General features: G+C 43.8%; 3 protein-coding genes, 1 long non-coding RNA gene and 2 other non-coding genes across 13 annotated transcripts; 2 read left to right on the top strand and 4 right to left on the bottom strand.

The window, feature by feature from the left end:
• Positions 1 to 186,179: 186,179 nt before the first annotated feature.
• Positions 186,180 to 223,997, bottom strand: LOC142455192 (uncharacterized). The gene is made up of 3 exons (XR_012785748.1): positions 223,451 to 223,997; positions 197,818 to 197,899; positions 186,180 to 186,490 (listed from the first exon to the last, which is right to left on the bottom strand). It is a non-coding gene; the product is annotated as an uncharacterized LOC142455192 (long non-coding RNA).
• On the top strand, positions 223,395 to 934,033 carry TENM3 (teneurin transmembrane protein 3). Of its 7 annotated transcripts, none has more exons than XM_075556851.1 (28): positions 223,395 to 223,565; positions 406,892 to 407,198; positions 433,037 to 433,315; positions 698,073 to 698,310; positions 725,237 to 725,475; positions 757,465 to 757,587; positions 777,402 to 777,616; positions 783,518 to 783,728; positions 784,139 to 784,240; positions 784,428 to 784,622; positions 785,724 to 785,924; positions 792,008 to 792,193; positions 819,904 to 820,050; positions 842,958 to 843,174; positions 844,236 to 844,355; positions 844,923 to 845,184; positions 853,226 to 853,493; positions 854,869 to 855,012; positions 860,184 to 860,433; positions 870,472 to 870,704; positions 871,763 to 871,917; positions 872,915 to 873,789; positions 905,381 to 905,556; positions 907,155 to 907,390; positions 917,908 to 918,204; positions 923,107 to 924,718; positions 928,042 to 928,172; positions 930,450 to 934,033. In XM_075556851.1, exons 2-28 carry the CDS (start codon positions 406,967 to 406,969, stop codon positions 931,203 to 931,205), a joined length of 8,100 nt encoding a protein of 2,699 aa, XP_075412966.1. In that variant the 5' UTR covers positions 223,395 to 223,565; positions 406,892 to 406,966; the 3' UTR covers positions 931,206 to 934,033. The 7 variants fall into 7 exon arrangements, with proteins under 7 accessions (XP_075412966.1, XP_075412968.1, XP_075412970.1 ...); XM_075556853.1 differs by lacking the exon at positions 223,395 to 223,565 and adding an exon at positions 223,853 to 224,267 and having other exon boundaries at positions 870,475 to 870,704; XM_075556852.1 differs by lacking the exon at positions 223,395 to 223,565 and adding an exon at positions 223,854 to 224,267 and having other exon boundaries at positions 784,431 to 784,622.
• Positions 934,034 to 955,883: 21,850 nt separating this feature from the next.
• LOC142455872 (small nucleolar RNA SNORA61) lies at positions 955,884 to 956,004 on the top strand. Its single transcript, XR_012785984.1, has one exon. It is a non-coding gene; the product is annotated as a small nucleolar RNA SNORA61 (small nucleolar RNA).
• Positions 956,005 to 964,850: 8,846 nt separating this feature from the next.
• LOC142455873 (small nucleolar RNA SNORA61) lies at positions 964,851 to 964,971 on the bottom strand. The gene has a single exon (XR_012785985.1). It is a non-coding gene; the product is annotated as a small nucleolar RNA SNORA61 (small nucleolar RNA).
• Positions 964,972 to 1,035,176: 70,205 nt separating this feature from the next.
• Positions 1,035,177 to 1,065,785, bottom strand: DCTD (dCMP deaminase). Of its 2 annotated transcripts, none has more exons than XM_075556846.1 (6): positions 1,065,676 to 1,065,785; positions 1,063,670 to 1,063,784; positions 1,063,163 to 1,063,298; positions 1,038,432 to 1,038,548; positions 1,036,965 to 1,037,061; positions 1,035,177 to 1,035,496 (listed from the first exon to the last, which is right to left on the bottom strand). In XM_075556846.1, the coding sequence occupies exons 1-6, from the start codon at positions 1,065,696 to 1,065,698 to the stop codon at positions 1,035,418 to 1,035,420; spliced, it is 567 nt and encodes a 188-aa protein (XP_075412961.1). In that variant the 5' UTR covers positions 1,065,699 to 1,065,785; the 3' UTR covers positions 1,035,177 to 1,035,417. The 2 variants fall into 2 exon arrangements, with proteins under 2 accessions (XP_075412961.1, XP_075412964.1); XM_075556849.1 differs by lacking the exon at positions 1,065,676 to 1,065,785 and adding an exon at positions 1,064,589 to 1,064,676.
• A 61,994-nt stretch (positions 1,065,786 to 1,127,779) lies between these two features.
• Positions 1,127,780 to 1,128,307, bottom strand: LOC142455533 (translationally-controlled tumor protein-like). Its single transcript, XM_075557241.1, has one exon. It carries the CDS (start codon positions 1,128,305 to 1,128,307, stop codon positions 1,127,780 to 1,127,782), a length of 528 nt encoding a protein of 175 aa, XP_075413356.1.
• Between the last annotated feature and the right edge of the window lie 25,126 nt (positions 1,128,308 to 1,153,433).

Below are 1,153,433 nucleotides of genomic sequence, written 5' to 3'. Positions count from 1 at the left end.
GCCTCCAGCTCCTATCTGCACCAGTGTACAACCTCTGCTCTATCCAGACTTGCAAGGTAGAACTCAGATCATGGTAGTGGGGGGGGGGGGGCGGGAGGAAGCATTTAGGAACTGAAGGAAAGCTGCATTCTTCATCGGTGCTATGTCACACCGTAGCACCAAGACTGTAATTCTTTTTTTTTTTTTTAACAATTTATTGGGGCTGATACAATTCTTTTCACAGTTCATACATATACATACATCAATTGTATAAAGCACATCTGTACAGTCTTTGCCCTAATCATTTTTTTCTCTTTTCTTCTTTTACATTTTATTAGGGACTCAAAAAACTCTTACCACAATCCATACATATACATACATCAATTGTATAAAGCACATCCATACATTCCCTGCCCCAATCATTCTCAAAGCATTTGCTCTCCACTTAAGCCCCTTGCATCAGGTCCTCTTTCCCCCCCCCCTCCCCATTCCCCCCTCCCTCATATACCCTTGGTAATTTATACATCGTTATTTTGTCATATCTTGCCCTATCCGGAGTCTCCCTTCCCCCCTTCTCTGCTGTCCCTCTCCCAGGGAAGAGGTCACATGTGGATCCTTGTAATCAGTTCCCCCTTTCCAACCCACTCACCCTCCACTCTCCCAGCATCGTCCCTCACACCCTTGGTCCTGAAGGTATCATCCACCCTGGATTCCCTGTACCTCCAACCCTCATATGTACCAGTGTACAGCCTCTGTCCTATCCAGGCCTGCAAAGTAGAATTCGGATCATGGTAGTTGCGGGAGGAAGCATCCAGGATCTGGGGGAAAGCTGTGTTCTTCATCGATACTACCTCACACCCTAATTAACCCATCTCCTCTCCTAAACCCCTCTATGAGGGGATCTCCATTGGCCGACACTTGGGCCTTGGGTCTCCACTCTGCCCTTCCCCCTTCATTTAATATGATATATATACATATATACACATACATATATACATATACACATACATACACACACTTATATCTTTTTTTTTTGCATGATGCCTTATACCTGGTCCCTTGGGCACCTCGTGATCTCACTGGCCGGTGTGCTTCTTCCATGTGGGCTTATTTGCTTCTGAGCTAGACTGTAATTCTTTATGGGAATATAAAGCCTCACCTTTTCCCCCAAGGAACAGTTGGTGGTTTTGAACTGCTGACCTTGCAGTTAGCACTCTAACAAATAACCCATAAAGCTACCAGAGCATTGCTTCTCTTGGTTTAGACACTAGAAATCCAAATTCAGAGAGCCAGTTCTAAGGGAGAGCTTTCTCTTGATGCCAGATCTAGAGAAAGGTCTTTATCTCCTTTTGATATCTTTGGGCCCAACATTTGTTGAAAATGTCTAGGTGTCGGCATCAATTTCCCTTGGGTTCTCAGTGCACTGGCTGTGAGGTCAAAGGACAGTGCCTGTTCTTCTATTTTTGTCATAATGAGGTCCCTCCTCTGCCCACATCTCTCTCGTTTTATCTCTCGCAAGATAACAAGGCCCAACCTCAGGGAATGTCCCCTTCTAAGAGGTCAGGGCAGTGACCTGCGTCAGGCTGTTGCATCTCACCCTAATCTCCTTATAAATGATGATGGGCACATCACTTCAGAACCACAAATCACTTCATTATAGAACTCCCAAGCCACTGAGAACCATCTCCTAGTCACCATGGCACGTCTTTGGGGTTGGGAGACGTAGCAATTCAGTCTCTGACACCTGACATAAAACATATGACTCTATTGTCCTGCTTATGTGCCACCTTCTGTAATCTGAAAATTCACCTTTCAAACCTAGGAGAATCGCAGCCATCACTCAAATGTACACTCTTCTCCATTCTCGTCTCTTTTTCCAGTTTTATATCTATAAAGCTCTTTTCATAATTTACCACTCTTTTATTTTTCGATGCCACATTCTGAATAATCCTTAAATATATCTTTTCAATTATAACTATCTCCCTAAAGGTATATGACTGATAGGAAACTCATTTGCTTTTTATCTTAATGGTGATAAGCTTCCATCCTTCAAGGTTCATTTACTCTTTTTGATTCGCTCATTCTTTTTGCAGATTGCTGTGTTGGTTCTTTCCATCATTTATTCCATCACTTGGTTATTGAGACCAACATTAGTTTCTAGTTTTCATTGTTAGCATTCAAAGTTATCTCAGTTCTGACATGCTAATTTTTCTTTTCCTTTCATCTAAAACTCAAAACCAAAACTCATGGACATCCAGTTGATTTCAACTCATAGCAACCATAGAGGACAGTGTCGAGCCACCCGTGTGGGTATTTCTGAGACAGGAAATCTGCACAGGAGTAGACAGCCTCCTCTCTCTCCCAAGGAGCAATTGGCAGGTTCACACTGCTGACCTTGCAATTAGTAGCCCAACAAATAGCCCTCTGTAGCACTAGGACTCCTGTTTCCTTATGTCTCTTCATTGTAAACAATTGCCTTGGCTGCAAACAATTCCTTTCCATCATTTGCAGTTATTTGTTGCGAGGTTACAAGGAGTGAGACTGTCCAGTCACCCTGAGATGGGGCTCATTTTACCTTTTCTCACTAAGTCTCCGGTAGTTTCACAGACCTAAGAATGAGTTCTTAGATTTTTATCTCAGCTTAAAATCTCTATGATCAAGGTAAATATTTGGAACTTAGCCTCTTCACCTGATCCTTGAGTAGGGTTGATGTTAAATTTTTGCTTTTCCACACAGAACACAAGAAACACAACGTCTTCCTGGTTAATGGGAAAGTTTTTCCCAGATTGTTTTCCAACAAGAGGTGGGCAGGCCTTCCCATGGGCTTCTTCTTGAAAAAAAAAATCTTAGTTTCTTTTCCCTTCTCGTGAGGACACAGGGCATGTCTCCATCCTTGTAAGGATACTTGCATCTCAGTCTCTTTGTGCCAATCTGTGTGGGAGACTCTCCAGAGGAGGATACTGTCAAATTGAGGTCTCTTTCCATATCAGTCCTTTAGAGATTTCCCGTTCTTCCTTTAGATGCTGCTATGTTGGAATTTTGGTTTGGTTGTTAATTTTGGTTTAGCTCTTTTCCACATAGCCTGATTGGGGAAAGAAGCGGCTAAATATCATTCATGCCATCAGCCTTCGTGTTCAATAAGATACATACCACATGAGGTCCTTCAGGAGTCTTTGTTGCAGAAGCATTATCAATCCCTTCATTTCTGACTTGGAGAGAAGATGGGGAATCCTGGAGAGATGAAACAGCACAGGTTCTTTATACCAACCAACACTTAAACCCTCCCACATTCTAACTACCGGCACTTCCATGTGCATGTGTGCCTTCTACTCTCTGGCTACATTATTGTTCTCTGCAGGTCATTTGTTATGTATAACAATTAGATAAGAAAATCTACAGAGAAAAACTATCCCAGAAGTTAAAATTTTGGAAAAATATCTGGTCACAATCATATCCAAAGAATCCGGGAACTAGATAATATTAAAGCCTATTTAAATTGTTCTGCTTCTTAAAATTAGATACAATGGCAATAATGATTTTCTAAGTCTGGAAGGCAATTTTGTATCCATATTCTGGTGAACATAGTATAAGTGATTTAGAAGTTTTTGGAATTACAATTGGTTACAATTTAAAAATTGTATGGGAAAAATGTACACAGCCAAAGCTTCATTATTTCAACAATTTCTACATCTGACTCCAAGAAACAGCCTGGGAACCACTTCTGACCTCTCGCTTCTCTGTTGCCAGGTGATAACTGTTAGACACACCTCCACGTTCCATCCTTCTCTGCCTGTTCTGACACCCACCATTTCTCTCATGGAATTTTCATTACATGCTGTGTTCAACGATTCATTGCAATCGCCACACGATACTCACAATTATGAGGAGTTAAAAGGCTGCCACAAGTCAAGTTCAGAAAAGAGTAGGAACATAGTCATTGGTCCACAACAATACCTCTCCTCAGCCAGCAGCCAAATCTCTCCCCAGTGCTCAGCCTCCCGAGCCACGTGATCCCTTGACTTCTATTTCAGTAGATCAAGAAGGCAGCCCAGCCACTTTCTGCTGTGTCTTATAGCCCCAGAGACCCGGGCCAGATGAGAAGACGCTACACCATAATCTCAGGGTTGCTCCACTTAAGTCTCTGTGCTTCAGACTCTGGTCCTTATGTCTTGGCCTCTGCCACTTCAGACAAAGATGTGGAACATGCTCTCCCAGTCGTCCTGGGCTTTCCCTCTCGGTCCAAGGTGACACTTGTGTGCAGAGGTACAGTGTTGATGGATGTTTCTCCATTTAGCAGACCACACCCCCAGGGAAACAAAGGATGCTGAGAGTCACATCCGCTGGTAGACTCCAAAGATACATCCCACCCTAATCCTGTAATAGGGAGCGCTTTCCAAAGGGGATTATAGTCACAAGCCTAGACTCCAGAGTTATAATGCATCACAAAAAAATTATTACTAGAAGTGGCATTAATTGACTACATCTCAGACATTGATTATAATCTTCTACTTGAACAACCATTCAAAATTGTTTCACCACCATCAGCATGAACTCACTGCCTCCCAAGCATCTCATGTAACGCTGTCGAATTGCTGCTGCCAAGTTAATCCCAAATAGATATGCATCGGAGACACACACACACACAGAGAGAGAGAGAGAGAGAGAGAGAGAGAGAGAGCGCAATGGTCATGGCAGACATACATTTTGCATAAGTTAAATTATCGGGGCTGTGAGTTAGGCTCTGGGCTACTTACAGCAAGGTCAGATATTCGGAGGTAGAAAGATGAGGAGCGTGACTGGCCCAGTAAGGATTTACACTCTGGGAAATCCTGTGCAGGGCTTCTATGAGTCAGAGTAGACATGAGGGTCATAGGTTTAGTTTGGTTAATCTTGGTAAAGAAGATATCAAAAGTCGAGGTTTAAGGTTAAAGGATGATGTCAGGACAATCGTTTCAGTACAGCTCCTTTCCTCAATACCATCAATTCATGATTATGCTGTCTCTTAAAATGGTTGGGCATTGTCCAGTTCCTTGGGGTACAATGGCTTTGTGTACACCCTCCTGTGTTATTTGATATTTTTGCCCAGAGTATCCGTCAATATGGAACCTGGAGCCTTGACCTTTTTGTACTGTTCTTATCGCCTGACATAGCCTGAGGATGTTCTTCCTTTTTGTTTTTCTAACTTCAAATCTTGACCCATTTCCTTATAATATATTGTTTTGTCTGCTCGAGGGGTCCTTTGAGAGCATGCGTGTATGTCTTTTATGTGATCACTTCTTCCCATTGCCTTAGATCCTCTCCATTCAAAGCCAAGTGTCAGAGTCTCTCGTGACATCTATTTTTATTTGTTCTTTCGTTTCCCCCTCATCCATTTCTTCCCTTCTCAATATCCTACCCCTCCTCCTGCCCAAACCTAGCCACCTTGCGGTCACCACAGTCTTTTGTGTTGGTGTAAAGCTAGATTTCTTTTTCTTGGATTTTCCTCATAATAATGGTGTAATCAAATATTTATCTTTGATAAATATTAAGTTTGTCAATGATAATTTTCTCTAGTTTTGTCCATGTCTTGTGGTGTTTCAGAGTTACCATTGTTTTTTATTGACACATAATACTCCATTGTAGGAATGTCCCAGAATTCATTTACCCATTTCTCTATCATCAGAGTTTTGGGTTATTCCTATGCTTTTGGTATTATAGAAATGGATGCCTAGGTTTGCATATGTGTGTTCCTGATGTACCTTTATTTCTTTAGGGTATAAGCCCAGTAGAGAGATAGCTGAATCATAAAGTATTTATATTTGTTTAAGGAAATAGCCATACTGATGTCCATAGTGGTTGTACAAATCTGCACTCCCACCAGCCCTGTAAACGTATCCCCAAACTCCACATCCTCTGCAGCATTTATCATTTTCTCTCTCACTGAATTTTGCTCGGTCAGGGTGAAGTCCTATCTCATTGTTACTTTAATGTGTATTTCCCCGATTACATTTCTTCATATGATTGTTGGCCACTTAGATGCTGCCTTTGGTAAATTGTCTGTTCATACCTTGTGCCCAACTTTCAAATGGGTTATTTATATTTTTCTGGTTAAAATATTCTTCTTTCTATAAACTTTGAATATTATCCCTTTATCTGATGTGTTCTCACTATTTTTCCCCATCTGTGGGTTCTCTTTTAACTTTTTTGGTTGAAGTCTTTTGACGCGCATTAATGTATTTTTAGGAGCTCTGTACTCTTCTGTAGTGTGGGTACTTTTCATTATGTATGGTAGGTAGTGTGTTTATGGCTTGTATTAGGGTTTTTTGTTGACAGTCTTTACGTGTGTGTTTACATTTAGGTTTTGAGGTTGATCGTTTTGTACGTAGAATGAGGTACGGGTCCTGTTGCGCTCTTTTGTAGAGGAAGATCTGATTATTGCAAGACCATTTGTTGAAAAGGCTCTCTCTTCCCACTTAGCGTGCCTTAGCTCTTTATCAGGTGTCTGTAGATACTCAGCTGTGTTTCTGGGTCCTCAATTCTAATAAGCTGATCACCATACCTATCATTACACTAGTACCGGCTGTTTAGATTACCATAGTTTCTATATAGTAGGCTTTAAAGTCTGGAAGTGAAAGTTCTTCTACTTTGGGTTTTTTTTAATGGTATTTTATTTATCCTGGATTTCTTTCCTTTCCATATAAAGCTGGTGATTAGTTTTTCAATTCCTTTGAAGAGTTATGGTGGGATTTGGATCAGAATTACATTAAAATTAAAAACTATTTTGCTTATATTTACATTTTCACAATTTTTATTCTGTCTATTCAGCAACATGGTAGCTTGTTCCATTTGTGTTTCTTTTGGCTGCTTGTAGGAGTGCTTTGGAGTTTTCTTTGTGCAGGGCTTTTGTTTCTCTGGTAAAATTTATTCCTAGATATTTTATTTTTTGTGTAGTTATTGTAAATTATATTGTTCTTTTAATATGTTTTTAATATATGAGAATCTAACATTTTTATCTAATATATATATATATATATATATATATATATATAGCTTGCTATGATGCCACATTTTTCAAATTAGTTCAAGAAAATTTTTTAATGAATTTTTGGAGTTTTCTGTATATAGGGCTATGCTGCCTATGCGTGTTATTCTGGGTAGACTAAAGAAGCAAATCCAGGTAGACTAATATGTATATAAGAAAGAGTTTTATATACAAGAGCGATTGAATATTGAGAAAACATCGAAGCCCAGTCCAGATCAAGCCCATAGTCTGATGTTAGCCCATATGTCCGATACCAATTTATAAATTCCTCTTCAGACTCATGAAACACATACAATGATGCCAAATGCAGGAAGCTCATAGACCAGAGGGTGGAAAGTCTTGTGGATCCATTGGTGGTATAGACATCTCAGTGTTGGCAGGGGTCTCCATGTGGTTTCTTCAGCTCCAGGGCTCTAACATTGCTCCATGTATCTTGTTAGCAAGCCAGTCTCACAGGGAGTCAGCATGTGTCCCGCCGCCAGTGAGCTATTTTATCTCCTTAGTGCCTCCAAATTAAGTCATTGAGCTGTGACCTGATTGACAGACTAAACTCCACCCCTTCACTCTTAAGTCTCAAATTGACAGCATATTATGTGGCTACCATACTGTGACTAAAGAGTTTTATTTCATCTGTGCCTATGTGGATACCTTTAATATCTTTCTGATGTCTTTTTTTTGTCTTTTAGATGTCTTATGGCTCTAGCTAAAACATCTGGAACTATATTATTTAACAGTAGTGATAAAAGACAGTCCTGTCATTTTCTAGTCAAAAAGGGGATGCTTTCCATTTTTCTCCATCAAGTGAGAAGCAGGCTGTGGATTTCATATATGTGGTTTTATTATGTTGAGAAATTTTCCTTATTACTATTTTATTGAGTCTTTTAATGAGGAATGAATGTTAAATTTTATCAAATGCCTTTTCTGCATTTCTTAACATAATTATATTGTTCTTCCCCTTTATTTTCTTTATGTGGTGAATGACATTATATTTAAAATATTAAACCATCCTTGCATATTTGGTATGAATCCTATCCATGATCACTACTTGATCATGATGCATGTTTTCCTTTGATGCTTTGTTGAATTCTCTAAGATTTTATTGAAGATCTTAACATCTATATTCTCTAGAGGTATTGGTCTGTAATTTTCAACTCTGAAGATCTCTTTGCCTGTCTTAGATATCAGAATCATAGTTACTTCATAAAATGACTTTGATAGTATATTGTCCATTTGTATACTATGGAATACTTTGTGTAAAATTGGTATTAACCCTTTTGTATATGTTTGATAGAATTTCCCAATGAAACCATCTAGTACTGGACCTTTTGATGTTGGGAAGTTTTAATTACTAGAGCTCTATCTTCTTGTGTTATAGGCTTGTTGATGTTTTCCACCTCATTCCATGGTGATTGAGGTAAATAATCTGTTTCTATAAATTTATCCTTGTCTTCTAGATTTTCAAATTTGTTTGAATACACTTTTTCACAATACTGTGTGTGTTTTTTACTTCATTTGGTTCTCTTGTTATATCATTCATGTCATATTTTATTCAGGGAGTTTGCTTTTTCACATAATCTTTCTTTTATAGGTTTTCCAGTGGTTTATCAATTTTGTTGATACTTTAAAAGAACCCACTCCTTCCCTTATTGATTGTTTTTCTCTAGTTGTTTTTATTTCCCATATCATTTGATCTTTCCCTAATCTTTATTATTTCTTTTCTTCTAACTTCTGTGGTTAGTTTTGCTGGACTTTACCGGTTATTGTAGTTGATGTTCTAAACTGTTTATTTTCACTCTGCCTTATTTGATGTGTGTGGTTATTGCTATAAACTTCTCTTTGAATACTGCTTTTGCCATATCCCAAAGATTTTGATATTTTTTATTTTCATTCTCATATATTTCAAAGAATCTTTTGATTGTGTTCTTTATTTCTTTCATTACTCAGTGTTTCTTAGTTAAAATTTTGTTCAATTTCCATGTATTAGATTCCTTTTTGCCATTGATTGTAGTATAGTTGATTTGAATTGGATGGCATTGTGATCTGAAAAGATGGTTTTTAAAGTGACATTGTATGTTCTTTCTTCGTGTATAATGTCTTTGACATTGTCTCACAGCTCATCTGGTCTTTAGTAATTAGTATTCAATAAATCAAATATATTCTGGATGTGGTAGCTCAATTCAGGTGGCATATCTTAAGTTCATGCTTTAGCTTTTGGGGGCTGTTTTAATTTTGTTCCTACCAAGAGGTGGAGTATAATTATGCACTGAGTTGCTAACCACAAGGTCAGCATTTCAAAGCCACCAGCTGCTCTGCAGGAGAAAGACAGGTTTTCTATTTCCATTGACGTCGCGGTATTGGAAGCCCACTTAGTCAGTTCTCCCTTGTCATGGGGGGTGGCTGTGGCACAGAAATGACTGGTCTGCAATGGGTTTGAGTTTGAGCGTGGTAGGCATTGTGTTTGTTGGGTCTCAGAATCCACTTGCCAAACATTGATATGTGCGTTCCATTATTAAGTAGACCCATTTATTTAATTTTGTTCTGATGTGGAAACAGATTCTATGTATTTCTTGAACTAACGTTTAGCTTGCCAGGATTTGGAATTAAATTAAAACTAATTATTCATAAATGTAAAAACAATTGAAAACATATTTTAAGTGATGTATAATTAATATTCAATTCTGACTGCCCTGATGAGCTAACATTCTTCCAGGGCCACCACTTTAATGAGTCAATTAGGGTAACAAGTTTCACCAGGGACCTTACCCTGTTTCTAGGTATGAAATAACAACAATTCTAATAATTTGAATGATTGTTCTTTGTCCTACCTGATTACATAAAACTGCATCTTCCTCTAAATTGCTAATCACATCTCAGAGAACCAAGCTGTGTCTCTTGTGTGTCTATTAATCCATCCACATCCACCTAACTTGGTCCAATTGTCATGAACCTTTTTTCTAAAGATTGTTGCTGCTATTGGTTGTCAAATCAGCTCCCTACTCATCCGCAATCCGCATGCGCAGTGCAACTAAAGGCTGCCAGTTCTTCCGCCATTATCAGTTGCAGACTGAGCCATTCTAACCCGTAACCTTCTCATTGGCTGACTTTTCAGAAGTAGCTCACCAGGTCTCTCTTCTTAGTCTGAAAGCTCCACTGAATTCTGTCCTTCATCGTTGCGATACAGGGATCCTCCACTGACAGAAGGGAGGCGTCGGCATGGGAGCTGCATTGGCCAGGAATAGAACCTGGGTATCTGCCATAAAAGGCAAGAATTCTATTACTGATCTATCAACTCCCTCTTGTTTCTTGGTGTCCAGGGGTGTGAAATTATACTACAACCATAAAGTATAAGCCATATAGTACTGAATACAGTCCTATGACTGACAACAGTAATGACTATGCTACGGAATAGTTGTCCTATCCTCTGAAGAGGGGAGTGTCCCTGTCTCCCCGCTCTTTGTCAGTCTATGCCATAGGATGTCCCTGCTTCCTGTTATGGCCGTCACGTTAACAGTCCTTTGACTGCCAACAACAGACCCTCCTTAGGATTCAGCACAGAACTCGGGTCAAGCACAGAGTAGAGACCATCCTTGTAGTGCTGCCACCCCTTTCCAGTGCCTAGTCCACCTCCCCAAACAAAAAACCTTATTGCACAATCGCCCTTAGCACCCTCGATTTAAACACCCGTTGTTTCGCAGATGGTTACTATGCGTTTGCTGTTCATAGAAGACACTGTCTTCGATTTGACATAATCTATTGTTGTTAAGAGAGTCTTCATGTCTATTGCCCACTGAATGTCCAGAGAACAACCATAATGTGAGGAAATTAAGGGGAAATTACCATTTCATTTTGAGTTTGGGGGGAAATAATTTTGAGAAAAGAAAATTGAATGACTTGTTTGAATGGTGGAAAAGAAGCAATTTAATGTTCTCAAAGGGTGCTTCTGGGAGAGACGGCAACTAAATTTAAAATTAGGGGTGAAGAATGGGCTGATTAGCTGACCTCAATAGGCAGTAAATATCCCTCGAGAAATGGCCCCAGTTGCTGAGAATCATGGGAGAAGAGAAGTAAAGTAATCCAGAGCAGCTTGCAGACAACTAAGTGTAGGGAGACTGCTTTCATCTGAGGAGCAAGGTGGCCACTTTGAGCATTTGGGGTCCCGGACTGGCATCCTGGATGAAGAGATTCTTCTTTCCTCATTAGAGGATTTGGGATCCAGGATTGGCTTCGTGGATGAAAATAGTCTGCTTTCCTCATTCATACTCTGAATTGGCATATGAATGAAGGATAAAAAACATAAACTGCATTGTAACTAAGTCATCGTTCCATAGCCTGGTCCTGTAAGTCTCAATTTTACTTCAAATTACCCGACTGATCATTTTTCTGCACCACATTCTCGATCAGCTCGGTCAGTGAACATTCTTTATTATGGGGCACGAGGAGGGCAACTGGGAGGCAGAGGTAAGCACCGCGAGTTAATGAACGCAGACAGTCGAACCTTTCATTCTCATATTGGCAAAACACTGATTTAAAATATATATATTTAAAGCATATTTTAAGTACCTACAAATACCTAAATCCAAATTCCACAGTATGGGCAAAAATTCTGCTTAACGTTTCCCCAAAGGTAGTCAATGTAATCCATTTGGATTCTATATTCCCAGACATTTTCTCTATGCCTCCCTGCCCACCTTCCTTCCCACCCGCCACACACACACACACACACACACACACACACACACACACACACACACGTTACTGATGGCGTGATTGGTAAGACTGCTGGTTTGAATGTACCCAGTAACTCCATGGGAGAAAGACCTGGTGACTAGTTTACATATGTATAGAGAAGAGGCTAGAAAACCCTCTGAGACAGAGTTACTCTGTCATAAAGAGTTGCTATGAGTAGACATGGATTCAATAACATGTGGGAATAACAAGACACACATATATACTATGTTATCATGAGCCTCTGTGTGTGATAGCTCTTGCTTTTACGTGTACATATTGGGCCCTATTGTTCTATATCTTGATCTTTTTGCTTCTTATCTTGTAGATCACTCCATGTTCTTTTTCATAAGTCAGTTCATTCACCTATTGTTGAAAATTGACCTATTTTATTTTTCGCCATTACAAATAATAAAGCAGAAAGCACCCTTAAATTCTACCTCTACACTATATTCCTGGAAATGCATAGTTTACCTCAAACGCAGATGGTTTTAATTTTCAACAGCTCTCCGACTTTCCTCCAAAAGTCTATATCAATTTACCCTTAAAACTATATAAAAAATGACCATTTTCCCATACCATCACCAACAGTGAATGCTATCTTTCTTTATAATTCTGAGTACTATAATAGAAATAGTCCCCACATCTGTATGTAACAAAACCTAGCCATCTTTAAAGAACTGGTGGATTTACCTCCTCTATCACACTTCACCTGCCCCCTAAAAGATATTTCCCTCACTATTGAATGACCACAGCACTTTGCCCAACCCTCTCAAGTCACATTGATCACATTTTGTTTTCCATGATCATTATTGTTGATGTGTTTCTGAACTCTAGCTCTAGGCTGAGAGCATGGCAAGAGTCCAGCTTATCTGTACGGTCTTTGGGGCCCCCTTTTTTAATATCGTGTACATCTAAAGACTCCAACCCCACTGCTGTGGGGTTTGTGCCGCCTCACAGAGACCCTAGCAGACAGGGAAGGATGGCCCTGGTGATTTTTGGAGACTGTAAATCTCTGTGGAAGCAGAAAGCCTCATTGTTTCTCCCACAGAGCAACTGGTGGTTTCAAACTGCTGACCTAGTGCTTAGTCACCCAATGATTCTCCGTTCCATCACCAGAGCTCAGGAAAATAATCTGTAAAATACGAGGACCAAGGGAGATAAAATGAATGAAAGGACCTTTACCCTAAGCAAATTTGAATCAGACAAACATGACCTACGCTGCCTGAAATAACCATTTGAAGAGAAATGATATTGTTTGCATTCATCATCAAAAAGAACATTTACAATCCACCCTGACATACTATGATGCCAGTGAGGACCAGTTAATACAACGGTTATTCAAATTGACGATCTAATCACTAACCTCAAAGATGAAGAAATTAAAGAATTTTACAAACTCTGCTTTATGGAATTGATCAACCATGAAATCAAGAGTCATAAATAACTACTGCTAATTGGAATATGAAAGTTGGAAACACAGAAGAAAAGTCAAGAGTTAGAAAATATGACCTTGGTGATAGAAACATCGTAGTGAACATGAAACAGTTTTGTAAGTCCAATGACTTACTCATTGCAAATAACATTTTCCAACAACATAAGTACTCAGTGTACAAAGGATGAAGATCAGGGATTTCAGCCTTCAATATGCATTACAATTTGATGTAAAGAAAACAAATATCCTCACAACTGGACTAATAAGTAGCATCATGCCTATAGGAGAAGAGACGGAGCTAATGAAGTCTTCTATCTTGCTTGGATGCACAATCAGTGCCCATGGAAGCAGTATCAAGGGATAAAACAGGGCATTGCTTGACCTGCTCAAAAAGGCCTCTGAAAAGTGTTGAAAAGCAAGGATGGTACTTTGAGGACCGAGGTGTGCCTGACACAAATCATGGTATTTTTTCCAATCACTTCCTATGCATATGGACGTTGGTATTGAATAAGGAATACTGGTGATTGAATTGTAGTGCTAGTGAAAAATATTGGAAGTACCATAGATTGTCAAAAGAACAGACAAATCTTTCTTGGAAACCAGACTACCTAGACTTTGTCTCACATTCGTTAGATGTGCTATCACGAGAGATCAGTCGATGGAAAAGGACATCGTGCTTGGTAAAGCAGAGGGGCAGAAGAAAAGAGGAAGACTTGTAATAGGATGGATTGACACCTTGGCTGCAACAATGGACTCAAATAAAACAACAGCAGTGAAGCTGGCACAGGAATGGACCGTGTGTCTTTCGATTGTACATAGGGCCGCTATGAGTCAGACCCCGTTCAACGGCACCCTACAACAAAACCAAAATACACATGAACCACATCAGATGGAATACACAGAAATAAAATGTATTATATCTGTACAAACAGATGATGGAACAGCTCAATATAGCAATCAGGAAAAAAGACCAAGGGCCAATAGTGGAACAGACCATCAATTGTTCATTTGCAGGTCAAAGCTGGGGGGCGGGGGGTGGGTGAGGAGAGGGAAGAGGCCAAGACAGACAAGCATGGCGTTTAGATGGTCCTGCCTGAACTTGGAGATCATCGCAAGGATAAGTTTGACATATTGAACGCTAATGATCAAAGACCAGGTGAAATGAGGGGTGACACCAAGCATATAATATATGATAAATGAAAAATACAAAACCGGATTTCAAAGTAAACTGTGAAGCATGCTCCTGACATGGAGTAGCTAAAGGAATGCATGGAATGATTAGATAAAAGAGCTGAACATATTTCAATAGCTGGCTCAAGGAGACAAAATATCATAAAATGTCCACATATCTGGAGTTAGAAAACCAAAAAGAAAGAACACATTCAGCATTATCAAGCCAAAATAAATGGGGAAAAATGCAAACTTTAGTTTCAATACTGAAGGATTCTATGGGCAAAATACTGAAGAACACATAAAGCATGAAAAGAAGGATAAATATTATACAGAATAGCAATGCAAAGAGAACTGCTCAAAGTTCCATTTCACGATGCAGCATATAATTAAGAACTGATTGTATTGGAAAAAAATCTAACATGTTTTCCAGACTCTATTGTTGAAAACCAAAGGCTAGTTGACATGGGTCCACAAATGGATGCAAGGCTGGAGCCACCAGCTCATCACTGCCAAGGTTATGTTTGGAAGACAGCTACCTGGGCAACCAACTTGGAAATTCCTTATTTGTCCCCACTTCAAAGAGAAGTGTTGTAACAAAATGCAGAAATTATTTAAAATCTCACTAATACCACATATGAGTACATTTTGCTGAAGATAATTCAAAAATACTTACGGCAGTGCGCTGACAAGGAGCGTCTAGAAATTCAACCTGGATTCAGAAGAGGATGTGGGATGGCACATCCCTGCTAATGTCAGGGGCTCGTCACCGGAGCAGGAGACTAGGAAGAAGTTTGCTTGTTGTAGTAGATATATATAATTGTTGTCAATTTGAGGATTAAGAGTGTAGGGGTGGAGTCTAGCTTGTCAATCAGATCATAGCTAATGATGCCTCGGTGTGGGTATGGCCTTCTGAGAATTCTGGGAAATCTGGTATTTCCTCCATGGAAACACTCTCTCTGCCACTCCCTGGGAGACTTTGCAGCTACACTAGTGCCCTAAATTGGAGAAGCCACATGGATCTACTCTGATGCAACCAAATCTCTGAAGCCAGAGAAGTCACGTAGAGACCCTGCCAGCACTGAGACACTTATAAGCCCACTGAATCCAAAGACTTTCTAGCCACTGGCCTGTGGCCAAAGACTTTCTACCCACTACCCATTGTCCTGAATCCAGCATCATTGCAAGAGGATTTTATATATTGGTATCAAACATGTGCACTAGTATTGGACCTATGGACTTGGACTGGATTGGGATGCTTTTTCAATGTTCAATTCCTCTTGTATAGAAATCTCTTTGTTATACACATATGTGTGCCCATGGATTTGTTTCTCTAGTCTACCCAGACTAACACACCTGTGTTCTATTGGCTCGGCAAAGGTATTTGACCGTATGGGGACTATCAAACAAGGGATAACACTGCATTGTGCTCACGTGGGACCTGTACATAAACCAAGAGGCAGTCATTCAAAAAGAACGAGGGATGCTAGATGGTTTAAAATCAGCAAAGGTGCTTGTCACCATTGTAACCTTTTACCCATAGTTCTTCAATCTATATGATGGGGAAATGATCAAAGCGGCTACATGGTATAAAGAAGAACATAGCATCAAAATTGGGGGATAACTCATTAACAACCCTCAATACGAAGATGTCACAACCTTGCTTGTTGAAAGGTAAGACGATCTCAAGCACTTCTTGGTGAATGTCCATGACTTCAGTTTGGATTATACTGCAAAATTAAATTAAAACCCTCACAACCATGAACAGCATCATGCTAAGAGAAGGTGAGTTTGAAGTTGTCCAAGATTTCGTTTTACTTGGATCACAATCATCTCCAATGGAAGCAGCAATCAAATCAAACTCCAGATTGCATCGGGCATGTCTGCTGCAAAAGAGCCCATTAAAGTGTTGAGATGCAAAGATCCTGCTTAGAGGAGTAAAGTGTGCCTGGCTCATTGTATTGTCCAGCACCTTACCTGTACGTGAAAGTTGGACAACACATAGAGAAGACTGAAGAATGAATGCCTTTGGCACAGAATATTAGATACTCGTATACCATGGTGATATAGCGGATTACTTGCTGGGCTGCTTACCACAGGGTCAGCTGTTCAAAACTCCCAGCTGCTCAGAGGGAGAAAGGTGAGGCTTTCTACACCCATAAAGAGCTACAAGCTTGGAAAGCCACAGGGATGGTTCCACCCTGTCTTAGGAGTTTGCGTTTTGCAGGCCTCTGGAAGAAAGAGCAGCTCTGTGGTGGTCTGGGTCAAGCCAGAATGCTCATTTTCATGCAAGGGTGCGGACACTTCCTTTTACAAATTATGGACACGTTGACAGGAGGTGCCATGCCTCATCGAAGGACATCGGGCTTGGTAACACAGTGAGTCAGTGAACCAGAGAAAGACTTTCTGAAAGATGGGTTGCAATTGCGGCTGCAACGCTGGGCTCACAACGCACAAACATGGTGAGGATGACAACGGACCAAGCAGTGGTCTGTCTCTTGTCCAGTTGCTATGAGTCGAAACCAAGTCAAGGGCATCTACCAGCACCAGCAGCAACATCTGTTACTCCCGCTATAATTTTATTAACTTATACACATTTGTAAAGATGGCCGGTAAAGCAAAGAGGTGAAAATGCTAAGTCATGTTCCATTTCTCTCTATATTAGTCTTCTCCTTGTTTGCGTATATTTAAAAAGGTGAAGGATGAAATTAAAGCACTATGAGAAAAATAAGTAACAGAAAATATTGATGTAAAAGAGGCATTTGCACTTAGGTTGGCAAGGGAGTCTTTTCTTCTAACATTTTTTGTTTGTTTGTTTCTTTTCCAAATAGCTCTTTTCACTGTAACATGTTGGCCTTTGAGTCTGAATTAGTGCCGTATCAGTGGCAAAACCTGAACTGTAAAATGAATCTTAGGATTAAGGGTTTAGCTGTTGCATGGCTAAATTGGCCAAGCTCTCTTAACTGATAGATTTAACTGATGCCGCTCAAAAAGGGCGGGGAGATTTAGATTCGGTCAAACCTGACAGCTTTCCACATAGCTCATATATCACTCTTTTCCCACAAGACTCACAAGCTCTTAAGTTTTGAAAATAAATAAATAAAAAGGTAGATAAATGGAATTCTAGCTTTCTCCTTCTTTCCTGAGACAGCCTTATTAAGGGACAGTACGCGCTCATATGAAATCTAACCGCTCAGTGCAAGATACCTTTATTTGTTAACGAGATGTTGTCAGGTGCCATGGAGTCAGTTTTGACCCACCGCAACCGTTTGCACAACGGAATGAACACCGCCCGGCTCTGCACCACCCTGGCAATGGATCCTGTGCCTGAGCCCATTGCTGCAGCCACGGTGTCAATCCAACTCACTGAGGGCCTTCCTGCTTTTCTCTCCCCTTCGACTTTACCAAGCATGAGGTCATCCAGGGACTGGTCTCTCTGGCAATGTGTCTAAGTCTATAAGATGAAATCTTGCCATCCTTGCCTCTAAGGAGGACTCTGGTCATGCTTCCTCCAAGACAGATGGGTTTGTCCTTTAAGCGGTCCATATTATTTCTGGGTTCGTCTCCAGCACCACAATTCAAGTGCATCAGATCAGTCCTGCTGTGATCTTCCATATCTGATGTCTAACTTTCACATGCGGATAAGGCGTTGAAAATGCCATGGCTTGGGGGAGGTGCATTTTACTCCTCAAAGTAACACCCTTTCATTTCAATACCCCCAAATGGTCCTTGTGCGGCACATTTACCTAATGCAGCGTGTCTTTTATCTCTTGGCTGCTGCTACCGTGAGCATTGATTATGAAGCAAACAAGGCAAAATCATTGACAACTTCACCCTTTTCTCCACTTATCATAATGTGAGGCTTTAGGACTTCTTTACATTGAGTTGTGACCAGACTCTTTGATCTTCATCAGAAGGTGTTTTAAGTCTTCCTCAATTTCAGCAAGGTTGTGTCACCTGCACATAGCAGGTGGTTAATAAGCCTTCCTCCAATCCTGATCCCACACTCTCCTTCATATAATCCAGCTTCGCTGAGGATCTGCTCAGCCTACAGATTGAGTAAATCTGGCGAGGGGATACCGTCCTGATACACATCTTTCCTGATTTTAAACCATGCGGCATCCCCTTGTCTTATTCAGGCAACTGCCTCTTCCTGCATGTACAAGGTTTGCATAAGCAAAATGAATTCACATTCTCCTGGAATTCCTCTTCTTTGTTAACTAGAGTTTTAAATAAATCAACCAGCACCATTATTGTGGAAAAATTTATTTCAAGTTCTATGACTGCCTCAACATATGTGTAGCTCTTAAGCAAAACACAGCATTCTTTATTTGCTCGATTTCATTCACAATGCTTCTCGTAATCATAGGTGGGGCATTTTATATAGGGCTGCCACAACTCAGAATTGACTCAATGGCGGAGAGTTTTTGAGTAAAACATTGGTCTACAATGAATCCAGGCTCTTAACCTGAAGAGTAAAGCCTGGTGTTGTGGTGGTTATGTTTTGGACTGCTAACCACAAGGTAAAAAGTTTAAGACCACCAATGATATCAAAAGAGAAAGATGAGGCATTGTACTCCTGTAAAGAATGGCAGTCTTGGAAGCACACAGGGACAATTCTAGCTCCCCTGTGAGTAACTGTGAGTCAGCATCAACTCTATGGCAGTAAGTTTGGGTTTAGATCAATTTATTAATTTATATTGGGGCCCAATAGATGTTTTTCATACCAAAGCAAGTCTCATTCTCAAATTTTCTATGTAATGCCTGCCACAAATGCTTACCTTTTGCCAGCAGTTGTTTCATAGATTTCCAATGCCTCTCACCCCTTTGTTAATTATAAGGATAAAGCCGAAGAATTCACCCAGGTCTATCACCCCCAGGGTTATCTTTGATTCTCTATCCATTTGCTTACAATGAAAATTAAAATTAGATATAATGGATACCATCAATATTTCTAAATAGTCATAAGTAAACGTGTAATTCTTAAAAGACTGGGAAAATGATCTTTACAAAAGCTTTCCTCTCAGGAGAATGAGATTCTCTAGTGGCTGGGATGTGCCCCCTACTCTGCTTACTCTAATGCAAATGAAAGTGTGGATGAATGCAGATTTTTCCATGTAATTTCCACAGAGTGTGTTCTCCTGCAAGGGCCTATATTGATGCCTAATGAAATAATCAGCCAGTATGCAGTGGGGGAGTCATGGTGCAAGAGGGGAGGAACCACCCTAAAAGGTCTATTATCCTGTCAATATGTGTACAGAACTCTCATTAATGTTAATTAGATTTACCCGCCAGTACAAAGGGGAGGCTAGACCTTAAACAGCAAGTTTGAAAAAACCTATCTAGCAATGCAAAACACAGGGAAAAAATTAGAAATCATTCCTGCCTCCAAGCAACCTTAACTCGTGTAAAAGACATTTATGTGGCCATTAACCCAAGCAGAAATTGAACTTGTCAGCATTACATGCAGAATGTACATAAGGGGAACTGTTCGTGAACAATTTCTCAAATGAATTAAATACAAACTGGATTTATTTCTAGGCAGTAGATGTATTCTGTCCATCATCTTCCTAATAGAACGACTGAAGAGGTTTAGGTTTTATAGCCTTTTAGTTCATGTTTGCCTTTAAGGTAGAAGATGGAGGATCAAAAGAAAGCACTCCTGTCGAATCATTGGCAGATGAAGAAGACCAAAAATCTGAGGTCACCTTTGTCTTCCTTCTTTGTCACAGAGCCCATTTTCTATTATTTTCCAGAAAATAAATTTAAAAGCAAGGTACTGTTCTACCACTCTGATACAAACCGACGTGGCTCTCCCTGGTGCCAGGGCGTCTCTTTTTAATGTGAAAGTAAATGCTGCACATTTTAGACTTACCTCTCTCCGTGGCTGGCTCTCTAGCTCAGAGGAGAAGCCTTACACCATGCTTCAGGAGTAGCTGCATGCTCACCAACACCATGTCTGAACTTGGATTCGTCTACACCCTGCCTAATCACTCACCTCGAGCCAGACGTCCTCCTTGGGCTTCTTTGCACTCCAAGAGATCTCCAGTCCTGAGATCTCTCTATATTCTGTTCTGTCCCTCATCTCCCACTTCCTTCAGGTGTCTTCACAGAGGCACCCCTTCAAAGAGTCTTTCTCTGGCCCTCCTATGAAAGAGAACCGATATTTAAACACTCCCACACCTTTGTCCACAGCTGTCTCCTTCCCAAGGGCAATTCCTCTGGGTCCCTGCTGTTGACTCAGCAGCCTGGACAGCTGTTCCCTGCACACAGCAGGCAGTCAATAGATATTTGGAGAAATTAAAATTTTAAAACATTAGGTTGAAGGCATATATTATTTCTGGCAGTTAGGGTTACAACGTATTAATTCCCAGTTAGTAACACGGTGAGTCCACTTCCTCAATTGTGGGAAAATTTCTTTGATACTACAATAAAAGATTATACAAGAAAATATAGCAATAGCTGTGGAAATCCCAACATAAATACCAATATTGTTGTTGTGACTGGTAGATACTGGTCAGTCAAACCCTGCCCGTGCATGGGCCCCCTTCTCATCCCGGGCATGCTTGAGTCCCTGGTTCACATCAGTTCAGGAGACTCTGACTCACAGCCCATTTATACAGTGGAGTGTCCCATCGAGTTTTCCAAGGCGGTAATCTTGAGGGAAGTAGGTTACCATTTTTCTCTAATGGTGGGTTCAAATCATAGACCCTTCAGTCAGCAGCCAAAAGTTTAATCACCACACGGCTAGGGCTTTCTGTCTGCTAACATAAAACTATCATTCTGTTGTCTTCATAAGATTTAGATTGGTTATTATTCAGATATAGATCACCATCTCTTTCTTAAGGTCCACCTAAAATACTTTTCCAACTTTCTTTTTATGTTAGATTCACTCAGAGTGTATTTTTTTTTACATTTTATTAGGGGCTCATACAAATCTTATTACAATCCATACATATACATAAAGCATATCTGTACATTCTTTGCCCTAATCATTTTCTTTTCTTTTCTTTTTTACATTTTGTTAGGGGCTCATACAACTCTTATCACAATCCACACATATACATACATCAATTGTATAAAGCACATCCATATCAGAGTGTTTTTGAAAATATATTTTGCACTCAATACCTTTTATTCTTAGATAAATGTCTGGTAGTTCATGCACATTTTTAAACAAAATTTATTAAATGGTAAACTTGCTTATAGGTAATGCATTTTTGTTTGTTTGTTTGTTTAACCTTGGCCCTGTCTCAAAGTCAGAGTTGCAAAGAGACATGAATCAGTATCTCATTTGGCATAATCAGAAGTGCTAGAAACAGGAGCTTCAGCACGAGTGTACAGACGTGAATTATGCAACCTACTAGTTTTTGTGTGTGACATGTTGACAGAGGTTGACATTTAGAGGGTGAATATCGTGTACTTGTCAGCTGGCATTAAGACTTGCAGTTCATTCTGCAGTCAAAATAAAGGAGGGATGACAAAGTCCATATTTGAAATTGACACGCCAGGACTGTGGCAGCCCAAAGCATTTCTGTTAGTTCTGGAGTAGCCCATGTCCCTCTGCTCTGAGCTCGGAGATAGACACATGCAAACTTAAAGAGGGTGCCTATTAACTACTCACACATCACTGCATTATGTGCATTGTGGTCATCTCTATCCTTGTATGTTGATGTGCCTTTAAGTTATTTACAATTGTATTTACCAGCTCCCATGCCAAAGGGGAAGTCAGAAAGAGAGAGTGTGTAACAGGAAAGACGACATACAGGATGGTGTTGGTGTGTGTGTGTGTGTGTGTATGTGTGTGTGTATGTGTGTATGTGTGTGTGTTCGTGTGTGTGTGTATGTGCGTGTGTGTGTGTTCGTGGGTGTGTGTGGGTGTGTTGTGTGTTCGTGTGTGTGTGTTCGTGTGTGTGTCTGTGTGTGTGTGTTCGTGTGTGTGTTCGTGTGTTCATGTGTGTGTTCGTGTGTGTGTTCGTGTGTTCATGTGTGTGTGTGTTCATGTGTGTGTGTGTTCGTGTGTGTGTGTGTGTTCGTGTGTGTGTGTTCGTGTGTGTGTGTTCATGTGTGTGTGTTCGTGTGTGTGTGTGGGTGGGTGTGTGTGTTCGTGTGGGTGTGTGTGTGTGTGTGTGTGTGTGTGTTTCTGGTGTTTCTTAGATATGTGCAATAGAGAGAAGTAGCCAAGGTAAAAGAATACCCAGGATGAGAAATTGTCTCTCTGGTTTATATGTTTTGCAATGCTTTTCTGCTCATCTAGCGGGATCTATTTTGTGTTTGTGAAAATACCTACTTGAAAGTCTACAGTATTGTCATACTACAGTATGTGTTGTTGTAACCATAGAATTAGACTTTCTAAAGAACTGTGTTTTAGTTTCTCCTGGTCATAATGCCTACCATGAGTAAAGCACGCTTTTAAACTCATAAAAGTAATTAGGGCCGTGATCTGTAGAAATACTTTTATATTGTTATAAGGCTATTTGTGTTGCTTTTCTCTTGGAAATGAATTACAGTGGGTTTCTAAATTGGGGCCTTTTTCTTCTTTTTCTAAGTCATCGAGGTGGACTTTCTTTGTTGGCATAATGAATAGAAGTCTTATCTGGAAACTCTTACACAGCCACACTCCGTTTTAGGGAGACTTGAAAATTCAGTTTCTTCTTTCTCTTCCAATGAATGAATAGACTGCAGATGTCTTCTACCTGTCCGATGCTGGTAATTGAATTACTGTACAACACATTAAGCAAAGAAAATTCAGAGAAGCAGCAATTAAATTATGTTCTCAGGTTCCAAAGAGTAGGCTCTTTGCAGACTGAGAATGAGATGACAAAATGGTGTAAAATGATGGACACGGATATTAGGAAGGGGAGAGAAAAAGGATATGCCATAAGGTCTTGCACTCGGCCATCCCACAAACAGAAATCATGGATCAAATTTGGCTTAAATTGTTTTCACGTTGGATTATATCCACATCAGTCAACACACGGTGCAAAGGATATTTGAGAACCAAGGGCATGTGTGTGCATAGGACTCCCCATTTACACCCAGAAGAAAATCAAAACAACACGCAAGCTTTGGAGCCAGTGGGAGAATCATCGGCTGAGGAAGTCCAGATCAAGGCTTCCTCTCTAGATGGCGTCTTCTCACCTAGGGGAGGAGACTCATCCGCACTCAGGAGATTTCCTGCTCCTTTGTGTCCTTTGCTTGTTTCCTACAGGCATGCTGGCCTTGACCCAATGGGACCTGGTAGTCGAGTCCTTCCACATATTTTATCTGCTTTGAACTCACTTGATTCAAAAATTAAAGGCAGACTTTAATTTTATTTTGCAAATAAAAATACCCATGCCATTAAGTTCATTTCAATTTCCAGGACAGAGGGGGGATTCACCCCAGGGAGCTCCCAAGTCTGTCATCTCCATGGGTGCTGACGGCCACACCTGTCTGTCTCTGTGCAGGATGGGGAGTTCAAACCTCTGGTCATTCCCTTAGTTAGTCGTTGTTGCTGTTGTTAGTTGCCATCAAATAAGTTTCGACACACAGCAACTCAGAGCCAAGCCTTCACCACGGAACCACCATACACATCTTACACAGGAAGACCCTACACTCCATTGAGTGGCGTTAGATTAATAACACTAGTTATCACTTACTGTATATTTATCAGAATTGGAGAATGTTTTCTTGTGTATATTGTTGCCACAATTAAAAAAATAAATACACAAATAACAACGAGGACAAAGAAGGAAACAGTGTTCTACAATTGATTGTGGTGATGATTGTACAACTATTCTTGATATGATTGAATGATGGAATTGTATGACGTGTAGATGAAGTGCCGATAAAACTGTTTCAAACTCAAAAGACATTGTGCAAGGAGCCACGTGGGCAGAGTGGGCTAAGTTGCAAGTTGCAAACGGCGAAGTCAGTGATTTCAACCCACCAGCTACTCCGGGGAAGAAAGATGAAGCAGTCTGCTCTCCTTAAGGTTCATTTTCTTAGAAACCTAAAGGAGGGGTTTCTAGATTGTCCCGAGGGGTTATATGAGCAACATTGGTTCAGCGGTGGTGGACTTAAACATTGTCCTAAGTAAGCACTTTTTAGAAGCTATCAACTTTATTCATAAAAATTAGCCATGAGGTGGGTGCGTTTATTATTCTGTGTGGATAATGATGGTGGTGATTATCTCTGTGAGTATCAGAAACCATCCTTAGGCACTTGAAAGCAGGGGTGAAGATATTCTCTACCCATAGTCCTCATGTATGTGCATGTGCATGCATCAACACACAACAACCTTCCCACCGCCATCACATCCTACTTGTCTTCCAAGTTCCCTTCCAAGTCGATGGGTATGGCAAATTGACAATATACACATCTGTTCATACATATCTCACGGGGTGAGGAATTTCATTTAAATGGTCTGATACATTTATGTTTATTACTGTGCAGGGAGGCCTAATAGTGTAATAATATTTCTTTAATTATCTACCAAATGCATAAATATTATCTGTAAAAATCCCCAATATAAAGAAAGCAGAAGTTCTGCTGAATTCTTCCCAATACCAATGTCATCCATTTGGATGGTGTATATCAAGGCGTTGTTTCCTATGCTCATTAGCATACAGTACATTCATCCAGGACTTGGATGCTGCCATAAAGCCAGCGGTTCAAACTCACAAGCCATTCTTTGGGAGCAAAATCTGTGGTCTGCTTCCATAAAGATTTACAGCTTTGAATACTCAATGGGTCATTTCTACTCTGTCCTATAAGGTTGCTATGGATTAGAATGGACTCAACAGCAACAGATTTGTGAGTATTTCACTGGATACATGTGCTAGTCTGGGTGGACTAGAGAAACAAATTCATAGACACTCATGTGTATAGGAAAGAACTTTATATACAAGAACAATCGAATATTGAGAAAAAAATCCCCACCCAGTCCAGATCAAGTCCCTAAGTCCGATATTACCCCATATGTCCCATACCAATCTATTAAGTCCTCCTTAGACTCATGAATCACATGCAATGATGCTGAATGCAGAAAGATCATAGGCTAGTGGGTGGGGAGTCTTGTGGATCCAGTAGTAATGTAAGCATCTCAGCTATGGCAAGAGTCTCCACATGACTTCTCTAGCTCCCAGAGCTCTAGGGTAGTCCCATGTGTCTTGTCAGCTGCAGTGTTTTCCAGGGAGTGAGCAGAGAGAGGGTTTCTCCTGCCTCCAAGGAGGAATACCAGAGTTCCCAGAATCCTCAGGATAAGGCTATGCCTACACACAGGCCTCATTGGCTATCACCTGATTGAAGGCTGGATTTCACTCCTAATGCTCTCAAATTGACAAACTCTTCTATAACTACACCAATACATAACCCACAATATATTCCTGCTTTTGCTTCTTGATCAATACTATAGTTATTTTGAATCGGAACTGGCACTAATAGAGTTGCTATGACCATCTATGTACACTTTTGTATAACAGTATGTTTTCATTTTCATTTTTCTTGAGAATCATTAAGTACTCAAGAGTTATTAAATGATATGGTGAACAGGTGTTCATTCCGGACAGGGGATGTTCAGTGGTGTGCCACATTACATCCCTATGAGTTTGTCTGAGGACTCTAGCTGCTCCCCGTCCTCACCAACACTTAGCACGATTAGTATTTTTCATTTTAGTCACTTTAATTAAAATGGGAAATCCACAACACCTCATTGTGCTCATGGGGAACCTGTACACAGACCAAGAGACAGCTGTTCAAACAGATCAAGGGGATACTGTGTGGTTGAAAATTAGGAAAGGTGACTGACTGTAAGGTTGCATCCTGCTATCAAAATTATCCAATTTGTATGCCGAGAAAATAACCCGAGAATGTTTACTACTTGTTAAGTGAAATACAGGAGCATTCTTACATCACAGTTTCCCATACTGTCTTCAATTCCAGTGGGTTATCGATGGCAAAAGGCGGTTGCCGATCTCTCAGTACAAATATTAGTGTCCGGATGAAATGTCCTGAGGGCAAGTTTCTTGTTGAGATTGTTGCTCACTCTATATATTAAGTATTGCTTTCAATGTCCTTCGGACGGCACGTTCTTTGACATTGGTGAGTGAGTGGACATTGTTGAAACCCGCTGTATGTGGCTACAGCACAGGTGGGATTATCATCCGCGTGCCAAACCACAGGATGCTTCTTGGGCTCATTGTGGATTGCAAAGAAGAGATCATGTAACATTTTTCAGATTTCCAAAGTTCAGCATTTGTCAAGGGTAGGGCTGAGTGTGTGGACACCCCTCACCCCAAATAATAATCATACACAGTAGATTTGCGAGTCACAGGCCCTTTGTGTTAGGACTCCTCCTGCAGCTGTGTTACACCCCACTTCCCTCTTGCGATGCTTTAGGTCAACAGACAGCAAATAATTATTGGTTCAAATACTTCTCTTGCTTAGAAACCACTCGAGTCATCGTGGGGAAAGCTGCTGCTCTAAGAAGGCAAAACAGCAAAAGGAAACGATTAGATTCACTTAAATGCTAAGTGCTAGCTGACGCTTGGGAATCATTGTTATGAACGCAATAATAGAAGATGACTTAAAGCTTTCTTCCCCAACTCTGCCTTCAATTGGAACAGCTGAGTATGATTCTTAATTTAATATCAATAATCAAATGTTTGTATTAGTATATAGTATGTAGTGTACCCTTTCTATGCATAAAATATTAAGGAAGCATTTTCAAATGCTCTAAAACATCTTTCACATATACTACAGTCATGATAATAATAATATTTTCATGCATGTTAGAAAGTAGGGCCTGTCTATTATTGCAAATCATTGTGTATTCCTTGAATGGGCTTTCTATGGGCTCATTCATAACTACAGGTTGTACACGAGTGGGGGCGGCCTGTATTTGGAAAATGATCATTCCTTGCTTATTTATTTCCATTAACATTGTTGGAATGACCTGCCTCCTGTATAAACTGACATGGCAGGGCTAGGTGCCAACCCACACGCCGCATTATGAATATTTCAGAACATTCGCTACAGTGTAAATCCATGTAGACTGTGTAAAGATGCTGTTCTGCATAGTTTATATTGTCTCTTGGCCATCTAGCAGTAAACCCTGGACATTACTGCTTACAATAGTTGCCCGTGGACCACAGCCAGCATCTCACATAGAAGTTAATGACCAATTGTTATCTTCACCCATAGCTTGCATTCCTTTTGATAAGACTATTTCAACAAGGGGGTGGATCACAAAGTACAGGATTAATTAAGGTCAAATCCCAATGAAACATGCAATCTATTTTCTCAAGGAAAGGACTTGGAAGAATCACAGAATGAATTTTATATACTAAATCCCAATTTTAAAAATAATGTTTAATTAAACTTGAGGCTTAATTTCCTTCTTGTTTCAAGAGACAGAATAGTAATGCCACATAATTTAAATGTGTCCGTATATCAGCAGACTGGAAACATTTATCATGGCTGTGAACTTTGGTAATTTACACTGGTCCTGAACCACCCTGCACATCCAACCAATCCAAGCACATCTAAATCATCCAGCGAGGCAGACACTAGTTTATTAACATCTGACAGTAAAAACTGGTCTCTGGGAAACCACGGAATTTGCAGCCAGCCATGTATTGTTATTTAAATACGTGCATTTCGATGGAGAATGATCCAGGACGCTAGCCTAGCAGCTCACATTCGACACCGGTCCAGTGCCAACTGGGCTTCTAAGTCAAGAGAAGACTTTGCTGAACTTCTGGGGCTTCTTTCAGATATGTTTTTCTTCCAGGATCCAAATTGTCCTTTGATCATTTTCCCTATGATTTTATGACATCCTTTGGAAGACAGGGAAATTAACCTTTCTTTTTCAGACTCAGTCAGTAAGCTCATGTGATCTAAAAATCTTGGCATGTGTTAGGCTTTCTCTTATATTGCTGGAGAAGGTGCGTTGCACATCAGACCACAACTTACAAAGAGACTCTCAAAGGGGAAACGGTGTCCCCCGCGCTCTCCGAGGTGCTAGCATGGCCTTTCCTGTTGTGATTTTACCTTTCCCAACACAGGTACCTGCAGGGATGAGAAAATGCACTTGCAGGGACATTTTGAGGGCAGGTAAATTCAAAAGTAAATGAAGGTATACTTCATACATTTGTTGAGTTGTTTTCAGTGGCATTAAGACTTGACCTTTAGGGAGTCAGTTAGCCTTTCCAGATGTGTGGTAGTTTGTCAAATTATTCAAACTATTTGGAATGTAAATACTGCTCTAAATGAAGATCAACTAACGAACTGAGTAATGCCTCTTTTCTTCAGCCTCAGATGTGGGTTTTAAATATGTTTCTTAAACTCTAAAGATGTTTGAGGTGGGGCAAGTCCCCGGAGTTTGGGGGCTTTGGTGTCTATGTGTGTAGAGTTAATGTGGTGGTCACTGTCCCGCAGCAGGTCTCTCTCCCCTGTAGGCAGGAATGCGGGGCTCTCCTTTGTCTTCCAATCCACCCTGTTTGTCCTCAAGAGAACATTTAGCACCCATGATATTCATGCCATTTACATGCCTACAGCATGGCACGTCATGGGAGCCAGAGACAGAATCTCTCTCCATGCCATATTCTCACAGCTCATCAGAGTACTTGTGAGGGCGCAGTATCGACAACCAGCCAATATTGATTAAAGAAAAGAATGACCTCTTCGTGCACGGGCGGGGTGGGGGGTGCATATATGAAAGCATTTCCAAAGGCTGCAAAATGAAAAGATTCATTAATGAAATTATAATACAAGTATATCCAGGAAGATCCTTGAAGAAAAAATTCTACCTGTTTGTTTTGTTTTGTTTTGAGGGGATCTGATCATAAACCTTCATCTCAGAAGTTAGCACCGGGGGTACAAAGGTTATAGCTTCACATTGTTTTGCTATTTTTCTTTTTCTCTTCATTTATCATAATAGACTAAGCTCAAATGGTACTCTGTGAGGCTAACTTCTCTGTGAGGCTAACTTCAGCTCTTCAGTTAGGATGGGCATGATAGTGTTCTCACTCCTGCTATGTTGTCCTGGATATTAGTCTATTTGCTAATTGTATAGCAATCTATGCATATTTGTAAGGAGCCCAGGTGGTGCTGTGGTTTGGGTGTTCGGCTGCCGACTTGCAAGGCAGTTGGTTACAACCTACCAGCTGCCCCTTGGGGGCAAGTTGAGGCTGTTTGCTCCCCAAAGATGTCCAGTCTCAGAAACACTAAGTAGCTCTACTCTGTCCTCTCATGTTGCTCTGAGTCCGAGTCGAGCTGATAGCAATGGGATGATTTTTGTGGACTGCCTTATCTCTTGTTGAATGACAAGTTCTCTGCGGGCAAGGTCAGACTGTTTGGATAACTGTAGCTCCAGTGTTGGGGAGAGTGTCTGTACTACAGAAATGATTCATAATGTTGGGAGAAGAAAGAGGAGAGCAAGAGAAAAAAAGAGAGGACAAACCCAAGGTTTTATTAAACCTACAAAGGATATCCAAATCTGTGGCTAGACCACCTTGAGATCTGCTCTGCACCCTGCACTCTACTCTTCTCTCTCTCTCTCTCTCTCTCTCTCTCTCTCTCTCCCTCTTTCCCTTCCTCCTTCCCTCCTCCTCCTCCTTTCTCCCTCCCTCCCTCCACTAGTACAGGGGGATATACTCTCACATTAAAATTTTGAAATAGAATGTTCAAAAAATCCTCTGAAGTAGAAATACATGGAAGTTGAGGAGTTCATAGGTCTGAGTACTCAATATTTAAAGAGTCTATACAAAAAGGACATTAGGAAAACTAAATGCCTATCCTATAAAAATAAAAAGACTAATGCTTACATCCTTTAAACTGGAATCTAAGGTTTTATATTGCAAAAGCAAATGAGAAATATCAAATAAAGTTCAAGGGCAAGTTATGCAAATGGAAAATTAATGGCTTTATTGTGCTCTGCGTTGGGCATCATTTCCTAAACATTTGAAGCAAAGTGTATATTTAAACCACATTTAGATTTATCTTTGACACCTTTTTAAAGAAAAATAGGAATTAAAATGCAATTTGTATATATTATTGTACTTCATACTCTTTCTATTTAGCATTAATGTTGTAGAAAATGTCAAAAAGAACAAATTACTCAAAATGGCACTGTTGATGGTAAGTAGGCTGCTTTGCCTTATCCTAATGCAATGAATTCTCTCAGTAATAAGACCTATTTTCCCCCCAGTTTTTCAGGACAACTTTAGTGACTCATGATCACAAGCTAAAGGATAAGGAGAAACCCATCTCAATGTAAAATATTTCCGTACACTTAGATACCAGCCAGCTATTTCTGGAGGGCAACTTTAAATCTAAGTCGTCAAGTCACAAATGGATTGAGACTGGTGATCTCCCTTTGTCCTTTGGAAAACTACGCCTATCACAAAATCAGTATACATTTTGACACAGTTGGTGGCCTTTGCTTGAAATAGGCTCCGAATCAACTGAGAATGGAAACTGAATTTGCCTGCAGATATATACCAGCCTTGAAATAAAGAGGGTTGCTATTCTGTGGTAGAACAATGGTGGAATCCCCCAACATCTATAATATTGTGTGTGCTACAACTTTAACAGATGGTCTTGGTTGCAAGCCATCAGCTGCTCATAAAATGATTATATATACTTTTTAGGACAGGACAATAATAAGTGTGTTTCCAAGCTCACTTGAATACAGTTTCTTGAAAAAGGGTATTGATTCTGTTGCATATTTACTTTTCTTTCTATATTATTTTTGTGTTATCTCTCCAGCAACCTTGGTCACGTAGCATACTAGCTGCTGATCACACAGCTCTGAGGCAGCTCTTGCAGATTGCTAACGATGCCCTCTCTCCAGGGAAGAGATGAGTCTGGGTGTGTGAGCTAGCTCTGGGTGCAAAGGGCCTGCTCAGAAAAGGCATGATGGAGCTACTTAGGAACACTGAGAACCACATTAGGTATTCGTAAATGTGTTAGCAATTATCCATGTACACATACTCCCTAAAAATAATTGGGACCACCGTGCACCTTACTTAAAGCTCCCTGGGGCTGGCAATAAACGGTTTCCGAATAAAGGAGCCAAGATAAAGCCCCAACTGTGTAAGCTAGAGTTTAGTGGGAGTACAACACTATTTGTCGAGGTGATATGCGGGTGCATTTAATCTTTCAGTTGTTTTTTGTTTTTGTTTTGTTTTTTAATGACTCGAGGTCATTTCATTCAGTAATTTGTGGGTGAACAAGCAACTTTACTTTTCAAGTTAGCAACATGATAAGATAAATTTATAAATTTTGGAACAATATCTGAGCAATAAAAATACACTGAACAAAAAAGTACAAAGTATAAGCCTCATTAGTGTGAAAAATATAGTGTTAGTGACAGAAATGATGCTGTATATTGCATGATAGAATTTTTCAAGACCAATGAATTATTTATTGTAAATACCCTTTTCAACAATGTAAACAGAGACTGCATGTGTGGATCTTGCTGTATGGACTATACAGAAACAAATCAAATACATCTGTGTAAAGAGATGATGGAAGCTACATATGATCAGTCAGAACAGTGCCAGAGGCTGACAGTGAAACAGACCATCAATTGCTCCTATGCGAGGTCCAGGTGATGCTGGAGAAAAGTCAAACAGGACCACAAGAACCAGAATGTGGTTTAAGTATACCCCACCTGAATGTGAAGGTCATCTCAAGAGCAGCTTTGATACATAGAACGTTAATAACCAGAGGAGATAACGGGTGACAGCAAAGTCATCATACATGAAGAAGCTAAAAGGTCAGACACTTTTTAGAAGAAAGAAGAAATAGAAACAAGAAACTGGGAGGAAATCGAGTGTGTTCACATTGTGGGGACTGATATAATTAAAATGAAACAAAATGTTTATGAATTAATGGATGGAAAACTCATCAGCTCTGTAAACAGCTTTCACCTTATTCTCAGTTAATGAGACAGTATCATTAATGCCATGCATAAGTTATATTTTTCTGAAGATAATTTTTAAATGGTTGTAGCAATACAATGAACGCCCCCCCCAAAAAAAAGCTTTGAAAAAAACTTTGAAAAACTCAATTGTCTTCAGAAAAGTATGAGGAATGAAGACTATCATTGTTGATGTCAAATGGATATTGGCTAAAAAGTAGAACTCACAGAGGTGTGTTTACTTGTGTTGTATTGACTCTTCAAAGGCATTCCATTGTGTGGATTGTAACAGATCATGGATAACATTGGAAAGGATGGAAATCCAGAACATTTCACTGTGCTCACGAGGAATGAGCCCAATAGAGCAAAAGCAATCATTCAAACCGAACACATGTGCTCTTCCTTGTCTGGTTTAAAATCAGGAAAAGTGTGTGTTAGAGAGGAAGCCCTTCAGTATACTTTCTCTGGCTGTAGGCTGGGCAGATGATCTAAGAAGTTGCACCATATCAAGCAGGATGTCCCATTAGGATGCGAGAAGGACTCCTTAGCAATCTGTTTTATTCCGATGAAACAGCCTTGCTAGCTGAATGCCAAGAGCTTTGAAAGCACGAATCCATGAAGATAAAAGTTGTTGTGGTCAATATGGATTACATTTCAACATGAAGAAAACTAAAGTAATCAAGCCTGAGCCAATTAAGCAACATCAAGATGAACACCGGGGAAGACTGTTGTTAACAAGGATTTAGTTTTGCTTGCATCCACCAGCAACACCCACGGGAACAGAAGTCCAGAAATCCAAGCAGGTAACACTGAGCTAATCAACTGCCAAAGACCTCTTCAAAGTGTAAGAGAGCAAAACAGTCGCTGTGAGGACTAAGGCTTACCTGGGACCCGCCACTCTCTTCTAAATCATCGCATGCAGGCCCGGGAAGAACCGGTGCCTTTGAAGTGTAGTGCTGGTGAAGAGTCTGTCTGAGAAGTCCAGCCAGAAGGCTCCTTAGCAGCAAAGATGGCTAGACATTGGAGGATACCATGCTAAGCTATGTTATGATTTTCACAATAACTGTATTATCATTTAGAAAAAGACCAAAAAAAAAGAGGACCTGATGCAAAGGGCTTCAGTGGAGAGCAAATGCTTTGAGAATGATTGGGGCAGGGAATGTGCAGATGTGCTTTATACAATTGATGTATGTATATGTATGGATTGTGATAAGAGTTGTATGAGCCCCTAATAAAATGTTTTAAAAAAAGACGACCGCAAAGCAGATTAAACTTCACAGAGAGAGAGTACTCCATTCTGTATGTAGGGCCCTAACTTAATAAGTTAGACATAAGCAAGGCACCTAAAATAAAATGCTCATACTGCATTTTAAGTTATTCTAATCACTCCGCCCGCTCTAATTTTAATGCATCCAAATCATTTTTATCATAAAAAATGAAGTTTGAAAATGTCAGCCAAAATCCAAATTCCAGGATTTTATTAACAACAAATAGTTGAGCAAAGTACTTGTGAGCTGGGTAAGCAGATCTGATGTCTCTCTTTTTTTCGACTGTGCCTTAGCATCTGTTTCAACTCTTTCAAGCAATCAAGTACAACTGATGTGAACCTGTTGGTGTGAGGGTCTCTGGCATTGTATCAGTTGCGTGTAGTGTGTATCATTCCAAGACAGTCTGAACTGATCAAGGAAAGGAATTTGGTTTGGATCAAGCATGCTGTGTTGATGCCAAACAGTGTCCAGCTGTACATAGTAAGAGCTCATTGTTTTATCCTACATGCGACGAAGCAAACCAGCAGAAGTCATGTGGCAGGAGGAGCACTTCAAGCACACACATGCTCACATACAAATGAGTCACTTGCTCTCGGCCTCCGAAGTAAAGCTTATAGTCACAGCTAACTGTATACAAGACACTCAAATGAGGCTTAAAATAAGAAGAACTTTTTTTCTTGCCAGGTTTTTAGCTTCTCAAAATTCAAATGCCAATATTCAAATACCAATTTTCTTATCAACACATAGCCTAAAGGAAATGATATGAAATGGTAAATAAAAAATTCAAAAGTAAATGTAAGGTTGTCTATAGAGAGGTTAGAGAGAGGTTTTCTTGGATATTGAATTGTTACAGCCTCCCCGCATCAGAAAGGTTCTCCCCTTTCACTCCAGCCACTGGTTTTTAACCTATCTCCAGACTCTCCAGACAGGGAAGTTTATTTTATTGAATGGTTTGACATGGATTGTGAGCTAGCTTCTTTGAATACATTTTAGAATTGATTTCTTCTGAAGATACAGCATATTACCACTGTAGCAAGAGAAATAATTAGATTTGGCCATCCTGCTTGTATGAGAGCTATCTCAAACAGATGGGGAGCCTGATCCTTCAGTGGCTATAAACAAATAAAATTTGAAACAATGCTATACTTCAGTAAGACAAGTAAGACATTAAAATAAATCAATGACTAGTTGAATATAAATAAGATTCTAATTGTAGATTTTGGTTTTCTAAATCTCTCTCTTTTAGTCTTATATAATTATTTTAGAACAAATGCCCGCATAAAGCTTCTTCTTCTTCTTCTTCTTCTTCTTCTTCTTCTTCTTCTTCTTCTTCTTCTTCTTCTTCTTCTTCTTCTTCTTCTTCTTCTTCTTCTTCTATTTTGTGTCAAATTGTAAAGCTGAATTTTCCCAGAAGAACAAAGAAAACTCTTTCTAAACTTTGATCTCATGGCCAGGTTCCAATCTTGAAGTGATATCGATATTGTAGTTCAAATTTGGCCTTGATTTCTTGTCAGGGGAAGCCAGCCCCTAACACGTCATTACGGGTCCGGTAGGCGCAATTGTATAGCGATAATAAGTAAAGATTATAGCAAAGTTATAGAGAGCTTGAGAGATAGAAGAGAAATATTGAAATAAATGGAGTCAGACACAATTCATGGTAGCATGTTCACCTCAGCCCCGCTTGGTGGTCCACATGGAAGGAGAGAGAGATCTTTAATCCTAGCCCAGGCTTTAATATTCTCTGGGGACATTCAAAACCCCCTAATTATAGATGAGGACATACGTCACAGGAAGGGGTTGTGCTATAGGTAATACAGTAATGGGAGGGGGTGATCTAGGGGTATTCACGCACTAGGAAGAGGAGGGTTTGGGGGTACACATGTGGCAAGATGGGTGGATCCTAGATACAGGATGGCAGCCAAAAGTTGGATGTCACAGAGCTGGTTTGGCCTGTTCCCTGGCTCAACTGCTAGAGACCATTATCAGTAGGGTATGAACTCCACCTACAGGAACCAAGCTAATGGCTGCAGGCCCCCACCCCTGTGGTGTGGGGAGACAGCAGTCTGCCAGGGACTGCTTTCAGGGAAGATGCCTGTAAGCATCTAATCTCTCCCCCCTACAATTCCCCCTTTTTTTTATGTATAAAATTCAAAAGCCACATAGGCGATATGGTTATTTTCTATACATTAAAAGCTGACAAGGCAAAACTTCATGATCCAATTAATATAGTCAAAAATTCAGGCTTATAGAAACATTTAGAATCCAGGTGCTGGGGGAAAAATCCCCTTATACCCATCTGCTATTGGAGGAAGGTATGAGAGAGATTGGATACTGCCGTGGGAAGAAATAGAGCCAAATCGGAATGTCTGCTTCTATAGGGAGAATGAATCAACCATGTGCTCACTTTAAGACAGTACAGCGTAAGAGGGAGAAACTGTGGAAAAAATACATGACTGCAGGAAAATATACTCGGACTATATCTCCAACTACCAGAGTGGCGGCTTTCCTGCCATGGAACACTGGCTTTCCAGATTCCCGCCGTACACGTCAGGGATTGAGTCCCAGTTCTGTTTCCCTCAGTGCTAGTATCCCACATTTCCCCTTTTTGCATTACATTTAAGATTTAATAGTGTCACGGAGGCAACATGGTCTCTGTTCATGCCTCTTAGCTTCCTATAGATGCGACATGAGACTGCAAGCATCAGAAATATGATGATAAGCAATACAGTCGGTCTGGAATGTAAGCTCTGTGAGATACTTTGAGCCCAAGCTCGAGGATCCAACCCTTCCATGCCACTCACCAACTGCTTAATCACATCAGAGCCAGAAGATGGCTCAAGTCTTCATTTAAATTTGGAAAGAATTGTGTGTGTGTGTGCGTGCGCGCGCGAGCGCGCACACATATATGAGGAATGTGTTTCCCTCACAGCTTCAGACAACAAACAATGAAGCTATATGGCCCAAAGTACACCCTTCAATCGCTGAGTATTTTAAAGCCATGTCTTCATCTTCAAGGCCCCTAGCCGTGCATAGAGCTCACAGATGAAAGGCTTGGTGAGAAGAGATAATTACACCATAATGGGTGCTTGTAGCATAGAAACGTGCCAAGAAAAATGATCACTTTAGGTATTCTCAAAACATTTATAAAGAGTTCTATGTGTTAGGATTAATTAATTTTCTGGTAGTTAACACTATGACGATGACCCCTAAAAGACATGGGTCAAGGTTAAGTGCCCCGACTCTCTCTTAGGTTATGTTTTATGGGATATTCTGTGCTCAATGTAAGACAAAAGGCACCCGATCCAAGAAAGTAGGAGACAAACTGAGCTCTCTTGGCAGTTTCTATTCAGATGAAAGCAGTAACTTTTGGTTTGGGGGCGGGGGCCGTTGCTAGCCTAAAAAGCCACCACAGATTAAAGGGCATGGCACTCACTTTGGGAAAGAGTCAACTTTTCACCAGATGGCTTCAGAAAGTGGCCGTCTCGCCTGCCTGAGTAGGTGACGGCTATTGAGACGTGCTCCAGGCACACTTTCTGGGTTCTCCCAGGAAATGGCCAATCCACCACAAAGGAAGCTTCGGTTTTAGAGTGGCAGAAAGATACGGGGATAATTTTACAAAGCTTTCAAAACTCAGTAAGCTACGCTATAGGTCTGGTGGCAGCGACTCCTGTTTGTGTGTGTCAGAGGTGTCCGGCTTGAAGGAGCCTTTTTAGCCACATTCTGTTTGAAGAAAGGTCTTGCTGGTTCTTTCCTTTGTTCATCCGTGTGTCTGTCTAGCAGTGGAGCATAGCTGTCTGTGAAACCAGCCAGCCCTCTCCAACTCGGTTCTCCATCTCTCCATCTTCCTAACTCTCCAAGCTAGGAAGCTTTCAAAAGGAAAACATTCGGATGTAAATTGTGAATACATTGATGAAGTCCTCTTCTTCTTCCATTGATATGATTTCATTTACAGACAGCATACATTACTGAAGAGATCAACATGTGTCTGCATTTGTACCACAGGTGAGAGAGAAAGCACACATGCAGTGACAAATATTAGCAGAGCAAACATGAACATTAAAATGTAAAAAGAAAGAGACTATGGAGTATGACTTACATTGATTTGTTGAGGCTAATGATTCTCTATTTAGAAAGCAAGACCTCTGTCATGAAAACGTGTCATATCACACAACTCTACGTGCTGCCCAGGCTTCTCCTTTCTTCACTCCTGCTTCTCTTCCTTCCTTTGACAATCTAAAGTACCTAAGCCCATGAAACATGAAATAAAATACTCCCATTCAACATCCTTTGTTTTCTGATGTGTTTTAAAATATCTCCTGAATATGGTTCCTGTTATAAAAAATGGAATTTTTTAAAAGCACACACAAATAAGGCCAGTTACAGGTCACATACACAGGTGAGAATCAATGCAAGACATGCGGAGAGTGAGTAAACATTTCCTTCCTTCCTATTAATTTTTTAAAGCAATAGCAAGTCTTCTTAGCATTTGATGCTCTTTATCCCCCCCCCTTCTGCTTCCTCCTGTCTGAAGCCCAGGACCTCGAAGAAGAGTGGGTCCTCTGAAACTGCGGAAGCCTGATCTGGTAACTCTTATTATGCAGCTGTTCAAACACATTCAAAGGCACGGAGCATTGTTTGTTGTCAGAGATGAATTTTATTTATTCTCTCCATGTTATATATGTCTTTATTAGTTAGTTCTTAAGACAGTAGTTATGTCTGAGACACTTTTAAATAAATGGAGTTTGAGTTTTGACTTTTGCTTAGCTTGTTTATCTTTGATGAGGCAGGATCAACTCAGTGGCGATGGGTTGGGTTTGGGTTTGAGGTTTCAAATATAAATATTCCTTTCACAGGTAAAGACACTTAAAGTTTTACAATAGCAGTAAGCTCTTATCATACCTCACACAGAGATAAGCTACCATATATTAGTTAACTTTTAATATATATCAAAGTTCCTTTGATTTTCTCAAAAATGCCTTTCTTATCATTGTTTTAAGTCAAGGTCCAAGCACAATCAATGTATCGCATTTTTTCTTTTATAGTTCCTATATTCTGTAGTAATCTTCAGAAGAGATTTGGGGCAAATTAAAAATGGCAAGACAATTTCATGGATGTATTACCATTCATTCTTTATTGGCATCTCATCCATTGCCGCCTGGAGTGCTGCTCATAGTGACCAGGTGTGACTGCTGTCTGATCTAACCCTTATAAGTCCATGTGTCCTCTGTCCTTCCATCAAAAGGCCTTACTCTCCTTCAAAGAACATTGCTGAAATTCACTCCTCCCTTAGGAACTCAAACCTGCCACTCTCCAACCTTCTTTATCAAATTATTAAAAGGTCTACATCTCAATCTGACTCTACCCTTCTCTCCAAACTTAATAACACAGACTAGGGAAATTTTTGATGCCCAGGCAAGGAGGAAACTTTCTAGGATCTTATAACATATGCCTCAGCAGGGTTGATCCTGAAAATTGGGGTAAAAATAAGTTACACATATACCAAGGAATTTACAACATATATGAGTCCACCAGATATCAAAATACTCCCAATGTTCTTCAATTTTGAATGGTTGGGGTAAAAAAAATGTCATACTCCAGTTATAAGTCTGCCTTCCACAAATTGGTACAGAACCATATGGTGAAGTATTTTTTCTTCACTTTATTTAATAATACGAGGTCATTCTCTGAGGTCTCCACATATTTTCTCTATTAGATTATCCCAGAGGGCCACAACTAATGTTGAGCCCATTTCTCACTTTATATAAAAGTCAAAAAGGCAGAAGGCAGAAAATTCCATTCAGGATTTTTCTTGGTGTCTCCTGACAAATAAAGCCAACCCCGGGGAGTAAGATGCAAGCCCATAGAAGTTAATGTCCCAGAGGCCCTAGGGTAAAGGTAAGGTTCAGGCAAAGAATTAGTAAAGGCTCAGAGAAGGAAATAAATTCTTGTTTCAAACATAATTTGAAAGCACCAACCTAATCTCCGAGAGAATCGAAGCAAGTCCTTTTAAATGTGGAAGGCCTTTTCCATGATAGCTAGTCAATGGCTGCCCACCTGTACTGCCCTGAGGCACAAAGGCAGCAAAATATTGTCTTTCCTTAACTGAGAAAGACTCTTCGGTGACCCGCCAGTGTCACTTATGAAGAATCTTGGAGGGGCAAGAGCGTCTTTTCTCTAGCCTCTCCAGAGCTCCCCTGGATGCTTGAGGCAGCCCCTACCCTCTTGCTTAAACTGATACTCTTTCCCTCCCTCCACTCCCCTGCCCCCACAATCTCTCTCTCCCTCCCTTCATCTCACCCACCCTCTCCTGTTCCTCCCTCTTCCTCAACCACTCCAATTCAACGATTTAAACATCAGGATCTCTGCATGAAAAACTTCATTCCACTCCCCACTTCTCTGCTCCACTTGGTCCAGAACCGGTGCATTATGAAGGTGACTTGGATCTTTGGGAATGCTATGGTTTTTCTCAAATTTGCAGTCCCTCTTGAGATGCTAACAGCAGTGGAGCAAAGGGTTCAGGCTTTGTAAACAGCTCTGGCCCGCTACTGCCTACCACGCACTCTTCAGTCAGCTATGTCTCCACAGCTCCCTCTTCGGTAAAATAGCACTTGTGTTTGCATTTCAGGATGACTGCAGGGACTTTAAGTTGTGTCTTTACACCACGTAGCACATGCCTAGGATGTGGAGGATACTCATTACTTTTAGAGAATATTCATTTCTTTCCTAGAGACCACTATTATTTCTTATTACTAAGAAGCAAGCCTCGCTGTCACATGCAGTCCACCATGTCTACGCTCACTTTCCAAGCGACAGAGGTGTTTGACCACCTGTCACCCTTTGAGTTCTCCCTCTGGGAAGTAAGAGAAACTATTTAAAGTGTCTAGAACACTCTCCTGTGACACAGCTGAAACTCAAACCATGGGGTGTTTATTTGGTGCAACAAAGAGGTACAATGAGGGTCAAGCAGGGTATAGTTATCTCTATAGTGGCCTGGGTGCTACAAATGGTTTGTACTTGACTAGTCAACGAAAGGTTGGCAGTTCGAACTCACCCAGAGGTATCACAGAAGAAAGGCCTGGTGTTTGTTTCTGTTGAAGATTACAACAAAGAATACCCCATAGAGTAGGTTTACTCTTATAACCGAAGCACTTGCTGATGCAGATCAAGAATTGCAGCCTTGTGTGTGCATTACGACTCAATGTAAAGAAGACCAAACTCCTTGCATTTGAACCAATAGGATACATGGAGAAAAAGTTGAAGTTTCAAGGATTTTGTCTTGCTTGGATCCACAATCAATTCTCATGGAAGCAGCAGCAAGAAATAAATAAGAAGGATTGCATTCGGTACATCTGCTGCACAAGTCCTCTTTAGAGTATTCAAGAACAAGGATGCGTGTGAGGGCTTAGGTGAGCCTGACCCAACCCTTGATATTTCAATTGCCTCATATGCATGCGAATGTTGAACACTGAGTAAGAATCGATGCATTTGGATTGTAGTGCTGGAGAACATGAAAAGAACAAACCAGATCTGTCTTGGAAGAGGTGTGCTCAGAGTGCTCCTTAGAGACAAGGATGGTGAGACTTCACTTTATGTACTTGGACAATTTGTCAGGAAAGGCCATTCCTTGCAGGGAGACAGCATACTTGGTAAAGTGGAGGAGTCGTAAGAAAGAGGAAGGCCTCTAATGAGATGGCTTGACAGGGTGGCTGTAACAGTGGACTCAGGCATAGGGACAATGTGAGCATGGCCCGGGACCACTGGTGAGCTTTGTTGTGCACAGGTCACTAATGAGTTGGAACCAGCTCAATGGTGCCTGACAATGCTCATAACAAGTGATGTCTCTGTGCTTCGGAATTTACTCAGTGACAACAGATTTGGTTTTTAGAATATTTAGCCAGTCTCACCTGGTCACTTGCCTTGTCCATGTGCCTCACTGAAGATAGCTGGACTTTCACTTGTTGAAAACTCCCAACTCATCCTCTCCACAGACCGGTGCTGTCTCTGTTTGCTATCACTGCTGACTTAGAGAAGCCACCTGTGAGTGGCATTATGAATGCAACCTTTCTTTTCTTACAGTTCTGTGAGCTGCAAACCTCGGTCATGGTCTTGTGCATACCAATAGTTTCTGTGCGTCTATGAGTGTTCTGTCTGCCAGTGATCCTGAACTGACCTTGGCACTTCTCGGAGTTCCTTCGCATCTGTGTTCCTTCTGGTGCGTCTCGGTTTCTTTGGATCTTTTTGTAACCCCAAAGTTTAAGATTCACCCTCAATGCTATGATCTATTAACTTAGCAGAAGCAAAACTCCATTTCCATCAGAAACACATCTATAAGGACCTAAAATTCAACACATATTTCTGAAGAGATACAAATCAATTCATCACAAGGTCTATGCCTTATCCCTGTAGTAAGCATCACAAGGATGTTATTCTGCCCCTGAATTCTAGCCCACTGGTTTCAGGCAACCTTGCAACTGCTGACAGACATCCTCAAGGTCAACTTGGTGCCCACTTAAAGACACATGATGGATCCTGTCTATCTATCAGAAAAGAGCAAAGGCACCGAGTCACCTCGCTCATCTAAGATCTCCGTTTACTTGCACCAGCTCTCTGGTCGCCATACTCAGTACACGGCATCCTTTCTCTCCGGAATTAAAGCTTCCTTCAGCATCTTTACGCGAAACAGCAGGAACGTGTACATTGTGGCTCGTGAGTTCTAACTTCTGACTTTTTCAGTAGGCCTATTCAACCATCACTGGCTGAATCTCAGGAAGGACATCTAAATTGACAGCATATATTTAGATCCTGTTTGTCAGTGTCTATTGCCATTTGCAGGTTGTCGGTCATTGAAATGTAATAACAATGTCGGGGTGGGGGAACATTTATTCCTTTGGGGTTCGTTGGCCAATGACAAGAATCAGAGCGAGCCAGCTTCTCTGCTTTCTTCTTTGGTTTGCTTCAAGCAGTTCTTTGTCTTGCTTCCAAAATCTAATCATTGATTAAAAATAAAAAAATATTAGTTTTGCAGTTAAGAAAAAGAAAACATGTCAAAATACATAAAAATTATTTTCAAAAGTAACCAGTGATGCACAGGTAATCATTATTACTCCAGAGTAATTTTTCCAAGTTTTCATTAATCTAATCCAAGTTGAAATCATATATATGTTTTCTATATATAACCAAACCAAACTCACTGCCATCGAGTCAATGCTGACCCATAGTGATCCCTGGTTTCTGAGACTATAACTATTTACGGGAGTAGAAAGCCCAGTCTTTCTCCTACGAGCTTCTGCTGGTTTTGACTGCCAACCATGTGGATCACAGACCAATATGTAACCATTCAACCACCAGGACTCATACACACACACACACACACACACACACACACACACACACACACTCACCAAAGCAAAACGTACTGCCATCAAATCCATTCTGATTCATAGCAAACCTATAGAAAAGAGTAGAACTACTCCATAGGGCTTTTGAAATAGTAAATATTGAGTGGAGCAGAGCCTCATCTTTCTCCTGTGCAGACATTGAACCACCAACCTTGCAATTAAGAGTCTAACAGAAGCCATGATGTGACCAGAAAAGTGTGTGTGTTTGTGTGCACATGCAATTGTGTGTATATATATGTATATGTGTATGTGTATAGATGGATATATATATCTTTGCTTAGGTTTTTAAATTAATATTTATGAATCTATACTGATTACAAAAGAAATACACAGATATATATATATATATATGAATCTGGGTATACTTTTTTAAGTTAGCATTGACTTGTAAATTTTTAACTTCAAAAAATTAAAAGTAACAAAGTATAAAAAATACAATTGGAAACAATCTCCCATTCATGAACCTGTTGCATGTTGACATACATTGGTGTTTCTTGATGCTCACCTAAAAGCATGTTCTTGATTACTAAAATTCATTAAAGCTATTCATGTTCTAAAACAAGCATTGATAATAGGCTGAGCTTTTCAAACTTACAGTAACCTAATTGGGAAATCCTGGTTTAATCTTTATTCCTACCACGTGACATCAGCCAAGGTATCTCTGCGTTCTGATCACTTCTGCACTTGCGGTTCACAGCCACGCTCACAATCCCCTCCACCACCAGGACTCCATGAGAGGCTCAGGGACCTTGAAGATAAAAACCTAATAGCATGTTCCAAGCTAAATGATCCAGTGGTTCACAACAATGTGAAAATGCCTAAGAAATTGGTAAGCACAAAACCAAATAAGGTTTTATTATTTCAGTAATTATATTAGAGTAGAAGGTCTATTTCTCATTTGGCAAAAATCTAACCCAGGTGAGTAAGCATTTTGCAAGTTTAGATACCACCTGACAAGAAACAATTAAGAAACTCAGTATTTAATTTGCTAATTTGTTTCCTGATTAAAATCAAAGATAAATTAAGCTGTGTTCTTTATTTATTAGCAAGACTCAAGTAAACAAGGTATAGAGGAATAAATAGAACAGGGTTTCTTTGTGACTTATTTAATTAAGAAATAATTTTCAAAGACACTTCCCATTTGTTCTACTTAGAATATTTTCAGAAAGCAAATCTCTGAACCAAAATTGATAGCTTTCAGTTAACATCTTCATCTTGAATATTTGCCTACTTCAATAACTAAATCATATGCTGTTAGGCATAAATTGAGTTTTACTGATTCATAAAGATAGCTTCTTATTTAGGATGGTGATTTCTATGAAGTAGATTCAGACTCATAGCAACCCCATATGTGCAAAATTGTAGTGTCCAACAGGGTTTTCAGCTCTGTGGCTTTTGGGGAGCAAATTGTCAAGCCTTTCTTCTGAGAACTCTGGGTGGGTTTTAACAGCCAACCTCTCTGCTAGTACTTGATCACCACTGAGTCACCTAAAGCTAAATTACTAGTGATCACTTAAAGAAGAATGAACATTAGAATATATATTAAAAACTACTTGTTATACATGCAATCGGGGAGCCCTGCTGGCACAGTGCTTACTCACTGGGCTGCGACCCACATGGTCAGCAGCTCAAAACCACCAGCCACTCCACAGGAGAAAGATGAGGTTTTCTACTCCCATAAGGAGTTACAGTCTTGGAAACCCATAGGGCAGTTGTACCCAGTCCTATAGGGTCACTATGAGTCAGCATTGACTCAATGACAAAGGGTTCCGTTTGTGTTTCTTTATGCATGAATTCTGTTTGCTTCGCCAATAATCGAATAAGCTGGAAGAAGAAAATAGCATCGGGACTGGAGGAAGGCTCCTTGCCAACCTGGTTTACACAGATGCCAAACCTCAAGTACTAAATGGGAAGAAGACTTAGAGCATAATAATAAGAAAGATCTAAGACTTTGGTATGCATTATACCTCAGTGTGAAGAAAACAAAATTCTTACAGCTAACAATAAACTCACAATTAACATTAACATAACTAGAGAAAAAGAGTAGAGCGGTCAAGGATTTGGTTCCACTTCGGACCATGATCGACACTCATAAAAGGAGCAATCACGATATCAAACATACTACATTGGACAACTCTGCTCCATGAGACCCGTTTAAAGTGGTAAAGAGCTGAGGGATTCCTTTCAAGTGTCACAGTGCAAACGTTGATCGTTTACGGGCCCTGACACAAGCCATGCTATTTCAATCAACCCACGTGCATGTGAAGGCTGGACGGTGAAGAAGGAGAACCGGAGAAGAATGTCCCCCAGTGAGCTGTGGTGTTAGGGAAGAATGCACCACGGGCTTCCCGAAGAGCTAGCAAATCTGTCTTAGAAAACACACGGCCAGAATGCTCCTTGCAAACAGGATGGAGAAACTTCATCTCTGTTACTTTGGACATATGATCAGGAGTCCTTGGAGAAGGGTATCATGAGTGGTAAGAATCAGCCCAAAAGAGAAACACCTTCAATGAGACGGATTGACACAATGGTCCCAGAATGGGATCAAACACAGGAACGATTGTCAGCATGTCAAAGGACTGAGCAGTGTTTCATTCCTTAGAATAAGGAATTGCTATGATTTGTAACTGGTATCACCACGTAACAACAGCATATACATGAAATTCCCAAGATATGTAAAACTAATATAATTAACGGAAATTCACTGACAATAAACAAAAAAATGACCATTACTAAAATCCACTGCCATCTTGTCTATTAGGGCTCATGGCTCCCCCTATAGGTCAGAGTGGAAGTGTCCCCAAAGGGTCTAAGGCTCCCCATCGGTAGAGCGGGAGACTGGCTTAGTTTTCTCCCCAGGAGCAGCTGGGGGGTGTGAAGGACACCCCCCCCCTTTGATTGGCTGCCTAACAGTTAACCCACTACAGAGCAGTATCACCAAGCTCTTGAAACTGCTGGAAAGTATTTTCACCACTGCTGACCTGAGAATTTTCAGGTAGAAACTTTATCCCAGCGATCAAGATAAAAGGAAAAACCTACTCTTTTGTCTATCATCTTAAAACTTCCACATCCTGTGTCCAATCCGAAAAGTAATGCATCTGCTTTAACATCAAGCAGACTTGAGAACTCTCCTTGGGCGTTTGTCCACCCTCAGTGATTCCTAGCCACCTCCTTCATGTGGTCTTTTAAAGTCCGCATTTTAAAGTTATTCCAGGGGCCCCTTAATCAGGGGTACAGAGGCCTTTTAGGTTCGCCTTCATCTCCTCCCCACTTAGATTTTTATCTCAGCATTCCCAGACCGGTCTGCCCCTGGCAGTTGGAACAATGGTTTTCTAGCATGCCTCTGATCAAACGGTTGCTCCATATCTTACGTCTGAAGAATTAAAAGGTAAATAAAATTAAAATGAGCAAAATGTAAACTGCAAATAGATGCTCTTCACCAAATGTCAAGGAATTGTAGGGGGTTTTAAAAGATGGATCTAGTGATGTAATTCCATGATTTATGGTTTCAAATGGTATTCAGCGATCCATTGACACATAATAAAATAAGCACAAAAGCTGATATGTTTAGATCACGAATGGAATTAATTTTGAAAAAGAAGAGCAACCCCTTTAAAGACAATGAATGGCTTTTAGAAAGTTCATCAGAGCTGTGTTAAAAGATCAGTGCTAATGGTGTGGCATAAAAAAATTAACATAACATGACTGAAATAAAAGCGAAATATTGTGAGATCTCTCTGCCTAGTATGTAATCAGTAGAGTCAGAAGCACGCACAAACGACTGGACCATACCTGTTAAAAATGTTTTTGACTGACACTGGCTTAGGTTCTTGGGATATGTCAGTGAATAAAAGATTCTACATTTCATTGGGAGTAATAGAGGTCAAATAACAAACATACTAAGTAAAGTCAGAGAATGTATGAATTATTGGGTGAAAAATATATTGACAGTCGATCTGAACAAAATGATCAGAGGTGAAGAAGAATGTTGTTTTTAATAGTGAATAAAGTCAAATTCAGCAAAAAGAAACCACTTAAGTAAAGACTTGGAGGAGAAGATAGAATTTGCTTTGCATCTACCTGGAGGGAAGGCATTCTTGGAAGAGGGAACAGCAAGGACAAAAGGGGAAGGTGCCTGTGGAGGGAGGTACAGCCATCCTTCCCCTCACTGTGCTGATCTGACGGTGCAGATTATCCAGAGCTTCACCCTGCAGGGCAGCTAGGAGATGGTCCCAGGCACCCCACAAAGGAGCTCTTGGTGGACAGCCCACTAGAGCAGTGGTTCTCGACCTTCCTAATGCCGCGACCCTTTCATACAGTTCCTCATGTGCTACTTCATCACTGTCATTTTGCTACTGTGATGAATCAGTCCACCCCTGTGAAAGGCTCATTCGACCCCCAAAGGGGTTGAGAACCGCTGCACTAGAGGAATCCCACATCCAATGCTCAGTCATTGGGTGGCCAGTGGCACAACCCTGGCTTGAATCCCATCAGCTGGGTTATAATAGTCAGCTCCTCTTTAAGGCCATCAGGCCAGAACATGCCTAACAGAGTCAAGAGACCAAAGGGTGGCACTGTGGCTGAAGCCAGGTGAGCAAGAGGGAAGCAGGGAGGAGATCAGAGAGAGATGGGAGGGGGTGGGAGACAGGGCAGACCCTCAGGGTCTAGTGAGTTATTACGAGAACTTTGGTGTTGTCCTCTCGGTGAAATGAATTTACTACCAGGAAAATGCAACTGGGTGAGTCGAAGAAGAAGGAAGTGGCATGGAAGTAGCTCTGGAGGTGTCATGGGCTGCACATTGGGCTGCTAACCACAAAGTTAGTAGTTCGAATGCACCCACTGTCCCACAGGGGAAAGATAAAGCTGTCTGCTCCCCCAAAGATTCCCAGCCTGGACAACCGGAGAGAACTGTCGTGCTCTGTCCTACCCGGGAGTCAGGCTCGCCTTGTGGGCGGTGTTCAGTGAGATGCTCTTACATCTTTTTAAAGACATTTCCTTGTGATTTGGGTGAAAGTGGAAATAGCAAGTTATTTTTCCATCAGCAATGAATCCGCCATTTGTTTTTTCAGGTGACTTTAATTAATGTGCTTTCATTGCCATTCCTTTGGCGTAGCAGCATTCTGTCCACTTCCTCCCAAAGTTTTCTGTTTCCATTGTCCTTTCCTGCCCCTGTGACCTTCTGGGTTTTGTGGGTGGCCAAATACTGCCTGTTTGCTGTTGTTCTGAGGCATATTTTCCTCAAGGCCTGTTATTTTCACTTGATAGGTCTGTTTCTCGCGTGGCTGAGAAGTGGGCTCGGTCCCACGTTAGAAGGGCATCAAAGGGTATCTCAGAGAGCCCTCCAGGCTCTGATAGGGCAGGTCTGGTCTTTCTTATGATTTGGAATTGTGTTCCACATTTTCCTCCTACTTTGGGGCAATCTATGGTGATCCAAATCAGAGGGATGGGTGGCGGTCACAGGGTCCCCACATGGATTAAGCCTGTGCTGAATCCCCTCTGATCACACCCCAGGGATGCGATAGCCTTGCTCTCAGACAGGAGAGCACTGTAAAGCCAATGACGGCAGACGTAGGGGAGTAGGTTAAAATGTCACACCTCATCATTTGATCTCCCTTTCCAAAGACCCATTTTTCAAGTTGTTTCAGTTTTTAATTTTGTCTGCTTCCTTTTTGATTGAGGTCTTTCCGCTGTGTTTTATTACTGTTGAGTTTTGCTTTGTTTGATTTTTACTTCCTGGTTGTGTTTTGTATGCCCTTCTTATATATGAAATCCAGGTTAGGCCGCTCTATAGAAACCATGATTGGATTAATAATTACCTGGGGGCATGGCAGGGAAGCTCGGGGGAAATGGGAACCTAACAACGATGAATACAAGAAGAAAATATTCCAAAATTGATTGTGGTGGTGATCACACAAGGCTTCTTAATGTGACTGGGTGTTTACATTGTATGATATGTGACATATAGGCCAACAAAACTGAAAAAGAAGAGAAATGTCACTCTACCACATAAGCCACGGATATATAAGCAGATTTAACATTGACATATACTCATCTATATGATACAAATTCAGGAGAAAGATGTGGAGTAAAGACAAGAAGTTGATCGGTATATAGACAGATACTATTTAAAATCATGATCCTGAATGAGGTAAAATGAATCTTGGTGGGGCCATGGTTCAAACATTAGGCTGCTAAGCAAAAGGTCAGAAGTATGAACCCACCAAGCACCATGTGGGAGAAAGATGTTATGGTCTGCTTTCTAAATGTTACAGTCTTACACACTCTCTGGGAAGCTCTGGTCTGTCCTGCACGGTTACTGTGAGTCCTATTTGGCTCCACGGCTTTGGGTTGGTTTGGGGGGTAGGGGTGGCTCAAATGTGATAAAGAACAAGGTGGTGAACGTTTTCAAAAATTAAAATAACCAAACAAAAAAAAACCCACTGATAACAAATTGGTTCCAACTCACAGTGTTATAGAGACTAATTTTGTTTATCATTTTATTAGGGGCTCATACAACTCTTATCACAATCCATGTATACATCAATCGTGTAAACGACATTTGTACATCCATTGCCCTCATCATTCTCAAAACATTTGCTCTCCACTTAAGCCCCTGGCATCAGGTCCTCACTACATTTTTAAGAGAGCAGAGAGCCGCATCTCTTTCCCGCAGGGAAGCTGGTGGATTGAAATCACAAGCCTTGTGGTGAGCAACGCAACACCTAAGCCCAGGCCTCCGTCACACAACTCTCATTTGCTCTTTAATGTTAAGTCAATTTTCTCATTTTTAGAGATTGAATCAACCCTCACAATAAACTGTTTATCACACTCACCTTTGTTTATGGCTCATGCTTTTAAACCATAGGAAAGACTTCATCTCTTCTTGCCGTTCAAAGAAGAAAAAGCCTCAATGCTGTCAAGTCCATTCTGACTCCCAGAGTCTCTAGGATACAGTAGCACGACCCATACAGTTTCTACAGAAGCACTGCCACCTCTGTCATCGGTACTTGCACTGAACTACTTCCACCCACTGCCATTGAGTCCATACCAACTCACTGAGACCCCATACAGGATTTCCAAGACATTGTCAATCTTTCAGGTACCATCTTTCGCTTGTGGAGGCTCTGTTGTGTTTGAACTGCCTACACAGTAATAGCAGTCCAATGTTTACCCAACGGAAATCATATGCACCTGTCCAACTCACCTGCACATTCTATTGTGTTAGCCCAGGTTGCCTGGAGAAAGAAATTCAAGGACACTCATAGGTGTAGAAGAGAGAGCTTTATATCAAAGAGTGATTGTATATTAAGAAAACATCCCAGCCCAATCCAGATCAAGTCCACAGTTCTGATATTAGCCCATATGTCCAATACCAGTCTATGAATTCCTCTTCAGAATAACAAAAGCCATGCAATGATGTCAAACACAGGAAGATCACTGGCTAATGGGTGGAAAGTCTTGTGGATCCAGTGGTGGTGGAAGCATTTCAGTGTTGGCGTGGGTCCCCACGTGGCTCTTCTAACTCCAGGGCTATCTGCATAGCCCAGTTGCTATCTGCATAGCTCCATGTGGCTTGTCAACAGGAATGTCAAGCAGACAGAGAGTATGTGTCCCAGTGGGAAAAAGAGGAAGTTCCCAGAATCCTCCTGGTGGCTGTTACCTTGTGACCCAATTGACAGGTTAAACTACACCTCTTTGCACTAGTTGACAGATTATGTAACTGCCACGCCACTTAAAGACTTCAAAAGAAGAATGAATTTCTTTTGCAATCAATACTCTCTCTGTATACACATATCTCTAATTCTCAGAACAACATGACAAAAAATTTTATCTTCCTTTGTTCAGATATGCATGTTCAAATTTGGAGAGATGGACGTGGCATAGTGGTTCCATGTCAGGCTGCTACCTGCCAAATCAGCAGTACAAAATCACTGGCCACTCTGCAAAAGAAAGACAAGGCTTTCTACTCCAGTCAAGAGTTACAGCCTTTCGACTCCAATAAGAGTACAGCCTACAGGGACACTTCTACCCTGCCCTCTAGGGTGGCTGTGAGTCAGCTTTGACTCGATGGCAGTGAGTTTGCCTTGGTTTGGGTTTAGGGCAACACAGTGGTCAGCAATTGGAACCCACAGAGGCTGCCCTCAACCGGATCAATGTGCTCCGTCTCCATCCACTAATTTTAAGGAGAGCTTGGGAAGCTTACAGAGGCAATCCTACTCTGTCCTACAGGGCTAGTATTAGCCAACACACACTTGAGGACTCTGGGGGCTTTGTATGGTTTTGATTTGTTTTTTACAGAATCCTGCATAAGAACATGGACCTGTACTGCCTGGGCTCAAGGCCCAGCATTGGCCCCTCTCTACCTCTGCAATCTTCTAAAAATTACCTGGCCTCTTGGCTCCTGTTTCCTCAGCTGTTTAATGCAACAATGTGTACCTCAGGAAATTTTATATAAATGCATAAACTCTTCTTAAACTTCTTGTAAGTGCCCTGGCCCATACCAGATGTCTCTGTTGCTTGTTAATTAAATAAACTTTCCCAATGTCACACAGCTACGAAAGAACCGAGCAAGAACATAAACCAGGATTTTCTGCATTCCAAGCCCATCTTGCTCCTTTCATAGCCCAGTGCATGTGACTCCTAAGCATTAGCATAGATTAATTAATCTAATTAGGAGAATTGATCGTTTGGACAAGTGGAGAGACAGTTCTGAACGGTAGTATCAAAGTTATTTTTCTCAATAGAAAATGAAGTTCTGAAAGGACAAGTTGTGTGAATTTGAAAGTAAGTAAATGAGAGAAGTAGAAGATAGGTCAAAGTACCCACAGTAAGAAGAGGACATCTGGGTCGGTGGTTTGTAGGGATCTTTGGGGGAGCTCTAGTAAAGTAGTTGTTGTGCATTGGGTGGCTGTTTGAAACCACCAGCCACTGCATGGGAGAAAGATGAGGCTTTCTGCTCCAATAAAGAGAGAGAATCCGGCAAACCCAGGGGGCAGTTCTATCTTGCCCTGTAGGGACACAATGAGTCAGAATCAACTCAGTGGCAGTGGGTTTGTTTGGTTGGTTGGTTGTTTATTGAGTTGTCTCTGTTAAAAAGAAGAAAACCAGCAGAACTCCCAATGCCATTTTCTCGGGAGGAATTAGAAACACCAGGGAATTTACTTCTTACTTGGTTGACCTAAGGTTGACCCTTTACTTCTGGATTCTGGAATTCCAGACTGCATCAGGGATGCAAGAATCTTTGAAAATTCATGACCATCAAGTAAATTCTCAACTCCCTGCCATCCAGTCAGGGCTGACTCAGAGCAACCCATAGCGCAGAATTGAACTATCTGTGTGGGTTTACAGGGCTGCAGCTCTTTAGGGAGTGGAAGCACATTAGTGGAGCTAAAAAGGTCATCAGAGAACCAAGAATTGGAGAATCCATGTAAGACAATACTCGCACTCTATTGATTAAAGAGGAATGAAGGGATGAATAATCAGTATCCGAAAAAGGCAAAAAGAGAAGTCAGTTAGAGATACGAAGAAGGCCTTTTACTTTGCTTATGTAGACACGAAGTCATTCCCAATAAAGTGGCAGGGGAGAAGAGAGAATAAACTAGTTTAACTTAGGTTGTCCCTCAGTAGCTGTGCCGACATTGGGAAGGAGTCACAGAGGAGAGAAAATGAAGTCAGGGAGAATAATCATGGAGAGCAGATGTAAACAGAACAAATCATTTTAAAGTAGCTGGAAAAACTTAAGCCAGTGAAAATAGAGTCATACCACTTGAGGCTCAAAGAAGCTATGGGCCTCACCTTCTTGAACCGTTTTGTCCAGGATTTACATTGAGGCATAGAGAAACTGTGACTTGCCCAGGTTCTCCCACATGTGAATTGGAAGATTTAGGGCAAATCATCGGTGAAGGCTCAATTTTGACAGATTTTCTGAAAAGGGAAAATAAACTTTTCAAAAGGAAAGAAAGAGTGTAAATCCTATAAGAAAGTTTCAGGCAAGAAATAAGCAACAAAAGGACCCCTCAGTATCTGAAACATAGGCTAGTATGAAATAAGGGACCACAGATGGAAGGAGAAAGAGAGCGAGATGTCTCTTTCTGCTTGAACAGGGCTTTTGAGAGGTGACAAAGGAATGAGGGAGTAATAAAACGTAATGTTTGGGAGCAGGGATACCTTCAAAGTCATAAATTACTTTATAAAGTAAAAAGAGAGTCTTTGATAGTTATCTTATTTGTAAAGAGAGAAGTAGTCCAGATATTTGGCTTTAAAAAATTAGTTATTCTGAATTTTGTGGTGAAGAAGCAAAATATACACTAAATGAAGCATGCTTTTTATTTCTTAAAAAGTCCTTTGATGAGTCCCATGGAATGGACTAGGGAATTCAGCTTGAAATTTACAGCACTTATATAGACTTTTCCTCTATATTTCTTATGTTTGTATGCAGTAATGAAGAAATATGGAAGCCGTCTGGTGGCCAGATCATATCTGTAAATTCCCATGGATAAAGCCTACCCTTTATATTTCAAAGTTATTAAGTTCAAATACAGTTATGGTCCTAGTTTTATTAGTTTTTCTCCCCATCGATGATATTATTGATTGATTAATTCCTATTGGCTTTCTAAAGTAGAAAAAAATATATGGTTGAAGTAAAACACTTCATAGAAAGGAGTGTTGCACAAGTGAAAATTGGAAAGAAGTGGTAAAAACCTTTTCTATTAACCATGCAAGTCTCTCCCGTGTAGAAGACCAAGGCAGGAGAATACTCAGCATCACTTGTGGGTTTGGTAGGGACCAGAGTTGATGACTTGGGGACCGTGGTTAGAGTTCAGGCTTTTGACCAAATAATGATGCCTTGTTGTGGTAGTGGGTTATGTGATGGGTTAGGTATTGACTGGACTGCTAACCACAAGATGACCAATTCAAAGCCACCAGTCACTCACTGCTTAGGAAAAAGAAGACACTCTGAACTACCATGAAGACTTACAGTCTCAGAACCCCCCCAGGGGCAGTCAGACCCCATCCTATAGGATTCATAGGAGTCAGAATTGAATCAATGTCAGCCAGTGTGGTTTTTTGAGCTATGGCACAACCCATTATGTAATATATAGTGTCCAGCACGTTATCACACCTTAACTTCCTTCAGGCATACATTCTATGAGAGAGTCAGGGAAAATGATACCCTTTATAAGAAAACTGAGGGTCAGAGGTCAAAGGGCTTTCTCAATATTACAAAGCTAGCTAGATGTAAACAACCATAAATTCAAACTAAGTTTACTGGGTTTGGTTCTGTTTGTTCTTCCCTCCTCATAAAGTCCAAAAGTAGGTTTGTTAGTAATTATGTCTAGGGTCTCTGGGCACAATGGTTCAATTAGTAGTAATGTGTAACCCAGAGAGAACCTAAGCCAGTCACGATAACTCAAGGCAAAATCAAAGTATGTTAGACCAGGTTGACTAGAGAAACAAACCCACAGCCAACCATTCAATTCCACCTCACATGAACCCTAAAGGACAGAGTTTCATTCTTCTTTTGGGTTTCTAAGACTTGAAATCTTTACAAGAGCAGACAGTCTCATATTTCGCCCATAGAGTGACTACTGGGTTCAAACTGCTGACCTTGTGTTGCTAAACTCAATTTGTAGTCCACTACACCAGTGTTCTTACCAGGCATGATAAAAGTATCCTTTTGAAGGAACTTGCAATGATGACAAACCAAGGAGGGAGGGAGACTCACTGCCATTGAGTCGATTCCAACTCAGTGACTGGACAAGGTGGAACTGCCCCTTTGGGGTTCAGAGACTGTAACTCTTCACCGGAATGGAAAACTCTGTCTTTCTCCTGCAGAGCTACATTGCTCATCTTGAAGTTAGCAGCCCAATGCGTAACCACTACAGAAACAAGAAATCTCTTTTTTTCCCCCCAAAGACCTGATTTGTGTCTAACTCATTAAACCGTAGATGATGACTTCTTTGGGCCAGGTCTTAGATAATAAAAACAAAGGAATTGTTCAGCTGTGTTGTCTAGAGAAACAAAAGAAGTGACCCTCATCTATGTATAAGAAAGAACTTTATATCAATAAATCAACTTATATTAGTCAACTTATACCAAGAAGGCATCCCAGCCTACTTCAACTCAAGTCCATAAGTCCGATGGTAGATGGGGCCCTCTTGAAAATCACACAGCTGCAGGCTGATGATGCAAACAGATGAAGTGTGATGCAAGCAGAGATCACAGGCTGGTGGGTGTAGAGTCACGTGGATCCAAGGTTGGTGGAAACATGGCAAGTGGCCGACAGTACTCAAGGTCCCTGCAAGCTGGAAGTTTCTTCCTTATAAAGATGCCACACCCTCCCGGAGGCATCATCAGGCTGTGACCTGATTGACAGGCTGGATTCCACAACCACATTTTCATACAAATTGAAGTTGACATAAAACCCAACTGTCAGACCGAGGCCAGATGTTTCCCAAACCCACAGGCCCACCACAAGATAATACCATGTCTTTGTTGATGAATGAGGTTTCTTCTGAAAAGTCACATTCCTCATATGCAAAGACTGACTTTCCCATTGCCTGTTTTCCTATCGATGGAGATTTCTCCTTCAGCGTTCTATATCTGAGAGACTGGGATCTGAAAGGCAAGTTCAGGGCCGGGCTGAACTCAAAATTAAATATACAAATAATATTTATACCAAAAGATAATTAATTAAAATGGCTAAGCTTAGTCATATGAAATGTCTATTGGGAAGAATCTGTACATAGACCAAGAGGTAGTCAATAACACAGCAGGTACACTTGATGTTTTAAAATCAGAAAATGTATGCTCAGAGCTGCGTCTTTTCACTTTTCTTACTCAATCTGTATGCTGAGCAAATGCTGCGAGAAATTAGACTCTAAGTAGCACATGACATCCAGATGGCAAAAAGGCTGATTAACCATCGGCCAGATGCAGACGACACAAGCTTCTTGCTGAAAGTGACGAGGACTTGAAGCGCTTGCTGATGAAGAGCAAGAGCTACCGACTTCAACAGAAATTACACTTCAGTGTCGAGAACGGAAAGCCGCACAACTGAATCAGTAAACGGCATCATGCTCATGGAAGAAAACATTGACGTTCTCTGGGGTTTCATTTTACTTGGATAATAATAGACACCGTGAGCGCAGCAGTCCAGAGAATACGCGGCATATCACTGTTTTGACACATGCATGTCTGCCGCAAAAGACCTCTGTAAGGTGTTAAAGAGCAAAGCGGTTCCTGATGACTAGGATGTGGGTGGCTCATTCCAGGATATTTTCAGTTCCTTACGTCCATGGGAAATCTGTTTGATGTGCCAAGAAGAGTAGAGCAGAATGGTGCCTTGGGGTAAGCACGTTGAACATACTACAGGCTGCCAAAAGCATGAACAAATCTGTCTTGGAAGAAATGCAGCCGAAATACTCCTTAGAAGCAAGGATGGAGATTCTTTGTCTTACGTCATCAGGAGAGACCAAGCCCTGGAGAAGGAGATCATGCTCGGTAAAGCAGACTCAAAAAGAAGACTCTCAACGAGATGAATCGACACATTGGTTGCCACAAGGAATTCAAAAACAGGAAAAATTGTGAGGCTGGCAAGGGACCCAGTAGTACTTTGTTTGGTTGTCCATCAAGTCTCCATGACCCAGAAGCAACTTGACAGCACCTAACAGCAACCTCCTGTTATTCATAAGTTTCCCATTTGTGTGAGGACATTCACCACTCTAAAGTCCCAGGATATACAATACTAATACTCACCTCACTGTTTCTCCTCACACAATTCCCAACACCTTCTCTTCTACTGTATGTGCCCAAATATCGCTCATGAAATCTCCAGCCTTGGAATGATTTTTCAATGTTGCTATAGTAGTGAATATGCCATCCTATCTTCCTCACAGTTCATGATTTAGCATTGTTTCCTTCGTTAGACTAGGAAACTATGCCTGCATTGTGTTCGTTCTGGTATTTTATGTACATTTTGACATTATCACCTCCCCATCACCACCACTTCATTGTGCTTGTTTGTGGTTGTTGTTGTTTTACATTTTGATTGGCACCTAATCCACACATCATGCAATTCAATAGCTCAATTTTTCAATCATACTAAGAAGAAGTATACAGTCATTATCACAATTGGTTTTAGAGTATCCCTCTCTTCCCCGATGGTTAAATTGCCTTTTATTTGTTTGAGGACAACTCAAATAGTGTTAGGCTCAGAGGAGAAAATTGAGAACTTATGATTATTCAATGACTAAAATGTTATAAATTTAAATCCTATTTTTAAAATGTGCATAATTTGTAACCATGAATATTCAAATTTAAGAACATCAAAACCAAGGAATATTAAAGACAAGATAGCATAAATGTATTAATATTGTATCCATCTTTGTATAATTCCATATAGAGAAACGAGATTTTTTCCTTTGCTTTTGTTTATAAGTTTTTATTGTAAATTGGGTAAACATTTACAGAACAATTCTGTGTACCATTCAACAATTCATGCACATTGTGTTTCATGTCATAGATTGCAATCCCCACAATGTCATGATATCAGTCATCCCATTGAGTCCCTAAATCTCTAATGCATTATGGTTTTGTTGGTGTGTTTATCTTCTCAAATTTTATTTTTTAAAAGCAGATTCAGGATATAGTAAGAAATCACTAAATTATGTATTCTTTTTAAATTGGCAAGTGCTGTAGTAATGGTAAAAATAAATAAGATTTTTATTTTCAATTTTATAGACATATAGTTTAATGACTGAAGTAGAATGCATTAAATCACATTTCAATACACCCCCAAATGAATGGAAGGGACTTGGGAAAGGTACATTGTTTCCACAAGAACTAAAGACCAGCATTAGAAGTTAGTAATGAGTCAAAGCTTTAGATTTTGTTTGTTTTCCTCGGTTTGACTGCAGGAACTTGTGCTTTGGGCTGCAGTAAACACTTCCAACCCACCAGCTACGCAAGGGAGAAAGATGAGGCTTTGGGCTCCCATGAAGATTTATAGCCTCAGAAACCCACAGGGCATTTCTACCCTGTCTTATAGGACACTGTGAGTCAGAATTCACTCAAGGCCAGTGGGTATCTGGTTTGTCTTCCCTAACCCTTGTTGCCTTCTGAATTTTGTCCTTGGGAAAATACTACCCTCTTGATCTCAGATGGTGGTTTGTTCTAAGAATGGCATCCCTCCCCCGTGTTATTGTTCCCCTGGTAGACCAGTGTATTGTTTGGCTGAAAATTGAGGCACGGTGGGTGAGTTCAGCTCCACAGCTCAAGCGTGACTAAGGCTCATCCTTTCGGGGATTCCACCCGTCTCTATCCAATCAGTAAGGCTGCTCTGCTTTATGTTCTTGAGTTTTGCCCCATACTGTTCTCCCACTCTATCCAGGACCTCCTAATAGGATCCTTTTCAGAGCAATTGGCAGTGGGATTTGGACACCATCCAGTTCTTCTTGTTTCAGTGTGGAGGAGGCTAAAGTTCAGTGGTCCCTTAGCCCTTTGGACTAATTGGAGAAACAAGGGTCTTGTTGTTGTTGTTTTGTTAAAATTAATAAGCAAAGGAAATTATGAAATCATTTTCATTTGGATTTCACTGGGCTTTTGGGCAGATGAGAAATGAGCACTGAGAAAATAAAAGAGGACATAAAATAGTCCAAAAAAGGAACTGACTCAAGAAGAGAACGCAAACTTGACTGTGACCGTCACAGTACAGCAAAGGGAACAACTAGGGAGAGAAGAGAGCAAGGCTGTTGCCAACTGGCTTTAGGAGTTAAGTCAAGGTTTAGTACGACTCTCAAGTAACTAGGCTTTCCTCCTGGGCCAGGGAAGAGGAGTTGATACCTGGGCGGCCTCTAAACGTTTTCCTCCGGTACTGAGCTGGACAATTTAATATCACCTGTAGACTCGAGTGAAATTGGAAGTGCTTTAAAGGGAGATATCAACTTACACCCACCAAAGACCCTGAGCCTAGGAGAGATGGAGAAAGCCCTGTGGGCGCAGGGACCAGAAAGGAGCCAAGCTGGCATCCGTAGTAAATAACAGCAGTGGGAGCAGAAGAGAAAACAATGTGAAAGAAAGAGGATGGCAATCAAAGCCGCCCTCGGACAAGCAGTCAGGGATGATTTCGGAGGCAGGCATTTCAGAGAAGCAATTAAGCAAGATGAAATCAACTGCGGGGGCCCAAATGCGATAAAGATCACCTTGTGCAAGATCGAATCGCTAACTTGGTCTTTCACAGGGGAAGCGGTCAGCGAAAACCTTTCCAAAACATAAACCTTGTCTGTAACCTGGGCTGGGAAATATCTGAACCTTAGTATAGATGCTTTCGATCGGAGGGTGTGCAATATTGGCAAGGAAGGTAACTTCATTTTAAAGAATTTTAAAGAATACCTCCTTTTACAAAGAATGATTAGACACAAGCTACTTCCATTCAGTCGGATGCGCTCTCTGAGAGTAACTCAGGCGCTTCTGGAGCTACATTAATCTTTTTCGGTCCCTGGAGCACCATTAAGTACAGGCAGCAGTAATTTACTAAATTGCATACTCGAAGCCTGAAAGAGTTAATGCGGCTCCAAAAGTGCCTAACATTTACCCAGGGAGTAATTTACACACTGGAAGCATCTGGCTGAATATGGATTCAATTGTTTACTGTACTGTGGGTCTCCCAGAAAAGAGGTCACATGCTTTCTCTTATTGAAAAGTTCTAGGGAGCAATTTCTTTCATTTAAAAAATATGCACCTACTGCCACATTCTCCCGTAATCTATTTTTCACAGTACTAAAAAGAACAGATCCTGCAAGAAATAAACTTAGATTCTTTTGATTTGCCGAGCGACCGATTTTATTGTCTTTTTACCTTGGCTACCTGAAGGGTCCGAGTTTATCAGGTTGAAGTAACCCGGGAATTTGGGCACCGTCTTTATGTCCGTTCTAGAAGAGGTCATTTAGCAGATTTGTGGGAATGTTTGTCTTGTAGCGCGCTGCGTGCCCAAACACCTGCCCGTGGTGCTGTTCCGCACAGAACAGTACAGCAAGCTCAATGCCAAGTTACTGAGCCGGAGGGCTTCGCGCACACACAGTCACGGCGGCTCCCGTGCCCTCGATGTGTTTTCGGTTGCTTGTTTGGGTTTGGATTTTGGGATTTCTGCAGCACATGTGCTGTGCCCGTGGCACCACGCACAGAACGTGGTAGAAAGAACAGGCGCTCTCGCCGGACAGAGCTTGTAAGGAAGGAAGGGAAAGGATGCCCACTGAGGGACGAGTTAGAGGTAGAATTCAGGGCGTTATAGGATACGTTTCCAAGATAGCTTTCAATTGCCAGGACAATCATCTCCTTTTTTCGGGATGATGGAAATCCAAAGCTCGGTATATAGTGCTTGCACATCTCAAGTGGTTATGTTTGTAATCAACAACGTCTGTCTCTGAAACAATGAGCGAGGACCATTTTATTAAGCACCTCCCCTCCCCACTTGCTCAGAAACTTGGGCTGCTCAGCTCGATGGTCCCTAATAAGCTGGGCTCCCTATTTAGGTCAGCATTCATTTCACCCTTCCGAACAACTTATTAAATACAGTTTCTGGTATCCGCAGCAGGTGCAGGCTGAGAGAGTTTCAATTTTTAAACAATTGTCAGCTCCTATAAACTGTGTTTCCTACGTAATATTGTAGTTCCATCCACTAATCTACGACCGCCAGAGTTTATTTTTGCAGATAAAATTATGTCAGTTCTTTAAATCTGCTTGAAGCAGAACTACAGAAGACAGTGTCGCAAGTAGAACTCAGCTGAATCCAGGTGTGATAATTCAGATTCTCCTCAAAAGCCCAAATCTGTACACTCAAAGGATGTGCAGTCAAAGAAAACCAACTCGGTGTTTTTAAAACATGTGACAAGAGGCCACCTCGACCTGTACTCCTTGGAAGGAGAAATAATGTCATCACTCTGCTTATCTCTCTCTTTATAAGTATAAAATTCTAACATACATCTTAAGAGCACTTCTGCCTCTTTTTAGGTAATGGAATCCTGCTCCCTGTTGCTACACTCATCCTTCGGCCCCCTCTCCTCTCTCAGGGCCTTTCTTCGCGTGGTCCCTTCAATCCTCTGCGGTTCTCTGCATTCATCCCCCTCTAGCCTTGGACCAGTGGCACAGCACTTCTTCCTTTCTGCGAGCCCCCGGGCCACCCTGCCCTCTCTCCGAGGCAATCTGTTTCTCCCAGGTTGTATTTAACACAAATGCAAGTAAATGGATATATGCGCCAAACTGATTGGGGCATACATCATACCGGCATGTTCCTTTAAACATGAAAGCCAAAGCGGTTGATAGAAAAGACATGCCCAGGACGGGCCTCTAAAATAAGCCAGGAGGAAGATGGAATGCCTTTCTCTCTTTGGAGCCTTTCCCTTTTTTCTCCCAGAAGGAAAGAGAATGCGGTCTCCTTCGTTTTTTTGCTCTTGAGAAATCGTCAGCGTTGCTTCAGCATGCTTGAGTCACGCGTGCAGTTACTTACTCACATGGCGTACACCTGGGCTTACTTCAGTCTGTCCGAGGGGCAGAAAACTCCTCTGCACAGACAAGGATGCATATATCACGTGCCCATTAGCTGAAAGGCAAGGGGGGAGCAGTAGTGTGTTCTGAAGCAGAGTGACCTCTAGTAAATTGGGAAATAAGAACAGTTCAGATGACAGTGGGATGAGCGCACGAAGACGTCCATTTCTAAAGAAAGACCACACGCTCACGGGCTTTTTGTTGTCTAGCTTTCAGCCTAAAAAAGAGTCATATTTGTGTGCCTTAAAAGAATTGGATTTGACCGTGAGTGTGCACATTGCTACGTGAACGTAGAAATTACTCAGTAGAGAGAAGATTAGGAGAGAATGCTTCATATAGAGAACAATAGAGAAATAAAATTGTGCTGGGGAAAAATCCTATACACGTGTTTCTCTGTCCAGTAGCGAGGTTGAGCTGGAAAAATAGCTGATATCATCTTGACGACAGGGCGTCCAGGTTTTTCACCCAAATTGTAATTCATTTCCTTCAGAATGTAACATCTTAACACAGAAATTATGTGGCCCAGCTACTTTGACATTTTTCATCAAACTAAGTTATATAATCACATGGTTTTACCTGGTGATGTTCATAAAAGAAAAAAATACATGCAATTAAAAATCCCATGTCCCCAGAACACTGCATGCCCCTGGAAACATCTCCAGCCTTTATCTTAGCAAATCGGCTAAGATTCCCACAGAGAAAAAACAATGGACTAATACCGGAATCTCAGGACACATGCTTTTTATCTGCAAGAAGCTGAGACTGCTTTGCTGATATCAGGTCATTAATCATCACTAAGTAAAATAATCCCATTTCTGAAATCAGCAGAGAGTTTTCTCTTGATTTTATGAATGAGGGAAATGGAACATAGTTTAAACAGCTCACCAAAAGCCAGATCCACAGAGCTGGCAAAGAAACTGATGATCTACCATGTCCCGTCTGCACACCTAGAACCAGTCTTGCTGGAAACTGTGCAAGCAGAAAAACGGAAGAAATCCCCACTTTGGATAATAGGCGTGCCCCATAAAAATGCTCAAAATTTGAATTGATTGTTCTTAGGTGAATTCAATTTTAAATAAACTTGGAACAAGGCAAAGAAAAAAACTAGCACTAGCTCTATTTTTCCCCTAATTTGCTAATGTGAGTGATACTCCGTCATTTCTCTATTTATTTTTGAATTTGGTATAATGCTTAGATTTCAAGTGTAGCCTGTAACGCAATACTTTTCTCATAACCCTTCCAGTTGACATCTCCTTTTCTCTTTCCTCACCTATGTCTAATTATTTGCGGCCTTTTATTTTTTCTTTTATGAATATTTCTAATTCTTGGCTACTATCAAAAGATAAATGATTTGCATTCACCAGCCACTCAGAGGGAGAAATATATGGCAGTCTGCTCCATAAGGTCACTCTGAGTTGGCATCGACTCAGTGGGCTTCTGGTGACAGGAAGAAACTAGCATATTTTCCCAACTTTTCCTTTCTCCATTACAAAAATCCCCATGCCAGCTCACATCTTCCTTTTTCTCTTGTAGAACAAACAGCTTCCACCTCTTTCAAAGTTAAGTTGTATTTCTTTGTGGCGTTGATCTCACTCATCCTGGACTGACCACTACTTCACCTTATCTGCGTCCTGTTCCTCCAACAGGTTTAGTGTCTTCTATGTTTTTGGCTCGTTTTTGTTCCTGTGACCATTTTCAGGATCTTGATGACTACCTCCATCTTCTAACTGCCCACTTGTCTCCTAACCCACCCCAGTTGTCTTCTCAAGACCATTCATAAAGGCTGCATCTCCAGATCAAGTGAGGCTTTTCCCTGGTGCCAGCCTGCAAGCCTTTTTTTTAATAAATATTCTCGGACTTTCCCCGCACTGTGGAGTGTTTGTTCTCTATCCTGCTCCAATTGCGGCTTATTCCCACTCTCCCTCAGAGGACAATTCCATTTCTCCTCTCATTCACATACAAGCAACCTCTTGGTTTGATTCCGTTCTCCTCCTGTATACTTCCTTGGGAGTCAACAACATCTTCCAAATCACTGTAGGATTGATGGCGATTAAAATAAATCACACGCTCCCATTGAATGGGGCCTTCAAAGATCTTGTTTATTCCGTTGTGTTTCTGACTTCCATCTACTCAGTTCTAACTCACAGTGACCCTGGATCAGGTTTCCAAGACTGTAAATCCTCTCCTGGGAGCAGACAGCCTCCACTGTCTCTAGTGGAATGGAAAATAGGTTTGAACTGCCAACCTTAACAGCAGTTAGCAGCACAACCTCTCACTAAAAATGCCACGCTATAAGACTCTAAAACATTCTCCTAGAGATCCACAGTGATTATGCCTCGATGTTGGAAAAAAATGAGTACATATTATTTTCTTTCAATGTTTCTCAAATGTCCAAGACCCTTAAATTCATCTCTCAAATTACTATAAATCTTCAAGTCCCAAGGGATTTCAAAAAGAACAGTCACAAAATCAAACTCATCCAGTTGAAAGGAGGCAGATTTCAGGCAACAGTTGATGATTGGTGTGTTTTGGAGTGGTGGGGAGAAATGTTGTTTTTTGAAATCCTGTTTGAACTTCAAGGGAAATATATGATCCCTGGAGATATAAATTCAGTTGTCACAGACTTATAGAAACTTTGGGACAAAATAAAATACACTCACTGAATCATAATCACCATGAACATTCTAGTGAATTCTTCCATAACATTTGTTCATTATTTTCCCACTAAATACTATGCAATGACCACCTTTCTGTATATATATATACATCATTTAGTGGTGGCATATAATTTCACTGTTTACCATTAGTTTTATGGTGTTTGTGTTTGCATCTGGCCTCCGTCTACTCTTCCTATATGAGGTTGCGGAGTTAATAAGTGGCAAAGACAGGATTTGAATCTCGGCTGCCTGACTTCCAAAGTCCTGCTCTTTACACAGCAGTAAGCCCTGGGCAATCAGGAACCGCAAACAAAGCTTCCCTAGCCATTCTGAAAGGGAATCTGCTAAGAAGAAACCCAGTGGAGCCGCTGAGAGAGGAATAAAAGGCTGCTCCCTCATTCATCCTACACTACACTGACTGTTGTACTAAACAAGCAGTTTGATACAGATTCAAAGGGATTGTGCTTCCCAGTCCCACCGGTTGACAATCCTTTTATACAGCCTTGACCATTATTCGCTCAATCTATCTGGCCACAAGTTACAACCTGCATAACTAGAAACCTGCTCTCTAAATTTGCATTCCACATTGTCCTTCAGCTTGCCATTTAAAATGCAGAACTGGAGTAGAATCACCTTTTCGTTTAGTTATTTTTCTAAATTTCTGTCAGACAACAGCATAAGGAAAATGTCATAGCTGAAGTACACATTTTTAGTTCCCTTTGGCTTAACGGTGCCAAGTCGAAAAATAATCTTTTCTCTCTGGCAGAATGGCAACAACATTCAAGCACATGTGATAAGGGCAGGGAGAGAATGCGGAACTCACAGGATAGGGCATTTACCAACAAACATGGAGGGAAGATAGAATGCTGGCCCTGAGGAAGAGCCAAGAGGAATGCTGGGCTGAAGGAGAGACAAAGGGGCAGGCGAGAAATGGAAGGGTCTGTGGTTGAGTAATGAAGTGGAGTAAGGAGTTAAACAAGGAAATGGATATTTTTCTTAATGACCGTCCAAAGAAATTCAAACTCCCAGCCTAATTTCCAAAAGAAATAGGACCTCTCCCCTGTTGCTTGTCCTCATGCCCTGAGTCTCTGCAGCTTCCCTCTCTGGTTTCATCCAACTCCTCTCTCTGCTATCTTCTTACTTCTTGAACTTCCTAATGTTCTCTAATTCCTTTCGCTTTATTTTATTTTGCCTCTATCATATTTCCTGCTGTACCATCATTATCATAGCCTCCTTCTTGCCACATAATATACCATTGTGATTCCTAGCACTTTTAAGCCTCACCCTCTACCAGTAACCCTTTACCTCTCCCTTGTGTTCCTCTTCCACTTGGTAACAGACCAAGCGAGTGCGGTCCTCCCCGCACCCCCCCCCCCCACCATTCTTGTCAGCAGACTTGTTTCTCCACACTCCATAGTCCTGTCGTTGCCCTCCGCCGAGCCAATTCTGACGCATGGAGACCCCAGAGGACAGAGAGAACTGCCCCATAGGGCTGTCATCCTGAGGGAAGCCAATCACTAGGTCTCTCCTTCCAGGTGGATTTGAGAGCTGCTGATGAGTTTGAACTGCCAACCTTTCCTGTTAGCAACTGAGAGCTGAACCGTTGTGCCACCAAGGCTACTTCATCCACAGCCCAAGGAGCCAAACGAGGGAAGGGCACATAGGATCCCTCGTGAGTTCTTTGTCCTCGTTGTGTAAAGTTTGAGATTCTCAGATTTCCAGGTCTCTGCTTGCTTCCCCTGCTGGTACTGTGTGGCTCAAGGGCTCCCCAAAATAGCCACTCAAATCCCCCCCTCCCCCCCCACCCCATGCAACTCTGAGTTACGGTTACGCTTCCATCTGTTGCTTTCGTTCAACAACTCCTTCCACTCTCTGCATCTGACTGACGGAGTTGCTAAAACCAGGCGCTGCCCAGGAAGCCAGAAGGAATGGTGTCTTCACTACCGCCAACCTCATCCTTGTCGAAGACGTTGGCGGTGGTGATAGTAACAAAATACTAAGATTACCCAGCATTAACAGAATACAGGCTAGGTGGCAGGTGTTTCTCTAGAGATCTTCATCAAAGTATTCACGTTGTAATGTCTTTATAAGAATATACCAGAATTATTCCCAGATTATAAATGAAGGAACTAGGGCACATATATGCTAAATAAAATCCCCAATACCACATGACTCTGATTTTATTATGCATGTAATCATTAAACACCCCCCCCCCAAACTACCTCCTTGTATTATTTTAGGGACTTCTATTGAGGAATTTGGGACACATTTTCTATTTCAGATGCGCTATCCCCCAAATCATATCGGGATCCCAGTATGTCCACACCAGTACTACACATATCAAGGTTATCCTAATGGCGGGGTAATTCTTGTTCAGTGTAACCTCCGTTTAGGAAAGATGGACTTTCCACTTACTTTTGGATTGGACAATCTCAGTCCTCTTTTGGACTTGTCACCAGGAGGGCTCAGTGCTTGGAGAAGGGGCTTGGTCAAGTAGAGGGTCAGTGGAAAAAGAGGAAGACCAAAATGAGATGGGTTGGCACAGTGGCAGCCACCATGAGCTCACCCCTGACAAGGCTTGTGGGGATGGTGCGTGCGCGGGCAGAGTTTGGTTCATCGCTGTGAGTTGGAACCAACTCCGTAGCCCCTAGCAACTGCAATCTTACTGCTCTGGCCTTGACGTCATTGCTGTGGCAGTGTGTGCACAGACAGCGTCTATGCAAGGTGCCCGCTTTATGTCAGGGTGCAGCTGCTCCGTAGGATTTTCAAAGCTTTGCTCTTTTGGAAGGAGGCCTTCAGACTTGCCTTTCACGGCCTCTGAGTGGGTTCATTACACCCATTCTTTTGACTTGTAGTTAAGCCCTTAACTGTCTGTGCTTCTGAGGGACCCCAGGCTCTGGCCCCCAAAGCCCATGTATTTATTAATTGAATGAGCACTTCCTAGAGGCTAACTATGTTCCAGTAACTGTGTAGACCTTTCTTTCTGGAGATCCGAGCAGGTTGGAACATGGTGGCAGGATGGACACTGCGCAAATAGAACGATTTCCCAAGAAAGAAACCTAACCGGGAGCCACTGGAAGACTGCAGGGCAGGTGCTCTGGGGCCGAGGCAGGAAGATGAACGGAGTGCAGCAGGGAACGGGGTAGAGGGTTTCCCTGAAAGCTGGATTTGGAAAGCCAGTTGAGCTGCTTGTATGGAGCCATGTATCGGTTTTGGGAGGAAGAAAGCGGTAGCAAGGAAAGAGATTCTGTTAGAAAGTGTGCTTTAGAGAAATACCGATTTACACACTGGCCAACATAGTTGTGGAAATTGTCTTTCATCTCTCTGTAAAGCTCTGTAAGCCAATGATTTTCAATAAGATAACTCCATTATCCCAGTGACATCATGAAATCCTAAAACCTTCGCTTGCAACACCGTCACTTAGTTGGGTTTCTTCTTTCATTTTTAATTTTTGACTTCATCTTGGCTAAACTTTATGGGGTTGTTAATATAAAAAAATTAATGTTGATTCAAACTAGGTTGCCTGTGCACACAAAATGAAATAATCAGAGTACCATCCAGAAGAGTATGCTAACTCGTCTGAACAACAGTGATAACCAGTCAACTAGCATGAGACCCTTGGTATTAACTTGCTAGAATGTTCGAATAAATAGCTACATCCTGCCAACACCTATTTTGTGAGTAGCTGTGATCAAAAGATGAATGGTGAGAAAAAAAATTTGAGAAGTAGATCAGTTTCAATTATATAGAATGTGATACACAGGCAGATATTGTTCAAAGAAATACGGTGTAATTCATTTCAAGTATAGTTTCAAGAATGGGCCTGCTAAAACGGTGCAAAGTCTTATGTAGTACTGCTTTATTTTATGTCTAAAAATAATTTGTTATGGTATTATTCATATTTTAAGAATTGAATTGGGGCTAACCTCTGAATTTACAGATGCAAATATCTTATTTAATATGTAATGTTCAGTACTGAACAGCAACAAAAGCCAACATTTTCATATAAGCTTGTATATATTTCCTCTATGAAAATATGTACTCCATTAAATAGAGGTTTACAGTATGCTGTGTAAGCTTCCCATGCCTTATCACATGTTATAATTAATGAGACATTTACCTCTGTTAGACATACAACCATCTAAGGACCAACACAGAAGACAACTGTCACTGGGACTGTCTTTTCTCCTGAAGCCAAAAGCACGTTCAGAGCCACCATAAACAGGCATCATACATACAACTAGATGCTCGATCATTAGAATATGTCCCTTGTTCTGAAATAATCTAATTGCCTCAATCAGCTCTAATGACTAATACTGCATTTCAGCCAACCGATTAACAGCACCCTGAGTCTTATGACTTGGAACTAGAAGGAAGAAAAAAAAAAACAAGAGTGTTTTAAGTTCAGGTATTTCATTCTACAGGAGTGACATGAAGTCACTCCACAGCCACAGGGGAGAATTGTGTAGAAAGCCCCACTTAACTTCTTTCCCACCTTGGGTTCGTGTTGTCTAGTGTGAGCAGCATGCAAAAGATGTCATCAATAGACGCCTAGGGCTCCCGGAAGCCCACCACAGCCTACTCCCTGAAATTTGCAACTAAAGGCACCTGAAAATTATAAACTACTACTATTAAGTAAACAGTGATACTGGACTACAGTATGACTTGCCTTAGAAAGCCAAACAGACAAATTGAAAGAAAATAAAGCAAAATATCTGTGTTGTTGAATCGTATCGCTGATGTGGAAAAGGTGCACAAAATATTTGCTAATGGGAAAAGTGGAAGTGTGTGTGTGTGTGTGTGTGTGTGTGTGTGAAGGGACACAAGTGGACATTGAAGCAGCACAAAGCAAGTGAGTCCTTGCTCTATAGGCAACTTATATGAATACAATGGGCTAGAAGAAGATTCAGCAGATTGCTAAAAATAATTTGTTGTGTCTGCGATTGTGGATATTGTGTGTTAAGGGGATTTCTCTGTGTTCTCTAAAAACAACACTAAGCCTGACTTTGTTTCACAATTAAGAAACAACTTGATGGCTGCACTACATATACATGCCATAAACTATTCCACAAAGTAATTTTCGCATGGAATAAAACCCCTCCTCCCCAAAATCCAGCTGCTGATTAATAAAACATTGAGTGGTTATTCTCTGTCCTATCATTCAGTGTAGGCTGAATCCTCTTCATTCTCTCTCTCTCCCTCTCTCTCTCTCTCGCTCTCGCTCTCACTCTCGCTCTCTCTTTTGGTACTAGCTGACAGGAGCCAAAATGGATGAAGCCAGTGTTTGCTCCCAGGTTCAATATTGATTTACCTGAGTTGGTCCTTTCCATCTCAGTGATCACGGGGAGCCGAGCAATGGAAATCAGTTGTGTAAAAGGTTTCTGCCTCGTTGTTGTTTTAATTAATCTGGGTCCCTGAATGACACACAGGCTTAATAGGGTGGTATGGAACCTGTCGCCATTAAGTAATTGGTTTGAACCCAAACATGGACTGTGATCAAAAGTTGTCACCATCCAATGACTACTCACTGGCCCATATGAGCGGGTTGGTGGTCTCAGTCTAATTCCTTGTGGACCAGTGTCAATCTCATGAAAAGCATTACCCAAAGTAGCACTAATTGGTTGACATTCTCAGCATGAAACAGGGAATGAAGAGATTGAAGCCTAAAATAGCCTTCAAAGTTAGGGTGAGGATGAAAATCAGGAAGACTGTATGGTAGGAGTTACTTACTTCTCTTGCCAGCCATCATGCTGAAGCAGAAAGAGGGGAGTCCATTTCCACATCTTATCTCAGCCCCTACTTTCATCGGTAGTGGAAGTTGAGCCTAAGGTAATTGATTAAACTTTCAAAGACTTGTAAAATTTCTTAGCATTCCACCCGCCCCCCCCCATACTGTCTTTTGCTCAAATGTCCCTAAGGAAATTTGAGCAAAGATATTTTACCAAAAGGCAACAGGCTGAAACTGACTTTGTTAAACCTTTAAAAAATTCTCAAACAGAGATCTAGCTTCATTATTACCAAACAGTGTGTGTTCATCACTTTAATTATAGGAAAAATCGATAGGGCATATAAAAGTACATGGCATATTTTACCTGACATTTGTGCGTGTTCACTTTATTAAGCATGCCTTTCTGAGCAGAAATAACAGGCTAGAATTTACCAGAAGTCCCAGTGTCTGGGAGTAAAGGCTCCCCATGCATTCAGTGTATCTCATGTTTGATGCCACCATTTCAAATAGCGTGTTTTCAGTAAACGAACATGAAAACAAATTGAAAAGGCCATAATGGATGCATCCTCACATCACTGCAACCAGGCAGATTACTAATTCACAAATATTGAAACTAGCACTGATTGAGATGAATGAATTTCTCATAATTTAATAATGCAAATCACACTAACAGCAGAGACCTCCGGTAGCTAGGGGCACTAGAAGAATTACTACAAAAGCCAACCGAGAGATGCGATGTTGATAACGTTATTTATTTTATTGTGTTATTCAAAATATTTATGTCTTTGATGACATTCACGATATACTCTGTACTGCTTTACCTTTTATTTGTTATAAATGATTGTATTGCTTTCAAGAAGAAAATTGCCCGGAACTGTGGTAGTTAATTGGCTAGTTAGTAATATTATTGTTCTTGATGTTTGGTCAGGTCTTTTTAAATATGTAGCACATTGGGGAAGATGCAGCTGTTTTAAATGGGTAGCAAACATTGCGGGAAGGCCTTTTCAAAAATCACCTTGCCAAAAAAAAATTCCAGCAGCATCATTTTTTCAAAAATTAGGGGGCAAGTGCAAGCCTATGTCTAAAATTCCCTGCAAAAAAAGCTTTTCGATCTAGAATGTCTTGACAGATCGGATGTAAGACATGCATATAAGAATTAAGACATAGTTTCAGTGGCTCTATATTTCCAAACTTCTACCATGAAGCTTCATTAAAGTATATAAATTAGTACTACTGTCAGAGATGGCATTAAGTATTCAATAAGAGTAGACTTAATGCAATTAATAGCAATTAAAATTATACTTTTATGATGTCAGCCACCAGCATTGTAAAGACATAATTGCCTGTAAGGACTTTTGTACCATATTTATCCTCTAAAACTGTCCAATTTATATGAAAAATGCCAAAAACATATCCCATATGGGTACCATTATCTTCTCGGATTTTTAGAAGTAATCTGTCTTATCCAGCATGTGCACATTAGGCTAATTTGCTTTAATTAGTTTTTCTCTCATTGTGTTAATAGGCATGTTGATGTTAAGTTTTTATTTCAGAGGTACAGATGCTAACTTCACTCACTATGTTCCGATTCAGGGGTCAGTAGAGTCGGTGATAATCTGGACTTACCCAGTTAAGCACCATCTTTCTTCGAAATAGTAGATAAAGTAGCTTATTGAATGGAAAAAAATGGCATTGCTATTGTAGTCACCGTGAGCAACTTGAATTCTACCTAATTAATTAGTAGTTAAATATGAAAGAACAGCTTCACTGTTTCTGCTGTGAAGGCATTTCTGTATGGACATAATAAATTAGATAAACGAATGAACTGATTGCAAAAGCACAGTCAGTTGTGACTCCTTAAAGCAGTCAGAAGAATTAGCATGAATCGATGAATCGATGCCGGGGCTTTGCGTTTAAGCCGGGAGGCATACAAAATAAGAAACGGTTTTGTTTCCTGTACCCCATCGTGTCCCACACCTGAAACGTTAACGGCAATTATTTAAAGCTGATGTATTAAAATAATTTTATTAATTATTATTATAAACTTTCCAACACTGAAATAAAGAAAAATAATTACATATACGCAAAGAACAAAGCATATAATTAAAAATGTTGCCTGTTGGTTCTCTGGGGATATTAATTTCTTTTTTTTTTCCATACAAATAATCGAGAATGCTCAGCAGAGTCCCCAGATGGAATTTAGAAGACTTAGGGGAAATATTAAGAGTGGGTTTTTGCTGTTTTCTCCATTAGATTCGAAATATATTTTTAATTGAAGCATGCTTAGGTTAGAACTATATCTGGATTTGAATTTTGCAACATGAAAGATGTTCACGTAAGCACGCTCTGTTCTTCGTTGGGTTTGTTTTAAGGCTCACCTAGCTTGTGCTCTGATCTTGGAACAGAATCAGCATGTAAACGGTGCAATTCAGCAGTTGCAAAATGATTACAATATTATCAGATTCATTGCAGATTTGAAATCCTGTCTACGGGCTTTGCAGTGCATGCTATTGCAATTAGCAATAAAACAAGTAGCAGGTTGGGTTAGGTTTGTCTCTGTCTGGAAATTCGGCACATAAAGAGTCCACATTGGGTGACATGGAGAGAAGAGAAATTAAGGGTGCAAAGATTAAACTATTCAGCGATCTTCTAACGGGGAGGAAGAGCAATAAGAATGTTAAGAAAATCAAAAAATATTTTAAATGTTACTTGGTGTATATATGTTTTATTCACAAAAGGAAAACACGCATTTCTGCGATTATTTATCACTGAAAGCACATACGACTCACTGTTTGATATTAAAGAGCAGTCTCATAGTTTCTTGAAACACCAGCTTTTCTTATTTTGTTTTCCTTTGTTTTCTTTTTTGTTAAACTCTGTCTGTACTTCACAAAACTGGAATTGTTTTAGGGAAGCAGCCAATAATTGTATTGACAAGAGAAATAAATTTGATATTTTCTTATAACAAAAAGAAATAATTTTAAAATCTGCAAAATTGAAAGCAACAAACACTCAATTGTCTGCCCTATCCATTTTAACTGTTAGTCTATAAGATTGAAATGACTTTCACAAGCAAAACTGTTTAGCTAACGAAAAACAAAGTAAATAACAGCAAGTAGAATAAATTAGGATGTAACGGTCTTTCACAGACTACCACATAAGCCTTTCAGATGCAATTTGAATGTAACAAGTTTTTCTGTACTCCTTTTGTCTCTGTTGTATTATAAAACATCGTGATTACTATTCATTGGAATTGAATTACTCTTGTTTATATTTAGTTTCTTGTTGCTAAGAAAAATAGAATGAATTACACATCTGCCTTTGTCCCATTTGTACAGTGAATATACACTAAGTCAATTGTTCAATAACACTGGAGTGCGTGCTGGAAATAGGGCCGTAAGACGGTTTGTGTGTGTGTGTGTGTGTGTGTGTGTGTGTGTGTGTGTGTAAGCAACCTGGTAACAACACTTAAGTACAAATATTTTCATTACTAGAATTCTCAAATTGCTACTGAGTTATAACCCAAAAGGCATTCGTATCGGAGTTGGTTGTTTAGGTTCATGATTTCCATAGAATCTATTTTAAATGGTGGGCCTAAGCTTAATTAACCCCAAATATAATTGAATTTAAATAGCAACCTTGGACGTTTGTCTATGTTGTGTGTATGTGTGTGCACGAGGTAGGAAACAAAGTGTTTTTTTAATTGAGCACTTGCTATAGACAAGGGTCTATTTTCAGTATTTTCCTGGTGATTTTCTCATTATATTCCTATCAATGTACAATGAGACACATAAAGTTGGTCCTCATTAATCACCGCGTCCATAGTTGTGCATTTGCCTCCTTGCTAACATTTATTTGTAATGTCAAAGTCAGTCCTCACGGCACTTTTGCCGCCGGGTGTGGTCATGGGCAGGGTGGCAAAAGAAGAAGAATGGAATTGCCCAAAGCCTACATGCCCGGCTGTTTCAGCTCCTGTGGTTTATGTTTGTGTGATTTGCATGTCCTGTCCAGTCCCACACGTTTAACATTTCTGTCATCTGGGTTGATGGTTTTGTTATTAAAATGGACCCACGCTTGTTGCCGCAGGGCTTTCAAGCGTACCCAAGCTCAAGATGGTTGTGATGTCACGTGTGTTAAATAAGCTGCATCCACTTATGATTTATAGTGCTGTTGGCCAAAAAGTCTGTCTTACAAGGGAATCAATAATGCATATTGAATGAATTGTCTTAGAACAGAAACCCCCGTAAGACAAGGTCACGCAATGCTCAGCTGATGACAGTGTCATGGGAGAAGAAGGCCTACGGAGGGGGCGACACAGAATCCTAACCTGAGATTTAGGAGAATTTGTTTCGTATCCAATCGTTCTGTGTCACGATGGCCTTACCCAATGTAACTACCACGCATCCCGAGGATTGATTGTGGATCATCCTACAAATCCTGAGAGAAGTAGGAGGTTGGAGAGGCGGGACTCAAAATCGAGTCCTGGATTCTTACAACAGATGTGGCCCAGATTCCAAATTAAGTAGGATGTACAGAAGAAAGTTACTATTTCATTTGGGCTGGTCTTCAATGTAGAGACCTACTAGGGCTTCTTCTCTCAGAAAAAAGATAGCTTTCTTTCCTCATAAGACAAAATCCATCAGCGCAGAATAGCTAATCATAGTTGGGTGTTAAGAGGAAAGCGCTGAGATAGTATTTGACCCCTATTTATTGGTTACATATTGGGCTGCAGTCTGCAAGATCCTAAGTTCAAAACCATCAGGTACTTTTCAGGAGAAATACCACTTTTCTTCTCTGGCACACAGCGTTTCAGAAACCCTCAGGGACAGCTCTACTCTGCCCTCTGAATCTGCTCTCTATGAATCCGCATGGACACCATGGTAGTGAATTTGGGTTTTTTGATGTATTTATTGAACACTTACAATATGCCAAGTTCCACTTAGCAAAGTAAATGATGATATATAGTCAAAAACACAAAATTACAGTTTTCAGTTTTACATTCTCCAATATGGTAAGAGAGAGAAGCATGGAGAGTGGGGGTGATGGGGGGGGCGCAAAGTCATTGTCAGAGCCAGGAGAAAAATAGAGTGATGGAACTGGGGTCAGTTGGGTCCATAATTATTTTTTTAAAAAGAAAGAGACCCAGTTTCATTGTTGTGGTATTGGTGGTGGCCGTGGTATGATGTCAGGTCACTTAGGATTCACAGGTGCTGTAGGTACAACCGAACACAGCGCTCCCAGCCCTGCACCATCCTCGTCGCTGCTGTTTGGTTGAAGCCCTTTGCTGTAGCCACTGGGACATCCATCCCCACGGAGGGGCTTCCTTTTGGCCTGTGCTTTATCACGCATGATGCCCTTCTCCAGGGACCCCGCATTGCTAGGAACATCTCCAGAACACATGAGGTATCAGGAGCATTCTGGCTGACCTAGCTCTTCTGACACAGATTCCTTTGTTCTTCCGACAGTCCATGGGAATACAGGCTTCTTCCCCAGCACCACAGTCAAAGTATATCAATGTGACTCACTCTATCTTTTTTATGAAGTGAACCGCCTTCCCATGTACTTGAAGGGAATTGATCTTGGTGTGGATCAAGCACCCTTTAGTCCTCAATGTGATGTCCTTCCCCTTTTAACACTTAAAAAGATATTTTTTGTAGACTTTTCCAATCAAGTCCATTTGATATTTTTTGTTACTGCTTCCATGGATATTGACTATAGATTAAGCAAGCAAAACATGAAATCTTTGACAGCTTCAATATTTTATCCATTTATCAACATATTGCTCAGTATCTGCTGGTGGGGATTTTTGTTTCCTTTGTATTGAGGGGCGATCATATAGAGGGACAAATTCTTTGATCTTCATCAGTAAGTGCTTCAGGTCTTTGTCATTGTCAGCAAGGGGGGGTGTGTCGTGTGTGGAATATAATTTGTTACTGAGCAGTCTTCCAATCCTGATGCCACTTTCTTCTTCATATAGTCTAATTTCTTAGATTATTTGCTCAGAACTCAGATTGAAAAAGTAGTGGAGTGATACAGCTCTGATGCACACCTTTCTTGCTTTAAACCAGAGTATCTTTTTCTGTTCTAATGACTACCTCTTAGCCTGTGCACAGGTTCTGCATGAGCACAATGAAGTGTTCTGGAATTCCCATTTTTGCACACTGTTATCCATAATGTGTTATAATGCACACAGTCCCATGAGTTTGCACTGTCCATAAAACACAGGTAAATGTCCTTCTCCAATGTCAGGCAATATGCACCTGATATCCACAGTGATATCCTTTGTTCCATGTCCTCTTCTCAGTTCTTCTTAACTTTCTGGCAAGTCCCTGTCAGTGTACTACAGTCACATTGTTGAACTATCTTCAGCAAAATTTTATTGCCACGCGATATTAATGAGAGTGTTCAAGATTTACTGAGTTGCCATCCTTCCTATAGAGGCACGAATACGGATCACTTTAATGCTTACTAAAGCTTGTCCCATCGCTGACTTCCGAATTTCTTGGCGTAGACAAGTAAGGACCTTCAGCATTGTATCCATTTGTTCAATATTTCCGTTGGGATCCCATCGATTCCTGGAACCTTGTTTTTCATCAATGCCGTCAGCAAAGCTTGGGTTTCTATACCAGTGATCCTTGATCACATGTTCCCTCCTCAAATAGTTGAACACTGAATAATTCTTTGTGGTACAAGGGCTGTGTATTGCGTTCCTTCCATTTTCATGCCATGCTGCCTACAGTGCTTAACGCTTAGCCCATTGACCCTTCAGCATTGCAACTGGAGGCTCGAAATGTTTCTTCAGTTCCTTTAATGTGATAAATGGCAAGACTATCGTTGCCTTGTGGTTCTCTAAATTCAGTCCTTTGCACAATTCATGATAACATTTGATCTTCCCAAGCCACCCTTTGAAATCTTCTCTTTATTCCTTTTACTCCAGTGTCTGTTCTATTAGCTTTCTATCCTTTATATTCAAGGTCAACTTTTAGAGTCTCTTTTGACATCCATCTTTGGCCCTTTCCTTGTTTCTTATCTTTTCTAGGACCTTATGCTTTCTTCGAGTGTGAGGTCCTCAGTGCTATTCCCCAGTCATTGTCTTAGGTCATCCCTGGACAGTGCCCAAACCTTTTCTTGACATGATTTCTAAATGTAAGTGGAATATCCTCACTGTCAAATTTGGCTCTCATGGACATGGTTATTTTTTTAAAACGTGCATGGGAACAGTTAATTTTCTGTTCCTCAGTCCAGTCCTGGCCTTGCTTGGACTTATGATACTGAACTGTCCGATCATCTCTTTGCAGAAATACACTTGATTTGATTCCCATATATCCCATCGGGTGAGAGCCACATGTAGAGCTGCCCCTTATGCTGCTTAAAAAGAGTGTTTTCTATGAAGAAAGAAGTCATGGATCTGGCAAAGGACCATCAGGTGATCTCCAGCGCTGTGTCTGTCGCCAGACCCATCTTTTCCAGCAATCAATCTTTCTCCTTTGTTTCCAACTTTTGAATTAAAATCACCATAATGCCGATGAATCTTGATTGCATGTTTAATCCATTTTAGTTTCAGACTTTGGTAAAAATCTTCATTTTTTCCTTAGTGGTTGTTACGTAATTTAAGTTAGAATCCTATTCACTGGTATTCCTTGTAAAATTATGTATATTATCCTATTGTTGAAAGTGTTGCCCTTAAAGACATATCACGAATTGTGTTTTGTTTTTACAATGAATGTAATGTAGCTCCTTTCCCATTTGTCATTCCCAATGACCCGGGCCATAGCAGTAGGCTTGAAAGGGTTCATAAGAATTAAATTATAAGTTATTGGAGTTCTTCCATGAATTTTTGACATCTCCTCTTGTTATTGTATGCTTCGAATGGCCAGTACCAGCCTATTCCAGCCCATTAATGCCTAAGATATTGATCTTTATACACTCCATTTCTTTTTGATGACTTCCAATTTTCCTAGATTCTTATTTTGTGCATTCCATAGTCAGATAATTAATGGCCATTTGCAGTTATTTCATCTCATTTTGAGTCTTGCCACCTCAGCAGATCTAAGTCCAGAGAGCCGTGGTCGTTCTACCTCATTAAGGGTGACTCTCCTTTGAGGCGGCAGGTCTCCCCGGTCACGGCTGGAGGGCCTCTTGAAGTGGGTGGCTCATAGTTTGGAACTGTGTCAGAGCGGGTCCACTACGAGTCATTGATTTTAACCAGCTTGTCTTCACAGAAGTGCCTGCCAACTCCTGCTTCCCAGTCTGTCTTCGTCTGTAAGTTCTGCTGAAAGCTGTTCACCACAGGTGACCCTACTGATACTTGGAATACTGGTGGCATCTGGTACGCCCAGAATCAGAGCAACCTGCGAGGCAAAAAAGTATGATGAACAGATAGAGAGTAAGGAAGAATCCCACTAATTCCCTGAAGAAATGACTTTTGAGCTCAGACTGAATTCTGGAGAGAGAAGGCCATTTGAATTCAAGCTGATGCCAGCACAAGAGCTCAGGGAGGGTTAGAGCCTGACAGCTTTTCTAGAAGAACGGGGGTTGGGGGGGGGGGCTGTGTGACTGAAGTAAAATAAGAAAGGAAGGAAATAGAGGGAACCGAAAGGGACAGGGAGGCTGATTGCAGTAAGAGTGTTTTCAGGAAAACAGTTCGGACTCAATTTGATTGCTCACTTACCCTCATTCTGTCCGCGGAGTGGGAAAGTAGGACCTAGGTTCAGAAGGAGGTAGAAATGTCAAGCCAAGATTGATTTGTATCAAGCACCTGTGACTTAGATCAGGTTTGGTCAAAAGGGCCTGAAAATATACTGTTGGGTTTGTGATGCTCGGCGGGGAAGTAGGCAACAAGAATGAACAGAACGTGGATGAGCCACTAGGATATCTGCCGGAGAAAGATCAGGGGTGTGTGTGTGTGTGTGTGTGTGTGTGTGTGTGTGTTGGGGGGGGCGGGGGAAGAATTGGGAAAGGACTGGTTAGAACTGGCTTTTCTGATGGGTGAATTGTGATGGGCTAACTCACACAGTGGATGTGTGTTTAATGATCCTCTGGGTCTGCACTGCAGTCAATAATGAAAACGAAGCAGTTGTTTAAATGTGCAGCGATAGTGAAACAACAAAGGAAGGAGACAATGTCCATGACTTTAGGGGAGAAGTCAAGGGCAACGTCAAAGATAAGGCACGCTGTGCGCAGTAGTGCTGCTCCACCTTTCAAATGTTTTTCACTTATTCCACCGCAAACACCACAGATTGCCTAATATCAGCAGTTGATTTCTAAATAGTTTATCTTTATTGCTATCAGGAGGCATCTCTGAGTGCTGTTTAATATGCTTGGCAGGTAACTCGAAGGTTCTCACTCGCTCACCACCACGGAGTCAAGGCTGACTCATAGCATCCCCCTTGTGGGTTTCAGAGACTATAACTGTCTAAGGGAGTAGAAAGTCCTGTTTTTCTCTTGAAGAGCTGCTGGTGGTTTTGAACTGCTGACCAGGTGGACCGCAGTCCCACCATGACCAATATACTAACAAGGGCTTCATAATGGAAAGGTTAGAAGGATGGGATTCATCCAGAGGTTCCTCTGATGAAGGCACTGTCCACCTGCTTCTGAAAAAGCAGCCCTTGCAAACACTACGGAGCACAGTTTTACTCCCTAAGTAGCAGCTGACGCCCTGGTCGCTGGTGCTTGATTGGGGTCGGGCAGTTCGATGTATCGCTATACAGCTCATTGCTGCAGCCATGTGCAATTTAGTCATTGGCAGCGTTCTTCCCCCCCCCCCCCCGATGTGAACCAGACACAATAAAACATCCTTCTTCCACTTCTTAAAGAATTAGAAACATGCTATGTAAATCGGCTAACACAGCATTTGGCTTGTGGATACGTGTGAGATACCATTCCAGTTCTTGTACACTTGAGTCTGATTTCCTGTTAAGCTCAGATTTTGTGATTGAGATAGGCACCAGCCCTGTTCACTTGCATTCTCCAATGGATATGTTGCATTTCATGTTCTGTTCCATTGGCCCCTTCTACGAAAAAGAACCTTGATTTATGACCAAAAAACCAAAATCATTAAGTCAATGTGGACTCATAGCACCCCTGCAGGACAGGAGAGGACTGGCCTGTGCGTTTCTGAGACTGTGTCTGTGCAGGGACCGAGGACTCCCGCTTTCCCCAGAGGGGCGGCTGCTGGTTTGAACTGCTGACTTTGTGAGTAGCAGCTCAGTGCATAACTGCTTCACTGCTAGGGCTCCTAGTGACATGTGACAAGTTTTAAAATGATAGGTTATCTTTTAAAATGAAAACTAATGACTTTACGAATAAATAGGTACCCCAGGGCCTCACCAGTTGTCCTGGAATGTCCACTAAAAGAACAGTACAGAACGAACCAGGAGAGACCGGCCAAGACCTGGGATTAGCCGAAGACGTGACTACTGGTTTGAGTCATCTATTTCTTGGTCAAGGAAAGCCTGCTCTTCCACACACTCTTTCAATGGCTTTGTAAAGAACGTTACGTATATTTAAAAACCAAACCAAACCAACCCGTGGAGCACAGAGAACAGGAATGTCCCACAGAAGGTTGATGCGCTTCCTAAAACAGTAGGTGTTCCTGTTAGCATCTGAAAGTGGTGGCATGACGGGAGACCCCGAATGGCATGCATCAGAAGGAAACTCTCAAGTACCCTTCAATAAAATAGCGTGCTGCCTTATCAAAACAACCACCTCCTCACATCTGGTTCACCAGGGCTTATAAAGTTGCTTTGCTATTATGGAAATGCGAAGGCAACAATGTTTCTTCAGGAGAGGATGTAATGACAACTTCATTGTCAACCTCAAACCGGATCTTCCGATGCTGATGTAAATTCATTATGAAAAAGGAGCATCAGTTTATTAACTCCTAGAAACTTTGGGCTCATTCAGTATTTAATGAGCTTAACCTTTATGTTAAAACATAAAATCATGAGAAACACCATGCCTCCCAAACCTACAAAATTTTTGTTTCATTGGTATTTTGAAGAAAATGATCATCCAGAGGTTTCAAAGATTTTAATTTGGTGGAAACATAGTCTTTGCTTTAGCTGTAGGTTGTCTGCCTCACACCAGTTGGTTGGATTGTTTCTTTTTCACTGTGGTCAATTACATAGGATTATTTCATTTCCAAAGACTGTTTTTACAGAGACGGTGTAGCTGTTCAGTGAAATATAATCCAACTCAGCCCCTTCTGCATCCAATAAAATTGTCAGTCAGTGTTGGGGGAGCAATCATTGAAATGATGAAATAGCAGTAAGTGCTGAAAATAAGCTATGGAAAATTCTACAAAAGCTAAAATTATACCACTGGGACCCCCTTGATCACCACAGCCCTTCTTGGGCTGAGAATCAGTTCTCCCTAAGAACTGAGAACCTGTCCTTAGAAAGGAAACCATTCTGGAGATGTAAAATCAACTTCCAGGGGAGCAGTCTCCTTTATAGGACTTTGCCTGATCTTTATACGGTGGTCTCCACTTAGCTCTTTCACATTAACAATGTGTTCTCTTGCTTTGAGGTGATATTGCTGTCAAAGTTAGAAAGATTGCTTCATATGAAGAAACTAAGTCCAAGCCCTAGTCCATGCTCGGTCGTGGATGACCTTAACATATTGACACCAGTTCAAATGTAGAGATTAGAATAAATGCATATGAAATAGCTTGTGAGAAAAGTCGAAAACATGTCTAGCCTCATCTAAGAAAACAGGAGTCTACAGCAAACGTGGCGGAGTAGAAGGTTATCATTTGCTGGACTGGGGGAAAACAAAGTTAAGTCTATACGAAGATAGACCTTCCTAGAAAGATGCATTAGGTCCTAAAGACTAGTGCATTAAGTTGCTTAAGAAAACTAAGTTGAAGAATGACTGCTTATAAGATTACCATAGAATAAGAAACCCTATGGTAAGAATTTTGAACATGAAAGTTCAAAACAAGAGTCACAGTGCAGTGGTTTGAAGACTTATTCGCAGCACCCTAAAGGTTGGCCAACGCAAAGCAAAGTTGTTTTCCTTCTTCTTTTCTTTCTTAAAAATTTTTTTTTTGGATAATTATATTTTAAAACAAACCGGAGAATATTTTATGTTCTATATGTCCAAACTACCAGTTCAGCATTAGGTCGTTTTGCTATAAAACACTTTCTCTGGATTAATGTGCCTTGATGTTTTTAAAGAATACAATGCAAATTTGGCTGCACACAGAAGAAACAAATACGATAGTTAATGAGCGTAGGTGGCCTTAATAAATTATCACTGGTCCTGACATAGACAGAAGTGGTTTCTGTTTCTACCTGTCTACATGCTTAGATGTGACACCTGAGTGAGCTGTTCTCAGTCTCAGTTACTCTATAAAAGGAGGCTGCCTCAGCTTGAACAAGGCAGATCACACTGAGTTACCCTTCGGTAACTAACCAAGCAAGATAGAAAACCAAAACTTCCCTGGGAAAGCTGTCTCTTTTAAGTGCTATCATGACTCTTTCGGGGCAAGAGGGTACCACTTAGCAAATTACGGCTTCTGTCAACTACCACTTTTGCTACTCGTGTATTCTGAAGAATATATATATATACATAATCATCGCGGCAAGTACTCACAGAACAATTTATATATTTAGAGAATTCAGTTGAATAGCCCTAAAGTGTTTTGAGTCCTTTAAAAGAATGTTGACATATATGTTTCTACTTGAAAAAAAAATCTCAAGAAGATAAGCAACACAAAAAAAGGAGAGAAACAACTACTTAAAACTCAACTAACCTCTAACCATGAAATCACTTCTGAACCTCAGGAGGGTTTCTGAGACTGTCAATCTCTGCAGGAGCCTCATCTTTCCCTCTCGGAATGGTTGGTGTTCTTGAACTGCCAATCTTCTGGTGAGCAGCCAAATACTTATAGCACCACAGAGGTGGAGTTTATCCTACTGCATGACCTGCAATATGTCTAAAACCTTTAAAAAGACAAAGTTGGTTAGATTGGGCCACTTGTCTTGATGACTGACTTTACTAGTTTTATTGATCATTCCGCCCAGAATCTGGTATTAGATCTCTAATACTCTAAACTTCACCTTGTTTGCTGGAAGCAAAGAAGGTTTGAAGTTTTTTTTTCTGATGAAGATCAAAGACTGCAGCCTTCAATATGGATTGCAATGTAATACACAGAAAACAAAAGCCTACAGCTGTATTAGTAGGCAGCGTGATGATGATAGGAGAAAATCTTGAAGCTGTCAAGGATTTCATTTTACTTGGATCCATAATCAACACTAATGGAAGCAGCAGTCAGAAAATCAGAAATCATATTGCACTAGGCAGATCTGCTCAACAAGACTAATTTAATCTGTAAAAGAGCAAGATGCCCCTCTGAGAACTAAGATACACCTGACCGTAGCTATGGTGGTCTCCGCTGCCTGCTAGCCACGGGAAAGTGGAACAGTCAATAAGGAAGACCACAGAGCAATTGTTGTATTTGAACTATGTCTTAGGGCAGTGGTTCTCAACCTGTGGGTCATGACCCCCTCACGGATGGGGGATGTCCAATGACCCTTTCACAGGGGTCACCTAAGACCATTGGAAAACATATATTTCCGATGGTCTTAGGAGCCGAGACACCACACCTCTATCCGACTCCAGGCAGATACACCCACATACGAGTACCCGCCATGAAGACTGTTACCCATGCTTCAAGACAAAATTTCATTTCTTTGTCATTAGAAATCAATATTTCACAATATAGAATGACATATTGTTTTTGTAATGAATCACTATGTTTAAATTATGGTCAGTTTGTAACGATGAAAATATATCCCGCATCTTAGATATTTATATGATGATTCATGACAGTAGCAAAATGACAGTGATGAAGTAGCAACAGAAATAATTTTATGGTTGGGGGTCACCACCACACGAGGAACTGTATGAAAGGGTCACGGAATTATGAAGGTGGAGAGCCACTGGCTAAAGAGAAGAAAATTGAAATGCTCTGAACTGCCAAAAGTACAAACTAATCCGTGCTGGAAGAAGGACAGCCAGAAGGCTCCTTAAGCAAGGGTGGTAAGACACATCTCACATGCTCTGCGGATGTTTTCAGGGGAGACCAGTGGCTGGGAAAGGACGTCAGGTTCGGTCATGGAGAGAGTCAGCAAGAAAAAGACAGACCTTCAATGACTTTCCCTGACCCCGTGACTGCTTCCACGCACTCAAGCTTATCAGCAGCGATGTGGGTTGTGCTTCACTCTGCTTACATGCGGTCGCCGGTGGCACTAACAACAACCCGAAAACATTCATGTATCAATAGAGGAACTTGTTAGAAAGGCTTTAAATGTCATTCAGGTTTTCTCAAATTCCAATTGAACTTAAAGACTTGCCAGCCTTGGTTTTGACTTCTGGGGGTCTGGGGGGCAGGGAAACATATTCCCTTTTATCTTAGGGGGAAAATATGAAGGTTTCCAAAAACATCCTCAACACCTCACATTATTTCACTGCCAGAATTTTTCTTTCCAATGACACAGTTGCCAACCAAGAGAAGAAGCATGCTTACCTCTGCCCATCTACTAAACTATCAGTAACAAATGGTGAGGCGGTGCTGGGAGTAAATCTGAGGACAAAGAACCGTTTTGGATCCACGCTAGAGAGAGAAGGAGCCCTGGTGGAGTGGCAGGGTGTGGGTTGGGCTGCTAAGCAGAAAGCCTGCAGTTCAAAACCAGCAGCCACTCCTCAGGAGACAGATGAGGCTCTCTGCTCCAGTAAAGATGGACAGCCGCAGAAACCCAAAGCAATGGTTCTTCTCTGTCCTGTAGGGTCCCCACGAGTCAGAATTGAGTGGGCAGCCGTGAGTTTGGTTTTGATAGGCAGAGAGAGAAAGGGTTTCTCCATCTGATGACAGATTCGCCGCTGACTGTCAGTACGCCTTTTCAGCTCCTTGCCTTTGTTCAACTCCCTGACTTCCACACTGAGCTGAAGCCTCACCTTCCCCGAGACTCTGCCGTGATGTCTCCTCCTGTATGACTCCCAGAGACTGCTGAAGAAGACTGCCTTCTCAATTTGGTCTTCTGTGATAGCCTAGAAGCATTCCACCCGCTAAGGTCACTATGGATTGGAATTGACTTGATTGTTGGTGATGAGTTTGGGTCTGATTTTCACAAGTCATGAAAGTCCCACCTGGGTCCAATAGGGCCAGGTGCTTCATTGTCATTCTAATTACATGTTATGGACCTTAGCTTCATTTGCAGCTCTGGAGCTATCCCTGGTAAGCATCACCACCTACACCGTGGACTTGGACAATTACTACTCCTTCCTCTTAATAGTAAGAACAACAAAACATTGATCAGGGCTTTTTGCTCTCTGGCCTATAGGTTACCAGAATTTTTGAAAGAGTTAATATCACAACCCTCCCTCCCCCTGCATACTTTTCCTTCAAATAACCAGCACTTAAATTAGGGGCCAGGGTCCAATGCTCAGGTTTCACACATAACCTCAAATTGGCCTTGACTCTTGACGTTGCCTTTTCTTAAGTTGTAGACCTTTCTCTTACATCTGACACTAATATCAACAGATTTCACTTTTGATATGACTTTGTATCTGGGTCAATTGACATATTAAACTTGTTTAAGTAAGATTCATGGTTTATTTATTTTTTAATTGGATGGCCACTACTGATCTGAATAATGAGTGCTTCCGGAAGTACAAATAGTAGCTGCACAGCATTCAGGTAACTTGAGTAGCGACTCTACCTGGGAATCCGCAGGGATTCTTGATGACTAAGTACTCACATTTACGTTCTGGTAGCGCAGCATCTTTCTAATTACAATTATATTTCATGTCCATCTTGGTAGAGAAGACTATTTATAAATGAGTGTAAGCATGTGGTTACCAATATTTTCTTGGAGTTTGAAATACTGTGATCTAAGTGTGAGTGAGGTCTGTACTTCCTACCAAATCACTTAAAGCTAGATACTCCAGTAGACAGGTTTGGACCTAAAATCATATCAAATATATTATACCCCATGAGTAATCATCACAAACTAGCTAAAAATAAATGTATGTTAATCATTTTGAAAAAATTACCTTATAATACACTGTAAGCATATGGACATATAAATCCACAGAGAGCGAGCTAGAATGTAGACAAGATTGTAGTTTTTGCATCATAGTTTGATTTTTCTCTATGAGTGAACATCTTACTGTTGCATGCGGGCTTGATATGATGTTGACTTTGTTTTATTATGTACTTGAGGTTGATGAGGGCAATCATATCCCATTAGAGTTTATTAGTCCCTGCATATGGCAAGTGCTTCAAATTTTTATAAAGCAATTATTTTATCAAATAAAGGCCCACACCTGTTTGTTGTTTTGTATGATTCCCTTGAAAGTACATTTAAAACTTATACATCTTTGAGTTTGAAAACTAGTTGGCCTCGCAGTTTGCTGCTCAAATAAGGATTTTAAACACATCACATCATTTTACTTAGTTGGTGCAATCCTGGACATTGAAAAATAAATCATCCGATCTTTTAAGATTTAACCTGTTTTTTTATTCTCATTTTTGATGTCAGTGGAAAAGGATTTTCATTTTTGTTAAGTAAAAATAAATAGGAAAAATATTGGATTTGTAACCATATTGTGGTTGACTTATGCTAAAAGTATTTTAAACTTGATAAAAATATAGCTCTTTACAAAAGTATAAGAAAACATTTTGCTCCACTCATCAATTTAAGAGCATTGAATTGCACTTAGATTCTGAAAAATAAGACATTCATATTATGTTTAATATTCATCCTGCATATGTATAGGCATGCTTATATAAACATATAAGCTCAATAAAAATTGACAAATTAGAAATATACTCTTACATTAGGTAATTTATTAGAATATGGTTGAGGAATACAATTTCTATGCTTAAATTCATATATATATTAAATTATACATCTTCTAACAATACAAGGATTTCTTTTTTTTGCTTTTATTTTTAATCATTTTATTGGAGGTTCATACAACTCTTATCACAATCCATCCATCCATCCATCCATTGTGTCCAGCACATTTGTACATTTGTTGCCCTCATCATTCTCAAACAATTGCTTTCTACTTGGGTTTTTGGTATAAGCTCCTCATTTCTTTGCCTCTCTCCCCGATCCATCCTCCCTCATGAACTCTTGATAAATTATAGATTATTGTTATTTTGTCATGTCTTACACTGAGAGATTTCTTATTTTATTTATTTATTTATGATCATTTTATTGGGGGCTTGGATAGCTCTTATCACAATCCATACATTCATCCATTGTGTCAAGCATATTTGTACATTTGTTGCCATCATCATTTGCAAAAGGATTCCTTTAAAATAGCTAATTATCAACTATTGTATTGGAAAATATGCTATCAGTTAAAATAAAGCGAGGAAATCTGACTCTTTAATGAAAAAATATATTATGACATATTTCTGGATAAAGATCTTATATTTAACTCTATAAACATTATCTCTTAAGTCTAAAAACCATTAATATATTATGTTTCATAGGATGCAATAGTATATTATGTTTAATGAAATTCAAACTTTTAAAATAAGTCTTATATTATATAAGTGGAAAACACAAATGAGTTTTAAACATTTAAGTTTATTGCATATTCTATGCTAAGAAATTGAGTCTTTATTCCTAAGAAATTGAGTCTTTATTCCTGAGATAAGCAATTCTTGAGTCCAAAGGAAAGGTTTAGACCTCCTCTGATGTAAACTCTTGAGAGACTTTCTATACAATCCACACGATCAGCAGTCACCTGACTCCTGGTCTCCATCCCATGGCTTCAGGAAGAACGCTAGTATCACTCTCCTTGAGCTTCTCTTCTGCATCTTCCCTGAAGAACTGGGCATCTACAGTCAATATACACGGGGGTGAACCCCCCCTGCTCAATGGAATTTGTTTCCTCAATGCTATATATTTAAAGTTTTGTCCAAAACAACCTCATCACCATCAAAGTAGTCTCCATTACGCTTCATACGTTTGTCAAATCTGCAATTCCGTTCTTGGAAAAAATTGTTCGAGCTCATCTGTTTGGACAGCTGAAAGCATTTCTCTCATTTTGTCCTTCACCTTGTCTATGTCCTCAAATTGCTGTCCTTTCATGTCCCTCTTCGTTCGAGGAAACAAAAAGAAGTTGCACAGAGTGAGGTCAGGTGAGTACGGTGCATGGGGCACCGTATGCTGTTTTTGCCAAAAGCTGGTGCGCTGAGATGGCTGTGTGAGCAGATATATTGTCATGGTGGTAAAACCAGTCCACGGTCTGCCACAAATCGGGCCTTTCATGTCGCACAGTTATGAAATCTTTTCAGAACCTCTAAATATAAAGCTTGATTCACAGTCTGACCTGGTAGAAAAAACTCCAAATGTGTGATCCCCCTCACATCAAATGGACAAATGAGCATTGTCTCGATCATTAATTTCACTTGACAAGCTTTTTTGGGAGAGGTGATGATGGTGTCGTCCACTGGCTTGACTGATGTTTGCTTTCAAGATTGTGAGAATAGCACCCTTTCTGGTCACCAGTGAGGACTTCGGGGGACAAAACTCTGGGTCACTATGGAGCTGTTCTTTCAAAACATGGAATGTTTCCATTAGACATTCCTTTTCCTGATCAATCAGAATCCGAGCATAACTTTCACAGCAGCCCTTCTCCTTCCCAAACCTTCCGTTCAGATTCACTGGCTGAGCTCTGAGACAGCCCAGAGAACGTCCCCATCTCTTCAATGCTCTGACCTCCATCTCAAACACCAGGGCACACATTTTGTCAACATTTTCATCCTTCTTGGAAACTGACAAACGTCCAGAATGAGGTTGGTCATCAATCAACATTTCACCTAGTTTGAGACTTGAAAACCATTTGCACACCTGAGTTTTTCGTATAGCGCTGTGCTTGTAAGCTGTGTTCCACATCATAACATTTTCCGTGGCATCTTTCCAAGCGGGAAACTCAATTTCACAGCCGCACACTGTTCTCTTCAATCGACCATCACAAAAAGGAGGTTCGAGTGAAATTGCTTTTACTAAAAAATTCACTGTGACCAGACAGAACCTTCCCGTGCAATGCCACTGTGTGCACTAATTCAGAGCAAGTTGCTGGATGCTGGCCTAAGAGGAAAAAAGTGTACTACAGAAGCTCTGTCCAACAGAGCATTTTTTTTGGGGGGGTGTACCTCATGTGCTCCATATTAACATTTACATTCTCCCAAGAAAAATCTTCTCATTCCAAGGAGCTACAAATTACTACGTATATTTGAATGATTCTCAAATGTGTACCTCTAGCCCTAACCCTTCTTCAAAAGTCCAACCCCAAAGCATCGCAGTAACACCTCTATTCAAATCTAAGGGGTGGGAGCGCAGGGCAGTACAAGGGGGCTTTAAATCCCTCTCAGCAAGCACTCTGCCTTATAATACAAGACTGTAGCTATCCCGGCAATAACCCCTTTTTTATAGTATACAAGTACTTGCCCAATCATAACTGCAATAATAATGCCGGGTTGGTTTTCTTCCTTAGCCCTTACAAATCAAATGTTTCCTTCTCCAGTTAGTGTTTTCAGGAGGCGCTGGTCTTAGCAGCCCGAGTCACCTCTGTTCAATACAGGCTACCGTTGTCACCAAAGAACAGTTTCAGTTACAAGAGAACAGAGGTTTCTTTTGTAACATTTTGAATTTTTTGAAATTTCCCCCCAATTTTTCTTAGATTCACTGAACACTTGTACTTGTTCCAACGCTGGTTTCTTGCCTGTTCTTGCCCATTAATTTCTCAGGTGCATATGACTCCCGGCTCCCTCTCCTCAGGCTGGAGAAGGGACCATCCTAGAAGTAACGTTCCGCTGTGAGGCTCAGAGTGAATCTACTGGATCAACATCTAGGGGTGGCATGCATACAATGCACGGAACACTTGGAGTCTAACCACTGTAACCGAAATTTTATCTAAAAGTAGATTTCCATTTTATAAAAGGGCCGACCCCTTCTCTGTGAGTAAAGTGTATTCAGGGGACAGGCATGCTTCAGTGGTAGAGCTCTTGCTTTCCACGACAGGGAGACCACAGGTTTGATTCCTCACAATGCACTCCGAGGGCATATAGAAAAGCTTGGGTGTTACTGTCGTGCTGAGAAGGTTTCAGCTGAGCTTCCTGACTAAGACAGATTAGGAAGATGGACCTAGTTGTCTGCTTCCAAAAACCAGTCACAACAATCTAATCCCCTGTGTATGGGGTCACCACATATTGGAGTACTAAGTCAACATCCGTTAACAATAGTAACCATATATCCTATAAAAAATATTGAATATTTGTTACTCTAAAAGTAGTAAAATGAGAAGCTAATATCCAAACACATCGAGCAAAAATTTACCGTTAGCCTCCTTTCTATTAAATAGAACATGTCCAGAGATGTCTGACTTCTTTCACAGTTTGGGCTACATCACTAATAACTCTTTTTTTTTAAAACTAATCCCTCTTAAAGCCTTGTTCCCCCAAATCCTAGCCAAGACTTCCAATTTTCTCCAGTGCTCTCCAAGTGACCACCCCCTTCGATCACAGTTGTCTCAAAACATGAAACTTATTTGTCACTTTAGAAATAGAAGTTAACTATTTCCTCCCAAAAGGAATCATTAAAAATTAAATCTTCTGGCTGAAGAATCCTGGGAGGGAAAGAAAAAAACCCAGCAGCGACGGAAAGAGCCTTCCACCAGCTCCCTCCCTGTAGCACCGCAGGCTCCATTAGATTTATTAAATTAGCTGATGGTCATGTGGGAAGGCACAGGCGAGCTGATCTTGAGATGAGAAACAGAACAAATAGGTTTGCCGCGGTGTGGATGGGGCGCTGGGGAAGCGTTGAGCCTCACTGAACCCGAGGCAGCCGGTCTTAATGAGGTGCGCTCCAGAGGACCAGAGTCCTGGTAGAAGTGTCCAGGCTCCAGAAAGCAGGCCGTGGGACCAAAGGCCCACCTGAAAGGGGTCGATCTATCCAAGTCACATGCTGAGAAATTAACAAAATGTTTAATTAATGATAAACTTCATCAAGGCAAATAAGTCCATCGCAGCTGTATTTGCTGTAAAAACAAAGTCTAGGTTCAGAGGGAACATAGTCATGAATAATCAAAATGAGATTAAGTTTTTTAAGTTAAGAAACACACCACATACACACACACCTTTTAACTTGGAACTCTTGTACATATTGATAGCGTTGAATCATGACACACACACCCCCACCCATCCAAGAAGATTTGTTGAAATCCCATGCGTTAGCATCTTATGGGGAAATAAGATCTTTTGTAGATGTAATTAGCTAAATTCACATGAGGTCATCCTGGAGTAGGTAAATAAGAATCTGCCATGGCCGGGCTCCTTTTACAAAAAGAAGAGACAAGGAGAGATGTGAGGGAAGCTGAGTGGAGCTATGCTGCTGACAGAGCCAGCGATTTACTGGTGCTGCCACATGCTGACATGGATGAGGAAGAATCCTTCCTGCAGTCTCCAGAGGGAGGGTGGCCTTGCCGATACAGGGAATTTAGGTCTCCAGCCTCCAGCACGGCAAAGAATAAATTTGTGTTGTTTGGAGTCCCTCTGTGTGGGACAATGTGTTGCATACAGTAGCCTCAGAAAACTAACACAGTTTCCTTGACAAAATGTGTGTACATTCCACTTATAGAAGGCATTGGAAGAAAGCGTTCCCTCAGATCTTATTCCCCACTCTACTTCTTTCTACTTTGTCACTAGAACGAGGGCCCGTAGCACCTTTCACAGGGTCACCTGATGTCAAGAACCGTGTCTGGTGCTGGCGTGTGAGTCAGGCCTTCCTTCTCTGGGGCCACCACCAGCTGCCCTCTGAAAGGGGCGTTTAGTTGTCAATGAGGACTGAAGATGCACCTTTGTGATGGAAGCCAGGTGGTCTTATGCTGCCTCAAGTCCCCTCTCATCTTGTTGGAATGAGAATATGGGGGTGGGGGATATCGGATAAAAAGCATCCTTAAAAATATCTTGCGGGACATCTTTGTTTCCCTCTACTTGGACTTCCAACTGGATTTCCTAAACTGGCAGCTGTCACCTGCCACAGCCCTGGCTCTGCAGGTGTTCACAGCTCTAGGGATGTCATGGCTTTACATTTGTCTAAATTCATCACGTTAACTTGTATTGGTGGCCATTTTAGTTAAACTCTGACTCTAATTTGTGAGAGAAAACCTTCATTATCTTAGAAATACATGGTTTGTGCTTTAACATCCAGTGGCATAATCGTGTGGAGCAGACTCGCTTCAATGAGCAGTTTTGTAAGTCTGTTAGCTTTCATTGATCATTTCGGGGACCTAACATTTACAGCCACTTAGAATAGCCGAGTGATTCAAGCTTCCTCACTGATAAATAACTGTTATTGTAAGGTGTGTTGGATGGGTTTTTTGCTTGTTTGGTTGTTTTCCTTTTACCCCATGTCCGGGGCATGTGTCCTTTTTACGACGCAGACAACTGAAATAGGCAAAGCGCTAAGTGAGACTATTAGATAAAGCACGATATTATCCTATCCTCTTTCCTGGTTTCCTTTCTGATCATCAGGCTTTTTCAAGATTTTCTTGGTGGTAAATAATTGAGGCACCGAGGTTTTCTGAGCCACAGAAGTTTCAAAAACCTTCAGTGTTGCCCTCCTGTTTAAAAAACATCCTTAATTATAGGCCTTCTCATCCACTTCCCGATTAGCATGGTGCATTGTTGTTGTTCCGCCTAACCTGAGCCCATAATGGTGAAGCCAGCTTTGTCAACCGCTGAGTACTCACCCTGCTGCAGCTGTCTCCCTGGAAGGCCCCTGCGTCTGGTGTGTGTGCACTTTTCCCTTGGCTTCTGTGGGGATTCTAAGAGCAGCGCCATTATCAGATAGAGTTGTAATGAGAGAACGTGATAAGATCCATCAGCCAAGCTAATGTCTCTACAGACAACTCTTACTTGCTTAACAGAAGATTAGAAGTATGTGATGGAGTCCAAAGTAGACCCCTAATGTCATTAAACAATAGCATCAGAGACTAGTAATAGTTTCCCTAAGATGACCATAAGCCATGAGTTCATAAAAATTAAATGGATTCTTCGTTTAAAATTAAAAATAAAAAAAACAGGCCTTGAGGTTTGTTATCAGTATTCATTTTAGACCATTTTTTCTGCACTGACTGATTTTGTTTGAAAACCATTAAAAAGCTAACATTCATTTGGAAGGTCAATCTGAAGCTATTAATTAAGCTACAATTTACAGCATAGCACTTGCAATTTGGGATTGCAGTAATTTTCTGAATAATTTTCTGGATTTATTCGGAAAATGTGTTCCAAATGTCATAGAATCCTCCAAATATCCCCTCATTGTTTGCCTTCCAGTTAATACTATATGCAAATTTAGAACCTTTTTCTTCGTTTAGCTGTAGGCCACAGAAAGAGTTGGTGATTTAGCAGTCTTCTGCCTGTTCCCCACAGGGCCAATCCTGCTCCCCAGTGGCTCTCAGCCAGCATTCTCTGCTCCCACCATCAGCCAGCTCCCAGGTTCCTCGGCCCTGGCTAGATGTGTGCTTCAGCAGCTGCTTCTAAAAGACAACAAAACCAAACAAACCCTCTGCCATTGAGTCAAGTCTGACTCATAGTGACTCCTTAGGACAGGGTAGAACTGCCCCTTTGAGTTTCCTTTGTCACTCGTTTAGCCCTATAATGCCTGAATTTTTAATTTCAGGAAAAAATTGTTTCTATTCTTTACTTTCATAGTTATCAACATATATATAATATTCACATTTTAAGTAAATATTAACGAAAACATTTCACTCAGCATTATAGGGATTCAGGGAGCAGAAAGCCCCACCTTTGTCCCACGGAGCTGGCTAATGGTTTCAAACTGCTGACCTTGAGGAAGTAGCCCAAAGAGCAACCACTACCCAACCAGGGCTCTGCACTAAAAGACAGGCAAAAAGGACATTTTGTGGATTACCTACAAGGGTTGGTTGAAAGGTTTGCTTATTTTTTAATCTTCAATCAAATTAGCTTGCCTATTATACATAATAAAATGAACTTTTTCCTGGATTGAATTTTGCATCGGAAATAAAATTAGTGTGATAGCAAGAGAAGTAACGCTGGATTATGTTTGTGTATAGTATGTAGCCTGTTGCATTTAGAAAGAAGACTGTGATTTTCAAAAATCACTTCTTTTTCAATAACTCCTTTGCTCATTAATTTAATGGCATCGGTGTTATAAAATACAGATTCCCACGATGTAGTTGCACAGGATTAAGTGGAAATACAGTCTACTTTATGAATCTTTCTCCAGGTTATTACACATTCCACAGGAGGATCATGAGACTGCAATCTTATAAATTGTCATGGTATTGATCTGCATAACAAACTCACCTCACAACTCCTACCAGAACTTCCCCTAAGCCCAGGAGCATTTTCAGGGAGATTGACTAAGACAATTTCTGTTGATACCTTATAAACTAAAGCCGCAGTTTATGATTTATTTGCAATGTCTTTAGAGAGAGAGAAACAGGGCAAAAGTCTTAAAGCTACTGAACAACAGAGCTGAAAGCCCCCGAAAGATCAGTAGCTTATGGTATTTATATCAAATCATAATTCAAACCACAGGACATTTGTGGTGAAGCGGGAAAAGGGGCTGTTTCTTTGGACCTGGAAATGAAGTTACAAACATAAAAGAACCTCCACTTCTGGGTGGTTATTTGGTTTGGACATTCAGATAAATGACTGTTTATTTCTATTCCAGTATGGTATGATTATTTCCCATTCTAATGATAATCGATATCTATTCTGTGAGATTGAACTTTCTCCTGGTCATCTCATAATGTTCTGGGAAGGAATTCTTAAACTTCCCACCTTCTTTTCTCATTTACCCAGATGAACCAATAGCACCATCTCACCAGGAGTTCCGGTGTCGTAGAGGGGCTGCTAACTCTCAGGTCCACAGTTCAAAACCAGAGAGGGGCTGTGGGGGGAAAATGATGAGGCTTTTCACTCCAGTATATACTGCCAGTCTCTGAAGCCCACAGGGTCAGTTCTAATCTCTCCTGTAGGATCACTATGAGTCAGAATCCACTTGATGGCAGTGAGGATGATTTTCTATTCTCTCTTTTGTTCCTTTTGTTAAAGTCACACAAATGTGTGGTTCTTTGTGTGTTCTTATCTGCTTCCTTAATATGAAGTTCTGAACTGAGCTGGAAGGGAAAGATAAGCGAAGAAAGGAATTGGCTGAGTGGTGATCCTTTGGAGCGTTTGAAATGATTTGCATGGATGGCGACAATTGGCCTCAGAGCACCTTTCCCTTCCAGTGCTCCTAGGTCAGCACACTAATCTCAAACCCCGACTTTCTTTGACAAGTTATTTAAGCACCATGCTTCACGCTGCTGCTGATATAACAGGGATGATAGTATTTATCTAGCCGAGATGAAGTTCTCCATTGTACGGTTACGAATACCTCACATTGACAAAGTGGTCTTCCACTGTCTGCACGATTTACAAAGACCACTGGCATAATAGTCTGGAGTTACTTCCTATTCTACAGCTTTATGAGTCAAGACCAGGAATCACATTTTACCATGTATTTTGAGATATCATAATAACAACCAATATCTACGGGGCTGTGAACTAGTGCCCCAAATTGTGTTACTATCTCCTTTAATTCTAAGGAAGTTTTATTATTTTTTTAATTTTTACTTTTCTGTGGCAATTTATGTCCATGTCATTATAAAAGACATAGATACTTTAGAAAATGAGGAATGTGGCCCACGGGGGACACATGAGAACATGGCACGTGTCCAGACCAGGGCACACCTAGAAATGCAAGTCCAAGAGTATTTCTACACAGGCACAGATACTTTACGAAGCAAAAATAATAACAGCAAAAATCAAAGGACGCTATTGCTGTTCAACATATCCTCCATTGAGCTCTATGCACTCTTGAAGGCAGTGCCTTTATCTCTCCAACCATTCTGGAAGAACCCTGCACTCTTCTTTCCACACCACATCAGAGCGGCAGGCTGACCATCCTGGAGGGTTTCTGCTCCAGTTGCTCTCCAGGATGCGTGGAGTTTGAGAGCACAGATAAATCTGAAGAGCAAGACCAGGGCTATAGTGGCAATGAGGGGAGGTGTCCCAACAAAATCCTCCTGGGGAAGCCCTTGCTTTTCTCAAAGAAGGAGCAGGCGCCTTACTGGACGGGGAACGATGCCTCTGTGCAAACGTGCCTGGCCTTTTGGTCACCTATGAACTTTTCAGTTTTTGTGTTAGTCTGGGTACATTAGAGAAACAAATCCACAGAAACTCGTGTATAAGAGAGAGTTTTATATAAAGGGTAAGTGCACATCAAGAAAATATTCCAACCCAGTGCTGCCCAAGCCCACAGTCCAACATTAACCCATATGTCCAACAGCAATCCACAAAGTCCTCCTCCATCTCACTCAACAGACACAATGATGCTGACTCTAGGAGGAAAGTCAAGTCAGTGAATGTGTAAGCATCTCAGCGCTGGCAGGGGTCTCCACAAGGCTACTCCAGCACCCAGGGCTGCATCAGAGTAGGTCCATGTGGCTTCTTCCCAGGGATGTCTTGCAGGAAGTGAGCCTTGCCAGATGAAGCAGGAAACTGGCTAAGGCAACTGCACCCTGGTCCGACCAATACAAAGCAAGAGACCTAAGAACTAGAAAGGCGAGGCTCACTGAGCCATTTACCCCTCCACCCTTCAATTAACCCCACATGTGTTTATCAGCCAGGTTGTCACAGTAAACGAGCAACCTCAGTTTTCTTAAAAGTTTGCCAAACAAGCCCCCATAATCATCTGTGTCCTTGAAGAAAAATTTGTCAAGGTTACCCCCTTCAAATCTCCAAAAAGAGTTGCTATAACCTTCTGAGCCAGCCTTGAATTTAGCTGGCCCCAAAGAGCCCCGCTATTCCTTTGTTTGAAATGAGCTGAACCAGATGAGAACAAGTGCATAAGGGAGAAACTTGTGTGCAGCTGCCCACCGGTTGCCAAGATAGGTTTGAACGCCTTTTGTTTGGAATAATCGCATGCATACATTATTATATATGATATAATAAGCATAATATATATGTTACATGTATATATAACTGGAACCCTTGAAGGAATACTTTTTTACTTTCTCTCAGACAGCTGCCGGCCCCCAGGACTATGTTGTCAAAATTGTATGTCAGTGAGGTGACAGGAAACGAGTTCATCACAGACACTGATGGGATTTCTTGGTTCTGTTGCCTCGGCTAATAACCTTTTTAATGATAATAATGATCTTTCCCTTTAGTGAGAAATGCTCAGTGTGACTGATTACCAGGACATGGTACAACATGTCAAGTGTGCCAATAAATGCCCAAAGGGATGAACCCCTCTGCTGCGAGCCTCATTTGAAAGCATTCCACTCGAGCTCCATGGGTCACCAAGCCCAGCTCCCTGAATTAAGCACCCTGAGACACCCAGTCCAGTAAGCCTCAGCCTGGTGACACTCAGTTATACTTCTGTGGGTCTTGAAGGCCAACTTCCTCTATTAAGTGCCTACAGACACACCCCTCCTCAAGCCAGCCTCCCGCACAAAGCACTCAGCTTCACTTGCTCCGGGGCTTGGGAAGCCCATCCCTCAGTTCCGTGCTCTGGCTCCTGGTTCTGATGCTGCTCCTCCAATAGCAGAGCTGTCATCTGGATCCAGGAGATTCACTGCTCAGGGATCTTGGGTCCAGAGGACATGCTCCTCTCCTGACACTTGCTGATAATGATCGCTCCTCCTGCATGTATACACAGCAAAATAACCCTTCAGAGAATCCTTTCTGAAATTACTCATGGAGAACCCTATCTTTGCCACCTTCTTACCAGACCAGGCGGGAAGGTCTTTTGGTGGGAGTCAGTGACTTTGGCTAGAAAAGCCACATGGAATAATCCACTGCCTCTGTAATCTACCTCTGGGAGCAATCCCACTCCCATGCCGCACCTAAAAGTTCTAGCCCCCTCTCTCCATTCCACGTGGAACGCAATGAAAAAAGAGCAAGCCCCACTGAACTAAGCTGTCTATCCTGCCAGTGTTTCCTGGGCTTGCTCTTGAGACCCAATGCCACTGGCAAAGCTTCTTCTCTTCATGGGCTTGCTCACTGTCCACGTGAAGAAAATCACATGAGATATCATCGGCACTGGCTGAACACTTGACTGCTAGCCAAAACAGCGGTGGTCTGAATCCATCCAGCAGTTCCACAGGAGAAAGGATCCGGCGGTCTGCTCTCATCACCTACAGCCTCACGAAAGCCTGCTCTGCACCGGGTGTTGCCAGGCATTGAAATCGAACAGAGAGCATAAAATCACAGCAGCGAGAGTTCCACAACGTGGATGTTTCCGACTGAACTTTCTGTGTAATCGCTTTACTAAATGTTCTCGATTCAGCTACAGCCACTGTTCCCCAGGGTTTTCACTGGCACCGCTTGTCTGGTTGTGTTATGAGACTACACCACCAAAGTAGGACTTCCATCTCAAATAACTAGACTCTCCACCTCCAAAATTGTCTAGAAGACTTGAGCTCATTTCTGTTTCAGAAAATTATAGTAGAATGAACATGTAGTTTGGTTGTCCTCCTTCATTGCGTCAGACTTGGCAGCAAGCGGATTGAACTGCTTCCATCCTTGCAGCCATCTCCTAGCAGGCAGTTGTCATGCGGTGGTGATTTCCCAGTCTCTCTGACACTGGAAGCTCTGCTGCTGGCATTTCCAATATCAGCAGGGTCTGTCCTGGATGATAGATTTCAATGGACCTTCCAGACTATGACGGCTTAGGAAGAAAGGTCCTTGGCTCTCTGTTCACTCATTTCCCCCAGTGAAAACATCATTAATCACACCCAAACCCTGTCCAACTTGCTTGCTTTGGACCTGTCATCAGGAGGGATCAGTGGCTAATGGGTGACATCATTCATGTTTGGTGAAGGAGAGGGTCAGCAAGGGTGAGGGAGACCCTTTGACCCTTTGTGAGCTGGAGATGCACAATAGTCACAACAACTAAGTCAAAGAGGTGGGCAAACACGAGGTGACTCGGAGCCTGGCAACGTTTAGTTCTGATATACATAAGGCTATCATGATTTGGAGTCAATTCCATAGCAGCTATCTATATTGTTATCGATCTCTATGTCTATTTCTATGTAGCTCTCTGTATTGAAGGGGTCCTGGAGGCATAGTCATTATATGTTGGGCTGCTAACCTTGAGGTAAGAAGTTCTGAACCACCAGTGACTCCTCGGGGGTGAACAAAAAAGATGAGGCTTTCTGCTCTCATTAAGCATTAGTCTCATAAACCCACAGGAGAAGTTCTACCATGCCCAGTATGGTCACCATGAGTTAGTGAGGTGTTTTTGTTTTAAATCTATATCTAATCATCGCACAGAGCCAAGAAGCTCTAGCTCCAAAAGGCCAGGTAATATTTTCTGACTACGGTTTCTTCCTCTTTGTTTCCAACGTTTGAATTCCAATCACCAATATTATCAATGCATCTTTATTGCAAGTTTGATCAATTTCTGACTGAAGTCAATGGTAGAAATCTTCAGTTCATCATTAACATTAGTGGTTGATGCATGAATTTGAATAACAGTTGTTTTGATTGGATTTCCTTCAAGGTAATTATCACAGGGAGCGTCACACTTCATGACTGACTTTTCAGTGTTCTTTTTACCCCACTTGAGTTTTGAGAACATCTCAAAAACAGATTTAACACATTGAACACTAATGAGAGAGGATCTGACTAATTGAGGGAGAACATCAAGACCATCACTCATGAACAAAGCAAAAGTTCATTAAAAAGACAGGAAAGGAGATCGAAATGGATGTCAGAAGAGACTGAAATTTGCACTTACTCATAGAGTATCTAAACCAAATGGGAGAAAGGATGAAGTCAAAGAGCCAAATAGAAAATTTCAAAGGACAGTGTGAGAAGACAAAGCCAACTATTATAATGAAATATGCAAAGACCTAGAGTTAGAAAACCAAAAGAGAAGGGCACGTGCTGCATACTGGGAGCTAAAAGAACTCAAGACAAAAATTCAAGCCCCGAGGTGCAATCTTGAAGGATTCTGTGGGCAAAGTACTGAAGGATGCAGGAAACATCAAGAGAAGATGGAAAGAAGACATGGAGTCACTGTACTGAAAATAACTAGTCGACATTCAGGAAGTGGCATATGAACAAGTACCGATGGTGCTGAAAGAAGTTCATGCTGCGCTGAATGCATCAGTCAAAAATAAGACTCCAGGAAGTAATGGAAGTCCATTAGCAGGTCTTCAGAAACCTGAAGAAGCAATCACTCATCTGTGCCAGGAAATTTGGAAGACAATTACTTGGCCATCTGACTGGAGATCCATATTTTGCATATTCCAAAGAAAAATAACCCAACGGAATGCTCAAACTCTAGAATGCTATCATTGATATCGCATGCAAGTAAAATTTTACGTAAGATCATCCAACAACATTTGTAGCAGTACATTGACAGAGAGCTTCCAGAAGTTCAGGTTGGATTCAGAAGAAGACGTGGAACAAGGGGATGGCAGATGGATCTTGGCTCTAAACAGAGAATACCAGAAATACCAGAAAGATGTTTACTCGTGTTTCATTGACTATGCAAAGGCATTTGTATGTGTGGACCACAATAAACTGTGAATAACCTTGTGAAGACTAAGAATTGCAGAACACTCCTTTGTGTTCCTTCAGAACTTGCACATGGATCAAGAGGTAGGTGTGCCTTGAGTGATTTTGAAAAGGATTCTCTGGAGTGCCATTTTGCAGTTGTGTGAGCAGAACAAGGGAATATTGTATGGTTTAAAATCAGGAAAGGTGTGCTTAAGAGTTGAATCATCTCACCATATTTGTTCACTCTACACGCTGAGCAAATCATCCGAGAACCTGGATTATGTGAAGAATGTAGCATCGAGATTGGAGGAAAGCTTATTAATAAACTCTGTTCTACTGATGATACACCCTTGCTTGCTGAAAGCGAGATGGACTTGAAACACTTGCTGATGAAGATCAAGGATTGCCGCCTTCAGTACAGATTCTGACTCAATGTAAGGAAGACAAAGAGCCTCACAATTGGACGAACGGCAGCATCATGATAAATGCAGAAAAGTTTTAAAGTGTTGATTATTTTATCTTCTTTGCTCCACAATCAATGCTCATGGAGGCAGCAGTCAAGAGATCAAAAGACATATTGCATTAGGTAAATGTGCTGCACAAGACCATTTTAGAGTATAGAACGTTACTTTGAGGAGGGCAGTGGTAGCTTTGAGGAGTGAGAGCCATGGTATTGTCCATTGCCTCATATACATGTGGAAGTTGCATAAGGAAGATGAAAGAGTTATTGATGCATTTGGATTACTGATGTGTGGAGGAGAATATTGAAAGTACCATGGACTGCTAAAGGACAAACCTATCTGTCTTGGAAGAACTGCAGGCAGAGTACTCCTTAGAGGCAAGGATGGCAAGACTTTGTCTTATATACTTTGGACATGTCGTCAGGAGAGACCAGTCCTTGGAGCATATCTGGCTTGGCCAAGAGGTGTGCAGTGGAAAGAGGAAGGCCCTGGACAAGGTGATTGACACCAGCTGCAGCAGTGGGCTGAGGTACAGGACAATTATAAGGCTGGTTCCGTCCAGGGCAATGCTTCTTTCTGTTGTGCATATCATCACTGTAGGTCAGAATCAACTCCATGACACCTAACAACAACTGTAAGGACATATAAGGATGGAGTAGAATTGCAACACAGTTCCCAAGACTATAAATCTTAAAGAAACCAACAACCTCACCTCTCTCCTGCTCCTCCAACTAAGTACTTCGATTTATCTGCCTCAGCTCACTAAAAGCTCAACAGAGCCCTTCACAGTCCAACCTTTAAAATGCCCCCAAACCTTTAAAGGGTCCCCAAAGTTTGAACAGAAACCTTTAAAGTGCCCCCAAAATTTGAACAGACGGCTTATTTTTTATCCTCCTGTGATAGTTAAAGTTTATTGTGCCAACCTGGGCGATAAACACATGCGGGGTTAATTGAAGGGCAGAGGGATAAATGGCTCAGTGAGCCTTGCCTTTCTAGTTCTCGGGTCTCTTGCTTTGTGAGGGTCGGACCAGAGTGCAGCTGCCTTAGCCAGTTCCCTGCTTTAGCTTGCAAGGCTCACTTCCTGCAAGATATCCCCAAGGAAAAGCCACATGGACCTACCCTGATGTAGCCCTGGGTGCTGGAGCAGCCGTGCAGAGACCCCTGTCAGCGCTGAGATGCTTACACATTCACTGACTCGGCTTTCCTCCTGCAGTTAGCATCATTGCATCTGTTTTGTGAGATGGAAGAGGACTTTGAGGATTGGTGTCATACACATGGGTTAATGTTGGACTTGTGGGCTTGGGTAGCACTGGGTTGGGATGTTTTCTTGATGTGCACTTAACTTTTATATAAAACTCTCTCTTATACGTGAATTTCTGTGGATTTTTTTCTCTAAATTACCCAGACTAACACACCTCCCATAGAACAACTGTTTTTCCATTTCAGAACTTATCAAAATTTGTAATTACAACTTATCTGCCCATTAATTTGAAATATGTCTAGATTCTGTCTTCAATGACCGCTGGAATAGAGCTTGTCTTACCAACTACTGTGTCCCATCACCGAGGAAGGCTCTCATGAGTTCTAGAGGCAGAATGAATGTTTGGTAAATGAATTTGTGATTGAATACATTAAAGTGGAAAATACAATATTTAAGTTTTCATATTTTAGTCGATCTTTTATTTCCTTCCTTTAGTGTTTGTTTAGTGAAAAAATATGAATCTACATTTTATTTGGCATAAAAGGTTACAATAATAGAAAAGAAAAAAATTTTGATTTTTAGAATAGTCTAAATAAGTGTCTAGGTTAACAAATCCATATTTTACAAATGTGCCAAACATGGTTTTCCCAATTCATTCTCCCCTTGTATTTCCAGAGTCTAACTTGTTCACAAATCATTACAGAGAACGGAAAATAGATCATTTTGTAACTATCTCTTAAATACCAAACATCACCATTAAATGTCAAATTTTGAGCTCCAAGTGTGAATAAGAAAATGATTTTGAAACATACTTTAAACAAATATTCATAATCCTTCATCCAACCCAGTTGATATTTTTTAATAGGATTTCTGGCCCAAAGTGGATAGTGGCTGATGGGGAGGGGACCGAGGGAGGTGGGGATAAACCCTCCCAGCCTTTTTTTAAAATATAAAAGCTTGCCTTAAGCAGATACATTTTTCAAAGTGCTGTCAGCAGCACACCTAATTGCTTTTCATGTAAATTAAGAATATGTACCTTTGTTTTCGCAGTAATCTAGGTCAAAATGTGGGGGTGGCTTATTTGTTTTATCACAATTGGAGCTTTGAAATGGCACTGGAAGCATGGCATGAAAGTTCTTCTTGGCTTCTATTTATTTAAGTTTCAAAGAAACTTGCTCTATTAAACTCCCCTCACACACCCCTGTGTCCCCCGCCCCCCTCAACTTCTGTTGAGAATGCACACCACCCATTAGACGGCATGTACAAATATGTCAGACCTTTGTTACAAAAGCAGAATTGAGGTTGTCACTGCTTATTTTTGAATTGCTTAACTTTTCATTTAAAGCCAGATGAGTCTGCGGATGCATTTAAAAGGTAGCTTGAGACCATTTGCTTTTGAATTTAACTCACTAGAATGATTACAGGATTTTTTTCCCCTCTCCTCCTGGATCCAGACATATGTGCTTTTTGTCAAAAAAAGATATAGCACTGCCCCAATTATCAGACACATTTCAAACATAGATTATGTCACAGGGAGGGATTCCTGACTGACCCCTCTGGTTTACGATGCCAGTGAGCGCAGGAGTGTGCGGTCTATCATTGACCCCCTGCGCATGGGAAATTGGGTCTCAGCAGGTTCTACCTTGAATCCAGGGAAAGGGTTTGCTGAGCTTTTTGTGTGTTTGTTTTAAACATTTCATGACAGGGACATAATAATTGACAATATGTCACAAAGAAAGCTTACGTTTAAAGCCAGAAATACTGTTTTTCTCATTTATGTAGTGTGCAACAGCATAGCCTCTATCTACCCCCACCCCAAAACTCCACTGTCTTAGCAATCCATTGGCTGTCATTCTCTCTGATAAAAAGATACGGAATTCCAAAACCATTTCAAAGCATTCCAAGTCCCATGGATGTCACGTGTTAAATGAGTCTCCAATATAGGCACAGTCTATAGAAAGAACTGACATTTTACTTCTTTCAACAAGACTGTCACAATAATGCATGTGATTATACGTTTCATTTTCTAAATGCATAGTGAACAATAAAGCAAAAATATTGAACATGAACTACAGATTTGAAGGGAGAAAAAAAGACTTTCTATAGCCCAAAAGAAAATGCCAAATTAGAAATTCTAAGAGAACTATCTTTTTCTTCAGAAGGTACAAGACCTTTTAAAAATAAAATTAAATACCCATACATTATTGTGTTTGTTTTGTACATGTTCTGCATAGGAGGAAGTGTGTTGGGTTATTTCGTTTTGCTGTGAAGGTCTATTCAGTGTGCTCATGTCAACATAAAACGAAAATCTTCACGACTGAACCAACAAGTCATTTTGAAAAACGAAGGCAGTATTGATGTTGTCAAGGATATAATTTTAATTGGAGCCGCAAACGATGTGCTTGGAAGCAGCTGTCAAAGAATCAGAATGGACTTTTCTTCGTTTCCATTCTGCTGTCCCTTCCATTGGCTATCTAATAGTTCCCAAGGACTTTCCTGTTTGTCCCAATCAAAGTTCCAAAGTTTACTCAGAGTAATACTCACAAAGCACAAATATGACTGTGGCTTTCCTGATTAAATCCATCCCTAAGATTCCCCTTCTTCTCAGAATAAAAATGTACATGCTTCACATGATCCAGCCACACCGCCACTTTGGCCAGTTCTCTGCTCTTGCAGCCCCTGATCCCAACTTGCTGAGCTGCCCCTCTGAATCCTCACGCATTTCTTCACACTCTGCTTCCATTGGGTCTTTGTATACACGATGCCCTCTCTGTGGAAGACGGTCACTCCGTTGATCACTCCTTCTAACTTTTGCTGCACTCCTTCCAGGCAAAGCCTTTCCACTCCCGGATCCCCAGGGTAAATAGCCCTTCCTCAAAGAGCCTTTCCAGGTGTTTCTGCTCGGTGGTCTTCATCTCTTCTCACAGAGCTCTACTTGTGTGACGAGTGGATGAGTATCTGTCTCTGCCACCTGAGGACAAAGGCTGTATCTGTTTGTCCTTCTTCATCTCCCTAAAGCCTAAAGCATTTCCTACCTGATACGTACAAAGCATGGAATCATATCTGATGGGAGAAGGGGCAAAGAATAAATTAAGACGTACAGTTTTCCAAGGAACCTTGGCCATGTAGTGGGCTATGCTTTGGGCTGCTAACACAAAGGTCAGTAGTTTGAGACCAGATGTTGCCCTGCAGGAGAAAGAAGTGACTTTCTACTCCCATAAAGAATTGCAGTCCTGCAAACCCACAGAAGCAGTTAGATCCTGTCCTACTGGGTCTTTACGAATCAGAATCAGCTCAGTGACCATTATTGGGGGGGAGGGGCAGTAGGGGAAGGCAGGGAAAGTTGACACTTTTCAGAAACATTGGCATTTCAGTCCTCCTAGTATTCTCTTTGCAGGTAGCAATGGTCACTCATGCACAATTTGAAGGTGGTTCTGGTTTTAGTAATAAATCATTTCATTGGGGGCTCTTAGAACTCTTATAGCAATACATACATGAATCAGATCAAATGCATTTGTACATATCTTGCCATCATCATTTTCAAAACATTTTCTTTTTACTTGAGCCCTTGGCATCAGCTCTTCTTTTTCCCTCCCTCCCCCACTCTCCCACCTTCATGGGCCCCTGATAAATGATTGTTGTTTTCATGTCCTGTACCATCTGCTGGCTCCCTTTGCCCACACTTCTGTTCATCAGGGGTGGAGGGAATTATACGTTGATCATTGTAGTCCGTTCCCAGTTTCTCCCCCTTTTCCCCATACCTTCCCCCTACCCTCATAGCATTGCTACTCCCATTACTGTTCCTGGGGGGTTATCTATCCTGGATATTGTGTGTTGAGAGCTCCTACCTGTACCAGTGTACATGCTCCACTCTAGCCAGATTTGTAAGGTAGAAGAACTGGGGTTGTGATAGTGGGGGGGAGGAAGCATGATAGAACTAGAGGAGTGTTGTGTGTTCCATTGGTGCTTTGCTGCACCTTGGCTGACTCATTTCTTCCTTGTGACCCTCCTGTGAGGGGATGTCCAATTGTGTACAATTGGGCTTTGGGTCTCTTCTCTGACCCCATCATTTGCATCAATATTTGTTTGTTTGGGGTCTTCTGATGCCTGATACCTGATCTCTTCACCACCTCATGATCACACAAAATAAATGTGCTTCTTCCATGTAGGCTTGTTACTCCTCTGCTAGATGGTCACTTCTTTAACTTCAAGCCTTTAAGACCCCAGACTCTATATATTTTAATAGGCGGGTACCATCAGCTTTCTTCACCACATTTGCTTATGCACCCATTTTGACTTCAGCGATTGTGTTAGGAAGGTGAGTATCTGTGGCAGTTACATAATCTGGTGCCAAAGTGAGACTATTAAGAGTGAAGAGATGGAGTTTAGCCTGTCAGTCAAATTGCTACTTGATGGCCTCATTTGGAGGTGCTATGGAGATAACTAACGCGCTAGAGGCAGAACACAGACACTCTGTGCTTCGCATTCCTGTTGACAAGCCACATGGAGCTATGCTGATGGTACTCAGAGTATTTGAGCTGGAGGAACCATGTGCAGACCCACACCAGCTCTAAGATGATTCCACTGCCACCGGATCCACCAGGCTTTCCACCCATTGGCCTGTGATCTTCCTGCATTCGGTGTCATTGCATGGCTGCATGAGTCCAAAGTGGAATTTATGGCCTAATATAGACATATGGGGGAATATTGGACTTATGGACTTGATCTGGACTGGGCTAGGATGTTTTCTTAATATTCAACTGCTCTTTGATATAAAGTTCTCTCATACACACATATGAGTGTCTTGGATTTGTTTCTCTAGTCAACCCAGACTAACACATCATCAGAATATGCCAGGTTATTAGAACAAAGTGTTCTTGCATTGAGGAGAGTACTTGAGTAGAGAACCAATGCCTGTCTGCTACCTTAATAATTAACATATAAATATTTGCATTTGTGCATTCCTATACTTGTACCTCTATGAATGTATTTTGCCACCTAGTTCTTTCCTCTTTTTCTTTTAACTTTCCTCCTGTCCCACTATCATATTTCACCTTAATCCGACTTTCAGTACTTTCTCTCGGCTACATTGCTCTTGATCAAACCCCACCAGGCATTCTACGCTTTCGTTACCATTAATTTAAATCTCTCATTGTTCCACTTGTCCGTGGCTTTTACATAAGCCACTATTCTGACTTATTTCCCAGCACAATCTTGCTCACAGGTCACACCACATTTTTATCCCCTTATCTCATTATGAATGTTCAAAACTTTTCTGACCTCTTAATTGTCTCTTCCTCTTGTATGTTATGTACTTCTTATAAAGTAATCAATCTTCCTCGTACTGATCCACAATAGTAAGGTGGAAAGAATAATAGAGTTCTGCATATCAATATCTTCACTCTTTTGGATTGCAAGTGATTCATATTGTCTTCACTAACAAATTCCATTAGCAAATATATTTTAAGTATAGTTTGAGATTTTGCCCTGGACTAGATTACCAAACTTGTGTCTCAATTGAATTTTCATAGCAGGCAATTGTCTGGTATGAGCAGAATAGTGTTGAATAATTTTTCCACAAGACTGAACTGCCATCTCAAAAGCAAGGCAGCAGCTTTCTTTGAGTGACGTTGTTTGTCTATTTTCATTGGCATATTTAAATTGCTTGCATATACTTTTGTCCCATGGTGTTATGCTAATCAATTTACACAGAAAGAATCTGCATCTTATTGTCCTGCTCACTGTGCTTTGTTTCAAAATAAATTTGAAACTTGGTGGGAAGTGTTGGACACATTCACTACATATAGACCCAGAGGGATTAGGAGAAATATATGGTAATCACTCTACAAGTGGAAACTGGTAGAGGTAATCTAGCATTGTATTTCCCTACTTGGTCTGATTTCAATGCATGTTTCTCATCCTGCAGTGTTTGGTTCAGGATGGTCAACACTGGTTAAGAAAGTGTTTGGTTCTAGAAGACCCAGTTTGTCCTAGAATACAAAGTTCTAGGAGAATGAGTTAATTGGCTGTAGATTGACCAAAAAATCCTGTTTCGTTTAAATTATGTCATTGACAAAGAATATTAACTATACCATGGACTGCCAAAGGAACAAAGAAGTCTCTCTTTATAAAGGGATAGCCAGAAAATACTTTAGAAGAGAGAAGGGCGAGGCACAGTCTCGCATGCCTTAATCAATTATCCCTAGAGACGGGTAGATGGTAGGTGGTCAGCACAAAAGCAGAAGACCTTCCGTGGGAAGGATTGCTCCAGTGGCTGAGCAGGAAACTCAATCATGGCAGGGAGTTTTGATGATGCCACAAGCAGTAATTTGTTCTGCAGTACAGGCAGTGCCTGTGAGCAGAAACATCATTCACTTGGAAAATTCCCACTATCCCTCAAGATCTTGTCCCTGTTATTGACACTGTTTAACTTGGCCCAGACAAACTACTTTATTTTAATTTAGAAATATAAACAAAATTAAAATTCAGCATTAGAAATTGTTTTTAAATATCAACTAGCACTCTTCTAAGTGATTTACAAATAAGAACTCGCTTTGTCCTCATAAGAAATCCATTGGAAATCTCATTATAATCCCATGTTTAAAACCAAGATAATTAAGGAAGGCAGAGAGAATTTAAGTGTCTTTCTCTATATTGTCCAGACACGGTTATCAGGTGGCAAGACTACTCAGGCATTTTGGTTCCAGGAAGCACATTTTCTCTCTCACTGTCATTGAGCTGATGCCGACCATTTAGCACAGGGTGGAAATGTCCCAGTGCGTTTCTCTCACAGTGACTCTTGATGGGATCAGAAAGTCCTGTCGTTCTCCCACAGAGTCTGGTGGTTTAGAACTACTGACTTTGCAGCTGGCACTCCAACACTAGGACTCCTAGAAGGCACATGAAGCAACTTACAAATGGGGGGTGGACAAAGAGCGCTAAAAGTCCCCAAAGTCGGCTTTGACTCTGCCGGCGCTGCAGCTGCACTCGATTGACCTTGTTGTGTGGGAGGTACAGCCAGGCTACATGGCAGCAGCTGCACGTGGAAAGAAGTTGCCGGGCTTGAGTTCAAGGCCAAGGCAGAGCTAGAAACGTATGTGTCAGCAGTTATACTACATCTTGTAAAGAAGGAGAGTGCCCTAGATGAACTGAAAACCCCAGGACACCTCATCCAGTCTGGGTTTCTGGTAGCTCTTGGATGTTCCCAAGCATTGACTCCACCGTTCACGTTCCTTTCTGAGCAGAGGAGTGTCAGAGTGGTTTCCATCGCATTTTCTTGGTTAAAAGATGATGTTGACCCCTTTCAAGAGGATTCTGAGCCATGGGTGTAGGTTACTAGAGTTGATTCTACCGTTGAATCACTTTGCCATACTCAAGAAACCATTTCCAATTCTAGGATGCCTCATCAGTTTTTGCTGCATCTCTTGATGTTTTGTGACATCTCTCGTTTTCAGGGTTCATCTCTAGCGGTGATTTGCTGTTAAAGGATAGTAACAATGCAAAACGGAATTCTAGGATTAACTGTACTGTGGAGGACTTCAGATGAAAATTCTGAGCATGCCTACACAATGTCCTATTTCAGGTGTCTCCTCCATGAAATGATTGTATTAACTAATATGAGAAATAAGACAAGCATAGATGATGATATAATATATAATATGGTAAACATCTATTTTAGAGAGATAGATGTAACCTATATTATATCTATGAGATATAGATATAATATAATTATATATTATATATCTTTTAACAAATAGGATATTTATATATATAGAGAGAGAGTGTATATATATATATATATATATATATATATATATATATATATATATATATAGAGAGAGAGAGAGAGAGAGAGAGAGAGAGAGAGAGAGAGCGCTTCAAAAAGTCCATGGAAAAATTCCATGATCTTTTAATTCCATTTTTCTATGAGCTCTCTTTAACCCCCTTGTATATGTAGAAATTAATAAAGAGGGAGTTAAACCACAACCAAACTTCTTGCCATTGCGTTGATGTAACTGCAGATGGGAGTACAAAGCCTACTCTTTCTCTCATGGAGCTGCTGGTGGTTTCTAAGGGCCAACAATGCTGATCGCAGCCCAGCACATAATTACTATTAGTGTCTCAGGGCTCCTAGAGAGAGAGAGTTAGACTGGGATAATTAAGGATTAGTCCGGGAGTGTTCCATAGTGAGGGCATTCCATTGCTAATGAAAAGGGTGGATGTTTTAGTCTACCCAGGATTCCCTCAGAAGAAAGGCTGGGCGGTCTTCCAAAAGACAAGGCTGTGGAAACGACATGGAGCACAGTTTCACACTGACTCACACAACGTGGTAGAGTCAAAGTCAACTGGATGCTCACTGGTTTTACTGGATGTGAGTTGGCTGATCGGTTTGTGTTGGAAAACATTCCAGGAGGTGATGGAATCCACTCCACAAATTCTTGTTCTAAGAATGATTTTCTCTTCCATATCCACTGCCCGGCACAACCTAGGTTGCAAACTTTCTTGGGGAAAAAAAATCTTTAAAATGCCCCATCTCAATTCATAAGGCAGTCCTGTTCACGTTCACTGGCCACTGACTTGATTGTTGGTGGTTGTTTTTCTTAACATAAAATAATGTCCTCCAGATATGCCTCTACAGTCTTTTCTTCATTTGCTAACTTCTCAAGTCACTAGATCCATCTATACCCATTTTACAAAAGTTTTCTTCTGCCTCACAGAAAATGTCGCCTCCCTTCCACACGTCAAATCTCTCCCCTACCCTTCACTGTAACGACCACTGCTTTCCTGCTTCCTCTAATACCTACCACCGTTTCCTGCTAACGGGCCCTGTCCTCTTATTGCTTCATTTCATAACACCTTTTTCAGCAACAGAAAGCAAACTGATCACCAAAGACGTCTCCTTCAATTTTATCATCTCTTGTTCCTCTTCTTCATGGGATCTGGCTTTCCTTCTCCTCTTAATTGGATCTCCTCTTAGAAGTCACAAGTTTTGCCTAGGTCAAAGCCAAATGATCTTCAAACAATTCTCATCCTTTTAAACCTATTTGTATTTGGTGACGCTCTCGACCAATTATTTATTCTCAAAACACCCTCTTCATAGTCGCTACTGAAAACTCTCCATTGTGACTTGAGGTAGTTAGTTTATTGTGCCAACCTGGCTGATAAACACATGTGGGGTTAATTGAAGGGCAGAGGGATAAATGGCTTGGTGAGCCTCGCCTTTCTAGTTCCCGGGTCTCTTGCTTTGTGATGGTCAGACCAGAGTGCAGCTGTCTTAGCCAGTTCCCTGCTTCAGCTGGCAAGGCTCACTTCCTGCAAGACTCCCCCAAGGAGAAACCACATGAAACTGCCCCAATGCAGCCCTGGGTGCTTGCTGGAGCAGCCATGTGGAGACCTCTGCCAGCGCTGAGATGCTTACCCGCTCACTGATTCAGCGTTCCTCCGACAGGTGGTGTCCTTGCATGTGTTTTATAAGATAGAGAAGGACTTTGTGGATTGGTGTTGGACATTTGGGTTAATGGGTTAATGTTAGACTTGTGGGCATGGGCATCACTGGGTTGGGATGTTTTCTTGATGCACACTTAACCTTTATATAAAACTCTCTCTTATACATGAGTGTCCGTGGATTTGTTTCTCTAAAGTGCCCTGACTAACATGCGACTCTTGACCATTCTCTCAACTGTATAAGTCCAGCTGATATGTTCATGAAAATTGATCTAAAACAAAGAAATTACCAGTTTTCTGAAAAGAGTGGTATTCTTTCCTATCTCTTCCTTTTTCCTCACAATGGTATGAATTATCTCATGGTCAATAGGGCCTACACCTCAGATATATGTATGCTTCTTTTTCATATCTGTTTTTGAGAAAAAGGGCAGAGAAGGAGCAGAACATACTGGGCATTCTGTCTAACCTTTAAAAACCGGCTTTTCAGGACTCGAGCACTAAATGGTGAGACTGAAGGGATCAATTCATGGTAGCCACATTTGTGTTTAAATTGACTAAGTAAAAGGCAGAAAAAGGAAATTCAGTTTTTGTTTTCCATCAGCATTACCAGAAATAGGTATTTTTGAGTTCACATTGTAGCACATTGGTTCCTGTATTTTGATGATACAATGTCACACATGATACCTTTGTAACTTCATCTAATTTTCAAAATTGGAACCAGAGTTTCCAACAGGAACAGGGATGGGACAGGCTTCCAATAGGATCAAGAGATGGCAAATAAAGTATTTCACTCTTTGTAAAAATAAAATTGCATTTCACACACATTTTACTCTCTGTAAAACATAAATAATCATTATAAATATCTGCCTTTTAAACTACTGGGTAAAATTCCAAAAGATTATAATTAATAACTTTAGCATAACACATTAATCGGGAGCCCACAAACATGTTGATGTTTACTAAGAATCTTTTTGTTATAAATTGGCAGCAATCCCTTGTTAAAATGTATCTCATAATTATTAAAGATTTCACAACCAAAATTACTTACATAGAACACCTAGTAATGTTTTCTTCTGGTTTAGAAATTGTGTTTGTTTTATTCAAGGTTCCCTGCTCTCCTGAGACAACGTGGATCAGAATTTCTGAACAAGCAAGAGAACAGAAGGCCCCTTTAGAGACAAGCAGAAGGTAAGTCTGCGGGACTGACATGTCTTCAGGGTTGTCAACTGGGACAAAAAGCCTCCTTTAAGCACACTGCTTGTTTGTCTTGACGAAATAAGCCACTCTCACTAAGCTGCTGTGTATCTGTAGCCCATTACTTATGTTATTAACCCAAGTGAATCAGCTATCGGGAAATGATTCCTAAAAGTATAATTAATCTACTTTACATACTCTCCCTGGTAATGCAAAAACCCCACGGGAAAAAAAAATTGGAAGAATGTGAGGATTGTAAAATATAGAATCTCTGCCTTTTCACTGCAGACAAAATGTTGCCAGCAGAGACCGTAACAAGCACAATGGGGTGTTGTGTGTGTGTTTTCCCCACTTCCAAAGTGATTTGTTTGGGAGCCCTCTTGTTCTCCGGAAGTCTTAATCCTTTTGAGCAGGTCTTACATGGCAACCCTTGAGAATTAGACTTGTACCTGGTTATTTTTCTCTCTCTCCTTGATATAGCTCAGCGCGTTTTCTCAATGGAAAGCAGGGCTTAGTAATTTAAAGCTTTTGAACCTTGTGAACAGATTCATTTAAAACCATATTCCAAAGGGTTTCTGCAAAATAAGAGTGTCTTCTACTAGGAAACTACAAAAGCATTTAAAATTGGAAATCTGATAAGTGTCCTGTTCATGATGTTTCTGAAGTAGCCTGCCCAGAAGATCCAGCTGCCAAGAGCAAACCGTTCAAAGGGTAGCTGGTGCTTTGAGTTCAGTGGGCTGTGCGTGTGTCCTTGCCACTTCCCGGTGGATGGTTTGTGCTTATTTTGTTTCATTTTCTTTAGATACAAAATGCAGTCCAAATTGCCCTTAAGGAAAGAGCTTTTAAAAGTTATAAAATAACTACAAAATGCCAACATTTAGAAGTAATTTCTGATGAGTTTTTATATTGGAAAAACATGGAGTTACTCGAGCAGAGTTCTTTTTGGCCCCCTTTACTCAAACACAGTGTGCAAGTATAAGTCAAAAAGGACTGCTACGCAATCATAGAAACTTCTAGTAAACAAAACTATCAAAATGTGAATCTATTGTTTCTCAGTGTACTCCCCATCTAGGCCTGTTTCCACCTCTCTAACCTTTCTCTAAAGAACGCTGGGCTCCTTGATTTATACCAGGAGTTCTGGTAGTGTAATGGTTATTCTGCTGGACTGCTAACCCCAAAGCCAGTGGTTTGAAACCATAGCTGCTCCTCAGGAGAAAGATGAGACTTTGTACACCTGTACAGAGTTCCAGTCTCAGAAACCCACAGAGGCAATTCTGCCCCATGCTACAGGGTCACGATGGGTCACTCCATGACGTGAGGGTTTTTTGTTGTTGTTGTTGTTTTGATTGATTTATACCATGTCAAGTGACAGTTTTGGCAGCATCTTCCAGGGAGTCATTCAGTTATGTTCTTTCAAAATGTTCTTTGAGTTTTGAGAACAAAAACCAGTCTGAAGGGCAAGATCAGGCTATAGGATGAATGAGGTAAAATATCTGGATGGAATTACTGTAGGATGTCCATTGCTACCCCTGAAGAATGAGCAGGTGTCTCGTTGTAATGGGGGATACATTTCACCGTGAAACTTGCTTGGCCTTTTTCTCACTAATCCAGTTTTCTATTTCCTGAGAAGTTCTTCATAATAAGCCCTGTGATTGTCCAGGGCCCTTTGAGGCACTCTGTCAAGATTACCATTTGGAATTCCAAAGCCCGGTCACCATCACCTTTCCAGCTGACCCCACTGCCTTGAATTTCACTGGTCCCCCCAATCCCCTGGAAAGCTTCTGTTTTTATTGGGCCTTTTTTCTTCTGCTGCTGCTGCTGCTGCTGCTTCTTCTTTTTTGAAGTCACCTTATTGAGACTAAGACAGTGTGATTACTTAGAGAAGTTATCCGCAGCTATCCAGTGATCTCCGTTTCATGTTTAACTGTGTTTTGTTTGGCATAGACTTGTGCATACATGAACAGAAATTATAGTAACAATACTTCTTGATTTAGTCTCACATTGTTCTCTCGTAAGACTTAAAAATAAATGTTTGTAGAAGATTGGGGGGGGGCTTCCCTACTTCTTCAGAGGCTACAATTGCTGTGATTTGTCAGTGAGGGTGTTTTACATTCAGATGATTAGATCTGGATTCCCTTTATGTCGAAAACAAGTGATCTTGTCTTCTTTTGCACATGTTGACACTGAAAAAACCAGTACTTGCAAGAGTTTTTTTTTTGCTGGCCAGCTTCACAGAAGGGTGAAGGTAAAATAAAAAGATGTGTTTGTGAGACTAAAATTGTGATTTAATTGTGATATGAAATCGTAGCAACTCCTGTTGTTTTCCTTTAATAGCCCTCTTAGGCATTGTTTTGTTGTATTTTTTTTTTCATTTTTCCCTAAGGGCGTCTCTGAGAAAAATGACATGAGAGTCCTTTAATAAGCATTCTTTCAAGCACACGCACACATTCCTATCTACACAGTGAGTAATTAATCAAAACTAAAATAAAGCTCAGGGATGAGTGGTGTGTGAAGTGGCTTCCCCTGCATACAGGGTATCTCTCTTCCCTTGATCTCAATTTAGGTAATGGGGAGATTTTTTTTCATGAAGATAAAACAGTTAATTCAAAATACACTTTAATAATTTACCACCGTACATCTCCTCAGTAAGGGTTCTTTTGAAAGCGTCACTTAGAATTTTAGCTTTTTTTTTTTTTTTGGCATACTGCAAGGCAACAAAGAGCCCTAGAAACGCATGCTCCATTGTCTCTGTGGCCTAGATAGGAGTAGCTTATCTCAGTGGAATGGTTAGTGTTTTACTTAAATGCTCCTCCTGACTTGTCATCCGAACGTGTATCGTGACAAAGCACACACTGCCAAAAATAAAACCAAAAAAAGCCTATTGGTATTGTTCTTTTATCAGACGCTTCAAATAAATTAAAGTTTTAGGAGAAATTATCACTGAGGGAGTCAGGGTATCAGGCGCAACGCCCCTCGTGCTACCTACAGGAGCCATGGACGTGATTTCAAGCACTCTAGGCTGAAATGTAATCACCTATGCGGTTTCTGCTATTAAAATATATAACTCAATATGCCGTGCAGAAGCAATACTTGGTTCTCTGAAGCCCACTGTGGATGAGACTCCTTCAGGTCTCTAGCATTTCACCTTTGAAAAAGCGTTTTCTATGAAGGCCACTATAATCAACCATGCCAGTCTCCATGGTCTTTTAACACCCTCTCTTCCAACCTTTCTCTTGTCAATTCATGAGAAACACTCTTCACAGACTGACAGGCTCTCTAGAATGGACATGCAGTCTTTCATAGCTAATACAGACACCTGAATGTTTTAGAGCTCCTCTGAAAGATACCTTGAGCGGTGACATTTCGTATGACATCGCTGCTGTGCTGTTGGGACCCCTGCCTTAAAAACACACACATAAGCATACATCTTCGTGGGGGAACTAAAGTGATCATCTGCCCACCCCCAAGTCTTCCTACACCTGGCAGAACAGCGGTACTGCTGTGTGTTTGTTGTTGTTTTGTTTTAATCAACGAAAAGAGAAGACATGGAGGCACAGGGAATCCAGGGTGGATGATACCTTCAGGACCAAGGGTGTGAGGGGCGATGCTGGGAGAGTGGAGGGTGAGTGGGTTGGAAAGGGGGAACTGATTACAGGAATCTACATGTGACCTCCTCCCTGGGAGATGGACGGCAGAGAAGGGGGAGAAGGGAGACTCCGGATAGAGCAAGATATGACAAAATAACGATGTATAAATTACAAAGGGCACATGAGGGAGTGGGGAGCGGGGAGGGAGGGGAAAAAAAAAGAGGACCTGATGCGAAGGGCTTAAGTGGAGAGCAAATGCCTTGAGAATGATTGGGGCGGGGAATGTATGGATGTGCTTTATACAATTGATGTATGTATATGTATGGATTGTGATAAGAGTTGTATGAGCCCCTAACAAAATGTAAAAAAAGAAAAGGGAAAAGAAAGAAAGAAAAGAAAATGATTAGGGGAAAGAATGTACAGATGTGCTTTATACAATTGATGTATGTATATGTATGGACTGTGATGAGAGTTGTATGAGCCCCTAATAAAACGTTTAAAACAAAAAAAAGAAAGAAAGACAAGAGAAGACAAGAGGAAACCGTACCGGGTCTGTCCAAAGTACATGCAGCTGGAAGATGTCTAGATCTCCCCTGGCCCTACTTCAGCCAGATAGAGTGAGTGTGCTTCTCATCGAAGCTAAGGTTTCTCAGTGCTGCTGACAACGGCGTTTCAATTTCCCGACGCTATCCAGATATTTAAACTAATCCTAACAAATCCTAGGAAACATTTCCTAAATTTTAAAAAAATTTAGCAAATGATATATATTTTTTTTAAAACAATGGGACCTAGAACTAAATCCCAGGCACTTTCTCAGGCACAGAACCCAGTGGAAGTTTAAAGGAGTTGATAGGAAGAGGGGAAACTTGTAGAATCATACGTGGCCTGTCTTCAATCTGGACAAAGAGAATATCGTAATTAGTTCAAACCCACCTGGAAGTCAAAGTTGTCATATTTAGTCAGTAAGCTCCCCCTTTCACCCAGTCTTTTACAAAACTGAATACGCAGCCACAATTGGCTTGAGTCCGAATTGTTTCTATTTCCTTCCTGCTGCATCAACACTGATCAAAACAGAAAGGGGGAATCGTCGTCCTTCCCTGCATCAACCAGGTGCTGCAACTGATTGCTTCACGCTGTGACTCATGTCATTAGATGAGATCAAAGAGGCAGCAAACATTAACAGTGTCAAACAACATAGCAAGCCACTCAGATGGTTAGAAGTAGTTCTGTGTTTGTCGTCTTGTGGAACAAATCCGAATAGCTGACTACAAGGTTTACATTTCCTCTAGATTTGGGAGTATGTTGCAGACAGAGCACACGGTGCCAGGGAAAAGCTGGAGTTTAAATTTGCGCGGCACTGTGGTGCAGTTTCACTTTGCTCCTGGGCCCCTTCCTCCTGAATGAGCGGGATACTCTGAACCTACGCCCGAGCCGTAGAGGAACAGCGTGGTCGATTTCTGAAACTATCCGTCTGATTTCAGAGTCGTGGGGAGTGTTCGGGCTGATTGGATGCTCTGGTTGTTAAAGTGTGCATTGGGATTTGTAGGTGGGACCACTAAGTAAGTTGTCCATGTTTGTCTTTTGTTTCTATAGTCAAGGTGGAATTTTGCCTCACTAAAAACAAACAGATGAGTAAATTTTAAGGGCCTTAAGATGTATTTTCTTGGTATGAACTAACAGGAGCAAAAGACAGATGTTTGTTTTAAAAATTCTTCTTCTTCTTTTTTTTTTTTTGGTTGTTGCATTATTGGTTTTTACTGAAAACCTCAAATTGAATAGCATTTATACCGGGATGTCTGGTGAATGACCATCAAGTCAACTCGGACTTAAGGAGACCTTGCGCGGCAGAGTGAAGCATTGTTCGAATCTGCATCATCTCTCTGACGGTTGCTTGAGCCTACTGTTGCAGCCAGTCCATCAATCTGCACTCACTGAAGGCTGGCCTCTCTTTCACTGCCCCTCTCCTTTAATAAACACAATGGCTTTTTCTAGGGATTGGCCTTTCCTGGAAAGTCCAAAGTCTCGGATTCTCACTTCTAAGGAGCATTCTGGCTGGATGTCTTCTAAGATTAATTTGTCTTAAGCTAAAGGAACTTATTGGGGCTGTACCAAATCAGTAATGGCATGGCAGAGATGGTGATGTAATGCTGATAGGTCACTGGCAAACTCACTTTAAAACATGTTGGAAACACTTTCTGAAGTTTATATTTCAGTTTAATCTGTGATTAGGCTATAAAAGTTTGTCTTCACAGAGTTAAAAATCTGTGTTTCAAGGCTTTTAAAAGCCACAATGTAATTATTATTGGGCCCAGATCTGGACCATACTGTGCCGAAACAAACAGGGCACTACACAGGTGTGTGCCTGGCACCTGGTCAAGAGTCCCCTTAGGGCCACATTTGCACAGATGGAAAGCAGAATGCTTGTTGAACACTGCCTGTGTGGGTGACTCTGCCGATGGGAAGCATTCTGCTTCCCCCACGAGGTTGATTCTTGCCCCGGTATCCTCTGCCAGCAAAGTCCTGGCCCCTGGGATCCTGAATGTCCCATCGAGTGTTCTGAGAACCAAGGCTGCTGGGGAAATACCCAAGCAAAACTACTCACTTCATGGCATGGGCTGCAACCCACGAGTAAAGAGGTAAGAAATTGTTCTTTAAAGTACCATCAACAGAAGACAGGAGACAGGCTAAGGAAGACGACCCAAAGAAAAACATTGTCTTCCATTTAGTGTAACCGGTGTTAGAGAAAATGTCTCCTCTGAGATTTTATGGACAGTTTCTTTTTCCTAGTATGTGGGGGCTTTCTTGGTTTCAGTTTTCCAATCGGTGGGAAAACATAAGTGTAACTGAATGTTCTATGGAGTGAGGTTTGGTGGACTGGACATGGCAGAGGCCTGAGAACTGATGGGCCTGGGTTCTAATTCTTACTGCCTCACTTTCCCGCTCTGAAAACTTGGGAACATTAATAAATGTATCTCCTCTGTTTCTTCATCTGAGAAACAAGAATAATAATATCCACATATCAGTATTAAGGAGCCCTGGTCACCAGTGGGCTGAGCACTGGGCTGTGAACCTATTGTCAGTTCACCTCGATGGGAGAGCGAGGAGACCGCCCGCTTCCTTCAACATTGATCACCTTGGAAACCCACAGGGGTCACTTCTCCTGGGCCCCACGGGGACACCATGAGTCTAACACAATGCGGTGACAGAGGGTTTGGGATTCTGTGGGGATTTGAGAAGAGAAAACGTGACCACATTAGGAAAGCCCCGAGGTATGGCCATGATGTGCAACCAGGGACAGATGTTATCACTCAGGGTAATTGCTCCACAGGCGTGTCATGTTCTCAAACTTATTTCCACTTGTACTTCCTTTCCTAAGACCCATTAGTTAATGGGTAAGGTGCGATGTATTCAATACTCATATATAACATCATATTTAGGTTCACAGAGAATATCATCAATTTTACACCTCATGATCCATACACATTCTGATCAACCTCATTCATTGCTATCCCCTCCATAGCCCACCGCCCATCCCACCCACTCCCTGCCTTCCCACTCTCCATTCTGCCTTCTTTCTTCACCTTCTAACTTTGTCCACGGGTCAGTGTCACCCTTTGATCTTAAATGGTTGATTATCATAAGTGTACACCCCTCGGTAGTAGTTGCAATTCCTCTATGGTTTCACTGCAGAGTGAGCCCCTGTGGTGAGGTAGGTTCCAGACCCTCGGGGTGACTAAGGGCCATAGTTTGGGGGCCTTCACCAGGCTCCATCTAACCCCAAATCCCGGTCTCTTTCACGGTCCTGTTCACTCTTTCTCCACTCTATGCTGGCATCTGCTCATATCATCCTTTTCAGAGCACTTGGGAATGGTAACCAGGCACCTCTGGTCCTTCTCGTCTCAGAGTCATGGACACTAGTGTTTGTGTAGTTCATTTGACTCATTAGTCCATAGACTATTTATTTCCAGGTGGTCACCTATTTTCCTCACTCTTCCCATCATTACACCTTAGATGGCTGCTCACAAGCTTCTAGGAAGGACTCCAGTCACTACTGAGCGGAAGTAGGATGTGGACTTTGTGAACCACGTTATGCAGATGGATCGTGGTGTCGTTTAAGATTATGGTCCTGAGTCTCCAAGCCAAGTGCCTGGTCATGTCCCATAAGTTTCAGAACAACCCCCACCAGCCCGCTCATATGCTCCATCTCATTCACGGATATAATTGCAGCAAAGATAAAGGTTGTACCAATATCCTCTGTCTCACATACACAGACTGAAAATGGATGAAATTCAAATTTTGGTGAGGGAAAGAAAGAATAAAAATAGGCAAGGCTCCAAGATGTGTTCTTGTAGCTGTTGCAATTCAAGTAAGCCAACTTCGACCTCTCTGCTCATACCGTGGTGAGGAGACGGAGGGGGTGTTGAAAGTTTGACCTACAGGAAATGCAGCCAGTTGCCAGTGTTCTCTCCAGGTCACCTTTCTTGTTGGGTTTTGACTTGAGACCTCTGCTTTGTGGAAGTGGCCAAAAGTGAATGAGCCTGATCTAGAGGAGGGGGAAATGGAGACGGAAACGGCTCAGCTGGTATGGCTGGTCTCAGGGAAGTCCACAGCTCACAAGACTGTGGGGGTGCTGTTGGCTACTCGAGTCTCTGGTGAAATGTAAAGTAAGCCAGTTACTGATGGGTGGATTCTGACTCACGAATGACCCCATGTGTTTCAGAGTGGTACTGGGCGCCAATGGGTATTCAATGGTGGTGTTCTTTCAGAAGTAAATCGTCAGACCTTTCTTCCGCAGTGCCTCTAGAGCCACAAACCATAAGGCTAGTAGGCAAGTTCTTGTCCATTTATGCCCCACAGCTACTCCCGAACTGCATACAAGAGGCTCCATAAATATATGTTGGATAAATGAATTATTTTCCTTGGAAATAATAAAGTAGATATTCTCTAGTCTTGAAGCTCACAGGTGGTTTCTAAAAACCAAGACTGAATTTGGCTGTAACTACTTATGATTCCAACACATTGTGAGAATGCTTCCTTTCTATCTCCTCCATCCATCTGCTGTGTGCATCTATAGGCACAATCTGACCAAAAGAAGCATGCTTTGAGATCTTCTGATTGAAATTCTTCACAGTGATGGTTATTTGTGAGGTGTAATTTTCCCAGATCTGAATTATCTCTTTCCTTGTGAGTCTGACCACATAAGAAATGTCACACCTAATTAGCCCAGCCGTCTTTGTAGACCAGGGTTCTTTGTCCACCATTGACCTTGAGAGGTATTTTATGGGAGATTGTGGTTGCCATCCAAACATCATCTAAATGAACTTCAGCTTCCTCAGGGATTTCATCATCAATATAATATTTCATATTCATTTAATCACTCTGAATGTTATGAGATAAAAATACATTTTCATAGACAACCCACAGCATCCACACTCATCCCCCAACCCGGTATGGATCCTACCTCATCATAAAGGGAAAATATCCTCATATATGAACCAATGAGCAGCATCGTGCTAAATGGAGAAAATATTAAAGTTATCAAAGATTTCATTTTCATTGTATCCACAGTCAATGTCTCTGGAAGCAGAAGTCAACAAAAACAAATGATGCATTACCTTGGGAAAATCTGCTGTAAGACTTCTTCAACATGTTCAAAAGCAAAGATGTCCTTTGGATGGCTAAGGTGCACCTGACCCAAAACAGGATCTTTTCAATCACCTCACAAATAGGTGAAAGCTCTATAGGGAATAAGGGGGATGGAAGAGGAATTGATGCCTTTGAACTAGGGTGCTGGCAAAGAAGATGGAAAGTACCAGCAGTCTTCCAGAACAACAAACAAATCCATGTTGGAAGAAGTACAGCCAGAATGGGAAAGCAAATATGGGAAGACTTCGTGTCATGTGCTTTGAACATATGATCAAGAAGGGCCAGCGCCTGTAGCAGGACATCATGTTTGAAAAAGTCAGGGAAAAAAAACAAAAAACTCCTCAATGAATGGATTGACATAGCGGCTGCAACAATGGGCTCATACATAGTTGCAATGATGAGAAGGGGCCAGATTGGCCGGTGTGTTATTCTGTTTTACATAAGGTCACTATGAGTCAGACTGACTGAATGGAATGTCACAGCACAACAAGCCCGCCTCCCCCAATTACTCAAAGTTCCTTGTTGCACCAATTTTTATATGCCAGAGTTCAAATGGACACTAAGCCATGATGAAACGTGATTAACCAGATGGTATTTATATCCATTGACACCTGATTTTCAAGTAGTGACTATGATAACTAGTTAATATTAGAGTAAATTTTTGATCTGATAGCTTTCCACCTCTCTCCTTTCCTTTCCTCTCTCTTTTCCAGTGCACAGTGTTTACTTGGTTCACAGATGTTGTGGGCCTTGCTTTATCCATACACACAGATCTCATCAGATAACACCTATCAATTTATAAATTCGTGATGAAAATCAAAGAGACAAATTGTGCCATGACAGCAATATTTTAAAAAAGAGTTGAGTAACAACAACAACAACAAACAGATGCAGTGTACAAAATCAAGCTGAGTTGAATTAGCAACAGTGACTTCAGTTAAATTGCATGTTCTGAGTAAGAGATATTTTTGTACCTCTATGAAGAAAACCTCTTTCTTTATAACACGTATATTATTCAAGAGCCAAAACGAAAAGGCAACGGAAAAGAAAGCAAGGGAAGAACAAGAAAGCCCTCCCAGACACTGTTTATTGGGGTAAAAAATGTCAGGAGAGACGAGCTCAGTTTTCCAGCAGAGCAAAAACCTACCTTTCTAAAGGAGGGCCAGAGGATGCTTTTGAAAACGCTGCCTGCATGCTGCAACATTCATTTTAAATCGCTATCCCTATTATTCGTGACCGTGTCGAGCAGAACGTCATTGTGAATGGCATTATCACCAGGAACGGTTAAGTTGTTTTCATGCAAGATGTTCAAAATCTGCTCTGATGTGGTCAATTAGGGGAACTTTATAAAACTCCTTAGGACTAACAGAGGGTACATTATGGTGTGTGTGTGTGTGTGTGTGTGTGTGTGTGTGTGTGTGTGTAAGTTGGGTTCTCATGTCCCTCTGACCTCCATAGGAGGGGGGAGTCAGCCATCAGCTGGTCTTTCTCAGAGCGGCTCAAGGAGAGTTTCTACATCAGGGACAGGCAATTTGTGTGCTGGCTTCTGTGTGTGTCTATTTATACGTCCAGCGACAGATCTACCTATCGTCCTTTCTCTCTGTTCAATGACTTATCATGGGCACACTGCATGAACAAAAGCTCATGCGTGAGCGTGATCTTAGAGTAGATGTGTACAAAGTGCAAGAGGTCTTTATCTGCAGAATGAGATGTGCAAAGGAGCCTTGCATCGTAACTCCCTCTTCTAGATCCGATTTTGACCTCAAGACCTGCCTCAGTGTGGTGTGCGGTCTGTTTGCAGAGCGCCTTTCCTCTGGCCTGGAAAGGGACAGTGGGAGGTGGGTGGAGAAAGCACTTCAGCAATTCTTCTCTTCAGAATGGACAGCAACTCCGTGTCCCTAGGGACTGTCCCCTATGGCTTCTCCTCCCATTGCAAACCCCGCCCAAAGCAAAGCACCAATGTGCACTATCTCCCACTTCCGTGAACCATACACCTGCCCTTGATAAAGTTTCATGATTACAATCATATTGAATCCCAAACTTAAAAATCAAGGGAAAGTGGCCCTCAAAAAAAAAAAAAGATCTGCTTAAATGCTTAAGAGAAAGAGGAAAACATTAAAAGGATTTGTATGCCTGTTATAGATCACCACGTTTTAGACCGCTTAAATGCTCTCTATTTACCTTTAAGATGGATGAGATCTGTGATCATATATAAGCATATGGGGGAGGGGGAAGTGTCTCACATAGGGATTGATGAACAATGAAGATCTGGGTGTTGGTCTTTTTTAGCCAAATCTAGGTTTGAGAAATTTGCCTTAGAGAAGAAATTGGGTCCTTAAAAATCAAGGGCATGTCCTGTAAAAATCTGTTTGTTTTTACATGACATTGTATTCGGCTCCCGGGTACTGCAATGGAAATGTACAATGGTTGCCACTCCTCCACCTGGCCGCCATCCCAGGCTCCACAGGTTTTGCAGTGGCTGGTTTTTCAGAAGACTATCTCCAGGCCTTTCTTCCAAAGCTCCTCTGGGTAGGCTCGCCCATCCAGCCTTTGGGTTAGCATTCACCACGGGCACCACCTAGAAACGCCTTTAGGGGAAACCGTCATAAGCAGAACACAGCAGATGAAGGAATCTAATGGAGGCCCACAGGAAGTGCATTGGGAAATAAGATGGAGAAATGGAGAGAAGTCAGATTTCTTGAAGAAAATTTTGTTGTTTATCATATTTATCCCAGAGATGTTCAAATGGTCCCATGGACTGCTTTCAGGCTGCAGCGAGGGCAGTGGATTTTCATCCATGAGTCAGTTCAGTTCAGTCACAGCTTCTCTGCGGGACACAGGAGACTCTCACTCTTTACAAGGGCAGGGAGCCCTGTGTTTCTCCTGCACAGAGGCTGGGGCTTCCCTCTGCTGACGTTTAGGGATGCACCCACGAGGGCACCAGGGATTCTTTTAGAAAAGTAGGAAATGACCCCATTACAATGAGTTTTTAATCTGTTCTTTGTGTGTCAATTTGTATGATAGGGAATGGCACTTTGTAAGACTCGCGGTTCAGAATTGAAAGCACACAGAGCATTTTCTGACTTTAAAAAAAGCATAATTTATCCACTTATTCACTTCTGAAATATCAGCTTTTGACAAACAAATGTGACTGTCTGAGCCAACAGTTTATGGTTTCAGTAAAGAGCACCCTGGACAACACAATTAATGCAAGTCATAAAGAATTCAGCTATTACTTTTTCAGTATTTAAAAACATTGGAATAGATTTGTTTCATCATCAGAAAGCCACATCAGAAATAAAACCCCAGGGTAACCTGAAGTGGTGTCCCCATTTCAGTAGGCCAATATTCTCCATCAGAAAAGTCGGGAGACATGTTAATTGCCAAGCTTTGGGGAGGCAGGGGTGCTGCTGGCGTCCCATGGCCAGAGACCAAGCGTGCTGATAAACAATCCTACCAGGCATAGAAACTCCTTCTACAACAAAGAATTCCCTGGCCACAAAATGCCCAAAGTGCCAAGGTGGAGAATCCGGTCTTACGTTTATATTACTTCTCAAGTCCCTCATTAGAGGGTTACAGAAACAAGGAACATTGCGCACGGAGAAACCTTAAAGTCACGCATCCTTTGCATAGGAACAGGTCCTTCGCTGACCAATCAGAGAACCCAGCCACCTGTTGGTCATGTCATTGGGAGTAAGATCCAGGTGTCAAAGAGAAGAAAGAAAGGAGGCAGGGCCAAATGCGGAGTGCAGACTCTACTGGACTGGACACCTGGAGAAGACCAGATCCCAGTGAGGGGCCTGGAAATGGGCCTCCAGACAATACAATGGGAGCTAAGCCCAAGGGCATTCTTCTCAAAGGGCAGCGGTGCTGTGGATTACTCACCACCAATTGCTGTCTTTTCACTGGTAGCAAAGATTCCCCTTTTCTTTGCCCTTCCTTAGCTGCCTTCTTCTTCATTGTTCTGTGCTCACTCTTAACTTCATCTAGGAGCTCATGGTCCTTTCCCTTTCCCCAGGAGCCTCCGGGCCCCTCCTTGCCCACCCTGCTCAGCCTTCCCCCCTGCCAGTTTCCCACACTGGGGCCCTGAGTCACCACACTGGTCATGACAAATGGGAAGCGGAGACTGAGGGACTTGCTCTTGTAGTCCGGGATGTGTACAGATGTGCCTCTGTAAGCCAAGGTTATGAATACAAATTCAATTTCCAAAAGAAATGCCTTCATTGATCAGACGCTGTGATTCTGTTAGTGGGCAGGTTCTGTGTTTCTGTTTACTGGTGGTCACCAAGTCGGAAGGAGAGAGTAGATCTGCCCCCCTCGCATTTCTGAGACTATAAATCTTTTTGCGGGTACACTGCCTTTTCTTTCTCTCACAGGATAGCTCAGTCGGTTCACACTGCAGCCCAGGGCTTCAACCATGACACCGCTGGGGTGTGCAGTTCTATCGGTACACTCTAATACAAAGTGACCTCTCTCGAGTCAGGCCTCCGTCTTGAGTGAACTGACGTTTGGCACTACCAAAGTCAGTGTGATAAGGCTGATCGCTTCGGGCTGCTCTGTGGGCTGCCAGACGAGCCTGAAGCAATGCGCTCTATATTGCCATTGAAGAGCAACTTTGCCACCACGCATCTCGGCCGTGTCTGAAAGGAGCCTAGGAAATGCTGTGCTCTTTCACATAGTGTGTGTGTGTGTGAGTGTGGGTGTGTATTTGGTAAAAGAATGCTTGACTTTGGTGGGTGCACAATACCTGCCTGATTAATTAGCAGATGCCCAATGTTTTGTCCTGGCACCCCTGTCACTGTCATCCATCCCCTCCTTCGGTGCGCTTTCATGCTGCCTCTCAAGCGTGGTCTGCACCAGTGCGGACGCATGGCCACAGGTCTGCAGTGGGACTATAGTGCTTTCTGGACCCCAGAGTGCTGGCTCACTTCACACAGAGAGCTCTTTAGGAAGAGGTCCTTTGTACTTGAGCGTTGCCTGCATGCCCACCTTCAAGTGGGGAGCTCACTGAGAGCAACCCCATTAGAGAGTGCTCTTCAAGGCAGGGGAACCCTCCTTTTGATTCATTTTGTGTTTCGCTGCAGGGCCGAGCACACCCTAGAGACATTTAATCTATTGACTTGAATTGCTCTCTGACTCTGGACTTGGCCTCATGTGGACCTTCATGCTGTAAGACTCAGCAGGTCGTTGGAACTCATTGCAGTTTAAATACATGGCCCCCTGACTGTCCCAGTCAACTCCCCTCTGAGGACCACGGGTCTGCTCAAAAGATCACAGCTTTGACCCGAGGGGCACTTAAATAAAGGCAGGCTCTTCCTCTAAGTCTATACGTTGAAGGCAGAAGACGATCTAGGGGGGAAAGCATGTCACTTCCCTGGGGGAACCGATGGCAATATCAATGTACAACACTCCACCCACCCACCCTGGGCCAAGGGACAAACAACAGAAACATGGGTGAAGGGAGACAGCGGGTGGTGTAACTATGAAAATAAGATTAATTTATAAATTATCCAGGATTTACAAGGGCCACCCAAGCATTGGGGAGGGAAGGCAAAAAAGAGAAACTGATACCCAAGGTTCACGTAGAAAGAAAATGTTTTGAAAATGATCATGGCACCATATGCACAAATGTGCTTGATGCAAATGATGTACGGATTGTTATAAGAGCTGTAAAATCCCCCAATGAAATGATTTATTAAAATTTTTTAAACTACCTCAAAAACAAATGAATGGATGGAGGGAAACTATTAATTACCTAAAAAGAAGAAAGTGCCATGTCTTTATTCCACCAGGCTGGCCCACACTTAACTTCTCATGACTCACGTTCATCTCCCATATGCTCTAGCCAACCAAAACAAGTTTTTTATTCGGCTTCAAAGACTCATCCAATGTGGGGGCCCACAATAGCCTTTCCCTTTCCTCCTCTGCCCTCCACCCTCCTGTCCTACATAAATCCATCTCTATGCACATTTTATTGAAGACATATTCTTCCCTTGTCTCCCAAGTGTCAGGCCATATGCTCATTGCTCTGAATACGGAGGTGAAAAAGAAGGGCAATGTCACCTGTACAGTGTAAAGATGGAGCAAGAGCTTACACCAAATAGTCATGCTGATGATTACAAAGCACAATGGACGGAAAGGAATAAGTACCCAGGCAAGAGAACAACAAGAGAAGCTTCCTTAGAAGGCAAGATCCTGGGAGACTCTTTGGGAGACACCGTTCAGACTGAGAATCATAATCCTATGAGAGTTGAAGAGAGACCATTCCAAGACAGAGGGCAGCAAATGTAAGGCCGCCAATAATTTGCGACTAGAGTAAAGGTCGCCAGGGACAACATCTTTAGATAGTTCAATGTCTCATTGTCTATGGCCCACACGATGTGCCATGATGATTTCTCCCACCACCAACCCACGTCCTCTGGGCCCACGGGAACAGAGCTCTTGACTCCTTGGCTTCTTGTGGGAGGTTCCTGCCCCTCTCCAGTAACATTCTGCTGTGGAGGAAGCCCATGTATCTCCGCTCCTGTGAGATGGGGATGGAGCCTAGCTCACTTCTGAAGACCTCTTAGCAAAACAGCGGTGGTAGCGCTCGCTCTTTCTGTGCCTTGTTTCCACACCCATCAACCTTGTAGGACACAATCTGGGAGAGTCGGCTCTTAGCCAAGCAGAGGAGCGGAGGCAGTGGAGCTTTCCTCATGGGCTGGCAGGTCATGTGCGCCTTACTCCATTCCTACCTAGGCCAGCAGTGCTAATGGTCTGACGACTTATTCACATGTCTCTGCTGAGTAGAGAAATGACACAGCAAAGGCACATCTTGAAGGAGCCCTAGTGCCACTCTCAGATGAGCAATGGACTGCGAACTGAAAGGTTGGTAGTTCAAAGCCACCAGTAACTCCACAGAAGAGTCTATATGTTCCCCTAAAATGTCATAGCCTCCGAAACCCTATCTGGGGTCACTAGGAGTAAGAACTGGCTCTATAGCACTGGGTTTGGCTTTGAGGTTTGGGGAATCTTGTAAAACTGTAAAATGAAATAATGAGAGTTTTATGGTGAATTGATCAGGAAATATGGCTCCATATGATTTTAGTTAGAATACTGAACTATGATGTTTTGTATTACTCATATATGTGTTCTATTTGGACAGATAATATCTATTTATATAGAATTGATGGTAGCAAAAGTGTGGAAGGAAGAAACATAATATAATTGTATAAGAACATCCTAACACAGGGGAAGAATGCAGGCCTTGGGGCGCAAATCCAAGTCACTGGTAAATAAAAGAGTTAAAAAAGCATAGCACGAAAATCGGTTTCATAAAAGAGCAGTGTCCTGCAATTGCCTTGTTATGATATTGAATTCTACTTGAGTAAATTAGGACTGGTGTTCTCTTGTTTAGCTGTCATTAAAGAACTCAGTGGTAGATGTCAGCATCCCCAAGATCCCACTGAGTCTAGTGAAATCCTCCCCAAACCTCTTCAACAGGAAAATTTATAAGCTCTGCATGTTCGACCGTCTCAATGTGTGAAACAGACAGAGAGATCTGAGACGAACTATATGAAACTCAATTCCAATTTGTTTGTTTGTTTAACGATGTCTTTAACGCATTACATTATGTCACGTTCCAGCGCTATGGCAAATGACTTCCTGGGTCCAACAAAGAATGCATCTTAAGAAGCATGCCAGCTACACTGTTGTTTTCCTTGCTGTTTCCAATGGCAGGCACTTTGCCACATCGCTCCTGTCTCCCGAACATCACTTATCGGCAACAGAGCTCATTCCTGGTAAACCAGACCGGCTTAGCCCGGTGGCCTTCTCATCCTGCCCACCTCCGGCAGAAAACTCAAGTGGTTTCGCATTCTTGCATTGTATGTGGTATAAGCAACCCTTACAAAGACTCCAGAAATTTGAGTTCCCAGCAGGCTACTGGAAAGTTTGCAAGTCTTCTTTTTCTGGAAAGGGAAATTATCCTGGTCTGAGCTACATGGAGGTGGCACACGCTCTGAAAATAACAAGTGTCCTTCGTTCTCTTCAGTCTGCGGCGCGCCTCTGTCTGAGTCTCGGTTAATTCTTGGGAGCAGAAGGTGGCAGGGATGAGGAGAGAAACATCTCTTCAACCCAATCAATCTACTCATGTGGGAGGGGGCAGGTACTGCTGACTTCTGAAGACTAGTCAGAAGATGGTGGAGGCTGACTTGGCTGCCCCTGGTGATAGCCATCCTTCTCAACAGGAAGCCATCCAGCTACTGGCCCCGCACCTGAAAGTGCGCTGATGCTCCACACTTCATCTTTGCCTTCGAAATCTGCTGCTGAGCGCTCTCTTCCCACAATGCACCAGATGATAACTGTCTAGAAGGGAAGTGGATCCTGAAAGTGAATAAAGCATGAACCTCAGAAACTGTGAGGGATCGGATGTTTTAAGGTTAAAATGGAGAAACTTCTCTGGAAAGGAACAAACACAGAAGGTATCGCTACCGAGACCCAAATCGCTCACTTGACCTCCAGCTGCCATGTGGTTCTCTCCCTACCTGCACTCCTCTTGAGACTAGCCTCATTAGAGACTCTGCCAGTTTGGCCTGAAGTTCAACGTAAAGAGGAGCACTCTGTACCTCAAAGGAGCTCAAGACAAGAGAGAAATTCCCTTAGAGGATTGCGCCCCAGATAAGGTCCTGGGGGCTTGGGTTTTTAAGAATCAGGCAGATGAATCATTTGGGGTTCCCCGCCCAAATCACAGCTTTTAAATATATGTATGTCACTGGCTGTGTTAAATATTTAAAAGATCCATCTCAACTACAATACAGGATTAAATGGCATGCACACTTAAGTCACCAGAGAGGGGATGGGACCTTCAGGTTTTGATAATTCTTAGTTTAGTGGGAAAGTGATATCTTTCAGAAATAAACCCACTGGTGTTTTAAACAGCAAGGTGAGGGTTTTGTGTTTTTTTAAAGCAAAGACACAGTCCATTGGCAAACACGGGATTTGATCTCAAAAACAGAAGCAGTGCAAAGACTGCAAACGGGTATATGGCTACCAAGACATTGCATACGTAGAGTGAGAGGTTGGGCTTTGTCCAGGAGTTATCTATTATCTTTGGTGGTTCACAAACTACAACTTTTTAAAATAGCAAAACCTAGTTAGGAAAGATTCAAAAGGCCTATAATGTTTTAGGCCCAGCCCCAGTGGCATTGTGGGTTATGTGCCGGGCAGCTAATTGCAAGATCAGCTGCTCAAACACACCAGCTGCTCATGAAGAGAAAGATGAGGCTTTCTGCTCCCTTTAAGATTTGCACTCTTGGAAACCCAGTTCTCGGTTCTCTAGAGAGTCACTGTGAGTCGGAATCAACTCAATGGCAGGGCGAGGCTGACCCTACCATCACTGGTGGTGCACTGGTTAAGTGTTTGGGTGGTAACAGAAAGGATACAGTTCAAACACACCAGGGGCTCCATGGGAGAAAGGATCTAGTGTTCTGCTCTCTTAAAGATTGCAGCGAGCCAGGGGAAGGGAGTGGTGAGCAAACAACGCCATAAACAGGGCAACAACTAGGGAATTAAAATCAACCATGAGGAGGACATGGAGATCCCGGGGGTGCTGGAACCACAGCCATCTAGCTGAAAGAAATTACTAAGAAGCAGAAGAAGGGTGAGTATGATAGTGGGAAAGGAAAAAGGTAAAAGGAAGCAGAGGAAAGATCTAGGAAACAAAGCTATGAAAAGAGGTATAAACATAGATGTGTACTTATATAACTATAGATGTGTAGTTATATAACTATATTACTTTATAAAATAGAGGTGTTAGCATAGGTACATATATTTATATGGCAGTACATTGAGGAAGTGGATGGATTTTGGGCCTCTGCTCAAGCCCACCCTCAACACCAGAACACTTTGCTCTAACAACCTGGCATTCTGTGGTATTCACCCTCCTTGCATCATCACCGAAGACAAAATGGGTGAACAAGCAAATGTGGTGAGGAAAACTGATGGTGCCTGGCTATCAAAAGATATAGTGTCTGGGATATTAAAGGCTTGAAGTTAAACAAGCGACCATCTAGCAGAGAAGCAACAAGCTCACATGGAAGAAGCACACCAGCCTGTGCGATCATGAGGTGTCGATGGGATCAAGTAACAGGCATCAGAAGACCCCAAAACAAACATATTATTGAAAACAAGAAGGGTTAGAGCAGAGACCCAAAATCCATTTGTAGACAATGAGACATCCCCTCACAGAAGTTTCGCAAGGAAGTTTGAGTCAACCATGGTGAAGGACAGCACCCAGGACACACACAATGTTCCTCAGTTCCCTGAGGCTTCCTCACCCCCAACTATCTTGACCCCGTTCCTGCCTTTCACTTTGGGCTAGGCCAGAAAAGAGAATCCAGGGCAGATAAATCCCTCAGGAACAGAAATGGGAGTCGTAATATCAGGAGGGTAGGTAGAAGGTGGAGCGAGGGGGAGGGGAAGAAACCATGGGGGAAGGGAGACAACGGTCAGTGTGAGATATGAAAATAAAAATAATTTATCATTTATCAAGGGCCAGGAGGATGGGAGGGGAAGGGAAGGATAAAAGAGGAGCTGATGCCAAGGGCTCAAATAGAATGTAAATGTTTAGAAAATAATGATGGCAACATATGTACAAATATACTTGATACGATCAATGTATGGATTGTTATAAGAGCTATAAGACACGCCCCCATAAATGATCTTAAAAAAAAGATTACAGCCTAGCAAACTTCATGAGTCATTTATGCTCTGTCATATAGTGTTGCTATAATTTGGAATTGACTCAAAGGCATATGACAACATGCTGACCCTACTTTATTTCACCCAGTCTAGTAATTTACTAAACATATTTAAGATAATTTCAGATTTAGCTTATAGATTCTTATAAGCAATACAGTATAACTGACCCCAGCTATAAAAGAAGGCCTCCTTATCTTGCACGTCAAGTTAAACACTTCAATGTGTCCTTGCACATTGTTTTTCAGAAGGAGGGAACTCCAACAAAGTTTGTCGTGCCGTGGTGCCTTGTCGGTTGTGTGGCGCTGGAAACCATGCCACTGGCATTTCAAATACCAGAGAGTCACTCAAAGTGAGCCGATTTCAGCAGTGTCCAGACTAAGAACAGCTATAAAAAGGCTTTGCACTGAAGAGGCATTAGCCTTGGACAACCTATGGAAAGCATCAGAGCATCGTCACGTACTGGCAACCTAAGGAACAGAAGCCGAACACTGCCAAAACTCGTGCCAACGCAATGTAAAGAAAACAAGAAATCCTCACAACTGGGCTGGTAGGTGGCTTTGTGACAAACAGAGAAAAGGTTGAAGAAGTCCTAGATTTCGTCTTGCTCAGAGCCACAGTCAATACTCACAGGAGCAGCAGTCAAGCGATCAACCGGCGCCTTGCATTGGGTCAGCCTGCTTCACAAGACCTCTTTAAAGAGTTCAAAAACAAGGCTGTTACTTTGAGGATTAAGGTACTAAGGACCGAAAGGGGGATTGAGGATCTAAACTGTGGTTTCCCGGTGCTACTTATACTTGTGAAGGTTGAACACTGCATAAGGGGGACCAAAGAAGCATCTCTGGATTTGAATCTCGGTGTTGGCAAAGAAGATTCAAAGTGCCACTGACTGTCAAAAGAATAGACAGATCTGTTGGGGAAGAAGTACTGCTCTGTAAAGGCAAAGATGGCAGCACTGTGTCTCATGTACATTGGACGTGCTGTCAGGAGAGGCCAGTCCCTGGACAAGGACGTCGTGGTTGGGAGGTTAGAGGGGCAGAGAAAAAGTGGACGGCTCTCTGTGAGATGGCTTGATGCAGCTGCTGCAACAAGATGCTCAAACATGCGAACTCTGAGGGTGACGCTGGACCGGTCAGTGCTGACGTTCTGCTGTCCTGAGGGTCACGGTCAGTCAGCGCCAACGTGATGGCACCTGGCAACAGCAACATTTTAAGAGTGATTAATATGATCATCCACTACTTCACGTTCATGTACACGGCTCTGATTGCATCCACACCTCGAAGAAATAAATCAATCATTTTATCAAACGCATATTTACCATGTTCTTCCTTAGAAACGATCTTAATCACTTACGCTCTCCTTACTCAAATTCTGCCCCATTTCTGAGACCTAATAGTATAATCGTCAAAGAACTAAAAGGGTGACTAATATGTTCTGGATTCGCAGATGATAGAAATTAGGAAAATGAAATAGGTATTTGCTATTTTTGAGGGAGCCAAAAAATCAAGTAGAAATTTTCTGTGTTTTTCTGGGAAGCCAGAGTTACCTAAGTGGAAAGAGGTTGGAAATAGTGTCCTGGATCACACACTAAGTGTCCGTGGCAGGATTAAGGGAAGGCTAGTGTGAAGAGATGGCAGTGCATGCCGGGATATGTATACAGCTTCAGTAATAGTGGAAAAGATGAAAACTTGCTCCATTTCACAAGCCACTAAATGCCGTTTCCATGCACCAGGTGCAATTTTAACCTGTTTGCCTTCAACTTTTGATTCCCGTGATTTCCAAGAACAATAAATCTAACTTAACGATTATTGTATTGGCTTCTTTAAGCTTTGCCTTGCCTTTATTTTTGAAAAAAAATTGAATTGTTACAGTATTTGAAAAGAGCTCTATCATCTACCTTACTGCTAAAATTCCTAAGGCAATATTATGTAAAATATCAACAAATGTTCTGGTGCTCAACTCAAACTGTGAAGTACTGCATACTAATATACCCATTCCTTTAAAGGAAAATATTCTCCAAACCATTACCTAAATATATTTGCTACGACGGATCCTAAATTATAGAAACTCAGTTGCCACACATATACGTATGTAGAAACACACAAGCTGAAGAGAATTTTAGAATATGATAAAGCTAAAACTAATAATTAATTGCCAGTGTAGTTCAAATGGGTTTTTTAATGCTCACTAGCTATGGAATTAAATTATCCAAAAAATGACTTGAAGTACTACAGATCTCATATATGCCAAATTAACAAATACATATTTTTCAATACATATATATATATTTGCCAATATATATGCACAATTTCAAACTCTTGCAATATATGGCACTGATATACATTTTCATTAATTCACCACTTGAAAGGATCAAAAAATGTGTTACATATCTCAATATTTCACCTCTTTCTGAAAGTTCAGCACGTTGTTCAAATTTATATGCCAGGTGAAACTCTATCTGATCAGTTTGCCTGGGAATGACTCAATGAAATTGTCATTTTCTTCTAAATGCAGTTTGAGATGGCATGGAAGCTGATATTTATCCTCGAACTTATGTTCTCTTAGCTGCCGCTAGTTCTTTGTAAACAAGCACCCAGTGCCACGGATTCAAACTACCCCGCGTTACAGAATAGTGTGTGCCTGGCTGTAATCTTTCTACATGCAGATCCACAGACCTTTCTTCAGAGGCAACACAGAAGGTTGCCTTTGGCTTTGAACCACCAACCTTTAGGTTCAGTGTCCAGTGCAAACCATTTGTGCCACTGAAGGACCTCAGTCCTTTGTACAGCTCTTAAGTTGCTAAGACTGGAGAAGTGGGTTCCCAGGGGTGTGGATGAGAAGGAATTATCTCAGCAGAGTGCACGAGAACGCTACTGACACAGACAAGCCTCCTGGCAGACGACACGTACTTCATCTAGCTTGTCACTTTCCTACGTTGTACTTTTGTCTTCAGTCACTCGAAACCAAACAAGCAAAAAAACAAAAAAACTAAAAACAAACAAAACCTAAAGGCTGCAAAGCTATTTAAATGACTTCTAGTTGTTTGTTGTTTTGTTTTCTGGGCTATCATTTTATACATCAGTCTTGATTGCCCTTGGTACTGTACAAATCATTCCTATTGTGATATATGATGAGCAGCTCAGGCAATCATCCTTTCCTCCAAATACTGGCTCTCTGGACTGGTTTTCTTCAGCTTTAACCTGAACTTACATAGAAGGGGTTGATGATGTGTTCCACAGTTGACCCTGGCTGAATTTTGGCTGCCGATGTGGAGTTCCTACATCGTCTGTTCCCACAGACAAGAGGAAGACCCTTGACAAGGTGGCTGGAGAGAGTGGCTGCAACCACAGACTCTAACATAGCAAGGGTGAGGATGGGGCAGGAGCAGACCGTGCTTTCTTCTGGTGTACACAGGGTCGCTATGAGTCAGAACTGACTCAAAGCTGCCTAACTACAGCATACGACAGAAATACTTTGGAGAAAGACTCATAAAATATTTGGTGGTTGTGATAGGTAGGTTTATTGTGCCAACTTGGCCAATAGGAACATGTGGGATTAATAAGGTCACAGTTTGATTGGAGAGCAAAGGGATAAATGGCTCAGCAAACCCCGCCTATCTCTCTCATTCTCTGGTGATCGGACCACTGTGTGGTTGCCTTAGCAAGTTCTCTGCCTCAACTCGCAAGCTACACTACCTGTGGGACACCCAACCTGGGGATCATGTTGCTAGAGCTTGAGGTTCCCCTGAGACCTGCTTCACTACACTGCTGGTGTAGACATCATCTGAGCTTGGGACTGGTGGATTCTGTCATCTGGCTGACTGTTGGTGCCCTGCTCTGCTGTTTGCTTTCTCTGGCCGGACTGCATTGCTCTACAGAAGACTCAGCTGTCTGCTTCCTTGACTGTGGATTCAGCAGCCCTCATGAGTTGCAGGACTTCCAGTATATGTTACATGGAAATGAGGTTGAACTGAGCCCTCTCTACTGCTGTGTGGACTAATTAGCTGTTTATTCCTTCGTGCTGTAAATTATATATATATATATATATATATATATATATATATATATCCCCATCTAGTCCATTCCATCTCATAACAACACGAGGTCCAACAGAACGAATCACTGCCCAGGCATGCTCCATCCTCACACCTGTTATATTGAAGCCCCTGGGTATAGCCACGGTGTTAATTCATCTTGCCAAGGGTCTTTCTCTGTTTGCTGCCCTTTAGCTTTACCAAGCATGATGTCCTTTCCCGTGACTAGTCGCTCCTAATAACATGACTTAGATGCCATCTTCACTTAAAAGAAGTATTCTGGTGAAACTTCTTCAGTGGCAGATTTATTTGTTCTTTTGGCAATCCAAGGTACTCAAAATATTTTTTTGTTATCACCATCTTTCAAATGCATGGATTTTTCTTAGATCTTCTCTATCCAGTGTCCAACTTTCACACATAAATGAGGACAAATACCAGGCACACCTCAGTCCTCAGGAACATCCTTGCTCCCCAACATTGCAAAAAGGTCTGTGTAGCAGGTTGACCCACTGCATTCTGTGGTTTGATTTCTGGACCTCTGCTCCCTTGAGCGTTGATTGTGGATCAAAGTAAGTGACATCCTTGACAACTTCAGTTTTGTCTCCATTTGTCACGATGTCCCCTATTGGTCCAGTTATGAGGAATTTGGTTTTCTTTACATTGGGTTGTAATCCGTACTGAAGACTACAGTCTTTGATTTTCATTAAGTGCTTCAAGTCCTCCTCACTTTCAGGGAGCAATGTTGTGTTAATGAGCCTTCCTCCAAACCTGGTCCTGCATTATTCATATAGTCCAGTGTGATAGTTACATAATCTGGTGTCAATTTGAGGATTAAGATTATAGGGGTGGAGTCTAGCCTGCCAATCAGGCCAGTGAGGCCTCTGGGTGGACATAGTCTTCTCCTGAAAATTTTGGGAACTCCTGTTGGAGTTCTTCCTTGGAGGTGGAGACACTCTCTCTCTGTTCGTGCCCTGCGAGACATCCCTAGGGAGAAGACACATGGAGAGAGGCTGATGGAACCAGACCTCTGGAGCCAGAGAAGCCATGTGGAGACCCCTGCCAGTGCTGAGATGCGTATACTGCAAATGGATCCATAGGACTCTCCCCCCCCTCCACTGACTTATGATTCTCCTGCATTTGACACCATTGCATGTGTGTTGTTAGTCAGAAGAGGTCTTTATAGACTGGTATTGGACATATGGGCTGATATTGGACTTATGGACTTGATTTGGACTGGGTTGGGATGTTTTTTCAATATTCCATTGCTCTTGTATATAAACTTCTTATACACATATGGGTGTTTATGAATTTGTTTCTCTTATCAACTCATACTACCACCTCCAGCCAATCAGATTATTTACTCAATGTATAGACTGATAAGTATGGTGCTCAATTGGTCTAGGAATAGGCAAAGCCAATTAAACTATCTTATCTCTTACGTGTGACTTTTAAAGTTAAAAAAATGTTTGTAGGTTAAAGTTTTGATTTTTTAGCTCATTTAAAAAAATTATACATCTTCCTAGAAGCTCTGGTAGCACAGTGGTGAAAGCACTTAGTTGCAAACCTAAAAATTAGTGCTTCAAACCTACCAGCCTCTCTATGGAAGAAAGATGTGACGGTCTTTGTCAGTAACAGGGGCAGCCTTCCCTGTAGAGCAATTATACCCTGTCCTTTATCAGGTCCCTGTGAGTCCTAACTGATTTGATGGCAATGGGTTTGAGTCAGAGGTCAAACTTCAGGGGTTAACTCTCCAGTACACTTCAGTGGGACTGCCATCATATACTTGATTGTATATTTTAATACATGCTCGACTTTAGGTAAATTTGCATGTGTGAAATACACGTAGCACCAGTCAGGCACTTAAATTCCATCTAAAGCAAATCTATGTGGTGGCCTGTAAGGAAGACAAGCCACCTTTTATAACGGAAATGCCTGCACCATTTGGTGTTTGGGTATGCAGGTTCCAGCTCTGTCCACAGCTTCCATGGCAAATGAGAACATACATTTTCTATTTTAGCTATAAAATCAATCTCGGCAGCTCCACGCCAAGTCTTTGGAACGGCATTGATTTAAAGACTGTCTTATTTATTTTTCACATGATGGCTGAAATATCTATGCAGAGCATTACTTTTATATGTAAAGTTATACTGTACTGACAGATTTTGTAGTCTTTTTATGACAGGGCAGTATAAAAACCTTTCTTTCTATGTCTCCCCAAGAAAGCACTGGGGTTAAATGACAGAGCTCCCCTAGCTATTTGTCTGTCACCGAGAACGGTAAATTGCAGCCTGTCTGGAGGTTAGTGTTTGGTCGCATTCTGAGATTAATGGTTTTGCATAGACACTCTGGACTCCAAGGGAGTTTGAGATGAGCTCTCTCAAGAAGATCCTCTTGCCTAAACGAAGCAGCAGGGCTTTGGGAAGTTTGGCATTATGAGCTCCATGTAAACGAAATTTTATTGGTAAACAGACGACACTGACATTGAAAATTATATGGCTTCCTTTATGTCTTTAAAAAAAAATGAAGGAAGGTCTTCGGCTAAATCCATGGTAACTGGCCTTAGGTCTTGCTTTTCTAAGTCCAGACCAGAGGACTGTTTCATTTGTTTTCTGCTGAATATTTTTCACGAGGCTGCCCTTAAAGAAACAGATGTCCAAAGAAACTTTTGATATGATAAATGAACAATTACAAAGAAAAAGTCAGTTAAGTAGTATGAGTCACATGAGAAAACATTTCAGCTAAAAAGATGCTGACACATGTGTTTTCAATAACATCAGTTTATTTTTAGTGCTGCGTTATAATCTGATAGGTATTCTTACAGATGGTGAATTTGAACACCTTAAAGGTGATGAACTGAATATTGAAATATGCAGAAGTCACACAAAGAAAAAGTGCACTGCAGTGTGTGCTTGCATTTTTCCGCAGTTCTGCTGACTACTTCTGTAAATTAATTTCTCTATATGGACCTATCATGAAGCTCATGAGAATAAGGGGTTTAAAGTAACAGATTGACATGGGGTAATTTTCTCTCCCTGTAGTCTCAATGTTGGTTCATGTAAGCACTTGAAAAAAAATAAATTTTAACACTTACTATTTTACTCGCTATAGTCCTATGCTAAAAATGGGAAAGTTTTAATAGCATTCACCCTATTTGTTCAAATATTCCCAAAATAACAACAAAAAATGCTCACATAAAGACCGAAGACATAAAATCTAATTTTACAAGGATTTTTTTGTTTCCACAACTCAATTATTTTTCCTGCCATATACTTTATACATTTTTTGAATGAATAATTAGCGAACGCCTATTAGAAATAAAGTATTGTGCTAACAAGGTCGATAGAACCAAGGGTGACATGCCATTCCCTCTTCGTTTAGTCTGTCACTAATGAGTAGTGTGTTGATTGGACCTCTAGAAAGATGAATGCCAGCAACAACCAGCCAGCATGTGCTCTCCGTGGGTTCAAAAGAAGAGGGATCAGCGCTTCCAACCCAGAGGGCCAGGGAGATTCTTTGGAGAAAAGCTGAAGGCTGTGTGGGAAGGCATTCCTGGAGTTGGCATTGGGCTAAAATGCCGCAGAAGTGATAGTGAGGCAGGGAAATAAAAGGCAAAGTCAAGACCAGTGCTTAAAGACTTGATTTTGAATATCCAACAGACTTGACTTCAGAACCTGGCTCTGTCTTTCACAAGTTACACAACTTATTAATTCTCCGTAGATTCACTCTCTGTCTTCAGACTATACATGGCTTGTTGGTCATTATAAAAATTTGGAATAATGTATGGAAATTGTTCGACTCTGGGTCTGGTATAAGTCATCAATAAATTCTAGCTATTAACTCTTTTTACTTTTCTTTTCTTTTTTTAAGTAGAAGCAGCCCCAATTAGCTTCAACTAGAAAAGTCATAGAAAACGGTCTGAAAACTTGGATGGACTTTCTCCCATGCTCCTCTAAGAATCCTGACTTCATGAAGCAATTGCTGGAGACCTATTCAAAGTGTTTGAATAGAGAGATGACATCATGAAAGCAGTGCTTAGAAAACCTGGCGACAATGACAGGGTGCAGTGGGCTCACCCAGGGGAGAGGCTGGAAAAGGGAGCCATTGTGGTGGAGGAGACCTGAAGTGCAGTTAGTCTGACGTGGGGCCTGGGAGTAGGGATGAAACAGAAGGGGTGTTTAAAAGGGGAAAAAGTGTTTTTTAAATTTCATTATAGCTAAATCTCGACAAAGAACCCTTTACTCACGACAGGCTTTCTCTAGTCGTGTCTTTTTGAGGTGCTTGTTTGCAAATGAAAGTGGGTGAAGACAGCTAGGCTGTAGCTGTTTGCTCTTAAATTCCCTCCTACTTCCTTTACTCTGTCTCTATCTCCCTTCCTCGCATGCAACCGATTTATTTCTGAAATTAAATACTCCTGGGATGATTCTGTACCTCAAGAGAGGACAAAGCAGGCACATCTTGGCCTTTGTATAGACTCTGCTCTCACTCTTTCTGCTACTAAGAAGTCACCGCAAAGGGCCCCTGGTGGCACATCGTCTAACATGCTCACCTGCTAACTGAAAGGTTAATGCCGTTGTGTGTCTTCAATCTGTTCCAACTCACGGTCACCCAATGTACAACAGAAGGACACACCGTCGAGTCCCATGCGTGCTCACCGTTGTTCCCGCCACTCGGTCAGTCCATCTCATCAAAGGCTGGTGTGTGAAATCCCGTAGGAGAAATGGAAGGACTGCGGTCGTGGAAACCTTATGGGGAAATTTTCCTCTGCCCTATAGTGTCTCATTAAATTGGCAATTCAACTAGGTGGTAGAGAAGCTAAGCTTCAACTCTATTGGGTGAAACTATGATTCTATCCAATGGGAAATGAGAATCTGCAACAATAATTCACTAAACCTGACCAGCAATTTAGGTCATTTTATGCTTTCTAGAAAAGGTAGATTCTTGAATTTTCCTTCATCTGTAAAGTCATTCTCTCGTTCATGTTGTTTAAATAACAACAACAAAATATGCTTCTCTGCAAAAAGAATGATTCAGTCACCTGAAAATGAGAGAAAATAATAACAACATCACAGTCATAATAAGTGTTAAAGGAATTCAAATTTTTAATGAGATTAAATTTATATAACACAAAATTAACCATTTTAAAGTGAGCAATTCAAAGTCACTTGGTACATTCACAAAGTTGTACAATCATCACTTTTATGTAGCTCTTTTTTTAAAACAGTTTATTAGGTACTCATACAACTCTTATCACAATCCATACGTACATCAATTACGTAAAGCACATCTGTACAGTCTTTGCCCTCTATGTGGTTCTAAGACATTTTATTGCCCTATAAAAGAGACTCTCTACCAATTAAGTAGTCACTTCCCCTTCCTCCATGGCCCCAGCCCCTGGCCACCACTAATTCGCTCTTCTGACGATGAATTTTCCCGTTTTGGGTATTTCGTATCAGTGGAATCATATACACCTTGACTCTGACTTCTTTCACACAGCATAACGTTTTCAAGGTCCATCCACATTTAGTATGTGTCATACTTCATTACTTACTTTAGAGGGTCGAATAATATCCCACGGCATGTAGATACCACATTTTGTTAATTCTTTCCTCCACTTGTAGACATTTGGGCTGTTTTTAACTTTTGTGTAATGTGAATGATATTTAAATGAGCATTCATGCTGACATGTATGTTTGAGTACTTCTTTTTGCTTCTTTTGGTTATGTGCCTTAGAATGAATTGTCGGTCATTTGTTAGGAATGGAGTTAACTGTTTCAGTAACCCCCGCATGATTTCCCACAGTGACTGGACCATTTTACACTCGTGCCAGCAACGTAGAAGGTGACAAATTTCTCCACAGAGCATCAGCCCTTGTCATTTCCTGCTTTCCTTTTGATTTATATTATTGTTGTTGTGTTGGTCCTCCCAGTGGGTCTGAAGTTGTTTGCATCTCCTGAGGATTTTGATTTGCATTTTCTAAATGACTAATAATGCTGGCTATCCTTTCATGTATACATCGCCCATTTGTACATCTTTAGAGAAATGTCTATCCAAGTCAACCAACAATTTTGTTGTTGCTGGTTTTATTTTGGTTTTTTAATCACTTTATTAGGTGCTCATACAATTCTTACCATAATCCATACATACATCAATTGTGTAAAGCACATTTGCACATTCACTGCCCTCATTCTCAAAGCATTTGCTCTCTACCTAAACCCCTGGCATAAGTTCCTCATTTTTCCCCTCTCTCCCTACTCACCCCTCCCTCATGAACCCTTCATAATTTATAAATTATTATTTTGTCATATCTTACACGTCTCCCCTCACCCACTCCTCAGTTGTCCGTCCCCCAGGGAGGAGGTCACATGTAGATCCTTGTATTTGGTTCCCCCTTTCCAGCCCACCCTCTCTCTACCCTCCTAGTATTGCCACTCACACCACTGGTCCTGAAGGGATCATCCACCCTGGTTCCCTGTGTTTCCAGTTCCTATCTGTACCAGGGTACATCCTCTGGTCTAACCAGATTTATAAGGTAGAATTGGGATCGTGGTAGTGGGGGAGGAGGAAGCATTTAGGGACTAGAGGAAAGTTGTATGTTTCATCGTTGCTACATCGCACCCTGACTGACTGGCTCGTCTCCTCCCTGAGACTCTTCTGTAAGGGGATGTCCAGTGGCCTACAAATGGTCTTTGGGTCTCCACTCCGCACTACCCCCTTATTCACTATGATATGATTGTTTTGTTCTGATGATGCCTGATACCTGCTCCCTGCGACACCTCGTGATCACACAGGCTGGTGTGCTTCTTCCATGTGGGCTTTGTTGCTTCTGAGCTAGATGGCTGCTTGTTTACCTTCAAGCCTTTAAGACCCCAGACACTATATCTTTTGCTAGCTAGACACCATCAGCTTTCTTGGCCACATTTGCTTATGCACCCATTTGTCTTTAGCAATCGTATCATGGAGGTGAGCACACAATGAGCAACAATATACAACAAAACAACAACAACAAACCAATGGCCAAAAAACACACACACACACACACACAATAAAGTAAAACTTGTAGTTAGTTCAAGGACTGTTTGTTGGCCTTCAGGAGTATTTTCCAGTCCAGTGTGTTGGGAAACCATGTCCTGGCCCCAAAGTCCACCTTCAGCATACCCTGGGGACCTCACAGCTCCGTTCCCTTGCTGTTCTGTTGCACCCCCTCAGTATTTTGCCTGGGCATGACAGGATCAGATCTGGTGCAATTCCCACACTGTGTCTCCAGTGCTGTCCCCTGTAGGCCATGGGTCAGTGAGGGACATCATGTCCCATAGTGGGGCTGACCATGTGGTCCTCTCTGTGGACTGGCTGCTCTAATTGGGAACATCATCCTCAAGGCCTAGTGGACCATGATATATTCCACTCTCTCCTCCTCCCCCTTCATCTGCTCCCGTGTACTCTGATCAGATATGTCCCTTTCCCAGAGCGGCAGACTCAATGTCATCCTTTGAAATAGGGTAGGTGTTCACATAATAGTTGGGATTGGGGCCAGCCCCTCAGACCTCTCCACTGGTTCCCTACCCCACACCAGCATGTTTCATTCACATCTTGAGCACGGTTTGAAGTCTGGTCCCTCTTTCCCTGTGGAGATATAAACAATACCCTCCCCTTGGATGGGTTAGTGCCCTATGCCCCGCTACCCATTTCTTTTTTTTTCTCCTTTCCCCACCTCCTTTTTAGTTATCTACCATATGTATCCTTGTATTTAGTCTGGTCCCTGCCATACTACCTTGTCCAACAATTTTATGTAAGTAAAATACTTAGCATGCATCATACAAAATAATGGTCAATGAAAAATGTTATGTAAGTAAAGTACTTAGCTTGCATCATACAAAATAGTAACTAGTAATGACAATATCAATAAAAACAATGGCAACAATAATAATGGGGGTCTAGTCTGGGTTCTATCACATCCGAATTTTATATCGAAGCCAAGTCTGTGAGGAAACAAACCTGAGGAGAGGGTTGATTCCCAGTCTAGGATTCTCCTGAATTGTTGTCGTTAAACATGTGACTTGAAGGATTTTTGTGAAGTTCTAAGTTAGAATTCAGAGGGCGCCTTAGCAAAACTCAGGCACATTTTCCAGTGAAAGATGGACATTCCATTTCAAAGAAACAATTTTCAGGTGCGTCCAACTGTGGGTATCCCTACTCTGGGATTCTCCCATGCCAGATCGCCCTACTTCTCGGCTCTGTCTTTTGTCCTGTGTCCTTCTTTCTTCACACATGCAGCCTGCAGACCGACTGAAAGCGAAGGACTTCAGTGAGGAGAGTCTGACAGAATCCCTCCCAGGAAGCTGTAGAGAGATTACCTTATCTGTCTGCTGCCGAGTGATGCCGAACACTACAGAAGCTAGAGATGACATCTGTAGCAGGCACACCTCGGATGAATGGAGTGTTCATTACAGGACCTGATAGTGCCGGGCTGCTTCAAACTTCAGCAGCTTATTTGTGAGCACACAGGAGCGTCTCCCCTACGTCTCCACTCAGGGTTCAGTATATCTGGGCGAAAGCTCCCTGACTGCGTATATGCAGGGTGAGTTCAAGGCCAAAAGAAAGAGCCACTGAAAGTGTTCCTGGCCTTCAACTGAAAGTGTTCCTGGCCAGGACTTTGAGGTATATGACCCACAGCATTAATTAAAAAATCATCTTCCCATTGACATTCAATCCCAGGAGTTATGAAGGATAGAGGAAACCCTTTGTGGGCTTTGTGAGCTCTAAATTACCTTGAGAAACTGAACTTTTCCCTCCTGAGATGGAGCTGACTCGCCGTTGCTTGGCGTACTGGTGATTTCTCTAAGGCCCTTCCGATGTAGTGGGAATCCCTCCCTCTGCTTGGGGACTAACCATTCCTAGTCTCTGCCGGATAAGACGATTTTAATCTACTTAAGTTGAAATATGTCTTAATTATGTTTTAAAAGTTTGTGTTAGCATTAACTGACAGCGCCAGATTTCTCTATCTAGAACTTTTTTTCCTTCGGGTCTCTGTCTTCCCCCAGTCATTTGCATTACGACAACTGTAGGTGAAGCTTTCCAGTGGCACTTTGCATCAAAGCCACCTGCTTCCCTACAGAGTAGAGTGATGGGAACTCTATGGGGCAGGTAAGCACAGGAGAGAGCAGTGAGCATTTATATTGCCTCGGTTGACCGAGAAATCTGTGAGAGAAAATGAACCAACAAACAAACTAACTCACTGCCCATTCCTAGAGATGGTATGAGATCAGGAAAGACCTGTCCCTGTGGGTTTCTAAGACGTTAACTCTTGCAGGTCTCATCTTTCTCCTACAGAGCAGCTGCTGGTTTGGAACAGCTGACCTTGACTTTAGCAGCCCAACACATAGCCACTCCACTACCAGGCTTCCCTTTTGCCAGAAAGCTCAAACTCATTGCCATTGAAGTTGATGCTGCTCAGGAGCAACCCCATAAGATAGGGTAGAACTTCCCCTGCGTAGGATTTCCCAGCCTGTAAATCTCTACATGGGAATAAAAGGCATCCGTAGGTAGCAAGTACCTTCTGCATCAAGTACCATACTAAGCAAGGCACTCGTGGGACAATTTCTTGGGATTTGGCTGAGAGGAGCCCTGATTTGCACCGAACTTGAGACTCAGAGAGTTGGGGTGGTCCTGCAGCTGGGGGGTGGCAGTGGTGATTTGAGAAGATCTCTGATTAACCCCAAGGCTCATGAGCTGTAGAGTGACCTGAAGACATGTGTATTTGTGTCACCAAAAGGCTCCATTTACTTTCTGCCTGCAAAGTTTTGGGGTTCGAGAAGGGGACTTTGTATGGAGCATCCCAGCTCTTAGAATAATAACCATATGGAATCCTTCCTCTCAGCATTCACATGCTATGCTTGAGCGGTTTCACTGTGGGTCATATGTTTGGGATTTTTTTTTTAACCTAGATTGCATTTACTAAGCAGTGAGCATCTCTCAGTGTTTAGGAGAAGCCTCTGAGGAAGTTTTCATGATAGCAATTAAACTTTGTAAGTACAACTGAAATATTAAAAAAAGAAATTAATAAATGTATTATTTTCCCTGCTCGATGAAAATTACATTCAATGTTATAGTTTGAAAAGAAAATTTAATAAATGTTTAGAGTACAAACCTTTCTTTCATTTTATTCCAAATTTTCCTCAAACATTTTGGTAACTGATCTTTCTTCTACATAAGTAAACACAAAGATTTTGTAAATGAAAACCCACTTCTGGATTTGCATTTTAATGAATCCTACAAAATGTTTGAGTAGAAATCCATGAACATAAAGAATTTTGGCAACTAGAGATGAATATGTTAATTAATGATTTAGATGAAAACTTTATGATACATCTTAGCGGTAGTACAAGATACTAACAAATGAATATCTTGAAGTATATTAAAATAAATATTGTAAATCACAGAAATTAGTAAATGTTAGATTTATAAAAACATCCACATGGCAGATCGATAAAAATTGTAAGCATATGGTAGAAAATAAAGCAGCATAAAGTGACATAAAATACAGAAGTAGAAAACCTTCTCAACTTTTATTTGGTGTAAGAGGGGAGAAAAGAAATAGGAAGTTTCATAACTTAGGTTAAAGGTGGAAAAGAAAATAAACTAGTTCCATGTCAGGAACAGACCCAGTAATAGGCCAAGGAAAAATGGATTTTAAAAACTTGCTAAGAGGCAACTTTGAAAAAAAGAGAATAATAAATGAAACAACAAAAGTATAGCTTGTTTCATATTGAGATAAGTATTCCAATTTAATTTCTGGCAGTGAAATATCAACATTCCATTGTACTGCATTTTGATGTTATATTACATTGCTTTTTGATGTTAAATTACATTGTTTTATAATATCATAAAATTAATTCGACAAATTTCAAAACCCACTTTCCCAGGCCTTATCTCTTCAGTGTACTTGGAGGGGACCAGTAAGCAGGATAGGTTAGAGTCAAGTTTCTAGCAACTTCTCCCACCCTCCTCTGACATCGATCATCTATGCCTCCTTTGAGGGAGCCCGCAAATGGAACGTGCACACCACATTTGCTTGCTTGCTCTTTTCACAAATCTGTGTAGTGTATACGCCCTTCGTGTTCAAGGTTTCCCAGCTACAGTAACACCAGATAAGGGTTAGTCATTATTTCTTCTTATTGCCCAAACCAGGCGTATCAGGTGCTGACTACCCTTTCTCTGCTTCCAAACTTCCTGCATCCCAGATGCTAGCATGACAGGTGAAGGGAGGAGTTACTGCCCCCTCACCTTTGTGATCAAGACAGTCCGTTACAGGGACGGTGGTAATGCAAGGCATGATGCACACAGCGCAGCTTGGAGGTCAGGGTCATTGCTGTCAGACTGGAGAGTCAGGAGAGACTTCTGAGCGGCCATTGCCTAAGAAGCATTTATTCGGGCAAGAAGAAAGCAAACACTTCTAGGCAGAGCACGCAGACCATGTGGAGGAACAGTAGCACAGCATGCTCTGAGATGTTTAGAAACTTCAGGGAATTCTGTGAGACCGAATTCCAGTGTGGAAGCAGTAGTGAAAGTTAGGAGACAGCCGTGGTCAGGGACAATATTCATTTACTTATCCATCTCTCTGTCCTCCCTCCCTGGATTATAAATGCTTTGTGCACAAGTAAAGTGTCCTATTTATTTTTACATGACTTCATAGTCTCAGACAATGCCTTCTAAGCTATTGTTTGATACAGTCGAGTAGGTTCCAACTCACAGTCCCCTTACGAAGGACGGAACAGCATACTACCTGGTCCTGCATCATCCTCATGAGTGTGGTCAGGCTTGAATCCAATGTTGTGTGGATCCATCTCATTGAGGGTCTTATTTATTTATTTTTGCTGACCTCTCCTTCAGGATGTTCTTTTCCAGGGACTGGTCTCTCTTGATAACACACCCAAGGTGTGTAAGACAACGTGTTGCCATCATCACTTCTAAGGAGCATTCTGACTGTGCGTCTTTCAAGACTATGTTAGTTTTTCTGGTAGTTTCAATATACTTTATCAACACCATAATTGAAATCCCTTATAAGTAGATGCTGATTAAGATAACATATATGAACAGACCCAATATGTAGAATGAGGGAAATTACATGAATGGTGAAAGATGTATCTGAAAAAATATAAGATCTAAAGATAGCAAAACAAAAAAACAGGTGGATAAAATGTAGCTGGTATTCAATAACCTCTCAGGAAGTGCTACTTGCTTTTCTTAATCAGTAATTGAGGAATGCACGATCTCAACCTGAAAATCACCTCTCCTGGCACCGATTCAGGCACATCTGTCTCATAAAATTCTTGCATTTGCAGAAATATCTCCAGTAGTTCCCCGCAGTGCCTCCTGAATCTGTCTGTGCTCTTTGCTGCTTCCAACGGCATGAGCCTCAGATATCTTTTTTGTTCTATTCCAACCAGTTCATGGCAAACTCGGAAACTTCCCGGACTTCATGACAGCATACTCCCATAAATAGTTAAAGTCCCAAAAACCCAGAGGAGCAGTTCTCCTCTGCCCTAAAGGGTGGCTTTGAGTCAGGGAAGGGTTACAGAAGGGAAAATACCACCTTCTGATGTTTGTAGATCTCGATGGAAGATACCCGTATGTTGAGCAGCAACAGTGTCACACTTTGATATTTTTTGCTGAATAAAGGGATGTATGATTGTGTAGCAGATCTTTTTGACATTCCCTCTTACACCCTCATTGAAGGCTGTTTCTTTTTCTCAGGAACAGTTCAAGGTGTTTCCATAGAGGATCACTGTAATTACCCCATTCAGTTCAGTCGCATTCAAAATCTTGCTGAATCATATATTTTTATTGCAGAGTCAAAGTATTCCTAAGTCTTCTCTCTATCCCGTTTCACTATTCTAGACTTAACTAGTGAATGCTTGTGTGAGGAATAGCCAACACCAAACTAGTTTCCAAAATATGAAGGTATCTCCTATCACAACTTTACCATATCCTCATTCTGTCAACAAACACCTACATAGCACCTTTTCTTTCTAACCCTGAACACCCAGGGTTGGGCATCTTCTGAAAAAGTCAAACACCAACCTTACTGTTGTTTCTCATTTCTCCAGGGGCTTCAATAAATTGCTAGAATGACTCATAGAACTCATGAAAACGATTACCTATACTTACGGTTACCCATTGGTTATAACTAGAAGGGATACAAGCTAGAGACCCCCAAGGCAAGATCAGGAAGCTTCCCAGCAAGGGGGTTCTATTGTTCCTAGATATGCCACTCTGTGGCCCATGCATGGATGTATGTTCTCACCGAAGTCCCCAAAGATAGTGCTTCAAGATGTCAATTCTCCTAGTCATTGAGATTTCCATGAATATGTATATAGTCAACCCAATCAATGAATTCATTACTGCATTAGGAGGGCCTCAACTGAGTGGGAAGTGACACTGACTGACCATGAGGTGAGTCAGGGTCATGAGGGATGTATTAGTCTGGGTACTTTAGAAACGCAAATCCACAGAAACTTCTGTGTTAGAGAGAGTTTTACATAAAGGTTAAATGCACATCAAGAAAACATCCCAACCCAGTGCTATCCAAGCCCACCAGTCCAACATTAACCCATTATGTCCAACACCAATCCACAAAGTCCTCCTCCATCTCACAAAACAGACACAATGATGCCAACTTCAGGAGGAAAGCCAAGTCAGTGGATGTGTAAGCATCTGAGCGCTGGCAGGGGTCTCCACACGGCTGCTCCAGCACCCAGGGCTGCATCGGGGTAGGTCCATGTGGCTTCTCCTCAGGCATGTCTTGCAGGAAGTGAGCCTTGCCAACTAAAGCAGGGAACTGGCTAAGGCAGCTGCACCCTGGTCTGACCACCAAAAAGCAAGCGACCCAAGAACTAGAAAGGCAAGTTTCACTGAGGCATCTATCCCTCTGCCTTTCAATTAACCCCGCATGTGTTTATTGGTCAGGTTGGCATGATAAACTACCTCAAGGGACATCAGCTGGCATGACCATGAAATGTCAACAAGCTAAAAGATTCAAGAAGGATAGCCTGCTTGGAACAGCAAAGAGGGTGGTCCTCATTTTTAGTTGTCTGGTTAACAAACATCATCCTGTCTTCTGAGTTAGAGCCTATGACTTTTCTAGTAAAGCTCACAATTGTCAGTATATTCTGTGAATTCTGTGGAGCTACTACAATAATTAAACCTAGCAGAGAAATGGAAAGTTCTTTGAGGCTGGTGTCTGAAATGGTGAAATGATTCCTCGGATGAACCAGCCTAGGAGTGACCCTGATTCTTATCCCTTGGGGATTTAGAAGACATTTGTCACTAGTTTACAACATCCTGTTGTTTCATCTTTATCATTTTTGTTAAGTTTTATGAAAAATTATTTATACTATGGGATTTTAAATTTGATTTTATGGACCTTGTTGTTGTTGGGTTCTATATAGTTGTTTCTGATATCAAAGAACCTCATGTAACACAGTAGCTCAAAGGGTTTGCAAGGCTGTAATCTTTACACATAACACTTTGAGGGCTATTGTACAACAAATCTAAACCATGGTATCTTCATCACCTACTATGCATGGAAAATCTGAACAATGAATAAGAAAGTTCAAAGAAGTGATGCATTTCAACTGTGCTATTGGTGAACAGTATTCAATATACCAGAGAAACAAACAAATCAGTCTTGGAAGATGTACAACCAGATAATCTTCATATACTTTGGACATGTGATAAGGAGGAACCAAGTCCTGGAGTAGGACAGCATGCTTGGTAAAGTATAGGGACAGTGAGGAAGAGGAAGCCCTGCAAGGCCATAGATTGACACAGGGGCTGCAATAATGGGCTCAAGCAGGAGGTGAAACCAACTTGGTGGGACTGAGCAGCAAAGGAGGCCTGGTTGGCACAGTGGGTTAAGCATTGGGCTGTTACCCGAAAGATCAGCAACTTGACCCCACCAACTGCTCCTTGGGAGAAAGATGAGGGTGTTGCCTTCTGTCAGGATTCACAACCACAAGAATGCTGTCGAGCAATTCAATGTTGTCTAACCGAGTGGCTGTGTGTTTGAATGGACTTGATGGCAGTGGGTAATGAAAACAACAACCTTTACAGACACAGGTCATCCATTCTTTCTCCTGGAGAGCAACTGGGTGGGTGCAGACTGCCAAGTCCTCAGCTAGCAGCTGAGTGATTAACCGAGTTATGGCTGTGATCCTTAAAAGTCATATTCTAAAGACTTAAAATACTTAGAAGTAAACACAAGCATCCATGTTTGAACCAATAAAAAAATTGAGAAGTGCCCTTATGTATTAGGGGCTCTGTTTAGTAAAAATAATAGATAATATTATCAGTGTCTGATTATTCCTTCATAGCTTGAAGATATTTGTGGTGCCCAGTGATCTTGCTTTGCTTCTTTCTATGAAAATGCCCCTTACCTTATAACTGTCTTTGGGGTACTTCTCAACCATCGAGCTTATCAGAGATCTCTCCAACTCTCTAACTCTCCTGCTCAAGCTCTCTCTCTTTCTGTGTGACTGTATGTGCCTGTGTGTCTGTCTATCTATCTATCTATCTATCTATCTATCTATCTATCTATCTATCTATCTACCTACCTCTCTATCTAGTTAGCATTAACATTGTTTATACAATCAGAAAGTGGGCCTCTGATGAGCTCATAATCCGTCTGTACTTCCCAACAGGGTGGACCACTGTCACTGGTATCTGCTGACAGAATTGTAGCTGTAAAATCAAGGAATGCCCCCTGCTTGAGAGCAGTAAACAGTGGGCAACACCCCTTTGTTTGACCTAGAAAATTAGATAATTCAAGATACTATAAAAGCTTCTAATTACTGATGATAAAGAAATAAATCCTTTGAAATGATGTTCAAGGAACTATACACCACTGCAGTATGCAAGCCAAGAAATAATTCCTCTTCAGTCCCCTTTCTCGTGCTCTGGCACTGAGGGGCCTCTCCTTCAGCAGGATCTCCAACAATCTTCTCTTCCTTCATTAAGGCTTTCAATATTTGACAATGCTTCCAAACTCTGCATTATGTTTTACCAGCTTCTTCTTCTGAATTGAGCTGCCGAATGCTTCTTCATTGTCTCTTCTTAGTCTGGAAGCTCCATGGAGAGCTTTTCCCTTTGGGTGACTCTGCTGGTATACCAGTAACATCGCATCCAGGATCACAGCCACACACAAACCACCACAGCACAACAGACTGATAGGTAATCCAACAACAGTTTTTGGATTCAGGGAACGGCCAAAAGTTCAGTCCAGATTCAAAAGAGGATGTAGAACAAAGATCGTTGCTGATGTCAGATGGATATTGGCTCAAAGAGACACTATCAGAAAGATATATAATTAAGAAGTTTCATTGCCTATGTAAAAGCATTCAATTGTGTGGACCATAATAAACTGTGGATAAACTGCATGGACAACCCCCTTCCCCACAGAAGAATTCACTTCAGAGGACAGCACTGAAGCTAGTTCAGGGAGAGGGACGTGTCTGATCAGAGCACACGGGAGCAAATGAAGGAGGAGGAAGAGAGTGGAGCACATCCTGACACACCAAGCCCTGAGGATCATATTCCTGCTCAGAGCAGTCAATGCACAGAGAGAATCATAGTGCTGGTCCCACTATGAGACACGATGTTCCTCACTGGCCCATAGCGCTATGGGGAACAACACTGAAGACACAGTGAAGGAATTGCGCCTGATCTGACCCAACCACACCAAGGTGAAACACTAAGGGCTTGCAACAGAACAGCAAGGCGAGCAGAGCAATGAAGTCCCCAGGGAATACCAAAAATAGATGATGAGGTCAGGGTGTGGCACCCTATCAGTCTCGACCAGAAAACACCCCTAAAGGTCAATAAACATTGAATTATTTACAGACTTTTCTTTTTTTAATAATTAAATCGTTTTATTGGGGGCTTGTACAACTCATCACAATCCACACATACATCCATTATGTCAAGCACTTTTGTACATTTGTTTCCCTAATCATTCTCAAAACATTTGCTTTCTACTTGAGCCCTTGGTATAAGGTCCTCATTTCCCCCCTCCCTGCCCTCTCCCCCCTTCCCCCATGAACCCTTGATAATTTATTAATTATTATTATTTTGTCATATCTTACACCATCCTATGTCTCCCTTCACCCACTTCTCAGCTGTCTGTCCACAAGGGAGGAGGTTATATGTAGATCCTTTCTCCCTCACCTTCCCTCCACCCTCCTGTCATCAACACTCTCATCACTGGTCCTGAGGGTTTCATCTGTTCTGGATTCCCTGTGCTTCTGTTTCCTATCTGTACCAGTGTACATCCTCCGGTTCAGCCGGATTTGAAAGGTAGATTTGGGATCATGATAGTAGGGGAAGGAAGCATTCAGGAACTAGAGGAAAATTGTATGTTTTATCATTGCTACACTGCACCCTGACTGGCTCTTCTCCTCCCAGAAACCCTTCTACAAGGGGATGTCCAATTGCCCACAGATGGGCCCTGGGTCCCCACTCTGCACTCGCCCTCATTCACAATGCTATGATTTTTTTGTTTTTTGATGCCTGAAACCTGATCCTTTTGACACCTCATGATCTCACAGGCTGGTGTGTTTCTTCCATGAAGGCTTTGTTGTTTCTCAGTTAGATGGCCACTTGTTTATCTTCAAGCCTATAGGACCCAAGACTCTATATCTTTTGATATCAGTTTTCTTGACCACATTTTCTTGTGCACCCGTTGTCTTCAGTGATCATGGCAGGAAGATAAGCATCTCAGACTGTCGAATTTTTGTCATTGGTTTCGTTGTTGTTCTTGTTTTATTTTCTTTTGCTGCTTTGTTTTTCTCTGTCTTGTTTTTGTGCATGTTCTTATCTCTGCAGGTCTATCTAGATAAGATAGGCAGGATAAACAATCTGGGGGAGAAAACTACAGACAAGTGGTTCCAGTGTGACGTAGGAGAGGGGGAGGTGGGGGAAAGAGAGTGGGTGTTAACAAACCCAGGGACAAGGGAACAAGTGATCCAAAATCTATCATGAGGAGGTTGTAGGAGGCCTGGTAGGTCTTGATCAAGGGCAATGTAACCGAGAGGAATTACAAAAGCCAAATGAAGGCTGAACATGCTAGTGGCACAAGAGTAAAGTAAAAGGAAACAGAGGAAAGAACTAGGAGGCAAAGTTCATTGATAGAGGTCTAAATACAAGCATGTGTATACGTAAATATATCTATATATGATGATGGGAAATAGATCTATGTGGATATATTTATAGGTTTAGTATTAAGGTAGCAGATGGACATCGGGCCTCTACTCAAGTACTCCCTCAATGCAAGAACACTTTGTTCTAATAATCTGGCATTCTATGTTGCTCACCCTTCCCTGGGGGACAGATAACAGAAAAATGGGTGAAGAGGGACATCAGACAATGTAAGACATGAAAAAAAAATAATTTATAAATTATTAAGGGTTTGTGAGGGAGGAAGATTGGGGGAAGGGGGGAATGGGGAGCTGATACCAAGGGCTCAAATAGAAAGAGAATGTTTTGAGAATGATGATAGCTACAAATGTACAAATGTGTGTGACACAATGGATGGATGGATGGACTGTGATAAGAGTTGTATGAGCTGCCAATAAAATGATTTTTAAAAATAAATAAACGGTGGGCAACCTTGAGAAGAATGGGAATTCCAGAACACTTTATTGTGCTCCTTCTGAACTTACACATGGAGCAAGAGGCAGTTGTGCGAGTAGAACATGGGGAGTACTGCATTGTTTAAAGTCAGGACAGGTGTGCATCCTCTCGCCATACTTGTTCCATCTGTATGCTGAGCAAATCATTAGGAAAGCTGTATTATCTGAGGAAGAGTGTGCCTCGGGATTGGAGGAAGGCTTATTAACAACCTATGGTATGCTGATGACACAACCTTGCTTGCTGAAAGTGAGGAGGAATTGAAGCGCTTGCTCATGCAGATCAAGGATACCAACATTCAGTATGGATTCAATGTAAAGATCAAAATCCTCACAACTAGACCAATAGGTAACATCGTGATAAATAGAGAAAAGATTGAAGTTGTCAAGGATTTTATCTTACTTGGATAAAACAAAGCACAAGCAATGCTCTTGGAAGCAGCAGTTAAGAGATAAAAAGACAAGTGGCATTAGGCAAGTCTGGTGCACAGACTTCCTTAGAGAATTGAAAGGCATGGATGTTACTTTGGATGCTAAGGTATGCACAACCCAAGCCATGGTATTGCCATTGCCTTCTATGTGTGTGGAAGTTGGACATTGAAGAAGTAAGGCCATAGAGGAATGCATGCATTTGAATTGTGGTGCTGGAGAAGAATATTGAAAGCATCATGAACTGCTCAAAAGACCATTGATCCATGTTGGAAGAAGTAACGTCTGAGTGCTCCTTAGAGGCAGAGATGCTAGTCACGAGGTCAGCAGTTCAAACCACCAGCTGCTCCACAATAGAAAGATGATGCTTTTCTGCTCCCATAACGATTGACAACCTGGGAAACCCACAGGGCAATTCTGGTCTGTCCTGTGTGGTCACTATGAGGGAATCAACTCAACTCGAGTTTCAGTTTATTATAGGCCCAGTCGGGTGCCTGGCTTGCTAAACTTAAAAGTTTCCAATTACTGCTTCATCTCTCCCTTGATAAGTACATTTTAATGCACTGATGCCTGAGCTTTTACTTCAGGTGAAATATACGCAGGGTTTTATACCTAGCTCTGGATAGAATTCGGCAACGGACTAGGAACTTTGCCAGATATGTAAATGCACCAGCTGATTTTACTGTGTCTCCTTTCACAACTGCCCTCTAAGTAGACACCAGCCTTAGTTAGCAGTGGAGGAAGGGAGGGTGACGGAGCAGCCCAACCACAAAAGTGAAGAACGCGAATAGAGACTTGTCTGTCTGTAGGCAGAGTTCATGCTCTACAGTTCATCACACAACTCTCTGTATAACTACTCAGTCTTGCCCCATCTCGGCCCTTACCCAAGGGAGAAATTGGGGCTTTCAGCAGCTTCTTGGCCCATGTAATTTGGCTTATGCGCCCTGGTAACTTAGATTCCCCACGCACCAACTCAGCTCCGCCATTTATCTCAGAACTCACAGACTAGCCGAAAGGCACCTTAGGATCATCTATAGTAACTCTTCCATTTTCAGACAAGCTAGTGGAAAGTTAAGGTCATGGAATTAGGTTAGTGGCTGGTCTTTTCCAATCAGTCTAAAATGTTTCCCTAAGCATTTGGTATTCTATACCTCAGGAGTGCTATAATATGTAATTTTGATAAATAAGAAAAATCCATTATTACATCTTCTGGCAGGGTCTCAGCTCCTTCAGAGACTGCTTCTGAGAGAGAATTTGCGCCAATTTTTTCCCCTCACAACATAAACCATATGTGACCTGATCATAACCAAGACTTTACAAATAGCCGTGTGCATATAGCATTTGCTTAGTGGGGCCTTGCGTGGGGCTGCTCCCCGATTTGGGGGGCATACATCAGCATTAAGTGCAATGTCCCAGGGAGCAGTGGTGGGAAGTCCCTCAGCTCAGCAGGAGTGGCAGCAGATTAACTGCAATTTCATGGCTTTTCCCTCATCTTGGAACCACATATCATGAAGAGTTATATTGAAACGCATATAGCCTCCTTAGCAGCCAAGCAGACAGAGAGAAGCATGGTATGAAAGAATTTGAAGACATCTCTTGGGAACGTAATGCAAGCTACTCTCAAAAACTTTCATGGGAGAAACAATTTTTGTTTCAGGAAGAATTAAAAAGAAAACTCTATTGGAAAAGCATAAGCTAAAGCTGTGTGGTTACCTCAGGAAGAAGGATAGATGGAAATGTTAAAATTATTACATGGGGAATGACAATATTTGGTTTACAGGTAAGATGAGATCTGAAAATGTAATGAGGTAAACAAAAGAAAGATATGCCACAATGGAATGAAATCAGAAGTTGTGGCCCCAAGGCAGATGTTCTACCACACTCCAATAAAACGTCTAAAAAGACAGCTATCATAAAGAAAAAAAATATCTCCAGTGTTCAAAATTAAGGAAGTGGTTTTAATTTACTACATAGTATTTAGAGTCTTAAAAGCTTTCAAGCAGCTACTCAAGCTCCAATAATTGGTTTCTATTAGGAAAGATAGCCAGAAGTAGGAGGATATGAAGAGTTACTTGATGTTCAGCTACCTTTATTGAACATTTTGTTCAAGGATTCCATTTTTTAAATCCTGATCAAAAGGAGGGATAGATGTAGAACTTTCTCTCTCTCTCTTTCTCTCTCTCTCTCTCTCTCTCTCTCTCTCTCTCTCTCTCTCTCTCTCTCTCTCTCTCAATGCATGGTATTCTTTCTGGAGCAAATAAGAGTACATAACACCCAGAAACTATTGCCCTATGATAATCTTGAAATTTTAAACCAAAAATATGCCCTGAAGTCATTTAAAACCGAATAGTTTAGCTTACCTGCTTTAGAAAGTGGGGAGGAATAGAAAAGCATTATGCCCATTTTAGAACTATCTTCATGGAATCAAATTGACAACAGTAATCCAGAAATCTAGACAGAACACGTAACGTATGGGCCATGAGCTCTGAAGGCAATGAGAAGGATGAAAAGGATGATGAGAATGGCTGTTTTCTGAGAAAGTGATCAATATCATCACACTGTACACATAGAAACTATTGAAAAGAGTGGGGGGAGAAGGTATGTCATCAGAAAGCCTCAAGAATAGCGCATCCTGGTTAGTATAGTGGTGAGTATCCCCACCTGTCAGAAAGCCTCAAGATTATAGCATAGTAGGTCAGCAATTTCAATATAGCATAGTAGGTCAGCAATTTCAATATCTGCAAACATCATCATTACATCATTAAAGAAGTCCAAACCTGGCCTACTCTGACCAACTCCAAGGATCATGATTCTGCTGCAGCTCATTGATACTAACCTATTGTTACCAAGAATACAGGCCCAGTGTTCTCTCTGATTCTGATTTTCATGAAAAAGATCCTTTTTTAATTTGGTCCACTGATTTTCCCCAAATATTAAAACACTGTGTGTGCAGAGTAAAACTTGTCTTTAAGATAAATTATCTCTGAGAGTTTCAGTGTCTTCTCTCCTCCTCGATAGAGCTTCTACCATTCCAGATTTCAGAGTCTAAAAGTAGTTAACTCCCCCGACCCACCTATCCCCCTGCCATGTGATTGACCTGGACATGAGGCACCAAGATTTTCCCCATTCGTGATGTGGCAAATTTCAGCACTATATTGAAGCTTGTCCTGCTTTTTGCTGTTGTCAGGTGCCTGTGAGACAGTTCTGACTCTAGTAGCCCTGTGTAAACTGAAGGAAATATTACTTCTTGGTCCAGCACCATTCTTGGTCCTGCAAGGATTGCTATGTTTGAGCCCATTGCTGAAGCCACTCTGTCACTCCATCTCACTGAGGAGCATCCTCTTATTCACTGACCCTCCACTTGATGCAGAATGATGGTCTCCCGGGACTGGTACCTCCTGACAACATGTCCAAAGCACATGATGCAAAGTCTCCCCATTCTCACTTCAAAGGAACATTCTAAACACCTTCCAAGACAGCGTGTTTTTCTGGCGGTCTATGGTGTAGTCAATATGCCTCACCTGCGCCCTAGTCCAGGCATCAGTTCTTGGATGCTCCGTATTCGTCGTCCAGCTTCTGCATGCAGGGGTCGTTGAAAGCCGCTTGCCTTTGCTGAGTGACATCGCAGTCCTCAGGGGGACACCTATGCTCTTTGCTTTTTCTTTTTGACACTTTAAGGAGGTGTTTAGCACCCGATTTTCCCAATGTAATGCGTTCTTTGATTTCCTGGCTGTTGCTTCCGTAATTGTTGATTGTGAATTCTAATGAAATTGAATTAAATCCTGACACCTCCCACCAGGTTATAGTTTTTATTGGTTCAGTTGTGAGGATTTTTGTTTTCTTAATGTTGAGTTGTAATTCATACTAAAGCTCTAATCTTTGATGCATTCAATATGTGCTTAAAGTTCTCTTAAAGTAAGTAAGGTTGTATCACCTGCATATTGCAGGTTGTTAATAAGTCTTCCTCAATCCAGAGCCCATGTTCTTCTTCATAAAAATCCAACTTCTTGGATCACTTACTCAGCATACAATATGAATAATTGCTTAAAAGATACAACCATGGTGCACATTCTTGCTGATTTTAAGTAATACAGTATCTTCTTTTCTCTGTTTGAATAACTGCCTCTTGATCTGGGTGCAAGCTCCACCTTAGCACAATTAAATTTTCTATAATTTTCTTCTCACAGTGTTAGCCATAATTTGTTATGATCCGCACAGAGCGTTCCTTAACATACTACATAAAACACGGTAAATATTTTCTCACAATCTTTTCTTTCAGCCAAGGTCCATCTAACCTCAACAATAGCAGCCCGCATTCCACATCCTCTTCTGAATCCGCCTTAAATTTCCACCAGTTCTCTGTCCATGTGCTACTGTGAGCATTTTAAAATTCTCTTCAAGACAATTTCACTTGTATGTGCTATTAATGATATGGTTCAGTGATTTCCACATTCTACCAGATTACCTTTGTTGAAATGGGTACAGATATGGATCTCTTCCAGTCAGTTGATCTCCCAAATTTTAGGAAGAGAAGAGGGAATATTTCCAACATCTCATTCATTTGCTGAAAGAGTTCAACTGTTGTTTCCTCAAATCCTGGAGCTTTGGGGCGGGGTGGGGAGTGGGGGGTGGGGGTGGACGTTTGTTTTTGTCGATTCCTTCCATGCAGATTGGGCATCTTCCTTAAGTACTATGAGTTCTTGATCTTAGGCTGGTTCCTGAATTCTTTTGGCAGACGATTCTTTTTAGTAGAATGGTTCTTGGGCATTCTTCCATCGTCTTTTGATGCTTTCTTCCTTGTTAAATATTTTGTTCAGAGAATCCTTCACTATTTCAACTCTAGACTTTAGTTTTCTCTTCAGTTCTGTGACCTTGAGAAGCACCAAAAGTCATTCTTTCCTTTTGATTGTTTTCATTGCAGATTTTCACACAATTCATTACTGTATGTACCTTCTCTTCTCAACTGCCCTTTGAAATCTTTCCTTTAGCGATTTCACTCCATTGTTTCTTCCAGTCACTTTATCTACTACTGTGTGTTTCAGAGAAAGTTTCAGAGTCTCTTCTGATACCCATTTTAGTCTTTTCATGTCTTTTTCATGACTTTTTGGCTTCTTCATGGATAGTATTCTTGATGTCAGCCCAACACTCTTCTGGGTTGGGGTGATTAATATTTGTAGCTTCAGATTGATTCTTTAGATGGTCTCAAAACTCAGGTGAGATGTGCTCAAGGTTTCACTTTGACTTTGATGGACTTGTTTCAATTTTCGTTAGCTCCAATTTGAACTAGCACATTAGAAATTGATGGTTCTGTTCCTCAGTCGGTTCCTGACCTTGTTCTGACTAATGATCCTGAGTGACTCCACAGATGTCTCTTTCCATAAATGTAGCTGGCTTGATCTCTCAAGTGAGGGCCATGTGCATAGTTGCCATTTCTGATGGTGGGGTTGGTGGTGGGGGAAGTATTTGCAATGGGTAAGCCTGGGTCCTACAAAATTCTGCATGGAATCCCTGGCATCATTTCCATAACCTAGGCCATTGTTTCCATCTATGGGGTTTTCTTTGTCTCCAATTTTCACATTCCTAGTAAAACAAAAACTACTACCACCAAGTAGATTACAACTCTTAGTGACCCTATGTACAGTTTTTGAGTTTGTGAAACTTTATAAGGCAGATAGTCTCATCTCTGTCCCATAGGGTGGCAGGCTGGTTTGACTCACTAACCGTCTGTTTAGACATCCAACCTCACAGCACTGCCAGAGCACCAGTCACCAGTAATTTCAATAGATCTACTTGCATGTTTGATTTGTTTCAGAAAGTAGTAAAGATCTCCAATGTCTTCATCTTGGGATTAATGGTTAAGGGCATAGATTTGAATAATCGTTCTCTTCACTGCTCTTTCTTTTATCAACCAGCCCACTACTATCGACTCAATTCTAATGCTTAGTGACCCTACAGGACATATTAGAACGACACCTTTGGATTTCCAGTGGTTGTAAATCCAGAAGCCTCATCTTTCTCCTGTGAAATGCCTGGTGATTTCAAATTGCTGATCTTGCCGTTAGCAGCCAATATATATTCCACTAGTTCCTGGTCTTCCTTATAGGAATATGGATTTTATCCTATCACTGACAGATCTTGAAATGCTCTTCTTGATGATAGTTGTGATGCCAGTCTTCTTTAACTTATTATTTGCAGCATTGTAGACCAAGTTTTTTCTAATTGGAAATGGCTTCCACCAGTTCATTTCACCTCACTAATGCATTGGACATCAACCTTTATGGCAGTGGTTCTCAACCTTCCTCATGCTGTGACCCTTTAATACAGTTCCTCGTGTTGTGGTGACTACCCTCCCCCCCACCATAAAATTATTTTCATTGGTACTTCATAACTGTAATTTTGCTACTGTTATGAACCGGGCAACCCCTATGAAAGGGTCATTTGACCCCCCAAGAGGGTCATGACCCACCGGTAGAGAACTGCTGCTTTCTGGTTTCCATTTCAATTTTGATGCTGTTCAATATACTGTTCACTCTTCATGTCCCAGTGATTCATGGGTGTTTTCAGTTCTTTGGGCTCATTTTGAGTCTTGTTCTATCGGCAAATTAAAGTTCTGAAAGTTTTGCTTCATTGATAACATTAAGGTTGACTTGCCTTTGGGGAAGCAGCTCTTTGTCAGTTGTATCTTGAGCGCCTTCCAACCAAAGGGGTCATCTCCTAGCACTCTTTCAGGCAATGTTTCTGATTGTTGATGAAAGTACATTATTAGGTCTTCCTGCCTAGTCTGCCGTAGTCTGGACACTCTGCTGAAGCCTGTATACCATGGACGACCCTGCTGTATTGGAAACATTGGGGCAGGACTTCCGGCATCACTGCCACATCTAAGACACTGCAGAAAAACAAACTAATAGGAAAATTGTGGTAAAACACAGAGTACTGTCAGTGATCTGAAACAATAGATATATCTTATCTTTTCAGACTCCTACTGTTGTGCAAATAGTTAAATGCTCAATTGTTCAAGTTCATCCAGAGATGCTGAAGAATAAAGACCAGTCAGCCATTAAAACCCCTATAAGGTAGTTCAACTCTGACACCCCTGGGTTCACTGTGAGTCAGAATTAACTCAAAGGAAGCTGGTTTGTTCTTATTGTTTTGTTGTGTTTGTGTACACACCATCAAAATAATGGGGTTAAAATAGAAAACACTAGAGAAAAGGTAGAGGGAGTTTGAAAAACATTCCAAAAGAAGGAACGACATGAACAAAGACCCCAAGTGAGAAGACGCATGGCACCTCAGACAAACGACCCGGGCAACGTGGCTCAAGGGACAGAGGAAAAGGAGGGTCCCAGCACCATTAGGCAGGAGCTAGTGAGGGTATGAACGATGGGGATATTGCCATATAATGTGTTTTCTGAATCAGAACAAAGACGGATGCTCTAAGTAATTCTAACATGCAAAAAAAGAGAATATTTCAATCAAATGAGATATGTGGATAGCCTAATCATTGGCCCCATATCGATTTTGAAGATGGACAAATTTACATTTTATTTTGTTTTTTAATCACTCTAGTTACCGAATGGACAACTAAAGTGAGAGTTACCATGCCAATCTGAGAAGACCAGTCACTGGACTAGTGCAGAAATCCAAATCCTCCTCGACTCTGACCAGAGCTAGAGAATAAGCGAGGAAATGGAAGGAGTGGCATACATTTTATGTATGTGTGTGTGTGTGTGTGTATGATGGCTTGACAGGACATGGTGATATTAATTATTTGTTGTAGAAATGAATGGATGAAGGGGTCGGGTGGAGAAGAATGAGAAGGTTGTGCTTAAGGGAGGGTAACGTTTAAAAAGAGGTTCCGGCGCCGAGCCCTACTCTTGGTACCAGCAGTGAAGTCCCCGGAGAGTATTCTGAACGCTGGTCTTGATGAATCTGAAGATTGCAGTACGCACTACAACTTCCATTAGTGATTATTAGTGAGAGTATAACTGAGGCTTTGATACTGGAGAAAGGTTGATAGAGCAAAGTGTTCCCCAGTGGACAATAAGTACCAATTTGTGCTTTCATCAAAATTGCAGACAGAGTTCATGTGCTTTGAGGAAAAGTGGAGAACTTGGCAGTTTTCATGGCTCAGGACAAAGGACGAGGAGCCAGGCAGTGGATGGGGGTTTAATATTGAAAGTTGGATATCGGGTGCTAAAGTGCCAGAGTCGAGAGTAAAAAGTTATAGGAAGTGACAACCAGACCAGCAAGCAAGAGAGCAAGACCTGCATTTTGTAGATTTTTGATGCTTCAGAGGCATTTAGTTGAAATACTCAACCAAAGTTATATTTGGAAGCTGAGTTTAATACATAATTCAAAACCGCCCTAAACTCACTGCAGTTTTAAATGAGATGTTGCGGGGATTGTCCAACATTAGTGCAGAGTGACTCTTCATCAGTCATTTCTCCGGCCAGTGTGTACTGCCTGGGCAGGAGGATTGTGTTTAGTTATGTGCGAGCTTTCAGTCAACCTGATTGCATTTGACCAGGAAGGTTTGGGTAGAGATGTCACTTCCACCCTTTACCCTCAGGCACAGTGAAGGAGGAAAGTTAAAGAAACTTGAGTGGCCAGGGCGCTCAACTAAAGGTCAAGAATCCTTTGTGTCCTCCTCCTAAGCCTTGACATTATTTCACTGTAAACCAATTATTTTACCCCCATACCTGGGATTACCCATTTACAGAATCGCACTGTGTAAAAGGGTTGCTCCTGTTTGTCACGCAGAGAAACTAATGAAAAGAAGAGAGGAGGGAGGAACCTGAGTAGTGAGCATGCCTGTGTGTGCGTGCGCTGTGCTTGGTTTTGCAATACTCCGATCACCTGCAATCCCTGCGTAATGCCACTGCCATCGAGCGTATTCCAGCAAACAGCATCCCTGTAAGCTAGACTGCAACTGCCCATAGGGTTTCCAAGACACTGACCCGTGTCTTCATCCTTCCGCCTCCGCGTGGCCCCAGGTAAACACGCACTAGAAATACCAATGCCATGCTAGCTTTGCTGGAACCATGCTGCTCTAAGACGATGCACCTGGACTGGGTTCAAAAGCAAACCACTCTCGTGCACACTCAATTAGAAAGGGGTTTGACATGCCACTACCAACTAGTAAGTAAAAAAATAAGATTATAGAAAAGCGTGATGGATATAATTAAATGTTGTATTTCAATAGGGAGAGAAAAAAGCTCGAGTGACGAAAAATAAAACCCTAAAATGGCCCTCTTTGAAGAGTGAGATAAACAATAACTCCTATTCTTTTAGATGATTGTGTCTACGTTTATCACACTCATCTGTTCAAGCAAGATACATAGTGTAGTTATAATATTTAATGTTCATAAATATCCTGGACCTACAAGCCATCATCAAACAAGTGAAATGTTGCCATAGTGAAGGCCACCTAGCATCAGGGTTTAGAACAAAGACTACAAAGTTGGATCCCTTGCTCTGCCACTATGATAATTTAATTAACCTCCCCGTGCCTCAGGATTTCAAGTGTAAAATGGGGATCAAATGGTGGCTAACCCTTAAGAGTTGTGTTAATAAAAATAATTTTTAAAAACCTTACTAATTGCTTAGCCAAATTAACATTTCCAAACAGTTAACACAACTTTACTGTCATGAAAGCAATAATTTGTCCTGAAAACTTTCCAAGAATGTGTACAGCATGGAATGTTCTATTTCATAGACAGAAGACGAATTGCGGAAGTTGTCTTCAGTGAAGGCCAAGGTCAAGCACGTTTTAAAAGCAGAGGTTTAAGGGAAGCTACTAGCATAAAGAGAGACTGATATTTTCTGGTCGTTGCAACCTTCCAAATATGGCTCAGAAACTCTGGCTAGCTGTGGGTCGTTGGCTTAGCTGATGTGTAGATTTCAACACTGGACCTAGAAAAACTGCTTGTTTACATTTCTGCATTTTCAGGCCAGTCTAGAAGCTGGACTGAGGCCTGCACGTTGAACTGTCTAGATAACTTCAAAGGCAGTAGTTGGCGATATTAAAGTCCTACTGACTAGCCATTCTTTTTTTTCTAACAATTTATTAGGGGCTCATACAGCTCTTATCACTGTCCATACATATACATACATCAATTGTATAAAGCACATGTTTACATTTTTGCCCTTATCATTTTCTTTTTTTTCTCCTCTTTTCTTTTTTTACATTTTATTAGGGACTCATACAACTCTTATCACAATCCATACATATACATACATCAATTGTATAAATCACATCCATACATTCCCTGCCCCAATCATTCTCAAAGCATTTGCTCTCCACTTAAGCCCTTTGCATCAGGTCCTCTTCTTTTTCACCCTCCCTCCCCACTCCCCCCTCCCTAATGTGCCCTTGGTAATTTATACATCGTTATTTTGTCATATCTTGCCCTATCCGGAGTCTCCCTCCCCCCCCTCTTCTCTGCCGTCCCTCTCCCAGTGAGGAGGTCACATGTGGATCCTTGTAATCAGTTCCCCCTTTCCAACCCACTCGCCCTCCACTCTCCCAGCATCGCCCCTCACACCCTTGGTTCTGAAAGTATCATCCACCCTGGATCCCCTGTGCCTCCAGTCCTCATATGTACCAGTGTACAACCTCTGCCCTATCCAGCCCTGCAAGGTAGAATTCGGATCATGGTAGTTGAGGGGAGGAAGCATCCAGGATCTGGGGGAAAGCTGTGTTCTTCATCGGTGCTACCTCGCACCCTCATTGACCCATCTCCTCTCCTGAACCCTTCTGTGAGGGGATCTCCATTGGCAGACACTTGGGCCTTGGGTCTCCACTCTGCACTTCCCCCTTCATTCAATATGGTATATATATATATATATATATATATATATATATATATATATATATATATATATATATACATATACACACACATATATATTTTTTGCATGATTCCTTTATACCTGGTCCCTTTGGCACCTCGTGATCTCACTGGCCAGTGTGCTTCTTCCATGTGGGCTTTTTTGCTTCTGAGCTCCACAGGTCTGTCTGAATAGGACAGGCTGGATGAACTATCTGGAGGAAAAACAACGGGACCGACTGTTCCGGGGGGACTTGCGGTGGGGGGTAGGGGGGGTAAGGAAGTGGTGTTAACAAACACAGGGACAAGGGAACAACATGGGACCCCAAATGGTAGAGAGGGGGGAGTGGCAGGTCTGGTGGGGAATGATCAAGGGTAAGGTTGTGTAGAGAAGAGGTATACTCTAGCCCAGGTGGTGACGAAGCATGGTAGTAGGGCAGGAGGAAAGTCAAGGGAGAGGGAGGAAAGAGCTAGGAGTCAAAGGGCATTTATGGAGGTCTAGACAAAGACATGTACATGCAAATATATATAGGAGGATGGGGAAGTAGATCGATGTGTCTATATTTATAGGTTAAGTATTAAGGTGGCGGAATGACCTTGGGCCTCTACTCAAACACTCCCTCAATGCATGAATACTTTCTTTTATTAAATTGGAACTCTATGATGCTCACTCTCCCGACACAACGGCTGGAGCCAAAGTGGGTGAACAAGTAAATGTGGTGAAGAAAGCTGATGGTGCCCGGCTATCAAAAGAGATAGTGACTGGGGTCTTAAAGGCTTGAAGATAAACAAGCGGCCATCTAGCTCAGAAGCAACAAAGTCCACGTGGAAGAACACACCAGCCTGTGTGATCAAGTGGTCCCGAAGGGATCAATTATCAGGCATCAAAGTACAAAAAAAATCATAGCATTGACTGCACACCTCCATGATAGGATCGCTGAAGACAAATGGGTGCATAAGCAAATGTGGTAAAGAAAGCTGATAGTGCCTGGCTATCAAAAGAGATAGTTTCTGGGGTCTTAAAGGCTTGAAGGTGACTAGCCATTCTTTTTGGAACTAAAGTGATTTGGGGATAAATATGCCTTTGAGGGAAAATAATTTCACTTTTGGACAACTGTGCTTGAAAATAAATAAGTGCACTGAGAATATTGAATGCATGATTATATAATGTTGCCCTTATCATTATCTGTGTTGAAAAAGCATGAGAGAGAGATCTAAATTCAGCTCCCATGGCTGTCTTATCTTGAACCTCAATTGAAATATTACACCTGTTACTTTTCTATTTTGAAACAGAGTGTTTTGGTTAGAGTTCTGCATAAAAATAGAACCATAGAAGAGGGAGACATGAACTGAGACCTTAAGAAATTAGCTCACATTTCGGTGGCAAGTCTAAAATCTATAAGGCAGGGCAGTAAGCAAGAAACTCAGGCAAGAATTGATGCTTCAGACTTGAATCCAAAATCCATACGGCCAACAAGCAGGCAGGAAACGTGGCTGTATTTGTACATTACAATCTGGGGGCTGAACTCCTCTCATAGAAACATTGTATCGTTCCTATAGCCTCTAACTAATTATATGCCGGTGATAGCCTTGAAGTCAGCAGATCCTAGATATTAGTGACATTTACAAAGTAGCGTCAAAGTAACATCTACACTAATAGTGGACCAACCAAAGCCTAGCCAAGATGATACATAGAATTAATCATAACAAACTAAATGACTATGTAGATGTTGAGAGTCACTAACTTCACTACTAAATGGAAACAAGATACCATTGGTCTTTTAATGCCAAGAGAAGACAGGTACACCAGTGTGTAGTTAGGTAGGTGAGTAGGTAGATATCAGATGCCATTGAGTTGACTCGTGACATTATGATCAATCTGTTGCTCCGTCCAGAATTATGCTCACAATTGCTGATGTAGTCAAGTCTGTTATGCCAGCTAGACCTCTGAATCCCTCCTTCACCTTCATTGGCCCTCTACTTTACCAAACTCTTCTCCTGTAATAACTGACTCCTCGTAAGCACCAGTCAGCAGGAGCCCGGTGACGCAGTAGTTCAGACAGTGGATTGCTAACTAGAAAGTCAGCAGTTTGAAACCACCAGTTGGTTTTCTACTCCAGTAAAGAATTTCAGTGTCAGAAACACATAGCGGTGTGTTTATGCTGTCCCACAGGATCATGATGAGTCAGAATTAACTCAGTGGCAGTGAATTGTGTTGTGTTCTCTTGGATAATCTGCTTAAACCCAGTAACTTCGGTTGTGATTCATACAGTTTGCAAGATTTCATTACAAGACTTTTTTTTCACAGTCTTAGTTTGAAATCTCTCCTGAAACCTACCCACAGTAGGTATGTGCAATGTTGGTAGCACAACTTGTGACAGCACAGCCACATACAAGCTAACAGAAGGACAAACAGACAGACCATTGTTTTTGTTCGGTGCCATTGAACTTAGTCCTCAGGAGGGACATTCCTATCCACACAGCATTGTGACTGTACTTCTTCTGGTGGGAAAGTGGCACATAGGAACCTGTTTTCTCAAGAAATACTAATGTGTGTACATGTCTATGACGATATAGTGCTCAGCATAGTTTTTGCTAACTATTTTAATGGCCTTTATTAAGGTGAGTTTGTGTGCTGGAAAAAAAATGTCCCACTCCTTGACAATGTAATATACTAGGCCAGATCTCCATTTGAGATGTCAAATATCTACTTTATTATCGTAAGAAAGTGACAGTCAATTTAAATCAAAATTTATGGAGAACATTAGGAGGTAGAAGGACTTTGGCTAATCACTGCAATGTCCCCACCAAATGGTAAATGAAAGCATGAGGAAATTGAGTTAACACGAGTTAAAAGTTCACATACTTACTGAATTATATTAGAAGACCTACAACTTAATTAAATTATCTGAAACTGCTCATTTAGCTTCTGTTGTACTAGTGAACATTTATGCAATTTTACTGTTAGATATATGTTACGTAATAGGTTTGGATTGGGTCAAATTGGAAGAACCCTAATGAGGCAGAACAGGGGGAAGTTCAATCCATCATGAAGCATCACTCTAAATCTTTATATTGAATATTATTAGGCAGAGATTTCCCTGGTTAGTTGGTTACTCTCTTATATCTATCATTCTGACATTTTGAATAATTGAAAAATCAAAGAGAAATTTTGTACAAGGAAAAATAATCAAATGGAGAAGAAATGTACTATTGATCACCTAATCTTTGTTGCTGTGTTTTTCTAAGTCTATATTTGCTTCATCAACTGCAGAAACTCAAGAAATGTTCAGGTGTACCATTTTTTTAAACAAAAAAATCGAGGAATTGTTATCAGATTTTACACAAAGGATAATTTTGTGAGATGTAAAATACAAATTTTTCATGTAAAATCAAGAAGTAAATATATGCTTATCATTTTAGATAAGTAAGTCCTTAAATCCATGGTCTTAACATATAGAATTGTTACTTTCACAATATTTTTAATATGCAGTGCAGAATAAGCATAAAACAATTGGTTATATGTGGTATTTTGTTCTTGTGTGGATGCTAGCTTGCCTTTACTGAGAAGCATGGAAGACTTCATATTTGAGGTTTAATATATATACATATTCTTCCTGGGGGAGAATCAGAGTAAACCCAGAATAAACTCTGCTCTCTGATAGAGGAAAAATCACCAAGATCACAAAGTGCCACTCCATCTGGAAAGATTGTCCCGCTAATGAAGAAACATACCATTTAGTGTAATGCAATCCTTAGGAAACAATCCAGCTGCACAACCATAATTTTTTAAGGGATAAAATGTTTGTGATTCTGCCTTTACCTCTCTTTTTGGTAGATGCGAACACACACACATACCAGGGGGCTTCAGATAGTTAAGTCGTGGAAAAAATTCTGTTACCTTTTGATTTCCTTTCTCCACAAACTTTTGAAATATGTGTGTGTAGAGAGGGAGAACTATATATACATAATACTTATTAAAATGCACATGTGCACATAGAGGAATAGCTAATATATAAAATATAGAGGCTTGTTTCTAGATGCTTGCCAGGGGCGGAGGTGGTAGGTGTGGGCAATCTGCATTCTCTCCACTCGGTGAAGAGAATTCATTCTCATATGAACTGAAAGGTCCCATGCCATCCCATTGCATGGAAGTGTTGAGCACTTGGTTGTACTAAAGCAAAGGGTAGTACTAGATGGCTCATTGTTGACATCAGTTTACACGAGAAGGTAGCAATTGTGTTAATAATCACACTAGCAAATTTGTTTTGCCTTCAGATTAGATTTTCGGAGGTGTCCGTTTGGTATGTGTCACGGAGATGCTTTTTAAAATCAGTAGCACTCAATCCCAGATTTACTTCTCAGATGTTGTGTTCTGTCGTTTCCGCTCCCATTAACTGGCCCAAAGACTGCCCCTGCGTTAGGAGAATGTAAGCTGCAACTGTGCTACAGTTCTACGTAGTAAACATGGCTATTCACCTAAACAATGAGAAAGATTCCATTTAAGACAGCAATGCATAAGCATAATTACATGGCTTGTAGGAATTAATGACATGGAGGATGTATGAAGGATGTCATCATTTGTAAGGGAAACTGGGGGCGAATTTCTAGAGCTGACCCTTATAACTGAGAAGTGCAGGGCACTAATAAGATGTATGGCAGACCAACACTGTTCACATATAAATCACAAGGCAGTTGTGTCTAAATTACCTCACAAGGTGGCAAAAGCTCATCAATTCTTCACTAACACCGAAGATAAAAAAGCCTTCCTGAAGTCCAGCTTTTCACAACAAGCCTATCAGCCTTCTTAACTGGCTGGCAACATTCATAGAAATAGCCAACCTGCCCATTCTCTGTAACTGCCTGTGGACTTGTGTCCTAAAACAAGTTCCCCAAAGCGGTCATCTGAGCCCGGGTCGCCATGCTCAGAGGACCAGGAAGAGGAAGGGGTGGAGAAGAATGCTGCTCTGTGAATCAGCAGCTCTCTCTCCAGATGGTGGCTTTGCCACAGCTTGGGTTACCTACGTGACAAAGGGATAAGAGGCCAGGGGTGAGCACTTGTTTTCTGTGAAACTGAGAACTCCAGACATTTGTCATCCCGAAAAAATGCTGGCTTCTCAGCAGGACAGATTTCATTTTTTTTCCTCAGTGCCTTTCTCTAATTGGACTTCCTAGATGTTTTACATATCCTTTTCCTCCCACAAGTTCACACAAGCCAAAGTTCTCCCACACCTAGTCACCAATGGCAGGCCCATAAATCACAAGTTGCTGTGAAAAAAAAGTAGCATTGTGCAATTAACTTCTACAATATAGCGGGGGGGCGGGAACCATCTTATAATATATAACATATTAAAGCAATAGGAAATAGCATGTCAGACTTCTCATTAGTAAATTCTAATAATGGCTAACATGATATGTAACTATCTATTAATATTTTTTCTTCAATTCACATTTAAAAGAAAAATATTATACTGTCTTTTAGTATCCGTGCACAGATAGTCATGTAGGAATATATTATACCAAAATGATGTGGCGTGCCTAAACGAGCGTGAGCAATATGAAAATTTAAAGATAGCTGAATACCCATTCTTTAATTTTACTAAAATAATGAAAAACATATATTATTTGAGCTTACAAAACATGTAAATACTAATTCAAATGAAACATCTATTTTGTACATCCATATTGTATTTTTCTACTTGGTATTAAAAACCATTTCTCTTTTTCTGCTTTAGTTGCTTTTCCCCCCTAAAAGTCCAAAAGAAACATTAATCTTGAAGATCATCTACCTACCCTATCCAAATCCTGTCATCGCTAGCAAACAATCTCCTTAACAAAGTGACCATAAATTGAACTGCATAATCTGAATAATACCTGGTGAATTTTCAAAACATAAGTAGAATGGAAATCATTTCTCTATCCATGACACAGGTGGCCTTAGAAATGAAGACATTTGGCAGTTTCTGTTTGTTTTTCAGGAAAAAAAATTAGAAGTAAATATCCAATTATGAAAATGGGACTCAGGGCAAGACTTCATAAGCAACTGTAATACCTGACAGCCATGGTCTGATCCTGGCTCGGGCCTCCCAGAGAACTTCAACTTAAAGGGACCTGCAGGCTGTGAGGCCACAGCAGGCACATGGCCTCAACCAGGTACAAGTGAAGAAGCAGGCTCAGGACCCCTCACCACCGCCGGAGTCCAGCTAAGGCACTCCTACCCTAAAGCCAACATATGCAAATTCTAAACACTCTTCATACTAAAAAGAAGGGGCGTCAAATCAAGAGAAAGACACCTTTCTGTCTTTTCTTCTTGGCACACACGTCAGCACACAGGCCCTTGACCATGACCTGAGAAAGGGGACAGTAAGTGTGATGGGAGGAAGCACAGTGGACAGAGACCCAGAATACATTCATTTGCTTCCAAATGCATTTGGTGGGATTTTTAGAAGAAGGTGTGTTAAGGTGGGTTTTGTGGGGGGAGGGGGTGGTGGGGGTTGTGCTTATTTCTGACATCAACTGTTTGCATTTGCTTCTGAGGAAGGAAGATTGAAGGGTAGATTAACGATCTGATGGTAAGAAGCAGCAGAGTAAACTGAGGTGGAATTAGGTTACAGTTGTAAAATTATTCCTCACCTTTTGTTTGGTTTTCCTTTGAGCACTCTAAAAGATAAAGTGGGTCTCTACATCAAAGACTGTGGTTCCTGGGAATTTAAATGACATCTTTTAAATAGAAGGAGTGCTGTCTGGGAGGCACAAGTCCCCCTCCCCCCCAAACTACCAACTTCGCCGATTACTCTCTCAGTAATTGTGAACACTGTCATATGCATAAACTCACTGGTCCTTGATTCTTACCTCTGAGATCATTCCTTTTTTTTAAATCATTTTATTAGGGGCTCATGCAACTTTTATCAAAATCTCTACATACATCAATTGTATAAAGCACATCTGTACATTCATTGCCCTCATTATTCTCAAAACATTTGCTCTCCACTTAAGCCCCTGGCATCAGCTCCTCATTTTTCCCCTCCCTCCTCGCTCCCCCCTCCCTCATGAACTCTTGATAATTTATAAATTATTATTTTGTCATATCTTACACTGTCCAACATCTCTCTTCATCCACTTTTCTGTCGTCCGTAGATCCTTGTAATTGGTTTGCCCTTTCCAGCCCATCTTCCCTCCACCCTCCTGAATCACCCATTCTCACCACTGGTCCTGAGGGGTTCATCTGTCCTGGATTCCCTGTGTTTACAGTTGCTATCTGTACCAGTGTACATCCTCTGGTCTAGCCAGATTTGTAAGGTAGGATTGGGATCATGATAGTGGGGGAGAGGAAGCATTAAAGAACTAGAGGAAAGTTGTATTTTTCATCATTGCTACACTGCCCCCTGACTGGCTGGTTTCCTCCCCGAGATCATTCTAACTTTATAAGTGAATCTTTCCCATTCTGCCTGTCATTTACTGCAAAGAATAAACCATCGAATGGGTGTTTCACAGAGCCAGTTAGGGCAGAATCTAACCTGGAATAGATATTGTCTCAACCCCACTGAGCTGATCACTCATGCATTCTGTATCCAGCCCACCCCCTCCCATGTCCGAATGCACAGGGCCTTCAGGATGATGACTTCTGGGAATGACTTCTCATTCCGTGTCATTGATGCGCGCACCTAATCCAAAAGACTCCAATGGATGAGCCAGACAGGGTGCAGTACAGTACCGATGAAACACAGAACTTACCTTTTAGCTCTTTGGTGCTTCCTTCACCCAGCTATCATGACCTCATTTCTACCTTACAAATCAAACTAGACCAGAGCATGCACACTGCGACAGATAAAAGCCCTCATCACTGGGAATCCAAGATAGATCAACCCCTCAGGGCCAACAAGGAGAGTAGAGATACCAGGAGGATCAGGAGAGGGTGGGGGTGAAGAGGAATCAATCATAAGGATCAACCTAGAACTCCCTCCTAGGGGACGAATAATGGAAACGTGGGTGAGGGGAAATGGAGGACAATGTAAGATATGGAAAAAATAATCTATAACTTATCAAGTGTTTGTGAGGGAGGGCAGGTGGGGGGGGTGAGGAGGAAGAAATGGGGGGCTGATATCAGAGGCTCAAGTGGAGAGAAAATGCTTTGAAAATGATGATGGTGGCATATGTGCAAATGTGCTCGACACATTGGAGGATTGTATTGATTGTGATAAGCGATGTAAGAGCCCCCAATAAATGTATTTTTTAAAAAAGACTCCAATGAAAGTGTACCAAATCCAAAAGATAAAATTTTGTCATAATATACAAAATAAATACTACTCAGGGAGTCTGGTTACACTCAGGGCTAATGTGGAACAATAGAGGATGATTATGGGTTAATCTGTGGAAATTTTATTTAAAATTTAAAAAGGAATACAATTTTGGGGGGTGACACACTGGCAGTAATGTTATTAAGTTCTTGTGGAAGGCAATTTCCCTTCATTGGCTAAAAATGAAGGCACATGATGCAGCATGAGACTACCTGGTGTTTGATGCTAACGAATACATAATAGGTAAGATCAGAACTATTTTTCTTGTATTAAGCTTTTAGGCTGGATTGGACCAACATTCACTCATTGAAGACAGCATCAATATTAATGAAAGATGGAAGGATGAGATTTAGTGACTCTCACATCCCGACCCCCACCGTACTTCCTTTCATGCTAAATCCATTAGTATAGATGCATCGACATTAATAAACAAGAAGGACAGAATAGCTCTCCATTCAGGGACAGTTTTATTTGACCCTTGATACTCAATGCCCCTGCATGGCCACAAGATGTTTGACCTATCTCAGGACATTTATCCATTGATTGATTTACTCTTTGTGTTTCAAACCAATTCTCCCCTAGGTACCTTACACTTCTTATCCTTAAAATGTATTTTAAAAGTTAAAATTTCTGACAGGGAGAGCCTCAAAATAAATTGAGGGCAGATTCTATCATTCATCTTTGTAAGCCTTGGGAACCTAATAATGAATTTTTCACAGTGGCTTCTGCACAGTAGGTACTCCATAAATGCTCATTGAGTGGAACTGAACTGAATTGCATTGTCAAGTTCTGGGTTGTTTAATATGATCTTATTATCACCTTCCACATTACCCTGTTGTTCTAGGTACATACCTGAAGGTATATATATATACAGAATTTTACTCCAGTGAATCTAGACAAAACATATAGTAGATTTTTCTACTTTGAGTTGATATTGAGCTCTTTAAATGTTATGTCGAAAGATAATCTATTGTTGTTGATATCAAAATAACCATAGGATTTTGTGGATCATGAAATAAATTGTGTGCTTAAAACAGTATCTGACAGTATACAGTTCATCTCAAGGACTCCCAAGAGGCACAAGGCCGATCCGAGGACACAGGCAGTGGCCAGGGCCCCAAACCTTCTCTCTAACCCATGAGCAAGAATGTCATTTCAATTGGCTTAATTTAGTAATATATTGGGCTTTTCCATAAAAATGTACTTGAGTGATAATGTTCACTGCTTTCAAAGTAACCAAGGACAATAATTTTAAATATTAAAAAATAAATAAAGACATTTTTAGGCAAGTAAACTTTTTTCAAGTCACACTGCACAGTTGCAGGATACAGTTATGACCAGTGCAGCCACAGCGTACCTAGGGGCCAGAGGGAGGAGCAAACGGGAGACTTTCCATAGACAGGCTTAGGAGTTGAGTTGCAGTGGACTCTAACCTAAGCCTTGGGTAAACCTCTTCAGCTATAACCACAAGAATTCAAAAGAAACTGAATATCAGCTAAAAAAATCAACTCGGGTGCTAATATTGACTTGAGCTCCCTGCTAGCCACAGTAATTTGTTAGAGATTAAAGCCTATAGAAGCTTTATTGATTAAAGACCAAAAAATGACCAGACTCTTTCTCTCATATGATAGAAGATAACACTTTTGCCATGTTTGGGGCCGCCATTACCAATCATGGAGCGCATGTGGTCACTCACTTCCTACAGAGTGCTAGGATCCTGGCTGCAGCTTTGTGCACCATGTGCAAGCTAAACATAATAGCTATTTAGATGACAAATGTGGCCTTCAATATGGTCATTTTTGTCGACCAGGTTTTGTTTTAATTTGTTGGAATTGTGATTTTCTACTTCTCCGATGCCATGCTAACTATTAAGGGTTCTCTTATCCATGCTAGCAAATGTTAATCAGCACGGTAGGTATTTTTAAAGAGAAGACGTCGTAGATTACTTGTCTATTTGATTTCTGGACTAAAAATTTAAATATATATATATATATTCATGATGAGAGAAGTGTAACTTTCCAGACCTAATTTCAGTGTCTGAATAAGGACTCATCTGCTGATCAGACTCAGACGTTTGGACCCTTGAGGGCTGCTGGACATTGAAAAACAAAACCTCTCAAAAACCGGATCCTTGATCTAAAATGCTGACGTTCATACATTCTGATCTAATGACTGATCATAATGGCATTAGTCTAAAAACAATGGTGGAATGATGTGAAATAAAGCACAGCTCTGGGGCAATGTCAGGGTGTGTGCTTTGTAACTGACCAGTGAAAGCAACAGTGCCGAGCGACAGCCCTCGCCCCCTCCACCCCGCCCCCAATAGTGGGAACCGCATTTCAGCCCGGTTTCATCAGACTGTTCTATCAGTCAATGAGTAGAGCGACCGGGGAAGAAATGCATTTTTCAGATCCATTAGCAGCCCCTGCAACTAAATCAAGATCACAGGGTATGCTTTTCACAAACAAAACAAGAACTAGGAGTAAATCAAGCTAAGAAGATCGTAAATTCTTCCAACTACAGTCTGAAAACCTGACCAAGCCATGGAGAGGTGAGTGGGTCAGACCATCCCCATGGTAGGGCTCCTGTAACTCATCTTTGACAGACAAGAAGCCTTCCTACTTTGAAGCAGCTCACTTCCCTAACAAGGTTCTGTACAAGGAATCCATTGTGATCCACATTCCACAGCAGAAATGCAATCTGCATGTGTCACCCCATGATTCATACAGAGAATAGCTGTTTATTATCTATCCCAAATCATTCATCATTCTAATATTAAACATCCTTCCAGTCTTTGGAGAAGTAATAACAGTTTATTTAATCTTTTTTCTTAAGTGTTATCTTCTAATCAGTTGGACCTTCTAAAATTGTGTTATTGTCCTAAAACCAATTTTCATGGCATAATGGTTCATATATCTATTTGATGTTTTAAGAATATTAGACCATAAATTATTATTTTACCTTTTAACAAAAAAATTAGTATTTTGCACATATGAGAAAGTTTCCAAAAGTTCATGAAAAATTCTATTACCTTTTAATTCCATATACATCTATAGATAAATTATATGTATGAATATAGATATGCCATAGATTGTCAGTATTCATGATGATAAATGTTACTGATTCTGATCAAGAGGGGACACCATACACAGACCGCCCCTGGTGCAATGGGGAAAGCCGTACAACAGCATGCAACTGCTTAAAATCTCCAGACCTATTGTGTAGACTAGAGGAACATCTGAGTCTCAGATTACTGCCTGAGACAACCTTTTACCCTTGACCTGAGTTAGTCCCAAGGTTAGCCTTCAGCTAAAAAGGATGAGCACATAAAATAAACCCTTTCACCCAGGGACTATACACCTCTAACAAATAAAAGCATGTTGGTTCTCTGTGTGAGACCCAACAGCCAGAATTCACCACAAAGCAAATGGGAGAAGGTAAGAGAGGGAAGGAAATCGATGAATGGAAATGGAAGAACTGGGATGGAAATCCAGGGAATGTTAACACATGGTCCACTAACTCAAACTAATATCACTAATCAAATTGAATGGAAAATATTTAACAGGAAACTACTCTGCTGTGTCAGCTTTTCACTACCAACAATAGATTTTTCCCTCCAAAAGGACACTCTCACAAGCTTTCAGATCAGCATCTCTGGCAGTTTGCTGAGTTAAATGGGTGACTGGATTTCATTGTGGGTCTTCCTCTTGTTACTGATCTGCCAAGCATGATGTCCTTGACTGGAAACGGACCCTTTGTGATGATGCACGATCGATCAAAGGGTATGTCAGACAAAGTCTTTCCCTTCTCAAAAGCAGTATGTTGCTCTTCCCTGGCCCATTTGTTCACCCTTCTGGCAGTTCTGGATACATCTACTATTCTTCACCAGCACCGTCATTCAGAGGCATCAATTCTTCTGTCTTCATGGTTCAGTCTCCCACTTGAACGGACATAGGAGGCTATTTAAGATCTCATGGCTCCAGTCAAACACACCTTACTCTTCAAGAGGACATCCTTGTTTTTGAACATGTGAAAGAGTTTGTGTTTAGTTTTTGTTTTTCGCAGTAGGTTTCCCCAGTGCAATGTGTCATTTTAAACTGCTGTTTCAATGGGCATTGATTGTGGATCCAAGTAAAATGAAATCTTTGATAATTCAACTACTTCCTCCCTCCCTTTGTGATTCTATGACTTATTGGGACAATGATGAGGATTGGTGTCTCCAGGCTCAGGTGTTACCCATACTGAAGCCTGGGTGGTCATTGATCTTCATCAGTATGTTTGCAAGTCCTCCTCATTCTCTGCAGGCAAGTTTGTGTCGTTTGCATATCACAGGTTACTGATGTCTTCAACATGCGGCCCCTTTCTTCTTCCTGTAACCTGTCTTCTTGCTTATTGGTTCTGAACACAGCTTGAATGACTATGGGGCAACCTGACCTGCACCTTTCTTGTTTTTAAACCTCACAGTATCCCTTTATTTAATGTGCGAAAGGCATCCTCTTGATTTCTATCTCTAGCTTCCACATAAGCACAATTATACAGTCATGCATTCTGGAATTCCCTTTCTTTGCACTTTATTCATAATTTTTTATGATCTACATAGTTGAATGTCATTGTGTAGTCAGTAAAACACAAGTAAATAACTTGGTATTTTCATCTTTCAACCAGGATTCATCTGATATCAGCAACGATATCTTTAGTTCCATTTCCCCTTCTAAATCCAGCTTGAATTTCTGCTAGTTCCTTGTCAATGTGGAATCACTTTTAAATTATCTCGAGTGAAAGTTTACTTGAGAGTGACATTAACGATAATGTTCAATAAGTTCCCTATTCGGTTGGATCCACTTTCTTTGGAATGGGCCTGAAGATGGATTCCTTCCAGATGGTTGGCCAGGTAGCTGTCTTCCAAATGTCTTGGCATAGATGAGTGGGCACCTCCAGCGCTGCATCTGTTGGTTGAAGCATTTCAAATAGTATCCCGTCAATTCCTGGCGCCTTGTTTTTTGCCAAAGCCTTCAGGGAAGATTGGACCTCTTCCTTCACAACCCGCAGTTCTTGATCTTGTGATATCACCTCAAATGGCTGGATACCCACTGATTTTTGGGGGGGGGTAGATTGACTCTGTATCAGTGGTCCCATCTTCCTTGGATTCTTCCTACATCATGCAAGATTTTGCCCAAAGAATCTTTCCATATTACAATGTCAGGATCAAGTTTTTATTCAGTTATTTTAATGTGAAAAATGATGTCTGTTGTTCCTTTGGGGGTTTCTAACTCCAGATAACTTGGCGCATAGCATTATCACACATTACTTTGTTTTCTCAGGCCACCTTTTGAAAATCTGTTCAAATATTTTGCTTCATCATTTCTCCCTTTTAATTTGACTATTTTACATTCAAGAGCAAGTTTCAGCCTCTTCGTGTGGGTGTTTTCTTTCTTCTCTGTCTTTTTAATGACCTTGTGTTTTCTCTATGATATCTTTGGTGTTATCTCACAATCCATAAGGTGTGTAATTGTTAATGTTCAATGTATCAAATCTTTTCTTCAGGTGATCTCCAAGATCATTGTTAACCGAATGTTTTACTTTTCTTCAACATCAACTTGAACTTGCATTTAAGCAACTGATGGTCCCTTCTACAGTAGTCAATGTAGCCTGTCCTGGTTGATGACATTGAGCAGCTCCATCTTCTCTTCCAGTGATGCAGCTGATTTAATGCCTATGTATTCCATGCTATAAGATAAACTGGAGAGTCATGATTTTATGCTGTTGAAAAAAAAGTGCTTACAATGAGTCAAACAGTCCTGCAACATTCTATCATGTGACCTCCAGCTCCATTTTTATCAAGGCCATTATTTTCCAACTATAGATCCCTCTTTGTCACCAACTTTTGTATTCCAATCGCCAGTAGTTATCACTGCATCTTGATTGCATGCTTGATCGATTTCAGATCACAGAACTTTGTCGAGAAATTGCATGGTCACATTCTGAGCATTTGCGGTTGGTGTATAAGTTCGAATGGTAGTTGTATTGCCTGCTCGTCCTAGGAGGCATGCGGCATTAACCTTTCCTGGCTGGTGTCCAGGACGGGCCTAGGGGTTCTTTGTGATGCCAATCCTCTTCGGTTTGTCATTCTTGGTATGATCGATCATTTAAGTGTCTGATTCAAAATGGCCTGGGAAATATCAGCCCATGTCAGCTTTTGAATGCCTAAAATAGGAGGCTTGATAGAATAATGGATAAGCACTTGGTTACTAACCAAAACATTAGTGGTTCAAATCCATCTACCCTTCTATGGGAGAAAAATGAGGCACTCTGCTTCAGTAAACATTTACAGCTTTGGAAAGCCTATGGAGCAGTTCTCCTCTGTGCTCTAGGTTCACTGTGTGATGGAATCATTGGATTTTTGTTTTGTTTTGTTTGGGGATAGGAACATCTCTTATGTTGATCTCTATCCATTCCATTTCATTTTTGATGACTTCTAATCTTCCTATATTCATCCTTGGTGCATTCCATGTTCCAATTATTAATGGATGTTTGCAGCTAATTTTCTCTGTTTGAGTCATGGCACATCAGCAATGAAGTTCCTGAAAACTTTATTCCATCTGCATTATTGAGGTCAACTCTGCTTTAAGGACAGAGTGCTTCCCTAGACTTTGTTTGAGTGTTTTCTAACCTCAGGGGCTCATCTTCTGACACTGTGTCGGACACTTTACGTCATAAGGTTTTCAGTAAACGGTTTCTCATAAGGGAAGTGCCTCTTCCTTCCTCCTTGTCTATGCTGATCTGTAAGCTTCACTGAAACCTGTCCTCTCAGGGTTACCTTGGTGGTACATTAAATAGCACTGCTGTAGCTGACAGCATCACAGCAACACACACAGGATGACAAGCGGACAGAGGAGTGGTGGACAAAGCACCATCGAGGTAGAGAGGTTATGGATTACAGCCTACAAGGCCATTACACCAGGTAACAAGATGGAGGTCAAGTGTGTCATAATGAAAATTAAGGCCTAGCCAAGTTGGCATACATCTTCAGGGATACAACTCAATCTGTAGCATTCCGTTGATACCAGTGAGCTTGTAATGAATGCTTAGATCTCCTCCCTCCCCACCCCCCCAAAAAAGCATTACTAAGGAGGACTGTTATACTCTGACCCACATGGAGTCACCATAGTAAAACGCAATTAGATGGTGTACAGGTATTTTAGGCTGAGTTCTCTAGAGAAGCAAAAACTGATGTATGTGTGTACACACACACACACACACACACACACACACACACATCAGTTTTTGCTTCCCTAGAGAACTCAGCCTAAAATGCCTGTCAACCTGGAAGCTTCTCCTGACCCATGTAGCTTCAGGGTGGGATGAACCCACAATGAGCAGAAAGACTACAGGACCAGCTTGTGACTGAGAGGGTGAATAAATTCCAAAGTTGTCAGGATCCAGTAAGTCAGATGCAGGAGCCGAACTTAGCAAGAAACAAACAAAAGCCTTCACGTGGTTCACTTATATAGGAAATAGGCCAGACCCCAAGGACACTTCCTTTCCGTTGCATCAGGACTGTGACCAGAGAAAGGGGATTGCATTTCACTCTAATCTTGACTGCTCACAGAAGATCCTGTTATGGACTTGATACTTTGTCTTGGATAGAATTGGGTAGAATTCATAGGCCATAACTCCCAAGCCACTGAGAATCCTGAACGAGCCAAGTTAACCGAAAACCATACATATCACAGTATATATGTCTAAGTTAAGCGCATCTCTAGCTCTGGCAACCTCAAAAAACATAACATGCAAGGTGACTTGAATTTGATTTTCTGAATCCCAATTCACCTGAGTCTGCCATCGTTCAAACCACCAGAAATGTTGGATTTAATTCCATCAACATAGAACCTGGTGAAATCGTTATAATAATTATTTTACATGTAGGACTTAGATGCCTTCTCTTCCTTTCTATTCCACTGCCTCCCACCGATGAGATATTCTCACTTCATATGTAAATTATTTCAAACCTTCTTCATCTCATCATGTCTTTTTCCTACTTCAAATATTCAATGGCTATCTTCACGACTTACACAGTTCAGCCTCCAAGCCTTTTCTATAACATCTCAGGTTCTCGTTAGCTGATGTTTCCCTCCCTTCAAGATATTTTCATGGGAAATAGATGTGAAAATGGTTAAGACTATCAATGAGGGACTCAGTCATTCGGGATTCAATTCGTAGACAGACTCATAAATTGTGACTATAAGATGAGACTCAACAAAAGGAAGTTTTTGGCTGGTATTCAGAACTCATTTCTGGACCCAAATATTCTGAAGCGAGAGTTAGTTCTCAGAGAATCAGGAGTTAATTCTAGCAGCCTCTTGGTGGCCAGTGTTCTAGTATAGCACCATGTACCCAGGAGCAATATCTGACCATGAACATGGGAATTTGAAGTAAGATGGCTACAACTCAATGGAACATAGTTGAGATTTGTACAGGGTCCAAATTTACAAAAAATAACTAGGGAGTATGTTTTGTAAGAAAGCATTCAAATAGTAAGAGCATGGACTATATTGAGAAAACACAATAGCCATAGTCTATGGGTGTCCTGGTCATGAAACCGGTCATGAATGTAGCAATTACACAAGGGTACATCAAAAGTGAGCACCACAGCCAACTTGGTTACACGTTGGGTTACTACTAACTGCAAAGTTAATAGTACAAAGCCACCCGCCACTCTATGTTTGAAAGATGAGGTTTTCTACTCCCATAAAGATTACCATATTGGAAGCCCACAGGGCCAGTTCTACCCTGTCCTATAGGGTCACCATGATCAGAATTCACTCTATGACCATGAGCTTTGGAAGTCAGTGTATTTCAACAAATCATATAAACCTATATTAAACAAAAATATGAAAACTTAAAGCTATTGTTTTTGCACATATCCTCCATCTAGATCAATATTCTTCTAAAACTACTGTTCCCATTTCTTTAACCCTTCTCCAAAATAATTCTGTATGCTTTGATTTTATGCCACTTCAAATCTCTGGAAGTCTTTGAATCCTCAAGTTACTCAAATCATGTCCCTTTGAGTTTGGGGAAGAAAAACCAGTCTGAAGGGTCAAGTTCAGGGCTATGGTGTCTATGAGGAAAAGTGTCTAGAGGACAGTCCTTTTGCCCTCAAAGAATAAGCAGGAACATTGTTGTGACAGAAAAAAAACATATGTTGGCCCAACTTTCCTGGCCTTATCCTCATCAATTCAGTTTTTAGGTTGTTTTTTTTTTTTAATTTTTTTTATTTATTTATTTTTAATTTTTTTTTCAGTTTTTAGGTTTTTTTTTTGTTTTTTTTTTAGTGGTCAACAGGACTAATTTCATTGTTTCAGATGGAGATGTGGCATACACAAAGTGATATATATATGTACATACACAATGTTATATACATCTCTTTTTTTTTTGGGGGGGGGGGCTGATACAATTCTTTTCACAGTTCATACATATACATACATCAACTGTATAAAGCACATCTGTACAGTCTTTGCCCTAATCATTTTTTTCTATTTTCTTCTTTTACATTTTATTAGGGACTCCAACAACTCTTACCACAATCCATACATATACATACATCAATTGTATTAAGCACATCCATACATTCCCTGCCCCAATCATTCTCAAGGCATTTGCTCTCCACTTAAGCCCCTTGCATCAGGTCCTCTTTTTTTTCCCCCCCTCCCTCCCCTTTCCCCTTCCCTCATATGCCCTTGGTAATTTATACCTCGTTATTTTGTCATATCTTGCCCTATTCAGGGTCTCCCTTCCCCCCTTCTCTGCTGTCCCTCTCCCAGGGAAGAGGTCACATGTGGCTCCTTGTAATCAGTTCCCCCTTTCCAACCCACTCACCCTCCACTCTCCCAGCATCGTCCCTCACGCCCTTGGTCCTGAAGGTATCATCCACCCTGGATTCCCTGTACCTCCAACCCTCATATGTACCAGTGTACAGCCTCTGTCCTATCCAGCCCTGCAAGGTAGAATTCGGATCATGGTAGTTGGGGGGAGGAAGCATCCAGGATCTGGGGGAAAGCTGTGTTCTTCATCGATACTACCTCACACCCTAATTAACCCATCTCCTCTCCTAGGCCCCTCTATGAGGGGATCTCCATTGGCCGACACTTGGGCCTTGGGTCTCCACTCTGCACTTCCCCCTTCATTTAATATAATATATATATACACATACATATATACATATACACACATATACACATACATACACACACTTATATTTTTTTTTTGCATGATGCCTTATATCTGGTCCCTTGGGCACCTCGTGATCGCACTGGCCGGTGTGCTTCTTCCATGTGGGCTTATTTGTTTCTGAGCGAGATGGCCGCTTGTTCACCTTCAAGCCTTTAAGACCCCAGACACTATCTCTTTTGATAGCCAGGCACCATCAGCTTTCTTCACCACATTTGCTTGTGCACCCATTTGTCTTCAGCGATCCTATCATGGAGGTGTGCAGTCACTGATATGATTTTTTGTTCTTTGATGCCTGGTAACTGATCCCTTTGGGACCACTCGATCACACAGGCTGGTGTGTTCTTCCATGTGGACTTTGTTGCTTCTGAGCTAGATGGCCGCTTGTTTATCTTCAAGCCTTTAAGACCCCAGTCACTATCTCTTTTGATAGCCGGGCACCATCAGCTTTCTTCACCACATTTACTTGTTCACCCACTTTGGCTCCAGCCGTTGTGTCGGGAGAGTGAGCATCATAGAGTTCCAATTTAATAAAAGAAGGTATTCATGCATAGAGGGAGTGTTTGAGTAGAGGCCCAAGGTCCTTCCGCCACCTTAATACTTGACCTATAAATATCGACACAAAGATCTATTTCCCCAACCTCCTATATATATTTGCATGTACATGTCTTTGTCTAGACCTCCATGAATGCCCTTTGACTCCTAGCTCTTTCCTCCATCTCCCTTGACCTTCCTCCTGCCCTACTACCATGCTTCATCGCCACCTGGGCTAGAGTATACCTCTTCTCTAAGCAACCTTACCCTCGATCATTTCCCCCCAGGCCTGCCACTCCCCCTTCATTACCATTTGGGGTCCCATGTTGTTCCCTTGTCCCTGGGTTTGTTAACACCACTTCCTTACCCCCCCCTACCCCCCCATCCCAAGTCCCCCCGGAACTGTCGGTCCCGTTGTTTTTCATCCAGATAGTTCATCCAGCCTGTCCTATTCAGACAGACCTGTGGAGTCACTAACATGCACGAAAACTAGACAGAGGAACACAAAGCAACAGTATACAACCAGACAACAAAACAACCAAAACAAACCACTGAAAAAGAACAGAACAAAACAGTTCACAAGAGAAAAGCTTGTAGTTAGCTCAGGGATCTTTGCTGGCCCTTAGGAGCGTTTTCCAGTCCAGTCTGTTGGGGCAAAAAACTTCTTCATAAAAATCTTCCATGATCTTCCTCTGTCGTTCAACAAAATCTGTCATGATGACTCCCTGGAAAGCAAAACAAACAGTCATCATAATATTCTGAGCTGAGCCCTCTGTCTTGAGTGTAACTGGCCTAACAGAGCTACTTCAAAGAAGCACCTGAACATGCGTGATCCAAGGATTGTAAATTATATAATCCAAATCCAAAGGAAGGAATAATATAGCAGCCTACATTGCAAGATTCTGGTATGCAGAAGGCTATGGATGAGAGCGTGTTTTAATCAGGGTAGACTAGAGAAACAAATTCATAAACACTCTTGTGTATATAAGAAATAATTTTATATAAAATAACAGTTGAATATTAAAAATATGCCAAACCCAGTCCAGATCAAGTTGTCTACAACTCAATAAATAAGTCTGATATTAACCCATATGTTTCATACCAATCTATAAAGTTCTCTTCAGACTCATGAAACACGTGCAATGATACTGAAGGCAGTATGGTCAGAGGTCAGTGGATAGAAATTCTTTGGATCCAGTGGTTTTGTAAGTATCTCAGCACTGGCAAGGGTCTCCTCATGACTTCTCCAGTACCCAGGGCTGCATTAGGTACATCCATGTGACTTCTCCTCAAGAATGTCTTGCAGGAAGTCAGTAGAGAAAGAGAATGTGTCTTCCACCTCCAAGGAGGAAATCCTAGAGTTTTACCTAGAATCCTCAGGGGAAGGCCATGCCTACGCAAAGGCCTCGTTGGCTATATCCTAACTGACAGTCTAGACTCCACCCCTACACTCTCAATCCTCAAACTGACACCAGATTAAATAACTTCCACAAAGTGGAAGCCCAAAATACATTTGCAAGTTCTACACAGGGAATAAGCCTCCAGGGATTTCCCTCTAATCATGATTGACGGGTGGGAATAACCTGGTGATCAGACAGAGAGTATTGGAGAGACAACTATTGTATATTAAAATGATAAATCTGACTTGAACAGTTAAAATCTTGTCACTTGATCTCCCTTCTCCTACACTTGGGGCTTGATTCTTAATATTTCCTGTGGGGTTTTTTTCATATTAGAGTTTATCTCTGCTGTATTTTATCAATCTTGAATCTTTGTTATGTGTTTTTCTATGTTTTTCCACAGATGAATCTAGAGATGAATCTATAGAAATAACCAGAATAAAGGTTTTTATGGATTATGGTATGGGAGATAGGAGGTAAGGGGGAGCTGATATCAAGGAGTTCAAGAGGAAGAAAATATTTTAAAACTGATTTTATTCACATCTTTCTTTTTTAAAAAAAGTCTTTATTTATTTTTTGGTAATTAGCATTTGCTCTGTATCATATTGGTTATCCAAGACTTATTCCTGGTTACAATTCATTCCATTAAATTATCTTAGTAGCTTTGATCTTGCTTAACAGACTGATAGATTATCTCTTTGAGCTAGTTAATCTTCCTTCATGCAGTGCCTTTGGTACCCATTGCTGAAACTTTGCTGAAACTAAAGTGTTCACATAAAATGGAAAATGTTGAACCATGTGAGATTTCCAACTTTAATAGCTATTACATCAAAGTAAGTCTAGCCTTCCCGACTCTTAGCTTCTCTTTGAGGTCTTCTTGACTTTGCTTAGAATGCTTGCTTCATTATTTTATGGGGAGCAGCATTTCTAAAAGCCTTAACAATTTAAGACGATGTCTACATGAGTTTTATTAAACATTTGGTATTAGCTGTGACCTCAAAATAGGTTTCTCTATGGAATGACAGTCTCTGTCTCTCTCTCTCAACAACATCAAGAAAAGTATATTACTCAGAGAACTTGTCTGTAGCCATCCACTTATGGCTTGATTAAACGGTTTTGACCATGAGGGTGGGGTGGGCAATAAACCTGTCTGACACTATCTGGTAAGCAGTGGATTATTAACTTTGAGCTTGGAGGTTCAACCCACCATCCATTGCATGGGAGAAAGAGGAGGCTGTTGGGCTCTTTTGAAGATTTACAAAACACTGAAATCCTACATAGTGTCACTAGGAGTCACAGTCTACTCAATAGCAATGGATATGTATGAACCAAAATATAGTAGCTATTGCTTTTTCACTACCCTTCTACTACCTTATACTAGGAGTTACCTTGATTGGAAATACCTTAAGGATGCTGTGGTTGATTTATGATTTACTCAATTCATTCATCCATCAATGAAATATATGATTTGAAGACAAATTTTGATGTTGAGCATTTGAGATAGTCTCTTTAATATCATGGTCAAGAAGCAAAATGTTCTTTTTAGGAATTCAATCTCATTTTAACAGTGATGGAAAAGAGATCTTTCCTGTGAACACCACACAATATGCTATATTCAGAATCTGATGTGTAAGACAGATCAATTCTAGGATCTTCTCTGGCTCCTTAATGAGTGTAGCCTGAGGCTTAATTGAGAGAAAGTTAAAAATATGAGTTGAAATTGACTCTACTGCAATGGGTTAAGACTAGCCTTGGATATCAGACGCTCTAAATTATGTCTGCCTCCCAAATCTGTTTGACCTTGGTCCGTTTCTTAGGCCCCTTAAGCTTCAGTCTCTTTATCTCTAAACCAGGATCAGGATTGTATTTATCTCCTGGAGCTAGCGGGAGGATTAAATGAGATAAGGTACTTGAAGTACTTAGGAGAGCATCTGGCACTCAGTAAATGCTCAGTAAATGCTCCTTCTTTCAGCTGCTGTGTATCCGCCACACTAGAAAACTGTGTTAAAATTGGAAATTTAAGAAAATAGTATTAAAGGTAATTTTTTTATGTGCAATTATGGTCAATTGTTTTCATTATTTCAGGTGTAGTGAGCATATTTGGTCAGGGTGTCACTGGTCATGTGGTGTCCAGGGCTGACAATCTTGAAGGTTGCATGTTGCCTGATTTTTCTCCTGTGGAGCTACCAGTGCATTGGCACTGCCAACCTTTCCATGAGTAGCTGAGCACATGCCCACTGCACCACCAGGGCATCTTAGAATAAAATGAGCCATTTCCAAAAGAAACCTTTAATTTTCAGACTAAAGTTGATCCGCTTAAAAATGTTCTTGTTCACAAGCAACCAGCAGTTAACACAAAATGATATTAAACTAGTATTTATCAATTTTCTACACATATGAAGCTAAGTCTCGTAGTATTGCTCCTGGGGTTCCAGTTTATACATGTTGTTGTTAGGTGCCACTGAGTCAGCTCCAGTCACTGCTGCCCTGTGCACAACAGAAGGAAACCCTGCAAGGCCCTGCGCCATCCTCACAATTGCCCTCATGCTCGAGCCCATTGATGCAGCCACTGTGTCCACTGATCTTCAGGGGGACCTTCCCCCCTTTCCGCCGCCTCTCCACTTAACCAAACATGATGCCCTTCTTCAGGGACTGGCCTCTCCTGACACCATGCCCAAAGTCCGTCCGGTGAAGCCTTGCCATCCTTGCCCCTAAGAAGCACTCTGGTCTTCTTTCTTCTAACACAGGTCTGTTTGTCCTTTTAGAAATCTATGGCACTCTCAATATTCTTCTCCAGCACCGCAATTCGAATGCATCTCTTCTATGCTCTTCCTTATTCAAGGTCCAACTTCCACGTGCGTATGTGGCTATGGAGAATACCATGGCTTGGGTCAGGTGCACCTTAGTCCTCAAAAATTCACACATGCGCAGGTTTATTCCAAAAAAAGCATAGTTAGTTATACATGCTTCTGTGGATGAGGGTAGGATCAGTTTTCTCAGCAAAACACTTACTGTACCTGCCTTTTGGGATTCCAAGAGGGGAATCGGTATGAATTTACTCAAAGGACACAGGGCTTTCACGGAGGCACATAATAAGGAAGTTTTCAGAACACTGGAAGATGAATCGATGAGAAAAGCGTCAGGAAAGTTGTGCTGAAGTTTTTCTTTTTCTCTCAGGACTATGCATCTGTTAATTCTTCAAGGCTGCATAGGCTGACAGACGAGAACTTTGTTGGGAAACCTTACCCCATCCACTCTACCACCCTGATCCGCCTCTTCAGACTCAGTTTTGTTCTCAGACCTCAAAAGAGTTCTTCCTTGGACACAATTAGAGTCACGTGAAGATGCTAAAACTGCCATTTTGGTAAGCTATAAATCAAAGGGTACAAAATTCATTAGGGAAATGTTAAAAAAATTAAGACACTGCCTTCAAGTATACAGACCTGATGTAATAGATGTTGAGAAATAACTTCTTATCTTGATATTTTGTTTAATATAGATGTCTATTAAAAAAGCAATACTTTTTTTTCCAGTTACCTTCATATTAATCTTCACAGTATGTGAGAAGAGGACTCACCATCTAAAAATTTCCTGGGCATATAAATATGCCTAGTAAGTTTATTCTAGAGAACTAAAATGTAAATGCAAATAAGACATACTTTTAATATTGCCCAAGGCACTAGGTAAATATTTTAAATATTAAAAGTTCATCTGAACAAAGGCAGAAATCAATTGTTTGTTCATTTCCCCTAATAAATCTTAATAATTAAGATCAGGGAGAATAAAAAGAGTCTTACAGTCATCTGACAGCATTAGCTTTGAGTTCAATCAATTGTCCCTTATAATGGACTGTCTTCACTCAAATTTTTAAATTAGAATGAAAGATAAAGTGGGATACGACGACAGTGAATACAGAATTCCTGGCTTGTTTGCTTCTTCTCTAGTCTGCAAAGCCCAACTCTAAAAACCTGAAATGGGGAGCGTTTCCTCACTCCTCACTTCGCCTACAGTAGTCTCTTCTTTCTAAGACAGCAATGACAGAAGGAATTCCTTCATTCGGCTTCAGAAAAACTCCTCCTTTTGAAATCAAAGCCTAAAGATTAAGGCTCTTTTAAACCATTATGGTTGGGGGCCATTATCATAAGCTGTATGAATATTGAGTGACAAATAATACCTGATATCCCAGTGGTCCCTTTCAAGCACCCTGTAATGTCACTCGTAAAATTACGATGAACCCCATCCTTCACTGATTGACACAGGTAGGCGAATGACCTTCATGGTATCCGGTGTCCTGCTAGTTTACAGATAGTGCACTTGGTCTGCTTCTGGAGTCTGATCAGGTTTGGGCATGTAAATCAAAGCTCTCTTATGTGATGCAGATAAAAGATGTCAACGCAGCTCCTTGGTACCCCCCTGGTCTTGGACCAAGGAAGTGCTAGTAAATATTTAACGATTTGTTTAGTTTCCAACTTCTGTGATGTAAACACTCCAACCATGACCATTCCAATCTATCAATGTGATGTTGCTAAAGGACTACAAGTGGACCAGCACAAGCATACCACTGGTTTGAATGCCCTGCACCCAGTTGGGAACATGATTTCAGGCTTTACAAGACTTTACCAGAATGCTAAGTTAAACTAGCTGCTTAACTAGAAAAGAAGAAAATTGAGGTGCTTCTAAAACTAAAGCATTTAGAGAAGGAATCAAATGATCCAGGGTAAGGAGGCTTTCTACTCCCCTAAATAGTTACAGTCTTAGAAACCCAAAGCGGCAGTTCTATTCTGTCACATAGGGTCCCAGTGACAGGTGGGACTACCATGTTTGAAACACATCCATTATGTTAGATAGAAAAGTTTGCAAGGTAGTCCAGGGCCTTCCAGCCAAGGGGCTCAGGGCACAGCTGATTTATGAACAGGCCGCCCATATGCTGTCCCTTTAATGATGCACTCCATCCAGGACACACTGGGGCAAGCCCCCTAGAGAGATGGCCCTTCTCTGGGCTGACTGGAAAGAGGTGGAGGTAAGCCACATTCCAAAGCACTCTGCCTGAGGGCAAGAGGATCTAAATCCTTGGCTAATGATCAGAAAGAATTCGATGGAGATTTAATCCATGTGGGGTTTTTCTCATGGATTTGGGCTTCCACTGGCATCCAGGCCCTTCTGCAAATAAGGTGCTCAGAATTAAAATTCAAATACAAAGGGAAAAAACTTCTTAAATGGAGCCTTCCTAATAGATCATCCAGGGTCAGTACATCCCCTCTTTTTTCACACATGGGGTTCATTTCCAAGCCTTAATCTTACCTGAAAAGCTGAACGGGAGACAACACTGGGGTTCTTAAAGTATTTGGGCACATTTGTATGTCTTACGGTGGGCCAAATTCATCTCTGCTGAGAATAGAAATAGTCTTGAATGGCAGCTGAGGCTGGCAGCCCATGTGTGTGCAAGCAGCCTGGTGGAGTACCATGCTCTCAGGGACACTAGCCGATGTCGAAGAAGTGACTATGACATAAGGTGAGAGCAACTGCTTGGGACCTAGTTGAAGCCTCTGCAGGAATCCAAATCGGTAATAAAACCACCAGTCCAGACAGCTGTTTATTCTCTCTGGTGATCTCACCAGAATCCAACGGGAGCATGTTTCACTGTGCAGTTTCTCAACCTTGCCTTGGCTTTTGATTCAGTAGATTTGGATGACACTTGGAATCATCCCAGGAAGTTCTGATATTATGGTGGGAATCTAGGACCACTCTTGGAGAGTGTCAGGTCCCACAAGGCATCAGATTTCTGCTTTGGTGATGGTGCCTTGCATTTCTAGGGGAGAGCATTTTGTTTGATGCTGGAGAGAGTGGGGCTGTTTTTGTCTTTTTCTTTACTAGACTCTCAATCCAGGAATGAAGAGCGAATTCAGGATTACTTAATAAAACTATCAAATTACAGATATAAACACGAGCAACTTTGAAGCGTGGCACATAGTAAGTTCTGTGCAGGGTTTGTGACTATCAGCCTGAGTGTACTAGTGCAGTTGTAGAAACCTACCGGAGTCGCCCTACTATGTGGAGACTTAAAAATCACACCCCGTCCCACCGGGCATCGATGATGAGATGATATTTTAGGATAAGAAGTGCTGCCCTACAATGCCAAGAATTAAGCTGCGGTGTGCCTAATTCTATACCTCGAGTCCCGGGCCATCTAATTTGCAGCTTCTAGCGCATGTTCTAGAGGGTAGACTTTGGCTCGTACTTAACGGAGGTCCGTGCTATCTCGCCTTTCCTGTGGCAGCGCTAGTTCTCCAGTGAAGCATAAATCCGTCCGCGAAGCCAGCAAAGTCACAGCCTTGGAAAGAAGAGCAGACACTTCAAACGAGTGTCCTTTTTCTGTGCTAATGACAGTTTTTGAGTGAGCTGAAGAAAATCTGGTAGGAAGTTTCTTGATTCATTAAGTAGGCTTAGATTTTCCCCTTCTGATGCTTAACTTCAAGAGAGCCGTTCAGCCAGAACCACTGTGTAACGAAAGGACTCAGCTTCCAAAGAGTTTAGCAGCCCTTACCTTATTTAAATTGTTGCTTTACCCATTTTTGAGATAGGTATGTACAGCACAAAAAAAAAGCTTAGTGTTTTCAAGGAGCATAAATCAAGGTTCTTAAAGTCACTTTAAGTTTGTTTTGACATTTTCTGTACTTTATCACAGAGAAGCAGCTCATCTCCAGGGTTAGTAAAACAAGTAACATAACATTTTATGCCCTGTGTTAACCCATGCGATATCTCGCACCTACATTTAGACCTGCCAGCTTATTACACAATTTATAGCATCAGCAAATGCCCCGCCCCGGTCGCTCATACCTTATGGACAGGATACTCCTTATCGATGTTTACTTGGAAAATAACAGAAACTATTTTATCTGCTCCCCAAATCTGTAGAATTATGGTAACTCTCGTGTTTGTTTTTTAAGTGTCTGCATGATGATGCTTTGAAGGCAAACCTTCCGTATGAAGACTTGGGAACTATAAGGTTCTTCGCTGTGTGTCATGGAAACTCTTAGGCCAAGGAAGCATCTTCGCTATCTAGTGTCGCCATCTCAGAAATACCCTAAGGGGATGACTTCAACAAATAAATATTTTTCTCTCAGAGTTTAGGAAGTTAGAAGTCTGAATGCAGAGCCCTGGCTCTAAAGGAAATTTGTTTTGTTGTTTTTTTCTCTGTTGGCTCACAGTTTAAGGGGAAGATCTTGTCTCTTTCAATATTCATGGGCCCAGTGTCCCTTGGGAGATCTCCAGGTGTGTTGGCATTAATCTTTTCCTGAGTCTAAGACGTTCTCCGTGCAGGTCGCTCACGAATCAGGAGTGAACCACACACCCTTAGGACCCAGAGTCCCGGTGCTAAGGACCTCTTAGACCCAGGGGAAGATTGATGGCAGCGTACATGATGATCTCCAAAGGATACTGGGTCCATGGCTGTTGGAGAAGAGGACATCTACCAGAGCTGACTCCCAGAAAGATCCTTCTCCTAGGGCAGGCACCTGGATTTGACATCCTGACCTTGGAGAGAAGAAAGCCATCCTGTTTGTTAAAGCCATCTACTTGTGGTGTTTCCATTATGACAGCTCTAAGTAAGACAGTAACCAAATCAGGATCTCCGTTCCCTATGGGACGGTGGTGGTTTTTGTTACTGTGTGTCACCAAATCAATTCCAACTCAGAGTTACATTGCAGGACAGAATAGAATTGCCTGTGGGCTGTTTTAGGCTATAATCTGTACAGGAGCAGATGTCTAGAGTTTTCCCCCCACAGAGCCGCCTCCGCATTTAAACTGCTCACATTTGAATTAGGCTCCAAACTTTCAACCATGGTGCCTTCCTACATAAAGGCAGAGCAGGCAAATATAAGATGATCTTTTAATAATGACTCCAGACAAGTTGATTCACAAAGATAATGCAATTCATTCACTTGCCAAAAATGAATTTGCATTCTATACTATCCTAGGCATTTTGTTCAATTTGGGGTAATATGAATAAATTAAGCTATCATCCCACTCCTCCAAGAGTTTGTAGGCTAATATAGGAAACGGTGGGTGGAATCATGGAAGCAAATAATTCAAAGTATATTGGACAATAACTCTATACAGAGAGTTAAAGAGAAAACCAAGAGCATGTAGAGGGTGGATGTTGTAAGTACTGTTAAAGTTACAATTTGTTTTCTGGAATCTTCCTGTTTATGCACCCATTATTAAGCAACACAGATTTTCACTATGAATCATTTAGTTAATTAAGGGTCATTATATTCTATTTTATATTAGCATGATAAAACAGGAGACCCATAATCCATAAAATCTTATAATAGTCACATCTGTTTCTTATATTAGAGGTATGTTATTGTCCATGCGAACATCTAAAGCATTTGCCTGCAAATTGCATTTGCTTTTAAATCAGTGATTAATTTACATAGCCAACATATTAGATCCCAATTCTATAAATTATCTATTTAGAAAATGTAATAATTTGAGTGGTTTTGTTAACATTTTTATAAAGAATTTATATAACTTAATCCAGATATTTGATTACCTAACATGTACTTTAAATTAGTGGAGAATCGCAAAGCATGGACAACAAGTTTTAAAAACTGACTCATTCTCATCATGACAAAAAGAAAATATTGCACTTAACCTCACACATGATGAAATCAGCCACATTAATTAAAATGTTAGAAAATAGAACATGTGAGAGCATCAATGTATTTCAAGATAACAACAAAATATGAAAGGATTATATTGTTGCTTCTCATATGTGTCCACAGTCCAGAAACAGCCCACATCTGAGCCCTACAACCGCCTTGGTAATGTTTCTGAGATTGGTCCCCCCCCACACACACACACATTCTCCATTTCATGCATTGCATTTGTTCCTCCTTAAAGCATGTTTAAGTCTTAACTGCTATACAGCAACGATAGCCCTGTTTGGAAATAGAAGCTTCCTTTTTGTGTTAATGAAATCATAATGAGGTAGAGTAGGTCCTAACCCGAATGCCTTCGGAGTGGTGTCTCATAAAAAGAACAGAACTGGCACAGACCCAATGGGCTACAAGGGTGGAATGGTAAGACATCAAGCAATGAGTGAGGGAGATGTGGATGAACAACTAGAAATGGAAGAGATGAGGAAGGGCCTTACCCTAGAAAGGACACCCTGACTTTATATCTCTGTTCATTAAATGCAGCCACCTTGCAAAATTTTGTTATGGAAATCAAGATACCCCTTATTCTCTAAACTATGCTACAGAGGACGCTAAATTAAATGGGTCGATGGTTTAAAAGGCAAGGGGATTGAACTTAACCACTTCCTCCAACAAAAGAATGTATTCGCATCTTCTACTGTGTTCCAAATCTGGCCGGCCACCTTTTTCCACATTGTCCGGGAGATAAGCCAGGGCTTTTCATTTTTAAATGGTTGAAAGCAAAAGAAGAAGCATATTTTGTGACATCAAAAATGACATGAAATGTAAAGGTCAGTCTCCATAAACTTTGATAAAGTTTGGAAGACAGCTCTCCTGATTTGTTTGTATCTTGTCTATTTCTGCATTCAAACCCCTATAGTAGAGTTGCCACAGAGAACCTATGGTCTGTAAAGCCAAAACGTATTTACTGTCTGGTTCTTTAGAGAAAAGTTTGCTGATCTCATGTAAGAATTGAAATCCTCGAGCCGCTCTTTCAGTATCTTGAAAGCCTAATCCAGAATTAAGAGATGGGGTTTCCAATTTTGGCAGGCAGATTTATGATAATCAGAAGAAAAATCTTCCCATATGTGATGTTAGTATGATGGCTGATGTGCTTTCAAACTAAAATAGTGGAACTCTCTATAAGATGTGAAAAAATTCAATATATACCCAGGAATTTGTCAAAATTCAGGCTTACATTTGTCTTTCAGAGATGAGGCTGAATTTGAGGACCAAATGGATGCTCAAAACTACACCACGTTTAAGTGTATTATATTTAGTGAGTAACATTTAGATCATGACTTTGTAAAATTACACAGTCTTAGGGCATTTAGCCAACAAAGACGTGGAAGTAATATTTTTAGCACACTGAATGCATTTATACAAATTTTTGTTGACACTTTCTATTTTTAAATCTAAAATTAAATCTATCAACCAGTAACAGCACAAATGGTTAGGTACAACTTACTCATGGTACCCTATGACAATTAGGTAGACTTCTACTGACATTTTGAGGGAGAATAGGGACTCAAAATCTGTATTTACATGTTTTTGTTGTTGTTGTTTTTAATTAGCATTCGTTCCAAGCCAATTCAGTATGACAGGTGGTAAATCAGTATTGAGGGACTTTCATTGTTCTAACGCGATGCTAGCTCCTCTTCGCGCGCTCTGTAGTACTTGGATCCCAGAAGCAATCAACCATAATGGTCTCACTCACCAAGGCCTTTTAATTCATGGATCATAGACGTGATAAATCATAAGAACTCCTCTGGTGCCTTTTTGTCTAGAATGGCCAGTTCTTGAAAGCCAAGTGCAGAACACCTTTTTAAAGGGCACCTACTCAATTTAAAAAGGATCTTTGCATTCAAATAAATGTAGAGCGTGTAACAGATGTGTGGGCAATGAGAAAATAATACGCTAGGAGGCAAATGCTTAACTCCCTCCCCTCCTTACCTGAATAACTGTGTTTCCATGGATAGATGACGGCTGAGATTTTCATTATGTCCTTTGTGTTCCTTTTATATTCTCCCACAATCTAAAAAAAAAACAACAACAACAAAACCCAATAGTTTCCCCATTTTAGGAAAGGATGCTTTGGGGATTCAGTTCCTTCTTTGAAGGCAGATTTCTTGGGGTATTTCATTCAGAGCAGGCCAGAAGGTCTGTGTTCTCTGTTCTACAACAGAGGGCCTTGGAAAGATGGGGACATACGGGAGGGATTGGTTAATAATCTATGGGGAATGCAGTGAATGCTTAATCCAATTTCTCTCTCAGAGCATATAAACTTGGCCTGAGCTACAAATAGTATATTCTTCATTCTGAAAGGTATGGCTAAAGGCCATACTTCTTTCTCTTGCATGTACATAATCGTGACTACATTTTGCTCCTTGATTCCACATATTGTGTGATGATAGATAGTCTCTATCAATGCCCCGCATGCCCTAGCTGAGCTACCTGGTCCCTTCCTTTCTCAGAGCCACATTCAGAAGTCGCTCCCTCCTCCCTTCCCTTCCCTCGTCACCTTGTGGGGACACAGATTTTGGTACACAACTTTCATCTAACTGAGTTCCTCAGGTGGATGTTGCTAGTAGCATCACTGAGTGTGCTTAAATAGTCTCACCCTCCGTGTCATCAAAGTGAATGCTAGTTGATAGGATTTCATTGGATTTTCACAGAGAAAGGAATCAATGACTATTGACATCCACAGCACAGAACATGTTAAATTGTGCATTCATATGTGTTTAAAGGGGTTTTACTTTAATCATTATTTAATATGATTTTCTAACAGGACAAAAATGGGGACAAGGGCCTTTCCCTTCTGCTTCCCATTTTCCTCAGTGTTTAATCAATGTCGATGATAAAACGATAGACAAAGGCAAGCACATTTGTTTGCATGGTCTTTTCATTTTTGAATTTATGCTAATTGCTATCCTAGATTCTCCGCCAAGCGACGTTCTTTGGGATTAGCTGTTAAGACCTTGGAGCTTCAGCTAGCTCAATATCGACCCTTCGTTGGATAATGCTCTTCACCCTTACTACAATGGTCAATATCGCTGCTAGTTAGCAGAGGGCTGGGAGTGAGCGCTAATGCTGACGGTCTGGAGGACACACCTGCAAGACTGCTAATTCTATCTTCAGGATGTTATTAGACCAAGTCCTAATTGTCCTGCTCCTCTGCAGATCCTGGGATGTCTGATGATATTCCTCGTGTTTATACTCTACCGTCAAATCGGAAGGTTAAGGCTTATTTATACTTATAAGGAGCTGAGTATTAAAGTGATGGAATGGTTTGCAAAATAGTTGGTGCTATTTAATAAAGGGCAAGCAATTGTTTTATCTAGAAATGACCCACACTTTCAGAGACAGTATTTGAAAAATCACCCTAGTTTGTTTCTTTGGATCAGACATTAAAGATTTCATCTGTTATCTTAATTTTGGGAGAGGGTTTGAGATCATCCGTGTGCTTTGCTTCTTTGTCTCCCTTGCGGTTGTTTTTCTTAAGGTCATTCCACAATTGAAAGGAGCCCACGAAGAAGGGGAAAGAAATATTGCTCTCTTGTAAAGAACTCAGAGAGAGGAGATTGAAAGTTGTGCTTGGGGACTAGGAATAGATTTCACCTGTTCATTCTGTCCTTACTCTCTATTACCAGAGGTAATTGAGAGTTAACTGGACTTAAATGAATAATGAATACACACAAATGCATTTTTTATATGTGAAATGAAAATGTCAGATGATTTCAAGGAAATAAAATCTTATTAGATTTGTATTTTCTGAAATAAAATATAAGCCCACCATGCTAGCAAAGTTACTCTAAAGCAAATGAAACATCAAAGAAGCACTATACATAAAATTAGAGGTTTAATAGCAAGAGACAGAGGGGGGACAGGAAAAATGACAGAATGAGAGTGCGTGTAAATGTTTTTGTATTTGGGAAACATCAAAGATTGATTGACGCTTGCTGGTTTTAATCACTGTGGTGGGACTCTCAGTGAATTCTTTCCTACCTTTTATTGCAGAATATGATGACATATCCACATAGTTTAACCTTTTCCTAAACTGGCAAGGCCAGCATTATAGACATTGCATAAGGATGCTCTTGGAAGACACCAAAGGGCGCCCTTGACACTAGTTATTCAGACGACTCAACTTGTTTTGAATATTTTTATCAGCTTCCCTCTTTTCAATAGAATCTCTAATTTTCTATATCTAAACCACTATCTATTTCAAAGCCATATATCAAGCTTGTTAAAATTATGTACAAGGTAGAAGCAGTTGCTGAGAAGTAACTTAAAAAGCCCCCATGAGGAAAATGCACAGAGTTTTGCCTGAGGACTTTTGGTACTCTATTTAAACCACGTTTTGTTGTTGTTTTTTTCTCTTGAACATAGTCCAGATTGCCACATCAATGAATTTAAGATATGAAGGTGTAAATTTAGGGTAGAATACAGGAAAGGAAAAGTCAAGGGAATTGACACAAAAAGTTGCTTTTATAATATGTATGTAAAAAGTAAAATTTTCTTGAAAAAAAACTAGATACATGCACCCATATATTGAATATAGTGGATGCATAAATAATTCACATGTTCAAATAAGCAAAAATTATATAATCATGTGTTTTCTTTATATAATTACACTTCATGAAATGAGAATTTGAGGCTCAGTTCTCATTTTGCATATAAAAATTAAGTTTGTGCATAATAAATCATATTCTATTTCCAATAAATATTTACACAAATGTATGTAAAATATACAAACAAGATTATCCTTAAATGTGTGTATATTTATATAATTATTTTTGAATAGGCACTATCAGAGTTAAGTTAAAAATATTGCTACACAAACATAGAAACTTTTATTTATTAAACAAATATGCTGAAATATGAAGCTATTAAAAATAAATAGGAAGGTATTGTTTCTCGATGTGTCTTCCACTGAGGTCCATACAATTCTGAAGGCAGTGTTTCTACCTCTCTACCCTACCCCAATGATTCTGCATTTTTTTAAATTTTCACAACACAAAGGAAGTTTGGGCATCCTTGAGAAACTCAAATCTTGTTCCTTTGAAATGTTCTTTGAGTTTGGACAGTAAACAAGACATTTGGATGAGCAAGCTCAAGCCTGCAGGGTAGGATCAGGTTTCTCAATGGAATTCTTGCAGGCTAGCCCTCCTATCCTCAGAGAACAAACAGGTGCATCATAGTGAAGGAAAATACAATTACTCGTGCGATTTCCTGGAGTTTTCTTACCATTGCATTTTTCCATGTTCTTAAAGCCCCTTTGATTGTCCTATGTATATGAGAAAAATCTTTCAGGTTTATCCCTTTGGGATCACCCCAAAAAGGCACCATAGTCTCCTTAACTAACCCCTGCCTTGAGTTTAACTGGACCAGCACATCTCCACGGAAGTCGTGGTTTCGATTGGACCATGTTTGGAAGGCACTTTCAGGAGATTGAGACATTTAATGATGAAGAGAACTTGTCTGCAGTCATTCAGTGATGCAGAGACTGTTAAATCTTGAACTCTGCATTATTTGGAATAAACTCATGCACGCCTGGACTGGAACCCCTGGTGTGTAGATTTTATTCACCTATGAGCATAAGTCAGAAAGCATTGGTATTAGGGGTCCAGCTAGTGAACCTCAAAAAACAAGCAACAACAACACAAACACGTTTTTTGTGTGTTTGATTTGTTCTTACAACTGCCTTAACTGGAACTTTAGTAGCAATACTTTGTAGTCACACTTGTATGTGAACAAAATCCAGAAATTACCCACCCTCATTCCTTGCCTCAAACATAATTAATTATCATCAGTTTTCTCTATATTTATGGTTTTTGTCTTTCACAAGCAATCTTGAATAAATCACTAAGGTCTTTTAAGCGCTGTCCTAGGTGCTGGAAATAGGGAAGAATTAATATATAAGTGAGTTGATGTCCCTGCCCTTGAATAGCTCCTAACTAAGGATAGAAGGCTAAATAAATAAAATAATGGCAGTCTTAGACATTAGCTAAATACTATCACGACATTTCTTCATCTTGGACTCAGTGAGAAGTACAGTTTTACAAGCAAGCTGATCAGAGGGTAAAATAATACAAGGCTAACATTTGAGAGACTTTGATGATACAATAGAATTTCAGAGGCTGTCTTGTTGAGTGTATTCCAAGTAAACAATTCTGGCTAGAAAGACAGCTTTTAATTTCTCTCACTCGTCTCTTGCCCTATGCCACTTGCTATTTGGTTCCTTCTATTTCTCGCTGTTTCTTTGGTCCATACAGTCATTTGGACTTTCACAAATTGATCTGGTCCATTATTTTCACTGTATCAATGAAAAGATTAACACCCAGAAAAGTGAAGATTTTGCCCACAGTCACCAATTAATTTATGGAGACACATCCACAATTTCTGGACCCAGTGCAGGTGCCTTTACATTCTATGACACTTTTATCTTTGCTACACAAATAAACATTCACCCACACTGCTTTCGCTTCTTTAGCCCTGGCCTCTCCCTTGGAGGGGAGGTTTGGCACTTGATGAGATGACAGTGTGCTGAGTAGGATGCTCTATAAGACTTCGCTACAGGAAGAAGCTGAGATTCACCGGGAGGAGGTGAGGCTGTTGATCCTTTCCAAGAAACTGTGCAATATTCACCCAGACATGACAACCTGTGGCAGGATTCTCAATCCAATCAGAATTGAATACAAACAATATCTTTTTGTATAGTACCTCCTTCCCCAATATCCCCTCTTGTCCCCTGTATTAGCAATATTCTGAGTAGATCAAAAAAGTTGGCTTATAAGAAAAAGTTATTTATTTGATACTTGATTACTACCATTCTCCATTCTGGGTGTTTGGAATACATCATCAAAGAGAAAATAGATATTTCTCCTCATAAGCTTTCTATTCCTGCGATATATTCTAAGTCCTTTGTGACTCTTAGCCACCCTAAAGGACAGAGTAGAAACTGCGCCGAAGTTGTAAATCTTTATGGAGCAGAGCGCCACGTAGTTCTCCATGGAACTCTTGGGGGCGTTCCGATCCTCAACCTTTCCATTAGTAGCTGAGCCCTTGAATCACTGACACACAGGGTTCCCATGTATCAACACATTGATAATAATATAATCTGTATGATGTACACTGACATATTGATAGATATATCACAGTATAATATACATCATGATAAAAGGAGAAAGGTTTTCATCTTGCTTGGATCCATAATCAATGCTCACGGAAGAAGCAGTAAGAAGATTAAGCAGCACAATGCATTGCATAAATCTGGTGTACAAGGTCTCTTGTACAGGTTGAAGAGCAAAGATGTATGTAACTTTGAGGACTAAGGGGCACCTAATGCAAGCCGTGGTATTTTCAGTCGCCTCATATGCATGTGACAGTGGAACATTGAATAAGGACGAGCAAAGAAGAATGGTGCAGGAGAGGCATCTGGAAAGCACCATGGGCTACCAAAAGAACAAAGCTGTCTTGGAAGAAGTACAGCCAGAATGCTCCTTAGAAACAAGGATGGGGAGACATTGTCTCATGCACTTTGGACAACTTTTCCGGAGAGAGCAGTCCCTGGAGAAGGAAATCATGCTGATAAAGTGCAGGGGCAGCAAAACAGAGGACGACCCTCCCCAAGATGGACTGGCACTGTGGCTGCAACAGTGGGCTCCAGCTTAACTACAGTTGTTTGTTATGAAGGACGATGAATGAGGATGGTGCAGGATCCGGCCATGTTTCCTTCCGTTGTAAATATGGTTGCGTTGAATCAAACCAATTTGATGGCGTACATAGATGGAGAGAGAGATGAAGGAACCCTTGTGATGCTGTAGGTGAAGGATTAGGCTGCCAACTGCAAGGTTAGGGGTTCAAACCCACCAGCTGCTCTGCAGGAGAAAGATGAAGCTATCTAGGCTGGGAAAGATTTACTGCCTCAGAAATTCAGAGGGAGCCTAATGATATCGGGTTTGGGTTTTGTGTTGTCCTGAAAGTGAAGCAAACAAAGTTGTAATGACTCTGTAGAATGGCGAGGATGAAAGCCTCGTTGAGTTTAAGGGGAAATGGGAGTAGAGGGTTGTTGTTATTCGGGGCCATCAAGTTAGGTGCCAACCTATAGCAACCCTTGGCCCAACAGAACACAGCACTCTCCAGTCCTGCACCGTGTGTACAGTTGTTCCTCTGCCCGAGCCCATTGTGGGAGCCACGGTGTCAAGCCATCACGTTAGAGGCCTTCCTCTTTATTTTTTTAAAGGAGTCATTAAATACAGACAACACTATCAAAGACTTTTCCTAGAAAGGGAGAGCAAATCAATGAGGCATCGACTGACAGGGAAAGGTAGAGAAGTATAGGTTTTGATTTCTTTCTTTCTCTCTTTTTGCCCTATAGAAATCACCTACAGGTTTGTGATGGCTGAAATCCCTCAGGAGGGCCCCAAGCAAATAATCATGTCACCGAGAGACAAGTTTGGTGATCCAAATATATAACACACTTTGGAGAATTCAAAAGGTTGCTTAGAATACGTATTGAAATTAACAAGTCACTGACTAAATGCCTACTAATGTCTAGTCCACAGAATCCACCAATCTCGTTTGCATCCCATTCAAAATTCTGATGCATTTAAAAATGATCTGAGGTGAATGTTGATCTCCAATTTCATTAAACTATGTAACAATAAGACACACATTTTTCCCAACATCCCTTTGGATGTAAGTTATATTTTTTTTGACTTTGCAATAAAAGGCATCTCTAATTAGAAGATACGCTTGAGTGGCCTTTTCTTGAACATTTGAGATGTGATGCTGTCCATATTTAGTTTAGAGACGAAATTAGGGTGAATCGGGGGGAAACAAAAGTATGGCTACCCGAGTCAACTGTCCCCGCTGAACCCGATATAATAGAGGAGCAAAAACGAGTGGAACACGGGTTTCCCACTTCACCACACCCTTAGCCCATCTCTCCTGGGAATTGAACAGAGTCCAAATCCATAAAAGGACATGCATGTGTAACACTAAGGAGTCAGATTAGAAACGAAATGTGGGGGCTTTACGATGAAGAAGGTCTCATGAGTAGATTTAGACAGATTCAGGATGCTTAATAGCTCATCTTTTGTTGGAGTCAAATATCTCTATGTTTGTTTGTCCGCAAATGGTGCTATCACCTTGCTTTGCCCCTCAAAATCTTCTTTTCCCAGTGATCTGAATCTGCAACACACACACACAGCAAACTTGACCTAGCTGGCCATGCCTATGACCTGTGGACCCCCTGGGGCTGAACAAAACTCCTACCTATCTGTGGGCGCCACACTCCCAAGGCCAGTAAATACCCCAACCACTCCCATCACCCCCTCCTAAACACATGCAGAGTTAGCAGAGTGTTTTAAGAGCCATCCTTGCTCAGAGTGCTTTTAAGTATGTCAGCTATCTTTGCTAAGAGTGACTTTCTTAAGCAAGGCGTAGCCTACATGCATTTAAATGCATATGGAGTATTTGACACATGTTAATGAGCTCAATCCCAAGTGAACTTATTCATAGGTTACCAAATACTCCGGATGCATAAAGTTAGATTTAAAAAAGCAGACTTTCCATGTGAATAATTAAATAAAAATATTGCCTTATATGAGCGGTCTTTGTGTTTCTTAAGCATGTGAGCATGAAGGGTTAATATTATATATAAGGTAGACATTTAATGGATAAATTTAAAAGCAGCTAAGAACACAGCATCCTGTGTATAACTTTCATAATTGTGCGTTCCTCCAGAGATAATGGATATCATTATCAGCGGCGCCTGTCCTAGGAAACTTGGCAAGGTTATGATTGTTTGTTACAGCTTTGGTTATATTAACATACACATTAATATTTATAAATATTTGATGTCATGTTAATTTTTCATATAAGATGATTTATGTAATGTTGCCGTGCCCTGTTAGAGGGCATTTGCAATATGCTTCAAACGGGAACGGAATTGATGCATGTTCTTTAAGGGAACTTGCCTGTATATCACGGTTCTTACAGTGCATTATTCTGAACAAAAGTGTTTCAAAATAAATTATGTGAATTGTGGATTTACTCCATTAACATTTTAAATAAAACATAAAGGAAAAGATCATGCAGAAACTATCTGCTGCATTTTTAAAAGGAGCTCTGTTCCCTTGAAGCAGGACAAACTTAACTGAAATGCTCCTTTTCGAAAAAGAAGTTACCAAGTAAGCAATGATTTTGAAATTTTGCTTTAAATAATATTATATAGCTTATATAGTGTGCAAACGAAAGCAGTCAGAAAAGGATATTAACTTGTGGGTGGAAACAGATTGCAATAGCTTTAGCCTTTCTCTGGCTTTTACTTTGTTAGAATATTTCTTACAGTGACCAAATTTGGATATTAAGGAAATTTAAACTAGGCAGAATCTGTATCATAAATTAGATGTACTATATTAAATGGATATTTATTTTAGCTGAGAATAATCAATTTGTGTTTAGAAGTTTTAGATAACTTTCAGCAAAAAGTTAGAATAAAGTTAACATTAGAAGGCTTAACATTTTCCTGAAAAAACAATAGAAAATGGATTTTTTCCAAAGAACTTTTGACACCTCTTCTTAATTAGGTAAAATTGATTGTATATATCGTGAAGGACTGTAGGTCTGTTCAGCATCATATTAATGTTTCATAATATAGTTCATTGGTACATGTTTCCAGAATGCTTTACTTTTAAAAAACATTTTTTACTCTTTTGGTCAAAAGAGAATAAAATCTGGAAGAAAAACTCTCCCAGATTATTTATATATAGAGAGAGAGCCCCCGGCTCCCCTCTGTAGGCATTTTTAAGCACCATCTACAGTTAGTTAGGCTAAGTAGCCCTGGTGCACAGAGCTTCAAGCGCTTAGCTGCTAAAGGTAAGTGGTTTGAAACTGCCGTCCAAACCCCTCCATGGGCGAGAGATGTGGCCGTGGACTTTCGCAAAGATCTATAACTTTGGGAGCCCTGCCTGTCTCTATGATTTATAATCAATAAAACGGGTGCCGGTACGGGTTTCGAAGTTTCGTGTTGTTTCGGCAGGGAGCTATTAGTCTAAGAGTTATGGATAAAATCTGACATTTAGTGTGTCTTTTTTTTAAACGATTTAAACTATCACTGTAATTATTTTTCCATATTGAAACTAAATCTTCTTTAAGAAGAACCACTCATTGTGTGCCTATTTTTCTGTTTGGGTATCAGCTGTAACCTAACAATAAGAACTTATTTAGGAAACTTGAGAATTGTGTAAGCCTTCATTTCATAGATATCATACATATAGATCTTGTTTGAATATTTTCCTCTTTGAGATTTGCCAACTAATAATAATAATTACTTTCCAATGTATTCCTAACAATGGAATAAATGCTTAAAAATTAAGAAATTGGCTTTGATTTGACATCATGAAGTTTGACTTGCTCCGATTATCCAGTTTCACAAAATTGACAATTAATTTGAGTAAAATTTAATTGACTTTTTCTTATATTTTCACGCTCAAATTAATTCTGCCCTCACAATTATTCACATTACATTAAAAAATTACATCAGGTCATGAGGGAAAAAATTTCCTTAATTTGAAACTCAGTAAGAGCTCTGGCAACAAAGCACGTGGGAGTAGTGGGAATCGGTTTGCCTTCCCTGGTGACAAAGAGGCAGCATTCCACAAAGTTGGTGTCTATCAAATTCTATTGAATTCACATGACAGATAGCATATGAAAAATCTCTTCCTGATGCTCTGCAGCAACTACCAAAAATAACCATGCAAAGCATCAATGCAACAGTAATGGGTAAATTGTAGGAAACCTAAATAGTCTGAGTTCACACCTGAGTTTGTTCACTCTAGGATATTTGTGTTACGAGATGAATAACTTTTTGTTCTATAGTGTTTAATACAAAGAAAAGATAAACATAGGAATAAGTGTGTTTAGGGCAACACTAATCTAGACTGTCAAATCTTAATTAGAATTAACCACAAAACAAAAGTATATACAATAGGTAGAAACTGAAATCATCAAATCCATGGACAGAACTGTCTTGTTGGAAACAACATACCAGGCGACCATCCTGGAAAACCCAGGAGAAAATTCCTGGGGATGAGAAGATAGCTGGTTGGAAAGAATGACCATAAGAGGGAATCTCACAACGGGTTACTTTACACTTGTTATTGCTGAACATATCTTTTGACAAATTTAACAAGTCTAAGTTGCACTGATTCTTTTATAGCTGACAATATATAGTAGATGAACAATAGAGAATAAATAGGCCCATTCTAAATTTTATAAAACATCTTCCTCAAAATTTTAGGCAGCCAAGTATCTGGGTTAGATTCATTTATTTTTTAAAGACAAATTATTGTAGGAAATAGTGATCTAAAAGGAATCCTTAAAGAGTTCACGAGAAAAATCATTACCCTTTATTTCCATATTTTTCCGCAAGCCTTTTGAAACCCCATTATAAGTACATATATTTAGATTTACACGCATTAGAAGATATGCATATATATACACAAAGGGAAATTTTCTGACTAGCCAAATGTACAAATCTATATTGCATTACCTGTTAACCTATTTTACAGTTTCTAGTTTAGTCATAAAATTGCACAAAATACAAGACAAAAAATGGACATAGTAAAATATCATTCTAAATTCAAGCTACAAAAATTTAACTGAAATCTAGGTTGTATATCTATGAAAATTTAGTTATTTAACATTAAGGACATTAGGACATTTCCTTATAAGGGTTTGACTGAATGAAAAGCACTACATAGCAGGTTTTCTAGATAAACATGAAAAATGCAAAAAGTGGGCTGCTCACAAAAATTGAACATTAAAAAGCAGTCCACAGCAGATCAATAATGTCATTCGGTGTCATCAGGGCAGCTCTGACTCATAGCGGCCCAGTGTATAATCGGACAAAACCATGCTCGGTGCTGGGCCATCCCCACAATTGTGGTGATAAGTTGAGGCTCCTTGTTGCAGCCGCTCTGGCAATCCCTTCACTGAGCCCTTCCTCGTTTTCACTGAAGCACTTTTCCAAGCAGGCATGATGTCCTTTTCCAGGGTCGGTCTCTCCTGATAGCATGTACACAGCACATGGGACAAAGTCCCTGCGAATGAGAATGGATAAAACTCCCAAATAGACGGATCACATTTCTTTTTCATTCATTCTCAGTCCACAAAGTGTCAATACTCACCATCATTTTGTGGCACAGATAAGTTAGACGAACAGTGATAAACCTAACGCTCCATATCAAGCTTCATGTAGGCCACTCGATGAGACATGCACTTCCTCCGTCCAACACCCTGAGCCAGCGAAATGCACATTGTCATCCTCCTTTCAAAGAAGCACTTGTTGAGAGAGCAGGGTGACTCTGCAGAGTCTGGAGCCATACACAGAACGAGCTTATCGCTCACGGAAGCCATTTCCTTTCCGTTTCCAGCTTTGGATCGGCACTATTGGTATTAAATATTTTTTAAGATAAAGCTGAAAGATTTACCTTTATAACTTCAAATAAGTCATTACCTGAAGCCTAACACTAAAACGGTTTATATGTATTTGTTTGTTTACTTCATGAGTCGAACTGGACTAAGAAAAACTGGTTAAAATAAATATATTTCTCTCTAGATTAATGATAAATTCTATCTACCCCTTGAAAGTGTAAATAATGATATCACATTTGATTCCCACCACATTTTCTGACAGAAACTTTCCATTACTTCCTGTCAGATTCAAGCACAGAATACAATGAAATGGGTCTTTTGATGAACAGTTCAGTTTGACGGTAATGATCTCTGATGTGACAAGTAGGTTTTGGAGGGCCAGGATCCTCTGTGTAGACTAAGATAACCTAATTATTTCTATAGATCTCAGTTCTATGAACTGTGTTGACATAAATATAAAAATTAAGATGATGGGGTGGAGCGTGTGGAGAGTGAAGAACATAAAGGAACTATGCTCCGTTATATAACCCTGAATTTGGCGTTTGGCATGTCTATACATAGAAAATGAATGTGCCCAATCCAATCAATCACTTAGCTGTCCGTTGGTCTTTGCAGAACAAGGCAAAATATGTTTGGTCACACTAATATGCATCAATTTCTAAGGTCATAAATATAAATAAAAGTTATCAGGCCAGAGTTCACTTTTCTTCCTATTTACGGACATGTTCCAAGCCTGTGCTTTCACTAATACAAAATGCAAAGTCATTTTTTTAAATTAAATTTCTCCCTCATTAAGATAGTTTTTAAAAATTCTGAAAAAAAAAGTTATGCTCCACTAGAGGTGGCACCAGCACTTTCTGTCATTAACACATCATTTCCGTAAGGAAACAACGATGCTGAGTTTATTTGCTCCTCCAGTTTCATCTATTTATATTAATTCTGCCCTTGGAAAGAGTTCGGGGCAACCACGTGGGGGCGGGGTGGGGGGTTACTCCATCACGAGGTGATTAAGTGTAAAAGGAAAGCATTCCAAAGTCACAAGAAGGAAATGTAACAGAATGCACATGGGGTCAATACCAAAGTGCAGTTTTCCTTCCACTCTGATCTTCTGCTCTTCAGAACAATTGATTAGACAGGTTCATTATTGTTTTGTAACCACACATAAACCATCATTACCCGCATTCCCCCCTCAGGCCTTCTCACGGGCAGTTTTGCAATGATTGGTAATTTCAAGTGCCAGTTCGCTGACAATTCACCCTGGTTAACTTTCCTAGCCCTATAAAGAGGATTGGCAACTTCTCCCAGTGAAAGACCTTGGGAGCTGTCCCCGCCTTCCTTCCTGGAAAAATTTTATCAGAGTCACAAAAGTTTACCATCTCAAAAGTCTATCCAGCCTTGAAAACAGTGCTTACACTCCATTCAGCGCAGTCCAGTCCAGCATTGAAATGAGAACCAGCATGTGGAGCTGGACGTCTTCTGCAGGTCTGGTCTTAAGCCATGTGCACCCAGGGTTGTAGTCATTTTGTTTAGAGAAACACATCAAGAGCAATAGATGAAGGAATTTAAAAAAACATTCTATCCGGGCAACTTTATTATAATTCCCCACAACAAAACGTAAGAGTGAAAAAAGGTTTTGTTGTTATTTTTTCACATGATGAAAGAACACCTTAAAACAAACCCAAGTAATGACAGCAAAAAGCATTGTCTTTGTGGAATCCTTTCATCAGAGTTTTATTTATTTTTTTAAGAGGCTTTGCTTTTTCATTAAGCTCAAGTTTGGATTTCTGTGTGTGTGATTTTGCTTGCATGTTTCATGTGTGAAGGAACTTAGGAGATCAGGTCCAGTTCTACTTCTCCTTTGCTTTTAACCAGAAAGGTGTGTCCCGGGTAAGGGTGTGGGCTCTGAAATCAAGTCTCTCCCACTTAAACTAGGCAAATTGCTTTCCGTTATCTTTAAGAATCAGCAAAATAATAGTAATTGTGTTTGAAGTTGTTACGCGGGTCCCATGAGATGACCCTTGTTAGGCTGCTCAGCACATTTACCTGCAAGAATGCACAGAGAAGGTGAGCCGAAGGAGAAAGGAGGGGGAGGAGGACAGCAAGAGACCAAGTGTAGTACTCCAAATAAAAACCTTACAACTCAAACTCACGGCCACAGAGGAGATGCTGACTCAGAGAGACCCTATACCGCAGGCACAACTGCCATGTGGGTTTCTGGGATTTAAACTCTTTATGCTCGGAGTATAGCGTCTTGTCTTTCTCTGCCAAGCAGCTGGTGGCTTTGAACTGTTGACCTTGCAGCTAGTAGCCAACACCTAACCACTGATACCAGGGTTCCTGGTGTGGCACGGGTAACTAGCATAGTCAAGGCATATGAAAAGAAAAAAATTATTCAGATGTTTTTCTACTGATCATAACAGAGGCTTTAGATTGGTTTATAAGGGTGGTATCCTTAAGTATAATATTTTGATAAAGTAATATTCTTTGGTGACAAGTAATTGCAAAAGAAATAAATGATGATGGCAAGGTAATGATAATGTCTTATGCTAAAAGGTTAAGGGCATTTAGGAGGATTTCATCTAAAAACCATTTGAGCAATAAGATGGGATGCTAACCTGTAAAATCCCTGGTTCAAGAAAATCTCGTTTTTTTAATATATTTGGGGGTTCTGTTACAAGTTATACATGTTGATTTCATTTCTATTCTGTTGTCCATAAAGAATTCTTTAATTTCAGATAATAAATAAAAGTAATACATATTTAAAGTTTCATTTCAAAGCCTATATAATTTTAAAATCATACATGTAATATTGAACAATATAGTCAGCAAAAATTTATACCCAGCAGCCCAACTATTAAAATATAATCCAAAAATGCTATCGCAATTTATAACTTATTGATCTTACTACTCTTGGAATGAATGATTCAAAATCTAATTTTGAAGTGTCACTGAATTTTCAGCTCGAATTTCTTTAGATGGACATCCTTGTCCTCTTCATCTTGTGAATTTTGGTTGCTTCTTTAAATGGGAATATGTCCATTTTGCAAATAAATCGACTAGTTTCATCTTGAATAGGGAAATGATAAAAGCTGAAGCATCCATCTGTGTTATACAAAATACTTAGCCCCGGGGAACTTCTTACATGTCCCGGTGCATAAGAATGTTCTTGAAGCCATGTTAAAAATGTCAATGTATGAATTCCATCCTTGGATATTGTGATCTGTAGAGCTAAAGGCCTAGAAATGTGTATATTACACAGAACCTCCAGGTGATTCTGATAAGAGATGGTCTAAAGGCCACAATCACAGAAACATGGTCTCAGGTTACCAGGTTTGTTTTAGAGCCTACTGATTGTCAAGATAGTCTTTACATTTAATATTGAATCTGTTGCCACAATAATCTTCTAAATATAAATGCAATAAAAGTTGATTCAAGTAAGTTTGGAAAAAAATATCACATGTAACATGGCCTGAACTAAACCGAGTTTCTGAGTAATACTGCAGACTCTTGAGGCAAGATTCTAGTCTGCACTGATCAGTGTGAATAGACCAAGAAACTGCGCCCTCCATTAAAGGAGGGGCATCCACTCTGAACTACCATCTCACGTGCACTTGCTCCTTCCAGCATCTCCTTCGTTCATCTTCTGTTTAGGTTTGTTCTCCCTTCTCTTTCTCCTAATTCAGTTTCTCTCTGTGCCAATTCCCTCCCTCTTTATAGACTCTTAGCTCATAATCTTCTCATGGCCTACTCCCTCCCCCACTCCCATCACCCCCCTTCCTATATATCTTATCCAAGGATGAAAGGGGGCAGCTCCATCCTGGTCTTTCATGGATTAAAAGTGACGGATTTGGAGGACACGGTGGGAATGGAGTGTTCGGCAAACACAGGGCCTGGTGGACCCCGACTCCATGCAGCCCAACTCTCCCTTCGCCTCTCCAGCTCTAGAAATGCTTGCCTTCTAATTGATCTCCTGAAACCAAACCCAACCCAGAGCGGAATCTTCATGTGTGAGATTAAAATTCAGACTGTGGGGACTGTGGAAGATGGCTTTATTCCAGGAAGCCATTTAACCATTTCCTGGCCTGACTCAACAACTCTCCTCTCTCAGGGATTTATTACACGGCACAGCATACCAGGCTTTGCTGTCTTAATTCGCGGTAAGCACAGGGAATCCAGATTTTGAGAGAATAGCTTCATTTGCTATCAAAAATACATTTCTCTAGCCCAGTTGGGATGCTTTTATTCTTGAGAATAATGATGTTTGTGGTGTTATCCTTACAAAAAACAAAATTCATGACCCGTGAAGATAATTGCTTAGACTTCCAGACACAAACGTATGTGACTGTGACCCATTTACTTCCAGAATGAGGATTTATGAATGATACCGTTTTAGTCTTTTAAAGAAATCATTTTTTGAGTCAGCTGCAGGCTTGGGGTAAAACTATAAAGTATCAGCATCCAAAATTGGATTTTAAACTTCTGAAGTCTTAAACAGGTCATTTGTCTATTTCCATGTTTCAAGTGGGAACAATGGTCCATGATATGCTTTGCTATTTTCAGAGAGTAGTCTATGAGCATGAATTGCAGAATCTATTTTTGTGTTGAGATTAGCAGCAGTATTGATGATATAAACACCTTTTCTATCCTGGCATTTACAGGCAAAAATGTGACTCCTAAAACCACACACACACACACACACATACACACACATACACACACACACATACACACACACACCACATATACACACATACACATACACACATACACACACACACCACATACACACACACACCACATACACACACATACACACGTACACACACATACACACACACATACACACATACACACACATACACACACATACACACACATACACACACCACATATACACACATATACACATACGCACACACATACACACATACACACACATACACACATACACACACATATACACATACACACACATATACACATACACACACACACACACACAGCTTCCACACCTTTAGCTGACATTTTCCAACCAGCAAGGTTTGTGAGGCTGAACCCTAAATGATCTGTTAATGATTTGGGATTTTAAACAGGTCACTCTGAAAGCTGGTTCTTGTAATCCACTTTGACATGAAAATAGTACTGTCATTGAATCCAAGGAAATACCACAGTTTAATGCTTAATCACATTAAATTCAAGATAATTTGGATGTCAGGAAGCCATATTTTGGAAACATGAAATTGAACTTTATTCCTGAGCAAACCATGAGCATAGACTTTGCCAGAGCCCCTTAGCACTGAGTTGGAGTTCTAAAAAGTTGGTATAAGGAAACAACAACACCTATTTATTAATAACACTTAAACACTGTAGAGAATACACACATATAATTAAAATGTCAATGCTGACAAATAATAGTGCAATGATTCATTTCTTGTATAACAAGTGTTTTCCTTTCAAGAGAAACATTCTTGCTCCTTCACCTGTCTCGTGAGTGCCCAGGAGTATCCCTAGCTTCTGATTGAAAGCAGGTCACTGTTGTACACTCTCAGGAGTTCTACTTGCTTGCCTTGTACATTGTTATGTGTGGACGTTGTCTGGGTGATGGAAGGGTGGGGATTAAGCTGGATTTAGGGTCAGTTGACAGAGTGACGTCTGAAAGGACTGAGGAGATAATTTGCATTTTTGAGCTAAATTGTTAAAATTATGGTGAGTAATACATATTATAAGGATCTTAACATATACCTAATAGGTCACCTATGGCCCCACAGGAGTGTTAATACTTCTGAGTCATTCCATTTACTTGACACAAATGGTTTTGTCTGATTGCTCTAATCTATCATGATACCTTGATCTAAACAACTGATGTCATTCCATAAAGAAGATCCATTAAAGAGAAGCCCATTATAACACCTTATAATCTACAATGCAAATGAGAAACCGTTTAAACGGAAAAAAATGGAAAAGAAAACCTGGTGGAGGCTAAAGAATTTTCTAAAAAATAAAAAGCGGGTCTCAATTCTTAAAATACCATCAGTGTTTTTCCCCAAAAAATATCAAGCCAAAGTTGACTATGTCTTTGTGGACTCAAACTTTCCACAAAACACAATCAGGTCTTCCAGCAGGCACACCTCCCCAATGTGTTAAACTCTGTCCAATTGTTCAGCTAATTCTTATGCCTCTCCACTTTTACAGGATGTGATATTTTTATTGGGGTTCAGGGAAGCATGGCTAATGACATCAGCAAGCTTTGTAATTTCTCACTGCCAGTTTTCGACACGACTTGCACCTTTGTCACTCAGATGGCACCAACTTGCTCCAACAATTAATCTGAAAGCTCTGGAGTAGGGAGGCTTTAGAATGGACCCTTCTTGGGATTTTGTTGTTTAAAAAAAGAGAAGTTCCCATGAGCGAAGGGAGTAAGTCAGCTTTTCCAGCCTCTGCCTCTCGCCCCCCAAGTCCTCCTGTTTTCCCCCCACCACCAAAAGGAATGAATTACATTTCTCTTCTTGTCCTTTAAATGAATAGCATAGTTTGGGAGAAATTATTGGGCAATTGCATGCCTTTTATGCAGATAATGCTATTTGATGAAAGCGGTGTTTTGATCTGCTAAGGATAATACAGATCCAGGGTTGGATTCATTGGTGAGAGTAAAGCTGTCTTCTGTGATAACTTCATCTCAGCATGAGGTCAGACGGGGAAAACCGGGATGGGGGATTAAAAAATGACACAGTCGGAGCAGTATTCAGTTCCCTGCTGTGCTCCTGGCTGCAGACTCTAGCTTATGTTTCTGATCTGTTATGGTATTGTCTGCCTTTCTCTCTCAGAGCAGAAAGAGACTGCTTAAAACTTTTCTTTTCGCAGCTAGAGGGATTAGTTCTGTGCAGCTTTTTTAATTAAAGAAACTGTATCTTTTTCAAGGCAATTTAAAGCTGCACGGGAAGGACCATCAACACCCACGACTTAGGACTATTATCTGTAACAAAATGTAAGCTCCACATTTGATATACAAAAATAAGGGGAGAGGAGCTAGAGAAGTCGGCCCTATTTTTTAACCTTCAGTGATTGTTCCGATCCCTAAATGAAGAGCAGTAAATAAATTATTTGGGATAAGGCCTAAATACGTTTCCATAAGTAGTAACTTCTAGCCGCTTGGCTTTCTAGCTTAGCTGAGCTTGCTTAATTAAATCTTCATGATGATAGCGAACTGCACTTGAAAATAGTGTAAGAGGAAATAGATTTGACTGTGTATCCTTTTCTTTGCCCAGAGATCATTTTTAAACATTTCCATTTTACTGAAAGGGAAAACAATAGAAAACGTCTGCTTAATATGGGCAATTTGCATTTAAACAGCGCAAAGCCCCACATTAGGGTGCTTTATCACAAGAAACCTACGTGTGTGTGATAAGTGGCCAGCGTCTTTATTAGCCTGATGGGAGCCTGGATTGAAGGTGTCCAAAGTGATGATGAATTTGTCAGGAGCTATACATTTGAGTTGAATTTATAGCTCAATTTAACCCAGGTTAATGTCGAAAATCCTCAAATGTTTCAAATAAGGCCCAGATGGTTATCACTTTACAAAGCACACAGGCTCTGCGCTTGGGTTGCGACACACACACACATCTCCAGCTCAATTCCATGCCAGATCAATTGGAAACAGTCCTCCTGAGCAGACAGGAACAAGCAGAGATTGTTTCCCCAACACCAGCTGAACCCTTGTCTTGAAGAAATGGAAAGCAGTCATCTTAGGCTCTACTCCCTCTTGCTCTAAGAAATCCAAAGGTCGTTGGAAAACAGTTTAAGAGTTTTATATAGTCTGTCATCTTTATCATCAAAGGCTGGCACTATCAGTATTCAATAGGTTCCTACCTCCAAAATTTCCTCCCCATTTTCAGTAAATGCCACGTCTTTTTGAAAACGAGTAAATCAGATTCTGACCTCTTTGCCTTTGCCCATTACTTTTGTCTTGACTTCAAATTATGCGTCTGAGAAAAAGTCAACTAAGTTCAGAGGTGAACGGATGAGGCGTCTTGCATGACTCGAATTTTTTAATGGCATGCTTAATGAACATATTTTTCTAAGGTACGTTTCATTTATGGCCTATCTTTTAAAAACAAAAAAGAGAGGCCCAATGGTAGAGTACAACAGAATAACTAACTATTTACCTACTTAACTCAACATCTTCTAAGCATCTTATAAATGCCAGGCCTTGGGCTAGGTCTCATGGTTCACAGAGAAATGGGGCCATGCTGTCCCGTTCCAGTAGCTTTCAGCTATTGGGAATGGTCCATGCAAAAACAGGGCCATCATTTACCACAGGAAGAAAATATGGTGCAAGCACTCCTAAGGGAGGAGGGGAACACTAATAGGTGCTTTGGTATGTAGGTTGGTGCCAGGCTGAAGTCAGCACAGGGAGAAGACAGAATGGGGCACCTCTGGGGAAAATGAGGCATTTCAATGCCAAGAGTTGGCAATGTCTTAATGGCAATGATTTTTTTTGTTCTATTTTAGTTTAACCTGTCTCTAGAAGTAAACTCCTGACATATTTAAAAGATATTATTTTATTAACCCCAAATAATCCTTCTGGATCTCTCATTGATGTTGGTCTTGTCACAACTCATTTCTCCTTATATCCACTTGGCATCAAGTCTCTTTTGACCATGGCAATGCTAGATACACTATATATACTAATATGTTTACAGAAAGCAGAATAGGTTTGTAAAGGCTCTCCATTAATAACAATTATAAAGAGCACACCTTTATGTGAGGGACAGTATGGGAGGAGGTTTCAAGCATGTACTTGGAACTCAGCCAAAGAATGCCTCTCTGGTTGGAGTCCTTCATAGGACTTGGGGTCGTTTAGGATGGTCTAGCAAAACCAAATCAGCAGTTGCGTTGAACTCCACCACTGCAGTGTCACCAAACGTCAGAGACACGTGGAGTCTTGGTTTATGCAGCGGAACACAAACTAATGTACTGGCTAAGTCTGGTCCCATTTAAAGGTTGATTTGTATGATCACCAGTCCACAGAGTGGCTCCAAAAGGCATGTCCGCTGAGAGAGGCCTATCATGCTTTAATTAAGGTCACGGAAGCATATTTTCCACCACAAACGGTCATTTAATTTTATGGCTCATCGGTGATCAAATTAGAATATTGGTTTTACAGGTTTATTTCAATCAAACAGCCAAGGGACATGTTATTCATTCTTTAGTACCTTGTTTTGTAGGGATTAAAAATAACAATAATCACTTCAGAGATATCTGAACAACTTCCCAGTCAGATGGAAGTTCGAGTGCTGTAAATTGTTCTTGGCAATTTGTGGCACTCAAAGTGGTTTGGTTAACACTCCAGTTGCCTATAACTCAGGTATTCCTCAGTGATAGCCAAGACCCTTGGCATTGTGGTGGTCACTCGCCAGTCGCTTTACAGGAGAAAAGAGAGGCTTCCCTACCCTCATGAAGAATGACGGTCTCAGAGACCCACAGGTAGCTCTCCCCTGTCCTCATAGGGTCTCTATGAGTCAGCATCGACTCTCGGTGGCAGTGAGTTTGTTTTCTTGTTTATCACCTGTGTTGTTCTCAGTTGGGAAATAACCTTTGGATCCAGTTTAGACGGTTGTCTTCCCTGATTACTTCAGAAGATGAGCTTGAAGGTCTGTCCAAGTGGCTCCCCAAGTCATCCCCGCCTGTAGCACGGAGAGACGGGAGTGGCTGCAGCCCCATCAAGTCCTTGGCTGAGTTCCTCAGTCAAGGTACTCTCGCCTCAGTTTACCAGAGCATACCTATGTCCAAGGAATACCTGTGAGTTTCACCAGCCCCTGAGGAAAGTCTTATCCATACCAGTGCTGCCCTTGCACTGGCCTGAAATCCCCAAATGCCAAAGGAGAAGTGGGTGCTGGGACTGGCTGCTTCCTACAGGTGCCGGGGGAGGGGGATATAGATCAGCTGACCCCCAGCTCTGGCCATTGCTTTGAGAAAGGAGGAGAAATCCGAGAGTCCCCAATACAACAGCTTTAAGAACAGGCAGAGGGGAAGCCAACTAAATTGGATAAGCATCTCCACGTGAGGTGAGACACCGGCCAGAGGTGTAGGCCTGTGAGAAGTTGGTAGTGTAGCAGCAGAGAAGGGGTGCCCTCTGTCCTACCTCAGTTTGTCCTTCTCCCACCCAACCAGTTCCAGAGGACAAAGGCAGTCAGTTACTTCCCAATCCTGAGTTGAACCCAGAGTTTTGGCCCATCATCTGCCATGGGTTCACTTTTCAGAGCATCACACAGAAGAGTGTCACCCAGCGTGGGAACCAATGGTGTCAACCCCCTTCCCTGTACCACACCAGGGCTTCTCCCTGTACCACCCCAGACAGACAGAATCCATAGTACTGTATATCAACTTAAAACACAGAATAATGTGTGATAAACATAAGCTGTAAATGTCAGATTATATAACTACTAATAACAAAACTGCTTTATAAAATTGTCCTACACAGAATTACAACACGAGTTGCAGCATCATATGAATGAATGAGTTGGAGTCTTTTTTGGTTTTATCTCTTTTCCCTTCAAGTACATTATTTCCCCCCCCCAAAAAAGTTAATGATACAGGTTCATAAGTACTAATCCACACAATGTTATAGTGAAACCATCATAAAACGTGACACAAATCAGAAACTTTATCAACAGGGCCAGATAAGAACCCATCAAAATGTGCTTTTTAGCACAGGATGGTGAGGTGAAGCCACCTGATTGGAAGTCTCACTGTAATTGGGTAATCATGACAGCTCTGACTAGAGAGGCATTAGAAACTTCTAAAGCAAATTAGCATAGAGATTTAGTCATACATTTAAACTGATACCTATGAGCAAGACTGATGAACAACGGTTCTGAGGTGCCAACCATAGAGCTTTTTGAAGAAAAATCTGAAACACACAAAAAAATCTGTAGACATTTTGATGTTACCCCCTCTACTATTGTCCCCAGTGAAGTCCTCACCTCCTCCCCCCACCACCCAGGCTGTATTCCCTCCCACCCCATGCCCTCCTGGGCACCACTGTCTCAGGGGTTTGCAGAGGCAGAGGAACCTCTATCTCCAAGGGCAAGGGGGCAGGGGTGGAGCAGGGAAGAGTTCCACAACATGTTCTTTTGGGTGAGTTGTGGAACTGTGTGACCAGAGGGTCCCACGGGAGGGCGATGCCGCCACCTCAGGCCCATTGTCTCACGCAGGATCTGCCGCGCTAAAGTGGCAAAATCACTAGACTTAGCTGTGAGCGGCCAGAGGTTTGCAAACGCAGACACCGAGGATGTCTTGCATGTCTTCTCCCGCTTGTTTTTGTTGCTGCCCAGGGCTAGGCGCGAGCTAGGCGCCCTGCCTGCGCTCCCCTGACAGCCTTTGGTCACATAGCGCTCTGCCTAGCCGCTTTCCAGGGAATCAATCTGAGGACTAAGCGCGTGGTCCACGTTCGCGCTGCACAACATCAGCCTTTTCTGATGGCTTGGGCAGATGGAACTTCTTTGTTCCGGAGCGGGACAAAACCAAACCAAACCAAACCAAAAGCCACCAACCCCAAACTTAACTTCCAAGGTGCCGGGCTTCGCGCTGCGCTCCGCAGACAGACCTGGAGGGCACTGAGGACCCCTGTGCGCTCTGTCCCTTGGCCACGCGGAGCGTGGGGAGAGCACAGGGCCCAGGAGAATGAGTTCTAGAGGGTCTCCAAAACAAAACCACACAAACAAGACACACAGTGGATCCAGTTAGTTTCAGTGGTGAGCATCACGTCGTGAAAAACTTCGACTATCATCGTGTAGAGAGGAGCTGGGCGAGAGGCACGCTCCAAGATGTAGTACCATTTCTGACTGTATGGGCCCTATAGTGTCCCATGTCTATTGCCAGCGTTCGCTAGTTAGCTATAATAAGAGTTTTGGAAGAAGAAAAAAAGAGCTGAAAAGCAGAAACATAGATTCCCCTCTGGTCCCCCCCCGCCCCCCCCACCCCGTGACTCCCACCTGTTTTATCAGCAATTTAGCTCTTCTGTTCTGGCCTCTTCTGGCTGCAGCCCAGGATTAGCTCTCTTTGTTACGTCTTCCTAGAGAGCAAAGTGCAAAAAAGCCAGGACGTCTTACTAGGACGCCTTAGACAACTTTTCAAGATTTGGTTTTCATGGTAACTGCTCAAGCGGGTGATTTTGGAAACACCGTCAAAGTTTCCTCCAGGTCATGCCAGCGTGATTGCCACCTAATAAAGGCTTGAGACCCATCTTCGTAATTTACAACTTTTCTTAAGCTACAGATAACGGCTCAAATGAGGGGACTCTCACTCATTCCCACCCCAGCACAGGCTTATTTTTGAAATGAGACTGGCCTCCCCCTAGGGCCACGCGAGATCCCTCTGGCAAACCGTATGCGTGTGATGGGTGCTTTGCATCACTGGCGCCCTGCCACTGGGGTCTGTTTCGCGCATTGCTGCGCTCAAGGTCACGTGGCTACATCAGGAAATCTAGAGTGAGCCTGGTATGGTACCTTAACTCAAGTTCAAAGATTCTCTTGTTAACCCCAAACTTTGGATATATTGTCATTAAAAGTCTAAGGTTCTGGCTTTCCTAAGAGGCATTGTCCAAGTTCTTCTCCCCCCCACCCCCAAGTGGTTGATCTGTTGCTCATTCTGGCTGAATCAGGTTAGACGCGCAGGTCGGTGGATAATAGAAAGAGAAGGATCCTAGAGCAAGGTCCCCTCTGCCCATGATTCTGAGGACTGTGTGGCTTGGGCCAGACCTGAAGCTGACCCTTCCCAGCACTCTAGCGGGGAGCGGTCCCAAGAGGATGCGGAGAATTCTCAGGTGCCCCCAGAGGAGCCCCAGGGCCTGGTCAATCCCTAAACTGGAGCGCCCCACCTGGCACAGAAGCTGGGTCTGGGGACCCAGGTGTGCCTGAAGGCACAGACACACCAAGAAGCTGCTCCGCGTAGGTCGCTCATTGGGTGTTCAGAAAGCACCCGGCAGCTGGAACTTGGCGGGGACTGGGGGGGGACGGGACCTTAGATAGCTCCGGGGCCCACTTTCTTCACGCCAGGGGGTCTGGGGGGAGCCTAGAGCAAGAGTTTTGGCGGGTGCAAGATTGAGTAGAAAGATGCAGGCGGAGAGAAAGAAACTCCCCCCACCTCTCCTCTCTTCTCACCACAACAACGTGGAGGCAGAAGTCCTGTTAGGCTAGTCATCTGAGCGGGAAATGGAGAATTGAGAATAAGGCGGCAGCTGGGGGTGAGAGGCAGGGGGTGCGGAGGGGGAGGGTAACCCTGGGAGCCTCTAAAGAGCTCCAGAACCTGTCCCCAGGCCCGTGCACGGTAGTTGGAGGTCGCTAGCTCTGGAGCCTGCGGAGGACACTAGCGCTGCGAGCCTGCCAGACTGAGGATTGTAAAGGCGTCTGAGAGTTTAGTGTCCCCACCCCCACCCCGGGGAGAAGGTCATTGGAGATTCTGAACGGCGGACGAAAGCATATGCTGGCAGGGAAGGCGCGGGTCCTTTCCACGGCCCCAGTGAAGGACGGACCGCCTACCGGGGGTGGAAATCCTTAATTATACCCTTCTGCCTCCGAATCCAGCTTCCCGGGAGCGTCTCGCACTCCCACCGCCTCGGTGACTCAGCTGACCTGAAATGCCCACCCTACGCAAGATCAAAAACAGTTGATTTCTAAGAAGGTTCGAGGTGTGTTTGCACACAGAAGTGTTTCCACTTAAGTCCGAAGCAATTGCCCGCCCCTCCCCCCGTTGCTCCTCCCCGCCACCCCAAGAAAAGGACAGACCCGCCACGCTCGTCCCCGCGCACTTTGTTGGTGCGTGTGAATTTCCAATGGCGCTGTAAGTTCATTAGTGTTTGCAATCAGCGGCTGGCAGACCCCTCATCAGAGCCGAAAGCCGGCAAGAGCCATTCATCAGCGTGAAGTGTTATTCATGGGTGACCCCTAAATCACGGCAAGAGTAGTGGATGCACTGATTGGTCACAGCATGGGAGCCTCCGTGCTTTTCCCGGACCCGACGCGGCCGGGAAGAGGGAAGGCGGGAGGGGCGGCGGACGTGGTTCAGTCCGGCAAATCCTATGTGACAGAAAAAGGCAGTAAATGAGGGAATATCTTTTTTTGAATAAAGAAGAAGAAATAAATACCTGTCATCTTGACAAGTGGCGGAGCGGAGGAGTCAAGGATTATAAATGATCAGAGCCGGGTCCAGCTCGCCCCGTGATTGGGCTCTCCCGCGATCTGCACTAGGGGAAGCGCATGGTAGGCTACTCTCCCCTCTCCCCCTCAATCTGTCTCTCTCTCTCTCTCTCTCTCTCTCTCTCTCTCTCTCTCTCTCTCTCTCTCTCTCTCTCTCTCTCTCTCTCTCACACACACACACACACACACACACACACACACACACACACACACACACACACACACACACACGACACGTGGACGCGCCGCCTCTCGGGCACCCTCGGCCCAGCGCATCTCCCGGTCACACAATTAAGGTCCTGGATGGTGCTCCCAGGCACAGGGTCCTGCTCGCCTCGTCACCTTTCCCTCCTCTTCGCCGTCCTCCCCCGCCGCCTCCAGCCTCACGCAGCCCGGCTGAGAACCCCAAACTCCTGCCGGGCCTGGCCGCCCGCGGGGAAGGCTGCCAGGGGGCGGGCAGGCGGGGAGAGGGGGCGCGCGGGGGAGAAAGAGAAAGTGAACTCATTGGCGCGCCCCGCGCGCCTCCCTCCCCTCGCCGGGCGCCGGGCCCGCCGCGGCCGGGCGGCGGGCTGGGAAGGAAGTTGTAACACTTGCTGTTCGCCCCCTCCTCCCCTCCCCGCCCCTCGCCCCACGCCGCTCCCGCCGCGGGGCCCCCTCCTCCGCGCCCGGCTCCTTTGAATTTGGCAGAGCGCTGCGTGTGCGCGCTGCTCGGGTGGACGCGGCGGCGGCCGGTCGCGAGCCGGCGGCGCGGGCGAGCGGAGCGCGGTAAGTGCGGCGCCGCTGCCGGCGCGCCCTCCTTCCTTTCTGGGGTCCTAGTGCCCGGGCCGCGGCAACGGGAGCGGGCGGGCGGGCGGGCGGGAGCGGGCGCTGCTCGCGCGGGGCTCGGAGCAGCTCCGGGAGGCGGCGGCGAGTCGGCCGGCCCCGGAGGTGAGGGAGCATCCCCTCTGCTAGCGAGCGGGCTTGGACCGACTCCGGCGTGCGGTTCCCGGCCTCCGGTCCCCTCCCCTCCCGCGTTGACACCTCGGGTGGAGTGCCCAAGTAGGAACTTGGCGGGTGCTTCTGGCCCGGGGACTGGGCGCCGCTCCCCCATTCTGGGGAACCCGGGTGCCCCGAGGAAACGCGGGCGCTCCGTGGGGGCAGGGAGTCCAGCCTTCCTTGCTCAGGTCCCAGCCATCCCCAATTTTTGCGGCGGGGTTCCTTGTGCTCTGAGAGGGGGACCGAACGGTATCCTGGAGGGCTACCAGCCACCGGGAAGCGCGGAGATGTCACTACTTTCCTGGGAAGTGGGGAAGAGGCTTCTCTAACTGCCTAGGAGCCAAGTTGGGAAAGAGTGGGAGCAGGAGAGCTAGGGGCTGGGGCTGGTGTGGGGAGTGGCTGATCAGGACCAAACTTGATCTGGTAACTCTGGGTGGGGCTGGTAAGGAGCAAGCCAAACAATATCTTGAACTGGGCATGAAACAAAAAAGACCTACAGATTCGTGAGGCTGCAACTGTAGCTAAACTCCGATTTTATGTCTAATTAGGTTGGGGCAAGTTTTGTCTGATCTCTGCTGAACACCCATTGTGCAGTTTGGGTGCCTCACCTCAAAGGGGGTTATAATGGTCACTTGTTAATTGTTGCTGTGGAGGTGGGGTGGCAAGTTCTTCTGCAGAGCAGCACAGCCAATACATCCCTTTACAGGAGTCCTTATACCTTAAAGCTGGAGAAAAGTTTCCAGGTACTTCCGAGGAGGAGCCCTGGCAGTGAATAGGGGAAGACTTGCTTGCCCTAATGCTTTTCACGGGGCCCCAAGCCACTGGGAAAGCCAAGGACTGCATCCGTCTCCCAGCGCTCCATTTCTTATCTTCTGACAGTGTATTTGTCAAAGGGTTGTAGGCTCTGGCAGAATCCACTGGGTGGTCTTTACATTAGAAATAGAAAAACGTCCAAGCACTACTTTTCCCTTCCTTTGGTTATCAAAACTGGGAAGAGAGAGAGAGAGAGAGAGAGAGAGAGAGAGAGAGAGAGAGAGAGAGAGAGAGAGAGAGAGAGAGAGAGAGAGAGAGAGAGAGAGAGAGAACTGGCATATCTTTGGAGAGATTGAAAGAATAGCTCCGACGGTGATTTAGCAACTAAACAGAACTTGGTAATTTGATTCCCTTAGCTAATTTGTTTAAAAATCAATGGATTCCACCCCCATGCCCCACCCCCATGTCTACCTGGAGAAACTTCTGTAGTCTTTCTAGTTATAGTGAACAGAGTTCAGAATATAGAGTAATTATCTCATTATAATTCATTGTGCATTTTACTATTTCAATTGAAACAAGTTTTTGAGTGTTTCATCCATTTGCTGTGTGTATTTCTTAATATATTCTTAATGACCTAAAACTTCTAGCTTGTGTTTCTCAATCTATGAAATTCTTCTTGAAGCCTCAAAAATTTCGATCTGTGAGTCTAAATGCAGAGCAAATATTTAATTCTTGCTCTAAGAGTGAGAGGTGAGTTCAGTAATAAGACTTGCTAATCCCACTTTAAAATGTCATGGCATTCACAAATTATTCCTAAATTCTTCAAAGATGAGAGCTTATAATTAGTTTAGTTAGTCTATTGTGTATTTCTTGATTTCATCTATCTCTCTTCCTGTTGCATTTTCACAATCTTTTTTTCCATGAGTTTTAATATTCCTTCTATTCAAGGTACTGGCTTTTTTCTAACAGTAAATATATTTTATTTTAGATGATTTTAAAATAAGAACAGATATATTATTGGAAGGGTAATTTCTTCAAGTAAGAGAAAAATGTTTTTGTACACACTGTATATTTTTATTAAAATCTATATACATGTAGCTATACCGATGCTTACATATTTGGAACATTTCAGGAGCGCCCTATGCCAATAGCATTAATGTTAGCAATCCCCAGGCACAGAACATCGACGCTAATACAGGTTGTTTGATTATTTGAAATAAAGCAGGTATATGGATAGTAGAATTGTGACTAGTTCTTTTTCCAAATTGATCAGTTTGCATGGTTGTGTTTATTTTCTGGAAAGAAATGTTTTGGGTAAATTGTAGAAGCTTTCTTACTGTGATCATGTAGGCATGTCACAGTCTTTTGGTGAGAAAGGGAAGCTGCTTTCTGCTTTACTGGGAAGAAGACAAAGAAAGATAAGGATGCTTATCTTTGCACAGAAGCACACCCCTGAATAGAGGGAAAAGTTTTAAATTTATTTGGAAAGAAAACCTAGCTAAACAATAATAATCCAGTTAGCAAGTTCAAGCTCTCTTAGCTTAGCTTCTGAGAGCCAAGAGTAATTATTCTCTTTGTAAAGAGTCGAGGAAAGAAGAAACCAGCCAAAAGTGTAAGGCTGTCATTGTGCGTAGAATAATCTTTCAGAAATCCTAGATAAACTTTGAGCTTGATTGTTAAGGGGGAAAAGAGGAGGCTTCCATTGCCGTGAAAGTATGTTTGGAGATGCTGAAGCTTATCCTACCGACAATGATAATGGAAGACAAGTCTGGAAGTCATGAGCAGTGATATAAGTCTATAAAGCCCACTTTATTACTCTGTTAATGTTGATTATTGAAATAAATGCATTGCTATTGTCTCCTTTTCATGAAACCTTTCCACTCTTTTGAAAATGTGATTTGGAGAGCTGGTAGAGGAGTGTCGTCCAGGTGGTATGCTTAAGTGTATCAGTGTACTCGCCGCCATAATGATGCATCTATCTGCCCTTGGCTTGAGGGTGCGCTTTAGAGACCTATCAAACAGGGTCAGCTCTAGGTTGCTTGAAGGCCTAATGTTTCATTTGCTAATCAAATGTCCATTTTGATTTCGAGATGCACTTTCTTTGCCTAAGTTGAGAATGTGAGTAAAGAATAGGATACTTTTCTACCAAAGTTTCACTCTGACCCACATTCCTTTGAATTTTCAGTTAAAAGTCATGGCTCATGTTTCTTCAGATAGCTTATAGATAGAATGATACACTTGAGGGGGGAATGTAACACATGCATTCATATGAAAGAAGGCTACTGAAGTGACCAAAAAGTTTGAACAGCAAAGTTTTGAAAATTACTTCATGTGCACTCATTTTTTGAGCCTGTTTAAATCTTGAGTTTCTGAGAGATCAGTTGCCTTCGGAGCCTTGAACAGTCTGTGCTTCGAAAAGACAAAAGCCAAACACAACTTCTTAGTTTCAAAACTGATTAATTGTTGTGTCTTATAAAACCTGATTTATTTCATACTTTTTTATACCAAGCATTACCATTATAAAGCTCTCCTTCTAATTGAGATTAATGTTTCTGAGCAAAGAAGCAGTTTAGAGGACTGCATTCATTTTGAGTGCTGTTGTAATCAATTTTAGATCCAGCATTCCACAATGGATCAGTTTGCCTCCAAACCTGCCTTATTATGTAGAATTAACTTGTTGGTGATTGATAGTAATACTTCTCCATCTTGAGAAGTCATTTGTTTCCAAACAAGTGTGATGGCTTGGATAGGTCAAAATATTTCTGCTCATAATTAAAGCATCCATTTGGGGACCTAATTTGAACTTTGTTGAAGAATTATATAAAGCATGAGGAACCAACTCTTTAATAAATTTCCAACTGAAATAGCCTTTTCCTTCCCCTTCCAAATACAATATGCCTTGAGGTGTATTTTTTTGCTCATCAAAGGAATTTATCGTCTTTCTAGTCATAAATGGTAATCGTTATCCATCAAAGCTATTTCCTTTTGGTTTATATCAGCTTTTTAGACGAGGTTTTGTTGGGGGAGGGGGATTTCTTAAAATGATAGCTTTCTTGTGCATGTGTTTCACAAGGTGGTAGGTATAATCCGGACAATGAAAGGTAATGCATGGGGAGGTAATTCTTTATCCTCTTTGGAAACCTGAAAAGATGGTGAATGATATCATCCCCACTGTGCCATTTGCATTTGTTTCTTATTTGTATCTGGTCTGCCTTCACTTTATCAGCTTTTTATTCTCTTCTGAAAGACCACATTAAGATTGCCTTGGACTTTGGTCCATATTGCATTGCTTACTGAGATACATGCTTAAAGTGTCCATGAAATACAATATGAAAAGCTAAGAATGTAAGGTTGATATAGATAGGGATTACAACATATCTAAAGTGTATGGTTTTTGGTTTTTAAAGACAGCTACAACAGCTTTATTATGCCTATACCTTTGCCAGAGTGAGGCTGTTCTTTTTTCTTTTTTTTTTTTTGGAGGGGGGTAGTGGGCAACAGGGCTTGATTGGAGCTGTTTCTTGTTAGATTGTCATTTTCACTTTTTTAATGAATGTTTTTTTTGTTTTGGGGGGTTTCTTTTTTTACATTGGTTTGGTTGTTTTCAGGTTAAAAGCAGTCATTTAAAATAGCTTTGAACACTAAGATATCGTAATTAAAGTCTCTTGTTCAACATATTCTTTTGAAAAGCAAGCAAGCAAACAAAAAAACAAAAAACATGATTTTGGCCAACTGCTTGTACCTGAAGGATCAAAATGCATAAACGTGTTCTAGGCAATAAAAATATTTCATGTACTCAAAGTACAATATTATCTGATGCTTCAAAATGATTTTGATAAATTATTCTATAGTTTTGACTCAACAATTCAGGTCATTGGGTAATTAGTACCTAGACTTCAGTAAGACTCAAACTTGCTTCTTTCTACTATAAATAAATTATGGTGCAAATTAATCATAGCTATATTCATGGGTGACTGCAACCAGATCATGTAATAATAATTATAATAGTAATGATAATGAATACCGTATTGCCCTATTGGTACTTTCTTGGAATATTAGAACTAGGGGTGAGCTAGCACTGACTTTTCAAATAAGTTTATGATAGGTGGCAGTCTGAACTGAAATCTGTGACTTCGGTGAGAAAATGGATGGTTCTAGCATGCCTCCAGGATGTGTTGATAAAATAAAACATAACCTATCACCAAGTTATGTTTGCATTCTGTATAAGTTTCAGTGTTGATAATGATTTAGGAATATGCATTGTTTATAAATATTTCTTACACTTAAAGTCTTATAATTTAAGCTGGAGTATAAAAAAGAGATGCATTATTTGAAAATGAAATGTTTTGAGAGAAGCATAATGCGTGTGCACACACACACCCTCACTTGCATTTTGCATCTTGCAAAACATCACTTTAAGATGCTGTTTGCTGGCTATGTAGTTTTCAAGTATTGCGCAATGCTTTCTACCTTTATTGGAGTATTTGGAGAGGAGAAGGGAGGATGTGATTTTGTTTGTATTTGGGGCACATTATTTAATAATAATTAGTTAGTTTTTAACTGGATTTCCTGGGTCTCTGCCTGAAAACCCCAAAGGGAGCCAGAAAGTGGAAGAAAGAGACAGGGAAAAAGATAGAGACGAGAAGGTGAATATCTTTTACAGAGAACCACCTTTTCTCTATGTTACAGTGTCTTTGACAGGAAAACCCAATTTCTAAAGGTTAAATTTTATAACCTAAGATAACTGAAGAAATACCGAGCAAAATTAACTTCAAAATATTTTCACTTTTTAAAGTATATTCATATGCTACATTTATTTTTAATCAGTGCTCAAAATTCCAAATATTGTATAGAGTTATTTATTTTGATAGAGAATATTTTTGAAACAGCTTAATTTTATAGCTATGCTTTCTCTGTATATGGGAATAAACACTAAGCTCTGTACTTTTCTATATGGAAATATATAGGAAAACATATATCCACACACATCACTATTGTGGAGGTAAGTTACAAATATCAGTACGCTCTGAAAATAAGACTCTTAATATAATTGAGTCTTTCCTTACTTCTTCGGTGATTCCTTATATTTGCCAGAATACTTGTAATAATCCCCCTTCAGTAAGAGATAACAGCTTGGTAATGACTGTCTTCCTTCAGCCAGATTCTAAAACACCCCTGAGTGGTAGGATGATATGAATTTTTGGTCCCTCTTCCCCTGAAGGGGGTGGGGAAAGCTACACTTTTATTATTACGGTAGATGATTTTATTTTCAGTTAAGTTAAGCTCCACTAATATTTCATAATTAGAATTGTTGACCCTCTATCAGCATGAGGAGGTGCCATTCTGCTAACTCAGGGGCGTTCCCAAAGAAGAGGTCCTTCCTCCAGAAAGAGCAGCTCCAGCATCCCTATTGTGCTCAGCTTTTGGCTTCTGTGCTGGAAGGGTGTCTTAGGAGAGCCAACCCTGGCAGGTATGTTATGCAGAGAGTAAAAAGGCAGAATTAAAATATTTTAATTTAATTTACAAGGAGATATACTATAGTATTTTTATAGGATTGCATGACTACATGCAGATAGATAAATTGGGGGATTTTAAAGATAGTAATTAAAGTAAATCTATGGAAAAGTGTACCTCTTGTTTATTCTGAGTTTACCAAATGTGGTTTCAAAGTGGAGCGTCTATTGGAATCCTTTCAGGATGGAATTTGGAATTTTCAACATGTAGGTGGGAAAAACTGGCAAGGGTCTGGTTCCTTTAAATAAAACAAAAATCAAAACCAAAAAACCAAAACTTGGCATAGGGCTTGTCATTTTAAGTAATCGTGAAAATCAGGAGGTGACAGATCTAAATTTTATTTCTTTCAGAATCTATAATAGCTTCCAGCTACAGAAAGCTGTCAGACCAATAGTTCCTGAAGAGGAACAAATGTGTGGCGCCCCCCCCCCCCATGGACACTTGCAGAAAACTATATTTGACAGTGTTATTCTATTTCTTAATGTTTCTTAGCAAAAAGGAAAGGAACAGGTATTTAAAGTGTAAATTTTCAACTTATATTTTGTATAAGGAGTAGATGAGAACAATAAATGTACAAAGGAAATATGGTAAATAAGATTTACTCTAGTGATATAAATGAATATGATAGATAAACTGATTTTTGCTAGGTGTTGGAATAAAAGATTTAGTATAAATCATCATATTTTGTCTGTTGACTGTCACAAAAGCAAGACATTCTTCTCAGAGGCATATTGCTGCATGTTTGTGACAGATAGCTCCATTAATAACTAGAGAATAACTTGCCACCATCAAAATAACTGAAATGTTCATCATGATAGCCAATCCCTTCCAGAAACATCCCCAAGAAATCTGAAGAGCTTTGAAAATAATCAAACTTTCTAGGAAAATGACCATGTGTTTGTTGCCCTCGAAAACCATCCATGAATTTGGGTTCAGAAAGGGCTGCAGGTTGTGGAGAAGGGCTGTCAGGTTGTTATCCATCCTATGAAAACAGAGCAGACGTTTTTCTGCCCTTTGTAAGATGCTATTTCTACTTTAAGTTGATTTTGACTTTTTCCTCGCCTCCACCCCCAAAGAAGAAGACACTAGCAGACTGATCATTGAAAATAAATTTTAATTTAAACAAAAATTAAAATCACTTTTCTTAGGTAAGAAATGCCAGTGAAACCAGAAATTAATCCTCACTTGGAGGAGTTTTTATGCTTCCTTCTAGCCTTGCCTTGTCACGTGTGACTAAAACACCATCTTTTCTTTGATTGAAAAATTAAATAAAACAAATTTCTTCCTTGGTTATTTCTGCCCTAGAATGTGCACTCTGAATGAGAAGACTTTGCATGATGAGCCTTTTGTAATTATTTTATAAAAGGTTACGATGATAGTTGCTAATACGTTATATTAGCTACTATTTTTTTTAATTACACGATTAACAGAGACTTTGGGTCAATATTAGACTTAAAGTTCTTCTGTTTTTATCCTGCATTTTGATGATGATGCCATTTTCTGAGCTGCTTTAATTTATTATATAGTACATTACATGTAAACTGTTATAATATAAGAAAAAATATCCAAGCAAAGGGTATAGGTATAAAAATTAAATTTATTTTTAAATACTTTATGTAAACATTAGAAACATCAGACAGTTTAGTTAAAAATGCAGTCCCAAACAGAAAGTCCTTATTTTACTTCACTTTTAAATTCAAATATTGTTATATGAAAGTGTGCATAAATGAATCTCATTAATTTAAATATTTAAGACTGCATGTTTTGTCTTTTATGTGTTTTCACTTTTATATATTTTCTGGGAACGTCAAGAGTTCTCCTTTTATGGCTAACGTGCTCTAGAGTGCATTATTAAGGAATTTTAAATTATTAGCTCTCAAAGCACATGTCACTCAAATCTATGGCTTTAAAAAAAATAATCCTAAAGTGAAGGAGCATGTTTATATTAAGCTGGTTTTCTAAAAATAGTGAAAAATACCTTAATTTAATGAGTATCACATTTTGCATAATTTAGACACTTGAGCAGTGTGATTCATCAATATTTGTTCAACACCACACAGGGACATAAGAAGTTATTTATTATAAAATTAAAAGTAAATCATGGTTTTATATGATTACCTCTAAGTCCCTTAGTGTCACTGGATTTGTAAACACTAAGCTTTAAGGTGTGTCTGCTCATTGTGTTCCGGCTTAAAGTAATGGGAACCAAACTCATGTCCTCTGGCCTTTCATTTCAGTGTGGTGTGGGGTCAGCCCCCTATCAGGGAAGTCAGGACAGAAGTCGAATCTCTTTCTTCAAGTTCGATGTAAAACCTGCGCCTTCCAATAAAAGAGGCTCCTCTCCACTCTGCAGGTGCCAGAAATCTTGTGACAAATGAGCGATCTGAAGGAGCAACCGAGTGCCTGTTTTATGAGCGAGAAACCATCAGTTAATTCTCACATCATCTGATGAAAGTGGCTTTTAAAACCTGTATTGTACTTCAGATAGGAACTTTAGTACATCGAGTTGGGTGAATTTTATACTCAGCTATCAGCAAAGGGTCATGGGAATTGCTTAAAACAAATCATTAATGCATTGCATATTTCATTTAAATGTGATGTAAGGTGTGTGGATTGGCTGTGTAATTATGACTGGAGCTTTGAAAAGGGCTATCGTTCACTTTGAAAATTTTAAATGTAGAAGAAAGCAAAGTATAAATACTGTTCTCACCTTTGGAAAACGCTATTAATGTAAGCCTTCTCGGGATGATTTCACTTTTTATTTTATTTTGATTTTTTTAAAAATTGTACCTTCGAGGGTTATTTTTAACATTAAAGTCTGCCACAGAACCATTTGAATTAGGAATCGATGTAAATTGTTAATGCCCACTAGGTATCTAACACCCCCCATCTCGTACAACTTCCTCCCCCCCCCAAAAAAAAAAACAAGAAAAGAAAAATGTCTCAAGGCTTCCTAAGTGTAGTTTGGTTCTTTTAGGATTTGGAATCATTCGTATAAATGACGAATTTTGGTGGAAGGGTGCTGTGTCGTTTTTAAGTCCTCGTTATTACTTTTAAAGGAATATCCCATCAGGAATAGGAGGCTTTGTGGGTAAGCTGCCTCTCTTTGATGAAGGATTATATATTCTCCCCTAAATCTGTGGTCCTATGACACAATAGTTTTATCAAGTAGCACTAGACTAGTTCGGCCATTATTTCATTCCCTTTAAAAAGTTAATTGGTTCCTTTCCCAAAGTATGTATTTATTAGATTTTCAGTCTAAATATGTATTTTAGGGATTCTTAGATTCAACTTCTGAAGTTGCGAGATTAATATTTTGATGCAAGACAAGGACCGAGGAGTTTTGAAGGATGCTTTCAGATTTTTCCAGCTGACCAGTGAATGCATTGTTGTGAGGGCACTCAGTCCTTTAAGTCGTCTGCCTACTCAGTCAGGTTTGTATGGTCCATGGCCTGCTTGAAGTTCTTTGTAAGCTAGTCCCACGCTCATAAGGTTGAGAGCAACGTAAGAAAATAGTAGCATGTAAAAGCTAGGCCACCACACACACGCTGGCTAGTGAATTTTCTTGGAGTCTGGATGTAGAATAGTAAGCACATGATAGCATTCTGGGGTCACAGAGGAAAATACCAAAGAAGATTCGGTTTGTGATCATGTTCCCATTTTAGAACAAGCAATTTCTTGCAAAGCATAATAAGATCTGTAAAAGTCCAAAGGAGGTCCGTATTCTTTTTATTAACCCAGGAAATATAGTAAAAGCTTAATGGCCAGGTTTTGCACAATTAAGTATGGTAAGATTTATTTCAGTTGACTAAATCATAGAAGAACATTTATCATTAAAAGTAGGAAAATATCAAATTTTGAATAACCAAGAAACATTATTTATATAACACATGTGATGTCCCATAAAACATAATTTACTTATTTCTGAGGCTACTAGCGTCTATAAGTTTAAAAAGAGTAGAAGAGCTTATTGTTCATTTTGTTTATAAAGAAGCTTTCTGCCTAAAAATTTAATAGTTGTAAAGTGAGCAAGTATGAAAAGTGTTGCATAGCTTAAATAATTTTATTACATTCTAATCATGACTGCTCACTCACATTATTCATACTCTGAGTTATCATCTTAAATATTTTATGTAAATATAAAGTATCTGTGTTCATATATATGTATACACACTCATACATAGGAAGAATTAACAGATGTAAATCTTAAAGAATTATATCTATTTTTGAATATTAAATTCACAATATTTAAGAAGGAAACTATTTTAAAAGAGTATTTTTTAATGACAACTTTAATATGCCAAATGGTGAGTCAAACCCTCACAAATAACTTTAGATTGTTATAGCTGGAATAACCAAGATGTAAAAAAAATAAACGAAACTACCTAGCAACAAACTATGTCTTTTCAAATTTTGATCAAATTTTAATAAGAATGCCGCCTATTTTATGGGAATATCGTTGTCCAAACTTCTGATGGCTGCTAGTATAACACGAAGTGCATACACATTTCTTGAGCAGTTGTTGGGCTGAGAAACCTTATTCATTACGTTTGCTATTTCTGATTCTGAAACTACAACCTGTTTTAATTTGTTGTCTAAGAACAGTGCGGACCGAGGATTGCGAAGAGCAGGTTTGCCTTCTCTTTCATCAGCTCTGGCTGAACCCTTCCAGCTCTTTCTTCATTAGTCTCGGCCACTCTCCCGATTCTAATCTCCACTGTCTGCCCAGCTGTTTGAAGTTGGGTTTTTTTCCTCCCCCAAATGTAATTACAAGTACATGTGTTTTGTACAACTTACTTCCTATAAATGTTGATAAAGGAAGGTCAGAGGACAGCAGGCCTGGGCTGTGTATATATCCATGGACAATTCTATTAGTTTTTAAAATAATCATGCCAGTGGCTCCTAGGAAGAATTGCAAAGATTAAGACACAGCAAATTGGGCTACATGATATTGGGCAGTAATATCATTGAAGATTTCATAGCTTCTCCAAAACAAGTACTTTTTTTTAGAGTTCAACAACACTGAATCAAGGTTACCACATGCCTCGGGGTCGTTTTTCTAAGCGAATGGCCATAACATCAACTCCAAACAAAATACTGTAACTGTTTTCTTGACTCAAAAAAAAATCCATGGAAATATGATATCAAAAAAGGGAAATTAATTAACCCCTTAGATTTAATTTGATATCCCACGTTGGGGAATGGCTGATGTCACATGGTCATTCAACAAATTGTGGAGTGTATTGACCCTGCATATTAGAGAGAATAATTTTAGAACCCCCTACAACATGTTTACATGCTTTAAGGTTTAAGGAGCAAATATGGAAGTGCCATTCATAGATAAACCTTAAGAAAATTTAAATTGATCAACTTTTAAGGATAGCAGGTCTTCTTTACTTTTATAGTGTTAGATATTTTTTCTTCTCTGACTATAGTAGAACTACATTGTCTCTAGGAGTAGGTAAATATATTCTTGAGGTTAGCAAGTTGTAAAAAATAATGAATTCCGTTCTTGTCATTTTTAATTGTTAAATAAGATGCATATAAACTCAATTATTTTACTTTTATTGCTGGATGAAGAATACATGTTCTCTCATACAAATTCTTGGGATTAAAAAGAGAGGAGGTAAATGAAATTTCTTTCTAGTACACTTTGTGTGAGAATATTGATCGTGGAAAAGTGCATTCATAATGTAAATCCAAAATAGGAGACATGCTTTCATTTCTTGGAAACTTTTGAGAATATTTCGGGGAAAGAAATATATTAGTTATTATTACAAAATAGAAAATGTCCTTATTTTATACTTAACATATTGGAAACCAAATTACAAACCACTACCATTAAGTTTGTGAAAACTAGGAGGGTATATAAACGTAATAAAGACATAACTGTCATTTGAATGTGTGTACACACACACACACACACACACACACACATACACGGATACACATGCATGTGGAGGCTTCAAAACGTTTGTGGGAAATTCTATTGTCTTTTCATTTTTCCCCACAATGTTCTGAAGCCCCTTTGTGGGCTCATCAGTATATTTTCATCATCCAAGACACTACGTAACCGGAGGATCAGAAGGGAGACGTCATGGTCTCAGGCTCTAGGCAAGTCTTCATTTCTGCTTGAGCGTTCACTACGGGAGACAAAGACAAAGCGAAACGAAGGCTTCTAGCAGGCATTCTTCCTTTAGGATGCGGGGCGTAGCAGTGCCTGACCACCTCCGTAGGACATTGGAAAGAGTTGTCTATGGGAAGCCTAGAGAAAGGAAGGGTGATGGGAAATAGGCAAGGTTACAGAGGCAATAACTACTAACACACCACACAGGTGTCCTAAGGCCCATCGATATCTCTAAGGGTAATAAGAAGGGCCAGACAGACACGCGGCTGATACCTCCCCAAGCCACCCAGTATGGCTGTGGACATCAACCTAGATGCGGCACTGGAAGCCAGTGGCCCGGAAAGAATGAAGGCTGGCCTGTTGCCTCTTCCCTATGGAATAACTTGGCAGAATCGCTCCTTTGTTGTGCACTTGCCCACAAAAGGCCCGTGAAAGCAGAGACCCTTCTCCCCTGTCCTTGGTACTTCCCCCACTCCCCACCCCCAGCTTCTAGCACAGTGCCTGGCCCTGATAAGTCAGTCAGTGAATAATTGATAGGAGAATGAAATCTCCCCTCGCTCTACATCAGCGTCAAGTGGTCTTTACTGGCGAAAAGCTCGTCTCCAGAAAAGGTTTGTGGTCCCTAGACTGAGGTCATCCCTAGACCCACCACTGTTCTAAAAGTCCACAGTTCTGTTATTTTAAGTCAGCCTCGGATTCCCACTCAATATGTAGTGCTGCCCAGGTGTTGTCAGTGTATAGGGGAGAACAAAAGATTGGATCTTTGGGAAACACAGGGGCTGGATTGAGGAGAGGAAGGTGGGGTGGCAGGAAAGGGACGCAGGATGAGCAACTGAGCGACCGAGAATCGCAGGTCCAAACTCAGTGTGTCAGCAGAGATGAATGACATTCGCCAGGCTATTTGCATATTAAATGTTCACTTTTACAAAGATATATGTTCTCTCATACATCTTAACATCTGTAGTTCTCTTTGTCTCTCTCCTGGCTCAGCCCCACTTTGGAAAGCGACCTGGTAGAGTCAAGTATTCCTCCTTTGCCTGTTAGAACAACAACTGAGGAATTTTGATGATAAATGGCTTGGACAGTCTGAGTCAGAGAGATGTTGAGAGAGGAGAGAACTGTGAACAGAGGGACACAGGCTACGTGTCACCTCTAGACTAGTGGGTAACGCTGCCCCATGGTCAGTTTCCAAGAAATGCCTCAATATGAGTTCTATGAAGTCTTCAGGTTTTTTAAAAACATTTTATTAGGGACTCATATACATCAAATGTATAAAGCACATCTGTACATTCTTTGCCCTAATCGTTTTCGAAGCATTTGCTCTCCACTTAAGCCCTTTGCATCAGGTCCCCTCCCTCCCCACTCCCTCCTCCCTCATGAGCCCTTGATAATTTATAAACTATTATTTTGTCATATCTTGCCCTGTCCGACATCTGCCTTCACCCCCCCATAATGCAGCAGTGGCAACAACAACTACACACACAAATCAGCACTTAAAACACACCTGCAGGCTTGGTTTGCAGCCTGTGCAGTGACACTGTGTCTGGAGGCAGGACCGCAGCAGAGGAGGCCCTACCTGGAGAAAACTGTGCTGAATGTAGAGCCAAACGATTGGGCCAAGACTCGTCTGAAATGGTGTCCCCTTCTTCACACTTTGGAGGAGAAAATGTTTTCCGTTTCTTTTCCCTGCTTCCTGACAGAACCCTGATCCTGCAGCAGGCCCCCTGTAAGCACTGCTGGCGCCCTGGTGGCAGAGGGGGTAGTGGCAGTGGCAGGTGGCCCTTAGGGCTTTCACCTTTATGCAGCTGCTGCAGATCTCTGCTCTCCACCTCCTCAGCGTCCCGGATAGCCTCCTGAGATCCCAAGAGGCGACCACAGTGACAAAACCCTCTCCTAGCAGCTCTAATCTGCCTTGAAACGAGTTTATGGCACAGAGAAGAACTTCCCCTTAAGACTCACTTTTTCTCTCAGGGAGTGGCTGTTGCCTTTGAACCTGGAACCTCGTGGCTAGCAGCCAATGTCACCAGGATGCCTCTTGACACCCTAGTACACCGAACATTTCGAGGGAACTCCAATAAGCTGTAACTAAGGAATGTTTAGGCTGGCAGATGAATGTTGTCTGGATTCAAAAACTAAGTTTTCCAGAGTTGCTCTTGCTTTGCCCATCGTGGCCCCATTCACAACAGAAGAAAGCGCTGCAGGCAGAGTCACGTGCCCTCCTCACAGGTCCCCCTGTCGCACTGAGGGTCTTCCTCTTTTTGCTGAGCCTCCACTTTACCAAGCATGATGCCCTTCTCCAAGGCTGCGTCTCTCCCGGTCACCTGTCACATGGAAGAAAGGCTCCCCAGCCTGGGGTCTACAGAGCACTCTGGCTGCACGTCTTCCAAGGCAGGTCTGTTTGTTCCTCTGGAAGGCCACTGTACTTTCCATATGAGTGAGCGACTGAGGAGAGAGACAAATAATGCTCACAAAAATGATGGCATTATGTTTTTCTATCGTCTGTAAAAAAAGAAAATTGGACGTAACATTGGCTTAGGTCATACCCATTCCATTAATTCAATGTGAAGAGCAATCGCATTCACGGTTTTCCAAATTATTGTGTGGAGAGATTTTTGGGTTCTGACGTGGAAGAAGCCTGCCTATTTCCCATGTCTGCCCTTCACTTACTTGCTGTGTGACCTTGGCTAAACTCACTTCATCTCTGGGTCTCTTTCGCCCTATGAGCAATGGGATTGGTAACAACGCGGACTCTGGGGCTTGTTGGGAAGATGAAATGAGCTTGGATGCAGAGGAAACAAGCTTGTTTAGTGCTGAGTGTTGTGTCCGATGTGGTGAGCAGGTAATAACGTGTATGCGGGTGTGTATGAAAAATATAACCTAACATACACTCGTGTACGGTTCACACTACTGGCAACAAAATTAACTCTGTGTCAGAATCAGGAGAAGATCGTCAGAGAACTGCTGTTCTTTACTTGAGCCAGGATGAGTTCCTGGAATCATCGGCGGTTTCGGAGACTGTCAGAGTGCATGCGAAAGGGTACATTCAAGTGAGCAGCAGTTGAGAGAGGTTGTTGCAGTTTGGCCTTTTGTTAGCCAGAGAATTGAAAAGGTGCACGTCTTAAACGCAGAATGCTCATAAACGATGATCCCCAACACACGTAAGAGACGGAAAGCGAGCCGTACCTGTAGTACATTTACAGCTGTTTGCCTTGAGACTTGTGAGAGCTGGCATTCGATGGGCTGCCTTGGTTTTCCAGGTGTTGCATACTGCCGGTCTGCGTTTGGTATAGTGGTGGCCCTTTGCTGCGCCTCTGCTGCCATGCGCAGGCGCAGACTCATAGCGCCCCTGTCGGACACAGTGGAACTGCCCCTGTGGCTTCCCAAGCGTCCACATCTTCATGGGAGCAGAGAGCCTCAGCGTTCTTCCTCAGAGTGATTCGTGAGTTTGAACCACGGAACCTGCAGTTAGTGGCCCGATGTCGAACCCACTATGCCGCCAGGGCTCCTCATTGGTCCCTGTTAGTGGAAAAGATGTGAGTTTTCGGAAGCACGTCGCGTGAGCGAGCCCCTGTCGTCCCTCAGGTGAGAGGCTGGGACCCGGTGAGCACCGTGTGGGCGTGTAAAAAAAAATGTGAGCTTTCCTTCTCTTGACAGGCTTGTGCCATATACAAATTCTGGCATTTACTGTATATCCAAAATATGGGGAAAAAGATTTGGGGGCTTGTGAAAGGGTATAAAATATATTTTAAAAAGTTACTTACAGGGGAAGCCTTGTAAGTATATGTTAGCTGATTTAAAGAATGAAAACAAACTCCTGCCACATTTTTCCCACATTGCTGTTGGAGTGACCCAGGTGTGTCCGATTTACATAAAAATATTCTGAAAGTATTTGGGGGAAATTTCTACCCAAATTTATAATGTACATTTAAAACCCATTGATGTATTAAGTAGGGGTAATTACACAACAAACATGAGTATAAACAATCTTTCTGCGTGAGAATTACTTAGCACTGTGCTTGGTGCTTTAAAGAGTATGATTCACAACATCTGCTAACACAGTCGTTATCTCAGTGGATTCCTTCACATTATGAAATTTTTGTCTGTGAAAGGTTGGCTCTGACGGTGGGCAGGCTCTTGTTATTTTGCAGCTCGAATGCCTTCATTAAGTTATCATTTATTAAGCCTTCTTTTGAGTCCGATGTTGGCTTGGGCTCTGTGAGGAAGGGATCCCCCAAATGAAACATCGCGACTTAATACGTTAGCGCCCCCAAGAAAGCAGCCCTCTGGCACTTGACAAACAGGATGAGAGTTAACTCTGAAAACGCGTGTTGTGCACCGCTTGCTCCTCGCGCACGCAGGCAGAGGGCGGAGCCTACAGGGTGGGGTGAGTTTGACTCTCATCTCCTAGGACTGTGTTGAAGGTCGGCCTTCTGCCAGGCTTGACGAGGCACAGCTGCCCTTTCTGCTGTATTTGCATCATCGTCCTTTTGTTCAAACACGCTAGAAATTCAGACAGCTCCACTCCGCACACATCTCATGTCTAATCACTCATCAAGTCCTGCCGATTCTCCCTTTGCTGCGTCTCGGGAACCCTCCCCCAGCCCCCTTTTCATCTGCACTGCCAGCTTTCTCATTTGGGTCCTCAATATCCCTCATCTTGATTACTACAGCTCTCTCTTACCTGGACTTTTGCCCACAGCCTCTCATCTCCCCGATCCATTTTCCCCAATTGCCCACGAATTTTCCTAATGCCTTGATCTGAACATGTCAGTCTCCTCGTGAGCACACTGTGATTCCTCTTTAACTAAAAATGAAGCCCACACTCCAAAGCATGGTGATAGCCAAAGTACATTCTTCAGAGTCTGGCAAGACCCGTCTGAGTCCACCTCCCAGTATCGTGGGCTGTGTGTGTGTGTGTCATACACGTGAGTCTACTTACTAGATCCCCAAGTAAGGACCAGTCTTCTCACTTCTGTGTCGGGTTACCTCTTCTCAGAAACAAAAAAACAAACTGTTCTAGATTGTCTAAAGAGAATCTCTTCCCCTCTCTTTCTCTTTATGTTTAAGTTCTCCTAGTTAGCATTTATCTCATTCCGAATTGCATTTCAGTTTATTAGAATTGTAATTTTTAGTTCTAAATTAGGCGTGCTGGTGGCACTGTGGGTAGGGTGTTGGGGTGCTTAAACGCATCAGCCACTCCTCTGTGAGAGAACGATGAGGTTGTTCTCTCCCATAAAGATTTACGGCCTGGGAAACCTTATGCGGGGTTGCTTTGAGTTGGCATGGGCTTGGTGGCAGAGGATGTATTTCTTTTAGAAGAGTTAGAAACAGGTGCTCGGTGCGGTGGGTTACCTGCTGGGCTGGTAACTGAAAGGTGGATGGTCGGAACCCACCAACTCCTCCATGGGAGGAAGCTGAGGCCATCTGCTTCTATACAGGTTTCTGTAAAGACACCCTATGGGGCAGTTCTACTCTGTCCTGCAGAGTCATTATGTGTTGGAGTTGACTCGATGGCAGTGGGTTTGGTTTGGGTTTAAGAGTGAAAATCAGGCTACATTGATGATTCACTCTAGTTTCAATTCCACCCGTCTGCCATCGGAGGCTGTCGCTCCAATGCTGAACCAGTTTCATTGGCGTTTTGAGACTCAGAAGAAAGAAGTTTCTAGGCTAGGAAGAAAGGCTGAAGAATTGAATCCTGAAAATCATCCTGTGGAAATGCTGTTGATCACAGCAATAGGATCCAGGACCCTGCAATATGTTGGGCCTGGGGACACTACAGCAGCAAGTCAAAATGAACTTAGAGGTCACACAGGTGCAGCCTCTTATTTTAAAGCAGGGACAGAACAGTCGCTGCAGCTTAAATGCACGGAGTCAGACCCACTGGGGACTTTCCAGTTGACTTTGCATTTGACGCCAGCAGCCCTCCCACGAGGTGATGACTTCCTTTGTTTCCTGGCCCGCTTCTCTTTCACCTGTCCTCCAGCACCTGAGTGATCCGCTCTGCTTCACGAGTGGCCCGTCATATTCTAGTTGGCAAACAGTGGAGTTCCTTAGAAGGCAGCCCTACGCTCTTCTTCTTTCTCATGTATAGCACTACCCCATAAGCATGTAGACACCCATGGCTTCAATGCTCCTCCACAGGCAGACAGTTAATAAATCAAAAGTTCTACTCCCAGCATCCCCACGTAACTATAAACCCATCCCTCGAGGCTGACCTTATAACGGATCACAGGCACCTCTTAAGCGTGGAATGCATGATCATCGAGGCAGTTCCGAATCATACAGACCTGTAGAACAGAGCTGAGGCCGAGGCTTTCGGGGTTACCATGCAATCATTTCTACCTCATGACAGCCCTGTGGTGTGCACCAGAGGAGGCTCACGCTCCACAGATGTGTCAGGGCTGACTCTTCACAACTACACTGAAGGCCTTTCTTGCAAGGAGCCTCTAGCTGACCTCAAACTTTCAACCTTTAGCCTGCAGGGCATGTTAACCATACACAGTGGCATTCATTCGGGACTTTCCTCAGAGTACCTTATAGCCAGAAAATCTTTTAAGAATACAAAGACAATCGGGCCAGTCCCTGTTGAAACCGTACAAAATACCAAACACTTTCTGATGTCCTCCCTCCTCCCCATTGATTTTGCTCCTCCTCCTCCTCCTTCTTCTTCACCAGTAACATGGTGTTAGCACCTGGCCCATAACCATTGAGAAATGCATATTAATTGAATGAGAAAATGAATTAAGAACCCACTATTCTAAAAAAATCTCAGACTATTGTTCTAGATTCTCTATGTACCTTCCCCTCCCCCCTGGTGGTGGTGGAGGGGGGTGGTGGTGATTTTAACCTTCCTCAAGGCGGAGACTGTGTGATTCTGTTTGATCCTTCTTGTGCTTAAATGTGAAATATGCTTGTCTACTCTCGGTACCTTCCAGGAGCGGAGAAAGAAACTGCCCTGGGCCATTTGGAGTTTGGTAACCTCATCCTCAGGCCATCCTGGTCAAACGTGTAATGAACTCATCCTGATGTGATGGCTGGGACGGCTTCTTTTGGTGAGGCTGTGATGGTAGCCGGTAAAGGTGATCTTTGTGGGACTTCCATGGCGCTAGGGTCAGACACCCCCCACTGCTAGTTTAGTTGGTACTTCAAAATTTTTCCTTAGAAGCAATTCTATGGAATTCTCAAAAAATAAACAAATCAACGACAAAAACAAACAACCAGTGCTAAAATTTCTCTCCAGGTGAGTTAAATAAGAACCTTGGAGGCCCTGTCTTAAACCCGATTGTGAACGATCATTGTTAGAACCAGTAAGTTTCATAGTGGGTCTGATGCCAGGTTTCTGGGGCACTATGAAGGTTGGAGAAGCCTGTGGTTTAAATCCTGGGTCAAATGCTGCCTTCACCTGGGAGCTTCTTTCAGCTTCTCCCATGCCCCCTTAGGAGGTCAATACTTATTTCATAATTTTAGGATTTACTTTCTAGTTTTGTCTCGAGCTCCATTAAGACTGGATTATACCTTACAATGAGGAAGGTGCTCAGCATCAAGAAACTGCTTAATATTTTCATTGTGTGTGACAATGCCTCTACATCACCTTGAAAAACCTGGGATTCACAGTGAGATCATTCTTTATGACCCTGCCTTGGATTTGTGGCTGCCTTTATGGTTTGACATACCTACAATTTAAATAACTCTTTTCCATCTTATTCCTGACATGTTGATGAGCTGTCTTGAGTTGTGTTGTCAGCTGAGGCCTAGGCGGCACATGGTCTGCCTTTAGCTCTGGGGAGCAAGATAAGCAGGTGCCCGTACTCTTACGCAACTTAGAAAACTTAAGGCACCACCAGGAGCCCTGGAACTTTTAGGAAATATTTATCCAGTTGCTATGGGTACTTTCAGGTTTGAGTCTATTGTCTTCATGTGCAGCAAACTGACCAGAAGCCTAAAAGGTACATTAATTCTTCTTTGATTCATTATTTGGGGAACAAAAGAGCAAGACCAGTGATAGTAGTAGGTGCAAAAATAATAACTTAAATGTATGGATATAGCCTATTGACTTGATTATTCCTGTGTTTTTGTTTTTGGATACAGACCCAATGTGTGTGTGTGTGTGTGTGTGTGTGTGTGTGTGTGTGTGTGTGTAGAGTAGAATAGGTTTTAAAAGGAGAGATTCTCTGGGATCAGTTGAACCTTTCCACACGAAAGTCAAAGGGTGGCTAGCTTCACAGCATCTTTCCTGCAGTTACTCTGTGGGCTCCAGGGCTGATGCTGCCTGAGAGAAGGAATCTAGTACCTCAGTAGGTGCAGGCCATTCTTGCCTCCAGCGCGTCAGCCGTGGACCCAAGTCCTTGCTGCCAGGCATAGACGAATCTCACAACTTCCATTTGAGTGGTGTTCGCTGAAGATGACTTTTGCTATCAGCTTCAAGCTGCATGGAGATCTTTGTGGTGAACCCCATCCACTTGCTTCCACGCAGATTCTGACTCCTGGCAAGATCAGCACTGCGCCCTATAAGGTTCTGTTGGCTAATTCTTCCTCAGGCATCACCAGGCCTTTCATCCTGGCCCCTGGAGGATGAACTGAAACAGCCAACCTTTGGGGGAGCTGCGGCCCTACCCAGGTCTCCACCTTTGTGACAGAGAACCCCAGCCCACAAAATGTTCTACCCCAAATAACCATGGTCTGGAAGAAAGATTTTTGAGTGATTTTATAATAGATTTGTAAAATTATGTCTTGCCCAGTTATGTACCTTAATAAAAGTTCAGATGCTTGCTTATACAATGACACCTCGGTAGTCAAACTTAGTTTGTTCCAATTGGGTGTTCACACACTGAAAAATTCAAGAACTCAACATATTTGCCCCATAAGAAATAGTGAAAAAGCAATGAGTTAGTGCCAAGGACCCAAAGGTACATTTACCAATTTGTGTTTCTAAGACTTTGACACCAAAGTATCAGCCCTGGGCTGTAGAAATGCCTCTAAAATATCTGCACACAATAAGTGCGGTATATTAAATATAGAAATGATGCAGTACATAAAATCATGATGTTTTATGCAAAAACCCCACCAACGCCCAATGCTGAATGCAGGCATGCGCTAACACAAGCTCCCTGTGCTGCCTGAGGGACGGCGAGACTTCGATGCAGCGTCACCCCTCCGTGTCCAGGAAGCGTGACTCACTCAGCGCACGTGTTGTCACAAGTCAGGTTTCAGCTTGACTCTCCAGGGAAGTTACGAGCAAAAAGCAGATGGGTTTTTCGAATTTTGCTGTCCGCTTCATGCAAAGTTTGAGCTCGGAGCGGTTTGACCATGGAGACATCGCTGGATGTGATTTTATTCAAATGATAAATGTTAAACTCCGTTGCCATTGAGTTGGCTCTGATTCATAGTGACCCTGAAGGCAGGGGTAGCCCTGCCCCATAAGATTTGCCAAGTTGTGATCTTCTGGAAATAGATTGCCATCTCCTTGTCCCTTAGAACGGTGGGTTTAAACTGCTGGCTCCTCAGTGCCACCAGGACTCTTTTGTGTCAAGCCTCATTTATTTGAAAGAGCTTTTGGTTGTGCCACGTGTAAAGCCTGGGCTACTAGCCAATCGGTTTGCAGCTAGCATCCATCCGCTTTCCCGGGGGACAAAAGATCTCCTGCTCTGTTCCTCTAAGGATGACTTGACGCTCCAGGAAAGCCCACGTGGCTTTCCTCTGCTCTGTCCCAGAGGGTCCCTGATGCTGAACTGAACTTGATGGTGTGCAATGACACCAGTTCCTTTAATACTTGAACCTCCGTAAATAAATAAGTAAAGCTCACTGCCGGGGAGGGAGTCGATTCTGACTCATAGCCAACCCCAAAGACAGGGTCGGGCTGCCCCGGGGGCTTCCAAGGCTTCCAGAAAGCCCAGTCTTCTGTCAGCAGAGCAGCCGGAGGTTTTGAACTGCTTCCCTAGTGATTAGCAGCCCGGTGAGTAACCACGACGCCACCTAAAGAGTAAAGCATGCTATGCTTTGAAATGTATCTAAGCATGGTGTGTGAATGACATCCTGGGTGGAATTTAAAGTTGGGCTTGTGGACATCAGCTACCTATTGGGTGGAGCTGGTCAGTTAGGAAGTTTGGTGTGCCGTGTAGATGACCATCGGTCTTGAGAAGCTAGACGTACTTCAAGTTCAGTCTTTATGTAAAGCCACTCGGGTAACATCTCACTAAGTAATCTTTGCTGGGCGTCCAACCAACTGACTACAATGGCTGGCATTTTCACTGTTCTCACACTTATAAAAATAAAATCAGAAAGCATGAGGGGATACAGAAAGACATCTGGTCGCACAAATTGAAGACATTTATCAAAAAGGGTGCCTTTTTTTTTCTTGCCTTTTAAAAGCTACAAAAAGTTTTATTTCATCCCAGGATGTTCAATGGGAAAAAAGACTGGACTTTGTACCCCCCCCCCCCACAGAGTTACAGTCTCTGAACCCCATGGGGGTCACTCTGAGTCAGCATTAACTCCACGGCAGTGGGTTGGATGATGCGCAAAACTATTGACTGGGTGGGAGGTATAAGGAGTAGAAAGGTGAGTCAAAAACAGATGGTTGAAATACATATTTTTATCTAAGACGTTAACTTGCTCTGTTAAATCTCTTGCCTTGATACACAGAATATGCTAATTCACCTTTGAACTGGAGAGATCTGTGAGGTCTGTAATAATGGGAGAATCTGGTAGAGAATGAGGGAGACACTGAGGAAAAGGGAATGTATGTTCCTCCTTCCGTCTTCTAAAAAGAAATGCGTACACCACCCCTGAGAGAGCTACATCCATGTGACGATACGAAGTACCAGTCACAACAGTAAATTTTCACATGATGAGATTTGGCCAAGGAGATCAGCTTGAATTTCTGTTTATGCTGTTGCAATGCACCTTTACATTTAATTATAAACCCAGGAGCCACTCCTGAATAAAACATTCTTGTTGTTGGTATATGAATATTAGGGTAACTCTTCAAGACAAAAGAATATATTAGTGACCTTCATAAAGTCATGATGTTGTCTGTAAAAATTTAAAGTTTGAAGTTAGAAGTAACATGAAAAATGAGTATTAAATGTTGCTCCAGTTTTGATAAGTTATGCTGAAGCTTTCCTGGAAGCTTTTACTTCTGCTAATCAATTGGATGAGTGTATCTTTTAATCTTTGTCAGCCACATTTTATTTATTATATGTTCTGGAGAAAGGAAAATAGTATGCATTGCGTCTACTTTTTCAAAATATTTGCCTATTTGTATATTTACAGGCTTAAAAAATCCTTTATGAAGTCCATAGTGATTAGAGTGTGTAAGAATTAATTATATAGAAAAACAGGGTAAGAATTATATAGAAAACCAGTGTGTGTGAGTTGAAGTATATAACCCCAAATGAAACTCAATTCATGACCAGTGAGGTGGATGAAATATGCATATAGTATATAGCTATATGCATGTAGTAGAGGCAAATGCATATCCCATTATCTTTTAATTCCCTTTGTGAACTTTTTGAAGGCCCCTCCTATAATCCTTAAGCCTGTCACTTTGTCACACTGTGGGGACCTTCATGTTGCCATGATGCGGAAAAAACAATGGCAGCATCGTTTCTGGTGCCAGCAGAGGAAACCATGGTGAACAGGTTCCATTAGACCATCCAGACTAACACAGACACGGAGGAAGAACCCATCGGTCTTTCTTCCGAAAACACTGGTCAGTGAAAACCATATGAATAGCAGCAGAACAGATTCCCACACAGTGCTGAATAGACAGGACAAGAAGATACGTGTGATTTTATATCAGGGAAGGTGTGGGTCAGAGTTGTATCTTTTTTTTTTTACCCTATATTTATTCAATCTGATAAACAGAGGGAACAGTGAAGTCAGCAAGGATGTCATTTTACCCAAATCCACAATCAACGTTCTCAGAAGTAGCAGGCAAGCAAGCAGGCAACACATTGCAGTGGGCCTATGTGCTGCGAATGACTGCTCTAAAGGATTAGAAAACAGAGATGTCACTTCGGGGATGGAGGTGCTCCTGACCTAAGCCAGGGTCGTCTCATTTGCCACACACACATGACAGCTGGATAATGAAGAATCACTGCCTTCCAATGATGGTGTTAGCATCGAATATTGAGTATTCCCTGGCCTACAAGGAGAACAAAGCAATCTTCCAAGGAAGAAGTCCATTCAGAATGTTCTCCGGAGCCAGGAGGGCAAGACTTTCATCTAATTTACTTTGGACACGTTATCAAGAGAGAGCGACTGGGAGAAGTAGGATTATCATGCTTAGTCAAACAGTGGGTCAGACAGATAGAAGAATGTCAATGTAATGAGTTGACACAGCAGCTGCAACCAAAAGCTCACACTAGGACCTGGCATTGCAGTATGACTTCAGGATGCCTAACAATAGAATGTAACATAATGTAAAATACATATGCCTTTGTGTTGATGATATGCCATCTGCCAATAATCTGTATACTCGACTGTCGATCTAAAAACTTAATGGGATTAATTTATAAATCTGGTGATTTTGGTACTTGTGATCTAGGCTGGCATGTTGCTTAATTCTGTTTCCTTACACAAGTTAACTGTGTACAAAATTGAAGACATAGCCTTTCCGAAGACCCGGCTAACTCTGCCATCCAATTTGAACGTTCGTTGTAAAGAGACGTTTGAACTCTAATGGGAAAGACCACAGGATTCTTCAAAAATATCCACGCAAAAATCAACACCAAGAAAAATAAAAAATCTCCCGAGACAGATTGAATTCTTCTGAAGAGTAAGATATATAATTTACTATCATCTAAAATATTAATGAATCTATCTATGAAGGGCTTTTAAGAAGAGAATTTATCTTGTTTTCTTTTTTAATCAGATAGTGCTATGCACTGAAAATCTTTCTTTTGCCCTACTCAAATAGAATGCCTAGCAATAATGCATCACAACCCTTGACCGTTTTGTTTATCAAATATCTAGTGTGGCCATACCTCTACTGCGGTTATAACCTTCTGTTGTAATTTACACTAGCGTTTGTTAACAGCAAAAGACCTCTCCACTGGGGTAGAGAGTATCATATCCTTTAAAGCTGACATACATAACATGTAGCTATGTCAGCTACAGCTGTTTCTGAACATCAGTAACAAAATTATAGACAGGTTTTGAAGCTTCTGTGGTGGGAATGAATACATCTGAGGATTTAACTTGCTGACAGTGTTTATGTAATTTAATTTTGCCATCTGGTAGAAGGTAAACATTTTTTATAAAATTAAAGTTTATATTATAAAGTGAATACATTCCAATTGTTCAGAATGAAAAATTCAAATGTCATTTTATTGGAAAATATATGGAGCTTCCGCATTCACTATTTCAAGATGAATACAGGAGAGGGGTTGATGTCGCCAGTCCTTAAACCATAAATAAATAGGACACTCTCATCTCAGCCAAGGAGTCTGCATTTCATGCTTCCTGCCTTCATCTAAGATAACGTGCATGTGTTTATTATTTCTGGTTCGCACAAAGAAACCCAGACTCAGCAATGTTTGCATGTCCGTAATCTCAGAGTAAGTGATCTCACCTACAAAAGGCACATCTGAGCTGAAAAGAAAGGATTTCTTCCGTGGCTTTCTAGAACGTCGTCATAATTTTTACACAATATGCATTTGACTGTTGTGTGAATTGTGTGGCATTTTCAAATTGTTTTCACTTAGCAAAGAGAGCCTTTCTTTCTCCTTAGAAGTCGACAAATTAGCAGATTTGTGAAACTGACAAATTGGTCTACCAACGCTGCCAAGTTCAAACTTTATAAATGTGATCTAGACGTTTCCCTGAAAATAAATACACAGGCTGATAGACTCCTGTGTTTATAGCTATGCCCTGCTTTGAATTGAAAGTGGATGTTCTATGTTGGTGTAATAAAATTTAATTAGTTATAAGTCAGGTTTTGGTTAAGTGGTAATTAGTTTAGTGTATAATTATTACATCTAATAGCAATCAGAAACCTACAAGCATTTTGATCTTATCCCAAATTTTTTTAAGTCCAGAAGACCTAGAAAAGAAATAGAAATAATAAAATCGCATGAGCTGGTTTCATTAGACAAACCATGGAAGATGTTAAGCGGCAATGCAAAGTCTCCTTGATGATGTACACGTCTGAGCTTCTAAGCAAAACATTTTAAAGTGAGATTTTTCTCCTTATCCAATTAAAAACCATCCTATAGGACTTGGATTTGTTTTTCACTATTAAAAATGCATCATCTATACTTTTGCAGAAAATAAAATGTTAAATGATTGTGAGGGTCAGGAAACTTTACAAATCAAGGAAATTAAAAAAAATTTTTAATTGCTTTGAATTCATTAAGTTTTGGCAAGTTTTAACAGACTGCACATACAGTGTCTGTCTAAGATGGAATGATGGCCCGTGAAAACTGTAGCCCCTTCTAGCCGGAGACCAGTAGCATTAGATAGTGCCCAGCTACCACCACTACTGACCCGGGGAACAGGAGCACATTAGAGAGTCCTGATGTGAACGGGAGAAAAATGTAGAACAAAACTCAAATTTCTTAAAAATAAGATCTGAGACTTACTGGACTGGCAGGGGGTAGGGGAATTCTCAAGATTCTCACCTTCAAAGACTCTTTGAACTTCAAACTTACCGCCTGGTGGTCAGCTTTCCTCCAAATAATAGATTTACAGATGGAAAACGCTCGCCCACGATGTCTGTGCCCCTGAATGAACCAGCTATGTGAGAACAGTCCGTTCCCACCCTAAAACCACACTGGGGAGAGGCAGGTATGTCAGATTAACGGAAACAGGACGCACGAAGGTCAACACATTGTGAAAAAGGCAACTCAGGTCATGGAACAAGTCCTATCAAAATACTCACCTGAGAACCTAACTTTCTATGCACACTTTCACTTCAAATAAATTTGTAAAATTAAAAACCTGTATGATGTAGGTTATTGTCCAACAATATACAATGTAGTTTTCAGTAAATAAAACAATACACTGTGTACATACATCTTTTAAAATCAGAAAAATTTTAACTTAGTAAAACTAATCAGAAGTGCAATCGCTTCTACTTTATTAGGCAGGCACCCTGACATATTGCCTTTAGCTTTATGATGCTTTGCAACTATTTATTTTTCTTACGTCTTGAAGGTCTGGCAACCTTGAGTTGAGCCAATGAGGGGGACTGTGTTTCCAAAAGCATGTGCGCCTTTCGTGTGTCTGTGCCACGTCGTGGTGAAGTCTCACCTGACCGTGTGGTGTGAACGTAGCGTTTAGATGCGCCGCTCTGGTTGTCGGTGCTGCCGAGTCAGCTCCCACCGCTACGTGCACCCCGAGCACAGTGTACCCTGAGCACAGCACAAACCACTGCCGAGTCTCGGCCCGTCCTCACAGCTGTAATGCTCAGCCCACTGTTGCCACCACCACCGTGTCAGCGCATCTCTGTGATGGTCGGTCGGCCTCCTTTTCTCTGGCCCTTTGCTTTACCAAACACGATCTCTTTCCCAAGGAGTGGTCCCTCCTGAGACACAGTGGGAAATCAAAAAGTTCACAGGACTCATTTTATTGTGATCGTTTTCCTTATTCGCCCTGGTCTGGAACCGAACCTACGCTATCTCGAGGCCTGGCTCCAGATACTGTGTATATTAGGCATCCAGCCACGTCGGTGCTGCCATCGGCCTACTCCTGTTTCTCCTTCTCATCTCCTGCTCTCACGGGGCCCCTCTTCCTTTTATCGTCTGTGGGCAAGCGTGACCTCCTTTCTCTCTATAAACATGTGGTGAACTCTCCTTTTTTTTTCATTTGCCTTACATTTATCTTTATTTCAACTTATATTTTTTGATACAGATGTATTGGTTGTCATCCACAACACAGTTTAATGCTCAGGATGTTACCCACATCAAAATTATATTTCTCCTCATTTTTATATTTGACTTTAAATGACATTTAGATGAAAAATATTACTTGTTCAAGAAAGAGTGTGTACTTGCAAATAATGAAGGTTTTGTAAATTTGGGTGAGTTGGTATTTTCAATAATAGAAAGCGAGTGATTTTACTTTACTAACCAATTTTCATAAGCAAAGTGTGCATTTACTCCAAATACATAGACAACATTTAACTTTTCTATTTCTCCGATAGCATTTTGTTTCTTTACCTCCTCTGTGTTACTTCATTGGTGTCGGGTCTGTTTTGACTTCAAAGGGCATTGTGTGTTATGATCATTTCCATTTGGCAAGGAGAAAGAAGTGATTTGAAATAAAATATTCATGAACTGACATAATTAAAAATATTAACCGAGACATCTAAATTGGCTTTTATAGTATACCATTATAAATATTTATTCAGATCTTTTTGAAATGTCTGGTGTGGTGTACACATGTTTTACATAGGATATCAGCTCAGTTTTTATGAATTTGAATTTTTACTTACTTACATCGAATGTCTATTTATTAACACATCTCAATCTGGATTGAAGCTGCGTATTCGAGACATATGTATTTCAGACCTGGTTGTGCACAGCTCCGGGCCTCGAGATGGCCCTGGGAGGATGGAAAGAATGCTAAGAGGAAAGCCCTCCATTCATTGACAGACTTCAAAGTGAGCTAAGTCATGCCCATTAAAAGTTAGTAACACGGCATATTATATAATTAGCTCCAAGTGCAAAATGCTTAATAAAAGGTGAACTTGGGTTGTCACTTTAAGCTATTTCTGAATTGTTTACCCTCCATCCTTATCTTGGACCTACAACCTTATAGAAATGTGGCTTCATTAATTCCCTGTGATAAGATCTTGTTAAGCAGATAACAAGCTACTGCTTAATATATCAGTGGCCTGTTTATTAATTGCCATTGTGTTAAAATGTTTTATTAACCACTTTGGGCATTGGCAATCAAGGCACCTGGAAATCTGGGGTGCTATAATAATAAAGGTACTACATAAGTGTTAAACGATTTATTCATAAATTCACTACAGCTTGTTAAGCCCTACTATGTGCAGAGACCTACATTCAAAGTAATGAGCAATAAAGAATCTTGATGGATAGTGCCATCCAGAAACAGTGTGCTACGATCTCATATAACAGGTAAAAGAAGAGTCAGATTCAAAGTACTAACAACCATAGTATTTTGGGCGAATGTTTTACCCACGCTATGCCAGAACCTAGGAGATATGTATGATGGGAGGGCGGAATAAATTTGATAACTGTCCTATGTGTCCACATGAATCATTGGGCTTGATGGTTCGTGACAAGGGGTTTGTGAAAATATAGTCAGAACTTTTATTGGCATGCATTTGGAGATCATCGTTTAACTCTTGAGGACCAATGCTTCTCTGGAGAGACGTAAAGAACAAGGACCGAAAGACTGAGAGGTGAACGAAGCTTTTTACCGAGGAAAGCAGAGAAAGAATGAAGACCTACCGTAAATAGAAGTCTTGTCTGGTGTTTGCAGAGACTTGCGGTCATGTACGTAGGCGTTGTTGGAAAATAGGCAGCTTCAGAATAAGGAGATTGACAGATGAGACTGAAAGACTCGGAGGAAGGAAGGTTGGATGAGAGCTTTTCTATGTGATTAGGAGGAAATGGGTGTCTGTGGACTTGAGACTATCGTGGGTGGCAGCAATGTGGGTTAGAGGACATGTACTGAAACATAGATGCAAGTTGTTATGTAAATCCAGAAGTGAAAGGAAAGGGATGACTAGGAGGGCTACTGATCCAACCCCAAACAAACAACAAAACAAAACCCCTTTCTAGTCAATTCTGATTCCTGGTGGCTCTGTGCCCATCAGAGCCAAATTGTGCTCCATAGGATTTCCAACAGCTGATTTCTCCGAAGTTGATCTTTAAGCCTTTTCTCCTGAGATGCCCCTGAGTGGACTAGAACTGCCAACCTTTGGGTTAGCAACCAAACCCTTAACCATTTGTGCCACCCAGAAATTCTGCTATGTAGTCAGGAGGCTTTAAAATAACATATGGATAAATGTTCAGACCAATTCTTGTCTGTTAGGTTTTCCTCAGCTGACTCTGGAATACTGATGAAAATTTTTAATGTTATTTCTTATAAATGTGGGCTTTTGGACTGGTTTTCCTTGGTACTCAATGGGAAAACTGCTGCTCTATAAGAAGTTTTGGTTCCTTCTTGGGATAAATCATAAAGCACGGCTCATACTTTACAGAAATTGATGGGACAAAAGGCTTTCTCCCAAATAAAGATTAATTTAATACCTAAAGATAATATTTAGTTTGTCTTGCTGAAATTCTCTTGTCTCAGTAAAATTTTATTGGTGAATTACATTCTTGGAATACTGCAGGTAGCTTCTTATAAGGGTAACCATTATTTCCTAAATTTAGAGATTCAGGAAAGTAAAAGCAAACTATTCACAATTTAATTTAAATTTAGGGTAAAATACAAACCACGTTCTTGGTTTTACTTCAGATGCCTTTGGGTTCCTTAAGCACAGACGTAGAAAGGAGGCACGCTACAAAAGACGCCATTCTTCCCATTACTCTCTTCTCCTTAGAGGCATCTAAGGACAGCATCCCTGTCTCCTAATTCACACATACTTAGGTTTGTGTTTCTTTAACAAGGAGGTTGTGCCCCTCAAGATGAGATACTAGAGTGACCCAGGGTAGTAGAAAGAGTCAGTTAAGTACAGGGGGCAGTCAGAATCAGATTGAGTTCCACTAGGGACAGGGAAGCAATTGAACCCATATTAGGAAGTCGAGAAAATAATTGAAACTGGATCACTCTAGTCCATTAATCTGGAGGTTCCTTGTATAACTAGTGAGCTTTAATATCCAATTTAATGAAAGATGCTTATTTCACTTTCCAGAGCAGAAAAATTAATTGGTAGCTATAATTTAAGTTTGGTCTTCTTTCTAATTGAAAGTATGTCTACAGGGAGAGGGAAAAAGGGAAAACATTTTCATTCCACTCATTTTCATTTTTTAATTTCCTTTTTTTAGAAAAGTTTTATTACAACTATTGACATTTTCATGATTTCAACTGGAATATTTAATTGTTTCTAACTATTTCTAAGAACAAGGAAAAGTTTAAAGATAGCAGGCAGCGTAATGCATTTGCCATCTCAGGCTTTGCAGCTGTGGGGATTAAATTTATCCAGGAAGAACCTGGCACATGACAATGAACTTTAAGGCAGATAACATGACCATAATATACGTTCTGTTTTCACCATGCTAGACTTTATTTTAGTAGTGATTATTCACAATGAGCTTTTAAAAAAGAATTTTATTGGCAGCTGAGCAAGCCCTTATGCTTTCAAAAGTTCTTTAGTGAAGAACTGGTTCCCATGTGTGGCTTTTAGGTTTCTTTTGACCTTTAGGACTTCATTCAGGTCTCCATGTGGGTATGCACGTGCATGTGTATGCATATGTGTGTGCATATGCACACATGAATATTTATACACATACACACACACCAACATAGGAGCTCAGGTGACACTTCTGGGTAAGCATGAAGCTGCGATCCTGGGGGTTGCAGCTCCCCAGCCACTCAGTGGGGGGAAATGAGTCTGTCCGCTCTGGGTCATATTTACAGCCTTGGAAAGCCATATAGCTTTGCTGTGAGTTGGAGTTGATTTGATGGCAGTGGGTGCACACACGTACACACACACACATTGTCATCGGTAGATTTGAACTACAGACCTTGTTATTAACTGCCCAGTGCTTGTCACACAGTGCCACCAGGGTGACACGCATGCAAAAAACACACTTTTCAAGATGCAATGAAAGTTCATTTCCTGCAAGTGAACACGGAAATGCTTTGCAGCCTGTCTTGAGGTGTTTTTTTCAATTGACATATTTTCATGACTCCACAGTATGCATTCTAAAATCAAGACAGAAATCACTCAGCGTGCTTGTCCAGAAGTGCCACTAGAAGAAAGTAGCCCTTGGGAGTCATATCAGATGTCTGAAAATACTTTAGAGAACAGCTTCCTCCTTTTTACCTCTGCCATGAAAATAGAGGCCCTCACTGATCTCAAGTGGATTTAGATTCATAGCGACCTCACAGGACAGGGGAGACCTGCCCCTGTGGATTGCCATGACTCATTCTTCCCCTGCTGCTGACCTTGCAGCCCGTACCCGATTGTGTATCCCACTTCGCGACCAGTGCTCCTTCCAAAAAGAAAAGAGAGCATGTTGAAAAACGATTACTGTGTGGCTTAGCCCAGCTTGAGGACACTACAAGAATAGTCACGTGTCAGGGTCGGTCAGCTGAGTCTCTAAGCTGAGTTGCTTTTGGCATAATAATGTCCAATCAGGTAAAGCCAACATGCCTTTGCTTGTTTTCTGGAACACTGGATGATTCCCCAGAGACTCTTGAGAAGGGTCTCCTCTACTTCAAAATGATCTTCCTTCCAAAGAGTTAACGAGTAGCTCCCAAAATCTTGTGTTGTGTGATCGATGACTCCTTGGATCAGAATTCACTATGCTTTAAACAATGGTAGCGTTTTGCTAATGAGTGGGGCCTCCTATGAAGCATCCTAGATGAATGTCATTGTCTACTGCCCACAAAAACGGTTCCAACAACATCTTCAGATACAAAAGATCACAAGATGGTTAGCAGAAGGCCTTACTTACAGTAGACATGAAAAATGGTTGCTCAGAGAATGAATGACTGTTTAAGCAACACATTGAGAGGCAGCTGAGCATTCCATGAACAGACCCAGCCACCTTCAGGGAGTGAGTCATGGGCCTGGGGATCAGGACCGCATTCTTGCCGAACTCCAAGGCCATTCGGCATAACGTCGGTCACTGTGTTCTGCATCCTACTTTGTTGAGCAGGGCATGGGGTCCTAAAAGCTTGTGAGCAGTCATCGGAGGTGCAACTATTGGTCTCTCCTTGCACGAAGTGAAGAAGAGTGAAGAAAATAAAGGATTCAAGGATACAACACTGAGAACCGAAGAACTAAATGGTGCCTGGCTCCCACAGTCAGATGGTCTGAAAAGGTTCCTAATTAGATGGCCTTGGGTAGAACAGGAGAAAAATCTGGAACAAAATTCAACATCCTAAAAGAGAGCAGGTGTGTAATTCAGATAGAGAGACAGGTGGGAGACCCGAGATCACAGCCCTTAGTCACCCTTCAGGTTTGGAACTGAACTCCTGCCTGAGCTAAAATAATCAGCCATTTAAGATCAAGAGAGCAGCATCTATCCAGTGACAAAGTTCAAAGTGTTAAAGAGAAGGAGGAATGGAAAGAGAAGACCTAAGCGTTCGATAAATGCTGACAGGTTGAGGCGATGCAATGGATGAGTTGAAGCAAAAGGCGTATGAACTGTTGAATGTGAAATTGCTGATCTGCTCAGTAAACCTTCATTTAAATCACTATATAATGTTTTTTGAAAAAATAAACTAATTGTACAGAAAAAAATAAGCAAAAGATTAAAAAAGGGGAAGGATGCAGACGAACATACCTGCCTTTGAATAGGGTCTTGAAACTAGTTTATTCTGGTGTGACACATGGTTTGCTGAGAATTTGCATTTCTAACATTTTAGTAAGTTCCCCAGGTTATTCTCCCCCCACCCCAGGTTATTCTTATAGCTCCCCAGATCACTTGGGGATCTTGTCTGATTCGGTAGATGTGTTGTGAGAAATATAAAATTCAAGCTTGGGGTGGGAGCAGAATGAGCCTGTTCAAAGCCCTGGTTTGAATTACGGTTACACCATTCACTGCTTGTGTGACTTGGGGCAAGCTACGTACTTTTCATGAATCAGTTTTCCATTCTTTAAAATGGAGATAAAATAGTGCTTTTCACATAGGTTTGTAGTGTGTGTAAAAGTTTATGCATTAGGACTGGACATCCCCTTAAGAAGGGTCTCGGGGAGGAGACGAGCCAGTCAGGGTGCAGGGTATCAACGATGAAACATACAACTTTCCTCTAGTTCCTAAATGCTTCCTCCTCCCCCACTATCATGATCCCAATTCTACCTTACAAATCTGGCTAGACCAGAGGATGTACATTGGCACAGATAGGAACTGGAAACACAGGGAATCCAGGGTGGATGATCCCTTCAGGACCAGTGTGAGAGTGGCGATACCGGGAAGGTAGAGGGAGGTGGGTGTCAAGAGGGAGACCCAATTATAAGGATCTACATATAACCTCCTCCCTGGGGGACGGACAACTGAGGAGTGGGTGAGGGGAGACGTGTAAGATATGACAAAATAATCATTCATTAATTATCAAGGGTTCATGAGAGAGGGAAGAGCGGGGAGAGAAGGGGAAAAATGAGGAGCTGATGCCAGGGGCTTATGTGAAGAGCAAATGTTTTAAGGATGATGAGAGTAATGAATGGACAAATGTGCTTTATACAATTGATGTATGTATGGATTGTGATAAGAGTTGTATGACCACCCAATAAAATGATTTTTAAAAAGTTTATGCATTGGGATTGTGTCTAACTCATAAGTATTACTCTTATTATGTAAATGAGCACAGAGTTTGGTTTGAAAAGGAATAGTCTTATCAAACTGTGTACTTACAAGTAAATCGTAAATATTGGTTAAAAGAGTCATTAACATTTGCATGATGGTTTAGACTTTTTCATATATGTATTAGATATGTAAATGAAAATGGATATACTATTTTGTAAAAGTATTAGGAGGAGGACAGAAGAGACAACAGGATTTTAGAGATGATTGAAGCTACTTTTCAAAGAAAATAAAAATCTGACCTAGGAGAATCCTAGAAGAACCGGGTGGAATTTCCCTGGGTCCCAACATAGATTAGATGCTTCCATCCTGAGGGCATTGGCCCTCGATGGTGCTGGTACTCAGGTGGTGTTTCGTTTCATTTTTTAAGACTTGGCATATAATTCATATACAATTTAATAGCTCAATCATATTAAGAGTAGTTGTGCAATCATCACAGCAATCAATTTCAGAACATTTTTTTCTCGTTAACATTTTCCTGCCCCTCCTCCCCTGTCATGCCCCTAGGTTATGCATCTCCGGTTATTTGTTATCTTCTGGATTTCAGGTATAGACAAGCATACAAAGCACCAACAAGAAATAAAGAAAACCAACAATAATGACAAAAAAACAAACAGAGAAAAACCTCAATGATTGAGATTTTTTAAAAAGGAATGCTCTTTTATTTAAAATTATAAATACTTGCAAAAATGCGCCTTTTTTCTTTATTCACAAACCTGCATTTTGATTTTACTTGTGGAATATTTTTGATCTTCAGATTAAACTATTCCACAGAACTCAAGGGCTTTATCCTAGGGAGAAAGACAGAGCTGTCTGTCCGATATTCTATGTGTGGGCATACATTCCTTTTCTTGAATTGAAATTCCCAAGCTCTCACTGTCATTAATTCTTAAAAAACAAAACACGAAACCGTTTTATGGATATTTTATCCACATATCATACAATTCAATAGTCCAATCATATCAAGAAGAGTTGTATCATCATTACACCACGAATTTTAGAACATTTTCTTCTTCCTTGTACTTATTGCTATTAGTGTAATTTTTTTTAATTTGTCAAAAATATTCAAAGCCATTGAGTCAATTCTGACTCATAACAAGTGTATAGGGCAGAGTAGAACTGCCCCTGTGTGTTTGGAGACTATAAATCTTTATACGAGTTGACAGCCTCTTCTTTGTCTAGCTTAGAGGCTGGTGGGCGCAAACTGGGACCTTGCGGTTAGCAGTCTGATGCTTAACCCACTGACAGTGCCATTGTTACTTACTTAGGCATGCACAATCTTTATAATAGATCGATCCTAAGCACCCCCTGAACAGGAATGGCATTTTGACATTTTGTTTCATCCTACCAAACAGAGCAACTTGTTTCCTACATTTCAGGTATTTTAATAAATAGATGATTGATACATACATCCTTAACTCAAACTTCTGTACCTTTAATAACCTCAAATGTCTCCAGGATTTGTGGCAGGCCGAGAGCATACAGATAGCTAAATTGCCCACTTTTATTCTTTTAGATAGATAGCATCAATTTTACTGCCTTACCAAAAAAAAATTATGTAGGCCAGGGATAGCGCTTTCCTTATAAATTTTACAGCCAGCTCCTGAGAGGCCAGTGAAAGATCATTTACCTTCCCAACACTGTGGATCTTCTCAGTGACTTTTGTAGTGATTCAAACAATGTGACAGTAGCCATTCCCCATGGACAAACTTAATGGAATTAAAGAAATATGAACCCACAAATATACATACTAACACTGCATAAAATCTACGCCTTGCATTTTCAGGGATGCTCTTCTCTTCTTTAAGGCCTTGTAATTTCTCTTAAGATGTGTGTTTCCCTTCTAGATTTCACAACAGTGATTTTTGTTTGTTCTGGAAATATTTTCTTTAAATGGTTTGGGGAAAATCTACAAGGGTAGAATTCGTTACCTAATTATTTCTCTTTCACCACAAAACAACTTGATAATCATTTTCCTATAGTATCTGTGAGGCTTCCAACTTTACCAAACATTTATGACAAGGTAGTTTATCCTGGGACCAATTAGGCATTCTAAAAATTGTTCTAGTTAATTTCTGTTGATCAGCTCTTTAAACAGCTGACTGTAGTTGTTATATTACCATCCGCTCCTCTCTGCAAACCCTCAGTTCCAGGTACTGAACAACAAAAGTCAATATTGGAAGTGAAGGAAATGTGCCAACGTGTGTGCTTTCACGCAATTTCAGAAGTCCCTTGTTTTTCACCAAACTCTTGGCATGATTTCATACTTAAGCACGCACTGACTGAAAACCAGCTCAGTGTCTCCAAGGTGAGAACTTTTGTATTAAAGAACAAAAATAAACTTTTAACATCGCTGGACAAAAGAACATACCTAAGTCTTGCATTTACGTTAGCTTTAATTTCAGAATGCTTTTAAGGACCCTTTTCCCGTATTCCCTTGGTGGTCTTTCAAAAGCCAGGTGTCTGGGATTGTCTCCAGGCAGCTCTAAAAGCACCCCAGGCTCTGGATTAACACACGAGAGCTGCCTTTGACGTAGCACCGCCTATTGACATAATGCCGTGCAGTTAAACGCACTTGGAATGTATGACCAAGATGAATCCAAACCAGAGCGGGTCAGCAGTGTGTGCTTTTGCTTTCTCTTTGCATTAACTTAAAAATATTCCTCCTCCTTGCAGTTTAAAAACGAAAGTACGTAGTTTTAGTTCTTAACCCAAAGGCTCGATCCTGTCAAGGGAAAGAAGAAATAAATACAGATAAATACTGTCTACTTCCTCACAGACTAGAGCCTACAATAGCACTCTAATCCATAAAAAGTAAAATTTTAAAAATCAAGAAAATTATTAGATGCTTCAGTGCAAGAGGCCTGACGGACACAATTTCTGTACCAGAACCACAAAGTGCCTTGCAAACCTCAAAGTAATCTCTGCTCTGAAACCGCCCCTCCCGCTCTCGGAATACATTTACTTAATCCTCTGATTCAACTTTCAAGTTCAAAAAGCATCTGCCTTTGTGTGTCTATGTGAAATATGAAGGTTTTTTTTTTTAATGTGATCTTTGCCTTCTAAATACCAGCGAAGAGAAACGAAGACAGATTCTTTATTGTGGAATAAGTTGCGTCTTCCATTTTAGACTTTTACATGCAGTTTGAATATGCTTGTGGCAGGGCCAACAAAACCTAACCTTTGTCCCTTTGAGACCTCACACTGGAAGCCACTTTTGTGTTCTTCCCCCAGAAGGATAGATTGTATGGGCTTTGCATTATGGGCAGGGATCCACTTGAGTAAATTACAGCTTGCTCTACGTATTTACTTAAGTATTTGTGGCACTGAGGTCCTTAATCGGGCCAGTTGCAAGCAGACGAGAAATTTAAATCAAACCTGCTTTGGGGGTTAGAAGAAAAGGAGCGATGTTTCATTTAACAATAATCGGATTTTTAAATTATAAAATGCTGCTTTGGAATGTTTATTTTTTATTTCTGGCCGTTTAATGTTTTTCCTTGCCTTTGACCAAATACCTGAAATTTGAAATTGTTGCCATTTTTTACTTTAATTTGTGAAGGATAGTAATCACCACCCGCCTGTCTCCATTACTTTTCTCTGTGTCTCTCCCAAGAGAAGTGTTCATGTGATGTCTATCTTCTGTTAGGTTTTAGTTATCTTTTGCAGATCTTACATTGACATCTTATTTTAGAATAAATTTATGCAGTAATTGAATCTATTTTCCCTTACAGCATCCCCTGATGCCATTATAGTAAAAAGAGCATTTAAAAAAGAATACTTCATGTTGGATAAGCTTTATCATGTTTTGTGTACAATAGTTAGGATTTAAAAAATATTTTGAAATTATTCATGGAAAATGTACATTTTATATTATTTTCTTAGAAATAATGTTGATCACATTTCTATTGTTTTAATTCAAAATTCCATTTCTTTAAAAGCAATTTTACTTTCTTTCACTTTTAATAAAATTTTACTGTTTTCCCCTCTTTCACAAATCGCATCAATTTGTTAATTTTCTTTTTTTTAATTTTTGGACTATTATCACCTGATTTCAATAGACGTGCTGATGATTTTTGTTTTCTAACTTAGTAAGGGCATGCTGCTTTTCCTTATCTACTTAAACATATGAATGAGCCTGCTTTGATGCAGTGAAGCAAACACAAGAGCAACAACCAAATAAACCAGCCAAACTCAAAGACTTTGAAAGAATGAACCTACTTTTCTAGGAATTGCAATCAAGTATTCTTTATTCATAAACTAATCAGTGTTTCATTTCTTTCTTTACTATTCCCCTTGAACCCTGAACCTAATAATAAGAAATAATAGAAAACCAAAGCCCTGCTATGGCTCATTAAACTAACACTCTTAAAAGGCATTTTCCTGCAACTGCATGTGAATGAGAATGTCCCCCAACTCTTCTGCTGAAAGATGGGGCCCTCCTGTGAGAGTCTTTAATTGTTTGCTTCTTTTTTTCTCTACAGGAGCCATAGAGCCCAGCTTCTTAACAAAACCAGTATTAGAGAGGAGGTCAAAACCTACGCTCTAATATGGTCAGTATTTGGCCACCTTTCAATAGCGTTAATCACACATGCTAAGAAAAATGTAAAGCAACAACATGTAATGTTTCAGGGGGCCATTCCGTAATATAAAATTCCAAACGTGTGACCCTGTGGTAAGCTTTCACTTTTAAAAAAAAGGCCAATTTCTATGAAGGATCGTTAGATATAATTGGTCAGTTCAGCTAGGGTTACACCACTTATATATAGACCAGATTTTCAAATTTAAGATGACTGCTTGAAATATGTACACAGGGAGAATTGTGTGGACTGCTCATGTTTAGCATGGCTTTACTTTCATAGCACATTTGGTAAGTGTAAAAATAAAGCATAATGAAGCTCTCATGAACAAATCTGTTGTAAAGGTTCCACTATAATTTATATATATAAATTTATATATATATAATGAATGGCATGTTCTTTGGCTTTAAGACAAATCAATGAGAGTGGGCTCTTATGTCAAAGCTGTAAACAGTTATCCTATAAAACCTAAGAAACCTATGGAAGCATCAGCTTCTCTGTATGGGGCATCCTGGCTGATGAAAATGTTGGGCTCTCCAGTGGGCTTTGTGCCATCCTGGGTCAGGAGTCAGGGACCCTCCTCATTGAGTAGTGGGTTATGCTTTGGGCTGCTACCTACGAGGTGAGCAGTTTGAAACCACCCTCTCTGGGGAAGAATGAGAGGTTTTCCACTTCTTTACAGATTGGCACGCTTGGAAAAGCACAGGGACAGTCCTCCTCTGTCCTGTATTCAGACTCCATGAGTCAGAATCGACTCCGTGGCAGTGAGTTTTGGAGGTCAGAACTGAGAACGATAGGGACATTTCAACACGGAGCTCAAAAACAGCACAATTTTCTTGCATGTGATAGCAGTCGGAAGGTAGCTTATCTCTTTTATAATTCTTTGTGCCTAAATTATCCCCGTAGAATTTTGTCTTTTTGTGTGTGTGAATTAACTACTTCCTATTTAAATGTTAATATCTCTAGGTCACTTCTTCCTAAACTTGAACTTTTAAATATAAAATTCTTTCTTATAGGAAAGGAGAGAGAGGATAAGTCCAGGGTGACAAGTCCAGAAATAAGGAGGCACACACTTTAAGACGCCAACAAAGAAATGAGTGTTATGGTCAGATTGATAAAGTGACATGTTTAACGTAGACTCAACTAGGAACAATTGGCTCCATGATGCGTCACTTACTACTGTCTCCAAAATATTTTCAATTCAGTAAACCAACCAACCAACCAACAAACAAACAAAATACCTCCAAAACTAGAATCACTATGAAATACCCAAGAAGTAGAATGTGAGTTATATACTACACATGACTAATTGTTACAGTATAGAGAAAATAGGATTAAATGGATAAAACGAATATGTACGCAGAATAGGATCTTAATTCTGATTAGAAGAGCTAGCCATCAATTCTAGGAGAAGATTAGATGAAACGTCAAGAACCATTCATGTATATTAAATGGAAAAGCAGATTGCAAAAGAAACTAATAGTGAAATCAGAATTTTAAAGATTAGAACTGAATTTTGGAACACTGGAGTTTCCTGGGAAATGCAGCATGCTACCTTAATTACTGCCAAGCCCACCTAGGAGATGTTGCACTGTTTATAAATCAGTTATTAAAAGGACTCAGTGCTTTCATGCCTACAAAAGATGGAGATAGAGGTCCTTGTCCTTCTGTCTTGCTTGATGAAAGGACCTTGATTATGATTCATTAATATGCAGCTGCAGAACCAAGGACTACCTTGGTGGAAATGATTTCTACTCCTCCGAACTCCGGGGATCGGGAAGGATAATTTCTTTTGCTTCTTTTCTCGTTATTTCAGCATGAGTTTAACAAACTGAGAGACCAGATAACATATGTGCATTTTTATCAGCATTTTCATTTCTGCCATGTCTTGGACCATGTGCATATTGCAGCGCTGTCCCAAGTAGAAACATACCAAGATTGTAGGAGTTATTTCTGAACAAGCAGCAAAGTTTATCCAGATTACATTCCATTAATAAGACATGCATTTATTTTACATATGTTTTCCTCCCCCCCTCTTTTATTCAAGTGTTTTGTTACTTCATCTTTTCTTTTCTAATATTTAGTGGGGGAACAGATCATTGAGTAAATGGGGAAATAAGTAATATTGGAAAGATATTCCATGCTAAAACTACAAATGGCATTTTTACATTTATATGAAAAGCCAGTAGTTGGGTGTTTTCATCTTGATATGGAAAGTGGTAGTTCTGTCTGTTTTACTATTCCAGAAGAAATATTTGATAAATTTTGCAAAATGCTGACCAGCAGTTTGAAGTTAAGTCATTTCTTAACTTTAAAAAGTTCTACAGAGAAGTGGTTGGAGTAAGAGTAGTAAGAGTGCTTTAGGTTAGACAAGCAGAATCCTTTTGTGCTCTAAAGACTTGAAACAGGTTAGACTCGAAGGTTATTACAAGTTCATTCCCAGTAGAATTTTAGATTTCTAAGACTAAAATTTCTGGAATAGAAGTTAATCAAAATCTTTTTACTGCATGTGCAAATCCCTCAGCTGGGCCTGTGGGAAATTACATGGGCTGCGCTTTCCTTTAAAAGTTTACAGTTAGATGTAGAAGCATGATAAAATCCTGTGAACGCACCAGAATCTCTAAATAGTGCCCTTGAACCATAGAAGGAAGCAAGAAATAAAATATACCGAGGATGCTGAAAATACATTGAGGATAAAGGGATGCCTGATGGAGTATTATTATTTTCATGGAAAGTCGTGGATTTCTTATGGCTAATGTCAATTTTTAGTCTAAAAGAAATCAAAAGTGTATTTAAGCGCTTAACCAAACTTTCTCAAAATAAGCAAAATCTGCTTATTTCTATTATCTATCACACCTTAATTTGGGGGAGGGTCTACTTTAGGAGGTTATAGTTGGGTTACCTGCTTAATTCTGTCCAAGAAGAAATGATATGGTCCTGATGAATGGAAAGTATAATCTCGCTTGTTCCTTGATCTAAGATTATTTTGTTGTAACCATGTGAAAATCATCTATTTTATTCACATTTTTGGAAGGAAGGTCTGAAGCTGTCAAAAGAAAGATCTCAAATATGGCTTGAAGCTTTTTTCCCCATCAGTTTTTAAATCATTTCATTTACTCTCTTTCATCTATCTTGTCATCCAAGCAACATAACCTATTTTCTAGCCCCGTTAACTTGCGTGGCATCTTTGCTTCTGATCCACAATTGAACAAAGTTTCAAGTTGATGGCACAGTAGCCTAAACAGAGCATTCTCTTCAGACACTTAGCACTGTTGGAGCAGGCACTGTTTAACATATTCCTTACAAGGACCTGTTATTTAGACTGTATTGAGCATCTGATCAAAGGCAGTGTGAATCACACTGCATCTTGGCTTTGCTGAATTCAAGGTCAGCATTCGAATGAAGAACTCAAAAGGGGGAAGTGAAAAACGCAACAAAACAACAACAAAAATCTTTCATTCTTCCTTAGACAACAAAGGCCTTTCAGCCACTGCGGTCTTGTTAGCCTTCCTGAGCGGTCTCACACAACAGAGCGCTCACCAGCAATAATTCCATCATGACTCTTTTGACCAGCCTTCAAGCCTTCTGCTCCTCAAAGCAGCGCAGATCACAGATGTACTGGGTCCCACTAGTCAGGGCAAGAAGCTGAAACAAAATGATGTCCACTAACTTTCAGGCGGTTTCCTGCCCTCTGTGCAAATGTCTCCCTCTCATCTTGAATCAATTCCCTGAGTGAAGCTTGACCTCTTATTGTAGCCCATCCACTTGGTAATGTGTTCAAGTAATTTGAAATGAAATACCAGTTATATATAGAAAATAACAAACAACTGACTTTTATATGTCCGGTTTATTTTGAAAATGAAAATGCCTTTAAAATCCGCTTTTCTATTAAGAGAGTTACATTTACCATACATTCGATTTTCTAGTCATTGTAAGATAATTAAAGTAATGGATTCTAGCCTAAACTATAATTGTAAGCACATACTTAGGCTTCCCTTAGATACGGGCACTGAAATGGGAAAACGACATAATTAATTAAAAGAAAGGGGAAACTCTCTTTGTTAAATGGTGCTTTTCACCTAAAGTATGAAGGCAATAAGTTCATGTCTTCAGTTTTCTGTGTGTGTGTGTGCACATACCATTACTTGGGTGCAAGTGTGAGTGTGCATGTATATAGAGAGAGTCCATAGGAGATGAAAGATGATCCCATTAATTTTTTTCTATATTGATCAAAAGGTAGCAGGTTTAAAGAGCACACAAAAGAAAAAAATTGGGTGAGATTAATATATAGTCCCTCTTTAAAACATACGCATTGTTCAAATTCTATGATTGTTTTAAATAATAGCTTCTAATATTTAGTGATCAAGAAATTGGATTTATACAAAAAATGTGCTTATGCTTTTAATAATAACTGATTGCTTTAAAAAAAAAAAGATCACGTACTTCACTGGAACTTGCTACATGTATTACAACCCCTGTACTGAGTAGCCAAACCACATTCACATACACAGAATGAGTAGATCCCAATCTAGCCAACTTACTGGCTACTTGAACAATACTGATCACTAAAGTTACCTTCATTGAATGCCAATTCATATAAGGGAGATTGTTTTTTAAGCGTTGTATGAGCCTCTAATAAAATGTAAAAAAGAAAGAAAATGATTAGGTCAAAGAATGTACAGATACGCTCTGTACAATTGATGTATGTATATGCATGGATTGTGATAAGAGTTGTATGAGCCCCTAATAAAAAAATTTTTTAAGATTAAAAAAAAATCTTGTTCATATGAGCTCAATAGCTTTGGTTGACAATAGACAAATGCACCTCATAGATATTATCTATACGTCTGTAGGACACGCCTCTGCTGAGGAACTGTGTTTGGCACCTCCCCCTCCAGACTTTCTAATATTCTGGCAGTGGGTGTGAGGGTGGTGGTAGGAGTATTGGCAGAGATAGCTCCACGTCTTCAGCTATTTAATAAATGTAATTAGTTGAGTTTTGTGCCTTGCTTTCAGTGGAAAAAGAGCAGTTGTTTGTGTTATTTAATTAAGCAGACTCCTCTTCCTTACTCCTTAAAAGAAAAACAGTTACTCAAAGAATAAAAAGAAAAATGATATTAAAAATAAAGACTGCAAACTTTGCAAAGCACATAAGGAAACCTCATTAATTCTGGGTACTTTAAGTGTAAACAAAATATAAAATAAATAGGTGGAAATATAAGAGCAGAAATCTTTGGAAGAGGGAACAAAACATCTACCTTCTAAATTTAGTCTGTTTCTTCTTTTAACACATTTCACAAACAAGCGTTAAACAAAAGCAGGTTAATCGCATAACCCATGTAGTCAATTGATGAATAGCAGGTGCTTCCCCATAGGATCGAGTTGGTGACACTCTTCATATCTGAACGATGTGATGCTTCTGGGGTAATAAACCTTGTCCCTCTATGAGTATTAGAAGGTGTCAATGGTTGTGTAGATAATGAATATATGTATCCTCCTTAGAAAGAGTTGACTCACCTTCAACCACCTATTTCTTTCAAGGCTTGAGCTCAGAAATGGGCTTGTTCATTGTGTGAAGGCACTGCTATCTTAGCAGAATAGCAGAAGCCAGAAAAGGAAAGAATTCTTTGGTTGAACAGAAATTAATTAGGAAAAAATGAGGAAGGGAAAGAAAGCTCTTAAGTCAGAGGCTTAAAAAAAAGCGTTGTAACAGCTGTAATATGAGAGAACATACTAACACATTTTTTAATATAATTATATGAAAAAGACATTTTTATATTTCCCCATTCCAACATAAAAGGAGGTTTTGTCAAGCACTAACAATTTATTCCTTATGGAAACTGCTGTATTATTGTCTGATGGCCATTTTAGATCCATAAAACGAAATGGATTAAAGAAAATTAAACAGTATTTTTAAGTGTCTGCAGCTTGTGGCATGTTAGCAACAATCTATGTAAAACACCACCAAAAATAAGCTTAGGTTTCCGAGACCTGTGTGTGTGTGTGTGTGTGTGTGTGCGTGCATGCAGTAGCACATTATTTAAATATTTAACTCTGAAAGTTTGTTTGAAAATGCAGGCGTGACAGTCCTACTCATTTTTAGGAGCTAAAATGAAATCTAAACAAATATAAATATTAAATGCAATATATGTTATATACACACATACCTTCATACTTACATTTTTTTTTTTCATTTTGCCTCAGCTCTTGTTCTGGGCATTTTTTAACTTTATGCTTTTTGAGAGTCCGGAAAATCACATTTTAATCTTAAATTTGTCACTTATTGTGTGAGCTTAGATAAGTAATTTAAGTTCACTTGGTGGGTCTCAGGTGAGAGGATTGAGTCTCCTCTACAATCTTAAAACTCTTCAAGACTCTTACTAGTGCCCAAGTCAACTTCTAACATTAAGTAGAACATCCCACTATTCTCAGGATGAAAACCAAACAAAAATAACAAAACCAATTGCTCTTCAGTCAACTCTGACTCGACAATGCCACGTGTTCCAGAGGATAGCTGTCTTCCATAGGGCATTTCATGGTGGGGACCTTTTGAAAATACTGTATGTACTCGTGTAGAAGCCTAGTTTTCCAGCACATTTTAATGCCGTTTTCGTGGTAAAATTAGCTGCCTCGGCTGATATTCGGGATGGCGTAGACTCGAGTATATACGGTAGATTGCCAGGACTGTCTTTGGAGTTGCTTTGGGTAGATTTTAACACATCCCAGCACTTAAGCATTTGTGACATACAGGCACTTCTCTTGGGATTCTGCACGCTCCCAAGGATATCTCATGGACTGTAGGTGGGTCCCTCTTTCATGTTGCAATAATTCCTTCCTAGAAAGCGGGACATAAAGATGGGTGTTCTTGAGTGAGTTAGTTGGGTGTGACTTTGCGAGTTGTTTGTTAACGTGTTTTTAAATGAATGAATAAGGTCAATGGGTTGGCAAGATCAAACGGTTTGGATGCTAAGTAAATGCACAAAGAGAAGCATGGTATGGTACAGCCTGAGTCTTATAATAATTAAAACTCTCTAGGGCAAGCCCAGCAGTCTTGAAAGCACACGCCCTGTGGAGCATTCTAGATGCGCTTGTCACATGGTACTTTGTGATTGATCATATGGCCTGGACTCTATGGAGAAGAAGGTGGCATCGGGATTGGAGGAAGGCTTATTAACAACCTTGCTTGCAGACAATGAAGAGGACTTGAACGGAATACGTGCTGATGGAGATCAGAGATTCGAGCCTTCAATATGGATTGCAATTCAATGCAAAGAAACAAATATCTTCACAACTCGACCAATAGGTAATGGATCAAAGATTAAAGTTGTCAAGGATTTTACCTTGTTTGGATCTGTAATCAATGCTCCTGGAGGCAGCTGTCAAAGATCAAAAGGACACATTACATTGGGGAAATCTCTTTAAAGTGCTGAAAAACAAGGATATTACTTTGAGAACTAAAATTCACCTGACACAAACCAAAATATTTTCAGTTATCCCATATTTTTGTGAAAGTTGAACATTGAGTAAGGAAGATGGAAGAATAAGCAATGCTTTTGAATTACGATGCTGGCAAAGTATGTTGACAGTGCCGTGGCTGCCATAAGATCAAGCGAATCTCTCTTGGAACCAGTGCAGCCAGAATGCACCTTAGAAGAAGGATGGTGAGGTGGGACTTGGCCTCATGCACACTGGATGTGTTTTCACGAGAGACCAGGCCCAGGGGAAGGACATCGTGCCAGGGGAGGTTGAGAGGCAGTGAAAAAGAGGTGGACCCTCCCAAGGTGGATTAATGCCCTGGCTGCGTCTATGGGCTTGAACATAAATACCAGTTGGGAGGATGGTGCAGGACCAGGCAGGGCTTTGTTCTGTTGTACGAAACCTAACAAAATAAAACCTAACATAGATATGTAACTAAACTTAAAAGTAGATTTTTTTAATCCTTCAGTATCTTTTAAAACTGCAAGCGATACTTCACAGGGGCTATGTTCAATGTGTATGCGATCAAACACACCCCACCAAAGGCCATGAAGATCGGATGAAATAAATAAGCAACCAGAAAGTGCTATACTATTGGAAAGCCCAAATATGAAGTTGAGTGATTCAATTTTGTTATGTTTTATGCTCACTAAAATATATTAAGAGGGGCCATCGTTGTTTATCACTTGATTGAATGTAACAGGTGACTCGGATGTATGATTCTTGGAGGGCTTTCTTTCCCTTGTGCTAGGAGACTGTAATTCCAGCTTGGTGAGATTATTCTGGATCAAGTGAGTTTGATTGCTCAAGCATCACCAGGACATCAATGGTTACACTTGTGTCTAATGCGGAAAAAAATACCCTTCAAGCATAGACTCCCTGATGAGTGGGAGATTGTACTTTTTCCATACAACATCCGGAATATAAGCATAAATCTTTTTAAAAGATCCCTGTACATAGGAAATCAAAAGTTAAGGGGAAAGGCTCAGCTGGGAAATTTGATTTAGAGACATGTGAGATGAGAAGGTAGCTGTTGTGTAGCGTGAAGTCCCGGACACATGTCTTCCACTTTGTCTAGGCATCCGTCTGGGGGAGTAGGGTTTCCGTTCACCCCGACAAATCTCATTCTCTAAGCTTGGTGCATTTAGTGGTCTGGAATAGTTTCAAAGGGGTGTAGGCTTCAGCTTTTAAAGTAGCATAATTAGTCACGCCTATAATCCAGCGTGCATGTGTGTGTGTGTCCCTGAGTGTGTTGTAGCTCAGGGAGCCCCACCATCATGGCTTCAGAGAATTGAATGGTGGTAAAGTCCTGTCTTTCTAGTGTTATCTCACCTTCTTAAAGCCAAATTCATGAGCCGACAAGGCAGGCATCTGCAGCGCTGCAAGTATGATTTTTGTGAGTTTTACCCTAAGGGTTTTCTTCTCCTTTTTTGTTTTAGGATTTTGATTATTTTTAGACACAGTTCTGTTTTTTTTGCCTTAAAAATCATTACACATGGTTGATGTGGTGGACAGATTAACATTTTGAGTTCTGCATTACATTTCCTTATGTTCTACAAATAAATCCTTGTATGTAAATATACTTATTAAGAACATTTCTGTTTAGCTGGAAGATTGCTTTTAAAGAAAAAGAAACTTTTTTTTCCATGTTGGTCCCTTATTTTTGTCACCTAAATGCTAAATTATAAACACTTGGAATGAGGTGGTAAATACTTCTTGACTTAATTTGCACTGGTAGTTACAGATATTCTGAGATAGTGCTGGTGTGGCTCTGAGCATATAAATAGCTTGGGTAACTACAAGAAAAAGTGTCAAAAATCAGCACCCAAGCCTTTGAAACCAACTTTACCACTCTCCCTATGCACCTGGATTTAGAAACCGTGCTCTATCAGCGTCCTGCCTTTTTTTATTCAGTGGGGTTGTCATTGGATGGCCTTTAGGCACCCCATTGCATGTGGCTGGTCATAACAAGGTACTATAACAAGGTTCGCAGGGGGCAGAAACCAGTAGTCCGGTTATAACTGTACTTTCATGGCAGGTAGCAAATGATAGTGTAGATTTGAGTGCTGAATTTACCTAGAGGGGTCAAGTCTACCTGTCAGGACTGTTTTCAGGCATGGTCGTTTCTATTGCTGGGTACCATGGGGTTGGGTCCCACTCACAAAATCCCCCGTACAGCAGAATGAAACGGTGTCCATCTTTACACTCATTGTCTAGCTGAGCTCGTTGGTACACTTGCTGTCAGTCCGTCTCATGGTCTTCCTCTTTACTGCTCACGCTCTGCTTGACCAGCTGCACTGAGCTCAAGCATAACTAGGATCGTAGCATGGTCCAGGACCCGCCAGGTGCTGTTCTGTTGTACACAGGGTGGCTTTGAGTCAGAACTTGACCCCTCATGACAACTACTTCACCTACCTGGGTGCCCTTTCCCAGGGCCTGCATCGTCCTAAAATGTGAGAGCTTCAGAAAGTCCATTATCTTTTATTTCCCGTGTCCGGAGAATGTTAAAATGAGGCCTTACCAATGTCCCTTCTGAGGAGCCTGACAGACGGGATTTGTCCAATGTGGGTTCACTTGTTCTTCTCTCAGTCCGTGGGAGAATCCACGGCCTTCCCCCTTGCTCAAGGACATCGGTTCTACTGTTCTCTTTTAAGTACCGTGGCTTGGGTCAGACCTACCTCCTGGCATCTGCTCGTGAACACGTTGGAGAGGACTTTTCCAGCAGTTTGCCCCGATGGAATGCGTCACTTGGTTTCTTGACTGCTGCTTCCATGGGTGTTGACTATAGATCCAAGAATTGACAACTTCTCTATTCTTTTTCTGTTTATATTGATGCTGCTTCCAAGCTTAACTTCATAATTGTCATTTTAAATTCCATTTTCCATGTCTCAGTGACTCCTTATTGAAAAAAAAAATCAAGGCTCATTAATACTCAGTGAAATAACCTGGGTAATATTCCCACGGTGCCTACTCAAAGAAATATATTGAAAAAGAAGAGGAATACTCAGGACTCCCCAAACTTCCATGTTATATAGAAGAAAAGGTTTTCCGCACTCTCTGTTCAAAATTATGCTTTATTTCATTTGCATAGGTTTAAAGCGGGAATATAAAATGATTTAACTACCTTTTTTCATAACTCAAGGCATTTAGGCACAAGTTCTTACTTCACTAACACTACATTATTAGAACATATTTAATTTTTCCCCTCTAATTTTACAAATCTTTGTTTTAGACTATTATTGATAGATTGACCTACTTTTTGAGCACTTACTATGCCCTGTTGATATTATAGTATCAACAGTTATCTTTCTGAACCATTTTAGCAACATGGTAGAAAACTCGAGATTTTTGAGAACCGTGACAGAAAGAATTTAAAACTCAATATATGGTTTTAAATTATTTTATGAAATAGTCATTTGTGATTAGCGTATTGGGTTTCTAAAAGTGATTTCAGTTACTGAAACTGCATGCAGTTGTAGAGAAACAGCTGGAAATTCTTGACACTCATTGGTGTCAAAATTGCACCCAAATTTATCAAGGTAGCTTTGAAAGCCCTCATATTCTGCCTGCAACCAGCTCCTCCCGGAAAGGACTCTGAAGTCCTCTTTTTATGCTCGAAGAGACTAACTGTATTATTTTCCCAGTTTTTATCACCCCTTTTCTAGAAGGATCCGCTAACTGCCAGGTCAGCAATTGGAAACGACCAGCTGCCCCTAGGCAGGCAGATGAGGCTTTCTGCTCTTGTAAAGACAGGCAGCTTCGGAACTGCACGGGGGCGGGGAGGGTGGGTGTTCTACTCTGTCCTGAGGGTTGCATGAGTCTGAATTCACATGACTGCAGTGAATGGGTTTACTTTTATTTTTGTTTTGCCTTTTCTTAAACTACACACTGTTTATAATGTCTCTTTTCTCTGTTTCCTTGTAAGTGCGCACCCCTGGTTACTAAAGCATCTCAGATGCTTTTTCCTGAAATTGTCGTAACCGATCATCCCATTGAGCAGTCTCTTAATCTTCTTTCTCAATTACCAACCGTAGTGGCTTTACTTTTATGTGGTATTGTTGAAATAGGTATTTGGGCGCCTTTTGGGGTTGCGAGAACCTACTTATGAGGAACAGTGCCCACTGACTCATCTGCATCACGGTTACCAGTAACTGTTTCCTAGTGTCTGTTTAATCAGTAGGTGTCTCCGGCCCCCTATGCTGAAGTTCAGGGAGTAGTTCTGAATTGAGCTCAGAGCCATTTGCTTGTCTATGCTGATTTTTACGCTTCCGTTTTCTTCCTGTAAGCTTCAGATGCAGAACCCTTTTTGTGTTGGTGTTCCATTGCATTGCTGCAATTCTAGTGCTCACGGAGTCTTCAACTGAATTGTAAAGAGATACTCTCTACCTGGTCCCAGGTGGATCACCGTTGGAACTTTGTGATTGTGGGAGTCAGTAAATCACTGCAGTATTTATTGCATGATCCCGTTTTTGAGCCGTGCTCAGCGAACGAAGGCCTACTCTGCTCAGTCCATCCTGCCACTTATGTTTGTTATGTAATTTATTTGTTGGGAAAATAAAAGAATAACTTTTCATGACATAAAAATTATCTAAGATCAATAATTCCGGTATCCATAAATGCACTTTCATTGGAAGCCGACCACACCTATACACGCGGCAGCTTGTCTGTTGCCGCTTCCGTGACGCGACGGTGAAGATGACTAGTTGTGACAGAGTTTGCGTGGCTGCAATGCTTCATTACTGTCTGGCTTTTGATGTAAAGAAAAACTTTGACTTTGCTTCTGAGGACCTGAAAAATAATCATACTAGACGACACTCTGGTGACAAAGGCCATTTTTGTGTTTCCGATTGCTCCTTCCAGGGTAGGGCTCACTGGCACTTCCTTACTTGTCTATTGATTGGCTTGTTGATCTGTGTGCTGGAAGCCAGGGTTTCAGCACTCTGGAACATCAGCGTGAGCTGTTTGCTGCAGGACGATTTGCACCATTCCTTACCAGCTGGCATACAGTGAAAGTCTGCAGAGACTCAACTAATTTTGGGCCCACCACGTGCTGATTATTATTTGGATACATTGGCTCGATTTCGGACATGCCATTCTCTCATGTTTTACAGAAAACACTCATTCTCATCTTGCACTGTGGTTTCCATTTATTCCCAAGGGTGCTTATGCATTAGTTTTTGATTAATGGAATGTTTCCCCGTTCTCGAGATAAGTGTGGGGGATGCAACTTATCTAAATTGCATCGTGTGTGCGTATAAGGACTGCACAGTGCTCCGTGAGTTAAACACAGTTAAGTCCACGAATTTAGGCAAAAAGTAAGTACGTAAATAAATAACACAGCACTGGATCTTCCTCCGGCGTGCTGGCCCTGACGCTGCCCTAAACTTCTCAGGGTCGCTAGAAAAATACAGAGTGGTGAGCATTCCGGTGAGACCTTGTTCTACGTCGGCACATGCCGAAGCAGGAATTCTTTTCTAACCTCATCATTATCCCTTTGTATGTGTTTGTTGAACTTTAGCAATAGGGTTTCCTGCATTTGTTTCATTGTGACGTGAAGGTAAGCGTCGTGGTTTCCCCTGAGCGGGTTGTATGGCACGAAGTCTGTCCTCACGATTGTGTAATCTGAGGGCCCTAAGAGCAGCTTGCCTGCGACAGGTGTGCTTCGTTGATAAACAAGATCCGAAAAATGAATGGGGCAAAAATGTCAGGAGGCTTCTCATGCGTGTACCGTTCATTAAGGTGTTTGTTAAATAATGCATTCAGACAGACTATGTTTTCCACCCTCCCCTCAGCCCATTATGTGGTCTAGTAAATTAAAGCCCCGAAATCTTTGTCAGAGTTATAATACTCGAACTGACATCTAATTCCCCCAGACAATAGGTACAAGTCTGTGAGCGTCTCTAATTCTTTCCAGTCTTTACATTTATTGATTCTTTTGTGGACCTGTTTCATTCAATCTGTTACAAACAGCACTGGTTAAGTGTGAAGTTGACCGCCTTTGACTGTCGCAGGCATGTTCATGAACAAGAGCACAGGGTGTGCATTCTGCACATTCCAGGGGTGTCGCTCTTAGTCGGAGAACATTTCTCCTCTATAATTACATCACATTTGCCGAGCTCGCTCCATTAGAAAGATTGCCGTGTCCATTTTTCTGGCTGCCCCGTTTGGCTACACTTGGGTCGCGTGTGCCCATGGTCTACGTGACACTGCTACCCACCTTTTGTGACTTGAGCCAGGATGCAGGTTTTATTCGGTGTCCTCAGATTAGCATAGCTTCGACGGTCCTTTATCGGAGTTATGGAAGCCATTGTGCGAACATGCGTTCTCACTGGCCCGGATATTTGAGATGTCTATGTATTTTATACACTTGAGCATGCTTCTTATGGTTTAGTATGATGCAGATTGTTACTGAAACATTTATAAAGGCTGCCTCAAATGGCCTCTGCGACTTGATGGCCCACGTTAAGCTTTCATGGAATTAACATAATATACTTTTTATTGCATGCCATTCCTCAGGATTATGCCTTTTCGACGCATCTGATGTTGTAAAACATACTGCGTAAATAATTGATAATAAACAAACAAATTCTCCTTTTGCCCCGCTGTACTTCACCAGTTTCAAGACTTTGAAGTTCCGTAAATAATTGATGGCACTTATTAGTGTAGGCAAATCAAACGGTATCCTTGATCTGGGCTGCTTTTTGTCCTCGCTGTTTCTGAGCAGAATTGTTAAGTGATCCCTCTGAGTGGTAACTGGCCGGAACGCTGCTGAAAGTCGCGGCGGCCTTCCAGAGGCTGTGGACAGACAGACGCACGCACACTAATGGAACTGGGAGGGTTACCGGGATATCTTCTGGAACCAGGGCTTCCTGTGTCTTTGGAGACAGAGAAGCGTGCTTTTTCCACCAGGCTTCCATCATTTCCTCCCGATGCTTGTTAAGAGGGGGATTTTGATACAACATGCATTCCTTAGCAAAGATGCCAGCGCACTGAAACACATGAACTAAAATGTAAAAACGGATTATATACTCCTTCTGTTAACTCAGAAGCTTAGCAGAACGCCAACCAGCCATACTAAATGCCCTGCCATGGTCCTTCTTGGGTGTGGAAGATGTCGCACGTGATGGCAAGAAGAGGAAGGTTCAGAAGTTCCGAAAGATGCGTGACTTCAGCCTGTCCTTCCTCCGCCTGGTCCTCGGTGTTATTTATTATTACGGGGACCCCAACCGAAGGTCCCATTGCTGCCATGAGGAATTCAAATGCAGAGTTTAGTTCCTGGGTCACCAATAAAGGTGTGACTTGTTCTGTATGTTTTTTCTAAGTTTTATGGTAGTTGTGAGGAAGTTCAGTTTTTAACCAGGAGGTGACGTACTCAGATGTAGTAGATAGCGTGTCTTCAGATAGCGGCTACAATGGAAAGGTGGAAGAAGGGGGGGGGAATCCATCCCACACATATACACATGCCGCTACATTTAGAAGGACTTCTTCATGATATTTTCATAGAAAAAAAGAGCCCCTTTTGAAGAAGCCAAAAGACAAAGAACAATCTATGGAGGATTCCCTGTTATGATATTTGCCTCCTCTTAGATGGGTTTTGAATAACAAAGAAGGCCCATTCTGTAAATAGAGTCATTTTCCCACAAGATCAGCAGTTCGAATCTACCAGCCTTTTGGAGGGAGAAGTGTCGTTCTCGCTCACGGGCAGCTCTACCTGCCCCACAAGTTGGAATTGACTTGGTGGTGGTGAGTTTTGATGGCAAACTGAGGACTTGAGAGAAAGTACTTGATATTGCTGCTACACTGGCAACCATGGACACGGGGAAACATGCCTTATTTAGAGTAAGACCTCCATTGTTCCTGGATTGAACCATTTCTGTGTCTGGCCACTTCCCTATGCCTGAAGGTTATCTGCAGATAAGAGCAATTGGGTCTACTCTCCACCATAAAATGTAGCAAATTCTGTTTTGACATCTCTTGCTGCAATTGATCAGAGATTACTACCCCTGGGGAGAGCGCAGGGTGTTGGAGGCAAACTAGCACTAGGGTCAAGGTGGTGACTCACTTTACTGATTATTTATAATATTAAATGCTTATGATATTACCTATGACTGTGTAATATGTTGGCTGTGCGATGTGCATGTCTTATGAAAGATCTGTAAGCCCCATTGTATACACCCATTGAAAAATACATTCCCTCTCTCAGTTCTGAAATAGGAGTCCTTGTGCCCTGCTGTCTGTCTTAAATATTTTCCACAATTGCAAAGGCACTCCTGAGGACCTGTTAGAGAGTGGCCCCACTCATCCCAACAAGCTCTTTGTTTGTTTTGTTTCGTTTTACTATGACTGTGATGGCTGCCTTTTAAAAGATAGGGCTTTGGTTGCTGGTTGAGGGTCAGCTGGTCAATCTTTCCCTTTAAAGAGGAGAAGGTTTTAAAACACAAGCCTGTTAATAATATATTTCAAAAAGTCTTGAAACAACAGTATAAATGCATCTTTGTGACATTCTGAATGTTAATTACTAATCATAACCCTAAATTAATTTGTCAATATGCTGGGCAAAGGCATCTAAAAAGAAGGGCAAGTGCCCCAAGCAGAAGAGATTTGCATTTGCTATCAACCTTAACTCACTTAACTTCTGACAACAAATTATTACAATGTATGAAGGAAATCACAGCTCTCTATTGCATTTTACGAAGAATCTCTAACCCTGAAGCCCACCCTAGCCTTGACTAGACCTCAACTCCTTACAAGCAACTTGTCGCTTGGGAGTCAATAACACTTCTGGCAATTTCTTTTTTAGGGCCAAGTTTAACTGCCCCAGAAAGAGAAATGTATCTTAGATTGAGCTCCAGTTAAGAGCTAACCATCATCTTTGGCTTCTGCTTCTCATGTTACTCTCTGCTTGCACTTTCCTGACAATTCTCCCTCTGGAAGACACCACTCAGGTCACACCGGATTATACTCAGGTCATCCCCTATGAGAAGTGAATATAACTGAGCTCAGGTAGGTGTCACAAAGCTCTTGCCCTACCCCCCACCACCTTTGAGGTCAGAGTCAAAATAAAAGGTGTTTCTTTGCTTTTTTTTTTTTTCTTTCGGCACAGGGTGTCTAGAGATCATGTATTTTCTTAGATGTAACATTCAGATGGCTGGTTCAAGAACTGAGGAGTGTCCAGGTCTGGGACAAATTGGAAGTTTAACACAGAGCAAATTAGTGTTGGATTACTGATCAGAAAGCCAGTAATTCACCATTGTTAGAACTCATCCAGGATACAGGAAAACAAGCCAAATATGAAGCAGTAGACAAGTCTCTTCTCAAGGATGAAGGAGGAAGTTCCAGGTGGCAGGATGTAAGGAAGTCCTTGACACTAGGCTCTTCTCCATCCGTTTTTACTGTAATCTTGCTATCTGGTTGAAAAGCTCCTTTTGACCCTGAGTTCCCAGGTGTGATACAGTAACTAACGATATTGGTTGTCGCTGGTTGTGCTGAAGCGTTTTAGGAATTCCTTTTACCTGTATCTCTTATAGGCTTAAAAAAAAGTTTTAACAGTGGTATCGTTTTGTACATACACATTTGAAAGAAACAGACTAAGAAGTTTTGAGGATGAATATTTTATTAATCTCACTGTATCTGCACCTGAACTGAAAAACCCACTGAGCATCCTCTGTTTCTCTTTTCCAAACCAAATACCTATTTCCCCGGAGCCTTCGCGTTTCCTAGTTTCTTCATGAAATGCTACCCATGAGTGGTCTTCATTTTTCCAGATTTAAAGGAACTCTAAAAATGGCTTCTAAGAGAAATCCTTTCACCTCCTCTACCTTCTTTTTTTTTTCATCTTCAGCATTCCTATTAAATGTAGTGTCAACACCCTACAATTGAACAATTTTAACTTTCTCCAGCCATTTCTATGTCTATCTGTTGTTATTTGTGAATCCATTTCTTATATAAATGTTAGCTTCATTTCATTATTTTTGTTCTCTACAAGGTTGTTTGTTTTGTTTTTTTAACAGTTACATGTGAGTTTTCAGTGTTTAAATTTTGTTTATTTCCCTGAGTAAAGTGTTCACATTTAAAGTCAAGGTTCTTTGTACATCAATGTTCACTGGATCCCTCTTCACAATAACCCCAAAGGGGAAGCAACCCAGAGGCTCACCAGCAGATGAATGGATAAACCAAAGGTGGTGCATCCCTACAGTGGAATACTATCATCTGTAGCAGAAGTGAAGTCTTCATATATGCTACAGTATGGATGGAACAGGAAGACATGCTAAGCAAGATAAGTCAATCACATGAGGACAAATGTTTTATATATATATATATATATATATATATATATATATACATATATATATATATGAAAATGCATAGAGAACAAAGTTTGTTATTGGCAGGATGGGAAGGAAAGAGCTGGTTAATAGTGATGGAAACATCTGATTGACTAAAGATGACTTGACCAATTGACTTTTATAATTGCTCTCCTCTGTAAAACGTTGAATTGGAAAAAGTCATGATAAATATGGAAACAGCAGCAACAACAAAGAGTAACTTCACAGGCTCCTTTGGGGGATTTGGTTTCTTGATTTGGAGGCTCAGGGTCATGGTTTCATGGGAGGCCTCAATTAATAGACTTACAACACGTTTACTATTTCTGTTCTAACCCCTAGCTTGATATGTAAATCTTAAGAGCTTCCAACTGGTCATCCAGGGCACACATCTGTGTCGTTTTGTCTGGGACAGAAGAGGCAGCGAAAGAGTTGGGAATAGATAGAATAATATGGAATGTGTGGCTAATTGCCTCCATCCACATCTCCCTCCTTCATCATGAGATCAGAAGATCTGGATGATCCCTGGGTCATATTAACATGTTGATAAAAGATTCCATTGAAGAATCTTAATGAATCGAGGGGAAATGTAGAATGGAATTCAACATGTTCATTGACTCCAGACTTCCTAGAATCATGAAACTGGATGAACTCTCCAAATTACTCATCTGAAGACCTGCTTTAAACCGTAAGCCAGAAATAGCTCCTGGAGTCCTTTTAGGACTAAATCACAGTTTAGCTTAACTAGTGTAGAATATATGTCCTATGCACCATTCTCATTTAAGAGCTACCTATATGGATTGTCATTGACAAAAACAATTGGAAAATGAGATAGGACTTTAGGAAGCAGTGCATTTATGCTAATCATGGAGGCATTGCTCCGAAAAGGAGCATGGGAATGATTGCAAAACACAAAGTACGCATGACTGGTACATCAGAAAGTGTTGACTCGGTGTCCTTTTCTCCGTGTACAGTGTCAATCATAACCAAGCAAAAAGAAGGAGGAAAGAAACCCCCATGGAGTACAACGCTATTTTGAAGCACATGGCATCGCCATGAATCAAAGTCAACTTACTACAACTGTGGGTTTTTAAATCAATGCTGATAACAGAGTGAAGGTCCACAGTTAACACTCTTCCTCCTCCAAAACCCCAAATCTAACTCACAGCCGTGAACTTGATGCCGACTCACAGCGACCCTAGAGGACAGGCTAGAACTGCCCCTGAGTTTGCAAGACTGTAACTCTTTGAGGAAGTAGAAAGCCTCGTCTTTCTCCCGAGCAGAAGCTGGTGGTTTCAAACTGCTAACCTTGCAGTTAGCAGTCTAGCAGTAGATTGAAGCTAGGGCACCATAAACCTCTCTGATAATCAAAGGGTGAAGGACTGGGAAGAGTCCATTGTGTTCTAGAGGTCCCACCTCAGTTCAACAAGAACACATCCACACTATTTTACTCCCAAGAGTTCATTTCACCCAGGAGATCAATGAAAGCTTTCGAAATCATCAGTCTAATTATTTAGTACTCCTAATGAAGAATTATCCCACCCTGGCGCTATAGCTGTTGTTGGTGCTGTGTGCTGTGCGTTTCCAACCTCGAGGAAAGATGCAGGACAGAGTAGAACTGCCCTTCCAAAGGGAAATACTTCATTACAGCTCAATACGCACTGCCGTCCAGTCACTTCCGACCGGTAGCAACCTTCAGGGGCAGAGTTGGACTGCCTCCTTTGGGTTTCCGAGGAAGCACATCTGTACAGGAACAGAAAACCTCATCTTTCTCCCGGGGTACCACTGATGGCTTCTGACTGCTGACCTTGTGGTTAGCAGGTCAGTGCATAACCAGCTATGCCAGCAGGGCTCCTGAGAGCTCGATAATAACCATTTTTATTGTACTTGTAGTTGTAAAAGATCTTAAATGAATAGTGTGGTAAGAGTGAATATCTTCTGTATATCAATGGTTGAAATAATGACAATAATATTAGTAAGGCTTTAGTCTGACAGACTTAGAGCAACCACGAAGTTGTATATAATCTAGAGTGTCCATTGAGCTTCTCAGAACCACAGTGCTGGTGTTTGCATCTTACTCTCCTGCTCAGAAGGGTGGAAAGAGTCCATGAGCAAGCCTAAAAAAGGCTCCTTCCTAGCAGTTCATCCAGTTCGATGTCACCTACCCTACACAATCTAGGGATTGGAGATGGATTTGCATCCATAGACTCCCCTCGTCAAAGGAGTTCTTGCAGAGCTAGTTTCGTTTATCAGCTGTGACCCCTTAGTGTGCATTACTTCCATCACGCTATCAGATTATGAAGAGCAGAGCTGCTTTGGGGTGCAGCAGCATGTGAATTAAGGTAGTGAGAACGTAGATGTTTCTAGAAGTGTCAGAGCAAGAGTACCTGGAGGCTGTGAGTGAGCTTTAAGGTAGTAGTAAGCATCTTACAACCGTTTTCTGGTTCTACCTACTGGTAATGTCATTTATGAATCTACTTTCCATATACATGGTAACCTACATTTTCTCATTTTAATTTTCTGTCAGTTTTTTTAATAGCTACACTTAAAAAGTAGGCTTTTGATGTTTAACATTTGTTAAGTTGGTTTTCCTGAACTTATTGCATGTAATGCCAAGGTCTATCATTAATATGCTTTTAATTCTTAGGATAACAAAACTATTTGCACATAAATATACATACAAATATGTATATTACCCTTCATACATGTAAATGTGTAATGTATATATGTAACAGTATATTTTATAACTGTTAAAGGTTATTGATATGAGTTATGAAGATGAACGATATTACCTATAGGCCAGCACTTCGGTGAGAGGATACTTTATGGAGCAAGTAGACCAATCTGAAACAGCAGGCAGACAAGGAACCCTAGTGGTCTAATGGTTAGGCATTGAATTGGTAACCACAAGATTGTCAGTTCAAAACTAGCAGTGATTCTTGGGTGACAGGCAGGGCTTTCTACTCCCCCAAATAATTTACAGTTTTAGAAACTCACAGGGTCGGTTCTGTCCTATTCTGTAGGGTCACTTTGGGTCAGGGATGACGCCATGGCAGTGCCCGTGGTTTGGGGTCAGTAGGCAGGCGATGGCCACGGCAGCGGGAGTAGATGCTTGCACCACAGATCAGGCAGTTGTCAGGCAGCGGAAGTAGATGCAGACTGTCTTAGCTGATGATCTCTAGTAGAGACTAAAGACCCAATAGCAAAAGAGAGAGAAGAGTGTAAAAAGGAGTAACAATAAGAAGTCATTTGAGAGAGGTTTTAAGCCATGGTCTGAGATGAACTGTAAAGACACAAAACAACCTGAAGGAAAAGATGGAAGGGAAGGATGGGCTCAAGTCCTGTAGGAAGGATGGGCTCAAAGTCCAATCCTAACCATCAAAATTTCTAACATGTAAAGTAAGGCATGGGCCCTTACCTGCTTCTGCTTTTGCTGTGTTCTTGAAGCCAGACTACACTTTAAACAAAACGCTGATGTGTACAAGGAAGCTTCAGGAAGTTCACATAACAACACCATTAGCCTTTAATCCCATTTTTTCCATGAACTTTTTGAAGGCCCCTGATATTGTAGATAATGCTGGGACACAGTGGAATAACCTACCCACTGAAAACATTGCCACCACCCTAGTGCCCTTGAACTGATCAGGGCTCAACTTGAAGACTCACTGCCTATTTCATTCAATGTAAGATTTCAGTGTCATAAATCACACCACTGCCACAAAGGCAACATGCTCCATCAGGTTACTGAGGCTGTCAATCTTCATGAGAACAATAAAACCTCATCTTTCTCTCACTGAGCGGCTGGTGGATTTGAACTGTTGACCTTCTGATTAGCAGCCTAATGCTTAGCCCACTATGCCATCAGGGTTCTACTATTCATTGTAATAGTACCAAATAAATAAATAAGAAACCAATGGCAGTGAGTGAGGAAAATTCATTTGCACAGAAATTTTAATTAGGTTGAAAATTGGTGGAAAAGTTAGCGTGTCTTTATTTTTGTTTGATTGGAAAAATAATATCTCAGCATCCAAATTTATAACTACAGCTGAATCAAATCTGGACACAAATCTTAAATGTCTGTAGTACAGATAATAAAGCACAATTGTGTACATTTATAAACGTGAACATAGATGGTTTTCAAGCCCTTTGCATATTTTAAGATATATTTTGCTTGAGTTTTACCAGGATATAATTAGTCATCGAGTTTATGGGAAAGGCATTTATATTAAATAGATCAAAAGAAAAACTATAAAAGGTCTAGAAATACTGCTTACAAGACAGAATCGTGCAGGGAAATGTCAACATGTCTTAGATAATCATTGGAAAGAGATCAGTTCTGATAGATCTTTTTATAAAAAAAGCCCCAAAACTAGGGATAATAGGCATGAAATAGAAACTTTAATGTTAGAAATAGTGTTATTGAGCCCAATTCATCTTTAAACTTTATTCCACTAACTGAGAATCAAACACTGAGCATAAAGGGTTTGAATTAAAAGAAAATATATCCAATTCATACTTCAGGAAACTGAAAATACTACAGACCAAGAGAACATTCATATTGAGCTCGCCAGGCCCCCCCACACCCGCCTTCCTTTTTTTTTCGTTCAATGCTCTCAATTTAACCAGCTGGGATTATTTTTAAAGTACATCCGATTCAACCTTTTAAAATGACAGATTTGCCTTTTAATGGGAAATATGTATTTCATCATAAAGATGGAGCACAGTGTCCTTGGCTAAGTTATTCTCCACAGAAGGATGCTCTTTTTTATGTGCTGTGCCTAGCCTATAAGGGAGAACACAGATTATAGAAAATTTGCTCCTGGCATGGAAGATTAGAAGCATACAGACAGACTGATAGAGAAAAATTAAAAATGTAAACGACTCTCCAGCAGCCTCAGTGCCCGAGAGCGGCGACAGCTGCTATAATGAGCAGTCCCTGCAAACATACCCAGCCAAAGGAAGAGACTAACCTTAGAAACCGGAGTCACCTTTTACAGTCAAAGAAGTGCCAACTTCAACTTTCAATAACCAGATATTACGTCACCAATGGTGTCTCCCGGCTCCTTTAATTCGGGATATGACGATGTCTCTCCAGCAGTATCTTAGGTCCGTCTATAGTCATTCCATTACAATAGTTTCTTGTGGGTGGGTGTGTGTTTTTTAAGAAATTAAGAATTTGTAAGGAAAAAGAAATGGTTACCTGATAGTAACAGATCTGAATTAAGTTACCTGTGTTTTGTTAGCAAATGGACTGACCCTCTTCAATTAAGACTGACATTCCTGAGACATGTTCATGACTGCCGCTGTCTGACAGAACAAGATGGGTGCAAGGAGCCTAACGATTCCAGGATGTGCCCGAGAGAGGGGGCTGAGGTCACTCAGAGATGCTTACCTGAAAGAGGACTTCGGGGCAGGGCTCTGGGACAAGTGCTTGTAGTTGTTTGTTGACTGCAGAGGACAATGGGAAGAAAAGATTGGGAGATTCTGATGAAGTTTAGAGTCTGGTTACAAAATATAGGGACTAGAGGGTTAGCTGGAGATGGGGTGATAAGACGCTCTGGTTGATACTGATTCTAAATGGCATTTATAAAGCTCACTGAAGGCATCTTGTCTTTATAGTTGTTAAAGGGGTTAAACTGTTTACAGGTCTAAGGGCAATATTTGTTTAGCATATACACCTTTGAAAAGTTTTCCTCCAAACTAATTCATGATAGTCTCTTAAAAATTCTTTAGCAGTCAATAATGAATAAGTTACAAATATACTCGCAAGAAACATGTCATTCGTTGCTGTTAAAAGGTAGCAGGTGACTTCTTACTATTGTTTTACAGTTTTATTGTTCAGTCGAGGGGGGCTTTGCATTTCAGATTACAGGCTTGGTATTCAACAATTTAAATGACTCATCACCCCCCCTCCCCGGGGTTTACCCTTCACGTCTCCCTGCAGTGATGATGCTTTATGGGGCCCCTTGCAGACTTCTTCTGCATGATCCACAGGTGTCTTCCGTTCACCTCCGTCCCAACTCAGGTCTTCTCAGTCAGCGTCCCACACAGTCACACAGTCCGCAATGTCTCCACAAAACCAACACATCAAGGTCTTCCCATTCACACCCTTTCTGTCTTGGTCATTCTTTTAATAAGGACCCATTAAAAGGTTCTTGATGAGTCCCCAAAACCTTTTCCCACAGCGTTCACCCAAGATTTGGGTGCTGAATTCACTCTTGTGAAAAGTAATTAAGCATACACGTAAAGAATGAGAACCATTAACAACAGAAAGAAGGGAAGTCTCTGCTCAAGGCATGACTCCTTGTACTCTCCGCGACCTACAAATATACAGGTTTGCATTAGGCAGTCTGGCACGACACTTCTCTCAGAAAATATGGTCGCATAGATATTCCTGAAAACCTCATTGGCCGTGTTCCCCATCTCCCAGCAAGCTTTGGGACCGTTCAGCTGTCGCAGCTGGGATCGTGTGACTCATCGTCCCAGAAGAGGCACACTCTTATTCATGATCTTTAGCTTTTCTGAATTTAAAATAACCTCGTCAACGATAACATAACGTTTGAGAATCTTTCTCCAATGCTCATTGGATAATTTAATTCCTATTCCAGGTTTCTGACTCTGAAAACACGCATTGGCCATGGCTTACCCCCACTCCCTCCCCCAAAGAAATCCCTACCCAAACTCATATGCAACAGCATCTCCCGCCCCCTTTTTCTGCTTATACTCCTCCAGAGCCTCGCCTGCTTCTGCCTCTGAATAGTGCTCTCCTGACTTAGCCTGTGCACAGAAGCTAAGTGGTTAAGTGGTTTTCTACATGTAATTAACCGCAACTATTTGCATGATCACTTATAGGAATTTGGGCCCTGGGCGAACTGGCAGGCCTCGCTTCCTCTATGGGCCGCGGTGGGCCCAGCCACCTCTCACACCTGCTTCTGACATGTCTCTCTCCGAGCTTGGCTGGTCCCGGGCCTTGGCACCCCGCTCTGGACTCCCCATGAATCCATGTCCTCGGGGCCTGTGGGTGCACGGGAGCGTTTCAATGGCTGATTTACACCCGGCCTTTATTGTCCCGGGTAGTCCCCCGGCGCTCCCCAAATCACCAGGCTGCATCTGGCAACCAAACTCCTGCTGCCGCTTCCCTTCCGCTCCGTGTGTCCTTGGCTTGTCGCTTCCAAGTAGACAACCCCAGCTGATCTGTGTTTTCGTTTATTTGCAGATGCCTAGTCTCACGTGTTGACTGCTGTCTCCCACCCCCGTGTACGTGTACATGCTCGTCTGGGCAGCTCAGGGAGGCACTGAAGTGGACACGCGATGCATGTAGCAAGGGCCCTTTGTGTGGGTGCAGGCCCAGGTCTCATGGAAGGCAGGAGGAGCGGCCCAAATGAAGGGTCTGGCATTTCCTATGGACAGCCTGGCTTTCCATTGGAAATGCGCCCTGCCTCTGAGGCTCTTCGGTCTCGCTGAGGCTGGCCAAAGCACAAAACAGCAACTCATTCCTTTAGATGAGTCACCGAAAGAAGAAATCCATGAAATGTGAGGGGCGGGGGGGGGGGGGAAGGGCGGTTGTTGGGGGGAGCGGCTAAAGTCACTGGGGCCCCCCTGCAAGTAGATTCACGGGTTTTTCACGGTTAAAATGGCTGCATTGGTGTTCAGATGGTGTCTCAGAGAAGGCAGCGGGGTTTTAGCCAGAATCTAAAGGGATGGACTTTTTCCCTTCCTACTGAGAGGTCTCCTGGGTTAGGGGTCCCCGGGGGAGGGTTATTGGAGTCACCCTAGATGCTGATGTAAGTTTTGTTTGCCTGTTTGGTTCTGATTGCCTGCGCCATGGAGCCTGGAGATTATTCACCCCTCCAATGGGAGCAGCCTGATTTAAAAGCGTACCCAGAGCTCCATGCTGGAAGGTCCTACCCGGACGGACGGGGTGGGAGAACCGTGTGAAACAACCTAAAACCATCGAAGAAACCAGGCTTACTGGTCAGATGGGGGATGGTGTGACACCCCACCCCCACCCATCCCCAAGAGGACAGCCCTTAGTCCTCCTTCAGATCTGGAACTGAGCTCGAATCTACCCCCACTCCCAACTTGGAATAATCAACCTTTAAGATCAAAAGGACAGCATTTCTCAAAGGACCAAGTGGAGAGGGTCAGGAAAGATGGAGGAATGGAAACAGGGAACACGGCGGAGGGGCCGGGGAAGGGGGGTAGGTGATGGAACTTTGAGGGCTTGAATTGGCTGAGGTCAACCAAAAGGTGTGCAACTGTCAAAAGGAAAACTGAAGGTCTACTCTGGACACCTTCCACCCAGTTCACAATAAAATGTTAAAAACCAGCAAGACAAGCAAACACAAAATGCCGGAATGGCCCAAACCTGTGAGAAAAGAAGTCAGGGACTCCTCATTTGTTACTCAAGAAACTGTCTCCCCCTTCCTATGTGTAAGACTTGAATTCCTGATACTTAGCACAGCCAAATGCCCATCTTGCTCCTGTGGAAGGACTGGTGAATTCAAACTGACCTTGTGGTTAGCAGCCCAGCCCGTAACCCACTAACCTAGCCAGTGGTGGTTTGTTAGTAGCATGGAGTCAGTTCTAATTGCGAGCAACCTTACGCACAGCAGAGTGACACACCCTCCAGTCCAGTGCCATCGCCACGGTTGAGCCTATGGTTGCCGCCACGAAGGCCAATCCACCTTGGTGAGGGTCTTTTTTTAAAACACTGTCCCTCCACTTTACCAAGCATGATGTCCGTCTTCAGGGACTAGTGTCTCTTAAGACTAACATTCAAATAGTAGTGATTTCTACTCGTTTCTTCCTTCCCTGCAAGTCAATTCCAGAGTCTTTCTCTCTTTTCCTTTCTCAATAAATCAATGTCAGATGATCTGTTTGAGGAGGAGACAGCAGCAGGACTTACTGCGTCTTCATCTGGGGAAATTTTTTTTTCTAGAAAGAGCATTTGACGTATCCGCATAAATCCTCCTGAAGCACTTACGGATGAAAATCAATGGTTCCAGCCTTCAATATGGACCTCACTTCAAAGTGAGAACAGTCTCACAATTGCACCAATCAAAGAGTGTGATAAAATGGTGGAAAGATGGAAGGTTTCAAGGATGCCATTTTACTGGAATGCAGCAGCAGTCGAGACGTTAAATTGTGTTCTTCATTAGGCGAATCTGCTGCGAAGGGCTACTGTAAGGTAAAGGTGCCACCTAGCAGACGGGGTGTGCCTGACCCAAGCCATGGTCTTTGAATGACCTCACAAGCACGTGACAGGTGGACAATATGTACGACGACTGGGGAAGGACCGGTGCCCACCTTTGGATTTGAAGAAGAATATTGAATATCCCACAGCCTACCAGAAGAACCAGCAAATAGGAAGTACACGCAGAATGGTTTCTAGAAGCCAGCATATGCTTTGGGTTACCAGGAGGGAACAGGCCCTGGCAGAGGGGCCGCAGAGAAGACCAAGACCCTCCAGGATGTGGACTCAGACAGCGGCTGAAACAATGGGTGAAGTTCCACCAACAATGGGGAAGACGGTGCAGGTCTGGGCACGGTTTCCTTCTGCTGTAGGTAGGGCTTCTACCGTGCATACTGACAACAATCCACAGCACACAACAGTGACGATGACAGCACTGAAGTTCTTCTCCGGGCTTTACATTTTTCTACTCCCCCCTCTCTCCGGCTCGCTCTCTCTTGCGCAATTCCTAAAACTCCTCTCCACCGTTATTGTCTCTTAAGTCGCTGCGTGCTTTCTTATGTTACGCACTCGACATAAGTGCGCGTCTCTCGGAAATTTGTTTGCTAAATCATCTGGCAAATGGTCTCGTTGATGTCTGCTGAGCTGCTCAGAGCCTACAGTTGTTAAGTACTTATTACAGGAACCCAGCAGGGCAAATTAAGAAAGCTACATGTTTGCTTGTTATTTTAGGTCTATTATGTTATGCTTCTGAGGGGGCTGCCTATTGGACCTTCTGACCTGAAAGGACTTGCTGTTCTTTAGTCAGAGGTTGCTGGGTGAAATCGGAATCTTTGACCTGACAACAATAAAAGTGATTATCTTCCAGGGGGAGAATGTCCTCTTGTTGCTTTTCATGTTCAGCCTGCTAGAAAATGTAATGCACTTATTTAAGCAGCTCTAGGTTCACTTGGTATGTCATATTTTATAACTGAGCTGGGGGCCTTTTACACTTGCAAATTAAGTTATTTACTTCATTTTTTAACTTAAAAAGTGCTTTAAATAAACAATCCTTCTTTAATTGAGGGTGAGCATCTCTCCCAACACGTTCGAAAGGTCTTTGGAGTGATAAAACCAAATCCACAACAGTGCCATTGAGTCGATTCCGATTCACAGCAGCACTGTACATGGTTTCTGTGGCTTTGTATGCTTTACGGAAGCCCACAGCCTCATCCTTCTCCTGCAGAAGACCGAGTGGGTTTGAACTACTGACCATACAGTTAGCTGATTACTCAAACGCTTATTCAATAGCACCACCAGCATGACTTGGAATGGATACAGCTGTTATTAAAATTGTGGCTGATATTTCTTGCCCAATTATTGAACTTTATTGTAATTAGACATCATTTCATTGGTTCCAACTCATGACGACCCTGTGTACAACAGAACAAAATGCTGCTCTGTCCTCAACCATCTTTGTAACTGTTGCTATGTTTGAGCTCATTGTTACGGCCGCTTTGCCCATCAGTCTCCTTGATGGTCTTCCTCTTTCGTCTCTGACCTTCTTCTTTACTAAACATGATGTCCTTCTCCGTGGGTTGTTTCCTGCTGCTAATATGTCCAAGGTATGTGATAGGTTGTCCCACCAGCTATCTTTTTAAGGGGCGTTTTGGCTGTATTGCTTTCAGGATAGATTTGTTTTATTCTCCTGGCAGCTCACAGTGTAGTCAATACTTGTTGGCAACATAATTATTCAAGGGCATCCTTTTTTTTTTTTGTCTTCTTAATTGATTGTCTTGTATTTATATGCATTTGAGGCGATTGAAAACACAGCCGCTTACCAGGCACACCTTGGTCCTCCTATGACCTCTTTGTTTACCTTTTAAAGAGGTTTTGCAGCAGGCTTTTCCAATGCAAAATGTCATTTAGTTTCCAGACAGTTGCTTCCTTGGACATCAATTATGGACCGAAGTAAAATGAAATCCTTAAGAACTTCAGTTTTTTTCTCTATTTCCCATAATGTTGCCTATTGGTCCAGAAGTGAGGGATTTTGTGTTCTTGATGTTGAGATGTTACCTTTCGTGAAGACTGTATGGTCTTTGATCTTCATCAGTAAATGCTTGGCTTTCAACAAGCAAGAGTCTGTCATCTTCATGTCATCCTCAAAGCACGTCCTCTATCCTGACACAGAATTTTTCTTCAGACGGTGTCACTCCCCGGATGATTTGCTCAGCACACAGACTGAGTAAGTATGGTAAAGAGACAACCCTGCCAGACACCTTTCCTGATTTAAACCACACAGGATGGCCTTCTTTTGTTTGAGCATAACAAAGCGTTCTGGAATTCCCATTCTTTGACATGTTATCTGTGCTTGGTGAAGATCCACATTGAATAGATGTTTGCAGAGCCGAATGCCTTTGCATAATCAAGAAAACACAGGCAAACATTCTTTTGGTATTCTTTGCTTTCAGCTAAGATCCATCTGATCAGCCATGACAACCCTCATTCCACATCCGCTTCTGAATCCGGCTTGAATGTCTGACAGTTGTTCAGAACATTCTACATTCTGTTGGCTCATTTTTCTTGGATCAGGTAGCTGTCTTCTAAAATTTTTGGCACAAAAGAATGAGAACTTCCCCAGTTGCATCTGTTCCTTGAAACAATCTCAATTGGTATTCTGTCTGTTCCTGCAGCCATGTTTTCTGCCGATGCCTTCAGTGTGAACTTGATCCTTCACTGCCCTCAGTTGGTGATCACATTCTCCCTCCTGACATGGTGGAACATCCATCACTTAGCTTCGTTACACTCACTCTGTGGATTCTTTCATTTTCTCTAGGTGCTTCTTGTGTCGTTTGACCCATAGGACCCTTCAATATTGTCATTTTTGGCTTGACGCTTTTCTTTAGCTCATTCACCTTGAGAAAGGACAAACGGGCCCTTTCCCTTGGGTTTTCTAACTGGAAGCCTTTGCATAGCTCATTCTATTGTGTTGTTGACTTGCATCTTCAATTTGAAACTTTCTGTTCAGCTCTTTTACTTCACTCCTCCCTCTGCTTTAGCAACTCTGTGTGCAAGACCAAGTTTTAGAGTCTCCGCTGACATTCATTTTTGGAGTTTCTATCTTTTTAAAGGAATGTGTGGTTTCTAAAAGGTGTACACGGTGCTGGATGCCGTCCTGTGGCCTGTTTGGTTTTTGGTTATTAGTGTATCAAGTTGATTCTGGAGACAGCCTCTAAGCTTAGAGACTACAGTTAGGTGGGATATACTCAAGGTTGTATTTTGACTCTACTGGACTTGTTTTAATTTTCTTCGGTTTTAGCTTGAACTTCTAAATGATGGCTTGTACTGCTGTTGTCCACTGGCCTTGTCTGACTGAAGATATTGAGCTTCTCCACCTTTTCCACAGATGTCATCAATTTGATTTTTTCCCCCAATCTGGTGAGGGATATGTGTATAGTCACCATTTATATCATTGAAAAAAATGCTATTTCCAATAAAGAGATTGTGGTTCTTATAAGTTTCTATCATGCAATCTCTGAATTTCTTGAAACTACATACTACAAATTGAGTTTTCCATATAACTAACTGACACATCACTGGGTGACCCAAAGGTTTTGCACTGGGTAATAGCCTAAGCGTTGTGGTTCAAATCCACCCAACAGGGCCACCCAACAGGGCCACAGAACAGGGCCACAGAACAGGGACACAGAACAGGGCCACAGAAGAACAAAATACCTGTTTCCGTTCTATTCGTTACCACCTGGGATCACCATGACCTGCAATAGTTTCTTTAATTTTCCTAAGCACTTAAAAAGCAGAGTCAGGTAGTCTGAAAACTCTCTCAGCATGCTAAAGCTTGGGATAATGTGACTGACCAAATTAACAGTCAACTCAACTGCCATCTAACCTGCTCCAACTCTTAGCGATCCTCCAGATCAGGGTAGAACTGTTTCTATGAGTTTCTGAGTTTGTAACTCTTTACAGGAATACAGAGCCTCGTCTTTCTCCAGTGGTGCGACTGGTGGTTTGGAACTGCTGACTCATTGGTTAGCAGCCCAATGTGTAATCACGATGCCATTGTGGTGACCAAATATGCTGGGTTTGGGGTGGGGGAATGGGAGAACACCACAGTGATTTATTATTTTCATCATTTAAAAAATCCATCTTCTGTATTCTATTCTACCTGTACTATAAGCTTTGCCTTTGGCTCCTCCTTCCTGTGAAAGGGGCATTCCAGCGGTGCTTAAAATACCTGCCCAACAGTGTAAGTGGTTGTTCGTCTAGTTTAACGTGCTGAGGTTGTCATGACTTTGAAGAGCGCATCCTCGCAGATGGATAGTTATGTGTTTCCCCAAAACGTTTCAGCTGATTTCGTACGCTTTAAAGATGCACATGATGCGCAGGGAAGGGGGCTTTCCCTTTCTGCTATTGCTGTTTTTTAAAACACAATGTAAGCTGCTGAAGCACAGAGGCAATGTTCGACACGTCTCTTCCTAGCAACAAGCTTTGTACTCCATAAATGTTTTATGATACTAAATATTTGTGAGAAGTAAAAGGAACTTGCCTTTTAACAATAACAAAAAGTATTGAACAATCTTGAGCAATCACACCATGAAGAAAACAGATGCCCAACCTGAATTGTACTTTCATTGGTCTTTGTCTCTGAATTCGGGTTCTCAGATCTCAGAAACAACAAGGACTTTTCACCAACACTGCAAGGCAAGGGTGGACACTTGGTTTGTCTAACGGTGCAGATGGTAAATATATAAGGTTCTTTGGGCCAAGAGGTTGGATTAAGGATACGTGGGTATTTATAAAAAGGGAGAAAATAAATTTCCAGAAATATTGATTGGCAAGGCTCCAAATATCGAGATAAGACTAGAGTATTAAAAAATGCTGTTTTTGTTATTCAGGTTTTTGACAATGAGAAGACTGGATGCATTCTTTTTGGGGGAAGATAAGAATTTTGCTCAATTGAGGTTCAGAATGCTTGTTCTCAGCCATCTAAAGCAGTTCTAATGTCAGACTGGGGCGTACAGAGCAGGCAGGTGGACTCCAGATTTGAATTTGGACCATGAGCTGCAGCTTGTGCATCCCTTCCTTCTGTAAGGCATCATTTCCCCTGAGCCTGTGGTCTTCCACGTGACTGACTTTGTTTATTAAACATGAAGATCCTTGGGGCTTCCCGTAGGTTCTCGAGCTCATCGGGTTTAGCCTTTTCCTGTTGCTGTTGTAATCTCTTTCAGTTGTGTGAGTATGCTCCTTTCCTCTGGGGAATTCAGCTCTCTCTCCCCCGTGGACTCTAACCCCTTAAAGCAGCGGTTCTCAACTTGTGGCTCTCGACACCTTGGGAGGTCAAATGACCACCTTTTCACAGGGGTTGCCCAATTCATAACAGTAGCAAAATGACAGTGATGAAGTAGCAATGGAAATAATTTTATGGTTGGGGGGGGCGGTTCACCACAACATGAGGAACTGTATTAAAGGGTCATGGCATTAGGAAGGTTGCGATCCACTGCTTTAAAGTCTTATTATGAACCTGCTTTGACTCAGCTAAGGAATTCTGGGTGGTACTGTGGATTAAGATAGCAACCACAAAGTCAGTGGTTCAACCGCACCAGCTGCTGCATGGCAGAATGATGACTGTCCCCATAAAGATTTACAGCCTTGGATCACCCATATTGCATCACTGTGAGCGAGAATCTACCTGATGGGAGTGGGTTTCGTCTTTAGTCTTTATCTCAGCTAAGAAACCCTAGCTGTACAATGGTTAGGTGCTCACCTATTAACCACTGAGTCAGCAGATGGACCCCACCGGCACCCAGCCTATTTCCGGAAAGACGATGGCATTGGCAAGCCTAGAAGGCAGTTCTTCTCCGGATAGTGCCCCCTTGAGCCAGAATGCGCTCAGCAACCACAGGTTTGCTTTCTTGGTCCTTCCGCTGGAATTCCCTCTCTTCCCCACTCCTACTGTCTCCATGGCTCATGTAGTCTTTGCATCTTGCTACGAGGTAGCAATCACCGACATGCCTACCGTTCAATCTAAAGGTGACAAAACCACACCTTTCCACTCACAGGGTCACCCGCTCTGAGTCAGAGCCACTCCGGGGCAGGGCATTAAGTCAAAACCTCCCTTCAGCGCCTCACCCGTTGGCCTTTGTAAACCTCTGTCATTAAAGGATGCTGGCACTTCCGTCCTAGCTGCTTCCTGAAAGATGCGCTACATGCTGTTATGAGTGCTTCCTCCAAACGCTGTCCGTCGTTCTGTAATGAGATCTTTTGCCAGCTGAGTGGGCATTTGCTGGGCCTAACAGTACAGTAGATCAGTAAGCCCTCACGTGGGGACAAGAGCCGAGGGCTTGGAGGGGTAGGAGGTACATGGACTGTGAAGGAGCACACGGACACACAAACTCCTGGGTCTGCTACTGTGTCCTAAGTACTCACAGACGTGTGAAATCCAAGACCTGAGCTTTGTTCCTCAGCAAATGAGACCTGGGCGAGGGAATTCACCCAGGAAGCAGGTGGGGCCGAATTCACGCGTTCCCATCTCAGTCTGAGTCTACCTTGGGCATGTTGGCTGTACGAGGTGCTTCACTAGCTTTTGTCCCAATGCCACTTCCCTGCCTCTCCTCCCGCCTCACTTACAAACCTTTTATTTTATTCAGATTTCCCTTCTCTTCCCTCTAATTCTAAGAACTACCAACACTCTGTGTGCCGCACCCACCCCTCTGTCCCAGCTGCTCACTTGCTCTCAGGGCTTCAGCTCCCAGCCTTTAGACTGACGCATCTACAGCTTCGGCTGTCGCCTCAGGTCTACTGGAGTCTTCAGGACTCAGAAGTGGCCACTAAGGACGGTGACGGCACACTAGTGAATTTCCAGCACATATCTTTAATCGTGTACATCAAACTTGAACTGCAAATCCTTTCCAAATTTGCTTCTGACTTCACACATTTTAGTCACTGTTATTCTCATCTCGCAGCCCCGACATGTTATAACTACTCCTTGTTCTTCTGTCACCTCATGTCCACCAACTGAGTGCTTCCAATAGTTTAATTGCTTTCTCATTAGGCGTACAGAGGCTCTTCTAATTTCCCAGATGTCGTGGCTTCATGTAGAATTTGTATGCAGTCTTGCTGCTCCTGTTTTGTTTTGTGCGTCGTTGTCACGCTAATCTTCCCAGGACTCTTTGTTCAGCAGACTCTAGGACAAACTAGAACACTCGAACTCACGGCCATTGGCTTGATTCCAACTCCTAGTGAGCCTGTAGGACAGGGGTTCTCGACCTGTGGGTTCCGACCCCTTTGGGAGTCGAATGGCAGGGGTCACCAGATTCACAACAGTAGCAAAATGACAGCAATGAAGTAGCAATGAAAATAATGTTATGGTTGGGGGTACCCCGACATGAGGAACTGTATGAAAGGGTGGCGGCATGAGGAAGGGGGAGAAGCACTGCTTCTAGGATGAGTTAGACCTGCGCCTGTGGGATTCCAAGGCTGTAACCCCCCTTTTATTTTTGGCTGTAACTCTTTATGAGAAAGAGAACCTCATCTTTCTCCCTTGGTGGTCTCTTAACCTGTGGGTAGTAGCACAACGCATAACCACTACGCCATAGGGCTCTTCCCATCTAATCTCTTCCCATCTTCCCTAATATTGGGGTGGTAACAAGGCCTATTTTCTCAAAAGGCTGTCCCCATTATTAATCACACGACTCTTCTCACTCTTCTCCCTTCCCTGCTCCCTACTTACAGTTCATACCTTCTGGATTTTGTTCATGCTCTTCCTTCAAGGAAGATACCATCCCTCCATACATTGGAGTGTCTCTCAAAGAAGATGACATTCCAGGCCAAGATCAAGTCTGCTTTTTCCCAGGAGGCCTCTCCTGACTCATTGCAATCACTCCTTTGCTTTGCTGTACATGACCAATGTCTATCTTCAAGCCATCTTCTTTCTCTATGCGTGGCTCCCAGAAGGTGGGGTGACATGGGGTGACTTGGAAAGGACAAACCATCATCAAGTGGCCCTACCCTTGTCACTGTCTCTCCTGGATTTGTACTTCTGTCTCCAGAGATTGCACAAAAAAGATGGCAAGGCTTAGTAGCATTCTCAAAAAACTCACAGCCATCAAGCCTGTTACAACTCTCAGGAACCCTACAAGACAGAGTAGAACTGCCTCTGTAGGTTTCTGAGACCCTAAATCTTTACAGGAATAGGAAGCCTCATCTTTTTCCTGAGGTGCGTTGAGTGGCTTTGAACTGCTGACCATATAGTTAATAGCCGAATGCATCACCTGCTACGCCAGGAGGGCTCCCACAGTATAGCATTCCTCCTTTGAAATTAGTTTTCTCTTTGTGAAATAAGGCCTAGAACCAGGATTCTTTGGACGAGTGAGGATTATGTTCGTAAAGCTCTTGGACCCCCTGAAAGAAATACATGGTTTTTGTTTACAAAGAATGACTACATGGCATGCATTATTATTAATGTTATTATTATTACTCTTTATAGATAGATATATTATGGTTTTTCTGGTAGAAATTAAAGATGGGGGAGGGAACACTAATAAATTGAATTCAGATGAGTTTCTATGATTTTGCCATAATTAAATATTAACCACTACAGTATGTCTCACTTATATTTATGCAGTGGCCCCCTTTTCTATTTGAAAATTGTTTAACCATATACAAAAAATATGCCTACAAAATAGTCTACAGTGTGACTGAAATCTGAAACGAGATGATATGTACAGGAAAATAAACCCCTGATGTTAACTACATAAGACTTGGTAGGTTGTTTAGAAATCAAATCTCCTGCTACCTATTAAAAAGATATCAAATAACTGTAGTGTATTCATATAAATTCCAGAAACCATGCATTAAGAAAGTATACATGCCATAAAACATTTGCTGTGAAACACTGCATTTTATAACAAGATAGAAATAAGGTATAATTTTGATTGAACAACCAAATCTGTATTATTTTACATACATTTGAATTTTTACAAGTTTAAAATATATACTTGAAAATTGATAATCCACTTACTATGTGACATTGTACTAATTCCTTGATTCTAAAACTAATTTTGTATAGGGCCTCTGTTGATCTGCTACAGCATACTTACTGAAAGATTTGTTGCTAGGATTTAATGACCTGATATGTAAGGATATAGACTAGAGCTTATAGAACAGGATTGAATGACCTGATATGTAAGGATATAGAATAGAGCTTATAGAATAGCATTTAACGACCTGATAGGTAAGGATATAGAATAGAGCTTTTACCAGATGGGCAATACAGCAATGGAAGCCATATCTTTTCAACTGTTCTGATGAAATTGTGTTTATTTTATTTTAAACCGCTTCATTGACACGTAATCCATATATCCTACAATTCAATCATTCAGTCCTATCAAGAAGCATCGTACAGTCATCACCACAATCAATTTTAGAGACTTTCTTCTCTCATATCATTGTTGTTAGCGCCCCATTCTGCCCTAACCTGCCCTATCACACCTCGAAGGAAACAGGAATCCAATTACTATCTCCATAGATCTACTTACCCTGGGTTTTATGTACACAAAACATACAAACAAAACACTAACGACAATGAACAAGTAAAACAGAAAAACCTTGATCCCAAAGAAAGTAGAAAATATTAAAAATGAGAACAAATTTAAAATGGGTCTTATAGGGACATCGGATGATAAGGTGTTAAATTTTGGAGTTTATTCTTTATTCTCATAATAATGAGACTCTTTTAGGAGAAGTCAAGGGAGAATCAAAGAGTCCTTTCTTTCTGTCTTATAATTTATAGGAGCTTTGTGTATGTTTCCAGTGAAAGAAAGGCTGAGACAAAGTTGTTGCTCCCTGGGATCAGACCACCCCAGGCTAATGCTGCTTGAAGCAGCAACACACCACAAGAGGGTGGCTTTCACAAACAGAGGTGCCTTTCCTCACGGTTTAGGACACCAGAAGCCCACATTCAGGCCGATGGATCAAAGACAAAGCTTTCTTTCTCTCAGTGTTGACTCTGGAGGAGGGTCCTTGTCTCCTTTTAACATCTATAGGCCAGCATTCCTGGAGATCTCCATGTGTCTCAGCATCGTTTCTTACAAGAGAAAAGGCAATGTGGGCCACACCCCAGGGACCTTCCCTGACTCAAATCAGAACTGTGACCAGAATAAGGGTGTTGCTTCCAGTCCACATTCTCTTACAGGTAATAGGCTCATCATGTGAGATCGATCTTCAGGGATCAATACCCAACTGCCAAAGGAGTCAAGTTGACACATTTGGAGGACACGCAATTCAACCTATGACAGTCCCCTTTGCAGTTGAAGTGCAGTCCTGACCACCACCAGGTGACTTCCCCACTGCTTCCAGAGATACCAATCAGATACCCAGTGCGTCAGGCAGTGAGCAGGACGATCGAGATGTGTAGCCGAGTGCTACTGGGGTACAGTCTGGGTCACGGCAATATGTGTCGAGTGAGCACTTCACATGCTGTTCACCCATTTAGCCATGCCTTCTCTGTACCTGAAATAGATTGCTTACATAAAATGCTCAGAACTGCCTCCACGTCTTCTCCTGCTGCCGCTTCCCTGGAGGCTGCAGTTTCCTAATCTTTGATCCCTAGACCACAGGACCCTTTGGGGGGAGGACCAGAGAGGACAGAGTGGAGATGTTAGTGTGATGCATAGGGACAAAAAAATTAATTTTGATTTCCAAAAGAGTGGTGTACAAGATCATCAATCAGTCATGAATTCTCTATCATTGTTTTGGGGTGCCTAAAAATGCCAAAGAGACAAAATGTCATGAAGACCATGGGAAGACCCCCTTCCCACCCCATTACTGAAAGCATTAAAGAAATTAAGTTGGAGGTTGAGACCGTACCAGGAACATCAACGTTCGGCTCATTCTACCATTTCTTGTATGTTTTGCCTGATGTTACACATTTCAAGCACACTCACATTGCACCAGAGGATTTACGCATTGATTAGCAGTTAAAAGCATTTGTCTGTAAGTTTAGCTGGATGACTGTTTCCTCTTCAGGAAACCCAGATCTCCCCTGTAATTGGCAGTCCTATTATAAGTGGATATTTTGTTAAGCTTCTAAAGAACTTCTAAGAACGTATTAAGTAATTGAATAAAGCAGATCACATTTAAACTTACAGCTGTGCCATATTTGAGGGTATCACGTAACCTATGAGTCAGTTCAAATGTTACATATTAGTAATAAAACATGAATAAAAAGCAGTGCTGGAGAGACATGATGTGGATTCCCATACCACCCGCCTTTGCATTGCATAGGGATTTAGTCATCCGTTTTCGTAATTATACTGCTAAAGATTTGGTGACAATTATTTTTATCTTCAAAATAAAGTTATACCCCCAAAAGGTGCCAGGAAATTAAGATACCCTCTCCATAACTCATAACAAACATGGCTGCTTTGAATGTGCTTAATTATTACCTTGATTCAATTCAATACAAGGGTGATTTATTGCCTCTGAGAGCTGCTTGTAAATGTCTCATCAGGAAGAGCGGCTAAACGAGTACACTGCAAGCCATACGAAGGCACATTTCATGTCAGTTCAGTAATGGAGACACTGCTTCTTTAGCTCGATTCGCATGCCCAAACTCTGAGCAACAAACAAATCCCAATACGATAATAGAATTTAAAAATTAGCCTATATATTTTTGGCTATTGTCTAGAGATAAGAAGTGGAGCTTTTCTTAAATGAGAGGTAGAAATATGTGCAGTTTAGGTAACTAGAGTTTAAATCTACATGAAAATTTGGATGTATTAGGAGACCACAATACATCACTTGTTGGAAATAAGACATATAATTCTAGTTTTCTCCATCCCTAGGGTTTGTAAAATATGTTCTTACTTTATGATCGAGAAAGTGAAATGAATTGAACTGTAACATAACCAGTACATTTTGTGGCCTTGACATCTGATCTGTCGTTTCGTGACAGTCCTGAGAAAGTTGAGACATAGAATGGACAGCATAGCTTAAGATATTCCAGCTGATTACCTTCCCATGTTGGTTTGAAAACAAAAACAAACCTATTTAGTGGTACGTTTCTGAGCATCTATAATAAACCTTCAATTCAGGAGCTTAATTTCTATTTACCATGTTTTTTTGGTTGACTGACATAGTTTTTGCCATTGTGAGAGTTTTCAAGTGTACAATTCAGTGGTATTAATTACATTCACAATGTGTCTATCATGTTTATTTTTTTAATGCCCCTCATGAAATTAGGGTGATTCTCTCTAAATTTCTCCATCAATAAACGTATACTAGATTTAGCAGACATGATGTAAGTAGAAATCCTTCCATTTGGACAATGATTACATCGTTAGCATAATGCTGTCTCGGACTACAGGGCAGTGTTTCTTACCATTTAATCCCATCCTGTAGAAATCAGGCTTCAACAGGACTGTCGGCATTTTCAACATATAACAATGCATGTCGATTTTTTCTTAATTTATACGCCTTCTTAGGATAGAAGCAAATGCATTAATTTTCTCTTGTGTCACCCCTTACCTACATCACAGGACACAGACTAAATTCCAGTTAGAGATAAGGAGGGCATTTGCAAGACCATAACCATTTATCATGATTACAGGCGTGAAACTCTCCAGGCAAAGGACACATCAGAGACTTTTGAAGCCATGGCTCTGAACTAGAGTCCAGATGAAGTGCACGGGGCCAGCCCTGTCCCTGGGACAGCGGGCTTGTAAATGGTATTATCAAGAGCTTTCAGAGTGGACAAGGACAAGCAGTGAGTCTGGTCGTCTCCTTAGAATAAACGTCATTAAAGCAGAAGTGTTGTGCACGTGACTGCCTCGATCTTTATTAATGAAAAAGAAATAAAAGAAAGAAAATACACTGCCACCCAAATGAGGCAGTTATAGTTGAATTGTGGCAAGCCTACCTCTTCACTGGCTACATTACCGCTTCACCAGGCTGTGGTTTTTTTTAAAAACAATGCCCTTGAGGTCACAGAGAAATGTTCTGTTGGGCAGCGTTGGTTCATTTTAAAAGGGGTGCTGATTCCTTCCTATGTGGTTAGGGAAAATCAGAAAAGAAAAGACAATACAATAAAAATATATTGGAAAGATCTTTTGCTATTTTTTTAATACTGGAAGCAGTCATGGAGTCCCAGATTGGAGTCAAGGTTTCTTGAGACTGTGGGGTAGAGAATGCATTGGGAGAACCTGTAGATTCTGTTGGCTTCAGACACAGGAAGACACAGTGGTGTACATTCCTGGCTGCTAATGACAAGGCTGCAGGTCAAACCAGGCAGCTCCCAGGGAGAAAGCTGTGGCAGTTGGCTTCCACAGTTTTATAGGCCTGGAAACCCTACGGAACAGTTCTCCTCATTTTAGAGGATCACTATGAGTCAGAATGGATGCAGTGGAAGTATGTGAGGCACAATCCTACCCGCAGACTCATCCCAGGATTCTGGGGGAGATGGTCGTTCCCACAGGAGCCTCTTGGTTCACGCCTTGTTCCTGCGAACAGAAGCACCTTGCACCCAGAGCACACCATTTCTCTTCTCTCTCTTCTGACTTGTAATCAGTTCTCAAACTCCACTGATCTCTAGACACCATTCTAAGGGCAGAGCCCTCTCTTCTCCAGGGATTCTGTGTGAAAACTCATCTTCAGAAGTGGAGAGTTAGCTAACATCTCATTGTGAGTGAGGGAAGGGATGTCAGGGCTGGAGTCGCGATGCGGATCCATCTCTTCTCTGTTATCCATGGGGAAATCTCAGAGTGTCATGAAGAGTTCCCCTTTTTCTCTGTAGAAGACCTTTTTTATTCCCCCCACCCCTCTTTTATTTATTTTCCTGGTTGATTTCTCCCAAGGCCAGTGAACGGTCCATATGTATTCATGAGGAACCAGTGAAAAGTCTTCTGCATTCAATGACCTGCCCTTGTATTTACCAAACAGAAGTGAGTGCCAAAAACAAAGACTTCAAAATGCATGAGGGTGAGTGGGTTGGAAAGGGGGAACTGATTACAAGGATCCACATGTGACCTCTTCCCTGGGAGACAGACGGCAGAGAAGGGGGGGAAGGTAGACTCCAGATAGGGCAAGATATGACAAAATAACAATCTATAAATTATCAAGGGCTCATGAGGGAGGAGGGAGCGAGGAGGGAGGGGGAAAAAGAGGACCTGATGCAAAGGGCTTAAGTGGAGAGCAAATGCTTTGAAAATGATTAGGGTAAAGAATGTACGGATGTGCTTTATACAATTGATGTATGTATATGTGTGGATTGTGATAAGAGCTGTATGAGCCCCTAATAAAATGTAATAGATAGATAGATAGATAGATAGATAGATAGATAGATAGATAGATAGATAGATAGATACAAATGCATGGTTGCCAGCGAGGCCAGACTAGCTCTTCAAAGAAGACAGAAATACTCCTGATACCAGACCTCCTGGCAGTTCCAGGGTGGGGTCAACTTACTGCCTAGTGGGAAAGATACCTAGGGGGTTACCAGGTGAATGAAGGCATAGTTGCTTTCAAAGGAACCTGACCCTAATTTCAGCTGGTTCAGGTCCCACATGAACTTGCCCACCTGTTCTTGCAGTTCCACTACATTAGGTCAATAAGTTCAGAGTGTGATGTGCTGTCCTTTGGTACAGGTGGCCATGCTCAAAAGCATAAATCACCCTGGCTTCAGTTACAGTCTGTTGCGTTGTCATTTACTTGTCAGTTTGGCTTCTCCGCCTCCCTCACCAGTCCTACCTGAATGAGGGGTAAAAAGGCATGTAATCGTTGCAGACGCAGGCCTCACCTGCTTTTAGATACAGGACTGTGTACTGATAGTCATGTCACTCTCATTTAGACAGCACTTACTTCTTGAGCGCTGGCTGTACCTTTCCTGTTTACCGCCGAGTCTCTGTCTCACGTGTAATGTCGTGCTGCGCATGCACTGGTGTTCGACACGTGTGAAACTGCTTGAAGGAGGGTTTCTGTTGATAGCATTTGGTGACTAGATGAGGCCAGCACTGACACGCTCTAACTACTGAACAGGACCTAGCCTTTCCCAGAACAGTGGCAGTTTGCACCCCAGTGAAGAACTCCGCCGTCCATCTTCATAACCCAAGTGTTTGTAAAATGAAAATGAGCGTGATTCGGTGCTTCTCAGGAAAATATCCTAGTCAGTGTGTCTGAGATTAAAACTAAAAAGCGTTGTCTTAGGTCAAACTCCTTTCTATCCATAAATCCTCTGCAGCGTGATAGCTGGATAGCAACGCCACAGCAAGTACGTCGACTTCTTTGTGATTGGCTGTGCAAAGGTCGAAGTCCCTGGAACTTGTATAAAATAAGAGTAGAGCACAGGTCTGGGTATTTATTATTCAAGGAAAATATTTTGTGAAAATGTGCCTACATTGTGCCTCTAATAAGAGCAACTCTTTGAGGCATAGTGTTACATGTTGGGCTGCTGACTGTAAGGCGAACAGTTCAAAACTAGCAGCTTCCCTGAGGAAAGAAGATGAGGCTTTCTACTCCCATAAAAGGTTTTGTTCTTGGGAGCCCTCAAGGGCAGTTCTACCCACTCCTATGGCATCACCGTGTGCTTGACAGCGTCTCGCTGGCGGTGAGTTTGAGGTTGGCTATGCATTGAATGCTTACTATGTGCCAGGCACTGGTGGTAAACTCTTTACATAGATTAACTCTTTTAATCATTAATAGAGCATTAATGTAAAAATTACATTACACACATAGATATATATTTAAACTTCAACCCCTACAAGATGGATGACATTATACCCATTTTAAAGATGGCGAAAATTGAGGCACGGGGATATTAAAACCTATACCCATGGCTACAGAGCCCCTAAGGTTGAGTGGTGTTTTGTTAGTAGACGTCTGAGCTTCCATATGGGAAATGCAGGTATAATTCCTGGCCAATGTACTTCATGCCCAGCTGCCCCCCACTCTCAGGGAAGACTTCCTATTGCTTTGACGCTTGGGGGGGGGCCGGTGCTTCTGGACTAAACCCAAAAACCAAACTCCGTGGCATCGAGTCGATGCCGACTCTTCGCAACCCTACAGGACAGGGTAGAACTACCCGGTGAGTGTCTGAGACTGGACCTCTTTATGGGAATAGAAAGCCCCATCGGTCTCCAGCAGAGCTGCTGGTGTTTTCGAACTGCTGACCTTGCTGTTAGCAGGCTGACGCACAACCATTCCACCACCAGGGCTCTTCTTTGCACTAAGATGGACTAGAAAGAGAGCACAGCCACAGAGCCAGACCACGGCAGCACTGAGACTTGGATCAAGCTGCCTGATCTCATTTCTGTGCTTTTGCCTGCATACCAGCTGACAACTGCTCTTTTGCAATACAGTCATTTGAAATTTCCCTTTTAAGTTAAATTCCATCATTTGGGACGTGAAAAAGAAAGAAAGAAAGAATAAAATAGAGAATGATGATGTCCGGGGTAGTAGAGTCTTACGAAGAGAGAGGTTGTCTACCTAAAAGTAACAAAAATAATATTTTCGTGCAATGTACATTGTCTCTGGATCTGTAGTCACAGATAAGGACCCAGGTCAAACAATCATCATGATTCCACTAGCAAATGCAGAAGAAATCATTGACCTTGACTTAGCACTATCTATGTGATAGACAATGTTTCACATGTATTTTCCTACATGCATCAGTCCCGTATTAGGAAGGACCAAGGTACTTGCCCAATCACACAGGTTAAAAGCAGCAGAGCAGAGTCATCCCAAAGTGTGTGTTTGAACTCCCTGCTGCCCTTCCTCTTTCAAAGAGTCAGAAGACTGTTTCCTGAGGTCATCTTGTCATGATGGCTCAGGAAGGAGAACACGGTCTGGTGTTCTGTGGTGAGTGGACCACCTTGTAAAGATGTCTTAACTGTCGCTGTGATTGAAGGGGTTACGTGACTACAGCTGTTCATCCAAATGATGCTCCCGAGTCTCATGAGAGTTTGGTGGCTGTTAGTCATTGTATGACTTCCTATATCATCTCATTGAATTGGCCTTGGGACCCCGGTAAGTAAGTCTTGTTACCCTCACTTAAGGAGGAAATTAAGGCGTAGATAGGCTAGGTAAATTGCCAAAAACCAGGCATTAAGCGGCTTCAAAATCCACAAGCTTACTGTCCCTTACAAAATATCCCAACTCCTTAGGTTCAGTCACAGCTTATCACCTTTGTTGTGGCCTCACAATGGTCTGAGATTGGCCGTTTCACATTACTCAACCTAATAGATGAACCATAATCAATCTAACCCTTCTCTGTCATAAATTTTAAACATATCGAGAAGATTGCTTAAGATAGTTGAAAATGTAATGCACAAGATGAGATAAAAATCATAAAAATGTAAGTAGAGTACATGTTAATAAGATGGCCAAAGATGATGTTAATATTAATTTTATTCGTATTTACTATCTGGAAAATGACTTCAATGACTGTATATTTAAAATGGGAACCAAGTAATTGAAAATGAATAGAAGGAATTCATGAGTTTTAATTTTCCAATAAATAAAGGATTTAGGCTTTGCTCAACACTATCTAATCGTAGAATTGAAATGCTTCAATTTCAGTGGTGTCAGTGAAATAAGACTCAATCTTAAAATAAAAATACATTTGGGCTTCTTTAAAATTCAATTTTATAATAGCTAAGTTTGAAATAATTGTTTCAGTTTACATTGCAAACTCATGCAAATTGACATTTATCAAGCAGAGCTGTCATTCCGTCTAATGGTGAAGTCTGCTCATTCTCCTTAGGGGGAGAAAAAAAGCAAAAACTCAGAAACCTCTGTGTTTGTGTGTCACATATGATTTCATTTGCCAAAAAAGGCAGGCATTTTTCGTAGTGGAAAATAAAATATACATATTGATATATCGAATGTTTTAGCCTTTCAACGGAATACTTCAGATATGCCTGGATAGACTGGGGTTTCCTTTCCTGGAACACATCTTGCAGAGATCAACTTTAAAGGTGTCTGTATTAAATGAAGACAAGAACTGAGATGTCCTTTGGCCCTCAGCAGCCGCTTCCATTTTGGAAACTTGTAAGAAGTGCGCTGGATAGGTATGGGCACGGAGTGGGCTCAGCGTTCCAGGTGGGGCTGTTCAGGACTCTGACAGCTCTATTCTTTGCTGACCCTTCTCTGCTTCCCACAATCCCTTCTGGGGTCCCCCAGAGTGCTGCCATTCCGAGCAGTGTTTAAACGTGCCAGGCCCACACTGGAGCCGGCCTACCGGGGATCGATAGACAGTAAGCGTCCCGGGGAAGGTGCGCGCTGTCAGCTAGCCAGAGCCCAAAAGGCCAGTCGAAATACTTCCTTCCAAGTCGAAAGGTTAGGTAAAAATAGTCGTCTTTATGATTACATCACATGACATTTCACACTAGTCTAATACCCACCAGGTGATAAAATGTACAATTTGCATATTGACCAAGAGCCTGTTTCCAACCCCTTCAGTTTTCCTGGGCTCGGTTGTAGTGGATCGTGTAAGAGAGGCAGCAGCCATCTAGGCGTGGCTGAGAGTTCTTCCTATAGGGAAGACTTTTCTTCTTTTTGTTCTCAAGAGACTCCTCCCATGCACTGTGAGCGTTATTTAGAGTAAGTTTTAGCTCCAGCCTTTGAGACTGAGAGGCCCCTCTCCTCTTTCTTTCTCCCCCCTGTGCCAAATTAGGAAAATCTTGTCAGTGGGTTTTCCGCAGCAGAAAGATCCGAACGGGAGTACTTCAAAGGAAGCCTCTTCGGTGGCGTGTCTTTTATCAGTTTGTTTCACTCCTTCACTGAATCAAAAAGAATGAGGATTTATGGATGCCAAGTTACTTCCAACCCCCCACGAAAGGTTGGATTGTTCCGCGTGCACTTTCTGTACCTCAGTGCCAGTCCAGTTACGCTGCGGCAGAAAGATGTTGACATTTTTAAACAGTTCCTGATTTCATTTGCGTTGATTCTGTTCAAATTTTTAAAAAGAAAGAAAGAAAATGGGAAGGAAAAAAAAAAAAACCAGACGGTGTGCATTTGTTCTTTGCAGTAAACAAGCAAGGTTCTCTGTAAGGGGCCCTGCTTAAAGAGTGTGCAGAGAGTCAGGTGAATCCATTAGAATCAATATTTTTAAAGGATTTGCCAGGACATTTATTTTTTTAATACCTGACTCCCTATCCAAAGTGAACCTCTGAACAGCCGTCTTAGCACCGTGTTGCAGTCACAAAATGCAGGGATAATTTAGGAATTGATATAAGGTGGCCGGGACCCAAACTTTGCTGGTGGGCCACATGGGAGAACAGTTTAGACTAAAAATAGCACAGCTAAAATCATGGTGATGCTGGCAGCTTAAAACTCGAGAGCTAGATTAGGAGTGATCTTTTAAATGTAGTTTTGTCACACTAACTAATACACGCTCAGCCACTTTAAAGTAAGTTCTCCGTCCACCTGCTGAGGTTATGATTCCGTATGTATATATTCAAAATGTAGATATTTTCTTTTATTTCGATGCTCATATTTATTAGAGCGAGACATTAAGAACTATCTTCGAATTGAAATGTTTTAATTCTTTTTTTTTTCAATCCTGGCATTTGATGTCATATAGATGGAGTCTGCAAGTGAGACATTTTCGGCATAGCATCAGTCTTCCGCACATATTGTATGCAAATGTCATCCCAGCCCTGAAAATACCTTTTGCATTTTAAGCAAGATTGTATTTTGACAGTTCTTTATGCTTTTGGGAGAGTTCTTGTGTAGAGTTAAAAAAAAGGCATCTTGAGCTTTAGCCTTGGCATATTCATTTTAATTTGATCATTTCTGTTCCATCACAGTTAACCCCTCAATCAAATCACCTGGAAGTCCTTGTTAAAGTTCAAGGCTTCCATCAGCCCCCGTCAGTGATAGCAAGCAGGAGGTTGGCACATGTTAAACCACCAAAATGCAAGTCGTTCTTCAGGATCGCCCCGGGGAGTTTTCTGCTGCAGTTTTGCCGATTGAATTATGATGTGAGATGGCATGAATATTGATCAAATTTCTAAACCGAATTTCCCAATATTTTAGATGGTAGTGTAAACTAACCCATGGGTTGTCATAACCAATTCAGTCTGTTTTTAACAATATCCAGTGAAGCGTGGAAGTCTTTAAAACTCATTGAAATGTAGGAAATTATCTGCATATATGCTATCAACAGACCCCCTTTAACAAACTCCCTTTAACAAACCCCCTTTAACTCCATCCTTCCCGCATTGTTGACCCACAATAAAATCCAAATCCAGATGTGTGTGTGTGCATGTGTGTCCGTGTTTATTTTACTTCCTGTTTCTTTTTCTTTTCTCAGTCATACATATTTGTAAGTTTGGAGTGGAGGGTGATTGAGTGAAATAAGATAAAGGTGTGAGGAGTTTTGTATCTTTAGTGGTTTTGTTCCCTCTGAGGAGAACACAGGGCTCTCACACCGTGATGAAGGACAAGCTTGTTAGATTTATTTCTATGACCCCTTACTCTTTTTCTTTTTGCCTCAACAATTTTATCTTTAAGTTTTATGTAATACGTTTTGAGGAAGGAGCAGTTCTGAACCCCAATAGCACACCCCAAACAGTTGAAGGGTGTTTGCTCTTTATCTGCATGGAAACAACCGGATCTACAGACGCTGCTATATTGCGCTCTGAATCCAGGCTTGACGGCAGTATGTTTTCTAACATCCTCTAAGACTATGGAGTCTCAGTGAGTTTTCTCATCGTTTTCCTGACTGTCATAACACCATAACTGCATAATGGGGTGTCAAGTAAACCCTCCCTTCTTTTGACATTTGGAACTATTTTTCTAACTAACTTTTTCCCCCGTTTATTTTCTATTCGTGCATTTTCAATCACTGTGGGGTAGAAGGAGTTTCTTCTTCAATTGTCTGTCTGCTCTGGAGAAGTGTTCCCAAGTGCAAACATGAGTTCTGTTCCCTGCGGGCAGATTAGGGGCCTGCACCGCCCCTCACCCACAGTGATCCCAAGCCCCCCCTCCATGTCACCCTCCCCACAAGACAGTGGTTCTCAACCTTCCTCAAGCCATGACCCTTTCAGACAGTTCCTCAGGTGGTAGTGACCCTCCAACCATAACATTATTTTCATTGCTACTTCATCACTATCATTTTGCTACTGTTCTGAATTGGGCGACCCCTGTGAAGGGGTCGTTCGACCCTCAAAGGGATGACGACCCACAGGTTGAGAACCACTACAGAGATCCTCTAAGGGCCAGCCTGCCCTTTGGAGAGGCTCTGCCAGACCCCATCCATGACTTGATCCCAAACACCTTGCTCTCCAGCAATCGGATGGGGGGTGACTGTCTGAGCAGTCTTCCCTTGCATTCAGACATTTCCAAGCATGTAGGAAGAAAACGGGAGAGAATGGGAGGTGTGGACAGGAAAGATAAGGACGGAAGATAAAGTAGAGAGGAAACATATGAGAGAATACGGTAGATGGAAAATATATGCTACCTCATTGTTCAGGCAAAAACAATTTAATCACTATTTATTTCCCTTTTCTGCCAGTCTCTCATTCCCCCACTGTGGCTCAAGCCTGGACTCAACAGTGACACAGGAAGGACGGTCCCCTTGTCCATCGGGTCTCTCAGTCGGAATAGACCAGATGGCACCTAACAACAAAACTGTAGTAACAAATCCTCTGCTGCTGCTGCACGTCAATCACATAGTTCGCCTCCAAAACTCATTTGGGGCAAGGAAAAGTCTAAGAAAGGAATTCACCCATAAAATGAGTATTAGGTTTAGAATGCAATAAAAATATGTTAACATACTTTTAAACTTAACTAGGTAGTTCAGACTTTTGATGGCATTAAAAGATGTATCTTGGGTCTTCCATCTCCTAAAGGTGACAGAACCCCTTGAACCTATGCTGGTATCAAAACCAGCAGTGAAATCGACTGAATAATAATGATTAAAAGTGTGTTACAGTTTTCAGCATGCTTGGAGATGATCATTTGCCCCTAAAAATAAAAAAGAGAGGCAACAATATGCAATATAAGTAAATAAATGAGGACACGGAAGCTCAGGAAGGTTAAATACTGTGAATAAATCTTCATAGTTGCTGTTTGCACTAGATGTGTGTGTGTGTGTGTGTGTGTGTGTAAAATCATAGACCATTGCCACAAATGCAGATGGACTGGTTAAGAAAAAAGGTAAAAGAAATTGAATTGACTGGTAAATTATTAGTACTTAGATACACCACTTGGCAGTTAAGGGATGGCCCTCGTGTGTTAATATAAGCAGCAGAATGTCCAAAAGATCGTTTCAATCCAATTAAAGTGATCTGTTGTGACGGTATTTGACTGGAGGCCACGGAAGAAAGATGGTTGAAACGTCCTTCCAAGATTATCCTCTTTTACAATCCCCAAACTGAGGAAATTTCTGAAAAATGATTATAGCCTGACTTATTTTATGTACTCCACAATATATATGATCAACTCATCAATCAGGCTTCTTTCTAAAAGACTTTAAGTATCTCTGGATAAATTCCTTTAATATTTTAATTGAAATATGAACCCACCGACTACTTCTCATGATTTTCATTTCAGGTTGGCATATCAGTTCTTTCTGCCTGCAGCATGGCTCCCGGACTAAGATAAAATAAAAGTGACAAAATTAGACAACTATAGAAAAAGAAAGCACTGGCTTCTAGTTTTATCAGGTAGAGTGTTCAGACCCCGTATTCCCAGCTGGAATTCTGAAACGGGAGACAGTTCTTTTCCAGGCAAGAATTGCGCAACAGTTGTTTGTCTGTCCTTGAGCAGTTACCGTAGATCGCCTTTCTTTCCCTCCCCCCCCCCCCCGCCGTAGTCTTTCTAGTACATTAATGCACTACTTCCAAAGGTGCGCATTGTGTATATCAATTTTATTCAAATATCAAAAATCATTTTTATTCACATTATGTATTCCAATGTTTTTTTTCCATTGTCAAATGAGCATATCAACAAACCACTTTGGGGACCTCCGGTGGGGTAACCTCGCTGTTGTTGAGCAGATCCCACCTCCCAGGACCTCGTTGGACAGAGAACTGCCCCTGTGGGTGCCTAAGGCTGGGATCTTCATGGGAGCAGACAGCCTCGTTTTTCTCTGGCTCATCATACTCCAAGCCCAGAGGTATCAGTTTCTCTCTAGAGAAATTTGGCAAAGCAGGCAGGTTGGGAGACTTGGCTTCTTTGTGAGACACCTTTGTTCTCTTTTCTCTTTTGGCCCCTCATTTCATATCTCTAGCATGAATTTCATCAAGCGAAGATGGGCTGACGATATCGAGCCTGCTCATTTGTTTTGTGCACTGAATGAAATGCATTCTGAGAAGCATCTAGCTCAATGCTGTGTAAAAGGTTTACATATTCAGTACTTAGCAGAAATTGTTATTGTGCTTGGTCTTAACATACAGCAGCATTTACACTGTTAATACTTCTCTAAGAAAGAACCTGAATGGGACTCACTACAGAGCGGAGCTTCCAAACATGAAAAATATCCATGTATTTTGAGAGATAAGATGAACTCTTATTTCAGGATGTCAGCATGCTAAGTGGAGGCAGGGACCCTAAGAATTTTGCTTCAGAAATGGAATGGGTAAGATACTGACAAAGGTCCTTAAGCCCAAACTGACAAACTTCATTGAGAAGCAAACCTGCCCTAGCCACTGGCACCTGAAGTTCGAAGGGAGAGGGGTCTGTGATGTACAGGAAGGATGGGAACTGCAAGGGCTGGAGCTTTTTGGTGCAGGGATTCTGTGTAATCCTTTTATCTTTTTTGTTGCTTCGGTTTTGTTCTATGTTTTGCCCATGGACTCTTTCGTATTATGGCTCCAGCCTTGATTTTTTTTTCTTTAATTCTTTCACCTCGATAAATGCTGAGCATATTCTCGTCCCTTTTGGTTTTCTAACTCTAGGTCTTTGCACATTTCGTTTTAGAACTGTGCTTTATCGCTTGGGCTGCCCTCTGGAAATTTCCTGCCCAGCTCTTTTAATTCATCATTTTTTTTCTCCTTGTGCTTTAGCTGCTCTGTGTTCAAGAGCAGCTTCCAGGAGCTCTTCCAATAACCATTTTGGTGTTTTCTTCCTTTTTAATGGACGTTTGCTTTCTTAATGTAGTTGACATCATCCCACAGCTGTTTGGTCTTCGGTCATTAGTGTTCAGTGTGTCATATCTAGTCTGGGTAGTCTTTAAATTCAGGTGTCATATACTCAAGGTTGTATTTTGGCTCCCATGAATTTACTTTAATTTTCTTCAGCTTCAACTTGAACTTGCTCAAGTACAATTGATGTTCTATTTTACAGCGGTCCTCTAGCCTGATGTGACTGAGGATATTGAGCGTATCCATCATCTCTTTCCATAGATGTATTTTATTTGATTCCTGTATATAATGCGAATTCCAATGCCGCGTCTCTCACCAAAGCCATATTTTCCCAACTACTGATACCTCTTTGTTTCCGATCTTCAAGTTTCAGTCACCAGTAAAGCATTTTGATTGACTGTATGCTCAGTTTCAAACTACAGAAAGTGATGACATCTTGAATGGCTTCATCTTTGGCATTCGTGGCTAATGAGTAATTGTCATAATACTTCCATTAACTGCTCTTCCTTGAAGGCATATGGATATTAGCATATTGTCGACAGTGTTGTACTTCATCATAGATCTGTAAGTATTCTCCTGGACAAACGATGGCATGTCATTTCTCTTCAATTTGTCCTTCCTGGAAGAATAGGCCACCTGACTGTCTGATTCACAGCCAGTAGTGCTTTTCAGCACAGAAATGCGTAGGAGAGTTATCAGGTGAACCTGATTCTTGTGAAGATACAACCTCACTGTGAATTCTGTGTCTCAAAGGCTTCCTGCTGGCACTTGGACAAGCAGTGCTCTGAGAGGAGACATTTCCTTTTCCATCCCACCTCACTGAGTTCTCTCTCAGTACCTTTTCAACTGTATGCCGTGGCCAGGAGTTCAAACGTGTGTGAGGACTAAATTCAGCCTGGCCACTGCTAATTGGTGTCTTACACAGACAAATGATCCCGTTACTAGGCGTCTCTTTAGGATAACACAGAGTCAAAGTGTTGTTAAAAGTACACAGAGAATTATCTTTTATATTCACAGATTTTTGAGATCAACCCCCAGGGGTCGAGTAGGTTACTTCCTGGCTTGCTGACCATAAGGAGAGTAGGTTGGCGTCAATCCTGAACTCGTTCCAAAGGAGAAAGAGGGGACTGTGGCCTTCCATAACGATTTGCAGCCCTGCAAACAGAGGCAGTTCTACTCCGTGGACTCTGTTCTGTTCAGAGAGACACTGTGAGTCAGAATCGACTGGGTGATCATATGCTTGGCTGTATCAAACTTTTGGTACCAGAAGCATAGTTCATGCTTAGAAAATAGTGTTGTCAAAGCACTTTGGCCGCTAACCAAAAGATTGTCGGTTCACACCCACTCGCAGCCCACAGGAGAAAGCTGTGGGGTCTACTTCTGTAAAGATTGACATCCTTGAAAACGATCAAAAACTCAAACTCCAACCACTTCTATTCCGGTAGCGATCTGCAGTCTCAGTGGTCCACAGCAGGGGCGGTGGGGGTGGGGGGGTTCTACTTTGCCCTGAGGGTCACAATTTAAGCTCTACAGGAACAGTTTACCGTAACCTTAAGGTTACTGTGAGTCAGAGCTGACTCAATGGCCAAGTATTTTTGTTTATTTGTGTGTCTTTTATCAAGCTTTTGGGGCACAGGGGCTTGGTTCGGGCATTAGAAAAAGTTCTTTCTCCTTTTGTTTGATTTTATAAGGTGTCTTGATGAATGGACCTTGTTACGCTGCTGGATTGGATGCGATGGCTGACAGTTCTGTGTGATAGACCTTGGTGGATGTCAGGCCGAGGGCACTGAGGAGTGTTTCCTCGGAGTTTCCTTAGAAGCTGCAGGTTCTGGGCGTTGCACCAGAGGGGTGGGCCCAGTGGGAAGTCATGTTGACCTCCAACAAGGTTGGGTTGGGGGTTGGTACTGGTGACCCTGAGTTCCTGCTACCTTGGGGGACCTGTGAATCCAAGCACAGACTAATGTGGATGATGACTTCAACACCATGGCGCACTTGCTTTATATTCTGTCCCCTTGAGTGCTCAATGGAGTTTCGTTTAGACTTTCTTGACTGTACACCAGCAGCATGTTAATTTCTGTCTTAACCTACCTACGGCTTTCTTTTTTCCCTCTCCTTTTCAGTAAGCAAATATAGTGCCTTATGTTGAATGGTATTTGGGAAGAGCTTCAGGAAAATCATTCTTCACATTTTAGAGGTTGTTTGTAATAACTTTGCTTATACTATAAAAATGTTAATAGCTTTTGAAGAATAAAAACCCTGTAATAATTGCCCATCTATAAGCAGAGTCTTACGGTTTTAGCTGCAATCTTTGGTCCCGAGTGGTGAAAGAGTAACATAATACCTTCTATTTATGCATGGTTTATGAACTGATTTGCACAAGGGGCTTTGTATTTATAAAAATGCATTCTTTCTTTGTATGTATTTTAACCATTTAGTAGTTGATTTGCCAAGAGGGCAAAATTTTGTTTTTCAAATGCAGCAATATGACCTTAGACAATATCTATGTATGTCATTAAGTACATTTAAAAGTTTTGAAATATGGCTTTTTAAGAAGATCAGACTCTAACTATGGGTCCTCAGGCATCTTGGTAATTCGCACTGCTTAATTTTCCATTTCCCTTGCTGATACATAACTCATAATAAGAGTAACAAAGAATTTCCTTAATGAATTGGTGGAGGATCGAGTATACAACCGTAAAGCATGCTTCCAGTTCTAAAATTTGGAAGGATGGTGTTTAAAGGCACTGTAGTTAGTTATCTCAACAGGTGGTAGCTGGTAATTGATAATTATATTTAAAGTATGTGCATTCATTGTGGTTGGTGGTAATATAGCATTTTTATCCACAGATCTCAAAGCATGTGTGAATAAATATGCATTATTTCCCTATCTTAAATAGCCAAAGACTCACAGAACGTTAATTAGATATAAGCAGACAGAGAACTTGCATGTCCCCTGCTTGCTTGGAGCTCCTAAAAATGTCTCCCGAGAAACTGGGAGAAAGAACACAATATACCTGATATCTAAATACCCCTGTTCGGGGACAGAGTTGAGGTTCCCAGTGTGCCCTCCGGGGAGTGTGGGACGTCCCTGCACACGTCTTTTGCCAAGCTCCTCCCCCTTGGCATTCTGGTAAGTCTTAGCCAGGAAAATGCCCCAGTAGTATTTCTACTTATACCTCTACTTAGGCTACAGGGGAACCAAGAGTGGGGTTACTTTGCCATTTACTACACCTTTCCTAGGACTAGCTTGATGAACCTTTGCTTCGGACCGTCTGTTGGAATATCCACGGTGTGCTAAGCTGTGCTCTAGCTGCCTGCGAGAGAGCAGGGAACAAAGCCGGCAGGGCTGCGATGGAGCTGCAGCTTGGGAAGGAGAACTGGTCTCTGCTAGGCTGCTCTTTGCTCGCAGCTTGAGCCTTCTGTGTTCGTCTGGGTAGACCCGAGCAAGAAATCCATAGAAACATGTATGTGTTTTAGAGAGTTTTATATAAAGGGTAACTATACATTAAGAAAGCATCCCAACCCAGTCCAGTCCAAGCCCGTAAGTCCGATATTAGCCCATATGTATGATACCAGTCTCTACTAACACACTTTCCCAGCTGGGCCCAGCCTCAAGTGCCTTTCTCAAAGGCTTCCTCAGTCTGTCTTCTTTATAAATCTCAACCTTCCTCAGCCACGACCCTTTCCTACAGTTCCTCATGTTGGGGTGACCCCCCAACCATAAAATTATTTTCATTGCTACTTCATAACCATAATTTTGCTACTGTTATGAATTGGGTGATCCCTAGAAAGGGTTGTTTAACCCCCAAAGGGGTCACGACCCACAGGTTGAGAAACCCCGCTCTAGGGCACAAGTGCTGCTGAGTTTGACCTGCTGACCACCAGTTGTTTCCCTTATCTCTCCCTGTAATCACATCAAAAGTGGAAGTAAACTCTCCCAGCAAAGAAGCAGGTGCAGCTCTGCCCTTCTGTTTCCCTGGCCGCTGAGAGTCCTGCCTTAGACCAAGCAGCTTTGACTAGTCAATGACCACTAGCTCCCAAGCCCAGAGCAATTAATTCTCCCTTAGGGAAAGCAGAAATTTGGCTACCAAAGACTACTGATACTGAAGGATCTTTCTCTCTCTCTCTCTCTCTCTCTCTCTCTCTCTCTCACACACACACACACACACACACACACACACACACGAGCTGCGTCTGTATTTGTTGTTGTTATCATTCTTTCTTCTAGCAAATCCAAGAAATGCTGTAGTGATTTCAGTCCCCCAACGTCTGTCCTCTTCCCTTGTTGCCCTGAGGATTGTGCTTCTACGCCTTCTGCATCTCCAACTCAGAATGGACGAGTCCCTAGAGACTCCAAGTCTGAGCCAGTCCATACTGGACCGAAATGTGCCAATCCTGGAAGCGAGAGTTGCATCAGAAAAGCTTTGATTATTCGTCAAGATCGACTCCTGGGGGGTGGGGAGCGACAGTGGGGGGCAGTTAGCTGTCTTTAGGCTCACAGCCTCTTCTCGTAGGAAAAGAACTGTCTGCTGGTAAATATGCTGCAGCCCTGCTTTCTGAGCATCGCTGAGGCATGTTAAACTTGGTACCTGTGCGTGCAGTTGCTCAGGTTTATATTTCAGGGTCAGCTGCTGACAAACTTAAAAAGTGAAGAGACCCCCAAAGAGGAGGGGAAGGAGGCTCTGTCCAATGCGGGAATGTGCCTGGCTCTGGCTCCAGGAGCCTCCCTCAGCTGTTTCCGGAGTGGCTTCTTCTGGAATAGCAGCCCTGTGCGTGCGTGCAGCTGATGGATGCTCTTTGTACCCGCAGGGGCTGCAGCAGCTGACCTGCTTGTGCATCACAGGCATTTCAAGACAAACTAGCCGCCTCAGAGGCAGTAGGGCTTGGGGCACCTGCAGAGTCCCAAAGAATTGAGAGATACACAACCCTTTCCCAGGATATCCAAAGATCTGGATGGGAGATGAATTTGCAGAGGAAAAGATAATAGCGGGAAAGCACCTTAGAGATTAAATTGGCCAAAGTTCTGCCTGCTTTGCATATTTTTGTATGTACCTGTGATGCCTTTAAAATCATTTGCCTAGACTTCCCACTAACTAGCGTTACAATTAAACACTTCAAATTCTGAATCTCATTTCCCACACTCCAGGTATCTCTAGATGGTGTTTTGTTTTTGTCTTGAAGCCTTTAGGAAAATTAATTGTTGGTAACTTCAATACAATTCTACTTCAGGTTGGTGGTGTTTGTAATCCTTTGCCTTTCTGGCCCAAAGAGCTGGGACTTTGCCTTTGATTCAGGAACCAGCCTCTCAGTTTCCTACTGGCCCAGAAAGAGCACTCTCCTTCATTACAAACCCAACGATGAAACTCATGGCCATTGAGTCAATTCTGACTCCCGGAGACGGTATAGGACAGCGGAGAACTGACCCTGTGAGTGTCTGAGACCTCGCCTCTTTGGGGGAATAGAAAGCCTCTTTCTCCCCAGAGCAGTTGATGGTTTGCATTTGCTGAACTTATGGGTTGCAGCCCAACTCGTAACCTCTAGGCCACGAGGCCTCCTACCTCACAGACTGAGGAAAATCAGGGAGATAAAGGAAGAGGAAGAGGTAGCCCAGCACCTCTCACCATTATGATAAGACCACATTTTTAGAAATTTGCGTATATTATGCACATCTAATAAATGGATAATTGTCCAGTCATTGAAGGGAAACATGAGCATTATAATCCTCAAAGAGTACTGGAGAAGGGGCCGCAGGAGTGGTGCTCCCACACAAGACACCCATGCCGAGCATTGGCTGCCAGTCACACGAAGCTGCAGCCTCCCCGGCTTGCACAGGAAGGCTTCCCGCGGCAGCGCAGGGAATTGGATAGGGCCTCGCTCCCACCCGTTTTTAGGAGGAAAGAGCATGAGTATCGTGAGTGGACTCCGCGCACACAGTCCTGCCCCACTCTGCGTGCATTGTGGGCAAGTTGACACGAGAAACTGACCGTCCTGTGTTATAGTTTCAATGGGAAATGCACATTCCAAATGCCCACAGAACTGCCTCAGAAACCAACTTCTGAAATACAACCTGTTCTTAAGTTGTGGGCCACCTGTATTTAATACTTTCTTGGCAGTACAACCCGCTTTCACAATTGTACCCTTCTTATGGAAAAGGACATTCTGGAAACTCTTTAAAATTCACACAATTTTGGATTCTTCTCTAGCATATATTTCCCTTACTCTTCGGCACTCTATTTGCGGGCGGTCAGGCGGTCACCTTTACTATTCTCTCCCCGTAGCTAGGCCAACGCTGCTACCTTCCCAGCAGCACCAGGTGAGTCTGGGAATCTTTCTAATCCATGGACAATCTCCCAGATGAGAAGATACGCGCAGCTCTTCCACTGGGCAGGCAATTGCTTCAGCAGCGACTGTCATTCTTTTCACGGTAGAAAGAGCTGCGGGCACGAGATGTCTCAGGGAAAGCCCCCAGATTCTTTCGGACGTAAGCACAGACGCTTTGCTCCAATGTCCGGGGTCGTTTTCTCTTGCTAAAATTACTCTTCGCACACATTTATGCTTTTCCAGCTTTCCAAGCCTCCGACGTTGTGATCCCCGTGTTTCATTTTTGTGACATGAGCACTTGATCTCTTGTGACAGTCTGGGTGGTCACAGGGACACATCTAGCTCAGGGTCTCCAAGTTGACTGTCAAAACCGCCTCCTTGTTCACACGACCTGTCTGTCAGCTCTTACTGCATTCAAACCCTTGGCTTTCCCAAGGTGGTCTTTCTCCTCAGGGCCCGTCATAGAGGCGCACGCATAGGTTTACTGCCCACTTAGACCTAGCAGCCTCCACTTTACTTGGGAAGAACCCTACCTTGACCACACACACTGCCTCCTGCCTCACCGTTAGCAATTATTTATGGAGACAGAAACTTCAGGGGAAAAAATGTTCATTCTTTCAGTCAGTGAACCTTCTGGTGTCAAATCGCATGTTAACTGATGGAGTTAGAAAGACAGACACGACACATTATCCTCCAGGACGCAGAGCCCGCACACAGACAACATCGTCCGAGGGCACCATGGGTCAGCTGAGAGAGGTGCACACGGGGTGCTGTGGGAGTGGGGTGGGGATTGATAACTTGCAGGAAAAGGTTATAACTAGGGGAGACCTCCTGGTCATGACCATCGAGCTGACCCCAACCACATGGCGACCCACGGAGACAGACTAGAATGGCTGCCTGGGGGTTTCAAAGTGGTGGCAGATTTCCGGGGCCTGCGGGTGGGGTCTCCATGTCTAGAACAGTAGTTCTCAACTTTCCTCATGCCGTGACCCTTTCATACAGTTCCTCCTGTTGTGGTGACCGCCCGCCCCCACCATAAAATTATTTTCGTTGCTACTTCATCAGTGTCATTTTGCTACTGTTATGAATCAGGCAATCCCTATGAAAGGGGTCATTCAACCTCCAAAGGGGTCCTGACCCACAGGTTGAGAACCGCTGGTCTACAGATCCATCATTTGTATTGCCTAGGGACTCCTGGAAGAGGTAAAATTAGCCAAGGCTGAACCTTCAATGATGCATAGAGGGCAGGTAGGAGGGGCCCTTCCGGGCCCTGAGTTCATAGAAAGTGAAGACAGAAAAGCAGTCAGTAAACAGGTGTGAAGGGCACTGAGAAACTCTTACTAACGCACAAAGATCTCTCCTTGCCCCCCCCCCTATGTCCTCCTCCCCCCTCAGCACAGGACTTCCCGGGAAGCCAGTGGCTTGCATTTTCTAAGTATTCCTTGGAGCAGGAACCATACGTGCTGGCACACCCAACACCTGGGCTTTTTATCGTTTGAAAGGGCCTCTGGGGCACGGGAATGATTCTGGATTGAAAGCATATGGGCATTTACAGAGGGAAAAAGATGGAAATGGCTTTATACTTTCTCTCTGTGATCTTATCTCTAAAAATAGGTGATGGAGCTTCCAAAAGTTCTCTGGAAAAATGAAATGAAAAGGTAACAAGGTTTTCCCACGAACTTTTGAAGCTTCCTCGTACAGTCGTGGTCTTTATACGAACCTGGCAGCAAAAGCCAACCTTTAGGAAGAGTAGAGCTTGTACGTTGTCTGTGCTCACAGAGAGAGAGAGCTGTCTAGTTAAATTCTGCGTGCACACGTGTTTAGTGTGCTTTCTGAGGTGTAAAACTGTCCCTATAACTGAACCGTTAACACTCTCAGCTGCGCACCGCTGAAGGAAGGCCTGAAGGCCTGCTACCCAGAACTCAGCCCCGGGAAGCTCTCTGCAGGGCAGTTCGCCCCTGTTACGCACGGGGTCGCCTGAATCTGAATAGACGCCACAGTCATTGGTCTGGACGGGCACAGGAAGTAGCTTTTAGGATGGGATAAGAATAAAGCAAAGGAAACTCCAACCCCAAGAGAGATTGGGGCTGCCCTGGAGTTGCTGCCTACACAGGTGCAGAAAATGAGCCCGGCTCTCATGTACAAGCTCAGTCTGGTCCTGGTGCTCAGAGTAAGATGAAGGTTTGTCCGTGCTGCCATGGATTCCGAATGTCCTTATTCTAAATACTAAGTTTGGGGATATGGCAAAGGGCAGGATAGACCTGGCCTCTCCCCTGACACAGTTTGGGGAAAGCAAGTGCTGAGCACATAATAACACGTGTCCTGAGTTCTTCAAGGGAGAGGTGCAAAGTGTAGCAGGAAACAGTAACACACACAGGGAGTTGAACTGGTCTAGGTTTCTAGGAGCGCCTTGGCGTCAGGACTTCATGGAGAGGGGCATCGAGTGCTTTGATACAGGCGTGTTCTGGGAAAGGGCGCTGGTCAGGGACCTAGCACGAGGTGGAGGGCAATGACAAGGGCTAGCGAATGCACTGTTCTCTGTTCTGTCCAGGAAAGAGCTGTTTTCCAACAACGTTCATTGGAGTACATTTCGTGGTAGGCAAACGATTTAAATGTCCATCACCAGATGATTGAATTCAATAAAACGTGGTTTAGATGCAGAGTGGGATATTACACAGTCATAAAAAGAAATGAAGTCCTGATAGAGACTACAGTCTTGGTGAACCTTCACAAGGAGGAAGGAGTCATAAAAGGACTCATATGTTGTGATCACGCTTATGAAATATCGGGGCCGGGCAACCGTCTATAGAGACCAAGGTTTATAAGTAGTTTTGGGAGGAAGGAATAAGACAGGATGGGCTGATCTTTGCTTAGGGTGTACTGAGCTACTGTGAAAGGTGGTAAGAATTTGGAAATGGTAGTGTGAGAGTCGCCTACCATGATGGACATAATTCATGTGACTGGATTGTGAATCCACTAAAACGGTAAATGTTTTGTTTGATATGTGGATGCGTATTTTATCACAATGAACTGAGTCAAAAGGAAGCCTTGTTGAGCATGCATGGTTGTGTGCACGCACTCATTCTGCAACGGAGACTATTGCTTCTGAATCAGTCTCTATCCTCCTGGAATTTACCCATTAGTGGAATGTTTCTTAAGGGCAAACAGAATCATTGAAAGCTTTGATGCAAGCAAGTGACATGATCAAATTTACATTTTGCTTGACTCATGGTATTAATCAATATTAGCGAAAGATTGTGTGTGAGTGTGGGGCAGGAAAAAACAAAAGCAGAACCCCTTTTAACTCAATAATTTGACCAACAGATAAGCTCCACCATAGTAAGTGCTGGTTTCTTTACTGGGATTTTGTAGCTGTTATATAAAGATATCAAATAAGTGAAGTACAATTAGCTAATGCTCTGTGCTTTGTCCTGAATCTGGCGTTGTGTTTCTGAAATGGATGGTACACGAAGCAGGTTTAAGGAATGCTTCTGAGAATCTCCTTGCAGTTTCTCTCATTACTCCTGAATCGGTGCCATTGATAAAACATGACAAACTCTAAGATGTTTCCTTAAATAGACCATCTGCCTATTCATAATATGGACATTAATTCTCATAAACAGTTACTTCAGCTCTGTGAAAGACTTGATTTCCCTTCATGATATGTTCATCCACAGACAGCTCTTTCCCTTCCATACGATTTTATAATGGACCACCCACTTTTATCCCAGTGTAGGCTTAATAATATAATGTGAAATACAGATGTAAAATGTTTATATGCTGGATCCTGCAGACACATTTTTACTAAGGTCATTTGTGCATCTAAGTAAGAAATGTTTTTGTTGAAGTAAAATATAAGGTCAAAGAGTTTTAATGTGAAACATTTAAATATAGGCGCTCTGGCGGTGTGGTGGGTACTCGTTGGGCTGCTAACCGCAAAGTCAGCAGTTCAAAACCACCAGCTTCTCCTTGGGAGACAGGCAGGGCTTGCTATTCCTGTAAAGAGGTACAGTCTTGGAAACTCACTTGTCATTCAGGACTTTTTGGAGTCGATAAGTAATATCATAGGTGTATTATCTATTATCGATCCCTGGTGGCATACTGATTAAAGTACTCGGCTACTAACGGAAAGGTTGCCGGTTTGAACCCACCAGCTGCTCCATGGGAGGAAGTTGTGGCAGTGGGCTTCTGTAAAGATTGACATCCCTGGAGACCCTGTGGGGCATCTCTATGCTGCCCTGACAGGGCTAGTGTGCGTCAGCCTGGACTGAAGTAGGCTACTGTCCATTGAAACACGTTTCTCTGTCTAGGCTGCACCTGCCAGTTTAATGCATTAACATTTCTCCTGCAAAAACATGCACAGTCAGGCTGAAGACGATAAATAATAAAGACATCCTTGTGTCACTGTAGGAGCCCCGGTAGGGTAGTGGGTTACATGATGAGGGTCTGAGGCAAAATCAGCCCTAGGTTCTCCCTTACACGTGCTAGGATTCTCTATCGAAATGACCTCCCCAAAGTTTCCCAACAACTGAATGGCAGAAGAGGAATTGTAAGACCTCAGGGAAGTCAGGCTCCTTCTTTAATCAAGGACTTTGTAATTACTCTTCCCTCTGATGAGGACACCACCACCCCCCAGGCCCCCTCAGCAACAACAAAAATGTCCCTGCCCCCCATGTCTGGCTCCTTATCATTTGAATGTCAACTCAAATGTGATCTCAGATTGTCAGAAAGCCCTTCCCATTCCTATCTTACCAGGTAGCAGTTAGTGCTGGTTCATGGGTATGCCAAGGTCATAGGCGACCTGTGCTATGCAGACTTTCGCTCGCTGATTTGGGGCAGTAAATTGCCAGACCTTTCTTCTGGAATTTCTGGGTAAACCTCCAACCCCTTGAGAAGCAGCTGAGTATGTGGTCCCGTGGCCTCGCCAGGGACTACATCCTACCAGCCATTCGCACCGTACTTTGTATCTTGCTTGGCTTCCTTATTATTCTGTGAACTGCACACATGTGTTCATACCATCTAAACCTGGGTTTCCACAGGCAGGCAGACTCTTCATGGAGCAGGGATTCCAATTCCTCTCTGTTGAGTCCCGTGGAGCCTCCTGGGTGCACTCAATACATAGCAGTGAAGCGAATAGATGGATGAATGGTTTTCCACTGCTTGGGGTGCATAGTAGAGACCTGGCCAGTGTGTCAGGACCGAATCATCATTTCACTGTTTAACTACTGTCATTGAAAGCCCTCAGGGTAATAGCATTTTGAGAATTATTATAAGTTATAGAAACTATGAGCACAAGGCATTTTTTCCCACTCTTTATTACTCATTTATCTACTCTAGTGATTCAGACGAACAGCCAGGCCTTTCTCTGCCAGAAACAAACAAGAGAAAAGAGAGGCAGAGAAGAAAGACCAAGAGCATAAGTTTGGAACATCGCTTTCTTCTAGATAAATGCCCTCTCTCTAAAAAAAAAATATATATATATATATATATATATATATATATATATATATATATCTCCTGGAGAATATTTGAAGGTGTGTGTGGATTTTTTTTTACCTTGATTACAGTCCTGTATAATACTATAAATGCAGCTTTTTCTGATAGTCCCTTTCTTGACTTCTTTCCATTATTAATAAATTATACTTTATTAGTTTCTTAAAAATTGTATTGTGATGCCGCAGCCTAAAACCTAGCATGCTGCAAAAACGTGGTTACTTTAAGAGGTAAGTTTATCTTGCTGGGGAAAGAAAAATGACTCCCTTTGTGGAGTTTCATCCTTGAAAGGGATATACTTGAAGCATTAGATTGAAAAGATCTCAAACCAAATAGAGCCAGAGACACAGGAGGAAGAAAACAGCTTTGTTGGCACTTCAAATGAAGCAAGGCAGCAGCAGAATACAATTTACTGTTTGTTGTGTATCGTTACATCCAACAGCTTTGATGGCAAAAAATAATCAAACAGGTCTGATGATGAAGAAAAAAACCCAATTGATTAATAGTTCGCTATTTTAAAAAACAGGATAATTAATTTTAGACTTCTTGACACATCTTGGCTTTCCAAGATTAAACTTCTTAGTAAAATAGACTCAAGAAGAAAGTTCACAAAAACGCATTAATTGAAATGATTGTGGGGTGGGGGACAATACTTCATACCAGCTCTAGAGAATAAAACTTAGAAAAAGTGAAAGTTACATTTCTTGCTCAGTTGCTAACTTCACTGAGGTGTGTGGAAAGAAAAATGGAGATCACCCCTTGCCTCAACTCTTTATTTAGCAAGACTCAGGCCAGGCACGGTGACCAAGAAACTCTTAACAAGAGCCACTTCACTCACTCTCCCGACACAACAGCTGGAGCCTACATGGGTGAACAAGTAAATGTGGTGAAGAAAGCTGATGGTGCCCGGCTATCAAAAGAGATAGTGACTGGGGTCTTAAAGGCTTGAAGATAAACAAGCGGCCATCTAGCTCAGAAGCAACAAAGTCCACATGGAAGAACACACCAGCCTGTGTGATCGAGTGGTCCCAAAGGGATCAGTTACCAGGCATCAAAGAACAAAAAATCATATCATTGACTGCACACCTCCATGATAGGATCGCTGAAGACAAATGGGTGCATAAGCAAATGTGGTGAAGAAAGCTGATGGTGCCCGGCTATCAAAAGAGATAGTGTCTGGGGTCTTAAAGGCTTGAAGGTGAACAAGCGGCCATCTCGCTCAGAAACAAATAAGCCCACATGGAAGAAGCACACCGGCCAGTGCGATCACGAGGTGCCCAAGGGACCAGATATAAGGCATCATGCAAAAAAAAAAAATATAAGTGTGTGTATGTATATGTATTTATGTGTATATGTATATATGTATGTGTATATATATATTATATTAAATGAAGGGGGAAGTGCAGAGTGGAGACCCAAGGCCCAAGTGTCAGCCAATGGAGATCCCCTCATAGAGGGGCTTAGGAGAGGAGATGGGTTAATTAGGGTGTGAGGTAGTATCGATGAAGAACACAGCTTTCCCCCAGATCCTGGATGCTTCCTCCCCCCAACTACCATGATCCGAATTCTACCTTGCAGGGCTGGATAGGACAGAGGCTGTACACTGGTACATAGGAGGGTTGGAGATACAGGGAATCCAGGGTGGATGATACCTCCAGGACCAAGGGAGTGAGGGACGATGCTGGGAGAGTGGAGGGTGAGTGGGTTGGAAAGGGGAAACTGATTACAAGGAGCCACATGTGACCTCTTCCCTGGGAGAGGGACAGCAGAGAAGGGGGGAAGGGAGACCCCGAATAGGGCAAGATATGACAAAATAACGAGGTATAAATTACCAAGGGCATATGTGGGAGGGGGGAAAAGGGAGGGAGGGGGGGAAAAAAAGGAGGACCTGATGCAAGGGGCTTAGGTGAAGAGCAAATGCCTTGAGAGTGATTGGGACAGGGAGTGTATGGGTGTGCTTTGTACAATTGATGTATGTATATGTATGGATTGTGGTAAGAGTTGTTGGAGTCCCTAATAAAATGTAAAAGAAAAAAAAAAAAAAAGAGCCACTTCATGTCTAGTCTGTCACCGATTCTTAAGTCTGGTCACTATAAATAGTCTGCCTACGTCGGGCTGCCCATGTCCCAGACATCAGCTGAGATCAACTGAGATGCCACAGGGGCTTTGGCAGTAGGAGAAAGATATGCTCATATTAGAAATATAGAAGTACGCTCCCCACATTCTTTCAATATTTTCTCCCAACTATCATCATAACCTCTGTCTTATCTGGATTAATACTTTTCTGGTTCACTTTGATCCCAGCCCTGTGCGGGACCCCTCAGATGCTGAATAAATTGTGAAACGGTGGTGTCAAGATTAGAGATGAAAGGGGAGATAGAGACCATGTGTCAACAGCATACTGATCTCAGAGTGAAAATGCATCAGCTTTTCTTCCAGTTATCTCATGTGAACTTTGAACAGGTGTCTGATCGCTGTCACATCGGAGCAGCTTTCCCGGGAAGCCCGGCCAGGCAGCCCGGGGGAGCTCGGAAAGGCAGGATCTGGCAGGGTGTCCCTGTGACTCTCCCTCTTCGCTCCTAGAGCCGTGATGGAGGAAGAAGCACTCATATAGGATGCGACTCAAGGAACCACTTGTTCTGCCTATTTGCTTAGTGGATCCCATTTCCCCTGGCTTTGAACGCAGATCCCTTTAGATCTGGCCTCCTACCCATCCGGGCAATGTGGCATTTTCCCAGCCATACTACAGTGCTATTCCACTTTCTTCATTCGTTTTCTCTTTCTTTGAAGCCCACACCCACTGTCATGTCCTAGCCTCTAGATCATACATACCCTGGCGTTCGTTCTGTGAGGTTTTGGGCATCTGGATGAAAGGTTTTCTGTCCACCATTTCCCTCTAATCTCTCGTCAGTCTTGGTGGCTTGATGCTTATGCCGAATCTCCTCTGCTGGAACTGGAATAGCGCCGGCATCTCTCTGGTCTACCACTGGAGATCGTAGCCAGCCATCCAAGATGCTGTTGTCGGTAGGCGCTGTCCTGTCAGTTCCAACTCACGGTGACCTTGCCCCAACCGCCAGCATCCTCACAAATCTTCTCACGTTTGGGCCCAGCCTCGCCGCCATGGCGCCAACCCATCTTGTCGAAGATCTTCTTTTTCTCTCCCCCTCTCAGGTAGTCCGAAGCAGGAACATAACCATGAGCTTGGCCTTCGAAATGGTGAGTTTGAGACACTTTTGAGATATTCAAGAGGATGGATGAATGGTAGGTAGGCTTCCAGAGAAGTCTAGGGTTTAGAGAAGGCAGGGATACATTCTCAAGTTGTCCATGCACATGTATACATGGGGGAGAGTTCATAGGTTAGATAGTCCAGTGTAAGGGAAAAGGATGAGGGAGGATTGGTTCAATGCCTGAACAATTAGAGGGCGAATGACAAATCTGCAAAGGACACCGAGAAGAAGTAGCCAAGGACATTTTAGTCACGCAAAGCTATGAAAGCCAAGGAAAACAGTAGTTGAAAATGTTTGATATAGGGTACATACCACAAATACTGTAACGGATTCAGCAGGCTCGTTTCTTATGCAGCAAATAAAATGTATATTAACATCAGCAAAAATTAATATGTCTATGCATATTGAATTCAAAATAATAGTGTGTGTGTGTGTGTTTTTTAATGACTGATGTTCTAGAGTATAGGGAAGGATGTGATACAAAAAGGCTCTTCGATTCTCTGAGGCACAGAAGAACTAGAACCCGCCAGATGGAATCCTTTGTCCTTTCTGGTACAACGTATGACCAAGGATATTAGCTCACTGGCGATCAAGTCACCCCCTAGCATGAACTGCTTGGCCTTGGGCTCCCTTCACGTTGAAAACACTTCATTATCTGGAGCACGGGAATTCTTTCACTAGTTGAACACGCAGGGAACATGTACAGTTAGGACTTGGGCAGCAAGCAAAACTGCTCTCTGGCATTCAGCCGCCTTCTGGTTAATTAGTGTTTTATGTCCTTCTCATTTTGTGGTTGTTAAGTACATAGACTTTGGCTAGGACCTGGTTTCTAAGCCAGTGTTGCAAAGGGAAATGTGAAGACCAAGACCTGGCCCCTGTCAGACCCGGAAGCTGCATTTGGAAGCTCTTTCCTCCAGGGGACTGGGGGCCCCACTGGGTCTGCATGGCTATAGTCTCCAATGGTGTATAACAAATGAGGGACCAATTTCTGGGAAGCCTTATACATGTAACTGTTTAGGGAGCTTTTACTCCTCCACTGTTTCTAAGAAGTTTCAAATATCATTTTACTCCTTGCATTCATATAACTTCGTGCAAATCAAATCATTTTGAACTTTCCTAACTGCATTCGATGTGATTGAGTACGTTATTTATGCTCCAAGTAAATTAATGAGCATCTTGCATTTCCTCACAAAATTAAATTTCTAGGATCTCTTTTTATTTTAATGTCTACATTCTTATTATTTAATATCTACATTTTTAAACGGATGTCTTTAATCTTCCTAAATGATGTGATGCTTTCAAGTGTTTGGGGAATGAGGCTGAGGCTTCCGAACCATTAAAGGGAAAAAAAAAAAAAGAAGAAGCCATTGACTTCTATGCTATTGTTGCTCAATGAGCAGAGGCCGGTTGCTCTAGGGATCTTGACGGTCTGTGGCACACTGAAGTCGTCCTCTTTTTTGCCCCAGCACTGGGTCATGGGACGAGTTTACTCCATCTGTGGCCTTTGTCTCTGAAGAGCTGTTTCAGGGAACCAGACCCGTTTGCTGCCAGCAGGAGAGATCTCTGGAGAGAGGAGGCCCAGGCAACTCTGCTCATTCCTGTGTGATGTGGCATCTCCAGGTTCATCCAAGAAAAGTGAAAGAACAGGTGGAATGGACTTTATCTGATCTCCATGTCTGTGTTCTGGTTATTTATTTGTGTCACCTTATTTTGCAGGTGGTCCCGAGAGGAAATCACACATTCCTATTGACGTTGTCAATTTTGTTTTGGTTTTCCTTTGATTTTCTAGCATGTGCTATGCACGGAGCTGTTCTTAAATTCTGTCACATCGCTTAAATGTGAAGGCAATGCAGTGGCCCAATTTATTTCTCTGCTCAGCACCGGTGGTCTTTTTTAACTGTGGCAATCTAGAATGGTGTTTAGACCTCTTAGATTATTCCTGTGACAACCGGGGACTCTGGTAGCGCCTGTTGGAACCAAGTATCCCAGGATGTTGACAGATGACATGCCTGTGAGACTGAAAACTTCCTCCACTCTGAGCCAGAAAAAAAGCAAGGGGTGGCCTTGTGATGTCAACACGCAGCTCGCTGTAGGAATCTGAGCCGGCTTGTTTATTTATTTGTGATGTTTTATTTGGATTAGGGTGAACGTTTTATAGAAGAGGTTGGATTTTCAGTCGACAATGCATCCACCTTTTTGTCTGATGACATTGATGGGAATCACGAGGTGTAGCAGTTCCCATTTCCTCCGTGTATCCTTGCCTTTGGTTCTTCGTCCCCAGCTGTCCTGCTCTCTGAGCCTTTGCCCCCGAACAAACGCTGCTCTCCTCATCTCGAGTGGGCGATTGCATTCGGAGGTGTGTGCCTCACCAGTGTGCTCTTCTGGACCTGGGAGGCCTCACTGTGGTCTGGATGAAGGTTGAGTCATAGGCGTGAATTCAGTGCAACCTTCAAAGGGCTGTGGTTAGGACGGTTCTGCCAGGTTCAGCACCTTCTCTTGTCCTGAACAGGTTGGATCAGAGCGGGTGGTAGTGGGAGCCAGGCGCCATCTAGTTCTTCCGGTGTCAGGATCACGGAAGCTATGGCTCGTGTCCACTCATTAATCCTTTGGGCTAACTGTTTCGGTGTGTCTTTGGTTTTCTGCATTCTCTGCTCTAGACAAGGAGAGACCATTTGTAGTGCCTTTTTGCCAATGGGAGTCGTACCGTTTTAAGGCCCCAATTGCTACTCATCAAAGCAGGATGTAGAATGTATATTTTTTATAGACTGTGTTATGTTAATGGACCTGATGCCTCTAGAGACTATGGTCCTAAGCCCACAGGTCCAGCAACCCATTGCTCGCAGAATTCAGTTATGGTAAACAAAGTGTTTACGACTTTGCCCCTGCGTGCTCTACGGCATCCATGCAGGTACTTGTAGCATAGTAAATACACATGCAGAAAAGCCTCTGTCAAACAGGCGTGTCAACCACATACATGCGCGCGTGTCTGTATATGTAGTTGGAGCTCCACTAGACTGCTGATCAACGTCCGTGTCTGTATTCACTCATAGATTGTTGTTATTAGTTATTCTTTCAGGTTTGTATGTGAGGTCGCTTCAAAAAGTCCTGAGGAAGGTGGAATTTTTTTCCCCATGAGCTTTTGGAAGCCCCTTCCCATGAAACAGTATTGGCTTTCATTGCCTTTAACCCTTCTGTGCCACTTCCGTCTTCCTTTGCCTTGTTAGGTGTGCTGGTCTCCCCTCCGTGCTCTCCCGTCAGGAGCCCCGGCGGTGCGGTTGTTACACACTAGGCTGTGAACTACAAGGGCGGAATCCACTAGCCACTCTGTGAGAGACGGCGAGGCTTTCTGCTCCAGGAAAGACTCACAGCTCCTGAACCCCTGCATAGGTCACTGTGAATCCGAATCAACCAGATGGTAATCGGCTTCCTGGACCCTGCCACCCTGCTAAGCTTCAAAGCACAACATACATCTCTTTCTGAGTGTAAGCCTATTTTTAAAAACTTTTTATAGTTATGCTCTGAGTGGACTGTGATCTGAGTAGATTCTTGGTAAGACTTCGATGTTTTAACTTTGACTGAGGTGTGCTTTGGGGTTCAGCGCATGGTTTACAGTGGAGAAGGCTCCCGGGCAGTGGGAAAGCTCGTGCCACGTGTGGCCGCGAGGTGCGGTGTTCGGCACACATCTGTGAGGGCTAGTTGGTTGGTGGTGCCCTTTTGTATCTTCGTTGGATTTCTTTTCAGGTTGTTCTGCCCGTCACTGAAAGTGGTGTATAAAATCTCCTATGATTATTGTGAAGTTGTCCATTTCTCTTTCCAGTTCTCTTAAAGTTTGATGCATTTGGGGACTCATACTGAGCACACGGGTGCTTAGTGTAGTTATATCTTTTATTAGATTGGCCCTTTATTCCTTATATAACCTCCTTCATCTTTTTGGCCAGGTTTTGCCTTGATTTCTATTGTATTACAATAGTGCCCCCCTACTCCTTGTGGCTGGGTTGGGGCAGTGGGACCCCAGCTTCCCTCCGTCCCGTGGTGGGCAGTCTCTGTGGCACTCCCAGTGGGTGAGGCAGCAGGTGTGCTAGGGATGGAAGCTGTGGGGACATCAAGAGTTTCAGGAGGAAAAAAGACAAAGAAAAGAGAGCAAAGGAAACCAAGAGGGACCCAAAAGGAAGGACTAAGAACAAAAAGCAAGGAAAAGGTGGCATTAATGCCATGCAAGAGCTAGCTGACCAGCATGGCTATGGTGGATTGGGGGGGGGGTGAGGAAAAAGGGTGCGAATTGTCTGTGTCTCTAATTGCCAAGAGGTTTTGCTGGAGAAGGGAGGAGATCACCCTTCTCTGGGTGTGGATCACCGAAATGGGTATCTGGTGAGAAGAGCTGGTTCTCTGGTTCTTGCCGCAGCCAGAACACTGCTTGTGATCATTTACAGTGGCCGCACTGTGCTATGCCATGAGGCAGCTCATCGCTCCGTAAGCCTCTGGGCTTGCTGTTTCTGTTCCCTCGCTTCCTCTGAAGTTTTTGATCGATGTCTTTATCCTTCCTTTTGAAGCTTGCTCTTCAAGGATTGTCATCCATATCCTTTTCCTAGGAGTTCTCAAGTCTTTGTTGAGGGCTCCGGGTAGTTCAGCCCTCTAGTCTGTCATCTCCATCCTAATCAACTCGCACGATGTCTTACTCTTCTATGACTCATCAGTACACTGGGAGAAGAACCACTGATTTTTATAGAATTTGTTGTCGTTAATAAAAAGATATTTTATAAGGAAATTTCTAAAGTATTAGGGACTGATAAAACATTGTATTGCTTTCTAGAGCTCTCTTGACACGTGGGTCACATTGTGTTGATAGTGACTTGGTGACTCATCCGGACCTAACAACAGTGGCATCACTGCTGCACACTAACATTGTCGTTATGAGCTGCTCCTTTCCTTGTCTGTAATCTTCAGTTCCCCAAAGGACAGAAAATATACTAAAACGACCTTGTGTGTGCCTCTCCTCTTGAACAAATAGAGGCAGTAATAGGGACACTGACATAGCAGAGAGTAACACCTTCTGCATACGTGTTTTCCTTAAAGGCCTGGAATTAGGTCCTGGAAGTTGTCTCCTTGACACACTACACACCATGATCTAAGTGTCGCTGAATTCGTAACCGCAGGGTCACCAGCAGCGCTAGCACACGGCGGAAGAAAGAACCACAAGTAAGGATGGGAGGGGGGCGAGGGAAGAGGAAGAAGTAAAGGAAAGCGTGGAAGCAAAGATGAGAGAAAAGCAAATAAGTGTTTATGGATCAGACCTGTACTCCAGCTTCAACTCTGAGAATAACATTTTAGAGTTGGTTAACCTACAGTTAGAGCCAAAATGAGTAGACAAAATAAAAGCCGAGTTGTGAAAGAGTATATGATGTGGAATGTGTTCATTTTCTAGTATATATAGATATATATATGGCATGTTGATGAAAGTCATGCTTGACAGGAAGTGGGAAAGAAGAAGGTTGTTGCATGAGAAAGTCACAGCAGAGGTGGAATTGTGGGCTAAATCCAACAGCTTTGGCTCTCATTCTAAAGTTCAAAAGCACAATCATATCATCGAAGAACATATCTCATCCACATATAAAAAGACACAGGGTTTGTTGACTTTAAATCCGTTGGAATAACAAAATGCGGTGTTACCTGCCGGAAAAGCTTGCTCAATCTCGACCGCATACTAAAAAAAGAGTGACTTGTACTCACATCGGGTCCAGAACAGGGTTAAATCCTCCCTCTCTCCCTCCCCCCTGCCCTCCAGTTCTTCTCCCCTTCTATGTTGCGGTGCTGGCGCTGGTAGCATAGGACTGGATTTATGTTCTAGAGAAGAAACTTGCAATAAATCACCACACAAGCAAGGTAAGTTCCGATCATTGTGTTAAATTAAAAAAACAAAACTGACGGTAAAGATAGCACTTGGATGTTGAGGCCGTGCCGGTCCGTTTCGTGAGCTCATGAGGGACTTCTCTGAGGAGGTGATGTGTGCAGGCACCGTGAAGGGTGAGAGAGGCCGCCGGGGGAGGAGCTGTGGGAGGAACAGAGGAGGACAGAGCGACAACACATAGTTTCATAAAACAAAATACTTTCGTGTTTTAAACGAACTGAAAACGTCCCCTGGCGACTGGAATTCAGTAGTAGTCGTTAGTGACTCCTAAGTGGACCCAGCGCATGGCAATCCCCTATGCACTGTCCTGGCCAGATGCCGTCTCCACGATCAATTGCAGATGGGACGGTAGTGAGCCACAGGTTTTCATGGGCGGATACGTGGAGGAAGCTCACCAGCCTTTGTTTTTAGTCCATGTTAATCTGGAAGAACCATCGAAGCCTCTTCAGCACGACGACAGCACACACAGGCCTCCACTGGCCTATTCTTAAGGGCTGGCAAGCAGGGCAATGGGAATTGAATTCCTCATTCCGCACGACCACCCACCACGCCCCCTAGGAAGCCATTAGCAATAGTTAGCTATGATTTTGGAGAGGCAAGTGCCTCACTTCCCCGTCTGAGCAGGCCTGCAAAGCTCCGACCCGGGAGAGAATGACAGGCTGGGCACAAAGACCAGGAGAAGCTCAAAAGGCGTGCGGCCAGTGCGACCGGAGATCATTAGCTTGGAGAAAGGTCTGCTAGACTTCTCCGAAATGAAGTGTTCTGTGGAAGAAGACACGTAGGCGATGGCTCCCTAGAGTAGCCCACGGGCCAAGGGACAGGGACCGTGCGTAAGGCGGAAGTCACGCTACTTGGAAGGCAGAACGTTAACCACGCGACTTAACTGGAAATGACGTGGGCAGCTTCGCAGGGCGGTTAATGTCTAGTCACAACATATTGTCAGCCCAGAGGGGACAACTATTCAATTTTAAGCATTTTAATGCCAGTCATTGTGTTTTCTATATGTGTGTTTGCACTCTCGCGTAGTACCTGCCAGGTAGGTGATCAGTAAAAGTGGTAACTATTTTTGTCTCGATAGAGCTGAATGAAATTCAGTAACAGATAGACTAGACACTGATTTAAGTGACCTCTAGGACTGCACTTGATTAGGGAATTCTATGAGAAGTAAAATCAAATAAATTATCTTTGCTCCTTTTTAACGTATTTAAGTTGGAGGGGAAATTGCTGCCCTTGGTGGCAATGCTCAAAAGTAGCTTCTTAAAGTATAGCGATTATGTCGCCATCTTTTAGGTCCTTTATAAAGTCTCTGGTTTCCCAAAGCAGCAGGGACACGAGCAGCGCTGTTACTCAGTATCAGCATAGCAAAGATTTGTTAGTTCATGGGGGAGGCTCAGATAACTCAGTCTTCATACATGGGGTTTTGAAAGTTAATCTGAGATGTAGGCTTTTAACCAAGCTATTTTATTATTTTAATCATATTTCTGTTAAAATTTGCATTCAAGGATATCCTTGTTACCTTATCCATATATATAAATGTACGGTATATATATTTAATATCAGTAGTTGTAATATCAGTGTCAAAAGAATAATAAATGTCCTCCTTAGACCAGTTTAATAATTTGCAATGTAAGAATGGTGACATATGCCCTACTGTACATTGATCAAAGACATTATTATAGTACATTCTTTAATTTCAGGTGATTCTTTTAATGTGCAGTGCCAATTATTCTGATCACTGCTGAGAAGTGATGACATGCAGTATTTTTATTTAACACAGGTCTGGTAACTTGGATAATTTAAATCGATAGTTAAAATGGACCAGTACCTGAAACAAGCTTGCACACATGAGGCTTTGCTTTATGACAGTGGCTGAGATTGAGATATGGATGATAGATTTAACTGGGATGACCATTAGTAAGAACATGATTTTTGATTGCATCACCAATGTGTGCCAGGTAACACTTTAGGGCCGGGGATGCAACAATAACGACAACACACACAGAACCCGCTTGTTCGTTGACTACTAACAGGAGCCCTGGTGGTCTACTGGATTAAGGGTTGGGCTGCTGACCTGAAGGTCCGCAGTTTGAAACTACCATGCACTTCAAGGGAGAAAGAGGAGGCCTTTTCTGCTCCCATAGAGTTTCAGTCTCAGAAACCACAGGGTCCGCTCCTACCCTGTCCAGCAGGGTTTCTAGGAGTTGGAAGCAACTTGATGGCAATGAATTTGGTTTGTTTGTTTGTTTGTTTCATTACTAGTGAAGGGTGGCAAATGAGATGATGAAGGAACCTCCCATGATAAGTATAATAATACCTACCTACATACATCGCCCCTGGGGAGCACTGGTGCCTCAGGGGTAGGATTCTCATCTTCCAAATGGGAAGCCCAGGTTCAATTCCGGTCAACGCACCCCATGCTCAGGCAGCGCCCATCTGGTGTGTTGCTGAACATTTTTGAGCAGAGCTTTCCATCTAAGATGCACTAGGAAGAAAGACCTGACAGTTTGCTCTGGAAAAACCACACGGATCACAAGCATCCAGTTTGTTTTCTCCAGTTGTGCTTGGTGTTGCCAAAAATCGGGGTTCTGCATGGCAGCAGCTAACAACAAAGCCCCTCCACAAACATTACTACCTTGGCGCTTCCCAAAACTTCTGTGCAACAGGTTTAATAATAATAATGATAGAAAATCATTTATAATGTAGCAGAGGCTTACCATGTGCCAGATACCCCCTAAAGCCTTTCCATGTAGTAACGTCCTTCATTTTTGAAAAAGCTCTGCACAGGAAATGTTACCATCTCCATTCTTCATGTAAAGAAACTGAGACACCAGGTTAAATATCGTTCCCACAGTCTCACAGCTGGAAGGTGGTTGAATCACCCATAGTCTTCTTGGGACTTAGGGAGCTAGTCACTGTCAATGCCTCACAGCTAGATCGAAGAGAAATTTAAGTTTTCCAATTGAGAGTCAGTGCTTCCTGTCAGTCCCGCACAGCTGTCCGCCACCGAGTAATGATGTCATTGTAGTCCATAGTGAGCTTGTGTCGAGTCATGCTGTGGTGAGAGGCGGCCTCAGTACCGTTGAGGCTCACAGCAGCAAAGGTTATTTTTGGTGTGGTTTGGTTTCAGTCATTCTTCATGAGTTACATGGGTTGCCTTCCATGTGTCAGACATGCAGTTCTCATGGCAGAGAAAAAGATGAATGGCCAACCATGCCATGTCTCTTAAAGCTTTGGCTCAGCTAGTGGAGTACCACTCCTGTTTACATATCCTGGACCAAAGCGAGTCACGGAGCCTTAACTGTACCACCCACGATGAGGGAGACTGAGAGGAGCCGGTAGGAACTGGAGCTATGTTTAACAATTAAGATCTCTATATATCTAAGTATGTGCAGGCAGCTTTTAAAAATGATTTACTGATAAATCGCTGTGTGCTTGCAATGGCTCCAGTAATTTCCCAGTGTCACATCATTTATTTATGTATTTATCTATCATATATGGACCATATCCCCATTTTACAGAAGAGGAAATTCTCTGTAGAAAGAAAATAGAGAAGCTAAGGAACTTCCCTCTGGCGATCCTTAAAGGCTGGAATTGATCCATTGAACACAGGTGTGCTTTTGCTCCCTGCAGGCATTCACTTCAGCCTACGGGTAGGAACATGTTAATGCCTTTGGTTCAGGCTTGGACAGATAACAGTTAATAGTTTTGTCAAGCTGACCAATTCTTTTATGTGAATGACAGTCAGAGAGTAAAGGAAAACCTACTCTTTCCAGCTCTTTTAAGGTAAGAACTTTTAGACAGTAAAACTTGTGAAGGCTGGAACCTGTGTAAGGTGGAAACCTGCCAGAGAAGGAAAACTTCGTTTCCACTAAAAGGAAGGATAGAAAAATGATAAGATCTCACTGTATCAAAAGACTGGGTAAACAAGGAACTTCTGTTAATTCCCTCTCTCAGGGGTTCCCCTTTATTTTTGTTGGCTGAAAACCATTTAGATTTGTAGCATCTACTCAAGATAATAATACTCAGGGAATAATTAATTGGTGAAGTTTTTGTTTTATTTGTTTGTTTATCATCAACTCGCATGGAATTCCAGGAGGAGTTTCAATGGTGCAGCAGTTTTAAATGGGTATCATAATCTGTTCTATAAACAAGGGATTGTTCATCTTTAGCTTTCTTAAATATCCTCCGTCCCTAAACGGGGCAGATTTTGTCTGAACTGGTGAGGACAGTTTCTGTTAGAATCGACAGTTTCTTTCCAACAGCAACAAAGATAATTTCATCAGAGGGGACCCACGGCTTCAATTAAACAATTACATGTAGCAGCCTGAGTTGACAAGTGACTGTTCTTCAGGGTATCATTTGAGAACTGAAGAAAAGCCTTTTGATTCAGAAAGTCATCCTGGAAAGTTGATTTAATGCCTAAAACGGAAGGCTGTGGGGAGAAGGTAAAATCTCTGCTTCGTTTTTCCACATTAGGTAGATCTTCCTGTCCAGTATCATCTGAGTCACCTTCTTACCACTCTGAATTTAAGGCATGAAATGATGTGGCCGATGGGTTAGACATCAATTACTAGGATGCCTTGTGGTTTTTTTTCTAAGGCCGTTATTTTATCCGCTTTCACGGCAGAAATCTGTTTAACGTTCATGAGATAGAGCCTGGCGTAGCTCATGTCTTAGCATGTGAAGATTCTCTTTCAGTGAGTTAAATATGGACAGAGCACCCGTTCTTGTTCACTGTGAACGAGGTCTATCAACTACAGTGATTTATGTCATTAATTTAAATACATTAATTGGAATACCTGAATTTGTATGAAAATGTATGGCTGCAGATAATGTCACAAGCCTAGACTGGCCAATCTCTCTTGATTATTTAAGTATAGACACAACTTCTTTTATATTGCTCCTTATAAGTCAAATACATATGAAGTGCAAAGCTTTTAAGACCTCTGAAATCTCTCAATCAGATGTATACTGCTTTGAAAGTAGAAATTGCTTGCATGGAGATTTGGAAGGGAAAATAATTTAAATAACGATGTGATTTAGTGTGCAGTTGGCAAATCAGGATACTTAAAATACATGAATATTAAAATAAAGAACGCAATAAACATAACTACAGATTTCCTATTATCGAGCAACTGACTTTTAAATAAGATATTTTTTACTCTAGAATTTTCTTCTTAGACCTTCAGAGTTCCTTCTATTGTTATTTTTCAAGATCATTGTTAGATAAAGACTTATTCCACTCAAATAACTCACCTGTATATTTAAATAAGCCATAATTACGATAAAAAAGCTCCTGGATACATTTGGGCTCAGTACTGTAGTTGAGACATTTTATACATTAAAAAGACACATGGCTAATAAGAGGAAGCGAAGTGGCATGGATTCAGTGCCTATGAAGTGCCAGGAGCTTTAGTGTGGGTCTCAATTAATCTCATGACTGGCCCTTTAGGTTTGGAACCATCATTACCCTTGTTTGACAAGAGAGGCACACAGCCTCCTTAGGATTTTAAGGTCTCTTCAAAGTCTCAGAATTTGTAGAGCAAGGATTTGGATCCTGAAGCCTCTGTCCGAAGACTTGGCTATCGAACGCTTCTCATTCCCTGGCGATCTCGTTATCCAACATCTTGCACGTGGGACCATGTAGAACGATCTCCCATCCGACTACGCTGTGCATTAGCGATGTACCCATATCTGACAGCACCCAGTGCCGGTGCGCCAGGCATGATTAATGGTGAGTGTGATGGTCACAGTTGCGTGTCGCCTTGGCCAGTTACATGATGACGTCGTCTGGCAGTTATATGAAGATGTAGTGATCCTCCTTTTTTTTTATTGCATGTAGACAGACTCCATTTTCAGATTAATGCCAGTTTGTACGTAACAGCTTGACCTTTGAACCTAACCATGTCAGCAGTGAGGAACACAGGCTGGGACTTTTCCTCATCAACACTGTCTCCATACTCCAACTATCTTAGGAAATGATGGGCTATGTGTTTCTCTACAGTAAGGTTTCTATCTTTCTTGTGCCATGTTTTTCATTTTAGGGCTAAGTTTAGGTCTACAATCACACAAAGATACCACTTTGTGAGCCCATCATTCTCGGTCAGAGTTGTACAGAACCGTGGATGGAATCCTTCGTGGGTCCCCAGACCTCAGTCTCAGTAAATGACTTCTACACCGAAAGCCCCATTCTCCTATTGTAGACAAAGAAAGATTTTCTTTGATGGAAACTTGAGAATCTCTTCAGCATATTTATTTTCTGAAGTTGTCCCCCAGCCCTACAATCTTTAGGCTTTCTAAAATTAAATGATATTATCTTTATAAATAGAAGCAAGCTGTTAGTTTCTTTTGTTTTCTTTAAAAAGATGAATCATCATTAGCTATCTGGCTAAAACAAGTTAATACTTGTGAGAGGTCTTAAAGATGAAGTGATGTTTACCTTTGTATTGAGATAGTAGATGTCACAAATTCAGTTAATGGCTTTAAAAAAAATACAGCCTACACCAAAAAATAAACGACATGCTGTACAGTTTACCAAAAAAAGAATTTTTTAAAACGCAGTTTATTTTTATTGAGCTAGTGACTCACACGGCCTACTTTAGAAGGACGTGTAAACGTTGCTCACTTTGTGTTTTCCTTTAGTGCTACCACGTCTTCTACTCTCAGTCGCTGTTCACTGCCCTTCTCACTCGAATCGTGAGTGGGTAAAGGACGCCTGACTTACTGGGCTGAGGATGGCAGCAGGGTCTTGAGAGTAAAACATATTCTGTTTGGGAAGCAGGTTTCTCAAGAGATAAAAATCCAGAATGCACATACCTATGTCTGTGTCGTTTATATGCTTATTGTAAAACCAAGGTTTATGTTTCATGTTTGACATCATAGGAGTCTGTAGGTAAAAAGGATAAGATGGGTGGTCTTCAGAGGGCTTTTTACTGCCTTCAGATTACATGAAAACAACACATAACTTCAGTCTGTCTCTCTGTCTGTCTCCCCCCCGCCCCGCCCTTTTTGGAAAGCTGTGTGTGTGGTGGTTATTAACGCTTTTAAACATGACAGGAAAGGAATCTTCATTTAAAAATTCTGGGGCAGATAGATATATTTCACAAGACTATCGGGTGACTTAAAAATGAAGTAGAAAAATATTCTTCTGGTCTTTCCCCTGTTGGAGTACAGATGCCTTGGGGTGTCTGGGATATCTCCTATCCTTTCAGGTCTCGACAAGCCACAGAACGCTTTGGTTAATAGAGAAGAATTTTGCTTATTTGGGTCGATGTTACACTGAAAGTTGTCGTCCTTTTGAAGTACAATTTTTTTAAATTTAAACATATTAAGCTGGAGAAATTCAGACATATATAAAAGCCTTTTTTTTTTTTTGGTGGGGGTGGTGGTGGTCACAACCTCTTAACTTCTGTAACTTTCAGGTCTCATTTCTTATATCATGTTTCTGTCCTTGAGTTCAGATCGCCAGTGATACACATCTAAAATCAGTCCAGCCAGTAGAGAAGATAACATACCCAATGCGTCAGTGCCCATAAGCTCTGGTGAGCTAACAGAGGACGTTAGAGCTCACACAACGACTAAGTAAACATGCTAGATATGGGTGTTGTGCTTACACATTTTATGTGTTTATTTAAATATATGAGGGGGCAGAGTGCATCTCTAAGGCAATTTCACCAATTCTCATTTAAAAAAAGAACACTACTTTCTAAAAATATGAAACCATCTAACATGTGAATGCAGCATAAAGGAGCCAGTTTTTGCTCCAAACCATGGGAGTTGTACATCATTTCAAGCTTACAGCGTCATCTTTGTGTCACTTAGCAAGAATGAGGGCTCTCTGGTATTCTAGTGACGGTCCGTTCTACACATGAGACTGATCGGCGTCTCTATGATTGGGGAACTCTCATTAGTCTATAGGAGATCAAGAAGCCCATCATCAGACTGTGTCCCCAAAGCAGAAACCTCATAAACATTCTCCCATGTTTAGTAGAAGAGATCATTAACTGTGTTTATGATGGAAGATGGCCAACAATGCAAGAAAAGGCCTTGGTCAGTCAGTTGGCCTGCTCAAGGACCTCTACCCCACTGTCTTGTCTGCATAGACAGTGTAGCATTGGAAAATAAATGTCACTACTTGTAGAAAATATTGGTATTTTAATACTTTTTATTAGAGAATCCAAGCCTCCAGAATGGCCTGCATGCCATTTGGCAGGGTGGCTTGTCTTTCCCCAAGGTCTTATTCTGCGTTTGCTTCCCTGATCAGTGTGAAGCTGGGAGACCCTGTACAAGGCAGAAGGGATTGGCCAGGTACCAGAGGTACGATGGTACCTTTGGAGACCCTGAGAGGCTCTTCAGCTGGGCACTGTAGAGCCACTTTGAGTCAGAAATTACTCAAGGACAAACAGGCAGAACTGCAAAGGGGAAGGTATAGAGCTGGCCATAGGTGAGCATGTGTGTAAATATGTGCCAGCCGAAAGATTCTGAGAATCAGACTGATCGTGACACCTAGTTCTAAAAGCTGCGTTTTCCTTGTAACTGGTATATTTTTTGAAAGACTGAAGCTACACTCTAGAAGTTTAGAGTATGTTTACCCTGAACTCCATCGTGTTGACTTTAAGATCTCCTTATCGCTTCTCTGCTTCCCCGCTCCCTGCTCTTTGTACACCATTAGATTGCATCATTCCATCAAAAGAGAGTGCCATTCAGTGTCCTTGGAGTTTCCCTGAGAAGCTGCATCGAGCTCCATTGCAGGACTTGGTGTTGAGAACCTGGAGAGACATGTAGGTTCCTGGCGTCCTCCAAACGATGGAGAAGGCAATGCTTCCTGCCAGGACTTCGTGAGGTTATTCTGATCATTCTAAAGTATTTCAACCGAAACGTTATTAGATTAAATGTAACAGATAATTGGCTTTTCCCCCTCTGGCTATATCTACAAAGAAGAATGGCTCAAATTAGAATATATTGTGGGCTCCTTTTGAGGCTGCCTTCATTGTGGGGCTAGTTCCAGGCGGTGTGGATGGCAGGTGATGTACCGCTCAGGATTCATTTAATAATTTAAAGACTTTGGTCTGAACTAATGAAACGGTCCAATCCTATCTTGAAGTCAATGACCACAGCTCAGTTTGTTCAGTGCCTATCGTGTGTTTGCTGCTGTATTCCGCACATAAAATTTAAAACCAGAATTTGTTCATAGCCTCCTTAAGATAGTTCAACTCTCAACATTTTAACATATTGTCCCAGAAGAATTTCAACACTCTTTTAAATTTATTTTTTGTAGGTCTGCTTTATGTTTTATTCACAATTGTATTATCCTGTAACTTTTTTCCCTTTAAAAAAAAATCATTTTATTGAGGGCTCATACAATTCTTAACACAGTCCATACATATATCCATTGTGTCAAAAAACATATGTACATTTGTTGCCATCATCATTCTCAAAACATTTGCATTCTACTTGAGCCCTTAATATCTGCTGCTCATTTCCCCCCTCCCACCCCACACCCCAACATCATGAACCATTCATCATTCATATATTATTATTATTTTGTCTGACATCTCCCCTCGCCTTCTTCTCTGCTATCCCTACCCCAGGGATAAGGCTATGCCAACACTCTTTTTTCGGAGTTGGTAAAGTAATCTATAATTGTGCTGTTCTCTTTTAAGTTGTAGCCTTTGGCTTTTGATTCACCTGTGGGAAGAAAGACCATGGCATAGCAATGAAAGATTTTATTCCAGGTGTTGATTTAAAATTTCCATGAATTTTGATATTCTTGTTTCCATATAGAATAAGACTTGAACTGTGTTTGGAGTAATGCCATTTTTAATATAGCACACTCTAATGCCAAATTAAATGGAAATAGTTGTAGGCCAAATCCTGTTGAATTATTACTTTTAGCTTACTCTTTTCTTCTTTCAAATATTGCTTTTAAAATAGCTATGTTTATTAAAAAGCTACCTCTGAGTGCCATTTTCTTCTCTCAGTTTCACACAGAGCTCCTCTGGATAGAACTGGTGTCAAACACACTCTGAATACATGCACGGGTTTCTTGCCGTGAGTAGCTGCCCTAGGTTGATGCCTATTCACGTTTGGCAGAATTCTCAAACTTCAGCATGCAGCACAGTCATTTGAAGGACTCTTTAAGGGTGCTGGGTCCCACTCAGATTACAATTTAGTACACCTCAGGTAGAGCTTCAGAAGTTACATTTCTAGCAAATTCCCAGGGGATGTGATCCCCATGATATGGGGGCACACTATGAAAACTACTGTTTACAACCTGTCTGCATCCAAGTGATCAATCTGCATTTGTGTGTGTGTGTGTGTGTGTGTGTGTGTTTATAGCCAGGCAGAGCAGATATATTTTTTTACAAATACACGTCACACGTGGAGTCCTGCGAGGCATGGTTAGGGACTGACTGTGTTGCCACCAAACCTTCGTGGATGCCATAAAGTCACTGGAAGGGGCTAGGCCAGTAACATCTCTAAGTCAGTCTCTTGGGAAAATGCAAAATAATGAGTGTGAAATTCAGGGAGCCCAGTAGTTGAGGTGACAGAATGTGAGTGTCTAGAGGACATAGTTTACTCTGCTTCCGAATTGTCCAAGACACGTTGCTATGACTTTCACGGAACTGCAGACACCGGAGATGAGTTGTAACAAGTGAGTGAAATGGACAGCAAACATGGAGCCCAAACGGAGTCACAGTTGGTTCGCTGCGTACACGTACCATCTTGTTTCGTCGTATCATCTTGTTTCGTCGCAGCCCATTGAGATGAATATTATGTTGCTCTACTCTGCCCGTCATGTTGCTTCCAACTTATAGCCACTCTTATAATGCTTGCGATGTGCTTATGCGTTGTGCTGCGGACTAAAGGGCTGGCGGTTCAAAACCACTAGCAGCTCCAAGGGAGAAACACAGGGCTTTCTACTCCCGTAAACAGTTACTCTCAGAAACTCACAGGAGCAGGTCTCCTCTGTCCTATGGGGTCACTGTAAGTTGTCATCAACTGAGGACAGTGAGTTTGGTGATAGGACAAAGAACTGCCCCAGAGGGCTGCCTGGGCTGGATTCTTTACCAATGCACATTGTGAGGTCTTTTCTCCTCAGAGCAAATGTAGTGGATTTGAACTTTGGGCCTTTTGGCTTGCAGCCAAGCACTTAATCATACTGCTTTCAGGGTTCCTTGAGGTGTATATTACCACCCCCATTTTACAGATGAGAATTTTAGATTTAGAAAGGATGCCTAGCTTGCACAAGGCATATGATAGAAATGAGATGCAAACCTGTGCGTCTGGTCCCCAAATTACTCCCCTTTTTACAACTTTTCCTCTAATGGAAAAGGAACAAGGCTTTGCCATTTATATGATACTTTCACCCAACAGTAAATAGTATTACCAGTCTACGTTATTGTGTTTACTACATGAATAGAACAATAGTATATATCTCAATGGTAAGTTATTCACAAAATTCATACAGCTGTAGATAGATAGATATAGATATAGGTATGGATATAGGTATAGATATAGATATAGATACAGATATATAAAGAAGTCTACATAGTGTATCACAAAATTCTCTACCATCGAGTCAATTCCAACTCATATTGTTTACACATGTAGTACATATACTATATAGCATATGAACGAAATGTTAAAAGGACATGGAATACTACGTCTAGTGGATAGTCCTGACTGTGCATTTATAAGCACATATGATCAAGGTAGCTTCAAAAGGATTTTGGGAAAATTCAGTTTTCTTTTCATTTTCCTGAAACCTTTTGGAAGTCCCCTCATCCACGTGTATGTGTATTTTTGAACCTAAATGAAATCCTAGCCCATGTGCTTTTTTACATTCTGAGCTGGTGATGAAGGTTTAAATAGGTTGTTTGCTAAACCTCACCAAGCAATTTATAATGAAACAGTGTAAACGATTTATAGTGATTTCATGAGGCAATTAGTAATGTATGTCCCACGGAGCGGGGGGTGGTGGGAATAAATTCACTTTTTGTCTCTTCCGCTGTGGAACAAAAACATGTCAGTACAAATGTTCACTGCATTTTTCATTGAGCCATCTGATGACTTTGAATTGCTCAGTGCTTGCAGGGCGTCATTCTTCCCCCTCAGAAATACAGCCATGGGGAAAACTAGCCAAGGGGCTCATTTGCAAGTCAAAGAGAAAGGTATTGCTATGTAAGAATGCAAAAATAAACTATGTCCATTGCTTTCTGGATTTCTGCTTGTTACTTGTACCTGGGCATCTGTTACAGACTTCAATCCCATGGTATAAAACGCAAATCTTTTGAGTTTTACAATCATCTTACAAATTCCTTATTTAGATACATTTTTAAAGACCTTTCAGTGACTACCTACCCATTAAACTAATGTCAGGATTTTAGTAAAGGTTGTTCCCACAAAGAACAGCCCCCCTCTCTACTTTGCCAAGTGCACCCCTTACTTAAAACACCCATCTGAGAGGGACAAAGCTTTGATTGTTTGGAAAAATCTCCGGAACTCCGACATTTAAACACTCATGTTGGCATGGGAAATGCTGTTGGAAGTTCTATCTTTGCGTGCTGGGCTTTTGTTGTTTAGATTTGTTTTGGAGAAAAGCAAATAGCTTTGAAATATCTCGGTAATTAGGTAAAGCAGATACCTTTGTGTGTAAAGCTGGGTTACATTGTTTCCTCACGTTTTGGTGGTATCTGGGGCCTGCATGTGGCAAAAAAATACTTGTGCTGAATAAAGGCAGGCAGGAGTGGAGCTCTGTTTGACTGGGTGGGTGTGTGTTTGACCGGGTGCTGGCTGTAGGCGAAGGTAAACTCCATCTGACTATCATACTTGGCTTTCCCCAAATCATGCACGGAGCCCCTCCAGAGGCACTTTCAAATTAATAGTTATTTTAAGGATGTTTTACGAATCTGGTTTAAAAATTAATTCTTTTCTCTGTTCTGTTTATGTGGTAATATGTAAAGAGCAGGCAAAAGTGGTTAGAAATAAGCAGCTTTCATACACAACTCAATGTGCTAATATAAATTTATTGCCTATTGCACGGTATATAATAAGATATAACAGGAATTCTATAATTGAGGGACAGTCCATGGGAACTTCTATTTATTTAATTTATAATGTATATATGTGCATATATATGTCAAGGTTTTTTCAAATCAAATCTGCTCGCTTTCTCTTTAAGTAACTGCAACTTTCATTAACAAATGAGTGAGTCATTTCTACATATAATCCCCAACATAGAAATGTAAAGTAAGGTGGTGAACTTAAAGTATAATGTTGACAGTTTTAAGAAGTTCAGTTTTTAAGTCATAACACTTGTTCTCACTGCCAGGAATTATTAATGAAAAAGTATTTAGAGTAGTGGGTCTCAACCTTCCTAATGCTGTGGCCCTTTAATACAGTTCCTCATGTGTGGTGACCCCCAACCATAGAATTATTTTTGTTGCTGCTTCATCACTGTCATTTTGCTACTGCTACGAATCATGTAAATTTTTGATCTGCAAGATGTATTTTCATTGTTACAAATTGAACATAATGAAAGCAGAGTGATTTATCACAAAACAGTATGTAATTTTATATTTTGAAATATTTATTTCTAATGACAAAGAAAGGAAGTTTTGTCTTGAAGCGTGGTGTAGCGTGGGTAACAGTCTTCACACCGGGTACTCCTCTGTGGGCTCGTTTGCACGTGTGTAGACCTGTCTGGAGACAGATAGAGGAGTGGTCTCTGGGTTTCTAAGATCCTCAGAAATATGTTTTCCGATGGTCTTAGGCAACTCCTGTGAAGGGGTCCCTCCACACCCAAAGGGGTTGCGACCCACAGGTTTACACTCTAAATATTAGAGCATAACTAATGTGCTTTTAACATAGGCCCTCGTCAGTCAAGAAATAGTTGTTGACCACAAACTACAGTTCTGGACTCTGCACTTGGCCTTCATGATTATAAACTCATAAGGTCTAATGAGTATTTCAAAGCCAGACCTTCCAGCACCTTAGCCCTCCAAAGAACATTGCGCCTTAGAGGTCACCTGGAGACGGCATGGCTAATCCAAATCTGTGAGGGGGGGGCTCCCCTGTAGGTCAAGAAGGCCAGTCAGAATTTGGTCAAATTAACATAATCACCCAACATTTGCACCTTGCCCAGAGGACTTCATTCTAACTTCTATTTGTTTACTTTGAATAACCAATTTAACCTTAAGGAAGGAAAGGGTTTTTTGCTTTTGTTTTGATTTTTGTGTCTTGATTTTTTGTCTTTGATTTTTGTAGGAGATCAGTAAAAGAATATAATGTCTCGAAGACTCCTTTCCCAGAGATGCTCTTTAGAGAGCTATAGCTAGAGCCACATCTTGCAAGTCAGGAGCAGTCCCCACCAGGGGTGCTTGCTGGGAGCCTCCACTCCCACTCCCCGATGGGTTGGCTTGCACCTTGTCTACTCATCTCATGGGCTTAGCTGCTTTACACACCCCTCGACTGCATCACGGTCCCACAGTCTCGCTCATCTGCATGCCTGCATCCAGAGCACAGCAGGTTGGGGTGCAAGACCAGAGAGAGAGACCCACAGCCCATCCTGAGAATCTATCCCTGCATTGCGCTCACCCTCGAATCTTCCCTCTGAAGAAACACTGCCAGGATCACAGGTCACGCACATGTATTATCCTGGAATGGATACATCTTTTGTATGAAAAGAGCAGGAGGGACGTGTACGGCTATGCTATGCCATATACGGCTCATCGGTACACGTGAAGATAAATAATGGGGAACTCCCTGTTTTTACTGCAATTAAGTACTGTACCTGTTCATGGCTATGTGGCATTTGTAATAACTATGTGATACAACTAAATGAAGTTTAAAAGCTTTAATTGGGAAATTTTATTAAAATGTCATAAGCTATTTACTTCCCCTATAGAAAGTATATATGTATTCAAACTTCAGTATTCTTTGTTTGGTTTATGGTAGAGGATTTACAGCAAGGAAGCACAGATCTTCAGGTGGACAGAGTTGGGTGAAGCTACTTTAGTTTTACTGCCTTGAGATGTTATCATGATGTTGTACATGTGAAAATATATGGCAGTCTTTGTATTAATTGGCTGCTGTGAGGAGCCCTGGTGTATAGTGGTTACACATTGGGCCACTAACATCAAGGTCAACAGTTCCAGACTACCAGCTGCTCTTAGGGAAAAAGATGGGGCTTTCTACTCCTGTACAGAGTTACTGGCTTAGAAACTCACAAGAGCTGTCCTTCCCTGTCCTATCGGGTCTCTGAGTCAGCATCGACTTCATAGCAGTGAGTCTGGTTTGGGGCTTGGGGTGTCTGAGAAGGGAATCAGAGCAGAGACTAACAGGTCCCACTTGAACTGGCATGTCACAACTCGGGTTCCAACAGCTTTCCAGGGCAAGAAAAGGAAACCACGTGGAAGTAGAAAGCAACGAAAATCACAACGTTTCACAAAATATACATGTGGAAATACTGGGGCAGTTGAGACCGGGCAAACCTGAAGACTGGTACATGGCAGTGACTGTGAAAATGCGGCTGGGGGATTAAAGGGACGCGAGAGCAGATGGAGGCGAAACAGAGGCCCCCAAGGAAAGTACCGCAGAGGTCCTCCCAGCACTGTGTGTAGGTGAAGTCAGGTCGACCAGACCTCCCACGGACTCGCCCCTGCGTGCCCTTCTCTCCTTTTTGGTCCCTTCAGAGACATTGAAACTCGAAAGTGAATATTGGACACATTCTAGGAGATCATGTAATCCATACCTTCTCTGTGTGGAAATTCACACCAAAGTGATTTTGTTGTTATTGTCAGGTGCCATGGAGCCGGTTCTAACCCATGTGACCCCATGCACAACAGAACAAACCACTGCCCGGTCCTGTCCTGTCCTCAGAATTGTTTCCATGTTGGAGCCCGTTGTTGCAGCCTCTGCATCAATCCATCTCCCTGAGGTCTTTCCTCTTTGCCACTGCCCCTGCACTTGACCAAGTAGGCTGTGCTTCGCCAGGGCTCCGCCTCTCCTGACAGCAGGTCCAAAGTATAGAAGCTGAAGCCTTGCCATCTATATACAAATGCATAGATAGTCGAAAACCCCAAACCAAACTTACTGCCATCGAGTCAATGTTGAGTCATAGCAACCCCCTGTGGGTTTCCAAGACAGTACCTGCTTATGGGAGTAGAAAGTCCAGGCTTCCTCCCTTAGAGATGCTGGTGGTTTTGAACTGCCAACCATATGGATCACAGCCTAACCTGTAACAACTAGGCCACCAGGGCTCCTAGAGAGACGGATGCTGATAGTAGCCCAAGCCAAAGACTCAAAAGTCTGATTTCAGAATGTGCTTACAATCTGGACCTTCAGAAGGTTGGAAATTCTATCATTCTAGTTCTTCTATTCAACCTCTCAGAAATTACATTTTCCCTGCATTCTGCATATGTTTGGGTGACTTCTCTGTAGAAATAGGCTTGGAATAATCACTGTTAATAAATAGTGCTTTGCATCCATCGATGTATTTTAGGTGAGGGATAGAATCAAATCTCTAGCGTCTTTTATTCCTACAGAACTTATTTTCCCTTATCACCAATCATTCAAAACTGTAATTCAGGGCTAGAGATCTTCCTAAGGCCAGACACCCAGTGCCTGTGCACTCCCGGTGTGTCTTCACAGTTGGTCACGTTTCCTGGGAGGAGGGCTCACGCTGTGTACCCAGTTGGTTCTCATCTTGCTGTAGACTCCTTCTTGACCCTTCAAAGGCCAGCCGCCCCCTACTTACATGCTACTGAAAAGTCTCTTCCCTGAAATGTAGTCTTCTGGGCATCCATTGATTCAGAAAGGCCCTGGTTCAGGGTCAAAGGAATTGCATAAGTAACAGAAGCTTTCCCTCTCCCACCCCCCACCCCCCGCCCCCTCTCCTCTGCATGTCTCCTAAATAAGGCCGGTCTGCCCTTCCACAGTGATGGGGGGTGGGGGAAGGCGGAGGCATAGCACATCCTGAACAGGTGGGTCCAGTGGTGCATTTCAGATCCTGTCACAGAAGAAGGGGACATGTCCTTGAGAATTGTCTTGCCTAGTTGCCACCTGAGTTAAGCAGGAGGACATTGGGACAGAAGGCTTTTGAGAAGTTTTGATTTCTTTGCTTTGTGTGATGCCTTTGTCTTTGGACTACAATCCTATAGGCAGGAGCAGTATTTTCCTAGGACTTCCCACCTTCAAGAAATTATATCACAGTAATTAATTCTCACAGCATCCATTTGACTAAAGCATTATGATCCCTGTAATATAGAGGAGAAAACTGATTTGCCAGATTCCACAAAGAAAGGCAGTGTCGGAGTAAGGATTATCTCTCAGGAGGGTCTAAAAGTCTAATCTCGGCTCTGAGATGCTTTTGACAATTTTTTAATTATTTCCTTTCCTGTTGGAGCAGATGCAGTGGGGATTTACCAGGTACACTCGGGAAGGGTGTGTGAACGTGGCAGGTGGCTCAGCTCGCTGAGTCTTTGTGACCATTAGCCAGGCTAAGCTGCTTAGAGGTAGTTTGTTGGCATAGGGTCCTGTCAACAAAGATATGGAAACGTAGGCTGGATGATCGTACACTGAGCATAACCCCAAAGTTTGATTCTCCATTTCCACAGAAATCCAGACCCAGGGTAGGTTTGTCATTCATAGAATAGGCTAATTCTTGCAAAGATCGGGTGTATTTAAGACATCGGTTCAAATGATTTCCCCTACAAACAGCTCACAGGAGCCCTGCTGACTGACAGCGATACATTGGGGTGCTCATCCCAAGGGCAGCGGTTTGAAACAACCAGCTTCTCTCCCGGAGAAAGATGAGGCTTCCACTCCCATAGGGACAGTCTGGAAAACCCACAGGAGCAGTTCTGCCCTGTCCTGTAGTGTCAACTCCATGGCAGTGAGACAGACAGACAGACAGACACAATTCATGTATCGGTAGCTCGTCAATCTCAAGGCTGGCTGTTTTAATTCAGCCCGGAACTGGGAAACGAGGAAAAGAGGTGACTCACGAGTCTGAAAATAAGATCATCCACTCCTGTCAATTAGTAATGCATTGCCAATGTAAATCGCTAGTGGAAAATGGCTCAAAGCTGATTTGCCACAGGTTTCCCCAGGATGACAATGAACCTGCATGGACTCACCAGATAAAGACGCGGATACCATGAGACCTGAGCAAATGTAGTAGCAGCGAGCACACACAAACCCAGTGCTGACCTGCTCCGTGCGCAACGGTGCAAACAAGAACAATGACAATGCAAAGGAACTTTAAACATCTTGCCAGTTGTGGGCTAATCGTCCCAGACGGCGGTTCCCTCCAGGTGGTCGCTGGTCCCTTACACACTTTGTGTAATTGCTGGCGGTGCCACGTTTAAAGCCCTCAGCTCCGAACGGAAAGGTCTGTTGTTCAAACCCACCATCTGTTCAGCAGGAGACACGAGTTGGTGACCGGCTCCCCGCAAACCTAGGAAACTCTGGAGGGCAGTTCTCATGCATCCTGAAGGGCCGCTCTTTGTGGGAATGGGCTTGAAGGCACGCAGCAAAGAGGAACCACCAAGACCCGTTACTATCAATGTAATAATGACAATTCATAATGATGAACTGGAACATTGATCTAGTGACTAGTCATTGAACTCTTGGGACTCTGACAATGAACAAAGCAGGCCAGCGGTGGTAGAGTTTATAATCTGGGAATAAGAAAAAGCAATACACAAGAATTGTAACAATACATAAAAATGTGTACTTGTATTTCTGAAAGGATTTCAGCTAGTGGAGAGGGCTGGGAGTAAGGCAAGCTAAATGACAAAGCATAACTGAATGGCCTGGGCTTCTTCACACAAGGAGCTCAAGAAGTGGAGGTGACTGAAAGATACCGGTGGCACTAAAGTTCAGGATCTGTGGTGGCGGCACCGTTGGGTAAGTTCACCTCAAAGTTGATAGTTCAAACACAACAGCTGCTGTGCAGGAGACCAGTAAAAATGTAGTTTCCCCAACCCCATATAGGGTCACGCTAAGTCAGAAGCCACTTGATGGCTATTTGTTTGAAGTTTTCCTTTTTTCCCCTGAGTGTGTATGTGTGCGTGTTTAGGGGAGGGGGGTTAGTTGTGGAGGGGCAGCGGTTGGTGCCAGGGTTGAGAAGGACTTGGCCTTTCCCTAAAGACTTAGGGAACAGCCTAGGGAGGCTGACTCCCAGTTAGCAAGGGCAGATTGGAAGCAGCAGCCAACACTATGAAGTACTAGAGGAGCCTAGACCAGGAGCAACAAGGTTGGATTTAAAGTGGTAACATACAAGTAGTGGTGCTTGGAGGGTTGGTGAGGGCATCGTTCAGGTGAGACGTGATGGTGACTTGGTCTGGGATGGAGACTGAGAAGAGTGCATGTTCAGTAGGCCTTGATGAAATCAGGCCATTCTCCAGACGTGGGGACAGTGAAATGGGCATGGGACGCATGGGCACTGTGCCATCTCATTTGTTCCTCAGAAGAACTGGGCCATTCTTCTCCTCACTGCGCTGTTGGGAAAACATGGCTACAAGGAGTGACAAAAGTTGCCAGTGGCTTTTCTCCTAACAGGTGGTTGCACCCCCTCGCTGCCATCAAGCGGGTTCGGACTCATGGCGGCCCTGTGGGACGGAGTAGGGCTGCCCCGCGGCTTTCCCGGACAGTCATCCTTTATGGGAATAGAAAGCCTCACCTTTCTCCCAAGAAGCGGTAGGTGGTTTCGAACTACAGCCCAAAGAGAAGCCACTTCGCCCTCAAGGCTGGTGCAGACCCGGGCTCCTCCGCTCCACAGTCCACATGCCACCGTCCCCGTTCCCTCGCGATGCTTGGCATCTTTGTGGCAGCTGATTCAGTCGTGGGGATGGGCCCCGAGGGGGCTGATGATGGTGCACCGTTCCTCAGCCTCGTGAGCGGATCGATCACATGAGGGGATACAAGTCTCGGCTGTGTTTATGTTTAACGAAACATCCGTGTTCTCTTAAAAATCTTCCAGAAAGGTCTCATTGGTTGCACTGCATGTCAATAGTACACGTGGATTGTCAGGTGGGGGGAATTGTGCACATTCTATTAGAAGACAGGTGCAAACCAATTCAAGAAACTTAGAACAAAAGGACTCCCCAGAGCTTGGCTTGCCCTGTTCAGACGTGACGGGGAGACGATGCCGAACAAAGCCTTCCAAACAGTGAACACGGCGTTTTCCGCCGACAAAGGGACTGTGTAAAATGAGAAATGTGAAGGAATGCCAATTTGGACATTTGAGCTTTAGAAAAATATTTTGGTTTAAATTTAATTAAGAAGCTTTGTATTGTAAAGATTAAAGCGTGAAAATAGTTATCTTTCTAGGAAGGAAGGATTTCCTTAAGACCTTAAGTAACAATCGCATCTCCTCCGCCGTCCTGCACCGTGCTCCTCCCTCCACGTGGGCCTGTTGGAGCAGGAGGGACCGAGGGTCTAGACGAGGTGGCCGGAAAGCACAGGCGTCTTGTTAGAGGCAAGGAGTGGAAGGCGCAGTCTGGAGGCCAAGGTGGAGAGGGAAGTAGGTTGCCAGGCGAGCAACGAGTGTTAGTAAGAAAGGAAGAACTTTCGGAGAAGAGCAAGGCATAGGAGACATCTTTCCTGTGTAGATATTCACACAAGCCAGATTTAGTGTCCTTGACTATTTGGCAATGCCAATGAAGGTTGATATGGGGAAGGAAGTCTGTGAAGTGAAAACTCAGTGTTTTGACATGGTGTGCTTAGGTTCTGAAACACTCAAGATCACAGTTTAGAATAGGGCGCGAATGCAGGGTCTCTTGAGATGGAAGGGCCATCTCCAGCATCTCTCCATTAATGGTGACTTATCTTCTTGTTGATTATTCTTATATTACTTGATCACTTATTAGACTGTTGGCGAGTTGGTTGATTTTCATCTTCGTGTAGTGTGATGGCAAATAGATCCCGCCATTACGCCAGCTGCCGGGAACCAGGTTTGAGGACCATCCTTGGATGTCCTTTCTGTGTCCCAGAAAAGACTGATGAGAAACAGGTGCAGGCATTGGACATTGGGCATCTTTCTTCCAGCCTGGAAGCTCTGCAAGGACAAGGCCTGTGTCGTCTTCTTTTGGTGCCCAGCGCCTGTTGTAACTGCGGCCTCCTCCTCAAAGACACGCATCTGTGTAACACATTGTAACTCTGTACTTCTGGCGTGGCCAGCTCCACTCGAAGCTCTGGGAATAACGCGAAAGGGAGGTCCTTGTTCTCAGGAAGACCAGAACACTGACTAAACTTCATCCAAGAACAAGATAATTTCAGACAACAGTGCTTTTTCTTAAAGGGCTCTGTGTTAGCGTAACAAAGAAGTGCCTTCCTTTAGCTGGTCGAGCAAGGCCTCCCTGAGGAGGTGAATTTACAGTGAAAATCAAAGGACAAGACATGTCCAGGCAGCGCTAAGGGGGGATCCTCCTAAACAGAGGTTAACAGATAGTTAGCACATCCTAAGAGGGACACCTTGGTGAGTTTCTAAATCAAAAATACCCCCAACATTTCCCACCTACGCTCAGGCAACTAGAGTTTTGGGACCTTTATGGTGAGAACCGGATGTCCCTCCTTGACTTTTTATCAAGGAGAAAGAGTAGAATTCGGGTAAATTTAAATAGCTACCAGGTCACCTACTGGCCGTCTTGTTTTAGCATTTAAAAAGGGTCAAGCTCTCTGGAGGGCCTTTGCCCCACCTGCCTTCTCCCAGATGAACAAGCCTTTGCACGGATGGCCTCTGCAAGGAAGGTGGGCTCACTGCTTGTTTAAATGCCAAGAATTAGTAAACACTATTGTAAACATTTTCAAGGAAACCATCAAATATGTTTTTCCACTGAAGCGGAATTCATCACTGCCATGTTTCTTATGCGCGGCTGTCCAATGATTCCCAATCACACTCCACACTTAACCACCTAGTGAACCACACAGAGAACGTAATGTGTCAATGAATTTTCTTAGGTTATTGATTTTCCATTGTTTATCTTACGCTTCTATTTTTCAAAGCAACACATTCAACAGGATAGTTACTTTGTATGCATATGCAAGCCTTCCCACTTGACAATTTTTAATGTCTTTCTGCTCTCCAGAAAGGCTCCTAAATCAGAGGAAATTAACTTAGTTGGGTATTGTTTACAGTGCTACCTTTTAAAACGAAAAGATCAGTCTTAATTTCATTTTCACTATAATGGAAAATAATATGGAAAGAGTAACACATTTTATGAAAGACCAACTTGTCAGTAGCCTTTGATCGTATATCTGAATAAAATGTCCTGCCTTTAACATATAAGGGAAATAATAAAACAAAGCTTTACTGTGAAGTCAAATCTATTACTTGGGGATGTTTAAAGAGAACGCATAAACCAAGCAATCATACACTTAGAAATTCCGCAGTGTGGTCCGAATAAGATTGAGTTTGGTGAAGTTAGTGTATGTTGAATATTCAGAGCAAGATTAGCTAGCGATGTTAAATGAGTCCACAGATTTTCCTGGGGTGAAAATATCTCATTTTCAGAAAAACCTTATGTTAGGCAAGTATGTTCTTAGAGGTAGAGGGTTTGGTTGTTTTTGTTTTTAAAATTTTAAATTTTTTTATTGTTTTCTTTTCCATCTGTTGCAGGGAAATTGGTTATTTTCAGGCACTCTTTAACATGACAACTGTAAAAAAAAGCAAAATTATACATTACATTTCAGACTGTGGGTTGCTCGAAGGTACAGAGAAAAATAGGCTTCCTGTTCAGAAAAAGGAGTGTTGTTATTATTGTTGGTTTTTATAGCTACTCTTCACTCATAATAGAACAGACCCTCAGCCGAAGCGTTTGCCTAGACACCTCCTGGGGACAAGTGAGTTATCTGAGCGGTACGATGTTGCCTGATGAAAGGATGACAAAATAGGGTAGAGTCCCAGTTCTACAGCATGCCCGACGACCGGAGGCACAACTGCGCTCGTGGCCGTAAAATAACTATATTTCCCCTTTACTTTGCCAAGTGGGCTGACTCTGCCAACAGATGCCACTCAGCCGGCTGATTTACATTCTAGGCCCCAAGGAAAAGTCTTAGAAGACACTCTGTATTTAAATCAAACCAAGCGCCCAAACCCATTGTCTTCGGGTTGATTCCAGCTCCTGGTGACCCTACAGGACAAACTTGAACTTCCCGCAGAGGATTTTTGTGCAAGCATGCCCCACCCTCCTCCAGGGCAGCAGCTGATGGGTTAGAAGCACTGGGTTTGGGTTAGCAGCTGAACACTTAATCCTGGTGACGTGACAGCAGGGCTCCTTCCATTTCAAACAAACCTAAACCAAACTCACTTGCTATTGCTGCATCAGACTCAATGGGAACCAATCATAAATAATATTTACAGCTTAGAGGGAGGAAAGCAGTTAGCTGTCTGAGTCCCCTCTGTGTCCACCCTGTATTGTGATTCTCTTTCGCTGGCTTCAGGCTCCTCTGCTCGCTTTTGGCTGTTCATACCTTTCCATACAGACCGTAACTGAGGAGCTATTGACTGCCAATAAGACAGTCTTACGAGCTCGGTGACCAGGGCAATATAACCTCGTCAAGTATTCCGCTTCTCATTGGTAACAAGGATATTAAGAGCTGTCTCTCAGGGCTGATGCCCGTTCATGTGTTCGTGATGTGGGTCCATCATGGCAAGAAGTGCTGCTTTTGATGTATTGATGGGGAGGGTGGTTATGGTCAAAGAAAAGAAAACCCACTTTCCCGGGCCTACCTCTGTCACCGACCCCTCTCAAGATCAGAAGTTCCTCATGTGTAAAAGGAAGGAGTTGGATTAAGCTCTGTCCCTCTGTGATATTTCATGGTTCGATTAATTTAACGCAACGGGCACATACCATGTAGCTGGTATGTCATCCATAGAGATGGAAATTGCTTGCGCACCAACTGTATGCAGCCTGGTGCTGGTGTGGGACTGGGATCAAAAGAGATTTAAGACAAGCCCGCCTGACATGCTCAGTGTGCTTTATGTTTGCATCAACTCAAACAGTGCTACCAGTGAGAGCCCGGGGTGGGGGGGCGGGGGGGAGGAGACTGTGAAGGAGCTCTCTGGGCCTCCAAGTGTCCCGAGACTGAGCTGTGGGGGCTTGAGGAGAGGACAGGGAGAGCACCCCAGGTTGGGACAGAGGGGCCAACACACAGGTTTCTGCAGAACCACAGAACAGGGAAGGATCATTCATGGCACTGCACAAAGCAGCAATTTGGAGATTCTTATCTCACCTAAGAAAACCCACATCAGTTACTAAGATTACTGCCTTGCCTTTAATAACCTACAGTTTCCTTATTTGCTTTTTCTCTCTCATCAGTCACGTATTTGTTTCATTTTTTTCTGAGTGTGATTTTAATATATATATATATATATATATATATATATATATATATACATATCTTACACATGCATAGACAGAACCATTTTTTTATAATATGATCACTTGGAATGCTTCTTAGTGTCATGGTCAGGATTAAAGATAAATCAGTACTCTCCTTCCCCGGCATGACGAGCAGTGAGATGCCTGAGGGGTGTCCTAGGTCTGGGTCATACTGCTTGTGTTACTCTGGGCCAGGCAGGACACCATGCTGTGAGGCAGGATGAATGATGACCTCTTATTCAAGCCAAGCTCCAAGAACCTAGTCATCTAAAAAAGCAGATACCCACGTCTTCCGAATTATTACAGACACGAAGGAACATGGGAGCAGATGATAGGGGTGCATGTATTGCCTATGAACTATGTGGCTAGTCATTGAGTTAGCATGTGAGTCTCTCTGGATGTGCATGCTCATATCTACTGATGTTCTCTTTCAGCCTCTGTATTTTTTCGGTAGTTCCTGGAGTGTCTCGGCCCATGTGTATCCTCAGAGCAGGCATTTGCCCCCATATGCTTTGCTGTTTTGTACCTCAGCCTCACTTTCAGAGTCTCAAGCGTCTGGCATGCTCTGCTGTGCCCTTGACTTGGGTTTGCATTTTCCCGGGATGAGCTCCAAGGCGCTCATCCACTCCAGGGCAGTCTTTGCTACGTATCTTAGTCAGGCCTTCGCAGGGTGGTGCATGTGTACCCCGGACTTCCCCCCACCCCAGGACTTCTCTCTCGTCCTCCAGGACTCTTTGGGTGCCACCTTGTGACCCGGGAGAAAATGCCACCATCCTGCCACCTTCCTGGGGATGATAAAGCCCTGTCACGGGGCATGTTCATGCACAGAGCAAATCCCGTGTGCCCACTCCCTGGATCCAGGGCAGGCCTCAGAACCCCGGCGCCTTAAGCTTGTCTTCAGGCGCGCATCGGGTCGGAGGAGTCTGAGGGTCAGTCACCCTTAGTGCCCGCTCCCGACTTGGGCTTTCCCTGTGTCCCAGATACTGGAGTTTCTCCTGTCTTGTTCGCGTGGTTGGTCATGCGTAGTTCCCATCTGCCTTTTGTGAACATGCCTTTGTGAAATTCTTCATTTTTATGTGTTCACAGTTGTTGAGGGGGCGTCTCTGCCTGCGTCCTAGTCACTGGAAGTTACCCTCACTGAGGTTTTATGTTCCTTAATAAAAGCAGAGGGGCACAGGTGATCTTTCTCTGACACACTAGATTTTTCTTTTTCACCAAAAGTTTAGAACAGATCATTTCTATTTATGTCAGACTAGTCTTGCAAGGTATGAACCTGACTCATTCTGTAAAAATAAGCTTTCCCTCACTTTAGGGGTCTGCCTGCGAGCCCCTCCTCAGTCCCCATGGCAGGCTTGGTGTTGGTGGGTCAAGGTCGTAGGGGCCTCTGCTGGGCCAGCTGCCCAACCACGCTGGGGGACGAATGGACTGATAGCTTTCCTAGGCAAGGGGATCGCCAAACACCCATGTAAATGCTGTGGAAACGGTGTACAAAGCAGGATAAGACTGGATGGACTCTGCATGCAGTCAATATGGAAGTCCTGCTTCCTTGCCCAGGAGCCTCTAAGGCCGCGGTTCTCAACCTGTGGGTCATGACCCTTTTGGGGGCCAAACAACCCTTTCACAGGGGTCGCCCTATTCCTAACAATAGCACAATTACAGTGATGAAGCAGTAATGAAAATAATTTTACATCTGGAGGAGCCACCACAACATGAGAAACTATGAAAGGGTCGCGGTGTTAGGAAGGTTGAGAACCACTGCTCTAAGAGACCTCTAAGGAGTCATGTGCACGTGACTGGACTCTGTGCCTCCTCCAGGTCTGAAGTGACATGAATCCAGGAGGATGTGGTGTTAGGAAGCATAATTGGGTGAATGCCAATGACTCTCCTGTCCTGGGAAATTTCTCTGACACACCCCTTCTGCTTCTCTTAAAGTAAAATAATAATAATTAATAATAATAAGAAGGTCAGAGAATGGTGACTCATGTCTCTTAAAACTGTCCATTTTCCTTAAACTGGGGCCACCCAGGCTAACTGGCACACAGGGTCACTCCTGTTGTTAAAACAGGGCAACTTTTACAGGGAATCTTGTCATTGAGAAATAGTACTGTAGCAGTGTGGACCTTGTTTGAACTGTCACTTTAATAACAGATATATCTGAATCCATTTTCCTCGATTGAGTGAGAATAAAAAACTCAGAGCTCCCTTTTCCCTCCAGGATCTTCCTGACAAGTAATAAGCTCTATCGATAATCCGCAATGTTGAGCAGACCCCGCTGTTAGTAGATTCCCCTCACTGCGGAGCAGAAAGCAAGGTCGACTGCTGATGATGCCGATTTGTCAAACGCTCTCAAGGTTATGCTAATGAATTGTCTTTTTACTCTTTGATTCTTATTGGAGGAGTATTAATATTAGTTAGTTTTTATTAATTTCACTTAAAACAACAGCAACAACCACCGGAATAAATGGCTTTAAAGCAACATAGTGTTTTTTCAGTCAAGTGCCTATAGCCTTGGACCAGAAAGTTCACAGGGCCCTCCTTCTGCAGCCCTTCCCTATGGACATACCCGTCTCTGAACCCCTCCGAGGGGACAGAGCTCTTCAAGGTCATTGCCAAGTTATTTCAAGGACAGTAATCATATAGCTATATATTAATATATATGGTTCTCTGGCTTCTCTATTATATTGGCATGTTCTTTGTCTTCACGTGCTGTGTTGAAACAGCAAAGATAAAATTTTCATTATGCTGTGATCCTGACATTTGTATTATTTTCTTCCAGAGTAGTTTCAGTGTGTTAATAGCATGTAAATATGACAATCGAAAGGGCTTATCTGCCATCAGGGAGTGAATGCAGGGGCAGAGTCCCACGGTTGCTTTCTTTGTCTTCAACCTGAAATTTTTGTCCTAAAGCCATCAAAGAAACTGGGTAGAAATTCGTAATCAAATATCTCCGGTATGCTTGTATCACTAATGATTTCATGAGCTGTTATTTTAAACCAAGAATGGAATTGCCTCCACGTTGACAGTCTACTGACACCGTGTGACAATGGAAGTGCCGCCAGCTCTCTGCGCGGCGAGAAAGCTGTGGTTTCCATTGTGACAGTCGGTGCCTTCTAAAGGATCACAGCAGCAAATCTCTTGGTTTTTTTTACTCTTAAAAATTCATTTTCAATGGCACAAGAGCGACACAAACTTATTGGATTAAAGGGCGAGAGAAATAAAAAGTTCCCCAGGTTAATATCAAGTTCCCCCCATATTCAATGGAATGCTTTCAAGATGGTGGTCGGGAAACAAAAACAAACAAACCGCAGAACACGTGCACTTGCTTGGTTGCCGTTAGTCATTATTTGCCGTGGTGATCTTGTGCCAGCAACCCTGTGTCTGCATTTTGCAGGATCTCATGTGAGATGACATTACAATAGTGAAGACAGTGCGAGGTCAATAGACTCTTTTGGCCCGGTTTAGGAGCAGGAAGCCTGTACCTGGTCCCTCCTCAGTCTCTATCCACTCACTGCTCCCAAGGTGGAGCAGTAGGCCTCTGCTGGAGACTTTCCTCATCACCCTGGGCTGATCTGGAATAGGAAACTGCATTGGCTACTCTGGGTTCTTCCCAGTGAACAAGAATGAAGAGAAACAAAGTCGGACTACCGAGCCACCTGAGGGAACCTGATGTGCTACTTGGAATCTAAGAGAAACATATCTTTTAGGATTTCTTAAAAAGAGAGAGGAAGATGAAGCACCTGCTTTTTTGAACACAAGGTGATGAGTAAATGAGGACTCGATGTTTTCTCTTTTTGCGTGTATGAACATTTTCACAACAAAGGATGCTGTGAATTGTTTAATGGAAAACCTCTTCGCTCTGTAACCTCCCCTCTCAATTCACAATAAAAGTTAGAAATAGAACAGCTACACTTTTGTTAATTGGAGATGTTTTACATAAGTTTTGATTTTTTAAAATGTGACTTATAAAGATTATTCAACTTAAAAATAACAGCAAAGTGTATTGAGGAAGATCATAATTATTTTTTACTTAGTGTAAGAACTGTTAACGTAGAAGTTTCTCTGAATGCAGGTCTTTTGACAATGTTTGTGGGACCTGTGCCCCGAAGCAAGGTATGTGCATTACCTCCACATCACTTTGTAGGGTAGCTTTTGTCCCTAAAGAATCATGTTTATTATATGGCGTCTGCCTTTTAAGAACCTTCCCCATTACAGGGTCTGAGTTTATAAGACATGTGAGAGTTTAATTGGAGTGAAAAAAATAGTTGAACGCTAAAGGGTATAAAGTTTTATTTCAGGGTTACAAAAACTCGCCTCTCCTCTGGCTGTCTCGCTTTCAGATGAAAATGAATGAATGAAACTTGAGCATTACCAGCTTTCTGCTCCACCCTTAGAGCTTGTGAGACTAAGTTGGCAGGATTTCCAGATGACCCCTACGGGCGTATTTACGGGTGTTAACCCCTCGTAAACGCATTATTAATGTTTTTATTTTTTTAAAACATGTGTGTCCCGTGTGTAAAATTCCATTCGCGTCCAGACAGTCTGATCTGTTAAATATCTGTATGGATTGATAATGGTCAATGTTAACAATAAAAGGTAGTACTAGCGGGCTGTAAGTGCGTTGAGGTAAAATGCAGGGGAAAACGCTGAACCTTGTGTTTATTACTGCGGAAGCAATCTGACACTCCAGTGCACCCCTATTATGTTTCATACCCTAAGCGAAAGAGACTCGCGCTGAGAAGACGCTGTCAGGGAAACGTGTCAAACACTAGGTGTATCGTGCAATCAGAATGGTGTCGGGTTGGAAGAGTCAGTAGTTGGGAAGGGGAAAAAAAAAGTGACCTTGTCCTCTCCACGTGGTCTTTACGCTGAGTCGAACAGATGAGATGGTGAATTATTCAGAGCACTGAAGGCTTCTAATTGTTAGCAGTGGTGGAGGCGATAGAGGAGAGACGGGCTGTTTGAGTCCAAATGTCTGATTCTATTAAACATCAAAGGAATCTTTTCTTAAAACCATCTTTGGGAATCTGGGTGGCATGGACCCCATGAAGAATCCTTTCCTCTGTTTGATACCTTTTTGGGAATCTGGGTCAAAAAGGCACGAGTTAATATTTAGCACAGATACTTGGAAGTGCGGAGTACAGGAACAAAGGCACTCCGGCAAGAGGTTTGCTGTTTCAGCAGGTAAAATCGGCTGGAGAGTCGGGTCCCAGTGTAACAAAGCAGAACCTGCGAGCTACCAGGGTGTCTTGCCTTTTATGTAAATCATCTTATCCTATTCCTGACAAGCTGGATAGGATTTTAGCCTTGGGAGAATCTGTTCTTCACACAGTCATTGATTGCAATTAAAAGCACACTCACAACAAAGTTTGTGAGGCAATGGTGTGATTTTACAACCTTAGCCATTTCAGAGGAAAAACAGGTTTTTGTCATCTTTTATTCACGTATCTGGAACTTACTGAGGTAGCCTTAATTTAAACCTAGTTGTTCTGTTAGCTTTTGATTAAAGTGTGCCATGGGGTTTTAACTTTATAGGCTTAGGTAGTAATTTTCTTTAGGATTTCTTTTATAGTTCATTTCTGAGTTTTTCGTTCTAAGCCAAGAAATATTGTTATTTCTCTATCTTGAAAAATCGTAATAATATTGATGGCATTTCTGAATTTCCATGGCATCTCTAAAGAACTGTGTGGTGCCTGTGTTCAGAATTAAAATTTAACATCAGAATTACTTTTAAATGTCAAGTCTTGAAGAAAGACATTTTAATAATATTTACTGCATATTATAAAATGTCATTTTTTCTATTTTAATGCATTTCATAAAGATTGACTTATAATGTCAAAAATAATTTTACTTGTGGAATAAATGGCTAAAATATGTATGCATTGCCTCAGTACTCTTTAAAAAACTATCATCTGGTTTGGTCCCAAATTGCATATCCCTACCAATAATAATAAGCTTTTCAATAGAGCACATCCTACCCCTGAATTCCAGATTCTCTTCTAAATTTAGAATTAGCATGCTTGGGGTTCAAGGCCTACTTTAAATGACATATTTTTCTAGCTACAGAGTTCTTTTATTAGCATGAATAGAAGTTCAAAATAATAGCATTTCGTGACGAATAGATCAGCCCTTCCATTACAAAATCATTTTGATCATTGTTTTCCTTTCCTGCAACCATAATTTTCTCTTTAATTTCTGGGTCCACCATATGATTTTCATTATTATAGATTACATTCTAATTATTAAATTTACATTTTTGGTTTTCTTAAAAAGCCTAACCCTTATTCTTCGTAGAATAAAAATTTTAACAACAGCAACAACAACATCAACTGAATTGAATAGGCTTGTTTTAGGTCAAAGAAAGAATATTATCAGGAGCAGAATTGTGCTGCTTAAAGAAGGGTTTGCTTCGTGTCCCTGGAGTCTGATATCCTGGTGTGAGGAGCAGAGGAGCTAACTGGACTGATGCAGGCCGTCTGTACACACAGTGACCTTTGTATATTTTGTTTGTTTTTATATAATTTACTCAATTTCAAGATTGTGTACTTTATTGTTCTGCATACTGGTATTTATTTTGCTATTGTTTAGACTCTGCATGGCCTTTCCGAATTTCCATGGCATCTCTAAAGACCTGCGTGGTGCCTGTGATGCATCAGAATTACTTGCAAAGATCCAGTCTTGAAGAAATGTATCCCAATGCCCTCTGTTCCATGTAGTGTCATTGATGCCATTCTTCAAGCTGGGGGACCACTCACACCCTCCATTTCTGAGCGAGTCCCCCCTAATAGCATTCATTCACTGCCACTCAGAGTTCCTGTCAAAGAAACCCTGCTGAGGTGGGGGTCAAAGTGCTCTGCTGCTCCTCCAGTGGTCCTCAGTCTGCGTCCCTAGAGATCTAGAGCCTTGAACTCATGTGCTCAGTGCTACTCGGCCCGCTGAGGGGAATTGATGGCATGGCATATGTTCAGGCTGTTGTCTAAGCTGTTGAGTCGTCTGCCAATTCGATAGTTCTTACAAGAAGACAAGGCTCCAAACCAAGACACCACATCCAAGAAATTTTTGCTAGAACATAAATAATCTCAACAGCAACTCTTTTTCTGTTGTCATTGTGAATGTAACTATCTCACCACTTTTGCCAAGTCAGTGTTTTACAGGTATTCAACTTAATGACCATGGTAGGAATCAGCCTATCCTTAATCAACATAATATCCTAACAACAGTGAGTATTGCACAGGTCCGGATTGTATATCCTTGTGTCGTACATAGGTTCACATAGACTCTGTGACATCCGAAGGCAAGATTAACCCTCCACTAGCAGCCACTAAAACACTCAGCCTTCTATCGTGTTGTGATTAGGTGGCATCAACTCGGCTCTGACTTATATCGACTCCCCTCTGTACAACAGAACAAAACACTCCCTGGTTTTGTGTCACTCTGACAGACTTCCTATGTCTGAGCCCATCAATGTAACTACTGTGTCATTCCATCTTGATGCAGGTCTTTTTCTTTTATCTTCTGGCTCGCTACTTTATCAAGCATGATATCCTTCTCCAGGGACTGCTCTCTACTGACAACATGTTCAAAAGACTTGCTTCTAAGGAACATTCTGGATGTACTTCTTCTAATTCAGATCTGTGTGTGCTTTTGGCAGTTCATGGTACTTTCAATATTCTTCTCCAGCACCATAATTTAAAGGGGTCTATTCTTCTTTATTCAATGTCCAACTTTTACATGCATAGGAGACAATTTTAAATACCATGGCTTGAGTCAGGCTCACCTTAGTCCTCAGAGTAACATTCTTGGTTTTCAACAGTTTCAAAAGGTCTCGTCCAGCAGATTTACCCAATACAAGTGTTATTTGGTCTCGACTGCTGTTTCCATGAGCATTAATTGCAGATCTAAGAAAGAGGAAATTGTTGGCAACTTCTGTCTTTTCTGCTTATCATGAGATTACCTATTGGTACAGTTGTGAGAGTTTGGGCTTTCTTTACATTGAGTTGTAGTCCACACTGAAGGCTGCATTCCTTGACTTTCATCAGTAAGTGCTTTGAGTCCTCCTCACTTACAGCAAACAAGGTTGTCATCAGTGTATCTCAGGTTATTAATACATCTTCCTCCATACCTGATGCCACCATTGTCAGTTGTCTTCCCAAAATCCAGCTTCTCTGATGATTGCTCAGCATACCAATTAAATCAGTATGGTGAGACTGTACAACCCTGATATCCACCTGTCCAGGTTTTCAACCTTGCAGTACGCCCTGATCAGTTTGCACGGCTGCCTCTTGATCCATGTACGGGTTCCATATGAGCACAATGAAATATTATGGGATTCTCATTCTTCTCAACGCTAACCCTAGTTTGTTACGGTCCACACAGTCAAATGCCTTAGCATAGCGGATAAAACACAAGCAAATATCTTTCTGGTGGTCTCTGCTTTCAGCCAAGGTCCATTTGACATCAGCATTAGCAGGTCCCCTTCCCGATCCAATCTGAACCGCTGGCAGCTCCCTGTCACTGTGCTGCTGCCACCGTTGTTGGATGACCTTGAACAACATTTGACTTGCATGAAACATTAATGATGTGGTTCTGTAATTCGAGCGTGCTTGTGGGAGTTGGAAAATTGGAAGTTGCAAAAAATGAAATGGAACACATAAAAATCAACATTCTTGGCATTTGTGAGTTGACATGGACTGGCGTTGGCCACTTTGAATAAAAAAATCATGTGGTTTCCTGCGCTGGGAATGAAACAGTCAAGCGAATGGCCTTGTCTTCTTAGTCAAAGGGACATTTCAAGATCACCCTGGAAGTACAGTGCTGACAGGGACAGTGCTATATCTGTCCACTCCCAAGAAAACCCACTCAGTACAAGTGTTTTCAATTGTATGCACTAAGCAAAACTAATCATGATGAGCACACTGAAGAATTCTACCAATGTTTTCGGAGTGAAATGGATGAAGCATGCACTCCAGATGCATTGATAGTTATTGGCGATTGGAATGCAGTCTTCTATACATTTGCTTTGTCATGTATTTTTATATGAGTGAGGTAATGCCATATTTGTCCTTTTGTGATTGACTGCCTTCATTCTTCAAACTGATTTTCTCTTCTCGTTTCCTACTCGCTGATACTCTTTTATTTCTAACATATTTTAAGTATTTCGATTTTGTATTACATATTGTTTATAAAATGTTGGAGAATGTCTACCCGAGAGTCTTTCGACGGTCATATTCACAATTTTATTTTCTGAGCAAATTCCCTGTTTGTGATCTCTTTGCAAAATATTCTACTTGTACACCTGACCCTACAGAAGCTATAGCTAACAAAATAATGCTTACTGCCTCAGGCCCCTGCTGGCTCACAGTGACCCCACCATGTTTCTGAGGCCGCAGCTGTTGCAGGGGTAGAAAGCCGGGTCTTCCCTCCCCGGGCTGATCACAGCCCAGCCTGTCACCGGGCCTCTAGGGCTGATTGGACATCAAAGGAGTTGGGAAAGTATGCAGCATTGTTGAAGAAGGTGGCAACAGAGCTGGTTTTGAAGGAGAGAATTTTTGGATAGGTAAATGCAGAGGACACACCACCTGGCGGGAGGTTGGGAGGTGGGGTTGGGAGTCCCCTAGAGGAGGCGCTCAGCCACCGCCCTCAGAGAACCCTGGTGTTTTCAGGACTGGAGCCTCACTGGACTAAGAGCAGTGCAGTCCCTGGGTGTGGGAGACTCCTCTGCCGTGAACTGGTCACCCTCTACACCCTCTATACCCTCTCAACTAGCAGTTGGCCTCACAGTCTCCTGCTTTGGGGAATCCCCTCAGCAGGAAATCAGATTGGTGTTTGGTTTGTACTTCCAGGAGAATGGGCTTCTAGCTTCATAATAACCCGTGGAGGACAATTGACTATGAGCTGTCAGAAACCCTGGGAATGAAGGCGGTTAAAGAGCTTGTTTCTCATGGACTTGCCATCCTCTGAGGTTCAGTTTTCCTTTCCTATGATGGACTCCGACTAGATCAGCGCATCAGCAGGACCCAAAGTCTGTGTCCAACCCAGGCTGGAAAGTCAGTCTGTCCTTCTCACCAGCACCTCAAAGTCTACCAGAGTTTCCCTCTTTCTCGGCTTGCCATCAACAGGAATAAAGTTCTCACCACAAACTGCATGTCCGCAAGGTGGTGAATCCCACTGTCTGCTCGTCCTTCCCTATAAACTGCCAACACTCGTGGGATGGGGACTGTTACACGAAGTCTCGGTCTTGGTAAGTCTGCCCACCAGCATTTGGCCCCAGTTGTTGACAGCTCATCTCCGACTATGGGCACGCAGCTCTTCCTTGCCCTTTCCGCTTTGGTCCTTCATGGCAAATTCCAAGAAACAAGAAAATCCTGACTCATTAAAAATGAAACCACCCAAAAAAATAAAAACAAAAAACCCCGAAAAGACCAATATCTCTCACAAGGTCTTTTACAAAGGACCCTTCAATGGTATCTTTCCTCCCAGTCTTGTCCCTCCATTCTCCATCAGTGTTAGGGTCAGAGGAATCTTTTTGAGATTTTTGTCAGACATCCTATTTTTTATATCAGATCACAATTGCCAGAAAGCTCTCCAATAGGTTGTCATTGCCCTGAACATAAAATGTCATTAGCATCGCATTCACATTTCTTACCTGCAGTGCCTGATGTGATCTGACTCCCACCGAATCTCCAGCACCTTCCCCTCTGCACTCACTCTGTAAGCTTCAGACACACAGATCTCCTGCCTACCTCTTCCTGCTCATCTCTCACGAATGGATCAGTTAGAATAGCACTTACCCCAGAGACGCTTCTAGTGGGCAGCCTAGGTAAAATAATCACCATTCCTCACACTGACCCATCACTTCCCGTGACTCTGTTAAACTCTTCTTTAAAGCGCTTATCACTTATGAAACTTTGGGTTCCCGATTATTTTCCCCCTTTTTCCTAGAACTTACATGAGGGCAGGGGTTTGTCTGTCTTCTTTACCACTGTATCACAAGCACATAGGAGGATGTTTGGCACATAGTGGGTTCTCCATAAATACCTGTTGAATTAGTTCATGGGTGAATGTATTCAGCAGTATAGTTCTCCCTATTATATACCAGTATATACTATATGACCATGTAATATAGGCTATATTACATAGAGCCCATCAAATGACTGTGTCATACTACCTGCTTTTTGCAGATGAAAAAGTTGACTTTAAAGTAAAGTGACTTGTCCAACCTCATCCTGCTGATCAGGGGAAGCACCAGTTATTGAAATGGGAGGCAGTACGATCTGACCCTGAAGACATACATCTTTCTACCTTCAGGCTAGAGCAACCTATACAGCAGCCCAGCGCACACAGACTCTCCCTCTTCCGGCACACCATGTGCCTGGTGAGTCAGCCAATCAGTAAACACAATGTGGTATGGTGGGAGGCAATAGATCACTTAACAAATAACTTTTGTAAAGATTTATATTAAAAGAGACCTTGGCATTCCGTGAGCCCTGAGAGTGCGGTGGTTCTGTGCTCAGCTGTGATTCGCAAGGTCAGTAGCTGGATACCACCAGCCACACCGAGGCTGTGACACACTGCAGCCTCTTCAGCCCACAGGGGCAGTTCGGCCCTGTCCTAAAGGGACAGTAGGAATCAGATTGGACTGAATGGCAGCGAGTTTGAGGAGAGGCATTGTGTGAAGTGGAAGGAACCGTGTTTCCAGTTTAGACAAAGGACTAGGCATTGCTCACCTCAGCCAACAGAGTTGGTGGGTGAAGGTGAGCAAAATGACGGGGGGTCCCTGTTGCACTGTCTGTACAGGGTGTCCCCAGTTCTTTGCAAGCAGACACCACTGCAGCCTCCTTATACAATATGGTCAAATGACTTTATCGTGTATAAGCAGATGTCCATCTCAATATTACTAAGGAAAACAATACACTTGCAAATGTTTAAGTTTTGGTTTAGGAAAAAAATAAGATCATATCTATTCACCACCCCCAACCCCTATCCATTTTGCAAGTCAGGGAGACCAATTCTGAAAGTCACCCCTTCCATGAGTTTAGTTGAATCAACTTGAATTGAGAGTCTAGTCTTGGACATGAGGGTCCAAGGAGGGCAAAGAAGAGCAAGACAAATGGTTCCCTTGAAGGGTGTAATTGAATGGAGCCATTTCCAGAATGAAATGACAGCTCCTCAGCACTGCAGCAAGTGTGTTTCATGTGGTTGCCCACGCCCCCCTCTAGACTCTCCTCACCCTGCAAATTACATCCCAGGCCACCAAAGCAATCCACAGCTCTGCGACCCAGACGTATGGAGCCCCTGGTGGTGAAGTAAACGGTCATGTGCTTGGACGTGGAAGACAAGTGGGTGGCTTGCAGCCACGTAGAGGTTCCCCAAAGCAAGGTGCCTTTCCGAAGCTCCGTGTGGAAATTCCTGTAGAACAATGCGATTCAGACCCGGGGCATCTCCAAGAGTCAGAATTCACTCCAAGTACTGGTTCTAACCCGGTGTGTAGTCTTACCTGTCTCTGGACACATTGTTCTTTATCCTGGGTCATTATTCTATCCACACTAGCTTCTTCTTACTCCGTGAAATATCATGCAAGAACCATCTCCTATCAAAATGGCTCCCTTGCTGGATTTTAATTAGTTTCTTATCTCCCTGAATTGACCTTGAGCTCAATAGTGGTGACCAGGCCCTTGTCATCTTTGTGTCCCCAGATCGGAGAGCAGGGCCTGGCACTTGCAAATGGAGAGTCTGAGTCCGCTGGCTGACTGACTGATTGAATGAGTAAAAGTTTGAACCATCAGCAGATGCCTTACCCACTTCTCCCCTACTGCTGATTTCCTGGGCAGCTCCAGAGAAGGGGCTCCTGTAGCGGAGACCTGATTTCTCAATCCTGAAACTAAAGGCAATTACTCGGATACGCCACATCCTTAGGACAGTTCGGGAGTTTCCACAGTCACTGCTAAAAGCAATACATCTATTGGACTCAACTTCAGATATTTTAGTCTTGCTTTGGATCCTGCCCAAAGCCTTTCAATGAGGAGTTTGGTTTTGCAGATTCATAGAATCATGGAAGAGGAAAAACCAATCACGGCAGTTTCTGCAGAAGGTGTCTGTGTACTGCCAGACTCTCTGACCGACTTTCCACAGGTGGATGCAAACCTGCGCTGCCCGAAAGAGGCTCTCTAAAGGCAACTTGGGGCAAGGAAGCAAAGCACGGAGATGCTTGATTATTTATACTAGCGCACCAGGTTCTTGCAAGAGAAGGCGAAAACATCGTGGAGATGAAATGCTAGGCAACCGTAGGAAATACGGCAAGGAATTGGAAGAAGACATGGATCTGCTCGCTGATAGGGCCTACTGTGTGTAGAGCACTCAGACATGGTTCTGGGAGCTCGTACGTCTGGTACCTCCTGTGATCAGCTCAGTGTGTTGTGTGCCTCGGTGATTCTATCAACGCCGTTTCCGGGGTGAGGAGGCCATCGCAGAAAGGTCGATTGTGTGCCTCAAGGCTTCCGCCTTAGACACAAGTTTCATCAGAGCAGGGTTGGAAGCAAAGCCAAACTGGCTAGTGAGCCAGCATCCTTCTGTGCCAGGTGACCTCTTTAAGGTAGTCTTGGATAGTCCTTAACTCTAACCCTGGGGAGCAGAGGGAGGGAGGCAAAGATGCTGATATAGAGGGAGCCAAGAAAAGTCACGTTCCTACCGAAGAAGAATACCTTCTGTAGGCATTCAGCTGTGTGTGCTGGGCCGGGAGGAGATGAACTCAATGCTATGGAGTCGGACTCCTGGCGGGCCCATGTGTTACAGAGTCAAAGTGCTCTCTCTGGTGTTCTTGGCTGTAATCTTCGTGGAAAGAGATGACCAGGCCTTTCTAGTCTGTCTGCACTGGGTGGATTCAAAGGACTGACCTTGAGTTGTATGGTCGGGTGCAAGGGCTTTTTAACCGCCAGGAACTTCAGAAACATAAAGAGATGCTCTTCTCCTCTGCGAGTCCTGTTTCGGTGACACTTCCTTAGAATGATTGGCTTAGTATCGTATTAAACGTTGAAGCCTCAGATAAGGGCCTGTAAAAAAAAAAGTTTTCCTAAAACACTTTCACTGCTTGTCTCTTTCCTTTTTCAGCCCATGGAGGGAAAAGGGGTGGGGGGTGGGGGAAGAAGCTGTTTTTGCCATATGAGAGCCTCTGTTTGTGTATGGAACAAATGACCAGGCTGAGGGACAGTTGGACACTGGTATATTTCTCTTAATGGGAAAAAGATGAGGATATAAAGATTTAATAGAAGAATGGGGGTATTAGAAGGTGGGCATATTGCTACCTGCAACCAAGGAGAGAGAAAGACACAAACAGAGGAAACCCCTCCTCCACCACCACCATGCCCGGCCCTCCCCATGGGCAGTGCGGTGTGGTAGTGGTAGAGTCTTCTGTGCCTCGAACCCCACCTCTCCACACCTTGTGGGAATCTTTTCTGGGTGAAATTCACCTTGAAAAAGACGAGCAGTGTACATGCTGGTAATAAAATTCCTCATCTCAAAATTCCAGGTTTGGGTTCTTTCGGATCCAGCCAAGTTTGGGAGATGTTTCCCTATAACATCTTTGTGTTGCATCGTCCCCAGGTTACAGAAGGTTAGCCTTCTGTGACTACTAGTATCTGTGTTGTAGCAAAGGACGGTGGCATGTGGGCCACCAATTCAAACAGACAAACACTTCTGTCTCTGTCCCTCTGATCGCGATCGGCATGGCCCTCTGGGTGAATGCTAGGCGGTTTGATCTTTTCTCCTTATGACTTCCTCTCTGAAAACCGACGCGGAGCACTTGCTGTGTGCCAGGGTTTGGGGATGTAATGCCTCGAGGGTCCAATCTCTGCCCTCAAAGAGCTTGCAGTGGGCTTGAAGATACGGACGGATAAACAAGTGTAATGCTCGCTGAGGGAGCCCGCTGGGGACCCAGTGGACCTGCTGCGCTGCTCCACGGTTGTTTTTTTTCCCCCGAAAGGAGTGGCAGCCTGGCTGCGGGTTGGGGAATGGAATGGCGTCAGCTCAGTTCACCAGGGCACCCGAGTGAACCAGAGGCCAAAGGTGGGAGAGAGCACTGAGCAGTCTGTGGGCGTAGTTATGAAGGCAGCTGATGGCCAACAACAAGGTGGAGGTTTGCATCCACCCGGCGGGGCTTTGGCAGAAAGACCTGATGGTTTCTCGAAAGCTCTGCCATGGACAGTCCTCTGTAACTCAGTTGTTCAGTACTCATGGAGTCACCATGCGTCCAAAGCAGCTCGATGGCCACTCCGGGAGGACCCGGAGTTGAGTGTGGACGTCCGGCACTTGGTGAAGTGCTGTCACGCGGTTGTCTCCCTTCAGCCTTCCTGTAGCTCCGTGAGTGCGGCCTTTTTCCCTATTTTTTAGCTGAAGAACCAAAACCAGGGTCTACATTTTTAGTGAATTTCCCCTGCCCCCTAGCCTTTATAGCATATCAAGCTCGTGGTCATGGGGTGAACCTGGCCTGGCCATAGCTTCCTGGTCTGGTCACCCCAGCACTGCCCCGTGGCCACCATTGGAGGTATTCACTGTGGAGGGTTCCGCAGCCACCTGCAGCCACGTCGGCCACGGTGACACAGTAGCAGTCGCAGAAGGGCAGTCCCACCTGTCTGCGCATGCGTTGCTTTAGGAGCCGGGGCAGGTAGTGGGTGGGCCGAACGATCTCCTCCTCCCGGGAATTTGCTAAGCTCACCGTCCAGGATGCCTTCCAGGGAAGACGGTGAACGGCAGCGTCTCTGGCTCTCCATTCCGTCTTCTTGTCTGGATGTACAAACGATGGCCATGCCCACGTTGCCTGGAGAGATGGTTTGGGACTGAGGGTTCAAAGGACTCCTGACATCTTCCCTGTGGGGCACGATGGTGATGATTTGCAATGGGATTCTGGCGGGGTCAGCCTTGCTGGGAGAGGCACCGTAGACAATGCCGGCCTTGGATACCACCACGCTTCGCTTTCTCGACCTTGCCAGCACCTTAAGGTGACTTGCCGTCCTCATAGGCCCCCTCACTTCCCATAGACCCCCTACTTCCAGTCCCTTCAAATTTTCCCTTCCTTTGGCCCACCTCAATCAAAACTCCCTTTCCCTGAGCCCTCAATTAATTAGATCTGATTATCTAATTAAACTAATTCACACTGAGGTATGAATGAGGCTTAACCCTCCCAGGGGTATTTGCATTTTAAAAGAGTAGCTTGTTAACCCAAATGCTTCTACCATTAGTGGACAGTCTGGGAGATATTTGGGGATCCTCGGGCTGGTGTTTGCCTTCTACATCTCTGCGCCTCCACTGGGCACAGCTGGGAAGTGTGTTGAAACAAAAGGCGTCATGCTAAGAGAGGACAGGACAAGGTTGTGAGCCTTCAGTTGCGAAGTGCTTTCTTAGGACGCGCATGGCAGTTACAGAGCCGGCACCCACAGAGCCACTGTGACGGCCCTGGGACCTCGAGCAGGGCATCCCCTCTGCTGTTTTCCAGGTGCACGTTGTGTTGTTTACATAGGGAAGAGAGATGCCTTGATTCGAACTGACATCGAGCAGAAGTTGTCTGAAGTGAGAGGGCCTGAGGAGCGCCTTTGAAAGTCCTAATGGTGTGTACCTGTAGTCCTCTCTGGGAAGGTAGATAAAGGCGTTCTCCCCCCACCCCACCCCCAGCCCCCCCAGCCCCCGCTGCCCATGCGCCAAAGCTGGCAGTGAAGTAGTACTTCCCACAAGAGCCTAATGAAGGAAATGCTCTGGGAATTCGCCCCCAAATCTGCTGACCCGCGTCCACTGCCTTGCGCTTACGAAGGCCCCCAAATGTTACTATCATTTCCCATCGAACCTTGGATTTCCATGGACAGACCCAACCTAAAATGGATCCCACTCAGAATTCCTGAAAATAGAACAGGGTCAAGCTTATGTTACAGGCCCATGATGGACTGCTTTGTTTAAAATATCATCGTAATTCAGCCCTGAATGCTGCTATGCTTCGTCCCGTTTTGTGTATCCTTCAGTTCTTAAAATGTATCGAAAGGCCCCGTATTCTTAACATGTTGATGGAAACAGGGGCTCCAATTTGATAACATTGACAAGGAATGGGCATTTTTTTCCCCATTCTATTTTGGGTACTCATTTGCAAGAGTAATTTTATATGAATTCTAAATGATTCCTGTACTATTGCAATTAATTATGTGTCCTGGAATGCTAAGGAAAAAAGGGCGAGATAGCATTGATGGTATATGCATAGCGGAAACAATAGCATTGATGGTATATGCATAGCGGAAACAATAGCATTGATGGTATATGCATAGCGGAAACAATAGCATTGATGGTATATGCATAGCGGAAACAATAGCATTGATGGTATATGCATAGCGGAAACAATAGCATTGATGGTATATGCATAGCGGAAACAATAGCATTGATGGTATATGCATAGCGGAAACAATAGCATTGATGGTATATGCATAGCGGAAACAATAGCATTGATGGTATATGCATAGCGGAAACAATAGCATTGATGGTATATGCATAGCGGAAACAATAGCATTGATGGTATATGCATAGCGGAAACAATAGCATTGATGGTATATGCATAGCGGAAACAATAGTATTGATGGTATATGCATAGCGGAAACAATAGCATTGATGGTATATGCATAGCGGAAACAATAGCATTGATGGTATATGCATAGCGGAAACAATAGCATTGATGGTATATGCTTAGCGGAAACAACTGTATTTTCTAGTTCCTTCATTGCAAGATTTTACGTCTTGTGGCAAAAATAGCAATATTAATACTGCAAGGCTTCAAAAAGCAGAGCTTGCATGCAGAAGTAAAGCAAATAATACAACGGAAGGCAATAAAAATTGTGATTAAACCTTTCATCCGATTATTTTTCATTTCATATGCTATTTGAGTTTTTATCTTTATGTTTTGCTTCATGGAAGAAATAAGTATGACATCTGGACACAGCATCCGCAAGGGAGAATGTAACTGTTCACCATGGATATTTTAGCTGTCAGGGCCAGAAAATTAAAATAGGAGAACTGACCAGCTGGGACCAAGTAAAATAGAGTTACATTTCTGGAGTTATTTGGGTTCATGCATACATACTATAAATTTTAAATTATTATGAAATTATTGATAGTCTATTTTATTTTGCCATGGAATATTTGTTTCACTGCTAAACACAGGAAACCTTTTTATGAGTATCTGATCAAAGCTTATTTTTCTTGAGGAGGATGTGGAATGAATTAAGAGATTTGTTTTTCCAATTGTACTCGAAGCCTATGGGTTATTTTAGTTTATCTGCAGGTTATAAATCATGCAAGAAATTTCAGAACCAGAGTTATTTATAATCAGAGCAATTTGTGATCTAACAAGAGAGTGAATGGATACTAATTGGCTCTAAAGGGACGCTGGTAGCTTAGTAGATTAAGTGTTGAGCTGCTAACTGCAGGGTCAGAAGTTCAAGCCCACCAGCTGCTGCTTGGGACAAAGATGAGGCTTTCGGCTCTCATAAAAATGTACAGTCTCACAAACCCCAAGGAGCATTTCTGTCTTGCCCTATAGGGTGGCTATGGATTGGAATCACCCTGTTGGCAGTAGGTTTCGTTGTGTGTTTCAGAGTCGGCTCTTTTAGTGCTATGTGTCCAAAAAAAAGGAGACACAAAACCAAGGAGAGGAAGGAAGAGAATATTCCACATTCCTTCTTGACCTGATTGCACTGTTCAATTGCATGATGTGTTCATTATAGGTCAATAAAATCAGTTTATAAAAATAAGATGACACTAGAATTTGATTATCTGGTTGGCTTTATAGCTCAAGACTATACCTCCAACTTGTATAAATTAAATTTACTGAGCACCACTGGGTTCGTGGGAAAACTACTTTATTTAGATTGCTGTCCTTTTCCTGATGTCTCACTCTTTACCAAAAAACACTTTTTAAAACAAAATCATGAAATTAAAACAAAGCATCTCATTTTAAAATGGTCTTAAACTAACTTAAAACATTTTCTGCATACTATTTATTTTTGATTTTGATATAATAATCTCTAGGAAAATAAAAAATAGATTTCCATTTATTTGAACAAGAAGATGGATGGGGAGAAATAAATATAAGTGAGATGATGGGTTAGCTATCATTTTATAGCTAATCTCTTTACAGTTCTTTCATTGTAAATGCCAACAATTGCTGAGGAAATGGGGAAGAGATAGCTAGCAATATACAGAGAGAGGTAATCTAGGCTACTAGATCATCTATACCTAATGGATATATATAATCTATAATACCCATGGATAAATGTGATAGGTCATATATACCTACATTACCTATTCCTCACACATATGTAATATGAGGAGTAGACGCTATCGTGTATGAAGAGTAAATAGCCTATGTCTGGCATGTGGTCAACCCACACATGTTCAAGTCTTCTGTCTCTCTCCTCTCCTGGGGATGAGCATGGATTCAGGTAGTTTCATTGGGGTCAGAGTCAAAACCAAGTCATGTTTAATTAGAGATCAACTATTAGATGATTTGTATAAGTTTCTATTGAACCCTGTATTAGTGTGGTTTTCATTGGTCAAAAAGAGTAGAATATTGTCAGATTCCTAAGGTTTGACTAGCTATTGAAATAAAGACTTAGGTGACTGTGTGCATAATAGAGGGAAGTCATTAATCTATGAAGAAATGATGCTGCTTTTCATTGAAGGAGCGATGTTCTTTCTGTGCTTCTTTTCCACTGGAAAGAACTGCAGCATGCTGTGGTCTCTTCTCCCCCTTCAGGCCTTTTCATATGTCAGGCTACCAGTGTCCATTGATCCTCAGTGGGCCAGCGCCAGCCAGTGGAATGGCTTTGGGAAGCATCTCCGTGTGAATTTCCATGTTAACTGTACACTAATCACCGCTCATTGTAGTGCTGAAGTTTTCTCTTGGTGTTATCAGGGCTCTTTCCCGTGGCGTCTGGATAGAAAGCAAACCCAGAGAAAATTCATTTAAATTTGTGATGTGGCTACCAGGGGAGTGTAGAAAGTAGGCTATGACTTCTGACCCAAAGCAGCTAAGCCTCGGGCAGAGCTCCAAGGTCATTGGTGGCTGTCCAGGATGCAGGCATAGCCACAGTTGCTCTGTGGCCTCAGTGGCACTGTCTGGGATTCCGTTCCTCCTTCTGCTCCTGCCCGTTCCCAATCAGGGGCTCCTCTGGCTTCTTCCCTGCTCATGGCTTGTGGCTCTTTTACTGCCGTCTAACATAAAGGGTCCTTAATCGCTCAATGGTCCTCCCTGCAGTCTGGTTGCTGGCGTGCTGCTCATCTTCCCGGTGTTACCTGGAACATCACCTCCATCTGAGAGAGGCCTCCTTCCCCGCCACATGTACCCACCTCAGTATTCTCCATTTGTGCAACTTGAGTCTTGCATTGAACCTGTCACAGGCGGGCATCTGCGGTGTGCGGAAATGATTACAACGCGTTCACCTGCTTGCCGAAAGGTTGGAAGTTCTCTGCCACGCAGAGGTGCTCTAGAAGAAAAACGTGGGGGTGATCCAGGTGGATTCCATCCCCCCAAATCCATGGAAAACTGTCTGGAATAGATCTACTCTGACATCCAGGAACTCCGCAGTGTGAGTCAGAGGGGGCTTGGACACTGTCTAGTTATTTACTTGTTTGCTGTCTGTTGGTCTCTTTCTCCCATTGGAGTGCATGCTTTATGAGGATGGCCAGTGGATATCCCCACCACCCAGCCTTCCTCCCTGGCACAGTGCAACCCCTGTGGAGGGAATACGTACATGAACAAGCAAGCAGCTCCTCGGAAGGGCCTGGGTTGCCAAGGCAGATGCTTGGAAACTTCCCAGGGAGAACTGTCCATAAAAGGCTCTGCAAACACGACGATTTGCATTGCTGTCAGTCTGTGTACTTCACCTCAAGTGCAGCACAATTTGCCAAATCATGGATCTTTCTGTTGAGACACTTCTTTGCATTAAACGATGATGGGGCTTTTTCTGTTTTGTTTTATTTTTTCTCCCCCATGCTGGCTTTTACCATGGAGTTTTAAGGAAGTGAACCGTATGCACAGAAATGAAGCTTTCAGTAAAACAGTAAATAAAAACGCACTTCAGGCAGAGATTTGAATAGTGTGAGTATATCGCTTCTCGGCCTTTTGGCTAAGATCAAGTGTAAATAATGTGAGGAAAGGTACACTCTTAGAGTTCAATAGCAGGATAGAAACACAGGCATAGCTGGGAATAAGGTAACTAAACAACAACAACAACAAAATAATGAAGTAAAGATTAGGGGGAAAAAGAAGAAGGAAGTCCAAAGAATGAACCCCATTAAAGAATGAGGTGCTGGCTTGCCAGGCTGCTGAGCAGCTCTGTGGAGATTGAGACGTGATCCTGGGCAGAGGGCGGGCTGCTAGGTGCCATGGAGTCGGTCCATTGTCCACAGCATTAGGAAACATTGGTTCAGAGTTATTCGGGGGTGAAAGAATAGGAGGGGCATTAAAAACATTTGTGATGCATAATAATCTGTGAATGATGCACTAGTTTCTCCTCTTTATTAAGATCCACTTTATTGAAACATAAAAAGAGCTTTGAGCAAGGGCATTTGTGCATCTCTGTGTAAGATGATGTGTACGATTCAAAGCATCTTCTTAATCAGCCACTTTTGAAATACAAAAGTAAATCTTTACCTCTCACAGCTTCACTGAATCCATGGGGAAAGGGAAACGAAGCCTTATTACTCTAATTGAAGAAGATAGATCTGGAATTAATTTTCTTTTAGCGTGAGAGATAAGGAAGTGATACAAATGAAGGAAGAGAGAAATCAAAAGATGATGCTCAGTGCTGCTTATCTTTGCCCTTGTTACACAGGAAGGTTGACATTTAACTCTAGATCAAGGTCACACACAGAAACTAGGAAGGCACACTCTGTATCTTCGAGAAGTCTCTGAATTATAGATCTTAGACTTAGCAAGCACCTCAGGAAAATGTAGAGCAACCCTTTCCTTCCAGAAAGGCATGGTCTTATGATCCTCCACTTTAGAGACGAGGCAAGTAAGTTGAAACGCATGCTGTGGTCACATGGTTGAAAAATGACTGATGTCTTCAGGATAGAAGGCAACACTGCAGGACAGGTATAAAAAACTATCAGGCCCAGTCTAAAATTTAGATGTGCCTTCTTTGACTCTGGGGCTCCTGGTGGCATAATGGTTACTTATAGGTCAGCAGTTTGAAACCACCAACCACTCCATGGAAGAAAGACGAGACTTTCTACTTCCATAAAGACTGAGAGTCTCAGAAACCCACAAGGGCAGTTCTCCCTGGTCCAATAGGGTCCCTGAGTCACAGTGGACTAGATGGCAGTGATTTGGTTTGGCTTTTGGCTTTTGGCTCTATAACCCGAATGGATATTTACCAGTTTGATATCGATAGAGTGGCAGACACATTGTATTCAAGTAGGCCATTGCTGTTAGTGTACAGGTTATGAGTTGGGCTCCTTGCAGTCAGCAGTTTGAAACCACCAGCCACTCCAAGGGAGAAAGATGAGGCTTTTGACTCCTGTCAAGAGTTATAGTCTTCCTGGCTATCAAATGATATAGCATCTGGGGTCTTAAAGGCTTGAAGGTAAACAAGCGGCCACCTAGCTAAGAAGTAACAAAGCCCACATGGAAGAAGCACACCAGCCTGTGTGATCATGAGGTGTTGAAGGAATCAGGTATCAGACATCAAAGAACAAAAACCAGATCATTGTGAATAAGGGGGAGTGCAGATTGGGGACCCAAAGCTCATCTGTTGGAAACTGGACATCCCCTTACTAAAGGGTCTCGGGGAGGAGATGAGCCAGTCAGGGTGCTGTGTAGCAAGGATGAAACCTACAACTTTCTTCTAGTTGTTAAATGCTCCCTCCCCCCGCCCCCCACTCTCATGATCCCAATACTACCTTACAAATCCGGCTAGACCAAAGGCTATATGCTGATACAGATAGGAACTGGAAACACAGGGAATCCAAGACAGATGATCCCTTCAGGACCAGTGCTGAGAGTGGCGATATCGGGAGGGTGGAGGGAAAGGTGGGTTGAAAAGGGGGAACCAATTACAAGGATCTACATGTGACCTCCTCCCTGGGGGACAGACAACAGAAAAGTGGGTAAAGGGAGATGTTGGACAGTGTATGGTATGACAAAATACTAATACTTTATAAATTATCAAGGGTTCATGAGGGTGGGGGAAGTGGGGAGGGGAGGAGTGGGGAGAGATGGGAAAAATGAGGAGCTGATACCAGGGGCTCAAGAATGTTTTGAGAAGGATGAGGACAACACATGTACAAATGTGCTTGACACAATGGATGGATGTATGGATCGTGATAAGAGTTGTTTGAGTCCCCAATAAAATGATTATTAAAAAAATAGCATGACAGTCTTAACAACCTCTGGCTGCAATCTTCCCTGCCCTAAGGGCTGCTGTCATTTAGAATGGACTCAATGATACAATCTACCATGTGCCAACTACAGCTTACTAGCACTCACTCACCCCCTCTCCCCATCTCCCCAAAAGTTTCTGAACTGTGCTTACCCAACATTAGAACCAGACTTTGAATTTGGCTGGACCTTCTTAGCAAGTGTATGTTCAAATGAATCACAAGGAACCTGTGCATCTCCCCCTCTCTGTTACTAGCTTATCCTTTCCCACACTCAGCACGAGGGGCGGTTTTGACAGGTAGCATGAAGCGATTTAGAAGAGAGGCTGAAGTTAATTGAGGTTAGCAAGAAAAATATTACTGTCAATTTCAGGATTTTTCTTTAATTATTTTTAACTCATGAATAATCAATTAAATGAAAAAGGCATGCCCACTTAAAAGCATCTTGAAAATTCGCTGTCCTGCGAGCATCGGAGGCAAGGTGCCTCTCGTGACACTGTCTACAGTGGAACACACCACTGGCTTTTTGCCGATGACATCGTTTTTTTCAAAAAAAAAAAAGATGCTTCTTTTGAAGTGACAGAATGAATACACTGGGAAGAGGAAGTTGAGCATATACAGCCATAAAAGGCAATTTGCCTTTTCACTGACAACGTGGCTGCAGTCTAGCTCCAGGAATACGTGTGGCACACAGCGGTAAGGCAGGGACTTGGCGACCCGTCCTGAGAGAGATAAACAGCCGGCCAGGTTCATTGCTGCATCCGGTGGGCCGACAATCACCACGCTTCCTGGGTGCAGTCAGTGTGCTTCCTGCCCATCTGGGCACCTAGCGCAGGAAGGCTGGCCTGAACGGACCCGTGTTGATTTTATTTTAAGGCCACTAAGTTGTTTTATCAATACTGCTATCCAATTTATGTTGAACTATGTAGATGGGTTTGCTTTTTATAGAAAACAGACCATTATTTTTGCAAAAATTTAGTGAAGGGGGAAAATCCATTAGCAAAAAAAGAAGAAGGAAAAGAAAAACAAACAAAAAGGAGTTATCCGTGGTATGAATTATTGGCATGAATTATTCCATAGAATGATTCCACTGCTTTTGTTTTTTTCCAATTTTAACTGTTCTCTCATGCGTGCGTGCGTGCGTGCGTGCGTGCGTGCGTGTGTGATATCTTAATACTCTTTCCTTTATGAAGGGCAGTTGGCACTTTAGCTTTAGGTAGGTACCTAAGGAAGGTGAAAGCCACCTGAAAGATGCGTCTCTTGTCTGGACATGACACTGATTCTCCCAGTAGGTCATTCTTTCTAGGTGTCTTCTTTCAGGCGCAAGTTTCCTCAGCAAGCTTTTGTGACGCATCCACCACTATTCCCAAGGTCACTGCCGATCCCTTGCAACTCTTTGAAGAGTAAGACACGGGATGTTGGGTTGCCTGTGACAACGGCCGGTTTCCCTTATTACACCAGGATTCCCACCCCTTTCCTAAAACAGAATGTGTTTTCTTCAAGAAACCCAAACAAGGATCATTAATTACGGATATTCCAAAACAGTGGTCAAAGAGAATGCAAATCTCAAAGCCAAGGGACTGGTCCTGAAAACTGTTTTTAAAGGGACACAGAGTAACTTTGTGTTTTGTCGAATTCTGACATGGAAGAGTAGCCACGGCTGTCGTCAGACTCACTCGACTTGAGGATGGTTTGCCTGAGGAGTCGTGTTTCCTGTCGGGTGCCGCCGCCGCTGGGGGCTTCTTCTTGTTTCCACGTCAGAAGACAGCCTTCTGTCTTTAAGAACCGAGGTTTCAGGTGTGAGGACCTGAACTATCCATGTATTGAGAGTCATCACTGTGACTAATGGGGCAACCTGACCACATATCATCGTAAGCACCTCTTCACAGGGTGTCATTTTTCCAGCTCAGTTGATTTTTGATATATCTCACTTTATCAGTCATCGGGGTGGAAATTTCATCACTCTTAGATGCTTTTTGACTTTTTCTTAGTGTTGTTTGTAATCGGTTTTATGGGTGATTAGTTATGTGAATTGCAGCATTCTGGGTGATGGGGAGCTGTCTTAATTTCCCTCGTGAAGCCTGCTTCTCTTATAGACGGTGCTATGCACCACGGTCAAATTTAGCTTTTCACTTAAGCATGCTTCTTTTCAACACTGCTTAACATGAAAATTCATCGCTATGATATTTTTATTTTTGCATTAATCTCAGTGTTTGAGTGAGAGCTTTCTGACCTCTGAGATTTGACACCGTGGTTGCTCTCCTCTGGGACATGCCATTGACTGGCTGCTCCTCTGGGCACGATCAGAGGTCAGGATTTTACCAAAGCCCCGTTGAACAAGATTATGCCGTTAGAATAATATTGTGTTTCTCCTGCAAGTGATCATCTCTGTCTTAAAAGCTTTCGGCCTAAAACACAAAAGTTGATATTATCCATCATTTTATTGTACCCAATATGACTGCGTGTGCCTATCCTAATGGTCAACAGAGGGTCTTGGTTAAATGCACGATTCTGAGGTCCCATGGATCAGGTTTTCAGCTCCAGATTTGCTATTTAGCAGACGTGTACTTGGTCAAGGTAGTTAGTCTCTTTGAATCGAGGTTTCCTTATCTGTAAAAAGTTACTAAGAGACTGTACCCCATTGAGTTCTTGTACAAATTAAATAGATTTATATATATATATATAATGAACATTTTGTGCAGTGGTTCTCAACCTTCCTCATGCCGCGACCTTGCATATAGTTCCTCATGTGTGGTGACCCCCAACCAAAAAATTACTTTTGTTGCTGCTTCATAACTGTCATTTTGCTCCTGTTATGAATCGATGACCCACAGGTTGAGAACGACTGATTTCATGGATGCTCAATATATTTTTGTCATCGATCAACATTAAACTTCCTGTAATCTCTTCATGAATAATTTCTGTAGAAGGATCAGGGCAAGGCCGGTCCCTCAGCCATGCGGTTAAAGATGTCCCCAAATGCCCAGCTTTTCCAAAAATGTTTCACGATTCCATCATCTCTTATAGCAATTCTTACACCTCTCAGGATGCTACCTCATGTCTTAGGGTCCCACAGTTCACTGTAACATCGTGCAGAGCTCCAACCTGTCGAGGAGATGACTCGCGGGGTTGTGGAAACCGGTAAATCCGGTCAAGTACTAGGCTGCTCAGGAGCCCTGGTGGCACAGTGGTTATGAGTGGGGCTGCAATTCTCAAAATCAGCAGTCTGAAGCCACCAGCCGCTCTATATGAGACAGATGGTGCTTTCTACTGCTGTAAAACAGTTACAGTCTTGGAAACTCAAAGGGCAGTTGTGCCCTGTCTTATAGACTTTATGAGTCATCATTGACTCGCTGGCAGTTAGTGAATAGACTGCTGGTTCAAGTCCCCCAAACTGGAGATCAGATGGCAAAGGGCAGGACTGGGGTCGGGGAGAGGGGAGAACAGCGTGCAGAAAGAGAGTAACATTTGCCAAAGGCTTAGCACGGTCCTCCCGGTTTAGCTCGAGGTGCCTCGAGATGAGACGTGGCTCAAAAGTAAAGATGTTCTTACTTGGTCAGCCAAGCAGAGGAATGCACCAAGGTTCATTCCCCAAGATGAGTCCCTGGGGCCTGGACCAGGACTCTGATTAGAATCTTCTAGGGTGGTCACTCCTGTGTAATTGGTGTTCATTATGTTTACTTATCACAGGACCCAGCCTTCTGCATACCTGCAGCTGGGAAGTGAGTGGAGACAAGATTTTGCCCGCATCCCTACCCTAGAGAAGCATTTTCAAAGGTCAGGTTGAGGACCTGTTGGTCATTACTGTACGTATTAGGTGGGGCAGATCTTGTCTCAGCCAGTTCTGTGGCCCCAGCCTCCTGCTTTTCATACTTTAGCAGGAAGCTGGCATTTTGCCTAGTAAGGGAACAGCTTAAAACAGGAAATTAGTTCTTGTTTTAAAACAGATCCCCCAAATATTGGCTAATTGGAAGACCATTCATCCAAGGAAACTAAGACATGAGTCAGACCATCAAGTGAGGTGGGGGCTCAAGAAGCATCCTACCTTACTCTTGCCTCCTCACTCCAGAAGGACACCGCTGAGCATAGGATGCATCACAAATGAAGCATGATGGATGGACTATGGCCACAGGGCCATCTGAAGGGATTCATTGCATTGTAGTCTCTGTTTAGCAACTTCTAAGGAGCTCCAAAGCAGTACACTCCTCAAGTTGATAACATATGGTAATTTGTGGTAGCTTGCCTTTAATGAGAAGGTTTCTATTTTGTTTTTGTGTTGCCTGAGTTGCATACTCAGAATGGTCTGCATTTTGGTAGATATTTTATCATAATAAATGTCATAGAGATGCATAAATATGATAGCGTGAATTTGCTGTATCATCGCATCCTCATTTATTAGGTTCTCATAAATATGGGGTGAAACCCCTAGAGTATTGACAAGTGATAAAACAAACACATAAACAAAAGTGAACTGAATTTAGTAAGGCTACATTGGTGATGCTCTTCAGACAATATTATATCGTCCTTTCTGTTTCACAATCCCTTGTTTTACAACTATAATCCTTAGACTCTATTTTCCATCCTGGATGTTTGGGACATGAGCGTTCATGTAACTCATGCACAGTGACTATTGAGGACCTACTTTGTACTAGACACAGAGCTGGGAAATGTCAAAGTAGATCCTCTGATGAGATGCTGTTAATGCTGGGGTAGATAAGTATATGGACTAGTTGAGTAGAAAATGATGATAGAGTAAGACAAGACATTGGCTACAGTCCGTACTCCCCCTCCCCGACTGTGGTAACAAAAATCACATTCAGTCTGGAAGAAGAAACCGTACCGATTAATACTTGGTTTGCTTTCATAGACATAGATGAGAACATGTGTGGGGTTGTGTAGATTGATTGTTGAACCGCAGGAGTTTTCAACCACAAGGTGGCTTATTTATGTGCTACACAGGGTACAGCCAAGCTGGGCTCAGTCTCTCGTGCGGCGGGGGTAGTACACTTAGAGGACAGCATCCGAGAAGCCGAGCTGCTCAGGATGTGCGCGTGGTATACGTGGCCGCCACCTCGCATCACACTGTTGAGTCAGCTCTGGGATGAATGCAAATTTACGGAGCCACGTGAGCAGGCTCCTCTGAGAGGACAGAAAAGCATGCATGTGGTCAGAGCAACAAACTGCTCCACTGAAAAAGCGAGGGATTGTTAACAAGTAACAAGTCCGCAGGGTCAGCCAGGGAAGAGGCTGATTAACCTCAACTGCTTTCCTTGACACTGGAATGCATTGATTTACTCCACAAATAAACTGCATCGTAATTGTCGGTAACTTTTTAATGTTGTTTTGAGTGTTTTATTCCTTTCAATGGGCCGCCAAAATGTGTAAAGTATTTCAAAATTAAGCCATGAACATTTTGTGGAGGATTTGTTGAAATCGAAAATTAGATGGGACCAGACTAATAAAGCTTTCTTTCAATGAAGCAATCTGCGGGGATTGTGGAAGAGTTTGAAGATTCAGAAACTGTGTGTTTATGCTATGCAATTGCCTGACATTTTGCCCATAATTTATCCTCTTTAGTACAATATTTTCACTGGGTACTTCAGATTTCTGTCCCAGCGCTCTTTCTCTGCTACAACTCTTTCCTTCTGCAGAGCTGCCTTGTCTGTCCCTCTGCCTTGCAGAAAGGATTGCTCCCATCAGCATGTTAACTGTGAATACCAGCAGCCCCGCGTATGCGGCTCTGTACGCATGCACAGTGCCAGCGTGATGGACAGTGTTTCCTTCATAGGAACCCATCCCGTGCCTTTTCTTGTAGGGCTTGGAAAGCAGTTGTTGCAAGATGCTAGATGTTCTTACGGTGTCTAGTAAAAATATCCTTACAGTAGTCCCATTCATTTCTCAAGGTAGGCAGACAGGACCACAGGCTATGTGATCCGAGGCAAGAGGGAGATGGCTCGGGTACAGTCCTCCACCGGAACTCTGCCCGTCCCTCCTACCCACTCTCTGCTAGTATACAGTAGGAAAAGGGGGCCGGCAGTGCAGGCTGTGGTCAGATGGTGGGAAATCAGGCTAGTCTTACTCCCTTTCACGTGGAAAATTCTATAGCCGGTAGGTCATATAGCCAGGGAGCAGGAGGGGGCCCAGGGCAGAGCCAAGATGGCAGTTAGCCATGCTTACATCTAAAACACGTTTTCTGCTTTGAATGGCTCTTACTTAAGGAGTCAGCTTTGTATAGCCAACTCGCTATGTGAGTGTATGTGAGAGTAATTCTTTATTGCAGTCTATTTAATGAGATATTAAGAACAGAAGAATCATCTAGGTATTTACTACTTGAAATTCTTTTGAGTTACCGGGGGGGGGGGGGGGGCCTGCCTTCTGAGGAATTTATGCCAACTGATTTCAAGGGGAAATGACATGTAATCATTTTAACATTTATTATTAGTGGATGAATAAATTTCATGTTGATGGGTTCTAGTCTGTGAGGACTTGGGCCGGGAAGATCGTGGTCAATCAGGTCAGTTACGTGGCTCTTCGTCAGCCTGGGGCTTCTTGATCTTCACGGGGCACCTCCTAGAAAGGTTCTGTGGATAAAGGACGAGAGGGGAAAGCCATTATGCACAGTAGTTGACATTGGCATCATGTTGCCAAGCTGTAATAAGCCTTACGGAGCTCAGTGTTGAACCTACTCTACTGAACGCTGCAATTCCCCATAACAATTTAAAAGGCCTGCAGGCATGCTAAAGTCATAGCTGGATGTTTCAGTTAACACTCTGTAACATGACCCCAAAGTCTCATTTACATCACAGCAATTAAAATATATTCCACATTACATGTTTACCACCATACACTGCAGAAATAATCCAGTGAAGTGTGGTTATTTCCCCCAAATCATCACGAAAACCTTTAGATTCACAATTTCTCCTTTTCAAAGTGGTCTCCCTATTTCATACATATTACACTGATGGGACAGCTGTGATTGTGAAGTGGGAAGAGGGTGGGACAGGGGGAAAGGCATCTGGTCTAGATTAATAATAACCAGTAGGCATGGTGACTTGGTGACCCACATAAAATTAGGTTAGTGGTCTCAGTCCAGTTCATAGGTGACAGGTGTCCATTATGCAAAGTAATTATTGTAATCAGTGCTTAATAGACCCCCTACTGTAGTTGGAAGTAGAGGGACCAAAAATTAAATGATTGTTAAAATAATACACTTCCCAGTCGCAGGTTTACGGCCCTTAGACAAGAGCAGAAATGCCAGCGCCCAATTGAGGAGGTAATGGGAAAGTGGCCCTCCCCTGAGCAAGGTGTTCTTATCAATAAGAACCCTTTATTTAGAGCACCTTCCAAATTAAATTAAGCATCTCTCTGGCATATTGGTTATAACTATCAATATGTCCCGCTAAGAGAACTAGTTTGTAATGATCTGAATAGCAAATGCAAGGATCGTAAAACAAAGCCACAATGGCCAAAATTTAGACCATAAATTTTCTCCACAGTGGCCCTTTCATCTTAGCAATGCCTTTCTTGGAAGAAACATAGACTGAATTGACTGACTCCAAATTGTTGTGGTTTAGTATTTATTGAGTAGCCACAATTTACTAGCTTACCTTGAAAGTGCGGTTTTTAACGATTGTCTAGAATACATCATCAAAGTATGAAGGCCAGTGGCAAAAATCCAGCATCGCTACTTGGCAGGCAGTCAACGCGAAACCAAGGAAACTGGATTTCTCCCCGGGCCTGGTGGACCGCTCTGGCTTGCGCTGCGCTTTTGTGGTCAGGAAGAGCGTTGAAAGATCCCTACTTCAGCAGACGTCCGAGAAGGCACCGTTTTTATCGGCTGCCTTGATCCATTTTAATCTTCTGCCTGAGTTTCTGACGAGGTTTAGGAACAACATGGGGTGGGCAGTGGGGGTGGGAGCAATTTTTTTTCCCCCTTTCTCTTCAATTGAGCCACTTACTCCAGAGCTTGGGTGGAAATTAGGAAGGAGCCTTCCGTTGGGCAGGCGCAGTGCTGCCCTCGCCCTCAGGGTTAGGATGGGCTGACCAGTCACCCCGACCTGATGTTTGCTTTTTGTTTGTTTGGTTTTTCTTTAATGGAATGACTTTTTAAACATTATGAATGGCATGCCTGTTGGCGGCCCAGGACCCGGCAGCATTTTTTCCTGTTGCGGCAGGGTTGTCGGGATCAGGACCTGAATCGGTGGTCCCGAACAGCACAACCACGTACCTCTTCTTATTGAGGAGAGAAAACGTTCAGGACATCCAGAACGACCGAGCAGTTGGACACGTTTTTCTGGTTTTGCGCGACAATGTGGCAGCATGGGTGAAAGGCGTAGCATTTGAAGGTGCTATGTACATGTGCACTGTAAGATGTGCAACATGACAAAATATGACCATTTCTGCAAACCTATACGCCGGTCAAGGATATGACTATTTCCTGATAGTACTGCATTAAAATGCGATTTAAAACAAACACTAGACACAGAACAATGGAAATCGTAAAAAGACTTTGAATGGACTGTAATTGCTCAGACTTAACATTTGACATTTCCAAAGGTAGAGCAGAGGTTGGGCGCAGACACACCCAGGCTTGTGGATCCAGGCAGTGTCGACAGTGGGCTTAGAGGTTTCCCACCGTTCTTTAGGCAAATCAGACTATCTAAACCTCATCCAAAGGAATTTTATGAAGCAACTCTGAGATAGACCACTCCCCTACAGAGTTGTAGGGCTTTGGGGACGAAGGGGAACTTGGGGCTCTCGCTGTCTGTGTCTTCTTATCACAACATTCAGAGACGTCTTGTTTAGGCAAGACCCACAGAATTTCCCACTCTTCAGGGGTCCCTGAGGAAGGTTCCATTTGACTTGGGCGATTTTCAGACTAAGATCAAACTATCTGTTGGGCAGTCGACAGAGTATATGTTTATTATAGTGATTTGGCCTGTAGGTTACGGAGGCATGAATTACTGCTCTTATCCTTTATCCTCCAAATACCTGGTTGTTACTAAAATAAACCTAACATCGTTCTTTCAATCTTGATACTCTTAATCACTTTTATTGCTTCTCTTGAAAGTCCTGCCACTGTCTGCTTACCACTGTGTACTCCCAGGGTTGTACGCCTTTGGCTATCAGTGCAGATGAAATCATTTTGACTTGATTGGTGGGGGAACTAATTTTTTTTAACTATCTAAAAAAAAGTATTTAGGGAGTATTGCTGAGTACATCTGTATATAAAAATGAAAAACTCAAATTTTGCTCAAATATTTTAGAAAATGCCTATGTTACTCTTGATGTATAATTCCTTTACTTTAAACTTTACAGGACTCAATCTTTTGCATTGCCCCATCCCTGCTTCTTGAAAGGCCTGAGGGCTAAGCCTAGCAGGCAGTAGTACTGAACCGTGGTCTTGATTCACTTATGAGCACTGGCCTCTATACATACTCATTCTGCTTGGAGCCAGTGATGAGGATAAATGCTTTGGAAAACATTCTCTCATTTTATTGTCAAACTATTTCCCTCAGAAAGTGCCTCTGGAGGCTACATCTGACCTCCTCTACCCACGCTACAGAGGGAACTCCTCCTCAAGAGCCAAAGCCATGGCTGTCAGGCAGAGGTCTGCCTTGTCCCCTCCCCCTCCATCTTTCTTGACTTCTGCTGACACCAACCATTTTTCCCAGGACACTACGCATCTTGAGTTCAATAATCCACTGCACTGGCCACGCAGAACTCACACCCAATACTCAAAATGAAGGGGGTGTACTAGGGAAGTTAACAGGTCAAGATCTTGACTATAAGTCAAGACCAGCAAACAGTAGGGATTATAAACAATAAACAGTAATCCCTCTCCTAAGCCAGTAGCCAAAGTCTCTCTCCAGTCCTCAGCCTCTTTAGTCACATGCTCTCTTGGCCTCTGGCTCCCTTGGCCAGGAAACCAGCCCACCGCTCTGCCTTATAGTCTCACAGTCTGAGCACTGCACCCCTGTCGTGTCTCACAGGCTCCTGGTCTCAGCTTCTAGTCTTGGCCTGGCCCCTTGCTCTGTCCCATGTTCTCAGTACCACCTCTTCTGGTGCCTCTGGTCTGGGTCTTGCCACTTCAGACGGCAGCCTCCAATGTGCTCCACTAGGGGACTTGCTTCCTTGATCTCAGGACTTATCTCTGTTCCTGCTTCTGAGACGTCCCATCCATGTGTCCAGGGAATAGCCACTAAAGCTGAGCCACCCCCCCCCCATTAGTGTTCCACACACCTAGTTTGTAACATACGCATACCCAAACATTTGGTGTTAACAGAGACCTGGACAGAGAGCCAAATAGGAAGCTTCACTTCACCCCACAAAGGTGTTTCTATGGCTCTTTTGGAGAATTAAATATAGGAACTCTAGCCCACAAGGGTTGAAATAACCCTGCCTGAGGTCATGGTGTTGCCAGGTGCCACCGAGTCAGTCGTGTCTGATTCAGTGACCGCATGTGTGACAGAAGGTGGCAGAAGGAAGCATCACTCTGACCTGCGCCATCCTCACGCTTGTTATGTGTGGGTCCATTGTTGCAGCTCCCGTGTCAATCCACCTCTGGGGGGTCTTCTTCTTTTATGATAATCCTCTGCCTTTCCAGGAACGGGGAGCGTCTGGCCGTACTACTTCCAAGACAGATGTGTTTGTTCCTTTGGCAGTCCGTGGATTTTCAGAGCTCTTGTCCAGCACCAGACTCCAAATGCACCGGTGCTTCTTCAGCCTTCCTTGGTCACTGTCCAACGTTCAAAAACATCTGAGGCAATTGGAAATACTATGGTTTAGGCCGAATGGACTTTAATCTTCTTCGATTCTTTAAAAAAAATTGTGCAGCAGATTTTGTCCAAGGTGAAAGGCACATCGACAGATTTCTTGACTGCTGCTTCCATGAGCATTGGCTGTGGAAGCAAGCAAAGCGACTGAAATTCACCTTTGACAAATGCAATCTTTCCTTGATGTATTATGATGTTGTCTGTGTCACATAAATGTAAAGTAGTAGAGCTAGGCTTTGGGCTAAGATCTCTCTGAGCAGAAACCTGAGCTGTATTTTCTCATCAGTTGTATTAGTATCCATATTTTTAATTGAAGAATTCAGAGTGAGAGCTTTATGGTGCACCATCATTTTCTTCTCCTTCTCAAGTTTGCTGTCTGCTAGTAGGCAGCCCCTCTCTACATTGGGGCAAAGTGGAAAACCAGCTTCAAGCCTACATCTGCTTAGAATAGAAGCCTCAGTAGAAAGAATACACACATGCATAATAGTTTTATCAAATGCCATGGGGCTAGCCCCGAATCCCTCGTATTGGCTAAGCATTCAGCAACTTCCCTTGCATGGAGAGTGTAGCCTATGACACAGTGGGCCACTTGCCCTATGGGCTCACTGTAAATTGGGAATAACTCAAAGAAAGCAACTTTGGGGGCTGACCTTAGTGAATGGAATTCGATCACAAGGTCATTCTTGAACCAATTGGTGAAATTCTCGGCAGGAAGCTCCTAGAACCCAGGCTGGGGACCTATCTCACCTAAACGCCAAACCTAATATGGAGGAGCTATTTTTCAGGGAAACGTATGGAACAATGACAACAAAGGTCGCTGTGCTCATGAGGCAGGAGTTTCCTGTTCCATGCTATTGAGGTCATCTAGAGAGGGAAACAGAAAAGAAATGTGGTCACCATCTTTCTTTGAAGCACAGCGCAGTGTCACCAGGAGGCAGCTTGTCTTAATTTCCATTTGGATTTTATGCCTTTCTTCCTCCTCGGTGCAGTTTCACTTGGTTTTCACTTCTGCCCTGCCAGGACTGTGGTATCCCCACATTGAGTTATCAAGGGGTGGTCCACAGGAGAGCCCTCACTGACTGTTAATACGAAATCTGATAGTATCTTGACAGTTGGTTGAGCTCTCCTTTATTTTTCTCCCCCTCCCCCCTTTTTGTGTTTTTATGCCTTTTCCTAAAATATCCCCATTTTCTCAAAAGATTTAAAATATCGTCCAGTGGTTGGGAGCGCAGATTTTTTTTGCATTAAACCGAAATGTCCACTTTGCTACATCCTGGTGCTCTGGTGGTGGACAAGTCAATTCATCTCTCTGGGTTTCAGCTCTCCAATGTGAAACTGGGGTTTATTATTCCTACTTAGCAAAGTTGCTGTGAGGATTAAGTGGGGTCATATATGTAAAGAACCTGGCATATTTTAAGCACTCAATAAATAATCACGATTGAAATTAATAATTCATCAAGGAGCTTTTATGGCCACTCTTAAAGAGAGGAATGTGCCCAGCACTTAGGGAAATAATACTGGATCTTCATTTAAGAAGCGGCCCCCAGTTGCACACAGCATTGCCAACTGTCACCAGGCCGGCGGTTTCCCATCCTTGAGTGTCTTTTATGATAAAGAAAGCTGAGGCTGTCATTCAGCTGTCGAGAAAACTTACTTACGTTTTCTCATTGTGACTGAGTTGAAGTGGAAGCTGCGCAGGTCTTTGAGTTCAGCAACTTTGGGAAGAAATAATGGGAAAGCACCATACAGGAGTGAATGAGATTACAGTAGCTCATCCATTAGTTGTATGCCTAGACACTTTTTCCTTCATTTCTCATATTCCTCATCTGCAAATGGACATATAGCCCAAGCTTGCAGTGTTGTTGTTAGGAATAGAGATGAAATGGTATGTAGTGACCTAGCATGATGATTGTATGTTTGATCGTGGCTGGCATGCCCACTGAGGTGGGCACATTCATGTGAAGGTGGGATGATGCTATTCAGTGACTTAATTCAGTCAGAGTAATACACCTCGAGTGATAGCAAAACGTTCTTGCTACTTTGTTGATTTTTGCCTCGTGTGTGTTCCAGGCAATTTGGTGGCGAGAGAAGATGGTATAAACCTTGTCCCACAGTATCATCTGTGTGATACATAATCACTCCCTTACTTTTTATCTGTGAACTAGATGTTGCTTATGGCTGGCAGAATTTTTCAGTGTCAAGGCGATGCTGACACACAGGTGAATCATGTGGGGGACTCTATATTCAGCGTGTGAGTTTAAACCATTATAAATATACATAAGTAGCTATGATGGCTATTGGTTGATCCAAGAAGGCAGGGAAATTGAGAGATCTTATTTACACTTTACCTAAAGGTCTGCAATCAAGGAAAAGTGCATTTGGCTCAGCTGTATTGGATTCTCTAGTGCCTTTTCCCATCTATTCTTGGTATGGAGATTGTGACCTTCTCCCTGTCATTACTTATGTCTCTGCAGCCGTACGCTATGTAATTGTTTAATCTATTTGAATACTCGCTTTCAAGGATTCTTTTCCATCATTTTCATCAGGAACAGCAGCAGGATCTCTTTTCCATTTCAAGCCACACAAGTGAATTGTGCTGTTGTTGTTGTTGTTGTAATTGTGGAGTGGTTTTCCACTCTAAACTTTGGAGGAAAAAATAGCCTCGTTATCTTCATTTCTTTTCTCCTTTTTCTGATCATACGCAGTTTTGCTTCTTTCCACACATAAATATTTTTTAAAGAATTTTTAATGACTTGATGAAATTTAAGCCACTTTTCGTGTAGCCTAAGGCACTGTTCTATATATTATCCAATTAAAATGTTTCCAATTGTCACATTTACTCAGTAGCTCTTTTTAGCATGTTGTTCTTATTTGTTTCATTATCTAAGTTTATATATTTGCTATCTATGACAAAATGTGCAGTATAGTTTTTGAGTTTTAACTATTTTATACAAAAATAAGTGTTTGCGTATATGGAAATGTTCACAGTATACTCAGTAAACCTCCATGTTGCCCTTATAAATGTAGTGTGTCTACAGATATTGCATCTATACAAATGTTGCACAGGCTTATATCTCTGCATAAACACACACTGGAAGGGAGCTCATTTGGGGAGGCTTATCCCTGTTTTCTAGTCTGCACAATGATTAATGCTCAATATATGTTCTAAATGAGGAAAAGGAATTGAGAAGGTTCCTTGCTTCCTTACACACTGTCCAGTTGCTTATGTTTTTAACCTGTGTAAGTGAATGTCCATGCATGTTAGTCTGAACAGCTATGAAATCGTGTGTGTGTATGTATATATGTATATACATTCTGCTTTTCCCAATAGCACTTTAACATCTATCCATTTGGCTAGATTAATGCTACTATTACTAGGATTAGCATATGTGTCATGGAGGCTACTTAAGGTGATAATACTTTCTCTAAAGTGGGACAGGGAGATATAAATTTTAGATATCCAAGTAGACTTGGAGTGTTCTTTTAGTTGTAATCCTAAGAACAACAACTTCGTGTGGTGTGGCCCTGCCCTCCTGAAAGGGTCTCTCCAGAGATGAGCGCTGCTGAAGACCAGGTGCGGTCTTCAGGAAGAATAGCATCTGCGGTCTGAAAACCAACAGCCATGGAATTGAGGTGTCAGGTGAGTGCACACAGAAGGTACACTCCAGTCTATGTGATCCGAGGATTGTAAATAATCAAATCCACGATCAGATGAAGGAATCATATTGGAGCTTAACTTCTGAACAGCCGGTTTGCAGACTTGGAGGACCGTGACAGCCGCAAATCCACCTGAGGGACCCCATGCAGATCACGCCCCAGTGAGGTCCCTGGGACCACTGGCAAGGGATGTGAATAGTCTCACGCTCAGAACGAGTGCCCGGGGAAGAGAAGCACCATGGATATAGTTAGACTAAAATGTAACATATTTCTGTTTCCCCTTTTAAAATTTTTTTCTAGTTTCTATTCTGTTTTCTATTGGGTTGAGGTTTTTCTTGTGTTTTATTTTGTGGTTGTTATTGTTTGGTTTAAACTATATATTATTTTCTTTATTTGAAATCCGGGATAGGTGATCCATAAAGACAATAATTGGATGAATAATTCCTTCAGGCTATGACAGGGGAGGTTGTGGGAGTACGGGGTGCTAACAAGAATGAAGACACATTTTTAAAATTGATCATAGTGCTGACTGCACAGCATTTTAAATATACTCAAATCATTGATGGCATGGTCTGTGAATTCTATACCAATACGATTATGATTAAAACTTAGAACGCACTGGGAGTGTACGGTGTGTATGTTTAGGGAATAGCACCTGTCGGCCTGTCTGTGATCATTCAGGTGCCCAGCTCCAGAGCCCCAGAGAGCTTGCTCAACTCGTTCTTTCCTTGACTCTCAGCCTCGGGGTGCCACACATCCTGTAGAGGCCACCTCGATGGGTCTCCCCAGTACGCCCCCCTTCTCTAAACCTCTGCTAACATGTCTGGCTTCCTACTCTAAGTTATCACCCTCTCTTACCTGAATTGCTGCAAAAATCTGATCACAGATTTTCCGACTTCCTCTCTAAATTCTCATTTCTCTAGGTTTTACTTTTCAGCCTTTGGGATCTCTCTATACAGTTCATCTGTTAATGTCACCGCCCTGCTTAAAATTCCAGTGGTCACCCAGCCCTAGTAGAATATGGATGAAACGGCTTAACATGTCCTATGAAGCCCTGCATCTGGCTCCCACGGTCCCTCTGGCCCGAGCAAACCCCTTTCTCCTCGCTCCCCACGCCTCCGCCCCATTGGCGTTTGTCCACCAAGCTTTCCCTGCCGCGCGGCATTTGTTTGAACATGTTACTTCATTAGCCTGACCTGCTCCGTGGGCAACCCTATCCCTTGCGACATACAGAATTAGAATAAGTATCGTTTATTGCATGGTTTTAGCTGAGATGTCATTGGGCCCATAGTCTCACTGAAAGCCCATGCTCTATTCTTTCCACAGTTTGTATTTTTGCCACATTTATGACAATTGAATTGTAATTTTAAAAAACGTTTGTCTCTCCTTTCAGCTTGAAAGAGGTGGAGTCTGTGTCTTGTTCACCTGTGCATTCCCAGTACCTCTCACCATGACTGAGAGGCTGTAGGCATTCGATATGTGTACATTTTATTTTATATTTAACCATACCGTTACCTTTTCCAGCGGCTTCTATTTCTTTATCTGGACTCCTGTGTCTGTCTATCAGTCATTTCCTTCTGCCTGCATGGCTTTCTTTATGTTTCTTTTAAAAAGAGTCTAATCGTAATGAATTTTTCAATTTTTATATGTAACACCTAGATATTTAGCCCTTATTATCTGAAGATATTTTCATTGAGCATGCTAATGCCAGTTCTAGTACTCTTAGTACTTTAAAGTGATTTCTCTTCTTTCTTCTCACTAACCATATTTCCATTCAGAAGATGATTAGAAGTGTGTGCCATGTGTGCGTGTAATGTGTCATTTCTCTTTAAGACTGGTTCTGAACAGTTTGATTAATAATAATTTTAATCATACTCAAGTGCTTGATGTCAACCTTCATAGTTCTTGTGCTCTGGGTTTTTGAGCAGCTTGGATTTCTGAGTTTAGCATTGTCGTGAAATTTGGAAGTTTTCCTTTCTGTTTATTTATTCTGCTGTGTTTTTTTATTACTTATGCAGACCTTTTTCAGTGCAATCCCGTCCTTTCCATCAGGAATTCCACATCCATCTGTGCTGGCATCTGGAACGGTTTCCACAGGTCACGGAAGTGTCTCTACCTCTCTCTGTGTGGTTCATTTTGTGTAGTGACTATCGGACATCTTCACGTTTGCATGGGAACGGCCCCTCTTCCTGGCATTGCGTGTGCTCTGAAAACTACTCTCTGGAATTCGGTGATTTTTAAATGAGGTGCTTCTCCCCCGTGGGGAGTATTTGGTAATATGTGGAGAGAGTTCTATTTGTCAACACCGGAGAGGCATGTGGTGAGCAGGAACTAGGGACACTGTTGGCATGCGACCATTCACAGGATGCCGCTTGTTTCAACCAGAATTACTTGATACACAAACTCAGTCACAGGTGCCGAGACGGAGAGAGCCTGCTCTAATCGCTCACATAGGTCCTGCATGCGAAGTGCTGTGAGGTGGCCGGTGCATCATTCTAGAGAAGGACCTGGTGAGGACAGACAACGGTCCTCTCTTGAATTCCTCGTGGCGTTATGCTGGGGCATCAGCTCTGCCTCTGTCACGTAGGGAGTTGGCTGGGCTCTGCCTGGGTTCCCCTGTGATGTAGCCTGACAACTCTCTCAAGACACTAAGCTGGGACAATCAAGGGCTCACCCCACCCTACCCCCTCTCCCCCTCATCTGCCAATCTCATAGGGATCACTGTTCTTTCCTGCTGCTATCAATGTCTACATGAAAAACTCTCTTATATTCTGCCTATCGTGTTTGCTGTTATTTTAGGAGGGAGAGCAAATCCAGCTTCTAATCTTGCATCTTGGCTGCACGCAGACATTTAAATGTTCTCTTTATTTCCTGTCGTTTTTAAAGAAAGTACCCTGGCTTGTTGTAAACTTCTGAGCCACTAAGTACTCTCAGGTTTGTCTCAGACCTGGGTCTTCTCCACCAGCGCCGTCTCCTTCGCTCACAGGAGACGCCCCTTGTAGACCTTTTCACACGTTTATTTGTGTGTTAACTTGGTGCCAGAAACGAACCGGCTAGATCTTCTTGGATTCTATTTGAAACTATTAGTTATGCATGGATTTTAGTGACGCTTGAGTTTCACATTATAAAAATGTCAACATAATATAATTTTGTTTTTGTCCATCGGTATTTTAGTTCTTTGACAGGTAAAGTTTTCTCAGGAAACAAGATGTCTCCCAGATGAATAATAGCAGTTAATTGTCTCTGTGTGTACTTACCCATTGCTGTGAAGTCGATGCCGACGCGTAGAGACCTTCAGGGACAGGCTAGAAGTGTCCCCGTGAGTGTCTGGGACTGTCACTCTTGATGACAGTGGAAAGCCCCATCTTTCCCCGGTTTCTCACTGCTGACATTGGAGTGAGCACCCCACCCCACAATCTGCTCTGCCACCAGGAGCGCCCACTGAATCCTGATTCATGGAAGATAGCCAGCTAGTCCCGAAAGGAAATGGAAACTCCTATGAAACAGAAAGTAGTAATTTCTAGTTTATTAACATCACACTCGAGAAATCCCAAATCTATCACATTTGTTTCAACCCGGGGACACTTTCAAGGACAGAGTAGGAACTGGCCCGTAGGGTTTCCCGTTTCTAGACATCTTCCCAGAAGCCGACCATTCATCTTCTTTCACCCCTGGAGCAGCTGGTGGGTTTGAACTGCTAACCATTTGGTTAGCAACTGAGTGATTTAACCACTGTTCCATAGGCACTTCCTTTTATTAATGTAAGTGGTGATGAATCATGAAGAATGATTTTACAAAACCAGAAAACAAAATTGATCTCCCTCAAATGTATTCTGACTCATAGTGACCCTGGTGGGTTTGAACGGCTGACCCCGTGGTTGCAGCTTAATGCACAGCCCACTGCACACCAGAGCACCTACTGAATGCTTCTGGATGAAGGGAATAGGAATTGTCAGTCACAAAAGGGAGCACTCCTGACTCTTGCATAAAAAGCTTCACTTGGGTCTTTGAGCTAAAATGTGTTTGAGTTAAATTAGCGTTTCTCAGAATTTTGCGCATTATTGTGAGTGAGCTTTTCCAAATTAGAATACAGATAGGACGACATTCTCTGCAGGACATAGTCAAGGCAACCTTTGAGGATGATCGTTCTTACAGAAAACAGGTAAGAATGGAAGCATGAGTGAGTCTGACCGACAGGCTCTCTAGACCTTCAGCTGTGGCAGTCCATTCTCCTGCCAGTGTCTTCGAAGATCTATAAGGCCATGTAACTTTCAGAGCTACGATTGATTTCAGGCATGTTTGCTGTGGATCACATACATTGCAGTCATTAGCATAAAAGGGTTTAAAGGTATACAACTACAAATGAAATCTGATTACATTTTAAAAATACAATGAGAAATGATTTAGAAGTAAGGGCGTACTAGGAAGCAAAGGGACCGTTGGGGGCCCAGAGGATCGAGTGCCCCGTTGCTAAAGAAAAGGTTGGTAGTTTGACCGCATCGGTGGCATCGTGGAAGAAGGTGTGGCGGCACGGGCGTCTGTGAAGAGGTCCAGCCACGGGTATTCCATGGGAGGAGTTCTACTGTTATGGAGGCTCTCCCTGAGTCAGGGTGGTCTCAAGGACAGTGCATTTGGACAGTTCTCTGGCCAATCTGAGTATTTAAAGACAGCATATGATCCGGAGGATAAAGATCACAATGTTGCTGTCGATTGCCATCACGTCCCTTCCAACTCCTGATGAGTCCACGTGTGCAGAGTGGATGCTGCATTCACTTCTTCATTCACTCATTCACGTACTTTGCAAGGTCTTAGGAGAAAAGGAGCCAAGCCATACAATTTGCTTCACAACAAAATGTTTTCTGTGGGAGTGCCCTGTCTGGTATCTGAGCTTGTTGTTGCCATCTTGTTACTGTAGACCGCTTATATTAGTCTGGGTACTTTAGAGAAACAAATCCACAGAAACTCCTGTGTAAGAGAGGGTTTTATATAAAGGGTAAGTGCACATCAAGCAAACATCCCAACTCAGTGCTGCCCAAGCCCACAAGTCCAACATTAACCCATATGTCCCACGCCCATCCACAAAGTCCTCCTCCGTCTCACAAAACAGACTCGATGATGCCAACTGCAGGAGGAAAGCTGACTCAGTGAATGTGTTAGCATCTCAGCACTGGCAGGGGTCTCCACAAGGGTGCTCCAGCACCCAGGGCTGCATCAGGGTAGGTCCTTGTGGCTTCTCATCGGGGATGTCTCGCAGGAAGTGAGCCTTGCCAGCTGAAGCAGGGAACTGCTAAGGCAGCTGCACCCTGGTCTGACCATCACAAAGCAAGAGCCCCTATAACTAAAAAGGCGAGGCTCACTGAGCCATTTATCCCTCCGCCCTTCAATTAATCCCACATGTGTTTATCGGCCAGTTTGGCACAATAAACTAACTAACTCACAGCTTAATCAAACATTTTGGTAACTCTCTTTGTCATACCCAAACCAAACCAAACTCACTGCCACTGAGTCGATTCCAACTCGTGGTGACCATGCTGGACAGAGCAGAACTGCCCTGGTGGGTTTGTGAGACTGTGAATCTTCACAAGAGTAGAAAGCCTCATCTTTTCTTCCAAGGAGAACCTGGTAGTTTCGAAAAGCTGATGCTGTGGGTAGCAGCCCAGTAGTAGCCCACTACCTCACCATGGTGCTTCATGTCATAGCTCTCCTTGTTGTTCAGAGACCCGCCTACTGATGCAGTTAGTGTGCTGTTCGTTAAGTGCTTCATGCTGATTATGTACACGGTGGCCCTCTCACTGGCACATGACCGTGCGGTCACCAGCAAAGTGTCCCACCAACTTAGTGCTCTTTAAGCAGCTTGCCTTTTTCCACCTTCTCAGCTTCAGCCGAGAGTGATGGAGGCCGCACAGAAAAGGTCCTGGTGACGTCATATTGAATTGATCAGTAATTGCACAAACTAGAGTGTAAATGAAATCTTTGAAGATTTTAAACTATCTACAATGATGGGAAGGCAGATGCAAAGGACGTTTGTATTGTTTAGAGTCTCTTGGATCAAATTGCCTTTCCCTTGGATGACACAGGTGACTCTTATTTGTTGATGCGTTGTGGCATGCTAGAATTGTTTTAGAGACACAGAAAATTCAGATATTTAGTGCTGGAGAGAGCCTCTCCAGCTCCAGGATTTCTAAAAGTATCCTTTACCTGCCATTTATTAACATTTAACTGATGTTAATTTCTGGCCTCGGTAAACTGCCTCCTTAATTACCATAAAATGTTTACACTATTATGCTTTAGACCACATGTTGATTTCATTTGCAATATTGAACATTTGCATCATGGAAACTGTACCGTCAAGACAATACGTTTTATATTCAGAAGATCCAACGTGACAGAAAAATAGAATGAAACGCGCACAGTGGAACTCAGAGAAGCCGCGGTGCCCCAGCGAGGTAGAGTCGCGCTGAGAGCCTCAGCTCCAGCTCCCCAGCTGTTCTGTGCGGGAGGAGGATGAAGCGTCTGCTTTCCTAAGGAGTTACAGCTTTGGAATGAAATGCCATAGCGCTGGGTTGGGTTTTTGTTTGGCTTCTGTATTTTAAGAGTAAGACCACGTCCAGTAAGAGCTAGTAGCACATTTGGTAAAGAAAGTAATGTGACAGGAGAGGTCCTTTGAAAAAAATTTTTTTCTTCCCTTTAAATCGATGAGTGGAAAAGAAGTAAAAGGTAGAGAAGTCAAGATACATGATCCCACTGAAGGAACCCCGGTGGCATAGTGGTTATGCATTGGGCTGCCAACTGAAAGGTCGGCAGTTTGAAACCCCCAGCTCCTCCGAGAGAAAAAGACAAGGCTCTCTATTCCCATCAAGTTTTTCAATCTTAGAAATCCAAAGGGGCAGTTTTGCCTGATTCCACGTGGTCACTATAATTTGGTGTCAATGTCAGTGAGTTCTTTAGACAGGAAAAAGATTAACAACTATTTTTCAAGGCTTAGTTAATTCCGTAGCAAAGGACTGTGGAACCCATGAGAGACAGCCCTCTCCTGTCAATGTGGGGACGGGAGGAGCTCGTCTGGTTGAGGAGGTAGCAGGAGGTGCGGTCCAAATGTTTGCAAGCATAGGCTCTGGAATTGGGGTCATTCTTGTGCAGAGTCTAGACATTCTTCTTCGCGCTGAATAGAGGACGGCAGGAGAGAGAACGTGAAAGATACACGCGTTCCATATGTGGTGCACAGAACGAATCAAGACTTGTTGACACCTCAGATGTCAGCTGAGTCGACATGCGAGATTCTGCTCTGGCAACTAGACTTCAAGTTGGAAGCACATGAAAGCGGAGTGTGATGTGTGTCATGATAGAGAATGGTGGAGAAGAGAGGGAGACGCTGCGAGGGGGACTGGAAAGAGATGAAACTATTTGAATAGGGGTCAGTGCCCTAAGGTCCTCCTGCCAAAAAGAAGACCCGATGCTCAAGGGAAGTCACTCCTTTCAAGTTGGCTATGAGCGCTCTCAAATTACCAGGGAATTTGGGAAGGAGGGTCGGGTACATCGCTCAGGGTTCATGACAAGGAGGGACAAAATGAGAGAGATTAAAGAGAGAAGAACATTAACATTCAGATTAGCTCTGGGTAACTTCCCTCTTCTAGGTCTAATCTTCCGCATCAGTCTTCTCTGCCCACCCTTCCCACCATCAGCTCAGCAAACCCAGGGAGGAGGGAGTGGCTAAGTGAAGAAAGGAGTCCGGGGCAAACCTGGCAGGTTGACACATTAAATCGCTAACGCAAGGTTGACAGTTCAAAACCACCTGCCGCTCTATGGATGAACGGTGAGCCTTGGCCTTCCTGTACAGATTTAATATCAGAAACCCACAGGGGCAGTTCTACTCTCTCCTGTAGGGTTACTGTGGGTCAGAAGCCACTCAGTGGCAGGGAGGTTTTTGGTTTTTTTTTCTGAGAGAAGTAAGCAAAATAAAAGCGCCTTCCTCCTTCTAACATGTTCTTGCCACTAGCATTTGCAAGTGAAACTCGCAAAAAACTAACCTATTGGATTAGTCACTCAAAATGCCTTAACGATTAGGGTAATACTGATTCGATCCATACTTCACAGTGGAAAATTCATTTTAGGAACGGTAGGAGAGGAAGGTTGGCTTTTCTACAATTCAAGATATTTGTGTTCTTAAAATATGAAAATCATGCCCTTGTAAGAAAAAAAACCCTCTTTGTAAAAAAATTAAAATAAAATATTCAATGCAATGTTTGAGTTCCAAGAAGTTCCAAGCATCTCCCAATTTTCTCTGATTGATTATTTTAAAAAGCGAAGAAAATAGTATACATTTTTGTAAGCACAGGAAAGGCGATTCGTTTGTGAATGCAGACAATGGTGCAAGAGGACACTTGCACTGTGAAAAATTTAACGAAAGAGCGAAGCCAACCTTCAGCTGGCTTCTGTCCTGAAATTGGAGCCTGAGCTTCATTGTGGTTGTAATCATGTGAAGAATCAGCTATAATTCGTTAGACAAGCCTCTGCCGCGCCGCTCTTTAATAGAAAGTGTGAACTCTCATAAACAGATTATGTACCTTTGGTTCTGGTGATAAGCGTATTTTACACCAATTTTACCAATTTTAATTTCTTTTCCAAAAACCAGTTCCCTAGATAGGCAGTCCTGATTGTTTGCCAGCACGCTGCTGATGGAGAAGGCCATCGTGTGGTGGGTTTGTAAGTGAATGTTTTACTGACATCGTGCTCAACCTTGTGTCGTTCCAGAGAGACCAATGAGAGTTGAACCCTGAGCATACTTGGTAGCGAGCAGGACTGATGTGCACCCAGAAGGAATGAAGTATGGATGTGAAAGAACGTAGGCCTTATTGCTCCCTGACCAAGAGCCGACGAGAGAAAGAGCGGCGGTCCACCAACTCCTCAGCAGACAATGACGAGTGCAGGGTTCCTACCCAGAAGTCCTACAGTTCCAGCGAGACCTTGAAAGCGTTTGACCACGACTCCTCGCGCTTGCTCTACGGGAACCGGGTAAAGGATCTGGTCCACCGAGAGGCGGACGAGTACACCAGACAAGGTAGGTAAGAGTTCTAGTCAAACAGGGCGTGGGCGGATGTTGCGAATTTTAGGTGTCGCTTTCCCTCCTCTGTGGGGACGTGATTGTATTCTGGTGGTGATGTCCTCACTGCTGGCCCGGAGATGTTAGATATTCACACAAGACCGCCGATCCATGGTCGAATTCCCCTCCAGCCCCGAGTGCCATGTTGGATAATTTTATGTCCCATCCAGCCCAGTTTCCAGCCGTGTCTATTTTACTCAAAGACATGCACTGGGAAGGGTATAATTTTCTTCCGCCCAGGCAACCTGGAACATGAAAGTTGTACTTTATACCTCCTTCCCATGATATAGTCCACCGTATTTATTCATTGAACTTAAAAAAATCACCCGTATTTATTCATTGAACTTAAAAAAATCATTTTATTGGGGCTTATTGAACATTTTTGGACTCAGTTTTCTACCTGTCTATTCCACCAATGGAATACGGCCGTCTATAACGTTTGCTTCACTGTCTGAAACCGACCAATTTCCACACTTTTAAGACAGTGGTTTATTTTAAAGGGGGACATGGTTGTATTTTGGGTTTTTTTCTAATACAACCTGAAATATAGGCACAACTATAAGTAATAAAACTGAAATTCTCTCACATTTGTATTGTACTGCACCACTTATGTAGAATTTATCATCGCTTCATTAATTTAATTGGGAAGCAAATTGAGAAAAAATAAGCCCATCCATGATGTTTAATGCTATCTTTGCATGAGGCGTTTGAAGGCCCCTCCTTGTATCGATGATGTTTAGTCTTTTCCAACCACCTTATGACCATGGGAGCAGCAGTCTGGTATTAGGTCGGGACATTATAAAAATTAATAATGTGTCAAGTTACTCCAGAGTTTGAAAAATCTCCTTGTTCTTTTTCTGCATTGTGGGAAGCCATGTGAACTGGTGTGAAATACAACTCACTCATCCAAACCCGTTTAGGTCAAAGAAAATGCATGTGATTTTTCTAAGTGACTTTTCTCTCTAAACACGAGTTACTAATTCAAAATTTTAAAAAAATCCACTACTATCTATTTGATTCTGACTCATGGTGACTCAAAGGACACAGTAGAACTGCCCTGGTGGGAACCAGAAACTGTAACTCCTTGCAAGAGTAGAAAGCCTCATCTTTCTCCCACAGCGTGGCTGGTGGTTTCAAACTGCTGATCCATGTGATTAGCAGACCCAACACATAACATAAGCCACTTGGCCACCAGAGTACCCTGGAATTACTAATTACCGATATCATAGTTTATGAAAGGAGATGAGCCAATTGAACATTGTTCCTCCGGTTCCTAAGCTAGCGCACAACACATGTTCGAGGGATGTACTCAAGGGGACGACATAGCATTATGATTCTCTGCCCCATTTTTTTTTCATCTGGTCTTCACAGCTGACATACATTATAGAGTACATTTTGCACCAATTAAAAAAGAGAGCGTAGGTAATGCATGGAATCTGGACTCAGTGTGAAGTTGTGCTTTTTGTCACAAAAATAGCCGTTTACTGCCCTGTGGGGGGCGGGACTACATGGGGATACTATTAGAAGCCACAAAGCAGCACATGTGGCCTGATACATGGGGAAAGTTCATCCACACCCCAAGCAAGCATTTAGTTTTGGCAGAATGGATGGATACTTAACCAGGCTAAAAATAGCAAACTGAAATTGTCACCCCCTAGGCAGCATTAATCCAGGCAGGCTGTTGTTGACTCCATGCTACCGTCTGTGGAAACCCTGAGCTTGAACTTCCTAGGGACCAATAGTACTACTGCTCAGCTCTGGGAAGCCATGCCCTGAGGAAGGAACTGAGCAGAAGAAAGGGGACGTGATGAAGACCTTTGTCTGCAGCAGCGGCATGGAGGAGTGGGAACTCGTTTTGGAAAAGAGATGGAAGGGAAAGCACAGGGAGGGACAGTGCTATAATTCACTCATGTGATTCCCGAGGCAAATATTTTCATTTATTAAAATCTCCAGAGGGAATGAGCTACTTACCATAGCTAAGGTGGACTGGTTGCTCACGCGCAGCAGGCTACGCATGCAGGTTATGGACACTATCCGACACGCACATCACCTTCTGAAGGACACCTCAATCATGTCTTCCTTTCACAGATGGTGATCTTTGCATCGTAGGGAGGCTTAAGATCCTTTGGCTAGAAGAAGCTGAACTCGGATTTCCATTCAGGCTGGTCACCCCTCGCACCCCCCGCTGTCTAATGTCTGTGCTGGTGTCTAAGGCAAAACTCACAATTCAGTGTCATCATGATTTCGTAGTGAGGCTGGCCCTGAGTTGGAATCAAACAGATGACACCTGCTTTGTTTGTTTTTGCTTTGTTGGGGGGTTTGGTGCTGCTAGAGATATGCGAGCACTGGAGGCATATTTAGGAAATACAGTTGGTGTGAGTTTATGATAGGCTGGATGGGAGTGGAGGAGAGGCGAGCACACTTTCTGCACAGTAGGGTGATCACAGGAGCGGGTTTGGCAGGCCGAGTGGGGCGAGGCGAGCAGTGAGTGGGGAAAGTCTGCTCCCAGATTGGGTTTCTCTTGAGCAGGTGACCTGACAAGCCCTCCCAGGCTCTCCTTCTCTTTGAACCTGACAAATGTCAGCCCCCTACTCCACCCCACCCCCACAGACTGTGATGCTTGGGATTAATTATTTGATTGATAAAATGTGCTTCCTGCCATTGCTCGTGACATCATACACATAATGAAAATGAAAAATATTAATAGTAGCCAAAGATCTTTGAAACCATTCCAAAGAATCATGCTAATTTAGCTTGTCCACGGAGTAGAACAACTTGTGGTCCCCCCAACCCCCTCCACTTCGACCTTGAATAGCACAGGAAAAAGGCAGCTTCAGCCGAAGCGAGGGCTAAGCAGAGACCCCGTTAATGCAATTACACAGCGGATGAAAACCCAGAAATATCATGGTTTTATTTTGATTGGTCAATTCTATGGCCTATTCCTGTAACTTGATTTTATAGTCATTTTATAAAGCACTCCGGATTAGTAGGTGAATTACATGTTCTGTTGAGATACTATGCCAATTACATGTTCTATTTAGATACTGTGGGCAGGGGGATGGTTTTGTTTTCATGGTGATATGTAAGGCTGACTAGGTCTCCCGTGATCTCTTTCTCTCTTTGGAGCTCTTGTCATGTGGTTGATCGGGGCGGGGGGTGGGGTGGGGTAAGGGGAGGGAAGGGTTGCTCTTTTTACAGCTGTGGGGCTCTCTGTAGGTGCGATGGGGAAGGGGAGCATTCGTGGAGGCTCTTTTCTGTGATTCTTCTCTGAAGCAACTGCATCCCTTCAGGTCTTAGGCAGAGTCCTAGCTCCTCGTTCATAGGACCAGCCGCATCCAACCATCCCACCGTGTTAAAGAAGAGATCCAATGAAAGATCCGCTTTCTCTGCTGAAGCTCGCTGTGCAGTGCGCGTTCTCGCGGTGCTCTTGACCTAGTGAGGATGCTTATCAAGTGCTGGCTGTGCAGGTGAACTTTGAAACGAAGTGAGGTCCACACACAGTAATCCAGAAAAGAACCACTTCTAAGAAAGTCCGAACCCCGAGGGTTGAGCATTCAGCCAGTCATCTGTGTTAGGGTAATACTGCCCTTCTGACTTTGAAGATGAATAGACCGCCGTGGAGTCTTCCTTCAGAGAAGGGGCAGCATGGAGGAATGCCATGGGATACTAAACTTCGGAAGCAGCTTTCCTAAGGGCGATGGTGGGAACATGTAACTTCAATCAAGCCAAACCCAAACGCACTGCCATCCTGTCAGTGCTGACCCGCAGGGACTACCTGTGAGGTTCGGAAACTGCAACTGTTTATGGGATGGAGCCCTGGTGGTGCAGTGGTTATACGTTGGCCTGTGATCATCACGGTTGGCAGTTCAAAACCACCAGTAGCTCAGCGGGAGAAAACTGGACTTTCTACTCGGGGAAATAGTTGTAGTCTCAGAAACCCACAGTGGGAGGGGGTCGGTCGCTATGCGTCTGCATTGACTTGATGACAGTGAGGTTGCATTTGAGCTGTTTATGGACTAGGGTCCTAGAAGACAAGAACACCTCCCACTTAAGGCAGACAAGACCTTGGCATAGAGGTAACAAACCTGAGGATGAATATGAGGGAGACCACTGTGGAGTCCCAGATCCGTGGAAAGGCTGGGCTGCCCCACACGCCACTATGGACTTTTATTCAAGTGAATGTTGAGACAGAGAGTTTCCTCGGCCTCTCCTGAGTTTGGGGAACCTAAGCAGGTGCATTTTCTCTGTGCTGATGCTGTGAGAGTGCCGATTAGGGAAATAGACAAAAAAAGGATTGTCTTTTTAATAGAAGAGGACTTGACATTGTTCCCACGGCTTCCAGGGAAAACATGACCACGTTTAATGGCACCCAGCGTTCAGGATATGGGACAGGATGCAGAACAAACAGAATAGGGAGTTGCTAACGAAAATGAGCAACAGTGAGAACAACTGGAACCCAAACAAAAATTATGCAAGACCACTTACAAAAAATTCAGTGCAGATAATACATTTTACAAAGAGCAAGCCCTCAAAACAAAAATCTATCATTTACAAACTAAAGCTCTAACAGATTAATTGAAATACAGTGGATGGCTGTAGTTGAGAACCTAATGAATGGTTCTTAAAGACCTAATCAGGTGGCTGGCACTGTGGATTAAGCATTGAGCTGCTAACTGCAAGGTAGATGGTTCAAACCCACCAGCTGCTCTGTGAGAAAAAAATGAAGCTGTCTACTCCTGTAAAAATTTACAATGTCACAAACACTATATAAGGTTATAAAGAATCATAATGGACTCAATGGCAGTGGTTTTTTGGTTTCATTTTGTTTTAAGACCAAATAGAAGATTTAACTCAAAACAGTGAACAAAATTAAATGCATAATTGAGAAGCAAACATACACAAGTTCATGTGACATGCACCTAAGCATATACATTTTTTTTAATGGGGCATAGAGATATTTGGTAAGATAATAGATTTTAGAGAGGATAAAAAGGTAGCTTTATGGTTATTGTTTGTCATGGTGGTGGTGATATTAGAAAGGAGAAAAAAAAAGACTAGTATTGAATTTCTCATCTGTAACAGTGATCACTAGAAAACAGCAGAAAGAAAGGTTAAGATGCACCACAGGGTAAACTGCAATAAAAGACCACAAACCAAGAGCCAAGACCATATTTCCCAACTTCTGAGCTTTCTTCTTAGTTTTCAACGTTCACATTCTAAGCACCGGTAATTATCACTACATCTTGATTGCATGTACTTGGTGCATAAATGTGAGTGAGAGTTGAGTTGACTGAATGCCCTTGTACGTGTACAGATATCCTAACTCAGATAGCAGTGCGCTTCATGACATAGCTTAACTGTGCTATTTGCTGATGAGCTAATACCAGTCTTTTGGGATTTGTCGTTCCCAATGCAGTAACCATATGATGGATGGCTAATACCAACCAGGGCTTTTTAAAGAAGCACTGAAGACCCACCTAATTGGCAGGGGTATGGGGTGCTGAGTGACAGCAATCTGACCAATTAACAAAAGCATCTATGAGAATAGAGAGAAAACACCAAGAATGCCATAGTCTCTATGAAGTAAGAGCGAGAGCCTTTCTAGATTACTCTATGAAATGTGAAGGTACTGAATTTTGTCAAAAGCACAAATTACTTGATTGTTTTCTTCTAAAGTTCTATGATACTAATGAGAAGCAGACTTCAAAACATAAGGAATGACTGAGAATAAAGAACTTGGCAAAGGGTATCAGGTAAATATAAACAAAAAGAAAGCAGGAGTAATAAGATTACATCAGAAAAGTTGGTTTTTACTGTGGAAAACACTGAAGAAGGTACAGAGAACCATTTTGTCCACAACAGAAGCACACTGTCGAGGGTGAATATGCTCACACTGAAGACCTTGCACAATTAGATCACAGACCAGACCCACGGCCATCAAGTGCTTTTTCTAACTCATAGCGCCCCACCATAGGGCTTTCCGAGGCTGTAAATATGTGGGGGAGCACCCAGCCTCCTCTTTCCCCCGTGCAGTGACTGGTGGGTTTGAACACCCAACATGCAATAAATAGTCTAGTACTTTCCAGGTGCTAACGATATAGCTACTTTTAGATAAATTTATAAAGCCAAAATATACTAGGAAAAGAGATTTTTAAACATTTCTAAATTCATTGCCATCAATTTGATCCTGATTCATTGTGATCCGGTAGGATAGAGTAAATCTACCTCTGTGGATTTCCGAGAGTGTAAAATTCTTGACAGGAGCGGAGCGCCTCACTGTTCTCCTACAGATAAGCTGGTGCTGTCACAGCATGAACCCATTCCTCAACTGGGGCTCCTTCGAAAAAGGGATGGCTGTTAAAATACATCTATAGTAGAACATTTCTGTTCACTTCCATTAGAATCAAACATCTAGAAGCGGGGGAAAAAAGTCAGATACTATATTATTGTAATCTAAAGTTTCTTCTAAGACAGATACCAAAGTTTCTTGCTCTCAGGTGTAAATGACACTGATCTTTATATTTCTATTAAATGTTTGCCAAAAAATCCATTGTGTATTTAATACAGAAAAACAATTTTTTAAAATTAGAGCAGACTATTAATCTCATAAAATTAGAACTAAGTAAGACAGAGGTAAACAAAGAAATACCTCTCTACTTAGATTTTCATGACAAACAATAAATGCCTTTTCAGGCAATATATTTAAGGAGCAAAAAACAACAAACAAGGAACTTTCTATACAACTTAAGAAATGAGTAAAATCATTCGTTGGGAAAACAAACCAAAGGAAAACAGGAAGAGGGAGATAACAAATAGGAAGTTATAATTATAAAACAAACAAAAGAATCCTGATTTTTTAAAGCAGTAATAACATACGAAGCCCCTCGGGACAAAGCTAAAAAAGAATGAGACTGAAAGTGAGCAATTTCTACTGAAGAGACACTACTTCTCCTGACAAATTTGAAAAATCTAAAATTTTAGAATTTATCATTCTTTATGACTATCTCAGAAGATGTAGAAAGCTTATCAAAATCAATTCTCTCACAAGAACTTTAGGATGTTGACTCTCAAAGAGAGAGTGCAGCTTATGTCCAGTGGGCAAACACTACTCAAAATCCTCAAAAAGATGGATAGCACATAATTTATTTTATGAAATTGGCATAGCCTTAGTGACAAAATATGACTCCAGCATGCTAAGCAATATAAACCGAAATTTGCTTCTCAGTAAGTGCAAGCATTTAAATGTGTATATGAGAATCTAACCATGTACAAAAAGGCAAATGTTCTAGGCCAAATTAGTACCTGACTAGTAACTAATCATTGTTAAAGATGTTTCGATGTCAGCAAGTCTGTTAGTATAATTACATTAATAAATCAAAGTTTAAAAAAAAGCATGATTCTATCGATAGAGGAGGAAAGCATTTGAATAGAACACAGTCATCGTTAGTAATTTAAAAACAATACTAAGTAAACAAGAAGAAAGGCAAATCTGATCATATTTAACATGATCAGTCCCCAAATTAAAGCACATTCTAATTGGTGAGGTTCCTAAGGCCATTTTAGTTAAAGTCAGGAACATAGGAAAGATTCATGTCCATCCCTTGGTCACTATTCGAAATTATTTAAGACATTGTAGCAATATCAATAAGAAAATAAAACGAAAGCACTGGTATGTATTATGGGAAAGTTATAATGAATACTTTTATTTAATATATGATTGGGCGCATACAAAATTCGCATGTTTCTCTATTTTTTAAGAAAGCAAGTTGGCAGTGAATTTTTTATTTGGATAGATACGAGCTAATTCTGTAGACATCACAGACAGTGTGCATCGCACAGTATGCGGATTCTGGAAGAGTGCAGATTCTGGATACAGATGACCTGCATTTGAACCGGGCTCTTCTCACCAGCTGAGTGGCAAGTTACCTAATCTTGGCCAGATAAATTACTTGGGAAAATTACTTAAAGTCCCGATGCTTCCATTTTCTGATCTGTAGACTGTGTTTCAGCTTTCCATCTGTAGGGTGGTGATGAGTTAATATATGCAGACTTCTTAGAATGGTGCCTGATGCACGTTAATTACTATTATTAAGCAATTGTAGTAATTATTCAGGAATAACTGGCTGGATTTGGAAGTCAGAAAAAAATGTGCCATCACAACGGCAACAAATACTATAGAAGCTCTTGTGATAGTCTCAGGAGCGATGTGAGATCTGTACACGTTTCATAGCCACCGTGTGTGCAGCGTAGAAACGCGCTCGATGGCCTGAAAAGTCAGAATTCAGATCAGCAGGTCTCTCTTCCAAAATCAACCTTGCTGGCTCAGTAACCAGCCTTCAGCTAGGGGCTGAGCGCTGAGCCTTTGCACCAATGAGGAACTTTGCGAGCCGATGGGGCTTCAAACGCACCTGAAGCTGACTGGAAGAGAAGGTTCAAAGGCACACAGCGAGCAAAAGATGGTCAGCATTTATGGAGAAGACTCGGAAGAATATCAGCTGTCCCAAAATGAAGACACCGAAGTCAAGATCATCCCAAAGACACTCCCAAAGATACGCTTGTTTTTAAATGTGGACAGTGGTCCTAAAGTAGAATAATTGCCTAAAAGGTGTCCCCAAATGTATTTAGAAGCCAATGATAGGGATAAAATAGCCTTTATATATATTTATTTGAAATACTGTGAGGTCATTGAAATCATACCAATATGATATTTGACATAAATAAAGACAAGCATATCAGTGGAATCAGCTAAAGCTTCAGAATAGACCTTGGTATATGAGCAAAGTTAACATAAAACAAAGATGGTTTTTCTGTTCAGTGGGATTGGATAAATGGTGCTGGCACAACTGGCTACCCATCTGGAAGAATATAAAATTGGACCCATCTCTCTCAGCGTATTCAAAAATAAATGAAGATGGATTAAAGTCAAATGTAAAAAAATAAAAATAAAGCTTGAAGAATTCGAGAAGTTAATTTAGGAGACTGAATCAGATAAGAATGACTTGAGCCACGAGTAGAGGCAGCTTTGAAATCAATTACTTAAACATCTAAGAGAGTCTTTTCTTTGCAAAACAGGAAGTCCAGAGGTGGCCAGTCCAGGGATGAAAGATGTCCCAAAGGACCCAGGTCCCTCCGCTGTCTGGTGCTCCTGGCTCTAGCATACGGCTTATGTCCTGCTGATCCCCAGACTGCTGCTCTGTTTTCTTATTCCTGATTGAAATACGAAGGGAAACAGACGTGAAAAGTCCTTTCGTGCATTGGGCTATTTCTTTTCACTCCCCTGAGACGTCTTTCTGTGTCTCATTTTTCAGAACTGTGATATATGGACATCCTTAGCTGCACCGGAAGAAGAAATCCTTACAGTTTTGGGGTTTTTTTTAATGCTTTCTAGCCTTAAAACATAGTTGTGAAGCCGGGCAGCCTTCCCCAGAGACTGTATGTACACTATAAGGAGAAAGATAATCTAATGGAATAAGAAAACCCAGAAGAGAACCTTTTTTTATTTTGAAGAGAACTTTAACAGTAATTTTTTTAAATTAAAAAACTTGTATGTCATGGAATCCTTAGGTGGCACCAACGATGAAGTAATCAGCCGCTGAACTCTGCCGAGAGGTGTCTTGGCCGAGAGGCCTGGCGATTGGCTTCTGAAAGGTCATAGGCTTAGCAAACCCTTTGGAGCACAGTTCTGCTCTCACTTACACAGGTTGTCAGGAGTCAGAATCGACTGCTCAGCAACTATGGTTTGGCTTTTAGTTTATATGTAAATAAAGATGCCATATACAATGTCATTTGGTTGGGAATTAAGTTTTTAATGTGATGGACATAAAAGGTTCACAGTTCCAACCTACCAAGAGATTTCACAAGTTGAAAACAGAGCAACAACCCAATGATAAAAAGCCATGAAGGGACGGTTCACAAAAGAGAAAATGCACAACGCAGTCAGCTGTTCTATTCGTCCAAAACAGATCGGAGCCAATCCTATTTTGTGTATCCTCACCACGTAGCTCCTCTTCTGGGCGCCCACATTGAACATTCATGTGAAAAAAAAATAGTGCTTTTCTTAGGTTAGGAAGTTTCCTATAGTAAGGAGAGGCACTCTCTGTTGGAGTTCTGAACCTATTTTATCAGAGACGGGGAAGACATGCTCTAGAAGGCGGTTGAGCCACATGCCCAATTACAGATAATTCAATGGCCTGCCATCCTGCCATCCCAGGCGCTGTTTTGGGGGAAACAGCTACCGATCCTTACTGACTTCTTAACACAATACATTCTTAAAGTGAAAGGGTTTGGGGTACAATTAAGATGTTTTCACTTTGGAAAAAAATGGGGGAAAGACTAATTTATTGTTTTATTCAAAATAATTTTTATAGGTTTGAGACTAAAGACACAGTCACACCAAAACCTCTTCCAGTTGATTCTGACTCCTTGAATCACTGTAGCGCAGAGTAGAACTGCCCCACTGGGTTTCTGAGACTGACTCTTCTTAGGAGCTGGCTACCTCACCTTCCTTTTATGGAGTAGCTGATGGGTTTGAGCCGCCGACCTTGTGGTTAGCTGCCTAAAGCATAACACACTGCACAGTCAGGCTTTCTGAAACAAACCAAAAACTCTCACAAAGAAAATTAACTGAGATAATATTTGGACAAGGGCATTATGGGGAAAAAACCTGCTAATTTTAAATCACTAAAACTCGAAACGGCAAAATAGCCCCAGCTATGGAACCACAGCCGGCTGCTCCTAACGCTTCAGGCACGAGGGGAAAACAACTTTCCAGACAATCACATGCAGCATGTTGATGTCCAGGCAGTTCGGAAGGCTGGTTTTCAATGTAGGGTGGACTGCAGACATGCTGTTTGCGGGAAGAGTCAGACGGAGCAGGCAAGAGCGCTTCTCATGTAGTTTGGGATGAAGCACAAACCAAAGTTCCTTGTGACTCAAACTGTGACCCAACGTCTTTTGTTTTATCCTTTGATGTCCCCCATTTGTTTGAGGAATTATATTTTTAATGCTTTCTTATAAATTGGGTGAAGGTTCACAGGTCATCAGGTTTGCGTTCGATAATCATACACATTCTGTTTCATCCCATTTGTTGCCACCCCCGCAATGTGACGTCACCCATCCCCTCCTGCATGGGTTTCCCTGACTTAATACTTCCTTCTGTCCTCGCCCTGCTGAACGTTGTCCTAAGGGAAAAGCTGCCACACAGTCAGTTATTCCAAACAGCGCACCCATTAATCGTGTGGTTAGTCCCCTTATAAACCGATCTATTGTTTGGCTGAAAAGTGAGCCACTGGGGTGAGTTCCGTTCCAGACCCAAAAGGTGAGCAAGGACCATAGTCCTTTGCTGATGAATTTGAGTCTTGTTCCATGTCTTTCTCCCACGTTATCCCAGGACCTCCCAGTCTGATCCCTTTCAGAGCAGTTGGGAATGGTAGCTGGGCCCCATCTAGTTCCAATCAGGGTTGTGGAGGCTGGTTTTCTCATGGTCCATAGTGCAGCGCACTGTGTCCATGCATCTCCAGTTTGCTTCTCTCGTCTTTTCCTTGGTCGTGGAAAAAACATTTGCTGCACCTTAGGTCTCTGATCATGAGCTTTTAAGCCTGTAGTCCTGAGCCCCCAGGTTCAGTGGCTCATTCCACCTGGTTAAAGTGCCTGGTGATGTCCAAGAAATGTTCATAATTTTGACATGGTCCTTGGACGCTTGATGTGGTTGCCCTTGGCTTTGTTTCATATTCCATTTCTGTTTGAGCTGCCTCCCTTTGGCCTCTACATACACTTCTGTGTTTGGGAGACATCATTTCGATAGGGTCACAAAGGGTCAAAATTGACTTGAGAGCAGTGTGTTACAATGAAGATGAGGAAAGCTAAGACTCAGCTATTTAAAAGTTTCACCAGTTCATGTGCATCACAGACAAATACAATCCTTTTTCTACTCTAGTCTTTGATTTTTCTAAGTTCCACTACGAACCCAAACAATGCAGAAAAACCAGTGATTAAGTCATGGACTGTGGCAGTTATATAATCTGTTGCCAAATTGAGACTATTAAGAATGAAGGGGTGAAGTTTAGCCTGTCAATTAGGTTGCAGCTTGATGACCTTAGTGTCCTGGAGGCGCCAAAGGAGATAAATAGCACACTGGAGGTGGGACATACACTTGCCCCCTCCAAGACATTCCTGTTGACAAGCCACATAGAACTATCCTGATGGAGCCAGAGCTCTGGAGCTGGAGGAACTACGTGGAGAACCCTGCCACTGCTGAGTTACGTCCTCCACTCCTGGTTCCACTAGACTTTCCACCTACTAGCCTGTGATCTTCCAGTATTTGATATCATTGCATGTGTTGTGTGAGTCTGAAGAGGAATTTATAGATTGGTATTGAACATATGGTCTAATATTGGACTTATGGACTTGATCTTGACTGGAGACTGGGATGTTTTCTCAGTATTCTATTACTCTGGTATATACATCTCTTTCTTCTATACACATGCATGTTTATGAATTTGTTTCTCTAGTACCTGGGCAAGCACAGGCTGGAAAGTATAGAATCTATAGAACAAACCAGAATACTCTTAACTCAGGAGAGAGGAATGGAATTATTGCAGTCTTGAATCTGAAAAGCATAGGACGGGCTTGCAAATTGGGAACTCAGACAGGATTTCTATGTTACTGTTTTGATACAGGAAGCCCTGGTGGCACATGGGGTTATAAGTTGGGCTGTGATCCTCAAGGCTGGCAGTTCCAAACCACCAACGGGTCCCAGGGAGATAGACAGGGACTTCTACTCCCATAAACAGTTACTATCTCCAAAACTCACAGGGGCAGTTCTACCCTGTCCTGTAGGGTTGCTATGAATCAGTATTGATTTGATGGCAGTGATGCGTCTTGAGACAATTCCTTCTTCTCTAGAGACTTCAGTATGTGCCCCGTAGGCCTACCTGATTGGGTGAGACCATCACATGTTCAGTGGTAGACTCCTTCACTTACAGTCAACTCACTGTACACTTTAAGGACATCTACAAAACACCTTCACAGCAACAAGTCTACAGTAAGGATTGGCCAAACTATTGAATACCACAGCGTAGCTAAGTTGATACACCACTTTATTCACCACACAGTAAAAACTACAAAATATTCTTGAATGTCTTTGTACTGGTGGGGAAAGATTTCTTAGAGAGCCACAAATTTTTTTATAAAACATTAAGTAAGAAAGAGAAATTGAAAAAAATGGATAATCTTGACATTCTAAAAATTAGAGATTTCTGTTGATCAGAAGATATTTTTAAGAAAATGAAAAACTAGCCACATATGTACATATACATCAGTGGATTTGCATCTAGAACATGTGAAGAATCCCTATTAATGAGAAAAAGGTGCACAGATGTCAAATAAGCCCATGAAGAAGTGTTCAACGTCATTAGCCATCGAGGAAATGAAAACTAAAACCACAGTGAAGTGCCGGTACTCATTCACTAGAATGGGTAAAATTTTAAAGGTCAAGAGCACCGAATGTTGATAAGGATGAGGATCAACGAGAACTTTCTTGTACATTGATAATGATAGTGTAATATAATGGCTTTAAAAACTGATATTACTTATAAAAACGCAAATACAAGGGGTTACTCCCCCCAAAAAACAAAACAAAACAAAGCTCCGCTGGGTAGACTTTTCATAGAATGTATTTTTCCCACAAGGCAAGCATCAAGTAACTCTCTCTGTTAGGGCATCCAGTGACATCACCTGGGAAGGTTCTTTCTGGTCACAGAGGATTTTTTCATAAGAACTGTTTCACTCGAACCTTGTTTTTTGTGCTTTCTGATTTAAGAGAATAGCTTGCAACTGTGAAATTTTGTTTCCTGTGCTGGCAAAATGCCACAGACACTGTTGTAATGCTGAACACAGCTTTCAAGAACAGCGCTGTCGGGAAAACTCAAGTGTCCGAGTAGTTTTCTCATTTCCAAAAATGGACAATGTTGATGACAAACTTCATTCTGGACATCCATCAACTTCCCAGAGGTCAAAGCTGTCAACTCATGGTGCAGTTGGAGTTCATTCCTCCAGGTCAGACTGTTAATCAAGCTTCTATTTCGAGGTTCTGAAAATCGCATAACTGTGTACAACAGAGAGAGGCCTGATTGGTGCCAGATGGGGACTGGTTTTGCCACCGCCAGTTTTGGGCAAAAATCAGCATGCCTCTTTTGCCCCATGCACCTAACTCATCTGCCCTTGCTCTGAGTGACTTCTTTTTGTTTCCATAAATGAAGAAGGGCATAAAGGGACAGCGAGTTGAAGAACAAAATGAGGGAGGTGCTGTCAGCCATCCAAAGAGAGAAGTTTGAAAAATGTTTCCAAGAATGGAATCACTATTGTCTTCAGCATAATGGAGAGAGTACTTTGAAGTGATAACGTTATTTTGTTAAAAAATTAATTAAATACATAGCTTTGAAAAAATGTGTTTTGGAGGGGGGTTGCCCCCTCCTACCACTTTTCCCCTGAGAGCTAGCAGGTCCCACAGTAAAAGAAGTAACAACTTGGGTTCACAGCAGCGCCCCTCATCACAGGCTGAATTCCAATGGTCTGGTGGGTGGATGCCAGAATCTGTGGTATTTTCACAGGATAGACTTCCTGCTGAGAATAATAGAAGAAAATGAACTGCAGATCAATGCACCAACGGGACGAATCTAAAAGAAAGGCAACATTATTTTAGCTAGAGAAACCGGAAGACAATGCAGACTGCATCGTTCATTTACATAATTTTTTCAGATAGGCAAAAGGAATCTATAGTAAAAGGTATTGCTTGTAAAGCTGGAGCTACCTTGTTTGGGACCATAGACTTGTCCACTTCAGATCTGTGTGTTTCGCTGCATGTAAGATTTACGTAAGCGATCGGAACAGAGAAACGCGAGGCATGCTGAAAGGCTGCGGTGAGGGGTTGGCTTGGTGTTCTTCCTTTCCTCCAGCTTCAGCCAGGGTGAGATTTCAGCCTCGGGCCCAGGGCAGTCACATTATTTCCCCCTGAACCAGAACCACAACCTCCTCTTAAAAACAGCTCAGCTGCTGTTGCACTGTACTGCTTTGCTGGATGACGACTTTTTCCCCATTCGGATAATCGCGTGCAGAATGAATCCAGGATTGTACTGAACAAGAGAGTGAAGAGTTATTGGCACATAGACAAATACCTCCTTTTAAAACATTTTCTTCAATTTCCAGGTAGAATATAAGGCACATTGTAAGCTCTTAAATATCATCTTTTGGGGCAGTTTTGTTACTGGAGTATTACTGATATTACAAATACTTTTTATTCTTAGTTGGGTTTAATATGTATTTCAATCACATCAAGTAAAATTGACAATTGCTACAACAATCAGTTTCAAACCATTCTTTTTCTATATGAACTCTTTGATATCGGCTTCCTTTTACCACCACCCACCACCACCACTGTACCCACCTTACCCCGAACCCCTTATTCTACGTGCTGTTCCTATAGGTGCATCAATCCTAGGTTCGGCTACTGAAACACAGGAAAGCATGTAACACAGCTTTCACACACCTCCACTGACATAACACATCTGAGATACACTCCACTGTCAACAAACAAAAACCAAACAACACAATTTGGACACGTTTGGAAAGTGGACACTGAACGGAGTGCTTGGGAGAGAGGAACATAGAAGATCAAAGGTCTAAATCTGACCGGACCAGTCCAAACTTTGTCTGTAGATCCCCACCCCCCACCCCTGTGATGCAGGCTGGACCTGGTCTGGTTTCCCAAATTTCTATACAGTACTTTTTAAGTATCTCTATCTCCTCTGTGCCCACATAGATCAGAAGCATCGAGTCCACATTTCCATGTGTAAAACACGGAGGCCGTGCACGTCATTTAAGAGTGCCCTGGTAGCTGAAGGCCAAGAAAACCAAACTCATTCCCATCAAGTTGCCTCAGATTCAGAACCACCCTAGAGGACAGGGTAGAACTGCCTTCCGAGTTTTTGAGACTTTAAAACTTGAGCATTGGACAGTTTTAAAAATGTTATGAATAACGTTTCTCATTAAAACACCAGCGATGTGATTAACATGACCAATTTTTCCTCTACACAATATTATCCTTCAGAAATAAAATGAACTAAACTACATTTTCTCAATCTTCTAATTTTTATCTTATTTCTTTGTACTTTTGTACAATGTGAATATGTCCAACATTCAGCCACATGGGGCATTGTGAAAGAGGAGGATTGTAGGGCCAATCGAAAAATGCTTTTAATTTTAAAGGCTGAGACTTAGTTTAGTCTTGGATGCCATTATAGTGAATCATGGGAACTGATCCTAGACTTCAAAAGAAATATGACCATATGGTCTCACTATTCAGCATTTAGTGCTGCTATGAATTTTCAGTGAGACCCCAAGCCCTTCATTTCTACTGTTCCTGTTCACCTTTGTCATCATGCAGAAACGACAGGAATCTGAATCCCTTCCATGCTTTCTCAAATGCGTACTGGTACTGAGGAAATATCTTTTTTGGGGGGCGGGGTGAGAATCAGGTCTTAATACAAAGAGAGAACAAAAAAAAAAGCCCTGAAACATTAATCAGATCTACTTGGCTAATTACTGCAACTCCAAAGTTTATTACTTTTAAATATTAACTACTTAAAATGATTCAGAGATCAAAATGATTAATCCTTCTCAGTCACTATAAATGTCAGCGGTGGGATTAAAGGATTTAGATGGTCATGTTTACTCAACCTTACATTTCTGTAGTTAAAGACACAAGTTAAATAGCTCCAGTTTATCATGGTTTCATGTGAATGCTTTCCTCTAGCTCTCTGCACCAGCTCCCCTGCCTGATTGTTAACTAATTGGGGCTGTTAAGTAGGCTGGGCTTCAGCTTCTTTGGGGCTTAGCAGCCAACCTGCTTTGTAGATTACCTACCAGAGGGTCTGGGGAGATAGATGTGGCTTACAGGCCTCCTCCGGACACAGTGGGAGTAATCCTTCCCCTGCGTCGCCCTTTATTGGTCTGATGTCTTGAGTTCCCAGCTTATTGCTGAACTGGTATCCGGTTCCTTGCCACTTTGCCAGTTTAGGATCCACTGTGGTGCCGCCTCTCACATTGTTAAACACCCGCTGCCTCACGGCAAACCATTGGCATGTTTATACCAATGCCTACTGCGATTTGACTATCAGATACCAGCAGATACATTGTAGGCATATTTTCACCATTGAGTCCTAGCATGATCAGAAGAAATAAGTAGTAAGGGGAACATAAGAGGTGAATTAATTTTCACTTTGCATTGGATGAAATACTTAATTTTTTCCCCACTGCTTTTGATGAAAACCCAAGTTATTTCTCTAATTATGAATGATTACTAAAATTAGTGTTGCTTCCCCGTCCCCTTCACACCCTCCCCCCTCCAATTCTTGGCATAGCACTTGTTCCAGAAACATGCTGGAGAAGGGTTCTTTCTCTGTAAGTTAACCCCCTCACGACTTGGGTGCTGGGCTGCTAACCCCAAGGTCAGCCGTTTGAAACCACCATGCAGCTGCTCCCAGGTAGAAAGGTGAAGCATTTTACTTCCATTATGGATTAGAGTCTCAAAAACCCACTGGAGCAGTTATACCCTGTCCTCCCGGGTCACTGTGAGTCGGAATCCACTGGATGGCAGTAACCTTGACTTTGGAGCTGATTGCCAACAGGCCTTCCCTTTAATAGCCAGCCGTTCTCCCTCTCCTGGGGGCTTCCCAAAGCTGACCTGAAAGAAACTCATGTTCCTCGGTGCTTCTCATTCCAGGCCTCTTTCTGGGCTTAGAAACACACAACCAGGCTTCCTTCTTTCCCCACCTATCTCGTCCACTGCGCTGCAGTCTCAGCATCTCACTTCCCTTGGGCCCCAGATGGTTGCTGGGGAGACAGCCTCAGTGGTCTCCATTGGACTTGACTAGATAGTAAAGGAGGTGACAGTGAAACGTGGAAAGGGCAGAATGCTACTGACTCACCTTGCTTTTCCAGATCTCACAAGTTTCCCACCTTTGGGAGAGGGTCTTACCACCTTTCTGGGACACTTTTTAGTGGACGGTGGTGTCTCCCTTCTTTCTTGGGAGTCTTTTTTTCACTTCAGCACTCGACTCTTCCAGGTTTTCACAGGTTTTATGTTATAAATATGATGCCTTCTAGAAATTTGAGGTGACCCGTGTGTTTCTACAGAGCTCTGGTGGTAGTGTGAGTTAGGTGTCAGGCTGCCAACTGTGTGGCCTTCTACCTGCATGACAGACTCTGCTCCTGCCAAGATTCACCATCCTGGAAACGCTTTGAAACGGTTTTATTCTGTCCTGTAGAGTCACTACAGGGTTGCTGTGGATCAGGATGGCCATGATGGCAGTGGGCTTGCCTTTGGGCAGTTTGGTATGCATGTGGTTTAGAAGGAGTTCTGGTAGGATTGTTGGGTAAGAGCGATGTCTACTAACCACGAGGCTGGAAGTTCAAACCCTTCAGCCACCCTGTGAGTCAGAATCAACCTGATGGACCTGGAGCGGGGTTAATAATGCTAATAGCATCAGTACATAATTTAAGCAATTAGTTGAAGTCATTTGTGATTTGTGAATACAGTAAAAGCGGGGAAGAGCTTAAGGGATTTTGTTACTGAGTTGAGTATAGTCAACTTAATGTCGATTGATTGTTAGTGAGACTCTAAGAGAATTTTTTGAATTGTAGTTTTATAGGGACTTATATGCAAAGGTGTATCTCTTCATTGAAATTCCTATTACATGCTCAGGATAGATATTCTATTCAAACAGTGTAAAATTTAATGTAAAAAGGTTAAAAGATTGGGAATGTCCCAAAAAATTTTTCATTAAGACTCAATGGATAAAAATTATACGAGGGAGATTCAAAACAGTTCATCAGGAAAATGGCATCAAAGGATAATGGACTTTTTTCCAGGAGCTTTTGAAGCCCCCCTCCTGTACATTTCTCTTACATGTGAGATTTAGTAATTTTGCAGACCCAGGATGGAAGACAGGACTAGGTAAGAGGGAGGTCACATGGATAGCACAGCACCCAACAAGAAGTGGATTCATGGTCTCGGCAGTCAGTGTTCATCCGTGACTGCTAACCACTGATATACTGTGTGATTTGCTCAACCCAGTGGCCTAGTGGTTATAATTTGGGCTGCTAACTGCAAGGTCAGCGGTTAAAAACCACCAGCTGCTCTGCAGGAAAAGGCAGGGCTTTCCACCCCCCTAACGAATTGAAGTCTTCGAAGCTCACTGAGGCAGTTCAGCTCTGCCCTGTGAGTCTGCAGTGACTCTGCGCCAGTGAGCTGGGGCTGTCTGGTATGCTCACTCATCCAAGGAGCCCTGGTAGGGTCGTGGTTACAGCCTGGGCTACTGACTACAGGGTCAAGCGGTTTGAAAGCATGCACCACTTCATGGGAGAAAGATGGGGCTTTCTACTCTTGTAAAGAGTGATAGTCTCATACCCGACAGGAGCAGTTGTGCCTTATCCTATAGGCTGACTGAGAGGCACCAGCGATCAATGGCAGTGAGTTTATAAGACACTCAACCAATGGAGGACTGTCACTTGGCCTCCATTCATGCAATAATCAAAGAAATGAATTAAAGACAGTTTCAATTATTTTATTTCTGTGTATTAAACTTATTTATATCAGGTCTCTTCTCCATTACCCACATCAGTTTGGGGGATTGTTTTGTAGAAAAAAAATATGGGATGGCCATTCTCCTTTAAAATAATTCACATAGGGCGGGGCGGGGCCGGGAAAAAAAATTCACATATAATGAAGTAAATGGGAGCAATTGACACAGGAGAAACAGCAATGCTTCCACATTTCCTACACAACCTCATTACTTACAAAAATATGAAGAAACCCTTTTTAAACTCCAAGTTCTCAGAAGGAGAGAATAAATCAGAGTAGAACTTATTGAATAGAAACTATTAAAAAGGCAAACCCAGATAATATATTTGTTTAGAAAGAAAGATGATAGGTTTTAAGATTTCTATTTTTAAATGATTGAGATGTGTTTTCATGAATTAAACTTTTAAGCTTATCAAAAGAAATTACTGGTCTTTGTATACAACTTCTAAATGAACACTATGTAATCTCTTGGGTTACTTCCTTTTTCCTTCCAAAGTCGAGTCATGCTAGAGACACAGTAATCAGCAACAGTATTTTTTCTGTTTAAAATAGTTTTAATTTGCTTTCCTCCAAGTCCGAAATTATAGGTCTTAACTCACTCTTTATACTAGCCACATAATAATCCATAGCATGGCTGTGGAATATATTTAGCAAATTTCTTCATGGTAAACATTCTGTTTAAGTCTTGCAACATGCCAAATGAACACTTTTTGGTACGTTTTGCTTAAAATAAGATTTTGAGATAATTTCAAAAGGACATGGTTCTAAAGATAGATTGACTGAATTATAGTGTATTTTTATTTTTTTATATCTTTATAAACTATAGAAAAATACTTATAAAGATATAAAAATGCATAGAAAAATAGAAAGGGATTAAAATAAACTGAGAAATAAGACAAGGATAGATGATACTATAAAGTAATAAAGTTCTTATAAAAGAACACTGTTTCTTGATTTTCCCCAAAATTTTACCATTAAAGACCTACATTCCAATACCTCATTGCAAACGTCCAGGCCCTACTTTATGGTAGAACCAGAGACAGTATGGTGAGGATGTGGAGCGCCTCCGGGCCTCACTCACGGCTGGGGGAATGTCACAGCGCAGCCACTTGAAAACCAGTGTGGGTCCCTGAAAAAGTTAAGCATAGAATTCTCATGCGGTTTAGCAATTCTTCTCCCAGGGATTGACTCAAGAGAAACAGAAACACGCCTGTGCAAAGCTTCCACACAAATATCCACAGCCCCATTATACCTAAGTCAGACAGTAAAGACAAATGAGGGGAAACAAGTAGAGGTATATTATCCATATAATGGAATATTACTCATCAGGCTAAAGAATGAGATGTTCATACATGCTACAATATATAGAAACCTTGGAAACATAATGTTAAGTAATGGAAGTTGGTCACAAAAGGCCAGGTACAGTCTGACCCCCTTTCTATGAAATGTGTAGCATAGCAAATCTATAGAGAGGGCACCTAGCTGAGTTATTGGCCAGGGCTTACAGGTTGGGCAGAGAAGAGGTGGGGATGCTCACTGGTACAGGTTTCTTTTCAGGGGCCTAAAATTGGCAGTGATGGTGGTTGCGCAACAATGAATATTTTTAAAAACAGCCCACTGAATTGTGCTCTTTAAATATATGATTTGTATGGTATGTGAATTTTATCATTAGAGCTGTTTAAAAAGAGAAAGAGAAGCACTAACAAGTAATCAAAGGGGAAAGCGAATGGGAGAGCTAGAAACCCGCACCTTAGAGAGAGGGCGTGGGGGCTCGGAGAGAGGACCTCTTCTTTCCCAAGGTGCGGCAGCACCATCACGGTGTGTGCCAGTGAGACTGGTCCCTCAGGTAGAGTCGCCTTCTTTGCTACTCACACAACACAGAGTAGATAGAGACCCAGTCTTCGGGTGGGCAGCACTCTGCACCACAGCCTGGTTCTGATGAGGCACAGAGGCGACAGGGAAAGAAGGCTAAGTGGATAGCCCACCTTTCCAGTCGGCGTCTCTGTTGGAGAAGTAGTGCTACGTGTCACGTGATGTGAAGTATTCGTCTTCACTTTAATCATCCTTTCCACTTTGCCAGCTACGCTCAATCATTATTTAAAATATGAACCTTCAAAAGAATGATTCAATCTGACTTATTATGCTTAGCTTCTTTTTTGGAAATGGATTTTTCAAATTCATGAGTGTTATGAAACAAACAAGCAAAAAGCCTAATCTAATCCAAGCTGACTTCACCTAATCACAATGAATCCACCCTGAGGAATACGTATTCTTGCTACAATTCATTGTTTGGTATTGTTTCAACTTGTACTGGGAGCCACTGTTGTTGGCCCTGCTACTGAGGTCCCCAAAGTCCAGCATGCAGGAGGTAGATCCGGCAGTCTCAGCAAAGCAGGATGAGCCTCAAGGATTTCGAGGACAAGGAATGACAGTTACAGTGATAGTGGAGCCATCGCAAAGAACCCGTGGCTTTTCCAATCTGAAGAAACCATGGGAAATGGGAATAAGAGGTAGCTTCACCTTTATTCATTTTTTCTAATTTAATGGCTAGACCTATCAGGAGGGTGCTTACATGTGAGCAAGGGATTCTATCGGCCCGAATCCTTGCTCATACAAAGAGGCCTGAGACAGAGATCCTTTTGAATGAAGGCCATATCTTAGGTAAAAGTTAGCATCCGCCCCCACTGGTGGCTATCTTAAATTTATATGAACTTAATCCTGTTCTCACCTCCATATTATATATTTCTCTGTGACTTTTGATTGCATTTTCTAAGATGCAATTAATAACTAAAAGCCATTTTTCATTTAGCTCATCTCTCATTTAGCCCTTAAGTGTTTGGACAGATAACCACAAGGTGAGTGGTTCAACCCCACCAGTGGCTCCGTAGGAGAATGATGGGATCAGCTACTCTGGAAAGATGGATAGGGAAAGATGGACAGCTGCAGACACCCCATAGAGACATATAGGGTTCTTCTGAGTCCGAATGCAGAAGAAAGATGGGGCTTTCTGCTCCTGTAAAGATTTACAGTCTTGGAAACAGACAGGGGCGGTTCTAGCTAGGGCCTGTAGGGTCTCTATGCGCTTGCATCGACTTGATGGCAGTGGGGGAGGGAGGGACGGGTCCAAATCAGTGCCATTAGGTTTGGTTTGGGCTTTTCGGTCAGCCCTGAGATGATGAGCCATTTTTATAGGCTATCTCTAGAAGAGTCATGACAGTGACAGCTGGAAGGAAGGAAAACTTACAGGGGCAATATGAATTGAATAGAGTTGTAACATGCTCTCTAAGGCCAAGTTTAGTGTCTTTTCCAGAGCCACTTGCCCTTGAGCGGATTCCAACTCATCCCAAACCCTGTGCTTCAGAGTAGAACTGCGCTCTACTTTCCACAAGTTCATCCCCAACACTTTCTGCCAGGTGGACATGAAGCTTCAACTTCAACGTCAGGCATAGTCTCTCCTAGTACACACCAGAGCAATCTGTTTAAACCGCCGAGGGACTCTCATCGGCATTCCGCCTGTTCATGTTTTCTAGCTGCATTTTGGAAACGGTCCTCGTGCATTTTCCATCTCTGTGAGCTGTTGACTTTCGGACATTGTGTAAGGCTCAGGGCACTCATATCGATTCATCAGCCTTACGTGTTGGCTTCTTCATGATAACCCGAACTCTGATGCACACCTGGATAGCAAGTAGCAAAGACCGAGCTCTCTGCTTTCCTTCTCATCCCAGATTTTTGCATCAGAATGGTAGTAAGTGTAAAAATGTTGTCGATAACGTAGAAAATGTTTCAACTTACATTTCAGAGACTAGAAAAGAAATTCCTCTTGTTTTTTAGCTTTCTCTATCTTTTATTATTGCGATTATTCTCACACACAGACACCTGAAGAAATAGAGGAAAGATGCAGAAGACCTTATCATTTATTTTGCATCCCAGGGAACATTTTTTGTCTAGGAAAACTCGCCATGTCTGAGGATACAATTTAACTGCTTGTCTTTGCCCTCCTCCCATCTTAAACATTGCATATCAATAACAATGGGCAAGATCGTCCATAGCTGTGGCAGGAACTGTTCACAGTGACTTTGGCCTTGCTTGGATTTGCTTTGCTGAGTTCTACTCTCTCATTTGTTAAAGATGGAAAGGACTGTTTCGGACCTCATCCAGCCGGCCCCCTTCTCAATGTTGACAATGCCTTTTCCTTTATTTTGGGTTTTTTCCTTATGACATAGGAGTACTTTTTAGTTCAAATACTTATTCACATCTCTCTGATAAAGTACAGTTTGATTTGTAGCTAATTGTAGTCACTGGTTTTCATTATTTATGAATGTCATTGTCAGATTCCATTTGGAAGTCTGACCGAGATAAAGCTGATTCCAGCTTCTGATATGACCACGGCAATCAAGCCATTAACCACGCTCGTTAGAAAGTGTTGAGGCCCAGAGGGTGCTAATATCTTGACAACCAAATATTTGCGATAAGGTGCATAAATGTTTGATTTATTTCCTGGAAGCTTCGACATTCTGTTTTATGGCAAGCAATTTATAAAATCCTCTGTATTAGATAAAAGGTATGCTATTTCTCAGATCAACAACTTGAATTTTTCCATAATTGAAGAGGTAGATCTAGAAGAATGGAATCTGTGAGTGATATAAAAGTGTAGCATTCTTAAAAAGCTTGATGGTTCTGGGGTGGCCTTTAAATCCATCTGTGTTTACACTTGCATTTCATATACTTTGTCTACTTATATTTTGATTCTGGTTGACACCTCACTCTCAGATGACAGTGTTGACATGAGATAAAGCCACACATAACTCACTGCCATCGAGCCCAGGCTGACTTTCTGAGGCACTCCTTTCTATAGGGGCAGAAAGCCCAGTCTTTGTCCTGGTTTTGAACCGCCCACCCTGCAGATCGCGGTCCAGTGTGTAAGCACGCCACCCCCAGGGCTCCACAGCCACGCGTGTGCTTCCCTAAAGCATACTGTTGGCGCTCTCTTCTCCTCACGAGTATTATAAAACACACATGAAATTTCAAGAATAAATACAGATTGGAAAAGTCAATAATGACAGCAGTCATTTTAAAGTGTCACCTAATTTAAACACTTTTGCTTTAAGTTATTGCAGTGTCATGAGTTTTATTAGGCTCGATTTATTAGCAAAGGCCTGCAGGGTTCACAGCCATTTATTTTTCAGGGAACTTGATTTTATCATTAATTTTTAAATACATAATACTTCCACTTTATTTTTAGAGTGCACTTTATTTGCAAAAATTGGTTTACTCTGATCAATACAGATGTTTCCCGGTGTTTCTAAAAGCAAGATGTCTAGAAAGTCAAAGAGTCCAGAACATGCAACAGTTTCTCAAGATGTTTTATACCAAAATATAATCTGTACATACCCACATGAATGCATAGATATTTACATGTACATCCACACATATATACCTACATAAAATGCATTTAAAGGTATGACATATGTTTAGATTGGTGGCCAAGTTAAATGAGGAGACTGACCATACCTGTTCCCATTTAGTGCACACCTTAAGGTACACCTGTGTCCCCATCTGGAGGGGAAGACCCGTTGATGAGGACTGCAGCGGGCTAGGAGCCTGCTGGCACAGGCGTTAATGAGTTGAACTGCTCACAGAATGTCGGCAGTAAGAAACCCCTCCTCATTCACTCTGCGGGAGAAAGATGTGGTGTCAGTCTGCTTCCATGAAGATGGACAGCCTTGGCGACCAAGTAGACAGGACAGTTCTACTCTGCCTTGCAGGGCCAGTAAAAATTGGAATCTACTGGACTGTCATGGGATTTGGGTTTACAGTTGGGACACGGGAAGTAATTCAGACCACAAGTAGGCTAAGTAACATTAAGTCCCTGATGACTGATTCTTCCCTCAGGTGCCATGTAGGATTGCTCTTAGTCAATGCCATTTACTCGCTCATCTGTAGAGGTGCTTATGGGCTTAAGTTGGGGCACATTTAAGTCCCCTCCCCCAATACCTGTGTCTACCTGACCATAAAACATGCACAGCTAATGTCAACACCTGGTGCTGTTAATAAAAAATATGAATGCTCGAGTGTATTTTTAGAGAGATTTTCTTAAAAACCAAAACCTGAAACGAAACATACTCACTAGTTGTTATCTCTTTTTCCCCCTAATTAGGACAGAATTTTACCCTAAGGCAGTTAGGAGTTTGCGAACCAGCAACTCGAAGAGGACTGGCATTTTGTGCGGAAATGGGGCTTCCCCACAGAGGTTACTCTATCAGTGCAGGGTCAGATGCTGATACTGAAAACGAAGCAGTGATGTCCCCAGAGCATGCCATGAGACTTTGGGGCAGGGGGGTCAAATCAGGCCGCAGTTCCTGCCTGTCAAGCCGGTCCAACTCTGCCCTCACCCTGACAGACACAGAGCACGACAACAAGTCGGACAGTGAGACTGGTAAGTGTCATTTCCTTGGCTTTCTCCTGTTGGCGTTGAGTGCTGCTTTGTTGTAGCTGACGATGAGTTGGTGTTTTCCCCTTGTTTCCTTCCTGCCTGCCCCCTCCTCTGCTCCCTCTCTCCTGCCCTTCCTTTCTCTTGTTCTTCTGGTTTAATGCAGTAGAAATCAAGAAATGTCCTTGACTAAGGTGTTTTGTTTCCTTTTGTTTCTGGGAAAACAATCAATACTCAGCATCAGGTGGTTCGAGTGTGCAAGTATCTAGGCTGTGTTTTCTATGACTTTGAAAAAAAAAACTACCACCACCACCAACAACAACAACAACAAAACCAGTTTCATCAGGTAGAGAAGGAAAACAATAGAAATATATTGGACTATGTCACGAGCCCACCTCTCTGGATTCGCACAGCAGGTGGTGGCAAAGTTCTCATCAGGACCAGCTTGCGGCCAAAGATTCTTCTTGGCGATATCTCAAAGATGTTGCAGAATCTTAAAGTGAGCAGGCAAAAGAGTTTATTAACAGGGCTCACATAAGGGAAGAGCAAGTTTGATCATGTTTTAAGTTTACTGGTCGATGAGAGCAATTGAAATCGTGGGAAAGAGAGGGGTGTAGCCCCTGATGTGCACCCAGCCTGGAGCGCTGTGTCATGAACGACACATCCCGAGTGTGGATTGGGGGAGCGCTTAAGGAGGAGGGTTTACGTGTGTTTAAGAGAAGGAGAAAACAAGGGCAACACTGTTATTAATCATTGGCACCTTTTTTATGACTCTCAATGCAGGGTAAGACAAGAAGTAGTCATTTTATATGGATTTTATGTCGATGAATATAGAGAATGTGAAATGCACGCCATGCTTTGAAAGTAAGATAGGAGACTGGTAAAAGACGCTGGTTGTTGGGCTAATGGTACTGCAGGTTTCTTGTTTATTGGGCAACTTTGTCAGCATTGCTTTGTGATAGGAGAGCAGGTCATGGCAGCTGCTGATGTTGGCCAGGCACAGTATGAATGAAGTACCTCATGTTGCGCTCCACTCACTTGCTGTTTCCTGTCTGCTCGTGGAAAAAAAAACAAACGTCTAGTCTAAACCAGGGAGAACAATTTCTTATCTGAGGCATACTTGAGTGCATTTAAACCAGAGTAAAACTCCAATATGCTCTCACTATATTTATTTTGGAAGTGTCCCTTCTTGGTGGAGTCTGGCTTTCGTTCAACCCCAAACTGGAAGCAAAGAGAGTTCTCTCCGACTAAAGGGGTGTTGGATCAGCCCGCCAACTGCTCCCCCGGCTAATCGATTTACCTCAGTAAATCTGTGTTGATATCAGTTTGCATAGTAAATGCAGAACTCACTCACTCATAGATCGAAGATGGTGTGAATATTACTTCCTGCCCTTCCACATCTTCACGTTACATTTATGGCAATTACAGGTACGGGGCTTATATTCAAATGTGGCACTTAGCATTTGATTTTCCTGAGACTCCTTGTACAATGTATAATGGTTATGGAAAGGCAATGTGTTGAATGCAGCAAGCTAATGCATTCAGTATGAATATCTACATCACAGATCATCCACATCTGTATCTATAAAATATGCTTGTCACATTGGATCAGCTTGCTGCGTGAATCCAAAACTTTTATAGCTATCTCTTTCTCACGAATAACAAGTTTATCTGTGCTGGTAAAATATAGAGTGATTTTATTATTTTATGAATTATATAGCTGCCACTTCCCAAAGCATATGCCATTTGATGTTTTTTTTTTTTCCTTTTCAGGAAGCATAAAGTACAAACTGTGTCACTGTTGGCTGAGTGTGCCCTGGTGGCGTAGTTGGGTTGCTAACCACATTGGGTTGCTAACCACAACGGGGGCAGTTTGAATCGACCATCTATTCCTCCGGAGAACGGCAGGACTTTCTTTCTACTCCTCATCAAGAGTTCCTGTCTTGAAAATCAGCTAGGGCATTTCTTCTCCGCCCCATAGGGTTGCTCTGAGTTGGCATCCACTCGAGGGCAATGCGTTTGTGTATTTGTTTTTCAATATTCAGGAACTTTGGTAGCCCACTGGTTAAATACTAGACCGTTAACCGAATGGTCAGTGTTCAAAGATCCTGAGAGAGAAAAGACTTGCTGTTCTGCACCCATAAAAACTACAGCCTAGGAAGCTCCATTAGGCAGTTTTACTCTATACTGTAGATTTTCTGGAACTTGGAATAAGTCGCAATGGATTCAGTTTGGGGAGTGAAGGCCCAGAAACCAGGTGTTTCTCATGCTGCTGGATGTGGGCCCACAATTTAAGAAATAGTACCATAGAATTTTGTATGGAAAGAGCAGGAGCCCTCAGGTTGCGTTTTGGCCAGCACTCAACTGCTAACCAAAAGGTCGGTGGTTCACATCCCCCAATGGCTTTGGAGGAGAAAGGGCTGGCTATCTGCTCTGGTCAAGGTTACGGTCTCAGAAACCCTCCGAGGCGATGCTGCTCTGTCTGAGAGGGTCACTGGTATCAGAGTGGACTGAGCAGCAAGTGCCCGCATCCACATGACGGGAGCTGAGGGAGGAAGAGGTCAGTTTCCCACACCACAGCCCCTCTCCAAGTTTTCTTGTGTGTGTGTGTGTGTGTGTGTGTGTGTGTGTGTGTGTGTGTGTGTTTATCCTTTATTTTAGTTTATTATTTATTTGTTTGTTTTCATTTTATTGGGGGCTCATACAACTCTTATCACAATCCATACCTCCATCCATTGTGTCAAGCACATTTGTACATGTGTTGCCATCATCGTTCTCAAAACATTTTCTTTCTACTTGAGACCTTGGTATCAGCTCCTCATTCTTTTGCCCTCCCTCATTTATAAGTTATTACTATTTTGTCATATCTTATACTGTCTGATGTCTCCCCTCACCCACTGCAACATTGTCTGTCCCCTAGGGAGGAAGTTATATGTAGATCCTTATGATTGGTTCCCCCTTGCCATCCTACCCTCCCTCCATCCTCCCAGTATCGCCACTCTCACCACTGGTCCTGAAGGGATCATCTGTTCTGGATTCCCTGTTTCCAGCTCCTATCTGCACCAGTGTGCAGCCTCTGCTCCAGCCAGATTAGTCGTGTAGAATTGGGATAAGGATAGTGGGGGAGAGGAAGCATTAGAGAACTAGAGGAAACACCGAGTTTCATCAGTGTTATACTGCACCCTGACTGTCTCTTCCTTGTGACCCTTCAGGAAGGGGAAGATTTTTCTCATAGAGGTGTAATGAGAAGAAACGTTGCATTCTTTTATTATCCCAAGTCATATCAGAACAGAATAAGGAAGAACTGTCAAGGGCCTTACCTTGAAATTGAGGGCGTTTCATAACGTTTCTTATGAATAAACAGATCAGCCAACTTAGGAATTCCCAGTGTCAAAAGCAGTGTTTGTGGAGCTGAGCAAGGTGATGACTTAAATTTGTGTTTACTCTTTGCTTACAATTTAATTGCAGTTGATTTCTTTTCTTTTTTAATTAATAAATCACTTTATTGGGGGCTCTTATAGCTCTTACGACAATTCATATATCAATTGTATCAAGCACACGTGCACATATGTTCCCATCATCATTTTTTAAATTATTATTACTTTGTTTTTATATTGCTTTATTTTTTAATAATTAAATCATTTTATTGGGGACTTGTACAACTCTTACCACAATCTGCACATACATCCATTGTGTCAAGCACATTTGTATATGTGTTTCCCTCATCATTCTCAAAACATTTGCTTCCTACTTGAGCCCTTGGTATCAGCTCCTCATTTTTCCCCTCCTTCCCCACTCCCCCTCCCCCATGAATCCTTGATAATTTATAAATTATTATTATTTTCTCATATCTTACACCGTCCGACATCTCCCTTCACCCACTTCTCCTCTGTCCATCCCCCAGGGAGGAGGTTTTATGTAGATCCTTATAATTGGTTCCCCCCTTTTCCCTCACCTTCCCTCTACTCTCTCAGTACCGCCACTCTCACCACTGGTCCTCAAGAGTTCATCTGTCCTGGATTCTCTATGTTTCCAGTTCCTATCTGTACCAGTGTACATCCTCTAGTCCAACCGGATTTGTAAGGTAGAATTGGGATAATAGTGGGCGGTAGGGGGGAGGAAGCATTCAAGACCTAGAAGAAAATTGTATGGTTCATCATTGCTACATTACACCCTGACTGGCTCATCTCCTCCCCCTACCCTTCTGCAAGGGGATGTCCAATTGCCCACAGATGGGCCCTGAGTCCCCACTCTCCCCACGATTCACAATGCTATGATTTTTTTGGTCTTTGATGCCTGATACCTGATCCCTCTGATGCCTCGTGATCTCACAGGCTGGTGTGCTTCTTCCATGTGGGCTTTGTTTTTTCTCAGCTAGATGGCCTCTTGTTTGCCTTCAAGCCTTTAAAATCCCAGATGCTATATCTTTTGATATCCGGGCACCATCGGCTTTCTTCGCCACATTTGCTTATGCACCTGCTTTGTCTTTAGCAATCTTTCGGGACAGGCTGGTGTGCTTCTTCCATTTCCTTTTTATTTGAATCCTTGGTATGAGCTCCTCTTTTTTCCCTCCCTCCCCCACTCTCTCACCCTTGTGGACCCCTGATAAATTATACATTATTATCAGTTTCATAGTTTTCACCATCCACTGTCTCCCTTCACCCATGTTTCTGTTGTTTGTCCCCCTGGGAGGGGTGGTGGTGGTTTTATGTCAGTCGTTATAATCAATTTCTCATTTCTCCCTCTTCTCCCCAAACTTTTCCCATACCCTCATGGTATCACTACTCCCATTACTGTCCCTGAGGGGGTTATCTGTCCTGGATTCAGCGTGTTGAGAGCTCTTACCTGTCCCCGTGTACATGCTCCTGTCTAGCCAGATTTTTAAGGTAGAACTGGGGTCATGATAGTGGGCACGGGGAGAGGGGAGGAAGCATTAAAGAACTGGAGGAATGTGTGTTCTGTCAGTGCTACACTGCACCTTGGCTGGCTCATTCCTTCCTTGTGACCCTTCTGTGAGGGAATGTCCGATTGTTTACAAGTGGAATGTTTTGAAGATCTGAGAATTTCCAATAAGGTAATCTTAATAAGGAAAAAAAAGTCGGTGGGTGGGGGAATGAGGTAAGGCCTTTTAATGATTACTGTGATCTTATATATTTAGTATGTATGTTCATAGGAACATTTCAGATTAATTTGTTCTGAAATTTCAATAATTAGTCAGAAGGAGCAAGATTCCATTTAATGTAATTCATTCTATTAAGATTTAGAGAAGCATAATTTTCTGAGATACTTGGCAGGCCTTGTAATTTTGAATTATGGAATTAAATAAGAGCATTGAGAAAGTTTCGTTGATACAAAATGATTATGTTTTAATTTCATCTGAATTAGGGTAAAAACTAAGATTTTCAACCAGAGATGATCTTCTAACATCTGTATACATAATATTCTCAAAACTACTACATAATTTTGCTGTTCTTGCTATTTTATTGTTATGACGCCTCTTTTCAAACATTCACAGTATTGAACAAACAATATCCGTCAATTCCACCCTCCTTCAGATATTTTGCTTTGCTGTGTTTTTTTAAAAACTACTGATTTTCAAGTGACCTTGCCATTCCATCCAATTATTTGCATAGTCTGATTATATCTTCTCTCCTTTTTTTTGGAACGATCTTGAAATATATCTTTAGAGCTTTAGTAATTAAAGGTCAGAACAAAAGAGACATGGATAAAATAATTCTCCCAAATGAAACAAACATAGAGGTTGACCAGTGTGTTGTTTTCATTTAGTTTAACACAGGTGTCTTCATGGACTGTTGCTCCCATTCGACATAACTGTTTTCCCCAGGAGGAAAAAAAAAGAAATGTTCTTCAACATTTGTAAAATTATGCAAGCATGGCGCCTCCTGTTCTAGTTATAACTTCAAAGAAGAGTTTAGTCACTAAGAGGGATTAGATTTCATTTATTGATTGATAAACAGGCCAGCAGTTCAAGTTAAGAAGGCGCTAGACCTGCTGTGAGGCTGGTGACATTTTGAGGGCCGGAGAATCCCAGGAGAGTAGAACACTCGGACCATGTCACACATCTCCATGTTAGCAGAGATCCCCCCAAATGTGAGAGAAGCTCTTCTTTTGCAAAACTACTCTTCACCAACGGGGGCCGTGGGTGGTGGTGGAGTGGGGAGGCAAGGGGTATTTGAAGTTAAAAAGCTTTCTCAGAAAAAAGAATTTGTCAGAAGAGTATATGAGAATTCACATGGAATTCAAAATGTTAATCTTGTTCCACATGCGGTTTATGAGAGTGAGTCCTCCCCTTACACGTTATTGATGGTGGTGGTGGTTTTAAGCCAACTGCCATGCACTGGGTAAATCCTGGAGGGACGGTGATTTGTGACCACCCCGTAACAGCAGTCCTAGTCCACTGTTGAAAGGTGACAAAATAAATGGGACAGGACTCCCTAATCTCAGGTAAAATTACCTGTCTCCTCTGCATATTTTAGGCATTGTTCCTGTCTCTGGTGTATCATTTAAAAGACCCCTGGCTTTGCAAGTAACCTGATCTCCATTCCAAATGCCTAGTGAAATGTCTGGAATAAAGGACCGCCCCCCACACACACTCAAAACATTAAGGTTTAAACGCTCTAGCATGTTTTCATATGGATCGTTTCGCAGAAGAATTGGAACATTGCTTGTCCTTTGTCATCCGGCACGTGGTATCCTGCAAGGCGCTTGCGTTCACCATCGCACTGGGCCGCGGTTCAAACCATCTCAGTCATCTCTAGGATCCTTTCCTTCGGAACCATGCACCCTGCAAGGGTCCAGACGTCTCCGTCTCAGTCCGCCACTTGGTCGGCTGCGCTGCCTGTTCCAGAGACACGGAGCTTTCCTACCTGAGGGCCGCATGGAGCTCCTTCTCTGCTCCCATGCACCCCCTCAAAGAATGATGGTCTTGGGGCACCAGCCAGACCTGTTGGCCCTCCTCTTACACCTCCATGGGCACCTGGGACGCTTGAGAGCTTTCCACTGAGGGCAGCGGTGGGGAGCTTATTGTCTGGAGGCAGACCACTTGGCCACGAACTGCTTCTCTTCTCCCTGAGGGGAAAATGAAGTGAACAGTTAGTAGTATTCCACCTAGAGAAGGCCACGGTGTGCACTAAGTACATGCAAATGTGTGCGGCGCTGGGGGCAGCGCCTGGCGTATGCTGAGGGCCACAGACATGTTTGTTACGATATCTACGTGTCATCGTCTGTAAACAGGTTAACATTATAGCCCATTCCTAAGGGGTTAGGAAGATGATGTTATCATCATGAATATCACGTGCCTGTATCTTTGGGGCCACTATCACGGCCCCTTCCTTTTCTTCCTCTGGGATCCCAGGGTGGTGTCAAAAGTTAACGACCTTAGAAAAAGTGGAGGCTGAAGAAAGGCCTGGAGATCTACTGGTTAAACATCAATCACTGAGAGTGGGAACTTACACATGGTAACTATTCGTGTTTGATAAAGGTCTTTTCCCTCCCCCCCCCACCCCCACCCTCCTCTTCCTTACCCTCCCTTGGTCTTCATTAGCCCAGTGTTAGTGGGCTTGGCAGGAGAGACAGAACTAATGGGTTCTTGAAGAAAAGGCGCTGATGATTTGCATAGTCTGGAATTTCTGTCACCAGTTATTGACTCTTTTATTTTCGTCCAAAACCCTACATCATTTTTCATTTACTGTAATTAAATGAATGTGCATTGAATGGTGCTGATAATTAGTCTGATGGCAGCCGACTTCAAAGGCTCTCGGGTGCTCCTGCCCCTCACAGCCAGAGGAAATTTCAAAAAGTGGTGTTTCCCTTAAAGGCATGCTACTGAGACAGCCAGTCAATTAAAAGGCAATTTAACTGATGCTCGTCAGTTCACACGATGAAATGGATTATTCTCCAAAGACTGTATTTCATAGCTGAGGTCTTCGCAAGATACCTGTTATAGGACCCCATTCATGCTGCCCTAAATTGTGCATGATACTAAGGTGTTAAGGGCCTTTTTGGCTAACAAAGAGGTTTTAACATGAAAGTAAACTGTTTTTTAAGTGTACTAGAGACTTGCTCTGCATAGATTTAAACACCCTTCAGGGAACTAATTTTCTTGCCCTTCAAAATAGTATTTTAGAAGTCAGCTTTCTCCATGACTAGGTAAAGTCCAAAAGTTGAGCTCTTTGCTTAAACATTTTTAAAAAGGTATAGCCCCTAAACCAATCCCATAAACCATTGTAAAGATACTGGGGACATCAATCTCCATAGAGAACTTCCGCTCCTTCGCCATCCATATCATGACCATGGCAGGCAGAACGTGTTCTCTGGAGGACTGGGCAGTGCAATGTCTTTCCTTTCTGGGCACCTGCATGTAGGTGAGAGACAGCACATGGGCGGAGTTGTGGTATTATTACCAGTGAAATGCTAGAGAGATTGGGTCAAACTGCTAGCAGCACAGGAGTCCCCTCCCCCCCCCCCCCGTGTGTCACAGGCTTCCAATACGTCCTGCGGCAGCACGGATGTCATTTCCCTGTGGGTGCCTTCCTGAGGGGAATCATATGAACATTTTCCGGAGAGGTGTGTATTTTTTTGGTTTGCCTATCTAGCCCCATTACGCTCCTTCAGGGTGATCCCCCAAACGTTTCAATCTCCTTTGGAAACTGACTCCAAGAATTCAGATGGAATTGTCAGTGCCTTTCGGGTGGCTCCAACCGGGGGCTCAAGCACAGCAATGATGGTGCTGTGTGGACCAGGGTTTCTTTCGGTCGTCCACAAGGTCGCCTCCGTGGAGTCTAACAGCACCTGCCAACAATTGCATGTACTTGACCGTCAGTTCCCTTCTGGGTCTTCTAATGGCATGCGCTACAGTGGTCCAGGACATGTTATGTTTCAGATGCGCTATGGTGGCAAAAGCCACATAGGTGTGCTTACTAGATCAAGCTCAGAAATGAAGTGCTACTTGACAAACCACGAGTAGAGTCCAGCAGGCCCTAACACGTAAAAATAAATTGCATGGCATTGTGATGTACGTCTTTGTAGCTTAGGGACATGTAATTCTTTAAGCGAAAGCTTCCATGTTTCATTTAAGGATGAGATAAACTTACACTATTGCTATGTACAAGTCACTAAAATAGTACTATGGAACCAGACATGAGAAAGCAATGAAGTCTCTCACCAGTGTTCCTATTAAAAATACATACATGCATACTTATGTATGCATATATATACATATATTCTATTCCAAGAGAATTTTTTGAAAACTGGGCAATTTTTTACTACACAGGGACATTGACTTTTCCACTAAACTCAAGTTGTGTTCTAAGTATTTTTATTTGAAGTCTATAGACTATATACTATTTCTGTTTAAATTCTAGTTGCTCTTTTAATTGTAACTTTGAAATTAAAGCTTCCTATACACATATCAAAACTGATGATGTGTGCTATTTTGATTTTTGAATGTGTTTTTTATATCCTTCAAAAATCACAGTGGTAGCAGTAAAATTGTTTTAATTAATGAATTGAACAGTAGTGAATGCTGAATCAGGTTTATTGATGTAATTATCACTGAAATAGAAAAAAATACATCTTAGAGCCACAGAACCTTTACTTTATTTGCAATTCCAGAGGTATTCAAGTGTTGGAAGAACAACTAGCTGAAATTTCCAGTGCTGCTTAAAGAATATTCTCCTGAAGTCTTAATAATTTGGATTATTATCATTATACACACATTCATATAGAATACACCACTTTCTGAAAATCTTTCATATTATTTAACAGAGTCTTCTGAGTGATAGTTTTACAATATCGAATTTTTGCTAGCTTTATCAATTGACGTGAGACAGTTATCTGTACTAAAGTGTTCATAAACTCAAAGTAAAAAGTTAGTTGCGAGCATATTAATATGGATCTGAATACATATGAAATGAAGAAGGGGCAATTAAAATGCCTGAAGAATATTACATCTACTTTCTATAGTATTTTAAGTCACACAAAAACTTACTTGTCCATGTTGCTAGTTGGGCAAACTGTCAATTCAACGCGTAATTCTGCTTTAATATAGTAAATGCTATTAGAAAAGAATGTGCAGAGACAGTGTCAGCAAAAAGCAGATGGTTGCAAACGGAGAATGAGGAGAGAAAGGGAATGGGTCATAAAGGAGGCGGCATTTAAAGGGGCTTAAAGGATGGGTAGAAAGTCAAGAAATCGACAGGGTGGCAGCAGGAGTAAGCATAAGAGGCGTGTTCTGGGAGTCCCGTCGTGTGGTTCCTGGAACAAGGACGTGTCTAAGTGTAAAACCTGAGTCTGGAGGACGAGTAGTCTCAAAGCACCACACAAAGGGCCTTCAAGGAGATGCTAATGTAGTTGCTGTCTTTTCCTGTCCGTCGCAAGGAGGCTCATGTGTACATGAATCCTCAAAAGGAATAGAAAACGTCCACTTCCCTGCAAGCGAGTAGCTCCACTGCTAAGTCCACCATCAGATAGATCTGGGTGCTCAATCAACCAGTGCCTGAATCTGAAAATGGCGTTTTTGTTGAATGAATAGACCATGGACTTCGTGATCAACCTCAGAAGCAGATTGACCAACTAGGAAGTACTGTCATTATCAAGTAAGGAGCACTGTTTGGGACTAGTGCTTTCAGTTCAGCTTGGATTTCTTCCCTCAGTATGGAAGAAAGAGATGGTGTTCTCTATTCTTCTTACATGTGCTGGCTGCTTCACAGTTGATCCCATCATGGAGCTGATCAGCTGACCGCACGATGTTAGATCATATCATGAGAGAATCCTGCCTGCTTCCACCCCCACCCCAAGTTGACATAGAACCTCACTATCACAGATGCCAACAGTGTCGATTATTCTTTTTAAAGAGCTAAGCTAGTGTTAGGGAATACCGAGACAGGGATGTGTTCAAATCGGAAGCCATTTGAGCATCTCTATCAAGGGAAATGGCAATCTAATAAGGAAAAGGTGAAGAGAGGGTGTGAAGAGTCAAATAAACAAGTCTAACCTCCGCAGGCTTGTGAGCGGACATCTAGTTGTCTAAACTCAGTCTCGATGTGAATTCTTCAAAACTTTTTCACTTCCAAGGCATTTTACATCTTACAACGTTGTATCCATTATGGGTTTGATGTTTGTTATTGTTGGATGCTTCTGTCTCGGCACCCGTGTGGACAACAGGAAGAAACCACTGCCCAATCCTATATCATCTCCATCTTCCATCCCCATCTCCATCTCCATCTTCTTCTCAGTTACTGTTAGGTTTCAGCCCTCTGTTGCGGCCGCTGTCTCAGTCCATCTCTTCAAGAGACTCCCGCTTTTTTTCTGACCTTCTATTTTAATCAAGCATGAGATTCATCCCCAATGTCTGGTCCCCTCTGACAACTTGCCCCAAATAAGTGAGATGGAGTCTCCCTGTCCTCCATGCCAAGGAGCATTCTGGTTGTCCTTCTTCTGAGACAGTTTTCTTAGTTCCTTCTAGCAGCTCTGGGTACTTTCAATATTTTTTGCTAACTCCACAGTTTAAATGCATCAGGCTGCTTCACTCTTCCTCTTCCCGGGGCAGCGTTCCTGCATGTCTGAGGTGGCCTCTGTCTGGGGCTCGATTGTGAGGACAGTGAAGTCAGAGCCCGCTCTGGGGTGCAGAGCAACAACAATCACATCTGTGCACGTGTGTACACTTTTTGATTCAAGGATTATGTGAATAACAAAAATCAGTGAAATTTTCTATTGTAGTAACTGACACCTGGTTTTGCACTGGCTCTATTTTGCTTGCAAATAAAATGTATGTTTACAGACCTACAATTGTACAGTCAGATTCAACTCCTAAAGCACACTTGACAGACACGAAACACATTAATTTTTAAAACTACATAAGCAGGAACCCAAGTTCCTTGCATGTCCAAGAGAAATAGAAATTGGCTGTAAAAAGCCGGAGATGGCAGTTACTATTTGAAGCTTGTAACTTTGGAAAATTATGGCGTTGTGAATGATTATTCAGGCTAAAGTGGTTAATATCAAAGTAATCTGAAGTAGGGTTGTCTGTCCAACTGGTTTATGTAGTGGTCTTAGAGTTCACAAAGAAAGATCTTAAATGTTTGACATACAGCAGATGGAGATTCCCAGGGGATTTAAACAAGCTTGAATGAAATGTCAAAGGCTACAGAAAACAAGTATGAAATATTTTCTTATCATGGCTGTGTCTCATTTACTGGGTGCAGTGCCTTTGTATCTGTGGCAGGGTATAAAATCTGAACGAAATTGCTTAAAATAACCTATGGGAAAGAATTTCAAGCACTTAATTATTATCTGTATCCCACTATCTCAGTAGTTCAAGTAGAATCAGGGATATAACAGAAATGATAAGATTGGGGCTCTAGATCAAATTTGAGAATGAAACTTCATGAGTAATAAAACTCATGCCCTTGTAATTCATGCTCATGCTCTTGATTTATCTATTTTAATTACACAGCATTATTTTACATACTAATTGTACGGCAAGGAGGAGCAAACCAAAAACATTAAATCATTTCTAATTTTGTATTTACACACTTATTATTGTTGTGTGGGGGTTTAAAGAAAATAAAATTTTCACTTTTCATGTTAACAGTAATATCTTCACCAATGTGCCTTTCACCACCTCTCCATGCTTTCATTTTTCAAAAGTGGTTTAATCTACCCCCTACTTTTGGACATGCAGATCGTGAAAATTTCCACTATTTTGTAAAGTGCGCTGTGGTGGCTATCCCATCGGGCACATCTTTGTTCCAATCTGGATACTACCTCAGGACAAATTCCTGGAAGTGGAATTTCAGGCTCCACCATTATGTTCGCTGTAAGCCTTCTGACACACCCTGTCAAAAATGCCCTTCAGAAAAGCTTGTATCAATTTTCACCCCCAGCAACATGCACAACCATACGCTGTTGACAACAATGAGTGATGCCGTGATTTAAAATTTTGGTGGTTTGATGGGTGAGAAATAGTATCTCATTGTTGTTGTGATTGATATTCACTTGATAGACAGGTTGAGTATGTAGCCATACGTGTGTGTCATTTGTACGTCGTCTGGAGTGTATCGCCAATCCCTATTCTCTGTCCATGATTCTATTGGGGTTTGTGGAGAACTGGGTTCTCAGAAAATACGGAAGCTGAACTCAGGTGTGGAACTCAAAGACAACAGCACTGCTGATCAACTCTGAGTACCTGTGACTGGTAAGGACAGAATGGCTCTCGGGAACGCCTCGTGTGTAGCTGTCTCCTTGAAGCAGGCATTTCGTTCCTCGTGTTTGTGTAAGTTCTTTCTGAATAGCAACCGCAAGCTCCAGTTACAAAAGGGTTGAGACATAGCACAAGTTTAAGCTTCCTGGGCCAAGTCACTTTCACAGCTGCTTCCTCATTAGAGATTTTAGATGCCAGGCCAAACTCTTCTCAATCAAGTTCAGAGTGGCCAGTTCATTCCAGAAAGTTTTAATTGTATTCACATATTAGGAAACTCAAAGCAGGTAATGTTAGGAGCGGGAAGTTGATCTCTTTCTGTAGTACATATCCTGTCGGAGAACTTGTAGAACAAACACACATACACACCCATGGGAAGGAGTTTCAAAAAAATGGATTCATGAAAAATTACATTTAGAAGATAAAGGAATGATTCGACAAATTGTTTAAACGTCTTCATGTGTATGTGTATTCTTATTACATTTTGTAATCTGTTTTATGGAAATAAGATCTAATTCCAATGATTCTTTGTCGGCAAATACTTAGGTTTTAATTTTTGCAAATATTTTCATCAAATCGATTTTGTTTATGGTGTTTTTGCTATAAAGAATTTTGAAAGTTTTAAATCCAGTTAAATCAGTAATGTTACTTAGTTGTGGCTAGATTTTGTGGTTGAAGATGTCGATTTTCACCCTTCTAGCAAATACTCATTTATAGTTTTTCACCTTTTTAAATTGCATTTTTCATGTTCTTTTTTTCCCTCTTCCCTTCACATTTTATGCATCTGAGCTTCACTTACATAGTGTGAGATACAGGAATTTTAATTTACTTTCTTCACACTATTCACTTCTGTAAATGCCATTTAATTTAATTAAGATATGTCTTATAATATCTGGTAAATATTTTATAATCTATTTAAATTTCATCAATAGAAGCTTGTGCTTTTGAATCTTTTCAAATATGTGAGATAAGATTAGTGGCATATCTTGTAGAAATAATAATTTTGAGATAATGCATTCAGGTTTGGTAGATACTGATAGATTAAGAATGCTAACTACATATAAAATATTTCCCAGCTGCATAATTAGCCACTAGCAGTATAATATGTAACCTTTTAGGCACTTCAAAAAAAATGGAGTAGGAAAACAAACTGAAGTAATGCTTTCACAAGTTGTATCTAATGTCAGAAGCCGTTATCTGGATCTATTTTTGATTAAAAAATAAAGCATTAATCCTGCAAAATGTCAGGATGTATTAAGCACATATATTGTGAACATCATTATATTAAATATTCTCAGAGATTTTAAAAACAATAAAATCTCTTTCTTTTTTTCCTGCCAGGCTTATAGACTGGAGGTAGAGGGGCATTTCACAGAGGAAATTATTAGAAGACAAAGCAACTAGATGAACTACATCATTAAGCTGTACATATATTGAGAAGAAAAAGAGCAAGGCAGATTTGGAAGAAAGATTGTGCAGGATGTACAGGCTTTGAGCAGCACGCTGAAGGGTTGTGATCATGTATGTTTAAATGCAGCGGAAGAGTGCTATATGCTTATAAGTGGAACAATTTGAGGACAGGCTTGGAAGCAAAGGAGAAAACAACTCTAGCATTATGGGGGGGGGGCACTCAATCTGCAAGGGTCCTCTTGGGAGGCAATGGAAGCTCAAGCTGACAGTTAAATGGAATCCGCTGATGTAGAAGTGTAAACATCATGCTGCAAGGTTTTGGATGGCTCGGTAGTGTCTGCAGAGTCTGTGGCAGAGCTGAGACATGATGAATGGACGGTATCCAGGTGAAGTTGGAACTGATGTTCGAAGGTCCAGTACGAACGCAGAGGGTCTAGTTGTGAGTGAGAAGAAGGAGGGAATTGGCGTCGTCTCGACAGGGCTGTGCTTTGTGAGAGAAGAGGAAAAGTGTAGAGCCAAATATGACTGAGATTGTGAGTGTAGAACCTGTAAAAATGATACCGGAGAAGGAGGGAGAGGGAGTGAAAACGCTCAGATATAGTCGATCATCTGCACAATGTCCACGTTTCAGTCAGCGAGAATGTGTACGGTATATGGAAGGTGGCATCAAGAACCCAAACAAATGTGGGTTAAAAAGAAAATGTAGGGACTTGATGAGAGAACCAATTGGATAGGGACCAATAGCAATACCAGAATCAAGACCCAGAAAGCTTGTTTCTCCACTTTCCCAGAGCCCTCCCTCAACATACGGTGCTTAGTTATCCTTTAGGATCCCACAGGAGCACTGCACCCTGATATTTCAGTCAACGTCCATACGCACCGCAGTTCTGTGCTGGTGTTAGTCATCCACTTCCTTTCCTCTGGCTCAGCGACAATAGAGAGAAATGGTGCCCAGTCCAGCGCCGGCTTTGTGATTGTTGATCGGTTTGAGCCATTGTCATCAAGCCGTCTCATTGAGGGGTCTTCTCACTTTTTATGTCTCTGCCTACTTACTGTCTAATTCTAGTGACTGGTCTTCCTGATCACATATTCAAATGAGTCAAATCTCACATTTTTACTTCTTCTTTTTAAAATCATTTTATTGGGGCTCATACAGCTCTTATCGCAATCCATGCATGCATCCATTGTGTCCAGCACATTTGTACATTTGTTGCCATCATCATTCTCAAAACATTTTTGTTTGTAAGATAGATTTCGTTGTTCTGTATTTTCTTTTTGCTGCCTATATTCCTTTTTAAAAAAATCATTTTATTGGGGGCTCATACAATTCTTATCACAACCCATACATACATCAGTTGTGTAATGCCCACTTATTCCAAGGACATTTCTGGAACATTCTCTTTGTCAGTTGTCACGGGGCAATCGCTTACATGGCTGTGATGTTGGTAGCTAGGCCACTGGTATTTCAAGTCCACATCACCCATAGTTTTCAGTGGAGACTCACTGAGAATAAAACTTAAAAGGAAGACCTGGTGATGTACTTCCTGACACTAACCAACAAAAGCCCTGTGGATCACGACGCAATTTGTCTCAGACAGAGCTAGCCCAGTGGTTCTCAACCTTGCTAATGCTGTGACCCTCTAATACAGTTCCTCATCTTGTGGTGGCCCCCCAACCATAACATTATTTGCGTGTTATTTCATCACTGTAGTTTTGCTACTGTTATGAATCGGGTGACTCCCGTGAAAGGGTCGTTCGATTCCCGAAGGGGTCTCAACCCACAGGTTGAGAACCTCTGTGCTAGAAGATAAACCCTAGTCCTGGAAATTGCACTAATTTACTACTAGAGTAAGAGTCTTAGCAATTCAAATGCAGATTCTGGCAATAATTTATTCCTATACAGCCTGCTAACTTTCTGCCAGATCTTAAAATAATCGCAACATAAAATAGATTTGCTGCACCCTTGCTTTTGAATTTATCTTCACAGCCAGAAGGAGAGTTTTGCAACTGATATACTTTCTACGGGAACCTTCGCAAACACTAAGCTCTGGAGTTGGATGGTGGTCAGGTGTGAAGGGTGACACCCTATCTACCCACGTCCTCCAGGACTCACTCAGATTCATACTTTTTGTTAAGATGCTCAAGTTGTGTAGATGGTTTAGGATTGAGGCCGGGTAAGTCTTTCAACGATGCAATGACAAAAGACGTACATTCCAGTAACTCTTGCTGTTACGTTGAGGAAGAAGGTACTCCTGAACTAAGCCATGGTGTTTTCAGTCACCTCATATGCATGTGAAAGTTAGATATTGAATAAGGAAGACTGGGGGAAAAAAACAATGTATTTGAACTATGGTTTTGATGAGGAATATTGAAAGTACCATGGATTACCAAAAGAACAAACAGACCTGTGTGGAAAATAGTACAGCCAGAATGCTCCTTAGAGACAAGGATGGCGAGACTTCGTCTCTTGTACTTTGGACATGTTATCAGAGGGGACCAGTCCCCGGAGAAGGACACCTGCTTGGTAAGTGAGGGGGACAGAGAAAAGGAGGAAGACCCTCAAGAAGATGGATCGATACAGTGGCGGCCACAACGGCGCACACATAGGACCAATGGGGAGCTCCAGGTAGTGTTTCCTTCTGTGGGACACAGGGTTGCTATGAGTTGGAACCAAATGAACAGTGGCTAACTGTACTGCTTTCACCAGTAGCGGGTTGGATACCGTTACTATTTTATCTAAAAGTACCAAAGAATTAACACAAAGGGTCCGAAAAGGTGCACAGGCTAAGTCGTGTTTCATTAGAAGATTATATTATTTTCCCCCTTTCTGTCCTGAAATTGGGCTTTCCAAAAACTCACTGCTAGTGAGTTGGTTCTCACTCAGAGTAACCCTGTAAGACAGGGGAGAACCGCTGCCCGGGGCTTCCCAGCTACACAGTGTTACGGCAGGAGACCACCTCATCATCCTTCCTTGCAGTGGTCAGAGGCTCACACTGCTGGCTTTTCAGTTAGCAGCGCTTAACCCCTGGCATCAGCAGGGTTTCTTGAAACTCATCTCTAAAGGGCAGAAACTTGATGGACACGTATTTATTTCTAGGGAACGTTAGAATGTGGGGAGCTATGACTGGTGTATGTGTGCACCCAAGAGTCCTCACCACGCCCCTGAGAGTCAAGGAGTTTGTGCTGAAAGTATAACACTCTCATAGTTGACATCCACCAACCAGAAAAGAACTCTTTTCTTTCTCAACAGCTATCAGAAAAAGATGTGGGCTTAGGGTGACCTTTTTTACAAGCTACTTTTCTGATCCCATTAAAATTAGAGATTTTCATCCACAAAAATCATCTTACTTTGAACTAATTTTGTTCTGCTATTAAGACATTTGCATGGCACATTCCTATGGGGTCATTTGTATTCTCTCCAAAATCTCTGATTTTTTTCCATCGAAAGCATTCATTACTGTACAGGAGAGTTTTGAAAACAGTCATTTTATAATAATTACCTTCCAAAAGGTAATTGCTAAGGATTTGGGATATGAACACTTGTTCTTGTAGAAAATCATGATGTGAGCATCCAAATAGCAGAGTAGATATTGATAGAGACAGAGGTCGAGGCAAAATAGATAGGTGGGTTTTATTGAGCACTAATTATATCTCATCTTTAGATGTTAGTATTGTTGTCCTTATTTGACAAAACCAAGACTTGGAAAATCTGAACACCTGGGTAAGGTGACACAAATAGTAAGAGATGATACCATGAGTTCAAGTAATTGTCCGACTCCAACTCCCTATGATCCGCAGCCTATTTTTGGATGGAATGCTTGGTGTCCAGACAAAGGAAGAGAGGCAGTCCCTTATAGCCCCTTACCGCTGTTCCAATCAGAAGGGCATGTTTTGGAAATGTGAATGTTCTCCATATCACCACGAATTTATCTTTTGATGTTAGGGTTCCGATTATGGTTTATTTCTCCTCTTTAGATGTATCTCATCGTGAGAAATGATTTAATTCCTTATAATGGAAGAAACTAGACAGAAATTGTTATTTTTCAGAGTTGTTCAATGTTTGTACATTCACTAACTGGCTCACTAGTAATAAGAAGTTTAGACTGTTAATTAGTGGATTACATAAACATTTCGTTTTACCCGGATGTTTTCCTAACCTAAGACTGCTGGCAAAGATTAAATTTGTTTCTAGAGTAATTATGGGTCATTGAATTTGTTTCATATTTCTTAGTGTAACATACACTGCTGCGTTATTAATAAGAGAGTTTCATGGATGGTGTGGTATTTGGACCGATTAGAACTTAAACAATTTGGTTTCTCACTCTGCTTCTATCATGAAATCATTGTTTCATGTTGGATGAGCCATCCACTCTTTTTGGGTTTGAGTTTATTGGAACTGTGCCTACTTGCTAAGTTTTATTTATTTTTTTTATGAGTTTTATATGTATTCTGGATATCAGACCTTTGCCAGATACATGGTTACCAAATAGATCCAGGTTGTCTGCTTTCTAGGTTGTCTCTTTAGTTTCCTGATGAAGTCCTCTGATGCACAGAAGTTGTGAATGAATTGTGATGAAGTCTGTCTTAGTTATTTAGTGCTGCTCTAAAAAAGTAGGAACTCTGGTGGCATAGTGGGTTACGTGTGGGCCTATGGTTAGCAGTTCAAAACCACCAGCTACTCTGTAGGAGAAAGATGTGGCTTTCTACTCCTGTAAAGAGTTACTTCTTTTTCGCTAAGTTTCATTTTTAAAGTATGTATTATTTTATCTTTGGTTAAAATGACAGTGCTAGTTTAACAAAGCTTTCTCATGAGGATTTTTTTCAAGGAAGGGTAGGTCCTGCTGGGCCTGGATACTCATGCACTGCCACGGAGTTGATGTCTACTCACTGCTGCCCCGTAACACAGACTAGCAGTGCCCCCTTGAGTTTCTGAGGCTATTAGTTTCCAAGGGAGTAGAAAGCCTCAACTTTCTCCTGCTCAGCAGCTGGTGGTTTTGAACTGCTGATCTTGTGGTTAGTTAATCCCACCTTCTCACCTTTCTTCCCTGAAACTGTTCTTTCCAAAAGCTAGCTGCCACTGAGTTGACTCTGACTCATGATAACTGTAAGGAACAGAGTGGAACTATTACATAGGGTTTCCCAGGCTATATATAAATTTTTACAACAGTACACAGCCTCGCCGTTCCCCCTTGGAGTGGCTCATGGGCTCAAACATCTGACCTTTCAGTTAGCAACCTAACATGTAAATCACTAAGCCCTTGGGGCTCCTCATAAGATCAGGGTAGGCCCAGGGAGGTGAAAATCAAATAGATCATCTAACATGACACAAAAAGTCACATTCATTTCTTGTAACCATCAGACTTATTCCAGAGTTTCTTTTCATTGGCGAGAATATCTCTTTCAAGCATGACATCAGCAAAGCATGGAACCATGACTCTTGAGCTAGTAAAATATTGCCTACAAAGCATTGTCAGGTCTCCTTTTAGCCACCACCCTATCTAACAGCAGTCATGTCAGATTTCTAAAAGAAATTTGTTTCAGCGCTAGGTTTTCTAGCTTACTGGACATTAGAAATTCTATTTCATCCTATTATATGACTTGCCCAGTAATGATATTAAGGGAGACATTTGTTGAATAGTTTAGCTTTGTACACCTAGCAAGTGGGCCCTATGCTGAATAGATGAATACAAGAAAAATTGACATGCTCTAAATATTTCAGTTTTGTTGAAAAAGACAATCAAGTTAATTTTGACAAATAACAAGAGTCAATCTGTTGATTTCACTTTCCTGATGACTTGAAGGATATTGTTTTGTTTTAATCATAGGCATACTTGATTGTTATGCATTAACCGTTCCCTCCCCAAATGTGGCTGTCTATTTTTGCTTGAGGTACTACCTGCTCTCAAAATACAATCTAGTCCAGGTTACTATTTCTCTGGAAGAACGTTCAGGTGAATATCAGTTTGTTTCTAGGGGAAATGCTCCCTTCAAATCAGTTGTGTTTGTTCCTAATGGACCTGCAGATGATTGGATATGGAATCACAAAGATGGGAGCAGACTTGTGAGGCTTCACGCTCCTCTCCATAGGGATGTCTTGAGAGATACAACTGATCTAAATATGAGTTATGACTTTCCTCGCCCCTGAATTTAATTGGCGGGGTTTTGGTGGCGCTGTTGGATGATTGCTGAGGACTGCTATCCCCAAGGTTGGTGGTTGAAACTCATCAACCACTCCTTGAGAGATAGAGGCAGTGTCTGTCTGTTCCCATAAGATTACAGCCTCTGAGACCCTAACATGGAGTTGCATTCAACTTGCCGGCAGCGGGTTGGGTTTGGCGCGTGTTTAACTACCGAGCCCTGTGAGTGCTGTGCGTTAGGCCTTGGTTTCCTAACCATCAAACCAGTGCCTTTATGCTTAGAGACAGCTGAGGCTTCGGCTCCTGGAACGAGTTGGGGTTTGGGCTCCTCACCACAAGGCCAACCTCAGAAACCCTATGTAGCTGGCTGTGATTTAGAATTGACTCAATGAAAACGAGTTTGACTTTATTCACTAATTTTGGTTTTGCCTTTAATTAGAATTTTGTTCTAGATTTGTATCTTATGTTCTAAAGTAGAAGCGTTTAGATCCCCAGTTTAATGTCACAGTCTTTGTTTTACTTCAAAAGCAATGTTGTTATATTATTCTCAAAAATTAACTAGGCCTAATATAAGTTTTTGGATAAACTGATTCTACCTCCTCATCTTAATCATTTTCATGATCCATTGAGTCTTTTTTGACTTTCTCACATTTCCTTCTATTCTGCAGCTCTCAGGCAGTCTTTCCATCCTCTCTTCCAACCTTTCTGTCCTTCTCTGAAACACGCATGCACACACACATACGTGCACACATTTGTTCATTATTACTATAGCTAATGAGTACATCTTTTGACTTTTTAGTGAAAGTGACATCACATTTCTGCTGTATGATTTTTAGGGCCTGAAACAGCAGCATGCTGAAAAGATGGTGTCTGCCCTCAGAATAGGTTTTCAATGGTCCAGTCACCTTTTGTGCCTTGTAGTTCAGCCTTAAGCCTGTCAGTGGTGTTACTGGGAGCATAAAAAGATCCATTTTTATCTTTCCCTTCTTGCATAATTTTTTGTTTGTTTGTAATTTCAACCTTGAATTTCTCTAGACTTTTCTGTCAACCTGTTAGCTCACAGATACTATAAAGCCCTGGACCAGAATTTCCTATGAACCCTTTCCCAGGGTTCACACATCCTCAAATCCTCCCATCTATTCTAGTTTCCTATTCTGCTTAGAATCATCAACGATACAAACCCCTTCACTCTCTCTCCTGTCATCTTTCTAAGCCTCCTTGTGCCTGGGTGTTCACCTACATCTCCTTCCTCAGCAACCTGCAGTTCTTAAGAGGCCGGGATGAGCAGTAAGGAACTAGTTGAAGGATTGATGTAGGAGCTACTCAAATCTTACTCCCCACACCCTAAAAGTCAATGCAGCGTTAATGATACCTAAGTTTAAAAGGGAATACAAGACTTGAGTCTGTGAAAGCATGCTTCCCAAACATGGTGTTCCAGTAATATCCGCTTTCAAAAATATTCGTTACAATACCTTATTTTAGTATGTAGCTTAAGGTGGTATGTGTAAATGATGTAAACGCTCATTAACAAAAATAGCTTGTTATCCTTTGCAAATAGACTTCCAGTTCAAAAACAGCTATTGGGAAATGGGATGGTAGCTGTCTTTCAGTAGCCTTTTTATTTTTTCCTAACGGGTATAAATCATTAGGAATAAATCGTGTTCTGTCATTGTAGCCAGTAATTGGTGACATTTTCTTGTCACTACGGTATTATAAATAACAGCAATATACGTACTGTCAACAGATTCATTATGTTATGAAAAACACAAGCCAGTAGTCTCTTTCTTTTAACTATACTTTGCATATTTTCTATATTAAGTATGACATTGACATCTTTACAAATTTAAAAAATACTTGATAGAGCAGTCTTTGTCATTAATAATGCCAAATTGTTGTTATTATATTTTAAATGCATTTCAATTATTTCTCTTTCTTTTGTAGCTTATCTGAAAAATGTATTTTTCCAAAGATATTTTGTTTGCAAACAAATGTTTGACACTTGATGACAAAAACAGAGGTTTTTTTTTTCTTTTGGTAGCAAGACATGCAAAGACATGCAAGAGATCCTAAGCATTTGTAAGACATTTTAACAGAGCTGTGCTCTAAAAGTAATCACAAACACAAGCTGCTGCGAACCTGTGTTTCCATAGGTAATGGTGGTGGCCTACCCAATGCAGAAGGAAAATAAAACTCTCTTGGGAGAGAACATGAACATGGCCCAAGTCTCGTTGCATTTGCTTCGTTGATTATGGAGCTCAGCACATTACTCTTCAATTTGAGTGGCCGGGCATTGCTCTCTATCCGTCACCCTCTTTGACCCCTGGATAGAAGTGTCACATCTTTCATTTACATCAGATCCCACGGCTCCTTAGAAAGAAGATTTTAGTTTGCCTTCTTCTTGCAAGGGAAGCCAGAAAGCCTTCCACTGGGCTGTAGAGAGAGCCTGACAAACCAGCCACTCTACTCTAGCTCGTGTTTGGCCCCTGTCCTCCTGGACAGAGGCACCAGCCCCGTGGAGGAAGCCTCTGAGCCCAGCTGGGAAGGGCACAGCTTTGGGGCAGCTCACTGGAATCACTTCTTGGAGCTCTTGGGATCCTCACTGTCTGTGGAGAGGTTGTCTTGTGAACTTTTCTAGTTGGTTCTCGCTCCAGCTCTGCATTCTTTTTTAAACTTTACACCTGCTTCCTCTACTTCGTGAAAACATTTTTTACCCAAGTTTTTCACATTTTGTCTTTCATTTATTTATGTAACAGGCCGGGCTCCTCAGGGACGCCAATGCTGAGCAGTAAAACCTCCGAGGTTCATACTTCAGTATTTTACAAATCCTAAATAAAATATGTTCTCGTTGGTTGCAAGATCTGAATAAAATAACTGAAATGAAATCTAGTCAGTTGTACGTTTCAGATCTCTTTAGTCACATGTGTTTTGTCTCTCAATATTTCTGCATGAATTTCTTACTTTTTTTGCCATATGTGCTACATATTTCCCTTTTTTCCCTCAGAAAAAGCTGTTATGCAACGTATTTTGTTACTAATGGAGTCACCAGTCTTTTCTTTTTAAATCATTTTATTAGGAGTCCTGACAGATATCCTAACTATCCATAACTCAATTAGTTCAAGAATAGTTGTGCAATTGCTGCCACCATCATTTTCAAAATATTTTCTTTCTGCTTGAACTCTGGTATCAGCTCCCCTCCATCAATCACCCCATCACCCCCATGAACCCTTAATATATTTATTATTATTATTGCCGTATCTTACACTTTCCAATGTGTCCGTTCACCTGCCATTCTGTTGTTCGCTCCCCTTGAGTGGGGTCCTATAGCCATCAATGCTGTCAGCTCCCCTATCCCTGCCTGCCTGTCTTCCTGAACCCTCCGGGAATCATTACTCCCATTACTGTCTCCGGGGTAGAGTCACCAGTCTTTTGGTTGCTCTGTCTAAATATGAGTTATATTCGGGTTTGAGTTCAGCCCTCTTTGTTTTCCTCCTGATACTTTTAAAACAGATTCGTTTTAATCTACTTAAAGTCATGATACCATCTAAAGCTGAAACGGTGAGTTGTGAAAGCTAAACATATTCTTAATGGAAATTGTTTTCACAATAGAAAATGTCAGAAGTCTTTCAAACATAAATCACCATAAAAATTTGAAACATGAGATGACTTGCATTATATATTATTGAAGACGATCAAAATAATTTGCAAAATGAGGCTGTTTCCTTCTTGTTTGTTTTCACTTGTTTTTCCTTCTCCTTCTCCTTACCATTTATAAATCACTTCCAAAATTTCAAACTTATTATTTTACCTAACTTTTCTACTTGAAATCTTTCCACTGGCTTATATTTGCATCAAATTCTAACTATCTCTTATTTCACAGCTATTTTTAGTTCATAATATACAGAAAACATGCATGTTACTTCATTCAAATCTCTGTCCTCTGTGTGTCCTTTCCTTCCATCTTGGAATCTTTATTCCTTTTCTCTGTTTCTCCAGATTCCTGGCTCCATAATGCTTGTTCATAGGGAAGACAGCCATTGAATCGACCTTCTTTGGAAGACTTAAATCTTCTAATCTTAGCTTTTCTGTTATTTAAGCACCAAATAATCGTATCTTTCTCTTTTTTTCCCTTGAGATGACTTATGAATACATTATAACAGAAACTTTAAAAAAATATTTGCCATCCTGTGACTAAACCATATGCTTTCTTGTTTCTTTGCCTTTGATCATGTCACGCTGACAATCTGGAATATTCTCCTCCCTACTCTTTATCAAAATCTTGCTGCCTAGCCTTAGTCATGAGTCATGCCACATGAATCTTTCCCGGACTGCCTTGGTGGGAAGTCACTGCACCAATCTAGTACACTCTTCTAATGTAATGTACATGTCCTAACTGTGATGTATTGAGCTACCCCCAATTACAATTTCGTGACAGTGTCCTTTAGTTCTGCTGTCCTAGTCAAGTGACTTGTGTGGCTATGAATCCTTGCACACCATTATGTCTTTGTGGTAATGCTCTCGCTCATCTCAACGATGTATCTTTATCTTAGTCTGTGTCTATCCTGATCATGAGTTAATAAGTGTTCTCCTTAAATTAAAAAAGAAACAGAGGACATCTTGCCTATCTTTCCAGACTCAATTAAGACACCTCTTCCCTTTAGTCAACCTCTAAAGTCCCATAGGTCTTCCTTGGCATTGAGCATGTACTACGTGTCTTACATTGGGTTCTCTAGAAAAGCAAAATCAGTGAAGCTTATTTATAATATAGATATGTATATATCTCAAGGAAATGACTCCCACAGTGTGGATGCCAGTTCCATGTCAGTGGATCAGATGCCAGGCTGAAGGCTCCTCCTGACTCATGTAGCCTCAGGGACTGATGAGGCCAAGCTAGGCAGGTTAGATGGCAGGGTCCTGGCTACAGAGGCGAATGACCGCAAGGTAAGCACATTAGAAGGCAGGCTGCTAATCACTCCCAAGATCAGCAGGCAATGGTACAGGCTGCTAGCGCCTGTCCAAAGACCCCGAGGTCAGATGATGAGTTAGGTACAGGATCCAGGCGCAGCATGAAGCAAGCAACCAATGCCCCAGGGTCCATATATATTGGACACACTCCTGATGAAACTCTTTTTCAATTGGTTGGGTATTTATAGCAGACCCTCAGATCTCATTATGGGGTCAACTGCATTTTAATTGCCGAACCATTGAGAATTCTGACCCAGCCAAGTAGATACGTTGCATTATTTGGAAGTGATGCCTCAGTCTTGTTTCTTGTATTAGATTTTGATTGTCTAGTGAAGAGAAGCCAGACATCTCAATCAATTACATTGACTGTGTATCAGAGACACTCACTTCAAAATAGATGCCTGAGTAATATTTTTCAACAACCAAATGGCTGTCTGAAGTGTCCATTGAACTAGCAAAAATGTCTGTAAATAGTGGTAGGAATACACAGAGAAAAGTTAGTCCTGTTCAGAAAGATGTTTGGATCCTTCCCATGAGAAATATAGATGTTTGTGTGATCTGAACTTCTGTAACTATATTTGATAAAGAGATTTTTGTTGTGGACTCGTTTTGAAACCACGCTTGTAAAAGAGAATGACTGCGTTCGCTTCCGTGACATATACTGTTTTAATTAGAATTCAGACCATGTGGGCCTCCCTTCTTATGCCTCCTCCTTATTTGCATTCATGAGATTTTCTTTCCTAAATGATTTATACGCTTGCATAACTTGAAATTTTAAACACGAAATTTATTGTACATGTCATTATAAACTAAAATTATTTTCATAATCTTGAGTGCTTTAATATGTCACATGTTCTTATACGAGTAATTTATGCTAAGAATTTTCTTTAGCATGGTTTCCACTGTCATTTGGAGCAATTTAGAAATCAATATTGTAGAATACTACAAGGAGAAAAAATAGTTCCAAAAGTACTCCCCTGTGTTCCCATTAATTTGTTTATTATCAAGGTCTTTATTAGGAATATAGTTGCTAATGTAAGGCTGTAATAAACAGAGTATAATTGAATTTTCAATATTTTGTCACCTGGGAGTAATTTTCTCACAAGACCTCTGCTCCATCTTCTGACTAATTGTCAGCAGTGACTCAGTAGCACCGCATTAATGTCACCCAACATTGCAAAAGTCTCCACCTGATTGCATTAGGTTTAAAGACATTCATCCCAAACTCACGGTATTTTCTTTTTAAATTATTTACCTCAATTTAAAACATAATTTAAAATGCAATAAGTGTAATCAGCCGACACATTTTAAAAATGCAAATTCAGACATATGCTGAGACTTATTTGGGGAGGAGATAGAGGCAATCATGCCAGGAGTCCCAGAGCGCTGGAACAACAACTCCATGTGCAGGAGTGGACAGCAAAAGCCAGGCACCCGTGCTACATAAAGACCCTGATCACTCGGCTTGGGTTATTGTGAGCCAAGTGTGCTGTTTGGGCCCCCATGCTCTGAACCTCCCCTCAGCTGCAGCAGATATGATATGAAGGCAATATGATTCTTATGAAATGCTGATATTATCAACAATAAATGACTACTGTAACAACTGAAAACGCTGCCCAGACGTTGACGAAAAACAAAACAAAGCAAACTCTTCCTATATTAATATTGGTGCTGTCTGTTCAATGTTGAGCTCTTCAGAAACTCCAGGCACAAATCATCAAACTGGGAACAATCTGGGTTTATGCCTTTTGTCCTGGTGTAATCAGCAGAGCCTCCTTTCCCTCTCAACGATGTCACGGATTGATCATTAAATTAATTGGTCAGTCATCCTAGCACACATTTTTAGTGCAGTACCTCCTTGTTTTTCAGACAGCTTGCTAATGACACGTACCGTAAGAGTAAAACAAGCGTGTTCCTGCTCAGGAGCCCTGCAGTAGACTGCGTTGAAACAGAATTCTCAAGCTCTCCCGGCTCAACATGTAAATTTGTGATTGGTATAGGAGCATACGCAGGCACAGTTATTGTGTAATCAGAATAGTTTCCTGTTTGCTTGTGTATTTGTGGCATCTATCCTCTGTCTCTCTGTCCATCTAACTGCCTGATTACATACACACACCAAACCCACACATATGCATTCAAAATAGATTTATAAAACAAAACTCACTGCCATGGAGTTAATGCTGAACCAAGCTACCCTCTAGGACAAAGTAGAATTACCCCCATGGGTTTCTAAGACTGTTACTGTTTATGGGAATGGAAAGCCCCTTCCTTCTCCCATTTATAAAACAGCACACACACCCAAAGGGGCTTCAAAAAATGAAAGAAAAGATCATGAATTTCTCCTCCATGAACTTTAGGAAGCCCCCATGTACAGCGTTTGTTGCTGTTAGGCGCCAGTGCATTGGCTTGACCCAGTGACCTTATGTACAATCAAGTGACCACGGCCCTGTTATGCGCCATGCTCAAAATGTTGGTATGTTGGATAGTGTATATGAGTTAAACATTGTAGTTGAGAAGAAACTTTCCCAAGGGGGCTTCCTGACAGTGCGTGAAAGTAAGAGAGTCTTATGAGGCTGGCATGTTGTGCTCTCACTTAATTTGAGCACATCAGCTAAGGTAAGTGGGTACTGGACATATCATAGGATCATGGAGAAGACATGTCAGGTAAATTGGTGGGTATGAAAAATGTTGATTTCAGAAGGCATGCTTAATTCAATCCGAACAAATATGGAGTAGTGTCTACCATGCTCTGCATACCGTGCTAGGCCACATGGGGGGTGCAGAGGCAGAACTACTGTTCAGAAGGAGACAGGAGGGTGGCTATCGTCTATTGGATACTTTCTCTATGGAACTACTGAGCTCAAACTCTTATAAGTATGAACTTTTAGCTTATTGCTACTCTTGTTTCATCCAAGGGGAGGCTGAGGTATGGAGAGATTGATCTTTCTATCTGTCTTGCCCCTCTGCTGTTGGTGAGATATTACACAGGGAGAGCGCTGAAGATACCGGCCTGTACCAGTCAGGCACCGTTCCCACCCTCGGGGGGGTGCGTGACAAAGCCATGTAAGAAGGTGAAACCATACCCCCTCTTGGGAAAGGAGCTGGCTTTCCAGAGAGGAGTTCTTCAGATTGGGATCAAAGGAAGACGTCTTTGAATGTGGTGTCCGATGACTTGGTGGGGCCCGGATTCCAGGTAGAAAGGAAAGTCCCGGGAAGGTGGAGGGGTGGGAGGGCTTGTGGACCCCTTGAGAAACTGAAAGCAGGCTGCTAGGGGACGGTTAGTGGTCAAGGAGAAGAGTGGCATGACTTACAAAATAAGATTCAAGAAGAAAGTGGGGTGATGGAGAATTTGCATGTCAAAGGGATTTGAGTTATTAAAAGATTCTATCGATTTAAGATGTTTCCCCTCCTCCACCTCCCCCAGATGGCAGTAGGAAAGCCTTAGAAAGGTTTGGAGCAAGGAAGGAGCTACAATTTAACCTGCCTAACATCCAGAGCATTTGAAGAGCTGGAATCAAATTGCAGACCAGTTGACTCTAGAGGCTAAGTTCACATTCTAACACCCTGCTTCCGGGGACTCACAAATACACGGAACGCGTGGCAGAAGGTATGCTCCATTGATGAGGCGCCCACGTAGCATTTAGTGATTCTAAGCAGGAGGCTAGTGCGTCTGGCTTGGCGTTTCATTAACCACGAGGAGGTGGCGTATGACAGGAGGCTAGAAGGGCATTCCAGGAGAAGAAGAGAGCATACACATTAGAAAGGGGAAGCCGACGGCTTTGAGGAGAAGGTTTAGTCGTCTGTATGCTGTAGATGAGTGACCCATAGCCAGAAAACTGCCAAGACAGGTTGAAGAAGGCTGATGTGGGCATCTATGCCAGCCTGAACCCTGTGCGTCTCGTCCGGTCATTAGGAAGGAGTCTCTGAAGCTATCTGAGGAGGAGCGGGGCGTGATCGGAGTTGTGCTTTAAACAAAGAAAGAAAAACAACAACAACAAACCTGAGAGCTCGGCGTGGAGCAGCTGAGGACGGAGAAAGCGCATGTGAGACATGAGTGTGGCGGAGGGTGGAGCTCAGCAGCCCTTTCACACGCCTGCCCCTCCCCCATTCTGTGACCTTCGGCAGTTCTTCGTCATCTGCTACGGGCTTTGGTGGCCGTTCCTCTCTCACAGGGGGGGCTAGCAGAGTAACTGATGGCATCCACGCCAAATGCTTAGCAGAGTGCTGACTCACAGTCAGTCCTTCAGATATAAGAACTACCTCTTAAAGCAAATGATTTAAAAAAAGAGAATTGCATCTTGAATCGTTTCTCTGCAAGGTAGCGAAGGCTCAACTAGACCACGGAACAGAGGCAGAGAGCAGGGAGAGAGGAGCTCTTTGAACGAATTACGTCAGAACACAAACAGCACAAGAACCAGGCACCCTATCCCCTTTGCTTCCAGAGCGTGCCATGAGGTAAGTGCACCGTGAAACCAAAGCAGCCAAACTCACTGCCATCGAGTCAGCTCTGACTCAGGGCAGGGTAGCACGGCCCCTGTGGGTTTCCGAGACTCTACCTCTCTGTGGCAGTGGAACGTGTCCTCTTTCTCCTGCGGAGTGACTGGTAGTTTGGGACTGCTGGCCTCGCACCTGTCCCAGCGGGTGACCCAGTACGCCACCACGGCTCCAAGTGCACAACGATATTTGTGGAATCGGCTCAAATTGATAAATGGTGTAGAACAGACGTAAGTTTTCTGCTGTGTGTAGATTATGCTTCTGTAGCACGTTCGAACAGCTGATGATTGTTTATTGACCAGTGTTGATAATACCAATCCAAGTATCTCAAACTACCTATAAAAATAGGAGGGAAAGGGTGGGGAGGGCGCCAAAAAAAAAATAGGAGGGAAAGATTTTCAAATGTGTCATTTAAAATGCCTCCCAACAGTAAGAATTTATGCAGCTCAGAAAACTCATCAATTTCCCGAAATCTAACTGAGGCCACATTTCAGCAGGGGGATGATTAGTTTACCAATGACGCAACTGAGGTTAACCCAGACATTGGCTGACGTCCCAGAATAATTTAGGAAAGTCTTCTTGAAAATGTCTACCATTACCCTCTTTGCCTTTCTGACCTTTTGTCGAGCAATCTCTGGTTTGGGCCTCTGAGCACTGAGGAAGTTGACGAGAGGGGCCTGTTGAACTTGTGGGATGGGAGACCACTTTTACCCCCTGTGAGAGCTGCCGAGGGCCCAGGTTGGTCAGAAGCCTCCTTGGGCCTGAACCCTCTGCTAATGTGGCCTCCCAACGGGAGGTGCACGCTCCGACCAGCGACGAGATCAGACAGCTGAAAGAGCGCCTGAAGGGGCTCCGAGCCAAGGAACCAGAGCAGGTGCTTCTGACAGATGGTAAAGAATTGGTCTGGAAGGTCCCCTGACAAGGGGAAATCATAGAAATTAGAGACAGAAAAAACCGATTAGCCAATTCCCTTGCCGAAGATAAATTGATCCCGAGTGTGTCTTCTGAGTTCCCTGTCCGCTCTAGTTATAGCTCTGCCTTCGTGTAAGGAGGTGGACTGTGAGGCAGAGAACGAAGGTGCAGGAAGGTTGAGTTATTGGAAGGGCAAATGATCAATAACCGATAAAAGACAAAATAATGATGTTAGTAAGAAAATGAAAAGTGTGTGTGTGTGTGTTTTACGATTTGAATAAAAGTACAAACGTCCACACCAGTCCCAGTGGTTGTTCTCATAGTCAGGAAACCCGGCCACCCATCCCCGCATTTGTCTTCATCTGAACAAAGGAAAGGCAAGGTCTTGCTCATATTGTGCTCATTTTCTTGCCAAGAGGTAAATTGAATGACTATTTTTGACACGGTAGGGGATTTAGGATGTGCATCTTGCTTTTGGAGGGATGGTGGCGGAGAAGTCGGGTAGAAAATGATCTGATAGAGTTTATTCAAAGAGGGAATTTCTGGACGCTCGTGTCCTCATTCTCTCGTGCCGCTGGAAGGGAAGCCACGAGCAGTGGTTTGAGGAACAGCATCTGTTTTCTCACAGAGGAGGAGGTCAAGAAGTCTGCACTCAGGAGCGCATACTCTAGGGAACGGCTTTCTCTCTGTCAACTCCGGGGAAGGCGCCTGTCTCCTTCTAGCATGTGCTCCCTGTGAGCTTAGGAGCGCCGCAGCTCAGAGTCTCAAAGGACATGATGACCCTTCTTGTTTGGTAGTAGTGGGATTGCTCCATGTCTCTTTCTCCTTTTGTCTCTGGTCAAATCCAACGGCCAATGGAAGCCAGAATGTGACTTGAATTGGGTGTGACTTACGTAAATGGGACTCCGGGCACACCTCACACCAAGTCTGCCTCATCAACCTGTAAAGGTCAGACTGTGCAAGACATCAAATGGAAGGAAATGACATTGGATCAGAAAATGGATGACATTCCTAGAATACTGGGACTGGCGACATAGCCAAATGGGACCTAGACGTCTGTGACAGAGAGTCTGTTAAATATACGGATTTGATGGACTCTTCCTACCCATCCGAGAGACCGACGGTTGGCGCTGCTGAAGATAAGATCATATTGAGATGGAAGTGGATAGCGGATGAAATTCCGAATAAGCTTTTGTTGGCTTAGCCCATTTTCCTCATCGTAGATCAGAAGATAAGAGGAGCTGGCGGTTTCAAAGAAAATGCATTAGTAATTTCTCTTGATTTTAATCAAGCTTGACTAGACGCTGGTTAGTTGAACCGACTTTGATTCTCCCCCTCCACATACACATACTACTTCATGTAGATATTTTTAGATATTTTAAATTTGTACCCAGGCATTTTGTCACATAACTCAGTCGAGCCATGCAATTTACAAGCGCCCTTTGTCACTAGCAGCAGAGGTGAAAGCCAAACCAAACTCGGATATGGGGTGGATTCTGATTTGCAGCAATGCTAAGCACAGCCCCTGTGGCTTTCCACGAATTGAGCAGAGAGCCTCCTCTTTCTCCTGTGGAGTGCCCGGCAGTTCTGAACTGCTGACCTTGCAACAGCAGCCCCGTGTGTAACCCCATCTGCACCAGGGCTCCTATGAGAAGGTGAAGCACTTTTAAAGATCTATTTAGAGAGCCATAGGCGTGGCATGGAGGACTTCCCTTCTCTTGTACCACATGGCATAACAGTGATGCATGAGGCTACTAGCCGCAAGGTCAGCAGTTTGAAACCACCAGCCGCTTTGTGGGAGAAAGACGAGGCTTTCTACTTCCATAGTTACAGTCTCAGAAACCCACAGGGGCAGCTCTAGCTTGCCCTCCTGGCTTACTATGCTTATTTATTTTTACTGTCACCACTTTTATAAACAAGACTCATGATTACACTTCTGGTTCAGAAGCTCATTCCCTCCCATAATTTACAGACTGACAGAGCTAGGCGGCTTCTTACCCCTAATTCTCAGGCCAGCCCTCTACTATGCCTAGTGTCTTACTATGGCTTTTACTGTAGGAGAAAGTCGGGGCTTCCTACACCTTTAAAGAGTTACAGTCTTGAAAACTCACGGGGCAGTTCTACCCTGTTCTTTAGGGTCACGATGAGGTGGCATGGACCCAGTGGCAGCAAATTAGTGATGGTTTTCATAGTTACAATTCCTTTGCCGGATCTCCTGGCCTGGGGTACCTCTCCTGATGAGGGCCCGTTTGCTTAAAGAGCCCACACGTTAAATTCGGCTTCTTAAGCTCCTGCCAGGGGCAGTGCTATATGCATCTGTTAGGGGCAGTGTGTGCTGGCCTCCATGTCACCCAGCCCGGGGCTGGCATGCTCCCCTGCTTGTCCCCTGGGGCCTGGGCCGTCCGGTCTTTAATATGCGCCCATGATGGATCGCGTGTAGGGAAGCGGATTGGAGAAGAGTCCTTGGGGAGTGCCCCAATAATGATGCTCACATCTTTCACACTCACCCTGTAAAGTAGATTATTTTTCAAACAAAGAAACGAATACTAGTCACCTGGGACATTTTATTCGGAGCCAAAATTATAAAGGGAAGAAGTTAATATGTTTATACTCTGAAACATTGGCAGAGAGTTTTCTTTTAGAACGCCTTGTGCCATTCAGTGTTTTGGGGGGGAGTTTTTTTTTTTTGTCTCCCGCTCTCTCCAAAATATAAACGGTTCTTCATTTCGTACCATTAGAGTGAGAGAACACTGCAGTGTAAATGCAGGTGGGTGTCATGGAAGAATTTTATTGTTATGTGTGCTTACAAACAACGCAAAGAAAGACCCAGTTTGGTTCCTAAAATAGCCCGGACCACACGAGAAAACAAGCAGGATAAATGGGCTGCTTTAACTCCTTTCCACTGGCTTTTAAACACACCAAAGGTCTTGAAATATTTGTGTTTTCTTTGCTGTAGAACCAGCCACGTATTAGAGAGCTGTGTTTCTCCAAACACACAGCTCAGCCTCTGCCTGCAACTTGAGCCTTGGCACGGCAGCCTTCTCTGGTCTCCCGGATTTCCTGCTCGCTCCTTCCCCTAATGACTCTTCCTTTTAAGACTCCTTTCATGGCTCTTCTGTTTTCTTGCTCCCTTTTATTCCCTCTTGCCCACATTCCACATTTCTTCTCCATCCCCCACGTTACGAGTGTTAAGTCCGGAAGCCGAACCCGTCCCATCTCCTACAAAAACGGAGCTTTAGCCTTTTGATTGCAAAAGCCAACCCTCTGGTCTCCGTGCAAAAAGAATTGAAAAGCAGGGCTGACAGAGAGAAGAGTTTCCGGGTAAGTCCAGCAAACGGTGGTTCTCCCCGAGACACAGTTTTGCACGTGTTAAATGACTCAGCTGCCCCCTATTGTCATAGACACAGACGCGTACTCATGCACCCCAGAAAAAAAAAACATCCTTCTACTGGTCGAAGTTACCTTCGCATTCTTCCAAATATTAAATCAAAAGGACGTGGGGCCGTACAAAGAAGGACTATGCGGAAAGGCCACTTTGTTCTGCATCTTTCTTCAAAACGACCCTGGTCCTTACTGAGTTCCACAAACACTCATCACAATATTGCGACGGGGGCTTTCGTTAAAAGTCATTTTGAAGAGTCAAAAGGAATGGGAAATGAAACTTCAACATTGCGAAATGTTTATTGATTTTTCAGTTTATCTTTTCCCCCTGTCTTTCAAAAGAATTCTTCCAACAAGAAACTCAGATAAATGGGAAGCTCTTCAGATCTATAGATAGGTAAAGATATCTATTTTAAAATTATGTTATGGAATTCTTTTCCTCTTGGAAGATGAATTATTATCGTTCATATTTTTAACCACCATGTCCAAAGGTACTACTCTTTAAAAGTAACTAAAGTGGTGTCCAACCTACATTTTAAAAGTGGTGTCACTTCTGATCCTTGTTCCAGGAGAAGTGATGCTTATCATAAAAATGAACACGTTATCAAGAGTACAGGGAAATTAACATTGCTTTAGGTTGTCGGAATCCCAGGGCTTATTGATTTAGAATGTAAAGCAGAGGAGGCAAATACTGAACACAGTAAGAGTTACTGTTTGGAGAAAATCAATCGTACAGTCAATTAGAACTTGCAAAAGTGTTTGCGTCCTTTGGTTTAGACATATTAGTAAACATCGCACAGTGGTGATACGGAGCCCTAATCACTGTGGAAGTTAAACAATTTGTCACAAGAACAGGTTTTCACAAAAAGCATATTCTCCCAAGAAAATCTTGAGTCCTGCTAACACGGAAGGGATCCAACTTTCACCTTGGAATGTCGCCGGGAGTGTCTGCATTTAGAAGAAGAAGAATGATACGTACGATAGTTCTGAGTGCTATTTTAAAAACAGTAGAAACAACATTAAGTGTTCTTGATTTGAGATGGTTCTCCTCCTGGTAATTTGGCAAATATATAAGCATCCATCTCTTTGCTTCTGCGCACAGTAGACGTCTACAAATGAACACTTGCTGGGAGTCCCTTGTGACTCTCGCATGTGCATCAGAGGGTTTACTGGAATCAGATTTTGGAAAGTAGATCACCAGGCCCCTCTGTCCAGGCTCCTCTGGGTCGATCAACCTGTAAGCCTTCTGGTGAAGGTGTTGACTGTCTGTGCCACCCAGGGGCTCCGGCCAAATGGTGAAGAGTTTCCTAGTTCCTACTGGGCCTCTTGGGTTACCTTTTTTCTGTCCTCTGTTCTCCCATCTTTCTCTTCCCAGGACTCCACTATGGTCATTTCTCTTAGTTCACCAGCTCCTAGCCATGTATGTCTCTGGGTCCAAGAAGGGCACCTTCTCCTCTCTCCTACTTCATCATTTCCCCTCTCAGTCCTCTGTCTAGTTCCCTGTAGTTCCCACTTGAGGGGGAGTGTGTGTGTGTTGGGGGGGGGGGTGAGTCCTGTAGCATAAGCTTCTTTTGATAGTAATAGTAAGACAATAAAATCATGTGAGCAGCTGCCGTGCGCTGGTCATGTTAAGTCTTCTGTAGGTGTGATGTCGCATATCATGCTCCAAACAATCGTATAGGGAGGTTTGCGTATGATCTATATTTCGTTGGGGAAGATTTGAGACTTACCTTACTTAGGTATTTCACATGCGACCATACAGCTACTTTGAACTGTGCCTGTGTCCCAGCGCCCTAAGTCTGAAACGTTCCCCTTGGCTTGTGAGCATCTCCCAAATCCACACCCATCCTTCTTATGTGCTCTTATTTTCTATTGCTTAGCAACACACTTTGCTTTTTTTTTTTTACTGTGGGGATCTATATATACGCACTTGTGTGTATGTATATTTATGTATGTGTGTTATATATAAATCTATATGTCATACAATTCATTCTTTTATCCCTGTTCAAGCGTACAATTGGAGATGTGAATTACACCCACAGTATCGAGCAATCACCACCACTGGTCCAAACACTTTTTCTTTATCCTTTACAGAAACTCAGTAGTAATTAGGCAAATGTTTATATAAGCGGGATCAGGATTGGAATATTCACCCTTTTGTGGAAGTCTGGGTTCTTCCATTCAGCGTCACGTTTCCAAGGTCCACCCATTCTACAGCCGGCATTGGCACTTCATTTCTCTCTTGGACCGCTGAAGACACTGATTGTTTACAATGTGTTTTGTTTTGTTTTTTTTCCCTCTCCCAACCTCCTCTCCCCTCCCCTGGGACACTCTGTAGAAGACTAGCTTCATAGAACATCTATTACTCTGGTGTATTATCATGCTTTGCAATCTAAAGTTGCGATCATAAATGAAATTGAATGTGAAACTCTCTAGCCACCCCAATTTCCTGGAAACATTTATCTGTAGCACAAACCTGAGAAGCATTTTGAAAGAGTTCGGAATCTGTGACCAAAAGTAGTTGATCCTCCAACAGGAGCAAAGGATACCCGCTCCCAGAGAGATAAGGTGGTTCTTGGTGGAGCTGGCTTGACCTTCCTCCAGCTGCCAGACTCTGGTCACTGTGCTTGAGCCTGGTCCCTTTCCTAGGGGAATGTGGGACATCAGTGATATTGTAACATTCCAATTCCAACAGAATTGTCCGAAGTCACAAACCAAGAAAGAAAGAAAGAAGACGATCTTCTCCATGCATCCCACATCACGAACACCTCCGATCTCTTTTTCCATGTAAATGAAACTGGGACAATTTCCGACTTCTCTTACTGACTCTAAGTCTAGTGGCCTGCACCGGGGCGGGAGAGTGGCGTCAATGAACATCCTAGTTTTGCGTTTCCGCTAATCTGATCCCCTCCACCAGCTGCCCTTCACACCTGCCCTGTAATGGAAACTCTCTTTAGAAGCTACGCGCCCAAACACCCGATCAAAGGCAGACCCCTGCTTGTAGCCATTTCAGCAAAGGGAGCCCATGTGGGTTTGGTAGATGCAATCAGGAGGTTACAGATCTATGCTCGGGCCGTGGAAACAGGATTGGAAAATGTCGTGTTGAAGCCATTTTGTCCTGTTGGGACAATAATTACATATAATGACTCTGAGGATGAATTGTTTTAGCTCAGCGGATGGGGTGAAGAAAGACAACCTGGAATGGAGCCATCCAGAGGGAAGCCCGTCAACAAGATAGACAGACTGACTGACTCAGGGGCTCCAGCCACAGGCTCGTTCGTAGCGGTAGCGATGTCTGTGAGGAGTGTCTTGTGTCAGGGATTCGCAGAGTTCCGATGAGTTGAAGCTGGTTATTGGCACCTCACAAACAACGAGGAAAACAACAAAGTAGAGGTCTGCGTAACCATGCATTCTATTACAAACAAGTCACCAAGTCAGTGACTTCGGGACAGGCACGTAGCTGGAGCTCCAGCGCGGCATTTCTGTAGCAGGCTCTTTAAAGGTCACTGTGTGCTGCCCGTGGCCCACCGCCCTCAGTTTAGCTTTAGGTTCCACTGGCTGCAAGAGCCCTGGACTCTTGAAGAGTGACAGGCGGCTGCGGTGAGGGGATCCCAGGTGGGCGATGCGGTCTGCAGGGCCAGCTGTTCCTTGGCTCGAATCAGTCTTCCTTGGAGATTTATCGATTTGTTTGCATTTGACAGACCGTGGCGAGCCTTTGTGCTGCCCTGTCCTGACGCTCTGAAGGTCAGCAGCTTCATTTCTTAACTGCCCCGCTTCTTCCGGCCTGGATCTGTGTGATGCTGTGGAGTCATCGAAAGTTCTAGCTGTGAGGGACTGAGCAGAAGCACGTGCTTTGGGAGAGCAGCGGCCTTTTGGTTGTTGCCGCCAAGGGCCTTCTGAGAGCTCTTGTGGCTTGAACTGTTTAGAAGCCAACAGAAAACATCCTGCTTGGCAAAGGAGACGGAAACCGTTGTAACGGGGGACTGAAAGATCCGTTCTGAGTTTTCTAACAATATGCATAGTTCTACACCATCAAGTAGCGCTGTGACAGTGGAACCTGGTTGAGGTGCATTGAGGGACATTCCTAAATTGCCTGTTGCTCTCGCCCCGTTCTGCTACTTGGGCTTGGCTCACTGCACCTTCAGCGTGAAGCACGCAACTGTCCCCAGCCCTCTACCCCTTCACAATCTTGTTTACACACGGTCTCAAAAATGACTCCCCCTGCACTCCCCTCAATGAACCTGTTAAAAATGAGATTGCCTCTGCTTTCCTCTACTCCTTTGTGGCACCGACGTCTCCTACTTTGAATGACTGTTCTGTGACTTTTGGCCAGTCCTGGACGGCCTGCTGCTGCATTAACGTGACAAGCCATGTGGAGCCTAGCATCCGGTCCAGCATGGTGGATGCTTATTCATTTGCTAAAATAGGTGTGAATTCTATGCCTTCATTTCTCTTTTCCTCTGTGTGTACGTTTATGAAACTGACATTAGCCAGGAAAGGAAATTAGGTCTGGAGACTTTGGGTCAACAAATAATAAAAATTCCCAATACCTGCTTTTGTAACCTGTTTGCAGAACATTGCCATGCACATCCTTGGATGGTCACATGACATTTATGCCCATGCCCCACTGAGAGCAGGCAGGTAGCTCCTTTTACAAATTAGGATAGGGCAGACCCCCACTGCCCAGATCTCTGAGCAAAACGTTTCTTCACTTTCAGGTTAGGAAGGTGCCGTGAATCCCTTTGTACACACATGCATATGTAGAAAGTTCAGAGGTGAAAAAATTCACTCTAACTGCCCTAAAGACCCAGTAGAACATATTACACTGATAAAACTTTTTATTCACTAGCTATTGAATGCCCCCTGTTAGACTGCTGAATAGACAGGCAAGCAAGACACTGGGTTTTGCGCTTAAAGACCCCATATCATCATCACAGTGCAGCTACATGCCTGCAGAAGGTGTGATGCCGCCCCGTTGTCACACTACTCAGACAACTGCATCATTAAAGGCAACTGTCATTTTCAGGAATGGGGCAGATTTAATTAATTCAATGGCATTTAATGATTGGTCAGCTGGCACCATTGGGTGAGTGTTGAGCTACTAATCACACAATTGGCAGTTCGAACCTACCATCCACTCTACAGAAGACAGAGCAGGCTGTGAGCTCCTGCAGAGGCCTACTCAGCGTCTGAGCCCCTCAGCGATAGTGGGTCGGGACTGGGGTTTTTATTGTAGTATCAACGAACAATTCTAATGCACAGTTTATGAATGACAAGGACCATAAAATGATCCGCATTGAAGAAATAATCAACATCACCCTGCACACCACTGACACTTAACACATTCACATTGACAAATGCAGGAGAAGCTTGCTGTCTTTATGAACTTAGCCTTTTTATAATTGGTTCTTCCTCTAGCAAACAGATGCTAAACTGATTTTTAGGTGTAACTGGGGAAATGTGGCATAATATTTATTTGAAAGTAAAACTCAAAGAAAAGCTGAGTAACTTGCTCAAGTGTTTTGTTCCTCCGTTTTGAAATGGTTGTCCCAGAGAGAGACTCGGAGCTGAGGAGAGTTTCTTCTGCTTCTGGTTAACTTTAACTTTACAAGTACTTGTGACTTGGCTATCAGTATTCTCAAGTCCCTGATACACCAAACTGAATGGCTGTTTTATCCTTTTATCTCAAGGGGGTGGGGTGCCACATTTTTAGGGGAAGGTCTATGAGATTTAAACAGTTCCCAGTAATTCTCCTCAAGGCCGGCTTTAACATGGTTACAGCCACCTGCACTACTCTACAGAGCTGAGGTCATTAGTAAGAGGCACTGACACATCTCCTAGGACTGGGGAGAGGGGAAAAGAGTGAAATCTGTTGAATAGCTTAACTGTGAAACAGTGATTGTTGATTCACTCACCATCTTTCACTTTACCACCGACTTGAGATCTTTTTGAAATAAAAGGTAAGCTGGCACCCCAATTTAACTCTGAATGATGTCGTGAGGTGTGTGGTACACCCCGAGCAGCAGGTTCACAGCCAGTGTTGTTTAAAAGGGAGAACCAGTGCCCGGGGAGAGAGGTGGCGATGCGAAGCCCAGCCTTGAAGTCAAAGAAGAAGCTGTGGTCCCAGCACCACTGGCGATGGGACCAGTAAGGGTGGGAGGAGGGGCAGGAGGGAAATGCGGCAAACACAGAGGAACACTTTCTGTGCAAGTGTGTTTCGTGGTGGATTTTTTTTTGGAGGGGGGGGGTGGTGAAGCTAGAAGAGGAGACAGGAACAATAAGGAGAGTTCATCGGTACACAAGAGGGAGCCCTGTTCTCCAGATGGCAGTGCCTGAGGGAGGAGGCAGTAAGAAACTGGACTAATCGGTAGTGAAGAACAGCGCTATGTAAAATTTAAGGGGTAGGAACTAAGGATAGACATTTGTTTTTCTAAGCGTTAGTGCAATGTTCAGGAGTGTCTGTTTATGCTGAAGTTAGGAATCCGGTATGGAAATAAAGAGCATAGATTAATAAACAGCAATTTGTCTTAGATAAAAAATATCAGATTTTTTTCTCTTACTGAGATCCATTTTCATCACCATATCAATGTAGCACATCATTAAAAATAACTAACATAACGTGTCTTTTTAAAATGGCACATCATTTTACTTACCGTATATCCCCGTGTATACGCCGAGTTTTTCAGCACATGTTTTATGCAGTTTTTTCATGGTAAAATTAGGTGCCTCGGCTGATATTCGGATCGGCTTACACATGAGTATATACGGTACATTTTTACATCTGATCCCTGTTCCTATTATGTCCCGGCACTTGTTGACAAGGTATTAAGTAAGAGTGCTGGGTTCGATGCTGCCTGACATCGGAAGAGGCGCATGTTGCTCAACTATAAACTCCGTGGGTTAATACTGTGTAAACATCGAAAAGCAGCAAACAAAGGATGGTCCTGCCTCCGTGCTCAAGCCCGGATGCATCTTTACACAGAGAGAAATTGAGTCCGATGCAGCCACAGAATAACATACAGAGAACGCCAAAGAAAAAAGACCTAACTCGTTAGCAATCTATGCAGGTAACCAACAGAGTAGAATTGAGGTCTGGAAATGATCATGACAGCATCTAATTTTTTTCACACATATAGGCCGCCCAAAAGATAGAGCTATCTGAGAATGTCACGGTAAATGCAAAAATTAAATTACGCAGATTCGACATGGACAAGCATTGCTAATGGACTTGGCAGTTATCGCTTTTAAGATGCAGAATTCCTTTTACATGATTCTCTGCTCTGATATTATTTTTAAATGCCATCTAATATCATGTTATGGAATTTTTAGTAGACTGATTAACAAAATGCCACCAATCCATGAGAGCTGGCAGGAAGTCAATGGCACTTTATCGCGGAGAATTGCTAGCATGTTCATGATGATAATGATACCTTCAATATGCGCTCAAAGGATTCTTCCGTACGAGTCTCAAAACGATGGAGGAAATATTAGATATCATAGTTTCCACCTGAAATGTGGCCAGCTGGGTATTCGGATACGTCCACCATTTAGAACTCTGAATACGGCACTGAAACCACGCATTAGGGCAGAGAGTCAGTACAGTTTTATAGAGGTGACCTATATGTTATTCCCCTACTGCTTCTTATTGAATTTGCATGTATGATTGCGTAGCACATAGTGATTCCAAACTGAGCTTGGTGCTAGAACAAAGCAAGCATCGCGAGCAGGTGCCTCCGCCTCCTCCAGGATGGGGTTCAGGCCCCCTGACGGCGTAGTGGGTCACTCAGAGGGCTGCGAACCTGAGAAAGATGGATCTTTGTACTCCCATAGAGACTTCCAAGGAGGCCGGTGGGATAGTGGATTCCCACAAGGTGGGATTTAGCTGGTTCGCACCAGTTGGCAGAGGCGATACTTCATTTCATTGTTGGGTTTGGCAAACCACTTGTTAAAGTAGCACTTGTCCACAAGGTTCTCTCTGAGGTACCGTGCGGAAATCACAGAAGCATATTCCTCACTCTTTTTTGATGTTCAGCTGCACAACAGCGGTGTTCTGATATCATGTTGACATAATACATTATCTTTGGGTATATTGTTTTTTCACACTTTAAGCGGTCATTAAGGCAGTGAACCAGAAATTAAATGACTTGAATCCCACCACTGGTGACATGCTGGCCTGCTAACTACAAAGTCGGAAGTTTGGGAACACCAAGTTTCTTTGAAGGTCACGATGAGTTAGAAGGGACTCGTAGACAGTGATCTTTTTATGGTAATTACCATGCCATTGAGTTGATTTTGGCTCATAGAAACCTTATATAGTGTTTCAGAGACTATAAATCTTTACAGAAGATGGCAGTCTCATCTTCCTTCTCTAGAGCGGATGGGGTGGATTTGAACCAGCTCTCCTTCAAATGTTGTAAAACATCCCAAAAAAATCATGATTTGTAACATCTTGTGGAATATTCTACTGACTTCACTTGCTACTTAATTCGCATTCATATATGCGAACATAAAAGAAATATGGGGTTTGGGGAGGGAACTCTCGTAGTGGCTTGTGGGTAGAATCCACATCCAAATTCACCCCACCCTTTTAACTATGAAAGCAAAACTAACCTTGACCTCTTGAAAAATCCTCATAAGCGTGCACAGGGAAGCAGAAAGGATACGGACTCGTGTTGCCCGCATACATGTACATCAGCATGGCCCTGTCATCGAGTAGATTCTGACTCATTGTGACTCGTAGGGCAAAATAGAACTCTCCTCTTGGGGTTCTAAGAATTTAAATCTTTGAGGGAGTAGACAGCCTCCCCTTTCTCCTCGACCCCACTTAGCTTGCGAAAAAAAATAATAGGATCACACTCTGGTGTGATATGGTATTAACCAAATAACCAAGGAGTTGGGATGGGATTTTTCTGGATCTTAATAACAGAAGTGCACTTTTATTACATTTGAGAGCTATCCAGTGTCTAAGAAATCTGTGTGGGCCTTGAAGCATTACGTTACGGTGTTTCGTTGTTTATATATTTTATTTCCTACGCTTATTGGATTATTCTGTGCCATCATTGTGGTTGTGTCAGTTGCTGGAAAGTGTAGTTTGGAGAATCAAATTGATTTTTAATTATGAGTTCTTGATTTTAGACTTCAGATAAACTAAATTGAACCAGAATATTCTTTAAGCATGAACAATGGATTACCTAAATTCCCAACTCTCCGTTCAAGCATTTGCTAATGTGGCATTGATCAATCTACAATTCCCAAACTGAGAACAAGTGATAGGAATACTGGACAGAGAATGCAGCCGAGGCCAGAAAGATAAATTGTTTGGGTTGTCTTTTTGCAAGTTTGAGGTCACGATGCATTCATCTTGTTACTTGGCTATACCCTTTAGTGGCTTCAATTGCAGGATTAAATATTGAATGGTGGCAGATCATTCAATATATGGGCTCTCGTCGTTCAGCGTGAGAAGGCTTTCATGTTTAAAATGGAACGGTGTGCGCACAGAATGCCAAAGATAATCGTGCCGATGATCTAGTCAGTGAGATTAATCCCTCAACAATATTATCAGACAGTTTTTAACACATTGATTCGTCCCTGATATGACACTTCTGAAACAAATGGCTAGACTAAGCGTGTTAGCTATAGCACTGAGTCTTCTCGGCAGCTCGGTCCTAACAGAAAATTAACCCATTAAGGCATTCTTCTAGAAGCTTCCAGTACATTACGACAGCCAATGTCTGTTACCACATATGCACAAGATAAGTAAGTAGATAACAATCATTTTTAAAAGATGCAAAATGCCTTTTGGTAGTATGAATTAATAGAGGACTACAAAATAAAAATCACTTTGGGTAAAATTTTGCCCTCATGGCTAAATCTGCAGATCAGAAATACTAAATTAACATACTGTCTAATGAGCCTAATTAGACCACAAATATTCACACCTCCTTTTAGCCTGAGATTTTTTGCAGAAAATATTTAGTTATGTTTCGGCTCTTCCTATGCATTTTGGGGGTTGCACATACTAAGCCCATTAAAAGGGAAATGAAAACATTAAAGGTTAAAAATGCATTATTTAGAGTGACCCATGAGGCTTGAAAGATAAATGCGTGAACTTTTAAAAAATAAAAATATGTTTTATTTATAAACATAAAAAATTAAAGTTTGAAAAAGAACCAAGAGGTCATTCAGTTTCCATCTCTGCCTGTGCAGCATTATTTTATTTCACATTTGTCTAGATCGTGTGAAATGCCCCAGATGGTAATATTTCACTCCTTCCCGAAGTTGCTAAAATCCAGAAGTTCTTCATGGTAAAATTGTTCTGGGGTATTTAGAGGGCAAGATTTTACCTAAATTTTTCTTTTTCTTAGAACTAGACCATTTATTCTCCCTAGATTATGTTATTTTAAATCATTATAAATAATTCCATTTTTGCACCATTAACAGCTATGTCATATTTCATATTTTTTTCTCAGCCTAAGCACATTTGGATTTTTCTCATTTTCTCATAAGTCATTTATTCTGTTCCTTTCATCACTTGGATTTATCTCTGGCTTCTCTCCAATTCATCTACATCTTTGTAGAGTGTAGTGGTCTGAGTAAAAATTCAACATCGGGATGAAGCCTGGTTTTCCTAGCGGCAGTAGGAGAGAAATCTCTGAAAACAGACTGCCCTGAGTTTGAATTTTGTCTCTGCTACTGAAAGCTATAGGGCTTCATCTAGCAAGTAATATTATCTGTGCTTCAGTTTCTTATCTAGAAGTGGGGTTAACAAGATGTACTTCACAGGATTATTATGATTCTCACATAGAATACTGGGGACTGCTGCAAATTAAACAAGCAAAAATAGCTGATCGTATTAACGTGGTGAAGTTCTTCACAGCCATGCTACAAATTATTTCAGTTTGATGTAGATTTCCTGTAAAATATTTCATTTGGACTATTTTTAATAAAAATAGATTTTCTATTCAAATTCTTTTGAATCCAACCTAGTTTCAGTTGGCGATTATAAACAAACCCATCCAGTCAATATAAACCAAGTCAAACCAAACAGTGCCATCAAGTGGATTCCAACTCACAGTGACCCTGTAGGACAGGCAAAAACTACTCTTGTGTGTTCCGGAGATGGTAACTCTTATGCAAGTGGAAAGTCCCATCTTTCTCCCTTGGAGTAGTTGTTGGATTCAGACTGCTTACCTGGTGCTTAGCGGTCCAATGTGTAACACACTATGCCATTAGGGCACCTTCCTGCCAGTATACACATGAAAAAACAAACCCCCCCAAAACCAACTGCCATCGAATCAAATCAGACTCATAGAAACCTGGAGGTCAGGGTAGAACTGTTCCTTTGGGTGTCTGACGCTGTCAATCTTTCCACACGGACCCCAGCCTCCTCTTCCGCCTGAGGAGTATCTGGTGAGTCCGAACTGTTGTTCATCTTGAGGCGAGCAACCCAGCACTGTCAGAGCTCCTGCAGATTGAAAACCCTAAGACTCAGAATGAAAGAACCGTATGTAACATGTGCAATCAAATGCAATTGTGCACAGCATGACAAATCACAAGCGAGGAATGAAAGAATTAACTGTGGTAGGAAGGGGAACCCTGTTGGTTCTAGGCTAGAAAGGAGATTCCGTTACACTGTGACTCAGTTCTAAGGGGGAAGGTGGTGCAGAAAGCGGGAGAAGACAATGAAGACAGGAGACAAGTACTTGTTGATCTAAAGTTACGAAGCAAGAGGTAATGGGGAGCAAGCAGGACAAGACAATGCATGGGGAATCTAAGAGTAGAGCACAGACCCCAAAGCCCATCCAGAGCATTTGGGATGCCCCTGTGATCTTCACTGGATGGCTGAATTAGCCATGACTGAAAGGTGTGGAGCAGCATTTGCATAGTCTGCTGCCATAGTAAGTAGTGGAGCAGGAATTCAATCGGAGGTGTTCACAAAAGCATGCTCTCCATGGTGAGAACCACATGAGGGGCTGGGGTGGAGGAGGGGATGGTAAAGCAGAGTGCTGGGTCTAAGCCCCCAAGTGTCTCAACCCTTTGAGCTGGAAGGGGACCTGGGAATTTACTGATGCCGCTGCCTCTGGTCTGAGGGCTACCCTTCGAGAATAACTCCTCTCAATCTTGAGCTCGAAGGAGCCCTATTTCTGCTGGTTAATAGTTCCTGAATGGAACGACATGCCAACTCCAGCTGGTAACATGCTACAGGCAGGATCCACTTAGGTTCTTTTATTTGGCAATCATGTAGACAAACTTGAGATTTCTGCTTCAAGGAAGTTTGACGTTCAGTACTTTAGTGCTGGCAGAATTGGTGGTCCAAACAGCCTATAAAAATAGAAATTCAAACAGGGTTACTCACAGGAACGCTTGGTCTCAGGAGCCAGGCAGAAGCCCAGGAACTCACAGTGAAGGAAAACAGAAGGCTGGGCCCCAGATGGAAGGGGACTTGATGCTGTGCCCTACATGTATTAAACCAGAGCACACAGGGTTCATTTTTAATAAGGGTAACATCGGTTTCAGATCCTGCACAGGCATTCTGGTGTGGATCACATGCCTGGTTCTCTGAGGAGAAAATGAATACTTATAGAGACAGAGACAGGGTGGTGTTCTCTCTCTCTCTCTCTCTCTCTCTCTCTCATGGATTTTCTGTGATTACTAGAGAGTTACCACGACGTTTCCTCTGCATATTTATTTTTCACGTTCTTACTGATGCTATTTCCATAGACCGCATCTTAGAGAAACACAGTGTTTGCTGGCTGGCTACCCGTCTTGTCATCGCTGATCAAACTTTGACTGAAAGCGGGAGAGAAATCAAAGGGAAGTGAACATGTGTCGTCATCATCATGTCATTCTTACCTACCCCCCCAGCCCCCACCCCCCAAAACACCAGGCTGCATTCCTAGGAATGAGCTACATGCAAAGAGAGGCTGAATAAACTCCGTCTTTGTGTTCGAGCGGTTTTGAAATGAGTGGGCATTACAGGCACGGACGGTTAGGAGAAAGGAGAACGCTTTCCAAGTTGCTCTTGGTTCATTTTGCTCACAGTCAATTGGACAGATAGAAAAGGCTGTGGCAAAACTCAAAGGCCCGAGCGTCCATCCTTGGCACCTGAAAGCAATGGGTAGTACCTCTTGGAGAGCGAGACCATCTTGGGCCCTCCACAGAGCAAGTCCGAAAACGTGGCCTGCCCTTTGAGAGGTAAAGTGAAAATAGCCAGCCCTTCAGTCCCATTCCATTCAGTTCAGTTCAATTCGCTCAGCATAACCCAGCAAGTATTTATTGATTGCCTACTTAGGTTTATACTATGCACCGTCCTAGACTTGGTCTCGTGATAGATAAATACAGGTCCTGTCAGGATAGTGAGTTACCTCGTGCACTTTAGGAGAAACATTTCAGCTTTCTGATGCATTGACTAATATGCTTATAAATCATCAGGTATAACCTGTAAGAGCTAAGTGGTCCCTTAAAAGAATTGGTAGACCTCCAACGCCAAAGTCACACCTGCGTTAAAATATGAGTTATAGTAGTAAGATGTTTTGGGTAAAATGTTTTAGATAGGAATACATACAAACATTTTTAAAGTACATTAACTGGTTTTATATATCATATATTTTAATAATGACTATACATGCATTATACACATGTATTCATTACTAACATACCCAAGATTTCATTTCCCCATATAGAGGGCATTCTAACTAAGCACATTAAAAACTCCCTTGTGCTGAACGCAACTGGGCAGAGAGTGGGAACTGATTCCCTTTGAGTTAGCATTACACCATTTCGGACCAGCACCAGGTCCTATCAGACAGCTAGATCCAGACCCAAGTCAAAGCACAAACTCACCGCCAGCCCATGGATTCGGCAGCCCTACACAACGGAGAGAAACCGCCCTGTGGGGTTCAAGAGCTGTCCATGTGTATGAGACTTGAGAGCCTTATTTTCCTCCCTCACAGCAACGGATGGATTTGAATGAGCAACCTTGTGGTTAGCTGCCTAACATGTAACCACTGTGCCGCCAGGGCCCAAACTGCTCGTCCGCCCAGTGGATTTCCGACTTCCAGTAGCCAAAACGAATGGCTCAGAAGTGCATGTTGTGGCATGGGAAAGTGCACCAGCCGCTGGTCATGTTGCAACTGCTTGGTCAAAAGAAAAATGTGCAATTTGGCTCACTGCTACCGACTGAAGACAAAATAAGTTTCCCCTCAAGATCGCGGCCTTATGCCGTGGCCCATTGGCTCTGAACAACACACTACTTGTTCGATTTCTGTTATAACCTTGATAGAAGATGGAAAAGGGAGTCCAGAGTGCTATGTAATAAGATCATTGCCCGCCTGCCAGTTTGCACTTTCATCTACAACACGTTATTGTTACAAGAGTGAAGCGTGCAGCAAGGGGGTCCCTGGCAGTGTGTCACGTCACACGACGAGGGCACAGGGTGTCCAGGCGGGCTGTGTTTGCAACCACTGTCAATATTCCTCTGTTTGTAGCATTTTGATAGTGAAAACTATGAAAGAACCAGCATGTCTTCTTGGCTTTTTAAAAAAATGAATTTTAGCTTCAAAGACGATTTACCTGTTTTGCTCGTGTATCTTGGGGCAGAAAGGAAGAAAGCTGTTAAGATCCTGGAAATATTTTCTTTTCTTTTTCTGTCTCAGTCTCTTTTTGTTTTACATTAGAGACCTTATGTAATGTTTAATGTTTCAATTTACTGTACGCATTTTCAGCTTTAGTATTTGTCATCTTGTTCCAATTTAATGAAAGCTTATTTGGCTATGGTTTTCTTTGGGAAGCAAAACACACGCACAACTTTCAGCAATAATATATATTTTTCCTTTTCTTTGGATTTGAACAGCTTTCTAAAATTTTCTCTACTGAGATTCTGGCAGAGTTGTTTCTGCAACATTTGGCTCGGGGTTTTGGAATGTTTTAAGCATTTGAAGTGACTGGGATCAATTACTGTAACCCAAAATGGATAACCTTTAAGACACAAAGCTCATGTTTTTCTTAATCAACTCATTACATGACATTTCTCTGTTTGTGTATTGATAAAACACTGTATGTTGGCTAAATAAGCCCCACTTCATTTATTTCCAAGTACTGTTCATATTGTAAAGCCAGCATATTACATATAACATTAAAGTTATTTTTAAGCTACAGCATCTTTGTGGATGAGAGAAATAAAATTCTGTCGATGGATAAACTTGTAACAATTTAACACTCTATAACAAAGTATAATAAATGGCAAAATCGTGTACTTGAAATGAATCTTTTAAAATTCCACCAAGCAAACATAGTCTTTAAACTCTAGTTCAGGGGACTCTGGGAGCTTTCTGGTTTACTTTCATGGGTGTGATTCTCTGACGGGAGGTTTTTCTCCATGCCTGCTCTACAATCGCTGTTTCCTGAACGAGATGTTCATTCACATAGGATTATGTGGGAATAGCTGGTGATTTTTATTTATCAGGTTAAATTAAGACACTCATTGCATGTTGGGGATAGAAAGAAAGCAAAGCATTCCCGGCTTTGAGATTCGACTTTTGATAAATATGAAGGTGATGCCACCTCTGCTGATGGGACGTGGTGGCTGTGACCCAGGAGGTGCAGCTGGCTGTAGCAATGGAGAGAAATATTACAGGGGAGCGTTCTGCTTCTGCTCCCGTGGGCTCAGAATACATTAGCAGAGTCGTCTATCAGCTTGGAGTTTTTTCCTGATGATGGATTAGTGATAAACTCATATGCAAGTTATTCCAGAGTTCCTCTGAGACCTTAGCTTTTCATGAATGAAAAGGTCGTTTGTAAATGTTCTGCATTTATTTCGTTATTTTTTCCCATGGAACCAGATTGCTTTGTACAGTTTTACAGTGCTAGATTTCTTTTAAAATGATAGCTTGCAGTTGTTGCGTTTTAATGTCCTAAGTATTTATTTGCTGTTTTGGAGAAACCTAATGAGGATATACATGTGTGTGTGCTTGTATGTGTGTGTTTATATATAATACATGTGTGTGGAGATATGTATATATACATATATGTGTGAGAGAACTAAGGTAAAGCTAAAATTCATTCTACAATCTACAAGCTACGACTTTCATGAGTCTGATGTCTCCTTGCGCATTTTGTCCTAAATGACTTTTGATATAGACTGAACGTGGTTACCAGATGTGTGGTTTTGTTTAATAATTACCTGGTACGAGTCTTCAATCTTTCCACTGAGACTAGTCAACATCTGTCTTATCAGAAAGATTTTCTTTCCTTTGGGGGTGGGGGCTACAGTGGCATACGAATGTTAAGTGAGACACCGGGACCCACACTGTATTATTTTATAATGGCAATGTCTCTGGTGTTTATTGGTCGACATCACCCCGAACTTCAATAGTTCCTTTTCTAAATCTATGCAGCAGCGTTGGTGTCCGGCATTTGGGGGCTAAACCGTAAAAGTGTCTGCTTAGCATTCACGATCATTGTTGTCTCCATTCTCTTAGCCATTATAGCTTAAACAACAGATTAAAACAAAAACATATACAACTTAATGCGGGACAGATAAGGAAGTGAATGGGTAGGGGCCCATTTTTACCATTTCTCCTTTCAGACCACTTTGTCTGTTTACCAACCCACTTACTATGACTCTGCTTATCCGGCTGCATGGAGTTTGCAAATATTGATCATAAAATCAATGGTCACAGGTCATAAATGGAAGAAATACCAAAGCCCTGTGACGAAGTGAAAAACTGCTTCTTACCCACCGGTTAGCATTCCCTAGGCAGCCTACAGGGCTATTCGAGAACTGCCCCTGCTCAAGCGAGGGGCAGGACTCGAACTCGGAACTCAGGGCCTACTCTTTCCATTAATTTCATGGGACTACCAAAATGTCCTTGATCCTTCCCTAGGCTTGTTTATTCCAAACTGTAGAGGAAGAGACATATCTGTATCACACTTGTATCCAGTTAGTAGGCAACGCTCTGCACTGGGGGAAATGTGTAGTCTCTCGGTGACTTTACTTCTGTCCTTCCACATACCTCAACAGCCCATGCCTAGCTGCCTGCTGTCCCGGTGAAAACAAGCTCCGGCAGCACTTCAATGCAGCGGGCTTTTGCATGGGAGTCAGTCTTCTGGGCCAACATAGACACAACCACCAATGACGTAAGCAGGTGCACCTCCAAGGCCCAAAATAAATCCTGGTGGACACCATAAACTTTCCCCAGGGAGGGTAGAAGAATATTTAGCAATATAGTTCACCTCTTTTTTTTTAAGGTGTACTTTTCACTTGGGAAATACTTGTTTGCTGTACTGTATAAGGGTTTGCTACCCCACAATTATGAGAGGCACTCTGAGGTAGGAGAAAAGGATACATGATTAAATTTGGGGGGAATCAATTGAGTGTTTGAGGCGACCACTCAAAGTGTTGTAAGCTATATAAGATTTGAATAAAATTTCAAAGGCTACTGGTCCCTAAAATATAAAATTCACTTAAAGGATAGCATTTTTCTTTAATTAAAGGGCCTTTTTTTCTGGTTCCTTTGACAAATTCAATTTGAGACTAGAAGGAAAGGTTTTACATTTAACCATAATTGATGGGTATTTGGGACCCAAAGCCCGTTTGTCTCCTTTGTCTTCTCTCATAGTCCAATTGTGTCAAAATTATGTTGAGATTTTTAGCCTCTTGCTTTGGTCTCCTATGTTTGTTCCCAAAGATGTGACACAGGTGTAATCCCAACCATTTCTGAAGCCAGGCTCCTCAATATGCCTGTCCTCCCGCCACAGTTCAGCAGAGATGGCAGTTCAGGCGCGTGAAATGGATTCTGAGTCCTAAGGTTGACCGGTCAAGAATAAGCCTTCTCCAGTAAGATATGCTCACAAAGGCACAGTGGCTATGCTTCTGGAGTTCAAACAAGCAGAGCATAAGGGATTATTCTGAACTCTAATGATGGTACAACTGTGACAACAAAAAGGTCTGCAATAAATAAAATATTGTGCATCTGTTTTAGGAGACCGTGGACAGCTGTACCTTGTAACTTGCCACAGGCATGGAGCATTGTATCTTAACTCCAGGACCAAATGCAAGATTAGTGTCTATCCCAAATGACGTCTCTTATTGTGCTGAAGAATTTTAGGTAGCAAGGGGTGTATTGTCTGGCAATGAGGAGTGTGAATTGGAGTTGAGTATTGGACTAAACTGTATCTCAGTATTATTTGTTCTTCACAGCAGAGAAGTACCTCTCATCCATTTTTCTGGGGGGTGGGGGGTGGGAGTGATTGGTCTCTGCTAAGATAGACACAGTCATACTCCACCCTTCCATGGGGCAATAGGACACCTTTGAAAAGCAGGCTACAGGGTTTGTTTGAAGACCAGGGTTTGTGTTTGTGTTTTATAAAGATAACTTTTCCTAATCAGTGGTAAACATCTTTGCTTCTTATCATCATGATTTAGAATGGGCTACACCGCTGTTTAAAATCAATGGCATTACCATCTGGTTTAAACATTCCAGAGTTTTTGCTTCTGGGTCCTCCCCAGTAGTAGAAAAATAGTTACCAAACCACTCCCCCCTCAAAAAAAAAAAAACCCACAAAAACTCACTCCCATCAGGTCAATTCCAATTTATAGCGACCTTCCATAGTTTCTGAGGCTGTAACTCTGTACAGGAGCGGATCGCCTCATCTTTCTTCCATGGAGCAGCTGGTGGCTTTGAACCACCAACCTTGAGGTTAGCCGCTCAAAGCTTCCTGGACTGTACCATCAGGGCTCCATAAAAGAGTCACAGACCTTTCCTTATTCGGAGCAGTCGAGTGCCCTGGGATTCATCCGACATACAGCTCCTCACAATAGTTCTGCTGTAACCAAAGTGTGAAAAATCTATGCACGGTGAACAGAGAATATTCCATCTAAATCTTCCCCAAGGTCAGAAATATTATTTTGGAATATGAAAAACTGCTCCGACAAAACGAAGTAATTCATCACTTGAAAAAAAAACAAATTTGGAGTTTTTAATAGAAGCAAAACTAACTCAGACATCTAAGCCATCAATAAAGCTTGCCAGCTTTTGAAGGGAATATCACGATGTAGCTCTTTTTATGGATCAAGTACAAATGAAGTTGACAGTGCGTACGCCTAATCAGAGTGCTGAGAACTGGAAGCGGCGAAGACAGGATTTCCAGTTTCTCATATTGACACATTGTGTGCGCAGTGCAGCCAGGGCTGGTTAAAAATGTCAGGGCTCCGCTCATGTGAACAGCATGTCTCTTAAATCTGAATTCTGAGTTCAAGAGGCCCCAAGCCACAGTGCGTAAATAAAGCACGTGCACTAATTAATGCCCCATCTCTTTATTGTATACAAACAGGACAACACTTAGGAAATCCAGCAATGTAACCTGACTGTTGATGAGAACACGTGGTTCCCCACGCAGGCTCCGGCGAATGGTAACCACCGTGTTACCAGCTAAGGGCCAGCCCAAGGTGGAGGCATCTAATCATAAAACAGGCCTTGAATGTGCCTTCTCCTCCGGTCACAGGGCTGACACCTGCCCGTGGAGGCGAGGTGTGGTCCTAAACTGAGTGGCGATCATCAGCACTCAGCTGGAAGTTGCTGCCCATGAAGCGTCTGGTAATTGTGGCCCGTGGGGAGGAGTCACACCCCTGGCACCCAGCTAAGGGCCAGGAGAACTCAAACTTGGTGATCAGAGTACGAAACAGATAGGAGCGGTTGATGTTGTTGGGGTCGCCAAAGCTAGTCCAGCCCCTTAGAGAGAGTAGAACTGTCGTTGTGGGATTCCAAGTCGTCTGGGATCGACCTCTATGGCAGGAGATGGCCATGACTTTCTCATGCAGAGCTACTTCATGGGTTCGGTCTGCCAGCCATCCAGAAAGCCGCGATGCCCTACACTGTGACACAGGGCTTCCAACAAGAGGCTTCAGCAATCTCTATTTCCCGGTCACGGCCATCTTGTCTCCCATAATCTGGAATCTGCTTGGCACCTTCTTCTTGGGACATTCATAGTTCCTCTTCTGCATTTCTGTGTCGGGCCCTGAGCACTCACCATGATGCCCAGAGTCCATGGTGTAGAGTCCATGATGCCCAGAGTCCATGGTGTAGAGCTTGGGTTTCGTGAGCCTCAGCTCTCACCTCTCCTTCCCCTTTGTTTACTGAGGAAATAGATGGAGAGAGAACGGAGCGTGCATTTCACAGTCATGAATGAAGTTCATCATGTGTGAGTGCAACTGTTAGACACTTGAGGAGCTAGACACCGAAGGGATAATAAACATACGAGTCGACCTCAAGGAACGTGACACACACTGAAGAGATAATTAAGAAGATAATTAACAGTATTTTAGTACTGTTATTCGTTCATTCAACAGAGTTCCGATTAGGGTGTGCCGTGTGTGGTAGAAGGTGATAGGGATTCAATGGGTGCAATGAAGAAAAGACATGGTCCACGCTCTCGCTGTGTAATGCCGAGTCTCCAAGAGAAAGGACAGTGCAGACAGGTGGTACTGTGTGACACTGACTGGGTTGTCCCGGGGCTTAAAGGAAGTGAAATGCTGAAGAACATGTCCGGGTTTGGAAAGGATGAAGGGCAGGCATTGAGCGTGGAATCACATGAAGGGTAGAAGTTGGCAAGGAGACTGGAGGATATGGAGGAAAGGGAGCCCGAGGCAGAAGGGAACGTCTGCGTTCACAAAGATGCCATCACTGGGGATGCTGGCAGGAAGCACAGAGCTGGAGGCCCATCAATCTGGCATCCTTTTACAGAAGCAATTGAACTGCCAGAATACCAGAGGCTTCATCTACTTAGGAGGCACAGGCATGAGGTGATGGAAACAAGATTGTGGCTGTGGGTATTAGAAGGAGCGGACTAAAAGTAGACTGTTTCAGAGGAAGAATTCATTAGTCTGGGTGACTAATTACAAATACGGACAAAGAAAGAGTAGGCATTTGTTTACCCGACCACACTGAGAACAAGAGTAGAGCACCCGAGAGAACTAGAGGCCTTAGGAGAGCGTGTGCACTGACGGAAGAAGAGGACACGTTCGGGTTTGGGCTCGTGAAGCTGCGATTTATAGTGTAGGTCTTTCTCAGATTATGTGGTCCTGGAAAAGACCTCGTCTCCCCCACTTTGAGCATTCGGTTCTAACATTCTTTAACTTCTTCATGGGTCTCTGCCTTCTTTCGCATCTCCTCATGTATAAAATTTATAACATGTTAGACAATGAATAAGCCCCCAAAGGCATTGGCGGCTTTGAGTGATGGTGTTGGGGAGTCATAGGGAGTTCATCGCAGATGGCCCGGAGAGTGAGCACATCTGTCTTGGAAGAAGAAGAGCCAGATGCTCCTTTAGAGTGAGAGTCTCCTGATTTCAGCCCCAGGCTTTGGACAGGTTGCCAGGCGGAACCAGACCTTGAGTGAAGAACCTCGTGTTTGATAAAATAGAGTGTCAGTGGACAATCAGAAGACCCTCAACTACATAGATTGCCATAGTGGCTGCAAAAATGGGCCCCCAAATGGAAACCATCGTGAGGATGACGTTGGACTGGGCAGTGTTTCCTTCCATTGAACTGAGTTGATTTGGAACTGACTGGTTGGCCCCTAAGAGCAGAAACCTAAAATGTATAGTCGCCTACTGTCCTGTGAGCGACACATAGCATGTTCTCGGGGAGGGGAAGTCAGTTTCAGTATTGGTACACTGATGGGTGGCAGACTCAGAGGATAGCTCCTTTGAGACAGGAGCAGCATTGTATGGTCAAGCAACGGCATGCTTCACAATTTGTAACAGAAAACTTCACTAACTCATGTATTTCACCAAATTATGTAAAGTATCTGCAGTCACTCCGACTTGTGTTGATTCTGAGATACCGATGGGATATTCAATGAATACTCGGTTGTAAATATACTTTTCCCCCGCTCAATATGGAAGGTGGCTTGGGATGGGAGACCCGAGGCCCTGCCAACATTCACATATTGGTAATGCGTGAAGCTGTCCCGAGTGGTGATTACCTTCCTCGGGTTCTTTACCAGTAAACATTTTCAGATGATTAATAAGGACCCTTCTTACTCTTAAATATTGCGACTCTTTAAAGGTTACTGGTTATTGTTTTCTGATTATCAGATGCATTGTAACTTTCCCCCAAAGCCTATGGAGACAGAAATGCCAAAGGTAGATTTATCGTTTTGAAAAGTACATTGTCAAAAGAATTGCTTTCATTCATTTCCACTCATAGTAATAGCCAGAAATGACGCTTGATTTATTGCAGTTTTAGGCGCTTGTTTCTTGTCCTGCTCATGGCAAGGAGATTTGCCATCTTCAGATTTTTAGAATAAAGGAGGGCAATGAGACGTGGATAACAAGGAAGGGAACAAAAGGAGGATCCTGGGTACATCCGGAATGCTGTATGCTCCCGTGCCCTTTGTACTGATTAGAATTGTAAGCGGGTGTGTTCCAGGAGATTTTCAAAGTAGACTGTAAAGTAAGAAGATTGGTGTTTGACCTACGGGAATGGTTTTATTCCTTTAGACTCATTCCATGACTTATCTCAGTCCAGTTCTAGTGGACAGGATACTAACATTAAAAAAAAAAACAGCAATAAGCTCCTCACCTACCAGAAATTGGATAATATATGAAAGTGCAATAAACTTTTGGTTATCAAGTCCGAAAAACAGTATTTCAGCTCAGGGTTGGCTAGCACTCTTTGCAGTTGACTTTTAATGCAGCTCAGGAATATTCATTTAAAGAGGCATGGAGATGCTCAGGATCAGCTGCTTCATTCCACAGCAACTGAGCTTATCCGAATATGTCAGAATGACATATTATAGCAAAGTATGGCCCCTGAAACCACTATTTTTAAAAGCTAGTAGTAAGTAGATCAGATCTTTTAAATATTTCCTTTTCTTTTAAAAAATGTATTGTCATTTTGAAGAAATTTCACAACTTTACGTAGCAGATGAAGTTTTCTTTCAGCAATTTGTATGTTTTTCAGTGGCATTGTTTAGACATTTCAGTGTATCTGCTTTCTCATTACTTACCCTCTGGCTGTTCTGTTTCCATTAAGCTAGCTGCCCCTCTCCACCTCTTATGCTCTGTCTTTCTTCTTGGGTACATGTTGACTCAGGCTCATTTGCATGATTGTTTAGAGAAGGGTAGCACTATCACAGGTGATAGTATTCATTGTGTGAGCAGCGCCCCTTTGCTGGTAGGTGATCTTTGGGAGGGGCCGCCTTTTGTGTCCCTGTTCAGGACCCTTGGTAACGATGGTCAGGGACCAACTAGTTTCTTCCTTGAGTCTTTATTTCCTTCTTTTTCTTTTGCTCCAAACACAGAGAGACCAATAGCTGTGTGCTAGATGGGCTGCTAACTGAAAAGTCCGCATTGTGAACACACCAACCACCCTGTGCTCCATGGAAGATGAAGCAGTCTTTGTCTGTAAAGATGTACGGTCTTGGAAACCCTATGAAGCAGTCCAACTCCATTTTAGAGGCTCCCCATGAGTTGGAATCAACTCACTGGGAGTGGGGTTCATACAAAAAGAAGCATCCATAGCTACCCAGGCACATATTTTTGGATGGTTGTTATGCTATTGAAAAGTTGTGTATGTTGTGACTTTTACCCAAACCATCCCTTATTCTTGCATACACAATAGTGCCATTGTTCTTAACCTTCATCAAGCTGTGCTCACTTCCGCCTTACTGGGTACTGCCTTACGGAGCACCAACGCTAACCAGCGTCTCCCTCCGGTCATCTCTCCATCTGTTGCTGGGCAGTTAGACTGTTTCTATCTTTTTGCTACTGTGAATCAGACTGCAACAGGCGTAGGTGTGTATATATCTGTTTATGTTTGTGCTGTTATTAACAATTTCATTCTAACAAGAAAGAAATTGTCACATTGTTTGCCACTTTTTATCGCCTTGTAACCTGGATGACATTGGTGTTTGGACCGAGGACCTTAAGCGTTTGTTGAGTGAACGTAGGTTGGTACACACTGACCTTCAGTAATCAGAACGACTCAGAGCTGAACATCTGAAAGCTTTAAAGAATGACTCTGAATTTTTAAAGTTTCAATAATGAAATTGACATTTGCTCAAAATATATTGCACCATTTAAAAAAGACATCCTGATACATCATTATCAAACGCCCTGACTTTCCACGATACTTTTGCTCCTCCATGCTGTTTTAAGAAATCTATTCTTCATTTCCAATCTCCCTTCTAATTTTGTCAAAATGCAGATCAACTACTAAAACAGAATTGCCAATGCACAGAAAATCTTTTTTTTTCAGAATTGGTAAACACGTTATTGATATACAATAATTCTGAAGTTGTCTCAATGTGTCCAGCAAACCCCTTCCCATGTTTTATAAACCTTAACTACCAAGTTCAAATGTCATTTCTCCCTCCAGAGATGACCTCATCTTTAATCTTGACTTGCCTGATCTTACTAAGTACCATCTAGCAGTCTAATCATAAACTCGCCATGGGAACAGTCAAACGGGAGGTAACCTAACACCGTCGTGTGCAGTGGGGGAGGTAGGCTATTGACCAGGAAGTTCTCCTTTTCAGGCTTGCTATAAGTAAATCATTGCAAGAATAGAGATAAATATTAACTTAGGTAGACTTAAACTTTTTCTTCCAAATTCCACACAGACTGAAAAAGACACCAATTTATCAACCCCTCCTCCCAGAAGCCCCTTTATCCAAATCCCTGAGCAGACACTTCCTTCGGTAACAATAAAACAGAACCAAAAATGCAAGGAGAAATGTGTACCATATTTCTGGAAGTTTGATGTAAGAGTTTGAAAGCTCATTGACTGGAATGATTTTATTCCCCCGAGAAAAACCTTAGGATTAACTGCAGACATTCATCTTCTGTGCACTAAACGTAGAGGGCTACATTGCTTAACATCATGTCACACTTGGCCCTTTTTTTGAGAAAGCAAACTGTAAGTTGCCCATTTGAAAAATATGTAAAAAGAACACCATCACTTACATTTACATTATTTTCTCAGCAAATTTCAGTGGGCAAAGGAGAATTCATTTATTTCTATATAAGAGGAACACTTCTTTCTCAAGTATCCAAATCTCGGGGCCAATATTATTCGTGCTGCTCTTCATATTATTATATGATCTCTGAATCTTTTATAGACACTTTCCTTTTAAGTCAACAGTGATATAAACAGTAGGAACCCTGGTGGTGTAGTGGTTAAATTATTGGGCTGCTAACTGCAAGGTCAGCAGTTTGAAACCACCAGCCGCTCCTTAGAAAAAAGACAGGGATCTCTACTCTGGTAAAGAAGGATACTCTCAGAAACTCACAGGAGCCATTCATTCTGTCCTGTCCTATGGGGTCATTGTGAGCCGGCATCAACTTGAGGCCAGTGAAGCATTAGGGGGTTGTTGGAAACAGTGATAGCACTTACAAACCAAAGGCCTGTGCTTTGAACTCACCTTGAGACACCTTGGAAGGAAAATCATAATGTAGAACCTCTGGAGTGTAGTTCTTCTGGGAGAAAAAGTGTCTCCGGAGTGGAAATTGACCCGATGGTAGCTGGCATGGGCTTTATTTTAAAAAGTGAGACCCTGAACGTGGTTGTACTGAATCAATAAAGCACTGAAGTGGCAGGTTCTAGGCAAGCCAGTCAAGGCTCCAGGTAAGCACAGCAAGTAGCGAGTTCAGGTAACTGAGAATTGCTTTTTCAGCTGGTGGCAGCCTGACAAAGGAAGTAAGCTCATGAAGTGAGCAGAAGGCAAAGTAAGGGGCCAGGGCAAATAAACGTGGTGCTTAGCAACATCTATTGTCAGCATTGCAGGGGCTTTTCTAGAGACCCCTGGAGGCCAAGTCTGAGCCATGCCTCGTTACCCCCTCCTGGACATTTTGACCAAGTCTCCTGGTTACAAAACTGTCTCCTATCCAGTGGGGTAGCAGGCATCCCGCTGGGATGATCTCTTAGGAGACTTGCAGGGACCTGGGACGATGAGAAGTGCAATGCTGCTGTTAATGCACTGCCTATTCCAGGTAGACTGGCAAGAAGCATACATTCTGCCTTCCCGCCGCCCAAACAGAGGCCTCTTGTCTCGTTGTAATGATCTTAGCCCAGGAGCTTTGGCTGCGGTCCTTTTCCCCGTGGAGCCCAGGTCCAGAGTGGAACGAGATATTCCACAGCGCAAATAACGCCACCCCTTTCCTTGTTGGCATTGGTGTGAACTCCAGCAGGTCACTTCTAGTTCTTCAGAAAACATCTGCACGCTTACTGTATTGGTTTTGATAGCTTGAAGTACACAAGGATCATGCCTTTATATTTTACATCTCTCCAGTGTCCAAGGAGCCCTGGTGGCATAGTGCTTATGCATTGGCCTGCTAACCACAAGGTCAGCAGTTTGAAACCACCAGTGGCTCCATGGGAGAGAGAGGAAGCTTTCTACTTGCATGAAGAGTCACCGTCTCAGAAACTCACAGGGGCAATTCTATCCTGTCCCACAGGGTGGCTGTGAGCTGACATCGACTTGGTGGCAGTGAGGGAGTGTCCACTAAAGAGCACTACAAGCCCTGGGTGCTGAGAAAATGTTGATAATGGAGATGGCGATCGTGGTGACATCCACAGTCAAATTTATGGTGACCAATCAGGCCACATCCAAATATTGTTGATCCGTGGATGTTGCTGCACTTTCAGAAAGACTTGTCAGCCAGCAGCGTATCTGGACAGGGCTATGACGAGCCTTTAGAGGCAGGAGTCTGCTTTCCCTCTGGCTTCAGAAGAATGCAGTATTTCTCCTTGCAGGGCCTTGCTCACGATGAGTTCTCAGCTGGCATGCTGCCACGTAGATTAACAACAACAACAAAAAATCCAGCAGCTGGGAGGAGGGGCTATGTGTCCCGTGAATTTCCATTTACGACCGCACATTGCGCTCATGACTGGAACTCGGAGCCAGGTTAGAATTAAGGCGCGGTAAGGAGGGGCTAGCAGCAAAGTGAGGGGAGACGAGAGATTGTCTTAAGACCATACATAAAAAGCAAGTTTAATGCAAATAGGAAGTAGGGGAAATGTTTTCTCCGGTTATAAAAATATTTAGGTATAAACCTTGACTTGACTTTTAATATGCTGGGAGAGGTGATCCTTCCTCCCCCAATTTAGTCTACAGGAGCTAAAATGTCTTGAATTTTTTACTTTTTTCCCCCTTCTCAAGATGCATTCTGCTCATATATTTGCACATGTGACAGTTTTTTTTAAAATCACTTAACTCACATCCCTTCTCATCATTGCTGTAGTACAATAAAGGAGGGAGTTACAGCAGGGCATTAGGCTGCTGCGAGTCCCTATCACCTGAATGGGTTTGATGCACATCATGATCCCTAAGCCTTGCCCCTGTCGTCAAGGGCAGGCATCTAAAGGCTGTCGCTCGGGGCTTCCTTCACTCTCAGGCAGAGCCCCTGTGCTCACACTCAGGGCTACGCAGTCACAGTCTCAGACACCCACAGGGTCCCTACGATGGAGGAGAGGCTTGGTGCCAGTGATGTGTTCACAAAGGAAAGTAAGTTAGTATTCACTCGTGCAGTTAGTACACGCTTGTTACGGGTGTGGCCTGGTTCTTAAGAAACTCTCCAACTACTTGGGGACATAGTTCTGTAAACACTAATTATAGTAAATCTCTTAAACCAAGTTGGCAATGTCAGTGAGAATGCCATTTACCACGTGAGCGGAAAAGTGTGCTAATGTTGGAGTATATTTGCATAGGGGATGATCCTACAAGCCACAAAATATCATTTGAAGCTCTTCTCTATCATGTGACATATGCAGAGATCATAGAATAGGTTCCTTCTGAAATTTATTACCTGTGCAAAAGAAATTAGCCTTGCAAATAAATTTGATGTCTTCCTTCACAAAATTAAACTATGGAACAGCATTTTCATTTTTTCTATAGTTGCTAGGAAACTACTAGTCAAATTGGGGTGATTGGATTTTTTTATACCAAACCAGACCAGACCAGGATTTATTTTACTGACAGTTCACGCTCTCCCGTCCCTGTGGCTCTGTCAAGTGTATCCCCAGTTATGTGTGCCACTTGATTCTGTAAAATATTTCAAATATATTTGCAGGAAGATACTGTGATTAATTTTTTAAAAGGCCCCTTTACAATGAAAGCTGCCATTTTGTAGCCAGTATAGGTAATATATCTCACAGAAAGAAAGATAAGTTTGTAATAATTGAGCTATTTTATATGGTATGTGCACATTAGAAGAGAAAAAAAATTATCATTGTTTTAAAAAGCATGCAATACATTTGAAAAATCTATCGGCAGTTTCCATTTGAAGCACGGGTTTGGAATCATTCATTAAAACAAGAGTTCTGATTCTAAACTTGCATAGAAATGTAGCTCACTTAGAATATATATGATGTTGAATAACTTGAAGGGGTGTGTGAAACACGTCCGTTTTAAGTTTGCCAGAGATCTATTATGGGGTGCTGTAAGAGTTTTCATGTTTACATGATGTACAAACTCAGTGTTGAGAAGTAGTAGAAGAAGAAGAAAGCAGCTAAAGAGAAAAAGCAGAAGCCAAGCTACGCTGAGGAAGTAAAGTGCAAACCAGAGTTCGGGTTTACGTTTCACAGTTAAATCTTCTGTTACTGTGCCGGCAGGGAAAAACAGTTCTCAGCCGGCACCACCCGTGCCCCTTCGCTGGTTTTAGACCTTTGTCATTGTCTAGACTCGTGGGTAAATTTCCTGCCCTGAACACTAATTGGTGACACGCTAGTCATCAGCATACCATTTTAAAATATTTGAATGCCCATTAAGCCTATTTCCCCCCATAAGCCTATGGATTTCTGATGCACCTTTCACAGGAGCGAGGAGAAAGGTCTGCTGTTCGTGGCTGTGCTTCTGAAGGCACATTTGAATGCTTGGTTGTCTCATTCTGGCGCTGTTGTCTGTGAGTCCAGAAGAGAACGTAGTGTTTCAAACGTCTGAAATGTGCTATAGAATTTTTCTTTTCTTTCTTTTTTTTTTTTTTGGCAGGAGAAAGGAAGTCAGTTTGACTTTTCTGTCTTTAAGAAACATATAATGTTATAACCAAAATTAGTATTCTGGGATTATTTTGCTCTGAAATTGGAAAGAACTAATATCTCTACCTATTATGCGATGTGTGAACCCTTTGACTGGTAGCCAGGGTTAAACCTTCTTTTTCACTAGAATCTATGAAAGTCACATTGTCACTTGGCGGGATAAGAGAGACAAGGATGACGGAAACAATATGTGTGTATGCATCTCTATTGCATATGAAAGTTAAAGCCAGTGTACAGTTAGATTCATTCGTATCGATGTGAGAGTAAACAAGAGAAGAAAAATAAATGCCTTGCTGTCAGGACGATTCTGAGTCACTGAGCTCCTAAGGTTGATCTTGTGGAAGCCAGCTGCTGCGTCGTTCTTCTAGGGACTGTGGCAGCTAGGCAGGTTCGAATCACTGCCCAATCGCTTATGCTTGGAATGCCTAACCAGTGCACCAGAGGGCTCTTCCTAGAGCTGTTATCTCCAGTTTGTTCCTAGACCACCACAGGTAAATGATCACGTGCAAATATTCAATGAATGTGAAACTGCCAATCCAGGTATGTTTAAGGACAGGATGACGTCAGCTACATCAAGAGAAATCAGATGATTTCTTATTTAAATTTTTTTTAGTATTAGTAAGAGAAAATGAATCCATAATTCAGATGCAGATGGTTTGGTCAGGACCCAATATGCCTTTCCCCCACACCTTATCTGCTGGAGTTGCACTAAGCTACCTGTAGCCATTTAAGAGGAGCTCTTTGGCATGCAAATCATCCTGGGACACCTTATAATAAATCCAATCCCCCAACCTCTCCAACATACCATATGTTAAATTAATTAAAAATAAAGTGTGTAGCCGTACTTGTAAAAATACCAAGGAATCGTCTCCGCTAAAAAGCACCTGGAGCCGATGCTTTAGAGTCCCCCCTGGTTAAATGCTGTAATAGTTTTGAAAATTTGAATAATATCGGAAGTGGGTAGTCTTAATTCACACCCCACGAGAAGTGGCTTTCCCCTTACTGGTGTCTCAGCTACAAAATCCATCACGCATTTTGATTTTCAACAGCTGCTTAATATGTTACTTGAGTGAAAGTGTAGTGAGGCTCAGTCATATAAAACCTTTTGAGAATCCAGGAATGTGATATTTCTGACCAGCTGCAGAAATGGTAAGCTCTTAGGAGCAAGGGTGCATAATAAAGCAGAAGAGCAGGCAGTGAGTGTATTAATCTCTTTTCCTCCCTGTGTGCGTCCTCTCCTATTGCTGGCTTTCCTGCTTTTTCTTTCTTTTTTAACCTCTAACAGAGCTCTAACCTTTAAAAGTTCTTCAAGTCAAGCAATTTTTCATGATCTGGCTGTCTCATGATTGTTTTTATTTCAGTTTAACATTTCTTTTGATTCACTACATTTTTTCAAGGTATTTATGAGATTTCATCCTTGGGTTCAGTTGAGGTTAAGAACTCGTGATTTAAATCAGGTCATTGATGTTGCATGGGACCAAGCCGGTACCACTCCTAACGTTACGATGGCTTTTTCAAAGTAACGATAGCAAAATGTTTTCGAGGTGGAATCTTTGTAAAATAAGGACTCTGTCTACATAGTTAGGTGAAGCATAATCTAAGACACTGTCTTTCCTCTGACGAATAGGGGAAAGATTTTGTGGATCCAGCAACACCCGGCCTGTAACACGGGTCTTAGATGGAAAGCCAACAACAATCTATTACAGCACAACTTTGTTCACATTACTATCTGCATCAGTATCAGACTTTCATCACAACATTGCCACGCAGCACAAGGCTAATATGATTGATAAAACACTTAATCTTAAGGTAGTGGGTTTCCATGTTAATATTTTTAAAAATATTTTATTAGGGGCTCATATAATTCTTATCACAATCCATAGATATACATACATCAGTTGTATAAAGCACATCTGTACATTCTTTGCCCTAATCATTTTCCAAGCATTTGCTCTCCATTTAAGTCCTTTGCATCAGGTCCTCTTTTTTTCCCCCTCCCTCCCCGCTCCCCCCTTCCTCATGAGCCCTTGATAATTTATAGATTATTATTTTGTCATATCTTGCCCTATCCCGTGTCTACCTTTACCCCCTTCTCTGTTGTCCATCCCCCAGGGAGGAGGTCACATGTAGATCCTTGTAATCCGTTCCCCCTTTCCAACCCACTCACCCTCTACTCTCCCAGTATCGCCCCTCACCTCCTGGTTCTGAAGGTATCATCCACCCTGGATTCCCCATGCCTCCAGCTCCTGTATGCACCAGTGTACAACCTCTGCTCTATCCAGACTTGCACGGTAGAATTCGGATCATGGTAGTTGGGGGGTGGGGGAGGAAGTATCCAGAATCAGGAGGAAAGCTGTGTTCTTCATCGGTGCTATATTGCACCCTGACTGACTCATCTCCTCCCCTAAACCCCTCTGTGAGGGGGATCTCCAGTGGCCGACAAATGGGCTTTGGGTCTCCACTCTGCACTTCCCCCTTCATTCACTATGGTAAGATTTTCCATGTTAATATTATATGCAACATGAAAAGCCATGATAGTAAATAAGTATTGGGTTTTGTTTCTCAAGAATTTCTAATGCACAGTGCTTGAATGTTTATTAGTCTTTTAATAGTCAAATACAAAAATCACTATCCTCAAAATGGAAAACAGTTACCAACCTCGAAGGGTATTTTATATTTATTTGGGGTTTGCTCATATTGATGTTTTTTAGTTTGCTCGCACCCATGTGCAGGATATTGATAGAAAGAAGAAATAAAAAAGTATAGCCTTCTAGATCTAAAAATAATCAAAAGAAAAATGATCCAGGAAAGACCAAAAATGAGTTTGAGGGGGAAACGGGACACATTGACATCCTCAAGGTTTGAGAAGCAAATATGAATCCTAATATTAGGAGGATGTGAGGAACAGGTCCCCCCCCCAAATGATAGTTGTTCTTTCAAATAGAATTTAAGCGGACCCTTAAACACCTCTGCTCAAGTCAGACAAAGCCAAAGAAAACCAGGAAAGTGACTCATGTCAATGTCCCAGTTGTTTGTATTTTCATATTTTGAACATGAAAAATGTCCGTGGTTGAGGAAATTTTTCATGTGCTACCTAAATATACACCTCTCCAGAATGAAGATTAATATCCCAAACGATGTATGTATGCCTGAATATTTGCATGCACATCGTTTATTTAATATCCTTAATATTTTTTCAAATCCATAATTTGATCCTAAATTGTCATAAAAATGAGGCTCTTTCCGTATAAATATTTACAACCTGGATAAACCTATATAGAGTCAATAAGAGGTGTATGTCAGGGTTGTAACTTCTCAGCACACTAATTTAATCTGTATGTTGAGCAAGTACGCTAAGAAACTGGATTGGATAGAGAAGAATGCTTCCTCAGGATTGGAGGAAGGCTTGCTAACAACCTGAAATGACACAACCTTGCTTGCTGAAAGTGAGGTGGACTTGAAGTACTTGCTGAAGAAGATCAAGGATGGTAGCTTTCAGCATGGATGAAAACTCGATGTAAAGCAGTCTAAAATCCTCTCAACTGGACCAGAAGGTAACATCAAGATAAATGGAGAAAACATTGTGTCTTGCTTGGACCCACAATCAATGCTCATGGAAGCAGCAGTCAGAAGATTAAACAATGCATTGCATTGTGTAAATATTCTGCATAAAACCTCTTTAAAGTGTTGAGAAACAAGGAGGTTACTTTGAGGGTTAAGATGTGCCTGACCCAAGCTACGGTCTTTTCCACCACCTCATATGCATGTGGAAGTTGGACATTGAACAAGGAAGACCAAATAAAAATCAATGCTTTTGAACTACTATTGTTGGAAAAGAATATTGAAAGAACCATGGGCAGCCAAAAGAGCAAACAGATGGGTCTTAGAAGTACAGCCAGAATGCTTCTTAGGGCCAGGATGGCAAGACTTCATTTCATGTATTTTGGACTTGTTGTCAGGGGAGACGTGTCCCTGGAAAAGGACATCATGCTCAGTAAAGTAGAGGTCGGTGGAAGTGCCCTCAACAAGACGGATGACACAGGGTCTGCCACCAAGGGCTCAGACATAGGAACCAGTGTGTGAATGGTGCGGACCGGACAGGGTGGGTTCTGATGTACCAAGCAAGGCTCCCGATGAGGTGGAACCAACTTGTCAGCGGGTTTGGTTGGGAATCCACGATTCAGCCAGCGGAGGACCTGCTCCTGGGTAAGAAACCTAGGAAGTTGGCCTTCTGAATCAACGCAGAAGCATTGTGGAAGGAAGCCCCGCGGATCTGCCACTGAAGCGCAGTGGAACTCAGTTCTGCTCTGAAACGCATGGGATGCCATGAGTTGAAGCTGAGTCAAAGGCCACAGATTTTACCTGCTATGCGGTCTCTCTTCTTTATGGATTTGTAAATATGAATATAGTCTTTTGAGGAGCAGGTATTTTGTAATTTTAAAATGGATGAAGGCTTTCTTTAATTTAAGCTGTTTGTGGCTATGGAAATAGTAAATGCCACCCTGCTGGTGACTTGGTTCAGGCACTGTCCCTTAGATGGCCACATATTTGACCCCAATCACTCACTCACTCATTTGGAATAATCCATGACCTTTCTCTGTGTGTCTATGTCAAACACACACCTACAGATATGTTAGTGAATGTGTGTTATTTCCATATATTGACCCTTATTGGAGAGGAATGGCTTCTATATACAGATGCGAATTTGAAAGGAACGACTTCTGGGATTGCCCGCAACCTAATGGACTCTGCCTGGCAATGTCTTTAGCCCGTCAAGAATGAAGAAGTGGAGTGTGTGGTTGTTAAGTACCACAGAGCCCGTTCTGATACACGGTGACCATATGTATTGCAGAGGAAGGAAAACGCTGCCTGATCTACTACCATCGTCACAACTGATAACATGTCTGAGCTCATTGGTCCAGTCCCTGCGTCAATATTGCTTATGGAACGTCTTCCTCTTTCTCTGCCGACCCCTCAACTTTCCTAAGCATGACGTGATGGTCTTCTCCAGGGACTGGTCCTTCCCAGTATCTTGTTCAAAGTATGTAAGATGAAGTCTTGTCATCCTTGCTTCGAAGTATTGTGGCTATATTTCTTTCCAAAGAGATTTGTCCTTCTTCCAGTAGCGTATGGTATTTTCAATCAGCATCAGCACACCGTATTTAAAAGCTTTACTTCCTCTTTGGCCTTCTTTATTCCGTAGTCACTTTCCACATGCATATGAGGTGATTGAACATAGCATGGCTTCAGTCACAGTGTCATTAGTCTTCCAAGTAGCACCGTTGCACGTTGACAATTGAAGAAAGACTTGCGCATGAGATCCACCCTACGAGATTTGCCCCTCCCTGCAGTCTCTTGACTATTGCTTCCCTAGGCATTGATTCACCCATGGACATGGGCTTCAAATTAAATGGGAAAAAGTGGAGTATAATTCTAATCTACTGTAATACTGAGATAAAATGTGTACAAAGAGATAAAACAAAAAAAAACAAAGTAACAAAGACCTATCATCAAGTCGATTCTGCCTATTAAGACAGTTTAAAACTGATCTATAAGGTTTACAAGACTGATGTTCACGAAAGCAAAGGGACACATTTTCACCTGTGGGCTGAGTGGTGGGTTCCTAACAGTTCAGCACTTCACCCCAGGCCCCCTTCCTTTGAAAGGGAGTAAGCAAAGGGCAGTTAGAGGAAAGCTTCACTCAACACTGCTGCTCTTGAGGCAGGACCCGGTGGTTTATTACAGACCATTGGGCTTCATATGAAGATTGATATGGTTGTGTACCAAACTATAGCTCTGTCCAAGATCATGGCTGTTACGTAGACCTGCTGAGCTCCAGCCCTAATCCTAAAGTAACAAATCAACAGTTTGAAATTCTGTTTTACATCTGACCCATTCAGAAGAGAAATTTCAAGCATCTAGATAACAAATCCATAACATTGTTCAACCACCACGGACACGCACTGGAGTCAGTCCCGGTCATTTACATCTGTTAGAGCATTCCGTGAGACAATGGCTTCCTTGCAAGAAGAGTAGAAGAATTTCTAGGACTGTCCTATATAATCCCTGGGAACTTTACCTCTACCCACTGGGCCCAAATGGTAGGACACATGGCGAAAAAGTTCTGCCTCTGTTCTGTAACCCAAGCAGGTAGATATAATGGTGCCTGTTTCACGTTGAAAACTGAGAAAGTAAGGCAGTACCACGTTGGTGAAGAAATGCTTTTTGGGGCAGTAGGTGGGGAGTTTTCTCATGTCTCATATAGTACTTCATTTTAGAAACCGTTTTACGTTTTGGTAAATATATTCTACGATGCCAAGAAATGGATGCAAGTTGAGAAAAAAGAGTTGAGTGCTATTGAAGTAAATCTAGTGATTTCAGAGATTACGGGATAACGTGTTACTGCATTCACGGGATTCCCTAATCACCGGGCAGTTTATAATGTTACCAGACGATGTCTAGGTCTTTTTACATAAAAATTTCTCTGTTAGTCTATTTAAACCCAGATATCTGAGGACCATCCTATTGATTTTCATCCTCACCCGCATCTTCACCTTCACCTTTATTGCCATCATTTTTTGCTTCCATGTTCTGTGGGGGAAACAAAGAAATAAGATCTTAAACCCCCGCTTAGAGGGGAAGAATTGTCCTTGATCACTCACTAGCTACTGGCCAAGGTGGGAATAAACCCAAACATGGGACAATACGCTCTTCCCAATAGATAAAGGTGCCCCCCTCCTTTTATGCTTGATGAATGACTATGAAAGATTAAAATTTTTAAAAAAAGGGACAAGAGGGGCTTCAAAAATGTTCCTGCAAAAATCCTGTTGTTTTTAATTCCATTTTTCCATGAACTTGTTTGAAGCCCCCCTGTATAGTTTTCATTCCATTTGTTGCTGAATGCTGTCTAGTCATTTTCCAAAAGGCTTCCGAAAAGCTCACTCCTGTTAGGAGATGTTTGGCCGCTGGCCATTCCTTTTTCTAGTCATGAATGTTTATGGAATGAGGTGAAGCAAAAAAGTAAGATGTGACAGGGAGAATCAAAGAAACCTCAGATTTCTGCTCTCACATTCATATGGATCAGATCTATTTTTATGCTTATTAAGATTCTTTTAAAACAAAAGGACATACAGTGAAATGAGCTATGAAGATGATAAAAAAAACAATCAAAGCTGTTCTAATCAGCAGGGAATATTCACTCCTTGATTTGCAGCTTAACTCCATGGACACCAGCTAGCTGGTCCTACCACCCATGACCGAGGGGCCTCCGCAGCCCTTCAGAATTCCCTGTTCCTACTGGAGTTCATCATTCTGGATCACCATCGGTTGAAGGTCAAATTTAAATGCCAGCCCTGCAACTCCACTGCTGCATTCAGCAATTGCCCTGGGAAATGTTTCCCTCTGTGGTTAGGAATTGTTTTAAGAGCCTCTTAAATGCTTCTGGTAAAATATCTCCCATCTAACTCAGCCTTGCTTTTCTGTCTGCTTGAGAACTCTTTGTAATGCAAATGTGTTTCTCTGTCGTGAAACACTTCTGAAGCTGGCACATTTTTATAATCCAATAAACGTGCCTATTTATCAATGGGTAGCTATACTTCTTTTTTTCCCCTTCCCTAAGTCCTTTTAGAAGCATGTGAACTGTAATGTTAAAAGCTACTGGTGCCGAGCAAGCGAAGGCTGCAGGTAGACCTTAGGAAATGGCACCGTGATCGAAAGTTGCAGCTTTCCCAAGGAACGTGTGAATTCAGCGGTGACCTGGGAGGCAACCTGCATTGTTTTGGCATGTTGTCACATTGGTGTCGCTGCTTCTGTTGTTGACTCTGAGTCACCTCTTCACCAAGTCCCTGCTGCCTTAAAAAATTAATTATGATAAGAATTTAAGTTGAGACTGTTGGAGAGTGCCTCACGTGCACGCTGCAATTTATGAAGTGTAAATTAGGGCATCGCTGAGCAGGAAAGGTCCCAAGAAACCAATTTAAGAATTCTCTCTGGATTTACTGGGGACCTGGAAATAGTCCCTTCTGGAGAAAGAACTTGAAATTAGAATCGACTTGTCATTCAATTTCACTGCAAATTGGGATTAACTTTCTGGGGAAAGAATGTTCTAAATATATATGGACAAAAATTGTTTTTTAGATTAGTCCTGCTCATGGTGCAATCCACACTGCTTTATACAAAATGCTTGCAACCAATTGCCAGGCATTCTGTGACGGCTGCCCCGGATATTGCAACGGCTGCCCTGGATATCGCGACAGCTGCCCCGAATATCGGGCCTCATCTGACTCTCACAGCACCCCTCTCAAGTGAGTCTTATATTGTCTACCCCCACTTTACAGGTGAGGCCAAGGAGGCCCTGATGGGAATCCCAGAGCTAGTAGGTGGCAGTGGCAATCTACCTTCACTCGTCCGTCCGTGTCCCTGCCTTCTAAACTAACTCCACCCCCGTATTGGGACTCAGTTGCTGAACTTCTCATGATTGCACTTTCCCAAACAGATGGTAGATAGGGAGTTTTAAAATGTAAAGAGTAAAATTGGTTTTTTGTTTTTTTTTAAGTCCATTTCCACACACCCCACTTTGGGAGAACCGGATGACTTTGATGCGCAGACCTTGGCAGTTCGGGCACGGGCGTCGGCTGGCCATAGTTTGGTTTTCCATGTTGCTGGCTCTCGCTTCTTCCCCTTCGTCACTCTGCCTGGCCAGTTATCATTACTTGTTTGTGCCCTTTCCACATTGAAAACTGTGTTGGCCTCCCTGGGCCGTGGGCATCTTTCCCGGCTCCCTTTGTTTGTGTGTGCGTGAGTGGGTGTGTGCATGGAATTGTTTTCCATTGACTGCCATTTTATTTTCAGGCTTTTCCTCTGAATGTTTGTTTTCAGAATGTTTTCTCTCCTGAACTTTCAAGGAAGAGGGAAAGAAAAGAAAATATTGATCCGCCCTATTCAATATCTTCCCGATCACCTTATAGTCTCACAGGTATATCCCAAGTACCCCTGAATAGCTGAAATCCATTTTAGAAAGGTTTTCACAGCTGTGGTCAGTACGGTTGCATGCTTCCTTCAGACAGTTATGTTATGTCCTGTCTGAGGCTCTGGCATGCTGGGAGCGGGTGCTTCCTCTGCAATCTTCAAGGTGGTTTCCCCAAAACCCAGTGAAACCGTGTTCTCAAAGTTAAGCCAGCAGTGCATGAGACACCAGTGCCAGCCTAAAACACTCTCCTTTGCTCAAATACACACGAGGCCCCTTATGTTACTACTCCAAACTCCAAGATGGTCCATTTATTTTTAAAATAAGAAATGAGAAACACCTGTTTATTAGCAATAACAATAATATGTTTAATTTTGAGAGACTCTTTTTGTGACAGTTGCTAATAAGCCATACGTTCATATTTAAAAATAGTTTTAATATATTCTAATAGGCTTCTTATAAGGCTCAGGAAATATATTTAGATGTTTCTTAGCTGTCATTCAAGTTCAGTGAATATTAAACATATGCCTCATATTAACTTTAGTCACTATTTTGCCAAATTGTGATTCATGAAGGAAAGGGGAAAAAGAACAGTTCTAGCAGCCACTTCAGGGAGCCAAGGCGATATGTTTCACTGCTAAACTCAAAGCCCGTCGTTTGCAACTGGGAGCTGCTCTCTGGGTGAACGCTGAGGCTCTCTGCTCCTGTGCAGGTTTATAGCCGGGGAGACCCACGGGGGCTCCACTCTGCCGATGGGATTCTTTCTCTTTTTTAATCATTTTATTGGGGGCCTGTACAATTCTTATCACAATCCATCCATCCATTGTGTCAAGAACATGTACATTTGTTGCCATCATCATTCTCAAAACATGTACATTTGTTGCCATCTACTTGAGCCCTTGAGATCGGCTGCTCATTTCCTCCCTCCCTCTCACTCCCCCCTACCTCATGAGCCCTTCATCATTCATAAATGATTGTTATTTTGTCATATGTTACACTGTCCAACGTCTTCTCCCCCTACCCCACCGCCTTCTTCTCTGCTGTCCATCCACCAGGGAGGAGGCTATATGTACCTTCTTGTAATCAGTTCCCCCTTTTTACCCCACATTCTCTCTACCCTACAGGCATAGACACTCTCACCACTGGTCCTGAAGGAGTCATCTGTCCTGGATTCCCTGTGTTTTCAGTTGCTATCTGTACCTATGTACATCCTCTGGTCTAGCCAGATTTGTAAGGTAGAATTGGGATCATGACAGTCGGGACAGGAGGGAGAGGGAGGAAGCGTTTAAGAACTAAAGGAAAGTTATGTTTCATCGTTGCTACCCTGCACCCTGACTGGCTCATCTCCTCTCCACAACCCTTTAATAAAGGGGTGTCCAGTAGACTACCAATGGGCTCTCAGTTGCCACTCTGCACTCGCCCACATTTTCAATGATATGATTTTTTGTTCTTTGATGCTTGATACCTGATTGCTTCGACAGTTCGTGGTCATTCAGACTAGTGTGTTTCTTGCATGTGGGCTTTGTTGCTTCTGAGCTAGATGGCCACTTGTTTATTTCGAGCCTTTAAGATCCCAGATGCTCTATCTTTTGATAGCTGGGCACCATCTGCTTTCTTCACCGCATTTGCTTATGCACACGTTTGTCTTCATTGATCATATCAGGGAGGTGGGCACCCATTGATATGATTTTTAGTTCTTTGATGTCTGATAACTGGTCCCTTCTGCACCTCGTGGTCAGACAGGCTGGTGTGCTTCTTCCATGTGGGCTTTGATGCGTCTCAGCTAGATGGCCACTTGTTTACCTTCAAGCCTTTAAGATCCCAGACGCTATATCTTTTGATAGCCGAGGCACCATCAGCTTTCTTCACCACATTCGCTTATGCACATTATCCTTCGGCAATCGTGTGGGGAAGGTGTGCATCCTGGAATGCCAATTTAATAGAACAACGTGTTCTTGCATTGAGTAAGTGCTTGAGTGGAGGCCCAATTCTTAACGAGTCAGAGTTGACGTGATAGCTGTGAGTTTGTTGGGTTTTTGCGTCACTTTCTGTTTTTCTACCCCATTACTCAAAGACAAAATTAAAGCAGGATTACTAGTTATCCACAGATGATATTTTTAAGAAAGCAGTTTTTATTGGAAAATGAAGTGTGTTAAAATAAATTAAAGCATGGGGGAAGGAGAGACAATCCAAGAATAGGTGTTTAATTCTACATCTCACAGTTGACTGGGCCAGTATACCCTACTGTTTTCTTTGGTAGCTACATGACAACTGTCTATAATTAATTAGAAAAAGATTTAACTACAATAAGAAAATGCTAAAATTCAACAAGGGGCTCTTTCGGAAAGAGTGAAAAGGCAGACCTGTAACTGGCATGTTTTTTTGATCATCAGAGCATGGAACTAGTTTAAACGAACAAATATTTAATAGCAATTTCTGTATTTATCTTTCTGTACATCTAGGTTTTTATTTAAAATCATTCTTTCCAGCAATTTCTAGTTAGAAAACAAAATCCTGATGTAAAGGTTTGTCCCTGTTGATTTATTTTAATGCGCTCTCTCTGTCTCTCTTTCTTTTTTCCATTTTGACTGTTAATTGCCCTCATCCCCGACATAGATTTAATATTTTCATTAAAAAATTCATTGAATGTCAGAATATTTAAAGCATCATAAGGATAAATATGGGATTCTTGTCACGTTGCTACCATTAGAAGAAATAATCATGCGTTCTTCTGAAAGAAAGTGAGCTGACCTGTTTCAAGTTCCTCTTGTTGGACCGTGATGGTGTGTGACAGAGAGAAGGGGGGTCTGCCCTGCCACCTCCAGGCCTCACTAGAAACACAGTTTGGCAGTTGTTGTTTTGAAACCATTGCGGCTATGAGAAATTAGAATGGGAAATACATAACGTGGAGAAAAACATCATTTCCATGAACTAACTGAATTTTTCCTGGCATATGGTTATCTTAAAACAGTATTGAACCTGACCTAGAGAGCCCCGGGGGAAGCCCTAGTGGTTATGGGTTGGGTCACGAACCCAGAAGGTCTGCAGTTAGAACCGCTAGCCACTCCGAAAGACAAAGACGGGCTTTCGACTCTCCTAAAGCAGTGCACTTTCCCAAACCCACAGCGACTGTTTTTGCTCCATCCTGGAGGGTCGCTATGCGTCAAAACTGACTCCAGGGAAAGGACTTTGAGTTTGAGGAAGTCCTGGTGGTGGTTTCTGGTAAGCGCTAGGATGCAAACTGCCATGTTGATGGTTCAAAACCATCCACTGCCCAGAGGGAGAAAGATGAACCTCTGCTCCCGTAAGCCCCTTGGAAGCCCTACATCGGGTCATTTGAGTTGGTTTCTATGGCAGGGAGTTTTGGGTCAGGTGTGCCCCAGATGAGCGGACAAATATCATCTAAAAAGTGACTATTTCCTTTGATGGGATGGATGATTTGGAAAGATTTCTGAGCTATCTCTTCAGAATTTAGTACTTGTCTAGTGACCCTTATGTTCAGATTTGAGAGGTGATGCAGATCTTCCATTGCGTGATTTTTATTAGTGAGGGAATGTATCTAAGAGAAGAAAGATACGACTAATTAACTCTTTATTTTTCACTCCACACCAGCTGTGGTGCTGTTTAAATAACGATTTCCAGAAAATAAATAACACATTCTGTAATTCAGGAGATTATGTTGAACTCAATTATAGTCTCCAGAGCAGTGAAGAAAAATTGTTTGTTGTTTTTATTTCTCAAAAAACTTCAAACAACCTAAATTGTCCGGCTGCGTAAGACAACTGCTGGAAGCCTTTGGCTTTCTTACATATCCGAAATGTTGATCTTGTCTCGCTCATATTAACCTTCTCTGTAAGGATAGCAAATCTTCAGATAATCTCCTATATTTTAGTAATTTATTTTCTGTCAAACACATAAAACAAATCTTGGTAAAACATTCCATTAAGAAGGGAGAGGGCTGGAGGAATGTTTTGCAGTGTGGTATGTAGTTGTATTTTCTGAAGTTTCTGATGGGAGACAGATGTTTCAGAGTGCCCACAAGGATAGTGAGCCACGATCAGATTGATCCCCGCTTAATCTCGAAACCTTATGCTTCCATTCTTTCTATCAAAACAGAGGGCCTTTTTCTTGCCACATGAACTCAACTGAATTTTCCAGTGAGCGTTGAATTAAAAACACTCGAAGTGGAAATTCGACATATTAGAATTTCTACAAGGGCTTGTTAGACATTGCTTTCCAAAATATTCCAAGCTGCTCAAAGTTCCGGGGGATGAAAATCTCGTTGCCTTTCAGATGTTCCGAAAAGCAAGCCACACGGCTAGTTTGCATTAGTCTAGTGGCAAACAAATGAATTTAGTGGAGAAGATAATTGGTGGGATGGGTAACACTATCCACTTATTGAAGAATTATTAGGCGATTGTGATTCCATTAAATTTTGAATCTCTGGCTTCAAAAACTGACAAAGTAGGAAATCAAACAATCTAAAGAAAACCATGAGCAAATAGCATTTTTTTTAAATCTTGACTCTATTGTCAAGTGACCCTGGACAATGCTACCACACATTTATTAGAACACGAACAACACTGAGATTAATTTAGTTATTAACGTATTTTTGTGGTAAACTGAATGTGTTTCAGAATAGTCAGGTCTGATTTCACTGCCTTACTATCTTTAGGCCTAGATCATTTCCACTAGCTAAGATTGCATAAGCACCTATAATTATCCCGTTATCTGATCTGACAAGATCACATAATCTTTATGTGATCCTGAACCTACAGTTAATACTTTGACAAGTATAATTAAAACTAATATGATTAATTGAATTTATAGGATATTTCTCCATGTTGGAGATAGAAAATATAGCACACCCATTTTCATGATCTGTTTAAAAATATTGACTTTCCAAACATGTTTCCAAAATATTTGCTTTTCAGTTGTGCATATTTGTATTTCTAATTTTCTTCCATGCTGAGGCATCTGTTCATGATTTCTAGCTTCTTTCCAATATCTTTTTGTGTTAATGTCTGGATACTGTTATAATATTCAAACCCTCTATGTGCTGAATGACTTGGGAGACCCACTGTATTAAGATTTTTTGATTCATAACTTTTAAATTAGACATTATTGGCACTTTTTGTATGTGTTTTTCTCCATTTGGAAAAATATTCAACTCTGAGTATACTCATTGAAGAAAATATGTGTGTTACTTTTGTTGTATTTTTTACAATCTCACCTTCAAAATATGTTCATGGCAAAGATCATATTGACAATCTTCCCAGAAATTTTTTTTTTCAGATAGAGCTTTAATTCCACAATGCCGGGGAAATATTTTGTACAAACAAGAGGGAGCTGTGTTTGCTGTCGGGAGAGAAGGTCCTATTTTCGGAGGAACTTTTCCTTTGGGAGAGGGAGGAAGCTGCTTCTCTAGTGAGGAGCTTCTTGTAGCTCTCTTTATTTCAGCGGCACTGTTACTCATCCCCGCGAAAGTCGGGCTGTGGTTGTGGTTTTATGTATCTTCTGTTAATTCACTTAGAGATTCTTTCCTTCCATAATGTATTCCTCGTGAACTACAAGTCCACAGGGTAATCTATGTGCCCGTCTTTATCTATGGCTATAGTAAATGACGTAGATAAACATCACTTTATGCTAAAAACAAGCTTGCAGGGATGCACAGGCCAGCCCCGAGTCAGGTGGCACATAAAACAGATCGCATTTGCAGTCATGACATCTACACAAAATGTAATACTGCTGAATTTTCATATGAAGAGGTTTTGGCTAAAGGAATGCAGACACATACACAGTATGGCCCCCAAAATCTTGCCAATAAAAGTTGAGTTGAAAATGTAGGGGAACAGATCCAAAAAGGGGCCTCAGACATGTTGCCTTCATTACATGCAGCTGTGTGCACGAGAAGTGACTTTTCATCCTACCTACCCACACTCAGCCATGTAGCTCCTCCTCCTCCTCCTCCTCCCTCTCCTCCTCCTGCTCCTCCTGCTCCTCCTCCTCCTCCTCCCTCTCCTCCTCCTGCTCCTCCTCCTCCTTTGTGCCAACTTTCTGTCTTTTCTGTTCCCACAAATGACTGGCATAACTATTAAAGACTTTTTAGCCATTAAAAAAGTGCACACTAAGGTATTTGCTATAAAGACAACATATCTTAAAGAGATATTTCCAATGAGCTCATTTTTATGAGTAAACATACATTTGCTAATGTTCAGAGAAAACCAATGTGGATTCAGGGAGCAAATGAACATGTCTTTAAGGGATTTGGGAATGGAAACTATTTTACAGGTACTCGGGTAGCTTCTGGTGATGCAGGCATATTGTGAAGACACTTGGCAAAGAGAGGAAAACCAGAAATCCATTTCACTGGGCTTCCTGCAAGAAGCGGAAGTCAATTGTGGCACACCAGAAATGGTTTGGTCTGGTCTCAAGGATGTGGGATGAACCTAAAGAGGTAGCACCGGTGCCTAGTCACAGCCACATGACAGGGCTCCCCAGTCCTTCTTCTACCACTTTTCCTACCACTGGGAACTCCTTTCCTGGCTTATCTCCAAATCCAGAGAGGGGCATCTGATCGACTTGGCCGGTCTTCATGCACTGCAGGTTTCCTGCACTGTCAGAGATATCATGTCAAACGTTTTAATAGAATATTGGCCCTGTCAGTTTTTACTTTCTTTGAGTCCGCTACCGATCCCTTCAGTCAGCTGACGCCACACTGATTGGGTGCTGCCATGAAGCCAAGCAGGAAATCTCCAAAGAAGAGGCTGCAGAAAGCCTTAGGTGATCTATGCAGGCCATTTGTTGTTTTTAAAAGACACTAAGTTGGCTTGAATTCACCATGAACTTGTGTATAACAGAATGAAGTGCTGTCTGGCTCTGCCCCATCTTCCCGATGGCTGGTATGTTTGAGCCCCTGGTTGCTCCATTGGGTAAGTCTATTTCATTGAGGAGTCCCCTTGTCTTGGTTAGACCTCTACTTTATCAGACATGATGCCCTTCTCTGGGAGTTTGCCCCTCCAAATATGCCTCCGAAGAAACCAAGTCTAAATCTTAGGCAATATTCTGTGATCCACAGAGCTGTCATTGAATAATGTTTACCACGCCTTTCAGTTTAGTCTAGAAGCTTCGCTGAACCTGTCTATGGGCAACTGAAGTGCCAGTGGCATAGCTTCTCACATCAGAGCAAAACTACGCCACTGCAGATGGGTGGTAAGCATCTCACCTAAGCACAATTGTATACATGAGAAGAGTAAAAGGTGTTTTTACAAGACTATCTGATGCATTTAAAAAATACTTTACATTTCTAAAATGTCATACCACAGTATTTTAATTCCTCCACAAAGAAGAAATAAAATGAACAAAATGAAAGGGAGAGGAGGATACCCTGTATCGTTGGTATTCCCCTGTGTTTATTCTTGTTATAAGGTGCCATCAAGTGGAGTCTGAGTCTTCGTGACCCTTTGACCACAGAACCAAATACTCCCAGGTCCTGCCCATCCTCACACTCGGTCCTGTGTTTGACCCTGCGGTGTCAGCCATCCTGTCAATTCATCTCGTGCAGTCTTTCTCTCGTTTGCTGACCTTCTGCCTTACTAAGCAAGACGACCTTCCAGTGATTGGTCCCTTCTGTGACTTGTCCAAATCATATGAGATGAAGTCTTGCCATCCTAACTTATAAGGAGCCTCCTGGTTGTGCTTCTTCCAGGACAGATGTGTTTGTTTTTCTCAGACTCCACAGCATAGTCTTCACCAACACCATAAGTCAAAGGCACTCATGCTTCCTTGGCCTCCCTTCATCGCCCAGCTTGCACATGCATGTTGAATATACCATGGCTTGAGTCATGTGCACCTTCGTCTTCAAAGAGGTATCTTTCTAAAGAGGTCTTTTGCAGCAAGTTTGTTCAAAGTCACATTGTCTTTTGCTTCCCTCACTGCTGCGCCTGCGAACATGCTTTGTGGAGCCGAGAGCAAGGAAATGATAACTTCCGTCTTTTCTCCTTGTGTCAGCCGACTGGTCCAAAAGGAGGATGTCATCTTCCTTAACGCTGACGTGCAATCCATGCTGAAGGCTGGAGTGCTTGATCCCCGGCAAGCAAGATGCGTGCCCCACAGATCATGAGTGGTTAATGAGTTTTCTCCCGATCCTGACGCCTTGCTCTTTTCCATAGAGTGATGCTTCTTAGCTGATCTGCTGTGCATGCAGATTGAATAAATATGATGAAAGGATGCAACCATAATGTACATTTTCAACAAGCCAAAAAAAAAAAAAAGGAACTCCTCCCTGCCACCCAATCAATGCCGACTTAGTGTGACCCTATGGAAACAGAAGACCAGCTCCGGTGAGTCGCAAAGGCCATCAGCTGTTAGCGGGGCACAAAGTCTCATGCTTCTCTTGAGGAGCACCTGGTGAGCTCAAACTGTTGATCTGATGGCGGGCAGGTCATCGCCAGGGCTCCTTGTAAGCCATGCACTATCCCTTTGTTTTGTTCAAATGATAGCTTCTTGGGCGAAGGACAGGTCCTGCATGAGCCCAACTAAGTTCTGGAATTCTCACGTTTATCAATGGTATCTTTCCTTTTTTTATGATGCCCACAGTCCAGTGCCTCTGCACAGTCAATATGACCCAGTTGCACATATTTATAGAATTCTCTCATTTCCAAGAAGAGCCATCTGATGTCAACGATTATAGATCTCATTCCGTGTCCTCTTCAGAATCATAATGGAATTTTGACAGTTCCCTATCTATGGCTGCTGCAAGTATTTCTAATGCTCTTAAGCAAAAGTTTACTTGTGTGTAATATTAAAAACAATGTTTGGCAATTTTCATATTCTGTTGGATTGCCTTTCTTTGGATGACCAGCCAGTCCGTTAGGCAGGTGTTTATCGGTGACGCAGATGATCAAGCACCTTCTGCGCTGCATTTGTTTGTTGACTCTGTGTGTTCCTTCCATCTTCTTTTGATTCTTCCTTCATTCTTCAATATTTTCCCCATGAAAGCTTCACTGTTCAATCAAGCTAACGACTTGATTTCCCCCCGCCAATTTCTTCAACTCGAGAAATGCCAAGCATGTTCCTCCCTTTTCCCCTAAGACTGTGCACATTTCACTGTACTACTCTGCTTTCTCCAGATGCCCTTCCAAATAGCTGGCAACTCCTTTCGATTCAGGTGCTTTATGTTCAAGGGCAATTCTGGCACTCACTTTGATTTTTCTTTCTTTCCTCTCTTTTTAAGCACCTTTTACTGTTTTCACGTGCGATGTCTTCATATAGGTGTTATCTTAGAACTCATCTGGTCTTTGGTTATTAGTGTTCAATGCATTGAATCTCTTCTTGAGTTGGTCTCTAAATTCCGGGGAGTTGTATTCAAAATTAGGTCTTTTTCTTGTGTACATGAGCAATTGATGGCCTGTCCACAGTATCCTCCTGGCTTTGTTTTGGCTAATGATGTTGAGCTTCTCCATTGTCTTTTCCCAAATGGAAAAGGATGCTTGTGTATTCCATGCAGTGACAACCAGTATGCTATTTATGTTGAAAACAAGTGTTTACAATTCACAAGCAAGTAGTCTTGCAAAACCTCATCATGCCATCTCTGACATGGTTTCTATCACTAAGGTCCTATTTTCCAAATGCTCATCCTTCTTCTTTGTTTTCAGCTTTCACATTCCAATCACTAGTAAATACTCTGGTATCTTGATTGCATTTTTTATCCCTTTCAGACCGTGGAGGTTAATAAGACATCTCCACGTCCTCATTCAATCTCTAATCATTGTTAAAGGACGTATGTGAATGTAAGTGCTTCCCTGGTGCAGTCATCACAATGAGGAAGTGCTGTTGTATCTCTGTGAAAATAGATGTCACTCAGGACAAGGTAGCTCCAACATGCGATGATGCTACAAAGTATGCTATAGCTCATCTATTGGTCCAGCAGATCCTGAGACAGTTTCTTTCCAAAGACTCACTAATTACATTGTTTTCTTTCATAACATAAAAGGTTTTTTATGCTTGCTGCTATTCCAAAATTAAGGTAGGATTTTTGTGCCTTCTAGACTCATGGAATGGTAATTTATCAAATTTGCACATAACCTACTTGTAGCAGAAAAAATATGTATACCTCTGCCCATTAAATCCTTGCCAATGCCATAATACCACAGAACAGAATTTGGCATTGTATGGTTATTAGACATTCGACTTAATTTCTATTTGGATCCTTCAAAATTGTTTAATTTTATAATGCTTTCAGATCAATACCTAATCATCCATTTGACTGTGAAATTTATTTACATGCACATTTATAAACTACTATCATATGGCTATGATAACATGGAAACATTTATGCACTTTTAAAATTTATATCATTCATATATTTAAGGTTCTTCAGTTCCAATATTAGTTTTTCAATCATCTATTGCCTGAAGTGATTAATATAATTTAATGTTCTTGCCAAAAAGTAAAACTATTTGGCTTATTTCAAGTAAAAATATTAGTTTCTAGATTTTCAAACTCTTCATGCAGTAGAAATAGATGTATTAACTATAACTCTAGTCATTTAAAACTTGCCAAGAATTCAGTTCCAGTAACTCAACATTTATCTCAGTACCTACACATAGTCTGTACTGTGGGGGATTAAGTGATGAATTCAGGTGAAACTGGCCTTTGAAGACCTATTGTGTGTCTGCACTCTGATAAATATATTGTTTTATAAATCGTCTCATTTAATTCTCACAAGAACGTAGTTGCTTACATAGTACAATATTCCTATGTTCCATAAATTCTTGAGACTAAAATATTAGAAAATTTTCCCAAGATCACACGTCTAGCAAATGGGAAGGTAAAATGTGAACTAGGTGTACCTCCCAGTAAGCCCATACAAGCTTCAGTGAAGTTAAGGATAATGGCATATGTTTGTTGTTGTTGTTGTTCAGGTAGTTCATATAAATAGTAAGTAGGTGGTAGAGACATTTAATTTGCTTGAGTTCACGGTTAATTGATGTGGAGAAGAATGTTATCAGGCCACCTTCTCTGCAGAGAGGCACAGCACATTTGAGGTGACTCATTTTATAAACCAGATCTAGGATGGATTGAAGAAAGGCAATAAATGAAGATATAACGGATACTCTGGATCCTCATGGTGAAAATTGTTAACATGTCTTGTTATGGAGGTCTGCTGCATGCCAATTACAGTCAAGAAAACCCTGTGGAGAAATTCTGCCCTGTGTAACCCACGAAGTTACTATGATTGGAATCAATTCACATCACTGGGTTGGTTTGGTTTATCACAAAAATCCAGGCACACCATGGCAAGGGCCTCCACAGTGATCCTGTGAATGGCAAAGGAAGAGTGAGATTGCACACCCATTTAGGGAGTTGTCTCAGCAGGATCTGGTGATGGACTTTATGAGCGAGCTAAGGAAGACCTAATGATGACATTTCCACCATAGTTAAGTAGGTCATGAACTATGACACAAAGGCTCTGGGGTGGGGGGGGTGGCATGTGACACGTTTGACCTTGAATGGATTGTCATTACGCTGCCTAGGACACAGCCATGGTGAGCAGGCAGATGACCTTCTAGTACAGTCAGAAATGAAGAGCTAATGGAACAGAGAAAGGAAGAAATTAAGGTCGACTAATTGGTTAGAGAAGGCTTTGAGGAGATAACACTAATTGCCAAAGGCAAATAACATGTCTGCATACAAACACTGAATGAAAGGGTATTTAAGATTGGTTAGGATTTAAGATTGTGTTTTATGTTGACTATTTTGTTGGTCATCTACCTAGCTCTGCACAAAGTTTGGTATCTTGAGTGATAAAATCTTGTCATCATTGTCTTCACCATGTTAAAGTCTTTCTTTGGGGTTGATTCGGGTTAAATGCTTTACAGATTCATGCATTTATTCAATCAATGTTGTCTCTGCATGAATGAATTTAAAGGTGTTACTTGTAATAGGTTATTGTTATGCTTTCTTGCTATATTGAATATGTACAGTGACCAAGTAGCATGCAGCTATAAGAAGAAGGGAGAATTTTCAGAACCCAAAGAGGAACCATCTAAGCCGAGACACAAAGGACAGATAGGAACTAGCCAAGGGAGGATGACATTCCAGACAACAGGAAGGAATCATAGCTGAAGTATAACCTGCAAGGACTGGCTAGATCATGATTTATAAGCACCGCTTAGTAGTTTGGATGCTGTCCTAATGACCATGGGGGGTCATTAAGGTCATTTAAGCAGGGACATGATATGATTCTATTTGTCTTGTCTTTTTGAAAGATAACTGTAAACACAGTGTGAAGCGTGTGTTGGAGGGAGACAGCGAATAAAGCAGACGTGACATTGCGGTGCCCACTGAAAGCGCTGATGTGATGAGCGAGGGAGATGACTGCGACGCTGGAAGGCCTGGAGCATGGCGGCGGGCTTCTGAGCTGATTCAGTGGGGAGGAGTCAGCAGTGACAGGTGAACGAGAGGAGATTCAGGAATGGCACCGAGGTTTAATTCTTGTGCATTTGGGTAGATTGAGGTTTTCTTCTTAGGCACAGGGATCCAGGAAGACAAGCAAATTTGTACAATATTGTTTTTTTGTTTTGACCATGTAGCGTTCAGGGCATCCTATTGATGATGCTAAAGTTTGAGGATATTGGGCCTGAGGCACAATGCATACGCAGGATAGATGTAATGGGATTCGGAAGAGGTTAATGGTGAGGGGGGAAAGTGCTGCAGACATTTCTATGTGAACATGGTGGTGAGGAAGGAGCTGACGATGAGAATAGTGACACCTCTGCAGGAAAATGGAGAAATCAGAAAAAGGACCCAATTCTCTATATTAAATCGATCTACTTAACAACCTTAGGGTTATACTTATAGAATGGAAGTAGCACAGCAGTATGTAACTATGGTTTATCTCGTGTTTGGTTGGTTTTGCTTTTCCTGAGTTTATAAAACCATCAACCAGCAATAATAAGGCTGTATATATATATATATATACTGTATATATATATATATATATATATATATATATATATATACTTTCACTATACATTGAGAGAGACAGGCAGACAGATAGAAATACACCTAGAGAACAAAAGTCACATAAGAGGTTTCAGAAGGCCTTGCCATGAGTTTTAGAAGACCATCTTGCCCGGACTGGACCGCTGCCAAGGAGCTGGAAGGGCAGCAGCAGCAGCTGGGCCTGCAGTCAGGACAGCTCACCTTGACAGCAGTCAGTAGAACGAAGGATCCAGAAAAGGTGTGGAGCATGCTCCCTGTCTTTGTTGGCAACATTCTGGATATATCTCATGCAGACTGTGATCCAAAGTCAAACACATCAAGACGGCTAGGCGCCATTTCCACTTAAGCCGCTGTCTGTTCTGGGTTGGGAGCTGGGAGCAAGTTCTCTTTGCTTTGTTGGGGATGGTCTTTGTTGGTGGCCTGCAGCAGTCCCACGGCCTGATGGAACCTGTAGTTGTGTTCAGGAGATTCAGTCCTCTCAGCCAGAACACTGTAAAAAGCTATTTTCATTCCATTGTATCGCTGCAGACACTCTACAAATACAGCGGTTATTTCACAACTTCTTCCATCTTCAGTGTGTACACGGCAGGTGATTTTATTTTTTTTTTTTTCCTCTTCAGTGACTTGACTGTGAGTTGGTGGTTGTTACGGTTTTCTTTTCCTAGTAAGAGTTTTTATTCCAGAAAGGAAAACTTGCATTCCCATTAGAAAGAAAGACATGGCAACCCCAGCCTATAGAAGCACATACTAAAGATGCCTTTTAAGATGGAGGCAACTGGAAGGTGCTCATCACATGGAGATTACACAGAGTATCCCCAACATGGGCATGTGGCTGGCATCCATGGAGCAAGCCCGCCTGCCTCCCTTCCTCGGGCCAGAAGGAGCAGCTGCCAGCAGGGAGGAGTGTGAGGAAATAGGAAACTGATTTTTAAAAGGACAGGGAAAAGGCACAAGAATGAATTTAGGAAGGTTCAAATATTCCCTTTTTAGGCGTGTGCAGTGGCCATGTCTTCAGAGGAAGGTGATCTTTAGTGATTCTCTCCTGAGAATAAAAAGACAGTACCCTTCCAGGCAGGGCAGAGTCAAGGAAGGCCTGGATTTGGTTTATTTCTTTATAATTGGAAGACAATGGAATATGGATTTGTATTTTACTTTTTTTTGGAAAGTCTTCTGGCTCTTTTATAAATTAAAAAAAGGAGTAAGATAATTTAAGCACTCTAATTCTAGGCTCAGGAAAAATAGTTTACAATGACATTAATTAAATTTCACATTAACCACCAGAAGCTGGGCATATTTGACTGTGAAGGTCGGAAGGATTATAAATTTCCACTGACAGCAATTTTTTTCTCTTTAATAGATGCCTTTAGGCAAATTATAAAATTTCTATTCGTTTGCTTAGGTTGGGGGGATATGGGTCATGTTAACAATATCAAGGTTCACTGACAAATAGGGTAGATGCTTCGCTTCTACAAAGGCACAATTCCAGGTGTATCAAGCTTTGAATATGATATCCTGTGGAACATGACAGTACAGGCAGGACTCACACAGACTCCGTCTGTGTCTGTCGGTACAGTCATGCCATCGACTCTGTGAGAAGACACGCAGTTGATCACTGAGTTCCATCCTGGTGGTGTAGTGTGCTGTGCATTGGGCTGCTAGCCACAAAATCAGAAGTTCAAAACCACTAGCCACTCCACAGGAGAAAGATGAGGCTTTCTACTTCCGCATTGATTCCCAGTCTCTGAAACTGACAGGGACAGTTCTCCTCTGTCCTGTAGGATCACCATGAGCCGGAATCGACTCGACAGTGAATTTGCTCTGGTTTTGAGTTAGGTCCAAACATTTGATGATGTTACTTGATCTCTCACGTCAGGAAACTAGATGTGTGCTCTAGCACCATGTGTTTAGCAAGAGTCTTCTCCCTGCAGAATGAGTGTCAAGACGTTGTGGATAGAGCAGAGTCCTTAAATGCGAGAGACCTTGCACGATAAGTAAAACCTAGGTGGGAAGAGTAAGCACACTCAGGTGATAAGACTGCAATAGATACTCGCCACTTCAATATGAAAACAAAAAATGTGGCAGCGTACATCATTTTAGAAAAATCACCAAACCGAGTCTCATGAAAGAAAGAACATCTGGGGTCTCTTAATTATAGACATGTGGCTAGTTTCTTAATATTTGGAAAAGAATAAAGATGAAAATAGCCTTCTTCTAAATCACGTCAATAGTCAGAGGTCATATTTGAAAATGACCTCTGAATGAGCGCTCTATTCCTTCTTCAAACCCACGACGGGGCCCTGGTAGTGCAGGGAATATGAGTTGGGCTGCTAACTGCAAGGTGAGCAGTTTGAAACCACCAGCTGCTCAGTGGGAGAAAATGAGGCTTCCTCCTCTTATAAACGGTTATGCTCTCAGAAACCCACAGAGTCAATTCTACCCCTACCCGCCCCAAGAAGGTCACTATGAGTTGGCATAGATTAGTTAGCAATGAGTTTGGTTTTGATCAACCCAGCAAAACCTTGACCCATGAATGGATGGACAGACAACACAATGATGGAGATGGTGGGAAACCAGTATAAAAAAAAACCCTCCAAAACTTAAAACAAATTCATTAAAAACATCACTAAGACATTAAAATAGGAACCCAAGTGGAAGGTGAATTATGAGAGTGACGAGTGCAACGAATGTATAAGGGTGCTTTGCTCAATTGATGTATGTACAGATTGTGATAAGAGCCTTATGAGCCCCAATAAAAAGATTTTTTTAAAAAGACATTAAAATAATCATAAGAAACTCCTATGCAGTCTTCTAATGGGTTTGAAATACCTTAGAGATTCTGTTTATGGATGGAAAAATGGAAAACCGAATCGAAGTCTGATCCAGAACCGGGTATCCTGACTGGCAGAGACTTGGGGAGAAATCCCTCTGGGTGGATTGTTGTTTCCTTCGGTGGTTTTATTGTGTGAACTATTGATACCCCATGCTTCCTGTAGGGTCCTGTGTTCTCTCCCTTTTGCAGGGAGTCTATCTTATCCTCACTGATGCCCTTCCAGTATTTTAAGGCACGGTCCAAAAGCTGCCTGCCATTGGAACGGCATGTAGGAATTTTCCTGACGTGGATCATCAAAGTACATGTTGCTATTAAATTTCAACAAGTAATCCTCAAGCAGTACAATGAGAAGTGTGTGTGTGTGTGTGTGTGTGTGTGTCACAACCTAACCTGTTAGATTCTAGTTAAGAAGATTCTTCATGCTGAAACATACTCTGGCCCCACCAGAAATTGTTGAAGGTAAATTTGTTCACGTCCATTTCAGGAGCAAGCCTGACAAAAGGCACGGTTATTACTGAGTACGGAGTTGGACCTCGCTGTGGGAGTCCTGTACTGACTGCTCGTACCATTGGAACGAACTACAGCTATCTTGGCCACTGTAGTTAAAATGACACCGTGATGTATCGATCTAATGAGTAATACTATGAAATTAATTCTAAAATACTCTAGCTTGCCCTGCCTTCATCTCTGAAATTCATTTGAATGATCACATTGTACAAACCTCTGCTTGAAAATCTCTCAGAGGACGTTGGCTGGGAGTAGCCTAGTTCTGCAGATCTCGCGCTGGTTTCTGGTGTGAAGCCAAATGTCTGGATAAGCTCATGTCCATTTGCCGTGGTGACCAGGATGGTTTGTCTGCCGTGGCCACAGAGTTGTACTCGCCTTGCTTAGAAACAATTAAATCAACGGCCTTATTTTGCTCTCCTATTATAATAGAGCTTCTGAACCTCCCAATTCCCCCTCTCCCCACACGGGCTCTCCTGGGAGAGAGAGGCCGTCCCTGACACTCAGAACTGGAAAGCCCCCAGGACTAGACACAGCACACCGGGAGTTTTCCTTCCCCAACAGTCTGTATCCGCAGAGTTTGCTTTCTCTTTGTTGCCTGCCACCACCACCCCTTTATTTTAGAGCTCTCCTTTGCGGTCACACGGTACCTCCTGTGTATCTTTGTATGATTTCCCTTCAGCTCCTGCAGTTGCCCCTAGCAAGACCCCGAGCACACTTGATTTTGACAAACCAGACAGACCCAGGTAAAACCGCCAACACGTTGACTTGCTAGCCCCGGGGTTTGTTTTGTTTTGTTCCCCAGTTCAGACGATTTGAAATGACGGAAATCCAGTGCGAATCACTGGTTTTAAAGCAGGCTTACCTTGCAAGGATTAACCAAGGAGTTTCAAGTGGGATCGGGCCCATAACAGACATTCAATAAGTGTGAGCAGAATTAAAATCCTTAAAAAATAAAACAAAATAAGCAAAAAGTTGATTTGTACCCTAGCAGCGTTCGGCCATCTTTTCCTCACGAGGTGTTCAGCCCTCACCCAAGTTTGACATTGACCCTGTGACGCTGCTAAAAATGGTGCTCCTTTAGGTCGCACATTTCCCCTTTTCTGTTCATTTCAAGAATGTTGGCCTCACTCATTTTAGTATTAATCTAACTGGTAAATGTAGCTTGTTGAATATGACCCTGCCCACCCAACCCCCAAGCCCAGGCACCATCCCTTCCCTGTCCACTCTGGCAGGGTGCAGACTTGCTTACAAGTTCTACACTTCTCTCTTGGCTCCTTCTTTGGCTGCCCTTGCTGTTCCTGACGCCTGCTTCCGGCCGCTCTGCCATTCACTGGCTTCTATGCAGGGCCTCTGGCGCTCTCCAGAATATCACTTTGGAATTAGGTTAGCAAAGCTGTATCACAGGGCAGAATCACTTCTTTCCATCTCCAATCTCCTTGTCAGCACTTTCAGACAATAAAATGAGGTGCCCGGTGGGGCTGGGAGCTAAGGCATTGGGCTGCAGACGCAAGGCACAAGGTGGGTGGTTCAAACCCGCCAGCTTCTCCTGAGGAGAAACATGAGGCCGGCTACTCCCACAATGACTTGCCGCCTCAAAAACCCTCTCGAGGGTTGGCTGTGAGCCGGGGTGGACTGAAAGGCCATGGGTTTGTTTGGGTTGAGGGGTAAAACGAAATGGTCACTTCCCTAGATGCCTTCTGGTCTCTGAATCATTTGGCTTCTCATACATAGCTCTTCCTGGACCAGATCTCTTAGATCTCAAGTCCAAACACCAATGGGTTGTAATCCTGAGCTCCATTCTTCCACCCCAAGGGGAGCTCTGGTGGTGTAGTGGTTATGTGTTGGGCTGCCATCCACTTGGTTGGTAGTTCGAAACCACCAGCAGCTCCAGGGGAGAAAGACTGGGCTTTCTATTCCCATAAATGGTTACTGTTTCCGGAGCCCACAGGGGTGTGCTGAGTCAGCATGAACTTCACCACAGTGAGTTTTGTTTTTGATTGTTTCCCTCCATCTTGCTCTCCATTGAAAGAGCCACTAATATTTTGGGGGAAAATATTTTTTAATTAAACATAACAATTAAAAACACCTATTAGGAAAGGGTAAAATAATTGAGATTCTTTAACTGCGGTTCTCAACCTGTAGGTCATGACCCCATTGGGGGTCAGATGACCCTTTTACAGGGGTCGCCAATTCATAACTAGCAAAATGACAATTATGAAGTAGCGACAAAAATAATTTTATAGTTGGGGGCTCATCACAACATGAGGAACTGTATGAAAGGGTTGCAGCATTAGGAAGGTTGAGAACCACTGCGCTAGGAGAGTGGGGATTTTAAGTCAAGATTTATGAATAATCAGCTTCAACTAGATGACAGATCTGTACTGAGAGATCTCTATTGCTCAGTTTGGGCACAGATTGCGCCGTAATCGCCCACTCCGCCCTGAGTGGAAACCAAGAGCAACTGGTCCTCATTTTCAGTCAGAAACTTTCAAAGGAGAGCTTCCCTCCAGAAACCATGGGAAATTCTGTTACTCAGAATGGACCTGACATGATAACACCTCCCCCCTTTTTGGGAAGGAAACCAAGTATATTCATCTGTAGATGGTGTGGTCTGATTCCCCATGAGGTTGTCACCAATTATATCTGTATTAAATTTACATCCAGTTTGATGATCCCATAATTTTATAATGAAAAATTATATGCTGTGGACTTGGTATTTATAAACACAGTAGTGACCCATGCCCCTTAAACTGTCAATGATGCTAGATGCTAGGAGCTCTTAGTCTCTGCCCTCCAAACGGTCATGGTATGCTAGTTGAGAGACAAGTATGAACATACTTAGACAATAAGGCATGCCACACAAGTGACTAAACTGTTGCAATTCAGTTTCTTCAATCTCAACGATTTTTGTACCCAGGGATTGATCCATGCCACCACCATCCCACTCCGCTCACGCCCTGTGCCCAAAGCAGTATTTATTTAATGTCTCTTTGTGTGGTACGTTCTGTGAAAAACTGAGGAATCAACAAAGAAATGATCCCTGCCCTCAGGTGTTTGTAGCCTGGAAGGAGTTACGGACAAGGGGATAGACAGCAGAATAAGGGATGGTGTGCACGGGACAATGCTAGCTAGAGCAGAGCAGACCCTCAGAAGGGGAGGGGCCCAGCAGCCATGGCGGATGGCTCAGAGAGAGCTATTGGAGGAGCCCAATCTGGAGGGAGGAGCAGGACCTGGCCTTGTAAAAGGCTAGGTGCCAAGCCTACATCCAAAGTGACATATAAAAATGTCTACATAAAAGCAGGACAGATGTTCACAAACGTCTTAAAAATCATTAAAATCTAGTAAATGAAACTCTGTTATAAAAGATCTAGGAATTTAACACATAACTGGTTATTTTAATGGACTTTCTAAAGGGCAAATGTAGCCATTTGTGTGATGTCTGTGTCGTCTGGATGGGATCTAGGATGGGATCGGTGCAGCGTTAGCTACCGCCTCTGTAGACAGCGACTTGCCTTCCCGCCAACATCAAGTCACTACTAGCCATCAAGGAATAACTCACTCCTGATGTCTCAACAAACGAAAAGGAGCCCTGGTAGCACAGTGGTTAAGCACTCTGCTGCTAACCCTATGACCAGTAGTTCAAATCCACTAGCTGCTCCAATGGAGAAAGATGTGGCAATTGGCTTCCACGAAGATTACCGCCGCGGAACGGCTGGGGGGTCTGCTCTACTGTTGATTCCTCGGGGTTGCTGAGCATTGGAACCAACTTGGGAGCATTTGGAAACAAGCCTTTGCGATATTTAATTTCAAAGCAATACTTGTTGATCAAAACTCACTGCCATGGAGTCGATGCTGACTCGCGGGCATGGCCCCCCTGCGGCACAGGGTAGAACTGGCCCTGTGAGCCTCGGAGGCTGTTGCTCTTCATGGGGATAGAAAGCCCCGTCTTCCACTGTAGGAGCCTGGTGGTTTCAAACTGCCAACCCAGCCGGAATGCAGCTCAAGGTCTAACGACCGCGTCTTGAGACCCTAACATTAGAATGTGTTTCAGGATGGTGAGAGCACATAATCCAACCACATGGAAGAAACTGCTCTGTCATGGAGACATTTTCAATCATTTGGATTTAACATGCGTGCATTTCTCATGCAGGAACATCCACCTCCCCCCCCGATATATTCCTATTTCAAAATCTAAAAAATACATTGAACCCCAACAAGTTGCCAAGCATGGACAAACACTGCCATCCCTGGGTGGGCCTGGGAATGCGCCCCTGCTGCTTGCCGACCTTCTGTCCAGTGCGCCCGGGAGACGCAGCACGATCTCCTCAGCTTGGCCTCTCCTGTACTTTCCCCATCATGAAGGCTTAATAATAGAACTGGACTTCTACCACCCTGCTCAAAATTAGACTTCTTTCTAACGGTGCCATGGGACACCTGGCTCTTGCTTAAAAACCTATTTTCCTAGCAACCCGACCTGCGGCTAACTATTGCCGGCCATCTGGATTTCTCTGGAAGCTCTGCCTTCTTGCCCCTGCCCTGTTCTCACCACCAGGTAGAAATGATCTCCCTTCCTCGCCCGCTTCCCTACCCCTTGGATACTTGCCAGGCCAGCAAGGAGGCTCTCTGAGCCTGTCCGACACAGTGCACTGCTTGATTGCCCCCTGCAGGGAGTCCAGACCTGATCACCACCACCCCCCCACTCCCCAAATCCTGCTTCCTCTTCTTCACTGCCTGCTGCCTCGCCTGCAGAGGGCCCAAGGTCGCCTGGACACATAAAGACCAGTTCCATTGCCACATGACACTCGTGGCTGAATAGATTCCTCATGGGATTTCAGGAAGTATTTGTGGGTGGTTTCTTTTCGGGGCTGTGCTTTCACAACTTGAAAAACCAAGAGCACTCGCCTTTTAGAAATGGTTTCAGATGTGGGCCATTTCAGTTAGCTGTGACACAGATGTCCAGGAGGGGCTTCGAAACAATTGGTGGGAAATTTTTATTCTCTTTTCGTGCCGTTTGTCCACGAACATTTGGAAGCCCCTTTTGTGTTGTGGATGAGTTTTCCCCTTGGCTAGCAGGAAGAATCGCCGTGGCAGTATGCTCGTCATTTCGACTTTACTGTACACATATGTGAAACATTAGGAGTTGGCTTGGGTTACAGGGCTTTGTTTTCAAACCTTTGTTTCTGTTCCAGTGTAAATGATCATTGAACTTTTGGGGTAAAAAAGACCCAGAAATATTTTAAATATACCTCGTTGAATGTCAGCTTGAAACAGAGTTCACGTAGCTGCTAGACACTTTTGTGCTACTGACAAAATACACTCTGCCAAACAGAAGATAAAATCTAAAATGTTACTCACAGCATGTAACTAAAGTAATTATACAATTATTGTGTACCAATTGATGTCAGCGCACTGTAATTTCGGTGGCATAAACAGTTTCTTTGGTATATTGGTTATTATTAAAACAAAAAATAAGTTTGCAGGTGAAGGCATGACTTTTGACAGTTCATCTAGATAATCAGATTCTAAAGTAACTGGAACCCCTGTACCTACTCCAGTCCCTCAATCAGGTGTCCAGGGATGCTGAGGAATGATTGCTTCTCGTAGGTGCAGTCCTTGGGTGTGCACTACTTATTACCTGAACTCTGAAGGTGATTTCAAAACACCGAGGAGAAAGCAGGTGGCTCTTCTCCCACCTCCATATCCCCCACAAATGTTAGATAGTGAAAATTAAAGGTCATGCTTTCAAATCTTTGGGGTCCCCCATCATAATGCCTCCTCGCTGGCAAATGAACTGTACTCCAAATACCAGGTCTGATGATCAAGTTGAGTCTGGCACAGCCCACCAGGAGCCAGCAAGACTAGCCTTGGAAATTCTCTGAATGCTGTAGTTCTGGGCCCTTGATTCCCTTTCAACTCTGCATGAAACGGGGGAGGGTGGGATCAATGAGAACTGCCCCAAGGGTTTTCTAGGCTGTACTCCTTCTAGGAACAGATGGACAGACTTCTGCTGCAGAGCCACTGGGAAGAATCCTACCACCAGCCTTATCTGTAACTGGCTGAGCACAGAACCATTGTGCCAACCAAACCTAATTCACTGTCATCAGGTCAACTCCACTTGATTCTGACTCACAGTGGCCTAAGGGCAGGGTAGAACTGCCCCTGTGGGTTTCCAAGACTGTACTACTTCACTGCAGGAGAGAGCCTGATCTTTCTGCCTTGTGTTAGCCGCCCAGCCCATACCCACTATGCCCCAGGGCTCCTATCTGCCAACAGAGGTTCTTAAATGATGGCAGCCTGTTAGTAACCTCGGTAAGCTCCTGTTTTCTCAGCTAGACAATAGGGCTGATACTATTAGTTTCTCATAGAAGTCCCAAGAATTGAATAAAACTGGTATTAATGTTCAATTAGAGTAGCAGCTCTGGTGCCATGGTTTAGGCTCTGGGCTGCTAATGACACGGTTGGCAGTTCAAATCCACCAGCTGCTTGGTGGGAGAAAGGTGAGGCGGGTTGCTGGCACACATTTTGTTTGTTTGTTTTGCAGTCTCAGAAACCCTATGTAGGGTCATTATGAATTGGACTACATCCATGGTAGAGGGTTAGTTTGATTACATAAAAGGACTGACTATTCGCTATTAGCATAGTCTTATTGTATGTATTTGATATGGCTGTGTTTGAGGTAGCCCTGGGGGTGTCATGGGTTAAGTGTTAGATGAAAACCACATGATGGGCTATTCAAACCTACCAGCTGCTTGGGGGTAGACAAGGAAGGCAGTCTGACGTCTTAAAGAGCTGTAAGCTTAGAAATCAGCGATTCTCAACCTGTGGGTCATGACCCCTTTGGGGGTCAAATGACCCTTTCACAGGGGTCGTCTGATTCATAACTGGAAAATTTCAGTGGTGAAATAGCAATGAACACAACTTTATGGCTTGGGTCACCACCATATGAGGAACTGTTTCAACTACATTAAAGGGTCGCGGCATGAAGAAGGTTGAGAACCCCTGCTCTAGATAGTTCTATTTAGGCAGAACCATCCTAGACCCATTCTGCTTTTGTTTTACCGTCTCTGACAGCATGGAGTCGGGGCTTCATAATTTAGCAGGAAAGGTAATTACCCCAGCTTTGGTTAAGCTGTGATCCCTTCAAGATTTTTGGCCCAAGCAGAAAGGTCAAGAGAACTCTTAATATAAAAGCTAAGTTGGTGCCAGTTTGGAATAAAAACTTATTCTTGGACTTAAAAAACACACACAATTTGCTTTGATTTGGTTCATGCATTTTTAAAAACCGTCCATGTGGTGTGCAGTCCTTAGGTTTTTATGCCTAAAGAAGGGAATTCAGTTGTAAGTGAAATTCGTTTAATGGTACCAGTATAATTCCAAGGAGTTAGTTATTCACGACATAAAATAGCCACGTAATTCAACATATTTGATTGTATCTGATCATGGAACTGTGGAGAATTCTGCACATCTTAGACAAGAAACACTTGAGTTATATAAGACATGATCCATAATGTTGATTATTCCTGACATCATCAATATGACAAATTATTAAAAAATAACCAAAAACTTGCAATCACTTCAAATTCTGACTCATAGAGACCCTATAAGATGGAGGAGAATTGCCCCTTGGGTTTTCCAAGGCTGTGAACATTGAGGGAAGCAGACTGCCACATCTGCGTCCAGCTTAGCATGGCCGGTGAGTTCACTTCACCAACCTCTTGCTTCGCAGCCGGCCATGTGATCTCTGTACCAACAGGGCCCCTTCATGGCAAGCGAGCAGAAGAAAATAGACATTGAATGTGCGCCTAACGATATTCTGTCGACCTCTGCAGTGACGGCTTCTTTTTAAGCTGGAAGTGATTTAGTCCGTGCATGAGTGTGGCTCCAGAACCACGTGTCTTTCCTCGCGTTGAGAGAAAAAACTGATCCTTCCCTCTTCAGCTACGGAGATGGTTTAAAAGCTTGCGTGTGCCATTCCATCTTCCCCACGGGCTGCGGCCGCTGCTCAGTTCTCTTCAGAGCCAGCCCCCTTTTATTCTCAAGGGGTATTCATCTCTTTGTACAATTTAGAGTAACTAATTTTGTTTTCTGAAAAGATAGAACTCAATATCTGGCCATGTAGACTATTCCATTATAATCCAATATAAAAGTTGGACTAAGCAGTGTCTGATATTTATGGATGGGTATTGCTTAATTAGCATTTTAAATTGGGATTTTAATAAATGCTATCAATCAGTGACCAATTTACATAGCATTTATCTGGGGAAATGAATCTGCCAAATATTCGTCTTGAACCAAGCAGTGATTTATTTAAGATCCTAAAACCTTTCATTTCTCCAGTGTAGTACTCCTCTTGCTGTGTTTTAGGGTTCTAATCCAATCCCAGACCTGTTTAAGGTGCTCATCAAAAATGCAGGGGTACAATTTTTGAAGCGTAGCCTTAGCAAGCTCCCCAGGTGCAGGACAAATTCTAATTGTACAATGTTCTGCCTATTTAATTCTTCTAAGATTCCAACTAGACAATGACTTCATTCTGGCCCAAATAGCTATACAGGGCTAGTATTTATTTGCAATTACTGCAGACTGCTTCTGTTCATTGAAAAAAACCTCATGTATTAAAAAGATCTGTGAAATGACCCTAACAAAAATATTGAAACATATTAAGAGATTTGCTTAGGAGCCTCTAGGTCTTTAGTTGCCCCACAAAATATCTATTGTTCTATTTTTTGACCCAATTTTTCTTCAAGCAAAGAATATCAAAATCCTAAAATAACTTCCAAACTTAGACTGTGTCAAAGAAATGCTTAACTTATTTCCAAGCTATCTTAATAACATCCTAAGTAAAAGGCAAATATCTTGGTAGTTAAGGGAAGGATAGTAGTCATGATTATGTGACACACTGTGTTTGTAATTCCAGAAGAGCCAGTTACTGAAAGGGAAGAACACCAAGATCCTAAGATGCAGGGAATGTGCTTAAACACAGGGCAGCGTCAGGCGTCTCCATGTATGATGGTGCGTACACTGTAGACACAGCTGGAAAGGGAGAAGGACAGTACACTGGTAGAGGTAGATGAGCCGTGTTCGATGGTTTTCGTGTGTGTGTTCCTTTCTTTTGTAGCACTTAGATATAAGAAGAAAGTGGCAAAATTCAAGGCAAAGGTAATATGATAAAAAGAAACTACTATTATTTTTGAATCATGAGCATTCGGAAAGAATTTGGGATGTAGAGGATGTTTCTGTAGGATGGAATCGGGTGAGGGGAGAGAGTTTTAATTGTAATCATGGCACTAATCTCATTGATAAGTCAGGGAAGAAGAGTGATTTCCGTTAAAGTCTTTTTTAGGGGGGGGTGTGAAGTTTACATTGTGAAGGTGGTTAACCTATAGAAAGAGAGCTGCTGATATAAATATATGCTCCTTGAAATCAGTATTGTAAGGTACATCTTGTTTTCCGTCCTGGTTTTTTTTATTAATAAAAAGTGTTGCGTGATTTGGAGAAATTGGAAGAAAGTACCAGCGGATCTAAAAATGTTTCCGCCTTCAATCAGCCCTCAGTGTATGTGATACATGGAGAGGCTGAAAAGACCAGAGTGCTCTAAGAAGGAAAAACTGAAAGAAGGAGGCGCCTGGAAGTGGAGGCAATGTAAAAATAATGTTAAAAGTGGATCGAGGAGCAATTTTTTTTAATCAAAAAAGTACTGCACGATTTAAGCATCTTTTCTTTGGAAGGATAGCTAATTGGAGCACCTTGTGAGCGATTCCAGACCTGGGTTGGCCAGCCCGGGCACATCATTCAGCACGTACCGCCCGCTGGCACCCATGCCTGCGGCCCCAGGACCCCCTCCAGGGGCTGCGGCCCGACCAGGGTTAGTGTTCCCGGGTCCCCGCGGCAGCAAAGGGGCCGGGCGCCGGGCAGCCCCCTCCGTGGTCCCCGCCAGTGCAGGGGCCGGGGCAGTGGCCGCGCCGCAGCCCGTGCCCGACTCCAGGTCCGCACCCCCGACCCCTCGCGGCCCACCCCCCCTCCGCAGCAGCGCGTCCCGGGGGCCAGGGGACTTGGTTTCCCTAGAGGAGGGGAGCGCGGCCACCGCGCCGGTGGAGAGCAGCGGCGCAGCGGGGCGGCGCACGAATGCTGGCGGAGCAGGGGCCGGCATCCATTCGCGCGCTGGGAGAGAGGCTCTTTTGTGAGCAGAGGAAAGTCGTGCTCGGAAAGCCGTTCTGTTCGGAAGAGCATCCCCAGCCCCCTGAACCCCCACAGTAGGGACGATTGCTGGTGGGTGTGCGTGTGCACGCGCGCGCGCGTGTGTGAGCGTGTCAGCCCCTTTCCCGGGGTCTTGGGTGCTTGCCTGGAGCCCAGTTGCCCCGTGCGTTTGGGGCCGGGGCGCCTAAGCGGTCCGAGCACGGTCGGAGCACGGGCGCCCGGCCGCGGCGGCGGGGAGCGGGCCGGCGGGGCGCCGGGTGGCCCGGGCCCGGCGCGAAGGGGTTAAGCGCCGCCGCCGCCCCCTCGGCGGCCGCCTGTAAACAGACGAGCCTCAGCCTATCGCGTCGGGCGGCCGCGCAGCCCGAGCCCGAGCCCGGCGCTGTAACCCGACACGCTCCAGACCGAGGCCACTTGGCAGCGCCGGGCTCGGCTCCGCACGGCCACTGCGAGGGCGCGCCGCGGCCAAGGTGGGTGAGCGGCGGGCGGGCAGGCGGGCGGGCGCGGCGGCGATCGCGGCCTCGGGCGGGCGGCGGGCGCAGCGCGGCTCCCCGCCGCAGGCTCGCCCGCCCCGGCTCCCGGGCGACCCGGCGGCGGCCGGGCTGGGCTCCGCTCGCTGGCGGCCGGCGGCTCCCGGGTTCGGGGTGGCAGCGGGAGCGGGCACCGCGCGGTGGGCACCGGCGCCGGGGCCACATTAGCATCCGAGAGAAGCTGTTTCCTTTAACCCCCGAGGGACCAAAGGAAGGCTTTAGGAGGGGTCCAGGCTGAACTTTGTTGAGGACTCTTCCGGCCCTGGAGGGGGCAGGTAGCGCGGGCAGAGCGGAGTCTTTTGTCCCCCGTCGTTTCGTTCAGGTGGGGTTTGCCCGCGCTGAAGGAGTCCTAGACGGCCCCCCGCGCGTGTAGTAAAGCTGTGTTTGGGCTGCGAGTTCTGCAACGCGTCCTACGGAATTCGTTGGGAACAAATGTTAGCTGGGATGGTTTTGGATCATTTGCGTCTAAAATGTTTACAAATCTGCCTGGAGCTTAAATGAATGTCGTGTGGTTCGATTAACTAAAAATCCGTCATGCTAATTGCTTAATAGGGGAAAAGGTACAAAATCAGCTTCTTAACTAAGAGCGCAGCGTCTCGCCTGCGAACACGCTCAGTGTGTAATTCTGGTCAGGAGCGGTGGCATAGAGCGGAGTCTCTAAATGCAACTGTGCAGCTATGTTTCCATGCAGCTTACTCCCGCGGCCAAATAGTTGGGGATGATTTGGGCGGGGGAAACGTGTGGAATCGCAATGAAAGTGCTGGTGATTTCAGCAGTTATGTATGTATTTTAACAAACTAGACATCCATAGCAGTCCCCGGCATAAGAAGCCTTCCCCCTCCCCCACACACTGGCTTCTCTATCTCTCTAGAATCTCTCATAAATGGCATATACAGAATTCATGTGCCAGTGTGACAAAGTCATTCTGTCGTCTGAAAGCCTGATATAATCAAATTCAGGGCTTTAAGATGGTGTAGTTGAAGATTTCATCCCCTTCCACTGAAGTGGAAATACTTTCAGTAATTGAAAGCAGATTCACGTCTGGAGTTGGACAATCCAAGATTTTCATTTTTAAAATAAACCTTTTGTTCTCTGGTCTTAAAATGTTTCAGAGAGCCATCCAGAGACCTCTGTGTGCTAATTGTAAAAGTAGTCCTTAGGAAAGGATTGGGAATATACAGCCAAGGCATTTTAGAGGCACAGCTAACTCACTAGTCTCCCTCTCAGTGGGAAAATATTTTAGTGTAGCATCTACTGTCTGCCACACGTCTGGGTTTTGTTTTCTCTCTTTACAGTAGATTCTCAGGCATTCACGTTCTCAGGCATGAAGATGCAACTGAAATGTTCAAAATACCAAACCACCCAGCAGAGCAGCCTCTGTTTTAAGAGGTTGACAAACTTGAGACCATCTGATCTTTTTCACGACTTTACAGGAATTTATTCAAATTGGCGATCCATGTGAAATCAAGCATAAAGTGTGCACAGGTTGATGATCTCTATTCACCGATGATTGAAATGAAAAAATATGAATAACAACAAGATAGCTGGTTGTTAACCTGGGTCCTTTTTGAGTTTTGAGACTCAGTTGTTAAAAGCTTAAAGCTGCCCATTTCAGACTGCATTGAGGATGCATCCCAGACAAAGAGGGAGTCAATTGATGTCTTATTAGATGGGAGGCTGGAGGTGAAGGCTGGTGCAGGAGAGAGACACCTTCCATGTTCAGTGCATGAAATCTAAAATGAATGGTGTAATTATGAAGAAAAACTTAAGAGAGGTGTACTTGTAACAATGAGAATTGAGACCAGAAAGGGGGAAAAAAATAAAAACACTCTGCACATTTTAAATGATTCATCTCTTAAATCTGTACCACGGATAATTAATAGATTGCGAGGTGATATTCCCTGAGTTGAACATGGCAGTGGAGTTTCTTAGAAACAAATCGGTCGGTTACATTTTACCGTGTTACCAGTTTCCCTGAAAGTTGATGATTTAAGCACAGGAAAATAAATGTGAAGCCCGTGACTTGATGGGATTTACAGGACATTCTTGTGAAAGTCCTCATTTACAAAATGGACATTTTAAAGATTCAGCAAATCCTGAACTTCCAAGGAACACTGTGCTGAGGCTTCTCTGTGTGGTACCACGTTGCTGAGCCGGGCCTACTTACTATGTGGCCGATGGAATTCCATGCTCCTGAAAGACTCAGAGAGAGGATAGCAACTTCAGGGAGACTTGCACCGGTGCCTAGACACTGACTCTCAGCGTTGAGATCCTGGCTTAAACATTTAAGCTTAACTCCTGTATGTGGCTTCTCTATGCTGCTCGTTTTCGTGCCCTTACAGTTTTTTTTTAACTGGATAAGGGAGTGCACAGGATCTTCTGTCTGTCATCTGAAATAATGCGTTCAATTTATCACAGGACTTTTTCCCCCTCACAGTGTATGAAAGTGGCAAAGGAGGCCCTGCCTAAATACAGTGATCCTGATAATTAATGCCATAAAATAGATTAAAATGCTGTTTTCCAGGTATTCATTGCCTTAAAAGGGCCACCAGACCAGCGTTGCTAAGCACCCGTCACTACTGCAAGTAACAGAAAATGACCCAAATTAAAGAACCCGTTCTAAGCTGTATTCTTGCATTTTCTAAAGTGCATTTCAAAAGGTTTAACAAAACTCATTCAATTAGTGATGAAAAAAAAAGATCTATTTTCAGCTCTGATCAGCAATTAAGAGATGGGGCTTTGACACATCAGCCCTTTATTTTTGTCATTTATTTTGTTCTTAGACTTTACATTAAACAACCGGGGGGAGGGAAGATTCTTATCAAACCACCTTCCTCACAGCCCTGATAAAAATGCGCATATAGGAAAATACATTTGTTTCAAAATTTTATCCAAAGGTCTCATTTTTACCTCGGTCTTTTCTCATTTAAAAAGAAGTTGAAATTTCATATAGAGTTTGTTAGTGCTTTTCTGTGAATGTCTTTCTCTGCAAATCCATCGGCAGGTGTGTACTACACATACACGTATGTAGGATAAACTGAAGCATCTCTAATCCGTGCATCATTTCCTAGGCCTTAGCGCGTGAGCACTGGATGCACGTGAACACAGCACACTCTGCTTTGAGGCTGTTGGACGTTGTCAAAATGATCCCAGGAAAGGGAGGGCATGCATATTGAAGTCCCAAAAGTCACCCTGTCACTTCTTGCTTATGTGGTTCAGAAAGTAAATACATATAACTGAGCAGCAGTCATTTTTGTTGACCGTTTAGGACTACCTGTCTGGGGTAGGCCAGAGCTTGTCAACGGTTGTGGCTAAAACTTTAAGCCCCCACCATTGGGTTGTTGCAGGAGTTAGATCCTCTCTGGGCTGGTTCTTGGGGGCAGGGACCCACAGTGGGGGAACTTGCCTGCAGAGAGAAAGGAGTGGCAGGAGGAGGGGTGTTGGAAGAGGAAGAGAGGCGTACCAGGGCTCCCAAAGGTTCAGGTGAGTCCTATTAGCAAGCGTTTTTGCTTTATCCCGTTGCTCTCGACAAATTTGAGGCACATTAATATAGGTCAGAAATGACTGGGCTGCCATGCTCCCTTGGCCACCATCATAGAAGAAATGATTCCAATCAGATATCTTAATACCAAAATGGAAGTTCATTCTTCTAAAAGGCATATTTTACCTTAGATATGCATGCTATTCAGGTTTATCGGGTTATTTGGCAGTCGGGTTTTGTTTTTTTAAACGATGGACACTATCAAACCAACGAAAATTGTAGGATTCCTTAATGGTCTTGTCTGGAATGAAAAGTTATTCTAATACCCAGATCTAAGGCCTCTCAGTCTGATTCCGACTTCTGGATTTTTTTTTTTTTAATTTCAGAGTTGTTGGCTTTTGCCCTGGAGAGAAAAATAACTATTTGATCTGAAGAGATGGCTTGATTTAGTGTTTTTTAGTGGATTTGAAATGGTTTGTATTTTAATGTTTAAGAAACTAGCTGTTTAGGATGGATGTGTCTGTGCCGCTGTGGCCCCAAACCTGAGGTTTGGTTACGAGTCCTGGGTGGTTAAGCTTTGAGGGATGTATCCTTTTTAATTTTTCTTACACTGGAGTGAAAACTCCTGCCCCTCTGCTATCCCAGAAACAGTTTATGCCAGACATATTCGTGATGGGAAACTAGCCGCAGAAGGGAAGATAATCATCGAAAAGTGCACACCAATATGTGAGGCAAATTGCATTGAAGTAAATTGTGTTTGAGAAACTGCATACCATAATGCTTTAGAGACAAAGCGTGTCTCTGTTGAGTGTTGTTCCCCTCTTCTCATCCTCAGTGTTCGGCATATTGATGTTTTGTACATTCCGAAGGCAGAGCATGTTCTAGAGCCTGCCACAGAAAAAGCTGTCAATTTCTGTACGTTTGATGTGTTTTAACGCTTTAAAACAGGAAAAATGATGTGTGGAGGTCCAGTGGGGGGGGTAGTTTTTTCATGTTACTTTGTGTTCCACATGTCTGTCCGTCTCCCTGTACCTCGGTTTCACCTTTGCATCCCCCCCCAGCCCCATAGACTCTCTCTCTCTGGGAGAGAAGGGCCCTGCTATGTCTATACGTACGTAGCCTGGAACTTCTTTTTAATGCTCTTTCCTTTAAATAAAACAAAATTACCTTCTGTACCAAACTTGATGCTTTTAACCTTGTAAAATTATTTAACCATTATTTCATTTTACCTCCTGCTTAAAAGTTGGACATTAGTGGGGTAGACACCTGGCTGTGCTCGTGAACGTTTGTCTTTCAATTCAAGAGATAGTAGGGGCAGTACATCTCCTTAATTTTCTTTGTTCAGGGAAATGGTGAAAGGCCAGGCCCTTTGAATTTGTGAGGCTGAAGTCACTTGCAAGGCAAGCGGTTAGAAACATTGCCATCAGCAAAGCGACCTGGATGGCGGTGGGAAAAGCCTTTGGGCTCTCATAGGACAGCCACCCTGCTTGCCAGATCACGGACAGAGTTTTGAATTTTTTTCTTTACCAATAGCTCTCTTACTTTTCCTCCCTCTTCTTTCAAAGTCTCCTTGGCTTTGGTTGTAGACCAGCACAGAGAGGGTGAAAATTAAGTTTCTTTTTAACTAGACTGGACTTCCCTTCCTAGGTTTATTTCATACCTTGACTCGTATGGAAATAGCCTTCCATGAAAAATTAAGGAGATCGGTTGGCTGACCATCCTGCATTTGCTTATAAGGGTCTTTTAATGGTGATGATTAGTCTCTTTGTAAAGAAGCTGCTGTTCTGCTACTTTTCACATTGTTTTTAAGCTATGAAGAGGAGAGACTTGCCAACTTCCATTTTAGCAGTGGGGATACTGTTTGTTTTAACTAGTGCCTAAGTATGTTTACTTGGAGGGTCGTCAGGTTTTACTAGTTCCTTGGCGGCTGGTCTAGAGTCCGTTCCCTTACGGAGGTAAAAACAAAACCATAGGATCTATAATGTATATCTATTTCTAACATAGCCCATATTTTCTTTGCGGTAGATTTTATATTCCAAAGTCCGTTCAACCAAAGGTGTTGCTTATGTACTGGAACAAGTATTTTTCAACCATCCCCGAATTGACACACTGCCCTCCAGACTATCCTCACTCGCAGGGGCCGCCAGAGGAAAGAGTAGAATTGCACCTTTGAGTTTGGGAGCCTGGGAGCCTTTGCAGGGATGGTGGTGGCTCGAACTGCTGACTTTGTGGTCGGCCGTCCAGTGTGTCACCCGCCACGCACCCAGGCTCCTCGGTTCAATATAGGAAGAGTTTTATTAAGCGCTTTGCAAGATCCAACCTTTGGGGAAACTGAGGCAGTCAAGTGCTACACACAAGATATTTGTTTTTGCAGGCAAAGCTGTCAAACAGGACTGATTGGAGTTTAGCTTACACTTTACTTTTTCCTAACTTCTTTTTTATGACAATTAATTAACGGTAAGTACAAATCTTCCCAGAAGGAAGAAAAATAGGCCCATTGTTAAACTACTTAAAATATTATTCCAGACGTTATCAGAGATAGCTCCTTGTCATTATGCTCTGAAATATGTAATACTAAAATCTGAGCATTAAAAAAACCAACAACAGTCAAAACAGTTCCTTCTGGAAGGTCAAGTTTGCTTGATAGCTATGGATGTATTTCTTAAACATCTTTTATTTTAAGACACTAACCAATTGGATTGAATATCTTCAAAACAAATTATAAACCTTTTTGCCCCCTCTCTGTTCCTATCATTAGGGCCTAATAAGTTCTAGCCCCTGTTTATCTGACTTAGCCTATTTCATTAGCCTTCTAACTTGGTTTTGCTGTTTCCTGTTTCTCTCTCTTCTTTAATCCGGCCTCCACACTGCCAGCAGGGTTGTTATTCTGAAAGGCACAGCCCAGCATGTGGCACCCCTTCAGAAAACCCTCAGTCCCTTTGTCTTTCGGATACAGTCCAGCTTCCTCAGTACATTATATCTCAGACCCTTCAGGGTACCACCTTGACCTCGGTTTCTCCTTTGGACTCCTACATTACCACCGTGTACCCATGCTCCAGCAATTCCGCCCCACCCGTGCCGCTGGCCTTCCACACCCTGCCGCAGTCTTTCCAGAGCCTACTGCACAGGCCTCTGTCTTCCTGCTAGCCCCTGGTGCTGCCCTAGCACCTGGACCACATTTCTGTGACAGCACTTCACACAGTTCACGATAATCGTTTGTTTACATTTCTCTCTCCCCCACTAGGGGAACAAGTCCTACCAGGTCACAACTGTGCCCATTCATCTTTCCCTACCAACAGCAAGTCCAGTGCTGAGAAAACGGTACTTCTTCAGTGAATGCTGAATGCTTATGCAGTGACCATGTTGCGTATGATTTACCATCATGGGGACAAAAGGTGGTCATTACGAACATCAGTGTGTGTGTGTGTGTGTGTGTGTGTGTCCATAGTTTATTCAGGAGCTGTTTAGGGCCAAGTAGCCCCAGTGCTTACTACTACTATCTAGCATTTTGAGCGTTGCTCTGCGACTCTTCCATGCATACGATTTTCTTTGAATCTTACAACATCCCTTTGAAAAGGTATTTCTCCATTTTACTCATGAGGAGATTGTTAAGATGAACCCAAGGTCACAAGGTAGGACATGGTTGAACAATGACCTGTGATTCCAAACTGGTGCTAAATGTCACACTTATTTGTGTAGGCATTTAAAGAGACGGATGCAGTGCTAGAAAACCCAGCCAAGCCACTGCCATCCAGTTGGTAGGACAGGATCAAATTGTCCTGTGGGTTTCTTCACCAAAGTGCAGAGCATCATCTTCCTTTTGAGGAATATGCAGTATAGATATAACTATGTATATATATACACACATATGTATATATCTGATAACTATATATATATATAACTATATATGGTAGGTTTGTAATTTTCTTCCCCTGCTATCATGCTATCACTTTTACTTCCTATTACTTTTTGTGAGTCCTCAAATTACTAAGATTTTGTTGTTGTTGTAATTGTTTATATAAAATAGATATAGAGAAGTTCTACAGAAGGAACTGAGCGACTCTCCTCAACTAATTTTATTATCTTTATTGGTTTTTGCTTTTCAGAAGCCTTTTTGTCATACTACTACTTCTTTTCTTTTTTTTTTTTTTTTTTTTGAATTTCTGATCAGGGGAGATTTTGGGGTCCATGCATTTCAAATAGTTCAAGTAGATCAAAATGTTAATTTTCACAATATGGGCTTTCAGAGAATCATGAAAGTACAGTTAAGGAAAAATTATATTGAAAATACATTTACAGATGCATTTGTAGCTTGAACACATTGACAGAGAATCTGTTATCTTCTTCAACCGGTAAGAATCAAGTCTAATGAGACTCTGAGGTGATTAATGTCAGGAAGATGCATTCTTTAACCTGGTAATTTGGTATAGGCATCGTTGTATCTTTAGTGTATTTGCTACGAGAAGATTAATAGATGGGGATAGCAAGAACAACAAAAGCAATCCACGGTCCTCATGCTGATTATGACTGCTGGAGATCCACGATAGCATTTTCAAGACTACACATCCTTCTGGGAGCCAACAGCCTCATCTTTATCCTGTAGCGATGCTGGTGGGCTTGAACGGCCATCTTTGCTGTGAGCAGCCAATGTCTAACCCTTGGCACCACCGGGCCTCCTTCCTCAATGAGGATGGAAGGATAGACACTTGTTCCATCTGCTCCGACCTTGAGAACCACAGACTACAAATTTTTAAGACTCATGTTTGATAAAGTTTATATAAACATATAGCACTAGACGTTGAGACATGAAGGGAAGCTTCAAGGTCACTGTTGATAAATGGAGCAGCCAAGGTCTAGGAGTAGCCTCCGTTTGTTGAGTTTGCCATGTGCTAGTTTCTGTGCTCAGCCTTTCATCTCATCTCGTCACAACTTGACCTGAGAACAACTCTGGGAGCTACGTACTCTTATGAATATCCATTTAAAGGTGTAAAACAGTGGTTAGTTACTGATAAAGTTAGCATTTGGACTCAGGCACGTGTGAGCTCTGATGGCTAAGGGCTCAGCCTCTAACCCCAAGGTTAGAGGGTGGAACTCTCACAACAGCCTGCTGGGGAAGGACCTGCAGACCTGCTCTGTCCACCCCGCAGGGCAGCTCTACTCTTCCATGGGGGTGTTGGGAGTGGGGATTGAGTCCGCAGCAGCCAGCCACAACCACACCGACCTGCCTCAGCCCACGCCCCCACCCCCACCCCACACACACACCACACACCCTGGAACTGTCTCCCTTGGGAGCGAATGACTGTCAGGTGGTGCATCACTTGGGATGTAGCTGATTCAGAACTGGGCCCCACAGCTCCTCACGTATGTGTTCTTTTTTGGTACTCTCAACAGTGATCTTGACACGTCACACACTGGTAACCGACCTGCTATGTCCTCTTTCCAGGCCCAAACCAACCCACAAACTCACTGCTACCGAGTGAGCTGCTGTTCCATTTCAGAGCAAGCCTGCAGGACAGGGTGGAACAGGGGTGCCCAGCCTGCTCCCTGGAGCAGAATGCCTCCTCTTTTTCCTGGAGAGCAGCCCCGGGCTTACAGCCCACCAGGTCACGTGTTGCCACTCCTTGCTGTTTGGGTGATGAGACAATTGAGGCTTATTGGAAGTTAAATGACTTGCATTTGTGATTCAACAAGTAAGTTAGAGACTCAAGTTGTGAGCCTCTCAAGTTCCTGCCACCTTCCTACCGGATTTTACGTCTCACATCGTGGTCAACTTGGGTTCCATTTTGAGGCCAGTTCTGTTTCCTTTTGCAGAATAGAGCTATGGCAGCAGTGTCCAACTTCTTGAAAAGCTAGAACCGGTGATTGTCCCAAAGATCGCTATACATATTTAAAGCACACAAATCATCATGCAGTTCATCGGCACGTATTTCATGAGCAAATATGTGTTTTGCATTAGATTCTATTTTTGTTTGTAGTATTATTTAGATTTAGATAATAAGCGAACCTATCGGTGGCCAATGTCCATGACCTAATTAATAGTCAGCCATGATTCTCATCATTGATTAGGAAATTAGTAGATTATGCCTTTATTGACACTTCTATTCCCTATTTAATGGTTTGTTTATTTAATTGATGGTAATGCCTTTACTATTAAAGGCTATTAACACATCAAAATGGTATTTATTGAACCTGGCAAAATGACAAATTGTGTTTTTGTTTATGTTTTTGTGCCCAAGGCTAGTCTGTTGGTTGTCTAATGGTTTGGGTTTCTTTTTCCCTGTTTTTTTTTTAATATAGTTTGAGTCAGCTAAGCCCCTCTGTTTAGGAACCCAGGTAAATTAGGAAACTATTGTAGAGCAGTGTGCCATTGGACAAGTTGCTGGACTCTAATTGGCTTGCCCTGTAAAAGGAGGAGCCAGATCAATGGCTTCAAACAATACAGGTTTCTGTAGAAAGTCTTTCATGTGACCTCATTTGTGTGATTCCACAACTTTGGGGCACTAGCATGCGGCATGCACAGTGCAATATATAGGAAACATATTTTGCTCTCCCTGTGTAGCTTGTGTTCTGGGCACAGGTGCATACCTGCACTCTCTGGAAAGGGATATTGACTACGTAAGGTAGGATGGCTGTGCCCTGGCGGTTCTGCTCATTCAGCCTACCCACGGAGTGCATGAGGAACCCTGCTAACATAGTGAGTTAAGGGACAGGCTGCTGATCCCAGGGCTGTCAGTTCAAACCCATCAGGCCTTCAACGGGAGAAAGATGAGGCTTCTGCTCCTGTACAGAGCTCCCGTCTCGGAAACCCACAGGGACAGTTCTACTTGATCTCACAGGGTCGCTATGAGTCAGAATCCGCCCGATGGCAGTAGGTGTTTGGTTTTTACGTTGCCTTAAGGCATAAGAAGAGGAAGCGTCTCTTGCAGAGGAAATAGTTGGAAGCTCGCTCCCTAGCTCACCACTCTCCTTGGGGAAAAATGGCTTTCTGTGCTATGGACTAGATCCACTTGCGACATTTGGTCTTTATAAAGTAGATTCTGAAAATGAAGGTTGTTTTCTACATTATGAAAAGATCACTGCAATTCCCACGCTCCATTATGTCAGCCATTTTGAAACTACTCTTGAAATTGAGTTTATTTACGACACAGATAAAAATAATTCTTGTTCCATAGGCGCACCTCAGTTTTATCAAATATCAATTTAACTACTTTGGTTCCTTATCTCTAACCAGCATTGGATAGTTCAGAAAATCAGATCTATTCTCAGAATTTGTCACAGTGTAGCAGAGCTAGAGGAGAAAATAAAACTAAACTCCGGTGTCATTGTTGTACACTGTTGTATATTCCGAAGCACAGCAACCTCTACATGACAGAGTGGAACAGCCAGGTAGGATTTCCTCGGCTGTAATATTCTGCCAGAAGAGTAAACTGCCAAGTATTTTTATTTCCCGTGGAGCTGCTCCAAGCTAAAAACAGCCACCAAAAAACACCTCCTGCCGTTCCGTCCTGTCTGTCTCTTAGTGAGCCTAAGGCCCCGGTGCAACTGGTCCATATGGTCTGAGACTGTGGATCTTCATGGAAGCAGGCATCCTCCTCTTGCTCCGGGGGCTCTGAATCACCAACCTTCTGGTTACCTGACTGACCGCCACCCACTGAACCTTTCAGCGTAGCGGTCCAGCTTAATCATCATTATGCCATCAGGGCAGGGTGACCCCTTTCAAAGAGAACTTTCAAAATCATTTTGGGCAGTGACCGCACCAGCTGAAAAGTGGGGACTCCAGATTGCCAGTTTGAAGGAAGTCCTTGTCATCCGTGTGAAGGAGGGGGTCACTTCATATTCTACGCCACCCCACCTCCCTTCACTTGCCTGGAGCCCAGAATGAACCCGAATGATGTCCTCGAGGGATAAAACAATTACATTTAGAAGTAAGACTTTATAGTTTTGTTTTTAATGTGCAGTTTTTTTTTGTTTTAAATGGGATTCTTAGCTTTCCCACTAGGGTCTGTGAGTATATGGTAATATATTTGGTTTCTTTCAAGTATATTTAAATTTCATACATATTACATTTTATGCAAAAAGCAAAGCTTAGTCTATAGTTTTATGCTTCCAGTTAGGAACAGGATATTTAATGTGCAGGGTCATTTATGAATTGAAAAGATGATTTGCTTTCATGTTAAGATATCAGTATAAATATGATTTATTTAACTGCTTAATAAACATATTAATATTTCAGTAGTAACTCAGTTTTTTCAAGAACTAAGCATAAGAATTGTAAACACATAATACTGTCTTCATATCAGTTGAGGAAAAACAGGTGGAATAAATAGTGAAAATTTTTAAATTGCATTTATAAGGAAAGAAATTTGAGTTTTTCAGTTAAATACTTAAAAAATTATTAAATACTTTTATTGGGGGCTCTTATATCTCTTCTCACAATCCATACATACGTCCATTGTGTCAAGCACATTTGTACATATGTTGCCTGCATCATTTTCAAAACATTTTCTTTCTACTTGAGCCCTTGGTATCAGCTCAGTTTCCCCCTCCATCCTTTCCCCTCCCTTCCTCATGAACCCTTGATAATTTACAGATTATTATTTTCATATCTTATATTCTGTCACCTTTCACCCACGTTTCTGTTGTTTGTCCTCCTGGGAGGGGGTTGTATGTTGATCCTGGTAATTGATTCCCTGTTTCTCCCCCTACCTTCCCTTTATCTTCCTGGTATCTCTATTCTCATTGTGTGTCCTGAGGGGTTTATCCATCCTGGTTTACCATCCTGTTGCAGGCTCTTATGTGTGGCACACTTTGTGTATTTTATAAAGTTATTTTCCAGCCCCTATTTCTAGGAAGTCTCTCAAGAACCAGACATTGACTTCTAACCTTAAACTCTAATGAAGTACCCCATTGAAATAAGGTCACTTGAAAATTCTATTAACCTCTATAGCTAGGGAGTGGAAAAACTGTGAAGCAAAGATGTGTCTTAGATTCCAATAAAATAATTGATCACCACATGACCTAAGATCTCACTTATTGCCTTTGAGTAGATGCGACTCATAGCAACCCTATCGGACAGAGTCAAAGTGCCCTGTGTGTTTCTGAGACTGTCACTTTCAGTGGAAGTAGAAAGCCTCATCTTTCCCCCAACAAGTGGGTGGTGGTTTTGAACTGCTGACCTTGCAGTTAGCCCAACACATAACCCACTCCAGCACCAGGAACCCAGTGATCTAAGCTAGACAACTTTACAATTAACGAAAGGTAAATTTTAGTTAATGTATTGCATTATTTTTGTTTCTTTACGAAGAGTAAACTGTTTGAGAAAATTCACTTGTTAGTGCTTCTTCTTCCTCCTCCTCTTCTTTTTTAAAAAAAATAATGATTTAGTCTATTGTACTCTGATGAAATGTCGATATTCTGAGCCTGATTCACCGGGCCAAAATATGCATAAGGCATAAAAATAAGACCGCTTTGAATATAGGCTAGAATATTTGAGATGGTAAACAAGTACACAATACTTAAGACTTATGCATGAAAAATAGATGCACCAACTACACATTTTTGTAGCGCTGCCCCAGGTGCTGAGCTGCTAACTAAATGCAAGGTCGGTGGCTGAAACCCACCAGTTGCTCTGTTGGGGAAAGCTGAGGCAACCTGCTCCTACAGAGTTGCAGCCTCAGAAACCCTACTGAAGGTCGCTATGGGTCAGAACCCACTCGTAGTGGTGGGTTTGGGTTGGGTATGAAAGCAAGGAAGAAACAAAAGATGGAGACAAATGAGAAAATGGTAGTGGTGTGTAGTTGTATCTGTATTGTTTTATTTCTTCAGAACAAGGGGGCTACATTAAAAAATGCGATCTTCTTCTATGCATGATATTTCTCACCTAGAATCTGTTTCCCTAAAGTATAAGAACAGATCCATTCTGTTTATTTCTTTGAAATTGCTCATAGGAAGTTCAGCCATTCAAAACCACTAGTCACTCTACGGGAGAAAGACAGGCCTTTCTACTGCCCTGAATAGCGTCACTCTCAGACACTCACAGGGACAGTTCTACCCTGCCCTGTAAGGTCGCCGTGAGTTGGCATCTACTCGATGACAGAGAATGAGAAGACTAAATCATTGTTGCAGCCAGGATATATATGGTGGGTCTTGAATAGCAGGTGATGCTTAGATGTTCCTTGGTTGCTCTTTGGAATCCACTGGGAGGATGGCATACGAGCAAACTGACAGAATGTTGTGGAGGCAAAGGTCCCTGGTAGGTGCAAGTGGATGAATTGTAAGGGGGTGGGGGGTGACAGTCTGAGGTGATTTCAGGCAGATAACCTGAAGGCAATGTCCTCAATTGGTTTTGGTGAGGAACTCTTTTGAGTATGATTGAGCTATTAGAATATATGGTATGTGTATGGTGTCAATAAAAGTGTTGTTTTTTTTAAATGGAAACATTCTACTTTTTGAAGTCCCCTTGTAGAATAAGTGAAACCAGCCACTTCCTCTTATGTCAGCTCAGGACTTTCTCTTAAGCGCGTTAAGTTTTACAGTTTATGAAGGAGGAGCCGAGCCTCTGGTTTGTTCTGTGCTAGGATCCAGCCAAATCATTACCCGTTGAACAGAATGAGTGAGAATACCAAAGAGCCTGACAGATCACGTGAGCCCTAACCAGTGACAGTGACCCAGGACTCAAACATTCACCGTCTCTCTTGCTAAGCTTTCACAAGGCTCGTTGACATTAACACGGCTCCTTAGTATCTTCCTTCTTCTTTGTCAGCTCTTATCTTGAATTCCACACAATTCATTTCTTCTAGTCGAGGATTACAAGCTATCTTATATCTTACATCCTCCATTACTTCTCTGAGCTTCTAATAGGTTGCTTTCAGATAGAGAGGTAATGAGTGAGGTGCTCATTTGTGTCTCCATAGTATGTAAGTATTTTTTAAACAATATGCAGCCTACCAACCTTAGAAATAAACATAGAAAAGACAGATCCAAAGTCAGAGACGATATCTTCTGTTTCAGGGTCTTTTTCTTTGTTTTATTTTTCAGTAACCCTTCTCTTCCAGAACAGCTGTTCTCAGAACACCACTGTCTGACAGAGGAGAGCTTGTCAAGCATTCTAAGTTGGTCTTTTAGTTCAAGTTTTTAAGAAATTACAAACATAGAGTTAAAATGGTTTTTGTCAGACTAGGAAAAAAACCTCGTGAAATTTAATTGCTGTAATTGTTGAAACAAATAATGAAATGCTTTCATGATAGTTCTAGCACTTTGCTCTGGGAATTTAAATATTTAGTGTACCATGTTTCAATTCAAAAGAAGAAAAGGTATTTGATTCTATGAAAAAACTCTTGAAATAAGAAACAAGATATGGTGTAAGACTATTTTTTAAACTGTAGAGCTAGTGACCCACTATGATCATTGTCAGGAAGTTGTCACTTTGGAAGTGCTGTCCTGTCAGTGTTCGACTGATAACCACAAGGTCAGCAGTTCAGACCCAGCAGTTGCTTTGCTAGAGAAAGTTGAGGCTGTTTGCCCCCATTAAAGATTTATAGCCTCTGAACTCTCCTACCCCCAAAAAAGGGTCACTGTGAGTTGGAATCAATTCAATAGTTGATGGGTCTGACCCAGAGTCCCTTAGAAGGGTAGAATTAGTGGAATACTTTAGCCCGAACTGTCCGAAAAGAATCTCTTAGTTGTGTAAATGTTTCGTTATTTTCCCCTGAAAAAGTTATTCATGAAATACAACACAGGTCCTTATAATCTTTATAAAATAATATTAAGAAATGTTTTGTGCTGGAAACTCAATTCTAACTCATAGCCACCCTGTATGAAGGGGCTTCAACAAGTTCAGGGGAAGATGGAATGACAAGAAAATGGAATTTCCCCCCAAACTGTTTGAAGTCCCTTTGGAGGGGACAGTAGACTTGCCCCTTTGTGTTTTCTAGGTTGTAATCTGTGTGCGAGCAGGACCCTGTGTCTTCTCTCCCTCAGGACTGCTGGGTGGTGTTGAATGGCTGACCTTCTAGTTAGCAGCTGATTGTGCCACCAGCCTTCCTTATTCGGGAATATCACAGCCAAATGAAACCCACTGCTGCCTGGTCAATTCTGGCTCATAGTGACTCTTTTAAGGAGAGTTTCCAATAGTTCACATCTTTACAGGGGCAGCCAGCTCCCTTCAGAGCACTTGGTGGGTTTGAACTGCCGCCTCTTCGGTAAGCAAGTCCACAACGGAGCCAGAGTACCTTATATTAAGGAATCACTGCCATCGAGTTGATTCCAACTCATACTTTTCAGTAGTCCACAGAGAATTTCTACAATTTTATAAACTTTCATAATTGTCAGTAAATCATTAAGCTTCTTCTGTTTAGTGATGTTTCTCTCCCAGGTGAAAGGGGAAACATTGGAAATCCTGTACTCTCAGACTAATCTACAACTCCATAGTCTGGACTATCTGTCAAGTAGTCTACGAGGTCCTCATAGCACTGTACCTTATGATGTAAAATCTAAAAATGAAAGTTACAGATTACGTCATCATGACACAAAGTACTAAAATGTGAACCAGACATCTGTTGGATATGGCAGTGGTAAGAAGTTCTGGAAGGCATTGATTTCCTAATTTTGAAAGTTATAAAATTATCGAATAAAACATTCAGACTTTTCCTGCTACAGAAAGAGATATTAAAGAATTAGATTTTTATTTTCAGATAGATTCCATGAGAGAGATATCTTTCTCTGTTGCACTACATTTTACCTCTTAATTTTATTACCATTCCATGTTTATTTAAATATTTGCAGTGTTTTATATAAGGGTATATAAGTCACTGAAATAAACTCTTTTTAAATTTAGAAAAAATATTTTTTGCTAAATAAAAATATGTTCCTAGATATTTTTTAATGTTTAATATTAATTTAATGTAAAATCAACATTAATTAAACATTTTTTTAAATTTTTTTTCTTCTTTTACATTTTATTAGGGACTCCAACAACTCTTACCACAATCCATACATATACATACATCAATTGTACAAAGCACACCCATACACTCCCTGTCCCAATCACTCTCAAGGCATTTGCTCTTCACCTAAGCCCCTTGCATCAGGTCCTCCTTTTTTCCCCCCCTCCCTCCCTTTTCCCCCCTCCCTCATATGCCCTTGGTAATTTATACCTCGTTATTTTGTCATATCTTGCCCTATTCGGGGTCTCCCTTCCCCCCTTCTCTGCTGTCCCTCTCCCAGGGAAGAGGTCACATGTGGCTCCTTGTAATCAGTTCCCCCTTTCCAACCCACTCACCCTCCACTCTCCCAGCATCGTCCCTCACGCCCTTGGTCCTGGAGGTATCATCCACCCTGGATTCCCTGTATCTCCAACCCTCATATGTACCAGTGTACAGCCTCTGTCCTATCCAGCCCTGCAAGGTAGAATACGGATCATGGTAGTTGGGGGGAGGAAGCATCCAGGATCTGGGGGAAAGCTGTGTTCTTCATCGATACTACCTCACACCCTAATTAACCCATCTCCTCTCCTAAGCCCCTCTATGAGGGGATCTCCATTGGCTGACACTTGGGCCTTGGGTCTCCACTCTGCACTTCCCCCTTCATTTAATATAATATATATATACACATACATATATACATATACACATAAATACACATACATACACACACTTATATCTTTTTTTTTTTTTTGCATGATGCCTTATATCTGGTCCCTTGGGCACCTCGTGATCGCACTGGCCGGTGTGCTTCTTCCATGTGGGCTTATTTGTTTCTGAGCGAGATGGCCGCTTGTTCATCTTCAAGCCTTTAAGACCCCAGACACTATCTCTTTTGATAGCCGGGCACCATCAGCTTTCTTCACCACATTTGCTTATGCACCCATTTGTCTTCAGCGATCCTATCATGGAGGTGTGCAGTCAATGATATGATTTTTTGTTCTTTGATGCCTGGTAACTGATCCCTTTGGGACCACTCGATCACACAGGCTGGTGTGTTCTTCCATGTGGACTTTGTTGCTTCTGAGCTAGATGGCCACTTGTTTATCTTCAAGCCTTTAAGACCCCAGTCACTATCTCTTTTGATAGCCGGGCACCATCAGCTTTCTTCACCACATTTACTTGTTCACCCATGTTGGCTCCAGCTGTTGTGTCGGGAGAGTGAGCATCATAGAGTTCCAATTTAATAAAAGAAGGTATTCATGCATAGAGGGAGTGTTTGAGTAGAGGCCCAAGGTCCTTCCGCCACCTTAATACTTGACCTATAAATATAGACACAAAGATCTATTTCCCCAACCTCCTATATATATTTGCATGTACATGTCTTTGTCTAGACCTCCATGAATGCCCTTTGACTCCTAGCTCTTTCCTCCATCTCCCTTGACCTTCCTCCTGCCCTACTACCATGCTTCATTGCCACCTGGGCTAGAGTATACCTCTTCTCTAAGCAACCTTACCCTTGATCATTTCCCACCAGGCCTGCCACTCCCCCTTCTCTACCCTTTGGGGTCCCATGTTTTTCCCTTGTCCCTGGGTTTGTTAACACCACTTCCTTACCCCCTCCTACCCCCCACCCCAAGTCCCCCCGGAACTGTCGGTCCCGTTGTTTTTCATCCAGATAGTTCATCCAGCCTGTCCTATTCAGACAGACCTGTGGAGTCACTAACATGCACGAAAACTAGACAGAGGAACACAAAGCAACAGTATATAACCAGACAACAAAACAACCAAATCAAACCACTGAAAAAGAACAGAACAAAACAGTTCACAAGAGAAAAGCTTGTAGTTAGTTCAGGGATCTTTGCTGGCCCTTAGGAGCGTTTTCCAGTCCAGTCTGTTGGGGCACCACGCCCTGGCCCCAAAGTCCACTTTCAGCATTCCCTGGGGACCTTGCCACTCCATTCCCTTGCTGTTCCGCTGCACTCCCCCAGTGCATTGCCTCGGTGTGGTGGGATCAGGTCAGGTGCAATTCCCACACTGTGTCTCCGGTGCTGTCCCCTGTATCGCCCTTAGTCACTGAGGGGCATCATGTCTCATAGTAGGGCCAGCCATGTTGTTCTCTCTGTGGACTGGCTGCTCTACTCAGGAACATCATCATCACGGCCTGGTGGGCCAGGCTGTGCTCCACTCTCTCCTCCTTTTATTTAAAAATATGTTACATTTGCTAGATACAAAATATTTTACATTTACTAAAAGATTTTTGGGTCGACAAGTATTTTGTCAACGTCTTCAGGAATCTAGAAACCATTCTCCATAGCTGATAAGAAAGTAGATAAAATGAAAGTTCTTATTACAGTTTAAGAAATATTGACCAAATTCATATGGAAGTTAATCTTGAGAATGCTTTGTCTTGGTTCTTATATTAACAGCCAAAGGTAGAGCTAGGTCTCATTCATATATTAAACATTACTAAAAAGACAAAGCCCAATCATGGAAGGCTGAAAATAAAATAGAACATTTTGAACAATAGAGTTAAGATTAAGTGATGGCTTAGTTCAGCTTTAGTATAAATCACAAAGATCAAATTGAAAAAAAAAGTGCAAACTCAAGAATGATATAGTTTTTCCTTATGTGGCTTCTTGGCATTTAGGATGCATTAGTTTCCTAAGACTGCTACACCTGGGTGGTAGAAACAAAGAGAAATGTATTGTCTCACAGTTCAGGTTGCTGTCAGTCTGACACCAAGGTATAAATAAGCAGGTCCATCATCCCTCCGAAAACTCTAGAACAGTGATTTTCAATCTTCCTAATGCCGGGGCCCTTTAATACAGTTCCTCGTGTTGTGGTGACCCCCCCGCCCCTACTATAACATTATTTTCATTGCTTCTTCATAACCATGATTTTGCTACTGTGATGAATTGAGCGACCCCTGTGAAAGGGTCGTTTGACCCCCGGCAAAGGGGTCACAACCCACAGGTTGAGAACCACTGCACTAGGTTCTGGTAGCCCGGGTTTCCTTGGCTTGTAGCTGCATCAATACAGTCTCTGTCTTCACACGGTCTTCGTCCCTTTGTGTCTGACTCTGTATGTTCGCCTCTCTTCTTGAAGGGACTCGGGTTCAGGGCCCATTCTAATCCAGGATGACCTCATTTTAACTAAATGCACCTACAAGACCTCCTCTGTACACGCAGTCACATTCTGAACTTCAGGGTGGGGATGGAAGTTGGGGAGAGCGCTGTTTAACCCATTACACAGAGGAGACACTGGAATGTTTTCTTGGTTCTCCCTTTTGTTAAAAAATGTCCTATTACTTAGTGAGTTTAGATAAATGTTAATGAGCATTCGTACCTTCATAGTACTGTTTATAATTTTTTTCCTGCTAAAATTACCTTATGCTTGTTGTCTCCCCCAAGAGCCCTACATTATGGGGAGTTCCAGAAAGAGAGTCATACAACTTTGAATGTTTATTATTCAATCATAGGGGAAATTAAAATTTAGCTTTATGCTTCTGTTTTATTCAAGAATTTTTAAAACTAGAAAGAAAAAATATGTTCTTGAGACTGCTACCTGTAGGCATAGCAGTCAAAATGCAAAAATAAGCATAGTTATAAATAAATCTACGTGTTAGTTATTGGTTATGATAAACTTTTGTGGGTGTAGTCTGTTTCCTCTTAATTTCCAGTAAGCTTTAAACCTATAGACTATTTTTAATGAAAAAGAAACAGGTATAATAAATGAGCTTTATGTTATTTATCAGCAGATTGTATTTGTAATTTATTTTTAAAGTGACCATTGACTTTCCATTGTAAGTGAAAATGGATAATTTGATACAGGCCAAAATACTTTTTAAATCTATATTTTAATAAACACATGTTATGTGTGACTATCTGGGTCAAGAATGCCACGATGTTTGGCATCCTCCTGGAAGACCACACGTGCCACACTCACGTGTAAAGTGCTGTACAATGAGGGAGTAATGGGTGAGGCCCTGTCCCGGGAGTGGCTATTGGTTAATTAAGTATTAGTTTCACAGACCAAGGAAGCTATAGAAAAGGACAGCACCTCATTGGACACACTCGTAATTCTGCTGTGGGTCCAACCTGCTAGTGAGGGAGTTGTCCGGTCCTGTCAGATTGGTTCTGACTCATTAATCACCCCCCAAGTAACATGGTAGACTGCCCGATCGGCCCAGAGCAGAATGCCACGTCTTTGTCCCCCAGATCCGCTGGGTGGCTCGGAACTGTCTTTCCCTTCTTCTTTTAAAGTCGTTGACACTGCATTACGATGACAGTTCATTTTAACAAAGCCAACTGTCCCGGATCTCAAGAGACCAGTGTTCTAACCTGCTCTCAGACACTTACCCAGGACTGGATAGCAGCATCCTAAAAAAGGACTGAACCAAAAACCTTAACCACAAGGTCGGCAGTTCAAAATCACCAGCTGCTCTGCAGGAGAAGGATGAGGTTTTCTGCTCCTATAAAGATTTGTAGTCTCTTGGGAAACCAAAGGCACCATTCCAACCTGCCCTGTCGGGTCCTATGGTGAGAGCCCACGGAATGGCAGTGGGTATAGGTTCTGACGGAGGAGTCCTGGGGCACAATGGTTTCACTCATGGCTGGTCCAAGCCCACAATGACTTGGATGGCAGCCTAGAAAACCTGGCAGGGCGGTTCTGCGCTGTCATTCTGACTCAGAATCAACTCGACGGCACCCAACTACAGGTCCTCAGAGGCTGGTCAAGTTAGGGGGACATCAAGACTCCGAGAATTTATGGAATTCTGCCCCAGTCGTCACAAGTAGGTAGTGGAGGAGAACTGTGAGCACGCGCTCTATTCTTGCCAATGTCCTCTCTGTTCCACCAGTGTTTTATTAAAGGACCCGCACCTGCTGCAGAGAAAATAAAATCTCTCTCTCTCGTCTGTGATATGTATATAGATTACATATATAAATATACATAATTATGTGTTAAATTGGGAGAGAGATCTATCCCCTGCTGTATAACATAAACAAAAGGAGGTGGTTTTAATAATGTTTTTTCATACTCTTTCATGTCTGATATCCCAGGATATTTGGAAGATCCTAATAAATGTGGATTTTTCTTTTTAATTACAAAATATCCATCTGGGACCAGGACATTTTCAGAATTGAGTAATGGATTTGGGGCTGGGGGCTGGCAATGCCTATGAACTTGTCCCATGAGTAAGGTCATTTTAGAAAGTATGGACATGTTTCTATACTGTGAGAGCTGGTTTCATACTAGGCCCCTCTGGTCGTTTATCTCCTGTACTGCCCTACCTCCCTGAGTTATTTGTTAAATAGTGAGAATAATAGGTAAACTAAAGAGGTGATTGTAAACTTGCTGACTCGGCACTATTTAAAGACCTTCAATTTGTGCATATCTGTGGCTTAAAAGTTCATGTGGGAAAAAAAATCAGACCTCCTAGACCAAAGGAGACTGGAGGAACCCACAGGCTTAGTGCCAATAAGATTCCCTTTTAACTCAGCACTAGACGCTATTTCTAGAGGTAACCTCTCAGCTAACTAATAGGATGGTTTAATAAAAGACACAATATATTCCCTTAAACCAGGGGTCCTCACACTTTTTAAACAGGGGGCCAATTCACTGTCCCTCAGACCCGTTGGAGGGCCGGATTATAGTTTAAAAAAAGTATGAACAAATCCCTCTGCACACTGAACATATCTTTTTAAAAAAATCATTTATTGGGGGCTCATACAATTCTTATCACAATCCATACATCCATCCATTGTGTCAAGAACATATGTACACTGCACATATCTTATTTTGAAGTAAAAAAACACCAACAAATGGAGCCACATAAATGTCCTCGGTGGGCTGCATGTGTCCCACGGGCCTAAGTTTGAGGACGCCTGCCTTAAACCATCACCTGGGTGTTAGCAAACAGTCTACAGTTCTCCAAAACAAAATCTGGGAGGTGAAGAGGGGAAGGAAGGAAGCCAAGCCATGGAAGCACAGCAGAGTGGGAATCCTGCGAATGCAGATGCCCGTGTCGCACAGCAATTTGTATAAAAATTAAAGCAAGGACCTATTTTTCTGCATAAACCCCCACCTAAATACAACAAAATAGATATATTTTTAAGTTTCGTTGGAGCTCAAGAATATTTTACTACAATACCACTTAGTGTCCCAGAGTAGTCCACAAAATCTTGTGTCACCGACAGTGTCATTTATGAAATTTATGACAGTACATGGGACAGCCAAAAGAATAAACTGATCTCTCTCGGAAGAAGGCCAGCCAGGCGCTCCTTTGGGGCTGGCCTGGCGAGACTTCACCACACATACTCTGGACGTGTTGTCAGGAGAGACCAGTCCCTAGAGAAGGACCTCATGTGGGGTCAAGGCGAGGGGCAGCAAGAAGAGGAAGTCCCTCAGTGAGGTGGAGTGACAGTAGTGACTGCAACAATGGGCTCAAGCATAGGAGCCGTTGTGCAGGTGGCGCAGGACCTGGTGCTGTTTTGTTCTGTTGTGCAGAGCCAGCTCAGTGGCACTGAACAGCGACATAATTTGTGAGAAGTCCTGGCGATGCAGTGATGAAGTGCCCAGCTACTATAACTGTAAGATGCTGGGTTCAGAACCCACTGCTCCTTCTAAGGGAGCAAGGTCTGGTAGTCTGCTTCTGTGAAGATCCCAGCCTTGAAATCTGTAGGGGGCAGTTGTTCTCTGTCTTATAAGAATACCCTGGTGAGTCATAGTCTAATCTGTGGCAACTGGTGTGCGGTGTTCTGATTATAACTTCAGAAGAACACTACCTTAATCCTCCTCCTCAGTGCTGCCTGTGAATGCCTAATGGTTAATAGCTCCTATGGTTAAACCTCTGGGTTGCATCCCAGCCAGGGCCTGCACTGAGGTATAGAATAGGATGTTTGTAGATAATAATACCAGAATGGATGAAGGTGCAGCAACACCAAGACTTGAGAGCTACTAAGAGGAAGGGAAAGGATCCTAGGAAATTGAAAGGATTCCTGGTTCATCTCTTACCTTATGTAAAAATGAAACATTGGTGTGTCAGTCTGGGTACTTTAGAAAAATAAATCCACAGAAACTCATGCATAGCAGAGAGTTTTATATAAAGGTTAAATGCACATCAAAAAAAATCCCAACCCAGTGCTGCCCAAGCCACAAGTCCAACATTAACCCATATGTCCAACACCAATCCACAAAGTCCTCCTCCATCTCACAAAACAGACACAATGATGCTGACTGCAGGAGGAAAGCTGAGTCTGAATGGGTAAGCATCTCAGCACTGGCAGGGGTCTCCACATGGGTGCTCCAGCACCCAGGGCTGCATTAGGGTAGGTTCGTGTGTCTTCTCCTCAGGAATGTTTTGCAGGAAATGAGCCTTGCAAGCTGAAGCAGGGAACTGGCTAAAGCAGCTGCACCCTGGTCAGACCATCAGAAGCAAGAGACCCGAGAACTACAATGGCGAGGCTCTCTGAGTCAGTTATCCCTCCATCCTTCAATTAACCCCAAGTGTTTATCGGTCAGGTTGGCACAATAAACTACCTCATTGAAACATTGGAAAAGATAGCCTAAGCTTTGGAGCGCCTGTAAAACACTAGGTTCTGGTTTTCCATTAGATTTGTTCGGTATATATCCATTATGCAGGAAGATCTGAAAACTCTTCCCCCGAAATGGGTCAGTTTGGGAACGTTTTGAAGACCTCAAGGCATTCGAAAGCTCCCTCTGGCCTTTGGTAAATGGCAGCACATCAAGTTGCATGACACTAGAACTTTCCGCTTGGACCATCCCAGCGTTTTAATTAAGTTGAATCTGGGGTAATATTTTAGACAATCTAAATAAATACTGGGTTTACATGTTATACAAAAAGTTGTAGTTCCAAACCCTAATAACAAAATTTACCATCTCTGTCAAAATGAGTAAAATTATACTTGGCTTGATTTTTTTTTTACATATATCCATTGGGTCAAACACATCTGTACATATATTGTCATCATCTTTTTCAAAACATTTTCTTTCTACTTGAGCCCCTGGCATCAGCTTCTCATTCTAACTCCTCTCCCTCCCCACTTCCCCATGTCCCCTTGATAATTTTTAAATTCTTCTTTTTTTCTTTCATGTCTTACACCGACCACTGTCTCATTTCACCCACTTTTCTGCTGCCTGTCCCCCTGCGAGGGGGTCCATACGTCGATCATTGTGATAAGTTCCCCTTTACTCCCCCACCCTCCCTACCCTTACCCTCCTAGTAGCTCTGCTCCCCTTACGGTCTTGAGGGGTTAATCTGTTCTGGATTCCCTGTGTTGCGAGTTCTTATCTGTACCGGTATACATGTTCTGGTCTAACCAGATTTGTAAAATGGAATTGGGGTCATGGTAGTGGGCTGGGCATGGGGTGGGGGAGGAAGCTTTAAAGAACTAAAGTGGCAGTTCTCAACCTGTGGGTCGCGACCCCTTTGCGGTTGACCACCCCTTTCACAGGGGTTGCCCAGTTCATGACAGTAGCAATATTACAGTTACGAAGTAGCAACGAAGATCACCACAACATGAAGAACTGTATTAAAGGGTTGCAGCCTTAGGAAGGTTGAGAACCATTGAACTAGAGGAAGGCTGTATGTTTCGTCGCTGCTATACTGCACCCTGCCTGGTTCTTCTCTCCCTTGTGGCCCTTCTGACTGGGGGTGTCCAATTAACTACTGATAGGCTTGATTTTTATTTGCATTTTCCCTGGTCATTTTCCAGTAGAAGTGTGTATCATGAGCAGTGAAAGACCAAAGACTGGACAGGCCGGGCAGGAAAACGAGGATCGTGTGAAACATGCTTGATTATCGACAGTATCATGAAAACCACGACAGAGGAAGCTACTGCAGGAACGTTCAGGTTATCTCAGCACATTTTAAAATGGTCTTCCACTGTTAGGAGATTACATTTCCTTCTTTGTATTGTATCTATATGATGATCATATATATACATATATATATACATATATATAGCCATCTCTGCATCTCTCTGTATATTATGGATTTTATGTTTTTAAGATAATTATCTCCAGATAACAGAACGTGGTTAAGAAATAGGAATAGATGAGCAGATCATTTAAGCATAATTCCTTATGATATCCCTGTGTCATATACTTTAGTTCCCCGCTTTAAAAAATGTATTCAGAATTCCATTTTCTTGTATTTTCAAACCTCACGAAATCATTATTGTAACCTGAGATAATTAAAATAGTCCCATTTCATTATAGTGAAATGCATCTCTCTGGACTCTTGTCTTTATTTTACTTTTTGTGCTATTTGCAATTAAACGTTCTCAAAAAGTTGGAGAAGTCATGCGCTGTAATTACTATAGTTACCCAGGAGGAAGGTCCTTTAATTCGGGGGCTTCACGGGGTTTGCCTTGTGAGTAAATTGTAGCGTGGAGGCTGTAACGTAGTTCTCTATCCCTCTCAGCACATCGAACTTTTTACGTAAGTTTATCTGCATGTAAATGCTCCTGCCCTTTTGCTTATCATAAAATCTATTTGTTCTGCCTCTACAACTTTTCGATTAGACTAACAAGAGATCTCTATCGCTTGTTGTTTTCAGATTTTACCTTATTAATTACGATTTATCCATTTCCTAATTTATAATTTCTTTCCATATTTGTTCATGACCTTTGTTTTTCTTCATTAGTTGTAATTATGGCTATTACTATGATGATGAAAACAGCTTTGTTCAAGTGTAGCTGCTTTTAAAAATCATTTATTTTTCTGGATGTTTATTGACTAAGGCTTTTATTTTATGGCCCATTTAATTTTTAATTTCCTTAGTATATCCAGATTTAATTCATTGAAATAGTATAATTTGGAGATTGATAGCTCTTCGACAGTTACTCATGCTGTCTGTGCATGTTGTAGAGTGATCCTGTAACTTATTGCATACTTGATTGCTGGAACAATTTTGATGAGCAACCCCCCTCACAGATTTTCAGAGTTGAGATTTAATATTTTGTGGCATGAAAATCATTGCAAAGGATTAAACTTCAGTGTATGATCAATTTAACATTTTATGTAAAACTATTGTGTAACACCTAAAATATGCCTATTTGATTCTGTATGTCCTAGCATTTACTTATAAATTACTTATTTACTTATAAATTAAGAGACCCTGGCAGTAGAATTTTATATTCGTGCTCTCTTTGAAACTTGAACTGTTATTTCACCATTCTTTGGATATTTTATTGTGTTTTAAGAATAAGTTTAGAATAATTTACTCATTGTGTACTATTTCTGTATTTCTGAAGCTTCTTTATTGCCTAACCATTTTATTTTGTATAACAAACACAATGATATATGGGCATTAAATTTATATATTCTCTGTGGTCACAAGATGCTAAGAGAAATTAAATTTCTACTGTGAGGTTTTAATGACACCAGGCCCCAAACCAAACTGACTGCCGGTTGATTCTGGCTCATCGTGGCGCTACAGGACAGGGTAAAACTGACCCTCTGGGAACCTGAGGCCATAAATCTTGATGGAAGCAGAAAGCCTCCTCTTTCTCCCTCCAAGTGGCTGGTGGTTTTGAACTGTGACTTTACTGTTAGCAGCCTAAAGTATAGCCTAGTAGACCACCCGGGCTCGCTTGGTCAAAATAAATATGCACATTCTAATGAATAATTATTGGTCATAAAAATAAAATTCTATTGGAAATAGATTTCTTAGAAACATGGGACAATGAACTGCCTTAAACATCTAATGTCTAGCTTAATTTAGGGAAGAGTTTATATATCCATTGCTCTATAATTTGTTGGTTGGTTACCTTAAACTGTTTATGTAGGACACTGGCCTATGGTCAGCTTCTGGATTGAAATTTTCTCTTTATCAAAATGAACGGTGAGAAGGAAAAATCTCTTAAGAAAATCAGTCAAAAACCCGGACCTGTTACAGTCAATTTGAACCAGATTCGTAGTGACCCTGTAGGACAAGCTAGAACTGTGCCTGTGCTTGTCTCCTGTGGACAGCTGTTAGGTTCAGAGTGCTGAGCTTGTGGCTAGCTGCGGTTGTTTCAACCTCTGTACCACCTGATTCTTTACGAATCAGCGTAAGGTCCTGTCATTGAGTGCTGTTGGGCGCCATTGAACACGTTTCCAATGTAATCCTTGATTTTCATGAGCAAGTGCTTCAAGTCATCCGCACTTTCAGCAAGCGAGCTTGTGTCATTTGCATATTGCAGGCTGTTAATAAGTCTTCTTCCAATCCTGATGCCACATTCTTCTTTATATAAACCTGCTTCGCTGATGATTTGCTCACCATACAGATTGAACAAATATGACCTTGCCTGATTTTAAACCATGCAAAATCCCCTGTCTAGTCACACAACTACCTCTTGATCCATGTGTGATTTCTGAATGGGCACAATGAAGTCTTCTGGAATTCCCATTCTTCTCAAGGTTAAGCATAATCTCTTATGGCGCACAGAGCCTAATGGTTTGTATAGGCAATAAAACACAAGCAAGCATCTTTCTGGAATTCTCTGCCTTGAGTCAAGATCCATCTGACATCAGCAATGACGTCCTCTGTCCACATCCTCCTCTGCATCTGGCAGGGACCTCTGGTAGCTCCCTGTCAATGTCCTACTGCTATTGTACACTGAAGGGTTTTCAGCAAAATTTTGCTTCCAGGTGACGCCAAGAATATTGTCCTATCATTTATTTATGCACTTTGGTCACTTTCCTTTGAACGGGGTGCATATACGGATCTCTCCCAGTTAGTTGACCCAGTAGCTGCGTTCCGCATCTTGGCGTGGACGAGGAAGCGCTTCCAGCGCTCTGGACAGCTTGTTGAAACATGGCCACTGGTCTCCCTTCAATTCCTGGCACCTCGCTTGTAGCTATTGCCTTCAGTGCGGCTTCACCTTCTTCCTTTAGTACCATCTGTTCTTGATCACATGCCACCTCTTGAAATGGCCAAACGTCACCTTGTTCTTCTTCGCTTGGTGCTTCTTGCGTTGTTCAGTATCTCGGCCGCAGTATCTCTCAGTATTTAAACTTAAAAGGAAAAAGCTAAATGAAAAATTCAAGCCTCAAATTGCAACGTTGAAAGATGATTGGTAGAAAAGGGAGTTGATGGTCTCCTCTTCCTCCTGTGCCGCAGTGGGTGGGTTTGAGCCGCCAACCTTGCTGTTGGCAGTCCAACACTTCCCGAAGAGTGGGGCTGCTTTCCCTTGTACAAATGTTTGACTAAACAGAATCCTATGTGCCTGTTCCAACTCATCAACAAATTTGACATAGAAATAACTTTGACTGTAAAACCCGCTACAGATTGGATCTGTCTCCTTCCTAATCCTGGTACCGCCTATGCATGCTTCTTTACTTTGTTCAAAAATTTAATTTGTAAAAATGACAAGTGGTAGCAAGCTCGCTCGTGGGATTTCATAGTCGCAATCGAGTGCGTCAGGTGTTGTACCTGTCTGCGCTCACAGATGGTTCTTCTATCTGCCTCTATTGAGCGATCACTCAGATGTGTCCATCTCCTTCCTCACTGGGTAAATAATAATTCAGTGTTCCTCGAGTGACTACGATAATTGGATTCCAGAAGAGAATTCAGGCGCTGTAGGTACTGTCCTATTCAAGACTTACTATCTGTGTTCCGGTCTCTTTAGTACTTGTGAAAATAATGTACTTTAATAGGCGTAACAGGGATGGTACTGTTTTGTGTAAATTACTTAGAATAGACTTAGTGGGGGAGCTGGAGGTATAAATTTCTTTTTTGAAACTGACATTTATCATTCCAAAGTAAATCCCTAGTAGCATTTCTTGACTCATTCCGATGCAATCGACACTTGATTGAGTAAAGGCTCATCTAATGGCTTAAACTCCCCGGGGATTTTCCAGTGAATATTTACAAAGCATATCTTTTTCTCAGACCATTTTAGTCTGTGCCAAGGCTTTGATTTCAACGTTTTCAGATTTTGAAAGCAGGGTGGTTTATTTTGTTTGCAGTCAGTCTCAGTGAAAACAAACCGATTGGCGGTTGTTCCTGTGTATGGTTTTCACTCTGTGGGCCTGTTGAGGAAAAGAACTGGATGCACCAGGGCGGTAGTTAAGGCTGAATTAATAGATGTAGTTGGGGCCCGGCTACCCCTGTCTGTGTACCACTCTGAGGGAGCGTGCCATAGAGCGGCGGGTCTCAACCTGTGGGTCGCGACCCCTTTGGGGGTCGAACGACCCTTTCATAGGGTCGCCCGATTCAGAACAGTAGCAAAATGACAGGAAGTAGCAACGGAAATAATGTTACGGTTGGGGGGGGGTCCCCACAGCATGAGGGACTGTCTGAAAGGGTGGCGGCCAGTGGCATAGAGGGCCCTGGCTGAAGTGGGAGAAAAACGGGAGCAAACCAAAAACACCACTTGAGAAGCCCCGATGGACGTACGGGTCAGCTAGAGACTGGGCGGACCACCCAAACCATCGTTCTGGCCATCCATCCTTCAGGTCTGGAAATGAACTCACCGCACGGCGCAACGTCCAGCCAAACAGGCAAGAGGCTGGGAGGTGGCCAAGGACCCTAGGCGGGTCCCCATGCCTTAGAAAAGAATAATAGAGCACCCCGTATCCCAAGGGCAGTGCTTGGAAGATGGAGCGGGTTGGCAAAGAAGGCGGGGGAGGAGGATGTGAGGATTGTGTCCGTGACGGGCCCAAAATGTTGCTGAACTGTCGCGCGGAATCCCACTCGCTCTGTGAAGCTTCCCTCAGCCCCTGAACAAACCGTTAGGATCGAGCATCTCTTTGGTCCTGATGGAATGTTTCTTTTTAGCATTGCATTTCCTTTTGCAAATTAGACGACGTTGATTTTTTTGAGTGAGGAATGATATTAAGAGTGTAAAATCTCAATAGTTCATTGTTATGTTTCCAGAATTTATAGACGACATGACTACATTCTGGTACGTACGCACACGTGCGCGCGTGTTTTTAACTTCTCAGATGTTGATTGTGATGATTTCATGCTCTGAACTTACACATACTTTACAAACGCCACTGTGTCCGCTGAAAAAGTGAGCTTCCGATGGGGCAGGGAGCTGAACAATACTTCCAGAGCTAGCGCGCTCAAGGTCAGCTCTTCCCGCCGGGACCGGCACGCAGTCCTGCCGGGAGCCCTTGAGGTAAACCAGCTCCCCGCTGTCCACAGCGGTCACTGCTGACAGGGCGTCTGACACTGGCCCGTCGGAAAGCTGACGAACATCCATTTCTTACCGTTTAATCTGTTTCAAGTAGAGAGTCTTTATAAAGTCACATTTCTTCAAATATCACATTTATGAGTTTCTATGTTTAGTGTATGATTTAGGGGAAATACATGATCAAGATTTATGTTGTTTTAATTTTTTGAGGGGGAGGGCTTCTATTGATGAGGCACACCAAAGGTCAATTGAATCATTAATGTAGTTTAGGGACGACTTTTTAATTACTCAGAATATTTTAAATTTAATATATATTCTACCTTAGAAAGCAAACCTGTTTGAAGTAAAATGATTTTTCCAAAATGGATGACACTTTGCTCATTTTTCTTTCTTTTTGCTAATTCTATTTTCCTAATTTATTTTTCTCGTTCTTTGCTATCAAGATTTGGTTGTTAACTAATGCATGGCCTTTGTTCTGAACGAGGAACTGCAAATAACTCAGTTGCTGTACCGCTCTAATTGTCTTCATTCCTTTATTCTGATAAAGGTGGATAATTGGAAGCCAGGAAACAATCTGGCTTTTGTTTTTACAAACAAAATGTTAGTAAAAACATGGCTCGTTTTATTTCTAGTCTTGTATACAAACTCTATTGGCATGACTCTGAGTTCAGCACTATTCAGAAGGTTCTCCATACCAAAGAACAGCTGCTATCTAATAACAAAATGATGATGAGACGGAAATATTTCTGTGAGATATTTTAGAGTTCAAATACTGGTTTGGGAGATTCAATCACAGTAAATAGTCTCTTAAGCAGTGGCCTTGTCTGCTGTGTTTATTGGTAGAATATCTAAAGACAATTATCTTGAAAATAGTCTTTTGTATTTACAAGCGTCTACTGGAGGAAAGCCCTCTTGCATTGTTTCTCCAGCCTGTGAACTGATTGGGTAGTTTTGTAAGATGTCTGTAACCCTGTGTGTCAGAAGAGTCAAGCAAATGTGCCAGCTGGCTGTTTTACACGCTTCAACCCTGAGTTAAGTGTAAAGATGCTTTCTTCCACCTTTGGACATGCTCAGCCCTCAAGGTTGAGTGAGAATCCTTGAAAGAAGAAGCCATTCGCCATGGTTTGTACCCACAATGTGTTCTGTCTTGTCATCTTGTACCTTGGCCTGCTCTAACTCATAGTGCTGCCGTGCACAGGAGATCAAGGCTCTGCGCCATCCGGCCACCTGTGCTAGGTTCACGCCCATTCTTGCAGTCACTGTGTCAACTCATCTCACGGAGAGTCTTCCTCTTGTGTGCTGATGTCCTTCTCGATCACATAGCCAAAGTATGTGAGACCAAGTCCTGCCTGCCTCCTTTCTAAAGGGTACTCTGGTTGCCCTTCTGCCAAGCCAGATTTGCCAGTTCTTCTGGCAGCCCCCGGCATCTTCAGTATTGCTCGTCAGCACAGTGATCCCCAGGCAGCAGTTCTTTAGTCTTCCGTCTTCATTGTCAAGTCGCTCATTGAAAATGCCATGACTTGGGTCAGGGTTCAAAAGAACATCTCTGCTTTTCTTTTAGTAGTTTAGAAACTTTGTTTGCAGTAGATTTCCCCAGTCTAATATGTCACTGGATTTCTGGCCTGCTGCTGGCATGGATGCTGACTGTGGATCCGAGTAAAATGAAGTCCTGAACAACTTCAATCTTTCCTCTTGAGCATGATTTTTTCTGTTGATCCAGTTGCAAGGATTTTGGTTTTCTTGCATTTTAAGTTGTCTTCCATCCTGAAGGCTGTAGTCTTTGATGTTCGTCCGTCTACTTCAGGTCCTCTTTCCTTTCAGCAGCCAAGGTTGTACCACCTGCACAGTTCAGGTTATTACTGTGTCTTCAGTATGATGGGTGGGAGTAAACTCGGTGACAGTGAGGTTGGTTATTTTGGGTTTCCTTCGATGATGATGCTGTCGTCTTCTATCCTTGTTGATATTGAGTAAAAACAAACAAAAATATGGAGTCCAGATGTATTTTTAAAACATTTTATTGGATCTTCATCTATATATGCAATCCAGTAGTTCAGTCATATGAAAAGAGTTGTACAGTCATTACCACAATCAACTTTAGAGCATTACCTTCTTCCTTGTACTCATTGATATTCATGTAGTTGATTGTTAAAATTGTGCCAGAAATATACACAGCAAACAGTCTCCCGTTCCACAACTTCTTTCTGTATGATCAAAGTGTGTTTCTATGGTCACTGAACTTCTAGAGAGTAGAGGCTAACAGAATGAATCTGCATAGACCTTTCTTCACGGGCCACGTTTTTTTTTGTTTTAGTTTATATCACAAGGTTTACAGTTCCTTGCTTTTATGCATCATTTATTGCATTCTAGCATTTTCCTCTAAGTTACATAAATTTCTAAGAACACACTTTTTTAATATGTAGGAAAAATTTTATGTATATATAAGAAACACAGCAGATTCCACTTCATCTTCTTCCACAGTACATATTTTAAATAATCATAAACAACAATATTTATTTTGCTCAAGTAATTTCTGATTTTAGAAAATACGTAGAGGAAAAATAGATTTAAATAATAAAATTATACAAATACTCTGGTGAATTTCTTGGGAGAATCTGACCAATTTGGAAAACTTGAGACTAAGTATACTTTAGTTTCAAATTGCGTGTTTTTTTATCATACCAATTATAAATTTTACACATTGTAACAACTTCCAAAATTTTACATTGTAAAATGTCCTCCATGAGCAGATCTGAATATTAACTTAATTTACCTAACATAATTTAAGCACATTCACATTTTCATTGTCTAGGATTTAAAATTTTTATTCAGAGAACAGTAAAAGTAACTTTCTTAGTCTAAAACTAACCTGTCCAGCAAAATTCAGGATTAAGGCAAACACTACCTATTGTCATATAGATCCATTTTGCTGAGTATTTCACTTTTTACTTGCTATTTTAGTGTCATTTAAACACTGTTTATATTTAATGGTTGAGGTACAGTATTTTTCCCATTATTCATTCTACTCAGATCATATTTTAAAGGCTTTTTAGGAAATACATTTTGACACATATATAGGGTTTCCCTTTGTTTAATAACCAATTCCTGAAGGATGTATGACTTATAGTTTGAAATTTTACTGTTCTAGCTTTTGCTATAAAACACTTAGGAGTTTTTGATAGCCCCGCCCCCTTATTCGCCCCCCTCACCCCCCATCATGTCTGCTTCCTCAGAGGTCTTCATCTTCATAGCGTGATTTGGCTCGTGACCACTAGAGGGCAGTAAAAATTGATATGTTAATAAACAAAATATCTTATCTAGCTTAATTTTTTTCATTTGTACCATTGTTCTCGATTACAACCCTGAACATTATATTTAGATGCCTGCTTTTGAATCTGAAAGCAAAGTACAGGACTTAGAGTCAATTATATATCCATATCTATATATACTATAAATTTAAAATCTTAATTTTCTTCTTATACTGTTAACTGCATGAGAAATCTAGACAATGTCAAGCAGAACTTCTAATGATTAAATATTTCAAATATTCTTTGTTTTCTTAATGCTTTAATTACCTTAGGGATTGAAGATCTTCCTGGTTGATAGCTAGCTGTTGGCTAACTTCATTAGATTCCAATTTAGCACTTTTTATTTATGAGCCTCTTTACTTGAAGGGACATTTGCCTTTTAAAATGCTTTACATTTTTATTGAGAATTAGAATTGGTATATAAAGGAGCCAGTACATAAAATACTTCGCCATAGTTTTGATAAACTATATATATAAAATGCGTTCATTTCCTGAAAGTAAGACATTAAAATGTATTCCTTTAGTTTGAAAGCTAAAAGTCTTTTTAATTTTGACTGAGTGTTATCACTCTTGATGCAGAAGTAGATCAATCTATGGAGGCATAAGATGGTAAAAATTCTTAAATAACACTCCCTGCACTTATGATTGATTTCCTTTGATGGAATATCAAGGACCAATTTTAGGAATTACTCGGCCTATATTATTCTAATTTTTATTCTAAGTTACTTTATTTTTATCATCTTAAGTTCTTTACTTTGGAAATTACAAACATCTTATAAAAATAGATTTATGAGCTATAAATAGATTTTTTCATAGCCTATCAACCCCCAAACTCTAAAGCCTAAACTCGGGCTTATGAATATTTAATTAGTAAATTTGAAAAGTGTTAGTGCCTTTTAAAAAGCAGAGCTTATGATATCAAATGTGCAATTTTGAAGAAATGAGGAATGCCATTTGTTTTTATTAAGCTGGGATTTGAATGTTTGGCGAAGGCATTGAGGGAGGCATTTCTTTAGAAATTGAGGTAATAATCTTTATTTGTAGTGTTGAAAACATTATTTTTACAGCACTTTCATTCTTTATAAATAAACACAGGAGTCCGTGCCTGAAAGAAATATGTTTACTTTATGTGTCTACTGATAAATTGCTTTTTGTCAGCTTCATCCTCTCGAGAATTCTGTGTAACTTCAAAATTAGAAGTAAACATTTTTGATCTCCAAATGAGGCAGCCTTTTCTTGTGCTGGAAGCACGATGATGTATTGATTTACAGTTAATAATACATAAACAGTTTTGTGATGCTGTTGATATTGTTTTAAATAAATAAGTGGATGAAATGATAAAAAAGCGTTTTTCCCTGAAGTTTGTCCATCTGGTTGGAAAATAAAGGCCATAAAAGTGAAGGCTGAGTGATTTGTAAAAATGGAACCCACAGTGTCGTCCTCGGGACATAGTGGGTAGTTCAATATATTTTCAAACAATTTTATCAGCTATTATTGTCTTTTGAGAAATTATCATCTCTATCCTTGCAGCACTTTTGAAGTGGCATTCACCCCATCACGTTTCACTCTCTCTGAGCTGTGGGTAAGATTCACTTTGATTATACTTGCTTTCTCTGGCACGCAGCATCTTTAATGGAATTGGCAAGAAAAATAAACAAAAATCGGTAAACAAATGAAATCTTATGAGGAATCACAATTTTTATAATAATTTGGAACACATTCTGGAGATTACCCATTCGGTTTCTTAAACTAAAGCTTTTCTCAGTGGGGTCTGTGGGATGCCATTTCTTACCTTCTTTCTCTGCCACGGAGTAGATTCTGACTCAAACTGCCCAAGTGGGTTCCCAAGACTGTGGCTCTTTCCTTAAGTAGAAAGCCTCATCTTTCTCCCAAAGAGCAACTAGTGGTTTTGAACTGCCCACCCTGCAGTTAGCAGCTCTACCGTAACCACTCTGTCATGAGGGCTCACAGTTAACTATTTGCCATTGTCTTTTAGAAATTCAGCCGGCCGGGTTCGTAATGACCATTTTGAAAAATCACACTTTTATTCTGCCTTAGTGTGAGAGAAGTATTTTTTGAAATAGAGTTTTTTTTAGTTTATTTGGAGATGTTTAACATATCTTGTAACACAGACACCCTGGTGATATAGTGGTTATACATGGAGCTGTGATCCACACAGTCAACAGTTCAAAACTAGCAGTTGCTTCAAGGTAGAAAGACAGGCCTTTCTGTCCCCGTAAAGTTAGGGGAGTCTCAGAAACTCACAGCGGCAGTTCTACTCTGTCGTATAGGGTCGCTATGAGGCAGCATCAACTGGATGGCAGTGAGTTAGTCTCTTTGGTTGTTGTAACGAGTTTGATTTCAAAACATTTTTTAATTCAAAAGAATATGCCAGTAAAGATTAAAAAGTTATTTTTGGGGGTGCCGATTTGGAAACTGCCTTTGGGTAAAATCAGTGATTTACTTAAGGGATAGTTAACTGTGTCGTTTTTCTTTGTTGCATTGTTTACAAAGCAAGCACCTACATCTTTTGTGAAAATGTTTCCGTTTTCTTGTTTTAACTAGGGGTTTTCTTGGTGTGTTTTCAGTCACAAAATGAGTTTTTGATTAATGGCTACAGTATGGTTTTAATATATCAAATCTCGGCTGATACATTTTTAGGTAATTGTTTCAGGGAGAAGAGAATTCGATATTCAGGAATTGATTTTGAGATGTATACTGAGTCCTAATTTCTTCAATTTTGCAAGGCTCACATTGTTAACAAGATTTTCTTTGGAAGAGTATTTTTGTTTGTTTCTAAGAATTATGCATTTCCAAGGGCTTAAACTTTGAAATTTTAATTTACCCTTGTAAAGTTTTACAGACTATTTTGTGGGGATCGACAAAAGAAAACACTCCCAACACTATCAGTAAAGCAAAACTTGCAGACTAAGTAAACACAGATGCTCTATGTTAATGGTGCAGTCTGAGTTGAACATGAACTTTTGTAGGTATCCATTAACAAAATAAAAGTCACTAATTACAAACTGAACCCTATTAAAATATTTCACTCGAACCAGCAGGAATATATGGATGAAATGCCTCTATAACTTGTCAGAATTATTACAAGTCAGATAGTTTTCATTTGCACCTACTTAACTGGAGCTATCATTGAAAAGTAAGCGTGGAAGAGAATTATAGTGTTATAAATACATACTTCATTAATTACAAGAATGATTTTGAGTATCACTTCTTTTTCTTCAAAATAATGATAAAACAACATAATCATTAACACAATTAAGTCTAAATTATAGATTTGTTAGATACTTCTATTCACAATGCATCAAGTATCAATTTTATTTTTCTCCTGGTGACGTGGACAGACTGTGTGTAGTGACTCCACTGTATTAAGAAAGCATCGCCCTTAGCTCTAGTCTTATAACTATTGTTGCTGAGTGTAGAAATTCCTGTCAATTTTGGCATTGAATAATAGAATCTTCATTGTACTTCAGAGTAAGAGCCACTGAAAGATGTTTGGTAGCTTTTTGAAAATTTAGCATGAATTGCATTGCTAACGTGTACAAATACTACATGTTGGCCCCTCTCCCACATGACAGGATCGCATTATCTCTAAGAGATTCGAATTGAAAGTGTGCATTCTAGTCAGAAACCACAGAAGATATTGCACAGGTACATGATCTACTTTTATGGCCTGTTCTCTTCAGAAACGACAAGTAGACAGGGCTGGTACATGATCGAGTTCAACACTGTCTATATTTTAAAGGGATTGTCGTACTGAAAATGAAAAGGATCTTCGGTTTATGAGTTAATATAGGGTTTTAGATGCATCTCTAATGTCATTTGTTTTACATTCTGTTTTAGTGTTTTGCATGTTTTCATTGAAAATGAGGGGATTATCCAACTTGTCATATCATGTTAGGAACACACAGGAAAAAATAAAAGGTGGTTTCTTCATCAGATATTTTCTCTTTATGAATGAATGAATTTCATACGCAGGCTTTAAAGTAGCAGCCATCGGTGCCTGGTATAACTTGCCACAAATGCAAAACCGTTTGCTTTATCTAGAGCTGATATTTTTAGCTGGAATAAAAACATTGTGGTTGTATGTACGCAGCACCGTGAACATGCAGTCGAAGCCAGAGGTGGGAAGAATACAGAGTCGAGGTGAACTGTAGTTGACATGCGTGGGTGTCACAGTACAACTTTCTGGAACTCTTTTAAGACTAGCACCTTACATTGTATTGAAAGGCAGTAAGTTAGTTACAAACGAGCTACTTGCTGCTAGTTTGTAGTCACATACAAAAAATAATACGCGCTCATGATTAAACAACTCAGTCTGCTCAGACACTAATGCCATTTTGACGGCAGGGATGGTGGTGTCGCAAGTTAGGCATTAGGTTGCTAATAGCAAGGTCAGAAGTTTGAAACCACCAACTATTCCAAGGGAAAACGATGAGGCTTTCTATTCCCGAGAGTTCCAGGCTCAGAAACTCACCGGGCGGCAGTTCCAGTCCGTGAGTTGCTGTGGGTCAGAATGGACTTGCTGGCAGTGAGTTTGAGCTTTGTTTGGTTTTGAGGGTCAATTTGATCCCACTTCTCATGGAGGCGATCTGACATTTGTTTCTAGAATTAGGAATGAAACTACCACTAGCCAAAACGGAGCTGGGTGTCATGCACCTTATTCGGTAATGTCCCATATACCTGCTTGGTGAGGTATGCTGGGAATTCAAAACAATATGAAGCATTTGTTAATGTGCCTATTTGTTTGTCTGTGAAGAACTTCGTAATAGGAGGGACCACGTTTGTCTTGTTTATCAATTTATTTCTAACACCTGCCTCGATGGACAAAGAACACAATTAGTGATAATTACAGGGAGCATTGTATGTATCATCCCATCTTAAGGACTCTGAATTGATTAAAAGATTGTCTTCATGGCTTTAGTACGAATCTTTACATCAAACCTATGAAGTAGGTGCTAAGTTCATCATCCATTCTATAGGAAACTAAGCTATAACAAGATCAGCCATTTGGACCAAACTCCTGTCACTGTGGACCTGGGATTTTAACCTGGGCAGTGGCTTGTATGAAGGCCACAGTGTCGTGCTTGGAGCTCATCAACAACACATGATTTTCAGGTAACACAGCCTTGCTTGCTGAAACGCAAAAGGGCCCGGAGCACTTACTGTATGGATTACACATCACAGTAAAACAAAATCTTCACACCTGACCCCGAGCAACAACATTATAAATAGAGAAGAGTTGGAGTTGGTCACTGGGTGAGTCTGGGTGCACTAGAGAAACAGCTCCATGGACACATAAATGTGCCTAAGAAAGAGATTTATATACAGGAGGAATTGAACATTGAGAAAATATCCCAACCCAGTCCAGTCCAAGGCCATAAGTCTGATATTAGCCCATATGTCTGATACCAATCCATAAAGCCCTCTTCAGACTCATGAAACACATGTAATGAAGCCAAATGCAGGACGGTCACAAGCCAGTAGAAAGTCTTTAGGTCCAGTGACGTTGTAAGCATCTCAGTGCTGGCAGGGGTCTCTCTGTGGCTTCTCCGGCTACCGAGGTCTGGTTGCGTCCATGTGGCTTGTCTTCTGCAATGTCTCCCAGGGAGTAGCAGAGAGAGAGGAAGAAGTGTCTTCCCCCTCCAAGGAGGAAGTACCAGATTTCCCAGAATTCTCAGGAGAAGGCCATGCCCACACTGACGTCTCATTGGCTATCTCCAGATTGACAGCCTAGACGTCACTCCTACACTTTTAATCCTTAAATTGACACCAGATTAGGTGACTACGACCACATCAAGGATTTCATTTTTCTTGGCTCAGTACTCATGGAAGCAAGCGTCAAGAAATCACAATGCATTGTATTGAGGAAATCCGCAGAAGACCGCATAGAAGAGGCAATCCTCAAAGATGTTACTTTGAGAAGTGGAATGCTACTTGCCCAGACCATGGTATTTTTAATCGCCTCGGATACATGTGAAAGCTGGACAGTCAGTAAAGAAGGTCGAGGAAGAATCGATGCCTTTGAATCAGGATGCCGGTGGGGAATATTGAATGTGCTGCCAGAGGACAAATGAACCTGTCTTGCAAGAAGTGCAGCCAGTGTTCCTTAGAAGCAAGAATGACAGGAGGTCGTCTCACATCTTTTGGGTATGTCTTGGAAGAGGACTTCAGCTTGGTAAAGCGGGTCAGTAAGAAAAGAGGAAGCCCTTCCAGGAGCGAGATTGGCATTGGCTGCAACAGGGGCTCAACTTTGGCTATGAGGGCGAGGACGGTGTGGGACGAGGCAGGAGTGCGTTCTCACATTGGGTTACTGGCAGATGGAATGGACTCAGTGACACCCAGCAGTAACAATAACATCACCCTGGGGAAAGGATAGGCATGGACATCGTGAAACAAGACGCAGAGTCCAGAAAGCCACACATCGATGCTTGTTGGGTTTAGTGTGTGTGTTCCAAAAATGCGAAGGCAGTGACTTAGGAAATAATTCCAGAAATGATTCTAAAACCACTGGTCATCTGTGCGGGATAAAAATGAACATTAACCTTACTTCACACCATAGTTTAAAATACACGAGAGGCCTCTATAGGAAAACTATCACAGGAAATTGTCCTGACATTGAGATAGGCAAACCTTTCTTAAATAGGAATAAAAAGCAGATCATCACAGGGGAAAATACATTGTTTATAGTACAAAATAGTTCACTCTTTGATGGATATAATTAAAAACTAAAGTAGATATACCACGGAGTAGGAGAAAATATTGAAAATATACTTAAGAAAGAGTTTGTATTGGAATATATAAAAACTTAAACTCAAAAAGATGCCAGACCTGCCCATTCTGATTCAGCATGACCCTGCAAGACGTAGTAGAGCAGGTTTCCAAGGCTGGAAATTGTAATGGATGTAGGGAATCATGTGACAGTCTGCTTCTAGTAAGATAGGTATAAAGTTGTCTGGATGGTAGTAGGTTTGGTATTTCTTGTCTCGTTCAAGCCACTGTGGGTAAATAACAATTCCATTATTGTCTTTGTGAGAAACTCTGCAATTGCAATTTAGAAAGTGCCCTGTTTTATGCTAAGGGGAGCAAAGGCTTTCTACTTCCATAAACAGTTAAAGTCTCAGAAACTCACAGCGGCCGTTTTGCCCTGTCCTCTAGGGTCACTATTAGTTATTATTGACTTGACGGCAGTGTGTTTGTTTGGTTTTATGCCAAAGAGCCCTGATGACACCGTAGATGAGGCATTAGGCTGTTAACCACAAGGTCGCCTGTTCAAATCCACCAGCCACACCTTGGGAGAAAGATGAGGCTGTCTAACTAGGTAAAGATTTGCAGTCTCAGAAACCATATGTTAGGAGTTTGAAGCACGTTGATGGCAGTGGTCTGTGGTTATCATGCTAAGCATGCTGACTGAATGATAACTAACATGCTTCAGCCTTGAGATACGTTTTTTAAAATGAGACCTAAATGAGATTCAAGAGATTGATTCTACCACTTTCACGATTTCTAGTAGGTGCACATAGTAAGAATTTGTTACATTTATTAAGCGAAATGATTTATGTATTGTATTGTTAACAGCATTTCAGAGGTGGAGCAAAGTACAGAGATTCTAAGATATCAGCAATTTAGCTCACTGCTTTCCAGTTACATTTTTACTCACAATGTCCCTATAGGTCAGGGTAGACCTGTCTTCTAAGACTGTAATTCTTTACGGAACTAAAAAGCCTCGTCTTTCTTCCGAGTAGTGGCTGGTGGTTCCAAACTGAGGACCTTGTGGTGAGCAGCCCAGCTTGTAGCTACTGCACCTGCAGGACTCCATGTTCTAGGATACAGCGGTTGAAATAGGAAATTAGTATTAAGGTAGTTGAAAGGACCGATATACAGATTTGTACAGATGATGGGGGGAAGTGAATATATTTTGGAAATTGTAGTGGATATAAGGACAAAAATGATGATGATTAATCTCATTTTCAATGGCTAATGGCATAAGGAAGGAGCCCTAATAGACGATATGTTTGAGATGTTAAGGGCAAGGTCCCGTTTGAACCATTAGCATCTGTGTGGAAGAAAGATGTAAAGTTAGAGGCTCATAGTGCCGGGTCTACTCTGTCTAATGGGGTCTCCATCCATCTGCATTGATTTGTTGGCAGTGGGTTTTGATACTGGTTTTTAATGACATAAGGATCTCTGATTTAGGAATTAAAAGGTGACTTGTATTTGAAATGGTTTCTTTTCCAAACCATTTCATTAGGAACTAATGTCTACCTCTTACCATTCCCTAATTCAATCACGTCAAGCAGTGTTGTACTGCTGTCACAATCAGTTTCAAACATTCTCTAACCTTCTTATATTCTTTGATATCAGTTGTCCCAGGAACCCCAGCATACCCCCCAGGAACCCTTATTCTGGTTGGTGTCTTCATAGGTTCATCTATCCTGGGTTTCATATACCAAAAAGCATAGAAAAACTCATAACAGAGATTCAAGAAGGTTACCCACAATGAGAAAATACCATAGAGATAAACCCAAATATGAAAAAGGGACCTATTAAAAATCAGATCAAGCCTGAAGTGTATCAACGAGGAAATTTAAGTGACAAGGTTTTAACCACTGAATTCATATTTACCATTTTAATGTACTATAATTCTCTCTCATACACTTTGTCTGGTAACCAGCTTATTCCCATCCCTTAATTAGGGTCAGAGAGAAACCACCAGAGGTGTATTCCCTGCGCACATCCTACAATTATATACTTGGGCTTCCACTGTCATCCATGGTCTTCTGCACACCACACATGTGCGCTCCGATACCACTGCCCCCTTTGGATTTGGCTTCCACAATTCACAGCCCTGGTGCGCGCCTTTCATGTGGACTTCATTGACGTCTCCATTGGGTGGTTCCTCGTTGGGAAGCAAGCCTGTAAGATCCCATACACTATTCTCGCTGATAGTCGGGCACCATCTAATTTCTTCATCACTCTTTGCTAGAGCACTCATTTATTCTGTGTTTCCTTCCTGAGGGCAAGTATCAAGAGGGGCCATGTCATAGGAACTAATTGTTCTTAGATTAGAGCTAGGATTAAGTGTGGCCTCCAAATCCATTCCAGAATCTGTGTTTGTTTTTCCTTTTTCTTTTATCTGCCTCTGGCTCATCTTAAAGACATTCTTATTCATTAGTGGCAGAGAATCTTATTGGTCATCTCCCTGGACCATACAGAGCTTCTGGTAATAGTTTAAATTAATTAGCCAATGATACTAATTTTTAAAATACTATTGAGAGAGAGAGAGAGAGAGAGAGAGAGAGAGAGAGAGAGAGAGAGCGAGAGAGAGAGAGAGAGACTGAACCAGTGTAGACTAACTACATATCAAAATACCTGGATTATTCGCTTGTACAGAATAAATCCTGACATGATTGGATGGTATTTACACAATGGGAATTGGTTGTCAGACAAAACTAACTACATTCTCTAACAGTGGTAATCACCAGTATGGCAGAGTAATTCATATTGTAATACAGTAAGTAGGGCATTGAAGTAGTAAGTCAATGTTGGTCTGCCTGCCGACAGTTCAGTACTCTTAGTATAATTGTCTTCTGATTTTTCCTTTTTTTGAGAAGTGATTATACATTCTTGAGAACTCAAGCATATCCTTTATGGAAGTTATATTTTTGGCATTTTGACAGTTTTTTGTTTTGTACAGTGGAGAGAGCTTTATCTTCAAGGAAAAGGGACGCTAAGATCCGTAAGAAGACATATTGATTTGATATTAGGAGTCAATATTTTAGTGAAACCTTAGGAGAGACAGTGTGTGAGTAAATATCAAAAAATAGCAACAACAAAAAACCCTCCAACAACCAAAAAAACAGAAAACGACTCTGCTGCACAGAACTTTTGTAGTACACATTTTTCCCACTAGGGGAGCATAAAAAACTCACTGAGTTAGTGCAACAGTGTCATCGCCTGGGAAGGTTCTCTCTGTTCACAGTGGATTTTTTTCATGAAAGCTCAACCTCATTTTTTGTGAAGGCTAATATAAGAGAACAGCATGCAGCTGTGAAATTTTGGTTCCTGCTTGGAAAAAATGCTGCAGAAACATTTGTGATATTGAAAACAACTTACAAAAACAGCGCTATGAGAAAAACTCAAGTGTACGTGTGGTTTTCTCATTTCAAAAATGGTGAAATGTCAATTGATGACAAACCTCGCTCCGATGTCCGTCAGCTTCCTTGAATTGATGAAAATGTCAACAAAATTCATGCACTTGTGTTCGAAGACCAACAAGGGACCACTGAAGAGATGGGGAAGTTATTTGGACTATCTTGGAGCTCGGGTTAGTGAATTTTGACAGAAGATTTGGGAATGAGAAGGCTCACCGCAGAATTTGTGCCTCTGGTTCTGACTGACCAGGAAAAGAGTGTTGACTGGAAACATGCCGAAAGAAAAGCTCCAAAGGGACCCAGACTCTGTTCCCAAGGTCATGACTGGTGACAAGCCACGGTGCTATTCTTATGACCCCAAAAGCCAGTGGAAGATGCCATCATCACCTCCACTCATCAAGTGAACTCAAAGATCAAGACGATGCTCATATGAGGGGGGTAGTGCATTTGGCGTTCATTCCACTAGGTCAGACTGTTCATCAAACTTTCTATTTAGAAGTTCTTAAAAGATAGTGTAACTGTATGTAACAATAATGTCTGGTTTGTGGCAGACTGGGAACTGGTTTTGCTACCAGTACCATGCACCTGTTCATGAAGCCATCTCAGTGTGCCAGTTTGGGGCATAAAACAGCATGTCTCTCTTGCCCCCTGCACCTTAATCACCTAACCTCGCTCCACATGACTTTTTGGTTTCTGTGAATGAAGAGGGACAGGAAAGGACAACGGTATGAAGACATAGAAGAGGTGAGGGGAAAACCGAGGGAGATGCTGCCAGCCATGCAAACAGATGAGCTTGAACAATGTTTCCAAGAATTACATTTGCAGATTTGACAAATGTATTAAGTGTAATGGAGAGTACTTTAAAGGTAATAAGGTTACTTTGTAAAAAAAATTAAATACATAGTTTGAAAAAAATGCTGTACTCTTCCAACAAACAAAGGGAGGATTCAGTCACTCAAGATAATTTGATTTATCTTCATTTTACTCCACTTGTGTGATTACCATAGCGACACTTCTCATAATTACTTTTACCAGATAAATGTTTTATGACCCAAAGTGCTTTAGAGTAGAGATTTCCAAACCAGCATTTTATCATTTTAGGAAACTTTGAAATCACTCTTGTTATTTTAGTAGTAAGCTAACTATTGAGGGTGCATGGGTGGACATGGGGGTTGGGGACACATGCACCAAGTGACATAGTGAGCACGTATAAAATATTCAGACTTTACTAGAAAGGAAAACTAGCCTTTATTGAGTTAAGTGTGAGCCGGAACGCCATGCTGTTAGAATGAGTGATGGTTTTCTCGGCACATGGACCACACTAACGTGATTTCACAAAACCTCTGCTTACCGCTTACAGATTATCCCACGTTCTTCTGTGGTAAAGGTAACAGTAACCGCTCCCTATGCAAAACGCTGTCTTGCCTTTTGTTTCTCCTCCTGTCCTCTCTCCCGCCCTTTCTTCCCTGTTACCCTCCTGGTGTCAGAGTTTAGTTACTGTTTTTTGTGCTTTTAAATTCCACCGTGTTTTTGTTTGTTTTTATAAAAATATTAAAGAAAAAAATTGGAATCAAAGGGATAAGAAATTTTTTTAGATCTTAAATACTCTATAAAACAAGTTCAGATCATGAAAGGCATGCTGTGATGGAAAGTAAGAAAGCAGATGGATTGTTTCATACCGTTCCTACTTCCAACCTCCAATATTTATGCCCAGCACTGTATGTGTGACACACAAGGCCAAGCTTCGGGAGAGGTAGAGAAAATAGGGATCAGTTCTTTGATTCGACAGGCAGTCGCTGCCTACCTTTCTGTGTGCTTGTTGTTGGCATTTGTCAGTTATCGACATGCAAGTTCCCTCCTGCATGCAGTTGATCGAGCTTGAATGAGATCATAAAGGACTGATCATAGGAAAGTCATAACGGGCCTCAGTGATGGAGGACCTGGGAAGCAGTGAGATCATTGCACCGACGATGCAAGGGAGAGGAATTAGGGCATCATCTTGGGTACAGTCGTCAGGGAGGCCTCTCCGAGGCTGTACCGCTTCCTCTGCGGGATGAGATTGAGCCATCCATGCAGAGATCTGGGGAGAGGGTAGTGAGCAGCAGGAAGGCAAGCCTCAGCTAAGGAAATGACCTGGTTCAGCTGAAGATGCGTGAAGAGGCCTGTGTGTGTTCAGAATGTTGATTGAGGCTGAGGATGGACGCAGAAGAAGCAGGAAGGGCCTAAATGAGATAGGATGCTACAAGGATGTCAGTGGCTTGGGTTTGAACAGGGAAGGCCATTTTTAAAAGAACACTGTCATTTTTAAAAGAACACTGACTGACAGGTTGGGAGTGAATAGGAGATGTTGTCTTAACAGACCTTGGAGCCAAATGAATAGGAATGTTCAAGCCCTGTATTAATATGATAAAGCCTTCACCCAAATTCCCTGCCCCCGAGTCTGTTCTAATTCATAGCAGCCCTAGAGGCCAGAGTAGAACCCACTGGGGGTTTGCAAGGCTTGGAGTCTTCTCAGGGGCAGGAAGCCACATCTTCCACCCAAGGAGAGGCGGGTGGGCTTGAACTGCTGAGTTACAGTTAGCCGCATAACCCTTTCCGTCACCAGGGCCCCGTGTATAGGATACTGCAAGGTTGAAAAAGAAAAATCACGTAAGAAGGCCAAAGACTGAATCAGGTTTGCAAGAGCAATGGTGGTTGGCTAAGGCTGTCAGGAAACATGTTAGGGAAGGAAATATTTCAAAGAACGCTCTACATTTGGCCAAGGGGAGCGAGTATTGCACGAGCGAGAAGTAGTATTTCCCACAGGGTCCGTGGAGTGTAGGGAGTGGTTCCCGTGTGTTTGTACTTAGTGGAAAATTTAGGGTCCGATTCCAGAGGACCTTGAGCCCAGGATGAAGCAGTTGAACTCTCCTGCTAGGAGCAGGAAGATATTTATTGGCACAGTAGGTCGTGAACATTGCTTTCTCTGGAATCTCTGTTTGAAATATGCAGTCGGGATTTCAGACTTAGCTTTGCAACCTTGGGGCCAGTTTTGTTTATTTGGAGGAGGTTAAATTAGGTGTTCTCTAAGGTCCCTGTTATTTTTTAAACCCCATCATTTTCAATAGAATACACACCACAAGTATTTTAAATGTGTGAGGCATTGAACTGCATTCATCATTTTAACAAGTTGGTTTATATAGAAAATCTGCAGACAGCATTGTTAAATGGGGTCATTTTATTACCCTTTCCTCAGCTTCAATGCCCTGTTTTGCTGGTACACTTTTCAAACAGTAAATCTACAATGCTGTCTGGGCAAAGATTCCAAATATGCCTTCCCCTCCCCCCAATTTCAGAACACATTGAACGTGAGAATAATGTTCTTTAACTGAATGCCCCCCACCCCAACACACACACAGTAACATTTCATTGTTTCTATCATTTAAGACCTGGTATAGAAAATGTTCTTCAGGCCCAGTACCCCGTCAGAGCCTCCCATTCTGGTGCTGTGATTTTCTGCTTGCCTGTACTCTGATTTGGAGATTGCTGACCCCGGCCATCTCCGTTATGTAGAATTTGGCAAACAACTCCCGGCTTCCCTTCGTCCCCAGCAGACTGTGATCTGAGGGTGAGCGCCAAAGAGTCACCCTGGAGCACCGAGTCATCCCTTCATTCTTGTCTTGTGCCCAGAGGCATCTCTGACCCCCAGGATGACAATGCCGGTTCTTTACTTGTTATTCGCTGGGGCTGTGTCTTTATATTTATTATATTAGGATAGGAAATATTTGGTTTTCTGAGTGCCAGTATTCAAACTCAGTAATATGACAGAAAGTTCGACTAAAAACATTTAAGGTGGCTTTATTTTCAGCAGTATGCTTAGACTGGCTAGTCATTGAAGATGGATAGGAGTTACTTAGGTATATTTGGAGGAGTGATTATTTCCTGCATTTTAAGTCAGATGAGGTGCTTTATATTACCTTCAACATTATGTGGGGTTTTTTGCTACCCTCTCCCATTTTTCCACATTAGTGAGGGGCTGTGCTGGATACCAGCATTCCTGGAACTGTCCTCTGTGGGCTCCTTGAGTCAAGGACCAACCAAATATTAAACCTTGACTATCTGTAGGGACGTGGACTATTGTAGCAATAAGAATGTCATCTTGTGGAGCAGGGCATAGAGCAGTGGCGTACCCTAGGCGCTTTTATTTGGTTGGAAAGTATGTTGGTCTGAATGTGCTTTGAGCGTTGTATGAGCTGACACATCTCCATAGAGCGTGGTAGGGATACAAAGTCATTGCATGAGAAATCCATTCAGAATGATTTTTTTTGAATGAGGGCGTATTTGAGATGGTTCCTGAACACATTTAGTGTACAATTAGGGACTTCATACCACTCTGCTGGCTTTGTCGGCACGGTATTGTCCTTGCTAGCTCTTGGCCTTGAGCGCCCACTATCAAACTTGCTGTTGAGATGCCAACTTGGAATGCCCTGAACGTGAAGCCACCCCGGCTGTTTCTGCTTTGTGCTTACTGTGTTTTTACCCGTTTTCCTGTTGATGGTCTGGTGTCACACACACAAATACACACAGGTACAGTTTTGAGGAGATAAAATGAGCCTTTAGCAAATGCAGAAGTGTACGGCCCTCATAGCTAGAGCTCGAAGAACTTCGAGGGAAGCAGTAGGGACTTGGCATTTGACCGACCTCGCTCTGGAGACTTGATCGTCTTTTTAAAAACCAAGTAGTTAAAAACAAAGGTAACTTGGTTTTTAAATACTATCTCAGAGAAAATTTCATATTGAGGATTTGCTTTGAATGCAGTGTCGTCAAGGATTCTTTTTAATAAATGTTTAAAAAATCTATCTTAAAAACAGTAGTTAAAAACACACTATGTAAACTACAGGAGATAATTTATTTCTCATAATTCAGTTTCTGGCACATAGCCTGTTGGTCATATGAGTAAATGAATTTTCTGTATATCAGTGAATGACTTTCATGATAGGGTTGGCACCAAGTAATGTAAATAATATTCTGTAACTGTTTAATTTCATTACTTAAATTGTTATACGGAAATTTGTATGTATTCTATATACACACACATACACATGGACAATACACATGCATTTATGGTGATACATCATATATTCATGAGGACACACTGATTTAACTTTCTATATAAGAATTATTATGACTTAGAATCAAATTCCTAAGGCATAGCATTTCAGTGCCCTTATATTTTTTATATCATTTTGATTACATGTGTACATTTCATACCAACTTCTAACATTTTAGTTTGATTAACTCATGTCATCATGACACACTGTTGTATTTGTGTATGTACAATATTTCCATTTCCATTTTTGTCAGTAAATCGCATGAAATTAAAAGGGTGTGTTGTTGTTAGGTGGCATCGACTCAGGTCTGACTCGTAGTGATCCTTTGTACAACAGAATGAAAACCACTGCCCCGTCCTATGCCTACTTGCAAGCATCGCTCTGTGTGAGTCCATTGCTGCAGCCACTGCGTCAGGTCATCTGAAGGAAGGTCGTCTTCTTTTCTCCTGACCCTCTCCGTTAGCAAGGGGCATGTCCTCGAAGGACTCGTCCCTCCTGATCACATGACCAAAGGATGTGAGTGACAATCTCACCGTCCTCTCTCCCAAGGAGCATCCTGACTCTCCGTCCAATACAGGTTGGCCTGTTCTTTTGGCAGTCATGGAACGTTCACTATTCTTCTCCAACACCATAATTTAAAAGGCACCAATTCTTCATCTTTCTTACTTATTGTCTAGCATTCGTACACACGAGGCAATTAAAAATTTTTTAAAAGAAAGAAAACATGGTTTAGACCAAGCACATTTGCTCTTTGACATCTGTGCTTCCCTCGTCCCCCCAAAAACCAGAAGAGATCTTTTGTCTGAATCTATCTAATGACCTCTCTCATTTGATTTCTTTGTTGTAGTTCTATATCAAATTCCATCTTTGAGCAGGCTGTTGCTTATTCATCTTGTTATGAGAGTTTTTGTGCATGTGGGCTGACATGTAATCCACCCTGAAGGCTGTAGTCTTTGGTCTTCATCCGTAAGTGCTTCAAGTTCTCCTCACTTTCAACCAGCAAGGTTGTGGCCTCTGCACATTGAAGATTGTTCCTAAGTCTTCCTCCAATCCTGAAGCCATGTTCTTCGTCATATAATCTATAGTTTCTTGGTGGGTCATTTGCTCAGTGTGCAGATTGAGTAAATGTGAAAGAACACAACTCTGGGGGTACACTTTTCCTGACATCAGACCATGCAGTAGTCCCTGACTCTGCTCAAGCGACTCTCCATAGACAGAGCCCACAGGAGCACCATTAAGTGTGCTGGGATTCCCATTTTTCACACTGTTTCACATTGATCCACACAGATCAATGCCTTGCCATAGTTAATCAAACAGGTAAGCACCTTACTAACTTTTAGAAAACCATTTACTTTCAGCCAAGATTCATCTGACACCAGTAATATCATCTCTCTTTTCATATCTGCATCTGAATCAGACATTTAATTTCTGGCAGTTTCTTGTCAACACAGTTCTACAATCATTTTAAAATTATTTTCACCCAAACCTTACTTGCCTGAGAAATTAATCCTATTTTAAAAAATAATTTCTACCTTCTGTTGGATCACCAATTGTTGTAATGGGCATAAAAATGCATCTCTTACAAGTGGCTGACTGGGTAGCTACCTTTCAGATTTCTTGACCTAGATAAGTGAGTACTTCCAGCATTGAATATGTTTGTTGAAATGTTTCAGTTGGTAATCAGTCCCTTCCCAGAGTTTTGCTTTTCATTGATGCCTTCAGCGTGACCTAGATGTCTTCCTTCAATGCCGTTGGTCCTTCATGACATGCTGCCCCCGGAATGTCAAGTGATGACATTTTGGTACACGACGCTGAGTATTCCTTCCATCTTCATTTGATGCTCCTGTATTGCTCATTCCTTTCCCATGAAATCCTTCAGTGTTTCAACTCAAGGCTTGAATGTTTCCTTAAGTTCTTTAATTCCAGGGATGTCCTTCCCTTTTAGTTCTCTAACTCCAGAGTCTGCACATTTCATTACAATTCTTTGTCTTCTCGAATTGATTTCTGAATCTTCTATTCAGCTCATTTCTTTTGTCCTTGTATTTCTTTTAGCCACTCTATTTTCAGGAGCATGTTTCAGAGACCTTTCTGACATCTTTTGTGGCCTTTTGTTTCTCTTCTGAGTTTTTTTTCCTTCACGTATCATATTTTGGATGTCATTAATGCTCATCGAGTCTTCCATTAGTGAAGGCTGTTCTTGAGACAGTCTCTAAATTCGCGCAGAATATACTCAAGGTCATATAATGGCTCTTATGGACTTGTTTTGATTTTGTTTAGCTTCTGTTTGAATTTTCATAAGAGCAATTGATGGCGAGTTTGGTGCTGACTGACGATATTGAACTTGTCCACCAACTTGTTACACAGGCATAGTTGATTTGATCCCCACGTGCTCCGTCTGCTGAAGTACAAATGTGTAGTCATTATTTGTGGTGTCAGATAATAATGATGAGCTGTTCAAGGATTGCCATGGACTTTGTGAAACACGTTAATGAAAATTGTGATGTTTACTTTCTCTCCAATCTTTTGTTGTAAAGGTGAATTATATTCAATGTCTTATCAGAAGTCTCCGGGGGAGTACTTGATAGTAGCGTTCAGCTGCTCACCCTAGATTTTAATGTGGGACACCTACATCATCCCCTTTGATGCGGGGGAAGATGCAGTGGAGTTGAATTACACTGTCAGCAGGCGTTGCCATGGACGGCGGTATAAAAGCATGAAGGAAGAGGTTGGGATGCGGAACAGTAATTGGAAAGAGAGAAATAAATCCTTCCTTCTCAGTTGCTTCACTGATTCCCAATGTTCCAGGAAAAGCGCACCTGCTGAGTGGCTGAGGACAGGTACATGCTAGCATCCCATTCATTTCAGAGGACTGTCATTGGAATGCAGCTGCCCAGCAGGTGTGCTGAGCTGACGGCAGAAGATGTACTGGGGCCAGAGTATAGAGCAGAAAAGAGGTAGCCCAGATCAGGTGATTCCCCAAACAAGGGACACTGGGAACAGACTAGATACTAATAAGCGTCTCTTTCTAATAATTCTCTTTGGATCCCTAATGGTACCACACATTTTTGTAGTATGTGAAGCCACACTACAATTATGACAGCATATGTTCAAACTGTGCGATGTGGGTTCGTAATATAAAGCTAGCATTTCCAGAAATGGTATTAAATTCCAGCAGACTGCGAAGATATCTTGATGGGGAGCTTGGTTCTCATGACAACAATGAGATATATGGTGCAGTGTCAAAAACTGTCTTCCAGTTGACACAACAATCCATAATTTATAGATTGCCTTAAAAATTAAAAGACAAAGTCAATTATAACTAATTATGATGCTACATTTGCCTGAGAAGTTATTATATCCTTTGGGATAAAGGAAGTAATGTTCATGTCAGTCAGGAATCTTTAGCTACAGTTTCCTGGTTCTATCTTAAGAAAAATTTTTTTGTTTCATTTAGTGAGAATCCTAAGCCACAGAGAGGCTGAAATGCACCCTGCTGTTTTTAGAAATATCTGTGGTCGCTTCTGTGTATCGTTGCACATTTGTTCCTCTCCTGAACTTCGTGCCTGTGCCAGGTCTTCAGTGAGGTTACCGGAAGTCTTGCTTGATGCCTGCTGAGCCAGTCAGAAAGTTGTTTTGAATTATGCTTGAGAAAATAGCAATAACCTGAGTTACAGCATCAGGATATTATTGTTATTCCTATAGATACTGGTTTCAAATACCCGGTAGGAACTAAAGAACCGGTCTTTCATATTCAGTCTTCTTTTTTTCAGAACAGACAGAAAAAAATTTTTGTATACAGCTACCAGACTGTCCACAAATGAGGCTATAAGACGAGGCATTTTAGCATGTTTTCAAGAAGTGGCAGCGAGAAGGGGGCTTATAAGTATTTTGCCATAAGTTATGATAAAAGGAGAATAACTCTGGCACCCTTCCTTCTCCGAAACGGACGGTGGTTATTAGAAGAGGAGAAAGATGTGTCCTTGTGTAGACTTCCTCGATAATGTAATGACGCTAATTAATAGCCGTGTTTATCCGTCTCTCGCCGAGGCAGTCTTGGCGTGTACTTTGATCCTCGATCAGTTTATAAGTATATTTGAAGCTCATGCGCTTTATGTTTTGGAATCGGCCGCCATGCATGAATGTAGCCTTGGCTTGTCTTCCTTATCTAGTTGATGGTGGAAAAAAGAGAATTTAGGGAAGATGAATTCCAAGAAGAGATGCTACAGTGAGCTAGCTGTCTAAATGATATTATAAATGGGTGTCTGCGTTATACATTTAGGATTTGATTTTTTGTTGGAAAGCTTTTAAAGGACGGCCCAGCACATGTCAATGACAACAGCTCCTGTCGACCATTCAGAACATGCTCTATGCCTTATGAAACAGGAGTGTGGGAATCCTCTCAAAAATGGCTTCTGAGATAGCATTTAAACACAATTTGCTTTGATAAGGCTTTAGGCACTCATCTGAAAAGGGATACTTTGAGTGAGCCTGCGTCAGCATTATGTGCAGTTGTGTTGCTCACAACAGACTTTAACCCATTACGGGTGCGGGGTCAGTCATTAAATACCGTTATTGATTTCTGTTCATTTGGTTGGATTGTGTCTTCATTTTGTGATCATTATCTACGGTCATGCTAACTGTTGGTCTCATGCACGCGAAACAATAAATAGTCTCCCATTTAGAGTTTGCCGTAGAGTGAAGGTCACAGCAGTGATGAAAAGACAATTGTGTAATTGGCTCAACAACCCTAGATCCAGATTAGCTTTAAATCATACAAATGACACTGATGCTGTATCGAGAGAGAGAGAGAGAGAGAGAGAGAGAGAGAGAGAGAGAGAGAGAGAGAGAGAGAGAGAGAGAGAGAGAGAGAGAGCTTCAGTGGGTGTGCAGACTTGGACAGCTTTGTGGGGGAACTCCAGGATCATCTTGTCTCCTTTTCCCACCAGTTGTTTGAAATCCCCCTCAACAGTATAAATAGATACCTTTTCACTTACTTATTTTCTAGAGTAAAATGAACAACACTGGCATGTGAGTATATATACCAATTCCCCTGGAATCCACGACTGCTGTGACCGTAAAGAGTCGCCCTACTTTGCTGATTTGCAGGGGTGCCTGCTACTGGTCCATGTTCCAAGCTTCCTGCTGTTTTGACATGAAGATAGAGAAGCCTCACCGGACCAGATTCCTCATTCTATAGTGTCTTACGCAGACACCTGGGCAAAGCAACGGAGAAGATACCAATAAAGGTCATTCTGTTCTGAAACATAGATGACTATGACCCGTGACAGTGATTTTTGGTTTGTTTACAACATTCAGTTTATGTTAAACTCTTCCTTTTCTTGAATTGCTGTACAATTGATATTTTTCTCCACTCCCCTGGAAATACTTTTGTCAAGAGAAAACAGCAATGTACAACATTTTATTATTTCAGAATTCTATCATTTCCCAAGACTGGAAGACTTTTCCTTCACGCAGTGTATTAGGTTGAAGTCCTACGTGTAAGCCCTCCTGCTAATAGTCTTGGGAACGTTTTAACTTTCATGTTTTGGCAAGATTTTAAGTGAATGCTCGCCAATCCTTTTGGAATTTCTGAAGCAGAAAATAATGGTTTCTTCATGGCAAGCTCACCTTCCTCAGAGGTGGGATTGTCGGCTGGTCTTCCCCTCGTAACAGTTCTTCAGGACACCTGGCAGAGTCTTCTGTGTTGCTGCCTGAGCGGCTAGTGCAGGAGGGCCGAGTGGTACCCAGTTTATCACAGCAGCATCTTTGGGGAAAGCTGTCTGCTCAGCATTTTGTCATAGGCGTCTTGCCTGGCTCATTGAAGGAAACCTGAGCAAAGCTGTGATGTTAATGAATTATGACAAGCCTTTTGCCTGTCAGCCAGGGGTTCCCGCCTTCCTCCTTTAAGACAAAAACTTAATGGAAAGCCACTCAGATGGGCAAGCTCTTTGATGATACCCCTTAAGTGCTCGTCCGGTTCTGATGCGAATATTCAGAGAGCCGTGAAGCTGCAAGTGGCAGCGTTTAATATCGTCTTTCTCATAATGCCTGAATAATTTTCCAGAGACTGATCGCTGCAGCTGCTGCGAACACGGTTATTTGTTTATTTTTCACCTTGGTCCTGGTGGAATGCTGACCTAGCTAATCTTCAGGACTCCTGGGGAAAATGGTCTCATATTCATAGCTCTCGTCTGGTCGTCCAAATAAAATACAAAACTGAAGCTGTGACCGGACACTTTAATAGTAGAGAAATCAGGGGGTCCTTGCTGTTTAGTTGTCTTTAAAAGTGAAGGAGAGAGAGAGAGTCTTAGTGAAGAATTTGGTGAAAAATGAAGACTGTCTTGCAGGTTTTTAATGGATGTTTGTGAGAGGAGAGGAGAAAGCACAGGCTGTCGTGGTGAGTTATAGAATGTTTTCAAGATCTCCCTCTGGTAGTGCTGCTCATTATGTTAAACAGCCTAGCTTTTAAGCTACTGTAGTTTTCGTTTTATGTGTATTGGCCTTCATTTGCTGAAATGCTTCAAGTTCACAGTACTAAAGTCATTTTGAAAAGGGGATGTAATTACAAAGGTATCTTATGCTTACCAACAGCTTTTTTGGATCAATTTAATTATCATTACTTGTGGATACTGTAAATTGAATATCCCTTCCCTAATTACATTAAACTCAGGGGTTAGCTGCTTAAACATCTAAATGAGAAAAGTTCATCCTTTGCTATAAATAGGAGAATTGTTCTCTTATTTAGACTGACCTTAGAAGCTAAGCATTTTACATGATATTGTCAGGTGAGCATTATAAAGACCGTCTGTAATGAGATCTGTAATGAGGAACTAAGGTATAATGGCCCTTTGAAAAAGTTAATTTATTCAGCATTTTCTTATTGCATGATGGAATTAAACTTTGTGTGTCTGTCCAGACCCTTTAAAGGGGCCAGCCACACTGTTCTTGCTTTACTCATATTCTGCCAGTCGTTTGAAGTGGTTTAATATTACTATTCCAGCTTAATGGGAACCACCATAAAAGTAGGGAATTAGTCTTGCCCTTTTAAACAGAGCTAATTTATTTAGGGACCACTAATGCTGTTTTGCTTTGCCTTCTCCTCTTCCGCCCCCGCTGCCTTTACCCAATGATATCCAGAAATTTACTCAAGCCCACATAGAGTACCTTTTTTTTCTAGTTGTGGGGGGAAGGGGCGGGGAAGGGGGAGGTAGAGGAGCCTTCTAAGCCACCAATAAACAAGAACTGTTGGTTGTTGTTGTTTTTCTTACCCCAGTTGTGGGAAATCAGCATTTAATTAGTTGATGTGTGTGCATCTTAGGTTAGTGTATGTTATCTGTACAACTCAAGTGATTTTGTGCTTAGTAAGAAAACAGAGATCATTCTAGTGAGCGATGTGATTGATTTCTGCTGTTACAGTCACTGTAAATTTTATGCCGTGCATAACTACTTGCTCTTATTTACTTTGTTTGCTTTCTCTCTTGTAGCTTCATTAAAAATCCGTCTATCCGTTCACTGTCGTAGCTCTTAAAAATGTAGGCTTGACTCCTTCTTTTCACAGAACAGCTCCTGCTGAGTGTGTTTTATGATTTATCATAAAAACCTATAAGAAATGACAAATTGATGTGTTAGAATAGGAAGCCATTCCAGGGATAACTGGAAGGGATTTTTATTGTACCAGGTGACTAGCTAAAATCATTCATAGGTGGGGGCCAAATAGGAACTTGATTAAAAACATCTTAAACCTTTTTCTGGATTTTCTAAGGAGGTACATTGTACAACACAGTAGAATAAATAGGAAGGAAGAAAGATTGATTTGGGAACATTAAGAAATAAGCCAGTGTTTTTGGAGCACTGGTTATTCTTAATGCATTTCTCTGTTACACTAAAATACACCCGGGAACTATGTATTTACAACTATTTAAAAATATTTAACTGTACCAAATTCCAGAATTTTACCTGTAATGTGGTACACTAAATAGCAAGATGAAAGTTCTAGAAAACTGTATGGGTATTTTAAAATATGTATCTCTTAAACTAGTTTATTAAAAAATACGGAGTACCATGTAGCATTTCAGTGGGGAAAGGTATGAAAATTGAATGTTCATAAAAGTAGCAATTTTTCTAATCAAGTCATACGGACACTGAACTCTGGAATTACATGTCTAAGATTAGAGGACTGACCATAGGCAACCTAACTTAAATAAAACAGGCAGTAATTTTATGCTTCTGATAGAATTAGACACAGTTGCCAGTTGTATCAGTCCATAAACACGTTTTAGTCTTCCTCATGGAAGACTGTCAGAGTTGAGTATTTAAGCCTAGATGCATATAGATTAAGTAGGGATTTTCAAAGATCTTTGCATATTTAACACTTCCCCAAAAGAATCTTGATAAAGATACTATATTTTCAATACTTGGGTAGTACCGAGTAAATAACAGTATGGGGCAAAAAATGACTTAGACCTCAGTGCATACGATCACTCATGTTCACACATGTTGGTTTGTTTATGTAATTTCACTACCGTGAGCACATGCCACTGTGGTTATGAGTATTCAAGACCATAGCTGAGAAGAGAGTGATTCATGAGATTCTCTTTCTGTAACACCTAGTGAAAAGCACCCAGGATATAAGCGCTTTTGAAGTTGGTGATGGTAATTGACACACATTACATTTAGCTTGGAAATTAAAGACTATTAAGAATACTGCTCTTGTTATTTGAGTAAGAAATCCTTACTCGTGGAGAATTTTTTGTACATTGTGCAATATTTGTGCTATTCTGCATTTCGGCTGATAGTATTAAGATCCCTTGTGGTCCCTCTAATTGTTTTTCACTGGGAGAGGGTCAGGGGTCCCTTGGTGGCATGAATGATTTCGAATTGGACAAGTCACCCAAGGGTTGGCAGTTTGAACCTGCTCCACAGCACTTCAGAAAAAAGGCTTTGAGGATCGACTTCTGAATGGTCACAGTCATGAGACCTCCATGGAGCACAGTTCCACTCTGATAGCAATGGATACACCAAGAGTCTAACTTTGTTTCGCTTTGGGCTTTGATGATATCAAATTGGACAAACTCTTGCTATACCATTTCTTCCATTAGCTTTTTCATTGGCTTCATGATAAACCCCAAAGTCACTACAAGTACCTCGTCTAAATAAAAAGTATGCTTGCAATAAGAATTCAGCTTGAAGATAACTTCTTTGACCCCTTCTATTACAGAGTTCCAACCACCTAGGAACTAGAGGAAGTAAAGGCAATAGACAACTGGTGCTCAGCTAGGCGGCTACTGAAAGTCACGTACACCCAGTCACGGGCCAGACCCCCACTTGCTGAAAGCCCCATCCCTGTCCTCCCAAGATGTGGTTTTTCTTCTGTAAACCTTTTACAGACTGCCATTCTGCTGAATCCATAAACACTGGTGATGAGATGTCATCTTAAAGTCTGTGTGTTTTCAAGGGAAACAGAAAAGCTTTTGTCATCGTGTACCTCTTGAAATAGCAAAAGGGCCAGCCTCCAGAAAGAGTGAAAAATAACTTTTTAAAATGAAGCACTTATATGACTTCTGGTTTACATAACCATCAAAATATTGTTCCTACGTGTCAGAAGTAGTTCTGGTCTGTGTCTGAAGCTGCTGCAAGGAGCCGAGAATCCGTAAAGTAAATACTTGAGTAGCTGAAACGTAGTAAAATGAGCTTGCATTAAATTTGGGGGGTTGATCAAAGGACTGGGTAAATACTGAGAAGAAAGTGCAAACCAGAATCAGGTTCCAAAGGCTAGCCTAAAAATACACGTTGCCAACTATATTAAAAGGTAAAATGCAAAGCAGGTTCTTTCACGACTATGGCATTCATCCGTCTCCCTTATATGGTGCCTCTGCGTTACAGTGTCCCTACTTCCTCAGAGGCTCTTTCTCACCCTCCCCGCCCCCACTCCCAGGACTACATCACATCCACGTCATCTTTACCTAGAGGCCAAGGAGTGAGCACTAGTTTAAACCATTCTCACTATATGTTGTCATTCATAGAAATTACTTTTATTATTGTAGATCAACAATTCTCAACCTTCCTCATGCCATGACCCTTTAATATAGTTCCTCATGTTGTGGTGACCGCCAACCATAAAATTTTTTTTGTTGCTACTTCATAACTGTCATGTTGCTACTCTTATGCATCATAATGTAAATATCTGATATGCAGGATGTATTTTCATTGTTACAAATTAAACATAAACACAAAGCAGAGTGATTAATCACAAAGCAATATGTAATTATATATTGTGAATATTTATGTGTTTTCTGATGGTCTTAGGCTAACCCTCCGAAAGGGTCGTTCAACACCTGAAGTGCTCGCAGCCCCAGGTTGAGAGCCGCTGTCACAGAGGTTCAATGCTGTATTTGGTATGGCTTCTGACCCTACAGATGCCAACGGAAGTGCCATTCCTTCTAGCTGTTGGCCAGCCCGGCCTGTCAGTTACAATTACTTCCCTTCAGTTACACATCACTGCTTTGGACTCTGTTTTAGTGAATTGTTCGTGCATTGTTTTCTGCCCTTGCTGCTGGTGTTTTCCTGAGTGTAGGCCCCTGTTGAAGCGTTTCCGGGATGCCATGCTGTGGTATTTATTTTCCACCTCTGCATAACGATCCTGTGATGTTGATCTTACCCGGTTATTAATTGTTCGCCAATACTTCAGATTCTTATGGCATCATGACGGTCAGTTGTTGACAAACGCATCATGATAATCAAGGGAATCCTAAACTTACATCAGCATCTTCGATATTGATCAAAACATTTTGGAACTCGTCCTGTAGAATTACCAGAGGCAGCCATCAGCCACGGCTTTAGCCGCATGCTAATGTGAACCAGCTTCTCGCTTTCAACAGTGTCACCCCAATGTGAACAGCCGCATTCCCTGGCATTTCGACTCTGAATCATGTGTTTGGATATCCAAAAATAAAATCGGTTTTGCAAAGATGAAAATTTATATCACACTTAAAAGTAAGTGATTGAGATCTCAAAGCTGCTAAAGGAGTAAGCTGCCCTCCAAAGTACTTAGTTTTGGGGAAATTCTGATCTAAACGTTTAAATTATTGTGTATTTTAAATCGCTTTCCCTTACTGCTGCACCTCTGATTGTGTCTCCTGCTGTTATTCTTACGCTGTACCCGCACTTCACCTTGTTTCCTCCTGACATTATAATCGATTCTTCCACCCAAATCAGTCCATGGTGGACATTGTCCTCATGTGCTCCCTGAAACCTGCCTTGCGTCTGTAACAAGGCAGACGGAGGACTCCAGCTTCTTCCTATTCGACCGAAGCCTTACGCTGCTCTCTAGAAAGGTCGATAATAACTAGGTTGAAAAATATTGAAGTGGTGCCTCAGATCATAAAGCCCCCGAACTTTCTAGATGGGGGGGGGGGGCGCAGCTGATCGCTCTCACAGGTGGAAGCACCATCTCTCTCTTTTTGTGTGTGTGTGTTTACACTCTTTTTTTCTTTTTTTACATTTTATTAGGGGCTCATACAACTCTTATCTGAATCCACACATATACATACATCAATTGTATAAAGCACATCCATACATTCTTTGCCCTAATCACTCTCAAAGCATTTGCTCTCCACTTAAGGCCTCTGCATCAGGTCCTCTTTTTTTTCTCCCTCCCTCCAGCACCATCTCTCTTCTAGAAAGGGGCGGAAATCACAAAGACCCCAAGAAGTCAGAATTATAGAAAAAGCCTAGCAGAGCAGGGGCAGCACATAGCTTATCTGCTAGTCAGCCTTCCTCCCCTTTAGCGCTGTGCACGAGATGCCGCAACTGTGGTGCTGACCTTTGGGACCCTTTGATCATTTTGTTTTGTAAGATACTGTCTGTTTGGGGAAGATTTTCAGTACTTAGAAATGACTTGGCATGATTGAAAGTCTGCATTTCCACTGTAAGAAGACCTAAAGTTTAATCTTATCTTCATCTAAAGCAAAATGCATAGGATAGGGCATCTAGCAACATACAAACAACAGAGTTAAATATTAATAAGTGGAAATAAACACTCAAACAATTCAAGTGCTGGTCTAGTGTATGGTGAGTACTTTGTTATAAAAATCTATCTTATTCTGTGTTTTGTTTTTTTGTTCTTTAATAAAATGTAGTGTGTGTGCTTATATGTCTCTCAACTTATATGCTAAGGATCCCTAGTGGCCCCAGTAGTTAAGCAAAAAGGTGGCAAATTGGAAGAGACCAGCTGCTGCCTGGGGAAAACCGACCCAGCAGTCTGCTTCCAGGTTGCCCAGGAAACCCAGGGGCTGGTTTGCTCTGTCCCTGAGTCACCGAGAGTCAGAATGGACTCTGTGACAGATGGCAGCAATGGCAACTTAAACCCTCCTTTGAAATGACCAGTAGTCAAAAGCAGAATGCCTGAAGTGTGAAATTTTACATTGTGGTTGGGGTGTATCCTAAGTCCATGATATTTGAAGTGTATTTTCAAAAGTTGGTTTTATTAAAAGGCCCGCACAAATGATGGAACTGAATAGGGTGATCACCGCGTAGCGCATAGGAAGAGGCGAGGTGGAGTTGATACAGAGGTCATCCGTGGAAGAAGTCCAAGACATGTTTTAACTGTGTTTGACGGGACTTCATCAGTCAATAGATGATGGTTCTTTGTTGCTATAGATGATTGGTCCAGACGATCCTGATAGTAGTGAATATGGACTGGTTAAGGTTATCTGCGTCTAATCTTCCTAGGAAAATACTACAGAATGTCTTTATCTGTCATATTCATGATCATAAAGCCACTTTTGAAGCTGGGCTGCACATTGCAAAAAGTGGAGCTCCAAAGTAGGTCACGGTCCTAAGAGAGACGCTGGAATCAACATCTGAAATTGAAAAGCTATTCTCCATTCGTGTGGAGTTTTTAGGTTACCACCAAGAAAAAAGCACACTAAAATTAGATGAAATAAAGGAAGCCTGGGTTGTTGGAAATGGAAAGAGTGCAGGATGGATGTGAAAAATCTTTGCACGTCTCTTTTCGTCCATCGTGCCTAAAAACCGAAGTGAGTCGTAAGACATGAGGTCTCAGCATCTCTCAGAATTTGTCAGCTTCCTGGTCTTTTTTTCTTCTTCTAATCCAACTCTTTGGGTTCTGATCCCTTCTTTCTGTTGCTGTAGACGCATTGGTAGGTGTCATTAAGAGGCAGTCAGTGTGGACTTCCATATTTCAAAAGAGAATCAGCCTCTCAATTGAATTCGTTTCAGGGGCCAGTTTTTCAGGCAATTGCATTCACCATTTTAATAAGTCATTGGGCAGGTGTTGGATGGCGTAGCTCAGGCTTGTCCAGGAAGCTCGTTGACAGAGACCATCTCTCCCTGGAAGGAAGCGCACGGGAATGGACTGGCATGCATTCTTTTTGTGGAAGAGGCTTTGTAAACAGAGGCCTGTCCGTGTCCGAGTTACGAAAGGAGAGGCTACAGCCACAGTGAGCCGCATAGCTGAGAAATTTTCATTTCAGAAATACAGCGCTTTCCTTGAAATGTGCCCACCCAACTTGAGATGACCTTTAAGTGTAAAACACGCTCTAAAACACCAGACTGAATCTTTCTCATTAATATTGTTGTGCTGATTATCTGTTGAGTGGATAATATTTGGGATACATTAGGTCAAATAAGATGTATCGGGCAAAGAATGTACAGATGTGCTTTATACAATTGATGTATGTATATGTATGGATTGTGATAAGAGTTGTATGAGCCCCTAATAAAACGTTTTAAAAAAAAATTTTTTTTAAAGAAAAGAAAGGGTCACCTTAAAGGACAGATGTCTAGAGGCAGCTACCCTCCTTCCTCTTAGAAGCTCCAATGTGCTATCCATGGAAGGAATCATTAAAACTTTGAAGATTCAAAAAAAAAAAAAAAGATGTATCAGTAAAACTCAAAGAGAGAGAAATAGCGTGCTTCCAAATCCACTTTTAAAAACTGTCTTCTGTGTGCTGCGTGCCCTTTCCTTTAGCAGGTGATGGCAGTGAGTGAGAGCTCAACTTTGGAGGCAGAACTTCCACGTTCGCATCTTTCCATCACCCTCTTAGGTGGTATCCACCGATGGCTTAATACAGTTACATGGTGGTTAGACGTCTCCTCTTCATTCCAGCTACCACCTGCCATGACTAGTTTACACTGCAGGCTCGGACACCAGATGTGCTGGCTTGGAATCCTGGTTCTGTAACTAGGGAGGAGAGCGAAACAGCGTACACGACCCTAGTAGAGCTCCATTTTCTCTGTGTGTGAGGGAGATCGGTGCTACGTACTCCCTGAGCTGTCACGAGACAGCCACATATGTCATATTGGAAGTGCATGCCTCACAGCAAAGGCTCCACGTGAGCCCATGCTGTTCTGGTCGCCATCGCCATTGAAGGGCTTGCTGCCATTTTCTTGTTTCTGAGTATGTTGGCCGTGGGCATGGGGACGGTATCTCTCAGCCTTTGTTTCAGATAGTCACAGGAATAGGTCCTTTTATTTGGAACTTGCTGCCATGGATGGAAAAAAGTTAGGTGCTAAACTACTAGCCAAAAGGTTGGTAGTTTGAACCCACTCAGGCCTGGCAGTCTACTTGAATACCCCCTGGATCAGTTCTACTCTGTACACATGGTATTTCTGTGGGTTAGAAATGACTCCACAGCAGCTAACGACAATGGTGTAGCTTTTATAACATGAACTATCTGTCTGAGAGTTTGCTCCATTGTAATTGAGGTGGTAAAAATCTCATTTAACAATTAATGGAGCACCAATAATATGACAGTCATAGATTAGGCATAACTAGTCAGATCCGCCCTACTGCCGTTGTATAAAGATGATCGCTAATATAATCACTTGAATTTTCATGAACTTTGTCGTTCATCGGGACCACATACTTGCAGATTTAGTATATTCGAATAATAAACAATATCATAGGATCCCTCTGATAATCCGTGGGTTCTGATGAAGAATACGTCGTGTATTAACCGCTTTACATTTGACCACCAGGCCTTTGTGCAGTTGAATAAGAAGTGAAAAAACGGAATCCTTTCTTCTTTTCTTTTAATCAAAGTGACATCCTGAGTTAGGCTTTCACTTAAGCTTTCCAGCTTCCTCCCTGTGTGCTTGTATTGGTTTCTTAGGTAGAAACATTTTCTCTGCATGGACAGAAACAGTTGATAAACTCAACTCCAACAGAGAAATAAATTACATGCCAGGTATAATGAGACATCAACGTCCAGTAAATTTTCTTTTGCTTGTAAAAATGTGGCAGTATGGAGCGAGAGTCAACAATTATTTATTGTTAATTCCCTGATGTTGGCTTCTGATGCACATGTAAATTGCGATGTGACTAAATTGAACAGAATTATCAGTTATTTAACATACTCTAATTCACATGGATGAAAATGACTGTGATAATCTAACAGGGATCCTTTGTGTTTCACTGAAGCACGTAGGCACCTCTCCTGCAGTCCTGTACAAATGCATCTTTCACAGAATTTAATGAAAATTACCTTTGCTGGTAGCCAGCCAGCCAGCCAGAGACTCGGATCGAAGAACCGCCGCCGTCCCCCAGCTGTGCCTCCATGCATTTTAGTGGGGCTACCCTTGCGCTGGCCATTGCCAGGTGTGGATTAGGGTCCCTGGTGTTGCGGTGGTTAAGCAGCTCTTGGCCGTTCCAGCCCATCCAGGCAGCTGGGTGGGAGAAGAGAGTGGGTGATCTGTTCTGGAAAAATCGCAGTCTAAGAAACCCTACGGGGCCGTTCTCTGCTGTTTTGAAGGGCCACTGAGAGTCAGAATTGGCCCCACAGCCGCAACAAGGCATATTTGTATCTTGCTGTGGGAAGCTCAGGGTGGGTTTTAAGCCGTTTTTCCTGTTTCAAAACGAGGACCATCATAACTCGATGTAACACTTACTTTGTTTCATCACAATTTCTTCACCATTGGCCGTGGTCCTGTGCATTTAATGTATTTGACTGCTGAAGTGGTAATGGGCAGAACTCACGTTGAAACAATGATTCCTCTGTTGTCGAAGATCTATTGAAGAAGCAATTACATAGAATTTTGTTTTCAGGTGGATCAGTCATTCAATACTTGCCATCAGTCAGAAGCACCGAGTGTCTCCCTTGAACAAGTATCTTGCCCGGAAACATGAAGCGCAATCGGGTTCAACCAGCGAGGGGGTGGAAAATCAGATCCCTAAGGAGATACCGGTGTATCCCCGTAGTTTGTATTTCAGATGGAAGATCATTTCCGAGCCCAAACCAGAGGACCTGCACATTTGACACAGATATCGAAAGCTGCCAGTTAAGATCTTCGGAGTTGTTTTTCACCAAATCTTTGGAGGTTTACCTGAAAATATTTCTCGGAGCCATCTTTCCGTGTCTGGGTCCTTGGCACTAGCGTTGTCGTGGTCCAGGGAACCCCAATAGGTTTCCCTTAATATTTTGTCGAGATTAAGTTCGTGTGGGAATTGTGTGAGTGTTACCCGCTAGCTTAGAAAAACAACTCGAGTTGTCTTTTTCTCTCCTCCCTCTGCACGGAGGGTGGCTGCCCTGGGGCTGAGCCCCTCCTGATCCAGCTGCACCAGCACCCCCCTGCCTCTACTTTCTCCCCTTGGAAAGAAAACCCCTTTCTGTCAATGGTCTCTTTCCCTCTCTGATTGTATTATCTGCAACTGGCCTGAAAGACCTTTCACTTGGACTCTGAATTATTGAAACCTTCTCTGTCCTTTAATGATCAGCCTTTAGGATGGATTAGTTTCTGATGATTCCTGTTTTCCGATGCTCTCCTACGGATTGTTGCTCGCATCAATTTAGCATTTAATTAGACTCAACTGTGGGCCATGCAAATCTGAAAATCAATGACATTCCCTTGTTTGTGTTTCACCCCAGCATGCGAGGCCTGTGGTCAGTGACTGCGGAGAAGCTCTGGCGCACAATTCTGTGTTTTAACATTCTCCACATCCTCATATCAGCGATTCTTCTTCCCTTTCGCAACAATTTCCTTTAATTTTTAAATCTTATTTTATATTCTGTCTTCCTGTAAGCTACCTCCTTCTTGTTGGGAGAGAGACTTTTCCCTGGGCCCCGAGTATCTCAGCATTTTGTTGTGGGCGAAAAGAGCACCCAGGGCCCTCTACCCAGTCCAGCTCCCAGGAGCATTTGCAGCAAGGAACCTGGAGGGATGAAGCATGACCAGCCAGGTGACTTACTGCTCACTAGACCACAGTGGGGTTCTCCAGGCTCGCTGTTCCGAGGCCATGGCACAAACCACTGTGGGTCTATTTGGGTTGCTGGGACTTGGGGATAAAAATTCCCTGCTCATGGCTTCCGTCAGCATTGGTGACAGCACCAGGCTAACTTACTCGGTTGGAGTTGGGATCCAACAAGATCCCAAACCAAACATCCCTTTGTGGCAAGAGAGAGAATAGTCTACAAATTAACATAGATGTGTTTTGAGTGTTTTAAACCAACCCATTCTGCGTAGCCCTGTCCTGAATATACAGAACATGTAATTAGATGTAAGCGTATACTTATAATGCTTTACAGAGCAGGCTTTCCATAGACTCCTGGCAGTAGTAATCATAATTAAATTGATTATTTCTTCAACTGAGTTCCAGAAGAGTCAAGCTATTAAAATTGGTTACACTTTCTGCTTCAATTGAAAAGACAAAGAATCCATTTAACATCCACTGTCTTCTTGAGGTTTCTGAAGAGCAAGGCAGTGTCAGATCCAGGGTCCTGTTTATCTACCTCAGTATCTGCTCTTACTCTTTTTATCTTCTGGTGTGTTTGTTTTTAAATTCTACCTACAATTTTCAGAATATAGCACTTTAAAATGTTAATTCAGTGACATATGTGTTTAATTTCTTTTTCTTTAACTCCAGTCTGAAAAGAGAAAGAGAAATCATAAACATAGAGATAAATGGCATATGACCTCTGAAAGCCTGTGTAGAAAAAGTTAATAATTATTGATCACTTAGCAAGTGCCAGGGCCTTTTAAAGTGCTTTACATGCATTAGATCATTAAATTGCTTCAATAATCTAGAAGTTAAGTATGATTGGATGGGAAAACGAAGGAGAGTTGGGTAATGGGCCCTGGTTCAGATTGTAAGTGTCAGGACAAGATTCCCTGCCAGGGGTCTCAGACATCAACACCACAGGCACTTAACCATTAATGCCACCTGCTTCCGGGGATGGCTAAAGGGAGATGTGGCAGAGATTGCTGTGTGTTTGCCAAGGTCAATTCCCCTGTCTCTCAGGGCACACAGTTGCACTACGTTTGCCGGTGCTCCGCCACCGCACTTGCCTCTAGGTGTGGCCATGTGACTGATTCCGAGTCAGATTCAGATGGGCCATACAGGACAGAGTAGACCTGCCCCTGTGAGCTTCCAAAGCCGGAAATCTTTGTAGGAGCAGGCAGCCTCCCCTTTCTCCCACAGAGCAGCCGGCGAGTTTGCTGCTGACCTTGCAGTTAACAGTACAACTCATAGCCCTGGCACCCCCAAAGCGCCTGTTAAATGATGTGTCAGGGAGCCCCGGTGGGGTCGTGTTTACGTGTTGGGCCGCAATATGCAAGGTGGGCAGTTGGAAACCACCAGATGCTCCACACCAGAAAGACGGGACTTTCTAGTCCCATAAACAGTCTCAGAGAGCCCCAGGGGTTACTGTGAATCCTCCTTGAGTCCATGGCAGTGAGTTTGTTTGTTTGTTTGTTTGTTTGTTTGGTTTGGTTTGGTACAGGCCAAAGTGGGCTTCCTCGGGGCCTCTTTTCTCACCAGCTTGCAAAAGCTGGGGGTTTCAAGCATCACAGAGAATGGCAGTCACAAGATAACTGGAGCTGGATCTCGGCGTCATCATGTAGAATCTACCCTCTGAACTCCAGCTTTGGACTAATTTTAGAGTGAAAACAACAACAAACGTCTGTTATTGTCTTCTGCCACTTAGATTTCTGGGCTAATTGATTCTTGCAGCTCCAGTCACCTTACGAATAATGCAGATGGGAAGTACTCCCATGTCACCACTAGAACCATCATCACATACTTAAATACTTGATGAGATCATGATGGCAGTCATTATTTTTGAGACAGCTGAAACAGCTTTATTATTACTACCTTAAACACGCAAAAGAACACTACTGTTCACTTTTTTCCTTATTAGAAAACGAACCTCTAAAAATATGGGAGTGATACAAAATAATTCTCTAGTCTGGGCCTTGAACTGCCTCATTTTAATCTGGGGCCCAAATCTTCATTCATGTGGGTCTCCGTTTCTAATCTGTGAGATGCGGTCATCTAAGCTCAGAGTTGCAGTAACATCACTACACTAACAGGACATGTAAGCATGTTATGGCAACAGGCTGTCACGCATGCTCTTTGAGGCCAGAAAGCGTGTCCATGGTATCTGTGGAACTGCCCAGGTACTGTTTTAGTACATTAGAAGTATCAATAAATGTTGAATGGATTCATAAGGAAGTATTTTGGCATTATGAGTCAAGCGTCATAAATGTGTTTCGCTAGCCCAGTTTGAGAATTAGGAATTACTTACGAATATTCAAATGAAGAAAGCAAGAGGATGAGCCAAGGTAAGGGACGCCTCGTTTGCATCTCTGTAAACCAGCCTGGGTATCTGACTGTTGAAGTTGGTGGAGGACAGCAGGCCCACTGGCTGCGGTTCTGTGGCCGTGCAGAGGTCAGTGGGGAGGAGCAGGTAGCAGCATGAAATGATGCGTGAAGTGACGAACAGTACCACATAAATAATCAGAGCCCTGTCTTCGTGCAGGCTGGTAAAAATTAAATTCACACGAAGAAAAGGAATAAAAAGGGACCTGGATAGCTCCTGTTATTTATTGTGTGTCTTTTTATTCTGCAAAATGCTTTTGTTTTAAAACAGTGGGTCTGTTTCTAAATCCATCTTCCAAGATTGCAAAAAAATACGTTTGCCAGAGCATTGCATTTATATTTTATCAGAATACTTACGTGCCTCTGCGTAAGGAAAGTGAGCAATTCCTGAACAGATAGTTAGATAATAATAATCAAAGAACTGCATTTTATTGCCTACTTTCCTTTAAAGTGACTTTCATGGAAGGAATTAATTGATATTGTTAAGACTCGTAAAACATGCTCGTCCAGAAGTGCTTCTTTTGTTACATCAATTATGTATGCATTTCCGGATATGGAAGTCGGGCCCTTCTAAAAAGAAATAAAGTGTACATTTTATAAATTTTACATATACTAGCAGTTATATCTTTATTTTCATTTTGAATTGACTGGCTATATCCTATTCAGTCTCTCTCGCTACAATCTCATGACTCCTGGCATATCTGACCCTGTCCTATGCAAATGGAATCAAAACACATCTCTTACGTGGAGTGTTCCCTGGCATTCGAATCATGATTTTTGCCGTTGTTGTCAGCTCCTCGTGGGGCATCAGCAGTAGTCCCCTGACATGTGCAGACACAGCATCAAAGAATGGAACAGGAATGTGCACGTTTTTAAAGTGTGTTTTCAAGTAGAAAGTCCCCGTTAGAGATCAGCAAAGGGCTCCGAAGCAGCCATTGTACCGAGCACGAGAGCAACTCAGCCTGACTGCCTTGTCAGAACTGTGCTTGTGGCCATCTCAGACCTGAAGAACAAGGTAACATGTTCCAAATGAATTATTTTTTACTTAGTAATCGTCAGTTCTAAATTTTGGTGTCAATACCCACAGTTGTAGGCAAATTGTATATTTTAAATTTCACTTGCCTTATGTATTTTTACGAATTTTCACTTATTCCAATTTATTCCAAACAGTGGAACCAAATTTAAGAAGTGACATCATTTTATATCCAGGTAAAATGAAATGGCAACAGCTAAATGAAGCATATAAACGAAAGCTCGCCAAAGATTAAAAGACAAAGATTTATGAATCCCTAATGACAATTCTAAAATTAACTCCCTTTTGGCTACCTAATAAATCAAGAGACTTCTGTTAAGTAGTTGATTCTAATGGGTTCAAATTATTGTATTAGGATACTTGTTCTAAAATTACTAATAGCAATACAAATATAACAGAATTTGTATCAAGTCATACATTCATTTCTTGCTATAGTTAAAAAAAAATTAGTGATGTAGAAAGTGAAGTTCTAGAATCAAAAACATGCAGGCCCCAGAAAGAACAGAAATACAGATTATTTTTGTGAAATAACTTTTCTTCCAGTGACGTAAATTGTTGGATCCAAGAGAGCCACATGACAGGAAATAAACACGTTTGTGTAACCTTTTTTTGTATTACTAGAATGCAAAGCTAATAGTGAAAATTATAAAAGGGGATGGCTACTCTTTGCTTTATTACATATTGTTCCATTGGTAATCGATATAATCTTAAATAAATTAATTCTTGATTTGCTAACAATTGTCACAAGTCATATGATTCATAAACATGAAAACCGTTCAGCTCACTGAATTTGTATGTTGTCATATTGAAACAAAATGCCTGGTTATAGCATAACCCATGTACTAAAAACATAAATTAATGAAGAGTGTCGGTATTGGAAAGCCATTTCAAATTATGTTGTTGCTGTCAATATGACAATTGCTGAATGTGCACTATCTTTTCAAGGAGAAATTCAGTGTTTGAGTTTCAACAAAATTGAAATATGCAGGGTTTAGTTGAACTCATTGCTTACTTTGATCCATTGGCTTACTTATTTTTATTTTTCAAAGCTTTTTATTGTGATTTGGATAAAAGTTTACAAAGCACATCCATTTTCTATTCAGTGATATATGTGCATTTTGTTTTGTTGTTGAGCGCAGTCCCCACTGTAACCGCAGAGACCCCAGATTTACAGTGTTTCCAATTTTCACGTCCTCTCCTTTGCTAACCCCACTGAACTTGACCCAGGGAAAATGCTGGTTGTTGTAAGATGCCTTCCCCAGGATTGTTGTTCCCCTTAGACACCTGGCTATGATTTAGCTGGAAATTGAGACCCGGGGTGTCTTCAGATCCAGACCTAAAGCACAATTTTGAATTTTTCATTTAAAAGAGATAGAATGAACGGCTCCTGGAAGATAGTTCCTGACATCTGTTCGAAGTTACAGTGAGCTTATTTAAGGTGGTTGGTTGGACGTTCCCTTATTTAAAACTAAACAAAGAAGCTCACTGCTCTCAGTTAATTCCGACTCCTGGTGCCCTATAGGACAGGGCAGAGCAGAGAGTTTTGGAAGGAAGCAGTCTGTGTTTACACGAGGCAGGACGCCCTGGCCTTTCTCCCGCAGAGAAGCTGAGGGCTGAAAGTGCTGACTGATACGCAGCCCACCGGGTATCCTCTACCCGCCAGGGCTCCCTGTGATGATGGATTCGTGGTAGAGGAGTTGGTAGGAATATTTCAGAATGCATTTCATGAAGGACAGGAAGAACAAGGAGATGGAAAAGGTCATGTAGGGTTAGCATGTACCGCAGGGGCAGGACGTGAGAAGCGAGCGGTTCATGTATCTGCCTGCGTTACCTTTAGGTTCATCCCCTTCAGTGTTAGAATAAACACATTTTGTATCGGCCTGGGGATTTAACCACGAATCCCTCACACCGCACACAAAAACCAACTCAAAAGTGATCCCGGACCTAAATAAGAAGTGCAGAGTTCTCAATTCACTGCCACCCAGTCAATGCTGACTCACATGGGCCAGCTACACACTCTGAAGTGAACATCAAGGTGAAACTTGGTGACCTAGGATTTAGCAATGGACTGTAAGATAGAGCACCGAATGTAGGAGAAGATGAAATGAAAAATAAACGAGCAAATGAAAGACATTTGTGCATCAAAGGATATTATCAAGACAACGAAAATACAACCTGCAAAACAAGAGGAACTGTCTGCAACTATTGGCAAGGTAGTGGTTCATAATAGATTTGAAAACATAAGGGAATAAAATGATTCTTGGAGCTTTGAGAGGAAAAATAGAGAAAGGAATAAAATCTCTACATTTCCAAAGAACTTTTTAACACACAGCAAGAAGCAAAGATGTGTCCAAACCCAGCTACAAACTGTGCAAAAACATAAGTTGGACAAGCTGGTAGCTGCCAGAACCATTATTTAAAAGTAGAGAAAAACTTTCAAATGTGATCATTCTTAGAAATCGCAGAGCCTCACAGTAGCTTTGGACCCAACCGCATCTCCTTCTTCTTTCAGAGCCTCTTTATTCCTCTATTTAAGCATTACAGTCCCTCATAATTACACTAGACTGTTGTCCCCACAATGAAAGTCTAGAAGAAGCCGAAGCTCACGTTCATTCACTGAAGCACTTCATTCACAGGCTGAGCTTGCTGCGTGCCTTCAGGCATTGGAAGACATCCATCCACCGTGTGCTGGACATTTCAACCATCTTCTCTTCATAAATGCACGGAGAACAAGTTCAGATGTGTATAACTCATGAGGGAAAGTACATGCTAACCTTCATGGACACCATAACGATTTTATCATATGCATTTGTCTTTTTAATCATGTCAGAAACAAAAGAGAGGGAATTGTAAACCAAGAATACAATGCACTCACTTTAACATTCCCCTTTACTAGCATTTTTTTATCTCGTCACATAACTTTGAGTTCATGTCTAGTAAGTGTCTTTTCCTTTCAGCCGGAAAGATTTCCACGAGCATTTCTGGAAGGTCAGGTCTACTCGTGTTGGAACTCCTTCAACTTTGTTTCTTTGGAAATCTATTCATTTCTTCAATTATGAGAGAAAGTTTTGCCTGATATAGAATTCTTGGCTGAGAGTTTTTGTTTTGTTTTAACACGTTACATATTTTCTCCTATTGCTTTCTGACCTTCTGCGCTCTGCTGACAAATGGAATGGACGCTAATCTTACTGAGAATCCCAGGCTGCGTTCCACCTTGTCCCTTTGAACAGTGTGATTGTAACGTGTCTCTTTGCAGTGATCTTTGTTGGGGTTTATGTAGTTTATTGAATATTTACATTTTTATCTTTATCTGTCAGTCATTTTAATTCAGATAGTCTTTCTACTCTTCTTTCCCAATCCCCCAACCTCAAAGGACTGTCATTATGCACCTGTTAGTTCTCTGTCATTTATCCATAAATCTCTTAGGTTCTGTTATTTTTCTTCATTTTTACCTTTTTTCCTTCCTTTCTTCAAACTGGGTAACTTACTTTTATCCATCTTCAAATTCATTGGCATTGATTCTATCTTCTGCGTATTCAAATTTGCTGTTTAAAAGCCACCAGTGAAATTTTCAGTTCAGTCAGGGTGCTTTGCAGATCCAGCATTTCTTTTTAGTTTCTATTTATAACTGTATCCCTTGATATGTTTTGTTGAGACGTGTTTCTCTTGGTTTACTTAATTTTTATGTGTGCTGCCCTCTATATTTTGAGCATATGTGATTCTATGGGCATTGAGGATGGTCTGTGTGTGTTAAAGGACTAAGATTCACACAAGAAAGCCGGGTGGGAAAAGTAACTTTTGTTGTCACTGATTCAGATTGGAAACCAAATCACTGCTCAGCGCAGGATCACACAAGGGGTTTTACAAGAGGTCAACACAGCAACAAACTGGAACTATTAAAAAGACCTTATATGAGAGTATTTCAAAAAACATGTGAAAAATGGGATTGAAAGATAATGGAATTATTCCACAATTTTTGAGACCCCCCCCCCCTTATATCTGAATCTTAGGCATGCTGTGTAATCTTATTGGATGGTTTAAAATATTCTAGTATATCAGCGTAGGAAAAGGGAGACGTTTAAACATCACAGATAAAGATAAGGGACATCATGGGAACAACAAAGATTAATCGTGGCTTTTGAGTGACTGAGGCACAACAAAAATTTGTTATCATGGAAAACTATGAGGCATGGCCAGGACTGCTAGATGTACAACTGTCCTGAGATTATATGATGAAACAGGAATGGCTGCGTCAGAAACTAGGTGAAATAGCAGCTAAGAGAACTCAATGATGCTAAGGCAGAAAATTGTATGAAATTGGCCTTATCAGAGTTGATTTAAAGTCTTAAAAAAAAAAGTCTTAGTATAAGCTAAAGTCCTTGCTTCCTTGGGGATCGCTTTTGTTAATTTCTCCTGTGAATATATTTTGCTTTCGCTCTCTTTTTGTGTTTCTGTTTTCGGTGTGCTTTTGTCATTTTTTATTGTAAACTGGCCTTCTTGGCAATTATAACATGATGACTTTGGAAATCAGATCCTTCCCCTCTTTGGGGAGTGTTTTCATCGCTGTTTTGTAGTATTCACAACCTTTGCTACGTGCCCCCTCCGATATCTCTTTTCCATTAGTTTGTGTTCATGTAGTGTTTTGATAGAGATTGCCATGGTTTTCAGCAACTACATAAGTAAATAGGATCAAAGAAAAATGCTCTCACCTATGAAAATGGGTGCTGTATTAGGGAGTTCGGTCCTTAGCCTAGCCATTTATAACAGCCCCTGTCTTCCCTTCCCACTGGCCTGGGGCCCAGAGATCGCCGGAGGTGAGGGCTTCCTCAGCAGTCTTTCCTGAGGATGTGCGCTGTCCTGGCAATGATCATAGCTTTCTCATTCCCCAGCATATTGAGGTGTGCTTTGTATGGCACGGTATTTCGAGGACATCCCCACATCTCCCGCCTCGCAGGTTTTGTCACCTTATGGTGTACTGCACTTGGATTCTTTGGCCACAGGTGACGATAGGTTATTATCTGCCTTAAGATGTTTCACAGTATGACCTCTGCGGAGCCGAGGCCTGCCTTGAGAATGCTGGTTGCCATCTCCAGCCCTCTGGATGGGGGCAGGGTAAGGACAAAGGAAAACCGCACACAGCCTTAGTGGAGGTTCTGTGTTTTTAGGAAGTCGGTGTTTGCTGTGAATAGTCTCTGGATTTGTGTTGAAGGTGCTTCTGACCCTTGTTGCTTGATGTTTTTGTTGTTGTCTCGGTCAGACAATAGGCCCCTGGACCTGCCTACTCTCACCTTTTGGGGGCGTCACTGTCAATATTTTCTAAGGTATAAGTCTTCTCTCCTTTATTCTTACTTTTCTTTCCCTTTCTTTCCCCTAATCCCTTTCTTTATTCCCCATATCCTGTTCTCTTTTTAAAAGGTTGGGGTAATTCTACAGATATGTTTTTTAATCTCTGGTGAAGTAAATGTAAGAGAGAGAGAGAGAGCAAGAAATACATACAAGGAGACCTAAAATCCTTTTTTTTTTCCGTACCCACCCACCTCCCTCCGATTGTTCCAATATGCCAAACATTTGTGGGGCAGGAGAAGGAAGAGAGGACTGGGGGGAGAGCGTGCACACACAAACCCTGAAGAGCTTAAAATGCTTGCCGGAGACATTACACTTGTTAGATGAAGGAGCTAAAATTAGATCCTAGGTTTTTCTGACTTCAGATTTGTTTGCCTCTAAAACGCATGCTCTTCTTACTTCCTCAACCACCTCTCTTGAAAGAGCTTGATAAGAAAATTAAAGCGCTAACAGCATTGCATTATAGAAAGTGTTAAAGAGAAAAAGGAAAGTCAACAGAGCCTGAAGTTTTACATTTTTATCAACAGTTTCATTTAAGGGGAATAAATGAAAGCTATATTTCTGGCATTTCTAAGGAGTCACCAAGCTTATAGGATTGCTTGTAAATTTTGTCAAGAATATAGTCAAGAGGGTACAGAGTGCTGCTAGTTGTAGAATGATTTCTAGCTATTTCTAGGACTGAATGAATAACTTCCTTAGAAATAATTCTTTTAAAATGGCACTTATCAGGAAAACAAATTACAGCCATACAGATAGAAAAGAAAAACCATCTTTTTGTAGACCTGATTTTATGTGAATGAAGTTTTAAGGAATCTTGTTCTTTAAGTATAGGAAAAGAATGTTTAGAAAGGATACAATTTTTAAGATTAATATACCAGATCTAATGGCATCTCTATATTTTAGCAACCAGCCATCTGAAGACAGGATTAAGAAAACAATCCATCTTAGTAGTAAATCCAGTCTGTGAAGTTGCAGGTTCGTTTCCCCATAAGACGGTATGGTTCTTTGATGTATAGACTGCGTATTAGCCCAGGCGGCATATTGGGATCCACACTGGACTACTAACCCTCAGGTCAGCTGTTTGAACCCATTAGCATCCGCTCTACGGGAGAAAGCTCTCTACTCCCAACACCCCCTTCCCCCAAATCCCAGAACCCCCCAGGGTTTCTGCCCTATCCCATAGGGTTGCTGCAGTGAGTCCTCACCTGCTGATGGCAGTGGGTGAGCGACCCACAACCTACAGTGTTCATGTCGTTTGGCTTCAGACCACAGTGGAAAGTTTGAATAATCAGACCTGAATTTAGGTAAGAGTAACTTATTTCACATCCTAGCTTTACCGAAGGCAAGCACACACACAAAAATGCGCTATCTTACTCCTTCTAAGTTGATGAGCCAACACAACAGTCTGCTGCTGCTGCTTCTTGCCCAGCAGATGTTGGCATTTCCAAACGAAGTACAAACTCTTTTCCTCTAGTGGAAGCCACCTCCCCCCCACCCCCCTTTGTGAACTAATTCTGGACAAGTTAGGATAGGCAGTGTCTTTGAGAGAGTATGTGATTTATGACTTTTATGACAAAATGGCTTCAAAGAAAAAATAATTATAGTATCACACTCCTCATACATCAGCTCGTTCCTTCTCTCCTGGGTAATAGTTCTAATTATTTTTTCTAATGGTAATTGATAACCAGGTGAATTCCCTTGCTGATACAGTTTTTTCCCCCTTCTTCGTTTTCTCTGGGAATGTAGAAAGTTTCCACGTTCAAATACATGTCAACGTGACGGACCCCTTCTGGACATTAATAATAACTTGTTGGGACCTGCGATGGTGGCTTTCATTTATCAGCTCAGATTTGCATCAGAGAAATAACGACAGTTCATTAGCACTTGAAGTATCTCAAACTTCGGAAATAATATTTCCCGACTCAAGGTTAAATGGGTCATCGTCACTTATGAAAGTATCATGGATTCAGTAAAATGTTTCACATATTTCAAAGTGTTATCTCTTGCAGGGAAATGCAGCTCGCCATTCTTTTTCAGAGAAGTGGCATGAGGCTAGGAAGATCTATGCGGCTTTATCCTTTCATAGATATCTAAAGAAATGGCTATGCAGATTTTTCCTCAGGGAACGTCTCACACTGACTAGTAGTTGTCTCCATCATTAAAACATTAGATGAGAAGGATTGTGCAGTTGTAAATTATCATGCTTTGTTTGTGCTTTCACAACAACTCTTTTTAAGACTGCTATATTTGCATGTAGAGTTTTAATTAAGAGATAGCTGTCACCCCAGGTTGGCTTCAGTCTCCAGCAGAGAGATGAATGCCTGTGCCAGGTTTGGGTAGCAAATGGGGGGCCGGTGATATAGAATTGGATTATAATTAAAAGCATAGTAGTTACTTCTTTATAATCTAGTGAATGATAGCAGGAAATAGTTTAAATGTGTCTACTTATTATGTAAATAATCCTTCTAATTTCTTGAGTGCCTTTTAAAAGTCTCTTGACTTTGGCCGCCCCAGGACGGTTTCTATTTACTTTTTAAACATTTTTGCAGGGAGTTGTTTTTCATTGCTATTAAACTGGAAACTGATCGCAATGGATTTGGGCCTCTTTTGGACTTTATTTTTGTGGCTACGGAAAGACAATCTGGGACTCCAATGTATCAGAGGAAAATCAAAGAAAAATTAATTAAAATTTTAAGATAAATTAAGATTATTTTTCTTAAAAGTAAATTGGATTAAAGCTAAAAGCCTTAATTTATTTTCTGGAATAAAATGATGCAGCAGAGAGATTCATGGAAAGTTCTAACTCAGGCTAGCCACCCAGAGCTCGTGGCTAGGAATATATACTATGAAGGGAGGGAGTGACCTTTAGATTACTCTGTATGATTTATTCATTGAGCCTATTAGTCCATCCCTTGTTGCATGTTGATAAGATTTAATCGAGGTCTCCATTTCCAAAACCAGGTTACAAATGAATCACAGGGAGAATGCTCGTGTTAGAAGGCTACTATGCTGATCAAGGCCTACGCTTCCTCTTTCCACTTTCATCCTGTCAATCAAAGAATTACTTCTGTTTTGTCCTAAGTTATCATAGCCAATTTGATGTCTTTGCTCTTGGTTGAAAACATTTTGTAGATGCCATTAAAGACTGCCTGTACCCACACAGAAGGGTGGAAGGGAGGAGAAGAGCCAATCAGGGTGCAGTATAGCACTGTTGAAACATACAACTTTCCTCTAGTTCTTTAATGCTCCCTGCTCCTCTTCCCCGACTATCATGATCCCAATTCTACCTTACAAGTCCGGCTCAACCAGAGCATGGACACTGGTACAGATGAGAGCTGAAACACAGGGAATCCAGGACAGTTAAACCCCTCAGGACCAATAATGAGAGTAGTGATACCAGGAGGAGAAGGGGAAGGTGGGGTGGGGAAAGGGGAACTGATCTCAATGATCTACATATAACACCCTCCCAGGGGGATGGACAACAGAAAAGTATGTGAGGGGAAACATCGGTCAGTGTAAGACATGACAAGATAATAATAACTTATAAATTATTAAAGGTTCATGAGGGAGGGAGAGAAGGGGAGGGAGGGGAATAATGAGCAGCTAATACCAAGGGCTCAAATAGAAAGAAATGTTTTGACAATGATGATGGCAACAATTGTGCAAATGTGCTTGACACCATGGATGGATGGATGGATTGAGATGAGAGTTTTCACGTACCCAATAAAATGATTAAAATAAATAAATTTGCCTGTATTGGAAGGAGCAGAGTGTGAACCAGTGTTCATTGAAAATAATTATTAGAAAGAGAGGCGGAACAGATAATTGGCAAGAATTAGAAATAGACATGTTAATGTATGACTCTTAGATTATGTATGTGTTCTACAGGTATTTACTTTCCACATGTATCATCACATACTGCAAGCAAATGGAACCAGTGAAAGAAACGTAATTCTTCCTGCAGTCTGTTTCATTCCCACCTTGTCCACTACTGTTAGCCAGGCTTTCGGATGACATCATCTCCCTTTTACACGACCAGCGTCAGTCAGAAGCAGTAGTTACTGACATCTATTTAGACAGAAGGAACAGCGTGATCACAAAAAGAAAACAAAATCAAAGCATTCCGTTCATTTTTGAATCACACAGAATCAAGCCACACCCCCATCTCAGGTTGCCGCGCCTTTTCACTATTGCTTTCCCATTGTCCTACAGAAGTTCCTACAGTTAGGAAAGAGGGGAGGAAAATAAATAAATAAAATTTGTTATTTTTTTAATCATACGTAAAGAGATAGTAGCATGTGTAGGTAACACACTACCACATAGGTAGTTTAATTCAAGAACACAGATGGGAAGATACTGTTCTTCAAAAGATCAATGTAGGCCTTTCCAGTTACCTTGGTCACATTAAAAAAGATAAAATCGTGATTCTCAACAGATAAAGTTACGTGACTCTTTATGAATTGGCAGCATCATTTGTTTGCTTGAGTGGAGTGCTTACTGGAAAATAGAGCCAAAGAGATTTCTAAATAAGTGAACGGCATTTTGATGATGAACAGGAAATGTTGCAGACAAGTAAAGTCATATTCAGGAAAAAGATCGGATGCCTTATTATTGATTTGGCTGATTCTCCACTGATATCGGGGCTTGTGCTTCCCTGTTGAGTGTGTCCCTGGTTGGCAGAGCCCTTCCTGACCGTCCCACGTACGGGGAGCTGCCACCATCTGTGGCTCCGTAGGCGTGCTGTCTGGTGACGATCCCCCCCCACCCCAAGCCATTCCGCCTTCCCTCTTCACTCTCCGTTTCCCAAATATAACATACAAGTTTGTCTCCCAAGAGGGAGACGGCGTACATCTGAAATGGTTGTTAACGATCCAGATCACAAAAAGTAGACTAGATAAGAAGCGGTGGGAAGAAAGGATATTATTTTTTTTCTCATCTGCACCCTCACTGGAATGTAAACTCCATGAAGGAAATGCTATGACTGCCCTGCTCACCTCTCTTTCCCAGAGCTTCCAACAGTGCACATACCAATATCTAAAGCCTCCAGGCAGTGGTTCTCAGCGCCTGTATATAAAGCTTCCAGGCCAGCGGTTCTCAGCCACTATATCTGATAGGCAGGATGTATTTTCATGGTTACACATTGAATATCGTTAAAGTGTAGTGATTCATCACAAAAGCAATATGTCATTATATATTGTGACATATTTGTTTCTAATGACAGATCAATGAAATTTTGTCTTGAAGCATGATGTAGCATGGGTAACAGTCTTCACACCAGGTACTTGTATGTGGGTGTATCTGCATGTGGATGGACCTGCCTGGAGACGGGGGAGGGGTGTCTGGGTTCCTCAGGCCATCGGAAATATATAATTTCGAATGGTCTCAGGTGATCCCTGTGAAAGGGTCATTTTTACCCCCAAATGGGTGGCGACCCACTGGTTGAGAACCTCTGATCTAGTGGGAAGGGCCATTCGTTCTTGTGCAGATTTGTTGAAGTTGGTTCACTTTCAGATTGAGAACTTGTCTAATGCTTTAAAAACAAACCCAAGCACACCCAGTGCATGCAGTCCAGGTGATTCCAACTTCCCGCTGCCCTGCAGGACAGAGTAGAACGGTGCCAGCAGGTCCATCTGAGGCGCTGGGTCCCTTTGGAAGCAGATGGCCATCTTTCTCCTGGGGAGCAATTGATGGATTCAAACCCAATACCTTTTGATCAGTAGCAGAACGTTCTAAGGACTGTGCTGCCAGGGCTTGTGGGTGTCCTGATGAAAGCTGTGAATTTATGAGCCTTGCTACATATCCTGACGTTGAAGTGGTTGCTTATCTATAGTTTACTTTCTTGAGACTGGCTTTACCTTCCGGAGGTGGATGGCTTGGTGTAGCCGACATTAGAGTCCCAAACCATCCACTGGCCACATTTATGTATCTGTATCTGGAAAAAAAAATAGGATTCTATTTTATCAGCTAAGTCCTTAGCTGAGGCTCATATTTCATCTATACCTTAAGTACTTAGCTTGTGATTTTTGCACTATTTGGAGTCTCAAATAATAGATCTACTTAGTAATGCTTATTAACGGAATGGGTTAATTTTCAAATAGATGTGAAATGTAAGTAGACGTCCAAATGATCATGCCTGTCTTTCCCGTTAGTATCAGTACTGCCTCTCTGTAACAGGACAGCGCCATCACTTCCCTCCAGGCAATTCTAACAGGTAACAAACAGCTCTGTAGGGCAGAGGAAGACTGCTGTGGGCTTTCCAAGCCTGTAACTCTTTACAGCGCTGCTGGGGGCGGGGGGGGGGGGGGGTTGAACCACTGATCTTTGGGTTAGCAGATTAATACTTCACTCACCGAGCCACCAGGTCTTCTGTTGACATCAAATCATTCAGCCAGAAACATGGGAACCCACCCAAACCTGCCAGCAGTGGGGTCTTGGGAGAGATGCTTAACCTTCTCTGTGCCTCAAATTCTTCACGTTAAAATCAGAAAATGTTCATAATACCTACCTCTCGTGACTGTTTCAGTGGCTCTAATGAATACATGCAGAGTGCTTAGGATTGAGCCGAAAGAGTCTTTTTACTTAAAAAATGACAACTTTTTTTTAACTTCTCTCTTAAATTAAAATGAACGGTGACCCATTTGTGTGTGGGTAATGTTTTTATATATAATTTAATTAATAATTAGATGCTTTGCATAGGTTATTATTTGTTGATTCCTACAAAAATCTTATATGTTAGAAAACTGATCTTTTTTTTTGTCTTGGAAACTTCTTTATTTTTTAAATCATTTTATTGGGGGAAACCTTCATTTTACTAGAGAAGAAATATAGGCTTCCATCCTTTCCTAAAGGGTCTTGCTCACCTAGCCATGGGTTCTTACGTCTACTTCAGCGTGCCATCTTGCTTGGTTAGTAAAGCTGTGTTTTTAGAAATATTTGTGGTAGGAAAATCAGAGTATGTTTCTGGAAATTTGGCTCACCTCGACATTTGAATATTGGTTGCATTTTCTACAACTGCTTCAGGTTCAAAGTTTTTCTATGCTTTATGTTAACTGTGTATATAGAACACTTTACCTGCATTAATATTTAGCTTCAGTGACACATTTTATGATCACTGTGCTTGCGATTAAAATTCATCTTGGCTCCTGGCTCTGGTATTTCTCTTTCTGCAATTTCAGGGTGATGTCAGGGTTGACTCTAGTTTTCAGCATTTTCCCATGGAGGGGAGACATTTTGTTTTTTTTCTAAATTTACACAAAGTGTATTCATATGCAAACCATATAGATAATTTTTCATTCTGTTTATTTTTAAAAGGCATGTTATTGTATTGTCAGTGAAAGTATAGACAGCAAAAGAAGTTCCCATCCCACGGTCTCAGCACCTAGTGGTCAGTGGCACAGGTTACATTCCACTGGGTGCCCTAGTATCTCCTTCCACTTCCAGTCCCATTACCTGGGTCTCCTTGCTCCGCCGTGTTATCACAGGTTCTTTGCAGGAACTTTGGTGTATTTTGCTGCAAAGGGATCCAAACCCAAAAAAAGACGCACCATCCAACAGAGACCATGTTTCCTTTTGGGGGAGCTAATCTGTTTAGTTAAAAAACTGAGTCCCAGGACAGTTTCAGTTCATGGTTTAAAGAGTCATTTTAGGCAATAGGCACTGGGATTCTTCCCCTCTCAGTGGATCTAGGAAGTCCAGAGTCATTGAGAAGTTTCTCAAGGTACATTTTCCCCCCATTTCTATCAGGATCTATCTATTGAACCCTAAGGAAAATGTTCGCTACTAGTAGCCGGGCACCATTGAGTTCTTCTGGTCTTAAGACAGAAGAGGTTATGATTCATGGAGATTGCACTTAACAGCCACAACAAGGCTCTGTCACAAAATACCACAAACTGGGTGTCTTCACAGAGTTTGTTTCACTCTTCTGGCAGCACGGCCCCTGCGCTCAGGGCTGACTGAGCTGGTTCCCTGTGAGGTGTGCAGGGGGATTTGCTCCATGCTTCTCACCAGCACCTTGGAACTCTGGGCACAGCTGGGCTTGCAGCTTTAGTGCTCTCTGTCTCTCTGCACCAGTTCTTCTCCTTAACAATACAACGTTCAAGCTGGATTCTGGAGCTGTGGTGGCGTAGTGCATTGCCCACTAGACTGTTAACCAACAAGGCCAGCAGTTCAAAACCACCAGCTGCTTGGTGGGAGCAAGATGAGATTTTCTACTCCTATAAAGATGTGCAGTCTCAGAAACCCACAGGGACAGTTCTGGCAGTCCTGGAGAGTCACTGTGAATCAGAATCGACTCAGTGGCAGTGAGTTTGGTTTTGGATAGAGACTGGATTAGGACCTACCCGACTCCAGTAACTGTATGTTAGCTGATCCTTTCTCCAAAGTCACATTCGCCGACATTCACAGAACTCAGACTCGCTGTCCTAGTGACCCTACAGGACAGAGTGGAAAGGCTCCTGAGGTTTTTGAAGTTGTGGGTCTTTAGAGGAGCTGAAAGCCTCATTTTTTCCCCAGGGTGTGGCTAATGGGTTTGAACTGCTTGCTGACTTGTTGATAGGTAGCCTATATCAGCAGGTGGCCTCACAGATAATACTAGGGGTTAGGGTTTCACGGTCATGCTCGTGAGGGTGGGCACTGGTGACATGGGCATGAGAGAGGGGAGTAGACCTGTACTCCTTCACCTGCGACAAATGCTTCTGGGACATTCAGTAAGAAATGCTAGCTGTTTATATTAAAAATAGTCCAAACTTATGTAGCTGACAAAAAATTGAATTTAAGACAATAATAGAGGCTTACAATGGATTATTTGATGATGTTTTTATGCTAAAATTTGAAAATCATATAGACTGGAGCCCTTTGGGGCTGTATCAAGCCTGTATCAAAAACCACGTAGGTCTTTGACCACATTTGCAAGGCCTGTAAAGGGAGTCCTGCTGCCATAGTCGTTGGCCTGTGACCCCCAAGGTCAGCAGCTCAAAGCCACCAGCCACTCGCTCAGTGGGTGAAAGAGGACGTTCCACTCCAGTCAACATTTCCAGTCCCAGAAGCGCGGGGCAGTCCTCCCCTGTCTCAAGGGTAGATACGGGTCGCATCGACTCGATGGCTCTGAGTTCAGTTTTTTGGTTGTTTGGTAAAGTTAAAAACAACTGTGTCAGGGATCTTCTGGTTCAGTGTTTTGCTGGCATCCACGGGACTCACTCAGTACGTATTCCTACTCCTGGTCGGGGCTTAAAGAGCTGCACAGGGAAAAAGCTCATGAGACAAAGTCCACAGGAAAGCAGGCACATGCTTCCCAGAGTCCCATGCTGGCGGGTTGCAGAGAGCATGTCATAAAAAGCACTGTAATAACAATGCTCATGAGACTCGGCCCTCAGCACCATCTAGGCACCCTCTGCCTCGCACACGCCAACATTCCAGGCTCCCAGCAGCAGTGCAGAGGGTCTGCATAAACCACGGTGGTGGTACATTCTGAGGTCTCATCCCTTCTGGAATGGTAGGACCTTTCCTAAAACCCAAGTTTCCAGGTGCCAGCCAAGGGCTAACCCAGCACACAGGTCTTTTGAAGATAGCAGATCGCAGGCCTGCGTGTTGCATACTCTTCCCTGCATATTGACTAAAGCCAAAGGGGAATATGCCTTTCCTTGTCGATACAAAGAAATCAGGCTATCTCTGCATTGTCCATTTGATTAATAAATTGTCCCCAAACATATCCCAGGTCATTTGGAGAGCTAGTAAACGGAAATTTGGGTCACTCTGTATTGAGAGGCAGTCTAGCATATAATAAAAAAATCATAGACTTCAGTATCAGGCAAGTCTGCCTTGTAGTCATGGCTCAGCTACTGATTACCTCTCTGTACTTCCATATTAGGTCATAAAGCCTATCAGTTTGAAGATCCAGTAGGACGTGACGCACACACACACACGCACAGCCTAGGATGGTGCCAGGCATACAACAGGCATTCAGAAGCACTGACAACATTGGCATTTTTGTTAGTGCTTGCAGTGATCCTGCGGCTTTCTTATCGCCTTTCTTCGGTTAGACATGCCGTTACTTTTCTCAGATTAATCGGTTGTAATATCCACCCTTACCGTATTTTCAGCGAAATGGCCCTCTGTTTTTCTCAATTAAAAATTTAGTTGAACAGTATCAGAGGCATTTTAATAAAAAATTTACCGAGCTTGATTAGTTGATGAGAAGTAAATTGCTCACTTTTGATTACCACATTAACTCTTTCTGGCCATCCGGGTACCATTTAGTAAATTACCTCTTTTAGTACAGTGCTCAAAATGTTACCCAGGTGGCCAGAAAGAGTTAATAATACACCAACAGAGTGAGCAGTTTACTACCTTCTCACTAGCAGATCAGTCTCATTATATTAAATGTTTCCCTTCCAATAATTGACGTTTTCCTCTTCAAAATGAAACCTTGCATCCAGTGCTTGCTTTGTGCGAGACCTTCGAAGCCCAGTGAAACGTAGGGTGAGTTCTCTCACCAGCCTCCTGCGCGAGTGTAAGGTTTTGGGTGCTGACACTATAACATGGGAATTAAATCTGATGGGGATCCTAATGCATCTTAGGGGTGTACACATAGGGCCTTTGCTTCCGAGGGCACACGCGACTCCCTGATTATTATCTGGGCACTCACTGCCATCAAGTCAACTCCGACTCAGAGGGACCCCTTAAGTCAGGGTAAAATTGCCCCTGTGGGTTTCCAAGAATGTAACTGTTTCTGGCGATAGGAAGCCTCATCTTTCTCGCATTGAGTGGGCGAGGGTTTCAAACTGCAGCACTCAGGCTAATTGCCTGAAGTGTAACCAGTCTGCCTCCAAGGCTTCTAGTTGCTGGGCACTCGTAAGCCATACAAAGGTGCCCTAGTGATGTGGCGGGTTATGTATTAGCTGCTAACCATAAAGCTAGCAGTTTGAATCCACATGTCTCCTCCTCAGGATGAAAATGAAGCTTTCTACTCCTGAGAAGATTGAGTCTCAGAAGCTCCTGGGGACACTTCTGTGTCCTTTAGGGATGCTTTGAATGGGGAGTAACTTAATGGCAGTGAGTTTTTGTTTTGTTTTTTAGGGAGTCACTTAAGGGGCTGAAGAGAATTATGTCTCAAAGAGTCTTAGCAGCTAAACTTTTGTGTGTGCATGGGCTCTGTCTAGTTTTAGCATACATGTCTGCAGTTCCCTACTCCACTGAGCAAAGAGGAGGCTTTGCCCCTGTCAAGATGTACAGCCTCTTACCAAGTCCCTGTGAATTGGAATCAACACCAGAGCCATGGCTCTGGGTTTGGTGGATGTGTTTTTACTGTGAATTATAATGCAGGAGTGACCTATACGTTTTGTGTCTGAAGGGTGTGATTCAGGTATTTCTTAAAATTATCTTTCTAATTCAAATATTATTTAAAGCCTCCTGGGAAAGTCATTGGAACTCACTTAGAAAGACCGCCTTATTATGTTTAAGAAGTAGTACTGGACTCCTAAAGTGTGAATTTTTAAGCATAATAAAGTTGTCGTTTCATTTATGTGTTCTTATACTTTTACATATTTATTTTCATTGGTATAAATATTTATCGGGTCATCAGTGTGTGAGTAAAGTTATTTTAAACGTTTGACTGGTATAATTGTGGTGTGTGGCTAGCTAGCACGGGGAATGATTTCAGAAGTACCGACTCAAGCAGTTTTGTGAGAATCACCCATATGCTTGGAGAAGACAAAGATGAAATAATTACCCAAGAGCTTGAAGTCTACTTGGGGAGATAACAAAAATTATTAATGATGAGATCTTTATGATCGTAGCTACGCAGTTCAATAGCAGATATATGCCTAGCCTTTCAAAGAGATCAAAGAGGAAATCCTAATTCGTTGAGAAGGAGTCAGGAGTAGCTGAATAGCTTCAGGGATGTGCTGAGCAGAGTCACGCAGGATGAATAAGAGTCATTTCAGGAAAATGAGCCTCTCCAGCAGGGAGGGCGGTACAATTTACCACGTTGAGAAAAGGGCTGGTGGTACTGTAGTAGTTGAGTGTTTCTGGGACACCAAGAGCAAAGCAGGCAATGAGGTTGGATAAGCAGATCGGGAATATGCCGTGATTTAGATTTTCTGAGTTTGCAAAACCACATTGGAGAGCGAGCCCAGCGTACGTGGTCCTAGGCGTCCAGTGTCTCACATACTCGTGGCAAAACCCATGAGGGTAGGTGAAATGATTTTCCTCAATGGATAGGTGATCGTGTTGTTCAGAAGTATTCAGCAGAGTGCCCAAGGATTCAGGGAGAACTAAGTAAGAGTAATGCAATTCCACGTGCAAGATGGAGAACAAAATCTACAGAGAACTTACGCCTGTTACCTGGAGTTGCATCGTGAGCGTCCAAGCAGATCTTCAATTCAAATCTGTTTCCTTACATAAATGGTGCATACTGGAAAATGATTCTGTGTGAATGGGCTGTTGGAGGAGGAAGCGATCATACAGTGTGCGAGGGCAAGTACACCCAGGGTTTTCCTGGATAGTGACCAGTGGCACACTGACAGCATCGTTCATGACGGAGTCCCACGTGGATACGAAATGGCATGCACTCCAGGATTGGTGTGAGGAACTGCGGCTTTGTTTCCAGCTCAGAGTGGCGCTCTGTGCGCCCGAATCCCGCGCTACCCAGGCCTGCCCCGTCCTCCCGCTCATTCCATGCTTGAGCCTGTGGTTGCAGCCACTGCGTCAGTCCCTCCCCTTGGGGGCTTTCCTCTGTTTTCATTGTCCCCTCTTTCTCCAGGCATGATGTCTTCCTCTGGAGACAGTTCCCTCCTGATAACATACCCAAGTCTCCCCATCCTCACTGCTAAAGAACATGTTGGCTTCACTTCTTCGAAGGGATTTGTTCCAAATGAAACAAATGACAAATGAAAGTCAAGCTCCCTGCCACAGCGTGGCCTCCGATTCAAAGCCACCCTATCGACAGGACAGGGTAGAACTGCTTCTGTGGGTGTCTGAGACTGCAACTCTTTCTTATTTTTTAATCATTTTATTGGGGGCTCATACAACTCTTATCACAATCCATACATCTATCCATTGTGTCAAACACATTTGTACATTTCTTGCCATCATCATTTTCAAAACATTTTCTTTCTACTTGAGCCCTTGGTATCAGCTCCTCATTTTCCCCTTCTTCCCCCACCCTTCCTCCCTCCCTCATGAACCATTGATAATTTATAAATTACTTTTTTTTCATGTCTTACACTGATGGAGGACTGCCTTCACCCACTTTTTTGTTGTCAATCCCCCTGGGAGGGGGTTATCGATAAATCATTGTGATCAGTTCACTCTATCTCCCCCCACCTTCCTTCCCCTTCCCCTCCTGGTATGGCTACTATCAATATTGGTCCTGAGGGGTTTATCTGTCCTGGAGTCCTTGTGTTCCCAGCTCTTATCTGTACTCGTGTACATCCTCTGGTCTAGCCAGATTTGTAAGGTAGATTTGGGGTCATGATAGTGGGGGAAGGAAACATTAAGGAATTAGAAGAAAATTGAGTACTGCCTCAATGCAAGGACACTTTGTTCTAATAACCTAGCATCGATGCTCACCTTCCTGACACGATCGCTGAAGACAAGGCAGGTGCATAAGCAAATGTGAAGAAAACTGATGATGCCCAGCTATCAAAATATATAGCATCTGGGGTCTTAAAGGCTTGAACGTAAACAGGCAGCCATCTAGCTGAGAAGCAGCAAAGCCCACATGGAAGAAACACACCAGCCTGTGTGATCACACGGTGTCAATAGGATTGGGTATCTGGCATCAGAGACCCAGACAAAAAAAATCCTATCACGGTGAATGAAGGGCAGTGCGAGTGGAGACCCAAAGCCCATCTGTAGCCAACTGGACATCCCCTTACAGAAGGGTCGTGGGGCGGAGACGAGACTGCAACTCTTTACTAGAGTAGAAAGCTGCATCTTTCTCTCTGTTCTTCCGGCAGCAATATGGTATATTGAATATTCTTGGTTACCACCATAACCCAAAGGCATGAATTCTTGGCTGGTCTTCCTTATTCATTATCCAGCTGTCATACACATATAAGGCAATTAAAAGTACCACAGCCTGGTTTATCCACAAGCCCAGTCGCCAGACTGGCTTCAGCACCGCCAGCAGCTCTTTCACCGCAGCGCTCCCCAGTGCGCGAGGCCATTTGGTTACCTAACGCGTGCTTCCCCGGGTGTTGGTTTTCCGTCCAAGAAACATGAAATCCCTGGCAATTTTGGTCCTTTCCCCATTTATTATAATTGTTGCTTCGTTGTGAGGACTTTTGTTTTATGTTGCAGCACAATCCAGACCGAAGGCTCTAGTGTTCTTCATCAGTAAGTGCTTCGATCTTAACTTTCCGCGAGCAAGGCCGTGGCATTTGCATCTGTATGTAATTGTGAGTGGGTCTTCTTCACATCCTGATGCCACGTTCTTCTTCATATAGTCCAGTTTCCCAGATTATCCGCTCGGCACACAGACTGAAGAGCGCTGTGAGAGAATACAAACCTAACGAACACCTTTCCTGATTTCAAACCCTGGAGTGTCCCCATGCTCTGTTCCTTTTGCTCAGTATAGTTTCTGCACACGCAGGGAGTGCTCCGGGATTCCCATTCTTCTAAAGGGTATCCATAGCTATTATGAGCCACACAGTCAAATGTATTTGCATAGTCAATGAAACAGAGGTGAATATTTTTCTGGAACTCTCTGCCTTCAGCCATGATCCGTTTGAGATTAACAATGATATCTTTCATGTATATCCTATTCTGAAACCAGATGGAATTTCTGGAAGCTCCTAGTTGATGTCTTGCTGCAACCAATTTCGAACATTCTTCTGTAAAATTTTACTTGCGTGGTGTCACCGTGATATTGTTCAGGAGTTTCTGTGTTCTGTTAGGTCACGTTTTTTGGAAGGGAAATGCATATGGGTCTCTTCCAGTCAGTAGTCCAGGATAAATGAGCAAATGCCCCGGAGTTGTAGCTGTTTGTGGAGACATGGTAAGTGACAGTCCATCAATTCTTGAAGCCTTGTTTTTTGCCAAAGCTTCCATTGTATCTCGGACTTCTTTCTTCAGTAACATTGTTCCTTGTTCATATGTTACCCCCTGAAATAGTCAAACATTGGCCAATTCTTTATCGTACCGTGATTTTGTATATTACCCTTTCTTTAGTACCCACTCTTCAGTCTCGTGGCAATACGTTCTTTCAGTACTATAGCTCCACACTTGGGAATTTCCTTCAGTTCTCTGCGTCACTCTGAGGAATGCGGAGCATACTCCTCTCCTTTAATTCTCTAACTCCAGGTGTTTGCCCATCTGCTCTAACACCTCACTGTGTCTTTGAATCTCCCACGCAGCTCTGCTCTAACACCTCACTGTGTCCTTGAATCTCCCACGCAGCTCTTGGGTCTCACCATTTCAGCTTCCTTTCGGTTTAGCATTTCTTCCTTTCACACTCAGGAGCAAGTTTCAGCGTCGATGGGACGTGAAGAAGAAATCATGAGGCTACTACAAAGAAGAGGGACAAGGGAAGACCAAGAGATGCCAGAAGAGACTCCAGAACCCTGAGCACTATAAGTAAATGTCAGATTCCTCGTGAGCAAGGGCACAAAGTGGAGGAGCCCTTCGACCTGTGCATTTGGAAGATAAAACCCAAGACTGTTGCCCAATGTAATTGTCTCAATTCAAACGTTCATTGGAGGCAGCCACGGATTTCGCAAATCATCTGTCCTCAGAAATTGTCAGGAGGCACTTGGATCGTGTTTTATTACAATAAATTGTTTGCCTTACCCAAGCAGATTGGAATATGTTGGGTTATTTTTGTCTTTATAACAAAACTTCTTTCATATATTAGTGATATTCTTCTGGCATGGTAACTTGCTCCCTTCTCTAACTTGTGGCGATTTGGCATTTCGATAGAATTTTCTGGAAAGAAGAGTGTGGGATATTAAAAGAAAACCACAACCAAGCGGTGGATCTCCCCGGATTACTAGCCCTGGGTCAGGAACCTATAGATGGTTTCAAATAGAAACAGCTTCACCTTTCCTGTGGAAAATAAATCCTTAATGGGACTAGGTACTTAATAAAAAATTGAACAAAACAATTCTATTCCTCATGTACTGATTTAGATGAGTGCTGACACTTGTCCTGAAATTTTGTTGATATTCTACCTTATAAAAAGGAAGAACTATGCATAGCTTTTGAGTGTTTTTCTTGTAGATTCCAGAAAAGGCAGGATGGTTCTTGGGTCTGGGTTTAGAGAGTAGAGAGCATTTTAGCTTATGTCAACAATCTCAGGGCTTCTCCCACATACTTCTTTATTTTCTGTTGTTTTAGCAAATGTTCCTTCGAACGTACGGGTCCGAGATTGATGCCGTTTGACCCATAATGAAATATTTGATATGCTGTACCTTATTAATAATAATATCAGTACCTACCTCTCTGAACCAATGCGAGAATTGAAAGAATGAAATGTCTTATATATAAAACACACAGAGCACTGACTGACCCAATAACTACTATGGAAGCGTTTGTCAGACTATCTGTTTTTCCAGAACAGCGCGTTGGCCTCCCGTCTATGAAAGATCTGCCCAGAATGTAGACATGGAAACACTGCTGCTCCACATGGAAGCTCCGATGCAGGCCTCAAAGAGGGCTGATTTCTTTCTCTCGGGAACGTACAGTCAGTAGCAGTTCTGTCTTTCCTCTTTGTTTGGGCTGCGGAGGGGAGCCGTTTCCTCAGCACCTAGACTGTGACTACCTGGCCGACCCCTAGCAGGCTTTGGGTGGGTGATCACTGACTGATTAGAAGGTAGACAAGGGATAAATCAGAGTCCGGACAGAGTGTGAAACTAGTCTTGCAAGTGTTTGTGTCGGTAGCATATTTTTATTTACAGATTAACTGTTATTGTTGCTATTCCAGCTCTTCCTTTTTCTGTACAGCTAGGTTTTCATTTGAGTAGATTGTCTGTGGCTTGTAATTATGCTGGGGCAGCGGATGTTAACACGCCATCTGAGGGTCGGAGGGACGTTGAGGTTTGTAAGCTATTCTTATAAAATTAACATCCGAATAGCTGCCCCAGTCTATGTTCTACCCACGGAGCCATGCTTAACTGTAGGGCCACGAGACACTTCAATAGGAGTGTCAGGGCCAATGCCACCACTGGGCATCTGAGTGAAGCAGCTGCCGATAAGCACGCCATGCCTTTTAGCTTCCGTGAAACTTCCGTTCGAAATCTTGTTTGGTTTCTTAGGGGCTGATGACAGCTCACAAGTAGGTCAAAGAATCAGATCCTCACTCCCAGGCTTCCTCGCCCTCCTCCTCCTTCCTCCTCCTCCCTCCTCTTTCTACCAGGACCAGCAGGAGCCGTGATTTGCGGAGAGTAAGCCGTGGCTGGGCAGGCTGCCGTGTGTGTGTGTGTGTGTGTGTGTGTGTGTGTGTGTGTGTGTGTTGTCCTGCCCTGACGATGTCTTATTCGTGGAGCCCAGGGCACACGAACGTCTCCCGTGACGGTACCCTGGATCCTTAGCCCGCAGCGAGGGCTCTGTGACAGCCCTGCGGGCGATTCCCCAACGTCCCAACCCTCGCCTCGCCGGCTCTCGGATCTCTGCCCAGTTTAATCCCTGGATCGGCCTGGCGGTTCTGTTGTAGGCTTGTCACGGTTTGATGGAATCTCAAGTGGACGATTTAGGCTTTTCCTTGTTTGCTTTCTACGCGTGCAGTGATGAGTCACTAAAAGTGTGGTAGCTGGCAAGATGCTGATGTGCTAAGGACTGAGACGTGTCCATAAGAAAAGACCTAGATTGCAAGCAACTAGGTATTTTCATTAGAAAGAAACAGTCCTTGGGAGATGGAAGCGTCTGAATAAAGTAGCCTGCAAGTCCTGATACTTACCAGTTGTTTATTTGAAGAGATCTCCATTGGTTTCTGGAGCCTTTTCCCTGTTGTCTCCTCGATGTGCTCCCAGCACCCTGTGGGACGGTTATAGAAATTAAACTGTGTCGGGGGTGGGGGAGGAGGGGCTCCTAACTCAGTGTTCAGAAAGAGACCAGTGCATAAAGTTTACCATAAATGAAAAATCTATAGTTGCAGGATATACATATTCACGCTACAAATTTATTCTTGGCCTCTTTGCCGCCTATGTAAGGTCACCTTCTTATCCCACTCCATCTTCTCATTATGGACTTTGAGGTCTTTGACCAGTTGCTGGCGACGGATACTTTATCTTCTGCTGTCACGGTCCATTGCTTCCTAAACCCAATCCTCCAGTTCAGTCAAGGGCCTCTTTGTTCACTGTTCGCCCCTCAGACAATTCGCTTTCTCCTAGTTCTTCGCTTGCCACCCCCTTCCACTCACGTGCGTGAGGGGCTTCAAAAAGCTGGTGGGAAATGCATATGATGAAAACTATGCATGGAATGGGTCTTTTCTCTTTTTTTCCCCACCAAAATAAACCGAGCTGACTTGTTATGACATGTCTGCGCAGGATCTAGTGTGAGGCACGAAGAACGAAAGACATCGGTTTGAAAAGAGGCCCCGTCAGCAACACAAACGTTGTTAAAATGGAAGGGAAAACAAACATGAAATTTATACTGAAACCTGGAATGAAATAAAGGTGAAGAAAAGTACTTTGAAGTTGAGAATTTGGTTTGGGAAGTAAGGAGCCATGAGAGCAGGGAGATAAAGAACCCGTTGTAAGCACCTGGTAAAAGACCTCACCGTCCAGAAAGAGAAGATGGAGCTGGACAAGGAGGGGACCTTACGTGGGAGGGAAAGAGGCCAAGAATATTTATAGCATGACTATTTATATCCTGCAATTATGGATTTTTGGTTTATGGTAAAGGTAAAGAGAGGTCCTTTATGAAAAACTCATAGAGACAGTGGCCGCAACAAAATCAACCATTTCACAAAGGGGTAACTCGTTTTAAGGAGGGACCAGGTGATGTTAAAGATGAAGCGCACCATGACAGACCATCCACATCACTTGGTGAGAATACAGCGCATTTGGGCATGCTCTCATTGAGAAGGACCGATGATCAACAGCAGAAACAAAAGCCAACCCCATAGACATCTCACTAGTTCAACTCACACAATTCTGACGGCCATGAAAGCTGAGCAAGGTTCTTGCTCAATGGGTGCCTCAAAGGCCATGTCTGGATCGGCTGCAGGGAAGAACAAGGCGCTCGGTGGACATTTGAAACAAGTGAGGTCAGGGTCTGGAAGCGTTTGTTCAAACCATTTTAACAGGAGATGGAACAGGGCTGAGCCAACACGGAGCTAAAGCCAAAGCACCTTCAGAGCCCTATCTCCCGGGGGGGGGGGGGGTCTTGGAATCGGTCCAGTTGAAGCCACAGTGGACGGGACACGAGCAAGTACAAGGGGGAACTTGGTGAGATGTCGATGGAAGAGAGCTCCCGCCGCTTGCTGCTCACCACCCAGTAGTTTAGGGAGCACATGGGGGAGGGAGGTTTGCCTTTCCAATAACTGTTTCTCATTAAGTGAGGCTTCTTAAGGACTTTGCTTTGGGCTGTTCTTTTGGAACTACCGTAAAAATCCTGATAGTACCTGACATTTGTATGTTAAAAAATATAAATCAATAGAACTAATATAAACATGTAGATGTGTTTTCCCCCCAAGCTTCAGGCAGGTCGATTCACAAGTCTGGTTTAGCAGCTGAGAGCAGTAGGCTCCAGTGAGCTGAAATCCAGTTACTGCGCTCAGAGGTGGCTCTTGTTCGCTGCCTAGGATTGACCACCGCCTCAAGACCACACTAAGCACCCTGCCATTGGGCTGTTGTGATACAGAGGTGTTTCCTGGCTGATTTCTAGAAGTGGAGCACTGTGCCTTTCTTCCTAGTCTTTGCCTGGATATTCCTCAATGTCCTCGCAACCCACAAGCGGGACTAATGGCCGGTGGCCGTACCTACAGTGCGTTGACGGTGAATTGAACCTGAATCTCCCACTTCCAAGATGAAAAGTCTACCATTGAACTCACTGGCGTATGTCCTAAAAGAAAGTTTAGAGGAGCCATAGAGTTTACGATCTATTAAGGCACAGCCATGAAACTAAGAAAGCACATTAATGAAGTCGCCATTGAGAGAGGGCTTTCTCAAGAAAGTACTGTCTAAACTGAGATATAGGAATGGTGAGTTGGACACGATTCCAGGCAAAAGAGGGTTGGCACTGTGCAGATTACTTGTAAGAGCTATTGGGGGGAAGAACCGGGAGGCTATGACATTTTTGAGGAATTGAAAGAAGGTCAGTGTGACTGGACGGTGGAGAGCAAAGATAGCCTCCATATAAGAATATGGATTTGAGCTAGAAAGTAATAGAGAAAGCAAGGGACGAGCAGACTATGGCTCGGTTGGTATTTGTGCCATAGCTTTGAGTACAAGGTAGAAAACAGGCTGGAGACAGCAAGGGCATTTTAGTGGGGGTGAAAAGGTAGACGACGACGGTGGATTTGGAAAGATACTTGTGAGAGAATATCAATATAGATTGAATGTAAGAGCGAGGGAAATGGAGTTTTCAAAGATGACACCTGTATTTATGAATTGCAAGAAAAGACGGATGGTGGTGCCATTTCTTGAGATAAGTTATACTGGAAAAGGATAAGACTTGGGGTCGGGAAAGATCATGAGTTTTGTTTTGAGCATTTTGAGCGTGAGGCATTTTTCAGCATCCAAATGGAAATATCAAGTAGCAGTTAGATAGATAGATGTGTCGCTCAGGGGAAATGTCAGGGTTATCGATATAAATTTTAAGGTGATCATTATATAGATAATAATCAAAGCTGAGCTGTAGATAAGATAGCGAAAGAAAAAAGCATAGAATGTAAGGAAAAGAAAGCCATGAATAATCCTATATTTTAATGGCTCAGTCGAGGGACAAGAGCCTGAAAAATAGATCAAGAAAATAACACTATGGGCGAGGGGGCGTGCGGGAAACAGAGGGGAAAATTAGCAGATGAAGGATGCGGAATCACAAAAGACGGGTATTTCAAGACGAAGGGCATCATCGATGGTGTTGAAAGCTTTCAAGAGATCGAGAACGAGAAATAAAACTCCACTTGATTGATGCCTGTGGAGACTCTTGATGACCGCCTTAGCTGTTTCTGTCAGGGGTTGCAGAAGGAAAGCAGTGGGCTCAGGAGTGCGGGTGACAAAGGAGGACCGTGAGAACTGGTCACTCTTGAAAGAAATGTGACGATGCGAGGGGAGCAGAGGGAAAGGGCCGCCTGTGTGTCCCGGGACTGTTCTGAAGTCATCAAGCTGACACCGCCAGCGCAGCATCATGTCCAACTCTGAGCAACCCCACAGGACAGGGCTGAACGGTCCCCGGGGGCTTCTGAGATGGAAAGTCTTTACAGGAGTAGACAGTCTCATCTTTCTCCCAAGGAGTGGCTGGTGATTTTGAACTGCTGAACTTAGAGGTGAGCCACCCACTGTGTCGCCCACTATACCACCAGGGCTTACGGAACTGAGGAACGTTGGCAATGGGTTAGATTAGGTTTCTGGGATATCAAAAATTAGGGCTTCCCCCCCCCCCCTTAAGTACGAATGGTCTTCCAGGCAGCCCTGTGGAGATATCAGGCTTTTTGCACAACTTAGTGTGGAGAATAATCCCTGGAAGACAGTGCCTTCAGTCTGTGCACTGCGGCTTCACAGGATCTAGAACCCAGCCACACACTTTACTATCAGTAGGATGAATTCATTAAAGGAGTATGACCTAAAAAAAAAAAACATGGCACTTTCTATCGTGAATTTATAAAAATAAAAATGTATATAAAATAAAATAGTACTGAAAGATTTTCCAGGCTAGCCCAATGCAATCGTAATGGAATGTCAACATTCTTCTTCTTATGACAAAGATTTCTAATTAGACTGACTGTGACACAATGTACAGAGCTCTCCTTTGAAAATGAATAAAAAGATAGCAAAACTCAGTGCCACCAAGTTGATCTCACTCTATGAGTGCCCATGAGTAGAAGCCCAAGATGGAGCATAATGTACAACTTTTTTTAACATGTTCAAGGGATCATGCAGCCACGCTGTGTTGAAGAATTGAGTGCATTAAACCAACTCACCAGCTGCCGTGAAGTCAGTTCTGAGACACAGGACAGAGTAGAACTGCTTTCCCAGGGTTCCTGAGGCTGTAGCTCTTTACTCGAGCAGACAGCCTCATCTTTCTCCTGTGAAGCCAGATGGTGGGTTAGAACTGATGACCTTGGAGTTAGTAGACCCACGCATAATCTACTACAGCGATTCTCAACCTGGGAGGTTGTGACCCCTGTGGGGGTTGAACGACCCTTTCACAATGGCCTAATTCATAACAGTAGCAAAATTACACTTACAAAGTAGCAGCAAAAATAATTTGGTGGTTGGAGGTCACCACAACATGAGGAACTGTATTAAAAGCTCGCATCGTGGCATCAGGAAGATTGAGAACCACTGCACAACTCCAACAGGGCTCTCAGTTTATTTCAATAAAATGACAAAGCAAATCAGAATGCAAACCTCTCAGGAGAGTAGCTCTATATGATTCTGATGCTGTGTTGCATTTGGTTTGTACTGGAGATAGTAGCGGCTCTGTTTTAATCTCAGAATGTGTCTCTTGCTTGTGGAAAACGTTGGGGGGTATTTACTTTAAGGGTTGACTGGCCCTAAGCATGGTTCTTAGTTGTCTTTGTTTTAATCCTTTTATTTTTAATTTATATTTAATTTACTGTGAGGCAAGAATGGAAACATAACAAATAACCGAAACAAATAAATTTAGGGTTGATGAGAAAGTTTGATACAGATTCCCACCTTTGTAACCTTAGGCAAACATGAAGATTTTATTCATCTTACTTTTTAGCAGCTGCCATTTCCATGAATGTTCTGAAGCTTAGTCCAGACACCACAGGAACAAAATAGCCCCAAACTACAATCCAAGAGATTGTATAGAACAGCAGAATTAACTGAAAGGCCGCTCAGCAGAGCACAAAATACAATGCATAGAAATGCAAAGACAGTATCTATTTCCTCCAAAGAAAATTTTCCTGTAAGGGGGGAAAAATGTAATGACCTCCCTTCTCTCAACAGCAACAACAAAAAGAATCATGGTGATCATAGTACATCCCTAGTATTTATTGAACACCTACTTCATGCTATGAACCAGGTTCGGCATAGGGACAACCTGGTAAACCTGAGACACCTGTGTGTGTGCGCACCGCTGTAAAACTTCATAGTTTTGCCAAGCACCATGAAGACCTGCATCTCCTAGCAGAGCTCAGCACTGGGAGCTACCCCAGTTTGGAGGCGAGAGTGGATTTCCCTAAGGAACCCAGTGTTCAGCTGACATGTGATGGATGCAGAGATCGCTGCAGGCACAGAGCATGACGATCTGGTTAATATGTACTGAACACGCACTGTTCTGGCACAGTTTTAAACACTTTTGTTCTATTAATGAGGTAGCTTTTATTATACATCTGGTTTTGCCAATGAGAAAAACTAAAGCCGATGGAGTTGAACTCGAGTGTGCAAGTTCAAACCTAAAAATTGGTAAGGGTTTCTCAGGATCCTCAGCCAAGAAACCTGGCTTCACAGCTGAAGATTCTTCACCTGTGGGTGGGCCCCACCAACCATGGTGTCTTGGTGGAGCTGAGAAATGCCGAAGGGCAGTGATTCGGATTTGATCGGAGTGTGCGCGTGTGTATGTGTGTGTACTAAGAAAACGCTTTTAGAATTTTCCCCATATGTTTGAACCAAAAAAACAAATCCCTTGCCATCAAGTCTATTCCAGCTCGTAGGGATTTGTCCTTTGCACAGACAAGCATCTTTTGGGAAACACAACCATCCGATAATATAAAGAATTAAATTCCTCTGAAAGTGTAAAACAGCACAAAAATTTTCTGTCGTGGGCAAGGGGAAATTATAAATGGGAATGAACATTTATAAGTAAATATGTGCTCTTTTCCCAAGAATTTTGCGTGTTGCTTCGCATGCATGGTCCTATAGAACACACGTCCTGAGGAGCGAGCAATGCTTTCACGCCAGAGTAGCTGAATAGGAATTCAGTGTCTCCCGACGTGGTGGAGATTCGAAAACATCTTAATTGCAAACAGCCCACAAACTTCATGGAAACATCTGATTTTAAGCAGCATTTAATACAGGGGTCAAATAACAACAACAAAAGCAATGGAAACCCAGAAAACAAAGGTACTTTTTAACACTTTTATAATCTTAGAGGTTTTCATTTCATAATCTCCCTGCACTCTGTTCCACTGCATGCCTGTCCTTGTTCAAATAAAAACATCTTCCGCTTTTTTTTTTAATTGAGCACTTAAAGTGCCTCACGTCATGCCGTGGTCTTTTTGTTGTGTTTTAAGTGTCAAGTCATGCTGACTGGAATTTTCTCTGTGGAAACTTTTTTGTGGCGTCGCTGTAAGGGAATTTGCCTACAGAGTTTTTCCCTTGGCTCCTGCCAGGGCACCTGAGGCACATTGAACGTGGGGCGCTCTAATTCCTCAGGTGGAGGCTTTCAGACATACGTGGTGTAAATGTAATTGGCACGTCGTGTGAGGGCTGCTTCCTGTGTTTTGTCTCAACCTTGAGCCCAGGTCAGGACAGGCAGGTTTCTTCGTGTGACTGCACGTGGGCAGGTTTGTGCCAGCTTCTTTCGATGAGCTAGTTCTTTGGAAGCCACTTTTAGGTGTCTAACTGAACTGGCGACCCGCTTTCTGCAGGCCCTGGGTTTTGTCTTCAGTTCTACAACTCCATGTACCTTTTGATAGTGAAGTTCAAGGACAGGCTCTTGATTACTGACCCTTTGATCTCAGTGGTCAAAGGCAAGGTGAGGCTATCTGCTTGCAGGAAGATTTGCAGCCTCAGAAACCCAGTAGGTGGACACAGTCTGGCTCAGTGGCAGTGTTTGTTTTTCTAATCGTATTCCTTCCTCTTTCTTACAAACTCAGTACTACAAACTGATTTGTAAACTTCATTTGTCCCCCATTGGAACTTAATTTTAGTAGGAGAGTTGGTTAAAATGCTAGGTACCCTAGTGTTTTAATGGAAAATCATAATTCTTTAACTACCAAGTTTTTTAAGGAGACTAGATGGCCTCGTAACTCACAAATTGGACCGCTAAATGCAAGGTCTGCAGTTCAGAACCACCTGCTGCTCTGCAGGAGAAAGATGAGGCTTTCTACTCCCATAAAGTGTTACATTCCCAGACGCCTACAGGGGCGGTTCTGCCCCGACCCATTGGGGCTCTATGAGTCAGTATCAACTTGATGGCAGTGAGTTTTGACTTTGGGTTTGGTAGCATAATGGACTACAAGTTAGTAGGCAACCACAGGTCAGCAGTTTGAAACCACCAGCCGGTCCAAGCAATAACGACGAGGCTGTCTACATCTGTAAAGAATTACACACTTGGAAATCTATAAGGGCTATTTTGCTCTACCCTATAGTGTGGGTAAGCATTAGAAACAACTCAGTGGTATTGAAGTGAAACTATTTAGTCCTCACAGTTACACTCTGATGCAGATGTGGAGAATACATGGCCTAAAGATTTTTTTTCCTATTGAAATATAGTTAGTTTGATCTTTTGCCTTTTCTTTAAAAAGTCATTTTCTTGGGGGGCTTTTATAACAATCCATACATCAATTGTATCAAGCACATTTGTACATATAATAAGTTATAAAATTATTATTATTTTCATAACTTTTACCATCTGCTATCTCCCTTCACCACATTTCTGTTGTTTGTCTCCCTGGGGTGGGGAGGCAGGGGCCGTGGACAGGGCAGGTTATACATCAATCATTGTGATTGGCTCCCCATTTCTCTCCCCCACCTCTCCCTACCTCATGGTATCTCTATACCCATTATTGCTCCTGAGTGGGTGATCTGTCCTGGATTCTGTGTGTCGAGAGCTCTGTACCAGTGTACATGCTCTGGTCTGGCTGGATTTGTAAGGTAGGACTGGGGTCATGATAGTGGTGGGGAGGAAGCATTAAAGAGCTCGAGGAATATTATGTTTTGTCGATGCTATACTGCACCCTGACCTACTCAACCCTTCCTTGTAACCCTTCTGTGAGGGGATGTCCAGTTGTCCACAGATGTGCTTTGGGTCTCCATTCTGGCCCCACTCCTTTGCATGAATATGATTGTTTGTTTTGGGTCTTCTGATGCCTGATACCTGATCCCATCAACACCTCGCGATCACACAGGCTGGTGTGCTTCTTCGATGTGGGCTTTGTTGCTTCCCTGCTAGATAGCTGCTTGTTGAATTTCAAGCCCTTAAGACACGATATATTTTAATAGCCAGGTACCATTAGCTTTCTTTACCACATTTGCTTTTATACCCATTTAGTCTCCAGTGATTGGGTTGGGAAGGTGAGCATCACCGAATGTCAGCTTATTAGAACAAAATGTTCTTGTGTTGACAGAGGACTTAAGTAGAGGCCCAATATCCATCTGCTCCCTTGATACTTAACATATAAATATATGTACATAGACCTATATCCCTATTGTTATATATTAATATATTTCCATATATATGCCTATATGTATACCTCTATAAATGTCTTTGCCCCCTAGTTCTTTCCTCTATTTCCCTAAAGAATCTGTTTATGATTCCCAAGGTTACACAGGTTCTAATAATTTGAACGTAATCAATATAACTCCAGGAACCACAACAAATGCCCATGACGTAACGAAGGATTGTTGAATAAGTCGGTTCACTGCAACCACCAACTTCCACTAGTGACTTCTGACTCCGAGTGACCCTCTGGGACAGACTAGAACTGCTCCCGAGGGCTTCGGAGGCTGTGACCGTTATGGGAAGAGGGGGTGTACGTCTGTTGGGGCTGCCTGACCGACCTTGAAGTTAACAGCCCAGCTCGTCACCCACTGGGCCAGGAGGACTCCTTGGCTCACGGCAGGGCCTGTGAAACTCCTAGTAGAGCAAACGTCCCTGTAAATGATGTGTGGCAGAGTGAAAGCAAGAGAAGGGGAGAGAGACAGAGAATGCTTTGACAGATCACCCAAGAGAAACCGTGGCACTCCAGTGTGTGAGCTAGCAAGGTGTATTTAGTAGTGGGGAAAGTCTTATGCCAGAGTGCATCTATTATGCTCAGTACTCCTACATGGAAGACAGGTGTATCTTGGAAAAGTTTAGTTCTATTTGGTGGTCTGTATATGTTGATTTTAATGGGTGAAGTATTATGATGGGAGGAGTTAGCATTTCAAGGAGACCTAGATGCTGCTAATCAACTCTAAGTGAAGGCAGGTCACTGAGTCAGGCCTCACGGCTTCCACCACATCCTTCTCTCCATTCAACCAGCTAAGAAAAGACACACGATCGGGTTTAAAGACAAAAGAGCTTAGGTCAGTGGTTCTCAACCTGTGGGTCGCGACCCCTTTGAGGACCGAAGGACCCTTTCACAGGGGTCCCGTGATTCATCACAGTAGCAAAATGACAGTGATGAAGTTGCAATGAAATAATGTTATGGTTGGGGGTCACCCCCACCCCCCAACCTGAGGACCTGTATGAAAGGGTCGCGGCATTAGGAAGGTAGAGAACCATTGCTTGAGGGTTTCATCTTTTCTCTGAAATTACAAAAAATCGAGATAGCAAGCACTTGTGGGTTGGCAGTATTTTAGGTAATTTAAACCTTTCTTTGAAAAGGACCATTGAGTTGGACCAGGCATCCTCCAACTATGGCCCGCGGGCCACATGCAGCCCGCCCAGGACATTTATCCGGCCCGCCGGGTTGTTTTGCCCCGTTTGTTTTTTTACTTCAAAATAAGATATGTGCAGTGTGCATAGGAATTTGTTCATAGTTTTAAAAAAAAACAAAAAAAACTATAGTCCGGCCCTCCAACGGGTCTGAGGGACTGTGAACTGGCCCCCTGTTTAAAAAGTTTGAGGACCCCTGAGTTGGACAATATCAGTAAATATTTAGAGTAAAATTGACAGAGTTTTACCTTTCTCTTTATTCTCAGAAACGTCCCTAATATCTTCAGTGAAAGGCACCGCACAGTGTTTTGGACCTTGCTTATTAAGCTAAAGGGTAGCTTCTTCCCCCCCCCCCCCAACCATTGAACCCAGAAGGTTTAAATGAGCTGAACCGGTATGCCTGAGGGATAAAATAGCCTTAATGAAGAGAAATGATTTTATAAAGCTTCAATCTTTGTGGGATTACAGTGGTGGTTTGTAGCTGTAATAAGAGTCTTGATTCAAAGGAAAGATATATATGCAGACTTGAGAGTCATACTACCTTTCCTATGCATGCAGTACTGCCAGCCCACACGTCAGCGCTGTCTCTTCACTGGAGTAGGAAGCCTCATCGTTCTCCAGCAGCATGGCTATGGTACGATTAATTCTTATCTGGCTGGGTTAGCGCAAATCTCTGAACATCTCCTGGTGTCTATTTCTTACCTGAATGAACAAGTGAGAGTAGACTGGAGCTCTCAGCCAGTATTCAGAATATGACGGTAGAGACTTGAGGTGCATGCTCGATCTCTTTTGACTAAGGTCACTCCTGGGATTTACTTTCCGTCGTTATCTCTGAAGAAATAAATAGTTACTGCGGCGAATAAAAGGGTCGTGGATTTTGGCCAAGATAATATCTAAAACACCGTTGAGTTCTACAGTTACAGCTACAGAGGCGTGATCCTCTCGTTCGATTAAACTCAAATTGGAAAAAGAAACAAACCCAACCTCACCTTCTCAAAAAAAATTTTTTTTACTTATTTCACTTGCATGTTGTTTGCATGAAAATCCATGTTTATAAAAATTCGTGAACAGATGCATATTTTTGATAAATGATATATCAACACTCTAATAAATGATAAATGGTGGTAGGACCACCAGTGTGGGTCTCAAAGGTACCCACTTGCCTTCGGCCCAGTACCACCACCCCATCTAAGAAACTCACTGGCGTCTCTTGTTTGCGCTCCTGCAGTTGCTTGCAGACATGGTTTCTAGCAGCTACAATATTTTCAACAACATCATCAACAACAACAAATCAAACCTTAGCTGTCTCCTCAAATTCTCTGTCCTGTAACGCCCTGTCTAAACTGGTCTCGTCCTGCCTTTCCAGTCTTGTCTTGTTCCCCTTTTGTTCTTGCCTCTGGCTCCTCTTGTTTGTAAAACTTGCAAGTTCTCCTTGGTCATTGCTGTTGCACAACCAATGCTGTCTTCCAGGACGGCTCCGCTCCTCCTGCTGAGTGCGGTCATCGGGCTCTCTCTTCTTTGGAGCTCAGAGAAACAAACACCCAGCGAGAGGCACCATGTCTGGTACCTGGAAGCACTGCAACTATCTGTTGATTTCTTGAATAAAGTGAACATTTTCCTCCTTATTTGTGTTTTGCTTTAGTTGAATAAGTTTCAATCTATGAATTAAACAACTGAACTAGATGGTCTGGGATGGTACAAAGAAAGGGAGTCCACCAGCAGCACGCCGAGTCTCACCATCACCCGTCAAGTCACTGAGCTACATGTACAAAATGAGCTGTGGTTTAAAAAGCTGCTGTGTGTGCCACTCCTCTCCTTCACAGAGGTTCCTAACGAAGGTACACCTATTTGCATGTGTGCATAGAGGGATCCGTGTGACTAAAACTCTGTATGGGCCTGCAATGACTTCTCCGCATGTGCATCCTCCCTAAATCTGAACTAGGAACATTTTCATACAGCGTCTTCTCTCCCATTTCTTGATCTGCCTCATGCGACTAATTCTCATGAGCAAATGGGGATCTGGACTCGTTGAACTGAGCAGAGAAGGATGAGGAAGCAGAGGGACAGTTACAAGTGTGTTTCCTTTGCAGACACTTCTCTCTCAGTCCTCCACGCACTGCGATATCTGACTTATCGATTTCTTTGGGGTTGCCGTTGCTGGAAAGCAGAGCTCGGTATTTATAGACTTGCTTCCAAATGATACCATGGTTAATTTGGGGGAATGACACCTTTCAGCAAATTGTTTGTATGCTGTCATGAACACATCACTATTGAACAGCAGTGAAAAATCTTCCCAATAAAATAGTGAGTCTGTAGTCTCTTTCCCTTGTTTAAGAACCCCCTTGCATATTAATTTTTTAGGTTCCCCCAACCCCTCCACCCCATTCCTTCCATGTCATCTTCTTCATCTGGTTCATCAGTTATTGAACATACAGATCCCCCTCCTCCATTATCCAATCTCCATGACAACCAGCGGTGGTTGCTAAGTGCTGGTTTCATCCAGGTCGTTTTGATGCCAATGCTGAGTGCACCCCCAGCCCCGATCTAAGGATGCAGCAGCACAGACTGTGTGAAAGCAAGTCAGTGTGCTGACTGTGTTGCCTCCGCAGATGTTGAGCCAAAGTGGCTCTTCCATGATCAGAACGTCCGATGGGCCTATGGATTCTAGTATCCTTTGCTTAGTCACCTGATGTAGACATGCTTCCCCAGGGATGGAAGACAGGTGGCATACATGCTGGCGCTCTAATGCGCACTTAGATCTCAGTAGTGGATCCTGACTGTTTCCTACAGAGCCCAAGGCAGCCTCAGAGTCTTCCTTACCACAGCGATGCCTATCGTTTGCCAACTTGGTTTAAAAAGACGCATCAGACCTCCCTCAATTCTAAGTTATTCTTTGTCTCTTAGCTATCTGCAGCCTTTTTGCACCTACCTGTGCCTGTAGACCTAATTTCATGATTGCTTTCTGTCAGTTGCTTTTGCAAATGGAAAATGACGCTCCTGTAATTTTCTTTTCTGTGTGATTGGGAAACCAGTAGTAAAATAAGGCCATGTACGAGTCCTTTGAGAGATCTTTCCAGAAAGAACTCTGACCTGTACGGTGACATTACAGAAAGGTCGCTCCTGTCGACGTCTGTGTTATTCTCGTGCGTGTTTGGAGGGAGGGGTGTGCGTGCGTGCGTGCGTGGCTGAATGGAGTGGCTGGAGGTCCGAGCCATGGCAGAGCAATCAAGTAGAGCACCAGGGGAGTGATTGTAGGCCTGAAGAGTTCACTTCAAAGAGTTAATCCTTTTCAGGGGCAAATTCGGGACTTGGAAACTCACATTTTAAAAATAAAGATTTGGGGTGGGTTGGTGGTTTTTTTGGTCACTCCAAGAGAAGATAGATGGAGTAGTTAGGTACCTTTCTAAGAGGAAATGTGTAAGAGCTTGAAAATCCCTCTGGATCCGAAGAAGCGTGTTGTTTGAGTTTTCTGCCTCATCTTGTGGGATTTGCAGGCTCTGTAGGTGCTTAGCTGCTGGTGTTTGCAGGATTAGGAAGATGTGTTCTTTGGGAGCAGGGAAGGCAAATGTGTCAGCCTTGGAGCAGCGCAGAGCAACCGCCACTGTTGGCGTCCCGCTTCCAGAGCTCAGCACTTCTCACTGAGGAGCCAGCTTTGGAAGTGTTTTCTTCGCTTAATTTTCTTCACCTTTGAGCTCCTTTCAGAAGTATTTTCTTTTAAAATATCATGCACTCTTCTTGAGAAGCCCTAGCCTTTCAGATAATACAGAGGAACCAGGGATGCTTGTAACCTGTCGGGTATGGTGCAAACAGGGCAGGAAGGACAGACCCAATGGGGATTCTGGAAAAGAGGCTTAGCCGTCTAATTATAAATCTGCCTTTTCTTCTGTTTAATTTAGTCTGACTATAGAGACATCTATCGTGGCAATAAGGGGGGGGAAACAAAAGAAATTTGGTTTCCTTTAGGAATTTCAGTTGAAGAAAATGTCTTGAGAAATCAAAATACGGATCCTTTTGTATTATAAAACCTTTACTCAGCGTCAACACCTGTCATTCTCCTTGTATCAAGTTATCTGAGATAGCCACCAAACTGGTTAGCAGGTTATGTTTTAGAGAAGCCAGGATAAATGTTAAAGTAAGGTCCAAATAGAGCAGTTCTTAGAGCAGCACAAGTGGCTCAGTGATCTGTGTCCAGAGCTACATCTATAGAGATCTGGTTCTAGCTAGACCTCCCTGAGAATCTGTCCTTAAGGGAATCTGAATCTAGAAGTGGGTCTACAATTACAAATACAAAAATAAAGAATTTGAAGATACTTTCATGCACGAGATAGAAGCGTTAAACATGTAGCTCTATTTGTTGTGCTTTTCAGCTGACTAATTGTGTACATTGGTAAGCTAGAGTGTCCATTTATTAAGACTGAACCCCAGAGTGAAAACCACTTATATTTTTTAATCTTTTCATTGGGGACTCATACAACTCTTATCACAATCCATACATACATCAATTGTGTAAAGCACATTTGTACATTCGTTACCCTCATCATTCTCAAAACATTTGCTCTCCACGTAAGCCCCTGGCATTGGCTCCTCATTTTCCTCCTCCCTCCTCTCTCCCCCTTCCCTCATGAACCCTTGATAATTTATAAATTATTTGTCATATCTTATACTGTCCAATGTCTCCATTCACCCACTTTTCCAAAGCCACTTATATAAGGCATATTTCCTTATTTACTTCCTGGTTCTGATAAATCTGTCTTTGCTATCAGATGATAGCAAAGCAGTTAATCTCTACCTTGATTGAACCTGTTATTCAAGTAGAAGAATACATTTTATAATGTATACTTTTGAAGAGTTCAGTTATATATTTGATGATTATCAATAACTTGTTTTTTGGTGGTGGTGGTGGGTTTTTATTTGTTTTTTGGAGTGGGGGGCATATGTGTATATGTTTATAACGTGTCTCTTTTTTGTTTTGGAAATGTGCGTCTTTCAGGATCCCAATCAGAGGGGCCAAAACTGACCTGCCACGTGTTTTTGTAAATAAATTTTATTATTGTAAGGGCCAGTGAGGATTCTCCAAGGTCACTCTCCCCCTTCCCCACCCCCCCACCCCCGACCACTCATGTCCATGGTGGGAGAGGGTTCTCTTTCACAGGGTCCTTGAATTTATAAGTTTTCCTGACTCCCTTATCCTTAGGGTGTTTTTCAGTGGAATTTTCCGGCATACCTGTTCTTTTCCTAACACTGTGGGTTAAGCAAGCATGGGGGTTCTAACTCAAGGTTGGTGGGTCAAACGCACCGCTCACTCTGAGGAATTTACAGGCTCATAAAGAGTGTCTAGCTCCAGAATCTAAAGGGGGTAGTTCTGTTCCCAGAGAGCAGCATCAACAAAAAGACTAGGAAGCCAACATTGCTTTCAGACATTTATTAGAAAATAGAGACCTAAGAGGGAGGCAGGCCCTAGACGACAGGGCCTCCTGAACAGTCTATCGGGATAGTTGCCACAGGCAGCAGTCTCTCTGAGCTCGCAAGCCAAATGGTTTCTCTAGGGCTGTTACCTTGGTCAAAAACCAGTATGTTTCTTGGGGCAAGGTTCCGGGTTGGTGCTGCCACGTGGCTCTCAGGAGCGCTTTCCAGGTTCCTCTTTCAGTGGTGTGTGCGCTGCACTGGACCAAGATAAGAGTCCCAGCACTCAAAGTAAGAGTCCATAGCAAGGGCGTCTGGGACACTAGCATAGCACGTTGGACATGCGCACAACTCCTGCATTCAGGGTTGAGTGCTAGAACCCCGGACAACCGGCGAGGTCGGCAGTTTGAAAACACCAGAACGCTGTGCTCTAGAAAGACGTGGGACTTTCTACCCCGTAAAAGTTATGGTCTTAAAAGTTATCGACTCTCCGGGGGAGTTCTGCCCTCTCCTGTAGGGAGGGGCGCTATGAGGAGGCAGGGACTCAGTGGGGGGCGGGGATCTGTTTGTTTGGGGGTTTGGGTTTTTTTGGGTTTTTTTGAGTAGTCACACTTGTCCTTTTCGTGTGTCAGTCCAATGAGCCGAGCCCCGTCTTTCAGGAGGAAGAGGTTTCTGGTGTGAAAACCACCGAGGCATAGACTTTATAGGCCTCACGATTTATAATGTCCCATCGTCTGTCCTGTTCCTGATAATGTCTGTGCCGCTCCCCTCAAGGCATCGTTTCTGCACCCTGTGGTTTCTCCACTGATTGCCTGCTGCCTGGGCTAATTTAATTTTCACTGCCAGTATTTCCTCTATGCTGTACACGGTCTCCAACACTGCTCTGTCCGATCGGCTTGCTGTGAGTCAGCAGCGGGTTGGGTTTGAAGAAGAGCCATGCTTACTGGCCGCACTGTGGGTCAGGCTCCGGCAGCAAGTCCACGATGGGGTAAAGACAGTGCCATCTGTTCCTGTACAGACGGACAGAATGGGAAATCCTGTAAACGATTACTATCACTCATCGGCAGTGGGTTCTGCTGTATACATTGGGGATTCCGTTAATCCACCAAAGCTTGGGATTGCATTCTGGGCAAAATGAATGGCCCTTGGATGCTGCAAATGATTAATGAGCTAGACTGCTAGTTGGGGAGCCTATAGCTTCGAGATCACCCCGAGATGCCTTGGGAGAAAGGCCTAGCGACGTGCTTCCAAAGCATCAGCCACTGACACCCTGTGGGACCCACTTCCACTCTCGCTCGGAGTTGGTTTTCACTCAACAACTCTAAAAAGAAATAAAATCACCTGAAGGCTTCGACGTATCCTTAGGAGGTGTTGATCATGTCATCATCTGGTGGACTTGCTCTTAATTCTGCACTATGAAACTTCAATCTGGTTTCGTTCACTCCCAGAGCTTGCTTTAAATGACTCTTTCAAAAATCCTGGGTCTTCATCACTAGAGACAGGCTATTAATACCTGTCTACTGGCCAGTGTACGTTGTGGGCAGCTGCCACCCCTCCGTCAGTGGGGTTTGGGGTGCCACTGTGATGCTGAGCAGGTTTCAGTGAAGCTTCCAGACTAAGACAGATGAGGAAGATGGGCCTGGAAACATACGGGAAATCTGGGAAAACCCGATGGATGCCAACCCTCCATCCTTTGTGCCCGGGGTCCATGAGTGAGGCCCCGGTTCATTGGCACTTGCAACCGCAGCAGAAATGCCAAGGCTTTATGCGGGGGTGGGGGGGGTGTTAACACGATAAACCTGCCCTCCCTTTTAGAAGGTGAACCAGTTGAGGGTACAAAAAGGGTGTCTTTTTGTTTGACCCCAATACCTAACAGAGCGCCTAACACACCAGCTCTTGTGCAAGTGTCTGTGGGGGGAAAGCCTGTCCTGAGCTGCTGGCCTGGGAGGAAAGATTTTCCTTTCACCTTCTTTGCAATGACTGAGCAGTGCTTTTATGGAACAAAGTGGTAGGGAGATGATTTAAGCCGCTTCTATTCAAAACAAAACTTTATATAATTGTATTTCCCTTCCCACTCCATGAGCCAATGATGATTCACACTGCCCTTTCTTTTACCCATAGCTGTCAGGTTTGCCATTTATGTCTCGTACGGTTCAGGTTCTTAATGTTATTTCAAGCTAATAATTATTTTTATGATATTGTAAGAGCAGGAGTGGCAGGAGCGGTGCATATAGGCAGTATGACCATGAAATCACGTTTCAAACTATGATGGCAGGAAGTGACCCTAGTACAGTCCAATGAACCCATTAGAATGTGTACAGATGGGAACCTCATTGACATTAAGTCCAGGCCCATGATCCTCATCATGATCCTATAGGACAGAGTGGAACTGCCCCTGTGGGTTTCCAAGACTGGACGTCTCTACTGGAGTCGAAAGCTCCATCTTCCTCCAAGTGGCTGGTGGCTTAGAACTGCTGTCTTTGTGCAGGCCAGCACAGAGCCCATTGTGTCACCACAGCGATAGAAATATAAGGATACAGTTGATCGTGCAAATCTCACCTAGCCAAATAAGACAGCATGCTATTTTATCTGGTCCCCTGGTGGTGTCGTGGTTACGAGTTAAGCTGCTAACTCTAAGGCCTAAGGTCAAAACTACCAGCCGCTCCACAGGAGAAAGACAGGGCTTTCTACTCCTGTGAATAAATACAGTCTGGAAAAGCACAGGACAGTGCCGCCCTGTACTGTAGGGACGCTATGAGTCTGCACCAACTTGGTCGCAGTGAGTAATGAGATGGTTTTAAGTTCTACAGGCTAGTATAATTTGGCAATCATGCAGAAGTAGTCTGTGGTGGTGTCTTTTACTGTATTTGAAGCTAAATGAGCGTGTGTGCGCGCGCTTGTGTGTGTGTGTGTGTGTGTGTGTGTGTGTGTGTGTGTGTGTGACATTTGGGAGTGATGAGACTGTCAGCTTGTGCCTTGGCAGCAGTTTTCAGTGTTCGCCTTTCCCCTTTTCCCCACCATCACTTGGAAACAACAACAGTAGAAATAACTCTGGATTTGCCCTCCAGTAGCAGGTGGCATTTGGAGTTCCAGTGATACTGAGCCACGAGTGCCTCATGTTGTCAGCTTTGGAAGATATTGCAAAGATGGACAGAACTGAGATCCTCGCCCAAGAACCTCTGTCTAGCTCTGTGGTAGCTAAGTGGTTTGATTTTGCACTGGCTGGACCTTTATCAGAGTACGGTTTTGCTGCACCCCTCTGAAAATTGGAGGCGTGTTTTAAGAGTCAGCAATTAATTAAAGGACTAGTAAATGAGACTTGTCTGGGGGAAAAAAATCAAGAAGAATTAAATTATTTAGTGGCAAGGAGAGAATGCTAAAGAGGAGTTGTAGTAATCGTTTTTGAAGATGTAATGAATGGTGACCATCTGGTCCCAGTGTTGGCCAAGAAAAGAAGGAGAAATGTGGATTAAACTATAGAATGAGATCTTTAAGTTAGACTTGAAGGTTTGAGACTTGAACTGTCTTAATATGTGTCCTTTTAATACATGTACCCCTGATATTTTAAAGGATGTTTTAAAATTATGCAATTTATCTCCCCTCACCCCCATACCCTACTTAAATCTTGACTTAATGTAGGAATCAACTGCAGAAGAACTTTCAGAGTTACCAAAACCCACTACCGCGAATCAAATCCTATAGGATGGAGTAGAATGAGTTACGGATAGCCCTTTAGAAAATTATAGAGCTTATTGGGATATAGAACTAGGTTCTAGGACAAGCGTAATGCTGAATCAGTAAAGCAAAAATAATCGAGGCAAGGGCAGCTGTATTACTAAAAAGATGCCCAGCCTTAATAACTAATACCAAGCAATTTGAGTTTACTTACATCTGTTAAACTTAGGAGCTTCTGCTCCTTACAATAATCAACAATTTTCCAAAGCATTTAACTCCTTTCCTTGTCTGTAGACCGGAGAAGCTGTCCTCGTTGGCATGTTGGGGAGGATACATGGGGCAGATGGAGTGTGGTCCCTGCCAACAGTGTGCTCTGTTTTGTTCTGTTGTGCATAGGGTCACTAGGAATGGGAATGCCTCCACAGCACCTCACAACAGCAACCATAACCAACTGTATGGTTTACAACCTCAGCTCTAGGCCTGCGGTTATGATCCCATTTCAGACCTGTCTTTGCTCTGGTGAGGAGGGAGGGTTGGTACAAGGTGGGTGTGAAGCCCGTCTCTTTTGAGATCTGAGAGATTGAACAAGCCAGGGAAAGGGGCAGAGCTGTGTCTGTGTGTTCTGAGCCCGTCTCTGACAAGGCATAACCAGCGCAGATTAAGCCAAGCAGAGATACTTGAAGAGCTACCAGGAGACCAGAAGACCACCAGAGAGAGAAGCTCAGGAGACACAAAGACCTGCCTCCAGAGCGCACAGAGGGAGACAGCCTTCCCTAGACCCGAACTGTTGAGTGTTTCACTGTGAGAAAAAGAATGTGTACTTGTAAGAGCCGTCCACTGTGGCATGCCCGCCAGAGCAGCACGGAGCGTGAAAACGATGCCTCGCGTTTAGGGAGGGGGCATCCTTGCCTGCAGCCCTGCTTTACACCCAGCGTGGGTGACCTGGGTTGGGATCCAAATGAACCAGCCAAGGAAATGGGGACGGGGAACTCACCTGCTCTGTGGCGTAACTTATTTCAAAGCGTCTGATTCTTAAGCCCTTTCACTTCAGGGGCCAAATTTCTTCAAAGCACAGGCCCCTTTATGACACAATCCTTACTCTTTGTCAGTTTTCTGTCTGTTCCTTTACCATACAGCCACTGCAAGTTCACATCTAGTGATTTGCTTAGGAAGGTGTTTCCGTTTCCCCCTCCTAAAAATCTTCTTAATCATAACATTATGTCCAAGATTAGGCACAATGTAAGTAGTTCCTGACAAAAAAGCAACCTTGGAAGGTGGGATATCCCTTAGATAAAAAAGCGATTCATTTGTCTAATGCTTTGGGAGAATAGAAAGACATTTAAAATATTCCCAAGGTTTTCTGATGACGAGCTCATTTTTAAATCCCTTCTTAATCTCTTGATTTGATTCATCTTTTTGTGTGTTTTCTTATTCTTTAGTTGCTATGCCAAAACCCTGTCTGTACCGTTCTTCTAATATATGAAGAAAATGCATTGCTCAGTTTAATTAAACATCCCAACTTTTGCCAAGAGATAATTACTAGCCTCATTCCATCTGACCATTGACTCGCTAAAATCAGGCGCTACACTGTGGTTGTACAATAGTTGAAATACATTATCCTGGTAACTCATGTTTTTCCAAGAATTATAGTTCTCCACCTTTTATTTTCTTAGTGATAGAAACCAGGTCAATTATACCTCTTTGAGTGTGGGATTCTCAACTGTCTTTGAAAAGTATGTTCTCCACCTCTGTCATCACCATGTATCTTTTTCTGAAGCAAATTTCCAGCTTAAGAGCAAAACAAGAGATTGGAAATGACTTTCTCCCAGAGGAGCTCACCTGACAAATGTGCAGCCTATTGTAGATATGATGAAGTCCAAGGTACAGCTCACTAACAGGTAGTAAGGAAATAGGAGGGGAAAGAATCTAGAAGGGCATCATTAATTATACAGTGAAAGTGATGGGAACACAAATGTTTTAAAGTAATACTGGAGTTAAAAAACAAACTGCCCTATTAACGAAAGAACAACAAAACTACCTCACTGCCATCCAGTCTGTGCCAACGCACAGTGACCATATTGGACAAAAGGGGACTGCCCCTGTGAGTTTCCAAGATTGTAACTCTTTACAGGGGGACTAGAATGCTCTGTCTTTTATCCCAAGGAGCATCAGGTGGTTTTGAACTGCTGACCTGTGTGGTTAGCAGCTCAAACTTGTACCCACTGCACTACCAGGGCTCCTGCACTTGTCCTTAAAGGCAATCATATACCTGAAGTGGGGGAGGGGGTACCAAAGAGGAGGCCTGGGAGGCAGAGCAGAGGAAGGAAGCAGGGTGCGTGGAAACTAGAAAGCCGGTGCAACTGAGAGGAGTGTTGTTGCTTTGAGAGGATTGTGATCAATGTCATGAAACAAAGTGTGTTAAAAAATGTGGAATGGAAAATTCATTTGCTCCTTAAATTTTCACCCAAACTACAATAAAAATAAATACACCAGTAAACTCCTAGCCCTTGTACCTATAGAGAGACCCCTCTCCCCCCAAAGACACAAAATTGTCCCTGAATATAAACCAGATGGTGATGCAGAAACGCGGTGGCCAGTAGCTGCACTGAGTGCATAATTAAAGGGAGGTGTCCATCTGCACCCCTCTGCTACCCGAGAGTGCCTTGCTGCTACCCTGCTCTGTTGTGTGTAAACTCTTCTGTTACATGCTGTTTCAAAGATGCAGTGTGAAACCTCAATAAAATAGAGGCTAAGCAAGGGAGGCCGGCTTTGTTCTTGATCTAATGCTTCCACACTCAAAATGGTTATTCATTTTAATGTTTCTTTATTCTTTCATGCAAGGGCTATTTTTAAAATAAATTTGTGATTTTTGAGAAATCTAAAGCTGTGTATGTGTGTGTGTGTGTGTGTGTTCTTTTCCCTCCATGTAGATAATACACATGCATCAGGGAAAACAGCCATGTGAAGCTAGCATGCATTGAGTGCCCACTCTGAGCAAGCTGGTATTGCAGGCCTTCTGTGTGCCTTAAGGTTCATAGCCTTGAGCAGTTGGTATCATTAGCCCTGTTTTACAGATGAAGGGTCTGAGGCATGCAGAGGTTAAATACCCTGCCCGAGGTCATTGGATCATTAAGTGGCCATTCAGTGATTCAAATGCAGATCTATCTAAACGCCATAGAGGAAAATGATCAAAAGAGATCTGAAGCAAAGGCCACCTCATCCCTCTCTCATTGACTTAGAAGAGCAGGGACACTGAACAGTTTCTCTTTCTTTCTACCTCCCTTTCTCCTTTTCCTTCTTGCCCCTCCTCCCCCTTTGCATGATTTCCTTTCCTCTTTCTGAAACTAAAGTCACGAACAGCTCGAAAGGTTGAGGAAAAGAGGGAGGCAGAACTATTATAATCCCCCCCCCAGGCTCAAGCATATAAATGCAATAATATCCCCAGTCTTCCAAAATAAGCAGTGAAGTGGTTATTCACTTAGCTCACATTAATGGCCATGCGGACGCGTGCTGGAAATGTATGGCGATGGAAGGTAAGGGCTTAATGAACATAACAGACCATTCTAGTAGAATTAGCCTATGACTAAATGAGGCAAGCAACTCCGAAGCATTCTGCATTGTTCAGTGCCATTCTTTCTTTATATCAGGTTTAAATTTAACTGTGCATTTTAACCACTGACAACCTATCACACAGTTGTGTTATTTTAAATCAAGAAATATTGTTTGACTCCTGTTGCCCCATCAAGTGTAACACTATTTAAGTCTTTTTTTAAAAGTTGGCTTAAAACATTTTTAGTTCTGAAATATCTAGTTTAAGAAGTAAGAGCAGAAGATGTCTTTTAAAACATTTTTCTCTTACAGTTAAAGAAAGAAAGCTATGTCTCACTTGTCATCTAAACATGTATTTGAGGCTTAAAACTGTCACATTAGAAATTAAATTTTGTGGCTGGTATCTAGTAAGTCTTGAATAAGTGAATAGTGAATGAATATACAAATAAATAAACTATTAATATAAACAGCCATAAAAACACACACAAAAATCCAATATCAGGAAAAACAAATACATCTGGGAACTGCATTATATGAATTTTAAAACTGGACACTTCAAAATGTGGTGGTGTATTTATTGAGCTTGATTTTCTGATTTATAAAATAGAATATTTTGTCACATCTGACAATTAAAATTTTAAGTCATAAACCCAGTACTATTTTAGCTTTTTCTTTTCTTTCCACCAAACACTTTGATGTTATTTTAGATGAAGCACTTTCCAGGACCCAAAACAAATGCAAGAAATGGTAGAGATTTTTTTTTCAGTGTAGCCTTCTTAGCTTCCTATATGCCAGGGACATGACTCTCATTGTCCCCGGCCCATGAAGAGCAGCAGCAGCAGTTGACCATGGTCACCCACCCTTTTTAGAGAAATCTGGTGAGAAGGCACACTGCAACCTTCCTCCTTCCTAGTGGACCAAGGCTTCCCATCGTCAGATGCAGTGGCCATGAAAGCAGCAATTTTACAGCACAAAAGCTCCAATAACATTTACTTCAGTCGGCTGAGATTGAAATGCACACAGGCACTGCTCAGTCTTGGTTGCTTAAGCACCAGCTTTCCTTGGCTTCTTGCCACACTGCATTTCAGAGACAAGTCCTTTACGGAGGAAGGGAGTTTGCCTGGTAACTTACAGTGGAGCAAACCGACCATTCAGGCGTGGTTTACTGCAGGACAAGCTCAGCTATGCAAACTACTCAAGATTGATTGCAACAAAGTAATTAGTGAAGTGATTTGGTCATTAGAATTCATAAGCACGGGTTCTTGCATTTAAACACTTTTTTTTAAATCGTGTTTCTTTCTGAAGATACACGAAAGACTTCAGATTTTGCCGAGACCTTACCTCTTGAAATGTTTTGCATATTCAAATGTTAAAGTTCAAGTTTCCCCATTTATGAAATTGTCTCCATCACCTTCCCAGTCCCTTTTAGCCAAAATTTTGTTGAAATGATTTGGGGATTCCTAAGAGAGTACCCACACTACATTTCCAGGTAGGCATGAAATGAGAATGGCTCTTTCCTGTAGGATGAAGTGTAGGTCGTACCCATCCCGTGTGGTTGTAGACAAAGGCAGAGCTGCTTTCCCAAAACATAAATATCCTGGCTCATGCTGAGCTATGTAAAATATGTATAGGAGAGTACGTTAAAAAGTGTTGCTGCTAGACTTCCCTCCGGTTCATACATGCACAGATTTGCTCCAGACAAAACGGGTTTAAACATGTCCCTGCAATCGGTAGCTTGTTACAGAAACGGTTTCTTCTTTTCTTAGCCTTCTTTCTACAAGGACCCATCAAAATAGTGGCTTCTGGAGGGATCTTATGGGCCAGCGAAGTTGAAGGCAAGAGAGATCACCTCTAAAGGTTATGGGGCCTATTTTGTGGGATCCCCAAGGGATGATCTTCAAAGATTAACTCAAAGGCTACAGGACAAACAGGGAAACTTACCATGAATAAGTTTTAAGAACATGGAAAAGTTCATTGGTGGGAAAGAGCCCACGGAAATTTTAGCCAAGAAATGTTTTATCCCTGAGGCAGTTCACCTGCTCTTTCTTTGAGGGTAACAAGGGTTGTCCTGTGAAAACTTTATTGGGAAACCTCACCCTATCCGCCCTACAACCCTGATTTTGCCCCTTGAGATTGCCTGTGTTCCCCACATTCCAAGAACATTTCTGTGTGAATTGCTCAGGACTCACAATGTGAGTCCCTTGGGATTTGCAAGCCGACATTGTCACGTGGTCTGAATCCTTTGGGGAAGAGTTGTTGTTGTTGCTGCTGTTGTCCGGGGCCATCCAGTTGGTTCAGACGCATGGTGACCCCACACAGCCGAAGGAAACCACCCGGTCATGGGCAAGCCTCAAGTCTCATGTTTGAGTCCATTGGTGCAGCCACTGTGTCAGTCCATCTTGTTGAGGGCCTGCCTCTATTTTGCTGCCCCTCCACTTCACCATGCATGATGTCCTTCCACAGGAACCGGTCTCTCCTGACACCATGCCCAAAGTACGGAAGATGAAGAATCGCCATGCTTACCTCGAAAGAGCATTCTAGCTGTACTTCTTCCAAGACAGCTCTGTTTATTCTTTTGGCAGGCCTTGCTATTTTCAGTGTTCTTTGCCAACGCCATGCATCGATTCTTCTTCAGTCTTCCTTTTCCAGTGTCTAACTTTCAGTAATTGGAAATACCATGACTTGGATCAGGCACCCTTTAGTCCTCAAAATAGCGTGCTTGCTTTCCAGCATTTTAAAGAGACCTAGTGCAGCAGATTTGCCTAATGCAATGTGTCAGTTGATCTCTTGGCTGCTACTTCCATGATTCTTGAACATAGATCAAAGAAATATGCTGTGCGATGAGGGGTCCCCACAGTCAGGTGGGTCTTCAGGAGCGATTTTGCGATCATGGAAAATAAGACAGACAATGGGATGCAGAGGAGCTCCTTGTCCCAAGGCCAGAGCCAAAACAGTGAATTTATTTTCCAATGGGTAGAGATTATGGGTCTTAAAAACCGCCCAAAAGGCATGCTCGTCATTCAGTGAACATATTACATTGTCAGTGGATCTCATGAGCACGTAACATAATAAACAAGCACTGAGGTGAATCATCATCTTGACCTAGTGCTAGTTGACCTCCAACACCCCTGAGCCCTCTCTGGGGGAGGGATCTGTGATCAGTATCAGCAAGAGATATAAGGAAAGCATTTGCTACATTTTAAGGAGGGATGGCTGTAGGTCCTCATTGCTCTTATCTACAGATTCCCTTCTGGCATAGTGACTAGCCAGACTCAGGTAGCTCCTCCAGGACTGCTCGTCAATGGAGGACTATTGGGGTGGGGGTAGGGGATCACGTGTATTTGAAGGCATTTCTATCTGGAAACAATGGAGACCTTTCTCCATATAGGGCCAGTTTTCCAGTGCCCTGGTTGCGAGTGTGGGAATAAGGCCAAATAGACTCGCCCAAGTCCTCAGTTTACCACAGACTGCCATCCTTGATCTTCATCAGGAAGTGCTTTGAGTGCTTCTCATGTTCAGCAAGGAAAGTTGCGTCATATCTGCATATTGCAGGTTAATTGTCTGCATCACAGGTTGTTAATAAGCCTTCTTCCGATCCTGTTGCCGCACTCCTCTTCGTATTATCCAGCTTCTCTGATGATTTGCTCAGACGACAGATCCAAAAAATGCCTCTTGATCCGTGTACAATTTCAGCTTGAGCACAATGAAGTGTTCTGAGCTTCCCCTTCGTCTCAAGGCTATTCAGGGTTCGTTAGATCCGCACCGTCAAAAGCTTTGGCGCAGCCGGTGAAACGCGAGCAACCATCCTCTTGGTATGCTCTGCTTTCAGCCAAGACCTTTCTGACAGCAGCAATGAGATCCCTTGTTCCAAGACCTCTCCTGAACCCAGCCTGAGCCTCTAGCAGCTCCTTGCTGGTGTGCTGCTGCAACTGTTTTGGATGATATTCGGCAACATTTTACTTGCATGTGATATCGGTGATACTGTTCTGTAACTTGAATTATTCTGTCGAGTCACCTTTCTATGTACAAATATGGATCTCTTCCAAGAAGCTGTTTTCCAAATTTCTTGACAAAAACAAGTGAGTGCTGCAGTGTTTCATCAGCTTCTTGAAGCATTTCAAATGGCGTTCCATCAATTCCTGGAGCCTTGGGCTTGGCTAATGCTTCAGGATAGCTTGGATTTCTTCTTTCAGTGTCATTGGTTCTTCTTCATATGTTACTTCTTGAAATGATTGGATTGTAGCTAGTTCTTCTTGGCACAGTGACCCTGCATTGTCGCCACCTTCTTCTGATGCTTCCCACGTCATTCAATATTTTGCCCACAGAATCTTTCCAGATTGCCATTCGAGGCCTGAGTTTTCTTTTCTTGAATCCTTTCAGCTTTAGCTATGCTGAGCAGGTTCCTCCTTTTTGCCTTTCTAACTCTAGGTCTTTGCACATTGCATTGTAATATTTGACCTTGTCTTCTCCAGCTGCCCTTTGAAGTTTTCTGGGCAGAGTTACCGAGCTGGAATCACCATCATCAGACATATAGAGACCCAGATGGAGGACATGCTGAGAAACCAGAGCTTGACATGTTGATTTTTTCTATAAGGGATTTTATATTTGTGGCAATACTTTTTAGTTACCCTCATCCACAGTGTGCTCCTTTACTTCACAGAGAAGCCCTGGAAAATTAGCAATGAGAGGCAGGAGGGCTCTACATTTGGTTATCACAACAGTGTTTATTTAATCAACCATTCATTCATTCCTACAGCCAAATGTTTTTAAAAATGAATAGCTAATATAGCTGCCAACCACTACTTTTTTCTATAAGATTTTCCTAGCTTCCGAACCTTTTTTATTTAAATTTTTTTAAGATTCTTCAAACAAAAAATTATAAAATCTCATGGAAAATACAAACTACAAAATTTCCACCAAACATTATATCTAATTGTTATCTACACATAACCCAATCCTGTTTACAATGGTCCAAATGAACCGCAACTTTCAAAAGGATATTTTCAAAATTGTCCAGAACGAATTAGCACATACTAACTGGACCCTTATTGATATGCTAACTTGAATCATTTGTTTATGTGAACTAAACAGTCTGATCTTCACTAAAGCCATTAATGTCTAACAGTAAATTATGTAATCTGTGTGGATTTCTCTCTAAGTGTGTCCATTTTCTATCATTCTGTTAAATAAACTCAGCTCTTCATATTTTCAAATACACACTGCTTTTACTAAAGACGAGTGTCCTATTTAACAGATGAACAATCATTCACAAAGAACCCTAAGCACGACGTGATTTAATCCACATGTAGGAACCCTAAATCCCTCGGTAAGTGGACCCTAATACTCATTGATGAACTTGGCTCAGCTTACGGTGCACACAGCCTAGACCCACAGAGAGCAACCACAGAGGACAAGTTATGGGGCCTGGCATTCTCCACCTACCAGAGGAGCACTCTAACTCCAGGGAAGACAGATTCAGGTCTGCCCTTGGCCGCTCTCTGCACTCACTTCTATTGCCCTTCCCGCCCCTGTGCTGCACGGCCACACCACCCCCACCCCCTCCTTTCACAGAATCACTGGGGCTTGTCAGCTCTGTGTGGGCATAAAATGGCTTGATGTGCATGCATCCAAAACACTTTCATCAGTGATGTCTGCACCAGTGGTGCCCCTATTTCTGTTGAACTATGTCCTATCCAAACCAAATATTTATCAAAATGTCTAAGTTACCTGCCCATTGCCGAGTTGCTGCCCTAGTTGACTGCTGGCTTGATCTAATCCATCCCTTTTCTCCAGTATTTCAGTGAGGGAACTCAGAGGCAGGCCAGGAAGGTTTTTTGCCTTGTACAGCTTTTATCTATGGCGACAATAGGATTTCCTTTCATGTATTCAGGGAGGGTTTAAATGGCATCAGAGTTAATCTGGAGTTTCTGGGTTACTTTTCAGTCGTTTGCCCTCAATGGCGTGGTGTAGAAGGGGCAGGAACGGGAATGGCCCTGCCCTGTCAGTGCACGCCTGTAGCAAAATCGCTTCAGATAACAAGTGAAGCACTCCTAATGAATTGTGCTTTTGGTTCCTTGAATCTGCGCAGCATCTCCATCAGGTTTTTACAGCTGGACTCTAGCTGTATTTGCTACTGGGATGAGACGCGCAACATGGGGTGTTGAAGCTAAGTACTCACAGTGTTTTAGTGGTCAAAAATACAGGCATGGTCGGAGCATCCAGCTTCCTGAAACTCACACTTGTATATCTTCATGTTCCTCACCCATTTCTGACATGCTTCTGATTTGCCAGCAGGCACTCTAGGAGGAGGTGATAAAATGGCACAGCTGAAAGATGCTGTTTCTTAAAAGACGCTGTACATCAATTGAGAAAGAGGAAGTGGATCAGGGATGGAAATGCACAGAAAGCCTCTGCCAGTCGTTCTTCAGGAAAGACAGTTGCCGTTAATCTCATATCAGTGCAACGAAAGGAAAAGTAACCATTTTAATCTTATTACAATATCAGCGCCAAATGACGCACATGAAAGTATTTCTCCTAAGGTAATAATCACTTGGTGTTTCTGCAGCATCAGCTCTCAGAACTCTTGTCTGCTTTGTCGTTCGATGTGAATCAGTTTCAATGCTTCTTCCGGACACGCTGTAAAGCCTCGTGTTTCTGTGATTGTGACATTAGGATTCTAAAGAGGGTAAAACGGTTTTACTGGAGAAAGGTATCAGATCCAAAATTATAAAGTAAAAAAGTAATCAAAATAGCCATGCTGCTCCGCCCTTGTGGTTATTTAAGGAATAATCAACGAGGCTTGGAATTTAATGAGGTTCAGTCAGCATCATAATTCTCCAGGGTGTCAGCGGGGACCATTGAATCCCCTCCCAAGTTAGAAGACGTCTTACTGACCATTACGCCCTGCGTTTCACACTTTGTTCCTCCTGCCTCCCTCCCTCCCTCTTTCCTTCCTCCCTTCCTTTCAATCCCATGCAAAGAATTTGCAGTACTTACATTAACTTTCATCTTATAAACAACTTACATTTGTATATGTTAATTAACCCAAGGAACATTACCATACACGGGGTCAATTATTTAAATTAGACTTGTCAAAAGCGCTACAATGCAGAGTTCCCTGAAATCCCCTAAAAGGAATCATTCTCCTGGTTGCCATAGGAGTAAGAAAGTCCTTGCTCTTTGGTCCTTACTTAGCTCACGCCACTTTGTCTAACTACAATAAAATGGTAACCATTCATCAAAGACCCTTTGTCCCATTTAGAATTAAAAGTTTTGTGTGTGTTTCCCCTGCATATATACCTGCCTTTTTAGATTGTTTTCTAATCTCAAAGCCAGAATGTAGTAACCTGAATTAGGGGGGGAGGGGGGAGGAATGTGCTTTATGCAAGTACCCCTTTACTAAACGTTCAGGTTTCCTATTGAGGTTTCTAATGCGCAAGCTTTGTTGTATTCTTTTGCTAGAGTTTCTCCAATCCACACATCACTTTAAGCTCTCATTCTTTCTGAATTACTTCAAAGCACACGTTTCTTGAAATGTGCTTTAAGATTTATAAATCCTCATATATTCCACCAAGAGGTACTCTTCCCGCGGCCCAGCCCTAGTGTATTACGCACACACACACACACACACACACTCACACCACTTAATCCTGACAGCATGCAGCACACACAGTTACATGAAGGAAAATGTCAAAAGTACTTCAATGCAAGCACACACCTATTGTCCCCTCGACTTTCTTCTTTAATATGAAATTGAAGATGGGTTCTGTTTTGAAGATGATTTCAGCCATTGAATATTTCAAAAGTTTGGTTATTCCCTAGAGTAGGAATCTGCCTTTGTTGCTTGTTCCGATGATGGTGGTTTCTGAGCAATGCCAGCAGAAGCAACCCAGTGAAGCTAATGAAGTCTCTGCCTGGCAAGAGAAGGGAAGGCATGCTTTCCCTGCTCTGTCCTACTGGTTAATGCCATCCGTGGGTGGTCATGCCTGCTCTGTTCTTGAACAAAGGACTTCCTTCTCAGGAGCAGCAGCGATTAAACTGACAAGTATCACATCTGCTCCATGCTGTTTCTTCCACTCCCATGGGCTCACCCCACAGCTCCAGCAGCAGTTCTGATGGTACCACGGGGAAACAAGGAAACAAGGCCGTGGGGCATCCTAAGTGAGCAAATTCCGCTTGAGTGAAAGAGTAAGGAAAAAAGAAAAATATTAAGCCCCAATGCCGTAGCATTGCAGAAAAAAAAAAAACCCAAATTGGCAGTGATAGAGCTTGTGGGTGAGAGAAGATGATGTTTTAGTGATCTCTCCATTTGGTGAAAAAGCTGAAAAACAAGACTATCTCTAGCTAGCTATCTGTCTGTCTGTCTGTCTGTCTGTCTGTCTAGCTAGTATAAACCATGGCAGCATCTCTTAGGAGCTGTGCTTCCAAACCTTCCTAATGCCATGACCCTTTAATGCAGGTCCTCATGTTATCATGACTCCCAGCCATAAAATTATTTTCGTTGCTACTTCATAACTGTAATTTTGTTACTGTTACGAAACATAATGTAAATATTTTATATGCATGATATATTTTCATTGTTACAAATTGAACATAATTAAAGCATTGTGATGAATCACAAAACAATATGTAATTATATACTGTGAAATATTTATGTGTTTTCTGATGGTCTTAGGCGACCCTTGTGAAAGGGTCATTCGACTTCCAAATGGGTCGTGACCCACAATTTAGGAACTGCTGCCTTAGAGCCTGCTCTTTTTCAACAGTGGTCTGCAAAGACTGTGTCCTAGAGTAAGAAAACCTGGTTTCATCTGAGGGACATGGATAACTGACTGGAACTTCTGACCTTCGCCTGCCACTTTAAGTTTGGGAAAGAGGGGGCAGGGAAGTCCAAGAACCAAAGAGGTTGAGACAATTGTAATTAATAATTGAGTAAAGGGAACATCAGGAGACAGCATTGATGGGACTATTTTGAACCTGGAGTGAATGATGGTTGTACAATTGTAAATTTATTTTAAAGTATTGACTTTGTCTTGTAGCTTATTTTTAAAAATAGCTTCTTACTGCTTAAAAAATACTTTCAAATCTTTCTAATGACATAGGAAAATTCTCACAGCGTGATGACACATGGAAAATAGCAACAATAGAAGTACTCAGTGCTAACTCCATCAGGAGTGTGCTTACACAGGGGTAAAAAAATGTAGTGAGGAAATGAATCAAACTAAGGTGTAGATTAGGGGTGATGATTTTTGTGTTTTTCTTTTCCTCATTTTCTGTATTTTTCTTGAGCTCTATAGTCCCCAGTTTTATATTGGAATGTGATCTTTTTATGTGGGAAAAATTTAAATAGTTTTTAAAATGAGAAACCTTTTCTTTACCAGATTAAAAAAAATTGATAACAACAGGTTAACTTAACACACATAAACACATAAGAGTGTACACACATAGATGTGAGGTATTGTTTATCTATATATATAAACACAGTGTATGTGTGTGAGTGTATACATACTCATATATATTTCAGCTGAATAGAACTAGTGCTTGTACCTCTATCACTATATAAGTGTTTCTGTAGAATACATGTGGAAAATTGAGATACTGAACCATAGCTTATCTATACCCAGGTAGGACCTGGCTTACACTGTATTCAAGTTACAGTGAACAGCACTAACGACTTGTCTTTAAAATATCATTAGTAATATGTACTACATTTAGTGTTAAAATATAGCTTAATTCTGTTTCTAACCCCGAAGACAAAAACAAAAGTCATGCTTATAAAGATGCTGTTCATTTAAGGCCATAAGAATAGAATGAAAGCTTTTTAAAAAAAGTGTTATTCCGCTTGACGTCAGCGCCAACGTACAACAGAGCTGTCAGAAGAGAACCCCCCTGCAAGTCAGAGACGACCCATGTGCCACATCAGTACACCTTGCCAGAACACTTTTCTAATTCTCAACATTCGAATCATTTGACATCTGACCGGGAGACATGAGTGTTCGCTTGTCCTTACTGTTATCTACAATGAATGTTATCCACCTTAAGTTTGATAGCACATACTCCACCTGGAAACTGGAACCTTTGCTCTGCTACGGAGTAAGGACAAAAGCCTGCCAAACTAAATATGAAGATGAACTGTATAATTTCAAAATATGTATATGCCTGAACAAAATCACGTGTTATAGCAGATGCAGCTATCTTGATTCTTTTTGCTAAACTACCGTATATACTCGAATAGAAGCCGACCCGAGTATAAGCCAAGGTACCTAATTATTACCTGGGAAACCAGAAAAGCTGATTGACTTGAGTATAAGCTGAGGGTGGAAAATGCAGAAGCTATTGGTGAGTTTCAATAATCAAAACAAATAAAAATAAAATTACTAAAAATTGAGACATGAGTGGGGTAATGTATTTAAATATGTATTTTAAATAAAAACATAAATAAAAGGACAAGTCATTTAACATTAGTAAACCAGCACAGTAAGTGGAAAATAGGTTCAACAAAAACAATAAGGTATCAACAATGATACCTTAAGAATACTATTCCCTGAGCTCAATCAGCAGCCAAGCTAAAATGTCAAGAGTTAAAATCCTTCAAAATTGGATTCCTCATCATCATCCGTATCCCAGTGCAGAGCTTCAGCTGGTGTGAGGTCATCATAGATGCTGTCCTCACTGAGAGCGCCGTCATCACCATCACTGCTGTCATTTTCATACAAAGCGCAGTCTTCACTGCCATCCATAGCAATACTAATACTACATTTCTGGAAGGCTCGTCGCACCATGTCTTCTGGAATGTCTTCCCATGCATCTTGAACCCACTTTGCTATTAACTCTATGTCAGGCTTCGTGAGATTTCCTCCTTTTGTTAGTCGGGCTTCACCAGATGACATCCATTCATGCCACATCCTTCGCACACGGTCCTTAAAAGGCTTATTCAAAGATACGTGTCATAGGACAGCTCTGATTGGTTAGGTGTGAGTAAACAAACATTCAAAGCCCCATTGTCAGCGGGGCTTTGAATGAACAGAGAAATGACAATCACCCGCAAGGTAACGGGCGCTCCTCCCGTTACCTTGGGGGGGGCCCAGCGAGATGTTACACCTCACTGAGGTACCAGTGACCCATGTATAAGCCAAACCCTAGTTTTTCAACACAAAATGTCGGCTTATACACGAGTATATACGGTAAGTCTTAAATTGTATATTTGAGCTTCCATTTCATCAAGTGGTAGAAACTCTTAAAGTAGAGTTAGGATGTATCAGCTTCTCACACTCCTGGTTGTGTAGTGATTATGTATTGGGCTGCTAACCACACGGTCAGCTGTTCAAAACCTGTGTTCTGTGGGAGGAAAACGAGGTTTTCTACTCCCATAAAGAGTTACTGTGTTGGAAACCCATGGGGAGTGCTCTCCCTGTCCTGTGTGACAGCTATGAGTGGGAATCTGCTCCATGCCACTGTGGCTTGTTCTTTGTTTTGTTTTACACCCATCCTAAGAATAGGACTATTCAGGGTGCGATGTAGCACCAATGAAGAACACAGCTTTCCTCTAGTTCCTAAATGCTTCCTCCCCCCTTTCCCCCCCTCCCAACTACCATGATCCAAATTCTACCTTGCAAGTCTGGGTAGAGCAGAGGATGTACACTGGTACAGATAGGAACTGGAGGCACAGGGAATCCAGGGCAGATGATACCTTCAGGACCAGGGGTGAGAAGGGCGATACTGGGAGAGTAGAGGGAGAGTGGGTTGGAAAGAGGGAACCAATTACAAGGACCTACATGTGACCTCCTCCCTGGGGGACGGACAACAGAAAAGGGGGTGAAGGGAGATGTCAGACAGGGCAAGAGATGACAAAATAATAATTTATAAATTATCAAGGGCTCATAACAGAGGGGGGAGCGGGGAGGAAGGGGAAAAAAGAGGACTTGATGCAAAGGGCTTAAGTGGAGAGCAAATGCTTTGAAAATGATGAGGGCAAAGAATGTACAGATGTGCTTTATGCAATTGATGTATGTATGGATTGTGATAAGAGTTGTATGAATCCCTAATAAAATGTTTTAAAAAAAAGAATAGGACTATATAGGCTTCACATGAGAAGGTGAGAAACATCTGATTATCTAGTCATAAGTCATCCAGGTGACTCTCAGTATCCCTGTTCATGACTCCATGCCAACCACTGACGGCTCACAGGTCCACTCTTCACATGACTCTAACACTGGACAAGGGTGGAGAGGGAGACATCTCTTTGAGGCTGCCCTACGTTCATCTGCGGACATGTTCTGCATGGCCGTCTTAACTCTTCTACTTGACTATGCTGGGACAAAGATAAAACCCTGCTAATCTTGTTGGCACCTTGTGTTTCTGTTACTCTCTCCATCTGGGCTGGGGAGGAGCATACAGATGGGCTCCTTCTCAACACACCATCAGTTCACACCCCACAACCCCATTGTGTATTCTTAGTGCAGTTCTCGGTGGGAGATCCTTTTGTTTCGCATATAAGTCTAAGCTTGTAAAACTGAAAAACTCAAGAATGTATGAATACTCTGCCTCTGCTTTAATAACTCTCCCCCAAGCTGCCGTGTACTCACAGAAGGGGCAAAGGCACTGGTCATGAGGGTTGGCGACCTGGGTGTGAGAAATGACCCTGGGGCTGCGTCAGATCTCTTAACTTCACAAGGGAGGAAGGCAAATCTACCTCCACCCTCCAATCCCTTTGCCAGTTCTGACCCAGCAATCTCTCCTCTGGGCTCTCTTTTCTGTGTGCTGTGGCTGCTTGGAACTCACAGACCTGTAACTCACAGTTGCAGGGTGTATTGGGGGAATAGTTGCTAGGTTACAACTCCAGATCAAGGTCAACAGACTACAACTCAACGTTAGGATCAGGACGCTTCCATGCCGTTTCCTTCAGTGCAGGACAACCTTGTCAGCTCCTCCTCGCTGTACAGAGCCTCTCTCTTGGCCCTTAGCCTCAGGCCTGGCCTCTCCCCTGCTTGAGCCAGGGTTGAAAAGCTCCTTTAGATCTGCTAATAAGTGCCCACCACCCCAGGGGTACCCACTCCATCAGCGAGCCTCCTGTCCCAAGGCATTTAGCGCGTTTGCTCTCTGGGTCAGCATCCTCACTGTAGCGCCCCCTGCTGGTTGGACTGGGGAGCCCAACATGACTATGGAGCTTCGACCTCCTGGGTCTGCTGCTGCTGTTTCCCTGCCGCTCTGCCTCTGCTTCCCCGCATCTCGTGCCTGTGTCCCGAGTCCACGGGACCCTGAGTCCACGGAGCGTACTTCTGTCTCAGTTTGTCTTTCGTCATCATAGGTCCCCACACTGCTCTGAGATTGGCTCCATAGTTAAGCTTGCAGGAGGGTAAAACTGACCAGGCCCCCTTTTAGGGTTCCACATTGCCTTACTTACACGGAGTTCCATGCACATTATTTGAATTATTCGTGGGCCTTTACTGGGCCACACGCCCCTCATTTGCAAAATCCCACCCAATTACTCTGCGGGCATTGCAATACCATAGCTGCCTGGACGAGCCAGATGAAGTCATTTACTGTCTGCACTTGCTTAATCTTTTCAAAGTTTATCCTGTTTCCTCGGGTGTGACAGGATAGCTTCAGAATTTAGTCCTTGAGAACAGGAAGGGAAGCTTTACTGAAAAGAAGGGTCAGTCATATCTTAAAAAAAAAAACAACAACTCACCACTAACATATTATTTCAGATGAATACATCTTTGTGACAACATTGTGGTTTAGGTGCTGTTAGTTGGGTGCCTTTTTCCCTTTTCAACAGATGAAGAAAGTGGTCGCTCTCGCTGATTGGAAGTGTCTTGTGAAGTAGAACAAGGGTGGAGAAGTGAGGGGCAAACAGACATCTTCAGTGCACCAGGCCTGTGCTAGCGAGAAAAAGCTATTAAAAATGGCTTCATAATGCCAAGCATTTCTCCCAAGCCCTAATTGATGCTAAAGCATTTCCAAAGTTGCCATTTGGATTGATTTTTCCTTTGAAATAGCCTGTGTCCATCCTTCCCTCTCCCAGAGGCATCCCCTTTGTTCCCGCCTTCGTGGCTGCATGTCTCCATTGCTACCCCATCCTCCCTGCTGCTATTCCTCTCTGCTCCGCACATTCTTCACACCAATTGATTTTACAAAAACACTCCTTGGATCCTATAATTATAAGAGCCTGAGAATTGAAAGATTTTCGAAACCCTCAAATGCAGCTAAGGCGTCTCTTCTAGAGGCTCCTTAGCATATGATTTTCCAGCCTCTTTTTGTATCATTGGAGAGGGATTTAGCTACTTTATGAGCCGGCTCTGTTTTATTTTTAGCCGCCTTGAATGGTAGAAAAGTTCATGCTTATTGCTCTACTAAATTGTTTCTAAACTTCTACACAAAATGAATCCAGTCTTTCTTTCCAATCCAACCGGGAAATATTTCAAGAATAGGAAGTAAAAAAATATTGCGCTTGTTCATTTAAGATATTTATACTGCATGACGGGAGATTGCTGTTAAAAACACCAGATATTAAAAAAAAAAGCAAGGCAAGGGGAAAAACTTGTGTATTTAAAATTTACACGTACTCAGTTAAGAGATGAGAGCATTTCAAGCAGGCTAAGAATGCTTCTCTCCCCACCTCCCTTATTTTCTTCGCCAGACTGAGCAATCCATTTCCTCCCGGTTTTATTTGTTCCCGTGTTCCGCAGACGGCCACAGCTCTTGACACGTAGTAAACATTCAATACATATTGGCTTCATGAATTAATGAGTGGTCAAGGTGCCCTGTCGTTACACGATCGTGTTCATTGCAACTCTGGAATCTGCAGAAGGCAGGCATCAATACGCCATCTCCATCTGGCAGGTGATCAGTAGTTAACTCCTGCAATGGTCCAACATCTGTTTCTCTCTCGGCTTCACAGTGATGTCAAATGATTTCCATGCCAGACTAATTTTTAAATATACAGTTTATTCCTTCACCCCGCTTGGGACACCAAACTGCAGCAATACAGTATAAGCATCTAAAATGAATATGGGCGATTCTATTTATCGCCTACATTTGAAACCTATCCTAGTCAGTTTGAGTTCTTACCACTGTGTGGAAAAAGAAGTTCCAGTCGTCATCAACATTCATGGAGAATTAGCCCATCCCTTGAAGGACGTAGTAAGACTTTATTAATATGTTCGTTTATATCATTATTAAGGAGGCTATCCTGCAGCTTATAAAGTATACATGCTAGAGGAAGCGGCCTGAATTTTAGGAGCTATTACAGGTGAAAGTCTTGATCACCAGCCACTTTTGTTTATGCGTCCTACTGTGTCAAAACACTACACCCCGAAATCTAGACAAGAAAACCAAGAACAGGTGGCAACATAGTCAAAGTAGCTGGCTCCTCTGTGATACTAGGTATATTGACTGTGAAGACGGAAGCTATCAATTAAACTTTATTATAAGGGGTTTTAATCCTCTCCATACTGAATTACCACCAATAATCCAGCACTTTCTATAGTTGAATTCCTCACAGTTAGGTTTCCCAAGTGGCAATCTCAAGTCCTTCCTAAGGGTGCTGTAACTAACCACTCTACTCCAACTCCGTGGAGTTTTTTAAAGAAAAATCCTAAGCCACATCTCTCAAGAGAAAATTTAAAATTATTCTTCACTTTTGAAAATCCAAGTTCCTCAGATCAGTGATCATTTGTCAGTTTCTCAAACTTTCTTTCTTAAATCATCGTGCCCCTTGGTAACAGTGCCCTTTCAAAAGCATAGCCTTTGTTAAGTAGAACATTCAGAAAAGGCATTTCCTGCTTGTGTTCATGTAAATGGCTTCAGCATCTAGAGTACCACATTCTGCTTCAAAGAAAATTCTTCCTGGCATTCTCTTTAAGACGGAAGGAGGGGAGAGAAGAAAGATTTTCACATCTGTTGAATAATCTGTTAAATAATCCTAGGTGGTAGGATTGAATTCCATCTTCTTTTTCAATTTAAGACCAGCTGTTGAAGTAAGCTTGAAGGGCCCTTGATTGTGGCGTATTTCCGTAGCTTGTGGAGGATTGGGTTACCCAATCCCTCCCCTCTGATCAAAGGGAACGCCTCTTCTTGGGACACCATTGTTTTTGGAAGCATTCCTCATTTGGTTGTCTGGCTTCTGAAAGCTCTCTCCCAGGTCAGACGGAGTGTCTTTCTCTGATTTCCTCGTGCCTCTGAGACTAACCTCTGTGCCAGTTGTGTGTCTTGGAAGGGTGCCCCGCTGCCCCGGGGCTGCTTTTCCTTGGCCTGTCTCCTTGTTTGCTTGTGTCACCCACGCTGCTGAGTGAAATGTGTGTCCAAGTCCTTGCGATCTTGGGAGTCCTCAAGAAACAAGTTCAGAAAAGTGACCAGATACCCCGCCATTTGTAATGTGGTTTGGCACTGTTGCCAGAGAGACTTTCCATCCCAATCAAAGCCTTTAACTTGGTTGATGTTCATCTCATTGCCGTTGGCTCTGTGGCTGTTTTTGTAGCCCTGGCGAAAATGCTTCCCCTGTCGCAGCATTTAAGCGAAACCACTGAGCTGCTTCTGCAAGAAACACCACATGAGTAAGTACTTAAGAGATTCAAATCTTGACTGCTTCCAGTGAGATCCCCTGGCCAAAGAATCACTCTGGGGTTGTGCTTGTTGGTTTTTCCTTCCACGCGGTAATGCACCAGATCCAATCGCCACGGGTCACGACCATCTCAGGAGCATTTGGCAAAATGCGTGTTCTGCCTTTATACCAATCCAGCCAATTGCCTGTCGAGTCTGGATTTAAAAAGACCTGATCTGTTTGGAATATACGCCCAATGTCTGCGTAATGGGCAAACTCGGGATCTAAAGGTGCTTTCCCAAATACTGGCTGTCAGAATTCCTTTCAAGATCGCTTCCTATCAGACGGCGCAGGAACTGGTTCCCCGGATATTGTCTTTTCCATAGAGTTGGCTTCTCTCAAGTTTAGACCGCGTTTATTGGCATGTAGTGGCATATTTTAGGGCTCCGAGAGCTGGCCTTACAGTTGTACTGCGATGCAGCTATTTTCCCTCCTAAAGATATGTGAAAGAAGTCAAGAGTCTATTTAGTTCATTCCACACAGGTCACATGTAAAGATATGGAAAAGAAGGGAAAACAAGCAAGCAAAGGAAAAACTAACAACTAAACGTCTCTAAATCCAGAGACAAATAGAAGACACAAATCTATTTTGCATCCTTGAAATCTAAATTTGGTTAGTTGAAATCAGAATGGAGTACCTTTTATTATTTGTTTACTTTCTGTGAGGGAATGAACTGTATGTTAAACTTCTGAGTCTGCTGGCTTTACTGTCAAAATATATTCAAAAATCCCACAATCTCTTACTATCATCCTGACTGTCAACACACTAACCTTGGTGTGGCCGTGAGCAGGTGCCATCTAGATGGTTTCATAGCAACCCTGTGGACAACAGAACGGAATTGTTCCCACGTTGTTAGCCAGTGTCCTTGCTCACCACAAAACATAAAAACAAACTCACCGCCAAACAGCCCCCCTGTGGGACAGGGCAGGACCGTCCCTATGAGTTTCTGAGACTGTAACTCTTCACTGGTGCAGAAAACCGGATCTTTCTCCCGAGGAGCTGCTGGTGGTTTTGAACTGGTAGCCTTGCAGATCACAACCCAACGCATAACCACCAGGCCACCATATTTCTAGAGAATCCTCCCATGAGTCTTCCTGCTTTGAGTCTTAGCCCCCAGTGCCCTTCTGCCTTTCCCTGGCCCCTGTTTTCAACAATGACCGGAGCGATTCTTGAAAAACATATATCGGAATATGATACAGATAGCCTCAAAACTCCCCACGAAGCCTTCGTTTCACTCAGAATGAAAGCTGAAGTCTTCATAATGATTTCACAAAGTCCTCTGTGGTCCGGCTCCCATTACCGCCGAATAGCAGTTCCTCCCAGTTGTGCTGATGAGGATTAAATATGGTGACAGGTGTTCATAAAGTTAAATCTCTACCCTGGGACCCACTCGGCAGCACAACGGATCGTCACAATGTTTTGAGATATTTACCCAAACTGTATTCAAACAAAGTCTTGTACAAAAATGTTTGTAAATGTCCTGTTCATAATCACCTAACTGTAAAAACAGCTTTAGTGCCCATCAAGAGCCAAAGAAAGATGATGGTGTATCCCCTTGACGGAACGCTACCAAGCATTCAGAAAAGAACAAGCCGTCGCTACCCAAGACGAATGCACCATGAAGTTCTTATGGAGAGCAAAAGGAAGCAGACGCAAACGAACGCTTACTAACTTGAGCCACATACATGAATATGTGAAGTCGAAGCTCACACAAATACATCATCACAGACAGCAGATAGTGGTTGGTTGTCTGATGTCGGGGGAAGGTGAAGGGTGAAGGAAATGTTTGATGATCTTTAGGGGGGTCAAGCTAGGTCATGCACAGTTGTCAGCCTGGTCAAACTGAACGCTTCAGATCTGTACATTTTGTAATGTGTTTACCAGACTATGTAATATTACATAGTCTTACTAGACTATGTAATAAAGCCATCTGATATAAAGAGGAGACAGATATTAGCACTCAAATGAGGGTGCATAGCTTAGGAGAGTAAGATGCCCAGGTCATTTCCAAGATGTGATATGTGAGCAGATGGGAAGATCAGAGAAAGTTGCAGCAATCTATTTCCGGAATGTGGGGGATAGAGGGTGGGAGCCAACAAGAAAAAAAACCAAAGTGTTGCTGAGCAGATCTGAGGGCTCAGCTGAAGAGGACACACACACAGGAAGATCGCTCTCCCTAGAACGAATCACTGTCACTTGGCCGTTGTTTGTGGGTGCTGTTAGCGAGGTCATGCGCACCAGAATGAAGCAGGCGGCCCAGCCCTGCACCACCTCACAATTGGTGGTGTCTTGGAGCCTGTTATTGCAGCGACTGCAGCCATGCAGCGACAAGAGGTGTTCTGTTGGTTACCTGGGAGGAAGCGAGGGGACAATTGGAGGCAAGGGCACACGTGTCTTTCTCAAATGAAGTGAGGTTTGAAATGGGTCAAATTTGACTAGGAGAGAAAATATGCTTCGGATACGTTGGGTTAACTATAATGGATTATTAAAGTTAATGCTGCCCTGTCTCTGTATTGTCTCTGCTGTGGAACTAGAAGCCGTGGGATAGCTTGTCTGGCTCGCTTTCTCTCTCTTTGGGGCACTGCTGGCTTGAGGCTTAGAGATCAGAAGCTGCTGCCTTAATGGAGGCAAAAGATGATGAATGCCCACACTAGGACAATGGCAGCAGGAGGAGAGTAACGGTAACATCCGAGAGATATTTCTTAGGACAGAATTGACTGGCCTAGTTTAGTGATTGCATTTGGTGAAAGAAGGGTCATGGAGAGGGACAAATCAGAGATTGCTTTTAGATTTCTAACTTGGATAATATCGATTGGGATGGGGTACCATGTAGCACATTAGAACAGACACAGGAGGAAGAAGCAGATCGGCCAGGGCCAGCGGAGTAAGAGAACAATACCACGTATTGAACCCCAGGCCCCGACCGTCTATGAAGTCATTTTAACACCTGCAACCATGGAGGGCGTTCAGACCTAGAGAGATGGTGTAGCTTGTCCTAGATCACTCACGCAGAAAGAGGCGGCGTGAGGATTCAAGTGCGCACCAAAGGTGGCCCTAAATGATCTGAAAGTTTGAGAAAGGCCAGTGACCGCAGGATTGCCGGGGTTAAGTCACGTTTGTGTTGATCGGAGTCACGCCGTTAGACTGCTGTGTGTCCTGATCCACCACCTGGAGAGTCGTAGTCGGAGATGGGAAGATTCTTTTTCAGGGAGATAATTTTTAACTAAGTGGGCGATTACAAAATCAGGAGCCGTTTATACAGACAGCACCCCAAAATTTACAAGTAAAGAACAGTGCCTATAGTAAACAGTTAATAAATTACAGCTGTCGTTACACCTGTTGTTGCCGCAGACATACTAATGCCCGACCTGCTGGGCCAAATCTGTATTATCACAAAGACAGGGGTTTTTGGTTGTTTTTTTTTTTCTTCCTCTCTTTTTTTTTAGTTCTCTTTTAAAATTTGAAGGACAGGAAAAATACCGGTTAACTGAGAACTCTAGGGAATTGGATTAATTTGGGGAGGGGGGGTTAATATAATTTGCTAATGTCACCTAAAAAGTATTATATAGATAAACCACTAATATAAGTGTTTTAAGAAAGTATATTGCCCCCACCCCGTGTTTGCAAACAATGTACGGCAACGCCAACTTTCAAACAAAATGACACACCTCTTCATGACACCCAAACCTAAGGGCCTCTGACACACGGCAGTTAGGAATCTGGGGTCCCTTTAAACCAGTTCTGGGGTGAATGGCTGATCTGTCACAATAGAACATTTTTCTAAAAAGCCTCAAACTGAAGATTAGTCTTAAAGTGAGAACCTTGTTACAAGGGTTCTTTTTTATCATATCCAAACCTTCTTATCACATCAATGGTTGGCACACAGATTGCACTGGGACACGTGAATGCATTGAGTTACTTGTGCGCAGGACGTCCCTTCCTGGCAATCTCGGGCACGGGTCTCTCTTTAATTACAGCAATACCTTAGAATAATCCCACAGTAGAATTGACCTCATGATAGACTCAAGGTGGAGACGCTTCATTTGGAGATGGCAGAACCCATTTTCACTTGAGTCCCCCTAAATCCTAGTAAACGGACGTGTCAGTACACACCAGTTTAAAGCTAAGTAGAACAAAAGGTTAAGGAGCCCTGGTGGCCCAATGGTTAAAACACTTAAGTGCTAACCAACATTTGGCAGCTGAGACACCCCCCCCCACCCAGCAACTGCTTCTGTGAAGGTTCATAACTTTGAACCCCTCTGGTTTAGAGAGTTGCTGGAGTCAGAACAACGGCAGTCTGATGCTTAGTTTGGAACTGAGAGCAACGTAGCACTGCTTGTGAGGATGGTGAGGACTCGGGCCAGTGTGTCATTACGGTATCTCCAGGGTCAGAATCAGCTGGACAGCACCTAGCAACAACGTTGGAATAAACACAATGAGAGGCACTCAGGCTAAACAAGCTTCTTTCGGTGGCTTCTGGAGGAAGAGTAGCTTACAGGTTGGCCTGCGAACCATAAGGTCAGACGTTCCAACCCACCAGCCACTGCCCAGGAGAAAGGTGTGTCCTGTACAGATTGCAGCCTCAGCCATCCACCAGGGATCTCCTGTGACACAGAGTATCGCTGTAAGTCACAATCCACTTGATGGCAGTGGGTTTGTGGGGTTTTATTAAAGCTTAGTAAAGAGGGTTAGAGTTACATATTAACATCATCTTATTGGCGGTAACTGCCTTTTTTAGGGTTTTCAAAATACTTTCATGCCCTACTGGGGGGACAGCAATTGCATAAGTGATGCATGATGCTGGGGGACACGGGAAGGATGAATGCTTCCTACCATCCACCTCTGCTCTCTGGCACGGTTCTGCGAGTCTTACTTATTTCAAACAGTAAGGAGGTGGACAGGGTGGGGCGGGGGTAGGCGGGAAGTGCCATGTTTTTATCATCCACAATTAATTTCAGGGTGTACCAGGAATTATTGTATTAATGAGCCCTGGTGGCGCTGCTGGACAAGCATGAGACTGCTAGCCTCATGGCCAGAGGTTCATACCCTCCAGCTGCAGCTCTTGAGGGAGGAATCCAGGCTATGCTCCTGTAAAGACCGACAGCCTTAGAAACCCTGCAACAGGGTCTCTCTGTGTTGGAATGGAATTGACAGCAGTGGGCCGGCTATTATATTGTTGACTTTCATCCGCTTCAAGCTTTTGAAGGTAGTGGCTGTCAACACATGTTTTCCATATTGGAAAAAATGAAATACAGAGACCATAACTAGGGTCCAGCCGTACTTCAAAGACATCGCTCAGTTGGTATCTCTGTGTTGCCAGATTTGAGTAAGAAGAATCGCCTGAATAATAACACTTTGTAGAATATCACCAATAATGTGTGTGTGTGTGTATATATGTATGTATTCATATGAACTAATGTATTTTGCTGTTGACAGCATGAATTTTAGAAATCTTCCACTTAGCAAGTCAATTTAAAATATTCTATAGAAAATTGTATGTTATTTTGACGTTTTCAAGTCCTGTATTGCTCTAAATAAGCATTAAAGTAAGTTTTTTCCCATGAGAATCAAATTCCTCAATCATATTTTTTGAGAATATCACTGTAATATAGTGAGTAATATGAAGATGAAATGACTTATTGGACACCATCGGGAGCAAGTGTTTATAAAAAGAAGCAGAGAAGAGGAAAAGAGAAAAGATGTTTTGAAACTCCAATGAATTTGTGCTTTGGCCCAGTTCCCCACATTGAATGAATACCACACGGTTATGACTTTTGAGCAGTGTATATGTTAAAATGTCTGAGTATTTTCACAAGGATTTGAAGATGCACGCAAGGGAAGCAGATATAAAAAAGAGAGTACTTAAGCTTTACATCAGAATTGAATTTTTGTGTGAATTAATATTTAAAACCAAAGCTTATTTATAGTTGATGTCCAGTAATGTGTTATTTATTAAAAAGGAAAAATATTGAGATTCATCTTTCACATATCATTGAAATGGTGATACTTGAGCCAGTTATTCTCACATTTGTTATTATTTCTTGCTATTTATTTCTTAGAGAGGAAGATATATACTGCTTAATATTTTGAAAAAAATTAATTGATTCAATACAATAAAATACCAACAGCTAAAATGAATTCTTCTTAAAGGCATTTATTTCAAACCAATTTGTGTTTCATTTGAAGAACAGGAAAGCATTTTCATCCACAAAAATATTTTGTTTTTGAAATACCACGTTTTCCACCACTAACCTTCAAAGTGCTTTCTGATAATCTATCCCAAGTTTCATAACTCTCTTATTCCAAGAAACCAGACCATTTAGTGGGATCATGTGCCTTTTTCAATCTCATGAAAGGAGGGGTCACGTGAGCTAGATTCCCACCACACGTCGACTCCTGCTCTCATCAGAATTGCAGTTCACCCTGGCTCTGTTGCTGTCAGTACTCAAGGACGAGCCGACCTGACTAGCAGCCAAGTCACCTAGTTTTACCACAAAGACGGCATGAAAAGTCTGCTGGAAAACTCGGTTTAGACACGAGTATATGCGGTATTTATTATTTATTATTTATTTACGCATCTATTTATGCTCCCCTTTATTCCAGGAAGTAGACTCAAAGGATGCGTTTCCTTCTGAGGGTTTCCATTTGCTGAGCATTACTTCACGCATTTCTGGACCGCCCTCGCGGCTACACTGTATTATGGAACTGCTGCCTGAGTCTCTCCTAGTTTCTTACTTTATGTACAAATATGCTTGATACAATTGATATATGATTGTTATAAGAGCTGTAAGAACCCCAAATAAAATGATCAAAGCGTAAAAAAAAAGAAATGAAGGAAGCGACTATGAGCAAAAGCATTCTGAGAAAACTGTAGAAAGAATTCCTTAGGAGGTTCAGAGTATTTCATCGAGCCAGTTATGAGTGCTATCTACTGTCTCTATATTGAACTCAGATTGAATGCATATTAATACGTAAGATTTTGGCTTTGTGACAATAATTTCAAATAAGATGGACAGATAAATCTTTCATTTAAATTGGCAGTAAATTTTTAGGACGCCTAAATTTGGTGATTTGTGCCTGTGTCTTGCAAACACCTCTTTCCCCCAAGATTTTGTAGTCAGAAGTTAACCTTCTTGAAATTTCTTTTGGAGAAAGGAAAATCTTTACAAGTTAATTGCAGATGGTGAAGCACTTGACTTTATTCACAGACTTAGAGCCATATGCTTCCTTTTACAAAAATGATGTTACAAATAATTTTCAAAGCTGAGTGACTTTTCTAAGGTTAGGGTCACAATTTCTGCTGAACCTGAAGATGGTAATGAACTTGACAAATTTTAGTACCATGTCCATTTTTTCTTCTTCTACAAAATAATGAAAGCCCGTATGGTTAATAAAGTTTGTGCTTGTTTATCACATACACTTGTGATGAAATTGTATAGACCTAAGTATGCAAATACACACAGGCAGTACTATAGACACTGGAAAAATACCTGACCAAGGTGGGTGGATGGTTTCAGTGTAATTTCCAATTGAGGAAAACTGGGAAAGAATTGACAAATTTCTGTGGATCTATTGTGTTAACTGCATGTGACTCCATAATGGTTTCAATAAAAACCTTTAAGTTAAAAAAAAGAAAAAGCACTGGAAATTCACCTAAAATAATTTTTTCTCTTAAAGGGACAGATGGTCAATATTTTGGGCTTTGTGAGCCCTGAGTTAGCAAGGACCTCTCTCTGTGGGGGTTCCTGAGCGGCCAACACATAAGTGAAGGAGCCAGGCTGTTCCTACTGAGCGTTATTTATAAAAAACAAGCGATGACAACAATCTTCACTGTTCAGACTGATGATTTAAAAAGAGACTTGATGTTTAATATCCTCTGTGCTACTTCCTTCAGGAACAGTAAAAGTAATGAGTTAATTCTATATTTTATAACTCTATAATTTGCAGCCTAATTTTTCGTCCTGAAAACATCGTAAACATGGATGAGTATTGAGACATAAAGAACAGGACTTCCATTTACTCTAAATATTGTATCCGACACTCCACTGGTATCATGCACCTATATTTTGGGAAGAGAAAATAAGAACATTTAAAATTACTTGCAGTGGAAAAGGAGAACTCCTTTTTTATACAGAGAACTATATTAAAGGAAGAAAGAACATGAAACGCCAGCACATTGCCATGTAATCAATGCTGATGCATAGCAACCCCATAGAACAGGTGAGAACTGCCTCTGTGGGCTTCTCCCAGTGGACAGCTCTATAGGAATAGAAGCCTCGTCTTTTCCCCACAGAGTGGCTGATGGTTTTGAACTGCAGATCATGCGGTTAGCAGACCAGTGTGCAACCACTATGCCAACATGGAATTCAAGCCAAACCAAACTCTGCCATCAAGTCAATGCTGACTCATAGCAATCCTATAGGACAGGGTAGAACTGCTCCTGTTCTACTGTGAGATGCTGGGATGCGAATGCTTTACGGGAGGAGAAAGCTCTGTCTCCCACTGAACAGCTGGTGGTTTTGAACTGCAGACCATGAGGTTAGCATCCCAACTTGTAAAATTCTCATCCCTAAATTTTGTTGGAATCTGAGTGGCAGACTGGTTAAATCACACAGTTATAACCAAAAATGTTGGCGCCGGTGACTCCATGGGAGATTGATGTGGCAGTCTTCTTCCATAAAGATTACAACCGTGGAAACCCTATGAAACAAGTCTACTCTGTCTTGTAGGGTCCCTGTGAGTCAGAATTGGTGGGTTTGGGTGAAGAAACATATGTTGGTTGACAAGAGCCAACAACAAACATGAATAGTCGTCAAACAGAAAGGTTCTGGGACATGGCATCCTCCGTGCTTTCCTGTGTTTTGTTCTGTTGAGCTGAATTCATTCCCTTTGTGTTGAACATCCCGGAAAGAGTTCAGATCATACTCTCATTTTAAGAGTGATTAGACATCACCTGCAGAATTCAGCTTTCAGTAAGAGCACCCCCAGGCCTATTGTCAGGGAATTCTCACTCTACAGGATCTTGACATTTAGTCAGTTAACATTTACTTGATCTCCATGCTGCCATATCATGATTAGAGCTTAAGAAATCAGGTTCAGTTCCCATCGATGCTAATTGCTTTGCTCTCAGTGTGTTTCTTTTATCCTTCTGTTTATGCATCTGTTAATAATGTGAGGGACTTTGTGAGGGGAAAAAATCACCTGGAATGAAGGGTAAGAAAGAAAAGAATTTGTTTGAAAGAGACCGGTGTATTACGTCTTCATTCAGTGCTGTGGAGTGTTACAAACAAACATGGACATGCAGTGTAAAAGGAGAGGCAGTGAACACTACAGTGTACTAATGGGGGGGTGGGGGGTAGAGGGGGTCAGGGATAACCATGATGGGACGGAAGTATAAAGCAATCTGCTCTAGATTGAGAGGGGGGCCGTTAGATCCAAATGAGACCTCACTTTAACCTTTCACAACTCAAGATTTTCATCTCTCAAATTACTTACCAGCTAAGTCTCCCTTTGTGTTTGGTAGACGTGAGGCCAGCTGAGTGGAGGGAAAAGTCTTGGGGTAGCTATGGAGGAGGGCGGTGCGTGCTGGGCTCCTCATTGAATCACTAGTACATGACAGGTACTAATACGTATGTCTCCCTCCTTGGAATTGGATTGGGTGTTATCCCAAATGCATTTTAAAGACATTAGGGTTTAAAAGAAGACCCCCTTCTGCTAGTTTTGCTAAAATGAAGGAATGGACTTTCTAAAGGGACTTACTAGCCATTCAGTAAGCTACGTGAAGTGTGATGGTTAATATAAGAAATAGCAGTGGAAGAGTCAATGATCAAGTGGCTCGAATAGACTAACAGCCAAATAGTTCATGGATGTATTAAGACATATTAAAATGGGGGGAATATATTTAGGAATGGCATTAATATCTAAGGTCATAGTGCCTATAAGTAATAACTCTTCTATTATCTGGTTATCTTGATAAGTCCTCACATTTGCAGCAGCCAGTGATATTTCCCGTAATTGCTCACATTGTAAGTATTAAACCATCATCAACATAATCTGAAGCCTAGTTTCTTTTCTTCTTAGCAGAGTGTCCCTTCTTTTTTTAAGTCATTATCTCAGTATCACCTGAGGAATGACCCAATTTAAAGTCAAACCCCTCCCCTGTACGTCTCACTTCCCTACTTGCTTTATCGATATCATTTTCTGTACCAATGACTTTTTTCTTATTTACTGTATGTGGTGTCTTGACCCCCAACCCCTTCCCAGAGCTGCAGTGTAAGCTCTACAAAGGCAGAGGTTTTGTTTGGTTGTTGTTTTAGGCTTTTGTGGTTTCTTCTGTGCTTGCTCTTTGCATTTGATTGTGTTTGGAGTATAAGTTCAGTTCCTTTGTTTGGTTTTTAAACTAAGGTACGCCTGATACAGCTCTTAGCTACCCTGGAGTGAAACTGTGGCTTATGTACTGGGACCCCGTCCACAATGAAACAAAACACTGCCCAACCTGCTCCACCCCCACCCACAATCAGTGCAAATCATTTATTTCACTGAAGTCAGTTGCCAGTCTACGTGAGCTTGGAAATGCTGCTGAAACCTGCCCTGGAGCAGCACCCAAGTCTCTGTGGACTAATAGGTGCTGGCTCCATATGATAGGGACAGTGACCTAGAAATGAACCTGAATCCCCTGCACCCCAAACCAAACTGACTGCCTTTGAGTCAATGCCAATGCTTCACACCCCCAAATAGAGCTGCCCCTGTGGGTTTCCAAAGCTGTCCTTCTTCATAGGACTAGAAAGAGTCCTACTACCTCTGTGGAGCCACTGGCGGATCCAAACCGCCTATCTTGTGGCTAACAGCCTGTAACGCATAACCACGAATTCCATCGGCCGCACGGAAGGAGAGAATCCCAGCACTGAATCACCAGCACCCCAGTCATGCTCCGTGGTGGACTGAATGAATGAACTGCTGCCAAATAAAAAAAATCAGATGCTGCTCCCACGCTTCCAATGACAGTCACCACCTCACAGCCCAATTGCGGGTGTCAGGCCCGTGAAAGAGCAGCCAGGTTAATTTCCCTCATGCTTCTTTGCTTATGATAAATCCCTTTGGGGGAACCTCTATGTGCCCTACAAAGTCAAGTACAAATTCTCCCGCTTGCAGTGTGAAGTCTCCCATTGACCCCGCTTTGTCTATTCCAAACTCTCCTCCTTAAATTGCTTTCCAAGCCGGTGTCACTTCTGATCTGTGGTGCTTCCTTCTGATTGTGGCTTTGACTTTGCTAACTTTTTGTTGCTGCCCTTCAGACTTTAATTAAAGGCTAGCTTCCACTTGAAGCCTTCCAAAATAAGGGCAGCACAAAGGGAACGTGTTCTTAGCTTCTCTGGTTTTAGATGTATAGTTTAATGTTACTTTGTGTTTGCCTGTGATTTGTCTTCTGGCTGCTTTAGCTGCGGAAGCCCTTTCTCCCCAACTAGAGCGTGAACTCCTGTAGGCCAATCAACCTGTCTTCTCCCCTGTGGCTACTGCACTTGAACGTGGTTGGGTAGATCAAATTTGCACTCGTGGCCTGGTAGCAGGGAACCTTTGCTGCTTTAAGAATTGGATGTGGGCACAAATTGGTTGCTTGTGCCTGAGGTCATTGCCATGGAGAGAATCAATTGGTAGAGACGTCAGCACACACATTTTCACAGCTGAGTCACGGTCCACTCCATGACAGTAGGATTTATCCTTTGTCAAAAGGAGCTGTGGTGACACTGTGAAGTCTTCGATGGGTAACTATGACAGCAATTCAGCTGTGAGGTGACTCTCTTGTAAAGCTTGGAGCTGCATATGATTGTTTGTTTGTTTGTTTGTTTGTTTGTTTGTTTGTTTGTTTGTTTGTTTTGACAATGGTTCCTTCATTCTGTGGTTCAACCCACCAACTGCTCCACAGGAGAAAGAAGAGACATTCTCCTCTTGTAAAGATGGACAGCCTGGAAAACCCTACCATTGCTGGGAGTTTGGGTTTGGGTTCAGTTGACTTGGTCAGCAGTCATGTATTTTTTTTTTAATTTAATAAATGAGATGGAGAGCGGCTGGATGGTAAGGGTCATGGGAACCGGAGAACATACATAACCAAAGAGCCCTCAGAAGAAATCAACAGCAAACCTGTGGCTGGTTAAACCGAGAGGATCAACGAGAATAAGGGCCAAAATATCTCCAAACTTTCGAATAGACAAGAGTGATCGTGGAAAAGTGTAGTAATAGAAAAACAGGAGGTGGGTTGGCCAGGGTACATAGAAGCTGGATGATGCATTTAATTAGAGACGTGTTGATATGCAAATAGAGAAGACCAGAAATACCTTTTTGGGGTCTGTTTTTCAGAAGAAGAATAGCATGCCGTTGGCTCCACTAGATGCCTAAAATTGTATTCACAGATTTTTGAAAATTTCTTTTCCTTACCAATATGGTGGTGCTGTCTAGATTAATTTTCAGAGATCATCCTTTACACTGATCTTTTGAAATCACATTAGTTTATTTTAAAAGCAAGGTTGTTATGGTAGTCTGGTATAAGGAAAGATAATTGAAGCATTCATACTGGTATAATTTTGTTGTAATTCTCATTTCAAAGTTAAGGGAACATTGCTTGTTAAAATGGAAGAGACATACTGGGAATCAATTTCCCTGTGAGAAGACAGAGGATGAAATCTTCGGTTCTTTGAGAAAATCGCATGACCTTGCGGTTTGTTGTTGTTGTTGTTGCTGTGAGAGGGATCAGCCTGTGCCAGAGCACCATTAAAAGAAAGAAATCGAGTCTTGATCAGGCTTGAGTTTTTCCCATGCTTTTTTTCAAAAAAGAGGTTCCAGTTCACTTTAACACTAGAGTTTAATTAAAGTAAGTGGAGATGAACGTACTCTTTGGAGGGCTGTCATTTCTCTTTGTGTGACGCTATTAATAATGTAGTAGAATGCTATTTTGGAAGTTTGGTTCTCCTCTTGTCTTTTGTCTTTTTCTGATTCTTTTCTGTGTTCTAACGGAAAGGAGAATAACAGCTGAAAGGAAGGTACGACACTAAGTTCACGGAGTCCTTGGACCCTGCATGAACTCTGACCCCCGACATAATTCTCTGGGAAAATTACTGTTCTGTCCTTTTCTCCCTCTTTCCTCTCGCCTTTTAATTTAAGTCTCTCTTACCAGCAACACTTACAGGATTCCTTACAGAGAGCGAAGGCAGATTTCACTTAGGATGAATGCACATCATGATGTGACCGTTCCGTTGTGAGATTAACTTCCCTTTTTGACAGCTGCATTCAATCTGCTCAGTTTTAAATCTTTCTGTTTCTGACGTACCTTGAAATCGGGAAATGTGTTCATTCGGGTCATCTTCATGAGCAAAGAGCAGGAAGGAAGCATGCACGGCAGACGTCGCAGCTGCCTGGACGAACTGGTCTTCTTTTGCCAACGTCAGGGCAAAATTGACATCGCGAAACCCGAGGATTCAGCTTTGATTGCTAATTATGTGTGGCACAGCTTCGCATTTAAAGAGCCTTTCCGGGGTCACTTGTCATTTGTATGTGGCCATTAATGTGTTACATAACGTGGGTTTTGCAATGCTCATTGTTTGAGACTCAGTCTTTGTTAGAATCCCTTTGGTCTTGCTCGAATAACCACTTAATTGCATCTTTTTATCATGATTTTGGTGTCTAATGTTTTAAGTCAAATTCTCTCTTGAAGGTGTGGCATACAAAGTGTACATAGGAAGTTAGGATAACCTGTGCTTATAGCATTTTTATAACACTCTGTTTGCAAAGCAGATTAAGATTGAAAAAATTGTTTAAAGTAGCTGAGTATCTTAATAGCAGATTCAAACATAAGAAACAGTAAGAGAAGCCAGTATTGTTTTGAATATCATTTTTTTATGAACTTGTTGTCTATTCTGACGTCCTCACAAAAGTGTCAACATGGGCAGAGGATAGGAAACTAGAGGGTTAACAAGGCTTTATGAACCAGAAGGCCATTAACGTTTAATAATGCTGTCTCAAATATTTGTCAGTAAATTATGGTGATAATCAAAGATGAGCCGATGGGACTGTCCTTTGTAGTACTGTTTGATTTGATAACTCTAGTAATCCCTTAAGAACCCTAGGAAAAATATCTTAGGCTTGCATTAGCAACTGTCGTGAGTTTGTAAAATAACCTGTCAACCTCATGATGTTCAATAAAGTCAAGAAGAAAAGGAGCAACATCTAAGACCTTGTATATCTGTATATTTCTCATCATTGCATTTACAGAGTATTCAGCTCAATATGTTCTCGTTCTTAGTAGGACAAAGAACACTCTGCTTTGAGAAAATCTAAAAACAACCCCCCAAAACTGAGCATACACACTGAAAAGTATTAAGCTCATTATCAAACTAGGAAATAACATCCAAATGGTTTTCTCATCTACGTTCCTCCATTTAAAATGTAGCATCTCCCGACCAGCCAGCCAAGGCTGACTCCTGTCCTCCCTGCATGCCCCTGTGACTGAAGTATACTCTGTTCTCCCCGCTCAGCGGGCGCCTCCTTGCCGGCCTTGCCGAGAGACCCCCTGACCCGCTTGCAGTAAAGGGAGCAGGGCTTCCCTGTAAAAGTGAACTTCGTACAGCTCCCGTCCAGCCGAGGTCTTCCCTCACTGTGCTCTTGATAGCATTCCTGGAAGAAAGTTGGTTCAAAAACCAACAACAACAGCAATTATTCCTGTGTAAATGTAGACGGAAAGCTTTGGCTGCATAGTCTGTGACTATTGTCATGTGTCATGTTATCCCTCTGAACTGCACTTTTCCCACATGTGAAACAGGAAGATTAAGGTGGCTGGGTGATTAAATAAGACATTGTCTGTGAAGCCCACAGCATAATAAGCTTGATAAACTTTAACGGGTGCAATGCTGTCCCCACAGCCACACACCGCTGTCGCCAGCACCACACCACCCCGCCCCCCGGGAGCCTTTTTTGTACTGAGGTTCTGTATGGTAATGTTGAGCCTAGCTTTTTAACTCCTTTCTGGAGTTGCTGGGTAAATAATTTACTTACAACAGATAAAAAAGGAAAATCCCTAAAATATGGGGTTGGGGGGGTATGTAATTTTTTCAAATGAGTGCGCAATAGCTCTGGGCGGGGAAGGGTTAAAGGAATTGGTATAGACTGGATATGGACGTGTTGGAATGCTTTAAAACAATCGATCCTATCTAATGGAGAGAATGTTTTTAAAGTGAACTATTGCCATTCTTTCAGTGAACCACACGCAGCCGAAAAAAACTCAAGTAAACACTGAAAGAGAGGTAAGCTCGTCCATACAGAATTAAGGCGAATGGCTGCGATCTGCCGTGGGGAATAGAATTGGAAAGACCTTTTTCCATGCGCATTATTCCCTAATGTCTAGAACCAGATAAGTAGCCTCTAATTTTAAATGTGCAATTATCCAAACAAGACGAATGTGCAGAGCAGAGCTAGCTCAGGACGTCAGTCTTAATTTTCACGTTTACTCTCTGGTATAATAGACATATAGTTGGTGAAACCCACATGTCTGTGAGAATCCTTCGCCCCCACAGCTAACTTCGAGAAGTAGCCAGGCTTCACGCGCATCAACTGTGGGGATCCTGCCCCAGGGAGACACATCCCGGAATAAGCCTTTTGCCTTCGGTCCTTGATGTTTTTGGTCAGTTGTTTCATCTGGAATAGATTTTATATTTTGTAAAATGCAAGTTATCAAACATGAGTACAAAATTGGAAACTCCAAGTTAGCAACCAAAGCTTCAGAGAGAGTGTGTGTGTGCACGCGTATGTGTGTTGAGGCACTATAAAATCAGGGAACTTTTTTAAAAAAACTAGAAAAAAGACTGTAGAAGTAATTTATATAATCTTTCCTCCTAATTTAGTGATAAAAGAAACCAACACTGGAAGCCTATCAGTGATAGAGCCGGGAACAAAATGTGTTGATTTATATTCAAAGCAAAGCAAATATCAAATACAAGAGTTGTCTATATTTTTCACTCTCAATTTAGATGTAAGACAGATTATTGTGATTCTAGGCCTTCTGAAAATGAATTGTTCTCATATTTGGTGTTTTTGAGGTTCAGAAGTTTTAAAATTAATGATTAGATTCCTCTTATTATATAACATGTAAATAAGTAGTTATATCTAAAAATAAAACGTATTTTTACAGATAATAAATGCAGTCAGCATTCAACTGCTCATGAGCAGGATATCCAAATGCACACTGTTTTTCTTACTAGGCAGACAGTATATGTGCTTCCTGATGAAGGCTTTGTGAGTTCTATGTATTTATTTGGGCACATATTTTGCATATATTAAAATGAAGTGATTTACTAAAATATTTGGGTTGAAGATAATGTATTCATGAAAATGTGCAAAGCAAGATGAAACAGATTCAAGTCAAGGGTGCTTGTGTTATTGATGAATAAATCCTAATAATACGAAGTTTCACTTCTATTTTAAGAATTATCATGATTTTCAACAGAAGGGCATATTTATTGTAAACCTTAAGCAGTCTTTTCTGAAACCTGAAAAAGATTTGTGAAAACAGCCTGCAATAAAAATCACACATGCTTCATAAAACACTACTTGATAGATATCACTTGCACCATTAAGAACTAAACGACAAAGGATGTAATTTCAGTTCTGGCATGCAATATTAATCGAAAGCCTTTAAAACATCTTGCTGATGGGAACTATGACAACGTGACATTGAAGAATTATGAGCTAAAGACATCCATCTTAATCAGATTTTCAAAGTAAATGCCATAGAGCATAAAGTTGTTTCATTCATCTTTACATTCTCCCATGTTTTGGTGGGAGCATCATTGTCTCGTGTGTTGCTTTAAATGGAGAGAATACAAATTCAGTACTTCAAAATACCTGTGAGGACTGAACAGAATTTTAGCCTCTAGTCAGAGAATTCTTTCTATAAAAAGGTACATTCTTTCTAGATTTTAGTCCAATGTTAAATGCTCTCAAGTAAACATCTTAAATAAATGAGATTTAGAGATATTTCAGAAATATAGTTAGGTGGATTCTTATCTTTACAGATTTTGAAATGAAAATCGGACATTTTAAAGACCTCCATGTAGAAAGAAAATATCTTTCAGCATACTTAAAGTTTCCTTTGGTCTAAGGAAATGTAGCTTTAAAAAACTGTGTTGCTTAGTTGATTTCCTGTGTTGGTGGTGGTGCCGGAGACTCCGTTCCGACGCATACAGCCCCTAGGTACCACAGAAGGGAACACCGCCATGCTCACAATCATTCTTTTATTGAAAAGTATAGTTTATACAATCATTGTAATACACTTCTTCTCTTCTAAGGCTCACAGTGCGTCTGCATAGGCACAGTCATTACCCCAATCTTCCACGTGAGGAGCTGGAGATGTAATACTATGAAATTCATACACAGTTAGTAAGTACTGGAGAGGAGACTGGATCTCGGATCTTCTGTAGCTGGAAACCCAGTCCTCACTGAGTGCTCAGTGCTTCCAGGAAAAAGACTGAATAACGTGGCTCTTCACTGTTTATAGATTCATGAAGTATAATATTTAAACGAGCTGAAGAGTATCTTAGTCGCTTGACTAAGTGACTTTTGAAACTCTAGACTAAGAGGAAGCATTGTCGGATGGTGAGCATCCCAAATACTAGGTGCACTTTTGGCCTTAAGCTCAAGCGAACCACAGTGTTCGAAAGGCACAAGAAAGCCCCATAAAATATCAGGATTGCTTCAGCTCCCGAACAGTAAGAGCATCTTGCTTTTTTAAAGGGCTTTGCATTGTAGAAAGCACTTGCATGTACATGATCTCATTTTGATGTCGTCTTCTTATCTCTCTCACCGTTGCCATTCTTTTGATGGGGCTAGTGCCTAGATGCGCAATCATTATACTGGTAGAAAAAGGTATATCGGGGTGAAGCTTTTAGTGTTCTCCCGTGAAAGACAAAACTGCCCCAACATTATAAATGGTAGGTAAGGAAGCTCAGCAAGTCGGTACACGTCAGTGTAAACCATAATTCTCATTTCCAGAGCATCAAAGAGCACTGCGGGCTGGTGCTCAGTTGGCCAATCACCTTGGTTGCACCTGCCCAAGCAGAAAGGCTTCAAAGATCCACAGACCTCTGCTCCCTGAGCACAGTACTTCACGGTGTCCCAGCACGTCCCTCCTGCTAGAGACCATGCGGTGATTGCAAGGAAAGTTCCAAGAGCTGATTCTATTTCAATGGGTGACATTGACAATGGAGGACTCAACAAACTCAAGCTCTCAGATAATTACTACGAGAAAAGAATGGCAATGTAATTAAAATAAATAAATCAGCAGGGTTACTGGGAGATTTCTGAGTGGTTTCTGATCAGTAATTTCCCCACTCTTACTCAAATAATTAAGAAGCACAAATCATAAACGGATTCATGTAGGCTGAAAGATTTTTTAAACTAAAGCAAATATTAATTTTTAATGTATTGCAGTTGTCACCTTCAATTTATGAAAAGATTGGTTTTCCTTTAAATTTGAATGTTGAATCCTGACTTTTTAGTTTTTACCCACAATTTAAATATTGAAATATGAAGTAATTGTACTTTGAAATCGGGACTTTCACTATTATACCTTAAGAGAGTAATATATATAACCGTAAAATGTAAGTGGTTCTATTTTAAAATATACATATTTTAAAATTCATAGCATAAGATAATGTGAAATATTCATGAAGCAGGTTAATATAGTTCAAGTTTTATAATGTTGACATTAAAACTACAGTGGAAAACCAAAAAAGTATTGTTATAATATGATTGAGAACGTTATCTAACAAAAGCATCACACCATAAAGTTGTTATCGCACAACATATCCTCCCTCTAAGTCCTTATCCTTCTGAAAGCAGTGTTTCCATCTCTGACTCTTTGCCCCAATCATGTACTTCATGCGCTTGAAGAGACTCAGCCGCAGGTGGCCAGTCTACCTTGTAGGTCCTTAGGGAGCCATGCTCGTCCATGGCTTCCTCCCCTGCAGGTTTCTACCTTTGAATACATGGCCTAATCACAGCTTGGGCTTTCTAGTCTTTTTGTCCACACCCACCTCCTTGGCCAGGGGTGAAATTACCAAGAGATGGGTTGTTTCTCATTCAGAACTTAAGGCAACCCGGCAAGATTTCATATTGCTCTTTGTATAATCAGGAGATTTTAAAAGTCTACTCTTGGCCAAAGGGACCAGCCCTGCGTGGTTGACGCCTGAAGTGGGATGTCTCAGTGACAGATGAAGCATCGTGCATTGAAAACGGTTACAGAGAACTGGCGTGCCTTAGAGAAGCTGACGTCCCCTCTCACGTTAGTTTTCCGCTTGCCTCTGTGGACCAGCTCTTCCTTTGGTTCAGTTATATTGCCCCAAACTATAAATTCTCTTGGTGGGCTGAGAATGCTGCTGATCTGTTTGCTGGTATCTCCTCAATGCCTGGAGGAGACCCTGGCAAACAGCAGACATTCAATAGATGTGCTAAATGAATTAATCCACAATGCACTATTTATGTTTTACCCAGAAATCCTGGGTGCTTTATAGTGGAGGAGTTGGCAGCTCATCTAAATTGCCATATAGCTTAAAATAGAGAGGGCAATGGATTCTCAAAGAAAAAAGAGAGTGCAGAGATCTAGAGGCTCATACTTTTACTACGTCTTTTAATCCTATTGTCAAGAGTGATCCTAAAGAAACTGAACCAGATTCTCATTAGTCCACATGAAATACAGTCATCAGTTCACCTCTGCTCAAGTAGTGTCTTCTAGTCAGTACACGTTTTCCTTTTACATCTTCTCTTGTTTCTCAAAGATTTATATAAATAGCTTTACAATCAATTGGTGATAGGGGAGAAAAAAGACTATACATTTTTAGGGCTTTTAAAGCTCTCTCATTTGTTTTCGTGTAAATTTCAGGCCACTGAAAGTTTAAGTGACAATTGTTGGGGAAACTTTAATACAGTGGCCAGTATTGATTAGGGACTTTCAGAGGTATTGGAACGCACAGGCCAATTTCTTAGGTCAGGCTTGTGTAGAAATCTCAAATTAAATAATGAAGCAGAGAGCAGGTGCATGTGAACATGGTTTTCTGTGTTGCACGATACTGCTTCCAATGTTGCTAAGGTCCGAGGGGAAGCCGCTTGGAAAGGGGTAGGAGAAGAAAGCACCCTGAGTATCCATAGGCTTTGCCCAAAGGGAACTTTGCTGGTTTGCAGTAGAACTATGAACACGGATGCCCTTACCTCAGATTTCATGCCAGTCAGTGTGACCCCACAGCCTGAGGAAGTAATGACTACCGAGGGTCTGCAGTGCATATGAGATTTTCTGGGCAAAGGAGACAGCTTCATACATAATTTACTATTTTCAGTGTCCTAAAAATAACTACCAGTGTATGATATCATTTTTCTAACTGCTTGTGATACTTAGCCAGATGCAAAGGTGTTGTTTCCCCAGTTTGCCGAGATGAAATCAAGGGAAAGCGGTCCACCAACCCCACAGCGTGGGTTAAGAACACAGCCAAAGGTTAGGCTCGCTCTGCAAACTGGGCCGGAGAGGCTCAGAATCAGAATCTACGTGTGATTGGGTCCTTAGGCACCTAACACTTTCACTCAGAAGCTCTGGATGCTATGCTTAAAGCTAATAAAATACACAACAACAAAAGACTGTATGTTTCCTTTTTGCTGCCCTGTTTTTTGGTTGTTTTTAAGAAGCCAATTTGGAAGAAAACAGACATTTTCTTGGAGATGGTAGAAGACAAAGGTGTAGCCAAGAAGTGATGTAAGCGGAAATAAAAATTTTAGTATACAGAAGCAAAAGTTTGAACTCTGCTTTCGCTAATCCCCAGTAAGTAAACTGGCTTGGCTCCTGTTCAGGGCTTGTCCAGTTCCCTCCACATGGGTCTGAGGCTCATTCTGCAAACTCTCAGAGGCTGGGGCTTGCTGTCAGGATGAGCCGCCAGTGCAGCCTGTGAATGCCTCCTGGTAGGTCTCACAAAGCTCCCCAGGGTTCGTGTGTGTGTGTGTGTGTGTGTGTGTTCATTCAAACCTCTTTTGGTTTGTTCTCTCTCTCCCATCCTGTGTCTTTTGGGAACAGGGTGTAAGCAAACTGTAAACACTTATTTCAAAAAAGCACAGCCATTCACCCCTCTCTACTACTCTCTCTCTTCTAAATGAGACTGTTTCTTCTCTGGGGATATTCCTAAGCAATGTCATGTGTTGGCTTCCTCTGTGCTGTGGCCAATGGCTGGCCAGCCCACAAGTGAACTCCCTGGAAGGAAGCAGTCAGGGTCAGGAGGGAAGCAGGTGAGACCCCGCAGTCGGCTGTGCTGTGCTCTCACCCAGTCCACCTGTGCGCACTTGCCAAGCGCCAGCGGCCCTGCTCCTGCTCACCTGTCAGCTCACACTCGCCCTTCCCTGTGCCGCAGAGGCATGCACAAACACAGACACGCACTCACACCAGCTAGTGTCATCTCCCAGCAGGCATGATTTCCTCTCCTAGCTTTGTGTCCTCTTTGAAGGCCATCTCCAGGCTGCTCTCTAAAGAGCCCACACTGACAAACCGTAGAGGAGTCTGAGCTCGGCTGCACATCCGTCTGCAAATAGCCAGTGGAGTCAGTCCTTCCAACTCGGAGCGGCCTTCGCTAGGGTTTCCCAGACTGTCAAGCTTGATGGGCGCAGGCAGCCTCCTCTCTCCCAGGGAGCAGCTGCTGCAGGTGACCCACCATCTTTTCTTCCTTTTCCTTGACAGTCTGTGATCTTACTCTTGTCCGTTGCCATTGAATCAGTTCCAGTTCCTGGGACCTCATGTGCACCAAGTAGGACACCGAGGTGTTTGCAAGGTTGTGACTTCTAGAAGCACATCACTAAGCAAGACTCAGGTGCTTCAGGCTGGTCTCAAACCACCAGCCTTTCAGCTAGGAGTCAAGTGCTTACCCATTTGCTTGGAGGTCATGGTGGAAAGGGAAAAGTGGCTCAGCCCAAGTTCATGACTGTGTGACGAAATTCTTCCTTCCGTGAGAGCTGGAAATGACTCTTTTTGATTCCTGTGATGTTTCTGAGTCGTCTCATTAAGCAAAAGTCTTCTCCTCGTCGGTCAGACTTGGTTCTATGTTCTTGCTTCTTGTGGTGATGTTAGTATTTGTGACCAAGGCTCTTAGGTCACTTTGTTTTGCCACACTGTATTCTGTCCTGCCCTACCATAACATCCCTCCGCCCCTGACCCAGCACTCTGAGTATCAGACACACAGCACCTGTCCCATCTGTAAATAAGCCGATGAAATAAGTGGAGTTCAGGGAGATGAAGTCCCTTGTTCAAGAAGGAGACTGAGACATATTCTGTCCCTCTGTGACTGCTTTTGCCACACAGCCCGGGAGAGCCGAGATGTTATCTAGGGAAAGTTTCGGTGCGTCCCCAGCAGGGAATTCACCCGGCTTCATTGTCCCAAAGAGCCCAGCTGATGTGCCTGACATTTGATTGGAATTGGAGACCTGGAAGGCATGTGAACTCGAAGCTACCTCATTATCGAGTAGCCTCTGTGGCTGCTAGCCATGGTCACGGGCTCGCAGTGAGCGCGCTGTATTCAGCATGTCCCATGAACTAAGCTCATCCTTCCTGCTGATGGATTTAATGTGGGCCACTGGTGGTCCAGGGGCAGAAGTCTCACTTCTCTGCAGGAGACCCAGTGGTTCACCTCCTATGTGGCTGCCACCTGTCTGTCAGTAGAGGTTTGCATGCTGTGACGACGTTGAACAGCTTTCAGTGCGGCTTCCAGAAGAAAACACAGTAGGAAGAAAGCCTTGCTGATCGTATTCTGAACGTTGAGCCAGTGATACCCCTGTTGCTCACTATCAGCACTGCCTTTGGGCAGTGTAGGGCCAGACAGCATTTACTGGGCCAGCCTGAGAAAGGAACAGAGGGTGTTCAAGACATTGTTGAAGAGCTAAGTTCTTGGGTGCCCACGGACTTAGCAAAAAGGACCCAAGTCCTTTCGCTCTAGTTTCAGTTATTCATACAGTGTGATTTTTTTAAATTTGTGCTATGATTTTTATCCAATTCAACAAATAAAAATATACCAATTGTTAGGCTTTCATACAACTTATGTGAGCAGTGTTGTTGTTGTTAGCTGCCGTCGATTCTGACTCATCGCGACCCTGTGTGCAACAGAAGGAAACCTGCGCCATTCTCCCAATTGTTCCTATGTGTGAGCCCGAAGTTACAGCCACGGTTGTCAATCCATCTTGTCAATGACTTTCCTCCTTTTTCACTGCCCCCTACTTTACCGAGCCTGCTGTCCCCCTTCAGGGACTGCTCTCTTCTGATACAAAACCAAAAAGCCAACCCTCCTGCCATTCCAACGCATAGCAACCCTGCAGGACTGGGTTGAGCTGCCCTGGTGGGTTTCTGAGACTGTACTTCTCTACAGGAGTAGAAAGCCTCATTTTTCTCCCCCTGGGCCATCTGGTGGTTTCGAACTGCTGACCTTGTAGTTAGCAACCCAACTCGGAACCATGACACTGCCAGGGCTCCTCATCTCTCCTGATAAAATGTCCAGAGTGTGTGACAAAATATGTGACCCAACCTTTGCCTCTAAGGAGCCTCCTGTCGTACTTCAAACAAGATAAAGCTGTTTGTTCTTATTCTCTGCCAGCACCGTAGTTCACATGCATCGACTCTGTGGCTGTGGCCTGCCTTATCCAATACCCACCTTTCACCTGCGCATGAGGTGACTGAAAACACCATGGCTTGACAAGGATCCACCTATAACCCCCTCCCAGGGGGATGCACAAGGGGAAAGTGGGTGAGGGGCGAGGGAGGATGATAGAAGATATGGAAATAATCATCTATAATTTATCAAGGGTTCGTGAGGGAGGGTGGGCCAGGGAGGGAGGGGGAAGAAATGGGGAGCTGATATCAGGGGCTCAAGTGGGAAGAGAATGCTCGGAAATGATGATGGCGGCACATGTGCAAATGTGCTTGACACAGCAGATGAATGTATGGGTTGTGATAAGAGATGTAAGAGCCCCAATAAAAGTATTGAATAAAATATAGACATATATTTTTTAATTCCAAAAAAAACAGGAAAATACCATGGGTTGGGTCTCATGCACCTTAGTCCTCAAAGTAGCATTCTGGTGTAGAAAGAGCAGTAGACTCTGGAAAAGACAAGGAGAAAAAAAAAGAGTGGATTCAGCAAGTTTGAATGTAATGCATAATTTTCAGTCAACCTGGAGCTGAGCATTTTTGTAAAAAAAAATAATAAGGAAGAGAATTTGGGGAAAACAAGCTCGCACATTTTCCAAGGCATCTCATTTGGAACATGCGTAGCCATAAGCTTTACAATACAGGGAAATATGCTATGCTTGGGCTGTGCCATCTATTTTGTAGCTCCTTTCATAGCTTACATTTTTATACGATACATAGTCATAAGTAACTTACATAATCTTTCTATTCCTTGCACGTCTTACAAGGTAGAGTTCAGAAATCAGATCATTTGCTACCATTTCAGAGACCAGTTTCCAATGACCAGTCTCTGGGGGAGTTGAGGGGGCTAACGTGGGTGCCCTGACTGGACAAGATGTCCCCTTGTGCTTTTGCATAAACGTCCGGAGTCAGTCAGCACAATTGTTTATGTTTATATAATTTACTTACTTACCAGACATACTCGAGTATAAGCTGAACCGAATATCAGCCGAGGCACCTAATTTTACCACAAAAACTACACCAAAAATGTGCTGAAAGACTTGGCTAGTACTTGAGTATATACAGTATTTATTTATTTTTGGACTCTTACAACTCTTGTCACAATCCATACATCGCTTGCATCAGGCGAATTTGTACATATGTTGCCTGCATTCTTTTCCAGACATGTACTTTCTATGGGGCCCTTTAGTCTCAGCTCCTCTGCCCCTCCCCACCTTTGTGACCCCTTGATAGATTGTACATTGTTACTATTTAGATTGTACATTGTTACTATTTAGATTGTACATTGTTACTATTTAGATTGTACATTGTTACTATTTAGATTGTACATTGTTACTATTTAGATTGTACATTGTTACTATTTAGATTGTACATTGTTACTATTTAGATTGTACATTGTTACTATTTAGATTGTACATTGTTACTATTTAGATTGTACATTGTTACTATTTAGATTGTACATTGTTACTATTTAGATTGTACATTGTTACTATTTAGATTGTACATTGTTACTATTTAGATTGTACATTGTTACTATTTAGATTGTACATTGTTACTATTTAGATTGTACATTGTTACTATTTAGATTGTACATTGTTACTATTTAGATTGTACATTGTTACTATTTAGATTGTACATTGTTACTATTTAGATTGTACATTGTTACTATTTAGATTGTACATTGTTACTATTTAGATTGTACATTGTTACTATTTAGATTGTACATTGTTACTATTTAGATTGTACATTGTTACTATTTAGATTGTACATTGTTACTATTTAGATTGTACATTGTTACTATTTAGATTGTACATTGTTACTATTTAGATTGTACATTGTTACTATTTAGATTGTACATTGTTACTATTTAGATTGTACATTGTTACTATTTAGATTGTACATTGTTACTATTTAGATTGTACATTGTTACTATTTAGATTGTACATTGTTACTATTTAGATTGTACATTGTTACTATTTAGATTGTACATTGTTACTATTTAGATTGTACATTGTTACTATTTAGATTGTACATTGTTACTATTTAGATTGTACATTGTTATTGTTTTCATCTCTCACACCGACTGCTGTCTCCATTCGCCCATGTTTGCTGTGGTTCTTCCCCCTGTAGAGGGGGGTATGGTTATGTGTCGATCATTGCGATCAGTGCCCCCTTTCTCCCTTCCTCACCCGCTCTTTCCCCTACTCTTCTGGAATCGCTATTCCCATCCTGTTCCTGGATTCTGTGTGTCGTGAACTCCCATCCCTTTGTACACCTGTGGACATGCTCCGGTCTAGTCTGAATTGAGAAGCATCACTGGGTCATGGTAGTGGCGGTTGAGGAAGCCTCAAGGAACCAGAGGAATATTGTGTGTTTCATCCTTGCTTTACCGCACCCTGGTTGACGTATCCCTTTCCTGTGGCCCCTCTGTGGGGGACTTGTTCTATTGTCTACAGATGGGCAGTGTGAGGTCCAGTCTGGCTCTCTTTCGTTTCCTCCCTCCCTGCCTGCCTCCATGTGGGTGTGGCATCCTGGCTCCTCTCCCCAACCTGTCGGTTCAGTGCCACTCTGCCACACCCACTTACAGGGAGGGGGTCAGTTGGGCTCTGGGTGGGGCCAGCCCTGTAGATCTCTCTTTCCATGTGTTCTTCCACGCGGCCACATTGTCCTTGTGGTTTGGTGCACCATGGTAGGGTCTGCATGTCCAATCCGGATTCTGTGGAGACAAGACCAGTACTCTCCCCCTGGGTGGGTTAGTGCCCTGCTCCCTCTGTCGTCATCTCACTTTCACCCCCTTTTCTCCCTCCCCCCTCCCTCCTTTCTCCATGTTTGTGTTGGACTGACATGTACCTACTTGGGTTTGGTCCAACTTCCTCCCGACTCCCTGTGTATCTCCACCTGAATGTTGTGATATAGGCAGCGTCTCTTCTATACCTACTAGGCTGGTTGCACTACCTCAGGGGACTCTTGCTGTACTTCTCCTTTGTGATTGGCTGACTTCACTTAGCATAATTTCCTCCAATCTTTCCCATGAAAAGACGTGTTTGTCAATCAGCACATTTTTAGGAGCTTTTGAAGTACAAGGCTGAGAAATCCAAAGACATTTCAGTCACTGCTTTGCGAGAGATAAGACTTTAGTTGGAGAAGTAGGACATGTTAGCAAAATACCTTCCCATTAAAGGCAACATGGGCCGGCTCCAGTTTTTGCCACTTCAACGCAGTCTCCATAGAATTCTTCATAAGGAGCCCTGGTGGTGTAGTGGGCTACTAACCACATGTTGGGCTACTAACCACAAGGCCAGCAGTTCTAAACCACCATCCTCTCCGAGGGAACAAGACAAGGCTTTCTACTCCTGTAAAGAGTTTCAGCCTCAGACACCCACAGCAGCAGTTCTACCCTGTCCTGCAGAGCTGTTAGGAGTTGGCATCAACTTGATGGCAGTGAGCTGTGTTTGTTTGTTTGTCTTTGATTCGTTCAGAAAATATTTTTGGAGTACTTACTCTTTTTATATTCTCCTGAACGTTTGGCCTTTTGAACCCACCCAGAAGCTCTATGGGAGAAAGGCTTGGCATTTTACTTCCATACTTTTTTTTTTTCCGCAAACCTATTGGCATCAAGTCGAATCTGATTTGTATTGGCACTAGAAAGCAGAGTTGAACCGACTTGCCTGGAGGATTGCCAAGATGCAATGACAGCCAGGGACACCCACACTGTGGGGCAGTTCTACGCAGTCACAAGGCCACCATGAGCCGTTAGTGACTCACCAGCATTCCAGCCAAAGCACCCCCTCACATGAACTGTAATCCAGAGGGGGACATGAGAAGCGGCAGGCAAAGGAAACAAAATTCTCCAAGAACATGCAGAGAGGAAATGCAACTTTCCTAGACTTTGAGTAACTACAGTTTGAATACAGAAAGGGTGAGGGAAAAGACCTTTCCAGATAGAAGCACCTGTGTTTAAGTGGGCAGCTGGGGGTGCTGAGAAGGTGCAGCCTGTTTGACTGGAACGAAAACTCTATGAAGAGGCTCCATCGGAGAAAATGACTGGGAAAATATTGAGTGTTCTCATTCAGCAAATACAGTACTGGGTACTGCAGAATTCATTTTCTGTTTCACAGTCACTAGGAAGCTATTTAGGATCCCTGGGGCCGTAGTGCACCATGGTTATGCGTTGGGCTACTCACTGCAAAGTCAGCAGTTCAAAGTCACCATTAGCTCCTCAGGAGAAAGATAAGGTTTTCTACTTCTGTAAAGAGTTCATCTTAGAAGCTCACAGGGGCCACTGTGCGTTGGTGTCACCTCAATGGCAGGGAGTTTGGTTTGGTTTGGGAGGAAGCTATTTGGAGTTCTCCAGGAACAAAGGGACATGTTTAGATCTAGCCTCTGAGGTCTAAGGGTCCCATCTAGAAAGTCATTAAATCCAAAATGTTTTCTCGAAAGGACCGTATATTGAGCCTCCTCTCAGTGCAGCAAAAGGCTATATTCAGCTGCTGCTCTAGCCGTTCCCCTGTGCATCTGCCCACCTGGATGCTTTTCTGGTCTCCATGCCTCGACCTTGTTTCCCGTTTGTTGTGGCCCTTCAATCGTGCTCATTACTATTTCCCTGGATATTGTTAGTCTTCATGTAGAAGCCTGCCAGAGTATTTTCTCTCTATTCTCAGTACCAGTAAATGTTTCGCATTTTCTTAAGAGACATGTGGTAGTTACGTAATCTGGTGCAATTTGGGACTTGAGAGGATTAAGAGTGAAGGGATGGAGTCTAGTCTGTCAATCGGGTCATAGTCAAGGAGGCCTCTATGTTGGCATGGTCTTTCCCTGAGGATTCTGGGAACTCCTATATTTCTTCCTTGGAGGCGGGAGACACTCTGTCTCTGCTCACTTCCTTTCGCTACTGACAAGGCTCACTCCGTAAGAGATGCTTTACTGACAAGACACTTGGTGCTACTCCCTGGGAACGGGAGAAGCCACATGAACCTACCCTGATGCAATCAGACCTCAGGAACCAGAGAAGCCACATAGAGACCCCTGCCAGCACTGAGATGCTTCCAACGCCACTGGATCCATGAGACTCCCAACTGACTGGCCTGTGATCCTCCTGCATTCGGCATCATTGCATGTATTTCATGAGTCTGAAGAGGACTTTATAGATTGGTCTCGGACATGTGGGCTAATATTGGATTTATGGGCTTGATCTGGACTGGGCTGGGATGTTTTCTCAATATTCAATTGCTCTTGTATACAAACCTCTTTCTTATATGCATATGCATGTTTATGAATTTGTTTCTCTGGTCTACCCAGACTAACACAAGACACCCTCCTCCCCTTCATCATGTAATTGAACACTGGTAGGGAAGATGACATGGTGTGCTCCGGCGACACAGGCCTGCTGCGAGGCAGACTCACTCCTTGGCAGCGGGTTTGGTTTTAGCTTGTGTAGAAACTGGAGCCCCCAGTGCGTACATTTTTTGATTTCCTGTCTGTCTGACTCGATAGCAGGCATTTTTTTGAATTTGCCTATGGCTGGATTTCTCTTATCATTTCCACTTTCACTTTTCTTTTATTCTATCTTCCTCTCTGGCTGTGTTTAATTTAATTTTATCTTGTTATGCTTTCTCTACTTATTCCAGCTTGTATAAGTTGGTAAAGATACATGCATACTCCAGTGACTTCTTAATATCTTATAAGCCAAAATCTGCAGCACCAGCACTGACCCCTAACTGAGTCCTAGGACTTTGCTTCTGTTTGTGGAATCCTACAGAATTTAAATTTCTGGCCATCCCATCTCACATACTCAGACTGCATTTTTTTTTCTGTTCCCTCATGGATCCAATTACACCAAGCTCTCATTATCTGGATTCCTCTCATCAGTAGACCTCTTCTGCCCATACAAACAGCTGTCCTCTTGACTGGGTAGGTGAATCAAAAAGAGGTCCCAGCAGACAGAACACACTGCTGAACAAGCCTGAGGAGGCCACAGGCAAGAGCCGGGGTTTGTGCGTGGGGCCTGCAACACTATCTATCGGCTCTCGGTAAAGTCTTACTTTGTAAATGAGTAAGGAGCTCTGGTGGTGTAGTTGTCACACATTGGGCTGCTAACTGCAGGCCAGCAGTTCGAAACCACCACTGGGGCAATGGAAGAAAAGCGAGGCTGTACTGCTCCTGTAAAGCGTTATCTCAGAAGCTCACAGGGGCAGGCCCACTCTGTCCTCCAGGCGAGCTCTGAGCTGAAATAGACCCGATGGCAGTGAGTGATCTGGGTGAGCCTCGGGAAAGCCACGGCAGCGCAAGGTAACCCTACGTTAAAAGCTTATCTTCTACTGGTTCTGTTTTGATTTCTTTTAGGAATAAGAATCTTCTTATGGGCAAAATGTTGAAGTGGGCGACAGTATTGTTTCTCACAGTCATTTTATTTCAAATAGCAGTCCTCATGACCTCAGTCCTGAATTGTTTACACAGCACTTCCAGCTGATAATAACTTCACACCCCCCTGGAAACTGTGGTGGTTGTTGGTGTTAGTGGCCCTGGGGTTGCCTGCTCGTGCACTGTGTTCATGATCTGGGGCCTGCTCACGGCCGTTGCTGCAGCTATTATGCACGTGGACATCTTGCAATTGAGGGACGCTTCTTCCTGCATTACATTGAACACGCGTATGCTGGCCCATTGGGCTTTTACCACCTTATGTTTAGAGGTAGATCTCCAGGCCTTTCTTCCCAGTGTGTCTCTGTCTGAAGGTACGCTCAGGCCTCTCCATCATGAGTGGCCCTGCTAGCATTTGGAATTATTAATAGCATTGTTTCAGGCATGTTAACTTGCATGTCCCCACAATGACAAACAGCTCGAGGGGTGGCAGCCCTGGAACACAGAGGTTTGATAAATGCTTGCTTGATGGATGACTAAGTGTGTGAATGAATGAATAAATAAGTAGATTCACTGAATCCTAAGAGCTACTCGAAGACTTAGGTAAAGCAATGGGATTTCCCACATCTCAGATGAGAAAACCGAGGCCAACTATCGGAATGCCTGGGGTGTAGGACTGAGACGCTTGACACTCTGACCCCTCATGCAGTATTTGTTGCTACATCTGGGATAATATTTAATAATTAATAACATGCTCATAATATACACCCATTGCTCACTTACTGAGTGTCTTGTTATCCGATTATTTCCCATTTATGGCAATGGTAAATAAACTGTCCGACTAGTTCATGCACCAACATTGTACATCTGGCAATAACCACCCCAGGGTTCTAAGCCAGAAGAATTCTGTCTGTGATGGTTACGGTTGTAGCTCTAGCCACTTGGCTGAGCCCTGGCTCTCGATGGCGGGGCAGTTATGGAATGATGTGATTTGGGAGATGGGTGATGATGCGGCTGGGGACGCAGACAGCCTCCACTTTCACATCATGCCTATTGTTGCATAACGATAAGGGCTTTGGACCCAAACCATGCTGAGAAGCAAGGGTGATGCCAGGCCTCTGTGAAGTCACGCTTAAAAACATGAAGTTGTATGACCCACCTCCATTTCTCTTTAGGCAGAGATTTGTTCCTTTTCTCTTTGAAATTGTCTCCATTTTCACTGTTTCCATTCCTTCCGTTGACATTGACTGTGGGTTCCCACAATTACTTGGCCTACCACCTCCTATTCTGAAAAATTAAAATAGTTAGCACCTCTTGTCAATTCATGAGCACTGATGCTGAAGAAGACAAAACTAATTAGTTATGTGATAGCTAAATAAGAAATCATTCATGAATTTTTAAATGTCAGTTTCTTTTTTAGCTAACACAATTAGAACCATTGATGTTATTTAACCCTCTCATTCCCTCAAGGGCTAAGTTCAATGTGACCGAGATTGAGGCACTCACAGTTTTTCGTGAGATTGAGGCACCAGAGCAGTGAACCAAGCAGACTTTCTGCAATTTCTTCTAAGAGAATCTTCAAGAATAGGTGATGTGTAGGGATGCCGTTCTATTCTCATATAGAGAAGTATTACCTCTGCCCCGCATTTCAATTGAGAAATTATTAGCTGTTAAATTATATGATGTGGATCATTAGAAACATGCAGTAATTACTGATGTTATAGGCTATGGGAGGGGTTATTTTCATTGTTACATCTGGCGAAGAGTTTTGATAATATATATTCAAATGATGACATACCATATATTCATTTCGTGCAAACAGAATTACAACGTTCGACTGTATCATTTGGCTGATCAGTCTCTGCTGGAGTTCACATTGTAGATGAAATTAGTCCCTGTGTCTCCTATTCTCTTTCAATATGTGCATTTATATTAACAGCATGATTTAATCCATCGCTTCCAAATGATACTGCACTTTGAACTGCATTTAGTAAGAAATTGGCACCACGCGTGTGTGTGACCCTGGGTCTCGTACTCTGTCAAGGAACCCTCTGTCTGTTGGCTGACACACAATATTTGAGGATCCGAGCATGCCCAAAGCTAGGTGGGGAGATTGAAAAGTGAGTCTCAGATGTTATATTAATTTGTGGGTTTCAATTTACAACCTACCGGCTTTAGGGAATTTCTTGGGTGGTTACCGCCTAGCATTGTGTTTCCGTTTGGAAGTTGCTGGATCATTTCGGGTTGGGGTTTAGAACAAAATATTTGTGCCGGGCTACTGACTTGGTGGCATGAGTCTCTCTAGTCACCTATGACTTACTCCAAAATGTAGTTCTACTGCATACTGTGAAATTGGAAAATCTGTTCTGTGTGTGTTCTAATGGATGTAACGGTCATTAAGTATATGAGTCTTCTGACGTTGTAATCAGATGTGATTCAGTCTGTTAAATATCCATGAAACAACATCTGCTTCACGGAGTGACCTTCTGCTAAAGAATACTTAGCGTCTATTAGTGGATCATAGTGCAGAGCTGCCTTATTTGAAATGCACTAAACTAGAGTAGTCGACTGCTGTTTAGCAACTAGCTTGTAATAATTTATTGCAGTTAAATAAAGCTTAAAAAAACTCCATTAAATAATTATAGGGATTATATGCATTTCGAAAACCTTTGTGTTCCACCAAAATTACCCATTTAATTTCAGGGTTGGTTTGTTAAAAAAAAGCTGAAATCTAAAGGAACATTAGGGGAGCTGTCAGATGCTGTTTTCTGTAGGTGTTAATAAAACCAGATGAAAAAAAAATCTTAAACAAATTAAAACCAAGAGCAATTTTGCCATCTGTTGTATATTAATTAGAACTTTGTGTATCAAGGGTAAACCTGCTCTTAGAGAATGTCACTGAACACCCGCTAATAGAATAATATGCAAATGTATTAGGCTATGGATTTATATGCAGTTGCTAATTCTAATGTATCGGCAGCGGTTTCCCCAAGAAATTGGTCGTGTGCGTAGATAGGTATGTATACCTTCACAGATCCATAATGAGTTTTCTTTCTTTCTTTCTTTTCCAGAGCAACCTGCAAACAATCAAGGCCAGTCCACCCTGCAGCCTTTGCCACCTTCCCATAAGCAGCACTCTGCACAGCATCATCCGTCCATCACTTCTCTCAATAGAAACTCCCTGACCAATAGAAGGAACCAGAGTCCGGCCCCGCCGGCTGCTTTGCCCGCCGAGCTGCAAACCACGCCCGAGTCCGTCCAGCTGCAGGACAGCTGGGTCCTTGGCAGTAATGTACCACTGGAAAGCAGGTAATGACAACAGTCCCCGGCCCCTCTATGAAGCACTCAGATCCTTTGGTTCCGAGGACCACACGACTCACCTGCATAGGCCATACCTATTCTAGTATAGTCAATAAGCCACATTTTAAAACATCTGAACTTTAATGTGAAACTCACTGCCATTGAGTCTGTTCTGACACAGTGGCCCCACGGGACAGAGTAGAAGTGCCGCTGGCAGTTTCTGAGACTGTAGCTCTTTATGGGAGTAGAAAGCCTCATCTTTGTCTCGGGGAGTGGCTGGTGGTTTCGAACTGCTGGACTTAAGGTGAGCAGCCCAGGGCTTTTCTAGAGTAAAACTAGCCCGGCGCTTTTCTCACGGTGACACCTTTGCCATCCTTATTGACCCTTGTCGTTTGTTTGTGCCAAGAACCCTTCCCAGATTGCTGGTAGTTCCTAGTTTCTGGCCCAGTGAACTTTCCCTTGTTTTCATCGCCTACAAGAGATGAGAATACATTCCTAGCATGAACCTTTGCTTCTTCTACATGTTTTGCTTATCTACAAATTCCAGGCATGTGGGGAAAGGATTGAGATGTGAAATGTGATCCTTGACTCGGTGAATCTGTCTAGCATCCCCTTGTTTCTCCTTACTCTGACTTTCATGGTGCATTCCATCACAAGTCACAGTGTATCCCGAGTGTCGATATCTGAGCACAGAGCAGGTGTCCACCGGCTGACCATCTTTTAGAGCATCGTGCACTATGAGCGATCTGGAACCTACCTTCTAAAATGCTCGCTCCACAATTTCCTGAGGTTTCCCATTGCTTTGTCGTTCTATTAGGAAACTCTGCCTTGTGATTAACTGAAGTCTCCACCTTGAAACCTCCATTTTCTGGTTATAAAGATACACCTACTCACCTGGAAGCTGGAACCACCCAGAGCACGTGTGCCCCCGTTTCTGGGTGACGGTCCAGGACTTGCCGCAGTGTCCTCGTTGAGAGGCTTCCCGCTGATGGCCTTCCTGGTGCACACTCTGGCTTTCTAGTCGAGGTCTTAAAGGATGGCGTCTGGCACAGGCCGTTCTACACGTAGCAATCCGCTCATCTAAAAATAAGCATCAATAAAAGCAGTTGTGTCGCTTGTCCTTTTTATGACTGAATATCTCCAACATTCACACGTTCACCTTCTTCCTTTGGACAGCAGCGCAGTGTCCCCTCTGTCTTATGTATGTCAAAGCCAAGGGTACGGTGTCCTACCTTCTTGCTCTCCTCTTGGCTGCTAGGCAGGAACGGTCTCCGAATATTACCATTATTGTGTATTGCCTCCCTGCCCTAAGCTTCCAGTAGTCCCGGAGAAAAAGAATCGTCACCACATAAAGACTGGAAGATCAAGCACAGTGGGTCCCTTTGGACACTGGCCCCCCCAAAGGTCATACCCCGAAGACCCCTTGGCTAACTTCCGCATTCAGATGTGCTCTGGACGAGGACACTGTCCCACGATGAATCAATTACTATTTCTGCTATTAGCCGCATGATCTAAACCAATTCTGCCCAGAGGATGAGCTAGCAGGAGACCTCATAGTGGGTTGTCAGCAATAAAAATCTTCTGTCTTTTCTTTTCCTCTTGACCTAAGGACAAGGTTCCAAGATCTCTTTATCTTTTTATCTACAGTGTCAGCCAAGAGTGGTTGAGTTTCATCATTTACTCTCTGTTCCTGGACCCTCTTCTGGGGGAAATTACATAGTGAAAGTCCAGGGAAAAGAAGCAAATGGAAGGTTTCTTTTTCGTTCTAAGGCAGTCACGTGTGCAGACTCCCCCCCCCTTGAGGTTATTAGCACAGAGCTAAATTTACCCAGTGTAATTAATTAGCACATCCTGAACAACTAATCAGCACAGATTCACTATTGTCATTTGGAAAAATTTTATTAGCAAGAAGGTAATTTTCCAGTTGAGTCATCAAATTGAATACAGATAATTGCATTGTAGTTGACAATAATTGTTTTGACAAATATTTATGAAATGTGTCAAGTTCAGTCCTCAGTAACATGTTTAATTTTATGGCTGCTTTATAGCACGAAGTCTTCAACAACTAAGACTCAGTAGGAGAGTTATGAGCCCTTGAAGACGCCGCACAGCGAAACGGCTTGCATTCATTTTAGAGAAAGCTAGGATGGGTTCATTTTGCTCCTCATATTGTTCTGAAGGACTTTGGTGAAGGATGTAGGGAGGAGGTGAGGGAAAGGTATCGCTAGAGAATAACCCGTGCCGGCATTGTGCGAGACTGCGGCAGCGGCTTTCTCTTTATTCCAGCTCTTGAGGCAGGCATACTGAAGGGGGGTCAGTCGTCACTGAGGTGTCCTTCCATTCCGATGCCCTGTCCGTAATGGACCATCAATGGAATCCCCCATCAATGGAATCACATTTTACAGTTTAATGAATTGATACCACGAGCAAACCTACCAGTTGCTATGATCTCACTAATAGATCTGTAGGTAAAGGAAAGTGGGTCCAAACTTGGATAGTGTGCTCAACATTTTTCATCTGTAATTGTTTTGTTCGTTCTGGTTGTCCCAGATTCACATTTAGAGTATTGCTAATTAAAAGGAATGGTATTTCGCCTCGCAGATACTCACTCTGGTGAATCAACGTACACAGCGATGTGAGAACTTCGCACCTCCCCACACAGTACTACTGTGGTTTCTTTAATACTCTCACTTGGTTGGAACTCTTGAGGTGAAGAACCAGTCTTATTTAACATTGCTTTTTTTTTTTTAATTAGGGTTCCCTATTGAGTATGATGCTCGAACCCAGTTTCAGCTGTATTAACAACTTTATCGCAACCTATGTCTGCCATGAACTCAATTTGGTTTTCTTTTTTGAAATCTAATACTGCAGTTCCATCTTTGGAACATATGGGAATTTATGCCTCTCCTCGCTTTCCTGAAACTGTCATTTAGAGCACGCAGGCTACGAAGTATGAAATTCAGATTGCTTATAGATAAGAGTCTATTTTCCTTCCTGTTTATGTTCACTGTTTTCCCCTTGCAGCACATATTGATAATAATTGATGACAAAATGGCACACCATAATCCATGAAAATCGCAATAATTTGCAGATTTACAGTTTGTGTGACTTGGAAGAGAAGGCATAAAATATTTTTGCTGTCTCCCCCATATGTTCCCAAACGGTATCGCCCGCATTGTAATTTATTAGAAAGCTTTTGTGGCACCACCCCCACCCCACCCCCCGCCAGGCAGTTTCTTGCTTCCATAAAAATGTTTATTTCCCTGCTCTGATGAAGGTAACATTGGCTGCAGGGGAGACAATCAATACGACTGCGTCCCATAGATCCCTACTCGGGAAATAGCGTGGTTCTGGTCTGTCATCTGCACTAGTCAGAGCTCTTGGAGCCACATCAAGATCCAAATAAGCATGTGCAGGTCATTAGCATAGCCTCTCCACATTGTCATCCCTTACACAGAGCCATCAGTGCCTGTGTATACCATCCCGAACACGCAGGCTCATTATTGCTTCGGCTTCGGATGGGATAGCCCGTAGCTTGCCCTTTGTGTGCTTTGTACCTCAGCTGCGTTGGCACGTAACAAGAGTTGTTGCCAGAATGCAGAGTGGCTGAAGAAAAGCGTCGCATTGACCCAGTGTCGCTGCAGTGTTGAAAGGGGACGTACAGCAGCTCTCGTGGAGAATCCCTGACCTTCAACGATTGTGAACTTAATTGCCTGCGCGTTCCTCATTTATATATGTGAATTAAACCGCTTAGGAGGTACCTACTCCTACATGTTAACACAATGGTTCGCTTGTAGCCATTTAATGAAAGATTTATTCAAGCCTTGTTGTGTTCTGAAGTCTGCTCTGGCAGTGATAGTTCATTAGTTATGTTCAGACAGCTTTTTACCTTGTAGTTCAGTAATGCTCTGGTAATTATTAATGTATGAATTGCATATTAAATTGCCTCTTTATTAGTGCATTTTTAATTTAAATGTCGAAGTGTCCTAGACTGCTTTAATGTGAGATCAATCGCTACATCTTTAACAAATAGAATACGTAGGCAGCAATGGTGTTTACTGAACAAAGGTATTCACCCGCCTTACCTCACTGATTTCCCCTCTCAAACGGTTCTGGGAAATGGCAAGGAAGTCATAACAGCATCTGAAGTGTAGGAAGCCGTCTGCGTGCTGTGGCCGCATGGCACCAGGCAAAAGCGTCCTCAGTTGAAGAGTAGCCCTCCACCCGCTTTCTGATGACGGTGGAGTCGGCCAGGCGGGGCCTCCGTGACTGTGGGTCCCAGCCACCAACTCTGACTAGGAGTTGAGGGCTTCACTTGCGTCACCCGGGGACCCACAGTGGACACGCCTCGTGACAGATCCATTCAGTAAGGACTGTTTTCCACTGGAAAAGACTTGACATACGTAAAGAGACTAGTCCAGAATGTGGAAAAGAGGAGCGAAAATGGAGACACGAAGGGGACGGTATGCAGACTTCAAAGTTTGTCCGCGGCCGAGGCCGAGACATTTGCACTGATCTTGGAGAGTCTCACTCTCTACTCTAAACGTTTGTTAGTTTTTATCGAAGCTCATCTAGAATTGCGTCGATTGCCCCAGTTACAGGCTTCGGTTCTGGAGGCAGGAGAAGTGAGTGTGTCAGACAGAACCGTGGGGTGCGGGGTGTCCAGTGGGGTCGTTGAGCTCTCCGGCATCAGGACTGTCTCTGAGGGGGCGCGAGTCACTGGCCTTTTAGCTAGAATTCAAGTGGATTCATTGCTTACATCACCCATTAACTAGGTGGATAAATAGAAATTGCATGCCAATGACAGGTCAAATCAACTGATAACCATAGAGTTGATCCCCAAAATTAGGACAAATAATTTCATATAGTTGATCCCCAAAATTAGGACAAAGAATTTCATATAGTTGATCCCCAAAATTAGGACAAAAGAATTTGATTCTCTTGAGAAAGAAAAGTGGCCATGTTGCCCATTGCAGACGAGAGCTGGGCAATCAGCATGGACAGAGGCTGTTCCCAGCAAGGAGGGGCATGTGGTTCCCTTAACACGCTTCCTAGTTCCAAGAGTCAGGTCACTTTTAAGCCCATATTATCTGGTGCTGAAGGGAAGGGGCCATAAGCAAAGGAGAGTCAGGGCCAGGCGGCCCTTGGTTGAAACCAGGTGTGTCCCCTGACTTGTGCTTTTTTCATTTTCTTGTAAGTGAGTGACACATGCTTCACTCGTCAGCCCCTTCACAGAAAAAGCTCTCTTGGCCTTGATGTAAAATACGTCACGCCTCAACAATATGTAAAATGGTTACCGTTATTTTCTTCAGGCGAACAAGCAGGGAAGGAATAGTAAGACTAGTAAATTGAGTAAAATGTTGTAGAAATATGTGGAGTTAATATTTTAATGTGAAACATTGGATTTCAGGATACATTTATATTCCACTTAAAACATGAATCAGTAGTAAAAGCTGGCCCTAACTTTCTGCAATTCATGGGAAAAGTTCACTCTTGCATCAGCACAATTTGAGCTTCCCAAACCATTTTCTTATGAATGGAGGGCTGATGGTTACTAAGAGAGAGCAAAGGCATGTTTTTTTAAGTGTGAAGTTATCAATCATCAATCACACACACTCTTCACTTCAAGCTCTGTCTAGCAGGCATCCGAAGGACTCAATATTTAAATAAAACCTGGCGATCCAGGAGGGACAGGGAACACCGGTTATCATCTTGCCAAGAACACAGTGGTGTTGGGTAGGTCTGGTTTTGAATCCTAGACCCCCCATGAGAACAATGGATGTAGCCATCTATAAACTGTTTGTACCTGAAGTTCCATTTCCAATGCAATAATAACTACTAAAATCACATTTTGGCTTTCAATGAAGTAAGTCTGCACATGGCACATGGCCAAACTTACTGTCGTTGAGTCGATTCCAATTCATAGTTATCTTATAGGATGGGGTAGAACTGCCCCGTGGGTTTCCAAGAAAGGAGTAAAAAGACTCATATTCCTGTACACAGGTAGGAACCACAAATTTGTTCATTTAATTCTTGAGGAGAAAAAAAGTCTTAAAATTCTGATGAAAGGCAACATTCATATCTTTGAGACAGTCGACTGCTGTAGCAGTAAATGTTTGCAATGAACCAATGGAAGCCTTGACAGATACATTGTCTCCCCGCAGTCACAAAGTTAGGCATCCACCGACATCAGCAGTCACAAAGTTAGGCATCCACCGACATCAGGCTCTGAAAGCTTCAGTACTGGTTGCTCAGGATGAAGGTCTGCCCAATAGAGTGGGAGTGGTGTTTTGTTTAATTGAGGTGAACTTGTTCCTTTGTAATAGCAATCAAGCCACTAAGAAAGCATATATTAATCGTCTGCTCTGATTTTTAAAAGCACAACTCCAACAACTTGTTAGTGTTCTGTACCCTGAACACGTATGGTTTTGGAGAACCAGCCTTGTGTATAAAACATTCATGTATGAGAACTTTAATTTGCATCCTACCTAGGGAAATGCATCTTCATGACTCAGAACACAGCTCTAGTCACTTCCTTGTGAACATGGTCAAGTTAGAAGGTCATTTAGACCTTTGCTCTGGTCACAAAGAATGATTGGATTGTTTACATGACCCATGCATTTTAAGTCACCTGCCTTTTTCTCCTTCTTCAGAAATAGTTTGGCAGGTTATTTCCCCATCTTTTCCCTTCACTAATTTTGTCTGTGAAAATATGTCTCAATTCTCTTTACGTGCTGTGGGTTTATGTACGAATATATGGAGGTATGCTTTCTCTCTATTCAGCACCGGTACTTGGATGATTTTATCTTTTGCTGGAATTCTCATTTTAAAATTGTGTCTTTATCTGAAATTTCAGCGTCTGGCTTCAACACCAATTAAAATACACCCTGTTAAGGATAATTGATGCTCTAGTCTTACATTTCTTCATAGAGTGAAGACATACTTTTGCCTATTGTATTTCTTTGTCCTTTAATTTCAAACCTTAAGGGAAGCCTGTTTTCTTCCATAGCATTCTCAGAGCCCTTTCTCCTTACCCCACAGATTAAATTCTGGGACATGCAATTAGCCAAATAAGTTTCATAAATTCTAATTGATAACCCCTCTGATTCTGTCAGGACCCCTTCTTGATTTTCTTAGCATCTGACCTCCTCATATTCTGACGCACTTAAAATATTACCACAAGGAATTGTCTTGTTCTAATTACATTCTCCACCAAAATAATACTGCCGCTTTCCGGTCATGGTGTGCTGGAAGAGGCATAGGTTTTAAAACAGACAGATCTGGGTTAAAATCTCAACATTCTATTAGCTGTGTCACCTGGATAAATTATTCATACATTTTTATCTCCCCCACCCCAATAAAATGGATTTGGTACTGTTCCAGAAAGAATTTATCAAGATTCATTCAAATGCCATCTATATAAAGTACCTGGGATATTGGTTTCTGTACTTTTCCTTATCCCTTTCCTGTACTGTGCGTTCATAGGAAAAATAGCCAACCTGCTGCTTGTGGCAGTGGCCTGAGAGTCGTGCAAACCGTGAAGAATTAGCTACGCTTTTGCACTTTGCGGAGAGGTGTGTTTTGATTCTGAGGATAGTTCAATACCCTCTGCAGTGAAATGGGAAACTTCCTAGAGGAGATTGATGACGATGATGGTGGCCTGCCTTCCCTAGAGAGAGGAGACTGTGGAAATGTGGGGAGAAGGCTGGCTACAAGAGCGGTGAGTCGTGCTGACCGGCAAGGTAACACCTGAATGGACCATTCCTCCGCCAGATGATGAGGGACATTTTGTGTGACGCCTGAAGCTCCCTGCACAGGGACCCGGAGAGGTCGTGAGTGAGTCCCACAAACACGGACTGTATTCTCGAGCAGATTTCTGAATTGAAACTCACCTCCGCGGCGATCTAGTCTTCCTCTTTCAGACCCACAAAGATTTCTTAATCTTCTTCAAGTCACCTGCCTGGGCCCATTGGTACTCAGCTAGACCTCAGGTCCAATTTCTAAACTCTCCAGACACTTCCCCCAGGAGGACAACGAACACACAAGAAGGTGCTACCTGGTGTTAGCTGTCAGGGAGGTGCGAATCAGAACTACAAGGAGAGAGCATTTCACCCCGGCAGAAGTAGCACTGATGACAACAGAAAGAGCGAAAAATTCTGGCAAGGATGCAAAAAAGATGTACAATCTACTTGCCTTGGGATTGTAACATGGTACAGGCGCCCTGGAAAACCGAAAAGAGCGGGAAATAGAAACACTTTATGATCCTGCCATCCTCACTAGTGGCAATGTATCCCAGGGATTTCGGGAAAGAAGTGCAAACAGGCAAACACACACTTGTGTTTATTGCAACATTATTCACAATACCACGTGCTAACTGCCTGTTATAACACCAACCAAACTCACTGCCGTCACGTCAATGCCGAGTCAGAGCAGCCCAACCGAGGAGAGGGGGACCCCCTCTCTTTCTGAGGCTGGAATCTTATGGCAGGAGAAAGCCTCATCTTTCTCCTGGGGAGCAACCAGTGGCTTCGAACTGCTAACCTTGAGATTAGCAGGCCAGGGCTTAACCCACACTTCCAGCAGCGCTCCAGTGTGTTGTAGTAGTTGGTCTCCAAAGTTTTCAATTACATCTGAAGAGGGGGAAGGCCCTCAGTTTCAAGATAGGCTTATTTGAATTGTGCGTCGTTCACACACAGAGCTCTATTACAGTAGAGACATGAAACCAAAACTTAAGAGGATGAAAAGCCATAGACCATATTTTTAGAAAATTTCATTTGCGCCCTGTTTGTTGAGGATTAATTAATTATTAAATCCACATTTACAGTGCTGAAATATAAATTGGCAGTGTGAAATTTATAATTCATAGTGCAGTAGATAGTTGTAAATCCTCTCTGGCACTCTGGCAGCATACTTCAATCCTATCTCCCACGTGTCTAAATATTTGTGTAGAAATCACACACCTCCTTCTGCTGTAGGTACAGCAGTGGACTGGAACATGGCATCGACCTGACAGACGGCACCGGACAGGGCAGTGGCGCCTCCGGTTACACGTGAGGTCCTGTGAGCGGGGGCCAACCACACAGCACCTGAAAACGGCAGCAAGTTGATAAGGCATCTTAGAAATATTTGCCTACATTTTTTGAAGCCCCATGCATTTTATCCAGTTTTGGGTCTGGTAAAATCATGTATACGTGTTTGACTCAAGACTATGGAAGGGGGGAAAGATCATAAAGAATTCATTAAATCACTCCAGCACTCTGCAGTTTTGTTTCCCAATTTTTATAGATGAATGCACACGTAATTCTTTATCATTCATGAGCATGCTCGCCCGGCCACTATTATTAATTGATCAGGTGATTGCTTAAACAAGTGTAGTTATTAGCATACCCAGATCACTAAATTTTATGTAAAATATTAGAAACACTCTTTGTCTCAAAGCACTTCTTGTAATAGTACTAATGGTTCGTATTAATTCAGGTAGCAGCGCTGAAATACATCTTGGTAAGCTTTTCATTTAAGACATTTTCCTTGCTGGGATCACCTCCTGGGGTGAAAGTCGTCCAAAGATAATAGCACATCAATTCAAAGTGTAACAGATTTGAGACCCCAACACGCTGTCAGCATGAGGAAGTCGTTTCTCAGCCTCACCAGCTCGCTGGGCCGCCGCCAGAGTCGTTGCATATTTGCTCTTTTGTTTTCTTTTCCAAATATATCATTTACATTTTAATGTTGATTACTTACTTGGGACATGTTTAACTTTCCCACTTACTGTATTTTTCTTTAAAATATATATCTTAATTTAGCGGTAACAATAAAAGAAGTGTTTCAAGTGTTATGATTCTATAATAGTTCTTTTTTTTTAGGTTTAAAAAAATAATTTTATTGGGGGCTCATACAACTCATCATGATCCATACATGCCTTAAATTAGTTCCTTTTATAATTAAAGACTATATATTACTTCCTCCAAAAGCTTTTAGTTAAATTTATAGAAACGCTGCCTTTACTTTAGAAGTGAAATAGTTGAAGCTCTTTGAAAAGTTCCTGGATGGTTCTTACAAAATTGATGCACACATACACACACGCATACACACACATGCACACACATACATATATACACATGCATACAAACATGCATACGCACACATACACATATATACACACACACACTTTTCTTAAATTATCCCATTTGAAAATCAACACCCTACCTTGAGTCGATTCCAACTCATAGCAAACCTGAAGGATAGAGTAGGACGATTCCATAGTGTTTCCAGGGTGATATAACTCTTTTTGGAAGCACACCACCACCTCTTTCCTGCTCAGAGTGAGCAGACTTCAGGTTAGTAGGTCAGCACAGAATCCTCTGGGCCACCAGGGCACCTTATTTGTGATTGAACAGAAGTTATCCAAATGCAAATATAAAAATATGGAATTTTAATTTACGATTGACTGGACATCAGTACATTTTATTGTTTCTTCAATATTTCCCCCTTTGATCAACTTAGACTACCCTTTTCTGCTTTTAGATCCCAGTAGCTAATTTTATTCACAGGGTCTGCTTTTGTCAAATAAAAAAACTACTATACCAGGAATGTACACAGTGTGAGTTTGGGAAAATTGGAAGTTTTCAAAATGAAATGAAGCACATATTGATATCCTACACATCAGTCAGCTGAAATGGACTTGTGTCGTGCATTTTGAGTCAGTCATAAGATGTACTGTGCCAAAAAGGACGAATTAAAGAAGAATAACATCATAATCATCAAAAGACCATTTCAAGTTCTATCTTGAAACACTGTGTTGTCTGTGGTAGGGTAATCGCTATGCACTCAAGGAAATGCAGGTGATAAGACTATTATTCAAATCTGTGCACCAGTTGCTCCAGACTAAAATTAGTCAAACATGCAGTCAAGGTGAACTCATAATAACTGGTAATTGGAATACAAAAGTAGGAAACAAAGAGGAATGAGCAGTAGTTGGAATGTAAGGCCCAGGGAATAGAAACAGAGCTGGAAACTGCAAGATAGACTTTAGAAGAACCAATAACTTCTTCATTGAAAACAGCTTTTGTCAACACAAAAACAATGATTATAAGTTTAGGCTTAGGTAGATAGAATACTAAGGAATCAAGTTCACTACATGGTGGGATGAAGCCATGGAGAAGCTCAGTACCAGCAGCCAAAACCAGGACAAGAGCTGACTGTGGAATAGACCATCAAATGCTCATAGATAAGTTCAGAGAGAAGGTGAAGCAAGTTAAAACACATCCACAAGAGCCAACAATATAACCTTAAATATGTCCCATCTGAATTTGGAGAACATCTCAAATATAGATTTGAACCAGTGAACACGCATCATAGAAGACCTGATAAGCTGTAGGATGACATCAAGAACAGTGTGTGACCCCAGGTTGACTAGAAAAACAAAACCAGGGACAGTCATATATGTATAAGAATGAGCTTGATATCAAGAAGTAATCGTGCATTGAGAAAACATCCCAGCCCCGTGCAACTCAAGTCCATAAGTCAGACACTAGTTCATGAGTCCCTGTTCAGACTCTCACAGCCTCATGGAATGATGCAGAATGCAGGAAGGTCACAGGCTGGTAGGTGCAGAGTCGTGTGGATCCAATGGTGGTGGCTTCATCACAGGGTTCGCGCAGGTCTCAACATGGCCCATCCACAGAAAGGTGGAGGCAGAGAGAGAGGGAGGGGCTGGCCTCCAGAGAGCAATTTATCTCCGTTGTATCTCCGAATGAGGTCATCAAGCTGAGACCTGATTGACAGGCTAAACTCCACCCATATCTTCTTACAGGTGCCATGTTGGCCCAGAAAACCTATCAAAAACAGTATAAATGAAAAAAGCAAAAAGTCTTTAAAAAGACAAGGAATGAAAAATATCAAAGTGGATGTCAGAAGAGACGGTAAAATTTGTTCTTAAACATAGAGCAGCTAAAGCAAATGGAAGAAACGATGAAGTAAAAGCTGAACAGAAATTGCCAAAGGGCAACCAAGAAAACAAAATACTACAATGAAACTTGTAAAGACCTGGGATGTTAGAAAGCCAAAAAGGAGAACATTCCCAGCAAACCCAAGTTGAAAGAAATGAAGAGAAAAAATTCAAGCCTTGAATTGTAATATCAAAAGATTCAATGGGCAAAATACGGGATGATATAGGAAGCATCCGAAAATGGAAGGAATACTGAGAGTCTCGGTATCAAAAGAACTGGTCAGCATTCTGACATTCCAAGGGGTAGCATAGGATCAAGAATCAATGTATTGAAGGAAGAAGCAGAAAGTGCACTGAAGGCTCAAGCAAAAATCAAGCCTCTAGGAATTGATGGAATACCAATTTAAATGTGTCAACAAGCCGACGAAGCAATGGACGCACTCATCTGTGCCCAGAAAACTGGCAGACAGATACCTGGCCAATGGACAGGAAGAGATCCCTATTTGTATCCATCCAAGGCAAGGTGACCCAATAGGAGAATTTAACAAATAGCATAAATTATCAAACGATATCAATTCAAGCCAGATTCAGAAAGGGGATCTTGGCTCAAAGGAGAGAATATCAGACAGATGTTTACTTGTGTTTAATGAACTCTTCAAAGGCATTCATCACAAATTAGAAATAGTATTGGGAAGAGTGGGAAATCCATAACATTGCATTGTGGAAGGTAGGCATGGATCAAGAGGCCGTTGTTCAAACAGAATAAAGGACTCCTTACTGGTTTAAAATCAAGAAGTGAATGAGTCAGGACTGACTGTGTCTTCACCATACTTGCTCAGTCTGTACGCTGAGCAGATACCCCTGAAGCTAGACTATATGAAGAAGAACAGAGCAGCAGGCCTATGAACAACATGGAGCGCATCCAGGCACAACGACCTTGCTTGCTAAAGACAAGGAGGAATTACAGCACTTGATGATGAAGATGTATGGATTGCAACTCACCGTAAAGAAAACAAGAGTTGTCACAACTTCACCAGTAAGACAACATTGTGATAAATGGAGGAAAGATCAAAGTTGCCGAGGATTTCTTCTTGCTTGGGGGTGCACAATCAATATTCACAGAAGCATTAGTCAAGACATCAAGCGATGTATTACATTGAGAAAATCTACTGCATGCAGTCTTGTAAAAGTGTTGTCGAGTAAGGAGGTCACTTAGTACTAAGGCATGCCTGACCCAAGCCAGTGTTTCCATTCGCCGCGTGTGCATCTGAAAATTGACCATTGAATAAGGGAAACCAAAGACGAATCATTTGGGATGCGCTGGGGAAGAATATTAGAAGTCTCACAGATTGCCAGAACAAACAAATCTGCCTGAGAAGTACAGCCAGGATGCTCCTTGGAATCGAGGGTGGCAAGACTTCCGCTCACATACTTTGGACAGGTTATCAGGAGAAAACTGCCACTGGAAAAGGACATCACGTTCGGGAAAGTAGAAGGGCAGTGGACACAGTGGCTGCAACAATGAGCTCAAACGTAGCGGTGGTAAAGAGGGTGCAGGACTGGGCCGTGTTCATTGTGTTGTACATAGGTCGTAATACATGGGACCTGACTTGACATCACCTACCACCACCACCACCACCACCTCTACTTGATCATTTAATATTAATGACCATTGACAAAATTCATTAGATGTTAGTGTTTACTTTTCCGCATACCAGTTTCAAGTAAGGTAGGTCCTTCTCTGCCCACCTCACCCAATGTAGTGAATATGAGTGAGCTCTATGGCATTGGGTTTTGGTGGATTTTCTTCCCATCCTTGAAAGCATATCTTCATGTAATTTCTAAAGGAGTGAGAGAAAAAAACACTTTTGCATATAGTTAGATTCTGAAGAACACAGTAGCAGGCCTTATGAACAATGTGTTAGACAGGGTTGACTAGAGAAACAAATTCATTGACACTCATATGTGTAAGAAAGAGCTTTATATCAAAGGGCAATTATGCATCAATAAAAGAGCTCAGCCCATTCAGATCAAGTCCATAAGTTTGATATTAGCCCATAAGTCCAGTATTAGTTCATGAATTCCTCTTTCAGACTCACACAGCACAAGCAAGAAGACCACAGGCCAGTGGATAGAAAGTCTTGTGGATCCGGTGGTTGTGGAAGCATCTCTAGGGCTCTGGCTGCCATCAGCATGGCTCAATGTGGCTCTTCAACAGGAAGTTGAAGCAGAGAGAGAGAGACAGACAGAGGCCTGGCTCTTCTGATGGCAGAACCAAGAGAGAGAGAGAGAGATGTTCCCAGAATTCTCATGACACGGACATACCCACAAGGAGGGATCAATCAAGCTGTGACCTAATTGATAGGCTAGACTCGCCCTTCATTCTTTTATCAAGTTGACATGAAATTGTGTAACTACCACAAACAACATGTAATATACAGGCACAACAACCTTGCTTGGATGAATTAAAGCACGTGCTGATGGAGATCAAGGACTGCATCCTTCAGTGTGGCTTGCAACTCAATAGAAAGAAAACAAATGTGTTAATAGAGTCGAGTGGAATGATGATTTCAAGTGGGCTGATATTCTGCTCCCTCAAGTCTATTACAGTTATTCATTTCTTTAAATTATTTTCCTCTCATTGTGTTGTTTTGAAGATCAGAAGCAAGGTGTGAGGATGTCGTTACTGAGCAGGTCAAAACTAGAAATATTACAATGATTATTACCACTCTGACCTGAGGCATTGCAAAGGGTTAAAAGTTATACAAAAGACATGTGGGGCATAAGAAATATATGTCTTTCCTGTCCTCAAAATAAGAGGCCTCTAAAGGAATGAGGAGACTGTGTGTGTGTGCTTTCTATTACAAAGAACACACACACACACACACGAACACACACACACACACACACACACGGTTCTTTTACAATGTTTGGAATTGAGTTTTCCAGAAAAGGTAGCGTGACTAGATCAGTAGATAATAGATCGTTTGTGAAGAAGAACAAGTGGTAGCTACTTCTTACATAAAGTTATTAAAATTAGGGGATAAATGAAGATAGAAAAACTATCCCCATTAGAAAGGTTAGGAAGAGAACGTGGCCTTGTCTTTAGGCAGAATATAGTCAAAACTTTACGGGCAGTTGTAAACACCCAATCTGAGTTACTAGCTAGACTTACATGTGGCTCATAAATCTGTGTTAAATTCTGAGTGAAAAACAGCAAGCCCCGCTGAAAGACGGTACAAGAGAACCGGAGTGCTACGGTGACGAATTGTTCTGCACGTACAGGGAGATGTGGATACTATAGGGAACAAAGAATTAGGAGAGCAGATGTTGCTGTCTCATTGGGGATAAAAAGGAGGTCAGTAAACATGCATAGATACCTAACACATAGCAATAAGATTAGAGAAGATGAAGAAGCGGATTAGGGGAAATTTAATGAATAGGTGAAATTAAAGAGAAGAATCAAAGGGAATGTTGAAAAGGTTTAAGCCATTTGACCCTGAGGTCAGAAGGATTGAGCCTTGTATTGCCCAAATTCCATTCTTTCTCAGCTGAGCTGCCAGTAGTAACTTTTTAAGCCAGTCTTTGGAATTGACATTCTGATTTGCTATACATCCTTGATGGCACTCTGGAGGCTTAACCATGAAGCTAAGCCAATAGGCGATTGCAGAGGGCCTCCAGTTGTGCTCCCTGGACCAGCGCCTCAGCAGGGGAAATTCTATCCCAGAGGTCCTGTTTGAACAAACCTTACAGGTGATTTTGATGCAGGCTAAAGTTGTAGAGACACTACATTCTGTTCAGATAGTCGGTCTCACCCTCAAGGGGGAGTCGTGGGGCATAATGGCTACTAACAACCAAGGCAGCAGTTCAATACCTCCAACTGCTCTGAGAGAGAAAAAGGAGGTTTTCTACTCCTGTAGAGTTATAGTCTCAGAAACCTACAGGGGCAGTTCTACCCTATTCTATAGGGTAGCTGTGAGTTGAAATGGACTCAATGGCTTACGTGAGTTTGTTGAGACCCCTCGATTACATCTGTTCACAAGACCCTACCAAAATCTGTGATTCCATAATCAAGCTGGTTGAGCTGCTGGTGTTTCCACAGGGACTGTGGAAATTCTTTTTGCAGATGCCGCCGTGGGTGGGCTTCTCCCTGAAAATTCACTGCAGTCTCTGCATTCCCTTAATTTAGGGATTTTACAGAGCTTCTAAGGGCCAGGGTCCTGGTCTCCGGAGATTTCCTCGCACAGAGCTAGGCACTTTAAGCAGTGAGTAATCGTTGTAGACGTCCCTGGATATCTGTTGGTAATCCTTTACCACTTTCCCCCCAAATTAAGGAAACAAACAGGGGCCTCAGTCTGAAATAAGAACCGTTGGTTTCCTAACTGGTCTGGCTTTCTTGAACTTTCTGCTTTAAAATTACTGGAAATGTTCTCATTTCCTTCCAATATATATAAAGCCCATCATCCAAACTGACTGTTTTTGGTTCTCTTAGTCACTTATAAACACTTTGCTAAATGTACACCTAACTGATCATACAGCTGGCTGTGAGTTTAAAATCCAGAATTTGAGAGTGAACATTCTAAGTATGCTGATCAGGCAGGGGCAGGGTTTTAAGTGCTCACGATGGTTGGCGAACAGTTCGTGTCATCTTCCTACATTTCTTCGAGTGTTGTCTTGCAAATATTTGAGGCCCTTTCTCCTCCTGCAATACTTACTAACGATGCGCTCATTAGAGTTATTCACTATACGCAATTAAGTGAACGACGATAGCGTGGGAGAAAACATACAATAGCAATTGAACATTACAAACTTTGACAAAGATTCAAGATGATTTTTGCCTCAAATGAATTCTGGGCACACCATCCGTTGTTCATCCAGGAGCAAGTGACTGAAACAATTTTGAACTCAGTAGTTAATTTTAACCTTCATCTACTTGCAGGTGACTTTAATCCACATGTGTGGGATTCATTTTCTTTAGATCTCAAAATGTCATTTTGGATGAGTCGTTTGATGTTGAGGAAATCTTGTAAGACCTTCAATATGCCTCTTAAATCCAGGAAGTCATATTTTGCCGGGAGGAAAAGAGAACCTATATCTTAAAATGTCCTTAACTCTCAAGTCAGAAATTTGATTTCTGAAAAGGTTATAAATTTGGCCAAATATAGCCATTCTTCTCATTGGCACATTGTCTTTAAATCCGAGCCTCTGTCTGAAAGCCATCTGTCTTCTAGGTAAACTTGTGTCCATTTATCTGGAAGCATCAGTAGGCGACACTGCACTGAGACATTTTGTGTAAATATTTTGCATTTGATTTCGTGTAAATGACTCTCTGTGCCTAACTGGGAATATCAAAAAAGAAAGAAAGCTTCCATATTTCCTGAGTCGAACTGCCTTTCTCCCCATAGGATATAATGGATGTTGTGTACAATAGAAATATTTTTCAGGTGTCTGTATGTCACTAATAAAGATTTCAACTGGGCCTTGGGGACAGGAGCTGAAGGCTAACTATTATACCCTTCTGCTCGTCGTTTTCTTGGTTTGTTAATCTCTAAAAAGGTTTTCGATCAAACAGTGAGGAAAACAAACGATATCCAGTGAAGCTAGCCAAGGATGAAGTGGGTGTCATTCAGTTTTCACTCCGCCGTCGCCCAGTTTCTTCCTGCTCTTCCCTGCCTGGGGGAATGATTCGACCACTCTGCACAGAGCAGGAACACCTTTCCCAGCGATAAGTCCCTGGTGGTCCCTATGATAGCCCGCCTACGCAACCCGTCCTTAGCTGTAGAAACATAACCTCATTATATCCATCTCCTGAACTGAAGAATGCTCCTCGTAACCCATATTTTCCCTAGTCATTCCTTGTTCACACCTTTATTTCCGCAGGTGCATTTCGGTCACATTGATTACATTCTCAGCCTTTTGGGGTATGTTTTCCCAAATCATTCTGCCACCATTAGAATAAAGCAAAACTTCCCATGGTTCCCCACGCCCCTTCTCTGATCACCGCTAATAATGTTTGCTTCTCTCTATTAACCAGTTTATATAAGTGAGATTTTACAATGTTTGCCATTTGGAAACTGACTTACTAGGCTAGACTTGGTATTTTCCAATTTCATCTCTGTGGTAGCATGCATCAAGACCTTATCTCTTTAGAGCAGAGTGGTATTTCTAAGGGAGGCCTGGTGGCGTAGTGGTTATGAGTCGGGCAGCAGTTTGATGGTCAGCAGTTCAAAGCCAACCACCCCTCCTTGGGAGAAATAGGGGGCTGTCTACTCCAGTAAACAATCTTGGAAACGCAGGGTTCAGTTCTACCCTGTCCTGTGAGGTCTCTGTGGTCGGCGTCAACTCCATGGCATTGAGTTTGGTTTGGGTTCTATTTTTGAGTGGGATAGGGGGATATTTCATAGTATACACGCAGACACAAAATTTTGTTTATCTGTTCATGTGTTCATGGTGCTTGTTTCCACCTTGCCGATCAAGAAGAGCCACCTTCAGTAAACATTGGTATTAAGGTCCTAGGTGTTCTTGTCAGCAGGTGAGTTCTATATTTTGTACTTCACATTACGTTTGTTTTAAAAGAGTGGTGATATATGGGAGCTAATGCACATTTAAATTTACTAGGGAAAAATCTGATGACCTTTCCACTAAAAATCATAGGATTTTGTGGTGTTTCCTGCTGATTACTTTGAAAGACCAAATCCATCAAAAGTGGTTAAGTTCCTAGGGAACATAGCATACCTGCAAAGACCTGGGGTGAAAGAGCAGAACTCATTGTAAGGAGAAATGTGAAGTGGCCTCAAATAAGAGTAGCGAGAAATGATGACCGGACATGCAGAAATAATTATATACACTGTACATGTTCAATATTTAGAACCCATTGACCGCAGAAGAAAATATGGAATGAAATTGCTGATTTTTTCCATTTGCTCTGCCTCCGCCAAATCTTTTTCCAAGGAGGAGGTTAAGGTATAAAAACTGAGAGAACTTCCTCCACCCCACCCCCACCCCTACACACAGAAAGTGCTTTGGAGGACAGAATGTGGGGTTCCCTGACATTACATTCTGGAGGGACAGGAAATGGAATCATTGGAAACGGCACCAATTCCAGTGATGGAAATGCAAGAGGTACTAACTTTGACCAAGAAAGTAAGAATGAGGAAGGCAGGAGAGAGGGAACCCCGCTTTAGACCCCATTAATTTCATATTTGTGACAGGCCCGCCTGAGGATTTCCCATAGAACTGGCTAGACATAGGAACTCCAATGGAGCGTGGGAGCCAGGCGGGAGAGGTCGGGCCAAAGGCAGATCAACAAAGAAGAAATGGATATTTTTACTTAAGGAGACAAGCAGAAATGATGTATTGTCCTTAATATCGGGTAATCCTTCTCGTTTGGTGTTTGAGATGCTGCATAGCATTACAAGTTAATGGTGCAATGTGGTTCCATGGCCCCCGTCTTCTTGTTGTTGTTAAGTAGAATCTCCCTCAAGATTCCGGAGCCACAACGCAACCTTATTGTTCCGTGACCTTCTGCACCAGCTGTCTTTTGGGCTTTGAAATTGATTTTCCTCGTCTCGGTCCTGATAGTCTCCCTTCCGATGTCCTGCTGTAACTCATCACCAGCGTGGAAGGGGCACAGGTAGCTTCGGGGCTTCAGGCAGGTGGCACGCCGGCGTCCTTAGAAACCAGAGGACAAAACCAGCCGCTCCGTGTGCCCGGTGCTGCAGAGAGGCTGCTGCAGCTGCGGACGCTTTATTGCAGAATACAATGGGGAATATTCTCACGGGATTCGCTGCTGATTTTTTTTCCATGCCCAAATATGGTCTGCAAAGTAAAGAGAATTTCTCTTTATTCCAGCAAACCTCATGTGGATGCCAGGTCAAAACCATATGTTTTTATAGTCATTTTTGCAGAATTTACACACACACACACACACACCCGACAACCCTATTCCCCAGGCTGCACCCCCGGGCAGAGACACAGGGACCGCGATGGCACGCAGAAGTATGTGCCTTTCAGGGATTTGGCGACCAAAGTGTTTCCTTGTGTGGAAAGCCATTACACATTCTCCGTCTAACTGGAATTCTAATACTCATTGAACAGTCCCTCCATTTAATATCTGGGTGGCTCTCCTAATGTGAATGCACCTCAAAAAAATGTGTGGGAAAATCCCATCATCTTTTGCTTCTATTTTTCCACGAATGTCTTGAGGCCCCCTCGTATGTTTTCAGCACCGTGTTGGCCCTTCAGATGGGTTTTGTGGTTTGTTGTTTTTAATTCGGTATTTTTTTTAAAAATCACTGTTGTCAGTGGACTCCCAATTGATAGACACCCTCTAGGATACAGTAGATTGGCCCAGAGAGTTTCCATGGCTCTGAATCCCCACAGAAGCCGACTACCACGTCTTCCACCCCGCTGTGGCTGGTGGTTCCCATGGCTGACACTGGGGTTGGTCACCTAGCGCCTTAGCTACTGCACCACCAGGGCTCCACAGAGGCTTCAAGCTGTAGGCGTATCACAATATACACTTGACAGTGTTGTTTATTTCACTAGTGGTCATAGAAAGGGCATTGTTGACTTCGAGGAAGAAAGTATTCTCTCTGAACCCAAAGCTAACCAAGTCCCGAAACCACATGGGCTCTGCTAGAGAAAATATGCAGGTGTCTGCCTCTTGGCCTCCCCTGGTTCCGTCTCAGAACGTTTCCACCTGGTATTTTCACATCGCTGTCTTGAGGCACAATTTACCCCAAGGAGGCCGTCCTCACACGAATGACCCCCTGTGTTTGCTAAACATTCAGAAGCATATCGATGTTAACCATCTTTACTCTTTCCATCCTCATATGCTAGACGGCCCTCTGAAAACACTGCAGGCTCTGGTGGTTAAGACACGATGCCCTGGTGATGTGGTTCCTCTCTCAGTGTTTATAGTGTGCAACTTTCTATCAGGCACATGTTTCCAAGGCCCTGGCCGGATGCCCCTGATGTGTGGGCCGTCACTGCCATGGGGATGGGAAGACTCTGATCCTGTAATAGAAATTTGGTGGCAAAAGTATACGTGTAAATCCCATGGTCTCATGTAGGAGCAAAAGTAAACTTATTTATCAACTGCATTAGAAACCCCAGATGAAGACAGTGTTGCTCCTGCCAACAGTCGTGAACAGTGTCTGAGTTTTAAGGTATTTCCTTTAATGATAGCTCAAAGTTGAGTTTGCCTCTTAAAAATTCGTAGTCTATTTTGTTTTGCCTTGTTTGGAAAAGTCAAGCCTAGGGTGAGAGGGAGTCCCTTGCTAAAATCAATTAAGAGACTTTCTATGGCAGATGGCTAGCAAGTATCGATAGCTCCGATTTTAGATGGTAAAACGGAGATGCTAACTTGAAGTCAGCATCCATCTAGCTCACTGGCCATATTTTGGTGTGAAGGCTGGGAATAGAAGCTCCGGGTCCAGTTGCTCAGGTTCATCTCCCATTACTTCTTGTGATTAGCTGTGCGTCTGTGGCCAGAGGACTTGACTTCTCAGAGATTCCTTTTTCTCCATCTGCAAAATGATCAGCCTTTTACAAATTCCAGGATATTTTAAAAAGCTCCAAGGGAAATCCCATTATCGTTTCATTACACTTTCCCACAGACTTTCTTAGCCTCTCATATTTACTGCATATCTACTACGTGTCCGGAGCTTTCGAAGCCCCGAGGTGATTACCACCTCACGGAGTCTACGTCCCTCTGAGAGAAGATAGTGTTGTGCATTGGGGAAAGTTCTCAGTTCATCAGCTTCCACACCCACTCGCTGTTTGGTCATAGAGTTGAGTCTGACTCCTATCAACCCTTTAGGACAAGGTAAAATTGCTGCTTTGGATTTCTGAGACTTTAAATCTTTACACTATTAGAAAGCCTCATCTTTGTCCCTTGGAGCAGCTGGTGTGTCCGAACCACAAACCTTGAAGTTAGCGTCTCAGAGCACAGTGGGTTACCCATTGGGGTTACCCTGTAAGATAGAGTAGAACTCCCCCTCTGGGTTTCAGCGATTATATGGAACTCTTTACAGAAGTAAAAAGCTTCATCTCTCTCCCTCAGCATAATTTCGAACTGCTGTCCTTGAGGCCACTATATAGCACCTACTATGCTCCCAGGGCTCCTTCTGGGCTATGTAGTAAGTGGCGACCCTTCCAATGTTGCTTATTTCTGTGTTTGCGCTTAGCTTACTCAGCCAGCGCGTGGTGTGGAAGTCCTAGAGAGAGCCTCCCTATTTTGGAGTCTTGCCACCTCCCTAGGATGCTGCTTGCAAAGCAGAGGGCTGGTGCCTTTTGCTGGGCCCTACTGAATCCTCTGCACTCATCAGCTCCCCTCTGTTTCTCTTACTGTGTGCCCAGCCTGAAAATACTCCCCTAGTCTGACGGGAAACCCTCTTTTCCCCAAACTACATTTCTCCCAAACAGTTTGGATATAACCCAGTCTGCTCCATTTCACCCAGTAGCCTAGGCATTCCAAAACCGGCACGAGCCACGAGCGATTTCTACTTTTCATCTTGTCTCATCTCTCCCAGAGGCAATGAGAGAAAATGGTTACTGGAATTGAAAATGGTTGCTTGGCTCTTGCAGAGCCAAGACAGAAAGGGGGACATTCCAGGAGGAATAAAGAAAACACCGTTTTAAACAGGATTTCCAAAGAACAAGTGTGAGAATGGCCCAGGATCCGGGCAGGGTTTCATTCTTTTTAGGGTCCCCAGGAGTCTGGGAGCAACTTGACAGAGCCTGAGAACAGCAACCTGAGTAAAGGCATGGCTTCTCTCTGAGGGTAGTCAGTGCTTTGAAAAAAATAGCATGGTGGCAAGCTGGACAAGAAAGGAAACCAGAAAGATCCGTGAGTGCCCAGAGGCTGATACTGCAAGTCCCCCAGGAAAGAACCAAGGACCCGGTGATTTGATGTCCATGAAGGTAGCAACCTAGAAAATCCCATGAGGCAGCTCTACTCTGCCCCAAGGTGTGGGTGTGAATCAGAACCAAATGGGCAGAAGACAGTAACAATTACAATAGCTGAGCTTTGGATTAGGTGGGCAGGGGAGCACCTTTTCAGCACAGAAACATTTGAACTGAGATTTGGAAGAGACTGCGAGGGGTTAGCTTGCCTTGCATCGTATTTTGGTGAAGGTCGACTGAGCTAATAGGACAAGCAGTTGAGAAAGAACTCGGGAAAAGGCAGTCATCCTGGAAACGTCTTTAGGGCATTGCTATTTAGAGTGGCATTCCCCAGAGGACTCCAGTAACTGCCATGTTGCGTGTGTCTTGTCCAACTTCTTCTCCACGGAAAGTGAATATGCATCCTTGAGTTTGCTTCCTCTTTTCTGCTCATCTTTTCTGATGGCAATAAAGGGATCGTCTATTACTGCGGGCTGTTGAGCCTCTTGATCGCTTTTCCTGTGTCATTGTCAAGGAAGTGAGAATCTAGATCAAGCTCACAGACCATGTCCAGCCCTGCTGCAGTTTTTGTACTGCTAATGAGCTAAGGATGTTTTGTACATCTGTAAGTGGTTGGTAAAAGTCAGTTAAAGGAAGACTATTTCATAGCACATGCACATTACATGAAGTGAAGCTTTCAATGTCCATAAATAAAGTGTCACGGGGACATGGGGACTCGGACATACGCAGTCATTTTTAGCTATTGTCTATGGCTGTGTTCATGAGTGAACAGCCAACTTGAGTCAGTGTAGACAACACATCCTGAAAGATTTATTCTCTCATCCTCTGTAGAAAAATGACTGACCTAGATGACCCGGGCACTCCACGGCAGGCTGTTCTCTAGCCTCTCGCCAGAGCACGCACCGTGGAGGACCCAGTGGGAAATGTGTAGTGCATTTTAGACGGATGTGTTTTAATGGCGTTATATTTTAAATCGGATCAAATTTAGAGCTTCCAAATTATGATGTTTTCTCTTTTAGAATACGATTCCAATAAGTGAATTTGGAGAGAGTAATAGCTAATGCTTAGTGAGCATATGCCTCATGTTGGATAGAGATATAAATGAGAAAGCCAAGTCTGAGTTTTAGGTATTCCTGAGTGTCTAGTTTAGGATGGGTGAAATCTGGAGGTAACCCCAAACAGTTTGGTCGAGGACCCTGATATTTAATAACGGTGCTTGACCATGGTCAAAAATACAGCAGCCTGACATCTATTTGACTCTGCCTCTGAGTGGCTTCATGTATGTTGAGTTCGACTGGGCCCCAGAAGGTCTTCAGTGGTTGGTTTTTCTGAAGTAGACCATCCAGCTTTTCTTCTGGATGCTACCTCTGGGAGGACTCACACCTCTATCCTTTCAGTCAGCAGCCAAGCACTCTGACCATTTGTACCACCCAGGGGCTCCGCTGACTGTGGTTGTAGATGTTGTCATGGATGATGTTGATGGGTGCCAATGAGTCGGCTCCAACTTGTAGCAATACCGTAAACCCCACAGCAAACCTTTGTTGAGTCCTGTGCCATCCTCCCGGTTGTTCTGTTGCTGGAACCTGTGGTTGCAGTCCCTGCCAATCCAACTTGCTGAGAGTCCCCCTCCTTTTCACTGACCCTCTACTCTACCAAGCACGTCCTTCTCCTGGGACGGCTTTCATGTGCCACGTGCATGAGATGAAGCAGGGCTGTCTCGTTTCTACGGAGCGTTCCGGCTGGACTCCCCCACAAGACAAATGTATTTGTTCTTCTGGCGGTCCATGGGATTTTCAGTAGTCTTTGCCAACACCTTATTCAAATGCATCAAGTCTTCCTTAGCCGTCTCTACTCAGTGTACAACTTTCACATCATATTAGGTGACTGAAAATACGCCTTGGGACAGGCTCACCTTAGACCTAAAAGAGAGGTCCGTGCTCTTTAAAGAGATCTGGTGCAACAGATTTGCCCAGTGCAATAAGTAATTTGATTTCTTGGCTGCTACTTCTGTGACTGTTTGTTACGGGTCCAAGATGAAATCCTTAATAACTCCCATCTTTTCTCAAGTGATCATGATAGTATCCATTGGCCCAGTTGTGCCGTGCTTTTTTTTTTCCCCTTGACATTGAGCACTGCGTTCTCAGGGTTTTCAGGGGCTAATGTTTTTTAAAGTAGATTGACAACCCTTTCTTCTTAGGTGCCTCTGGGTGGACTACACTCCTCACCTTAATAGAAATTGTAGAACTAGTCATCTTGTAGTGCATCCAATAAAGAGTTCTTTCTATAGCACTGTTATCATGTGATCTTTCCATTTCTGCTTAAGTGTCTTCAAGGTAGGAGAACACACAGCTTTCGGAGGCAATTGTCTCCATTGATGTACAGCTCCGTTCTTCAGAAATCTTTATAGTTGATGTAGAACTGACTTCACTGACCCCTTCATTTTGCTGTAAGATACACAAGAAACCTCGATCTCAAATATAATTTAAGGAGAACATTTGTTAAATATCAGAAGGCACAGAGAGCGCACAAAGACACAGACACATCATTCACAGGAGGGAAGTGATGAGCACGAGGTCATAATGGCGTCTGAGGATTCACAGTCAGGACGCAAATCAAACAAGGCATGGAATAAAGGAAACAGTCACAAATTCATGACTGGTGGCAGATCAATACATCACTGTAACAGATGGAACTACAGAAGTGAGAACAGGACCATAATTGGGACGAGTAGATTATTATTAGATAGAAGAGTTTAAAAGATTGGTCCATGGCCTTCCATCCAAGATAGTCAGAGCACAGCAGCTAGGCCTCATGATGATGCGATCCCCTAACACGGCCCTCAGGATGGTGATCTCCATCGAGGACACACCCAGGCAAACCCCTAAATAGAGATTGCCCCCTCCCTGGGCTGGCTTGAAAGGGATGGAAGTACACTCTGCCTGGTTAGTGTTCTTAATTGTGACCCTATAGGGCAGAGTAAAGCTGCCCCCATGAATTTATGAGACAATCACTCTCTTTGAGAGAAGAAAGCCTTGTCTTCTAGCAGTGGCTGGGGGTTTCAAACTGCTGGTCCAGCGCGTTACCCACGATGCCATTAACTAAAAGTAAAATTAGACCGCATCACTTGAGGACTGACCAGCTCTCTGAGGCCTGGCCTGACAGTCCTTGGTGGTGGGAGAGCAGGAGAGGGTTAGAATGTTTCCATGGACATCCAGAAAAGAAGTCAACCTGCAGAATGGCTCAGTGATCACACTTGGTTGTGTTTAGATGAACATGATAGTGCACAGGTAGCCATAAACTAACAAGGCTGGTTTCCTCCTTATGTAACTTGTGAAGATTGTCATAAGGCAATTTCTGCAGGGAAGCTCCAGTGGGGTTTTGTGCAAGAAACAGTACCATTCAAATAAATGTATAGCCTCTCAAGAGTCCTAGTCGGCAGGACAGTCTGTATTTGTGTGCATACTGCCTACGCAGTACATTAAGAATAAGTCTTTAGAAGAGGCTCGCTGGGCAGAGACAGGTGAGATATCTGTGCCTCATCTCTAAACCCCGAGATGCTTGCCCTTACCCCTTCAGGTCTGAAACAGAACTCATCCTTGTGGCAGAATAATCAACTGTTTAAGAACAAATGCGCAGCATTTCCTGGGGGGGGGGGCCGGGGGGGGGCCGGGGGGTTAGCAAGGGTTAGGAAAGAAAGAGGAAGGGTAACAAAACACTGGCAGGAACTGGGGGCAGAGGCGGAACCTTGTAGATATCCACAGAGTCCGTGAAGTGACACCAAGAGTGTATGAATGTGGCGGGTGCGCTAAACCTTCCCCTAATTATTTTATATATACACAATTATATATGATATATATTTAAGTGTGAAGAATTAAAGAAAATACTCTTTTCAGTAATGGATTCTTTGAGTGTGTATTTGTTGTTGTTTAAATATGCTTTTATTCTCCCGATTTTAAAAAGGATCCGCGGTCAATGGGAAAAAGAGCAGGGGAGTGAGTGGGGAGTGTTAGCACACAGCTGGCTCTGCCTCTCCCACTTGGATGTATGTGTGTCTTACAACGCCATTCTCCTTTTCCGCAGGCATTTCCTATTCAAAACAGGAACAGGGACAACGCCACTGTTCAGTACTGCAACCCCAGGATACACAATGGCATCTGGCTCTGTTTATTCACCACCTACCCGGCCGCTGCCTAGGAGCACCCTGTCACGAAGTGCTTTCAAGTTCAAGAAGTCTTCGAAGTACTGCAGCTGGAAATGCACTGCCCTCTGTGCGGTAGGGGTCTCCGTGCTCCTGGCAGTGCTCCTGTCCTACTTCATAGGTAAGAACACAGTTTTAGCATTATCGTGTCTGTGAATCTGGGCACTGTACTGGTTTTTTGTTTGTTTGTTTGTTGCTCCTCTTATGTATTTGATTAAGAAATGTATTTTGTGAGGGACAAGTTGGGAATAGGTTTACAAATCACCAAAATAAACACCCACTGCCATTGAACTGATTCCAACTCCTAGCCGACCCTGTATGGGGTTTCGAACCTATAACCTTGACAGGAGCACGCATCCTCATCAGTCTCCTGAGGGTGCGACTGGTGGGTTCGAACCTCCAGCCTTGTGATTCCCAGTCCATTGCTTCCGTAACGCCGCCACCAGGGCTTCTTCACAGGGTCATTTAACGAGTGTTCAGAAGGTTGGGATGACTAGAAAAGCTGGTTTTGTAGGTCGCTTATATCCCTCAAGAATAAAGAAGACTCTTGGACACACACTAGCATGTGCATTTGTGCTTGACTTACCCACGGTGAAGCACGGTGATCTCCTGGTACGCAAAATAAGTCATGCAGGAATTCCCTCCAATGCCTAGTCAATAGGGAGCTCTCTCGGCTGCTGTGAGATTCCGCTTCTTCCAGTGCACTCAGCTCTCTAATGGAAAGCTCATCACTCAGGGCCCTGCGCCTGCACTCAGGAGCACTCTCCAGAGGGCTTTGCATCCATAAAACAACGGATGGGTTCTGTACAACTTCATATATGTGGATTTTTTTTATAAAATCTTTTCAGGTGTAGTATTGATCACATTTTTCATTTATTAAGTAACCCGAATGATGGAAGCACTAATAGGAGTTGTAAATATCCCTTGTCTTTAACTATGGGATAGCATGCACCAGTGGACCAACTGCTGGAGATTGCGTTTTAAGTTGTCAGAAATGACCACGTTGGGATTCTGGTCTGCTCCTAAGTGTAGGGAAAAGCCTACCTCGTTGAAATGCTAATGGGATCCGCTGAGATAAATCGCAGGCTGTGCGGTTGCCCCACCAAGAACGGCAGCCAGCGATGTGTGTCCAAGTTTACAAAGTGATTCTCGACACCCCGTGAAAGGCCACAGAGGCATTAAGAGTCCTCCGGAGCCACATGCAGAGTCTTGTGATGCTCCTGTAGGCCACCCGTTGCGGCCATAAGCTCCAGCGCCTTCTTAGCCGCCGTAGCCCATGAACACTGACAAGCGCACAGAGCAAAGTCATAGACTTGGACACAGGAAGAAATTCAGAGATGATTCACTGAGGCAGGGGTGGCAGCAGGCCATGTGTTATTCAAGTTCTTTGACCACGTCAAGCATCGCCGATGAAGGGAGGGCTTTTCTGCCCTGGACCTGGACGCTGCCTTGTCACCCTCATCGAATCACTGCGCCCTTTGGTCACTTTGCTGCCCATCGGTCGGAGAGGAAAGCAAGGGGAAGCCTGCTTGTCATTTTTAAGTCTACTTTAGAACTCTCTCCTTGTGAAAACCATCAAACTTGGTACCAGAAGGTCTGCCACAGGGGGTGCCCTGGGGAAACAGTGATCTGGTATTTCATAACATCCAAGTCAAAGGAGGAATATCACAGGCAGAAAACCCAGTATTCAAAGGCAAATCCTTAGCACTTAGGTAGGAACTATCCCCAACTTTAAGCCAGTCTCTCCTAGTTGGCTGCATCAATGCTTGGCATCCGTCATCAGAGTGCTTTGAAAGAATTTAAATGGTTCTGAAATGCACTGGTGCTCGACAGGATATGATAAGTTAAGCATGTACGTCTATGTATGTGTACGATACCTGGCACTATAAAAATCAAAGCGAAACTTGCTGCCATCAAATTGATTGTGATTCATAGAGACCCTGTGAGTAGGACAGAGGAGAGCATGCCCTGTGGGATTCCAAGAGTGTAACTCTCTGCAGGCGGAGAAAGCCCCATCTTCCTCCCACAGAGCAGCTGATAGTTCTGAACTTTTGACTTTAAACCGAGAGCCCAGTGGGTGACCACTGCAGCCTGGGACGCTTTGCTTTCCACTAGAGTGCATGGGGACCAGGTGGATAAATGCCGTGGGGGCTGGCGGTCAACGTCTGTGTTGACTGGTCCATGCCTGTGTCTTCCCATTAGTTAGATATTTTTCGTATCCGCTTTGATTCATCTAATATGATTTACATGGTATGAGTTGAAGGGAAAAAATCGAATTCTAATGTGAAATTAGAATACTAATACTTGTAACACTTGTACTCTTTCCAACAGTCTTGTGAATATAAAAGTACCAGATTTCTAAATAAAAACTCAATTTTCTCCCCAATTTGGACACCTTAGTAGTTAGCCTTCTACTTTCTTCCTGCTCATATCACTATCGTGAATATCCCTCGTGGCTTTTAGTGTCTGTCACATAGAAACATACACACGGCAGTGTTCATCTACTTTGTGTTGAACTTAAGTTATTTAAGTCCAACAGGTTTATTTTGAACATTTGTTATCATCTCGTTGTTGTGCCAGAAATGCAGGAGATGACCGCTGCAATGTTATCTGGAGAGAAGTCACTTTGGTCACAAAAGAACCGTCTCATACTTTGGTGACTAGAATTAAGCACACGTGTGCTTAGAATCCCATTGTCCTTCGTGCACTGAATGACTGACACACTAACACAATCATTTTTTTAAATCAAGCAAAACATTTCATTTTTTCATCGATATGATAAACTATTTTGAAGAGAGATGCCAACTTTACCCTTGAAGGGGACGCTTGGCGCAGAGAAGGTTGTCCTTGTCTTGTTCGATTGGATACAAAGCTGAGAGAGAGAAAGGGGGCCGTGGCCTGTCTAGCCGTATCAGCCCGTTAACCCCAGAGCCCATGGAGACCAATGTCACCATCAGGTTGCCCACACATCCTTGAGCAAGAGCACAGTCATCCTTAAAGTCCCCCTCCCTCCCCCTCAAGACCTTACCAATCCCCTCCTCCTACTGTCAATTAGAAATCCGAACCTTTTAAGAAATTAAAAAAAATTTTTTTGACCTTGAATCATTTTTGTCCTAGAATGTTTGTTCTGACCTTCTGTGTGGTAATGGGGAATTATGAGGATTGTGTGTCAACATGTCTCTTCTCTGAGGCAAAATGATCTCAGGAGAGTCAAGGTGATGGCCTCTGGAGGGAAGGACATGGAGGGGGAGGAAAGGGAGCCTGTGGGAGGCAGGCAGACAGGTTTGGGGTGTTTGTTTTAACTATTCCTTCATCTCTGAGACTAAAGGCCTAAGAAGAAATCGAAAACCAATGACCATCCCGCAGTGCATGGGTAGCCATTGTTACGTGTTGCTCACTACCCTCCCAGACATCTTTCCATCAATAGTATAGCATGAGGTTCCTATTTTAATGCATTTCATATAGACTTTTCTCACTTATTCACTATACATCATCAAGAAGATTACAATTTATTAGCTATTTTTAACTAAACTAGTTGCCAAGAATGCAGTAACTATATGTGTATGTGTGTGTATTCGTATGATCAAATTTCTATCAGACTACTTTGAAAGAAAGTTGCTGTGCTAAAGAGTGGCCATATTTTAATATTTGAAACTTTGACCATTTTACCCTGAGCTGTCAAGATGTTTAGCCTTTGCCAATCTCTTAGGTTAAAAAACATTTGATTGCTGTTTTACTTTATAACCAGTAGTACCAAATAACTTTTCATATATTAATGGATCCATTATATGTACATATGTGTCCATTTTCCTACTGAGGATCTGGTCCTTTCTTTGTTCAAGTGGTTATGTATTAAGGATATGAGTCCTTTGTCATATATGAATGTTTATCACCTGTTATCAACTTTGTTCATAATCTCTTGCCATACATGTCGTTGTTGTTGTTGTTGTTAAGTGCCATCCAGTTAGCCCTGACTCACAGAGACCTGCCACACAGCAGAAAGAAGCCCTGCACGGCCTGTGCCATCATTTCCACTGCTCCCAGGCTTGAACCCGTTTGGGGGAAGAGCACTAGGCCAGTCCACCTCTTGAGCCCGTTTGGGGTAGGTCCTGCTCTTTTGCACTGACCTCTACTTGCTCAAGCACAGTGTCCTTTTGCAGGGATAGATCCCTCCCTATAAACAGAATTCTGCTGGATTTTGTCCAAGGTGTATTCGTCTGTTCTTCTGGCCAGCGGTGCTCACACTTTGTCAGCAGGCAAGCTACTTATAAAATGATCAAGGCAAAATGATCTACCAACTACAAACATGCAAATGATATTTATTTATTACATTTATTCATAAATGCTTGGAGAATTCTTTATATGTACAATGTATGTTTATGTACCTTGCATAATCACATGAGTTCACATTGCACAACACAATTAACTACGTACATTTTTTGTCCTTACTGAGTTGACTCTGATAACATGCACTGAATGGAATGAGCCAGGGATGCATAGTCCGGACAGTAGCTGCTGACAGCCAGCTTCAAGCACACTTCCAAATGATCATCAGTCATGGTGGAACGGTACTTGGACTTAATGATCTTTATGTGGAAAAGGCTGGCTCACATCAATAAGTAGAGCCGAATCATGCAGTCAGGGAGGGGGCACATTCTCTCATGTTTGGGTGCTTTCGATCTGTGAGTAAGTTCCAGAACTGTTCACGCACTCTGGACGTCGGCTGAATGTCGGCTTGTAGTGTCAAAATCTCCCGTTCCGCATAAAAGTGATACGTTTTTGTCTTCTTACTTGGTCCAGCTCCCTCACTCATTTTAATACCCTTTCTAACGTTTAAGAGAAAACAAATAAACAAGGTCTAATAATTGGTGATAACTTAGCTCGTCAGTTTTGCTGCACTTAGCGCAGTTGTTTGCGCATGCATTTAACACCTAAGATTGCATCTGATTGGCTGTGCTGTATATCAGTTAAGTGACAGGATCGATGATAGGTTTACATCTATTATTTTAATGCCATGCAATCTACCCACACAACATTTGTGATCGACTAGTAGACATATTGAGCACTCCTGCTTCTGGCAGTACATGGTGTTAAAGAGTATTGAATTTTTATCTTTTTTTCCCCCTGAAAAATTTTGTCTTCCATATTATGCTTATAAATTTCTTCCTTTCTCGGCGTTTTATTTTAGAAACCCATTTTAATTTCCTTCTGGTGCTTTTATTTCAGTAACACTGTTTAGGTCAACATTTTTTCTGGAAACTCTAGTAGATGTTAGATATCCAAATTATCCCATGGTCCTAGAAGGTCATACCAACCCAAGCCCACTGTCAATTCTCTGAGACACGAAGTGAAGGTGGGAGCAGCCAGTCTCACCTTCCTCCTGTGGAGTAGCTGGTGACCTGGAACCACCAACAAGCTGGGCTTGCAGCTAGTAGCCCAACACCTAGCCAGCAGCGCCGGCAGGGCTCCTACCGAAACTCAGCTAGTCAAGCAATGAAATAAATCAACTCCCTGCTCCCCGCCAGGAAGGCTTGGTTTGTGTTTTAATCTATGGAAGGCTAAGGAGCTTTGTACGCAGCCACATACAGGAGATTAGACAGACAGGATTTCATCCCTCCCCCCAAACAAAACAAAACAAAACCCCTGCCACTGAGTCAATTCTGACCCCTGATGACCCTCTAGAGAAAGGTAGAATTGTCCCTGTGGGTTTCCAAGACACGATATCTTTATGGGAGTCGGAAGTTTCATTTTTCTCCCACAGAGCAGCTGGTGGTTGCAAACAGCTGACCTTGTGGCTCGCAGTCCACTGTGAAACCACTAAGCCATCCGGTCCTACTCTCAACCAGTGGGCTACAAATAAACATTTGATGCTACATAGTATTGTTGACACTTGATATTTGAGGGTGTGCTAGTTACATAATCTGGTGTCAATTTGGGCTTGAGAGGATTAAAAGTAAAGGGTTGGAGTCTAGTCTGTCAATTGGATCATAGTCAATGAGGCCTCTGTGGTGGGCATGGCCTTCTGAGAATTCTGGGAAATCCTGTATTCCTTCGTGGAGGCAGGAGACACTGTATCTCGCTTGGCTCTCTCCCTTGGAGACTCTCTCCTGGCAAAGTTCATTCCCTGAGAGACACTCTACTGACAAGACAGGTGTCACTAAGCTGATAGACCCCGTGTCCTGGGAACTGGAGAAGCCACGTGGAGACCCCTGCCAGGGCTGAGATGCTTACACTGCCATTGGATCCACAAGACTTCCCACCCACTGGCCTGTGATCATCCTGCATTCAGGGTCATTGCATGTGTTTCATGAGTCTGAAGAGGACTTTATAGATTGGTATCGGACATATGGGCTAATCTCGGACTTATGGGCTAGGACTGGGTTGAGATGCTTTCTTAATATACAATTACCCTTTATATAAAACCCTCTCTTATACACATATGAGTTTCTATGCATTTGCTTCTCTAGTTCACCCAGACTATCCCAGGGGGCTTCAAAAAGAGCATGGAAAATGGAATTAAAACATAATGGGATTTTTCCCAAAACTTGGAAGGCCCCTCGTAGATGAGCAGAAAATAGAAGAGCAATCAATTCCCTTTCTCTGGCTGAAGATGCCGGTGGAAAGCTCGGTCTCCCTGTCAATGCTGACTCTGGAGCTGGAAAGATGAGAAGTCCACTAGGTGTGTCCTCCTAGTTAGCAGGGCGATCACCTTCGAAAGAGGTCAGTGGAGGCTGGAGCGCTCTCTCCAGTGGGGCGTGTGGGGTGCTCCAGCTGTGCCAGGGATCGTGCCCATCCACTCAGGTCCTTCCCACAACAGCCCTGAAAGCCATTCTCTGCGCTTAACAAACAGACAATGTGCTGCAAAACCCTTGCCTCGGTCACACAGCTTGTGGGTGATGGCAGCTGCACTGGACACAACCAAAGACCCCACGAGGCTGCCTTCCAGGCAGCTTTGGATGAACTGAAACTAGGGAGGAAATGAAAGCATAGGAGTGACGGTCACCTTTTTGTTTTGAGAAGACGGCATTAGTGGCCTTCCGGAACATGTAATTTCATGACAGGTCGAGGCATATGCCTTCCGAACTTTAATGTGCCTTGGAAGCACCCAGACTGGGGTCTTGTTGCTTAGTGGGACTCGGCAGATCGGGAGTGGGGGTGGGGGTGGGGGGTGGGGGTGGGGAGGGGGGGGCTGAGCTCCTGCAGTTCAAAGGGACCCCAGGTGATACCAATGCCCTGGTGAATAGGAAGAGTCGGGCCAAACCAATGGCAAACTCAGGCCCATCGAGCCAATTCTAACTCACAGCAACCCTATGGACAGACTATCACTACTCCTTTGGGTCCAAGACTGCCAATCGTTACAGGAGCAGACAGCCTCACCTTTCTCCCATGGTGCAGATTTTTTTCCAGGCATTCATTTATTTGACAAAAGATTTTTAAAAATAACATCTTTATTGAGCTATACTTCACAGATCATACATCTCACCCATTTTAAGTATAAAATTCAATAGTCATTCGTATGTTCAGAGTTTCAGAACAATCATAATTCATTTTAGGACATATTAATCATATCAAAGGGAGTCCCCGTGGCATAATGGTTCTACGTTGGGCTGTGAGCCACAAAGTCATCTGTTCAAAACCACCAGCTGCTCCATGCAAGACAGAAGAGGCTTGGACTCCCATAAAGTTATGGTCCTGGACACACCCACAAGGGCAGTTCTACCTTGTCCTCTAGGGTCACTATGAGTCAGCATCAACTTGATTGGCAGCGAGCTTGTTTTGTGTTTTTAATCACATAAAAAAGAAACCTTTCAGCCAAATGGGTGCATAAGCAAATGTGGTGAAGAAAGCTGATGGTGCCTGGTTATCAAAAGATAGAGTCTGGGGTCTTAAAGGCTTGAAGGTAAACAAGCGGCCATTTATCTGAGAAGCAACAAAATCCACATAGAAGAAGCACACCAGCCTGTGTGATCATGAGGTGTCAAAGGGATCAGGGATCAGGCATCATCAGAACAAAAAATATCATTGTGAATGAGGAGGAGTGTGGAGTGGAGACCCAGAGCCCATCTATGGGCAATTGGACATCCCCTTATGGAAGGACCGCAGGGAGGAGATGAGCCAGTCAGGGTGCAGTGTAGCAATGCTGAAACATACAATTTTCCTCTAGTTCCTAAATGCTTCCCCCTCACCCCCTTATCATGATCCCAATTCTACCTTACAAATCTGGCTAGACCAGAGGATGTACACTGGTACAGATAGGAACTGGAAACGGAGGGAATCCAGGGCAGATGAAGTGGTGAGGTGGCGATGCTAGGAGGGTGGTGGAGTCTAGAGAGAAACCAATTGCAAGGATCTGCATGTGACCTCCTCCCTGGGGCACAGACAACAGAAAAGTGGTTGAAGGGAGACGTCAGACAGTGCAAGATATAACAAGATAATAATTTGTAAATTTCCAGGGTTTATAAGGGAGGGGGAAGCGGGGAGGCAGGGGAAAAATGAGGAGCTGATGCCAGGGACGTAAGTGGAGAGCAAATGTTTTGAGTATGATGAGGGCAATGAACTTACAAATGTGTTTTACACAATTGATGTATGTATGAATTGTGATAAGAGTTGTATGTGCCCCTAATAAAATGATTTTTTTAAAGAAAAAAGAAACCCTTGAGCTTTCATTTCCAATTCTTCCAGCACCCATAATTTTTTTATGTTTTTTTTTCTTTATACATAAACTCCTTCTGAGTTTTGTTTTTTAAAAATCATTTTATTGGGGCTCATACAACTCTTATCACAATCCATACATCAATTGTGTGAAGCACATTTGTACATTCATTGCCCTCTTCATTCTCAAAACACCTGCTCTCCATCTAAGCCCCTGGCATCAGCTCTCATTTTCTCCCTTCCTCCCGCTTCCCCCTCCCTCGTGAATGTCTGCTAATTTATAAATTGTTATTTTGTCATATCTTAAGGCATAGGTTTCCTAACTCATTTTCCAATGATAAGAAGTAGCTAGGCATTATTTTTCTTCTTAATTCCGGACACGTGCAGGGGCTCACCAAAGCACTCCTGAACCCTTCAGTGTTCCTTTTCATTTCAAAAACAAAAACATGGGTAGTTATTTATTTCTTCTGAGCAGCTGCTACCAACGGATTCCTAAAATAGATGTTGTCATATGTCTGCTAAAAAGGCTGTTTAACAACAGAAGCATTCCCTAGACCTGGCAAAATGTAGCCCATCGAATCCAGGTTCGCTGCGCGGATGATTCCTGAGCAGTTAACTGCCCGACTTCTGTGTCGGTTTGCATTTTATGAACATTTTCCCTCTCTGTGTACCTTGAAATTGATGATGGTACTGGCCATACATATGCAGCTCAGGGTCAGAAGAAAGAATATGCCAGTCCTTTTATGCTTCATGAAAGAGCAGCCATTTAAATATATAAGGTGAAATAAAATGTGTTGTAGCATTCTTTCTTTCTTTCAGGCGTGTCTTTGTAATCAAAGTTCAGTGTTGCGAGATTACAGGGCACAGCCACGCAATGAATTCCATACCAATTTTCCTACAGCATCTTCCTTTAACTCTTAGTTGCAGTGCACTCAGGAGGTACATTGTAGCTGAGATGAGATGGCAGTGTTCCCATACGAATAAAATTTTATCATGTGGTAGAACAAAATGTGGTACATCTTCCCTCCCCCAAGCCCCCAGAATTGAAAAATGACTAAATGAAAAATTTGGAAATCAAGATATAAATTGTACTTTATGAAATTAAAGACATGTTTAAACCTGAATCGAAGCTTAGGATCCAAAGAAAGACCACCACCACCACAAAAATCCCTTCCTCCAAAAGGAAGGAAAAGCCAGGCTAAGAAAGCGTCCCACGGCAGGAGTCCGACTCTGGGTTTTTTTTGGCCCCATTCAGGGCAATATTTGAATGAATGGGAGAGTCTGCTTTCCCCTATCACGCCTCCTCCAGAACCCACTGAAATGACATGTTAGCCTCGGTCCTGACTTTTGGGGTGAACTCTTATCTATTAATATGTAGGGAATTGTTAGTTTTCTGCATCTAGTATATTAGATACTAAACCTGGAGGCATCACTTAAAATACAATTTAGTCTCTAGTAATTTCTATGTACCCACATCAGAATTCTGAATTGAACCCCAAATGGGGAAAGGCTACATATTTGCACTCCATTTTTATTTTAGTATTAGAAATATTTGTTGATTTTTATTAGCACAGGCTAAAAATGTTTGATTTTGAGTTTAGGCAAGTTTGTTTATTGATATATATCTATATATATACTTAAAGAAATCACTGTGAAATTCAAGTAATTATACAAGTATAGAAAAGACACTGCTCTCTTCTTGTCCAGAATTATTTATTTTGCTCTTAGCATGATACGCGGCCAGCTTAAATAAATAACATTTGGAAAGAGAACATTCTGACAGCCGTGTTTACCACTCAAATACAGGGACCCCTTTGACTTGAACAGCGTTCAAAGACAGGAACGATAAGAAATACCTCCAAAGACAGCTAAAATCTGGGTTATGCCAGACATAAATATCTTGTCTGTAAAATAAGGCACTGTTTTCTCTGTTTTCAGCTATCATTTTTGAAGAATGTAGCAACATCTCTTGACTAATGACAAGTGGAAAGCATAATACAATATTTAGCATTTCAGTGCTACATTGCATAAATATTTAATTGGTGTTGCATATGTCATTTGCTTCCACATTTGTGGTACTGAGAGCAGTGTTTTCAGAGAGAAATGCCTACATTCGGGGGAGTGAAAGGAAGAGTATGTGGCATGCATATGGTTAAAAAAAACAGCTAGAAAACCTGGTGATAGATTGCTAAGACCTGTAGGAGGAAGTCAGGATCAATCTTTAAGTGCCATTGAATCTATATTCAAATAAAGTTCTCTTCCTAGAGTATAACAGCTGGAATAAAATGCAGTGTTGTATAGATTCTTCTAGTTGGTTGTCCTGGCATACTCTTTAGTTGTCTACAGATTAGACAGCTCACCCTGTCCGACTTCTTTAAAAACCAGATCCCACATTTTCGTCTTTACTGCCCTTGGATACGTCACGTTTGTCCATAGAGGAAATCATTATTCGCTCATCTACTCATCATTTATTTATTGAGTGACTACTTTGGGTCAGACACAGGACACAACAGTGCACAGGGCACCACGGGCCGGGTCCTCTTGGAGATTTTAATCTTTTTAGAGAATGCAAACACTGAGCAATTAACTGCAATCCTGATGAGCGTTTTCCAAGGAGAAGTCTAGGACAGGAAGAGAGTGCGTAGGAGGCAGAACTGACTTGTGTTGGAGCATTACAGAAAGGATTTCCTCTAAGGCCTACATAATAACTAGGATTATGTGTTTTGACAAATAGTGGCATTGGGACGGACTTTTTTAAATGTTACCACATAAAGCCAAATGTGACCTGAGAAATCAATTCTCAGAAATATTAAAACCAATGTAGAGTGAATGAAACAAATTGGATGCTGCTGAGGGGGTTAAAGATAGTCTCTAATAGTCAATAGTCTTCTGTGATTGCTTACGCTAGCCAGGACGCTTTGATGCGGATAACATTTAGATGTAGGTAGAAAGGTTTATTTGGGAAACTTTGCTTAACTAGATCAAAAATCATCACCAGAATTCCTGTCTCAGCCCATTGCTTTGCCTTAATTTCGGATAACACACACATGCTTTAAGCGCTTTATTTTAAAAGAATACCATATATTGTTTTCTTAAATTGTCAAAGGAGCACTGTGAGCACCCACACATGCCCTTGTAATGAATTGGAAGAAACACAGGAAACAGCAATACGGGCTTCCTGTGTTTCCAACGTTGGTGGGAAAGACAGGTCACGTTGCTCTGGGGCCCCGCCCTGCATCTTATATATGGGTCATGCATCAAAGAACAGATCTTCTTTTTCAGCTTGGTCCGCTGCAGTGTAATATTGAGAGAGAGAGAGAGAGAGAGAGAGAGAGAGAGAGAGAGAGAGAGAGAGAGAGAGAGAGAGAGAGAGAGAGAGAATGAATCTTTCAGTGGGAAGAGCCTCATTGCTAGTGACTTCTCGGTCTCCACTGAGAGAGAGGAATGCTCCTTCCCATGAGCAAGCCTGCACGGGCAGTGCCTGCCTGTTCCCTGGGACTGTCTTTGACCCTCCCCCCCAAGTCTGTTTCCTTGTTTTCCCTTCCAGGAGTGAGCTCCTCTCTGCTCATCGTTGTCAATAAGCTTCCTGTCCCTGAATGGAGAGAAGCTTTTCCTGTTTTCTCCTAGATTTCCCCAAGGGTGAGGGTGGGCTATCCAAAGCTACCCGGTGATGATTGTGTGAAGTCGTTGGGGTATAGGAATAGATTCTAGACGAGAGAAAGTGCTAGAAATTGTTCTACAACTTGCAAGTCTTTGCTTTCCACATGCCTCTCCTTTTAATTCTTTCCAATATCACAGTCAATTTAATTCCATTTAACTTTGCATTTATGGAATGTCGCCCCCGCCCCCAAACTCTGCATTCACATGATGAGTAAGATGTAATCTTGGGCCCAATGGTCTCACAAATCTACTTGTACAGATATCATGCCAAATTCACATGATAATAACTTGTCACCTTATATTATTAAATACTATCTGTAAGTACGGGCTCTCAGAGCGGCCAGATTGGGGTTTATATCCCACATGGTCACTCACTAGCTGTACTTTTGACCCACGTACATAACCTCCACTAACCCGAGTCTCCCAATGGTGTGAACAGGCTCGGTAACAGAACTGCTCTTGAAAATATTTAAGAGAAAACATAAATATGACGGGCAAACATGTAAGTGCTCCATTAGTTTCATCCATTACTATCACTGTTACTTCTAACACCTAGTCAAGGGAGAAAGATGGGGCTTTCTAACACCCATCAAGATTGACAGCCCAGGACAGCCACAGGGGCAGTTTTACACTGTCTTAGTTGCTATGAATTGATATCCATGAGTCAACGACACCTTGTAACTCAAATATTATTAGTTTTACCCATTTTTTGGAAAGAAAATCTTAGGCCCTGATAGTCAATGATTTTGTACAGTCTTAGAGCCAACAAGTGTTAAAATAAACGAATCCTCATCTCCTTATATTGAGTCCACAACATCGTTTGATATTAAGAGCGATACTGGAGTTTAAAGGTAGACAGGAGACTAAACAATGTCATGGGACAGAATGAGAACTCTGTTCCCTTTTGACTTCTTACTCCCCTGCATCTGGTGACATCACGGGCAAGTTCTTAGTGAGCATCCTCATTCGTTGCCAGCACTTCTTTTGCAAGGGGCTGGGTGGTTCTGTTGGGTATGTGTTGAACGCTAACCTCAAGATGGGCAGTTCAAACCCATCAGCTACTCCTCAGGAAAAAGATGAGATTATGAGTTCCCGGAAAGATTTTACATCCTTCGAAACCCGTGAGTCAGAAGCGACTCGATGGCTGTAGGTTTAGGATAGTTAGGTTTTATTGTTGTTTTTTCACCTACGAGTAGAGAGCCATTTTGCAGGCTATCGTTTCTATCAGATTTTAATAATATTCTTTACAGTTTATTGAATGTATTTGTATGTTGAGTTATTTCTTCTTATAGAGAGATGTTTTTCCCCCTTTTAGGTAATAAAATAAGGTGATAACATAGTTCCTTTTAACCTCAATGAGTTTTTACATTGAAATTGGTCCGTTCAAAGAAAAAAAAGTCGTGACATATGAAAGTAGTTATTTATAAAATAAGTAATACCCTAGCAGGTTCACAGTTGTAGTGGTGAGCACACTTTTAAGAAGGGTATAGAGCTCACTAGCAAGGAAGATGGAAATGCCGTCAGCCTTTCCCATTGAGTCCTCTGATTTCCTTCTGGGATGGTTCATGTCCTCACTGTTCACCTCTGCAGCTTTCTCAAGCCAAGTGAACGATGCAGTTTGTCCTTACACGTTACAGAGTCTATGCAGAGAACCTAACCATATTATTTCAGCCATTTCAAATAACCATAGATTGTACCGTCATGTTCTATTTTTAGAGAGAAGATATTTTTAACTGCTTTTTACTTCTTCAAAGAGATGGTGATTGTAAAAAGAGTCACACATAGAGAAGCCAAGCGAGCTGAAAGTGGAAAAGTGGGTCATTTATTTTTAGGAAAGGAGTCTAGGGCCACCAACCACCCAAGTGAGCTGGCAGTGTGAGCCCGTCTCTGGGGACTCAGACTACAACTTCCTCGGGCTTTTGTTTTGAGAATGCATTTCCACAAATGCTGCGCAAACACTCACTAATGACAGGTCGATGAGTCACTAACTGAAGAAAGCTGCCCACGTGGCCCCAGAATAACAGGGAGTCGTGGACACGGGCTTCCTAAGAACTTGCCCCACCCTGCCTGAGGAGTGAGATGGGAGGACTCAGGGAATCTGCGAAGGAACCCTTTCCTGCCAGCCTCTGAAGACACCCTGACGTGGATTGTAGGGTCCCTCGTCTTTCCCCGAGTGTCATCTCCTGTGCCACACCGCAACGGGATCTGGGGAGACCAGCATTCACTGAACAGTCCATGACTGGGTGTTGAATGAAGGAGGTAGAATGAATGAGGAGCAGCAAACCCCGGGAGCTCTTTGTGCCTGAGGGGTTCCTGAGGGGTCATTGATTTTGTTGAAAGTGTTCACCCACACATTCCATGGCTTACGTTCTCTCTTTTGAATACTGTAGCCCCATAGGAAGTGGACTTTTTCTACAGGGGAGGTATGTCTGGATTTTGCCACATCACGTTACTCCGCCAGCTTTCCTCTAAGAATGTCCATAGCCTTAATGGTGCAACTGCAAGCAGCATGGTTACGCTCTCGGCTGCAAACTGAAGAGTTGGTGGTTCAAAGCCACTCAAGCTCCAAAGGAGTTTCAGAGAAGCCTGGGGGGGCGGGGGTGGGGGGGGTGATCCTTCCTTACAGCTCAGAAAATCCAATAGAGCAGCTCTCCTGTGTCACATGGTATCACTACGAGTCAAAAGCAACTCAGTGGTACCTAGCAACAAAAATGATAGTTGTATCTTTTTATAAAGGTCATTAACATGCCCTAAAATTCCAGAGAATTGTAATTTTCAGGTTCTGTAGTCAACCACTTTTCAAAGACCCAAACAAAGCCCAGAAAACATTTCATACTTAAACAAGTTATTAACATGCATACACATTTGTTACATAAAAGTTATGTGCATAGTCCTTGAAGCAATTATGGAGGAAAGAAACCCAGATGAAAATACTGAGTCAGTACAATAAGCCTTTGAATAATGAGGTTGATCCGTGGGGTTTCAATGGCCAGGCTGCTAATAACTCACAAATGAATTCTCTGTTGCATGCATCTCATGGTAACCGCAGATTCGGTATTTTGGCAAGAGGGCATCATTTAGAAATGATGTAAATGGCTGTGTCCTGCACTGGGAACGCTCTTGAAATAGGTCCCTTTACCATACTCTTTCATCTTGACAACAGTTGCCTCCTGCTCTGTAGCTGTTGATAATGGCTGGCCCCTTTGGGCAGCTGATTATGACGGTTGACACTTCATTCTTTCCTTTAGATTGGAAGGTGAATAATTTTGTCATTCAAAGGACAGACCTGGAAACAAGAGGAAAATAACAAACAAACAGAACAACAGTCTGTTTCGAAATCTGACTTAATCCACTTGGTGATTGGTATAGCAGCTCGATTGTCATAGCTTCTTGGTCAGCTTCGGCCTTGACTGGCCGTCGACAGTTGGAATGACCAGTTCCTACGCAGCATCTCTAAAGAGCCTTGTGGGTGTTGGGCTATTGACTACAAGGTCAGCGGTTCAAATCCTCCAACCTTGAAACACAGTATGGGGACAGTATGCATTGGATTCAACTCAGTCACCGTGGGCTTGGTTTGGCAGGCTAGGCAGCATCTATAGATGTCTTCAACTGTACCTGTAGAGTTAGGAAGGAAAAATACAGTTAAATTTTAAAATAGATATTTTTCAATAGTATCAGCCATAAAGTAATGTGAGTCTGATATCCTGGTAGCGGTTTATTCTCACATCCAGACATTTTGTTAATCAATGGGACTTTGTTGTTGTTGTTGTTGTTGTTAGGTGCTATTGAGTTGGTTCCAACCCATAGCAACTGCACCCACCACGGAACAAACCTTTACGCCGTCCTGCCCCGTCCTCACAGGCGTTCCTGTGCTCAAGCCCGTTGTTGCAGCCCCCCATCAGCCCATCTCCTGGAGGCTCTTCTTCCTTTTGCTGCCCCTCTACTGTGCCAAATACGATATCCTTCCAAAGGACTGACTGTGCTTGCCCATTTTCCCCGTCATATTACAAAGGATGGAAAGGAAAACCCATAACATCGCAGGTAGATTTTCAGCAGCCACTCCCTATGCTGTCCGAATCTTCACTCCTTAGATCCAGAGGGCTCCGCTGCCTCCCATGGCAGGTCATTTGAAGGTCACCATCTCCTCTTGTTGACAAAGAGAACGAATTCCCTTTTTTCCTAATTTCTAGGTTTGAAGAGGAAGATTGATTTTAAAATAGCCATAGTTGGGCCAATACAGTGTAGATTGTAGAAACAGCATTAGCCGTAAATGTTAATAACAAATAGTAATGGATTAGAATGAAAAACCGCCGCCTCACACATTCCTTCAGCATGGATATGAACACAGCAGGAAATTCAAAACAAAAGCTAATTTATGGAAAACGGTGTATTTATTCCTACTGACGGTTTAGACCACTAGGGGTCCGAGTTACAAACTGCACTCTTTGCACAAGACGCTGTCATTTTACATGGAAAACTTGGCTGCATTCTTGAAGCATGCATCAAATCATTGCCCTAGACCAGCCTCCTCAAACTGCGACCCACCGAGGACTTTGATCCAGCCCGCCACGTGCTTTTGCCCCATTTTTGTTTTTTACTTCAAAATAAGGTATGTGCAGTGTGCATAGGAATTTGTTCAGAGTTTTTTTTTTTTTTAAATAACTATAGTCCGGCCCTCCAACTGGTCTGAGGGACTGTGAACTGGCCCCTGGTTTAAAAAGTCTGAGGACCCCTGCCCTAGACTAAGGAGTATTTTCTGTCTTTTTTTTTTTTTGGTAGTGTCTAATCACATACGAATCATAGCTGAGCGACCTTTGAAAAGTTCATGGAAAAATGAAAAGATCATAGAATATTTTTGCCCTCTTTCAAAAGTACCCTTGTGTACTTATTATGCATTCATGAAATTGAAACAAAACAGGGAGAACCTTTGGATTCAAAACCATAAAACCACAAGGATTCTCATGTATGAAATGACTGTTTGACTCGTGCAGTACCGTTTCTAACGTATAAACAGAGGGACAGGCTCATGGATGTGCTGACGCCACGAGTCTTCCTTTTCCCCCTGCTCAGTGGTTCAGATAATATTTCTGTGGTTTCGCATGTGGACATATCATTGGATATAAAGCCAAAGAGGCCTGAGAGATGGCACAATGCAGCCCCTTTATTTTTCCTAAATGAGAAACCGGCGCCAAAGAGAGGCCCGGTGACCTGCCAAGGCTCCAAACCCGCTGGTCCCAGGATCGAGACCAGCACACATACTCCTTGTAATGTCGACACGCAGTCTTGCTCTGTGAGATCAGACGCAGCTTTTCCTTCCCCCCAACTTCTGATCACACGTTCGCAAAGCCTCTTTCTCAGAAATTCCGTTGGAAGGAGTCAGGGAGCGGATGGACTCTGGTCAGATGTGCTGCAAATAGCACGAGAGAGAAGCGTTGAACCTTCCCGCCCTCAGGCGAGCTCTGAAGGTTTGAAGGAAGGAGACGGAACCGAACTGCTGATGTGCTCAGAATAACAGACATTTACCTCGGGCTTTTCGTACCCAGGTCTGGTGCCCATGCCATCTCTGAGTCTTTGTCTTTGTGAGAATGCTCCATGCGTCGTGTACCACGAAGCAGCATTTAGCCAATAATGACAGGCCTGCTAACAGCTTACTCTGCGTGGCCAAGACCTGAGTGCTCTCGTTGGGTTCCGGTGGCACATGCTGTGCTGGGGCTCTGATGGCAAGGGTGCCTGCTTCCGCGTTCCCTTCCCAACATCCCCTGTAATTTGCTCTGAGGTGCTGGCAGGTTGCTGGACGATGTCACCAGCTGTCACCACCCCTCCCTCCCATGCTTCCTTGGCAGGATCTGAGCCCTCCCACCAGCCAGTAAAAAGAACAGTGGCTGTGGCAGCAGCTCCTGTGGCATGGTCCCCAGAGACCAGATCAAAATTTGGCGCCCGTTGTTCTTGACATGGAACTAAAAATGGCACTGAACTCGCTAGTTGGTGGCCTGTAATTTTCTTTAATTACACATTTTGGTTTCAAGTGTTCCACATGCTGGCTCTTAAGTATCAAACCAACACATATCGGCTAAAAACAATGGCATGCCCTCTTTTACTTTCTTAATGGGGAGGAGCTGAATGAACCCTAATGCCACGGATTTCCTTTCCTCTCCTTTGGTACCGAACGAAAAGAACATGTGCTGTCATTTCTCTCACCTGAATGTCTTTGAGCCAACAGAAATGTCTTCATAAAGTGGTGCTGGCAGGCCTTTACTGCCACATTAGCTCAAGGCTATTTCAGTTAATAAGCCCCCCCCCCCAACATTGACTGAAAGAGCTTGTAGGAAAGCCTTACAGAGCTCATTGAATGAATGTTTTCGAGTTAGGTAATAAAAAGTTTAATTTTCCGCACTTGAAAATTGGTTCAGATACAAGAGCATCTCAAGACAGACTCCAGGGCTCCCTCTGTTAGCAATCGGAGAGCATCTTCAGGTCACCCCTCGTTCTGGGGAAGCGATCTGCTTAGAACAGTGGTTCCCAACCTTCCTCACGCCGTGACCCTTTCATGCAGCTTCTCACGTGGTGGTGTTCCCCCAGCCGTACCATGATTGTCCTTACCACTTCATCACTGTCATTTTGCTACTGTGATGAATCGGAGGACGGTTGTGAAAGGGTCATTCGACCCCGAAAGGGGTCACGACCAGCAGGTTAAGAACCGCTGATCTAAAGAGATCCAGCCTTCCGTACCCAGTTAAGCAGCAGAGCGAAGGCTCGAGTGCATCCCAAACTCCTCCTTTCCGTATCCTCTCCGACTGGTGATAGTTCAAATTCTGTGCAGGACTTCCTGCCTTCCCACGCCACCCTCCTCGCTCCCGGGGCACTATCTATCTTTCTCCCCTAGCTACCCAGACCCATCTCCGCCTCTCTGACAGTCGTCGCCTATGCCTCACGCTCCAAGAACTGGGAAACATGTTTTCGTATAGATGGGGGGGGGCGGGTATTAGTAAAAGTAATGCGAATCACTGTTGTAGTATAGCATCGTTGTTCATTTCAGTGGTGAGATCAAGGGAGGCATTGGGGGGAGGTGTCGTTTGAAGCCATCCAGGAGCCACTGGTGAGTTGGCATCTGGCAGAGGTTAGGGGAGGCATTCCAGAAGGCAGGAATTGTGGGAACAAAGGCAAGAAAGCAGGAAGTTCCAGGCCGTGATTAGGACGTGGTGGTCAGGCAGAAGGGGCCAGCTCCTGGGTCTAGCGGAGGAGGTCGTAGGAGACAGTCACGAGACCAATGGAGAGATTCCCCCCTCAGGAGGTTAACTTACAGGAGAGACTGACATGGGGGCCAGGGAGATTCCCCCCCCCTCTCAGGAGGTTAACTTACAGGAGAGACTGACATGGGGGCCAGGGACACAGGTGAACGTAATGGGGGCTTCTTCCACATTTCAGTTTAGGAGACAATGCTGGAAACTGAAAGACCAGGAGATAGCATTCTAAGAGTGTTATTCAGGCCTAAGGAAGGAAATGCTTTTTTAAAACTCCCAAAGATTCAGCGATTTTTTTCTAAGGAATGGGAAAATTAGATTCGGCGAGTGGAGGACTGCTATTTTCCACAGCAAGCTCTGTGAAACTAATGGTATGAGTTTATAACTTGAGAGAGGAAAACAGAAAGAAAAAAAAAGCTAACGAAATTTAAAGTTGTTGTTTGTTTTCTAAATGAAGGCCTAGAATGAGGCAATGATGCTGAAAACAAAGTGAATGCAATTAGGAACTCTATTGCTGGACGGAACAACTGATTAGAAGGGAAGACTGGGGAGCGAGCCAATTTACGAACTCGAGTTTAGACAGTTTGGGTGACCAGTAATGCGAGCCGACGTCTACTGAGTGCTGGCACAAGTTTAGTGCTGTGCCTACATTATCTAACTTAATTTTTACATGAAGCCTATGAAGCAGGTGCCCACACATTGTCATTGTTAGCTGCCACCCAGTCGGTTGTCACTCAGTGACCCTGGGCACACAGAACGAAACCCTGCCCGGTCCTGCCCCGTCTGTACCATGGTTCTTAAGACTGGGCCCGTCATTGTAGCCGCTGTGTCAATCCGTCTTGTCAAGGACCTTCCTCTTTTGCTGCCCCTCGACTGTACCAAACAGGATGTCCTTCTCCAAGGTCTGGTGTCTCCTGAAAACAGATGTCAGATGAAGTCTCACCATCCTTGCCTCGAAGGACATTCTCTCAGCAGAGGAAGGCACTCAGCTCACTGCCATGCATCAGCAAGTTCAGCTGCCCCAGAGACACCCCACTCCACAAGCCAGCCTCGTGCACAAAGGCCCTCGGCTCTACTGGCTCTGTGGGGTGGGAAGTGCATCCCTCTGTCCCAGGCTCAGGCTCCTGTCCTGCTGCTGCTCCTCGGATGTTATAGCTGTCTTCTGGACCCAGGAGCGTCACTGCGGTGGAGTCTCGAGTCCAGAGGACATGCTCCACTCCTGACTCTTGCTAACAATGAGGTCCCTCCTCCTGCCTCTCAGTAGAGCCGTTTTATGCACAGCAGGATACCATGCCAGAGATCCTATTCGAAATTACTCACAGGTGGATCGTACCAGTGTCTTCTCCCACTTGTTTATCAGACCCGTGCAGGAGAAGATCGTGTGGGGAGAGAGACTTAGAGCTAGAAGAGCCACGTGAAGTCATTCATTGCCCCTGCAACTTGACCAACCCTGAAGACAACAACGAGGGCAGTGTAGTCTGTTGAGCAGAGTTTGGCATACACACCGGATTTTTATTGTGTCTGGCAGGACGATGAAAAGTGTAGAATGCGCACCATTCGGGAAAACGTGCCAGTATTAGAGGTGCATCTTTGTCCGTCCACATGGATTCGAAAGGTGAAGTTCTAGAAGTACATTATGTGAAAGAGAAGGACATCAAGAAGCTACTTTGGTGAATCCATGTATCCCTGAGAATTCTCAGTGGCATATTAGTGATTTACTGCAGCATAACACGGGATCCCAAATCGTAGGAGTTTAACACAACAAATGTCATCTCACAGATTTTATGAATTAGAAATGAGAGCCTGCCTTTCCCTGCCTCAACTTCATGCCTCAACTTCGAGTCAGGCTATTGCCTATGGCTGCATTTTATCTGAAGACTCAACGAGCAGTGGTGGAGTCAACTTCTGAATTTACTCTCTCACCCCAGGGGTCTCTCTACAGAGCTGCCTCATGAGAGGGCAGCTGGTCGACCATGGCAAGCAATCCCTAAGAGAGGTAGAACAACCAAGACAGAGCGACAGTCCTTTATACCATAATCTCAAGTCAGAGCCCATCATTTCTCCCGTGTATTTTTGAGAGGCAAGCCCCTAAATTCAGCCTCCACTCAAGGGAAGACTTAAAAAGCTGTGAACACCAAAATCTAACCCACTGCTGTAGAGGTGATTCTGAGCCAGCCAACCCTACCAGACAGAGTAGAGCTCCCCTTACGGTTTCCAAGACTGTACCTTCAAGAGATCATCCGGTACGATGGAGAGAGTTTTAGTACAATAATCTGGAACACAAGTCAAGGTGAGAGGAAAAGAAGGCCTCTTTGCTGAAGAAGTGGGAACCAAATTATGAATTCTTTGTTTGAGATAAATAGCAGTGACCAGAAGGAGAGAATTCAGAGAGTAATCTGGCAGAAATCAGAAGCTTGATTGTATTTTAATCCTGAATCTAACCCAACATGGATTACGGGATCATATTGCCAAGCCTTTCTTGCACAAAGCAGCTAGTGTGCTTGAACCACCGACCTTGTGGTTAGCGTCCAGTACGTCACTGCATTGCCGCCAAGGCTTCTTGCTACTACCAGGAAGTGGGAATGATTTGGGGGCACCTTAGAGACCACCTGCTCCAGTGGCTTCACTGTGGTGGCTTATTTCTTGCTTAAACCATTTGTCCAGCGTGGAATGGTGAGAGGATTCTGCCTGCTCAGGACCAAGAGTAACAGAGATGACACTCAGCACACATGCCCACGATCACTGCATCAGGCCGAAGGAAATGAAACAAATGTCACATCGGTTCTTAAAGTTTCCTCCCAGAGGGGAGACATATTACTTCTGCTTCAATATCCTCCAAGAGGGGAGAGATATTACTTCTGCTTCAAAATCGTTGTCCAAAGCAAAGTCACTAGACTTCTGCAGACCAAGAAAGAGTAGCCCTGCTCTGTGTCCAGAGGCACTGGGATGCTTGCCTCGATGATTCCAGTGGGGGCAACTGAGAAACAGCAGTCAGATGACCAAGGAAGAGAACTTGAGGGATCTGGATTGAAAGTGTGTGGCTGGCTAATGAGGCCAACTACGTTGGGAAAATAGGGTGGCTACTGATAGGAAGTGAGCTGTCATAACCCTGGTCATGTCGTGGCTATGCACTGGGCTGCTACCTGCAAGGTCAGCAGTTCTAAACCACCAGCTGTTCCAGAGGAATGAGAGGAGGCTTCCTACACCCAGAAAGAGTCACCGTCTTGGAACCCTGCGGGGGCCATTCCGCCTGCTTCGAAAGGGTCCCTCTGAGTCCGCATCGACTCGAGGGCAGTGGGTTTGGGGAGCTTCTTGCTGCTCGATGTGGACATTCAGGAGACCATCGGAACCTTTGAAAGAGGGGTCTGGAGTGGGCTCGATGGCAGTGGGTTTGGTTGTCACTTGGGGATCAGAAGACAAAGGGAGAGGCAAATGTGGTGAAGGGATGGAAGAAGTGGGAGCAGTGTTTCACATTCTTGTGGGGTGCAGAACAGTGAAAGGAAGGAGGAAATCTGAATTCCCTATTTTTTACTACGGACTTTGTAATCTGTCCCTCCCTCCAAGTCCCGTGGAATCTGCACCCTTGGGTAGCGTTGTTTCTTATGCCCTCACCCCCCTCCTCAGTAAGCATGCTGACGTGGAAGGACCAGGCCCAGAGAGGCCTTCAGCACACGTCTCCCCCATCAGAGGCCACATCGCTCAGTGCTCGGAGGCTCCTGGCAAAGCCTCGCTGGTTCCCCTTCATGCACCACAGGGACTTGGTGTGCGGTGCCAAGTCAAAAGGGCTTTCAGCCACAGATCCACCTGGGAGGCCCATGGCTGGCAGCCATTCACACAGGACATAAATTTGTGTAATCACACCGCTTTCCCCTCACACCTGAGCCTCGCACGGCAACCTCTCGCCTGATGGAGTCATTTACCATTCCTCCCTGCGTCTGCACTCTGCAGGCCTGTTGCAGGAGGGCCGTCCATCAGGCTTGCCATGCGGGCCCCGGCTGCAGCGCCTGGGAAGGGGAGGCTGGGAGAAACCAGGCAGGAAAAACCACAGCAACCCCCCAGCAACGAGGGCCTCAAAGGGAAAGGGCTTCCCCGGTCCCTGATCTTTTTACTCCCTTCTCCGTGAACGGTGTGACGCCCCCTTGGATTCTTCAGCTCCGCTGTGTGTTAAATGGATTCTTTTTGAAGAAGCACTTTTAAGTAGGAAACATTTAGAAAAGTACATAGACTCTAAGGGAGCAGACTGATGACCCCTCCCGCCGAAAGTAAAATAAATCATTGCCAGCGCCCCTCAAACCCACCGCTGTCTGTCTGACGCCGGCTCTAAGGCTGTAAGTCTTTGTGGGAGCAGCCAGCCTCGCCTTTCTCCCACGGAGCAGGGGGTAGGTTTGAACAGCCGACCCTGCTATTAGCAGCCCAAGCTTTACCCAACAGCACAAGCACAGCTCCCCAACACTTCCTGTTGAGCCCCAGCCATCACTGGGGCGCCTTTCATTCCTAGCCATTGGTGGTACCTGGGCTCGCATTTCGTACATGAACCGAAATGCCATCGTTCTGTTGTGTCTGCGTTCTTTTGCTCGATATTTGTAGCTTCCCTTTATTTCTATTGCTGGACCCTGCAGTGCTTCCTTCATTTACATTGCTCATAGAGCTCTGTACGGAGCCTGGGCTGCGCTGTCCGGTAAGCCCTGGAACCGTGTGACGGCGTCATCACCTGCTTCTCCATTCCATAGTTACTCCACAGCAGGGTGGTTTCCCGGCTGGGGCCACTACTGTGATGCTTCTACGCGCATTTCTGTTCCTGTCGTTTGTGCTGGTGTGTGTGTATTTCCACTGGATACAGAGATAAACATTTACAGATTCACAGGCAGTGGAGCCACCATTCCAAAGATGTAATTTAATATGAGGAAATATTCCAATGATGAACAACCGTATTACAAATAGTCTTTCAAAAAGAGCCATTTCTATAATTTCACCATCAGTGGTTGAATGCTCTCCTGGAAGTTACATAATCTGGTGTCAATTTAGGACTTGAGATGATTTAGAGTGAAGCGATGGAGTTGTCTATCAATCAGATCATAGCCAATGAGGCCTCTGTGTGGGCATGGCCTTCTCCTGAGAATTCTGGGAACTCCTGGTTTTTTCTTCCTTGGAGGTGGGAGATACACTTTCTCCTCACTCCCTGAGAGACTCTCTACTGACAACACACATGGATCTATGGTGATGGCCATAGAAGCCCTGGAGCTGGAGAAGCCACGTGGAGACCTCTGCCAGCGCTGAGAGGCTCACAACGCCACTGGATCCAAAGACTTTCTACCCATTGGCCTGTGATCGTCCTGTATTCTGCATCATTGCGTGTGTTTCGTGAGTCTGAAGAGGACCTTAAAGATTGATGTAGGATATATGGGCTAACATCGGACTTATGTGCTCAGACTGGACTGGGTTGGGGTGCTTTCTTAATGTACACTTACCCTTTATTTAAAACTCTCTCTTATACACATATGAGTTTCCATGGATTTGTTTCTCTAGTCTACCTGGACTAGCACAGAGACCCAGGCTCTATTCCTGATTGGTGCCGGAGCATGCGCAGCCACCACCCATTCTGGTCACTGTGATTTAAGTGGAGAGCCCAGACTAAGATAGACTAAGAAGAAAGGCCTGGTGGTCTCTCCTGAAATCCCGCCAAAGAAAGCTCTGTGGATCCCTCAGGCTGTTTCGTGGCGTTCTCTTGTGCTTATGGTCACGATGAATCATGACCCAAATCGACGGCAACTCCTACCCACAAGGGCCTTGCATACAGAAGCCAGGTTTAATGCACAAACGCTTCTTGAGTTTATTGTTTTCTCGATGTGAGTGTGTAGTTTGGACTAAACAATTCAGATCAATAGGGAGAGTGACAGCCGAGTGTAGACAGAGGAATCCGAGTAGGTTCAGGAGATCTGGTGTTATGGGTCCTCTTTATGAACCAGTTTTTTGGAAGGCATCGAACAAGTCACTGACCGTTTGTGTCAACCTTCATCTCTACCAGCAGAAGCACGACCCCTGTCATACATGGCATTGTGAAAACGTTGTATGGGTGAACATGTGATGAATACGATGAACCCACACATAAGACTGCTGTGCTCTACAGGTTCCATTCTGCCTTGAATTATGTTTTAGAGATGAATCCTGCCTCCTTCCCTCATTAAGATACAGATCAGCCACTGCTCTCAAGCCGACTCTTAACGCATCACAACCTTTGTGCAGACCTCATCCAGTCTTGTACCATCTCACAGTCCCTAGCCTGTGAGAGTCCATTTGTGTCCCTACTGGCCAGTCTACCTCACGGAGGGTCCTTCTTCACCCTCGCTCATCCTCTGCTTCACCAAACACGATGTCTTCCTCTAGCAACTGACCCCTCCTGCAGATGCCTTCTAAGCAGGCATGTTGAGCGGGGTTCTGTTGTTTTCAGAAGGCCGGCACCCAGCCTTTCTTGCTATTCTGGCCACTCTGGGTGACGGCTCTGCTGTTTAAAATGCTAGTGGCATCGCTTCCAGCATCACAGTGACAGGCATGCCACCCGGACGGGCAGTAGTCCTTCCCGAAAGTCTAGAAACACATGGAAATTAAACTGTAAAGCTATGACATAGGAAACGTAGCCCCAGAAACAAAATCATGTTCAAGAGTAAATCTGCATGAGTCCTACTCCTATAATTCAAAAAGTTTACTTAGGTAATTTTCATATCATTGCTATTAAGAATCTTGACAAAAATCAAAATAGCCTCCTCTTAATTTAATCATCATATTACTACATAAACTTTGCTCAAGGCTCCCTGGTATCGCGGAAAAGGACATGTATGGAAGTCAGATGATCTAGAGGCCATCTCATGTCGCCAGGGTTGTTCCTGGCACCTGTTACAAGGTGACCTTGAGTAAGTAAGGAGTAGTAGTAGTACTACTACTCACCCCCATGGTCTCAGCATCACTACCGCAGACATTTCTCTGCCTCAGCTCTCTTCGCCTGTGAAGGGAGGAGCTCTGGCCAGGTGCTGCCTCCCTTCAGCCCCAAACATTCCTTCCTTCGTTGCTAGCTGATTTTGTGCCACCGATTTAAAAAGAGAAATGAAGCTACTCACTATGCCTCGTCACATCTTTTGGTGCAAAAGGGACAAGGGACAAATGACCTCATTTGAGCTGTTTGCTGGTGCTTCCCAGGAACAGCTGCAGCAGTTCTGTAGGTGTGGGCAATGGAACTGCGATAACCAACCTGCGGCACAACGCGATCATCCAACACGTCGTAGCGTCGGAGCTCGAAGAGGCAAGCTTCTCCACAACCTCGGATGCCGATGGATGACTCAGCGCTTCAAGTTTACGGGTGCAAATCACGCGAACTACTATTTCTAGCTCCAGATGGTACCGCGTGTGTTCACCGCAGTGCCGCACTGCGCGCCCGCGGTTTGCGCACACAGCTCCTTCCCTGCAGGTGACTTGATTCAAGTCTGCCCCACGCCAGAACAGTAGGCGCGAAGCATCTAAATGTGGCCTTCTCCATTCACGGTCACATTTCCCTCAAGAGTCAGGAGACTGACAGAACTATCTGATGGAGTTCCCAACCATTTTATTTTGTTTAAAAACAGATAACAAAAAAGCCCACAAAGACAAACACAAGCTGCAATGTCAACATACATACTAAACAGAATCTTAGCGACACAATGGGTACAGAAGACAAGGGAATCCCCTTACCTGTGAGCATGCCAGGGACCCGGTCGGAAGAGCCTCAGCATCTGTAAGTGCCGCCTCCAAATCCTGGGCGCTACTAAATGTTCGTACAAATGGAGGGGCAGGAGCTTTTGACGATGCCGTGAAAGCACTCCTTCTACCCGCCACGTGGATGTGCTACGACTTGGGCTCGCCAGATGCCTGTCTAAGTGCCCTGCACACACCCCTGGCTGGGCTCTGAGGTGGATGCTGTGACCACTGATGGAACAGAGAGCTGCCTCTGCTGTGTGTCTGCTGATCAGCCTGATGATGCTCCCGGAGGCCCTTCCGAGGCTCAGGTAGAGAAGAGGGCAGACTCTAGTCCTGGCAGTGTTACTTATTAGCTGGATCAAGGGACTGCATTGCTGAGTACCTCCATCAGCCTCTTCATCCCTGAGACCTGAGGTGGTGGTGGTGATAATGGTGACTTTATAACACGATTGTGAGGATTCGGTGAGCAAAGATACATGACGTGCTTAGGACAGGGCCCGAGACACCCAAACAGTATGTAGGACAGAACACAACTGCTCCATTGGGGTTCTGAATGGAATATAAATCTTTCTGGAAGCCGACAGCTACATCTTTTTCTTATGCAGCCGCTTGTAAACTTGAACCGCCCACCTTCCTGTTAGTAATCCAGCGCTTTACCTACTGTACCACCAGTGCTTTACACCAGGCAACGCTGCCTATTTCTAAATGTCCCTGCCCACCCTCCACCCTCCCTAGACTTCCTGTGTCTGCCTTCCCTGTCCTCGAACTAAGAGCCGCCTGTGACCCTCTTGGAAGCTGCATCTCCCTTTGCACTGTAGTCAGACGCTCACCTTCTGCACCCTCTTGTGGAAGGGGCGAGAGCCGTGCTGTATCATTTCGCATCCTGAACGATAAGATCTTGAAAAGCCTCCCTTTATTCCTATTTAAAATGAAAAATATTAGTGGTAACTATATCAATGGGTCCTTTGAAAGATGAAATGAGAGACTACAGAGGAAGCCCTGGCCATGTAACTGACACAGTTGGGGTGAAATCATTTTTTTAAAAATATTCGATTAGTAACCATCCGTCCTACATGGAGCACAGTCTTCGGCTGACTGGGCCTGGTGGGGCCTCAGCCTCCTCCCTTGACATGCCTCCCTGTCCCCAAAGGTGTGAGGAACTCCAGAAAGCAGACCCCCCCACTCACCCACTCCTCCGGCTCATGTGCAAGGACCCATGAGCCCCCCTCTGCCGAGCGGCCGAGAATGCTCCTCGTGTGCTTCCCAGCTCACCCACCAGAGAGTTGAGCCCAGCCTTTCGCTGCCGACAGAAGTATTTTCCTTTGCTCATTTCCCCTTTCTCGCCGCCCCACGCTGTGCACCACGCAGGGACTCCCTTTCACAGAAGTCACAGTCGCTTCTGTCGCATTCTCCACTTTCTGAATGTGGGCCACTCTCTCGCTCTCTGTCTCTTTCTGCCCCCCACCATCCGCCGCGCCCTCCTTCTGTGAATGGTGGAGCATATCCCACTAACACCTTGTAGTTGTGCCGAAAGTTTCCATTCCTCGTCGTCATTGTCAAGAACTTTGCTAACTGCCAGCACCAGCAGTTTCAAACTAGATCCTATCCCAAGACCAACAACCTCATTTGTTTTAAACTAGATACCTTATTATTGAGTATTGGCCTCTATGTATTGTCTTAGGTAGAACAGGAAGCCCAATTCTTGAGATTTTCTGTAATAAAAAATATATAGAAAGTTGTTGCCCATATGGCAAGAAGAAAGTAAATCACCCTCCAAACACAAATATATTATTTGTTAGCATCTGATGTCTGTGCACTGCCACCCAGATGGCCTCTACCCTTCAAAGTCTCTGACGATGAGTGACATGGACAAATCTATCAGGGTATTTTAAGATAAGTCAAAGCTCACAATATAATGAATTATTTTTCATGGATCCATTGACCCCGTCGGAATACGTACTGTTACCTTGCCAAAGCGCGTCTGTCAAGTATTCAAACCTCGTTCTATATGTGGGACTAGCTGAAGTATCCGAAACCCTGAAAAATGTATGCATGATATAGATGTTTAGAACGCTCCTGACAATATGCCATTCAGACATGACGTAATTTAAAATGCACAATGGCAGAAGTTATGCTTCTTTGCAAGATAACAACTGCAAATTCAAGAATTATATAACTTTTATCTTAATCCTTGAAAATCAGAGTCTAGGAAGCATTATTGGGAGTCTGTAATTCAAGCTAGACGTGTGAGCGTACACATACACATGTGTATGTGCGTGTGGAGATAGATGATAGACACGGGAAGATGTGGCTCTTTGTATTGAGTATTGTTCTTACTATAGCTTGAATTTCTATTAAGTTGTATTAAAAGAATGTGATGATCAAAAGTGTTGAAAGTTGAGTCTTAAAAAAAGAAATAAGAGTCTATTCCAAACAGCTAAATGTTATGAAAACGTTCAACAATATGTAGGCTAGTACACTTTACCTGAACTACCTCCCACAAGCATCACAGTAAAACCAGAAACAAAAACCCAAATCACTGCCACTGAGGGGCCTCCCCGGGACCCTACGAAACCCAAAGGAAGCTCACTGCCGAGCCACAGCGGCCCTGTGGGACAGGGTGGAACTGCCTGTGTGAGTTTCTGAGACTGGCACCCTAGGACTGAGTAAAACCACCCCGCGGGGTTTCCAAAGCTGTCGATCTTCACGGACCCCGACTGCTACACCATCAGCTTAGGCTCAGCACCCACCCTTGTGACGGCAAGCAAGCAGATTAACCACTATGTCACCGCGGCTGCTAACATCACAGTAAGGCAATTATTCAGAATATAACTCCCCAGTCTTTAAATGTGGTTTATTTTATATTTATTAAATTTTCCTTTAGGATACTGTCATTTTTTTTAAACTATAGCCATGTTTTCTAGGGCTTTAAACCCTCGAAAATAGAGGTATTCCTAACTTTCAAGGATTTCCCAAGAAGTTGACACGTCCTGTTTGTATGATAAACATGTATTCTGTAGTTGGTAGGAAGCATGACAGACAGAAGGGACTGTTTATCCAGAGTCCCCAGGGTCTGGCAGGAGGCAGTAATGTGGCGTATGGAGCCCGTGAATGAGACAGGTATACAGTAAGAACTCCCTGCTGGGGACCAGCCATCCTTTAAGTACGTTGTCCAGAAGCTTCATATCAATTAAATAGCGTCGATTTTCCCCCATAAACCTCCTCTTGAACAGTTACAGAAATTGCCCCTGCTTAAATCCTAAACTAAGGATTTCACCAAAATTGAACTGCATCCAAAGCCTTGCTTTTTACACTGTACCAGGCAATTTAAGTTTATGACTACATACATTGAACATTTAATAGGGCATTTTGGCAGTGGCACAGTGCCCCATATGTCTTTCCCCGCTTGTCTGGTAAATTCCAACATGCGGAGCCAGTCAAAGGAAATCCAGAAGTCCTCTCTCACGCCCTCAGTACCAGTATCTAGGCTTCTTGAAGATGAATCCCGAACCCATACACGCTGTGACACAGAAATGAATGCTCTGGAAGCGCTAATGGTGAATCTGACAGGAATATATTTCTTATAAATACTTTAAGGAAGCTAAGAAAGTAATGAACACTACCTACAATTTGCGGGCACCCTGGTAGTGCAGTGAGTTAAGTACTAGGTGGGTGCTGCTAAGTGATCCCACCAGTCATGTCACGGGGGCGGTCTATAGAGGTTGACAGTGTTGGAAACCTTTGGGGGAAGTTCTCCTCCACATCAGTGGGTTTTGATTTAAGATTTCAAAATCTATCTATCAATGTATTTTACGCTTTCTCGTTCTGTACTTCTCTAATATTTTTAACAAAATTATACATCTGAAATTTATAAAATTACACATTTATAAAATTAAACAAAATTAATTTATAAAATTAAATAAGAATCATTTGTGAAATTATACTAACTTGACACACTATTTGTAGGTTCATAAAATTATCACACCCACAGCAGAAATTCGCGTGGAATTGGGTGGCACATAGTCACATTTTTAGAATGAAGCTACCATTACTGGATCATGTACAGCAAATTTGAGGGTTGCTTATCTAAATTTGAAGACTCCAAATTTATGATACATGTTTTGTGCATCTGAATCAGATTCTGAGTCTTTCCTGTACCAGCATATGTATCTGTGAAAGCGGTTTTTGTTTTCTACCGTAATCCTAACATGAAGGCATCAGGTCTCTAGAGAATGAGTAAGAGTTACAACAAAGTAGTATACATTTTTAAGTGTCCTATGGTCACCGAAGGACAGAGCATAGTGGTTATGCTTTGGGCTGCAATCCACAAGGTCGGCAGTTTGAAACCACCAGCGGCTTGTAGGGAAAACGACAGGACTTTCCATTCTCTTAAAGAAGCTCACGGGGCAGGTGCTCCTTCTAGAAGCTATGAATGGCCAGGAGTCGGTGTCGACTTCATGGGAGTGAGTTCAGGTCGCATAGTTTGGCGAATGCTGCTATCTAGAGTGTTCTGTTGACGTGAATGGTGAAGAATGGAACTTGGACAAAGTAGAGCAAATAATTGGTTCATTCCTTGTCATTTCCTGGGACCTATTAACTGAGTTCCATCAAAACTATTTTTGAAGTGCTGTCTCATTGCCCTGCGTTGCCATGTAAATTGCCTTTATTGGAGGGACTGTTTGCTTTATCATTCTTACATTGCAGTCAATGTTGGTCTTTCAAGACAAAGAACTTTTAACTTGATCTCTGACTCTTATTGTAAACGAACGTACCATTTGCCATCCTAGCTAAAAGCAACAGACCCTTAAACGACTTGTATTCTTTACCCCCAGCAATGCATCTGTTTGGCCTCAACTGGCAATTACAGCAGACCGAAAACGACACATTTGAGAATGGAAAAGTGAATTCTGACACAATGCCAACCAACACTGTCTCCTTACCTTCTGGCGACAACGGTAAGAGAAAGAATTCTACACCTGTGTCTGTCTTTCTTTCCAATCCATTTTCCTAGATGTCTCTTTACCCTTGTGTATGTCCAGTTTCTTATGGAAGGGGGAAGAGATTGTGAAATTACAGATATCATCTTTTCATGAATGTTTTTATTAATTTTGATACAAGGTTAAAAGGCACATTTTATCATAGTGACAATGTGATTTTCTGCCTTCTGATTTGATGGCTAGACTTTTCTGCCTTTCCCACCTCCAAGAATGTATTAGTTTAATTTTTAGTCAGCAAGTAGGTTATAATTCAGTGTATCTTTTCTTATATTACCTTGGATATATTACGTTTTCTTCATTCAACTAGTATGCGGAGTTGGAATACTATATTAATTTTGTTATAAAGGTTTTAAATATAAAACACTTGGAAGGTTTACAATTTATTGACCTTGCCTCTAGATGCCCTTTCTCGAAACCCTTTCAGAGTTTCCACGTTGAGTGAACAGAGCCTTTCAAATCAATTGGCTCTGAATTGAGAATTCATGGTAGAAAATAAGTGGTTAGAGATGGTTTTCTTTTCTTTTTTTTAATATAAATACTTAGAAACATCTCTATACATGCCTAAACTTATACCCCATATACCTGTATATTCTCCTTGCATGTGTGTGTTAATACACATTTTTAAGCTAATTTATTTTAACCAAGAAATGCTAGTTTTGTAAAGTTGACCCCACGGCCACTATATGTAGGTCAGAGGCGAACTGAGCTCTGTCGTTTTCAGCAGTTGCTTTCTCTGAAGTAGATTGGCAGGTGCCCTCCAGTCACCAATCTTTATGCTACCAGCCAAGAAGGGCATTAGCTGTTTGAACCCTTACTTTCTGTTTAAGGAGAATATAGCTTGGCATTTGGCATCCACTGGCTTTTTGAAAATTATCATAATATTTTCATATCTCAAAACAACCAGACCAAGACACCTTCTCCTGGCACTTGTTAGATTGTTGGCCCCTCCCTCATACTTCTTCATCTTTTTTTTTCCTCTTCACTGAATTATATTTCTGTTCTACTTTGGCAGCAATTCTATCCTTAATCTTGGAGCCAGTTTCCTTGTGAGACAAAAAAAAAAAGTTATATCTCTGATTAGAATGCACAGGCCCATTGTTGCAGTGGCTTGGCCAACCCATCTTATCGAGGGCTTCTTCCTTTTCACTACTGTGTTAGTCTGGGGACTTTGGAGAAACAAATCCACAGAAACTCATGTATAAGAGAGATTTTTATATAAAGTTTAAGTGCACATCAAGAAAGCATCCCAACCCAGTGCTGCCCTAGCCCATGAGTCCAACATTAACCCATATGTCCAACACCAATCCACAAAGTCCTCCTCCATCTCAGAAAACACATGCAATGATGCCGACTGCAGGAGGAAAGCCAAGTCAGTGAATGTGTAAACATCTCGGCGCTGGCAGGGGTCTCCACACGGCTGCTTCAGCACCCAGGGCTGCATCGGGGTAGGTCCATGTGGCTTCTCCTTGGGGATGCCTCGCAGGAAGTGAGCCTTGCCATCTGAAGCAGGGAACTGGCTAAGGCAGCTGCATCCTGGTCCGACCAACAGAAAGCAAGAGACCTGAGAACTAGAAAGGCAAAGCTCACTGAGCCATTTCTCTCTCTCTGCCCTTCAATGAACCCCACATGTGTTTATTGGCCAGGTTGGCACAATTAACCAACTACCCTCTACTTTCCCAAACACGATGTCCTTTTCCAGGGACTGATCTCGCTTGACACCATGTCCAAAGTACATGGCATGAACTCTTGTCCCCCTTGCCTCAAAAATTCCATTCTCTTTTCATCCCCCTTTTCCAGGAACTTTTTGAACCCCCTATCTGTACGTGTACTCATTTCCAGGACTTCTGCTCCCACTGGTCAGGTGCATGCTTGCCCTCCCGTTTCACTCTTGTTGGAGCAATAGTACTTTACGGCTCTTCCCTTTTTCTTAGGCAGGCTGAAGAATTTTCTGAGACATTCTATTTTTAGAATAACAATGAAGGTCCTCCCATAAGGAGCCTTGTCATTAAAAAGTTCTACTTTTTCCAAAAAAAAAAAAAAAAACCTCATACATTAGTAACCAAAGTAACCATTGACAGTGCCTACATCGTGCATGAAAGCGGGGTGAATGAAGGCTTGCTGAATTGAAACTGAAGGTGGAAATTTAATTGAAGTAAAATGTGATTACCTAAATACTTATTTGACTTTACCAGTAACATAGATCTGAGCAGATTGAGTAATTACATAGAAATTGAGTCTATTTTGGGGGGGTTATGTTGATAGAAATGTAGAGTACATGTTAGAGTGGATCCACACCACTTGAATCAATTTTGACTCATAACGACCCTCGCCCTGGAACACAGAGTGAACTGCTCCTTGGGATTTCTGAGCCTGTAAATCTTCGTGACAGCAGAGAGCCTCGTCTTTCTCCCTCAGTCCATAGAAACTTATACTCAAATAGGCGCTCCTCCACCTATTTATGTATAATTCAGGGCCAGGTGTCTTCGGGGAATTTTAGAGAATCCCAGAAAAGGCTTTCTACACTCATGTTAGCACCCAGAGTTTGGGGGAAACCTCAAATGAATATGGCTTCCGAAATCTCGAAGGAGCTAGAATCCTCTATCATGTTGTTGTTGTTGTCATCATCATTGGGCACCATCAAGTCAGTTCCAATCCATAGGGACTCTGGATACAACAGATCAAGACACTGCCCAGTCCTGTACCATTGTGACTATTATTGCTATGGTTGAGCCCATTGTAGCAGCCACTGTGTTAGTCCATCCATCGAGGGCCTTCCTCTTTTTTGCCACCCCTTTGCTTTCCCAAGCATGATGTCCTTCTCCAGGGACTGGTCTCTAGACACCATGTCCAAACTACGTGACCTGAAGTCTCATCCTCCTTGCCTCAAAGGTAAACCCGGGCTGTCCTTCCATGGAGACAGAGATGGTTGTGCTTTTGGCAGTCGATCCATGGCACTTCCCTTGTGCTCCTGCAGAACCTGTACATGGATCAAGATGCAGTCGTAGGAACAGAGCAAGGGAATACCACATGGTTGAAAATCAGGCAAGGTGTGTGTCAGGGTTGTCTCCTCTCACTAAGTACTTCTTCCATCTTTTTGACGAGCAAATCATCAGAGAAGCTGAATATATGACGAAGAATGTGACATCGGGGTTGGAGGAAGGCTTATTAGCAACCTACCATATGCAGATGTTACAACCCTGCTTGTTGACAATGAGGAGGACTTGAAGCATTTGTTGTCATAGTAACATTTAACTTTTGACCATGGTCTCTATGAAAAATACATGTTCCTTTTAGGCCTCCATCCACAAACACACATGAACATATACTTCCCAAAAGCAATACTTATCCGTAGTTTGGGAAAGGAGTCCTGGTATGTTTTATTATATTGCATTGTAGTTTCTATTTTTTTAAATGCTAGCTGCAAAATCCACCGAAATAATTCCACAGTTTCCAAAAGTAGTGTATTCCTGAATTTCAAAACATTGCTGTAGTAGTTCTTTAAGCAAAACTGCAGTTCTCCAATTGACCACGGAATGTTACTGTCCATATGTGGGAGTCAAGGACCCTTTTCCTAGCCTGGTCAGGAAGCTTTCAAAATGAGGAATGGATAACAGATGTCGGGGACTGAGCTAAGTCCCCTAGACAACGAACCTCTCAGCCTGCCCACTGGATTTGGGAATTCTGACAAATTTCCCTGAATGGAAAGTAAGCTGCCAGACCACATGCAAACTCTGCCATTGAGTCAGTGCTGACTCAGAGCGACCCACTGGGGGCTGTTGAGACTGTAACTGATTACAGGAGTGGAAAGCTCAGTCTTTCTCCTCCAGAGCTCCTTGGGGTTCAAACTGCCGACCATGCAGTTTGCAGCCCAACACGTAACCACTACACCACCAGGGCTCCGAGTCCACGTCCTAAGTGGGACCTAAATAGTAATCACGTCTTATCTTGTTATTTCTAGAACAGTCCACCCCATCCCCACCTCCAACTTCACCTGAAGAAATTCTTAAGTCTGTCTATCCAAGTAAAGATTCTCAGACTAGATCTCTTCAAAACTTATAAACCTTGGGCGAACCTGCAATACACCCTCAGCTTTGACTTCGGCTTTATACGCTATGCGAAGAAGCAAATTGCACGATCTCTTTAGAAATTATACAAGATTACACCTCTTGAAAAGGATTTAGGATTTCGAGGGGGTCGGGAGCTCACTAGGAAAATTAGCCATGCTACGCATAATGGGACCATTATTTCACAGCTTCTAAATGTAATACTCTGATTTATGCCTCACTGTTTTATTTTGTTTTATAAATCTGATTCCAAGGAACCGTAAGGGTTCCAGGGTTCAGTGAACTCTCTGCTTGCCTTCAAGTTAATGTTGAACCACAGCTTCTAAGTGGTACTTAGTGCCTCGAAGAAGAATTTCTAGTACATGCCATGATCATCTACTGCGTATCCCTGAGACTTTCTTTGAGTACAAATTGTAAAGTGAGATGGGTTATAAATGTCCCCAGCAAAAGTTGTAGCACCGTGAATAAAGCGGCAAGAATGGAGTTGTTTGCCTCAAACACTAGTCTGTTTCCAGAAACTAGTCCTCTGGACCAAAAGGTAAAATGCCTTCAGCCTAATATTGCACTGCAAAGAATCACAAGCGATTTTCAAATCCGAACTACTCCGCTTCCTCGCTGGGTAACCTTGAGCAAGTTACCACGCATCTTGAGCTATAATCTCTTCCATGTAAAGAGGGAATAATCTCCGCTATCTCTTGGGCCACTCTTGTGTTCTTATAATAGAAATACCATGAGAGGGTGGCTTTATGGAACAGAAATTTACTTTCTCGGGTGGACCGTCTAGAAGTTCAAATCCAGAGCCCTGGCTGTTGGAAAAGCTTTCTCCATTCCCTCTGCGTACAAGGTCTTGGTTTTTTTTCAACTCTTTTCCTGGATTCCCTGGTGATCTTTCTGTGGCATGACAGCTACCTGCCCCCACGTATGCATCTTTCTTCTGGGGCTACTCTGATCTTTTATATTTCAGAAGAGATTAGTTTCAGACATACCCTACATTGATGTGGCTTCATTTATATAAAAAAGAAAGTCTTGTAACACATAGTTTTTTGTGTATGGGGAGACGAGGACGGAATTCCATCTACAAACAGCCTCCAGCTTCAACAACCTGTCAACCTTGCTATCAGTCCCTGGTAAACTCTAGTGCCAGTACTTCTCAACAAGTACTGTGAATCTTTGTCCTGTACCTCAGTCTATTCCTCAGCTCTCTTAGTAGCTGGGGCCCATCTTACTTAACCACCACAGCAAAAAGGAAATCTTGAGAGTGAGCTTTCTGAATCCCCCACACACCATTCTGCACTCCCCTGTGGACCGAGTCTCAATCATCAGGGTTAATCTTTGCGTGGGTGCTCCTGATCTCATCCTATATCTTCAAAATTCCCCACTACCAACACGTTCTGGTCAGCCTTTGAATCTTCCAGAATCCTTTTCTTTAAAATAACGAACCCCAAAAATCCCTCTACTCCACTTCCTGGTCTAATCCTGCCCCTTCCCTCGCTTCTCCTTTTATACCTAGCCTTCATGAACACTGTTTATGTATTAACTGTTCCCTTTGCTTTAATTCCCAGTAACTTCTCTCACAACTTGTCTTCTCCAGTACTCCTTCCTGATAACTGTCCTGGATTACCTTGACTCACTGAAACGATGTCTTCAGAGCTGTCAATTACAATGTCCGTTGAACCACTGAATATAGTAACCGCTCGCTCCTATTCAAAACATCCTTTACCTTTGGCTTCCTTGATCCTATACTCTTCTTCTTTGACTTTTTAAATAATATTTTATTGCGTTTTAACTGGAAGCTTACACAGAAAATTAAGTTTCTCCTTAAACCATTTTTATACAGATTGGCCCATGCCAGTGGTGATAATGTTTACAATGTGTCAGCATCCCGAGTATTTTCATTCTGAGTGTTCTGTTTCCATTGAGCTAAGTTCATTGCCTTCTCATATTTGCTTTTGAATAAAGTTTGACAATTTAGTCTCATACAGTTAATTGTTTAGAGAAGCGCATTGCCCTCGGATAACACTGTTTCTTGTATAAGCTAATATATGATTTGGCTGAATGGTGCAGAAATAACCTCAGTTCCAAGTTCAGAGGTTATCATAGCGTGATATTCCCAAAAGCCCATCTAGCCCCTATCAGCCCCGTCCTCTAGCCCCTATCAACCCCGTCCTCTAGCCCCTATCAGCCCGTCTAGCCCCTATCAGCCCCGTCCTCTAGCCCCAGTCAGCCCGTCTAGCCCCTATCAGCCCTGTCGTCTAGCCCCTAGCAGCCCCGTCCTCTACCCTCTATCAGCCCCGTGTAGCGCCTATCAGCCCCGTCCTCTAGCTCCTATCAGCCCCGTCGTGTGACCCTTTTTGAGAAACTGGAGCTGTGTGCCACATGTTCCTCCCATCCTGTCCAGGACCTTCCACTCTACTTGTGGTCACAAGAGTCAACCAAGGTAGCCAGGCACCATGTAGTTGTCCTGGTCTCAGGTCAGAGGTGATGGTTCACGTGGGCGACGTCCTTCTTTGACTTGCTTCATAATCTTTTGCTTCTCATGTGAAGAGTCCAATCGTTTTTATCGGACACTCGCAAGCTTTGCAAATCTCAGCTGTCACTCACCAAACTAGGTTGGAGAACATAATCTTTGTTTTGTTCATTGACTAAGTTGTCCCATGAGACTCTGCTGATACCACATCCTCCTTAGTTTCTTTCTATGTTTGGGGCAGCTCCTCTGTTTCATTGATTGACTCATCCTCTTCTACTTAATCCCTAAACCTTCTGTTTCTCGGGAACCTGTTCTTTTCATCTATACTTGCTGCCGGGTTCTCCCATCCGCTCTTCTGGCCTTATTTATAGTCTCTGTGTTATTGATACTAAAATCATTAGGTCCAGCCTCGATCCATCTCCTGAGCTCTAGACATCAACTATATAAAATCTATACACTAACTATACATTAATCACTAGTGACAAAGGTGAGGAAATTGTAGATTTTTGACACCTTCAGCCTAAAATTGATCAAGCATGCAATCAAGATACATTGATCATTAATGGTTATTGGAATTATTGGAATGCAAAAGTTGAAACCAATAAGAAGGACCAGGATTTGGAAAATATACCCTTGTCGATTGAAATCATGCCAAGGATTGTGTGATAGAATTTTGCAAGACTAACAACTGATTTGTTGCAGACTACCTTTTTCAAAATACATAAATAGCCAAAATACACATGGAACCAAATACACAGGTTGCAACACACTGAAATAAAACAGATCCTTGGAAAGAGATGGTGGAGAAGATCAATATCATTTGGTTAGAACAAGGCCCAGGACAACTGAGGAATAGATCATTAATTGCTCATCTTTAAGCTCCAGTTAAAGCTAAAGAAAGTTAAAACAAGTCCACAAAGCCAAAATACCACCTTCAGTACATCCCACCTGAATTAAGAGAACCTGTGAAGAACAGGCTTGATACATTGAACACCAGTGACCAAAGACTGTATGACTGGTGGAGTGACATCGAGAACATCATACCTGAAGGGGGGAAAAGGCCAATAAAAAGACAATAAGCAAGAGAAGACCCAAATGGATGTTAGAAGAGACTGGCACTCGCTCTAGAACAAGCTAACGTGAATTGAAGGAGTAAAACAACTGAGCAGAAAATGGCAAAGGATGCCTGGAGGTAACAAAGGAAACTACTGTTCTGAAACATGCAGAGCTTTGGAATTAGAAAGGCAAATGGGAAGCGCACCCTAGGCACTTGTAAAATTGAAAGAACTGAAGAAACATTTAAGCCTTGAGTTACAATATTAAAAGATTCTATGGGCAAAATGTTGAACAATGCAGGTAGTATCAAAAGTAGATACGAGGAATACACAGAGTCACTGAATCAAAAGAACCCATGATATTGTAGGAGCAAGTCCACACTTCACTGAAGATGCAAAAGCAAGGCTCCAGGAGTTGGCAGAATATCCATTGAGATGCCAAGTAGAGGTGCTTATTGGTCTACACCAGGAAACTTAGAAGACAGCTATGTCATGTGGTCAACTGCCTGGAAGGGAGCAAACAGAATTCAGAATTCATAAAATAATATCATCAACGTCGCACACATCAGAAAAAATTTGCTGACGATGTTTCAGAAATGGCTGTAGTCATACATCAACGGGGAACTACCAGAAATTCAGAGGAGAACCTACAATAAGGGATATCATTGTTCACATCAGGTGGATCGTGGCTGAGAGCAGAGGATACAAAAAGGATGTCTGCCTGTGTTTCATTGCTTGTGCAGAGGCATACAAACTAAGGACAACATTGCAAAGAATGCGAATTGCAGAACACTTTACTCGTGCTCATGTGGAACCAGTCCATAGAATAATAAGTAGTCACTGAGAGGGGTTATTATGATTTAAAACCAAGAAAGGTGTATGCCAGGGGTGTATCCTGTCACTATGCGTATTCCAGCTGTGTGAGCAGATCATCGGAAACGAGCCGACATGAAGAGCATGAGGATTGAAGGAAAACTCATCATCAACCTGCAGAATGAAAATGACACGACCTGGTTTGCTGTACTTGAGGAAGACATGAAGCACGCAGTGATGAAGATAAAAAAATAAAGTTAAGTATGGATTACAATTCTACATGAAAGAAAACAAAAATTTTTCAACTGGACCCTTAAGCAACATCATCATGATAAACCGAAAATATCAAAGGTGTCGAAGGTTTCATGATACTTGGTTTCATAATTAATACGCAGGAAAGCAGCCATCAGGAAACCAAACTATGTATTTCAGTGAGCATACCTGCTGTTAAAAAGAAATCTGTTTTAAAGTGTTCAAAATGCAGAGATACCACTTTGAAGACTAAGATATGCCTGCTCCCAAGCTTTTGTATTTACAATTCTCATATGCATGTAAAATCTAGACAAGGAAAAAGACATACCAGGAAAGAATTGATGCATTGAATTACGGTGCTGACAAAGAATATTGGAAGTTCCATGCACTGCCAGAAGAACAAGCAAACCTATGTTGGAAGAAGTGCAGCCAGAATGGCCCTGAGACGTGAGGATGGCAAGACTTGATCTCATAATCTCAGGAACTGGTCCCTCCCGACAAGGAAGACCTTCAGCAAGATGGACTGTCACATTGGCTGTAGCAATGGGCTCAAGTGTAGGAACAATTGTGAGGACAGTACAGGATCTGGTAGTGTTTCGTTACGTTGAAATGAGAGTTCTTACAGTATATACCTCATAGGATAGTCATGAGTATTCATTGTAAATACTTAAAATTTGAATATCCAAATCATAGCAAGTCAAATTCACTGCCGTTGAGTGAATTCCAACTCCTTTGGGCCCCACAAGACAGAGTAGAACTGCCCACTGCTGTTTCTGAGACTAGGAATCTTTCCAAGAACAGACTGCCTCATCTTTCTCCGGATTAGCAGCTGATAGATTCAAACCGCTTACCTTTTAGTTAATGCACAGCAGTGAACCCATTGTGCCACCAGGGGCTCCCAAAACTGTGACTAAACACATAAAACGCCCACTGCCATCCTGTCGAATCTAACCCATACCGACCTTAGAGGACAGAGTTGCACTACTGCTTAGGGTTTTAGAGACTAAGTTTTTATTGGATCAGCTTCATTTTTGTCCTGCAAAGTGAAGTGTGGGTTTGAACCGCTGTCCTTGCAGTTAGCAGCCCAATGCTTAACCGATTGCACCACCGAATTCTCCTAAAACTGTGACTAGTACAGAATAAATGCTTGGAAAGGTTAGCTGGGATCACAGCGATGGTTTGCAGGGACGAACCTACTGCCGTCTTTCCAGATCGTGAATTGCTAGGCAAGACAGCAATTTCACCAACTAGGAAATACACAGTCAGGAAACCTAGAGGTCACACCAGCTTGATATGAAGGAGCAAGAAGACAAATGGCAAGATTTACCATAGAATATTTTGGGGAAATTGAAGATTAAAATGAAAGGTCATATTTTATTTGAGCTGATATTACGATAAATTACTTCTCCATAAAAAAGTTTTTTAAGTTTCCTTGCGTATTTTTACAGACTGACAAAAAGGGGTGTTTGTGTACAACTATTCACAAATGAACATACGCATATGCATATATGCACATATATCATATATATGATTCATCCTATGTAAACATTTTAATTTCTTTTAAACTATTACATGATTGTGTATCAGTAACAATTGTTCAAACTAGATGTTGTCAGAGAATTTGATTTTGTATCAGATTAAAGATTATCTTTGAATTGAAAAAATGGAACTAACTGGGTTTCAAGAACACTGAATTGTATTCCATATTGTTTGCAGTATTTGTGTTATTGTAGCATATAATAGTTCCTTAATTAGATGCTGTATTGATTCTGTCCATTAAGCTATGTTTGCAGGGTTGTTATGCTTTCTTTTACCCAGCTTGTGATGACCATCCTGTATCCACCAAAGTCAATTATTGGAAGGTGACCAGATTTTAGCATTGGTAAAGTGGGACACCGTTGATAAAACTCATATCCTGGTGAAATAGCCACATGGCAGCCCAAAACCATATACCCTAGCTTGTCATGCATTCTTTCCAAAAATCAGGGCATTTTAAAAACACCGCGGAACAAATTGTTCAAAAGTGGGACATCTGGTCACCTTAAAATTAGGGCATGCGGATGTTTATAAAAAGGTTTATGTTTTTTTTTTTTTCAGAGATTTCAGTCAAGGTGTGAACACAAAGTTAGGTCACGGAATTGGAGGGTAGGCTGCTGATGGTCTGTAAATGCTTCCCAGTGTCTTACTTGTTAGTGCTGTGTGGGACTTCAGAATGGTACTGTCACTTACCTCCTCACCAATTACAGAAGAGTGTTGCAGCTGGATTCCTTCCACCTTCTGTTTTAATCATGATGGACTTAGTCACACTGCAAGCAGGTGTCAAGTTCCTGATGCCTGTGACAAAGTATTTTGTATTTGTAACTTTGGGTGTTTTTCTGATATCACAAAATCATTTCCTAACGGTTTCCAAACTTCCTAATTACTGGTATGAGCTTCAATAATGTCTTGGGTGTGTAACACCTGTGGCTGATAAAACAGTTACTTCAGCGTGCAAGGCACATTGTTTGAGGTGGGATTACCTGAGAAAATGCCATTTTGCCGATGCATTTTCATACAAAAGAGCTCTCACGTAAGAGAGAAAGGAATAGTTGCTTCACATGCGCATTTGTGACTTCGATCCACAGGGTTACAGCTGTATTTTCAGACATTAAGACTGTTGTGACACGCCCTCAGTGATGGAGAGAGAATCCCAGGTAGGCGGTGAACAACCCGCCGGTGGGTCCCATAGCAGGCACACTAGGACAGCTCGGACAAGGACCCTCAAGCTGATCTACCCTGTTGTGCTTGAAGACATGGTGCATCTCACTCTGACTGTGAAGGCTTTAATTGGCTTGATTCCTACCTTACCAACTCTGCGTTTGGAATAATGTCAGGGTTCTCTGAGGCCCTGCTTCTATTTCTTCCCTCCTTTTCCTCTCTCTTGGTAAAACCTGCAGACAACGTTCTGTTTGCTATGATCGCTCCCAGGTAAAGCTCCAGGGGATTTAAAGACAGAGTGATCTCAGTAAGGGTGCGGGGGTTGGGGGGGTGTTAAAATGCACAAGGGCTATCCCTCCTCTTATTTCTTCTGAAGCCAAAGTTTTCCAGAATTCGGGGCATGATGAAAGATTTGTGCCCAGGCTTCCATCTAGGACAGGTGATGAGTTTCAGGTTGAAAGGGTGAGCAATTACATGCAAGTTTATCAAGCTGTGTCGATGGCTACCATCTTCCAAGTGTGTTTCCAATCAATAAAGAGCACTTGAAAGCGTTAACTGAAATGACCACACTTGAACTTGATCACATTGGAGCAGGACCATGACTTGAAAAGCAACTGTGTGGAATTAAAACAGGCAAGACCCCTTCACAGGCTTACGCTAATCCTCTGGTACCAAACTGGAGGCTTAAGGAAGAATGCTGCGTTATTCTAGGCTGAGGGTTACAGTGCGCTTAAGCAGATCGAAATTAGAGACAGCCTTTAGTCTCTGCATCACTGAGATACTGAGAGTTCACGTCCGCAACTGCCCTTTAAAAGGGACACATTCTCAGACTGTAATTCCACATAAACGCGTTATAAATAGTGCAATAATTTGAAGCAAACAGAGGTTGATAGCCACATACAGAAGAGAGTCATACTTTATTGCAAACGCTACAAGACACAGTCATCTTCAAACTGCTTTGTTCCTGTCCACCCTAAAGCAGAGTACCCGTCCAAGTTTTAATTACTTTTTTAAATATCAGGAGACCATCAATGTTAACTGTTTAAAACAACAGTGTCTCAGCATTAAATTTTGTTTACAATGTAGTTGTATGCATTCGACTAAACACACTCTAATTATGATGTAGACATAGTCGCCCTGTCCCAACATCATTTGATTCAGGAGAACAGATCATTAAGCCACAATTGAGGGTATGTGACGATGGAGGGAGGCAGATAACAAACTGGAGGATGATTCTGTCATCACACAACTTCCCAATTCCATAGTTACCTAACTCCCAAATTATACGATTGCGCAATGCTCACACCACTGAGAATCCTGGCCCAGACAGGTTGGTAACGTCACCTTTGCCTCACAGTCAGCTGTCTCCTCCCCTGTTCCTCAGCCTTCGTTGCTGCCCAATAGGTGCTGTTCATGCATCAGAATTGATAGACTGGGTTTTTTCCTAATGTCAGAGAAGGAGATCGTGAATAATTGAAGAGTAGATTTGTGTAAAAAATTTTGATATTTATTAAAAAGGGAGCATTTCTTGGAAAATACTTCTCCATCTGAGGAATGTGGGTGCCTAAGGAGCCCTGGCGGCACTGCCTGTAAATGGCGGGCCACCAACCATGTGGTTCAAACCCACCAGCTGCTCCCCCGAGAATGGTGAGGCTGGCTGGTCCTGGAAAGAGGCGCGGCTTTGTCATCTTGGCGTGTCCTTGTGAGTCGGAACTGACGCGATAACTCAGGGTGTGAGATGAAGAGGCCTCCAGAAGTCCATGGGAAAATCCCACTGTCTTTTTTAGTTTAGTTTTTCACCGGAAACTTGTTGAGGACCCTCATACGAATAACTTCTTTAGCCTTAGGTTTAATATTACTTACGAGGGCAAATAAAGCAAAGCCCAGTCTCAGCTCTCTTCCCGTTTGACAAGCATGCACACTGTGAAGCCTTGAGCCACAAAAACTATGTGGGCATGGGAGGATGTTCTTAGGGTGATGACACTCAGTCTTTGAAATGGTTATTACCCACGTGCCCCAAACAGCACCGTGATGTGCAGCGAGGAAGACTGGTTAGTTGGGCTGCGAACCGCAATATCAGCAGTTCAAAACCAACAGCCGCTCTTTTGGAGATAGATGAGGCTTTCTACTTCTGTGAAGAGTTACAGACCTGAAGCCTCACACATGCATGCCTGTGCGGTCCTAGAGGGTCGCTGGAAGTCAGCATCGGCTGGATGGAAGTGGGTTTGGTTTGGGATTTGGTTTTCAATATGACATTATCTTAATGGGGCTCTTTGCAATCCTTTTGCAGGCGAAAAACCCTCTTTGATAATGATTGGGATAGAGTGCAGAGTTCATTAAACAAAAATATTGTACCTCCCGCCTGAGAAAATCTCATTTCCAGCTATGCCAATAGTCCTAAAGCAAAGCCAAACTGACTGGCACGGACTGGTTTCCGACTCACAGTGACCGTGTAGGTCAGAGAGAACTGGCTCTTTGAGCTTATGAGGCTAAATCTTTGGGGGAGTAGAAAGCCGCATCTTTTCCCATGGAGCATCTGGTAGTTTTGAACTGCTGACCTTGTTTCTAAGGCCACCCTTTGTACTTGATGGAATTTATGTGTAAGGCAGGAGAAGACATTGAGCCCCTCCTCTGGGTTTGTGGTGTCTTGAATAAAGAAGGCTGAAGTCAACAAAACTGGTCTCGGGGTTGTTTGTGTGCCGCACTGGGCGATGTGTGCTCTAGGACAGAGCCTCTGAGCTAAATTCTGGACAAGCCTCTCTATTCTCGAGAAACTCTTCCCAGGAAAATTGAGAAATTAGTTCACTTAACACTCTCTAGCTGGTTCCTCCGGGGGAGAGTCTTCGTGTTCCCCAGGGCTGAGACTGCTCCTCCGGGAGATCCCTGGACCAGAGAGCCTTGTGGGAACTTCCGCTTAGATGCCATGAGGTTATGATTCTGTGGACTTTCCTGTTGTGGGGGGGCGGGGGGGGGAGACTAAACAAAACCATTACCACACCCGCCCCATTCAAGCGCATCCAAAGATCGCTTGTCTTACAGCCCTGGCAGGCGGGTGGGGGTGGGGGTGGGGAGCCCCTAGCGAAAGTAGCTCTGAGACTTACGGGTAACTGGGTGTGCTCATTGGCACCACAGTTGGCCCTGTGGTCATTTCCGTGAGAAAAACTGTAACCTTGTAGAATAAGCATAGAAGGGTGGGGGTGGGGGTTGATTGAGCTGTGAAAGTAGCAACCAAGCGCAATCCCCTCACGCCACACTGCCTTGTGATAGTGAATACAGGACCCCTCGCCGTCAGAACTCCGAAAGCAAATGTTCTTGGGTAGAGATGACACTAGGAAGAAAAGTAAATATATTCTGAAATTAGCATCCGCTTTTGCTCACCAGCCCTGGAAAGGCAGGCATTCTAGGAAAGGTGCTAAAAGGGAGAGATAAAACGAAATCAAACATTGAAAGCAGCATTAGCATCCGCACTGGAGAAGAGAGCGAATTAGGGAACCCTCACAGGGTAACTGCTGACCTTCCTAACAACGAAGTATAATCCTAGCCTTCTAAATCGGTGACTTGATAGTTCAGTCCAGATAGTCCATTTCCAAATATATACAGATCTTCAGGGGTGGGGAATAACTAAATAAACCAATAATCTACTCAGAATTTTTAAAATAATCTCATGAGAAAATTTAAAGACAACAACTTATTAGAAATTTATTATAAAGAAGAAACCAGTGGTGGCCCTGGATCCACGACACTTCTTGTCTTTGATTATATAAACACATGGTGGGTCTCATGTAGAATTGAGAGTTCGATTTGGAGGGCATAATTTACTTCTTTACACCTTGTTTTCGCATCTTAAAATAAAATCTACTTCACTTACACACCTACAAGTCTACAACAGGTGAAGTACCTGAAACCACCTCGCTTCCTTCCCTTCTGCCCTTACCTGCTCCGTGGAAGCCGGTGCTATCCGTTGCCCGGGCGTCTGCTCTGACTCGGACCGAACAGATGAGCGCTGCCAGTCCCTACACCGCCACAGATGGAGATTGCTGGCGCTGGCACGGGAGCAGTATCGATGAGGGGTAGAAACTGGTCTCACATTTCAGAACTAATAGGAATCAAGAAAGAGGTCTAGTTATGGAGTAAAATCATCTGTGGTTTGGAGTTGGGTTTTTTCCTCTCTGTTTCACTCTGTATTCCATTTTTTTTCTAAAATGAGTATTTATGACTTCAGAAAATAAATTATCCAAAATTTCTGTTTCAAGCCTATGGATTGATGCATATAAAATTATAGTGATTTATACAATGTGAACTATTGCTCAGGACCTTTTAAAAAAAGGGGGGGGACGTAAAAGCAGCCCTGGTGGTGCAATGGTTAAGCACTTGCTGATAACCAGATGGGGACGGAGAAATGACGGCAATTGTCTTGTGTGAAGACTTCCGCTGCAGAACACCCTCAGTCCGCCCGGGCCGCTCTGAGTCCAAATCGGCTTGATGCCAGGGCAGCAGCGTCCTTTCCACGACTGAATTGGCTCAAGAAACATCGACCTGATGGCGACAGGGTTGTTAGCGACTATGAGGAAGTGAAATTGTAACTAATGTCTTTTGCTGAAGCTTCCTGGTACAGGCCCCACCTGCCTCATACCTGGCTTATTGCAATTGCCTACCTACTTTCTCTCTCCACGTCCAGGCTCCTCACCGACTGCGCTGTAATGGCCTCGGAACCGTGGTTTCATTTCACCTTTAGCCTGCGCAGGCCTCTAACGGGTCTCCATTTAGCCGTGGCCGTCCTGTGTAACGACGGCACATGTATCATGGTGGGACGCAACCTTCCAGGTAGAGCCCAGGCCTGGCATTCGCTAGGAATATGTTCTCCCTCAAAGCGCATGTTTACCCAGGAGGGTGAATCTGTTGTGACGCGCTGCACCGTCCGTAATCTGGATAGCTGCCACGTTTATCAGTGACATTGGGCCATGTTCCTTTGCCGATGTCTATTTCTCCTGACTCTGCCCTCTGTACCCTACCTAACACCCTCCACCCCCCGCAACTCATGCCTCAGGAACCCGTGAGGGACTTTGTGCGTTTAACTCTAATTGACCCGTAATAAAATATGGGTCACCCTGTTCTCACGCCAGCAGTCTCACCCAGCCTGCTCCACTGCTCTGCGGGGTTCAGGGTCTCATTGCTGTGGCCACGCCGAACTCGCAGACAGTTCTCACGATTACAAGGGAGCTAGCAGGGTACAAGATGTTCAGGGCACCATTCTCTTGTTCAAAATGTCCGTTCTCAGCCATGCTGGCAGGCGTGACTCTCTCTGGTCCTCAGCCTCTCAGCCATGTGGTGCCTGGGCCTCTGCCTTGTCCTGTAGACCAGGCAGCCTCCCTGCCACAGAGTCCAAGTGGCTCCTCTGCTCTGTCTCCGTGGTCATGGTGCCATGGCCTCCGTCGCCTCAATTGCTCCCTCCCACTTCAGGCAAGCATGTTGGTGGCTCTTCTTTTTTGATGGGCCTGAGATGCCCACTCTTCCTGCTTCTGAGGGGGCCCACAGTACCACCACCCCCAAAAAAACCTCGCTGCCACTGAGTCAGTGCTGACTCATAGTCACCTCACCCCCGTGGGCTTCCGAGACTATAACTGTTTACAGGAGTAGAAAGCCCACTCTCTCTCCCACAGAGCTGCTGGTGGTTTCGAACTGCCAACTCTGCAGATCACAGCCCAACACAGAACCACTACAAGTAGAATGGCAAAACTTACCAATCCCCTCTATTGGTATTTCACACGCCCTATTTGCATGCCTTTCCCCGACCCCCCAGTCCTTTGGTGAGAGTTACAAAGGCATTCTTGAAGAGCCGTTCCAGGTAACTTCACTTGATCTCAGAAGGGAAGGGCCAACACCAATCATTGTTATTAAGTATAAATAGAAAAGACTGGTTCCTTTCACCTGACGTAATCGAGGCCCTCCACAAACTGATGTCATTTTCCTCTCCAGCCTGATTCCCCATTACTCCCATGGCATCCCCATTCATGTCGTCCGTTCACCCCGTGCCTGCTGAGGGCCAGCGACTGCAGTTACTACGCCATGCACAAGAGCCTCTCGCCAGCCCTGTATCCATCCTGGGATTGCTTCGTCGCCGCCCTCATTTTCCAGATGAGGTCAAGCGCATCCAGGGTTTCGTATTTTCCTCAGTGCCACAGGCAGGGACTGATAGTGCCAGGTGTGTCTGACCGTGGAGCCAGCTTTCATCGCTCCTGGGCTAGCCCCACGGATGGCTTTGCTCCCCACCTCCCTAACCGGTGTCCAGTCGCACCGCTGTGTTTCTCACCATGATGTTTCCCCTTACGGAGATTCTGCCTGTTCTGCAAAGTTCCCTTCAGCACTTCACTCTTCGGTGAAAGTTTTCAGCCTCCAGTGGTAGCCCTGCGCTGCTCCGTAATCATATATTGGTTGAGATTGCCATCGAAATGATCATTTCTAAGTACCATCTCCCTGACCAGATAAATAACTGCTTGGTGACAGAAACCATGAAAGCCAGAAGGGATAATCACGAAGACTCTATTCTTTGGTTTTGGTTGACTCTAGAGGCCCGCAATGTATGCCCATAGTCAACCCAAACCCAACCCACCGCCTTCATCATTCCCACTCAAAATGAGCCCTAAAGCGGACAGACTAGAACTGCTCCCGCGCGGTTTGCAGGCCGTAATGCTTCACGAAGTAGCCCACTTCCTCTTTCTCCTGGGGAGCCGCGAGTGAGCTCAAGCCATTGTTCAATGAGCAGCCCAGCATTAACCCACTGCCACCACCAGGGCCCTACACCTCTAGTACGTCCTCAGTAAAACGAACGCAGTGTTCAATTATTAACTATTGGCGGGCAGTCAAGCAATTCTTCTGTCACACAAGTAAGATAGTCAGCAACTTGCTAGTTGGGAATTTAATATTAACACCTCTTTGGAGGCTTGAAGGAAGCCTGGTGACACCATGGCTAAGAACATTGTGCTGCTAGCCACAAACAAAACCCACCAGCCTTTCTGTTGGGGGACCCATGAGGCTGTCCGCCTGTGCAAGGATTTATTGTCTTCGAATTTATTGTCCAGGACTCAGTGCCAGTGGGTTTGGAAGTGGGTTTGGCTACCATTCAGTTAGGTTAATGTTAAATAAAATAGGTGGGTTTTTCAAATCATTTTATTGGGAGCTCTTAACAGATAGAACATTCCACAATTCAGTCGCAAATAGTTCTTAAAGAAAAGCATAGCAGGCAGGCAACTTTGCTATTACTTTATCATCTATCAGCCCAATTCTTTCATGGTCATTCATTAGGAATATTTCCTTCTGTCCCTGGTGGACACTTTTTCATAGAAAAAAATTGTGTTTCTATTTCCATTTAAGCAGATTGAAAAACCTCTTCTACCATCCAGCGAACCCAAATCTACACTCAGGGCTACCACGTCGATTCTGGCTCACGGCGACCCTATAGGACAGGCTAGGGCACCTGCCCCGTGTGTGTCCAAGGCTGTAACTCCTTACTGGAGCAGAAAGGCTCCCTTTTCCATACGGAGCGGATGGTGGTTTGGTACAGCTGACCTTAGGATGAACAGCCCAACGCTAACCACTACACCACCAGGGAACCTTGGCCATGAAGGGAGAAGAGTCAATTTGCATCTGTTCTATGGAACTGGGCTATGCAGACACAGAGGCGGTGGGTGGTCTTTAAGAGACAGTGGAGACTGAGGGATGAAGAGGTTTGTTCTTAACAAAGGTCATTGAGAGGCCTTGCACAACATGCTGACTGTCGCAGAAAGCAAGTGTGACTGTGACGGGGTTAAAAGGGAAAACTGCTGCAGTAGCCACAAAGAAGACTGTTTATAAGAATTTACACCCACCATTTTTCCCTCTCCTCAACCTCGTCTTCACTTTCACTCATTCTAATATAGTTTCCAAAGAACGGCGTGAATTGGTGCATTGCTTTTGTATTTTTATTTTTAGGTAGTTTGTTTAAGAATTGATCTGGATATCTCTATAATCTATCCTGCCTTACTTCACACTTGGCAGTTTTATGGTATGTTTAGAGTGACTGATAAGTACCAGACTTAAACTCTCAAGAAATAACAAGGCTTCTAATTTGTAAAATAATTATGTTTCCGTGGTGGAGAAAGATTGTAGGTGTGAAAACAGCTTCTGTAACAGGCGTACCTTAAGGGGAGTCTAAGGATTTTGACTTAAATATCTTTAAGAATGTGCTAAAGCAGAAATAGACAAACAATAATATCTTACCAAAAGAGCTTTGAAAGTGAGAATTATGTGAGAGCATTTCATTTATCAGAAGAAGGTGGAATGTTCTAAGAATTTAGCGAAAATGACTTTGGAAAACAAACGGGATGTGTTTTGCTGGCTGTTTACTGTTGATTTAATTGGTTTCTTCCATGGTTCTCTTCCTTTCAGGAAGATTGGGTGGATTTACACAAGAAAACAACACCATAGATTCTGGAGAACTTGATATTGGCCGAAGAGCAATTCAAGAGGTTCCTCCCGGGATCTTCTGGAGATCACAGCTCTTTATTGATCAGCCACAGTTTCTTAAATTCAATATCTCTCTTCAGAAGGATGCATTGATTGGAGTCTACGGCCGCAAAGGCTTACCACCTTCCCACACTCAGGTAGGCGTAACCTTGGTTGCCAATAAAATGAAAACTGCTTGTCTGCATTTTTTAAGCTAATCCATTTCTTACTTAACATAAGTTACTGTGTTTCCTACTGAATGTAAAGCTGTTTGCTCAACGGTCTGACCACTTTTGTATTGATCTTTTACAGTGGAGAGACTCTCAAATAGAGGTTGCACTTTATTATGAGGTTTGTAAGTCAGTAGTAGGAAGAACTGCATTTCTTCCAGACCTGTTTCGATCACTATTGATTGATTAACATGGACTGGAATTTCGTAGTAACTTAATGAATATTGAGCATTATCTGAACACCCAAGAAAACACCATAGATTTTCCAAGTGCTTTATAAAAATTCTCTGATAATTGCAGATGATCTTGTTCCACTCATGTTTATTGATGCACTGTGTAATCATCTCAGATATGTTTTCAGTCTGTTAAAAATGTATATTTTTTTCTGTATTCCAGTTTTACTCTTGGCAAAAAATCATGGTGGCATAAGATAAATCAATTCGATTAGCTTTATCAATTCAAGTCACTATTCTTTATCTAGAAATGATGAAGACTAAGGCAAATGGGGCCAGAGACCTTCCATAAATAACTGTCATCACATTGATTGGAATACAAAGCAATTCAAATATTTCTAACTTATGGATTTCTTAATTATATTTCTAGATTATAGAACCTTAAAGTAAACTCCCATGAGTAAAATGCCCCCATAATACCCATCACAAATGGAGAGCTGCTATCAATAATTTCACAGGCATTTTCTCTAATATGCTAATCCTACCTTATGTAGGATTGAAAATGATGACTTAAAATAAACCCATATATTTCAGATAAATTATTTAAATTACCTACTATAAAATTAGAACTCAGATTTTTCCCGAGTAGAGGTATGTCAGAAATATGATTAACTCTAACTTCACTTATCAACATGGTTAAGTTCCAAAGACTGAAATCAGTATTATGCAAAACTGGAGGCTCACCACATCAGATCACAAAATGAGGGAATGACTATATCATTAAATAACTACTAGGAATGACATCATGACCAGACAGCTGAGAATCGTATAAGCCAGCCAAACTGACACACAGCCTTCCCCTCCCAGCCAGCATGACATTGACCTCACTTCTTACCGTCCATTACTAGTGGACATGTGCTTGCTAATCAACAAGAGTCACACGGTAGACTTGTTACTATCATGTTAACTGCAAGATGTTAGAAGATGAGATAAACAGTGAGTGGGAGAGGGTATAGTTGGCTAATTAAAATGAACAATTTGATAAACTTGAAATTGTACTTGATAATGTTTATTGGGCCCTGAAATTTGATGCAGACTTTATTTAGCTTCATTTATAACATGAAGACTAGAAGATTTTCAAGCATGTTTTTTTTTTAGTTTTGGTTTTTCCACATAGACCAATAACAAATAACAAAAATTATGCCTTTTTGTTATTTGAACATGCTGTCTCTAATATCATTGTGGAACAGGGAAAATACATATGTGGAATTTTGAAAAGCATGCATTGGTGTGACGTGTTTTGCGGTTAGTATTTTTATAGCTATTTTATTAGAGTAAATGCCTTCAATCCTTGCATAGCAAACATTTCTTGTTGTATACTAGTGTCTAATTTTAAATTTCAGAATATAATTAAATTTGACTCAGGCTCATGTGATATGTGATGCTGCCTAGGATATAATAAGAAGATTTTAAAATGGATGGAATTAGGCCCATGTAATTTCAAATATAACAGATAGAAGATTACATTTATAACAATAGTTCAGTAAAACGTGAAAAAAAATTCTTCATTGGAACCACGTGATTAAATTACTTTTGTGTAACTCAAGAAGTATACCTCAGAGGTAAGTACAACAGTAAGCCTATAACCTACAAATTTCCGGAAAATAATTTCAGATAAAGATGATCTATTGTGTTGTGCACTTTAAAGGTTTATTGTAAGATTTTAGGTCGACTCTGTGCGAATTATATGTGCTGCATAAGATTAGAAAAGTAAACGGTGCGGGTTCAGGCCTTCTCATAATTCTCTTGATATTTAAACACAATGCGTGTGACGTTCACTTTTCTTTCCTACACAATATACGTATTTAAGTAGGTTATGCATTTCCTTAAGTTTCACAGTTATTTGGGGTTCCTTCCTCCGGTTTATTCAAGATCAGCCAAGCAAACAGCTGCTTTTGAGTTCAGCGTTTAAACATGAAATATGCTACAAAGCAGCCCAAAGTGAACATGTCTCTGTTTCTAGAGAACCTTAAATAACTCAACCTGAAATAATTAAAATTGCCTAGCCATTCTGAATAGTCACTTGAGTTTTGTAAGCCTTCCTGACCCTTTATAAAACTGTCCATTTGATTGCTGCCCGGGAATCCACGGACACTCTTCTGCCTAATGCCCAGCTCATTCTGCTGGATACTTAGAAGCCCAAGGAAGCAATTTCACTCCTTAGAGCTAATAGTGTGCTCTCACATTTTAGGGCATCTGCATTAGAACTCTGGCGGGGAAGGCTGGGCTGTAAGCACTGCTGTGTAAACTGATGACCTTGAAGTGATGACCTTTAGGGCCCTTGGTAAAAGGAAAGAATCAGATCAGATCATCACGAGTATTTCTTCCTTGCTCTGTATTCCACTGATACACAGTTGAGATTGTTCATCTAAAATCACAACATAAATACAGCAAACGGGGACAAGCCTTTCTTCTTTGGGCTTTATAGAGGATTTGGTGACTACACAGTGACTTAAAATAAACTTTAAGTGAAAAGGATTTTTTAATTTATATTTAATGAAATTTACGTTTAAGAGGGCTTCCAATTTATATGAAACTTTTTCCAAATATAAGCTTTGTTTGTCTCATGATGGATCCCCCAAAATGTGAGACTAAAGAGTTAGCCCAAAGAATTTAGTCCTCAACTTCCATAAATCCCTAACACTGGAGACACCAATAGCCCCGTCTCCTCTCCTAGACCCCCAACCCTGAAAGACCGATGGCAAGTTTACCCTTCTCACTGCTCACTCACTCACTCACTCACTCCCTCCCTTACTCCCTCCCTCCCTTATAGTCAGTCAGTTCTGACTCATAGCGACCCTATAGGCCGGGATAGAACTGTGCCTGTGGGTTTCCAAGACTAGTTCAAAAGCCTTGTTTTTCTCTCAAGTTTCAGAACAAAGGTTATTAAGTACTCTCATTCCACATTAGTTGGCTACTTTTGATCAGGACGATTTGAGTGTCATGTAAGGACTTTTAGCTCTTTGAACATCCTTACTAAGGTCATGAATAAACGTATATGCATGGTTGCCCTCGAGCAGATTCCAGCACATGTAGACATCGTGTGCACAGGTAAAAACTGCTCTTGACAATGGGGTTTTCAAGGCTGACCCTTCAGAAGCAGATGCCACGCCTGTCTTCTTGGGCATCCCTGTGTAGGTTCAAACCAACAACCTTTAGCTGTAGTGCAGCACTTAGCTATTCAGGCCACCCAGGGACTCTGAGAACCAAATAAATGAGTAAATCCTCACCAGCTACCTAACACTCACCACTGTCACCGTTATGTCTGCCACCTAGACTTGCTTTGCCTTTCAAAGCACAGTGCAAAACGTGACTTCTGTGATCAAGGTAGCCATTGTAACTGTGGTCTTGAAAGACCTGTTCACAGGCAACATTCCCTCCCTTTTTCAGACTCTGCTTATTAGAAGGGGAGGAAAATGTTGATCCAGTAGGGCCATTAAAAAAAAATGTTTCTTTTTTTGTTTTAAAAAAAGTGTGTTGTGTCTTTGCCATGCTAATATAAATCTTTTAATCTGATGAGAAAATGAATGGCTTACTTCACAAAGGCACCTTTTCAGAACTGCTAGATTAATTTTCCTCTGACAATTCTAGAAGAGATTTTTTTGAAGGTTAGGTACCCACATCAATCACGATTTACATCTTTGTAAGATGTAAATGAAAAAAATTTAAATAGTACTCAGATCGCAATTTTTACATGTATTTATCATAGCCCAATGGTATTACAAAATAATTTTACTACACAAAATATCACAGGTATTCTTATTTAGATAAAGAATTATAAGTAAAACAAGAGAAGTAGATATTCTAAATTCTGTCACTTAGTAAGAGTAGAGGTCTATGATCAATACAGTAGCAATATTTAACTGTGATTCTCAGAATTTTTAATTTATGAAACTTTAATTTTCTTCTAGTTTGACTAAAGAACTCATATAATCATCTTTTTCTTAAATAGATAAAATTCCAATTGTTTAATTATTAGAATAATTATTAGAATAATGAAGAGTCACGTATGAAGCAATGTGATATTGCTGATTTAGACATGTAAAATGATAGTGTATTTTTCACTATGAACACACATCTCAGGAATAAAATGAGACTGGGTAAGAGTACAGACGCAGAATCATTCTACTCTTTTAAAAACTGTTATCTAAAAAGCTTATTGAAACTACGTAGAAAATCTCGTCACTATCTATCAAATTCACTGCGTTAGCTTTAGTTACAAAATTTTCCACCACTGCCACCAGTCACCAATGCATCTGGTGGCACAGTGGGTTAAGCTTTGGGCTGCTCGTCACACCGTTGGCAGCTCAAGCCCACGAGCAACTCCATTGGAGGAGGATGAGGCTGTCCACCGCCATAGAGACTTCGTCTCAGAAACCCTTCATGGGGTCGCTGTGAGTCAGATTCAACTCCGTGGCGAGAGGACGTGGGCTGAGCAATCACAGAAGCCTCCTGGGCAGACTACTAACTAAAGGTTAGCACGTTGAACTGCACCGGCGGGACCTCTGAAGAAGGCTTGGCGATCTGTTTCCATAAAGACTCCAGTCAACAAAACCCTCTGGAGCCATTTCACTCTGCAACACCCGGGATCGCCTTGAGTCAACATTCACTCAACAGCCAAACGGGGTTTGGGGTTCGGTTTTAGCCTTTATCACCTTAACTTTGAAGTGTTCACCTTGACTTCTTCCGGCCACCTAAGGGTTCATGATTAATCGTATGGGAGAAAAAGATTGAGTATAATGATAGACTTCCCAATTGTAACTGGGCACATTGACTGGTTGGCCTCCCCTTTAGACTTTTGATCGGGGATGTGCAGGCATCTTTGATACGTTTACTGTAGAAAGCCCGTCTTTCTCCCGAGACACGGCTGGTGGTTTCCCACTGCTTATCTTAAGGTTGGTAGCCAAGTGTACCTACACTGCCCCCGTTCCCCCCAGGACTCCTCACATCTTCCTGTAACTATAAACAGTGAAAAACCCTGTATTCTCAGGGGGGCTGGGGGAATGGTGTTCATTAGGGTCCCAGAGGAAAGGTAGACTGGTGCGGAGGCAGCCCCAGCTTTGGAATGAAGCACCCAGGAGTGTAACCCCCAACCCTTACCAGCAGTGCAACCGGGCCAAGGGATGCGGCATCTTTAAAGTTGGAAGTCTGCGTGCCTTTCCTCAAGAGTTGCCATGCAGATTAAAAGTATCCTGGCACTAAGCAAAGTCATCGATAGTCGATAGTCGTTGTTACTACACGAGGACTAAAAGGGGAAAGAAATGCTTAGTAACTGTTCTAACGACAAGAACGCCTGCTGAGTTTGGGAGGTGACCTTACTGTAAATCATGTTTGTATCAGCGGGTTCCCTAAGCTCAGCATCTTACCCAGCAAGTGAGGAGGGTGTGGGGGTGGGGAACGGTCCTCATTGAAGCTTACATCAGACGACACACACAGCCCTGTAAATGCAATGGGAACGTTCTTGTATCGTGGTGTTTAGGGAGGAGAGGGAGGGAAGCTTAAATGACATGTGAAGGGGGGCCGGGGGGGCCAGAGAGAAACGACTACGCCCTGCCGGTTCCGACTGCTGAACGCTTTTGCTCATCTTCGCCCCCAGTACGACTTTGTGGAGCTCCTGGATGGCAGCAGGCTGATCGCGAGAGAGCAGCGGAGTTTGCTCGAGTCGGACCGGGCCGGACGGCAGGCAAGATCCGTCAGCCTCCACGAGGCTGGCTTCATCCAGTACCTGGATTCTGGAATCTGGCACCTGGCTTTTTATAACGACGGGAAAAATACAGAGCAGGTGTCTTTTAACACCATCGTGATCGGTAAGGACCGTTCCCAAACATCTTGTTCCAGGCTACGCAGCCTCTGCATTGTGTTGACGAGAAACAGAAATGCCTTCATCCATTTTTCGAAGAGATTTCGGAAGTGCCAAAGCCTACAGTAAAACTGTGAAAAATAATCTTGTTTATGTATGAAAAGGTGGCAAACGACAAAGTACTAGAATAAAATAGTATTTGGATGGTGGGGGCGTTAGGAAAACACTTGCAAGTGCGTGCGTGTTCGATGGCCATGCGTGTCTGGCTAATCCAGAAAGCTAGTGAGTTCTGATGGCCGTATACCACTAGTCCCCATACTCCTGTGAGCACACGGCTGAAATGATCACAAGGACAGCTGAGCCTGGCTTGTAGCGAGAGGCAGGCTGTCCAGCAAGTGTCCCTTCTCCCGCCCTCAGAGTCTGTGGTGGAATGCCCCCGAAATTGCCATGGAAACGGAGAGTGCGTTTCTGGAACTTGCCATTGTTTTCCAGGATTTCTGGGTCCGGATTGTTCCAGAGGTATGTGAGTTACGAAGTTCTTTTCTTAGCCGCGAGAAATAAGCTGTCGATACGCGAGTAATTCAGAAAAACTACCAAGACCGGGAGGGCGGAGGGCATCCCACTTGTTCCCAGGCTGTTGCCTTTTCTTGGAGAAGCTTGATTGAGACTGAGGCTGCTGACGATGCTGTCCTGTTCTGTTTCCCAGCAGCCTGTCCGGTGCTGTGCAGTGGCAACGGGCAGTACTCCAGGGGCCGCTGCCTCTGTTTCAGCGGCTGGAAGGGCACCGAGTGCGACGTGCCGACCACCCAGTGTATTGACCCGCAGTGTGGGGGTCGTGGGATTTGTATCATGGGCTCTTGTGCTTGCAACTCGGGATACAAAGGAGAGAATTGTGAAGAAGGTAAACATGTCAATATTTACAGAAGTCTCTTGTCGTCCACATAAAGGAACAGATGATATCTGTAATCTGTAGTTTGGCAGATGAATCTCTCATTGTGTTTCCCTAAAGAAGTAACTCTGATTTCCATAGTTATGAATGTGTTGTTCTGTGACCGTTTTAATAAAACAAATACCAGAGAGCCCCTTTGCTCTTTTTCCAGTCGTGTGAAAAACTTGTTTTTTTAATTCTAAAATCCTTACGCCCGCATTTGTGCCTTGACATCAGCAGTACCTATTGACATCAAATTTTAAAAATTAAAACTATTTCACACGGATGCATTCCAAACCTCGCATTCTCGGTGCCTCTCTGGAGAGTGGGGATAGAGTGTACTAGTGAAGAAAAGGGCAGAAGCAGCGTTTGTGCCAGGAGTCCGTGTAATGCCGACACTCAAGAAGCAATACTGTGGAGAGCCACTGAATGGTTGTTTGTTTTGTTGTATTTTTTTAAGCAGAAAAAAGCACCATTTCCTTTCTTCAATCAAATTGATTTTATTGATCTGCACACACAAAGTAATGCAATTAAGTCTCTGGAATTAAATTTTCAGGCCATTGACCCTACAAGTGTAAAGTTTTATTGAGTCAAATTGCTAAATTAAATCTCATCATCTAAAGCACATTAAACTGAATTAAGAAGGATAGAGAGACTGCAACTCATTTATTTCTCAAACAGTTTCAGGCTCCCACACAGCTGCCAGTACTCCCTGGTCCTGGACGAGGTCACCTGCTACAGGTTGTTACAGAGAAGCCAATACTTATTACTCTCTGATTAGGCAGAGCAGAGCGCAATAGTGTGAACCCTCCAGAGCATATATGTGTAATTCATGAAAATTACAAATCCTTACTAGAGTCTAAATTACCTAAATGGCATCGAACTGGTTCCAAAAGCTAAATTGTTTTTTTTTAAAATCCTTTGCATTTTTCAGAAGCAAGTTCTTGCACATGGTAGGTAAATATTTGATTAGTCAAGACATTCGTGTAAATTAGATTTGGATGCTATTCTTTTTTCGCCCGTGCTAGGATCTGGTCAAGATTTAATCCTAGAATTGTTCTCTTTCTCTACTAGCTGACTGCCTAGACCCCGGATGTTCTAATCACGGTGTGTGTATCCATGGGGAGTGCCATTGCAACCCAGGATGGGGCGGTACCAATTGTGAAATACTAAAGACCATGTGTCCAGACCAGTGTTCTGGTCATGGGACGTATCTTCAAGACAGTGGATCCTGTACTTGTGACCCTAACTGGACTGGCCCCGACTGCTCGAATGGTAAGATTAATGCGTGCAATAGCAGTTGAGTAGTTACTCGTCTGTTTAGATAAAGATTACAGTGTTCTAATTTCTGCAACATTGCATTCAATACAAATTTTAGGAAGCGATTGTGGAAATAAACCATACTATCAAAAGTCAGAAAATACAGTTGCTTTATAGAAAGGAGAGAGCGAGGCACGGCCAACATACCTTTGAAGTTATTGGAAAGAATAATCTTTTGTTCCTATAAAAAAACCCTGACTTCCTAGCTCTTCCTACATGACAAGTCTCCTAATAGGCCGAGGTGTCGTGTGGGGATTGGAGCCTATTACTCCTAAACAATGCAGCCTCAATTTCAAACCAGGCTCCCAAGAAAGAGGATGTGTTATGCATGTACGGGCCATTATGTGCATGATCGTTAAATGATGCGTTTTTCATTCTAATAAGATGATTATGTCAGAAAAGGCAGGTGAAACGATGTCTTCAATAGTCACTTTGCTATTGGCACACACTGTGTGCTCTGCACTGAGGTACACCCAATAGGGAAGAAAGAATACAGACTCATGCCTGCCCACGAGAGCGGTGGCTTTCAAATGGGCCATAACCTAGAGTCTTACAGTTTCACCTGTTGAGCTGCTCCCTGCAAGGTCAGCAGTTCAAACACCAATCTCTCCACAAGAGCGAGATGACCCTTTCTCCTCCTCTAAATGTTGTAGTCTGTGGAAACCTACAGGGGCAGTTCTACCCTGTCCTCCAGGGTCACAGGGTCAGAGTGGACTCCACGAGATCGAGTCCCCATATACATGCAAACACTCACATGACAGACACCAGAGTCACACAGAGTGATGCGCACACACAATAATAGTATTTTTTCAAGTCTGTGCCGGTTTGGGAATGCTGGTTGAAACCCCTGAGTTAACTAATCACGTGACCTAATGAGTCACTGTTTGAGAAGGTGCTGCCTTACCTAGTCTAGAAGATTATGGTTAAATCGGCGAGATAGGATGCGCGCACATAAAATGATTCTAAACCAGTGACAAGGTAGGACTGCATTGGAGTGTTACATGGAATGATATTCTAAATGCAGTGGCCATTCAGCGGAGGGATGCTACCTCGATAAGGAATGAATGTCACCAAAGAGGACTCTATTGGCATAGCTGCCTTCATGTGAGAATGGCAGTTTGGGGGCCAGGACATTTTGTCACTAGAACAGTAGTGTTAGAATGCTTCCAAGTATGGGCATTCCAATGAAATTGCATACGTTCATAGTCAAGCCCTGCTACTTACTGGCTGCTGGATTCTTGCACATATTGTGTTCATTGTGCTTTTTCCATCTGCTCTCAGGGTGTGTTCGTACGCTCGCTAGGCTATTTTGCTGCTGTAAAACAGACTGGCAAAGTGTGCTTACAAAGAGTGCTTCTCCCCACAAGGAGAAGACATAACTGGATAAAAACCGCGTTTGTTGTTTGTCTAAAAGCACAATATATTCCATTAGGCAAATTGCTAATTCTGTGCCTCAGTTTGGGAGAAAGATGAGATTTTGTCCTCCCAGAAAGAGTTTCAGTCCCAGAAAATCGCAGGAGCGCTGCTCCTCTGTCCCGCGCAGTCAGTGTTGCCCGGGTGGCAGTGGGTGAATGGGTGCCCTGTGTACTCTTCGTGAAGTGGATCTATTCATGGAATACCACTCTTTTACCGATACCATGAGACATGCAGCTTGTACAGTCCTGAGCCCTTAATAGATTCTAAATGTCGTCATTAATGCTATTCCTACGACTGTTAAAAAGGACGCGGTTGTGAGAAATATCACGACTCCCGTAGGACAGATCAAACAGAGTAGCTGGAGGTCAGAATCGAGGTGGGTCCACCATCACGGAGGATGCCATTATGGAACGATGTTTTTGACAATGGAGAATTCACCGATATTACTGAGATGCTCAGTTATAGATGATTAGGATTCTGTAGTAATTAAACTATAGATGATGTGTCAGTAAGCACAAATAAAGAGGTGTGGAAAGCAAGTTGGAGGACTTGACCAGAACTGTACCTTACTCTTGGTGGGAATCCCTACCGGCACAGTGGTAAAAGCACTCAGCTGCCTGCCCAAAGGTCAGCAGTTCAAACTCACCCACCACCTCATGGGAGAAAGAGGAGGTAGTCTGTAATGATTATAACCTTGGAAATGCTGTGGGGCAGTTATACTGTATCCTACAGAGTCGCTATTGGTCGAAATTGAAGGCTTGGGGTTTGGGGTTTTTACCTTGGAAGACTTCATTAACATAACCAAAGAAACCCCATTTCCAAATAAGGTCACATTCAGAAGTCCAGATATTAGTATTTCAATACTTTTTTTGGAAACACATTCTAGTTATCACATTCTTTAAGTGTGAGACTGGCATGCAAACCATTTCATCTATTAGTGTGACCTTATGTAAACCTTCATCTACTAGTGTGACCTTATTATGTAAACCATCTATTAGTGTGACCTTATGTTAATCATCTACTAGTGTGGCCTTAGTATGTAAACCATCCATTGGTGTGACCTTATGTAAACCATCATCTATTAGTGTGACCTTATGGCATAAGACAAACTGACATCTTGCCAGTAGCCAGTTCACACGTTAATTCTCAGGGGTGGTAGTGGTGTGATTTTTGGTAAGCCACTCTTTGGTGTTTTGGGAAACCAGAGTGACATATCTGTGTTTAACTGTCTAGCCTAGCCTGCTACGGGAAAAGCCAAAATGGAAGAAAGTTTGGTATAGATGATCACATTGCTGAAAGCGTCTGTTGAACCTACAGCTAAAACTCCGTAAGGGACAACTTAGGAGGTTTCCGCCCCTCCTCCCTCGTATCTTTTCTCCTTCCGTTCCATCTTTTTTTGTTCATATTTTTCTTTTCCTCCCTCATCTTCTGTGCATACATTTTCAGAGGCAGACAAGGTTTACCACAGGTTCGTTGCTCCTTTAAGTGTGTTGAAAGTGCTAGAAATGTTAGTTGCGCCGGAAAGCTTGGTTAGAATGTCAATGTGCAGAGAGAAATATGCGTGCAGACAGGGATTTGGGCTGGGTTATGCAGAGCCTTCAATGTATCAGGAGTGTCACCGCCAACCAACATGTGAGTGTGGGCACACCACATGATCTTACATGACACATTAACTCGTGTGTCCTCTGTTCTTACAAGTATGTTTTATAACTACCAAGATTACAGTAGGCATTTACTGATGTATGTGGAGTTGTTATTTACATGTCTGACTTTGATACTAAAAGACTGAGTCCTGGAGAAAGCTCTGCCCGATAACTTGTATCGTAGAGTTACGTTGTACACTGCAAGCCTCTTCTGTCTCCACTAACGTAGGTAGTTACGAGTGTAGGGTAAGTAACCCCTGCTGGAAATATTGTCATTCCGATTCCCTCTCCACCATCATCCAAACAGGACAAGTGTGAGCTAAATAGCACCTTTCTTTTTCCTATAAAGTTATCAAATTGCATTCCTTGAATTACTTGTATTTTATAAAAGGTAGCATATAATTTAGGTAATTTAGTCCTCTTCCTAAAATTATGTTGCTATGACTTGCAAATACATATATCCTAATTAAAAATTAATTTGCACAGCGACTGTCCAAATAACATACTATTATTGTCCGTAGTGACCCTGAGATTTTATGCTGGTTAAACCCTGATTGCACTGGTTCACAAAATGACAGCGAGTCGCAGTGAGCAGGGGCTGTGTGCTCTGCACCTGGATTGGGTTTTTTTTTTTCCCCCAAGTGCAACACAGAAACTTGCGCTGCATTAAACCCTCGATGTAGTCATGCAAGGTGAATTGCGCACGCAGTCCCGTTCTGTTGAAGAAGGTCGCTGAGCCCTGGAAAGGATTGACTTCGCGCTGCTATTAGATGCAAAGACAGAACCCTTGTTTAGAGTCAGCAATGCAGAGCCCAACGCCTTCCGCTTCATCCTGTGCCCGTCTGGGCCCTCCGCTTCATCCTGTGCCCGTCTGGGTTCGAGTCTGTCATCCTGCAGTTGGTTCTTCATCTGCAGCCAGCAGAAACCTTGTTGTCATTTACGTCTGTGCTTGCCGGCTAACCCACACGGCCATTCTGAGTTTCTCACTAGCCAACGCCTGAAGGAAAGGGCATAGCAGGCCCCTCAATTGCTCTCATGGAAGTGACCTTCAGATATCTGGACTCAGGAAGAGGGGATACCTGAAGAAACGTGTGGCTAAGCTGCTGGATGAGAAGAAATGACTTATTTCCCTCTCAAAGTTTATAGGTTTGAAAGCAACCGCGCTTTTCTCTATCTTCATCAGCAGTTTGTCCATTAATTAGCCCTTCAATTCCACTTCAATTAAATTAACTCTAATTAATAAGTTCATTACAAAGATTGACGCACCTTGCTTAAAGCTAGTGTGCTAAATGCTGATAAACACCTTCACCCTAATGAAAAATTGATTAGATTGAGTAAAAAGGGCGGCTTGGAAAGCTGCCGCTCCCTTCCCGAGCTGAGGTGATGCTGTGTTGCTCTGCAGTTAATCAAACTATCTTGGATCTCTTAATCAAAAATTTAATTCAAAAGAAATCAAAAATGTGGCATGAAAAAAAAAATCACACATTCTCCCTCTTACAGTTAATAGTTTTGACTGCTGTTTGTAAGAAGTGTTACAACTCTGATGGTGTCTTAATGGGGTATTTTTAAAATCCCCCCGCACTGTGAGGAGCGAATTATGGTGTGGGAGAAACGTTATTCGGACAATGAATGGAAGGAGTAGGAGCAGGTGCCTGTAGGAACAGTTACTTTTTTTTGTTTTAATTAAACAAGAGGCAATAGATTATTTTCTGTTTGTTAGAAATTGTTTCAGGTTTCTGTTATTGAGTTATTGTTATAAGAAAATCAAAACAAAAGAATATCTTACAATGTCAAAAACCCTTAATTTTGTATCTACAGAATAAAAACTAAAATATCCTTCATGATTCCTTCCCCTCCCCTGTTTCTCACTCACCCCCTTCCTCTTCCCTCTTACCGTGACCCTCTCTCCCACCCCTCTCTATATATATATCGTTCTCTCTCAGTGTAAAATTGGTCTAACTCAACACTTAACCACAGCAACAAATCAAACTTTTTGAAAAGCTTTCAGAAAAATACAGAGTATCTCACGTACCTGAGTTCTTTTTGAAAGCCTAGCCTGATATTATTAATAGTTTTTGAAGTGACTCACTCACCTCTGCTCCTTTCAGTAATGCTAGTTGTTGTAAATCTTACTTTGATTTTTGACGGAGTCAGTAATTGTATATAATTTTAAACTGATTTTCTACTCTGTGAGCTAAGCAACTTGTACCTGTCAACAGGGAAAACTTACTGAATAGGAAAAACAGCAATTTATTTTATTTAGCCGGCAGGTTTATGTGTCAGAGGCATATGCCTGTACACTCCATAGTAGATTCTTTTTCATGAACATTCCTGGATATCCAAAAAACTCCGAGCAGTAGGATTAGAAATGACCCTTTTTCAGCCCTTGTGAGACACTCGTATGTGGAACCCATAACTGAAGGCTTAGATACTAAGACGGTTCATAAATTTGATGTGTGTCATTCGTCTGATGTGTGTGTACACCTCTGTTCTGACTGCCGTGGCTACTTTTCAGGAAGAAAGGGTGGCTGAGAGGGAGGATAGAATGAAGATACCAGCAGGCGCCTAAGAGTTCATAGAAAAATTCTATTTTACTTCTGTTGTTCCGTGAACTTTTCAGAACCCCTGGATAGACAGATGGATCCACATACTATGCATTTACACACATGTATACATATATATACAAAGTGTGCATACGTATACATACATGGATGGTCACTAAAATATGAAATTATAGTAGAAGCGCTGCATGTATCATCCGCACGATTTAAGACAGCTTAGAGAATGAAGTCCCAAACGAAGAAGCAACACTGTGCCACATGTAATGCTGCAGTGTGCCCTCCATACGTGGATGCTTTCCTTTTCCATGATTTGGTTCCCCCCACTTGGCACACTTGAGTCTAGGACTGTCCCGTTGCCGTGAAGCTCCCCACCTTTTTACCTTTCTGTGCATGCTCTTTATTTTTGTTTCCGATATAGAAATCTGCTCAGTGGACTGTGGCTCACATGGCGTGTGCATGGGAGGCACCTGTCGCTGCGAAGAAGGCTGGACGGGCCCCGCTTGTAACCAGAGAGCCTGCCACCCCCGCTGCGCAGAGCACGGGACCTGCAAAGACGGCAAGTGTGAATGCAGCCAGGGATGGAATGGCGAGCACTGCACCATCGGTAGGCTGACTGCGCTTTCGTATCTGCCCGGCACACCAAACTAAAGAGCACTCATTGAGTCATGCAGTGTGGACGCATGCAGATGGCTTTCGATTCTTTTACGTTTTTATTAAGAAGGTGCTTTTTAAAGTAAGGTTTGACAACGGCAATTCACAGTTCTTTGTAGAGCCAGGGTCCCAAGTCTGAAATGTATGATTTTATTTATTCCTTACTGTGAAGGCCACAACAATAGACTCACGTAAACACAGAGGATCTCATTTCTTATTTATTAAAAAAAACTCATTTATATTACCGTCATTCATATATTACTTCTTAGTGTTCTGTGTTACCATTGCATTTCTTAATAATCACAGCCAAATGTTTTACTTTAATTAGTTGGTTGTTTTTTTCAAATCTGTGACCTTCTTGGCCTAGCTAGATCCTATATTCACACATCTTAGCATTTACCTTTCAAAAAGAGACTTGACTTTTAATGACTTTATTTTATTGGACTGTGAGACATAAAGTAGCTATCAAAATATTCAAGTATAGTTATTCTTAAATTAATATGCTTAACAGTTTTTTCAAAATAACACTCAGGGACTTCTCTAGGTTAAAAATAGCTATGAAATGGGGTTTAAGATGAAATGTTAGTGCATAAATGATATTTAGCAATGACACAGCAGTATCCAGAGAGTATACCATATTTTCAAGGTATTCTGTGTCTTTGCTTTCTACTATTTGTGCCGAGTTAAAATTGAGATAACAATTAGATTTTTTAAGTCACATCAGCGAACATGTACGGTATTGTGTCAAAAGGCATCATGCTACAAAAATTTCAGAGTTGGAGATACACTGTTCTCCACGTTGTTTTATACTGTAGAGTAAATTTTGAGAAAGCTTGTGCTTGGGGGTGAGAAGTGACATTTGGGTCTCAAAAAATTTCATCAGTTGAGTCTGTCAGTGTTGCATACTTCATTTTAGTGCCTACAGGCATTGGTCTGCCAGAATTTTTCCCAGGGAATATGAAAATTACCTACAATGTCTAATTGATACAATTGCATGTCTAGAAACTTCAAGGAAACTTCTTTTGAGTCTTGTTGACATCGGTTTCGAGGGTCATACTCTCCCGCCCATGTGTCTTTGCCGTTTCCTTAGCCGGGCTCACAGGCCTGCGGGGCCGTTGGGCCCCAGGCCAACACTGTGTTACACTCAGCAGGAAGGAGGGCAAAGACACATCAGGTGGAGCCCGGAAAAATGCAGCCGGGGACCCCTATGTTCTTTCTCCCCCACAGAGAGGGCGCCCCCTGCGCATGCCCCTTCTCCAGCCGTGAACTGCATCCGCACCTGGGCAGTGGTTCTGGCTCAGGGAAGCCTAGTGGTGGCAGAGAGGCCAGCGTGGTAGAATGTTTTGTTTTGGGGAAAAGTGCCTAACCAAGCGAGGTTTTTCTACTTGAGACATTTGAACCACAACAACAAATATTCAAGATTCAGAAAAGAGGAGCGGGCGCTTGGTACTCCCAGAGGGCAAAAAAGCTTTATCAGGGCAGGGCCTTACCAGGTTCCCAGAAGCCAGCCAAGGGCCAGCCCTGTGAGCACACTCGCTATGTCGGCTCTTACTGCACACATAGGAACCTACTGCCACCGCCCGGCGCTGGGCGTGGGCACCGCGTTACCACGGTGCCGGCGCTGGCCGTCGTGGAAGGAAACGGAAGCTGCTGGGGCAGACCTCCCTCCACACGCTCACGCCAGGATCTGAAATAGCTAGAAAGTGTTTGCAAAAGGTGAGTTCAAACTCTCTGGGTAGACTTTTAAAAACTCCCCGTGCATCCATAACCACCCGTTATCCCCAAGATTCCAGTATGTCTGTCTCCTCCACGGCTCTAAAGCAAGCTTCATCTGACGTTGGCCCAGTGTTGCTCATGATAACAGCACTGCAGCAGAAAGAAAGGGGAGAAAGGAGAGCTACCACGCGTGTATCCTTCTGCGAACATGCGCAGGACAGTGCAGTAGCGCCGCTCCAGGCCCCGTATGGATGCTCTCAGATTGTCCGTATGCCCAGAAGAGCGGGTCTCTAATCAGCCTCTCACATACCATCGCGTCCCTGGTCAGGAGAGATGACTTGATCTTAGCGCAGGGCCTGTCTGTATACTAGGAAGGTACGTATCTAGCAACCATTGGTGGACACGGTTTGGAAAACCAAGACAGGCTTAACCGGCCAACCAACAGTTTCTCAGCACGTCACTCTCACTCTCTGCTTGTCCCCCTGACCTTGCTCGTCTTCCCAGGGACGAGCCAACTGGTGAACAATTCTCCGGGACTTTTATTAGGAATCCTGCTTTTCTATTGTTGCATTTCACATGTTTGCTTTGCACATTTCATATGAGTTGCAATAAAAGACCGGCTTCATTTGAAAACAAACCTTTTTAAAAGACACAGAGAGCCTTTAAATCATTGCTTGTTCTTGTATACCGCTAGAACACTTGACTCCAAATTTTGGCATAGAGAAATCCAATTTCTTTCCCCTGCTACTGACTACCTGTGTTCTGTGCCCGCAATGAAGCCTGCGGGGGCCCTTCTTAAAAGGCCTTTGTGAGGCGCTGATTAAAGAGCCCAGGAAGCTAGCTAGGCGCTTGTTGGGATGCCCCTCGAGCGGGATAGTTACTGTTGCCGTGCGTTCACTCTCACCCCCACACTTGTGCATCTGACGGAAAAAGAGCTGCCACTTTGTGAAAGAATTCTCATAAATCAGCAAGATTTGTTTTGCTTTCTCCATATTATTTGCCATCTCATTGAATCCAAACAGGGAGGTTAATTGAAAGAGAGATGGAAGAGAAATTAAACAGTTAGAAGCAAACAGAAGTTCCCAATAGAAAGGAAAGAACTTTCCCCATGAGTCATCTGACTGTCTTCATAAACCCTGTCCATGCTTTCATAAAGCCATAGGCACTTGGAGAGTAAAATAGCTTATGAATTTAGAGTATTCGCTTAGCATCTTATCTACCTGAAGGACCCCCACCTGCTATTCTTATCGATGTGTTCATACTTTCCTCTCGTTGTGAATCGCGTGTTCAGAAAAGCAGGTATACTCACCTGCAGGGCAGACTATGTCAGGGGTTTTCTTAGGTTAGGCTTCAACTAGTGACGCATAGAGATAGGAGATGAAGCAAAGGCAAAGGCGACCTGTAGCACTGTGTGGTTAAGACATTTTCCCCTTTGCTATGAAAAAGCATTTTCCCCGTACTCTCCAGCAGGCACTGATGGGTGCTGGCACCTTTTAGAAATAAAGCAGTTACTAGTAACGCGATCCAGGGGGACTAACACTAGCGTAGGTTCTCCACCACAATAATACCTTCTTTCAGATGTGACCAGTCGGGAAGAGGGTCAAAATGATCGCTCACATTCCTGCTTTTGTTTTTCATACGGTAACCAAAACCAAACCCAAACAGCCCGCTGCCAGCGAGGCAAGTCCAACTCGCAGCAACCCTGTCATACAGCGCGGCCACTCTGGGGTTCAGAGACTTCCAGTTTTTACAAGACCGGAAAGCCTCATCCTTCTCCGTGGAGAGGCTTATGGATTAGAACTGCTAAGCTTGCAGTTGGCCTCGCAGTGCATCTAACCACTACTCCACCAGGGATCAGTATATTTAAAGGGCCCGAAGACAAGCTTAGAAGATGATAAATATAATTAAATGTGATATAAATGACAGTGGGTATAAATGAGAATTTCCCCAATATTAAATTTGTGTAGGTACTCACAAGTTTTCGTTCTCACTGTATGATTCAGGGTACAATTAGTCCAGAAGTTAGACAAGAGCTCCCGGGGTGGTATGATCATGTGTTATAGTTACCTAGGAATAAGGGGGCTGCCGGACAGATTCCTACTGACTAGGAAGCATTTTGGACTGGGTGAAACTGAGTAGGCAATTTCTAGTTGGTTGACTCGGTTTCCATTTCTGGGGAAGTCCGTTGATTGACATGGGTTAGACTCCTGGGAAGATGAGGTACCACTAAGAAATAGAAACTGAGTTAAGTGTCCAGTTTCCGACAGAGGGCTCAGTATAAGCAATCATCTTGGATCTAGCATAATGAGGTTAATTTATGTCTTTCTCTCTACAAAGAAAGCTTAACTGGTTTTGCATTGTGGGAATTGAAGGCGGACAAAAAGCCCTATCTGTGAACTGGGAGGTTACTAGTCTTGGCCTAATCCAATAAGTTCACTATTAATGTATTTAACTGGAACAAAATATGTAATGATGTAAAGGAAACTCAATTGGTTTTGCTCTCCTTTTTCTTCCGGCCTAGTCAAGAGGGTGGGAGGGGGGTGGAAACTGGTATCTGATTGTCCTATAGCTAGAGTTAATTGGCCTTAGAAACAAAATAAATTTCATGCCAGCCTCTAGTGAACAGATGTCTTTAGTCAGAATCAACTTTCAAATGCAATACTCACAAAATCTCCCAGAAATGAGAGGTTTCTGGTGCCAACTTTGAATACCACTAACCTGTAGTTTCCCCGGGACTAATCCCATCAGTCTTTGTGGAAGGGATTTGCCACCAGAGCCTTAGAGGCTATAGAGGAAGTGTGCCCTAAAGAGGGCGTGATGCAGGGCGCGTTGTGTACTGAACTGCAATTTGCATTGTTATTGACTGGGGATCAGTGGCGGGAAAGAAAAGAATGCTCAGGTCTGTCTGTCAGTCACTGTCTTCTGGAGCCCGATGGGCAGTTTCTGTTTTACAACAGGCAGAAATAGACAAAGGGGGGATGAATTTTAAAACTTTCAGTGAGATGGAAGGAAGAACTTCAGGCTGGAAAGCATATTTCAATCCTAGAACAGGATTCCCCACCCCTGCAAAAAAACCCTTGCACTATCTGTTCCTAAGGGCTTCCGTTAGATGGGAGACAGTCGGAGCTTTGTTGGTTCGTTTTACAAAGAGCTGGAGGAGTATTTTTGGAGGCGTGGGCTTCTTTCCAGCCTCTGGTCTCAGAAGTGCTTCCGATAGGGTGGTGATCCTAAAGATCCTTTGAGGGCTCTCGCAATTCCACAATTTCTGAACTATTGCCCCTCAAGTCAGTTCTGACTCAGTACCATCAGGTGGGGCAGAGGTAGAACTGCCCACAGGGTGTCCAAGGCTGTAATCTACAGAAGCCGACGGTCACATCTGTCTCCCACAGAGTCACCGATGGGTTTGAAAGAATGGATGCTTCACTGCGGTGCCACCAGACTGTTGACAGTCTCTGCTTTATTGGAACCATGACCAGATTTAACCTTTGGGGTTCCTTTTTTATTCTCCATTCCCTTAACTTGTGTTCATGTTGTTGCAGCGTTGCCTAATAGCGAAAGGCGGCCGTCACTCTCTCGCCTCACTGGGGATCTGTCTAGTGCTGGGTGGGCCTTAGACGTCTGCACGGGCTCATGCATTCGCTTCTGTCCAGGATGCAAAGAGTAGACATCCATGCGCTATTTACTGAGTATCACTTCGATGGAAGCCGTGTAACATAATACAACGCATGCTTCTGAGCATGGGTTTTGAAATGTTTGAAGGAACTGTATTCCATGTAGTTCTATGACTTAGTTGCAATAATAACTTGCAGGACAAGGTTTCAAATGGAAATTTGGCTACGCTAGTATCATATGAGAGGCTGGGGCAGGCAGAATCCTCTAAATGTGTAGGAACTTCTGGAATCTTAATCCTTGCTGCAGTTATAATTGAATGACCTCCTTGCATATGAAATATGAGTACGAGATGCCACATAGAAAACCAACCCCACTGCTGCCGCGTTGACCCTGATGCACTGTGACCCCACGTCATGGGAGGAACTGTCCCCGGGTTCCCAAGGCGGCTGTGTTTTGGGCACAGGCGGCCACATCTCCCTCCTGGGTATCACTTAGGGATGTGAAAATGAAACAAAGCAGCAGCATGTGAAACACTTCATAAGACTCCTAGCTAGTCGTGTTGAATAAACTCGATTTTAAAATTAAGTATAAATCAGGCCAACTACAACCCGGCCAGTGTGTTTGGCGTTCACGTTTTATCAAATAAAAATAAAAAGTAACGAGAATCCATTCACAATGAACACACTGTAACGAGTAAATGAAAGGTCCACGTCATCATATGAAAGGTCACCTTGGCTCAGAACGGGCACGGCTTACCAAGAACTTGATTTTGGGGGGGGGGGGTCGGGGTTGGAGAGGTGTTGCTTCTTTTTAAACCGTGCTGATGAAAGAAAGGTGGAGTCTAGTGTGGCATTTCTCTCCAAGTAATGTCTCAAACACAGGGTTGTTTATTGAGCTACATTGATTTTCATGTACTTTCAGGCAATTCAAATGGAAATCTGGCCTAGGGGAAATCCTAATTCCTTTAAGCTACAAAAGACCAGCAATTTGTTTTTATTCTAATTCTTGAGTACATTGGGAAACAAGATCATTAATGATCACAAAGACATGCTTTGTTTGTTCAGATAAACTTAGACATACAGGACTCAGCATACCTCTATGAAATACCACGGCTGCTCTGGGCTTTAGGATGCTGGAGATTAGAAATTGAAAATGAAATACACACAGCTGGGGAGTTATCTACCAAACAATGTGAGTGCAGGGGGGGGGGGGGAGACAGCTCAAAACTAGTACCAGTGTGGACAGGCTTAGACTTGACGTTCTAAGTCTTATCTCACGATAATGGTGACAGAGGCATATTTAAATTGCTATTTTTTTAAAACACAGTTGTTTTTGTTTTAAGAGGGAAAAAAGAGAACTCTGAGAAATGCTTCCTCAGGATTTTGTGTAACCGCTGCAATGCTTTGCCAATTGAGAATCAAATATTACAGAAAATAGAGGTTCCAAAATTGTTTTCACATGTTCACTAATATTTCATCTGTAAGTCCCCTTAGTGAATTAAGAGTGTAGGGTGCAAAATGATATCTGCAGAGGCCTCTTCCCTTCCAATCAGTCAGTGCAGTAAGAGGGGCTGTGCAAGGGGGGTTAGAGCCACCTACCCGCATCCCCATCACGAGGCAGGTTTACAGGTTGTTCCCATTTTGCAAAGGATTCAAGTTGTGACAAACCACACTCCTGAGCGTCTGGCTTTTTGCTGTTGTTGGTGGTGGTGGTGGTGGAGGTGGTGTTTCCGGGGTGTTGTTGTTGTTGGTGGTGGTGGTGGCAGCGGTGGCGGTGTTGTTGTTGGTGGTGTTGGTGTTGATGGTGTTGTTGGTGGTGGTGGTGGTGGTGTTTGTGGCGGTTGTGGTGGTGTTGGTGTTGTTGATGTTGTTGGTGGTGGTGGTGGTGGTGGTGGTGTTTCCGGGGTTTTGGTGGTGGTGGTGGTGGAGGTGGTGTTTCCGGAGTGTTGTTGTTGTTGTTGTTGTTGGTGGTGGTGGTGGTGGTGGTGGAGGTGGTGGTGGTGGTGGTGGTGGTGGTGGTGGTGGTGGTGGTGGTGGTGGTGGTGGTGGTGGAGGTGGTGGTGGAGGTGGTGGTGGTGGAGGTGGTGGTAGAGTTGGTGGTGGTGGTGGTGGTGGTGGAGGTGGTGGTGGAGGTGGTGGAGGTGGTGGAGGTGGTGGTGGAGGTGGTGGAGGTGGTGATGGTGATGGTGGTGATGGTGTTGTTGTTGGTGGTGGTGATGGTGGAGGTGGTGGTGGTGGTGGTGGTGGTGGTGGTGGTGGTGGTGGTGGTGGTGATGGTGGTGGTGGTGGTGGTGTTTAAGGGGCGGGGCGGATGAGGAGGCACCTCTCATTGGCGACATGGAGTGTGAGCACGGTGTTTCAGGCATGTCATCCGTTGGTGTCCATCTCAGATGCACAAAGATCCGATGTACAAAGATGCTGATAATGAAAGGCAATAATAATGAAAACTGGAAGTAAAAAAGGAGCTATCCAATTTAGGAAGGAACCCACTTACGATAGAACCGTGTGAACCCTTTCGTTCGTCAGGTGTGATCCGTACTGAGCTGAGCTGAAGCTGACATTGCTGAGTCCCTCACGTGCAGAGATTCCTTCTGAGAGCCGGGAGGACCCTATGAGCTCCCCCGACGTTTCGTTAATAGACAGTTTCCTCATCAGCTAAGTGCTCTGGTTCTCCTACACTCTATTTTCCGACGGCATGTTGCTCCATGTCAGGGGACGGCATCAAAGTGACTGCTCACATTCCGGGGTTCAGCTGAGGGAAACTCAAGCTGGGAAACATTTCATTTAGGTTTAATGGGATATATTTATAAAGTCTGCAATCATTTCTGTGTGTGGTTAAGTTATTGCTAGCCACCCAGCAATACTGTTACCACCCACTGACTCATCTAATGACACAAAGTACAGGCCAGGAATTATATAGAGATGTGGGTTTTGACAGTGGAGCCCAAAAGTAAGTAGGCAGTAGAAGAGAAATGCATTTGAGATACACAGAACCAGAAACTGGGTCCACAGAAACGCTTCCAGCCCTCCAGGACAGTCTGTTCCTAAACTAACTAGGTTGGTAGTGAAAATGCAGACAGGCTGAAAAAAAAAAAAATATATATATATATATATATATATTACCAAAATGGGCAGAAAGAAAAAAACTTCTTGAGGTTGCTTCCTGCGGTCCCGATAATAATCCTGGTCATCATAAAAGCTGCGGTGACAGAGATGTTAGTGGTTCCTTGACCTTGTTCCCAACGGGAGAAGTGGGTGAATAAGCGAGGTCTTTCTGCTGTCATTTCAAGGTGCACTCTGGGAAACTCACAGGGCCTCTTCTGCCCTGTCCACCAGGGCCTGGGCCCCTGTCAGTCGGCCTCAAGTTGATGGTCATGATAACATTGCTATCCATTAGGATTCTTTTTCTCATTTTAGTCTTAATTTATGTAGTCAACAGGTTTATAAACAGTACTTTATCCTCTGCATTCCCCTCAGAATTGTTAGGGGTTTTTTTGGTTTTGTTTTTGTTTTTGATTTTATTAGGGTTTTTTTTAATGAGATCGCTTCATGTCTTCTCGAAGTGCACCCCCAGTTCCTCTGACCTTTCTGAATGATGGAGGTCATATGTTGTTTAGTTGGCTGGTGCTCTCTGTACTCCATTTCCATGTATTTTCAAGTGTCGCAAAGAAAATGCTGATGTACTAGTCAGCCAGCATGGTCGTTGTTGTCTTCTGTCGAGTGGTGGTAGACTGGTGGTTGGCCGGCCAATCTGCCCCATGGGATACAGAGTAGTGCTGCCCCGTAGGGCTTTTTTGACCTGGTAGCAAAGCTGGGTAAGCATTGGGCTGCTACCTCAAAGGTTATCAGTTCAAACTTGCCGAGCCACTCCTCAGTAGAAAGATGAGGCTATCATCTTTCTCCGTTGGGACAGGTGGTGGGTTTGAACTGCTGGCCTTGCAGTTAGCACCTCATTGCTTACCCCTCAGTGTCAGCAAGGCTCCTTGAAAGGAATACTAAATTCTAACCCATTGACTTCCATCAACACATCTAAAAAAGAAGCTAAGTGTTTTGAACAATAGAACTGTATGGGAAGGGAAGGGATATATTGGAATGAGTAAGATACGTCAATAAAAATATTACATGTTTTTTAAAAAAGGAAACTAGAACCCAGATGTGTGCATGTGAACACACACACACACACACACGTGTGCACTGAGGGAGACAGATGATAGCGGAGGGTTGACTACAAACCTAAGCATGCTCAAAGCTACTTACAAGGGAAGAAGGAATCGAGCCTGATTCGGTCAGTTAGTCTTCAGAATTTTGAGAAAACAAACCTCTGTCCTACAAAGCAGAAAATAATAATAATAAATGCTATAAAACCTACATGCACAGGCTTTACAAGAGACCGTGCAGCTGGAACACCCTCTCTAGAGCCAGGTGATGTAACTCTATCCAAAGGTCCTTCGCTCAGTAAATCCACGGCCTGCGCCAAATGACTTCACCTTTCTGTGCCTCCGTTTTCACATCAGAACAATGGGCTAACTGACCCTACCTCATGGAGTCAGGAGGGGGACATGATTTGATACACATCAGAGAGTGTGTCTAACATATATAAGACTTAGCAGATTGTTTCTGTAGGTACAGAACCCATATATATTTTATAAAAACATATAATAAAAATTCAATGCTTGATACAAAAAAAAGTTGGGGTCACAGCCTTGGAAACACTGTGAAAGGTCACTATGAGGCAGAAACAACTAGCCGGCACCAAGAGGTTTTCTGTCTGTACAGAAACAAATCAAATCGACCACTAACCTTTATGTACATCACCCAGGACTCTTTATGGTAATCATAGCGATCACATTTTGGTATTTTAACGTATCTTTCCTCAAGTGGGGGAGGAAGATAAGGGGGAACCACTTGAAACCCACACGGGGCAGTGCTATCCTGTCCTCAGGGTCACTGTGAGTTGGCATCAACTTGATGGCAGTGAATTTGGGTTTGTTGGTTTGTTTTTATCCTTCAAGTGGCTCATTTGCTATGTGAATTGTTCTTTACAATAGTTGGTTTTTTCCACATATGTCAATTCCAACTTGGGCAAAAGTGGTTGGACTTCACTGAAGCCAGTGTTGCACACTGTGGCTGGTTGGCCCTTGAAGCTAATCCAGTGTTTCTTCCGCTCAGTATTCAGTAATCTCCTGACGAGTGAAAAAAAAAATGGACTTAATGTAAGACTTTTGTAAGTTTGACTTTGAGTCAAATTTTTATTCTACCTTAGAGTTTTAGGGTCGTTCTTTGCTTGTGCTAATATTTAAAATCCTTACCTGTAAGGATGAAGAGTTATTAGACACTTGGAATCTCAAAAAACCGAACTTGGTGCCATCGTCAGTTTCAAGCCATAGTGACCCTGTAGGACCGGGTAGAACTGCCTGAGACTGAAACTCTTCATGGAAGTGGAAAGCCTTCTCTTCTCGCTGGGAGGGGCTGGTCTTGAATTGCTGACCTATAGGTTAACAGGAGGTTAACTGAACACTGCCTGACAATGACTTCATAGCATCTAAACCTCTGTACCTGTTAACCAACATGCACAATCCCCAGATAATGTCCTCAGAGACCCCACTAGAGTTGTGCCTTGGTGGCAGACAAATGCCCAGGCTACTTGGGTTTGACGTCTTCTCTTATTTTTGCACCTGGTTTGCTCTGTCATCACCGAGAGTAAAATCAGAACCCCCAGGGCCGTCTGAATCAATGTTCTTTAATCACACCATCATTTCTTCCCTGGGCATCAGTTCCTTGGCCCCTAAGAATGGGAGTGGATGGAGACATCCTGCACAGGACGTTTGCCACTGGCGCGAGCGGGAGTGTGTGTGTGGGGGGGGGGCGGGGGGAGGATTGTATATCTGAGGCCCCTCGTGCTCGGTCCTCTCCTCCTGCTGTCACTTGGCCTCACAGCCGCATGGACCAAAGCTGCCTGGGAATGACTTTCAGATCAGTTGGCAGCAGTGCTTCTGAGAAGTAAGTACATGTCTGCAGCAGCTGCAATGTTTGGGGAAATATTAAATGGGTTGCCCCATACTTTCAAAAAGGAGATGTTTTTAAAAACAACTTCTCAAACTCAATCCTGAATATAGATCAATGTTTTGTGGTGGAAGACCTCTAGATTTCATACACGTGTTTCCACCTAGGAGGCTTCCACCCAGGCTGGGAGGCTGAGAGAATGTGGAGTTGTTTAGAGGAAGGACACTGCGCGCCTTTAGAGCCACGTGATCAATGGCTCCTATACGGTGGTGGTGGTTGGTGCCCAGATTTCCCTGTAATCGGTCTCCTGACGTGGAGCTGGGGCCCCGACATCCACGACCTAATTCAACTTGTTCCTCCCCAGCTTCTCGAAAGGCCCACTGACTCTGCAGGCAGCCCTGTTCGGAGTGAGCGGAGTTCAGAGGGGCCTGCCGTCCTCCAACGGAGGCAGATCGAGGAAAATACTGATTCTTGTCATTATTTTTTGATCACTTGTGTCCTGAACGAGGTGACAGAAAATAATCACTTTAAACATGACTCTTTTCTTGCTGTTTTGTATTAATTTCCCACCATGAACTTAGCGGTTTCCTAAGGTCTCTCAACATAATTTAAAGCGTACGCGCTCTGTGCCTTAGGAAATAATTGGCAGATTATCGTTTGCATACCAAAGAAAGTTTTGAATCAACTAATTGGAAGTAAGATGGTATGTGCTGTGTCAGCCTTTTAAAGTCCGAAGATGTGTTTGAATCCAGAGCACTTCTTATTTGGTCCTTAACCCTCATTTCTCCTCGTAAGTCTATTTAAATTATTTTCTTTATGTGTACTGAGAGGCATGATACTGGAATTAAAGTCAATGATACAATTACTATTGTTTGATATGAATTGCCAGCCCGGTATGTTTCTGTACGAATGAAGTGGGGTGTCTTTCTCCATGTGGAACCCCAACCCACTACTCCCTGGTGAGTTCCTGCTCAGCGGGACCTCCGCGGGGTTTGAGACTGGGAATCTTCAGGGGGGCAGACAGCCTCGTCCTCCCACAGAGCACCTAGTCGGTGTGAACTGCCGGCTTGGTGGTTGCAGGCCAATATCGAATCCACAGCTCCACCAAAGCACCTTTGGAATACCTCTTTGATGTGTATCTTTCAAACACCCTCTCTGACTTTAATTTCCACTGAAACTCAGTATTTCAGGAGCTTTAAAGCTCAATAGGTTGAACATAAAATTTAATGGGAAATAAAGATGAAAAATATTCCCCCTAATTCTTGCCAGATTCATCGGAAGCTTTTTATTGAGAAGTTTAGATCCAAGTCATTTGGGTAGCGAAGCCCAGGTGCAAAATAATATGTTGTCAGCTATTCTACAATATTAACAATGGAGAGCAAGATTATAACTCAAGCCAGATTATAAATATGCCACATTCCTCCCAGAATTTAAGCCAGGTAGCTGTCATGCCAGGCGCCTTGTAGAAAGTGAATGTTGTCATTTTCATTATATGCTAAAATCCTTATTACCAAATGGAGTTTTTTAAAAAGCCAGAATGGTGCACCCAATTTCATGTAAAGGCAAAAGATGGAAGCCGACACTGTTGAACAGTTTTATTGATGCACGATCCCCACAACATGCAATTCAGTAGTCACCTTCAAGACAGTCGTCACCATGGTCCATCTTAGAGCATTTGTTCCTCTTGTATACTCATTGGCACTAGGTCCCCAGATCCCCCACCTCCTCTGCCACACCGCCAGGGACGTTCATCCAGCATGGTGTCTACAGGTTTATCAACCCTGGATGTCATATACACGAAGCTACGAAATAATGATAATAACAAGAACAAAGTAAAACAGAAAGCCGACAACCTAAAGTAAAGCAGAAAATACTAAAAACTGGAACAAATTTAAAATGGGTCAAAAGGGTGATCTAAGGATAAGGCGGTAAATTGTAACCCAACTGCATCTGCGAGAAATCCACTTTCCAGCGCTCCCGGCGTGGTGCCAGTGTGTCCATCCGTGGGCTCTGGTCAGAGGGGGTTCACTAGATGAAGCCCGCAGTTTGCACAAATACTGTTCCGGCGTGGGGGTTTCTCCCTAGGATGCCGGCCTCGGATCCTTTCACCGGCAGAATTAATCGCTGCCATTTCTTAAGTATAACAAACTGAAAATCGCCTCTTTTCTTATGAAGACAGTTCCTTTTCCACTCATGTAAAAGTTTGCTTAATCGCTTGAGTTCCTATAAAAACCATGGCTTCCCCTTCCCCATTTTCATCTTTCGCATGTTATAATCACAGATGATGGTATGGCTAGAGACCACTTTTTGTGCTTCTTCGGGATCAGGCCAATGCCCTTCTCCTCTTTTGAGTTCCTCTTGAAAAAAGCTAGGAGACAGCTGTCTGGAACAGGACCATTAGTCCTGGGATGTAACGGGCATGTGCCTTGGATAAATTAAGGAGCAGTCAAAGGAGGCCCATAAATATGAATACTTTGCCAGCTGCTTTTCCATTAAACTCTGTTGGTTGAATGAAATTAGTAAATAATTATGTTGGTGGGGAATCTGCTCTATCCAAATGCAATATCGCGTCTTCCTTTAACAACAGAGCTTAATTTTTTCCTATACACCAAATTACTTTTTAGGGTGATCTACATTGCAAATTGGCCGATTTGCATTAAAACTATGCCTACTTGTTCTGATTTGTCAACACCTCCTTTTTAAAGAAGTCATGAACATTAAGCATGGGTGGGTAAGACCATCTGCTTCGGGAGTTTGCCTGCAGCTCCATCACTTAACGCATGAGACAGGTTACAGCTGTTTAATTGTTATAGTGCTGAATGATGATCACTCGCCCCCAAATTAATATTTATATATGTATGCATGGAAAGCATGTGGTTAAACATAAGTGATCTAATTGTGAATTAATGCCATTAGACATTCATTAATTAGTCCCCACATGAACAATGGAGTGCAAAATAATGCTTTTCACATACAATCCAACTCTTGGGTTTTAAGATGAGTCTCCAGTAGGAATTAATTTGCATGTAGGTAATCCACACAAATACATTGGTATATAAAGCGAGGGGAATTCCCATGGAGCTGCCATTAGAAAGTAAACAGAAATCTATCTGTGCAGTTATTTCCCGTACCCTAACTCTATCTTGCCTCTCCAAAGGATTGTCCCGTGGACTCTGACCCGTGTATGTGCAAGCCACGTGCTGAAAACCTAGTTGTGCAATTGTGCTTGTTATTAACAAACCACCCACAGTAACAGCTTCCACGAAAGCCTGCCTCTGTTGAGGGTGGACTTCCTTCTGTCTGTCGGAATGGCGACACAAACTTCCACCGCTCTGCTGCCAACGTTAGCCCTATGGATCGCATCTGCTCAGACCATTTCCTAATGAGAAATACAACGAAAGCTGCGGAGCAGAGTTACAGTATAATATATTTCAGTGTCTTCATTTCCAAACAGTTGCTGTAAAAGTGATTTGTATTTCTAAATTTCTGAGCTGATTGCAGTCTATACATATGTATTTATTGCAATTGTAATTATAGATATTACACTATATAATAGTGCTTAATATTTTTAACGGAGTCTAAATATTTATATATGTATATACTCCTTTAGAATTATTCATTTGCCTTGATCAAATGAGTGTATGAATGAGACTTCATCATGCATGATAAAGTAGACATTCAGCAGAAAAGAGGAAGACTCGCAACGAGATGGATCGGCAAAGTGGCCTTAACGAATGGCCTCAGAGCAATTGTGAAGATGCCATAGGACTGGGCAGCATTTCGGGCTGTTTGATACCAGGTCCTTGTGTAGCAGAGCAGACTTGAGAGTTCCTAACACCACCAAGAGCAGTGCATAGATTGTGATGTGTTCTTGATTCTAGCAGCTGAAGCACATTTTGATTGGAACTCAGAGTTTATACGAGGCAAGACAGCAGGAAACTTCCAGACGCAAAGTGGGGTTAGTTGTTCCTAGCCTGGGAACTAGCCAGCTATTTTAGCGAATGTTCCCATCAAATGGAATCAATCTTGAGAGGTGACACATTAGGGGGGGGGGCTTATCTGGGCTTTTAGGGCCCTAGTGGCAAAACAATTAAGAGCTGGGATGCCAACCAAAAGATTGGTCTTTCAAAAAGCACCTCATAATTCCCCTGCAGAGGCCTGGCAATCACCTCCCATAAAAGTGACAGAAAAACAGATGAAGTCTTTAGGAGTCAAGAGTGAACTCAGTGGCGCCGATCTACAACATCCTGGAAATTCCAAGGCCCAGTGAAGTTCATGGATCAGACAAACAGATCACTGGCAGTCAGCCCAAATCCTTTTGCTTTCAGTCAGTCTTCCTTTGTTTTTTTTTTTTAGCAGTACTTTAAGGGGAATAGAAACCCGTGTCTTTCTCCTGGGTGGTTTTTAACTGCTGGCTTTGTGGTTAGCAGCCCAACATGTAACCACTACACCACCAGGGCTCCTGGAGTCAGAATCAACTCAGTGGGTGAGTTTGGGTTGGTTTTTTTGTTTGTTTGATTTTGAGTATTAAGTTACCTGGGAGAATGATAAGGCTTTCTAGTCTCTAAAGAGTTACAGTCTCAGAAACGCACAAAGGCATATCTGTACTGACCCACTAGGGTGCTGTACATCAGGATTCACTCCATGGCAGTGAGTTTGGGCTGTTTTTCATTGTTGTTGTTTTGTTGGTTTTGAGAGATATCTGTTACTTTGTGAGTCTGTCCTTTTCAAACTTTAAATGGATTTGTTTGATTAGATGAAATAATACCTGATATTGACTGAGAGCGCTTACTGTGCACTGAGGCACAATGAGAAGTGCACTAGAGACGTTGGCTCTCTTACTCAATGGTCACCATAGCCCTACCAGGTGAGCTGACCCTGAACAGTCACCGAACGTTTCTACGGAGGCTAAGTGGCAGGATCCGAACCCAAGCCCAGAGAAGCCAGTCCAGAGCCTCTGCTCTTAAGAATTAGTCTCTTCTGCCTCCTAAATGATCTTGTAATTGCTTTTGCATGTGTGTCTGTGTATAGTGAGATAGGTGAAAATTAATCTTTTCTGTGATAAATTCATATCTATTTTCCTGTCACCAAAAAAAATTATAATTGTCATGGAAGCAGAAATAGAAATGGTTCTGTGACTTGTCTATAATAAAGTGTCACCTTGATAGCTCAGAAGACCTGAATTACGAGTGATGACCGGGCCTGCTGTCGTTAGGTACCATCAGTTGGTTCTCCCTCATTGTGACCCAGACGGAGACACTGCCTGGGAGTTTGCAAAATAAAGATAACTACAATGGTAACAATTGAGGGGAAGTGAACGTATACTGTGAAGAATTTAGGAACGCTGTAAACATTTTGTTTTAACTCTGTGCCCCTTTCTCCTTAATTTAAGTACTCAGTTTTTCTATCAGTGAAAGTTCCTAAGAGTGAAACTATGTCTGGGTTTTAGACACTGAAGCATCCTGCTAGGAAGCAGATAGGTGAGAAGAGTCACCAGTATCAACTAATGAAGAAGGCTCAAGAGAGAGCTTAGAACACAAAGTACACATACAAGTGCTAAGCATCTGTGTAAACGCTCTTAGTCACAAATAAAGAAAAATCACTCTTTCCTGTAAGCTACCTCTGAGAAGAGCCATTTGTCAATTATCTTCCAAAAGTAAATAGGCCAGTTAAATGAATTGCTCGATTTCATTTATTATCTATCCTTCCAGATTTGTAAACATGTGACTAGATTTGTTAGTAAAACACAGATACCACTTTAATAATGGCTATAACCTAATTTACTCTTTCAACATCTTAAACATTTCTATAAAAAGCAACTGGTTTTATATTTCTATTTATCATTTTCAAAAATTTGCTAAGGTTTGTATGAAAATTTACAGCACAAATTAGTTTCCCATTCAACAATCGATACACATTTTATTTCGTGACGTTAGTTGTAATTCTCTCAAGGTAACAGCAGTCTTCCCACTTTTCCCTCGGTACCCCATGAAATCCGCCCATCGTTCCTCCCCGCCTTTTGGAGCAAAAGTACTGCCCCTTTAGTCTCCATGGTTAATTCTTCTGAGAAGCAGCTTCCTTGAGGTGTTATGATTCACATTATAGTCCTGTGGTTGGCCTGAAAGGTGGTCGCGGGAAGTGAAGTCCACTGCAGCTTCGCAGAGCGTGACAGGATAAAGCGCGTAGGTCCCACCAGCCTCTGTCAGAACCATGGTATGTTTGGTCCTTCGATGAGTTTCAGTTTTGCTCCACACTTTCTCCTTTACTCTGCCTGAGGGGGGAATTTTTCTCGGCTGGTTAAAAAAAGAAAAGCATTGTTTCGCTCTTTTGCAATGTCAGTACAAATAATGCTCCAATGTATGACATAAGGTATTTTGTGTAGGTTGGGTGCGTGTGTGGAGTAATGTATTTCGACAGATCATTTTATGCCAAATATTTTACTTCGTCTATATTTAAACTTTAAAAAGAGGGGCGGGGGAGAATATGAAAATCGCACAAAGCAACTTATTTAAAGCAGATATCCCCAAAATTCACGCTCTGTGAATTTGGTCAGAATGATCAGTAGTGGGAGCTCGCCACGTCTACTTCTCTGGTCTCACGCTGGTCAAGGCTGTAGTTCAGCTGGTTCACTAGTCCTTTGAACTAGTGCCTTCCTGTGTCTTTGAGTTTCTCCTTCTTTGCTCTCAACAGGAAGAGACCAATAGTTGTGTTCTATTTTAATTATTATTTTTAATAGTTGTATTTTAGACGGCCTCTCGCAAGCTTTAAAAATGCCAGCCGCTGCTCCGCAGCATAGGATATAAAACATCGTCTTTGTGAACTGTGTTTGCCAGTTGACCTAGATGTCCCGGGAGACTATTCCTTAATTTTAAGAGCTGTTTATTCATTTAGGGCTACTTTAATTCCCAGACTACCAAAATCTATTTGATTTTTTTAATATAGGAAATACTAAGAACATGTGTTTGTGCTTGTTTCGTTCAATAAACTCAAACAAGGAATCAAAAATCTAAAGGATAGATGTGTTACCCGACATGTTTCTGTATGTGGTCCAGTCGATGACATCATGCCAGGTGAAAGAATACCACGGAGCCCGTAAAACCCACTGTTACCGAGTCGATCCCCACCTGTTACAGCCTTGCGGGGCATAGGGTCTCCAAGGTTGTCATCTGTACGGGAGCAGATTGCCACATCTTTCTGCCTTAAGATTGCGGGTGGGTTTGAACCACAGACTTCATGGTTAGCTGCCAAGGGCTTAACCATGCTGCCACCGGCACACCTCAAAACTCACCTACCACACTCTAAGCTCTAGGATTCTTCTGACATTGCTCAGGCACATGTCAATGGCAGTGACTTAGACACGTGCCTTGTGACTCTGCCCCTTCTTGTCATTGGGCTACTAACAGAGAGGTCTGTCCACTGCTGTACCCACCACCCAGCCTTGGGGAGGGAGTGACAGCCTTGGAAACCCACAGGAGCAATTCTTGGGGATCCCTCAATGGCAGTGTGTGTTGTGGTTGTTTGTTTGCTTGCTTGTTTGGTATTTAGCTTAGGTTGGGTGCATATATGAAGCAATGTATTTGGACAGAGACTATTCTGCCAGATTTTTATTTAGTTTACATTTAAACATAAAAACTGGGAGGAAATATCAAAACTGTGCAAAGCAACTCATTTAAAGCATCTATCCCAAAAAGTGTGACCAATTTGAGGCAAGGAAACGCTCTTGACGCGAGCAGACGTGCGCACACACACGCGCGCACACAGGCACATACATTGTTTCCCTCTGGTGGCACTGCCCCACTGACTGTTAAAATTCAAATTAATTGAGTCTCCTAACCAGGGTGTTTTCACTGTCCTATACTAACCTTAGGAAGAGACGTCGTGGTGAGAGAGAATGTATTTGAAGGGACCTGAATAAACTCATAAAAACTATGAAATTGTTTTATGGTGTTTAAAATGATGCCACTGTTATGATCCTTTATGACAGGGTAATCAGTAATAAAACAGTACAGTGAGTACCAATTAAGGACTCTCGAATCAATGGGTCTGCAATGTGCATACTGATTTAAACAGTCACTGATTGGAATGAATGGATTTAATATGTACTTATTCGCAGGCTGTAGCTTTTCTGTCATCCTAAAGGAACTGGTACATGAATAATCTAAGAATGATACCTACTTACAAATTTAATGAGATACTAATGGGAATCATTTTTTTAAGTTGGGTTATAAAGTATTATAAAACACACAATGCTAAATAAAAATCTGTCCTCTACTGCAAGGGCTTTGCCGTGATAGCCAGTCAAAAAATATGCCTGTGTTTCATTATGTGCTCATCTGATTGCATTACCCTTTCCTGAAGAGGGACCCCTAAGATTTTATTGTTGTAATTAAACTGAGAAATAGCTCCAGTTGCCCGGGTTTCTGTGCTATTTGCCTATCTTTACACTATGCCCAGAAGTCAATTCAGTAGACCAGTGAAAAGACTGTGCTGTTTAATATGCTCCAACCAAGCACATTGGCGGCAGTAGAGACAGCGTGAAGAGTTCCGAACCAGGTCCATCAGCAACTAAGCCCACACAGTCCCGCCATTTCTGTTTCCCTTGTGAGCTGCCTACGTGTACAGGCCCAACTCAGTTTGCCTTTGTTCTCTTGCCTAAGTGTTTATGAGACTCACCGTGACATTGGAAAGAAAGCAAATTTGCAATGAATCTTATTCCATATAGACCTCCAAATATCCCACTTCTTCCCCAAAGCATGCGCGCATACTCCCTTGACCTCATTTTTAAATTAGCAGCCTCCTTTGGAACTTCGATTCAGCAGGTATTTCTTGTGCGACATTGATGCAGCAACTGGGAGGCTTCTGTTCTTGGAAATGTTTTAACTCACCATGCCCCACACCCACCACCGGACTGCTCCTAGAGTTTTGCTCTCCTGCCAGCTGGTTCTCCTCGCTTTGGGTTTTCGAGCAGGCTACAGCGGTTGTTGCTGTCGAGTGTTCGTTAGGCGATGAGGCTGCGTTGAACAGATTAATACTTAGAACTACTTCAATTTGAATCTTACCTCCTGATTTTTCCCTTTAATTGCCAGTGTTGCACTCAGGATTTGTGTATCTTTCCATCTGGATCTCTCATTCAAACCAATTCATGGACCAGCCTCTGCACAGATGACACTGGTCTACCCGACCCAGACCAGAGTCGTGCCTTTCTCAGCCGTGACTCCTAGCTTCTTCGTTAAGAATGTGGGCTTCGTGGCAGATCACCTTTGCCACTTGCTAGCATTCTGATCTTGGGAAAGTTACTTCATTCCCCCTGCATTCCTTTGTGAGATAGGGAGATAAAAATGAGACCTACAACCCAAAAGGTTGGTGAAAATTCAATCTACTAATTTGTGTTAAATGCTTACCATAGTTTCTAGCACATAGTACTGCTGTGCATGGAGAGACGAACTGGGGAGGGACAAATAGACAAAGGAGTGGCCAGAATGTTGGAAATGAAGTAAGGTCCACTTTGTCTTTTTTACTAAGGGCTCACTAGGATCACATTAATGAAAACACACAATCATCCCAATGGATCTCAAAGAAAATCATAATAGATTTTATTAAGATTCCTTATGTGCGAGTGATTTAGCATGGCCATTTCTAATAGGGCAGATGGACACCCTAAGTGAGATGTGCAGGCAGAGTTCCCTGGCTGTGACCAAGGTCCAGTCCTGGCTTTGTCCTTGAAGAATCTGTAAGTAAGTCGAACAGGTGCATACACTTCATATGTATCCTTGGTTACAGAAAGAAAAACCAAAACAAACCCCTCCTAAGGCCTTCTCAGTGATTTAGCTGCCTGTGGAGCAAGTGTAAGTGGTTTGGAGGAAGAATTCCTTGGAAGTAGGAGTAGGGATTGGGCCTTTCATATGCAAGTGGAGGAAATTTTGCATAACATTAAAAGGCAAGTGGATGTGGTCCATAAGTAACTTTAGGACTTGCTTGTATCCATAAAGATGGCTAAAAGTTTGTACTTTGGTGGAGTCTTTGAGCAGCTAGGTCTTGATAATTCTCTCCTTTCTCAAGTCCCTATGAGTCTGCATCTACTAGATGGCAGTGAGTTTGGTTTTTTCAGTTTGACATGGATATCCATACGACTTAATCCAAGAGCAATAGGTAATAAAAGGTGGCAAGGGGAATCAGATAACTAGAGGAGGGATGCCAATAATTTTATAGACAAGTAGTAGGCAAATATAACTTTGAAAAAATGTATAACTTCCTTCCTACTCATTAGGAATTAAAAATAGTACAATGAGCCTATAATGAATAAATTCCCTCCTAAGGAACCTTAGCAGACGTGGTTACTTGTTGGGCTGCTAACCTCAAGGTCAGCAGTTCAAAACCACCACCCACTCTGCAGGAGAAAGACTTTCTACTCCTGTAAAGAGTTGTGGTGTCAGAAACCCACAGGGGCAGTGCTACCCGTCCCTAATAGGGTCACCAGGAGTCAGAATCGCCTCAGTGGCAGTGAGAGGATTAAGGAGCCTTGGAGCTTAGGACAAATCTTGTCATGATTTGAAGACAAGAGCAAATCCCTGCCAGCGCCCACCCTCACCTACGGCCCCCAGAAGACTAATTAAAGGGGTTTGTTGTTAGCTGCCTTTTATTACCTACTGCTCACGGATGAAGTTTTAGGGGGATCTATGTCATACTCAAAGAACCAAACTCACTGCCATCTAGCAGATGCCGACTGACAGAGACTGGAGAAAGGAAATGAGTGAGAGTCATTAATTCCCAGCTACTCAAAGACAGGCCATGGAAACGCTGGCGCAGCTCTAGTTGGCACGCATGTGGTCACCGTGACCCCTTCACCGACTGGACACCAACCGCCAACTTCTCTTGGTTTCCTCATCTGTGAACTAGATCCGCTTGTCTGTATAACACAGGGTATGGTGAAGAGAAAATAAGAGAATAATGTAACACTTAAGATAGCATCTGGCACACCGTAAGCCCTTAGCATGACCTTCCGGAAGCACGGCTGAGTTCAAAGTATTCCATGTGACGTGTGTCCCTTGGGGCACTCAGAACCTGGCCTGAATGAGGATGAACAAATTTGGGGATCTTCGATAGATCAGGCAGGTGTTCAGAGTCTCCAAGTCAGTTAGGCCCAGGGCTCATGAATGAGCCGAAATCATAGGCAGCGTCTAAGTGTGCACGTCGGAAGATCTGTGCATTTTTCTGGAGGAAATGATGCATAACTTTCCCCAGTTTTCTGAGAGATATATGACCTGACAAAAAGACGACGACGGAGACTCTCTGCCCTACAGGAAGTAGGGTAATATCCCCCGTACCCCACACAGGGTCTTCTTAAAAGATAAATAATGCAAACTCCAGAGAAAGTGTTTTATGAACATAGCACTTTACTGGAGAGTAGGTGCTTTTATTTTTATTTTTAACGGCTCTATAAATTTACTCTGTAACACAAAATTTAAATTTGGGGTTAGATCTCAAAGGAATGCCTTTCCTTCAGAATAAAACACACCCAGTGGCCTTCAGAGCTGGTTTTCTCCAGCTGACGTTCATTCCAGTATTGACCCGTGTGTTAATTCTTAGCTGTCCTATGTTATTTTCATGAGTCTTCTTAATGGCCCCTTACTCCTTACCTGCATCCTTCTCGTTCTTTCCCGTAGTTGTTCCGACAGTGATGCTTTTATTATTGCAGCTATGGCTTTGGGGGATTATTTGACTCTTCCATTTGACATCTGCATGTCACCTCTTCATCACTCGGAACCGAGCTTCTGTGGGACTGTTAGAATTTCCCTCATCAAGGCCACAATAGAGCTGATGTTTTCTCTCTTGGGATCTGCGTTTTTAAGCTAAATGCCTCATAAATCCCTCCTATGATATCACATGTAAATAAACGACAAATTTCTCAGTACAGATTTTTTACTTAAGAGTAGTTGGTTTTGGTTTTGTTTTTTGCAGGGGAGTGGATGGGGGGAGTGGGTGGGTATTGTTTCATTTTTCTAGCTTCCTGGAAAAGTTGTGTTAAATATCTTTAAGATTTAAAGGGTGTGGTAATCCTGACCTGCTTTATATTTTCCATGTATTTTCTAATTTCAGCTCCACTTTTGTTGTTCTCTTGATCTGATGATTAATGTACCTTTACCTGTTATTGGTTTAGTGTTTGCATTTAAAAAATTCTGAAATCATGGGATTGGTGGGTTTGAAAGAATTTATACCTGCAGCGAAATTACTCATCTAAATCAGAATTAAGTTCCATTCATTATTTTGACTCTGTTACCTGAAGTGGACCTGATATAAAAGCAATAAAAAAAAATGACTCTCCAAATCTAATCAGCGTTGTTAGTTTTTATCAACTAAAAATCCCCTCAAAAATACGACTGTATCTGGATCAGAACCCCCAGAATTGTTTTATGACTCTCTGTTTATGATTACATGGTCAATGCCGCGATCATGGGTCTTCTCAAGCTTACCTAAGATTTAGAAGGATTTATTAGGAACTTCTATGAGCATTGTTGTGCAATAAATACAGCCCTATTTTAATGTTGGAAAATTTAGTTGTTTTTTTTAAATTCTTATTTCTGAGTGGTGCCTACCACTGTCCTCCTTCATTGTAATTCCCCTGCAGTGTGCTGTTAATTAGCTATAAACAAGCTTAGTTTTAAATGCCATCCCGGAGTCTCTAATGGAATCCTGTGACCAGGAGAGGAATCCTTTTATACACACAGTGCAGATGTGACGGAGCCATTTATGGTTTTGTTTACGCACATGACAGAACCGCTAGACCTGAGTGGCCTGGCGGAAAGCTATCGTTTAAATCATTCTGTGAAGAGTTCTGCTACCACTTGCATATGTCAGTGATGAAAAATAATCAACATAAGCATCTTTGAAAAGCAATTTTAGATCATTAAAGATGCATGAATTTTGACAAAGCAAGAAGATTTGAGGCTTATTAAGAATATATTAGGTCTCTCCATTGAGTGAAGGCGGAGAGAGATCGTGTCTCTGTTCAGGAGGAAAGGTGTAGTCTAATTGTAGCCTCATGAAAGATTAAATGCACAGTGGCAAGGCCAGGAAGAACTCAGTCTTAATCCTGACTTTTCCCAAAGGCTTTTGTGAGAAACGGAGCCTAACCTAGCATGAATCTGGCGAAGAAATGTGGTCCCAGAGCCCTGCGTGTTTCCCGGCGGACCGCATGTGTGATACACCCTTGACCTTGGGCCGGGTTTTCAGGGCTGTGGGCAATCATTTTCCACAGGACTTGAGACTTTTTCCAAACCCATTTGCACAAGGGGGCTCCATTTCTTTGTTTCCTCTCCCTCCACTCTTATTACTTATTAACTATTAAAATTTGGTAATTTGTGGCTCCCCTCAGAGTTGGACATTTCCAAAGGAAAACGCTTTCGTAATAAAGAATGGATTCCATCTGTTCTCCGTAGTAGTCACAATGTAAGCTTGAAGTGTGTAGGGTAGAGGACAGGCCACAAAACCTGGGAAAGGCAGTGCTGGCGTCAGCGGAGCCAAGTTCCCTGACAAGTGCAAAGCACGGCCTGGAATCACGACTGCACTTGCTGACGCGAGCCTGTCTGACACTTCTTAGAAGATATGAGGTGCCTCTCTGTCGTGTGATGTGAGTCCAATGTCAGGTGTAGCTACTCAATTTGCATGTAAATTCTGAAAAGTTCCTTGTCCCATGTGACACTTCTGAAATGTCTGTCTGTTCTTTTTTCCTTTTTAATTTCTCAAGCTCACTATTTGGATAAGGTAGTTAAAGGTACTGTATACTTGCTCTTTGTTGGCATCTACCTATATATTTATATATCTCTATAGAACTGTGTACTAGACTTCACTAGGTATGAAAATGTTTTTCCTGCATATTTCTGTAAATTATGAATCAGGCTTATATTATGTGACATTCCTTGGATTTAAAGGACTGAGACTTAAGTTGTCTGTGTCTCATTTTGTATAATTTTGGATTAATATAGATTTTTATCCCTATGTAAAAGCACTAGTTTTTCACTGGAACCCAAAACTGAAGATAACAGTGCATTTGCTGTTTTTATGTATTTTTAACTTTAACATCTCAATGTTGGCCCTTTAGCTTAATTAGTCTTAAGTTCTAAATTAATGAATCACAAATGTTCACTCTTATCGCAGAATAAGAAAATGTCTATCTAAAGACGATTCTGATCGGCCTATGTTGAGGGAAATTTCATTTCTCCTCAGATGTAACCAATTCGGCTCTCTCTGAATGTTCAAAGGGCACATGCCATCGTGAGTTATGTTTGGGCTTTCCTTTTTCTTTTGTTCCAAACTACAAACGATTGTGCATTATAATAACAAAAAAGACGGCAGCGTTCATCAGAAAACAGCAGATTCGCTTGTCTTCAGTTACTGTAGAAGTAGGTGGACATTGTTGTTTTTTTCAAGAGAAAATTCCCTTTCCCTCTCTCCTCAGAGTGCTTATTTTCTATTCCTTGTTTGTGCTTTTCATTAGAATATGGAAATATTCATGGCAATATCCAGGCTTTCTTACAGTAACTCTTGTGTGCGTGCAGTCAGCTGCTGCACCTCTTTGTCAGTGGGGCAATTAAATCTCCTTTTCCCTCAAAAATGAAAACAATTTTAAAAAATCCACCTCCAAAAGGAAAATGCACCTTTTTGTGAGTCAAATAATCTGTAACTGTAGCTGGTGATTGTCTGAAAGAAAGGCAGCAGTGACCTTAATCTCCTCCTGACCCGATGGTGTCCATAAATACAGTTTCCTCCCACCCTGCCACGAGAGACTCTCAACGGCCCTCTTTCTGTTAGCCCCAATCTGAAGAGACAGGGCGTCTCTCTGAGAGCTTTGCACTGCGAGTTCCGTAGTGGAGGAGGGGAAGCCAATATATGAATAATTCTTTTAATGAAGACTTAAAGGAAACACCTCCACACCGATTGCTCCCTTAAAACCTGTCACCTTAACAAGAGTGGCACTCTAACGACAAGAAGCTCTAGAGTAAACCCCAATTGCTACAGCCAGAATTGTTCCATGACTGTCTATTTTATCGCACCTGATGGTGGACTCAGTGTCCAAGGAGCTCTGATTCCTAGCCAACGCCTCTTAGAGTGTTCATGTACTTAGATCCTTGCTTCCATCGGTGTCTTCCCACCCCATAGATGAGAACACCAAGCCTCCCCAAGTGTCATCCTCATCAACCAACCACATGTTGGCCATATGCCAGGTATCATCCAGTAGAAAGTGGCAAACTGGTTTCTTTTCCTTTCTTTTTTTAAAAAATTTTAAATGTCATATTAGACTGAAACAACTATAGATTTTGGATATATGGAATTATTTTAATTGTTTCCCAAATCTTCCCTCCTTGCCCATAAAAGCAGACAAGATAGGATACAAAGGTAACAGCATAAAAGCCTTAGGGAGATTGTCACAAAATATCACTCTTCGCTATCTGTCTTGAAGCACGTCACTACCGTGTTTTGTTCAGTCTATCGATGTTTTATTGTGGTTCTTATGGAATTTCATTTTGTCCGTCCTAAGTAATCAAATATGCACAGCTACTACATACATTTAGTTGGAAATCCTGTCGGTCCTGTCCCATCCGTATGCAGCCTGAATCCTAATGTTTGTTAGAATAGATGCTAAGCTGCTTCCCTCTTTCCTGGGCTTTGCTTATTCTGTGAAAAGGAATGTACTCTTGGCATGAAGTATAGTCTTCAATACTGGCCTATACTTTGTGCAATTCTTTAATGCACTGTAATTTCACATGAATATACGGCAACTCTGAGGCCAGATAAAATTAATGTTCTCTTTTTAGCATCATTCATGTCCGCATACCCACTTCCATGCTCTTGAATATAGAGGGAATTTTTTAAAGCAACAAGGTCTTTTTTTTTAAAGTAGGCTTGGCCTACTACGCGATCAGTAATATTTTGCAGCAGAATCGAAATGTTTATCGGGGATTCCGAAATTATTGTGTTAAAGATGAATTTCCACACCAGATAATCAACCTTGTTGCTTTGCTAATGTAAAAAAATTAAGTTAATTTTGTCTGGCCTGCACCTATTTTAGTGGTCTGTTGCATATATTTCTGTCCCGCACAGGTAAGTGGTGTCTCAAGGGTCAGGCCAATCAAAGATGCCACTTGGATAAGAATTAGATTCCTTAGATAAGGTTGCTGTTTCTATTTATGTGCAATTACAGTATTTGTGCTGTTTAAAAAGGCCTGTTCCCAGTAAGTCTCCCTTATTTGTTTATTTTTGGTGCCAGGAAAAAAAACAAAAACAAACTTTCAATACTCAAATCACTTGTGTTTTCCTTCTTTGTCTCTTCTGACAGAGGGCTGCCCTGGTCTGTGCAACAGCAATGGACGGTGTACCCTGGACCAAAGCGGCTGGCACTGTGTTTGCCAGCCAGGCTGGAGAGGAGCAGGATGTGATGTAGCCATGGAGACCCTCTGCACCGATAGCAAGGACAATGAAGGAGGTAGGAGATGCTGGGCATGAAAACAAGTGTGTGCGAAAGGGCAGGCTGCTGAGTTTCAGTGAGTACGGAGTGGTCCACTGCCAAGGAAGATCTGGGGAGCCCGATAGATTGATCAGGTTGATCGAAAAATAGGTGAACTGATAGAATAAATTTGCTCCCAATTTTTCCTGAAAATAAAAAGATGATTATTATTCAGAGGGAAAGTTAGGTGCCCAAACTTCTTCATTTTTTCCCATAGTCTGCAGGGGATATTCTCCCCAACTATGGTGTTTAGGGCTCTGTGGACCTGGGAACGCTAAACGTTCCTGTAATAACTGAGTGAGTGCCCCAGTGGTGAAGAAATCCGATGGGGCCCAGCGACCAGAAAGCATGGCGGCTGGGTTCTCAAATGCTTTTCTTCAAATAAGCAGCCATGTAAGTGAGGCGTCAGTTGAGTCCACACAGAGGAAGCACACCAGCCTGTGCGATCCAAGGATCGAAAAGAATTAAATCCAAGACTGGAGGAGGAGCCAGTATTAGAGCGTAAATTCTGAGCATTCTGTTGGCAGAGGATCCTGGATGACAGTGAGAGCCCCAAATCCATGGTGTCCAGATGGATTAAGCCTCCAGAGAATTCCCTCTGACCGCTGACCCAGGGACATGAACAGCCCTGGCTACCGGACAGTGCATTGGAAATTGGATTAATGCAGATGTCGTTAGGCTAAACTCTAAACACATTATCGTTTGTTCTCCATTTTGACCCATTTTAAGTTTGTTCCAATTTTGGTTGTTCTGTTTCAACTGAGGATTTGCTCTGTTTTATTTTGCTGTTGTTGTTGAGTGTGTTTGTTGTTGTTGTGTTTGCTTTCTGTTTGTATTTCTTTATATGAAATCAGGATAGGTGAATTTGTAGAGCCAGTCCCTGGATTATGGCAGGGGAGATTGGGGATGGGGATAGAGTGCTCATCATCACGCGTGCAAGAAAGAAGGCTGTGCGAAAATTGATGGTGGTCATTGCACAACTCTCTTCAATATGGTCACACTATTAAATTGTAGGACACGTGGAAAGTGTTGACATTTTGAAATTTAAAATTCTGAAAGATGCCAGCCATTTTCCAAACGCCTGTGTTGAAGGGCATGAATACAAACAAAGTCGGCAGCAGTCTCTGTCCGGGAAACTTCAGCCCCAGTGGCATTTCACCGGCTGCAAAAACAATGGTGCCGTCCCACCCAGTTGAAAGCTCTTCTTTAATAGCTGTTGCTCTCATTGTGTTTATCTTTTCATTTCAGAGCCGATAAAGTTAGCGCTGGTCGTTCTTGCCCACTGTTCCCTTTGCCATACCTTTACCACCGAGCTTTCCGAAAGGACCTGGTCCCCACCTGGCCGTTGATGCGCCCCTCTCATGCCTGCACCCTCCCACGGAAAGCTCGCGGGAGCCATGCATGAGCATGGGGAATGCAGGTTGGGGAGTCGACCTGATCAGCACTCGACTGGGTAGTCATGGTTAGACCTTAGGCAAGACTCTCTTCATCTCTAGACCACTATCACGTTCTGAAAGGGTCAGGGAGAAAAGGCATTCGGCAGAGCCTGCTGCCAGGCATTAGACCTGCTGGAAGTGGGAGCTGGAGAGGGAGAGAGAGAGAGAGAGAGAGAGAGAGAGAGAGAGAGAGAGAGAGAGAGAACACGGTTAATGGGGCTTGCTGCTCAGAGAGATGGAAGTCCCCTCAGAGGCATCTTGGGGGAAAGGCCTGAAAGGCGTCAGAAGAATTCACCTTGGAAACCCTGCAGAGCCCTGTCTGCTCTGGCCCGGGGCCATGGAGTCAGAACTGACCCAATAGCACTGGTTTTAGTGGAATAAGAGGTAGCTCTTTGTGCCCAGTTTGCCTTTTGAAAGTCTCTGCCTTCGGGAAGTGAAATGCATATGAGACTGGCGGCGAAGATTGCACAGCCTTCTCCTACTACACCTTGTGGCCTCTCCAAAGCAGAGGGCCCGGAATCGCACCCACACTGCAGCCTTGGCCTGCCTCCTCCACCCAGCTTCTGTGTCTCATCAGGCAGGAAGCTGCAACTCTCCCTTGTCCTCTCTGGCCAACCCTGTGCTGCTTTTTCCTATTTCCTTTCAAGTTCAACTCTTAAAGGTACTCAAGCCACAAATTCTGGACTAAAGCCTCCTTTTCTTTCTGCTCCTGATAGATTTAGGGGGTCCTCGGCGCTCCGAGTACTGGGCTGCCCATCCCCGTCGCACCACATGCTCTGTAGAAATGGCAGCATCAATCCTCTCTGAACTGCGGCCCAGATGGTACCTTTCCTCCTCACTTTCCCCCGAGGAGCCCCAAGCCATTGTTTTCTATTACCAAGAGAGGAATGGGGGGCCTCTCTTCTTCCTCGATCATGTATTTTAGATTTTTGTCTTCTGGAAGATTACAGGGAGGAGGTTACAAACTCTCTCCGAGGGAAAGGAAGTGCCGAGCAGAGTCTGCAGAGATGCTGCAGGGTAATTTAGGGGCTAATCAACTCTTCAGTGTTGTTATCAGCTAAGGAGGTTTTTCCCTCTCCTCAAAATTTATCAGCTGTGAATTGGCCTCATTCCCCCTTTGTTTATTCGTATTAGCATGAAACGCCGCTATCTGTAGGCTTCCCTCTCCAAGGGGAGATCTGGGCTGCTAGGGGACCTCCTGTGGCTTCTCTACTTATCTCACATAATTTGTATTCTTGTCCCTAACCTAATTTTGTTGATCTTCTAAGAAGGAATTTCAGTGCTTGTCTGATTATGCTGTGGGATTCTCACCTGGCCGCCTTATGGCCTACACCAGAGGGTTGTTCGAATGGAAGTATGTCCCATGTGTATAAAGTCAGGATTTTCCAAAACAGTCCTCAAATTGACATGCAGCATCTGGGCCACTCAAGGATATAATTATTTGAGGAAAACAGCAAGTTGAAATGAAGGAATCCATCCGCAATTTTAGGACATGTGGAGGCAGTAGGAATAGACAACCAGAAAATGGCACTCGCTATCAGGGGTCGATTCCACCTCGGAGCCACTTCCCAGGATGGGGCAGAACTGTCCCTGTGGATTTCCAAGACTGACTCTAGCGGCTGGTGATATGGGACTGGTGACCTCGCAATTGGCAGCTCAACCTGGAACCATTATGCCACCAGTTCATAAGATGCAATGGTGACTTCGGCCGAAGTCACCCTGAGTGCGGACGGTGAGAGGCTGACTTGACTGGGCGGGCCGTGCTCCCTCGGGATAGGAACCAGGTCCATCCAGACTGTGGCTTCCGTCGTTGAGTAGATGAGTCTGAACAGGTGATTCCAGTCCTCAGCGTGCAGGAAAAGGCCGTTTCCATGATTGAAAAGCTGCGTGGACGGCAAGTTAAGGTGGTTATGGTGAAGACTTGAGCTCCAGTCGAAGCTGGCTCATTCCTTTCAGAGTGGAGACAAACTGACCTAGTGACAGTGGGCAAGTAGAGGTTTTATAAATACGATTTCTTAAACCCGCATTGTTTGGAATTGGCAACCAAACACGCCGTAGAGCAACGGGGCGGATCACAATCTCTATAAAAGAGAACATTACCATTCCAAAGACTGAAGAAGAGATGTCAAACTTGTTAGAAAGACAGTCACATATGAAAATATACAGTTTCTTAGATCACCCACCTCGTCATCATTCATCCTCCCCTCCCCCAAAGCGTACTTTCTTTTACCAAATCAGTTCACCCACCACAACCACGAAACCTGAAGATCAGCATCCGGATCTCACTCATTTGGAATCTTGACTTGCCTCCGGGTCACCTCCTCCTTTCTCTCTCTGAAAGACCGAAGAAAAAGCAGCCTCAGAAGGGAATCCTTTCTAAGGAATTGGAGGAATCGACTACTAATGACTAAGATGAAAGGAAATTCTTTTTAGCTACCCTCTTAGGACCCACACATTTATAGGATGTACTCTCCTGGCTTCCTGAAAGTTCCAGCAAACAGCTTTGGGCACAGTCGGTGTATAGCTAGAGTACTGAGAGCAGCATTAGAGCCCTGACAAAGATGTGCACCTTGATGGAATCAACAGGTTGCCTCAGGTACGGAACTGTAGTTGCTGGAGCTGCTCATGAACTTGACACAGGCAGGTATGGAATAGTAGACTTGTTAAATCCCAAAGAGGAATCCGAATCAAATGTTCCTTCCACCGAAGGATCGTGGCCAACATTTCCAAGCCAGGAGGTAGGGCTTGCCACTGAGCGAGCAGCTGCAAGGTGACCTGTCTTCATTGAGGATGATTGGAGAGCTGATGATCAACAAGACATGGCTAGACTAGAGTGTTAAATACGTCTTTTCAGCTCCCATGGCACCTAAAAAGTCAACCACCTCTGTTGTTACTCAATACCATCCTGTTGGTACCGACTCTCTGAACAACAGAACTAAACGTTGCCCGTCCTGCATCATTCTTACCATTGTGCTTCTGGTAAGGGCCTTGTTGCAGCCACTGTGTCCATCAATCTTGGTCAAGGGCCTTCTTCTTTTTCACTGCCACTCTACGTTCCTGAGTGTGATGTCCTTCTCCTGGTCTCTCCTGAAAACATATCCCAAATCGGGGAGATGAAGTCTCGCCATCCCTGCCTCTAAAGCAATTATTTTTAGCTATTCCTTCTGGCCTGGCTTCTTCAGAGACAGATTTGTTTGCTCTTTTGGCAGTCCATGGAACTTTCTTTATTCTGCACCAGCACCACGACTCAAATGCGTCGATTCTTCAGTCGTCCTTATTCAGTGTCCAGCTTCCACATGCGTAGGAGGTGATTGAAAGTACTATGGCTTGGGTCTCGGTCCGGCACACTTTCGTCCTCAAAGTAACCTTGCTTTCCAGCACTGTCAAGAAATCTTGTGCAGCTGATTTCCCCAATGCAGTGCATCCTTCCTTTTTTAAAAAAATACTTTTACTGGAGGCTCGTACATCTCTTACCATAATCCATACATTCATCCCATGTGTCAAGCACATTTGCACATATGCTGCCATCATCATCTTCAAAGCATTCTCTTCCCACTTGACCCCTAATATCAGCTCCCCATTTCTTCCCCCTCCCTCCCCTTCCTGTCCTCCCTCACAAACTCGTGATAAGTTATAGATTATTATTTTAATATCTTACATCATCCTCCGTTTCCCGTCACCCACTTTTCCATTATTTGTCCCCCTGGGATGGGGTTCTAGGTTGATCCTTGTGATTCATTCCCTCTTTCTTCCTCCATCCTCCCCTAATCCTCCTGGTATCTCTACTCTCATTGTTGGCCCGGGGGGGGGGGGGGGGGAGGGGAACGGGTGTTATCTATCCTGAATTCCCTGTGTTGTGGGCTCTTATCTGTAGCAATGTGCATGCTCTTGTTTAATCTGATTTGTGAGGTAGAATTTAGGTCATGATAGTGGGGTGAAGGAAGCACCAAAGAACTAGCGGAAAGTTGTGTGGTTCATCAGAGCACCCTGACTGGCTCATCTCTTCCCTGTGTCCCCTCTGTGAGGGGATGTCCAATTGTCTACAGTTGGGCATTGAGTCCCTACTTCATGCCCCTCCCACTCCCACTCACCTTGGGTATGGTTTTGTTCTGGGCCTTAGATGCCTGATACCTGGTCCCATTGACACCTCATGATCACACAGGCTGTTGTGCTTCTTCCATAGGGGCTTTGTTGCCTCTCAGCTAGATGGCCGCTGGTTTACCTTCAAGGCTTTAAGACCCCAGATGCTCTATCTTTTGATAGCTGGGCACCATCAGCTTTCTTCACCACATTTGCTTATGCACCCATTTGTCTTCAGCAATCGTGTCAGGAAGGTGAGCATCACAGAAGATCTCATGCTTCCTTGAGTATTGATTATGAATCAAAGCAAGACAAAATCCATGAAAACTTCAGCTTTTTTCTCAGTGTATCATGTTACCTATTAGTCCAATTGTGAGGATTTTGAAATTCTTTACATTGACTTGTAATTCACACCTAAGGTTACAGTCCTTGATCTTCATCAGCAATTGCTTCAAGTCCTTCTCACTTTCAGAAAAAAAGGTTGTATCATCTACATCCCACAGGTCATTAATAAAGATTTTCTCCAATCCTGATGACACATTCTTTTCATAGACTCGAGTTTCTCTGGTGATTTACTCAGCATACTGACTGAATAAGTATAGTCAGAAGTTACAACCCTGATACACACACCTTTCCTGATTTTAAACCATACAGTATTTCCTTGTTCCATGCACATAGCTAACTGCATCTTGATCCATGTACAAATTCCACATGAGCACAGGAAAGTGTTCCGGAATTAGCATTCTTACGTTATCCATAGTTTATTATGATCCACACAGTTGAACGCCTTTTCACAATCAAATAGAGCACAAATAAACTGCTCTCACGGTTAGGAGTGTGCAAGAAGCCAGCATCCCTTTACTGCCACGCAGTGAGGAGCTTCCTGTAGCCACCCATCTGCACCAAGACCCAGGCTGGTTCAGGAAGCACTCTACAGAAACGTTTGTTCCCCCTCAATGAAGGAAACTGTTTGCAAAGGTCCTATCCAGGAATCCTGATCAGGAAAGGCTCTTTTGGTTGTACATGGCAGAAGCTCGATGCAGAGGATCTGAAGCCTAAAATGAATGATTAGCTTACAGAACTGAAAAAGTTCAGGCATTGTGTGACCCAAGGGTTCAAACAATCATAACAGATTTTGGATTGATCCTCCCGTCAACTCTGCTTCCTTCTGTGCTCAAGGCGCTTCAGACAGGCTTTCCCTCAGAAAGGCGACCACCAGCTGGTATTTCACTAGCACAGCAGCCCCAGTGCAAAGAAGGACCTTTTTCAGTGGTCTCGAGGAGCCTGGAGCTAGGCCTGACTCTCATCAGACTCACTTGAGTCGCCTGCCCAAGGGAAAATTGAAGTGTCGGACAGAAGAAAGGAACTTGAATGTCCGGCAAGTGGGAAAACAGCTGTGCACAGCATTTGGTTTCAGATACACTCCCAGGGCGATTCCATGGGGCTCGTAGAGTTTTTGCTTCCTTTCAGAAGGACTCTTGTATCTGCACCTACAAAGGACAGCCTTTTCCTTGAGAGCAAGAAAACCAATGCTGCACCCCTGGCACCCTTCCCCGTACAAAATTTGAAAGGCAACTATTAACTCTTCAACTATACGTTGATGAGGCCGGGGTAGTTGAGTGGCGGGATCCGCACCTTCTGAGAAAGGGGCCTGGGTTTGATTTCTGGCCTGGGAACACCATGTGCAGTCACTACTCATTGGCCATCCGAAGCTCGCATGTTGCTCTGATGTTGAACAGGTAGCAGGGGAACCTCCAGACTCAGATGGCCTGGGAAGAGAGGCCTGGTGATCTGCCAGAAACCACCAGTGAAAAGCCTAAAGAACGTAATCGTCCATTCCCAACCAGTGGTCAGAGGGTGACATGACATGACATGGGGCTCGCCGGTATTTCATTCCTGGTGTGTGGGGTCACTATGAGTTGGGGTTGACTTGATGGCTGCTAACAACACACACAGTTTTATAAAGAGCAGTGCTCTTACCAAGTCTCCCCAGTAAGAATCAACCTTCAGGCAATCCTTGGGCACTTCCTTGACTTTAACTAGAGCTCTACGTGGTGGACCCACACAGTAAAGACTCTCCCATGACAGTTAGGTTTGCAGAAACCTGAAATACTAATTAACAAGATGATTCTCAAAATACATCACCTCTGACAGCGCTACATTTGCATCCTTCCCCTGATCAGCAGACCTAATCATAGCTCCCTATCCTAACTTGTCCTCCACTGGCTAGGTCCCCAGTGGGCATCTGAGCCATGAGACTCAAGCCCTACCTCAATTAGATGGTGGAGGAGACAAGAATGAAGTCTGTGCCAGATGGTAAGATGTCAAAATATAACTTTTCCCCAAAGTAATAAATCTTATTTATAGGTAAATAATTATTCCTTGTTCTTTGTCCTTCAGGGCTTTTGCTTGTCTGTTTGTTTTTGGCCAAGGCATATCAGGAAAATATATCTGACATGGGTTTTTAATTTTTTTTAAGAGACTCAAGCAAAATTCACCTGAGATTATTCAGAAATTGGAAATGAATAGACAGAGAAATAAAAACATAAATTAAAGGTTCAAACTTGAAGGGAATAAATAATGTACCAGGAGGTTGGAGGGAGAAACCACAATGGATGACATCTTGTTGTGAGCATCAAATTGAGGATGGTCAATGTGACACCTTCTAAGTTTGGAGATTACCAAATGGTAATGAGGAAACATTTTGAAATTAGATGGGGAGAGGGATGGAGAACATGTAGCAGGAGGAAGAGACTATTGTGCTCTGCAAAAACAAATTTTAAATGAAATAAAATGGGGGGTAATAAGTAGCACGGTGAAGGGGAGAGGAAGGGGAGGAGAAGAAATCGCCCTACTTCTGAGCAGGAATCCCAATGTTATCAGAACGTCACGGTGCTCAGAGCCTGACTGTGTTCAGATAGATTGCCCTGGGGATGAGGATTTGGGTGCTGTTGGATACTGTATAGAGGACAAATCCGATGACTCTCCCTCCTTTCTCTATCCACAAAATTCTTATAACATTTCCATCTCCATTTTAGAAAAAAAAAATCTAGTCAGCCCTTTGTCCTACCCAAGAAACTTGAGGCGTCACCACTGTTTTCCAATAGGGTTTCGGAAGGAGAGGGAAAATCAAAGCCTCACCAGGAGGCACTAAATGTTGTTGTTGTTGTTGGGTGCCATCGAATGGGTTCCCACTACAAGTAACTCCACGTAGAACAGAACTAAACACTGCCCATTCCAGTGCCAGCCTCACAATTGATCTTAGCAGCCACAGTGCCAGTCCATCTTGTCTCAGATCTTCCTCTTGTTCGCTGGCCCCTGCTTTACCAAACACAAGGTCCTGTCCCAGGAACTCTTAGATTACCTGCCCAAAGTACATGAGACAAAGTCTCACCAGCCTTGCTTCTCCGTAGCATTCTAACTATACCTCTTCCAAGAGAGTTGGTTTGTTCTTCTGGCAGTTCATGGTCCTGTCAGTATTCCTCACCAACACCGTAATTCAAATGCATCAATTCTTCGGTCTTCTTATTAAATGTCCGACTTTCGTGGGCATATGAGGTGATTGAAGAGACCATGGTTTAGGTCAGCTGCACCTTAGTTCTCAGTGTACCATCCTTGTTTTCAACACTTTAAAGAGCTCTTATGCAGCACATTTACCCAGGGCCATGCTTCCTTTGACCTCTTGACTGGTAGTTCAATGAGTATTGATGGTGGATCCAAGCTAGATCAAATCCTTGACGACTTTCAATCGTCTCTTTGTTTATTATGGTCCAGTTGTGAGAGTGTTGGTTTACATGGGTTGCAAGCCCATGCTCTTCATCAGCAAGTACTTCAGGTCCTCCGCACTTTCAGCAAGCAAGGTTGTCTCCTCTGTCTATTACAAGTTGCTACTGAGCCTTCCTCCAATTCTGATGACACATTCAGCTTCTCTGATTATTGCTCAGCATACAGATGAAATAAGTAGTGTGAGAAGAAGCAGTCTTTATGCAGACCTTTCTTGATTTTAAATCATGCAGTCTTCCCTTGTTCTGTTCACACAACTGCGCCTTGACCCATGTACAAGTTCCACATGAGCACAATAAAGTGCTCTGGTATTATTATTATTATTATTATTATTATTATTATTATTATTATTATTATTATTATTTGCAAGGTGTCCATCATTTGTTATGATGCACATAGTCAGTTGCCTTGACATAGCCAATGAAACACAAATAAACTTCTTTCTAATATTCTCTGCTTTCAGTAAAGATCCATCTGACATCAGCAATAATATCCCTTTTCCACGCCCTCTTCTGAATCTAGCCTGAACCTCCGACAGCTCTCTGAACCTACTCCCTGAACTGACCTGAACCTATTGCCACAACCATTGTTGATTGATCTTCAGCAAAAGTTTACTTCCATGTGATGTCAGCAATACTGTTCCATAATTTTTGCATTCTGCTGAGTCACTTTTCTTTGGATTGGGTACAAATGTGCATCTCTTCAAGTCAGTTGGTCAAGGAACTGTCTTCCAAATTTCTTGACATAGACGAGTGAGTGCTTCCAGTGCTTCATTAACTTTTGGAAACATTTCAGATGATATTCCATCAATTCCTGGAGCATTATCTTTAGCTATTGCCTTTGGTGTGGCTTGGACTTCTTCTTCAGCACCATTGGTTCCTACTCATCTGCTACCTCCTGAAATGGTTGAATGTTAACTAGTTCTTTTTGTGCTACAGTAACGTTGTGTGTTCCTTCCATCTTCTTTTGATATTTTCTGCATCATTCAATATTTTGCCTGTAGAATCTTTAATTATTTTAATTCAAGGCTTTCATTTTTCTTGAGTTCTTTCAGTTTAAGATATGCTGAACATATTTTTCCTTTTGGTTTTCTGACTAGCCCTTAGCACATTTCATTATAATATTTTACTTTGTCTCTTGACCAGCCCTTTGGAATCTCTGTTCAGTTCTTCATCATTTCTTCCATTTCCCTTTGCGACTCGACAGAGGCAGTCTCAGAGGCTCTTCTGACATTCACTTTGATGTTTTCTCTCTTTCCTCTCTTACTAATGGCCTTTTGCCTTCATCGTGCTTGATGATCTTGATGTCATCCCACACCTCATCGGATCTTCTCTCATTAATGTTCAATGCATCAAAGTTTTTCTTGAGATGATCTTGAAAATCAGGTGACATATATTCACAATTGTAGTTTGGCACTCAAGGATTTTTGTTCAGTTTCTTCAGCTTCAACCTCAGCTTAACCTGTGAGTAATTGATGGTCTGCTCCACAGTCAGCCCCTGGCCGTGTTTCAGCTGCTGACATTGAACTTATCCAATGTCTCTTCCCAATGATGATGTCATATTCCAGTCTGGAGAAGTCCATGTGTAGAGACATCATTTATGCTGTTGAAAAAAAGGTATTGTTAATGAACAAGTCATTTGTCTTGCAAAATTCTATCATGAGATCTCCAGCGTGGTTTCTATCACCAAGACCACGTTTTCCAACTACCGTTCCTTCCTCTTTGTTTCCAACTTTTCCATTCCAATCACCAGTAATTGTCCATGCATCTTGATTGCATGTTTGATCCATTTTAGAGCGAAGACATTGGTAGAATTCTTCAGTTTCTTCATCAGTCGTTTTAGAGGTCAGTGCATGCAGCTGAATGGATTTCCTTGAATGTGGTAGATATAACCCTAGCACAGACAGCATTGTAATTCAAGACAGATCTTAGAAATGTTCGTTTTGATAGTGAATGCAATGCCAGTCCTCTGGATTATGTCATTCGCGTCATACTGAACCCTGTGAATGTCTGATTCCCAATGGCTACGACCAGCCCATTTCAGCTCATTAACGCCTAGGATATCAATCTCTGTGCATTCCATTTCATTTTCATGACATCCAATTTTCCTGGATTCCTACTTCATACATTCCAAGGTCCAATTAGTCATGGATGTCTGCAGCTTTTTCTTCTCATTTTGAGTCGCGCCCCAGCAGTAAACGCAGGTTCCGAAGGCTTCACTCCATCTGTGTCATTACGGTCACATGTACGTTGCGAAGGCAACTCTGCCTCGTCATGTATTGAAAGCCTTATGATGCGAGGTTCTCGTCATCTGGTAGCGTCTCTCGCAATGTCTCAGTGCTTTGCACAAAGTTCCCAGTGGCGAATCTCTCAGAAGCGGGCCACCAAAGTCTTTCTTACAGTCTGTTCTTAGTTGGGAGTTTCTGCTGGCGCTGCTTAGTGTCGGATGACCCTGCTGGTATGTGACACACCAGGTCCATGGTTTCCAGCATCCACCACCGTACGACAAGCTGACAGCTGCCACCTCAAACTTTCAAATGTAGAAATTGGTGCTGGAATGCTCATAAGTTTTTTTTAAAAATGGGCCTCCTTGGGACACGTGTATCTCCATGTTAAAACCTTCTGCATTCCTGGGACAGGTTAGTGATGGTGTACAAAGACAAGAAAGCTTCCAAAAGTTCCCAAGAAAAGTCAATTATCTTATAATTCCTTTATCTCCCAAACTTTTGGTAACCTCACATATCTCATTCCCCGTATTAAAACTATGAACAATTTGGTGTAACTCTTTTTCCATGTACATTAATGTGAATGTTAGCATGTTCCTTTTCTAACTTAAATGGAGCTATACCAGAAGGACTGTTGTCATTCTTATCCTGCCGAAGAGCATTTGTGAGAGATCTCTTTATGCCAGCAGTTTAGCATATTCTTTTTTAACACCATCATGGATGCGTTCATGAATTTTACCACTTCTACGTTGATGGTGCTGATGGCACTGTGGGTTAGGCATTGGGCTGCCTAACCACCCACCCTGCCCCTGGGAAAAGATGGGTCTGTCTGCTGCTGCCCAGAGTTACAGTCTCAGAAACCCGATGCAGGATCGCTTTGACTCGAACTGACTATAGGCAGAGTTGTGTTTGTTGTTATTTGCCTACATTGATAATATTTTAATTAATTTTTTTGCTACCAGAATATAGACAGATCTGCAGTGATACTGTAAAACATATGAGGGCTTCAAAAAGTTCACAGAAAAATTCCACTATCTTTTCACTCCATTTTCACACACACACACGAATCTTTGTGCACTGGATCAATACTTCTTGAAGACACATCTTGTTTTAAGAGGCATTGCCGGCAAAGTAAATTTAATTTGATAACCACTCCCAAGTTGCCACACAGGCAGGTTCCCCCAGTTTCTCCTTCGTCTGATACAAGGGTTTATTCCCATCTTGGCCATAATCATAGTTCATAAAATTCTTCAACATAGTAAAATAGTGATTTTTATATGGTGGGAGAAATGAACTAATTTTTGTTTCATTTGTATTTCCTAAAATATTGCATAGATTAGGAACTTGACATATCTTTCCTGGCCATTTCTCTGTGGTTTTCATTTTTACTGATTTGGTCTTTTTAAATTTGGGGGTGCTCTCTGTGTATTGTACTTCTTAGTTCTTTGTTGGATGTGTGGTAAGTCTTTGATCACACGGTTTTACTCATCTTTTAATTTTGTTTATGTTGTGTTTTGCCATGAACAAGTTTTCAGTTGATGTAAGGTGTATTTTTTTTTGTTTGATAAATTCTGGGTTTTTTGTTTGTTTTGTCCTCTTAAGTAAATTATTTTCTTATGTAAGATTGTACAGATTATATCATTTCTTCCAACACTTTTTTTAAAACATGTGTGGATTTCTTCAGAGTCAATTAGCTGAAAGCATTTGTCTAGTACCTATTGGATAAAACGATAAACCGATAACATAAAACAAAAACAGGTATCTAAGAATGCGTGCGGTATCCCTAAGGTCTGAAGGAAAGTGGAGAGCAACTTTGACCTGTTTTTAAAGCATCCTTTGCAGCTACTCCCATCTCACAGTGTCTCAGAGTGCAGGCGATCTTTCCTGCACTGGCACATAAATGCCCACTCTGAAGGACAGTAAGGGCTGGGACACAGCGTGACCTAGATTGTCCTTCAAGGAGCTTGCCCAGACAACTGTCACTTCACGAAAACCTACTGCCATTGAGCCGTCTCTAATCCACAGTGACCCTATGGGACAGAGGAAACCACCCCTTTGGCACGTCTTTGTGGAAGCAGACAGCCGCCTTTCTCCGGGAGTGGCAGGTCTTAGAGAGTCTGAACTCAGGGCCTGCGATTAGCAGCGCACCTGTAGCCTGCTGCACCGCCAGGGCTCCTGACTGGCACCGGAAGAGAAGTGCATATTGCTAATGGGAATAATTGTGTAACTTTTCTCGATACCCAAAGATGTATTCCTAAAGGAACTGACTCCTAAAGGATGACTAGGAGCCGAGGTTGAAGTTGGAGAAGGTGGTTAGGGAAACCAAGAATCATGAAAGGTCTTATGAGCCGTGTCAAGGAGTACGAACTTTACCCAGAAAGCAGTGTATCCAAGCAAAGGAAGTATTTTAGCTACTAAAACCTCGATTTCTCTAAAGATAACTCTAAAAGAAGCCAGAAGAGCAAACCCTTGCTGAAATCTCGTCAGGAGATGACTCTGGTGGCTTGAAAGTTAACCACATGGAAGTGAAAACAATGGTGCTTCCAGAGATCTTTCAGATGAAGGAAGGGGCACTTGTGATTACTGAGTGCAGAGTAAGGGCGAGAAAGGAGAAGGAGTCAAAAAAGACATCCAGGAGTGGAGAAAAACACCCCAGTGTCTGCGTTTCACTGAAATAGGAAATGGAGGGGAATGGCAAGTTTGGAGGAGATCATGTGTTGTATTTCAGACATGTGGGTTTGACAAGTGTATGGGCTAGTCTCTCCCAAGTTCGAGGACTTTGAGTTCAGAATTAAAATGTCATGAACACGTGGAAGAAATAAACAGGTCTGTGTGAGCTAAGGATTTGTACATAATAAAATCCAAATCTGAAGGAAGGAATGGTATCCGAGTCTAACTTGTGAACACCCGGTTTGCAGAAGGCTATGGGTAACAGGAGAAGCCCAAAATCTATTGGCAGGGTCCCCACATAGATTCGGCCTCCGGTCAGTCCCCTCTGACCATAGTCAAGGGGTGTGAATAGCTTGCTATCACTCAGAGAGCATTCTGCTTTTCTTTTTTTAATCACTTTATTGGGAACTCGTACAACTCTTATCACCATTCATACATCCATCGTGTCAAGCACCTTTGTATATGTGTTGCCGTCATCATTCTCACAACATTTTCTTTCTATTTGAGCTCTCAGTAGCAGTTCCTCATTTTCCCCCTCCCTCCTCCAAACTTCCTCCCTCACAAACCCTTGATAATTTATAAATTATTTTATCATGTCTTACACTGTCTGACGTCTCCCCCAGGAAATGGGTTATATATAGATCATTCTGATCAGTTCCCCCTCTCTTTCCCACTTTACCCTTACTGCCATTCTCATTATTGGTCTTAAACGGTTTATCTGTCCTGGATTCCCTGTGTTTCCAACTCTTATCTGTACCAGTGTACATCCTCTGGCCTAGCCAGGTTTGCAAGGTAGAATTGGGATCATGATAGTGGTGGGGAGGAAGCATTAAAGAACTAGAGGAAAATTGTATGTTTCATCGTTGCTATACTGCACCCTGACTGGCTCATCTCCTCCCCGTGACCCTTCTGTAAGGGGATGTCAAGTTGCCTACAGATGGCCTTTGGATATCCACTCTGCACTCCCCCTCATTTACAATGATATGAATTTTTGTTCTTTGATGCCTGATACCTTATCCCTTCGACACCTCATGGTCACACAAGCTAGTGTGCTCCTTCCATGTGAGCTTTGTTGCTTCTGAGCTATATGGTCACTTATTTATCTTCAAGCCTTTAAGACCCAGACGCTATATCTTTTGGTAATCAGGCACCATCAGCTTTCTTCACCACATTTGCTTATGTATCCACTTTGTCTTCAGTGATCGTGTTGGGAAGGTGAGCATCATGGAATGCTAGGTTAATAGAACAAAGTGTTCTTACATTGAGGGAGTACTTGAGTAGAGGCCCAATATCCATCATTTGCTACCTTAACACTAAATCCATAAATATATGCACATCGGTCTATTTCCCCATCATCATATATACATATATTTACATATGTCCATGCCTATATTTAGACCTCTTTAAATTCCCTTTGCCTCCTAGTTCTTTCCTCTGTTTCCTTTTACTTTCCTCTTGTCCCACTATGATGTTCAGCCTTCATTTGAGTTTCAGTAATTCCTCTCTGTTACATTGCCCTTAATCAAGCCCTACCAGGCCTCCTAGACCCTCCTCGCCATTGATTTTGGATCACTTGGTGTTCCTTTGTCCCTGGGTTTGTTAACACCCACTTCCTTCCCCTTCCTCCCCCTGTCCCATGTTACCCCAGAACTGTCATCCCATTCTTTTCTCCTCCAGATTGTTTATCCTGCCTTTCTTAACTAGATAGACCTGCAGAGATGATAATATGCACGCAAACAAGACAAAGCGAAACAAAACAACAAAAGTAAACAAAACAGTAGCAGCAACAACAACAAAAAAATCCTGTAAATAGTTCAAGGTCTGCTTGTTGACCTTTAGGAGTGTTTTCTGGTCGATTCTGATGGGGCACCATCCCCTGGCCCCAAAGTCTGTTTCTTTGGTATTCCCTTGGGACTTCCTTGCTCTGCTCCCCTTGCTGTCTGCCGCACGCCCTTAGTGTTTTGCCTCATGGACATGGAGACCACATCTTCCAAGAGAGTGCTCCCAGAGACCAGCCAGGAAGAGACAGGAAACCCAGCAGAACACTAGTTCTGAAATGTCCCAAGGAGATCCCCGCCGAGTGTAGTATGGTGACTGGACAGACGGACGAAAGGTACAACTGTCGACTTTTCAAATTCTGCCATCCCCAAATAAAACGTTACAACAGAAATATCTAACTTGGAGTCAATATGATTATGTGGGCACCTTCGAAATACTGTGGAGCAGAAGTTTTCAGCCTGTGGGTCATGACCCCTTTGGGGGTCAACCGACCATTTCACCAGGGTCACCCAACTCATGACAATAGCAAAATGACAGTGATGAAGTAGCAACGAAAATAATTTTATGGTTGGGGGGCCACCACAACATGAGGAAATGTATGAAAGGGTCAAGGCATTAGGAAGGTTGAGAACCCCTGCTGTAGAGGCTGGGCATTAATTATCTCTGAGTAAAATGACAAATTATTAACAGGAAATTTGTGGCGTGTTACCCAACAAAATTTCGAATAACAAATAAAAAATGCCCGTGAGTGCCAGAAAGAAGGAAGTAAGCAACTTGACGAACAGAGTTAGTACACAGAGTACCCGGTGTGGATCAGCATGATCCAACCCCTGCAATGTAGAGATGGATCCGACGCTCACATTTCTCCATCTCCATTGCCCATAGCACGCTTGCCTCGCTCTGACCTTCGCAACCCAGAGCTAGGTCAGAGCTCCACAGTTCAGATGACGTTGCCCTTCACACTACCAAATAGGCAGGGACTGGCTGCACGTGTGGGTATCCACATAACAGCACAGCCTTCTGACCCGCAGGCTGCTGATTCAGGGCGGTTTTCGCACGACCACTGTAGGGTTCCTGCTAAGAACCCTGAAGTCCACACGATATGCTTACTTTCCAACTCCACAGTGCTCGCTGACCCTTTAGGTTTGGTAATTTGATGGAACAGCTCATAAAACCCAAACCTACTACTACAGATTTATTACATTTATTATAGCTTAAAAATGTTCCATGGAAAAATGCTTGGGGGAAGTTTTAGGAGGTACTCTAGGGGCCCCCCAAAATGTGTTATCTTACCAATAATAGATGTTTTCACCAACCAGGAAGCTCTCCGACCTTACTGTTCCAGGCTTTTATCCATTAATCCTGCACAATAGGCTTACTGTGGCCTTCTAAGGCACACCTTCCGGGTGAGTCTTTTCTGGTCCATACAACCACAACTCTAACACAAATATACAGATGTGCCCAGAAAAGTCTCAGACCAAAGCACCCCAATTACTATGTGGGTTTTTTCTTTAACTAGGAGGACAAAGGCCACCTTGTTTAAGATAAAACTTACTTCTTTACTCCACAGAAGGCTACATAGAAAAAGACTTGGAGTCAGAAGTTTTAATAATGGGCCATGTTAAAATTTGCCAGAAAAAAATTAACAATGATATGAGTGATAAAAGTAAAACTTATCATAAAAAAATTCTGTACCATACATTGACAAGGAGGTCTCTAAAGGGAGTCAAAGGCAGATAAAAACAAACCTAGATCCAGGAATGTGTTTGGGGTTCGCACTAAGTCCTAGCTCCAGCTTAAGAACATTTAGTTCTTACTTCATGGCCCTGCTCAGTACTCGCCCTCAAGAAGGGAACACAGACGATATAGGGGCTAGAGCAAAGTGTGGTGAAGAACTTAGATGGTGCTCAGCTATCAGATAAAATAGCTGCTGGGGTCTTAAAGACTTGTTTTCCAACAAGCGGGCATTTAAATGAGATGTCAACTAAGTCCACAGGAAGGAGCACTGAAACATCAGGCACAGAAGATTGTAAATCACAGAATCCAAAGTCAAAGGAGGGAGTAGTATCAGAGCCTAAACTGAGAGATTCTGGTTTGCAAAAGGGTTTGGATACCAGTGGGCTCGAGAGCCGTTGGTGAGATCCACACAGGAAGTAAACCTCCGGTGATTTCCCTCTATCCGTAATGGAGCGATGGAAGAAACTGGTTACCACATGGAGTTCACTGGAGAGAGAATTAGAGGAGATCAAAATGATGAACCTGACTTGGACAGTTCAGACTTATCAGTCACTCCCCACTCTGATGCATGTCGGGCCTCATCTGATTTTCTAATGTTTTCTGCATTTTTCTGTTTTTTTCTTTGTTCGTATTGGAATTCATCTCAGATTTATTTTGTCACTGGGGGTGACTCTAAAATTTTGTTATATGTTTTTCAGTATGTGAAACCCAGGATTGATGAACTTTATAGAGACAGCAAGTAGAATAAGAGTTCCTGGGGGGGGGGGGGGTCCAGTGATGGGGTGCAGGAGTAAAAGGGAGCTGATGTCAAGGAGCTCAAGAAGGAAGAAAATGTTTTGAAACTGATTTTGTTATAAATTGTACAATAGCGCTTGATGTGCTTGAACTGTGGAACGATATGGTATCTATATAAGCTCCCAATAAAATGGTTTTGGGGAAAAAAATGAAAGCCTGGGGTAAAACATATGACACACATTTAACAATCTTAATAAGTAAAATACATTAAAAAAGCCACCAAAAATTAAAAAGAAAGCTCAAACAACTCAAAAGAAACCCAAGGAAAGGTCAAACCATTGAAATAAAATCCTGGGCTTAATCCAGAGTGGAGGAACCAGCCTGCTCTTGTCCTTGGGCCAACGCCTGTCTTTTGTAAATAAAGTTTTATTTAAATTCAGTCACACCCATTCATTTAAATCGATGGCTGCCTTTGAACTGCAGCGCACAAAGGGCAACATTGCAAAAGCACGAGGCTCACCAAACCGAAAGGATTTGCCTTTACAGAAAAGTTTTGCCAGCCACTGTTATAGACCAAAGATATAAGCATGTTCAAAAATCTGAACAGAGAGGATAAGGAGAGCAATAATATTAAGGCCTAAGTGGAGGGAGGCAAAAACTCTATTATCTGCATCGAAGTACCTCTTACATTAAAAAGCCAGAACTGAAGAAAGGCCCTTTAACTGATCATTGCAGTTGTTATTCAATAGGTTTTGAACATTTCTGATTTTCTTTCCATTTTTTCATGATTAATGCTATTAGACATGGCTTCTCAACCAATATAAATGTAAGCCAATCTAATGTTACCGAGAAGAAAATGGAATCTCAATGATTTTGAGACACTATTCCAGAAGACAATTTTACTACACTCTATGTTTGGGCAAGTGAGTAACCGACTTAGTTGTACTAGATAGCCCTGGCTATATATGTGCAGACACAGAATGAGAAATGTTTTCTCAAGTTATAGGGAACCAGATTCATAACCATCCGTCACTTGCTTGGGCAAGTTACTGATAAACTCTGCAGAAAAATAACAAACAGTGTGCCCCTGCATCTTGGCTGTTGAAAATGAGATTCTTTCTCTGATTGATGTTAGCAGAGAGGCTTGTAAAAATGCATTTCCAACTGATTAGTTCAGAAGGTGTCAATCTCATGCAGTTTTATGACCTGCAGACGCCATGCCAGATGTACATTTGCTGTTTATAAACTAACAAAGATGAATGACTAAATTTGAACATTCCTCTTTGGCAACTGTACCATAGATTGCCTAGGGGAAGACACTGTGGGAGTAGTAGGAGCTGGGGGAGAGGGCGAAGAGCATTTAACCCTTAAATTACTAGGTTAATGAAGATGAGATCTAATATTTGGAAGGCCTTGAGCCTTTGAATCATTTCTATTTCTTTTCAAGAATTAATATCCAGGGAAAGCCTTCTAGAGCATCAGATATCTGTGCTAACTTGCTCTCACGTTCTAAATCCACAAAGCAAAATACTCTGGAATTTATATATATATGTATGTATGTATGTATACATATATATAGCATGCAACAGATATTAATTATTTTTTTCATGAGAACCCCAACATATAATTATGAATCGCTACTGAAATTGTTTATTTTTTAAGCCAAAAATGATAGTGAGCCATTAAATTCAAAATTTACAGATGTGAGTCTTACTTTAGAGAATGGTGCCCCTATTCTTTGAAAGAAAAGCAGCAAGACATTATTACCAGCTGCCCCAAGGGAGAAAGATGAGATTCTCTTCAGCCATCAAGATTTATCGTCTCCGAAGCTCCCAGAGGCAGTTCTGCTCCGTCCGATAGGGTCACTGCTAGCTGCATTCCACTCGTTGGCGATGAGTGAGAGACCCTTATAAAAACAAGTATGCAGAATGGGGTCATATCTGCCCCTCCCCACTAAAAGTTTTGGGAAATGTTTAAACAGGGTTCACCTTCATGGCCTTTTGGCTAAGAAAATTATATTTCTCCTTCAACTATAAGAGAAGCAGGGAGGCAATTTTTAGCTACCGGAGGAGCCCTGGTGGTGTAGTGACCACAAGGTCAGCAGTTTGAAACCCCCAGCGTCTTTGGAGGAGAAAGACGAGGCTCTCTGCTCCGGTAAAGAGTTGCAGACACAGAAACCCCAGGGGCAGTTCTACCCTGTCCTGTACAGTTGCTGTGAGTCAGAATTGACTCAATGGCAGGAAGGGAGTTGAGTCTGGGTAAAATAGGTCTCTTTTATTGGCAAAAAATCCAATCTAAACTGGTCAAAAGAAAGAGAAAATTGCTTGGTTTCTTTTAACTGCTGTGAAAAAGCCAAGGGAACAGGTGTATCTTACTGCGGAAATCCTAAAAATGTCGCTTTGTTACTCTCTCCAGGTGTGGATCAGCTGTCATTGGGACAGCTTCATTCCCAGAGAAGTGCTTCTCTTATGGTGGCAAAACAGGGATAGCAATCCCAGCCTCCCAGCTTCAAACTTGGGCAGTTGGAGACAGAATCTCCCCTTTTTTGAATATAGTTCCTGGTTAGACGTGTTCAGTTACACGGACATTTCTGAGCCCAGTATAAAGGCGATATGTACACGGGCTGAGGTTTGGGAAGGCTGGGTGCGCAAATGAAAGTCTGGAGCTACTGCCTTAGGAAGAAGACAGGAGTATTAGAAAGGAAATGGAAAGCGATTCTATATCCTTCTTGGACAGAAGCGCCTAAGGGCATTGAGCGAGTGCACCTAAGCCCCTCGCCTCTTGTTTTACTTTTGTTTGTTTGAATCTTTCTTGTATTGTTCTTGCCTACTTTCTAGAATGAGCTATTGAATCCTCTGTAGACTTGGGGGTGGCAGGGATCTTTGTTTGATATCAGACAGTGAAGGAACAATTGGCATCCAACTAATAAGACTGGCCGTAATCAAATAAAGTGGCTATAGTGTATTTTTATTTTTAATGAAAGTGATTTAAGAACACATGGGTAAATAAAACATATAGATCATTTGGATATTTAAACTGAACTTAACATAGCAAGGCCATACCAAGACCTCATACTTAGATTTGAAGAGTTTAAAACTATTTTTGTCACCACTCCCGAACATGACTAAAATTATCAGAAACTAACTTTGTATTACTTTCAGAGAAATATAATTGCCAAACAAATCAAAACCCATGTGTCAGCCGTTCAACAATTACCTTAAAGGAAATTAACACCAAATCGTCATGTGTAGAACACACTCGTCCACTAATAGGTTGATTTACATGCTTTAGACAAAGTACACATGTGGACTATTGATTGTAATTTTAGCTTTTCTTTTTCTGTAGGAAATTCTTCTACACATTATTCCTTTTATATCACTAAGACTATATAGCTCATCTTTCCATACTTGAAAATCTAATAATTTCTTATCTTAAATCCTATTTACATTTGCCCTTTTTTAAATTAATACCTCCATTTCAAAGGAGCCATACTAAGAATTCAGATTCTAGTTTGAAATGTAGGCACTGCCTTTATTTTATCTCAGACACTTTCCCTTGCCCTCCGTGGAGCACCGCTTACTTGAAGGAAAACAGGTGAATCTCATCCATTTTTTCAAAGACTTTGTTTTTATTTTCAGCCACTTTTTTTTCTTGCCCTTTTTAAAATTTCAGACCTGTACCTCAGGTAGGCCCCTGTCTATTTACCACACACGCGTACTGTGTTAGTTCCTAGTGTGTGTTCTCCAAGGTACAGGACTGAATGGCGCTCTTTACCAAAAAAAAAACAATGTGATCTACACCTCCTACCACCCAAAAGGCGGGCAGTTGGGACCCACCCAGGAGAACCGGAGAAGAAAGGCCTGGTGGTTGACTTCTGTCAAGACTGCTGTCAGGGGCCCGCCAGTCACTCCTAGCTCATAGCAACACGGCTGTGTACAACACAACAGCACAGTCCCCAGGAGGCTGCGTTTGAGCCTATTGTTGCAGCCGCTGTGTCATCCACCTTGGGGGCCTTGCTCCTTTGCATCAGCCCTCCAAAAAGATCACGCCCAAGAGACTCCAGGGAATGGTTCTACTGGGCAGCACGTGAAACCACCCGTGAGTCCATAAAGCAACTCGCCAGCCACAAGTTTGGTTTTATTGTTGTTTTAATCACCGCTGCGATGAAACCACATTCCTTCTCACCACTCAGATTGGTCCAACAGTAATATTTTATATGTGATTGGGAGTCACCCTTATGTGATCATTTGAAAACCGTGTTCAGTTCAGCTCTTTAGTGTCCATGGAAGCCACCGCAGATACTAGATGTCTAGTTCATCGGGCTTCGAAAGTGTCCATTGTGGAAATCCGCCTGTAAGCAATGGGCGGGCGCGGGAGGGGCGATCACCTGCGGTGAACAAACGGACCGCCTCCTCACCCAGTGGTTGCCTTGCACCCTGCAGATGGGCTCGTGGACTGCATGGACCCCGATTGCTGCTTACAGAGTTCTTGCCAAAATCAGCCATACTGCCGGGGCTTGCCCGATCCTCAGGACATCATTAGCCAAAGTTTGCAGTCGCCGTCTCAACAAGCTGCCAAGCCCTTCTACGATCGCATCAGTTTTCTGATCGGCTCCGAGAGCACCCACGTCATCCCCGGAGAAAGCCCTTTCAACAGAAGGTGAGTGGGCCAATGTGTCTGTCTGTCCTGCTGCCCTGCCCGCCAGGTGACCGCGCACCTGGAGTGAAGCGCTGACAGGGGTGGGGTGGGTGAGGTTGGGGGGGAGGGGGGGTGGTGCCTTTCGTTCTCCTTCTCACAGGTGAGTTTTCCTCCTTCGGCGGCGTAGTCCTCACCAAAGCCGCGTTTTCCAGCGTTTCCGACTCCGTTCGCCTGCTTGGTCAATTTCGATAGCGCAGACGGATCGGGACCTTCCGTGCACGGCGTCGATAAATCTTCATTAACTAGTCGATCCCGCCAGCGCAGTGGGGAGTGTTTCCAAGGAAGCCATGAAAAGACCCCAAAAGGCAAAACAGGAGCGCAATATGTATTTTTTTAGCTGAGCTCACTAAATAATATAAATTATGAATTAATGTAATGGAACCGCTCACGGCGTGGCAGTGAGATTGCGTGCGCTGTTTGGGGCTCTCCTGCGCCGTCGTGACCTGAAAATAACCCAGTAAGTGAGCGCAGGTGTCTTGTGTCTCACTGAGCCGAAGAAGATGATTTACACGCGAACGCCTGCATCTGCAGTAATTTAACAACATTAATGCAGTTCGGCCCAGCAGTTGATTAAAAGTTGTTGCACAAATGTTCCTTATTGCCCCCTTAAACCCCATACTTCTTGGTCCCTGCAGGTTTACGTATTGCCTAGAATTAATTGGAAAGTATACTTTTCTTCACGTAAGTACCAGATGAGATGACAATGCAAAGGAAGCTTGGGTTAACCATTTAAAAATGTTTACCTCTAAATTACTGGTCTTGACAACGCTCTCAGAAACAAACCAGAGAAAGGAAGAAAAGAGCAAATTACGATGCGGGGTGAACACAGGCAGCTAGAGGCTGCAAATTACACTGAATTAAGAAGGGCATTGTCTTGGGAGTATTTCAGGTGTGATTTTGTGAATAACAATCGATTGCAAGTGATAGTGTGATTTTATCCTTGGGTTGAATTGCCTATAACTCATGGTAATGCCGGCCTGAGAAGACAAATGTTCATTCTCATTCGTCTGCATTCCCCACAGCCTGGCATCCGTCATCAGAGGCCAAGTACTAACTGCTGATGGAACGCCACTTATTGGTGTAAATGTCTCGTTTTTCCACTACCCGGAATATGGATATACTATTACCCGCCAGGATGGAATGTGAGTGAGTCCCATCACACTGTCTGTCTGAAGGATGTTGCGTGTGAAAATTAGCCGTGCGGGCATCACCCAGACTGTTAGATTGCCACCTTTTAGGGTAGAAATGCTCCGTGTTTTAGACTCCAGAAATATACATGCGATGGAAATTTAAAGTCAGAGGCTCGTAGACTTCTTGAAAAATTGCTTTTACTTTCAAAGGTCTATTAATATGGGTGTTTTTTTTTAAGGAGAATGTTCTTTTTCTTCAAAGATGTGTGTTGGGCAATTTCAGGGTGACATCTCCTAGTGTGTGCAACTTAAGCGGATTCTGAAGGGAAAAGAAGGCAGGTAGACAAATAGATAAAGCCAACTGGGAAAAATGATGCTGAATTGGTGACTGTAGATAAAGGGGCTATCAGTGTTCTCAGAATAGTTTTAAAAATGTTAATGGAGCGTTTAAACTTTTCACGGAAAAGCTAGGAGGAAAAGTTACCTTTTTCAGACAGCGAACTGATGGAGACAGGTGGGTGTTAGCCATTTATTGCGGGACCCAGATAATTTACGCAAGGTATCTTGTTTTTTCCTCAGGTTTGACTTGGTGGCAAATGGCGGGGCTTCTCTCACGCTGGTATTTGAGCGCTCCCCATTCCTCACTCAGTATCATACTGTGTGGATCCCATGGAATGTCTTTTATGTGATGGATACCCTGGTCATGAAGAAGGAACAGAATGACATCCCCAGCTGTGATCTGAGCGGATTTGTGAGGCCCAACCCAATCATTGTGCCGTCACCTTTATCCACCTTTTTCAGATCCTCGCCCGAAGACAGCCCCATTATTCCCGAAACACAGGTAGAATGTGCTAGCAGGCACAGCGCCATTTCAGATCAAGTGCTTTGTGAAGCAACTTAAGAAAGGCTCACAGAATGATAGAGCTCTCTTACAGATTCTGCAAAATAGAACGCAGAGGGTGGCATCTCTGGGCTAGAGTGTGTATAGAGTGGACTCTCTAGCTGGGGTTTGAAACCATCTATTCCAAATACCTCAGACTGGGTACGTTTACTTATTTTAACCAAACAGAGAAGGGTGGAAAACTTGCTTATTTAATAATAGGTTTGCTCATTTATTCGTTTACCATAAAAGGTTTGCAAGGCTAGTCTCTACACGATAGCCTGAGTGACATGGAACCAAATACTAATTAGTAAATGGTCATTATCCTCAGTAACTGGCTGTTTAATTATTGTTGGAAGCAAAAAGATATTTTAGAAAATAGATTGATTAGGCTTTTTTAATTAAAAGATCATTTTACTAGGGGCTCTTAAAGCTCTTATAACAATCCATACATCAATTGTATCAAGCATATTTGTACATATGTTGCCGTCATTGTTTTCTAAACATTTACTTTCTATTGAGCCCTTGGTATCAGCTCCTCTTTTTTTCCCTTCCTCCCACCTCCTACCCTTGTGACCCCTTGATAAATTATAAATCACTATTATTATTTTCATATCTTACACCAACTGCTGCCTCCCTTCCCCCACAGTTTCTGTTGTTCATCCACCTGGGGCGGGGTGCTGGTATGTGTCCCCAAAGATCAGTTTTTGACCTAAAATGCTCACTCATCTTCTCAAGATGGTCTTTCCCCTCAACTCTGAAAAGCTCACTATTGTATCTTGAGTTCTAATGATTTTGTGGTTCAGACATTACATGCTATGTAAAGTTTAATGCTCTGCCTGGGGGTGTGGGTGGGGGGAGTGTTGCTATATCACTTCATTAGAAAGAGCTATACTTTGAAAACTCAGTTTTATGTACTCAAATAGCTTCCAGCTCTTTTACTTTCCATGTGTTTCCAATTAGAAATAAATATCAGGTTTTAAAGGGTAGGACCTTAGGTACAATAACAGTGGATTTTAGTCATATAAAATTAAATACAATACTGAACTTCAGGCTTCAACAGGCTGTGTTCATTCCATAAAGATTCCCTACACACCTGCCATACAGGAACGGCGTAGTAAGCCAGAGCTGTGAAGTGTCTGTCCTCAACAGCAAATGGGGAGCGAGAGGCCAAAAACAACCGAGTAAATATGTGTTCAGTTTGAAAAGATGTATTTAAAATTTGGAAAACAGTCGAAAGTGTGATCATACCTCTCTCAACCTCTTTGACAAGGTGTCTTTTCAGCAGAGGTTTCTGGAAAGGAAGGGACATAGAGAAAGGGGGGTGCAGGCAGAGCGGGGAGCCAGGTCAGCAGCCCAAAGATCAGAGGGCTTGGCTGTGCTTCAGAAGGGGTGGGGCCGCATGTGCAGCTGCCGCGCAGGTGGTGGTACAGATCACGTATCACATGTCATATCACATGTCACGGCAAGGACAAGGACCTTGTGCTCTGCGTAGCAGGAAGCCATTCGAGGCATGTAAGCAGTGTAGTGACAGGAGCAGATGTCCTCCTTGAGGGGATAACCATCCTTCCCATGCTGAGCACACCGGACTTCTTGTTGCGCAAAGATGAAAGCAAAGAATACAGACAGGAGGCCCTGTGAGGAGTCCGCAGAAGTGAGAGTGACTTGAACCAAGGTATTTGGGGTAAGAGAAAAGTCCAGGGGAGAATTGGGACTGAAAATGTCATTTGGGAGTGACCAGTGTGTAAATGGACTTAAAGCCCAAGGTGAGATCGCCTAGGGAGGAAAGACTAGACCTTAGAAGATATTAAAAGAAGTCTAAAACAACCCATTATGGAGAAGACTCACGTGCAAATACAATACAGAGAAGACGCCTCAATAGCTTACTGCATAACAAGCAATCAGACTTTGAGCTAAAACTTTGGGAGGTTCAAATATTACTATTTTAATACTTCTTTCCAACGCTCTATCTTTCCATAACACTGAAATTTTCAGCCATGTCTAAAGCAGACTTAACCTAAAAGCAGCATGTGTTTATAGACATAGCACATTTCTTGCAAGCCAGGACGTGGCAGTGGGCTTTGTGTACTCAACAATTGCACGAATGTGTGAAGTCTTCTTTCCATTCACCCATCAGTCAACAAACATCTAGTCAAGTTCTCCAAGGGACTATTGTATACCAGATACTCTTAGTAAGAGAAAAAGAAAACACAGAGGGATGTTGCCATTCAAAATGGCCAAATAGTCCAGGTCAGTTTATAAAGAAATGGAAGAAAGCATGATTGAGGAAGTTGGCCTTACAGAGTGATTAGGCAGAAACAAGGAAAAAGATATTCTAGATTGAAGGGCATGTATGGCCAACAGTGTGATGCTAATAAGAACAAGTTGCCTTGTAGAGAAACTGCTGAACGAGTAAGGCACCACGTTTTGAATCACCATGAAATGCTTTTCACTGGAGACTCCACTTATGTAGGCACTACGGAACCAGGAGCTCCCTGAAGTGTTTCAGCATTTCCCCAAAGCTAACTCAACTGGCAAATTGCCTAATTGCTTGAAGGTCAGGGAACATATATAGGCCAGCATATATATATATCCTCAGCTGTGTAAACCTAGCAGTCACAAAGGTAGTGGAAATAGAGAGTGGCGACAGATTGGACGTTTGGAGGGTAGAATAGGCAGGACTTGGTTTCTGACCAGATATTTAGTAGGATCAAGAATGGGGCTTAGAAAGAAGGGAAGTCAGGAAGGGGAGGAGGAGATGGAATGTGTAGTTAATTGCTTCCATGAGCATCTGCCTCCTTTGCCAGGAAACCATAAAAAAAAAAAAACAACTAGATGATGTCTGGCTACCATACCAGGACAGCTTGAGCCGTAAGTCTGTAGAAGAATCCTGATCAAAAAGGGCGGGAATGTGTTCATGATAGATATCACATTCCTGAGTACTCCAGACTTTATAGAGACATGGAGCTAGAAGAACCCCTGAAGCTATTGCCTGAGATCACCTTTGGGCCTTACACCAAAAATATACCCTAAAGTCCTCTTAGAACCAAATACTCCAGCATAACCAACTTTTTTTTAAGGTCAGCCTTGAGTATTCTTCTCTTTTAAGAACTGTTTCTATGGGATCAAACAGTAAGATCTTAGAAATGTACTATTTACCGTGCAGTGATTTAATGTGATACAGAACCTTGGTGGCATGGTGGATTACGAGTTGTGCTGCTAACCCCAAGGTCAGCCGTTCAAATCCACCAGCTGTTCCCCTGGAGAAAGATGAGGCTTTCTTCTCCCATAAAGACTGACAGCCTCAGAAATCCGCAGAAGCAGAGTTTGCCTGTAGAGTTGCCATGACTCAGAATTGACTTTGATTTGGTTTTCTGTTCATGGAAGAGGACCAAGTCAGAAAGGAGGCTGAGAAGGTATGCACCACTCCAAGAGCGTTGCCGGTGTTGCTGAGTTAACAAGTAGAAACTGTTTAACTGGTGTCTCTTCCACTGTGTGTGTTCCCCACCAGGGCAGCAGCAACGACAAGAATTGAGTTTAGATATTAGCCAGCTGGCAGTGTAGGCTTAATGGCTGATTTTACCTCTCTGGCTGCATTGACTTCTCTCACGGATGCCAAAAACATGGTCAAGTTAAATTACATGGGAGAAACACATGCTTTAATGAACTAAATTACAGGTATTTGTTCCATGAAAGTAGGTTAATGATGACAGAGGCAATAGTTGGTTATTAAAATTAGAGATAAAACATGATGTTAGGAGTAGAGAAGCAACTCCTGGATAGTCACAGGCGATGTTGAAAGATAAGTTCCTAATGGCTCCATAATGAAGGACTGCCTTGCATATAGAAAACCTGTAAATTCAGAGGAAATTATTTTTAAATCAGGTTAAGAGAAAATAAATTACACACTTTAAGGTCCATTATTTAGCGACATAGAATCTCACTTTCAAACGAACCCATTGATAGTTCAACCTGATGAGAGGAGAACAATGGCTGGTTTAAATTATTGATCCTATGTCCAAATGACCCCCAAAAGGAAGGTCCATTTTAAATGTAAGTGTCCATAAATTTAATAGAACTCTAAATGTTTCTAGATCTTTAGATCCTCTCTTGCTTATGACAGTTCTAAAATAGAGTTCCCTCAATGTGTCTACGAAAGTGTAAGTTGGTGTGACTCTTATAGTAATAAATCATTTTATTGGGGCTCTTCAACTCTTATAACAATTCATAACATCAGTTGTATCAGGCACATTTGTACATATGTTGCCATCATCCTTTTCAAAATATTTTCTTTCTACTTGAGCCCTTAGTATCAGCTCCTCTTTTCTCCCTCTCTCCTCCACCCTTGTGAACACTTGATAAATTATAAATTCTTATTTTCATATCTTAACACCGTCCACTGTCTCCCTTTGCCCATATTTCTGTTGTCCGTCCCCCCTTGGGTGGTGGGGTGTTATATGTTGATCATTGTGATCAGTTCCCCCTTTCTACTCCTTCTCCCCCCGTCCTCCCCCTACCCTCCTGGTATCATTAATTCCATTATTTTTCCTGGGGGAGGGGGGTTATCTGTCATGGATTCTGTCTGTGGAGACTTCTTATCTGTACCACTAAAGAACTAGAGGAATGTTGTGTTTAATCTATGCTATACTGCACCCTGGCTGACTCATCTCTTCCTTGTGACCCTTCTGTGAAGGGATGTCCAATTCTATAGATGGGCTTTGGGTCTCTACTCCAATCCCCCTCATTCACATCACTATGATTTGGGTCTTCTGATGTCTGATACTTGATCCCATCGACTCCTGGTGATCACACAGGCTGGTGTGCTTCATCCATGTGGACCTTGTTGCTTCCCTGTTAGATGACTGTTTGTTTAACTCCAAGCCTTTAAGACCCCAGACACTATATCTTTTAATAGCTGGACACCATCACATTTGCTGTGCGCCCTTTTTGCCTTCAGTGATTGTGTCAGAAAGGTGGGCATCACAAAATAGCATCGCCTTCTTAATCTATTATTATATCACATCCCTTGTTGTATCAATACTCACTCACAGACCAGCTCATAAGTTAGTGGAGTCCATTCATTTCTGCTGCTCTGTGTGATTGTTTCCTTGGAGACAGAGGGGTAGGGTGGAGGGGGCAGCACCCTCAGTATCACCGATTCTTCTTGATGGTATTTCAGTTTGGAAATTGCTGAAATACATTATTGCTAGCCACTCCATAAAAAAGACTCCCTGGCGATGCAGTAGGTAGTGAAGGGTGGGCGGCAGGAGAACGGGGGCTGTTGGCCTTTGCAAAGGTAGCAGCAGTCTTGGAAACACTGTGGGACAGTTCTCTTCTGTCCTGTTGGGTCACTATGGGAGAATAAGCTCCACAAAACCATTCCTCTGTGGGGGGCAGCGAGGGGAAAGGACACACTCCTGAACACTAAATCACTGTATTAAAGTATCTTAAACATGAAAAAGCAGTCCTTTCTGTCTGAATCATGAATCTCGGAGCAGCAATGTGAGGAAGCTGCGGAGATGCTAATGCTTTGTGGAGAACCAGGTTCTGGAGCATGTACCGTCTTCCACTTGACAGGACTCCAGTCAGCCTATGAAAAGCTGCTGCCACGAGCCAAATGAGGAGGAGCATTGGTGAAGAGAAGTGGAATTAGCAAAATATTATAGACTGTGTAAAGTTGATTTTTCAAAAGAAGCAAACCTAAAAAATTAAAGAAGTAATACTTTCCCATCATATTTTTGTCATCTGCCTATATAAATTTTATGGACATTTATTGAATGATTATTCATAGTCATGGTTAAACTGTGAGCTTAATATAACTTGAGGAAACTTGTAATCCTCTTGTAGATAACAACATTAACCTATCTCTCCAAGTTCAATTGAAAATATGCATTCAGTGAGTGCCTTTTACATTTATTAACACACATAGAAACCTGTAAAAGTATCAGGAATTATTTAGTTACTTTCTGGGGCAAATGATATGCAATGTTGCAATATTAGCTCATTTAGCATCGGAAACCTGTAAAAGTATCAGGAATTATTTAGTTACTTTCTGGGGCAAATGATATGCAATGTTGCAATATTAGCTCATTTAGCATCATCTCTGTGACCCCAGATCGATTGGTCCACATGTATACTCAACGTTGATATTATTGAATAAAAGATATATAAGTCCTTGGTCTTACATAAGTCTCTCATGCAATCTCCAGCCTCATTCATGCCACCTAGGCCATATTTTCCAACTACCAATCCTTTGTTCCAATTTTGTATTCCAATCCTCAGTAGCTGTCAGTGCATCTCGATTGGATGTCTGATGTATCTCACCCTTCAGTCCCAGGGCAGCAGCAGTCAAGAGAGCAGGTGATACGATGTCTTACCTTGGGCACATCTGCTGCACAAGACTTCTTTAAAGTGCTCAAAAGATGTCAGATTGAAGACCAAAGTGTGCCTGCCCTTAGCCTTGGCACTGTCAGTTGCCACCTATGCATGTAAAATTTGGACGATGCATAAGAAGATCAAAGAAAATTTGGTGTCTTGGAATTGTTCAGGATTACCCATTCCATTCTAACTCATAACCACCTTATTTCTAACATAACCAAATACTGTTGTGTCCTGTGCCATGCTCACAGGTATTGTTTATGTTGGACCCCACCATGTGGGTCTGTCTCCTCTGGGGCCGACCCTCGACTTCACCAAGTCTGGTGCTCCTGGTCAGGAACTGGGCCCTGTGAGAATGTACCCAAAGTATTCAATGCAAAGAATCACCATCCCCACTTCTCAGGAGCATCTGGCTGTACTCCCTCCAAGACCGACTTACTGGTTGGTTACAGGCTCTCCAGTACACTTTCAGTATTCTTCGCCAGCACCATATGCAAGTGGACCATAATTCAGCATCTAATCCAGATGCATCATTCAAATTTTCTTCAGTCTTCCTTATTCGTTGTCCAGTTTTCACATGCAGAAGAGGCCATGGCTTGGATCAGCACACCTTAGTCCCCAAAGAGACATCCTTGCTCTTCAATGTTTTTCGAATGATGGTGTCAGTGAAAAAAATGTTAACTATGTTCTGGACCGTGAGAAGAATGAGTACATCCGCTGGGAGGAGTGCGATCAAAGTGCTCTTTGCAAGGCAGCATGTCAAGATTTCCTCCCACATACTTTGGACGTGTTTTAGGGAGAGACTCGTCCCCGGGAAAGGACATCATGCTTGGTAATGTAGAGGGCCCCCCAAGGGAAAGCTCCTCAATGAAGTCGATGGACACAGTGGCTGCAACAATGGACTCAAACATAGCAACCGGCGGGAAGGTGGGACAGGACGGGGCAGTGTTTGCTTACACGTGGGGTCGTGATGTGTCTGAACCCACTTGACAGCACTTCCCATTATCGGCATATCCAAAAAGTACTTGTAAGTCTGCTTTCCCGGTTTAACTAACGAGGAAAAGGTGCTGCTGTTTCTTGGCCTCTCGTGTTGGGTCCAGCATGTGCTACGATGTCATGTAAATGAACATGTCTTTTTCAGTTATCATTCTTGTCTCCGTAGCTTGATGAGGCCACAGGCACAGGGTTAATCTGTAAATGAGCCAGCTGGCGCAGGCCAGACCTTTGGCCTAAACCACATCCCTACCCTGAACTGACCATCTTACGCGCGTCTGCTCATATTCCCCAGGGTGACTGAGGCGAAAGATGGGTTAGGGAGAAGCCACTGGGACTAGTCCACTGACGTGTCGGCGCACGTCAGCCTGATGGAGCCGCCACGGGCCTCCTTGTAGGGAGGAGGCGCCTGAGCAACATGACAAGAGGCTTATAGGAAGAGAAAGACCAGGCTGCCTACAGAGTTGGTCTTAATTATTGAATAAGACAAGCAGTGTTCAGTTTACATTGGTGAATAGTGATCCCTCACTGCCTTGTTTTCGTTGCTCTACTGTGCACTCTTAAATGTATTTTCCCTGGTGAGACATAAGCATTGTACCAAATTTTGAAGCTCCTGATGTTCCCAATGTAGGTCCTCCATGAAGAAACGACAATCCCTGGGACAGACTTGAAACTCTCCTACTTGAGTTCCCGAGCCGCTGGGTATAAATCAGTTCTGAAGATCACCATGACCCAGTCCGTCATACCCTTTAATTTAATGAAGGTTCATCTCATGGTCGCGGTGGTAGGAAGACTCTTTCAGAAATGGTTTCCTGCCTCGCCCAACCTGGCCTACACTTTTATCTGGGATAAAACAGACGCGTACAATCAAAAAGTCTATGGCTTATCTGAAGCTGTTGGTAAGTGTTCCTTGTACGTCTCTTTCTTCTGTGTCTTAAAAATTGGTTTGAAATCAGAACTACCCTCAATGTCATTGTAACCAGGCAAAATCAATGGCTAAGCAGATAGGCCATAGGTGAGGTTGTCCTGCAGAAATGATCTAAATCTACCATGGGAAGAAAGAATGATGTCTTTCATGGGACCAAAGAGGAGGAATTGTCAGTGTTTCCAGCTGAAATCATGCCCTTGAGGAATTTTAGGTTTCTGAGATTTGGGGTTTTCAATAGCCCTTTTGGGTGTTGCTTTCACTACATTGTTGGCCATGTTATCGTCAACTCCCTTGTCTTCCTCCTCGTCTGTATGTTTTCTGTGTAGGTTTAATGTGACTGCCATCATGAGAATATTTAACAGGATCTCAGACAACAGTTTCTTAAAATTCAGTTCAGTTGCTTTGAGTGAAATTACCAATCAACTCGGTGAAAAGACGTTCTTTACACTCTCAAACCAGCTGTTTCACTCAACAATTAGACAGTAAAATTCTTAAATTGGGCATATTGAAATGTTATATATATATGTATGCATATATGTATGCATATATGTATGCGTGTGTGTATATATGTAGCTTTAGACTCAAACTTGGAGAACATTAAAAACTGAAAACACGCCAAAACTGAATTCTCAAAGCCACATCAGAACGTCCATAACTGAAGGATTACATTTTTTATTATGATTCTATTAGGGTGTACTTAAAAATACAATAGGTGTTTTATTCTGAAACTAATATATTGTTCAGACTTGAATCATTTGTTTACTCAGATACTTGCTGAATTTGGAAATACCTGCTTTATTTTGAACTCCGCAAAGTTTTCATTTGTGATTATTTTGTGTTCCTTTGCTGCTAGTTTTATTATTCAGGTCTCTTCATAACGTAAGCAAAGATGGTCAAAATCTAACTACCATTTTTTCTCTATTAACTCTTCTTATTATAAATATTTGACATAACTTAATGTTCTTAGAAATGAAATAGCTCTAATTTTTCAAACGTCAAACATTCTTTTTAGTTGTTATCATTTCATTGGGGTCTGATTTTTAGATTTAATTACTTAGCTGACTACTCTGGACTTCACCATGTACTGTGAATGTCTTTGTGAAAGAGCAGGCAGGCAGGAAAGATGTACTAATTTTCTATTAATTCAATAGAAAATCATATTTGGGGTTCTTTTCTTAGAAAATTTCCTTCTATGTCATCAAGTCTGCTCACATAAAAAAATAAGCATGCTCATAACTAAGTAAAATATTTATGACTATAAATAGTCTTGGAACACATATTTTTCAAAATAATAAATTGTATTTGCACCTATAGTTGAGATGAGCTATGACTTGTTTTGGTTCCAGTGTCGGTAGGATATGAATACGAGTCTTGTTTGGACCTGACTCTGTGGGAGAAGAGGACGGCCGTTTTGCAGGGCTATGAACTAGATGCTTCCAACATGGGCGGCTGGACATTGGATAAACATCACGTCTTGGATGTTCAGAACGGTACGATCCTATTGCTCACCTTCAAACTGATTACATTGAGGCAGCATTTTTACCCTATGTGTACAGTGCAATTAGGATGGGTAAGCAAACAAAGTATGTTTTTAAGGACTGTAAAAGCCTAATGAGCTAAAATGTGCATATGTTCATCACAAAAATAGCTTTCCCCTTAGAATGTGAGTGATGGAGTTTGTTGCTACAGAGAGCAGACTTCAGGTGGCTCTGCCTTCACTGCAGCCCTGCTTAGGAGCCTCTGACTCTGCAGGGACTCAGCAAGTGTGAGCCCGCACCACCTCGTGCAAAATAACGTCAAGTAGAATGGTCTTTAATAACCAAGTGATGCAATCTTTAAATAAACAAATACATTCTTTGGGAACCTTTACTAAAGATAGATGGGTTAATGATAATAATAATTATAATAAATTAATGGGAAAATCCATTTGATTTTTGCCAAAATATTCCTAATAGATCTTAATCCTTAAGTAGCTAACTTATTCTGACAAGTATCTAGTTGTTGTTTTTCTAATTTGGTCAGACTGCACTTTGAGAAACAAAAAGATTCTGCCTGTCAAACTGGGTTGCATGTACTGTTATTTGACTTGGTGTCTATTATTGGGGGGCGGGGAATTAAAACAAATAACCTGAGGGGGGTGGGGAAGCAAGAATGACAGGTATGGCTTGTAGCAGACCCATGAATGTGTCAAGGGAACATTGCACACTGCTTTGACCGCATTGCTCTGTGGAAGCCAGACTCCCTTCCTCCAGATCCTGCAGACAGACCCAAAGCGAGATTTCTCCAAAAGCTGACCAGCTTAGTCTCCCCAAAAAGTATGATTATAGTCACCAGAGGCTTGTCTTTCTGGCATTGTGTCCAGGTGCTTTCCCAGGAAAGAAAGTGTCCCAGAGAAACGACTGCACTGCTTTCCTGACCAACGACGTTGCCCTCGTCACTCTCTGGGCCCCCTCCCTTCCACAAGCAGCCAGAGAGGCCATTGCAGAGTCTGGGTGGAATAATCTAGTTTTCGACTCCCCGGGTTCTTTGGATGGTTCAGACTGCTACAGTGAATGTGTAATACAGTTAAACGTGCAAGGGTCGCGCGGCTCTCTGCTCTCGCCAAGCGTCACAATGTCAGAAACCCGCAAGGGCAGTGCCACCCTGCCCTACAGGGTCCCTACGAGCCGGGCTTGACTCCGTGGCAGTGAGTTTGGTTTTGTTTGTATTTTTTTAATTTTCATGGTTGAGTTTTTTGTTTTTGTTTTGTTTTGTTTTGTTGGTGGGGGCTGGACAGGGTCCATTTACACTGTCACAGCCCACTTTACCCTAAGTACCACCATTTTGTTTTAAGCTGAAAACCCAACCCTCCCTCAGCATCAACGGTGCCAAGTAATATGCCACAGTGGCCGCAGCCCTCCTCTGTGAACCTCACCTGCCCACATGGCCCTCCCTGCCGGGGAAAGAAAGTTGACGTAAACAGCACTTACTGCAGCTCCCTCTAACTGCATCTCACCGCGAGCTAGCCCAGCACCTGCTCCCCTGTAACTGTGCAGTGGAAAACCCTTGGTGGGCTAGCAGTTCGGGGTCAGGGTGGGCTAGGCAATAGCCGACCCTCGGGCACAGCCTAATAAAGGAACTGTGTCCTCCTCGTTGACAAACATGGCTGAAATTCCGCATTGACCTCGCTGCGACAAAACTACCAAGTAGATGACAGAGCAGAGCTTCCAAGCCAGTGCTTGGAAAATGCCTTATCCCCAAGAGGAGATCTAGTGAGCACGCCACGCATAAGAAAAACAAGCCTAGGAGAACCTTCCCATTTCCTCATGTTCCAGCAGGACATCGGTTGCAATTCATTTGCACAGCAGCAGGCTGGGAGCAGCGCCCAGTCACCAGTGCCACGCGTAGCAGCAGAGAAGTGGAAGCATGGGGAAAGTGGGCCTCTGGAGCACGGGGGGTGCTCCGTACATCATCTCAGGCTTCTCCTGGACCACCAGTGGGCATCCCAAGCCAGGCAGCTTCCATCTGGCACGTGTGGAACATGGGACTTCAGCGCGGTCTTTCAAAATGCAGAGTCACGTGCCACTTGGGCTAGCCACTGCTCTTGGTGAAATGATTTAAAATTAGATTTCACAGTTTGAGCATATTGCTAAATTCCTCCAGAAGTTATTTTAAAACAAAACGGAGGTAAAATCTCTCTAATCTAGATGAATCTTCATTATTATGAGGATATGGGGTACAATTTAACCAGTTAGCCATTTCTTTCTTGGATTTTACCCAAGAAGTTATGAGCCAGTACAAACAAACAAATTCACTGCCATTGAGTCGATGGTCACTCACAGTGACCCTACAGGACAGGATAAAACTGCCCTTGTGATTTTCTGAGACTCTATGGGAGTAGAAAGCTCCATCTTCCCCCACGGAGCAGCTGATAGTTTCAAACTGCAGACGTTGTGCATCGCAGTCCAGTGCTAACCCACTGCACCACCAGGGCTCTGTATCGGAGCCAGTAGGAAGGTGATAATGAATGAGATCTAGGAAAGCCCACACCTCCAAAATTCAAGATGATTATGATCCTCCATACACATGATATGTGCTTAGAATATGCAGGTGTGTTAAGAAACACAGCTATTCCTTGTGTGTATATGTATACCATATGGGTGGGCCCTGGTGGAGCAGTGGTTACACATCAGGCTGCTAACTGCTAGGTCAGCAGTTTGAGACAACCAGGTGCTCCGTGGGAGAAAGACAAGGCTTTCTACTCCTGTAAAGAGTTAGAGCCTGAGGAACCCAAAGAGGCAGTTCTCCCCTGCCTGATAGGGCCACTGTGAGTGGTCATCCACTCAATGGCAGTGAGTTTGGTTTGGATTTTGGATATGGGTGGGTAGGTCAGAAGATACATATATACATACATACATATATACATACTAACTAGAATAATATATCATTAGATTTTTGTTAAAATCAAAACAGATTTAAACACTGGGCTCTGTTCTTTGTTGAGACCCCAGCTGGTTTAGTGTCTAGGACTCTAGACACATTTTTGAAATAGTACGCTCCAAAAAATGCTATAAACTATAAAATACGTGTGGCTTTAAAAATGTTGGGTAGACGAAAACGTGGGGTGAGCTGATTGTAATTTCAAATGTATCCCACAGCGGAGTTTGACAACTAGCGACTGTTCAAAGGGACATGTGTCTAATTGAATAAACAAAGTGATCTGTAATCATGACAAGGTAGAGGAGCTATGGAAACACATTACAAAGGAAGCGAAGGCAAAATGGAGACAGTGACAGGTGTTTGGGCAGACACTCTGAAACGTGGAAGTAAATTTCTAATGTTCGTTTCTGTTCTGCCATAGTAGAGGAGAGCCAGGAAGGGCCAATCGTTCAAAGTAATGACTGAATAAATCAGATGCAGTAGAGAGCAGTGGGCTGACTTGTAGTATTCTTTGGATGAAAATTATGCAACTGGCTTTTATGGGAAATGATAGTTCCATAATTGTCAAAATGATGTAATCACAGAAAGAAAGATCTTCAGTATCATTGATGTATTCTTTGAATATTCAAGGCAAAAGCACATTTCATCTGTTACGATACACCCTTATTTAGATTATTTTTTGCCTTACATTTCAATAAGACTATTTTATCTTTCTTGATTTCTTTATGTAAATTCTCAATGATTAGTACACCACCCAAATAGCAAAGCAATAAAAATGTAATCATGGAATCCACCTCAAATGTGCCCGAACTGTATGAAGGCAGCATAATTATTCTGATCTCTTCTTCACCTGAAGATTTTTCCCAAAGGGGTGGGGACACTGCCTCGAGGCTCTTGTTTACATTTTCATGGCATTGACCGTCTCAGCAGCGTATCTGCGAAGAGCTGTAATCATTGGCTCCAAGAAACGTAGAACATTCGATAAATAAAGTGTGTGCATCATTAAAGTCAGTTCGGATAGAGTAGCAGGGGGTTACACAGGTGATAACGCACTGAAAACTGTCATGAAATATGCATGGAACAATAAAAGCTGACCATCAGTTGCCCTGAGGAAGGCCAAGGGGAGCCATTGGCGTATAAGGAGTCGTGGCAAAATGAACAGGACTGGAACCTCAGCTCAGATCTCGCTGCCACCTGTGAAAACCGTTAACAGTCATTAGGTATCTTTTTTCAGGTTTTCATTAAAGTCCATAAAAGGAGCTGACTGGAATGGCATTTCAGCTTCTTAAAATCATTGCCACTTTTAAGCCTTATAACAGAATTCACTTTAAATAGTACATTGCTCTTGCATGTCAGTTCTGTTAGGTTTTAAATTTTGAGTAACTGTGTGTACAGGCATTCCTATCAGATGATAATATAAATGAGTCATGTAATTGAGAAGAATGCTCCTTGGTAGAATAGTTTAATTCAAATTGTTCCTCACTACAGTGAACAGCTTTGGAGGTAGAATTTGTATTTCCTGTCTTCTGTGAAGTATTGTTTCACTTTTATAAAATCAGTGGTAAACTCTTCAGGGAGCTAGGGATGTTTCTGGGGTTCATTATTATTCGTTGGGTCAGTCTGTGTAGATGTTCCCTAGTGTGTAACCATAGGGAAGCTCAGCATGCTCTAGAGGTCATGCTGTAGAACGTGGTGGTGCAGTATGGCTGCCGGCAAGGGGGGCGGGTCTTGAAAGCCCTGCATGCCGAGGCCCCACCCCAGGCAAATGAACGCAGGATTTCTCAGAGTGGAAACCAGGCATCGATATTTTCTTCATAGCTCCCCAAGAGGTTCCGGTGTATAGCCATGTTAGAGACTCACTGCCACACATTGTGAATGGGAGGCCCCCTTCTTCTTGGTTCTTTATGCCTTCCTTCATGTACGTCTTTTCTCACATACTTCATTAAGTTGATCACAGATAACAGTTTATAAACTTGATCATAGCCTGCATTGGGCAATTGAAGAGATTTCTTTACAACAGAACTCCCCCAAAGCAATGTATTCATTTATTTGTTTGTTTATTTGTCACAAAATAACCCTTATCACTTTCCAAGTACTCTCCAACTTTATAAGAGTTTCCGCTGCCCCAATCTAAAAGGCGTGGGCTGACCCGTGAAATGGATTGGTAGATCAGTTGTGAACATGCTTGTTGTTTCTCCTTGCATTTTTTTATCATAAGAAAAACTTCTTTTGCTTTTTCTAGGTATACTATACAAGGGAAATGGGGAAAATCAGTTTATCTCCCAGCAGCCTCCAGTGGTCAGTAGCATAATGGGCAATGGACGAAGGCGCAGTATCTCGTGCCCAAGTTGCAACGGCCAGGCTGAGGGTAATAAACTGTTGGCCCCCGTTGCATTAGCGTGTGGGATCGATGGCAGTCTCTATGTGGGAGATTTCAACTACGTGCGGCGAATATTCCCTTCTGGAAACGTCACAAGTGTTTTAGAACTGAGGTATGTATTTCCTTAACTTGGGCTTCTGAAACTTTCGTCAGAGTTCATTGCTTTGCGTTTGCGTGCCTTGAAACAGAGCACGTGGCACATCGGTGATTGGCATTGCACTGCAGTTGTGTTGAAATTCCAGACCGCTGCGCATTTTAGCTGGGCTAAACATGCCTTTTTAAACAAATGTTGAATCTGATGTACTAATTTATTTATTTAAACATAAATAAATATCCCAGTGTTTAAATATCTCCCGAGTAGAAGGAAGGTTCTTGATTAAAGCCAAGGAACCACAAAACACACAAGGGGCCTTCCCAGACTTATGGGAAATGGAATTAAAAACGAATGCCTCCTCCACATGCACTCTTTGAGCCCCCTTGTGCACGCTGTCGTATAGATGTGTCAGAGAGTGTGAAATGAACCCATATCTAAAATGCCTCACTTGATTTCAATGAATTCTCTGTACTTTAGGAGCATAGAATGATGATTTTAAAACCCTTTTGTTTTCTTTAGACTATTTATGTGATGTAGATTGTGAAGTCATAAGAGCATTTATTTCTTTGTGACCTTGGGGTATGATTATAAAAGAACTAAACCTATTTGCTCTCTTTAACTAAAGCGCCTCACCTGGCGTTACTCTGTTCGCCATCGTGCCAGTAGCAATGATAACCAACTGCTCTCTTTGCTTTGCTGAGTTCAGTCCTATTCTCTATGTTTCTTAAACAGCCGTGGTCTTAAAAAAAATTATGTCCGGTTACTATTTCCATTTCATTTGGAACTTTTCCTTACTAACAATCAAAATCTCCATATTCAATTCATTCTATGTTAGAAGGCTTTTTCTAACTGTGTGTTCTTTTTTCTGCCTTTTTTATCTGCTTCCACCAAGAAATAAAGATTTTAGACATAGGTAAGCATCTCGCGTAAACGTTGCTATATGTGTTTCCATGTTTCCATGTCCTCTTTCATCTCAATGTGACTCTCTGAAATGCTTTTCTCGCCATCTTTCACCATGAAAGAGGAAACCCCATCACAGGGCATGGGAGGAATTATATCTGCGTAGTTAAACGATTATTGCGAAATGTGTCACACATTAAACTACATTTGGGGAGTGTTTTCAAGTTGGGTCATAAAATGAATTGCATTACGCAATAAAATATAACAGGAAAAGATGCTCCAGTTTCTGACTTGCATAATCGAAGCCATGGTTAACAGGACGAATCTAAAATGAAGGGGAGTGTAGAGAGTCCCGCGTAGCTTGACTGATAGCCAGGGCAGATTTTTGTTTTGTTGGGGCCAAAAGCATATTTAATTTAGAGGACCCCGTTTAAAGAGAAGGGTAGAAAAATATATTACTTGGTAAAATTTAGAACAGAACAAAACATAAATCCACATGTGGACATATTGCCTGGGGTCCTTACTTGAATTGGAAAGAGCCCATGCAAGCAAAGAGCCCAAAGTGTAAGCTATCTTAGTCTCCTTGTAAACGTGTCTCTCCCTTTAGTGTATCAGTCCTAAGTTGGAAGAACTGCTACATTTTAGTTTTAAGAAGTAATATTTTCATTGGCATCACTCAGGAGGAAAAGACTTTTTCTTTCAAAACTAAAAATGAATATTAAAAAAATTCAAACTCACTGCCATCGAGTTGATGCCAACTCACGGTGACCCCATCGGACAGGTAGAACTGCCTCCACTGGGTTTCTAAGACTGTCACTCTTCTTGGGAGTAGAAAGCCTTGTCTTTCTCCTGGAGTGGCTGGAGGTTTTGAACCGCTAACCTTACAATTAGCTGCCCAGTGTATGATCGCCATGCCACCAGGGCACCTGAGAATGAATATGTTTGAAGCAAATCCGTAGGCGCCAATGTTTTCCATGCTTCACTTAGCTCAAGAAGGTCCAGTGTTGGCGGTGTGAGTGCTTCCGACTTGAAAACCTTACTCAGGACTGCAAGGAGAAGGGAAGGGGTGGAGTGGGGAGGGAAAATACATTTAAAAGTCAACTGGAAAAGGAATGAGACAGATTGGACATACTAGTTCTAATTTGGCCATTAAAATAGCTAATGAAATCACTACCAGATTAAACATTTTGAAACATTAAAAAAAAGAAACCTATTTTGAGATCCCTCATGAAGAAACCAGCAAAATCAGTTTAAACGTTGTGTAGCAATGGGCAACCAGGACAATGAAAACCAAAGTTCTGAAAGATGTGGGAGCTGGCTGCATATCAATGTGAGCAGGCATGGTTCCCTGACCTTTCTCTGAAATCCCCTATTGATCTTGTCTACGATCAGCTAAAAACTCAGTCACATGCTAAGATTAACACTAAATTTCCCCAGCCTCCAGAGCCCACAACGCTCTGTTATTAGAAAGCACAGCAGAATAGCAAAGAGTTTTTCTGGCCGGGCTTTCTTGGTAACTGGAGAAAAAGAAGAAAGACAAACAGGTGTACACCAAGTCGATGTGAAAGTGCTGGAGGCAGTACAGGAAAAAGAAGGGGAAAGAAAGCTATCAGAGCAGCTCCCATTTAACAAGCTGGCCTCTTACATAGCAGGCGTGGTGCCAGGTCTTTTCTATGTTATCACAGATCCACACACCAGCCCTGCAGGGTTACAGGGGGGGCAACAAAGAGGTCGCATGTCTTTCCTGAAACCTGTTACTGAGAAATGGGGAGCGGAGATTGGGACCACCTAACAACTGTCCGTTCCACCACTCGGCGCGGCCTGTCTTGATATGTGCCCACGGCCAGGTTTGAAGGGATGCCCTGCACGCCCGAGGAAAGACTTATTTCACAATCGCTTGACACGCGCTCTCCTCGCTTTCTCTGGGAGCAAAATGTTTGCCTTTATTGCTATGAACCTTCCTTTAGAGCACAAACTCCTGTGCGTCCGAACTCATGGGGCGTGGTGGCCATTCCTTCTCTCAGGATCCCCCTTCTGCCCTCCCCTCTGTGCTCTGTCCTGGTCACTTTTGACCCCTGCCTCTCCATCAGGCACCGTGCACGCAAAGTGCACTGTTGCCTTTATATTGATGTTCCTCTTTATGAAATCCATCCATGCCAGCTCCTTGCCTTCCGTGTGCTTGGCTCTTTGACTCACTGTAGTATAAGACAAGGTGTCTGCTGCTAAGACTCACTACCTACTAAGGGAAACAAGGTTGTATATGTGACAGAGAGTATTTTCCCATATAGTCCTCAGACCCTTAATCAGACCCACGGCTTATCCTGGGAGTGGAACTCCGTGGAGGAAGAAATTCCTTTGAGGTAGGAGTGCAGAAAAGTTTAAGGAAGAGTTCATTGGAAGTGTGGTTATTTGAGCTAGGCCTAAAAATGAAATCTGTTAAAATGTAAGAGTAAAAAGAAGGCAAAGAAAACAAGACAAAACCAAAAGTCCCACCCCCTTGCCAGTTGAGTCAACTCTAACTCACAGCAGTCCTGCAGGACAGGTGGAACTATAAATCTCTGTGGGGGTGGACAGCTACATCAGACTCCGGGGGAGCAGCTGGATAGATTTGGACCCCCAGCCCTTGGATTAGTCACCCAATGCTAACCCTATGCGAACCCAATGCTGATCCAGGAGCGGTCAGACAGAAAAGGATTCCAGAAAAAAGGCATCTGTTACAGGGGTCTGTGAAAGAGATGAGCCTGGTCGGAGGCGCATCAAGGTCACCTGATGGAATTGAAACTTTCTGCTGGCAACAAGGAGAGTGGAGAGAAAGGTAGGTTAGGGATAGATGGCGTCAGCCCTTGAACACTCCCAGGAGCAACTGTCTGGTCAACAGGACAACAGAGAGGTACCTTGTGAACAAGATAGGGGCTGCCTCAGAGCGGCCTTCCAGGAAGGGTAATCTCATGATCAGTGTTCAAAGTGACTTGAAGATCTGCTTTGCAAAGCTCCACTACAGCCACTGTACCTCCGATAGGACGGCTTGCAGTGGAGGAGCCAGCCAGTGAAACAGGGAGGCAGATTATCTGATGATATGGAAGAAGAAGGTACAGAGCAGAGATTCTCAGCCTTCCTCAGGCCGCACCCTCAAATACACTTCCTCATGTTGTGGTGAACCCCCAACCATAAAATTATTTTTGTTTGCTACTTCACAACTGTAATTTTGCTGTGGTTCTGAATCGGGCGACCCCTGTGAAATGGTCGTTTGACCCCCAAAGGGGTCATGACCCACAGGTTGAGAACCACTGCTCTAGAAGAAAGCCCAAGATTTTGAGCCTTGATCTTAAATGAATGCTGCCTTTGATAAACATATTGATTCAGTATGATGAACTAATCAACATTGACTTAACAAAACATCCTTCCTCGTCTTCGAGCTTTCTCGTGCAACTTCCCAAATGAGTACTATTCTCTTGAGAAGCATCATCCTTACCATCCCAGCTGAACTTCCTTTTACTGGACAGGGGGGTCCTGCTGGGGTCTCTCCCTAGCCTCGGTTTCTTGTTGGACATCAAAATGGCCAGAGCCTTAGGAATAAGTGAAAAGAAGAAAAATCAACCAAAAAAGGTGCCCAAATCTATAAAAAACGAACCCTATTGTCAGGCATGAATGTCTAAGTGAAATTAGAAAAGGGTAAAGACTATGCACCTGGCTGCCTTCTACAGTCTAGTGTACCATAAGCGGCCTCACTCGTCTAGACCAGTTGTTCCGCTCGCTAAACAGATAAGCACTCACCTGCACAACTGGGTGGAGAAACTGGCGGGAGAAAAACTCAACAGATCCGCTTTCATCAGGCGCACAGCCTGGGAACCACCGACGGAGTGGGTCTCCTGTGCCCTCCAGGCGCTCTCAGCCGGGGTCCGCTCAGAAGCACCACATAACCACCGCTTGGACTAACGAGGAAGCAACTAGAGAAAACATTAAAACAAATAGATAAACGCACCGTCTTGCTATTTTAAGATGCAGACCGCCATCCTTCTACATGAAATTAATACATACATGAGGCCCGCAGCTGTACTGTCATGAATGCTATCAACACTGCCCGATCAATGTGGGAAAGATGCTACATCAACGGGGGCTTCCTACGTGCGCAGCAGTGTGTTCCTCCCTCAGATGTGCTAAACAGACACACACACACACACACACACACACCGACCGATGTGTATGTTCTTAGTCTCTTAGCAGACCCCTTTGTACAGGTCATGCGTTTTAGCTCATCCCTGTTCCAATTCTTCAAAATTCTGAAAGAAAGGAACGTATATCAATTGACTAATAGCAGCCAGGGGCATTTAAACATATCAGATTTTTTAAAATCAACTTTGTAAATTTTATATAACCAACCAAAGGATCAAAGAAAGTGTCAATCACAGGTCTATGAATTTGAATCCAGTTAGGTTCAGATACGCAAGCTTGATTCAGCACTCCTTGTTGACGTCTGTTTAAAAAATAAGCAGGCAGAGAAATATACCAAATCCCTGCTCGCAAGAACTCAAGAGTCCTGGCTACCAGAAAATAGGCCGTTGCACTTGACTTCATGAAGGTCACGAGCTAGTCTCCTCCAGACACCGGGCATTCCAGGGCATGGTTTCCAGCGACGGCGGCACACCCATGGCCTGCTTACCCCACGGCCTGCTCTTTGCTAACGTTTCTCTAGCCTAAGTAGAATTATTGCAAACGGAATGAGCTGAGAGACTGGAGCCTGCAGTTACCACTAGACCAGGATGATGCTCTAAGCGGTTGACGAGGACGTGAGCATGGTGGTGCAGCAGTGACTCACGTTGCAGGGCTCGGCCTCGCTTTCTTGGGTGTGACTGCGATGAGCTGAGGATTTAAGTGAGATTTTTTAACGTTTCTGAAGAGAGAGAAACCGCAGGCTGCCGCTCGCACCAGAAGGCTGCGCTGTCCCTGTTGCTGAACCACACGGTCTCCCGAGGCCCTGCACGCCAGCTAGCTGACGCCTACACGGCTTTTGGTCATTGTCACCTCACATTGTCACTGTGGGATACATCGCTGATCTGAAAACACTCCACTCGTGCGCTGCCACCCCAGCTTCTTCAGTCTCTTGGCTTTTCAGAAGGCAGGAAGCAAGTCCAAGGTCACTCTCTCTTGGGAAAACACACCATGCTTAACAGGTCAGCGTCCTGGACGCCCCACCCTCTCGCTGCCCTGATTCAGCTCTGCTCTGCACCAGTCTGTCAGCGACAAACCTCTCCCACACTCCAAACACAGTTTGCCTTGTTTTTTTGCTCTTTTTACTGCTTTAAATACCAATCCCTCGTTTTGCTCAAAGGGGGCTGGGATCGAAGGCCAGCTGTAATTGACCATGCTAGGCTACGCTGCAGGGAGTGTATCCAGTCCTCATTTCCGGACTGTCTGCAGGGAATATTTCTAGAGGCCCATTCTCCCCTCTAGAGCCACATACCCCTCTCCATTTGTTCTTCCGGACAATGGGGTTGTGTGCAAAATGAGAGCTGTTATTTGGCGGGGATTTTCTAAACTATCGATATAGGTCGTTTGCATTAGAAATGGCTGTGTCTTCGAGTCAGGAGGCAGGAAGGAAGCAAAAGCAAGCCCCACTGTGGATTTTCTCTCGTTACTAGCCGGCTGGAAGAAAGCTGGTGTCAATAAATGTGAGGCTTGCGCAGGACAAACACGGAGCCCCAAACTCAAGAGTCTGCCACTACAGCTCATGGCGGCAACCCACACGGCTGGCCAGTTTGTTTTCTCAAACAAGGGGCTGCGTTCTAAACGTATACTTGATTCCGTTGCTTTTATCTTCATGACTCTGGACACAAGTCACAGTGGAGCTTTTGATCCTGCATCAGCTTAAAGTGCTCTGGTGTTAACAGCAGTACTAAAGAAATATGTCAACCAAACCTACTCTAGATAAATGCTTTCTCCTTATGGACACTGTCAAAATAGTAAGTCCGACTTCAGGTAGTTCACAGCCCGCACACTTAACACACTGTCTAGAGTTATGACCGACAGCCATTGCAATGTAAGAGGCCATAGAACCAAAGCACACATTAATAAGAACTAGTGTTTGTTTAGCCGCAAAACAGAGGAGGACTCTCAACAAGATGGATCGGCACAGTGGCTACAACAACGGGCTCAAACCTAAGAACATTTGTGAGGATGGCCCCGGACCAAGGCTCATTCTGTGTTAGTCCAGGTTGACTAGAGAAACAAATACATTGACATACATGTGTATAAGAAAGAGTTTTATATCAAGGAGTAATTATATATTAAGAACACATCCCAGCCAGTCCAGATCAAGTCCATACATCTGATATCAGCCCATAAATCCGACACTAGTCCATAAATCACTCTTCAGACTCACACAGTCACATGCACTGATCCAGAATGCGGAGAGAACACAGGCCCGGTAGGTGCAAAGTCTTGTGGATCCAATGGCGGTGGATGCATCTCCAGGGCTCTGGCTGCCATCAGCGTGGCTCCATGTGGCTTGTCAACGGAAAGGTGATGGCAGAGAGAGTGTGTGACCTGCCTCTGAGGAGAAAGAGAGGAAGTTCCCAGAATCCTCATGAGAAGGCCACGCCTACCAGGAGGCATCAGGCTGTGACCTGATTGACAGGCTAAACTCCACCCCTTCACCTTATCAAGTTGCTATGAAATTATGTAACGATCACACTTCTGTTGTGCTGTGAGTCAGAAGTGACTTGATGGTACCTAACAACAACAAGGCTTGTTGTGCATGTATTAGGTGCTCGGCAACATTCCAAGGACTTTACATGTATTACTTGCCCTGATGCTCAGAAAACCCTATGGGATGGGTGTTTTTATCATCCTCCTTTTACGCAGAATCTGAGGCACAGACAAGTTAGGTGCCTAAGATCACACAGGTAGTCACCAGGCAACCTGGGTCTGAGCTCATGTCACCGACCTAGAACTGCAAAGAAACTCTGCCAACAGCTACCCATGCCTGAAGCCCCAACGCTGTCAACACCAGACTGCACGTAGACAGAGGAGAGAAGCTCAATCTGTAAACTTCCTTGAGATGGCATATGAATATGTCACTTTTTGCTTCATTACACAGACATAAACCACATACAGAATACAATGTGACTTGCTGCAGTTTAATTTTCTGGCATCAACCTAGGAAAATGACGCAATAACACTTAGCGTGGCAAGTTAATCTTTCCGGATAACCCAGCCGCCCTGGAATGTTTGGATTTCATAATGACGTGCACCCTCTTATGATGTCTTTATGCCCCTTTTCACCCTTTCACACGTGTTTACACACTCGAGCCCTCTTGCTCTAAACCACCATGTCACTAAATGAAGTGAAATGGAGAAGGAAACCCCAGAAATTGAGTTCTGCTGTGTCTCTGTATTTTTGTGTATTCCAATAAAACCGCATCCACCCAACTCTTTCCAGCTCCAGAGGTCTCTGCAGACCCAGCCATGGTCTGCTATCCCTTCTCCGATGGGAGAAACACTCGGCGAAACGGTCGCCTCTTGTTTTAAAACTAGATGCTTACCGGAGGCGTAGTCATATGTTAACGCAGAGGGGTCACAGCACTAAGTACGGAGGGTGGGTTCCACAGAACCTAACTAACTAGTAATGGGAAGACAACTGCAGTAATAGAGCAAGTATTTTCCTATGGAGTTAGGGTTATACTAGATGCTGTTTATACTCACATATAAAACAAATGGAAAACATACAAACAACTGCATGTGTGGGGAGAGAGAGGGTGGGGAAGAGACAGAATTAATAAGAATGTTTCAGTGGAACTAAATTTGTCATCAGGCGATTCGTGGAATCTGCTCCTTTGTTATCACTTGACATCCTTGGGGGTGGGGGTAGGGGGGACACCAAATCATTACAACTTGTTAGCTTTATTTATTTTTCAAAAGGCAGTATTTCCACAGGACGCAAACCACATTCTTAAGGATGTGGCACTGAATGTGTCTCGGGCAGTTACTGACATTCCACCTCTGTCACACTTTGTCTCCTCTTTGAGGACGTGGGTTAGTGACACACTTGATATTTTTCCAGGGGATCACTTTTGCCCCCCTAAAAGAGGGCAGCGGATATTCACTAGTAGAATTCTTGCTTTCCACGTGGGAGGCCTGTGTTTGATTCCCAATCCGTGCAGCTACCGCCATCTGTCAGTACAGCCGTGTCTGCTGCCTGCATGCTGGACAGGTTTCAGCCAAGTTTACAAGCTGAAACAGAGTAGGCAGAAGGGCCTCCCAACTAGGATGCTCCCCACAAATCAGCCCGGGAAAGCTTAGTGCATCACAACAGACAGATCTTGTTGTGCATGGGCTGGTCATGAGTTGGGACCAACCCCACAGCTGCTACAACATCTTTGCAAACGGAGGCCCTGCATTGTGTGTACAAAATGCCAACATCTCACCAGAATTACAGACATGCTTCAGAGCTCAGGGTACAAGTGCTCAAAATAAAAGGGGTAGACTTAGCGCCATGACTCAGCACAATATGGACACCAGCTGAGAGTGCCTCCCCCCACCGCCCCATGTTAGTTGGGTAACACTCCGCTCAGGACAAACCCTAACTGTTGCAGGGGATGTTCCCGGATTATCATTTTTTAAAACAGAAAAACCACCACGCAGTTGGAGCTGGGGTTACAATTTTCAGGGATGGCTGTTGTGTTTGATTTGGTTGTGTAGCAAGAAGTCGAAGGATGATTCCCGATGGAGGTCTGAGTGAACTGAGTAGCGTGCTGTACATTATGAGAAGGTTCGGTAGAGATACACTTTACCCTGGAATGAACTTTCGTGTCCACGACTCAAGGATGCATTTTGAATGGCTTTGCACTGGACCCAGGAGATTTAGATAACTTGCTTCTTTGTTTTAAGCCATAGGCATATTGCCGTGTGAAAGTTAATTATCTTTAAGATGGCTGTTAATAAACTGCTGAATCCCGGGCATCTGGCAAAGAAGGAACAGTAATATCAGAAATTGCTACCCGTGATCGCATGCTTTCAATGCTGTTCATTTTCTAGTCTTTGATATTGAATTTAAGTTCATAATCCGTTTCTCCTCGTCTGTGGTATTTTGCTGCTCTTTGTCCTCTGGGCAAGAGAAATAGCCCTCGTGACAATTGTGTCTGATCCTTTCTTTCGCAGCAGCAACCCGGCTCACAGATACTACCTGGCCACGGACCCCGTCACGGGGGATCTGTACGTTTCTGACACTAACACGCGCCGAATTTACCGCCCTAAGTCACTCACGGGGGCCAAGGACTTGACTAAAAATGCTGAAGTGGTGGCCGGGACGGGGGAGCAGTGCCTGCCGTTTGATGAAGCCCGGTGTGGGGACGGCGGGAAGGCTGTGGAAGCGACACTCATGAGCCCCAAAGGTACTGGCAGTGGTCGGTTTTAGGGATTGCTTTTTATTTAAAAAATAATAATAATACTAAAAAAAAAGGAGGGTTAGAAAATGCAGTGAGTGCCTGACGGTGTTTAATGCTGAGTCTGACATTTTACCTTGCACTGCGTTCCAGAAAGCTGTTTCACATCGAGTGTTTTTAAAAGCCATTTAGCGTGAGACTGCTAGAATCCAAAGTTGATTTTACAGTAACTGTTAGGCCGGTCACATTTTTTTATCATCGTTCTACTTTTTCAACCTTTCAAGGAATCCAGCAACGGAGTGTATATAATTCAGGTCACATTCTGTTAGACTTCAAGGAAGTGTTCAAATTCTTTCATTGTCTTGGAATTTCTTTGTCATGAATGAGTCCCAGACCTCTGTAAAAGCACTAAGCAACCCTATTAGCCCTCACCCACTTTAGGGCCGTTAAACTTTTGTTTCTGTGCCATGGGAAAAAGTGCTTGCTGTGAGCCGTGGCTGGAGGTAACAAGGGCTACAATTCTGTGTCATGGAAGTCCCTGCTTGTAGGCCAATCAGGACTAGGCTCGTGGACACAGTGCTGGTTGGGTCTGGGTTAGGTCTAAAGGCTTTATCGTTCTTCATCATAGCCAGTGACTATTATGCAAACAAGACTGGGGGGAGGGGATTCTTTGTGAATGGAATTATTCATAACAGTAAATATCATAGTAACAAGGTCCACCAAACACTAGCCTTGACTTAGATCTATTTTTAATACAGGGAAGTTCACTGTAACAGAATTTGACCTGCTTCTATAATTCACAGACAAGAACAGCATGTAGACATTATGAGCTTATATTGAAAACATACAGGGTTACTACCTAAGAGACCCGTGCACTCGCTGGAGAGTCTTTATACCTATGTATGATTTCTTTCTGACACGTTCAGTTGGTTTGTCATGTAAATGCCATGCTGGCTCTTGGGTGGGGGGGGCGAGGGTTAAATGTTGATGTACCCGAGCCACCTATGGCATAACTGAAATCAGTCGATGTTGGAAAATCAGTACTAATGTTTTCCTCTTGGGTAAAGGAATGGCTATCGATAAGAATGGACTAATCTACTTCGTTGACGGAACCATGATCAGAAAAGTGGATCAAAATGGAATCATATCGACTCTCCTGGGCTCGAACGATCTGACTTCCGCCAGGCCTTTGACTTGCGACACCAGCATGCACATCAGTCAGGTAGCAGCACCGCCTTGGCTCCGCTGGGGGGATTCTCCTGAGTGACTTAGTTTACCGTGTCATGGCTGCGATGGCCCCTTTTAAACTCCGTAGATCCTGTGTGGCTGTGGTGGTGATGAAGCTGTTCCATTTAAATGTGTATCAGGAGCTAATAAAAAGTTATTTTTGCCTATAATTCTGCAGATGATGAATTCGGTGCAATACAGAACAATTATTGCTAAGAAATGCTAAGTGTTTGCCGTGATAAAGCGCCAGCAGAGGAGCAGCATGCAGATATTCCAAGGAGAACAAAACCCCCTTAAATCTCTTATCTCGTGATTGCATGAGCTCCCTAAGTAGGAGGGGGACCCCACTGTGATGAGTCCCAAAGGAATAAGATGTAGAACTAGGAACTTTACGATTGGCCTGATGGAAGGCACAATAGGATGCTAATGTATTCATAATCGAGGAAGCCCTGGTATTGGGTGGTTATTACTGCCGTAAGGATGCAGAGCAGGCACATCTGGGTTCATATCTCATTGATATCTACTGACTCGCTACTTGGAAGTTCATTTGCTCTTCGGATGTAAGTCATGGATCTTCCACGGAGCTCTGGTTGGCACACTGAGTTTCGTGCTGGGCTGCCCACCACAAGGTCAGCCACTTGAACCCGCCAGCTGCTCCGAGGGAGAAAGACGAGGCTTTCCACTCCGATGAGGATTGACAGTCTCGGAAACCCACAGGGCCAGTTACTGCATCCCAGAGGTTGCTGTGCGCAGAATCGGCTTCCTGAGAGTGAAGGAGGGAGGGAGGGGGGTAGTGGGTGCGTAAGTGAATGGGCCTTCCCATCCACTGCCTTCACTGGCCTCCACTCTGAACTTTCCAGTCTCTCTTACTGTGTTTTCTGGAAAACATGACTGAGACCTGCTAAGACCATTGATCAAACCACAGAGTGGTGGGGTTTACCCTCAGGGCACTGCAGTCACTGATTGACCAGGCCGTGTCTTCTCTGATTCAGGTACGTCTGGAGTGGCCCACCGACCTGGCCATCAACCCCATGGACAACTCCATCTACGTCCTGGATAACAACGTCGTGTTGCAGATCACGGAGAACCGCCAAGTTCGCATTGCGGCCGGGCGGCCCATGCACTGCCAGGTCCCGGGCGTGGAGTACTCCGTGGGGAAGCACGCCGTCCAGACCACGCTGGAGTCGGCGACCGCCATCGCCGTGTCCTACAGCGGGGTGCTGTACATCACCGAAACCGACGAGAAGAAAATCAACCGCATCAGGCAGGTCACCACCGACGGGGAGATCTCCTTAGTGGCTGGAATACCCTCCGAGTGCGACTGCAAAAACGATGCCAACTGTGACTGCTACCAGGGTGGGGACGGCTACGCCAAAGATGCCAAACTGAACGCCCCATCCTCGCTGGCGGCTTCTCCGGACGGCACCCTGTATATTGCAGACCTGGGGAACATCCGGATCCGGGCGGTGTCGAAGAACAGGCCTCTCCTGACCTCTATGAACTTTTATGAGGTTGCCTCCCCAACTGACCAAGAGCTGTATATCTTCGACATCAACGGCACACATCAGTACACCGTGAGCTTAGTCACCGGGGACTACCTGTACAACTTTAGCTACAGCAACGACAACGACATCACGGCGGTGACCGACAGCAACGGCAATACCCTAAGGATTAGACGGGACCCCAATCGCATGCCGGTGCGAGTGGTGTCTCCAGACAACCAAGTGATCTGGTTGACCATAGGAACCAACGGGTGCCTAAAAAGCATGACGGCTCAGGGACTTGAGTTGGTTTTGTTCACCTACCATGGCAACAGCGGCCTGCTAGCCACTAAAAGCGACGAAACTGGCTGGACAACGTTTTTTGAGTAAGTACATCCACAGTCTACTCTGATTCTAGAATGCAGTGAATCTCACGAGGTCATTGCGAGGGTAAGGAGGATCCAGGTTGTGTGGGTAGGGCCGGAGGCTAAGAGGATTCTTTGAATCGCTCTCGATGACTACAGAGACACAGTTCTCGGAGATTCGAGATCCGATTCAGGGCCTGGGAAGACGCCCCTGCCCACGTGAAGGTCTGCAGCCGACCTTCCCTTAGCTGCCGATAAGGACGATCACTAGACTCCATACGGCCCCAGTATATCGACAGCAAACATTACTGGAAGCATGCTGCAGCATTGCCTTTAGGCATCAACCTTGTGGGTGCACATTTGCCCATTTGAAACCGCTGCGTGTGTTGGAGAAGCTCCACTGTCTTTAGAAAGCGAATGCCTGTTAGGAATCAGGTGGCTCTCTGAAAGCGTCTGAAAGCCCCTGAGGCTCGGGCAGCCAGGTAGTCTACCGATTCTCTGTCGTAGGGCTGAGCGGTGTGAGATGTGAGGTCAGGAAGGGGGGCATGGGGGTTGGCAGTTGCCTGTTCTTTGCAGCGAATTTATGTGTAAGACGCTGTCTGGCGGCTGGTTCACCTGACTGGCATTGCATGACCCGTGAGGGAAAGCAGATGGACAACGGCGATGGCATGTTGACAAAGGCAAAGGGGTCCTTGGAATGAAAACTGAGTTCCTTCCTGTGATCTTTACAACGACACACTGAGGCAGAAGTACTTTCTGTAGGCAGACACCTCCGACATGACAATGAGCCTCCCTCCGGAGGAGGATTCGGTATGCCCAGGTCTCCCGGTACAGCGTTGCTGGGATGGATCTTCGACAGAGAACGTGTAGTGTCCCTGTAGCCAGGATTGTGTTTCTCTTGGGACAGTTTCGTGCTTCATAAAAGGAACGTTCCCTGGCAGAGTGATTTGGTGTGAGGAGCAAACCTTCTCGATTACATTAGAGTTCTGCCCTTCACACGCCTTGTGCTCATTTTCAGCTTGCAGTAGGAAAGGCGTCAGTTGGATGTTAGTGGGAGGCACTTCCTGTGCCCTGTTTTCAATATGACAGCTGGCTGTATCGCCAAAGAAGCCCAAATAATTGCTCAGCAAAAGTGCCGCCACCAGAAGAAAGTTTTGAGTACGGTCCAGACCCCACCCCCTGCCCAGTGGGTCGTTTTTAAAAGTGTCCTTATTTGTTGCCAGGCATGGAGCTGCACAGAAATCCCTCTGTGGGGGGGTCGCTACTGGCATGAGAGCATCTTACAACAAACACAGGAATGGCTCACATAGGACCAACAAGCAAATCGGAATCATTTGGAAAGTTAGCAAAAGGGACACGCTCTGTGTGGTGGAGTTACTGTGAAATCATTTGGGTTTTTTTCCTACCTTTTAGAAAACGATGATACACAAAGGCTTCGGTCTGTAATCGTGAACAGGCTGCAGAGTTTCAGACTCTGTTAGACTCAGATAGCGCAAGCGCCAAAGCCGCCATTTGCCAGCCAGTCTTGGTGAACAGGCAGGCATTGTTTGAAAGAATCCGCATTTTCAATGACTTGAAGTGCATCGCCTTCGTATTTTCCTAAAACAAATGCATTGCGTATTAAGGGCTTTGAACTCACCAGCAGCTCTGTCTGAGAAAAGACTAGCAGCCTGTTCCCGTAACTACTGGCAGCCCAGCAGGCCCGACGGGGCAGGTCTACGCTGTCAGGTAGGGTTATAGTGAGTCAGGATCATTCGGTGGCATACAGCAACATTCGATCTTAAAGTTACAGAAAAGATAGGTATTCCAAAGACTTCTGTCAGTTATCTACACACACACACGGAGTATATTTTAAGAATATCGCATTATAATAAAGATTTTTTCAAATATAAATTTTCTAACAAAAGAAATGCCAGTTCTAAAAAAGAAGTGTTTTTATTAAACTTTTTGTCAAGATGTATAAGGCAAAGACATGACAAACACATCTCGGCAACATTGATGCATTTTGCATAACAGCAAAATCACAACTTGTAACCCTCCAAAAAAGGGAGGGAGCATTAAACATTAAAAATTGAGTGAAAAATTATCTTTTTTCTTAATAATAATAATTTATGATAGTAATGTATAATAATTTGTGGGGGAGCCCTCTCCATAGTTAAGTGGAATGTAAAACACAAGGAGACGGTGGTGTTCGGAAATCCAGCAGGTGTTGGAAGGACAGCTCAGTGTCCTCTCCAGAGCAGCTCATTTCTTCTCTCAGTGGAACTGACTCCCGGGAGCTGGGACCCGCCCCTCTGTGCTATGTGCTCTATCGGGACTCCTCTCCAGAGCAGCGTATCCCTCTCCATCACCTCCTGAATGGGGCAGCAGGCGAAGCCCCTGGCGGAGGCAGCCCATCAGACTTCTGTGGGATTGTAGCTATTGGTAAATTGTCAGACTCTCAGGATGTGAGTGCATATCTGTAATATTTCCCTTCCTATTTCTGTAGTTACGCGCGTCTTCCTTTAGGCTTCATTAAGGAACCCTCGTGGTGCAGTGGGGTAAGTGTCGGCTGTTAAAGGCTTAAATTCGAACCCACTGTTCCTCAGGAGGAAAACGAGGGTGTCTCCTCCCATAAAGGTTTACAGCCTTGGAAACAGTAGTCAGGTTTGGTATGGGTTGGATTTGACCCCAAAGCAGTGCATTTGGTTTTAGTTAGGGAACTCGGTAATTTCCTTTAGAAGCGATTAGACTATGACAAGGGCGAGAGTGTTAACTAACTAGGAGGAAGCTGTACAAAGAGTCATTATTCCCCCATTGAAACGCACCAGCCTGCCATGCGCTGACCTCAGCCTCTTGTGTTGATGGTGCTCCACGGTCATCCTTCTGGGTGCAAATGCCAGGCAAAGGGAAATGACACTGTCCAGCCCAAACTCCTGCCTGCATGTCACCAGCTTTCTACTTGGCCTAAAAAGCTGTGAGAGTCAGAAAAACTAATTGGGATCAATAAATTTGCCAACTGGCAAAATGGCCAGAGTTCTTAACAAAGAAATGGTTCGGGGCGTTTAGCTGAAATGCCCTGGGCCACACGTTTTAGCTTTGTCATTTTCTTCCCTTCGTGTAGACTGCCGTTTCCATTAGCCTTCCCACTGTATGGCTGTGTGTAGCAACAGAGACCTTGTGTGTGAAAGTATTCTGTAAAAGGTAGAGGCCATCATTGTTTTCCTGTTCCCCACTGTGCCTGGAATGTGGCTATGCATAAAAACTCTTCCCACAGTCCCTCCGACAAAGGACTAGGGAATGGACTAGAGATCCCCCAGCAGGTGAATACTGACAGAGACTCTCTGATAAAGCCTCCAGCTATCTGTGCTGCTGAGGCTCCACTGACAAAGTACCCAGCAAACATTCGCTGGTTTTCTGAGAGTTTCGGCCTCCCTGGACCAATAGTTAATGCTGAAAAGATCAACACTTCCCATTTTTCTTACTGATTTTTTAATACATATTCCCCAATCTTACATTTATCCTCTCTTTTTTTGTCTTATAAGTACTTCTTCAAAGCATTTAAATTCTAAACCCAAAAGATAAATCTATGACTTTATACCGATATCAGTTCCTCCTGTAATGTTGGTACTTTTATTTATAATCATACATTCCTCCCTGCCTGCCCACACACACACCACCCCCCAAAAAAAGGAGTAAAGACAGAAAACTGCCCGTGAAAATGCGGTTTAAAGCATATCGCACATGTTATCAGAGAGGATTCTAGGAAAAGAAAACCCAACACCCAACACGAGGTTCTTAATGGTCAGCAGGTGACTTGTTAGATTTGCAGGCAGCTTATGAAGCCTGAGAGCCTTCCTTCCAAAACTGGAAATCCCGCTTTCTTCTCAGCATCAATTTCTATCCATTGGTTATTTTAATTCCAGCCCTGTTATGATTCCCTCAGGCCCCTGGGTGGCACAGACAGTGTGCACTCATCTACCAATGTAAAGGTTGGTGGTTCGAAACCGCCCAATAGCACCACCGATGAAAAGGCTGGCTATCTGTTTCCATAAAGATTACAGCCAAGAAAACCCTATGGAATAGCTCCACTTCAACCCAGGGGGGTCCACATGAATCAGAGCCAAATAATGTCCATGGGTTTGGATTTTATTTATTACTCATTGTGACTCATTCAGGGAAGCAGCTAGTATTTGTAAATATGCTAACATTGGATAATTTGGTGGGAAGATGACAGATTTATAACTAAACTTTGCAATCACCGGTTTAGACTAATACATATGTTGAGGCCAATATTGATTACCAATGACCTCCCTTCAGTTGACTTGCTAGGCAATAAAAGAGGTGCCCAGCTCGCTACCGGGATCCCCATGTGTGATGATACTTTAACAAGCCTAGTTCACCCCTCAGAATGTTAGGGACCCCGCCAGGCTGCTCTGAACCCATCTGCAGACGACTGCCGCAGGTTCTATTCCTTCGTGGAAGTCATTCCAGGGAGCCCAAAAAGAGCTCACTTGCTAACAGTAGACTGTGGGAAAGTCATTCCCCAAAAAGAAATCATGGCCCTTACAGTTGGGTTTGCACCAAAGCAAGTCATGTGCTGAACTGCCTGAACAAGAGAGTAACTTCTTTTGTGGTAAATGGCATTTCCCAGTGCTTGGCGTGCTTCCCCATAGAGAGGCAGGCACACCTGTAGGCTCTTGTGCCTGGTTGGGGAAGACCTGGGGGAACCCGGGTCCTCTGGCTGAGAGATGCCCACGCCTGCCCCGAGGAGCGGAGGCAGCCCCCCTGGCCTGTGCCTTGGGGTCTTTGGGGTGCTGCATTCAGGAGCTGACTCTGATCTTCTGTGAGCCCCGAGTCTATCGCTGTGTTAGAGCTTTCACACACTTAATGTACGGTAGGTAGACATGGGTCTCTGGCTTCTCTTTTGGGTACTTTATTGCCCCTGGTGCTTGCTGAGCATGACCTCTAGGGGTGAGGACCACAGTGCCCAGTACTTTGAAGATGCCAGAGAGTCCCTGGGAAATACCCAGCAGCGAATCTTTTGTTCGGTGACTGTAAACCATTTCTGATCATGAACTTACCTCCGCACCCATGGCACACCGAGACTCCCAGAGCCATCGCTCTCGGGCACTCCCAGAGGAAGACAGACAGACAGGGTTGGGCTATCTGCCACAGGTCGGAGAACGCAGAGATGATGTGGGAAATCAAGCGATAGGTCCCGGGAGGGGAGGTCCTTCCATTTGGGTCCCGAGCCATGGTTTACACTGTGCCGATGGGTCTTCTCTGGAGGGTGGACCTTCTCCTCGCTTCTCGGGTTAGACAAGAGCAGAGCGGCCTCTGAGCGCGAGATCCAATGGACGGATCGCTTGGATCATCGCTTGCAATATCATCCGAGAAACTCAGGCACTGAGACCACATCCCATTGTTGTCTCGGCCCCCACACGCATTAGGAGACGGCACCCATTGAAAATATGCACACCACTAACACTGGTGTCATCCCCCCACCCCCTTCCAATTTTCTCCTCTCTCTCTCTCTCTCTCTCTCTCTCTCTCTCTCTCTCTCTCTCTCTCTCTCTCTCTCCCTTTCTTTATGGAAGAAGCCAATCGGGAAATTAAGAATAATTTGTAAGAGATCTTACCAGCAGATCACTTAAAATCAGAGGGAAATACCAAGGTTGATTTCCATTCAGTAGTTTGTTTAATGGTTTAATAATTTTGCTTTAAATTTTTAACTCTAATGTCTATTCCCAAGGACCTCAGTGGAAAAAATGTGTAGGCGGTTGAATGAAGGGGCTGCTGCACATTTCACACATTAACCTGCACACTGTGGATGCAGTACTGCCACTATTGCTCGATTTCAGTCCAGCCTCTCTTCTGCAGCCCGGCTTTTAAAGAACACAATTCGTTCTGTCTGGTTTTCAAAGAAGGGAAGGGAAATGGGGAAATGATGTTATTTAGATTTTTTTTAATACCGTGAAAAATGAAAGTGCAGATTGGCCGGCTGCTTCTCGCATGTCCACTGTGTGTCCTCGGGGACGCCCAGGCTAAGTGAACGTTTGCCGGGTTCCCTGTAGCAAATTAATCGCCAACGTGTGCTCACCAACTCCATAATGCTCCCAAAGTCAGCAACACGGCTTCCAAAAGCACCAGATTCCCTCTTAAACTAATTACACAGCCGCCTGAATCAGATAGGCGAGCCGATAGCCTCCTATCGGTTGCATTATCAACTTCCCTTAAACGGTGATTAGCAAAGGATTTACCCTGGACTGCATTTAAGGAGCAAGTCCAGCAGCTGTTTGAAGTGATGGAACGTGGAGTCTGTACCCTGGCAACCAGTGCAGCCAAACTTTATGTGTTTTACAGTCACAGAACAAAAGATTCGCTGCTGGGTATTTCCCAGGGACTCTCTGGCATCTTCAAAGTACTGGGCCCTGCGGTCCTCACCCCTAGAGGTCAGCAGCACAGATAAGGCCCTTTGCCTCTTGTGTCCTGAGGCCACAGACACAGAACTAGTATGGACAACTGCTTACTTGCCTGAACCCTGAGAAAGACAATCCCTGAAGGTCAAGATCGATGGGAGCTGCATCTCATCTGTTGCAATTTGCTCCAGTGCTGCTGTGGCGGAAATGCCACCCGTGGGTGCCTGTAGCAGACAGCAGTGTGTTGGCTCGCAGTTTTCCTTGTTCACGCAGTCCCTGCCTTACAGTCGGTTCCAACTCACAGGAGCCCTAGAGGACAGAGTCGGGCTGCTCCTTGGAGTTCTTGAGTCTTCCGCCAACACAAGTCCAAGCCCAGCCTCTCCGGGGAGGCTCTGGGCATCGTCTCTGGGGAAGGGTCTTATTCCTGGCTCGTCGGTGAACTTCACGGGTTCCGGCATCTATCTTCTGCCACTCTGCGTACTTCATCACTTTCTTTCACATTTTGTAAGACATGGACTCCAGACACCCCCTCCATTAATCCGTTAATCCTGCCTCCTTCATATAACAAAGGACCGAGTCCCAAATGCGATGAGGACCCGGGCTTAGTGGGTAGTTAGCATTTACAGCAGGTTGTGTTGTCTGGTGGAGAAGGATGGAACACACTTTGGTCCATCACAGACACTCGAACTCAAAATTGAAATGCTGTCACTGAGATGATTCTGACCTCTAGCACCCCCATAGGGCGGCACAACCAGCCCTGTGGGTTTCCAAGGCTACCTCTACAAGGGTAGAACGCCTCCTCTCTTTCCCGAGGAAGCGCAGTTCTTGCAGTTAGCAGCCAGTGTGTAACCTGCGGTGACACCAAGCGTCCTCTAGCCGGTGTCCCCAACAACTCAATGTTGTCCAGTCAGTTCTCAGACTCCATGCCACAGTCGATAGGTCGGGGTAGAATGTCCCCTGTGGGTTTCTGACACTGTAGCTCTTTGTGGGAATAGAAGGCCGTGTCTTTCTCCCAAGAAGTGGCTGGTGGTTTGCACCAGCCGACCTTGTAGTCAGCTACCCAACAAGTCCTCACTGTGTCCCCAGGGCCCTGTGGAGTCAGTCAGCGCTCCTTGACCTCTCCCTCGGCGCTCCTCCATCCCTCACCACTGCCCCATCTGTGAAACATGGATGCTGACGCAGCTCCACCTCAGGCTGCTCCTAAAGTTTGGGGAACTCATGGTCCTTAAAGTGGGACCCCAAAGCTTCTTGAAAATACCACTTAGTATCTCTAGCTGAAAACAGTGTTTTATTCCCTATAAACCAATTTTCAAATTTTAAAGGCAATGGAAACTGAGCTGTTCCTATTTGTGGAGCGCTAGTGGAAGCTGTCAGTTACGAGTTGGACTACTAAGCACAAGGTCAACTGTTAAAGTCCACCAGCCTCCACACAAGAGAACTATAAGACTGCCTGCACCTGTGAAGATGCATAGCCTCGGAACCCCACGTGGTGTCGCTCTGAGTCAGTGGAGACCCTATGGCTGTGGAGATGGGTCTCTTAATGACAAACCATCTAAAAAGCATAGGCTTAAAAACCGTGTGGCTTTGCTAAAGGAAGTGGTTAATCAGTTCACTTAAGTATTTAATGAATGTAGGTCAAGCAGCAGCTAGAAGGAAGACCTCAATCTATTTCAAACTCTTGAAGAGGAAAGAAGGAACAATTCCCTAATAAAGACAGCCATAAGCTTCCCCTGAAAATAGAAAGAAGTGCTGTAATCACAGATGATGCTTGCTAACTAGGTCAGTTAGAGGGGAGGAACAAGAAGAAAGGTTGCAAGAATGCTGTCATCCAGAGATGACAAGACTGTGAGCCCAACGCATGTGTGGACAATTCCTGGGTAAGCCAAGAAAGATTCGGGATCACTGAATCTTACCTTCCTAAACCTGCAGGGCAATTGGGATGTGATTACAGACTGCTTGGTTATAATGCAGAGCTGGCCCAAAGGAGCCCAGTGACTGAGCGGCTCGCTTTGGCCTTCTATCGACAAGGTCAGCAGACTGAACCCACAGGAGAAAGGGGAGGCTTTCAGCTCCTGAAAAGAATTCCTGACTTGGAAACACACAGGAATTCTTCAATCGTGTGCCACCGTATCACTGGGAGTCAGAATGAACTCCCATGGCAATGAGGGGAAAAGGTTTTAGCAACTTATTTGCAGGTGTATAGCTACAATTCTTCAGTTAAAAAAAGTTGAACAGTTTATCTTGCAAAACTCTCTGCCATCAATTTGAACCTGACTCCTGGTCGCCCTCTAGGGCAAGGTAGAGCTGCTCCGTTTCCGAGACTGTCCATCTGACACGAGTAGAAAGGCTCCTCTTTCTCCTGGAAAGCGGGTGGTTTCAAACTGCTGACCTTGCAGTTGACAGCCCAACACGCCATCCACTGTTCTGCCAGGGCTCCTCGGCATTTATTCGTGCCTCATTAAAGCTACGGGTTGGCGTCGTTTAGTTTAATAAAGAACTCGTTGTTATTTGCGTCCTATTTAAGCTGTATCTCTCCCTCCTAGACACAGAGGTGTTCTTGTGGCCCTGGTCACAATGGATCAGAGCCATGTGAGAGGCCCCCCAACACCAGTCATGCCACCGCAAGGAGAATTGAAGTCTCTCAGTGCCACACCACCAAGGCCAAGGGCAGTGCAGTATTTCAAATGAATTGAAGTGCATTCTAGGCACCAGTAAGCGGGGGGGTTTGCTTGTAAACATTTCCTGTTGACTGACTGGTCACCTGGCATTTGCCCACGATCGCCTTCACTCAGCAAGCATGTAGTCCTCGGGCTCTGTGTTCGATGCTGGAGAGTGCAGAGCCAAAAGAGGTGCCCCCCTCCTTTGAGGGTGCTGAGTGGGCTAGCATAGAGAGCTAAGGGCATAAGGCCAAGTGTGCTAAGCCCTGAGCTGGGGAGGTGTTGCAGCGGAGGCACGGAGGGGGTTATGTACAGCCGAGAGGAGGGTGAGACGGGCACAAGACGCCAAAAGCTGCCGAAGGTAGGTTCGTGTCAAGCTGAGTCCCGCAAGGTAAGGATGACGTTGAGCAAGAAGAGGGAAACACTTGTCTAGCTCAGAGGAAGGCCTTTCCTTTTCTTGGTGGGTAAGCATGGCGATCTTGGAGAAGGCATGAAGTTTAGAATGACTAGACAATAGCGTGTGTGTGTGTGTGTGTGTGTGTGTGTGTGTGTGTGTGTTGGGTGGAAGGGGGGGGAGTGATAAGAAGATGAGATCAGAGAAGCCCATGGGTTTCTGAGCCAGCGGAGCTGTCCCGGGGTGGGGGTGGGGAGTTAGACTGTCTGAGGAGACTTCATTCCTGGGCGACAGGGCTCTATTCAAAGAGTTGAGGCAGAGATGTAACAGTCAATTGGGTGGCCACATAAGGATGGATTTAAGGTAGGAAAGTAGAAGGTGTGATAAAGGAAGGTGAAGAGGCAGCAAGTCTAGTCAAGAAATGAGGGCCTGGCTCGGGGTTGTGGACTGACATTACTGGGCAGGGAAAGAGTGATCAGTAGGGATAGAATAGGACTGAGGGGCAGCAGGGGGGGGGGGGGCGGGGGAAGGGGGTGGTGAGGGAGAAAGGATCTCAGATGAGTCCCTGCTTTCAGACTTTGGTGACTATAGGTGGGTGGGAAAATTATAGGGAAGATGTAGGTGGTAGGGAAAAGTGAGTTCAGATTAGAAAATTATGAATTTAAGGTTAGTATCGTGTCACTCACACTCGTTGATATTGAGTCAAGGTTAACTCATGGCGACCGGCTAGAGCGGTGCAGCAGTGTCGTGCGAACATCTAAGGAGAATTTAGGAAAAGCTCATTCTAGAAAGCAAGCAAAAGAACATAGCGTCTCGAAAGAAGTACAGAATGTTCCTCCGAGGCAAATATGGCTAGACTTCATCACATGTGCTTTGGACATGTTTCCAGGAGAGACCAGTCCCTGGAGGAGGACGGGATGCTTGGTACAGAAGAAGAGGGCAGGGACAGAGAGGAAGGCCGTCCACTGCAGAGGGTGACACAGTGGCTGCAGCGATGGGCTGGGACATAGGAGCCATTGTGAGGAGCGCATGGTGGGGTGGGGTTTCTTTCTGTTGAGCAGAGGAAGCGACTTAATGGCCCCAACAGCCACAGTTCAGAGACGGGGAGAAGAGAGAGCAGAAGCTGAGAGTGTGGCTCACGGTGGAAAGGGACCACCAATACCTGGTTAAAAGTTGTAGACCGTGGGACATCCCTCATAGAAGGGTCACAAGGAAGGGACGAGCCAGCCAGGGTGCAGGATAGCACCGATGAAGCATACACCATTCCTCTAGTTCTTTCATGCTTACCCCGCCCCCCTCTCATGACCCCAGTGCTACCTTACAAATCCAGCTAGACCGGAGCATGCACACTGGTACAGATCAGAGCTCTTGACACATGGCCACCAGGACAGATAAACCCCCCAGGAACAGTCATGGAGCAATGATACCTTAGGGTAGGGGAAGGTGGGGAAAGGGGGAATCTATGAAAATGATCATAGAACCCCACCCCCACCCCAGGAGATAAACAACAGAAATGAGGGTTAAGAGAGATAGCAGATGGTGTAAGATATGAAAATAATAATCATTTATCAAGGGATCATGAGGGGGAGGGTGAAAAGAGGAGCTGATGCCAAGGGCTCAAATGGAAAGAAAATGTTTTGAGAATGATGATGGCAACATTGTACAAATGTGCTTGATACAGTGGATGTATGGATCGTTAGGTGAGCTTTAAGAGCCCCCCCCTTTCTCCCCCCAAAAGATTTGCGGTTGGGGAGAAATTCATGAACAGACATGATTTTGCAGGCTGGCACCGGCTGGTTTAATGATAGAGACCATAGCTGGAAACCATATTCCAAATGACCCTGCCTCCCCATGTGCGCTTGCTGTGTCTGCTCTCCTCCCACAGCTTCCTTGCTCCACTCCACTGCCCGCTGTGCCATTGCTCTGCCTTGCTCAGGGGACACATTGGCACGGTCCTTTCCTTCCCCCAAACCATGTTAGTTTGCCTCGTCTCTGCAAACTGGTCTCTGCCCTTCCAATTCTATCCTACTTGCTTCAGGCCTGCGAGTCAGGAGCAGCCCCCTGGCTCCTGCCTGCTGGTCCCTGCTTGTGCCTGTCTGCTCTCCCATGCGCAGCAGCACCGGCTGATTGGAGAAGGCACTGGGACTGCAGACTTCCAGCCTCAGGGTCTGCTCCAGCTTTGGCCCCTGGTGCCTAATGGTGTGGCTATGGACCAGCCACAGCATTTCTCTGGACTCGTGCCTTCACAAGTCCACAGCAGGCTCCGTGGTCATTCAAAAGTCCACCCGACTCTCAGAGTCTGGGCTTCACAGCGTCTCATAGGACCTTCTTTTAAGGCTCATTCTTATTTTAAAAGGGGGGGGGGTGGCATTTCAGGGAAACCTAATGTCTTATGGATTGTGTTGGTGGTGCTTGCTAAGAGCAAGGTGTATCCATAAGTAAAGCTCTCTCTTTCTCAATGACTTCTGCTCTGTTTTCATCTTTCCAACTTGCCATGTGTCTCCCAAACCTCTCCTCTTGTGGTTACCTGTGGCACAGCCATGTTCCGGCTTGGGGGCAGTGTCAGCCTGATCAGTGCTGTTCCCAGGCAGCTGGCTGTCAGAGGACTTGGAGGGGGACCAGGAGGATGATGGCTTGGCCCCTGTGCCTGCTGAAGTCCTGAGAAATAAATCCAGGAAGATGGTGGCCTCTGTTTGATGGATCCCTTGCGGGCAGAGTGTTCCCTTGCCACCCAGAGTCTGGCAGGTTCCACACCAGAATCTACCTGTTATCCAAACAACCAGGATGTGGCCCACTCTTGTCAGCCCTACTCGGTCAGAAAACCAACAAACAGCAACTTTGGCTCGTCTAATGATGGGTCACCCAGAATCCTTTGAACCTCACCCAGAATCCTTTGAAGCCCCATGGGGACTGCCTGACTGCCCGCCAGGGCTGCCTCTGTCTGAAAGGCCTGGGAGTTTTTGAGCTGGGCATGAGCACTCTGTGGATCCTCCCCACTGTGGTAATGACTACCTAAGAGATGAGGCATTAGGCCGCTTTCCTGAGTTCTCTCCTTGGGAAATGAGCCCTCTCTGCCGCTATCTAAGATTTGGCTCCCTGTTGGTGCAAAGAAAGGGCCACAGATGAGGGAGGAGAGCTCACCCATCTCTCCCTGTGCTCAGATGATGGGGAGAGGGCAGGGCAGAAGGAGTTTGAAGAAAGGGGTAACTGCCCTTCCTGGCTTCGTGGGGCAAAGAACCAGTCAGAAAGTGTCCTCTTTTCAGCACTTCCTAATGAAACCCAGCGGCATCGGCAGCAAGGAAACTCGGAGTCGGTTCACCCACCCCCAGCCCATACAATCCTCACCTCGTTCCCATCAGGCAGAAATCATGTAAAATAGCACTTTCTTTTGTCTTTTCCAGTTTGGCATTTACTCTGTCATTTCCATAATAGGTAGGGCCCTTCAGCGGAGGGCCCGATGATTCCACGATTTGGGGGTTGGCTGATTGCTCTACTTACCAAAAAGCCTTTGTGATGGAAGCATTTTACATTTTCTATCCAATATCTGATTTCTGAGGATTTCTTAATGGCCACATTACTATGGAAGCCAGAGAAATTAGGTCTTTTTCTAAGAGATAAGCGTTAGGTCCCTACCTGCAGCTCAGGTTTGTTCCCACAAGAGGTCACATGTAAACGCTTTGCTGTCAAGGTCACTGGTGTCATTGTTGCCGGTGAGATTCCAAACCCGTCGACTCTGAGACGCTCGCATCCGGTTCTGGTCTGTCTGTGCTGCGCGGGCGCGTGTCCTCCAGCAGAAATGGGCATCCAGGATGGCCTCGCAGTGAAAGTGGTCTGCATGTCAGTTGTGACCGTGCCAGTGCTTGCGTCCGACTGGACCACAATGGAAGCGAAGACGATGCCACAGACTGGCATCAGCATAGCAGATGACGAGAGTGAGGGGCTTTTTCCATTTGCGGGTTTTGCTGTTTACTTTTTTACTAAGTGAATGCAGAACCAAAGTGAACCTATGTTTCACAGCAGGAGAAAAACTAAGAAGAACTCCTAGATGACGCTTGTTCTAGGATTCTGATTTGATGAACTATGGATATGTGGCCCAATCTCTATGTTTTCAAGTTGAATCCAATGAAACTAGTCCCTCACTTCACGTTTGTTCCCATTAGCCCTCAGGAGTAGATCTTTTGTTCAGGAAACTAAAAGAGATAGCCAAATGGCTCAGTGTCATAGCTAGGCACATTTTACTTAGAATGAAGTTCTGTCACTTATCTGGATCAATTCTAGAAAGGATTTTAAAAGAAGGAAAGATGACAGGATAAAAAGGAAACATCTTATTTAGCTGAAATAAAAACGAAATGACAGGCTCTTTCCATGGAAGGACAGTTCTGAACTGAAAAATAGGATCAAGTTCAGGTAATAAGACCAAATATATATACATATATATATATATATACACAGAGAGAGAGAGATAGAACATGTGAAAATTATACTTTGAAACCACAACAGCCAGACCGTGCCTCCTCTATAAAGTTTTCCTTAAAAGCACCAAGGTTTTCCCTTCTACAAGAGTTATTGATGGATCGAGTCTAAGAGAGAGCATGAACAAGCCAATGGAAGTGTGCGTGAACTAAGTGTGATGGAGGACATTCCAGCTTGTGTCTGAAGAACAAGACAGAACTGCCCTTTTGAGTTTCCATGACTTTATATTTTCACAGGAGTAGGCAACCTCATTGTTTTCCCTCTGAGCAGGAGGTGGGTTCAAACCCATGGCTTTGTAGTTAGCAGCCCAGTTCAGAGCCCACTGAGTCACCAGGGCTCCTTGCTGGTGACTCCGGGGCTAGCGTATCATCAGGCCCTAATTGTGGCCTCTGGAAAGCTGCAAGCTGCAGACTCGCAGTGTGGTCGTGTTATTGTTTGGGGATGTCATCCTGTCAATTCTGACCCACGGTGTGGTCAGGGCTGTAACCTTTGTAGGAGAAGATTAGTAGGTCTTTCAGAAAGCATGGACCACCAAATGGGTTTGAACCGCCAACATTTCAGTTAGCAAGCAGGCATTCAGCCACGGTGCCACTCAAGCAGGCTCCTTGAGGGTCATCTTAACACCCTGATAGCTGATCCCCACCACGGTGCTCTTTCAGGAGCACTGCTGAGAAGCTAACTGAAAGCAGTGCTTGGCCTACGTGAGGGCCCACTGGGCACTTTCCACTGTGTTCTTGACATATGACTAGACTTCATCAAAGCTGATGTGTTCATGATTTCCACCAAGAAATAACTGTAGCTCTCTGAACTTTAGAAAGTCAGTAGGTCTTTTAGGGTTTCATTGTATTTTTCTTTAAAGTGATAAACTTAAGTAAATATTGGGATCAAATTGGGTGATGGCTAAGTATCTCGCAGAGCTATGTGATGGATTTTTTCAGTGCAGTGGGGGTAGACAGGGAAAGGTCTAGAGCAAGCAGAAAGAGCTAGTTTCTTTACATTGGAAAGGCATTTGCAGATCAGTGTGCATTTAGAAATGTAATTGTTGGCGAGGGTTTTTTATAGAAAGTCAAAAGAAATAGCAGAGTGTGGGGAAGGCTGCAGGCAGAGAGGGCACAGCAAAAGCAGGGCTCAGCGGCGTCATGGCAGTAGGCACACTTCAGTAGATGGACATTTTTAAAACATGCTGGCCAGGTCAGACACCAGTCCCTACCCCGTGTTACACCTCAGAAAGCTCACACGGAAAATGGAGGACAATGGCGGGGAGGCTGCTGAAGGCTAGACCATAGTGTAGCTACTGGGCTAGCTTGTCTTCCTCGGATGGTGACATTGTTCATCAAAAAGACTTACCAGAAAATTAAAAAGACAAGCTGCTGACTGGGGGAATATCTTTGAACATTGGAAACCCAACAAGAATCTAGTAACTGAAAAAATATATAAACCTTCAAAAACTTAACAAAACAAACCAAATAAAACTTCATAAAATGGACCAAAGACTGGGATAACGGTTTCATCAAAGAAGAAGCCGTTTCATCAAATAAGACAGCCAAGGGGCCACCACACTCTTGAAAAGATGCTCCACACCATGAGCCCTCAGAGAGATGCGCACCAAAACCACGCCAAGACATGGTTCTCTCCCATGAAGATCCTTACTTAACCACGAGTCCTGGTGGCACGGTGGGTTAGACATTAGGCTGCTAACCACAAGGTCGGTAGTTTGAACACACCAGCTGCTGAACAAGAGAGGTGAGACTTTCTATTCCTATTGTGGCAGGCTCAGAAACCCACACGAGAAGTTCTATCCTGTCCTGTAGGGTTGCTATGAGTTGAACTTGACTTGATTGCAGTGAGTTTGGTTTTTTTTTGTTTTGTTTTTTTTGACAATTCCTAAGATTAAAACACACAGAAAGAGAAAATAGCAAATGTTAATGAAGACATGTGAGGAATGGACAACAGAAACGTGGGTGAAGGGAGACGGTGGACAGTGTAAGACATGACAAAATAATAATTTATAAATCATCAAGGGTTCATGACGGAGGGGGGAACGGGGAGGGAGGGGCGAAAATGAGGAGCTGATATCAAGGGCTCAAGTAGAAAGAAAGAAAGAAAGAAAGAAAGAAAGAAAGAGAGAGAGAGAGAGAGAGAGAGAGAGAGAGAGAAAGAAAGAAAGAAACATTTTGAGAATGATGATAGCAACAAATGTGCTTGACACAATGGATATATGTCTGGATTGTGATAAGAATTGTACGAGCCCCCAGTGAAATTATATTTTAAAAGAAGAAGAAGTAGAGGACATGAGGACATTGGAACCCTGATCCACTGCTGGTGGAAATGCAGAATGATACAGTTGTAGAAAGCAGTGTGGCTACTGTGCAAAAAAATTGATAATCGAACTACCATTTTAAAAATGTTTTTTAACCCACTGAATTGATTGAGTCAACTCCAACGTAGAGCAGCCCTCTAGAGGAGAGGAGAACTGCTGTTTGGGGACTCTGAAACCAAATCTTTAAGGGAGCGGAGAGCCAGATCTTTCGCTCACAGAGCAGGTGATGGGCTTGAGCTGTTGACCTGGCAGCTAGCAGCAGAATGCTTATTCTACTGTCCCACCAGGGCTCCTCCTGGCCCAGCAATTCCGCTCCTGGGTTCACATCCAAGACATGGAAGCAGAGATTCCACAGAGACTTGTACACCGGCATTCATTGCAGCACTGTTCACAAGAGCCAAAAGGGAAACAACCCAGATGCTTATCAACAAATGAATGGGTCAACAAAATGTAGCACATACATACGTATGATGGAATTCCACTAGGTGACGTCATCGTGGTGCATGCTGCAGTACGATGGAGCTAAATGACATTCCACTGAGCACCCTAAGTCCCTCGCAAATGGATAACTTCATTTACATAAAAAGACAAATGTATGAGGCCAAAGGTTATTGGTGGTTACCAAGGGTGAGAGTGGGGAGGAAAAAGGTTAATGATGATTAAAAAAAGAACCCGCATTGATTAGCACAGCTGGTTATTGTCATTGCCGTTGATAAGTCGCATGGCTGTAAAGGGTCGATGGGCGCCATTGTGTGATAGATATATTTCCCACAACAAAAAGGTAGAGTAGCTGCTGAGACTGCTTATGTACAACCAAACACCTCACAGGCTTTGTTCCCTGGTTTGGAGATTCATGATCTTGATTTCATGGACATCATCACTCATTTGCCTAAACACATGCTTAGTGCTTCTGCTCGACCCCCTAGTTCTCTGCAGTCTGGGGGCTTGAAACTTGCAGGTAACCACCCAAGGCACCTTTGGTCTCTGTTCACACGAAGCAGTAAGGATGAAAGAGAAATAGGAGGAGGATATGGAATGTGTGGCTGACTGCCTCCAGGAGCATCCTCCTCCTCTGCCTTCCATCCAGGAGAACTGGATGGTGCCTGGCTACCATTACGGAACATTCAGGTCTATGAATCCATGAGCCGACTAAAGAATCCTGGTCAAAAGGAGAGAATGTCAAATAATTTCATACATTCTAGGCTTCCTGGAGTCATGGAGGTTAGCTAACGTCTCTGAAAATACTGTCTTGAGATTCTCTTTAAACCTTAAATAAAAACATCCCTAAGTCTGCATTCTCGCTCTCTCTCTTTTTTCTTTTACTGGCACCTAATTTTTATTGGCACCTAATTCACATATTATACAATTCAATTGCTCAATCATGCAATCACATCAAAAAGAACTATACAGTCACTACCTCAATCAATGTTAGATCCCCCCACCCCACCCCACATGGTTAAATCACCTTAAAAGTGTGCTGTGTAATCACAATCAGTTCTAGTACTTCCTCCTCACTTCCTCCTTCATTTTTATGCCAGAAATCCCCTCCCCCTCCCCATCTCCTACCCCCTACCCCCACATCCCTTATAAACCCTTGCATCTGTTATTATCTCCATGCACCCTCTCCTTTTGTGCTTCAAACACTGGGAAACCCAAATAGACACAAACAAACAAAACCTAAATTGAAATAAAGGGATAAGGATAAAATAATAATATAAAGGTAAAAATACAAATAATAAGAAAGAAAAGACCCTCAATCTTTAAAATGCCAGGGAAGAAATTGTTGTCATGGAAAACGCAAGAGAGACTTGCATCTAGAACAAATTCAGGTTGGAGCAATAGGGAGGTCAGCTGACCAAGTATCAAATTTGATGCGGCATAATCAAGTTTACAATGATCTCTCTCTTAGAGTACGGCTGTTCAAGACCCTGGCCTGTAGCTATTGGGGTCTGCCCATAGCTTAATCTAACTAGCTACTCTGTGCATGGGGTTGGGGTGCCCATTGTCCTCCACAGCCTTCTCACAATGGGTGTTCATAATTTTAACTTAAATAAAAACATCCTCTCTGTCTTCTTAAAACTGAGTACTAGTTTAGCTTAACTAATAAAAAAAAATTGTCTTGAGCATTAGGCTCTTTTAATAAATATATGGAATCAAATTGATAACAGCAACTCAATAGATTAGATAGTGGTGGGGAGATGAGTGAGTTTCCATTAATACAGGAGGGGCACTCAGAAAAGTAGGATAGGAATGTCTGTACACCGCACAGAATGTAATCATTGTCACTGAATGTCACATATAAAGCTGTTGACTGAGTGTGCGTTCTGTGTGTATTCTCAACAACAAGCCAATACACTTTGGTGCGGGGGAGGTAATGGCAACATTCTCGTTTTGGATTGCCTAAAATTGAATGTATGTAAGAAATAAGACAAGGTGGTTGCATCCAAAAACACTCAGTTCCTAACCAAAGGGTGGACTGTAAACCCACCCAAAGGTGCCTTGGCCCCTGGCCGTTCAGTGTGGGCCTACTAACCACTCGGTCTGGTTCCCGTACTCCCAGGGAGAAAGACGAGGTGGTTTGCACCACAAAGATGTGCAGTCTCAGAAACCCTCACCCTCACAGAGCCACCCTGAGTCCGCTTGTGCTTGAAGACCGTGGGGTGTATAAAGGTGCCCTCCCTGGGGACCAGCTTGGAGATTTCCTTCCAGAGGGTCACAGTCTGGAGAGCCCTATGGAGCAGAGATGGGACGTAAGGAGGCAGGGAACTAGAATCGTGGACATGCAGCCGCCACAACACAAAGAGAATGCTGGCTCCTTGTGAAAAATGTTGTTCATGTCATGGAACAATTTGTGTAGAAATGGTCCAATGGGAACCTAATCTGCTGTGTAAACTTCCCCCAACGCACAATCAAGTATTTTGTTTAAGCCTTGTATAGCGGTTCTACGCTGTACGCCTGGGGTCGCCGTGATTCAGGATCCACTCGGTGGCAGCTCACACAACCAGCTCCGTTCGCTTTCCCCCAGCCGTGGCTCCTAACGCCACCATGCAGCATCTTCTAGAACTTAAGCCTAGGAGTTCTCTAGCCCCCCATTGTCCCTCAGTGAGTCATTCCTCGTAGGTTTGCCGGGTGTTTTTTCATTGCTGCTGCTGCCCTGCTCCGCTCAGGCTTTGTAGATCACGTGCGGTGTCTGCTCCCGCCCCAGGCTAGCCGGCCACGGTCATGTCCATCTTCCTGTAAACCACTGTGGTTCACTATGGACCTGTCTGAAAAGAAAAGGGCTTTTAAGATATGACAAAATAATAATAATTTTTAAATTATCAAGGGTTCATGAGGGAGGGGGTGGCAAGACGGGGGGTGAGGAGCTGATACCAAGGGCTTGAGCAGAAAGCAAATGTTTTGAGAATGATGATGGCAACAAATGAGCAAATGTGCTTGACACGATGGATGTATGGATTGTGGTAAGAGTTGTACGAGCCCCAATAAAATGATATATATATATATATATATTTTAATCTAATGAATGGGAGAAACCTCGTGTGCCCCTCTGCCTTCTAAATGTTGTCAAGGAGAAAAGGCAAAGGGGAAAACCTTCCTCCGACTCCCAATTTCCTTTTCATATCTGTGAGCTTTCCCACTTCCAGATAGGCAGGTCTCTGCCAAACAAGATGACATTAGAATGACATTGGAATACATAAATTGCTGTCCTGGAATTAGATACTCCTGAGGAATCTTCGGTTCCACACAAAGGAGGGGGCTTCCGAAAGTTTGTGGGCCTCTGAAGAGGCGTGGTCAGTAAGCTCAATCCGCTCCAAGCATATCAGCGAAACGCTGCCTTGCTGACAATTGTCTTCTAAATCTACGCTGCTGATCCTCACATTTGAGACTGGTTACTCCTTGTGATTGCTCTGCACCGTGAAGGTCTCACTGCTCATGGCCTTCGTGGGAGTGACAGTCCTTCTAGTGTCCATGGTTTGTGCACTCCTGGTCGTCCACTCAGTCTGACCAGAGCGGCCCTATAGCACTGGGTTTCCAAGACTGCGATGCTTCCTTGGTTACGTACCCTAACCTTACTGAGACCAGCTCTGGCAGGCTGGGTGGTCGAGAGACACAAAGCCGACGACACTCAAACATTGATCAGAAAGAACTTTATATCAAGAAGTCGGTGTACATCAAGAAGACACCTCAGCCCGGTCCAACTCAAATCCATGAGTCTCGTGCTAACTGGAACCCTCTTCAGACGCGTGGTTGCAGGCCGGTGACGCACACAGTGAGTCAGATGCAGGGAGATCACAGGCCGGTGGGTGCGGAGATGTGTGGATCTCAGTGGAAATATGGCAGGGTGCCGACAGCCCCGGGGTCCGCAGCTCCCAAGGGGCCAGACCCTGGCGGCAGACAGAGACCCAGGCAAGCAGCAAGGAGAAGGGCAGAGGGCGAGCGCCAGGTCCCCAGTGTCGCCCTTATAGAAAGGCCCCACCTGCACAGAGTCATCATCAGCCTGTGACCTGCCTGACTGGCTGGACACCACCCCGACACGTTCATCCAGGTACAAATTGACAACATAACCACCACAGGAGCCCCTACGGTGTAGTGGGTTACGCACTGAGCCACTAATCCTAAGGTCTGCCGTTCAAAGCCACTGGCCACTACAAGAGAGAAAGGTGAGGCTGTCTGCTTCCATAAGGACTGACGAGCCACCCTGGTGGTGTCGTGGATGACACGTCAGCCCGCTCACAGCAGCTCGAAACCTCCCGTCTCGCCTCCTGTGAAAGATGAGGCTTCCTGCCTCCACGAGAAGTTACAATCTGGAAACCACAGGGGCGATTCTGCTCAGTCATTTTGAGGCAGATTCAACTCAGTGGCCGTTCAGTTTCACTGAAAGTTTCAGACTTCTTCCCCGGCCCCAATTTACCACATACCTGGTGCTGTAAAGTTGGGAACAGGGAGTGGAGCATTCAATGCTGCAGGTCGTGGAGGCTAGAAATAACCCCTCCCCCACCCCCACCCCCACAGTCTCCCAAGAGGAACCACAGCAGGGACAGTTAATCTTCTACATCTTTGCCTAGGTGGATAATTAGTCTCTATGCAAATGAAAGCCCGACGTTGCTAACAAATTCAAGACAAGAATCGCAACCATTTCAATGCACATTTCTACGTGTGACAGGGTGCATGAAGCGCCTGGAAGATAAACGATCGCGCCTACCTTTTCACTCCGTACAGGCAGGCACGGCTGGGCATCCGTGTTCTGGGCATCACATATGACTTTGGGGGGCAGGAAGACCAAGGCCTGCACAAAGTCAGTGCTTAGTGCCAAAGTTGTGCCCCAGAACAGGGTAGGAGAGAAACAGCCGGACGCCTGCTAAGGGTGCTGTGCTCCTGGAGGCAGCTGCCGAGCCTCGCTCTTCAGGCCACAGCCCAGCAGTGGGGCTGGCTGCAAACAGCCGGACAAGGATTTGAAGAATCGTCTCGTGAAGTCTAGGACCCACAGGCTGGCAGGGATCTCACCAACATTTCTTCTCTGGAGGGCAGACCATGGAAAGCTCGCCATTCGCTCCTTGTCTCCACCAAACCAGCTGCGTATGAAGCTGGCTGCCACTCGTAGAACCCTCCTCCATGTGAAATCCATGTGGTTTTCAATAGCAACCCTTCCAGGAATCTCCAGGCCATTTTATTCCCAAGATGCCATGGTGTAGACTGGAGCAGCCAGCTGAGTGCTTAACTGTTTGCGCCACCGAAGGATTCCTGATGCTACCGTTAGATGTAGTGGGTTACCCACTCCTTTTCCTTGTCCTCTTTCTATACCTCCCAGTCCATTTTCCCCACTACTTGCTGTGCCGGGAAGTAGTAATGGAAATGACTTGAACTGCTCTCTCTGCTTCTAGCAGCTGTACAGCCAGGGTGCTTAGCATCTGACTTCCCTCGAAGGGGTGGAGCCCAATTTATAATTCAACTAAACAGCAATATCACGTTCTCAGGCAACAGCCCAGTAAAGTCCCATGATCAAGTTTTCACCTATTGATTAAACGGTGTGGGTTTTCTGATGACTTTTGCCCCTGGGCGGTGCAAACAGTTAAGAGCTCAAGCACAAGCTGAATGGATGCTGGTTTAGGACTGCCCAGAGTCCCAGCACAAGAGAGACCGGGTGATCTTCTGAAGGTCACAGCCCTGAAATCCCTGGGGACGGGAGGCAGTTCTACTCTGCTTACCAGGTGTCAGGATGAGTTGGCATCAAGTAGACAGTAACTGACAACAAACCATGGGAGGAAATGTGGGCCGAAGGGGCACCAAGAGATGGATTCGCCCATTCGTCTAAGAGGGGTGGTGAGGAGTAAATTGGATTAGATACGAGAATGCAAGTCAAAAAGGCTTTCTACGAAACCATAGAAACCTCCATTAAACAAAAATATCAAAATGTGAAGCTCCACTCCCCTGAAGGATGTATCTCCATCTCTACCCCCACAGAAGCCCAGGTGCTTAGATGTACACCACGTCAAAATGGCAGTCTGGGCTTTCTTCGTGGGCTCAAAATATGTTCTTTTAGATGATCTTTCACTTGGGGGGACCCAAAGACGCTTAAAGGGACAAGTTCAGGCCTCTGGGATGAATGAACTAAAAATATAAATACAAGTATTTATAATTATAGTATTATAATTCTCATAAGGTAGGCCAGTGGCTCTCAACTTGTGGGTCATGACCCCTTTGTGGGTAGAATGGCCCATTCATAGGGGTCGCCTGATTCATAACAGTAGCAAAATATTTAGGAAGTAGCAACAAAAATAATTTCGTGGTTGGGGGTCACCACGACATGAGGAACTGTATGAAAGGGTCTCGGTGGGTAGCAGGTTGGGAACCACTGGACTAGGCCTTGCTCCCCTTGACGGCTGGGCAGGTGCATTATTGTGCTGGGGAAATTCCTCCGTTGGCTCTCACTGTTTTAGTTTCCTTCCAACCTCTTCTGAGTAAGCCCCTGTGGCTGCCCTGTGGCCTTTGAGAAAGCTTTCGAGGTTACCTCTTTAGAAGTTGAAGCAGGTTCCACTTACAGTCTTCCGAGCTGACCTCTGTACCTTGAGTGGAACGGACTCAGCAGGTGCCCTGACCATTTCTTTACGCACCCTAAGACATGTGTACTGAGAGACACGTGGACTGGGGGAGCTTGTCTGCAGCCATGCCCTGATCACAGAGACATGTTTAAACACTTTGTTTTGAAGAAGCCCGTGTGTATTGGACAGGGTTCTCTAGAGAGACAAACCAGATTGCTAGTAATGATATATAAATATATTTATAAAGATAGATATATAATTCAAGAAATAAACCATTAAATTATTTACAGATAGATAATACAAGAAATTAACAGTTAAATTATAAAGCAGTGAGACACTAGCAGTCCTTTAAGGCTTGAGAATTGCCAGTTGCCAGTCCCCTTCTGTAGAGAGAGCTGGGCTATATATACCCAGACAGCAAACAGCAAGGCAGGTCCCCAACTGTCATCAACTGTCAGTCCCCAGCTCCTGAGATGAACTTTCCAATCGTGTGGGCTTAAAGGGACCTCAACTTACAGCGACACAGTCCACAGGCTAGGCATCCCACAGGTAGTGTACCCCTTTAAACTGAGGCACAGAACAAGCAAGGTGAGGCTCACTGAGCCATTTATCCCTCTGCCCTTCAGTTAATCCTACTTGTGTTTATCGGCCAGGCTGGCACAATAAACTATAGCACCGTGCGTGTATACACTGGAGGCGTAGTAGCGATACTTTTTGACTGACCTCCCTTGACTAACCTCCCATAGATGGGAGTCCTCCAGTCATCCAAGTCTGCAGGCAGGAGGTGTCCTCGACGCAGCTCTCAGGGCAGGCTCGGACCTCCAGCGTGTGCCCATGCTAAAATCTGCTGCTCTCTCGCCTCCTCCAGACAGGTTTTATTTGGGTTAGATAGACTAGTCCGAGAGATAACGAAACAAAACCACACTCACTGCTATCGAGTCAGTGCCAACCCATAGTGCATGACCCTGTAAAACAGGGTAAAGCCGGCCCTGGGGGGTTTCCAAGGCTGTAACTGGTTGGGGGAGTAGAAAGCCTCATCTTTCTTCCATGGAGGAGCTGGTGGTTTCGAATTGCTTTGTGGTGCGCACCCCACTGGGGAACCCATCATGCCAGCAGGCCTCGTTTGGCTCTCACCCTGGTATAGATGGAGAGACTAGAATTTGGGTGTGAAAAGGTCTCATCTTCGAGACAGCCCGAGGCAGTGTCTGGCTGAACCTTAGACCGCCCATCTGCTCATAGGGCCACAGAGCACAAGCTTCTCAACCTCGGCCCTGTGCTCCCCGGAGATACAGCCGCTTCTCCAAGCCACCTGCTTACTTCACGGTTGGCACAAAAGTTCTCACAAAAGCAGAAGCTAATTGTTGAACACAACATTAGCTTACGGAAGCCACTTAGCGAGGAGGGGGACAGTAAGTAGCCGTGTCGCCGTCGAGATGAACGAGATGTAAAGAAATTGGTTCAAGAACCGCAAGTCTTTTCCACTTGAATAAATTAGCAGTGCCAATGGTCTATTGACGAGGAGTTGGTAACAGAGTCAGTCAATTTTTCCCCTTCAGCTGAGGATCCACTACAGATTTCTAAGCAGCCAAGTATTATAATAGTGGTGTTTCAGAAGATTAATTTGCTATCAGTAAGTCTGGGCAGAGGCAGAGAGGCCAGTTTTAAAAGTCTAAGGCAGCTTCGGGGATGAATAGAAAGACAAAGATCCCCGAGCCATTATGGAGGGGAAAATGAAGAGTTGGGAACTTCATCTCTGTGGGGGAGGGAGGTGAACTCTGTGTCAGGATGAATACGGTTTTCCCAGCCGAGAACGTCTGAGGCTGTGCCTCTACGGGCCAGTTGTCGATAATCCCCCGGCTTGGAAAACTTAAAGGGAGATTTAAAAAGAAGCCCACCGCAGCTGAAACAGCAAGTCTAGGCAAAATGCAATCAAAATTAAGCACAAGCAAGCAGATCAGCATCAAACAAGGGCATCGCATCCGTGAAAGAGCCAAAAAGTCATTGCGAGCCTAAGGGAGTTTGTCTCTTGCAGGGAGCGTCCTTTGTGAAGAGAGGTCAGTGGGGAGGCCGAGAGAAGGGCCTTTGCGAGGCTTTGGAAGCCACGGGGCTCAGCCCCGGTGCCCAGTGGACGGAAGGCCGAAAGTGGTGTGCTACTCACATTCCCTGCAGTCAATTCAAAACACTAATGAAAGCAAGCCACGTCTCAAATAGACCAGCTGGCCGGGGCAGGTCACCACAACGGCAGAGCAGCATTCGAGGAGCCACAAAGTGGCGCCTAGGCAGAGGATGTGTCCAGAGACCCGTGTTTGATGGAAATGGCTCTTTTACTGCCTGGGGTCAAAATACTTCAGAGGACTGTTGGGCACTCACTGGCACATTGTTTTTCCACTTTTGTGGAGATAAAGGAGGATGAGCTGGCGGCTTCTGAGAGTCCCTGGAAGTCATCTTGGACAATGTCTTTTCTCTCGCGTCCCTACCCAGGGAAGCCTAGGTGGTGGAGTGGTTACCATTGAACTGCCACGCCACTCCTCCGGAGAAAGGACTGTGAAGAGTGACAGTCTCAGGAACTCCCAGGAGCAGTTCAGCTCTATCCTGTGAGGTGGCGCCGATGGCAGCGAACTTGATTTGGGAGCTTACTCAGAGTTCCCTAATGATTGGACTCCCTGCTCCCATCCACCAGCCTGTGTGCTAATCTGTGAGGAGCTGGTCCATGCGGAAGTGAAGGCATGACTTAGTGATGGGCTGTGTGCTCCTTTTGAAGAACTGCCTCCCTGGCCTGGGAATGGCGTCCTTGTTACCTTTGCTGTTTCCATGGCTTCTCTTTGGGAAGTGATGTAGGTCACAGATGGTAGGGTATTTGTTTTGTTTTAGATTTTTGGCTCATTTTCAATACTTTTTAATTTTAAAAAATATTATAGAGTCATATGCAGTGTGTGGAACAATGCAAGCTATCCCTTGTACCCTTTACCCAATTTCCCCCAGTGGTAGTATCTTTCCCAACTGCAGTATTTTGACAGGGATGCAAAGATGCAGTCACTGCCTATTGATAGCACCAACCACTCCCCTCCCATCCCCAGCCCCTGCTTAATCTCCGGCAAACCCTGATATGTCCTCCTTCCCTACAACGGTCCTTTTTCAGCAACCCCGCCTACACCTGTTGGGACTGGCTTTTTTAAAGGAGCATCATCCTCTGGAGATTGTCCAGGTGGTTGTGCAGATTGGTCGCACATTTCTTTCTATTGCTGAATAGAATCCCGTGATCTGAATGTGCCAGATAGTAGGAATTTGTTGTTGTTGTTGTTGTTTTATAAACACTTTGCTTGGTTATAGTTTGTTGAGATCTCCCTGCCCGCCCCCAACCCGGCTTGTGACACTGACGAGGCTGCTTCAACAGTGCCATCTAATAAGCCTTAGGAAAGCCTTCCATTTCTTCCGAGCCTCTTCAGTCTCCAAGGTGGGAGCCCATGGGAGACCCCGTGCCATATAGCACCCCTCCCTGACGCTCACACACACACACCGCCCTCTCCACTCCCTGCCCAGACCCCACATCTCTGCCTCACCCAGCTTAGTCTCCACAGTGATGGGCTTTGTGCCTGTCGACCTCAGCATGCAACTATGGTATTCCAGAGCCCACTCCAGAGCCTTGGCTCTCTCCACAATTTACCTGCTGCTCAATTGGAGAAATGATAATAATAGTTCCTCTCCCCATGCAGACGTGTTATGCTCTTTGGACGGGCAAAGCCCTCAGGCTGCATCTTTCACAGAGAGGGGGTTGTGACAGTGCTGGGGGCCCATGTTCTAGATTCTAGATCTAGATTCTAGGAGCTCTGCTGCCAGTGCCTGCCCCCACGCCCCATTCCCGGCCTTTCTTGGGCAAGAGCGAGCTATAGCCCTCCCAGAGCCTTACCTGAGATTTCCTTTCTCCTCTCAAGGCACAAATTCACAACTCCTGGGGCTACGTCCTTAACGCTGGCCCACTAAGATCGCAGCTTAACCCTTCGTCTCTCTAACGGCACTGCCTACAAAGGTTACTTGTATTTTTATTTCCCAAAGAGCCAAAGGCTAGTAGGTTATAGTCTGAAAGTTCAGCATCGCGAGCAGTCTCTCGGTGTGCACAGCATCCCGTGATACAAAACGCCTGCCCAGCGGGAAAGGGAACGCACAGTCAGCCAGTGAAAGAGCCAAGTCAAAGGTTGGAGAAATGCTTTCGACAGGAGAAAGGTGACGCTTCTCCTTCCGATTGGATGGAGAGAGGTCGAGGGAGGGCAGGTCAGTGACAACAGCGGGAAGGAATCAGCAAGGCGCTGGCGGCTAGTGCCGGAGAGAAAGCTGGGTGCTCAGTCTCCAGGACTGACAATGGACACAGACGGGGCATCTAGCAGTTCCGACTCAGACTCAGCCCTGAGATTCAGTGAGAGCCTCATGGAACCGTCTAACTACACCACATCAGGGGTTTCTCCCCCTCTCTGTAAAGGGTGCCCGGGGTGGGGGTGGGGTAGTGTAAACCATGCAGCACGGAGCTCTCTGATATAGTGGTATTCCAAAGATGATCTTTGAAAGCATAAGTGCATTCAAGGATTCTTCCCAGCGTCCTGGGAGAACTCAAAGGGGACTCTGGGACTGTGGCAATAACTTCACCAGCATCCAGAAAGTCTGGCTCGGGGATGCTTCGATGTCGCCCCCACACAAATGAGATCTGGGACTGGGTGTCAAACAGGCAGCACCCCTGCATGGTGACTCAGACCCCAAGCCCCAGTTAACCAGGTCACCGTACGGGCAGCGGGCTGCCCGGCTCCCTCATTCATGAGGTGATCTGCGTGAATCCGGAGTGTCTCTTTCTACAGGCAGACCCAGGTTACCTTTAATTGATCGTGTGGGAGAGCAGAGTGTCCACCATGAACAAGCGATGGGAGGAAATTCAAGCAAATTCCTATCCCCAAACTTCCCCATCCATCAGAAATCAAAATGCGCTCTCGAAAAAACTGAGCGGGGGAGAGAATGCCAAGTAGTGCTGGCGCTGGGTGCTGGGAAGAGAAGTTGGCAACCAGGTCAGAAAGGTCAGCATTGGACCCTAGGCTGCTTTGTCTGCCACTCTGTACTTCTGCTTCACTGTAGAAAAAAACCTTCATTTGTCTCTGTGGAAGCACTGTTTCTACAAACAAACAAAGACAACACACTGTGTTGAACCTCAGCCTTTGTGCTCTAACCTAGAGGCATGGCAGTTAGAGACAAGGGGGACAGATGCCTGCTTCATTTCCTGAACTCTGCCTTCTATATGTGCAAACAATGAGTGCAGTTAACGAGCATTTACCTTCGGCTCATTCCCTAACCACCCCCTCCACCCCTATGTGCATGCCCATGCTGCCGCTGGCAGGGCTGCTGTGCACACTGGCACATCAAGTCAGTCGTGTGGGTGATCTGACTGATACTGTCCCCACGGAACTAAAGGGATCAACTCATCACAAGGCACCAAGCAGACACCGCCTGGCCTTCTCCTGGGGCCTTGGCCTTGGGGTACCTCCTATACCTCCATTCCCTGAGCCGCCCTCCTGATCACTCACCATACTCAGAGCTGGTTTTTACATGCCCTTTTATTGCCAAGTGGCCACCAAGCACTTTGCCAGTCCTTTCTCCCCTCGGCCCGCCCTACCACCCATGAGGATGGCCCTCTGCCCTCTCTGTGCTCTCAGGAGTGTTTCCTGTACTCTCCGCAATGTCCTCTGGCTCTTTCATAACATCCTTTACTGGTTCGGCGCCTGGAATATGGTTCCAGTGTTCATTTCCCATAGAACCTTCTATGGCTAGGAGCACCCTTGGCCGACACAGGCTACAATGCAGCCGTAAGCTATTGTGGTCCCGGTGGGATTCTTAGCTTCTCCTCCAAAAGTTTGCGTTCTACTTCTTTCTTTCAGAGAATTTGAAATTTTCTCTGGTGTGACCACGAAGAACCAAGTCACAAAAATTTAATGTTTCTTGGCAAAATGGAACTATACATGCATATTTAGGGCCCTAGATTCTAATGTTTTAAACGCGAGTCCCTCTTGCATTTATGAGCTGAGAAAAAGTAAAGTTCACCAAAACGCCAAACTCAGTGCCATAGAGCCCACTCCAGCTCACGGTACCCTGTAAACAGAGTAGAACTGCCACCAGCTTCCGAAACTCTCCCTCTTTATGCAGCTAGAGATCCCTGTCTTCCCCCAGGGAGCAGCGACTGGTGGTTTAAGCTGCTGAACTCCTGATTAGCAGCCCAACGTAGAACCTCTACACCACCTGGGACGATATGTTTACTAGGAAAAGTAAGCCATAGAGGCCTGAATACAGGCATGGACATATGTAAATATATTTATGATTATGGGGGAAATAGATCTATGTGCATATATTTACAGGTTTAGTAGTAGGGTACCAGATGGACATTGGGCCTCCACTCACGCACTCCCTCGATACAAGAGCACCTTGCTCAACTAAACAGTCATTCCATGATACCCACTTTCCCGACACGATCTCTGAAGACAAACGTGTGCATAAGCAAATGTGGTGAAAAAAGCTGATGGTGCCCGGCTATCAAAAGATATAGTGTCTGGGGTCTTAAAGGCTTAAAGGTAAACAAGAGACCATCTAGCCCTAAAGCAACAAAGCCTACATGGAAGAAGCACACCATCATGTGTGATCATGAGGGGTTGAAGGGACCAGGTCTCAAGCACCAAAGAACAAAAAATTATATCATCGTGAATCAGGGGAGGTGTGGGATGGGGACCCAATGCCCATCTGTAGACAACTGGACATCCCTTGCAGTGGGGTAGTGGGGAGGAGATGAGTCATTCAGGGTGCAGTGTAGCATTGATGAAACATACAACTCTCCTCTAGTTCTTAAACGCTTCCTCCACCACCTACTATCATGATCCCAAATCTACCTGACAAACCTGGTTAGACCAGAGGATGCACAGTGGTGCAGATAGGAACTGGAAACACAGGGGATCCAGGACAGATGAACCCCTCAGGACCAGTGGTGAGAGAGGTGATACTGGGAGGGAGGAGGGAAAGGGAAATAGAAAGGAGAAACCGATTACAAGGATCTACATGTGACCTCCTCCCTGGGGGATGAACAACAGAAAAGTGAGTGAAGGGAGACCGTCGGACCATGTAAGATATGACAAAATAATAATTTATAAATTTTCAAGGGTTCATGAGGGAGGGGGAGCAGGAAGGAGGGGGAAAAAAGAAAAATGAGGAGCTGATTCCAGGAGCCCAAGCAGAAAGCGAGTGTTTTCAGAATGATGAGGGCAACGAATGTATAAGTGTGCTTTTCACGGTTGATGTATGTGTGGATTGTGATTAGAGTTGTATGAAACCCAATAAAATGATTAAAGTAAAAAGAAAAGTAAACATATTCTTAGAAAAGGTAAAGGTATCATTAAAAACGTATCATTTGTTGTTGTGGGTGTTGGTGACTATCAAGTTGACTTCAACTCACAGAGACCCCATGTAACAGAGCTGCTCCATGGATTTTTCTTGACCTTCATCTTTGTGGATGTAGAGTGCCAGGTCTTTGTCCCACAGAACCACTGGGTGGGTTTCACAGCTGACCCCTTGAGCACTGTGGTACCAGGGGTCCGTAAACAATCCTTTCGTGTCAGGAAAGATGGCATGTTATTTCAGGCAACATACCAAGCCACCATTCAAGGTATCATCCATTCCTACGAGGTCCATACAGACCGGACACATTGTCACCAGCAATACTTAGGTCCCACTTGGCCATCATGTCACTGAGAAATACAGTTTTCCATTGGCTTTGATTTTATCAATTTGTGGAGGTTGTCACAAGCTATTAAAGGAATAATTTTACATATGCAAATATACATGTGTCTGTCTGCGTACGTTCCCCCCCCCCATGTTATATGTATATATGAATATATTGCCCTACCATAGAGGGCATACATTAGAAAAACTTTAAACACTGATATCGCGGGGACTTAAATCTATTTGGTAGGAAAGATAGAGGAATACTGAGGACATTAATGCCAGCAAACATGTTCTCTTTGAAACTGCAAATTAGATGTGCGGGCGGATTGTGGTCATACTTCAAAGAATAATATCCTGAGATGGAGAGCTATTCTGTTTACTCTTGCTGTCGCCGGTGAGGTTTTTCTCTGCCAGACAGGCTTGTGATTACTTCAAAGCATGTTTGAAGTCCTCACTCTGCACAGCTCATGCACAAAGACAAATAGTCATCCAAATTCGTGCAGCTAATGTTGTCACGCTTTTTATGTGCAAGGAAGACGAGCCTGCAGCTTTGCATTTAACACCAAGTTCATGTCTCCTTCGTTTAGCTATGACAGCGAAGGTCGCCTGACAAATGTGACGTTTCCAACTGGAGTGGTCACAAACCTTCATGGGGACATGGACAAGGCAATCACAGTGGACATTGAGTCATCCAGCCGGGAAGAGGATGTCAGCATCACTTCAAATCTCTCCTCGATTGATTCCTTCTACACCATGGTCCAAGGTAAGCACGAGAGGCCAGTTGTAAACCGATCCTGTGTGTACGGTCTCACCAACACAGGAAGCGTGAGTGACAATCCCGGTCTCCTGTAAGACGGTCGGAAGGAGAGAGGTGAAAGCATGAACCTCCACAAGCACAGGTGAAACCGTCTGATGTAGACGTATGATAATTATGTGTGCATGTTCAAAGTAACAGAATATATAAAATAATCACAATATATAAAATATATTATGTTCGTCTAAAAACTGTCTTTTCTCGCTCCCATTTAATGAAATAATTTAATTCCAAGTCCTCCCAGGCGATCATCCCATTCGGGTCCCTGAACACAGTTCTTGGGAGCATGTCCCATCCCCTATATTGTGAGAGCAGCGGTTTGAGACACAGCTCTTTTTGGATCAACCTACGACGTCACTTGAAATTTTATCCCAAACTCCCCAACTCCTCATAGGGACCTTCTGTGGTGTTTTGTTGTTGTTTTCATTCACTCTAAAGGCATATTATTGGATACAAAATCTTCCATCGACTTTGGTTTTATAAATGTGTTGAAGTATTGAAAGAATTGAAAGGTCTTTCAATAATATTTTATGTGTACCAATAGATACATGTGTGTCCAGCGTCATGAGACCAACCCCTGGCCATGCTCCTTTGTTCTAATACTTTGTAGAGATGAAAAGTGAGCACTTGCAGGTGGACAGCCAAGGGGCATCTGGGATGCCCACAGTGCTGTGTGCCAAACGCGTAGAGCCAGTTCCTAGTTAACTGCTCCAGACTAAGCTGCCATCCTCCGTGAGCAGCCAGCCTTGTAAAGCACCCTTCAATAAGAGACCTGTCTGCCATTACACTAGCAGCCGTGAGGTTACAGCGCTAAGAGTAATTACACACTACATCTGTGTGATCTTTCTTTGACTCATTTGTTAAGCCAGTCCCTCAAGAAATCTCATATTCTCTAAAACCAGTATTGCCTTGGTTCAATTTCTTCCCCTCAAATGGCCTTCTGTTATTGGAAATCTGAGAGTTGACAGGGAAGTGGCAATAGTAGAGTCTTCATTTTGCTGTGTTTGGGAGGAGACCAAATTATGGTCTGACACCCTCCCCGCTCTTTTAGCATTAATTTTGGGAGAAAAGTAACACCTATTTTGGCATACAAGGTATAACTGTCAAAAGAATCAAAGCGTCTTTGACAGAGAATAACGAGTGGCAGGCATAAAGGCTTCTGAGACCTTGGTGAAGAAGGCACCAGCTTCCTAGAAGATGACATGCTGGCTCTTCACCAAGCACTTACTGCACGCGCCATGGGGGCAAGCCCTCCTCTCATGCGGCAAAACTAACCAAGGACACAGAAGAGATAGCTGTTGAATGGAGGGTTTCCAGTACTCCCAAAGCTGGCCTGTAATATTCAACCGAACCTCTTAGAGTACAAAATGCTAAAGAAAAGACATTTTAAAATCAAAGCTGTTTTGTTACTGTCCTAAGGACGTCATTAAGGACTCGTCATTGCCTTGTCCAAGGAAATCAGAATTTTAGATCGCGGCGAACTACAAAACCATCCAGTGTTGAATCCTTCGCTGCAGCCGTGCTTCCTGCCTCTTTTGTATTTTCAGATCAACTAAGAAACAGCTACCAGATTGGATACGACAGCTCCCTCAGAATAATCTACGCCAGTGGGCTGGATTCCCATTACCAAACAGAGCCGCACGTCCTCGCTGGCACAGCTAACCCCACTGTGGCCAAGAGGAACATGACACTCCCTGGCGAGAATGGTCAGAATCTGGTAGAATGGCGATTCCGGAAAGAGCAAGCCCAAGGGAAAGTCAATGTCTTTGGTCGAAAGCTGAGGGTAAGTACGTCTTGGGACGTGGTGGTAGCTGCCCCGTCCACAGCCTTGTCCACCGGCCCCTCCGTGGGGGCAGCTCACCCCAGTTCACTTTCATCGGTGGATGGCTACAATTGGGGTGACACCTTTACCTCAGGACATGATGACCACCCACCTGGGAAACTGCTTCTAATGAAAACCACTTACTGTAGAAAATGGTTGGGTTTTTTTTTCCTTTTCTATTTTCCCCCTCTATAGCTGTGACTAAAAATACATTCTTCCCGGGAAACACAGGAAATTGCACCTCGCACAGCCCCAGCCAGCCTGGCTGTCAATTGATCCTTGTTTTACTAACGACTTAATCATCTCGTCCTTTCCTTCGCCCACTCTGTAGGAGTGATGACTTCTTCGTGGGCGGATGGGGATTGAGTAAGAATTGGTTTAAGCATTGAACGTTTTCCAAAGCACAAATATGCATATTAAAAAGAGCTGGGCTAGGGATTGAAAGGTGAATGCTTGCTCTCAGGTTGTCCAGGATGGACACGAGAGGTCGGGCAAATGGGGGGTTACTGAGTTCAGCCCCAACTGCTGCCTCGTGACCACTGATGGAAAACTGCATGCCCGTGCTGGGTGGCTTCTTCCTCCTCCTCTTCCTCCTCTTCTCCTCCTCCTCCTCCTCCTCCTCCTCTTCTCCTCCTCTTCCTCCTCCTCCTCCTCCTTTTTTTTCCACAAGAAATGTCATGGTTCTTCTGATGGTGTTCGTGTAAGTGGTCTTTGCACTGTTCTTGCGCCTTCTCCTCCCGTTCATCTTGTGGGCCAGACAGGAAGTGATCCAAAAAGTATTGCTACAGAACCACAGAAACTTTTAACAAGCAAAAGTACCCAACGGGAAGCGCTGGTGTCTCTGCATAGTGGCCACCGTGATGCATACACTTCTCCAGGTGGTGTTCCGTCGCTCCAGCCCTTCCCTGGAGATGCTCACGCTCCTCCTGTGCCCCATGGGACAGACCTCCATGCCGCCTCACGGGGCTCAAACGGTGTTCCTTGGAATGTTCTCTGAGTTTGGGGAACGAAAACTCTGAAGGGGTGAGATCACGACTGTAGGATGGATGGGGCAGGCTTCCCTACAAATTTCTCCTAGGGGAGCCCCACGCGGGTACCTTGTTGTGATGGAAAACATCCCTCTCAGCATCCCTGGATGTTTTTCTCAGCATGGTGTCCATGTTCTTGGACCCTTTGGGGGCCCCAGAGAACAGTCTCTGTAACCCTCTGAGCTGACCACCCTCCCTGCCTGGCATGTCCCCGGTCCAGCAGATCTCTTCGGAAGATGCTGCTTAGATTGAGCGTATTGTTTTGAAAGTTATCCTAATGAGATGAAGAAACATGTAGGACTGAGAGAATAGACAGAGTTGAAAGACGCTTTGTTGAGAATAAATCCTTGCATGTATGAACTAAAACCCCAGTAGGGATACTTGTGACTGAGCTGGTAGATGTCAAAGACAAACTGTGATTTCCAGCAGTTACTTAGTAACAAGAGCACAGGGAACTACCCTCCCACCGCCACAAACTGAACCTGGCTTTAGCTTAGAAATATCAACTGCTTTTAGCTTAGAAAGCCTTCTTAGTGACGGTGTTTTGCTTGCCATCAGAAAAAAATAAAAAACACTTAAAATCAAGAAGAGAGAAGAAAACATGGACTATACCATTAATGTCCTTTCACCGATAACAACAATAAAAAAAATCATCAAATCATTACAGCCTGACAAGGTTCTTGGCTATTTCCAAGAGGTAGAAATGAAGTAGAAAGTTTCTGTGGATTAAATACAGACTAGACTTTGATTCCACTTCAGTTTCGAGGTTGGTGTGTGAGACTCTCCATATATGCCTAGAACCAATGTTACTACTCACCCGTAGTCCAGCCAGGGGAGCCAGGACACCCTAGGGCCAGGCCTCCCTGGGTCGGGCGTTCTGACAAGCAGCGTTGAGGGGAGACTGGAGGGAGGTTAGAGGAATGAGAAGGGAAAGCATCGGAACCCCAATGAGGGGAACAAGATTGAGCACAGGCCGGAGACTGAAATCAGAAGTAAACTCCAGCACCTCTCTTTGACCCGGGTCTCACTAGCTAATCCTTTCCCCATCTGTCCTCATGACTTCCTGCTTCCTGGGACCATGGCAAACTATAAGTTAGTCCACAGGCATTATCTTCCTCCATGATCCCTGAAGCGGTGGTCGTGTACATGCATACATATCGGGTGCACACGGGCTCCGTACTTTCAGACAGAGAGCTGCATCATGCATCAAAAGACAAGAGATGCTTCTGACACCTGTGCTCTTCACTGGACATGCCGCAGACGCCATCACAGGGCTTGACCAGAATTTGGATGACATGGGTACTAGATCAGGCTCCATCAGATCTCAGCCTCAACACCCTTAGCTTTCTGTGCAGTCGTATAGATAATATATCACCTAAGTCATATGAGATCGATGTTATTCCTGTAGCTATGATACAGTTTAACTCTGTGTCACACAAGTATTACAAGGATCAAGTAGGACGACATCAGAACACTTTGAAAAGAGCCCCACCTCATCCGGAGAACGGCAGCCACACACTCCAACAATGGTCCTACATAACGAACATGCAGCTGGGCAGGAAAGAAGCTGTTGAGCTTGCTGGATAGGAAAATAGTGATGGAGAAGAGGGAAGCCGATGGGAACTCCTCTGTCCAGGAGCCGACCCCATCAAAGAATGCCTGCTGTGCTTTCAGCCAAAGGAGCCTTGGGCTAAGTGGTGCCCTGGGATGAGCCTGGGCCTGCTAACTACAAAGGGTTGCAGTTCAAACCCACCAATTGATTCTTGGGAGAACAATGAGGTATTCTCTGTAAATCCCATAAAGATGTACAGTCTTGGAAGCCCTGGATATGGACAGGGTTTCTAGGAGTCGGAATCCACTCAGTGGCAGTGAGTATTCTTTGAGACAAGCTTGGTCTAATGTTGAGTGGCATAGGGGGTTATGCATTGGGCTGCTAATTGAAAAGTCCGTAGTTTGAAGTCTCGAGGCTCTCCATGGAAGAAAGGTGAGGCTTTCTACTCCTGTAAACCCATAGGGGCAGTTCGACCTTGTCCCATACATCAGAATTGACTCCATGGCAGTGAGTTTGTTTTGGGTTTCTCTCTCTCTCTTCTCTCTCTCTCTCTCTCTCTCTCTCTCTCTCTCTCTCTGTGTGTGTGTGTGTGTGTGTGTGTCTCCCCCATCCCCACCCACACCCACCAGCACTGCCTTTCTAGAAATGAGGAATCGTAGAGGGAAAGAGAGTTGAAAGCAGAGAAAACTCAATTTTAAGTCTCTGGATCTCTGCCTGATTCTAAATGAAGACAGTCTCTCACTTGCAGGCAGAATGGAGCAGTGCACACACAGAAATGGGTGTTAGTTTCTTCCTAAATAGCCCAACGACAATGCCTCAGCAAGGTGCTTCGGAGAAGGCACTGTTTTACATGGTCTGTTCAGCCGCACGAGAGGAGATTTCCAGCTGATATGTTTGATTGCTCTCCTAGAGACAATGCCAAGATCATCGGGGAGGATTTCTTCCTTTCAAGATGAGATTGGATGTGCCCTCTCTGACTGCTAATTTTATTCCTTGGTGGGTTCTGAGAGGGGCATTCTAGGGAGAAAGTGATGGCATGAAAACCTGGCTTAAGGACCGAACCTGGAGTCGGTCAGAGCAGGGACGAGAGGGGACAGGAGAAGACCCGGGCAAGCCTGACCATCGGGATCAGCGCCCCAGCCATCTGTTCCACCACCCTGGCGCCTCTTCCTCCTGAGATGTTTCCCAGCAGAGACCTGTGCGGCTTTCCTACGTGCCTGGCCTAAATTTAGCTGCATGCTTAGTGCACGGTGGACACTCCAGATATTTATCAAATGGATGTCAGGCTGTGGAAAACCAGCCTTTACAATGTGGATGATCACTATTTGGTTGCACCTAGCCTTCCCTGAGACAGAGAGAGAGACAGACAGACAGACAGAGGGGGAGAGAGAGGACCGTGATGTGGGTAACCCAAAGGGGCCACGTAGAGAAGGAGACTGGGGTTTAGGATGGCCGGGAGGAAATGAGCATCCTGCACATACAATTGAGGTATTGATGAGAAACGAGCCACTAGAACAAGCCCTCTCAGGTGCCCGTCTTCATTTAGTTCTCGAAACAACCGTGTCAGGTGTACGTGTGAACACTATTAGCACTCTCGGGATAAAGAGGAGCCCAGGTGCATGACATGATTTGGACCCACGTTCTCGTATGAGTAAGTCGGAACTCAGACACATAATTATTGTCGGTGTTCATGTTCTATGTACCTGGGGCTTGACGGTTAACCTGCTTTTCCTCACGTGATTTAGTGTCTGAGACAAGGGGAAAGATTGGGTGTAAGAACAATGAAGAGATTTCGAAGAAAATGGCGATGATGAAGTAAGGTCAGCAAAACCCCACTGCCACCAAGTCGATTCTGACTCCAAAACATCGAGACAAGGCGGTGGAGAGTTAGGTGGTTAAGAAAAGGCAGGGGCTAGAAGAGGGGGGGGGCGGCATTATGTAAGAAACTAAAAATGTAGATTTCTGTGAAACACTGCATTAAAGGAAGTGGCTGTAAGAAAATGAACTCCTGACACACGTGGAAAATCGTACGCAGAATACAAATAAGACACTTGCAAACGTGCCTTGTTTTCGCCCGAGCTGGAGGTTGAGCCTGCCTTTCATCAGTGACGGAAAATTGTTATGCCACTCTCATAATAAATATTCACTCTAATAATATTCATCTTCAGAACCTGCCCAGAATTCAAATGCTGAAAGGAAGACCGCTAATGAATCATTTTTTAAAAAGCAATCTTCAAAATGCGAAAGCCAGAGACGTGTTGAGAGGCATGCATAAATATGCGAACATATCCAGATCTTACCATGCCGGGCACATTTGTGTGACATCCTGTTTCTCACTGTGATCCGAGGGCGCAGCCTTGAGGGCGATTGCTGAGCAGGTAGCAGTTGTCGATGACGAAACAGCCTGCAGCACGTGGACGCTCGGACGGGGACACGGGCCTGCGTGGTGCCGCTCAGGAGCCAGCCGCTCTCAGAGGCCAGAGGAGCGGCTGGCATTTGATGAGGCTGGCACCTCCTGGGGACATTGTTGAACTCCCTTTATTCCTCCGTGTTGTAAGCGTCCCAGGAGTGGGGCACCGCCCCTGCCCTCTTCCAGTAGCAAGAGGAGGTGCGAAGTGATTTGAATCAGGGGGGCAGGACCTTGGGAAAGGGGCGTGAACCACGTGCATTGACCCACACGCAAAGGGGCATGAGCCACGTGATTGCGTCCAGATGCAACATCGGGGTCATTTTACGTGGCTGTGCGTGATGGCAACCATCTGATATGAAGTTCTCTTTCTTGAGATGAGCGTTTACTGTTTGTATAACCGAAATGTTTGTTCAAAGGCCACTAGGGCATGGGACTGGGCTGCTTCCTTTGTGAATGCCTTCACACACACACACACGCTCACACGTGTGTGTCCCAAATCACTTGAGAAAGTTCAAATGGCTACCTGGCGGCGTGGGCAGCAGCAATATTTTGGTAAAAGCACCCATGGCAAAAACAGGTTCTCACCCAGCCGTTCCTAGAGAACGTTCCGTGACTTCGGTTATGGTCTGCAGTGTGTGTCCGCATCCCCGTTCTTCAGCAGCCGATGCCCCCTCCCACTGATTTGTCCCATGCCCCTCCCCCAATGCTTCATCTTGGCTTCAGAGGCAGCCGTGGTTCACCTGGTCTCCTACAGATGAGGTTGGGGTTTTTAAATCATTTTATTGAGGGCTCATACAACTCGTATCACAATCCATCCATCCATCCATTGTGTCAAGCACATTTGTACATTTGTTGCCCTCATCATTCTCAAAACATTTGCTTTCTACATGAGCCCTTGGTATCAGCTCCTCATTTTCCCCTCCCTCCCCACACCCCCTCCCTCATGAACCCTTGATAATTTATAAGTTATTATTTTGTCGTGTCTTACACTGTCCGACATCACCCTTCACTCACCTCTCCGCTGTCCGTCCCCCAAGGATTACAAGAGATCCTTGTAATGGGTTCCCCCTTTCTATCCCCCCTTCCCTCTACCCTCCCAGTATCGCCACTCTCACCACTGGTCCTGAAGGGTTCACCTGTCCTGGATTCCAGTTCCCGTCTGTACCCGTGTACCATGGATAATGGTTTCAAAGGTCGTTGACTTGGAGCTAACCTGCTCTTTAGCTAAAATGGCTACCTTTCCTTCATATGTATTTTACCACAACTCAAAAAAAAGACACGTTTTCAAGGTTGAAGAGTTGCCGTGAATGCGTCCCCGGGCTCCTGCCCCGGCGGCAGCACAGGGCCTGCTGAAGAGGAAGCGTGGACAGGTTTGGGAGTGGCATTGTCCACAGGAGAGCGCAAGCATCCCTCCTCAGACACAGAAATAGGTCTGGCCAGAGAAGCACTGTGAGAGAGTGAAAAAATGAGGTTCACATCCTCTTACCTCTAGAATGTTGGGTTTAGAACCTAAACCAAAGGCCTGTGCATTTGGAAGTGCCTCCTCCGGAAACACTGGCTTTTGCATTTCGAAAAGCTGTGTCTGGAAAAGCCCTGCCTGGCTGCTGGAAGCTGTCAGGATACTGAGAGCCCTCACCTGAGTTGGGAATGTGGGGAGGAAATTTTTACAAAATGAAATAGCCACGGCCACATTCTAATTCTTTCTCCTCATTTCGTTTTGAGAAGAGAACACAGGAGAGGCTTCTCATATCAGCCTTGTCTGGGTGAAAAGACCAATGTGAACCTCTCTCCAGAGGTGGTGTGTCCGCCTGCTTCCAGCGGCCTCCCTCAGGTGGCTGGTTTGGATGGCGGTTCACCCGACAGCAGCAGCAATTCCTGCGTCTGATTTTCATCTGTGTGTTTTGGTGTCTGCTCGTCATGCTCACAAATGAAGGATGCAAAGCAGAAGCCAATAGCAGGTGACAGGCAGTGGGAAGGGGTTCCAGGCCTGTGCAAAGGAAGCTCACCCTCCCCTCCCCGGCGGAGCCCCTCCCTACAGCAACCAAGCAGTCACGACCCTCCCCAGATCCGACTTCCGCCGCAGCTAGAGGACCTATTACTGCACAGACAAAGGAGGATGGAGAAAGGCGGTGCAGAATTGAAAGAAATGCAAACAGGAGCCTCGCTGTGGGCAAGCGGTCCCTGGGACCAGCTGAGGAGGGAGGGCGAGAGGGAGCCAACCCGTCAGGTTTGCTTCAGGGGGGTTGGCTTTTCTCTTCCATCAGGGTCTGAGAGACCCAAGAGCCCAAGGCAATGGTGTCAATTGCAGAGCCTCTTCTGGAGGCATCACCAAATGGTGTGTCAATGTAGACTGAAGAACTGCATTCTGCCCCATCATGCCCAAGTTCCTTTGACGTTAGATCCAAGGTTTCTATCGAATTTTTAAAAACTGAGTTGTAGCATTCGCTAATGCAGCTAAGGAAGGAGCAAGGAGCAGGCAGTCATCTCCACATGCTGCTGGGGCAGGTCGGTTCAGACGGGCCGATCCCGGCACCACAGGCCTGAGCCGTCCTCCCTGGTGTCCTGTGGAAGCCCATCATTGCAGCCAAGGTGCCAATCCTTCTCCTGGGGAGTCTTCCTTCTCTTTGCTGGCCCTCCACATCTCCACAGGGGCAAACGGAATCTCAGAAAGCTGGTGGGTCGGAATAAAGTAAAATAAAAGTCCGTGAAACACAGAGCCCAGACCACCAGATTTACTTAGCGGTGGGGTTAACAGTCCACGGTCAGGATTTTCAAAGTCCAGGGTCCTCCCTCAGTGCACGGCACTGCCACCACGGCCACACGACACTGCTGCCTTAGTGCAGCCCAGCCAAGCTAGATCTGAAAAGAGACCGAACCATCACACGTCTCTCTTCAGGTTCGTCCAGAGCGCTACTCTTTCTTCTTCTTTTCTGATTCATCTCTCTGGAGGCCTCCTCCTTTCTCCATACGTCTTCCCGATGGAGATCCGCAATGATGGTTAGCTCGCACCGTCTGCTGTGGACCGCTTCCCAGCCAGCTCTTTGGACAATCAATTGGAAAGGTTTCGTTTTTACATAGGACTTGCTTAGTGTCAATGACAACCCACTGCCATCCCGTTGATCCTGACCCACACCCACCCTACATGACCGGGATGGGGAATGTCTCGCCCGGGCTGTAGGAGACCCCAAATCACCAATACCAATTAACACCCACCAAAGAGAAGCCCTGCTAGCCATCGCATTCTCAGTGCCATGGTCAATGCTGATGCACAGTGACCTTCCTTGGAGGACAGAGTAGATCTGTCCTGGTAACTTGTTTTTGTTTTTGCCTTTAATTTGCTGATTACAGTTTGAGATTATTTTTTGCCCCTTTTAAAGGCAGGAATTAGTTGGGACTCAATACATATATCATAGTCCATATTTCAACCATATCATGCAGGATTGAACTTTTCAAGGGAGTAGAAGGCTTCTCACTTGGAATGGCTCGTGGTTTGGAACCTCTGACCTTGCATTTAGCACCCCATCCCATCCCCATGACACCACCAGGCCTCCTGTCATCACATAGTTAAATGCTTGACCAGGAGTTCCTGGGAATTTATGCTTTAAATATCCAATGGCCCTTGGCAGAAAATAAGGGGTTCCCACCCCTGCTAGATGGAGTTTCTGAGGCTGTAAATCTTGGGGAGAGCTGACAGCTTGATCTTCCTCCCATGGGGCTGGTGGGTGTGAGCCATCAGCCCGTGCTTAGCAGCCACGCTACACCAATGATGGAAGGCGAAAACTAAATTTTGTCTAAGATGCTATCTAAGTGCACAGTGTATATCAAGCTTGTACATCACATATGCTTACATGTGTATACACACACACACAAATGGAGATGTGTGCATATGCACATGTTTATTGTATGTGGCATTGAATCGATTCTGACTCGTCGTCCCCTACAAGTAGCAGTGTCCCCGGGGTGTTTCTTAGACTGTAATCTTTCTGGAGCAAGTAGCCAGGTCTTTGCTCATGTGTGTGGACTGAAGGGGTTGAACCACCAGAGTTTAGTTTGCAGCCAAATACTTAACTGTTGCACTACCGGGGCTCCGTGTGTGTGTGTGTGTGTGTGTGTGTGTGTGTGTGTATCAAAAGAGGCCAGTCACCAGAGAGGGACATGGCGTTTGGAGATGCAGAGAGTCGACACAAAGAGAACGATACGCTCCTGGGGAGGTAGATGGACCCAAAGGCGGGGAGAGTGGGCTCAGGCACAGCAACACCATGAGACTGGTGCAGGAGCGGGCAACGCCTCATTCTGGTGTGCGTGAGGGCGCTATGGGTCAGGGCCGACTCTGCTGCACAAGGCAATAATAGCAGAGTGCTTTATTTTGCAAGTTCTAGCTAGGACATAGTCATGCACAATTACATTTTTCTCATTTAATGTTAACAAGCAAAGCAGTTACCATATAGACTCATGTGGAAGCCGAGCTTTCCAGCACATTTTTAATGCAGCGTTTGTGGTAAGAATTAGGTGCCTCGGTGGATATTTGGGTCTGCTTACACTCGCATATGTACAGTACTGAGCATTTGAGTCCGCATCTGTTGCCACTTGAGTGCTGGGGAAGACCAACTAGGAGAAGGCCAGTCTCTGACACAGGTGGAGGGGTGGGGGATGGGAGAGGGTCCACAGACTGCACACACGGTAGGCTATTTGATTCCAGCCACAATACTGTTGCAATAGGGAATGCTGGCAGGAGCATGCCTTGGACCACACACCTTGATGGGCAGATTTAGGCAAAGATTCTGAATCTGGCTCCCAGCCACGCCGAGCCCTACTGCAACGGCATTTGTAAATAAAAGTACAGTACTCAGCCCACGCAGGCGCGGTACTTGGGGTCTCTGAGGGCACTCTCAGCTAACTTTACTTAAAAAAAAATAAGCATACTCTAAAACATTGTGACATTTTAGCACTTGGCCGAAAGCAATGATCATGTTTGTAACCTCCTGCTATTTAAACTCATTAATAATTTACAGTAATGTGGGTTCCAACTTCTACTTAACTGCTCTTTGAGGGCTACAGTCACATTTACCACTGTGTCTTTCTTAATGTCGCCGTGACAAATTTAACAAGCAATTATTTTCCAGTGTTTTATGGGACGGAGGGTCTTGGGGTAATTTACACAGATGTCAGGTTTCCTGCCTCCATATCTTCTAAACAAACTGTAAAGCAAAACCCTTTTAATTCTTCTTCTTCTCCTCATTTATCAGTTGGTTAAAGTTGATAACATTTCATTGAAAAGGTTTGGAACGCACGCCAGGCTGTGTCTCTGCTTAATGAAACTTTTTTTATTCAGAGCAGTTAATCTACCACCTTGCACTTGTACCCAAGAAGTTGCTAAATTAATTTACTGACAAAGTGTGTGCTTACACAAGAGTGGAGGCTCGGGGGAGGAGTCGGGCTGGTGTGGGGGGCGGATTTATTTCATCATCACATGTGGTTTTTCCAACAGGTGAACGGCAGAAACCTCCTCTCGGTCGACTTTGATCGAACCACCAAGACAGAGAAGATCTACGATGACCACCGTAAATTTCTGCTCAGGATCGCCTACGACACATCGGGGCACCCCACCCTGTGGTTACCCAGCAGCAAGCTGATGGCCGTCAACGTCACCTACTCATCCACAGGTCAAATTGCCAGCATCCAGCGAGGGACGACCAGCGAGAAAATAGACTATGATGGACAGGGGCGGATCGTGTCTCGGGTCTTTGCCGATGGTAAAACCTGGAGTTACACCTACTTAGAAAAGGTAGGCCTGCCTGCAACGTTCCAGACGGGGAGGGAGCGGTTAACATTCCCAGCAGGCACAGAGAGCACCATCGTGGTGGGGAAGAGAGGAGAAAAACACACAACAGTGACACATGACTGAGTTCCATTGATTACCCTTCAGTATTCATATGTAAGTCACATTGGAAGAACAGTGATGAATTTCTGCATTATCAAAGTGGTTGGTCCTTAGTTAAGTCTGACTAGCTGAGGCCCTTTTAACTGATTTATGCTGTAAACAAACAAGCAGTAACACTGTCCACCTGCCAAGCGCGTGCACCAACAACATCCACAAATCAGACCTTGCGCGTGTATGTCATTTGAGCGTAATGTCCGTGCTCGCTCTTTCGTTTGAGAAAGAGCCTAAGCTGTCAGTGATGTGTTGCTGTTGGCAGGCCTGCAGCACACCCATCAAAAGAACGCACGTCCCGATGGTGCATTATTAACCCAAACAGCCTCGGGTCTTAGAGACCGGCACTGGCAGGGATTCTGTGGCATTTCTCTCTTCTGCCTGCAGAGAAGCATCCTACCTTAGGCTCCTCCCCATCCCATTCTGCCCCTTTAAAAAAACTTTGCATACCACCACAAAGGAAACAGAGCTACACATGTACAAATGCCAAGTCCCACGATGCAGGGCTCCAGGTGGCTACCGGGGCCAAGAGAGAAGGAAGGAGAGGGAAGGATGACTTCGCTGGGGCGCCTCTCTTCAGAAGTGCAATCCACCAAAGAGCATATTTATGGACTCATTCATTGGCCTCGAGACAATCTGGATCACTTAAAAGTGGCTCCTTTTTTGGGAGTTCTGATACCTGGCAAAATTCAAAGCACCCCACTGCCAATTCATAAGGCAGCCTGAGTTACAAACTCTTCACAGGGTCTGCCTCCACCCTCCTTCACGCCAGTCAGTATAGCTTCTGCCAGCCAGAGCTTGCCACATCCACCTCATTGTTGCCCTCATTCGCCTCACGCAGACTTGTCACCTCAGATGCTCTGTCCACCGCTGCATTCTGGACCTTGCCTGGCCCCGGTGCAATGCCTTCTAACTCTTAGACAGGCTGCAGAAGCGGTGAACAAAAAAACCCTCAAAGGGCAGCTCAAAGCAAATATAATAATGAAAGGTGCAAAGAACACACTCAGGATGTCTCTAGCTGAAAGAACTGAAGAAAGCAGGTAAGCCTCGAGTTGCAACATATTGAAGGATGAAGGAAGCATAAAAAGGAGATGGAAGGAATACACAGAGTCACTGGACCAAAAAGAGTAGGTTGGCACTGAACCATTTCAAGAAGTAACATGACCAAGACCTGGTGGTATTGAAGGAGAAGGCCAAGCTGCATGGAAAGGCATTGGTGAAAATAAGCCTTCGGGAATTGACGGAATAGCAACTTAAATGTTTCCACAAACTGACACATCTCTGGAAGAACTCACTGGTCTATGCCAAGAAATTTGGAAGCCCGCTACCTGGCCAACTGACTAGAAGAGATACCATTCCAAAGAAAGGTGACGCAACAGAAGGCAGAAATTATCGAACAAGGTCATGAATATCGAACGCTAGTAGAATTTTGCTGAGGATAATTCAGCAATGATCTCGGCAGCTCCTGGAGCTGCCAGAAAATGAAACACGATTCCAAAGAGGACGTGGAAGGAAGGATTTCATTCCTGATGTCAGATGGATCCTGGCTGAAAAAAAGGAGACTGTCAGAACGATGCTTGCTTGTGTTTTATTGACTGTGGAGAGGTATTTGACTGTGTGAATCATATCAAACTCTGGGAATTCCAGAACACTTCATTGTGCTCACATGGTAACTGTACAGACTGCTAACCGGTGACCGTTCAAGCAGAACACGGGAATGCTGCATGGCTTAAAATCAGGAAGATGGCGTGTCATGGATGTTTCCTCTCATCAGATGTATCCAATCTGCATGCTGAGAAGATAATCCAAGAAGCTGAGCTGACCTTGCATCAAGATTGGAGGAAGGCGCGTTAACAACCTTGCTTGCTGAAAGCCAAAAGAACTGGAAGCACTTACTAATGAAGATCAAATTACAACTCAGTGTAAGAAAAATAACCACAACTGGTCCAATAGGAAACACCATGCTAAATGGAGAGAAGATCCAAGTTGTCAAGAATTTCCGTCTTGCATAGATCCACAATCAACACTCTCCGAAGCAGCAGCCAAGAAATCATTCGGTGTTTTGCATTAGACACATCTGTTGCCCCAGGTCTCTTTAACATGTTGAAAGGCAAAGATGTCCTTATGAAGACTGAGGAGAGCGTGGCCCAAGCCATGGTACTTTCAGTCACCTCTTAGGCATTTGAGAGCTGGACAGTGATGAAGTAAAACCAGTAAAGAATCGATGCATTTGAATCATCGCATTAGTGAGGAACATTGAAAGTCCCATGAGATGCCAGAGAAACAAATCTGCCCTAGAGGAAGTATAATCAGACTGCTCCTTAGAAACTTTGTCTCACAGCCTTTGGACACACTATCAGGAAGGAGCTCACCTCCATAGTTCTTCCAGCTGGGGGCCCATTGGCCAAGCTCTCCTCTGGGGGGTGGAGGGCACTAGCTGCTTTCTTTCCCTCAAACAAAGGACGATCTCCATCGGGTGAGACGTTCCCTCCATGAGAAGCATCCTCCTGTTGGAGCCGGTCCTTCAGCTGGCTTCCGGTTGTGAGATCACAGACACAGCTCCCTGCATTCACCCTTTCAAGTCAACAAATCCTGATATCTGGGAACTGCTTCACTTCCCAACCTGTGGAAAGTGACAGCTAAATTATGCAACCATCCTCCCAAAATTAATTCAGTACATTGCGGGGAACACTCAGCAATATAAAGCCCCAGACTCCCACAATTGATAGTAGTATTCGTCACGGGACTGAAAAGTGTCGGGCGGAGCCAAGGAGCATCAATTAGTGAGGAGTAACTCAGGAAAGGACACTAGGAAGGACCAGGATCGCCATCAGGCATCTGTGGGGACCAGAAAAGCTGCCGAGAACTTTGTCATCATCTCTGCTTAGTCATCTAGTGCCGCTGTAACCAAAGTGCCGCAAGTAGATGGCTTTAGCAAACAAATTTAATTCTCTCAAAATTTAGGAAGCTAAAAGACCATATTGGGGGCATTGGCTCTAGAGAAAGGCTTTGTTAACGCTGAGAAGGATCCTTGCCCCCTTTCAACATTGTGCGCCCAACACCCCTTGGCAATCTCCCTGTGCCTTGGCATCAGTCTTCCCCTAGGTCTAGGAGGTTTTTAGCACAGGGTCTTAGCACTCCCAGGTCTACTTTCTTGATGGTACTGAGGTCTGTCCCTCTGTGCTCACTTCTGTAAGATAAATGATAGTGCGGGTCACACCCTGGGAAGTTCCTCGTGTATCAGGTAAGGGCTGTGACTGAATAAAGGTGCTCCTCCCACTCTAATTCCCTTAAAGCTGTTTGGCTGATCACATCAGCTCACATCATGGCGCATGATTGCATCATTGCATGGCTGCAAACCACCGGGAAGCCTGTTCCAGCCAAGCTGACGCTTACTTTAGGGGAACACAACTCAATCTGTGACATCTCCTACTGGGATAGACCCAGTCAGCCAAGACTTATTCATAGCAAAACCAGGAACGTTAACATCAAGAATAATTTTGAAATACTGTAACACTAGGTACCAGTTCTTGTGGATGCAGCAATGATCCAAACCTTTCTCGGAAGAAGGCAACCTCTTAGGAATGATTCTTGGGACATTTACTGCACAGCCAGTGTGCAGACACAACAGCTTCTGGTGATTTCCACAGAGGAGGGAAGACGGGAGCCCAAGTCATGCAAAATGCTCTTCAGGATGGTGGACAATCAACAAAACAATGAGCCTGAGACAGGGGTGCTGGGACTTCATGTCACATGTTCAGAAACAGGTACTCAAGTAGTTCTGCAGCCTCACCATCCCACACACACACACACCCCCCCACCTTAGAGAAGCTTCTCAGAGCAAGGGAGGAGGGAGCCCAGCGAGCTGTGACTACTGAGCTTCATGGAGTCTGCCCCAGGGTGGAGCTTCCCTCAGGACGCAATAAATATATGGCATCTGACGTCAACGACCTGCAAAATAGGCAGAGCTTATTTTTATTTACATATATAGTCACGTCAACATGTAGCCCAGCAACTGCACCTACAGCACCTGAGGCATGAGTCAGACTTGGCACACACAACAGGACGCATCAAAATGTAGATGCTGTCATATTCCTGCAGACGTGTGAGAACTTCTCACAAAGACGCGAGTGTCTGGGGCCATGTTTGTGCCGAAGGCATCCGCAGTTCTCCGTCACCATGTGATCAGTGGAGCCACGTCGGGTGTTTTCTGTATCCATTATCTGTTTGGGGCTGGTTTTACACAGCCTCCTTACGAAATCATTATTTCTCATGTTTGCCTCCGCCCTCCAGTGAATGAGAATTAAAACATGACTTAAATGAATCCCCCATCAAGTTGGGGGAGGGAGCCACCTTCCTAAATAATTGCTAATTATGAATAGGGTCGCATTTCCCAGGTGCTGCTTTCCTCCTGGAAACGCGGTCTCTAAAGCCGCTTTGCTCCTGCCGAGATGAAGACTTATCCAAATCCACTGACAGTCTGCCGCCTGGCTGAAATGCCTGGGCCAAAGAATTAAAAAAGGAAAACTGGTACAGTCATGACAAGTAGCACATTATGAGCCTCGAGCCACTAATTACGGGGCCCCACCCAATTAAGCATCCAAGCAAATTAGGCAGGGGATCATTAGGAACATGTAAGGTCAAGGTCAACGCCGTTAAAATGACCATTCTTTTCTTCAGCGGAATGGTTGGGCACGTGTTGGGACCAGACCTGCGTTTGCTTTCCCCGGGTAACAAGATGTTCTTTCTTCGCAGTCCATGGTTCTCCTGCTTCATAGCCAGCGGCAGTACATCTTTGAATACGACCTGTGGGACCGGCTGTCCGCCATCACCATGCCCAGTGTGGCTCGCCACACCATGCAGACCATCCGCTCCATCGGCTACTACCGCAACATCTACAACCCCCCAGAGAGCAACGCCTCGGTCGTCACCGACTACAACGAGGACGGGCTGCTCCTGCAGACGGCCTTCCTGGGGACCAGCCGGAGGGTCTTGTTCAAGTACAGACGCCAGACCAGGCTCTCGGAAATCCTGTACGACAGCACCAGGGTCAGCTTTACCTACGACGAGGCAGCGGGGGTCCTGAAAACGGTCAACCTCCAGAGTGATGGCTTCATCTGCACCATTCGGTACAGACAGATCGGCCCGCTGATCGACCGGCAGATCTTCCGCTTCAGTGAGGACGGCATGGTCAACGCCAGGTTCGACTACAGCTATGATAACAGCTTCCGCGTGACCAGCATGCAAGGCGTCATCAACGAGACCCCGCTGCCCATCGACCTCTACCAGTTCGATGACATCTCAGGCAAAGTGGAGCAGTTCGGGAAATTCGGCGTGATCTACTACGATATCAACCAGATCATCTCCACCGCAGTCATGACCTACACGAAGCACTTCGACGCACACGGACGCATCAAGGAGATCCAGTACGAGATCTTCAGGTCGCTCATGTACTGGATTACAATCCAATACGACAACATGGGCCGGGTCACCAAGAGAGAGATCAAAATCGGGCCCTTCGCCAACACCACCAAGTACGGGTACGAGTACGACGTGGACGGGCAGCTGCAGACGGTCTACCTGAACGAGAAGATCATGTGGCGGTACAACTACGACCTGAATGGGAACCTCCATCTGCTGAACCCCAGCAGCAGCGCCCGCCTGACACCGCTCCGCTACGACCTGCGAGACAGGATCACTCGGCTGGGGGATGTGCAGTACCGGCTGGACGAGGACGGTTTCCTGCGCCAGAGAGGCACGGAGATCTTTGAATACAGCTCCAAGGGCCTTCTGACTCGCGTGTACAGTAAGGGCAGTGGCTGGACCGTCATCTACCGCTATGATGGCCTGGGAAGGCGTGTGTCCAGCAAAACCAGCCTGGGGCAGCACCTGCAGTTCTTCTACGCCGACCTGACCTATCCCACTCGGATCACTCACGTGTACAACCATTCGAGCTCAGAGATTACCTCCCTCTATTACGATCTTCAAGGACATCTTTTTGCCATGGAAATCAGCAGTGGGGACGAGTTCTACATCGCGTCGGACAACACGGGCACGCCCTTGGCCGTTTTCAGTAGCAACGGGCTGATGCTGAAGCAGGTGCAGTACACCGCCTACGGGGAAATCTACTTTGACTCCAATATTGACTTTCAACTGGTCATTGGATTTCACGGTGGCCTGTATGACCCACTCACCAAGTTGATCCACTTTGGAGAGAGAGACTACGACATTTTGGCAGGACGGTGGACAACACCTGACATAGAAATCTGGAAAAGAATTGGGAAGGACCCAGCGCCTTTTAACCTGTATATGTTTAGGAATAACAATCCCGCGAGCAAAATCCACGATGTGAAGGACTACATCACAGGTAAGCTTTCTGTGTTCCTCTCCAGGTACTGAATAGGACTCTTCACCGTGGAGACGACACATGGGGTAACTGGAAATGCCCTTTTTTTAACGCAACGCCTGTGAAATCTCTCGAAGTGCCTACTCTTTTGACTGTGTTTACTTCTCTACGGAGACGTACAGGATAGGAGCCTGGAGCTATCCTTTGTTACTTCCTATTCTGCCTGCCAACACCCACAGCCACCATGTTCTGGAATAGCACTGTCTTCACCATCTAGTGCTGCTGTTCACAGAAATGCCCCAAGTGGGCCGCCTTAACCAACAGGCGTGACTTTCCTCTCGTGGTGCAGAGGCTGGGAGTCTGAATCCAGGGTACCAGCAGTAGGGAAAGCACCCTCGGTTGGCTCTGCAGGAAGGTCCGGGTCTCTTTTCAGCTTCTGTACCTCAGCAATCTCAATGTCACTTGGCTTATATCCTCCATTTCCTCTTGCTTGCTTACTCTGCTCTTTTGTAACCCAACAATCCTGACCCAACGATGCTGTGTAGTAACACTGCTATATTAGTATAACAAGAGCCCCAGTCCTGAGCGGGATTTCACTTGATCTTAGCCAAAAGGCCAAGAAGCGATCTGAGCGGGATTTCAACAGCAAGGTGCAGGGGTCAGGATTTACAGTACGCATCTTTGAAGAACACAGTTCAGTGCAGACCAAGCACACAGGTCAGCCACTTACAAGAGGGAAATAGCAAGGGAGAGCAGACACCCTGATGAAGTCCGAGGCCCAGAATAGAAGCTCCCATCCTAATTCCCCTCCTACCAATGGCATGGCATTACAGGGGCCAGCCAGGCAATTTTTGGTGCTTCCGTTTCCTCACCTATGAAATGGGTTTAACAACGTCTACCGTATAGTATAGCTAGGATCCCTGGTGGCGTAGTGGTTATACACTGATCTACAATCTACCAAACCAGCACTTCCAAACCACCAGCCGCTCCTTGGGAAAGACAGGGCTATTTCCTTAAAGAGTGAGCCTCCTAAATGCACAGGGACAGTCCTCCCCTGTCCTACAGAGTCGCTATGGGTTGCCATCAACTTGATGGTAGCGAGGCCTGATAGTATAAAATACAATTAAGCATTTAATTCTGCTTTAGGAATTGTAACTACATGAAAAGAGTGTCGTATTGCCCTTCACACCACCTCAGGCCAACAATGAGGCAGGATCTCCCACCAGATGCCTAGCCGATGGCCATGCTTCTCATTTCTTGTCTTCTCATAGACTCTGTGCTTATTGCCATCAGCACAACTCTGGAAACAGTGACCTTACTAAGAAGCATGCCAGTTTTTCTCCCAATGGGGTGATTTAGGTAGGACAGATCTAAGACCTGTACTTTCCAATTTTAGTGTATGTCACTGCATTCGTCTTGTACAGATTTAAAAAAAAAAGCGTGATCCCACTTCTGCCACCACAGGACAGCCAGGATGTAGAGTGGAGATGAGGTCCTTTTGAGGACGACTCATGCTATCTTTTGTGAAATGACCTCTTCACTCATTCTCTACTCCAAACAGCTGTTTCCTTCTGCTTCCACCTTTCCTGCCTGAAATCACATATTAGCCATCCTGGCCAGTGTCTATGTCTCCAGGAAAGGGTTGTTCTCTGTCTTCTTGTTGTTGGGGTTTGTTTGGACTTGTGTTCACGGTTCCTCCAGGCTGCCTCTTTTCTAGCTCTGTGTTCGAGGTGCACCGAAAAATCTGTTCACTCCTTTCTCAGGACAACACTCAAAAAGCTGACCCTTTCATTTCACATCTGCCGCCTCCTCTTCCCGGGCGCTAAGCGGCTCCATTTCCCCTCAGTGTGAAACAGCTGAAAGACCATCCTGGTTCTGCAGCCACCTGAGGGCATTCTCATTCGGGGTTTTTCAATAACCGTCTACATTCAAGTCCCATTCTTTGGCCATACTTGTCGATACTTAAGACCTTCTAGTTACCCAGACTTTGTCCAGAGTAGGAGAGCCTTTGCCCCAAATACCCCGCCCAACCTTTAGGAGAAAGGATTTGTCTCAAAGCATCACCTCCCCTACTTGTAGCCATATACATTTCATCATCACACACACACCCCCCAAAAATGCATCATCTTCCATCCTGCTGATGTGCCTCAGACTTACATCCCTCACAGCACCCCTTTTAAAAGTGGCTGAGTACCTCTGGTTTCACAGCCACGTGATGCCTGGACAAAGGACCTGCCAAACTAGCAACGAGGTGAAAGTGTGTGCCCAAGAGAAGGAAATGGGAAACAAGCAGCTCTCCATCATTCTGACAAACAGTTCACCACTGGTTATTTAAGAGGTGTTGACAGGGGCTGACTGCAAGGCTGGGAAGCCCATCGCTCCTAAATTCCTCCTCTCCTAGCAACATGGACTGCAGGGAATGCTAGAGCAGCATTTTCTGGAAAACATCAAAAGAGAGGGGGAACAGCATAAAATATATTAGGTGGAATGCAATTTCAAATTTTCCTGCAATGTGCTTAATATATAAAATAATCTACACCCAACTGTACTCATAAAGCCACAAGCCTGCTGAGTAGTTCGGTAACATTATAACCTCCAGAATAGAATAAAAGCCTTATTCGGAGTTTAATGGCTTTTGGAGTCACATGGCTGTATTTTAAAATACCATTTTAAAGGTTTCCAGGTTCTTTCCCCCAAAAAGTTTGTCTCCACCTGTGCACAGCAAGCCTTTGAAGTGCTAGCTGACGGTAATCGGAACTTCTGTGCCCTTGGCCACTGTTGCCAGCTTTCAGCATTCACCTTTGATTAAGAATCAGCTGTTGATTTTAATACTCTCCATTTAGGGTCGTTATTAATAGAAACTGGGCGGGGAACTGTCCGTATATCCTTGGGCAATCACTTTGGAAGGCTAATCGCACACGACTTCCACTTAAGGACAGCTCTGACCGACGGACCGACCGACCGACCGCAAAAGAAATTTCCTTTGTTTTCCACAATTTTGTCTTCTGTGTGCTGCGGTGCACCGTGACAGCTCCTTTGCTCGCGACTCCCACCGTACAATGCAACTTGGTGTCTGTGGCGGCGTCCCCCGCTGTCGAAGGGAGATGCTGTCACTGTATTTTTTGTACCTCTTCTCTGGGTTCCGCTTTCTAGGTTATTGTCTTCAGGCCTGAAAACAGATGCAGGGTTTCCAACCGGGGCCTGACGGCAAAGGCGTGCTCCTTTTCAGGTTATTTATTTGAGAGTTGGGGTTGTTTTTTGTTTTCCTTTCAGGTAAGGATTTAAATGTCTCTAACAGCAGAAATAAACTCTAACACCTTCCACTCTGAACGTTCTCCTCCTAGATGTTAACAGCTGGCTGGTGACATTTGGCTTCCATCTGCACAATGCTATTCCTGGCTTCCCTGTTCCCAAATTTGATTTAACAGAGCCTTCTTATGAACTCGTGAAGAGCCAGCAGTGGGATGATACACCGGTAAGAGATGCAAAGTGAAACGGTGAGGAGGTTATGAATGGATATGAATGGCTTCCTGGTGTGTGCCTAGCCCGTATTTCACCGAGCGACCCCTGGGAAAACTGTCCCAGGGATGGCGAGGGGTGTTCCGCCCCATTAGGGGATGTAAAGCCACAGCATCGCCTCTGCTGCTTCCTCTTCAGCAATCGGGAGGCCTGCTAACAAGGCTTAAGTCTTTTAGAGACGCTAATGAAAACATAGGACAATCATTATCAAAGGGTAATAAAATGCAGAAGCTCATTTCTGAGCACAGTGTTGCTTCAAAAACACAAAAATAAAACCCACGAAAGCCGAGCACACGTTTATGGCACTGGGGACCGGAAGGCAAAGGCACAATAAACTAGAGGGCAGAGCACGCATATTACAAATTAGCAGCCCACAAACAATGCCGCTGAGTTCAACTTCTTTACGGTCTTAACAGTGTTTCCTGGGAAAAGATTTAACATAAAATGTCCTCTGGCTAAGGCTCCACCTGCAGCCGGCCATGTGTTTGTGGAATGTTCCTGAAAGTAAAGAAAATGACAGCAGCAGGCCTCCATTTCAGAAAATGGCACTGCTCACCCCACCACTCGGAGTTCAGATAGGACCACACTGTGGTACGCGCAAATGCGGACACACACACACACACACACAGACACACACACACACACACAGAGCCCTAAAGTGCTCTAGCTTAAAGCCGGTGTAATTAGAGACCAAGAAAGTGGGTTAGCCCATAATGATAGAGAATGCGCAGTTTCTAAGAAAGATTAATTCCACCCCACCCCACCCCCCTTGAGCAGTTCCCCATAATTTCAGTGGATACAAAGGGAAAGGACAATCGTGGTGAAAAGACACACACACTCTTGCATTCTGTGCCAATTCCTAATTCCTCTGTAACATGTTTTATACTTCATCTAAAAGCAATTCCTTTTTCAGATGTCACTTCTAGACTTCACAAGCAAAAGCCACTGAGTCTCAAAGCTCTGGCAGCCTGTCCAACATTTCTAATTGCAACTCGATCCACCCTGATAACGTGCCAGGAAGAGATACCGAGGTTTCCTAACGCAGTTGAAGCAGCGAGTCCCAATGACGTAGACTCTCCAACATGTCTGAAAACACTTAAGTCTAACTGTGTAAAATGGACTGGCCAGCTTTTGTTTTCCCAGGCAGCCTTTTAAATGTGGTTCAAGTTCTCTGTCAAGAGAAGCACACTGTAAGGACAGCTTAGGGATTGGCTGGCAGAGCCGGCCAGGCTGCCCCAAGTGCAGAAAAACAAATGTTTCTTTCACTGCTGCAAATGAAACAGATGTTCCCATTTGGGAATCACCGACCAGACAAACATCTGGTAGAAAAATGGCTGGGTTAAGATGCCCCCCAAAATTTGAAACATTTGCCCATGGAGATGGCTCACTGTCCTCGAGTCTGTGAAAATAGTTGTTTTCCTGAAGTAACAAATACCCGTTTCCAGCTGGCCCCGTTCAGCCATCCTGGTGCGCTTTAGTTCTGCAGTTACATTGGCCAGGATTCAGCTGAAAGCAGTGTTCCCTGGGAGAAGGGTGTAGAGTTCGCCTAAACGACAGTTCGGTTATTTCCAGGCATCTAAAGTGGGGCCCAGTTCTATGACCCTGAGAGTCCCCCAGCCTCTTAAATCCTCCTCTCTGTGTGGGACTTTCTCCTCAGTCTCCTGGGGCTATCAGGCTGGCCAGGAAGACCTGAATTGCTGTGTTCCCCCAAAGGGGGAGGGGTGGGGAAAGAACATGAGGAAACACTCAAATATTTTATCCATATTAGAAGCAGAAAAGGCACTTGTGGCAATACATTTTTTCACCTTAATAAAAGGTGAGGAGGGGTGGGGGGAATGAATTTAAGGGGTGAGGATTCCGACTTTCTTCTCTGAAGATCCTAGTGGGGTTTTAACCAGCGCCTCAGTGGTGTCCAGGGGGTGTTCTGATGGCGTGTGGCTCCGCCTTTGGCTGCTACTCAAGGTCTGCAGTTCAAAACCGGGCGCGGCTGTAGCAGAGCAAGATGACGCTTTCTACTTCTGTAAAGAGCTACTGTCTTAGAAGGCCACAGGGACAGTTCCACCCTGTGCTGTAAGGCCGCTAGGAGTCATAATGACTCCAAGGCACAGGGCTGGGTTGGGTTGGGTTGGGTTTGGATGGCACTCTCCACAGAGATGGGCCATCCCCAGGGAGCCTGGTTTCTGGGCAAGCCAGTGCTACCGAGTGCTCTATAGACTCTCTCTGTTCCTTGCAGCCCATCTTTGGAGTCCAGCAGCAAGTGGCGAGGCAAGCCAAGGCTTTCCTGTCTCTGGGGAAGATGGCCGAGGTGCAGGTGAGCAGGCGCAAGGGCGGCGGGGAGCAGTCGTGGCTGTGGTTCGCCACGGTCAAGTCACTGATCGGCAAGGGCGTCATGCTGGCCGTGAGCCAGGGCCGCGTGCAGACCAACGTGCTCAACATCGCCAACGAGGACTGCATCAAGGTGGCGGCCGTGCTCAACAACGCCTTCTACCTGGAGAACCTGCACTTCACCATCCAGGGCAAGGACACGCACTACTTCATCAAGACCACCACGCCCGAGAGCGACCTGGGCACGCTGCGGCTGACGAGCGGGCGCAAGGCCCTGGAGAATGGCATCAACGTGACCGTGTCGCAGTCCACCACCGTGGTCAACGGCAGGACTCGCAGGTTCGCCGACGTGGAGATGCAGTTTGGGGCGCTGGCGCTGCACGTGCGCTACGGCATGACGCTGGACGAGGAGAAGGCGCGCATCCTGGAGCAGGCGCGGCAGCGCGCGCTGGCCCGAGCGTGGGCGCGCGAGCAGCAGCGCGTGCGCGACGGCGAGGAGGGCGCGCGCCTCTGGACGGAGGGCGAGAAGCGGCAGCTGCTGAGCGCGGGCAAGGTGCAGGGCTACGACGGGTACTACGTACTCTCGGTGGAGCAGTACCCCGAGCTGGCCGACAGCGCCAACAACATCCAGTTCCTCCGACAAAGCGAGATCGGGAAGAGGTAACACCCAGGGCCCCCGCGCCCCCTCTTCTGCGAAGAAGGCCAAACCGCGTTGCTGCATTTTCTCTGGAGCCTCCACCACCCCTTTGCTCAGATTTTTCTGTAGCACAATCTGCATTGGACTCTCCGAGACAGAAGAGCCCTCCCAGGAGAACGAGACTGCTGTTACCCATCATCATCCTCATCATACTACAAATCCACAACAGTAAATAATTAAAAAGGAGAGAACAACTTTTTTGTTTTTCTGAATGACCTTAAAGGTGATCGGCTTTAAAGAATATGTTTACATATGCATACCGCTGCACTCTCAGTTGGACTGAAAGTATTACGAGGAAAGAAGAAAAAAAAGCCTAAACATTTTGAGATAGGCTGTCTGTTCCTTTGAGGCGCTGTAGTTAAGGTAAAAAAAGAAAAAAAAGGCATACAGTGTTTCCAAATATTACCGAATTGTCGACCTTTGCTTACAAGAAGTAGTCTCTCTGCATAGGATGTGATCTATATCTCTGTTCATTTTAAACCGTGGGGCAAAGTTGCTGTTTCTAGACAACCCAACTGCTTCCCCTGTGCTGCTTTGTCAAAGGACATTGGCACAAGTGACTTCAGCGACAGCGGGGGGAGGGGATTTAATAAGGGATTTGACAACGCTAACATGGTTTGCCTTGGGGAGGGAAGAACTGGGGAATAGAATCCTTGTCACTATAAGCAAAGGAAACCTTGATTTTTTTGTAAATTATGTGAGACAAGTTGTTTATGGATTTTTATATGAATTACAATTTACTGTACATCAAATATTAGTCTCAGAGGAGTTAATTTATGTAAAGTGTTTAAAAAGTTTATACTTAAAAAATAAAACGATAAAAACATGTGAACTGTGTGATTTTTTAAAAGGATTGCACCTTTTGTTATCTGTTATAGCTGTACAGTATAAATTATTATATTGTAGAGATATAACAACTTATGCCTATAATGTCCAGAAGTGTTAATATTTTTGTATTAGGTTGAGAACACGTGCAACTTTCTACCATTAGACAGATAGGACAGTGCAATCCTACGCGGGTGGCTAACGAGAACGGCTCTTTTTCTCCAAGCCCGTGCCTCAAAAATTAGCTACTCGGAGGCACAAGAGCAAGCGAAGGCTGGCGGGCAGTCCAAGCAACTCCATGACCACCACGAGCAGGGTGAGGGGCTCTCTGGGCCTCTCTCCACCCCAACCGTACCTGGGGAGTTGATCGGCTTAACTGCCCTTCCTGTTCCCATTCCCTGGCGCTCAGCTGCAGGATGGAGGAGAGCACATCAGACGCTGGCCAGCAGGGAAGGATGTGATGTAGCCTCGACCCTAGGAAACACACGTGTCTTTTTAAGACCTGGGGGAGATGGTGGACCCAGAGGTGGGAGGAGAGCCAGCCAGAGGTGGTCAGGGGTACTCGGTTAGGCTTGGGTTTGAACCCTCAGGTCATGGGGGGTGGGGTGGGGGGCAAAGGAGGAGATAAAAAACGCTCCTGTGAGCCCACATGACCAACACCCCTCCGCCCCCCGGGGAGGGGGGGGCTGGTTTGAATGACAGACCTAATCTGTGTTGGGGAAGCCGGGATGGCAAATCCCACTGGAAGTGGCCCGACAGCCTCGCCCCTCTTGCTCCCGGCGGGCAGGAGTGTTGCCGCTGCCATCTGCACTTCTGCTCCCGCTCAGCCGCTCTCACAAATCTCTTTCGTGAGCATTAAATTCAGCCACCAAAAAAATATTTTTAGAAAATATTTCTCAGTTCATTGAGCTATAGTACACACTGTTTTCCTCTATGTATAATGGTGATAAAATATAGCAAGTGAACATGTCGTAAATATAAAGGTTCAAGTGATGTATTGAAAATAATTTTCTAACTGCTTTGTATGTATCACATACTCTAAATTGCACAGTAGGCGTGTCTATTAAACAGATTGGCTGGGAGAGTTTCAAAATAGCTACTGAGTTTCCGGTATCAGTGCTATGACTGTCTTTGTGTATTTGGTAGAGCATACCGAAGTAATTAATCTTCTAATGAATGCTGATATTTTATTAGAATGAAAGCACAGATTAGCATTAATATTTTTTATCCTGGAAATCCTTTGGCGAGTGTGACGAAGCCCAAATTTAGGAAACTATGAGATTTCAAACCACACGAACATGGCTCTGTTTTCCATTTTATTTTTAACTGTTAGCGTGGGTATTGCAGTTCCGTCTGACGGAGCGTCCGCGGGACTGTATGTAGCATGCTGTAAGTACTTCGGGGTGAAATCAGCCGAGCCCAACTGCGCAGAAATGTTCCTCACATGGTGACCATGAAAAGCGTGTGCCACATGACAGAAGTGACGTCATAGTCTTGCCCTCTTCTTCACGTGGACTGGGCCTTTCCAGTGGGGCACCGAGAAATCACAGATTCGGAGCAATGTAGCTCCTGGTGCTTATTTTAGATGAAGTCAAATCAACCCAATTAGTGTCTTGTTAGTAGGTATAATGAGCCTATTTCTTTCTAAAAAGACTTGTGATCTGGACATGCTTTTACAAGAAATAGTGACCTTGGGGAATATGTAAACAAAAGAACTTTTTTTTTCTAATAGTTTGGGGAGGGCGGGGGTCTGTATAATGAAAAGAATTAGCTTACAGGAAAAAAAATTGATATTCAAAGTATTTTAGGCAAAGCCAGTCAAAAATGCTTTCATGATATTTTGAGATGTAAATTTTGTCTGATTTGTATTGTTCTTTTCATTTGCCTTCTTAACTTTATATGTGACCTGAATTTTCCATAACTTGATGACTATAGATTGCATCTAGGCATTCCAATAAAAGGCAACCCAATGTGTGTGTGTTTATATATTTCTTACACCTTGTCTGAGCCAGTATGACTTTTTGTGTTTCGAGTAGAAGATGCAAATAGATGCAGTTGTTGGGGTATTGATTCATCTGCAGCCCAGTTGGCAATATCTTTTATTCTATTTTATTTTTTCCCCCCGCGTCCACTGGCCAGACTGCCAGCTCAGCAGAGTGTACCTCACATAGACTCTCCCGTGGCCTACTTTGAAGAAATGTTAAATACGCCCCCACAATGCCAAACACTATCACTCTAAAGAATTTAAAAGAAGAAGAAGAAGAAAAAAAATCCCATTACTACTGGAAAGCAGGCCTGGTGCCTGTGATCCTGGCAATAAGTGTGCTTAATTAAAACACTCGATTAGAATAATCAGTTTGGGCCTGATAGGCTCCCAGCCTCCTGGAGCTGTCTAAATCTACATATAGACCACCTGATTAGGAGATGCTTCGTTCAGCAATTCTGGGCTGGCAGGCCAGGGCTGCTTTGGTTTTAGCCGTAGAAGGCAGACTTCATCACACTCGCTTTGTAGTGACAACCTCAACGTGGTAACATGTTGATCCCACAAGAATCAGGTCACTCTGCTTGACAAACGACTTCTACTTTTTTCTCTCCTTGAATTACGGTTTAGAATGTTCAACCTGGGAAATCCAAAAAAGAAACATTTACATTCATCAGGCTTGCATGCACCAATGAGTACTTTCATTCTCTATGCTGTTTCCCTTGAAAGTCCTAGCTGGACAAACGGGGGGAATGGGAGAGGGAGTAGGCAAAAAGTACCATAAAAAATACTTTTTTCTGGTTATAAGGACATGTTTTCTGTCATATTCTGTGAAATGGACATGCTTGCATGTGGTTGTAAAGGCTAAATCTGAACCCAAGTACCATACAAGTACCTGACTATGAACACTTACAATCTAGACTACTCTCAGGCAGATTCAGATAAGACTGCCTTTGAGGCACTCCCTCACCATGCTCACTGATCATACTCACTGATCTCACTGGCTACCATGGTCTCTTTGTCCTGGCGGCTCCCAAAGGACGCTGCATCTCTCACCTTTCTGAGAAGCCGCTCTACTGTGTGCTGTTGCTGAGAAGACTTCCCAAAGAGGAAACTAGTTAGACACCAATCCCCACCATGTTCTGGCTGTGGGAAAACCCTGTGTGCAAGGTACACAAGCTTAGCTTGGTGTCGTGCCAAAGGGAACCAAGTCTGCTAGGACCAAGAATTGCCAGCACCTGCCTAGGGTGCAGCGGGATGCCGTCTGAGCTCCACCAGAGTCAGGCCAGCCCCTGAGGAACCCAGAACAACTTAGCAGCTGACCCCCCTGTCCCCCCACCCCCAGACTCCCAGATTCTAAGGCACTGATCTTCTAGCTCCCTAGTCTAAAGAATGTATCAAGTGCTAGCAGCTGGCGCCCTAAGGGACTTACACATACTGAAGTAGGACTTCATGTTTGACTGACTTACCCACTTTCCGAGAAGGAAGTGGTTCGTGCCCAGGTGAGCAAAGGTGCCCTGTCAGCAGTACCTTCCAAGCCCCAAGTCTGCTAACTCTCTCACCCTTTCCTGCCAGGCATCCTGTCTTTCCAAAGCCGCCATAATTTAGAGCCGCGGCATGCATTTTTCATTAGACAAAGGTGCCTGGGAGCCACCGCCAGGGCATGGGCTTTCAGGCATGTCCCTCTGCCTGCCAATAATTTCTAGCTCCTCAGCCACAGATAGGCAAGCCAGCTTCAAAACGGTAATGACTGTCCATAACATGTAAACAACAACAACATAAAAACCACCCTTCATTTGCATACATTCCTATGACAGTCCATTTACCTAGATATTCTGGAAGCTGTTCATCTGATTGGGTCATTCTACATCCAAACCAAAGCCCCACTGGTCGCTGTCAACCCGCCAGGACAGAGTGGAACTGCCGATCAGGTTTGCCAGGCAGATTGCCACATTGCACTCTGGAGGGGGAGGAGGGCTGCTGCGTTCAAGCCCCCAGCCTTTCTGCCAGCAGCTAAGCATGGCACCACAGTGCCAGCAGGGCTCCTGAATCATTCCTTACAACTTGTGTTCTGGCACGGGCCCACACCGGTGGAGCCCTAGCGTGCCGTGGAGAAGGAGCCTGCAGTTGGGACCCAGCAGCCAGTCCACAGGAGAAAAGACCAGGGCCTAGACCAGTGAGGAGGATAGCCTAGAACTTGGGAGAGGTCAACTCCATCACCCAGGGTGGCTGGAGGCGGAAGCTCCTCAGGGCCCACAGCGACAGAAAGAAGGAAGGACTGCCCACAGGAGCCACCGCCGGGCTAAGCAAGGGCACCAGAGGGTCCTGCTCAACCTTGCAGTGAACACCCTCGCTCTCCTGAGTTCCATTTGTGACTCACCGCCTCTGCAGCCAGTGGTCTCCTGGTGTCCGTTCATTACTAATAACTTTTAGGTAAATTGAGTAACCCCTTTCGTTTATGAAAACGGACGTAGAATTCGGTCACGGAGGAATACGGGAGTCCTCGAGTCCTGTGAACAAGAGAATGTACCGTAAACGGATTCAAGCCTAGAGTAACATCATTATTCAGTTTAGAGCTAATGGGTTCCACAAAGCAAATTTAATAAATCCTTCTGGGACCTATGCTGAGGAAAATTAAAATTAGAAGCATAAATCGTGACTTCTAGGGCAAGCGAGTGGCATGGTTAGTCTTCCTGCTTAGCCGGTGAATTGTGAGCGGGCTCCGGCAGGCCCGAGGCGCAGGCTTTCCGCCGCACCAGGAAGGGGATCACGTGCTCTGACATGTGCGCAGGGACAGACTTCCTGCGTTCCTCCCACCATGGCTGCTATTTCGATAGGGCAGAACTGACTCCATAGACCGAACATGGAGTTAGCCCGCAGGGCAATTTCACCACAAGCTGTGAGGGAAGCGAAACCTGCCCAGGGAGCTACACTGGGCGATCTGGGATGTGAGTGGAAGGCTGAAAAGGGAAGGGGTGGGTGGGAGTCTGAGGACGGATACTCAGGACTCGCTCCCACCTCCGGCTGCTCATCTGTCATGAGTGACCTCACCCCCAGAAGAGACTGCCCTCACCCCCAGTGTTCCTCTGTAAGTAAATCTAGGGAAATCCCAATCTACATTTCTAGTCTGGAGAGCATTCAACAAGAAACACCCCCACCTCACCCCCCAGGCCTCTTGTCTCTCTGCCCCTTCTCCCTACCCATCACTCCATCCCCCATTCTCCTGCTCTCTCTGGATTTGCCCGGGAAGAAGCTGTCTGGGCTGCCCCTGCTCTAGTCAGGTCTAGCAATCAGTGTGTCTCCCTAAATCAACCAGATTGGTTTCAAATAATTACCCAAGCTGTCGCAGGAACTTAGAATTGCTTATCTCTGATTTACTCTTAAAAGGTGATCACCAAAGTATATTTTTAATCTCCTCCCTTCTGCTATAGCATGACTTGCAAGTTCAACTGTGTCGCCAAAGCATTGCACAGCTATGAGGGGGGGTGGAGTAGGAGGGAGGCGCGGTGGGGGGAAGGGCAGTGCTGGGCAGGAATCCATCATTCTCAAATGATGGTGAGGAAGACAGAAAAGACGCAGGGTGACTTCAGAGGGGGAGAAAATGGTCAGGGCTCCGCCTGCTGAGGAGATCAGCATGTACTTGGTAGCAAAGGGAGCATGCTTCCGTGACTTCCAGCCCTATCCGGGGCCTTCTCCAGGTCTCTGGCTTCTGTGGGAAGGCTCTCCCAATATCAGGTGGCCCAGAGGACAGGATCTTTAAGACAGTTCCATCTCAATAAAGCCCAAGAGGGTCTGAACCAGGGAGAACTTGGGGCCCTGGGGCTGGTCCTGCCAACATTCCCATAAGAGATTGTTGCTGCCAAGACACTTTGAGGAAGGGCTCTCGCGCCCCCTAGTGTTACACATAGTGGGTACGGAAAGTCATCCTGGCAGAGAGGCAGGTCTGGGGAGCAGCCACGAACCCCATCCCGCCACGCTCCACCCTGCGCCCTAGGTAAGCCAATTCTATTTATCCTTTAGCTCCCGGCTTTGCTCTGCCCACGGGATCTCACACAGAGAGTGATTCCTTCTGCTTCACGCACCACCTCACGGAGGCCCGGTCCTTGCAAGAACCGCTCCCCTAAGATTGTCCTTCACATCAAGCAGAAACATTGTCAAACAATGTTCCTCTCGCTTGGCAGATCAAAATAAGGCCCTTCCTCCCAGGAATTGTCCTCTGGCTACTAGAGTTTTGCAGCTTCCTGGCTCACCCCCACCTCCCACATCCCCCCCAAACAGTGATTTTGGAACTATGACTTTGTTTCCCTTTTGCTTTTCCTGTTTTAACAGTCCTGCTGCTTTGAAGAATTTCCCTGAAGGACAGATCATTGAAATTCAGAGTGGCATTTTTATTCCTGGGGCAGCCAGGCTCTCAGGGAGAGTGCTAGAATGACAGCGGGGAAATGCCACCTCCCTCCGGAGTCTCAGGCAGGGAGGCGTCCATCGCCTGGGTCACCAAGAGAAAAGCCAGTGGGTGCTAGGTTCAGAGAGCAGCCTGGAGGGGGGCCTGCACTTGGAAGCCGTCAGGGCTGGCGCCCACTTCCCTTTAACAGAGCCCTCTGGAGACCAGTGGGAGGCTCTGGGTGCCTTTTGGCTGCCCACCATGTGCTTTGAGGTCTGTTTGACTTCACCCTGATGCACTCGGGAGAAAGGCCTGCCATTTTGCTTCTGGGGAAACACACACACACAGATTGAAATTCCTATGGGGCACAGTTGTCCTATGTCACACGCAGGGTCGCCATCAGCCAGAGTCAACTCAACAGCAATGGTATTTAGTTTTTTAGAGGACTATCAAATAGTCCTCCTGCTCCAAGTCAAAATAGCCCTCCTGCACCGGCTTCGATGGCCGGGTCTTTTCTCCTGTGGAGTGGCTCGTGTGTCCCGACGGCAGGCTGCTTATCCACAGCATCGCCCGGGCTCAATCTAGCCCAGGCGCGTGAAAGAATGAGCGTGGTAAGGAACTGCTAAGGAGCCCTCCTCCTTCCACTCTAGCTGAAATGAGAAAGAAGCCAAAGATGGCCAAGGAAAGCCAAACTATTATGTCAGCGAAAAACTGACTTGGAGGCTGTAGCTTCACCTGGAAACCAAAAAGACCTCTGAAGTTATCTGCCCAGATGAGGTAAACCACTCACACTGCCCAGGCTTGGTAGGAGCGGGCGGAACCAGGTCAAATGCCTGCAGTTCACTAGCCCCAATTCATCAGTAATCTTGCTTCCTGGACTCTCAGAACCAGAGTGACGGGGAGAGAGAAGCAGGAGTGAGGTGCCCCCCCACACACACAGCCACCAGGGGCCCTAGGAAGAGACACTCCCCCCCAATTTTGGCCCCCACCATCACTACCACCACCACCTCCATACCTGGTGATGCTACCAGTCATTTGTGGCCTCTGGGCAGGTTGTGTCAGCCCAGGGCCTCTGTGGAAGCCGGAGGTGGTCCTCCATCCACTGTCAAGCATCTCTCCTTCCAGCTCTGACCCAGCACTTGGAAGCCTGAAGCTGACTGGGACATTGGTCCCGAAAACACAGGCTCTGGGCTCCTAAGCCCAGCCTGGCATCCCTCCAGAGCAAGTGAGCCTGGTGCTCAGCCAGACCCCTTGGCCTTCACTCCCTGGGCTGAGCCTCCCCCACTCCCCGCCCCCCATGCTGTCACACCTGAGCTGGTTGAGATGGGAGCGAAAGGAGAGCCTGAGCTTTGCACTCCTGAAGGCAATTACACGCCCTCCTGCTTGTTAGGGCTCCGGATGCAGACTCCTCACTCCTGTAAATCAAAGGGAAACAGGACCAGCCTGGCCACAACTCAGGGCGCTTTCTGTGGCCTCTGCCAATTAGTGTTCCCGTTAATCACTTAGCAACTCCCTGGGGAGGCACCGAGTTGGGAGAAGCCCTTGGGGGACTGCAGAGCCCTCCTTGGTAGTCCCAGCTCAACTCTGGTCCCCATCTTAAAAGCCAGACAAGGCTTCTGCCCAGCACCACGCCTTCCCACCCTGCCAGGCACAAAAGCTGCTGGAGTGAGAAAGAGACAGACAGAAGTAAGAGAAAGAGAAAGACAGAGAGTTTAGGGGGGAAAAAAGACCTCATGGAAGAAACGGTCCTGCCTTCTCACAGTGTCTGAGATAGGCAAGCACCTGAGATGCTGGGCCCTGTAACCAGGGTGACCACTGTTGTGGGCACAAAGCCTACCTAGGCCCCCTAGAAAAGAGGCCTGGCCCGCTAGACTCATTAGTGGGGAAGTAAGAAGCTCAAACCCAGAACTGGTAGGCACCCACTCTGCCAAGCTCCCTGCCCCCCAAGCCTTTCTCCGCTAGCAACTTAGAGCCCCGCCCCCAGCTCTCCCTTGTCCTGATGGTGAGAAGAGTTGAATACTCCGGATAGATCTTTGTCCTCAGATATAGAATAATATACACCTCCAAAATACGGGACAGCCAGCAGTGGGGAGCTCTTGCCAGTCCCTGAATGCATAAAGGTGGGGCAAACGAGAGACTGCCAGGGCCAGGAGTGCTCCTCTGGGGCACTCCAAGTCTCCCTGGATAAGCATTGTGCTCCAGCTCCCTGCCAATGGCTCTGAAGGAGTACCTGCCTGCCACAAGACCCTTCCAATCCAGAGCCGTGGGGCAGTCTCAGCGAGGGTTATAACATTGTATCTCAAAAATAAAAAATAAAAATAAAATAGACACAGCCATGCTGGCAGCATCTGCCCGGGACAGTTTAGAGGGGAGAAAACAGTAATTAGTGACCTGTCACAGCCTCACAAGCTGGACACAGGACGGGCTTGGAAAGCATTCAGAGAGGGCCTTCTGGGGTGCCATTCTGGCAAAAGCCCCAATGACTACATCCATGTTATGTGAGCTGCGGGCCCCCACAGAGGAGGGAGGAGCTCCTTGGAGAGTCACCAGTATGGCCAGCTGTCTTTCTCCCTTCTGGCTTCAGAGGGAAGGCAGTCCATCCAGGCACTGCCCAGTCAGGGTGGCCAGCCCAGGGCAAGCACTGCCCTCAACTGCTCCCCCGCCCTGACCTGTAGCCACCAAGAAGTTTCTAGAAGCGTTAGCTGGAGCTGTGAAAAGACCCTCATTCCAGCCACTTCCAGGAAACCCCCTCACCACTATCACATACACAATTCCCCTTTAAAAACTCCCCCACACACACTCACCATCATCTTCTACACACACACACACACACACACAATGTTACTCTAGGGCAGGAATGCAGACTGGGGTTATCTGGTTTGCAAGGACACTCCTATTTGTGAGCCCTCCCTCCCACTGGGAGTTAGAGAGGACTCTCCCCAGGGGAAATCTTTCTCCTTCCCCCTGTGAGTGCTGGGAAGGGGCCCCTAAATCTCATTAGGACACCAGGAGGCGCACTAGAGACCATGGCCGCCTGGGCTGCTCCTGGTGTGGGTACTCTGTGGTCCAGTTTCTGCGACCATCACCATCAGGAGGGCAGAGCCCACAGGGACCAGCCACCATCAGGGTGGGAGACAGGAGGATGGATGGAGCAGTCCGGCACCAGAGTCGTAGAGAGGAGACTCTTGGGACTGACTTTGTTATGATCCCTTTACAAGCAAGCTGGACATTTCAACAGCCAGGGGCTTGGAGCCAGAGGCCAGGGGCCGCAGGGACCTTTCAGATCCCCTCAGTTGGTGGTTTACAACCTTATTTAGTCTGGGGAGAGGGGGGGTTTTGCCCATTACGTGTCTCTGTGAGTAGCACCTGCATGCTGGGGACAGGGTGCCAGCTGGGGACACACCAGGGAAGCAGCAGCTCCCTTCTCCAAGACCAGACGAAGCTGCCGTGATTGCTCTGAAATCCAGGGGCATCGGAAAGGCTTCCCAGAGGAAGTGAAGCCTGAGCCGGTGGTGCGGGGCGTCAAAGGGAGCAGGGGAGGGCCAGGAGGGGGCTGTGCAGGACAGAGTGCAGGACATGGGTTTTGGGGCCAGACAGCTTAGATTCTTGCCCCAGCTTGGCCACTTAGTAGTCTTGTGGCCATGGACAAGTGTTTTCAACTGCCCGGTGACTCAATTTCATTTGCTGTCATGTAGGGGCTAGGACCTCATGGGGCTATTGTGAGATTCAGTGGATTGGCACCTACAGGACACAGTGACTCAGGGTCCATCCCATGACAACTCACAGCAGCAGCAGCACATCATCACGTCACCCAAACCTCTGCCGTGGGGTCGATCCAACATGTCGGGTTTCTGGGGCTGTGACTCGTTACAGGAGCAGACAGCATCCTCTGCCTCCCGCAGAGCAGCTGCTGAGTTTGAACCTCGAACCACCTTCGGTGCAATTGAGGTGACAGTCATCCCGGTGCAGCTTGAAGCACATCTTCTGAGAGCCTGACTTGCTCAAATGTCACCTGCCACCACCAACACCGTGCAGCCCCTCCCTATGCTGTCATGGGATTCCAGCATGGGATCCAGGCCACACCCCAAGTCTCCCCGGCCCCCAAGAACATGTATGCAGGGAGCACCGGCCTAAGGGGCCTGGCCTCTGCTGTGTATCCAGGGATCACTCCCACTCCTGCTTTGAGGCTGGCCCAGAAGCAGTAGCTGGGAATACATAGCCATTCCCACCTGCCCAAACCAAACCCTGGATTCTGACTCATGAGCACTCCACAAGGGACAGCCTGGAAGGGTGCTCCCTGCCCTTTTCAGGGGCCACTGTTATAGACATCAATCAGCAGGTTTGTCTTCAGGGGTGGATTTGGAGGTTGGAAAACACCCACCTTTGCTGTAGCTCCCCGAGCTGTTGACCGGTTGACCCGACCTTCCCTTCTCCCACTGATTGAATGCACACAGAATACGAGGAAGGGCAAGGGATGCAAGCTCAGGCTCCCTTGGTAGCCTCATGGGTTAAGCCTTAGGCTGCTAACCACAAGATCAGCAGTTCGAACTCACCAGCTGCTCCTTAAGAGGAAAACGAAGCTCTCATCTCCATCAAGATTTACAGCCTCAAGAATCCAAAGGGGGCATTTATTTCTATTCTGTCCTTTAGGCCAGGGGCCAGCAAACTGTTGAGACAGAAGAACCAATCCCGTCCCTCAAAACAATTAAAAACTTATTCAAAAGCTTAGATACATTTCACAAGCAGAGAACATGACCATTATCTGAATCACATCTTTTAGAAACTTTCATTTTACTTCACAGCCACACGTACCTATGGAAGAATCCAAGGTGGCTGGATTGGCAATGGCCAATTTGGCAATGGCCTCTGGCCCATCCTGAAAATCCAGCTAAATGCTGTCTGTCCTTTCCAAGAATCCCACCCCCTCACACATGGGTGTTGCCCATGCTGTTTGCCAGGCGCCAGGCCTGGGACTTGCCTCCAGGCTCCTTGGAAAGCCTGGATGTGTGGCCACGCTGCCCACCGCCCCGTCTGGCCCCTGGCCCTGGGAGCCCGTGTGTCGCAGACAAGCACAGTCCTTCCGTGCTCCTAACACCTTCTCCAGTCCTAAGTAATTTCCCTTCTAAACAACACCCAGAATGCCTAAGGGGGAACTGGCCCTTCTTTCAAAAATAAACTTTAAATTTTAAAACGTCAGCCATTTATGGTGCAGAAAGAAATGGTCTAAATTATTGAAGAGCTAATTAACAGTTCAAAGCGAAACGAGAGCAGGTGATCCACGCTGTGCCCGTGATGCCCACGGGGAAGGGGGAACTTGGGCAGGAGCAGAAACTCCTCTGCCTCCATCCCTTCCCTGGGGCCCTGTCAGCGCCCCTGGGGTCCCCTCTACCATGAGGTGGGGGCGTCTCACTCTCCTCCTAGCTGCTCCCCCGGGTCACTCCTCCTTTCTGCAGGCCTGTCCCTTACCTAGGCACGGCAGGGAGCAAACTTTATTTCCACGATAATGAAATAAGGTAGTATTGTTTTTGTGGTTGCTGGTTTAAACCCCGTAAGTCAACAAAAAATACAAGTCTTGTGAAATCCCTTCCGGCTGCTAAGCTAGAGGTGGGAAGTTGGTGGTGCCTCCCAGGAAAGAGGCAGTGATCTGCTTCGGGAAAGTCAGCCACACTCTGGGGCCCAGGGGTCTCCGTGAGATGGAACCCACATGAGAGCCACTGTTGGAACGTGTCCTGCTTAACACTGTTTCTCAGACGCTGGGCTTCAAGCTGCTGGCTGGCAGCTTCGGAGAAGAGAACTAACAATTCAAGACTGAGCTTCCTGCTCCCCACCCACCCCCAAAAAATCCATGACAGACAGACAGACCATGGACTGTTGAGTCCATTCCACCGCCAGTCTATTCAGGTACTAGTCCATTCAACTCCCTGCGACCCGGGTTACAGTGTAGAACTGTGCTCCACTGGGTGTTCTTGGCTGCAGTCTTCACAGAGCGGCCCATCCGGGGTTCTTCCACGACACCTCAGTGGCTTCTGACCCCCCTCTATCTTTGGGTCCAGTGTAACGTGTTTATGCCACCTTGGGAGTGTGGGGGACTCTCCAGGCCCCAGGCGTTCAGGATCCCACTCTCCTTTTCCACCCCTGCCTTCGGCGGGCTGCCTAGAGAGGGGGCACAACGAAGCCGCAGTGGGTGATGAGCCGCATCTGGCCATGCTGGTGCCCACCAGCCGCTGGGGGGAGCGGCCATGCAGGACCACACAGTCAGCCGCTCCCTGGGTGTGCGCCCTTTGAATGATTCTTCCACCTGGAGCCGGAACACTAAGAGAGAAAACATTTTCCACTCCAGTGCTAATGAAAATGAACGCGTCCACCACCAAGTGCGCAAACCCGGTCCAGCAGAGGCCCCGCGCCGGACTCTGCCGCTCCTCCTGCTTCAGAGCTCCATTTCTCCCAAGGGGAGGTTTTTCACTCACACCCTCTACACGATCACCTCTGTGTCTACACAATATAACTTCTCCTTCTGCTGTTGCCATTGAACAATTGTTTAATGGCCTGGGCTACAGACCCAATGCCTTCTCCTTCTGGCCTCTAGAAGGAAACGGATTTGATCCTCAGCTCCACCCCTCCTTTGGCCCCCTCTGTCCAACCGACCTCTCTGAACAGCCCACAGCTGCCTGCTCCTGCCCTCCACGGGGCCCAGCCTCCTCTCCTCCGGCAGACACCTCCCTGGAGAAAGGTGAAACATGGTGGAGACCCAGTTCCCTTTCGAGAATTCCCACCCACTATGTCCTTCCCCTGGGGGGCCTTTGAGATCCCGGCTAAGATCAGGATCAACAGCAGCCAGAGGGAACACAGGAAAGGAAGCCAGAACCTAGCCCAATGGGAGGCCGGGTCTGCCCCTCCTTGTGCCTGGGAGCATGTGGCTAGGCCCTCTGGGCCTGGTCCCTCATCCCTGCTGCTCTTGTTAGGTGTTGTCGAGTCAATGTCAACTCAGGGTGACACCAGAGTTTCTCTCATCTTTACGTCCCCTATTTCCAGGTCTTTCTCATGAACCAGAAACCCCGAACCCACTGCCATCCACTCTATTCCAACTCTGGAGGGACCCCACAGCGCCGGATAGAACTTCCCCAGAGGGCTGGCGGTACTGGGAACCTTTGCTGACTGTACTGGCTGGTGGGTTCCAACCACCCACCTTTCAGCAAACTGAGCGCTTGTACCTCTGAGCCACCTGACCAGAGAAATACCGACTGGCCTGAAGACCTGCTGCACAGGTCTCTGAATGCTTGGCCGACATTCATTCACCTCATCTGCGTGGTAGCGATGTTCTTGCCCCCTGTAGAGGGACCTCCACAAGTGCATCAGTTCAAAACCACCAGCTGTTCCTTGAGAGAAAGATGAGGCTTTCTGCTCCCGTTAAGGTTTATAGTCTCAGAAACCCGCAGGGGCTCTTCCACTCTGTCCTGTGGGGTTGACCTCGGTCTGAATCGACTCGGTGCCACTGAGCTGAGCTCGGTCAGAGCTGCAGGTTCTGAGGCACAGATGGGGACATAGCCTGTCCAGGTTCTCACAAATCGCAGACAACAAATCTGGAATTTGAACCCAAATCTAAACCTGACTCCCAAGTCTAAGCTGTCTCATAGCTTTGATGTGAAGATTGAAGGAGTCTCAATACTAAATACATAATAAATACCAGTTATGAGAGGGCAGGTCTAACAGCAGACTCTAAACCCCTCTCTTCTTGGCCTGTTTTGTAATAAGAACGTCCTATAAAACCTAACTAATCACCAAGATTTAGATCGTTATTATTACCTACAGTTGCTCCTCTTAGGCCGGCGCTTTGTGCTGCACCTATCTCTATAATTGTTACAAGTTATTGAAAGCCTGGGGGGAACTGTCAGGTAAGCTTTGACTGCTAACCACCAGGTCAGTCGTTCAAAGCTGCCAGCTGCTGCTCAGGTGAAAGATGAGGCAGTCTGTCCCCGTTTATTGTCTCAGACATCCTCTGCAGGTCCTGGTCCCTAAGTCAGTTGGTTTGTTTGGGTTTTGGTTTCTGTGCACAGCAATGTATATATATCATCTTCAATCCAGTAACAATTCTGTAAGGTAGGTTTTATTATTTCCATGTTTAACAGATGAGAACATTAAACTGGGGCCCGATTTTTACTGGCAGGTGGTGCCACTTCAAAGCTGGGGGGGGAGGGCAGGGTCTTTCTTCCCATCACATGACCACCACTCTCCAGAGCAACGTTACATGGTAAACTTTTCACACTTACACACACACAATGGAATCAATTCGATTCCCACAGGGCAGGGTAAACTGTCCCTGTGGGTTTCTGAGACTGGAACTCTTTACAGGAGTAGAAGGCCTCATCTTTCTCCCTTGGAGTGGCTGGTGGTTTTGAATTGCAGACCTTGCAGTTAGCAGCCCAACGTGTAGCCCACTAGATCACCAGGGGTCCTGCTGAACCTTTAGCATCAGGCATGTCTTCTTCTTGGGAGCACCTCCAACCTGCAACAGCACCAAGGCATGGAGTCAGGTCACTTAGTGAATGGGAGCAAACACCTCACTAATGCATGTACACACGGGCACCCCAAAAGCCTCTATATCTGGCATTCAGGGTGCTAACCACTCAGAGCAGGGAAATGGGTTTTTAATCTGGAAGTCAATGACCTACTCCCAAGGCCCCTTTCTGTGACACCCTCCCCCCCAGTCTGGTCACTACAGACCCACCATTCCCTATTCACCAGTCATCAAATGGCCCTTCTCGTGAGTCCTGTTCTTGAAAGAGCCTGCCCTGTGCCTCACAGCAGGAGGAGTGGCCTCGGCTTGCCCTTGGCACTGAGATCCATCCACACTCACTGGTCAGTCTGTGGGCACGGGCAGTCCCAGCACTGCCGCCATGCTCTTTGGAACATGCCACAGAGATGTGCCATCCTCTCTTCCTCCCTGCTGGTGGGCTAAAAGCCTCAACTTCACCCTCCTCCTCCTCCTCCTCCTGACATCTACTTTAGGGAATGGTGCAAGTGAACCTCCTAGTCACCTCGCCTTGTGATCTCAGTCAACCGCCAGCACCAGCCAAGTCAGTTACTGTGTCCTTCCGATTCCTTCCAAAAGGCCCCAAGCCCCTCAGTCTCTCCTCAGTCACCGATTCTGCATTCCTCTCTCTGTGACCACTTCCAGGTGCTCTCTTCTTGTGCCAGGCCCACTAGCTCCTCCTTCCCCGGCTCTTCTTGGCTTTTGCCTGAGACTCTGGATCCTTCTAATTCAGCACAATGCTGCCAACTGGCTTCTAGTTTCCCAACCACTCCTCTTCCCCTGCTTTACTCCCACCCAGCCCCGCTCAGCTCCCCACCCCCCTTCTCCCTTTCCCCAGGAGGGAAATTGAAGACAGTTAAAAATAGAACAAATCAAAGTGCAGAGGCAGATGCCGGAGTACTGCTCAGCAGGAGCCACCGGGAGGCTCCTCCCAACCTCCCCCAGGCAGGCTTTGCCCTCCCCACTTTGCCTCCCCCCATCTGTTCAAATCCTGCCAGACTTGCATCCAGCTGGTAGAGATGATGTTCAGACTGCAGGCTGCTGGCAGCGATCAGGGAGGGGAGCCAGGAGGGAGGCGTATTAATGGATTTGGAAGCAGCCTGGCCAGGGATCATCCCCCCTCCTCATGCTTCCAGGGGTCAGCTCACCTGCCGGCACTTCTTTCTGGGAGCCCTGGGCCCACGGGAACTGGTGGGAAGGGAAGGCTTGAGGTGGGGCCGGAGCTGTCAGATAAAACACAGGTGGCACAATTCAAATCGAATTTCAGAGAGCAACAGGTGATTTTTTTTTTAGTACAAGTATATCCTGTGCAATTGGGGGTGGGGAGGGGGAGTAAAACTTATGCTTGGAAAATTATTCACCTGTCTGGTTTTCTACAATTCAAACCACATGCAAACAAACTGATCGAAATTCTTATTTTGACTCTCCTAAGATGAAGAAGGACACAGGAAAAGGTGGAAAGGTAGCGTCTGCATTCACTCTCACTCACCTGGCTGGCTCATGCTCTGTGATCCCATAGGACAGGATAGAACTCACCCTTTGGATTTCGGCAACTGTGACTCTTGACATGAGTAGAAAGTCGCATCTTTCTCCCTTGGAGTGGCTGGTGGTTTTGAACTCTTGCAGTTAGCAGCCCAGTTGAGTACTCAGGACACCACTAGCGTTGGCAGTGAGTGAGTTCAGCTTGCTGGAAGCCCAGAAACAGCCACAAACCAAGTGTTTGCCTCTGTCTCCCTGGTGCTGTCCCTCTAAGCCACAGGGAGCCTGATGCAGACACTCAGCTGCACTTGCCTGCCCCCCCTGGGCCCTGGGCAACCCCCTCAGGAGGTGGGTGGCTACGCTGTGACTGTTTCCCCAAGGTCTGTCCAGGTTTTCAGGAAACACCACCTGGTGGGCCTGTGGCAGCCTCTTTCTATTCAGGTAAAAACCCAAAACACCCAGTTCCTTCCTCCTTTCTTCCCGACCCATGGCAGCCACCCTGCACCTGTAAGAGCCTTCAGAGAAGTGGGATTCAAAGGCTTGAATCCTCCATTATGTGGCTGCTTCAGATGGCCTGTCTCCCGCACATCGGGAGACTCAAAGGGGTGGGTCTCTCCTGCACTTGAGACGCTCTGATCTTCCCGGGCCCTGTTGAGACTGCAGAGGCAGTGTGCATTCTGGCCGCAAGCGCCTACTGCGCCAGGATTCGGGTCTCTTTTGTAAAGTGCCCTAATGGGAGTATGACGGGTCTTGGCATAATTAATGGAATATTCTAATATAAAGGAGTCAGGGCACTTTGTTCAGAAGCAAACTGCCTTCCTGTGATGGGGAAGTGACAGCCCAGCCTTGCTCAGAGAAAGCCACGGGAGCACAGGAAAGGCAACTTCTGGGAACTGCTGAAGGGAACACAAAGGATTCTTGAGACACCCGCCCCCCAACAGGCCACACCCCCATCCTCAGGCAGAGAGAACAGCAGGGGGACAAATTCTCCCACATCCAGCAAACACAAACAATGCTATTCCCCACCATGGTCACCAAGTGCATTCTGGCTCCTGGCAATGCCACGTGTTGCAGAGTAGAACTCTGTGCGCAGAGGGGTCTCTGCACCGCCCCTCTTTAAGGAAACAAAATTACCAACCCTTTCTCCCACGGTGCATGGGGTGGGTTCAAACCAACAACCTTTCAGTAAGTGCTGGAGAGTCAGGTTTACTCAGTGACCCTGTGTCGAATGGAGTGAAACACTGCCTGGTCCCACACCATCCTCGCGATTGTTCTTGTTAGAGTCCCAGGGTGAAGCACTGTGTCCACGCGTCTTGGGCACTGTCCCTCCACTTTCCCAAGCATGACGTTCTTCCCAGAGACTGCTTCCTCCTGATGGCAAACCTGCCCCAAACCTGTGAGACGAAGCCTTGCCACCCTCGCCCCGAAGGAGCTCGCTAGCTGTCATTCTTCCAGGACAGGCGTGTTCTTGCTTCTGGAAGTCCTTGGTTTGTTCAACATTCCTTGCCACCACTGAAATGCCAAGGCATCGATTATCCTTCGGTCTTCCTTATTCATGGTCCATGCCAGGTGATTGAAAATGCCCGGGCGTGGGTAGGCACCCGTTCATTTTCAACAAGCTGCCAGGGTTGGAGAGAGAACCCCGACTGGTATGTGTCAACAAAGGGACACAGCTCTGGAAGTGCTTGCCTCTTATTCCAAGAAACTTGCAAGGCAGCGACCTGACTGGAGGAGAGCCATCTGTGTGCTCCTCTCAGGAAAGATGGCCGGCAGAACGTGGCAGTTAGCACCTTCACGAAGACCCCGGGCAAGGACAAATTTGCTGACTTGGTTAATCATCTAAGCAATCCACTTGTGCCCCCCAGAGTCATACCCGTAGCAAGAAGACCCCAACCAGAGCCACCCCGAGAGAAACTGTCACAGTCCAAGTACAGAGAGAGGAATGGCTCCCCGTCCCATGCAGCTGGCGTGTCTGCAACGCAACTCACCGCCAAGGAGCCCAGGCCTGCTCTCAGCGACCCCGCAGGCAGGAAGGACTGGCCACAGGAGCCTCTGAAGACCCGAACACGGTTTTCTCCGCATTTAGGAGGCATGGGCTGTAGAGGTTCAGGTGCGCTCTTGCGATCCTTATCTCTTTGTGCTTCCATCCTCTGCTTTCCTCTGTGTCTTCTTTCTCCCTGGGAGTGGCAGCTGGCTTTGAAGGACCAACTCTGCAGTTAGCAGCCCCACACGTAACCCACTTTGCTGCCAGGGTGCCCTTTCACAGATACAGGGGGTACAGGTTAGGGTGCTAATGCCTTTGGGGGGCACTCCCAGTAATCTGTGCTGAGGAAAGGTGGGGCTCGCTACTCCCGCAAAGGTTGCAGTCTCGGAACCTCAGCGGGCAAGTTCTCCCATGTCTGGAGGGTCTCTGAGTCGGCAGTGGTGGGGAGGGTACCATCTGTGACAGGGAGAGACAGGGGAGGGGAGACTCAGCAGCAGGGCCTGCTGGGTGTGGGTGACAACCTCAGGAACCAACTAGCTGAAGCCGAGTGACAAAGGCGGCAACGAACAGGAATTTATCGTTGTAATCAAATAAAGCTGACAGTCAACTTCGTCTGACACACATATAATGATAGGCAGGCTCATTACTGTGCTCTTGGCACTTAGGCCTAAATGGTAATCAATTCACCTCAATGACTGCAATTAGTGGGTCTTTTACAGGACCACACGGAGCCTTTCTGGGTCTGCTGAAGGGAGCCCCACCCTCAAGTCCCAGTCTCCTTCATTCTTGGGCAGTGGAGGCCCCAGCACCCAAACCAAGAGCTATTTCTGCTTCTCTTTCTCAGCATGTCCCTCAATAGTCAGCCAGGAAACCTACTTGCAACGAAAACCATTTCCGCCCCAGTCAAAACTACCATTGGCTTTGGTGACTGGATCACCAGAGGCTTCCCTGGCATCTGGCACTGAGTCCAGAAAGACCAAGGCTACCAACTCCCAGGGCCATTTAATTGCTAGTGCCCATGTAGGCGAGCCCCAGACCGTGTGTCCTGGATCAAAGATGGTCGCCGGTACTGCGTACCTGGCCTTCGCTCCTGGACGAGGGAGTCTCTCACTGGCAGAAAGCTACTGAGTCAAGTTGCTCAGAGAGCTTCCTCCCAAACATTCCGCTCAGATCTGCGCCTGGTGCTCTCCTCTCTCCAGGCACTGCCCCTCGCCCCTGCGCTCTTCCCCCACTAAGAGCCTGGGCACGCAGTGACCTTCTTTCCCTCCCCCCCCCCTCCCCACACACACACCAATTTCAAAATGTGTCCTCTCAAGATGATCCTGAGCCAGGAAGTTTTGCTATACCCACTACCCCCATCCCGTCAATTCTGACCAGGACAGAATTGAACTGCTCCCTGGGGTTTCTAAGGGTTTCTTCTTTACAGGGGAAAATAGGTGCCTCTCCGGCCCCCATGGAGGAGGCCTGGTGGGTTTGAATAGATGACCTTAGAGTTAGCAGCCTAATGCTTAACCTGCTCCGTCACCGGGGTCCTTGACTTTTCTATTAAAACTCAAACCGCCACCGACTGGGTGCTGACTCCCAGGGCCCTCTCGGAGGGCCAGAACTGCCCCTGTGGGTTTTCTGAGACTGTAACTGTTTACAGGGGAAGGAAGTCTCACCTGTATCCTCCAGCTGCCCTATCGGCTCACGGCCTCGGGTACAACCAACTGCACCCCAGGGCCCCTGTTTCCTGCTCTTAGAGAGCAGAGAAGAAGGATATAAGCAAGGACTTGAGAGAAGGCATCTCCATTTCACCTCTTCTCTTATTCTCATCTTTTTCATCGCATGAGAAACATGCATAAATTTAAAGAAATTGCTTTTCTCTCCTCTCTCCACCCCCACCCCCATCTTCTCACCTCGTCTGACATCCTGTGATGATGGTTCACACTATGGGCCACCTCAGAGGCCAGGGCCCTGAGGGGCCACACAGACACTGTGTGATCGATCACCTGCTGCTGTGGGATCTCCCAGGAGGAGCAGCCAATCCAGTGACAGGGGGATTTCCTTGAGGATGTGGCCTGACACACACACCCAATATAAGGGGTGTTTTCCCAAAGCTTACCCTCAATCCACCTTGACTCGTCTTGATACCTGACTTCAGTTCTCAGAGTTTGTCAGCCTCTGCAACCACGTGAGCCAGCAGACATCTTCAGCCTGTTGCCTGACCCGTGGATTTAGGACTTACCAGCCCCGCAATGTGTAAGTCATTTCTGTAAAGTAAACCCCGATGTTATCTAGCTGTCCTGCTGTTAGGTGCTTCCAGTCAGTTCCAAGTCACAGCTCCCCTGTGCACAGCCCAGGAGACACTTCCTGGTCCTGCACCCTCCCAGCGTTGGCTGTTGCGCTTGAGCCCATTGTTACAGCCACTGCGTCCATCCATCCTGTTGAAAGTCTTCTTTTCCATTCATCCCCTATTTTACCAGTAGGGGTATGTTACCAATGACCAGATGACATGTCCTTCTTCAGGGACTGGTCTCTCCTGATAACACGTCCAAAGTACATGAGACAAAGTCTCCTTGGGCTTGCTTCTAAGTAGCACTCTGAGTGTCCTTCTTCCAAGACATCTGTTTGTCTGTCAGAAGGACCATGTATTCACTGGTTGTCCTTCGCTAGGGAGCCCAGCATGAGACACACCTTGACTGGAGGATTTGCATGCCATGCCCACCCTGCATCTGGAAAACATGACACAAACAGCACCATTTGTCTGCGAGCACATCCTGCCTCTTGAACCTCTTCCTGCCCCTCCCAACACTTTGGAAACCCTCCATAGGAGCGATAGCTCCTCACTGATCTTCAGATGGTAGCCTGGAGGTCAACCACTTCTATCTACAAGAGTTAAACAATCCTCCCACATCAAAGGCAGAAGGAATTATATACCTTAACATATCAGTTACAACAATAAGAAAAAGACTAGCAAAATAGCCTTCAGACACTAGAAGAAAAGAAATAACAAATATTCGAGGATGGATAAATGAATCAGAAAACTTAAAAACTATGGGGAAAAGTCAACAAGACATGTTGGTTGTTTAAACTAGGAGGAAAATGAGCATTTATAGAGGTCTAAATACAAGCATGTACATATGTAAACATATTTGCATATAACTATAGGGAACTAGATCTATGTACATATATTTATATGTTAATATTAAGGTAGCAGATGGATATTGGGCCTCTACTCAAGTACTCCCTCAATGCAATAACCCTTTTTTCTAATAACCCAACATTTTGTGATGCTCACCTTCCCAACACGATTTCTGAAGACAAAATGGGTGCATAAGCAAATGTGGTGAAGAAAGCTGATGGTGCCTGGCTAGCAAAAGATACAGCATCTGGAGTCTTAAAGGCTTGAAGATAAACAAGTGACCATCTAGCTAAGAGGCAACAAAGTCCACATGGAAGAAGCACACTAGTCTGTGTGATCATGAGGTATCAATGGAATCAGGTACAGGCATCAAAGACCCAGAACAAAAAATCATATCAATGTGAATGAGGGAGTGTGGAGTAGAGACCCAAAACCCATCTGTAGACAATTGGAAATCCCCTCACAGAAGGGTCACAAGGAAGAGAAGAGCCAGTCAGGTTTCAATATAGCACCAATGAAACATACAACTTTCCTCTATTTCTTTAATGCTTCCTTTCCCCCACTATCATGACCCCAATTCTACCTTACAAATCTGACTAGACCTGAGAATGTATACTGCTACAGATAAGAGCTCACAACACATAGAATCCAGGACAGATAAACCCCTCAGGACCAATAATGAGAGTAGTGATACCATGAGGGTAAGGGGAAGGTTGGGGGAGAAAAGGGGAACTGATCACAGTGATTACATATAGCCCCCTCCCAGGGGGACGGACAACAGAAAAGTGGGTAAAGGGATACATCAGTCAGTGTAAGACATGAAAAATAATAATTATAAATTACCATGGGTTCATGAGGGAGGGAAGGTGGGACAGGAAAGGGAAAAAAATGAGGAGCTGATATACCAAGGGCTCAAGTAGAAAGAATATGTTTTGAAAATGATGATGTGCTTGACACAAATGTACAAATGTGCTTTACACATGGATGCATGTATGGATTGTGATAAGAGTTGTATGAAACCCCCAATAAAATGATTTAAGTTGGTTCTTTGAAAAGGTTCACAAAATTGGTAAACCACTGACAAACCTAACAAAGGGAAAGATGAGAAAAAGTACATTTCACAAATAATAAATGAAATGGGTGCATTACAACAAACCAAATGAGATATTTTAAAATCATACAGTGTTATGAAAAAATTGTATTCCAATAGATTTGAAAATGAAAAGAGATGGATATATTTCTAGAAATGCATTATTTACCTACATTACCACAGACTGATGTAAAAAAAAAGCTCTCAACAAGCCTATAACATGAGAAAAAATAGACCTGGTCATAAACTAGCCCCTAACCTCTAATGGTTTTATTGAGGAATTGTACCAAACATTTAGAGAGGAGTGAGCATCGATTCTACATGAACTCTTCCACAATACACAAAGGCACAATGTACTACCAAACTCATTTTATGAAGCCAGTATCGCTTTCAAGCCTAAACCAGGCAGACATCTCCAGAACTGAAAATTATAGACCAATATCTCTGATGAATATAGATGCCAAGATTTTCAATTGAATTCTAGCCAACAGAATTCAATAAAGTAAGTGGGATTCATACCACATATGCAAAGAGGGTTTAATATTAGAAAAACAATCAGTATACTTCATAAACAAAATAAAGGAGAATAACCCTATGAGTCTGTAGAATTGTGCAACCACTATGGAAATTAGTATGGTGCTTCTTTAAATAAATGCAAATACAATTACATTATGATCCTGCAATCCCTCTACGGGGTGTGGACCCTAAAGAAACAAAGACCACTACACAGACAGACATGCAGCAATTTCCATAACAGAAAAAAGATAAAAGCAACAAAAATCTGCAATTACAGAGGAGTGGATAAACAAGTTCTGAAACAGTCAGGCAACGGAATATCATGCATCGATAATAAAAAAACAGTGACAACTCCCAAACACCACAAGACATGGACAAACTAGAAAAGGTTGTACTCAGTCAAGTCAGTCCATCTTATAAAGACAAATACTTAATGACTCCATTATTAGAAGGAAGGGCAAATAAGACGAAAGGTGGTTTGCACAGAGAAGAGCAAGATTTGAAGACTAGGAAGAGGGGTGGGGGCAGAGGAGGGAGGGGCGGGAACTTAGGGAGAGAGGGGAGATCGGTGGGCCCCAAAGGACGCCATTCTGTGGGTTTTACCTGGATCTTGTGACTGGTTTGATCTGATGAGATAGGCTGTACAGCTGTACAGGGTATGCTTCTTTTTAAAAGACAAAATACGTAAAGTTAATTTTTTAATGAAGGAGAATGAAAGGTCATACAGCCTTAAACCCCCTCCAGATCCCTTACCCCTCGGATCCAAACCTTGGTCCAGGCGGCTGTCACAGGAGGGAAAGTAAAACTGAAGTGGACTTGGATTCCTCCATGACATACAAGTTCATTTCAAACAACAAAAACTGGTCGGCGTCCACTGATAAAAACAGCTATTTCGAAAGAGGGAATTTAGCTTAGGGTTGAGGAGGTGCTGGGGAGCTGAAAGAAAATGTCCTTCTCTTTCTCGCGGTCGCCTCCCCTCTCCTACCTCCAAGGAAGCCCGATGGTCCCAGCCCCTGCACCCCAGAGTTGTGGAGGGGAGCACTAGATGACGAGGCTCCTTACCGCTTACCTGGTGGCTGTGGTCAGGTGCCGTGGGTCAGTTCTGGCTTCCACCAGAGCAGAACCTGGCCCAGTCCTGCGGTGTGCGGGCTCACTGAGGCGGCCCGGGTGTCAATCCACCTTCCTGAGGGTACTCCTCTTTAACTGACCCTCTACTTTTCCAAACATAATGGCCTTCTTCAGGAACGGGCCCTTCCCGATAACATGTTCAACGGAAGTCCATGAACTGAAGGCTCACCATCCTTGGTGTCAAGGAGTGCCCTGGCTGTACTGCGGCAAGACAGAAGTGTTCATTCTCCTGGCAGGGCACAGGACATTCCATATTCTTGGCTGACACCACGTCTTAAAGGTATCAGTTCTTAGTTTTTCTCCTTCCATTTTTGCATGCATATGAGGTCCTTGAAAAGCCTAGGCTGGTTTGGATCATGTGTATTTTAGCTGGGCTGCTAACTGCAAGGTCAGAGGTTCACAACTCCCAGCTGCTCCAAAGGCAAAAGATGAGGCTTTCGACTCCCATTAAAATTCACAGCCTCAGAAACCCACGGAGGCAGTTCTACTCTGTCCTATAAGTCAGAATTGACTCTGAGCAATGAACGAACGAGTCCTAAAGGTGACATCTCTGGTTTGCAGTGTTTTGTGAAAGAGACCTCAATCTTAGATAATTTAAAGAGAATATTAAGTCATAAAAGAGACAAGGACAAGGGTCAGGCTTTAGCAATAGACCATAATGATGCCCAAGGACGCCAGTGAAATAGGCCATGGAACAAAGGAAACCATCACAAATTCTTGATTGGTGACAGATCCATACATCACAGTTACAGGGGGGACTGCAGAAGGGGGAATCAGACCACAATTGGGACATTGTTAGAGAGAAGAGCTTACAAGATTGGCCGGCGCCTTCTGACCAAGGTGGCCAGGGCACGACTGATAGGGTATGACTCACACTCTCTGTCCCCTGCCCTGTCTCCAAGGACATTCTTAGGCAAGCTCCTCAGAGGCTGACCCTCTCTGGGCTGGCTGGAGAGGGGTGGAGGTCATCAACTTTCCAATGCACTCTGCCCGGGACGCTCCACATCCTCGGTTAAAGATCGGAAGGAATACACTGGAGGGATGCGACCCTATGTGGGGACGCGACCAATGGATTTGGGGTGTCACTGTCACCCATACCCATCTGCCCACTGGGAGCTCAGAACTGAAGCTCTGAGCCCTTGAAAGCACACACCACTTTAAAGGGATCTGTTGTAGCGGATTTGCTCAACGCACTGTATCATTTGATTTCTCGACCACTTCCAGGCATGTTCACTGTGGATCCCAGTAAAACTAAATCTTTGATCACTTCCTTCTTCCCTCCTGTTGCTGTGAGGTTGCTTCCGGAGCCACGAGTCAGGAATTCTGTTTCCTTTCTGTTGGGGTGTAACCCCACTGAAGGCTGTAGACAGAAAAGCTGAGTACCACTCTGCTGGGTGCTGTTGGGGCCACCTGGTCCATCCACCTCACAGCAACCCTGGGGGGCAGACAAGAATTGTCCCAGAGGGTTTCCAAGGATGCCGTCCTTATGGAAGTAGGTTGCCACATCCTTCCACCTTTGGGTGGCTGGCGGGTTCAAACGGTCGACCCTCTTAAAGTCTTGAAGTTCAACAAGCGACCACCTAGTAGGGAAACAAATAAGCCCACAGGGAAGAAGCACAGCAAGCAGCCTGTGTGATCATGAGGTGTTGGCGGGAGCAGGCATCAGATATCAAGAGATCCAAAACAAACCATTCTATCGATGTAAAAGAGGGGGGCTGGAGTGGAGACCCAAAGCCCATCAGAAGACTATTGGACATCACCCCACAGAGGAGTTACAAGGAAGGGCGATTCAAGCAGAGTGTGGTATAGCACCGACAAAACACACACCATTCCTCTAGTTCCTAAATGTTTTTCACCGCCCACGCCCACTACCAGGACCCAGTTCTCCCTTACAAAACTGGCTAGACCAGAGTACACACATTAGTACAGATAAGAGCTCTCAACGCATGGATTTCAGGACAGATAAACCCCTCAAGGAGTTTATTGTGAGGGTAGGGGGATGGTGGCAGGAGTGGAAGGGGGAGAAAGGGGAAACCCATCATAAGGTTAGATATATAGATACCCCCCCCCAAGAACATAAATAACAGAAAGGTAGGTGAAGGGAGGCAACAGACAGTGTAAGACATGAAATAACAACAATAATATACAATTGATCAAGGATTCACAAGGGTGGGGGAGGAAGGGGTAAAAAAGAGGAGCTGATACCACGGGCTCAAGTAGAAAGGAAATGTTCTGGAAATGTTGGTGGCAACATATGCACAAGTGTGCTTAATACAATTGATGATAGGTTGTGATAAGATTTGTAAGAGCCCCCAACAAAATGATAAATTACAAACAAACACCTGTTGACCCGTTAGTGGGTAGCAGAGGGGCTAACCTCTGAGCCACTCTGCTTACAATGGCTCACGGGCCCAGTATATGGGGCCAAGTGCTTCTTCGGCCACAAGCCTGTAGTAGACACTCTCCTAGAGACGGGTCCTGCGTGGGGAGGGTGGGTAGCAATCAAATCAACCCTTTGCAATATGACACTTTATGTAGATGCCTTCAGCGAGAGCCCCTGTGCATGGGAGGTGAGGCGGGAGGTGGTGAAAGCCAGTGGCCCTTGAGATGATTCTGACCATGGCGACGCTGTGTGTCCGCGTCGGCTCACGCCCCGTGGGGTTTTCAATGTCTACGTTTATAGACGTCGGTTGACAAGTCCTTCTTCTGAGGTGTTGGGGGTGAACTCACACCACTGACCTTTGAGCTGGCAGCCAAGCTTGTTGACCGTTGGTACACACACACACACACACACACACACACACACACACACACCTTGCCCCCGAGGACTGAAAAGTGCAGGAAAAATTATCACCTTTCTGCAGAGAGGCTTCCTCTGAGGGGCTGCTGGCTGTGGCGTGGCCAGAAAGGCTTTCATCCTGGAGCTCCCAGTCACGACCAGCTGGTTCTGCGAACGCCGAGGGTGCCCGGAGGGATGACGCCTCCGTTTATTCATGGCACCTCTACTTTCTAGTCTTGCCTCTCCTCTTTCCGATCACTGGTTTTGTCCTGGAGTGCCAGGACCCCAGTACTGAGGCACCAAGTGGGCAGAGCTCCCCCGAGTGGTGGCCAATGCAGTGCTGTCCATGGCGTCTGTGGTGAGAGAAATAGAGTCAAAGTTCATTCAGCCCTGGACCGGGTATTGTACTTGGCTCCTGATCACCACTAAACCTCACCACAGCTCCCCTCCCCCATAGCAAGTGGCCATCTAATTCTCAATTGACAGTCAAAGGGCTGAAAGACATGCAGGTCTTCTGATCTTGGAGAAAAATGAGCCCATCTTCCAGGAATCGGTCCCAGTATTCAGTGACTTTTCCTACCACACCATCTACTCTGCCTTCAGAGCAGGAACACTGTCACATGTCCCAGCTGGCCCCGGGCTGTCAAGCTCAAGTGTTCACAATGGGTGCGGTGGATTGAATTGTGACCTCTCAAAATCTGGCTGATAAATCCTAAACCACACCCCTGTGGAGATGAAGGCATTAGGGGACAGGGCCTTCCTTGCCATGGTCCTGGACCCCATCAGTGTTCACAGTGGCCTTGGGGACACTAGCAGGACCGGGGAAGCACACGTGGGGAGGACACACCACCATATGGATGGAGATTGCCAAGGAAGAGGGTACAGAAGCTATACGAGATGAAGATCGTCCCCTGAGCAGACAGACAGACAGACAGTGCTTCCCTAGAGCCTGGGCTCTGAATCAGCACTTTTTGCTTCCTAGCCCTATAACACCTGAATTTTTAATTTCAGGGGAAAATTTTTTTGCTTGTTTCTCTTGTTTACTTTCATCATTATCAATATGTATTAATATATACATTTTAATTAAATGTTACCTAAAACATCGCACTAGGCATTATAGGGCTAAATCGTCAGAGAAAGCGTTTCTATTCATTAAAACCTCTGGTTTGTGGTGTTGCTGTAACAGCAGACCTACTGCCTTCAAGTCGGTCGTGGCTCAGAGAGACCTTCTGTAGGTCTTTCTGGGAGCAGCCAGCCTCCTCTTCCTCCTGGGGAGCAGCGTGTGTGTTTGAACCACTGACCCTGAGGTCAGGAACCAACCCAATGCTTTGCCCATAGCACACCAGGGCTCCATTCTGTATTAAATACCCGAAAATCCTGTCATCTTCCTAATTCTTTAGGGCTCATAAGAAACTAAGACCGAAGTGGGTGAAGGGAGACATCGGTCAGTGTAAGACATGGGAAAATAATGATTTATAAATTATCAGGGAGGAAGGAGAGAGGGCGGGTGGGGGAGGGAGGGGTAAAAATGAGGAGCTGATACCAAGGGCTCAAGTTGAAAGCAAATGTTTTGAGAATGATGATGGCAACAAATGTACAAATGTGCTTGACACAATGGATATATGTATGAATTGTGGTAAGAGTTGTACGAGCCCCCAATAAAATGATTTTTTTTAAGACAAAAAAAAGAAAGCAAAGGTGAACAAAAACAAAGAAAAAGACATTAAGACCACTGGGTTTCCCATGTGTTGAATTCCTTCACCATGGACTGAGAAAAAAAATCTTATTGTCCCTCCACACAGACACAAGTCACTCCACCCAGACACGAACATACTCCCTTCCACCTCTCCGAAAGCCAGTTCCCATACTAAATGCTCTAGAAACTTTCCGGGTTGGAAGTCTCACTGTGTTGATCTGGGTACTTTGGAGAAAAACAAATCCACAGAAACTCACATGTATAAGAAGAGTTTTATATTAAGGGTAAATGCACATCAAGAAAACATCCCAACCCAGTGCTGCCCAAGCCCACAAGTCCAACTTAGCCCATAAGTCCCACACCAATCCACAAAGTCCTCCTCCATCTCATAAAACATACGCAATGATGCCGACTGCAGGAGGAAGGATGAATAAGTGAACGTGTAAGCATCTCAGCGCTGGCAGGGGTCTCCACATGGCTGCTCCAGCACCCAGGGCTGCATCGGGTCCTTGTGGCTTCTCCTCGGGGATGTCTCGCAGGAAGTGAACCTTGCTAGCTGAAGCAGCTGCACCCCTGGTCCAACCCTCAGAAAGCAAGAGACCCGAGAACTAGAAAGGCAAGGCTCACCGAGCCATTTATCTCTCCGCCCTTCAATTAACTCCACATGTGTTAGCCAGGTTGGCACAATAAACCTTAATTATCTCACTCCCTTTCCTGGATCAGGGGCGATTCTTTTTAGAACTGAAATAGAAGCAAACAAAAAAGAGGGAGGGAGGGAAGGAAGAAGATGGGCGTGGGAAAGGAGACAAGGGGGAGAGAAGTGGGAGGGGCTTGTATTCGATTGGCCCCTGTCTAACTTACCTTGTGTGCCAGGAGGGGAAAATGAAACACTCCTCCCTGCCCCCGCCCCCGTCCCCGCCCCCACCCCCGCCCCATCTGCAATCAGAAACATCCTGCTCAATAAACCAGCGAGATAGAAGCTGCATCTCCCTAGGCACCTGGAGCATCCAGGAGCATGTTGAAGGTCCTCTGGGGAGAGTCCCAGCTGGTGTGGGTTTGAACTAAACCTATACTGCAGGGGACTTCCCCACCCCGTGAGTTCTGGAGGAGCCCTCTTGAGGGAAAGGGTTATGTACCCCTGGCCAGGGTTGTAACCTGCTCAGATGCCCCCAGTTACAGGAAACTCACACCCATGAGGTCTCCTAATTCAATTCAGGGAGCACCAATGGTCAGAAACATCTCACCATTAACTCTAAGCCTGACTTTCATGCCCTGTGTCTGGTCCTCCTCTGGCTCCCTGGGACCTTATGAGAGAAGGCTGCTCCCTCTTTCACCAATGTCTCCATCTTTCTGCCTGCCTATTGCCACCCTCACCAGCCGCTGCCCGCATCAGGTCGGCTCTCGTTCCATTTCTGCTCAGTCATGCTCCTTGAATACCCGCCTGGTTAAAAGGGTTGTCAGTCTCTGTCCCACCAGACCCAGTGGCCTAAGTGTGGCGGGACCAGTCGGAATAAAGCAGGGATGTCACCCCCTTGTTCTGAAGATGCCCAAACATAACTCATTGAAAAGCCAGTGGCATTCCACCAGAAGCCTCTAGATCCGTTAGGTAGCATTCACCCGGTAACTCCCACCCCAAGATGCTGTCTTCCAGCTCACGTGCCCAGCCTGTACATAAGGATTCTAATTTTCATTCCTTCATTCATTCAACAAATCGTTCCTGTGCTCAGGGTACTACTCTAAACGCCGGAGAGGCCACATTGAATAAGATAGATAGTGGGGCTTCCCTTATGGAATTGTGGTAGTTACATAATCTGGGGTGGATTTAAGACTATTAGGAGTTAAGGGAGCTGATGGAGCCCGGCTATCAAAAGATATAGTATCTGGGGTCTTAAAGGCTTGAAGGTAAATAAGCGGCCATCTAGCTCAGAAGCAACAAAGCCCACATGAAAGAAGCACACCAGCCTGTGCAATCACAAGGTGTCGAAGGGATCAGGTGTCAGGCATCAATCAGAACAAAATTCATATCATAGTGAATGAGGGAGGGGGTGCAGAGTGGAGACCCAAAGCCCATTTGTAGGCCACTGGACATCCCCTTACAGAAGGGTCTCGGGGAGGAGACGAGTCAGTCAGGGTACGATGTAGCAACGATGAAATATGCAACTTTCCTCTAGTTCCTAAATGCTTCCTCCTCCCCCACTATCATGATCTCATTTCTACCTTACAAATCTAGCTAGACCAGTTGATGTACATTGGTACAGATAGGAACTGGAAACACAGGGAATCCAGAGTGGATGATCCCTTCAGGACCAGTGGTGAGAGTGGCAATACTGGGAGGGTGGGTTGGAAAGGAGTAACTGATTACAAGGATGTACATATGACCTCCTCCCTGGGGGATGAACAACAGAAAAGTGGGTGAAGGAAAACATTGGACAGGGAACGATATGACAAAATAATAATTTATAAATTATCAAGTGTTCATGAAGGAGTGGGGAGCGGGTAGGGAAGGAAAAAAAGGAGGAGCTGATGCCAGGGGCTTAGGTGGAGAGCAAATATTTTGAGAATGATGAGGGCAATGAATGTACACATGTGCTTGACACAATTGATGTATGTATGGATTGTTACTACAGTTGTATGAGCCCCTAACAAAACGATTTAAGAAAAAAGTGAAGGGGTGGAGTTTAACCTGTCAATCCGGTCACTGATTAATGACTTCATTAGGAGGTGCTACAGAGATACACACTACAGTGCTACCATGGGACACACACTCTGCTTCATCTTCCCGCTGACAAGACACGTGGAGTTACACTGATGGAACTGGAGCCCTGGAGCTGGGGGAGCCACGTGGAGACCCGTGCCAGCGCTGAGATGCTTCCACTGCCAAGACTTGCCACCCACTGGACTGTGATCGTCCTGCATTTGGTGTCATTGCATGTGTTATATGAGTCTAAAGAGGGATTCATAGATTGGTTTTGTACATATGGTTTAATATCAGACTTATGGACTTGATCTGGACTGGGCTGGGGTTTTTTCTCAATATACAACTGCTCTTTAGCATATAAAGCTCTTTCTTAGACACCTATGAGTCTCTCTGGATTTGTTTCTCTAGTCCACCCAGACTAACACAGGAGTTTAGATTGGCAGTAAAGGGAAATAGAGAGCAGTCAAAAAGCAAACACAAGAACACACGAGATGATTGCAGACCATGCTTTGAGGAAAATCGTGCAGGGATCAGGCTGGTAGCGTGGGCAAGGATGGAAGCAGGGAGAGGCGTTAGGAAGCCCAAGTGCAAGGTCAGACTGGGGCATCTACTGGGCCAGTAACCCTTAACATGCAGATTGTCTGGTCTGATTGCCTCGATGCCTCAAAGCTCACCTTGTCCTTTTTATGATAGCCCCAGACCATGGAATGACGAGTCCTAGCACAGGCATGAGGCTAAATGGTCGACTCACTGTCCCTCACTCTTACACCTGAGCCAGCCCATCCTCATGCCCAGTCCCTCGCAGGCCCCCTGGGGCTCTGGGCTTTATCCCCCTCATCAGCTCAGTGGTGAGAACACTCCTTCCTTCCTTCCCAAGGCATGCTTCCTTTTGTCTCCCCCAAGATTCTTGACCCAGATATAAAGAAGATGTGGACAAGCCCCCACACCACACAGACACCTTCCAAAGCAGTGTGCCTGCTCTCGTCAGACCATTCCTCCCTCTTATTGTCTTTCGGGCTTCCTCACTGGCCCCGCTCTCCATCAGACAGGCCTCGCCCAAGCCCCACCTTCCAGCCACATGGACCCTTGAGTAGCTGCCCTCCTCCCGGTGCTGGGAATACCCTGCGTAAACCTCAGCTGTTCAGGGGCTGCCAGGGGGCTGTGGTGCTCGGTGCCCGGCTAACTTGATGGCCGCAGACAACAAAGCAAACTCGAGCTTGTCAGAGGGTCCCCTGCGAACCTGCCAGACTCTGCTGCGGGCACCTGCTTGCGCCCCACCTGCTCAGGCTAAAGCCGCGAAGGACCCCCGGAGTCTAGTTTTCCGACCTGCCCATCCCCCTCCCACAGGGCACACAATTGAAGGGGTGCCCAAACACTGAGGAATCAAGACACATGTTTTTTGTTTGTTTGAAACTAGCTCGGTTGTCAATAAAGAATTGAAGTCAGTTTCCGGTTTACTTGTCCTCCATTTGCACCCACAGGGACCAGTGTTCAGCTCTGATGGGTGAGGAATCTGGAGGGCATCTGACCCTTCTTAGCTATAGGGTTGGTTTTTTCATTGATTGGTGTGCCGTTTTGTTGGTAGCATGTAACACGTACAAAGACAAACAGAGGATCCGTAGCGGCACCGTCCATCTCCTCACAACAGTGGCAGTAGCTTAGTAACACCCCCATGGGGCTCTTTCCTCACCCGCCCTCCCTCTTTCCCTTGCCGCCCTCCCCCTCTCCCTCTGCCCTCTGCTCTCCCTCCTCCCCCTCCCCACGCCATGTTCTGGCCTCCTCATAATCTTCCAATCGTTTCTTTGGTGTGAAACCCATGTTCCCATTCATAACAATGGTGTCATGAAACACGTGTCATTGTGAGACTGTCTAACTCCGCTGAGCATAGTGTCCTCCAATCATGGCCACGTCAGGGCACATCTGACAGGCTCACAGTTACTTTTTAAAGGATGCGTAATATTCCTGTGTGTGTGTGTGCCAGAGTTTGTTTATCCATTCCTCCATAGCCAGCACCCCCCATTGGGCTATGATAGAATTGCCACGACAAGCCTGTATGTGCACGTCTGTTCCTGTTTCATTCTTTATTTCATTGGGGCGGGGTGGGGGGGCGGGTGCCAAGCAGGGAGACCGGGATTATAAGGTATTTGAGATACATTCTTTAAAGGTTTATATAATAGCTTTAAAACGGAGGGTGCCTGACTGCCACTGCTGACTTCTCTGAAAGGATCGCAAGAAGAGGTCCTGGCTAGAGGGGAGGAAAATGCAGAACCAAAGGTAAAGTAATAATTCCACCAAGACCAGGCTTACTAGTATGTTAGAGACCAGTAGGACCCTTGAAACGATCACCCGTAGGCCAAAGATAGGGAATGTGTGACCCTGGGTCCCACCAGGCCCATGAAATCAGCAGTCCCAGCTAACAGCACAGGCCTGGCCAAAGAGAAGTCAGCCGCACCAGCCATGCCATGGAAGTTAGGTGCCATGGAGCCGGTTCCAACCCACAGCAGAAGGAAACACTGCGGTCACATTCAGGGTGAGTCCATGAAATGTTTGACCCAACACCGCAGGCTCACTGGAAGTTTTTTTTTAAGGTTGATAATGTTGTATGGCCCTAGAATTACTTTATAAATATCCAAATGGCCCTTGGCAGAAAAAAGGCTCTTCTCCTCTACCTTAGGCCGTCTTTAAGCCAGGAACCAACGTCATCCTCTTGGTCCAACGTGCCGTCAAGCACCAGCAGGCGATTTATTTGGCGACCATCCCACCAAGGAGGCGTGAATACCACTATCAGGACGGTCAGCGTGTGAGGCCTCCCTCCGCGGCAGCACCTGCCCAGGGATGAAACTCAGAAGGCGGGAGGGCCAGCACAGGAGGGACGAACGGAAACAGTCAACACCAGGAGGCCACTGCTAGTGTTGTTACGGGGTGAGGGCTCCGTGCCACCAAATAAAATGTATGCGAGTTGTCGGATGGGAAACCAACTCGCTCTGCAATCTTCTGCCCCCACCCCAAATGTCACCCCAAACCTCAACCAATGCATAACATCGTCCTTGATGAAGCAAGTATCACATTTCTCACGAGGAAAGCACCGGGCCTTCCCTTGGCTTTTGCGGCATCTTCCCCTGGGGAGCCCAGGCCTGGGATTCCCGCCTGCCTTGGCAATCTGCCTTCTTCAAGCCAATGCTGTCTCCCGCTGCTCCGAGTTTCCACCCTGACCCCCAGAACTCCCCACCAGATGTGGGTCTACAGCGCCGCCCTGCCTTGTCTTTACTAGTGGCCAGAAGGTCTGGTGTCTTCCGAGAAGGCGCCGCATCCCTCAGCCTCTGCAGAGTGCACTGTGAGGGTGTGGGAGCGGACACCCCTCCATCAGGCCTGGACCGGGCTCCAGTCTCAGACGGCAGCCAGCAGGGAACTCCAGCCTGGGGCCGAGGCCACAAGAGCCAGCCACTCGGTTCCCTCGCCTAGAGCTGAGGCTTTTTTGAACAAGTGCTTTAAAAAAAGAAAGAAACGTGTTCTGTAAAGCTGACTTGTTCCTCTGATTGAAAATAAAAGCAAGCCTCTTCTCCCCCGACCCCCGCCCCTCCCCTGCACCCCCTGCCCGCCCATTCTCCTGGGGTGGCCACTTTGGGAATCCACCGCAAAGTGATTAGTGAGACAATTACCGTGGTGACTGAACACAACAAAACAGGCGCTTTCGCCTAAGCGTGCGGAGAGCACTTCCCCTAGCTTCGCCTTTTATTGATTTGGTATACCCGCCCTCCTACCTTAATGATTCATAGTTTAAACTGGTCCACATGATTTATACAGCGGGTCGAAGACCCCCATTATTCAGCTCCAGCTCTCCAGCAAACACCCCCGGGACCCAATCCTTCTCCCGCTTTCCCATCAGCCCTCGAGTTAGAGAGCTGGGGGCTGGCAGACAGCCTCCTCACACAAGAGGAAATTGGCCAGGGACACTCAAAGACACTGCCTCCTGGGACGAGAAGCAGAAGATTCCCCGGGAGACAGAAGGCTCCCTGGTGGTACTGTGGTGAAAGCACTGCCCTGCTAATCACAAGGTCGGCTGTTGGAGCCCACGAGCAGCTCTGCTGGAGAGAGAAGAGGCCATGTGCACCTGTCACGGTTTCAGCCTGGGAAACCCTGTTGGGAGCTTCTATTCTGGTCGCTAGGATTGCCGCCAGCTGGCAGGGACTCCACACGGTGGGGACTCCACGCGGTAGGTCTCAGGCAGGGCGGCGCTCAGGCTCAGGTGCTGTGATCGAGCATTAGCTATGGTGGCTACTGGTGACATGTTGGGCTGCTACCTACCAGGTCAGCGGTTGGAAATCATCAGCCACTCCCCAGAAGAAAGAGGAGGCTTTCTACTCCCATAGAGAGTTTCCGTCTCGAAAATGCCCAGGGGCAGTTCTGCCCTGTGCTGAAGGGTCGCTATGAGTCACCGTCGACTCGATGGCAGTGAGAATGACCTCAACTTGTAGTCCCTTCACCCAGTCGCACTGGCTTCCGTCCCCCGCCTGGAGACCACTGTGGCCGCGAGCCCAGCCTGTATCGATGGCCGCGACCGGGGACCCTCTTTCCAGTGCACTTATTACCAGCGTGAGGCAAGGGCTGATTATTAATAATAATAATTTAGCACAGACTTTACTGCTTTTGTGTAACCGTGAGTACCTGGATTCTAATTATCTGTCTTATTTGAATATTTATGGAATTAATCAAACTTTTTAATGGAAAACCCCACAATGAAATTACCAAGAGCATGCTTCAATGAAGACAGATGCGGAGCACTGTGGGAAAAGACAGCTCAACTTTATTAACATTACTGCAGCGGCTCCGAGACGCAGGTGCCCCACCCCCACCCCAGCCCGCAGGCCCTTTGGCAGGACTGCAGCATCCTGGGGAGCAACCCATCTGTGGACCCCTGAAAACAGGGTCTTGGAGCTCACGGGATGGAGCTGGCCTGCTCCAGGAGGCTAACCTGTCCACGCAAGCGGCCAGCTAACGAAGCCCAGGCAGGTGCTCTTCCTGCCTGGCCAGGGTCTCCAACGGAAATGAAAGGAAGATGCTCCCTGTGGGACCAGACTCATCGGACCGCAGCCAGTCACCGCCTTTCTCAGCAGAAAGCCCTGGGGATCGGGATCACCGTGCATGGGAGCAAGACCAGACATGCCATCCTCAGGATGGTTCCGAGCTGGGGCATCAGCACCGCAAAGGAGCTGAGTGCCGGGAAGAGTCAGCGGCTCCCAGAGCCTTGGGCATGATTGCCAGGAGGCATGCACCTGTAGTTAAACAACTAAACAAAGGACTGTCCTCAAGTAGATGCCAACTCACAGTGACACCGTAGGGCAGAGAGCTGCTCGGGTGGATTTCCAAGATTATAACCCGAAGGGAGCAGAAAGCCCTGTCTTTCTCCCAAGGAGCCGCTGGTGTCCTCAGACTGTGGGCCTTGCAGTTACAACCCATGATGTCAGCAGGCCTCCTTAGTTAAGCCTCCCAGCTACCCTTTAGACCCAGCACTCCTGCCAGGGGGTCGTACTGGGACGGCTTAGACCAGTGGGTCTCAACCTTCCTAATGCTGCAACCTTTAATACAGTCCCTCATGTGGTGGTGATTCCCCAGCCATAAAAGTATTTCTGTTGCTACTTCATCACTGTCATTTTGCTACTGTTAGGAATCAGGTGACACCTGTGAAAGGGTCGTTCGACCCCCCCAAAGGGGTCGTGACCCACAGGTTGAAAACTGATGGCTTAGATGTTGCTGGTACTTCAAACCAGCCATGGTGGACAGGCCTCCGCAGAGCTTCCAGCCTAAGACAGGCTACGAAGAACGGCCTGGTGACCTGCTTCCCAGAATTAGACAAGGAAACACGGGATTACCATCGGTCGGATCCAGGGCTGGAAGCTGAAACCCGGGGATGGAGGACAGGACACCACAGCCATGAAGAATGAATTGCTGGATGTAAAACCGATGGTCCACCAACCTTCATGCAAATCACTATCTGGGGGGAAGAAAGAAAGAAAGCAAATCTAACACTATGACGGTCATAAGAAAGCTGGCCTTCTATTCCGCGTCACTGAACCACGAGTCAGAGGGAATGAAGGACCATGACAGCAACGCTTTGTACACATCCAAATGCTTTTGGGAGGTTCTCTGAACTTACCTTCACAACAAAGTATTGGTGTTTGCATTTGTTTAAGGAAGCGCCGTCCGGATGTCCACAGTGGTGGGCAATGCCGCAATCCCACCCACAGTGTCTGAGCATTCCAGTCTCTCCAGCATTTAATATTTTCTGCAGTTTTGAATTGTACTAAGAGTGTCGGTATGAACACTTCATTTGTATTTCTCTCATGGCTAATGATTGTGAACATTTCTTCCTAGGATTGTTGGCCGCCTGGATGTCATCGTTAGTAAATTGCCTATTCGTGTCGTGTGCCCATTTTGTGATTGAGTAATTCGTGTTTTTATTATCAAGGAGGTGCCGTTTTCAAAAGATTTTTAAAACTAGCCCTTGAGCCGATATATCATCACTACATTTCTGTTTTGAACCAATCCCTGGGTTCTTTGAACTCTTTTGCTGAAGTCTCTCGGTGTGCATAAATGTCATGTTTCCAGAAGGTCCAAGCCCTCTTTTGTCTTCCACGGTTTATAGTTAGGTCTTTACTCCATCTTAGCTTCGTCTTCGTACTACCTTCTAGTTGTTCTTAAGGAGCTCTGGTGGGGCAGGGTTACGCCATGGGCTGCTATCTGCAAGGTGAGCAGTTCGAAACCACCAGCTGCTCCGAAGAAGACAAGGCTTTTTACTCCTGTGACAGTGTCAGAAGTGCACAGGGGCAGTGCTACCCTGCCCTATAGGGTTGCTACAAGCCAACACTGAGTCCATAGCAGAGAGTTTGCTGGTGCATCTGGTCAGTCTTAGGTAAAATCAGAGGCCCTTTGTCAGAGAGGCTCCCCTGACCTCCCAGGCCCTCCCTCAGCCCCTCAATGTCAGCCTCTTGTTCTCACAGGGTGCATGATCCTGTGTAACTCTTGGGTTTCTTCGGGTGACTGCTTGTCCCCCGCCAGCACCAGAAGGGCAGGGTGGCCCTGATCCCGTCGCAACACCTGGGACGCTGGCTGGAACGCAGTAGGGACTCCACACTTTGGCTTACACGGTTGAATGACTCGGGCGCAATCCTGTCTCTAAGGCAGAGGGGGTGACAGAGAAAGACCTCTCATGGCGTGCTGGCGAGGGACTCGGGATGTCGTGGATAGCTGTTCTCACTTAGGCTTTTCATGAGCCGAGGAGCCCATCTGGACGTCGCTGTCAGAGGGACCACAGCAAGGACATGCTAAAGCCAGAAGTCAGAGCCAGGGCCCGGTGACGGGAGAACCCCCATGTTTTCCGCAGGAGGGACGTGGCCTTGCGTCTGGCCTGCTCCAAATGCCACCCAAGAATGACCCCTGCCCCAGGCAGGGCTGAGCAAGCTGACACCTCTCTCCAAAGGGTGTGTGCCTTGGCCTTGGCAAGCAAACATTTCTGTGAATTCTTCTCTCTCCGCAGTTTTTCTCTATCTCCCTTGCAATCGCGCCTGGAATTAGAGCGCTGGAGAGCTAATTTATCAAGAGTCCTGGAGCCTGCCGAAAGATCACCTAAAGAGGACAAGTCCAAATTAGAAATGTTTATCTTGTTTCCGATGACTTTGCTCTTCAGCTTTTCCCGGAAAGTACTTTTTTAAGGGACAGAGAAGTTGGGCAAAAGTAGCCAGCACTCACTTCCCAGGCGAGGGAGGAGCCTTCCCTTCCACCAGGTCCCTGTCCTTTGTTTCATGCTGAGAGGGGGGTGGAAACACCTGGTAGCCCAGATAAATCTGATTCTGTTTCTCAGGGACCTTCAGAGTCGGTCTTAGAATCCTAGATCTGGTCTCACGGAGCCCTGGAAACCCGTCAGCTCTGCCTGAACATTCCTAACAAGGACATGTTTACTCTCCCTTATTACGATGATGAAGCACACTGCCAAATTGAGTGTTCTGTGATTTACCTTTACCAAGCCTCTAAATTATTCTGACATCTTTCTCCTCTTCTCCATGGCTGGAATCTAGTTTTAATTCATTTTCAGTAACAAGTCAATCGTCTCCGGTTTGTTTTCCCCTTCCCAACATCTTCATCACCAGAGCCTCATGACTCATAGGGACAGTTCCAAAATCAATACCACACACCATAGGCTTTGGAGATACCAAAGGCCCATTAGGTCATCCAGCTTGTGCTGGCGGCCGAAGGCTCCCAGCCACACAAAGCTGGTCCCTTCCGGTCTCCTCTCCTCCACCGCCGCCTCCTGCGTGCAAATAGCCATCGCCACCTCCAGCTCCAGCAGGGAACTCAGCTCCTAACTGCCCACTTGATGTGAGCCTGGCCATCACAGTCCCTGCTCCCGAGTTTCAACATCAGACACTCCATCAACCTTTATCGTAGCCGCCCAGCGCTATCACGCCTAGTGCTGCCGTGACAGAAATGCCACAGGTAGAGGCTTAGCAGCACACAGGTACTCCCTCCCAGTTTAGGAGGCCACAAGTCCAACTTCAGGACACCGATTCCCGGGGAATCTTCCTCTTTCTTCTTTCAATACCTGTGGGCCCAGCAACCCTTGGAGAGCTCCCTGTATCTTGGCATCAATCTTCCCCTGCGTCTAGGAAGGTCTCAGCTCAGAGTCAGAGAGACCAAAGAATGCCCTCCACTCCTGGCTGTTCTTTCTTGGTGGCAGAAGAAATTCTGCTGAATTCCCCTTTTTCGTCTCTTATAAGAGAAAAGGTACTCCGGGCCACACCTTGGGGAAATGCCCTTTCCATCCTGACAGAGCTATTACCTGATGAAAGGTATTAGAACCCCTCTCCCCCTGACAACTACCTGTCATAAGCAGCTCACTCTTCAGGGACAGAGAGGACACGCGCTGGTTCAAGTTGGCACCACAGGGTCCATTCAGTGGGATAAGAGCTGATCGAAATTATTCCCTTCATGAAATTAGTCATGAGGATGATCACATCATGGCGTAACTGTCGGATTACATCATCACTTACCTGCCAAACTACTCAAATTCATAATGCAGCCAAGTTGAAGTTTATTTTGGAAAGACACGCTTCAACTCAGACCACCCCCCTTCTGGGAATGCTTTCTGGCTTCCTGCTGCCCACAAGGAGCCGCCACAGCTTCCCCAAGGGCCTCCCCAGCCAGCACACCAGCCCCTCTACCCACTTCCAGCCCTTTCTTCCCTCCCGCTGCCTGCTGCAGCCAAAATGAACTTGGCCTCCCTAGAGTTCTTAGTCTCTCAACTCGAACCTTTTGTACAGTATGCAGGCCAGGCAGGAGCTGAGAGACCGAAAGTGGGAAGTAGAAAAAAAAAAGGTTCATACATTTCTCTATCATGTTCTCCATGAAAAGTTAAATCTCTACGCAGCCTCTTCAAATTAGGATCCTCCCCCTCGTCACACTAGGGAGGATGGAATCATACCAGTGGGTTCTTTTTTTAAAAAAATCATTTTATTGGGGGCTCGTACAACTCTTATCAAAATCCATCCATCCATCCATCCATTGTGTCAAGCACATTGGTTCATTTGTTGCCATCATCATTCTCAAAACGTTTGCTTTCTGCTTGAGCCCTTGTTATCAGCTCCTCATTTTTCTCCTCCCTCCCTGTACCTTCCTCCCTCATGAACCCTTGATAATTTATAAATTATTATTATTTTGCCATATCTTACACTGTATGACGTCTCCCTTCACCCCATTCAAAGACATGTAGAGAAATTATGCTGACTGGGTGGCACCAGTGGTTTGCACTTGACTGCCCTTCTCTAAAGGTTGCCAATTCAAAACCACCATGGAAGAAAAGTCTTGAGACAAGAAAACCCGAGAGTTCTATTCACTAAGCCACCACGAAGCTGTGCGTTGGAATCAACTCCACAGCAACAGATGCGGGTTTCAGGGTCTGGGTGCCTGTTTGTTGGTTTATTTTGGCTGCCTAGAAATAAAAATTTAAAAGAACCCAAAACTTACTGCCATGAAGTCAATGCTGACTGAGACTATAACTGTTTATGGAAGTACAAAGCCCAGTCTTTGTCCTGAAGAACAGCTGGTGGCTTCGAACTGCCAGTCATGGCCATACATAGGTCTTCTGCAATTGTGCAAACGGGAGTCTGAGTTTGAAGGGGAGACCTCTGAATGGTTTGGATTACATATTCTCCGCCCCCAAGACATTTAAGGGAGAAGGATCTGGCAGCGGATCCATTCAGAGTCACTTGATCCTGCTGTCAAAATATTCCTATTTGTGCCTTGACACGAGCCTTTCCTGCAAAGGCAGGGAGCAGGGACTTGACCAAGCCTACAGAGATGGGGTATCTGTTTCTTTGGGGTCCAGTGTTAACTACACATTTATCAGCAACTGGCTTACATTATAATGTTCCACCTTTTGGGCAGCTTTAAGGGAGAAGATGTATAATGTGTTACCAGAGGCTAACAAGATTTTCCGGAGTGTGGACATATTGGCATAGGTCTATTTTTAATGAACGGACAGTGAATAAGTGAACCAGAAAGGGAAAGCTCCTGTCCTCACACCTTGGGAATCAAGGGAGAGCTGGAGATATTGATTCAACTTAAATGCTTACCTTTTCTCCCCAAACTCTAGTTTTTTGCCTGGAGATCTCTGAACTGAAGGTTTAAAGCTCAGTAATGTTGGGAACAGTGTGGCCATTCAGCCTTTGTGCCCCTCAGCATCACACCTGTGCCCCTGCTGTACGTTACCAGTGTCTTCCCAAGCACCATGCTATAGTACCGAGAATATGACCTTGTTTGGAAATATGCTCTGGAAATGCCATCAGTTAAGTGAACCTGCAGGCATACTGGAATTGAATGGGTTCTAATCCTAGGTGACTGATGTCCCCCTAAGACACCGAGAAGAGACACAGGGAGCAGAGAGACCTGTGGAAGAAGGAATGCCATGGGAAGCCAGAGACAGCGATCGATCAATCGATCGATTGATCGGAGTGCTGCATCTGCAAGCCAAAGCAGGTAGAAGTGGCAAAGAAAGAGTCTTTGTGGGCAGAGGCTCCAGGGACCTGTCAACCTGCCGAGCTGTGAGAGAAGGGATTTCCGCCTTGTAGAGCCACTCTGGTGAAGGCCTTTGTTATGGCAGCCACAGGAAACTGAGACAGCCCTTTACACACTGCCGATCACCAAATGCTGAGGTGGCTGTGTGTGTGTGACAGCCCCATCCCATCCCACTCTCCTTCAAGCAACCCCGGCAGTGTGGGGTCACCGCACTCATCCCCAAGGACTGACTCAGAAGGGGGTCTGCTCTGGACCTTCCAAGCCACACCAGATAGACCGGCCATGAAAGTGAGCAGTCCTGGGAGACTACAAAAGCAGATTCCGCAGGAAGGAATGCAGGTGTCACAGTGTGCTGAGGATGGGTCAGTACTGGATGCTCTCCACCTTGCTGTCAGTTCAAAGTCTCGCATAACCAGGATAATATAGAATAAATGCATCGCTTACTTATATTTATGTACTTACTTTCTCACTCTCTGCCTTCATGTTGATTCTGACTCACAGTGACCCTGTAGGACAGGGTAGACTTGTCCCTGTGGGTTCCAAGACTGTAATTCTCTATGGGAGCAGAAAGCCTCATTTTTCTTCTGTGTAGCAGCTGAGGGTTTTGAATTGTTGACCTTGTGATTAGCAGGCATGGTGCATCTCACTCCACCACCAGGGTCCCATATATTTATTTTATAACATATCATTCTATCCTAGAGTTGAAATGTAGTATTAAATTATCAAAAGCATACTCTGTGCTATATCACTAATATATCATATTCATTAATATTTGTATTACGATATAAATACTATAAGATACAAATCAATAAATACATATAAGTAGATCTAGCTTAGCCCCCCCCCACCGTGCATAATATCTCAGTTATTCTCTGGGCTAATGTCCCTCCTTTGGGAGTATGCAAGACTTCCAGAATTCATGTAGTCAAGGAACCAAGAAGAGACTGGTGGACAAGTCCAGGCTACACAGCTCCTCTGCTCCTGACATCCTTTGGCCAAACTCAAATCTCGGAGTTTTCCCTGAGGCTTTTCCAGAGGCTTCCAGGCCTGTGAGCAGCACTCAGCACTCTGGGACCCTTAAAGATTGCTCCAGAAAGCTGTGACCACAAGCCTTCAGTAGAGCAGGTGCGACTCAGGCAGTCTCATGACCCACCACCTATTGTGCACCTGGTTCAAGTGAAGCATCTCTTCATTCACTCTCACCTGACACCATAGAACCCACCTTCCAAAACCGAGATGTTAGAGTCTCAAAGCCCAGGCCAGCGTGTAACAGAAAGAGTGAGGGTGGGAAGCAATCCCTTTACAAAAATACAAGCAACGCTTAACGTTGGCCTGTGGGTCATGCATCTAGCCTCTATCCTCGGTGTTCTACAGCAACGACTGGCACCTCTTCCTGGGAGCCCATCAGAACAGAGGGAACTGGCAGCATCTTCCCTTACTCCTCATTGACGAGGCCCAGCCAAGCAGGTGACATCACTGCCATGGAGGGGGATGCCGCAGGGACCAGTGGCACAGGCTAGGACGGCCCCTGTGGATTTCCGAGATGGTAACTCTTGACTGCAGTCTAAAGGCCCATCTTTCTCCCTCGGGGTTGTTGGTGGTTTCAAACTACTAACCTCACATTTGGCTGCTCGATGAGTCTTCAGGGAAGAAGTCATAACCACGACATCATGGGGCTCCTAAGTAAGTGAGATAGTGCTAATTTTTTTTTACATTTTATTAGGGGCTTATACAACTCTTATCACAATCCATACATATACATACATCAATTGTATAAAGCACATCCATACATTCTTTGCCCCAATCACTTTCAAAGCATTTGCTCTCCACTTAAACCCTTTGCATCAGGTCCTCTTTTTTTCCCCCCTCCCTCCCTGCTCCCCCCTCCCTCATGAGCCCTTGATAATTTATACATTGTTATTTTGTCATATCTTGCCCTATCCGGAGTCTCCCTTCCCCCCCATTCTCTGCCGTCCATCTCCCAAGGAGGAGGTCACATGTGGATCCTTGTAATCAGTTCCCCCTTTCCAACCCACTCACCCTCCACTCTCCCAGCATCGCCCCTCACACCCCTGGTCCTGAAGGTTATCATCCACCCTGGATTCCCTGTGCCTCCAGCTCCCATATGCACCAGTGTACAACCTCTGCCTGCAAGGTAGAATTCAGACCATGGTAGTTGGGAGGAGGAAGCATCCAGGATCTGGGGAAAACCTGTGTTCTTCATCGGTACTACATCGCACCCTGACTGACCCATCTCCCCTCCTAAACCCCTCTATGAGGGGATCTCCAGTGGCCGACAAATGGGCTTTGGGTCTCCACTCTGCACTTCCCCCTTCATTCACTATGGTATATACATATATATATTTTTTGCATGATGCCTTATACCTGGTCCCTTTGGCACCTCGTGATTGCACTGGCTGGTGTGCTTCTTCCATGTGGGCTTTATTGCTTCTGACCTAGATGGCCGCTTGTTCACCTTCAAGCCTTTAAGACCCCAGATACTATCTCTTTTGATAGCCAGGCACCATCAGCTTTCTTCGCCACATTTGTTTATGCACCCGTTTGTCTTCGGCAATCATATCATGGAGGTGTGCAGCCAATGATATGATTTTTTTGTTCTTTGATGCCTGATAACTGATCCCTTCGGGACCACGTGATCACACAGGCTGGTGTGTTCTTCCATGTGGGCTTTGTTGCTTCTGAGCTAGATGGCCGCTTGTTTATCTTCAAGCCTTTAAGACCCCAGACACTATCTCTTTTGATAGCCAGGCACCATCAGCTTTCTTCACCACATTTACTTGTTCACCTGCTTTGGCTTCAGCAGTTGTGTCGGGAGGGTGAGCATCGTAGAGTGCCAATTTAATAAAAGAAAATATTCATGCATTGAGGGAGGTCCAAGGTCCTTCCACCACCTTAATACTAAACCTATAAATATAGACACATAGATCTATTTCCCCATCTTAATATATATATATATATTTGCATGTACATGTCTTTGTCTAGACCTCTATAAATGCCCTTTGACTCCTAGCTCTTTCATCCATCTCCCTTGACTTTCCTCCTGCCCTACTACCATGCTCCGTCCCCACCTGGGCTACAGCTATACCGCTTCTTTACATAACCTTACCCTTGATCATTCCCTACCAGGCCTGCCACTCCCCCCTCACTACCATTTTAGGTCCCATGTTGTTCCCTTGTCCCTGTGTTTGTTAACACCACTTCCTTACCCTCTTCCCACTTCCCCCACCCCAAGTCCCCCCAGAACTGTCGGTCCCGTTGTTTTTCCTCCAGATAGTTCATCCAGCCTGTCTTATTTAGACAGACTTGTGGAGACAATAACATGCATGAAAACAAGACAGAGGAAAACAAAGCAACAGTATACAAACAGACAACAAAACCACAACAACAAACCACTGACAAAGATCAAAACAAAACACTTCACAAAAGAAAAGCTTGTAGTTAGTTCAGAGATCGTTTGCTGGCCCTTAGGAGCGTTTTCCAGTCCAGTCTGTTGGGGCACCACGCCCTGGCCCCAAAGTCCACTTTCAGCATTCCCTGGGGACCTTGCCACTCCATTCCCTTGCTGTTCCACTGCACTCCCCCAGTGCTTTGCCTCAGTGTGGTGGGATCAGACCAGGTGCAATTCCCACGCTGTGTCTCCAGTGCTGTCCCCTGTATCGCCCTTAGTCACTGAGTGGCATCATTTCTCGTAGTGGGGCCAGCCATGTTGTTCTCTCTGTGGACTGGCTGCTCTACTCAGGAACATCATCCTCACGGCCTGATGGGCCAGGCTGTGCTCCACTCTCTCCTCCTGCCCCTTCATCTGCTCCCGTGTGCTCTGATCAGATATGTCCATCTCCCGGAGCTGCAGAGTCAATGTCGTCCTTTGAAACAAATTCTTCTCAGGGGAGGGGCAGGAATCCACTTAATTTTTGGTGCTGGGGCCAGCCTCCCAGACCTCTCCACTGGTTCCCTACTCCGCGCCGGGATATTGCGTTCACATCTTGCGGATAGTGCTAATTTTTCCAAAACTGTTCCCTCACTCTAAACTTTTGACAATTCATTCTGCCCAAGGGCAGCTAGGGGGCCGGGGTGAGACACTGGCCTGTTTTGTGCCCGGATGGAGCGCACACCACACTGGCCCATCTGTGAACTGGAGGACCACGGGTCGTGTCCGCACATTGCTGCCAGCCGCTCACCCTGGGAGAAGACACCCAAAAGGCGCCTCAGAAGATGAAGGTGTTACACCAAGGAGTTCTCTAGTGATCTAGGGCCGCTGAACAGAAATACTGGGGATGGGTGCCTTTAACAAAGAGACATTTCCTGCCTTGCTGCCCAAGCCCAAATCCAAGGCTCTCGTGGAAAGCTTTCTTTCTCTCCCAGGTCAGGAGAAAGGTCTTTGTCTCTGCAGCTCCTACTTCCTGCTTCCTGGTTCCCCTTGTGCCTTGGGATCCATCTAGTTCACCTCCCTTTCCCTCCGCTCAGTAGTTTCATCTCTTTTATATCTCAGACCCTGGGCCTACCTAGTCCCGTGGCATTAACATAACTAAGACAACGCAGTCCCAAAGGAGATCACAGCCACAGGCACAGAAAGGAGAAATGACATCTTTGGGTGGGCAGGGCCGCACTGAATCCATTAACTCCACATTTCCTGTAAAATGCCTGTCTCTCTTCCGGAAGTGTGGTTCTCTTCCAGGGAACGTCTCGTGAGGTCAGGCTTCCTGCCACCGTGTCTTACGTTCAGAGTGCATTTTGAAAGGAATTAAAATGTCGTGTTGACCATTAAACTTCTGCTGGGTAACTCTAGAGAACCCTGTAATTGGGTGCTTAGAAAGCCTCGGTCACTTCAAGTGCCAGGCTGTGGTGACTGGGAGCAGGGCCAGGCCTGCAGCCCACTCTCCTTGACAGGAGTGCTCAGCCCTTCGCAGCCCCAGACTCATTCCAGAAGGGCAGGCTTTCAGGACATGTCCCTAGAGCAGTGGTTCTCAACCTGCTTCATGCTGAGAACCTTTAATATAGTTCCTCATGTTGTGGTCACCCCCACCCATAAAATTATTTGCGCTCCTACTTCATCACTGTCATTTTGCTACTGTGATGAATCGTCATGTAAATATCTGATATGCAGGATATATTTTCATGGTTACAAACTGAACATCCTGAAAGCACAGTAATTCATCACAAAAACAATATGTCATTCTATATTGTGAAATATGTATTTCTAATGACAAATAAATGAAATTTTGTCTTGAAGCATGGTGCAGCATGGGTAACAGTCTTCATGCCAGGGACTCTTATGTGGGAGTGTCTACATGTGGGCGGACCCGCCTGGAGACAATAAAGGAGCCGTGTCTCTGTTCCTAAGACCATTGGAAATATGTATTTTCCCGATAGTCTTATAAGCGACCTCTGTGAAAGGGTCGTTCAACCCCCAAAGGGGTCACGACCTACAGGTTGAGAACTGCCGGTTTAGAGCTTGCTCTCCTGGGATCAGAGTGCCAAGTCCCAGTCAGAGACCAGGTTCCCTTCTGGTGCTTCATCCACTCCCCTTCTCCCCCCACCTCCCCATTGCTATCAAACCCCTCCTGACCAACAGCAACCCCGTGGGTTCCACAAAGCAACTGTTCTGTAAGGTTTTCTTGGCTTGTAATCTTTATGGCGGAAGCAAAACACCAGGCTGTTCTGCCACAGGGCCTCACTGGGTGAGTCTGGACTGCCAACCTTTTGATCAGTGGTCAAGGACAAATTCTTTGGGTTTTTTGGGCGAATGGTTTTTGTCATCACCCAGAACCTACACACACACCCTGAAACCACAGAAATCATAGAGAAGACGGGTAAAGGGGGCAGCTTCAGTTATGAGGAGTCCTGGTGGGTAGCAGGGCCCTGGTGGCATAGTGGTCAGGCATTGGGCTTCAACCTCAAGGTCAGCAGTTCAAAACCACCAGCTGCTCCTCGGGTGAAAGATCAGGCCTTCTACCCCCATAAAGAGCACTTCCACCCTGCCCAATAGGGTTGAAATGAGTCGGCACTGATGGCAGTGAGCTTGCAGTTTGGGTTTGGAGGTCGAGCAGGTAATGCATTGGGCTGCTTGACCACCAAGTCAGCAGTTTGAATCTGCCAGACCCCCCATAGAAGAAGGTGGAGAGGTTCTGCTCCTGTAAAGATTTACCGCCTCCGGAACCCACTGTGGCAGTGACACTACACGCCCTGCAGAATCCACTTGTTGGCAGTGAGCTGGATTTCATGATCTTTTTTGTTGTTGTTTTTTTTTTTTTTTTGAGGGAGAAGAAAGGTGTCCCTCTTCTTCAAGATGGCGGAATTGCACCGTCATCCGACATCTGGTGGAGCTTTGGCTGAGTTTTATTCAGCAAGCGAGGGGAAGACCCAAGCAGCCGGATGTGGAAGGGGGGCGCCCAGGCTTCCAACCCATCAGGTTGCCCAGTCAAAACCTTTCAGAAAGTGGGACGAGGTTATTTACATCCGAATCAAAGTGAAGGGATCCGCCCAGTCGGCCTCGGAGATGTTGCCTCTACCCCAAGCATCCAGTAAACATTCTTGTCCTACAAACCGCCTGCTACAGCTTCTTGCCCTAATCTGCAGATGCAAACGTACTTTCTGCCTCGCCGGTGTTTTCAAGAGGCATTGTCAGTCTTTGACAGGTAGGAAATTTGCATTTCCATTAGTGAGGCCTTTGTCAATTGTGAGTCATAAAGGCCCCAGAAGAATAGGGTGTGGGGAAAGGCATTGTGCTTTCAAAAGGAGCCTTTATTGTATGGTTCAAGGAAAGGTACCAGAGGAGATAAAGGCTGCCGGGCGGACCGAAGCTGCTGAAAAATCTCACAGCGAGGAGAAAGTTATTAATGTACGCTCGTGCCACCGGACAACCAGAGGGGAGCGACGCCAGAATGCGACTTTACTCGTTTGCAATCGACTGTGCTTAACGTGAAAATAATGCACTCTTTGGGGGCGATAAGGGGCATTTGGCTCTGCCAGCCCGGACAAGTGCCGCTCTCTCCTGCTCCATTAGCTCCGGCTGTAATCTTCTCATTTCAAATCGCTCCTGTTCGGAGGCAGCGCTCTGGCAGGGCTAGGGGTTTGATTTGTGTTTGTGATTTGTCTTACACTTTATGTTGGTAGAGTCAAGATGCCCAAGAAAAATCAAAGCTGGAGAATCCCCAGCAGCAAAAGGATGATGCGAACAGTGCTGCTTCATTTGTTATCTTATTTGCCCTTCAAACGCTGTCCCCACACACGGACGCAGTTAAATAATTCAGCTGCCGCATTAAATACCAGAGAGGAGCCGGCAGCGGGGCTGATGCCGCGAGCTGAGTGTGGGCCGAGAAAACACAGGCAGCCAACCCGATAAAGGCAGAGGGGTCCCTGCACCGGGACTCCCGTGAGGACCCCCTGGGCCAGCGGAGACTGTCTCCAAGGGGAGGCCACTGGGGAGGGCTCTGTTTTAAAGATGAAGTCACAAGCATTGTCACTTCAGTTGATTCTGATGGTGTTAGTCTGGGTAGACTAGAGAAACAAATCCACAGAAACTCATATGTGTATAAGAGAGAGTTTCATATAAAAGGTACATTAAGAAAGCATCCCAATCCAGTCCTGTCCAAGCCCATAAGTCTGACATTAGCCCATATGTCTGACACCAATCTACAAGGTCCTCCTCCATCTCACAACACGCATGCAATGATGCCGACTGCAGGAGGAAAGCCCAATCAGTGAATGCATAAGCATCTCAGCCCTGGCAGGGGACTCCATGTGGCTGCTGCAGCACCCAGGGCTGCATTGGGGTAGGTCCATGTGGATTCTCCTCAGGAAGCCAGCTCACAGGAAGCCAGCTGAGGCAGAGAACTGGCTAAGGCAGCTGCACCCTGGTCCGACTATCAGAGAACAAGAGACAAGAAAGATGAGGCTCAATGAGCCATTTATCTCTCTTGCCCTTCAATTAACCCCACGTGTGGTTATGGGCCAGGTTGGCACAATAAACCTTAACTATCACACTGACTCTGGGTGACCTATGAGACCCCAGATGCTGCGTAGGATGCTCCGTGGCTGAGACCTTTCAGCAAGTAAATTGCCAGGCCATTCTTCTGAGGCGCCTGATGAGGGAATTGCATTAGCAGCAGAGCAGGAATCCTTTGGCGATAAGCACAAAGCGCCTGAATGATTAGCGGTCAGCCTCGTGGAGAGCGCCCTCTCTCTTGGTTCCTGGCATGGGGGTTGTTCAGTGTCTCCACGTGATGCAGCTCCCTACCCGGCCCTCCTTGCCCACCGCAGAGATACTTGCTGGGAATGCGTAGAGGGTGGGGAGTGCAGCAGCTGCCTGCTCCCACGGGGGGGCATGCTCTTCATTTGAGGGTGCCAGGCAGACAGTGAGTGAAGGAACCAGGGACAAGACAAGGTAGTAGACAAGGTCTGAGAGCCACATGGCTGGTGTGAAGCAGGGGGCCAGCGAAGGCATGATAGAAGCCAGCCAAGGTCACAGGAAGGAGGGGTTCCCGTGTCCCAGAGGCCTGGGATACACGGCAGGGGAGCTGGAGGCCAGATCCTGGGGTCCTGATGAGGATTTTATTTTATTCCCGTTGCAAGAAGAAACCAGCCAAGGGTGATAAGCAAGAGATGGCATGATCCGAGTTGTCTTTTGTATGGTTCCCGCAGGCGGTGGGAATGGAGTAAACGTGGAGAGACCACTGGACTAGTCTTGCCTTGGGGGGTGCAAAGGAGCTGCCCAAATGGAGCTGTTCTTCCTAAGGAGTTCCGACGCCCTTGGAGATCAACCCAGGATGGCAGGTGGAGATTAAAATATTGTCCTGGCGGTGAAGAAGGCTAGACTGGCACCAGTCTTCTCCCCGCTGTGCTGGAAGGACAAGTGGATGGACGGCCTCTGCTCCTGGCGTCAGCCTCTGGAGGAAGGCACAGCAGAGAAGGCCCGCTCCCTGCAGGCAACTGAGCTGCACAAGGCCAGTTCATTCTTCCCGCAGAGGGGGGCAGAGTGGGGCTCCTCCGTAGGGAAGGGGTGGGGAAGAGGAGACCGTGACCATCCATGGGTTAGTGAAAAGTGCTGGGAATGACGATGCGGAGCATCCACACGCCCAGACATTTTATTGTGAGCATTGTGCTGGCCCATCCAGGTGGCTTCCCCTGCCGGCAAGAGCTTGGTGATTAATTAAAACGCCACCAATCTGCAAGGACGTGTTGTCCAGCCATCCTTTCCACCCAGGGTTCTTCCTGATCCGTGTCTCCTCCAGGCCAATGGAAGTTTGTTTCCGCCTCGCAACCCTCTGTGGAGTTGAAGGGCCTCTCATTCCCTTCTTTTCGCTTCCATCCTCCTGAGAACCAGGCTCTGTATTATTCAGCTTTTCCACGTCTCTTTTACAAGTTAAACAACTTCCAACGCCTTTGTAACCTTTGCTCGTGCCTGCTTTTGATTTGCTACAGTTTTGCTTTATTGCTCTTAAAATTCAGAGAGCAAAGCACCGCACAAAGCCCTGTCATCCAGGCTGACCTCCACTGTGTGTGCACAGCCCGCCGATTGCTCCCTGACGATCTAGTGTCACCCCGTTCATCCCGGCCACACGCGCACTCTCGCCGGCAATCCCCCTGCAGCCACAGCCAACACACGCTGCTTCAGAGCCCGATCCTCCCTGAGGCTGTGTCTGCTGCGCTGTCTCCCACCTGGATCTTCATAAGCTAGCTTGAATCCGGTCCTTTACAGCATGTTATCGATGTCCTTACTGAAAGACACCTTACGATTCACCAAACCTGCATCTGACATTCGCTTCATTGCCTTCTGTTAAGTCTTCGGGGCCTGGTCAAGATGGAAGCCTTTGCAGGCAGAGACGGGAAAGGCCCTCATGGTCCCCTCCCACCAGATTAGAGTGCCAGCTGGTACCAGTCACCTCATTTCTGCTCTGCTTTGGGCCCAAACAAATCAAAAAACCCGAACCCTCTGCCATTCAGAGCAATTCTACTGAAGGGCTTCGAAGCCAACCAGTCTTTACAGGAGCAGACAGCCTCATCTTCTCCCACAGAGCAGCTGGTGGGTTTGAACTACCGACCTTTAGGTTAGCAGTCTGATGCTCAACCCACAGCACCGCCAGGGCTCCTTTGGGCCTGGGTTTCTTAAATTGGAGACAATTAAAGACACCCAGAGTATCCCCAATAATGAAATCAAGTTTCTCAGAAGCTAGCTATAAAGGTAAAGACCAACTCCAAGTGCATCAAGCTGAAGAAACAAAACCAGTGACACTTATCTATGCCAAAGAAAGAACTTAATCATCTGGGGTCTTAAAGGCTTGAAAGTAAACAAGTGGCCATGCAGCTCAGAAGCAACAAAGCCCACATGGAAGAAGCACACCAACCTGTGTGATCACGAGGTGCCAAAGGGATCAGTTATCAGGCATCAAAGAACAAAATATCATATCATTGTGTGCTCACCTCCCTGATATGACCGCTGAAGACAAATGGGTGCATAAGCAAATGTGGCGAAAAAAGCTGATGGTGCCCGGCTATCAAAAGACATAGCATCTGGGATCTTAAAGGCTTGAAGGTAAACAAACAGCCATCTAGCTGAGAAGCAACAAAGCCCACATGGCAGAAGCGCACCAGCCTGTGTGATCACAAAGTGTCGAAGGGATCAGATATAAGGCATCAGCAGAACAAAAAATCTTACCATAGTGAATGAGGGGAGCAGTGCAGAGTGGAGACCCAAAGCCCATTTATACGTCACTGGAGATCCCCTTACAGAAGAGTCTCAGGCAGGAGACGAGCCAGTCAGGGTGCGATGGAGCAACCATGAAAAATACAACTTTCCTCTACTTCCTAAATGCTTCCCCACCCCACCCACTATCATGATCCCAATTCTACCTTGCAAGTCTGGCTAGACCAGAGGATGTAAACTGGTACAGATAGGAACTGGAAACACAGGGAATCCAGGACAGATGATCCCTTCAGGACCAGTGGTGAGAGTGGTGATACCAGGAGTGTGGAGGAAAGGTGAGGTAGAAAGGGGGAACCCATTACAAGGATCTACATGTAACCTCCTCCATGGGAATGGACAACAGAAAAGTGGGTGGAGGGAGACATCGAACAGGGAAAGATATGATGAAATAATAATTTATAAATTATCAAAATTTCGTGAAGAAGGGGGGTGGGGAGGGAGAGGAAAAAGTGAGGAGCTGATGCCAGGGGCTTAAGTGGCGAGCACATGTTTTGAGAATGATGAGCGCAATGAATGTACAGATGTGCTTTATACAATTGATGTATGTATGGATTGTGGTAAGAATTGTATGAGCCCCTAATAAAATGATTTTCTTTTTAAAAAAGGAAATGAGGTATGACGGGGGGGGGGGGGGGGAAAGAAAGAGCTTTATATGAAGAAGTGATTTTATACCAAGAAGGCATCCCCGCCTAGTCCAACTCAAGTCCATGGGCCCCACGCTAGCCAGAACCCTCTCTAGACTCACGGAGCTGTAAGTGGATGGCCCAGAAAGGTGAAGCAGGAAGCAGGAAGGTCACAGGCCCAGGGATGTGGAGTTCCACGAACCCAAGTTTGTAGGGAACATGGCAGGGAGCCGTCCTTGGAAGCTGACACAGGGTCCCAGTAAGCTGAAAAGCAAAGGGCCAGAGAGGGAAGAGGAGTTCTCACTGTCACCTGCAAGAAGGCAGCCCCAGGTCGTCACCTGATTGACAGGTTGAACTCCACCCCTACACTTTCTCGCAAGTGCAAGTTGACATAAAACCTAACTGCTGCACCCACATGATCTGATGTATCTACCCAGCCTTTTAACCTGTTACTCCCCAATACAAGTGTCCTCCTGCTACCGTGATTTCCTCCGTAATCTCTAAACCCATCAGGCTCACTATGGGCTCAGAGCTACTGTCCCATCTGTGACCCACCACCTCCTTTCCACCCATCAACATCTCTCTTCCAATGGAATCTCAACCACCACTTGGGTGCTTACCAAATATCTCCTGAACATTGGCATTACGGAAATGAAAGATGCCTCTTCTTCACCTGGCTCTTAAATATTTACCCTGTGCCATCCTCTGAACCAGCACTGTCAGTGGAACTTTCTGCAATGACAGACATGCTCTGTATCTACAGTACAGTAACCGTGGGTCACGTACAGTGTAGCTGTTGGACACTTTCAGGTGGCTAGTGCACTGAGGAGTTTACGTTTTCATTTCGTTTAACTTACATTTACATGCCACACGAGGCTGAGGCTACTGAATTGGGATTAGATCAGGTTCTTCCATCTGCCAGGTGGCTGTTGATACCGAGGTTGACCTGGAAGCCGCGTATGAAAGATAGCACAACCTCCAGTAGCTGGGTCCTTGAACGACTGTGTGGAGCAGAGCACCTGTTGATCAGGAATGCCAATCTTGAACTTTACGCAAGAGAGAAATAAACGTGTGCTAGGTGAAGCCATTGAGATGTGAGGGATTATATGTCCCAGCAACTACTCTTCCCTTAACAAAGCCCTAGTCACTGCAAGGTCGGGTAAGGAATGACCTTGACCTTAAGGAGTTCCCACCCAAGGCAATACCTGGAGATGCTCTGTTGTCCGTGGAGTTGATGGATATGCTATTAAAATATCGTATACTTCTTATCTATCAGCTCAACTGGAAGTTCACTAATGGAATGGGCTTCTTGCTCTCCATCTAGTCTCATTGGTCCCAACTCCCTGCAGCCCTGCAGGGCAGAGAAGCAGCGCCCTGTAGGGTGATGTGGAAGCAGACTGCCGCCTTTCTCCCCAGAGCGGCTGTGGATCCAGACGACTGACTTTGTGGTCAGCTCCCGAGGGCTCATCCATGGTGCGTTCTTTCTAGTCGCCCCAACGACCCACTGCCATGCAGTGGGCTCCAACTCACAGAGACGTGACAGGCCACAGGAGAACTGCTCCTCAGTGGTTTCCAGGATGATAAATCTCTCCTGGAGCAGCAAGCCGCATGGGTTCGGGTCACCAGCCTAGCAGTGAGCAGCCCAGCTCACTGTGCCACTTCCCGTACACTGCCTGGCACACGGGCATTTTCCTCTGGAAGCTTTAAAGCTCCCCTTCTTGCCCCCCAGAGCTGGGTTCCACCCTTATCCCCACCTCCCTCCTTTCTCCTATCTCCCTCCCAGAGAGTCTCCCATTAGCTATGTCTATCACTCACCCCTCTGCTCTCACTGGCTTTTAAAATTAGGGTGTGTGCTCTCTAGGGCCCTTCCAGGCAGAGAGGGCTAGCGTTAGGGGCTGGTTCACCCAGCCAGCCTAAACCTTCTGCTCAAGGTGCAGCCTCCAGGGTGTTCTGAGTCCCAATCCTCCATCCCAGTGGTCCTCAGGAATACACAGACTTCTCTTCAAGAACCTCCACTCTCCTTATTCTCAAGTCAGAAGACAAAAGTAGAGCATTCTTCATCGTCGTCCTCCTCCTCTTCACCATCATCACAAATATCAGAACTTGATGACAGCAACATGTGTACAAATATGCTTGATACAATTGATGTATGGATTGTGATAAGAGCTGTAAGGGGCCCCACTAAAATGATCTTAAAATATATATAGAAATATTAGAACTTTCCAAGTCCAGTGTGCCAGGGGCCCACAGAGCGTGTAAGAAGACACAGCCCTTACGCTCTGTGGCGGCCCTGAGTCCGAGACCAGCATGCCCCTTAGGCAGGCGTCTTCAAACTACGGCCCACAGGCCACATGCGGCCCGCCGCAGACATTTATCCAGCCTGCCAGGTGTTTTTGCCCCATTTTGATTTTTTACTTCAAAATAAGATATGCACAGTGTGCATAGGAATTTGATCATAGTTTTTTTTTAAACTATAGTCTGGCCCTCCAGTGGGTCTGAAGGACAGGGAACTGGACCCCTGTTTAAAAAATTTGAGGACCCCTGTGGCCTTAGGGATTTGCAGACTCGAGCAACAATGCTGATGGAGCCCCTGTTCCGCATTCTGTGCTGCGGGGCGTTTCAGCACAGCCCCAGAAATTAGCGGAGAGCATTGGCATAGGAGAGTACGTTACAGACCTTTTCTGCTAGCACCTGCCAGCCTCCTGAGAGGGTCTGGTGAAGGGCCATGGGCAAGCACCTTGCAGTGATTAGCCAGGGGCAGGCAGGAGGCAGTAGGGGCTGCCATCCATCCATCTCCCTTGCCCACCCTGGTGCTCACACCATCCCTGCAGCCACATTAGGGCACTGCAGGAGGCCGGCCTAAGCCAGGCCTGCTCCCGGGCCACACAGAAGCCAAATAGAGAAAAATGCCTCCTCGCCAGGCCTGTGCCATGCAGAGTTCTGGCAGAGCGTGGCTCTCAGGCCCCACTTGGGTGATGACGATGATAAGGAATTAGGTACATCTCCGTTTTCACCCTCCTCCAAACGACAGCTGTTCCAGCAACCCAGAGAGTAACAGCAGACCCCTGCTGGGTGCCAGCCCACAGCCTTCCTGAGATGAAATGGCAAGAGCCACTGCTGCCACCCATGGTCCCAAGACCCTCAGTGCAAGTGCAGGGCTTTCCAGCCCCTCGGCCCACAACCCGCTGTGGCCTGCGGTGGGGGGGGAGGGTGGAAGGGGGAGGCAATTGGCTGGCACTCTCCCAACTGCTCTGTAGAGCCGTAGCATGCATGCTTTTGGCAAGAGCCAGTCCTACCTGCTGTGTGTTCACTCGTCTCTATGAAGGGAGGAGAAAAAAGAATATAGATAGATAGATAGATAGATAGATAGATAGATAGATAGATAGATAGATAGATATAGATACATAGATATAGATATCTCACAGCAAGTCACATTTGAAGTTTGAAATGAAAGCCCCAAAGCCTTCCCTCCTCTTGGTAAAGCGGTCTCCCCCTGGGGCTGGCTGGGAGGTGCCAAGTACAGGAAAGAAGAGCAAAGACTAGGACCAAAGTGCCAGCCTGCAGCGCCAGCTGATGGGAAAGGGCGGGGGGCGGGGGGTGCTTTTCAAGGTGGGCCCAGGGCTGTACTGGCACTTGGCAACTCCATAGGCAGGCCCAGGAGGAGGGCAGCCCAGCCGGCCACTGTCCCCAAGAGGCAGGGCTCCCGAGCTTCCCGACCTCCAAGTTGGCACTCCTGGGATCAGACTGCATTGTTGAGCCCGGACTTCTCCCCTCTCTGAACTGGAGATAATTCCACCCTGCACTCCCGGGGCTTTGGGAGCTTAATTAATTGACAGTGATTAAATGCCTTGAAATCGAAAAATGCTAGAATAAATGGCACCTCTCATAAAGGCAGGTCACGACCCTGGCCTCCCGGTCCAGATGTCTGGGTCATCATCACTCCAGATGACTCACTGGTTTTAGTGCTCAGCCTCCTGGTTCCGTCCCTCCCGCGGGGCCTCTGCAGTGCAGGCGCTGGCTACGGTGCCTTCCGAGGTCCTGGTCTTTCTGCGGACTAACGGAGTCACCTCAGCATCGACTGCCTGGTGTACACACACACACACACACACACACACACACACACACACACACAGTCTCCAAGCCTTTGTCCTCGCTGCTTTCTCTGCCTTCAGAACCTCTGCCACTTTACTCCCCAGCCCTGCCCTCGTCTTCTTCACACTTGGAGGATTTAAACTGGAGGTAGTCCGGCCGTGTCGCGAGAGCTTCACCTTCCTCCTGCGCGAAGCCCTGCCCTCACGATCCCAGGACCTGCCCTGTCACGGATGCCTGGGGCTCCCTGCCAGGGGCTGGGAGCTCAGCAGGGCTTCAACAGAGGCTGTTCTACTGCCTGTGGAGTCGCCATGAGTTGGAATCGACTCCTTGGTGATTGTTTTTGCTGTTCATGTGCTTGAGACAGGCACAAAGTTTGGGGCCACTACCTGATTTTCGCAGCCAACGTGCTCCTTCATCTTACCTCTGTTGGACACGGCAGCAGAGCCCAGCCCCTGGAGAAGGACATCATGCTTGGTAAGGTGGAAGGGCAGTGACAAAGAGGGAGGCTCTCAGTGAGATGGATTGACCCCGCAGCTGTCACAATGGGCTCCAACATTGGGGCAGTAGTGAGGATGGCATGGGAGCTGGCAGTGTTTGCTCCTGTTGTGCCAGCTACGGGTCGGAATGGACTCTGGGGCACCCAACAACAACCAGGGATGGGAGGGCTGGACAGCTCAGAGTGGGGTGGAACCCTAGAACCCAGAGGCGAGAAGAGCCCCAGACTCCAGTCTTCTATAGTAATGAGGAAGGTGGCCAAGCTGAAGGGCCCAGGAGGAAGAGTTCATGCGTTTGCTGGGAGACCTTGCTATCCGGAGATTATCTGACATGCGCATTAGCCCCGGTCCTCACTCCCTCTTATCTTCAGTTACCTGCATCTTTCAAAGGGGTTTCTACGGGTTTCTTGTGGTGCATAGAACTAAAAGAAATAGGCCAAAGATTTTTTAAGGGAAAGAAAAAGTGAAGGGCTGAGAAGAAATTCTAAGTAAGACTGCAGAGAAGGTGAAAAAGAAAATTCAAAGCAAATGGGGAATGACAAGAACTAACAAAATGTCCCAAATAACAACAGCAAATGAGCAGTTTCTCTTAGAAAAAGGAACAACAAACAAGAACAGCGTCAGACTTTCCCCTTGGTAAGCGGCTGCATAAACTTGGGCAGGAAAATGGTCCCACCTGAGGCAGTGCGCTCTAAACCCCCCAAAACCAAGCAAACCAAGAAGGGAGCATCCCAGACCAGCAGCTGGCTCCAGCTATGAAGCCCCCAAGGGGGTGCTCAAGGCCGGCGGGGAGGAGGCAGCTCCTGGACAGACATGAAGACCAGCGAACAGACCCAGGATTTTTGTATTTTTCTTCCCTCTTTTTATTTTATTTTTTTCTTATTCATTTACTATTTTCATTTTTTAAACTCAGTTTGGGCTATGTCATAGTCTGTGTACCTACCTATATAGGATAGGCATGGGAGACATGCCCACGGTGAGAGCAGTAGGACCAACATTCCTGGGGAGACCTGGGAGGTGATGGTGGTGGGTTAAGGGGGCGGTGAGCAGGCTGCACCATGGTCAGGGGAACAACTGCGGTGCTGGAGTTAATAACAAGGAGGCGATCGAGATCTGAGGTGGGCGGGGGTGGTGGTGGTGGTGGTGGTGGCAGTGGGGAAGGCAGGAGGTTGTCGGAGCAATAGCTAACTAGCTAAGAGGTGGTACCAAGAGGCAGAAATAAGGGGAAAGTGGCAGTGGGGCAGGAGGAAGGTAAAAGGAAACAGAGGAAGGACCAAGAAAGCAAAGCAACAGATAGAGGTATAAACATAGCGGTGTACATATGTAAATACAATAATCCACACAAATAGAGGTATTGGCCCATGTACATATATTTATACATCAATACACTGAGGTAGGGGATGGACTTTGGGTCTCTGTTTACACCCTCCATCAATACAAGAACACTTTGTTCTAGCCCATCAGTAGTCTGAGATGTTCAATCTCCCAACACAGTCACTGAAGATAAAACAGGTGCATAAGCAAATGTGGTGAAGAGGGTGGATGGTGCCCGGCTATTAAAAGATACAGCGTCTGGGGCCTTAAAGGCTTGAAGTTACACAAGCCGCCATTCAGTTGTGAAGCAACAAGTCCACATGGAAGAAGCACACTGGCCGGTGCGATCATGAGGAGTCATAGGGACCAGGTATCAGCAGATACATAAAAAACAGAAACATGTTGTTGAGAATGAGGGGGGCTGAAGCGGAGATCCTAAGCCCCTCTGTGTAAAGTGGAACAATCTCCCCACAGAGAACCCACAGGGCAGGGATGAGTCACCAGGGTGCAGTAAAGCATGGATGAAACACACTATATTCCTCTGGTTCCTTGAGGCTCCCTCACCCCCCACTGCCATGACCCCAGTGCTGCTTCCCAGTTCAGACCAGACCAGAACATGTACACAGGTATAGAAAGGGGCGGAAGCTCACAACACACAGAATCCGGGAACAGGATGGGAATAGCGATACCAGAAGGGTAGGGGGACGAGCGGGAGAGGAAGGGAGAAAGGGGGAACCGATGGCAATGATGGACACACAACCATACACCCCTCTAAAGGGGGAAGAACAACAGAACACATGGGGGAAGGGAGACAGCAATCAGTTTGAGAAATGAAAATAATAACACTGTGCATCTATTGGGGGGTTATGTGGGTGGAGGGGAGAGAGGAGGGGAAAGCTGGTACCGAGGGCTCAATAGAAAGTAAATGTCTAGAAGAGAATGAAGGCAACACATGTACACACATGCCTGGTTCAATTGATGTATGGATTGTGTTAACAGTTGTACAAGCCTCCAATAAAATGATTTTTAAAAATTATCCCACCTGAGTTTCAACATGCATGGCATCCTAGAACTGGGTTCCATAGGGCTCTCAGTGGCTTATTTTTGGAAGGAGATCACCAGACCTTTCTTCCAAGGCACCTCTGGGTAGACCCGACCCTCCAACCTTTTGGTTGGCTGCTGATCAATTCATTGTTGACATCACCCAAGGATCTCTGTGTCTGTCACACTCGACATGCTTCTAACACAGCACTTCCCCATCTCAAGAGGGCATGTGATTAAAACAACAAACAACAACAACAACTCAGTGCCCTGGGTTTCTTATACAAGTCCTCCCGGAGTGGGAGATCCCAGCAGCAAGGCCCTCAGGTGGTAAAAGTGAAGTGGAATCCCAAGGAATAGCTTTGCTTCAATTTTTGTGGATTCAGCCTCTGAGGGTAACTGGCCCAAGCTGGGCGCCCAACCTGCACCAGACCGTAAGCCATCAGCATAAGGCTCCCAGAGTCAGAACTGATCACCATCATTCAGTGTGACCAGAAGATTTAATGAACTACTAACATATATTGTTAGTAGTAACTACTAACATATTTTGTATTCCAGACATTTTCTCTATTAGGAAATGCAAGGAGAAATTATTTTTCCTCCAAGGGGACCAAGGAAAGTCATCTTTCTAGGGGGGCTCTGGGGAGCAATGAACCAGCATTTTGTTTTCTGCACATAAGAACTCAGACACCAGACAGTGCTGGGCTTGAGGTCTGGCCCGAGAGCAAGCCTACTGTTAATAAATGCATCCGTGTCTCAGTCTCCTCATCTATAAAACAGCAACTTATCTGCCAGATTCCATGAGGGTTAAAAAAAACAACCCCAAAGTCAACCAGCATTGTGTTCTCTCCTTCTTTCATAATAAAACAGAAGAATTCTTCTCCAGGAAAGGCAGCAAGAAGTGACTTCTCAAGAGATAAAAATGAAAACCTCATCAAATGGGAGCTTGTTAAGAATGAGCCAGCCATTCTCTTTCTGACTTTCATCACACTTGAAACGTCCTATCAATACTGCAGGTATTTGCTCTTCTGCCAGAAGCCTTCTGGGTTTCCGTGTCTAGAATCAATCAGACCCTGGTGGGCACCTGAAGACTTGTTAACACCGCAGAGCAGAAAATCCATTCGGCAAGCCTGCCGTAAGCACTGGGCTCAGTCCTGAGGTTCAGAAATCAGTGTCCACAGGCCCTGCCCGGGAATAAGGGGTGCTCAGAGCACCAGGAGCACATTGTAGTAGCGAGACGGGGGTTGGACTTGTGGACTGGGGCAAACGGTAAAGCAAACAGCCTTTTTTCACCAGTCCTATGAATGTTGGTTTCCTATTTCCTTTGGAAGTGCACACTGATGTTAGTTACAAGTGGCTCTGACTGCTAGCCTGCCCACGTGGAGCAGTAAAACGGGACCCGTCTTCCCGTACCATCTCCATCACCGTTGGTGTGCTTGGAGTCCATTGCTGCAGCCGCTTTGCATTTCTCAGTGCCCAGGTAGCTTAGTGGGCTGCTAACCCCTAAGTCAGTAGTTCAAAACCACCAGCTGCTCCTTGGGAGAAAGACAGCTTTCTACTCACATAAAGAGTTATTCTCGGACCCCAGAGGGCTAGTTCTACCCTGTCTTTATAGGGTGGCTATGAGTCAGCATCGACCATGGCAACGAGTCTTTGAGTCAACCTAGGAGACGCATCTTCCAGCATTACATTGGACCATATCCTTGGTCCCCTGACTTTTCACTGCCCCGTGTCCAGAAGTAGAGGGATGAGCCTTTCTCCCCTGTCTACCTCAGTCCAGAACAGTGGCTCTCAACCTGTGGGTCGCAACCCCTTTAGGAGTCCAACGACCCTTTTGCAGGGGTCACCTAGAACCATAGGAAAAATACCTATTTCCGATGGTCTCAGGAACCAAGACACCGCTCCTCTTTCGTCTCCAGCAGGGTCTGCCCACATACAGATACGCCCACATACGAGTATCCGGTGTGAAGACTGTTACCCATGCTACACCATGCTCCAAGACAAAATTTCATTTACTTGTCATTAGAAATAAATATTTCACAATATAGAATGACATATTGCTTTGTGATGAATCACTATGCTTTCATGATGTTCAATTTGTCACAATGAAAATACATCCTGCCTATCAGATATTTACATGACAATTCATAACAGTAGCAAAAGGGCGGTGATGAGATAGCAATGACAATAATGTAATGGTTGGGGGTCCCCACACTATGAGTAACTGTATTAAAGGGCCACGGCATTAGGAAAGTTGAGAACTGCTGGTCCAGAACATTGTTTCCCAAAGTGGAAGAACACAGCGATGCTGTACAGGCAGGTAGCCCCCTTTTTAGCCTGGATTACAGGCCAACGTACAAAAACTTTTCTTGCCTGGGGGCCACTGAAGACCCTTTCTTCTGGAAAGGGGATGGTGGGCTAAATACATCTGGGAACCGAAGGTCTAGAAGTTTTGCCTCAACCTCTCCACCACTTGAATTTGAAATCCCCCCGGCACAGCTTCCAGCAGCTGAGCTACAAGCCACCACCCCGCGTCCAATAGACAGAGGGGTGTTGGTTTCCAAGTGTAAATCCGTTCTAAAGCGTTTGAAAGGGGCTTCGGCTTTTGTTTGGTTGGCTGGTTGGTCTTTCTCTCCTCCGTTCAAAGGAAAATAATTTTCACAAATCCTAATAATACCTCACATCCACAGGGCATTTCACGCTTTTCAAAATGGTTTTCTGCACAGCCGTGTTCGTCTCCGCTCAGTGCTCCAAGCCTGGCTACACTCCTATTAGCCAACAGGACGTCCTTTCTGTCCTCTGGATGCTGATGCGCTCGGGCCATTTTCCTTTACACTGCGGAGCCTTGTGAAGTGTCTTCGGTTTTGTTGTTTTATTTCTCAATACTTTTACAGCAATAACCTAGGGTGTCTTTGAACCCGTTTGGGGATCAGACCTTGGTCAGCTCTCCTTTGATCTTCACATTCATACTTTATTTGGAAAGGAAGCTTTGTTGTCCTATAGAAGCCAGACAGCCTTCATTTGCCACGTGAAGCAAGCACGGGGCTTATGCAGTTGGAGCTTGGAGATGTCTCGTTTTCATCTGGAAGCTGCCACGAGCTTGGCTCTGCCCCACGAGAGAGAGACCGGGCTGCAGGAATAAGCAGCGATGATCCGTCAAGTGGGGTGCTTTCTTCTCCTCATTACCTCAGGTCGTTGTGATTCCTTGCGCTCAGCTTTCAAAAATAAAAGCTGAAGGTAATCCACATACCATACCAATCACCTGTTGAAAGCCTGCAGCTCAAGGTGCTTCAGTATGCTCGCTGCTGCACCCTTAACTGTCCCCAACCAGTTTAGGGTGTATGTCATACCCCAAAGAAACCATGTCCATTAGCCATCTCTCTCCAGTTTCCAACGGTCCCTCCACCCCCAACTCAAAATCAAGCTCAAATCCACGGCCCTCAAGTCCATGCTGACTCACAGCCACCTGTGAGGGGGCTTCTGCGGATATGAATCTTTACAGGAGCAAATAGTCTCATCTTGTCCCCTGGGAACAGCTGACAGGTTTGAACCACTGACCTTGTGCTCTGCCCCAGGGCTCTGCCTCCCACTGACGGTAACCCTCCATCTACTTTTTGTCTCTGTGTTGCTGCCGTGGTTGTGAATTACTAGTGAGTCAATTCTGACTCAGGAATGGCCCATGTGTTAGAGGGTTTGCTTGATGGCAATTTCAATGGAATCACATTTCCAAACCTTTCCTTACCCTATATTGCTGGGTGGGTTTGAACTGCCGGCCTTTTTTTAACTTAATAAAAATCATTTTATTGGGGCCCTTACAGCTCTTTTAACAATCCATACATCTATTGATCAAGCACATTTGTTCATATGTTGCCATCATCACTTTTAAAAAATCATTTTATTAGGGGCTCATACAACTCTTATCACAATCCAACCATACATCCATGTGTCAAGCACATTTGTACATTTGTTACCCTCATCATTCTCAAAACATTTGCTCTCTACTTAAGCCCCTGGAATCAGCTCCTAATTTTTCCCCCTCCCTCCTTGTTTTCCCTCTCTCATTATACTGCCCGACGTCTCCCTTCACCCACTTTTCTGTTGTCTGTCCCCCAGGGAGGAGGTTATATATAGATCCTTGTAATCGGTTCCCCCTTTCCACCCCACCGTCCTTCCACCTTCCCGGTATCACCACTCTCACCACTGGTCTTGAAGGGATCATCCACCCTGGATTCCCTGTGTTTCCAGTACCTATCGGTACCAGTGTACATCCTCTGGTCTAGCCAGATTTGTAAGGTAGAATTGGGATCTTGATAGTTGAGGGGTGGTGGTGGGGAGGAAGCATTTAGGAACTAGAGGAAAGTTATATGTTTCATCGTTGCTATACTGCACCCTGACTAGTTCATCATCCCCAAGACCCTTCCATAAGGGGATGTCCAGTTACCCACAGATGGGCTTTTGGGTCTCCACTCTGCACTCCCCTGCCCCCCTCCCCATTCACAATGATAAGATTTTTGGTTCTTATAGTACCTGATACTTGATCCCTTCGACACCTTGTGATCGCACAGGCTGGTGTGCTTCTTCCATGTGGGCTTTGTTGCTTCTGAGCTAGATGGCCGCTTGTTTACCTTCAAGCCTTTAAGACCCCAGATGCTATATCTTATGATAGCTGGGCACCATCAGCTTTCTTCACATTTGCTTATGCACCCGCTTTGTCTTCAGTGATCATGTCAGGAAGGTGCGCATCATGAAATGTCAGTTTAACAGAACAAAATATTCTTTTTTTTTTTACATTTTATTAGAGGCTCACACAACTCTTATCACAATCCATACATATACATACATCAATTGTATAAAGCACATCCGTACATTCTTTGCCCTAATCATTTTCAAAGCATTTACTCTCCACTTAAACCCTTTGCATCAGGTCCTCTTTTTTTCCCCTCCCTCCCCGCTCCCCCCTCCCTCATGAGCCCTTGATAATTTATAGATTGTTATTTTGTCATATCTTGCCCTATCTGGAGTCTCCCTTCCCCCCATTCTCTGCCATCTGTCTCCCAGGGAGGAGGTCACATGTGGATCCTTGTAATTGGTTTCCCCTTTCCAACTCACTCAACCTCTACTCTCCCAGTATTGCCCCTCACACCCCTGGTCCTGAAGGCATCATCCCCCCTGGATTCCCTCTGCCTCCAGCTCCCATATGCACCAGTGTACAACCTCTGCCCTATCCAGTCCTGCAAGGTAGAATTCGGATCATGGCAGTTGGGGGGAGGAAGCATCCAGGATCTGGGGGAAAGCTTGAGGGAGTACTTGAGTGGAGGCCCAATGTCCATCTACTACCTTGATACTAAACCTATACATATATGTATAAACATCTATTTCCACATCCTCATACAAATATATTTACATATGTACATGCCTTTATTTAGACCTCTATAAATGCCCTTTGCCTCCTAGCTCTTTCCTCTATTTCCTTTTACTTTTCTCTTGTCCTACTATCATGTTGAGCCTTCATTAGGGTTTCAGTAATTCCTCTTGGTACAATACCCTTGATCAAGCCCTACCAGGCCTCCTACCACCTCCTCACCACCGATTGGGATCACTAGTTGTTCCCTTGTCCCCTGGGTTTGTTAACACCACTTCCTTCCCCCCACCTTCCCCTCTCCCATATCCCCTGGAACTGTTGGTCCCATTGTTTTCTCCTCCAGATTATTCATCCAGCCTATCTTATTTAGACAGACCTGCAGAGATAATAACATACACAAAAACAAGACAGAGCAAAACCAAGCAACAAATGAAAATAAAACAACACCAACAAGCCAATGACAAAAAAAAAACAACACCACAACAACAAGAAAGAAAAGCTTGTAGTTAATTCAAGGACTGTTGGCCTTTAGGAGTGTTTTCTGGTTGAGTCTGATGGGACACCAAGCCCTGACCCCAAAGTCTATTTTTGGTATTCCCTAGGGACTTTGTTGCTCTGTTCCCCTTACTGTTCTGTTGCACGCCCTTAGGGTTTTTCCTTGGTGTGGTGGGGTCAGATCGAGTGGAATTCCCACACTGTGTCTCCAGTGTTGTTCACTGGAGGGCTATGGGACAGTGAGAGATGTCATGTCTCATAGTGGGGCTAGCCCTACAGTCTTCTTTGTGGATTTGCTGCTCTGAATGGGAATCTTGTCCTCATGGCTTGGTGGGCCAGGATGTGCTCCACTCTCTCTTCCTTCCCCTTCATTTGCTCCTGTGTGCTCTGATCAGACATGTCTCTCTCCCTGAGCTGCAGATTCAGTGCTGTCCTCTGAAGTAAATTCTTTTGTGGGGAGGGGCAGGTGTCCACGTAGTTGGGATTGGGGCCAGCCCCTCAGACCTCTCCACTGGTTCCCTACTCCATGCAAACTGCATGCTTTTAGGTTAGCAGCCAAGTGCACACTGTTTGTGACACCAAGGAGCTTTCTTGGAGCTCAGTAGTGTCGTAGTTATAAGTGGGTGCTAGCCATCAGGTCAGCAGTTGACGCCCCAGCCACTCTGCAGGAGGAAGACGGGCTTTCTGCTCCTGGAAGGAGTGACCATCACAGAAACCCACAGGGGCAGTTCTACCTGTCCTTTGACTGCTAGGAGTCCAGACTGACTCGATGGCAGTGAGCTTGGTGTTTTGGAGGGACCTTGATTTCTCTGATGCACTTGCCTCCTCTGGGTGCTTGAGGTACATGGAGTCAGGCAACCTGTGACTCTGTGGGGACTGGTGTATTTCACCTCCCATGATGCTTTCCAGGTTCAACCGTGTGCAGAACGTCGTAGCCTGTAGTTATTACAGACAAACAATAGTGTAGGGCTCATACCACATTTTATGCATCTAGTCATCGGTGGATAGACATTTCCTTGGGCTGTTTCCCATTGGCTAGCTATTGTAAATAATGTTGCCCAGAGTCTTTGTGCGTGGCATATGCTTTCGTTTCTCTTGGGTTTGCATTTCTCTACTTCCACTGGTTAGTCTCTGAGGTTAGAAATCAAATTACTGTAGAGCCCTATCGAGTCCTTTTGACCCATTTCTTATATAATCCTTCTCAGCCCTTTCTTGAGTGAGAAGCTTAACAGCAACACGCTTCTCTGGAGGCCACTCTGACTTGTAACAACCCTATCTGAGGGTCCTGAGATGATCAATCGTGATGGCCGCAGGCAGCCTCCTTGTTCTCCCTTGAAGTGACTAGAGGGTTTGAACTGCCAACCTTGTGGTTAGCAACCCAGTGCTCATCCCACAGTCATCCTTTCTGGAGGTCGCTGGCCATCAGTGATAGAAAAGTCCCGCACGGGCACAGCGTCCCACTCAGCCAACCACTGGTTTCCAAGTGAAAATCTGCTCTGCGGACAGTGGGTCAGTTGCCTCTGGGTTGAGCGGACTCAGAACCGGACAGTGCAGAGGCAGCTGTCCTTTTACCAGATCTGATAACCGAGGGGAGGAATAGTCATGGTTGCCTGAAGTGGCAGGGGGAACTTCTGATAAGATTGGGGTCCGCCCCTCACTTTCTCTTATATGGACACATCGGAAGTGTCATGGTCAACTGTCGTGGCACTAGGAGGAATGATTTTTACTATTGTAACAGACAACGAGGTTTCTCTTTCCCCACCACACTTGCTCCAGGTAGGAGGGAGTTCTCTAGGCTCAGGGTCTTGGAGTTAGTATTTTTTTTACTGCAGTTTATCAGCTGAATTCTTCTTAACCACTCCCTTATTCTTGAAGTGTTTCTCAGTGGTATTTTCTCTAATACCATAGCACGAGGAGGGTTATGAATTAGTTGCAGTAACATATGAATCTCTGTTTTTCAATGGCATAACACAATCAAAACTCACTCCCCAGTTATGTGACATCCCAATACAGGTGTTCCTGGTTACCTCTGGGAACAGGTGATGTTTCTTTCTTACATAAAGAAAGCTTTGTTTAAGGCAGCTTACTCCAGGTGTGATTCAATGTCCCATGCTCCTTGTATCTCTGGCTCAACCGGCCTCTGTGTGTGAAGCCAGGGGAAAATGGAGTCATACTGATTTATTTAAGCCTGGACCAGAAAGTGATGTGTTACTTCCATGCACGATCCAACGGCAAGAATTAGTTACATGGCCTCATGCAATGCTGAGAGGGGAGCACAACATTCTGGTGGTCAGCTAGCTTGGGATTTGAACCAGGATCCCAACAAGGTCAAGAAGCGACATTTTCATCTCACTTCCTCCCATTTACTCTCCCTGTTGAGCTGCTGTTAGGACAGCTAAATGCATTAAGTCCACCCACTTCATTCAGGACTATCCATGCCACCACTCACTCTCCACTTTACCTAAGGCCCTTCTCCAGCAATGAGTGCCTCCTGGTGACATGTCCACAGTCAGCATGCTGAAGTCCCAGATAATGTTCTGTAGTCCATCGTTTTCACTGATTAATTTTGAGAAGTAAATCTCCAGGCCTTTCTTCCTAGTCTTTCTTAGTCTGGAAAGCTCCACTGACAACTTCCACCATGGGCAGCCCTACTGGTATTTGGCATGCTAGTGGCCTAGACTCCAGCATCACTGCAACATACAAGACACCACAGTATGACAAATAGCGAGATGGTGGTCTTTCCTTTTAAAGGGGTTATTCCTCTGTTCGGTGAGAATTAAAATGAGAGCAAGGACTATTAGCTGGGAAAAGCAGTGATCTTGCTAGCCCTGGACTCCCCCAGGAGTTCCAAATACTGCACCGCCATATTCCTTGTCCCCTGGACGAACACTGCCAGATGGAGGGGTCAGCCCCGGGGTTTTTCATACCTAGCATTCATTTAAATAAGTGTGGCAGTTACATAATCTACGGTCAACTTGAGGAAGGGGTGGAGTCTAGTCTGTCAATCAGGTCACAGCTTGATGACCTCATTTGGAGGCATGATGGAGATAAATACCTCACTGGAGGCCAGACACGCTCTCTCTGCTTCATCTTGCTGGAAGACATTCCTGTTGAAAAGCCTCATGGAGCTACACTGATGGAGCCAGAGCACTGGAGGTGGAGGAGCCATATGGAGACCCACACCAGCCAGAGATGCTTCCACCACCACTGGATCCACAAGACTTTCCACCCACTGGCCTATGATCCTGCATTCAGAGTCATTGCATGTGTTGCATGAGTCTGAAGAGGAATTTATAGACTGGTATTGGACATGGGCTAATATTGGACTTATGGAGTTGATCTGCACTGGGTTGGGAGGTTTTCTCAATATACAATTGTTCTTTTATATAAAGCTCTTTCTTATACACATGAGTGTCTATGAATTTGTTTCACACAATGGTCTTTTGCTAGTAACAATATACACCCCTCATTCATCTTGGTGGGACTTTGAGTTAAGGTGTCCGATGCCTGCGGGCCACAGATGAAACCAACTCAAACTAGACCAGACTGGCCTTTCTTCCTGTGATTGAACCTCACGCGATGTAGCACAGAACCTAACCACCCTGAGAGCAGCATCCTGAGGAGGTACTGGCCATTTCTTCCGCTTCTTGCATGCCCCAGTGGCACCCTAAGCCTCCCAGCAGACTTTGGGAGTTTCTCATAAAGCCCGACATAATTAAGACAGACTTGGTTTCTGCCACTGGACACGAAGATGCCGAAGCAACCCTCTACTCAAAGCACAGTCCTGGTGGATATTCTGACATAGCCACCAACCTTTGCATTGGGGTCCTGTTGAAACCCATCCCCCACAGCTTGCAGGTCAATCTTCTTCTTAATGCAGCCTTGGTGATGGCTCAAGGACCGACCCGTTTGCCTAAGCAAGACCCCCAACGACCACTTCCCTGTCCCCACGGAAACGTCTCTAAAATGCAAATGTGAATTTAAAAATTATATTATCACTACCGGTGCAGTGAAATTATGCACTCAAACATGGCTTGTGGGGTTATAATTTTTACAACCCTTTTTGAAAGGCACTTTGGCTCTGCATATCAAGAGCCATTAAAAAATACAGTCTTTGACTCAATACTTCTACTTGCAAGCCAATGCTTTTTTTCACTAAAGAAATTATGAGAGATAGACACCAAGATTTATGTGTAAGGATATTCTCCGAAGCATGTACTCATTCACTTTCCAATAAGCACTGCATAGTCACTATGCGGAGGTAAGTCAAGAGGTCTTGCTACCATACGTACCTGGCTTGATGCCACACAAAACATATTTGGACATGTTTCTGTGATCGGTGCATGACTGCAGACGAGTCCTCTCAGTAGAACATGTGTCTTCATCTCCTTAGGACGCCTTTGCGGCGGAGTGAAATTTCTCCTGATAACTCCTTTATCCGAGTCTGTGCCACTCCCACCAAATGATGGGGTGACCTGTGCGAACAGGCCACGTGGGACACTGAGAGAGGGGATTGGGCTGTTTCTGTTCGCGCCCCTCTGGCTGTAAGGATGAGCCATCCTTGAAGCAGCAGCAGCGAGAACCCCCTCCTCCACGCCCCACAGGGGGCCTTGAAAGACACGTCCACGATTTTTGTCTACAATCTCTGTGTGAAGTGTGGAGGCCGCTGGGACCAGATGCATCAGTCTGGAACACGGAGACTCGGAGGAGCAGAGCCAAGACCACTTTGGTCTCCTCATCTGGTTCTCGACGAGGGAACTATGGGACAGAGTCTTCCTGGCCCACCCAGGCAAAGGCCAGTAGACCATGTGGCTGGTTGAGGAGACCAAAGATTGTATCCTGACCGACGGCTGCTCTTGACTCATGGCAACCCTGTTAACTTCTCCGGTAGACCCCTAATTATGAGTGGGGCCTGTGGGTTCTGTGTGGCCATTGCACGAATGATCGAATCCAGCACAGAAGCAGAGGGTCAGATGAGAAATGGTGAATGTCAGAAGAGGTCAAGAAGGGAATGTGGAGGCACATCTGGCTCCTGCCTGTGGCAGCAGGCAAGCCGGAGAAGGTCAGACAGGTTCCCATGCCATTTATCACAGCCTTCAAAAAGAAGAGACTTTGCTGCTTGGGTGGGTGGGTGGGGTGAACCTATTTTGAGGTCATATTTTAATAAAACTCATCTAAATAAACCTACCCCAAATTATTAAAGCTTTATAACAAGTTTACAGGAATGCTGCCATATGTATATATATATATATATATATATATATATATATATATATATATATATATATATATTTTTTTTTTTTTAGACTGATCAAGCATTTTAAGGATTGTCATAACAACCTCACAGATGAGCCAGGAAAGAGAAGACCATTGTGAACAAGGAAACTGATTTAAGTCCAGAAAGGGGTGTGGCGGAATGGTAGAGTGACCACTGATGTGACAGCTCCTGAAGTTGGGACCTCAAGTGTTTGGCAACGTATGTGTTAAGCTAACAACTTCTTGCCTTCAGCAAGCTTTCAATTCTGTGAGCACCAAAAGTCCTGCAGGAATTGCAGCTAGCTCAAAGTGCCCGTCTTTCCCTTGGCCTTTTAAGTAAGATTGAACTGACTGAAGATAGCCCTGCGGAATGAACCATAATTGGGGATGTAGCTTTGGTCTTATCAAAATGATCCAGAAAGCACGGTCCAATCAACAGTGGCTTCCAAGGGAATCTGCTGGGCCGGTGGGATTCTAGGGAGAGGTCAGTTCGGAAAGTGACTGAGACTCTTCTTTAGGACTCCCAAGAGGTAATCTTTTGATCGAGTTTCTCAAAGAATGCAGGATGAACACACAGACTTATCATAAAGAAGTTTAAAGAAAACTGAAAGTTGCTCTGGTGAGAAAAAGAGGCCAAGGAAACTGGGCCGAGCAACATTTCCCCCCATTACAACAACAGACCTGTTCGTTACCTGAGGGTGGCGGGGGAGGGGTCCTGTGAGGATTTCATTGAGAAGCCTTACTCCACCCACCCTGTGGCTTGGATCTTGCCTCTTCAGACTCCTTTTTGTTCCCCCAAATCAAGGAACAGCTAAAAGAAACACCGGTCCCTTGAGAATGTCCAAAGTACCATTTGATGGGGCAAGTCGGAGGTTAGAAGAGATATAGACATATTCCTTGAGGAGGGTATGTCAGGAAACAATAGCCTTGCAGTTTGATATTTTTGCTTAGTTTCTGCGATTTTGTAGGGCTGCATTTTAAAAACAGTTGTACTGAGATATCATTAATGCGTCAGACAATTCAGGAGTTCAATCATATTATAAAAAAAGAATGGTGCAAGTGTCACCACAGTCAACTCTGGAAAATTTCCTTCCTTCTTAATAAATTGTTGTTGACTCCTCATTTCCGTCCCCCCCTCCCCCAATCTCTCCTTCTGTATCCTTGGGTAATTATTAAGCCAGTTGCTATCTTTATTCATCCACCCACCCAGAATTCCCTGTACAGAAAACCATAACAAAACAGACAAAAACACACAAAAGGATGCAGCAACAATGAGCAAATAAAACAGAGAAAAATCTCAATCAGAAAGAGAGCAGAATATATTTAAAAACTGGAATAAATTCCACAGGGGCCCAAAGGGAGACCCAAATGACAAGGTGATGGCATTTCAGCCTTCCTACAGCTGCTGAAAGTCACTTGACGATGCTCTTTGTCTGAGAGTAAGACTGGTCACATCCCTAGACTGTGGTCAGTGTGAATTCACCGAGACACCTTCCGCATAAGGGTCTCCCAAATGGACTTCAGGCTTCCACTAGCATCCAAGGCATTCCAAAAACAGGTGTTTAGAATCCAAGCTCTGGTATCGTTCCTGCCCCCGGGCTTGGATGTTATTATTTACAATCCTAGGATAACACAGGCTGACATGCTTCATCCATGTGGACTTAGCTGACTCCTCATTTAGAGAGCTGCTTGTTCTGAAGCAAGTCTTGAAAACCCCAGACACTATCCTTTCTCACAGCTGGGCTCCATCTGATTTGTTGACCGCACTTAGCCAAAGCACCCAGAGCTTCAGTGATCTCAGGAGGGCCAGTACCGAGCAGGGTCGTGTCACAAAGAACAATTTGCTCTTATATTAGGGCTACAATCATGTGAGAGCTCAAAATCCATTTATATTTCTATGAGTTATCTCTCCCTGGCTGTCTTTAAAAAACACGATTGTCATTTTATTTGAGAGAATTATATATCATCCCCATGGGGGCATAAAGTAATTCTAAAGCAGAGAGAGTATGAAAACAGCGAATAAATGTGGATCTTGGGTTGACACTTGTAGGGTACCCTCAAAGCAATAGAGCTAAACCAAAGCACAGTCTAATAACCAGCAATTCCCTAGCCTTGGGAGAGTGGCCATCTGCATCTTTTCTTACTTGGGTATTCCAGTGTGGTAGAGTTTTATGCCAACTTGCATTTCTATGAAGGTGTCGGAGTGGAGTCCAACCTGTCAATCATATCACAGCCTGATGATGCCTCCTTGGAGTGGTGACCTTTTTATCAGGGAGAAACTGAGCCTCTCTCTCTCTCTCCCTGCCTCTCCCCCCCCCTCCCCCCTGCCCCCCCCCCCCGACTCCACCTTCACCTTCCTGCTTGCTGGGACTCTGTGCCTGCCTTCAGGGGCAGCCCCTTGTGGACCGCCCAACCCAGGGAGCTGTTGGTGCCCCCCAAGTTTCCACAGACTTGATTCCTGTTTTGCTGAATGCTCCGGTCTCTGATCTCCCGGCACCCACTTCTTCTTTCTTCGTCATCAGTGTATCAGTCTGGGTTGACTAAGAAACAAGTCCAGGTCACTCATAGATATGTAAAAAAGAGCTTTATATCAAAGAGCAATTGTACATTAAGAAAACACCCCAGCCCGGTCCAGATCAAGACCATAAGTCCAATATTAGCCCATGTGTCCAACACCAGTCTATAATTTCTTCAGACTCAATGCAACACATGCAACGACGCCGAATGCAGGCCTGTGGGTGTAAAGTCTTGTGGATCCAGTGGTGGTGGAAGCATCTCAGTGCTGGCATGGGTTTCCATGTGGTTCCTCCAGCCCTAGGGCTCTGGTTCCATCAATGTAGCTCCATGTGGCTTGTCATCAGGAATATGAAGTAGAGAGTGTGTCTGGCCTCCAGTGACCTATTTATCTCCAAAGTGCCTCCAAATGAGGTCATCAAGCTGTGACCTGATTGACAGGATAGACTCCATCCCTTCACTCATAATCTCAAGTTGACACCAGGCTGTATAACTATCACAATCAACCTAGAGCTAGATGAGTCAGAAGTGGGCCCCAGCTTGCATTGGACTTAGGGAATTGAGGTGGACCGGGTTGGGCTGCCTTCTTGATATAAATAAAGATCTTTCTTATACATAGATGAGTATCACTTGTTTTGTTTCTCTTGATAACCCAGCCTAACACAATAAGCTTTAAGTTCAAGGGAGTATTTAAGTTCCTTAGATCTGCTACAAGTGAGTCTAAGGTCAAGTCCAGTTCTCTTGCTGGGTGTCTAATTCAGGTTCGTCTGGTGTGGTCTATGAAGGGTGCTATGCACGGTCTAAGGTTCCAGTTGTCTATAGCACAAATCCTGGGTCACCAGGGCTGAATAGGCACTATGTCAAAAGTGCCCAGTTAGGAACGTAATACTGACGTGTTCTCCCCCTTGAGTCTATGTAAACAATGCTAAATAGTTTTCTCAATGGCGGGTTGCTCCACCCAGTTTCCCCACCATCAGATTGCAATTGCCTTATCCGACAGAGGCATGCATGTTTTTACTCACTCTGGGATACCAGAAATTACAGTCATAACTTATAATGAGAAAATACTGGTGAGGGGTAGATAATTTTCTAGTTAAAAGAGGTTGGTTAAAGAAGTTTGGTCCTGGCTGTATGCTAGAATATGATGCTATTATTAGGTACCGCCAAGTCAGTTCGGACTCATAGAAGCCCTGTGCACAACAGAATGAAATCCTGCCTGCTTCAGCTCCATCTTCCCCATCACTGACGGTCCAGCCAATTGATTGCTGTGACCATGGTGTCCACCCACATTTTTTTTTCTTTCAAACCACTTTATCGGGACCTAATCCAGACATCATACCATTCCACAGTTCAATCATATCAAGAAGCGGTGTACAATCGCTACCACAATGTTTCAAGACCTTTGCTTCCTTCTTGCACTCTTTGATGTGAGCTCCTCCTTCCCCTCCGCCCCTACCCCCCTCCCCTCCCGGACCTCCCAGGAGCCTTTATTCTCATTGTCCTCTCTGGAGTCATCCATCCTGCGTTTCCTCTACCGAAAAATACACCACAGAGCATCACAAAGGCTACCAACAAATGATGAAATACATCAGAAATAAGCCCCAATAAGAAAAAAAAACCCACAGAAAATATTAGAAACCAGATCAAGGACAAAGTGCATCAGAAGGGAGATCCGATGACAAGGTTTTAAAGGTTCAAGTCAGTTACCATTGTAATTGGCTACAGCCGTCTCAGCAGTGCCCCGGCAGCCCACCGGAGGAAATCACCTTCCTTTTTTGCTGGCCGTCTACTTTGCCAAGTCTGATGTCCTTTTCCTCATAACACATCCAAAGCTCACAAGGCAAAGCCTCATCACCCTCAACTCTACCGAGCATTTCCGACTAGACTTGTCCAAACACAAATCTGTTCATTTGTCTGACAGTCCACGGCATGCAGTATTAAATATTCCCTGCCAACACCATCATTCGAATGAATGGGTTCTTCAGTCATCCGTATGCACTGTTCCGCTTTGACAGGCATCTGAAGCCATTGACAAAACCAGAGACTGGGTCCGGCTCACCCTAGGCCCCCAGTAACTTCTTTGATGCTGCACACTTCAAAGAGATCGTTTGCAACGGATTGGCCCGCTGCACTGAGGAGCTGCTTCCAGGGGGGCTGACAATCGCTCCAAGTGAAATGAATCCCTGACAACTGCAATCCTTTCCCCTGGGCCCCGGGACTGTCTGTTGGTGGCTCCGCGGTGAGGATTGTCGCCTATTTATTTGAGTAGCAATCCACACGTTGATCTTCATCAGTATGTTTCAAGTCCTCTTCACTTTCATCAAGCCAGTCAATAAACTCTGTGTTTTTATAAGACTATTAATGACATTGAGAAACTCTTATTATTAAGGGAAAAGACAAGTTTCAAAATAGGATAAAGCAGCGGTTCTCAAGCTTCCTCATGCCGCGACCCTTTGATACAGTTCTTCATGTTGTGGTGACCCCCCAACTATAAAATTATTTTTGTTGCTACTTCATAACTGTCATTTTGCCATGGTTATGAATTGGGCAACCCCTGTGAGAGGGTCATTTGACCCACAAAGGGGTCACAACCCACAAGTTGAGAACCGCTGGTCTATAGAATATAATCCCAATTTAGAAGGAATTAATACACTCTCACTCTCACTACCATTGATTCCATTCCAACTGACACAGGACAGGGTGGAACTGCCCCTGCGAGGGTCTGACCTTGTCACTTTTTACAGGAGTAGAAAGCCTTGTCTTTGTCACGCAGAGCAGCTAGTGGTTTCGAACTGCTGGCCTTGCACTTAGCAGCCCCCAGCATAACCACCATGCCACCAGGGCACACATACCCAAAATATGGCTACCTTTCTAGGGTGAAATGATAAGTGAATGCCTTTTTTAACTTATGTTTCTATATATTTCTCAGTTGATAACAAGGAGCATATATTACTTTTAGTTTTAGGGGGGAAATATTTAAACCCCAGTAAGCAAATATGACCCTGCCTCGATTTTCAGTAACAAGTCTTCGTCCGGCAGAATAAAGGGTGATGTGCTCCAGCCTAGTCGCTCCCTCTGACACCTCTGAGCCCCTACTACTTTCTCACCTCACTCCCGGAGTCGGCTCGTCCACCTGCCACTTCGGAGCACACCTTGATCCTTCTCCCTTCACGCCCTCACCTCCGTCTTCACTCACTCAGCACATGTCTGTCACACGCCATTCCTGTGCCAGACTCTGCTCCAGACGGTGAGATCCTAACAGCCAACACAGCAGGCGACGTTTCCTTCCTCGCGAAGCTGAGACTCCAGCAGAGGCAGGAAGACAAGCCATGAACACACACAAGGAGATGTGGGCTGTATTCGTTTCCCACTGCTGTGTAGCACAGGACCACACACCTCGTGGCTCAAACTGAGAGCTATTCTTAGAGTTCTGGAAGTCAGAATCCAACAAGTCTTCTGAGGCTAAAACCAAGGTGCTGGCTGCTTCCTTTTGGAGGGTGGGAGGGCCTTCTGGCTGCTTCAGCTTCTAGTGGCTGCTTGTGAGTCCCTTCAGTCTTCCAAGGGTAGCCTCTTATCTCTTGGCCCTCTTGTGTGCCTCAATTAAGAGGTCCATGTCCAGTCCTTGGAGAACGAGAGGATGCTCAGTGGAGGGAAAAGAGGAAGAGTCCCAGCAAGACGAATGGGCACCATGGCTGTGACAGTGGCCTCAAACCCTGTACCAAGGGTGCCGACTTGGTCCAGAGCTGTGAGAAGTTGGAGTCAGCTGAGCTGCCATGCTGCCCACCAAATGCTCCAGGTCCTGCTCCCCATCGCCAAGACCTGTGCTCAATCACATCTGCCACGTGGCTCTTGCCATGTAAGGTAACAGACACACAGGTACTCTGGTGGTGCTCCTGGGTATGTGGTGATCTGCTCATCGCGAGGTTGCTGGCTCAAATCCACCAGCTGCTCCGAGGAAGAACGATGAAGCTACCTGCTCCCATGAAGAAGAGCAACCCTGTCTAGGGCCACTGTGGGTTGGAATCAACTAGATGGCAGTGGGTTTCATGGGTTTACATCCAGGTTCTGGGGATTCGGATGTGGACACCTTTGAGAAGCCTCGATGTAACCTGCCCCGTGAGGTATCATATGTGTGGAACCCAGTGGAGAAAAATAAAACAGAGGTCAAGAGTGTCGGGACGAGAAGAGCAGGTTTGCTCTTCCCATGGGAGAGTCGGGATGCCTTGTTGTTCAGCTGATACTCCTGTTTGGACCAGGCAGTGTTTCTTTCTGCTATACTCGGCGTCGCTAAGGGTCAGAACCTGATCCCTGGCACCTGACCACAGCAGCCTGCATAGATCTTACCATCGCTGGCATTCCTGGGGCCTTCCCAATAAACCTACTCATTTTCTAATGACTCATTCGATTGCTTTGCTGGAAAGCCTTGCTCCCACTACCACCTGCCCTACGAGTTAGTGTGGCCCAGAGCATGCCCCTATCTCCACGATCAGAAACTTGGCACGCTATGAGGTAATTTTGTGTGCATATGACTTTTTGCTCATCGTTTGTGGATTACCCAAGGGTGAAGACACTGCATCGTGACCCCCCTGCCCCAGCAAGTGCCAGGATGGTGTGTGCAGACACCCAGTAAAGGGCTGCGGAGGTGGCAGAGTGGTGTTATGGACTGAGTTGCTAATCACGAGTCAGGAGTTTGAAGCCACCAGCTGAGGGAGAAAGGCAAGGCTTTCTACTGCCGGAAAGAGTGTCAGTCTTCGCATCCTGCAGGGCCAGTTCCACCCTGTCCTGCAGGGTCACTCGCTATGAGTCAGCAGTGACTCAATGGCAGTGGGCTTTTTTGTTTTGTTTAAGAGAAGCCTGCGAACAGGTGACTTTGAATCTGAGCTCCCCTGCAGAGCAACATCCCTGTTGCTAACCCTCTCCTCCGCAGCTCTTTGTTCAACTGTAAAGTGGAGTGACAGCAATAATGTCACCTACCAAACCAAAAGCCAAACTAAACTCACTGCCACTGAGTCAATACTGACTCCCAGTGACCCGACAGAATAGGCTAACACTGCCCCTGTGAGTTTCTGAGACATATGTCCATGGGAGTAGAAAGCCCTGCCTTTCTCCTGAGGAGCTGCCGGCTGTTTCGAACTGCTGACCTCATAGATGGCAGCCCAACTCATAACCACTACACTACTAGAGCTTCTATGTCACCTATTTCATAAGGCTCACTGGGAAACCAAGGAGGAAACAAGGTAACATTTCTAGTGCTTGGCTTCTAGCTCTGTTAAATTATACAAGATTGCTTTAAAATACTGGGAATTAAAGGCAGTTAATAGAGAAGTAGAGACCCCAGTGGGGCACTTGGCTACCAACCAAAAGACTGACAATTCATGTCTGTCCAGAGGCACCTCTGAAGTCCTCGAGATCTACTTCCGAGAACCCAGTGCCGCGGGCAGGCCATTGTGCTCTGACACACGGGCGCGTCATGCATCGGGACCTATTCGACTCGTGGGCTCACTGGAAAGCGATGGGCTCACTAGAAAACAGGTTTAGGACAACCTGCTCATCACAAGGTTGACGGTTCATCTCCACCAGCTGCTCCGAGGAAGAAAGATGAAGCTCCCGTAGGATTGACAGCCTCAGAAATCAGGTACAGGGCACTGGGAGTCAGAATAAACTAGATAGCCATGGGGGGTTGGTTTGGTTTATGCACAGGTTCTGGAGATTAGGTGGTGGACACCTTTGAGAAGCCTCTACTCAACCTGCCCCCTTGGTACCTTATATGTGTTGAACTTGGTAGAGAAAAATAAAACAGCAATAAACTTTGTCATGGGTCATTTAACGTTAAGCTGGGCACCCACCCCAGCTGGGTGCCGCTCAGTGCGGGCTCCGACCACCCAGGCTGAGCGCTCAGCCTCTTGCAGGCAGGGACTGTGTCTTCCCTATGTTTGTGTCTCCCACGGGCTTGAGAACAATGTGTTTGACTTAGTAAAATTGTATTGCTTCCCCAAGACTTCATCTTAGACCCTTTGGACATAGTGTCAGGAGAGACCCGTGCCTGAAGACGGACGTCGTGTTTGGCAAAGAGGAGGGGCAGTAAAAGAGAGGAAGGCCCTCGAGGAGGTGGACGGACACCGTGGCGGCACCAATGGCCTCCAGCATTGGAACCATCGTGAGGGCGGCACAGCACTGGGTGGTAGTGTTTCGTCCTGTTGTATGCCAGGTTGCTCTGGGTGAGAACTGACTCGCAACAAGCCTTGCTGTGCCAGGACCTGTGTGCGAGGCGGGCGGCAGCCAGCTGGCAGGACAGACCACTTCCCAGCCCCACAGACCAGACTTAGCTAGAGAGAGAACTGACCAGCATCTGAAGGTCAAGGAGCCGCACAAATGGGTCAGGAGGAGCGTGTGCTTTGGGATAAGGCGGGGATATTACTTAGCTCAGAAAACACCTAAGCCGAGACGCCTGCATTTCAGGCTTCCGTGGAATTTGGAGAGCCGACAGTAAGCTGCTCCTGATTTCCCATGCAGGCTTCGGTTGACAGCAATACCACTTTGCATCTGTAAAATTTGCTAATGTACAATTCCGCTCTAATGCATCGTCAGGCATTTTATGACACCCATGCAGCTCTGCTCAGGAACATGCTTACAGCTGGGGAAAGGGGAGGGCAGGGAACAAAAGAAAAGCCCCCCGGGACAGAGCCCTGGGCTCTCAAGAAATCTCCATGTTTCTCCCTACTTCGTGCAGCTAACTACTGTGCTCCAAGACACTGGCAGGGCATTCTTTCTGAGACCAGGTGAACTTCCTGGCTACACCCTCACTGCCACAATAGGCACTGACAGAATACCAACTCTCTCTGCCCTTCCAACCAGGTAAGGCGCTGAGCCAGGACCTCTGCTCCTCTCCCGAGAGAGGTGACAGCGGGGGGCCCTTCTTCAACGCATTTGCGCAGAGCCATCCTAGAAGACAGCACTCCTGCCCTGGCTCAGAGAAAGGCCGGACAGGGCTGTGGGGCGTGCCTCTGGTCCTTCACCCTGGAGGGGACAGTGCCCTTCCCCGCTGGCACCTGCCAAAGTGACCTAGGGAATGAATGTGAGTGGCAGACGCACACCCCTGAAATGTGATCTTTATGGCTTCCCTGGCCATGGTTCTGGAAAAGTGCAGGTGGTTCGGCGGTCAACTCCTCACCTCTACACAGGAGACGAGAGTCCAACTCCCTGCTGCTGACGCGCCCTGTGGGCAGTCAGCGCCCGGCTGTTTGTGGAGCTTCCAGATGCAAGTGGACTAGGCAGCAAGACTTGGCGATCCGCTCGTACAAAACAGCCGATGATAAGAGCCCTAGGGAGCACACAGGCCTGATCTGTAACCGACCGGACGACGGACGGGTAGTGCCCCTTCCTTCCACTGTGCTGGGGGCTGGCCCCCGCCCCCGGACAGCCCCAGCAGCGCACTCCCGAGCTCAGCTTCTTGCTTTATGCACTCACCTCTCGCCCCCGCCCCCTGCTTTATGCGGCTTCCTTCAGCATCTTTTCTCCCCACATCCCGCGGCCCTGCCCAGAGGGTCCTGGTCACTGCTGGGGCGGGTTCCAGGGCAATGGGAAAGGGCAGCATGGCCACAGGGTCTGTCTCTGAGGACCCATGTGGCCTCCTTCAACATTTAAGTTTGGTTTTCAGTCATAAAAAGGCTATAAAAACCTTCCACTAACTAAGGGAAACTATCCTAGGCGGGGGCCTAATCCCTGCCCCGTTCTGCTCGGCTTCCCTCCCTCATTATGCTTGTATAATACAGCATGGTTTCTATGGAGCATGTCCTTCCTGTTTCTACACTTATTCTTGCTCCACTGCCTTTCCTATGGGCAGGATTTTGCAGCATTTTTCCCACACAGCCATAAATACTATGCAACTCAACAAATGCATACAAATGGTTTCCATTAAAATTTTAATCTACTCTCAAAATGAAAGAAAAGCTTAATATAAATCTTTTTTAAATTACCAGAACATAAATTCAGACAGGGACCGCTCCACCTAGACTTCGCGCACGGGGTCACATCCTGCTGTCCTCGCTCATAAATTAATTGAGGTCTCTCGCCGCCGTAAACGAGCGGCGCATCCTGGAAAGATCATATCTGTCAAGATTGCAGATGGGTTTCCCTCAGACTTCGTAAAAGTCACAGCTTACAATGCCTTCATTATGCCGATGAGAACGGCTGTCTCCCCAACTGGAAAGAAATAGGTGTTTTGTTCTGTTGGACCAAGATTTACAGAAAGCAATTTTCCTCTATGCAGGAGATATGACAAACCTCCCAGAAAGGTGGGGGGAATGTCATTCCCCAACTTCTTTCATTTCATCACCTTTCTTACTGCTAGAGGTGGTGTTCCCTGTGCGGATAGGACGGCAGTGACATTTAATGGCTACGTGATGCAGCCACTGGTGAGTGGAGGCACCTTCTGAGGGGCGAAGTCACAGCACGTCCCTCTCTCGCCTCCCCCATCTCGGAGGGGCCACCTGGAAATGTCCCAGCATCTTCCAGGGTGAGGGGGTCAGAAGCAGCCTTCCGTCGCTCGGACCAGCTTAAGCTGCAGAATCCGGGTGGGCCTAGACAGCCGTTGCCAACCTCTGCAGTTGTCTCCGTGTTCCAGGAATCACAGCCTGCCCTCCCACGCTGCCCTTGGCCGCCGACGGCAGCACCCTCTCTGAGGAGGACATCTGAAGGGCAGAGCTTGGGCTTACGTTGTTTGGGTTTTGTTTTTTTTTAATTCCCATTTCCTCATGTCATAACCTAATGTGGTTCCAGCAGAGCTTCTGCATATTAAATTGGCTTTTAGCGACTGGGACGGGGATGGGATGATGTGGGGAGGAAAGGGCCCTCATGTAAATGTATGATTGCTGACACCACCCCCTGAGGAGAAAGGGCAAGATTAACCCAGAGGACAGGGGTCAGCCAACCCCGAAAGCGTCACTCTTTACAGCAACTTCTCTCTCCTTGAGTCAGAGCTGCTGTTCTGGGCTCCTCGGCCACAGCAGCCCATCCCAGGCCTGTCACAGCCCTTCCTGGGGCGCAGGGGCCAAGGACAGGGCGCCGCACTGCCCGCAGAGGAAGGCTCAGGAGCTGACGGGAGGGCTTTGGGCTCCGAGAGGCTCCCTGAGGGTGAGGACCAAGGAGAGGGCTGGCAACAGTGACGGCAGATCACATCTCCACCGGGCCCAGGCTTGCCGTGGGGGTGGCCATGTAGGGCAGGGCCACTGGGAAGCCTGGGGGAGCATCATCCCGGTGGCCTGGTCAGACGTGTGCAAACCTTCCACACGTGATCATCTCCACCCACTTCACGCGGCATAATAGCCTCTTGGCTTGACTGAGTGGCGCTGGCTGTACAAGGGCTTATTTCTTGATTCTTCGCCCATTTGCTTTCCATTAGCTGTAATCCCACACCTCTAGCACTCCAATTATTACTAAGTGACAATGGAAATGGTACCCAGTCTTGATTTCTCTAGAGCACAGGGTCCAGGGCAGGCCCGGTGTCCCACACGGCCCACCTTATTCACATAGTTATGCCCTTAGTCACTCCTGGCCAAGACCAACATCCGCTGCCATCAAGTCGATTCCATCTCCGTCACCCCTACAGGATAGAGCACACCTGCTCCTTAGGTTTCCAAGGCTGTGAGTCATTCTGGGAGCAGACAGGCTCAGTTTTCTCCGGGGCAGTAGCTGGTGGTGGGTTTGAACTGCCGGCTGTGCAGTTAGCTGTCAAATGGGCAATCCCCTGCACCACTGGGGCTGACTTCTGGCCACATGCTGGTTCAAACCCCCAGGGAGTCTGGAGCAGGTGCTCTGGGGGTTGTCTGTATGGGAGGGCGTTTGCAGTGGAGGTGCTCCTGAGACGATTCAAGATCCCTGCCAGAGAAGTGGGGTTGAGATCCCTGCTGGAAGATGAGAAAGTGCTTCTTCAAATTCTCGACTTGGGGGGAAGGATGACGACGGACTGAGATTGGAGAGAGGGCCAGGTGGGGGTCAAGTCAGCTGAGCTGGGCCACTCAGAACTTTGTGCAGCAGAGCATTCATGGCAGGGTGACCCAGGTGAAGGCCTAGGGTCAGGAGATGTGCCGGGCATCAGCATAGCTTTAGTTGGGTCCATCCAACCTCATGGCACAGAACCCACCCCCTAGCCCAGGGCTCCCCCTGAAAAGACTCACCACGGCTTCTTTCTGGTAAGATACCCTGCCCTCTCCTGAACTCCAATGGTCCCCATCTCTGCCACGCCACAGGGCATCTCTCTTCCTGAGGCCCCAAACTATACCAAACTCACCATCGTCGAGCTGATTCTGACTCCAAGCTAGCCAATAGGACAGGGTAGAACATCCCCCGTGGGGTTCTGAGGCTGTGACTCTTGGGAGGAGCAGGCAGCCTCGTCCTATCTCCTTGGCACGGGCTGCCAGTCTTGTGGTTAGCATCTCCATGCATAATCCACCAAGCCACCAGGCGTCCGGGTACCAAGAACCAGAAACGTATTCTCTCACAGTCAGGAAGCCAAAGGTCACCACAACATGGGGAACTGTATGAAAGGGTCACGGCATTCAGAAGGTTGAGAAACACTGCTCTAGGGGGTCTCCTCCCCCAGACCCCAAGCCCTTCCCTGTCAGCTGCTGACAGACCCCATTGCTCCCTTGGGTCTCCTGCACCTGGGCCCCCTTATAGACTTCTTTAAGTATCTGGGCACACTCATTCACGTGTGTCCCCTCATGGGTCATTGTGGCCTGGCTCTCTACCCCTCTCCCTCCCTTTCACCATCATTGAGCTCAAGACCATGCAACTGTGCATACATGTTGACTCGCAAATCCTGACTATGAGACCAGCCACTTCAGAAGCTGTAGCGGGCCCTGTCTGTCCGCCCCCAGGGCCTGCCCCACCCCAGGAGTGGACCTAATGTAGTGTCCAGAACCTTGTAACCTGATACTCCTACAATTGGGCCTGAACACAGTCAGCCTGTCCCAAGGGAGCCTCTGAGGACGATCACATGGCTCACAGAGAATATCAGGTGGTAATATTCCAAGAGCTGCAGGGGCATAGTGGCTTATGAGTTGGGCTGCTAACCACAAGGTCAGCAGCTCGAAACTACCTGCTCCTCCATGGAAGAAAAAGGAGGCTCTCTCCTTCCGTAAAGTCGGACCGCCTAGGAAACCCACAGGGGCAGTTCTACTCTGCCCTATGGGGTCACAAAGAGTTCAGTTTGGGGGTTTGGTGCTCCTGGGATTTGTCCCTGTGATACAGAGGGTGAGTTGCCACCGGGAGCACGTTCTATGTGACAAGCTCCACCCATTGGCACCACTCCCTGGCCTGCACCGTCGCTGCTCAGCCCTCAAATAAGGGAAAGCCAAAAAACCAAACCCAGCGCCCCAAAGTGAAATCCAGCCCATCATGGTCCTATGTGGGGTTTCCAAAAACGGTAAATGTTTATAGGTGCAGACAGCCCTAGCTTTCTCTCTTGGCGTGACAGTGGACTTGAACTGCCAATCTACGGCTATCAGCCCAGCCCCTAACCCACAGCAGATATGGGAAAGGGAGGCTGAATGACTGTTACGGAATGAATTGTGCCACCTCAAAATGCCGCTGCCACTGAGTTCATTCCAACACAGAGTGACCCGAACTCCTCACCCCTAAACCTGTGCCACCAGGAGCACTGGTGACAGTGGGTTATGTCAGGCTGCTGTCCAGAACCACCAGGCAACCCTCATGAGGAGTTATAGTCTTGGAAACCCAGAGGCGGTTTTGCCCTGTCTGAGAGGGTCCATAGGAGGTGGAAATGACTCGATGGCAGTGTGTGGGAGAGGGAGTATGTACCTAACGGTAAAGGAGCAGCTGCCCTGGCCAGAACCTGGTACTGCAGGGGTGAAGTGCTTGGCTGCTAAACAGAAGGTTGGCCGTTCAAACTCACCAGAGGCTCTGTGGGGATAAAAAGATGTGGCAGTCTGCTTCTGTAAAGGTTTACCTTCTGAGGGACCCAGAGACCCCTTGTGATGTAGTTCTACTCTGCCTCAGGGGCACTCCAAACCCAAATGCCACACTTGCTGCCTTTGAGTTGATTCCAACGCAAATCAACTCTAGAGGACTGGGTAGAACTGCCCCCTGTAGACTGCCAAGATTATAACTGTACAGCAGTATAAAGTCTCATGCTTCTCCTGTGGATCAGCAGCTAGTGGTTTCAAACTGCTGACTTTGTGGTTAGCGTACAACCTGTAATCCACTACACTATCAGGGCTCTTTATAGGGACACTCCAAAACCGAACCAAACTCCTGCCATCGAGTTACGCCCTGTGGGTGACTGAGATTGCCACTGTTTACGGGAGTTGAAAGCCCAGTCTTTCTCCCGAGGAGTTGCTGGTAGTTTCAAACTGCCAACCATGTGGGTCACAGACCAACCTGTAACCACTACACCAGCAGGGCTCCTATAGGGGCACTAGGATATGGAACTGACTCTCTAGCAATGAGGTTATTACCTGTAGATATACTGCCATTGGGGAATAGGGGGTTCTTTGTTGCAGCGATGAGACAATATAGGGTGTGTCCTGAACCTCATTCCCCTGAGTTGTAAACACAGCCTATCTGATGCAGAAACCAGCGCAAATGGGAAGGGAGGTGCCGTGGAGAGACTGCCAAGGAGCCAGGGAATGCAGGGCTAGCAAGAACAACTCCCTGCCATTGAGTCCGCTGCAGCCCATGGGGCCTTAAAGGACGGGGGAGGACTCGTGGGTTTCCAAGACTGTAACTCCTTACGGGAATAGAGTAGAACGCCTCATCTTTCTCCCGCAGAACTCCTGGTGGTTTCAAACTGCTGACCACACTGCCAGGGCTACGGGAGAGAAAAGGGAACCAGGATCTTCCCCCAGAGGGAGACACAGAGAGAGATAACCTCCCCTACAGCTGTCATCCTGAATGCAGACTTCTAGCTTCCTGAAATTATGGGAAAATAAGTTTCTGTCCTTTAAATACTTGGAGCATTTCTGTTACAGCAGCACTAGCTAACTAAGAAAATTACAATTTCCGACCAAGTTTATCTAAAACAGTCATTTAATGCACATTTAGGCAAGCACTGTTCTAGCGCAAAGGAGTCAGATGGTTAGGAAGAGACTGGATTACTGCAATCATGGAAGGGAGACAAGCAGAAACAAAACAGCAAAACAGACAAAATAATTATCGTTGGAAAGAAATCCGATAGGGGTGGGGTGGTTGTGCTGGGAGGGCAGGTAGTCAGGGCAGGGCAGGTAGTTTGGCCCCTTGTAGGTGTAAGACTTGAGAATGCGGGGGATGCTGAAGAGCTGACTCTCGGAAGAGCTGGAGGAGGCAGCAGCCATAGAGAAAGGGAACCAGGAGGTGTAGCAGCCTCGATCAGGGAAGAAATATGATATTCAAGAAGCAAAAGGTGCCCGTATGCCTGCATTAACCCTAAGACCCAGCGTTAGGACCAGCATTACCTGGTCCAATCTCTTGGCAGTGAGATAGTTTATTGTGCCAGCCTGGCCCATAAACCCATGTGGGATTAATTGAAGGGCCGAGAGATAAATGGCTCGGTGAGCCTCGCCTTTCCTGTCTCTCGCTCTTTGATTGGACCTGTGTGGGGCTGCCTTGCTTGTTCTGTGCCTAAATTTGCAAGCTACACTACCTGTGAACTGTGTCACTAACCTAACCTATGAACACCTAACCTGTGACACTTAACCTGTGAACTCTGTCACTGTAATTTGAGGTCCCTTTAAGACTTGCTTTGCCAGAGAATTGGAAAGTACATCTCCGGAGCTTGGGACTGATGGTTGGTGACCTGGCTGACCGTTGGTACCTGCCTTGCTGTTTGCTACCTGGGCTGGGGTAGCCTAGCTCTCTCTACAGAGGACTACCTGGCAGCCCTCAAGACTTGAAGGACTGCCAGTGTCTCACAACTCTCTCACGGGAGTGAGTTGCACTGAGCTATTTGTACTGCTTTATAATTTAACTGTTCATTTCTTGTATTACACATCTATCTATCTGTATATAATTTAACAGTTCGTTCCTTGTGTTATATATCTATCTTTATAAATATACATATAAAATTACCAGCAATCTGGTTTTATTTCTCTAGAGAACCCTATCTAACCCAAGCAGTGGTCTTAGGGTTGGAATATCTAGATCTAAATTTTAATTGCTTGAAATCTGCACAAGGCTGGCTAACTCCCTATACTTATCTATCAAGTTAGGATGGTCGACAAGATGACTATAAACACTCTTGCTCTCCAGCACCACTGGAGTGGTGCTGCTCCACCTGGGCACGCTCCCCTAAAGAGCTTCAGGATGCCCGCTGCCAAGGTGCCAGCTTCCCCTGTCAGCCTGCTGCTCCCCCTCCGTGAGCAGAGACCTGCCAACCTGCAGCCAAGGGACACTAACAACTCACTTGGCTGGTGAGCGATGTTATGTCCGTGTCCAAGAGAGGAGAGGCCGGAGGAGAGAGCGGGCACAGGCAGGAAGCCCACTTCCAGACAATGAACTTCTTAAGAGTCCTGACTGCGCAAGAGTCTAAATTGAAACATCATTCCCGTTCAGTGGTGATTGCACTAAAGCAAGTTGGCAAAACATCAGACAGCAGGTAACACGGTTTGCCTGCGCTGAGAGGCTCCAGCTGATTTCCTAATTGGGCCAGAGCACCTGAGTGTTCTGAAGCACCAAGTTCACTTCCACCACCACCAGTGGTGAAAACAACGAATCCTTTAATCCATTACATAGTGTTTCCAAGGCAGCGCTTTGCCCCTCCCTGGAAGAGCCCCAGGCCTACGCTCTCAGGCTGCAGACCCTGGGCTGCTTCTGCTGAGTAGCTGTGCTGACTGTGGCTGGTCCAGCTCTTCCCGCTGCCGCAGCCAGCAGACAATCTGTGTGTGACGCAAGATGTTTGGGAATAGATGCACAACTGCCCCGAGTTTAATCTTCTCTGTGCCCACGCCCCTATGCCACCGTGAGCGTTTGCCACTCTGCTTTTACGTCAAGGGTCAGTTGCTGTTGTGAATTGCACCCCTCCCCCCCCACCGCCCCATTAGGGGTTGGGCTCATGTCATGATGTACCAACACTCATGACTACGTCCACATCACTGTAGGCACAAGACACGGTGCCCTGTGAGGCTGTCGGTGGTTAGTTTTGCAAAAGTAGATCACCAGGTCTTCCTCCCGGCGTACGTTTGGATGGGTTGAACCTTCCCATTGTGGGCGGTATGTTGTTAACAGGAAAAGTGGCGTAGTGGTTATGCGATGGCCTGCGGCCAACCACAAGGGCAGCACTTTGATCTCACCAGCTGCTCCTCTGGAGAGAGAGGAGGCTTTCTGCTTCTGTAAAGAGTGACAGTCTCAGAAACCCATGGGGCCACTTCGCCCCTGTCCTACAGGGTTGCTATGAGTCGGGATGGATTTGATGGCAGTGTTTTTGGTCTTAATATATAAGGTCAATATGAATAGACACTGTCTTGGTCGCAAGCAACAAGTCACAATCAATGCTGATCAGTACCTCCTTTTTGTCTGAACCTCAAAAAGTAGGAACTGCAGTTAAGAACCGTCTCTGCCAAGCCTGCTTTTAGAAAGACATTACCTCCCCAGGGCCGTCCAGTCAAAGCCAATATAGGGCACCCAAGGCTGTAAATATTTACGGAAGCAGAAAGCCTCCTCTTTCTCCCTCAGAGTGGTGGTGGGTTTGAACTGCTGTCCTTGTGGTTGGCAGTCCATATTGGCCATGGCTCAATGAAGAGTTGAGGAGGAAAACAGAATTCATATGGAGATAAACGGCTGAATTTTTTGGTATGGGCCATATGTTGGGCTGCTAACAGCCAGGTCGGCAGTTCGAAACCACTGACTGCTCCATGGGAGAAAGATGAGGCTTTCTACTCCTGTCAAGAGTTACTGTCTCAAAAACTGACGTGGGCAATTCTACCCGTTCCAGAAAGTCGTTGCGTGGGAATCCATCTGATGAAGTAAATCTGGTTACACAAAAGCCGGACACTTTTCTTAGGCCAGGATGCACTTCCGTGAGGTGTGACCTGGGGCCAGCCTGCTTCAGTAGGGAAAGTGAGAAAGGGAGGGAAGGAGCCCCTCCCTCTAGGCGGCCGACCGCAGCTTTAAGAAGCAACTCAAGGCAGGGCTGGTCGGCTTCAGGCTCCTCAAAGGGAACCAAGCTCACAGTATGAAGTTTCTCCTAAGTAATACTTTTCAGATTCATGATATTAAGAAATTAAATAGCTGATCCATTTGGACTCTCACTAATAGATATTAAATGGTTCTTATTATTTTTAAAATGCTAATAAATCATGGTGGGTTTCTTTTAGTTAACCACCCAATGGCTAACAAATTAAATTTAAATAATTACATCTGACACCCCTGGAGCGGGATCACAGGCGGGGGTACATTGGAGAACCTGTTTTTATTTTGTTTGGTTTTAAACAAAAGGAGCCCGTGCTGACTGCTGGCTTGGGCCTCCCTGGCCGGCTTCCAGGCAGTGGCGAGCATCTGCGAGGCGCGCACGGGGCTGCGGGCGGCGGGAGGGGCGGCTACCTGAGCTGTGACCTTGGCCTCACTGGTCCCCGCTCCCGCCCGCTGGGCTCACCGGCGCAGACAGTGTGGCTCCGTGCGGATCGCTCCCACCAGCCTCCTACGGGGCGAGAACTGGAAAACCACGAAGTTGGGAAACAATCCCTGGCTCGGCTCGTTCGATCGCGGACCACGGTTCCGTTTAGAGGGCAGAGCCCTTCTCCCGCCATGCGCGCAGGCGGTGGGTCGGCCTGGGCCCTGGAGCGGCTCCTCCCCTGAAACGACTGCTGCAAACTCCTCTTAGCACGCTCCCTGGGGGCTTCTGGAAGACAGCCTGGGCCGCTCTGATTTGTGAAACGCAAAGGACTGTCATTTGTTCAGCTGCCTCAAACGCATCGCCTGGAGCTACCTGGTGCATATCGGGTTCACCTTCACCCCTACCCCTAGCCCCCTTCTTCTTCTCTTAAAAGAGAGGATTATTAATCTCACCTGGCATGCTAGTTAGGAGATTAAAATTGCAGGTGGGAAGGAAGGATCCACTCTTAAAATAAAAAGCAGGCCAGAAATCTCATTTACCCCGCCACCCTGCAACATCACCCAGGTCAGGAGGTAGGCAAAGGTCAAGGTCAAAGCTCCAAGTGACAAGATGTTTCTAAACTGCTTTCAGGGTGGAATGACCCCATCATCTGAGGCCGGGGTGGTCCTCTGGGCCTCTTCCAGGGATCTGCATCTCCACAATCTATTTTCATCCTAATACCCCCAAACCCCATGTACGTTGGGGTAGCACTGTCCCATCAGGTTTTCAACGGCCGATCTTCAGAAACAGATCACCAGGCCTTTCTTCCAAAGCACTTCTCAGAGCTGGAAGCACCAGCCTTTCAGCCGGTGGTTGACCACTTCACTCCTTGCATCCCTAGCCTCACCTGTGACCCTGGTACCATTCGCACCGTGCTTCTCCTCACCGCCACACTGTCAGGAAAAAAACCCACACGGCCGGTTTCTTTTAAGGATGTCCTCGATGGAGTAAGAAAAGCGTTCTACTGGTACTAAAGCTCAGTCCTTGCACACATCCCTTAACATTCTGTGGGATGAAAGGGGCGTAAGCATGGAACGTAGCGGCGGGTGCGAACGTCTCCTGGTTGTCCAAATGCTTGCACGCTTACTTGAGCTGCAGGCCGAAGCAGCCTTTGTAAGGGAACACCGGGCCTCTTTGAAAGAAAGACTGACAAATAGGGTTTCTCAGATTTTGGTACAGCATGGACATTTCCTTGGAAACAAAGTTAGCCTAATACATGAAGGGATGTGATAAAATGTTTAAAGTCAACCTCTCAGGATAAAATTAGACCTTTGGAAAGCTTGTATCTGTTCCTGTAAGCTCAGTAGCTTCCCAACTCTTAAAAGTTCTTTTCCTCAAGGAGACAAGGGATCTCAACTCGATGGCGAGGAGGGTGGAGAACTCCTGGTGGGGTTTGATCAAGTGTAATGTAGCCTAGAGGAATTACTGAGAGCCAAATGAAGGTCAGACATGATAGAGAGGAGAAAAGGAAAAGGAAACAGGGGAAAGAACTAGGAGGCAGAGAACATTTACACAAGTGTAAATATAGACATGTGTGTATGTAAATATGTTAATATATAATGACAGGGATATAGGGATATGTACATATATTTATATGTTAAATATCAAGGCATTCTGTGATGCTCACCTTCCCAATGTGAATGCTGAAGACAAAGTGGGTGCATAAGCAAATGTGAAGAAAGCTGATGGTGTCCGGCTACTAGAAGATATAACATCTGGGGTCTTAAAAGCTTGAAGTTAAATAAACAGTCATGTAGCACGGAAGCAACAAAGCCCACATGGAAGAAGCTCACCAGCCTGTGTTGACAGGATCAGGTATCAGGCACCAAAAGACCCAAAATAAACAAACATATCGATGCGAATGAGGGGGATCAGAGTGGAGACCCAAAGCCCATCTATAGGCAACTGGACACCCCCTCTCAGAAGGGTCACAAGGAAGAGACAAGCCAGTCAGGGCAGCATAGCACCGACTGAACACACAACTTTCCTCTAGTTCTTTAATGCTTCCCCCCACCCCTACTACCATGACCCCAGTTCTACCTTACAAATCCGGCTTGACCAGAGCATGTACACTGGTACAGATAAAAGCTCTCAACGCATGGAATCCAGGACAGATAAACCCCTCAGGTACAATGATGGAAGTAGTGATACCATGAGCGGGAGGGAGGAGGAGGGAAAAGAGGGAGAGAGGGGGAACTGATCACAATGATCAACGTAAAACCCACATGCCACCTGTGGGGGGGACGAACCACAGAAATGTGGGTGAAGGGAGACAGCAGGTGGTATAGGATATGAAAATAATAATTTATGATTTATCAAGGGGTCTTAAGGGTGACTTAGTGGAGGAAGGAGGGGAAAAAGAGGAGCTGATACCAAGGGCTCAAGTAGAAAGAAAATGTTTTTAAAATGATGATGGCAGCATACTGACAAATGTGCTTGTATGGATTTTTATAAGAGCTGTATGACATATATATATATATATCCTGATGAGTTCAGTGGAGATAAATCATTTTCCAAATGACCATGGCATGATGTTACAATAGTACCAAAAAACCCAACAACAAATAAAAACAGAATGTCATCAATGTGGCTCATGTTTGGTGCCATCGTGTCAGCTCCGACCCACAGCGACCTTACGCACAACAAACACCGTACAGTCCTATGCCATCCTCACAACGGTTTCTGTGCTTGAGCCTGTTGTTGCAGTCAGGGTTTCAATCCATCTCACTGAGCAACTTCATCTCCTCCAACCCCTCCACTTTAACAACCAGGATGCCTCTCTCCAGGGACTGGTCTCTCCAGAAAACATGTCCAAAGTATATAAGGAAAAGTCTTGCCATCCTTGCCTCTAACAGACACTCTGGCCATGCTTCTTCCAAGACTGACTGGTTTGTCCTTTTGCAGTCCGTGGTACTTTTACTATCTTCTCCAGCATGATTCTTCTTTGGTTGGCTTTATTAAGTGTGCAACTTTTACGTGCATAGGAGGCAATGGAAAATACCATGGGGGCAGGCTCACCTTCATTTTCAAAGTAAACCCTGGCTTTTCAATGCTCTGAAGAGGTCTTGTGCAGCAGCAGATTTACCTAAGATAATGTGTGTTAGATTTTTTTGTGCCAACATGGCTCCCATAGGAATATGTGGGCAGAGTTTAGCCTGCTGATCAGGTGACAGCTTGACTGGAGGCTCTGGGTCAAATGGCTCTCTACAATCCCTCTCTCCACTTCACCTTCCTGCTATTGAGACACCAGGAGAGCTGGAGGAGCCACGTGGAGACCTGTGCCAGAGATGTTTCCACAGCCATTGGATCCACAAGACTTTTCACCCACCGGCCTGTGATCTTGCATTTCGCATCAATGCTTTGTGAATTGATCTTTATCAGGAAGAGAAATGTGCATCATAGTAACTCAACTATGTCCGAAGTTGGGGACTGTCTATTAAGAATGAATAATTTTAAATTGCTTAACAGGAAGACCTATATTTGTCCTTAGAATTTGACCACTTTGAATTTATTTTATTGTTACTACTACTAAAATTTCTTGACTGCCAAAAGAACAAACAGATCTGTATTGGAAGACCAGTCAGAATGCTCCTTAGAGGCAAGGATGGCAAGACCTTGTCTCACATACTGTGGACATGTTACCAGGAGAGACCGGTCCCTGGAGAAAAACATCATGCTTGGTAAAGGGGAGGGGCAGAGAAAAAGAGGAAGGCCCTCCAGGAGACAAGCTCAACACCATGGCTGCAACAATGGGCTCAAACACAGCAACAATTGTGAGGGAGGATGGCCGATGACCGGGCGGTGTTTTGTTCTGTTGTATATTGGGCCCATATGGGTCGGAACTGATTTGATGACGCCTAATAACATTATTCAAATTTCTTAAGCGGGACACTTGGTTCGTTAATTATGTTTCTGAGACGTGAAGCTCTGGTGAAACACCATGGTTGACTCTGCTGGTATTGGAATACCAGTGACATTGCCTCCAGCATCACAGCAACATGTGACAAACTGGCAAATGAAGGGTGGGTAAGCACTAGACCACTAACTGCCAAGGTCAGCAGTTCAAGCCCACCAGTTGCTCCAAAGGGGAACTAAGAATCTGCTCTTGGAACGATTTGTTATTATTTAATAAGGGAGAGGGATTTATTATTCGGAAACCCTACATAGGTCTCTATGCATCAGGATAGAGAAGATGGCCGAGGGTTTGGGATGTGTGTTGGTTTAAGCTTCTGAAAATCAGGTGTCAGCCACTTGGAGCTCCACGCGGTCGTGAGACCTGCTCACTCAGGAAGGACTGAGGAAGAGGCTGGAGGACAGACGTGAACGGCTGCATATCATGTGCTGCCATGCCCAGTAACCGATGCCCTCGGAAAAACATGCATTTACAGCCCGCACAAATGGCATTTTAAACAATAGTAACGATCTAACCATTTTCATCTGTAAAAATTAAAATAAAGAACCTCTACAACAGTAAGCATTCCATCGTGATTTAAGGCCTGGAAAGGCCGAGACCCCCCTCTAATCAAACGGGTCTAAATGGAAGGCATCGTCTCTGGGTGTTCTGCCAACAGCGTGTATTACTGCCAAATCCCTAATTCAGAGCCAGATATAAGAATGCTTTAACTGAAATACAGAAGTTAGAAATAAGACATTTAAATAGTAATCGCCCTTCTTGCTCCAAGATAAATGTGTCCATTAACCCTGGATACTCACAGGAAGATTTCTTTCTCTTACATTCGACTTGATCATTTTTTACCCCCAAGCCATTCAGGAGGAAAAGGGCATGGAGAAAATAATTTAGGAAGTTGGCTCCTGATCAGTTACTCCACTGAATTAAAGTGCAATCAGGTTCCTAACTTTTAAATAGAGATTATTCAAAAGCGTGTTCATTAAGCACCTCTGGGGAAGGTACTAGGAGAAGCACGTGGGAGAGGAAGGCAGGGAGTGCAGCAACGGACAGAAGACACAGGCACGCTCTCAAGGAGTTTACAGTCGAGTTAGAAGAGACGAGACGAATGTGAAAAACTAAATGAAATGTTTCGGTAGCAATTCTAGATGGTAGATATCATCAATCGGCGCTTGATGCACTGCCAACAAGATCGCTGCTGACAATCACTGCTGCCGGGTTTGCAGAAAGAGCAGATCACTCCAGCTGATGGAGGCCTGCGGAGGAGGCTTTACAGGGATGGCCAGGGCTTGGAAGATGTGCCGAAGCCTCTGGGCGATGGTTATGTATTGGGCCCTCATGAAAAGATAGCTTTAGTTTTGTTGTTAGGTGCCAAGTCAGCTCCTACCCATAATACTGTGCACAACAGAACAAAACACTGCGCCATCCTCCAATGGTTCCCATGCCCTGAGCCCATTGGTGCAGTCACGGTGCCCAGCCTCCTGTTGAGGGCCTTCCTCTTTTTGGCTGTCCTTCCACTTTACCAAACACCATGTCCTTCTCCAAGGACTGGCCTCTCCTAATGTCCAAAGACGAAGCCTTGCCATCCCAACTCAAGATGACTATAGCAGTTACATGATGTTGTAATCAATTTGAGACTATTAAGAGTGAAGGGGTGGAGTTGAGCCTGTCAATCAGGTTGCAGCTTGACCTCATTTGGAGGTGCTAAGGAGATAAATAGCTCACTGGAGGCAGGACACACGCTCACTCCCTGGGAGAGATTCCTGCTGACAAGACACATAGAGCTAGTGCCCTTGAGCTGGAGGAACCAGAGAGGACTCTCCCAGTGCTGAAATGCTTACGACCACTACTGGATCCACAAGATCTTCCTGCTACTGGCCTGTGATCTTCCTGCATTGCATGTGTTGCATGAGTCTGAAGAGGAATTTATAGATTGGTATGACATACGGGCTGATATCAGACTGATGGACTTGATCTGGACTGGGCTGGGATGTTTTCTCAATATACAATTGCTCTTTAATATAGAGCTTTTTCTTTAACACATGAGTGTCTATGAATTTGCTTCTCTAGTCCACCGGACTAACACAGTGACCTAGTGGTTACGGTAAGGAGTTTAGCTATAATTTTAATGAAGAGAGATTGCCAGGACTTTTCTTCCTCCTATCACTGGATGGGTTCAAACCACCAATCTTTAAGTCAGCAGTTGAATGTGCCACTATTTGCACCGCTCAAAACCAAACCCAAACTCACTGCCAGAGTCAATTCTGACTCATACTGACACTTAAGGCCAGGGTAGAACTGCCTCTGTGAGTTTCCAAGGCTCTCTTTACAGTAGTGGAAAGCCCCGTCTGCCTCCCTTGGAGTAGCTGGTGGTTTGGAACTGCCGACCTTGCAGCTAGCAGTCCAACTTGTCACCATCACACCACCTGGGCTGCTGGCGTGCACCACCCGGGCTGCTGGCGTGCACCACCCGGCGGCCTTATAAGACGGGCAGAGACACAGAGAGCAGGAGGCCAGGTGCACATGGAGGGATTACAACAGCTGCAGGTCAGGGGATACCTGGGAGAGGTTCTTCCCTTGAGCCTTTGAAGAGAGCTTGCCCAGCTGAGCCCTGAATTTGAACAGCTTCTGCTCTTGTTAGGCTGCCCAGAGTGTGGTGCTTTCTTGTGGCAGCCCTGAACACAGACACGGTGGTCCAGAGAAGGGAAGAGGAGTCTTTCAGGAAGTCGGACAGCATTCAGGTTTGTGTGCATGTGGAGAGGCAAATGGGCAGGGCTCGAGGCACACAGTGCCAAGGGGTAGGAGAAAGTGGGCATTCAAATGCAAACTCACAGCAGCAGCAAGTGAGGGTATGCACTGGGGCTCAAGAGTCTGAGGCTTGACCCACTAACCATGACAACCAGCCGCCCAATAGGAGCAACTTTCTTTCCCCCCCAGGTTCCATCCACATGCGTGAGGCCCATGGACTCATTACAGTCACTCCGCCACTGAGCCATGGGACTTCGTAAATCGAGACCCATGCCCACAATGGACCGCTGGAGATATGTTGAGCAAAGACGAACTTCATTCATTTTAACTTAGTGAAGAAGATATGACCCTTTAAAAATCTTTGGACTCGAGAGCCAGGCACTGGCAGGGGTTCGTTCATGGACCCTGATCGCTCCCTCTCCCAAACCCAAATCCCACTGACTCCGGAGGACAAAGTCGAACTTCCCTGTACAGGGGCAGCCCAATTGGCAGTTCAAACTGCGGAGCAATACAGGGAGAAGGACGGGACGGTCTGATTCAGCTGTCCTCTACTCACTGCCATCCAGTCGTGGACGCGCTGAGGTTGTCGATCTTCCCGAGCAGACAAGGCTCACCTTTCCCTCAGAGCAGCTGATGGTTGGAATCACCAACCTCGCTGTTAGCAGCCCCACGCTGAAGCCACAGCGACATCACGGCTCCTCAGGAAACCCTATACAGCTGTTCTGCTCTGTCCCATGGGGTCACTCAGTCAGAATTGCCCTCAACAGGGCAATACGTTTTTACAGAAGCAGCCAGCCACATCTTTTCCCTGTAGAGGCTGGTGGGTTTGAACTGCTGACCTTCCAGTTCGCAGCTGGCAGACTACCCGCTGTGCTTCCAGGGCCCTTTCCCACCCCCCTACCTGACTCAGATGAATTTGGAATGCTAAGGATGGACAATCGGTCACAGAGAAATTCCAGTGCAGACCTGCACAGTACAGGCAAGGGAGCAGCACTAATTTAGCTTAATAAAGAGGTCGGCATCAACTAACACAGCGGTTCCCAACCTGGGGGTTGCAACCGCTTTGAGAGTCAAATGGCTCTTTCACAGGGATCGCCTGATTCATAACAGCAGCGAAATTACAGTTATGAAGTAGCAATGAAAACAATTTTATGAGGAACTGTATGAAAAGGTCGCAGCATTCGGAAGGTTGCGAAGCACAGATCTAGCATGTCTAATACCCAGCCATCTCCAGCCACTCTAACCCAAACCTAAGAGCAATCAGATTCACACTGATGGGGAATGACCTGTCTTCTCCCAAAAGACAAGTCCCAAACCCTTACCTGTGTGAATGTGATTTTGTTTGGAAATGGGGCTTTTGTTTTCTTATGTTAATGTGATCTTACTGGAGCAGGGTGGGTCCTAAATCTAATTTCTTCTGAACACAGACACAGAGACACACATAGACAGGGGCAGAGAGACACCATGTGCTGAGAGCCTAATGCTTCCATAAGGGAAACAGGAGGGATTGCTGTTAACTGCTGGCAGCATGAACCCAACGATGTCTGGTGGTGTAGTGAGTTACAAGGTGGGCTGTTAACCCCAAGTCAGAAACCACCAGTCACTCCTTGGACGATGAGACTTTCTGCTCCCCTAACAATGGACAGTCTCAGAAGCCCAAGGGCAGCTCTACCCTGTACACACACACACACACACACACACACACACACACACCCACCCCCCCCTCCAGACTTGCTGCCATTGAGATGATTCTGGCTCATAGCAACCCTGTAGGACAGGACGACACTGCCCCTTGTGGCTGTCACCTCTGTGGGAGTCGAGAGCCTCCTTTCTCTGAAGAGCAGCCAGTGGTTCACACTGCTGGCCTTTCCTCCAGCACCCAAGGCATAACCTACTCACCACCAGGGCTCTCTCCGTGGATTAGACACGCTGCACTTGGACGTTCAGTGTCCAGAGTCAGAGAGAAGTTTCTGTCCATTAAAGGCACCCTCCAGCTAAGTGCCCCAAAAGCACTGTAGATTAGGGCATTAGACTGCTAACCACAAAGGCGGAGGTTCAAACCCACCAGCTGCACCTTGGGAGAAAGGTGAGGCTGTCTGTTCCCAGGAAAACTTAGTTCTGGAAACCCTACCCAAGTCTTCCAGAGTCAGAATCAATTCATGGCGGTAAGTTTTCTCAGCCACTCTGCTTTCCAGAACTCTGGGGCGGCCCTCATCCAGTATCAACTCACTAAGCCCTTTCTTAACAAGATCCCGCTCCAAAAGCCCGGGACCAGCTTTATTGTGGCTCCCCCTCCCAGGCAGCAGCATCTAGTCTATGTAGTGTTTCTCCAACCACAGGAAGGTTTGCAAAGCACAGTCTCCTTAGAGCTCCGGTCCTCCCACAGAGCCTTAGGCGGCCTCCTGGTGGACGACGGACTGAGTGTTTCGTCTCTTGTGCCGTCTGTGTTGCCATTCATCAAACCACCTCTGCAATCTGAGGGCCCTTCTGCAACAATCTACACGTTGACCCAAATTTCTTGACTCCTCAGGTAAATCTCCACGTGGGGGGATTAAAATAAAAGCAAAGTCATCCCTGGAGAACTCAAGATAGATGGTCCAAAGAGCCCCAATTCCTCTTCATGCTCTTTCCACTGGCTCTTTTTATGCTGGCTCCATCTTGTGCTTCATTTTTAATTTAGGAAGAGATGACGAATACTGTTTGGTCACTTTCACAGCTTGACCTCGCTGGCCTCCGTAAGCCCTGAAGGGTAGACTCCTTAAGAAAAGGCAGGGCAGGCGAGAACCGTGTCAGGGAAATGGCGTTCCCTCTCCCAACGCTCCAGTGAAAGATGGTCTCCTGATTGTCCTTTATTAGCTGTGACAGGCAGCAACGCTCCTTTCAGATACAGCCTCAGTCCCACCATTATCTCCAGCTGCCTTCAAGGCACAAAGAAGAGTCCAAGCTCCGTCTGGAATGCCTGCCCCGGAGGCACCAGTTCAAAGCCTGTTAGGGAGCCCTGAAGTCGGTACAAGTCTCTGGACAGGGAGGTTCCAATCTTCCTAGTGACACCAGGAACCCAGACAACAATTACTCCCCCTCCACAGGCCAGGAAACCCAGTGCGGGCCCCGTCTCCAGGGGGAGCCTCCTGCACCCACAGCGAGAGCCCCACCTCCCCTAACCACCCCCAGACCCGGCAGGGGAGGCGCTGCCATCTTTGCCAGGGCCCTTCCCAAGTAACCTGCACCACCAAGACAAGGAAATGTTTTCACTGAACCTCAAGTAGTAGCATAAAAACTAATCCACAAACTAGATACAGTATGGGTTTAATTAGCCCCTAAACATTCTAATGAATGACATAAAAACCACACATCTCTGGTTAGCAGGGTTTACAGTCCACAATCTTCTGCCAGTGTGGTCGGCTGTGAGTGTCTCCCATTTCTCTCCTGGCAGCACAGTGCTCCGGCACCAGCCGGCAGGGTGGCAATTTGAACCTCCACGGGTGCCTCAGAAGACAGGCTTGGCAACTGCTCTGAGGGGTGACACGGTGACAACCCTGTGGGGCAATTCAGCTCTGCAGCAATGGGGCTACTGTGGGCTGGGAGCACACTCCATGGCTGCTCATCCCAGAAAACCAAATCTCTGCCATAGAGTTGATTCGGGCTCAGAGAGACCCAAAAGGGCTGGGTAGAACTGGCCCGTGAGTTTCCGGGGCAGTGACTCTTCATGGGAGTAGAAAGCCTTGTCTTTCTCCCTCTGAGCAGCTTCAAACTGCTGATCCCGTGGTTAGCAACCGGCCATATAACCACTCTGCCCCAAGGGTGCCTTCAACGCAGCCAGCCGCACTGCTTCCTGCTTCCAGTTTGCATTCACGGGGTCGCTAGCAGTCTCAGGATCACCTCGACAGCTTGAGGTTTGGAGTGGATGCACTCAGCCAGAACTGCCTTCTTTTTCTGAGACTCGCAAGGCCCTCCGACCTCTGACAGGGTGCTGGCCGCCCACTTCCCTCGCCCGCTCTCGCCCGCTCTGAGCTGGCTTTCTCTAACACGTTTCTGCCTGCCCTTTGGCTTTCACGGGTTTGACTGTCTTTTGCTTTAGGCATTCGGGAGCAAGCACGCAGGCTGGGGTGGGGAGGAGATAAGAGAGAGATGAGTCCATAGAGAGAAAGCAGGGATTCAGAAAAAATAAGGTGGCAGGGTGACAGGAGACAAAACTGGGGACTGAAGACAGGTAGCCTTTCTTCCCATGTTAAATCTGGCCCACACGGAAGAATCGCTCATCACACGTGCCAAGCCCACGGCACCAGTCTGCCACATGGTTCTTTTTGCATTTAAATGTAGGGTGTGTGCTGCCCAAGGAGTTTTGGCTCAGAGGTTAAGAAGCGCGGTTGCCAACCAAAAGATCAGTGGTTCAGAGCCACGGGTCACAGGAGAAAGGTGTGGCTGTCCGAACCCACGAAGCCATCAGGCAGCTGCACTCTACCCTCCACTGAAGTGAACAGACTCCACAACAGGCAGTGGGTGGGGTTGGGCTTTGTGTGCTTCGAAGACAACTGGAAAATCATGAGTTAAACGTGGAATTATAGGAATATAAAAATGAGCATACTTCAGTATGGTGAATTTTAATAAGGCTTTACTAATATTGGTAGAGAGCCAAACTACAAAATGCCCAAGAATCTGGAGTATGAAACCTCGGTGACAAAATAAAAACACACCAAAGCTAGAAACACTAAAAAGAGGTAATAATCTTCAGGCTAAAGAAACCATTTTCATCACAAGAACTGAGCACGTTCAATAAAAATTACATGAGCCTGAAGACGAGGAGGCGCCAGCGTGCACTCCCACCCGACAATTCCGGGGGCGAGATCTGGGCAGGCAAGGCTCCACGTCAGGAGCACACGAGCTCCAATCACCGATAGACCTGGAATCAGCTGCCGCAGGGTGCCCTGGGTCCCTCAGCGCTCACTCCCAGGATAGAGGGGGTTTTAGAGCCCTTGTGGAAAGGAGCCACGCTGGCCCACGAAGGGCTGACACGGTTTCCCCACAGAGGAGTGGGTGGAGCCCTGCCTCACCCACCCACTCTACCAGCAGGGTGTGATCTGGGGGTACACAGACTTCTCCTCCAGACACCAAAGAGCAGGCAAAACCAGGCGCCCCCACACTATCCCCAAAGGCACAGCCTGCCTGGAGCAGACAGCAGGAATGCAGACAGCTCCCTGCTTTGCTTTGGTTCCACTGTCACTCGTCAAGGCAGATGTGCCCTCCGACCCAGGGGGTTGGATTTGGGTGGGGAGTTCCCCCAGGTCCCCTACAACCAAGAGTTTAGTGCTACTGTCATTTGGCCCCATTTCCCATCCACCCCAATTGTAACTGCGTGTTATGATTCCGTTATGTCCAATGTCCCCACCGGGAACACACCAGCAGCCAGGTAGCTGTCCTCCAGCAGTCCTGGAGAGTGGTTGCTGGCCCCCTCGGCAGAGCCACCAACACCCCAGCAGGCCGGGCAACAGGGGTTCCCGCCCCCCCCCCCCCCCCGTGCCAGTCCTGTGCGGCAGGCCAGCAAAAGGCACCATAAATCAATAGTTTAAACAGATGCAGATTCCATGTGACAAGAGAGACAGGGAAGAAGATTTGAGGCTTTACATCCTTTAGATGTCTACTTTCGCTGTACCGGCTATTAAAAAGTTATGTGTGACTTCAAGATGAAAGGCATTAGCAGCTTCTTAGAAGAGGATAATCCCAATCTTCTGGAGAGTTAATGATGTAACTCACTGAAGCTTCTGACTCGGCCGGCTGTTAATTGAATCAAAGTCGATGACAATCTTGCTGCACTTTGGCGTGAATTTCCTAAGCATGAAGAAAGAGGAGAGGGAGAGAGAGAAAGATATTATCTGGTGGGCAGTTAAAACAATTTGTTTACTTTGGCTTAACCTACATTTTCTGTGTGGAGAAGCCGCCCCTGGGATTCACTTGCTCTCTTCTCTCTACAGGAGTCAACCACAGCGCCCCATATGGAGAGGAGCAGGGGCCAGACGAACTGAGACCAAAAGGCAGCATGGGATGGCCCCCGGGCCAGCCGAGTTCAGGAATTACAGGAAGCCAAAGGATTTCTAACAAGTTAGCTGCACAACACGACATCCGATGGCTAGCTTTCTTTCCCACCAGATTGATCTGATTTCCTAGGAAATGTCTGCGGCCAACCAGGAGTGGCTGGCTCCCAAGAGAAAGCAGTACACCACCCCACCCCCCACCTTCTCAGCAAAGAAACTCCACCCACCCCCGTCCCCAAGGGGAAAGGCAACCTGTTCTCATGAGGAGTTAATTTTTAATTTTAAATTCTAAAACCGGAAGAGTGAAACAAAGCCCGTTTACATGTTTACTCATTATTGGACTTTTTATAGTAGTTAAAAGTATTGGTGACTAAAGAGGCTCCTTTGGGAAAGCAGTACACAGAACTTTTTCGATGTCATTTGGACATAAAAGGCGTGCGTGTAAGGCACAGCATACAAGTTATTCCTGATGATCCCTAACATACGCGCTACCAGAGGATGATCCCTAACGTACAAGCTACCTACCCTTGATGGGGAACGCCAGACACAAGCTTCCTACCGGAGGATGATCCCTAATGTACAAGCTACCTACCCTTGATGGGGAACACCAGACACAAGCTTCCTACCGGAGGATGATCCCTAACGTACAAGCTACCTACCCTTGATGGGGAATGCCAGACATAAGCTTCCTACCGGAGGATGATCCCTAACGTACAGGCTACCTACCCTTGATGGGGAATGCCAGACACAAGCTTCCTACCGGGACAACCCATGCTGCCCACCAATCCCTTTAGTCTGAGAAGGGTTTCCCACGTGAATCGAGGTGGTTAAAGCACACCTGGCCCCCTAGGCCTGCCAAGGCTGACGTGAAGACGTGATTTCAGACTCAATGGAAAATGAGGTGCTGAAAGGACACTGGGCGGTGGGCTCACCCTGGCCTCCCTAGGCCAGGGGTGTTAGGGATGCAACACTGACAAAGGCCTACTGTGTATGTTCTCAAACCTGTGCATTTTTCAATCCTCACCACTGGCGTACTTTGTCTCCTCCCGGGTGAGTTACTGATCTCCAAGCACAACCCCACAGAGGCTGTCTTCAGATACTCCTGTCGTTACGACCTATCCTTGCAGTGGGCCCGCACTGTGCTTTCCAGCCCCGCCTACAAGGCCCCTCGGAGTGCGGAAGGCAGGCACCGGCCAAGGGTGAACACCATCCGAGGCCAAAGGTTGCTTTCTGACGGCCCTTGCCTGGACGTTCTTCCTGCTTACCTGAACGCAACCCCCGCCATGTCAAACATGAGCCTCGCAGCTGTGGTCTCGTCGCTATCGTGGTACTTATCAGACATGAAAATGACTTCTTTGATACCTTCGAAGGCAGCAATGGAAAGCCTGTTAGTATGTGCAGATACCGAGAGGCCAAAAGACACACAGGAGCAGAGGGAGCCTTGTAGTGTCTGTGATTAATTACCTTTTCAGAGCGGTTTGCAGACACTGTCCAGTTCCCGGAATACCTATCTGCTTCCTAATACAGCAGAGGACGTGGATTATATTTAATCTTCCCTCCAGTCTTTATGGATTTTTTTGGTAACACATGCAAAGTGAAAACATGTCAAGCAGTCAAGGCTTGATCCGATGAACAATTTTTCCTTACTGCGCGCAATCAGATGTCCTCCATTCACAAGGCTACGACTCCTAAAGGGAGAGGCTAGCGGGATGGGGACTGGAGCATGCTGGGGGACTAAGCACCCCGGCTTCCAGGACGGCTCTGCAGACCGTGCCACACCAGCTCGGTGGAAAGCAGGGCTGTTTTCCTTTCCCGCTCCCCCACGTGGGGCGGCCTGGAGAGCCAGGGCTGGAGGGCCCCTCAGTGGCGGCCCTGCACTGAGGCAGCTCCTCCGCTCGCTCCCGAAGGAAGCCCCAGGAAGCGGCCACTCTGTGAACACTGCCGCCACGCTGCAGCAGGGCAGGCCAGGAAACTGTCCCTCGAAGGGTTCAGCAGCAGCAGCCATGGAGGCTTTGGCTGAAAGACCACCAGCCCGCTTCTGCTCACAGATGACACGCGGGTGGTGATAAACAGCCCCTGTAAGCCACACATCTGGCTAAACATGATAAGTGTCTCAATCTCCAACGGAGAGTTTTATGGAGATAAAGTGGTGCTGCATCTAAGTGGTGACAGTGTGAAAAAGGTGAAATATTCAGAAGGCAATGGTGTAGATTTATGGCCACGGGAATATAAGGAGGGGTAAAAAACAAAAGAGAACAGAACTCAGAAGCAGAACCACTTAAGTCGTAAGGCATTGATATGCAAAGATATGTTGAGATCTTCACATATCTACCATGTCTTAGGTACAAATTAAAATTTCATATACAGACTCCCAACTGACCTTGTTTCTGACAGAAGTTCATTTCCCTCCCTCCCCCCTAATCTATGCACAATATGTCAGAGAATAGTAAATTGACAGTAATTATATGCAATGCCTGTGTTGTTTTTTAGCAGCTTGCAGTTTAAGAAGTTGCAAACTAAATTAAAAACATGCTAAGAATCACAGAGGATGCATTTAGTCTCCGAATACCTGGCACCATTCAAAAAAAAAACACAGGAGATACCTTGCAAAGTTGATAGTGCAATTAATTTAGATCTAAACAATAGCAATTTGAGATCAAACACATCTGCAAGGGGCTACTGATGAGCAAGCGGCGCTGCAAACATGACAAGGGGAAGCAGCCGGCTCCTACCTGCCTGGATGATGAGCTTAGCACATTCATTACACGGGAACAAGGCGACATACATGGTACAGCCTTTCACGTCGGCCGAGTTTTTGTTCATGATGGCGTTCAGCTCGGCGTGGCACACTGCGTTGAAAGAGAGGGAGAGAGACAAACTTGGATTGAAGCTCTTGAAGAATTCAAGATAGGCCATGAAGCATTCCATGCCCCTCTGAAATAACACAGACAAGATGTAATTACGGGGTGGGGGTGGGGGAGCGGAGACTAAATGGCCAGTACCGAGAATGCCAAATGAGGGCCAAGCTGCTCCACCGGGCGGGCAATTCGCAGCACAGGCGTTAACCATGCGGCTCTGAAAGTCTGTGAGCACCTAGAGCAGCCAGGAACGGCCAAGGTCAAGTACCTTCACCTACCCAAATAAGAGCCATAGCTCAGCGCTCCACAAGGCCCTGGGGTATTCAGTGGCCCACATAAAACGGCTCATTTGTGTGTTGATATGCACACACGGGGATACTTGCTGAGGCTGTGAAGAGGCCAAGGTGCAGGGAATCAAGAAGTCACGTTGTGTACTTCTATCCCGAGGGATCTGCGACACCTCGTGGCTCTCAGAGCAGAGAGCAACAGAGATTACCCAGCAGGCTGTCCTGCATTAAGAAAGGTAGCTTCCACCCAGCAACCATGGACACAGCTTCTCCACGTTTCTAGCCCATTTGGCTGGTGAGGCCACAATGGAGGTTCACGGCCACCAGGGGCTTGCCTGAATTCAAGCTGAAAGGAGCAGCTTGCTCTCTGCTCAGGAGCTGGCCCATCTTCTCAGGCTTCCTTTGCTGGGCACTCCCACCACCCCAGCCACAGGGAGACGGGGGGACGGGGGGGGGGGGGGGGGGGGGGACGGGACTGTTCCCTTCCTTGCATGGGAGCGAGCACTACTCGCTCTCACTTTGAACCACAGGCCGGTGCGTTGCCAGGTTCCGTATCGTCATCTTGTCCACTTTGAGGCTTTCCATATTGTCATCTAATTCTCGGGCTGAGTGAACTACAACTAAACCGCAAGCGTGCTTCTAACGCGCGTCTGTCTACACCGGGCGCCCTGAGAAGCCCCTACTCAGAGTGGCGGTGCAGGGTGCCCTGGCCTCGGAGGCTGAAGTCTCACATGATTCCCCAGTCCTCGAGTGTGCAGTGGGGCCTGGCGTCCCTTCGGTTCTCAAGGGGATTATTCACACTGGCCGGGTGCTGGGCGTGGCTTCGGGCACCGCGGCTGTGCGGCAACCAGTCATCTGTCAGTGGAGGCTCCCCTGCTGCTGTGACGCTGAGCAGTCTTCAGGGGAGCGTCCAGATGAAGCTGCTTAGGGAGAAAAGCCTGGCGGTCTGCTTCCAACAATCAGGCATTGAAATCCATTGAAAGCGGAATCACCAGGAGTGGTAGGAAGGGCTGACTGGACGGCCTTAGCAACAGCATGCACAACCTACGAACCGCCAGCTCCAGGTCAGACAGCATAAAGACCCCAGCCCAGTGACCTCCCTTGCCCCATTTTCTGGTGGGACTGCATGGCAGTGAACAGCAGCAGGCAGGGCGGGCACTCAGGAAATGCTAAAGGCTACCCTGAGTGGAAGAAGCCCGAGGCTTAGGAGGCCGTGCTCAGTGTGTGAATTCTGACTCCTGCCCCCCCTCACCCCCCCTATGCCTGCAGAGAACAACTGCTCCACAGGGTCTTCAAGGATGTGATCTTTCTGAAGCAGACCCTCAGTACGTCTTCTGAGGTGCCTCTGGGTGGTTTGAACCCTCAACCTTTCAACGAGGGAGGTAGGGGGCTTAACCGTGTTTGCCGCCCAGGGACTCCGGGGTCATGCATCAAAATAAAGTCTCTGGCAGGGTGTGGTTGGGTGGGGTTGGGGGGCGCCCCAGGCTGGTCTAGCCCATACACCAGAGAGGGTGAGCGAGCAGCCACAGCCGACTCTGCTCTGGTGTTCAGGGCTGGCCGTGTGACCAAGAAGCACTGGCCTCCAAGGGGCTCGCTACATCCCAGCAGCCTCCCTGGTGACCAAGCCGTTCTGAAGCCGGGATGAACCTGCTCAGTGTTAAAAACAATTAGATGTAATTGTTTCTTTTATCTCCCCCTGGAGGGTGGAGACCAGGCTTCTAGGTTCTTTGCGAGTCCCCCAGAGCCCAATGCAATGCCAGGAGCATAATGGGTGTTAAATATTTATTGAGTGAATAAAGGAGGAAATGCAGATTCCAATTATTGATGGTAACACTGGGAAACACAGGAAGTCCTCTTAAATTCAAGTATCAAAACTATGCTTTCCCAATTTAGCATTTTATGTGGTTCATATTAATATTCAGAACTAGTTTCTGAACTCTGTTCAGGAAACACTGTTACATCGTCCCTCTTTTGAATCTCGAAAAAACCCCACACTGACTTACACCAATCTCCCTCGGAGTCATCTCAGACAGTCTGGGGCAAGATTTAACCTCCTATGTCTTGATTCATTAAGGAAAACTCCCATATGAATCAGGTTCTCTCAGGCAGCATCTGACCACCCTGCGTGGTGGCTGATAGAAAAACACAGACAGCCTTTCTCAGAACTACAAGTCACAAGAGAGAGAAGGGAAAGCCACTTGCTAGACAATTCAGAGGCCTGCTGGGTCTGATGCACTGTGGCCGGTCAGCGTGTGGCTCAGACACAGGCAGGGCGGTCTACAAGAATAGTTCTCAGTGCCACGTATTCAACACCCCAAAATCCCACACACTGCCATCGAGTCAATGCCGACTCATAGTGACCCTACAGGGCAGGTGAGACCTGCCCCTGTGGCTTCTGAGACTAACTCTGTTACTGAAGTGGAAAGCCCCAACTTTCTCCTAAAGAATGGCCAGTGGTTCTGAACTGCTGCTCTTGCAGCTGGCAGCCCAAGTCGTGGCCCCTACGCCACCGTGGCTCCTCACTCCACCACTAGACAGTGACGTGCTTGGCCAAGCCGGTCCAGACTCCCTCAGTGCTGCAAACTTCCTGTGCTGGGCTTTGAAGGTACCCCGGAAGAAAGTCCTGGGCAAAGGACTTCTAAAACACCAGTCGACGAAAAACTCTAGGGAGCACTCTTCTGCTCCGACAGGCAGGGAGCAATGTGACCATCAGGTGGAACCGACTCCAAGGTAACTTGTTTCCCTGGTCCCATCACTAAGGGGTTGAAAAGAGAACCCCCGCCCCCCCCAACCCAAGGGAACACGACACCTCAGCCTGGACCCTAGCCCTCACTCCCACTCTGCGTTGTGCTATCTGTCCTGGTCTTTGCCTTTCTGGCCCAGCCTTTGCCCTCAGGCCCAAGATCTCTATGTCCCTGACAGGCCACTTCCCCTCCGACACTCCCTTGTATCTCCGTATAGGAGATGCCCTTAGATGGTTTACGAAGAGAAAACAGGGAGAACACACCTTGCAAACGTCCACCCTGTTTGTTTAACATGGGTCAGAGTGGAGGCTGGGGGTGGCCATTGATGCTGATCAAATAACCGGTAACTGCCCAGCCTGTGGTCACAGGGCAGAGCCCTGGCTAGCCCTGTGTCATCCCCATGATTGGTGGCTGATGGAACTGCCATGCTCTCTAGGGCTTCCACTGGCAGTGTTTTTGGAAGCAGACAGCCAGGCCTTTGTTCCAATTCACTCTCAAGCTGGAAGCTCTGCTGAACCCAGGTAAGCGCCATCGCAACAGCTGGGTCTCATCACTCAGGGAGCAGAATCCCAGCACAGAATCGCCACCGCCCTCACAGGACCTCTGATGTTCTCTAGATCCATGTTTTTCAAACTGAAAGCAGGTCGTGACATCAGTTCAGTGAGTGATAACCAGTGTTTTGTTTTATTTATTTTCCCTATTAAATGAGAAGGATGAGAAGGGACCTGATCAGAATGCACCCTACTTAACAAGGTTAATTACTGTTGCTAAAAACGGTTTCAGACGCAAATTGTGTTTGCTGTGTCGCCAGACAAAATGCCTGAGAAAACTATTCTGCGGAAACCCGCTGGCCTCTGGAATAAGCTGGCAGATGTTTGCAACCAACGATTTGTAGCGACTGCTGGTTTCCGCGGTGTACATACTTCCACCATGGCCACTTTCAAGCTCCCAACACGACATTCCATAAATTAACCCCCTGCCTTCGTGTTGACACCAGGCACCCACAACAAAAACCAGAAACCTCACGCAGAGCCACAGAGGCCCTGCTGACCCAGAACGCGGTCAGTCGGCATCAGCCCCACACACCACTGGACCCAAGGTCTCTTTGTGGTGGCAGCCTGTGGACTGGCCTGGTGGCGAGTTGAACAGTTAACAGCAAGGTCAGCAGGCTGAAGTCACCAGCCACTGTGGTTGAGAAGTGAGGCCTTCTCTTCCCATAAAAAGTGAAAGTTTTAGAAACTCAATAGGGCCAGTTCTGCCTACAGGATCGCCCTGAGCTGAAATTGACTTGATGGCAGTCTGGTTTGGGGTTTTGGATTCACCACTGTGCTTGGCCCTTGGTTAGGGAGCCACTCTCCACTCAAAGGGCAGTGGTGACTCGGTGGTCGCAGTCTTGCCGTCCACGTGGGAGCATGTGCACCCAGTGTGCCTCAGGCTCAGCCCCCCAACTGTCAGGGGACGCTTGTGCTGCTAGGATGTTGAACTGAAAGACAGAGTTGCAGATGCTGGTCCAGTCCCTCAGGGCGTCATGGTGCAGTGCTGAGCTTAGTTGTCCTCCACAAGGTCCAATCCCATTGTGTTTGTGGTCATCATGAGCTGGGCTGATTAATAGCCGCTAGCTAACACCACCACCAAAGCCCCCCTGGATCACCATATGCTTGGGCTTCTCCTCCTCTGACTCAGTGGGAGCCTCTTCTTTATTCCCCCCCATTCTCCTGCGACTTCCTGTGACTTGGTCCTGCTCTTCCATTTTTCCCCCGTTGACACCAACCTTAAGATTTCACCAGTTCACGTATGCTCAGGTACCGAATCTATATGTAAAGCCCTGAAATCTACCTCTCTAACCTCACCTCCCCTTGGTTCCTTGCACCTGGGAAATACCTTGCAGATAACTGAGGAGCCCTGGTGGCCTAGGGGGTTACATGTTGGGCTGCTAATTGTAAGGTCAGCAGTTCAAATCCACCAGTTGCTCCTCGGGAGCAAAATGTGGCTTTCCACTTCTGTAAGAGTTGTCTTCTCAGAAATCCACAAGGGCAGGTCTGCCCTGCCACAGACGGTCACTCGCCAGGTGCGTCAGAATCCACTCACTGGCAGTGAGGATAGATAGATATTCCAAAGCAGTAGGTTAATGAATAAATGCTTCCTTCTCTGTGGTTGTCGGGCCCACATCATGTGACACGGCAGAACTGCCCAGGGCATGTTCTTGGCTCTCATCTTATGGGAACAGGGTGTCCCATCTTTCTCCCCTTTCTCCCACACAGCAGCTGGCAGGGGACGAGGTGGGGGTGGGGTAGGTGTCAGGTCCCAGCAGCTGGCTGGCGCCAGGACAGCAGCAAGACCTGCACATAGGTCTGAGTGGCAAACCAACCAAGTAGGAGTGTTGGTGCCCTTGCTGGCCCTCTAGAAATGAACAGGGTTTTCACACTCAAAGCAGGAGAAAGGGTCACCGCAGAGCCTAGGAAGTTCCTCAGACAAGCCTACATGGCTGCGATGTCTAATTTCTCCAGCAATTCACCGATCATCATTCAAGCAACAAGCAAAAGACATTTCCAAATACTCCATGTATATTTGACAAGCACAAAGAATAACATAAAACCCTTCAATTATACCCAGCATTATTTAAAAGGAAAAAAAATCAAACGCTGAACATATCAGATTAATGCTTATAAAGTTCTTGATTGCCAAAGGCAGAACCTCTGTTTCAGGTAATTACAAGACAATTCGTATGCTTTGGTTGTATGTGTGTGTGTGTGTGTGTGTGTGTGTGTGTGTGTGTTTTCTTTTCGATTACTGTCAGAATTCAGAACTGCATTAACCCTGGACCACTCAGAAGGGGTTGTGTAATTAGAAAACTGTATTTTTCAAATTCTCTCTCCCAAGGGCTTGATTAATCCTTACTGTCTCCTGTAGGCAGTTCTCGAGAAGTTTGATAAATTAACAGGATATATCCCACCCTTGGTCAGATTTCAGAGACTCAACATTTTATAGATTTGGCTTTCATCTCATCTGAGAGAAGACTAATACCGTATCTATTTTAGTCGGCAGAATTATTAAGGTTACTCAAATAAGTTTTCTTTTTTAAACACCTAACAATGCCACATAAGTCCCAGCTGCTGCAAACAATGAAGCAGTCGCTAATCTTCCTGCCCTGCCCCCAAGACACCATGGGAAACTCTGGGGCCTGGTAAAACTGGGGGTCAGGAAAACTAAGTTTCCATCCCAGTCTCAGCCTGTTTAAAATCCCTCACTTTTCACAGAATGTTTCTCGGAAACCGGGCCCTCCTCGGGCCAAAGGGGCATTCTGCCAGGGCTGACCTAGAAGCTCAGCAGGCTGAGGTGGAAGCTCTGGCAGGGCTGGGGTGAGGAGGCCAACCACGGGCACCTGTTGCCGCCGGGCGTGGACCTGTGTGCTGCCCTCTGCCAGCTCACTCTGAGTGGAAGTGCTCCTCCGCCAGACTGATGGCTGATGAGCTGCGGCCACTCACGCTCAAAGCAGGTCGGCGCAGTTCACTGACAGGACAGAGGGGCAGGGCTCAGGAGCCCCAAACAGGTCTGCTCAGTGTTCTGGGGGGAAAGGGGGGTGCTTGACCTTCTAGCCTTCAAATTGGATTTTCAACTTCAAATTAGTCATGGGCACGGAATAGGTGTCAGAGCACAAAGTTGACCTGTGCATTTTTAAAATAACTCAATGTTAATTTTTACAAGAAACTCCACTTCTATTCTGATGACAAAGCTCTGCCACAACTTGTTAAAATCAGAGGGGGGTGTGGGGGTGGGGTGGTGTGAGTGTGTGCGTGCGCGCATGCAAGCACTTCTGGGGTCCTATGGGCATCAGAGGCACTACAGTGGGGTACATCTCTTTGCTTGGCCCTGCCCTTCCCCGAGTGCCCCAGCTTTTAGCCTGACTACTTCCTGTGGGGTGGGGAAACACTCCAGCTCCCTCACAGACCCACGGAAGGAAATGCCTCCCTGCTGCTGGAGCAAAAATGGAATTTCAACTACTTGTTTCTTAATTATTGAAAGACAGCCTATCAGAGGCTCATATGTCACTGCCACCTTCCAAAGTTCCTCTCCTTCAAGTCAATAATTTAACACAAGTGGCCCCTAACTTGACTCCCCCTCAACCCATCGTCACCCTAAAGCCCTCCTTAAGGCCACGAAGTGATCGCTTCACAGGTACCCCAACAGCCACAGCAAGCAGTTCTAGAAGTTCAGTTCTGGATAATGTCACCCTTCCACCTTCCCTCCCCTGCGTGTCCCTCCACTGGCAAAAGAGCAGCTGGATCAATGACTGGTCTTCCGGTGATCTACCTGCCGTGAAGGTGCGGGGCTGGTGAGGAGAGCCTGTCTGGAAAGCAATAGTGACACCCACTAGAGCAATGGACACCCAACAGGCTCCCCCCACCGTGTGGGGCTGCTCCCCCACAACCACCACCAGAGCAGGCAGTGCTTAGGGCTGAGTGTGGAGACATGGACTGCTCCTACCTATGAACTGCTCAGAGCACTCAGAACCCCACCAGCATGCCTGCCTTCTGCAGCTGCCCGAGGGGCTATGTTGCAGCAGGGAGAGAACCGGTTGAAAATGAACGGTGCCACACACAGTGTGCTATGAGGGTGGCTAGGTCCCTGCACACTCACACCCTGACGGGCAGGTGACGCCCAACGACAGAGGACCTGCAAGCACCACGAGCACACTATCAAACCCCACGGCCACACAGGTTCCCACCCACAGGGTGTCCAGACTGAAAGTCTCCCCAGGAGCGGCCAGCCTCGCCTTTCTCCCATGGAGCACCTGGCGGTCTCACCCACAGGCCCTGAAGTTGCAGTCCGATGCTTAACCCACAACACCACCAAGGCCTGTAAAAACACTATAGAAAATACAAAAACCAAAACTGAATTCATTGCCATCAAGTTGATTTCAACTCCTAGCGCCCCTATTGGACAGGGTAGAACTGCCCCTGTGAGTTTCTGAGACCATCACTCTTTATGGGACCAGAAAGCCTTGTCTTTCACCCAGGGAACAGCGAGTGGTTTTGAACTGCAGTCTTGTCTATCAGTGGCCCAGTGTGTAACCACTACACCACCAGGGCTCCCTTGGAGAAGCATAGAGTAAAGGCGCACTCTGGATATGAGGGGTTCAAGGTGGGCTAGATGGGAAGGAGCGTGTGCAGGCAATAGTTTCCATAGAAAAATGCATTCGCATTACAAATGGCTTTGTGAAAGAACAGGGTTTGTCTAAACCAGTGGTTTCAACCCTCCTAATGCTGTGACCCTTTCATACAGTTCCTCCTATTGGGGTGACTCCCCAACTATACAATTATTTTCGTTGCTACTTCATCACTGTCATTTTGCTACTGTTATAAATTGGACGACCCCTGTGAAAGAGCCGTTCGACCCCCAAAGGGGTCACGACGCACGGGTTGAGAACCGCTGGTCTAAACGCTGGGGGTTGCCTACACAGTGGCAAGGCCTTGCTCAAGCCCCTGCCTCTAAAAAGACTCTGTTTAGGCAACTCTGTGGGAACAATAAACTCCTCACCTCAAGCTGGTCCTTCCTGCCACGAAGACGCGGGGGAGCCAAGGACAGGGACACCCAGAGCAGGGGGGTGGGGGGGGCAGCACCTCTGCCTCAATGGACCATACCCCAACTCATCCACAGCATGTGCCCAAGTACAAACAATTCAGTTTTAATAGCTGATTTTTCAGAAGTAGATCAAGGCTTCGGATGGCAGCTGAGGGCGCTACCAGTTTGCAGACCCCAGACCAGACCCACTGCTGAGGAGCTGATCTGAGTCATGGTGATCCCAGGTGCCATACAAGGTGTTGGGTCACCTCGGCTGGCTCAGCATCCTCAGTAGTTAAGGCTATGTCATGCTCCAAGATGAGATTGCCACAGGGGGTGTGGGCCACTCCCAAGAGAAGCAAGTGCTGTGGGAAAGCTGGCTGGCTTCTTGCTGGGTCTGGATTCTGCAACTGACTTGTCATCTGATGTGCAGCCTGCTGATCCTGGGGGTGGTCGGCAGCCCGCTACCTTCCCTACAGACCTGGGCTTCATTCGCTTCTGCAGCCAGAAGCCCCTGCAGCTGAGTCAGGAAAAGCCTCCAGCGTAACATCTGGCCCGGGGATGACAGCTTGCCCGCCTCCACAACTGTGTGAGCCGTTTCCTTCACAAAATCCTCTCTGTATGCGTACACACTGACACTGTATCTCTGAAGAACCCAGCCTAGGATGCCATGTCACCACCTGTTACAAAGTAAATCTGTGCTCCCGAGGATTTTCCTGGCTGTCACCCTCACAGGGGTGGATCCCCAGTGAAGGTTGTGGGGGACAGGTGTGGCAGTCTGCTGCTGTAGAGACGTACAGCTTCGGAAGCACTAAGGGGCTGCAGACACCCCTGACCTGTGCAGTCAGAATGGAATGGATGGCAATGAGTTTGGTGTCTGGGTTAATCTTTTGGTAGCAGATTGCCAGGCCTTTCTCCGGTGGTACCACTGAGGGGGTTATAGAGTTAGCGGCCAAGCACACACCATTTGGGGCACTCAGAGGCCCCTAACCCCCATCAGCTTTTGGCACTGATGGGCACGTCGTTCCAGGGGGAGCCTGGTCTTTCTACAGCAACGTTTGGGAGAGAGACTACAGAGCCAACAGAGAGGATTTAAGACTCTCCCTGCATGTGAGGAGGGGACACCCTCATGCAGAGTGGCAGAGACGTGTGGGGCCATGTTCTGTTATCAGCTCTGCTCAGAGAGGCAATGACCAAACTCATAAACCAAACTCACTGCCGTCGAGTCGATTCCGACACACGGTGACCGCTGAGGCTGAGTGGAACTGCTCCTGTGGGTTTCTGGGACTGCAATCATTAAGGGGCACAGAAACCCCCCCTGTCTCCTGAGGAGCAACGATGGGCTCAAACTGCTGGTCTTGCTGTTGGCAGTCCAGCACGCAGCCCGCTGAGCCACCAGGGCTCCTGGGAAAAATGACAGTGCACGGGCAATCCGCCCAGGGCTTGGGGAGAGCGGGCTGAACGGTCGACTCAAAATCGGTCAGATGCAACTCCTGGGGCGCCCACCTGCTACTGGCCCAGGCCCCCGCTAATCTCTCCTTGGGTCTCTGCCTCTGGACTTGAGTGAAGGTCCCCTGATTCTGCTCCCTCCTCACCCATCTGTGGAAAGAACACAACACAGGCAATCTACCTGATGAACGTTAATGCGCCCTTAACCTGCCTGCCCAGGCTGCCAACTAGGGCCGGCAGCCCGGGGCGGCGCGGCTGCAGGAAGGTGAGTTTCCTCTCCTCTCTGCTCGGGTCCTCATTGCGGCCCCCTTCCTCACTGCCTCGTGCTAAGGCGGCTGGCAGCAGCTCATGACACCCAGGGGAGCCACTTAGCCCCAATGGTAGTGCTTAGGGCTAAAGAGATTTCTGACTGTGGTGTTTCCATTATTGATAATAAAGCCCCCAGAACTCTAATTACATTGCTTCCCAATGTGCTAAGGGCACACAATCAGGTCAGGAGGAGGAGGGTGTGAAAATACTGCATTTCATCAATGGGCAGTCCTGCCGCGTCCCTCCCTCCAGCTCCTCTAAAAACATGTTTGATGGCTAAAATGTACTTCAAAACAAAAAAACCACCAACCAACAGAAGGGGGATCACTAATCACCCTTCGGAAATTCTGTAATGCAAACATACACCTACAAAGCTTGAAAGTTTCCCTCCCCTGCTCACGGCTTGTCAGGGGAACCTGGGCTGGGCAAGGAGCACTGCAATGGGAGTCAGGCACCATGCGGCCTCATTAATTCCTCCTCCACCAGGCACGCCGCAGGCAACTGCCCGATCCTGGAGAAGGTGGGGCTGATCAGCGTTCTCGGATGAGAGACCCACTCTGGACCCTGGCCTATATTCCTAGAACTTTCTAGTCCCTTGCAGGAGGAGCCAGAGAGTCAACTAACTGGACGGCAGTGAGGTCGGTCTTTTAGTTAGGAGGAGTTCCGGTTGGATACTAACTGCCATCGAGTTGATGTGACTCAGTGACCCTGTAGGGCAGGGCAGACTGCCCCTGTGGGTTTCTAAGACGGTCACACTTTATGGAGAATGGACTCGATGGTGACGGGCTTGGCCTTGGGTTTTGGTGCCCTGTGACAGGAATGCAGGAACATGAGAGCCATCTGACCCTCTTATGGAATGGACCGTGTGAAGGAAGAAACTATCGCAGCTGAGGAGCTACCTAGCCAGTGATAACACCACTGAAGCACGTTATTCGTAACTTTGGTTGCTTATTTGATGCGATTCAAACCCTGTCGACCTGTTACTCTTCTTATACCTCTGAGCAGCACCTGACACTGCTGCCCTTCATAACCCCCCTTCATAACCCACTCTTCCTATGGCCCAAGATGCCCTCCACCCTTTCCACAGCCTCTCCTCGTCCACCCTCCTATGAAGGCAGGGGGTTCTCAGTGAGCCCCATATTACCCTCCGCCCTCCAGGGCACTGAGGTCATCCACAGTCAGAGCTTGGCTGCTAACCCAGAGGCTGGCAGTTCAAACCCACCAGTGGCTCTGACGGAGAGAGACAAAGCTGCCTGTTTTCATCAGAGCGGCCCAGGAGTACAAGCGTGGATACCCACGGAGACAGGTCGCTCTGTCCTTTGGTCACAAGGGGCTGGAATCAACCAGATGGCAGTGGCTTGGTTTCTGGTTTCTAGATGTCCTTCTCACTCACTTGAGGCCTTTGCCGAGAGCTCAGACATTAGGGCTTCACCCTCCCCCCCCCCACTCGGTCTTCCTCCAAGTGTTGCTCCTCTAGTGGACTTCTTCACCTTAGTGTACACCTACTGAGGCGTTCAGCCAACACTGCGAGAGGGAACCAGCCTCCGCCCCCCTTCCTGTCAGCACTCGGCCACCTTCAGCCACCCCGCCTCAGCTCCAGTGCTCCCCACCCCAACACCTTCTTGCCCAACTTATTGCAAGTGCCTCATAGATTGGGTGTCCTCTTCTCCACCCTTGTTCCTGAACAATCCATTATTCATCCGTCCAAAGCAATCCGTAAGATCCAAACGCCTTCCTCTACCAAGCCCTCTACCCTCACTTGTTACTTCACGCCTCGACCTCCAAGCTGAAGTCAAGCTCCTTCCATTGCACGTGCTGATCCAAGTGCACTCTCTCCTACTTGAAGGCCTTCCTCAAGCCTTCCCACACCCAGTCACCACCACCCCACCTTTACCGGGGGACCCATCTAATCCTCAGAACTGAGTTCAAAAGCAAACTCCTCACAAAGGAATGTTTGATATTACCTGTTTCCTCCATTAATGTCTTCTCCCACTATTAGGCCTCCTCCAGAGACCACGTGTACCTGATTTACCAGCATAGCGTGAGTGGCATTAATATATATAATAAAACAAATCAAAACCAGCTTCTGTCAAGTTGATTCCAAGTCACGACGACCCTGCATGCTTAGAGGAGACTGTGACCTTCAGGAAGTCGATGGCCAGGCCTTCCTTCTCAGCCCTGAGTGGAAGTGAGTACACACAGGAGAAGCCCTGTGTCCTTGCTGAATGAGTGAATACAGCTGAAGCTAGTCTGGAAACTGTGAAGCAGTCAGGAGCCTTGGCGGCACAGTGGTTACAGACTGGGTTCCTAACTGCAAGGTCCACAGTTCAAGACCACCAGCTGCTCCTAGGTAGAAAGATGGAGCTTTCTACTCCTGTAAAGAGTCTCAGAAACTCAACAGGGGCAGTTCTACCTTGTCCTTTGGCGTCTGTAAGTTGGCATCGACTCGATGGCAGTGAGCTTGAGTTTTATCATAAAATTGTTTTAATTTTTAAAAAGGAAGCAAGGTGACTCAAGAGAGCTTTCCCACCACCGCTAGGTAACCCCAGCTAAGGAAAGAACTCCTAAAAGGTGTAATTCATTTGCAGAAGGAAAAATGGCAGAGGAATTCTGCTTCCTTTTATTCACCTAATTTCTAAATTAATGGCATTTTGAACAGTCTTTTAATTGCAGAATTGAAAAATGCATGCTGTTATCGTACTCAATATATCTGATTTGCTATGGCATCTATCATTTGAAAGCTGCAGAGATCAAATGTACACCTCCGCTACAGGGCTGGCACCTACCCTTCACAGCCAGCACCGCTGTGAGAAGAGGAGAGAATGTGCTTGCAGTGCCGGGAAACGCCCTGGAAGGGCTCTTCTAGTCACAGCTGGCAGCTCCCATCCACTGGCTGGAGGGGACCGTGCTAACTAACAGGGTGTGTGGAAGGCTCAGAGGGGCTTGGTCCTTCTCCCATTCCAATGGGATCTAAGTACGCCATCGCCGAAACTGCGAGACAGGAATCCCGCCAAGCTCAAGAAAGAAGCATCACCAGCAGAGCCTATCCGAGATCACCTGCCTGCAGTGGCAGAGGCGGCAGCGGCGCATGCTGCACTGAGACTCCGACGTGGCAGAAGAGTCCTGCTGAAACCATGGGACAGAGCAGAGGCGTGCCCACATCTTGAGGAACCGAGAGGGACTTCCTAGCCTACAGAACAAGGCAGAAACTGAGGGGTTGAGTTGCTGAGGACCAGAGAGAGAGAGAGAGAGACCCTTGTAGACAAAGGACTGTATCCTTCCTTAATGTTTTCTGATCCTGATTTTCAGTCACCTGTTAATTTCCCTAATACACCCCCACCATCGTAAGCACTGTCTGTGAATTGTGGGTGGCCAATGCAATGGAGTACTGAAACCAGAAGAGGACTGCTGTGGAATGAATGGTCAACTTCAGAATAGGGTGAAAGGAGGGTCCAGCTATGTCTAGTGACTGGCGTTGGGCTGGTGTGGAGTTGGATCCTCTTTTCCGCACTAAAGTCAGAGGAGGTCTAACGTACCCACCCCTCGCCGCCCCCTCCCAACCCCACCACCCCATGCTAGTTCCTCAGTGCTCTCCCTCACACTACGTCTTTGTTCCCACCAACACTGGGCATTTACTAGAGATGTCCCAACGCTAGGCAAAGAGCTGTGTCTTCAATCAATGCTGTCAGTGACTGACGGTCCAAAGGGTTTCACATCCTCTCTAATGTGGTCTCTGTCACCTCGTCTTCAACGAGGGCTAGAGCCCACTCTCGTATTCCTATCAGAGAAATGTTATCCAACCCCCTTTTCTCCCCGTGTCTGCTAACTACCCGCCCCCATTCAGATGTCCTGTGTATACCACGGAGGTTGATTCTGACTGCTAACAAGCCTACAGGACAGGGTATAGAATGAACTCCTCCTTAGGGCAGTGGTTCTCAACCTGCCTAATGCCCCACGACCTTTTAATACAGTTCCTCATGTTGTGGGGACCCCCAACCATAAAATTATTTTCGTTGCTACTTCATAATTGTAATTTTGCTACTGTTATGAATCATCATGTAAATATCTGATATGCAGGATGTATTTTCATGGTTACAAATTGAACATAATAAATGCACAGTACTTCATCACAAAAGAAATGTCATTCTATATTGTGAAATATTTCTTTCTAATGACAAATAAATGAAGTTTTGTCTTGAAACATGGTGTAGCATGGGTAACATTCTTCACGCCAGGTACTCGTATGTGGACGTATCTGCATGTGGGCGGACCCGCTGGAGACAATAGAGGAGCGGTGTCTCTGTTCCTAAGACTATCGGAAACATGTGTTTTCCAATGGTCTTTGGTGACCCCTTCCCCCAAAGGGTCACGACCCCCAGGTTGAGAACCGCTGGCTCACGGTTTCTGAGACTAAGTTTTGACAGGAGCAGGCAGCCTCATCTTCCCCCCATGGAGTAGCTGATGGGTCTGAACCACTGACCTTGTGGTAAGCAGTTTGATGCTTCACCCAAGGCGCCACCAGAGCCCCTTGGCATCCATCTCAGGCGTGGGACAAATTTCACTAACTGGGGGGAGCGAGGGCAGGGGGTGGGTGGGCATGAGGCCCGTTCTGCTCTATGAACTGATCCACATGCACATAGCACTGTCTGTGTTGTCACTACCAACAGCGTGTTCTTCTCAGCTTCGAGCATCGTCAAAACCCCAGCACCCACAGGGACATGGGCGTCTGCTTCCCTCAGAATTCTGGAAGGGGAGGTGGCCTCCGTGAGAATCTGCTTCACAAAGGTACTGACAGATCCACCAGGCCCAACCTCAGCCAATGGAAACACACTAGATCCCAGGGCCACTCTCACCTTCGACTTGCTGGTCCCAGCATTTGGGGCAGGTAGGGCTTACTTGAGCCAGTAAGTTAGTTAGGTAAGCTCAGGCTTCTGTGTGCTTATTAATCTGTCATGGACAATTTCACCTATCTTCTCACCGTACCAAAGACTTTGCTTCTAGATATAGTTGGCATCTGTTTCTCTCCCAACTCCACAGCACCTTCCTACAACATCTAAACGTGTCTTGTCTCTGACAGGGACAGATTGCCTAATAAGCAAGATAAGCACAGGCTGACTTGTGCCTATTTGTGCATAGTTAATACTTTCACATATTGTTACATATTTGATGTGAAATTATTCACTACAGGTTCATATATAAGCATAAGTAGGCCCATGCTTACCTTTCTTATTGGGGAATCCAGCCATGAGCTGGGAGTTTTTGGGCTAATATACTTATTAAATACAAAACAAACTCACTGCCATCCAGTTAATGCCGACTCAGAGTGACCCTATAGGGCAGGGTAGAACTGCCCTGTGAGTTTCCAACATTGTCACTCTTTACGGGACTGGAAAGCCCTCTTGCTCCCTCAGAGCTGCTGGTGGTTTCAAACTGCTGTCCTTGTGGTTAGCAGCGCCACTTGTACCCACAAGGCTACCAGGGTGCCTCTAACTAAGAGACATGTATATTCTCATCTATTTTTAAAAACAGCACAATTTCTATCTCTTTCTACTACAAGAATGAAAAGCAACACACATTATTATTGAAGTTCTATTTCCTTAATTTCAGGGACCTGATTACAAATCCTCTTATGGTTTCAATCCTTTCCTGCTGCCTTAACTTTCAGAAAGCCAACGGAAAGCACTTGCTGGCCATAAAGCAACAACGAACGGCATAAGACATGCTGCATCACAAACCTTGCATGACCCACCGGGGTGATCTTGGCCACAGTGCACCCACACGGAATAACGTGTTCGTCTGGACTGCAAAACAGACTTAATGTAAATAGCAGCCAACCCCACCCCTCAAGGGTTTTGGTTTTGTTTGGGTTTTTTTTTTGTTTTTGTTTTTTTGGGTCAAGATATCTAAAAACAGGTCTTACTGCCTACAAGGGGGCTTCAAACGATTGTGGGGGAAATTCTATTCTTTTAAATTCAATTTGTCATGGATTTATCTACAGGCTGAAAACAAATAACAGGTGCATATTCTACTTCTGTAACAGGATTAACAGAATTTACAAAAGAAAAAACACCTCAAAATACAAAAAAACCTTTAGTAATTCAGATTAAACCCAGGGATGATCCGTCAAAATCAGCATAGCTGACAGAGAGAAATGAGGTTCATCTCTTTCCGGTGATCACGGTAACAAGCGGAAGGTAACTCGGCATTTCCAAAGACTTATCAGCATAAAGAATTAGAGAGGTTACAGTGACCATTAACATAACCATTTGTATTCAAATAATTAATGTGCCCGATACGAAACACAGTTGGGTTCTAAAACAGGTTGACTATGCCCCTGAAACTTGGTTGGGGCCATGAATTTTCCAACCAACTTTGTTCTATAGGAAACACCAGCCTGCTCCTTATCGTCAATTTGGGAACCGTCCTTTGCAGCAAGGTGGCTGGGCTGCTAGCCGCCAGGCCAGCAGTTGGAAACCACCAGCTGCTCCCTGGGAAGAGGTCGCATGGAAAGAGCTTCTGTCTTGGGAACCCACAGAGGCAATTCTGCCCTGTCGTGCTAGGGGGGACTACGTGCCAGAGCCCACTCGCGGGCAGTGGGTCTGTGCGTTCGTTTGTTTTGGTATCCTGAACTCAGGGAGTCCTGCTGGCACCCTGGCAAAGAGCTCCACAACCGCAAGGGCAGTGTGGCAGGGTGCTTCCCTAAAGATGAGACAGCCGGAGGGGCAGTTCTATCCTGTCCTATGGGGTCTTCAGGAGTAGCAGTGGGCTGGTTGGCAAAGGTTTGGGATCTTGAACTCACGTACGTTTGACTACCTTTCAAGCAGGGAACTGACTTGACAAGGCACACGTGCACCTTGCTGTGGGTAGGTCGGATCCCCGCAGACGAGCATCACTGGCTCTGCTGACGAGCTTACCAGCATTCCTAGCTTTGCGCTTCGAAACACTAGGCTCTTTGGGGACTCTAAGTCCTTTGCAGCTGTTCACACGGGAATCATAATCTCTAGCTCATCAAAAGGGGTTCTGGTACACAATGGGTTACATGTGAGGCTGCTAACCACAAGGTTAGCAGTTTGAACCCAACAACTGCCCTGGGCAATTAAAAGGGTGTTTTTTTTTTTTTTAAAAGATTCAGTCTCAGAAACCCTCAGGGGTCAGTTCAGCTCAGTCCTAGAGGGTCACTATGAGCCGGAATAGCTCAATGGCAGTGAGACCTGAGCTCATCAAAAAGAATCTGCGCCTGCAGATTAACATACAGATAAAAATCAAATAATTCTACAACAAAATACTCTTTTCTGAAGACTTCTTAAAAGCAAATTGTACCTCAAAAGGAAATGTGCCTTCATCAAGTTGAATTTCTGGGAGGGTCAGGGGGAGTCACAAGCATAAGCCACTGGGTGTCCCTGTTTACCTAGAACACCAAAGAGCCAAACCAGAGCTTGCCCCTTCAGACATAAGAATCGCCTACCTCATTTCTGTAAGAAAGTATTGCATTGGGTAGTGATTTTGTACCAAAGTCCCTAATTAGTCCAGCTGTCAGGCTGCAAGCGCGAGGTGGCCGGTCGGAATGGCGGGAAGCTCTCAGAGGAACGGAAATTCTGCAGGATGCAAAGGCAGGGCAGGGCCTCGGGTGCACAGCACTGCCTGACTAACGCAGAGGGCATTCCATCTCCACGGGCTGAAAGAACGAACTTGATCTTCATTACGGAGAAGCGCTTACAAATTGTGAGGAAGTCGCAGCTTAAGGAGGATCAGCCTCCTAACTTCTTGATAAATTAGTTTCTCAAGCCTAACCTTTTGGATGCCATAGAAATACATCACATGCGTGGCAGTCAGGAAAATGTCAGTGTTCGAAGGGGGGAGGTAAATGGCTAAGTAATCACTAAAATGACAACTCTGCCTGCTTAACAATATGCTAAATCTGAAAAATAAAGACTAAATTTAAATATAAAATTTTAAGAAGCACCGGCGCACACTGGCAGCATGGCTGCCCCGTGGCTGGGCTGAACCCTCCAGGTAATTAATTTCATGTTGTTTTCAGCATTTTCCTCCCCAGCTTTACAACCCTGTGTGATGAACTGATTCTGGGAAGAGCCAGTCTCCCTGTCTGCCCAGTGCACTTGGTGAAGCTACCACACAGGCTCGGGGACACCGAGAGCATCCACGGTCCTGTCGTGGTGACATGCTGCGGCAAAGCCTGGCTTTTCGATGGAGCTGGCAAGCCGTCCGGCCACAGAGACCCCTGAGGAGCACGGCCCCCGATGAGAGAGCACCGAGCATTGTGAAAATGCTCTTAAGTTGGACAAGGAGACTTCTGAATCGCCAGGAGTGCTTCTTCTCCGTTTTATAGAATCGGTGTTTTGACTACATGTGTTTCAGTCTAATGAATTCCACAAAGAGGAAAGAGCCAACACTTGTCGACTGAATCTTTTCCTCACCAAAATAAAAAAAATGGCCAGTTTCCTAACAGGGGAAATTAGATCAATCTGCTTTGTTTAGCTTCAATCATCTCAGAGGCTCCGGCCATCACAACACTCACTTCTTCCTGCCACCTCATGTACTGTCGTTAGAATTTTTTTTCTTAATTCAGGAAAAGATAGAATAAAAAGCCATGTCTATGGCAGGGGGAATCTTCCTCTCCTCTATTAAGACTACATTAAAACCAAATAGGTTCACAAAGTTTTCATCCTCAGGCTGGGAGAACCACAAAAAAAAAAAAAAAAAGAAACCCTTTCAATGTTCCTCTCGAGAGACACAGCCCAGAAAAAAGCTCCATGTGCCTATTATGGTCCAAGCACTCCCTGCTTCCCACCTCACCACAAAATGTCAATCAAGTCTAATGACTTTCCAGACTGGCAGAATTAGCCATCTAGAGCGGAGGCCGTCTGTGTTATTGGGAAACTTCAACTTCTACAATTGGCAAGTTTTCTCTGTGGCAAAGTATGAAAAGTAAGCTGTGTGCAACCGGCTTTCTGCCTCCAGCCAGGCACAGTCCACCACGTCACGGGCTCTGGACGACTACCCACGTCCTTCACCCGAGCTCTGCCTGCTCAACTGGAAATCAGAAGCCAAGAGGAGCTGGTCCCACCAGCAACCAGAGTCAGCACTGTGGGGAGTGCTACATGCCTGCCCCACAGGGGAGACCGCCTCGGGGACCCGCAGTGAAGGAGCAGACAGGGCAGTGCCATGAACCAGGGAGAAGCCACCTTAAAGTGTGCGTGTGAAAAGTTAACCCTGAATGATGAAGACTGAACAAGAATCGATGTGTCTGAGTTGTGTTAAATAACTCACTGTCATCGAGTCAGTCTATTAGGACCCATGGTGACCCTACAAGACAGGGTCAAACTGCCTCTGCGGGTGTCTGAGACCCTAACTCTTTACTGGAGAGAAAGCCTCACCTTTCTCCCATGGAGTGGCTGGTGGTTTCAAACTTGTAACCACTACGCCACTAGGGTTCCTTCTGACTAAGGATGCTGACGGAGAATATTGAAAGTACCACAGACTGCCAAAAGAACAAGCAAATCTTTCTCGGAGGAAGTCCAGCCAGAATGCTCCTGAGAAGTGAAGACGGTGAGACTTGGTGTCACGTACTCTGGACGTGTGGTCAGGAGAGCCCAGCCCTTGGGGAAGGACAACATGCTTGGTAACCTGGACAGGCAGCGAGAAAAGGGAAGGCCCTCGATAAGCCAGCCTGACCCAGCGGCTGCAACCATGGGCTCAGGATCGGAACGACTGTGAGGAGGGTGCAGGAGTGGGCAGCGGTCTGTTCTCTTGCACACGGGGGCGCCATGAGTTGGAAGCAACTTGTGGGCCCCCCACAGCAATGACCCTCGGAACTTTTAGTGTGAAATTAAAGAAGTCACTTAATGTCTTTGGATCTTTGTCTCGCCGTCCATAAAAAGAAGGGTAGGCTGTTTGATCCTGTGGGCCACTGAACCCCCAAACTCAGAAGCAATACTGAGGTTCTGCGAGGGTCCAAGCGTAGACCAAAGTCTTGGGTAAATAACATGCCTAGCACTTATGTGGAGTCCCCGAATGGTACAAATAATTAACAAGCGGTGGAAAGCTGGAGCCCCCACCCCCATCCCGGAAGTGTCTCAGGTCTGGCGATCCAGTTCCCAAACATTCAGTCACGGAGAACTCTATGGAGCACCCTCCTCCCCCTCCTCATTCAAATTCTACTCCTGGGTTGCTGTGAGTCCGAATCCACACAGGGCAAATGGTGGTGGAGATGGTTCACATGGAAACTATCCAAACATACCTAAAGGCTGGCTGAACAGTGAACGTCTAGACAGGTGTAAAGGTTACCAGTACCAGCAGTTGGCTGTCATTGTGGATTTTCTTACTCAGAAGACACAGAAAGCTTTGCTTTCTGATGGCGAGGACGTCCCCACATGACCATGCGCCTCACCAAGGCTCGCCTCTATCCCTTTCCAGAAGAGCAGACACCGCTGCAGCATCTGGTGCAGTCCTCATGCCCACTCCACGGCTGGGAGGTGCCCAGGAGGCTACAAAACCACCCTGGTCTTCAGCCAGCACGCTGTGTGTGTCGGCTGCCCCGCTGGCCCTCTGCCAGCTGCAACAGCAAAGCCAGGCTGACGGAAAGGAAGGATGCGCCTCTGGGTGGAGCAGCCACAGGAGCACCCTGAATCAAGATGCCCGGGAGACCATCCCAAGAAACAGCTTTAGACTAAAAACCAAATACTGACAAGTTTCACTAGCATTACGGAGGGGCTCAAGAAGTGTTGACATTTAAATGGAGATCCTCCTACTCAGAAGAGTTGGGAATCGCTGATTTGAATTCTAGATCACTGCAACGCTTGTTTGTTGAGGTTCAAGTGCCAGAAAGCCACAGAGGCAGTTCTGCGTTGTCCTTCCTGATACAGCAACCCAGGCGCCATGAATGCTGATGCCACAGGGTTGACCGAGAGCCTCCCAATGCCAGACATCATCACCTCATGTCTGTAAACTAAATTTTGAAATCTTAAAACAGAATTATTTTTAAAAAGGACTCGCCTGTTAGCTGTCACCGAAGATTCATGTTTCACTCAAGCCTATGCCAACGGTTGTTTCTCGGTGGCCTGCCGTCCCTTCGAAGGCAAGGCTGAGAGCTTGCTTTTCCAGCCAGTCACTTAGACTAGAAACCTGCTCCACGCATCACGATGGCAGTAACACCAAAAGCCTTTTCAAATCCACTTACTACCCCCAATGACTCGTTGCACGCCAAGCTACAAGCCTACTCTTTCAAAAGGAAATGTCTACATGCTAGCCTATCGATTAACGTGAATAAATGATCAAGGAAAATCAAATTTTGAAAATCTCGTAGCATATGGATACTAAAAATCAAAAATATACTCAGAGCCAGTACCCAGAAACAATTCAATAAAAAAAGTCATCAGTGAAGCTGGGACAAATGTGGATTTTTTTTGTTTTGAATCCTTCTAGAAAGGTGCTCCTTCTGCTTTGATTTATTAGCCAGGAGAGTTTTGTAGATCCAAAAAACTCCAGACTTGCTGCCAACGAGTCAAGTCTAACTTACGGGGACCTGGGACAGGGTAGAACTGCTCCCATGGGTTTCTGCAACTGTGACTCTTTATGGAGGAAGAGGAGTGGCTGATGGTTCCGAACCTCTGACCTTATGATCGGCAGTCCAACACAAAGCCCCCTATGCCACTGACTACAAGGAGCGATAAAGCTGAGGCTAACGGTAAATTCTTACACTCTTCCTACCTCCGACCACAGGCTCCCTAATCCTACAGGGGTTTAAATCCACAACCTTGATCCCGAACCCACTTCCTCTTCCCTGGGACCCCCACCCCAAGTGCAGTGCAGCCCACCCCCAATTCCTTCTCGGCCTCCAGGCACCTCTAGTCTTTTTCTTCCTACAGCAGAGGAGTTGCCTTTAAGCTGTGACGAGGATAATGTACAGAGCTTCCTTAACATAATGAGAGTCCAGGAACATTAGTAAAAAAATGTATCAATTAGACTAAATGAAGACGGAGTTCTAGATGAGCAAAACCCGGAGGAAAATCGACAAAGGAAGTGTCAACAAAGAATCAAGGTCATATCTCATGCTTTGAATTTTGTTTCCCAGAGGCAGAATCGCCTCCATTTGGATGGCCGTAATCTGCCTTACTTACGACAGTGCCAATCTCTTCGCGTTCACACACAAATAAACACAGGGCCTGTCCTTATGAAAAGGGGCCCAGTGGCACGGTAGTTAGTTAAAGAGCTTGGCTGCTCAAATGCACCAGCCACTTCGGAGGAAACAGATGTGGCGTGGCTCCTCTGTGAAGACTGACAGCCTCAGAAACACTACAGGGCAGTTCTACTCTGTCCGTCCTAAAGGGTTTCTATGCATGGGAATCCACTCGGCGACAGGGGGCTGAACATCAAGAGGAGTCAGCAAGCAGAGCTTACCACTCTCTGTAGTGGTCAGCAGGTGGCCCAGCATGGCGCAGAAGCTGAGGTGCTGGAGCCCCCGTGGACACGCCTCAGAAGACAGGGCTGGAGATCAGCTTCTGGAAGTTCAAAACACCCAAACCGAACCCACTGCGTCCATTTGGACTCAGAGACCCTGTAGGGCAAGGCGGAACTGCCCCTGTGAGTTTAAGGCTGAAACTCCCAACAGGAGTAGAAAGCCTCTCCTCTCCCCCCATGGAGCAGCTAGTGGTTTCAAACTGCTGACCTTGTGCATCGCAGCTCAAAGCGTAACCACTAAGCCACCAGGGATTCTTCCACTGCCTTGACAATCCTACGGAGTGGTTCTCTTCTGCACACAAGGGCCGTTACAAGGCAGAGTGAGCTGCACACTGTCCAGGGGGCAGTGAAGCTGTGGCTCGTCCCTTTCCAGTCACTTCTAGAGCGATACTCCCTGGGGCTCAGATAGGCAACACGTTCTAAGCAGCACCCCTTCTGAAAGGTGAAAATCCAGTCCCGGCAAAGGATTTCCGTTGCCCACAAAACCTCTGAGCCGATCTGGAGGAAGCAAAGGCCTCATTCAACTCTCCATGTCCAGCTCAGTTGGCTTGCTGCTACCCAGAAATGAGCTGGAACCAGAGTTCTCGATGGGCTGAACGAGCTTCCTGACCGGGGCAGAGCTCTGGCAGGCAGGCACGTGGATAGCTGGCTGCTTCCGCCCTGGGTTGTGTACCAGAGCCCTGGTGGCGCACTGTTTATGTGTGGGGCCGCTAACTGCGAGGTGGGCTGTTAGAAATCACTAGCCGGCTCCACAGGAGAAAGAGGAACTTTTTATTCCCTTCAGGAGTGACAGCCTCGGAACTCACAGGGGCAGGTCTGCCCTGCCCTGTAGGGACGCTCTGAGGGCGAACGGACTCAATGGCAGCGAGTCTGACTAGGTTTGGGTTTTGAGGGGTGCCTAGGTGGAGCTGCAGGTTCTGAGGGGCTGTCCAAGTCCACCAGCTGTCGGCCGGAGAAAATCCTCCTGTGAAGATTTACAGTCTCAGAAGATTTACAGTCCCTAAGGCTCAGTTCTACTCTGACCAAGAAGGCAGAGGGGGTTGGGGACGGTGCATTAACACAGTCCACTGCTAATCATGAGGTTAGTGGTTTGAGTCCACCTGGAGACTCCTGGGAAGAAAACCCTAGAGACTGCTTTCCATAGAATCCGCCCTATGGAACATTCTGCCCTGACACACAGGGGTCCCGGGCACCAGGAGTTAGAAATGACGCAATGGCAACTCTGGATTTGTTCTTTACTGCCCTGGATAGCGCAAATGGTTAATGTGCTTAACTGCTCACCAAAAGGTTAGGGGTCCAAGTTAACCGAGAGGTGGCTCTGAAGCAGGCCTAGAGACAGGTTGTTGTTAGGTGCCCCCCCCCCCACACACACACAGAACAACACCCTGCCTGCAGTCCACTCCGTCCTCATGATCACCGTTTTAGCCCATCCACCTCCTCACGGAGGGTCTTCTTTTTCACCGACACCCCTCCACCCCTATTCACCAAGCACGTCCTGCTCCGGCAACTGCTTCCTCCTGATGACCTGTCCAAAGTACATGAGGCAAAAATCCTACCACCCTTGCTTCTGAAGAGCATTCTGGTTTGTTTCTTCTTGTTCCTAGAGATTTACTCCTGAAAAGCTCAGCCCATGAAAGCCCAATGGCCCACAGTTCTATTCTGACACACACGAGGTCCCCACAGGCAGAATCGACTCAAAGGCCTCGAGTTTGAGCCTCTGCTTTAAGCATGCACGCAGATGCCACCCCTACCAGAACAGAGCACACAGCTGCCCTACCGTAAGGGTACTTGGTTTCCAGCTTGTTCTCGGCAGTCCTCCTCCAAGGCAACAGGTCATCACTGCACCCATTGGGCATTCCATTGTACCCGATCCCCACAATCTTGTTTTCTCCATTCACGATGCAGGCCCCGACCTGCAGAGAAACATGCCCCAAGGCTTGGTGACTCCGGGAGGCAGTGGATGAAGCTAGGTGGGCTTCAGAGCTCCAAACCCAGCAACACCTCTTCTGGACGTGATCTCAGCATTGTCTCCTTACTCGTTTTTTGTGAGATCCCACACACCAAGAAGGGGTAGGAGACACACTGAACCATGGCATGTGACACATGGCATTTCCCCACACAGGAAAATGTAAGCGTGGAAGAATGCAGCGGGAAAGGCAGGTTTACTTGGCATTTTTAAACTGACAGAGGCCCTCAGGGTCTCCCCCCATTGACGCCTGTTCCTCAATTCCGGGCACTTCAGGGTCTGCGAATGTTCAGACGCTCTCCTCTAAAACACACTTACTTGGGAATTGGGATCTTTGCTTCTCTGCGCCGATAAGAAGGCTACCGCCATGAAATACTCGGGCCATTCCAAATAGTCATCCCGCTTCTTGCAAGGAACGTCACTCATGCTGGGTCTAGGAAAAAAACAAAACCACACGACTACCACTGAGAAACATCCCGGGAAACTGCTTTCCATTCCCACTCAACCACATCTAAAATGTGGATCTCTAAAACTCAGAAACTTCAGCTGTACCGAACCATCTTACAACAGGAAAACAAAAACAAAAGACACCTAAGAAATGAAGTTGCTACTTCATAAATGTGTGTTTGGCACACCGGCTTATGTTCCCTCGTCCACTCACTGCTTGGACAGAATGCTTTGTAAATGCGAACCAGCGCCTGGCCTTCACCCACATGTCATGGAGCAAGCATGAGGGTGGGGGTAAGGAAGAGAAACACTGGTCACCTAAATTGAGGACTTCAGCAAGTTCATGGGAAAATTCCATGATCTTTTCCCTTCATTTTCCCACAAACTTTTAAAAGCCATCTCATATACAGCAACGGAGCCCTAGTGGAGTACCTATCGGGCTGCTAACCAACCGCAAGGTCAGCAGTTCTAAGCCGCCACCACCAGGAGGCTTTATGTTTCCGTCCAGATGGACAGTCTCGGAAACCCGGAAACCCACAGGGGGCATTCTACCCTGTCCAACAGGAGACATAACTGACTAAACGGCAGAGAGTTTGATTTTCATAGACCGTTAAGTTTGATGCACATCTCACTGAAGCTTTACTGGAAAACAGAGGTTCAGAGAATGCAGGTAACTTTGTCTAAATCACACAGGCCTTGGCATGTCTGTTGGATTCCAAAGAAAACACATCTATCTGTTCCAAATCTATCCCCCATATCAATGCAAAGGCATTATGAAATGTTAACTTACTATTACTAAGGCCAAGTTTTAGTAGCAAGGGCTTTGCTCGCTGCAGGTACAAGCTGTCTCTCCAACAGGGAGAACCCATAAAGGAGACCTGGAATGTCGGGTAAAGGGATCCTTTCAAAAGATGAAACAGGGCAAGGGTGGGAGCAACACAGGAACTAAGCAGGCACTACTGAGAAGGAATCTTGAGCAGCTCTCCGGGAGGGTGAGCTTTTTCCCAAAACTTCTGCTTCAAGTTCTAGACTTTACACTTATGTTGTGTTCTGCCTCCCTGCCTAAGACTAGGGTGCAGGGAACTTGTGGGGACCGGAAACCGTGGTTACCCATGGAAAAACAGACAAGGCAAGGACAAAAGTAAACTGGTTGGCTCTGAGTCAATCTGGACTCCAGACAACGGAGTGGAAGAACCCCATGGCGTTTCTGGAGATATAAACTATAGGGGAGCCAACTGCCACCGCTTCCTCTGGCTCAGCAGTTGAGACGCTGGGGCTGCAGCACTTAACCATGACGCCACCAGGGCCCCTTGGCCCACTGGGTGCCTGGGGGCCCTCTTGCTCCAATCATGCAGAATCGGCCTGATTGCCTATCGGGTTTAGCGTCAGCATCCACTCATCTTAGCAAGACACGCATTGCGAACACACTGGATAGCAGAGTACCGAGCGCTGGGGGCGGGGGCGGCGAGGCCAGAAGGAAGCCAGGCCCCGGGGCTCTCCGGCCCTGCGTTTAGTGCTCGGTGGAGGCCTGCCCGGCGGGCACAGCACCGGAAACCCATCCTGGGCAGCAGACCCGGCCGCCCAGCGGGGCGCAACGCGCGCTCCTCGCAGCGCTCGGACGCCGGCCCGCGGAGCTCCACGCGCGTCCCCGGCCCGACCCGCGCTCAGCGACGGGCCCGCACTCTCCACCGGAGCCGCCCCTCCTCCCCGCCCGGCGGCAAAGTCACCCGGGGGGACCGCGCACGACTTGGCCGATTTGAATATGTAAACGAGGGGGGTGGGGAACCCTCCGGGGTTCACCGCCCGAGACCCGGCCCGCGAGCCCGGCCCCCACGCCCGCCCCGGCGCTCCGGGCGGCGAGGCCGCGGGCCGCGTACCCGCGCTGCTGGCCGCCTCCCATGCTCCGCTCGGGGTCCCCGCGCCGGCAGGCCGCCGCTCGCCACGCGGTTCCCGCCGCTCCGCCGCGCGCGCCCAGGGCAGTCGGGAGAGGGGGCGGGGCCCCGGCGCCGGAAGGAGGGAGCGGCGCGCGCCCGGGGAGGCGCCCCGTCGCCAGGGGGCGCTGCGGGGCGCGGCGCGCGCCGGTGCCCGGGACCTCGGCGGGTGACCCGGCGCCCCCTTGGCCCGCTCGCCCGCTCCGTTTGCGCGGAGAGCCCGACGGCTGGCCCCGCGCGCACGTCGTCCCCCCGGCGGGCTTCTGCCTCGACGTGTTGCCGCCCAGCCCGGCCGCCCGCGGGCTCTCGGCGTCCCGGCCTGCCGCCCGCCTTCGTGGGAAGGACTGCACCCTCCCGGGGGTCTGACTAAAAACTCATTTTTAAGGTACCTGATTGTAAGGAATGCATGATCTTTTGTTAGTAGTAGGGCGATTAAGGAGCCTTGTGTCCCGTCTCCCCACCCCCCCACCCCCCGTTCACCTGGGTCTCCTGTCAACTGCGTACCGGAGTCAGTTTCTGTGCAGACAATCTGTGTGTCAAACATGACTGAAGAGCCCTGTGCCGTGAAGCTGGAAGGACCGACGGCAGCCCTGGTTTGGGTCTGTGCAATGAGCCAGTTTCGTGACTGTGATCTCGTGGCATATAGCCATGGCGGCTGCTTCACAGGGTCACACAGGGAGCGCCTGTTGGGTTGGGTGGGGCCCCCTGGGTGGGGCGGGTGGGGCTCCCCCGGTGGGGCCCCCCCAGTTTCTGTGCAGATTGGAAAGATCTGATACAAGCTCTAAAGCCAGGCGCTACTCCCCAGCACCCTGCTGCGCACACACAAGCACACACCTCTCTCGGAATTGCCTCTGCAGCAGCTGCTACTTGATGTACACTGTTATGAATGTTTTGAAAAATCAGGTGCAGGGCAGTAGAAAAGACCACCAGTGACATTTCTGAGGTCACTTGCAACAAGAGACTAAATCTGATTGTCTTGTCCTTCATTACTGGGTTTGGACATCTAGGCCCTGAGTCCGGTGCAGCCGTTTTCTCGCCCAGAGAATGGAAAAAGAACCCCTTCCTGTCTCACACGTGGGGCTTGTGGATACTGTCAGCACTTCATAAATAATAGCTACTGTAATAATCATGAGTTCTGATCTGCACATCCCGGATCTGAGCGGCTAATCCAAACAAAAGCTTGTTAACTATATTAATTTAGCCTCACCGAGGAAGAGTGATGAGAATCAACGGTTGGATCTATCTAATTTCTCACTGCAGCAGACACATCATTCTTCATCTCCATGGTCCAGCCTGTAGATTCAATAATTAAATTATGTCCTGTTCTTAGTGGATGTCGGGAAAGCAACAGGGGTGGAGGGGATGGAGGAATACTTCATCGTTAGCTATAGTTTTTTTGGGGGGGGGTTGTTTGTTTTGTGTGGGGGAGGCTTTCTGCTTTGATAAAGACTCAGATTTGAGAGAGCTACCTACATAGATAAAAATGATTTTTAATGTCAAGTTCACTTTATTCTGCTGCCTTGTTGCCACTAAAATGTATTAAATCCTGAGCCCTGGCCTCCCTCACACCGCCTCCCCCCGCGCCCAGATCCACAGCTCGCTCGTGGTCAGGCTCATCTCTAGTCTTTGGGTCTTCGTGGATTCATTTCTCTTCTTACCAACCTACAGCCAATACATCACCAGTTGCTGCTGGTCCTTCAACCACAACATCATTAAGCTTCCTTCCTTCCTTTGTTCTGTAAAGACTGTCATACATAATTTAGTGACTTCTCATCATTCTCCATTTTGGTCAATGCACACACTCCCCTCTGCAATAAATCCAAGATCCTGCTTGCTGCAAACACATTTACCCTGAATGTGCGTGCATTTCACTAAAAGTCCCTCATCTCAAAGATGACATCATTCATAAGTCAGGAAACCCTCCTGCTTCATAGTTTCAGGACTGGAAGTTTCAAATATTCAGCGCCAACAGTCAACTCAGGCAGCCAAAGGAGAAAAACCACCCGTCTTTGGTATAGCGTGCTCATTAACACCTTGTAACTCTAAGTGCAATTGTAGGTGTTAAATCTCTCTTGTTAATACCTTGTAGTTTGGCTTAGAATGGAGGCTTTTTCGCCACCTACCACAGACACAGAGGTTTCTTAGGGTTTTGCCAAGTGTCGATTGCATTTCCACAACCCAGGAGAGGGGGCTTCGCTGAAGGGTGAACACAGTCACTCTCAAGAAGACGGCAGTCATGGCCTTGCCTCCTCTGTCTACAAACCTGCGGGTTATCTATCCCCGATCTCCAGCCTGGCTTGGAATCAGGATTTGGGAGGTGGGAATCCAGATTAGAAAGACAGAGGTCAGGAAGAAATGTTTCCTGAGGGACTACCTCAGAAGAGGCTTTGCTGGAATCATGGGGTCTGCCCTACAAGGATAACTACTGACCACTTCACTCCTCTCCTACCAAAGAAAGAATGTGACCAGAACCCAGGAGACCAGGCCAGGCTGGAAAGAAAAGGCAGACATTGGAATCAGATCAGACTTAATTCTACTTACTCCTAAGTATACTTCAGTGAGTGCTTAATTCTGGGATAATTTGTTTCCTTGTCTGTGAAATAGACACCATTGCTTCATTGAGCCCATTTTTATTCACTCCCTATATGTTCAAAGAGTGCTGCTGTTAACTGTACAATAAGCATTGAGCTGCTAATCAGTAGGTTGGTGGTTCAAACCCAGCAGCTACTCTACAAGAGAAGGATGGGGTTATCTGCTCCTGGAAAGATTTATAGACTTGGCAACCTTATGTAGGGTCTCTATGAGTGAGAATTGTTGACTGCAACCATAATAGCTCAACCATAAAGAATCTTTGTGATGATGCCGCAGAATCGGACAGCGATGTATTCCACTGTACATAGGAGCCAGAACCCAGGTAAGGGCTCCTAGCAACAGTGAGTCCGAGTGGACATAATGGCCGTGAGTACTCGGTTCTTGGGGCCAGGGATACAACAATGAACAAAATCCACCTTTTTTTCCCTCTCACAATGCCCGTCCCTCCCCACTGCTCAATACATGCTCACTCCCCGCAGGCTCAGTACATGAATGAGCTTCCTTGCTGGCTGAGTTAGTATCATAAATGCTATTATAGTGCATGTTGCCTGGTCGAAATCTTTGATCTTCATTCCGCGGTCATCAGAACCAAACATGTTTTTGGCTGTTTCTTCCAAAGAACAGCTGCTGTGTTTCTCATCAGCAATCTCAGGGCCATTTAAACCTTAAGCTAAGGGCTGAGTGTAGTCAGTGTCTGCTCAACTCCATGGAAAAGCTCTAGGGGAAAATGGGGATTAAATATGTGGCCTTTGTCACTATGCACATTTTAGAGAGAGGCATGCTAGAGCGGTGGTTCTCAACCTTCCTCAGGCCGCAACCCTTTATTATGATTCCTCATGTGGTGGGGACCCCCAACCATAAAAGTATTTTCATTGATACTTCATCACTGTCATCTTGCTACTGTTATGAGTCGGGCAACCATTCAACCCCCTAAGGGGTCACAACCCACAGGTTGAGAACCGCTGGGTTAGAGCATGCCAATAGATCGTGTTCAATGAAAGGACTGAATATTCCTGAGGGCGGGGGGCGGGGGGAGTGGACATCAGGATTCCTAAAGAGGATTATATTTTTTATTATTGTTACCATTATATATTATTATTACTCAATTATATTTATCAATATGCACCTTCAAAAGAAAGGTCAAGAAGGAAATGCAAACCTGCCAAAGTTATGGAGCTGGATGTTTGTTGACCACATCAATGAGTTACAGTAATACCTGTGAAAACCGAAGCCTGGATAACCTCTGAGAGAAGGAAAACACAAATATCCCCCACTAACAGAGAGCCATGGAGAAGCAGGAAGATTACACGCTATCAAAGGTGGAACAGTAATGAGGGCAGCGATACCATGAGAGTAGGGAGAAAGGGGGAACCGATCGCAATGATTAATGTCCAACACCCCCCTTCCTCCGGGGACGAACAACAGGAACGGTGAAGGGAGACAGCGGACAGTGTAAAGTATGAAAATATTAATTATTTATAAATTATCAAATGTTCACAAGGGTGGGAGGCTAAAAAAAGAGCTGACACCAAGGGCTCAAGTAGAAAGAAAATGTTTTGGAAATGTTGATGGCAACATATGTACATATAATATATGTAATTAAGGTGGCCAGATTTTAACATTGGTAAAGCGGGACACCACTGATAAAACTCATATCCTGGCGAAATAGCCACATGGCAGCCGAAAACCGTATACTCTAGCTTGTCGTGCATTCTTTCCAAAAATAGGGACTTTTTTAAAACACCGCAGGACGCAGGGAAAATTGTTAAAAATTGGGACTGTCCCGCGTTGTCCGGTCACCTTATGATATAATTGATCTATAGATTGTGATAAGAGCTGTAGCAGCCCCAAGTAAATGGTTTAAAAAAATGAAGTGCTTAACTATTGCCTGTCAGAGCTAACTTAAACAAAAAGAGTTCTGGAAGAAAGCATACATGAATTTTTCTACTTGAAAAAAAAAAACGTGGAAAAGTTGTGACCCTCAGAGACAGGGTAGTCCCACACAAGCCCTGACATTTCCAAGTTTATCTGTAATAGAGACGAACCTTGTTGCCCAGTTTTCCAAGGCATCTAGCACATAAAGAGAAGACTTGTCTGATGTCTCTCTACCCACCTCTTGGTTTCTCGCTGTGTGAAATAATGCCCAGTGAAACATTTAGTAAGGGCGACACGGGGATTTGTGGACCAGGGAACCGAAGGTTCCAAGAATCGTACAAAATATGGGTAAGATCTCACTCTTAGGACATCCTAAGATCTCACCCTTAGAGCACGGGGCTTGGCCCACAACCAGGTATCATCCCAGAACCAAGAGCAGATTCAGAGCTGCAGCTGGCCGGGCTGCCTGCTGCCTCGTGGCGTGTCAGCATTTCACACACTTTTCCTCCACAGAGCTGAACCTGGAGCCTCTTTCAAACATAACTGGTTGAAGTTGATGGAAATTACATGCCTTATCACTTTGTAAAAGAAAAAAAGATATATAAAATGTAAATCCAAGAGAAATGGGCAATTTTCTTGTACCATTTTATATTTCTGTGTAAGTTACCAAGTGCCAATCATTCTTACTTTTTAAAATTCAAATTTGTCAAGCAGCATGTAAGCTTTCAATGTCGTACAAGAAAAGATAATGCTTCATGTGGAACCGTCACTTACGCTCATTCTGTGGAAGTGCCTGCCAAAAGCGGATTCATCAGATTGCTGGCTTTATAGAAATATTAATGATCCCATTAAATCAGACCCTTCTCCGTGGAGGTCATCACGGAACCGACTAAAGGGTAATCAACCCGGTACAGGTTTCTCAGTGTCGAATTCTGTGTTTGCATCAGAATGCCAACTCAGTATTGCACTGTGTGTATCTCAGTGGAACAAGGGGCCTGCTTAAGAACCGGTGTAAACGAAAGCCCCCATTAACTTGCCCTTGGAAGTGAAATGACTGTCATGATAACCTGTTTTACACGCCCTGCCTTCCGCCGGCCATCCGAAGTGTTCACTGGGGGCACGCCTCCAAAATAAGGTGGTCAGAATGCGATTCAGCATGCTAGTCTTGCAGCTTCCCGTGTCCGGGTGGAAGGACATCTGTGACCCTGCCAAGACAGCAGTTATTACTGCCCCACGGGGAAAAGACTTCTACGGGCGTGCAGGGATGCACTGAGTAACGGCGGACACAGTTCACAGGAGGGAATCCTCAGCTTTGGCAGAGATGGTGCAGCAGCAAGGTCAGGGTCCTCCAAAGGACCCATTTTTGAGCAACCTCTGACTGGTGCAGCATTTGATAGACAAGTCCAAATGGAGGAAAGGTAGCAGCCACGAAGCTCTGGGAGATACTTTGCTCCTACGAATGCTATCTTCCTGGGCTTTGTTAAACATCAACCAAAGGGAAATATGAAATCATCCCTACAAGGTCAGAAGAGATTGACTAATGCAGCAAGACAGCTCAGTGTCTACACAGGCGTCCTCAAACTGTAAACGGGGCCAGTTCACTGTCCCTCAGACCCATTGGAGGGCTGGACTATAGTTAAAAAAAATCTATGAACAAATTCTTATGCACACTGCACATATCTGATTTTGAAGTTCAAAAAAAGGGGGGGAAGGAAACACCCAGCAAGCTGGATAAATGTCCTCGGCGGGCCGCATGTGACCTGCGGGCCATACATTGAGGACACCTGGTCTACCCAGTGTGCGAATCACACTCAGGACTCCTAGCTGAGTCATTTACCTGCAGAGTAAACCTGGATTCATTAGGGGAGAAAGAAGGTGGCAGGAGGTCAGACATAAACTGACCTTGGGCTCTTTTGTCTGGAAACCCACGAAGAGATTCTTCTTTCAAGCTACAAACAGCTTCGAAAGCATGGAATTTCCAGAGCTGGAAGTGACCTTAGCTATCACTGAGTCCAGCCCTTTGTTTTTACAGATGAGGAAATAGTGGCCTAGAAAGATTACTCAGCGTGTCCCAGCTCCCATAGCTGATCAGGCGAGGTTTCCTACACGCCACCCGGCTCAGGTCCTGTTTGAGAGTTGATGACTCAGACCGCATCTATTCATTGAGAGCCTCTGTGGGAGCCATCAGCCTTTGAGGAGCATAAGGAGGGCTGAGTCGGTCCTTGCCTAGAGAAGAAAAATGGCCTAACTGACCACCGTTCCGTAGTTCAGTGGCAGTTTAAGACAACAATGAAATAGTTATGTGGCAATGGAACATACTTTCTTGTGTCTTCCACTTAAAAAGAAAAAGCACGGAGCCCTCTAGGGAGCAGTTTATGGACACTTGGTGCCTGTGCTTTATTCATGCTCCCGCTTCACACAATATTCCATTGTTTTCAAACTTCTTTTTTGGAATAAGTCCAAGATGAAGAATGAGAGACTGTGTGGATGTCCAGAACCATTCAACCCCAATGTTGAGTCTAAGAAGTCATCTGTCTTCATTAACTAGTGCTGCTTTAGAAGAAATACCACGAGGGAGGGGCTGGCTTAAAGGACAGAAGTGTATTTTTCACACTGTAGGAGGCTCGACGTCTGAACTCAGGGCTCCAGCAGCAGTTCAGTAGGAGCCGTGGAAGTGCAGTGGTTACGTGTAGGCAGTTGGAAATCACCAAGCTGCTCCTCGGGAGAAAGCCGGAGCTTTCTACTCCCATAAAGCGTCACAGGAGCAGTTCTACTCTGTCCTGTAGGGTCACTCTGAGTTGGCACTGACTCGATGGCAGTGCGGGAGAGTAGAGTGGGAGTGAGTGCTGTGTTCACTCTGAGGGAAACCCCTCCCCTTGCCTCCTCCAGCATTCTTCTCAGAGCCCCTAGTTGATAGCCACGGGCATCTCTTACTCCATTCGCGCATGCTTTTTTGTCTCTTTGGTCCTGAATCTGGTCTTTCATATCTCAAAAGTGAATTACTTAAGACATATCCCCTATTAACGTGACCTCATTAATGTCATGAACAAAACCCTATTCCCAAATGGGATTGCATCCCAAATAGGTATAGGAGTTGGTATTTTGTGTGGGACACAATAAAATTCATAACATTTCCCTATCAACCTGCAAAGACGGTAGTCCGGTAGTCAGTCTAAGGAAATCTGAATTTGTTTCTGAGCTATGGTTAAGCCCAAACAAGGAACAATGAGTGCTATCTCTTGCAGTCGGTTAATATTCAATGTCAGAGTCATATTCAACTTGACGGCAGTAGAGTGCATTTAATATGTCTTTCTAATCAGAGTCCCCAAGAATCACGGAGTTTCAAACAAGCACACACACATACATAGGCTAATATGCCTGTAAATATATGAGAGTGCATCAAGAAGTGTTTTACAAACTCATGAAAGCCTTTATTAAACAAGAATATTAAAATGTGAGATTGTTGGTCTTCACATATCTTTGCTCTGTCTTTAAGCGATCCTGAAGGCAGTGTTCCCATCTCTAACCCTTCCTCCCAGAGTCTGACCTCTTCGATGTACACCAGGAATGCATGGAATAACAATGGAAATGTTTCCCCCAAATGGATGCTAGCCCTTGAAGCACTCCCTAGCCTATGCCAAGCAATTTGGAAGATCAACTAGCAGGGGTCCATATCTGTGCTCATTCCCAAGAAAGGTGACTGAACAAGATGCAGAAATTATCAAACAATACCATGAATATCACATGCAAGCACAATTTTGCTGACGGGATTTCAAAGGTTGGTGCAGCAGTACATTGACAGGGCATTGTCAGGCATTCGAGCCAGATTCAGAAGAAGAGGAGGGGTGAAGGATACATCACTGCTGGTGCCAATTGGATCTTGGCTGAAAGCATAAGACACCAGAAGGATGAGTGCTTCTGTTGTGCTGACTATGCAAAGGCTTTCGGCAGTGTGGGTCATAACTATAGATCACACTGAGCAGAATGGGTATTCCAGAACACTTCATTGTGCTCATGGGAAACTTGTAGATGACCAAGAGGCGATTGCTTAAACAGAACAAGGGGGAACTGCATGGTCTAAAATCAGGAAAAGTATGCCCAGTGAAGTGAAATTGTTTGGTGTGGCTCTTTTATCCACAGTCTTTGTTAACTCGCACGAACTGACTGGGGGGAGCATGCAAATAAGATGTAGAGGATTCTAACTTGGTGATGGCCTCATTTTCCCATTCTGTGGGGTATAAAGTGAGCCATTTTGGAAGCAGGGACAGAAAATCCCAAGACGGCCCAGGAAGAAGAATGAGGAATGAAGGGAGTTTGATATCCCTATGTGGAGAAGAGGCGGAGGATGAGGGCGGACATCATGAGACAGCAGCGGGTTTTCCAGCCTAGGAAGGAGTCAAGCCGAGTGCCTTCAGGCAGGAGGCTGCCTGCAGAGCAGGACGCCCTGTCCGAATTGATCAGCACTAACGGAGCTTTGTAACACTTGACTGAGCAGGGCGGAGGCCAAGAGGTTGCATGACTGAGAGATCAAGGACCAGGGAGAGACATGCCTTCTAGGATGACTGAAAAGAAGCCCTGCTGTGGATGAAAGTACTGTATTCTTAATGTTCTCTGATCGTGATTTGTTGTGTTCTGTTCACTTCCCTAATAAATCTCCATGATTGTGTGTACTGTCTGCGAGACCTCTGTGGACATTGCTCTGGGATTGTCGAGCCCAGCAGTGAAGTAGAGTGCCGTGAGAGGGGTGGTTGATGTCAGAATAGGGTAAAGAAGGTTGGAGGTGGAGGCATGTCTGATCTTAGCCTTGTGGGAATCAGCTGATGTTGAATTCAATACTTCTTCCCTTTTGTGTAGCCTGAAGAGGTCAGACAAAGCCCCCATATGATTTCTTCAATGTGTGTCATGGCTGTACACTTTCACTATACTTATATTATCTGTAAGCTGGGCAATAATCTCAGAAGGTGCAATGTGCAGAGAAGAGCATGGCATCAGGATTAGAGGAAGGTTTATTAACCTATGATATGCACACCATACAACCTTACTTGCTGCAAGTCAAGAAGACTTGGGCCCTTACTGATGAAAATCAAAGACTACGACCTTTTATATGTATTACAACTCAATGTAACACACTCCCATTGCCACCGAGGTGATTCCAGCTCACAGTGACGCTATAGGGCAGGGTAGAACTGTCCCTGTGGATTTCTGAGGCTGTAACTCTTTAGAGGGATAGAAAGTTTCAGCTTTGCCCCTCAGGGCAACTGGTGGTTTTGACCTGTGGACCTTATGGTTAGCAGTCCAGCATGTAAGAAAACAAAAATCCTCACAACTGAACCACCAATAGACAACATCATGATGAAGGGAGAAAAGAGTGATATTACCAAGGATCTCGTTTTCCTTGGGTCCACAATCAACACTTATGGCAGCAGCAATCAAGGAATCCGAAGACCTATTGCATTGGGGAAATCTGTAGCACAAGACCTCTTTAAAGTGGTAAAGTGCAAAGGTGTCCTAGGGTTCTTGAGGGAGGGGAAAGCATCAGGGGGTGGGGGATGAGGAGCTGATGCCAGCGGCTTACATGAAGAGCACATGTTTTGAGGATGATGAGGGCAATGAATGTACAAACGTGCTTTATACAATTGATGTATGTATGGATTGTGATAAAGAATTGTATGAGCCCCCAATAAAATGATTTTTTTTAAGTGTAAAGATGTCTGTCACTTTGAGGACTAAGGTAGGTCTGGCTCAAGCCATGGTATTTTCATTTGCCTCAGAAGTATGTGAAGGCTAGACGTTGATTAAGGAAGACCAAAGAAGAACAACGAAAGTACCAGGGATGGCCAAGAGAACAAGTGAATACAAGCATGCTCCTTCAAAGTGAGAATGACAAAGCTTCGTCTCACATGTGACCAGCAGAGACAAGTTATGTGCTCAGGAGAGACCAGTCCCTGGAAGAGGACATCATGCTTGGGAAAGTAGAAGGTCACAGAAAAAGTGGAAGACGCTCAAGGAGATGACTTGACTCCATGGCTGAAACAGCGACCTCAGACACAGCAGCTGTGAGGCAGGTGCAGGACGGGACCGGGTTTCCTTCTTCTGCACAGAGGGCTGCTATCCGTGCTCAATGGCACCCACCAGTAGCAAACCTTCCACCAAAGAGTTTGCCATTCTGCACTTTACACCACACCCAAACTGTAGTTTCGGCATCCTTAAGGGTCTCCAATCATGGTCCTCTAGCTGAAGGGACAAAATCATGGCTTGAGGGTGGGGGGCGGTGGTGGTGATGTTTCCCAAGGAATGTCTTACAGGACAGCCCTTGCTAACCTTCAAGAATGAGCAAGGTCATTGTTGTAATGGGAAAAATTTCTTAGCACAATTTTCTCACCAATGCCATTTTCAATTTTCTTAACACTCCTTCCTAATATTTCCCCATGATTATCCTGTGTCCTTCAGAAAAATCTAACAAGATTACCCTTTGTAACCTTAAAACATAGTCAACGGTATACTCCTGAGGTCAACAGGCCCTCAAGAACAGTTGTTTTGATGGGACAAGTTTTTTTGTTTTGTTTTATTTTTAAAGCCATCCTTGTGAGACTAAGACAAGTGTGTTGTTATTGCTATGTGCCATTGAGTCAACTGCAATCATAGCAACCTTATGAACAAAGGAATGAAACGTTGCCTGGTCCGGTGCTATCTTCATAATTTCTGCTATATTCAAGCTGCGTTGCTACCCCTGTATCTTCTTCTTCCTCAATGACCCTCTGCTTTACCCAGCATGATGTTGTTTTCCAGGGACTGGTCGCTCCTGATAATGTGGCCAAAGTACGTAAGATGAAATTTTGTCAGCCTCGCTTTTAAGGAGCATTCTGATGTACTTCCTCCAAAACGGATTTGTTTGCTCTTTTGGCATCGATTCTTCTTTGCTCCTTATTCAAAGTCAAACTTTCATATCCATATGAGGCAATTACAAGTACCGTGACTTCAGTCAGGTGCACCTCAGCCCTCAAAGTGACATAGTTGGAAGTCACTTAGAAGACAAACGGATGACTGAGATTGTCTGCTACTGGCCACTGATTGCAGACACATGTTTAAACATCTTTTGTTTGGAACATCTGGGCTGGAACTCTTGTAGCAATATGTCTGACTTATCCTCATGTAGATGCAGATACAGGGGCCTGAGCGGTGGAATGGTTACACATTGGGTTGCTAACCCCAAGGTCCACAATTCAAAACCACCAGAAGGAGAAAGACAAGACTTTCTACTCTGTAGAGAGATACAGTCTCAGAAGCCCACAGGCACAGTTCTACACTCAGGGTGCTATGAATCAGAATGGACCCCATAGGAGTTGGCTTGGTCGTTTTGATATGCAATTACACGCATTGACATAATCTGCCCGTTTTGTACTATTTAGTTTGACCATTGCCGATGCATCACCCTTCTGTTAAAATTCGACTATCTCCTCCCTCCCCCAAACACACACACACACGCGTGCGCACGCACACACACAGCATCACATGAAGTAAATAAATGAGCTCACGTGGCAGAACCCCTCTGAGACTGGAGAGGAAAGGGGCTGGGGCTGGGCCAGAGACCAAGCGCAAAACAATGCACAGGGCCCCGTGTAAACTTCTTATCTGGCCTTCCACTCTTATGTTTTTATAGTCATGGCTCCCTGGGAAACCCAGAGGAGTGGATTTCTTGAGAGCCCTTGTTAAGAGCCTATATACTCCCTTGCTATTCTCATGTCACCTCACCAGCGCTACGTGTTGGCGAAAGGTGCGCCAGCAAGTTTCCGTTTTTGAGTGTGATTTCATTATGCAGTGATCCATTCTGTGTGCAGCAGTCTGCCACTGTTCCAGCCAGGCCCTCATCAGCCAAGCCCCGTCCGAGGAAAGATAGCCATTTAATAAAAACACTGCTAATCCTCTTAGTGATTTTAGTGGCATGGTAAGCAGTCTATTATTAGCCAGAGCTGACATTTCACATGCAGAAATTGTCTTTACCTGAAAGTCAAGTGTCATTCAAGAGAGGGAGAAATTATTTAGCATTTTTTCCCTTCCAAAACATCAAAGAAATCCCCTGCAGACCTATCTTTTCATAAACGCCTTAATCCTTTCAGGAATTGGGGCTAGATTTTTCTCTGATGCAAACCATCCTACCGATTGGAATGGCTTTGCTGAGTGCTCATAAGCAGTGGTCAGGACAGTAGATTCTTCTTCGATGCCCATAGGAAGACCCGGGCGCTGAGGGGCCAAAGCCGGCCTGGAGGTCAGTGTTATTCATTCAACAACACGCAGCCCGCTGGACTACCCCCTCAGCGTCCAAACAGAATCCGTCCTCCTGCCATTTGTACAAATACTACAGCAATTGCTGAGACGCTTGAGTCTTTCGCCGCATATGCCTTTAGAGGTACACATTTGGCTCAGCGGCAGCTAAACATTTTTAAGAGCACAGTAAGAAATAGGCCAGAAAACATCAAAGCTTTATAGCTTTTTCCCGAAAACTTGATGGTCTTGCTGGTACAACTCCCTGTGATACAGTTCAGTTGTAATAACAATGGAAAGTGTATCAGTGCAAACTGCTGATGAAACATCAAAAAAAAAAAAAAGTAGCCAAGGGTCTTTTAAACACATTTAAGGACTGTGCTTTTGAACTGCGGTTCTCAGCCCTGGAAAACCTCTTCAGGATTTTAAACAGGGCTTTGGGTGAACTGCAGAGGGCAAACCTGAAATTGTCTCGTGCAATAGAATCAATAGCCAGCAATATTTTCTCTTTGAGAAAAACTCAATGTGACAGAAAAGAGCACGGGCAATCAGGGAAAGGGGGACCCTGGCTCAAACGCCTGCCTTGGAAATACCCCGTAAAGCAGTACAAATTAGGTGATGTCACCAGAGGTAGGAAAACCACAGTGACAGAAGAAAATGTTATCTGGGCTTCAGAATGCTTTACTATTATCCCCACAGGTCACTAAGCTTCACAGAGATGCATCGATCACCCACAGTAGCCCTTTGTAAGCCACTGCTGCTGGCTGGCTGGCGCGCGCAGGCCCTTCATCTCCAGAGACCGGGGTTCAAAACGAGGCCTGGGTGCACAGACCGAGGTTTGTTAGTCTCAAAGTGCTCTCTAGTGGCCAGATGAACATAAACTTCTCCCCAGAACCGGAGTCTCTAAGGCAGAGCGGTGTTCTAGGCAGCAGGCATCCTCTGAATGGATAGGATCCTTCTATGAGCAAATCCCCTTACGACGGCCATGATGTCGTTAGCTGTGAAGCGCTTATAACGTAGTTAATCCAGGGATATCATTTCTATTAGTATGTCTGAGATGTGGTTAGGTTCAAATTCTTCCTTGTGCATTTCTGGGAGGTCCCTCAATGAAAGGCACTTTTCACAGAAGACAGTGCACCTGGCCTGCCCGCCCGTCCATTTGACTGTGTAGCCAAATGCATGGGGGAAGAGGAGGAAGTGCTTTAGGGAGGGTGATCGGGTGGAAGTATCAGGCGTGCATGAGTGAAATAATTTCTCAGACACCTGCCTACTCCACCCACAGGGCTGTGCTTCCTCCCTTGTATTCCTTTTATCCTCATAAATGGAGGATGGTGTAGCAATCCTCCACATAGTCCACAGTGTGTAGGTATCCTGGGTCTCGGTCGCATCACCTCCTGTTACGGGGCCGAAGCAGCCATGGGCCATATGCAGACAAATGAAGGTGGCTGCATGCCAATACCAGGGCCCTGGTGGTGCAGTGGTTATGAGTTGAGCTGTGATCTGCATAGTCCACAGTTCGAGACCAGCAGCAGTTCCTACAGAGAAAAACTGGACTCTCTTGTCAGCAGTTAGAGTCTCAGAAACCCTCAAGGAGTCACCATGTGTCAGCATCGACTCAATGACACTGAGTTTGGGTGTTGCTTTGGTGTTCCAATAGCACTTTATTTGTGAATGCTAAAACTTGAATTCCGTATCATTTTCCTATGTCTCCACACTCTTCTTTTGGTTCTTTTCAATCAGCTTAAAACGTAAGAATTCTCCTGAGCTCACAGACTGTACGAGGACAGGGACCAGGATACCTTGGGCCCACGGGCCATCATTTGCTGAGCCCTCTGATAAAGACTCGGAATCTCAGTGCACAGGCCAGTATGAGGTGGCCAGCAGGCAAACCAACCTGCCTCTCGTACATCATCATTGATTTCATTTCTGTTTCCAGGCCTCCTGCCATCAATGCCAGAGTGATGTGTTTCTTTGTTTTTAGGAAGAAAGTTTCTCGACAAGGCACAGACAGAGAAAGGAAGCAAAATCACTGTGGGCAGCTAGTCAGGCACCAAGAGATATATTTGATGCCTTTCCTGGATAACACTTCATGAAGATTTCCACATAAGATGAAACACGCTGGTCCCCGGTGGAAAGCCTGGGCGTCAAGTAGGAAGCACATTAAAATTCATGGAAACAGTACAATTTCTTAACCATGTGGCTGCGTATCGTTCCCATGCGCACTGTGGAAATACAAAAAACAGAAGGAAAAGGAGTCCCTCCGGGAACGAGAGGGGCCGACAAAGGCGCGCAGGACTCTTGCTTCCAACGATGTCAGCTGGTCACTCGTTTGTCGACTGAGCAATGTTTTTAATTTCAAAACTCAGCGGAATGAAACACACAAATATATATTTTTCCCGTTTTCCCTGATTTTAGATTAAGATAATTGAGTTCTTATTCTGAACAAAACATAAGAGTAAATTTTTGTTATTCTTCCAGAGTTTAGAATAAGAACCCAGCATTCTTATTCTGGCCATTATAAGAAATGTCAACTTAGCCATTTCATGTTTAAAATCAATTTATAATTTCTTTCCCCCTTCATTCTGCATCTTTTAGGACTTTAAGTAGTATTGTAGCTTCAAAGGGAAGGTGTTTGAACCTTGGTTTGCCACTGAATCAATTTCGACTCCTTCAAAGAAACACCCTAACTCACTGCTGTTGAATCGATCTGACTCACAGCAATGCTATGGGACAAAATAGCACTGCCACGCCCCACCCCCGTGGGTTTCTTGAGACTATAACTCGGTACAGGAGTAGACGGCCTCAGCTTTCGGAGAAGCTGGTAGGTTCGAATCACTGACCTCGCGGTTAGCAGCTCAATGTGTAACCCATTACACCACCAGGAAAAGTGTTTGATATACTGTGTTAATTAAAATGAAGAACTCCTGTTCTTTATTTATCCCGCTCATCTTATCTAGATAGCCATGCAGAGATAATAGTATGCACCAAAAACAAAGCAAAGCCACAAAAGAGCAAAATAGCAACAGCAAAAACCAATGACAAGGGGGAAAAAAAAAAAGAAAGAAAAGCCTATAAATAGTTCAAGGTCTGTTTGTTGGCCTTTAGGAGTCTTTTCCCAACAAGTCTGAAGGGGTGTCATGCCCTGGCCCCCAAATCTATTTTTGGTATTCATTGGGGACTTCGTTGCTCTGCTCTTAGAGTTTCGCCTCGGTGTGGTGCGGTCAGATTGGGCACAATTCCCGCACCGCGTCTCCAGTGTGGTCCCCCGTAGGACCATCGGTCAGTGAGGAGCCCTATGGTCCTCTCTGGGCACTGGCTGCTCTGAGCAGGAATATCGTCCTCAGGGCTTGGTGGGCCAGGATGTACTGCACTCTCTCTCCCTCCCCCTTCATTTGCTCCCGTGTGCTCTGATCAGACATGTCCCTCTCCCTGAGCTGTAGCTTCAGTGCTGTCCTCTAAAGTGAATTCTGGGGGAGGGGCTGGGGGGAGGACTGGCCACGTAGTTGGGATTGGGCCCAGCCCCTCAGACCTATGGGTTCCGTGCTTCATTCCAGTACGTTGGTCTTTATTTAAAACGACCCCTGGTGGCACTGTTGAGTCCCCGATACTCTGCTAACCATAAGGTTAGCCATTCAAAGTCCCCAGCTGCTCTAGAGTGCTTACACAAAGGGCTGCTAAAGGCCAGGTAACCAGTTTAAACCACCAGGGACTCCGCAGGAGAAAGACCAGGCTTTCTACTCTTGTAATGAGTCACAGTCTCTGAAACTCGCAGGGGCAGTTCTACCCTGCCTGTAGGGGTCTAGAAGTCAGCATGGAACAGCAACTCAAAGGCAGTGAAGTTGGTTTTAGAGGTGCTCCAGGAGGAAAGGTGAGGCTCTCTGCCCCACAGAGAGTCACATCCTTAGCAATCCTTTGGGTCACCTTGAGTCAGAATCAACGCCACGACAGCGGGTTGGCTTGGGGCTCTTTATTAAGAGTGAAGGCTAGTTCTCTTTGGTACAGTGACCGTGCCTTCCTTCCCTCTTCCTTTGATGCTTCCAGTCTCATTCTAACGTTGCCCCTAGAAGGCTGCAGCTGGAGGCCTGGACTTTTTTTCTTCTTTCTGTGTAAGAATATGCAGAATTTGTTCTTCCCAAACTGGTTTTCTAACTCTAAATTTTTGCACATTTTATTATGATAACTGAATAGTATATAACAATAAATCACATCAAATTCCAGTGCCTGGAACATGTGTGAATCTCACAAGCCCCATATTGAGCTCAATAAACAGCCAGTTATCTAGCTATGATCTTTCAGCTTCCATCCCGGCCTGCCATCCTCTGCTTGGCAGTGCAGATGGCTGGGGCTCCGTGAAGCCCATTGCCGCCCTGCTAACTAGCTAGCTAGTTAACTCACTGCTCTCAAGTTGCTTTGGACCCTGACTGACTTTTTATAAGGTGGAGTAGAATGGCTCTCCAGGGTTTTCTTGGTTGCAGTCTTTACAAAAGCATATCACCAGGCCTTTCCTCCTTGGCACTGCTGAGCAGGTTTGAAATGTCAATCTTTAGGATTAGAAGTTAAACCGTGTTTGCCACAATTAGGCTTTGTCAGTACAGAACATTAGATGGACACTGGGAGGCGAGAGGAAGAAGGAGAGACCTGCTCCTTCCGGTAGCATCAGTCACTTCGTTTCTAAAGAAGTAACTGCCAGAGAAGAAGCATCCTTATAATCCCTTAGATACGGCGCTCTGGCCAGCCCTCCTCGGAGCGCCAGCTGTACCTCCACAGTGTCCCTCCTCCTGGACTCTGAAGTGTAATCATTCCAGCTTCTTCCCTTTGTTCCCTTAGTATGGGGGGCAGTAGCTGTGTCCTGAAGTTGTTACCTCTGTGATACCTTCATATCGCCTGCCTTCCCCACCACCCCCTGGATTCTCCAATGGCGATTCGGTCAAACTAACTAGTATGGTTTCTATAATGTGATGATAGCAAACAAAATAATGGTGCATGATTCAGTTTATAGAAGTTCAAAAACAGGAAAAACTACTGACTTTCGAGAGAAAGGAGGAAACCATGACTCGGGGCAGGAGAGGAAGGTTGGGCTCTGGGGAGATGGCAGTTGTGGCCCCTGGATCCTGGTTACACAAGTGTGTTTACATATGATAATTTATTGGTATTAGTATTACCATACTACATATGATAATCTGTACAATAACTTATGCTGTGCTTTTGGTATGTGGTTTTACTTTTATAACACTTTTAAAATTAACCTTCTTTATTTGTACTTCCGGCCTCCAGAAGTGTGAGGAAATAAATTTCATCCAGCGTGTGCGACTTTGCCCTGGCAGCCCTGGGACATGATGACGACACTGAAAACAGAAATCAAGCATAGTCTTGATCCCTTCAGGACCAGTGGTGTGAGTGGCGATACTGGGAGGGTGGAGGGAGGGTGGGTTGGAGAGATGGAACCGATTACAAGGATCTACATGTGACTTCCTCCCTGATGGACGGACAACCGAAAAGTGGGCAAAGGGAGATGTCGGACAGGGCAAGATATGACAAAAATAATAATTTATAAATTATCAAGGACCCATGAGGGAGGGAGGAGTGGGGAGGGAGTGGAAAAATGAAGACCTGATGCCAATGGCTTAAGTGGAGAGCAAATGTTTTGAGAATGATGAGAGCAATGAATGTACAGATGTGCTTTACACAATTGGTGTATTATGGATTGTGATGAGTTGTATGAGCCCCTAATAAAATGATAAAAAAAGTGTTTTAGTTGCTACTTCATAACTGTCATTTTGCTACTGTTATGAATCGGGAAACCCCTGTGAAAGAGTCATTCGACCCCCAAAGGGGTCGCAACTCACAGGTTGAGAATCACTGCTCTATAGAGAAACAGCAAAAGCACTTGCATATGAACGCGGTCCAGAGCCTAGAGCACTTTAGGCTCCACCTATGGCCAAGGACTGTTCTGTTTTCCACTTCTCCCACCTTTGAAGATCTCCCACATGGATATAATTCAACTGATCTCATAATGCCCCTGGGGCTGGGGCGAAGGGTCGGGGAGCAGTTAAGGAGCTTGGCTAAAAACCAAACCATTGGTTTTCAAGTCTACCCCAAAGCACCTTGAAATAAAGGCCTGATGGCCTACTTCTTAAAATTTGCCAACGGACTTGAAGAATATTGTGCGAAGTGAAGTTAATCAATTGCAAAAGGACAAATATTGTATGATACCACTGTTACCAAGACCACAGGTTCCATACCCAAAGAAGCAGCCTTTGCTGGCTACCAGGAGTGGGAGGGAAGAGAAACAAATCTTTTCTTTCTTTCCAGGAGAAGGGTAGGCAGGTGTTCACTTGGGTGAAGGAGAGGGTGTAAGCAATACTCTGTAAGATGGAGAAGAGTGAAGAAGAGGGAGTGGGGAGGGCAAGCTATGGGGCGGTTTGATGGATAGTTTAAGCTGTTGAATAAAAACAACCATTTGAGATATAAACCCTTTCTTTACAATAAGAAGTTATTGAAACATGAACCAGTAGAAGCCCATGGAGCAGAGTGTTCAGATGCCCAGCTGATCACAGGGTGGTCCGTGACTGGGCACTTCTCCATCTCGTTGTGCATAGAGTCCCCTGAGTTGGTGGCTGGTAGCGAACAATAGTTGATTTCAAGTTCCCTATTGGAAGGTCATCTTGAAGCCTACCATTTCAAATGGTGCTTGTACCACACCAGATTATTATAAACTACAATCGATAGAATGTGAAACATCCAGTCCAATTCCTTGCCTCATGTAGAGGCAGCTGCACCATTAGCTACAAATCCTTTCCACTAATGTTTCTGTCAAAAGGCCTATCAAAGGAAGAGGGAGAAAGGACCATAATCTATTCTCCCGCCAGCCCCCTCTAATTTGGTACCAACAGCTCGCTGGCAGGTAGCAATTTTAAATATCTTTATTTGATTGGTCTTGGCTAGGTTCTACCTTCCACTATTTTTTATACTCTCAGGTCTGTAATTTTAATATAAAAATATGTATGTTTCAGGAGAGTTAGAATCATTTTTTCTTTTAGCATGGGAAAGGATTCTATTGATACAACCAGAGCTAATTGCTTCATGCATGCAGCAGAAGACGAAGCAAACATCTCACACAGCTTCAAAGGAATTTGAATTACATTTTTGAATTCAGACCTGTATCATCAGCTGAGATAATAAGTAAGAATCTACCAGGATTTTTCTCTGACAATAACAGATATTGTATTGAATTTATTAGTACTTGAGTCATCAAATGAAAGATTATATCTGGGGGAAATAATGAGTTTAGTGATCACATGAAAGCCAGTATGACATATGCTCACTCATACTTTCAGCATCAAGACTTAAAGTCAAAGAGACCATTAATAGATGTGTGCGTGCGTGCTTTTATTCCTAAAAGGCCTTTCTGCGACACAGTCCTTAGGCTCACCAAAGCTTCCTACTTCCAGCAGAGAGTAAACATTCTCGGTGTGACTCTAGAATAATGGGACTGTTACTGTGGAGTCTCTCGCTTGCTTTATAATCAAAGTACATGCCCTCTTAAAGTGGTTGGTCTGTTTCTTCTGTTCAACAAGGGGAAGAGAGCCACTTTGCTGATGGTCATTTCTTCATTAATTTTCCATCCTTCCCACATCTCAGTTAACTGGCTTGTTCCCTGTCGTGTTATTGATAAACTAGAACCTGGAGCATGTGAGGCGTGCACCCTTTAATAGCTCTGGGCCCTGCGATGATAAAAATATGAAACCAAGAGTAGCTGAAATTGACAAGGCAGGCTATTGGATTTAGGGATCGTCTAACAGTATGGCTAAAGACCAAGTACTAGAAATCTACAATTTTCAGGTAATGCATGTGTAAGAAATCCTTGAACTCAAGAGCGCTTAACAGCAACAACGCCAGCAACAAAATATCATTGTAGCAATGCCTTGTCTTCACTCGGTCACCCAAGGGCCTGAGGCCTTTCGCTTGTTGCAGCCTGCGGGGCTAGGAGTTCCTGAGACTCAACCTCCAACCCTCACCCAGTCCACCCTCAGTGACTTTGGGGAGCTGCTGTGCTGTCACAGCTCCCGGGGGCCAACTCCCATTAGGACTAAGCCCCCAGCAGCCATGGTGATAGCCCTCCCTGCATCATTTGCCAGCCCTCCCTTGCTTCTCCTCTCTCCCCTTGGTGTTTCTCGGGTCACTGACCAATGATTTGCACTGGAATGCTCCGTCTCAGCCACAGATTGCAACAAAAAACATACCTAACTAAATAAGTTAGCATCATCAAGGCCAGGGCACTCCTTGTGCCTCCTGATGTGCCGCCGGGGCACACCATGCCTTAAGGATAGCGCAAGACTGAGCAGTGTTTCCATCTATTGCAAGCAGGGTTGTTATACGCCAGAGCCGATCTGACAGCCCCTAACAACAATAACACCCATCTCCAGCTAACCTCTGACAGCAACTGTATCAGCCAACCCAAGGTAGACCCGCCTTGTTCACCCACTCCTGATTTCCTTATACACAAATATCATAAAGAATAATGAGTGGTTGCTATTGGTTTTTTAATCAACAGCATAAACAGCAATAAAAAATCAGTTGGGTTGGGGATTGTTCTGGATTGAAGGAGATTAAAGAGATATGATATTGAAAACCAATGTTTGATGGTTGACTAGATCCTGGCTAGACTTGAATAGACAATGACAGCAACCTGTTGCCTTCGAGTTAATACCGACTTATAGTGACCCTATAGGACAGGATAGAACTGTCCCTGTGTGTTTCCAAGCCTTTGATTCTGTACGGTAATAGAAAGTCCCATCTTTCTCTTGTGGCATGGCTGGTGATTTTGAGCAGCCCAGTGTGTAACCACTAGGCCATCCGGGTTCCTAGGTTTGAATTTAGATAGATGATATTATGCCAAACTTAAATGTTTGAGGTTTGTTAATAGTGCTGCTACTACATAGGAAATGTCCTCATGTTAGGCGATATTTAATGCTGATGTGTCATGATGTCTGCAACTTATTTTTAAATAATTCTGAGAGAACTGTATCTATCTGTGTGTGTGTGTGTGTGTGTGTGTGTGTGTGTGTGTCCCCCTACAGATTGATCAGCTTATAACAATTAGTTATTTTGGCCGAGAGGTATGTGTATGTTCATTGCACCACTCCTTCAACTGTCTTACGGTGGTGTAGTGGTTACCTCGTGTGTTGCTAAGCACAACGTCAACAGTTTGCCACCACCAGCGTCTCTGTGGAAGAAAGACGAGGCCTTCTATTCAAGTAAAGAGTGATAGCCTTGGAAACCCACAGGAGTAGTTGTGCTCTGCCTGACAGGGTTACTATGGATCGACATCAACTTGATGACAGGGAAGAAGATGTTTGAAACCTTTCGAAATAATAAATAAAGGGGAAATATTACCTTTCTAGTGGGTGGTTGTTCATAACAACCAATATATGTTGTCCAGATATTAAGTCTACACTTATTTTCTTAAAAATTAACTAGTTTCAAACAAACTAATTGACATTAATTTAATCTACATCTTGCTTCCGTGTACAGTGATAAAACAATACAGGGGTAATAAGAATACATTTCCTTTGAGAAATGAAAAGAGATATGAGTGGACCATTCATCTAAAATTGAGATTCCTTTGGGAGGGAGCACACCAGTCCATGCTCATATATTAGATCATGTTTCTTGGACTTACTAACCTCTAGATGCCATTGGGTTGATGTTCCATGAAACCAATGCACACCCACAGGCACACAGTCATACACACACCACCACACCAGTCAAGAAAGTTTCTGAGTTTCAACAAACTTCCTGTAGACGTAAAAAAAGCAGTAAACCAAATTCAGATTCAGTATTCTTTTGAGGTTATTATAAAATGCGGTGGCCTTAATTCACAGAATAAACCTTTTGAAATGTATTTTTCTCATTGAATTATTTAGGTTCAACATTTATGTGACAGTGTGGAAGTCTCTGAACGTGTTTCCATCATATTCAAAGTATTGTGACTCTATGGACACCGCAGGGTAATTTCTAACATTATGACAAATATAAAAACCTGAAAGGCTGAACTTGTGCGCACAAAGTAGTTATAGTACAATGTTATAAAGTACCTCTCAAAAGGATCCAGTCAGTCCTATATTAGAGTTCATTTCTGTAACACAAAATTTCATTTTTCACACCAGGGAATCCCGAGAATAGTTGCTTCATATGGTTCTAGATTTTGCGTCAAGCACAACTTGGAAGAATGCCTCTGGCATTACCGTGAGAGTACAAGAAGGGAGGCGTCCCTTGGTTTAGTCATAATTGTTAGCTGGGAAATATACATACATACAGATGTATATATGACCATAGAGATTCATATACATTTATTTACATTTTAATATTCTATATCTAGTCTAAATAGATTATAAATTAAAAGGAAATTGCTCAACCTATAACACCAGGGTTCAGTCTTTCTATTCAATGTTATGATATCCTCTTCTTGAGACTCCTCCTTTGGCTCCTCAATATCAAATGCTTCTCATTTTTTCCCACCTTTCTGATTGCTCAGCTTTTTATTCTGCTGTCATGATTTCTGCTTAAGTAATTCTTTTCCCTGGAGTCTCTATCTGGCTCTCTCCTACACATTTTCTCTAGGGTTCCCATGCATGGCTTCAGCTACCACTGACGACCTCCAAAGATCTACTTTGAGCTAAGATGCTCTTCAGAACTTCAAAACAAGGATGTATTTTTCTACTGAGCATGCACATGTGGGCCAGAGGTTTCTCAAGCATATGTTCTCATGACCTGATGCATAACAGAGATACCCTGGGGGTAAGGTGGGTTACATGTTCAGTGGATAACCACAAGGTCAGCTGTGGTTCCACAGGAGAAAATGAGGCTTTCTTTCCCATAACAACTTACAACGCCAACAATCCCAGGGACAAGAGAACAACAAGTGATCTAAAATCGATGGCGAGGAGGGCATATCAAACCTGGTAGGGTCTAATCAAGTGCAATGTAGCCAAGAGGAATTACTGAAACCTGAATGGAGGTCAAACATGATAGTGGGACAGGAGGAAAGTAAAATAAAATAGAGGAAAGAACTAGGAGTCAAAGGACATTTATAGAGGTATAATCATGAGCATGTACATATGTAAATATATTCATATATAATGATAGAGATATAGGTCTATGTACATATATTTATAGGTTCAGTATTAAGGTAGCAGATGGACATTGATCCTCTACTCAAGTCCTCCCGTCAATGCAAGAACACATTGTTTAATAAGTTGGCATTCTGTGATGCTCATCTTTCCGACATGATCGCTGAAGACAAAATAGGTGCATAAGCTAATGTGGTGAAGAAAGCTGATGGTGCCCAGCTATTATAAGATATAGTGTCTGGAATATTAAAGGCTTGAAATTTAACAAGCAGCCATCTAGCAGGGAAGCAACAAAGCCCACATGGAAGAAGCACACCAGCCTGTGCAATCATGAGGTGTCGACAGGATCAGGTATCAGATACCAGAAGACCCCAAAATAAACAACCATTTCAATGAGAATGAGGGGGTTCAGAATGGAGACCCAACGCCCATTTGTAGACAGTTGGACATTCCCTCACAGAAAAGTCACAAGGAAGGGGTAAGCCAGCCAGGGTGCAGTATAGCACCCATGAAACACACAACATTCCTCTAATTCTTTAATGCTTTCTCCCCTCAGGTATCATGACCCCAGTTTTACCTTACAAATCAGCTAGACCAGAGCATGTAAACTGGTACAGGTAAGATCTCTCAACACATGGAATCCAGGACCGATAAACCCCTGAGGACCAATAATGAGAGTAGCAATACTCTCATGAGGGTAGGAGTAAGCTGTGGGGAGAAGGGGAAGAAACGGGGAACCAATCGCATTGATTGACATATAATACCCCCGCCCACCCACACACACCCACGGTGATGAACAACAGAAATGTGGGTGAAGGAAGACAGCAGATGATGTAAAATATGAAAATTAAAATAATTGATAAATTATCAAGTGTTCACTAGGGTTGGGGAGGGAGGGGAAGAAAGAGGCGCTAATACCAAGGGCTCACGTAGAAAGAAAATGTTTTGGAAATGATGATGGCAACATATACTCAAATGTGCTTGACACAATGGATGTATGGATTTTTTGGATGTATGGATTTTTATAAGAGCTGTAATAGCCCCCAATAAAATGATTTATTTTTTAAAATATCCAAACCAATAAAACCCCCAAAATTTAGAGCCTTGAAAATCCAACAGGGCAAATCTACTCTGCTCTATAGGGTGATAATTGACTTGATTGCAGCGAGTTTGATTTGGTTTTTGTATATGACATGTGCCAAACAAACATTTATTAAATGGAAATATGCATTCAAGTATAATAATTAATTTTGAAGTATCACACTGCTCCCAATACCACAATCAAATATTAATGTTCCTATGTTAGTCTGGGTACTTTAGAGAAACAAATCCACAGAAGAAACTCGTGTATATGCAAGAGTTTTATATAAAGTGCACATCAAGAAAACATCCCAACCCAGTGCTGCCTGAGCCCATCAGCCCAACATTAACTCATATGTCCGACACCAATCCACAAAGTCCTCCTCCATTTCACAAAACGCACACAATGATGCCGACTGCAGGAGAAAAGCTGAGCCAGTGAATGTGTAAGCATCTCAGCACTGGCAGGGGTCTCCACACAGGTACTCCAGCACCCAGGGCTGCATCGGGGTAGGTCTCTCCTCAGGGACATCTTGCAGGAAGTGAGCCTTGCCAGCTGAAGCAGGGAACTGGCTAAGGCAGCGGCACCCTGGTCTGACCATCAGAAAGCAAGAGACCAGAGAACTAGAAAGGCGAAGCTCACTGAGCCATTTATTCCTCCGCCCTTCAATTAACCCCCCATGTGTTTATCGGCCAGGTTGGCACAATAAGCTAACTACCTCAGTTCTCTAATATTGAGCGTTCAGAGATTAGATGTCATAAAAGGGGGAATGGAGTTTTAAAATGATATTTAGAAAGTTGTTGAAAATTATTGTAAATTCTCTAGTGGTGCTATGGGAGATTGGCCAATAGCAGATCTTATCATTGTTTTCAAGGCAAAATCCTCAATGCCTTTTTAATTAAATGAGAAACCTAACTCCACTCTCAGTCTCACTGTATCCTAATTTTTATTCAGCTGAGTTGTAGGTAGCTGGAGATTGAGAGAGGAAATGCTCTCTCATCATTTCCATAACAAGAGCTGCAGGTTTTACACTCTTTATGAGATTCATATGAAACACTGATTTGTGACAACATCAGTTGACATTTTGTAGATCATCAGAATTTTCCTCAAGGCAAAAATGTACAATCTTGTTTCCAATAGACAACACTCACAGAAGTATTCCTGTACCTGCTATTATTTATATTCTTAAACCTCACTGCACAACTCCATTGTACTGTACAGTCTACTGAAGTAACTCTTTTGTCTGTTTTCAATTATTCTTCATGATGGACCTGAAAATTATGAATACGTGAGGATTAGAACGTTCTAATATTTTTCTTAACTAATATTTTCTAATATTTTAATAGAAATATTTCTAATTTTCTAATATTTTTCAACATTAAAGTAAATTTATCCCACAAATATGAAGACTTAAACTAAACTCTCCATTTCTTTATCTGTCTGCTCTTCAATTCTTTCATTATCAGCAAAAGGAGATACTTTAGTCCTCCATTATGGATGGCAGGGAATTTTTATTTTATTCCTCCCAGAATTACATTCTAGGAACTAGAATTTTATTGATAGTCAAATCTACAACATTTTCTTTTGTTTAGTAAATAAGGGAGAACATTAGAAAATAGTCTACAGTGATGAGGTTCAGGAGACAAAATTTTGAGACAGTGTGCAGAGAGAGCTCAGCACCATGGACAGCAAACAGCACATCTGCACCCTGTTTTGCTCCATTTTTGTTGGCATTGCGACGTTCTGACTACATTTCATTATCCAAAATGAATTGCAAAAAATCCTTTCGTACACTTCTAGTATAATATTAGAACTTGCATTTATAATTAAATTTTCATTTGACTACTCACCTAACAAGGAGCCCTGGGAGCACAGTTTTGGGCTGCTAACCACAAGGTCAGCAGTTTGAAACCACCAGCTGCTCCTCAGGAGAAAGAGGAGGTTTTCTACTCCTGAGAGAATTACAGTCTCAGAAACCCACAGGAGCAGTTCTACCCTGTCCTATAAGACCACCATAAATAAGAATAGACTCGATGGCAGTGAGAATTTTACTCATCTAACAGTTAATTAAGTTCAAACCACAGAATGAAACTGTTGACAATCAGCTTTAATACATATTACTACCCCACAAAGAGACGTAGTCTGTGTTAGTATAATCAGAGTCCCACAATCAAATCTTTTAATGGAATATTAGATATATGGATGAACAGGAATGCACACAAAGAAGCACATGTCTAATAGGTGCACATATTTAAAATACTTGTACAAAATACATTTTGAAGTTGCCATCAATGTGAGATCATGTAGAGACCTGCTCTTATCTCACAAATCAAAGGGTCGAAGAGGGTTTGGTCTGCAAGAGAGAACTTATATACAAAAAAACCAGACAGACAGACAGGAAGGAAGGGCATGGGGGTCTCTGCAGCAAGATGCCCCAGAGCCCAGAGCTTTATTAGAGGTGAGCTTATTTGCTTCTAGATCACTGTGTCAGTCCAGGTACTTTAGAGAAACAAATCCACAGAAACTCATATGTATAAGAGAGAGTTTTATATAGAGGGTAAGTGCACATCAAGAAAACACCCCAACCCAGTGCTACCCAAGCCCACAAGTCCAACATTAACTCATATGGCCAACACCAATCCACAGTCCTCCTCCATCTCACAAAACACACACAATGATGCCGACTGCAGGAGAAAAACTGAGCCAGTGAATGTGTAAGCATCTCAGCACTGACAGGGGTCTCCACACAGGTACTCCAGCACCCAGGGCTGCATCGGGGTAGGTCCATGTGGCTTCTGCTCAGAGACATCTTGCAGGAAGTGAGTCTTGCCAGCTGAAGCAGGGAACTAGCTAAGGCAGCTTCACCCTCATCTGACCATCAGAGAGCAAGAGACCTGAGAACTAGAAAGGTGAGGCTCACGGAGCCATTTATCTCTCTGCCCTTCATTTAATCCCCTATGTGCTTATCGACCAGGTTGACACAATAAACCTTAACTATCTCAATCACGTAGCCAACATGCTCCTGTCAGGAAGACACAAAGGCAGTTTAGTTCTAAGGCACACAAAGAAGCATTAGCACGTCAACCAAGTCATTCATAGACTGGAGCGGAGGACGAGGCTGCAACCTGAAGACATTGGTAAACCTTTAGGTGGCTGCATTTTGCAACCTTTGCCATTTTATCTCAGACGGAAAGACAAACCAACAGTCATTTTGATCAGCTCCCGGATGAGCTACTATCACCCTTCCCTGACCTTGGACCATGATATGTGTTGGTCCTGCCTCAGGAACAAACTGCTTTCCCCACACCTAGAGAAGATGGGGACCGATGGAAAAATGACATGATAAAAAGGGAGTTTTAGGAAAACGAATCTAAGAGATACATGGAGAACGAGTAGCTCTGGAGGTAGGGAGACTAGAGTGGAGGCTATTAAAGCACCTGAATGTCAACTCTGTTAGTGACAGTGGGGAACGGAAAGCCACGCTTGCAAGAAATACTGTAAATGAAAAATCTCAAAAGCTAGGAGTGGGAAAATGTGAAAACTGGAGATTTTGAGACAGGCTGACGAGAGAAAAGCAGGGCAATCAGTTATGGGGCTTGGGGGCCTCTCTGTAGTTGTCACTGTCACGGACATAAAGGCACATCAATTGTGTGGGACGCGCGGTATTCTTTCCTTGACCACGAGGGTTAGGATTCGGAAAGCCTAGATTCTAGGAAATACACCGCTGGGTAGCTGAAGATCTTCCAGAAAAGAACGAGAAAGTGGGAGAAAGACTGCCGTCAAACGTGTGAAAGCCTCATGGGCTTCATGTTCCCCAAAACAAAGCAAGAAGTTCCAAAGTCACACTGAATAGTTTTATATCCACCGAACACAAAAGAAACAAACGAGAAATAAGAATCAATTCAGAAAATAGCGACAACAGCAATTACTACACATCAATTTCCATTTTCCAGCTACAATTCATTTGGAAGTTTCAAGTTCTTCCCATGCCAGCGTCAAGGCATGCTTTACATTTTTGTTGTTGTTCTTGTTATTGATAATTAGTAAAATAATGCTTTATTAAGTCTTGGCCTCTATTCAAAGTCCCTTTTCATTTCAACTTAACGATCTCACTGCCACCGAGTCCATTCTGTTTTCTCTCTATTGGAACCACGTGACCCCAGGCTTAATTGGGATGTTCGTGATGTCAACAACATAGCCCTGGCCCTCTTCTCATGGCCGGGGTAGAATGTGTGACGGAAGTAGACTTCACGTGCTCCCAAAGAGCTTCTGCTAGCCTCCCCTCCGTGCAAAATGAAACAGAGTCTCTCCTTTGGTGTAAATGCCAACAAGCACCGTCTGGATTTCTGTCCCTATCTCGTCTGGCCAGACAGTCTTGCCAAGGGCACTAGGACATGTGGCTCGCATTTCCCCATTTCAGATGGACTTTTACCCCAGAATATCAAAGGGCCTGACAGAGAGTTTATTCAGAGATGGAGACAGCTGGGAAGATGCATTTGCTAATATTAAGCCCCCAGAACCCACTGACCCCTCTGCACCTTCAGAAGTGGCCCGCTTCTCCTTTCTCGAAGATAGCTGTCACCCTCCCCTTTAGCAGAAGTCTATGCTCAGGTCTCAACTAAGGCAGACGCCTTAGATAACAACACCTCCTCTCTATACATTAGAACCATACAACAGCCAAATTCTTCATAAGGCTTGACTGGAAAAGTGCTATCCCTGATAGGATATAAAGGAATTTTCATGAAAGATCTGAAATACTTGGATAATGTATACCAGGGAGAAACAGGAGACTATAACTTAAAATGCTTAACTAAAGGACTGAGTATAATAAAAGGTTGAATAAGGGAGTGGTGTTGGGTTTTGTTTGGTTTTTAATATGATGCCTTAGGTTTCTCTAAATAAATATAACATATATATACCTTTATGCATATATACATTTCTATATATATTTATATACATGGCCTTTTTATGAAAAAAATAATTATGGAAAACAATGCATGGATTTCTATCTTTTTCTCACCCAAATAAATGCAGACTAACTTATTTTAACATATCTGAAAATTTCTTATCATTTTATTGGCAATTTAAGCAACAGTAAACATCAAATAAAGAGTGAAGCTTGGGTGTAATAATGCAATATGAATATGAAAAACTTTTAGGAATAATGCCCCAAAGAAATCAACTGTTGACAAATGAGTAAGTTATTTTAAGAAAAGAGAAGGAAATTTTAACAATTAAGTCCACAGTGTTAGAGTATCCACGTTAATTTGCTAGAAAATAATCTGTCTTTGCTTGTGCCCAAATTAAAGGGGACCAATGATTAACAGCAGGGCAACATCATAGACATCTCCATTGATTCAGCTGGCACAATTCTGACAGAAAAATTAAAGTTGAACAAACTTTCTGTTCAATGGACACCAAAACTGTTGCACTCTGATCAGCTATGGACAGACAATAGCAAAGTTTCAAAGGAACTTTTAAACAAATGGCTTCAAGATAATGAAGTATTAAGATAATGAAACAGTTCTTGAAAGTATTGTAGCAGGAGATGAAACATGACCTTACAAGTATGATCCTGAAGACAAAGCACTAGCAAAGCAATACTGCCAAGAGGTGGCAATGGTTCAGTTAGAACATAAAATGAAACCATCAAGAGCTAAGTTCCTGGCATGAATTTTGGGGATCCTCAAGACATTCTGATTGTTAGATTTTTGGTGGACCAAAGACCAATCTTAAGAGATTTAAAGGGAACTGATTATTCTTCAGTTAATAATGTAAAAAAAGACTACATTGACATTGTTAATTTCCTGGGGCCCTCAGTTCTTTAGGGATGGACTAAATACTGGTATCAACACTAACAGAAGTGTTTTGACCTGTTAGAGCTTATGCTGAGAAATATAGTTGTATCTTTAATTTTTATCTTTTAATTCCATTTTCCATGAACCTTTTGAAGTCCCCTCATCTATATCTATGTCAATGTCTGTACTTATGCCTGTGTTCATGTCTATGATCTATTCCTCATCCACGCCCACATCCACATCCATCTAGCTCTATATCTATCTAATTGACTTTCTTTAAGGAATTAGCTCATGCAGTTTTGGGGAGCTGGGAAGTCCAAAGTCTATAGGTCAAGTGACAGGCTAAAGATTTTCACAAGCCTTCATCGGGTGAAGGATGAGTGCAGAAGGGAGACAGATAACAAATTCTGTCAAAATATCTATTTATAGTTTGAAGGATGAACACATCCTTAGGAAACTCCCTTCTCAAATGATTGAAATGCTCGATCACATTATATTGAACTGCAATATGGAACCTAATTACAACTATGGAACAGCAACTCGTGTCGTGTTGGGAACCACAGCCTAAGTTGGCACATAAATTAACTGTCGCATATACTGACCCTTACTTGTGGGAGTCCAGCTGGTACACATGAAGACGGTCTTGAAATGTGCTGAGACGGCTCTCGGAAGTGAGGGGGAAATAACAGCTCCCGGTAATGACATCAGATGCTAAAACTGCCTCACAAGAGTGTTGATGAAAAGCTGACAAAACTCAGGAAAATTCATATTAGAACAGAGAAGCCATTGTGATTCTGTTCCTTGAGAGGCCTCAGAGGACACCTCTCTCACTAAGGTGATAAAAAGTAATAGCTGGGTGCGAACAAAACTGATAGAGCTGAGAAACTTGGTGTGAGTGGTTGCCCTCTGTAGACCGGAGCTGACAGTTGAGATTATTATGAAACCGAACGGATCGTATTAGATGGCAGTACTTAAGGCCAAGAGGCAAAATGGAGGCAACAATCATCCGATGCAGAAAAACAGCAGAAAACACTGGCCTTACTGATCCGGAGAGATGGCTAACAAGAATAGCATGCAATGGATGCTCACTCATGGTTTGACTTGGGTGATCAACACACACTGAGGACACCAAGTGTGCAGAGTGTCATCATGCCCCTCAGTAAAGAAGGGCGCGTGGTGTCAGATGCACAATGGAGTTCTGGTCGAGGTCCATCTCACAGTGGGACTCTGCGTGACTGGCCATATCTGACCTCCTTTGGCTTCTCCTTAGCCACAAGGCAGGGGTCAGACATGCCTTCTTTACCTGCTCTGTCACCAACCGTTCTTCCTATGCTGGGATCATTTCAGGGGCCACACAGAACCCACAGATATTTCTCACACCTATTGGGGGTTATTAGGGAAGTCAATAGGTTCCTACAAGTCAGGATCAGTAAGCAATAAGGATACAGTCATGGGGCCACAGCAGTACCTCTCCTCAGCCAGCGACCACATCTCTTTTTGGCCCTCAGTTTCTCACCATGTGGCCCTTTGGCCTTTGGTGCCACCTGTTGCTCTTTCCCACAGGCCCATGTCATAGGCCAGAGGAGGAGAAGGTACTGCAGAGTCTCGGCAATGCTCCTCAGGGGCTCTGTGCCATAGCCTAATGTAGCTGGTCTCAGCTGACTTGGCCAAGACAGACAAAGATGCTGGACATACTCTTCCCAGGTCCTATGCTTTCTCTCTCAGCTGCTGCTGATAACAAAAACTCAACAATCCCTTCTATCATCTGCCCCATTTCCATAGTTCCACCCAATCGTTAGGTGAGAATGACAAGGACTTGGGTAGAAGAACCATATTAAGAAATGTCGCTCCACCAGAAAAAGACTGGGCTTTCTACTCCTGTAAAGTTACAGACTCAGAAACTCACAGGGGGTCTCTCTGAGTCAGAATTGGCTTGATGGCAGTGAGAGAGGCTCACGTGGTAATCATCGTCCTGAGTCCAGATTCATAATCAGGGTGCATATTCTGGAAAGCTGGCAGAATCCTTACATCGATTCCATGACTTTTCCCTGCTATAATGCTGTTGTTGCTATTCGGTACCACCAAATGAGTTCCAACTCCTCACGACCCAGTGTAGACTAGAACAAAACACTGCCGCATCCTGTGCCATTTCCTACTCATTGTATGTCTGAGGCCATTTTTGCAGCCACTTCGTCATTTCATCCCACTGAAGGTCTTCCTCCCTTTTACTGACCCTTTAATTTACCCAGCATGATGGTCTTCTCCAGGGATGGGTTTTTCCTAATAATAGTCCAATGTATATGAGAGGAAGTCTGTTCATCATGGCTTCTAGACTTCTTCCAAGATAGATGTATTTATTCTTCTGGCAATCTATGGAATCTACTCGGGGTAACTCCCCCAAAAAACAGAATTGTGTGTGCAGTACAGAGCTTTTTTTACCACGCACTTTTCCCTGCTGGGCTAACATCCAGCAACTCGCTGGGAGTTAGTGCACCCAGTGACGTTACCTAGGAAGACTCTCTGTGATCACAATGAATTTTTTCATAAAAGCAGTTTCACTTGAACCTCGTGTTTTGTTTTGTTTTTGTGATTGCTGATTTAAGAGAACAGTGTGCAGCTGTGAAATTTTGTTTCCTGCTCAGAAAAATGCCACAGAAACTGTGATGATATTGAACACAGCTTACAAGGACATTGCTATGGGAAAAACTGAAGTGTACAAGTGGTTTTCTCATTTCAAAAACAGTAAAATGTTGAATGATGACAGACCTCATTCTGGATGTCTGCCAATTTCCCCAACAGACGAAAATGTTGCCTTGTAGTGCATTTGGAGTTGGTTGATCATGTCAGACTGTTAATGCAGTTTTCTATGTAGAGGTTCTGAAAAAATTGTGCATTATAGTATGTGACAAAAGAAGGCCTGATTTGTGGCAAAGGGGGACTGGCTTTGCCACCATGACAATGCACCTGCTCATGCAGCCATGTCAGTGGGTCTGTTTGGGCTGAAAACAGCAAGCCTCTCTTGCCCCACGCACCTCAGTCACCTGACCGTGTTCCATGCAACTTCCATTTGTTTCCAAGAACGAGGAGGGACGTGAAAGGACTGTGATTGAATGACATAGAAAAAGTGAAGGAAAAAAACGAGGAAGGTGCTGTCAGTCACACAAACAGAGGTGTTTGAAAAATGTTTCCAAGAATGGAATTGCAGATTTGACAAATGTATTAAGTGTAATGGAGAGTAAGGTTGTTTCATAAAAAAGTAAATACACAGCTTTGAAAAAATTCTGGGTTTTCTTTTGGTGGGGGTGTACCCTTTTGTACAATATTCTTCACCAACACCATAACTCAAAGCATCTGTTCTTCTTCCTTCATAAATTGGTGGAAAATGCCATGGCTTGTGTCAGGTGTGCTTTCATCTTAAAATGACATCTTTGCCCTTGACCACTTTAAAGAGGTCCTCCGTAAGTGCAGAATGTTTTCCCAGTGCAGCATGCTGCTTCATTTCCTGACTGCTGCTTCCCTGGGCACTTGTTGTAGATCTAAGTCAAGTAACCCCCCTGGCATCGTCAGTAGTCAATATCTCTATCATGGTGGAGCTTATTGTGTAGTTGCGAGAGTGTTTGTTTTCTTTATGCCGAGATACAATCCACGGTAAAGGCTGTAGGCTCTGATGAACTATATTAGGTAAGACCAAGGGGAAGTCCCTGACACTCTATCCTCCCCACCCTCAGCCATGATGGCCACTCAAAGCCATGCCACTTTATCAAGTGGATTGACACTGATTAAGACTTAGTTTAAAGACGTCACGGATGTATGGGTGGGTGTCGTTGTCGTTAGGTACTATCGAGTCAGTTCCAGCTCACCGTGACCTTATGCACGAGGGGATGAAGCACTGCCTGGCCCGGTGCTGTCCTCCCTATTGTTCCTCTGCCTGAGCCCATTGGTGCAGTCCCTGTGGCCATCCATCTCACCGAGGGCCTTCCTCTCTTCCACTTTACCAAACAGGACGCCCTTCTCCAGGGACTGGTCTCTCCTGACAGCATGTCCAAAGTGTGCAAGACAAAGTCTTGTCACCCTTGCCTCTAAGGAGCAATCTGGCTTTACTTCTTCCAAACCAAATCAATTTGTCCTTTTAGCACCGCCATGTGCCTGTCAGTTTGTCGTACCGTGGTGGCGTCTATGCTGCTGGAAGGTACGTCACAGATCTTTCAAATGCCAGCAGATCCCCCAAAATGAACCGGTTTCAGTGAAGAGGGACTCAGCCTCCAACTTCGGAGAAGGGAGCCGCTGAAGACCATGTATAGTTTCGAAGCATTGTCTCATACAGAAAGCCTAAACAGAAGACGCCAAATACTGTGGGGAAGCAGCTGGCCGATGGGCCCCACAGGTCTGAGGCCACTTGTAATGGGCCTGACGAGGAGCTGAATCTCGGAGGGAAGTCCACCATGGGGACATGAATTGGTAAAGCCTGTGAGAGTAGGAGTGGTGGTTTCTATTACATCCAGCTTTATTCCTAGGAAAAATCAGATGATTCATAATAGACAGCAGTGGACTTCCACAAACTAAACCAAGTGACAGCCCCAAGAGATGCGGTATCTTTCCTAAAGCTGATCAAAACAGCCTTTTCAAATGTCCTACTTTCGAGGTTCATCAGGAAAGAGGGTCAGAAGCAGATCACGCAAAAGTGCAATGAATAAGAGGCTGTCTGTCTTCAGGGTGCCGAGGAGAAATCTGTCCTACAAGGGTCAAGAGGAGGCCTGCCGTCAGATAGACAGCCCTACATGGTTGAGAGGACTACCCTGAGGAGGTGAGGCTGTGCTCTGTTGGTCTTGATCCTGAACTGTAGCCTGTGCATCCTGATCCTAAGTTATCCCCATAAAAGGGATGGATGTCATCAGGAATTTTGTTAAAGAACCAGAATTATTTGTTTGAATTTTTATTGGCATGTGTGTTTATTATTTGCCAATTATACCATCTACCAAAATAAGAAACACCTGGTTATATGTGTGCACATAAGAGAATTTTAAAACCTAGATATATGTGAATTATATCATTTATATAATTTTATCACGCAATCTTAATGCATGCAACTTTTGCTATATTAGATAAATTAAAGTTAATTAATTGCATTTTAAAAGATCTTGTACAGCAAGTTAATCAAGTAAATAAGCAGCTTAAATATAGCTTTTTAAAATATTTACATTTATATTCTGATCACTTCCACGGTAATCATTGATCCACAATCAATGCTTGTGGAAGCAGCAGTCAGAAGATCAAACGACATGTGGCATTGGGTAAATCTGCTGCACAAAGCCTCCTTAAGATGTTGAAAAACAAGAATGTTACTTTGAGGATGAATGTGTATCTCGTGCAACTTATAATATTTTCAATTGCCTCATATGCATGTGAAAGTTGGACATTGATTAAGGAAGACCAAAGAAAAATCAATGCATTTGAATTATGGTAGTGAAGAATATTGGAAGTTCCACGGACTGACAAAAAAAAACCAAACAAATCTGTCTTGGAAGAAGTACTGCCAGAATACTCCTCAACAGCAGAGATGGCGAGACTTTGTCTCACATAATTTGGACATGTGATCAGGAGAGACCAGTCCCTGGAAAAGGCCATCATGCTTGGTAAAGTAGAAGGACAGCAAAAAAGAGGCAGACTCTCACAGATGAACTGATACAGTGGCTTCAACAATAGGTCCAAGCATAACAATTGTGAGGCTGGACCAGGATCTAGCTGTGCTTCGTTTGCTTGTAGTAGTGTTACTATGAGTCCGAACCAACTCACCAGCACCTAGAACACTTCTAATCACAGGACAGATTGTTTGCATGCACACCCACGTCTTTCTGGTCCTCCGCCTCTCAGCCATGCAGCATCTTGGCCTTTGCCTCCTTCAGTGGGCCACAAAGCCCACCACTCTATTTCATGTACTATGACCTCTTATATTTCTGCACTCCCCATTTCACACAGGGATTTAGCATGCACTCCACTCATGGGACTTCCTTCTGGATGGCTGCGAATATTTCTCTTCCTGCTTCTGACATGGTTCATTTTATGACTAGTACAAGGACAAAATTAGTAATCCCCACGCTAGAGTCCTCTACACATGTGCCTGCTCCTCCCAGTCACTGGTGGGAGTTACAAGAACTGTGGATAAAAGTGCCACATCGAGTCATTTCCCTTCAATGCAGGTGGAAAGCCATCCTCTTTTACAATGGAACATGCCTGTGTGAAATTGAAAGAGGCTAGAAATACAAAATATTAGCTTTTCTGGAGTAGATAAAATTCCACATTGCCCTGCTCCCTTCAGGACATGTTGGAAACTTCTCCACTCAGGTAAGGTTTAAGTGCTCAATGAGAACTGCCAGCGTCGCTCATGGAAATAGAGGTCTGCCCGTCTGTGCTTTCCCTTCTCAGAAGCAAGTCACTTCATCTGTTCCCTTGCCTTTCCCAGAGAGGTCCCCTTGGGGTAAAGGGAGACAACTACAGACTGCTGGCTCATTATTGAGACGCATGGAGAAAGGAAGAGGCATGCTAAAAGCTTGGGATCCAGGAACAGATTGAATTCATTTTAAAAAAAAAAAGCCCAGTCCAACTGCTCATCTCTTGTACATCAGAAGTGATCACTGTTGTTGCTCAAACCATATGTTCTAGGTAAGAAGACAGGTTTGTATTTACCCTGACATTTGTTCGGAGGAATGTTAACGTGCTTACTGCTCGTGTGTGCTCAGCAGTCATTTGTAATTTCGAAACGCAACCCGGAATTCAAAAAAAAAAAAATGACGAAGGAACACAAGAAGCTTAATCTGAGAGACTTTTCAATTATCCTTGTGTCTGCATGTTGGAGCACTGGCGGAAGGCCTCTGACATTTGTCATCTCATTGCTTTGGGTATGCACATTCAACCTTTGAAAGAGTTTGTTCACTTCTGAAGCGGCTAGAAAGTGAAATGAGTAGAGGTTTGGACCCCACATGGTAGTGATTTACATATTTCTGCAGACACAGCACAGTTCTCCAGTTTCAGGTCAGGGAGAGGGAAAAAAAGAGCGCAACTTACTATTGATGGATAGCAAACATGTGAAGCATACAGAAAGCCGGGCAATGTGCATTTATAAAAAATACTCAAAGAATAAATGTTCCACTTTGTGGATTATCACCAAGTGAACACACCCATGAAATTCCCATCCAGGTCAATAAAAGATTTAGAGCCTGACTGCTTAGAACACCTTCCCTAGGCCCTAGTGGTAATAACCCTGCTGACTTCTAGCATCATAAATTAATTTTGCCTATGCTTGAACTTGTATCCGTTCACCATACTTCCTCTCACCATACTTATTAAGTCTGTATGCTGAGCTAGTAATTCAAGAAGCAGAACAATACGAAGAAGAACAAGGCATCAGGATTGGAAGAAGCCTGGATAACAAGTTTCAAAATGCAGATGACACAACCTTGCTTGCTGGAAGCCTGGAGAACTTGAAGGATTTGCTGATGAAAGTCAAAGACTGTAACCTTCTGCATAGATTGCAAGGCAATGTGAAAAAGATACAACATCCTTGCCACTGGACCTAGAGACAACATCATGATAAACAGAGGAAAGATTGTCAAGGGTTCCATTTTATTTGGATCTGCAATCAAGCCTTTGGAAGCCGCAGCCAGGAATCAATGCGTGCCATTCACCCAATTCAGCAAATAGGTCACCGCGAGGACCAGCTTCAATGGCCACAGAGGCATGTGAAAGCCGACAATAAAGGAGGAAGCCCAGAGAAAAACTGATGCCTTGAATTTCAGTGTTGGCAACGAATACTAAGAGTATCGTGGACTGCCAGAAAACAAATACAAATAAAATGTAACCAAAGAAAAGAGGAGGAAAAAAAAGAAAATGATTAGGGCAAAGAATGTGCGGATGTGCTTTATACAATTGATGTATGTATATGTACGGACTGTGATAAGAGTTGTATGAGCCCCTAATAAAATGTAAAAAAAGAAAGAAAGAAAATGATGAGGGCAAAGAATGTGTGGATGTGCTTTATACAATTAATGTATGTATCTGTATGGATTGTGATAAGAGTTGTATGAGCCCCTAATAAAATTTAAAAAAATAAAAAATAAGAAGTACAACCAGAATCCTCCTTAGACTCAAAGATGGCAAGACTTTATCTCACATACTTTGGACATGTTATAAGAAGGGACCAGCCCTGGAGAAAGACATCATATTTGGTCAAGTAGAGGGTCACAAAAAGAGGAGGGCCCTCAAGGAGCTAGATTGACACCATGGCTTAGACATAACAACAGTTGTGAGCATGGTGCAAGGCTGTGCGGGTTTTTAGTCTCTTGTACAGAGTCTCTGTGAGCTGAAAAGGCTCAGGGATGCCTAAAAAGAGTAACATTTGAACTTTAGATAAACAGTGTGTTAGTCTGGGTTGACTAGAGAGAAACAGAGTCATAGACACTCATGTGTATATAAGAGCTTTATATACAAGAGGAGTTGAATATTGAGAAAACAGCCCAGTCCAGATCAAGTCCATAAGTCCGATACTGATCTATAAAGTCATTTTCAGATGCACGAAACACATGCAATGATGCTGAATGCAGAAAGATCGCAGGCCAGTAGGGGGAAGGTCTTGTGGATCCAGTGGCGGTATAAGCATCTCACCACTGGCAGGGGTCTCCACGTGGCTCTTTGGCTCCAGAGCTCTAATGTACCTCCATGTGTCTTGTTCATGGAGATGTCTCGCAGGGAGTGAACTTGTGTCCCACCTCCAGTGAGCTATTTATCTCTGTCATGCCTCCAAATGGGGTCATCAAGCTGCAACCTGATTGACAGGCTAAAATCCACCCCTTCACTCATAAGTCTCAAATTGACAATAGATTATGCAACTTCCACAAATAGACACACATACACACACACAATTGGAATCCATTACAATCTTTGAATTAATTCCAATCTCTCAGAAGTAACTTTTCTTCCAAAGAACTTCCTTGTGCTACCCAAGGACTACTGTTAGTTGTTGAATTATATCCAGCTCATGAGGACCCCACAGGTGCAGAGTAGAACTGCATCATAGTGTGATTTTCCCAGAAAAGATCACCAGATGTGTCTTCTGAAAATAATCTGGGTAGGTTTGAATCATCAATTGTTCAGTGTAGGAGTTGAGCACTTACCCATTTGCAGCCTATAATAGACTCATAAGGGGGCTCAGAGCATAAGAAGGGGCTCTAAAAAGTTTATGAAAAAATTGATTTAATAGGTTATGTAATTTTCCCTCAAACTTTTAAAAGCCACCATGTATACCTTTTGTGTTTGGCTTCTTTCACTCAGCATTATGTCTATGAAATTGCTTCACGCTGTTATATAGACAGTATAACAGTAGTTCATTCATTTTCATCACTGATAGCATGCCATCATATGAATATACAATAGGCATTCATCCATTCTACTGTTGATGGGTATTTTGATTGTTCTAGTATCTCCAGATTTCAGTTATTGTGGTGATGGTAATTTTACTGTTTTCCCAGTTTGTTTTCTGTTTGAAGTGATATTTGCTTTCAAACAAAAATAACAAGCCATGGGAGGAGACCAGTATCCAGAAGTGCTGTAATATATTGTCTAAATTGTCTAATTTGAAACAAAAAATTATTAGACATGTAAAGAAACAGGAAAGTGTGACCTACATCTGGGGGAGGGGAGAACAGGAAACAGGTGACAGAAATGACTTGTGAGAGAGATGTCCGATATAAACATTTCAAAACAGCCATTATAATTATGCACAAACCTGGAACTGGAGATCACCTTTCAGCCAAACAAGAGACAGGCCTGCAAAGTGAACAGTAATACCCGTGAGAAATGTCGTCCTCAAAACAATCAACCACCTGAGACCAAAATGCCAGCACTGTCCCAAAAGCAAAGTTCAGAAGGTCAAAGAGGTGTGTGAGTGGAAACACGGAGCATAGGGAAGGGGTGGGAAGAGTGCTGATACATGGAAGAACTCACAACTAATGTCACGAAGGAAAATGTGCATAAATCGTTGAATAAGAAACTAATTTGCTCAGTAAGCTTTTCTCTAAATCACAATAAAATGTTCAAAATTAATAAATTAAGATGTACAGTACAAGGAAAATCAAATTTAAAGAGTAAAATGTGAAGGAAATGTCTCATCAAATAGAGAATATCCACGAAGAAGTAGGAATTATGGTTTAAAAGAAGCAAATGGAAAGTCTGGATCTGAAAAGTACAATCATTGACATGAATTTTTTTGCTACAGGCATTAACCAGAATATAGGAATTTAGAGAAGGACGACTGATAAAGACCAGTACCAGTTACTGCTGAATCAATTCCAACACGTCGGGACATCATGTGTGGCAGCGTAGAACTTCAGGATTTTCAGTGACTGATTTTTAAGAAGTAATGTTTCGCCAGCTCTTCCAAGATGCTTCTGGGCAAACTTGAACCTCTAACTTTTTATTTAACAGCCAAGTGTATTAATCATTTGCACCACTCAAGAACTAATTTGAAGATATTTTGATAGAGATTGTGTAATCCAAAGAATATAGAGAAGATTTCATGAAGAAAGCACCAGAGAAATGTGGAGCACCATCATGCTGACATACATGTAGGTTATGGAAGCACCAAAAAGGACAGGAAAGAGAGAAATAGTAGAAAAAGTATTTGTGGAAATACTAGCTGAAAGTTCCCCCCATTTGATGGCAATCATTACTTTAACACGGTTAGTAGACAGCAAGTGGAAAAAAATGCAAATAAATCCATATATAAATACATTATGGCAGTAATGCTGGAAGAGGAAGACATTTTTGAGAGCAACAATCAAAAATAATTTGAATTTTCAAGGGAACTCCAACAATATAAACAGCTGCCTTCTTATCAACAACAGTGACAGCTAAGATGTATGGGTGACATATTCAAAACACTAAAATATGGTCAACCAAAAGTCCTATATTTGGCAAAACTATCTTTTAGAAATGAATGAAATAAGGACAGCCCGAGAGAAAAAAACAAAAGAATTCATCTTACAAAATATACTGAAGGAAGTATTTCTTACAAAATATATTAAAGGAAGGTTAAAATCAATGATCCTAGACAGTATTTAGTATCCACATGTAAAAACAGATAGGACCAGTAAAGATAGCTACATATATGTAATTACAAAAAACAGCATATAGGCATATTTTCTTCTTTCTTTTCTTAACTGATTTAAAGAACACTTGTATAAAAAGATGTGCATCTAATTGTGATGTTGCCCGTTTAACACAAGGAAATGTAATATGTTTGCCAATGGCTTTACATTGGGAGCGGTGCTGGTATCAGAATAAGGAAATGACACCAGATGATCATTTGAATTTACAGGAACAAATGAAGAAAAACAGAAATGGTAAATCAGAATGTTAATGTAGTAATTATATCTATATACTCCAGATATATGTATATAATGCACATATATGCTTTCTCTCCTTAGCTTCTTTAAGATTATATAAAGTAACAATTATAACACTATATTGTTGGATATGTAACACTTATGTATGTAATAAATATAACAATATATAGCATGAAGAGGGCATATTTTTATCATTCCTTTTTAGAAGTAATATTTATATAGCTCATTGAAGTTAAGCTAGCAAAATTCTGAAGTATATTCTAATACAGACACAAGTAAAAACAAACTCGTGGTCATGGACTCAATTCCAATGCACAGCAACTGTACAACAAACTATAACTACCTCTATGCATTTCTGAGGCTATAAATATTTTGGGGAGCAGAAAGCCACATATTTTTTCCTCAGAGCAGCTAGTGGTTTCAAATTGCTGAACTTGTGGTTAGTTGGTCAACTCACATAACTCAATGCCACCATAGCTGCTATAATCTAACAAGGTACGATACATATGGTAAACCTTAGAACAGCTACTAACAAAATAACCTAAAATATATAGTGAAAGAAAATCATTAAGATACGTCAAATGTTAGACTAAAAATTATTTTTTTAAGGTCAAAGAAAGTAGAAAGGAGGAATAGAGGAACCAAAGAGGCATGAGAAATACAGAAAACAAAAGAAATTACCGGAACAAGACACACCAAAGAAGTCAACAGTGAAAATCGTGAGGGAATTCTTCGAGGAAAACTTCCCCAGCTTAATAAATGAAAATCAGGCAACCATTCAGGAGGCTGAAAGAACACCAGCCAGACTAAATCCCAAGAAATCACCAAGACACATATAGTTAAATTATCCAACTATGAGGAAAAGGAGATCATAAGAGCAGCTAGAGAAAAGCAAATAGTCACTTACAAAGGTACCCCAATAAGAAAATAAAAAAGCAAATGTAAGTCCAATTGTATCAATAACATTAAATGTGATTAGATTAAGCAATTCAGTCTAAAGGCAGAGATCAGCAGACTAGTAAAAACAAAGTCAAACTATATGTTGTCTACAAAAGACATACTTTATATCCAAAGATACTAGATTTTAAAAAAAAGAAAAGATGTATCATGCAAAACAGCATTGGAAATCTGAAATGACTATACTAAAATCAACAGTATAGACTGAAACAAAAATATACTATTAGAGATCAACAGGAATATTTTACACCTATAAAAGAGCTAATCCATCTGAAAGATAAGCTGTTACATACATATGTGCACTTAACATTTGTCTTAGCCTGGGTTCTGTAGAGAAACAAAATTAGTAAGGTTTATATATGAATGTATGCAGAGAGATTTATCTCAAGGAAATGACTCACAATTGTAAACACTGGTAAATTGTAAGTCAGTAGATCACACGTCAGGTTGGGAGCTTCTTGTGACTTATGGGGCTGAAGGAGCTGATGAACCCAAGATTGGCAGGTCTGATGGCAGGTCAGATGGCAGACTCCTTGCTTCAGAGGTGATTGAATTCAAGGTTGAAAGGTAGAATGTCAGGCTGCTGATAACTCCCAGGGTTGGCAGGTCATACAGCATGCTGCCAGCACAAATCAGCCAGATATGGGATCCAGAGCCAGGAAAAAGCAAGCAATCTTTTCTAGAACATCCATAAATATTAGAAGCAATCCAATCTAAGGAAATTTCTTTTAAATTGTTGACCTGCTCATAGCAGAATTCATCATGGAAATGATTACATTATATTAGATTACATCAGGAGGGATTACTACATCTAAATTGCCAAACAACTGAGAATCCTTGCACAGCCAAGGTGACACACAAACTTAGCTATCACAACATCAAAGTTCCAAAATACATGAAGCAAAAGCTCACAGAAATGAAGGGGAAAATAGAGAGTTGAATAATAGTAATTAGATGCTCCCACAGCCACTTTCTTCATATTCAGAACAACCAGGCAAAAGATAACAAAGAAAGAAATTGAAGAACACTATATACCAACCAGACAAAACAAACATATATGACACTACACCCAACAAAAGTAAACTGCATTCTTTTCAAATGCTTATGAAACATTTTCCAAGATGAACTGTATACCAGCAATAAAACAAGCTTTAATACATTTAAAAATTTTGAAACAATAGAAATCAGGTTTTCAGACAAGAATTAAATTAAATTGAAAGTAAATAATGTGGAGGTAAACAGCAAACTCTATGGTAGTTACATAATCTGTTGTCAATTTGAGACTTAAGATTGAAGGGGTAGAGGTTAGCCTGTCAATCAGGTCACAGCTTGGTGACTTCATTTAGTGGTACTAAGGAGATATATAACTCGTTGGTGGCAAGACACATGCTCACTCCCTGTGAGACGTTCCTGTGGACAAGCCACGTGAAGCTACACTAGATCCCTGGGAGCTGGAGGAACCACGTGGAGACACGTGTCAGCAATGAGATGTTTCTACTGCCACTGAATCTACAAGATATTCCAACCACTGGCCCATAATCTTCCTGCATTTAGAATTATTGCCCAGCTGTGTGAGTCTAAAGAGGAATTTATGGACTAGTATTGGACATATGGACTAATATTGGATTTATAGACGTGGCTGGGCTGTTTTCTTAATGTACAATTACTCTTTTATAGAAAAATCTCTCTTTTACACATGAGTGTTGATGAATTTGTTTGTCTAGTCTACTCAGACTAACACAAACTCCTAAATAAACAATGCGTTGAAGAATAAATCACAAGGAAAATTAAAAAATACTTTCAAATGAATTAAAATTAAGATAAAACTTTACAAAATTTATGAGAGAAAATCCAGGAAGTATTTAAAGGAAAATTTATTGTTGTAAATGTTTATATTAAAATGAAGACAGATGTCCCATAGTCATATTAACTGGCCTTCCATATAGTTGTATGAATATTAACCTATCACTAATAGCACTGTACACCTGTGCGAGAAGGGTATGGAGATAGAATTTCCTCAAAATCACACCTGAGTAGTTATAGTAGTTTTGTGTGGGAACTGTCTAAGCCAGAAAGATCCTGTGTGGTGTCAGTCCAACCTCAGGAAAGGAGGCTAGAGGTTCAAACACATGACTATAATCAATCATGTCTATAGAATAAGATCCAAAAGTAAAATGCTCTGAACACAAATGCTCCATGAGATACCTGGTTGGTGATGGACATTAATGCATGGGAAAGATAATGTACGCTTTGGGATATGGAAGTTCTACATTAGGAACCCCTCATTGTGGATTGCTTGATTTCCTTTTTGGCTATAATAAATGGTGTAATGGGTTACTCATTAGGCTGCTAAGTGCCAAGTCAGTCGTTCAAACTGAGCAGCCACTTCACGAGACAAAGTTGAGGTTTTCAGTTCCCATAAAGATGTACAACCTCAGAACTCCCAGAGGCAGTTCTACCTTGTCTTATAGGGTCACTGTGACTTGGACTTGAATCAATGGCAATAAGTTTTTGTTTACTTTTGGTTCTTTTGCTGTAATAAACCTTCAATGACAAGAATGAACACTTCTCTTAATTCTATAAGTCATTCTTGCAAATTATTGACTCTGAGGCAGTAGTAAGAGTCAGTAAGTCAGAATGAGGGTTTCCTGGGGCCCCCTAAACTTGTGCCCGGCCTCTGAAGTCTTGAGCAGATTTAGCAATCTGGATGGATATGGGCCCTAGAGCTGGTGGTTAGAGTTAGAAGAAGAAGTAATAAACTTGTCGAATATAATCACATTGATACTCTCAAAGGGTAGCATCTCAGATCCTTAAATGTTTCACAGTCAACAGCACATAAAAATATTTAATACAAAAATACAAGGCATAGACTTCATAAAAAACTGTCATGTGTAAAGATTGCATTTGTCATTCCTCCTCAGTTATTTGTTGTTCCCTAGTGACTCAGTACTTGCTAAAGAAGTGTAATAATAAATAATAAGTACAATTTCCCCTTGCTAGCTTAAGATAAAATTATTAACCTCAACAAATCATTCCACCAATCCTGCTTACTTGGGTGGCAGGATCAAAAACCTTGAAAGCCATGTATTGAAGACGGGAGAGCCACTATCAGATGGAATTCCCGAATGCTGTGTGAACAAGTCACCTGCGTGACTCTTATCATGTCAACCTGATAAATACAGTGAAGGGGTAGAGTTTAGCCTGACAATCAGGTCACAGCCTGGTGATGCCTCCTTGTGGGCGTGGACTTCTCGTGAGGATTCTGAGAACTTCCACTCTTTCTCCCTGGAGGTGGGCCACACACTCTCTTTCTGTTTCACATTCCCATGGACAAGCCACATGGAGCCACTAGCCCTAGCCCTGCAGTTAGATCCACAAGACTTTGCAGCCACCAGCCTGTGATCTTCCTGCATTCTGCATCATTCCATGTGACTTTGTGAGTCTGAAGAGTGATTTAGGAACTGGTATCGGATGTATGGGCTAATATTGGACTTGTGGACTTGATCTGGATTGGGTTGGGATGTTTTATTAACATGCAATTACTCTTTGATATAAAGCTCTCTCTTACACATATATGAGTGTCTCTGCATTTGTTTCTCCACTCAACACAGACTAATACGCCTGCTGACCCTGAGGACTTGCCCTGAACTGTGACTGAATGAACACAAACTACTACCTCAGGTGAGTCACTGCCATATTCGTGTGCTTTATTACGGCAGGTAATGTTGCTCTGTATTATCCTGACTAATAGAGTAGTCTCGCTAATTGTAAGGAGGAAAGCTGCTCTTCTATCATCTCTCTACATTCTTTTCTTTGGTATTAGTTCAAGGACATAAATCTGTCACGTGAAGCTGTTTTTGTTATTGTTGTTTTTGTACGCTGCTGGCATGTGTGTCCCCAACTCATGGTGACCTATGAGTTACAGAGTAGGACTGCTCCATAGGGTTTTCTTGGCTGTAATCCTCACAAAAGCAGTTTGCCTTTCTTCTGCAGGGACTCTGGGTGTGTTAGAACAGTTAACCATTGGGTTAGAAGCCAATTCACTTGCACTGCCCAAGTGCCTCGGGTTTTTTGTTTGTTTGTTTGTTTGCTTTTAAGCAAAACCAAACTCACTGCTATGGCATCTCCCAAATCCATCAGTCAGCAGAAAACCTTATTTCAAAAGCCAGGCGGATTCGACTCAGCTACTCTGGGGAAATGACCTCACACACTTCCAATCTTCCATCTCCGACTCTCGCTTCAAGTACAAACGCATGATAATTACGCTTGTCCTCCGATGTGCAACCATCTTCTCTGCTCTCCCACCGAACAACAGTGCACTGTGACAACAAGGTTACATTGAATTATGTCCAAGTAAACGCACTTTGTTAAGGAAATATTGATCCTACTTCTTAGTGTATCTCTTTTTACTTTTTAACCTGGCGTGCCCTGAGTAGATCTGGGCTGTGCACAAAGCTGACAAAGCTAGTTCTCCCACTACCTGGGCACTCAGCAAGCCCCACTGGCAAGGAGCCCCAATGCTCCTTGTTCCTCACAAAGAGCCACGGGAACCTCCAGTTCTCCCTTCAGAACTTACCTTGGGCCCAAAGACATTTTCAGAGTCCGGGATTCTCACGGAGGACTATTTTTTAAATATCTGAGTCTAGGCAAGAAGGGTGGGTGCCTTTGAGTATGCATTCTTATTAGTGAAAAGCCTCTAGAATTGTTGAAATTACACTGCAGTCTGAAAAACCTTTTTATTTGTTTATAGACAAAAGGCTTAGATATTCGTAATTCAATATAAAGCCACATACAATGATGTTTTCTCAGCCTAATATATTGTGAAAAAGTGACATTAGAGAGGGATTAGTTTTACTAGATGCATATTTTTACATGATGAATGCCTGATTCTATAGTTTCAAAGCCGAGGTTTATAGTTGTAAATAAAAAATACAGTGAGGATCCATCTTGCCTTCTTTTTCTCTATATCCTAAACAACAACAGAAAAGAATAATCTTGAATCATTAGTTCATTATCCGAGAGAGTAGAATTCCATCAACTATCTGCTGTACAACTATGTCTAAATTATGATGGTAAAACCAAATTCTCAGTTTACCAATTTCAGGCAATGATCTAAAAATACAGTTTCTCAATCTCCAAAAACTTATAAATATTTAGAGCCTTAGAGCCTTTTCTAATGCCCAGGGGAGGAAGCCTATTTTGCTTCTTCATACAAAATTTTAGACTAAATCTTATAAATAATGATGACTTCCAGTGAAGGCCAAATAATCATCTTTTCCTTTAGTCTAAACAAAAAAACCTTGGGAATGGGCCTCTAAAGGAAAATTCTTGAAGACATGTGGAGAGGCCCAAGAATATATTAACTGTGCATCTCTATAAATAGAGTTATCTCTACCTACAGTCGTTGCATAAGTTGTACATTATATGACACTAGAGGCTTCTTAAGAGGTGATTTTTCACATGCCTATAAGTTCAAAACAGGATATTTTCTGTATTCAATAAGTTACTAGCCTTCGAGACTCGTAAGAGAAATTTTGAGTTGACAATTTCATCCAGAAGAGGTATGAAAGAAGAACCCTGCTAGCAATAACTTAATAATTTTTCTCTTTTGTTCAACGCTCAATAAATCCAGCTATTTTCTCTAACCAAGATCTATAAGTATAATAAAAGTAACTGATATTGGATCCACTACACATATTTTATTAATATTCTGGTTAAAGACCAAGCCCAATCTAATTTGTACAGTATGTGAAGAATAATTGTTTTTATTTTAAGCATTAAAAGAATATTACTAATGAAATAATCACTATATAATTGTTCTCTATTTGCCTGGAAGAAGTCTAAGGAATAGAAGGATATGGGATGTGTGACATAAGACAAGAATTATGGTCAAGAGATTCATAGAGGAATACCAATCAAAAGGGGGAAAATGCAGAAAATAATTTTAGATTCTCATGGATTCTAGATCCAGAACCATGACATTTGGATGAGTCCCTGAAACTACTGTCCTGACCTAATCTTTAAACCTTAATATCCCATGAAGTCTTCTTAAAACACACACACACACACAAAGAAGCAAACAATGCATGGTCTATAAACACTAAAAAGTTTGTTTTAAAACCTGAATCTGGTCTGAAATATAGTATATGAAAGTCAGGTCCATGAAAACTCAAAGACTACAAAGACTTTAAATCATATAAATCGAACTTATAGGTCATATTATTTATGATTCTGTTGGTATAACTAACTAGTGCTAGCCTTGCCATACTATTTTAAACAATTAGAAAATGGAACAAAGTGTTTGAAAAGGCTGGTTGTGGAATTAGACATTGGCTAATAAGCACCAGAGGCCTTTTGACCCAGGAGAGAAGGGAATGAACAAGGAGAGACCTACAATCACAGTTTTTGCCTGCAGTCACTTGGTAAACATGGTACAGGGGGAGTGCACGGTGGTGTGACTGAGTGAGACCAGGAAAGATCTTGCTGCATGAATGTGTCTGCCAGAGCACTAGAGAGGACGATGTAAACTGTGGGAGACGGAGGGGGGACAAAAATCTATTAGTGTAGACTGAACAATTCCCAGAATTCACACTGATACTGGATACAATTAAGACCTTGCCAGCCAGGATAGAAAAAAAAAACTCATGGAACACCGAGAGCATTCAGTAGAGACTCCAGACGTGTCCTGCTTCAGAAGTAGTGCTAAGGCAGGCCTAGCGTAAGAGTGCTCTAGCTCTGCTCTAGCAAAGCCTAAAGATAGCTCCCAAAAAAAGTCAAACTACAAGTTACTTAACAGCCATTCAAAAAACATTACATGTTTTAAGAAATTCAACAAATTGATGACACTAATGAATGTGCAATTTTAAATCTTCAGTATCCAAAAAGAAATTATTAGATATGCACAGGAACATATGGCTCTAAACCAGGAGGAAATCATTCAATAGAAACAGACCAAAAATGAAATGACAAAGATGATGGAATTTACAGGTAAGAATGGTTAAAGAGCTATTTTAACTATATTCAAGGATTTCAAAGAAAATGTAAAGAATGTAATGAAGAAAGAAACAGAAGATATTTTAAAAAACAAATAGAAATTCTAGATATGAAAGATAGAATGAAAAAAAAGAGAGAAGGCCTGAAATTTTAAAATTCACTGCATTGGGTTAATATTCGATTTAACATTGAAGAAGAAAAATCAGTAACTATAAAAAGATTATACTAGAAACTAAAGGAACAAGAGAAAGGAACAAAAAACATTCCCACTTTTCTAATAAAGAGCTGTTACAGTAAAAAAAAAAAACATTCCCAAAGTCTGTGTTGTCTAACACAAATGTAATTGAAGTCCTAGGAAGAAGTAGAGAGGCGGGAAAAATATTTGAAGAAATAATGGCGAAATATCTCATTTAATTTAAATTTTAAACCCACCAACACAAACAGAACCTTACTGCCATTGAATCAATTCTGACTCATGGTGACCCTATAGGTCAAGGTAGAACTGTCTTTGTGAGTTCCTGAGACTTTATCTCTTTACAAGAGTTGAAAGCCTCATCATTCCCCCTCTGACATAGCTGGGGGTTTTGAACCGCTGACCTTGAAGTTAGTAGCCTTTTAGGCCATAAGCAGTATGGCCATCAGAGCTCCATAGTTCCACAAAAAAATCTTTGAAGCCCCACAGGATAAATCAAAAGAACCCTATAGTGAATAATATTAGCAACATAGGTATTGATAATAATTATAAAATAGAATATATTAGAAATCAGCCAGAAAATTAAAAATACATTACATACATGAGAACAATGATGGGACTGACAACAGACTTCTTCTCAGAAACAATGAAAGCTAGAAGCATGTGAACCCGCATGTGTTAGACCAGGTTGACTAGACACACAAATCTAGGGGCTTTCATATATGTGTAAAAGAGATTTATATCATAGAACAATTGCATGTTGAGTAAACATCCCAGCCCAGTCCACATCAAGTCCATAAGTCTGATATTAGCTCATATAAGGGGGTACCCCAAAACATCCTGGCATAGCACTAGGCAGAGCAGAACTTTCGTAGTATGCATTTCCCCCACTAGGCAAGCACAGAGCAACGCACTCTGTTGGTGTACCCAACATCACCTAGGAAAGTGACATCACCTAGGAAAGTTCTCTTTGGTCACAGTGTTGTTTTTTTTTTTTTGGTAAAAGCAGTTTCACTTGAATCTCACTTTTTATGATGGGTGATATAAGACAACAGTGTGTGGCTGTGAAATTTTGTTTCCTGATTGGGAAAATTGCCACAGAAACTGTCATGATGTTGAACACAGCTTTCAAGGAGAGTGCTTTGGGAAAAACTCAAGTGTATGAATGGTTTCCTCATTGCAAAAAAGGTGAAATGTCGATTAATAACAAACCTCATTCTGGATGTCCGTCAACCTATGCACAGACGAAAATGCCAACTCAGTGCATTTGGAGTTGGTTCAACCAAGTCAGACAGTTAATCAAGATTTCTATTTGGAGGTCTGAAAAGATTGAGTGTGATAGTGTGCGACAAAAAAAGCCTGATTTGTGGCAGAAGGAGGGACTGGTTTTGCTACCATGATAGTACAGCCATCTCGGTGCTCCAATTTTTGGCTAAAAAGAGTCTTCCATTTTTTCCCCATGAACCTGACTCACCTGAACTCACTCTGTGCGACTTCTTTTTGTTTCTGTGAATGAGAGGGACGTGAACAGACAGCAATTTAATGATGTAGAAGAGGTGAAGGAATAAATGAGGGTGGTGCTGTCAGTCATCTAAACAGATGAGTTTGAAAACTGTTTCCAAGAATGGAATTGCAGAATTGACAAATGTATTAAGTGTAATGCAGAGTGCTTTGAAGGTGATAATTTTTTTGTAAAAAAAATTTAAATACATAGCTTTGGGGGTAAAAATCCAGTTTGGGGTATTTTTTTGGGACCCCCTCATATGTCTGTTACTAGTCTATAAGTTCTTCTTCAGGCTCACATAACCACTCTCAGTAATGCCAAATGCAGAAGATCACAGGCTGGCGGGTGAAAAGTCTTGTGAATCCAGTTGGGGTGGAAGTATCTCAGTGCTGGTGCCAGTCTCCACATGGCTCCTCCAGTTATCTGAGTGGGACTCCTCAACAGGAAGGTGAGCAGAGAGAGAAAGAGGCTCCTCACCAGTGTCAGCAAGTCTCCATGTGACTTGCTAACATGAAGATGAAGGCAGAGAGAAAGGAAGTTCCCATAATCCTCATGAAAAGGCCACGCCCACAGGGAGGCAGCATCAGGCTGTAACTTGATTGACAGGCTAGACCTTCTCCCTACACTTATTTATCAAGTTGGCATGAAATCATGTAACACCCACACCACATGTTTAATTGCTGAAAGGAAAAAATTACATCAATTTTCTAAATCTAGTAAAAACATACTTTAGAAATTAAAGCTACATAAACACATTTTCAGAAACACTTTGAAAGGAACTTGTTGCCGATGAATGCCAATGAAGCGCATGCTTCTTGAGATAAAGAGCAGTGACAGCAGATCAAGACTTGGACCAAGGAAACAAAAAATGAGAAATGGTAATATACGATGAAATATAAAAGACTTCATCCATGATTTTAACGTGCATTTAAAAGATAATTGTTTAAAGCAAAAAATAACATGAATAAACAATACATATGGCGATAGAATAAGTAATCTATAAGAGAAACTGGAAAGTTTTTACAGGAACATGAAATCACATATTTTTGAAACTTTGTGGTAATTTAAGGATGAATATTATAAACCCTAGAGGCAAATGTTCCCAGACTTACTTGACTAACCACCCCCTTTTCAGGAAATAATAAAATGTACTCAGTGTGCCCCTAGCTGTTAATTTTGGTCCTAGGACCCATAACCCAAGATAAAGGGTAGGTATCTGCTTCTGCAGCTTCCTGGATACCCCAGCTCCTCACAGGGAATGATGTCATTCGCTCTGGAAGACACTGCATCTAGAGCAGAGGTGGGGACCTTATTTTCCGCCAAGGGCCATTTGGATATTTTTAGAATCATTCTTAGACCATTCAAAATTATCAACTCAAAAACTGACCAGCTATATTTGGTCAGACTTTTAATTAATTCAGGGCTGAGGACCCCTGGTGGTGTCGTCATTGCACATTAGACCGTGAGTTGCAAGGTCAGCAGTTTGAAACCATCACCGGGAGCCAAAGGAGGCTTTCTACTCTCAAAGAGTCAGTCTTGGCAACTCATGCAGGGAGTTCTATCCTGTCCTATAGAGTCATTGTGAGTAGTCAGAATCCACCCAATGGCAGCAAGTTTGTTTGGGGTTTGGGTAATCTTATGGGTGGAACTGCTTCTCTTTGGTGAGGTGTGTGGTGTTAGCTGGTATTAATTATTTCACAGGCTTCATGTGCCCAGAAGGCTGGACGTTCCCCACCTGTAGTCTGGAGGAACCTCTGAAAAGAAGATGTGCCAAATAAGCCAATAGTAGAGAAGAAGTGGAACAGTAGAAAACAGGCAATTAATCAAAATAAGTCAGGAAAGGGGAAAAAGTAAGATAAGTGACAGGACCCAGACTCAAACCCAAATGTACAATTGAACCTCATTGCTCACAGATTCCATATTTGTCAATTTGTTCCCTTGCTAAAATTTATTTGTAACTCTAAAATCAGTATTTGCCACAGTTTCGTGGTCAACCTGCCCATAGCTGTAGTCATTGAAGTGCCCAGAGTGCACATTTCCAGCTGAGGTTGACACGCGTATGCTCTGCCTTCTGGTTTCACCTCTCAAACTAAAAGCAAGGGCCTGCTTCGCGGTTGACTTGGTGCCACTTTTGCGAGCCTGTTGGTTGCTGCTGTGATATCATTGTTTAAAGTAACTTCTCTCTCAGATAACTCTGAAGTGGTGTCTAGTGTTCCTAAGTGCAAGAAGGCGCTTGTGCGTGCCTCATGAAGAAAGTGCATGTGTTAGCTAAGTTCCCCGAGCTTCATTTAGGGATGAATGACAGTGTCATTGGTGGTGAGCTCACTGTTCATGAACCAGCAGTCGATATTAAATGAGGCGTCTTTAAATAGAAACATATAAACATGCTTATGTATCGATCAGTTGATAAAAGTTCATCAACAGGGGCTTTCGGTGACCTAATCCTGTAGATCCCTAGGAGCAATCATCTCCGATTCACAAGTTCAGTGCTCATGGTGGTTTATGGAACAGAAAACAAAGTTGGAGGGCTTTGCCTTACCTTCTCTCAAGGCATAGCATAAAGTTACAGTCACCAAGACAACGTGGTGTTAACATAAAGACAGAAATTTTTACAAGATATATATATATATATATACACACACATACACACACACATATATATCACTGTGGCAGTTATGTAACCTGTTGTCAATTTGAGAGGATTAAGAGTGAAGGAGTGGAGTTCAGCGTGTCAATCAGGTCGCAGCTTGATGACCTCATTTGGAGGCACTAAGGAGATAAATAGCTCACAGGAGGCAGGATACAGTCTCATTCCGTGGGAGACATTGCAGCTGACAAGACACATGAAGCTACACTAGTGTCCTGAGCTGGAGGAACCACGTGGAGACCTCTGCCAGCACTGAGATGCTAACACCACTGGACCCACAAGACTTCCTACCCACGGGCCCGTGATCTTCCTGCATTCAGCGTCATTGCAGGTGTTTCATGAGTATGTAGAGGACTTTATAGATTGTTATCGGACATATGGGCTAATATTGGACTTATGGACATGATCTGGACTGGGCTGGGATGTTTTCTTAATGTACAATTACTCTTTCTATAAAGTTCTTTCTTATACACATGTGCGTGTTTATGAATTTGTTTCTCTAATCTACGCAGACGCACACAGCTATAGATATAAGATTCTCTGCAACCAAGTCTATTGTGCCTCAAAGCTATGCTCCCAGATAGACTAGAATTGCCGCCGTGGGTTTCGGAAACTGTAAAAGTTTACAGGAGTAGAAAGCCTCCTTTGTTTCCTGAGGAGCGGCTGACGGCTTTGAACTGGGGACTGAGGTTAGTAACCCAATGTGTAATCCACTATGCCATTAGGGCTCCTTTGTTTCAGATAGAGCATTCAAAGGCAGACTTAAATATGATGGTCAACTTATTTTAGTTTAAGTGTCAAGGTCATGCAATGGGGAAGGTAGTTTACAACGAAGGATGTTGGAGTAACTACTTATCTTAGTGGAAAAAATAACATCCTAACAGCAACAAAACTCACAAAGTCATGCAAGACAAAAAGTCACTAAATGAATTGTAGAGATAATGGGAAAATGAAATGATAAAATTTCCTAGAGAAAAATCATTGTATTCTTGAGAAAGCAAAATTGTTGTAGACAGGATACAAAAATCATGGAACATACAGAAAAAATGATAAATTTGACTTTATGGAATTAAAATTGCCTAAAGTTTTAAAAACAGAGTTGGTGAAATGAAAAGAACTACAGGTGGTAATCATATTTGTACTACAAATAATAATGTTTTAAATAGTTTGATTTGGTAAGTAGACATAAAATAATATATATGAATGGTCAATAAGTATACAAAAAGGTATTTGCTGTCACTAGTAATTAGGAAAATGTAAACTAAACTCTCAACAAGATACTGAGTTTCCACCAGAATAGATACAATTTCAAATTTAAGCAGGCCCAGTGTTGGTGATGATGTAGACAAATGAACATTTTTAGGAGAGTGACAAATAATAGAAGCAATTGTTTTGGGAAGGAAAGTAATAAAACTTTTAGAGATAACACATAATAATAGAAAGTAGAACACTCAGTGGAAAGTTAAGTAGACAGGAAACATGTAGTTTCCTGAAACTTTCATGTTTCAATTTTCAGATTAAATTTAAGCAGGAGATCAAAATTAGCTAGAAGATAGATTCACATAAATTGCCCTAAAGGGCACCAAAACCAATAACTGGAAAATATTAAAGATACGGTTAGCAAAAGGAGTTACTGAGAGAATGTATAACTGAATCAATTGGCTTACAGGAGGACAAAATAGAGACAATGGGATAAAAAGTATCAAATAGCTGAATTTTACATAAACGCTATTCCAATCGTATACAGTAAGGCCAGCTAATACCAAGCAAGATAAATACAGTGTACAACCTAGCAACATGAGCCTGAAACTGCAGAACAGCACAGGGGAAAGGAGCTAAGATCACCGAGGTAGAAATCATTATGAGACTGATGACTGACTCTCAGTATCGACAAGGACGTAGCTCCAAACAGCAGAACCCTGACTTCATTGTGCTGAGAGAAGAAATATCTATTAACTCAGAATTGTATTCTCAGCAGAACACTCTTTTCATTATAAGAGTAAATAAATACATTTTTCAGACAAAAACATGCATAATAGGATCACACTAAAGGAAATTTCAAAGACTAATTCAGGAAGAAGGAAAATTATTACAAATGGAAGGTCGGAGATACAGGAATGATGAACAAAGATACTGGTGAATATTGGGTAGGGATCAATAAATAATAAGAATAAAACAATAATGTGTAGTGGGAGACAATAAAAATGAAAATATTGAACAGTAACAGCATTTAAGTTAGAAAAGGTTATCAGTGTTAATATAGTCTAAGGCTCATGTAGCATTTTGATCAGGTGAAGTGAGAACTTATTTTAGGATTTGCTAATTATGTATGTTAAGTAGCTATGCTAACTAAAATAATTAACATATAGCTTATGACTTTCAAACAAGCCAATGGGGATAAGTTCATTGAGAAAAATGTAATTCAAGGAGAAGGAAAGAGAAGAAAAAAGGACAAATAGAAAACAAACACCAATATGACAGAAACAAACCTAAACCTGGATAGGTGGGTATGTAAAGGAAGAAAATATGCCCACTAACAGATAAAGATTGCCCAACTAGATCGATATTTATAAAAGCAAGATATATGCTGTCTATAAAATATAAATTATTTTGAGGGCAAAGGTGCTCCTGACCCAAGCCATGATATTCTAAAGCGCCAAATACATATGTAAAAGTTGGACATGGAATCAAGAAGACTAGAGAAGAATGGGTGCAGTTGAATGGTGGTGCTGGAGAAGCATATTGAAAGCACCATGGACCGCTAAACGGACAATCCACACTCTCTTGGCAGAAGGACAGCCAGGGTACTCCTTAGAGGTAAGGATGAAGGGACTTCATCTTGCGTATGTTGGGCATGGTGTCAGTCCCTGGAGAAGGACGTGTTTGGTACAGTGGAGGTGCGTCGAGAATGATGATGACCCCCATCAAGACGGATTGACACGGTGGCTGCAAGATGGACTCAGGCACAGAAGCAACAGTGAGGAGGGTGCAGGACGGGCAGTGTTTCCCTCTGCTGTGCAGAGGACCGCTGTGGGGGAGAATTGACTCAGTGGCTCCTACCAACAACAGAGTCAGAAAAATTTTTCCCCAAATAAATAAAAGTATATGTAATGATACAAAGGTCAATTCATTAGAAAGATGGAGCATTTCTAGACATGTATGCACCTAAGTAAATGAAGTAAAATATTGGCAGCCACAATGAAAAATATACCAAATCTCATAGTGGAAGATTTTTACACCGTCTCAGAAATTAACAGAGAAATGAGTTAGGAAAAGATGATGAATAATATGGAAGTTTTGAACAGCACGATTAATAACTCAGATTCATAGCTTTCTCTCGCTCTTTTTCTTTCTCCCCCAGAATGCACTTCTTTTTCCCTTTTTCTTTTCCAAATGTATATTGTTAGGCTTTAAGAAAAACATGAATAAATTCCTGTGGATTTGTTTCACTCAGTAGATATTCTTCAGCTACTAGACAATAACACTGAAAAGCAATAAGAAAAAAAGTAGAAAATACTGATGTATTTAGAGATATAAAAATACAATTCTAAACTATTTCCAATAGACTGAGATGAAAATGACAAAACCTTTAGAGTAGAACAATAGCCAAAAGGACTATGTTAAAATATATGAGACATATTAAGAGAGAAATTTAATGAATAGAAGGAGCAAAGCACTGAAGTTATAAACTAAGTATCCAATTTATAAAGTTAAGAAAAAGACTTTCAAAGTAGACAGAACCAAAAAAATAAATATAAATGCAGAAATGAATGGAAAAAATATACTGCAATAGAGAGAAGCAACAAAGCCAAAGATATCTGAGACAAGATTAATAAAACAGACAATTAAAGACTAATAGAAGAGTGATACAAATAAATTAATTAGGAATTAATATATTTACATATCTATGGGATATAAACAAATTTAAGCCAATAAATTTGAAAACTTAAGAGGAAATGGATGCATCTCTAGAAAAACCTAACTTAGCAAAACTGACTCACAAAGAAAAAGGAAAAGAGGTGGGGGAATCTCATAACCATGACTAAAGCTGAATTTGTAGTTTAAAGTGCTTTCTACAAAAAAACACATCAGGCTCAGGTGGCTAGTTCTAGGGCTACCAAATATTCATTGAATGTATATCTAGAGCTTCTTCCAGAGAATGGGGGGAAAGGCTTATAAGGCTAGAAGTGACAATCTTGAACAATATATAAGCAAACCAAAGGCAGCACCGCGGACTAACATGGTCAATTCTAGGAATTCAAAGCCATTTAATATCAGTCTCTGTAACAACAGATCTTTAAAGAAGGAAATTGAAAGTGGTATCAGAAAAATCAGTTAATAGCATTCATTTTTCATCCATTGTAAAACTTCAGCAAGATAAGAAAAAAAACCTTCCTTAACTCGATAGAAGACATCCACAAACATCGACACATACAAAAACAAAAAACCCTGAGAAAACATCATACTTAATAATGAAATGCTGAAATGAATCCATGGAAGCTCAGAAGAAAATGCCTGTCATCACTCTTGATCTTTAAGATTGTTTTAAAGATATAGCCATGCAGTAAAATAAGGGAAAAGAGTTGATATAGAAGAACTGGGTAGAAAAATACAAAATTGTCATGATATACCATCTTCTACAACTGACTACAGAGAACATGTGATGGGCACTGTCAACCTATAAAGCCCATCTGTTTTAATAAACGAGCAACAATGAGTTAAAATGTAATAAGATAGCATTTATGATAGTAACAGACATAGAAAGTATCTAGGAAGAAATCTAACAAAGGTTATGCAAGTACTTTATGAAGGAAATTATAAAACTTAATTGAGAGACATTTTAAACGACCAATGTAAATGGAGAGCTATGAGTATATTATGTTCTGATTGAAAATTGCAAAGAGAGGAACTCTCCATATTGTTATGTAGATTCAAAGCAATTCCAATAAAAAACCCACAGGTTATTTTTCTAATGAAACTTCACAAGATAATTCAAAAATTTATATGAAAATTGGAGGGCTCAAGAACAGGGGGACGGGAAATAGGAAAAGAGCAAGGTTCAGAGACTTTCTTGCCAAATGTCCAGTTATTTTGAGACAATGGCAATTAAAAGAGAATTGGAACAAGGATTTATGCACCCATTTTGTCTTCAGCGATTGTGTATGGAAGGTGAGTATCGTACAATGCCACATTTTTAGAACAAATCCTTTTTTTCATAACAAATCATTTCTGTACTAAGGTAAGATTTAAGTAGAGGCCCAAAGTAAATCTGCTACCTTGTTGCATTTACATATATAAACAAATATACACATACATATCTATATTTATATATGTATATATTTTCCTTATTTCTTCTTTTTCCCTCCTACCCCACTATTATATTTACCTCTCAGTAATTCCTCTCAATACAGTTCAATTGATTAAACATGACCAGAAAAACTACACCCTTCTCACCATCAATTTTAGAACTCTTACCCATCTTGTTGGCTCTGGCTCACCTCCCGTGTCACTCCTCGCCTTCCTAACCCTCAGGAACCATTGGTCCAGTTGCTGTCTCCATAAGATTGCCTATCTTGTACAGTGCCTAACTTGTAGTGGAGACCCAAAACCCACCTGTGAGATAATTGGACGGTCCCTCTCAGAAGGGCCACACAGAAGGAATGATAAATCCAGGGTGCAATATGGCACTGGTGAACCACATGACTATCCTAGTTCTTTAATACGTCCTTCCCTCACTATTATGGTTTTTATTTGTTTTACCTCGTGCATCATGTTAGATTTGCATATGTTCATTTGTATATTTAAGATTATTTGCTACATGAAAGTCAAGATAGATAGCCCTTCTGAAACAGTAACAGGAGTAATGGTTCCCTGGGGGTACCAGAAGAGAAGTATGGGGCTGGAGATTAGGGGAAGGGGCAGCTGACAGCATTGATGACTACATAACCCCACTCGATGGGATTGAAAAACAGAATTGTATGTGATTGGATATATTGGATTGTGTAAAATATGCCCCTGCCAAGTACTATTATAGAAAAAAAAAAAAGAAGGGTTCCTGGGTGGGAAGAACTGGGGGGGGGGGGACAAAATAGAGCTGATATCAAGGATTTCAAGGGAGAAAATTTCTTGAAACTGGTTATGGTAACAATTGTACAACACTGCTTGATGTGAATGAACTATGGAATGTTGTAATATCTGTTAGAGCTCCCAATAAAAGATTTTTTTAAATAGTTAAAAAATACAGAGCTGTGCTTTCAGTGACTTAAGAATTGCTCTCCTATCAGATAAAATAAATAGTCTCCTGTTTTCTTCAAGAAGTTGTATATTTTTGCTTTAATACGCCTGAATTAGCTAGATGTGTGTATATGTATGTGCATGTGAACTCTTACATGATTGGACACTAGTTACACAAACAACAGGGGTTGGTGACAGGGAAAATCTTTCAATGCCATTCACTCCCAGTAGCAGAGCCACGCTTACATGTCATAATGAAGCAAGAAGGGCATTAAAATAGTTCAGTATATGGCAGTTCTAGGCCACCATTCACTGGGTACACTCTAGACAAGAGATTCAAGTCAGAGTCTAGCACCCCACTTCCATGCCCTTGTCATCTGCTTGCTCTCACACTCGGAGTTTCAGCCTTAAGTCCAATGGCTTCAAAAAAGCACAACTTAAATATACATGCATATTGCTAAATACAAAATTGCATGAAAATTTAAATTCTGTACATTAAACAATAGCACAAAAAGAATAAAAGCACAAACCTTAACCGAGAAAAGATTGTTTGTTACCATCAAATGATTAGTCTATCGCTATAAATATTTCCTACAAACTGTTAAGAGAAAGGAAAACAGTCCGATAGAAAAATCGACTCTGAACGAGCATTTCTCAGAAAATAACCTATGAAATGATTCTCATATGATTTAACAAAATGATGTTAAAAGTGTTCAACTTCAGTAGTAGTCAGAGAAGTGCTTCTTAAAACCAAAGAAATAGCATTTTTCTTCCGCCTAGTTTAAAATTTTTAATTGAACATGACTGAGATTTGGGAAGAATTTGAGGCAATGGAGCATCTCACCCATTGCTCTGTTGTTAGTTGTCATTGAGTTGACTCAACTCACAGTGACCTGCGTGAGAGAACAGCATGTTGCCTGGTCCTGGGCCGTCTTCACAGTGGTGGGTGTGTTTCTGTCACCAAGCCAACCCAGCTCACCCCGGGCCTCCCTCACCTTTTCCAGCGCTTCCCTTGACCGAGCATGATGACCCTTCTTCTTCGGTGCTGCCAAATCAGCTTCAACTCATAGCAACCGTGTTCACCTTGGTTTTCTAGAGGAACAAAACCAGTAACATTCACATGTTTATCAGAAGGGGATTTATATCATTACAAATATTAACGTTTGTCAATTCAACTTTTTTTTTAGTTTAAATGAATTTTGTTTTTAGATAACATACCTTTTTTCCCCCCCTTTAAAAAAAAATGCCTCCATCACAAATAAATCTAGGTCAAAAGTACATGGAGAGCTCAAGCGACGTCAGTCCCATTTGTCAGTCCTGGTGTTGTGTGGGTGAAGAGCAGCAGGTTAGCATCAGAGGCGACGGATCTGTCAGTTGCCCGCGGAGCTAGCATGTCTCCATCTCTAAGCCCACCTTAAAGAAGATCCTCCGTGGGGTCAAGATATCCTCACTGCAGTCCGGCAGAGCAACCGCGCCATCTGGATTCTTGTTTTCACCTGTAAAGAACTGGACGTTTTTGAAATTCGCTAGGATGTGCTTGATTTGTTCTGCAGCCCCTGTCATAAAAGGTGTTTCTCTTTCTGGTTCATGCTCTTCAAGTTTGCCTCTGATTGGTGTCATGTAGTCTTTGATGTCCTTCTTGTAGGCTTCTGTTGTGAGGCTGGTTTCCTGCGAGTGACGGTTCATGATGATATCAACACGGCTGGTCCCTGCGCTGTATGTTCCATCGCCGTCGGAGCCTTCTGCTGAGGCCTTGCCACCAATGAGCGAGTCATCGATGTGACCTTCCGTCCTTCTGGCCACCTTCCCCTCCACTTCCAGACACAGCCCTTCTGAGATCTCCCGGATCCTGCCGGAGTCAGAGAACTTCTCATCCTGGCTGGTGAGGTCTGTGTAGAATCTGTAGGTGATCATGATGGCGAGAGATGGTGAGGCTGAGCCTGGAGCTCAGAGCAGCTCACAGGGAGGGCCTCCACATTTTTATATGTTTACTTTTGGTACCAATCATATCGTGTTGTGCAATCACCACCTGTATTTGTTGCCAAAATGTCTTCCTCCGTACACAGATACCAAGGTGTCCTAAACAATGGCTCTCCCTCCCGTCTCTGAAAACTTCCCTCTCGATACATTTGCCTATTCTAGCCCTTCCATCTAAGTGAGGTCCTACAAGGTTTGTCCTTTTGTGATGACTCATCTGGTTTAACAAAACGTTTCCAAAGCATTCATCCACTTTGAGGCGTTTTCTCTTTACGGTGGAGTAGTGTTACATCCCATGCCCACACCCCCTTTTGTTTATCTTGAATGGACTGTTGGGCTGTTTCTACCTTTGTGCTATTGTGAGCAGTGCTTCCATATACACATTAGTAGGTGTTTGTGTTATGCTTTCAGTTCTTTTCTTTCCTTTTACATTTTATTAGGGGCGCATACAACTCTTTTCACAATCCATACATATACATACATCAATTGTATAAAGCACATCCGTACATTCTTTGCCATAATCACTCTCAAAGCATTTGCTCTCCACTTAAGCCCTCTGCATCAGGTCCTCTTTTTTTTTCCCCCTCCCTCCCCGCTCCCCCCTCCCTCATGAGCCCTTGATAATCCACAGATTGTTATTTTGTCATATCTTTCCCTATCCGGAGTCTCCCTTCCCCCCCTTCTCTGCCGCCCATCTCCCAGGGAGGAGGTCACATGTGGATCCTTGTAATCAGTTCTTTTGAGAATATACTGAGGAGTGAAACTGTTGGATGGTATAGTGAAATTCTCTGTTGACGTGTTTGAGAAACTGCCTGCCCAAAGGCTCTCATGACAGCAGCACCATGTTTCATTCCCACCAGCAATGGAGGAGGGTGGCAGTCTCTCCACATTCCACAAAATAATAATTTATAAATTATCAAGGGTTCATGAGGGAGGGGGAGTGGGGGGGAGAGAAAAATGAGGAGTTGATGTCAGGGGCTTATGTGGAGAGCAAATGTTTTGAGAATGATGAGGGTAACAGATGTACAAGTGTGCTTTATACAATTGATGTATGTATGGATTTTGATAAGAGTTGTATGAGCCCCAAATAAAATTATTTTTTAAAAAAACCTTTGTTAGCTTGCTTCCCGTTTTATGTTTGCTTTTGTTTTTACCTATCCTGAAACCTACATTTGTTTGTTTTGTTGGCTATCACATGAAAACATTGGATGAGTAAAATGATTCTGAAAAGTCAGTGTTTTGAAGTAGAATATACTCTGAAGTAGAGCATGACATTGGTTGCTGAACAGAGTTGTCAAGCATGGAGATCAGGACAGTCAGACAGAAGAGTGGGAGCTTTCCAGGCAGTGTCCTTTCTTACTTCAGCGAGTGAGCTCCCTGCCCAACGTCCAATCAAGACACCTCATCATTTCTTCTGAATTCAGATCATCTGCACCCAGTGTCCTGGGACTCAAGATTCAGGAGACCGCGGTTCTAATCTCAATCCAGGCACAGCCTACTTACTGTAGTATGGCCTTAGGAGAGACCTTTAGCTTCTTGGAGCCATAACTTTACCAGAAACATTGGATTAGATGTTCTTCAACTCAATCTTCCTGCTTTATAAGTCTGTGATAAAACTACTCCTTTAAACCATGCTAATATCGAACATTGATAACTCCTCCTAATCCTGGCTCCTTTAAAGAATCCAATAATTTTCAACAATCCTATAGTAAATCCCTGATGTTTTTGTTTGGATTTAGACTTGTTAGCAAGTTGGTAGAACAGAATGGAACTGCCTCTGTGGATTTCTGAGGCTGTGAATCTTTGCAAGAGGAGACTCATCTTTTCCCTGGAGCAAATGGTGAGTTCAAACTGCTCACCTTGTGGCTGGCAGTCCAATGCGTAAGCCCTCCTCCACCACACTTCCTTTCTTCAACACCCTGTCCTTCAAAGACAGCTATTCTACATTGGCTTTTCTTATCATTGTCCAGCTTTCACATGCTGTAAGGTGAATTACTCTGGCTTTGTCCTCACATTGACACTTTTGTTCCTAAACACCTTTGAGATTTTGTTGTTGTTGTTGCAGATGATTTGCAAAATGTAATGTGTCTTGTGATTTCTTCACTACTGCCTTTATGAGGGTTGGCTCTGGAGCCAAGTGAAATGAAATCCTTGACAACTTCAAGACAAAGACTTCCTCCATTTATCATAATGTTCCTTATGATTCTAATTCTGAGGGTTTTGTTTGCCTTATTTTGTGCAGTGATCCACACAAAAGGCTAGAGAGTCTTCGATCTTCATCGGGACATGTTTCAAGTCCACTTGGCTTTCGGCAAGCACGGCTGTGTCATCTGCTTATCACAATTGTTAATGAGGCTTCTTTCCATCCGGATGTGCAGTTCTTCATATAATCCAGCTCCTCAAGTGCATTTAAATCAATATGGTGAAAGGATACATCCGTCTTGTACTTCTTTTCTTATTTGGAAACATTCAGTATACTCCCGTTCTGCTCACATGACCGCCTATTTGTTCATGTACAGGTTCTTCATGAGCACAATGAAATGTTCTGGAATCCCTATTTTTTGTGATATCATCCATAATTTGTAATGATCCATGCGGTTGAGTGCCTTGCATAGTCAACGAAGCACAGACAGACATCTTTCTGGTATTCTCGGCTCTCAGCCAAGATGTATCTGATATCAGCAATGCCATCTCTTGTTCCACATCTAAATTGAGTTTCCTACTGTTCCTTATTGGTGAACTGCTGTCACTGTTTTTGAATTATCTTCAGCAAAAATGTACCACTACTTGACTGTCAGTTTGTCATATTGATGGGCTGCATGTTGCTGGAAGGTATGCTACCAGGAGTTCTTATACAAGCTAGGTCTGTAATGATGTGCATGAATATTTGAATTTCTTCTATGAGCTGATTACCTTCATAGTGCAAACCAACCCTTCAAAAAAAAAAAAAAGAGTACTATCCCCTTAAACTTTCTTCGGTGATTGAGAAAACCAGCAACTTAATATATACTAAAAAGTAGAGAGGTAATGATATGATTAAACAATAAAACTCCTGTACTGCCACTCTTAAGGAGATATATAATTGTATTACATTGTACTTTAAAGCAAAAGAAATGTAGACATACACATGTATGTATGATTTAAAGATTAGCATACTGTGGCAGTTATATAATCTCCTGTCAACTTGCAAAGGGTGGAGTCTAGCCTGCCAAACAGATTACAGCTTGATCACCTCATTTGGAGGCACAAAGTTGATTAACAGTTCACTGGAGACCAGATACACTCGCTGCTTGTCTCCCTGCAAGACATTCCTGCTCACAAGCCACATGGAGCTACGCTGATGCAGCCAGAGCCTGGAGCTGGAGAAGCCGTGTGGAGACCCATGCCAGTGCTGAGATGCTTCCACCACCACTGGATCCACAAGACTTTCCATCCACTGGCCTATGATTTTCCTGCATTCAGCATCATTGAACGTGTTGTATGAGTGTGAAGAGGAATTTATAGACTGGTATTGGAGATATGGTCTAATATCGAATTTAAGAACTTGGTCTGGACTGGGCTGGGATGTTTTCTTAATATGAAATTACCCTTTGATATAAAATTCTCTCTTATACACATACGAGGGTCTATGAATTTGTTTCTCTAGTCTACCTGAACTAGCACATGTACCAATGCATCCATTACCCAAATTAAAAAAATTAAAAAGAACATTATTGGTTGCACCTCGGAGGAGCCCCTGGGTGATGCAAATGTTAAGTGCTACTACCTGAAAGGTTACTGGTTCAAACCCACCCACAGGTGTCCAGAAGACAGGTTTCTATGTGTTTCTATCTGCTTCTGAAAAATCACAGCCTTGACAACCCTACTGAGCAATTGCACTCAGCACACATGGAGTTGCACACAATGACAACAACCAACAAGTATCACTACCACCTGGGAAGCTTCATCCCAGCAAGCACACCTTCAAGTACATCCTCCTCTCTCTTTCAAGAATGGTGCTCTGTGACCCTGGCTACCACTAGGATGTATGTGTGTGTGAGTGGGGAGTCCAGGAGTTTATTGATAGAACTATACGTTTTGATTCTAGTATCAATCTAAGGTCGAAAGTCATTGAACTAGGAGACTCTCAAATCATAATGTACATACTCATCATCCAAAGATCTTATTCAAACACAGATTCTGAGAACCGTAGGTCTGCCTGGGGCTTCAGGTTTTCTATTCCCACCAAGTTCCGGTGATGTTGGTGTTGTGGAATCGCATTTGAAGCAGTAAGGGTTCAATGCCCTGGTGTGAAACTTGACTTCACATTGAAATGACCTGAGTAGTTTTAAAAAGCTTTGTCTGGGGCCTCTCCGCAGAGATTCGGATTTAATTGGCATGAGTTTTAAAATCCTCCAGGTGTTTCAAATGTGTAGCAATTTCCAGGTAATGCTGATTCTGCTGGCTCATGGGCCACTCTGAGTAGCAAGGCTGTGGAGCTGTAATCCCCAGTGCAGTAAGTAGCCACTCCTCGTGTGTCCATTTACACAAGACAACAACCGGCTGCCATCGAGTTGATTCTGACTCACAACAACCCTCTAGGACAGACGAGCGCTGCTCCACCGGTTTTCTGAGGCCGTACTTCTCTATGGATACAGGCCGTCTCTTCTTGTTCTCAGAGAGCAAAAGAGCAGGGCTCCTTTAGGGTTAAATAAACCGAAAATGGATAAAATTAAGAAACCATTTTCTCAATAAACTTAGCCCCATCTCAAGTAATCAACGCCCACAGTTGGCTCGTGGAAACCACGTTGGAATGTGCAGCTAGAGAGCAGCTCCGTCGGGGCAGGAGCTCTACTGGACTGTGCTGCTACAGAGGTTGTCACGATGCTAATTTGTGTCAATGGTTGCTTTGCTTTTGTTTTAGCTTTGCCGTGTTTTTGTTTTAGGTTTGTCATGTGCGCAGACATTCCTACGCAAAATGTGGCTTCGTCTTCCTGCTCTTAAGCTTTATTTATTTTATTTTTAAATCGTTTTATTAGGGGCTCATAAAACTCTAATCACAATCCATACATACATCGATTGTGTAAAGCACATTTGTGCATTCATTGCCCTCATCATTCTCAGCTCCTAAGCTTTACAGGAGTAACACTCGATGTATCATTTATGACCTTTTCTTCCACTTGGCATTATGTTTGCAGAGTCATCCATGTCGATGCATCCATGTAGTCCGCTAGAGCTTTTTTAACAGTGGTACAGTGTTTTACCATGTGAATATAAAAACAAAAAAAATCTCACTGCTATTGAGCTGATGCTGACTCATGGCGACCCTACAGGAAAGGGCAGAACTACTCTGGTGGATTTCCAACACAGCAACTCTTTACAGGAGCGGAAATATTTCTCCTGAATGGTGACTGGTGGTTTCTAACTGTTGACCTTGCAGTTAGCAGTCCAACGTGTAACCACTACACACATACAACTATTTAGTTATGTACTTGATTGCTTTATTGTTGATGGAAACTAGGGTGGTTTGGATTATTGGGGGGGGGGCTATTATGACTAATGCTGCTACCAAGATGCACAGAGCTAACACTTAGGGTACTCCAAATCCCACACATCTTTCACACCTTTCCCTTGACTGCTTCTCTTCTCTGGTCATTTTCTTTCTTTCTTCTTCTTATTTAAAAAAAATATATATATCATTTTATTGGGGGCTCTTACAGCTCTTATCACAATCCGTACATCCATGGTATCAAGCACATTTGTACATATGTTGCCATCATCATTTTAAAAACATTTTCTTTGGACTTGAGCCCTCAGCATCAGCTCCTCTTATTTTCCTCCCTCTCCCACCCTCCCACCCTCGTGAACCCTTGATAAATTATAAATTATTATTATTTCCATGTCCTATATCATCCGCTGTCTCCCTTTGCCCACGTTTCTGTTGTTCATCCCCTGGTGTGTATGCTGGGGCGGGAGGAGTGTTCTACGTCAAACATTGAGATCAGTTCCCCATTTCCCCGTCTTCTTCCCCTACCTTGCCCCTACCTTCATGGTATCATTACTCCCATGATTGTTCCTGAGGGGTTTATCTGTCTTGGATTCCGTGTGTTGAGAGCTCTTATCTGTACCAGTGTACATGCTCCAGTCTAGCCTGATTTGTAAAGTAGAACTGGGGTCATGATAGTGGGGGGCAGGAAGCATTAAAGAACTAGAGGAATGTTGGGTGATTCGTTGGTGCTATACTGCACCCTGGCTGGCTCGTCCCTTCCTTGTGACTCTTCTGTGAGGATATGTCCAATTTTCTACTGATGGGCTTTGGGTCTCCACTCTGGCACCCCCTGCTTGCATCAATATGATTGGTTTTGCTCTGGTAGTTACATGTGTAACTATGCTGTGTACATATGCTGAGGTGTGTGTAGGTTGCATATCTGTCTTGAAAGAAGTACAGCCACAGTGTTCCTTAGAAGCAAAGATGGCGAGACTTCATCTTACATACTTTGGACATATTGTCAGGAGAGACCAGTCCCTGAGTAAGGGCATTATGCGTGGTAAAGTGGAGGGGCAGTAAAAAGAGGAAGGCCCTCAATGAGATGGACTGACACAGTGGTTGCATCAATGGGCTCAGGCACAGGGGCAATTGTGAGGATGACGCAGGACCGAGCAATGTTTCGTTCTGTGGTGCAGAGGGTCGGTATTGGTCGGAACCTACTTGAGGGGACCTAACAACAACAATAATGTATCTCAGAATGGAATTTCGGGGTTACAGGGTTGAGTCATGTCCAGTTTCACGAGCCAATGCTAAACTGCTTTCCAAAGTGGCTGTTTCCATTTATGCTCCTTAAAGAAGTCTATTCCATACATAATCTATCAAATGTTGATTACATACTTATATTTAACAATGTATTGAGTACACTGTGGACTGCCAGAGGAAGAAACAATACAGCTGGAATGGTCCTTAGAAGTGAAGATGTACTTGGGACATGTTATGAGGAGGGACCGTCCCTGGAAAAGGACATCATACTTGGCAAAGTAGAAGGTCAGTGATGAAGAAGGTCATTGACAGAGGCTTTAACAATGGGCTCCAGCATCACCCTTGGGAAGGGAGGCAGGACGGGGCAGCGTTTCCTTTTGTTGGGCACAGGGTTGACCAGAGTGGGATCCGACTAGGTAACACCTAACAACAACAACGACAATAACAATTGCTTGTTCATTCATTGATCGACTGATTTGTCATACAGCAATTGATGACGGGGCACACACACACACACACTTTTCATGTATCTATGACATTGTTGAACCAATTCTGACTCAGGTGAGCCCCTGCACAAAAAGCAGAACCACTCCATAGGCATCTCCAGACGGGAGCCTGTCAGACGTGGACCACCGGGCTCGAATCCCAGGAAGGGTCTGCTTCCAGCTGCCAACCTTCTAGTTCGTGCTCACGCCCCCACCCTCCGCCCAGACACCGCTGGTTCACAGGAGCCCCGGTGCCTCTCAGGACCATGGACATGTAAGGGAGCTTCACAAAGTTTGTGGGAAAATGGAATGAAAAAAAAAAGACATTTTCCCTTGACTGTTTTGAAGCCATATACTTATGCTACACATCTATGCAATATGCATGTTACGTAGTCATGAGTGTGTACATGTTTTCATATCTCTATCTAAGCATAGAATGGGGGCATTTTCTAGTCCACATTTGGATTGGTGCAGAAGGAAGCCTTAATGAAGCAATAAAGTATTACAAAGAGCTCATTTCTAAAGACACCAGCTATTTCACTGAACCGTCCGATTGCGTGACTCCTCACAAGCTCTCAAAGAATTGCTGGAAAGCACTCCTTCCTCGCCACGAGCAGAGTCTTGCAAGGAAAGCTCTGTTATCTTAATCTCTGTTCCTGAACAAATCTTCTTCTCATGTTTGTTGTCATCCTTTGATGTATGCCCCCAGCCAGCAAGCTACCCGCGTGGCTGTGTAAACTGCCCGCCTTGCCCTGGACCTCAGGGTGACCTGGCGTGTCAGGGACTCCTGGCTGAGGTAAATGATACGGCCCGGTCATCCTGGCAACTGTCAGATGTGTCCTTTCATCCACCTCCATCCCCTGTGAAGTGCCCCTCTCCCTTTCCCTCCTACCAGCTATCAAACACCCAGATAAAGGGGAAATGAGTTATCTGAAGCACTATGTGCCCCCGTAAGAAATCCAATTATTTATGGTCACCGGAGACGTTTCCTTTTAAGTGTGTTAGTGAGTGAACTAAATGTGTCGTTTTTCTCCTACGCTCAATGGAGCCAGTCTTTTGTTCTGTTTAAAAATCTCACCCATCGCTTCCCTTCTGCAAGAGGGAGACCACGGTGAGTTGAAAGCCCACGGAGCCAGTTACAATGCGGAGAAGGTAAGGCGAGCGGAGCCTGGTTCTATAGTTTTCCTTCTTGTCTTCTTCCTTTTACACGTTTGCCTAGAACTCTGGCTGATGCCTTCTTGAAAAGGACGGCCGAGCAGGTCTTTAAGTCCAAAGAAGATCTGCCTCAAGTTGTGCTCTGCCAAGGGCCTAGGAAGTAACACAAAAGAACTGAGTCACTGAAGCCCTCCAGCCGTGCCCAGACAGGACAGACGCCTGCGCACTGGAGGAGAGGCTCGCAGGCCGGCTGGTTGGCGGATCTTTCGACAAAGGTTCAGTTTCCTTTTCTGAGAAGCCTTCCAGCTCCCTCACCCTTGGTGCCCTTTATACCGGACTCTAGTACAGCGAGGCTCGGAAGGCCCGTAGAGCGGACGGATGCGCAGGGCTTTGTGTCTTTGCCGCTCCCTGAAGAGGGGGTGTTCCTTCTTAGGAAAGGAGCTACGACTGTGCACGTCCTCGTGTCCTTTCCGCCTTTGCTGTGGGAGATCAAGCCAGCGGAGAAGTTCCTTTACAGAGGAGCTGGCGTGGGAAAGGCAGCGTGCAGATGTAGCCGCAGGTGCTGTGCCTTGGGCTCCTCTGAACGTGTGTGTCCGTCCGCAAGTGGTGAAAAGGGGTGACAAGGAGCATCGTTCTCCCCAGGGCACGCTCCCGCACAAAGTGCAGCAGTGGGTGCCCCCGCGTGGCTCAGGCCTCTCTTCTTCCCCCTCAGGTTTTGCCCCCTGTTTTCTTTACTACCCCTGTAAGGGACCTTTACAGATGATTTATCTTAATTGCCCTACAGCCATAATAATTATAGTATAATTGATGGAGGTGACCTTTGTTAAGTTTTAATGGCACAGCTCTACTGTCCATCTTTCTGCACCATGTGCATATCTATGTGCTACCAACCATATTACACGGAGCCCTGGGGTGTAGTGGGCTGCTAACGACAAGGTCAGCGGTTCTAACCCACCAGTCTCTCCTCAGGAGAAAGAAGAGGTTTTCTACTTCCGTAAAGAGTTATAGTCTTGGGGACCCACAGGGGCAGTTGTATTTTGTTCTATAGGGTCGCTATGAGTCAGAATCAGTCAGTGAAAGTGAGTTTGAGTGGGGGTTTGGGCTCCCACCATAAGTAAACGATATGAATGCATATACCTAGGGTGTTCTTTATAACAAGAAGACACCTCCTCTGCTCCCCCAAGAGCCAATGTGCATCCTCTTGGGGGCAAGATTGCCCCTGTTGAAAATGCGCTCCCTGGGGATTTTGGAATGGAGGGCCATTGATGACGGCTCAGGGGTCAAATCCAGCCACCTCCCAGCAGTGCGTTAGTGGAGGCTTCCATGCTGTCATGATGCCAAGCAAGCTTCGTTAGAGCTCCCGGACTCATTTCCTCATCTGACTCGGAGGAAAGGTTTGGCAACAAACTTGTGAAGCTCAGCCCATGACGATCATAATGTGGATCATCAGCACACTATGGATCACGCCGGTTCCTTCAGCAACCAGTGGTGCGAGAGCGTTTTGGAGCAGTGTTGGTCCTAATGTGCCTGGGGTCCCCATGTGAGACGCGGTCACCTCCTATGGCCCCTCTAGCCACACTCGCTTCCGTGATGTGCTGTAAATTCTAGTCTCTGTGCCTCTGGCTGTGATCCCATGCGGGAGGGAGTTCTCTGTTACACTCGTGAACATGCATTCTGAGTCTCCACCCTTTGTTTCCTTGGGGGGGGGGGGGTACAGTCTGCCGAAAGACAAAAACCACACCTCCATCAAAGCCATTCCTCTGTGTCTGAGAGCGTGTTCAAGAGCTTGACCCAAAGTGCCAGAGGCCCGGACCAGAGGCACCAGAGAGTGAGGCGGGAAGAGACAGTGGCAGAGTAGTGTGAAGAAGGATGGCGGGTGGAGGCATGTCGGACCTCTGCCTCATGGCAGTAGGTCTTGGGCTGGAGTTAGTGAGGAGTTAGCTTCTCCTCCTCCCTTGTGTTGCCGGAGTTGCTCAGACTGGCTTCCTGCCATTTACTCACCGTGAATCAGGGCTGACTCAAAGGCAGCTGAGAGGCGTCTGGGATAGAGGTGGCCTGAAGAAAGGGGTGCAGCGTGACTAATCTAGAGAGAGGGGAGAGCTAGCTAACTCTGAAGTTGAATAGGCCAGGGACCGTGTGGAAGGGTCCTGCTTCCCGAGCGGGTCAACTGGGTAAATGTAGGGCAATTTCTTATTTTCCTATAATGGGAAGAATTTCTACTCTCAGACCATGCAAAACCAACCAAACTCAATTGCCATCAAGTCAATTCTGACACCTAGAGACTCTATGAGGCAGGGTAGGACTGTCCCTCTTGGTTTCTGGGACGGTAATGCTTACAGAAAGAGAAAGCCTTGTCTTTCTCCTGTGGAGCGACTGGTGGCTTCAAAATACTAACCTTATAGTTAGTGGCCCATCACGCAATGACATGATTGTGCAATGACACGATGAGATGTGTAGTAAAGTAACAAGTGCCCCACAAATTATGTGCTTAGCCAATCTTGAACTCTCATCTCTCCCTCTTCCCTTTAATTCTTGTCTAAAACATAATAGTCTGATGTAGGAAGGCTATTTGTATCCTTTGGTAAGATTTTATCCCCTTTTCTAGAGATCTCCTGGTCTGAAAACTAACTTGCCAATGAATGTAAAATGTGCTGCTACTCTAGCTGGTGTAGACACTCAATATCAAGAGCTAGTAAACTCAATCATGCATCAAGGGGAAATAAGAAGTTATACACACCTTCGAGTTTTCTAGCTCACTGGAATTTCTTTGCTCTTGAGAGGCTTTAAGTATATTAATCATTCTCTTCTCCCACCTTTTCTTCCCCAACCCATTTTCAGTATTGTTTACCCAAGACTCCATGGGGAGGATCCCAAAGAAATACAACCGTCTTTCTGTGTGAGGGTCACCCACTGGAAAGGCTTTCACAAGTGAGTGAACTTCTCCAGCAGAACCTTCAAACACCATTGGCAAGCCCAGGTCTGCCATCCTCCCGCACTCTACTCCCAGGACTCATTTTTACATTGAGCCTCGTGTTCCACTCAGCATCACCTGCAGCTGCGGGACTCAGACAGAAACTCCCAGGTGTGAGAAGAAACAGACGACTGCCACCCCACTGGACCGTGGTTAGGATCCCTTGCTAATGCCCCCATGCTTTCCGTGCAGTAATCTGATAGGCAAGGTTCTGCCCTTGTGAATGATTGTGACTGGAAAACTTCCCTCTCACTAACCCCCATCGTCGGTGTAAAAAGCTCAATCATTTAAGAGTTCAATCTGACCAAATCAACAACTCATGGATTGCATTCGGAGCGAGTCTATACTTGCATAGCTTTCTTTTCTTGAGGGCATATTAAAGTCTGTGCTGTTAGATAAATTACCGACACTCTCCATCGACCCACCTGACACCCCAGGGAGATGACGGACAGTGTTCCCTGTCGTTAACGGATAGCGAGTTCTCTAAAGGAAACCAGAGACGACGTAACCCTTAGACAAGTGATTGCCACCTCACTCTAGCCCCAAACCAAGAACAATTCTCAAGACGTGCCCCAGAAGAACAAGGTTTAGGACATGGCCCTGCTTGATATTGGACCTCATAAAAGATGCATTTGAATGGTAGTGCAGATGAAGAGTGTCGAATGCGTCCTGGAGTGCTAGAAGAACAAGCAAATCCATTTTGGAAGAAGCGCAGCCAGGATGCTCCTTAGAGGTAAGCATGTCTTACATGCCTTGGGCATGTTATCAGGGGAGAGCGCTCCCTGAAAGGGCGTCATGCTTGGTAAAGTAGAGGAGCGGCAAAACAGAAGAAGTCTCTCAAGGAGATGGCGGCAATCTGGGCTCAACGGTAACACCAGTTCGGAGGACACTGTTTCCTTCTGTTGTCCAACGGTTGCCAAGAGTCAGCACCCACTCCACATCACCTAACAATCACAACTCGGTAGCGAACAGCTTTCAGAGGAGCTTCCAGTCTAAGAAGAACTCAAAAAAAAAAAACAACCCAGGAGATCTTCCAAAAGGCAGTCAATGGATACCCTATGGATCACAATAATCCTGTCCCCAACCAATTATGAGCAAGGTACAGGACTGGGCAGCTTTTCATTCCATTGTGCAGGAAGTGGTCCTGCTCTCGGAGTGGCTTACAACAGTGGTCTCTGCCTGTACAGGAATCAGTCGTCAAATCCACCTTGCAGGAGTAGACTCAGATGGTTGGCTTCAAATTTGATTTGATTTTCTTCAGGGGGGAAGAGCTAGAATTATTTATTAAAGGACTAGAATCTTATTTTCTTATAAATGTGGAACGCTAAATGGGTTGGGGTCCTGCATGCCTTTCAGCAGTACAACTTCAGCACATTCTGTTAGATAGGAGGAAGGCATTGGGCTAGCTCAAGGTTTGTATAGTCTGCTCCACAGGAGCCACAAATTGAGGGATATATATTTTTTAAGCTCAAATGATCGATTGATACTGCTTGCTATAATAAATACTCATCAGCCGACAAATGCAGCATCTTAGTCACTAATGTCCACTTCCTTCCTCAAAGTATTTCTGGAGTCAAGTGAGATTTCATCCCCGAAACATGGTGTTGTTTCTGGTAAACACCAAGACCCAAACTCAATAGTTTAGCTGGGAAGTCCAGACATCTGGGACCGCAGATCATGAAAAATGCGGCTGTCCCCGCTAATGCAGGTGGCCGGTGAGCTTGTGGTACCACAGACTCATTTTCAGGTATGAGCTCAGTCATGACTGAGCCAAGTTCTTTTCTTTGATGAACTTTTAATGCTTTTTGGCCTACTCCAAACGTGCAATAAAAATGAAAAAGTATTCATCAATATCAGCGAATCCCTGTAGTGCTCGTGTTGCAGGTAATCTCATTAATGATGTGCGTCCCCCACCGGGTAGTGCATTTCAGGGGAGTGAAAGTGGAATGCACTTTTCTTCCCATTTTCCCTCCAGCTCCAGCCATTAGCTCCCACACCGGCTTCCTTGCCACGCACAGCCATCTGCTGGCCCGCGGCCACGCTGGGCCTTGAAGTGACTCACCATCTCCCCACAAGGCCCTGGAAGTGAGCATTCTTACTTTAAAAACCCGCTCCGTCTAAAGTAGCCTGTTCATTTCTCCAAGTGTCACCAGCCCAATTGTCTTTAGAGTGGGACCTACAGTCTCAGCCTGTCCCCTCTGCAGCAGCGTAGCTGCGTGCTCGACCAGGGCCCCCGGGACACGTTTGGAAGACTGACGCTGGCGCCTGGCCCGCAGCGCGCCCCCCAGGCGGAGGCAGGGTGGCGATCGAGGACCGACCGACGACCCAGGAGAAAGCACTTGGGTCCTGGGCGGCGGCCGGCTGTGTGTCCAGTGGTCTGGATGGTGATTCCCGGGTCTCCGCCGCAGGACCGCGGACAGGCGCTTGCAGGGCCGGCCCTCTCCTGCAGGTGGCAGGGTCGGAGCGGCGGAGAGCCGCGCGGGGACGCGGCCCCCATGCTCCCCTCTCGGCGCCCCTACGCGGCGAGCCGGCTCGCGCTGTCTCTGGTTCAGTTCTCCTCGCCCCACTCCCTGCCACCCCCCCCCCCCGCCCCGCGTCCCTCAAGGGCCAGTGACGGAATAAGAGCCAGGCGGGCAGCCCCGATGGCGCTGTGGGCTCGGCGGTGGACAGTGAGCTGCGAGTTTCACGGTTCGGACCCACCACCTCCTCTATGGTAGAAAAGATATGGACTACCTCGCAAATGAGTCAGAATCATAGTTTGACACGAGGATAGAAAAGTAAATGGACGAAGTGATGACTTAGAAAGCACAAGGCGCCTGCATGGCTACCGCGCAATGGGGGCGGGGGGGTGCTCGATGTCTTCGTGGAAAACTGGGAGCCTTCTGAATATGTCAGCTTCGAACTCTGTGCTCCTTGGGATTCTTCATGGCTGATTTTGCAAAGCAGATCTGCCAGGCTTGCTTCTGGGGCGCTTCCCAGTGACTCCAATCATCCGTCCGTCTTTCCAGGAGCAGCCAGTTGTCCCTTAAGTGGTTTGTAAATTTTGGTCCTCTCGGACAACAGGGAAGGAATGGGTCAAAATCAAAAGCCAAACCAAACCTGAAATGGATTCTGATTCCTGGTGACACCATCCCTGTAGAACCCCTCCAGGGGATGGATCCTCTTGGCTGTAATCTTTCTGAAGTGGGTTGCCAGTCTTTCCTCCGCATCATGCCACTCTGAAGCGGTTTCAAATGACTGACCTTTAGATTAGTCATCAAGTACAAACTGCATCTTCCAGGGAACGCAAATCATCATTCCGTCTATTTGAATTACACCTTTGTTTAACCAATGTTCTTTCTTTAATACGTTTAGCTCACCGCTCTCTTTCTCCTCCCCTCCTTTCCCCTCTTCTCTGCTTCCCACCTTCCTTCCCACCTTCCTTCCTTCCTTCCTTCCTTCCTTCCTTCCTTCCTTCCTTCCTACCTTCCTACCTTCCTTCCTTGCCAGCTTCCCACCTTCCTTCCCTCCCTCCCTCCCTCCCTCCTTCCTTCCCTGCTTCCCACCTTCCTTCCCTCTTTCCTTCCTTTCTTCCTTCCTTCCTTCCTTCCTTCCTTCCTCCCTCCCTCCTCCCTTCCTTCCTTCCTTCCTTTCCAGTAATCCAAACTGAGTTTTCAAACAGGCATTTCTCAGGATGCTTCACCAGCTTAAAGGCAGCTTCAGGTGGAGCAGCTGAGAGGGACATGAGCATCATGGTCTAGACCAGAGTCAATTCTGGTGTGGCTGCCGACAGCCAGGCTGTGAAGGACTCCGATGCTGTACCTGGTGGATAAACTACCTTCCATTTAGATCATCTTTGGGGAATATTTAAGTGCTACAGTGCAGCCCCCCATTTATTGGGACAGAGGCCTAGAGTGTCTGGTAAAACCATATCATAAAAGTAGAAATAAATATCCAATCATTATCACTTCCAAAGAAATGACTAAAATGGATTCAGACTTTCCAGGCTAAACCTTGTCTGTAGACAATTTGAGGACTTTAGTCCCTGGAAATGGAAATCTTGTAGCTTTCCTTGGTCATTCAGTTCCTTTTTGTTCTGTTTTAAATAATCAACTCAAATTGGTTATCTTCAAGGGAAGAATATATGAGGGATACCGGTGCCTAATAGAATTTTTATCAGCCAGCAGCACAATGGAGTGAGTCAAGCCAGTCATATCAGGTTAACCTTATAAAATTGTATGTGATTGACTGGGTCTCCTGAAGACCTGTGTCGACACAGCTCTATCACACGTGGCATTGCCTCCGCCCCTCCCACTGCCTGTCTGCCCTCTGGCCCCGACCCTGGCTCACGTCACTGTTCCTCCACTGCCACTCACAAACTGGTTGGGGTGAACGGAATGTGGCCATAGACACGTTTCTCTGAGTCACTCGGCCCTTTTGAAAACTGCCTTAGGCGCTGATCTTTTAAAATTAGAAAGCCTTACATTTTGAAATCTAGATCTCCCTCTTCTCTTTAAAACTCAGTAGAGGTAGCAACATGGCTCAGGTTTGCATTGAGCTCAAACAAAGGAGCAGCTGCTTTTTAAATAACCATGATAGTAATAATCATGGCTAATTGTAAGATGAGAATTTCACATACGATGCACTGGCACGATGCACTGGCGCTTGGCTAAGTGCTTTGTAAGTATTAAGTAATTGAATCTTCGCATGATTTCTCTGAGCGGGCTGCTATAGGTGTCTTCAAGTAGGTCTTTCAATAGGAACCGAAAGTACAAGACGTTCAGAAAACTTGACCCAAGCCACACAGCTGTAATGTCGGTCAAGATTCAAAACCCAGGTGCTCTGGTCACAAAAGAGCCCTGGTGGTGCCGTGGTTAAAGTGCTAGGCTGCAAACCGAAAGGTCAGCTCTTCAAAGACACTAGCCGCTCCTCAGGAGAAAGAGGTGGCAGTCTGCTTCCAGAAAGATCACAACTTTGGAAACCCAGCGGGCTCATTCAACTCTGACCTGTCCTGTCCTTACACGGAGAGTTCAACTAGCAACGGGTCTTCTGTTTGTTTGTTTACTCTCCTTACGCGGAGCCCAAGAGGCGCAGTGGTCTGAATCCAACAACTACTCCCTGGGAGAAAGGACAGCAGTCGGTTTCAGTTAAGAGTTACAGCCTTGGGAGACTCGCAAGAGCAGTTCGACCCTGCGCGACAGGGTCGCCATGAGGCAGCGTGGACTGGATGGCAGTGTGAATGAGGGCCCAGATGGATGGGTGATAATGCTCTTTTACATAAAATGACAATGTGGCCCCTAAAGTGACCAGAGACATATATAAACCATAGACACATGAATGGATTTGGGGCTTTTACATCTCATGAAGAAATCACTGGAGATATTGTTGCTATAGCAAAGTTTGGTGAACAAATTAGATGATGCCCAACTATCAGAAAGTATAGCATCTAGGGCAGCGCTTCTCAACCTGTGGGTCGTGACCCCTTCCGGGGTCGAATGACCCTTTCACTGGGGTTGCTCGATTCATAACAGTAGCAACATGACAGTGATGAAGTAGCTGCAAAAATCATTTCATGGTTGGGGGTGACCACCACATGAGGAACTGTATGAAAGGGTCGTGGCCTGAGGAAGGTCGAGAACCGCTGCTCTAGAGGATGCAGTGAAGAAAAATATGGTGACGTCCTTAGCAAAGAAAATGTTTGGTTAGTACTCGCTAATGTTAGCCCTCAAAATGTCTTCATGTGTCAGCCTGAGAAAGTCTTAAACTAATGCAGTGTGTTTTCTCCAATCCCAACATTTTTCAGATCAAAGGAAGTATTTTTCGACAAAAGTGATCTGATTCTATGTCCAGAAAATAGTGCCCATGTTTTATATAAAGCCAAGCTTCAATTCTAGATTGACGGGTGCTGAGGACTTACTGTATTGTCCTCCTTGTCTCATCCCTAGTTTTCTAGTCTGGCTCCTAGTAGAAGGGTGTGGCTGGTTGTGTAAAAGATGGAAGTGAGAAGGTGACAACACTCTGTTCTTCTCGTAGCTAAGCAACCAAGAAAAACAAAAAGAGTAAGCCAACAACCACACAAAAAGTGTGCAGTGAAGGACATCTTTCTGGTGAAGGTTAAAACACATGAATACCAATGACAACAGGTTGCAGAGCCATTCTGACATATTTTATATTGTTTAAAGGTAAACATTTGTGCACTGCAAGCCGCAAGTGGATTCGAACTCCAGGGAGGACTTTATCCGCCTTCTGCCAGTCTCCTAATGAGGCTGGTAACTATCCTTGTTTGCAGTTAGGCACCAGGGTCACGGGTACTGGCTGCAGTGAAAGCTGCATGCATCACTGCAGAATCTAACAGAGCCTTTCTTCACCAGGGCTAATTACCAATATCACCGCACAACATTGAAAAAGTCTCCTGAAGTCCACAGAGAAAGCGAACTTGGCATGACAAGCACAAACCGTAGTTCCCCTTCTGTTTTCAGTTAGGGAAGGCTGATTACAGAAGTCAAATCATATTTTCTACTAACAATACAAGGCCACCGAGGGGTCCTGTGCTTTATCGCACAGTGCTTCGTGCACCATCTGGATCTCGAAGATGCTGGCTGACACTACATATCGAGGATGCAACTTCGAGAACCCACAGTGTGGTTCATTCCCATCCACTGCACTCCCATTAAGTGCTTCCTTAAAGGTGGGCCTCCCTGGTGCCAGAATTGAGCTTGGCAAGGTGATTCCATGTAGCGGGGAAAATGTGGAAAAAATGGATTGCTTTTTATCATAGAAACAAGAAACTGATTGGTTAACTGCTTAACCTTTTCAAAAAATTACTTTTCAATTAGCAATTTTCACATGTCAGCGATGTAACCTGAATCATAATTGTATTGCTTCATGTGTTGGGATAATGTCTCCACAGGCCATGGGAGAAACAAAAAGCTGGAATATTGCATTAATCAGGCACACGCACATCAACATCCCAGACTGGGGAAGCAAGCGTACAGTCAGTCACGTCGTGAAGACATTCTTATAACATATTTCATATTATTAGCACTTGGGTTTAAAACCTATTAAAACCAGAGATAATGGTTTATGAGATAATGCCTTTTTTCTTTTGGTAAAATTGCCTATAATAAGAATAAGACCACAAAAAGAAGTCGAGGCTTGTGTATAAAAAACAAAATCAAAACCAACAACCAGCAAGTAATCTACACATCCCTTGGGAAAGACTATCCAAGAATCTTCGAAAATAGAAATTAGTAGATCTTGCCTTACCTACTCATGTCTATTGTGGTAGTTACATAATCTGTTGTCAATTTGAGACTTAAGCATGGAGGGGTGGAGTTTAGCCTGTCAATCAGATCACAGCTTAATGACCTCATTTGGAGGCGCTTTGGCAACAAATGGCTCACTGGAGGCGGGACACTCCCTCCCTCCCTGTGTGACATTCCTGTTCAGAAGACACATGGAGCAACGCTACAGCCCTGGAGCCGGAGGAGCCACATGGAGACCCCTGCCAGCACTGAGATGCTTCCACGGCTACTGGATCCACAAGATTTTCCACCTACCGGCCTGTGATCTTCCAGCATTTGGCATCATTGCATGTGTTTTGTGAGTCTGAAGGAGACTTTATGGATTGGTATAAGACATATGGGCTAATACCAGACTTATGGACTTGATCTGGACTGAGCTGGGACATTTTCTCAATATTCAATTGCTCTTGTATATAAAGCTCTTTCTTAAACACATGTGAGTGTTTACGAATTTGTTTCTCTAGTCTACCCAGACTAACACATCTATCAAGTCTATCCCAATTCATAGTGCTTCCAGACACTACAATCTATTAGGCTTAAGTAAAGTAGTATGGTGCAGATGCAGGATGGAACAATTAATTGAACAGCGAATGGGCTATATTAGATCTACTGAGAAACGATCCATAAGCAAGGCTGATCTGAATAGACGCCTTGAAAATGTACCCCCACGTCAGTGCAGACTCGCAGTGCCCGAGAGGACAGAGTAGGGCTGCTTCTCCGGGTTCCTGAGACTGCACATCTTTCCAGGAGTAGGGAGTTTCATTTCATCCCTGGGGAGTAGTTTTGAGTCACCAGTCTACAGATTTGAAGCCCAGTACTGGACCCAAAATGTCACCAGGGCTCCTTCCTAAGTGAGTTATACTCAGTGAATATGGTCCTTCCAGCCATAACCCCCCGTGGGATATATTATAAACCTGGATGGCATATGCCCGTGGCTGTAGTCCCATGCCGGAGAACATTATCTGCTAGCAAATAGGGATAGGATGAGACTAAGACCTGACCTTAGTAGAAGGTCTGAATCAGAAGACATGCTTTCCTTAATGATTTTCTTGCTTCCTACTGCTTGTAATAGATGTAAGGAATTATATGCTCCAGCTAAGAGGAGAAAACCTGCTCTGGAGTGGCCTGGGGAAAAACCTAGCTAATGAAGATTAGGAGGCCAACCTCTACTGGAAACATCCTACCAGAGGTCTCAGTCATATGTGCATAAATAAGATCCACAGTCCGGGGTGGAAAATAGATTATTATATTTGGGTGAAGGTTTATATGTTAATTTGATTGAATCATGTAACTACCATCAAATGAACTTTCCCTACAAGGCTATCTTGCTATGTATACAATAATTCCTCAGAGAAGCAAGGGGTGTGATCGCATCACTGACGAGAGCCAGGAGTGGAGCGTACCTTCTGGGCACAGCATCAGACCTACACCTGCCCGACTTTGGGATTTGGGGACTGAATAGAACCCACCATCGAGTGGGAATTTTCCTCAAACTTTTGACAGTTTCCGGGGAGCACAGCAGTGATTTCACAGAACCCCGAAACATGAGAGAATACGCTCGCAGGAGGAGTAGCGGTGAAATGGAAAAGATTCGCATTTTGGAGGAGCTGGATGTTGGGAATTTTGTCATCTCCAACTCCTTGGAACGAGTTTGGTATAAATCTCCCAAAAGATGATTACAACAAGAAATTTCTACAACTTAACAACAAAAGACAAATTAAGAACGGGCAAAGGAAATTAACAGACACCTCACCAAAGAGGGCATTCAAGAACCCAACACAAAAAGATGCTTCACATTATTAGCTATTAGAGAGATGAAATCAAAATGGCAATATTCTTTTTCCCCCAAAATACTTTTATTGGGGGCTCTTACATCTCTTATCACAATCCACACTTTCATCCAGTGTGTCAAGCACATTTACACATATGCTGCCACATTTTTAAAGCATTCTTTTCCCACTTGAGCCCCTGATAGTAGCTCCCCATTTCTTCCCCCTCCCTTTCCATAGTCCTCCATCACCCCTCACCTACTTTTCCAGTGTTCGTCCCCCTGAGAGGGGGTTATAGGTTGATTTTTGTGATTGATTCCCCCTTCTCCCCCCACCCTCCCCTAATCCTCCTAGTATTTCTCATTGTTGGCCCTGGAGGGTGTATCTGTCCTGGATTCCCTGTGTTTCAGGCTCTTATCTGTAGCAGTGTGCATGCTCTGGTCTAATCTGACTCATAAGGTAGAAGTGAGGTCATGATAATGGGGGGAAGGAAGCACCGAAGAACTAGAGAAAAGTTGTACGTTTCATCAGTGCTGTACTGCACGTTGACTGGCTCATCTCTTCCCTGTGACCCCTCGGTGAGGGGATGTCCAATTGTCTACAGACGGGCATTGGTTCTCCACTCCATGCCCCCCACCCCATTCACCTTGGGTATGGTTTTATTCTGAGTCTTATATGCCTGATACCTGATCCCAGCGACACCTCACGATCCCAGCGACACCTCATGATTGCACAGGCTGGTGTGCTTCTTCCATGTGGGCTTTGTTGCTTCTGAGGTAGACAGCCGCTTGTTTATCTTCAAACCTTTAAGACCCCAGACACTATATCTTTGGATAACCAGGCACCATCAGCTTTCTTCACCACATTTTCTTATGCACCCATTTTGTCTTCAGTGATTATGTTGAGAAGGTGAGCATCACAGAATGCCGGATTGTTAGAACAAAGTGTTCTTGTGTTAAGGGAGTACTTGAATTGAGGCCCCATGTCCATCTGCTACCTTAATTCTTAAGAAATAGCTATGATTTCATAGTTCTATTCCCCTCTCCATATATATATATATATATATATATATATATATATTTACATATGTACATGCCTGTATTTAGGCCTCTATAAACGTCCTTTACCTCCTGGTCCTCTTCCTCTATTTCCTTTTTAATTCCCTCTTGTTCCACCATCAGGTTTGGTAATTCCTCGTGCTACATTGCCCTTGATTGAGCCCCACTAGGCATCCTACAAGCTTCCTTCCATTGACTTTAGTTCGCTTGTTGTTCCTTTGTCCCTCAGTTCGTCCCCTGGCTTACCCCCTGCCTTCCTTTCTCCCACCTTCCCTGCTCCCGTATCCCCCCCAGAACCATTGGTCCTGTTTTTTCATCTCTTAATTATTTATCCCGGCTATCCTATCTAGATAAACATGCAGATACATTAATAAGTGAAAAAACCAGGCAAAGTAAAATAACACGAAGGAAGTCAAAACCAGCAAAACAATAACAATAGCAGCAGAAAGCAAGAACAAAATAACAGTATCAAAAAGAAAGTCACTGACAAAAATGGAAAGGCCTGTAAACAGTTTAAGGTCTACTTGTTGGCCTTTATGAGTGTTTTCTAGTCGAGTCTGATGGGGTGCCACACTCTGTCTCCCAAGTCTATTTTTGGTATTCCCCGAGGGTTTCATCACTCTGCTCCCCCTGTTGCTCTGCTGCATGCCCTTGGTGCCTCGTCCCAGCGTGATGGGGCCAGACTGAGCAGTATTCCCACACTGTGTCTCCAGGGCTGTCCCCGCAGTGCCATGGTTCAGTGAGGGACACCATGTCCCATGGTGGGGCTGGCCCTAGAGTCTTCCCGTGCACTGCCTGCTCCAAGCTGGAACATCATCCTTGGGGCTTGGTGGGCCAGGATGTCTTCTCCCTCTCCATAACCTTTTCATTTCTCCCGTGTGCTCTAATTGAACACTCCCCTCCCCCCAAGCTGTAGCCCCAGTGCTGGTACTCTGAAGTGCATTCTTCTGAGGGGGTGGGGGGAGGTCCACATAGTTGGAATTGGGGACAATACTCTTTTTTAAGAGATGTGTAAAAACTCCAGAATCGCAATTGGTTAGCGCGCGGTACTTATAAGAGATGTGTACACCATTGTGCACAACAGCCAAAAGGTGGAAACAACCTAAATGTCCACCCACAGGTGAACGATTGATAAAAGGCTGTGCAAAGATACAACAGAACATGACTGTAGGAGAAGTGGATCTTAACACAGTGTGAATGGAGCTTGCAGACACTATGCTTACTGAAGTAAGCCAGTCACAAAAGGAGAAGTGTAATGTGACCTCCTGGGTTAGTCTAGGCAGACTCAAACAAATCCAGGGAGACTCATATGTGTGTAAGAAAGAGCTTTATGTAACAGAGCAATGGTATGTTGAGAAAACATCCCAGCCCAGTCCATATCAAGTCCTTAAGTCCGATATTAGCCCATATTTCTGAAAGCAGTCTATAAATTCCCCTTCAGACTCACGAAACACATGCAATAACACCGAATGCAGGAGGATCACAGGCCAGTGGGTGAAAATTCTTCTGATCCAGTGGCAGTGGAAGCATCTCAGTGCTGGTGTGGGTCTCCACGTGGCTCCTCCAGCTCCAGGGCTCTAGCTCTGTCAGCATAGCTCCATGTGGCTTGTCAACAGGAATGTCTCGCAGTGAGAGAGTGTATCTGGCCTCCAGTGAGCTGTTTATCTCCTTAGTGCCTCCAAATGAGGTCATCCAGCTGTGACCTGATTGACAGGCTAAACTCCACTCTTAAAAGTCTCACGTTGACAAACCCAGGGACAAGGGAAAAACATGGGACCCCAAAGGGTAGAGAAGGCGGAGTGGCAGGCCTGGTGGGAAATGATCAAGGGTAAGGTTGCTTAGAGAAGAGGTATACTCTAGCCCAGGTGGCGATGAAGCATGGTAGTAGGGCAGGAGGAAAGTCAAGGGAGATGGAGGAAAGAGCTAGGAGTCAAAGGGCATACATGGAGGTCTAGACAAAGACATGTACATGCAAATATATATAGGAGGATGGGGAAATAGATCTATGTGTCTATATTTATAGGTCAAGTTTTAACGTGGCGGAAGGACCTTGGGCCTCTACTCAAACACTCCCTCAATGCATGAATACCTTCTTTTATTAAATTGGAACTCTATGATGCTCACTCTCCTGACACAACGGCTGGAGCCAAAGTGGGTGAACAAGTAAATGTGGTGAAGAAAGCTGATGGTGCCCGGCTATCAAAAGAGATAGTGACTGGGGTCTTAAAGGCTTGAAGATAAACAAGCGGCCATCTAGCTCAGAAGCAACAAAGTCCACATGGAAGAACACACCAGCCTGTGTGATAGAGTGGTCCCAAAGGGATCAGTTACCAGGCATCAAAGAACAAAAAATCATATCATTGACTGCACACCTCCATGATAGGATCGCTGAAGACAAATGGGTGCATAAGCAAATGTGGTGAAGAAAGCTGATGGTGCCGGGCTATCAAAAGAGATAGTGTCTGGGGTCTTAAAGGCTTGAAGGTGAACAAGCGGCCATCTAGCTCAGAAGCAAAAAAGCCCACATGGAAGAAGCACACCGGCCAGTGCGATCACGAGGTGCCAAAGGGACCAGGTATAAGGCATCATGCAAAAAAAAAAAAAAAAGATATATGTTTGTATATGTATATATGTGTGTATATGTATATATGTGTATATATACACCATATTGAATGAAGGGGGAAGTGCAGAGTGGAGACCCAAGGCCCAAGTGTCGGCCAATGGAGATCCCCTCATAGAGGCGATTAGGAGAGGAGATGGGCTAATTAGGGTGCGAGGTAGTACCGATGAAGAACACAGCTTTCCCCCAGATCCTGGATGCTTCCTCCCCCCAACTACCATGATCCGAATTCTACCTTGCAGGGCTGGATAGGACAGAGGCTGTACACTGGTACATATGAGGGCTGGAGGTACAGGGAATCCAGGGTGGATGATACCTTCAGGACCAAGGGTGTGAGGGACGATGCTGGGGGAGTGGAGGGTGAGTGGGTTGGAAAGGGAGAACTGATTACAAGGATCCACATGTGACCTCTTCCCTGGGAGAAGGACAGCAGAGAAGGGGGGAAGGGAGACTCCGGATAGGGCAAGATATGACAAAATAACGAGGTATAAATTACCAAGGGCACATGAGGGAAGGGGGAAAGGGGAGGGAGGGGAAAAAAAAAAGAGGACCTGATGCAAGGGGCTTAAGTGGAGAGCAAATGCCTTGAGAATGATTGGGGCAGGGAATGTATGGATGTGCTTTATACAATTGATGTATGTATATGTATGGATGGTGATAAGAGTTGTATGAGTCCCTAATAAAATGTAAAAAAAAAAAAAGAGGAGAAAAAAATGATTAGGGCAAAGACTGTACAGATGTGCTTTATACAATTGATGTATGTATTTGTATGAACTGTGATAAGAATTGTATGAGCCCCTAATAAATTGTTAAAATTAAAAAAAAAAAAAAAGAAAGAAAGAAAAGCTGAGATGCTTGCTAACAAAATGGCAAAAAAAAAAAAAAAGTCTCACGTTGACACCAGAGTATGTAACTACTACACCTCACTTCCAGGAAAAGACAAGAAAAGGACATTATAGAGGGAACAAATTTTATTAGTGCTTACCGGGGAT

This window comes from Tenrec ecaudatus, chromosome 8 (assembly GCF_050624435.1).
Source record: "Tenrec ecaudatus isolate mTenEca1 chromosome 8, mTenEca1.hap1, whole genome shotgun sequence".
Taxonomy (NCBI): Eukaryota; Metazoa; Chordata; class Mammalia; order Afrosoricida; family Tenrecidae; genus Tenrec; species Tenrec ecaudatus.
The sequence above is the reverse complement of the archived record's forward strand: the minus strand, read 5'-3'. Positions and strand labels throughout refer to the sequence as shown.

What these genes read in the sequence shown, in the direction of transcription:
- TENM3 (XM_075556851.1), top strand. Translation starts at nt 406,967, where the DNA reads ATGGATGTGAAAGAACGTAGGCCTTATTGCTCCCTGACCAAGAGCCGA. An exon ending in AGGAGAGAATTGTGAAGAAG is followed by an intron (nt 784,623 to 785,723) that starts GTAAACATGTCA and finishes TTTCTCTACTAG; the next exon opens with CTGACTGCCTAGACCCCGGA. An exon ending in GTTACACCTACTTAGAAAAG is followed by an intron (nt 918,205 to 923,106) that starts GTAGGCCTGCCT and finishes CTTTCTTCGCAG; the next exon opens with TCCATGGTTCTCCTGCTTCA.
- DCTD (XM_075556846.1), bottom strand. Translation starts at nt 1,065,698, where the DNA reads ATGGGAGGCGGCCAGCAGCGCGG. An exon ending in GGAGGCGGCCAGCAGCGCGG is followed by an intron (nt 1,063,785 to 1,065,675) that starts GTACGCGGCCCG and finishes TTTTTTTCCTAG; the next exon opens with ACCCAGCATGAGTGACGTTC. An exon ending in GGAAACCAAGTACCCTTACG is followed by an intron (nt 1,038,549 to 1,063,162) that starts GTAGGGCAGCTG and finishes CTTTCAACGCAG; the next exon opens with TGTGCCACGCCGAGCTGAAC.
- LOC142455533 (XM_075557241.1), bottom strand. Translation starts at nt 1,128,307, where the DNA reads ATGATCACCTACAGATTCTACACAGACCTCACCAGCCAGGATGAGAAG.